Genomic DNA, 1,116,946 nt, shown 5'->3' with positions numbered 1-1,116,946 from the left:
CCCAGCATCCCCCACCCCCGCCTAGAATCCCGTGCTCCAGGAGGGGCCGGCCAGCTCTTGAGTCTCTGAGCCCTGAACAGACCTGGATCTCGTCTGCTAGAAAGTCTTTCTACTAGAAGTTGATGTCACTTCCCCCAAGCGGGGGAAGGGAGAGGAGGGTGTAAGTTCCTTCTGCTGCTCTGGGTGTGGCCCTGGGCCTGGGCCCTCCTGAGTTTCCACCCTCCCTGACCGCCATTCCATCCTCTTCCTGCCCAGCTGCCCTGGGAGGCAGGCCTGCCACTGTCAATGGGTCAGGAAGGGGGTGCTGAGTGGGCTGTGGGGTGCAAAGCACAGCTCTGAACCCCACATCATTCTAGACTTTTCACCACCAGCATCTAGATGCCCAAGAGCTGACCTGATGGACCCAGAGGCCAAGTCCAGGTCCTCACCACTCGGAGAAGCTGCCTGACACCGGAGCGCGTCGTGACCGTCTGTCTGGGCACTGGTCCCCTGGGACTATGCCCACCCAGATTTCTTGTAATTTTTCGTTGTTGATTTAGATGAATCCTCGGCCTACCAAGGACAGGAAGAGAATTCTGGAGGAGACTCCGAGGGTGCACAGGCCGGGGGGTGGAGGGGCTGGAGGGTCAGGCTGCACTTGGGTGGCCCAGTCTGCCCTGAAAGGTCCAGGATACAAGACAGGTGGCCCAGGGCGCCGCGTAGAGAACAGGTAGAGGACATGGTGCCTGGAGGAGGGTATGTTCTAGGAAGGCCTTAGGGTCCTGCTTGGTTATAGTGCCAACTCTGTGACGTTCTGAGAAAAAGCAAAATGATGGAGCCTGTAAAAGGATCAGTGGTTACTAGGGGTTGGGGGGAGGGGGAGGGATGGATAAGTGAATTAATCTATTTACATAACTGTAAGAGACCTTCGGGTGGTGAATTACTCTATGACCCTGTAAATGTGGAAACGTGGCCTAAGCATCTATCTAAACCTGTGGGATGCACCGCACAGTGGGTGTGCCCTGATGCACACTAAGGACTTGGTGTGCACGTGCGCTCTGGCTGTGTCCCTGCCGGGAGCCAGCATGGGGAATCCCGCCCGTGGCAAAGGTCATGAGGAAAGGGGCCTGACATACGCAAAGGTGGGATCAGGCCTCAGGGACTCCCCCCCCAGACTTTCTCAAGCATCTACCCCCAAAACAGAGTCTGCCTGCTTTACTGTGTTATGCTTTCCACTTATTCTTCTAACATTATAGGGGGGCTGTCCCCCACCGCCTTCCTCTAAAAGAAAATTAACTTAGAGCTCCAGTAAGTAGTCTCCTGGACGTAACAAGAGTGTTTCAATCCCAAAACCCCTCTGATGGCTTTCTAGCCTGCCTAACAGATCTATTCGGACTCTTACAGATATGCATGTGATTGTTTAGAGCCTCCCAACCGCCAGAGGCACAGGAGGCTTAAAACATCCCAGGAGTGTAGGGGCTTCCGAAGAATCAGAATCACTAGAATAGAACTGATTAACAGTTTCATTGTTGAGCCAATATGCTGCCAAGTTTTCATACTTTTTATTTGTTGATATAGTTGGTATGTAGAAAAACCAGGTAGTAGCCCTGGTATTAACAACATTAGATCTTTGAGTTAAGTACTTTCTTTGTTATAACCCATTGCACCTTTGTTTTACAGAAATGTAACTTTATTTAGTACTTTGAGGGTAATGCAGATTAAAGAAAAAACACTTCAAGGGAAAATGAGTTTTCTGGTTGATAGACATTTATCTAGGAAAAGAGCCATAAAATATTAACAGGCCTCTTGGCCAGAAGATAATGTAAATCACCTGAGAACTTATGTGTACGGGAAGGTATGCAAAAAAAGCCTGGCCTCAATAAGGGTCAGGACTGTTACCCCTGCATAACTCTGCATATTCCATTATTTCTTTATGTACAACTTGCGGTATATAAGCTGATTTTGAAAATAAAGTTGTGAGTCTTGCACCAATGCTGGGCTCCCCCATGTCATTCTTTTCTTATTCTCCTTCTCAGGCTAAATTCCCATCTGGAGCATAGAGGCTCACCATGTCTACGTATTTGCCTGGGCTTCTAAGGCCAACGTGAGAGGGAGCCCAAGGTCAGTTACCCTCCGGCATTCAAGCAGGTGCCTTTGGCCTATGTAGACGGTGCAAGCCCCTTGTCTCGGGCTTTATTGGCTTTCTGTGTAAACCAAGGAATACAGCCTCTTTTCTCCTCTATTTTTCCCTCTATACTATTCTTTCCTACTCTCTCTATATTTCTAAATAAATAAGTCTCTCCTCACCGATGGTGTCTCCCCTTCGAATTCCCTGGATCCACCGGGGCTGGACCCCGGCATGTCCCCATGGAGGCCAGGCATCCAGTGTATATGTGGATTCCTAACTCACATCCTAGGGGCTTCCCTTGTGGCTCAGCTGGTATAGAATCTGCCTGCAATGTGGGAGACCTGGGTTTGATCCCTGGGTTGGGGAGATCCCCTGGAGAATGGAAAGGCTACCCACTCCAGCATTCTGGCCTGGAGCATTCCATGGACTCTTCAGTCCATGGGGTCGCAAAGAGCCGGACACGACTGGGCAACTTTCACACTCACCTCATACAGTACAAAGAAGGGAAGTCCATGTGCATCGAACATGCAAATGAAAACCAGGAAGCTTAGAGCTGAGTAGAAAGACGCAGCTCAGTGCTGCAGACCCGCGGCTGGGGCGTGTGAAGCGCTTCTCAAACAAGACTTAAAACCTGCAGCTGGTGAGGCTCAAACCTGATGCACCCGCTTCCACTGATGCCAAGATTTCTGTTCAAAAAGGACACCGCAGACGTCACAGGGGCCAGCAGATTGGGGGGAGCCTGCACAGAGTCACAGTGAGTGGTTCCAGAACACGTCACCCTGGTCTGAGTGGCTTCAAACCGCAGCAACTTATTCCCAAGAGAGCAGAGACGGGCACAGATACACAGAGGAGGAGGACACGGGGTGACCGCAGCAGAGACTGGAGGGAGAGGTTTACCAGCCAAGGGCCGCCAGCACCCACTGGAAGCTGGCAGAGGGCAGGAAGGACCCTCCAGGAGCCTCGGAGGGACCAGGCCTGTGAATCTTGATCTCAGACTCCCCGCCCCCAGACGGTGAGACAGTGTGTGTCTATGGTTTTAAACTGCTCGGTTTCTAGTCATTCATGATGGCAGCCAAGGACAGGGACCCGCCCCTCTGCCATCCCTGGTCCTGGCAGAGTGCCGACACCAAGTGGAGCTGGCGGAGCAACACTGCCCGAGCCCCACCATGGGGGCCGCCAGGCGCACCTGCAGCCTCCGGGCCAGGCTCTGCTGCTCCTGAGGCAGGCATGGCTAGCACAGGGGACCTTGGGGCATGCAGGGTGCCCCCTGAAATCACGCTGTGGATATCCACAGGGGTTTCCCTGCCAACAAACCCTGGGAGAGGAGCCTTGCTGGGACAGACGCTGTTGTCGTCTCTCTTAACTTCCAGACTCACAACTGTCCTACCTGTTCCAGGTCCGCGGGGAGCTCGGCCGTCTCTGCAGGTCCAGGGGGGCCGGCTCTGGGGACCACTCCAGGGCCCGGGCTCCTTCACCTGCCACAGCCTGTGGGCCGTTGACATCCGCTCTTCAGGGCCCTGGTGATGGCAGGGGCCTCAGTTGGGATGTCCTCGCTGTCTTCGGGCTGGTTTAGATTTCTCCTCGTAGGTACTGAAGACTCTGCACTTCCGTCCTGATCTAGGGCATGCTGGATACTGAGTTTTGAGGCAGCTAAAAACACAAGAAAAGATTCTAACAGGGGTGATTAAGCAGGTGTCCCCGACCCCGGGGAGAAGAGGGTCCCAAGGAGATTCAGGCAGGGCAGGTTTGCAGAGAATGAAGCAGGGCCGATGGGCCGGGTATGGTCCCAGCTCTGCCCTGACCGAGTGTTCGGGTGCCTTCAACCAGGACACAAGGTCTTTGGGCAGCTCGGGTTCCTGTCGTGAACTGAATCAAAGATTTCTCCAGTTCAGGGCCCGTGGCTCCTGCTGAATCAAGAGCAGGGAAAGCGCAGGCATTGGAAGGCTCCGTGGTGGGCAGGGGAGAGGAGCCAGGGCTGCCTGCATGGAGCTCGGGCTGAGGGAGGAGACACGCCCCCGGCCTGGGACCACGCTCACCAGCTCCATGAATTCAGCGTCTCCTGTGAAGACAGGCAGCGGATGTGCGGTTAGCTGGGGGCAGGAGGTTCTACCCTAGGCCCCAGGGCTCCTGCAGCACCGGCGGGCCCTGCGTCCCTCCCCGGCCCAGGGACCCTGTCAAGGACTCTGAGGACTGAGCCTGGCATGCCTCCCCACAGCTGTCTGGCCCCGCTATTTCTAGAACCTTCCAAGAGGCCTGGGCTCCACTACTGGGTCCCTGCAGTGTGTGCGTCCCCTCAGAGCCTACCCTGCACACGGCCTGGCCCCAAGGTTGGCCTGGGCCTCCGACACCCACTGCCTCAGGGGCCTGTCCTCCATCTTGGAGCCCTGGCCTAGCTGCTGACAGCTCTGTGCCAGGTTCCCTGGAGGGGCTCATTCAGGGTGCAAGGACCCGCCCCCAGCTCGTGGAGACCAGGTGGCCCTGACGATGGGCCTGGTCCTTGGAACTCAGCCTCCCCCACCTGCTCTCTCGCCCCTGCCAAAGGTCAGGCATGGGTGCTCTTATACCGTTAGGGAGTCCAGAAATACAGGCTCGTCACGACTAAGACAACGGCCAAGCTTCCAAGCAGAGAGTACCGGTGTCTCCTCCCTGAAGGGGAAAGACAGAAGACCCCCATGAGGTCAGCAGCCACAGGATAATATAGAAAGAGACTCAGCAATTCCACCCCCACCGTGCAACCAAAGGAAGAGAGGCAGGCCACAGAGAGACTCCTGCAGTGCGCTGCAGCCTTCTGACCCACCCGGGACACGGGAGCGCCTGAAGGGCTTATTGAAAGAACAGCCCTGGATGGAGGACCCTGCATCTATTTTAAATGTCGCTGGAGCAGCGGCCGCATGACAAAGGTCAGTTTTCATTCCAATCCCAAAGAAACGCAATGCCAGAGAAGGCTCAGACTACCACACATATGCACTCTTCTCACACTCTAGCAAAGAAATGCTCAACATTCTCCAAGCCAGGCTTCAGCAGTACATGAACCGTGAACTCCAGATGTTCAAGCTGGATTTAGACAAGGCAGAGGAGCCAGAGATCAAATTGCCAACATCCGATGGATCATGGAAAAAGCAAGAGAGTTCCAGAAAAACATCTCCTTCTGCTTTATTGACTATGCCAAAGCCTTTGACTGTGTGGATCACAATAAACTGTAGAATTCTGAAAGAGATGGGAATACCAGACCACCTGACCTGCCTCTTGAGAAATGTGTATGCAGGTCAAGAAGCAACAGTTAGAACTGGACATGGAACAACAGATTGGTTCCAAATTGGGAAACCAGGCTGTATGTTGTCACCCTGCTTATTTAACTTATATGCCATGTACATCATGAGAAATGCCAGACTGGAGGAAGCACAAGCTGGAATCAAGATTGCCGGGAGAAATATCAATAACCTCAGATATGCAGATGACACCACCCTTGTGGCAGAAAGTGAAGAGGAGCTAAAGAGCCTCTTGATGAAAGTGAAAGAGGAGAGTGAAAAACTTGGCTTTTCAGATACAGAAAACTAAGATCATGGCATCTGGTCCCATCACTTCAGGGCAAATAGATGGGGAAACAGTGGAAACAGTGAGAGACTATTTTCTTGGGCTCCAAAATCACTGCAGATGGTGACTGCAGCCATGAAATTAAAAGATGCTTGCTCCTTGGAAGAAAAGTTATGACCAACCTAGACAGCATATTAAAAAACAGCAACATTACTTTGCCAACAAAGATCCGTCTAGTCAAAGCTATGGTTTTTCCAGTTGTCATGTATGGATGTGAGAGTTGGACTATAAAGAAAGCTCAGCACTGAAGAATTAATGCTTTTGAACTGTGGTATTGGAGAAGACTCTTGAGAGTCCCTTGGACTACAAGGAGATCCAACCAGTCCATCCTAAAGAAAATCAGTCCTAAATATTCACTGGAAGGACTGATGCTGAAGCTGAAACTCCAATACTTTGGCCACCTGATGTGAATAACTGACTCATTAGAAAACACCCTGATGCTGGGAAAGATTGAAGGCGAGAGCAGAAGGGGATGACAGAGGATGAGATGATTGGATGGCATCACCGACTCAATGGACAGGAGTTTGAGTAAACTCTGGGAGTTGGTGATGGACAGGGAGGCCTGACGTGCTGCAGTCCATGGGTTGCAGAGTCAGACACGACTGAGTGACTGAAATGAACTGACTGATTCTGAATGTAACAGTGCAAACAGATGAATGGCTAATAAAATCGGTACATTTATATTACTCATGTACATCCATATTATTACCTGAATCTCACAGAGCCTCAAAAACAACTGAAGCCCCAACCAGGTGACAGTAAGGGTGGAGCTTGAAAATGCTGTGCTGCAGCCAGGATTCCGGAGACGAAAGTAATTCACGTGTAATACACGTGCATTTGTAGCAGATGCCTGGAAGAAGCTGGTCTGGAGATGGAAGGCAGGTCTTGGCCAGGGCTGAGGGGTGGAGGGAGTCCTTGGGGGCCTTGTGGATGCCAGGTCAGGACGGAGGCGGCACTGTGTGCCACTAAGTTGTTTACTTAAAAGTGGTCAATTTCACATTATGTGAATTCCATCTCTTTAAAAAAAGATACAGGGTTTAAAAAGAAAAGAAAAAGGATGACTCTTACCTGGGGCTGGCAGACGGCACACCGTGTCCACGGTAGAGTTGCAGCTTTGGAAGACTACGTGCCCTGCGGGACACCTGGGTGGAGAGAGACGCCCGCCAGGTTCCTCCCTCCTGCCTCGTCTACGCAGCCCACCCCTGGGTCAAGGTTGTCACCAACAGGAGGGAGGCTCTCCCTGCGCCCAGCAGGGCCCTGGCAGGCAGCACCCACACGAGGGGAACTCGGGGGTGGGGGAATGGGAAGGGCAGCGTAGCCTCACCCCAGGGGACCAGCATCACACACGGCACGCCCTCCGTCTCACTGGCAGGAAGGTTTACGGATTTTCCTTTGCTGTGAATATTTGTTACCTTGCTGGTCGGCATGTGGACCGAGCAAAAAGGAATCGGCCCTGCTTTTAACACAGGGTCAGGAACCCAAAGTTCCACCCCAGTGGCTGCAAATTACAGGCTTATCATCCCCCACTGTAGCCGCGTTCATCCCCAGGTGGGTTTGTCAAGATGGAGGATGACTTGTTCACTTGCCCTCCAGCCTCCCTGCTCTGGGCTCTGCGCCAAGTCGTTGTGACTATGGTTTTCTCCAGAGGTCATGTCCTGGGCCCTGCTTGAACCATCGCCCATGTCCCCACCCTATTCTGGGAACAAACTTTATTCTTCAACCCCAAAGACCGGATCACAGAGGGGAAAACGCTGAGGAACCTGCAGGCCAGCTGAATCCCCTCCAGCCTGCCCTTCCCCCTCCTGGTGACTGAGATAGCCCCGCCCACAGCAGGCACAGGAGTCCTGACTCCCGCCTACACCAAAGCACCAGACACTAGGGGTTCCCCAGGAAGCAGGTGCCAGAGCACCCGGAGCAGCGCCCAGGAAGCAGAGGGGGGACGCCCGCAGAACCTGAGGGCGGAGCACGGCCTTCCCCACAGGCAGCCTTCCCGGCTGGCCCGGCATCTTCTCCTCGGCTGTGATGGGAAGGGTGATGCCCTTAGACACACCTGGGGAGCAGAGCAGGGTGGAGGCAGGTGGGAGCAGAACCCAGGAGGGTGGAGGCAGCGTGGTGAGTCTAGCTGGTGACCACGGGCCTCGTGTTCATGGCAGGTTATGACAGAGCGCGGTCGAGAGGGTCTGGAGAAAGTGTGGTGCCAAGAGGCAGGGGGGCCATGAATCAGGGAAAGGCAGGCAGAGAAATCTGCAAAGACAGAAAGAAGCAGAGAAAATAGAGTTTCCACAACAGGCAGTATCCCGGAAGGGAGACTCTCACCACGGGGAGGTGAGCAGAGAGGAGGGAAAACTTGGCCCGAGTGGGCGGGGCTGCAGAGCCGGGGCTGGGCTGTGCACACAGGGCGGGCAGGGCCCCCGAGCAGGGTCACCCACGTGCTACACGGGCTGCAGCTTTCAGAGGATCCCTCATGGGCGTAGAAATAGCCCGATCGGCACTGGCACACTCGGTCATGGGTTGGTGTGCACTCCTCCAACACTTCCTCATCTGCAGGACCGGACAGAGGGCGTTGGTCAGGGGGTTGGGCGCGGGCGGGGAGGGATGGGGTGGGGGTTAGGGTCTGTGGGGGTGTGCCAGGTGGGGGACGGGGTTTTGTCAGGGGATGGGGGCAGAGAGAGGTCTGTGGGGGGAGGTGGGGGCGGGGGGTGGCCCAGGGAACAGGGGGTTCCATCAGGGGTGGTTCATGGGACTCCATGCTGTGCTTTGAAGGGAAACCCCCAGGGAGGCCCCCGGTGAGCTGAGCACTGAACCTGCCAGCCCGGGGTTTCCTTCCCCACATGCACCCACCACCCCAGGCAGAAGCCTAGGACTTGGGTGCTGCTGAGAAGGGTCCCAGACAGATCCAGCCCTCCAGAGCCCTCCACCCAAGGTGGTCCTGACATGCAGGCCCATCTCCAGGGTGAGGCCCATCTCCAGGGTGAGGCGCACCACCAGGGTGAGGCCCATCTCCAGGGTGAGGCCCACCACCGTCCACTCCAGTGGTCCCGGAATACTCATTCCTGCTGCCATGAGCTCCCTTCGGCTCCTGGGACCCTGAGCCCCTCCTCACGCACTAGAGAGGCCCCTGGGAAGGGTCCCTGGCCGAAGCCCTCTGCTATGGCCGATCCCTGTTTAATCTGGCCCACTGGCTTCTCCACACTATCAGGATTGCAGCCCTCTGTGGCAGACGAAAAATCGGGAGAACGCTTTTCCCAGCAGCTTGTTCCCGTGTCAGCCTCACGGGATCCAGGCCAGCAGGCTCACTGAAGTCCTAGCGCAGCCCCGAGCTTGGGGGACTGTCTCAGTTCGGTCACAGAAAGTCCAGCTTCAGCTAAACCCCTGGGAGGCAGTCCCCGGGGCCTGTGGGGACAGAGTTTCCACCTCGTTCTCCAAAGATGAACAAGGGAAAAGTTTCAAGAAACATCGGATCTCAGGAACTTTGTCTCCTGCGTTGGCAGGCAAGTTCCTCACCGCCAGCACCCCCTGGGAAGCCCTGGATCCCAGGAACTGTGAATGTGGACAGAAGGTTAGAGAATTACTCTTCCTTTTTCTGAAGGGAGCGCACCTTCCCTCTCAGGAAACGCCTCCTATGGGATTTGGGAGAAATCGATGAGATCTGCAGCTCCCTTGGGAAGGGTGGAGACACACCTGCCCTCTGCCCCAGCCCTCCCACTTCTGTGCCCATTTGAAACTTTTCATCATGAAAACCTGTTTCTTCCCAGAGAGCTGATTTTGTTTCTTATCACTTTGTGTGTATTTTAAACTTCTCTAATTGAATATTAACCTGAAAACGGGGGGAAAAAAAGATTAAAATTTAGAATTTCAGATCTATGCATAACTATGGTTTTTTCTACATTTTCCCACCCATTTTCACGACACTTTGGAAATAGTGTTTTACATCAATAAAAGTTCCTCCGGCCAAATCCTTCTGGTAGCCACTGAGCGCTGGCTTCTGTGATGCATCGCCCCTCCTCTTTCAGATGCGGGGGAAGAGGTGCCAGCATTTCCCCACATGTTCCTGGGCGAACAGCAGTCGTGGCTGCATGTGTAGGCTCAACTGTAATGACTTCTCTGGCCACATTCCTGGCCTGACTGCAGCTGGGTCAAAGGGCGGCAGACCTCAAGGGCAAGGACACTGAAGGGCAAGGAAGGGGCTGTGGCTGCAGACTCACTCTTGGAGCAGGCAGAGCACTTGAAGCAGGCTTCCATCCCGTTGAGGCAGTTCATAAAGGTCCCGGGCGGACACGGCACACACTGTCCCCAGGAGTGGGACCTCCGGCAGTGCTCACCAATATGCTGGCCTGGGCAGGAAACAGGGGCGGGGTCGGAGCCTGCATCCGGGCTACTCACCCGCCAGCCAGGCCCTGGGACTTGCTGCTCCAAAGAGGACATGGGAAAAAGTAGGTCTTGGCGTTTCTGATGAAAATCATCTCTCAGTTGTATCACACTCTTGGAAAAGATGACACAACGCACCAGGCTGCCTTGCAAGGACCCGAGGGCTGACAGACACCATGGCACACAGGTCGGGCTGACACATGGTTTATTGTGCAGGCTCAGAGCCCAGGTCGACATTGTGCCACCTTGACCTCCGGAGGCTTCAAGGTCAGTGGCATGGGCTGTTGGCATGCTGGTGGGCAGCCATGCCTGGGTGACTGGCTCCCAGGGGAAACCCTGCTCACCTGGTTCAGGTGAGCAAAGTCCATGCAAGGCCACCCAAGGGGTGTGAGCGAAATAAGGCCTGACTGTCTACCGGGGAGAGCATAGCTGGAAGATAGGGCCGCACCCTGGACCCCGCCCCACCCACCTCTACACTGACTTGCCTTCTTTTTCAAAAGCAACCGTAACTGTGAATATAACAGCTTTTCGGGATCCTTTGAATTCTAAACAGTCATGAGGCTTCCGGACCCTCGACGTGCAGCCCCTGCTGGGAGAGAGGGCCAGAAAGAGAACAGTAGCTGGACCCTCACAGGAGGGCTCACTCACCTCTTGCAGAGCACGTGGAGATGAGGAAGACCCCAGTCCAGGATGGGCTGCAGGATGCGCTGGCTATCAGTGCAAAGAGACACACTGCCCCCCATTGCAGGCCTGGTAGGGCCTGGGGACGTGGGCTGGAAGAACCCTGCCGGGACTGGACGGGACCCAGGACTTACCAGCTGGGCAGGCCTTGCAGCAGCGGCCCAGTATTCCCCGGGGCTGCAGGACTGGGGGCCTGGAGGCCCCTGGCCCTGCGTGGAAACCACATTGGTATTGGTGGTTGCCTGCAGGTGTAAGAAAACCACAAGTTTTTACTGGAAGTCCAGGTTTCTCATCTGTGCTGATGTAGTGGGGGGTCTTCTCAGCTACATAATCATAACTCAGTTCATCTTCCAGTCAAGCTGGAACAGGCAGGTGCTATTAAAAGCCCGATTTTATGAGAGGTCAGCAAACTGCCTGAGGCTCCAGCTGGGCCAGGACACCAGGCCAGACTCCCAAGGGAAAGCTGGGGCTCCTCACCACAGATGCCTTTGCTTCCTCCAGAAGCAAAGACAGTCTCCGCGAGCCGCCCCCCTCTCCAATCTGTCTGTTCTCTCTTCCATCCCCCCACCTTTCTCTCTTCTCTGCGACCCCCTGTCGGGCTCTCTTACTGCCAGCCCCACGCCCTCCCCGCACCGCCTGGGGTTTAGGGTGGGAAAGATTCCCCGCTGCGACCTCCTCCAGCTGGGAAACTGACTCAAAACTCACGCTTCACCCGGTTTTCCTCTAGGGTCCCCCTGCCGGTGCCAGCCTCACTGGGGCACGTGCCCCTCCCCTGATCTCGGGGTCCTCCCACCCCGAGCCCCTCAGCCCAGGCCTACCCGGCAGTGCAGTCCCATCTGATTCAGGAGCAGGAGACAGGGCAACACCCCCTGCAGCGCAGCATCCTCGTGCTTCGAGGGACCGTATGCCCTATTTACAAGAGGGGCGTGGGCACTGCCCATGTCAGTTCCGCCTCCCCAGAGTGGCTCCTGACAGCTCCCGAGGCCCGGGCCTCGGCGACCCCGCCCCAGGAGGACAGAGAGGTCGGTACCAAGCTCCTCTTTCCCTCGGTCACCCGCCCGGGTGCCCAGATGCCAGGGGCCAGCGTGCGGAACTCCGCCCATGGCAAAGGTCATGAGGAAAGAGGCTTGGCATATGCAAAGGCGTGATCAAGCCTCAGGAAACCCCCTGTTCCCGAGCACCTGAGTCTGTTTTTTGCTCTCATCTACACCTCTGACTTTACGGGGGGCGCTCCCCCATAACCGTTTCTCTTGGAGAAGGAGTAAACGTGCAGCTCCAAGGCGATAAAAATTCCTGGGTGTGACAGAAGTGTTTCAGTTTACGGACTCCTCTGAAGGTTATCTCAGTTCAGTTCAGTTCAGTCGCTCAGTCGTGTCCGGCTCTTTGCAATCCCATGAATCGCAGCACGCCAGGCCTCCCTTTCCATCACCAGCTCCTGGGGTTCGCTCAGACTCATGTCCATCAAGTCCGTGACGCCATCCAGCCATCTCATCCTCTGCCGTCCCCTTCTCCTCCTACCCCCAATCCCTCCCAGCATCAGAGTCTTTTCCAATGAGTCAACTCTTCCCATGAGGTGGCCAAAGTACTGGAGTTTCAGCTTCAGCATCATTCCTTCCAAAGAAATTCCAGGGTTGATCTCCTTCAGAATGGACTGGTTGGATCTTCTTGCAGTCCAAGGGACTCTCAAGAGTCTTCTCCAACACCACAGTTCAAAAGCATCAATTCTTCGGCGCTCAGCCTTCTTCACAGTCCAACTCTCACATCCATACATGACCACAGGAAAAAACATAGCCTTGACTAGACGGACCTTAGTCAGCAAAGTAATGTCTCTGCTTTTGAATATACTATCTAGGTTGGTCATAACTTTTCTTCCAAGGAGTAAGCGTCTTTTAATTTCATGGCTGCAGTCACCATCTGCAGTGATTTTGGAGCCCCAAAAAATAAAGTCTGACACTGTTTCCACTGTTTCCCCATCTATTTCCCATGAAATGATGGGACCAGATGCCATGATCTTCGTTTTCTGAATGTTGAGCTTCAAGCCAACTTTTTCACTCTCCTCTTTCACTTTCATCAAGAGGCTTTTTAGCTCCTCTTCACTTTCTGCCATAAGGGTGGTGTCATCTGCATATCTGAGGTGATTGATATTTCTCCCTGCAGTCTTGATTCCAGCTTGTACTTCTTCCAGCCCAGCGTTTCTCATGATGTACTCTGCATAGAAGTTAAATAAGCAGAGTGACAATATACAGCCTTGACGTACTCCTTTTCCTATTTGGAACCAGTCTGTTGTTCCATGTCCAGTTCTAACTGTTGCTTCCTGACCTGCATACAGATTTCTCAAGAGGCAGGTTAGGTGGTCTGGTATTCCCATCTCTTTCAGAATTTTCCACAGTTTCTTGTGATCCACACAGTCAAAGGCTTTGGCATAGTCAATAAAGCAGAAATAGATGTTTTTCTGGAACTCTCTTGCTTTTTCCATGATCCAGCAGATGTTACCTAGCCCACCTGTATAGGTTCGTCTGGCCACATGTGATTGTTTACAGCCTCCCAATCTGAGAGGCATGGAGATGTTTTAGACTTACCAAAGGCAAATTCTCTTGGGGAGTTGGGAATTATTAGTATGGTGGGTTGGTTGGGGATTGTATTGGTGAAGGGTTTTTTCATTTGTTGTGTCAATAATTGCTGCTAATTCCCTCCCCTGGGTGGGACAAGGATGTCTCAGGTCAAACCTTTCTGCTGACAGACTAGCTTGTGTGACAGGATCATCCATACTCCTGCCACTACTCACGTGATTGTTTACTACCTCTCAACCATAAGCAGCACAGAGAGTTTTGGAGTATTTTGAGAGTCTTAATTAGCACAGGGCTTTTCTCATTGTTGAGTCAATGATTGCTGCCAGGCCTCCATATCCTTAGGCACCTGGGAATATATTAATCAATGTATTTGGAATATAGAAAAGGAAATATAGTAGTTTTTAAGGTTAGCAATACTAGACTTTTTGAGTCAATGAATTTTCTCTTTTGTAATAGATCACTGTACTTTGTTATAAATCACTGTGTCCTTGCTATGTAAAAAGGTAACTTTATCACTATCTTAAGACTAAATAGATCTTAAGGGGAACATTGGTGAAAGGATTTTCATTTGTTGGGCTGATGTTTCCTGCTAAATCTCCATGTTCCCTGCCCTTATAATGAATATAACTAGCATATAGGAGAAATAAGTATTAACCTTTAAGCATATAGGAGAAATAAGTATTAACCTTTGAGACTAATCATGTTAACCTTGGGTTAAATAAATTCCTTTCTTGATTGTAACTCACTACACCCTCATCCTATAGGAATGTAACTTTATTTGGAGGGTGGTGCCTGGTTTAAGAAAAAACACCCTTGGAAGAAATAAGTTGTTTGGTTATCAGAAAGAAAGGATCATAAAATGTTAGCAGGTCTCATGGCCAGAAGATGATGTAAAATCCCTAAGACATTTTTATGTGAAGCACCTAATTTTGATAAAGGTCAGCACTGCTGACCCCTGCATGACTCTGTATTCATCCCTATATGTAACAAAAGGTACATAAGCAAACCCCAAAATAAAGAAATCTGATCAGTTTCCAGAAAGACTGATTCCCTCATGTCGATCTTTTCTGCTCCCCGTTTTTCTGGCTGAATTCCCATCTGAAGCATGGGTGCCCTCCAAGTCTACTCATTTGCCCCGGTTTTCAAGCCCACGCAAGAAGGAGCCCAAGGAGGGGCACCTTCTGATATTCAAGTGGCACCGGTGGCCCAACGTAGATGGTGCAAATTCCTTGTTTTGGAATTTTATTGGTATCCCACCTAAACCAAGTTATTCAGCCCCTTTTTCTCTCCTACCAGTTTCTAGCTGAATTCCCATCTGGAGCATGGGTACCCACCAAGCCTGTTAATTTTGCCTGGGCTTCTAAGATCAGACGGGGTGGGGGGGGACGGCCTCAGTGCCTCCTCTCCTTTGGGAGAACGGGAAGATGCCTGCGGCTTACGTAGGTGGTGATTGGTATTCCATGTGAACCAAGTTATTCAGCCTCTTTTTCTCTGCTAATCTTCTAATCCCTCTCTATCTGTAATTAAATAAGTTACTTCCAAGGATGCCAACGCCATCCCCACCTTCGAATTCCCTAGATCCACCGGGGCTGGACCCTGGCAAGTGGCGCCTGAAACAGGCTATTTGAAGGTAAGTTCTTCAGAGCAAAAGCTTCCCCCCAGAGCACTCTCTGTTGTTCACCCCAGAGTGATTCAGTCACTCCCCCGGAGTAATTTCGGTTATTCCCCCAGTGTTTTTGGGACGGATAGGACCCCACTTAGGGTGCTGCAGACCCCCCTGTAGGATAGATAGGGCGAGTACAAGTGGGAAGTGTTGAAGAGTTTAAGAGAAGTTGAAAGAAACCTGCTTTCTTAGGGGTGAAAAGAAAACCCCCCTTGGCTAAGGTAAAACCTTTGTTAAGGCAGACTTTTCTATAGATCTTAATTTTCTGACATAGGTAACAGTGAATCAAAAGAAAGACAGCTTTTTATAGGTGTAATCTTGCAGTTACTAACTAAACGGGGAATTAAAATTAAGAAATCCAACATACATTCATTTTTTTCGTTTGTACAAGAACAGTGTCCTTGGTTTCCGGAAGAAGGCACTGTCAACTTAGATACTTGGGAGAGAGTAGGGAAACAATTAAAAACTCACCATGCTGAACATGGCTCAGAAAAGGTGCCTACTGACGCTTTTTCCTTATGGAATATAATTAGGGATGCTCTAGACCCTGCCCCTGAATCTGAAAAAGTACATCTTAAAGAGGAAAGTGAAGAGAAAAAGGTATCTATCAAGGAGGAGGGTGAGGAAAAGGAGGCTATACCTAGCTATCAGCAGTTGAACAAAATGCTAGCTGCAATGACTGCTCAGGAAAAGGCAAAAGACAGGAGAAAAAAGATCAGCTTTCAGATGAGGAAGATTTTAAAGAAAAGGCAACTCAATACCATTCTAATGAGGATACTGTTATGCCCAGAGTCGGAGTCCCCAAAATTAAGAGAATAAGACGTCCACAGCAATGCAAAAGCATGAAGGGGTTTTATTTCTAGCTCGAGCTAAGGCTCCCGCCACATCCAACGCAGTGGAGTCGAGCAAGAGCCCCGAGCCCAGATTTACAGCAGTATTTATAGGCTTAGAACAAAGACAGAGAGTTGGCAAGGGTTGATTGGCTGCAGGGGTTTCCTGGTATTTACTAATTGGCTATTGGCTGCAGGGGGATGTCATTTACGTCCTGATAAACTCAAACCAGGTGACGGGGACTATGCTGATTAGACAAGCCATGGAATCCTCGGGGATGACCTCACTGGGCAATGACTCGGCTTTTCCCGTGAGTCCTCCCTTAGTCCCTGAGGCCTATCATGGCATTTGTTAGGTCCCAATAGATACGCCTTTATTAAACAAAGATGCTCCAAGGAGTTAAGGGAAACATCCCCTATCAGAACAACCGCTCCTAGATATTCGAGAGAAACTTCCACAATTAGGCCTTCTGCTCTCAGGAGCTCAAGAGAAATGTCTCCTATCAGGCCATACGCCCCTAGGAGCTTAAGGGAGACATCTCCAGTTAATACATCCGTAAGATCTAAACAAAGATAGTTAAAAGATCTTCGGAATATGAAGATAAAGATATGGCATATTCTGGCCCTCTTCTGCCCCGCCCCCTATAGGGGCGAAGGGCCCCCACTGGAAGTTCCCACGAGAAGGGTCCTTTCTAACCCCAACGATGACTTTGATCCCCACCTGGAAGCTTGCTTTCCTGTAATATTTGATAGCAGGCAAGGGGAAAGGGCTGGAGCCCATTCAGATGAAAATGATTTAAGAATTAAAACATGCTTGTGCTTCGTATGGGCCTACAGCCCCATACTCTTTACAATTATTAGAAATTGTGGCAGCCAGATGGTTGACACCCTATGATTGGAAGGCAGTTGCTAAAGCTTGCTTATCCGGAGGGCAATTCATGCTTTGGAAAACTGAATGAGGACCTAGCCCCAAAACAGGCTGATAGCAACCTAATACATGGTCCAAAATATATTGTAAAAAATATGTTGATAGGGGATAATGAATATGCCTTACTTTCAAAACAAATGAAACTAGTAAAATGACCCTGCAACAAGTAGCCGCCTGAGCTACTTTGGCTAAGGAAATGAATCACCCTCCTCCTCTTGCCTGAAGGAAATGAATCAACCTCCTCCTCCTTCGCTAATATCAAACAAAAATCTGAAGAGCCTTATGAGGATTTTCTCTCACGGCTGCAGAGGTGGTGAACAGAGCAATTTCTAATTCCGAGGCGGCTAATATAGTGACAAAACAGCTGGCATTTGAAAATGCTAACTCTACCTGCCAGGCTACTTTACATCCCATAAAGAAAACTGGAACTCTAAAAGATTCTATCAGGCAATGTGCAGGCGTAGGACCCACACTGATGCATGCTGTTGCCATAACTGCAGCTATGAAAGGAAATTCTTAGCGGGCAGTACATTCCTTCTTTACAGATAAAAAATAACCCAGTGCAGGGCAACCCCAGTAGCCAAGGCAGAAATATCTTCCCTAAAACTTGTTTTTCCTGTGGCCAAGAGGGACATATTTCCCGTGCCTGCCCTCTAAGAACAGCTCTTCTCCACCTAATTTTGCCCTCCAAGTCTACTTATTTGCCCCGGTTTTCAAGCTCACGCGAGAAGGAGCCCAAGGAGGGGCACCTTCCGATATTCAAGTGGCACCGGTGGCCCAACGTAGATGGTGCAAATTCCTTGTTTTGGAATTTTATTGGTATCCCACGTAAACCAAGTTATTCAGCCCCTTTTTCTCTGCTAATCTTCTAATCCCTCTCTATCTGTAATTAAATAAGTTATTTCCAAGTATACCGACGCCGTCCCCACCTTCGAATTCCCTGGATCCACCGGGGCTGGACCCCGGCACCCAGGCCTTGAGGCGTCGCCCTGGCCGTCCCTGCGGCGGGGCCACGGGCTGGGCTTCGGGTCTCCGAGCCGGCCCTTCCCCGGCCGCCAGGTTTAGGTGTCTCTTCCGAGGGGGCGGGGCAGGGAGGGAGTCTGCACTGCCCCTCGCAGGTCCCCAAAAGCAGTCCCTCCCTGGCGAGCGTGCCGCCGCCAGCCTGGCTTCCTGCCCTCCCGCGGGCTCCCGCACCCTCCCCCCGGATGCTCTGGGGGCCACCTGGGCTCAAGTAGCAGCCGCGAGCTGTGCCAGCTGGACCATAAAGAAAGCTGAGCCCTGAAGAATTGATACTTTCCGTTGTGGTATTGGAGAGCTTTTGAGAGTCCGTTGGACAGCCGAGATCCAACCAATCAAAACTAAAGGAAATCAGTCCCGAATATTCACTAGAAGGACTGATGCAGAAGCTGAAACTCCAATACTTTGGCCACCTGATACGAAGAGCTGACTCATTGGAAAAGACCCTGATGCTGGGAAAGATTGAAGGCAGGAGGAGATGGGAACGGCAGAGGATGAGATGGTTGGATGGCATCAGCGACTCAACGGACATGAGTTTGAGGAAACTCCAGGAGTTGCTGATGGACAGGGAGGCCTGGCGTGCTGCATTCCATGGGTGCCGGGAGCCAGTGTGAGGAATCCCGCCTGTGACAAGGTCATGAGGAAGGAAGCTGACATACGCAAGGCGTGCTCAGACTTCAGGGGCCCCTCTGAAAATTCCTAAGCATGTACCGCAACAAAAATCTGCCGGTTTTTGTGCTCTGCTTTTCTACTCTTCTGACATTTTCTGGAAAAAGTCAATTCAGGGCTTTAGTCTTCTGCATTTGAAAGAGTGTTTCAATCCAAATACCCCTCTGATGGCTTTCTAGTCTGCCTGCAGCACTCGTACAGCTGCGCTGTGTGATTGTTTGAGGCCTCCTGACCGCAGGAGGCACAGGAAGCTTAAAACATCCTAGGAATGTAGGGGCTTCCGAGGAGGCAAAATCTTTAGAATAGGACTGATTAAAGGTTTCATTTGTTGAGTCAATGCTTGCTGCCAAATTTTCATATCCTTTATTTGTAGATATAGTTGGTATATAGAAAAACAAGTGGTAGACCTGGTATTAGCAACATTAGATCTTTGAGTTAAGTACCTTCTTTGTTATAACCCACTGTGCCTTTGTTCTATAGAGATGTAACTTTAATGCTTTAAGGAGATGCAGATTAAAGAAAAACACTTCAGGGGAAACAAAATTAACATTCATTAAGGAAGAGAGCCAAAAAGTGTTAACAAGCCTCTTGGCCAGAAGATAATGTAAATCACCTGAGACCTCTTGTATACCAAATGATGTATAGAAAGAGCCTGAGCTGCGAACGCTACATAATCTTGTGTTACCCATTGATCTCCGTGTTTTATCAAAAGTATAAAAGGCCTTCTGAACAATAAAGGATGGGGCCAGCTTCTCGGACCAGTTTCTGGGACTAGTCTCTCGGCCTGGTTTCTTGGGACTCTGGCTCCCCCCGTGTCTCTCTCTCTCTCTTCTCTCCCTTTCCCTCTCTCTGCTCTTTACTTTAATTTCAGGCTGAATCTCCACCTGGGGCGCGGAGGCTCTCCAGGTCTACTTACTTGCCCTGGCTGTTAAGACCCGCGCGAAAGGGAGCTTAAGGCGAGGCACCCTTAGATATTCAAGCGGGCGCCGGTGGCCCAACGTAGATGGTGCAAATTCCTTGTCTGGAATTTTATTGGCCTTCTGCGTAAACCAAGCTATTCATCCCTCTTTCTCCACTTAATCTTCTTACTACACTATGGTTTCTTAATCTAATCTTATATTAATAAATAAACAAGTCTTTCCACGCCAACGCCGTCCACCCTTCGAATTCCCTGGATCCACCGGGGCTGGACCCTGGCAAGTGGTGCCCGGAACAGGCTATTCGAAGGTAGGTTCCTCGGAGCAAAAGCTCCCCCCGGAGCACTCTCTGTTGCTCCCCCCAGAGTGACTTAATCACTCCCCCTGGAGTACTTTCGGTTACTCCCCCAGTGTTGAGTGTTCGGGACGGCTAGGACCCCACTCAGGGTGCCGCGGACCCCCCTGTAGGATAGACAGGGTGAGGAGGAGTGGGAAGTGTTCAAGGGTTTAAGAGAAACCTGGTGCTCTAGAGGTTGAAAAGAAATCTGCTATCCTAGGGTTAAAAACAAACCCCCCCTTGGCTAAGGTAAAACCTTTTTGTCAAGGCAGACTTTTCTGTAACTCTTAATTTTCTGACACGGGTAACAATGACTCAAAACAATGACACCTCTTTATACAAGTAATTTTGTAACTGTTAAACAAAAAAGACAAATTAAAGATTAAAAGGCTAGTGTTATGAGAGCAATGTCCTTGGTTTCCAGAAAAGGCATTTAGATACTTGGGTGAAGCTAGGAAAACAGCTAAAAACTTATTATACTTTGCATGGGCCTGTAAATGCTTTTGCTCTGTAAAATATGATTACAAATGTTCTGGACCCCCGTCATGAGGCTGTTAGATAGCCTATGGGAGAGGCTATAGCGGTGAATGGTAGTGGGTCTCCACCTTCTACGCAGATCATATTTTCCGCCATTGGCAAACAAAAGGAGACAGACTGTACTCTTCCTCCCGAGGAAGGAGGGTGCTTACAGGACGCAGCGGCCGAGCGCCCTGGAGAGCCCCCTCCCCCTCTACACAAACCAAACCTTTAAAAAAGGTATCTTATTTAAGGCGACCACTGCAACCTCTGCTTGCGCCTCCCCAGGGCTTAAGAACTCCCCACTTTATATCCAAAGCCTCCCAAAACATTGCTTAAGTTTGAAAAGGATAGTGAAAATATTTTTGAGCAAAAGAGCTTTTAAAACAGAGCTTGCTCCTTGCATAAAATCCCCTCAGGAGGGGCCTCACCCAAGAAGAAAAAAAAGAAAAAGGAAGAAAAACAGAAAAAAGAAAGAAAGATATTCATAATAAAAAGGACTTTACAAATGCAAAATGTTTCTCTTGAGGCCAAATAGAACATTTTTTGCCAAAATGTCCTGCTAAACGGAGACAACAACCTGTACCAAACAACCTGTACCAAACAACCCCAGGTAGCTCAGGCCTAGACCTCAGTTCCACCATCTCAATAATATTAACCCCTGATGTGCCAGTTGCTCAGATTCCAATGGGAGTGGCTAGACCCCTGCCTGAGGACATGGTAAGACTTGTGCTGGGGCATAGCTTGCTTTCTTTTCAAGGAATTTCGGTAGTGTCTTGTGTAGTAAATTCTGATTATACTGGAAAAATTGAAGTTTTGATATCGCCACCTGCTAAAACTGTGCAATTAAAATAAAAAAATAGCACAGCTTTTGCTTTTACTTTATTACTAGACAGAAAAACCAGACAAAAAAAGCCCCAGAGGATCTAGATCTAGCCTTTTGGGTGCAGAATATTGCAGCTTCTAGGCCTTCAAAAGATTTTTTAATTCAAGGATATAAAATGTCATGGCTGTTAGACAATAGACAAAACGTTTCTTGCATTGCTGGAAACGACTGGCCCAGCTCCTGGCCCACACATACTACTAAAAATAACTTGGTGGGGATAGGAAGAGCCCCCACAGTAGCCAAAAGTGCAAAAATTTTAGATTGGCAATTTGAGGATACCTGTGGAACTTTCCAACCTTATGTAGTCCCTTCGCTCCCCCTTACTCTGTGGGGGAGGGACGTGCTATCTCAAATGGGAGTGTTACTTTTTAGCCCTGATGATAAAGTGACCTCTCAGATGCTGCAGATGGGCTATGATCCATCAAAAGGATTGGGTAAACAACAGACAGGAATAATTGAGCCAATTTGCCCAACTCCTCGACAGCTACGTGCTGGATTGGGGCATCCAAATTTATAATAGAGGCCATTGTTTCTGCTGCCGACCCCATTACATGGATACCTCAAGATCCGGTGTGGGTGGAACAATGGCCTCTGCCTAAGGAAAAATTACTGACATATTAATTAAAAAGATTAATTCAAGTATACTGATTTATTAAATTGTTTAGTAAAGAGCCATCAAAAATTGTAATTCCATATAACAGAACAACTTGATGCTTTTCAAATGTTTGATGATGATTGGCAGATTGCTATAGGAAATTATTGTGATCAGATCTTGCATCATTTACCCTCACATGCTTTAATTCAAAAATTAAAAAAGGAGAATTTTAGTTTTTCCTCCATCAGATTTTACAACATGTTCTCTTTGTAATAAGTTGAATGCTGATTCGTTTGGAACTATAAGATGTAAAACCGTTGATAAAGTGAAAAGATCTCCTCCAGATAACAAAAAGATCCCGACCCAAAATTAACTGCCGGTCGAGGAAGTGTTTAAATTTTTTCCACAGGGCGCAGATTCGTCAATTTGGATCCCGGACAGACTGATTCGCCAAAAAAAAAAAAAGGGAATTTCTCTGCCACCAGCGCCTCAGGAAACAGCCTCGCACCAAAAGCTGCGGTCGGGGTCAGCCTGATTGACGGAACCCAGTGGACCGCACTTGCAGCCCTGTAACAGCGCCAGCGTCAGAGAGAGGCAGGAGAGGCAAGATAAACATCAAGATCCCGGCGGGACTGACAGCTGCTGCAACGCAAACTCCAACCAGAAAATGACTCTATTTACTCTATTTTGGCTTGTCTATCCTCTCCTTATGTTCTTCTTTTCACCAATGATTCCAGAAAACTTAGCGTACCTAATGTAGCGACTTGTGAACCATGGATGTTTTCATCTTGTTTAACTCCTCAAAATAATGTCTGCTCTTTCGTGGTTTTAAAGATGGCCTGTAACTGTAACAACTTATTGATATGATAATTATGTTCTTGCTGTGTTACAACAACTGTATGGCAGCGATCATTGACTCAACAAGTGTAAATGCCCAATATGTTAAAAAAAATCAAGTTTTAGGTGTTTTGGAACAACTCAGATATTAGTTTAGACTTAGGGAAACTTCATAATCAGATTCAGACCTTGGAACACTCCCGATTAGATTTTACCACTGCAGGAGAAGCCAATGACTTTTCCCACACTTTCTCTAACTTCATTCTGGAAAGACTGTTCTGTCTACTGTTTATAACCTTGCTCCTCATAATCATTCTTCCCTGTATTGTCTAGATTCTTCGGCAGAGCATTCGGAATCTCGAGACCGAACTGCACCTGATTTTTAAAATAAATAATTAATTAAAATTAAAAAGGGTGAGATGCCGGGAGCCAGTGTGAGGAATTCTGCCCATGACAAGGTCATGAGGAAGGAAGCTGACATACGCAAGGCATGCTCAGACTTCAGGGACCCCTCTGGAAATTCCTAAGCATGTACCGCAACAAAAATCTGCCGGTTTTTGTGCTCTGCTTTTCTACTCTTCTGACATTTTCTGGAAAAAGTCAATTCAGGGCTTTAGTCTTCTGCATTTGAAAGAGTGTTTCAATCCAAATACCCCTCTGATGGTTTTCTAGCCTGCCTGCAGCACTCGTACAGCTGCGCTGTGTGATTGTTTGAGGCCTCCTGACCGCAGGAGGCACAGGAAGCTTAAAACATCCTAGGAATGTAGGGGCTTCCGAGGAGGCAAAATCTTTAGAATAGGACTGATTAAAGGTTTCATTTGTTGAGTCAATGCTTGCTGCCAAATTTTCATATCCTTTATTTGTAGATATAGTTGGTATATAGAAAAACAAGTGGTAGACCTGGTATTAGCAACATTAGATCTTTGAGTTAAGTACCTTCTTTGTTATAACCCACTGCACCTTTGTTCTATAGAGATGTAACTTTAATGCTTTAAGGAGATGCAGATTAAAGAAAAACACTTCAGGGGAAACAAAATTAACATTCATTAAGGAAGAGAGCCAAAAAGTGTTAACAAGCCTCTTGGCCAGAAGATAATGTAAATCACCTGAGACCTTTTGTATACCAAATGATGTATAGAAAGAGTCTGAGCTGCGAACGCTGCATAATTCTGTGTTACCCGTTGATCTCCATGTTTTATCAAAAGTATAAAAGGCCTTCTGAACAATAAAGGATGGGACCAGCTTCTCGGACCAGTTTCTGGGACTAGTCTCTCGGCCTGGTTTCTTGGGACTCTGGCTCCCCCCGTGTCTCTCTCTCTCTCTTCTTCTCTCCCTTTCCCTCTCTCTGCTCTTTACTTTAATTTCAGGCTGAATCTCCACCTGGGGCGCGGAGGCTCTCCAGGTCTACTTACCTGCCCTGGCTGTTAAGACCCGCGCGAAAGGGAGCTTAAGGCGAGGCACCCTTAGATATTCAAGCGGGTGCTGGTGGCCCAACGTAGATGGTGCAAATTCCTTGTCTGGAATTTTATTGGCCTTCTGCGTAAACCAAGCTATTCAGCCCTCTTCCTCCACTTAATCTTCTTACTACACTATAGTTTCTTAATCTAATCTTATATTAATAAATAAACAAGTCTTTCCACGCCAACGCCGTCCACCCTTCGAATTCCCTGGATCCACCGGGGCTGGACCCCGGCACACGGGGTGGCAAAGAGTCAGACACAACTGAGCGACTGAACTGAATTGAGCAGCCGCAAGACGTGAGTCTGTCTCCACTCCCTGCTCAACCGGCGGCATCCCCTTGCAGCCTGTGGGAGCCACATGAGTCGGGGAGGGGTGAGATGGATGGGGTGGGGGGTGTTTCAAGGGGAGGAGACCATTCCTTCCTGAGGAGAGCAGGATACAAGCCAGGCACATCAACAGGGGGCGTCAGGCCCCTTCACTCCTGCACCTCCTCCAGAGCCCCGCGCCCAACCCCTGCCTAGAATCCTGGGCTCCAGGAGGGGCCGGCCAGCTCTTGAGTCTCTGAGCCCTGAACAGACCCAGATCCCATCTGCTAGAAAGTCTTTCTACTAGAAGTCGCTGTCACTTCCCCCAAGCGGTGACAAGGTGAGGGGACAGGCACAGTGTAAATTCCTCCTGCTGCTCTGGGGAAGCTAGAGGGCAGGGTGTGGCCCTGGGCCCCGGCCCTCCTGAGTTTCCACCCTCCCTGACCGCCATTCCATCCACTTCCTGGCCAGCTGCCCTGGGAGGCAGGCCAGCCATTGTCGATGGGCCAGGAAGGGGGTGCTGAGTGGGGTCGGGGGTGCAAAGCACAGCTCTGATCCCAACATCATTCTAGATTTTTCACCACCAGCATCCAGATGCCCAAGAGCTGACCTGATGACCCAGAGGCCAAGGCCAGGTCCTCACCACTTAGAGGAGCTGCCTGACACCAGAGCGCATCATAACCATCTGTCTGGGCACAGGCCACCTGGTCCCCTGGGACTATGCCCACCCAGCTTTCTTGTCATTTTTCATTGTTGATTTAGACGAGTTCTTGGCCTACCAAGGACAGGAAGAGAATTCTGGAGGAGACTCCGAGGCGGCAGGGGGCAGGGGGTGGAGGGGCTGGTGGGTCAGGCTGCACTTGGGTGGCCCAGTCTGCCCTGAAAGGTCCAGGGTGCAAGACAGGTGGCCCAGGGCGTCGGGTTGAGTAGCCTGCCTCAGTGGCAAGGTGCAGACCACTTCAACCTGGAGAGCACCCCCCTCCTCCCTGCAGGGAGTGGAGCCATGTAGGGATCAGTGCCAGGGGGAACACTGCTCTCAGAGGGAGTACTGGGAGTCCCGAGTGCCTGGTGCAGGCGGGAGGGTGGGGACGGTGGGGACGGTGGGGAGGGCTGGGACGGCAGGGCACACCTGCCCCTTCCTTGGCCCCAGCCCACGTCCATCTTGTCCCGTGGCCTCTCCCTCTCTTTTATCCTTCATGTCCATCAGGGCCAGGCCGTGGTCTCGTACTGTGGGGTGTGGTCTGCAGTCAGCTACCCGCTTCCGCCCCTTCAGGGGTATCCTGGGCTGTCCCAGTAAAGGCCAGCCCAGTCCCCTGGACCTGGTGGCCAGGAGTACTGGGAACGGTGGCCACAGTGGAACTGAGGGGCTGCCTGGGGGCAGCTGGAGAGGTGGGAGTGGGTTGTGATTGTGGGGAAAGGACCAGGCCAAATGCCCCCTGGAGTGCCCTGTGGGCAGCACCCCCGTGTCCTGAGCCAGCTCATCGGCTGCTGGATGGGTCCCAGGCCTCCTGCACTGGTTCCTCAGAGGTGGGGAGGGGGCGGCGGACTGTGTCTCTCTGCTTCCTGCAAAGTGCACGCCCCTCCACGCCAGACCTCCTCCCTCCATCCTGAGGTCTCACCCCTTCCCTGGGCCCCTCCAGCCCCAGACAGCTTCTGCTGGCATCGAATCTCTCCCCTGAGACACCCCAACCCTACTGGTTTCCAGAATTTCCCCAAGAAGGCAGCATACAACATGTGCGTCTGTTTATTTCACGAGTGGAGACGTGTCCCCAAATTGGAGGAGGAGCAAGACATAGATACAAAACTGGTCAGCTCAGATGGCACCATCACAGCTTAATTTACGGCCCCGTCTGTGTCTGCATGTGCAGAGCTTCACACACACACACACACACACACACACACACACACACACACAGCATTTGACACAGGAACAGAGGCCAGTTTACAGATGCTGTTCACAGCCTGCCTAAAATATTGCAATTGCGTTTATTAAAAATGTGTGGGAAGGGAAGACCGTGCATGTCTGTCTGAATAAAGTGTCCCCCCTCGGTCCCAGGCACGCCACGCTCAGCTGTGCCCGCCCCAGCTTGGCATGTCCTGGCTGAGGGAGATGGACCAGGCCTGTGAAGTGTATGAACTGGGCCCCACCATGCAGACGGCACAGCGGGCAGAAGGAAGCCCCATCACAGCCCAGCCGGCGCTTGAAGCCCACCTGCAGCCCGACCAGGACAGCGTGGGCGGGGGCTCGGGAAGGGATGCTCTGTGCGCTGGGCGCCCAAGAGGACCTGGGGTACCGGCTTGCTCCTCAGAGCCTCCTACTCACCCCTGCTGAGGGGCAACACCTGGAGCCCAGCGGGCCCTCCTGCCCCTCCACCATCAGCCCCCTGAGGCTGCCTGGGGAGGGGGTGATGAGGCAAGGCTGCTAGAGAGCGTGGCCCAGGGTGAAAGTGGCATTTGGCTTCAGCATTAAGGCCAGCACGGGGTGGAGGGCCCTGTGGGAAAGGCCAGCGCCTTGCCACGGGTATCATGCGCAGCAACCACCCCCCCCCAGGTCCCTCCTGCTGTCCTGCGGTCGTGGGTCCCTCAGTCCACGTGGGCCATGCTCACGGAGTCTCTGCCTCCATAGGGATGGCTTAAAGTGCTAGGTGCCTGGGAGGGAGGCTTGGCTTCCCCTCCCCCTGGTCCTGCAGACGATGCCCACGCCATCCCCACGGGGCTCTTATTTGAGGATGTAGTTAATGAGCAGCTGACACGCCAGGAACACGCAGAGCAGGAACCAAGAACGAGGGCTGTGCAGGGGGCCCGGGGCCGGGGCCTGCCTGGCGCGGGCCGTGGAGCTCAGCATGGCCGAGAGGTGCCTGGAACGAGAGGGAGCGGCAGTTCAGCCTTGGCCAGCCAAGCAGCAAGGTGAGGAGTCTGGCCCTCGGGTGAAAACGAGGCCAGGGGCTCGCGTAGGGGAGGGCCCCAGGGCACAGTGGCTGCCTGGGGCTCCCTGGGCACACCCTTCAGGGAGAGGGGTCAGGGCTAGTGGAGCTGGGGCTCTCACATCCCCCCTCCCACCTCCACTGCCATGGGCTGAACGGCGTCTGCAAGTCCTGTGTTGGAGTCCTGACCCCCAGCAGCCAGAACACAACTGTTTGGAGATGTGACCTTTACAGGGGTAAATAAAGAAATGGGGTCACTAGGCTGGGCCCTCATCCCACAGGACTGGGGGTCCCTGTAAGAAGAGGTCAGGACACAGACACACACAGAGGGACAACCCTGTGAGGACGCAGGGAGGAGATGGCTGTCGTCTGCACGCCTAGAAGAGCAGCCTCGGGAGGACCAGCCCTGCTCTGATCTGGGATTTCCAGCCTCAAGGCCCAGGAGGGGCAAATGCCTGTAGCTGAAGCTGCCAGTCTGGGGCTTGGCTGGCAGCCCAGGAAAGCTGCAGCTCTGTCCTGGCCTCTTGACATCACTGTGTCTGGACCAAAAGGCTGAAGCTATTGGCTGTGTTTCCACCTCCTTCCTCGCAGCAAAGCAGCAAATCTCCTTCTCTGGTGCCCTAACCCCCTTCCTGGTTCCCACGGCCTCTGGGCTGGGCTCCTTCGTCTCGGTCTCTCACCTCAACTGTCCCTCCTCCTGGCAGTGGCCATCCTGTGGTGCCCGCCACTCGGGACTGACCTCTGCATTCCCCATTTCCAGCTCCGCCCTGCCCAAACGCATCCTCCTCCCGGAAGCCCTCCCTGATCATGGAAACTGTGCCCCTCCCCTACTCTTACAAGGTGTCGGTCTCCGTTTCCCTTGGCCCTGCACAGCATCATCATGGAGCTGGTACCAAAGGGTGAGAAACACCTCTGGGCCCCCTTGGGTGAGTCGCAGGGGAAGTAGGGCTGGCCTCGTTACAGACATGAGATTCTAGGCTCCCAAGAGCAGCTCAGGTGTTCATAGCTGCCAAGGGCTTTCGGGGCGCCAGGCTCAGAGCCTCACCCTCTGCTCCATCTTCCTCCCGCCCCAGGGGCACTGCTGTCAACCCCAGTTCACAGATGGGGAGACTGAGGCCCAGAGAGACCAAGGTTTTGCAGCTCAGAGACTTGCCGTCTTGACTGGAGCCTGGCTGGGGTGGGGGTGGGGGGGTCCGAAACCGAACGTGTTCCTAGGCCCCCTGACATGACTTGGCCCGCTATTTCTGAGGTCCTACTGGTTTTGGGGCTCGGGGGGCCACTGCCGCTGGTACCTTCTTCCAGCTTCCATCTAGCTCCGCCCCTCGGGGTTCTGGCCGTCCTGCACTGTGACCCCGCGCCCCCAGCTGGTCCTCCGAGGGCAGCCCACCTGTGCAGCTCCTGCTGGGCCTCCCGGATGGACAGGATCGCTTCGTGCAGCACCTGCAGCCGCCGCGCCTCCTTCCCACACCGAGGGCACGGGCTCTCGCAGTCTACAGGCGTCAGGAAGGAGCGGGGAGAGGTGAGGATGAGCGGGTGGGGGCCTGAGGTTACAGCCCGCCTCCCTGCAGCCACTGGCACAAGAGGGAGGTGGTGCCCACCCCGGAGGAAACTCCCAGGATCAGCCAGCCTCTGATAAGCCCAGGGGGTCAAACGGGGAGACAGGCACTCCCTGAAGACAGGGGACCAGGAAGCGGGAGCCCACCCGGAGAGTCACAGGCCACACAGGCAAGCCCCGCCCCTCGCTGGGCGCCCCGCCCCTCGCTGGGCGCCCCGCCCCTCGCTGGGCGCCCCGCCCCTCGCTGGGCGCCCCGCCCCTCGCTGGGCGCCCCGCCCCTCGCTGGGCGCCCCGCCCCTCGCTGGGCGCCCCGCCCCTCGCTGGGCGCCCCGCCCCTCGCTGGGCGCCCCGCCCCTCGCTGGGCGCCCCGCCCCTCGCTGGGCGCCCCGCCCCTCGCTGGGCGCCCCGCCCCTCGCTGGGCGCCCCGCCCCTCGCTGGGCGCCCCGCCCCTCGCTGGGCGCCCCGCCCCAAGAGCAGACTCAGAGCCCGGCCCCCTCGCCCGTCCCCACCGGCTGCACCCGTCCAGAGGGTCGGCCCACAGGTCTCACCTGGAACAAAGTCTCCATCCTCCTCCTCCTCCTCGTCAGAGAGCTCGGGGCAGGACTCGGGCGTGGAGCCGCTGCTCTCCGTGACCTGGCTGTGGCCGGAGGGCTGGTCGCTGGGCTTGCGGAGCCGCGGGCTGGGGGCGGACCCCTGGGGGGAGACGGAGCGGCTGAGCGGCAGCCCACCCACACCTACCGCACCCATGGGGCCACCTGTGCCGCAGAAGGCGGCCGGCAGCGGCGGAGGCTGCTGGCTCTGGGCGGGTGGCAGGCCTGGCCCTGACCTGACTGCAGTGCCCACCACCCCCCTCCGACCCCCCATACAGAGGGAGACGACGGGGGCCGGGCCATAGGACTCCGGAGCCGGCAGGGCTGACCCTCCCAGCGCGCGCTGACGGCCGGGGCTTCCCCAGCGTGGACGCAGGGACCCCCGGGCTGGCCAGCCTCAGAGAAGCCTCCCGAGAACAGGGGTGGCCGCGTGACCGGAGGCCTGTCCCTGCGAGGGCCTGGGGGTGACCGACACCCTGCACGGAGGCCCTCGGCCCGGATGAGTGTGGTCAGAGCCGGGGCAGGGGGGTTTCCCACACAGGCAGGTTTTGGTGTGTGGTGGGGCCCGTTTTGACCAGAGAGGCTGAGGAGAGAGAGGAGGGTGAAGAGGCCTGCCGGGGACACTCGTGCGGGAGAGACAGGGCTATCCGGTCCCGGCTGAGGGGCTGCGGCACGTGGGGGAAGGGGCTGGGATACACACGACTTGGGAGGTATCTCGGCCCCCGTTTGCTGGGGAAATTGGGGCCACAGGGCAAGATGGGGGAGTCCACGCCTCCCTGCCCAGGGGGGAGTGCCCCCCAGTTGTATGCACAGTGGGCACCCAGCGGGCACTGATCCACACGTGGGGCCACTCTGGGCTCCCCCTGAAGTGGCACCTCTGCCAGAGTGCTCCTCCCTTGTGCTCCCCAGGGCCTCCCGCTGTCCTCCCTACCCCACCCCCACCCCCTGCCTCTCCCACCCTCCTCACCCACCCACAGAGGCCCAGGAGTCTGTGCAAATGCCACCTCCTCCTCCTCCTACTACTTGGGCAAGCCCCTGGGCTGCCCTGAGGCTCAGTGTTTTCATCTGTACAATGGGATACCGCCCTGCCAACACCACGGAGAGCAGTTCTGGGGAGCGACGGGGCAGGGCCAGTGCACCCCAGCACAGTGCCCTGAACATCGGGGTGTCCCAGGAACTGCGTGTCCTGCAAGGGGGGGGGGGATCTTGGCCCCTTGCTGGATGGGGAAAGGTGGGACAGGGACCCAGGGGAACACCAGGGCAGACCCTGCTGGGATGTGTGTGGGTCAGAGTGATGGGGACCCAGGAGAGGAGGGCCAGGTTAGCTGGGTGTGAGGTGGGGGCGGAGGACCCCAGGCTGGGCCCAGGGCTGGTTCTGACCTGGTGCCTGGGCCCCGGGCTGCCCAGGAAGGCGGTCTCCCGCTGCAGGGTGTGCAGGACCCCATCTTGCTCAAACTGGGCGATGTCCTTCAGGGGGTCCCAGGGGCTGCGGCTGGGGGGAGTCCAGAGAGTGTGGGTTGGCAGGGGCGGTGGCCCACACAGCGAGGGGCCCCCTCCCGGCCCAGGCCTCAGCCTCTCATCAGGGCTGAAGCCCCCAGGGGAGTGACCACAGCCTGCCCCCAAGAGCAGCCCTCATGTGGCCCTCCCTCCCCATCACTCAGGGCCAGGACAGTGGGGGTCTGCGGGCAGCCTGCCCCCACTCACTTCTCGTATCGGTAGCGCCACTCCTGGGTGGCAGGGTCCAGGTGGAAGAGCTGGGGCGTCCAGGGCACCAGGTTCTGCTGGCGCTCCCGGGCCCGCTGCCGCTGCGCCTCCTCTAGGGAAAACTTCTCCTGCGTGGCTTTGTGCTGGTCACCCTCGCTGATGGCCCTGGTGACGTGCTGCCAGAGCCTGCGAGTGGAGCACCTGCTGAGCCAAGGGGACCTGGGCAGCCTTGACCCTTCACACTAGAGGGGAGGCTCAGAGCAACCTCCATTTGATTGCCTCCAGCAACAGGGAGCTCACTACCTATCAGGGTGCCCATCTCTCCTGGGCACTGTTTACCATGAGATGGTTCTTTCCTATGCTGCGTGCACACTTGGCACCACAGGGCCCTCCCTACAGAGCTCGCTCTTCCCCCAGGCCTCCCTTTCTCTCCCTCCAGCTTCCCACAGCCGGACGTGTCCTCTGCCACCAGGGATCCCCTCGGGTCTGTCCTCGTGCCAGGGACATCCAGGGAACATGCATCCAGGGATCGCAGCTGGGCATCCTGGCCGCTCCAGCTGGGGTCAAGGGTCCTGCAGCGCCCAGGCCTCACCTCTCCGACTCCAGCTCCGTCTGCTCCTCCAGCAGCACCGTGTACCGCTTCAGCCGCTGCCTGCGCACCTCCTCGCTGGGGTTCCAGAAGAGCTCAGGGCCTCCTCTGCCCTCCTCCTTGATGAACACTTCCCTGTCCTGCCCCAGATGGCCGGGTGGGTCAGAGGTGCCGGCCGTGGCCTCTGGAGCCCGGGCCCGCCCTCCCGCCCACGCCTGCCCAGAGGCGGGCCTTACCCAGTGTCCCGTGAGCCGCGCCAGGACCTCCTCGCCCGACGTGATCTTCCCCGAGATCTGGTTGAGGCTCGTGCTGCCCCCGAAGAAGGGCTGTGGGGACATGCCCGAGACGGACGCGGGTGAGGGCGCTGAGCTGGGGAGGAGGAGGGGCCCCTTCCTCGTGGGGGTGCGAGCTCCCAGCCCTGGTGCACAGCAGGGGCGGCCACACTCGCCCACGGCCCAGCCAGAGCTCCAGGGTGCAGGGTCCCTGCCAGGCCTTGGTGCCCCGTGGTGGGGACGGGCCTCGGCCTCGCCTGTCTCTGCTGTGTGGTCTGCGGGCAGCCCCTTCCCCTCTCTGCGCTCCTCACAGGCTCCGGCTGTGCTACAGGACGGCCAGGAGCTGCTCATCCGTGTGCCCCTGCTCAGGAAACCATCCCTGGGCACAGAGAGGGTGGTGGGGGACCCCCCAAGGCCTCGCCTCTCCCCTGCCCGAGCCCCATGCCCCCAGGCCCTGGGGTGGCTGAGCTGCCTGTGCTACCTGGAGCTTGAACTCCAGCTCAGCCTGCAAGCTGTTCTTCTCACACTCGACGGTCACCCTGCCACCCAGCTCCATGGCCATCGTGCCGTAGAGGATGCCTGCAAGACAGCCGCGGCGGGGGTCAGCGCTGCCCCGTGGCCGGCTGAGCCCCCAGGCCTTGGTGGAGTCCCAGCAGCGCTGAGACAGGGATGAGTGTGTCGGGCCCCGACGGTGAGAAGGGAGCGGGGATGACAGGTGCTCCCGGGGGCCAGCGCTGCCAGGAGGGTGAGAATCGGACCTGGCTCCTCACGGGCCTGCTACCCCGCCAGCGGACGGGCTCTCTGGCCTTTGCTCATGTGAGTTGCCAAGTCTCAGAGACACCCCCACCCTTAACTGGGTCACCGCCTCCAGGAAGCCCCTGTTCCAGGCTCCCAGGAGCTCCGCTGTCCCCTAGGAGACCCTCATCACTGTGGGTCACTTGGCTCCGCAGTTCCTGCCCTGCGTGGGTCTCTTTTAACTTAATACGTCAATGTTTTAATTAGCAAAGGAAAGCACGAGCCTTCTATTTCTGGTCAGATGGAAGGCTTACTCTGAAAGAAAGAAATGAGGGAGGAAGGGGAGAAGAGAAGGCAGGAGGGAAGGATCCCTGTCACCCTAAGACACTTAGAGATGTGGGATAAAATATGTCTTTCGAAACTTCTTAAAAAATACAAACTGAAGTAGCAACATGGCGGGAATCACCCTCAAATCCTCCAGGCACCCCATGGAAAAGCTACACTGAAGGGAGGGCGCCTCCGAGCTGCTTGGGGGCTTCTCCAGGACAGGGCAGCGTGGGGTCAGAGACGCAGGTACAGGGGGCCTGGTCTTCCAAGGTGGGGGTGAGGGCATCAGAGGCCCTAGAACTGTCTACACCCGGCTTTGTAGTTTTGACTTTGGAACCAGGCACCTGTTTTCACTTACAAAATTATTTTCAAGATGAAATAGCAATTCCTAAAAATCCAAAGTGCAATGAAACCAAAGCCCAGGATGAGTGTCCTTGGTGGCATGATCTGAGGGGGAGTATTCAGTGCCATCACAGATCCCAGTGGGACCTACCGAAGACGGGAAGGAGCACAAAAATCACAGCCCATACGGCTTTCATGGGCTTCCCTGGGGGTTCAGATGGTAAAGAATCTTGCCTGCAGTGCAGGAGACCCGGCTTCAGTCCTTGGGTCAGGAAGATCCCCTGGAGAAGGGAATGGCTACCCACTCCAGTATTCTCGCCTGGAGAATCCCATGGATAGAGGAGCCTGGCGGGCTACAGTCCACAGGGTCGCAGTGACTCAGATAAGACTTTCACATCACGCTGTCACCAGCCATCATCCTGCTGGTGGGCGGGGCTGTGTTGTTGTGAGTGCTGTGGGTGGGGTGTGAGTAAGATAGAAAGTGAGGTGTCTGAGGAGGATCCGGCGCCAAAGCTGCGGACGGTTTGCTGAGCCCGTTAGTGTCCCTGCGGACACTAACGCCGGCGTCATGTCCTGGTACCTGCGCCCCCCCAACACATCTCTCTTCGTGAGGAACGTGGCCGACGATACCAGGTCTGAAGACTTACGTCGGGAGTTTGGTCGTTATGGTCCTATAGTTGATGTGCATGTTCCACTTCATTTCTACACTCGCCGTCCAAGAGGATTTGCATATGTTCAATTTGAGGATGTTCGTGATGCTGAAGATGCTTTACATAATTTGGACAGAAAGTGGATTTGTGGACGCCAGATTGAAATACAGTTTGCACAGGGGGATCGAAAGACTCCAAATCAGATGAAAGCCAAGGAAGGGAGGAATGTGTATAGTTCTTCACACTATGATGATTATGACAGATACAGACGTTCTAGAAGCCAAAGTTATGACAGAAGAAGATCAAGAAGTCGGTCCTTCGATTACAACTATAGAAGATCTTATAGTCCTAGAAACAGTAGACGGACTGGAAGACCACGGCGTAGCAGAAGCCATTCCGACAATGATAGATTCAAACACCGAAATCGATCTTTTTCAAGATCTAAATCCAATTCAAGATCAAGGTCCAAGTCCCAGCCCAAGAAAGAAATGAAGGCTAAATCACGTTCTAGGTCTGCATCTCACACCAAAACTAGAGGCACCTCTAAAACAGATTCCAAAACACATTATAAGTGTGGCTCAAGATATGAAAAGGAATCAAGGAAAAAAGAACCACCTAGATCCAAATCTCAGTCAAGATCACAGTCTAGGTCTAGGTCAAAATCTAGGTCAAGGTCTTGGACTAGTCCTAAGTCCAGTGGCCACTGATAGTATAAACCATTATATTTTTAGGCATGTATCATTCATTTACTCATAGTTTGGTTTACTTAAATTATCAGGAATACAATGTTGCAATGATGCTTAAAAAACACTTGTCAGTTTTCCCTGTACCAGGCAATGGTTATAATTAAAATGATATGCTGTTGAGAAGCCACTCTTAAGAGTCCAGTTTGTTTAATGTTATGGGCAGCTACCAATTCGTGGTGTCTCTGTATATTTTTGTAAAGATTCTCATTTTCTATGCTTGAAGTATTGGTGAAAAGATGTTGGTTGACCATAATTTGCAACATTGTCTTATTAAAAATAAACTTTCATATCCATACTTGGTAGAACTGTTAACCTAGAAATGTAGCTTGCTAATAAGATAGAATGATAAAAAAGTAAAGTTGTAGCCACAGTACAACACTGGTTCAGGGTGGACCTGTTTGTCTTGTCAAGATGTCTAGGCCCGTGATGGTAATTTATGGCACAGTGTGGAATAGTTCTTTTGTTAACCCCCACTGTCCTGGAAAATGACAAGTGGGTTAAGTAGCATTTTTCAGGCAGATTGTTTGATTGAAACAAGGAGCCTTCACTTTCCTGGTTTCTATGAAGATTTGGAACCATACAAACGTTGGAAAAACTCACCTTAAAACTTGGGCAGGTTGATGATGGCAGAAATAATTTTAAGGGGAAAAGAATGCTCTTATGTAGTTACTCTCAACTTTAAGGAGCGTTGTTGACCATAATATTGCATAGTTTTCTTACTGCTGTTAAAAGCAAGTAAAGTGTTTCAAAGGAGGTTTTGTTTGTGAGTGTGCATAGTGTAAGAGGACTGAATTTTGATGCGTAAAGCACTTGGTGTGTGCATTTGTATCAAGATGTGCCCATCTCTTTATGAAGGAAGCTTGTTCTTCACACCTCAGTTTATTTAACGTGAGGCAAGTTAAAAAAACAACACTCCCATTCTAAGTGATTCTCTGGTGCCATGAGATTTAAAATAACTTTGAAAAAAATTAATTTCAAGAAAGTCACATCTCTTTGAGTTTTTGATTGATTATCAGTGTAGTACCTGATAAAAATAAGAGAATAATACCCTACTCTATAAAAATTTCTAACATCTCTCTGTGAGATCATGTGGGGGCAATAAAAAGTGACTTGATATGTCCAGTCTCATTTCAGAGTAAAAGCTAGCATCTTTAAAATTTTAGATCGCTTGCTTACAGGCATAAGTACGAAATGCTGTGGGGAAACTATCCCTTTTAGAGGATTACTTTTTTTCAGTTTTGGTTTTAGAGATCTAGGCCTTGCCTGTAAAGAACAAAAGGTGGTTTTTAAATTCTGTTTGTGGAATGTGTTTAAAGGATTGATTCTAGAACCTTTGTATATTTGATAGTATTTCTAACTCATTTCTTTACTGTTTGCAGTTAATGTTCATGTTCTGCTATGCAATCATTTATATGCACGTTTCTTTAATTTTTTTAGATTTTCCTGGATGTATAGTTTAAACAAAAAGTCTATTTAAAACTGTAGCAGTAGTTCGCAGTTCTAGCAAAGAGGAAAGTTGTGGGGTTAAACTTTGTATTTTCTTTCTTATAGAAGCTTCTAAAAAGGTATTTTTATATGTTCTTTTTAACAAATATTGTGTACAACCTTTAAAACATCAATGTTTGGATCAAAACAAGACCCAGCTTATTTTCTGCTTGCTGTAAATTAAGCAAACATGCTATAATAAAAACAAAATGAAGGAAAAAAAAAAGATAGAAAGTGAGCGTGGTGGGCTCATGGAAATGCGCTGTCTCGTATGGGAGGAAGACATTTCACATGTGCTGAACGGGGTGGACAAAAACCCACTGTCTTGAATCTGGATTGGAAACATAAGTGTGAATGCATCTGTTTTAATCTTAAACAAACAAACAATTCTATGTCCCGCTCAGTGGAAAGCCCTAGGGAAACAGAGACCAGACCACTCAGAGGAAGCACACCTGGCCTGCAGACAGTGGTGCCTAAGTCTAAAATACCTCTTCTTACTGGAAAGAACCAGAGACTCCCTGGAGAAATGGCTGATTCACGGGCTAGAGCAGGAGACGCCCGCGTCTCCTGGGATCACGGCAGGAGGAGGCAGGCCGCTCGGGCTGGGTGTACCAAGGTCCCAGGGCCAATCTGAGGGCTCCCGCCGGCCAGCGTGGCACAGGAGCAGCCAGCGTGATTCCAGCTGGAATCCTCTTTATGGTCAGGCATGTTCCGATCCAACCATGTTCCAAGCAACATGACCTGACCCAGGACCACCTTTGGAGGAGTTTAGGGGGAAAACTCACTACTGTTTTGAAAATGCCAGGCTGGATGAGTCATAAGCTGGAGTCAAGATTGCTGGGAGAAACATTGTATCAACAGCCTCAGATATGCAGATGATACCACTCTAACGGCAGAAAGTGAAGAGGACCTAAGAGCCTCTCGATGAGGGTGACGAGGAGCCTGAAAGAAACTCAACACAAAAAACTTAAGATCCCGGCATCTCGTCCCATCGTTTCACGCACGGCAAACAGAAGGGGGAGAAATGGAAGCAGCCACAGGTTTTATTATCTTGGGCTCCAAAATCACTGTGGACAGTGACGGCGGCCAGGAAGTTCAGACACTTGCTCCTTAGAAGGAAAGCTGTGACAACGTGGACAGTGTATTAAGAAGCAGAGACATCACTTTGCTGACAAAGGTCTGTATAGTCTAAGCTATGGTTTTTCCAGCAGTCACGTACAGATGTGAGAGTTGGACCATAAAGAAGGTCGAGTGCTGAAGAATTAATGCTTTCGAATTGTGGTGGTGGTAAAGACTCTTGAGAGTCCCTTGGACTGCAAGGAGATCAAACCAGTCAATCCTAAAGGAAATCAACACTGAATATTCATTGGAAGGACTGATGCTGAAGCGAAGCTCCAATACTTTGGCCACCTGATGCAAAGAGCTGACTCACTGGAGAAGACCCCGATGTTGGGAAAGATAGAAGGCAGGAGGAAAAGGGGACGACAGAGGATGAGATGGTTGGATGGCATCACTGACTCAGTGGTCATGAATCTGAGCAAATTCTGGGAGACCGTGAAGGACAGGGGAGCCTGGGGCACTGCATTCCATGGGGTCCAAAGAGTCAGACACGACTGAGCAACTGAACAACATTTGGAGAAAAAATCTGGCATTTATCCATCATGTGCCGGACCGAGTGGCTGAGCACGTGGTAGTGAGTGGGAGTTTCTCTTTGCAGAAGATTGCCTGCTGGCTGGCTGAAGGAGCAAGGGACCATCACGACATGCGGTGCCGCCCAGGTTAGCGGAAGCAGGCGCTGAGACTCCACATCCCATCCCTGCCGCTACCGTCGCAGAGATGAAGGCAGCTCGACATCGCGAACCTCGTGGCGGGGAGGCGGGAACTGCCTGCTTGATGGAAAATCTGTGCCTGAAAGTGATCAAGCCTCCAAGGATGAGGTCAGCCTCCAGATTATAGAGAATACGTTCAGCTACACCATGGACACAGCCAGTAAATCCAGACCGGAGGAAACCCCACAAGCAAATGATCTTATTCCTTCAAGAAATACATTGTGAGGGAAAAAAAGGGTGCAGGGTCATACGGAGCACCGAGTGTGACCCTCGCCTGGAATCCTCTTCAAACAAATGAACTGCGACGTGTGTGTGTGTGTATCTACACACACCTCGGCTTCCCTGGTGGCTCAGAGCGTAAAGAATCTGCCTCCAGTGCAGGAGACGGGGGTCTGACCCCTGGGTCGGGAAGGTCCCCTGGAGGAGGGGATGGCTGCCCACTCCAGTATTCTTGCCGGGAGCATCCCACGGACAGAGGAGCCTGGCGGGCTGCAGTCCGTGGGGTTGCCAAGAGTCAGATTTGACTGAGCAACTTACACTTTCATGTATATAAACATACATGCATTTATGATAATTAGGGGTCTTTGAACACTGACTGTGGATCTGATGATTTTAAGGAAAGAGTCTTGGTTACTTTTTCTGTGTATGTAATGACAGACTTGTTGTTACGGCTAAGAAGGGGAATCCTTACCTTGTAGTGAGTGAGTCACTACAAGATAAAGCAGAGATGATGTGATCTCTAGAATCTACTTCAAATGAATGCCGTGGGGGGGGGGCACGTGACTGAGAACAAACGAAGCAAGATGCCTACAACACTGTTACGTGGCTGGGAGGGGGGCCCTGTCCTTTCACAAGTATTTGATGTTTTCCATAACAGAAGGTTGATGAAAAAGTCATGTTCTTTTAAATGCACTGATGAACAGATAGGCATGCAAGTAAATAAGAGTAATTCTCTGGGAGAAAAAGATAAGAAGAGGAGGGGAGGAGGGGAGGAGGGGCAGGGGTAAGGGGAGGAGGAGGAGGAAGAGAAGCATCTGTCCTCTGAGCAGCGAGGCCTTTGCTGACCTGACCCTTGGTGTCCTGTGGGGAGCAGGAACAGAGGGGCTGCCCCAGAGTAGCAAGGAAAGTGTGTTCTGAGCCATTTCCATAAAACTGGGGCTCTCACCTCCCTACACCCTCAGCAAAAGGAGAGTAAAGGAAACCGTGGTATTGGGCACGGTTCTCGGGGTTAAAGGGCTTCCCTGGGGCTCAGCTGGGAAAGAATCCGCCTGTAATGCGAGAGCCGGGTTCAGTCCCTGGGTCGGGAAGATCCCCTGGAGGAGGGAAAGGCTGCCCACTGCAGTATTCTGGCCTGGAGCATCCCATGGACAGAGGAGCCTGGCCAGCCACAGTCCATGGGGTTGCCAAGAGTCACATACCACTGAGCAACTAACACTTTCACATACATAAACATACATGTATTTATGACAATTAAGGGACTTTGAATACTGACTGTATGTCTGATGATAGTAAGGAGAGTCTTGTTTATTTTTTCTGTGTATGTGATGACAGTCTCGAGGTTATGGCTGAGAAGGGGAATCTTCGCCTTGTAGTGAGTTGAGTCACTGCTGTGTAATGACACAATATGAAGCACAGATGATGTGACATCCAGACTCTGCTTCAGATGAACGCGGTGGGGGCGTGTGACTGAGAGCAGACGAAGCAGGAGGCCCGGTGTGTCGCGGGTGCTCGGCTGGGAGGGGCCCTGTCCTTTCGCATATGTTTGACGAGAATTCCATGGACTGTATAGCCCACGGGGTCACAAAGAATCGGACAAGACTGAGCACCTTTCGCTTCACTCGGAGTTAAAGATGCCTTCACCTCTCGCATCCCTGGCCTTGGCTTTGTAACGTGAGTTTGCAACTCAAACAGAAACTTCCTGGGCTTCCCCGGTGGTCCAGTGGCTGAGAAGCCACCTGCCAATGCAGGGGACACAGCTTGTATCCCTGGTCCGGGAGGAGCGTCCCTCGTCCGGGAGGAGCGTCCCTGGTCCGGGAGGAGCGTCCCTCGTCCGGGAGGATCGTCCCTGGTCCGGGAGGAGCGTCCCTGGTCCGGGAGGATCGTCCCTGGTCCGGGAGGAGCGTCCCTGGTCCGGGAGGATCGTCCCTGGTCCGGGAAGATCGTCCCTGGTCCGGGAGGATCATCCCTGCTCCAGGAGGATCCCATATGCATTGCAGCATCTAAGCCCAGGCACCACGACTGCCGAGCCTGTGCTCTAGAGCCTGGGAACCACAACTGTTGAGCCCACGTGTCCCAGCTATGAAGCCCGTGCCCTTGAGCCAGCTCTGCAACAAGAAGAGCCGCTTCAGTGAGCAGCCTGCAAACCACAACAAAGAGTAGCCTCTGCTTCCTACAACTAGAGCAAGCCTATGCATCAGTAAGTAAATTTTTTAAGAACAGAGACATTTCCTGTGTCGCTCACAACCTACTGGGCACAACCACCTAGTATAGGGGAAGACCCCCAACAGAATTAGAATCCCAAAGTCTCAATATACACAGTCATCCCCTGAAGGAATGTTTATTCAGCATCTCACTACTGTGGGCAGAGGGGACCCAGCAATAAACTGGCTAGAATAGTGAAATTCCTAGATAGAGAATAGAAAACAATTATGTTTACAATGTTTACAGATCTTTAAGAAGAAATTTTAAACTTGATCAAGGAACAAGATACAAATATAAACCAACAAACAGGTTTGAAATGAAATCAAATGAAATTTTTAGGGGAAAAAACTCTCTAACATCGAAATCAAACTCAGTGGATGAATTAAGTGTAAGGCTAGTGAGAGTCGAAGGTTTAGATCTACAGACGTTATCTAGAACACAAACAGATAAAAGACATGAAATGCAGGGCATAGAAGGTCTGATTGAAGTTCTAGAAGAAAATTGAGAAATCGGAATGAAGCAGTATTAAAAAATAATGGCTTAAAAACTTCCACACTTGATCAAAACCATGAAATCTCTGCCTAAAAAGTTTAACCAAACCAAAACCCTTACAAATAAAAGAAGAAAGCCGACTTCTCTGGTGGTCCAGTGGCTAAGAATCCGCCTGCCCATGCAGCAGAGTTTTGATCCCTGGTCTGGGGAGATCCCACAGACTGAGGGGCAACGAAGCCTGGGCACCACAGCTGCCAAGCCCGAGCTCTGGAGCCGTGAGCCACAACCACTGAAGCCCGAGGGTCCTGGAGCCCGTGCTCCGAGACGAGAGAAGCCCCGGGAGCGAGAAGCCTGCACCCCACAAAGGAGTGTGGGCCCTGCGGGCTTGCTGCAACGAGAGGAAAGCCCTTGCACAGCAACACAGACCCAGCACTGTCAAAAGCAAAAACGAATAAATACATTTAAAAGGAAGAAGGAAACCCAGAGCTGTCAGGCCACAGAAAGGGATGGAGGAAACTTAAATGCGTGCTTAGTCAAAGACACTGATTTGAAAATGCTACATACCCTATGATTCCAGCTCTGTGACCTTCTGAAAAGAACAAACCTATGCAGACAGTGAAAAGACCAGTGGTTTAGGGGAGGGAGGAAGAGGTGAATTCATCTATTCATGTGTAACCATCATAAGAAATCTTTAGGGTGGTGAAACGATCCTGTAATCTTGTAGTGATAGAACACTTATTTGTCCCTGCCCATATAATTACACAGCAAAGTCTGAACCCTAATGTAAACTATGGACTTAATATTCAACAATAGTTTGTCAACACCAGCTAACCAACTGTGTCACTGTAGCACACTAATGAAAGATGTTTACAGTAGGGAATTCCTGTGTGTGTGTGAGTATACTCATCTGTGTGTGTGTATACTCGTGTGTGTGTGTGTGTGTATACTCGTGTGTGTGTGTATAGTCGTGGGTATGTGAGTATACTCCTGTGTGTCTGTAAGAGAGAGTATACTCGTGTGTGTGTGTGTATACTCGTGGGTGTGTGTGTATATGCGTGGGTGAGTATACTCCTATGTGTCTGTGTGTGTAAGAGACTATATTCATGTATGTGAATATACTCGTGTGTGTGTGAGTATACTCGTGTGTGTATGTATGTGTGTATACTCATGGGTGTGAGTATACTCATGTGTGTGTGTGTGTGTGTCTGAGAGAGAGAGTATACTCGTCGTTGTGTAAGTATACTCTGGGTGTGAGTATACTCATGGGTGTGTGTGTGTATACTCGTGTGTGTGTGTGTGTATACTCATGGGTGTGTGAGTATATTCCTGTGTGTCTGTGTGTCTGTGTGAGAGAGCATACTCGTGTGTAAGAGAGTATACTCGTGTGTGTGTGTGTGTGTGTGTATACTTGTGCATGCATGCATGTGTGTTGGGACAGAGGGGGATACGGAGCACTCTGCATTTTCTGTTCAAATTTTTGGAAACCTAAAACTACTGAAAAAAATAGCCAGTAATTAAAAAATAAAAGAAATCCTGTAAGTGAATTGCTTTGCTGTATACCAGAAACAGACACAACATTGAAGGGAAAAAAAGGAAACCTAAACCTTGACCTGCAACAGCGAGCCTGCAGAACACCAGAAACAAGAGAAGATCCTAAGAGCAGCTGCAGAGAAAAGCAGGCCACGTAACAAGCAGGCAGGTGCTGACTGATCCCCAACCACAGTGGAAGCTGGAAGGTGGAGACAAGCTTTCAAAGCAGAGACAGACCATCTGCCCAGAATTTCATACCCCGCTAAACAGTCACGTAAGAGGGAGCGTGAAATAGATCCCTTGGAGCAGACAAGTACCAGGCTGTTCCCCCGAGGGAGCTGGCCTGGACTCTGCTCCCTGGGGTGGGGGCACCACCACCTCTCACCTTTGCAGTGGGCGTAGGGCATGGTGAGGCTGTAATCCTCTGCCCGGTTCAGGAAGGTGAGGGTGGCCTTGCCATCCAGCAGAGCTGACAGTGAGTTCCCTGCAGAGAGACATGGGGTGGTAGGGATAGCGCGTGAAGCCAGATCCTGGGGACCTGGGCCCCCACCCCCACCCCCACCCCAAGTCAGAGGACCTGAGCTCCCTTCCAACAAGTCGGGAGAGCCCCAGGCACTTTGAGCTGTGTGACTGTGGGTGGGTCACTTAACCTCTCTGAGCCTCAGGTTCTGTGAAAGCCCCATCCAAGTTGCACAAGGCATTCATCCTGAGGAGTTACTTCAGCTGCCGTGTGTTAGCGTTTATTTCAGTTACTAAAGCCGGGATTCTTAAGGGGGAGGCTTTGACCCTTTCCAAACCAGGGCCTCTGCTTTGATTTTAAATACTTCCGGAGAGAGGGTCTGGCCCACTTAAGGATACACAGTCAGTGACGGGAGCACAGGGGTTGGAAAGGTGGGCACAGCCTATGCGGTCAGCTGGGTACACCGAGGCACTCCGCCCACCTGTCCCCCAGCGAGAGCCATGACAAGGCCAATCAGATGGAGAAATGCAGAGAAACCCACAGAGCCACGCTCTCGAGGTCTGCTGGACAGAACGTCCTGCGACAGCAAAGCTGCTCTGCCCTGTGCTGTGGGACACGGCGCCACCTGTGGCTACCTGCACTGTGGCCAGAGTGACTGAGGCGCCACCCGGCAAGTTTCATTTCATCTGAATTACTTTAAATAGCCACGTGCGGCCAGCGGTGCTGGATGGCCGGCCAGCCCTGGAGGCACCTTTGCACACGGTCCTTTCTCATTATCCTCCCAGCACCCCTGTGAACCCCACGGGAGGGAGGGATGGGAGGAGACGCCTGGGGGCCTCTGCAGACCCAGGTTCTGAGCACTTTACCCCGTGTGGTCCCTGCTAGGAGAGGTGGGGAGGGACATGAATACGGCCCTCGTGGGAGCTCTTGGTAACCCCTGAATCTGAAGCTCAGTCCTTCCCCCTACCCCGTTTTCCCGAGGTCCCGGGGAGACCCCAGGGAGCCGCTCCCCTCTTACCGTAGAACCGGGACTTGGCGGTGATGCTGCCACTGATGCAGAAGCCGTCCTTCCGGTTGCTGACGTGGAAAGCGGACACGGGTGGGTGGTGGGAGACCTGTGAGCGGGGAGGTGGCTCGTGCGACGGCCCCAGCAGCGGGCAGCCCCGCCCACCCACAACCCTCCCAGCTCAAGCAGCGGGTAGCCCCGCCCACCCACCCGGCAGCCCCGCCCACCCACCCGGCAGCCCCGCCCACCCACCCGGCAGCCCCGCCCACCCCACCCGGCAGCCCCGCCCACCCCATCCCTCACAGCCCCAGCCCCGGGCGTGAGGGCAGTCTCGTCTTGGGACTCAGCCCAGTAGCTGCCTGCCATCCCCGTGTCCAGCCCAGACCTCCCCCCGCCAAGGACACACGGCTGTCACAGCCACGGTGGGGTCTGCAACCCCTGGGAGAATCCCTCTGGCGGTAGTGAGGCCAGAGCTCTTCAGACGGTCCAAGGCTGGGCCGCCCAGAAACAGGCCTGGGCTGAGACACCCCCGACCCGCCGCCAGGGCCCGCCCACCGCAGAGCCCGGAGCCCAGAGCCTGGGGTGACCCTTGCCTGCTCAGCGATGTAGAAGGTGCGGCTGTTGGTCTGGGGGTGGAACCAGCAACAGCGGAAGGTCTCCCCCAGGACGGGGTTGTAGGGCTTCTTGATGCCCTGCAGGCAATGAGCAGGAGGCTGGCGTGAGGCACTGGGGGCGGGGAGGCCGGGGACGCCCGCTGGACTGGGTGAGGGCCGAGGGACAGTGAGGGGGCCGCCCTGCCCACGGCCCGGCAGGCAGAAGGTCTCTACAAGGGGCGCCCGGTTTGCAGCTAGCGGCCGGGAACAGCACCCCACTCCTGCTCCAGGGAGACTATGCTTTGCCCATGATTTCCATTTGGGGGGAGGGGGCGGGGGGAACAGCCTACAAGATGTCATGTCCACATCTCGGCTCTGAGGGGCTCGCAAGACCCTGACCACCACACACTCTCCCTGGACACCCAGGAAGCCAGTGTGCCGCCCACTCAAAGCCCCCAGTGGCTTCTAGTGACCTTTCAAGTGAGAACCCAAGTCCTCCAGCACGTCCTGCCCCCAGCTCTGCTTGGGCCACACTCACGTCCTTTCTGCTCCCCAAACAGTCCAAGTTCATGGGGAAACAACCTCCCTGTCTGGAGAGCCCTCCTCCCAGGTCCCCTGTAGCCCACCTCAGACTCCCCTCTCCCCATCTGATGCCCGTCAATTGCAGCTGGGTGTGTGCACACGGGTCTCACCCCGGAGACCCGGGCTCTGTGACTGTCTGCAGAGCCCCCTGGAGGTGTGCCTGCGCGTCCACAGCTCCACACTCTGCCCATCAGTCCTCTGATCCAGGCTTCCTAGGGCCAGCTCTGAGCCCACTCCGCAGCAGCCACTGTGCTGTCCTGGGTAGGTAACCTGGCACACGGAGCACCCTCCTCTGAGAAGTCCTCCGGAGTGCGCCCTCTATCCCAACGGCCGCTAAGCATGCGCACACCTGGCTTTGCCCAGGGCCTGCCTCAGAATACAGAAAGCCCCCGGAAGAGAGGGGAGACCTGGTCCCATTTGCAAACTGCTGTGTGATTCCGGGCCTTCCCTTCCCCTCTCTGAGCCTCAGTTTCCCCTCCTGCACAGTGGAACTAGAATCCTGGGTCCCATGGGACCCCAAGCCCCTCCCATCACTACAGTCAGAGGAACCCTGCTCTCATCAGAGCCCGGGATTTGGTTCTCAAAAGGGGCTTCATGCCCAAAACCCACGGGTCCCCAGGGTTCCTTGAGGTCCGGGGTCCAAAGTCCTCTTCTTGGCACTGCTGTGTGGCAGCTGTTTCTCTGAGGCGTGGAGGGCCCAGCTCGGACCTTTCAGGGATTGGGACCACCCTGTGGGCCGGGCCCCACCAGCGGGTCCCTGGGTGGAAAGTCCGGGCCTGGCCCCTCATCTCTGAGGACCTGTGGGGACAATCCTGGGGGGTGGAGGATGCCCCTCACCCCCGACTGCAGGCAGGGGCAGGGCTGAGTGGACCTCCCGCTGGCCGCCCCCCATGCCTCCCCAGCAGGTGCTCTCACCTTGGGCTTCTTGTAGAAGCCGGACAGGTACCATCGAAGCACGAGCTTGATGCGGCTGTAGGCGTCCTCCTCCAGCGCAGCCCTGCAACCACGGGTGGGGGGCCTCACTCCAGGCCGGGGACCCGGGCCTCTCTCCCCCCTTTCCCCGTCCCCTCCCTCCTTCCGTTCCAGCCTCCATCCACTTGTTGGAAACCCAGGCCCTTCCCAAGCTTCCCTATCCTGACGCGCCGATGATGGGAAGTGTGTGTGTGTGTGTATGTGTGTGTGTGTGTGTGTTGGGGTGGGGGGGGTGAATCTCCCACCTCTGGGAAATCTGGTCAGGAAATATCTGTGTGTGTGTGTATGTGTGTGTGTGTGTGTGTGTGTGTGTGTGTGTGTGTTGGAGGGGGGGTGAATCTCCCGCCTCAGAAATCTGGTCAGGAAATATCTCTGTGTGTGTGTGTGCGTGTGTGTTGGGGTGGGGGGGGTGACTCTCCCACCTCTGGGAAATCTGGTCAGGAAATATCTGTATGTGTGTGTATATGTGTGTGTGTGTGTGTGTGTTGGAGGGGGCGTGAATCTCCCGCCTCAGAAATCTGGTCAGGAAATATCTCTGTGTGTGTGTGTGTGTGTGTGTGTGTGTGCATGTGTGTTGGGGTGGGGGGGGGTGACTCTCCCACCTCTGGGAAATCTGGTCAGGAAATACCAGGGCAGCTCCACCCCTGGGGCAGCGAGGGCACAGCTGGCTCGAGGCTGGCAAGATGCCGCCTGCAGGAAGCTGCTGGGATGCTCTCCCCTTCACCTAGCTCCCTGCGCGTGGGCTCCTGAGCCTGCAGGCCCCCTTCTACTCTCAGCCTTGTTCAGCCTGAGGGCATAGTGCCAGGGCTCAGGTGCACAGAGGGTGCTGGGCTCCCCTGCGATGGGGGCCCTGACGGACGTGGGGCAGCTCTGCCCTCCCAGCCCAGCAGCCCCTCCCTGCAGTCGGGGCCCTTTGGAGGCAGAGCGTCCAGGGGCTGTCTCCCAGGGCCGCTCTGCCTCCTCGGGGCGTGTGTCGGGCCCTCCCCGCGGCACACCTGGAGAGCAGGTCGGCGTGGCAGTAGTAGTCGGAGAGCTTGTTGAGGAATGAGCGCGGCTCGAGCACGAAGGTGGGCAGCGCCACGCGAGACAGGTCCATGCCCGGCCGCAGCTGCTTCAGCAGGACCCACACCAAGCTCTTATTCTCGTCTGACACCGTCTCCACCTGCGACGCCTCGCCCCGCTGAGGGCAGAGGGGCCGGGTCAGGCTGGAGCCAGGCGGGCGGGGAGCCTCGACGCCCAGGGGAGCTGCAAGGGGCACACTGCCACCTCATCCGGGGTCGCCCCTGGCCCGGCCCCCACTCCCAGCAAGCTTGTCCTGGCCCCACCTGACCCCTACCTATTCCGGCATGTATCCCCCGAGCCCAGAGGGGGACCTGCTGGCCCAGGCCAGCTGCCCTGTGCCTCGGTTCCTGGCCAGCCCAGACGCCCTGGCGCCCTCTGCGCCTCACAGCCTGTGCCCCGCCTGACACCTGGCTTTGCACACTTCCGTGCCACGGCAGCAGGGGGCACGTGCTCACAGACACCTCGTCCCGCCCCCAGCCCGTCTCCACCTGGGGACAGGACAGCGGTGCTTCGGGCCAGCACCCCCTTCAGAAGGCCTTCACTCCCCCAGGACCACATGGGGACCCCCTCTCTTCCCTGAGACGTCTCACCCTCCCCGTAGCTCCAAACGCTTGCGAGGGAGAGACCTAGCCCTGGGGCTGTGGGCTTCATCTGCGCAGGGGGTGGGGGGCATGGTGGACAGGGAAGCTGGGGACCAGGTGGGGGGCTCCGTCTCCCAGAACACGCCCACCACAGGCCCTCAGGTGGGGAGAACGATCTCAGAAAGGGTCTGGGGACAGCTGGCTGGTGGGACGGGTGATCCCAGGCAGGGCTGGGACACTCACACTTGGGAAACTGAAGCCCCTGGGTGATGCCAAGCCCCTCTCCCCTCCCTGTGGACCCCAGGACCTATGGATCCAAGGTCTTGGGCCTGGGGTGTACGTAGCTGGACCTGACCCCCTGGGGTCAGCAGCACGGGGGTGCCCACAGCCTGCCCTGCATCACGATCCGCCCCCGCCTCCTCCTGCCCTCAACCCTTCCCGGCATCAGGGTCTTTTCCAACAAGTGGGCCCTTCGCATCCCTCCCAGGGCTCTCCCTGAGTCCTGCCACTCTGGCCCACCCAGTCCCGGGCCCTCTGGGTGCCGCAGAGCTGGCGAGCGCTCCCTGAGGTGATGGCCAGGCGTTGCCTCCTCGGCTCCAGGGGCGGGGGCTCTGGGGCGGGGCAGCTCTCACCTCCCCCAGCTCCTCGTGGTCCTGCACCACGTAGGTGGTCCCTCTGCGCCCGGGGCCCGCCGGGGCCTCGGACTGGTCGCTCCCGCTCTCAGTCTTCCGGCTGTGGTCGTGGGTCTCGTTATCCGACTCCTCGGCGTTCTCCCTCTCCGACTTGTCCGAGAAAGCGTCGTTCTCCAGGGAGGACCCGTTCAGTCTGGAAGGCGGATGGGGCCCACGGGCGGCTGGTCGTGGTGAGGCCAGGCACGCCCACCAGGGGCGCCCCTCCCTGCCGGGCGCCTCACCCCCATCCCTGTGTTTAAAAGCCTGAGCGATGGGCGTCGGACTATTAGTCCCAGTTCACAGATGAGCACACTGAGGCTCCAGGGTCCACCTGGAGTGGAGGAGGCCTGCCTTTTGGGCCGCGGTGTGGGCAGCCAGACCTCTATGGCGTTTGCTCCCCACCCCCTCCCCATGTACGAGGAGACCCCGCACGCTGCTGCCAGGAGTCCCCAGCAGGCAGGAGACCCAGGCTCCTGGGAGGGGCTGGCCCCTGCCCCCCACGCCCCTGCTCACGGGAACAGGTCCTGGTCGTGGACGGCGCCCGAGGCAGGCAGCCCGCAGAGCGAGGAGGGCGACCCGTCTGGCGAGGACCCGGGCTCCCCGTCGCGGCCCTGCTTGCAGGCGCTGAGTCGCAGGAGACTGGAGCACCGCAGCGCCAGCTCCAGGGCGTCCAGCCAGCAGCGGCCTGCAGGCAAGGGTGGGATGAGCGGCCCCCAGCTCAGGAGGTGCCCAGGGCACCCGGGCGAGCCTCCTGCCCCGCTGCCCACCCCACCCTGCCCTTCCTCAACAAAGCGCCCCCACAAGACCCCCTACTCCTAGCACATGGTTATTCGCCTGTATTACAAAGGACTGAGGCCAGGATGGGTGAGTGACCGCCTCAAGGTCACACACTAAGCAGGACCCCGTGTGCTAGGTCGCTTCAGTCATATCTGACTCTCGGTGACCCCATGGCCTGTAGACCACCTGGATCCTCTGTCCATGGGGTTCTCCAGGCAAGAATACTGGAGGGGGTTGCCATGCCCTTCTCCAGGGGATCTTCCTGACCCAGAGACGCATCTCTGGTGTCTCCTGCACTGGCAGGTGGGTTTTTTACCACTACTGCCACCTGAGACACCCTCTGTACCCAGAGGCCCTGCAAGTTCCCACCTATGGAGTCAGGGCCAGGGCTCGCCCGGATGGAAACTGCCCCCACAGGTCGGGGCAGGGCCCGGCCTCTGCGGCTGCGGGCTTTGGCTGGCCTGGAGTGCAGGGCAGGAGGGTGGGTGGCAGGCTGGGGAGGGGCCTGCTGAACCAAGGTGGAGCAGGCAGCTCCTGGTGTTGGAAGAGCCCTGGGAGATGGGGGGAGGGCCGACCTGAAGGGCAGAGCGGTGGTGGGTGGAGCCAGCTGCCGCCAAACCCAGCCCTTGTCCCCAGCCTCCTGCTGCCTTCCTGGTGGAGGCTGCCAGCAGGTTAGACCTGGGGTTCAAGAACTTTGAATTCACTTCTTTACTTCTCCGAGCCTTTAAAGTATGACTCTCCTGGAGGCAGAAAGTTTCCTTCCCTAACTCTCCTCCTCCAGGAAGCCCACCCTGATACCCCCAGGGCCTGTGGACCGCCCTCCCTGACCACGGCCCCCAACCCCATCAGGGACTCGGCTCACGCCTCAGCCCAGCTGGCCTTGTCTGAAGGGTCTCTGCTTGCCTCCCCCAGCAGATAGCAGGCTCCATGGGAGCCCAGGCCGCCCTGTCCATCCCAGGGCCCAGGAGGGGCGTGGCACCGAGTGGGGGGCTGGGGACAGAGGGTGGCATTCAAGCGACTCCGGAGTGTCGACGCGGCGTCTGGCCGCCAGGGGGCAGCCGGGAGGCCCAGAGTCCCGTGGTCGGGCCAGGCTGCCTTGGGCAGCGCCTCGCCCGCCCCGGACCACTGGAGGGAGCCCTGCGCCGGCTCCCCGGGGCGGCAGGCAGCGGCGTTTACTCAGGGCGGCCGCGAGAGGGCGCCCCAAGCACGCGCGAGTTCAGGAAGGGGCATACCCCGCGCGCAGTTCAGCCAGCCTGTCTCCCCTGGTCTCCCCACATGGTTGGTAAAAGTAGCACCTGGTGATTCAATGGTGCCTGGCACTCAGCCATTGTTATCTGTTAAATAAGGTCATCGGATTCTCATAGCAGCTAAGGGGAGGGTGTTACTGCTCACCCTTTTGCCCATGGGGGAGACTGAGGCTCAGAGAAGGAGCAGGTAATTGGTGGACTTGTCCCCTGACACCAGGCTGCCCCCTTGGATGGCGTCAGGAGGGTCTGAACCGGGGTCCCCTGAACCTGGCCCATCCTTCCACCAAGGGGCGGGGGTGCTTCATGTGGGGTCACCGTGGAGACCGGCAGGGCGGATGGGACTCACCGTCAGACTCGGAGGCGGCCCTGAAGATCAGGTAGCTGCTGGGCAGGGGCTGCGTGATGGAGCCCACGCTCTCGCCTTTGGGGCCCTGGAGAGGCAGAGAGGCGGTGTCGCCTGAGGGATCGTGCAGGGGTCGGGGGAAGCACAGGTCAGGCGGTCACGGGGACCCACGCTCACACATGCACAGATGCTTCTGGGGCCTCAGGACCCCCAGATGGGGTCAGGCCACGTAGACACAGCAGGTAGCAAGAGTGGTGAGTGGACGCTCCCTGACCCCCTTCTCAGCTGGAGGCCCCACCCTCGGTTTTTCTCTCTGAGCCCCCATTTAGGTGGCCAGAATCAGCACATGCAAATCCAGGATGCTCGGTTAAATTTGAATCTCAGAAAAATTACATATACACAGTTTAAATATATCCCATACACTATTTGGGACATACTTATACTAAAAAAAGAGCTGACTCACTGGGAAAGTCCCTGACGCAGGGAAAGATTGGAGGCAAAAGGAGAAGAGGGCGGCAGAAGATGAAATGGTTAGACAGCATCACTGACTCAACGGACGTTGAGTTTGAGTGAACTTGGGGAGATAGTGAAGGACACGGGAGCCTGGTGGGCTGCAGTCAATGGGGTTGCAAAGTCGGACACGACTTAGCAACTGAACAACAACATACTAAAAAACCCCTTTTTGATCTCCCTCTGAAATCCGAATGCACCCAGGCATTCTGGATTTCATCTGGCAACCTGACCCGCTCTGGTCGTGGGCTGGGCCGCCCCCAGGTTCCAAAGGGGGAGGTCTGGGCCTGGAGCAGCCGCCCTCACATGGCCCCGTTCCCCAGCCTCTGGACAGGGCTCGACGTGTGATCTGAACCCATCAGGCCCCCAGGTCCTGAGCACCTCCTGCCCCAACATGTGTTCCACATGGAAGGCCACTGACCACATCAGATCCCCCGGCCACTGAGTGACTCACCCTTGGAACTGTCAGCCCGGTTTTGGACCCCCTGCTCCTGGGGCCCCAGCAGGAGGCTCCTGACTGCCTGGCCATGCTCTCCTCCTGCCCAGCGCACCCCCCCGCCCCCTCCCACCTCGCCCCACGGGGCTCTCTCCTCGCCTGGTCCTCCTGAGCCCCGGGGTTCGCACTGTGGTACCTTCACGGCCCAGACGGACTGGTCCAGCGGGTGGAAGAGCTTGAAGCAGAAGCCGTCCTTCTTGGAGGGTCTCTCGATGAGCTCACAGCAGTGCAGCAGGACCGTGCCCACCCACTGGCCCACCTTGGGCGTCTTGTAAATGAGCAGCACTCCCGGCTTCAGCACGCACCACAGTTTGGTCCAGCTCTTAAGGGTCCCTCGGATCTGGAGGGAAGGGGGCTGCTGTCAATGCTGGCGGGGACCCCGGGGGCATCTGAACTGCTAGGGAAGGGGCTGATGGACGGGGCCCCAGGCTCCAGGCAGGGTTCTCTTTTAGTTTTTAACAGGAGCTCTAAAAGATGGTGAATCCAAAGAAAGATGCTGCAGCCAGATTTACTGAAGTTCATGGAGCTCAAGTTCAAGTTCAACCTCAAGTTCAACGCCGTGCCCCAGTCCTGAGAGGAACTGGCAATAAGCAGTGACTAATTATCAGCCTTGTGATTTTGAAATTTGTGATCATTTCTTTTCTCATTCTAAATTAATATTCACTTTTGCACCTAATTTTTTATCCATAATTTTGTAGAGCAAAAAGAAAAAAGAGCCCACAAAGGCCCAGAGCTCTGCAGACGCCCAGGCTCCCAAGTCTGCTCTCCGCTCTGCCCCTCGCGGGGGGGGACTCCACAGCTTTATCCCCACTCTATGCAGGGGGAAACAGGCTTGGGGCTGAGGGAGTTGCTCGCGGCCTCATGAGGTCTGAACACAGGCCTCTGACCACAGCCCAGGCCTGTCCCCAGAAGCCAGCGCTTCGCCTCCTTCCTGTGTCCCCACAGCAGGGGACTCCACTGGACTCTGGGCCCCCCGCCAGTCAGGGCCCTCCCACCTTAAACAGAAATAGGGTTTCTGTAGACGTGACCGAGTGAAGATGAGGTGCTCCTGGAGCAGGGGCCCTGGTCCAATGACCGTGTCCTTGTAACAGGAGAACAGGACACGGAGACCCAGGAGGAGGCCAGGTGACCGCAGAGGCAGAGGCTGGGGGCAGGCGGCCACAAGTCCGGGGGCGCCCGGGGCCCAGAGGCGGGGAGACGCAGGAAGAGCCCTCCTTCAGAGCCTCGGGAAGGAGCCTGTCCCGCCAGGACCCTGACTTGGGGCTTCCGCCTCTGGACCCAGGGGTCCGTTTTGGTTGCTGTAAGCCACCCGCTTGCGGCCCTTGGTCAGGGAGGCCCCAGGACGTGGCTACAGCCTGCAGCGGCCCCCACGCCCAGCCGTCTCCCGAGGGGCTGGTGACTCTGCGCCGTCCCTGGGGGCGGCCCCCCACTGCAGCCGGGGCGGAGGCGGGGGCCCGCGCACCTTCAGGCTGTCCGCCATGATGACCACGCTGGGATCCGTCAGGGCGCTGAGCAGCTGCCTGGTGGCACGCTTCTTCTCCCGGCGGTAGCTCTCCTTCTGTGCCTGGGCCCGGGGCACCACAGGGGTCAGGGGAGAAGGCCCCGGGCTGGCCCTTCCCCGGGGCTCCCGCCCACGGGCGTTGAGCTGGGGGGCAAGGACGGGTCCCAGGAGAGGACAGGAAGCGGGGGCGTGGGGGGGGCCCGGGGTGCGTCCTGCCCCCCTCCCCTCGGCAGGCTGGAGGTGGGGGCTGGCCGCACTGGCCCAGGCGCCCCTTCATCCAGCAAATGAGGCCCGCGCCCCTCCCCGGGCCCAGGCCCACCTTGAGAGCTTCCTTCTTGCTGACCTTGGCTGTCGGGGACACACACTCCCGGTCGGACCCGTTGCACAGCCTATATTCAGCCTGCAGGAGAGACTCAGGTTGGGGGCGTGCAGTCCAGGAGGGGGACCGCTGGGGGTGCAGGAAGCAGGAGGTGGGAGCCCGCTGCTCCTCCCGCCCCCACCCCCAGCCCGGGGGAGATGGAGGGAACAGGCCAGTGAGGCGAACCTGTGAACAGGAGCTGGGGGGCAGCCACCATGGAGGGTGTTCGAGGTGGCCCCTTCCCCAGGGGCCAACACTGGGCAAATGGCAGTGACCCTCCCCATGGTGCCCAGGAGGCGCCCGTCTCAGCTACCATCGTGCGCCCAGCCTCTGGGCAAGGAGGGCTCGTGTGTGTGCAGGGGGACCCCTGTCTCTGACAGCAGCTGCCAGTCGGGGGGCAACATCCAGGCCCCCTCCAGCCGTCTGAGGGTGCGGGGCGGGGGGAGGGCGGAGCTGCGTCCGCAGCCGCGACAGTGACTGGCCCTCAGTCCTTTTACAGACGGGGAAACTGAGGCCGGAGCTGGGGCATGGGGAGAAAATGTCAGGGCTAAAGGCTGCGGGCCCCTGCCTGCTTCTGTAAGGCCTGAGAGCCCAGGGTGGCTGTTACCGCTTTTTGGGGGCAGCACTTGCAGGATCTTAGTTCCCAACCAGGGATTGAACCCGGGCCACCTGCAGTGAAAGTGTGCAGTCCTAACCACTGGACTACCAGAGACGTCCCGGGCTTCACATTTTTAAGGGATTGGGGGAAAGAAAAAAAAAATCAAGGTGAGATGTGAAAATCACTCAGCCCAGATTTCTGCATCCACCAGGGAGGCTCTCCTGGCGCCGGCCGTGCCCATTCCTTCCGCGCCGTCCGTGGCTGCGTGCGATCCAGGGACCGCGTCAGGCCCCGGGGACAGGGTCCTGTGGCTGCCGAGCCGGAGACGCTCTCTCTCTGCTCCCCTGCAGAGGCGGGCCTGCCCTGCGCTGTCCGCTGGCCTGCATGCCCCCACCCTGAGCCGCCAAGCCAGGGAGCGGGGCCCGGAGGCCGGCCAGCCCTGGCTCTCTCCCCGCGCAAGGTGAGGGGCGTGGACCCCCTGGCTGCCCCATCCTCTGAGGTCGCGGCTGCCCTCGCTCACCTAGTTCTCGCCACCCACCAGGGGGGCGGGCCCAGCCGCGCTGTGTGCTAAGTCGCTTCAGTCGTGTGCAACTCTGCGCGACCCCGTGGCCTGTTACCCGCCAGGCTCCTCTGTCCGTGGGATTCTCCAGGCAGGAATCCTGGAGCAGGCTGCCATGCCCTCCTCCACCCCCATCATCACTGGGCATCTCGGTGCCCACCAAGGCTGCAGAGCCGATGGCGGGACTCTGACCAGAGCTGTCCAGTGTGCCAGCTGTGCCCACAGCACCGCGTGCCGGGCAGGGCCTCTGGTGCGGCATTTAGGACGGAGGGAAGGAGGGGTGAGGAGCCGCGCTGGAGACGGGTGTGCGTGTGAATCACGGCAGCTCTGCCCACACTCCCAGCCATGCCCTGCGGCACAGAGAGGCTCAGAACCCGCCTGCAGTCACATAGGTCTGAAGGGGGCTGGACCCGGGCATCGTCACTCTGCGCGCACTCTCTGAGACCAGTCAGAACATTCGAGAGCCCGGGTAGCCAGGGGCATGGTCAGGGCGCCTGGGGGATGCTGCCCCAGAAGAAAGCTCTGGGCTGAGGCAGGAGTGACGGTGGCAGGCTCTGGGGGCCGGGCTGACGCTCCAGCTCCTGGGATGCTGAGGCTCTCGTGCCCAGAGCCCCGGTTTCCTGAGCACATGCTGTTCCCCCCGCCCAAATGCTCTTCCCTGCTCCTTCCTCAGGCCTCGCTGAGCTGCCTCGCCAGGAGGCAGATGGCCTGGACCACCCTGCTGGCATCAGACCCCAGACACCCCACCCACCCTGGCCGGCCCAGCTTCTCCTGGCGTCCCGGCCGCACGGACGTTTCAGTGACCTGCCAGGCGCTCCCCCGTGGATGGCTTCCGCCCAGCACCCTCGGCGCCAGGCGCTGGGAGCCTGCAGAGCACGTCCGGCGGACGCAGGCATGAACAAGCACGCCCTCCTCTGCCCCTTTCCTGCCGCCCGCTTTCCACCAGATGCGGCTGGAAGGAGCTTGTTTGGGGCGACGGAGGAAGAGAGGGGGACAGCGTGGGGGCCGTGGGGCTGGGAGGAGAGGACGGGGTGGGGTGTCCGTGCCCCACACCCTCTGCTTCTGGGCCCTGCGAGGCCACTGGGCCGGGTCACGGCAGCCCCGGGCTGGGGCAGTGCCCTCCACTCCTCCATCCTAAGGGCCAGGCTGGGCACCCTGCCAGGCCCGCCTGCTGGCTCCTGAGGCCGCAGCAGGTGTAGCCACAACAGGGCAATGACCGGCGCCCTCAGGGGCGAGAGGCTCTGCTCCGAACCATGAACGTGGGGGTCTGACCTCTAAAGGGAGGCCGTGGAAAACTCTAAAACAGTGCTTGAGAGCGACCTGCAGGCCGGGATGAAGCATCTGCGCTCGTGGACCTGACAAGGCTCTAGTGTCCGGATATACGAAGAGCTCTTACTAACTCAACACAGTTGGAGGGACTGATGTTGACGCTGAAACGCCAATCCTCTGGCCACCTAATGTGAAGAACTGCTGCTGCTAAGTCACTTCAGTCGTGTCCGACTCTGTGAGACCCCACAGACGGCAGCCCACCAGGCTCCCCCGTCCCTGGGATTCTCCAGACAAGAACACCGGAGTGGGCTGCCATTTCCTTCTCCGGATGCGAAGACTGACTCACTGGAAAAGACCCTGGTGCTGGGAAAGACTGAAGGTGGGAGAAGGGGACGACAGAGGGTGAGATGGTTGGATGGAATCACTGACTCAGTGGACGTGAGTTTGAGTAAACTCTGGGAGTTGGTGATGGACAGGGCGGCCTGGTGTGCTGCAGTCCACGAGGTCACAAAGAACTGGACATGGCTGAGCGACTGAGCTGAACTGAGTGCGTGTGTGTGCTCAATCGCTCGTGACCCCGTGGACTGTAGCCCGCCAGGCTCTTCTGCCCATGGGATTCTCCAGGCAAGAATCTCGGAGCGGTCGCCATTTCCTCCTCCAGGGGATCTTCCCCACCCAGGGATCGAACCCACGGCTCTGGTGTCTCCTGCACTGGCAGGCAGGTTCTTGACCCCTAGCGCCACCTGGGAAAGACAAGAGCCTAACATAAGACAAGAGCCGGATGCAAAGATGGACGGAGGACTTGGAGAGAAGGTGCTCGGATGGTGGCAGACAGTGAGGAAACACCTGTCCCCCTCGGTCCTCAGCGAGGTGCCCACCCAGCCACGTGAGACGTCGCTTCACACCCACGGGCACGGCCACGGGGATGGCTCCAGAAAGAACCAAAGCCGCCCGCATCGGTGCGAGTGTGAGACGTGGGCGCCCGTCTCCCTGCTGGCGGGATTGTAACGCGAGGCGGCCACTGAGGAAGACCGCTCGGCGCTTTCTCCAAGAGGCCAAATACAGAATCTTCTAGAAAGCCATCTTGCCACAGAACTGCCATCTGGCCATCCCACCCTGAGGTACAAACTCAAAGAAGTGAAAGCAAGGACTCAGACATCTGCACGCGCATGTTCACGGGAGCTCTGCTCCGCGCAGCCGACAAGTGGAGATGGCCCAGGTGTGCCCCGTTGACAAGCGGACAACCAACCACCTGGCTCCATCCAGCCCGTGGACCATGGCTCAGCCCTGACACCCGCCACAGCCTGGACGGGGCTTGCTGGAGCAGCTCGTCACAAAGCCCCGCACATGGCACAGCCCCGCTGACATGCCGTGTCCAGCACAGGCAAATCTGTACACACGGAAAGTGGAGTGGAGGCTGCGGGGGCTGTGGGTGGCGGAGGGGACGTGAGTGACCACTCGTACGGTCACTCTGGGGTGACGGAACCGTTTCTGAGCTCGACAGAGGTGGTGGCTGCACCACAGTGTGGACGTGAGAAATGCCACTGAATTATTCACTCAAAACGGTTGACTTCATGTCATTTGAATTTATATCCTGGAAAACCACATGATATATATTTATTTCTAATTTTTTTTTAAATTATGAAGTATCTAGGGCTTGAGGCTCAGACAGTAAAGAGTCGGCCTGCAATGCAGGAGAGGCAGGTTCGAGCCCTGGGTCGGGAAGATCCCCTGGAGAAGGAAATGGCAACCCACTCCAGTATTCCTGCCTGGTTAATCTCATGGACTGAGGAGCCTGGCGGGCTATGGTCCATGGGGTCGCAAAGAGTCGGACACGACTGAGCGACTAACACTACACAATAAAAGTATGGTAACACATTTACAGGAGACTCGGAAAATACAGAACAAGGTTACATGTGGCTCCACTCTGTGTTACAATTATTTTTCATATGATATGTATGTTATATGTGTGTGTGTGTGTGTGTGTGTGTAGATATGGGCTTCCCAGGTGGCGCAGTGGTAAAGAATCTGCCCGCCAATGCAGGAGACATGGGTCTGATCTCTGAGTTGGAAAGACCGCCACACCCCCCACCTCTGAGGAGGAAATGGCGAGCCCACCCCAGTGTTCCTGCCTGGGGAATCCCATGGACAGGGGAGCCTGGTGGGCTACAGTCCATGGGGGCGCAGAGCTGGACACGACTGAGTAACTGTGCACACACCCACGCACATGTGTATATGCACATGAAGGCCTGCACACTAAACATTTAATAGGCTGTTAAACATTATATATTACATTCAGCTTATAGAGAACATAATACCTAATATTACTATATTAAATACGTGTCCATGTTAAAAATGGACTGAGCGACTGGACAACAACAGATGTTCTGTTTATTATCCTATATCTATTAGAGTTTGTGTCTTTCCCAGAACTGCCCCCTTTATAGCAGCCCCAAGTCTCTCTTAAGGACCTGGGGCGTCCAGAGCTGTTCCTTCCTTCCTCCCATGGCCTCGGACAAGTCCAGACTCACTTGTTTCATCTGGAGCCTATCTTCCTTCTGGAATGTAAGCTCCGGGAGAGGGGGACTTCGTTTCTTTTTTTTGGGGGGGGTGATTTTCTTTCTTTTAAATTTTATTTATTTATTTATTATAATTGGAGGCTAATTACTTCACAATATCGTGGTGGTTTTTGCCATACATTGACATGAATCAGCCACAGGTGTACATGTGTCCCCATCCTAAACCCCCCTCCCACCTCTCTCCCCATCCCATCCCTCAAGGTCATCCCAGTGCACCAGCCCTGAGCGCCCTGTCTCAGGCATCGAACCTGGACTGGTGATCTATTTCACATATGGTAATATACTGGACATGGAACAACAGACTGGTTCCAAATAGGAAAAGGAGTCCGTCAAGGCTGTATATTGTCACCCTGCTCATTTAACTTCTATGCAGAGTACATCATGAGAAACACTGGACTGGAAGAAACACAAGCTGGAATCAAGACTGCCGAGAGAAAAATCAATAACCTCAGATATGCAGATGACACCACCCTTATGGCAGAAAGTGAAGAGGAGCTAAAAAGCCTCTTGATGAAAGTGAAAGACGAGAGCCAAAAAGTTGGCTTAAAGCTCAACATTCAGAAAACGAAGATCATGGCATCTGGTCCCATCACTTCATGGGAAATAGATGGGCAAACAGTGGAAACAGTGTCAGACTTTATTTTTTTGGGCTCCAAAGTCACTGCAGATGGCGACTGCAGCCATGAAATTAAAAGACGCTTGCTCCTTGGAAGAAAAGTTATGACCTACCTAGATAGCATATTCAAAAGCAGACACATTACTTTGCCGACTAAGGTCCGTCTAGCCAAGGCTATGGTGTTTCCTGCGGTCATGTATGGATGTGAGAGATGGACTGTGAAGAAGGCTGAGCGCCGAAGAATTGATGTTTTTGAACTGTGGTGTTGGAGAAGACTCTTGAGAGTCCCCTGGACTACAGGGAGATCCAACCAGTCCATTCTGAAGGAGATCAGCCCTGGGGTTTCTTTGGAAGGAATGATGCTGAAGCTGAAGCTCCAGTACTTTGGCCACCTCATGTGAAGAGTTGACTCATTGGAAAAGACTTTGATGCTGGGAGGGATTGGGGGCAGGAGAAGAAGGGGACGACCGAGGATGGGATGGCTGGATGGCATCACGGACTCGATGGACGTGAGTCTGAGCGAACTCTGGGAGATGGTGATGGACAGGGAGGCCTGGCATGCTGCGATTCATGGGGTCACAAAGAGTCGGACATGACTGAGCGACTGAACTGAACTGAACTGAATATACACCTTTCAATGCTATTCTCTCAAATCATCCCACCCTTGACTTCCCTCAGAGAGTCCAAAAGTCTGTTCTTTACATCTGTGTGTCTTTTGCTGGCTCACATATAGGGTCATCGTTACCATCTTTGTAAATTCCAAATACATGCGTTAATATACTGTATTGGTGTTTTTCTTTCTGACTTCGCTCTGTATAATAGACTCCAGTTTCATCCACCTCCTTAGAACTGATTCAAATGCATTCTTTTTAATAGCTGAGTAATATTCCATTGTGTATATGTACCACGGCTTTCTCATCCATTCGTCTGCCGATGGGCATCTAGGTTGCTTCCACGTGACTTCATTTTATCCATGACTGTGTCCCCCACACCTGCAGGCCTTGCCTGGACAGGATGCCCAGACGTCTTGACTGAGGGAGTGGGATCTGAAAGTTGAGGCGAGTGCTCCAGACAGAGTCTAAAGTGCTTTCACTGGGTCTCGTTGTTTCACCGGGTTGTAGAAGGAGTAAGCATGTTTTCACTGTTTTTATGAAATAAGCCTGCCTCTAAACTAATAACTGTGTCCGTTGACAGATGGTTGGAGAAACAGAACATAGTCCAACCACACAATGGAACATTGCTAAGTCGCTTCAGTCGTGTCCGACTCTGTGCGACCCCACAGACGGCAGCCCACCAGGCTCCCCCGTCCCTGGGATTCTCCAGGCAAGAACACTGGAGTGGGTTGCCATTTCCTTCTCCAATGCGTGAAAGTGAAAGGGAAGTCGCTCAGTCTTGTGCGACTCTTAGCGACCCCATGGACTGCAGCCCACCAGGCTCCTCTGTCCATGGGATTTTCCAGGCAAGAGTACTGGAGTGGAACATTACTCGGCCGTAAAAAGGAAGAGAATTCTGACACAGCTACAAGCTGGACGAGCCTTGAGGACACGATGCTCAGTGAAATAAGCCAGACACAAAGAAGGTAATCACAAATCCGTGGGATTCCACCCACATGAGGTCCCTAAAGTTGTCACATTCACAGTGACAGAGATGGTGGGGGGGGGCGGGGAGCGAGGGCTGGGGGGGCAGGGCCAGGGCGTCCGCTTTCTAAGATGCTAGGGTTCTCAGGAGGGATAGTGGGGACAGTACAGCCCCCTGCGGGTGTGCTTAGGGCCCCTGAGCCGCGCCTGACATGGTTAGGATGGTGCGTTTCGCTACATGTATGTCACTGTAATCAAAACAGGTTTTTAAATTAAACAAATTCCACACGAATGCAGGCATTCCCACTGTGCTCCTAGCAGCTGGCAGCCCTAGAGGCTGAGGTGGGGGACACTGGCTGTGGGGGGGACCCACGAAAGGCCTGGCTTCTTTCTCACTGGAGGTGGACACTGGGGACCCTGAGACCAGCACTAACCCCTTGTCTGACAGAGCAGAGCGTGGGGTCCCAGAGGAGCCAGGCTGTAGTCACTGGGTCCCATGGGTGTCCACAGTGGAGAGAACTGGCCTCTGGGTGCCCCCAGCCCCACAGCCAGAACTGGGGCCTCCAATCCAGGGGCCACGGCTCCCTTGACCTGAGACCCTCTGTGGGGAGGAAGGGCATGTCTCACGCCCCACACCTGTGCCCAGGCCCCCGCACCCTCCCTGGATCGGAGCTTCTGCCTGGAGGGGTACGGCTGGGCCCCACCGAGAGGCACTGGGCTGGGGAACCTGTGGGGTGTGTGCGCGTGTCTGTGTGTATATGTTTATCTGCGTGTAGTGTGTGTTGGTATGTGTGTGTACGCAGGCATCTACGTGCCTGTGTGTGCTTCTGTGTGCATATGTGTGTATATGTTTATCTGTGCATGGGATACGTATCTGTGTGTGTGTATGTGTGTGTGGAGGCATACCTGTGTGTGTATCTGTGTGTGTATGTTTATCTGTGTATAGTATATGTATCTGTATGTGTGTGTATCTGTGAGTATCTGTGTATGTATGTATACCTCTGTGTGTATTTGTGTATGTTTATCTGTGCATGGGATATGTATCTGTACGTATGTGCACCTGTGTGTGTCTGTGTGTGCGTGTGTATCTCTGTGTGCATATGTGTGTATATGTTTGTCTGTGCATGGGATATGTATCTGTACGTATGTGTATCCGTATCTGTGTATGCATGTATATCTGTGTGTGTATTTGTGTGTATATGTTTATCTGTGCGTGGGATATGTATCTGTGTGTGTGCATATCTGTGTGTGGAGGCATATCCGTGTGTGTATCTGTGTGTGTATGTTTATCTGAGTATAGTATATGTATCTGTATGTATGTGTATCTGCATGTATGTATATCTCTCCGTGTATTTGTGTGTATATGTTTATCTGTGCGTGGGATATGTATCTGCATGTATGTGTATCTGTATCTGTGTGTGGAGGCATATCTGTGTGTGTGTTTCTCTGTGTGTGTGTGCACATGTGTGTGCTTTTCCAGATCATGGCATGGCCCTGAGAGGGTGCGGGGGGCGGGCATGGTGCAAGCAAAGCCAGAGGGAGGAAGTGCTGAGCCCTGGGCGGGTTCCTTATGACAGCAGGCCCGGGCCCCCTGGTGCCATGACTGTCTGTCCCCGAGCCCTCTCTGGGCCCCCTCTCCTGTCCTGGGTCACTCCAAGAAGGCAGCTTGGAGAAGGCAGCTCACATGCTGTGACTCCAGCTCCAGGAGCCTCCGTGATTCGGAGCAGAGAGCTGGGGTGGCGGCTGGGCTGGATGCCTGCTGCCCCTGCCTGGGGCACTTCCTGTTGCCCCTGGGCAGGCCCCCTGCCTCAGGCCCCCCCACAGCCGGGCTCTTACCGGTGGCACCTTCGTGGCAGAGCCTGGGGTTGGGGGCCCTTCATCCCGGGTCGGTGACGGGCCGTGGGGCTCCATGTCCTTCCCTGCAAGAGAGCGGCCGGCGTGAGGCCCAGGACAGGGCGGCCCAGCCCACGGTAGGCGAGCCTCGGGCGCCAGCGGCCTGGGTGGGGCAGGAAGCCAGCTGGGAAGGCGGGTGCGGAACCAGAGATCTAATAACCACCAGCCAGCCACACAGGGGGTGTCACTGCAGGGAGGGGGGTCACCAATGGGAGGGGTGTCACCGCTGGGATGGAGGTCACTGCAGGGCGGGGTGTGTATTGCTGGCAGGGGGTGTCACTACTGGGAGGGGAGTGTCACTGCTGGGAGGAAGGGGGGTCACTGCTGGGAGGGGGTGTCACCACTGGGACAGGAGTCACTTCAGGGAGGGGGGGTCACTGCTGGGTGAGAGTCCCTGCCCAGGGTGGCCTGGCCTTCGGGGTTCTGCGAGGCAGGCCCCAGTATGCAGGTCCAGGGCACCCAGACTACAGCTGACCCCCTCCCACAGCCCAGTCCTCCTGCTGGAGCCCCACTGCCCCCAGTGCTGGACTCAGAGAGGGGTGGGTGGACACTGTCTCTGCGCCCCTTCCCAGCAGGTGTCCTCTCTGGGTTGACTAAGCGGTGGGAGAGGGGCCTGAGGTGCCTGGACTCGATCCTGGGGGGAGTGGCTGCCCCACCCGCTGCTCGTTTCTAAAGCCCAGGTTCGCAGGCAGGAAGAAGCGGGTGACGGTCTCAGAGGCCACTCCCGCCTGCTTCCTGCAGCTGGTGGCTGATTACCCGGTCCCTGCGCGGGAGCGGATGTGGCGATGACCAGGGGAGAACCATGCTGACAGGGAGGCGAGGGCAGGGCTCACAGAGGGCGGTGTCTGCAGACCCCCTTCCCCGCAGCCGTGCTCTGCAGAAAAGCCAGCGTGGAGACTGGGGGCGGTGAGGCGTCCTGCAGCCCGGCACGCTGGGGCAGTGAGGTCACCGAGGAGCACGCGCCCCTGCACTCGGCCCTGCGTCCGAGGGCTGGCTGCTGATGGGGGGCCCCCTCTGTGCCCCAGGGGCCCTGCCATCCAGGCGCACTGGATTCAGGAGCTGTCGTGGGGGGCCTGGCCTGGGGCCATTAGGGAGCAGCCTCCCAGAGTGGGTGCTACCACCTGGGCTGGGCGGATGCGGGGGCCCTCGGGAGCCCTGCGGGAGTGGGGAGCGGGCCGCCCCACAGTCAGAGCTCCTCTCTCTGCCTGTCCATGCTCGTCTCCTTGCCCTGTCCACCACACCTGCCACCCAGGCCTGCGCTTCTTCCAGGGGCTGGAGGGGCTGGGGTCCCCTCCTTGGCTCCAAAGCAGGTGATGGGAGCAAGGTGGGCGGGCTGCAGGAAGCCAGGCTGGGCACCAGAGGGGGCCCTTCTCCTACCGCCTCGGGGCCACCAGAAGGACGCGCTGGGCTCTCTGGGGATGGTGGTCACGGATGTGGCAGAGACAGCTCAGCTCAGACTGCCGGGGGCAGGGCGGATGTGGGGCACTGGGGTGGGGGTGGGGGTTAACACCCGGATCTGTGAGAGCGCCGGCAAGCTCAGGTGACCCGTGTGCTGCGTGCCCAGTGCTTTATCTCCAAGCACGACAGCAGCGAGTCTGAACCATCCCCACCCAGGGCCCAGGACTCCGCTGCAGCTAGCGCAGGTCCTAACATTCCCCCACTTTACAGATAAGGAAACCGAGGCCCTGCTGCTGGACCGAGGTCCCCCAGCCTGAGGGCAGGGGCTGTGGTCAGGCTGCCCGGACCACCGCACCACACGGCCTCTGCAGGGACGAGGATCTGCCTCCAGGCCTAGACTGGGGAGCCCCCTGCTCGACCTCCACAGCCAAGTTGGTGAAACCTGGCCCCACAGGTCATGGAGTTCTCCAGCCCTACGAGCCTTCTATTCATTAACCCCACGTGGCAGATGCCCTCCCTCCCTGACCAGGACAGCACAGAGAGGGCAAGGGACATGTCTGAGGTCACACGGTCCGGGAGGACCCCCGGCCCTCCCGCGGCCCCCAGGTGACCGGGTCCCCCCGTGGGCACTGACCTGGACCCACATCGAGCTCATGCTCTCCACCCACGAGCAGGTTCCGGCTGAGCTTCTGCGGGGTGGACGAGGGCGGACACAGTGAGAAGCGTCGTCGCAGAAAGGCCTCCTCCTTCATGGTGTGGGCGCAGGGCGGCTTCTGGAAGGAAGGAGGGGGGCACTGGTCACACCTCAAGCAGAGGCTGGGACAACCTGGGGCCTGGAGGCCACAGGCATCCTCCACCTGCCCAGAAAGGGGACCAGAGACACGCCAGAGTCAGGGGCCCCATCATACAGTCAGGTCCAAAACGGGACATGGAGGGCCCCAGGGGCCTGCGGGGCGGTCACCCAGGAAGGCCGCATGACCGAGTGCAGGCTTTCCAGGGCCCGAGTCGGAAGCCAGGCCCCGACCAGCCAGTTTGGCCATCACAGGTATGGCAGGACCCTCTGCCCTCCACCCAAGGGCTGGCGCTAAAGCGGCCTTGTCGACCCTGGACACGGCAAAGCGGAGGAGACATGGGCCACCCGCCGACCCCTCCCCGGGGATGGAGCTCTGGGTGGGGGTCAACGTTGATGCACACGGGGAGGGCGGAGCGCTGCCTGAGAGGGGGCCGCAGAAGTGAGACCGGTGGCCCAGAACGCCAGGGCCCGCGGGCGAGGGCTGGGTCTGGCTCTGACTCGGGCCTGCCCAGCCCACCTAAGGACACCGAGAGACCACCTCCCGCCTCCCCCTGTTCCAGCTACTTGGTTGGGTTTCCGACACCTGTACCCAAAGCGCCTGGAGAGAAAGCGCAGGTGAGTTTAGGGCGAGGTCGGCCGAGTCACTTCCATACTTCGCAGCACTGCCCTAACCGCCTCCCAGCCCCAGCAGGAGGGCCAGCCCGGGGAAGGCCCTGCGATACCCGCCACGCCCGGGTCCGGCGGCCATGCCCTCCCCCGGGGCCGGAGGCCACCCCTCATCTCGCCCGCGCCCCTCGCAGCCCCACCCTGAGCAGGGCTGGGGCTAGCCGTCCACAGTGGACGTCAGCCCGTTTTACAGAAGAGAAAATCGTGGCCCCCAGAGCCCTGTGGTCTCAGCCGGCCAGGTGCTGGCAGAGCGGGGACTCGGGCCCCGATGCTGCGCTCCGTCTTCTCCCTGAGGACGTGCTGCACAGAGGCTGGCTGACCAACCTTTCCTCCAAGGCTGGGGGTGCCCTGTGCCGCCTCCCCGGGTGGGCGATGGCTTCCTGCCAAGCCCAGGACAAAGGCCCCACTTTCTCCCACGGCCCTGGGCCTTCCTGGGGTGGGAGCAGCAGATAGCAGCCTTTCCTGCTAGGACAGTGGGTGCCTGGGTGGGGCTTCTGGAGGGGCAGGGTGGCCCAGAGCTCCATCCGCAGCCCCAGGACCTTCTCTGTGCTTCCCGCGCAGGGGTCCTGGGGGCCCCCAAGGTGCAGCTGGGCCTAGTGGCCTCCCCTTCCTCACCACTGCGGTGTCACTTGGCCAAGCTGGTTACCTGTGCCATTTTACAGATGGGGAAACTGGTTTCACAGAAGTTGGGTATTTTTTTTTTAAGAATCATCTCAAACATGGCTCCTGAGTTCACATCCCCCACCCTCATCGGTTCACGTAGGTTTCTAGCAAACCCACTGCGGGGGAGGGCGGGGGTGGGCATCTGGGGTCCAGCCCCTGCTGGTCGGAGTCCCGGTGGACACTCACGGCTTGCCCAGGTGCGTCTCAGGCCAGGCAGCCAGCACCTGAGAGGCGGCCCTGCCTTCCCACTCCCGCAGCTGAGCTCTCGCAAGCACTGGGCGGGCAGCCAAGGTGAGTCAGACGCGCTCCTGCCCGGGGGCCCCAGGGTGTACAATGAGGGATGACACTGGTAGGCGCCCTCACCGGGAGCCTCACGTCTCAGGGGCTGAGTCTTGCAAACTTGGGGTGGGCAGAGGGGCTCCTGCCCTCAGCTCCCCAATCTGGCCACGGGCCCTGGCTCCACCGGGGGGGCGGGCACAGAGGCCCCTGGCTGCATGTCTTTCCCCGGCACAGATAACAACCGGGGACCAGTGGCCTCATTGGTCTGGGAGCCCCCCATCTGTGGAGGATGTCCACAGCATCTTCCCTCCCACCTTCCCTCTCTCCCTTACATCCACCCATTATTCTACCCATCCAGCCAGCCACCTTCCCACCTGTCCATCCACTTAACCAACTTCTTAGCCATCCATTTATCCAGTCATCCATCCATCCATCGGTCCATCCAACCATTCATTAATCCATCCATCCATCCACCCATCTACCCATCCATCCATCCACCTATCTATCCATACATCCACCCACCCATCTACCCATCCATCCACCCATCCACCCACCCATCCATCCCTCCACTCTCTCCCCACCACCACCCTCGGTGAATCTCTCTAGACAGTCAGTGAGCAGCCTCATGTCCTTTCTTCCCTTCCTTCCTACTTGCCCAATAATCAAACACATCAGAGGTGACATCTCCGTGGCTGAACTGCTGGCCCAGAGCAGACAGCCCCAGTCCGAGGGCAGTGCCGGGATGCACCTGAGGATACCTGCTCTGTGTCCTGACTCCCCAGACCAGGCACGGGCCCCTGCGGGCCCCCTATGGCCTGCTTGGACGGCGGGGGTGGCTCCTCTCCAGCGGGGCCTCAGGGGCTGCCCAGTGCCCACTCCTGGCTGCCGTTCATGGTCTCCTTTAAGGCCGTGGAGGCCGAGACGCTGCTCTGTTCATTTCAGAGGTACATCCAGGCCCGCTCTCCCCAGGGCTCCTCCCTGCCTTCGGAACACAGTCCAGCTTCTGTCTCCTGGTCCCTGTTTTCCAGACCGTCAGGTCCCCGGCCCGCTCCTCCCACTTCATTCCCTGCCTGGCTCCGTCACCCACTCTGCCCCAGCCACACTGGTCCCATTTATGCTCCTCAAATATGCCCACGCCCGCCGGGGCCTCTGCTCGGACGTGCTCCCCCCCGAATGCCCTCACCCACAACTCTTGTCTGGCTGGGTGGCCGGGTCCTTCTCGAATTCCACCCTTGGATCAAATGTCACTTCCCAGAAGGCTGCCACCCCCCGTCTCACACGACGCCACGTCCCGAGGTGCAGTCCAAGTCGCCGTAGTGTCGCTCCGCATTAGCTCTCCTCCCCAACAGGACACAAGCTCCAGGGAGGGGGCAGCGCTGTCCCTCCTGTCTGCTGTGTCCCCGTAGAGCCAGGCCCAGGGACTGGCAGGGGGCATGAGGGCTCGGGGACCCTGGGACCTGGGGGGAAGGAAGGCAGTCCAGTCGCCCCTGGGCTTAGAGCCTCCTCCTCCTCCTCTGCGGGTCCAGGGAGGGGGGAACCTCAGAGAGGCGGTCAGGGTCGGTCTGGGGCCGATTTCCACGGGAACCCTGGTGAGGTTCCTCCTGCCACGCCTGGTGCAGATGAGGGCCTGCCCTCCAGGCACCGGCAGGAGGCAGGCGGAATCCGGCCACGCCTGGAGGATCTGCAGACCCTCGGAGGCTCTGAGCCAGGAGGACCGCCGGCCTGATGCTGGGCTGACCGAGCCCTGGGCGGCGAGTCCCCTTGTCCCGGGGAAAGCTGAAGGCTTGTAGCACTGGGAGGGGAGACCCCTATGGGAGCCCGTCGGTGAGGATGGAGGGAAGGATGGAGGAAAGGAAGAATGGATGGGTGAGGAAACAGACTTCCCAGCTGGGCCAGCGGCAGTCAGGACCGCACCCGCGGTGGGCGGCCCTCTCCCTCTGTCCTGGCCTGGGCGCCAGCTGCCCAAGCGCTCGGGGCACTCTCTCTGGAGGGCAGACTCTCTCTGGCCCCTCTGTGGGCGCTTGGAGCCTCGATTCCTCCCACCTGGGCTGTCAGAGGCCGCCGTGCGCCTTCCTCTCGTTGGCCTCTGTGGCCTCTGAGGGCTGGGCTGAGCTCCTGTGGTAGTAACAGCCTCCCGTTGCCCCTGGTCACTGGGACGACGCTCGTCTGCCCAGCTGGCCCTCAGTCGACAGCGCCCAAGTCGTTCCCTGGCTGTGGCTTCGGCTGGTGCTTACGATCACGGAGTCCAGGGGTCTGAGTGGACACTGTGGCGCCTGGAGGGATGGCCCCCAGCACAGCCCGTGTGTGGGGCCCTGGTACCCCGGTGAGGAGCCTCGGGCATTCCTTCAAGAGGCGAGCCACGGTCCAGAGACCCCGGGGCCCCCAAGGGGGGCTCACCGTGGAGGCCAGCAGGTGGGGTGGCGGTGGGGAGGGGAGCCCCGTGTGTCTGTGGCCTGGGACGGCCCATCCCTGCCGAGCACAGAGGAGGGGTCTGCAGACCGGGGGCCCCAGGGAAGCCACTGCGCTGCCCCGCTTGGACCCACGGCCTGGGAGGGCGCGAGCTGCAGAGCATAGCACGCAGGTGTGGCGGCGGAGGCGGCGCTGCTGGGGGCCCACCCAGCAGGCAGGAACCCCAGCCCTGGGGTGCAGGTGGGGGCCAGTAGGGGAGCCCGGGAGGGGAGGCAGCCCTGACTCCTGGCTCGGCCCCCCCCCCCGCCCCGCCCCCCCCCGCCCCGCCCCCCCCCCGCCGTGGTCTGTGCAGGCTCCTCAGTTCCGTGTCCCCCCAGGGCCTGAAAGCTCCCCAACATCGGGGACAGCCGGGCCCCATGCGGTGCTGACCCAGAGACGGACTACAGGTCAGGCTCCGAGCTGCCTGGCCCAGCCCCGTGTCTCTGAGCTCCAGCACCGGCTCGGGCACCTAGCAGGTGACAGGCTCTCTGTCTTGAGCCAAGACTGAGCGGCCAACAGCGAGGCCGGGAGAGCAGGCTCAGCGCCCACAGTGCCCCACCTGGGGGCCCACACACTGCCTGCCCCGACCCGCTGGAAGCTGCTTTCTGAGCAGTACTGGGCCTCTAAACGCTGTCCCCTCCCTCCACCCCCTGACGCCCACCTTCCAGCCAGAACAACGCGATCCTTGTGAAGAAAGATCCCTGGGGCGTTAGCGGCTGCACCAGCAGGACGCGCGGCCTGCTTCTCCGGGGCCGGAATCCGCTGGGCCACAGTGGCCTGGGGAGGTGGGAAGGGCTGAGGCTCTGAGAAGGAATCCCACAGAACCCCGGGCTTGCTCCACATCCCATTTGGCGGCACAGAAGTGGTGGGGGGGTATCCCACCTTGCCTGCAATGTCTGCATGGTCTCCGTTAGGTCCCTATTTGTGAAGGGGAGGGTTGCTCTGAATGGAGGTGACAAAGTCTCCTGGAGAGGCTGACAGGCCAACCCAGGGTGCCCGCAGCTGCCTGGTTAGCATTCCCAGCGCTGGCCCAGGGTCACGCCGGCCCAGTTGTGCTGGTGGAAGCAGGGGAGGTGTTCCTGGGCAGTGGAGAGGCGGCTGGGGCCGCTGGGGGCTCTCCATGAATCGGTGGAGGTGGCAGAAGCAGGCACGCACAGCCTGGTCCCCACACCACAACGTGCCCACGCTCACACTGCACCCACTTCTGCTTGAACCGAATGATTATGAAAGGTGAGGGGTGAAATGCCCCCAGTCACAGATGAGCTCGAGGATGAAGGCCGCCTGCTTGGCTCTCTGTCTGCACACCCAATGGAGGGGCAGCAGATCCCAGGGAAGGGTGGCAGTCGTCAGGGAAAGGACGCTGGCCGCCGTGTCCACACCACACATCTGCATTCCAGAAATTTGCTGGGGCCCCAAGGCCGGTGACCATGGGGTCCCTGCCAAGAGAAGCCTCATAAAGGTCCAGAAACACACCCTGCCTACTGTCCCCTGGCTGGTCCCAGCATTTGGGGCTCAAACTGGGCAGCCTGAGCCGCTCCCATGGGAACATGGGGTAGCTCCCCGACACAGCAGACCAGTGTTCAGAACTCTGGACTCGGGGCTCCTGCAGACCCTGTGCTGCGGACAGGCCCTCCGAGGGCCCTGGGCCCTTTCACAAACGCTGTCCCACGCAATGCGATTCTCATGGCACCTGAGGGATGAGGGGAGTGGATCTCATGACCCGATTTTAAACGCACAGAAACCAAGGTCCCAGGAGGGGAAAGTGCCGTGTGAAGTCCAAAGGCTCAGACTGGGCCAAGGTCCCCTCAAGGCGGCACAGCTTCAAGCCCCCTGCCCCCTTGTACCTCAGAGATGGCTGAGGGCAGGGATAGAAACCAGGGGGGCAGGCAGGATCCCGAGGGATGGGGTGCGAGCCCGGCCTCCCCCAGGGAGACGTTTCCCAGACAGGCTGCCTTGGAGCGGCTGAGCCCCGGGGAGAGGGGCCGGAAGTGGCCTGCCCTGCTGAAGGGTCGGCAGGGCCTTGCCTGGGTGTTCCCAGCTGACTCAGCCGGGTCATGTGGCCATGGGCAGGGCCGGGTCCTGGCACCCGCCCACGTGGCCTCCTGACCGACACTGGGCCAACTGGAGCAGCCAGTGCAGCCCACGTGCACGTCCTCTGTGGCAGAGCTGACCCGCCCAGCTCTAGAGAGTGGGGCCCACTGTGGCCTGTTCCGACGTGGACCCCGCTGCAGGTCCGATCCCAGCCCGTCCTGCTGCGACCCTGCCTGCAGGTCCCACTGAGGGCTTGATTTTCAGATGCACACTGCATCCTGGGGCTGGGGCTCTGGGCGGCGTGGAGAGAGCCAAGGGCAGGAGACCGGGTTGAGGTCTGGACCTGCCCACTCTCAGTCCAGCATTGGAAGCAGCAGGTGGATGTGGGCCCCCAAGTGACCTCATGCCTGAGTGTGGCTGGTGACTTGAAATGCTGGACACACCAGGGGGCTGGGAGGCAGGACCCCGATGGAGCTGGGAGGAACCAGAGTGACCTGAATGCCACCACTGCCACGGAACAGGGACGTGAGTCAGACATGCACACGTGGGCCACAGCCGGCACCTCGGCTGGTCTGCACAACGGCCCTGAACATCCAGAGGAGTAATTATGCTCCGGTTTTTTCCCAGAATCAGCCACGGCCACACTGCAGGCAAAAGCACTCTGCACCATGTGCAGGAAAACGGCATTGGGTCTTGACGAACCCCCTTCCCTGCCTCCCACACTCCGTCGGACGTGCAGCCCGGCATGCGGCTGCCCCCTTTCTATTTGAGGCAGCCCCGGAGGGCGGAGACAGAGAAGCGTGATCAGAGGTCTGGGTTAAAAAGCTGAGCTTATGCCAAGAACCAACTATGTACTTCCCTTGTGACTCAGCTGGTAAAGAACCCGCCTGCAACGCGGGAGACCTGGGTTCAGTCCCTGGGTTGGGAAGAGCCTCTGGAGAATGGAAAGGCAACCCACTCCAGTATTCTTGCCTGGAGAATCCCATGGACTGGACTGTATAGTTAGTCCATGGGGTCTCAAAGAGTCGGACACAACTGGGCGACTTTCCCTTTCATCCTGCTGCTGCTGCTGCTGCTGAGTCGCTTCAGTCACGTCCGACTCTGTGCGACCCCACAGACGGCAGCCCACCAGGCTCCCCCGTCCCTGGGATTCTCCAGGCAGGAACATTGGAGTGGGTTGCCATTTCCTTCTCCAATGCATGAAAGTGAAAAGTGAAAGTGAAGTCACTCAGTCGTGTCCGACCCTTAGCTAAGAACCAGCTATGTACAGCACATACTATAACTAATAGAAAACAAACCTATGGTTACCAAAGGGGGAATGGGGAGAGAGAAATGAGAAGTTTGGGATTAACAGATACAAACTACTATATATAAAGCAAATAAACAACAAGGACCTACTGTGTAGCACAGGGATCTATGCCCAGTGTCTCAGAATAACCTATAATGCAAAAGAATCTGTAGAAGAGTATCTGTATAACAATCTTTTTGATGTACCTCTGAAACTAACACAACATTGTAAATCAACTGTATTTCAAGTTTTAAAAAGCTGAAATTAAAAAAAAAAAAAGAAAACACTACAGAAGCCACTTTTTGCCTTTAAGAATGTGAGAGCGCCGAAGAATTGATGCTCTTGAACTGCGGTGTTGGAGAACGCTCTTGAGAGTCCCTTGGACTGCAAAGAGATGAAACCAGTCCATCCTAAAGGAAATCAATTCTGAATATTCATCGGAAGGACTGATGCTGAAGCTGAAGCTGAAGCTCCAATACTTTGGCCACCTGATTTGAAGAACCGACTCATTAGAAAAGACCCTGATGCTGAGAAAGATTGAGGGCAAGAGGAGAAGCGGATGACAGAGGATGAGATGGTGGGATGGCATCACCGATTCAACGGACATGAGTCTGAGCAAATTCCGGGAGATGGTGAAGGGCAAGGAGGCCTGGCTTCCTGCAGTCCATGGGGTCACAGAACAGACACGACTGAGTGACTGAACAATACTGTAGAAGCCACATGTCCAAGGGCACCCACTTAACATACAACCCTATGGCCTCCTCTTTAAAGCCCAACTGGCTTTGGACTCCACAAAACCCCTCCCCGGCCTTGTCCGGGTCGGGGTGAAGCCTCTTTTCCCAGCTGTGCCCCCCGAATCGCTCTTCTTCAGGGAACGAGGCTCCAGATCTGAGGCTGGAGCCCCCTGTCCGCCCTGGATGCAGCTGCTGGCCATGCTCTCAGCGCCTCGAGGCTGAAGGGGAGACAGAGCCTCACTCGGATGACCACCTCCTGGGACCCTGAAGAGCCCTGGTCCCACCCCTGTGCTTACGGGGGCGGCACCGGCGTCCTCTGAGGCCTTCAGGTGGGAGGGCCCCCCATCACTGAGAGCCCCGGGGGACTCACTAAGCAGGAGGGTGCAGTCCATGTCAAGAGCGCTCCTAGCAAGGATGGACGTTGCTCTGGGGACCCAAGCTCTGGAGGGCAATGTCCCTGGGCTTCCTGCTCCCCTGGGATCGGCCGGCACCTGCTTCCTTCAGGACATTCTGTACCGCGTGTGGACCCTGACACCCTCCCGCCCAGCACCGCAGCCCCTCACCGTGGGGTTTCCTGTAGGGCTGGAGCCTAGTCTATCTAGCCCTGGGGTGCAGGGCTCACTGAGGTTTCCAGGAGTCGGGTTTGGGGGGTTTCATCACAACTTGAGTGCAAGAAGGGGATGGACAGGAGGGGGCCTGGCTTCTCTGATGGCGGCGAATCCTTGTGTAAACTGAAAACTCCCTCTTGCCGGACAGTCCTAATCCCCCCACAGTGGCAGCCCCCCAGGGCGCACGCACCCCTGCCTCGCCCCCCGCCCCATACCAGAGGAGCCGGCGGGTGGGCAGCAGGCACCACGCCCCTCCCCCTCCTGTCTGCCTGCCACCCCCTGCAGGGGCTGGAAGGATGCTAGCTCTTGGAAGCAACAAAGACCCGAAGCTCCAGTTTCCTGCCTTCTCTCCACTTTACAGATGCAGTAACTGAGGCCCCAAGGGTGAGCTGGCTCGCCCAGGACCATGCGGCCGGTTGGCGCCAACTCTGACTCCCCAGGTCACCCGGGGCAGGCGTGCTGGGCCCCCCTGGGGTCACCCCATCGTGGTGGAGCTGCCCTGACAGGCAGGAGGGGAACTCTGGAGAATGTTTACGAGGCTGCGGTCTGTACGGCAGGGAAGGCCACTGCCTCCTCGCCCCTCTGCCTGCAAGAGCCCAGGACCCTCTGGGTGAATGGGTCACCCTTCTCGCCTCCGGTCCTGGGCTGGGGTGGCCGCTCCTGCCGCTCCTCCGCAGCCCGATCCGTGAACACCTACTGTGTGCTGTGCGCGGCCCTGGTCCTCCCACAGCCCAGAGGCTGTCTGCACTTCTGCGGGAGCCCGCAGGCTCTTCGTGCATGGCTCCCGGCCCCACCCAGCCTCCGGTTCAAGGGCCTTATTCACTGCTGACCGCCTGGGCAGGAACGGGAGCCCTGCCTTCCAGGCCTGTTTGGGATAAGCGAGGGGGCAGCCCCTGGGAACCCCTCGTCAGGCTGCGGGCCATCCAGTCACAGCTCCACCTGTCCGTCCCCGTGGTTTCTGGGGAAACCTATTCTGTCGGCTGCGTGGAGAAAGAGGCCCCGCCAGCCGGGTGGGACCAGGCCAGCACTGGGCTGAGGGCGCCGCCAGGTCCTGCCGTGGTAGGGATGGTCCAGGAAGGGGACCTGACATCTCAGGGGTGTGGTCCCCATCGCCGCAGGCCCTCTGGTCTCACCTCCAGCCCCTTCGCTCACTGGACCCTCCAACGGACCCCACCGTCTGGCCCCAAGCAAACCCCACTCGAAAGCACCCAGCTTCCTGGGGCCAACATGTCAGTGTGGCATTGGCCTGAGCCACAAGACATGGCGGGGGGCACACCAAGGGCCCCCAGTGAGACCAAAAGGAAAGCGAGGAAGAAATGAAAGCCTACGTCCACGAGCAACGTGTGCGCACACACGCCCACGGCGGCCGGCACGTGGAGGCAGCCCAGACGTCCATCAGCTGACCCATGGCTAGCCCACCTGCGGTCCATGCACACTGTGGAGAGCTCGTGGGCGTGGAAAGGAGTGGAGCCCGAGCTGGGCCACTGAGGAACCGCCTGGAAGGCCCGACGCAGAGCGATGACGGAGGCCATTTCTTAAAAAAAAAACTCAAATTTTCAAGACTTCCATCGATCACAACCACTGGGGCCACTGGCCAATCTCAAGCTCCAGGGCGTGGACCCACAGCCCCCTCACCAGGCCTGTGGTCTGCAGACCCCACTGGCGGCCACCCAGATCAAGTCCCACCACTGTGTCTCGTCCAGTGGAGCCACTGAAAATGTGAGTCACTCAGTCCTGCCCGACTCTTTGCAACCTATGGACTGTAGCCCACCAGGCTCTTCTGTTCATGGGATTCTCCAGGCAAGAATACTGGAGTGTGTAGCCATTTCCTTCTCCAGGGGCTCTTCCCGACGCAGGGATCAAATTTGGGTCTCCTGCATTGCAGGCAGATTCTTTATCATCTGAGCCCCCAGTGAGGTTTGGAGAAAGGCCCTGAGGCCCCTGACAACCCCCACTGGGGCTGAGAAATGCCCCCACTGAACCCAGGGGAGGAGGCAGGGCAGGGCATGTCCTCAGGCTCCGAGCCCTGAATCTGGGTCTGTCCCCGATGCGCTGGCCACACCATGAAATGACAAGTTCCAAGGCACGCAGGTGCCCCGTGAGCAGCACGTGACGGCTGGAGATGAGCGCAAGAGCGAGGGGGATACGGTGACCGCTTGGAGGCCGGCTCTGGGTCAAACATGTCCCTCTGGGTGGGGGTGAGCTTTACGGATACCTGCTTGCTGAGCTGGGTCCAGACAGCCCACTGCCCCTTCGTCTACGCCTGCCTTTCAGGGACACCTCAGGGGCCCCAGCCTGCCAGTCAGTGCTCTCTGGGCGCTCATTCACCCTAAAACGCTGTCCCTTGGTTTCAAGGGGCAGCCCCAACCCAGACCCCACGGGCAGTGCCCTTCCTGGTCTCAGGAGGGGTCAGAGCCCTGGGTTATCTGATGTGTGGGGGGCCCACATGCTGAGGCCACAGGGCCACCCCTCCAGGCTGTCCTTTCCAACAGGGGCAGGAGGCTCGACAATCCCCCTCTCCCAGGCAGTGAAGGTCAGTGGGAGGAGCCAGAGGCCTGGTGGCTCCACCCAGCAGGGCCTGACCAGACCCAGAGGGACCTTCCTCGCTCTGCAGCCTGGGGCCACAGCAGCCAAGGTCCCCTGTCCCCCGCTGACGGTAGAGGTGGCTGGTGCCAGTGGTGGCTTCTGGATCCTGAGGCTTTTAGGGGAAAACTGGCAAGTTTCCTCTAAGAGGGGCTGCATCGGAGTCCTGGGGCAGCTGCAGCAGAGGACCTCACGTGGGCAGCTTAAACACAGAAACGGATTATCTCCCAGGGTCTGAAATCACGATGTGGGCAGGGCTGCGTCCTCGGAGGCTCCTTCCTGCCGCTTCCGGTGTCCGGGGCCCCAGGTGCCCGGGACTTGTGGAAACTTCCCTCCAGCCTCTGCCTCCCCTGTGGGCCTCACACCTCCCTCGCCTTCCCCTTTTCTCCTAAATCACTGGACTCAAGCCTCCACCACATAGTGTGGGATGACCTTGGCCAAGACCCTGCACTGAACTACACCTGTGAATTCCTAATTCCAAGGAAGCTCATGTTCACGGGTTCCGGGTTTAGGACTCAGACCCCCAAAGCAGGGCCACCATCCAACTCACTGCAGGGGTTTCCAGGGGACCCAGCCCAGCAGAGACCCGGGGTGGGGTGAGGGGGACCGCTACCCTCGCCTGGCCTACAGGTGCCCGGGGGGCCCTTGTCCCTCTGCTCGCACCCAGGCAGGCCCTTCCTGCTCGCCCGGGTCAGGCCAGCGCCCACCAGAACCTCCCTGTCCCCCATCACCCTCAGCGTGGCCACCTGTATCCCATCAGCCCTTTGATTAACCTCCTATGGCTCCAGCCCCAGACCCCTCCGGCCCTCCGCCCCGACACGGAGTGCCCCCCCACCTCCCCTTGCAAGGCCCTGGGAGGTGTCAGCTTTCCCAGTGAGCCAGTGGCCCCGGCCCGGGTTCCAGATGTCAGGCAGCCTCACACGTCCCTGCCTCTGGTCTCCTGGATCCTGGGCCGGCGCTGGGTGCCCCCTCCTTCCATTCCCCTCCAGACCTGGCGCTGGTCGCAGCATGCAGCTCGGTGTCACCCCCTTTCACCCCCATCCCCTCATACACACACACCAAAGCTTTCATCAAGCCAGCCCTGCCCACAAGCCCAGCACTGGCTGGGGACCCTGAGGCTGGGAGGGGCCGTGTCCCGGAGCCCGCACATCCCAGGGCCGTGTTCTTGGGGGTCTGATATTCACAGATGAGATACACGGGAAGTATCACACCCTCAAGTTCCCCCCAACCCTGACCCATCAAGAACTGAGGGGCATTTTACAGGTGAGTCGGGCTTCCCTTGTAGCTCAGTCGGTAAAGAATCTGCCTGCAATGCAGGAGACCAAGGTTAGATCCCTGGGTTGGGAAGATCCCCTGGAGAAGGGAATGGCAACCCACTCCAGTATCCTTGCCTGAAAGATCTCATGGACAGAGGAGCCTAGTGGGCTACAGTCCATGGGATTGCAGAGAGTCGGGCACGGCTGAGCAACTAACACTTACTTACAGGTGGGTCAGGCAGGGAGGGGACCCAAGGCTGACCCAGAACCCAGGCTGGGTGGAACCTGGGCCTGTGGGCCTCCTGGGACGAGGGGAAAGTCACAGCGCACAGAGGTGGTTCAGGTGGGCTGAGGGCCGTCCAGGCGTCCCAGCTGGAGCGCAGTGGAGGGCATCACCCACCCCTGCCTGGGCCCCGCCAGCCCAGGAGCCTCGGCCCCAGGCACCCAGAGCACCAGATGGTAGTTCCTAGCTGACGCACATTTCGGGGAGACCCCTGGACGGTCATCTGGAGCTCGCGGAGGGTGGGGGATGAGTGGTGTGCTCTGCGGCAGGGTGGAGAGGGGGTCTCTAAAGACCTGGGGGCCCCTGGGAGGGAGGGGGAAGAATGAATGTGAGACTCCAGCGTGAGAGGGCGCTGGGCTACAGCAACGGGTGCGGCTCTGGACCGGGGGACAGGCGCCTGGCTGGTTCCGCCCACCCGCCTGTTTCAGGCCCTGGGTCACTCGTCTTCCATAGAGCCTCTGAGCCACCAGCGTGTGGCGATGGGAAGCAGGTGGGTCTCCCCTGGGGAAAGGGGTGATCCTGGGACCGCGAGAGGGTGGTGTTGGCCTCCGCAGAGCCTGGCCCAGAGCAGCAGGATTGGGGCGTAGGGCCCACTTACCAAGGGGGCCCGGCGCCTCTACTGCTCACATGACCCTGCAACCCTGCCTGCCCCTCCCTGCCCTGTGCGGGGGTTGGGAGGAGTTGAGACACAGCTCGGCTGAGCTCAGAGAGGTCCCGGTGCTCCGGTGCCCCCTCAAAGCCCAGAGACGAACACGGGTCCTTCTCCTCCAGGGGGCAAAGGCGTGCACAGGGGACCCAGGCTGGGGAGACCAGGGGGTGAGGATAGGACTGGGCCCCAGCTCTGCCTCTGGGGGTCCTGCCCAAGCTTTATTTTCCAGAAGCAAGACCAGGGAGACAGATCCGAGGGCTCAGCCCTCCCCCAGCTCCAGAGCGAGAAGGATGAACCGCAGGTCACAGGGAAGGTGATTTCTGCGCAGACGCCGGGCGCGGGACCAGCTGGACGGCTCACCGGGTCCCCAGGACACCGGGGTGATGTAGTCCTGTGGCTGAGCCCCAAGCCGCCTGCCCTCTGTGTGGCCTCAGGAAGCTCTCTCCAGTGGCAGAAGCCTGTCTGGTCTGGCCAGGCCCTGTCTGGGGATTGGGGATGGACAGGGGTCTGCAGGGGCCCAGGTGACCCTGGCGGAGGCCTGGGGGGAGGGAACACTTGTCTGCAGCCCTTGGGGTTGGATGTCATGTCCCCAGATGGCTGACAGAGCCTCGGACTCTGCTGGTCAACCTGGCTTGACCTTGAGCGTCCAGGCAGGGCCTGGCCCAGGGTGACAGACCGTGGCCTGTGGGTCAGCAGGAATCACCCCTTTGTGCCCCGTGGGTCAGCCCGATGGACACCCTGTGGGCACACAGCCCTGAGATAGACAGACAGAGGGAAGGAGGGCAAGGCAGGGCTCTGAGGGCAGTTGGGAGCGTGAATCAAACTGTCAAGCACATGCATCCCTCGAGCCCACAACATGACTTCCGGAAATTTACTATGGGGCGTGAGATCATATAGCTGATATCTGTGCCAGGAGCCGCACGGGCGGATTCGCTCTGCAGGCCTATTTTCAGGAGTGAAAACACCCATCGGCGGGTAGGAGGCAAGTAAACCAAGGGTGACGCAGCAGGTGCTACACACGGGCATGGGACCACGCCACGGGCACGGAGACCACGCCACAGCCACGGAAAATCACACCACGGACATGGAGACCACACCATGGAGACGGAGACTTCATGGCCACGGAGATCATGCCACAGACACAGAAATCACACCATGGGCACGGAGACCACGCCATGGAGATGGAGACCACGTCGTGGGCACGGGACCATGCCACGGCCACGGAAAATCACACCACAGACACGGAGACCATGCCACAGAGACAGAGACACCATTGCCACGGAGACCACGCCACAGACACGGAAATCACACCACGGGCATGGGAGACTATGCCACGGACACGGGAGACCACACCACGGGCATGGGAGACCATGCCACGGACATGGGAGACCACGCCATGGGCATGGGGACCACTCCACGGGCACAGGACCACGCCACGGCCACGGAGACCACACCGCAGCCACAGCGTGGAGGGGGGGCTGTGACACGGTGACTCCAGGGCAGGGTGACATAAAGTATCGACAGCCCACTTGACCTTGGTCTCGTCCGTGTCTCCATGACAAGCAGCCACCCCATTTACTGCAGAGCACTCCCCCAGCAGAGCTGGTACCTGGCCGAAAATAAATGAGAAGCCAGAGATGCTGGGCCTGGAGCAGGGCTTGGGGGAGACAGTCTTTGCGAGGGCAGGTGACCGAGGGTCCTAGAGGAGTGTGGACTGGCCTGGGGCCCCTCCATCGGGTCCACCCGGACCCCCTCTTCAGCAGCCAACGTCCCCTAAGCTGCCCCAAGGGCACGTCCCCCCACCTCCAGGCTGGAGCGGACCAGGGCCTGTTCTCCAGGTGCCCGCGGCTACGCCAGCCCCACTGAGAGGCCGTCAGCTCCTGGCACCCCCATCTGGAAGCCCAGGACTGCTCCCCCATCCCACCCTCCAAGCGCCTCCCCTCCCCGACATCTCAAACTCTCTGCTGCAGAACCTCCTCCGTTCCTGGGGGCAGGGCGCCCATGTGGGGTCCCTGGCTTGTCCCTGCAGCCCCAGTGCCAGGGGGCGTTCGGTGTGTAGCAGGTTCTACTGATGACGTTCGCTGGGTGGGAGGGGGCATCTAACCCAGAGGGATATGTATACAGCAGGTACCCAGGAACCAGACTCAGCTGACTGAGGCCATGAACCCTTCTCCTCCTTCGGAGCTGCTCCGAGGGGCCAAGAAGAGACTGCAGGGGCGTGGGGGGACACGGGGGACACTGAAGAGGCAGAGGCTGGGGACGCACGGCCCAGAGGCCCGCGCGGGGCTCCAGCGGGTGTGGAGAAAACAGCACTGGAGTCTCTCCTGGGGGTCTCTGGGGAGGGTGGGCTCAACCCCTCCAGGAGCTCCTCGAGGTCACAGGAGTATCTGGGGTGAGACCTTCCAGAACCTTCCCCGCTGCCTTCTGCTCTCCAGGGCCATGTGTGGACGGCCAGGGGACCTTGTCTCAGGACCCTGCCCAGAGAGCCGGACCCCCTACCGCAAACGCGGGCTCTGAGGGCAGCTACAAAGGCCGGCAACGAAAGCAGGAGGCAGCTGGGGCGCCAGGCAGGAGGTGAGGACGAAAGTCTATTTTAAACCCGAGTTCAGGGAGATGAGACGCAGCCACACCCGGGGGCAGCGGTGGGGACCGCGGGGCGTCGCGGGAGCCTCGGTTACACTGACCTCTCCGCTTCGGTATTTCACGTTTTCCACGCTGTCGAGTCAAAAGGGATGGCCTTAAAGCTCGGGGAGAAGTCATAAAAGCCTTGAGGCGAGAGAAGAAATACATGCACGTTTACAGCCCCATCCTCCCCTGCAAGCTCATCCCCAGAGTTTAAAGGCTGAAAACAGGCCAGGTGCTTCTGAGGACACCAAACGGACGACACCGGTGGATCAGAGGCCGCACGCCCCCAAGACAAGGGCGGCAGAGACACAGTGCTGCGGGTTCAGCGTCAGCGGCGACACGGGAGGGAAGAGGAGCGGGGGCGTCGCCTGGGGTCCCCAGTGTCTGGCCCCCGCTGGGCTGCAGCGTCTCGAAAGCGTGGACCTCCAGGGCTGGGCCTCCGCCTGGCCCTCTGCAGAGCAGCCTGGGGCCTCCAGCCCCGCCCCGGGCCTTTGGGAGGCTCCAGCCCGATGACCTGGCTCCCCCAGGGGTCCAAGATGTGCCCCTGACTCATAACGGCTCCCCAAGGTCAACCATACGTCGCCAGATGCCCCGAACTGGGAAGCTGGCAGAGATTGGGAGCCAGGGTCCGGGTGCTGCCCTCAGCTCCCCAAGGTCTGGGCTGGGGGCGGTCACCCCTGGGAGACCACCGGCCAGCGTGTCTACAGCCAGGCAGCCTGGAGAGGGCCATGACATGAGCTGGGGCAGGGGGTGCTGGCCCCCAGCCCCCCGTCACGTCCTCCCCGCCACCGTGATCACCCCCAGAACTCCGCTGGGCTGCCGTGTGGCCGGTTACCAGCTCGGAGCCCTGGCCCCTCAAGTAGAAGCTTCACAGCTGAACAGCATACTTGTGCCTGCTTTTGCTGGGTGCCCACAGCAGCATCTCTCGGGCTCTGGGTTGTACAACTTCTGGGCCTCCTAGGAGGCGGCCCCACCACTGAGACACGAAGCCAGGAGCTGCCTGGAGGTGACGCCGGTGGGTCGGTGGCCCGAGCCCTCAGCCCCTGCGCACACACGCCCCCCACTCCAGGGTGAAGGCCGCCCCCTTACTCCCTTCCTTCCTCTTTGGTCGTCAGAAGACCCCAGCTCTCGATGACGTGGCAACGGGCAGTCACTGCCCTGGCCAGGCACTGGGCAGCTTGGGGCACCACCAGCCTGGACACTGGGCACTGCTGTGGGTGCCCTGAGTGCCAGGGGCTGGCACACGACTGCGCAAGGCCCTTGTCTCCCTTTCCCACCCTGACTGCTCACCACACACACACACACACACACACACACACACACACACACACACACACACAAGCAAATCAGGGACAAAGCAGTTCCCCCAGTGGTGTCACCCAGCCTTGGGGTCCCAGCACCCCAAGTCTGGGCAGAAAGGCCTGCGGGACTAGAGGCGGTGCACTCAGGGCAGCTGCGAGTCACCCTCAGGAACCAGAGTCCCCGGGCTCCAGGGAGGGGCTGGCACTTTCCCCTTCTGAGACGGCTCTTTTGAAAGAGTGTTGTTCGGTTCCCAGGGAAACACGGGTGATGCAAATACAGCTGTTCTCCCCGGGCTCACTCCCCAGGCCTGGGACCCACTGAGAGCCTGGCAGGCCGGGAAGGGAAGAGGGGCCCTCGAGGCCAGACCAAGGTGTGTGGCGGTGGGCACGCCTGGTGTGCCCAGGTCTCAAGCTGAGCAGGACGCAGGACACAGGATGCAGGCAGCGGAGAGCCCAGAGGGGCACACGTCTCGCACGGAGGGGTCAGGTCAGTGGCCAGAGGCCAAGGACCACAGTGTCCCACCTGCAGACACTGGCCAGCAGCCTGTGCCCAGCAAGCATGGGCACCGTGAGAGTTCATGGACACACGCTGGCCCGGGGAAGCCAGACACGCCCCCTCCCTGGTGGGGAGGTGCCCCCAGTGGCCAGGCCCGGCGCTCAGCCGGGCACCTGAGGGGTCTGTGCCTCTCTGGAGGTCCCGGTGATCTCGTCTGTGTAGTAAGGCAGCCCCCTGACCCCACCTCCAGGATGGCTGGGAGGACAGCACAGCCACATCTGGGATGCCACCCCATGTCCCCAGAATGCCAACGCCTTCCCACCCAGCAGTCAGCCCGAGCCCAGCTCCTAACCATTGCTTCTCCAGGAGTCTCCGCAAGCTCCCGGCCCCTGCCCACCGTGGCCACCCTCTCCTGGGTGCGGTGGGCTGGAGGATGACACCCCAGAAAAGATACATGGACATCCCAAACTCACTGGCTGCAGAGGCGACCTCCTTAGGAAACAGGGTTTCTGTAGACATGACCGAGCGAAGATGAGGCAACCCTGGAGCAGGGGCCCTGGTCCAACGGCCGTGTCCTTGTAACAGGAGAACAGGACACGGAGACCCAGGAGGAGGCCAGGTGACCCACAGAGGCAGAGGCTGGGGGGAGGCGGCCACAAGTCCGGGGGCGCCCGGGGCCCCCAGAGGCGGGGAGACGCAGGAAGAGCCCTCCTTCAGAGCCTCGGGAAGGAGCCTATCCCGCCAGGACCCTGACTTGGGGCTTCCGCCTCTGGACCTGGGGGTCTGTTTTGGTTGCTGTAAGCCACCCGCTTGCGGTCCTTGGTCAGGGACACCCCAGGCTCTCACACTAGGAGCTCAAAGCTGGCCTGAATGAAAGGTCAGTGTGGACGCTCCGAGGACGTGCCTGAGACACCCTGTGCCCCCAGGACCCCTGCTGAGACGGCAGGAACAGGACCTCTCCATGCAGCAGAGCACACAGACCTCGGACGGAGCTGACACACGGACCTCGGACGGAGCTGACCCGGGCGCCTCTCCCCTGTCCCCACTTGGGAGAAATCCACACCGGCCCTGCCTTGTCTGTTCCCACGAGAAGCGAGGCTGAAGGCGAGCACACCACTGCGGCCCAAACCGAGCACAGAAAGCCGGTGCTCCCTGGAGAACGGCTGCTGTCGCTGGGGAGGGTTTCCAGGCGACACAGGGATGCTGTGGTGGGGTCACCTCCCAGGCTCCGAGCAGGAGGCTCTCCGTCCCACCCCGCCCACTCCTAGGAAAGAGCCGGTGCTCAGAAGCCCCTGGAATTGGCCGTTGAAGCCCCCTCTGCCTCCGGAGCCAGACCCGAAAGAGCACATCACACTTTCCTACAACGTGGGCAGACGCCGGATGCAGCTGGGTGACGCGGGGAGTGTGAGTCATCACAGGTCTCAGTGGGAAAGTGCCTCTCTCTCCAGTTCACTTTCCAGCCTCCTGACGGTGTCAAGGGAGAGAAGTCTGGGTCTTTACGCAGCTACGTCTCCACGAATCTCTCTAACTTAACAGAAGAAGGGCAGCCTCGGGCGCAAAGCTGCAGCAGACAAAACGGGGCAGCGCGACCTGTGGTACAATTTGGTGTTTCGAGCTCACTGTGTTTTTAGATTACCTGCTTTCATTACAGGTGAGGGTGATTCTCTAATTGCAGCAACAATCTAAGGTTTCTCAGAGATGCACATTTACTTAAGTAAAAATGAATGAGTGGACTTAACCATGTTCTAAAACACAGTGCAAACAGACGGGGAAAAAGTAGAAATGGTAACAGATTCTATTTTCTTGGGCTCCAAAATTACTGCGGATGGTGACTGCAGCCACAAAATTAAAAGATGCTTGCTCACTGAAAGGAAAGCTATGACAAACCTAGACAGAGCATTAAAAATCAAAGACATAATTTTGCCAACAAAGGTCTGTATAGTCAAGGCTATGGTTCTTTCCAGTAGTCACGTGAGAGCTGGACCATAAGAAAGGCTGGACGCCAAAGAATTGATGTTTTCAAATTGTGATGCTGGAGGACTCTCGAGAGTCCCTTGGACAGCAAGGAGAAAAACCAGTCAACCCTAAAGGAAACCAACCCTGAATATTCATTGGAAGGACTGATGCTGAAGCTGAAACTTCAATACTTTGGCCACCTGATACAAAGAGCTGACTCACTGGAAAAGACACTGATGCTGGGAAAGACTGAAGGCAGGAGGAGAGGGGGGCGACAGAGGATGAGATGGGGATGAGATGGCTGGATGGCATCACCGACTCAATGGACATGAGTTTGAACAAGCTCTGGAAGATGGTAAAGGACAGGTAATCCTGGTGTAATGCAGTCCATGGGGTTGCAAAGAGTCAGACACGACTTCGTGACTGAATAACAACAAGGACCTAAGTCTCCAGGAAAAGGGTTAAATTATTTCTCATTTATACCTAAGGCTACAAGGCATTGTGTGTAAAGCATTTTAGAAAGACTCCCCTCGAACGTGGGAAGGCTTTTAGAGGTTTGACAGCAGGGGTGGCTGCTCTGGTGGGGGAAAGGCCCCCACGGCCTGAAGGAGTAGGTCCCTGGAGGGCACAGTTTCCACGGGGTTATTCCTGCCTGGCAGGCCGACTGGGGCCCAAACAGAGGCAGGATGCTCCAGACTGGACTGGGAGGTGATGGACGGCCACGTCGGGCAGAGCAGGCTCGCCAGAGATAAACGGCATGTTCTTCATGCTTTCGAGATTTAAAAATAAACTAGAAAACGACACGGCTTAAAAATAATGAACAGGTGGGAGGACAGTCATTTGCCTGTGTGTCTTCCTCCCAGCGTTTGTTAAACCGCAGGTTAAAAAACAATCTGCAGCGCTGCCGGACGGCAGGGACACGAGCTGGACGGAACACGAGCTGTCGGGGCCGGAGGCGGCCCCACTTGGGAGAAGCCCCTCAAGGACCCACTCGGCGCGGAAGAAGCCTCTTTTCCCGCTGTGCTGGGAGCTCTCGGTAGGAAGCCCGTAAGGCCAGACCTACTAGGTGTGCCTGGGGCCACTCGCTAAAACAGCGTCTGCCACTCCCAGGTAAGGGTCTGCTCCCCTCCTGGGCTCTGGGTGGAGGTCTCCATGGGCCCCCCTTTGCATCCTCCAGCAGCCCATCAGGTCTGGTAACAGGGAGGAGCAGGGGACTCCCAGGGAAGACCCCCACCAGCACGGTAGGGAGCACACGCTCTGCCCTCAGGACTCTGCACTTGGCAGCAGGCACAGAAAGGACTGCGAGCGTCAGGACGAACGGCCTGGTGGCTCAGCATCTGCTTGACCACCCAGCCCGCCGGAAAGGCCACGTTTGGTTCCACGCGGAGGGTGTCTGCTGGACTGGACAGCAGGCAGTGGGGAGGGGAAGCCCAGATGCTGAGGCTGGCGGAGGTGCTGCCTGGCAGGCAGGAGGCCAGGGAGCAGCAGGACCTGGTGGCTGCAGGCGTGCTGACCCCACAGACCCCGCGACTCGCCTCATCGGACTCCCTGACCACAGGTGGGGCTCAGGCGCAGATAAGGGTGTTTGTGTGAGAACCTCATATGATATGGGCTTCTGCCTCCATCCCAAGTCCAGGCACTGGAAATGCTGGCCAAGGGCTCCCGGGCGGATATAAGACCGTCAGGATCCAAGAGAGTGAAGTCTGAAAACATTTCCAGACATTTATGGGTGGAAGAGGCTCTGATTACCGCAAAATCTTACTCCCTACAAACATTGGGCCCCGCAGGAAATAAAAATAGAAACACACCCCCGGAGGGTCATGGTCATGGCTGAACTGTCTCCCCCAAAGCCCTGTGTTGGGGTCCTGACCCCCAGGACCTCAGAATGTGGCTGTATTTGGAGACAGGGTCTTCAAAAAGGTGGTTAAGGTAAAATGAGGTCACTAGGGTGGGGTCCTAATCCCACAGGACGGGGGTCCTTACAGGAAGAGGAGGTCAGGACACAGACACACTCAGAGGGACGACCCTGTGAGGACGTGGGGAGGAGATGGCCGTCTGCACGCCCAGGGGGAGGCCTCAGGAGGACCAGCCCTGCCCACCGCTGGGTCTGGGATTCCAGCCTCCAGGACTGGAGACGATGAGCGTCTGTAGTGTCCGTCACAGCAGCCAGAGCTGACTAATGTGCCCACACGAGCAGGCTTCCCTGAGATGGATGGATCAGCACCCAGCACCCGGGGAGCAGGGGCATCTCCCGGCCACACCGGGGAGTGCAGGAGAGGAAGTTTCTCTCCCAGGGTGGACGCCCAGCACAGGGACCCGATTCCTGCCGGGGACTCTTCCCAGCTGGTGGCCATGGCCCAGGGTGTCCCCCAGCTCCCAGAGGCCTGGGGCACCAGCGTCACCAATGGTCCTCTGCACCCAGGCCCCAGGGGACCAGACGACTGGGCAGCTGCCTTCCACCAGCAATCGCTTCCACGGAACAACCGCATGGAAATGCTGCGGTCTGGGTCTTGGCCGCCATCTGTGTCCCAGGTTTGGCGTGGGGGGTAGGGGATGGTGTGTGTGTGTGTTTCAGCCTGCGCCCCTCCTCGCCCTAACCAGCTCCAGGCAGAACCTGCAGACCCTCAGCCAGACCCCACCCTCCCTGGACCCTTGCAGTCACTGGTTCAGTCTATTTTTTTCAGCTTAACTGAGGTGTGATCAGCAAATAAAACAGCGAGATATTTAAAGATCTGTATGTCATGCTGACCCGATACATGTCTCAGTGAGAGAGAATTCCTCCAGTCTAGTTAATTAGCACATCCGTCGGCTCACGTATTGGTATTTATTTTTTTCTTGGTGAGAACAGTTACGTTCCAGTCTCCCAGTGAATTTCAGTTCTACAACAGTGCTATCAACTACAGTCATCACCTTCCATGTAGTTCTTGCTTTTAATTAACAGAATGCGCTGGTCACCGAGCGACCCCTCGGGGGACCCTGGCCAACATCTGTGTGTGCACTTGGGAGCCAATTGTCAGCCTGTAGCCCACGCAGAGGTGGAAGCAAGACCTCCCTCCAGAGGGATTCAAGGTGACAGGCAGTCCTGGCGGGTCTCCAAGGCCAGGAACGCTGAGGGATGGCCTAGGAAAGTGCATCTTGACCCCAGACAGCTCAGTAAGCTGAGGACCTCACCCCGCCAGGAGACGCATCCCCTGACCACCCACCCAGGCTGGGGGCTGGGTCCCCACGCCCACCCCGTGCTCAGACCTCTGTGACTCTTCAGCGCCACCCGTGGCGGGGTATCCTTCTCCAGGGAAAGGCTGGCTCCCCTCTACGTGTACTGGGGTGTTCCTGGCAGCCACGTGGCCCCATTCAGGCGAGACCTCGCCCCAGGCCGATACCCCAGAGAAGCGCCTGCTTACGTGCCCCAGAAGACCTAACGTAAGACGGGATCAGATGGAACTGACCTAGGGCCTCTCGACAGAAGAGTGGGCCTATGAAAAGTGTTAGTCGCTCAGTCGTGTCCAACGCTTTAAGACCCCATGGACTGTGTAGCCCGCCAGGCTCCTCTGTTCACGGAATTGCCCAGGCAAGAATACTGGAGTGGGTTGCTGTTCCCTTCTCCAGGGGATCCTCCTGACCCGGGGATGGAACCCAGGTCTCCTGCATCGCAGGTGGTTCTTTATGGTCTGAGTCACCAGGGGCCTAAGTGCTCCCTTATTGACGGAAAATAAGGAAAGTGAACGGGGCACGGGCACTCGACCACCACGGCCAAAAGAAGCTGCAAAGGCTGCGTTTTCGGGTTTTTGCAACTTCTCCATGATTCCGGAATTACGGGAAGCAAGAAGGGCGTGAGGGCAGCGTGACTGTCAGGCGACAGCTGTCATGCAGCCAAGGGGCCTGCGCTCGTCTCTGGACTCACCCAAATACGGCAAAGGCGCAGGAGCGTGCGGGGGACGTCAGCTCGGCACCCCCGCGGGGGCACCACGGAGGTGGGGGTCAGTTCCCACGCTGGAACTCTGGGCTCCCGGCCTGAAGCAAGCGGAGCCAGAGGTCTGGACCTCGACGAGGCGGGATCGGGTTTATTTTTCACTTGTCTCTGTGTGTAAACCTTTCCCAGCCATTAATCATTAATCAGAACTGCAATCAAGCATAAGGAACAATCCCTCCTGGCTGGCAGAGCCTCAGCCGATGCGGGCAGGGCGGCTGTGCCATCGGGGGGGCTGGCTCTGTGCTTCAGAGGCATCCTCCTCTCGTCCCCGAGGCCGGCACTGCCATGCCCTTTTCACAGATGGGAAAACTGAGGACTCGACCAGGCCCCCTGGCTAGTGACGTGTCCGAGCTGGGGGGGCTCTCGCCTGGTTCTTGGACCACTGAGCCCACAAAGCAACCACCGCGCAGCTCGGCATCCATGTGGTCGGACGGGAGGCTTCGGAGCCCCCACGGCAAGTCAGGAGCCCCCTCTCCAGGGCGCTGCTCACAGCAGACTCAGGGCATCTGGGTTAATGAGCTCCTGTGACCCGCCTGCCACCGCCTAAAACAAAACACCCAAACCAAACAAACAGGAGCAGCGGCTCACTGACCCGTCAGGAAACCAGTGACAGTTTCCCAGCAAGCGGGTGGAGGCGAGGGCCTGGCCCGGGGTTCTGGCCCGGAGACCAGTCCCAGCCCCAGAGGAGAAGGGACGGTCTGGACAAAGAGGTGGTGTGTCCACAACGGAACGCGGCTCAGCCATGAGAGACGACCAACGCCTGCCGTTTGAGGCGACACGGACGCATCCCAGGGCATTGTGCTCAAATGAGCCAAGTCAGGCGGAGAAGGGTAGATCCTGCAGGGTCCGACTCGTATGTGGAATCTAAGCAACAAACAAAAACCCGGAACAAGTGAACAAGCCAAAAAGACACAGAGAAGGGCAGTGGTTGCGGGGGTGCAGGGGTGTGAAATGGGTAAGGGATCATCGGAGCCGGATGGGGTGGAGAGCACCCTGTGTGAGCACGCCGCGGAGCATACAGAGCTCAAAACACAACACACACACCCTATACACACACGAAACTGACATCCTGTTGTAAACCAGCGTCACCGCTGTTTAAAAAATGTTCACAAAATGTAATATAGCACGTGCTAAGTCGCTTCAGTCGTGTCCGACCCTGTGACTCTGTGGACTGCAGCCCGCTAGGGTCCTCTGTCCATGGGATTCTCCAGGCAAAATCCTGGAGTGGGTTGCCATGCTCTCCTCCAGGGGATCTTCCCGACCCAGGGATCAAACCCACGTCTCATGACTCCTGCACCGGCAGGCGGGTTCTTTACCGTGAGCGCCACCTGGGTGGGAAGCCACCCTTAACAGAGTATATTTCGGGTAAAAGAGAAGCGCAGGTAAGGGGCGAGGTGGACCCATGCAAGGCCCGCAGACAAGGTGGAGGGCCGGGGCTGCGCTGCCCAGACGCTTGGTGTGTTCCCCGCATGCCTGCTGGGTGCTGCCAGGCCAGCGGGAAGGGCGCTCCAGGTAGGCGGTCAGCACCTGCTAAGGCACAGAGGTGCCGATCACATTAGAGTGAGCACCCAGCAACCTGGGAGAGCAAGGCGGGGCTGGGGGTGGGGGCTGCCCCAGGCTGAGAGGGCACTGGCCCAGCGCCAGGTGGCTGGAAGGTGCTCCTGCAGGACAGGCCTCCGCTGCTGCTGGTGGGGGAGATGCCCAGCCCAGGAAGGGTCTGCATGGGAAAGAAAGCGGGACGGCATGGCCAAGGTCCTGGCAGCAGGCCGCGCACTGAAACTCCAGCTCGGCGTGTGCGTGGGGGACACCTTCCCCTCTCCCGGGGGCCTCCAGAGCTCGCTACCGACCAGCAGGGATGACCCACCCTGGCCATTGAAATGGACAAGCAACCGGGCCCCGTTCCTGACTGTCCTCACCCTCCGGGCCACCCAGTGGGGCTGAATTCTGACGTTTCCGGGTCAAGGTGTCGCCTTCTGGCAACCCCAAACTCTCCCAGCCTCTCAGGACCAAGGGCTGGGCCTCTTCCCATCCCCCTCTTTTTAAAAAACTTGATAGTATACTTATCAGAATAAATAGACTGGTTAGACATCTAGGTTAAAATGGTAAAATGATTTTCATAGTTTTTAGGCACGATACACACTGTGGTTTACAATAGCATAAGTACTTGGATTTGGGATTTGGGGAAAGATAACACTCATTCAACCTTTGGGTCCCGCAGGGGACCCATCCCTAGGGCCGGGAGCTGAGTTCCAGAGGCAGCACGAAGACCTCAGAGCAGGGACCCAAGCAGAAGCAGTGTGAGTGGGCTGGAGTGGGTCAGGGCTCTTCAAAGTGGACTGCCAGCTTCGCTCCAGAAGCAGGTGGAGGACGCAGGAGGGGCACCGGGTCCCCCAAAGGGCTCATGTGGGGTGGCCTGTGTGGGCGACTGGCAAAGCCCCCTTCTGTCCTGCCCCAGGACTGCAGGGACTGCGGGCAGCAGCAGGCATCCGCTTCAGTGACACCAAGTCCTGGGTGAACCCGATGGGGTTGGGGAGAGACTTCCAACCCCAAGTCTTGTGGCATTCACACTTTTGAAAATGAGTGAACACTTTCTTCCACATAAAACCTGCTAGAACCTTCAGCTATAAAGCAGTGGGAAGGGCAGGTGCTGGGGAACCGAGCCCTCTAGAGATGGGCCTCCGGACGCCCCCTCTCTCCAAGCTCCTGCCCCAGGACTCCCCGTCTAGTCAGGCAGGAATGTGGGACGCAGGATGGCAAAAATCTGGGGCCTTAAGGGAGACCTACGGATGGGGCTTCCCCGGTGCCTCAGACAGTAGAGAATCTGCTTGCAATCCGGGAGATCTGGGTTTGGTCCCTGGGTGAGGAAGATCCCCCGGAGAAGCAAATGGCCACCCACTCCAGTATTCTTGTCTGGAAAATCCAATGGACAGACAGCCTGGCGGGCTACAGTCCATGGGGGTCAAACACAACTGAGTGACTTTCACAGATGGGGAAACTGAGGCCTGGTGGGGACATGTGGTGATCTCACCATTTTGGGGGCGGTGGTTTCCTTGTCTCTTAAGTGGGAGCTGGATGGACCTTATGAGCCGTAGGCCCTCAAGCCCAGCTTTGCTTGGAGAGGGGAGACAGAGGCCTCAGGTGAGTGTCTGCACTCACTCAGGACATCAGGACAAAGGCTGCTTCTGTGGGTCAGCTTGCACTCGGGAGATGCTAAGAGCTAAAGGCCATCTAGGTGCAGGGGGCTGGGGCTCTCTGTCTGAGGGTGGGGTCCACTCCCCACCTGCACTCACCTTTGGGCTTTACAGTGAAGCCTCAGCTCCCTCTGCCCTCCCCAGACCCCGAGGCCCTGCTGTGTGCCTGCCAGCATCACTAACACGTGGCTGATGCTCACCCACCTCCTGGCTTCTCTTGGGACTGCAGAGGGCCTGGGTTACACACAGGGAAATGGAGCTTTGGAGAGTAAAGAAACTGCTGGTCCCAGGGCCTGGGCTAGGAATCCCCGAGCCTCTTCCTTGGCTCAGCCCCCAAATCCACCATGATGCCTGGCGTCATCTACCCCAGGCCCACCTCCAACCCCAGGCCTGCACCAGGGCCCTGGGGGCCAGCCAGCTCAGCCCAGGCTGGGCAGGCAGACGGGCTAGCGGGGATCCAGACTCCCCTCAGGGACAGGGATATGAAGGAGGGCCTGTCCTGTCCCCTCTGGGTGGCTGAATGCTGACCCAGAGAGGGCCTCGGCCAGGGCACCGAGGATGTGGATGTAGAGGTGTCCCGAGCAGGCAGGGGCCCGTCCGTGGCCACGTCTGGCCGCACTCTCAGAGCCCTGCCCCAGATGCCACACTGGCCCTTAGGTCCCCCCTGGGAGGCAGGTGGGGGTGGGGAAGGGGGACTCCTCCCATTCCCTGTCCTCGGGGTTGGAGTGGCGAGCCCCACAAGCTCAGGGTCCACAGGAGGATGTGCAAGGGCCCCAGACCTCTGGGTGTCCCCCCGAGGGTGAGTGAAGACTCGCTGTGAACCTGCCCTACACCCAGTCCAGCAGCAAAGCCATAAGAACACGTTGAGCAAACGTGTCAATAAATAACAAGGAGGCCTGTCCCTGGGCTCTCTGACCTGGAAGGTTCCGTGCTCAAGTCTGTAGACCTCAGGGGCAGGTCCTTCCCCAGCTCCGCCCCCCACGGTGACCCCTGAGTGGGGTGGGTGAGCGTCACCCTCCCGGACAGGCTAGGCAGGCCTTGTTCTCCCACGCATCCTCCGGCCCCTCCCTCTGGCCTCCTGGGGACGCGGCTCTCCCAGAAAGGGCAGGCCGGAGAGAGCCCCAGGAGCTGCCTCTGCAGCCAGCACAGCCCCAGCGACAGAGCCCCGGAGACCCGGCTCTGCTGTAGGGCTCCCCCACAAGCGGGCACAGATTGCCCCACCGCACCACCCTCCCCACGCCCTGCGCAGGCCTGGCCCTTTAAGCCACCTCCCCTGTGCCGTATTCACCCCAATAGGCGGGCACACCAATACCGCCACCTGAACCCTCCCACAGCGAACGCGCCTTTACTCAAGTGGAAGCTGCTGAAAATGGGCTCCCACTGGCTGTGACCCAGCCAGCAAAGGAAGGGACAAAGTCACTGCCCCTGCCCACTGTCAGTCAAGGACCGAAAGGCTCCCTCCCTCCTGGCTCAGAGGCAGGCCCTTGGCTTGGTTCATCTCCTCTGGGCCATCGCCCCTTCTGCCTTCCTGGGGACTTGCCTACTCCTGGTCCCCATCCCCAATCCCACCCTGGCCTGGACAAAGGAAAGTGACCCCTAGCTGGTCAAAACGGTCAGGCTGGCCAGCGGCCTGTGTGAGGGGGCGCCCCATAACCCCCTTCATGTGCTCGTTAACCTGTAAAGTACTCCTTTACTGGGTTATGAGTGGCACTGCCCAGCTGTGGGGCTTGGACACCCTTGCAGCACCCCCTATTTCAGCCAGGGTCAGAGAGGGCCTGGGCAGCCTTGGCCCCCTTCCATTCACCCAGTAAATATCAGGCATTCCCCCCAGGTCAGCTACTCTGCACACCATACTTCCAATCCAGGAAGGGCAGGACCCCTGGGAAGGGGGCAGGCTGGGTCTGTCCTTCCTAGAGCAGAGGGCACAGGCCGGTCAGGTGTCCCACCTTCAAGTGCTGGTGAGGCCCACAGACCAGGAGGGAAACACAGGATGGGGTGTCCCTGGGCAAAGACGATCCTACAACTTCATTTGAGCACCTACTGTATGCCAGGCCAGGGGTCAGAGCCCCAGGGGATACCAGCACCTACTGTGTGCCAGGCCAGGGGTCAGAGCCCCAGGGGATACCAGCACCTACTGTGTGCCAGGCTAGGGGTCAGAGCCCCAGGGTACATCAAGGCAATGAGTGAAGGATAACCCCAATGCCTACACGTCGCCTGCCGTGGGCCCGCCCTGGCCCAGCTGCTCTCTGTATCCATCCACTCAACTGAACTAGTGCAGGACAGAGGTGGTTTCAGAGACGACGGATCACGGTGCTGAGAAAACGAAGCCTCACACCTTGGAAGGGAGGAGCAGAGGCCAGTCTGGAGAGAGGAGTGGGTGGAGGGTGGGCTTGAGAGGTGAGCAACGTGCTGGCTCTGAGGCTTTTGCCAAGGGCCCTGTGGGTCCCTTGGGGCTGGCCAACCAGGCTCGTGTCCTGCGCCATGGGAACAGCCTCTCACTGGCTTCATGACCCAGATAACCTTGGAAATTCTCTTACAGCCCTGTGCCTTCCCAGGCGGCTCCACGTCTTGGGTGTGCAGCGCTTCTTACCTTGCCGGCCGATTCCCCAGCTACCTCACTGGACAAAGAACTCGAAGCCAGAGTCCTTGTGTCCCAGACCCAAGTCGCGTCTAAGCCCTGGCCTTCGATGGGACGTGACTTCGATCCTGACCACAGAGCGGGTGCCCACTCCCCTCAGTGTAGACACCAGGACAGGCCAACTCTACACCCACAGGCACACAGGAATCCTGGTGTGGGGCAGCTGCAACGCCGAGGACACGTGATCCAAAGTCCAAGTCCTTTGTCCTCAACTACCACCACTGTTCCCTGGACGAGCTCTATCTGCTCACACAGCTCCCCAGCCATTGAAGGTGACGAGCCACCAAGGCCAGCCGCAGACCTGCACAGAGCTCATCCCCCGGGCTTTTCCCTTGACCCGCAGGCTCACGGGGCAAGCCCAGCCCCGACAGCAGCCCTCTGCTCTTCTGACGGCCTCGAGCAGTACGCCTGGCCCTCGGAGGGGCCACTCAACCCCTCTGCACCACTCAACCCTGCCCCCACCCCCTGACGGTGCCCCCCTGGCTCCTCTCCACTCCTGAGAGCAGCCAGGCAGTTCTATCCAACCTGTGGACCACTCCCTTCAAATCCAAAAGATGGGGATCCTTTTGGCACGTGCCGTGCGCCCCTGAACAGCCCCCAGCCCCAAGGTTCAGGCCTCACCTATGTAACTCTTCCTAGCTATGGCCTCACACCTGTCCCTGCAGTGAACGGGAAGCGGGGCAGGCACGCCTCCATCACCTTGGGTGAGCTCTCATCCACCTGTGCGCCACCGCACACGCGCACACTCTGGCTTGACCACAGCATCAGCGGGAAGCGAGAGTCCCCCAGACACAGCTGCTGAGAACACCCAACAATCTTCAAACCACTGGCCTGTCACCCAGGTTTCCTTCCTTCCTCCAAGTGCAGCATGTCAGCTGACTGCCACAGTTCAGGAAGCTTCCAGGAAGACAGATTTCAGGGGAGAAACTGACCCCCGGACCTTCTGAGCCCCGTAATGACCATCCTAGAGGGGAGGGGCTGCGGCCCAGCATTCTGGAAAGAGCCGGGAACAGACCTTTGGAGACTCAGCTGATCCCTTAGCCCAACTCAGGCCAGCCTGACTCCCGGGTCCAGAAACGAGGGCTTCTCTCCAGTGTCCAGGACGCACTGCCCACATGGGTTCACATCGGCATTGCGGCCTCCCCAGGACAGGGCCCAGGATTTCCGGCAGCTGGAGGGCCTCTGCCCGGCCCATCTGCTTTGTCACCGTCTCTAAACACAGCTGCAAGACAGACCAGAGAGATGCACCTCCTGCCTGCCCTCCTGGCAGCTGGGCCCTGCCCCACATGTGTGCAGGCGGACAATGGGACCGCAGGCCTGGAGCCCAAGGGGAGCTGTCCAGACGCCCCCAAACCGCCCACAAGGCCTGGCAAGTTCAAGGAGCGGCACGGCCTCACACAGCCAGGGAAGCGGGTAAAAGCCACCGGCCGACCACTCTGCCTGCCATTGTTGAGGGCAGGGCTCTGCCGTCTGGGACCTGGCCCACACAGGTCCCCACCCTGGCTGTGACCAGACTGCGGCTGGACCCGGCCTAGGGGCGTACCTGGGGCAGGGGGAACCACAGAGGTCAGCCTGTAAAAGGCACCTCGAAGGGGCTCTGGCAGATTATCTCTGGTGCAGAGCGAGTGGCGAGTTGGAAAAACCTCCAAATGGAGAGACAGCGAAAACCCAACCAGCTGCTTGGCCAGGGCCTGGCTCAGCCTACGGTGAGTGGGGACAGAGGAGCCCACTTCCCCATGGCGGGGCCTGTCTACACGCCCCGGGGGCCACTCAGAGCCCCGGTTCCAGGGTCTTCCACAGCAGACTGCCAAGCTGGGCGGGGGTGGGTGGAAGGTTGGTCTGGGCTGTCCCTGGGGGTCCCAGGGGGCAGTGGCTGGCCCCCAGGGCTGCCGGCACCCCGACCCCACATCCCGCCCTCCCCTGATACCCAGGCATCCTCAAGCGCACAGGACCCTCATGCAGACTCATGTCCCAGGAACAATGTTGGGAACAATGTCGGAGGCTCCGAGTCTTCAGGGGCTCAGTGGTCTAGAGAAGGAGGAGGCTGGGGACAGCAAAGGTCCTCCCCGGAGCTCAGGCAGGCTCACTGAGGACACAGACCAAGCCCAGAGCTGGGAGGCCAGACCCCAATCCAGACCCCAGGCAAAGGCAGCACGCCCCCTCCCCGCAGACCCTGCCCCTTCAAGACTCCCTGGGTCTGGACTGAGCGGGGACACAGAAACGGCTCCTCCAGGCAGCCTCTTTCAAGCCCCCCAAACTGAGAGCCCGGTTACCCCGCCGCGCCTCACGTTCAGCACCACCCGCCCCCAAGCCGCCCGCGTCTGCGATCGTCCCCGCACCACCCCCGGCTCCCCAAGACCGGCCACTGTCGGGGGCTGCGGGGCTGCGCCCCCGTCCCCCGGGTCCGCAGACTTGGCAAGGGGCTCCCCCGACTCCGCAGCCCGCCCCCCTCCACCCGGCGGCCGGCTGGACGCTCCCGACCCTCCGGGCCGCAGCCCCTCCGGCGCCCTCCCCGCCCGCTCCCCGGCGCCTCCGCAGCCCTGCCGCCCCCTCCCCGCCCGCGGCGCTCCTACCGTGAGAAGCGGGGCGCGCTGGGCCGGGCCGGGCCGGGCCGGGCGCGCGGGGGCTCAGCTGGCAACGCGGCCCGGCTGCAGGAAATGCCAGAAGACTGATCCAACCGCGGGAGCGGAGGGAGGGAGCGCGGGGCGGAGGAGAGGAGGCAGGGCGGAGGGACGGAGGGCGCGGCGGCCGCAAAACCCGGGCGGGATCGCAGCGCGGAGCCGGCGCGCCTCGGACCCCCGCCCCTGCCGGGCTGCGCCCCTCTCCCCCGGCGCGCTGTGGGGCTCCTTGCCTACGCCAGCCCGCCCCGCGACGGGGGTGCGGACCCTTCCGGAAAAGGGGTGCTGGCGGTGACCGGGGTCAGCCTCCAGGGTGAGGCTGTGGGAGGGCCCGTCCTGGTCACAGATGCTTGCAGACCTCCAGCCCCGCGCCTCCCAGCCAGGGTGTGGGGAGACCCCTCTCTTTCTGAGCCCAAGACTCTTACCGATTCTCCCCCAGGTGGAAGCCACCAGAGCACAAGAGGAACCCCAGAAATCTGAGCCCATTGTCCTTGTCCCCCGTGTGCGGTTAGATGGACCCTGCTTCATACCACGTTTCTAACAGCATCTCTTTCTCAGCGTATATATACATACATATATACATACATTTATTTATTTATTTATTTGGCCAGGAGCCCGCCTTCTTGTGAATTTCCTCCTGTGTCCTTCTCATCCTTTCTGCCCTCAGAGACCGTTTTAGACCCTGAAACCTTCTTGTACACATAAGAGGCTCTAATTCTGCTAAACAACCCCAGGGGGAGCGGAGGAGGTCAGGGGTCTCCTTCAGCCCTTCCCAGGTGGCCCCGGACCTGCTGGGGTCTTCCTCTTACCCTGTCCCACAGGGGCAGACCAGCTGGAGTCGGGCCCACCCACTTCCAGACCTGGCGGACCAGGTAGGGTTTCCAAACTCTCAGTCGCTCCCTTCCAAGGGGCAGGACTGACCCTCGGCTGAGCCCCGGCACTCCGTGTTGCTGGAGCATTTCCTGAGCCTGGTGGTCAGAGGGAAGCAGCGTGACTGCCTGGCGGAGCTGGGGAGCTGCCCAGAGAGGCCCCTTCAGGCCCTTTGAGTTGGAGCAAGCTCGCAGAGGAGCAGCTGCAGGACTTCCTACCAGAGCTCTGCCCCAACCAGCCAGGTGGGTGGCCTCGGACCAAACAGGCTCCCAGCCTCATTATCACGGCCACCCCATCCGGCCAGGGTTGGTTCCCTCAAGGCACCAAAGCACGGTGGGTGAAGGGGTGGGCTGTGCTGCCTCGCAGGCGGGTCTGGCCTCACCCCCAGGACGGGTCCCACCCCACCATCACCTTGCGAGGCCTCTGGATGCAGAGCTGCTCAGACAAGATGCTCAGGGCCATGGTGGGACCCTCCGCCTCGTCAGGGGGTGGGATCTGCTCCGCACACACCGGCCGAGGAGACCAGCCTGGAGGCTCTTCTCAGCTTCTGCCTGGGGCTGGGTGCGGCTGCCGGCAGCCTGGCCAATGGCTGGTTGTCAGGGCAAACCCACTGGGAACGGAGGAAGAAAACAAAGCCGCCGTCCCCTGGGGTGGAGGTCTCAGGGGCCCGAAGTAGGGAGAGTCTCCAGTCACTGTGATGCTGGCCGCTTGAAGCCAGCTCGCGTTTATGAAACGACACCGCTGAGGTCAAAGGGGCACCTGGCCAAGTGTAGGGCAGAGAAGCCGGGGCGGGGGTAGGGGGGTGGAGGCTGGCTGCAGTGGCCGTGGGGCCGCACTGGGGGGCTTCACATCCAGGAGCTGCTGTGCAGCTCTGCGCCTCTGTCTCCTCACCTGTCATGGGGGCCTGGACTCCGTGAGTCCCCAAGGAAGCAACAGGCCCTTCGAGGGAACCCAGATGAAGTAGCTGATGGGTCTCTGAAGAGCAGCCCTGGTTCTGAGTTTAGGACATCTCCCGTGATCTGCCTGGGAGGGGGAAGATCTCTTTAAAGGCCCCTTACAGGTACAGAGAAGGCGATGGCAGCCCACTCCAGTACTCTTGCCTGGAAAATCCCATGGACAGAGGAGCCTGGTGGGCTGCAGTCCATGGGGTCGCTGACGGTCAGACACGACTGAGCAACTTCACTTTCACTTTTCACTTTCATGCATCGGAGAAGGAAATGGCAACCCGCTCCAGTGTTCGTGCCTGGAGAATCCCAGGGACGGGGGAGCCTGGTGGGCTGCCATCTATGGGGTTGCACAGAGTCTGACACGACTGAAGCGACTTAGCAGCAGCAGCAGCAGCAGCAGCAGCAGCAGGTACGGAGGGCTTCACTCTTTCTCAGGTGAATACAGTTTAAAGTTAAGACAGTTTCCATCCAGTCTTCAGCTGGGCGCATTTTGCCTTCCTCCTCGAAGTGACCTCGGGTGGTGTCCGGAGACACCCTTGCTTGTCACAGCTGAGGGTGCTCCTGGACTCCAGTCGGGGGAGGCCGGGGGGCCAGCAAATGCCCATCACACCCAGGAGAGAGATCCACGGTGGGAAGAGTCCAGCCCCAAATGTCAGCCGTGCCGAGGCCGAGACACCCTGCTCTCGAGGGGGTGTGCTTGTCACCCTTGGGGTCGCTCCTTAGTTCTGGGTGGTCCACCCATGGGGGTTGCGGGAGCCCCCACGGGTCTTGCAGGTAGACCCCCACCCTGTCCCCAGTGCCATGCCAAAGGGCTCTAGATGATGACTCCAATCCTCCCCCCAGTTCTAGAAGGCAGGTCCTGACAGGCTCCAGCTTACAGGCGGGGAAACAGAGGCATAGAGCTGTCAAAAGGTCTCCAGGCTCTTGCTCCCCACAGCCTGGTCCAGAGCTGCCCCTGAGCCTCTGAGCTCCGTACTCCCCCCCCCCCCCCCCGAAGGAGACCACAGGCTCAGAGGGAAACCCCTGGGGGCCCCCGCCCCTTCGCTTAATCGGCTGCCTCACCGGGCAGGGTAGAGCAGCCAAGACACTTAGGAACAGGGGTGTCTGACAGGGTGCCTGCCAGGTGGGCTGCGGGGGGAGCTGGTTGGGCTGGCGCCCCGGAAGGGGCCTGAGCCAGGTAGGTGCCGGGTGCTTTCACACCTGCTGAGCGCCAGAGGCAGCAGTGACTGTTTCCCCATTTCTCAGGTAAGGAGAATAAGGCCCAGGTATAAGGAGTGCAGCTGGGTCCCCGCCTCCTCCCTGGGCCCGGGGCACCAGCGGAGTGGCCCAGGGGATGGGCCAGGACAGGCCAACCTGGGCCCGCTCTCTCCTGCTGACCCCAGAGCAGATCCATCCCTCACATGTGGCCTGTGGACTTTGCTGGACACTCAGGGGCAGCTCAGAGCCTCTTTGCTAGGAGACCCTCAGCTCCTGAGCCTCAGTTTCCTCGCTTGTGCAGTGGGGCTGAGGTGACTCCCTCCCGAGGGGTACGTGAGGCCCCAGCGTGGTCTCCACAGCCTAGCAGGCCATCGTAAGAACACCTGCGGCATCGATCGCTGGCTTGCCAGACACCGGGCGCTGTGCCTTCACTTTCTGGGCATGCCAGGTTGCAACCTCTCCTCTGCCTGGAGACAAGGGTTGCCATCCCCACCCTGTCGAGGCTAAGTGACCAGCTCCAGGCCAGGCAGCTGGGGAGTGGCCTGAAAGGGAACGTGTTAGTCGCTCCTGGCCCGCCAGGCTCCCCTGCCCATGGGATTCTCCAGACAAGAATGCTGGGAGTGTGTAGCCGTTCCCTTCTCCAGGGGATCTTCTCAACCCAGGGATCAAACCTGGGCCTCCTGCATTGCAGGCGGAGTCTTTACCAGCTGAGCCACCAGGGAAGCCCCAGGAGCGGCTTAGGCAGGGCTGAACGCCAGGAGGTCTAGCTGGGGTGCGGGAGGCCAGCTGTCCGTGCCCCTCCTTGGGGCTGGGCGTGCCGAGAGGGGTCATCCTCCAGCCCCGTCCCTGCGGCCTCAGCTCCCGCGCATCCCCATGCCTGTCCCTCCTGCTCTGTCCTGGGAGACACTGTCTTCCTGAGAGGGTGTCTTCATGGGCTGAGTCACCGAGCCAGGTGTGGGGGCTGGGAGCGGCTGCTCTCCGCTCTTTCTCAGGGAAACCTGTGAAATTCAGCTGGAGAAGCTCCGCTGGGCATTCTGAGTCATGTAGGCACCGGGCCCGGGCTTCCTGGGCCGGCCTGGCCTGGATGGCTCCCTCTCCGTCTCTCTTTCCCTCTCTGTGCCTCTGTCTCTCTCTCACATACACACACCCGTCCTTCAGGAGGACACATTCAAACCCCAGTACGTGTTCTACCTGGAGGGACAGGAAGGTGTTATTTACCAAGACCCTCAGGGACTCCTCCGGAAGCACTGACGTGGCCTCCAGAGGCTGTGTGTAGGGTGCGCAATGCTGGATGCCGCTGGACACGGCCGTGTGCCCGCGCTCAGGCCTCCCTGTGGTCACAGGGAGGAATTCTGGGCTGGCAGACTCTGCCTCTGGCCCTCCTGTGTTGACGGAGGTGGGCACTGCCGTGAGGCGGGCGGACACACGCCTGGGGAATGCCTGAGGTCCCCGAGCGGGACAGAGTCCACCGCACGTGTGGACAGAGAATGTCACCCGCTGTATCATCAGGAGGCACAGCACTTTGCAGCCACCAGGCCGCTCGCCGCCGCAACTGTCCTGTCACCCCACGGGGACCCAGGATGGAGAAAGCAGGATCCTGGCCCCAGACAGCCGAGGTTTAATCAAAGGAATGGCTCCAGTGAGCCCAGACTCTTGCACCTTCCCGTACACAGAAAACTGCTAAATTCCTTAACTTGAGACGTCTTTTTTTTTTTTTTTTAACAGCAATCTTTTGATGTTCTGATTACTTGGTTTTTGTTACAAAACTCCTATACATCCTGGCTGCTCCCTTAACTCTTCGGAGCAGTTTCTCTGAGCAGTCTGAGAGTTTGGCCCCCAGGCTTAAGTCCTTAGCACGCCTGCGTGTTCCAGTCTCGAATTCTCCTCTCCTTTATCCTATAAGCTTCCCTGGTGGCTCAGACGGTAAAGGATCGGCCTGCAATGTGGGAGAGCCAGGTTCAATCCCTGGGTCTGGAAGATCCCCTGGAGAAGGAAACAGCAACCCACTCCAGTACTCTTGCCTGAAGAATCCCATGAACAGAGGAACCTGGCGGATGACAGGCCACGTGACACGGAGTCAGACATGACTGAGCAGCTAACACCCTGCCTACTTTTGGGCTTCCCTGGTGGCTCAGATGGCAAAGAATCTGCCTGCAATGCAGGAGACCTGGGTTCGATCCCTGGGTCTGGAAACATCCCTTGGAGAAGGAAATGGCTACCTACTCCAGCGTTCTTGCCTAGAGAATCCAAGGACAGAGGAGTCCACGGGGTTGCAGAGAGTCGGACATGACTGAGAGACTAGCACTTTTACCTATAAGGATATAGGCGTTGGATTTAGGGCCTTCCAGGATAATCCAGGATTTCTTAGGGAAGTAACTTAATTACGTCTGTCCAGGCCCCGTGCCAAATGAAACACAGTGCTTGGACCTCCCTGGTGGACCAATGGTTAAGTATCAGCTTGCCAGTACAGGCAACATGAGTTTGATCCCTGCTCCGGAAATGTTCCACGTGCCGCGGGACACCTAAGCCCGTGTGCCCCAGCTACTGAGCCCACACCCTAGAGCCCATGCTCTGCAACAAGAGAGGCCACCACAGCGAGAAGCCTGGGCCCCGTGACTAGAGAGTAGCCCCCCACTCACGGCAACGAGAGACCTCGCGCACAGCAGGGAAGACCCAGCGCAGCCAAAAAATGCTCCTAACAAAACCCCAACTCTCTGCTTTCACATCATGCTTTTTTTTTTCACTCTTCACTAACTCCTTTTCACGCTCCCCCCACCCTCACGTCCTTCCAGCCGCTGACACAGTCCTCTACTTCTGTGTGTCCCGGTCTTGAATTCTCCTCTCCTTTCTCCTGTAAGGATACGGTCATTGGATTTAGGGTCCTCCAGGATAATCCACAGAGAGGGCAATGGCAACCCACTCCAGTACTCTTGCCTGGAAAATCCCACAGATGGAGGAGCCTGGTGGGCTGCAGTCCATGGGGTCGCTAAGAGTCGGATGCGACTGAGCGACTTCACTTTTACTCATTGGAGAAGGCAATGGCAGCCCACTCCAGTGTTCTTGCCTGGAGAATCCCAGGGACGGCGGAGCCTGGTGGGCTGCCGTCTATGGGGTCGCACAGAGTCAGACACGACTGAAGCGCCTTAGCAGCAGCAGCAGCAGCAGCAGGGTAATGCAGGATTTTGTATGAAGCCCTCAATGACATCTGCAAAGGACCTTTGTGCAGGCAAGCTCACAGTCACAGGCACGGGTTTGGACACGAGGCCACACTGAGACCTCTGGCCAGACCCAGCCCCGCAAGTCCGCAGGGCACCCCTCCTGGGCAGGTTTCCGCGTCTTGAAATGAAAGGTCAGCGAGGCTGGCTCCAGGCTCAGCTTCCTGCGGGCGGATCCTGCCGTGGGACTTTTCTTTTGCTTTTGTGGCAGCAAGCAGCAGCCCCAAGCCCTCCTCCAGACATCAGAAGGGAGGACGTGCCACAGTCCTTGCGGTCCTCCCAAAGTCGGGCTGGAGAATGCCAGCTCCTCAGCCCCGGCATGGATTTGGGGGACACATCTTTGGGGAACGTGACTCACCCCTTGAAGCAGGGACCCCGGGCGTCCTGTATCTGCTTTCGCATTGAAGACCTGCATTCTGCTTCACTGAGCCAGGCCCACGTTGGCTGAACTTCTTTCCTGTGGTAAATGCTTTTGTTCTGAGTCTTCATTTGAGGACACAGCCTCAGGGTCCTGAAAGCCATGGACTAGAGCTGATCCGGGCTTTGCCCTTTCTCGTCTCAGCCCCAAGTGAGAGGTCTGTCTTTGTTCTCAGTTACAGAGGATGGGAAGGCAGCAAGGGCTTCCCCCTCACCCCCACTGACACAGAAGCCCTGAGTCCTGGCAGGGAGCTGTCTCTGGGGCTGGTGATCTCCCGCCAGCCTGGAGCGTTCCGACATTCCGAGATGCGGGCTTCTGGCAAGCTCACGCTGGGGCTGAGGGCTGGCATCTCCAGCCCGACTTTGGGAGGACCACAAGGACTGCACACATCCCCCCTTCTGATGTCTGGAAGAGGGCTTGGGGCTGCTCCCTGGTGCCACAGAAGCAAAAGATCTGCCTGCGGGAAGCTGTGCGTGGAGTCAGCCACACTGACCTTCCATTTCAAGACACGGAAACCTGCCCATCAGGGATGCCCTGCAGACTAGCAGGGATGCCCTGCAGACTTGCAGGGCTGGGTCTGGCCAGCGGTCTCAGGCCCTTCTCCCACTCACTGGCCACTGCCAACCAGTCCCTCTCCTATGGGCTGGGTAGGGTCAGCAGGCAGAATTCGGAGAAGCCCAGCAACATTTGTACAGGGGACCGAGGACTGGAGGTGGGAAGGTCATCACCCAGGTCACGTGTGAGTCCGCACCGAAGTGAGCTGGGGCTCCAGGCATTTCTGTCGCCCCTGCAGGAACGCAGGGGCAACGGAAGCGGAGAACGTTCCACTAGATTTGGAGGACCTAGAGCAGCACTTCTCAAAGTGTGAACTTGGTAACCTGTTGGGTCCTGAGACTGTTTTAGGGTCCAAGACATGAAAACTACTTTCCCAAAATACGAGGATGCTAATTTCATTTTTCACTTTATTCTTTCACAACTTAACAGTGGAGCTTTCTGGAGGCTATGTTGAGACTGCAATAGAAGCAACACAGAAGCAGGTGTGAGACTCCAACTGGCTTCTGTTAAGCCAGACGTTAAAAAGACTCTCAAAAAAAAAAGTAAAATAATACTGCTTTTCTCACTCACTATTTATATTTTGGAATAGATAACTGGTTTTCATACATAATGTGTTATTTGTGTTATCAACATAATGGGTTTATCATTTTTCTTTTTAAAGGGATAAGTAAATGAATATTTTTTAAAACTCAGAGTAAATATTGATAGACTAACCTTCAGAAACAAATCACTGTGATCCCCAATAATTTCCTTTTTAATGAAAAGAATCCTGAGACTAAAAGTTTTGAAAACCATTGACGCAGAGGATGACAGAAGCTGGAGTCACGATTCCAGGAAGAGCTGGGGCTTTGGAGTCAGAACAGGGTATGAATCCCGGCTTTGCCACCCTCATTCATTTGTCCACTACCATCGTCATTGGCATCACCATGGGCACCAACGCCAGCATCATCACCCCCATCATCACCACCATCACCACCATCACCACCATCATCACCACCATCACCACCATCACCCCCATCACCCCCATCACCCCCATCATTGCCGTGATTACCATCTACCCTTGGCTGAGCATCTACTATCTGCCAGACACTGTATTAAGTGGTTTATAGTCATCGTCTCCACTTGCCAGAGACCTTTATGAGGCAGGTGTTATTATCCATATTTACAAGTGAGAACATCGATGTTTTTGAAAAATTAAACAAAATCACCTGGCAGAGCGGGCTCTGAACTCCAGTCTGTTTGGCTCCATAGACCCTCTGGGAAGTTGCTCAAGCTTGCTTAGTCCCCATTTGCTAGCTGTTAGTTGGGAATGTTACTAATGATACCATTTGCCGTTGCTGACCACTGGCTACGCCCCGGCACGCCCACATCATCGTCGTCCTGGCTGCCATGCAGGGCCGGCACTGAGGTAGCGTCCATCCTGGCGCAGGCGAGTTTGCAGGTAAAAGCACTGCCCCAGTGCCTGCACAGGGCGGTACCCGGTGAAGGGTCGCCCCCAGCGGCATGGCCTCCCTTCACAGTGTGGGGCCGCGGCTGCCGGACCGGGACTTTGTGCAGGGGGCGGCAGAGATGGGCGCGGCCTCCGCCACCACTCAGCTCTGCCTCTTGGACTCGGGATCCTCCCGGCCCCCCTCTGTTCCTCCTCTCCCTCACTGAATATTGATGGCGCCTCTCTTAAGTGCTATAACAGTATTCCAGGCACAGGGGAGTCAGCTGAGAACAGGAAAGTGAGGCTCCTGCCTGCACGTTGCTCACAATCAAAGGCAGAAAACAAGTGCCCGAAGGCAGCCCCTGCTCTGACCCACGCGGCGAAGGGCAGGTTGAAGGACAGGCGGACTGCGCAAGGGGCTGGGAGGAGCCACAGGATGCCGGCGCTCTCCGGAGGCGGCGGCTAGGGAGAGCTTTCTGAGAATGGGGCTGACCTCTGAGCAGGAACCTGTGTGAAGGGAAGGGGCGAGCCCTGGCACCTCAGGGCTGACCATCTTCCAGGCAGAGGAACAGCAGGTGCCCAGGCACGTGCTAGGTGTGTTCACACGCTGGCAGAGGTCAGCGGAGAAGGGGCGCCAGGGGAGGCAGTGGAGACTGGCGCCCTATCCCCTCACCCCGCGCATGACTTTCCGTGCCGCGTGTGGAGTTTCACGTTCATGGTGATGGAGACCACACTGGGCGGGGCGAGGTGGGGGGAGTTGCTGGTTTCTGAGAAAGGAATGTTATGACCTTGTTAAAAAATATATTTCTCTGGCTCCAGAGGTTCAAGAATGGAGGCAGACTGCGTTTTAGAAAGATTTCATGTGGTCCAGACTTACTTTAGGATAGTAGAGGGGAAGTTAGGAGCAGCGGGCAGATTCAGGTATATTTGGAAAAAAAGAAAAAATGATATCCACCCAAGCCTGTGTCTTAGCCAGCTTGGGCTACGATAGCAAAATATCACACGCGATGTGGCTTCTGAACAAATTCGCTTATCACAGTCTGGAGGTTCGAAGATTGAGATTAGGGTACCAGCGCAATGGGGGTCAAGGGAGAGCTGCCTTCCTGGGGTCCAGACTGCCACCTTCTGTTTGCATCCTCACAAGGCCGAGAGAGAGAGAGAGAGAGAGAGAGAGAGAGAGAGAGAGAGAGAGAGAGACAGAGAGACAGAGAGACAGAGAGACAGAGAGAGAGAGAGAGAGAGAAAGAGAGAGACAGAGAGAGAGAGAGAGGGTGGGGGGAGAGACAGTGAGAGAGACAGTGAGACAGAGAGAGAGAGAGAGAGAGAGAGAGAGGGACAGAGAGAGTAAGAGAGAGAGAGGGACAGAGAGAAAGAGAGAGACAGAGAGAGAGAGAGAGGGTGGGGGGAGAGACAGTGAGAGAGACAGTGAGACAGAGAGAGAGAGAGAGAGAGAGAGAGGGACAGAGAGAGTAAGAGAGAGAGAGGGACAGAGAGAAAGAGAGAGACACAGAGAGAGAGAGACAGAAAGAGAGAGTGAGAGAGAGGGACAGAGAGAGAGAGAAAGAGACACAGAGAGAGACAGACAGAGACAGAGACAGAGACACAGAGACAGAGAGAGAGACAGAGTGAGAGAGTGAGAGAGAGAGATAGAATGAGAGAGAGAGCGAGAGAGAGAGAGAGAGAGAGAGAGAGAGAGAGAGAGCTCTCTGAGGTCTTTTTTATAAAGACACTAATCTCGCTCATACGGGCTCCACCCTCATGACTTAATCACCTCTCCTCCTTCTAAAAGCACCACATGGGGATTAAGGTTTCAACACATGAATTTGGGAGGACATAAACATTCAGATCCCCTGGAGAAGGAAATGGCAGCTCATTCCGATATTCTTGCCTGGAAAATTCCGTGGACAGAGAAGCCCTGCACGCTACAGTCCGTGGGGTCGCAAAGAGCTGGACACAACTGAGCATGCACGCACGCACGCACACACTCAGTTCACAACAGAGGTTTCCAAGCAACGGCAGTTACTCAGCAAGGGCTGGGGTAGGAGTCAGGGTTCTAGCGGACGCTGCCCCCAGGCTAGGTGATGTTGACCTTTTGGTGCTTCAGCCTGTCCCCATCCTTAACACACCTCCCAGCCCTCAAAGGAGTGCTGAGACTCCAGAGAGGTAGCAGGGAAACACATTTTCCTTTTGGAACCACATCAGCTTCTGCGGTGTGGTCAGACAACCTTCATGGCCCTTGGGGTCAGACATGAGCTCTTTGAGGTCAGAGTTGACCTCCTCCCCAGCAGGTCTCCCTTCAGCTCGCTCCAGGTAGATGCTTTGCAGGTGAGTGAAACCACGAACTCTCAAACACACAGATGCAATAATCCTCAACAAACTATTAGGAAATCCAGTCTAGCAATACACAACACTGTCAACGGGGAGTTATCACAGAAATGCAAGGCTGGTTCAACACCAGAAAATCAATCAGTGGAATTCACTGTAGCAACAGGCCAAAGAAGCAAGAGCATACGACCGTCGCAGTGGACGCAGGAAAAGCGACCTTCACGGAGGCAGACTTGACGTTTCCGGCCCAGGTTGGGAACAAAGCAGAGAGGTCCACTCTCTCCAGGCCTATTTAACCGCATACCGGAATCCCAGCCAGGGCAGTAAGATGACCAACACACGGACTGACTTTGAAATTTGAACAACAAGTTTCTACTGTACAGCACAGGGAACTATATTCGATTTTCTATAAAAAACCATAATGGAAAAGAATATATATATATAAATTTAACTGAATCTTGTTATTGTACAGCAGAAATTAACACAACATTGAAGATCAACCCTATTTCAATAACACATTTAAAATAAATACACAAAAGACAAAGGGACAGCCTTTTCCACAAATGGTGCTGGGAAACTGATCTCCACAAGGGAAAGAGTGAAGTTGGACCCTTACCTCACACCATATACAAAATTAATGCAAAATGGGTTAAAGACTTAAGCGTTATAGCTAAAGCTATAAAACTCTTGGAAGAAGGGAGGTGGGAGGGGGGTTCATGATGGGGACACATGCACACCCAGGGCTGATTCATGTCAATGTATGGCAAAAACTGCCACAATATTGTAAAGTAATTAACCTCCAATTAAAATAAATAAATTTTAAAAAACCACTCAACCTAGGAAAATCCCCATTCTTTTGTTTTCATGGGGAAATGAAATGTTTTCCATTATTCATGATACTTAAAAAATACAGATCATCTGCTGTGTAAATGTTTACTTTTCTGAATGTTATCCACGATGTCTTGAAATGATCTGCTCATATCAGATTTTACCCACAAAGTAAGTGCCTGTGAAATAACCTGCAGTTTTTGATGACTATAAAGTTAAAATAATGTTAATGACATACTGAACCTAAAATCAAATAGTGGAATATTAAAATCAACACAAATTAAAGCTTCAGATTTAAAAAAAAGAAAAAAATTCTTGGAAGAAAATGGGAAAAGGTTCACGACTCTGGGCTTGATTTCTTGGATGGGACACCAAAGGCATGGACATGAAAAGAAAAAGCAAAATAGACTAGATTCATCAAAATTAAAGATTTTGTGCACTTAAGGACACTGTCAACAGACTGAAAATGCAACCCAAGGGATGGGAGAAAATATTTGCAAATTGCATCAGAGAAGGAAAGAATCTGTCTACAATACACGGGAGCTGGGTTTGATCCTTGGGTCAGAAAGATCCTCTGGAGATGTAAATGGCAATCCACTCCAGTATTCTTGCAGGGAGAATCCCATGGGCAGAGGAGCCTGGCACGCTGCAGCTCATGGGGTTGCAGATTCGTACACAACTGAGTGACTTTCATTTTCACAAGGAATTAATATCTAGAATAGATTAGAAAGAAAACCTCCTACAATTCAGCCAGAACAACTTGATTAAAAAATAGGCAAGGGTTTAAATAGATATTTATCCAGAGAAGACATGCCAGTGGTGAAAGGCCATAGGAAAGATGCTCCCACCGCTAGTCATTAGGGAAACACGTGTCCGGATCACACAGGACTCCCTGGAACGCGTGGTGCTTGTAACCATCGAGGCCAAACCTTCGCCCACTCAGATGTTCATCTTCCGTTCATGGGCTGTTTGTTCTATACACACTTAGGAGTGAGACCCAACTGCGTCCTCAAGGTGCTCTCAGGCTGGGGGAGGTGGGGAAGAAAAGATGTCCCAACAGCCAACTGTGGTGGCTGATTTTCTGTGTCGTCTTGACTGGGCTGAGGGCTGCTCAGACAGCTGCATGAGTAGGCACATCTCTGTGGTGTAAGACACGATTTCTGGGCGTGTCTGGGAAGTGTTTCTCGAAGACATTAGCATTTTAGGACATTTATTTATTTGGCTGCACACCATCTTCGTTGAGGCACACAGGAGTTTTCATAGAGGCATGCAGGATTTTTAATTGCAGGCACTTGGGATCTAGTTCTCTGACCAGGGATCAAACCCAGGCCCTCCGCACTGGAAATTCAGTCTTAGCCACTGGACCCCTCAGGGAAGTCCAAGAGACCAGCCTTTGATTCTACACTGAGTGAAGACTTGTTGTGTCCTCTCAGACTCCTTGTGACCCCAGGGACTGCAGCACGCCAGGCTTCCCTGTCCTTCACGATCTCCTGGAGTTTGCTCACGCTCATGTCCATTGACTCAGTGATGCCATCCAACCATCCCATCCTCTGTCTCCCCGTCTCCTCCTGCCCTCAATCTTTCCCAGCATTGGGGTCTTGTCCAGTGAGTCAGTTCTTCACATCAGGTGGCCAGAGGACTGGAGCTTCAGCTTCGGCATCAGTCCTTCCAATGAATATTCAGGGTTGGTTTCCTTTAGGATTGCCTGGTTTGATCTCCTTGCAGTCCAAGGGACTCTCAAAGAGTCTTTCTTTCTGGAGCTATTTCTCTGCTCTTCCCCAGTAGCATGGCCCTCACCAATCTGGGGGGCGTCATTCAATCCAAAGTTTGAGGATAGGTGGATCCACTCTCTTCTTGGGCTGGGATGTCATCTTCTGCCCTCGGACACGGGACCCACTGGTTCACTGACCTTCAGACTCAGGCTGAACTGCGTCACTGCAACGGACAGTGGAGAACTTGGCCTCCGTGACTGTGTGAGCCGATTCCTAGTCCGTCTCTTTGTACGTGGATCTACATACATTCCTCTGCTTCCGTTTCTCCAGGGAGCCCACAGCATAGCGAGGGTGCGGGAGAGCCTGCGGGGGAGCCGGCAGGGCCTTCCTGCGGGGCGAGGGGGTTGGCTCCCCGGGAGGTGGTCACCAGAGCCGTGGGCCTCCCTGCACGGATCTCAGGCCTGGGTAGGGCTGGGGGGTCTGGCAGGGTGTTCCTCTGCAAGGTCCTCTGAGGGCACACGGAGGAGACCGGGAGCCGGGCTGGGCTCTGTTCCCGGCCTCACAGCTGAGTCTGAGGACACCCTGTGTGTCTGCCGTGGCCTCCTCTGCTGTCGCCCTGTCCGATCAATCGCATTTAGCTCCAGGGGGTCAGCGGTTCTGTCCTGTCACTGGACAAGGGCTGCTGAACCGGGCAGTGCCGCTCATCTTGGTAGAGGTGGGGTGGGCTATGAAATTCAATTAAAATGCTAACTACCTCTGGCCCCAGAGAGCCTGATGGCACAGCCCGAGGTCCCCAACGAGTTCAGCTCCTGGAGGCCCCAAAGGCAGCGTCCACACCCAGGCTGCCTCTTAGGGTCTCTCTCTCTCCCCCTCTTTCATCCCCATCCCCACAGAGGTGCGGGCCACGGATGCCCCGGGCCGCTGGGCCATCCCTGGATTCCCATTGCTGCCCAGAGCTGATGCGAGGTCGAGTCTATGGGAATGACAAGGCCTGGGGGGCAGGAAGGACCGGCCTCTTACTGAGAGCATCCTGCAGTGAAAGGCAATTTTTGGAGTAGATGATGGATTTACAAAATAATGGGCAGGAACTTCCCTGGCGGGTCAGTGGCTGGGACTCCCTGCCCCCAGTGCAGGGGGTTTGATCCCTGGGTTTGATCCCTGGTCAGGGAACTAGATCCCTCGTGTTGCTACTAAGGCCCAGCACAGCCACACAAATACATAAATATTAAGAAAGTAACAGGCAAACCACACAGAAAATTAGCTCATCTGCTCCATTAGTGGTTGAAAACTGCTGGGCATATTCATCAAAGAGCAGAGACAGGGCTGGGATGGGCCAGGTGGGCAGGTTGGGGGTCCACCCTCTTGTTTTAGCTAAAAGAGCTCCAATTTTAATCACTGTAAGTATTGGAAAGTTTCTGCACCTTGTTAGATGTGATGCTTTATTATGAGCAACTGTGATCAGCGGTGGGGGCACTACTGGGGGTCCTTGCACACCCATCTTGGTAAATATTTGCACATGGGCAGAGGGCTGGTGGGCAGCTGTGTCCATCCACCGGCATGGCTTCCTGGGAAGGGCTGATGCCCACCGGTAACCAGACAGGCTCGCATGCAGGGTTGTAGAGATGCAACCTCAGTTATAAGGATCTGGGGGCCCACCAGCACAGAGCCACCAAATGCAGATTCCAGTGTCCCTGGGGGGAGCCACCGGCTTGTGGAGGGACCAGGATGTCAGCACTTTTGGCTTCCAGGTCATCCTTACGTGTATTCAACCTGAGGTCCAGGGTGCCAGAGGGCAGCTGACCAGAAAGGGAAGGCTCTGGAAGGAGGCGCCCTGCAGAGGGGTGGCTCCGAGAGAGGAAGGGAGCAGGCCTGGTAGGTGGGCAGGACTGTTCAGGAACCAGCAACTTCTAGGAGGAAGCCAAGGGGTGTGAGTGTGGAGCTCCACGCCAGGGCTGGTTTGCGCGTGAGCCAAGCACATCCAGGAAAGAAGAATTAAACAACAGAAGGGCACGTCCCTCAGCCCGGCGTGTGCCTGGCACCCTCCCTCCACAGGGACACACGGCCCCCAGCCTGCACCGAGTCTACTAGGAAAGCCCGCTCCTTCAGCCCCCTTTGGCTCCAGCCTCACCTCCTCCTAGAAGCCCTCCCGGACATCCCCCGGCTCAGCCAACTTCCTCTTAGCCTCCTTGGAGCTGAGCCCATGTGGCTGTGAGCCCCAAGGAGGCAGCTGCCTGTCTGTCTGGGTTTGTCCGTCAGGGTCCAGCAGACTCGGGAAGAGTGGAGGGGACCCCAGTGTCCCTGGGTTTTCACCTTCCTTCTCTGGGTGGGGAGGTTTTGTTCTGTGTGTCCACACCTGCTGTGTAAATATCAATCTGCTCTCTGTGGGTGGGGGGGGGGCGGTGGGCAGAGGGATGACATGGGAGGGGGGACCTCTGCATGCCTGGCTGGGCCGCATGCCCCTGGTGCCTGCCTCCCCGGGGGTCTCCCCTCCTCAGTCCATAGCTCAGCAGCTGGTGGGGTCTTTGGACCTTAAGCAAGGGGGTGCGAGGAGGCGGGCCGTGGCGGGGTGGTGGCCGACGTGGGGATGGACCCAGCTGTTCCTTGTAGCCCCCTGACCCCCACGGCTGTTTCTGCCCCCTCCTCCTTGTCTTCAGCTAGTTCTCCGAGCCAGGTCTCCAGTCTCCTGTGCTCTAGGAGCTCCCACCTCCCTCCATAGAGCCCCTCCTCTAACAGCCTCAGCCATTCTGGAAGCCCGACCCAGACGGGCCCATCCCGACTCCGAAGGTCTCCATCCCACCCCCAGGGATTCCGTTAAGTTGGTGGTGAGGCAAGTCGGGTCCAGGCCTGGGGAGTTTTACAAGCATCCCAAGTGAGGCCACTGCACAGTGGGGTGGAGAACTTCAAGGAAGAATGGGGTCCCTTGGGGCAGTCCCTGAAGAAAAGTTATTACAAGGCTCAAAATAGCCTGGAGTTAAAACTCCCCTCCAGGTCCTCCCCATTATTCTATGCAAAACAAAGAACTCTCTCACCCGAAGGAAAAAAAAAAAGGACATTAAGGTTGATTAGCCCAGCTCCCAGAAGGTCCAGCCTCTGGCCAATCTCTAGTTTGGGAACGCATGTAAGAATTAAAGATTTTTAAATTTAAAAAAAAAAAAAAAGAATTCCTTGTCCCAGCCATTTAAGAGACAACTACCCCAAACAACCTTGGAGAAAAACAGGCCCCCTTCAGACAGTAGCTTTCCATATATATGTTTATATATACTCACTCTGGTTCCAAATAGGAAAAGGAGTACCTCAAGGCTATATATTGTCACCGTGCTTATTTAACTTATATGCAGACTACATTATGAGAAACGCTGGGTTGGAAGAAGCACAAGCTGGAATCAAGATTGCTGGGAGAAATATCAATAACCTCAGATATGCAGATGACACCACCCTGATGGCAGAAAGTGAAGAGGAACTCAAAAGCCTCTTGATGAAAGTGAAAGAGGAGAGTGAAAAAGTTGGCTTAAAGCTCAACATTCAGAAAATGAAGATCATGTCATCTGGTCCCATCACTTCATGGGAAATAGATGGGGAAACAGTGGAAACAGTGTCAGATTTTATTTTTAGGGGTTCCAAAATCACTGCAGATGGTGATTGCAGCCATGAAATTAAAAGATGCTTACTCATTGGAAGAAAAGTTATGACCAACCTAGATAGCATATTCAAAAGCAGAGGCATTACTTTGCCAACAAGGTCCGTCTCGTCAAGGCTATGGTTTTTCCAGTGGTCATGTATGGATGTGAGAGTTGGACTGTGAAGAAAGCTGAGCGCCAAAGAATTGATGCTTTTGAACTGTGGTGTTGGAGAAGACTCTTGAGAGTTCCTTGGACTGCAAGGAGATCCAACCAGTCCATTCCAAAGGAGATCAGCCCTGGGTGTTCTTTGGAGGGAATGATGTTGAAGCTGAAACTCTAGTGCTTTGACCACCTCATGTGAAGAGTTGACTCACTGGAAAAGACTCTGATGCTGGGAGGGATTGGGGGCAGGAGGAGATGGCTGGATGGCATCACTGACTTGATGGGCGTGAGTCTGAGTGAACTCCGGGAGTTGGTGATGGACAGGGAGGCCTGGCGTGCTGCGATTCATGGGGTCGCAAAGCGTCAGACACGACTGAGCGACTGAACTGAACTGAACTGATACTTACTCTTTCCTCCGGTTAGTGCAGCAGCTCACTTATCTGACTGCTGCCCCTTCTCGCCTCGTTAAAGGTGATCTGTTCCTGTAAAGTGCCAGTCTCGTTCTTTTTCTGAACTTCGTCTTTTCTAACTCCCTTACCCTACCATCCCAACTCCCCAGACAGGGCGGGCAGCCCCCCTTCCTCACGTTGGCTCCCTTGCTTAGCCGGGGCCGCAGGTTCTGGGGTGAGAAGGTCTCCCGGACCCCCTGATGAGTCAGGTCTCCAAATGGAAGGAAGAGGTCTATCCTTTCACAGAAGCAGGAAGTCAGCCCAGGGGTGTGTGAGCACATGGCCCCCGCCTCCATCACACTCCCCAGCGCCTGCCTGTCTGTTGGGTAAATAGGTTATTTGGAGCAAGGCACTTGAGTGGTAATGTCCCCACCCCTGGAGGTCCGGGGACTTCGGCTTCAGGCCCGAGCAGGGGAGGAATTCCTGGAGGGGTCAGGGGAGACATCCAGGGCCTGTCGTCCCCGGAATCACGGCCCTGGAACGTCTGGGGCCACGCTGTCCCAGCGCCGCGTGGACAAGGGGCCGGCGCAGGGCCCAGACCTGGTGACGGAGAGGGAGGCCCCTAGGCCTACGGCCAGCCCCGTTCTTTCCGGTGGTCCCCTGGGCTCTTTCGCACACTTTCTGGTTTTTTTCCGGCCAAGGTGGACCTGCAGGGGCCCTCGGTGAGGTCCTTCCTGACCAGCAGGAGGCTGGTCTTCCTGGATCTCTTCGCCCTGCCTCCCCCACCCCAGGTCAGATCTCTGTGCTCCTGGGAGTGAGGTGGCGGCAAGGAGGGGCCCTCCAGCACAGGCCCCGGTGCCGGGCCCTGGGGGAGGGAGAGGGCTTCCCTGGGGGGCCAGGCAGGTCTGTGAGGCCCTGAGGAGACAGAGTGTAGGGAAGGCTGAGGGCAGAGCCAGGGGCCCAGCGCGGCGGCCACGCCAGGTGCCCCTGGTCCTGCGGTGGGGTGGATTGAGGGTAGAGTCTCCTCTTTGTGCAGGACCACCCACTTGGACTTTTACTTCTTTCCAGGCTCTCTTGCAGGGTATACCCCTTACCTAGAAAGCCCCCTGAAATCCAGGATGGGGTTCCCTGCTTAGGCTTCACGGCCTCTGGATATCCGCTGCTCTGAATCCTATTCTGCTGTGAACCGATCCTCACCCTCACCCCACACGCACTCCTAATTTGTACTAGGGTGTGAGGGATTGCTGGTGGCTTATCTGAAGTCTTTCAATAAGAAGTTTTGCATTTTTACTGGGGAACAAAAACTGAATCATTTTGATCCAAAAGGAATGTTTGATCATCTTCTTCTCTCACAAAGAGTAGCTGCTGAGAGCAGGGGTGGGGAAAGGCAGGACTGAGTCACAGAAAGCTCTCTCTGCAGCCAGTCTGGTAGACAATGCAGCGGGTTGTTCAGCCTTTCTGAGCCTCAGCCTCGCCCTTCTGCAGAGGTTTTAATCACAGCTTCTTATCAGGTGCTTCAGGAGGGTAGACAGAGGGAATGCTCCTGTGCCTGGCGTGCAGGAGGGGCTCCATTATTGCTCCGTTAACCCCCTGGTCAGATGTGGGAGAGGTATCCGTGCTGGTCCTCCACTGCAATCCCCATTAACTCGCTCACTCGCCCAGTTGCCCCACGCCCTGTCCACGGGCAGTCACATCGTGGGCGTGGCAGCCTCCACTCCAGCTGGCACCTCTGGGGTCTCAGCTTCCCCCCGCCTGATCTCCCGTCCATCCATCTGTCCACCCTTCCTCGTGCGCGCTGAGTTGCTTCAGTCGTGTCCGACTCTTTGCGACCCCATGGACTGTAGCCCTCCAGGCTCCTCTGTCCTTGGGATCCTCCAGGCAAGAATACTGGAGTGGGCTGCCATGCCCTCCGCCAGGGGATCTTCCTGACCCAGGGACTGAACCCAAGGTTCTTAGGTCTCCTGCACTGGCAGGCAGGCTCTTTACCACTAGAGCCACCTGGGCAGCCCACCTCTCCGTGTGCCCCAAAAATGTGGAGGTGCAGCAAAACCCTTGGCCCAGAGTGACCCCCGCTGGGAGGAAAGGAAGACGCTCTAGGGAGTGATGGGGAAGCCGGAGGACCTCGGGGCTCATCCCGAGGGGCAAGAACAAGCCAGGCTGGTCCTGCCCGGCTCTCCAGGGCCACGGAGGCCTGAGCCTGGACCTCGCCCAGAGTCCTCTCCAAGTGCCCCAGTCTTCTGGTTTTGTAACCACCGGCCTGAAGGCTCCCCGCGGGTGTGCGGGTCCAGGTCTGGCAGAGGGGTGCCCGCTGAAAGGCCAGGCGGCCGCTAGCACCTGCTGGTTCGGCTCAGCTGCAGGACACAGGAGCCTGGGACACTAGCTAGTGTGGAGACCCGGTGGTGTCTCTGCAAACCGGCGACCCCCCAGCAGGACCCCCAGCAAGCCGCGGGGAGCTGGGGGAGGGGCCTGGACCGCATTCTCCGTCCCAGCCCACGGAGGAAACAGCCCCCAGATGCCTCCATCCTGAGCTTCCGGCCCCCAGAGTGAGAGGCTAGAGGTCCATCGCTGAAGTCCCTGTGTGGGGCTTGGCCACCAGCAGCTCCAGGAGACTAATACACATCCACCACGAAGGCGGGATGCGCAAGGGGGCCTCAGGGGGAGAGCTGGTGCCCCCAGCACTGATGCCCGGAGCACAGGGGTGACTTTGCCTTCTGACGGCGTGGACCGTGACTGGCTAAACAGAAGCGGCCATCTTCCATCTTGGAGCAAAGGGGACTGTCGTGGGCCGCCCCCCTCCCGCTACCTCCTCCACGGAGGCCTCCTGGCAGCCTCCTGTGTGGCCCATCTTCCACCCTCCAGCTCCTTGCGGTTTTGCCGGTTTTCCGTCTGGATGGGGAGCCCCTCCGGGCTGGCATGGTGCCCGAGCTCTTCTCCAGGCCTCTGCCCACCGCCTCACAGTGTGGCCGCAAAGGCGGCCAACCCCACGGTCAGTGCAGCACGTGGCGGGGAGCCCCTACGGGGGCCTGGAACACTTGCGGCTTCTGCATCGACGCGCTGGTCCCTGCCTGGTGGGTGTTCCGCTCACCCGCCTGTGCTTGAGGAGGAACAGGGGGCGCCCCACCCTTTGGGTCCTGTGCCCTCAGGCCGAGGCAGGGAACCCTTGCGGGGCAGAGGGGAATGAAGGAGAGTCTCTGCAGAAAGAGGAGGCGGCAGGTCTCGCCAGCCAGGTGGGGTGAGCTGTAATTTAAGGCAGCTGACAGGCCCCATCTGTGCCAGGAGGCTACCCGGCCCGCCTTCTCCTTCACACACCTGGCAAGGACGGCCATGGCTGCAGCAGGCGGCCGGGCGCTGCGCCAGTGACGGGGCGGCTCCCCGGGCCTCGGGCAAGAGGCGCTTCGTCCTGTGGCTGCAGCCTCCGCTGCCCCAGGGCACGGGGGCCGAGGGACCCACAGGGAGTGGCCCGTCTGCTGGCTTTTGTCTGCCGGGGAGGGGTCCCTAGGAGCCCAGCCTGCGCTGCGGGCGGTTGCTGAGCAGGGGCCTGGCTGTTGGTCCGTCCAGCAGGCTGTGTCTTTGACCATGTCATCACCAGGCTGCCCCAGTGGACCTCCGGGAGCCCACGGTGAGCAAAGCAGAGGGTCCCACCGTCCAGGGTGCCCTCCAGGCTGAGAGACAGTAATCACGTGGACGGACAGGCAGCTTGTGGGAGTGCATGCCCACCCGGAGACCCTCACTCCACAGCCCCCGCCCTGTTCACCCCCAGACCTCAGCAACTGCCGCTGTGGTCTTCCTGACCCCCTGACCTCCCCCAGGGCTGTCTGGCCGGCCCCTCATCTGCACAGCCTCATGGTGGGTCTGAGATGGAGTGAGGGGAAAGTGTTGCACGCGCCTCCTGCGGCAGGGGTGATGCCCCCCGTCCTCAGGGCCGGCCCCTCAGGCTCTCTCTCCTGTCAGCCCTGGCTCAGGTTCCTACTCCCCTGAGACGAGCCCTCCCCTCTCGGAAGGGCTGCGTCCCTGGAGCCAGACCCCTGGGGATGACCACAGCTCTGCCACTTACTAGCTGTTTGACCTTGAACATCGCTGAACCTCCAGGGGGGCAGGAATTGCAGGATGGCCCAATGCCCCCTCCCCACGATGTCCTGCCCTTGAGCTTGGATGCCACCTGTGAATGCCAGCGAGATGGTGCCTGTAACGACTTCACTCAACCTGGCAACAGGGGTCTTTGCAGAGGTCACTGAGGCCGCTACTCAGCTGACCTTGGTTCATCAACAAGGAGATGAGCGGAGCGGGTCTGGCTACTGGATCCAGAGGCCAGAGACGGAGGAGGCTGTGACGGGAGGGAGGCTCTCCCCGCAAAGACAGAGGAGGCCACGTGGCAGGGAACACAGTGGCCCCGCTGACAACCAGCGAGGAACCGGGGCCTCAGTCCTACAGCTTCTGGGAATGGAGGTTGGCCAAGGGCCTGGGTGATTGTGGGCGTGAGCTCTCTCCCAGGGGAAACTGAAGGAACTCGCCGGCAGCTGTCCTGATTTCTCTGTGAGGCTCTGAGCAGACACCCCAGCAAAGCCTGGACTGCTGGCCAAGGGAATAATAGCGGTGGGGTGGGGGCTGGGGAGAAGCTCTTGGAGCTGCTAAGTGTGTAGCAATTTGTTACACAGCACTAGCTGACCAATACAGCCTCCCAAGCTTCAGTTTCCCCAGCAACAAGACAGTCCTCACTCAGGACAGTAGTTACTCACAGGCAGGTGTAGGGATAAGACAGCTAGAACAGGAAGCCCCAAGGACGGCCGCGCTCAGCAGGTGGGGGCCAGGGGGCCGTTTCGGTGACCTGCAGTCTGCTCCCGCCACCCTCCCCGCCCGCCGGGCTGCACCCTGGAGCTGGCGCACTTTGCTGCTCTGTTGATGACCTGCTCTGAGTCTGTCTCCTCCAGGCCCATGGTGGGTGGGGGAGGGGTGAGGTTGGGGGTGTCCAGCTCTTTCTATATCTCCTGGACCCCCAGGGAGGTTTCACACAGAACGATGCCTGGAAATGTCTGGTGAGCATATTTGGGCTGGACCGATGAGCTGCTGGTCAGAGAAGGTGTTTGGGTCTCTCTCGGGGGTCTGGGGCGCCCGGTCTGCTAATGCTTGGTCCGAGCCGGGTAAGGACAGGGTGGGTCTCAGATGGCTCTGTTACTGAGGTGCCAAGGGAGCTGCCCTCCTGCTGAGTCAGTCCTCAGAGCACCCCCAGGCCCTAGCGGACGTGGGTTCAGGGAGGCCCGAGGGGCTGGGCGGGGGCCGTGGGTTCCCGGGGTGAACTGGGCTCTGGAGGACGGACAAGGATGTGATAAGGACAAATTGTGGGCCAGCCGAGGACTGCCAGCCAGAGGATGCTGGCTCCTGACTCAGCCAGCCGCCGTGTGACACTTTCTGGCTGGAGATGAAGGCCCAGAGGGCTCCAGGACACACCTGGGTCACCCTGGGCCCCCGGGCACCGAGCGGGCCCCTCTGGCCGGCTGGCTATGGGGCATCCTTGCCCCTGCTCTGGCCTTACCCAGGGGGAGTGTGAGGAGGCGGGGTGATCCTAGGTGGTGCTGCAGGGCGGGAGGGGTGGGAGGGGAGGGAGGCGGTAAGGGTCTGGTCTGGGGGAGGGGCACAGCAAGGCTGCTGAAGTCGAGGGATCTGGTGCACGAGGGCTGTCCAGCCCAGGGACTAGCGTGGGCCTGGGGGCCCTGTGGGGGCTCCCTGAGAAGGACGGCAGAAGCCTAGCCAGGAGGCTTGTTTGGAGCTGCCCAGCCCCCTCAGGGGCCCAAATCCTAGCAGCCATGCTCCGCCCAGCTGCAGTCACCACCGTCTCCTGGCTCCTGCCGCTCCCAGGCGCCCCCTCCCCACCCCATCACCTCAGGTTTCCTTTTAGGAAAAGAGAGTCTTTCATCCAAAGTCACCAGCCAGTGGCTTCAATCAGACCTCTGGAGGGGCGTCTCTTGTGGCCCTGGGGGCCCTCCTCGCAGGGAGAAGCCCAGGGTGTGGGACCCCAGGGGAGCCTGCTCCCCTGCAGCCCTGCCCCGGAGCGGGGTCCAGGGGCTGTGGGCTCAGCGTCTCCCTCCCTGCCTTCCTTGGCTGCAGGAGGAGAGCTTGAGAAGTGAAGTTTGGATGTTCTCTTTGGCCCAATTATTATTCCTCTCTTCACCCACTCTGCCGCCTGGAGGAGTCAGCCTGAGAGTCAGCAGGAGCAGACCTGCAGGGGGGCTGGTCTGCGGCAGGTCTGAGTGCCTCCCCTACTGACCTGGGGTGGGGGGTCCCTGAGGGCTGGGAGGCTCAGACTCGGGGCTGGCTGCTGTATGGCCGGTGGTCCCCACTCACGGGACAGCCTCCCGGGCCCGCTGCCCTCTGTTTAAGGAGCTCGCTGCCCTCCCCCCATCCCTCCCGCCCACGACCCGAGCCATGGAACTTCTCGCTGCCAGAACTGTGGGCACAGCCTCTCAAGAGGTACACTTATCTGAGACTAAAATGGATTTGTTGGCTCTCCAAAGATGAATAGGAAAATGCAACATCAAAATTAATGAACGTTCAGTTGAATTTTTAGTGGCAATAACCAACAACTCACCTATGGCCTGGTGTTACACCATGCCAGCCACCCCACATCTGGGAACTTGTTTCATTCTCACGAAAGTGGTGGCGAGGCGGGCGCGATTATTAACCTCCCAGATGGACAAAGCGAGCAGAGGCAGAAGGCAGGCCCTTGCCCAGGGACACACACCTGGGGCGAAGCAGGGACTTGAACCCAGGCTCTGTGACCATCACCTCTGCCTCCCCGAGTCCTCCACGCTGGCCCTGTCTAGGGCGGCCCTGCATCCAGCCCAGGGGCTCTCCTGGGGTCCTGAGCCGGCTGTTCCTGCCCCGCCGCACCAAGACAGCCTTCCTCACCCAGGGTCTGGACCACAGGCCCTGGGCTGCAGCCTCCTTTAGTTATGTAAACACCGGAGGAGACAATGCCGTGGTGGCCAGCAACACCCCCCCCCCCACCCCCGCCGACCTCGGAGCCCCCTGGGGCGAAGGCGCTGAGCTCCCCAGGTGCCTGGTGCACACACAGGCTGGGGACCCCTCTTCTGCTGCAGGAACCCCATCTGCACCCCAGGTTGCATCCGTGTCCTCCTTCACCACCCTGAGCACCTCTCAGCTTTATACTCCACCCTGCCAGGGTGACGTTAGCTCAGAAATTCACAGATACCCTCCTCTGAAGTCCGGTTTTTAAGAAAGGAACCATGGTGGGCAAAGAAGCCAGAAGTCTGAGGCTCTGACGGGACACAGGGATCTTCAGAAGTGACCCTGCAGGGCTCTCAAGTCCCAAAGCGCCCAGCCTGTCCGGCTGCTCCTCCAGGAGACGCTGGCTGGAGCTGCCCCCAGGGGCGGTGGTGGCGGGTTGGGGGAGGGGCGGGGGGTGGGGAAGGGACGCGGAGGCCCAGGTGTGGGTGCAATGCAGTACTGCCTGGAGTGCCCAGGGACCCACCTGCCTGGCTCAGCTGAGGGGCGTGTCTGGGGACAAGCGGGCAGAGCCAACCCCCACCTGGCTGGTGTGTCAGCCCCTGGCCCGCTCCCACTGGGGACCTGGGGGAAGTCAGCAGAAAACCGGAGGGCTCTGCCACCTGCTGCTCCCCGGCCCGTCCCCAGGTGCCCAGACCTTCCCTTCAGCCCCCAAAGCTCGGCAGGGCCATCTCCCCAGCCCAAGCGGGGGCGCGCTCACTCACCGTGCAGCAGGGCATCCGCGCAGCGGGCTGGCTCCCTCCTCCAGGCTGGTCCCCTGGAGTTTCCACTGAGCTCTGCCGCCCCCTCAGGGAGGAGATGGGGTGGGCAGTGGGGTGGGGTGGTGTGCCTGCCCAGCAGAGGGCTCAGCTGATCCCTCGGACCCTGGCCGCCCCCAGCACAGGCTCTTCTGGGCGGGGACCCTGCAGGTCCGGAGCTGGTGGAGTCTCCAGGGGAGTGTCCAAGCAGTGTCCGGAGGGGCCGTGGACAAGTGAGGCAGGCTGCCCAGTGAGGGCCGGCAGGCACTGCAGGACGGGCGCCCCCTGGGGGTGCGGAGAGGGCCGGTCGTCCCGCATGCGCCTCTCCAGAGCCTGCAGCCGTCCCCTCCAGCCCCCAGCTGCCACTAGCAGGACCAGCTGCAGCAGCCGCCTCCGGCGCCAGGCAGATCTGGGTCCAGCCGTGTGGCTGCGGTCTGAGGAGCAGGCTGGGGTGTTACCTAACACCCCGAGGCAGCCGCACCTCCCCGTTGGCAGGTTTGTTTAGAGATGACAGTGGGAGGCAGACGGGTCATCATGCAACACCAGAAGATGCCCGCCTTGACCTCCTGGGGCTTCTTCCCCCCTGGCAGAAACTGAGGCACAGAGAGGCTGAGCGACAGCCTGGGGTCACACAGCGAGCGTGAGGCACCGCGAATTCAGCCCCAGCTCCCTAGGTTCCAGTGTCACTCTCCGCTGCCCAGAGTAACCAGCTCCCGCCCAGCCCAGCCCTGCTCACCCTGCCTCGCCCACCCTGCCCTGCAGGCCCTGCTTACCCCACCCCCTGCCTGCAGCATCGCAGGAGCAAGTGTGGACCAGCCTGCTTTTGGAAGCTGGGTTGGGAGAGCTGCAGGTTCCCTACACACAGGTGACTCTTCGTGGGGGCCGGGGAGGAGGGCAGTGGGGCGCAGGTGACTCCTGGGGTCTGGGGGGGAGGACAGGTGTCTTCTGAGAGGCCAGGGAGGAGGGCAGTGGGGCGCAGGTGACTCCTGGGGTCTGGGGGGGAGGGCAGTGGGGCGCAGGTGACTCCTGGGGTCTGGAGGGGAGGGCAGTGGACATAGGTGACCCCTGGGGTCTGGGAGGAGGGCAGTGGGACACAGGTGACCCCTGGGGTCTGGGGGGAGGGCAGGTGTCTTCTGAGAGGCCAGGGAGGAGAGCAGTGGGATGCAGGTGACCCCTGGGGTCCTGGGGGGAGAGCAGTGGACATAGGTGACCCCTGGGGTCTGGTGGGGAGGACAGGTGTCTCCTGGGAGGCCGCGGAGGAGGGCAGTGAGACAGACACTGGGATGTGTCAGCAAGGCCATCTTTAGCCCTTGTCTGGCCTCTGCCACCAGGGTGCCAGCCTCTCCTTCACACGCTCAGCTCTGCTGCTGGCCCCGAGTGGCCTACAGCTGCAGGATTCAGGGTGTGAAGGAAGTAGGTTCCGAGGAGTGGCCTGGGCAGCCTGAATGTCCCTCTGACTCTGCCCTACAGGGTCTTGTACACATGACCCTTGGACCCTTTGCCTATCTTGCCACTCCGAAGTGGAGGGAGGCCGCCCTGCAGGTCCATGGCCTCGGCTTTGTCGATACACCCACCACCGGCCAAGCAGGTCCCTTAGCCTCTCTGTGCCTCTGGCTGCAAAGTGGCCTCTCAAGACCCAGGGCAGACTCTGGTGAAGGCCCTCAGCCCCCAGACCTTGGCCTGCACTAGGACCCGCCGCAGAAGCTTCTGTGGTGGGGGTGGGCTGGGAGGCTCCAGGCTGGTCTGCAGGACCCCTGGCACCCCGGGACAGGCGGGTAGCCGGGCCTGCCCAGACCACGACAGTTGGCGGCAGATGCTAGGCAGCGCCGTCCCCACCCCGGAGGGTGGACACCCCACCTGTCCTGCCCATCTTCAGGGGTCACAGTCACCAAGCGGGGCGTGGGACCATCACCAGTGACCACCCCCCTCCCCCCGCCCCAGGGAGGAGGTGCAGTCCAAGCAGGTCTGAGGGCCAGTTTGGCCCCCGGCTCCTGGGTTGGACCAGAGCAGAGCCGCCAAGTCTGGTTAGCAGCCCTGCTGACCGTTGGAATTTTGCAGGTGGCCCAAGGCTTCCCCTGGGATCTAGCGAGAATTTGATTTGTTCTTCAGATGTCGGCCCCTCCCTCTCTTCCTCCCTGCTTCCTCCCCTCCCTCTTTCTCTTCTCTGGCAGCCCCTCCTCCATCTCTGCTATTCACTGTTTAGGAGCAGGCCCGTTCCCAACACAGCCAGCACCAAGTTAGGAACAGAGCTCCTGAGCCCCATGCTCACCTGAGTTTGCAGACAGGTGTGCATACGTGCAGAGAAGGCTGGTGTCAGAGGACAATTTAGAGACTGCTGAGGTCAACTCTGGGGAACCTGGTACCTGTCTGATGAAGAAGGCTGCGTGTGTGCATGAGGCAAGGGAGGGAGCCGAGGGGAACGGAGGTGGGTGTAGGCTCTGTGACCTGAGCTGTGGAGCGTGGAGGAGGTGTGGGGTGGCTCTCTTCCTCCTGCCTTCCTTTGTCTTTGGCAGGGAGTTGGGGATGTCTTGAGGAGGACGATGAGGAGTGATGGTGATGGTGGTGGTGATGGTGATGTTGGTGGTGGTGGTGGTGATGGTGGTGATCATGGTGGTGATGGTGGTGATGGTGGTGGTGGTGATGGTGGTGATGGTGGTGATCATGGTGGTGATGGTGGTGGTGGTGGTGGTGGTGGTGATGGTGGTGATCATGGTGGTGATGGTGGTGGTGGTGGTGGTGGTGATGGTGGTGGTGGTGGTGATCATGGTGGTGATGGTGGTGGTGGTGGTGGTGGTGGTGTTGGTGATGGTGATGATATTTTAAAACAACAGAAAGAATTGCTGTGCAAGGGTCCGGCATGAGGCGGCGCCTCTGGCCCTGGAGGTCTACTGGTTCCCCCACTCCCTCCTAGCCTGGTGTCAGGGGCCATATATAATCCTGAAAACCTGCTCACTCCATTCCATGTTTTCTGGCCAACCCTGGTCCCACCCTGGCCCTGGGAGCCATCTCCACTCTGCTACTTCCCTCTCTAATTAAACAAGTCAATGTATATGTCCCTTCACCCCCAAACTGTGACGTTAATGGTGGAATTTCAGGCCCCATGGAGAACGCGGAGGCAATGGTTTTGAGCCTGGAGTGAACCCCATCCTCCAATTCGATTCCGGAAGGCTGCTCTGGGAGGGGTTGGCCTTCTCCCAGCACACAGGTGCTGAGAGGCCTCCTACTGAGCTGCTAACGAGGAGCAAGCCCCAGGCTGGCCTTGCTCACTGCTCCTCAATGCATGAGGCACAGGGACCTCTCCGTCTGTCTGCTCCCTGCTCCCTGTGTTTCTGGCCAGGCTGGGGAGTCCCCGCTGGAAGCCGCAGAATGTCCTTCATCAGCGTCTCTGCAGCCGCCTCCCCTCCACCTGCAGCCCATCTTTCCAGGCCACTTGGCCGGTGCAGGCCCCCTGCCGCCTGCTTGCTGGAGGGTGGGGAAACGGCCTTTCACCGGCCTGGGCCTACTGGGCTGAGATACCAGCATCCTTATCGCGGCTCCGGAGGCCTGGGCCAGCAGCGCACATGTGCCCGCGCAGCTGTCCGAGGGGCCGAGCTCTGCTGCGGCCCAGTGCGGGGACTGGCAGAGCCCCCACTTTGTCTGGGCCTCCATCTCTCCGCGGCGATGGGAATCTTACCCTTGCAGTGTCCGATACCTCATGTGCTTTTTTGGACATTATACATAAAGGAATGTTCATCCTACTTACAAAGAAACAAGCTCTCTCCTTTTTTTCCCTCATGGCGAGGGGGTCCCTTGGGTCTGTTTTCCCCTACTTTTCATGAAAAAAGGGGGCAAAGAAGACCCACTCACTCTCCGCTTTGATCTAGGAAACGACAGTGGGATGCAGTCCAGTGGTCAGGGCTCAGGTGACAGTGGAGAAGGGGGCCCTCTGGGGGGCAGTGAGGAACCCCCATAGGGAGGCTGCTCCACCCTTCCTTTGTGTGCAGAGGGCAAAGCAAGTGAGGTCTGCCAGCCTCTGACATTCAGGAGAGGCCCGAAATATGAAGTTTGGAGGGAAATTTCCCAGCTGTAAGTGCTGTTATCTGATTAAGATTTAACCACTGTGAACACCCACAAAGGGACCTGACCGCAGGCTCGCAGGCCCCCAGCGGCTGACCTCTGGCCCAGTGTGACCTCCGAGGGCCTGCCCAGGGTGGTTGCTGATGAGCTCTCAGGGAGAGCAGGGTCCCTGATGCCCTTTTGGGATGCCAGGCGGTCTCCAGGCCGTGAAGCACCTTTGTCAGGAGCTCCACACAGAGTGTGGTCTCTTCTCAAGTCCCTGCTTTGACGCCTGGGGGCGATCAAATGCAGACTGATGGGCCCCCGGAAGCTCTGGCTGGCAGATAAGCCAGCAAGTGGGAGGCCAGGGCCCCGCATGAGGGCAGAGAGGGAGGGCAGACAGGCCGAGGGCCTCCCTGGACCGCAGAGCAGTTTTCCCGTAGGTCCAGGAAGCAGGTATTCACTCTGCAAAAGCTTAGCTCCTGCAGGCTGGGAGGGGTCCAGAGCTGCAGGCCCCTCCTCCCTGCTGGGAGGGGCCGTGCCAGCCCTGGGAGGCCCCTTCTCTGGGAGGGGAGTGTGCTCACCTACAGGCGTCCCATGGGAGGAAGAAACACACTTGATAGCTTTGTTTAGTCTATTCTAAGACCTGCTGACTCAGCAGGAGTCACAAGCCCAGGTCCTGCCGCTTTTCATTCTTCTGAAAACAGGAAGTTTTCCAGGCTGAAGAGAAGCGCTTCATATTTGAAAGTAAAAAATGAAGAGAGCTAGAAATGGTACGTGTGTGGATAATCATAAGAGGATATTTTCTTCTTAATTTCTACAAAGCAAGAGTAGTAAAGATATATGTTAGGGTTTATAACATTTGTAGAAATTAAAGGTATAAAAGTAATCCAAAGAGCTGGAGGGGGAAAAAGGGCTTCATCCGTTGGAGGGTCCTTAAGTTGTATGTTGAGTGGTTTACTATTCGCTGTGATAAGTTAAAAGGGCATATTATCATCTCTGGGGAAACTTGCCAGAATATAAAACAAAGAGCTGTAGCTAAAAAGCCAATAGAGAAGATAAAATGGAGCACTAAGGATGATTTGATTAATCTGAAAGAAGGCAAGAAGTGGAGCTCAACAGGACAATGAATGTAAGTGACAAATAGAAAGCAAATACTGAGACGGTAGATTATACTCAGTCGCATCCGTGATTATAGTGCATGTAAGTGGACTAAGTGCTCTGAATAAAAAGCAGAGATTTTCACACTGGATTAAAAAATACTACCCCAAAATGTGCTATTTACAAGAGCCACAGATGCAGAAAGATTGGAAGAAAAGAGTGAAAAAATCTGCCATTCAGACAACAATGACGATCTAGCCAGGGCAGCTAGTGACTTACTTCAGGCAGAGGAGACCTTCAGGTGGGCTCCCAGGTGGCACTAATGGTAAAGAACCCGCCTGCCTGTTTAGGAGACATCAGAGCTGTGGGTTCAGTCCCCGGGTTGGGAAGATTCCCTGGAGGAGGGCAGGGTAACCCACTCTAGTATTCTTGCCTGGAGAATCTTATGGACAGAGGAGCCTGGTGGGCTGCAGTCCACGGGGTTGCATAGGATCAGACACGACTGAAGCTTAGTCTGCACGCATGCTATGTATGGGAAGATGCTTTGCTCAGTCTATGGGTGGTGCTAGTGATACAGAACCCGCCTGCCAATACAGGACACTTAGGAGACACAGGTTCAATCCCTGGGTCAGGAAGATCCCCTGGAGAAGGAAACGGCAACCCACTCCAGTATTCTTGCCTGGAGAATCCATTGGACAAAGGAGCCTGGCTGGCTATGGCTGATAACATTGCGAAGAGTCAGACTCGACAGAAGGGTGTTACTGGAGATAAAGAGGAATATTTCATAATTGTATTAGTAATCTATTGCTTTGTAACAACTCCAAACTTTAGCAGCTTAAAACGGTAAGCTTTCTCTCATCACTCCTGTAAGTCGAGAATCGGGGAGTGACCTATCTAGGACCGTTCTGGCTCAGGGTGTTGTAATGACCAGGCATCTTGGTCATCTGAAGTCCTGACTGGGGTTGGAGGGTCCACCTCCAAGGTGGCTCATTCACATTTATGCTCAATTCAGATGATGGAAGGAAAAAATTCCCTGAAACACAAGACTTTCTAAAACTGATGCAAGGAGAAAAAGAAAATCCGGGTAGCCCTGTATTTGTTAAAGAAACTGAAATTGCATTTTGCACTCCTTCCACGAAAGATGGTTTCTCTGGTGAAACAGTACTGGTCTTACCCAGATTCTTACAGCGTAGAAGGGGATAACCGATACTCCAAGCTGACAAGGGCATTATGAGAAAAAAAGCCAGAGGTGGCATCTCCCACAAATGTAAGCGCAAATGCCCTTACCAAATGTTTAGCGAGGCAGACTCTGCGATAAGTCAAATGGAAAATATATTCTGGCCAAGTGGGGTTTATCTAGGGATGATGAGGTCAGCATTGGAAAATGAATCAGTGAAGTTCTCCAACGTAACAGACTAAAGGAGAAAAGCCTTGTGTGTGTGTGTGTGTGTGTGTGCACTTAGTTGCTCAGTTGTGTCCGACCCTGTGCAAGCCCATGAACGGCAGCCAGCCCGGCTCCTCTGTCTGTGGGATTTTCTAGGCAAGATCACTGGAGCGGGTCGCCATTTCCTCCTCCAGGGGATCTTCCCAACCCAGGGATCGAACCAGCACCTCCTGCGTCTCCTGCGCTGCAGGCAGATTCTTTGCCCACTGGGCCGTCGGGGAAGCCCCAGAGGAGAAAAACCATAAGGTCATCTCAATAAATGAAGAAAGGGGTGCAGTAAAGGTCAATACCCATTCATGATTTTTTTTTAAAAAGCAACTTTTGGAAAATTAGGAATAGATGGAAATTATATCAGTATGACAAAGGGTATATACAAAAAACCTATATTTAACATCATATTTAGTGTGAAATACTGAGCACTTTCCCCATAAGACTGGGAATAAGGCAGGGATGCCATTTTTACCATTTCCATTCAACACTGAAGGGAGGTCTTGGCCAGTGCAATTAAAGAAGAAAAGGAAATAAAAGGAAGAAGTAAAATGATCTCTATTTGCAAATGGCATGATTTTGTACGTAGGACACCCTAAGCAGACTTCAAAAAGACGACTAGAGAGAATTCCCTGGTGGTCCAGAGACTACGATTCCACACTCCCAATGCAGGGCGCCTGGGACTCATTCCTGGTCAGGGAACTAGATCCTGGTCAGGGAGCCCGACCACACAGGCCGCAACTAAGGGTTTAAATGCTGCAATGCAGGATGAAGGTCCTGAGAGCTATAACTAAGAACAGGCACAGCCAAATAAATAAACAAATAAACAAAAATTTAAAAAGACTCAGAACTAATTTAGAAAGTTGGCAGGAGAGTTATTCAATTGTATAAAAGGTCAAGATGAAACAATTGGAAAATGAAATTAAAAGATAATTCTGCATAGCATCAAAGCTTCAAATACCTAGGGATAAATTTCCCAAAATATGAGCAAGATACCTATGCCGAAGGGAGGTGGGATTTAAAACACGGTTTCCTGGTGGCTCAGCAGTAAAGAATTTGCCTGCAGTGCAAGAGACTGCCTTCAGCGCAAGAGATGTGGGTTCAATCCCAGGGTCGGGAGGATCCCCTGGAGAAGGAAACAGCAACTCACTCCAGTATTCTTGCCTAGAGAATCCCCCGGACAGAGGAGCCTGGGGTGGGGGATACAAGCCACAAGGTCACAAAGAGTTGGACACAACTTAGCAACTAAACATGCTTATTAATGGAAAAACTCCATAGTGTTAAGGTGCCAGTTACCCGTGATGTTTTTTTTGGCCGTGGCTTGTGCAGCAGAAGCAAGCCCCCGACCAGGGATGGAAAATTCGACCCTGCAGTGGAAGCACGGAGTCTTAACCACCAGACCACCAGGGAACCCTTCCATGAATTTTTATAGAATAATTGAATAGATTCAATGCCATCCCAGCCACATTTTCAGTAGATCTTTGAAGAAATTGTCAGGTGTCTTCTAAACCATATGGGGAAATGTAAATTTTGAAGAAGAAATATAAAATTGTAGACCACCTGATTTCCTGACTTATTTTTAATGCTGGTACTTAAGACAGTGTGATGCTGGTATAAGGAAAAACAGGCCAACACAGAACAGAGTCCAGAAATAAACCCTCCATGTACAATCAACTGACTTACAGTAGAGACGCCCATGTAATTCATGGGAGAAGGGAAGCCTTGTCAACAAATGTTATTAGAATGGCTGGTTATCCACATGGAAAAAAAAAGAAAAATCAGCTAAAACTTGACCTGTTTCACAGCATCCACACTTGCTCTGAGCAGAACCACAGGAAAGGCTGGCCGGGAAGGAGGGTCACATGGATGCTCTCGCCCCCTGTTCCCGGCGGGCCGCTGTCTTGTGTCTAGGGCACACCCGTCCCCTCCCAGGATCCAGCGCCTTCAGCCTCCCCTGGGGCCCCCTTCTTTCTTTCTCTTCTTCTCGGCTGTGTTTGGAGGCCTCTCAGACTGTCCCCCGTGGATTTTAGCTCCTTCCTGACACAGGCAGTCCCGGGATCAGCGCTGGCACCCCCTCCTCCTGGGAGGCCCCTCTGCTTTATGAGTAGGGGGGCATGCGACCCTCTTCCTTGCATCTGTAACACTAGGGGGGCCAGACGGTGTGCCATCCACACCGGGACACACACGGCTAGAAGGGGGTGGACACGCTGATGGCTGTCAAGGTCAAACTGGGACACACGGGGCCTCTCTAAGCCTCTTCACATGCCATCCTTGGATTTAGCGGACGTGTCCATCGCTTCTCCCCTGCTGGTGTTGCTGGCTGAAAGCGGAGAGTGGGGTGGCGAGCTGGTGATGGGCTGGGGCGGCTCTGAGCACCTGGGTCTCTCGCGTCTCCCATCTCCTGCTCAGGTGTCAGGTCAGTGGTCAGGCCTCGGCTGACCCAGAAGTTCCCAGAACGAGCCTGGGCTGATCCTGCTGAGTGGTGCTCCATTTCAGCCATATCCTTGACTCACTGGATCCCACGTTCGCGCCATCACCTGCTCACCCATCTACCGGTCCTCCCACCCCACGAATGCCTGTCAGGCCGCTCCTCCCAGCCGTCCGGGTCTCAGCCCAGGGAGACGGCCCACACCCAGACCCCCGGGAGCTCGCCTTCTGGTGAGACATGCAGACACCGAGGCTGAAATGAGCACAAGAAGCGCAGCCCGAGGTGGGAGGGAGCCGCTCCTGATGCTCACCGGTGGGCGGGCACCAGGGGAGCTGAGGGCAGGGCGCCCGCTGCCAGGAGCTCCCAGTGTCACAGGACAGAGAGACGCGAGGACAGGCCCCAGGGGCTGGGCGGGGTGCCAGCCGTCAGCGCGGGTTCTGGGCTAAGGTCAGGGCGGGCTGGGGACACGCGGAGCTCTGCCCAGAGACGGAGCTGGAGATGGCAGAGGTGACGCGGCTGACCTTGAAGGTCAGGAAGGTCATGGTCCACCCTCTGCCAGCCTGGCCTCCTGCCTCCTTCCTCGGAGTCCAGGTCGGAGATGCTACTCTGCTTCTGCTTCTGCAGACGAGGCTCCCGCAGTCAGGAGACTTGCCGGAGGTCACCCGGCTGGAGAGACGCCAGAGGGAAGGGAGCCCAGTCCCGGTTTTGCAGGTCGCTCTAGGCGGCCGTCACTTCTCCGGGACTGGGGACACACTGGCTCTATAGGGCCCAGGCTGGCGTCCGTTCGCCCAGCAGCAGGTTCTGGGACAGAGGTTTGGCCCTACCCATCTGTCCAGACTGGGCTGCTCATCACGCACCCCAGACACTGCCAGCTGCCTGGCTGCCCGTCTGGCACGCGGACGGACGGCCCCTCAGGGGGCCCTGCAGCTATTTCCTGGGGCTGGGAGAGGTGGAGGCTGATGCTGGCACACCTCTGAGGCTGTCCCACCCTCATCGCAATTCCAGGGGCTCTAAAAAGGAAGCCACACCCCTCCTTGGGTCCAGCATGAAGTGGTCCCAAGAGTAGGTGGTTCCTCCCCATCTTACACCCAAAGCCAAGGCTGAGGTTGCTGACCCTCCTTCCTCAGCCTGCTAGGCTGCCAGAAGCATCCAGTCCTCAGGGCACTGTCTGCGGAGACCAAGTGGGAGGGCCTGGGGTGGCCACAGTCCTGGCCGGGGAGGGGTCCAGGGAAGTCTTCTTTCCTTTCCTTAGCATTCTCCAAAGTCCCAAGGATGAGCAGCACATACCTTTTCCAGTGAAAAAAGGACAACTTTTTAGAAACAATTCTCTTGGTGCTGTAAGAGGCATTGTTGTAACAGGTTTCACGTAGCAGGTATAGAATGTCTTCATCTTTGGTAAAAATTGAAATTTCTGTGGCCCTCCATCACAAAAATGAACACGGCCAGAGGGTTCTATGCCTCACGTGCCGCGCTCTGAGTCCGAAAGGTTTGGTGACGTAGCTTTTCAGTGTTTTCTGTAGGACTTGAAAGTCTTGACAATGATCATGAAGTATCGTTTTAAAACATCAGAAACACATAACAGGCTCTCTCCTTTGGAAGCTGCAAGGAATGGCGTCAGCTGTCTCCCTCCTCCCTCCCATTCTCTCTTCCGCATCACCATCCGTCCATCCGTCCATCCAGCCATCCACCAGTCCATCCACCATCAGTCTTCCTTCTTCCCTCCCCTTCTTCACCAGGGAAGCCCTGGGGGTGGGGTGCTGGCAGGGGAAGGGGCAAGGTCTGTGGCAGGTGGGCAGGGACGGGAGAGGAGTGATGGGTGAGCAGAGGATTCCCTGAAGGAGGGTAAGCTGAAGATGGGGGTCGGGGGGCAAGGGCACCCTCCAGGCAGCAGGTATCGAGGACCCCCGGGGCTGGGAGGGGCAGGGGAGCGCTGAGGGGGCACCGGGCTCTGCTGTGACCCCGGCTTTGCCCACCCCCTTTGTGAGCACTTGGTGGGGAAGCCACGCCACCTGGTGGCCAGTGGGGAGACTGCAGGGCAGGTCCTCTGGGAGGACAGCCCCTCACCCAGCCAGTGTCCCGGCTCCCATCCGCCCAGCCCCCCATGTAGGCCTTGGGGGGTGCCACACTCTCTTCACTCCTGCCTCAGCTGGTGGCAGGGTGGGAAGGAAGTGGGAGCTGGGGTGCCCGTCCTCGCCCCAGTCCTGGGAGCTCCCCGCCTCCTTGCTATGTCTCTGGCCTGGTCCTTGGGCTGCCCTTGTTCCCTGCAGGCCAGGGGCGGGGCGTCAAGACCACGGCGCTCACCCGGCCCCCAGCCCTTGGGTCCCCAGTGTGAGTGAGCCGGGGAGTGACGTGGAGTCCTGGAGGGTCTGGCAAGGGATGGGGGGTGGGGGGCGGCCAGGGCGGGAGGGAGACCCCGCCGGCCCCCAGCTGGGTGCCCTCCCCCAGGGAGCGCCGGAGGACCGCTCGCAGAGGCTCCCGCCCGCCCGGCTGCCGGCCCACCATGAAGTAGATGAGGGGCCTGGCGCTGCAGTGGATGCAGGCCAGGAGGGCGGCCAGTGGGAAGAAGGCGGACAGCACGAAGCTCGGCAGGTACGGGCGCAGGGTCCAGCAGAGGAGGCAGGGGAGGCCGCACACGAGCAGCAGGAGCCCGGAGCCCAGCACGGCGCCGAAGAAGCGCGGGCGCTGGCGCGGGGAGCAGCACGCCACCCAGACGAGGAGGACCAGGCCGGCCGCGAAGGCCGCGCAGGCCAGGGCCAGCAGCCCGGCGACGCTGGCCACGTGGTAGCGCAGGCAGGCCAGTGGGCGCGTGCTCTCGCGCAGCAGGCCGCAGGCGTCAGCGGTCAGCAGCACGGCCGGCGGGGCCAGGGCCCAGCTGAGGCCGCAGACGACGCCCGACGTGTGTCTGGGTCGGCAGCCCCAGTAGCAGGTGGGGAAGAGGTCGGAGAGGCAGCGCTCGGCGCTGAAGGCCGCCAGCAGCCAGAGGCCCACGGAGAAGGCCACGAAGGTGACCGGGAAGTGGAGGCTGTGCTCGGAGCCCAGGGCCGCCCGCACGGCCGAGAAGGCCAGCTGGCAGCCCAGGAACAGGAAGTCCGCGGCGGCCAGGTGGAGCACATAGACGGCGAAGGGGCCCTTCTTGATGTGGACGCCGAGGTGCCAGAGCACCAGCGCGTTCCCCAGCAGCCCCCCGATGCCCACGGCCAGGGTGAGGTAGAAAACCACGCTGCTGAAGATCCCCCAGATCCCGAACATGCTGGCTGGCTGGCTGGGCAGCCGGTGGGCAGGACCCTGGAGGGAAGCAACAGACGTTGAGTCGTCAGCACGCAGGTGCGCCGGACGGCCCCTTCCAGGCCCAGCCCTGCAGGCCCCACGACCTCTGGGTAAAAGGAGGATTTTGCAAGACACGCCCGATGTGGGGAGACGGGGAGGCTGACCAGGTGGGTGGTCCTGCCCCCGGCTGGATGGTTAGACTAAATGCACAAAGATCGGGTGAGAAGGCCGGGTACCAACGTTGTTGCAGAGGTCAGTCGGCATCGACTGGACAGGACTCGAGGCAAAGGGGGCGCCCGTGTGGACACGGCTCAAGGACTCCATGTGGGGAGAGGCTGGGCTACGCTCCTGCCGGACCCCAGTCCCAGAGGGTCAGCCGGGTGGAGACCAGCAGTAACCATGAGCACGCTCAGTCCTGTGCTGGTCGTGGAGGGTAGGCAGCGGGGGGCGGGGGCGGGAGCTGTACTGTGGGGGCGGTGGGAGGCTGGGAGGATGAGAGAAGGCAGAGGACACCCCCAGCCTCCCTGGCTCTCCGGACCGGGCAGGCGTTCAGCCGGCTCCTCCCGCTGCAGGCGGGTCGGCCGTGTGCAGCTCTGAAGCCTCGCAACCTTGGGGAGGCGGTGATGCCCGGGTCCTCAGGGAAACCTGTGCGAGTGTCTGCTGCCAGCCCCTTAGGGGCAGCGGGAGGGCGCGTCCTGTTCCGGTCCCAGGGGAGAGACTCCGTCCCGGAACAGGGGAGGCAGACCCCAATGGCGGGGTCTCGGAGGTGCCCTTCCCCCTGCCCCCTCCCTGCAGAGTCCACGCCTTTGTTCTCAGCCTCGCAGCGGCTGTCAGCCTAGAGTGAGGGGTCAGGGAGCCAGGCGGGGGGAGACAGACACACACCCAGAGAGTGAGAGAGAGACCAAGAGGGACACAGAGACACCCAGAGACTCGGTGGGGGCGGACAGCCCACCTCCCAACCTCGGGGTCTCCCCAGGTGCCCCCTGGCTGGGCTGCGCCTCTGCCTGGACCAGCCTCACCTCCGCCCACACCCCGTTACCCAGGTCTGCCTCCTTTAGGGCCCTGGAAACTTCTGCAGCCCCCTTGGACCCTCCCAGCCTCCCAGCCCAGGGTCCTCGCCCACCCCTTCTGTGTGGCTGTCCTTGCGCCCAGGAGCGGGGCTTAGCGGGGTGGGTCGGAGTCTCTCGTCTTTACCCCTCACAGGATCTCCCTGAGCGGGGCACGGGCACGCTTGGTGGTGTCAGGGGACCCAGAGAGCCGGGCTGGACTCTGGGGTCGTGGGGTCGTGGACTGTGCTGAGCTGTCTTCGGGGCCTCGGTCTCCCTGAGGGACCCCAGGGGCTGAGCCGGGTGGAGGGTGAGGGCCAGTGCTGGGAGCAGGGCTCTGGCCCCGGCAGGGGGTGAGGAGGAGTGGAGGGGCTACCTGGACAGCTGTCCTGCTGGCTCTCAGAACAGGCACACCTTCCCGGTACATACAAACGAGGGCCCAGGGTCCCGGCTTGTAAATGACGCGCCCGCCATCTGCTTCCCCGTCCTCACCCCAGCTCCCAGGCCCACAGGAGCCCGAAAGTACTCAGGGGAGTCCAGACCCACGCAGTGGGGAGCAGGTGGGCTGGGTGCAGGGGCCCCAAGGCTTCTCACCTGCTGACCGGGGCGCCTCTCAGCTGCTCACCACTGCCTAGGGCTCCTCCCGGGCCCTAAATCCTCCCGTGTCCCCGGGGCCCAACTGGCTGGACCCGGGCTCCTAGCCAGTTTCTTGGCAGTGGGAGGGGCCCTCCCTCCCATCCACAGGATGAGCTCAGACAGCGATGTCCTCGTGTGGGCCAGCCCTGCCCTTCCTCCTCAGCATATGAGGCGTGTGGACAGCGGGGAGTGGCCTCCTGGGGCCCCCCTTCCAGTGGGGGCTGGACCTCACATCTGGGGGGTGCTCCTCAGGCTGAGCCAGCTCCTCTGTCCCCTGATGTGTGGGAGACGGGCAGTGAGGCAGGAGCCTGGCCGTGTGGCCTGGGTGCAAGGACCTAAAACCCCCCCAGGCCTCAGTGTCCCTCTCCATGGCCTGACCATTCCCTGACAGCTCATGCCCGGCCTAGGGCTGGACCCCACTGTGGTGAGGGGGTGGTCTGGGCCTGCAGATATTGGTCCCTTTCTCAAGGACCCGTCCCGACTGTCCACTTGCCAGCCTCACACCCACAGGTCCCAGCTGCTCACTGACCCTTAGGGGTTAAAACACTTGTCCAAGCTTCATGTCCTGAGCTGGTCCTGCCAAAAACTCGCCTTTTCCATGGGCTGCTCTGCGGCCCTGGGGACTCAGAGCGCAAGTCAGAAGTCACGTGTAGAGATGCTGTTTGTCCTAACATTTTTTTTCTTTTTTTTAAAAATAATTTTTAAATGAGGTATAGTTGCTTTACAGTAGCTCAGACAGTAAAAAATCTGCCTGCAGTGCGGGAGACCCAGGTTCAGTCCCTGGATCGGGACGATCCCGTGGAGAAGGAAACGGCTACCCACTCTAGTATTGCTGCCTGGAGAATCCCATGGACAGAGGAGCCTGGCGGGCTACCGTCCACGGGGCGGCAGAATCAAACATGACTGAGTGACTGACGCGTTCTCTTTGTCGCTTTAGAGTGCTGTGTTAGTTTCCGTTGCAAAGCAAGGCGAATCAGCTATGTTTCTATGCGTATCCCCTCTCTTTATTAAAAAAATTGTATTTATTATTTATTTTTGGCTGCTCTGGGTCTTTGCTGCCGCGAGAACGTCCTCCCAGTCTCAGCAAGTGAGGGCTGCGCTGTGGTTGCGGAGCCTCTTCAGCACGAATTTCAGGACTTGAGGCTTCAGGAGCTGAGGCGCGCAGGCTTAGCTGCTCTGGGGCACATGGGATCTTCCCCGAGGGGGATCAAACCCATACCCTCTGCACTGGCAGGCGGATTCTTAGCCCCTGGACCCCCAGGGAAGTCCTGTCCCCTCTTTTTTGTACTTCTTCCCATTCAGGTCGCCGCAGAGCAGTGGGTAGGGCTCTCTGTGCTGGATAACAAGTTCTCGATAGCTACCTGTTTTATGCAGCGTGGGTCCCGGTCTCCCAGTTCATGTCCTGATATTTCCCAGTTCGAGGGTTTGGCTCTGAACTCATTTCGGTAGCAGAGGCGCGGCCTGTGGAGCAAGGGTTCTGGCCTGTGACTCCTGGCAGGGCCCCGGTCCCCAGCCCCCGCGGGAATTGCTGTGTGGCCTCCAGCTGCGGAGACCCAGGAGGCAGGGCCTGGCCCCGCCCCTCCCAGCGCAGCCTCGGGTCTCAGGACGCTCTCCGCTGCCCCTCCCCTTTGCTCAGGTCGCCTTCTCCAGAAAGAAAGCTATCTCGGCCTTGGTACCCGAGGCCTCACCCCAGCCTGCCCCGTCCTCCCGCCCCCCGCCTCTCCTCCGCAGCGCTGGCCCCGTGTCCCACCGCCGCCCCCTTGCTCTCTGCCCGTGGCAGCAAGGGGGGCCTGGTGCACACCAAGCTCTCAGCGCAGCCTCGGAGGCGCGTCTGCTCTCGGTGTTTTGGCCACAACGGCAGCACACACCTGTGCGGGGCGTGTCCTGGGCCGGACGGGGCCCCCGGAGACACGACCTGTAGGTCCCTGGAACCTCACTGGGAAGAAGGGAGGGCTTTGAGATGAGGTCATTCCGGATCACCCAGGTGGACCCTGAAGGCAGTAAGCATCTTTAAGAGACAGGACAGGAAAGACACTTGGAGGAAGGGCCACGTGCCCACGGAGGCAGAGGCTGGAGGGCTGCAGCCACAAGCTCAGGGGCGCCTGGAGCCCCCAGAGGCTGGAAGGGCAGGAAGGCCCTTCAGACTTCAGACTCGCCCTGTGGACAGTGAGAGGAGACGTGTCGTCATAATAAGCTGCCCTGTCTGGGGGCCTTGGCCCCAGCCGCTCCTGCGACGCAGGCCACACGCTGTTTGCTCTCCACGGAGCAGCGTGTTTATGGCACACGTGCCTCTGAGGTGCTGCCGGCTGTGCGTGCAGATGGGGAAACCGAGGCCCGGGTGCTGAGGGCAGCAGGCCTCAGTGGGTGGGTAGGGACTCAAGCCAGCCCGCTCCCCCGCTCTCCCCGAAGCACACAGCAGTTCTCAGAGCTGTGGGCTGTTCCTGGACCCTGGAGGCCAGCGGCTTGTGGCGTCGCCCAAACACCAGTGTGCTTGTTTGGACTTGTGTCTCCTGAGCCGGTTCACAGCTGGTGGCCTGTGTCCAGGCTGTCTGATGCTGGGAAAGACTGAGGGCAGGAGGAGAAAGGGACGACAGATGAGATGCTTTGATGGCATCACCGACTCCACGGACGTGAGTTTGAGCAAACTCCAGGAGACAGTGAAGGACAGGGAAGCCTGGTGTGCTGCCGTTCATGGGGTCTCAAAGAGTCAGAGGTGACTTAGCGATTGAATAGCAACAGCAAGAGGATAGACTGTTATTCACAGTTCTCCAGGGGAGTGCGAGGGCCACCAGGGACCCTCACTTGGGGAAGCATGATCAGGCCAGGCGGCAGAGGGAGGGGACCGTGTGGGCTGGAGGTTTTACTGTGGTTTCTGTGGGAAGGAAGGGGTGAGTCAGGATGAGTGGGCTCAGGATTGGCTGGTTTGAATCACCCCTGGGGGTTCTGGGGCACAGGGTCTGTCCCTGGCTATGTGGACCTGCCCCCTCTGCAGCTGATGATGTGTGGGGGGTGTGAGCTGTGGCTGGTTGGTTTCACTCGCGAAGCTGTGGGCAGCGGTTTGCTGTCTAGGAAGCCGCTCACTGAGCGAGGTGCAGCCTCTATGGGGTCAGGAGGCAGTGTGGGAAACCCAGAGAACAGAAGACGGGGTTGGGGCAGGTGGGAGCTGAGCACTGCGGGATGGAAGGAGCGGGCCCTCTGCCCCTGCACCTGGCTCGTTCTGACCTGGGGTCTTGCGTGCCAACGGGCTCCTTAGTCGCTCAGTCGCGTCCGACTCTTCCCAGCCTCGTGGACTGTAGCCCGCCAGGCTCCTCTGTCCATGGGATTCTCCAGGCAAGGATACTGGAGTGGGTTGCCATGTCCTCCTCCAGGGGATCTTCCCAACCCAGGGATCGAACCCTGGTCTCCTGCATTGCAGGCGGATTCTTTACCTTTAAAGGCCATTTGACCAAGGGGCTCCTAAGGGGCTGCTTAACTCCTGCCCCAGGGAGAGCGGGCAGAGGATTCTGGATTGGGAGCTCTGCCCCCTCCTTGGGAAACCAGACCCCCTTGGCCAGCACTCAGCTCTCTGCCCCTGAAGGGGCGTCCCTTCTGGACGTTCACGTGATGTCACGCATGTTACATGTTCGACCCCGTGACCAACATGGTGCAGACTTGGCATTCGTCGGCTTTTCTTATCTTTAGTGTGACTCCAGTGACGCCAAAAGGGTTTTTAAAGAATTAGGCCTTTTCTCTCAACCCGTTCGCAAAATCACCAAGCCCAGGACCACTCAGCAGAAGCCTTGTCGTCCACAGAGCTAAGAGCGGCGGCTCCAGCGGAACCCCCCACCCCACATCCCAGACAGGGCAGCGGGGGTCGGGGTGGGGTGTTTTTCAGACACCAAAGGGTCCAGGGGTTCTGGAGGAATTGTGCAATTCATAAAAAAAGATAAATCTCGACTGGATTCCGTATTTTAGGTTGAATATTTCTGTTGTTGCTCTCCAACTGCTGAGATAATTAAATAGCTGAGCAGTGAGTGTCGCCCCACACAATGAAAACAAGTGATGACTTGGAACCTTCATGCAGGCTGGGGATGGGCTGAGGGGTTCCAGGGTGCCTCCTTCGGCTCCTGGCTCACAGGCTGCCTCGTGCCCTGAGCAGCCTCCCCGTGGGTCCCTGAGGAGGGGGCAGTGTCCACACCCTTCCCAGGAACGTCTCTCTGCCTGCTCAAGCAGTGATGTACCTGTTCTTGGGAACTCTGTCCTGGCCAGAACAGTTCTGGGGTCCTGGGGGTGGGAGCTCTGTGGTCACCGGCTTTGGCCTTGGGACCCTGGCCTCCTGGGACCTGGGGCTGTCTCCCTCCCAGCCTGGCTCAGGACACGGGCTGGGGTCAGGCTTTTCCTGAGGTCAGAGGGGTGTGGGCAGGGTGGGGCAATGAGATATTAAGGTGTCCTTGCCTGGGGGAGCCTGCAGGTGCCAGGCTCCAGGCTCCAGCAGTCTGGATCCAAAGTCCCGGGGTCCCATGGATCATAAGACAGGGGCTAAGCAGTGAGATCCTGGCAGAGAGACCCCGCCAGCCACCCGGGCCATTGGGCCAGACGTCGGCTGCGTGACCTGCTCCCACACCCACGACCAGGGGCCCAGAGAGAGCCCAGGGAGTGCTGCAGCTCTGGGGCTTCCTTGGGGAAGGGGCCCTGCTTCACGGAGCCCAATGAGAAGGAGTTGAGAACCCCCCAAACCCTGGGGTGCTGGGGGTGGGCCCTCCGGGAGGGAGGGGGATTGTGAAAGCCGCTGAGCGGTGTCTGCCCCAGACATGGCAGGGGTGCTGGGGGTGGGGAGCTGGGGCCTCTTGAGGTCACTTTTGGCTCTGCCTCTCTGGTGGGGGTCCAGCAGCGACTCAGCTCCAGGGCAGTGTCCCATCCAGAAGGTGGGAGGACTTTCCTGCATTATTAAAAGGATCCCCAAGGCAACTTCTCCGGCGGTCTGGTGGTTAGGAATCTGCCCTGCAATGCAGGGACGTGGGTTCTATCCCTGGTCTGGGAGCTAAGACCCCGTGCAACTAGGCCTGCACGCCCCAACCACTGAGCTCACGCACGGCAACTAGAGTCTGTGGGCTGCGACGAAAGATCCCACGTGAAGCGAAGATCGTGGGTGTCGCAGCAGACTCGACGCAGCCAAACACATCAGTGACTCTGCTGGCAGTGGATTTCCTGGGGTGCCACCCGCGGGAGGGGATAGCTGACCAGTTCCTGCTTTTCCCCTGGGTCCTCCCCTGCCTCTGGGGGAGGTTTGTATCTGGAGGCTGAAAGTGGTGCTTGAGGCCACTTCCTCTTCTGAGCCTCGTTTCCCCAAGTGGAGTGACTGCGGTTGACAGTCACGTTCTGGTGGTGGGGCGAGGAGCTCTGCCACCCTGAGGGCCGTGCCATGCTATGCCTGTTGGCCCCGAAAGGTGGGAAAGCCCCAAGCGGGGGCTACACTGTGCTCCTGGAGTGGTGGCCCCAGCCTCGGGGGCTCCTACCTCGCTGGACCCCTGGACCCAAACTGCCTAGGACACTTGGGAGGCTGGGATGAAGGCACCCTGCTGGCCAGGATACGGGCTCTGGAACAGCCCTCGTGGGGTGATGACCAGGGGGAGGACGCCTCTGAGATCAGGACACCACCGTTCTGGGCAAGAGTCTGGACCCTCACCTGGACTAGAGAGGGATAGGTTCAATCATGGTGGAGATCAATGTCCTTCCATCCCTGAGGCTTAGGGGCTCAGGGTCAGAGTTATATTCATGTGTAGAATTCAGAGAAAATGCTCCTTCAGTTCAGTTCAGTTGCTCAGTCATGTCAGACTCTTTGCAACCCTATGGACTGCAGCACACCAGGCCTCCCTGTCCATCACCAACTCCTGGAGCTTGCTCAAACTCATGTCCATTGAGTCGGTGATGCCATTCAACCATCTCATCCTCTGTCATCCCTTTCTCCTCCTGCCTTCAATCTTTCCCAGCATCAGGGTCTTTTTCAATGAGTCAGTTCTTCACATCAGGTGGCCAAAGTATTGGAGTTTCAGCTTCAGCATCAGTCCTTCCAATGAATATTCAGGACTGATTTCCTTTAGGATTGACTGGTTGGATCTCCTTGCAGTCCAAGGGACTCTCAAGAGTCTTCTCCAATGCTGTAGTTCAAAAACATCAATTCTTCAGTGCTCAGCTTTCTTTATGGTTCAACTCTCACATCCATACATGGCTACAGGAAAAACTAAGCTTTGACTAGACAGACCTTTGTTGGCACAGTAATGTCTCTGCTTTTGAATATGCTGTCTAGAATTCAGAGAAAATGCTCCTTAGATACGTTTTTTTAAAAAAATTGTTGAAGTAGAGCTGATTGACAATGTTTGTTAATTTCTGCTGGACAGCAAAGTGATGCTCCCCCACGCCTAAGTGGGGCTTCAATTCCAGGGTCATCGTAGCTTTCACGGGGGACATGCTCTCTGCTGGCTGCAGCTCTGTGGAGGCTGGAGGGAAGCAGGGAAGGTGGGCTTGGGGTGGACTGGGCTGTGTGTCTGCCTGGTGGCTGGCCGTGGTCCCACGCCCTCCCTGGTTCTCCTCACCTGGAACAGAGCCTGCGGGGCGTCCTGCATGTCCTGGGTATGAGAACCACCTGGGCAGTTTCCTCCAAATGCATATTCCTGCCCCCCACCCCAGAGACCCCACCCCCAGTGTCGTCCGGGCTGGAACCCACTTCTCCAGCAGCCACTCTGATGATCCTTGTGGGCAAGGGGAGACGTGATATCTCCGGGCATACGAGACCTGGTCACCAGCAAAGGCCACCACCCTGGGTCTCACTGACCCAGCCTCTGGTCCCGGCACCCTCCCAAGGCGGGCAGCAGCCCCCTCCAGTCAGTGTGTGGTACCTGTGGTCAGGACAACCCTGGGCACCTCCCCTGCCCAGCCCCAGGGCCTCAGCCGTCACTTCCACGAGAAGGGCCCCCTGCGGGAGGTCTCTCTCCTACACCCCAGCTTGACCTTGACCCCCAGCACCTGCGGGGGGACCCTCGTGAGGGGCGTGGGCAGAGGTAGACAGGCCGCAGCTGAGGAGCTGGGGGCGACGTGCTCGCAGTTTCCGGCAGAGAAGAAGGTGCGGAAGGAGACGCGGGGACGCGGGCAGGGCCGGGGGGGACGCCCCCGGGTGGACAGCGCCTTGAGCAGCACCCCCTGCAGGGCTGAGACAGGGTGCTCCTTCAAGCATAGCACAGTGCCGTGCTCCCTGAGGAGCCTGGGAGGTGCTGCCGCGCAGCAGGCACGGCGGCCAGCAGAGGCCTGGGTGAGGCGGCACAGGCAGGTGGTCAGGTGGCTGGGGGGAGAATCACGCCCAGGACACAGCAGAAGGACAGAGGGCGGGAGGTCAGCTGCTCAGGCAGCAAGTTAGGGACCACGGCCAGCGCCTGGCCCCGAGGAGGACGAGACTGGCACAGGCCACGCCCAGAGGCAGGCGCCGGGGCGACCCTGTAGAGGCTGCAGCTGAGCATCGGGGGACTGGTCCAGCCTCTGCGGCCCGTCCGGCCCAGGGTCTGGCTGAGGGACAGACCATGCGGTTGAAAGCACCCCCTCATGGGCTGTTGGGACGCTGTCTGTCCGGGTCTCCTGGCTCCGTCATCAGGCAGGTTCGAGGTCAGGGCGGGAGGGCCCAAGGGCTCAGGAAGCCCCAGCAATGCCTGAGTTTCTGGGGGTTCCAGGCCCCTCTTCCCCACACCTGAGGGGGTGAGAGCCAAGGGCTGGGCGGTGACGGGGAGGAGGGCTGAGACCCCCGCGGAGGGCGAGACCGCTCCCACTTCTGCTTCCTCTGAGCCTGCCGCCCCCTCCAGGGCCCAGGGCAGAGAGGATTCCAGCACGAGGCCCGGTCTCCGGGGCCCCTCCGTGGGGAAGGGCGGCCAGGCCAGGCGGGCACCGGGGCTCCCCGCTTCTTGCGGTGTTTCTGATCCTCAGGACAAGTCCTGTGTGTCGTCAGAGTGAGCGCAGGGGCCCCCGCGTGTCTGGCGAGGGGCGTGGCCTCAGAGGGACAGCGGTGTGAGGCCTGGTGTCGCATTTGTCACCCTCGTAAAGCAGCTCTTCATCCTTGGGGGCCTCTCCACGTCGTCATGACCCCGAGGTCAGGACCTTGGGTCACAGGGTCACGGCAAGGTCATGACCCTGGGAAGCCTCGCCCGGCCCATGCCCCGTCCTCACCTGCCCCTCACCCTCCGCAGCAGTGAGCCCTGAGTCCCTGGGGCAGCTCCTGCGTGCCGGCGGGGACCGTAGCGTTCAGCGTGTCTGCTCACGAGGGGGTCCCAGCTCTGGGAGCCCCACAGATCCAGTGGTCCTGAGCCGCAGCCCTGTGCCTCAGCCCAGTGACCCCGCTGAGCCGCGGCCCCAAGGACCACCCAGCACTGAGGGCGGGGGGCCAGCGGTCACCCCCACGCAGCTGATGCACCTCCATCTTCCGCTGCCTTCCTTCGGGGAGGGGGAGGTCCGCAGAGGACGCGGAGGAGCGCGGACACGCACAGCCCCGACTCCGGAGGGCGCCCCGCAGTCCCGCAGGGCCCGCCTGGGGAGCGGGGCTGCGCGCGGTGGCAGTGGAGAGCCCACACTCCCGGAGCACGGGCTCGGGCCGGGGCGCGCCTCCTCGTGGAGGCCGGCACCCCGCCCCTGCGGTCACCTGGCGGCCGCGCTCTCGCCGGCACCTGGAGCCCGAGGCTCCTCCTGGTGAGGTGGCAGGACTCGGGCTGAGGCTTGCTCCCACCCAGAGACTGGCTGGGCGCCGGGGCTCGGGCTGGGCTCCCCTCCCGTCCTGACGGCAGTGGCTCTCTGGTCTCACGGAGGGCTGGACGCTGTGGGGCGGAGTGGGACGGTGGAGGCTGCCACTCAGGGACCCCCGCACCGGTGCTGGTCTCAGCTGCTCCGCCCGCTTCCGGGATGTCAGGGAAGGCGTGGCCCCCGGAGGGCCCTGAGCTCAGCAGCGCCGGCTGCCCTGCGGGCCTGCTGTCTCCCTCTCTGCCCACATGCCCAGTTCTCCAACCCTCCTGTTTGAAGAGGGTGAAATGACAGCCCCGGGTGGGTGTGGGTGAGCGGGCAGTGGAGTCCAGCCCACTTGCCCCAACCCTGCTTCTCTGGGACAGTGAGTCCTGCCTATGGTCCAAGTTGTATCCTCTGGTCTGGGCGGGTGTCAAAGCCCCAGCTGGAGCCAAAGTCTCTTCACCCTGTCCCTGAGCTCCACGCCCCAGCATGAGGCCCCTGGGAGGCAGGGCTTGGGCGTGCAGGGGGTGTGGATGGGATTCCGGTGTGATGCCGAGTCCTGCGGGGCCCACACACCTGAGCCACAGGGAGTCCACCCCTCTACCCTCCCAGGTTCCCTCCCCGCCTCTGCCCCTGCCAGGAGCAAGGCCATGAAAAGAAGGCAGGTTTCATGGGTTTGGTTGAATGTTTTTGCGGTGTTTGTCCAACCTCTGAGATAATTAAATAGCTGAGGAGTGAGCCTGGTTTCACCCGACGAAAAGAACAATATTTCAAACCTTCCATCCAGAGCTGATGGGGAACTGCGGGCGTCTCCCTTGGCCCCTGGCTGACATGCTTCCTCGCGACCCGAGCAGTCTCCCCTCCGGTCCCCAAGGAGAGGGCAGTGTCTCCACCCTTCCTGGGAACATGTGGCTGCTCAAGCCTGTTCCTGGCCAAAACAGCCCCAGGGATCCTAGGGCCCTGGCGATGGGGGCCCAGATGGGCACTGGCCCTGTGGCCTTCTCGGACCCTGAGCTGTGTCCTCTCCCAGCCTGACTCAGGACCCGGGCTGAGGTCAGGCCGTGTCTGAGGTCAGAAGGGTGCAGGCAGGGCAGGGAGGTGACAAATTAAAGTGTCCTTACCTCTGGGGGAGCCTGGAGGCTTGGCTGCCCGCTCGGTCCAGCGCTCCAGCTGGGAGGATTAGCCCAAGAGTCCTCTGGAATTAAAGGCCAGTGCCAATCTTTCCCCAGGACCCAGCGGTCTGTGCCCTAAGGCAGGGGACAGTGTGGACTCGGCCAGAACGATGGGCCTTGAACTGCACATCAAGGCCTGATGATGAAGGAGAGAGAGACAGACAAACAGAGAGAGGAAGAGAGCTGTGGGCCCAGGCAGGGTGGGGAGAGGAAAGAGCGCCCACCCAGGCCGGAGGCGCATGGGTGCTTGTCATGTCTGGACTGCTGCCAGCCTGACGCTGGGCTGTCCCAAGGGGGCCCGGGCCCTGCAGATGCTTCAGCTCAAAAGGTGACCTGGATTGAGCAGCAGATATGGAGGGGTCAAGGCCGAGGCCATGAGGCTGAGGCTGGAGGGTCCAGGGCTCTACGGCAGGGACCTCTTCTCCATGAACCACCCCAGCCTCAGCCCTGCGTCAGCCCAGCAGCGTGGCACCCACGTGGCCCTGCGTTGTAACTGCAAGTATCTGCTCTGCCCTGCTCCCATCACCACCCCAATTCAGCGTGTGAGCTGCCCAGGTGCAGGGGCTGCACACACGCGCACACACACGTGACCTTGCACATGGAATTCCAGGCTCCTTCAAGCCTGAGCTGCGTGTCAGTCTGCACAAACGCAGGATGAAGTTCTGCCAGGGCGAGGAAATAACCACGGGGGAGCTGTCCGGATGTTTCTCAATCGCTCTTTAACAGTGTCTAGCCAAGAGAAAGGGCCACATATCTGAGATGCTCCTACACCCAGACACTAAGCCGCTGAAGGTGCCCACTGTGACCCACATGCCCCAGCGCACCCGGACTGCCAGCTGCCGCATGATAAATAGACCCTGAAGATGTGCTAATTCAAGTAATGTAAAAATAGTACGTTCGGTCTTCGGCCTTCCATTTCCCGGTTGGAGTTGAAATGAATGATATTGTCCATCTGAAAACCTCCTAGGAAAGTCTGGCATATCTGGGTTGTTAGGTCAAGGGTTTGGGGCAGCCCACTTTCGTGGGATGCATTTTAATTTTGAGGAACTGTGGGTCGGGCCCATCATAAGATTTTTAGGCAATCCGGATATTTTGAACATTGGTGAGAAAAGAGAGGCACATGATAAAAACGTGAAAAAGTGTAGTCTGCAACCCAGCAAGCCAGCGGATCGTGCAAACCTGCCTTGAGGAGGAAGGTAGCTCTTCAGGGTCGAGTTAGGTGTCACCAAAAACTCATGGTGAGATTGAAACAATTCCTCCCCAGTGACGGGCCTGGCTCTTCAAAAATGTCCCTGTTATGAAATAAGAAGAGGATGAGGGTATTACCACAGACAATGATGGACAGCTGTGAAGGGGACATCTTGGGGACAGTCAAGCGGTGTCACATGGATGAGAACAGGGTGTCTGGATCAGAGCTCGGGTGAGATGCTCAGACTTTGGGTGATAGAAGGGCACCCCAGCTCTTAGGAGACATGCGGTGAATTATTTACAAATGTGTGAAGTGTCAGGATGTTTGCAACTCACTCTCAGAGGAGAAACAGAGAGAGAGAGAAAGAGAGAGACACCAAGAGTCAGACAGAGAGGGAGGCTGGAAAGAGAGAGAGAGAAAGAAGGAAAGGGAGAGAAAAAGAGAGAGAGAGCAAAAAGCTGAACCCTAAGTAAAGCTGGAGAAGCATGTACTAGGCATTCTCTTGTACTATTTTAATTTTTCAGTGGGTTTGAAATTTTTCAACATAAATAGTTGAAAATTTTTTTAAATAATTAGTTGGGAGAAAATAAATAAATAATTGAGAGTAAGTTTTTTAAAAAACAAATGGCTGTCCTAATGCCCCTTGATTGAGAGCCACTGATTCGGTCATTGGCCGGCAGTTAAGCCAGGAAAAGTTCATCTGAATTTCACAAGCGTGTTTTGCTCTTCTCAGAAGTAACAGTGGAAGAAACGAGCATTTACAGAGGCCTTCTCCAAAGCTCCTCCATCTTTCTCAGAATCAGGGTTTTCTCCAGTGAGTCGGCTCTTTGCATTAAGTGGCCAAAGTATTGGAGCTTCAGTTTCAGCACCAGTCCTTTCAGTGAATTCTTTTAGGATTGATCGGTTTGCCCTCCTTGCAGTCCAAGAGACTCTCAAGAGTCTTCTCCAGCATCACAATTTGAAAGCAGTGAGCGGAAGTGATAAAATTATGCCTTGCAAAAATCAGATTAGTGTGATCACCTGCCTTCTGTTCCACGTGCTGAAGGCATCTGGTATCAACTTACCAATTATAACAGAGGCTCGACCTGGATAACAAATTCTGATTGGTCACAGTCATACCAGAGTATAAATGCAAGCCTCTTACGGCTGCTGAGAACTTTGGCCAGGTCAGGCTTCCCTAGGTGGTGAGAAGGTTGGTAGTCACACCGGAATCCAAGAAAGAAAGGATGTGTGTGTGTGTATGTTTAATTTTATGGAAGCATAGTTGATTTACAATGTTGTGTTAACTTCTGCCTCCAGCAAAGTGGCTCCGTTATGAATAGATTCTTCATCTTCTTTTCCACTTTGGTTTATCCCAGGATATTGAATGCAGTTCCCTGTGGGCTACAGTAGGACCTTGTTGCTTATCCACCCTACATATAATAGTTTGTGTCTGCTAATCCCAACACCCTAACTCAGCCCTCCCCAACCCCACTTCCCCCTTTGCAACCACGAGTCTGTTCTCTGTGTCTGTGGCCCTGTTTCCGTGTCATGTTTTAGATTCCACACACAAGTGATCTCATACGGCACTTGTTTTCTCTTCCTGACTTACTTTGCTTAGTGTGATCATCCCTAGGGCTATCCATGTTGCTGCCAGTGGCGTTATTTTGTTCTCTTTTCTGGCTGGCTAACAGTCCATTGCATAAATGTATCACGTCTTCTTTATCCACTCGTATATTGATTGATGCTTCGGTTGTTTCCACGTCTCGGTACTGTAAAAAGAGCTGCCATGAACATTGGGGTGCATGTATGTTTTTTTAAATTAATTAATTTTTTTATTGAAGGATAATGGCTTTATAGACTTCTGTTGTTTTCTGTCAAACCTCAACATGAGTCAGCCATAGGTTTACGTATATCCCCTTCCTTTTGAACCTCCCTCCCGTCTCCCTCCCCATCCCACCCCCTAGGTTGATACAGAGCCGCTGTTTGAGTTTCCTGAGCCATACAGCAAATTCCCATTGGCTATCTAGTTTACATATGGTAATGTAAGTTTCCATCTTACTCTCTCCATACATCTCACCCTCTCCTCCCCTCTCCCCTTGTGCATAAGTCTGTTCTCTATGTCTGTTTTTCCACTGTTGCCCTGTAGATAAATTCTTCAGTACCATTTTTCTAGATTCCATATATATGCATTAGAATACAATATTTATCTTTCTCTTTCTGACTTACTTCACTCTGTATAGTAGGTTCTAGGTTCAGCCACCTCATTAGAACTGACTCAGATGTGTTCCTTTCTATGGCTAATATTCCATTGTGTATATGTACCGCAATGTCTTTATCCATCCATCAGTCGATGGACATCTTGCTTCCTTGTTCTAGCTACTGTAAATAGTGCTGCAATGAACAATGGGATACATGTGTCTTTTTCAATTTTGATTTCCTCAGGGTATATGTCTAGGCGTGGGATTTCTGGGTCATATGGTGGTTTTATTTTTAGTTTTCTAAGGAATCTCCATACCATCTTCCATAGTGGCTGCATCAATTTACATTCCCACCAATAGTGTGAGAGCGTTCCCTTTTCTCCACACCCTCTCCAGCATTTTATTGTTTGTAGACTTTTTGATGATGGCCATTCTGACCAGTGTGAGGTATTTCATTGTAGTTTTGATTCGCATTTCTCTAATAATGAGTGATATTGAGCATCTTTTCATGTGTTTGTTAGCCATCTGTGTGTCTTCTTTGGAGGAATGTCTGTTTAGGTCTTTTTCCCACTCTTTGATTGGGTTGTTTGTTTTTCTGGTATTGAGTTGTATGAGCTGCTTGTATATTTTGGAAATTAATCCTTTGTCGGTTGTTTCATTGGCTATTCTTTTCTCGCATTCTGAGGGTTGCCTTTTTACCTTGCTTATAGTTTCCTTTGCTGTGCAAAAGCTTTTAAGTTTAATCAGGTCCCACTTGTTTGCTTTTGTTTTCATTTATGTTACTCTAGGAGGTGAGTCATAGGGGATCTTGCTTTGATTTATATCATCGAGAGTTCCGCCTGTGTTTTCCTCTAAGAGTTTTATAGCTTCTGGTCTTACATTTAGGTCTTTAATTCATTTTTAGTTGATCTTTGTGTATGGTGTTAAGAAGTGTTCTAATTTCTTTCTTTTACATGTAGCTGTCCAGTTTCCCCAGCACCATTTATCAAAGAGGCTGTCTTTGCTCCATTGTATGTTCATGCCTCCTTTGCCAAAAATAAGGCCCCCATAGGTGCTTGGGTTTCTGTCTGGGATTCCTATCTGGGTCCACTGGTCTATATTTCCGTTTTTGTGCCAGTACTATACTGTCTTGATGGTTGTAGTTTTGTAGTATAATCTGAAGTCAGGAAAGTTGATTCCTGCAGCTCCATTCTGCTTTCTCAAGACTGCCTTGGCTATTCAGGGTCTTTTGTGTTTCCATATAAATTGTGATTTTTTTTTTTTTGGTTCTAGTTCTGTGAAAAATGTCATTGGTAATTTGATCGGGATTGCATTGAATCTGTAGATTGCGTTTGGTACTATAGTCATTTTCACAGTATTGATTCTTCCTACCCCACAGCATGGAATATCTCTCCATCTGTTTATGTCATCTTAGATTTCTTTCATTAGTGTCTTATAATTTTCTGTGTACAGTTCTTTTGTCTCCTGAGGTAAGTTTATTCCTAGAGAGTTAATTCTTTTTGTTGCAATGGTGAATGGGATTGATTCCTTAATTTCTCCTTCTGATTTTTCATTGTTTCTATATAGAGATGCAAGTGATTTTTGTATATTGATTTTACATCCTGCAACTTTGCTAAATTCGCTGATTAGCTCTAGTAATTTTCTGATACTATCTTTAGGGTTTTCTATGTACAGTATCGTGTCATCTGCAAACAGTGAAGCTTTACTTCTTCTTTTCTGATCTGGATTCCTTTTATTTCTTTTTCTTTTCTGATCACTGTAGCTAGGACTTCCAGAACCATGTTGAATAACTAGTGAAAGTGGACACCCTTGTCTTTCTCCTGATCTTAGAGGGAATGCTTTCAGTTTTTCACCATTGAGAATGTTTGCCGTAGGCTTTTCATATATGGCCTTTACTATGTTGAGGTAGGTTCCTTCTATGCCAATTTTTTGAAGAGTTTTAATCATAAATGGCTGCTGAATTTTGGCAAAAGCTTTTTATGTATCTATTGAGATTATCATATGGTTTTTATCTTTCAATTTGTTAATATGGTATATCACATTGATTGCGTATATTGAAGAATCCTTGCATTCCTGATATAAACCCAACTTGATCATGGTATATGACCTTTCTGATGCATTGCTGGATTCTGTTTGCTAAAATTTTGTTGAGGATTTTTGCATCTATGTTCATCAGGGATATTAGTCTGTATTTTTCTTTTATTGTGTTGTCTTTGGTTTTGGTATCAGGGTGATGGCAGCCTCATAGAATAAGTTTGGAAGTGTCCCTTCCTCTGCAATTTTTTGAAAGAGTTTTAGAAGGATAGGCATTAGCTCTTCTCTAAATGTTTGATAGAATTCTCCTGTGAAGCCATCTGGTCCTGGGCTTTTATTTTTTGGGAGATTTTTGATCACAGCTTCAACTTCAGTGCTTGTAGCTGGGTTGTTCATAATTTATATTTCTTCCTGGTTCAGTCTTGGAAGTTTGAACTTTTCTAGGAATCTGTCCATTTCTTCCAGGTCATCCATTTTATTGCCACATAGTTGTTCATAACAGTCTCTTAAATTCTCCATATTTCTGCACTGTCTGTTGTAACCTCTCCTTTTTCATTTCTAATTTTGTTGATTTGATTCTTCTCTCTTTTTTTCTTGAGTCTAGCTAAAGGTTTGCCAATTTTGTTTATCTTCTCAAAGAACCAACTTTCAGTTTTATTCATCTGTACTATTGTTTCTTTCATTTCTTTCTGCTCAGATCTTTATGATTTATTTCCTTCTACTAATTTGGGGATTTTTTGTTCTTCTTTTTCCAGCTGTTTTAGGTGTAGAGTTAGGTTGTCTGCTCAGTGTTTTTCTTGTTTCCTGAGGTAGGACTGTATTGCTATAAACTTTCCTCTTAGAGCTGCTTTTGCTGCATCCCAGAGGCTTTGAGTTGTTGTGTTTTCATTGTCATTTGTTTCTAGAAATTTTTTAATTTCCCTTTTGATTTCTTCAATAACCTGTTGGTTATTTAGAAACATGTTGTTTAATCTCCATGTGATTGTGTTTCTTGCAGTTTTTTTCTTGTAATTAATATCTAGTCTCATAGCATTGTGGTCCAAGAAGATGCTTGATATGATTTCAATTTTCATTAAATTTACTGAGGCTTGATTTGTAACCCAAGATGTGGTCTGTCCTGGAGAATGTTCCATGTGCACGTGAGAAGAAGGTGTATTCTTCTGCATCTGGATGGAATGTCCTAAAGATACCAGTGAGATCCATCTCATCTAATGTATCATTTAAGACTTGTGTTTCCTTGTTAATTTTCTGTTTTGATGATCTGTCCATTGGTGTGAGAGGGTGTTAAGGTCTCCTGCTATTATTGTGTTACCAGCAGTTTCTCCTTTCATGTCTGTTAGCGTCTGTCTTATGTATTGAGGTGCTCCTGTGTTGGGTGCATAGATGTTTACAATTGTTATGTCTTCCTCCTGGGTTGATCCCCTGATCATTATGTAGTATCCTTCCTTATCTCTTGTAATATTCTTTATTTTAAGGTCTATATTGTTTGATAGGAGGATTGCTACCCCAGCTTTCTTTTGCTTCTCCTTTGCATGGAATATATTTTTCCATCCTCTCACTTTCAGTCTACATGTGTCTTTAGGTCTGAAGTCGGTTTCTTGTAGACAGCATATGTATGAATCTTGTCTTTCTATCCATTCAGCCAGTCTGTGTCTCTTGGTTGAAGCATTTAATTCATTTACATTTAAAGTAATTATTGATATATATGTCCCTACTGCCATTTTCTTAATTGTTTAGGGTTGATTTTGTAGACCTTTTTTCTTCTCTTGTATTTCTTGGCTATAGAATTCCCTTTAATGTTTGTTGTAAAGCTGGCTTGGTGGTACTGAGTTCTCTTAACTTTCGCTTGTCTGAAAAGCTTTTTATTTCAATTTTGAATGAAATCCTTGCTGGCTACAGTAATCATGGTTGCAGATGTTCCCCTTTCGGTACTTTAAATATATCCTGCCGTTCCCTTCTGACCTGCAGAGTTTCTGCTGGAAGATCAGCCGTTGAGAGTATGGGGTTTCCCTTTATGTCACTTGTTGCTTTTCTCTTGCTGCTTTTAATATTCTTTCCTTGTGTTTAGTCTTTGATAGCTTGATTAGTATGTGTCTTGGCGAGTTTCTCCTTAGGTTTATCCTGTCTGGGACTCTTTGTGCCTCCTGGACTTGATCGACTATTTCCTTTTCCATGTTGGGGAACTTTTCAACTGTAATCTCTTCAAAAATTTTCTCATACCCTTTCTTTTTCTCTTCTCTTTCTGGGACCCCTAAAATTTGAATGTTGGTGCATTTGATATTGTCTCAGAGGTCTCTGAGACTATCCTCAGTTCTTTTCATTCTTTTTCCTTTATTCTGCTCTTCAGAAGTTATTTCTGCCATCTTATCTCTTATCTTCCAGCTCACTGACTCATTCTTCTGCTTCAGATATTCTGCTATTGATTACTTCTAGAGTATTTTTAATTTCAGTAATTGTATTGTTTCTGTATGTTTATTCTTTAATTCTTCTAGATCTTTGTTAATTGATTCCTGCATTTTTCTCCATTTTGTTTTCAAGGTTTTTTTTTTTAATCATCTTTATTATCATTATTCTGAATTCTATTTCAGGGAGCTTGCCTATTTCCTCTTCATTTATTTGGACTTCTGTGTTTCTGGTTTGTTCCCTCATTTGTGTAGTATTTCTCTGCCTTTTCATTATTTTTTTTAACTTATTGTGTCTGAGATCTCCTTGTTCCAGGCTTCAAGGTTGGATTCTTTCCTCCTTTTGGTTTCTGCTCTCCTTAAGTTGGTCCATTGGTTTGTGTAAGCTTTGTATAGAATGAGATTTGTGCTGAGGTTTTTTGTTTTGTCTGTTTGTTTTTCCTCTGATGGACAAAGCTGAGTGAGGTGATAATCCTGTCTGCTGATGATTTGATTTGTATTTTTGTTTTGTTTATTGTTTAGATGAGGTGTCTTGCACAGAGTGCTACTGGTGGTTGGGTGATGGTGGGTCTTGTATTCAAGTGATTTCCTTTGTGTGAGTTCTCTCTATTTGATACTCCCATATAGGGGACTGGAATGCAAAAGTAGGAAGTCAAGAAACACCTGGGGTAACAGGCAAATTTGGCCTTGGAATACGGAATGAAGCAGGGGAAAGGCTAATAGAGTTTTGCCAAGAGAACACACTGGTCATAGCAAACACACTCTTCCAACAACACAAGAAAAGACTCTACACATGGACATCACCAGATGGTCAACACCGAAATCAGATTGATTATATTCTTTGCAGCCAAAGATGGAGAAGCTCTATACAGTCAGCAAAAGCAAGACCAGGAGCTGACTGTGCCTCAGATCATGAACTCCTTATTGCCAAATTCAGACTTAAACTGAAGAAAGTACAGAAAACCACTAGACCATTCAGGTATGACCTAAATCAAATTCCTTATGATTATACAGTAGAAGTGAGAAATAGATTTAAGGGACTAGATCTGATAGATAAAGTGCCTGATGAACTATGGACTGAGGTTCGTGACATTGTACAGGAGACAGCAATCAAGACCATCCCCATGGAAAAGAAATGCAAAAAAGCAAAATGGCTGTCTGAGGAGGCCTTACAAATAGCTGTGAAAAGAAGAGAAGTGAAAAGCAAAGGAGAAAAGGAAAGATATAAGCATCTGAATGCAGAGTTCCAAAGAATAGCAAGAAGAGATAAGAAAGCCTTCTTCAGCGATCAATGCAAAGAAATAGAGGAAAACAACAGAATGGGAAAGACTAGAGATCATAGTACTTTCCTGGTGGCTCAGATGGTAAAGTGTCTGTCTATAATGTGGGAGACCCAGATTCGATCCCTGGTTTGGGAAGATCCCCTGGAGAAGGAAATGGCAATCCACTCCAGGACTATTGCCTGGAAAATCCCATGGACAGAGGAGCCTGGTAGGCTACAGCCCATGGGGTCGCAAAGAGTTGGACACAAGCTGGAATCAAGATTGCCGGGAGAAATATCAATAACCTCAGATATGCAGATGACACCACCCTTATGGCAGAAAGTGAAGAGGAACTAAAGAGCCTCTTGATGAAATTGAAAGAGGAGAGTGAAAATGTTGGCTTAAAGCTCAACATTCAGAAAATGAAGATCATGGCATCTGGTCACATCACTTCATGGGAAATAGATGGGGAAACAGTGGAAACAGTGTCAGACTTCATTTTTTGGGCTCCAAAATCACTGCAGATGGTGACTGCAGCCATGAAATTAAAAGATGCTTACTCCTTGGAAGGAAATTTATGACTAACCTAGATAGCATATTCAAAAGCAGAGACATTACTTTGCCGACTAAGGTCCGTCTAGTCAAGGCTGTGGTTTTTCCAGTGGTCATGTATGGATGTGAGAGTTGGACTGTGAAGAAAGCTGAGCACCGAAGAATTGATGCTTTTGAACTGTGGTGTTGGAGAAGACTCTTGAGAGTCCCTTGGACTGCAAGGAGATCCAACCAGTGCATTCTAAAGGAGATCAGTCCTGTGTGTTCTTTGGAAGGACTAATGCTAAAGCTGAAACTCCAATACTTTGGGCACCTCATGCGAAGAGCTGACTCATTGGAAAAGACTCTGATGCTGGGAGGGATTGGGGGCAGGAGGAGAAGGGGACGACCAAGGATGAGATGGCTGGATGGCATCACTGAATCGATGGATATGAGTTTGGGTGAACTCCGGGAGTTGGTGATGGACAGGGAGGCCTGGCAAGCTGCGATTCATGGGGTCGCAAAGAGTCAGACACGACTGAGCGACTGAACTGAATTGAGGGTTAGTTCTCTGGTAGTCTAGGGTCTTGGAGTCAGTGCTTCCACTTCAAAGGCTCAGAGCTTGATTTCTGGGGTCAGGACGGGAGCTTGGCGGGCACTCTCCCTCAGCTGGAGCCGGTGTCTTCTGGCTGGACAAAGACTTGAAGAGGTCGCTGGGCAGCAGTTGCCAAATGCAGGAGACAGGGTGTGACCTTGGGTCTGTCCAGCGTCAAATTCCATGCTCTCTTCCTTTGTGGGGCTTCCCACGGGGCTCAGCAGGTGACCCTGCCAGAGCAGTGTAGTTGGGGACAGGTGTCTCTTCCAGCTTCCCTTCCCCCAGTTAACTAATTAGAACACCATGCCTTCAACCTGTGGACTCAGGGTGCATGTCTGATTTTGAGTTATAGTTTTGTCTTTATATGTGCCCAGGAGTGGGGTTGCTGGATCATATGACAGCTCTATTTTTACTCTTTTAAGGAATCTCCATGCGGTTTTCCATTGGAGAAGGAAATGGCAACCCACCGCAGTATTCTTGCTTGGGAAATTCCACGGACGGAGGAGCCTAGCAGGTCACAGTCAGTGCGGTCGAGTAGGAGTTGGGGATAAACAATGCAGTTTTCCACAGGAGCGGCACCTATTTTCATTTTCACCAACAGTGTAAGAGGGTTCCCTTTCCTCCACACCCTCTCCAGCATGTGTTATTCATGGACTTTTAAATGACGGTCATTCTCACAGGTGTGAGGTGTTAGAAGGGAGGTGTGTGAGCTGTGCCCTTGCCTCCTTGCTCAAGGATCGATATGATCGTTCTCTGCTGAGTCTCCCAGTTTGGTCCTGCATCACAGTCCTGATCCTCAGAGCCTTCTCCCTGACTGGCATGGGCCAGCTGTGGCTTCTCAGTTCCGTTGCCCATCTGCAGTCACCAGCCCTGACTCACATGTCACAATAAGCATCCCCCCCCCAGGTGTGGGGGACGCAGCATCCTCCAGTCTCTGGATCCTGGGCGGGCTCCGTTTGCTGCCTGGGGAAGCTTGGATGTTAGTTTTGAAACAGCCGTGGAGGAGATTCCTTCCTGCTCGTTCCTGCCTCTCCCACTCATGCGTGACTGTTCTCTCTTCCGCCTGTGACACTGTGTGGATGTCACTGTGCTGCAGGATATAATGTCATGGGAAAGAAATAGGGGGCTCGTGACTTCCCCTTTTTGTGGTCACTCCTTCATGAGACGGAGGATCTGGTTGTGATTAGATCTGACTTACAGCAAAAGAAGATTTTTTTGTTTGAAAATCTGATTCCTCTTCTCCATTTTCTTAGGGGATTAAGGGCTAGAGACAATAGGCAATGGTCATCTTTTTCTCTTTTATATCATCGGGAACTGAGGGCAGTATCTTAATTTGAGTCCACAAAGTGAGGCATGCTCCAGCTGAAGGCATCTGTGGATGCTTCTATGGTTCCGCTTCTTCTTTCTGCATGGAAAAAGCACCTTCTCCATTATTGTGTGAAACTTGCTCAGTCCTGTCTGACTCTTTGCAGCCCCATGGACTATACAGTCCATGAAGTTCTCCAGACCAGAATACTGGAGTGGGTAGCTTTTTCCCTTCTCCAGCCGACCTTCCCACCTCAGGAATCGAACCAGGGTCTCCTGCATTGCAGGCAGATTCTTTACCAGCTGAGCTATCAGGGAAGCCCTGATCGAGACAAAGACCTCATGTGGATGTGTGGTGGTTTTATAACAAGTTGCAAATTTTTTGACACCTCTCCTACTGAGAAGCAGGGTCTATACCTCTTTCCCTTGAATCTAGGTGACTTCGAGCCATGGAGTCCTGCAGAAGTGATGATATTGGACTCCCAAAGCTGGTCATGAAAGGCCAGGTCAAGGCAAAGGCCTGCTTTCTTTGCTGCAACATGTGGCTTAGAGCCATGAGCCCCTGTAAGAAGTCCAGGGACTTTCCTGATGTTCCAGGGGCTAAGACTTCTGGCTCCCGATGCAGAGGGCCTGGGTTTGATCCTTGGCCAGGGAACTAGATCCCACATGTTGCAACTAAGACCTCGTGTGGTCAGATTGATTAATTAAAAGAGAAGTCCAATACCCCTGTGGCCTCTGTGCTACGAGGATGGATGAGTCACGCGGTCAGGCCACTTGGAGAGGCCAGGCACAGGCACAGGTTAACTGTTCCGGCTGAGCCAAGCCTTTCAGAAAGCCCAGTCCAAGCACCAGAATTGAAGTGAAGAGGCTTCCAGAAGATCCCAACCCACCCTGGGGGCCTCCTCACTCGCGTGGCAGCTCAGGCTTCCCCAAGGCATGACGGTTTCAGTGGCAAAGCACCTGTTGTTGTTCAATCGCTAAATCGTCTCCTATTCTCCACGGCCCCAGGGACTGCAGCACGCCAGGCTCCCCTGTCATTCACCATCTCCCTGAGTTTGCTCAAACCCACGTCCATCGAGTCAGTGATGCCATCCAGCCGTCTCATCCTCTGTCAATCCCTTCTCCTCCTGCCCTCAATCTTTCCCAGCATCAGGGGCTTTTCAATGAGTCGACTCTTCACACCAGGCGGCCAAAGTATTACGGCTTCAGCATCAGTCCTTCTGATGAATATTCAGGGTTGATCACCTTCAGGATTGACTGGTTTGATCTCCACACTGTCCAAGGGACTCTCAAGAGTCTTCTCTAGCACTACAGTTCCAAAGCATCAACTCTTCAGGCACTCTGCCATCTTTATAGTCCACCTCTCACATCTGTACATGACTACTGGAAAAAAAAACATAGTTTTGACTATACAGACCTTTGTTGGCAAAGTGATATTTCTGCTTTTTAATAAGCTGTCTAGGTTTGTCATAGCTTTTCTTCCAAGGAGCAAGCGTCTTTAAATTTCATGACTGTAGTCACCATCTGCAATAATTTTGGAGCCCAAGAAAAGAAAATCTATCACTCTTTCCATTTTCCCCTATCTATTTGCCCTAAAGTGATGGGACCGGATGCCATGATCTTAGTTTTGGAATGCTGAGTTTTAAGGCAGGTTTTTCACTTGAGTCTTGGTGAATTATAGAGACAATTTATTCTCTCTGTGTTCTGTTTTCTTTGACAGATTCGTGAGCTTCCATTGTCCCGTGCCATTGCTTTGGGGTGTTTGTTACACAGCATCAGGAAGCTGGAACTGGAGGCTGGGCGTCTCTCCTAGCTGCTGTCCACGGCCCGTCCAGCGGCAGCAGCTGTCCCTGTGGGCAGCGGGAGTTACAGGTGGGGGATATTTGGCCATCAGTGGCAGCGTTACGCTCACTTTCTTCTTCATATCTGACTGCCAGCAGATGGGTTCTTCATCTTAGCCTGCAGATTTAGAATCCGTGGATCCTTCAAGACTTGTACTGAGGCTGTATTAGTAAAACTGTGGCTGCACCCTGAAGAGACAAAAGACCAGAGGGCCAGGGCAGCTGAGAGGCAGAGCCCTCACTGAAGAAATGATACGTCACAGAGGCGGCGTGGACGGCGGGGGCAAAGGCGGCCCACTCAGTGGTGATGCTGGGACTCGTGCGTCTCTGTTTGGAAGAAGCAGCCTTGATCTGTCTCCTGCTCCAGCTGCAAAACTTAAACCTTTTTAGGGAAAAACATACAGGAGGCCATCCTTACCACTTCAGAATAAAGAGGAGAGGTCAACTGGGCAAATCACAAAAAATCGCAGAACACAGGAAACGATAAGTGAAATTCACTCAGTCGTGTCCGACTCTTTGTGACCCCATGGACTATACCGTCCATGGAATTCTCCAGGCCAGAATACCGCAGTGGGTAGCCATTCCCTTCTCCAGGGGGTCTTCCCAACCCGGTGATCAAACCCAGGTCTCCCGCTTTATATCTGGATTCTTTACCAGCTGAGCACCAGGAAAGCCCAGGAAGAAAAAGATTGATAGGTTAAAAAAAAACCCCACACTTGCATTCATAAAAACCACCAATGAACACATGCCGTCAGATGGCAGAGAGGGAGGAGATTTATGACAGAGACAACTAACAGCGGGTGATAAGGAATCCTGCATACCGTTATGGAAAAAGACAATTCAAAGGAAAACAGGCCAAGAAATACCAGGTATTCACAGGAAAGGGAACCAAACAGCTCATCAATACGAAAAGGCGCGGCCTCGCCAGCAGTGTGGCAACTCACAGTCGCGGGGGCACCATTTCACAATTAAATTAGGGGGGAAAAAGCCAACTTCAAGCACAAGTGAAGACACAGGACAATGGGAACTCTACCTGCTGGTGTTTGGAGCAGACGTTCTTTGGAGAGTTTGGGGGTATCTACTACAGCCTTTTTTCTTTTTTTAATATAGGCATGCAGATGATACCACTTTAATGGCAGAAAATGAAGAGGAACTGAAGAGTCTCTTGAGGATAAAAGAGGAGCGTGAAAAGCCAGCTTAGAACTCAGTATTTTAAAAAACCAAGATGTGGCATCCAGCCCCACCACTTCATGGCAAATGGAAGGGGAAAAGGTGGAAGTAGGGATAGATTTTATTTTCCTGGGCTCTAAAACCACTGCAGATGGTGACTGCGGTCATGAAATTAGAAGACGATTGCTCCCTGGAAGAAAAGTTATGACCAACCTGGACAGCGTATTAAAAAGCAGAGGCATTACTTTGCTGACAAAAGTCCATATAGTCAAAGCTATGGTTTTTCCATCTATTTCACTCTCCCAGACTCATCTCTCTTCCTTACAATCACCTCCCAAAGAAACCACTTCCACCCACATTCTTGTTTCTCTATTGACTTTCTGGAGGGACCCAGGTTACACGCCCTCGACTCAAGTGTGGCTTTTCTGGGCCAGGTTGTGGGGACTTGCTCCTGAGGCTGTGTCCAGGAGCTCAGCCAGTCTCTGGTGGCCCTGGAGGATCCTACTTTCCCCTGGACTCAGTGGTGTGGAATTCAGTGTGGAGGACTTAGCTCCGAGGTCCATCCCCAGCTGGAGCTCACACATTCGGTGGCCTCCAGGATGGCCTGGCGGTCCCTTCTAGGAGGAGGGAGAGTCCTTGGGGAGCGTGTGCTTCCCGCTGTGGGCTCCACCACCTGGTCACCCCTGAGGCAGAGGCCGTGACTAATACAAGGAGAAAATCCATCAGCACTTCATGCTGAAATCGTCCGAGTCTCCCCCAAACCCTGGGGTGGACTTTCACTTTGGGAAGTGACCATCTGCTGGACCAGGCAGGTTGGGAAACTTCTGGCTGTAGAGCAATCAGACATTCTTGGTTAAAAAAAAGTAAAGAACCACAAGCACCCTGCTAAGTATGTGGTTGTGCTTCCTGCCACGTTAGGGGAATCCCAGGGGGCTGAGGAATAAAGAGGAAGCATGACACCAGCTTGACAGTGCTGAGGGACTGGCCGGTTCCAGGAATTTGGAGCCTTGGGTTGAAGGATCTACAACGGAAACCGGGGCATCAGATTGAGACACTGACAGCTTCCCACTTGGCGGACGGTTCCGAACGTCAGGGGTGGGAGCGACTGGAGTCTTTAGGTCAACCCTTATGCCTGCAACTCTGGGTCTTCCCACTGATCCCTTGCTTGGAGAACACCTGCCCCCCAATGGAAGACCCGCGTTGGATCTCTCCCAGTTTCCAGCATTTGAGTTTGTAGTTGTGACTGAGCAGGCCATGACATGGGCGCTGGGGAGTCCAGTCCTCACCCTGCAAGGAGGCCAGGATTGCAAGTGCCAACCCTCCCTCTGGAGACCGTTCAATTACACCCTACAGCCCCGCTTCCCGCAGGCACTGCCCAGGCTTTGACCAGGTCAACGATACCCACGTGTTCCCGCATGTTCCCCCGATCTGGTCCACTCTCCACATCTCCCAGACGTCCAACAGTGCTCCTGACCTCTGCTTCTCACCCATGACCCTGAACTTCAGTCTCTTTCCAGACGACCCCTTCACATTCTTACTCTTCTGGAGACCAGGCTGCCTCTGTTCAGCACTGCTTCACGCAGGGTGGCTGTCCTTCCCATCCTGTAACTTCTGAACCGCAGGCTGGAGGAGAGACAAGTCTCACTCTCTTTTCTTACTGCCACTTTATCTCGTTTCCTCACTCTTGTCCCCAGATTCTTAGTTCCCTTGACACAAAGGCCCCTGGCAGCTGCCCTGCCTCATGCGGTCACCTCCCAACCTCCCCCTGTCCCCCGACGAATTAGCACACGGTTCGTGGTCTGTCTGCTTGCATTCACCACTCACACGTCGACGCAACTGTGTGTGTGTGTGTATATCTATATATAGTGTATATATATATATATATAACTGTGTGTGTGTATATATATGTATATATATAGTGTGTGTGTGTATGTAACTGTGTGTGTACTATACATATACTGTGTATGTATATATATATATATACTGTGTGTCTATATGTAACTGAGTGTGTATATATATGTGTGTGTGTAACTGTGTGTGTGTATATGTATATATAAAATGTACTTTGATGTCGTTTTATCCCATATGTACAATTGTGTAACCACCACAACAATGAAGACACATTTTACCACGAGCTTTCGCCTTGACTGAGCTTCCCAGGTGGCGCAGTGGCAAAAATCCATCTGACTGTGCAGGAGATGGAAAAGAACTCGGTTCGATCCCTCCATGCGGAAGGTCCCCTGGAGTAGGCAATGGTGATCCACTCCAGGACTCTTGCCTGGGAAATCCTCTGGACAGAAGAGCCTGGGGGGCCACAGTCCACGGGGTCACAAAGAGCGGGACAGGGCTGAGCACACGCAGGGGCCCCCTTGATAGCTCCTAAAATCAAACTTTTAATCCCTAGAGACCTCAGAATTGCCAGTAAGCTCTGTTCCCCTCCTAAGGCCCTTAGTTGACGCTGTCTGCTTGGCTTCTCGCCCGCGTGCTCTAAGCAGTGTAGTGACTGCAAGTATTTCGAGGGGAGATGAGCTCGTAGCATCAGACTTGCTCCTCCGAGGTGCCCTCCCTCTGGGATCTCTGCCCCACAGATGCCGTCTGCTCTGCCAGCCTGGTTTTTGTCTCGGCAGCCCTAGGGAACTGCAGACATACTTACTTTCCAGTATTTTTACTAAGCAGAAAGTGGGGAAAACCGCTAGGCCATTCAGGTATGACCTAAATCAAATCCCTTATGACTATAGAGTGGAGGTGATGAATAGATTCAAGGGATTAGATCTGATAGAGTTCCTGAGAACTATAGACGGAGGATCATAACGTTCTACAGGAAGCATTGGCTAAAACCATCCCCAAGAAAAAGAAATGTAAGAAGGCAAAGTGGTTGTCTGAGGAAGCTGTACAAAGAGCTGAGAAAAGAAAGAGAAGCAAAAAGCGAGGGAGAAAAGGAGATATATGCCCAACTGAATGCAGAATTCCAGAGAATAGCAAGGAGAGATAAGAAGACCTTCTTAAGGGAACAATGCCAAGAAATAGGGGAAAACAATAGAATGGGAAAGACTAGATATCTCTTCAAGAAAATTGGAGATATAGAGGGAATATTTCATGAAAGGATGGGCGTGATAAAGGTCAGAAAGGGAAAGGATGTAACAGAAGTAGAAGACGTTGAGAAGAAGTAGCAAGAATACACAGAACTATACAAAAAAGTCTTATTGATCCAAATAACCATGATGGTGTGGTCACCCACCTAGAATCAGACATACTGGAGTGTGAAGTCAACTGGACTGTAGGAAGTTTTACCAGGAATAAAGCTAATAAAAGTGATGGAATTCCAGCTGAACTATTTCAAATCTTAAAAGATGATGCTCTTAAAGTGCTGCACTCAATATGGCAGCAAATTTGGAAAACTCAGCAGTGGCCACAGGATTGGAAAAGGTCAGTTTCCTTTTTTTCTTCATATATATATTTTATTGAAGTAGAGTTGACTTATAACATTTCAGGGGCACAGCAAGGTGATTCAGCAGTACATGTGCACATATATTATTTTTGAAATTGTTTTCCATTATAGGTTATTATAAGATGTTGGCTATCAGTTCAGTTCAGTCGCTCAGTCGGGTCCGACTCTTTGCGACCCCATGAATCGCAGCACGCCAGGTCTCCCTGTCCATCACCAACTCCCGGAGCTCACTCAGACTCACGGCCATCGAGTCAGTGATGCCATCCAGCCATCTCATCCTCGGTCGTCCCCTTCTCCCCCTGCCCCCAGTCCCTCCCAGCATCAGGGTCTTCTCCACTGAGCCAGCTCTCCGCATGAGGTGTTGACTATGGTCCCTGTTTTGAGCATTAGACATTTTTTGCTTGTTGTGTATTCTTTTTTAGCTAGAAATCTAGCATTCTATTCATACTAAGTCAAATAGGTGGAATTAAATTATCATAAACTTTTGAGTTAGGCAAAAATTCATGTTTTCTAGACTATGTGTATTATACATATTATTTATGTTGTTGTTCATTTGCTAAGTTGTGTCTGACTATTTGCAACCCCATTAACTGCAAGGCGTCAGGCTTCCCTGTCTTCACCGTCTCCTGGAGCTTGCTCAAACTCAAGTCCATCAAGACAGTGATGCCATCCAACTATCTCATCCTCTGTCGTCCCCTTCCCCTCCTGCCCTCAATATTTCTTGGCATCAGGGTCTTTTCCAATGAGTTGGCTCTTTGCATCAGGTGGCCAAAGTATTGGGGCTTCAGCATCAGTCCTTTCAATGAATAGTCAGTGTTAATTTCCTTTAGGATTTACTGTTTTGATCTCCTTGCAGTTCAAGGGATTCTCAAGAGTCTTACAACACTGCAATTCAAAAGCACTAATTCTTCCACTCTCAGCCTTATTTATGATCTAACTCTCAGATCCGTATGTGACTGTTGGGAGAACCATAGCTTTGACTATACCGATGTTTGTTGGCAAAGTGATGTATCTGCTTTTTAATATGCTGTCTGGGTTTGTCATAGCTTTTCTTCCAAGGAGCAAGCGTCTTTTACTGTCATGACTGTAGCCACTGTCTGCATTGATTTCGGAGCTCAAGAAAACAAAATCTGTCACTGTCCCTGCTCTCACTGTAACTGTTCATACTTCGGGGGCTTCTCTGGGGGCTCGGATGGTAAGAATCTGCCTGCAATGCAGGAGACACGGATTCAGTCCCTGAGTCGGGAAGATCCCCTACAGGAGGAAATGGCAGCCCACTCCAGGCTTCTTGCCTGGAGAATCCCACAGACAGAGAAGCCTGGTGGGTACAGTCCACGGGGTCTCAAAGAGTCAGACACAGCTGAGTGACTGACACTAGGTTTCCACTTTTTCCCATCTATTTGCCATAAAGGGATGGGACCAGATGTCTTGATCTTAGTTTTTTGAATGTTGAGTTTTTAGCCAGCTTTTTCACTCTGGAGACTCTTTCATCCTGCTTCATAGGGTCATGAAAATGACCTGTTTGAAGACACAGAAGTGACCTCAGAGTCCCTCGACAGAGAAATGGATAAAGAACACGTGGCACCTGGACACAGTGAAATAGTGCTCGGCCGCAAAAAGAATGGAGCATCGCTATTCGCAGCAACATGGATGGGCCTAGAGACTGTCACGCTGAGGGGAGCAGGTCAGACAGACAGACAGACACTGCATGACATCACTCACATGTGGAATATAAAGTGTGGCACACACGAGGCTATTTTTGAAACAGAAACAAATCATGGACATAGAGGAGAGACGGTGGGTGCCAAGCAGGAGGAAGGTGGGGGAGGGATGGACTGGGAGTTCGGGTTTAGCAGGTGCAAACTGTTAATATTATGTACAGGATGAATGAGGGGCTTCCCCGGTGGCGCTGGTGGTAAAGAAACCGCCTGCCAATGCAGGAGACTCATGAGACGTGATTTCGATCCCTGGGTCAGAAAGATCCCCTGGAGGAGGGCATGACCACCCGCCCAGGTATCCCATGGACAGAGGAGCCTGGGGGACTATGGGCCGCAGGGTCGCAAAGAGTTGGACTCGACTGAAGTGACTTAGCACGCACAGGTGCATAGGATGAATAAACGAGGTCCTACTGTTTAGCACAGCGAACTGTATTTGATGTCCTGGGATAAGCCATAATAGAAAAGAATATAAAAATTATACATATATGTGTATATAAATAGAACTGAGTCACTTTGCTGTAGAGCAGAAATTAATACAACATTACAAATTAAAAATACTTCAATAAAAACCAAATTATCTGGCTTGATATTTGCAAGCTGGTTAGCAGAGCGTTGAGAAGCAGGACACGAGGAAGGTACCCCTGCCGTTAATGCTGGGGTCTCCACCTTGCGGCAGACCCTAAGGATGGCAAGGGCTCGGGCGCCCTCTGGCGGTGGCGGAAGGCTTTGCGGGCAGATGGTCAGTCCGGAGCAGCCTTGCCTGGGTGGGAGCCGCTGGGTCTTGCTAATCGCAATCCCCTACCTGGATGGCAACACTCTCAACTTTGACCAGAGTCACCTGTTCAGTTCAGTTCAGTTCAGTCGCTCAGTCATGTCCGACTCTTTGCGACCCCATGAATCGCAGCACGCCAGGCCTCCCTGTCCATCATCAACTCCCAGAGTTCACTCAGACTCACGTCCATCGAGTCAGTGATGCCATCCAGCCATCTCATCCTTCTCCTCCTGCCCCCAATCCCTCCCAGCATCAGAGTCCTTTCCAATGAGTCAACTCTTAGCGTGAGGTGGCCAGAGTACTGGAGTTTCAGCTTTAGCATCATTCCTTCCAAAGAAATCCCAGGGTTGATCTCCTTCAGAATGGACTGGCTGGATCTCCTTGCAGTCCAAGGGACTCTCAAGAGTCTTCTCCAACACCACAGTTCAAACGCATCAATTCTTCGGCGCTCAGCCTTCTTCACAGTCCAACTCTCACATCCATACATGACCACAGGAAAACCATACCCTTGACTAGACGGACCTTAGTCGGCAAAGTAATGTCTCTGCTTTTGAATATACTCTCTAGGTTGGTCATAACTTTTCTTCCAAGGAGTAAGCGTCTTTTAATTTCATGGGTGCAGTCACCATCTGCAGTGATTTTGGAGCCCAAAAAATAAAGTCTGACACTATTTCCACTGTTTCCCCATCTATTTCCCATGGAGTGACGGGACCGGATGCCATGATCTTCATTTTCTGAATGTTGAGCTTTAAGCCAACTTTTTCACTCTCCTCTTTCACTTTCATCAAGAGGCTTTTGAGTTCCTCTTCACTTTCTGCTTTAAGGGTGGTATCATCTGCATATCTGAGGTTATTGATATTTCTCCCCGCAATCTTGATTTCAGCTTGTGCTTCCTCCAGCCCAGCATTTCTCATGATGTACTCTGCATAGAAGTTAAATAAGCAGGGTGACAATATACAGCCTTGATGTACTCCTTTTCCTCTTTGGAACCAGTCTGTTGTTCCATGTCCAGTTCTAACTGTTGCTTCCTGACCTGCATACAGATTTCTCAAGAGGCAGGTTAGGTGGTCTGGTATTCCCATCTCTTTCAGAATTTTCCACAGTTTATTGTGATCCACACAGTCAAAGGCTTTGGCATAGTCAAGAAAGCAGAAATAGATGTTTTTCTGGAACTCTCTTGCTTTTTCCATGATCCAGCAGATGTTGGCAATTTGATCTCTGGTTCCTCTGTCTAAAACCAGCTTGAACATCAGGAAGTTCACGGTTCATGTATTGCTGAAGCCTGGCTTGGAGAATTTTGAGCATTACTTTACTAGAGTGTGAGATGAGTGCAATTGTGTGGTAGTTTGAGCATTCTTTGGCATTGCCTTTCTTTGGGATTGGAATGAAAACTGACCTTTTCCAGTCCTGTGGCCACTGCTGAGTTTTCCAAATTTCCTGGCATATTGAGTGCAGCACTTTGACAGCATCATCTTTCAGTATTTGAAATAGCTCAACTGGAATTCCATCAGGTCCACTAGCTTTGTTCGTAGTGATGCTTTCCAAGGCCCACTTGACTTCACATTCCAGGATGTCTGGCTCTAGGTGAGTGATCACACCATCGTGATTATCCGGGTCATGAAAATCCTTTTTGTACAGTTCTTCTGTGTATTCTTGCCATCTCTTCTTAATGTCTTCTGCTTCTGTTAGGTCCATACCATTTCTGTCCTTTATCGAGCCCATCTTTGCATGAAACGTTCCCTTGGTATCCCTAATTTTCTTGAAGAGATCTCTAGTCTTTCCCATTCTGTTCTTTTCCTCTATTTCTTTGCATTGATCGCTGAAGAAGGCTTTCTTATCTCTTCTTGCTATTCTTTGGAACTCTTCATTCAGATGCTTATATCTTACCTTTTCTCCTTTGCTTTTCGCTTCTCTTCTTTTCACAGCTATTTGTAAGGCCTCCCCAGACAGCCGTTTTGCTTTTTTGCATTTCTTTTCCATGGGGATGGTCTTGATCGCTGTCTCTTGTACAATGTCACGAACCTCGTTCCATAGTTCATCAGGCACTCTATCTATCAGATCTAGGCCCTTAAATCTATTTCTCACTTCCACTGTATAATCATAAGGGATTTGATTTAGGTCATACCTGAATGGTCTAGTGGTTTTCCTTACTTTCTTCAATTTAAGTCTGAATTTGATAATAAGGAGTTCACGATCTGAGCCACAGTCAGCTGTTGGGGGTCATCTATTTAGAAAGCCAATCCAGGGAACTGGCTTCAGTCCACAGAGAGTGATGGAAAGATGACATTCAGTTTCTTCTGTGAGGGTCATTCTCTCGTCTTCCTGCTCTCTCTGCCTTCCCAGGTGTTATAGCAGCGGCCACAGAGTTAAACTCCTGCACAGGGTTCAAAACAAATGCAAGCGTGGAGTCCTGCCCCAGGCCACAAGCGCCAGGCCCTACACGAAGCCCACAGAACCAGAGCCCAGAACCAAGGGCACCTCCAAAGCTGACCGGTCCCTTTCTAACCATTGCCAAAAGCCCCCGATCACCACTAAGAAGCCTCCTGACCCCAAATTAGGCAAGAATGCCCACCCCATACTCACCCTATAGCGCCTGAACAAATCACCCAATGCCAGCCTTCCAGCAGGAATTTTCTTTGTCTTGAGGCTGTAAAAACTCGCTGCTACCCCACGAAAGCTGTCGGCTCTCACTGGCCTGTCGGGAGGTCAGTCCGCTGTCCTCGCAGTGCCCGCTTGTCTCTGCTCTTCGTTCCCAATAAACTCACCCTCTTCTGAAATGCCCTGTGTCTGGAAATTCTTTTCCATCCTCAGCGTGGACTGCCCCAACAGGGGCCAGCACTTTCAGCCTATGAGGGGCACAGGCGTCCAGTGCATCAGGAGGGAGACCCTCGCCGAGCACCCACGCTGGCACCTAATCCTGGACTTCCCGCCTTTGGGACCATGAGACGGTCAGTCTCAGCTGTTGAAGCCCCCTTGTCTGTGGGGCTTTGTGAAGCCCCCTTCTCTGTACAGACACATGAGCCACATCAGCCCGGATCAACTTTATCTGTTCCCAGACCAGAATTTCTGCCACTTGCTCGTCAAAAGAAGCATCAACAAGTGTAAATCAAACCCTGCCTCACATTCTAGTGTAACAGAAAGCAGAGTAACAGGAGACGCACCTGTCACACAGAGCGCAGGCGACTTCTTCCGCAGGCGATTCTGCGACCCCAAGCACGTGCAGCTGGTGACTGCTCCGAAGAACACATCTAGCCCTCACGTGGTGTTACTGAGTCCAAGGTCTTACTGCTCTTTGCACGACAGACCAACCAGTCAAGAGATGGACGAGGTGTTGGGGGAAGAGCCACTTTATTGGGAAAGCCGGCAGACCAAGGAGATGGTGGACTACTGTCCCGGAGAACCATCTTGTCTGAGTTTGGATGCTAGTCTCTTAATTTTTTAAAGCTTTTAATTTTATATTGTAATACAGCCTATGGACAATGTTGTGATCATTTCAGGTGGGCAGCAAAGGGACTCGGCCATATATATATATACATACATGTATCCACTCCCCCAAATTCCCCTCCCAGCCAGTCTGCCGCGTAGCATTGAGCAGAGCTCCACGAGCTGTACAGGAGGTCCTTGCTTGTTATCCACTTTAAATATAGTGTATACATGTCCATCCCAAATCCCCTACCTCTTCCCCTCATTCTCCCCACCTGGGAACCATGTTAGTTTTCTTTATAGAAAAAAGAGTGGGGAGGCGAGGAGCTCGCATATTAAAAGCTCACATATTAAAAGGAAGTGCTCAGTCATGTCCAACTCTTTGCAGTCCATGGACTGTAGCCCACCTGGCTCCTCTGCCCTTAGAATTTTCCAGGCAAGAATACTGGAGTGGGTTGCCATGCCCTCCTCCAGGGCATCTTCCGCACCCAGGGATGGAACCCACGTCACCTGCATTACAGGTGGATTCTTTACTGCTCAGCCACCAAAGCCCATGAAAGGCGATGAAAGTGAAAGTGAAGTCGCTCAGTCATGTCCGACTCTCTGCGACCCTGTGGACTGTAGCCCACCAGGCTCCTCCCTGCATGGGATTCTCCGGGCAAGAATACTGGAGTGGGTTGCCATTTCCTTCTCCAGGGGATCTTCCCGACCCAGGGATCAAACCCGGGTCTCCCGCATTGCAGGCAGACGCTTTAACCTCTGCACCTCCAGGGAAGCCCACGAAAGGCAGTAAGTAGTTGCAAAGATTTCCCGACTCCAGCCAGACTCGGAGGGATGGGTTAATTTCTTCTCTCCTGTGGCCACTCACAGGTGGGCCTGGTCAAGGCGTTTCCTGTGAGCTGAATGAAGTTGTTTCAGCTTAATACTCAGTCAGGGGAGGCAGGGTTCCGAAGATGGGCCACTGTGTATACGCGAGGCCATGGGCGCCGTCCCTTTAGTGTTCACTTGTAGCAAAATCAACAGAATGCGTGGGTTAAAGGGAAAGAAAGAGCTCCAGGATGGAGTCAGGCTGGTTCTTCCTGGGTCCCTTGGGGGCGTCCAGCGCCTTCTCCCCGCGTGGTCTCCGTGGGACCCTGCCGCTCTGTGCCAGCGCCGCCCTCCCACCTCCCTCCCGCAGCCCCCCGCTCTTCTGTCCATGGGATTCTCCAGGCAAGAATACTGGAGTGATTTGCCATTACCTTCTCCAGGGGATCTTTCCAACCTAGGGATCGAACCCTACGTTTCCTGAATTGACACATGGGTTTCCTCGCCACTAGGGCCATCTGGGAAGCCTCTAAAGGTTGTTACTATGGGCTGAATTGTGTCCCTGAATTCACAAGTTGCTTCTAACTCCCAGTATCCCGGAATGCGGCTGTATTTGGAGATACTCTCTTTAAAGAGGTGATTGAGGTCAAGTGAGGTCACCAGGGTGGGCTGTAATCCCACAGGACTGGGGTCCTTGTAAGAAGAGGAGGTCAGGACACAGGCATACTCAGAGGGACGACCCTGTGAGGACGCGGGGAGGAGACACCTTCTACACACCCAGGAGGGGTCCTCAGGAGGACCAGCCCTGCCCACACTTGGATCTCAGATTCCAGCCTCCAGGCCTGGAGACAGTGAAAGTCTGATGTCTAAGCCTCCGGGCTGCGGTGTTTGTTACGACTGTCCTGCTGACTGATACAGGTGAGATAAGAACGCGCCGGAACAACAGCGCTACCCGCCTGGGCCTGAGCTGCAGGACATATTTGGGTTAAGATTATTTCGAAACGGAAGCAGGTAGATAGATCTTTTCTCATACCTGGGAGGTCTTTGCTTTGCTCCTGAATCACAGAAGGCTCTGGAACAACACTCTTTCTGTGAACTGACAAATGCCCACCACGTACCTGGGGATTTCCCTGGTCCTGGGGTTTGCAGTCTCGTTTTGGGGCACCACTGGGGTTCAGGAAAACATCAGGGCCTGGCTCCAAGTTGGTCCAGAGTTAGAAACCGCCCCTGCCCCATTTCCAGGATAACAGAATCTCCCCTGGTCAGCCTCTCTCCTTGAGACAGCACAGCCTGACCCCAGGCCCCCGGCCCCCTGGCCCAGGCTGCCGAGTGTCTCGTGTCTGAGGTCAGCGGGGGCCACAGGTCAGAATCAGATCTACTGTGGTCATATGAGGAGGCCTGGGGCCTGGGGACCGCTGGCGCCCATGGCAACACCAGGGTCAGATGTGGCCGCAGCCCCGGGTCAGGGTCACAGCCCCGGGTCAGGGCGTTCCAGCCCGGGACCACGCCATGGACAGGAAACTGGTCAACAGGGCCCTGTGACCACGCCCAGGTCGACAGAATTTTGGTTCCCAGCCAGGAGGCTAGCATTTAATGAGGAGACATTTCTGGGGCAAGGTGGGCCTCCCCTCTGAGTGAGAAGAGACCTGAGGCGGCCTCTAGTCAGGCTCTCCATCACTTGGCTGGCTGAGGCCCAGCTCGAGCCTGGAGACCACCCTGCACCCTGATGACGCGTAACCTGTTTTTTTTTTTTTTTTGGCAAAGCTGCAGGAGGAGACATCTATGCTCAAGAGGGTCCTCAGTGCCTGGTGTGGTCCCTGCACCTGGGCCACGGGCCAGGCCCCCTAAGGACACCTGCCTGACCGACAGAAACAGATACAGCAGAGGAGCGGGATCCTGAGGGTCGGCTCGGATGGAGCGGTCCAGCCTGTACAGCCCATGCCCCGAGCTGGATCCTGAGGGTTGGCTCTGATGCAGCGGTCCAGCCTGTACAGCTCACACCCCGAGGTCACCTTTGCTTTAGGGCTGAAGAGCTTCCTCTGGTTCTAAGATGTGAGTGCTTCCTCACCCCCATTGTCACCCTCCTTGACTTTTTATTTCGGTGAAATTCATATAACACGGAGTGAAGCACCTCGGTGCCATTCAGCACATTCTTGATGGGCACCCCTCCGACCCTGTCCGACTCCAGAGGGTCCTCATCACCCAAAGGATGCTGGCACCACCAGCTCTCACTCCCCAGTCTGCCCTCAGCAACCACCCAGATGCTTTCTGACTCCGCAGACCTGCCTGTTATGAACATTCGATGTGAACGGGATCCTACGATGCGTGGCCCTGTGTGGCTGCCTTCCTCCATGCGGTGCAGTGTTTTCAGTGATCAATCATGTCTTAGCATGTGTGGGCGCCTCAGTCCTTTTTGGGGTGAGCCTCTCAGAGGGCCAGGACGCTGGCTCCTCCTTCCTTCAAATTCATCTAGCTGCCCCACCTCTCACCAGAGTAACTTAGACTGAACAGAGAGAATCTTGGAGAATAAATAAACATCAGTTTAGCAGCTAAGCTGTTAAATCAGAAGGACCAAAGAGGCTGTCCCAGAAGGTCAAAGATCAAACCTTGGTGACAGCCGCTGGAACCCTACTTTTGCACCATGGTGTCCCGAGGTTTTAAATTCCAGGCAAACACAAATCTGCGTTAAGACTGTTGATAATGAAAACAGATAGATAAATCTTTTGTCATACCTGGGAGGTTCTTTTGGACAGAACTGGTGCCCAGGGGCCAGTATCCTGAGAGATCCAAGTTCGCCCAGGAGTCAGGAAGCTCTCTAAGGATTTCTGCCTTGAACGGGGTCCTGAACAGGGTCCTGAACGGGGTCCTGAATGGGGTAATCAAGTGTCTTTTGTCCCTCGGGCATTCCTGTATGAAGGCCACTTGCAAACCAGGGCTCAGGCCTTTATCTGAAATCTCGCATCTCAGCATCTCATGATATCCCCCAGCTTGTCTGACTGTTAATTACTCTGTTCTTAGCGACAGTCTCCCAAGCGAAGAAGATCTCCAAGAAAGTCACAGCCTCTCCTATGTCCATCTCCCAGGCTGATGTCCAGTCCAGCCCAGCTCAGCCCAGTCGGAGAGAGAGGGAACCAGGGCAGCCTGGCATCCAGGAGCTCAAACTAGCCCCTTTCCTTTATCCATGAATGGAGCTGGATTTCGGTGTTTTTTTTTTCAGTAAAATGTGGAATCCTTGAAGAGCTGAGACCCTCACGTCAGATTCACCAAGCCCGTGGTGATCACGTTGCTGTGTTCCGTCGGGCAGACATTCTGAGATCTGGTCAACCCAGCACTCACTGGGGTTGTAGGAGGCAAATCAGACATCTCTCTCTTTTCCATTAATTGCTGTTGATCAAACAATTAATTTCAAGTAAGTCTGTCTAAGTCAACTGAGAGACCAGTTGAGGAATCAAAATAATGGCCATCCAACTTCAAAGGTTGAGGTGATAATACTTCTCAAGTAGAAATTCTTCATCTGTTTTTGAAAAAAAATGGAGAGAAATTATGTGTGTTGTTAAAAAGTCTTGCATGAACAAATTTGTTAAATGAATTCATGATTCCCTAGGGGAAAAAAATAAAACCATGTCTACTAAACCAGCACCTTTATTATTCACTCAATTAAAGGCCTGTAGGCCTGTTGGTGTCTCTGAAGTGCTTAAGCTCGCCTCTCTCCCAGGAGCTGAATTTCCTCCTCCAAACAGCAGGCGGAACCCAAGGGCAAGATTTGTCTGCTGTGGCTCGTGACTTCCTGGATTCTTTATGCTGTCTCATTGATCTATGTATCTGTCCTTCCAGCAAGAAGATGTGGTCTTGACTGTTATAGTTGTGTGGTAGGGTTTATAATTCAGATGGGTGATTTCTCCCACTTTGAGTTTCCTTTTCAAACGTTTTCTAGAAATGCCAATTCTTTTGCCTTTCCATATATATTTTAGAATAACCTTGTCTGTATCTACCAAAAAATCTTCCTGGAATTGTAATAGGAATCACATTAAATCTGTGTATCAATTCGGGGAAACCTGTAGCTCAAGCAGTCAAGAATCTGCCTGCGACGCAGGAGACGCGGGTTGGGAAGATCCTCTGCGGAAGGGAATGGCAACCCACTCCAGTATTCTTGCCTGGAGAATGGTTAATGGACATCTTGAGTGCTGAACACTGTGATTCCTCTTTCAGTATCCTATTTTAGCATCAAAATGCCTGTTCTGACCCAGTAATGTAGTACAAATGTCAGTTTAGCTCATAAAGCTTCTGGAAGGCTAGTCTGCATGTTACTCAGAGGACAGGAATCTGCCCATATAGCCCCACAGCTGCCCAGGGAGGGGAGGGTGGAAGCTTCATTAATGTAGGGATTCCAAAAGGACCCAAGAGAACCTCCTATTGTGAAGGAAATGTTCTGCCTCTTGAATGCATTGGAGGTTGCACGGGCGTCTACATCGGTCAAAAGTGATCCAGGTTTATGCACACATACCTTGGAGACACTGTGGGTTCAGTTCCAAACGACAGCGACAAATGGACTGTCGCGATAAAGTGAGCACACGGATTTCCCGGTTTCCCAGCGTCTGCGTCATGTTCACATCATGCTGTAGTCTGCTCGTTATGTTTCAAAAAGCAACGTACAGGGCTTCCCTAGGAGCTCAGTGGCAGAGACTCCGCCTGACAATGCAGGAGTCAGGGGTTCGGTCCCCAGTCTGGGAAGAGTCCCCATGTCCTGGAGCAGCTAAACCCTTGTGCCTCAGCTACTGAGGCTGTGCTCTAAAGCCCGGAAACTGCAGCTACTGAGCCCACGTGCAACAACTGCTGAAGCCCGCATTCCCTAGAGCCCGTGCTCTGCAGCGAGAGAACTCGCTGCAGTGGGAAGCCCGGCTCGCTGCAACTGGAGAAAAGCCCGCAGCAACGAAGACCCAGCACGGCCAACAGGAAACCAAAAACTACGTTTAAAAAGCAACACACATACCTTAATGTAAAAATATCTCATTGCTAAAGAAATGTTAACCATCATCTGAGCCTTCAGTGGGACATAATCTTTTTGCAATGATAACTTCACAGATCACTGTAGCAAATACACTAGTAACGAAAAGTTTGGAAAATTGTGAGAATCCCCAGCACGTGACACAGAGACACAAAGTGTTGCCAAAACCCTTCAATTTATCCTTTAAAAAATGCAGTATTTGCAAAGTATGATCAAACAAAGGGCAATTAAACGAGGTGTGCCTGTGCTGCGGATGTGGGCATTCTGCTGTGTGGGAATCAAGCCTCAGTCAGCTTGATGATAAAGAGGGAGCTTCAGAAGAGACCTTGCTGCACGATTCCTTTAATTCACTATCACACGTGGACATCGACGCCGATGCCGATGGCAATATGCGGGCACACGTGCCTATTGTAGCACCTTCCTGGTGGCTCAGACAGTAAGCAATCTGCTTGCAAACAAGAGATACAGGTTCGATCCCTGGGTCAGGAAGATCCCTTGGAGAAGGGAATGGCAACCCACTCCAGTATTCTTACCAGCAGAATTCCATGGATAGAGGAGCCTGGCGGGCTACAGTCCATGGGGTCGCAAAGAGTCACATACGAGTGACTAACACACGTACATGTACATATTGTATTGGGTTGGCCAAAAAGTTCATTTGGGTTTTCCATACGGTTGCGCAGAAAAATGAACCCAAATGGACTTTTTGGCCAACCCAATATGTGTTATAATTATGGAGAATTTGGGGGGAAGATAAATAGTAAAATATTTGGAGAAGTGGAGGGGGGCTCTCAAGTGGCATATTTTCCTCCCTGTATTTTCTAAACATGTATCCAGAAGTCCTCTTACGAAAGCAAAACCAAGGAAGAGTAAGGCAGATGGACAACAAAGTAGGAGCTCTATTGTCCGTAAAACAGGTGAAGAATGTGTCACAGCGTGAGGTCCCGATGGCAGCAGCAAGCCCGCGCTGAGCCAGGCCAGCCTCACGCCGGCCCGTGGCAGAGACGGGGAAGGCCACAAGCCTCCGATTTGTGAGTGCCTGCTGACTCCATTCTTCTGGAGGCACGTGGTTCACTGGCGGCCACACAGTGACGGAAGGCCCTCCTCCAACCCGAGAAGAGTGCAAAGCGGGACGAAGCGTCACTCAGTGCCACGTTAGTGGACGCTCTTCCACAGGGGAATAGGAAAAAGAGAAAATCAGGGTTTGCCCCAACATTCCCAAAGAGATTTCTCTTCCAACCAGTTGGTCTGAGTACAAAACCTGGTGTAAAAATGGGCATAGCTTTGCCTCGTCGAATGAGGCAGCGGGAAATGGAGTTTTCCTGCTTCCAAACTCTCGAGCCCACTCATCCAACACTGTGGCTCAGGCTGACCGGGACTGTTATGTCCACAGACTGGGTGAAATATGTCTGAACAATAAATTAGTTAAATGCGATTTTACAAGTTTAAAAGTCGGCTCTATGAAAGCTTCAGAGCTCCTCATTCCAGACCTTTTACAACATGCTTCTAGCTGTTTTTGATGTGGACCGTTTTTGAAGCCTTTGTTGAATTTGCTACAACATCGCTTCTATTTCATACTTTGTTTTCTTGGCTGCAAAGCATGTGGGATCTTAGCTCCCCAACCAGGGACCGAATGAGCAGCCTCTGCATCAGGCAAAGTGTTAACCACCGGGCCTCCGAGGAAGCCCCTGGACTCATTTAAGTTGTTTTTCAGTCTCTAAGTCACGTTCAATTCTTTGCGACCCCGTGGACTGCAGCATGCCAGACCTCCCTGCCCATCACTATCTTCTGGAGTTTGCCCAAGTTCATGTCCATTGAATCAGTGAGGCTATCCAACCGTCTTATCCTCTGCTGCCCTCTTTTCCTTTTGCCTTCAAATCTTTCCCATCATCAGAGTCTTTTCCAGTGAGTCAGACTTATTTATACTCTCCAACAAAGGAAATCAGGAATTTTGCAATGAGATGAAAAAACAAGAAGAACTTCAGCTTCTGGTGAGATGTAAAATATTGCAGCAGGAAAACCTGTAAAAACTGGGAACATTTAGTTTTATTTACAGCGATCACATTTTGGAGGCAACACAGGGGTGTGGAAACCAATACAGCTAGACTAGGTATCAGTAGATTAGAATGATCAGAACATGAGGCTGGTGACCCAGGGGACAAATCCACGTGGCCAGACCAGTGTTTCCTCTCCATGGAGTCAGCATCCTTGTCCTTTTCCCCCGAAGCCAGGACGTCCTTGACCACACCATCCTGATGCTGCCTTCTATCAGGGATCCTCAGAAGACAAGCCGTGTGTGACCCTCATCCTGAAATCACTAAAGCCACCGACTGCTTGCGTTGACTCTTCACCTGCCTGTTTGCCTTTCTCAGAAACAACTCCAAGTCAAGCTCAGCATGGCGGCCCCGGAATGTTTAGGGCCTGTTTCCAAGAACAGTCTTGGGAAAGGCTCTGAGCGACGTGGATTTGTTAGAAGAAGGAGAGTCTAGAGCCTCTTCCTCCTTAGGGCCTCTGTTCCTGGTGAGGATGCAAAGAAGAATCTAAGGTCTTACCCATTGCAAGAAAGTTTATTAATAGTAAGGAAAGAAAGAACAGGTCACAAAGTCAGACATGACTGAGTACGCACAGAGAAAGAGCAAAGAGAAACCTCAGGAGAGAGGTGGGCCGAGCCGAGAGGCAAATGGCCCGGGAGGCCTGGAGTACAGTTTTTAAGGCAGGGTCATTTGCATAATCCAGGGGTGGGGGTCGTTGTTTGGCAGCCTTGATTGACAGCTGCAGGTTGCATAGCAAGATGCTCTACTGTGCATGTCCTCCTCACCGTTCAGCTCATTATAATTAGATGTGTGTATCCGTGGGATGGGCTTCCCGGGTGGTGCTGGTGGTAAAGAATCTGTGTGCCAGTGCAGGAGATGTAAAGGACTTGGGTTCGATCCCTGGGTTGGAAAGACCCCCTGGAGGAGGGCATGGCAACCCACTGCAGTATTCTTATCTGGAGAAGCCCATGGACAGAGGAGCCCAGTGGGCTACAATCTGTGGGGCCGCAAACAGTTGGACACGACTGAACCGAATTAGCACGCACGCACGTTCATGGAATATTTATGAGCAGTTAACGAGTCCAGTGGCCACCAAACATTACTTTAGTGCAGGATAGTGTGAGGCGTGCATCTGTGCTAGATTAGGGAGAGTCCCACCAGTTGGCAGTAGGGGTTTTCCAGCCCCTGAACTATTTTCGGAGGACTGGTGGGCATATTAGGGGCTGCACTGGTGAACTGCTTGATGAGATTAGGCAGCTACTGGATGCTTAGCTGAAGGGGCTTCTTGTGGGGCTTGATGTTGGGAAATGAGAAGAGATCATACTTGTCGCTTATATTCTTTTTCTCTTGATTTCTATCCTGGATATTCTGAATTTCTTATTTCTGTTAGAGAAGAAATGTAATTCTCTCACCAGAATCATGAATTTCACTTCAAGGAGCTGCCCCATCACTCAGGCTTGAAGATTCTTCTTGGCGGGAATGATACTTAACATTTTGTAATAACCTATAAGGGAAAATAATCTGAAAAAAAAATTGATATGTATGTGCATATAACTGAATCACTTTGCCGTATAGCTGAAGCCAAAACAACATTGTAAACAAAACTATACTTCAATAAATAAATAAATAAAATTGTTCCTGGAGACACAAATAGAAGATTGTGCAAAAAGAAATTAAAAAACCCAGGGGGTTGAGTGTAAACTGATTCTCTGTTTCATGCAATGAAGGTATTTGTTTTTTTGAATGTTTATTATTTATTTGGCTGCACTGGCTATTAGTTGAGGCACAAGGATCTTAGATCTTCCTTGCAGCATGCAGACTCTTGGCTGCAGCACGTGGGGTCTAGTTCCTGAGCCGGGGATTGAGCCTGAGCCCCCTGCAGTGGGAGCACGGAGTCTCAGTCACTGGATCACTAGGAAAGTCCTCGCTGGAGGTATCTCTAAAACACTGTCCACAGTGAGACTTCTGAAATATAGATTTAATCTTTATTGGTTTTCGGAGTAAGGGAATGAATCTCCAGAGAGGTATAAACTAATGTCAGTCTCTAATTCAGAGAGACTGACTCAATTACACATGGACATCTTTAGATTCTACATTAACTTACGTGGCCTGCTCCTTTCTTTTCCACTTTCATCTCAAATGCATCCAGTCCTTTGTTCTCTCTGCTGAAAAATAAAGATTATGTAGGTAGTCCTGCTCTCCACCATTATGATTCTAACTCCTGATCCCCATTGTTATACATCCTGGAATAACGTGCAACATGAACGTGCCTTGCAAACTGATAAATTCACGGGCAAAATGTTTCAGGATACTGAAAAGCATGCTATGGGAAAATTGGGAAATATAGAAAAACTGACGCCTTATACTTTGGAGTGTAGGAGAATTCCCAAGGAAAGAGTCCCACTCCAGGGTTTCCAGAGCCCCAGCAGAAGTGAAGGCACAAGACGCTACGGCATGGTGTCCCGGACCACATGTGTACCAGGCGCCTCCATCAACGTGAACGCCAGCCGCTCTTCTCTTCTTCTCTTCCAGGGCCTGCCATGACGGCATCACGAATATCTTCTCAAAAGTGTCGTCTGGTTTCTGAAGGATCGTCAAGTCAACGCATCTCTGATTGGTCAGTAGAGTAATAAGGCTCTCATTTCTAAGAGTTGTTAAACAATTTTTGGTGGTTCCTGCGGACCATTATGCCCTGGAGGAAGGCATGGCAGCCCACTCCAGTGTCTTTGCCTGGAGAATCCCACAGACAGAGGAGCCTGGCGGGCTGCAGTCCATGGGGTTGCAAAGAGTCAGAAGCAACTGAGGCACCTTAGCATGCATGCATGTTCCCAGCAATTTTATTTATAAAACATGAAAATCTGTACAACACAGTCTTTGAAATAGTCATCTGTGTGTGAATGGCTAAACAAGTTATTATGTGCTCATATAATGGAAAACCACTGCTGCTGCTGCTGCTAAGTCACTTCAGTCGTGTCCGACTCTGTGTGACCCCATAGACGGCAGCCCACCAGGCTCCCTGTCCCTAGGATTCTCCAGGCAAGAACACTGAATAGGTTGCCATTTCCTTCTCCAATGCATAAAAGTGAAAAGTGAAAGTGAAGTCACTCAGTTACTAGGCAATAAGAAAGAACAGGCTTGGATATTTGGTTTATGAAGAGTTCTTTAAACAGTAAAAGGAACCTATGGCTATTAACACCTAATCAGATGGGCTAGCAATTAGAGGAAATTGCTTACAAGGGGATAAGTGACAAGTTGGGAGGTTACACATATTCTATGTCTTGGTTTTGAGTGGTGACAAGAATGCATACATTTGTCAACAGCAAAATGATGTCTTCGAAAAGGATGCATTTTGAGGTAGTGAATCATACATCTCTTAATTAAAAAAAAAAATTGGCTGCAATAGGTCATAGTTATGGCACGTGAGATCTTTAGTTGCAGCAAGCAGGATCTAGTTCCCTGAGCAGGAATCTCACCCAGGCCTCCTGCACTCGGAGTCTTAACTGCTGGACCACTAGAGAAGTCCCTCCATCAATTTAAAAAAATAGATTCAAACTTGTAGCCAGCCAGTAAAAGCACATGGCTTGCAAAGAATAAGACCAACAGATGACATCTTGGCGGAAATGATGAAAGTCAGAAATCAGTGGAATGAAATCTATGATATTCTAAAGACGGTAATGCCCATAGAGAATTATGCATCAGTAAGGAAAAAAGAATCATCCAGAAATAAAGGGAAAGGTGCAACCGAAAGGACGCAGAGCTTGGCTGTTGGGATCCTCTGGGAATATGCCCCAGATGTGCCCAGGGAGGAAGGGGGACCACGTACCTGCAGAACCTCTGAGAACTCTGAAGGTCCCCATGTTACTGCGATTCACTTTTCCTTGTGTAGGCACTCAAGCAGTGGTACAGTCATTGCCAGGCACACTCGCTGTGGAGTCGCGGGGTTTTCTTATGGGAACCTGGCCTCCCCTGCAGGTCCCAGGTCTCAGGTCAGAGCACCAGCTCAGGTCTGGAACCTGGAAGAATGGTCATGACTTGTCAAACTGTGTCCTTTACAAGGAGAACAAAGTCTTATGGGACTTGTGTAAATACATGTATTGCCATGAAAAATAAGAATATTTACTGGGGGTTTCTGAATAGTGGAGGGATCAGCAAGGGAGAAAATGATAAATGTTTCAACTTTTGTTTACAAAAGTACACTTTACCAAATCCACAGACAATAACTGCTGGAGAGGGCGTGGAGAGAAGGGGAACCCTCCTATACTGTTGGTGGGATGTAAAGCAGTGTAGTCACTACAGAGAACATTATGGAGGGCCCTTAAAAAACTAAAAATTTAGCTACCTTAAAAAACTAAAAATAGGCATTGCAATCCTACTCCTGGGGACATATCTGGAGAACACATGATCTGAAAGGATACATGCACCCCAATGTTCATTACAGCACTGTTTACAACGGCCAAGACACGGAAGCAGCCTAAATGCCCACTGACAGGTGAATCGACAAAGAAGATGCGCCGCAGGGCTTCCCTGTGGCTCAGCGACAAAGAATCCGCCCGCCGATGCAGGAGACACAGGCTTGATCCCCGGTCCGGAAGATCCCACATGCTGGGAAGCAACTAAGCCCGTGCGCCACAACTCCTGAAGCCCACATGCCCTGCAGCCCGTGGCCCAGAGCGAGAGGCGCCCGCGCACCTGGAGCCCATGGCCCAGAGCAAGAGGTGCCCACGCACCGCACCTAGAGAGGAGACCCCACTCACCGCGCCTAGAGAGGAGACCCCACTCACCACAAAGAGAGAAAAGCCCTCCCGGCAATGAAGACCCAGTATAGCCAAAATAAAGAAATAATTAAAGTGCTATACTCAACATGCCAGCAAATTTGGAAAACTCAGCAGTGGCCACTGCACTGGAAAAGCTCAATTTCCATTCCAATCCCAAAGAAAGGCAATGCCAAAGAATGTTAAAACTACTGCACAATTACACTCATCTCACATGTTAGCAAAGTAATGCTCAAAATTCTCCAAGCCAGGCTTCAACAGTATGCGAACCGAGAACTTCCAGATGTTCAAGCTGGATTTAGAAAAAGCAGAGGAACCAGAGATCAAATTGACAACATCTGCTGGATCATAGAAAAAGCAAGAGAATTCCAGAAAAGCATCTACTTCAGCTTCATTGACTATGCCAAAGCATTTGACTGTGTGGATCACAACAAAATGTGAAAAATTTTTAAAGAGAGGGGAATACCAAACCACTTTACCTGTGTTCTGAGAAATCTGTATTCAGGCCAAGAAGCAACAGTTAGAATCAGACATGAAACAATGGACTGGTTCAAAATTGGGAAAAGAGTATGACATCAAGGCTGTATATTGTCACCCTGCTTATTTAACTTCTATGCAGAGTACATCAGGAAAAATGCTGGACTGAATGAAGCACAAGCTGGAATCAAGATTGCTGGGAGAAATATCAATAACTCAGATATGCAGATGACATCACCCTTATGGCAGAAAGTGAAGAGGAACTAAAGAGCCTCTTGATGAAAGTGAAAGAGGAGAGTGAAAAAGCTGGCTTAAAACTCAACATTCAAAAAACGAAGATCATAGCATCTGGTCCCATCACTTCATGACAAATAGATGGGGAAACAATGAAAACAGTGACAGACTTTATTTTCTTGGGCTCCATAATCACTGCAGATGGTGACTGCAGCCATGAAATTAAAAGATGCTTGCTCCTTGGAAGAAAAGTTATGACAAACCTAGATAGTATATTGAAAAGCAGAGACATTACTTTACCGACAAAGGTCAGACTAGTCAAAGCTATGGTCTTTCCAGTGGTCATGTATGGATGTGCAAGTTGGACTAAAAAGAAAGCTGAGTGCAGAAGAATTGATGCTTTTGAACTGTGGTGTTGGAGAAGACTCTTGAGAGTCCCTTGGACTGCAAGGACATCTAACCAGTCAATCCTAAAGGAAATCAGTACTAAATATTCTCTGGAAGGACTGATGCTGAAGCTGAAGCTCCAATCCTTTGGCCACCTGATGCGAAGAACTGACTCATTTGAAAAGACCCTGATGCTCAGAAAGATTGAGGGCAGGTAGAGAAGGGGACAACAGAGGATGAGATGGTTGGATGGCATCACCGACGTGATGGACATGAGTTTGAGTAAGCTCTGGGAGTTGGCGAGGGTCAGGGAAGCCTGGCATGCTGCAGTCCATAGGGTTGGAAAGAGTTGGACATGACTGAGTAACTGGACTGAACTGAAATTAAAGTTAAAAAGAAGATGTGGTGTATATATACAGTGGAATATTACTCAACCGTTAAGCAGAATGAAATCGTGTCATTTCCAGCAACATGGATGGACATAGAGATTGTCGTACCGAGTGAAGCAAGTCCGATAGAGAAGAAGAAATGTCGTAAGACATTCCTTATATGTGGAATCTAAGAAGTAATACAAATGAACTTACTTAAAAAATAGGAAAGAGACTCACAGACTTAGAGAATGAACTTATGGTTGTAGGGCGAAGGGATAGTTAGGGACTTCGGGAACATTGTGAACACACTGCTATATTTAAAATGGATAACCAGCAAGGACCTGCTGTACAGCACATGGAACTCTGCTCAGTGCTATGTGGCCGCCTGGGCAGGAGGGGAGTTTGGGGGAGAATAGACACATGTATATGTATGGCCGAGTCCCTTGTTGTCCACCTGAAACTATCATAACACTTTTAATCAGCTCTATTCCAATACAAAATAAAACGTTTTTTTCAAATTTAAAAGAAGAAAAAAAGTACACTTTACCAAACTGTTGCAAGTTATAGACAGCTTAAAAGACAGGAGAAGATATATCCTCTAAATCTGGAGGACAAAACATTAAAGACTCAGCGATGCTTTAAACTGGTAAGAACAGATGCTTGATCTTAGCCAAAAGGCCAAGCTTCCCTGGTGGCTCAGATGGTAAAGAATCTGCCTGCAATGCAGCAGATCTGGGTTTGATTCCTAGGTTGGGAAGATCCCTTGGAGAAGGAAATGGCAACCCACTTCCAGTATTCTTGCCTGGAGAACTCCTTGGACAGAAGAGTCTGGTGGGCTACAGTCCATGAGGTAGCAAAGAGTCAGACATGACTCAGCCAATACTACTAACCCTTTAAAAGCAGTCATAAGATTGCAGTCATCACCATCGGTTCAGTTCAGTTCAGTCGCTCAGTCGTGTCCAGCTCTTTGCGACCCCATGAATTGCAGCACGCCAGGCCTCCCTGTTCATTTAGTCCCTAGCAATTAATTTTTGTTTGGCTAGATCTTGGGTGAGCAGCTTTGTGAATCAGTTTTCCATTAGAGTTTTAGAGATTCTTACCCAGTTCCATGTTACGATCCTAAAGTCATCAGAAACCTGCATTCTAGGGTCCTTGTCAGGGTGTTTTCCATGAATCACTTGGAAGAGGAAGCATTTTTTTGTGTAGTTGATGGTAAATATTTTTCAGAGAAGGGGCAAGAGTAAAGCAGACACCAACTTTTGTGATTTCTCAAGTTTGCAAGTAGATAACAAAACCTCAAAGTCAAGTATAAGACTGAGGTCTGATACTGTGTACGCTGCAGTTTCTCCTGAAGAATACATTTTCAGAGCCATCCCATTTCCAGCGAAGATGTTTACAATGTTTTCCTAACACAGGGAATCTTTCTTCTCGGGGCAGATGACATTAAAGGGAAAGAAAATCCTTCATCGTGTTTCACTCAGAGTAAACTAATCACCTAAGAAATGTCCTGGCTTAAACAGAAAGGAAATTAAAACCTTCATTTTGTGTCAGGACATTATTGAGCTCAGGAAAAAAAACCTTACAAACAAATCTGTATAATTTTAGCCAGCTTTCATCTCATAACATAAAATTCCTTTCCCATAAAACTTCTGAAGCTTTCTCTGCTCAATTTAGATTTTTCCTTCTTTTCCCTTTCTTATTCTGGAGTGACCAGTCATTTTATTTTAGGACAAAAATGCTCTCTTTTTTTCCTTAAAACACATACTTATTGCATACTCTTTACATAAAAATAATCTCATTTTATTCTCATATTTTCTATAGAAAGCTGATTCCCTTCCTTTTTGTTGTTCCTAAAATAGTGTTATTTTTGTACCTGGATTATACATTTTAGCTATTAATAAACCTTAGTTTTCAGTGAAAACTAGGAAGCCAGGCAGCTGTCTGTCATGTATTAGCAAATTAATAAATTTGTTTTTCATACTACAATTTTTTCATCTAGCAAAAGACATATTAATAGATACAAATATCTTTTGTCTCTTTGTAATGAAAAGCCAGAAGTAGTCATAAAATGGGATAAAAAATTGACCCATGCTACAACATTATGTTAAGCCAGAGAAACCAGACACATAAGGCCATGTATTGTGTGGTTCCGTGGGTATGAAACGTCTAAGAGGTGAGTGCATAGAAACAGAAAGCAGATGAGTGGTTGCCAGGGACCAGGGGAGGGACCACTGGAACTGACCTTCAACGAAAATAGGGTTTCCTTTTGGGGTGATGGAAATGTTGTGGAATTGGATAGCACAACGGTTGTGCAGAAGAGTTGAAGGTACCAAAATCCTCTGAAGTGTATGATTTAAAATGGCACATTTTTTGTGGTTTTGTGAATGCTATTAAAAAAATCTAAAAACACTCTCAGTTCAGTTCAGTTCAGTCACTCAGTTGGGTCCAACTCTTTGCGACCCCATGAATCGCAGCACGCCAGGCCTCCCTGTCCATCACCATCTCCCGGAGTTCACTCAGACTCACATCCATTGAGTCCATGATGCCATCCAGCCATCTCATCCTCTGTCGCCCCCTTCTCTTCCTGCCCCCAATCCCTCCCAGCATCAGAGTCTTTTCCAATGAGTCAGCTCTTCGCATGAAGTGGCCAAAGCTGGAGTTTCAGCTTCAGCATCAGTCCTTCCAAAGAAACCCCAGGGCTGATCTCCAGAATGGACTGGTTGGATCTCCCTGCAGTCCAAGGGACCCTCAAGAGTCTTCTCCAACACCACAGTTCAAACGCATCAATTCTTCAGCGCTCAGCCTTCTTCACAGTCCAACTCTCACATCCATACATGACCACAGGGAAAACCATAGCCTTGACTAGACGGACCTTAGTCGGCAAAGTAATGTCTCTGCTTTTGAATATGCTATCTAGGTTGGTCATAACTTTTCTTCCAAGGAGTAAGCGTCTTTTAATTTCATGGCTGCAATCAGCATCTGCAGTGATTTTGGAGCCCCAGAAAATAAAGTCTGACACTGTTTCCACTGTTTCCCCATCTATTTCCCATGAAATGATGGGACCAGATGTCATGATCTTCATTTTCTGAATGTTGAGCTTTAAGCCAACTTTTTCACTCTTCTCTTTCAATTTCATCAAGAGGCTTTTGAGTTCCTCTTCACTTTCTGCCATAAGGGTGGTGTCATCTGCATATCTGAGGTTATTGATATTTCTCCCGGCAATCTTGATTCCAGCTTGTGTTTCTTCCAGCCCAGCGTTTCTCATGATGTGCTCTGCATAGAAGGTAAATAAGCAGGGTGACAATATACAGCCTTGACATACTCCTTTTCCTATTTGGAACCAGTCTGTTGTTCCATGTCCAGTTCTAACTGTTGCTTCCTGACCTGCATACAGATTTCTCAAGAGGCAGGTTAGGTGGTCTGGTATTCCCATCTCTCTCAGAATTTTCCACAGTTTATTGTGATCCACACAGTCAAAGGCTTTGGCATAGTCTAGCTTCTATTTAATTTGTCTTACTTTTCATGTATGGATGTAAGAGTTGGGCCATAAAGAAGGTTGAGCATTGAAGAACTGATGCTTTCGAATTGCAGTGCTGGAGAAGACTCTTGAGATTCCCTCAAGGAGATCAAACCAATTAATCCTAAAGGAAATCAACCCTGAATACTCAGTGGAAGGATTATTGATGCTGAAGCTGACACGGTAATACTTTGGCCACCTGATGCAAAGAGCCGACTCATTGGAAAAGTCCTTGATGCTGGAAAAGATTGAGGGCAAAAGGAGAAGGGAGTGGCAGAGGCTGAGGTGGTTGAATAGCCTTGCTGACTCTGTGGACATGAATGTGAGCAAACTCCGGGAGATGGTGAAGGACAGGGAAGACTGGCGGGCTCCAGGCCATGGGGTTGCAAACAGCTGGGCACAACTTAGTGACTGAACAGCAAAGGCAGCTGTGTTTCTACAACGCGAGCTCCTGTGGGCAGGAGAGTTGCTTCTGCTTCTCTGCTCTGGCTGGATCTTGTCCCCGCCGGCTCAGTGGAAGGTGCCTGGGCTGAGCAGAGGCTTCGGGTCCCTCCCTTGAATGAAACGCAGTGTCCCTGCCCTGGTCAGCTGCTACCGCTGAGGGCTGGTGGACCTCACTTTTGAGGATTTTCTCCTCCCGGGACCTTCTCTCCTCCCACTCCATGCTTGTTATAAAGACCTTAACACACCTCCTTTGTGAATGAGTGCGAAATAGACTCAGACCAAATCTCACGACGCAAACATGGATGGAATTACCTAGTTTGATTTATTCGAGATTTTATCAAGGAACCGCTTGTATGACTGCAGAGGCTGAAGCTCCTGAGAGCCGTCTGTGGCCCCATGACTGTGCTCAGCCCAGCTGAGGGTCCCCAGGTAAAGCTGGGAGGACACAGTGTTGAGGGAGACGTGGGGGGTAAAGCTCAGACCCCAGAGTGAAGTGGGGTCTTCACTGACTGCACGCTCCAAAGAGCATTCACTGATCATTACCCTGGGTCTGATGAACATGTGGCCTCTTAGGACACACACACACACACAGAGTATCAGTAACCTGTGAAAACCAGTGTCCCTGAGATAGGGAGCTGCGCCTCGCTGAAACCTTCAGCCTGAGGTCACCCGAGGAACTTACGCACGAGTTTGTCTTCTTCTAAGTTGAGTGTGTTTATTCAGCTTGCTCTTCTGGTTGCCTCACGACCACCCAGCTGCAGGTGGGTCAGCGTGGACCACAGGAAGCCAGGAGGGTGGTTGTCACGTGGACTGCCTGTCCATCCCTGCGAGGCTGGGGCTGGGGTCCCTGAGGTCACCTTTGAGGTGTCTGCAGCTCTCAGCAGGACAGGCATGCGGACCCCACCTCACGGGCTCTCGCAGTTTTATCACAGGGTTTTGTTTTGTTTCCATTTCATGCGTACGGGGAAGAACTCGCAGATTAGATTTCAGGAACTTAGGTTAGGTTAGATTGAGGAATTTAAATGAGATCTGGAGATACTGGCAGGCTTCTGCTTGCTTACACAGTTTATGTGCTGTGGCTCAGCCACTCAGTCGTGTCTGACCCTTTGCGGCCCCAGGACTGCAGCACGCCAGGCCTCCCTGTCCATCACCATCTCCTGGAGTCTGCTCAGACTCATGTCCATCGACTCGGCGATGCCATCCAACCGTCTCCGTGTAGGTGTATAAGAAGTATGCAACACACTGTGTAAGATGTGGCTTTTCAAGGTCAAGCCTGGCCTAAGCGAGGCTTACAGGGGACTCAGGAGAAAATGCAATTTAGTGCTCCGTGAGGGTGTTCTCCAAATTGTGGGGGGTGGTCATGAAATTAGTTAATTGGACCAAGAATAGAATAAAAAAATAATAGAGGGGACTTCCTTGGTGGTCCAGTGGTGAAGACTTCCAATTCCAAAGCAGAGGACATGAGCTGATCCCTGCTCAGGGAGCTAAGATGCCACCTGCTGCAACTAAGATCTGGCACAGCCAGATATTTAATGAATAAACAAATATTTTTAAAAATAGAAAGAAAAACAAATAAAGAGATGTAGATGGACAATAGTTAAAAAAAAAAAAAACTATAATAGTGGCTCCTATAGATTCAAACCCAAACATGAAAGGACTACCTCTCTCTTTCAGGTTATGTGACATCATCTGTGTGTCCCAAGGGTGAAACGTCCTGGGAGAGAGTCTCTTCTTCACTCACTGATGGGTTTGATTTGTACAGTTTTTGGTTTCAGAAATTGGAGCAGGCAAATGGCAACCCACTCCAGTTTTCTTGCCTAGAGAATCCCATAGACAGAGGAGCCTGGGCTGCTGCAGTCCACAGGGTCGCAAAGAGTTGCACACGACTGAGCAGCTATCACAGTTCACTGGTATCAGAAACAGGTGAGCTCTTAAAATGAGCTGATGAATTCACTTCCTTTCGATAGACTCGAGAGCAGCTTATGTGATTAGCGACATTCTAGGTGACAGTTCTTTCTTTTCCCTCCTAGTTTTGTTCCCTACTGTCAGGTTCTAGGCTCTACATCAGTTGGGACATTTGTCATGAGCAATAAAACCAGAGAAAAACCACCAACCAACCAACCAACCAAACACAAATCCTGAGAAAGATGAAGAGTGGTCTAGATTAAGAACTTATTTTGTCTGACAGGGCTACCCTTGTGGCTCGGCTGATAAAGAATCTGCCTGCAATGTGGGAGACCTGGGTTTGACCCCTGGGTTGGAAAGACCCCCTGGAGAAGGAAAAGGCTACCTACTCCAGTATTCTGGCCTGAAGAATTCCATGGACTGTATAGTTCATGAGGTCACAAAGAGTCAGACACAGCTGAGCGGCTTTCACTGTACTTTTCCATGATTTTCCAGATTCCATGTATAAGTGATAGCCTACATTATTTGTCTTTCTCTGTCTGACTTATTGCACTTAGCATAATGCCCTCCAAGTCCAAAACTTGGAGTTTGCAGTAAATTCTCTAACAGTTTTATTGCCATGGGTCCTACCAAGAGCCAAGAGAGAAAGGGAAGAAGAAAGGAAATTGGCAGCCCCAGATCAGGAGACAGACTTTTCTAGGTGCCCTGCATGGTCCCACACCTGCCTCACAGACGACTGTGGACATGCTGGCCTCGGGGAGATGGAGTGGGTTTCCCTCCTCCCCTGTTGTGTTATCTGGAGCCCTTCTTCAGTCGCTTAGCCATATCTGACTCTCTGTGACCCCATGGACTGCAGCACGCCAGGCTTCCCTCTCCTTCACCATCTCCCTGAGTTTGCTTAAATTCCAGTCCATTGAGTTGGTGATGCCATCCAACCATCTCATCCTCTGCCATCCCCTTCTCCTTCTGCCCTCAATCTTTCCCAGCCTCAGAGTCTTTTCCAATGAGTCAGCTCTTCCCATCAGGTGGCCAAAGGATTGGAGCTTCAGCTTCAGCATCAGTCCTTCCAACGAGTATTCGGGGTTGACTTCCTTTAGAACTGACGGGTTTGACTTCCAAGGGGCTGTCCAAGGAGCTCTTCAGGAGTCTTCTCTGGCAACACAGTTCAAAAGAATCGATTCTTCCATACTCAGCCTCCTTCATGGCCCAACTCTCACTTCTGTACATGACTAGTGGAAATGTCAGGCATCTCATCTTCTAAACCCTTGCACAGCAGAATGAAGCATGTGACAGAATGACAGCCCCAGAGCTCTTGCCTTGCTGAGTCAGCAAGGAGCATGGTGGCCCCACATAGAAAGAAGTCAGACTTTGCAATATTGGGAAGGGCGTGGGACTCTGAGCCAGGAAACCTGGCTTCCTGTTGGGGTCGGCCATGTACCCGCTGTGGAACATTTGGAAGATCTTGGAAACCTCCTCCATGATGCACCGGCCATGTGACTCCAGTGGACCCTCTTTGCTGATTTCTATCATTAGAAACCGTAGCTTCTGGGGCTTCCCGGGTTGTCTAGTGGTTAAGACTCTTACTTGCAATGCAAAGGACCTGGTTCGATCCCTCATCAGGGAACTAAGACCAACCCCCCCTCCCCCCCCGCCCAATGCTATGGGGCATCTAAGCCCCTGTGCCACAGCCAGAGACCCTGAATGCTGCAGCTCAGGCCCGGCACAGCCAAATAAAGAAATGAATATTCTAAAAGGAAGTAATAGCTTTCAACTTTATAATCGTGAATCTGAAAACACGTACAAAATATGACTCTGCACACAGTAGGTGCTAAAGAAATGCTCATTTTTATCTGTCTCATTTAACACCTTCAGGAGCGATTTGACATTTTCATTTGTCAATCATTTGACAAGATTATGACATTTTCAGTTCATGATCAACTTGATGGTGTTGCAAATTCCAGCAAGGACAGAGAAGCTAGGCAGATGGATCTAAAAGTGAAAAGAAATGTGGGCAGGAAATAAAATTAGTGTCGGTTTAGAAAACTTAAACTTGATATTACACATTATCAGAAATGTACGTCATCAGCAGGAAATGTGAGAGAGAAATGTCAAGTTGAACCTGTAGAATCAGATAAAAATTTGAGACGATAGCAAGAGGTACCTAGTAAGAATCAAGTATAGTTTCGAATTCACAATCCTGAGTTTCTACAGAATATACTTTTTCAGTCAAAATAATTTATATGTGTGTCCCAACTGCTGTTTGTCAAACTAAAGAAAGGACTGAAGCGATGAAACTTTTTTGGTCTGAGATAGCATAAAAGTGAATTACACTTGTATACTTATATCCCCTGTGTAAATTACTATATTAAAGTCTTTAAAGGCTTTTTATCTCTGGGGGGAAAAAAGAAATGCTCATTTTACTGGGCCCCAGTGCTCATATCAGAAAGTCTGACTTATAGTCAAAGCTATGGCTTTCCCAGTAGGCATGGACGGATGGGAGAGTTGGACCATAAAGAAGGCTGAGTGCTGAAAAATTGATGCCTTCAAGCTGTGGTACTGGAGGACACTCTTGAGAGTCCCTTGGACTGCAAGGAGATCAAACCAGTCAGTCCTAAAGGAAATCAACCCTGAATATTCATTGGAAAGGCTGATGCTGAAGCTGAAGCTCCAATCCTTTGGCCACCTGATGCGAAGAGCTGACTCACTGGAAAAGCCCCTGATGCTGGGAAAGATTGAAGGCAGGAGGAGAAGGGGACGACAGAGGATGAGACAGTTGGCTGGCATCACTGACTTGATGGGCATGAGTTTGAGCAAGCTCTGGGGGATCGTGGAGGACAGAGGACCCTGGTGTGCTGCAGTCTATGAGGTCACAAAGAGTCAGACATGACTTAGCAACTGGACAACAGCAACCAGTCTATCTGAACGGTGGAATATTATTCAGGCATGAAAAGGGAGGGAGTTCAGACTCCTGCTGCAACGTGGATGAATCAGAAACATTATGCTCAGTGAAACAGGCCAAAGACCACAGATTATCTGCTTCTGTTTATGTGAAGTGTGCGGAGCAGGCAAGCAACAGACAAGAAACAGACTGCGGTTGTCAGCGGGGATGGTGGAGACTGACTGCTCATGCATGTGGGGCTTTTTCAGGGGCTACTGAAAATGTTCTGGAATTAGGTACTGGCGGCGCGTGCACAATCCTGTGACTAGAGTAAAAACCATTGATGTGTATACTTGAAATGAGAGGAAAGTATTAAATGTGAATTATATCTCAGCAGAGTAAAATAAATTCCAGAGTCTTCCTGGAACACACAAGACCCTCTTTCCAAGCTGGTGTAGCCTCGTTTTGCCCTTGTTTGCTGCTGTCTGGACTCTGGCCTCCTGTCTCGCTTTCTCTGGCTTCTGACCTCTTCCGGTGTTGCCCTTGAGCCAAAGCCCTCGCCCCACCTCTTCCTGCCCTTTCACATGCTGTCTCCTGTGGACCCTGCGGAGATCAGCTTAGAAATCACCGCCCCTAAGAGTCATCGCTCTGTCTCCACCCCAGATTGTGTTGGCGCGTGCATGTTGTAGCTTCCTGAGTACAGACATGCTCGACTGCGTGCCAGCTCACCCTTCAGTCCCCTGGGAGAAGCAAGCCCTTTGGAGGCAGGAGCTGTGTCTAATGCTTCGGCCATAGTCTCTTCAAGGCGCACCACGCCGCACCAGGTACCCACTAAAGGCAGGCTCTTGGTCTTCTCTTCCAAACACACCGGATAGTTACTTTTCATGAAGGTGAGAACAATCAAGCTCAAGGAAATGAGCAAGTGGAAGTGAAAGTTGCTCAGGCGTGTCTGCCTCTTTGTGACCCCATGGACTGTATAGTCCATGGAATTCTCCAGGCCAGAATGCTGGAGAGGGTAGCCTTTTCCTTCTTCGAGGGGCCTTCCCAATTCAGGGATCAAACCCAGGTCTCCCACATTGCAGGGAGATTCTTTATCTGCTGAGCCACAAGGGAAGCCCAAGAATACTGGAGCGGGGAGCCTATTCCTTCTCCAGCGGATCATCTTGACTCAGGAATTAACTGGGGTCTCCTGCATTGTAGGCAGATCCCTTACCCGTGAGCTATCAGGGAAGCCGAAGGAAATGAGAAGAATGTTTACATCTCGGAACATATGGGAGCCATCCTGGAAGTGAGGAACCGTCTGACCATGAAGACCAGCTTTGCCCTTGTGGCTAGGTCTGGTCCTCAGTGGGGCTCTTGCCGCCCCAGCTCAGCACGTCACCCCTCCCAGTGCTGCCCAGCAAAGCTGGCTGAGCCAGAGTCACAAACCTGCAGGCAATGGTGGTCCCCCAGCCCACCTGTTCTTTTCCAGCAGTCTGGTAGCTGGAGACTTTGGGAAATTCAACAGCTTAACAGAATACATCAATTGTACAGCAACCTGCAGCTGATGGACAGCTTGTCGGTAACAGTTAACCCGGCAGGTCTGTCTGTCCTGTGGGAGCCGGGAGGAAGCACGTGGGGGGCTGCATGGCTGTAAAACATCGCCTATCGGTGGCCTCAGATAGTAACAAGGTAGAGGCTGGACCACAGGAAGCCACTGGTGCCCAGAGGGTTTTGACCGACAGAGGTGGCAATTTCATGTCATATAATCTGGTCGCCAGCACTGGGCACCTGGAGGCCTCAGGAGTGATGAAGAGGCCATTGTCCCCACAACAGACCCCAGCAGAGGCAGCCTGGGTTTCCCTGTTACTGTCCTCACCCACGTCAGGGGCAGGGGGACCTCTAAGACATTCAACACGGAGAAAGGGGAGGCTTGTGCTTCTCACAGCTCAGCACATGCCTGAGGCCAGAGCAACCCCATGGGGAGGCGGGAGCCATGGGAAGGGGCTGCATGCTCTGGGCAGGAGAGCAGTGAAGCCCTCGCCCTGAATGTCCGGAGCCACTTGGAGAGTGTCCCAGACAAGGAAGAAAGCGGTGGGCCCGACTTGCCTTCCAGAGGGCTGGTTATTCTGTTCGAGGCGGACCTCCGGTTCTGGGGTAGGGGTGCTAGACTGAGAGTGAGCAGACATCCGGGGTGTGGTCCATGTCAGAGACGATGCACGTGGTTGTAGGCCCAGAGCTGTAGGGAAAAGCTGAGGGCCAGGAGAACACGGATGCTCCGACGACTTGTGAGGCTGTGGTCAGTGGGGTCTCCAGAATGCTCTTATATTCTCTGGAATGTCGTCCCTCATCGGTTGCTCCTCTGTCTCATATTTTACTCTTTACATTTTCACATTCAGGAAAGACTGAAGCACAAGCAAGCACGTGGAAGAGGTGAACAGAGAAACAAGCAAATAGGTGTGTGAGGGGGTGGCGCTGTGTGGACTTCAGTGCGTCCCACTCTGAGCGGCTGTTGAGAAAAGGGTGTTGAGAGTCAGGAACGGCTCGAGGACCTTTGCCCAGAGCAGCAGCCAGGCAGCAGTTCCTGATTTGACTTCTAAGCGGCAGTAGACCAGGGGGCTTCCCTAGTGGCTCAGGCGGTAAAGACTCTGCCTGCAGTGCAGGTGGCCTGCATTAGCTCCTGGGTCGGGAAGATCCCCTGGAGAGGGGCATGGCAACACACTCCAGTACTCTTGCTTGGAGAATCCCATGGACAGAGGAGCCTGGCAGGCCACAGTCCCTGGAGTCGCAGAGTCAGACACGAGTGAGTGACACACACACACGCACAAAGGGCCTAGGAGTGTCTTCATTTTTCAGATGAGGACAGAGTCAGAGGCGCTAGCGGCCTGACCAAGGTGTAAGTTGGCGGGGCCTAGAGGCTGATTAGGGAGAATGGCAGGGCCGTGAGCTGGCAGGTGCACAGCAGCGTTATCAGGGTGCGCTCTGCCAGGTTTGCACGGGGTGGGAGGGGGACCTTCCAGAAGCCGCAGTGCAGGGGTGCCACCTGGAACAGGGGGGCTGCTGGGGTAGACGGGAGCTGCAGAGGGCTTGCGGGTCTCGGCGACAACGCTCAGCAGCGCGGCGGGAGCCTGTGTCGGACAGTGCCCAGCGGGACTGTGGCTTGAGGTCTCTCCTGGCCGGATGTTTGTCTTATCTGCGGCTCACAGATGATAGTTGCAGTTTTGGATAAACAGGCAGGTCCTGACTGACTTAAACTCTGCTTATTTGGGCTCTAAGTGAAGTAAGTCAGAAAGAGAAAGACAAACATCACAGGACATCACTTCATGTGAAATCTAAAGTATAACACGAGCGAACCCACCTATTAAAGAGAAGCAGAATCACGGGCGCAGAGAGCAGCCTGCAGGTTGACAAGGGGGAGGGGCTGGGGGAGGGGCGGTGTGGGAGGCTGGGGTTGGCAGAGGTTGCTTCTGTATACATAATGGATCGCCAACAAGGTCCGACTGTGTGGTACAAGGAGCTATATTCAATATCCTGTGGGAATCAAAATGGAAAAGAATAGTTGAAAGGAATGTGCACGTATGTATAACAATCACTTTGCTGTGTAGCAGTCGTTAACACAACACTGTAAATCAATCATACTTCAACTGAAAAAAAGCAATTGAATGTGTAAAAATTGAGTTTGGCCTTGGTGGGCTTGGAGCTAACAGGTTCTGGCCTGCAGTATGCTGAGGGCATCTCTGACTCTCTTAGGAAACACCAACTTCTTCCAGCTGGTAGAGGGGAGGCCTGTGTGCTCAGCAGCCTGTGGCGTCATCTCTCCCTGCCCGGCTGGGCATGACGTTCTTTCGGTTCTGACAGGTGTGTGTCCCCCATCCACACAGTTGGGATTCCAGATTCCAGGGAGGAAATGGGGCTGGGACTTACATGCAGGGAAGATATGGCTGGGAGCAACCCTCTCAAGACCTGGCCTTAAGCAGCCTTTCTTCAGGCTCAAGTGGTATCTCCATGGTTGCCCGACAACACTTTAGGGGATGGTTCTGAGAACGCTGGGAATGGGTCTTAGAGGTGTGTCCCAGCTTCTGCTCTTTCAGTGGTCCCATCCGTGGAAGAGTCTGTCCCAAACGTTCTTGGTGGTGAGCTTGAGGTACCACAGTAAGTCAACATCAAACATCCTTCCCACCTCCATCATGCAGCAACATGCCCTGGAAATGCTAGGATTTAGAGCCCTTGGACCACTTCTCATGTTCTTTATCATACAGTGCAGCTTGATTTTTATTTTTATAAAAATGGCAACTAGGATATTGGTCTTTTCAAGGGTCGTGCACGTGGGTGCCTTCTAGAACAGTCCACTTGGGCACAGAGGTGAATCTGTCCCTGGAGGGGACACGTGTGAACCAAGACGGGTGGTGGAGAAGAAATGGGATTGCTCTTTAGGAGACCACGTCCTCACCTTTCCTCCAAGTGTGGGAACCCTCTCACTCGGCCCTGGCCTCGCCGTCTTCTCTGGACCCTCGGGTGAGATGGCAGGAAGGCTGTGCCAGGGTGAGAAGTGGGGAAGAGACTGTCACACGATTAGCCTTACGGTCGATCTCTGTCCTTCACATCTCAAAGCCTATGTCTTTGTTTTCAGGCTCGCCATCCATCTTCCTCATTGTAGGATGGTGAGAATCCTGCCATTGGACCACCAATGCCATCTTTGTCATTGTAGGTCTTCAGTTATATTTGATTTCTTCCTTGGTTTTTTCCTTAGCCCTTCCTCGACAGTTTCTCCATGGCCTTGCACGATTCCACCATTTTCAACCATCTAAAACTTTTAAACCTTTGTGTGTGTAAATGCCTCAAATTCTTCACAGTATCTGGTAGGGGATATTAATATTTAGCCATTATACAATTATTGTATACATTTTAAACCAGTATATTGTGTTTACAGTAAATGATGTGTTTCAGTTTTTATGTCATATAATTTAGTTTGTTAAAGATAAGAAAAAACTATTGCTCAAAAATGTGTACTGTTACAGCGCTGAGGTTCTCAGGATCAATAGTTAAGAGCTAGTGGCATTTATCTTGGGCTTCCCGGTGGCTCAGATGGTAAAGAATCTGCCTGCAATGCCCGAGACCTGGGTTTGACCCCTAGACTGGGGAGATTCCTTGGAGAAGGGAATAGCTACCCACTCCAGCATTCTTGCCTGGAGAATTCCATGGACAGAAGAGCCTGGTGGGCTACAGTCCATGGGGTCGCAGAGTGGGACGCGACTGGGTGACTGACGCTCACGTTTTTGCATTTACCTTCACATGCTTCTAAAATCACTGCACTTTCGTGGTCTGCAGGAATCACATGAAAACACACTCTGAATTTTGGAAGGAACATGTCACTGAAGCCACAAAGGATGGTTAGCAAGACCTCTAGCTGTAGATTCAGACCACCTTGGGGAGACCCTGACTCTATTCTTGCTTGGTTGAGAGGCCACTAATCACCCCCGGGCTGTTTCAGCATCCCTAAGACGAGGATGAGAGCTCCTTGGAGTTCACTGAACTTCTTGGTTATATAAGTGTTCTTAATAGACTTTAGTCTTCAGCCATCATTTCTTTTTTCTCTTCTCTCTCCCTCCTCTCCTGGGCTCCCATTATGCATATTTCGGTACTTCATCATGTCCCACATTTTCCTGAGACTTTTCATTTTTTGCTCATTCTTTCCCCTCATTTATCTTTGATTTATATAATTGCTATCGATCTATGTTAAAGTTTGCTAAATCCTTCTGACAGTTCAAATCTCCTGTTGAGGATTTGTAGTGAATCTTTCAGCTCTATTTTAAACTCCAGGATTTCTATTTGTTCTTTTAAAAAATCATTTCTATCTCTCTCTTTTAAAAAAATTAATTGAAGTATAGTTGATTTACAGTGTTGTGTTAATTTCCGCTATACAGCAAAATCTGTTACACACACACACACACACACGTATGTTTTTTACATTCTTTTGCATCGTGGTTTATCCCAGGATATTGATTATAGCTCCCTATGCTACTCAGCAGGACCTTTTTTTATCCATTTATACATAATCGTTTCATTTCCATCTCTGTACTGATTTCCCCCCTTGATGAGACACTGCCATCACACAGCTCTCTCCTGCCTAGGCACTGTTTCGATCAGCTCTTTCGGTGTATTTACAGTAGTTGCTTTCAAGTCTTCTCCTGCTGAATGCAACATCTGGTCAGTCTGATGGGCTCTGTTCTCGACTTTCCTCTTACTCCAGCGTATGAGTCGTATTTTCACATTTCTTCTGCGTGTCTTGTAATTTTGGTTGAAAACTGAACATTTTAGATCACATTGCAGAAACGTGAATACTGTTTCCCATCTTATGTAGCTGTGAGAATCTGCTTACTTTGCCTAGAGTTTCCTTATTTCTTGCAAATGGTGATGGTATCCCTGTTCCCACCCTGCTAACCATGCCACTGACTTCCACGACTTCCTCAGCCTGTAGAGTTGGTGCTGCTGAATGCCAGCTGGAGGAAAGTCAGTAAAAGACTTCCGGTGCCCCCTACTTTCTAAGGGCTTCCCAGTGGCTCTGGGGATAAAGAATCTGCCCTCAGCGCAGGAGACTGGGGTTCGATCCCTGGGTTGGGAAAGTCCCCTGGATGAGGGCATGGCAACCCACTCCAGAATTCTTGCCTGGAGAACTCCATGGACAGAGGAGCCTGGTGAGCTACAGTCCACGGGGTCACAAAGAGTCAGACATGACTGAGCGACGTACACTTTCACACTTCCACCAACTTTCTAATGATACAGTAAACTTGTTAGCTAAAAGCAGTGACATGAAAACCGAGTTAATATACTCTCTTCACATATAGTTCTTAATTGATAGAGAGTCCTGAACTTCTAGAATTCATCTGGTAGCAACAGCAACTAATTGTTGGAGAACTTTTATATGAATGCTTGGCAACAAATAAAAGTGCTGAAGTGTTCAAACGACTAATTTTTTTGTTTGCTTGTTTCATGGTTTCTTCTGGAACAACTTTGTTGAGATTTTCACTGATGGATGTAAAACCAATGATGGATAAAACAGCTTGTGCCTTAGCTCAGATCAAAGAAGTGTGATAGTGCTACTGTATCGTATTCTTTACCATCATCACAGCCTCACAGCAATTTTCCAAAAAGCCACCTTCACCCAGAAATCTCCTTTACTCTTGATGAAGCAGTAAAAACTTTTAATTTTGTGAAATATATGCCTTGAGTACATGACTTTTTAATATTTTATGTGACTAAACAGGGAAATATAAATAATCTAAATATATAATATAATATATAATAAACTTGCATATTATATACATCTACAGATGGTCAACACCGAAATCAGATTGATTATATTCTTTGCAGACAAAGATGGAGAAGCTCTATACAGTCAACAAAAACAAGACCGGGAGCTGATTGTGGCTCAGATCATGAACACCTTATTGCCAAATTCAGACTTAAATTGAAGAAAGTAGGGAAAACCGCTAGACCATTTAGGTATGACCTAAATCAAATCCCTTACGATTATACAGTGGAAGTGAGAAATAGATTTAAGGGCCTAGATCTGATAGATAGAGTGCCTGATGAACTATGGAATGAAGTTCGTGACATTGTACAGGAGACAGGGATCAAGACCATCCCCATGGAAAAGAAATGCAAAAAAGCAAAATGGATGTCTGGGGAGGCCTTACAAATAGCTGTGAAAAGAAAAGAGGCAAAAAGCAAAGGAGAAAAAGAAAGATATAAGCATCTGAATGCAGAGTTCCAAAGAATAGCAAGAAGAGATAAGAAAGCCTTCTTCAGCGATCAATGCAAAGAAATAGAGGAAAACAACAGAATGGGAAAGACTAGCGATCTCTTCAAGAAAATTAGAGATACCAAGGGAACATTTCATGCAAAGATGGGCTCGATAAAGGACAGAAATGGTATGGACCTAACAGAAGCAGAAGATATTAAGAAGAGGTGGCAAGAATACACGGAAGAACTGTACAAAAAAGATATTCATGACTTGGATAATCACGATGGTATGATCACTCATCTAGAGCCAGACATCCTGGAATGTGAAGTCCAGTGGGCCTTAGAAAGCATCACTACGAACAAAGCTAGTGGAGGTGATGGAATTCCAGTTGAGCTATTTCAAATCCTGAGAGATGATGCTGTCAAAGTGCTGCACTCAATATGCCAGCAAATTGGGAAAACTCAGCAGTGGCCACAGGACTGGAAAAGGTCAGTTTTCATTCCAATCCCAAAGAAAGGCAACGCGAAAGAATGCTCAAACTACTACACAATTGCACTCATCTCACGTGCTAGTAAAGTAATGCTCCAAATTCTCCAAGCCAGGCTTCAGCAATATGTGAACCGTGAACTCCCTGATGTTCAAACTGGTTTTAGAAAAGGCAGAGGAACCAGAGATCAAATTGCCAACATCTGCTGGATCATGGAAAAAGAAAGAGAGTTCCAGAAAAACATCTATTTCTGCTTTATTGACTATGCCAAAGCCTTTGACTGTGTGGATCACAATAAACTGTGGAAAATTCTGAAAGAGATGGGAATACCAGACCACCTAACCTGCCTCTTGAGAAATCTGTATGCAGGTCAGGAAGCAACAGTTAGAACTGGACATGGAGCAACAGACTGGTTCCAAATAGGAAAAGGAGTACATCAAGGCTGTATATTGTCACCCTGCTTATTTAACTTATATGCAGAGTACATCATGAGAAATGCTGGACTGGAAGAAACACAAGCTGGAATCAAGATTACCAGGAGAAATATCAATAACCTCAGATATGTGGATGACACCACCTTTATGGTAGAAAATGAAGAGGAACTAAAAAGCCTCTTGATGAAAGTAAAAGAGGAGAGTGAAAAAGTTGGCTTAAATCTCAACATTCAGAAAACAAAGATCATGGCATTTGGTCACATCACTTCATGGGAAATAGATGGGGAAACAGTGGAAACAGTGGCTGACTTTATATTTTGGGCCTCCAAAATCACTGCAGATGGTGACTGCAGCCTTGAGATTAAAAGATGCTTGCTCCTTGGAAGAAAAGTTATGACCAACCTAGATAGCATATTGAAAAGCAGAGACATTACTTTGCCGACTGAACTGAACTGAACTGAAAACTTGCATATTATATAATTAATATTACATATTTAATAAATAGAATATATTATAAATATCTGTCACTTTGGCTTTGCATCAAAGTACAATAACTTTTTCAGGCTATATAGCATTGCAATTACTTGAGCTGGGATCTTAACTAGCTTCTTTCTTCTCTTGATTACCATTTTTATTTGAAAGCATGATTGATTGACCAACAATGCACATCAGTTCAGTTCAGTTCAGTTGCTCAGTCGTGTCCAACTCTTTGCGACCCCATGAATCACAGCACGTCAGGCCTCCCTGTCCAACACCAACTCCCGGAGTTCACTCAGATTCATGGCCATCGAGTCGGTGATGCCATCCAGCCATCTCATCCTCTGTCGTCCCCTTCTCCTCCTGCCCCTAATCTTTCCCAGCATCAGGGTCTCTTCAAATGAGTCAGCTCTCTGCATCAGGTGGCCAAAGTATTGGAGTTTCAGCTTCAGTATCGGTCCTTCCAGTGAACATCTAGGACTGATCTCCTTTAGGATGGACTGGCTGGATCTCCTTGCAGTCCAAGGGACTCTCAAGAGCCTTCTCCAACACCACAGTTCAAATGCATCAATTCTTTAGTGCTCAGCTTTCTTCACAGTCCAACTCTCACATCCATACATGACCACAGGAAAAACCATAGCCTTGACTAGATGGACCTTAGTCGGCAAAGTAATGTCTCTGCTTTTGAATATGCTATCTAGGTTGGTCATAACTTTCCTTCCAAGGAGTAAGCGTCTTTTCATTTCATGGCTGCAGTCACCATTTGTAGTGATTTTGGAACCCCCAAAATAAAGTCAGCCACTGTTTCCACTGTTTCCCCATCTATTTCCCATGAAGTGATCGGACTGGAAGCCATGATCTTAGTTTTCTGAATGTTGAGTTTTAAGCCAACTTTTTCACTCTTCTCTTTCACTTTCATCAAGAGGCTCTTTAGTTCCTCTTCACTTTATCCCATAAGGGTGGTGTCATCTGCATATATGAGGTCATTGATATTTCTCCCAGCAGTCTTGATTCTAGCTTGTGCTTCATCCAGCCCAGTGTTTCTCATGATGTACTCTGCACAGAAGTTAAATAAGCAGGGTGACAATATACAGCCTTGACATACTCCTTTTCCTATTTGGAACCAGATTGTTATTCCATGTCCAGTTCTAAGTGTTGCTTCCTGACCTGCATACAAATTTCTCAGGAGGCTGGTCAAGTGGTCTGGTATGCCCATCTCTTTCAGAATTTTCCGCAGTTTATTGTGATCCAGACACTCAAATGCTTTGGCATAGCCAATAAAGCAGAAATAGATGTTTTTCTGGAACTCTCTTGCTTTTTCGAGAGTGGATATTGTCAATTTGATCTCTGGTTCCTCTGCCTTTTCTAAAACCAGCTTGAACATATGGAAGTTCACAGTTCATGTATTGCTAAAGCCTGGTTTGGAGAATCTTAGGCATCACTTTACTAGCATGTGAGATGAGTGCAATTGTTGCAGTAGTTTGAGCATTCTTTGGCATTGCCTTTCTTTGGGATTGGAATGAAAACTGACCTTTTGGAGTCCCGTGGCCAATGCTGAGTTTTCCAAATTTGCTGGCATATTGAGTGCAACACTTTCACAGCATCATCTTTCAGTATTTGAAATAGCTCAACTAGAATATAACTGTGCATATAAATTTTCTCAAAATGAACAAAGTGAGCTAGTCTTTTCAACAAAAATAACTGGAGGTTTTTATTGCCACTGATACCATTTGGATTTTCAAGAAAAAAGTTAGAATCCTGAAAAAAAAACATGTTATCTGTTACATTGAGTATAATGGCTTCCCAATGATTAGCGGTTTCTGATGAGATTCACGGTGATGTTAACAACCTGATAGATGGGTATGTTGTTGTTTGGTCACCAAGTCTTGTGCCACTCTTTGTGATCTCATGAACTGTAACCCTCCAAGTTCCTGGGTCCATAGGATTCTCCAGGCAAGAGTACTGGAGTGGGTTGCCATTTCCTTCTCCAGGGGATCTTCCCGACCCAGGGATCAAACCCGTGTGTCTTGCACTGGCAGGTGGATTCTTCCCCACTGAGCCACAAGGGAAGCCCCATGAGAGACCAACAGATGGACAGATAGCAGTCAGAGTGTCGAATGAAGCATGTCAGTGTCTGAAAAACCTGCATAATTCCGTGAACCAGTGTTTTCCAGGTGACTTACAAATGATCCTATGAAAATAACATATGGTAAAAGACCTAACCAAGTGCAACTTAGATAGATGATTTTAACAGAACAGAGTATGAAAGTTTATTGATATGATTTCAGATTCCACATAACAACTACCCTTGAAGAAACTTCCACTTGTTGAGTTTTGGCGTAACTCCAGGGAAGCATGGGCTTTCTTACTGGCTCAGTGGTAAAGAACCTGCCTGCGATGCAGGAGACTCAGGAGATCCAGGTTCAATCCTCGGGTCAGGAAGATCCCCTGGAGGAGGCATGGCAACCCACTCCAGTATTCTTGCCAGGAGAATCCCATGGGCAGAGGAGCCTGGCGGGCTACGGTCCCCAGGGTCGTGAAGGGTCAGACGTGTCTGAAGTGCCTGAGCATCCATGCACGTGTCAGATTTCACAGAACGGTCCTGGAAAGACCGTCCGACTCCTCTTCCCTTTTCCTTCCACATATCTGCGTGAGGTCAGGTTTCCTTCATATACTTCGACCAAAGTAACATTTTACAACAGATCAAATGCAGAAACGGATACTCCAACTGTCTTCCCAGGAGCCAGACTGAAAAGATGTGTGTAACACGTAAAACAACGCCACTCTTCTCACTGAGATTCTTTATTTTAAAAAAACCTGTATTTACTTTTCATTAAACATAGACCAGGTGGCTTAGACAGTAAAGAATCGGCCTGTAATGCAGGAAGCCCAGGTTGAATCCCTGAGTCGGGAAGTTACCATGGTAACATGACATGGGCTTATTATTTTAAAATGACTTTATACAGTTTAATTTTTTAGCTTTAACATGGTACATATCAATAGGTATAAATGACATACACCAAAGCTCGTTGGGGTCTCAAGATCAAAATACGTGTGAAGCACCTCTGAGGAGTTCCCAGAGATGTGGGAAGGGAGGGACGTGGGTGCCCTTTTCATTTACTGCACCAGCTGTGGGAGAGGCTTGAGCTGGCTGGCACAAAGATGCCAAGCCTCGGGCATGCACCTCTCTTTTGGGCAGACACGATCAGTGTCCTCTCCTATTACCAGCAGGACACTTTCCTTCCCTTCTTGTTCTTGTCGAGTGTGTCTAACTGTCAATTCTGGGAGGCACAATCTTGGAAAGACCACACCAGGTCCTCATCACTGGAAAAGCATCTCTTGCAATCGAAAGTAAAACGAAACATCGTGGGGAAAAATCCTCCTGGGGCGAATGTGGAAGGTGTTTTCCAGGCACTAAGTCGTGTCGGACTCCTCGCGAGCAGTGGACTGCAGCACACCAGGCTCCTCTGTTCTCCACTGTCTCCCAGAGTTTGCTCAGATTCATGGCTACCGAGTTGGTGATGCTTTCTAACCATCTTCTGCCACTCCCTTCTCCTTCTGTCTTCAATCTTTCCCATCATCAGGGTCTTTCCTGATACTTTGGAAGGTGTGCAAACCATTTCTGATTCTGCTCATCCCTGGGAAGCTTCGGAGCCTGGGCTGGACCATGGTGATTCCACGCCAGAGGGCATGACTTGAGACTTTGATCATTTATTTCTCATCTTCCCATGGGGCTTGGCCAGAGCTAGCCTCTCTCCAACCTCATCCTCCTGCTGTCTCTCCCCACGGGCAGGAGGTCATCCTGTCCACAATTAGACATGATTTCTGTAAAGAACGTGGCTCACATCTTCAGATGGAATAGATTCAGCTGTTCCCACCCAACCCCATGGTGCCCCCTGGAAGTGCTGATCTAGAAGCAAGGGTGCTCGGTGTCCAGGACATCTGTGTGGTTGTGGGGATATGAGAGGCTGAGACTTGGAAAGAGATGAAAGGACAGAGCACCTGGGAGGGTCAGGATGTGAGTTGAGGAGGAAGATCCCACGCAGTGTGGCCCCGGAGGGACATTCTCCCAGGCACGACTCTCACATAAGAAGCCACCAAAGTACAGCGGGTAGGTCAAAGTCTCAAACATCACCGAGATGATGGACGCCAAGAGTCAGGCTTGTTCCAGTGCACTGCAAACGTGCAGCAAAGGTGGTTCAGAGAAAAAGTCACTGGAGAGAGCGATTCTGAGAATATCAAGGCAGAAGTCAAATGTGAGGATGAGGCAACAGGGGAGGAAACGTGATCGTGAGATATGCTCCTGAGATGATGCTTGGACTCTGATTGGCCAGTGACCCCACACAGGAAAAAACAAGCAGCCTTGAGCCAACTTGATAACACTCAGAGCCCCACTCTCCTAAGAAGCTCCTGAGGGTGGCTCAGTGGTCCAGGGAGAGAGTGGACTTCTCCAAGATCAGACTTCTTGAGAAGGCCCTTCCTGCTCTCACCGACAGGATCCTGGGCTGACCCAGCGCCCAAGGTAAGAGCGAGTTCTCCACCTCCTCCTCTGCTATGCTCTTCTGGGTGGTAAGCTTGTGTCTGCTTTGGAGCCCAGAGCATCTGTGGCTTCTCAGGTTCCCCTTGCCTACCACTTCCCTGTGTCTTCCCTGACCTGCCATTGCTTTGTCGTTCATCCCACCTCTTCTCCCTGCCCCCCAGGCTTCTGCCTGATGCTTTGATGGGGAATGCTGATGTCTCAGTGGGGACCAGACCACTGATGACTAGGTCCTGCCCTTCAGGACGTTTCTCCAGTGGGGTTTCCCCATCATCTTAAAAAGATGATGCTGTGAAAGTGCTGCACTCAATATGCCAGCAAATTTGTAATACTCAGCAGTGGCCACGGGACTGCAAAATGTCAGTTTTCATTTCGATCCCAAAGAAAGGCAATGCCAAAGAATGTTCAAACTATCCAGCCAAAACAGCTCAGTTGGGAGAGCATTAGACTGAAGATGTAAAGAAGGCTCAAACTACCGCACAATCGCACTCGTCTCACACTCTAGTCAAATGATGCCTGAGATTCTCCAAGCCAGGCTTCAGCAATACACGAACCGTGAACTTCCAGATGTTCAAGCTGGTTTTAGAAAAGGCAGAGGAGCCAGAGATCAAATTGACAACATCCACTCTTGAAAAAGCAAGAGAGTTCCAGAAAAACATCTATTTCTGCTTTCTTGACTATGCCAAAGCCTTTGACTGTGGATCACAATAAACTGTGGAAAATTCTGAAAGAGATGGGAATACCAGACCACCCGACCTGCCTCCTGAGAAATCTGTATGCAGGTCAGGAAGCAACAGTTAGAACTGGACATGGAAAAACAGACTGGTTCCGAATTGAGAAAGGAGTACGTCAGGCTGTATATTGTCACCCTGCTTATTTAACTTCTATGCAGAGTGCATCATGAGAAACGCTGGACTGGAAGAAGCACAAGCTGGAATTAAGATTGCCAGGAGAAATATCAATAACCTCAGATATGCAGATGACACCACCCTTATGGCAGAAAGTGAAGAGGCACTAAAAAATAAAAAGCCTCTTGATGAAAGTGAAAGAGGAGAGTGAAAAAGTTGGCTTAAAGCTCAACATTCAGAAAACGAAGATCATGGCATCCGGTCCCATCACTTCATGGGAAATAGATGGGGAAACAGTGAAAACAGAGGCTGACTTTATTTTGGGGCTCCAAAATCACTGCAAATGGTGACTGCAGCCATAAAATGAAAAGACGTTTACTCCTTGGAAGGAAAGTTATGACCAACCTAGATAGCATATTCAAAAGCAGACAAAGATCCGTGTAGTCAAGGCTATGGTTTTTCCAGTGGTCATGTATGGATGTGAGAGTTGGACTATAAAGAAAGCTGAGCACCGAAGAACTGATGCTTTTGAACTGTGGTGTTGGAGAAGACTCTTGAGAGTCCCTTAGACTGCAAGGAGATCCAACCAGTCCATCCTAAAGGAAATCAGTCCTGGGTGTTCATTGGAAGGACCGATGTTGAAACTGAAACTCCAATACTTTGGCCACTTGATGCGAAGAGCTAACTCATTTGAAAAGACCCTGATGCTGGGAAAGATTAGGGGCAGGAGGAGAAGGGGACGACAGAGGATGAGATGGTTGACTGCCATCACCGTCTCAATGGACATGAGTTTGGGTGAACTCCGGGAGTTGGTGATGGACAGGGAGGCCGGGTGTGCTGCAGTCCATGGGGTCGCAAAGCGTCAGACACGACTGAGCCACTGAACTGAACGTATGCCATTTTTACATCAGGACTACATAGCACACAGAGACAAGTGCCTTAAACCACAGAAGTCTGAAATGGGACAGCTATCGAAGCCAGCAGTCACAGGGCTCCTGAAAGAGGCAGTCTGGGGCCAAAGACGAGCCTGCCACAGCAAAGGTGGCCTCGTCCTGACCAGCCTTCAACCATCGAAGCCACTGCCCAGCCCAGGGGGGCAGGTTCCTTCCAAAATCAGGGCCCGGGAGATTTTGGTGAGCAAAGCAGGAGTTGTTCTTGATGACACTGATCTCCTAGTGATCAGTCCTTGGTGTCTTAGAATATTGTTACTAGCGCATTACGGATCTACAGTCTAACACCATCTAAAATACGGAAAACCCTGCCAGCTACTGATGTATTTCACTAGCTCAAACTTCCAGGACCCGCTGCTGTGCGGCCGGCCCCCGTCTGCTTCTGAGCCCGGCTCTGAGCTGCTCAGCCCTCACTCCCTCCTGTGTCTTCCTCCGCACTGTCCCCCAGCCCTGCCCCTTTCCACCCTAAGGCGTCCTCCTCTTCAGCAGCTTCAGCTCCCACTTACGATGTTTGTTAAATCCACAACTCCAGACCACAGCTCCCTTCCAAAATCTTGGCTATCTGGATGTCTTTATGTGGGTGTTCCACAAACAATCCTAAATCAACATAAGTAAAAATGAATTATCTTCTAATTATCTTCTAACTAGCTTACTGACTTCCTTCTTCAAAGTCTGCTTTAAAACTTTAAAAAATTTTTTAAATTTAAGTATCATTGATTTACAATGTTGTGTTAATTTCTGATGTACAGCAAAACGACTTGGCTATATGTATGTATATATACTCTTTCTCAGTTTCTTTTCCATTACAGGTTATTACAAGATATTGAATACAGTTGCCCGTGCTACACGGTAGGTCCTTGTTGTTTATCTATTTTATATCCAGCAGCTTGCATCTACTATGTATAGTACAGCTTTTGAGTACATCATACAAGTGTTAATCGCTCAGTTGTGTCCGACTCTTTGCGACCCCACAGACTGTAGCCCGCCAGGCTCCTCCGTCCATGGGATTTTCCAGGCAAGAATACTGGAGTGGGTTGCCATTTCCTTCTCCAGGGGATCTTTCCAACCCAGAGACTGAACCCGGGTCTCCTGCCTTGAGGGCAGACTTTACTGTCTGAGCCACCGGGGAAGCAAATGCCCTAGTTAATTAGTGGGAGGGGTAGGAACCCAACCCAAACCCTCTGATCCCAAAGTCCCCCTGGCGCCCTCCAGTGAGTCCACGTTTCAGATCTAGCGGACGGGGTCCTGCGTGGTGATGCAATTTGCAGCAATAAGAACATGATTGAAGAGCGCACACTTGGGGGACAGTGTTAAACACGGCGTTATTCGTCGGCAACTGGATGAGCAAGTCTAGGGCTGAAGAGAGATGGAGGCTGACGATGTGTGTTTGGGAACTGAGTGACGAACAAGAGACCTTGTGAGCGTGAGCGGATGAGATCAGATTCAAGGGCGTGGTTTAAAGAAAACAGGACAGAATGCTGGGGAACACGACCTGGAAAATATCAGCATCTCGGGGAGGAGAGAATAAGAGGAGCTGAGTTAGGCCGAGTACAAAATAAGGAGAAGATGGAAATAAAGGAGGGGAAAGGCAAGAGGCATGTAACCTGAAGGGCAGAGAGGGCCTCTCGGAACCTGAGCCCGACCACGCAATGGGAGACCTCACGCAGGAGGTTCCTGACAGCTGCCACAGTGGATAACAGCAGACTTATGACCTTACAGCTACGGAGGCCCAGGATCCAAAATACAGGTTTCACTGGGCTAACATCAAGGTGTGAACAGGGCTGCCTCCCTTCCAGAGGCTCCGGGGGAGAAGCCGTTCCCCCATCTCTTTCCGTCTTCTGGAGGCGCCTGCGTCCTTGACTGGGGCCCTTTCCCTGCTCTTCCAAGTCAGCCACCACATCACCCCCACTTCTGTTTCCCACGTCACAGCTCCTTCCGTGACTCTCCTACCCTGCCTCCTTCTTATAAGGACCCTTGTGGTTACCTGAAGCGCCCACCCGGACGACTCAGGGTAATCTGCCTATTTCACAGTCAGCGGGTTGGCAGCCTTAATTCCATGTGTAACTTTTATCTCCTCTCTCCAAATCTCAGTCGTCATGGGCCCTGGGGATTAGGACACCTCTGGGTGGCTGACCCTCTTCTCTGAGTCATGAGAATCAGGATGGTATTGAAACAGCTGGAGTTGACAAGATCCCCTAGGGACTCAGGCACAGGTCTCCCTGAAGACCTCAGTGCATCTGAGCTGCTACTGAACAGAGCAGACTTGGCACCTGGACCCAAGTAAGGAGGTAGACCAGATGCCTCCACCCACCTTTACATCATCCGTCATTCTCCTCCCGTACCCCGAACTGCTCTTCATGGACTAATTCTACGAAGAGGTCTACCCTTGGAGTAGACATGCTCCCTCAAGCCCCTGGCTCTTCCTCAAGTGGTTTCTTTGCATTGGGTATCATCTTTCTTGGTTCTTCCTCAAGTGGTTTCTTTGCATTGGGTATTATCTTTCTAGGTAACGTCTACCATGTCTTCAAGGGTCAACTCCCCCCTGAGTACTAGAGCTCCTGTAGTACTGCTCCAGGACAGTCACACTGCCCTGTAAATGGCTGATTCCTTGGCTTTCTTGGGGTCAGAGACCAGATCCCCTCAACTCCCCCACACTGCTTTCTGCTCAGAGCCCACGCTGCAGGGGACACCCAGCAGATCAGCTTGTTGAGTGCAGAGATGAATGCGTGACTGCACTGATGCCCAAGAGGCCCTGCTCATGCGGACAAAGCTGAGCTCCCCTCTCATCCTCTAGAGAGAGCTAAGGGCCACAGGCTGGACCTGCACTCAACGCATTTGTGTCCAGGCTTGGGAGGGGGCAAAGAGGAGACGGGGAGAGAAAAAGAGACAAGTGAGGGAAGGTGGGAGGCACGGAGGGAAGGAGTAGGGGGAGAGGAAAGAGGAGACAGGGAGGGGGGAGGAGTGAGAGCCCCTTTCACTTGCCTGAGGGTCCATACCTCAATCTCTGACTCCCCAGGAGTGCCAGGAGTCACAGGACGGGGGGACCCAACAGTCCTGCCACGCCCGGATCGTCTCACCATGGACAATTACTGCGAGACTCATCATTCCAGCCCTGACGCTGCAGAGCCGGCTGAAGGGTCACACGATGTTGAGCACGTGGCCCTCCGGTCCCTCGCCGTGGTTGTGGCCCTTTGCGGACTGGTGGGAAATGGAATCGTGATCAGGTTTGTCTGTCTGTCTCACAAGAAGACCTCCTTCCTCATCTACAGCCTCAATCTGGCGATCGCGGACTTCATGAACCTCGGCTTCCAGATCCTGTTCTCTGTCCGCCAAATCCTGAAGCCGTTCCTCCACCGTTGCTTTGGTCTTCACGCCCTCTTCACGGTCCTGAGGTGGTTCTTCTACCTCACTGGTCTGGGCATCATGACTGCCATCAGCTTCCAGCGCTGTCTGTCCGCCCTCTTCCCCATCTGGTATCGGTGTCATTGCCCCAAGCACCTGTCGGCCGTGGTGAGTGCGCTCCTTTGGATTCTGACCTTTCTGTTAAATATGCTGAGAGGTTATGCCTGCGGCCAGCTATTCACCAGGGAGGAAAAGTTTTGTGACAAATTTAAGACTGCCACCGCCGTGTTGGTCTTCCTCCAGTTCTCCATCCTGGGCATATCCAGTCTGCTGTTGCTCCAGCGAGTCCAGGCCAGCTCCCAGAAGCATCAGCCCAGAAAGTTCCACCTGGTCCTCCTGCTCTCGTTCCTGGGCTTCCTCCTCGGCCTGCCCCTCAGCATCATCCGGTTCTGCACAACCGAGAAAATTCACGTCTTCAATGACATCTGTGTTCTCTTGTCCTGCATCAACAGCACGGCCAACCCTGCCATTTATGTCTTCACTGGGAGCCTTCAGAGGGAGCAGTCAACGGAGACCCTCAAGGTGGTCCTTCAGAGAGCCCTGGGTGAGGAGACGGAGGATGCTCAGGACCAGAAAGTGACTCCAACTGGCAAGACGGAGAGCGTGGGCCTCTGAATGGATGCGGGGGGAGCAGGTTCCCAGGGGATCAGTGTCCCTACAGTCTCGTGGCGGTACCCATGCCTCACTACCAGCAGGAGAGAGATCCCCAAGTCAGCATCCCCAAAGAGCTCCCTTACCAGCCTCCTTTCTGTGTAAAAACCGAGAACAAACCCCCAGAAGTAGGTGTGTGTGTGTGTGTGTGTGTGTGTGTGTGTGAGTGTGAAACCAAATGCACATGTCTGAGCCTTTTGGTTGTGTTCATTCGCTCAGTCGTGTGCAACTCTTTGCAACCCCCTGGACTGTAGCCCACCAGGCTCCTCTGTGCATGGGATTTTCCAGGCAAGAATACTGGAGTGGGTTGCCATTCCTTTCTCCAGGGGATCTTCCTGACCCACGGATCGAACTCAGGTCTCTTGTGTCTCCTGCACTGGCAGATGGATTCTTTACCACTGAGCCGCTGGGGAATCCCATCGAGCCTTTCAAAACCTGTCAAATTATCCTTCAGAAAGTTTATGAAGTCACGCTGGCCAACCTCAGAAGGTCGACTTTGGCATCGGACTTGCTGTGAAAGTTCTGCTTGTTTCCAGGTTGGGATGCAGAATCCCTCTTGGGCAAAGCCTGGGCGTGGGAGATAATGTGGCTTTGTCCTCTGCCCATTTTCCAGGCATGTTCTGGGGTCTGAATGCAGTGCTTTTGTTTTTTTCTTCCTTGACTTTAAGTGGATCTGCTTTCTGGAAGGTGTGTTCTCTCTCAAAGTCCTCTCCTTCTGTCCTTAGAATGCCAGCAAAATAAAGCTTTGTGACCAGTGCTTTCTGGGGGGACAGCGTTCAGTTGGTGCCTGTTTGGTTCCGTCAGTAACTCATGCTACAGTGACACTCGGCTGTCCACGTGGTCCCCAGACTGCTTTGGTCATTTGAGGGAAGTGCTTCAGCCCAAGCTTATAGGACCACCTTAGGCTGAGAAGAAGGTGCTGATGGGTCTCACTTTTCGGGATCAACCCTGGAGACTCTGAGCTAGCTCTGGGTTTGACGTGAGGCTTGAGAGGAGATGGGGCTTTGGGCTTGTCTGTGGGGCTCAGAAAAAAGAGCCTTGTGTGACAGACTGGTGCTGCAGACAGGAGCCCATCGCTTCTCACTAGCCAGGCTCTGGCAGCTCTTATAACTGAGGGACACTGCCCTAGAGCTGGGGGGACACTTCCTATAACTGGGGGACATTGCCTTATAACTGGGGAACACTGCCCTAGAGCTGGGGGGACACTTCCTACAATTGGGGGACATTACCTTATAATTGGGGACACTGCCCTAGAGCTGGGGAACACTTCCTATAACTGGGGGACATTACCTTAGAATTGGGGACACTGCCCTAGAGCTGGGAAACACTGTCTATAACTGGGGGACATCGCCTTATAACTGGGGAACACTGCCCTAGGCCTGGGGGACCCTACCTTATAAATGGGGGACACACTCTATACACTGATGACCAGTGGACCAGTGGCCAGCGTCCTGGGGCCTTTGCAAGCGGCCCCTGCAGGACAAGGTACAGGACACCGCCCCTGACCACTGCCCCAGGGCTGACCGCCCTCCACCTCCCTGCCCCGGGGCAGAGGCCCCCACCCTGCTCCCAGCACACACGGAGGAGCCGTGGCCTCAAGGGGGCGTGCAGGGCTGCGGGTGGGAGACAGGAGGCTTCTTCTCCCTGGGGGCGTGCAGGGGCCAGGGCGGCAGACAGGAGGACTCTTCTCCCCGGGGAGTCAGCAAGGGGCCTGTCCTCCCAGGAACAGCAGGGGGTGCTGACACCTGCACTGGGGGGCCTGCCCATCACCCCAGGTGACAGCCATCCCAGAAGCTGACAGCCTGGTGTGAGCCGTCGCCCCTCCACCACTGAACCCCGTGGTCATGTTATCTTGAGTTTATCCGTATCTCCACCAGTGAAGGGCCTAGGCTGGGATGAGACCCAGGTGGTCAGGGAGGACTGCCCGCGTCGGACCCGCCCATTGCTGGCTGGCCATGCCCCCCAAACCATCCTTGAATTAGGAAAACACTCATCAGCATAACTGGGCCACATCACCTACCTTTGACCAGTTTTGCTCTCTTTCTAGAGTCTGCTGAAGGCAAAGGACTGCGTTCTCCTTTTATGAATAAACTATTGCCGTGTTTCAGGAAAAACACCTTCACAGAGTCTTAGTACACGTGCACTGCTCTAACGTGCATCAGACTTGGCGACCCGTGAACAAAACTGCACGGTTCAGAGCTCTGGAGGCTGGGAGTCAAGACCAGGTCCAGCAGGGTGTGGGGAAGGCCCTCCTCTGGGTCGGTCTGGTGACTTCTCACTGGAGCCGGGGGCTCTCTGGGGCCTCTATAAGGACCCCGGTCTCCTTCATGGGGCTCCACACACAGGCCCTCATCACCTCCCAGAGGCCTCTCCCCCAACATCATCACATGCAGGGACAGGGTTTCCACAGGTGAGCTTTCGGGGGTGTGAACATCCAGCCTGTAGCCCTGGGATTTGGCTCAACAAGGCCAAGACTCTCCTAGAACAGGGGCTGGAGACGGTGGGCAGGACATGGCTTCTCATGGCTGCATAATATGCTGTCTTTGTGTCGGGTGACTTCACATCCCAAACTTGTGGCCCTTGGTGGGGTGTGAGAGGAGTGGTCACTCTACCCCTGCGCCTGCAGGAGGGGCTCTGGATCCTGGGGTGGGAGACACGCAGATGGAGGCGGCCTTCGGGGAAAGAGGACAGGGTGCCCCGTCTCCTCCCCTCAGCCCACACCTGCGGTGGAGACTTCTTAGCATGCCCCGGGTGTTGCCGCCACCGTGGGGAGGTGAAGAAAGGCCTGTGCACCTGCTGTGCGGCCCAGGGTCTGCAGGCGCATCAGCGGGAAATGTGGACGTAAGTCCAGGGAGCCATCGTCCAGAGCCGGGGCCCAGGCCAGGGCCTGAGGGTTCCTGTTCGGAGAACTCACCATCTACTTTTCCTAATTCTGTAACACCTCCTGGTCTTCTTTGCAGGACCTTGGGGTGGCAGCTAAATAGTTCAGAAATGGGCATATGACCCAATTGAGCTCATCCGGGGCTTCTACTGAAGAAACCCTTGACGTGCTTGCTAATCTCCTGCTGGACTTGAACTTGGGAGTCTGTACAACCAGAGTCACAGTGTCGTGATGCAGAGAATGGAGGAAGCCCACGTTGAGAGAGAAGGTCGGGGGAGGAGAGAAACAAGTTTTGATGATGTGGCACAAACCCCGGGGCCAGCCAGACCTGAAGCTGTCACTCCCTCTGGACTCAGCATGTCAACCAAGACATTTCTTTCTTTGTTTGCCAGGTTCTTTTCTTGGGTAGGCCTTTTGGTAACTCACATGTAGAAGCTTCATGTTGATGCAGTTTGCAAATATTCCTGGGGATTCTCAGGAAGTCCTGGGGTTCCAGCAGAACAGGGGCTGAGCTGTATTGCTCACACCCAAGCTGGACCTTCCACAAGGCCAGCAACCAGAACCCAGCTCTCTGATCCCACCTACACCAGCCTCACCCCAGGACGGTGAGACCGAGATGGACAGAGGAGGCTGGCAAGGACAGTGGACAGCAGCCTCCCCAGAGGTCTCTCCCTAGGGCAGCACATGGCGGGGTCAGGGACGACGACCGCACAGCCTGGCCCCGGGTGCACGGGAGGCCTTCCCTGGTGGCGCAGGACAGGCTACAGGAGGACCTACATCCCTGCAGGTCGAGGTCTTCAGAATGAGTCTCAAAACCAGGACTCGTGGTAAAGAACCCCTGCCAGTGAAGGAGACGTAAAGAAGCAGGGTCGGGAAGATCTCCGGCGGGAGGGCATGGCAACCCGCTCCAGCATTCTTGCCTGGAGAATCCCCAAGGACAGAGGCGCCTGGCGGGCTACAGTTCATAGCGTCGCAAAGAGTCAGACACGAGCAACTGAGCATGCACGCAGGAAACAGAACTGAGGGAAATGGGCTGGTTTACAGTGAGAAGAACCCTGAGCAAGATAAAAGAAGGGGAAAGGGCTGCTTTGCAAAACCACAAAGACTGCAAGGGGGGGTGACCGGTGGGGACAGTCACTCTAGAACCACCCTCCACGCCCAGCGCCTCCTCCATCCCCAGCGCCTCCTCCATCCCCGCCTGGAAAATTCTCCTGCAGCTCAGGTGAGACTCAGCGGCCCACACAAGGGCCAGAGGGGCTGGGGCGGTGCTGGCTTCAAGAGGGTTTAAAACCACATCCTCTATGGGGTGCAAAGGGAACCCTCCTCCACTGTTGGTGGGAATGGAAATTGGTACAGCCACTCTGGAGGACAGTATGGAGGTTCCTTAAAATTAAAAAAAAGAAAAAAAACCTACCTAAAAATAGAGCTGCCATCTGACCCAGCAATCCTACTCATGGGTTGTTGTTCGGTCACTAAGTGGTGTCCAGCGCTTTGCAATCCCATGAACTGTAGCACGCCAGGCTTCCCTGTCCTTCATATCGCCCAGAGTTTCCTCAAACTCATGTCCATTGAGTCAGTGACGCCATCCAACCATCTCACCCTCTGCTGCCTCCTTATCTGGAGGAAACTCTAACCCAAAAAGACACGTGTACCCCAGTGTTCTCTGCAGCACTACTCACAACAGCCAGGACGCGGGAGCGACCTAGATGCCCACCGACAGATGAGTGGATAAAGAAGACGTGGTGCACACACACAGCAGGACACTACTCAGCCACAGAAAAGAACGAAAGGACGCCACGCGCGGCAGCTGGATGGACCTAGAGATCGTCACACCGAGTGAAGTCAGACAGAGAAAGACGAACACCATACGACACCACTTATACGCGGAATCTAAACGACACAAAGGAGCCTCTCTGCGAAAACAGGAACAGACACAGAGAACAGACTTGCGGGAGCCAGCGGGGTGCAGCCCGGGGGAGGTTGCAGTGGGAGGGTGGGGTCGGCAGGCGTAGACTTTCACGTGTGTTCTCAGGACGGATGAACAACAAGGCCCTACGGCACAGCACCGAGAACTGCATTTGATATCCTACGATCTCCTCTAAATAGAAAATAATATTTTTAAAAAGATGAAAGTATGCATATATATATATATAAAACGGAATCACTTAGCTGTCCAGCAGTAATGAATGCAACGCTGTAAATGGACAAGATGTATTTCAATTAAAACTTCAAGCAAAATCGCATCCCCTTTCTTTCAGCCTTTTTAAAAATGGAACTAGACTGTACGGCTCCCTCTCCTTGAAATACGTCAGACAGGGCTCCACTCCCGCTCTTGGTTGCTGGCAGGTGGGGAGCCCTCCGCACAGGGCCCAGCCTCAGTCCATGCCGTCTAGCTCCTGCTGCTGTGTCCCCTCCAGCTGGAGGACCTGGAAGAGGAGACGCAGTGTCACCATGAGAGCCCAAGAGCCACGCTGTTGAAACGCACCGATCTACCCCAAAAAGCGTCACACTCACAGGACTGAAAAAGCAGGTCTGCAGACTGCATCTGCAGGGGAAGGAGACCTGGGAGGATCCCGAGCCAGGAGGGACGGGTGCTGGCCGGGGGTGGGGGTGGGGACAGGGGTTACTGCGGGGCTAGAAGGTCACAGCAAGCCCATCTTCCCCGAGCCGTGTCTGCCTGCACGTGCGGATCTTCCAGCTGTGGTCTCTGAAGCCCACGCCTGAGTGCACCTTGGCCGGAGCCAAGCCCCGCCCCTCACTAGTTCTTCGTTGGGGGGGGGGGGGCGCCCATGGCACTGTGGGGTGCTCAGCAGCATCTCCGGACTCTGCTGGATGTGGGGTGCAGACCTCACCCCAGGAGGGATGACCGTCTCTGGACATGGCCTGGCGCCCCTGGAGGAGGGTCGCGGCCACGCACGGTTGGTTGGCTCCCATCTCAGTTTGCACATCACCTCCTCATGGATGCTCCCTTCTGCCCCACCCTGCGGTCCTCCAGCTCAACGCAGCTCTTATTGTAAGAGGAAAGAACCTTTGGGATTTATTACAATTTATCACTAAAGCAGGGGTCCCCAACCCCCGGGCCATAGACAGGCACCAGTCCATGGCCTGTTGGGAACCAGGCTGCACAGCAGGAGCTGAGTGGTGGGTGGGTGAGCGAGCGAAGCTTCGTCTGCCTCCCATCACTCACATTACTGCCTGAACCATCTCCCACGCCCCTCACCCCTGGGAAAACTGTCTTTCGTGAAACTGGTCCCTGGTGCTGAAAAGGCTGGGGACCACTGCCCTAAAGAGATGTTGCCTATTATACGTAAAGGTCATCTCTGGGAACCCTGTCTCCCAGGTAAGGAGCGCCAAGCTGAAATACCTTTGTTTAATTCACAGGAAACACAGACCTACCTGTGAGTGACTGCAAGGGAGGAGGAATGAGCCCGTCCCCCCACAAGCCAACAGGACCCAGCAAGTGTTTGACTTTGCTCCCCGACTCTTAGTATAAAAGGAGCCTGGATTCTAACTCAGGCTATTCCTTGTTTCAGCAACTCCTCTCTCGATTCACTGTCAGGCATCATGCAGGACGAGCATGGACTTGGCCACATTATCACCATTTACCACTTTCACGGACCCTGTGTTCACTCACCGGCCGTCTTTCTCCTCCCATCACCTTCACTGGGGAGGGGCTGCCTCGCACTTGCCTCCATCACAGAAAAGGCAAGGACCTAGACTTGCCTATTAAACGGATTTTGTGTCTCCTTCCTTCAATCTACTATTAATCAGTAAGGAAAAACAGACGGTTCAGACAATGCGAAGCCAGTTGGACGCCCCAGTAATCTAGAAATCACAGTGGTTGGTCACACACGGACTGTGTGATGGAGCCGCTAAGTTTAGCATTCTCAGTACAACCCCAAAACAGCACATGCCAAGCTCTGATGGACCTGAAACATCCTGGACACTTGGCAGAAAGCAGGACAATAAAAAAAATGCCACCATGTACATTAGCCATGTACAGGGAAGCCTGGTGTGCTGCAGTCCTCGGGGTCACGAAGAGTCGGACACGACTGAGTGACTGAACATTAAAAAGCTTTTCAGTCCTCCGTGGAGATGAGCAGGTGGAGGAAACGAGCTCCCTCGACAGGTGTCTAAGACAGAGAGACCACTTCCCCCAGTTCACCTGGTTTTCGATGCAGCGGAACTGCCAGGGCCAGCGGGTGTCGTACAGAAACGGCCGCAGGTCGAACCTGTTGTCGTCTGGGCTGTAGCTCTCGGCGTGGTACGCGGGGGTCAGTGTGGTCATCTTGTGTCTGTTCATGGCATACTTGGAGAAAAACCGCTTCACTTTGTCAGCCACCTGGGAGGCAAGGGGCACACAGGGCCTGGTGTTAGCAAAGCCAGGAAGCCCCCACACTGGCGTTCTCAGCAGCGTCGCGCAGGCCAGTTAACAGCCTCCCCCCAGCACATGCAGAGCGCTGCCTCTGGACTTCCTCAAAGGCAGGAGTGGACCGATGCTGCTGCCTGGGCTAAAGCAGCGAACTGGAGCTGTAAGGATGGGGGTTCCTGACTCCAGCATCCGGGAAACTGCATCAGGAGACCTGGGCAGGGTCCCAGGAAGATGCATTCCTATTTCGTGAAGCTTCCAGGTGGTTCTGCAGGGACCGCCCTGTCTATGGGCTTCAGCCCTAATGAGCCCGACAACTAGGGGAAAAGAAGCCATATTGTGACCTTGGAGTTCACCCTCTGCACCCCAAAGAGGGGAGGAGCTTGCGTGTTGTGATGGGGTCCAGCCCCACTCAGATAAGCTCAGCCAGGGCCGGGGGAGGGCTAAGAATGGGGCCTTGGTTCCTTACGGAATGCTCTCCCCCTAAAGTCATATGGTGGTCACCTGCTTCGGAGCCAAACCCACCCACAAGGTGACCTTGCCCACCGGCTCCCCGCAGACGCTGGGTGCACCTCGCCCGCCGGCTCCCCGCGGACGCCGGGCTCCTTGCCTGCTGGCTCCCCGCGGACGCCGGGTGCACCTTGCCTGCCAGTTCCCCATGGATGCCGGCCTCCTCACCCACTGGCTCCCCGCGGACGCCGGGTGCACCTCGCCCGCTGGCTCCCCGCGGACGCCGGGCTCCTTGCCTGCTGGCTCCCCGCGGACGCCAGGTGCACCTTGCCTGCCAGTTCCCCATGGATGCCGGCCTCCTCACCCACTGGCTCCCTGCGGACGCCGGGCTCCTCACCCGCCGGCTCCCCGCGGACGCTGGGTACACCTTGCCCGCCGGCTCCCCACGGACGCCGGGCTCCTTGCCTGCTGGCTCCCCGCGGACGCCGGGTGCACCTCGCCTGCCGGCTCCCCGCGGACGCCGGGCTCCTTGCCTGCTGGCTCCCCGCGGACGCCGGGCTCCTTGCCTGCTGGCTCCCCGCGGACGCCAGGTGCACCTCACCCACTGGCTCCCCGCGGACGCCGGGCGCCTCACCTGTCGGGGCGAGCAGGTGTCCTTCCACATGTCGAGGAGTTTGCAGAACATGCTGTAGGGGCCCGTCTTGGCGATCTTCCGGAGCCTCCCATAGACGGACAGCTCCGTGTACGTCATCCCCATGTCTTCCTGGGACGAAAGAGATATGCCTCACAAGTGACAGCAGGTCAGCGCTGGGGGGACAGCCTGAAACCTCTGCTGGAGATGGACCCAAGCACCCCACCCCCACCTCCTCCCGGCTCCACCCTCGAGAGACCCGAATCGAACATCAGAGGTCAGCAACGGACGACACGAAGCCCCGGACTCCCAGCCGGGGCCCCAGGGACGAAGCACGGTTGCTCGGGAGCCCCAGAGTGGGGAGGTGGCAGAGGAAGCACGGTGACAAAGCCATCAGGGTTACCTCGTCGGTCTGGGACACCCGTCCGTGGGCCAAGGGCTCCAGCTCAGCTGTGGCTGGTGCTGCCAGGATGCTGCGGTCAGGACACACAGAGATCGGTCACAACAGCAAACAGGGTGTTAGCGCGACAGACACCACGCAAGTGTGGAGACAGGGCACGTGCCGACTTCCCAGCCTCTTGAGGGGCAGAGGGCTGCAGCGGCCACCAGATCTGGCCACAGCCAGGGTGGCAGCGATGGGAAGGAAGCAGGTACCTGGTCTCGGGGCCCGAGTGCCCTTGGAGGCCGGACAGCTTCCATCAGGCGATGGGTGCTACGGAAGGTGGCTGAGGGGGGGCAGAGTGGCCGGGGCTGTGCTGAGAAGATGCGTACCCGGCGGCCCAGGGGCACAGCCGTGGCCTCGGGGGTGCACACGCACCTCTGCAGGGCGGGAAGCTGGAAGCGCTCCACACAGAGCTGGACAAAGGCTCTCAGGTCCGTCTTGCTGATCCCGCCGATGGGGTTGATGTCGGCGCTGGAGCAGTCGTACTTGGTCAGGTAGCCGAGGAGGCTGCAGCCGGAGAAAGGACAGGCGGTTTCGAGGCAGGAGACCTGGGAGCTGCAGACCCTGAGAACCCGGGGGCCTGGCCATCTGGCCCCTGGGAGCCGGGACACGCTTTCTTCCGGGGCCCTGGAGCCAGCACTCGGCAGACTCAAGGGTCTCGGAGAAGTCTGATGTGCTGGGGCAGACTGGGGAAGGGGCAGGTGCTGCGGATGGCCGAGGAGGGGTATCTAGCAAGCCAGAGGGGATACAGTTTGGGGGATGAGTCCCAAGGCAGTGCTCAAGTGGGGCTCCTTCAACCAACTCCAAGGTGGGTGTAAGGTTACTCCCTGTCCTGTTGAACAGATGGCTGATGGTACATATAGGGTCCGGTCTACGGGCAAGGGTCAGGATTTCCAGGCCAGAAGAGATGGCCATTTTCATCTGACCTCTGTGCCTCTTCCACCCCTCAGCTGCTCCCAAAGGTGCATCCAGAGCAGACGCAGAGGGAGCGGGGCACAGACCCTCAGGAGTGGCCTGGTGGAGCGGGGTCTCCTCCAGGCTGGGGCCACACACACCTCTCGTCCACGTTGGCGGACCCGAGCACGAGAAGCCCGCCGGGGGCGCCGCGAGACCAGAGGCTCAGCTGAGCGAAGAGGTAGGCGACAACCATCCTGACCCGCGCCTGGCCCGCAGGAGGGCGCGTCACCGTGCCGGCCGGGGCTGGGGGCGCGCGCCAACACCGCCTCCCCGCACCTCGGAGGGCAGGACCGCTTAAGCGATGCGGCCAGAGAGTCCCGGAGCCCCTGGGCCCTCCCCCGAGGGGCTCCTGCTCTCAGCAGGGAGGGACCAGGGCCTGAGATGAGAGCTGGGCAGCGGGGAGACTGAGCTGCAAGGCCAGTGGGAGAGACCTCGGCCACTCCGGCCAGTCCCTGCACCCCCGGGGAAGGCCACCAGCAACCCCAGGAAGGAGACGGAGACAGGGTAGACCCCAGCAGACGCAGCCCACGCCCCCTCTCCTTGCATGGACCACCCAGGGTCCAGCTCCCCGGTAGCCGATCCCCGAAGACGCAGAAGACACACACACTTGGACACACTCATACCTCATGCTCACAGACTCTCACGCTGATGCACACTCACACACACAGTCACGTGCTTGCATCCCCACACACTCACGCACACTCTCAGATGCCCCGCCCCCTCGCTCTTGCACACGTATTCTTGTGCACACACCTGTGCACACTCTCACCCTCGTACCCCTCCCCCGCACCTCTCACGCACACGCATGCAGAGCCCCATCCTCGTCCACGCGGCTGCACGCCCTGCGTCTCTAAGAGGCAGGCTGCTTGTGGACCCCCGCGCCGGCCGCCCCTGGGTTCCCTGCGGCCCCTGCGTGCGGGCGAGGTGCGGGACGCACCTGGACGTTCTGCAGAGCCAGGTTCTCCCGGTCGCTCCCTCCGTGAACCGCAAACCGAGGGCTCGCGCCCGTCACCAGGCTGAAGAGGCCCACGAGGGCCTTGACCACCGGGTCGATGTGGAGGCCGATGTGGTGGCTGGAAGGAGAACGGGCGGGCGTGCAGAGAGTGAAGCACACACATGGGGCACGGAGCTCGCCGTATTCGAGGGCCCCGTCCAGCGGCACTGAGGACATTCACGACGCGCCGCCACCACCTCCAGCTCCAGAGCCTTCCATCAGCCCAGGAGGAGACCTGTGCCCACGAGGGTCCCTCCCCAACCCCCTGCTCTTCCAGCCCCTGGCGACACGGACACCCTTTGTGTGTGTGTGCGTGTGCACGCGCGCTCCTTCGTGTCTGACTCTTTGCGACCCCAAGGACCGTAGCCTGGCCAGGCTCCTCTGTCCACGGAATTTTCCAGGAAAAAATACTGGAGTGGGTTGCCGTTTCCTTCTCCAGGGGATCTTCCCAACCCAGGGATCGAACCTGCATCCCTTCTGTCTCCCGCACTGGCAGGCGGGTTCGTCACCAGTGAGCCAGCAGGGAAGCCCTGAGATTGGCCTGTTCTGGACATTTCGAGGAAATGGGATCACACAGTATCTGTCCCTTCGTGTCTGGCTTCTTTCACTGAACCTAAAGCTTCCGGGTTCACACAGGCAGTAGTCTGTGTCAGCGCTTCCTCCCTTCTTAAGGCTGAGAAGCACCCCTGTGCGCGAACAGACCACATCGTGTTTCTCTGCTCAGCTGCTGATGACGTGTGAGCTGTGACTATGCTGTGTGGACACGAATCTGTGAATACTTGCTCATTTCTTTGCTTTCAATCCCTTTGGGCATCTAGGAGCAGGATTGCGGGGTGGGGGCAGCTTTTAGCGGAGCTCTGCTTACAGAATGGGCAGCTCCTTATTTTTTCTTTGGAGGCAGAACAGATGAAACGTTCTGAACGGAACCAAGTCTCCCTGAACAGAAAGACGCCACTCCTACCCTCCCACTGTGCCTGCGTCTGGTACTGTGGCCCCTGAGGGAGGCAGAGGAGGGTGGGTGGCCGCACCCCCGGAGCAGTGAGGGGCTCCGTGCTCCCACCCAGAGTGCATCAGCCCACTCCTGGGAAGGACTCAGGGGAAGGGGCGATCTCAGGCACGGAGAAGACCTGCAGTAAAGCTGACGGGAAACCACACCATCAGCAGTTGAGTAGAGAAGCACCTCGCCTCTGGGGTGCTCTGCTGCTGCTGCTGCTAAGTCGCTTCAGTCGTGTCCGACTCTGTGCGACCCCAGAGACGGCAGCCCACCAGGCTCTACCATCCCTGGGATTCTCCAGACAAGAATGCAGGAGTGGGTTGCCATTTCTTTCTCCGATGCATGAAAGTGAAAAGTCAAAGTGAAGTCGCTCAGTCGTGTCTGAGCGACCCCGTGGACTGCAGCCCACCAGACTCCTCCGTCCATGGGATTTTCCAGGCAAGAGTACTGGAGTGCTCAGTGACCCACAAATGGGGTCTCGGGGGGAGCTTTCTGCAGTCCCCGCCAGCTGGCCGGGCCCGACTCCAGGGACCAGCTACCTTCCGATCTGCTGGGCCAGCTCTCGGGCCCTGTCGCAGGTCTCCTGGGAGGAGTTCTCGCTGGCCATGTAGCAGGTGGTCAGGACGCGGCCACAGAGCTCCCGGGGGTCCTGAGGGGTGTAGCTGGGCTGGTTCACAATGGTTCGGACGTCAGCCAGCACCTCCAGATCTGAAACCCGTGGGACAGAGGGCACGGATGTGTGTCAGGAGCCTGCACCACCCGGTCCCTCTCTACCGCCCGGTCCCTCTCTACCGCCCGGTCCCTCTCTACCGCCCGGTCCCTCTCTACCACCCGGCAGTCTTGCCGGATGGCACCACAGTGCCTATGTCTCAGCTGCGGATGCTTCGGGAATGGCCGACATCACCCCTCACGGCGGCAGGGTGTGAACCTGGGCTGGCCTGACCCCAAGGTCCTGTTCTTTCATCCCGGTCAGGCTGCCAACACCCAGCAGCAGCAGGTACCCTGTGGGCTTGCCGGACCCGGCCTCGAGGCCCCAAGGCCCTGGAAGGGACTTCAGTGGCCTTGCTGTGCCCGGACCCTGGGACTTGGGGTGATGCTGGAACGTCTGAGCATGCCCCCACCACACTGCTGGGTTAGCTGGGTTTGCCCCTCTGCTCCACCCTCAGGCTGAGCCCCCCCGGGACCTGCTTGGGCCCCAGTTGTCACCTACTTCCACGCTTCACAGCCTCGCAGACCTGGAGACACATGGAGTAGGCCAGGCAGGCAGTGGCCGCGCTGTCCACCCCGCCGCTCAGGGGAAGGAAGAAGCCCGCCTGCAACAGGCCAACCGGACGGCAGCGTGAGCGGAGCCTCGCGCATAGCAGCGAGCCCAGCTCCCCCAGCAAAAACAAGCGCCCACACGGCGCCCTCCCCCGGGGGAGGAGAAGGGAGCCCTGCACATTCCACAGGGGGAAGGGAGCGCCACCGCGGAGGGCCCAAGGCTGTGTCTCCGCCGGGAGTTACAGACGTGCGCAGTCACACCACTAGGCAGGAAGTCTTGTAGCTCGGGGTCATCAGACAGGACCCCAAAGACGGAGCCAAACCTCAGCGCAACCTCGGCCAGGGTAGCCGAGGCTCCTGACCGAGGCAGAGTCAGGACGTGTTTGCATTAAGAAACACCCGTCAGGGCTTCCCGGGGGATCCAGTAGTTAAGAATCTGTCACGCAATGCAAGGGACCCTGGTTCGATCCCTGGTCTGGGCGGATTCCACCTGCCGCAGAGCAACTAAACCCGTGTGCCGCAACTACTGAGCTCACACTCGAAAGCCCAGGAGCCACAATGACTGCAGCCTGCGTGCCTCGAGCCCCGGCTCCATGTCAAGAGAAGCCGCCGCAGTGAGAAGCGCATGCACGCAACTGGAGAGTCGCCCCCACTCATGGCAGCTAAAGAGAGCCTGTGCGCAGCAACAAAGGCCCACCACAGTCAGAAAGCAAATTAAATAAATAAATCTTCAAAAAAAAAAAAAAGTCACCAGCACGCCACAGAGTCAAACACAAACCCAGTGCAGGATTAAAGGGGGCTGGCCAGATCCCCCCGACGTCTTACCTGTCGGCTGCGTCTTAAGAAGTCCCAGAGCCAGCACGCGGGTCCCAGGCTGGGGAACGGTGGGAAGCATGAGGTTGGCAAGCCGCTGCCCTGGTTCGCAGCTCACCTGGGGGCAGGTGCCCAGGTGGACACAGGGCTGGTGAGTGGCGCCAGCACGCTGTCCCTGGCTGCTTTCAGCCTTTCGAGGGGATGAGTGCTTCTGAAGCCTCAGAGCAGCCCCCGGAGGTAGGTGCTCTCATTGGTCCCGTGGGGGAAATGGAGACACAGAAAAGCAGGCACGCTGTCTCCATGCCCGAGGGCCCAGGGCAAGGTGGGCAGGGCTGGGCGTGGGGCCCGCGGTCTAGTTACAGCGTCGACTGCAGGCCCTGGAGGCCAGGGCGCAAGGCCCCCAAGCGGCCACTTGGCAGTACAGCAGGGGATGGAGGGAGTGTCCTGGGAAGGACAGCGTGTCGGTTGGTCAGTCGTGTCCGACTCTTTGCAACCCCGTGGACTGTAGCCCGCCAGGTCCCTCTGTCCATGAGACTGTCCAGGCAAGAAGGAGTGGGTTGCCATGCCCTTCTCCAGGGGATCTTCCCAACCCAGGGAGCAGACCCCAGTCTCCCACATTGCAGATGGATTCTTTACCATCTGAGCCCCCAGACTCTCCTCTACCCCTCTCCCCTGCACACCAACAGCCCCACCTGATCTCCTCGGCAGGACTGTGGTATTTCCACTCGATGGGCTCAGACACGGGCTCCAGCAGGTCCTCGTGGCAGGAGAGGGCGAAATCCACCTTCACGCGGGGGTAGGGGCTCACCCTGCTGGCCTGGGAAGGGTACTCCCTGAGGGCCTGAACCCATACAGGTCCCCAGGATGACTGTAGGGGTATGCTACACAGCTCAGAATCCCGGTGGGGACTCTTCACAACCACCAGGGTGGCCAGGACACGGATGGATGTAGCAAACGCGGGTGGGATGTGGGGAACTGGAGCCCTTGCGCAGCGCTGGGGGGACGCGAGACGGAGCAGTGACTGAGGACGGTCGGCAGGACCTCCCACAGTTAAACAGAGAATCACCACAGGACCCCACAGGCCAGTCCCAGGTAGATAACGGAAGACCCGCAAACACGCCCTCACAGACGCCTGGCACATGCCCACAGCAGCACTGTTCCTCATGGCCAGAGCAGAAACAGCCCAAATGTCCTCCGACAGGTGAATGGACACACAGCGTGTGGGCTACCCGGGCAGCCATACAGAGGATGGAGAACTAACACACGCCTCAGCACGGATGAGCCACAAAACACTATCCTCAGGGAAAGGAGGCAGTTGCAAAAGGCCACATATTATGATTCCACTTATATGAGACGTCCAGAATTGGCAAATCCATAGTCAACGCAGACCGGGGTGGCCAGGGGCCCTGGGGGAGGTGAACGGGGAGTGACAACTCGTGGGTCCAGGTTTCTTTCAGGAAATAAGAACATTCTGACCCTGATGGTGGTGATGCTGCTCAACTCCACAACTATACTAAAGACCAAAGCATCTTGCGCTGAGGTCAGTGAATTATAGGGTATGGGAATGACATTTCAATGAAGCTATTGTTAAAAAAAATGTCTCCGTCTTTGATGAGCACCCTATGGGTGTGTTTATAATCGCTTACCGCCAGGTTTCGAGATGAAATCTCTGCCCTGTAGCTTCTGATGTCTTCCAAATCCAACGTGGCAGTGAGGACTTCCTAGAGAAGGGAGTTTCCAATAAAAATCATGATTTCCTATTTTTTTTCCCCCTCACGTATCTGTTTTCATAAGTATGCCACATTATACACAATGAGTCCCACCTTCTAAGGCAGGGACTAGGGGCCTGGGGAGAGGGGAGCACCAATGGTGGCGCCCACCCAAAGCCCTTCTCTCTTGTCATTGCCACCAGAACTTCTACTGAATTGACACGCCTTCTGATAAAACACAATAAATGTCTGCTGGGGGCTTTTGAGAAAGTTTCTTAAAAAGACACAGGGTGAGTAAGGGCCCTCTTTCTGCCTTTGAATGTGGTTGCATGAAAATGGGATGGCTGGAGCTGCTGCAGCCATCCTGTGACCATGAGGCGACTGACAATGACGCCTACACAGAAGAAGGCCCAGCTGGAGAGACAGAGGGATGGAGCCAGAGCCCCGGCAATCACCACACAAAGGTTCCCGCCCAGATGTGCTGCGTGTATTCTAGGACATGACGCCTCATTGCCTTTGCGTCCAGGTGAGATGGAGGCTCTGCCACGCGCAACCAATAGCAGAAAACAGAAAAGTTTTAACTCAGAGATAGTACTCCTTTCTTTATGAAAAAAGTCCTAACCAGATCATACTAGGATATCGTCCCACACGTGCAGGCGCAGGACAGCAGGAACTACTTCTGAGGGGGACGCAGGGCGGCCGGGCCCCTGCTCCTGCTGCTGGCCGTGGGCAGCTGTCTATGCCAACACCGAGCCTAACGCAAGATAGAAACGTCTGTGGAGAGACAGAGAACAGGGAATTCCCACGTCCGCTGGTTCTTCTGTCGTTTCCCGAGTGCTGCTCCTGACGAAGCCACAGAAACTGGGAAGGCCCCAGAGGAGTGAGTCCTTCCTGAGAGGAAGGCCCCAGCCCACTTTTCCTGGAACTAGGTTAGCTTCACACAAAGGCGGGGTCGAGGCCATGAGAAGCACATGCCCTCGAGAAGCTCCACAGACCAAAGAGGTGGCAGAACTGAAGGGCACTGCCCCCACCCCAAGGCAGTGATGCCACCTCCACCAGGAACAGTCAGAGAACTCTGGCTCAAGGGCCCCCCGGGGGTTGTGGGGCAACGGTTCCCAGGTCATAGTGTGGCAAACAGTCGCCCGGGTGCTTGCTGAAATGGGGGCTCCCGGGGGGCCTGGAAGCTGCAGCCACCTGCACACCTGCTCATCAGGTACAGGTGGTCCCCGAAACTCACTGCCAGTCAGTCCCGCCACAAGGCACCTGCGGCCCGGACGTCTGGCTGAGAGTCCTGGCCAAGCGTGCCTGCACCGAGGCGTGTCCGGAGCAGACGAGCACTGGCCGTCTGCATGGACTTCATCTTCTCCTCCAGAAGCCTTCCGTCTTAATCAAGGTTACCGCCGAACAGCAGGAGGCCTCTGGGGACCCCGCCACCTGGAAGGCAACGTCTGGGGACCATGCTCATTCCCACTGGGAAGGCAGGATCAAGGTCCCCATGGTCTGGGGACCATTTGCAGGGAGGTGGCTTCTTCCAGCTGCTAGGGCCAGACTGCCAACCCCTGGGCTTCGCTCTGAGCAAGAAATACCATGAATTCGTTCCAAGGCTCCTTTCCTCAGTCCATTCTCAAACCGAAGTTTGATTTCATAACCACCTCCTTGCCGACAACCCCAGTCAGACCACACGAGTACGTGAAACAACAGGTGAAGAAACAGACATTGCATCAGAGGGCTCTGGAGAAATCCTTATTCAGAGACTCCCGCTTGTCTTGCTCTGGCAGAGAAAGCCCCAGAAACCTTTTCTTCTCCTGCTACTACCTGCTTCTGTGAACAAGCATTTCCAACAGTTGTTTCCAAAAAACCCGAAAAGACAAGATGAGAGATGCCGTGTGAAGGCGGTACTGGCCGCCTGAGCGCAGTCAAGGCGACTCTTTCTGGCAGAACCGGAAGTTACTTTGTGCCCCGTTTGCAGGTTTGAAATTGATTCCCATTTGGGGGCAATAACAGTCATTTTCTTTCTTGGACGCTTAAAAAACTCTCGAGAGCCACACAATTCTCTGTTGTTGTTCAGTCGCTAAGTTGTGTCCGACTCTTTGCGGCCCCATGGACTGCAGCACGCCAGGCTTCCATGTCCTTCACCATCTCCCGGAATTTGCTCAAACTCAGGTCCATTGTGTCGGTGATGCTATCTAGCCACATCATCTTCTGTCATCCCCTTCTCCTCCTGCCCTCAATCTTTCCCAGCATCAGGGTCTTTTCCAATGAGTTGGCTCTTCACATCATGTGGCCAAAATAGCTTCAGCTTCAGCTTTAGTCTTTCCAATGAATACTCAGGGTTGATTTCCTTTAGGATTGACTGGTTTAATCTCCTTGCTGTCCAAGGGACTCTCAAAAATCTTCTCCAGTGCCACAATTTGAAAGCATCAATTCTGTGGCACTTAGCCTTCCTTATGGTCCAGCTCTCACTATGACCTATCTGTCTTGAGTGGCCCTGCACGGCATGGTTCATAGCTTCATTGAGTTATGGAAGCCCCTCCACCATGACAAGGCTGTGATCCATGAAGGGGACACAGTTCTTTACAAGGAGCTTTTCATCTTGTCTTATTCTGTGAAGGAAACTAACATCCAATCACATGGGAAGGGTCTACACCCATGTTAATATGTGTCTTTAGAAGCAGACGGCTGTGGTTTTCATATTTGTGGCCCCACTGAAGTCATGATCCCATGGGGGGACGTGTCCCCCATCCCCCGAGCTGGTCATCAGTTCAGTGAGACCAGAGGAGCCCCCGGAATGGGGCCTCCCCACCAAGAAGGGCGGGGTAGGTCTCCAGCCCTGCTTCCGGAACCGGGGTGGTAGGGGGAGGCAGGGCCCACAGGCAGCATGTGTTGCCTTGTTGCTGCAGCTCAGTCGCTCAGGCGTGTCTGACTCTGTGACCCCGTGGACTGTAGCACACCAGGCCTTCCTGTCCTTCACCATCTCCCACAGCTCGCTCAGACTCATGTTCATTGCGTCGGTGATGCCATCCAACCATCTTGTCCCCTGTCATCCCCTTCTCTACCTGCCTTCAATCCTTCCCAGCATCAGGGTCTTTAGTCGGCTCTTCACATCAGGTGGCCAAAGGATTGGAGCTTCAGCTTCAGTATCAGTCCTTTCAGTGAATATTCAGGACTGATTTCCTTTAGGATTGACTGGTTGGATCTCCTTGCAGTCCAAGGGACTTTCAAGAATCTTCTCCAACACTCAGCTAGAAAGCATCAATTCTTCGGCGCTCAGCTTTCTTTATACTCCAACTCTCACATTCACACTTGACCACTGGAAAAACCACAGCTTTGACTAGATGGACCTTTGCTGGCAAAGTGCTGCTTTTTAATATGCTGTCTAGGTTGGTCACAGCTTTTCTTCCAAGGAGCAAGCATCTTTTAATTTCATGGCTGCAGTCACCATCTGCAGTGCTTTTGAAGCCCCCAAAAACAAATTCTCTCACTGTTTCCATTTTTCCCCCTTCTACTTGTCATGAAGTGATGGGACTGGATGCCATGATCTTCATTTTCTGAATGTTGAGCTTTAAGCCAACTTTTTCACCCTCCTCTTTCACTTTCAAGAGGCTCTTTAGTTCCTCTTTACTTTCTGCCATAAGGGTGGTGTCATCTGCATATCTGAGGTTATTGATATTTCTCCCGGCAATCTTGATTCTAGCTTGTGTTGCCTTGACCTCTGGGGAAAACCCTCTGAGGGCCCACCTGCAAGGCTCTTCCCTGCTCTGCTCCTCCCAAATGACCCCCTTATCTCTGGACCCCGTGCGGTGTCTACTTATTCCTGGGACCGGCTCCAGCTCCCCGCCAGCCGTGGGATTCTTCCCACAGCCCATCCCATCCTCCCTGGAGCCAGGGGCCACCCACGCTTTGGTCACTACTAAGTCCCCTCTCCCACAGCTCTGGGCCTCTCCTTCAGCTCCCCTGCAGCCTCACGGGGACCTCCAGGGCATACAGGGCTTACAGCCCGCCGTGAACCCATCCCTTTGCTGTGTGGGGGTGTCCCCATAACCTCAGGGTAGGAAACCCTCACCCCACCAAGGAGGTGAAGAGGAAGCAATCAAAACCCACAGGATCCCTCCCAGGGCGGGCACATCAGGTCCCGGGTTACGGGGAGAGCAGAGAACACAGCCTCTGAATGAAAGGCCCTCCCGCCATTGCTCAGGCCAGCTCATACCACATCATCCAGAGAGAACTGGGACCCCTGGGCAAAGATGCTGCCATTCATGGCTATGAGAGCACAGCCGTCGTAGTACAGCCGGTCCCCATCACAGCCCTTCTGATTGGCCAGCAAGTAGATCCCGCCGTTCTGGAAAACACAGGGGACAGCAGTGGTCAGCTCTGATCCCCGACCTACCTTCACCCTCTGCCGGCCCAAACGTGAAGCTTCAGGCCTCCAACTGAACAGCCCTGCAACTCTGCTGTACTAAAATCAGTGCCGCAACTCCAGCCAATAAAACACACACCTCCAGGGAAGTCCCCGCAGCTATGACGCCCTCGGCCTCGCAAGGCACCAGGCGTCACACAGAGCGTCTACTCTCACCCTCAACAACCCTCCGAGACAGGCGCTGCCACCTCCCCCAGAAGGGAGGAGAGATGGAACTTTGGAGAAGACAACTCACTGGATTACGAAGCCGAGATTCTGCCCCCGGAAAGAGCAGACACAGCCCCTGGGGCCACGCTGTCCGCAAGAGCGGCAGACTCGTGGGCATTCCCCGTGCCCGGCTGTGGTGCCAATGGGGTCCTGATTCCCGGTCACTTGTCCCGAGACCACTATGATGGTTGAGAGCCCCAGAGCTGCACGGCTGGGGTGTGAGGCCAGGGGCCACTTGACAGTCACATGCTGGGTGCCCTGCTCCAGAGAGCGGAGGTGGCAACAGCACCCGCCTCATAGGGTGCTTCCCACCATTAAATGAGGTCATGGACGTGGGGCCCGGGAGAGGGAGCCACAGGGCCTGGTCAGCCACAGCCGGACCCAGGAGTGCCGAGCAGCCTCGCGCTCAGGCCTCGCCCTGCGCTGGGCGCCGGGGTCCCACCTGCGTGAGACAGACACACGCCAGTGTCCCCGCCGCCGCCCACCTTGCTGGTCGCCATAGTCACCAGGTCCACCCGGGCGTGGGCTTTGCGCAGCACGTGGTGGCTGCCCGAGGCATTGGTGAAGATCTCCACGCCGTCCAGGCCCATGTCCACGTGCGGGCTGCGGGTGGAGGGGTCGGAGAGAAGAGACTCGTGTCCCAGCCCGCCCACCCAGCCCCGCAGCTCCTGGGGTGTCTTCCCTGCCCCGGGCTGAGATGCCAGGGGGCCAAGAGAAGAGACTCATGTCCCCAGCCTGCCCACCAAGCCCCGCAGCTCCTGGGGTGTCTTCCCTGCCCCAGGCTGAGACGCCAAGATGGCTGCAAACCCCCAGCCCCCTAGGCCCTGCAAGGATGGGGGTCAGGGGGCAGGGCTGACCTGTGGGGCGTCCAGAGCTCCTCACAGACCTCACTCCCGATGCAGGTGTCCCGCGTGGAGAGGACAGCGTCCCCAAAGGGCACAGTTTCCTGGGGGCGGGGACCAGAGCTCGTGAGGGCCCCTGGCCATCCCGTCTGGGCCACGTGCTGAGCCGGGACTCCAGAGGCCACAGGCAGGACTCGCAGGAAGGCGCCATTTTGTTTCAAGCCCTAACGAACACCGCCCCGCAGCCCCGCCACCCGCGCCGGGACCATTCCCAGCCCAGGGCCAGCGGGCGTCCCCCCTGCGGACCAAAGAGCCCTGGCCACACCCTTCACCAGCCGAGAGCCCAGCTCTGAGCTGCCATGACCTTGACTGTGGCCGTAACCGACTGTGACTCGGCTCATGAAGCTTCTGGGGCCCAGAGGGCCGCCAGCATCTGCCGCGTCGGTTTCCGGATGCTCTTCCGACATCGTCTGTGCTCTGGGGGTCCCGCGCCCACGCAAGGAACGACCCAACTCAGCCCGACAAAGCTCCCCGCAGCCGACAGGTCGCCCAGCTCCCGCGCGGCAGGCCTGGGGCAGGACTCAGGCTCCTGTTTCTCCAAGAGCCTCATTCATGGCCCCTCGAGGGGGCAGCTCCATCCCCACACGCCCGGGAGAGCGGCCTCCGGAGAACCAGTCCCGCCCACACCAGGGTCTGGGATTCCAGCCTCCGGGCCTGGAGAGGATGAACCTCTGCTGTCTGAGTCCCTAGGCTGCGGAATTGGTTATGGAAGCCTGAACAAGTCAATACACCTGGCAACCGGAATGGAAACTCAGGTAGGAGCCAGAGATATCAGGGGCCCCTCGAAACCTTCCCTGTGAGCCCCTGGCTCCCAACCCCCCACTGGAAGTAGATAGCACGGGGTTCCAGCAGGTTCCAGGATGAAGGGGATGGACAAGGACCCCCTGGATAAGGCTGCAAGGTCAAAGTTCTTCACACCTGGACAGCCAGGTACCAAAGACAAGACAAGACAGATTTCTGATGCTGAGTTTTCACAGAATAAACAGGCAGCCAAGTAAAGTCTTCCATGAGGTTTACAACCAGAAATCCCCCACACTCGGCTTCTTGGGCAGCCCCAAGGCCAGAGCCCCAGCCCAGCAGGGAACAGCTGGCCAGGGAGATGCAGGAAGCCCCTCCCAAGCTCCACTGAGCCCACCCCGCGGTGTGAGCCGGAGGAGAGCAGGGGACATCACGCAGGGGCAAGGAGGCGCCCACCCCCCACGCTCCTGGGACCCTCCCCACTTGTGACAGAAATCTCCCCCCATCTGCGTTTTCCTTACATGGGCCAGAGTGATGCCGTGACTCTGTCCCCAAGGGTCCTGCCCCCATGACCCACTCCAGAGGGACAGTCTGACAGACAACGAGTTTTCTTCCCCAAGACTCACCTGCTTCGTCAGGTCCTGTAACATCCGGGGGAGAAAATACTCCTCTGTTTGCCTGGAAAGGAAACCACCAGAGACCTGAGTAGGACCATCTCAGGGAAAATGCAGGATGGCATCCAGAGGCAGAGTAAAGCTCAGACTGAGAGTGCGGAGCCCATGAGCTGGCAAAGGAACTGTCAAGTTTTGACACACGCTGCTGCGACCAATTTAAGGGGAAAAGGGAAGAGCAAGGCGACTGCATGAGGCTTCCGGGACACGGAACACCCAGGCACCTGGGGGCTCCCTCTCTGGCCCTGCTTGCCCCACGCTTTCATTACGCCCTCTGAGAGGCACGTCAAGGGAACTGTCCGAGAAGGAGACACGTTTCCCCACAGAGAAATGCGGCTGGAATTTCTGATCAAAATTCTTCAACCAGAAAGATCACGCTGCATGAAGCCAGCACACAGAGACAAACCTGTATCATCACTGAGACAATCGATCACATTCCAAATCGTGTACGACGGACACAGAGTCCAGCACACAGCTTCTGTACAAACCATCCCAGAAAGTGAAAGTGTCAGTCACTCCTGTCCGACTCTTTGCCCCTCCACGGACAGTAGCCCACCAGGCTCCTGCGTCCATGGAATTCTCCAGGCATGAATACTGGAGTGGGTAGCCATTCCCTTCTCCAGGGGATCTTCCCAACCCAGGGATCAAACCCGGGTCTCCTGCATTGGCAGGCAGATTCTTTACCGTCTGAGCCCACAGGGAAGCCCGAGCCACCCCCCAGGTCTACCCTAACAGGCAGAATTCAAATACTAGATGGTTTCCAAATCTGACCTCAAGTGGGCTGTTACCAGATGTACCACGAAGACACTGAATTAACTAGATTTCTTTCGCTTTCCCGGAATTCATAAGAACCTCCTGGGAGATTTCAGTGACTTTTATTTCAGTAAATTTTTTGATAAAGATTTTTTTTTTAATGTGGACCATTTTTAAAGTCTTTACTGAATTTGTAACAACATGGCTTCTGTTTTATGGTTTGGTTTTTCAGCCCTGAGGTATGTGGGATCTTAGGTGGCCAACTAAGGATCGAACCCCTGTCCCCTGCACTGGAAGATGAAGTCTTAACCACTGGGCCACCAGGGACAACCCTTAACTAAGATTTAAAAGCAGAAACATTGCAGCGATGATGCCGTCTCGCCCTGACTAATGAAGGGAGCAGACACTCAGACGCCGTCTGACCCCCGAGCTGCCTTGGCATCCCACAATGAGCACTCAACTCAGTTCACCATGGGTAGGTGATGTTGCTGTATCACAATCCCTTTTCAAGGGTCAGCCGCCCAAAGTTTCTCCCTTCTTCCTCACCTCCCCCCTCAATTCACACATGAGAAGAATGTATACGGGGCCTCCCTGGTGCCTCAGTGATAAAGAATCTGTCTGCCAGTGCAGGAGACACGGGTTTGATCCCTGATCCGGGAAGATCACACGTGCCGCGGAGCAGCTAAGCCCGCGCTCCACAACCACTTAGCCTGTGCCCTGGAGCCATGTGCTGCAACTACTGAGCCCCGTGTGCCCCAGAACCCGCGCTCTGCTGCAGGAGAAGCCAGCAGAGTGAGAAGCCCCCCCGCCCCGGTATCACAACTAGACAGCAGCCCCGGCTCGCCACAAACAGAGAAGAGACCACACAGCAACAAAGACCCAAGAATAAACACACCCCATTTTTGAAACAGAATGGATCTAGACGTATACCTGAACCATTTTGCTGCTCAGAAGAAATTAACACAACGTTGGAAATCAACTACATGTCAATAAAATGTTTAAAAATCACGTTAAAGATTCCACTGGCAAAGCGGCAACAGTGAAAAAAAAACCAGCGATAACTGTAAGAAGAACACAGGGCAGGCAAACAGGGACGATCCTGTCCCAGGGGACGCTTGGCAACGTCTGCGGACGTTGTAGACTGACACAGGGATGCAGACGTATCCGCCAGCGGAGGCCAGGGATGCTACTGCAGGCCTTCCACGCACAGGCGGCCCCCACGAGCTGGCCCCAAGGCAACAGGGCTGGAGTAGAGAAGCCCTGATCTGTAGGGTCACGTGTAGAAAGACAGATGATGGGTGGTTGATGACTGAGCGTTTTATGTGGTGTCTGATAAACTAGCTACAAGTTAATCAGCAGCATCAGGCAGCCGTCACTAAATGACAGGTCCCATGTGGGGCAGGGACACTGGCCCGAATCTCTGTCTATCTCCCCCACGAATCCTAGGAGCGGCCGCCATCCGGGCTCCTGGACCACGGCGAGGGCAGTGACTCACCGGCTCCTGGACCACGGCGTGAACCAGCGCAGCTCACGGTAGTTGCCCTCATTCGCCAAGGCCATCTTGGGTCTGATGAGCAGGATCTTCCTACAGACAGGGGAACAAGGCCGCTCCTGAGGTGAACACGCCCCACGTGACACGGAGCAGCCACCAGCCCGTCCACCCTGACCGTCGATGGGGACAGAGCAGCTAAGACCCGGAGGGTGGGCACTGGCCAGCAACTGATGCCGAGGGTCTGCGAGGGGACATTATTACAAGGCTGCCCTCCCAGGACTGACCTCCTGGCCACAGAGCTGTGTGTCCCCAAACTCCACCCATTGTTCCTGATGTGTGAAGGCGTCAGTGGTGACAGAGCCCGGGAGACGCAGGGCCGCCTGGGGCATCTGCCTGCCAGGTACCCCACCCCATGAAGGCAGTTCCAGAAGAAGCCACGGTCCCCAGGGACCAAGCTCCGAGCCTGGGGGAAAAGGGGGTCGTGCTGCCCCCGGCGGTCACCCACCTGTTGAGGAATATCACCCTGCAGTTATAGCGGACGTTTCGGTGCATCACGGGCCTGCAGAGAGAGGGCACGCGCGTCTACAAAGAGCAGGGCCCCACGTCGGCTTTTAACGTGAAGTTTCTCCGGGTCCTCTATGAGAGTCAGAAGGCTCCTCTGTGGCTTCTCAAATGAAAGTGAACAACAAACCCAAGTGTTTCCGCCACGGCACAGACTCTAAATGGGAGAGTCTTCTAAATCCAGTGCAAAGTCCCTCCCACTCAGGGCTTGTCCTCTCCTTCCAGAAGGTTCTCAGACCATTGAGTGGCCACCTCCCTCCTTCTGCTCGCATCCCTGAGGCCATGTCACCTGTCCACCCCCTGCTGGCCTCAGGGACTTGCCCCTGCACGTCCCCAATTTTCCTCCACGGCATCTCTCCTGACTGAGCCCCCCCACCAAGAAGGCAGGGGGACCGGCCTGGGGGGCCAGGGCAGGGGCAGGGGAGGGAGAGAGCTGGACAGATCTGCTCGCCTCTCTGCTGGACCCCTCAGGACAAACACCCTCCTGGATCACCTGGAACCTTCCTACTCTGCAGTGGAGGGGCCAGTGCTCCAGAGGCCAGGGCACTCTGCTGGCCTCCAGCTGGGGCAGCGCTGGGCGGGGATGGCAGAGCCCAGCTCAGGGCGAGAGTGCAGGAGCTCAGGGCGGAAGGCATCAGGCAACCGGGGAGGAGGGCCTTAAGGATTGATCATGAAATAAAAAATAATAAGGCCCAGGCCCAGGGACAAGAGTAAAGATGGTGGGGGTGCAAGAGGAGATGCAGCATCCGTAAGCAGTGGGACTGTCAAGGCGGGTGGCCGGCCGGGTTCCAATCCCGCTTCGCACTGGCTGAGCCGAGTGGCCCCGGTTCCTCCTCTCGGAGCATTTTAAGGGGCAGGATGCAGGCGGGCTGCCGAGGCCGGGGCTTGGCACACGGAAGCCGCCAGCCAGCACTCCCACCGTTACGGTTTCCACTCCTCCCAGGCGAAACCAAAACCTCACTGCGTTCACATTCATACAAACACGTGTTCAGGGCAGGAGGTGAACATCTTTTAAACGAAAAAGAAACCCTCGGTGAATATCTGACTTCCAGCGGGAGTAAGCCTCTCAGACAAAAACAAACAAAAAGCATGACAAGAAAGATTTAAAGCTCAAAACGTAAAATTAAATAGCAAACAACAGACAAGGAAATGTATTTTTATCCTATATGGGGACAGCTCGATATCTTTCATATATAAAGAACTCTTAATAAATCAGACACAAACACTTCAACTGCTGGCAAAAGAACAAGCAAGAGTGTGTCACAGATGCTGAAAAACAAATAGAAAAGTTCGATTTCATAAATCATGACAACAAAGAAATATGGTAGCTTTTTAAAGAAAAGTTATTTCTGACTCTAAGATTTTCTCTATTTTGTTTTTTGAAGTTTTGTTTATTGTGAGCTGGCCCTCTGTGAGCAGTGCTAAGGGTAACACGCCTCTAGCCACAGAAAGCTGGGAGGAGACTCAGTGTCCATCTCTCTTGAATAAGACAGTTCTAGACGGTGAGTATCAGGGACGTCATGGTATAACCGTTGTTTTGCTCAGTGGCACTTACAGATCCAGGTAAATGCTGGATTTCAAAACAAAAATTTCTTTTAAAACATGTTTCCTCATTAAGTGGCACCAGGTCTTAGTGGCGGCACTTGGGGCCTTTGGTCTTCATTGTAGAGCACGGGACCTTTCTTCAGCGGCGTGAGTCACTTCAGTCGTGTCTGACTCTGCAACCCCATGGACTGCAGCCCGCCAGGCTTCTCTGTCCATGAAATTCTCCAGGCAGGAATACTGGAGTGGGCTGTCTTGCGAATTCTTAGTTTCAGTATGGGGGACCTAGTTCCCTCACCAGGAAGGAAACCTGGCCCCCTCCACCGTCTGTATTGGGAGTGCGGAGTCTTAGCCACTGGACCACTAGGAAAATCCCAGAAAAACATTTTAAAATACGATTGTTAATATTTTAAGGGCAAAAAAGTAGAAAAATTAAAGTCAGATTACAAAGTCAAGGCCAGAAGAGGAGACCAGGCGAAGAGAACAAACAAAGGACAAGAAGGAAAGAGGCCACGGCGACCAGAACGCTCAGTAAAGGCGGGAATCCGCCCAAGCGGTGGGCTGAGGGAGGACCCCCACTGATGCCCCCATCCTGATTCCCGGGGCCCGAGCATGCCACCTCACGTGGCAAAAGGGACCCTGCTGACGCCATTAAGCTCCAGATCCTGAGACCAGAGATTACCCCAGACTCCCCCGGGCCCTCAGGGGAACCACAGGGGCCCTTATACGAGGGAGAAGGGCGCTCGGAGGACTTGTGGCAACAGGGGCAGGGGCTGCGGTGATGTGACCTCTGGCTGCGAGGATGGAGGGGGCGGCCGCGAGCTGAGGACTGCGGGCGAGCCTGGACGCTGGGCTCCTCCAAGAGCCTCCAGAGGCAACCAGCCCCACTGACCCAGTTAGACTCGCGACCTCCAGAACCACAAGACAGCAAAGTCGTGCGGTTCTGTGTTTTGCGTGTGTGGTGAGCTGTCACCACAGCACAACAGGAAACAAACATGGCCCACCTATCAAGAATTATAACAAATGTGAACACACGGGGCTAAAAGGCCCTCTATTCACTGCTTAAGAGAGAGCCTGCTACACAGATGTCACAGCAGGTTGAAGTGTAGAATACAGGCAAGGCTGAGGAAAAAGAAAGCAAACTCGGCTACATTCACACCACGTAACACAGAACAGAGACGCAAACAGAAGCAACAAAGCCCGCCAGTGGGCTTGGTTACACAACGTTGGTCACAGACACACTCTAGAATAGAATAATCCTAGGCCAGAGGCCAGCCCACGTGACCTGCACTTGGGGAATCCACACCACAGGGACCTACAGGGAGACCTCATTTTATTGCCGTTTGCTTCATTGTGCTTCGCAGATATTGAATTTTTTACAAATTGAAGGTCTGTGGCAACCCTGCGTTGAGCAGGTCTATTGGTGCCATTTTCCCAACAGCTGTTGCTCACTTCCAGTCTCTCGGTCACATTTTGATAATTCTCATGATATTTCAAACCCTCCATCGGCAAAAAGATGATAGCTCGTTGGAGGCTGAGAGGATAGGATTTTTTAGCAATAAAGTTTTTTTTAAAGTAAGCATGTATGTATATTTTTAGATAGAACGGTAAAATGTAAACGTAACTTTTATATGTACTGGAAACCTCCTCCCTCAAATTGGTGTGACTTGCTTTATTTCTATATCTGGCTTTACTGCAGTGGTGCGGAACAGAGCGTGCAAGGTCTCCGAGGACTGCCTGTAGGCCTTGGGCCTACATACGGAATCGGAACCAGCACCATATGGACCGCCACCGTATATGCCTACCCCTACAAGCCTACACTCATGCATCGACACCCTCTGGAGCCAGATGGCCTGTGTGTCCATCTGGAATGACACGCGCGCATGCGGGCTCAGTCAGTCGCTCAGCCGTGTCCAACTCTGTGCGACCCCGTGGACAGTAGCTCACAGGCTCCTCTGTCCATGCGGGTTTTCCAGGCAAGAACACTGGAATGGGTTGCCGTGCCCTCCTCCAGGGGATCTTCCTGACCCAGGGGTCGAACCCATGTCTCTTCTTTCCCATGAGCGCCACCTGGGAAGCCCAGAGTGATAGGGAACCATCCCCAAACTTACTACTAAGTAAGGAAAATGCTATACACGAGGCTGGGGGACCCTGAGCTCCGACTCGTGCAAAGCAAGTCCTACGTGCAAAGTAACATAAAAAATCCCCCCAAAGCTGCCTCCACCCGGGGAGTTAGTGGTCTGCAGGGCCAGGCAGGGAGCAGATGCCACATCCCCGAAGTAGGGACGGCTTCAGACACAGCAGGCCCCGGAACAGGCCCTTCTCCCACGCCCACACCGCACTTACATCCCCACGTCGCAGATGATATCCTGAGTGACTGGAGACTCCAAAAGGGCTGCCAGGACCTGGAGCGAATGCAGGAGGGTGTCCGACTCATAATAATGATCCCAACAGCCGTAGCCACTGCAGAGGGAGGGCGAGAACAATTAGCGCTCGGGACACAGCAGGTGGGCGTGGGGTAGGGATGGGGCAGGGGCCTGGGGCCAGGCCAGGGTGACCGCGCACCCATATCTTTACAAAGCCTCCCAGGAGTGTCTATTGTGCAACCAGAGTTAAGACTCACCGCTACAAAAAAGAAGAAAAGAGATGCATTGTGTTGGAAATTAATGGACTGGGCCCCGTCTGTCTCTCCTAGTTCTCAGTTACTATGAGAAATTCTCTGTCATGTCAAAAACTGCCTGCCCTTGGATTCTTTTTAACCTTCAACGTGGCCCAAATTACACTACAAGAAAAGGATGCAAAAGAGACAAAGCTGGACCCAGAGAAGAACATTCTTCAGGCAAAGGGGCCGTGAACAACCACTCAAGGGCCACTTACGCAGCCACGTGACTTCCTTGCGGTTTACTTGAGCTTACAGCAGGCTGAATGGTGTCCCCGAAAGAGACATGTCTATGTCTTAACCTCCAGAACTCGGGGCGCACATGTGCACGCTCAGTCGTGTCAAACTCTTTGCAGCCCCATAGACTGTCTCCCACCAGGCTCCTCTATCCATGGGATTCTCCAGGCAAGAATACTGGAACAGGTTGCAATTTCCTCCTCCAGGTGACCTTCCCGATCCAGGCACTGAACTTGCGCCTCCTGCACTGACAGGCAGATTCTTTACCACTGAGCCACCTGGGACGCCCTTAGAACCTGTGGATGTGACCTCATCTGGAAAAAGTGTCTTTAGAGATGTGAGTAAGTGAAAGATCTGGAGACGAGATGATCCTGGCCTATCCGGGTGGGCCCTAAATCCAGCGAGAAGCGTCCTTACATGAAGGAAAGCAGCGGAGAAGAGGGAGGGGCTGCGGCTGGAGGGGCGCAGTCATGAGACGAGGAGCGGAGAGTCAGGAGTTGGAAGAGGCGGCAAGGACCCTCCCCTGGAGCCTCGGAGGAGGCAGGACCCTACCCACACCTTGATTTTGGACTTCAGGCCTCCTGAACTGTGAGAGAATGAATTTCTGCTGTTTTAAACCATCCAGTTTGTGAACCCGTAGTATAACAGCCCCTGAAAAAAACTAATACGATGCTCAGTGAGGTCCCAACATGGGCAGACTGGGTTGAGAGTAATTTTTCAGTGCAGGGGTCCCAGTAATGATGTGTAGAGTATTTGTTAACTACTTTTTTTTATAAAAAATATTTATCTATTTATATATTTGACTGTGCAGGGTCTTAGTTGCGGCAGGTGCAATCTTTTGCTGCACCTTGCAGGCTCTAGAGCAAGTGGGCTCAGTAGCTGTGGCATAGGCTTAGTTGCCCTGAGGTATGTGGGATCTTAGTTCCCCAACCAAGGATCGAACCCACAGCCCCTGCCTTGAAGGGCAGATTCTTAACCACTGGACCACCAGGGAAGTCCCTGTAAACTACTATTAAATCTTCAAAAAGTCCTTTGCACTCACTACATAGCAGAAGTGATGTTAAAATGCCAAGCAAACTTTGTTGACAGGAACACTAACCTCCAAACTGGCCTTTGCCATTCTTAATGCCTGGAGGAGCATTCCTCTGGGCCTCTGGTTCTGATGAGGAGGAGAGCCTGGTTCTTAGATGAAAATGAAGTCAAGGAGATGCCCTGTGTGGGATCCAGACCTGGGATATCCTTTCCTCTCCAAGGATAAACTCCTGCTCAGAGGTTGTCACTCCCTCAGCTCCTAGGCCACGGGTGAGACTAAACACCAACGCAAGGCCAGAAATCCAGCCAGCTTTTGACATCGGCCCTGGACTGGGAAAAGTCAGCCTCTCTACGAGCTCCTGTGTTACTCAACGTAGGGATCCAGGATCACCCAGGCCGGCTGGCCTGCTCTTGCTGAAGGGCATCAAGCAGGCCCACTCACGGGGCTTCTGCTCCTAGCTGGGCCTGCGTGTCCAGCTCTCAGTTCCAGCCTCTCCTTCCTTGCCCTTTCAGCTGCAGGGAGCTGATGCAGAGGCCTCCACCTGCCCACCCTAGGGTGTCTGTGTGCTCTGCTCTCACCAGATTTCCAGTTCTGGTCCAAGCCTGTATCTTGCTCCTCTGTGTTTGGCAATTTCAATACCTACATGCACAGAGACAGAGAGAAAGAGAGGCAATTTCAGCACCTACAACTGGTCCAAGGGAGGCAGATTCAATCTTCTGCTGCTGCTGGTGTCATAAAAAGCCAAAGGGCATCTCCCAGCCCCTGCTGACACCCGCAGGAAATGAGACAGAGGCGGGGCCTGCAGGGCTGACCCTTAGCACCAAGGAGGGCAGGGGTGGGGCTGCGGGAGCCACACACTGGTAGCTCATTAACAATCAGACAGAGAGGACTCTGTGCAGGGAGAAGGCAGGACCTGAAGGCGCTGGTGACAGGTACCATCTGCCTCTGGGTTTGAGCAGCAGCTTCCAGATGCAGTCTGGGGAGGAGAGGCCAGCTGAGTGGACACACAATTCTGGCCACCCGAGATGACCTCTCATCAACTAGATTTGCTCTGAGCTCTGACGAGGTGAGAGCAGGTTGACAATGAAAAAATAAAAGGAAGAAGGTCTGAGGCACACGGCTGATATAAGACACCCTCACCTGAATCACCCTGTTTTTACTGTGGTTGGTGGCCCTGCTGCAGGAAGCACCTGAGGATGGCCAGCCTGCAGACCGTCCAGGGCAGCCCCACTGCAGGTGTAGAGGTCAACAGTGCAAACATCCACTCTCAAAGGTGAGCTGGTGCAGGTGAAAACTGTTCACGGACCCCGTCACACACACACAACGACCACACCTGGTCTCTAAGCTGGTGGCCTCACCCCTGTTCCACTTCCCTCTCTGGACCGGGTTCAGCTCTATAAATGCCACACGGGACCCCAAAGAAACCTGAGGACCAGCTCACCAGCCTGCTCATCTCCACCTCCAGGACCAGACTTCTCTTACCATGTGTACATACCACATGCCCCAGGCACTGTAACCCACCCCCATGCCCGACCTCACTCAGGATCCCTATATCCATGGCCGTGAGTTTCTCCAGAGCAAGGCTGCGTATGCATCACAGCAAATCTGGGCGACCAGAGCTGACCTTCGCCTGTCCACCCGACGCCCACCCTAGACTCACTTTTTAAAATCCTCTGCAAATTGCCCTCAAAGTCCAGGGCCCACTGGTTGAGCGCACAGGTGGCTACAGTCACCTTCCGCCCCATCCTGGCTGCAGACGCCTGGGCAAAAAAGCCGGCAGGTTAGTGGGGCTTTGTGTCCTAGGGAGAGAGGCGGCCGCGGCTCGGGTCCTTCCGGGTTGTCCCGCTGCGTCAGTCCAGGGACAGGACCGCAAAGCTGCAGCGTCTCGCCCCGCCCCCTGACCGCCCCGCCCCGTCCTGACTCGCCCCGCCCCGCTGGCGAAGCGAGGCGGGTACAGGACCTCCGAGCGGGCGACACCAGGCCCCGCCCCGCCCGCCCGCCCGCGGAGCTCCTCGCCGCGCCTGCGCGCGGGGAGGCCCGCCGAGCGGCCTGGGGCCCGAGAGGATCCACCAGCGGTACCTTTGCTGGCGCCGCCCCCCGACCCAGACCCAGGCAGGTGGGACCGTCTCCGAGTTCTGGAACGCAGGTGGAGGGGCCGGCCGGCCCGCGTGCCCCCATCCATTTAATTCCACACCTCCCCGCAAACTGCGTCTTAAGCGGCCTGTACGAGTCCCCAGCCCCACATCACGTGACGTTCCGTTCGTTATTGCTGCACTTCGGCACTGCACCGTATTTATCGGTTCATCACCGACTGGGCATTTAAGTAAGCAGCCCCGTGCCAGCGCACGCGCGCTTGAACATACAAGCACTGCTGCTTCCGTTCCCACGTTCATCTCCTTGCAGGGCACCTGTAGTTTCTTTGTATCTATGGGTGCCAGTTTCCCCTGGGGCTGCAGCAACCTGCGTCTCCGCAGACGCCTGACCTGGGTTATGCATATATGCGACTTTACTAAATGTTGCCCAATTTCCTCTCTGTGGCGTTTGAACGTGTTCACTACCAGTAGCTTTTCAGGTTTTGTTTTAACATTTCACCCTTTAGTCCCCTTAGGGTGGGAATTCATTCCCCACCCCCCGTATGAATAAGCAGCTGGCTGGCCATCTTTGATAGAAGAGGCACCCTTTTCTCCCGGTTTGCAATGCTGCCTCTCCTATACATACACATGTTTACATTTGAAACAAACTTGTTTCCTATTTATAAAGTAAAACTTGTTCATGATAGACAATTTGGAAATTTCAGAAAAGAACGAAATGTTTACATGTTCGTTCACTTCTAACTTTGACCCTTTGGGGGATAGTTTTCTTTGCCGGAAGCACCTCAATCCTTTTCAGTTAACTCAAATCTCTCCTGCCAACCATGGCTGCAGATGGTGACTGCAGCCATGAAATTAAAAGACACTTGCTCCTTGGAAGAAAAGCTATGACCAACCTAGACAGCATATTAAAAAGCAGAGACATTGCTTTGCCAGGAAAGTTCCATCTAGTCAAAGCTATGTTTTTTCGAGTAGTCATGTGTATATGTGAGGGTTGGAGTATAAAGAAAACTGAGGGCCGAAGAACTGATGCTTTTGAACTGTGGTGCTGGAGAAGACTCTTGAGAGTCCCTTGGACTGCAGGGAGATCCAACCAATCAATCCTAAAGGAAATCAGTCCTGAATATTCATTGGAAGGACTGATGCTGAAATTGAAACTCCAATACTTTGGCCACCTGATGTGAAGAACTGACTCATTAGAAAAGACCCTGATGCTGGGAAAGATTGAGGGCAGGTAGAGAAGGGGACGACAGAGGATGAGATGGTTGGATGGCATCACCATGTTCAATGGACATGAGTTTGAGCAAGCTCTGAGAGCTGGTGATGGACAGGGAAGCCTGACATGCTACAGTCCACGGGGTCACAAGGAGTCAGACATGACTGAGCGACTGAACTGAACCATGGCAGATGCTAGGCCTTAGCCAGGAGTGGAGCAGATCCTACAATGTCTGGTTGGAGTGGAAACTAAGCACATTCTCTCATAACGATGTGAGCGTGTTATTTGACAAAGAGAGTCGGTTTGGAGGGATTCCTACTGGCCAATTATGGGACAATTTGTATATGCAAAGATAATGACTTTTTTTAAAAAAGGTAAATGACAGTTCCTCAACGAGCAAAAAGTTTATTAGCCCATACTGAGAAAGAATTAAATAAGAAAGGGAAATTCTTTACAGAAAAAATGCCAACTAATCAATTCTGAAAGGATGATGAAGTTAGATCACCCTTTTGCATCAACAAGTTTGATTCGGGCAAGAGTCATCATTAAATGCTAGGTAATTGGACCGAAGGTTATTTGGGAGCAGTGTATTTACACAGTCTCAAAGTATCACTCCACAGCTTACTCATTAATCATGAAAGGAAAGTGGAGACTTTTGGCAGAAACCACGCGAGCCACAGGATCAAACTCACCATCGACAGAGGGACAAAGTCACATCAACATCATGTCGCCCCCTGCTATGATGTATGACATCTACGTAGTATATTATCCTTCCGCACAAGGCATCACGTAAATGCAAGCACAGGGACTTCCCTGGTGGTCCAGTGGTTCAGACCCTGCAGGGAGCACAGGTTCCATTCCTAGTTGGGGAGCTAAGATCCCACATGCTACTCAATGTGGCTGGGAAAAAAAAAAAAACAAGGACAGGGAAAACAGCCAAACCAAATCGAAAGACTTGCTGTGAAGAAAAGCCAGCCTTGACTCTTCAAAATGGTCAAAGGCCAAGAAGATACAATAAAACAAAACAGAAAGCAGTGCTGGGGCAGAGGTCTAGATTAAGGGAGGCTGAGGAACCAAGAAAACTAAATGCATAGAGTGGTTCCCCAATTGGATCCTGGATTTTTTAATGAGCTATAAAGGATATATGGGCTTCCCTGATAGCTAAGTTGGTGAAGAATCCACCTGCAATGCAGGAGACCCCAGTTTGTTCCCTGGGTCAGGAAGATTCACTGGAGAAGGGATAGGCTACCCACTCCAGTATTCTTCAGCTTCCCTTGTGGCTCAGCTGGTAAAGAATCTGCCTGCAATGTGGGAGACCTGGCTTCCATCTCTGGGTGGGGAAGATCTCCTGGAGAAGGGAAAAGCTACCCACTCCAGTATTCTGGCCTAAGGAATTCCATGCACTGTACAGTTCATGGGGTTGCAAAGAGTTGGACACGACTGAGTCACTTTCACTTTTTCATAAAGGATATGATTGGGACAGTTGGAGAAAACTGAATATGAGTAATATATCAGACAATAGCATTGAATGAGTGTGAAATTTCCAGAGTCTGGCCACTTTATTTTGAGAGTGTAAGAGAATGTCCTTGTTATTAGGAGATGGATACTGAAATATTCAGGAAGGAGGTGTCACCTATAGCTAATTAGTGTTTCAGGAAAAATACACACAGCTACAGGAAGGCAGAGAGGAATTAAATGTGGCAAGCTGTTGACAGCTGCTGAATCTAGGTATGTGGGTGTTCACTTTACTATTTATTCAACTGGTTTGCGTGTTTGACATCTTCAAAATAAAAAACTGCAGAGGGAACAAACGTTTCCATGAGGTGCACGGGAACGCCCGTGCAGAGCCCTCCGGCAGAAAGGCTGATGCCAGATGTTGCAAGTGGAGCCGCCCCTCACCACCAGACACTGCCTGGGCTCCACACCCAGGTCAAGGTCATGCCCTTGCAAAAGTAGCCTGTGTACCATGATTGAGGGAGGCAGGGGTATATGAGAGAGGGTTGGCTGTTCCTGCTGTTAACAGAAATAATAAACCAATCTATAATAGGAATAGAAGAGTTTTATTTGAGCCAAACTGAGGATTATAGCCTAGGAAACTCTGATTCGAGAAGCAATTAAAACTGCCAAGTGGGGGATGCTTAAGAAGGCAAAACCCCACCAAATGATGAAAGCTGTTTGTCAAGAATTGTAATCGCAGTTGGCAAGAGGTAAGTATGCCTGGAGTTCAAAATGGTTGCCTAATGACAAGAGGAGACCTTGAGTCTTTGAAGGTTGCTACTGGCGGCCAGCAGATTGCTGTTCTGAGACTGGCCGGTGGTCCTTGAGGGTGATAAAGTTCAGAAAACTCAAATTCTCAGTGACGCAGGAACATGCATGAAACCCTGTCCACAGTGGTCATCAAGATCCATCTCAAATGCCTGAACCATAGGTCCCCCGTTTCGATTTTTTTTAAACGGCCTTCTTTGTTTTGAATGGTTAAAGCAGAGGTAGAAAGCCTGGTTTAATAGGCCACAGAAGGGTTGTTTTGGTGAGCCTGCAGTTCGCCGCCCGCCCCCATCCCCCATTCAAATTCTCCCTCTGGCCAACTCTGCTACTTCCTGTCCTCGCGGCACTGCACAGCTGATAGGTACCCTGAACGCCATCTCTGGCCGCCTTCCAGGCGAGCCCTCACCCTTGACGGCCTTCCAGCCGAGAGCTCTCCCTGATACCCCGAATAAAACTGCAGCCTGTGCGGTCCTGCTTCTGCCTCCTCCACGCCGGTTTTCACCATATTCCTCACTGACGGTTTGGGTACCGATCCCGCTTCCCCGGCACCGCCACGCGCACGTGCACCCCAAGGACAGCGATCTTGTCTGTTTCGTGGGTTGATGTGGACCCGGCAGTCTGTACACGGTTGGCTCAGTGTGCGCTGAGCGCCTTTGAAGCCCCATCGGCAGAAGAGGAAGCAGGCTGGGGAGCTCAGCGGCCGGTCCACCACCGCGGCTGGGGCCGCGCCCCCCAGCCTGGGCCGCGCTCCCGGGGCCCCTGGGTGCGCTCCCGGGGCCCCTGGGTCCGCCCCCGCCGGCTGGCGGCGCGCTGGGCAGGTCCTCCGCTGTCAGTCTCGCGCCCCGCGGCTGCCGAGTGGAGCGCGCGGTGGCCCGGAGTCAGCCCACGGGGTGGGGCGAGGCGCCGCGGCCAATCGCCGGGCCCGAGGGGCGCCAGGTCGCACGGGGCCCGTCTGCGATTGGCCGCCTGTCGCTACACCTCATCGCGGGGACGGGGCGGCGATCGGTCAGACCGCGCGGGTCAGAGCTGGCGCGGAGCCGGGTGCGCAGGTGAGCAGGCCCGCCGCGCTGGTGTGGGCTGCGCGCAGGTGGGTGCGCGCAGGGGGCAGCTGGACAGATCCGGGCGCGCGCGCAGGCCGGGGGTGGGCTGGGCGTGGAGGGCGGCGGGTGCTCCGCGTAGGAGCAGACGCCTGGGCAGGGGGCGCGTGCGTGCGGGCGAGCAAAGTGTGGAGGTCTGGGGGCCCGGGTTGGCCACCCGAAGACTGCTGGGTGGATGCTGGGTGGACTGCTTTGGGGATGCTGGTCCCCTGGCGGTGGTCGGGAGCTCCCTGAGCGAACCGAGACGGGGCGGAGCCAGGTGAGTGCCTTTTGGGCCGGGGGTGGGGGGGGGGCCGCTTCCTTCCTCAGGTGCCCCGCACGAGTGGATGCAGTTTTCTGCTGAGGAAACATGGGGCATCTGTCTGCTCACTGAGAAGTGGGAGCCCGGAGCAGCGGACTCTGAATTGCTTCTAGGAATAGACTAATTGCAGGGGGGCTGAGGGTAGGGGTGGGCCCCGGCCGGCAGTGCAGGAAGTTACTCACAAAAGACCAGTGGCCCCCGCCTCCTCTTCCAGCGCTCCCCACTAACTTAACTGATGGCGTAGCAGTGCCTCTTTCTTGGACATTTTATGATTTTATGGAAAAGAAGGGTAGGAGTTGCCCTAGGGAGGTTTCAGACAAGAGAAAGGAGGGAGGAAAACTGCAAATGAGGAGATCGAGTTTATCCAAAGTGGGGTTTCCTGAATGTCCAGCGCTATGCTGGGTGCTCTGACCTAAATTCTCAAAACACTGTGTTCTAGACATCGCCCCATCTTACAGATGAGAAGACTGAGGCTCCCCAGAGGTGCAGTGACATGTGGAGAGTCGTGTACTTAGCGACATAGCCAGGGTTCAAACCCAGAGATACTGGCAACAGACTGGTTTGGAGAGAGGAGTCCTCAGGGCAATGCCTGCATTTACTGGGGGGGAAGGGGGTGGGTGGGCAGGTGAACAATCCCAGCTACCTTGAAGGCCCCCAGGAAGACCGGCAGGAACAGGCCTGAGGGGGTGGAGTTACCCCACCTGCAGGACACTCTCCACAACCAGGCGAAAACCCAGAAACAAACATGCAGTTACTTCTTACAATAATCCTCATAAAAATCCTTCTGTATACTTACTGCTTAAAAAAAAAAGGTACGGATTAATGTAGCAGATTAAGAAAGTAGATTAAGACTAAGATTAGAAAAAGCCAAGAAGTGAAGTTGCAAAAGAATCTGGAGGTAAACTAATCTGGGGGGAAAAGAGGAGGGAGGGTGGGTGCGTATCTAGTGACAGGTAGCTGGGTGACAGTCTGGAGAATAAGCAGCCAAGTTCAGGGACTCCTGGGGCTGGACTGAGGGGATTTGCACTTTTAAGAAATAATTTTCTTTCTTTCTTTCTGGCTCTGCTGGGTCTTTGCGGCTTTGAGGGCTCTCTCTGGTGGCCGCGAGCGGGGGCTGCCCTCTAGTTGCAGTGTGCAGTCTACTCCTTGCGGCAGCTTCTCGTGTTGTAGAGCACGGGCTCGAGGGTGCTTGGGCTCAGCAGATGCGCACCATCAACATCCTGACACAGGCTTAGTTGCTCCGAGGCATGCGGGATCGTCCTGGATCAGGGACTGAACCCGCGTCTCCCGCCATGGCTGGCAGACTTTGTGTTTTCACCACTGAGCCACCAGGGAAGCCCCGGACTAGGCTGTTCGACTTCTAAACGTGCTTGTGTTATAGGGAGCATGTGTGTTGCCAACTTTTGAAAAACAGAAACCCTTGTGTCTGCAGTCAAAGCTGCAGTTTACCCTTTAGAATTAGAGAGTTAGAATTAGGACTTGGTGTTTCTGGAATTTCCTTCCAGGGCTCTTGCCTATTTCTGGAGGCCCCAGAAGGGCCCCAGGCGTGAGTTGCTCTGCCCCAACCAGGACCTCAACCCTCTCCACGGCAGCCGGGCCAGAGCTCTCCAGGGCCAAGCTCTGGGAAGGGCCAAGAGCCATCTCTGCATTTGGCAACGGAGGCTCGTGCAGGTGAGAAGATGACCACTCCACCCAAAGTGGGTGGGAGGACGTAAAAAAGCTGCAGATAAACTCAAGTATCACTGCGCACATCACCACCCCCTGCCTTGAGGACTAATGACCTCCCTGCCCCTGGAGAGAGCCACAGATGTTCTCAGAACTGTGGATTGAAGGACTCCCAAGAGCTATTTCAACAGCTCTTTTTATTGTTGTTACATTATTTTATAATACAAGTACATGTCTGCTAGAAAAATTAGGAAAAGGGGCTGGGGGAACCCAAGTGGAAGGCCCACACTGTTGAGGATTTGGTGTATGGCTTAAAAAAAAAAAAATTTTAATTTTCCTGCACCAGGTGTTAGTTGCGGCAGGTAGGATCTAGTTCCCTGACCGGGGGTTGGACCTGGGCCCCCTGCTTTGGGAGTACAGAGTCTTAGCCACTGGATCAGAGTGACTTTTTGAATAGCTTTTTAGTGATAAACTGTCTTACAGCTTGCCCTTGTGCTGGTACATACCAGGGAACCTTCTTCCATGTTAACCTCATTCTTTGTAATAGCTGCTGGGTATTCCACTGTACCAGGGCGTCATTGTTTTTCTCGTCTCCTATTAATAGTCATGTTATCAGCTCCAATGTGTTGCAAGTGCTCCAGAATGGAAGTGCTTGCATCTGCCTTTTCACACAGCCATCTGTTTATGTCCCAGGATAAATTCCGACAGGTAGCAACTGAGCCAACCCGGAGGTCTACCCGGCCTCTGGAACTGTCCTCCAGTTGAAGAGCAGCTGCCAGCCCTCACTGGGCCTGAATTCTGTCATTCCTTTAAGTGCGAGTTAGGGCATGTCTGTCCTTTTATGTGTCTCCTACTCTTTAGACGCATTTCTAAACCAGAACCTCTGCTGTTCCAATAATGCTCCAGCTGCTTCTCTGCGTATGTTAGGATAGTGCCTAGCCCAGCACTCACAGAGATTGACTGTTATCATCACTGCTCGGAATGTTTTATTATTATTATTTTTGTTTGGGCTGTGCTGGGTCTTCGTTCTCGACTTGTGGCAAGCGGGGGTGCGCTTTGCTGTGGTGCGTAAGCGTCTCGTGTCGGGGGCTCCTCATTGCGGAGCGTGGCTTCAGCAGCGGTGGTGCAGGGCCTGTGTTCCTCTGTGGCATGTGGGACCAGGAAGCAAACCGGTGTCCCCTGCGTTGCGAGGCTGACTCTTAGCCCCTGGACCTCCAGGGAAGCCCACTACTCTGAATTGTACTCCTCAGCCTCCCAAGTGTGCTACAGGAGGTGGCGTGCCCACAGACCCAGCTCCGTCCCTGTGGCTCTGTGCCGGCTACGTTCTCCACTTTCCTTGCCTCAGCTTCCCCATCTGTAAAACTGGGCCCGACGACGGCAGTCTCCAGAGTGGGCTGGGAATTCTGTGGTTCGCAGGTGCTGGCAGCTTGGTAGCTGCTCTGTGGCCCTGTGACTGCCTGTGTCACCCAGGGGCGGCCCCGACAGTATCTCGTGCTGCCCTGATACCTTGCTGCTCCCCCATCAAGAATCAGAGCCTGCTTCCCGTCCCCTGGAAAGGTCGTGGACTTCTGACCCAGTGTAGCCAACAGAACGCTCTGGGAGTGATGTCACATGCCTTCCCAGGAAGAAGAGGCAGCTTGGGCACCTCCTCCCTCCACCCTGAGGCCTCCATGCTGGGAGGAAACCCAGGCTCACCCACACCATCACATCCCAGGCTGGAGCTAACCTAGCCAGCCTCCCCAAGTCCCCAACCCACAGGAACACTGAAAGAGGGCAAAGGATGGTTTGGTTTGGTTTGGACTGCACTGCTCGTGGGATCTTAGTCCCCTAATCAGGGACTGAACCCAAGCCCTCAGCAGTGAAAGTGCAGAGTCCTAACCACCGGACGGCCAGGGAATTCCCAAAAGACTATTGTTTTCAGCCTCTGCACTGAGAAAAGATGAGTTGCGTGGAAGGCAGCAGGATGCTTCAGTGTTGGGCATTGCAGGGGCATCCGCCTTAGACCTCTGCCAGGCTGAGCTTCACCCTGACACCCTGCATGAGCCCACCTTCCTGAGGCCTGGGTGGTGCTGATGGCGGTCTTGGCAGTGGCTGCCTCTCTGGGAAGAACTCCAGGGGCTTGGGAGGGGCTCTGAGCACCTGGCCCCGGGACTTCGTTTACCCCACAGGGTGGGTTACTTTGTAGATGAGGAAACTGAGGCTAGTGAGCAGAAGGAGCAGCTCACGGTCACCCACTTTGGGTTCCAAGTGGTGATGTGTTGGCAGCAGACCTGATCCTGCAGGGTGCTCGCAGCCTTGCCAGTGGCATCCGGGCCTCCTGGGCATCACCGTGCCATCCCATCTCTGCCGTGCTTCTGCACCTCTGATGCTTCTCCAAACACCAAATCCTCAAGATGCCAAAAGGGCTGCCAGAGGACTTAAGTCATCTGTTGCACGGGTCCTGGGCTGTTGATGGTGGTGTTCTCAGCTAGGAACGCTGAAGGCACGCACCTGGCCTGCTTAACTGTGAGAAGCCCCATAGACCCTGCTCCCACGGGGACCACGAAGTGGCCAGACCGGCCCCTGTGGTTCTTATGATTGCAGGACACCGTCAGCAAAAGCCCTTACGGAAGGTTGAGGAACAAGGTTTATTACTCACAGGTCCTGTGGGTACTTGCCTGCCTGCATCCATTCAGCCACACTGTGTGGGTGGAAAGAGGATGCGTGTGGGCCTGGAGCCCTGCCTTTACCAGGGCATGAGAGTGAAGTGTCTAGAGTTTCATGGGCTCACTCTTTTAAAAAATATTTGTCTATTTTTAAACGGAAGATAAGAGCTTTACAGTAGTGTTGATTTCTGCCACTCATCAATATGAATCAGCCATAGGCATGCGTATGTCTGCCACCTCCCACCTCCATGAACCTATTTGCAGGGCAGCAGGGACCATAAAGAAGGCTGAGCACCAAAGAATTGATGCTTTTGAACTGTGATGCTGGAGAAGACTCTTGAGAGTCCCTTGGACTCCAAGGAGATCAAATCACTCAATGCTAAAGGAAATCAACCCTGAATATTCATTGGAAGGACTGACACTGAAGTTGAAGCTCTAGTACTTTGGCTCCCCAATGCCAAGAGCCGACTCATTGGAAAAGACCCTGATGCTGGGAAGGATTGAGGGCGAAAGGAAAGAGGGTGACAGAAGATGAGATGATTGGATGGCATCATTGATTCGATGGACATGAGTTTGAATAAACTCTGGGAGATGGTGAAGGACAGGGAAGCCCGGTGGGCAGCAGTCCATGGGGTCGCCTGTGGAACTCAAAGAGCGGCCCAGGGAGCTGACCAGGGTGCCGAAAAGCCCCATGCACTTCCTTGGCTCCTCCCTGGGTGTGTATGGGGGCTTTGAAGCCCCAAGACACTCGGGAAGGTCACTGGGTCCAGTAAGTCTGCAGAGAACCAGGCTCCAAGCCCAGATCACTGTCTGTGATGCCCTGTATTCACGGCACTCGCTGGTTCTGGGAATGCCTAGGGAGAAGATGCATGCTTCGGGGCAGGGGTGGGTGTGGGGGTGGAGCGGGCAGGGTGGGACTTGATCCAGGTCATGTGCACTGCCCAGTATGAGTCTGCAAAGAAGCCAGCTTGGGCTGTTCAACAGTCCACCATGTTAAGGCTCGTCTCTGGGGCAACTCCTCCAGGAAGCACTCCTCGTCCAGCTCTACCTGTTGTTTATAAGTGCTTCCTCTTTGGCAGACATCTCGTGCCAGGCAGATAAGCTACGAGATAAGATTACCTTATCGTGGAGATCCCCACGCAAGGGCCCTCTTGCACTTTCAAACCCTGGGCACTGAGCCGCACCTTTCGCTTGGTTACCAGGTGGGACTTGAGAAAATTATCATTTTTGGTCCTTATCTCCCTGAGTCTTTTCATCACTTTGTGTGCCCTGCAGGGCTCTGTTCAGCGGGTTGAAAAGGATCTCGCAGGCCTGTGGAGCATAGGAGTCTAGAGAGTTGAAAGGGAGCAGTTCAAGAAGGAAAACCTGCATTCTGCAGTCGAGCCGCTTGCAAAGAGGTTGGAGGTAAGCACCTCTCAGAGCTGCTGCTTGCTTTCAAACGCAGCTGGTCCGTCAGCGCTCACTGTCCACTGCTGCCTGATTCTTAGGAAAAAAAGTTAAGTTACTTCCTGGACACCACCCTCTCCCCTGTTTTCAGCTATCTACTGCTAAGGGTGTCCCTTCCACATTTATTAAAAATTCAGTGCTTATGACAGAGAGGTGCACGAATGGTTCAGTGGTAGAATTCTCACCTGCCGAGTGGGAGGGACACGTGCATCTCCCGGCCCACGCAGCCACAGCGTTCCCTTCTGGGGCTTCCCTGGTGGTTCAGGCGGTAAAGAATCCATTTACTGGGCAGGAGACACAGGAGACCCGGGTTTGACCCCTGGGTCAGGTTGATCCCTTGGCGAAGGGAATGGCTGTCCACTCCGGTATTCTTGCCTGGGAAATCCCATGGACAGAGGAGCCTGGCAGGCTACGGTCCATGGGGTGGCAGAAAGTCAGACATGGCTGAGCAGCTCACACACGCTGACAGAGAGGTGGATGAAGGCCATTATAAGCACAAAATAATTATGTGAGCTTGTTTTAATCCTTAGAAAATATGCTTTTGTGTCCAACGTTAGCTCTTGGCCTGTACTTTTCTGGCCCTTTTGCAGTTTTCCAGCATGTTAGATCAGAGCAACTGCCACGTGCCAGGCTCAGTAGTCTGTGTTTTGGGCTGAAAGATGAGTGGCTCTTTGTCCATAAAGAACTCTTTCGTCTGCTGAGTACATCATGAATGCTCCATAAACTAACCTGTGAGAATAAAGTGATGTCCTGCAGCTTTCATCATTGAGAAATTTTAAGTGAATGTACAGTTGTATTAAAGTGATTCATCTTCACATTTAAAATAAAACCAGCATTAAAAGACTTATATATAAAAAATAAACAGTTCCCCACGCCATCTTAGAGCCCCGCTTCCCAGAAGCAAGTACTTTTTCATTCTCTAAGCTACTTTTGTGTTGTTTTTTACCTGCTTATTTCTAAATGATTTCCTTTTAACACCCTCAACTTTACATTTTTTTTTTTTTCCTGTCTGGCAAAATTATTATTTACTGTTAAGCCACGTAATGTACTGTAATTATGGTTTGGTGTTTTTCCCCTTATATGGCTTTTTATTTATTTATTTATTTGGAATGAATGGTTGCTTCCCTTTTTCCACATGCTAAGGTTTCCATGTACCTGTCACTAACTGTTTTTCCTGCATGTTGTAACAGAGCCATCATAGTCATCAGTAATTTTTGTATACTCTGCAACACAACAAAATGTGTTGTTCTCATTCCCGGCTCCCCCGCCCCTGGCCCAGAGCCATTCATCTTGTGCCACAGTGGGCTGGTTACTGTCTGGTTCACTGCCCAGCTGTTATCTTGGGATCTCCTCTTCTGCTTTCACTGGCCTTTTCTTTAGCAGCTTACGTTTCCCTCAGGATTTTTAAAGTTTTCCATCTTGTCTCCTAGAACCAGCTTGCTACTAGCATGATTCTTAATCCTGGATTTTTTTCGGAAAGCATCGAAGATCATCTTTTTTTTTTTTTTCATGCCTGATATTCTGAAACGTCTCCATTGTGAATTCATTCTGAAAGTGGGGGTGTCCCTGGTTCCCTCATATTACGACCACAGGTTGGCTTGTCTCTTGGTACAAGATGAACGGCTATGGGTGGGATGGAGAAATGGAACTGATAAACTGTGCTGGAATATGTAGAGAAGTTATTAATGTGTATGACAGCTCATTAGAGCATTCAGAAAAAAAAAATAGTGCTAGATGCATAGAAGTCGTAGTGAATGGAAAAAGTGAGGCAACCATTAACTCCAGGAAAAATAGAAAGTCGTACCGAGGAGGGAGCATTTTCTGAAACCCAAATAAGGAGACCTGTAAAGTGTGTTCTAAGCAGAGAAGTAGCAGGTATCATGAATAAGATAAATCACGTTCATGGAGGGATAGAGACCTCTGTGTGCCTGCAGCAGAGGGTGTGATGGGAGTGTGCCGGGGAGGTGGGGGCAGGAGCATGCGGTGGGGGGTTTCTGAGCCACAGGTGTTTGGGTTTCTGTAACAAGAAGGATGTTCTGCTGTTGTTGGAAAGTGAACTGAGATGAGAGCAGAAGTAGGGCCTGGCGGGAGGCTATTGCAGGCTCCGGGAGTGGGAGTCCCTGCCTGGAATCGCCCATCCAGGACGAGGTGGAGAGTCAGAGAATGAAGGAGTCCAGCCCCGTGGGGGCCTGTGAATGATGGCAGGGAGTTGCAGCGTCTGTTTCTCAGGGGATGATCTCAGCGTGGTGTCTCCTTCCCTCAGGGCCCAATGGCTGCCAAGTCCCAGCCCAGCGCCCCTAAAACCAAGAGTGCCAACGGCCTCACCAACGGCAAGGCTGCAGCCCAAGGGCAGTGGGGCCGAGCCTGGTAAGCATCTCATCCGTCTTTCCAGCTGGAGAGTAAAGTGGGCTCTCGGCGAGAGGTTGCCAGCCTTTGGGATTTCAGGAACCTGTTTAAACGATTCTTTTTTATCAGTAGGACTGTTTTTGGTAGCAGTCTGCCAACTTAGGAAGTTAGGAACCCAGAGAAGAATCTACCATGAAAGCTGATGTCAGGGGCAGTGGGCGGCCTGGTTTTGCCCTCAGTGTGTAAGACACGGGGTCATGGATCTCAGGCCACAGAGTGATGGGGACTTGGTGAGGTCCCAGATGGCCCAGAACAGGAAGCCTCTGGACCCGTGGGGTGCGGAAGGCCTTCTGTGCTGTGTCCTGGGCCCTGGCCTTTCTGGGGTATCCAAGGGCTCGTCGGCCTTCAGACTGCTCAAAGCGGATCATGCGAGTGGGGTGCCTTGCCTAGGCAGTGGGGGCTTTGGCCCTGCGAGCCGACAGCCTTCTCTTGGGAGGCGCGGGCTGGTGGGCCCGTGGGGCTCGGCGTCCCGCGTGTGAGGTCGGGGGCCGGGCCGCACCGCCCGTGACCGGCTGCCGTCCGTCGGCCCCGCAGGGAGGTGGACTGGTTCTCCCTGGCAAGCGTCGTCTTCCTGCTGCTGTTTGCGCCCTTCATCGTGTATTACTTCGTCATGGCCTGCGACCAGTACAGCTGCTCCCTGACGGCGCCCGTGGTGGACCTCGCCACCGGCCGGGCTCGGCTCGCCGACATCTGGGCCAAGACGCCGCCCGTGACCACAAAGGCGGCCCAGATCTACGCAGCGTGGGTCACGCTCCAGGTGAGCCCTCCCGGCCCCTGCAGCAGAGGCTCCCCTCCTCAGGGTGGGCCCGGCCCCTGGTCGGGGATGGTGTCTGGCTCACACGGACATCCTTATTCGTGGGACCCAGCCTGGCCTCACCTGCTGCCTGATGGACTTAGCTTTGTCTTCAGGTCCAAGGCCACCTGGTGGCATCTCGGTGTCCGGCTCGCCTTCCATTGAGCCTCCGTGCTGAGCAGGGAGCAACGCTCCCTGGGAGGGCGTGAGGGCGTGGCTCCCTCCCAGGAAGCCCTGTGCCTGATGGGAAGCGTGTCCTAGGGTTGCCCAGCTCCTAAGAGCTACTCTAGGTCTTGGCAAAGCCAAGGCCATGTCCCCAGAGATGGTCACACAGGCCTGGCCAGTGGAGGTGGGTGGGGTGGGCCTTGGCTCTGCTGTGACCTCACTAGCTTCCCAACCAGAATGAGTTCATCAGAAGGCTGTCTGCACCATGAACTCGGTGAACAGATAGTATTTAATATCTGAACAGACAGTGTTTAATATCTGAATATTAATAATAATGTTATCATTATCCTGGGAAATGGTGCAGGGAGATGGCCCCTGCCCCCGACCCCTACCCGCCAGGGTTTCCTGTCCTGGACGAAGGCTCTAACCTCTGCTAGCTGTTTCTCCCCATGATCCCAGCTTTTGGGCTTCAGCTTCCCTCTCATTTCAGGCCTCTTGGTCCTTTTGAGTAAAAGGTGATTTGGAGCTGTGAGAGTCACAGTAGCCTAAAGGCAGAAACAGCCCATGGGTGCATCGGCAGACGTGGACACACGCGTAGTGTGATCCAGCCACACAGGGCTCTGTTGTTCTCGTGGAAAGGAGTGAGGGTCTGACATAGGCTGCAACCCGGGGGCCTTGAGAACCTGATGTTCAGTGAGAGAGGTTGGCTACAAAGGGGCGTGTCCTGTCTGTCTGTATGCAAAGTCCAGGACAGGCAGGTCTGCAGAGATAGAAAGTCCATTGCTGGTTGTCAGAGGCTGGCGGGGAGGGGCTGCTGGGAGGGCCTGCTGGGGGGGTGTGGGGCTCCTTTTCAGGGTGATAAGAATGTTCTGGAATTAGCCACTGGGGATGGTGGCACAAGCTTGGGAATACGCTGAACACTCAGTGAATACTTTTCAAGGGCGAACTGTATGGAATGTAAGCTAGTGGGCTCTCCCAAAGGGAGTGGCTGAGTCCTGTGGGGAGACGGCGTGGGTGTTCTGAGTGATGGTGACGAGTGTCCTGTTCAAGGCTCCCCTCAAAGCCCGCAGTCAGCCTGCGGTCAGTGTTCCCGGAGCCGTAAGCTCTTCTGGAAGAAGTAACCAGCCACGATCGTGGTTTCTCCCGTTCGTGCGGTGCCTGCCCATTCATCGTCTCAAGTGACAAAGCACGGCCGTGTCGAGGCACAGCCAGGCCCCGCGGCCCGCGGGGAAACCGGCTGGAACATCTCTGCGTTTCAGGTGCTCCTGTACATGCTGCTTCCTGACTTCTGCCACAAGTTTCTGCCGGGCTACGTGGGGGGTGTTCAGGAGGGCGCCGTGACTCCCGCAGGTAACCTGGGGTCCGCCCCCGCTCGCCCACATGCCGCCTTTCCCTGCCTGTTCCTCCTACAGGGCCTGACCTCCCCCCACCCCACCAACACTCACACTCACACAGCTTCCAGGGACGGCCGCCAAAAGTGAGGTCAGAAATCACATTCCCAATCTGGGAATGAAATAGCACCCCCCCTCTGCTGGTTGTGTGGTTGGGCTTACAGAGCCTCTCCCCAGCGGGGACACTTGGAGTCCCCCAGGGGCATCGCGGGGGCCCAAGCTTTGACTCACAGGGCCTTAGGGCCGCCTGGTCCATTCATTCCCTGCAGTCACTGAGACCCCAGCCCAACCCACAGAGAGCTCTTGGCTACCCTCCCCCGACCCCCAGCCCCACCAGGTGCCATAGGGGACCCTCGTCCCTTCTGTGGCTCCAGCTTCCAGCAAACTGCAGGCTGGTGACTCAGCCTCGGGCCGGTTATAGATGTCCTGCGCCCGCTCTCCCCCTCTTAGGGATTCAGCCAGCGTGAGCGGTTAGTCCTCAGCTCACAGTGTGAGGTGTCCTGCTGGCGTGTTGACCCCGAGGGCCTGAGTGGCAGGAGCCGCTGACTGGCTCTGAGGGCTGGGGGCTGGGGACCCCAGAAGGGAGCCAGGGGCAGTCATAGTGGGCAAACGGCCCCGCTCTCACGTCTTCCCTTTGCAGGAGCTGTCAACAAGTACGAGATCAATGGCCTGCAGGCGTGGCTCCTCACGCACCTCCTGTGGTTTGCCAACGCCCACCTCTTCTCCTGGTTCTCCCCCACCATCATCTTCGACAACTGGATCCCACTGCTCTGGTGTGCCAACATCCTGGGCTACACCGTTTCCACCTTTGCCATGGTCAAGGGCTACCTCTTCCCCACCGACGCCCGGGAATGGTACGTCCTCAGCGGCCGCCTGAGCCCTAGGTGGCGGGTCAGCGCCTTTTTCTAGTACGTCGGGCTAGGATGTTGCAAAGGTCTGAGGACTGAGCGTCCTTGAGGAGGAGCTCAAGGGACCATGGTGGACTCTGAGGAGCATCCGTATTGAATGGGTAGCTTTTCCTACTTGGGGAGGATGCAGTTGAAGGTGGCCAAGTCTATCTTCAGTGGCTGAGTTATCTCCAGCAGGGCCATAGGGAAGAAGGAGGGCGGGAGGGGCAACTCCTTCTTGCAGGCAGGGGCAGCCCGTTCCCTCTTTCTGTGAGACGTCAGTGCAGCCTGAAGCAGTCTTAGTAAGAAGTCTTGTTATCTCGGTGGCTTTAATGCAATAGCTTCCCAGGGAGAGCCCTACTGATCAGTGTCCATTCTCATGGAGTGTTGAGGGAGATAGTTAGCAACCCTCCAACTACCCATCTCTTCATACATCCATATATCCAATTCTTTATCCATTCATCTGCCACCCATCCATCCATTTATCCATCCGTCCATCCAGCACATCCACTCATTCACCCATCCATCCACCCATCCGCCCCTCCATTCATCCCATCTACCCATCCACCCACCCATCCATCTACCCATCCAGCGCATCCATCCATTCATCCACGCATCCAGCCACCGTCCATCTACCCATCTATCCCACATCCCCCGTCCCTCCCTCCCCGTCTCCCTGTATCCATCCGTTCACCCATGTCCCCAGCCAGCCAGCCATCCATCCACCCATCCATGGTCTATCCATGCATCTACTTACCCTCCCATTGCTCCCTCCCCGCCTCCTTCCGTGGACACATTCATCGAGAGATGTTTGTCAGGCCCCTCCTGTGGACAGGTGTAGGCAGTGGGGCTTTAGGTGTGAGCAAGATGCTGGTTCTGACTGCATTTTAGTTTTGGTTCCAGATGAAAGCAAAGTGTGCTTGCTGTAACTGTTAGCCCTAGGCTCTTAGGGAGCGTGTTTGGAGTATGGCACTTTGAGCTTGCGTGATGATCGAATAACGAGGCTGGTCTTCTGTGCCTCATGGAAATCATTTTCTCTGCTTTATAATCACACCCCCTGTTGTAGACTTTGTATATTTTGCTTCTTTCTATTTATCCTAGTTGAGGGAAATGGACATGAAAGTGTGTTTCCCTAGCCAACACAGAAATCCCTGTGTATGGGCAGCAGGTGGTAGCGCGAGTCCCCAGCTGGGTTATCCTGGCTGATTCTGTCACGCCTATGGTCAGGTGATGGGGGCAACAAAACAGTTAAAATGTGCCCAGCAAGCCATGGGTGTGGGCCCTGGAGCCGGGCACCTGGCTCTGAGGCTGGCGCTGTTATCGTTTATAACATTACTTGCCCACGGAGGCCTGAATGCTCTATGAGTCCTTGAGAAGAAAATCTCTGTCCAGTCGAGCCAGTTAGGCAGCTTGCCTCCAGGGAAGCTGGAGGTGGGAGGAGGATCCTGGGCACCTGCCCAGGTGGAGTCTCCCCACCTTCATTAGGACAGAGCGACCATCTCAGCTCAAGGCCGGGGCTGAATGCCGAGTGACGTATCACGGCTATCCGGGAGGGGCTGGAGGCGCATGCGGTCTCTGCGTGCTGGGCCCTTGCAGCTCGCGGCAGGCCTCCCCCGGGTCTTCTCTTTTGGGCCTGCAGTACCCAGGCCGGGCTGGGCACCTGTGTCCGTGCCAGCCAAGGAGGCTGCTTGTGAGAGGCACTCGCTGACAGCATGCATCTGTCGTTTGTGTCTTCAAGCAAATTCACAGGCAATTTCTTTTACAACTACATGATGGGCGTTGAGTTTAACCCCCGAATTGGGAAGTGGTTTGACTTCAAGCTCTTCTTCAATGGACGCCCCGGGATCGTCGCCTGGACCCTCATCAACCTGTCCTTTGCAGCCAAGCAGCAGGAGCTCTACGGCCACGTGACCAACTCCATGGTCCTGGTCAACGTCCTGCAGGTAGCCTGTCTGGGGCCTGGGTTGGGGGTTGTGAGCTCTGACACCGACTGGGTGCTGGGGAAACCCGAAAGCCAGATTGATTTCAAAAGACAGTAAGAAATATTAGTCGCTGAATCATGTCTGACTCTTTGAGACCCCGTGGACTGTATAGCCCCCCAGGGTCCTCTGTCCATGGACTTCTCCAGGCAAGAATACCAGAGTGGGTAGCCATGTCCTCCTCCAGAGGCTCTTCCCAACCCAGGGATTGAATGAACCCTGGTCTTCTGCACTGCAGGCAGCTTCTTTACCGTCTGAGCCCCCAGGGAAGCCTCTTGAAAGACTGTAGAAGGGGGTCGGCACCCTTCACACGTGTCTGGGAGGCTGGCTGCAGAGTGGGAGGCGGGGGAGTCGTGTCCTCACCTGTCGGGCACTTCACTGGCCCTGGGGACTCGTGTGACCCATGGCGAACTCCAGTTTGCCACTCAGGCGTGTCAGTGGTCCTGGCAACACAGCTCTGATGGCTGTGGAAGGCCCTGTCCCAATCCCCCACTCCCAGAGCCATCTCTCTGCTCCCAGCTCCATGGCCTTGGGCATCGGCGTCCAGGACGTTGCTGGGTGCCCCTCATCTGGGCCACATGTCATCTCAGACTGCCGACAGGGACTCCCTCCCCCACTTATCCCCGATGGCCCAGGCCCGGCAGGAAGTGCAGCAGCTGCCCCACGGGGCCTGTCACCAGGGGAGCTCAGGGACACCCAGGGACCCCGTCCCGTCCTGGAGTGTGGTTCCCCTGTCCGCGCCTGTGGTCAGTATACGGCCGTTCCTGTGCTGCAGGCCATCTACGTGCTGGACTTCTTCTGGAACGAAACCTGGTACCTGAAAACCATTGACATCTGCCACGACCACTTCGGGTGGTACCTGGGCTGGGGGGACTGCGTCTGGCTGCCATACCTGTACACGCTGCAGGTGAGGAGTGGGCCAGGGAGCCCCTGTGATGTTTGCCCCCCCCACCCCCCAGCAGGACCTTCAGTGGCCAGGTCCCCAGGCATGCCCAGTGCTGCCCTCAGAGCAGACAAGCTGGCACGTGCCAAGCCTTGTCCTTGCCCAAGTGTCTAGATTTTTTAGGTGGGGGTGGGCACCAGAACCTGGAGAAAGGAGGCTGGTAAGAGAAGGCTTAGTGTATGAGTCAGCACAGATTGCTGTAAAAAGTATCTCAGACCGGGCAACTTGAACAGCAGGATTCACTGTCTTCAGGAACAGGATTCACTGGGATTCCTGGAGGGTGGACTCGCAGGCCCAGGTGTGCGCGGGGCTGGTCCTCCTGAGGCCTCTCTCCTGGGCGTGCAGACGGCCGTCTCCTCCCCGTGTCCTCACAGGGTCGTCCCTGTGTGTGTCTGTGTCCTGACCTCCCCTTCTTATAAGGACCACAGTCCTGTGGGTCTAGGGCCCACCCTCGTGACCTCATTTTACCGTAATCACCTCTTCAAAGGCCCGTCTCTAAATACAGCCACCTGCTGAGGTCCTGGGCTCAGCACTGCCACATATGAATGTGGGGGACACAGCTCAGCCCCTAAGACTCAGAGAAGAGGATGATTCAGAGTAGACTGTGGGTCTAAAGAAAGATCAGGGTGGGTGTAAGATCAGGGTGGAAGAAGGTGGCTATTGATATTCATATTTATTCAGATCTTAACGCTGGAAGGATAAGAGGCCTGCTCTCATCATTTTTTCCATCAAAGGCTCTGAATGTTCACACACATGAGTGGAGGACGTGCTGGGGGGCCCTGCCCTCTCGGAGCTCGTGGCTGGGCAGGGAAAGGTCCTGACGCAGGCATCCCAGGGTGGGGAGGGGGTGCTTGACAGGAAGCGGGGTGCTGACAGCTGAGAGAGGGCCAAGGATGCGCCTGCAGCCTGGGCGTGGGGATCAGCCAGAGCGTCTTGGGGCAGCCACAGCCAGACCAAGAGCAGAATGAGAGAGTCTGGGGGTAAGAACCCTGCCAGACTAGAGGCTGCGCTCTGAAGAGTCCAGTGCCAGGCGGGAGGCCTGGAAGAGGGGAGTGTTCCAGGGGAGAGGAGGGTGGAGGCCGGCCAGGACCACAGGCTCCAGGAGAGGTTCCCTCGCATGCATCCCAAGAGTTGAGTGTAGAAACCTGCCTGGGGAGCCGGAGGGACCTGGCTTTGCACCTCTGTTGGGCCACCAGCCAGGGGATGGGGCCTTGAGTCTCTGGAAAATCAGGGCAGACTCACCTTGTTTAGGGCTAGGCTGGTGATTCGAGCTGGGCTGGGCAGCTCTGCCCCAGTGCCCGCCGTGTCCTCTGTGCCACAGGAGCCACCTTGGGGAGGAGGGTGGGTGGTTCTGAGGCTGTTGCGTGCCTGCTAAGTCACTTCAGTTATGTCTCTTTGTGACCCCATAGACTGTAGTCCACCAGGCTCCTCTGTCCTAGGGATTCTCCAGGCAAGAACTCCCGACCCAGGGACTGAACGTGGGTCGCTTTCATTGCAGGCAGATGCTTTACCGTCTGAGCCATAATCGGAAGTCCCATTATTCTGTGTATTTCACATTCATACTGTATGTGATGTGTGTGTGTAGATAGAGAGGCAGACAACTAGCTACGCGTGCGCACGCTAAGTCGCTTCAGTTGTGTCCGACTCTTTGCGACCCCATGGACTACCCTGCCAGCCTCTGTCTGTGGGATTCTCCAGGCAAGAACACTGGAATGGGTTGCCAAGCCCTCCTCCAGGGGATCTTCCCGACCCAGGGGTGGAACGTGCGTCATTTGCACATTTACTTGTTTGATCCCCTCCGAGGCGGGTGCTTCTGTTCACAGGAAAGGAAACCCAGGCAGGGCCGGGTGGGCAGCTGGTCAGGGGCACAGCTGGGGTGTGAAGCCGGGCTGTGCTCCTGGGCCTGTGGTCCACCCGCCGCCCGGACAAGGCCGCCCCTGACCTCTCGCCTCGCCCCGCAGGGCCTGTACCTGGTGTACCACCCCGTGCAGCTGCCCACCTCTTACGCGCTGGGCGTCCTGCTGCTGGGCCTGCTCGGCTACTACATCTTCCGGGTGACCAACCACCAGAAGGACCTCTTCCGCCGCACGGACGGGCGCTGCCTGATCTGGGGCAGGAAGCCCAAGGCCATTGAGTGCTCCTACACGTCGGCCGACGGGCAGAAACACCACAGCAAGCTGCTGGTCTCGGGCTTCTGGGGTGTGGCCCGTCACTTCAACTACACGGGCGACCTTATGGGCAGCCTGGCGTACTGCCTGGCCTGCGGCGGCGGCCACCTCCTGCCCTATTTCTACATTATCTTCATGGCCATCCTGCTGACCCACCGCTGCCTGCGGGACGAGCACCGCTGTGCCAACAAGTACGGCCGCGACTGGGAGCGCTACACGGCTGCCGTGCCCTACCGCCTGCTCCCTGGCATCTTCTAGAGGGGGCCTGTGCCAGGAGGCGCCCCCGCGGGGCGGTGAAGAGTGCGGGTCCCAGCCCCGCCCTCTAGGAGCCTCTGCTCACCTGTTGAATGGAGCTCTTGCCCCGAGCACAATCCCCAGGGCTCACACCAGCTGCCTTCTCACCAGCAGAAACCACCAACTTCTGTGTGCAGGTTCCCAGGGCAAGAGGATGACCTGGTCTGCCCGCGGATGACTCATCTCTCTGCGGCCAGACAGTGGGTGTCTGACATCACATGGGGCATCCTCCAGCCCCCCGGCCAGCCCTGCCCTCAGCTCTTGCTAAACACAGTAGCAGTGGGGCCCGCCAGCTCCGTGGGTTGTTGCTGCACCGCCTTCAACTCCAGGTGCTGCACCGCCTTCAACTCCAGGTGCTGCCTACGTCGCCTGCTTGGCGGTGGTGAGCTGTGTCCTTCATATTTTCTCCTTTGCACCCGCGCTGTGTTAACACCTTTTTCTGTAGAGGGCGCTGAGGGACGCTGCACACCGAAGGGCCAGCTTCTGGTTCTGGTTCTTTAGAGACTCTGCTCAGATGACCCAGAGACCTTGGCCACCATCAAGGGGGTCTCCTAGGAGACCTGAACCCCAGCCTCGGGAGGGGACCCCTTTTTTACCATGGCCGGCTCCTCAACCCACAGGGATTCTTGACTTTTAGATGTTACTGGCCTGATAGAGTTAATAATCCTTTATTCAGGTGTACTTGGGAGATATCGTGAGTTCAGTTCCTGACCACCCCGGTAGAGCAAACACAGTAAGTCCCTGCCATACGAACAAGCTCTCCTCTGAGAAAGCGTTTGCAAAGTCCAATTTGTTCGTTAAGTCCAACAGAGTTAGTGTAGGTACCCAGTGGCACAATTGGCTGTTTAGTACTGTTCGATTATAGTTTTATAGTACTTTTCCTACAGATAAAACATTTTTAATCTCACAGGACATAACTTGAAAAGTAGAGTGGTGCAGTACCATACAGGGGCTGGCATCGAATGAACAGGCAAGAACACTTACTGGCTGGAGGAGAGGGAGGAGGTGGGCGATGGCGGAGCTGAATGATGCCAGCGGCAGCAGGTGGAGGGCCAGCTGCAGAGCCACGCCTTATGCTGCCAGAGCACTCGTTTGCATCTTTGAAAGTCCGCAACTTAAAGGTTCCTATGCAGAGGACTTCCTGTGTCACAGTAAAGCAAGTCACGTGAGTTTTTTGGCTTTGCGGTGCATATAAAATTCATGTTTACACGACTCTGTACTCTTTTAAGCATGAAATAGCATTGTCCTAAAGGACAGTGTATGTACCTTGATTAAAAAAATGCTTTATTGCTGAAAAACGCCGAAATGATAACCATAGTCTTATCAAAGGTCACTGACCACAGATCGCTGTTAACAAATGTGAGCAAAGTTTTGAAGTACGGCCTTTTGCCAAAATGTGGCAGAGGCACAGAGTGAGCAGAAGCTATTGGGGGAATGTCCCCAGGAGGGTTGCTGGACGCAGGGTTGCCAGCCATCTTCGATTTCTATAAAAGCGCCACATCTGCAAAGCACGATAAAGGAGAAGTACCCATTTTAAACCTCGCCTGTTCAGACTTCCGTGTGGTTTGTCTCCCACTGGTACCTGGCCGTAGACAAGGGCTCAGGTTTTGGTGTGGAGAAGGGATGCTCAGGGAACATTGGATCAGATGCTGGGGTCTGCCTCATAGCTGTGGGTACCTATCGTGGGATTCATGGGGAGGGACCCCCACTTCCGCCACCGTCGGCCTTCTGCTGGGGCTGCTCTTGTGCGGGGTGTGAAAATCCATTTTGTTTGCCAAAAGGAGAAACTCCATTTGGACCGCCTGCCCCCAGCAAGAGAATGGAGAAACCAGAAAGGCGGTGCTAGGCTTGCTTCACGCCTGGAGGAACCGAGGACCGGGCTGAGCTGGGAGCCCCACGTTCTGAGCAGGGAGGGCAGGTGCAGGACAACGTGTCCCCTGCTCAAGTTAGAATCGGTTAAGCAAAGCCAGGCAGACTCTGGAATAGCCAGGATCAGAGCTTATTTCCCACCTGGCCTGACTTCACTGTGGTTCAGTTGCTAACTTGTGTCTGACTCTGACCCCATGGACTGCAGCATGCCAGGCTTCCTTGTCCTTCACTATGTCCTGGAGTTTGCTCAAACTCATGTCCGTTGACTCAGTAGTGCCACCCAACCATCTCATCCTCTGCTGTGCGCCTTTCCTGCTCAGTCTTTTTCGGCATCAGGGCCTTTTCCAGTGAGTTGGCTCTTCACATCTGGTGGCTGAAGGATTGCAGCTTCAGCTTCAGCATCAGTCCTTCCAATGAATATTTAGGGCTGATTTCTTTTAGAATTGACTGGTTTGATCTCTTTGCTGTCCAAGGGACTCTCAAGAGTCTTCTCCAACACCGCAGTTCAAAAGCATCAATTCATCAGTGCCCAGCCGTCATTATGTGAGCTGTCCAACTCCCACATCCGTACACGACTACTGGAAAAACCATAGCTTTGACTATACGGACCTTTTTTGCCAAAGTGGCATCTCTGCTTTTTAATCACTGTCTAGGTTATGGCCGCCCACTCCAGTGTTCTTGCCTGGAGAATCCCAGGCACGGCGGAGCCTGGTGGGCTGCTGTCTATGGGGCCCACAGAGTCGGACACGACTGAAGGGACTTAGCAGCAGCAGCAGGTTGGTCAACGTCATGCCTTCTGCCGCCATCTGCAGTGATTTTGGAGCCCAAGAAAATGAAATCTGCCACTGTTTCTATTGCTTCCCCATCTATTTGCCCTGAAGTGATGGGAGCGGATGCCACGATCTTGGTTTTTTTGAGTGTTGACTTTTAAGCCAGCTTTTCCACTCTCCTCTTCCACCCTCATCAAGAGGCTGGGCCAACTCAGAGCCATGGTTTTCCTGTGCTGCTGCTGCACCCCTGCCCACTGGCGCTCAAGGGTCAAAGGGGGTCCTGGGCATCTCACCAGCCACACGAGGCACTCGAGGACCAGCAGAGCACTGGGCCCCTGCTGGGATGGCCCTGAGTACAGTGGACCCCGCCGTTTCCTCCCAGACCTCGGGCGAAGTCACTTTAAGGAGGCTGGAGGGTGGTGTCTGTGAGCCAGATCCTGTCTTCCCCGTTCAACAACTGTGGGAACGCCAGCAGGCGACCTCCCTCTGTGTGTCCTTGTGTGAAGAATGAGGGTGATGATTCTTTCGCCTTGTGTGAGAAGCCTTCTGAGATGGATTTCCCAGGAGAGCTCTAGGTTCAAGCCTGAGATCGGCCTGTGTGTCACTTGGCCAAGTCTTGTCTGTCTGTGTCGGCATCTTAGAGCTGGGCTGCAGTTTGATCTATTTTGTCCAGCACGCTAAGCCAACACAGTAAAGCCGGGCACCTTGTGCAACAGGGCAGGTCTGTCTGCCTTTGCTCACGTCTTCTGCATATGGATGAAACCCAGCAGCCCTCTGTGGCAAGGAACGAGGAGCCTGGAATGCCACCCCTGTGCGTGGTGAGGCTGGTGTGGGCAATGGGGGAAAGGGTGGTTCCCACACCAGAGACACGCCGCCCACGGCGATGGGCTCGGTTTCACTACTGTTTCTGAGAAGAGTTACTCCAGGAAGGTATTCCTCTAGGTCTTGGAACTCCCTTGTCTGGATGTGGGTGTTGTTGCCCGGCCAAGCAGTGGAACAGCCAGCTTCTCTGGGTGAGAGGCTGAGCTGAATAGAATCTACAAAATCAAGACATAAGTTCACACCACATGCTTCTTTTCTAGAAGGAGCAGGCCGTTCTCACCCCATGGGGGTGAGACCGCAGTGACTGGGGGGCCAGGAGGGGATGACATTCGTTTCCAGACATTCAGTGCCCTGGATTGGCTCGTCACCAGTGATCCATGGGCAGACCTGGCCATGCCACCCAGCTCCTTGTCCCAGAATACCAGCAGCAGTTGGAGGTTTGTACAGGACCAGGATGATCACCTGGACAAACAGGGAGGCTCAAGAAATCTCTCTGTAACCTCATCTGTCATTAGTGCGAAGTCACTTCAGTCGTGTCTGACCCCGTGGACCAGCCCACCAGGCTCCTCTGCCCATGGAGTTCTTCAGGTAAGAATACTAGAGTGGGCTGCCATGCCATTCTCCAGGGCATCTTCCCAACTCAGGGACTGACCCAGGTCTCTTGCACTGCAGGTAGATTCTTTACCATCTGAGCCACCGGGGAAGCCCACTGACATGGTAAATTACCGACTTACCTTGCTTACGTCTCCCTCACTGGAATACAAGCCCAGCGAGGGTAAATTTCTGATTATTTTGTGCCCTGATGTATCCCTAGCCTCAGAACACCATCTGCCACAAGTCAGAAGCTGACTCTTACAGCTCCTACTGTGCTCCAGCCACCGTCATAAAAACCTTACACACACATTGTGACCCTCACAATAACCCTGCTGCTAAATACTATTGTCATTCCCATTTTACAGTTAGTGAAACTGAGGCACAGATGGTCAGTGAGACCTGCCCAGGTTGCAGGCTGATGCCTGGCAGAGCTGGGGCTCAAATACCATCTGGCGTCAGAGTCTGTGCCCTCTACCACCTCCCTCTGGAGCTTTCTCTCCTCTTGCTCCAGGTGTTAAATAACTAGACAGGCTGTGTCATGAAGCAGGGAAGGTCCAGAGGCAAAGCTTTCCACCAGCACTTTGCAGACTATGACTTGCAAACCACTCTTGGGTCATAAAATCATCACTAGGAAGAGGCAAGGTTATGTATTATCCATAGCTGTGTTGTAAGCGACTCCTACACAGAATGGCTTAAACCAGCAGTAGACATCATCTCACCCAGTTTCTGAGGTTCATGAGTTCAGAAGGAGCTTAGCCGGGTCGTTCTGGTCCAAGGTTTCTCACAGGGTTGCAGGCAAAGTGTTGGCCAGGACTACATCACCTGAAAGCTCGACTGGGGCTGGAGGACTTGCTTGCAAGGTGGCTCCAAGTGTGTTTGGCAATTGGTGCTGGCTTCGGGCCTCCCTGGTAGCTCAGCTGGTGAAGAATCTGCCCACAGTGCAGGAGACCCCAGTTCGATCCCTGGGTTGGGAAGATCACCTGGAGAAGGGTGTGGCAACCCACTCAAGTCTTCTTGCCTGGAGAATCCCCATGGACAGAGGAGCCTGGCGGGCTACAGTTCATGGGGTCGCAGAGGGTCGGGCACGACCGAGTGACTAAGTACATGTTCGTGTTGGCTGGGGGCCTCAGCTTGTCACCATGTTCAAGGGTCCTCCCAACATAGCGACCCCCATAGTGGGCGATCCCCTTCCCGCAACAGCCTTTCCACCAACCTCAGAAGTCCTGCACCCCCACCTCTGTGATATTCCACTGGTGACACAAGGCAGTGCCTTTCAGTGTGGGAGGGGGCTACACAGGTGTTGCCAGCAGCCGGAGGTGCCATCTTGGAGGCAGGCTGCCACAGGCTACTTGACAGTGAAGTGAACTTGCAGAGGTCCCTGGAGGTCGCTGATGCTGGCAGGTCTGATGGTGGCAGGGTTCCAGTGAGAGGTGAGAGCATGTCACCCTCCACCAACTGCACCTCCCACTGGGGTCCAGCGCTCCCTGTGGCCTGTAGCTGCTGCCCGGCTCTGCCTTCTGGCCTGGCACCTGGATGGTTCTCAACACCTGGCACTTAGCAAACAGCACCTGAGCAACCAAGGGACGTGTATCAGAGAACTCGGTCAGGTGACGAGACATCTGATGATCAAGGGGGAAAGGAGGGGCTTTTCAATAAAAATTGTTTCTTTAAATTTATTTGTTTGCTTTGGATTGTGCCGGGTCTTCCTTGTTGCACGAGGGCTTTCTCTAAGTGCAGTGAGCGGGAGGCTCCTCTCTGTTGTGGTGGGTGGGCTTCTCATGGCAGCGGCTCTCTTGTTGCCAAGCATGGGCTCTAGGCCACGTGGGCTTCAGTAAGTTTCAGCACGCAGGCTCAGTCGCTGTGGCTCCCAGGCTCTAGAGTGTGGTCTCAGTAATTGCGGTTTCATAGGCTTAGCTGCTCCATGGTGTGTGGGATCTTTCTGGACCAGGGGTCGAACCCATGTCCTCTGCACTGGCAGGCAGATTCCTCTCCACTGAGCCACCAGTGAAGTTCCTAAAAGTTGTCTTAATTAAAAAATAATAAATGCAAACTTGGGTCAGATGAAGACCCAAATGGAGGAAAACAAATCTTGACTCCAGCTCACATCATAGTGTCAGGGGACTGTGTAATTTCCCTGGTTCTGTCTTGCCACAGCAAAAATGTGAAGCAGCGGACTAGTGTTACAGCTCAGTTTAAGCATTAGACCAGTGTTAGGACGTCCCTTGTAGCTCAGTCGGTAAAGAATCTGCCTGCAGTGCAGAAGACCCAGGTTCGATCCCTGAGTTGGGAAGATCCCCTGGAGAAGTAAATGGCAACCCGCTCCAGTATCTTTGCCTGGAAACTCTCATGGACAGAGGAGCCTGGTGGGCTGCAGTCCATGGGGTTGCAAAGGGTTGGGCACGACTGAGCGACTAACACTCGGTGGCCACTTAGTTTTATTTGGCAAGCAGAGGACTATATACCCTTGAGGTGTGAGCGTGGGCCAGCCCTAAAGATGAGAAGAGAAGGGGGAGGCTCAATTTTGGCTCCTCTTTTTATATGTTTTTTCTCCTCCCTCCGAGCCTGCCCTATGCAAATTGGGCTAGCCAAGAAAGGGGCGTGAATGATATTTTCCGTGCTCAGGCGTAGTTTTATATATCCTTGTTGAACTGGACAGAGACAAAACAGGTTAGACAGTTGATAATACATGGAACAATCATAAGCAGCATCAATATGGTGTAACAGGGATTAGTAGGGGCATTAGCCAACTCCAAATTCCCCCTCGCAGGGAGAAGGATCCCCCAAAAGAGATTGTAATCACTCCCAAGAACTCTCCAGCTTGTTCTTTGAGATCCTATAGGATCTGAATGGTTTTTTGAGGATTGTGAGACTTTCTTTAACTTGGCTGGAGGTATTTATCTAGAAGCAACACATCTCATTCAAGATGGCTCAAGTCCTTCTTGTTCAGGGATCAGGAGATCTATCTCCTGTCTATTTTGGAGTACAACCTCTGCCAAGGTGTGCTGGCTCTTTAGAGCTGTCCTGAGAAATCTTATTTCCAGAAACTTGATTTTGGGGGTGTTTGTGAATGACACCCGATTGTAGTCCTGAATAGGTGTCTGAGATCTCCCAGGGGCTCACGGGTATATTGATTTGGGGGTGTTCATTAGAATGGCACTCATCTGTAGTTCTGAATAGGTATCTGAGCTCTCCCAGGGCTCACAGGTGTATTGATTTTGGGGTGTTCATTAGAATGGCACTCATCTGTAGTCCTGAATAGGTGTCTGAGATCTCCCAGGGGCTCACAGGTATATTGATTTGGGGGTGTCCATTAGAATGGCACTCATCTGTAGTCCTGAATAGGTGTCTGAGATCCCCCAGGGGCTCACGGGTGTACTGAGTGTCCTCTTCTGTCTTCTTCCACGGCTTGACTCGTGAGTAGTGAATCCAGGTGTCGTGTCCTGGTACCTTGACTGCTGTGGGGGTAGAAAGTATTACAGGGTAGGGGCCCTTCCATGTGGGCTGGAGGTGAGCCTTTGGGGACCCATCTTTCCAGACTGTAATTAGGACTTGAGTCCCTGGAGCATATCGTGGTGACTCCTTAGAATCTTTTGGGTTCTGGTTTATACCCACAAGCGTATATCCTATTGGAGTTGCCCAGTGGCCATGCTCTAAGACTGGAGGGTCTGAGCCTCTGGATCCAGGAAGACGTCACTGACATAGACAAAAGGTCTCCCATAGAGCATCTCATAAGGACGAAGACCAACCTGTTCCTTAGGGGCAATGCGGGTGCGGAGGAGAGCCATTGGTAAAGCCTCCTTCCATCCCAGGGAGGTCTCCTGGGTTATCTTTTTTATCACTGATTTTAAGAATTGGTTGGCTCTTTCTACTTTTCCTGAAGACTGAGGCCTCCAGGCTCAATGGAGATAATAAGTAATGCCCAATGCTTTAGAGACCCCTTGGGTGACCTTGGAAGTAAATGATGTCCCATTGTCACTTTGTAATGACCTGGGCAGACCGAATCTTGGAATGATTTCATGGAGCAGTTTTTTTTTTACCATCTCTTCAGCCTTTTCAGTCCGGGTGGGAAAGCCTTCAGCCCATCCTGTGAATGTGTCTATCATGACCAGCAGGTATTTATACCCTTGAGAAACTGGCATCTGGGTGAAGTCCATCAGCCCGTCCTCTCCTGGATAGGTCCCAAGTCGTTGGATGGGCTGGGCCAGCTGGGGCCTTCGAGCTCCTTGGGGGTTATTTAATTGGCAAGTGGGACAAGAGGAGACCACCCGTCTTATAGTTGTTTGGAAGCCTGTTCCTCTGAAAGACCTTTTTAGTAATCTTTGGAGGGTCTTCTCCCCTAAATGAGTTGGTGGCATGTAAGGAGTTGACCAACTTCCATTGGAGGTTCCCAGGCAGAAAAAGGAGTCCTTCCTTTTGGAACCAAAGCCCTCACTCTTAGCTTTAAGAGTCGCACCTTCAGTGTATGAAGGAGTTTCTGGCAAATTAGTCTGTGGACCTAAGGTGGTCACCCCTGTTGGGTCATGGTTCTGTGATGCTGCTCTCCTAGCTGCCTGATCAGCTGCTTGGTTCCCTCGTGCTGCTTCCGTGCTCCCTTTTCAGTGTCCTTTACAGTGGGAGACTGAAACCTCAGGGGGCAGGTGGACTGCCTCCAAGAGCCTAAGGATTTGATCACCATCCTTGACTGGGGACCCTCGGGTGGTCAAGTGGCCCCTTTCTTGCCAAATAGCAGCCTGTGCGTGTAGCACCAGAAAGACATACTTGGAGTCAGTGTAAATGGCTACTCTTGTTCAACTTTTCCCAGCTCTAAGGTTCGAGTCAGGGCTCTGAGCTCAGCCAATTGGGATGAAGTACCTGGTGTCAAAGGTTTAGCCTCTGGTCTCAAAATTGGAGACTACTGCATATCTGGCTGTTCTTTTTCCATCCAAGGCAAAGCTGCTTCCATCAGTGTACCAGATTTCCTCATGAATGGTCAGGGGATCTTCTGACAATCCCTCTCGGGGTTTTGTCCAGTGTCCCAAGGTTTCTAGGCAAGAGTGAAAGGGGAGAGAGCCCTCGGGGGTAGGCAGGAGGGTGACTGGGTTAAGAACCTCACAAGGGGATATAGTCAGGATTTTCCATCAGCACTACTTGATATCCGAGGATCCTGTGATCAGACATCCATCAGTGGTCTCTCCATTCAGGAGTTGTTTCACTTCGTGGCTGATAAAAATACTTTGCCCCCAAAGAGAGTTTTAAAGCATCTTCTGTCAGGACTGCGGTAGCTGCAAGATTTCGAAGGCAGGGAGGCCAGCCTTGGGCAGTTGGATCGAGCCTCTTGGATAAGTAAGCTGCAGGCTGGGGCTCAGATCCCAACCTTTGAGCTAACACTCGCAAGGCTATTCCTTCCTTTTTGTGGACATAAAGTTGGATTTTTTTGAGGGGGGAGGGTCTGGCAACCTCAAGGCAAGTGCTTGAGTTAAGGCTTGTTTCAGTGGAGGCTCTGCCTTCTTTTGAGGAGTTCTCCACATCAATGGAGTTGAATCATCCCATCCCTTCAAACTTTCCTTAAAAGGAAAGGGCCTTTTAAGAAAGCCCTTTAAAAGGGCTGGGCAATTAGCCCATAGCTGGGTATCCAGATTCTACAATTCCCAGCTAGCCCCAGGAAAGCTTACAGTTGTTTTTGAATCATGGGGGAGGGTAATTGGAGGACTTCTTGTGCTCAATCAGAGGACAGCCTCCTGGACCCATGAGTAATCTGAACTCCCAGGGAAGTGACTTTGTCTCGACCATCTCTGCTAAAAAGTTTAGAACCTGAATTGCATGTTGTTAGTCATTTTTTTCACTGGGAGAGTAGATTAGTAGGTCACCTACATATTGTAATGTTTTCCCATTAGGTCCCAGATCTAGGAGATGCTGGCTAATAGCATGCCCAAACAGTGGGGCTCTCTCTGAACCCCTGAGCTAATACTGTCCAAGTCATCTGCTGGCATTTTTCTCCTGGAGGCTCCCACTCAAAGGCAAAAATATACTGGGATTCTCTAGCCAGTGGTATGCAAAACGATGCATCTTGGAGACCCGGGACTGTAAACCACTCGGCACTGGGAGGGATTTCTCCCAAGATTACATAGGGATTGGGTACTGCGGGATGGAGGGGGACTACAGCTGCACTTATGATCCGGAGATCTTAAAACACTCACCAGGTCCTGTCCTTTTTCTTTACAGGGAGGATCAGGGTGTTACACAGCAAATTTGTGAGGACCAATAGCCCATAGGCAAGGAATTTATTTATTAGAGGCTGTAGTCCTTCCAAGGAGCAGTGGCTGCATAGGCGCAGGAGGGCCTAAAGAAGCTATCCCACGTTGAAGGTCAGGAAGGGCAGCGGTGAGAAGATACCCTTTGTCCAAGGTAAGGAGCAGCGGCTGCACTTTACTGGAGCAGCCGTGAAGAGATACCCCATGCCCAAGGTAAGAGAAACCCAAGTAAGATGGTAGGTGTTGCAAGAGGGCATCAGAGGGCAGACACACTGAAACCACACTCACAGAAAACTAGTCAATCTAATCACACCAGGACCACAGCCTTGTCTAACTCAATGAAACCAAGCCATGCCCGCGGGGCAGCCCAAGACGGGCGGGTCATGGTGGAGAGGTCTGACAGAATGTGGCCCACTGGAGAAGGGATTGGCAAACCACTTCAGTATTCTTGCCTTGAGAACCCCATGAACAGTATGAAAAGGCAAAATGATAAGATACTGAAAGACAAACTCCCCAGGTCAGTAGGTGCCCAATATGCTACTAGAGATCAGTAGAGAAGTAACTCCAGAAAGAATGAAGGGATGGAGCTAAAGCAAAAACAATACCCAGCTGTGGATGCGACTGGTGATAGAAGCAAGGTCCGATGCTGTCTGTGGTGTTGGAGAAGACTCTCGAGAGTCCCTTGGACTGCAAGGAGATCCAGCCAGTCCATTCTGAAGGAGATCAGCCCTGGGATTTCTTTGGAAGGAATGATGCTGAAGCTGAAACTCCAGTGCTTTGGCCACCTCATGAGAGAAGTTGTCTCATTGGGAAAGACTCTGATGCTGGGAATGATTGGGGGCAGGAGGAGAAGGGGACAGCCCAGGATGAGATGGCTGGATGGTATCACCGACGCGATGGGCATGAGTCTGAGTGACCTCCGGGAGTTGGTGATGGACAGGGAGGCCTGGCGTGCCGCGATTCATGGGGTCGCAAAGAGTCGGACACGACTGAGCGACTGAGCTGAGCTGAAGTCCTTCCTGAGCTTCTCTTCTGAGGGGATATTGTTTCTGGTTTTGGAAATCGAGTGGGATCTCGGAGGACAGTGATGGCCGGTTCAGCCAGGTGGGCTCGCCCAGGAGCCCCCTGGTCCCACAGCTGGGGGTTAATTTTGTCCTCCCATACGTTTTGGTCCCTCCCTATTGGAGAGGGTGCAGTGGGTTCCTCAGTAGTAACCAGGAGCTGTAGGGCTGAGAGAGTCATTTCCTAGGCAGGCTGATAAGAAGTCTAGGGATCCCCAAGGAGAGAGGGGTCTGGAATTCTCAAGGAGGAAGAAAGAACAAACTCTATTTCCCTCTACATTCCTTAGGATTATATGACAGTAATGTGTCCTGCTTGAGGACACTCTCTAGATTAAACCTTCTGGCGGAACCTGTTATCTTAAAATGTAAATTATGGGAGTAGGTCTGGTGAGGTCTTTACAAGGATTATATAACAATAATGTATCCTGCCTGAGCAGTTTCTGGATTAAATCTTCTGGCTAATCTGTTATCTTAAAATCTAAATTATGGGTGTAGGTTTGGTGAGGTCTTTACAACCTCCAGACATTCTTTTGATTCATTGGAGAGTATATAACTCCACTGCTTACACTAGCAAGGGGGTACTCTTTCTGCCCCCTCTGATGCCTATATGAGAAGCTTTCTCTATCTCCTTTATGCTTTAATAAAATTTTATTACACAAAAGCTCTGAGTGATCAAATCTCGTCTCTGGCCCCAGATTGAATTCTTCTCCTCCGGGGGCCAAGAAGCCCAACATCTTTTCGTGGTTCAGCAACATTTCAGGGCTCTAGGGGCTGAAAAGCTTCCCATCACAAGGATAGTCCCCAGTTTAGTGAGTATATCTCTCCCCAATAAGGGAGTAGGACACTCAGGGACCACCAGTTTCCAAATATGGGAAATATTTGTCCATCCCAGCAACAAAGAAGTTCTCAGGTGAATTTTTTTGTAATTGTTTTTCCTGTCGCACCCAAAACGGTACAGGTTTGGGAAGAGAAGGCTCTGGAGTAGGAGGTCAGAATAGAGTAAGTAACCCCTGTGTCAACCAAGAAATTCGCAGACCTACCTGCCACATCCAGTTGAACGCTTGTCTCCAGCCCCATGATGGTTATCTGTGACAGGCAGGCTGGTTGGAGTGGGCAGCTTCAGTCCTGTTGAACCATCGTGAGGGAAGGCTTGGAGATTGATCTTGAGGCTCTTGGGTCCTGAGGCAGAGTGCCGCCCAATGTCCCAACTGATGGCATTTGTAGCAAGCCATTTTAGGAGACTTGTCACGGTTTGGACACTCTTTGGCCCAATATCCCACCTGTCTACAGTTTAGGCATTTGCCTCGTGCCTTGTCCTTTAAGGACTCGGAGTTTGCCATAGGCTTCCCTGGAGGGCAGCCAGCATCTGGGAATGCCTGGTCTCTTTCCTTCTCTTCCCTTTCTGGGCCTTGGCCTCCCTCTCCTGTTCTCTGTAATAAAAGGTACTGGTGGCTGTCTGGACCGTCTCATCTAAAGAGGCAGCAGGGCCCTGCTGCTGTAGCTCTTGTAGCTTTATCCTGATGTCTAATGCACATTAGGACAGGACTTTGTCCTTTAAAATCACCTGTCCCTCATAAAAGTCCAAGTCCAAATTGGTAAACTTTTGGAGGGCCTCTTTTAGACTTTCCAGATAGGCAATGGCTTCTCAGTGGACTCCTGAGTTATTGCTGAGACTGGGCACAGTCCCAAAACTAATAGACTTCCTGCTACTTCCATGGGTGGACTTCCTTAGGGGTGAATCTTTCTGAAGCTTATCCTACCCGGTACTGTTGCAACCTGAGGGCCAGGTGTTCCCAGGTCAGGGTGCAGATCCCCAGGCAGGTTGAGGCATGATAACCTCCTGGAGATCGAATCCCCAGGCTGATCGAGGCATGTTGGCCTCCTGAGAATTGGGTCCCTGGGCAGGTCAAGGCAGGGCGACCACCTGGGACCCCAGGCTGGCGGATCCCCAAGTAGGCTGAGGCATGACAACCTCTTGGAGACTGGATACCTAGGCAGGTCGAGGTGGGTTGACCTCCTGGGACGCCCAGGCTGGAGCTGGGCATCCCCAAGGTCTCCAGTGTGACTAGTGCTGGGTAGGATGAGGGGGTGTAATCTTAACTCATTGCTGATTTGTCCACTGTGGATGGGAATAGATACCATGATTTAAAGCGATCCAAGTCTGTGCCCTGAAACTGGGAACCTGGCGAAACAAGGCTTATCCTCTTATTGCTCCGATGGAATGTAAGTCACTGATTTCTTCCCCTAGTCCTTCATAAGAGCGGTTTAGGGTGTTTTCAATGGTAAAGCTTTCATTGTCATAGACCCACTTTAGGTAATAACAGAAGAAATGACAAAGGAATGGGTTATCTGGTCCTGTGAGGGACACTCAGTTCAGTTCAGTTGCTCAGTCATGTCCAATTCTTTGCAACCCCATGGGTTGCAGCATGCCAGGCTTCCCTGTCCATCGCGAGCTCCTGGAGTTTACTCAAGCTCATGTCCATTGAGTCGGTGATGCCATCCAACCATCTCATCCTCTGTCATCCCCTTCTCCTCCCTGCCTTCAATCTTTCCTGGAATCAGGGTCTTTTCAAATGAGTCAATTCTTCACAGCAGGTGGCCAAAGTATTGGAGTTTCAGCTTCTGCATCAGTCCTTCCAATGAATATTCAGGACTGATTACCTTTAGGATTGACGGGTTGGATCTCCTTGCAGTCCAAGGGACTCTCAAGAGTCTTCTCCAACACCACAGTTCAAAAGCATCAATTCTTCCACACTCAGCTTTCTTTATAGTTGAACTCTCACATCCATACTGGAAAAACCATTTAGAGTATTTTACTAATACTGGGTGGAGTGATGTTGCCCACAAGGGAGCAGGGTCCCGGTTGTAGGAGTTAGGAAGTAGCTTGAGAACAAAAGGATAAGAGGCAACAGACCAGTTACTCCATAAAAGTGGAATGGGGATTTGATCCAGGGGTGTGTTTGTAGCTTTAGGAGGAAGGTGGTAAGGGTTTGGACCCAAATGGCCTGCAGGCCTAACTCCCAGTGGCAAACATTGTCCCTGGAAGTCCAGTTGCCCTTGAAGGGACGCCGCCAACAAATGGACTTCTAGCAGGCATCCTGTGCCTGTCACCCACCCTAGCGTGTCTACTGAGAGTTGCTATTGTTGCACATGTTGGAAACACGGAAGATGAAGGCCTGAATATCTAGAGGGAGTGGATTTCCCTCCCAAGGCCCAGCTATTTTCTGGTTATCCCTCCAGAAGATGGTAAAGGCAACATTGTGGGCCCAGATGGGGCTCAGGAAAAGAGCATGAAACAGGAGCAAAGAGGGCGGGGCACAACTTTTGAAAGAATGACGTGGCCCAAGGGGAGAATATAAACCAATTAAAATCAGATGGATCCAAGAGGGATGACAAGTAAAATTCAACTAAGCCTGGATCCTCAGTCTGCAAGCTAAATGACACACCCAGAGGTGCCATGAAAGTTCCAAGGCACCATCAAGAGACCAAGGAGTGGGTGGTTCCCCAATTATCGTAATGATCCTCCAACTCGTTGGCATAGGAAATCACCCCACCCATGAAAAGCTAACCACACCACGTTTCATGGCCACTGCGTTCGCCCTCTGCTGTGGCCCACACCCTGTGGGATGTGCTGTTCTCTGAATCTGAACACATCTACCTCTGACCTATCACTGTGTCTCTCACTGAATTGTTTTGCAATGAGACACCAAGAACCTGAGCTTCATTAGGTCCTGAAACCATGCACTGTGGGTTTTGGCCGAGTGACTAAGCATAGCACAGAGTCCCTGCCACATGGGTTTGGTCCCAATCTTAGGTAAACAGTTTCCCACACAACTTTCAGAAATGCGAAGATGCCCGACACCTGCCCAATACTTTGTAAGCAGTGGCATAGATGGAGAGAGGAGTTGAAGGACAGAAGGAAAAAGTGGTGGAAGAACGTGCCAAGGAAGCCCCTTCATAACCCGCTGGAAACCTGCTAACACCTGACCTGTGCTCACAGTTTTCATTGGCCTGATCCTTGGCACAAAGAAGATTAAGGACAGAAGAACCCCAGCTGCTTGGGCAACAGCAACTAGGGCACGGCCGATAGTGGAGCCTTCAGGTCACACTGGGGAGGGGCCCCTGCCAGTCACTTAATTGTACCCACTGCCACTTGCCCGTTCACAGGAGGTTCAAGGAAGCAGTAAATGAGAGCGTGTAAAGGAATTAAGGTTTTGTTAGCCTTATGTCCTTCCAGCCATAGGAGTGAGGGCCTCCTACCTTAACTGGAGGTCTTCTGGAATCTGAGATGGAGCTGCGTGAGCTTTCTACCGAGTTTGTTTTTGCTGTCCCGGTTTCCAGCACACTGGGCTTCTTGTCGCTTCCACTGTGCTGGGCTTTCTTTGCGTTCAGATTCCACCGTGTAAGCTTTCACTGAGTCGGGCTTCTGCTGTGCTTGGCCTCTGCCTCACGGGGGCTGAGCCGAGGTTGTTTCAGCCAGGCTAAATCCGAATCACGGCACCAGAGATGGCGAGGGAGTGTGTGATTTCCTCTGTTCTGTCTCACCACGGCAAAAATTTGAAGCAGCGGACCAGGGTTACAGCTCGGTTACAGCTCAGTTTTATTTGGCAAGCAAAGGAAAATACATCCTTGAAGTGTGAGGGTAGGCCGGCCCAAAAGACGCAAAGGGAAGAGGGAGGCTCAGTTTTGGCTCCTTTTTCTGTATGTTTTTTCTCCTCCCCACTGAGCCTACCCTATGCAAATTGGGCTAGCCAAGAAGCGGGTGTGTTTGTTTCACCTGGAATTCTCACTCCGGTCCATGGATTTTCTTTTGTTCCGTTTTCAAGGGCTTTTCCCTTTCTTTGTCTTTTAGCCACCACCATCTGGGACTCCTTTTTCCTATCCTAACAACCTGCTGCTGCTGCTGCTAAGTCGCTTCAGTCGTGTCCGACTCTGTGCGACCCCATAGACGGCAGCCCACCAGGCTCCTCCGTCCCTGGGACTGATTGTCCAGGCAAGAACACTGGAGTGGGTTGCCATTTCCTTCTCCTAACTACCTAACAATATACAAAAAATTGAGATGTAAAAAGTAAATCAATAAAATCTTCTTTAAAAATAAAAGAGGTGGGGGGACATCCCTGGTGGTCAATGGCTAAAATTTCGTGTTCCCAATGCAAGGGGCCTGGGTTCAAACTCTGGTCAGGGAACTAGATCCTACATGCTGCAAGTAAAAAATGTCCCGTGTACTGCAACTAAGATTCGGGGCAGTCAAATGAATACATATTCTTTTAAAAATAAATTTAAAAATGAAAGAGAATCGTCTTGGTTCGGCAAAGATTTCTTTACAAAGGACAGTGAAGCACTACCCACAAAAAAGAAAAGACTGTATTTCAACAAAATTAAACTAAATGTTCCCATTTCATCAAAAGGGAACATTCAGAGAGTGAAAGGGTAATTCACAAGGAGGGAGAGGTGTCTGCAGTGATGCTCCCTCCACTGGAGGACTCATGGACAGAATGTGGTTAGACGGCATCACCGACTCAACGGTCATGAATGTGAACAAACTCCAGGAGGTAGTGGAGGACAGAGAAACCCAGCACACTGCAGTCCATGGGGTCGCAAAGAGGGAGACATGACTTAGCGCACTGAACAGCTACCACAACAAGCCACTAAGATAGTGACTGGCAAGCTGATTTTTGTCAAGGAGGAAGAGACTTGAGAAAAGGACCAATAACCATATGAGAATGTGCTCAGCATCCTTACTGTCAGGAAGGTGCAGGTGAAACCATGACCCCGGGTAGGGGGAGCGAAGATGAAATGGCCCAGAAGCCTACCTGTTCAACCTCAGGCAGTCTGCCCCAGATGGCGGTGCAGACTGGGATGGCCCCTTCAGGGAGGAGTCTGGCAGCATCTCAAAGCCCAACACCTGTGTCCACTCAGAGTAACTCCCCTCACCAGGTTGGCCTCCAGGGACCAAGCGTCTGTGCTCACAGCAGTGTTCACAGTGGCACTGCTCATAAACAGGAAGAAGCCTGAAAGCCTGTGGACAGCAGAGTGAGTGACCCAGGTAACCCCCTCCCCCAGGCTACAGTGCACGGGAGACTCATGTGCATGGTGTGGAGCGAAGGAAGTCCGACCCAGGGGGAAACACTTCCAGCAATTCCAAGGTCAGGCCGGCCGCGACATTGCACCAGGAGACAGAGGGTGGTTACCTCCAAGGCTGGCAGGGTTGTGGCCAAAGTGGAGGGTACAGGGTAGCCCTTCTGGGGACTAAAAACACCTGAGTCTCCATCCGGTTACACAGGGACAGTGAACATCAAGGTCATCCCGGTGTGCCCGTAAACACATGCGCTCCGTTACCTGGACAGCATGTCTTTCCGCAAAGAAGAAAGGAGTCAGGCAGCTCCTCTGCATGGACACACAGAGGAAGGGCTGGTGCAGAGTCCCTGAGTGTGGAGAGCTAGGCTGTCCAGCGGTCTCCGGGAGGAAAGCGCCAGGCGGGCAGGGGGCAGCTGTGCTGCAGATTTTGGCAGAGACACTCTGAGTGCAGAGGGACAGACACCCTGAGCAGGCGGACAAGAGGGAGCCACAGAGCCCCTGCGCTGAATGGCGGCCGGCATTCATCACATGCGTGCATTTAGAAGTCCATCCCTTGCAGCCACTCACTCGCCCCTCACCTGACCAGGTGGGTCTGTGCATCCTTCATGAGGTGTTCATGGAGACAGCGTTAGGAGAGGATCATGGACTCAGGAAAGCAGGGCTGTTACGGCTTACCCCATGGGGCCCGCGGGTTTGCACCCCACATGCCAGAGGCTGTGCCGTGATCCTCTGAGCAGACTGGTTCCAGGGGTCTCGTCACCCCTTGCCTGTGGGACCCCACCCTCTGGGATGGGAGGTCTGGAGCTGCCCCGCTCTCTGCCTCACCAGATACACACCCTTTCAGTCAAGGTGCTGGGATGGCCTGCCTCAGAGGGGACCCCACTGCTTCAGCCCCTGCCTCATCCGGCCAGGACACCTGCCTCTGCCAGCCCGTTGCCTTCCTGCCCAAGGCTGAAGGCAGCTCTGCCTAATAGTCAACTCTCCTCCAGTGCCCGGAGCTCACATCCCAGGGGCAGGCCTCGGGGGTCTGGCAGGGGCCTGCGTCTCCATTCTTCTGCAGCAGGGCCAATTCCTGGAGGGCTCCACATGCCAGAACAACCACAAGAGTGGATACAGGAAAAGCAGAAAGGAGGTCGTAAACACTGGACGGCAAGCCGGGAGCTGGCAGGCTGGAGCTGACGTCAGGGCAGGACCCTGAGGTCACAGCTGTGTCATAGCACAGGGTGATTGTTCTGCATCATGGTGGCCCCAGGCCACCAAGACAAGGCCACCCCACGGCCAGCATCCTTGGTGAAGCAGGCAGAGAGGTTTGTAGTCTCCTTGAGAGGCTTGTGTGTTTGCAAACGTCATGTTTACTAAGTTTCAGTTAACCAGATAGCTCAGTTTTACGGAAGGCCTTTTCAGTGGACGGGGCAGGGAGGTCGTTAGTGGGCTGCACTGTCTGTGACAGTCATTCGGCTCTTTGTTTCGGTACCTCTGGTTTGGCCTAGATGCTTTCACTGTTTAATTAGAGGACTTTGAAATCTTTTTTCTAACAGAAGGAGAAATGTTGCTGAACGAGACTGATGGTTCAGCACTGAATAAACAAGAACCCCTCCCCTGAGAGCCAGGCCTGCACGGGCCACGTGTCTTCCCTGGGAACTTGGAGGTAAGAGGGGGCTGGTCGCTTTCCAAGAAGCAAGATGTGCTTGGGAATTTCAAATTTCTTGCTGACTAAGGTGTGTATAGTTAAGGCTATGATCTTTCCAGTAATCATGTACTGATGTGAGAGCTGGACCATAATGAAGGAAAAACACTGAAGAAATGATGCTTTCAAACTGTGGTGTTGGAGAAGACTCATAAGAGTCCCTTGGACTGCAAGGAGATCAAACCAATCAATCCTAAGGGAAATCAGTCCTGAATATTCATTGGAAGGACAGATGCTGTAGCTGAACCTCTAATACTTTGGCCACCTGATGCCAAGAGTTGACTCAGTGGAAAAGACCCTGACGCTGGAAAAAAGACTGAGGGCAGGAGGAGAAGGGGGCAGCAGAGGATGAGATGGTTTGATGGACATGAACTTAGTTATGCAAACTCTGGGAGATGATGAGGGGCCAAGAGGCCTGGCATGCGCAGTCCATGGGGTCACAAAGAGTTGGACAAGACTTAGCAACTGAACAAAAGCAACAACAAAAATGAATGGTTTCATGTTTTCTCTTTTCCAAAAAATTAGAAATTTTGTTTTTGGCTATACTAGGGCTTTGCTGTGGCGGGTGGGCTCTTCACTGCCGTGGCTTCTCTTGCTGTGGAGCATGTTCACGGGCAGGTGGGCACAGTGGTCGTGGCGTGAGCCTTAGTTGCCCCATGGCCTGTGGCATCTTCCCAGACGTGGGATCAAGCCCATGTCTCCTGCACTGGTAGGCAGGTTCTTAACCAATAGTCCACCAGGGAATTCCTCATCAAGGTTTCTCTTGATGCTTCTTTTAATTTTCTTCCTTCAGATGTGTATATAAAAGATTTCTAAGTAGGGATTTAACCAAATTATGTCTGAAACGGTCTGGAATTCAATTCTCAAAGTCTCAGGAATTCCCCAGTTTTTGTGAGTCTGGGCACTTGAGCAGACTCCCAGGCCCCGGAGTCAGGGGTTCCTGGCAGAGCGCAGAGCAAAGCAGCCTGGGTTTCTTTCCTTGCGTCCAAACAGGCAGGGCAGCCAGGGCAGGTGGTCATGTGAGAGCCCGGCCGCTCCAGCAAACCGCCCAGTGCATCCAGACAGCAGCTCACCCCGCAGGCAGGCCCAGCTCTGGGTGCCCGGAGCCGAGATCCTACCTGGCATGGCAGCTGCCCCTCAGGTGGGCACCTTGCGAATGGCACAGACAGCCGCACCGTCTGTCTCCCCTGCAGCTGGCTCACACGGCACCATGAACGTGCCCCTCATCTGCGACTACGGCTCGGGCTTCAGCAAGGTGGGCTTCGCGGGGACAGAGGCACCCCTGGCCGTGTTCCCAACCACCCTTGGGAAACTCCGCCACGAGGTGAGTGCCAGGCGTCCTCCCTGCGGGCCGCAGCCCACCACCGCCCCCCACCCCCAGCTAAGATTCACAGGGCCTTGAGCCTTGTCTTAAGACAGCCCACCAAGAGGACCTGGCTTGAGAACGCTACACGTTGCTTGCTTTTGCTTTGTGTTGCTTTGCTCGAGCTGCTGGGACAAAGGCCCACAGCCGGGGCAGCTTAAACAGTAGACAATTACTCTCTCCAGGCCTGGAGGCTGGAATCCCGGACCCAGCTGTGGGCGGGGCTGGTCCTCCTGAGGCCTCTCTCCTGGGCGTTCAGACGGCCGTCTCCGCCCTGTGTCCTCACAGGGTTGTCCCTCTGTGTGTGTCTGTGGCCTGACATCCTCTTCTCATAAGGACCCCAGTCCTGTGGGTCTAGGGCCCCACCCTCGTGACCTCATTTAACTGTAATCACCTCTTTAAGGGCCCGGCTCCCAATACAGCCACACTCTGAGGTCAGGGCTTCAACACAGGGTTTGCTGGGAGTACACGCAGTTCAACTGATAACATGCTTTAAGCAGTAATGAAGGGTGTGCTTTCTTGGGGGAGGGAAAGGAAGCACCAGCCTTGCCCCGTCTGAGCCCCTTCTCTCTGAGGCCATCCCCTCCCTCCTCCTGTGTCTCCTGGTTGCCCCTCCAGCCGCATACCCTGGAGCCAGGTGGGCCCATCCTGTGCGTCCAAGAAGCAGAGCGAGGAAGGGCGGGGGGCGGGAAGAGGCAGAGCCGCCTGAGTCAGAGGCAGGGGAGCCTGTCGGGTGTGTGGGTTTCCTTGGAGCCTGAGCCACCCGACCTCCCGGAAGAGCCACCCAAGCTGCTCTTGTCTAGCCTTTGTTGCTGGTGGTGGCGGCTGACTTCCAGTCCCAGAGGCTCCGGAGTCCAGGGCGGCGTGAACGCTGGAGGTAAGGTAAGGCTGCAAGTCCCGCTTAATCCACTTAGCACAGCTTAGCTGGGTGAGAGAGGGGTCCTGACACCCCTCTAGGCCGCCCTCCCAACGCGCAGCTGCAAGCCGAGCTCTGGCCACTGTGACAGCCGCCGGTCAAGGCCAGGAAGGAGCAGACAGTCCGTCGGCCCCTGCCCTCCTTCCCCTGCTTCCCCAGAAGCAGCGGCTTGGCCCGGGGCCTCCCCGGGCTCCTGCCTCCCAGAGGTTCGGGGCCTTTGAACCCCCTCTGCTCTCCACTCTCTCTTGGAGACTGAACTGTCTCTGAATAATTCCCCACCAGCCTTGAGAGGATGGAAATGCATTCACCTCGCCCCTCGCCCAAGCTGCTTTGTAGGGGTTTATCTACTGGATAGTTGGGAGGGGGGATAGGAGTTAGCTGGGGGTGTGTGGATGAGGGAGGCTTATACTTCATCTGTTGTAACTGCTGCTGGGTTAGTGCCCTGGGGCGGCCGTGACCAAGGGCTGCTGTCTTGGTGCCGAAACAGTGCAACTACGGACCCTCCTGGTTCTGGAGCCCAAGGCCCAGAATCAAGGTGTTGTCGACGGAAGCAAAGAGACAAACCGGCACAGCCTGAAAGCTGAGAATTCTGCTTTGTTCGGTGGACTTGCTGTGGGACTTAGGTCCAGTAGACATGCTCTCGGGTCGCTCTGAGGGTCTGCTCTGAAGGGTAAGGGAGGAACCAGGGGGCATAGGGGGTTTTGTGATGAAAACCAGGTACTCGGTACATCACAAGATTGCTCTTAGTTAAGGAAAAGCACATATCTCAAGTCAATAAATTTAACGGTCCTCTCTATACGGGAAGAGGCAAGAATCTGGGCTCATTGGAATCATTCCTTTGATGTGCATTTCGACTGTCTGGCTCAGCTGGTGAAGAACCCCCCTGCCAATTCAGAGATGCAGGTTTGATTCCTGGGTCGGGAGGATCCCCTGGAGAAGGAATAGGCTACCCACTCCAGTATTCTTGGACTTCCCTGGTGGCTCAGACAGTAAAGAATCCACCAGCAATGCAGGAGACCTGGGTTCAATCCCTGGGTTGTGGAAGATCCCCTGGAGGAAGAAATGGCAACCCACTCCAGTATGCTTGCCTGGAAAATCCCCATGGACAGAGGAGCCTGGTGGGCTACAGTCCATGGGGTGGCAAAGAGTTGGACACGACTGAGCGACTAGCACTTCCAGCTGTCTGGGGCCAGCATCTGCTTTTCTCCATCCCAAGTCTCCTGGGGGTGCACAGTCGGGGTGGCTGCAGTCGCTGGGGGCTTGTTGGCTGCGACACCCCCTGTTTACTTATGCAGCAGGTCACAGCACGTCTCAGGGCTACACTCTCCAGGGTCTGGGGGAGGGTCCTCCTGGCGTCTGCCCGCTTCCGGTGGCATTCGCGGGCGTGAGGCTGGATCTCTGCGGCCTCTGCCTCCATCATCCTGTGGCTTCTCTCTCCTCCTTCCCCTTCTCCACTCACTCTCCCCTCCCTTCTCTCTCATAAAGACACTAGCCACTGGGTCTCAGTTCAGTCGCTCAGTCGTGTCCGACTCTTTGCAACCCCATGAATTGCAGCATGCCAGGCCTCCCTGTCCCTCACCAACTCCCGGAGTTCACTCAGACTCACGTCCATCAAGTCAGTGATGCCATCCAGCCATCTCATCCTCTGTCGTCCCCTTCTCCTCCTGCCCTGCATCCCTCCCAGCATCAGAGTCTTTTCCAGTGAGTCAACTCTTTGCATGAGGTGGCCAAAGTACTGGAGTTTCAGCTTTAGCATCATTCCTTCCAAAGAACACCCAGGGCTGATCTCCTTCAGAATGGGCTGGTTGGATCTCCCTGCAGTCCAAGGGACTCTCAAGAGTCTTCTCCAACACCACAGTTCAAACACATCAATTCTTCGGCGCTCAGCCTTCTTCACAGTCCACCTCTCACATCCATACATGACCACAGGAAAAACCATAGCCTTGACTAGATGGATCTTAGTCGGTAAAGTAATGTCTCTGCTTTTCAATATGCTATCTAGGTGGTCATAACTTTTCTTCCAAGGAGTAAGCGTCTTTTAATTTCATGGCTGCAATCACCATCTGCAGTGATTTTGGAGCCCCCCAAAATAAAGTCTGACACTATTTCTACTGTTTCCCCATCTATTTCCCATGAAGTGATGGGACCAGATGCCATGATCTTCATTTTCTGAATGTTGAGCTTTAAGCCAACTTTTTCACTCTCCTCTTTCACTTTGATCAAGAGGCTTTTTAGTTCCTCTTCACTTTCTGCCATAAGGGTGGTGTCATCTGCATATCTGAGGTTATTGATATTTCTCCCGCCAATCTTGATTCCAGCTTGTGTTTCTTCCAGCACAGCGTTTCTCATGATGTACTCTGCATATAAGTTAAATAAGCAGGGTGACAATATACAGCCTTGATGTACTCCTTTTCCTATTTGGAACCAGTCTGTTCCATGTCCAGTTCTAACTGTGGCTTCCTGACCTGCATACAGATTTCTCAAGAGGCAGGTCAGGTGGTCTGGTATTCCCATCTCTCTCAGAATTTTCCACAGTTTATTGTGACCCACAAAGTCAAAGGCCTTGGCATAGTCAAGAAAGCAGAAATAGATGTTTTTCTGGAACTCTCTTGCTTTTTCCATGATCCACGGATGTTGGCAATTTGATCTCTGGTTCCTCTGCCTTTTCTAAAACCAGCTTGAACATCAGGAAGTTCACGGTTCACGTATTGCTGAAGCCTGACTTGGAGAATTTTGAGCATTACTTTACTAGAGTGTGAGATGAGTGCAATTGTGTGGTAGTTTGAGCATTCTTTGGCATTGCCTTTCTTTGGGATTGGAATGAAAACTGACCTTTTCCAGTCCTGTGGCCACTGCTGAGTTTTCCAAATTTGCTGGCATATTGAGTGCAGCACTTTGACAGCATCATCTTTCAGGATTTGAAATAGCTCAACTGGAATTCCATCACCTCCACTAGCTTTGTTCGTAGTGATGCTTTCTAAGGCCCACTGGACTTCACATTCCAGGATGTCTGGCTCTAGATGAGTGATCACACCATCGTGATTATCTGGGTCATGAAAATCTATTTTGTATAGTTCTTCTGTGTATTCTTGCCACCTCTTAATATCTTCTGCTTCTGTTAGGTCCATACCATTTCTGTCCTTTATTGAGCCCATCTTTGCATGAAATGTTCCCTTGGTATCTCTAATTTTCTTGAAGAGATCTCTAGTCTTTCCCATTCTGTTCTTTTCCTCTATTTATTTGCATTGATCACTGAAGAAGGCTTTCTTATCTCTTCTTGCTATTCTTTGGAACACTGCATTCAGATGCTTATATCTTTCCTTTGCTTTTCGCCTCTCTTCTTTTCACAGCTATTTGTAAGGCCTCCCCAGACATCCATTTTGCTTTTTTGCATTTCTTTTCCATGGGGATGGTCTTGATCCTTGTCTCCTGTACAATGTCACGAACCTCGTTCCATAGTTCATCAGGCACTCTATCTATCAGATCTAGTCCCTTAAATCTATTTCTCACTTCCACTGTATAATCATAAGGGATTTGATTCAGGTCATACCTGAATGGTCTGGCAGTTTTCCCTACTTTCTTCAATTTAAGTCTGAATTTGGTAATAAGGAGTTCATGATCTGAGCCAGAGTCAGCTCCTGGTCTTGTTTTTGTTGACGTATAGAGCTTCTCCATCTTTGTCTGCAAAGAATATAATCAATCTGATTTTGGTGTTGACTATCTGGTGAAGTCCATGTGTAGAGTCTTCTCTTGTGTTGTTGGAAGAGGGTGTTTGCTACGACCAGTGCATTTTCTTGGCAAAACTCTATTAGTCTTTGCCCTGCTTCATTCCACATTCCAAGGCCAAATTTGCCTGTTACTCCAGGTGTTTCTTGACTTCCTACTTTTGCATTTCAGTCCCCCATAATGAAAAGGACATCTTTTTTGGGTGTTAGTTCTAAAATGTCTTGTAGGTCTTCATAGAACCGTTCAACTTCAGCTTCTTCAGTGTTACTGGTTGGGGCATAGACTTGGATTACCATGATATTGAATGGTTTGCCTTGGAAACGAACAGAGATCATTCCGTCGTTTTTGAGATTGCATCCAAGTACTGCATTTCGGACTCTTTTGTTGACCATGATGGCTGCTCCATTTCTTCTGAGGGATTCCTGCCCGCAGTAGTAGATATAATGGTCATCTGAGTTATATTCACCCACTCCAGTCCATTTTAGTTCGCTGATTCCTAGAATGTCGATGTTCACTCTTGCCATCTCCTGTTTGATCACTTCCAATTTGCCTTGATTCATGGACCTGACATTCCAGGTTCCTATGCAATATTGCTCTTTACAGCATCGGATCTTGCTTCTATCACCAGTCACATCCAAAGCTGGGTATTGTTTTTGCTTTGGCTCCATCCCTTCATTCTTTCTGGAGTTATTTCTCTACTGATCTCCAGTAGCATATTGGGCACCTACTGACCTGGGGAGTTCCTCTTTCGGTATCCTATCATTTTGCCTTTTCATACTGCTCATGGGGTTCTCAAGGCAAGAATACTGAAGTGGTTTGCCATTCCCTTCTCCAGTGGACCACATTCTGGGTCTGAGGCCTGCCCTAAATCCAGCCGCATTCCAGATCCCTAAATGAGTCACATCGGCAAAGAACCTGTTTCCAAGCAAGGTCACACTCACGTGGGTTCTGGGGGCTACACGTGGACCTATCCCAGGAACCGCCATTCAAACCTCTGCTCTGCTCTGTGATGCTGGCGCTGGGGCTCCTCTACCAACTGGCCTCCGAGACGTTCTGCAAATAGCAGGCACCAAAGCCACTCAGAAGGCGGCAGGAGGGGGCGGGCTTCCTGTTCCCCACACTATTCAGCCCCACTACCCCCTACCAGCAGGCAGTCTTCATCCTCCCCTCCATCTGTGGATTGCCCTGCCGCCCCAAGAGAGCCCCTCCCGGCCCTGAGGGGCCTCCTCTGAGCCTTCGTTCTGCAAACCCACTGCCTGGTTCTTCCCACAGTCGCGGGGCCTCCAGGGGGTCCTACTCTCTGTCCTTTTTGCGTTTCAAACTCCCAGCACGGTGTAACCGCCTCCCTGTATTCAGTCCCTCTGTGTGAAACCCTTGGTGTGACGTCTCTTGCCCCAGCAGGTTTGAGCGTTTGTCCTGCAAGGTCAGTCTTAACATTGAACCTAAAGCAGCGGGAAAGGGGTTCAAGAGGGAGGGGTTATATGTGTAACTAACGCTGATTCATGTCGATGCACGGCAAAAAATCACAATATTGTAATTATCCTCTAACTAAAAGAAAGAAAGAAATAGCCTAAATCCTAAAAAAAAAAAAAAGAAAAATTAACGTCGGCTCACAGAACAACATGCTACAGTCCCAGGGAGGGCGTAAAACCTGTTCATCCTACAAAGAGGTTCAGTGAGAAACACAGTGTAGGTTACATACCTGGGGAAGCACAAGATTACTGCAAAAAAGTTCAAATTCCTCACCAAAATGGCACCACGTGACCAAGACGGATGATCAGGCAGCGAACCCTCTATTGGAACCGCGGCCTACTGGGTTCTCAGTCTTCGTGTTCTGTCCGGCATCTCGGTGCCACCTGTCCGGGCTTCAGGCGAGTCCCTGGTGAAGCTTCTGCCTCCAAGAGGAGTTGGCACACGGCAGGATGCTCCACGTGGGCTCATTTCCATCCGTGCCAACCACGCCACAGTCCCTCCTGGGCCCTTCTGTGCGGCAACAGGAGGGCAGGAGACCCCTCGTGGGGGACCTCTGCCCATGGAGGGGCGGGACAGGCTCTGCCCAGAGTCACTCAACCGCTGTAACCAAAGCAGTCGTCAGACCCGAGCCCTGTCCACGCTGAACCAGGATGAGGCTGCCTCTTCCTCATTCCCGCAGGCACCCCTGGTCCCTCTCCTTTCTCACGAAGGATGGGCTGAGCTGAAATCTGCCCCTTGTATCAACGGATACTTTCAGTTTATAAAATGTGTTCCCAGCCACAGACTTACTAGACTTCATCCCTGGCAACACTGTGGCCAGATGCAGGGCCAGCCGGCCATTGTCACACCGGCCAGACAAAGAAGCGGAGCTCAGAGAGGGTGGACTCCATGCATGAGACGCACGGCCTCTTCTGCCTAAAATACTAATTCCTGAGATGGGAGAGCTCTGTGCGGAGGAGCTGTGGTGCTCCCTGAGGGGGCCTCCTATCTCCGAAATCCACTGCAGCAGGGCAGCCTGGCACTGCCAGGCCATTGGGTCCCCAGCATCACTGCCACATGCACCATCGCAGCTTGGCACCATGCGGCATGGCCCCCGCGCACCAGCACACCACCACAGCCCGCTGCCTCCGCACCAGTGCCAGCCTGCCCCGGGACACCAGGGCCGTGCTGCCCGCAGATGCCCTGTAGCCAACAACGGAGCGCAGCGGGACACCCAGGCAGACCCGCTGCTGGGAGACACGGATGGATGAATGCCCCTGATGAATGACTTTGGCTCAAGGACTCCTCCAGGCCGCCCATCCACCCCACCGTCCTGCACCTGGCCTCAGAATCGGACACCAGCCTGGTGTCTCTCCTCCTCGTCTGGTGTGTTCCCGAATAAAATCCTTGTACTGTTCATCTCCTCTTGGTGTCTCATTCTTGGTGGACTCAGATTAACATACAGCTGACTCTCAGATCGTTTCCAAATGATGGAACACATGGTTTAATCTGCATTAAAGTAGATTTGTCTCCCCCCAAATAACGAATTATACTAAATTGGAGACTCTGCCTGCTTACTTTCCAAAGCAGTGTGTCCGCCCCCACCCCCACTTCCAGAGCTCCTTCCTTCCCACCCCTCTCTTTGTGGCCTTAGTCTCCTCACCTGCAAAGCAGGCAAGCGCCTGTCCCAGCAGGGGTTCTGGGTGCACCCTCTGCAAGCAGATCATCTGCTGAAACCCCTTAGCAGCATTCTGACACAGTGTGGGGGTCTGAGGAGGCCACCAGCAGCAGCGCTGTGACCCAGAGTGGTCCCCGGCATTACACTGGGGCTCCCTGCCGTCCGCTAGGCACCCACAGACCAAAGTCGAGGGAGATGCTGCTGAGGGCAGACGTGGCCTGGCCTGTGTGTTTCAGAAGCTGTTGGTGGGAATGGAAGAGGAAGACTGGTTCATTGGAAACGAGGTTCCGAAAAACCGAGGGAAACTCAACCTCTTATACCCCATCTCTCGAGCTGCCATCACCAACTGGGACGACATGGAGAAGGTAGGCTGCAGCCTCTGTTGGGTGGGATGCGCTAAAGGGCCCCCACCAATGCCTGGGCTGGTCTGCTGCCCCGCACCTCAGAAGGGATGTACGGACGACATCCAGGGCTCTCCCGGCGTCTCCTGGCTCTGGGTCCCCGGGGATGCCACACCACAGTATTCACCATACAGGCTTTAGAACCACAGACCTGGACCCGAGTCCCGCCTCCATCACGCATGACCTGTGTCATTACGGACCCACAGTTTGGCTCTCTGGTCCTCAGTTTCCTAATCTGTAAGAAAGGGGTCTAACTTTTCCTACCATGTAATGCTGTTGTGAGAATTAAAGGAGACAATGGATTTTAAAAATTCTGAAACACGCCCCACACCTATTAAGATGGCTATTATCTTAAAAGCAAATAAACACCTCACCCCGCACCCTCCACCAAATGACAAATGTTGGTGAGAACGAGGAGTCAGAAATTGGAATTCTCAAACACTCTTGGTGGGAATGTAAAACAGTGCAGTCACTACAGAGAACAATATGGTGGTTCCTCCAAGAGTCATGCTGGAATCACCGCGAAAGTGAACGTGCTAGCCACCCAGTCATGTCCGACTCTGAGACCCTGTGGGCTGTAGCCCTCCAGGCTCCTCTGTCCATGGAATTCTCCAGGCAAGAATACTGGAGTGGGTTTCCATTCCCTTCTCCAGGAAATCTTCCTGACCCAAGCATCGAACCCAGGGTATCCTGTAGATCAATCAACCTCCAGAAGATTTTTGCTGTCTGAGCCACCAGGGAGGCAATCCCCCTTCAGCGTGAATCCCCAAAGACTTGGAAGCAAGGCCAGGAAGAGATATTTGTACACGTGTGTTCATGGCAGTAAGATTCGCAACAGCTAAAAGGGAGACATGACCCAAGTGTCCTTCAGTGAACGGCTGGACGCACAGTGTGGCCCTTCCATACAGTGGACTGTTATCCGGTCTTTAAAAGGAAAGAAATCCTGACGCAGCTAGAATGGGGGTGAACCTTGAGGACAAGATGCTCAGGGAAATAGGGCAGTCACAGAAGGGCAATAATGTATGACGCCACTTCCTCGAGGACGGAGGGTCATCAAGTTCATGGAGACAGAGATTGGAGGCTGGGGACCAGGGGCTGGGGGAGGGCATGGAGAATTAGCGTTTCCTGGGGACAGAGTGTCCGTTCGGGGAGATAGAAAGTTCTGGAGATGGATGGAGGTGACGGTTTTACAGCAGTGTTCATGAACTTAATGACCCTGGACTGTGTGGTTGGAAAAAGGTTACAATGGCAAAGTTTGTGTTCTGTGTATTTTTGTTATTGCTGTTCAGTTGCTCCATCGTGTCTGACTCTTTGTGACCCCATGGATTGCAGCACACCAGGCCTCCCTGTCCCTCACTATCTCCCAGAGATTGCCCAAGTTCATGCCCGTTGAGTTGGTGATGCCATCCAACCATGCCCTATGCAGCAGCTTGAACCACTCTCTCAGTAACTGAGGGCTCCATACGTAGTCGAACAGGTCCACGTTGCCTTGGACGATGTGTTAAGTATCAAAGGCTTAAGGTCATCCCGACACGGAGTGGCTGGAAACAGGGATGGTCACTGGTTACCTCCCACACTTTCCGTGGGCCAGGGACTTGGGGGCAGCTTAGCTGGGTGGTTCTGGCTCGATTCTTACGGGGTTGCAGGCAGGTGTTGGCTGGGGCTGTGGCATCCGAAGGCTCAACTAGGGCCGGAGGACCCATTTCTGAGACGTTGCTCTGCAGGGCCAGCAAGGGGGCCTCTCTCGACGTGGCCTCTCTGCGGGGCCTCCCTACAGTCCTCGAGGCCCGCGGCTGGCCTCCTCCGGGTGGGCGATGGGAGGGGCCGGGGTGGGAGCCGCGGGGCGCTGACGGCCACACCCCCTCTCTTGTCAGATCTGGCATCACTCTTTCTACCAGGTGCTCCACGTGGCCCCAGAGCAGCACCCTCTGCTGATGGCAGAGCCGCCCTTGAACTCCACGTCCAGTAAAGAGAGACTGTCACAGGTGAGGGGCCAGGAGCTGAGCTCGGGGCTCAGGGAGCAGGCTGGGGGAGGGCGGCAGGGACCCCCCCCCGCCCCCCCCCGCCCCCCCCCCGGCGAGACCTGACCCTTTCGATAGCAGCAGCAAGCGCGGCAGCTTCCACCAGAGGGCTCAGCACACCGTCGAGCACAGGTAAGTCATTGAAGCCGAACGGGTTCATCGGGACCTGCAGCCGCTCTCTGTGCAGGGCGCTCATGTGCCCCTTTGGGCAGGCAGGGAAACTGGGGCTTCCAGGAGCCGAGGAAGTCATTGGCTGAGGTCACACAGTGAGTGGCCTGTGGACACATCCAGACCCCCGGGGCCTGTGTTTGCAGTGTATTCTCAGCATTGATGCCTAGTGTGTCCAGCCTGCGGGTCTAAGCCTGACTTAAAAGCTCCAGGACCTCCTCCGTCTCTAGGCCTCACCCCCTGGCTTGTCCCCCAACCCCAAGGAGTGGGTGATGTGTGCTGGTTGGATTGCCTCAGCTTGAACTGGGTTGAACTGGGTGACGGAGCCCATCAAGACTGGTGGGGAGAGGGGAGTGTGCGCCCAGTGCAGATGGCAGAGCCCTCCTCAGGGCTGGGGTCCAGAGGGGGCAGGGGCCGCAGCGGCTGCCTAATGAGGACATCGGCGAGCTAATTAAGCAAGCAGCCAGGTTCTGCCACCTGGCTCGGACTCCCTGGATCCAGCGGCACTTCCTGCGGTGAGCAGTGACCCAGCAGGCATGCCCAGCGGTCCGAGGCACCATCTGCCCAGGGAGGAGGCTCCCTCCACGGCCCAGAAACAGAGGAGCGTCCATCGCAGCACAGATGTGAGCTCCGCCTCATTTAACACAGGGCTTGGGGGCGCCCACAGTCCTCCCCTGCACGCGGGCGGCGGGCCATGCCAGGCGGCACGTGGACCCGGCATAAGCCTCAGTCGTGCCATGGCAGACAGCAGCCTCGAGAATGCCCAGTGCCCGAAGGGGCCCTTGTGAGCCGGAGAGAAGAAAGAGACAGAAGCATCCCTCCCCCGAGGGGACGCGCTGCTCCAGACAGTCTTGTTCGCGGCTCCCCAGGGAAGCAGAACCGGGAAGATACACATGCGGTGGAGGAAACACGCAGAGTCAAGGGATTTAGACCTGTCCCTCCTAAAGGAAACCAACCCTGAATGTCCACTGGAAGGACCGATGCGGAAGCTGAAGCTCCAGTCCTTGGCCACCTGATGCCAAGAGCCAACTCACTGGAAAAGACCCTGATGCTGGGAAAGATTGAGGGCAGAAGGAGACGGGGACGACAGAGGATGAGATGGTTGGATGGCATCACTGACTCGATGGACAAGAGTTTGACCAAACTCTGGGAGATGGTGATGGACAGGGAAGCCTGCTGTGCTGCAGTCCATGGGGTCGCAAAGAGTTGAACATGACTGAGCGACTCAACGACAACAAGGAGAAATACATATTATTGTAAGGAGTCAACGAGGATTGTGGGAGCCGGCAAGTCCCAGCATCTGCAGCCAGCAGGATGGACCCCAGGACAGTCAGTGGTCTAAATTCCAGTCCAAACCCACAAAAAAAGTGATGTCCCAGGATTTCCTGAGGGCTCAGTGGTAAAAATCTGCCTGCCAACGCGGGAGACACGGGTTCGATCCCTGATCTGGGAAGATTCCGCATGCCTCAGGCAACGAAGCCCGTGTGCTACAACTCCTGAGCCTGCGCCCCAGAGCCCGGGAGTCGCACTTACTGAGCCTGCAAACCCTAGAGCCGGGGCTCCACAACAGTAGAAGCCACAGGGCCAGAAGCTTGTGCTGGCTGCAGCTAGAAAAAGCCCGGGAAGCAACGAAGACCCAGCACAGCCAGAAATCAATAAAATAGTAGTAAGGACTATATTTTTAAAAAAAGACCGGATGTCCCAGCTCAAAGGCAGTCAGGCAGGAGGACTTCCCTCTCCTTCAGGGAAGTTCAGGCCTTTTGTTCTGTCAGCCCTTCAGCTGATTAGATGAGACCCACCTTCCCTGGCGGCTCAGGCGGTAAAGAATCTGACTGCAATGAAGGAGACCTGGGTTGGATCCCTGGGTGGGGAAGATCCCCTGGAGAAGGGAATGACTACGCACTCCAGTATTCTGGCCTGGAGAACCCCACGGGCCGAGGAGCCTAGCGGGCCACAGTCCATGGGGTCGCAAAGAGTCCAGCAGAACTGAGTGACTCACGCTTTCACTTTCACACCACTCACTGTGGGAAAAGCAATCTGCTTTGCTCAGTCTATGGGTGGCGCTAGTGGTAAAGAACCCGCCTGCCGGTGCAGGAGTCTTAAGAGACACAGGTTCAACCCCTGGGCCGGGAAGATCCCCTGAAGGAAATGGCAACCCACTCCAGTATTCTTGCTTGGAGAATCTCATGGATGGAAGAGTCTGGCGGGCCGGCCACAGTCCATGCGGCTGCAAGAGTCGGCCATGACTGAGTGACTGAGCACAGCCCTTAAGTGCCAGTCTCATCCAGAAACACCCTCAGACACACCCAGACCCATGTTTGACCCAATGTCTGGCCCCCCTGTGGCCCAGGCAAGTTGACCAGCCTCGTACTAACTGCAGTGCCAGCCATGAGGCCTGGCTCGGGCGCTTCCCCACCACCCCCAGGCCCGCTCCCTGCCTTTCTGCCACAACTGTCTCTGAATTCACTCCCTAATTGTATCAGGATCCCAGGAGGAAACCAAAGGATGCCCACATGGGGTAGCGTTGGTAAGAGTTTATTGAAGAGCCGACAGGCACGGGGAGCCCAGGTCTCAGAACGGGCACAGGAGAGGCTCAGGGCTCCGGGCTGGTAACGAGCCGACACACCCCCAGGGCTGAGTGGGCAGCCGGAGCGGGGGGGCAGCAGCGGCCAGAGGGGCCAGGAGGGAGGGAGTGGGGCCCAGTGCCTTCTCCCGCCTCCCTCGTCTCTCCTTCAGGACGCCCACGGGCAGATCCCAGTGGGTCACCCAGGGCAGGGGAACCTGTGAGCACAGCCCAGGATGGAGCAGTGCTGGAGGGCGGGGGCTTCTGCAGACAAACCAGAGGCAGCCGGCCGGGGCGGCTGCGCTGAGGCCCCGGAACGCCACCTCCCTGCGGACAGGGGACTTCTCCACATCTGCGGCTCTGCGCCGAGCTCCCCGTCCTGCCCCGGCCTTCCAGCGGGGCTGGACTGCGGGGCTGGTTCTCCCCGAGAATGAACGTGTATCTGAAGAGGATTTCTGGGGACCAGGTCCCAGGAGAGAAACCAGTGTGGGGTCAGCCCAGCACACAGGGAAGGGCGCGGGCTGGCATTGAGACCCTCAAGTGCTGGCCTCGTGACCTCGGGTGGGTGACTGGTCCTCTCGGGTGTCCTGGTGCTCCCCTCAGAGGATGATAACAGTATCACCCGGGGGCGCTATGGAAATGAGATGAGTTAACGCTGTAAAGCGCTTGTCCCAATGCTTAACACCATCAAGCACTCACTAAACGCTGGTTCTCATCCCTAGGCCTCTGTTGTCTCATCTCTGAAGTGGGAGCTTGACCTCAGGTTCCCTGAAGACCCTTCTAAGCTCTTGCCAGGCCAGGGGGAGTGGAGCTGCTTTTTTCTTTGTGTTTTTAAGGGGAAGGGTCTCTAGCTGAATCGTGAAAGCTGCCCTCCCACCTCCACTAGGATCCAAATTCCAGGGTCCAGTCGGGGGGGAACCCAAGAATGGCACAGACGTACAGGCTGACCTTTGTGCGGATGGACTTGTGTTCTCACCTCTCGGGGTAAATCGTCAAGGCCCAGACCCTGCTCTGTAATAACCCCCTTAGAGGGTAGCATGCTTTGTGAGTAATACACTCCAGTGGGGTGTGTTCCATGTAGAAGGCTGTTTAAAAAGGCTGTCTTGACCTGGCTTGGGGTCTTGGCTAGAGGCTGGTTAATTTCCCTCTTGGGCAGCGGATTAAGCCCACACCCCAACACCCCTGTTTGTGGTCCTGTCACACACCCCGGGCACTATACATCTGCCCTAATTGCTTCAGAGCTGGGCACTAGACCGCTAGGGTCTGCGTCTATGCACAGGAGCCCATGACCTTAGCCAAATGAGCCGACCCAAAGGATCCCTTGAAACCGGGCAGACCACCCCGCGGGCACCAGTGCTCTGGACCCAACAGCGCCCGCTCACCCTATGCCTGGGTGCACCCCCGTCCCACCCCCGTGGCGCAGCCGGCAGTTTTCCCTGGTTTGGGGCTGCATGTGACCAAGTCTGCCTGCTACCTACCCAAGTGACACCGCGCTGAGTCCCGCCACCGGAAGAGCCTATACAATTTCCCCGCTGGTCCAGAGGTTAAGAATCCTCTTGCCAACGCACCACAGGTTCAGTGGGGACACAGCTTCGATCCCCTGTCCAGGAATATTCCTCATGCTGTAGGGCAACTAAGCCCATTCACCACAACTACCGAGCCCACGCGCCCAGAGCCCGGGCTCTGCAACAGGAGGAGCCGCCGCCGTGAAACCGGAGAGGAGCCCCTACACCCAGACCAAAGCCAGCGTGCAGCAAACCAGCCCAGCCAAAAAAAAAAAAAAAAACCGCCGAAAGTGGCTGCGTCTGGAGTGCAGGGGCAGGAACAGGCTTAGGAAGGACTTAGGGAACTTTAAAAACAAGGAAAAAAGAACCCGTAGTCCTGTGGACCCCAGTGTCCCCATCTTGCAGGAGAATCGTTCACTCACCCCACCAAGGCCCCAGAGGTGGTGCCCCGCGTGCCCCGCAGCCCGTGCTCACATCCCACTGCTGCCACCTGCTGCCTCCTGTTCTTGCCCACTGGGCGCTCATGTGGATGGGGTAGGGGGGGCTCCTACATCACACCCATTAGGGGCTGCCACCGTGGGCCATAAACACGAGGCTGTGCCTCCCTGTGCGCTCCTTCCCCCTGCACATAGCACCCGGGAAAGATTTCTTGACCAAAAGCCATGTCTGGACTAAGTGCCTGGCCTGTAGGTGACACACAATGGCCGTTACCTTTCATTGCTCCATCGTGATGAAACAAGCGACTTGTCCCAAGTCCAAGTGTCGGAATTTTGATGACGTCTGGAGACGGGAGGCCCTGGGACCTGGCCTTTGCTGTGGTGCTTGCGCTGGGACACACCTCTCCTCCAGCAAAGAAATGGTCAGTCAGTTCAGTTCAGTTCAGTCGCTCCGTCGTGTCCGACTCTTTGCAACCCCATGAGTCCCAGCACGCCAGACCTCCCTGTCCATCATCATCTCCCAGAGTTCACTCAGACTCACGTTCATCGAGTCCGTGATGCCATCCAGCCATCTCATCCTCTGTCGTCCCCTTCTCCTCCTGCTCCCAATCCCTCCCAGCATCAGAGTCTTTTCCAGTGAGTCAACTCTTCCCGTGAGATGGCCAAAGTACTGGAGTTGCAGCTTTCCAAAGAAATCCCAGGGCTGATCTCCTTCAGCATGGACTGGTTGGCTCTCCTTGCAGTCCAAAGGACTGTCAAGAGTCTTCTCCAACACTACAGTTCAAAAGCATCAGTTCTTTAGTGCTCAGCCTTCTTCACAGTCCAACTCTCACATCCATACAAGACCACAGGAAAAACCATAGCCCTGACTAGACGGACCTTAGTCGGCAAAGTAATGTCTCTGCTTTTCAATATGCTGTCTAGGTTGGTCATAACTTTTCTTCCAAGGAGTAAGCATCTTTTAATTTCATGGCTGCAATCACCATCTGCAGTGATTTTGGAGCCCAACAAAATAGTCTGACACTGTTTCTACTGTTTGCCCATCTATTTCCCATGAAGTGATGGGACCAGATGCCATGATCTTCATTTTATGAATTGTTGAGCTTTAAGCCAACTTTTTCACTCTCCTCTTTCACTTTCATCAAGAGGCTTTTTAGCTTCTCTTCACTTTCTCCCATAAGGGTGGTGTCATCTGCATATCTGAGGTTATTGATATTTCTCCCGCCAATCTTAATTCCAGCTTGTGTTTCTTCCAGTCCAGCATTTCTCATGATGTAGTCTGCATAGAAGTTAAATAACCCGAGTGACAATATACAGCCTTGATGTACTCCTTTTCCTATTTGGAACCAGTCTGTTGTTCCATGTCTGGTTCTAACTGTTGCGTCCTGACCTGCATACAGGTTTCTCAGGAGGCAGGTTAGGTGGTCTGGTATTCCCATCTCTCTCAGAATTTTCCACAGTTTATTGTGATCCACACAGTCAAAGGCTTTGGCATAGTCAATAAAGCAGAAATAGATGTTTTTCTGGAACTCTCTTGCTTTTTCGATGATCCAGCAGATGTTGGCAATTTGATCTCTGGTTCCTCTGCCTTTTCTAAAACCAGCTTGAACATCAGGAGGTTCACGGTTCACGTATTGCTGAAGCCTGGCTTGGAGAATTTTGAGCATTACTTTACTAGCACGTGAGATGAGTGCAATTGTGTGGTAGTTTGAGCATTCTTTGGCATTGCCTTTCTTTGAGATTGGAATGAAAACTGACCTTTTCGAGTCCTGTGGCCACTGCTGAGTTTTCCAAATTTGCTGGCATATTGAGTGCAGCACTTTGACAGCATCATCTTTCAGGATTTGAAATAGCTCCACTGGAATTCCATCAGGTCCACTAGCTTTGTTCGTAGTGATGCTTTCTAAGGCCCACTTGACTTCACATTCCAAGATGTCTGGCTCTAGATTAGTGATCACATCATCATGACTATCTGGGTCGTGAAGATCTTTTCTGTACAGTTCTTCCATGTATTCTCTTCTTAATATCTCCTGCTTCTGTTAGGTCCAGACCATTTCTGTCCTTTATCGAGCCCATCTTTGCATGAAATGTTCCCTTGGTATCTCTAATTTTCTTGAAGAGATCGCTAGTCTTTCCCATTCTGTTGTTTTCCTCTATTTATTTGCATTGATCACTGAAGAAGGCTTTCTTATCTCTTCTTGCTATTCTTTGGAACTCTGCATTCAGATGCTTATATCTTTCCTTTTCTCCTTTGCTTTTCGCCTCTCTTCTTTTCACAGCTATTTGTAAGGCCTCCCCAGACATCCATTTTGCTTTTTTGCATTTCTTTTCCATGGGGATGGTCTTGATCCCTGTCTCCTGTACAATGTCACGAACCTCATTCCATAGTTCATCAGGCACTCTATCTATCAGATCTAGGCCTTTCAATCTATTTCTCACTTCCACTGTATAATCATATGGGATTTGATTTAGGTCATACCTGAATGGTCTGGCATTTCTTCAATTTAAGTCTGAATTTGGTAATAAGGAGTTCATGATCTGAGCCAGAGTCAGCTCCCGGTCTTGTTTTTGTTGACTGTATAGAGCTTCTCCATCTTTGGCTGCAAAGAATATAATCGATCTGATTTCAGTGTTGACTATCTGGTGATGTCCATGTGTAGAGTCTTCTCTTGTGTTGTTGGAAGAAGGTGTTTGCTACGACCAGTGCATTTTCTTGGCAAAACTCTATTAGTCTTTGCCCTGCTTCATTCCACATTCCAAGGCCAAATTTGCCTGTTACTCCAGGTGTTTCTTGACTTCCTACTTTTGCATTCCAGTCCCCTATAATGAAAAGGACATCTTTTTTGAGTGTTAGTTCTAAGAGGTCTTGTAGGTCTTCATAAAACCGTTCAACTTCAGCTTCTTCAGCATTACTGGCTGGGGCATAGACTTGGATTACCGTGATATTGAATGGTTTGCCTTGGAGACGAACAGAGATCATTCCGTCGTTTTTGAGGTTGCATCCAAGTCCTGCATCCAACACCGAAAATAACTGCGCCCATGTGCACTGGGGACAAATTCCAGAGCGAAAGATACAAAGAGACCAAAAAACTCAACTGCCACTTCTGAAGAGCTGGCAGCAAAAAAAAGAAAAAAGGAAAACTGACAGAAAGTGGGTAGTGCTGGCAGAAGCGGGGCCGTGCGTGTGCCCCCTGCTCTCAGCACCACAAAGGGGTGTGCAAGCCACCTACACCACTCCTCTGCTCACCCCTGGACACACCCCGAGCCTCCCCCACGTCGGGAAGCAGCTCATCCCCACTCAGGGGCGGCCAAGCACCTATTACTTGTTCTTGCCACACACACCCTTCTGCAACAGGGGCCCCGATCAAGCCTTGCCTGAATGTCTTGTCTGGCCTCTGGTCGATTTCTATTGATTGGGGAAGGCCAAGAACCCTGGTCCGTATGGGTCCGCCCACCCTTGGAGAGAGGAAAGAAGGGTGTCCTCAGTGGAGGGACCAGCAATGGCTTCTCAGAGGCTTTGGGAATCTGCGTTTTCCCCACCGTGAGGAAATGGTGGCTTACAAGACGGCGTGATGCCCTCTAGTAGGTCCCGAGACTGCGCAGAAGGTGCTCACCCGTTCAGTACCTGGGAAGGGTGCGGGCCCATTCTGCAGACGGGGAGACACGGTGTCACAGAGGTCGTCAGGGTAGGGCTGGGATGGAGAGGAGCATTCCTGACCCTGCTGTCTGGATCCCTCTGGGGGAGTCATGTGCTCATGGAATTTAGGCAAACTGCCTCCTGACTGCTTCCACGCCTCTCGCACGCAGATCCTGTTCGAGACCTTCAGCGTGCCTGCCTTATATTTAGCCAACCAAGGAGTCCTTTCTCTCTATGCTTCTGGCCACACCGCTGGTGAGTGGCCCTGAAGAAGCCCGCCCCTAGGAGCCCACGCCCACACCCAGCCCATCCCTCTGGCTGTCCACTCCCTTGCTGCCAAATAAGAAAAAAAGGAAAAATGCATAAAAGCCACCTACGAGCCCTTTTCAACCCTCCTGGTTGAACTTCCCCCTGACCTCCCGCACTGACTCACTTTTTTCCTGAGCATCTCTATTGAGGTGCATGTGCTGAACGGCAGTGCGTACAGCTGGATACACCTTGAGGCGTGGATACATCCTGAACCCACCCACACAATCAAGAGGATGAACTTGTCCATCACCTGCAAGCACTCCCCGCCCCACCCCACACGCTGCCTCCTCCGGGCGTCTGTCCCCACACATGGGTCTGCCTCTTCCAGAGTGGGTACCCTTTCCTGTACAGCTTTTTACACTCAACATGATTATCTGGAGAATCACTCGTGTTGTTGTTTGTATCAACAGCTCATCCCTTGCTACTGCCGAGTAATGCTCCTTTGGATGGGTGCCCATACTTCACCCATTCACCCGGGAATGGACATTTGGGGTGTTTCCAGTTGGGGAGTTTTATCAATAAAGTTTCTGTGGACATTTGTGTACAGGTGTCCATCTGTGCACATTTGCACGGACACTTGTTTTCATTTCATTTGGGCAAATACCCAGAAGGGAGGTGACTGTGTTATATGGTAGGTGGATGTTTAACTTTTTAAAAACTTGGCCAAACTAGTTGCAGAGTGGTGTTGCATGGGCTGTTTTGTGTGGTCCCACACAGCTGTTGTGAGGGGCCCGGTTCCCCCAAGGCCCTTGATGGGGTCAGTCTTTCATTTCTGCTTTTGAACAGGTGTGTAGCAGTGTCTCATTGTGGTTTCAATCGGCATTTCCCTGAAGACCAATCAGACTGAGCATTTTTCATGTGTTTATTTACCATCCGCAGATCTGCTTCAGTCTGTTCAAATGTTTTGCCCAGTTTTTTATTGAGTTGTTTATCTCGAAGCTTTATGAATTCTTTTTGTATTCTGGGGACAAGTCTTTTATCAGACAGAAGTTTTGCAACTATTTCTTCCCAGTTTATGACTTGACTTTTCACCCTCTTCAATGTGTATTTTGAAGAGCAGAAGCTTTTAACTTCAAGGAAGATCAATTTATCAATTTAGTTTCTGTGGATCTTATTTTCAGTGTCATATCTAAGAAATACATGCTGAGCTCAAAAAGTTTTCGGCTGTTTTCTTCTAGAGATTGTCATTTAGTTTTCCATTTAGATCCATTTCGACTAAATTTTTGTATATGGTATGAAGTATGAGTGAGGTTTTGTGTGTGTGTGGAGGTCTCATGTTCCCCACAGTATTTGTGTAAAGACCAGGCTTTCTTCATTGAATTGTCTTTGCCCATTTTTTGAAAACCAGTTGTCTGTGTCGGGGGCTCTTCTTCTCTGTTCTCTGTCCTGCTCCCTCAGTCTGTGTGTGCTAAGTCGCTTCAGGCGTGTCTGACTGTCTGTGACCCCGTGGACTGTAGCCCGCCAGGCTCCTCTGTCCACTGGGTTTCCCAGGCGAGAATCCTGGAGCGGGTTGCCATTCCTCCTCCAGATCAGTTTGTGTAGCTGTAGGATGATACTACTTTGTCTTGATTACTGTAGCTTTGAGAGGGTGAGTCACTCAGTCGTGTCTGACTCTTTATGACCCCATGCACTGCAGCCTACCAGGCTCCTCTGTCCATGGAATTCTTCAGGCAAGAATACTGGAGTGGCTTGCCTTTTCCTGGCTTAAGAAGTCTTAAAATAAGAATATGCTGGTGCCATGCCCTTGCTGTTGTTCAGTTGCTAAGTCATGTCCTACTCTTTGTGACCCCATGAACTGCAGTGCGCCAGGGTTCCCTGTCCTTCACTATCTCCCAGAGCTTGCTCAAACTCATGTCCATTGAGTTGGTGATGCCATCCAACCATCTCATCCTCTGTCATCCCCTTCTCTTTTCTTCTCACTCTTTTGCAGCATCAGAGTCTTTTCCAGTGAGTTGGCTCTTATGATCTGGCCAAAGTATTGGAGCTTCAGCTTCAGCATCAGTCCTTCCAGTGAATATTCAGGACTTGTTTCCTTTAGGACTGACTGGTTTGATCTCCCTGCAGCCCAAGAGACTGCCAAGGGTCTTCTCCAACACCACAATTCAAAAGCATCAATTCTTCGGTGCTCAGCCTTCTTTATGGTCCAGCTCCCACATCCATACATGACTACTGGAAAAACCATAGCTTTGACTATACAGACCTTTGCCAGCAAAGTAATGTTTCTGCTTTTCAATATGCTAAGTCTGTCATAGTTTTTCTTTCAAAGAGCAAGCGTCTTTTAATTTCATGGCTGCAGTCACCATCTACAATGATTTTGGAGCCCAAGAAAATTAAATCTGTCACTGTTTCCACTTTTTCCCCATCTGTTTGCCATGAAGTGATAGAATCAGATGCCACAATCGTTGTTTTCTGAATGTTAGTTTTAAGCCAGTTTTTTTCCTCTTTGACCCTCATGAAGAGGCTTCTTAATTCTACTTTGCTTTCTGCCTTTAGAGTGGTATCATCTGCATATCTGAGGCTGTTGATAACTCTCCCAGCAATCTTGATTCCAGCGTGTGATTCATCTGGAATTCACTGGGCGTTTCACACGATGTACTCTGCAATAAGTTAATTAAGCGGGGTGACAATATACAGCCTTGAACATGGTCCACTGCAGAAGAGAATGGCAAACCACGTCAGTAGTCTTGCCTTAAGAACCCATGAACAGTATGAAAAGGCTAATACCTGAATGTCTGATTTAATTAGAAAACCTGCAGGCTTCCTCTCCAATGCATTTAGCCGCTGGTCTGACCCAGATTGGCACCATCCCAGCACATTTTCCTGCAGGGAAAGCAAGTGTTCTCCTCAGATCCCTTGTTTTCCCATCCGGTTATTGCTCCTCTGCCATGTCTTCAGGCAGACCTGACAACTGATAAGCAATGCCCTGTACCTGACATTATGATGCCAGTGTGTTTTCTTGCCGAGGAATGACAATTGAATCCGGAGAAGGAATGACGTACTTTGTGCCCATCGTTGACGGCTGCCCTTTGCACCAGTCAACCCTTCACATGGACATTGCCGGCCAAGACCTAACCTTGTACTTCCTACATCTGCTGTCAGAAAGCGGGCACTCATTTGTGAGCACAGGTAGGACGTTGCTCTTCTCAGCCAGGTAAACCAGTCTTGGGGCTGTAACGGCCTCCTTAGCGTCCTCCACCTACAGCTCTCAATTTGTAAAGCAAAGGCTACCTTATCTTCCTTCTAGTTCTAAAAAGCAATGCTATCTATGTTAGGGACCTTTAGTGCATTGATGATGGCAACAAGGATGATGGTGAAGATGAGGGTATGATGGTGATGAAGGTGGTGATGCGGGTGTAATGGTGCTGATGGTGCTGATGGTGGTGAGGGGATGCTGACGCTGATGCTGATGAGCTAAGCTTTACAGAGTACTTACCTGTGACAGGCACCAGGCTAAGGAGACAGTCCACACACATCCTCTCATTGCTTTAGGCTTCGAGACCCTGAGTAGAAACAATTACCTCCACTGCAAGAGGAATAGGTTTAGGAAAGTTAGATGACTTCAACTTCCCATGACTAGTAGGTATAACTGCTGGGAAGGGAACTAAGGACTGCAGACAAGGAGGTGCCTGTGCACTCTTCACCCTCTTCCTGGACTAAGTCCCAGCCTGTGGACCCTACCTGACCCCCATTCCCAACAAGCCTCTAACCCACCTTGCGGTTTCGGGTCTTCTCAGGCGAGGGGTCTGTATCCAAACTGTGCAAAGTACAAACCCAGAGGAATAGCGGCAATTAGCATCAATTAGAGGAAAGCAAGGGACAGTGGTGAGGATCGGCTGGGACAGACTCAGACGTGTTACATCACATATGCATTATTTCATCTCATCCTTACAGCAATGCTGTGCAGGAGGATCAGTCCCACTCTTGAAGACAAGGAGGGGGAAGGCTACGAGGATAATGAGCCTGAAAGTGAAGTGAAAGTTGCTTAGTTTTGTCCAACTCTTTGCGACCTCATGGACTATGCAGCCCATGGAATTCTGGCTACGAATACTGGAGTGGGTAGCCTTTCCGTTCTCCAGGGGATCTTCCAAACCCAGTGATTGAACCCAGGTCTCCCAGATTGCAGGTGGATTATTTACTAGCTGAGCTACAAGGGAAGCCCAAGAATATTGGAGTGGGTAATCTATCCCTTCTACAGAGGATCTTCCCAATCCAGGAATCAAACTAGGGTCTCCTGCATTTCAGGCAGATTCTCTACCAACTGAGCTATCAGGGAAGCTTGGCACTTGGTAAATGGCAGAGGTGGAAGAGGTAATTTGAACCTATACTTGTCTCACCAAAGCCCAAACCAGGCAAAGAAGGGGAAACTATAAGGTGTTACCCAGGAGGCAAGGAAAGAGAAGGGTGTGACCAACAGCATCAGTTGTTGGAGGGAAAGAAGTCAAGAAAAAGTCAGCTTTCAACGTTCACCTCTCCCCCTTCTGCCATTACCAAGTGACAGATTCGTCATCTCGGTTTAGGTGAAGTGACAGGCAGAGGTCAGATGTCCATGGGCTGAAGGACCAGTGGGATTTCCAGGTGAGCAGATAGAGGGAGAGCCCTCTGACCCACTCTCAAAAGTGATGAGGGATGAAAAATAGAAGTCTAACACCACCAGATGCAGCTGAGTCTGAAACCTGTTGTCAGCAGTCCAGAAGGTGGGATGTTTCTGGAATAAGGGGCTTCCATTGCCTTGGGCAGTTCTCCAGAGGAGGGGGCAGTTGTGAACTGTTCGGAGGCAATATTTGTAGCAGGTAGGGATGCGAGCACCATCACCTCCTAGATTAATAGATAATAAAATTGAACTTGATTATCCACCCCCCAAAGCACACAGCATATAAAATGAAGACGCTTCTCAAACATTTGCATTTTAGCTCGGAACATCCCTAGTCCACCCTTCTCGAGCACAGAGCTGGACCCAACACATGTCACAGGTCAGCAGGCACGAGAGAGCTGTTGTTTAGTCACTAAGTTGTGTCCAGTTCTTTGAGACCGCATGCACTGTAGCCCCCAAGGCTCCTCTGTCCATGGGATTTCCCAGGCAAGAATACTGGAGTGGGTGGCCGGTCCCCTCTCCGAAGAATCTTCCCAACCTAGGGATAGAACCCAAGTCTCCTGCATTGCAGGAAAAATCTTTACACTGAGCTATGTGAAGTCCGGTTCTGGAATATGAGATGAAAATAGAAATTGCCGCTGCATGGTTCTGTTGCAGGAAAAGGGACCCCTTCCAGGGCCCGAAAATGGGCTCTTGTCTAACACTCGGAAATGAATTGTCCGGAGACACATCTGCTGACAAAGCAAGAGATTTTATTGGGAAAGGGCTCCCGGGTGGAGAGTAGTAGGTAAGGGAACCAGAACAGCTCTGTCACATGGCCTGCAATTTTATGGTGATGGGATTAGTTTCCGGGTTGTCCTTAGCCAATCATTCTGACTCAGAGTCCTTCCTGGTGGTGCATGCCTTGTTCAGCCAAGATGGATGCCAGAGAGCAGGATTCTGGGAGGTGGTCGGACAGGTGGTGTCTCCTTTTGACCTTTCCCGAGCTCTTCTGGTTGGTGGAGGTTATTAGTTCCCTGTTCCTCACCAGGACCTCCTGTCGTAAAACAGCTCACGCAAATGGCCCTCCTGTCGTAAAACAGCTCATGCAAATGGTTACTGTGGTGCCTGGCCAGGGTGGACATTTTCAATCAGTGTACTTCCCCCAACAGTTCTGTCTGGTCCCCACACCTGCAAGGAGCTGAAGCTTTAGAAGGAGGCTCCTGGAGAAACAAATCCTTTCGTGAACTCAACTCACAGCCAGACCCTTTTCGTTTCTTCCACAGCTGATCGGGAGTGTGCGCGGGACCTGAAAGAGAAAAACTGTTTTGTGGCTTTGGACTTTGAAAAAGAGAAGGCAGAAGCCAACTTTCCCTCCTACCTACAAAAGTGTCAGCTTCCTGATGGCCAGGAGATAGACCTTGGGAGGGAGAGGTTTTTCTGCCCCGAAGCGCTTTTCCAGCCAAACCTCATAGGTGAGTCCGTGGAGGGGGACAGACAGATGAGCACATCGCAAGGCAGAAGATGGGTTGCCAGGAGGGCATTCTATTTTGAGTAGCAAATAATAGCAAGCTGACACCTCATTTCAAAAGGTCCCCTGATGTCAACCGTCACTTGTTAAGCACCAAAACACAGTTTACTGCTATTTAAGAAAGTCTCCAGGACTTCCTCGGTGACTCAGCAGGTAAAGAATCCACCTGCCAATACAGGAGATGGGGGTTCGATCCCTCAGTCGGGATGATCCCCTGGAGAAGGAAACGGCAACCCACTCCAGTACTCTTGCCTGGGAAATCCCATGAACAGGGGAGCCTGGTGGGCTACAGTCCATGGGGGTCACGAAAGAGCTGGACATGACTCAGTGACTAACAACAATTAACAACAGCATACCCGTCGGAAAGGAAACCCAACATAGAGGAGATGTGTGTGTGCGAACAGCAGATACACTGTGCTGAACAGCAGAGACCATTTGTACGTGGGCTGTGGCCTTTCCGCCTTCCCCAGAGCTCACATTATTTCATCTTACAGATGAAGAACCCCACTAGAAAGTGTTAGCTCATTCATCAGATGTGATGAGATGCTGCCCTGGACAGCAAGCCTTTTTCACTATGAATTATTTATACTCTACCTACTTACAAGATACTGCGGAATATAGGTATTGAGACAAAGCAAAGAAGCAAAACCCATGGAATTTGAAGGAAACTTTAAAAATCTGGCTGATCTAGAGATTTTGAATGAAGGTTGAGCTGACAAAGCTCTCTGGCAGACATGGGAGAACAGGGAAAAAAAGCGATGAGTTATAAAATTCCCTTTGATTGGGCAAATAAAGTCTGCAAAGTAGTCAAGGAAAGCCAGCTCTTGCCTGAAATCAAAACTTAAAGCTAATTGGTTGCATTAATAAGGGACAAAGGGGACAGAAGTAAACTTCTGCAGAATTAGTACCTAGCAAGGACCCAGCGTTTTCATCTAGTACAGGTGAGCCGGGTTCTGTGTTCTCTGACAGGCTGTGTAGGGGGTAAAGGTTTAAAACACGGCACATGCCTCCAGATATTAAGGGGAAGTGAAGAAGCTGTTGGATGAAGTTTCACCCGCAGAATCAAAGTTCTCTTCCGGGTCTAGGTAGACTGCAGCTTCGTGGGCACAACTGTGACTTTGACGGTAGCTGCTGGTGAACATGTCTACACGGCTCCTGTGAATTCGACTTTTCGGTCCTTATCCCAGCGTCACACGCCGGTACCATCACAGCTGGGGCCACAGTGATAGGCACCAGCCATCCCTCCCAGCACCTCACACTCTCAGACAGACAGGACCACAGCGCACACATCCTTAGGTCTATGCTCGTTGCATCTGAGGCCATACAGGCGAGGGATGAGTCCGGAGAGGAAGGACCAGGATAATTTTCCAAGGCCCCTGAGCAAAGACCCTGCGGCTACAGAAGTCCTTTCATAAGGCAACTGATGCCAACACATTAAAAACGAATAACTCACAGACAAAGAGAACAAACACATGGACACCAGGGGGGTGGGACGAATTGGGAGACTGGGATCGACATTTCTGCACTATTGACACTGTGTATGAAACAGACAACTAACGGGAGCCTGCGTACAGCTCAGAGAACTCAGTGCTCAGTGACCTAAACGGAAAGGAAATCCAACAAAGAGGAGATGAGCGTGTGCGAATAGCGGATTCACTTTGGTGAACAGCAGAGACGGACAAACAACATCGTAAAGAAACCATACCCGATAAAAATTAATCTAAAGAATTTTAATTAAAAATTAATAACTGTCTGTGACATTTTGATGCAAGGTCACCTGGATGAGCGAGGAGAATTAACATGTATTTCTTCAGTCATGAGTAGTGGACCCCACAACTGCACTGGGCAGGTCGCGTTCTTTGCTGTGTTGAACCCGTAAGGGCCTTGCAGTCAGCAGTGCTGTTTGTCCACTGCACTCGAACTGCCTGAAACGCGGGGCCCTGCCTCCCTAGTCCCTGCCGGGGAAGGGAGGAGCTCAGGAGCTGCTAGGCCTCTGGTCCCCTAAGTTTCTTCCTTGTTCCGTCCATCCTGACAGAGAGGAACAACCTGGGCATCCACATAAAGGCATTCGAATGCATCAGCTCCTGCAACCCCGCCCTCTGGAAGATCCTTTTTGGCCACATCATCCTGTCGGGAGGTACGGGCACCTGTTCTGGCTTGAGGTCCCGGCTGCAGAAAGAAGCATCCGCCCTGGTCTCCCCGAAGATTAATGTGAAGGTAGGGCCCCTCCACCCACCCTCTGGGGCTCAGCGATTTATTCCACAGGTGTTCCTGGAATGTCTCTGAGGTGCCAGGCGCTTGCAGAAGCCTCAGTTAACAGAAAACGACAAAACTCTGGGAGCTTACATTCTAGTGTGTGTTGGGGGCGGTGATAAGGAGTAAGCAATATAGTTCATATGTATGGAGGTAATATGCTGGGAAGGGCTATTAGCCTCGGGGTGGGGAGACAGTAAGGAAGGAGAAGGGGAGAGCGGTCAGGACAGGGGCATTCCTGGAAAGGCAGTGCTGAGTGAATACTTGAAGGAGAGGGGAGCAGGTGGATATGTGGGGAAGAGCATCCAGGCTCAGGGAACAGCCCCCACAGCGGCCCAGAGGCTGGTTTCTTAAGGAAACGCTGAGAAAGGCTGGCTGGGCTGAGAGAGGGAGCGGGGTAAATGGGGTCAGAGAAGCCATGTGAGATTTTACCGTGAAGGAGACTGGAAACCAGCAGGAGGTTTGGGCAGAGCAGTGACATCAGGCCAGGCTCAGGAGGAAGAGTCAGGCTGCTGGGGAGTGGACTGTGTGGATGCAGCTTGGAGGTGATGCTGGGGTCCAGGTGAGGGATGCTCCACACGGCTCAGGGCCGGCAGCACGGAGGGTGTGGGGAGGTGGCCAAATTTTGAGCTCACACTCAAAGCAAAGGCAATAAGATTTTCGGGGAGATGTGAAGCAGTGGTGAGATAGAGGAACCCTGGGCGGGTCCTGAAGTTCTAGCCTGAACAACTGGGGAGACAGAGACGCTGTGGCAGAGATGGTCGAGGTCACCAGAGGGGTAGTCAGGGGAAGTCTGAAGTGGTGTTTTGGACTCATCCACTTGGGGATGTCTCCCCTCTGTTGGGGAGCAGAATTCAGGAGGGCTAGAGCTCAGAGGTGGGAAGAGGCTGGGCTCCACCACCACACTGGAGACTTCATCAGAGGCAGGATGCCTAGAGACCAGGGGCAGGGGTGCAGGCGGGGTACTGGGCCGAGCTCCACACGCAGCCCCCTTGGTCCATCGGGAGAGGCTGGAGGAACAGGGGTGCCCCCAGGAACCGGAGCTCCAGAGCGCAGGCAGGAAAGGAGGAGAGTGGGCAGCCCTACGGTAGCAGAAAGCTGGACTAGAAATCCTGCAACATTGGCAGGTGGGGCAAGGCTCACGACCAGCCCCTGGGGGCCTGGGATTCAGCATCTTCTGTCCGGGGAGACAGACCACCTGGAGGGCCTGTAAAACCGATGTCTGGAGGGGACTTGGACTTTTGCTGCAAAGAAGCACAGAAAAGCCGGGCGACACCTGGGACGCAAGATCAGTTTTGTGGGGGTGGTGGCGGTGATTTTAAGACGGGAGAGCTACCTGCCTGTATGACCTCTGCCGGGGACTATCTGTGGGGAGAGGAAGCTGACGGCGCAGAGAGACGTTGACACAAAGGCTCCCCCCGCTTCTCCCACCTCCACCCCCACTTCCTGGGTCCACGTCTGCAAAAGGCAGGCCAGCTTCCATGCACCTCAGGCTTTAGGAAGGCAGGGACCCTCCCCTGCCTGACCCTCCACCCCTGCCAGGGGGCTTCCTGCCATGCTCTCACCACCATGTAAATTTTACTCGATTACTTTCAAATTCACAGCCTTTATTTTTTAAGAGTAGTCTTAGGTTTACAGAAAAATGGCGAGAAAGCGAATTCCCACATATTCCTCCCTGTGTACCCAGTCGCCCCGTGAACCCATCCGTTGCTCTCTTCTGGTGCGTTGGTTACAACTGGTGAACCAATTGTTGTCAACTGAAGTCTGTAGTTGACGTCATGCTTCACCCCTGGTGTTGTGCGTCTGCTGGGCTCTGAGGAATGTAGAAAGCCGTGCACCCGCAGACGCCCTGTCCTGTAGAGGAAGTGATTCCATATTCTCGGTGGCAGTCACATGATAGTTCATGTTATAACGCCCTGGGAGCTGCCCACTGCTCCCTACTGCCCCTGGCCCCGAGCAACGACAACAGATGATTTTAATGTCTGCATAGATTTGCCTTTTCCAGAATGCCATGTAGCTGGAATCAAGTCTTGTGGCTGGAATCACAGAGCATGTAGCCTTTTCACGTGGGCTTCTTCTTTTTTTTTTTTTTTTTACGTGGGCTTCTTTTTGACTCCATTTTCAAACCGTTTCTTTCTTTTTCCCCCCCTGTTTATAAAAGTAGTTCTAGAAGCAATGTTTATGCACTGGGTTTTTTCTGCTTCTGTTAGGTCCATACCACTTCTGTCCTTTATTGTACCCATCTTCACATGAAATGTTCCCTTGGGGGTAACAGGCAGGAAGGCCAGGGGTCTCCAAACGGAGGAAATAGGCTACAAGTGTCAGACATTTTTTAATCTCTCTCTTAAGCAGCAGGAGGAAACAGACCAGTTTACATTCCCCCCCCTCCTTGTCTCTGCAAATTTAAAAGGAGGTTTCTCTTAAAATTCTGTGTTGCCAGAAAGACACCTGGCTCCATCTGAACTTAACTTTTCTCAAACCTAGAGCTAACCAATGCATTTTTCTTATGGAGATGTTTGTCTTAAGCTATGTTAATGGACTATGTATTTACCCCAGACTCACCTAAAGGCTCAGAACTGACTTCACAAACCAGTATGTTATGCTCACACACTGTTCTCCTAATCTGTGTTAATGAAACTATGTATTTGTATGGAAATCTGCCTTTCTCCAAGATTCATGTCAATCATGTTATGGCCCAGGATGACTCATCTGGTGCCAAGGTTCTCTCAAAATGCATCTTGTGGGTGAGGGGCCTGGTGCCATTCTCTGTTTTGAGACATTTCCTTTCTTTAATTAGCAGACTGCTAGTAACATATTCAAAAGCAGAGACATTACGTTGCCAACAAACGTCTGTCTAGTCAAGGCTATGGTTTTTCCAGTAGTCATGTATGGATGTGAGAGTTGGACTGTGAAGAAAGCTGAGCACTGAAGAATTGATGCTTTTGAACTGTGGTGTTGGAGAAGACTCTTGAGAGTCCCTTGGACTGCAAGGAGATCCAACCAGTCCATCCTAAAGGAGATCAGTCCTGGGTGTTCTTTGGAATGATGCTAAAGCTGAAACTCCAGTACTTTGGCCACCTCATGTGAGAAGTTGACTCATTGGAAAAGACTCTGATGCTGGGAGGGATTGGGGGCAGGAGGAGAAGGGGACGACCGAGGATGAGATGGCTGGATGGCATCACTGACTCAATGGACATGAGTTTGAGTGAACTCCGGGAGTTGGTGATGGACAGGGAGGCCTGGCAGGTGTGCTGCAATTCATGGGGTCGCAAAGAGTCGGACATGACTGAGTGACTGAACTCAACTGAACTGAGTAGCTATGTAACATCCAGCTAAAGACTAGCAGGGAGTATTCTTTCTGCCGCCTCCTGATGCCTATGTCAGAAGCTTTCTCTATCTCTTTTATACTTTAATAAAACTTTATTGCACAAAAGCGCTGAGCGATCAAGCCTCAGAATTATTCTCCTCCGGAGGCCAAGAATCCCAGCGTCTTTTGTGGTTCAGCAACAACCTTTCAGTATCTCTAATTTTCTTGAAGAGATCTCTAGTCTTTCCCATTCTATTGTTTCCCTCTATTTCTTTGCATTGATCATTGAGGAAGGCTTTCTGATCTCTCCTTGCTTTTCTTTGGAACTCTGCATTCAAATGGGTATATCTTTCCTTTTCTCCTTTGCCTTTAGCTTCTCTTCTTTTCTCAGCTATATGTAAGGCCTCTTCAGACAACCATTTTGCCTTTTTGCATTTCTTTTTCTTGGAGATGGTCTTGATCACTGCCCCCTGTACAATGTCACGAACCTCCATCCACAGTTCTTAAAGAGATGGGAATACCAGACCACCTGACCTGCCTCTGGAGAAATATGTATGCAGATCAAGAAGCAACAGTTAGAACTGGGCATGAAACAATGGACTGCTTCAAAATCAGGAAAGGACCACATCAAGGCTGTATCTTATCATCCATATTTAACTTATATGCAGAGTACATCATGTGAAATGCCAGGCTAGATGAAGCTTAAGCTGGAATCAAGATTGCCAGGAGAAATATCAATAATATCAGATACACAGATGATACCACCCTTATGGAAGAAGGTGAAGAACTAAAGAGCCTCTTGATGAAAGTAAAAGAGGAGAGTGAAAAATTTGGCTTAAAGCTCAACATTCAGAAAACGAAGATCATGGCATCTGGTCCCATCACTTCATGGGAAATAGATGGGAAAACAATGGAAACAGTGTCAGACTTTATTTTCTTGGGCTCCAAAATTACTGTAGATGGTGACTGCAGCCACTAAATTAAAAGACGCTTGCTCCTTGGAAGAAAAGCTATGACCAACCTAGACAGCATATTAGAAGCAGAGACATCTCTTTGCCCACAAAGATTTGTCTAGTCAAAGCTATGGTTTTTCCAGGAGTCATGTATGGATATGAGAGTTAGACTATAAAGAAAGCTGAGTGCCAAAGAATTGATCCTTTTGAACTGTGGTGTTGGGGAAGACTCTTGAGAGTCCCTTGGATTGCCAGGATATCAAACCAGTTCATCCTAAAGGAAATCAGTACTGAATATTCATCGGAAGGACTGATGCTGAAGCTGAAACTCCAATATTTTGGCCACCTGATGCAAAGAAATGACTCATTTGAGAAGACCCTGATTCTAGGAAAGATTGAAGGTGGGAGGAGAAGGGGACGATGACAAAGGATGAGATGGCTGGATGACATCACTGATTCAATGGACATAAGTTTGGGTAGGCTATGGGAGTTTGTGAAGGACATGGAAGCCTGGAGTGCTGCAGTCCATGGGGTCACAGAGTTGGACAGGACTGAGTGACTGAACTGAACTGATACACTGGGTTTGGAATTTCAGTCCCAGTTTGTGCCATGAAGAAGCATCTTCCTGTCTCTCCCTCTAATTGTAAGGAACTAGCTCAGCATGAGCCCAGGCTGGGTGGCTGGGAGTTGGAGGGATGGGGCCTCCCACATGTTCTTGGTTAAATAAGGGCTTTCTTCACCCCTCAGAGACTGAAGACTGAGGCTTGTCCCCCACCAGTGCTCCTTGCTCTGGGTGGTCTCTATGCCTCCCCCTCCAGAGCTACTGGGGCAATAGGGAAGACTCAGGAATTTCATGGAAGAATAAATGTATCAGGTATTATATAATCAATACAGGCCTCCCTTCCAAAGTCAGCAGCCCTCTTGTATATACATTATATATAAAACTCCATTCAGTTCAATTGCTCAGTCATGTCTGACTCTTTGCAACCCCATGAATCACAGCACGCCAGGCCTCCCTGTCCACAAGCAACTCCTGGAGGTGACCCAGACTCGTGTGCATCGAGTGAGTGGTGCCATCCTGCCATCTCATCCTCTGTCGTCCCCTTCTCCTCCTGCCCCTAATCCCTCCCAGAATCAGGGTCTTTTCCAATGAGTCAACTCTTCGCATGAGGTGGCCAAAGTATTGGAGTTTCAGCCTCAGCATCAGTCCTTCCAGTGAACACCCAGGACTGGTCTCCTTTACGATGAACTACATTATTAGTATACAAATCCATGTAACACTGGAAAATTAATCCCTTCCCTTCCTTCCTAAGACTGCAACCCTCATCATAAAATAGGATCCACCAGGGCACACATTTGTATTAGAGAATGGTGCCCCCGCCTTTGTGCCTCCTAAGGCTGCCGTCTTCTTTATACAGATTCATATGATGCTACATAAATATAGGTAATGTTGGAAAATTGTTACTGACCTGCCTCCTCACCTCCCAAGGCTGCAGCCTCCTTCCACCATCTCACATGAGATGAGATATTTACATAATTATTAGAAAGCTCTTATCCTTCACGGCTTCTCACTCTGAAGTCCTCCACTCTCCTCAGGAATACATTTCCACTGCTCCTCCTCTTGACCCTCCGAGTTCTTACCTGTAAAAACCTTGCATTAAACCAGGAAGTGAAAGTGTTAGTAACTCAGTCATGTCCAACTGTTTGCTACCCCATGGACTGTAGTCTGCCAGGCTCCTCTGTCCATGGGATTCTCCAAGCAAGAATATTAGAGTGGGTTTCCTTTCCTTCCTTGGAGAATGGGATCTCCCCGACCCAAGGATCAAACCCCAGTCTCCTTCATTGCAGGCAGAGTCTTTACCATCTGAGCCCCTAGGGAAAACCCTAAACCAGAAAGGAAGGCAAGCTTAGCCAGAATGAAAAACAAATGGAAGCATGTTACAGTCTCTCTGTGTTTCTTGACCACCATTGCAAAGAGCACCCTTCACACTGTCTTGCATTGGCTTTGCCTGCCAGCCTGTGGCTGGACTGAGGTTTGAACCAAACTCTCCCATCCCCGCTTCTTCTGATCCCTCAAGTTACCCCCACCCCCCCGCAACCCGAAAACTTCTCCATATGAAGCTTGAAGGCATCACCCATTTTCTGTAACTTTATTAAAACTTAGCTCTGTCTCTGCCCAAGTTCTCTCCCATCTAGACATCCCTGGAAGAGAAGAGGATGTGGGTTCACCTTTAGTCATCCCCAGAGCTCATTATATTCCCCCCTAAAGAACAGAAGGATGCTCTCCCTAAAACAGACTCATCTCCCTTCAGAGAACAGCTGGTCTCCATGGGGCCAACGTTTAAAATAATAGCTTCTCCTGACAACCTAAATCTTGCTATAATAATGTTCTTGTGCCATGATTTCCTCTTATTTCTGTAGGAGAATTTTTCCCCCTTAGAATCCATTTCTAGATGGGTATTTCCTGACCCAGAAATATATGCACTGTTAAGGCTTTTGGAACCTACGGCCAAGGTGCCCCTGAGGATAGCCAGCCTCTCGTCCTGTCAATGGTGGGGAGACTATCTCACCGACGCTGTTCCCTCAGCGTCAGTTCAGTTCAGTCGCCCAGTTGTGTCTGACTCTTTGTGACCTCATGGACTGCAGCACGCCAGGCCTCCCTGTCCATCACCAACTCCCGGAGTCCACCCAAACTCATGTTCATCAGGTCGGCGATGCCATCCAGCCATCTCATCCTCTGTCGTCCCCTTCTCCTCCTGCCCTCAATCTTTCCCAGCGTCAGGGTCTTTTCCAATGAGTCAGCTCTTCGCATCAGGGGGCCAAAGTATTGGAGTTTCAGCCCCAACATCAGTCCTTCCAACGGGGCTCATCATTTTTAAAACTCTTTCCCAAGTGGGTAGATGAAAAATAACTGTTTTAATTTTGTTTCTTTAATGGCTAATGAAGGTGAGTCTTTGGCAGGTTTCCTAGTTGCCTGTAGCTTTTCTCTTTTTCTTCATTTAAATTGAAGGGCAGTTGTTGCGTCCGTTTCTGCTATGCACCAAAGTGATAGAGTGACACATGCATTCATCTTTTGACCTTCTGCCCCGTTACGGCCCATCTCAGGGTACTGCACATAGCTCCCGGTGCCGCATTCCTTCTTGCTCATCTCCTTTTATGTCTTTGTAGTCACTTATTCCGACCTTCTGGCCACTTTCTTCTGCTGGGGGCTTTGCTCTCTTCTGAATGAACAGACCTCATGTTGTGTACACCTTTGCCTGGTTTTCTTTGTTTGTTTAGACAGGACATAGATGGGGTCTGTGGCTCATCCAGGCTGGCAGCTTATTGATGGAAAAAAAGCCAGCACACAGGGTCCCAGGCTCCTGTGACCAGCTCTTTTCTCTGCCTGATGCCTGACCCTGAATATGCTCTCCCACGCCCTTTGTGACCCTTTTCCTTATTCCCCACCCCTAAAATTTTAGCAGTTTTTCTTGTCTTAACTAATAGTAGCAGATGGTTTCCAAGCCAAGCATGGTTCTACGGCAATGGAGTCAGCAAGCTTCCCCATGACTTAATCTGACAACTCATCTTCCCTCGTTCCCGCTTCCAGTTGGACCGCGGGTGTTTGAAATCCTCCTTCTAAATCCCTTAGCCCTGCAGTTGTGTGTTCGCCTCGCAGTTTAGGAGAATGAACATGTTGTACTATGACGTGTCTGAGAGCCTTAAGGAGAGTCAGTGAACCTGTGAGGAAGACACCATCTGACCTTGAGCAAGTGACCTGTCCTTCAGAGCCTCAGTGATGCCACCTGGCAAGTGGGTGTGGAGATGTTTACCTGCTCAACCCAAGGGTGACCTGACTTGGCTAAGAAACACCGCTATCTGCCGCATGCCTGGCTAACGTCAGTCTAAAAGTAAGAACAGAGCAGAAACCAGAGAAAGTCTTGGTGTGATGCCTCAGGCGGTAGACGAGATCTTCTCCACGTGGTCTGATTACTTGGATTTCTTTTTGTTTTTTGCTTAGCTGTGTTTTTTTCTACAAAATAATGTTTGCCTTTTGCGTAGTCTTAATATACGTATCAAGTGTGTCGGGCGTTTTTAGAGTGAATCCAACAGTCAGCTGTGAGTCCTTTGTGTTCTTATCCCTTTTATCCTATCATTTTAAGCTACAAGCAGTGGGATGAAGGCCACGAAGCGTCTTTCAAGGTTGGAATGGACAGTCCTTGCTGGGGGGGGATGACTGCCTGTGAAGTTCGCTCAGGGACTGGCGTTTTGATCCCCAGTTTGCTAGTTTTTTGATCCAGCTTTCTCTCCCGTCTCCCCTCTGACCCTCCCTCCCGCCTCCCCCTCCTCCCTTCCCTCCTCCACTCCCCCCTCTGCCTCCTCCCCGCCCGTGCAGGTGTCCACCTGTCCGTATTCTCTGTATGGTGCCTGGGTAGGTGGCTCCATCCTGTGCTCACTCTCCACCTTCAAGGACATGTGGGTCACCAGAGAAGAATACAGGGAGATGGGCTTCTCCATCGTTGGGAGGAGGACCCTCTGATTCGTGGCTGTCTGGACCACATCACCTGTCTCACCAGCTCCAGGCTAAACCTCAGCTTGACTGAACTGATCAGAGCTCATAACAAACTCAAATCTGGGCATGGCCCTTCCTCCCCCAGACTTCGATTAAAAGGGTCAATAAAGAACAGACAGCCTCTCTGAGCAAGGCTTGCAGCATTTTGGGAAATGCTTACAGGGCTCTCTCTGCATCAGGGCAGAGTCATGAGCAGGGATCTCTGGCAACTGAGTATCAGTCAGCGTGGCTAAGCTGTGCTGCAGAAACAAACATTCCCCAAGACTCAGTGCCGCAGAACAAAGGTCTGTTTCTCACCTGTGTTGCACATCCACTGAAGGTCCCAGGGACTCTCTCCTGCTTCACGCTCACCCCCGAATCAGGCTGACAGAGCTGACACCATCTGGAACATTGTCTCGTCCTGTGGGTGCACAATATGTGTGCCCTGGAGGAGCTTTCACTGGCAGCAAAGGTGCATGCTGCACATCTATCCACAATTAATGGTTCAGAGCAAGTCACGTGGCCCCGAACCACCGTGGGGGCTGGGAAGGGCCGCCCTGACACGAACTTGACCTCCAACATGGCAGGAACAACACGGATGCTCTGGCTCCTGAAAGCACAGCTAAGTTCATGAAAGCATATCCTTCACGTATGTATTCCTCATTTATACCACATAAATACCAGCAAAATTGTTGTGTATGTCTCTGAATTAATACTTAAAATGGCATACATCCTTTACCAACACTACAGTTTCAAGTAAGGATTTGATCATTGTAAAACATTAGTTTTAAAACTGCATAATATGAACGTGGTTAAAAATCACATGTATTCATATGTGGTAATTGCTCTGTCATGTCCAGCTCTTTGCGACCCCGTGGGCTGTAACCCACCAGGCTCCTCTGTCCATGGGATTCTCCAGGCAAGACCCCTGGGGCGGGTTGCCAGGTCTTCCTACAGGAGGGATGAGACCTGCCTCCCTTATGTCTCCTGTGTCGGCAGGCACGTTCTTTACCACTAGTGCCCCCTGGAAAGCCAAAAACCATACACCTGTCATTCACGTTTGCTGACCCATCTGTACGGCAGCGCCAGTCTTTGTTCTGTGTCTTGTCTTATGCTCTGGAGTGTGGGGTTTTTATTCCTTCAAAACTGTGTACGTAGCATGTATACAGTAAATCTAAATATCTGTATTTTAAAAAAGAACACGCGAAAGCGGGTGGTCATTGCTGAAGAGAGATTTTACAGACTTTGCTTTCCAAGAAATAAGTCTGTGAGACTGGCTTATTCGAGCCGATTTCATGGTGCAGGAGCCAACGTTGAGAAAGAGGTTCACAAACTTGAGCAAGGTCATTTGGCAGGGATGGGTTTAAATCGGTAAAGAACCCCAAGCAGGGGCACCGGAGATCAGGGGGAACTGAGGGAAGAAAGTCAGCACGAGCGTCCGGAAGCGGTTCCCACCCAGAGGCCCAAGCCCCCCTGCATCCGTTGGCAGCCCCTTCGCCTCCTCGTCTCCTCCAGCCCCTGGCACCTCCCACCTGCTCTCTGTCCCTGTGGAAGCGCCCTTACTCATTCCATAGAAACGGAGCTGCGCAACACTTGGCCTTTTCTACGTGGCTTCTTTCACGTGCTGTGTTTTCAAGGTGCGTCCGTGTTGCAGCTGGTGTCGGTACACTCCTGCCTTTTCGTTGCTGAATGACACCCCGTTGTACGGCTGGACCGCATTTTGCTTTTCCTTACCCTTTGACTCTCACCACTTCCGTGTAGACACATAAGTGCTACCCCGTCCTCCCTCCCTCCTGCCTAGGCTGGAGCTGACCTTGGGACCCCTGGGTTGATGGAGGCTGCGTCCTGGAATCCCTGCTCAGAGAAGAGGCACTGAGACTCTTAGATGATCAATAAGCAGACTCATCTTGTGTTGGGTTCAGCTGCCAAGACCAAGGGTTATCTGTTGAAGCAGCTGGTGTTTCCCTAAACGATATGTATGTGGAGGACACAAGCAGGGGAAGAGGTTTCATCCTTTGGTGCCTGAAGCCAGCCAGCCCTGTTTTTCAGTTAATGACATAATAAATCACACACCCCTTTTTGTTATAATGAAGTCTCAACTGAATCTTTCTTCATCCCTTGGGAGCCAAAATAAGAGTGCATGACGCAATCTACAATAACCAATTAGGAAATAAAATTGAGAAAGGACAACAAATGCTGTCAAGTACCTAGAGAAGAAAAGTAAACTAACCAGAAAGGTACAAGACTTATTGTAAGCTTCTATTGACTTACTAAAGAGGTCATGTATGGATGTGAGAGTTGGACTGTGAAGAAGGCTGAGCACTGAAGAATTGATGCTTTTGAAGTGTGGTGTTGGAGAAGACTCTTGAGAGTCCCTTGGACTACAAGGAGATCCAACCAGTCCATTCTGAAGGAGATCAACCCTGGGATTTCTTTGGAAGGAGTGATGCTAAAGCTGAAACTCCAATACTTTGGCCACCTCATGTGAAGAGTTGACTCATTGGAAAAGACTCTGATGCTGGGAGGGACTGGGGGCAGGAGGAGAAGGAGACGACAGAGGATGAGATGGCTGGATGGCATCACTGACTCGATGGACGTGAGTCTGAGTGAACTCCGGGAGATGGTGATGGACAGGGAGGCCTGGCGTGGTGCGATTCATGGCATTGCAAAGAGTCAGACACGACTGAGCGACTGAACTGAACTGAACAGAACTGAAAGAGGACACCAATACAGGGAGGAAATAACACGCTCGAGGGTAAGAAACAATATATAAGATGTCAGTTCTCCCCAGTTCACCCAGAGATCCAGTGCGACCCTAGTCAAATCCCAGTGAGATTTGAGTGGAATTTGACAAGATGGTCCAAGGGTCATTCAGAAGAGAAAATACCAAAAATACCAAGGACCGCCCCAACAGGCTCCCGCTTGTGGTGTCCAGGGCCGCCCCCTTCACATCAGCCAGCAGCACACCCAGGCCATGGCTCAGCCGCACCTGAGTCGCGTTGCTCCTCAGAGAGCCACTGCCCAGCGCCCTGTGATGTGGTCCTGGCTGGTCAAGGTCCCCAGGACACAGAGCACAGCATGTCGGGACAGGACTGATACATTCATGGTGCAGCCCTCTTTCTCCCTCTGGGTCTTCCTTTGGGGGTGGTTTGGATGAAGCTGACACCTACCCTCTCCTGCAAGTATGGGCATATGACCAGAGCCTGGCTGACCAGTCCCAGTGGAATGTCACCCAGGCCGGGTCAGTGAGACTCAATTCCAGGACATTAGCTGTTGGACAGCAGCTCCCATTGTGAGGGAACTACCCTCTTAGATAGAAGTCTAGAGCTGCTGACTGCAAGCTGCCATGATGGAGTGCCTGCATGAGAACCACGCCATTGCAGAAGATCCTGGCGTGGGGAGAGGAGAAGGAAAGGGCAGACGAGGAAGAGAGACAGAGAGAGAAACAGAAAGAGAGAAAGAGATTCTGACGCCTCACAGCATGGCTTGAACCAACCAAGCCTGAAATCCATCACAGAGCCATTGTTTGGGAAGCCAGTATATCTTAATTTTATTTAATCTGGTCTGTAGTTGACAGAAGAGGTCTGGGAACCAACCTCAGGTGTTGTGGATAAATATATAAAAATAAAATCCTTTTCCTTGTCAGTGTATTTGGGACGGAATTTTGCGCTGGGATTTAGACTTGGATAATCTTTTCCAAGGAGAAGAAGGTGATGACAGAGGATGAGATGGTTGGACATCACCAACCATCACCAACTCAATGGACCTGAGTCTGAGCAAGCTCCGGGAGACGGTGAAGGACAGGGGAGCCTAGTGTGCTGCAGTCCATGGGGTCACAGAGTCAGACGTGACTGAGCGACTGAACAGCGATCTTTCCAAATACCTGGCTTCAGAACATACTTCCTCCTGGGGGTATGTTATCTACTCACTCTCTCATCTTCTTATTCACCCCAAAGCCCCTTTCTATCAGGAGTGGGGTAGGCAGGGTTGAAGTCAGGAGGTCCCCTAAAGTCTCTGTTCTTCCATCTGAGAAAGGAGGTGTCACACAGCTAGCAGGTTTGGTGAGGTTTTATTTTCCTGAGGAAAGGGCCTCAGTGCCTGCTGGTAGGGCTCTCAAGTCTTGACATCATCATCCCTGGGGCTGTGAGCCCAGGCGGACTCTCCAGCGATGTCAGCCTGCAGCAGAAGGCCTCCAGCAGCTCTCTCTCCAGTCTCCATGCCTCAGCCACCAGAACAAGCACAGGCTGCGGATATGGGAGCATCCTCACCTCCCTAGTCTTTCCTCCCTCTGATCTCATCATCATACAGCCAGTGATTATAGCAGGTGTCAGGCTGAATGCTCGGGATAGAGAAAAGCATTGACCGTGCTCTCCAAACTCCCCAAATACCCAAGAGAGGCTTCCAGTGCAGGTGAGGGGGGGGGGGCGGTGATGCTGGTAGCATGCTTAGAGAGAAGATTCCCATCTTGTGTTCCACAGGACAGAAGCAAAACCCACCCTGCCATTGCGAACGGAGGGTGTGTCTAACTGGAGAGGTGGAAAGTCCACTCAGGGAGAGTGAGCCAAGGGGAACTTCACACACAGAAATCGGCTTGTCTGGGGAGTGTAGTTACCAGCATTCAGCAAGTGATTTACATTAACTACTCGAGAGTGAGTTTCTCCTATTAAATACACAACAATTAGTGATCCTAATGGTCCATTACAACTTAATTGGATGCTGAAAATGGCTTTGTTAAAAGCCAATGGAGAGATTGGGGTGAATAACTGTAAACTCAGCCCCCAGACGACTCTCCTGCCCCTGGAGAGTTTGATCCCTGGCTTTGGCAGGATGCCCAATCCGAGCCCAGGGTGTCGCGTGCCCTGGGCAGCTCTTTGGAGCTCAGATTAGGGGGCTGTTTATGCTCCAGTCTGGACAACAGCAGCGAGGGAAGGCAGTTCAGCTGGGGCTGTCCCATCACTCCCAGGGCTTCCTGACTTGCGGTCATTTCAAGCGAGCCCCTCCCAGCTCACTCAGCATGATACTGCCACCCTGGGAGCCGTCCCTGGGCCAGCCCAGCCTTTATCTGTGCACTTCGTGCTGGATGCCCAGGAGTGAAGAGTCCAGGCTAGAGGTCACCCAAGGGTACTACTTCTTGTTCTTTATTTTCATCCAGCTGACCAGCCAGTCAGCTCTTCACGCATCCATCCCCTTCATCCATCGCTCCCTCCTGCCCCTCCTCCATCTGTCCACCCATCCACTCCTCCAACCATCCATGCACCCATGTACCCATCCGCTCATCCTCCCTCACTTGTTTGTTAAATACTGAGGTCACACCTCACAAGTGTACAAGTCTGCAGTGAAACACTTGGATTTGAAGTCTGGTTCCAATAGGCTGTGTGACCTTATGCAAGCCACCTAACTCCATAGCACAGTTTCTTCCGCTATGAAGTGGAGAAGACAATAGACCTGCAGTGGATACAAAGAACTGACCCGTATAAGCGGTTTAGAAAGCTGCCATCTGGGTAAAAAGTGCTCAGTAAATTTTTTGAGCACTTGTTTTATTGTTTTCTTTTTTCAGCCTTTTTTTTTTTAAAGTGAAATTCACACAAAAAAAGTATACAATTCAGTAACATTTGGTACATTCAAAATGTACAATTACCACCCCTATTTAGTTCCAAAACATTTCCATCACCCCAAAAGAAAATCCTGGGCTCACTGAACAGGTGCTCCTCACTTCTTTCTCCCCCAGGTAATCACCAATCCGTGTTCTGTCTGTATTTACGCACCTATTATGGATATTTCACACAAATGGAAACGTAAACTATGTAGTCTTTTATGAATGAATTCTTTCATTGAGCACGATATTTTAAGGTTTGCTTATGATACCTGGTTTACAGGAACTCTTGGTGAATATTTAATAATAACGACAATAAAACAAGTGGTCAACGTGAGGACTTGCTTATGAGACGGCATTTATTAATAGTTTGTTATATTTTATTGCCAAAGAACATTCTATGTATGAATAAAACACATTTTTTGAGGAATTACTTGGCAGTCCTGTGGTTAAGACTTTGCCCCTCAATGCAGGGGGCATGGGTTTGATCCCTAGTCAGAGAGCTAAGATTCCCAAGATCCCACATGCCTCACGTTGACCACTTGTTTTATTATCGTTATTATTAAATATTCACCAAGAGTTACTGTAAACCAGATTTAAAGAGAGGTTTTAAAGAGAAGTCCAGAAAAAGTTCTGGAGTTCAAAGGTTTCACAGAGCTGGTAGCATGCTAAGGAATTATATAATACTCAAGTTTGCTCAGACTTTGGAAGATAAGGAGCTTGACTTGGGAATGTAATTAAATGCTTCCAGACAAACCTTTTTGCTGCTTTGAAATGAAGACAATACTGTGATCTTATTCTTATGTTTTATTTCTGTTCAAGTCATTGTTAAAACTTGGTGCTTTTTTAATGCAAATTATGACGCTGCATTAAACTAACACCTTCTCGATGAGAAGACTGGTTGAACGTACTGGTATTCTTAATTACCAGCATTTTATGAGCAAAGCACCTCGCTGTTTCTGTATCTCCATAAAGAGACAGACCCAGATAATCTTCCAGACGCCTTCTAACTCTGGACAAAGTCAGGGCGCATGTTAGATTTTCCAGCACCAAAGCTCACTGATTCATAGAGGATGTTGAAATCTGCAACTAGGTGTCCCTTGAGAAAAAGCCAGGATGTCAGGGGGAAATGGATCATTTAAAACTAAAAGCTAAGCTGTGGAGTAGTTGAACCCACGTGGCAAGTATCAAGTCTGCTGTCTGCACCTCCCACCAGGTGGACCGACTGCCAGACTCAACAGTTGGGGAATGGGAACAGGACGGGGAGTGGAGAGCTGGTCTACCTGGAGCAGGCTGCAGGCTCAGGGTGCAGTGCGTCATCACCGTCAGCGTGACTGGCAACTGCAGGCTCATAGTGCCGTTTTGGCTCACCCTACGTGGGATAGAAGCCTGAACTTTAAAGGAAAAGTCTACACAATGCAAAGCAGACACCGCTGGCTTCTCCCTTCACACAACTCCCTCCCTTCTGAAGGAGAATGGCATGATGGGGAAAGAGGAACTCCGCAGTCATGGCTGAGCTGTGACCTGTGACCTCAGGCAGGTCACATGATCAATCTGAACTTCCCTTGACCCAGCATCACCCTTTCTGATCATCTGCTCGGTCTCTATTTCTGTCCTTATCTCTGTGTCTACCTCCCCTCTTACAGTGGGGAAGGGAATGGCAGACCACTCCAGTGCTTTTGCCTCGAGAACGCTATGAACAGTAAGCTATGACCAACCTAGACAGCATATTAGAAACCAGAGACATCACTTTTCCAACAAAGGCCTGTCTAGTCAAACCTATGGTTTTCCCAGTAGTCATGTATGGATGTGAGAGTTGGACCATAAAGAAGGCTGAGCGCCAAGGAATTGATGCTTTCAAACTGTGGGGCTGGAGAAGACTCTTGAGAGACTCTTGGATAGCAAGGAGATCCAACCAGGCAATTCTAAAGGAAATCAACTCTGAATGTTCATTGGAAGGACTGTTGCTGAAACCAAACCTTCAATAAACTGGCCCCCTGATATGAAGAGCTGACTCATTGGAAAAGATCCTGATGCTAAGAAAGATTGAGGGCAGGAGGAAAAGGGGGTGACAGAGGGTGAGATGGTTGGATGGCATCACCGACTCAATGGACAAGAGTTTAAGCAAGCTCTGGGAGACGGTGAAGGACAGGGAAGCCCGGTGTGCTGCAGTCCATGGGGTCACAAAGAGTCGGACACAACTGAGCGATGGAACAACAACCTCATCTCTGTCTCCATGAGCAGAGCTGTTACAAGAATGAGTAAGAAATGGCATGTGCAAATGGTGAAGCTGTCTGTAAGCATATGTCACTGGCATAAACCAGGGGTTCTCAAGCTGAAAGTGCATCACAATCCCCTGGAGATCTTTCTGGTGACGGCCGTTCTGGCAGGTGTGATTTGCATTTCTCCGATGCAAACTTCTCTGGTGTTGAGCAACTTTTCAAGTACCTATTGGCCATCAGTACGTCTTCTTTGGGAAAAAGCCTACTCAGGGCTTCTGCCTATGTTTTAATCGACTTTTTAAAATATTGAGTTCTATGAGCTGTGTGTATATGTTGAATATTAACTCCTTATCTGTCATATCATTTGCAGACATTGTCTCCCATTCCATAGGCTGTCTTTTCATTTATTGAAGGGCTTCTTTGCTGTGCAAAAGCTTTTAACTTTACTTGGGTCCCATTTGTGTTATTTTTGCTTTTATTTCTTTTGCCTTAGGATATGGGACCAAAAAGATATTGTCACATTTTATGTCAGAGGCTGTCCTACCTATGTTCTCTAGGAGTTTTGTGGTTTGGGGTCTTATGTGTGCATGCACGCTAAGCTGCTTCAGGCGTCTCCAACTCTTTGTGACCCCATGGACTGTAGCCCGCCAGGCTCCTCTGTCCATGGGATTTTCCAGGCAAGAACACTGGGCGAGGTTGCCATTTCCTTCTCCAGGGGGTCTTCCAGGACCAGGGATGGAACTTGCATCTCTTACCCCTCCTGCATTGGCAGGTGGGTTCTTTACCACTAGCACCACTTGGCAAGCCCTTCAGGTCTTCACTAGGCCTTTAATTCACTTTGAGTTTAGTTTTGAATATCAAAAAGGCCAAAAATAACAAATGTTGGAGTGATGTGGAAATAGGGGAACGCTGTACACGGCTGGTAGGAATGTAAATTGGTGCAGCCACTGTGGGAAATAGTATGAAGATTCTTCAAAAAACGAAAAACAGAACTGCCATATGATCTAGCAATTCCACTCCCGCGTATTTACCTGAAGAAAACGAAAACACCGATTTGAAAAGATACATGACACTCAGTGTTCATAGCAGAATTATTTACAATAGCCAATACATGGAAGCAACCGAAGTGTCTGTCAACCAAAGAATGGATAAACATGTGGTGTGTGTGTGTATATATATATATAAAATGGAATGCTGCTGCTGCTGCTGCTGCTGCTGCTGAGTCGCTTCAGTCGTGTCCGACTCTGTGCGACCCCATAGACGGCAGCCCACCAGGCTCCCCCATCCCTGGGATTCTCCAGGCAAGAACACTGGAGTGGGTTGCCATTTCCCTCTCCAATGCATGAAAGTGAAAAGTGAAAGTGAAGTCGCTCAGTCATGTCTGACTCTTCGCGACCCCATGGACTGCAGCCCACCAGGCTCCTCCGTCCATGGGATTTTCCAGGCAAGAGTACTGGAGTGGGTTGCCATTCCCTTGTCCAGAACGTGCTTCTGAATAACCAACAAATCACAGAAGAAATCAAAAAAGAAATAAAAATGTGCATAGCAATGAATGAAAATGAAAACACAACAACCCAAAACCTATGGGACTCAGTAAAAGCAGTGCTAAGGGGAAGGTTCATAGCAATACAAGCTTACCTCAAGAAACAAGAAAAAAGTCAAATAAATAACCTAACTCTACACCTAAAAGCAACTAGAAAAGGAAGAAATGAAGAACCCCAGCGTTAGTAGAAGGAAAGAAATCATAAAAATTAGGGAAGAAATAAATGCAAAAGAAAAGAGAGGATAGCAAAAATCAACAAATTTAAAAGCTGGTTCTTTGAGAAGATAAATGAAATAGACAAATTATTAGCCAGATTCATCAAGAAACAAAGGGAGAAAAATCAAATCAACAAAATTAGAAATGAAAATGCAGAGACCACAGCAGACAATACAGAAATACAAAGGATCATAAGAGACTACTATCAGCAACTATACGCCAATAAAATGGACAACGTGGAAGAAATGGACAGATTCTTAGAGAAAACCTTGTATCTGCCCTCATTGACACTTTATACCGCCTTCTTTAGGAAGGTTGTGAGAAGGGTGGACGTCCAGGAGGGGGCACTCTACGGAAAGATGCATAAACTCATTTCTCCAAAAACAAATACAAAATGATAACCCTGACTCTGTTCTCTTTAAGGCACGGACAAGTTCAGAAATCCAGACCCAATGATCATAGCCTCACTGTATGGCCTGCTTTGCCCTAAGGAAAGATTTCGCTCTGATGCTGAACTCGTAAGAACTATTAGAACTGTAAGAACTATTGGAACTGTTGCACCTTAAAGTTACAGACCTGGGGTTTGCCTCCTACCGTAAATGGATGGGGAGCTGATATTGTCTGGGAAATAGAGAGAGAGAGATGCAGAGTGCAGAGGAAGGTCTTGAAGACCACCCTCCATCTTAACCTTCCCTAGCATCTTCCTCAGAGAAGGCAATGGCACCCCATTCCAGTACTCTTGCCTGGAAAATCCCATGGACGGAGGAGCCTGGTAGGCTGTAGTCCATGGGGTCGCGAAGAGTCAGACGTGACTGAGCGACTTGACTTTCAGATTTCACTTTCATGCATTGGAGAAGGAAATGGCAACCCACTCCAGTGTTCTTGCCTGGAGAATCCCAGGGATGGGGGAGCCTGGTGGGCTGCCGTCTATGGGGTCGCACAGAGTTGGACACGACTGAAGCGACTTAGCAGCAGCAGCAGCAGCATCTTCCTGTTGCATTTCCCACACTCCCTTGCAGTGAGTGGTCCAGCTGTGATGTGGGCAAGACCCATGGTTACATTTCCATCCAACTGAAAGTGCATGTAAGGCAAAGCTCTACCACCACCGCTGGGTGTTCTTGCAGGCGAGCACAGATGTGTGGCTTACCTATTGGCAGCTTCCCAACCCAGGTGGTTTCTGGAAGTTTTCTGATGGCAACAGTGGTGGCCTGACTCTAAAGCTCTAAAGCAGCAGCTTCCCAGCCAAGCAGGTGGCTTCCAGTGAGCAAGGAGCCCCTTGGTTGGCCCGGTTATATTTTCAGTCATTGCTGAGGCCACAGCTCTGAGTCTGTCTCCTCAGCACCTCCTATGACCCCTGCTGCTGCTGCTAAGTCGCCTCAGGCATGTCTGACTCTGTGTGACCCCGTAGACGGCAGCCCACCAGGCTCCACAGTCCCTGGGATTCTCCAGGCAAAAGCACTGGAGTGGGTTGCCATTGCCTTCTCCACCTATGACCCCAGCGCCCTGTTAATACCCCATGACGATCTCCTTTCGACTAAAATCAGCTGGAGGGGATCCCGTTCCCCGCAAGAGCCCCAGTACACACAACACGGGAGTCTGCTTTCTGGGGAGACGGTCCGTTGTTTCCCTCAGCTTCTCAGTGTGGCTATGGCCCAAGGGAGGCTGGGAACATTCCCCGCTGGCGGTCCGCAGGACGTGCCCCCGGGTCACAGCAGGTGTCCCAGAACATTGGTGGGGAGTCAAATCACCGTGAACTTGGCATCTAAAGGACTGCTCTGAAAAGAGCTACTAATTTGCATGCTGCCCATCTGGAGCTTCAGACCCTGTGTCTAATTAATACATTGCTCACCTGCAGCCATTTTCACTTTCAATTCCATTCAACAAATTCAATGGCTTGTTTAATACACACTCACGGAGTAAGACATAAGAGACACGGGTTTGATTCCTGGGTTGGGAAAATCCCCTGGAGGAGGGCAGGGCGACCTGCCCCAGTATTCTTGCCTGGAAAATCCCATGGACAGAGGAGCCTGTTGGGCTACCGTCCATGGGGTCGCATAAGAGTTGGACAGGACTGCATGCCTGACCATGCATGGGTAAGATGCATTTCCCCGGATCCTTTGCTTGGAGCTGGGCAAATGGATTGCTGTTGTTTAGTTGCTAAGTTGTGCTCTTCGTGAGCCCATGGACTGCAGCACACCACGCTTCCCTGTCCTTCACTATCTCTTGGAGTTTGCTCAGATTCATGGGGATTACGTCGGTGATGCCATCCGACCGTCTCATCCTCTGTCATCCCCTTCTCCTCCTGCCCTCAGTCTTTCCCAGTATCAGGGTCTTTTCTAACGAGTCAGTTCTTCACCTCAAGTGGCTAAAGTATTTGAGCTTCAGCCCTTCCAACGAATATTGAGGGTTGATTTCCTTTAGGATCGACTGATTTGATTTCGCTGCAGGCCAAGGAACTCTCAAGAGTCTTCTCCAGCATCGCAGTTCGAAAGCGTTGATTCTTCGGATGCACTTGCCATAATTCCAGGGGGACCTCCACCTCCGTATAAGGAGGAGAAGCCCCAGAAAGCGAACCCTTGCCTTAGGGTCACAACGAACGCACCCTGGCGAGAGAGCACCGAGGACGAGGCAACAGACACCCCACGCCTCGTGAGCGCCTGCTGGGGCGGATGGCAGACCCTCCCCCTCCCACTGGGGGAGGAGTCTGTGTATATATCCTTAATACAGGCTGGTCATGTGACTAGCGTGGGCCAATGAGCGGCGAGCAACCGCAAACTGGACGCAGGCAGGAGCTTGAGAAGCACAGGTGCGTCAGGCTTGCCCACAGAAACGCTGCAGCCGTCACTTGGGAACTGCTGGACGCACCCGGGACGATGGGAGATGCAAGGCCTAGGGACCCCCTAACTCCAGCTGACCGCCAGCCAGTCAGCTGCCGACTGTCAGCTACAGACGTGAGCCACCTGACCGCCTGCTGGCCACAGACAGTGAGGAGTCCAGAGAGTCCAGCCCAAGTGCCCAAGTCATCGGCGCACTTGTGCGTGTGTGCTAAGTCGTTTCAGTTGTGTCCAGTTCTTTGCGACCTCAGGGACCGTAGCCCACCAGGCTCCTCTGTCCATGGACTTTCTACTTGGCAAGAATACTGCAGCGGGTTGCCATGCCCTTGTCCAGGGGATCTTCCCAACCCAGGGATTGAACCTGGGTCTCCCACATTGCAGGCAGATTCATCACCGTCTGAGTCACCAGAGAAGCCCAGAATCTGAGTATTTTTCCAAAGACAGGGGCCACTCAGGAACATTTTCCCTTGAGGAGGGGCTGATTAGAACCAGGGCTCAGCCAGCTCCCTGAGAGACAGATTCATAAATGAAGCTGATTTCAAGTGAATTCACTGCAGGCCACCAGCTCATTGTCCTCCCTGGCACCTCCCACCACTTCCTACAAGATGGAAACCCCGCCCTCCCCGCATGAAGCAGGGTAGGGGGACTATGTGTGGGAAGGAGGGACTCACAATTCCAGATTCCACCTTCTCCCTGGGGGACCAAGACCAGGACGAAAACCAGCTCTCCAGGTGAGAAGGCCGGCCACGCAGAGTCGCTGTGCAGGGCACCGTGCCTGTGCTGGGGACCGAACCATGTCTCCTACCATCTCCCCCTCCCGCCCCCCACACAGCCCCCCAGTCTCCTGGCCTGTGCATCAGCTCGGGGTGCTGACTCGCGCCTGGCTGGCTCACTGTCCATCTCTGGCTGAGTTTCTGCACAGCTCAGCGAGGTGCAGCAGCACCAGCAGGACCCTTGGGCTTGTGGAAATGCAGATTCCCGGCCGTCCCAGTCCAGACTTGGGATTCCTGGGCAGCGGCCAGGCCAGGAGTTAGCAGCACCCGGGTCTCTGCCCAAGTCAGGGCCAGGCCGGGCTTCCCAGGTTGGCAGAACCCGCCTGCCAACGCAGGAGACTTAAGAGATGCGGGTTCAATCCCTGGGTTGGGAAGATCCCTTGGAGAAAGAAATGGTAACCCACTCCACTGTTCTTGCCTGGAGAATCCTATGGACAGAGGAGCCTGGCGTGCTACAGAGATTGGGGTCATACAGGGTTAGATATGACCGAAGTGACTTAGCAGGCACACAGGGCCTGGGACGCCATTCAGGGCAGTCCCTGAGGTTCAGAACTGACCAGCAGGTGTCGCCCTGATACCAGGCTGCAGGCTGAGCTGTCCAGCAGCTCTCAGCCAAGCTGCTGAAGATCCGTGGGCAACCACCTTCGACCAAGCCCTGACCAGGAGCAGGAGGGCGCGTGTGAGTGCTGTGTCCGTGTGTCTGTGCCTTCAGCAAGTGAAGTTGCTCAGTCCTGCCCAACTCTTTGTGATCCCGTGGACTGTAGCCTACCAGGCTCCTCTGTCCATGGGATTTTCCAGGCAAGAGTACTGGAGTGGTTTGCTGTGTCCTTCTCCAGGAGATCTTCACAACCCAGGGATCAAACCCAGGTCTCCCGCATTGCTGGCAGCTGCTTTACCGTCTGAGCCACCAGGGACGAGGAGGGGTGAACGCCACAAGTTTGTCCCTGACAAACGTCTCGAATCAGACCCGGGAGTGGGAGGTGGGGCACAGCTCTCTGGCCTCGCCCACCCCGGTGAGTGCCGGTCACCCTGGGGAGGCCTCGTGGGGACCCGCTTTTCCCGGGGGGCCGTGGCTGCCCCATCACAGCGAGGGTGCGGCCTGGCTGAGGAGGGCGCGGGGAGCCTGCAGCCTCGGTGAACGCCAGTCCCAGTCACCCTGGTGGGGCGGGGGCGCCTTTCATTTGGTAAACTCTCCGAGTGCCCATCAGGCAGCAGGCACGGGCTCATTCAGAGCTGGAAGACGCTATCGCCCCTGAGCTGGGGCCCCGAGGGGCATGAGGGAACCAGGAGTGAAGCCACGCGGAGCCCCCTCCTGCCTCTGAGGCCTGGGTCCCTCCCGACACTGCCTGGCGTGGACACAGTGCCCCTCCCCAGTCGCCGGTCCTCCCCGCCAAGGTCGGGGCCCTGGGGCCATTCCTGAGCAGGCTTCGTCTCCCGCTAGGGCCCCCATCCGTTACAGAGAGCGAGCCTGGCCAGGCTTCCCTTTCAGAACCACTTTCCCGGCAGGAGGATGGAGAGGGGGCAGGGCCAAGGCGGGGGGCGGGGTGGGGGGAGTCAGCGTCCAGAGGTCAAGGCCGGGTGGGCCGGCGGGGGTGCCTGTCCTGGCTGGTGGAGCTGGCGAGCATCAGGAGACCACAGGAAGCTCATCAAGCTCATGGACCGGCGCTGCTCCTGGAACCTTCCCTGAAACCTGGAGAGGGGATTGCTTGTTTCACTCAACAAGCTTGACCTGGGTCATTCTCTGGCAGGAAATTCCGAGGACAGCGACCCTCAACCCTCAGGAGGGAGGGTGACCCCCTACTGCCCCATCAAGGCGGTGCCTGACCCCGCCCCAACACTGCCCCAGGGAACCTGTCCTGGCCTCTGGTGGCTAGTTGATGAGGGTGGTGGGCAGGAGCCACGAGGAGGGCACGTCCCTGCCAGGAAGGCAACCGGGGAACCATTTGAGGCAAGGCCTGGACCACACCAGTGCCTGCGCTACCCACCAGGGGTCTTGGCCTCCTTAATCAGTAGAAATTGACTAGAGGCCTCACAGGAAACTCAGGCCAGGCTTTATTGGGGCCCCTGTTGCAGCAGGGGGTGCGAGAACAGAAACAGGTTCCCTTGCTCCCTCCCGGAAGGGGATGAGCTGCTTCCTGACGCAGGGTAAGGGTAGGGGCATGTCGGGGAGCTGGCCACAGCGTGGCTTGGGTGGTCTGCCACCCTTTTGTGGTGCTGACTGCGAGAGCTTGCGCGGCGCCCTGCTCTCGCTCCCAGCTCTTCAAAAGTGGCAGTTGGGCTTTGGGTCTCTTTGTGTCTTGTTGTCCAGAGTTTGCCCCAGTTGCACATAACTGGGCTTCCCTGGTGGCTCAGATGGTAAAGAATCCACCTGCCAATGCAGGAGACGCGAGTTTGATCCCTGGGTTGAGAAGATCCCCTGGAGAAGGGAAGGACAACCCACTCCAGCATTCTTGCCTGGGAAAGCCCATGGACAGAGGAGCCTGGCGGGCTACAGTCCATGGGGTCACAAAGAGTCGGACACGACTGAGCGACTGAACAAGCAAATGAGGGAAGCACAGGCACGGAGTTATTTTTAATCCCTTATAGTTTCTCTGGGGGCTTCCCTGGGGCTCAGACAGTAAAGAAACCGCCTGCAATGCGGGAGACCTGGGTTCTATCTCTGGGTTGGGAAGATGCTCTGCAGGAGGGTATGGCAACCCTCTCCAGTATTCTTGCCTGGAGAATCCCCATGGACAGAGGAGCCAGCGGGCTATGGTCCACAGGGTCACAGCACAGAGTTTCTTTGTACTGTGTTGCTCAAGGAGACGTTTGTCCAGGCACAAGCCCTGCAGCGACGGGTCCCCGGTCCCAGCCTGCTCACCCGGAGTGCAGATCCTGCCCGTCAACTGTGTTGAGCGTCAGGTGCGGTCCACATAGAACTGGAGGCTGAGAGGAGGAGAGAAGTCCTAGCGTCACAGGCGGGGAAGCAGGGCAGTGCAGCCAGCCGTCCTGCGTTTGACCTGTGGCTTCACACACCGGCAGCCGGGTGCCTGGCATCCCAGCCCCTCTGGGGCTCAGCTCCTGTCTGCAGGTTGGGGACAACGTTAGGCCCCGGGAGACTCACAGTCCAGCCCGTGAGATGCCTGGTAGGGCGCCCCCACCAAGGGCTCCGCGGCTCCCGGAATAGGAAGGCTGAGCCAGCAGAATCTCCAGGAACGAAAGAGGAAGCAGAGGCCCAGGAGAGGCGGGCAGGCAGCCGGTCGGGTGGACGGAGAGAGATGGCGGCTCAGAGGCCGCGCTCGGCCCCGCTGCTGGGCGGCACAGCAGGGCTCGGACTGAGCTGCTGGACTCGCAGCCTCACTGGTGACCCGGGAACTGCAGGAAGGCACTGCAGAGCTGTTGGGAATGGGAGTCACGTACGGAACGTGCGCCTGGCCCAGCAGTGATGCTGGGTCCCCAACATCACTCAGGCACTAAGGATGTGGACACAGACGCCCCAGCCCCTTCTCACAGCCCAGCGGCCACAGGCAGCTCAGAGCCAGACGGTGCTGGGTGCTTCTGAGCAGCCACCCCAGGTCAGGGGCCCACGGGGCTCCAAGAGCTGGGCGGGCATCCAGCTGCTCCGCTGACTGGGGAACAGGCTCACCTCCACCTGAGAGAGCTCCAGAACTTTCCAGCTGGCTTGACGGCTTCCATGGGCCCTCTGAGGGGACCTGCGGGCCGTGGACTGAGCTTCGTCCTAAAGGACCAGTGTTCCGTTACCGGAAGGGGCACGCACACCCACCCCTGCAGTCTCCTCCCGCTATACAGGCTACAGACAAAGCCCCCTGAGGCGGTGTGCAGGCCCACAGCCCTTGACTGAGCACCTGGGCCTCTCGAGCAGGGCCCCGCATGCCCCAATCAGCCTAGGGAGCACCTTCGTGCCTGTTGGCTCAGGTGGTGATGCGGGGACAGGTGTTGGGGGTGAACAAGTGTAGAAATCACGGCAGACGGGTGGTTCCTGCAAGCTCACCCAGCTGGTCTGTGTGCGAGGAGAGCCTATGAGGAGCAGGGGAGCCTGAGGCCGCCCTTGAATCGGGTTTCCACCTCTCCGCGCTCCAGGTTCAGCTTGGATTCCCCTAAAGGAGCCCTGCACACAACACACAGCTGAGTTCTGAGCTCACAACACCTGCGAAACAGCATCCCGGGGTTCACCTCGCCTTCATGCAAGCCGGCGTCCTCCAGGAGTCCCCAGGTCAGCACGGGGCTCTCTGCCCCTGCACAAGCAGCCTCGCTTTCTGCTCTGTGACCCTTTTCCCCAAACCAACATAGAGATGCCTCTGATGGAGGGCTAGATTGGGAGAATTGGTGGATTAGCTAGCTGGCTAGCTTGAGAGAGAGACAGATTGGATGGATGGAGGACTGGGTGGATGGATGGGTGGGTGGGTGGGTGGGTGGGAGGATGGATGGATGGATGGATGGATGGATGCATAGGTGGGTGGGTGGGTGGGTGGTTGGGTGGGTGAATGGATGGGTGGATGGATTGATGGATGGGTGGACGGATTGATGGATGGATGGATGGATGGATGGATGGATGGGTGGATGGATGGGTGGATGGATGGGTGGATAGGTGGCTGGGTGGATGGATGGATAATGGATGGCTGGATAGATGGGTGGGTGGATGGGTGGATGGATGGATGGATGGATGGATGGATGGGTGGATGGATGGGTGGATGGATGGGTGGATAGGTGGCTGGGTGGATGGATGGATAATGGATCGCTGGATAGATGGGTGGGTGGATGGGTGGATTAGGTAGAAACTTAAATAGGGAAATATTGATAGATTATGGATTGGAAGGCAGGCAAGCAGATAGATTGACAGATGGGCAGGCAGGCCTGCGGGCATGCGTCATGAAGATCACCCAGCCCCCTCAGTGCGGGCTGCCCCTCCCACCCCGGCCCCAGGGCCCCTCCTCCTGCCTTTTCTGCAGACTCAGGATGTTATTGTCGCCCTTCCCCTGGTGTGAGGCTTCTCTGTATGCATGTGATGATGAGGCCCACGGTGGAAACTAATACTGGGCAATTATACTCACTAATGGAGACAGCAGTGGCACCCCACTCCAGTACTCTTGCCTGGAAAATCCCATAGACGGAGGAGCCTGGTGGGCTGCAGTCCATGGGGTCGCATAGAGTTGGACACGACTGAAGTGACTTAGGAGCAGCAGCAGCAGACTCACTAATGACGCCCTTTATCAAGCCCAGACTGAGAGCTCACAATAACAGAGCTGAGCAGGAAGCCTCTGCAGCTGCAGCCTGACCCAGAGTCCATGCTGACCAAGGCCAGGGATGGGCACCCCGCTCCGGGCTCCCCGAGTCCCCGGGCCCTGGCTCTACTGCTGGCCGGCTGTGTGACTCGGGGCCAGCGGATTAGCCTCTCTGAACCTTAGTCCTCCCGGCACCTGCTGTGCTTCCGCAGTGCGCTGTGAGGAACCAAAGGAACCAGATACTCTGCAAACGGCGCTGCTGCTGTTGCTAAGTCGCTTCAGTCGTGTCCGACTTTGTTAACCCATGGGCTGTGGGCCTCCAGGCTCCTCTGTCCATGGGATTCTCCAGGCAAGAACACTGGAGTGGGTTGCCATGCCCTCCTCCAGGGGATCTTCCCCACCCAGAGATCCAACCCGGGTCTCCTGCACTGGCAGGCAAGTTCTTCACCACTGGTGCAATTCAGCATATTAAGGGATACTGGTTATTACTGCTCTGCTGCGGGCTTCAGTGATGTCCCAGGACCAGTTGTAAGAACAGTGAGAACAATAAGTTCTGATGCTGGTGGTGACAGTGACGGCATGTCAACAACCCCGTTATGTCCCGATCACCGACTGAGCTACATCACTGGGGGGGAGGTGCTCTGCCAAGTGCTTCTTGTGCGTGACTTCAGGTTATCCCCTGGGGAGGGAGCGACGTTGCCCCGTCATTGGGATGGGAAAAGCAGATCTCCAGGAGGTGAGTATGTAGATGATTGTGGATCTCCAGACCCTGGCTCCAGAGGGCACAGGCCCTGGACAGTGTGCGGACAGTCTGGCTCTCCTGAGTTGGTCCCTCATTCGGATCCTTAGAACAGTGGGTTCTAGAAGAGACTCCCATGAGTCTTCCCATCCCAAGCCTTAGGATCTGCCTCTGAGAGGAGGGCAGAAAGGACTGGCCCAGTTGGGTCTGGAGTCTCCCCCGAGTCTCCCCCAGAAGGTGGACCCCACTCAGGCCACCCATCACAGCCCTGGGAGACTCCTAGCCTCGCAGGTCCATCCTGACGGCGCTTCCTCCGTTTCAAGGTGGAGGAGGGTGCAATGCTGAGTGAGGTCACTGTGATTAATTGGTGAGCCCGGCTCGTCCTAGAACCGAAGAGGAAACAGGTCACTCTCAGAGGACCCAGGTGAAAGTGTGCACACATCACCTCTGAGTCTGCACATGTCCCCAGCCAAGGGGAGAAACTTCTGGAAGGAGTCGAGAAGCAGGTGGCTTTGAGGGAAAGTTGACCTAAAAGCACAGGGGGTGAGCAGGTGGCCTTACAAGTGGCGCCAGCATCAGAATATTCTCTCCAGCTTACTCTGTCCACAGGCGTCCCCACCTTGAGTGAGACTTGTCGTCGCTGTTCCATTGTGTCCGACTCTTTGTGATCCCGTAAACAGAGCAGGACCAGGCGCCTCTGTCCATGGGATTCTCCAGGCAAGAATACTGGAGTGAGTTGCCATACCCTCCTCCAGAGGATCTTTCCAACCCAGGGATCAAACCCACCTTTCTTACATCCCCTGCGTTGGCAGGCACGTTACTTACTGATAGCACCACAATGCCTTAGTCTGAACATGGTTATAGACCCAAATACACAGAGAGATTCACGCATATGTAGATTCAGAAGAAGTTTGAAATAAAAGCTTGCATGGACCCTTCAGCCGTTGCCAAGGTGACATGGAGGCGTAGAGAGAGCTTTGGGTTTGTTCTTGAAAAGAGATGTAATCCCAACTAAACCAAACCAAAGTGGAAAAAAAAGAGATTATGTTTTGTCTTGCATAAGTGAAAGGTCCAGGCATCAGTTTGGGGTATTAGTTAAGTTCAGGCAGATTTGTTGTGTAACAAACTCAACAACCACCATTGTGTTATTGCTCATGAGGCTGTACATCCACTGGACAGTGAGCCCTTAGCTGAGGTCATTAGACTGGGGACTGGTGGTCCAGAATGTCCTAAGTCATGTGGAGGCCAGGCGGCTCTGGAGATCAGTTGGAGCTGAAGGCCAGCAAGATGATGGGGGTGGCTGGGCCATGGGTCCCTCGCTGCCCCGCAGGCTATCCCAAGAGCAGGTCCACCTGCTCGTATCCACACACAGACTCGCATCCAGCCTGTATGAAGAACTCCTGTGTGCATGCTACACACGAGTCTACATACAGCCACCTTCCCGGTCTCTGCTTGGGTCACATTTTCCACTGTTGCGTTGACCCAGGCAGGCCATGTGGCCCACCCAGCCCAAGTTCAAGTGGGTGGACAAAGGGACTTGACTTATTGGGAGGACTCTAAGGTCACCGAGGTGGGAAAGATGTGTGGCCATGTTTGCAATCTACCAACGGAGCTTCCGGTTAGGCTGGATCCAGGAACTCAAGCAGCATCTCTGCTTCTTGTCAGACCCTCTCTCGGGCTGGCTCTCCCAGTGGCTTGGCAAGCTGGCCACCAAGAGCAGCCCTGGACTCTGCCTTCCCAGCTCAGGTCCATGAGGATGAGAGACTCTCACAAGGTTCCAGGTCCTGGACTTGCCTGACCCTGGCTCTGAGTCATGCGCCTGTCTCCGGGCAGACTCTGTGTTAGAGGAATGTGATGCTCTGATGGCCTCTTTAGGGACCAGAAGGGAAGTGACATCTGCTCAAGCCCGTGGACAGAGGAGGAGGGCAGAGCTTTCTTTCCTGACCAAGAAAACCAGGGGCCAGCACTGGAAGCCTGGGGATGCTCAGTGGGCAGCTGAAACTAACATCCGGGCAGTGTTGGACGGCCAGGGAAGTGTCTGTTCGTGTATTTTGCCCACTTTTATTCAGGTTGTTTGTCTTTCTACTGAGTTCTCTTGGGGCTTCCCAGGTGGTGCTGGTGGCAAAGAACCCACCTGCCAATGAGAAGGAAGTAAGAGACACACGTTCAGTCCCTGGGTCGGGAAGATCCCCTGGGGGAGGTCATGGCAGCCCGCTCCAGTATTTTTATCTGGAGAACCCCATGGACAGAGGAGCCTGGCAGACTACAGTCCATGAGGTCACCAAGAGTCAGATACAACGGAAGTGACTTAGCACGCACACAGGAGTTCTTTATATAGGCTGGACAGGAGTCTATGGTGATATATGTATTTTGTGAATATTTTTGGACGTTTGTGGGCACTCCCTCCATTTTCTTTTTTTAAGGTGTGGTTTTAGTTTTTATTTTTAAGTGACTTTATTTATTTGCTTATTTATTTTTGTCCTTTGATCGCCCTGGGCCTCCACGGCTCTGAGGGCTCTTCTCTAGCTGCAGTGAGAGGCCTTCTCTCTGGCTGTGGTGGGCGGGCTTCCCATCGCGGTGGCGTCTCTTGCCGCAGAGCTCGGGCTCTAGGGCCCAGGCTCAGTAGTTGCGGCACACGGGCTTAGCTACTCCACAGCATGTGGGATCTCCCTGGACCAGGGATCAAACCCGTGTCTCCTGCACTGGCGGGTGGATTCCGGGAAGACCAACTTTTGTGTATAATGTGCAGTAAATGATGAGTTTCATTTCTTCCCAATAGATCTCCAGTTATCCTGGGACATCCAGGAGACCTTCTGTGGCCACAGTGGGATTAAATTAGAACTTAACAACTGGGAGAAGAGTAGAAAAACCTAAGTGTTTGAAAGTTAAGCAACTCATTTCCAAATAACCCATGGATCAAAGGAGAAATGATAAGGGAAATTAGAGAAGGAAAGAGGAGGCCCTGATCACCAGGACAAAGCTGGGACTCAGCACCTCCCGTCCCCATCCCTCCGTCCACACAAACTCTCCCGCAGTCTCCTTGACAAAGAGGTGAGTGACGCGCCTTCCAGAAAACACAGCAGGCCTCTGAGAAGCAGTGCTGCAATGCAGCGGCTGGTATTTGAGAGAAGCATCTGGAGGTGAACTTCATTTTCTCGTAAGCCTTCTGATTTTTAAAATTCTAATCATGCAGCCACTCATCCACTCAACAAATAGATGTTGAGAACCTTTCTCGGGCACCAAGAAATCACAGCCATCACGTCCTTGTTCACAGGGAGCTTCCGAGTGAGGGACGCAGACAGAAATAAACCAGCAGGTGAATAAAGAGCTGACTCACCAGGAAAGACCCTGATGCTGGAAAAGATGGAAGGCCAGCAGAGAAGGGGGCAGCAGACAATGAGGTGGTTAGATAGTATCACCGACTCAATGGATGCGAATTCGAGCAAACTGCCGGAGACAGTGAAGGACAGGGAAGACTGGCGTGCTGCAGCCCATGGGGTCTCACGGAGCCGGACGCGACTTCGTGACTAAAGAGCAGCAACAGATAAAATGACCGCGAGTGAGCTGCCTTCTACTAAGGAAGCTCGGGCCTCCTTGCCAGGGAGCAAGGGAAGACAGGGCCGGCCAATTGCCCTTGACTTTAGACTGAGCCCGTGAAAGTACCGGTTCCTCTCTCTACCTGATGCTCCAGAGGACTTTCTGTCTCTCCACAGATACCAGGAACACAGACACCAGGGGTTTCTCTCCGGCCTGTAGCGGGGGGACCACTCTCTCCCTCCTAACCCAGGGGCTGCTTCAGGGCTCCCATGGGGCCTCCCATCCATCTATTTCTGCCTTAGATAATAAACCTGTTGCCCAGGGCCTGGCTCCGGGGAGATACTCAGTCACTGGTGAATGTCATCGAAACCACTCCCCAGCCTCAGGTCTGGGTCACCGAGGAACAGAGTGGGAGACCAGGAAGAGCAGCCCGCTGCAGGGGCCAGTGGCCGGGGCGTGGACTGGGCGTGCCTGAGCTAGAGCAAACCTTGTCCTTAATGCCTTCAGCCTCCAGCGAAGCTGAGGCCTGCAGGACTGGGCTTCCCAGGTGGTGCTAGTGGTAAAGAACCCGCCTGCCAATGCAGGAGACGTAAGAGACGACGGTTCCATCACTGGGTCAGGAAGAGCCTCTGGAGGAGGGCATGGCAACCCACTCCAGTATCCTTGCCTGGAGAACCCCATGGACAGAGGAGCCTGGAGGGCTACAGTCCACGGGGTCTCAAAGAGTTGGACAGGACTGGAGGGAATTTAGAGGGTATTTGATCTGAGCTCTCAGCCAAAATTTTGGAGGCCTTTATCATGCTCCCAAGTGGCCATCCAAGCACCCCTCGATCACCTCTGCCGTGGACCACTCTCTGACCCCCAGGTCAGCCACACCACCCTGGGAGAGGTGACGGGGAGCCCAAAGCTAGGGAAACAAAGCATTCCAGGTTGGGTAGATGCTTCATTAGACAGTCAACAGTAGAGAAAGTACTTTATAGTTCTCTGAGCATGCCTATAACTTTATCAGATAATTCTACATTTTCTGTGTCACTCAATGGATGACTCAAAAAAGCCAACCCATGTCTTTCTCCTAGGGTCCTGGGATGAACCTCTGCCTCAAGCCTGGTCCTGAGGGTCTGGTGAATTCGGGAGGTGTCCCGGGCTCCTTGCATGGACTTGAACAAAGGCTTGAGTTGGAAGTCGAGGCAGGAACCCCTTCAAACCCAAGGGCCCAGGTGGACGATCTGGGCCAGCAAGTAGGCTCGTGCACCACCTATTTTGAGAAATGGGGCATCAAAAATAGAAAGGCCTTAATTCCACAGCCTGAGAGTCTCGTCTAGCGAGCTGGTAATAAGCGAAGACAATAAGTCCCAATCCGGTGGCACTTGCACAATGGAGTCTTTTTCTCAAGTACCTTGGAATCCTTGAGAAAAAAAAAATTGGCTAAATTGTCTTTAAAGACAGGACGAAAGTTGTCAGCAATTTGGGGGCAGAATAACCTGGCAAAAGCATGAAGGATGGCCCCGTTCACCCTTCTGCGGTGAGGCCGCCGTGCGTCCGTCCCAGGGAGCCTCATGCCCTGCTTTGATGTGGCAGCTGCGAAAACGCGGCAGGAAGTTGTTCGGGGGAAATTCTGGTGGAAACAACTGAGGCCAGACGTTTCTACTAGTACTTGGCCAATACTGGCCCAAACCCAGCCGAGCATCTCTTTACAGATACGTGACAAATATTAAAGAAGGAGGAGGAGGAGGAGGGGAAGGACAGGAAGAAAGATCCTACAAGCTCTAGAATTCAGGGAGTTTGAGTGATTGTTTTTTCTCATCTCAGACAATTCCTGGGAGACTTAGTTTTGGCTGAGCTGAAATGTACACAGAGTTAATACTGAATGAAAGATGTTTGCCAAGATCTATGAGAAAAAGAAATCATCCTTTATCCTTTTTTCCTGATTTCTGAGAGCACCATCCGGGTGGAGATCGGTTCTGGAGACCCCTCGCCATGACACGCAGAAGACGCCAATCAGAGTTTGTGAAATATTTATCGAATAGGGGCTTTGGGCAAAGCGTGATGGAGGCTCCCTGGGTTGCCGGCAGCTCACATTCCAGGGGAAGGAAAGACCGTGGCAGGTACAGCGAGCCATGTGCCGTGGTGGGAAGAGAGGGAGGTAGCAGCTTGAAAGAAAGCCAGGCGTGAAGGGGAAGAGGAGCAGAGGCTGCCCTCAGCAGAGAGGGGCCTGGGGGTTTCGCTGGCGGGGACGGGGTGGAGGGGCCGTCAGGTGGGGGCACACCGAGGGAGGAGAAGCGATAGAAGGCAAGCTGGGCAGTGGTCACAGGACGCATGCCATTCCCTGGAGTAACTCAAAGAGATGCTCGCTCGTGCCAAAGCCGAGTCTGGCCTACGGATTAAAACATGTTGCAAAAGGAAAGAACACGGCCGGGAACACGGCAGCACATGTCTTCACCAAATCTGCAGGGCGTGGGTGCAGTGAGACTCTGAAAGCACTGCCTGCAGTCCCTGCAGACAGAACGAGGACCCCTCTCCCCACCAGGCCCCCATCCCTGCCCGTCCACAGTCCGAGATCTCAGGCCTCAAGAGCAAAGATCCAGAGTAAATCAAATGGCTGGAGGGATCCCAGAAGAAAGGGTGTAGGAAAATGGAACTAAGGGCAACCTGATGGGCTTGGCGCCAGGGGAAAATTGCATGCAGAGGCTGCTGGAGTGTGGGGAGACTTAGCCACCAGGAGATATGATTAAAAAAAAACAACCCATGCAACTTACGGATAAAAAAGGCAAGTATTAACTCCAGGAAAAACAAAAAGTTACATAAGAAAAAAGAAAAATCATTTACACTTGACTCAAAAACAAATGACAATTACCCAGTTGTAATAATGAAAATGCACAATAGTGATTGGTCCAAAATTTGGGCCGCAACCACATTGAGGGACTGGGAGAGGAAGTGATAACTTAAAGAGAGGTAAGCATTCTGTAAAATTGCCTAAAGCTGTTGAATCTAGAGACTGTGATGAAAGCAATGTATTTCTTGAAGAGTATAGATGGTGTGAGTATGCAGTACTTAGAGACTTAACTAAGAGTTGAAAGCCAACGCTTTTGAGAAGTTGGGATGGGGGTGGGGACAGTTGTTTATAAGCCCTTTAGCGACGTTTGACTTGCTGTGTGTGTGCTAAGTTGCTCCAGGTGTGTCTGACTTTGTGACACTGTGGACCGTAGCCTGCTAAGCTCTGCAGTCCGTGGCATGCTCCAGGCACGAATACTGGAGTGGGTTGCCTTGCCCTCCTCCAGGGATATTTGACATATGTGCCCTCTTAAATGTACATCTGCATACGCACACACTCTCTCGCACACACATAGATGCATGTCCTACTTACAGAAATATAAAAGGAGGGATGAAAAAGAACCAGCCCCTGCCTTCTAGGAGGGGATGTGATGAAGGGTAATAGAGTACGACAAGGAGCTTAGAAGCTGGCAAGGGCATCTCTGGAAGAGCCCAGATCTTCTCATCTAAAGTGGATCATGACATTTTAAATCCTCATTTTTGCCTTTAAATTTTCCAAAACCATGAAGGAAACCTTGCTGCCCTCGGGGGCAGGTGCCCCTGAGACCCAGCAGTCACTGGAGATCTGAGCTCAAGGTTTTGTCCAAATGTTGCCTTCTTAGCTGAGAAGCCAGGGTCCAGCCCCTTTGACCTCTGCTCGCATCTCATGCCTGCTGCCAGGGGCTGGTGGGCACTATCATAGCAGGCGAGGGGATGCATTTGATCATCTTCCTGAGAGCCGGCAGGCTCACCTGGACAGCATCACAGTCTCCCTGTTCACGGGAGGGGAGACCGCGGATGTCCGGCGTTGGGGCAAGCACTGCTGGGACTCACCGTGGCAGGGGCTGGGGACTCCGAACCCCAGGAGGATTTGGGGCCAGACAAGGACCCGTGACCCCTGTCCTGGCTCAAACACAGGTAATGACATGGAATCCCCACTGAAGACATTTACAGGGAACACAGCCCTTGGCCAAGACTTCCCTGGTGCCTCAGACGCTAGAGAATCTGCCTGCCAATACAGGAGACTCGGCTCTGATCCCTGGGTCAGGAGAATCCCCTGGAGAAGGAAATGGCAACCACTCCAGTATTCCTGCCTGGAGAATCCCAGGGACAGAGGAGCCTGACGGGCCATAGTCCGTGGGGCGGCAGGGAGTTGGACACGGCTGAGGACCGACAGTGTCACTTTCACTAGCCCTTGGCCCCGCTGCTCATCCTTCAGTACCATTATTTCCCACCTGCCGCCCGCTTCACTTTTCCGGAAAGTCTAACCCTGTTCCCAGTTCAAAGGCAGCACCACTGACTCACAGCTCTCCTGGGAGGTAGTGATGGGACCAGAGCTGGCGTTTTGCAGCCACTCAGACACGAGCGATTCCATACTCAGGATCTTAGCAAACCCCCGGATGCCCCAGTCTCCTCCGTGAAGTGAGAAGAGAAACCAGCTCCCGAGGTTTGGGCTGTGACTCTGCAAAGCAGGAGCTCGGAGATCACAGGCCTCCAGAGAAGCCCCTACCGGAGGCCCAGCCGGCCATGCCTTCCCCGGTGGCCGGCTGCCTTTCTACTCTCTCTTCTTCACAGTTTCTCTTGCCCTCTTTTTTTTTCTCTCTCTCTCTAAGACAAACCTCGATGTGATAGCGAGTTCTCAGAGGCAAATGCACAGACAAAAATCACACGTTTCCAAACACCACGTTTCACCTGGGGGGACGCACGACCATATTTTCTAACGCATTTCTCTCTCGGCAGAAGGTGGTAGCGCAAGGACGCTGCAGCTAAAACAGCAGAGACTCTGGGCCCCAAGAAGGCAGGGCGCGCCTCCTGCCGAGCCTCTTAATAGCTGTGAGCCCTGGGGTGTTCACAGCCACAGTGACTCAACAGGTGGAGGGAGGGGCGGGCAGGGGAGGAGGGGACAGAGCAGGATGGGGACCCGGAGCTGGGGGGTGGCAGCAGGGCGATGGGCGAGGTGGCACCCTGGTCTGGAGCCTGCAGGGCAGGGGCACACTTTTGGACACGCCCCGGTCCGGAGGGGCTCTGTTATCTGCATCCTCTGGGAGGGTGCTCACACTGGGGGCTCCGCTATCTGCATCCTCTGGGAGGGTGCTCACACTGGGGGGCTCCACTATCTGCATCCTCTGGGAGGGTGCTCACACTGGGGGGTTCATGCTATCTGCATCCTCTGGGAGGGTGCTCACACTGGGGCGTTCATGCTATCTGCAGCCTCCGGGAGGGTGCTCACACTGGGGGGCTCCTCTATCTGCAGCCTCTGGGAGGGTGCGCACACTGGGAGGCTCCGCTATCTGCAGCCTCTGGAGCTAGTTCCCCTCTGCCCTTGGGGCTTTTGCTTTGGCGCTGGTCTCTTTCTCCTGGGACAGGTGGTCTGTGGCTGCTTGGATCTGTTTTCGCAAGGAAGCAGCAAGTCCCCAGGGATGGTGGTGATAAGGAGCATCCCCAGAAGAGCTGTTTCTTCCAGCCCTTCTCTGCTCCAGGTCAGAGGAGTCTGTGATCACCTCTCTAGAGGGGTCTAGTCTCGCTGGCTCCTCTGTCCCACCTCCCACCGTCTCCTGAATGCCCCCCGCCCCCACTGCAGCTGCCCTTCTCGTCAATGGACCAAAACCACCCTTGTCACTCCACCAGCCTCTGCATCTGGGCAAATCCAGGATCCAACTCTCTACTCGCCTTCCCTCCAGCACTTGACGTGCAGATCATTCCTTCTGGAAACACTTAGCTCTTGCGTCTTCTAAGGCGCCATGGTCTCCTGCATCAGGAAAAATAGGTAAAGACTTTAAATGGGCAAAAAACAACCACCAAAACTCCCTACCAATTTCCCGAGTGTCCTGCCTACTGCACCTGTTTGGTTTTTTTTTTTTCCTCTTTTTGTCCTCGAGCTCTTTTACAAGTTGCAAAAAACTATCGTGGAAAACAGAATGATGAAAATGATTCGCAGGCATGGAAATGCAAATTAGCTGCCACTGCTGGAATGAAATTGGTTTTCGCCCTGTAGACAGAACTGCCAGGAATATATCTAAGTTTGTCTGTGGAATCCTTACGTCCTCTATAATGCTCTTTAAATTCTCCTGGTGGTAACATCTGACTGATGTCTTTGTTAATTAGCAAGTCAGAGAAAACCTTGGGGGTTCATTTTATACCCATATGAGCGTCCTGATTCTGTGCTTTGTTTATTCTCTGCTCCTGCCTTCCTGGCTATTCCTTCTCCTTGTTTGGGGACCCCTCCTCTTCTTCCCAGCTTTACCTGTGGCCACTGACTTAGCATCCACAGATGTTAGAGGCCCTCAGGTTTCACCCCCAGGCCCGCTCTCTCCCATGGGCCCCAGTCTATCAAATAGCGTCCCCCACGCGGCCATCTGGCCACCTAACAGGCTCCATCAAATTGGCCACCAGCACCTCTTCCTAGTCTCTGACGTCTGCCACCCCCGGCCCCCCCTACCCTCTGGCTCTCAGCCAGAGGGGGCTCTGTGGCTCCACCCACCTCCCCAGCCTCCCCGCCTCAGTCTCCCCATTACTCACTGCTCTTCACACCTCCGGCCTTAAAGAAACTGTTCCTCTGGACATGTCCTTCCCTGCGTTATCTGCCCAGTGAATTTCTCACTTTCTTCAGATGTCAGCTCAAACGTCACCTATTCCCAGACTTTTCTTCACCTTCCTCTGAAAACAGCATCACCTACCACCTACCAGCCCTTTCCCCAATTAACCTTTCTTCAGGGCATTTGGCGAATCTCACGTAATTTGACATCCTAATGTGCCTTTTCTTGCCATCTTGTCCAGTAGAATATCAATACTTTTGTCTGTTTTGCTCATCGCAGCAGACCCAGAATCTAGAGACATACTTGGTACATAATAGCTTCTCAATAAAGTTATTGGGTGATTGATAATTTTCCCTGCAAGGCAGCTCCCTTACGGCTGGGTATGCACATAATAGGCCTAGACGGGGACTTAGAAGATGAAATAAACACTGTAAGCGAAGGGAGACGCTTAAGCCAAGTCACACAGGCACGCGAAGCCTGCCCCTGGCCTCCCGTGTACCGGTCTGTCTGCATATATCCCGTTTCAGTTCAATTCAACACGTCTTTCGAGGCTCTCCCAGGTGCCAGGCACTGCTCTGGAGCTGAGATCTAGAGATGAGTAAGTGAAGTCTCTCAGTCGTGTCTGACTCTTTGCGACCTCATGGACTGTAGCCTAACAGGCTTCTCCGTCCATGGGGTTTTCCAGGCAAGAATAACTGGAGTGGGTTGCCATTTGCTTCTCCAAGAGATGAGTAAACCCTAATCCCAACCCTTGAGCAACAGCGCACTGAGAGGCCAGCGTGTGCAGGCAGCTGATAGCCAAGGAGCCGTTGCTCTTATGGGGCACCAGGCCAAGAAGTGTGGAGGTGCAGGGCCCACTCACCCTGCGGAGGTCAGGACAGGCTTCCCAGGGACAAGCAACTGGAGTTTTGAAAGATGGACAAGTCTGAGAGTGGAAGGACAAAGTATCTGTAAGAAACTGTCTAAAATACTAAGTCCTCTTATGGGACTATTGATATGTATTGAGAAGAATGATATCAGTCAGGGTAACCGAGGTTATGCTGAAGTAACAAACACCCGCTAAGTCCCAGGGGTTTACACAGCGCCAGACGGTTTCTTTGCCCAGGCAGCATGTCGATCATGCGTCAGCAGGGGTCAGGAACAATGAGCAGAGAGATCGTTTGTTGCAGCGACTCGGGGCCCTGGGCTCAGGAAGCAGCTGTGTTCTCAAGCCCCGCCAGCTGCCGTGCAGATGGAAAGAGCCCTGGAGAGCCTCAGGCCTGCGCCGCAAATGCTTGACCTACTTCTATGCGCAGTTCATTGGCCGGGCTTGCTCCATGCCTCCCAGTCCCCACCGAGAAGACAGGACCGCAGCCCTGCAAGCCGAGGGGAGAGGACCCGCACGTGAGTGTGCACAGGCAGACTCTGGGGGCACCCGGGACCCATTCTTAGTCTCCTCTTTACAGCAGAAGCCCAGTGGGGTGGGGTGGCCTCCAGCCCAGCTTAAAGGCTGTTTCCCAGCTTCCATCCCTCCAGCCACAGCCGCATGAACGAGATGTGATGTTCTGGGGGAGCTTCTGGGAAAGGGGCTACAAGGGGTGGACTCAGCTGGTCTCTTCTCCTCTCCTCCCGCCTGGGCCACATGAAGGGGACAGTTAGCCTAAAAACGCATGACCACCACCATGAGGACAAGCTCTGCACACAAGATCTGAGCGGCTCGCCAGAAAGCATCCTGAGCTAGAGACCACCCCTGGACGGTCTGCCTGGCACTTCTCGGGACATGGGGAGAATAGATCCTTTCCTCATTAAGCCCGGGCTTATAAACTGGATCTCTGATCCAGCACCCAGAGATTCTGACTCACAGCTCTGGGGTTGGTCCAGGAGCCTTTTTCCCTAATAAGCTCCCGAGTGAGTGATGAGAGTGTGGTACTGCTGACAGGGGACCACACTTTGAGATGCAAACTAATGGATGGGGAGGAGCAGAGGACGAGCCTGAGGCAGAAGAGGGAAGCTCAACCCAGTCCTGGAAAAATCGAGTAATTCCTGGTTATAAAGCAATTAACCCACGAGCCCTCCCAGGTGGGGACCGAGTCTTGCTCATCACCACGCTCAATCGCCGTATCAGCCTTTTCTTCCTCAACCCCCTCCCATGCCCGTGACCGTGCTAACCCACCTAATGTGTGTCCGATGAGCAGAATGACACTGTTCCCTCTGCAGTCCATTTTTTAAAGCTTTTTTGTTTGTTTTTGGCCACACCACATGGCCTATGGGACCTTAGTTCCCGTTAGTTCTCACTTCTCAGGGACTGACCCCAGGTCCTTGGCAGCGGGAGAGCGTGGAACCCTAATCACTGGACCCCAGGGGGCTCCCCTCTATGGTCCTGATTTGAATCCCACCTTGGCCCGGCACTGAGTCCCGTGCCCGGAGGTGGGGCCTGCATTCGGCCTTGGAGCAAGCACCCAGGTGACGCCCATATGGCTGGTCCGCAGACCACGCCTGCAGTAGCGGGGGCCAGGGAGTCCCCTCCCCACCGGTCAGTATACAGACTGGGGCTGAGCCAGCATGTGCCTGTCCAGGGCTGGCAGGGGGGGAGCATGGCAGCCCCTCCGTGTGCCCCCCAGACCAAGGCGCGCTGTCTGGGAAGCCCCCAGTAGCCTCGGCTCCCTCTCCCCCCCCCGCTGCGGCCAACAGCATCTGCGTGCTCACGGCAGTTCCTGAAGTTCATGTCTCAAAGCCAACCACCCAGGGCCTCCTCATTCCTTCTTTAAGCCCCAGCCCTGCCCCCCGCCCCGGTGCCCTTCGTGGGTCCTGAATTAGGAGGCTGCAGAGGAGGGAGCCTTCCAGCTATGTGGCGATGTCTGCCAGAATCGCTCGTATGAACTGGACTTTTCAGCCCCAGCTCTCGGGATGGGAAACAGCACAGACAGGGGGCAGATGTCTGGACCCCAGGAGAGTGAAGACACGGGTGGGGCGGGAGGCCGGAATGGGGCGCAAGGTGGGACCCGTGGGCACCCCTCTGTGGCAGCCGTGTGGCCCTGGGTCTGCCTCTCAGGGCCACTCCGCACACAGCCCTACTGCATCTCATCGCTTCCCTCACGCATGGCCTGGAATTCCTCATCCGACGATCGGCTGCACCCCGTGGTCGCCCCGTCCCCTCCCCACTGCCGGGGCTGCCCCAGCCCCCAGCACAGGAGTCTCGGCACGTGCTAGGGCTCAAGAAATGTTTCTTGAGTAGACTGATGAAAGAACAGCAGGACTGAGGCCTGAACGGACCCGCCCGGCCGGGTTCACGTTGGGAACTCGTTTGGCAGCTTTAAAATCGACGGCAGTGAGGACTTTTGGGGGCCTGACCATCTGCGTGTTTTGTGACTTATTCTCAGAACCAGCATCACAGAGGCCCGTGAGCGATCACAGTAAATTAACCTCAATCTCGCCCCGGGACAACCCCGGAGTGCTCACTTCGGGCACTCCTTTCAAGACCGCTGTGTCCGCTTTGCAGGAACAACGAAGCGCAGGAGATGTTTCCCCAGAGATGCTGACCAGCCTCCTGAAATGCGGTCCCCGAGGCCCACAGTCACAGTTAGGAATCCTGGTTGAGCCACCGGCTCTGCGGCCTACAGACAGAGCCCACAGGCAGGGGGCGCCTCTGACCCAGGCACCTGCAGCTTTGTTCTCCACGTGGCTGGAGGTCACCACGTGGCCTCCATCAGGTTCCACCCTCCACGTGCCACTTTGGGAGGGAGAGTCTTTTCCAGGCAGCCCAGTCCAGGACACAGTCTCCCTCCCTGGGTGATGCAGTAAGGCCTCACGTGAAGCGTCCCTGTCTGTCTGGGGGAAGCAGACTAGGAGACTGCAGGGAGATCAAACCAGTCCATCCTAAAGGGAATCAGTCTTGAATATTCCTTGGAAGGACTGATGCTGACTGAAGCTGAAGCCCCAGTACTTTGGCCGCCTGATGTGAAGAGTCGATTCATTGGAAAAGACCCTGATGCTGGGAAAGATGGAGGGCAGGAGGAGAAGGGGGCGGCAGAGGATGAGATGGTTGGATGGTATCACTGATTCAGTGGACAGGAGTTTGATCAAACTTGGGTAGATAGTGGAGGACAGGGAAGCCTGGTGTGCTGTAGTTTGTGGGGTCATAGAGTCAGACCGGACTTAGCAGCTGAACAGCAACAAAAGGGAAAAATGGATATAACAAACCCATGCAGGACAGAAATGGATTAGCAAAATGAGGCACAGCACACCACGCTGATAGGACGAAGGGAATGCGCTGCTCCAAAGGTGAGCAGACAGAGCTTCGGAACCGGCCAGGCGAGGGGACTGCGGTCAAGACCCTGAGGGCCGGATGTCCCAGCCAGGACGCCTGCAGACCGGCCCAGACCGGAATAGTCACGCCTGGCTGGCCAAGTAATTCAGAGCCGGCACATCTGGTTGGCTGGGAAGTTTAGGACAGTTCCATCTGATTGGCCACGTGATTCTGAGCAGATGCAACTGATTGGCTAAGTAGTTCATAGGCAGAACATATGATTGGCTGGATCAGAACACCTTCCCATGCCCAGAGCCCAGGAAGCCTGGTAAAGCCAAGGTCTGGTGCTTTGAGCTTCCTTTAAGTGTTCTCAGAGGGACAGTAGTCTTGAATCAAGATCTTATTTCCCTGTCCAGGGATTGAACCTAGCCTCCAGTCCACGAGGGGCTAGAGGCTGTAAGCAAAGTTCCCTGAGTCTTACTCCTTCTGAAACCAAGAATGTTTCAAGGAGGCAAAAAACTGTAAAACAGATACAAAGTTTATCATTAGAGATGAAGTACAGTATACGGGAGGACACACAGAGAAACAGTTTTACTTATTTATGTCAGAGGCACAGCAGAGATACAGACCAAAAGAGGAGCGCAGGCGTCCTGAGTAAGGAGCACAGTCAAGAGGTGATTTACATCACCTTTTATAGGACAGTCCTTCTGGGTCTTTCCCTACGTGTGGCCAATTAACTTTTTCTTTCTCCACCTGAATGGTCTTAGACCCTCCCCAAGATGCATGCACAGCTTTTTTCTAAGACGGATCCCTCCACAGAGGCCTATGGGTGCATGTCCACACTTATTATGGGCTGGGGCCCTCTCCCTTTTCGACCCCCAAGAAGCCTTCCTGCACATGTGCAGGCAGGGAAGTCGTCCTTGACCCCCGGAGTGCGTGGTTCATCTCTGTACTCTAGCAGAGCTCAGCTTTTGCTGTCCTTGGAGTGTCCTCGGTGGGGCCTGTCCTCCCCACCAAGACCCAGGAGGGCAGGAGAGGAGAAAATCCACGCCAACAAGTACCTTCCCCGCTCGGCTGGTGCGCTGTGGGCTGGGAGCTGACCTGAACCTGGGCAGCCAGCGTCCGAAGCCCTGTCCTCTCCATTCCACCTGGTGCCTCTCTGCAAAGCTGGCTGTGGGGAGGGCACGCAACCCACAGGTTGTCTCTCTCTGTATCTGCCCCCAGGCCACACAGCCAGAGCTCAGCTGCCCGTGGGACGAACAAACCAGCCACCACATCGCAGATCTCAGACGGTGGTGCTGTCCCGGTTTCCCAGCCCTCCTGCCTGTGTTCATCATCCTAGCAAACTGCACCGACACCACAGCAGCCACAGGTCCTGGTTAGCCGACACCATCCCTGCTTTATGGGTTTCACTGATGGGCTCAGCTGGTAAAGAATCTGCCTGCAATGCAGGAGACCCCGGTTTGATTCCTGGGTCGGGCAGATCCCCCGGAGAAGGGATAGGCTACCCACTCCAGTATTCTTCGGCTTTCCTTGTGGCTCAGCTGGTAAAGAATCTGCCCGCATTGCGGGAGACTTGGGTTCAATCCCTGGGTTGGGGAGATCCCTAGGAGAAGGGAAAGGCTGCCCGATCCAGCATTCTGGCCTGGAGAATTCCATGGACGGAGAGTCCATAGGGTCGCAAAGAGTTGGACACGACTGAGCGGCTTTCACTTTCACTTTCCCTGCTTCGTACCTGCTGCCCATGTGATTACTGGTAACACCCCCGCCCCCCTGCCCAACAAAACCACCCAGTGAGGATGACAGAGGGTCCCCCCTAGATGGGGAGGCTCCTCCGAGGAGCACCGGGAAGGCCGTCCCCAGTGGTGTGACTCGCCGTGTGTGCCTGGTGTGCACGCTGCTCGGGGTTATTTTTGCCATTTGTATATCCAGTATTTCCTTGTTATTTCTCCCAGAAACATCAACTGAGATGAAGGAGAAAGACGTCCGGCCTCTGGCTCATGTCTTCTCGGCGGCAAGCTTGTAACCTGGGGTTTCCCCGCGGGGCTCTGCGTACAGCGACGCTGATTGGAAGCGTCCTCTGGTTGCCCATGGTGAGGCAGAGCAGGTCTGGGGACTCCAAGTTCTGGGTTCTGTTTAGGGTCTGGAACAGGGAGGTTTTGCAGTGTCTGCTCATAAAGTCAGTAGACTGTCTCCTCCCAGGGTCTGTGCTCAGCAGATGACCCACCCCCCAGCTCACCATGCTGGCTCTCAGAGGGCAGCTGGAATCCCAGACACACCCCTCACCCTACCCAACCCGGCCCTCCTTCCCACCCTGGCCAGCAGCCCCTGCTCAGCCTGAGCTCTGCGACAGGCACGTGGGACAGCCAGCTGACCAGGGTGGACCTCTCAGAGAAGCCAGAGGGACTGAGGACGGACCCTGCAGCGGCACAGAGAAGCCGGCACCAGCCTAGAGTGATCCTGCGCCCACCCCACTGTGGAGGCCAGGTCCTCACCTCTCTGTGCATGGTCGATTGCAAGCTCTGGGCCGCTAATCACAACAGGTTCAGTTCAGTTCAGATCAGTTCAGTTCAGTTGCTCAGTCGTGTGACTCTGCGACCCATGGACTGCAGCATGAGCCACCCCCAACCTGGGCTGCGTTAACAGGAGCATTATGTTCACAGCAAGGGAGGTGAAGTGCAACTGGGCTGCAGGCTTATAGTCCCAGACTCTGTGGAGTACAGCACTCACCTCCCAGCACCAAACTCTGGATGGGAGGCGGCATGTTAGTAATAGACCCAGGAATAAGGACAGACCAAACATTTTCTGATTTTGATCTTAAATAGGGCCATTACCCTGAAATTTATTTAATTCTAATGCAATGTTTTACTTCTTTCTGTAGTTGCTAAATTGAGATTTCCCCCCTACCTAAAAGTTTGATAACTTAGACATTACAAGCATAATTCTGCAAATAATGTCATTAAATATCTCTCTTTATTATAATATTATCTTCAGTGGCTTTTCTTCTTCTTTCAACTAGGATTTTTAATTTTTCAACTACAAATGTATTGTTTTTCATTGAAAATAACAGCTGCTCTTCATGGAAACAAGTATATGTTTACCGCTAACCCCGTTTACTGATTTCTTTTCTCAAGCGTGGCTATCATATTCTGCAAGTGCTTTTCATTATCCCTCAAGACGGCCTCGTGGTTTTATTTTTCAAGCTGTTAATATGTGGAGTTGTATTGATACGTGTTAATCATCTCTCAAATTCTTGGATTAACCCTACTTGGTTATGTTGAATTAATTCTTTAAAAAGAAACAGAATAGATCCAGGAAAATTGGCGAACCAGAAGGGTCGCTTCAGGGGAGCATGAAGCTGTGCAGTACCGGAAGTGGTGCCCAGTCACCGAAGATGGGGGGGTCCTGTCCTGCACACCCCAGAGGGCTGAGCTACTGGTTGGATGTTTGTTTCTTTGTAGCAACAATTTCCTCAGGCAGAGCTCTTCCTGGGTGCGTGCCTCCAGGGGGACCGCTGTGCACGCGTTATGTTTTGAAGGCTGGCAACCTCCTGCGCTGTGGGTCCTGTCCTTCCCTGGAGCGCAGTCTCCGACATTGGTCCGTCCACCTTGTGCAGCCGGCAGCCGTTGTGGGGCCCTGCTCCGGCCTTGTCCGTGCTTGGAAGCAGCAGCGCCTCTCCGCGTGGAGCAGCTCCAGCGCTGAAGTAGCCGGCCACCCACTGAGCAGCCCCTGGGTCTGTGCCACTCGCCCTCCACGCGTCCGCAGTTACGGTCCCCGGGGTGGCCAAGCAGATGTCCTGCTTCAGGAGCGTCCAGCAGGGCCACAGAGGGAGGGGGCTGGGGAAGGGAGAGCTCCCAGCTGGGGGGCACTCAGCTGCCGGGGTGCTGGGGGCTGAGTGTGGCCTTGGGCCTGCAGGCAGCTTCTCAGAGTCACTTTCATGTGGGGACCCTCTGAGACGCTTCCAGAGAATGCAAAGAGCTCCCAACCCCCAGGCAGGAGGTTGGTGGCACTGACCCTCCCTGAGACCTGCCCACACATCATTCCTCTGGGACAGTGAAGGTGAGGTGGAGGGGGTGCTGGCTAATGGGCCCAGCACAGAGACCAGCGGCCAGCAGGGCCAACGGCGGGTGGGGGGGGGCCTGGAGCCCGGGGAGCAGGCTGGCCAGCAGGAGATAGTTAGCGTCTGGGTCCTGCTCAGTGTGCTTGGCACAGCCAGGGCTGGCAGTGCCCGTCCTCCTCTCTCAGACCAGCTCAGTGGAGACAGCTGGCATGCTCCTGGAGTCCACTCTGAGCTCTTAGCACCAGCCTGGGGCTAAGGGCGTCCTGCTGGGGTGCTTTTAGCCCTGGGAGCCAATGGCTGTGTCGGAGATGAGGATGGAAGCAGAGGAGAAACTTGTTCGGGGACAACTCGAAAGGTCCAAACCCCAGGCTCCTTGATCCCTACTGTCAAAAAATAGTCACAACCTAAAAGCTGAGAGTTATGTATTCTTTGGCAGAAATTTTTAGGACTTAAGCCCGGGAGGCAGCATCTCAAGTGACCCTGAGAGAACTCTCCAAGGAGATGATGAGGGAGGAGCCAGGTTATTTAGAAGTTTTGCTGCAAAGGGCAGGTAGTTTGAACATCAAGAGATTATTGCTAATTACAGGAAACCAGGGGCTTCCCTGATAGCTCAGTTGGTAAAGAATCCACCTGCAATGCAGGAGACCCCAGTTTGATTCCTGGGTCAGGAAGATCTGCTGGAGAAGGGATAGGCTACCCACTCCAGTATTCTTCACCTTCCCTTGTGGCTTAGCTGGTAAAGAATCTGCCTGCAATGCAGGAGACCTGAGTTCAATCCCTGGGTTGGGAAGATCTCTTGGAGAAGGGAAAGGCTATCCACTCCAGTATTCTGGCCTGGAGAATTCCATGGACTATATAGTCCACAGGGTCGCAAAGAGTCAGACACGACTGAGCGACTTTCACTTTCACAGGAGACCAGGCATCCCAAGTTAAGGAACTGAATGGTTTTCTATGCATGTGAGGGCTTCCCAGGTGGCGCTCTTGGTAAAGAACCCAACTGCCAATGTAGGAAACATGACAGACATGGGTACAATCCCTGGGTCGGGAGGATCTCCTGGAGGAGGGCATGGCAACCCGCTCCAGTATTCTTGCCTCAAGAATCCCCAGGGACAGAGGAGCCTGGTGGGCCACAGTCCGTAGGGTCGCACAGAGTCAGACACGACTGAAGCAACTTAGCACGCACGTACGCTATGTACAGGAAGACGCAAGTGTCTGGGTTCACTGACATCGTGCCCTTCAAATGCATCTCAGCTATCTGGGGCCAGTATCGTGCGTCTTGCACACGCCTCGGTGCTCACCGTAGGGAGTGGCTGCAACTTGATGGCTAAATGCCCTGGAAGGCTGGAATCGATGGTGACTCTGACATCCTTATGTACTGATATGGCAGGAAGTGTTCCGTTTCTCACACCCGCCCTCCGTCCAGCACTACGCTGACCTAGTCCTCACGGCCAGCCGGCCAGCTCAGCTCAAATTTACTGAACACTCGCTGTGTGTGGCCTCTGGTCCTGGTGCCTGAAGGACCATCTCCTCTCTTTCTCCCGGTAGCCCCTGTACAGAAGTTCCTGACCCCACTCATTGCAGGGAGGGAACTGAGGTTTGGAAAATTTGTAACTTTCAGGATGGGGAAGGTGGAGCCCAGGTCTGACTGAGGATCCTGGCTCCCTGTCACCCAGCACTCAGTTGATCCCAGATCTGAGAGCAGTCCCGATGTAAGGAAAGGCCGGCCATTTGCAGCGCAAACAGCCAGAGTGAGCGGAGACGCACTGGCCTTTCCTGGGCCCGGCGGTGCCCAGCTCACCAGGTGGGGTTGGCCTGGTGTGTTGGCCCACAGCCATTCCAGCTGCCTTCTCAGGAGCCAGCCTGTACTGCAGGAGCTGGGAAACTGCAAACTACATTCCCTAGGCTCTTCTCCCTTGTGAGGCAGGAGGCAGATGGGCTCCAGTCTGAGCAGCTTGAGTTTTCCCCTGCGGACAGATGCTCCAAAAGAGCAGGAGTGAAGAGAGAAGACCTGAGCCTGCCCAGATAAGAGACAAAAGACCACATATTCCTCATTCTTTAGGTCCAGGAGACCTTCCGAATACCTGTGCAGAAAGGCTCCTTGAAGGTCTAAAAGGGAGTGATGCTGACTACCCATAGGCCTCTTCACTAGAGTCCACCTAGGCTAAGAGCTACATGCATGCACACAGAGAAGGACCCTGAGATGAACCAGATACAGAGCAGAGCCAGGCAAAGCAGATGACTGGGCGAGGAGACCCGGAAGAAACACCCCAAATAAGTGATCCAAACCACCTCGAGGCGTCACTCTGCCACTGAGACCGCCACTGTGCCTGTCCACACATACTCTTTTCTTCCTAGTAAAGACTTTACTGGGCTTCCCTGGTGGTTCAGACGGTAAAGCATTCCCCTGCAATGAGGGAGACCTGGGTTTGATCCTTGGGTTGGGAAGATCCCCTGGAGAAGGAAATGACTACCCACTCCAGTACTCTTGCCTGAAGAATCCCATGGACAGAGGAGCCTGGTGGGCTACAGTCTACGGGGTTGCAAAGACTCAGTCACAACTGAGCAGCTGAGCACAAAGACTTTACTTGTTTTACTGCTTTTCGCCTCTTTGTAGAAATTCATTTTCTGCAAAGGTGATGGGCCAGGGCCTCTTCGCTGACCACTGTCCCTGGGGGTCTATAGGCCAGGATTTAGCACTCTCACTGTCCTGGCCTGACTTCATTCTCTGGCTGGGAAAACAAAACCCTGCTCCACGCTGCTGCGGGTTGAGGCCACCCGAGATCACAAGCAGCTGGGGTTCTGAACGAAAATTTTGTTGAGTGCAAATTCGCTGTCTCCAGTTATAGCCGTGTATGAGCCATGAACGGCCTGTGTTCCTGCTCATGGACGCGGTGCGGAGCTGTAGGTGCTCTGGCCTGGCCGCTGGCTTCATGGCTGTTGAGGGGTGGCTGTGCAGGTGGCAGCAGCCGACCCCCACATCCCAGCCCCAGGGGAACATTCTAGAAATCAGCAGTTCCAATGGCAGCATCCTGATTGGGCTCTTCCGGACAGGCTCGCCTGGAGGCCCAGCCCGGGACTGTGACTCCAGCCAGACCAGGATCTTTTGTCTTAAGACCTAAATCGAGAGTGGTATTTGTTTCCTGCAGCTGAAACTTAACTGATGACTCTGGGAATTTTTCTAGCAACCTAAGACACAGAGAAGAAGCAAAGGTTGAAACTGTGTCCTTTTTTGAAAAAATACTGTATTTATTTATTTGGCTGCCCCAGATCTTAGTTGCAGCATGAATGATCTTTTAGCTGCAGCTTGCGAACTCTTAGCTGCTACATGTGGGATCTAGTTCCCTGACCAGGGATCAAACCCGGGCCCCCACCCCCACCCCCATGCATGGAGAGCTGGGCATCTTAGCCACTGGACCATCAAGGACGTCCTGAAAGTATGACCGGTTTTTAGATTAGGGTCCCCAGGCAAAAGAGGCTAATCAACCCGGAATCCCTCATGGTGCTAAGACTACTCAGGGCTCTTAAATCCAGGCCAGGAGGGGTGCATGCAGACTAGACTAAAAGGAAGATCTGCTGTCAGTGTTTGGACCCCTGCCTGACTTGGATCCCAAGCTATTTCTTCCCAGAGGAGCTTCGCTGGCTGCCCTGAGTCTAGTCGGCAGTGCGATCCCGTTGTCGAGCTCCCGGGTAGTGGGATTCATGTCACTTGCAAGAAACAATACAAATGTGGCGGGACAAAAAGCGTTTGTTTGGGGTTGATTATGCAGCTTACGATCCGTTACAATAGACGCGTATAATATGCAAATGTACGCACACGCTCCGAATGTGAGGCCGCCTAATCCGTACCTCACCCTTTGAAATCTCTTTGGCACAATGCAGTGCCGGCATTGGGGTCTGTTTGGACATCAAATTGAGCTCAAATAAGGAGATCAGAGAAAAGGGAACTGCCGGCCTGTCTTTTTCCATCTCATTTCACGGTAATTTCGTGGACCCATCTTCAGGATCAAGGCAGGATGCTCTTAATGCCTTTAATGCAGGCTAAGAGCCTAGAAAAGCACTAGGTGGTCCCATTTGCTGCTGCAGCCACAGCCATGGCAGAAATGACCAGTGACCAGGGTCCCATCAGGCCTGACCCCTGCTCAGAGCCCTGCAGGGCAAGAAGCTCATGGAGAAGGGAGCCCTCTTCTCCCCTCAGCTTCAGCGGGCATCCAGGGTGGGGGGCGAGCAGCAGGATAGGGGATGCCTGGTATCATGGCTGGATGGGGAGGCCCAGGATCAGGACTGAATCGGGTGTTGCCCAGTCCTCCAGCGTGCGGGCTAGAAAGAGACAGCTTTCCCTGCCCCCGTCCCCAGGGCCCCTGGTGCCGCCTAAGTCAGTGGGGGAGGGAACTGGGATCTGCCCCCCTCACCCGCCTGTGGTCCTGCCTCCCACTGCCTGGCATCCGGGACAGTCCTGGGGCCTCACCCACCACCCCTTGCACAAGAGCACTTCCCGGGGGGGCCCAAGACAGGGTGGGTGGGAGAGCCAGCTGGTCCTTCTACAGGTGGGGAACCAAGTCAGAGCTGAATGGCAGGCAGGCCTGAAGCATGTCCCTGACTCTGGGTCCACCGGCCACAGCCCCTGTTTGCTCCTTCCCAGAGTTTCTACCCCTCCCCAACCCCCGCCAATCCCCCTCCCCCCACCGAAGCTCCACCTTTCCCATCCACCTTTCCTGGCTGGTCCTGGCACACTTGCTATTTTCCGCCAACTTCTGTGCCCACTCCCCACCACTGACTGAAAAAAAGAGCACAGCCTAAACATGGAGAGTGATGTTCTATTCGCTGGACGGATCTGAGGACTTAAGCCCCAGACATAGCATCTCAAATAATTCTGAGGGGCTCCTCTGATGAGTTGTGGGGGAAACCAGGATATACAGGGCTTTTTGCAACAAAAGATGGCTGTTAGTGAGAGTTGGACCGTAAAGAAGGCTGAGCACCGAAGAACCGATGCTTTTGAACTATGATGCTAGAGAGTTCCTTGGACTGCAAGGAGATGAAACCAGTCCATCCTAAAGGAAATCAACCATGAATATTCATCGGAAGGACTGATGCCGAAGCTGAAGCTCCAATACTTTGGCCACCTAATGCAAAGAGCTGACTCATAGGAAAAGACCCTGATGCTGGGCAAGATTGAAGGCAGGAGGAGAAAGGGATGACAGAGGATGAGATGGTTGGATGGCATCACCAACTCAGTGGACATGAAGTTGAGCACACTTCAGCAGATGGTGAAGGACAGGGAAGCCTGGTCTGCTGCAGTCCATGAGGTTGCAAAGAGTGGAACACGACTTAGCAACTGAACAACAGACACCTCAAGTTAAGGAATTTAGTGCCTTTCTCTGAATGGGAAGATGCACGAGTCTGGGCTCGCTGAAATGATTCCTCTGATATGCAGTTTATCTATCTGGGGCCAGTTTCCTGTGCTTTCTCATCCTGAGTTCCCTTAGGGCTCACCTTCCAGCCAGGTGGGTGATGGCTTGATGGCTTCCACACGCTTTATTTACTGACATAGCAGCAACATTTTTCATTCACACCACCCTAACCTGGGAATCCCCTCCTAGCCTCAGAGCCCGGGGCTCCCCTTCGAGTCCCAACTCTGAGCGTCTTCAAACCTCTGTTTCCTCATCTTGAGCACCAAGAGATCAATCCTACACCCAAGAGATGATACGAAAGGGGAAACTGGAGGAGCTTTACAAAGGGCGTGAAGATTCAGTTCTGCAGGAAGAATGAATGAGTCCTAGAGAGCGCCTGTCCAGCACGGGGCCTGTCGACACCAGAGCTGCATCATGTGCTTCCAGAGGGCTCGGTCCCTGGGTCGGGAAGGTCCCCTGGAGAAGGGAATGGCTGTCCACTCCAGTTTTCTTGCCTGCAGAATCCCATCGACAGAAGAGCCTGGCGAGCTTACAGTCCATGGGATCGCAGGGTCAGACATGACTGAGTGACTAACTCACACACACACACACACACACACACACACACACACACACAAAGTTGCTCAGAGGGTAGATATCATGTTAAGGGTCCTTTTTACAAAGCGACAACTCAGAGCAGAGGAAGCTTCAGAGGTGATGGATGAGTCCATCGCGTAGATTGTGGCGATGGTTTCCCAGGTGTGTATCTTAAAGCTCATCAAGTTGTATCAATTATGTACAGCTCTTTGTATTTCAAAAATACTTACTTTTCTTAAACATTTTTTCAAAGAGATGTTGCTAGAGGAACCCCGCAGCTCCCGCCTGGCACACGGCAGGAGCTCGTGAAATGCTGGGAACAGCTTGTCTCTTCAGATGTTGTGGTTCACACCACTTCGTTGTTGCTTAGGAGCTAAGCTGTGCTTGACTTTGACCCTGTGGACTGTAGCTCACTGGGCTCCTCTGTCCATGGGACTCTCCAGGCAAGAATACTGGAGTGGGCTGCCATTTCCTCCTCCAGGACTCTTCCTGACCCAGGGATCAAACCTACATGTCTTGTGTCTCCTGAATTGACAAGTGGATCCTTGATCACTGAGCCACCTGAGACGGATAGGTTAAATTACCTAATAAACAGGCATTAATAAATTGTCAAAAAGTGATAACCATAGAAAAGAACAGGGCTGTGGATGGAATGCATGCCCCCAAATCAAATATTAAAGCATTATGCCCCGGTGTGATGGTGTTAGGAGAGGGAGCCCTTGGGCGGAGATGAGATGAGGTCTTGAGGGTGGGGTCCCTGTGATGGAATTAGTGCCCCATGAGAGATGGTTGGATGGCATCACCGACTTGATGGACATGAGTTTGAGCAAGCTCCGGCAGTTGGTGATGGCCAGGGAGGCCTGGCGTGCTGCAGTCCACGGGGTCACAAAGAGTCGGACACGACTGAGCGACTGACCTGAACTGCACTGAGTCACATCAGAGTTTGTCTCCCCGTGTGTTCTCTGCCCCGGGAGGACACAATGAGAAGAAGAGCTCCCAGACAAACCCTACCACGCTGGCACCCTGACCTCGGACTTGCAGCCTCTGTTGTTTATAAGCCACCCTGTCTGGCATTCTCTCACAGCAGCCTGAGCTGATCAAATGAAGAGCAGAATGGGGAGGTCCTGGGGTGCACGCCTTGCTGGAGGCGGCATGTTTAAGTGGGGGATCATAGTGGGGGCAGCTCATGGAGAAGTTGTTGCGTAAGCCCAGGCTGTGAGGCTGCATGCGAAGAGCATGCTAAGCAGAAGGAACAGCCCCTGGGAAGACTCCTAGGCAAACACGTGAATGTGAAATTCGGAAAAGGGCTGGAGGCAGGGCCTGATTGAGCTGGGGGAGGGAAGGAGATGAGATGAGGGAGGGAAGGAGATGAGATGAGGGGGGACATCTTGGGGTGGGTGGGGGCTCTGCCGGTCCCCTCAGACTCAAGGGGTCTCTATAAGCACGCTGACTTTTACTCAGAGAGAAGTGGGGAGCCCTGCAGGGTTTTGAGCAGAGTCCCGTGATGTGACATTTATCTTAAAGGGTTACATGCAGGGCCACAAAGATACAGGAGCTGAGGCAGCAAAGCTGGCAGGCAGACTGCTGCAGTGGTCCAGGCCAGACAGAAAGGCAGCTCAGCCCTGCAGGGCCGTGGTTGGGGGGCTGAGGTGTGTCCAGCTGGGGATTTATCTTGAAGACAGAATTTACAACTCGTGGACAGATCTGATGTGGGGCGTGAGAGGATGAGAGAGGCTGAGCCTGACAGTTAGGAGGTGTCTGTGCCCGGGATGGAGCAGGCTTGAGGAGACGGTCGGGAGCTGGGCCAGGTCCCTCTGAGCGGCCGGCGCTGGTGGACACCCCCAGGAGACGGGCAGGTGGGTCTTTACAAGAAGACCAGCCGGGCAGAGACACAGAGACACAGGGAGAACCCTGGGCGAGGGCAGGGGCTGGGGGGAGGCGGGGGAATGAATGCAGCCTCACAGGAGGGATGTCCAGGGTGGTCGGCAACACCGGAATGAGGAGGGCGGCCTCGACTGGAGTCTCCCTCGAGCCTCTAGGGACCAGCCCTGCTACTCCTTGACTTCCAGGAGTGACTGTGAGGCAGGATGTTTCTGCTGTTGTTAAGCGCCTGGTTGGCGACGGGGTCCTGTTAACAGGTGCAGTGTTCCAGCGGGACAGCCCGCCCTCCGGGGCCCCCGCCCCGGAACCCTCCCCGCTCCCGACGCCTGCCCTTCCCACCCTTCCTTCACGCCCAGAAAAACTGGCAGCCCCGCCCCTTACTGCCCGGCCTCACTGTTTGTCCAGCCCCGCAGAGCACTCAAAGCCCGGCTTGACCTGCTCAGGCGGGAGGTGAGGCACCGGACTCTCCTGGACCCCAGGGTGGAGCGCGGAGCGGCAGGCAGTCCCCGGCCCCGGGCTGCGAACCCGCCGCCCGCCCGGCGCTCCTTTCCCGCTGGCGGTCTGGTCGGCACACCCACGCCTGCCTGTTTGCGCTTGGCCTCTGCAGATCTCTCCTCACGGGGTCATCCGGGCCGTGAGCCGGACCCAGGCCCAGCTGCGAGGTCCTTCCTCGCAGGCGTCTCCGACCCCGCCCCCCCACCTCCCGCCTCCCTCCTGCAGTCTTCGGGGCGGTGGGCCGGCCCGGGGAAGCTCCCTCTCTCCACCTGCAGCCCTGGGCGTGGCCCTGCAAGTCCAGCATCTCCGGCGGGCTCACTACTGGACGGGGAAGAGCTGCTCGAGTCCCCCCGTCCCGAGCCTCTCACTGACTCTCCACCGTGTTCTCAGCTTCGGCTCGCCCAGTACCTGCGTCCTCGTCGGGGGCCTGGTCTCACGTGGTGTTCCCATGGACCCTTTTTGTGGATGCCTAAGGCAGAGTCAGGGCTTCCCTGGCGGCTCAGATGGTAAAGCATCCGCCCGCAGTGCGGGAGACCCAGGTTCCATTCCTGGGTTGGGAAGATCCCCTGGAGGAGGGCATGGCAACCCACTCTAGTGTTCTGGCCTGGAGAATTCCTGGCGGGCTACCGCCCATGGGGTTGCAAAGAGTCAGACATGACTGAGTGACGAAGCAGAAGTGCTTACACAAGGCAGACTCAGAACGAGGAGGGTGGTGACCGTGTCCCCGTGCGCCACATGCTGTTAGCCGCGGAAGGAGGGAAGATGCTGGCCGCCCAGAGAGGAGCAGGTGTCCACACACACTACTGTGCGATGTGTGTGCTGCCTGGCAGGCTGCTGGCTTTGTGTTTCATGTCTGTCTGCCCTCCCCTCCGCCCAGGGCAGCACAGACCCCTTTGCACCCCCAAGCTCAGGGCAGGAATCAGAAACTGTGGGGTGTCCACAAGGAGACGTTTCTAGATAATGAGGTCAGGCCAGGTGCCCCCTGCGGGGATGGGGGAAGGGCAGTCTCCCATGGGGGTCTCCCCAGTGCTCTCCCCTGAGCCCCTGAAGGCCTGCTTCTGGAAGCTGCAGCCCCAGGCCACCATGTGCCCCGGGAGATGGTGACGGGGAGACGAGGGGAAGGAGGGGTCTCAGCCCGGCAGGGCTTGCTTGCCGAACACCTGGAGGCCAGGCAGGTTGGGGTTGATTTAAAGGAAGTGAAGACACGTGATCTCATGCTTCTAGGCTAAGACCCGGATCTGCGGTAAAGAGATAGAGACCCAGGTCAAAACAAAGGGGTGTGTGTTTGCTCCTTGATACACCTGGACAGTGTCTGGTGGAAGCTGACCCAACCACGGAAGTCAGAAGTCCTTGAAAACACCCAACAGGAGAATTGAAATCCATGGTCCATTCTTGGACCCCTGGCCGCGGGCCCTCTCTTGGGTGGTTCTGCTGTCGGGAGGCACTGAGCTGGGGACCCAGGACCTGGCATGGGGGCCTCTGTGTGGGACCCACACGTAGGGGGCTGGGGCCGAGGGCTGGGAGCAGAGGCAGAACCCGAAGCCGCCCCACTGGTCAACCCTGCCGGCTGGGGAGCGCCCAGCGATCTCAGCAGAGCAGCTGATTACACCCGGCAGAAGCACACGGTCTCGATCGATAGCCCCGGAGCCTAATTCGACAGCCGTCAACCGCGTCAGACGCATCCAGGCTCTGTGGCCTGGCTCCCATGACAACCGGATAGAAGCTGGGTCACCGCAAGGTCAGTGTGCTGCTTCCAGCCCTGTCACCAGGGTGAGTGGGCACGTGAGACTTGTGATTCCTTCCAGGCTGTTTGTAACTGGCCCCCCAGTCAGTCTGTAGATGCCTTCCACGTGGCCAAAGGCTCACTAGAAACTGTTGACACAAAGGGGCAAAAGATGGCCTGGTCACCCCCTGGTGATCGCACTGGACCAGAGGGAGAGTCGCCAGGCGCTGTGCAGCCGACCCTCAGCTGACAAGTCCTGGTCTTCGGGTGGCCTGCGTCGGGGCTGCTGATGACACGCACACAGTGCACAGCCTGGCTCTAGAGACTTCAGTATCCAGGAGACAGTGGATCCGCTGTGGAGATGGGGAAACTCAGGCAGAGGGGTGAGTGGCTTTCCCCGGATCAGCTGGAGGGTGGACGGTTCTCACTGCAAACCCTTTTCTCCCCATGTCACCCTGCACTTTGACCTAGGCCTGGACAAGACCCCTGTCTGCCCCCAGCCAGGCTCCACCCACCAGCTGCCTGTAATCGGTGCACAAGAGCCTCCGGGCACACACTGCTTGTTCCGTGATTTTGCTATTGTTGTTTTTTTTTGTTGCTGTGTGGAGGCTTCTCCCTAATTGTGGTGATGGGCTTGGTTGCCCTGCACCATGTGGGATCTTAGTTCCCCAATCGGAGATGGAACCCGGGTCCCCTGCATTGGAAGTCAGAATCTTAACCCCAGACCACTGGGGAAGTCCCACTTGTCATGTATTATGGGTGGGATATTTGTGTCCCCAAATTCATATGGTGATGCCCTAACTCCTGAGTGGCTATTTGGAGTTGGGGAAGTAATCAGATTAAGTGAGGTTGTAAGGGTGGGGCCCTGACTCGATGGGTAAGCGTCTTTATCCCGCATTCTCTGGCTCGCTGTCTTTCTCTCTCTCTCTCTCTCTGCTGGTGCATGCTCAGAGGAAAGGCCATGTGAGGCCACCGTGAGAAGGCAGCGGTCTACAAGCTGGGAAGACAACTCCCGTCAGACACGAAATCAGCTGACACTTGATTACTGAGTTCCAGCCTCAGGATTGAAAGCAGTAAAGGTCTGTTGCTTAAGCCCGCAAGTCTGTGATACTTTGTTACAGCAGCTGAGCTAAGACGTGAGGCTTTGGATAAGATCTCATTTAAGCCACCTTATAAGCAAAGGGTCACTGAGGCTGAGAGGGTAGGGGACCCCCTGCATGTGGGGGGCTTTGGTGCTTTCTAAGAAGGCAGGTGCAGGCACAATGGACCCCAGCTCCCCACACCCTGGATTCTGTTACTGTTCCCCAGCATGACTATTCACAACACAGAGGCTCAGGCGTCCTGGGGGTTTAGCAGCTTCTCCTCATGTGTCTTGCCTTGTGATCATTTCCCACAGAAGAAGAGAGCGCAGGCCTGGGGAACGCAGCAGTGAACAAAAGCACACACCCCCCCTGCCCTTGTGGAGCTCAGAGCTCCAGTGCAGAGAGGGGCTCAGAGACATCGGTCATGTGCGTCAAGGATTAAAGCCCTGCTGGCTTGTACTGAGCACTCAGGCTTATAATTAACACTATTATCATTAGCATTTATTGCATCCTTCTTAACATATGTTGAGGTGCATTTTTGGAATATTAATGCTTACTGAACATTTATGCTCCTAGAAGCAGGCTTTGAGAATTTAGTCGAGAGACTTTTTCTTTCTGCAGTGCCCGTTCCAGGGCTGGGTAAGCAGCTGCAGGCGTGCTGTGATTTCAGAGCATTGGAGACCTGGTGGTTTCCTCCCTTGCTGGCCAGAGCTGTGATAAACGGTGAGGCGGGGGAAGGCAATGGCTCCGATGGACCCCAGGCTCCCTCCTAGCCCAGAGATGGACGAAGCTGTATCCCCTCCCTCGCTCACAGGTGAGGATGCAGGATTCTGGGCTCTCAGCTCACCACTCCCTGTGAAACTGGAGGAAGTTACTTGAATTTTGCTCATGCTTCAGTTTTGATGAAAGAGGACTTTTGTGTGCTGACTCTGATTCCCTTGGAATTTGTTGGGGACAGAAGGAGGGATGTCAAACACTCTCCTCAAAGTAGAAGGGGCAGGAGTTTTTTTATTTGTTTGTTTTCAGGTTTACCAGATGGCAAAATCAATCCTGTCAGTCCTGTGTTGGGTCAGGATCCTGGCTGGGCTTCCTAGAATGTAGGAAGAAGGTCTCAGGCTGGTGTGGGCTGGCAAAGAAGGAGCAGAGCTGTAGCATCAGCCAGTGAAGTGAAAAGCCATTCAGTTGTGTCCAACTCTTTGTGGCCTCATGGATATACAGTCCATGGGATCTTCCAGGCCAGAATGCTGGAGTGGGTTGTTGTTCCCTTCTCTGCCAAGAAGGAAGCAAAAAACACAGCCTGAATAGACGGAGCCACCATCAGAGCAAGACTCAGATATGACACAGATGCTAGAATTTTCTGACAGGGGAGTTAAAACAATTGTGATTAATACGTGAAGCCTCTGATGGAAAAAGTAGATGGTACACGGGTAATGTCAGCAGAAAACAGGTGGATCATGTCAGCAGAGAGCTGGAAACTCTAAGAACCAATCAAAAGGAAACGCTGGAAACAAAACCCATGGCAACAAAAATGAAGAATGTCTCCAACGGGCTCATCACGAGCTGTAAGGCATCAGAGGAAAGAATCTGAACTTGGAGAAAGAGCAAGAGAACCTTACGAAATGAAACTCAAAGGGAAAAAAGAAATTTGAAGAAACAGGGTATGTAAGCGTACGTGCGTGCGTGCTCAGCTGTGGCTGACTCTGTGCGGCCCCATGGACTGTGGCCCACCAGGCTTCTCCATCCATGGGATTTTCCAGGCAAGAACGCTGGCGTGGGCTTCCATTCCCTTCCCCAGGGCATCTTTCCAACCCAGGGACTGAGCATGCGTCTCTTACGTCTCCTGCACTGACAGGCAGCTTCTTTATCGCTCTTGCCACCTGGGAAGCCCACGTGATCCAGCAAGGATGCTCTTGGGTGTTTCTCCAACTTAGTCAGAAACTTCCGTGCACACAAAAATCTGCATTTGAAAGTTTACAACTCTACTCGTTATCACCCCAAATTGGAAGAAGCCAAGGTATTCTTAATAGAGGAATGGATAAATGAACTGTCAGACGTGAGTGCAGAAGATACTGTGTGGCAATAAAAGGGAATGAGCTACAGAGCCCCAGAAAGACACAGAGGGGTCTTACATGCATATTGCTGAGTGCAGGGCAGATCTAGAAAGATGGAAAAAATGCTCTTCTGTGTAACAAAAGGAAGTACCAACAGAGCAGAAATTCAGCCCATAGCCTGGGAGGATGTATTTGCAAGCCATGTAGCTGAGAGGAAGTTAATACCCCTAATGTATAAGGAATTCCTACAACTAAATAGCAAAAAACAAATAAGCCAATTCAATAAGGAAGTCGTGGTGCGTACACACAATAGAACGCTACTCAGCTTTTTCATAAAAGAGCGCATTTGAGTCAGTGCTGCCGAGATGGATGAACCTGCAGCCTGTTATGCAGAGCGAAGTGAGTCAGAAGCAGAAACACCAATACAGTGTCTCAATGCGCATAAATGGAATTTAGAAAGACAGTAAGAACAACCCTGTACACAAGACAGCAAAAGAGACACAAATGTCAAGGAGAGACTGTTGGACTCTGTGGGAGAAGGCGCGGGTGGGACAGTTTAAGAGAGCGGCATTGGAACGTGCACATTACCGTATGTCAAATAGATGACCTGCAAGTTCCATGCACGCAGCAGGGCGTGCACAGCTGGTCTCTGGAGCAATCCAGAGGGGTGGGGTGGGGAGGAAGGTGGGAGGGGGGTTCAGGATGAGGGGACACCTGCACACCCGTGGCTGATTCATGTCAATGGATGGCAAAACCCACCATGATGTTGTAAAGCATTAGCCTCCAATTAAATAAATAAAAAACAATAAACCAGTTCAAAACTTACATAGTTAGACAGTTCTCCAAAGAAGATGTACAAATGGCCAACATACATGTGAAAAGACACTCAACTTCACTAATTATCAGGGAAATGGAAACCAAAACTACAGTGGCACACTGCCTCTAAGATAGCTATCAGCAAAAGAAGGGTGAGTGTTGGTGAAGGCGTGGAGACACTGCAGCCTTCTGCACTGTTGGTGGGACTGTGAAACGGTGCAATGGCTGCGGAGAACATTATGGAGCTTCCACAGAATTCTCTAAAAACAAGACTGCCCCGAATGACCCAGCAATCTCACTTCTGGAAATCCACCCAGCAGTGTTAAACTCAGGATCCTGGGGGGATCTTTGTCCATCCACGTTTACTGCAGCACTGTTCACAGAGGCCAAAATGAACGAGCTAAGTGTCATCCACTGATGGAAGGAGAAAGAAATGCAGTCTATACGTGCAGCAGAATGTTGCTCAGCCACGAGAGCGAAGGAGATCCTGCCGTGGACGACAGCGCAGGTGGGGCTTGAGAACATCGCTAAGTGAAGTAAGCTGGCTTTAGACGAACAACACCCCAATTATTCTACTCCCATGAGTTCTCTAAAATAATCAAACTCAGTGATAGAGGGCAAATCTGTGTCACTGGGGTGGAAGCGAGGGGCAAACGCGGACATGTCCAAGAGGCGTAAAGTTTCAGTTAAACAAGATAAGTCCTGGGCGTCTGCTGTGCAACGCTGTCAAGGATGCTATATCCTATATGTGAAACCCTGTTAGTGGGTAGACCTCTGGCCATTTGTTCTAGAGATACTTTTTTAAAGGAACAAAATGTCCATCATACATCAATGTGGTGGGTTTTTTAGAAAGGAATCCTTAAATTCCCTACAATGTTTGCTCCTTTCTTGACCCAGCTACAGAGGGCCTGAATGGCAATGCAGGTCCACAGCTTCGGGGGTGGGCAGTTGTTCAAGGCCAGTGGCATCCGGATGGCGGGGTCAGAGGGCGTCTGCCTATCCGGGGTGCTGTTGGGTGGAGGCCAGTTCCCAGGGAAACTCTGGTGATTCACACTGAGGAGTGTGGCTCCAGGCCAGCCGTCCACATTGCGGAAGCATCTCCGAGGGCACGTTTAGGAGGGCTCGCAGGCAGCCTGGGGACAAGAAGGAGCCTCCAGACCCCTCGGGGGGTGTGTCTCAGCTTTCTCCCTATTCCCTTTCACATCCCACATGTAGAAAGGGACATCGGGGAGTGAGAGGGCCTGGTGTCCAGAAGCCGGGGCCCCGCCTGAGGACCACGAGCCCAGGGAGATGTGTCCTCGCGAGCAGCTCCTGGGTGCCTGGCGCTGGGCTGGGTGCAGGCTGCAGGGAAGATGGTACACTTCACAAAATAAAACCCAAATCTGGAATGCCCCTTGTTGAGCACCTGTTTTCTTCCTGACTGTCCCTTTTTTCCCTTCTGCTGCCCAGCTCGGCTTGCAGAGTCTCATTTTCACAACCAGGGATTGAACCAAGGCCACGGCAGGAAGGGCACTGACTCCCAGCCACTGGCCAGCCAGGGAGCTCCCTCAGGGGGTCTTTACACACAGAGCCTGGCTCTGTCAAAATGGCGTGGAGTGTTTATGTTCCCATAAGGAAAGCCCGAAGCCAGAACCTTCCAGAACAAGCACAGGATCCCATGGCGGGCCAGTGCATGCCCCTCCTCCAGACCCCAGGCTGGGAGGCTGTTTCCATCACGCCTTCTGCAGCCCGGGGCCTGCCACCAGGGGCAATTCTGCCCTCCCAGGAGACAATGGCAGTTATCTAGAGACATCTTTGATTGTCAGCATTGGGAGGTGTCACTCGGGTCTAGTGGGTCAAGGCCAGGGATGCTGCTGAATATCCCAGTGCTCAAGACGGCCTTCACCCCAGAGAATGACCCGGCCCCAGATGCTGGGAGGGCAGAATTTGAGAAACCACTTTGCAGTTTAACCCCCACCTAGCAGCCATCTCCAAAGGCTAGAGGATGAACAGTATTTAAAAAAGGAAAAGTTGGTCAGACTAGACAACAATTCTCCCAACAACATCCAGCCTGGGACTCAGAGCAGCTGTTTCTGGCACTGCTTGAGGGGCCTCTCACTGAATGGGCAGCATGGCCAAGACCAGCTTCTCTGGCCAGAGTGGGTCTGGAGAGTGGAGTCGAGTCCTCCTAGGAGTATCCCTCAGTGAGCTGCTGATTTGGCGAGTTGAATGGTAAACCCCCCCACCAAATACCCATGTCCTTGATGCTTTCAAGTTATGGTGCTGGAAAAGACTCTTGAGAGTTCCTTGGACAGCAAGAAGATCAAAGCAGTCCATCCTAAAGGAAATCAACCCTGAACGTTCATTGGAAGGACGGATGCTGAAGCTGAAACTCCAATACTTTGGCCACCTGATGCAAAGAGCTGATTCATTGAAAAAGACCCTGATGCTGGGAAAGACTGAAGGCTGGAGGAGAAGGGGCCGACAGAGGATGAGATGGTTAGATGGCATTACTGGCTCAGTGGACATGAGTTTGAGCAAAGTCCAGGAGATGGTGAAGGAGCAGGGGAGCCTGGCGTGCTGCAGTCCATGGGATTGCACAGAATCGGGCACAGCTTAGGACTGAACAACAACAACAACTCACCCTGGAGCCTGCCAGTGTGACCTTGTATGGGGAAAGGGTCTTTGCAGATGTGATGAAGTTAAAGGTCTTGTGATGTGATCACTCTGCATCACTCGTGTGTGTGTGTGTGTGTGTGTGTGTGTGTGTGTGTGTGTGCGCGCGCGCACGCTCAGGCACTCTGTCCAGCTCTTCTGCAACCCCGTGGACTATAGAATGCCAGGTTCCTCTTCCACGGGCTTTCCCAGGCAAGAATACTGGAGTGAGTTGCCGTTTCCTTTTCCCGACCCAGGGATCTAACCTGCCTCTTTGGCATCTCTCGCACCGGCAGGCAGATTCTTTACCACTGCACCACCTGCTGCTGCTGCTGCTGCTAAGTTGCTTCAGTCGTGTCCGACTCTGTGCGACCCCATAGACGGCAGCCCACCAGGCTCCCCTGTCCCTGGGATTCTCAAGGCAAGAACACTGGAGTGGGTTGCCATTTTCTTCTCCAATGCATGAGAGTGAAAAGTGAAAGTGAAGTCGCTCAGTCGTGTCCGACTCTTAGCGACCCCATGGACTGCAGCCCACCAGGCTCCTCCATCCATGGGATTTTCCAGGCAAGAGCACTGGAGTGGGGTGCCATTGCCTTCTCCACTGCACCACCTGAGTGGGCCCTAAAAGCAATGACTGGCATCCTCACAAGAGGCAGGGGAGAAGACACAGGCCCACAGGGAGGGGAGGAGGCCGTGTGAAGACAGAGAAAGAGGCTGGCGGGATGCGGCCATAAGCCCGGGATAGCTGCAGCCCCCAGAGGCTGGAAGATGCGGGAATGACCCTCCCGTGGAGTCTCCAAAGGCACCACGGCCCCAGGATTCCCTGACCCCAGACGTCTGCTCTCTAAAACTGAGGCAGGATGAATTTGTGATGGTTTAAGCCCCCAGCGTGTGGGAAGTTGTTATGACAGCCTCAGAACACTTGTAAGACAGTCTTTGCCTTTTGGTTTCAAGTGCTTCAGCGAAACTGCCCGAGGATAAACACCCGTGAGCGTTCCCGTCTAGGATCTCAGGTCCCGGACCAGCAGGGGTCCTCAAGCACCGTTCAAAGCCAGCCGCCACCGGAATGAACAGACTGTCGCAGAATGAAAAAGACTGTGTGTGAAGTGCCTTCTCTGCTCTGCTGAGTCAGGTCGGCGATGATCTGACGGAGACATACCCAACACTCTGCGTGCACAGTTGTCGCCAGCCTCGCACGTAGCGGCTTTTCACAGAGCCCAGCAGCTTTGTGTTGTCAGGCAGGGCGGGAACGCAGCATCTCCACCCCATGGATGGGAAATTGACACCTGGGGACCAAGAAGCGGGAGAATCAGCTCAAAGCGATTCGAAGCCAGTGGCTCAGGCGGCTGGAAGCCGAGAGCCAGCTGAGCGCTGGAGGGCAGTCGCTGCGTCGTCTCCACGTCTTCTTCCCTGTGTGTCCCCCGGCTCCACTCTGCGCCTCTTCTCAGCATGATCCTGCGGCTGGGACGGCCCTCCCAGGGCACGTGATGGCACCCTGGCATGCGTTCTTGGATCCAGGACTCGGGGCCGGCACATCTTAGAAGGGCTCCGCCTTGGTCATTGCTGACTTGGAATTCTCAAGAATTTATCTCTGAATGTGTGTTTGGCAACTGAAGTCCAATGACAGAGGGGAGCACACGTGTGACAAAGGAGAGGTGGGCGACATGCCTGCCCACCGTTCCGTGTCGTCTCCTCTTACACAGCATCTGTGACGGCCCAGGAGAGCAGGATTCTGGTGGACCCGGAGTGAGGCACAGGTGACGAGCAAGACTCAGTGAGAGGGAAATGTAATTGTGTTACAGCTGGAGACCTGTAAGTGCAGCCGAAGAATTGATGCTTTCCAGCTGTGGTGCTGGAGAAGACTCTTGAGAGTCCCTTGAACAGCAAGGAGATCCAGCTAGTCCATCCTAAAGGAAATCAATGCTGCACATTCATTGGAAGGACTGATGCTAAAGCTGAAGCTCCGATACTCTGGCCACCGGATGCAAAAAGCCGACTCATTGGAAAAGACCCCGATGCTGGGAAAGATTGAAGGCAGGAGGAGAAGGGGACGACAGAGGATGAGATGGTCGGGTGGCATCACCAGCTCAGTGGACCTGAATTTGAGCAAGCTCCAGGAGACAGTGGAGGACAGAGGAGCCTGGCGAGCTGCAGTCCATGGCGTTTCAGAGTCGGACACGACTTAGTGATTGGACAACAACAACAACGCTTTCCTAAAACCTTTGGGATGCTTGGAAAGGCTACTACAACTTTAATGAGTTATACATCCACTTGTGTGTTTAATCTCCATCTCCCCAGAGACTCTGAGTTGACGGGGGCAGAGGCACACTCCTCTGGATCACCGCTGAGTCCACAGAGTGAAGAATGGTGCCCTGTGACCAGGAAGCAGTCCATTCTGGAACATGACGAGCATGGCGAGATTAAGACACTCAGTAAAGGTCACACCAAGGGCTCCACCCAGGCCTCCTGCCCAGCAGTCCAGCGTGTTTTCTCTCTGACCACCCTCCCCTCTTTGGCCTAAGATCAGGAATGACTTTTAGGACTTTTAGGACTCCCTGGCACCAAGCATCCACGTGGCCTGACGCTGTGGACTCACCCTAATGGACTAGCCCCCCAGAGCAGGACCTGAATGGATGGCTTTCCATAACCCAGCTTCTATCTTCTTGGTGATCCCACCAGTCAGCCTATTCTTATTCCAGATAAGCATGTCAGGCCTCCATCCTGGGGGCATCAGGGTATCTCACTTGGTCGGGGGCAGGGAGCGTATTCACAAAGGCTGGATCTCAACGCCCCGGTGGGTGTTTGAGGGTCTCCTGAAATTGACTTTGTAGCAGAAAGTCGTCTGAAACTGCTGTGGACTCACAGGCCGACACAGGGTGCAAGCACGGAGTAATCAGCCCTCCAATAATGCTCGTTTAGAAATTAGTCCATAATGATCAGAAATTGCTCATTTGCTGGCTAACGGGCCAGCGTCAAGGGGGAAGAGTGCTGATGTCAGCAAACTGCTTATTACGCAGAGTGAACGGCGAGGGTCTGAGGACCCCTGGTTCCCCGCCAAGACTGGCATCTGCAGGCTTCCACTCCTCTGCCCCCGCTGCCCTGCTCTGTTCCCAGCATCCTCCAGTCACCCTGAGGGCCCTTCCATGAGCAGCTGTTGCAGGCTGGAGTGGGCAGGGGAGTGCCCTTCCTCCGCTACCTCCGCGTGCGGGCAGCCCGGGAGTTCCTGCTGGGTTACGTAACCCTGACCTGGGAGAGGGAGGGCCGGGCCTGATCCTACCGCTCAGCGCCTGGCCCCAAGCCTGCAGGAGTCCCCAGGGCTGCTGCAAGCTCCAGGGGGAAAGACAGCTCTGGCTATCTTGCCCTCAGTGCAGGTAACTGAGAGCTTGGTTTGGTTAAAGAAAAACCTAACTATGAATGGAACTCTCAGGTATGTATGTTTAAACCTCAAGGAATACGAGGTCTCAGTGAAGATTCCAGAGGTGTTGCGGGCACATGTGTGGGTTTGGGGGCAGAGAGAGTGGGGTTTGAACTGAGGACTGGTGCTCCCCAGCTCCACCCATCCTGCAGATGGGAAGACTGAGGCTCAGGGGCCAGCTCACAGGACAGCATTGCACTGACATGTGGGATCTCCACTTCCTAGAGGCTGTTTCCAGGGTGCCCTCTGCAATCTCGAAAGGCCACAGCTGACCCACCTCACCTCCTCCCAAAAAGCCAGAAGGAAAGGCTGACGGCTCAAAATATGCCTGTGAATCCTTCAATGTCCCGCCGTCAAGACTTGGGAGCGAATTTCATGCCCTGAATAACAGTTGTCTGAGCAACTCGCATCTAATGAGCAGAATGTAGCAGATGAGAGGCTGCGTGACTTCTGGGGCCAGAGGCTAGGTCCTGAGAGGCAGTCCAGCTTCTGCCGGCTCTCATCCCCACTTGGGACCCAGCTGCCAGGCTGAGGAAGCCCGGACTCCATGGAGAAGACAGGTTGGCATCACACACCAACCACATGAGCAAGGACGCCTCCGAGAAAAGCCACGGCAGCCACCGGCTGGCTGCAGCACACGAAGGACCCCCAGGGAGCCCGGTCACCCCTGCTGATGCTCAGAAGAGAGAAGTAAATCACGCTGTGGTTTCCAGACTCTACTTTCTGGGGTGGCTTCTTGCTCAGTAACAGATTCCTAGAACAAGGTTCTGACGAGGGGTTCAAGACCCTGCAGTCCGTGGGGGAGGGGCAGACACACAAGAGGGGTGCCATTCAACGGCTCCCTCTTACGCCAAGACCCTGGGCACTGAATCGGCCATCTAAAGGCCCTGTTGGCTTCATGCTCACACCATTCCATATTTTCATACGTGCTGTGTCAACCTCTGACCTTCAAAGTTTTGTTGAAAAGGATGCCACATTTTAAATATGCATTTACCACCCAACCCACAGGTGGAGAGCAGCGGCTCCCGTGAGCTTGGCAGACTTCCGTTCTCCCCTGGGTGGGTCCGGACCGCTCGCCAAGCTCGCTCCATCACTTTCCTTCTCAAGGGGCCTGAGACCTGTGTGTTTCCAGGATAGCTCTTCCGCCCGCCACTCCCACGCCCTATCCCCAGCTGGCATCCCTTTCATTTCCTTGCAGTTTCCTGATCCCTCCTTTTACCTCCGTGGAGCGAAGACATTCTGGATGGGTCTCAGCACTGATGTCCTGCATCTGAGGCTGTGGGGGCCTCCATTCTGGGGTCCACGCTGGTAGGAGAACCATCCTGTTTTCTCCACTGTCCCCTAAGTGACTGGTTTGGTAGACTCTGAAGCCACAGCCCCTCCGTCCACTGGGTTTGCTGGAGAATCCTCTGTCTAGGAGGCCGGGACGACTGGCCCTACTTAGAGGAACAGAGTCTCTCATCCCGGGTTGGGGCTGTGGGGTCCCGGGCCCTCCCCTCTGGGGCTGGGTCCGTCTTAGCTCTCCTGACTGGCCCAAGCGGGCCCCCAGCAAGGAGGACTGCCCTGGACATACCCGTGAGGGGCGAGTGTTTCCTGGGAACGCAGCCCCCCCCCCTACAGCCCTGAGGCCCCCACACAGCCCTGGCGCTGCCCGCAGGCCCCCAGGATGGCCCCTCCTGGTGCCATTTCACCTCATCTCTGTGTCTAGTTTAACGAATCAGTACAAACCGAGCAGCTCAGAAACACCAGGAATCGGTTCTCTCCCAGCTGTGAGCAGAAGTCCGGAACCGCTGGGAGCTGGCCGGGCTCCCGGAGGTCTTGCACCTGTCCCTGCCTTGTCCAGCTTCCGGGGCTGGCCGGCGACCCTAGGCATTCCTGGGCATGCAGACCCACGGCTCCCGTCTCTGCCGCCATCCCCACCTTGGCTCCCTCTGTATCTCCGCGTCATCCCCAGTTCCCATGAGGACACCCATCATTGGATCTGGGCACCCCCCCTCCCAATCCAGGACCATCTCATCTTGAGATCCTGAGCTTTATTACATCTGCAAAGATTCCATTTTCAAATGAGGTCACACTGGCCCGTACCAAGGGTGAGGACTTGGGAGGGGGTGACATTTGACCTCCTGCAGCACGCTTCGGGCCTCCACGTTTTCCCTCCTACCTTCTCTTCTTTTCTTGATCTTTTTTTAAAATTGAAGTAGCGTTGACTCACAATGCTGTGTTAGCAAAACCATTTAATTATGTGCACGTGTGTATTCTTTTTCAGACTCTTCTCCATCATAAGCTACCACAAGATACTGGCTATAGTTCCGTGTGCTGTGCAGCAGGTCCTTGCTGTTTATTTTGTATCCAGTTCCATTCTGCTTTTTAGAAAGGTATTGGCTGATTTACTCATTATTTTTGGGTGCGTCAGATCTCAGCTGCGGCACACAGGATCTCCGTGGCTGCGCGTGGCCTTCTCCCTGGTTGCGGTGTGTGGGCCCAGCAGTTGTGTTGACAGTTGCCCCTCATTATGTGGGATCTTAATTCCCCAACCAGGGATCAAACCCAAGTTCCCTGCATTGGAAGGCGGGTTCTTAATCCCTGGACCACCAGGGAAGCCCCCCGCCCCCCATTTCTGCTTTTTGACAGAGAACTTACAAGCCAGTTCATACTAGGGCATGAATTCTTGATCACTGCTCAACAAAAGCAGTGTGACTGTTCTGACTGCCTTATCAGTGACAGTAGTCCAATAGAAAAGCATGCCTTAGTCTTCCATATGCTGGCTTCAGGCACACAGACCTTGTCCTGCTTGATTCCAACGGGACGGCCCTCTCAGGGTGCAGACACAGCGCTGGTTCTCTGAATGCTCACGACCGGCCTTCTGGGAACAGCACACCTGGGCACGGCTGCATTCACAGGGGCCCATTGCCTTGCGTTTACTCAACATCTGGCTGCGTCAAGCTCTGGACAGGATTCTGGGGTTCCGAAGAGACCAAAGATGCAACATTTCTGGTTTTAAAGGTGGAGGAAGGGCCCATTAGCCAAGAAATGGGGCCGGCTGCCTCTAGGAGCTGGAAGAGATGAGGAAATAGATTTTCCCCTGGCGTCCCCAGAAGGAACACAGCCCTGCTGCTCGGAGCCCAGTGAGACCCTCGCCAGACTTCCGAGTTCCAGAACTGCAGGACATAAATCCGTGCAGCTTGAAGCCACCTGACTCTGTGGCCATGTGTTCCAGCGGCCGTAGGGAACCAGGAGCAACCAGGGCTGGGTTTGAGAAATACCTGGTGTCGCCCAGAGGGGTGGTGTGACCTCCTCCCAGGACGCAGTGATGGGCGGGCTGGGGCAGTTCCTCGTTTGGGGGAGAGAATGAGAAAATCTTTATGTGCATGAAGGATATCAGTTGCGTGAAGCTCTGTGAGCAGAAACACAGTTTGTTTTTTCTTTCGGTAGGGATGTTACGGGTGTGTGTAGAGTCTAAAGAGACGCAGGGGAGGACCGAGCCGGTTATAACCAGAGGGCTCCCAGCGCTTTGAGAATCCAGGCCTGGGGCTCCGCCAACCACGCCATCACTCCCGGGAGCCTGTGCCCCTGGGGGTGCCCGAGGGAGGCTGCAGGACTGCAGGTGCTTCCTGCCTCTGGGTGCATCTCCCAGCAACACTTTTGCCCTCTGTCTACGGCAGGTCCTTCCCATGACACAGCTGGTGCAGTCTGCTGACTTCCGGGCTTTGGTAGACCCAGTGACGCTGTGCTCCTCTCTGTGACACCCACTGGGTCGGCCAGTGTTTCCTCCTCGGAGGCCAGAGTCTGAGCTTCTGGGGCAGCGGTTCCCCGTTTCTGCCTTCCCCTGTTGGAGCAGCCTCAGAGTCCTCACGGGGCCCCCATCAACCGGATCTAAAGAACCTGACCCCCAGGCAGCATCCCGCCACCTACCTCTTGAGCAAGTTCTGCTAAAGCGACTGCTAGGTTTCTATCTCCTGACTGGACCTCTGCTCTTGTTGAGTCGCTAAGTCGTGTCTGACTCTGCGACCCCATGGACTGCAGCACGCCAGTATTCCCCGTCTTCCACTATCTCCCGGAGTTTAATCCGGCTCATGTCCGTTGATCGGTGACGCCATCCAACCACCTCATCCTCTGCCACCCTCTTCTCCTTTTGCTTTCATTCTTTCCCTGCATCATGGCCTTTTCCAAAGAGCAGACTTCTCATCAGGTGGCCGAAGGATTGCAGCTTCAGCTTCAGCGTCAGCGTCAGTCCTTGCAGTGAGTACACAGGGTTGGACCCCTCACAGCGCGCCATGTGTCGCAACAGTCACAAGTGCATGTTTAGGGAGAGCTACGGAGGAAGTGACTTATCCTGTCGGGCTCCCTGGAGGAGGGGGTTTCAGGATCCATGGGGAGAGGAGAGCTCTTTGAGGTGGGTGCTCTTTGGGGTGGGCCTTTTATCTTGGCATCTCTGGGCATCTAACACACAGCCTCCAGACCAGTGCTGCACTCCTCTGTCGAGGTCACCCTGGAAACTTCCCAGGTGCCACCATCAGCGGTCACTGACAGAGGTGGGCTGAGGTCATCACCTTGGCAAATGGAGACATTCTGAAAGGCTGAGAGCACAGACCTAACATATCTTTAGAAATGTTCTTCATGGTCCTTAAGAAAAAGCAGTTTCTGGGAAAACCGCTGGTGCAGATAAATTCCACACCGTTGCTCACACCTCCTGCCTGCACTGAATTTGCACTGTGGGCGCCTCTGTCCTTCATTTTCCTGCAGGGAGCTGTGCCTGCCCCTCTCCCCACCCCAGGGCCATCAGGACGGCCCGGCCCCCTCCCTCCCCCCAGGGTGAGCAGATGTCTGCAGTCTCGGGGGTTTCGCTGATATCGTTTGCAGAGCCGGGGCCACTAACGTGGCTGACCAGAAAGAGCTTGAGATGGTGCTGTCCTGTCCTTCTCTGGCCCCGAGAAACTTGAGCTTATGCAATGTGTTCTTTTTCGGTGGAAAAAAGAAAAGTCTTCATTGATCACTGTCTGGGTGGCAGCACAGGCAGAAACGTGAAATACAACATTTTTCACATTCTTGTCTGCGCCGTGTGGACACTTCACCCTCTCTGTTTTCTGGTTTCCCAGCTGTGATGGACAGCTCAGACCTCATATTCCTTGGCCTGCCCTCCAGAAATGGTTTTGGGTTTGTCCCATCCTGGCTGGCTCATCTGGAGGGGCCCCGTGCACCCACACTTCACCTGGACATTTTCTGTGTGGGGGTGCTGCAGCTGCTGTGACAAACGACCACAAAGTGAGAGGCGTGAAACGACAGGACTGGAATCCCTCATGGCCTGGAGGCCAGAAGCATGATGTCAAAGTGTGGACAGGGCTGCCTCCTTCCGGGGGCCCTGAGGGGTCCCTTCCAGGCCCCCCCAGATCCTGGTGAGGGCCAGCGTTCCTCGGCTTGTGGCCGCCTCCCTCCCGTCTCTGCCTGTCCTCACATCACCTTCTCCTCTCTCCTCTCTAAGGACACTGGCCATTGATTGAGAGTCCACCCTAGTCCAGGTGGGTGCGTGTCGCTATACGTCTGTCCAAAACCACGGAATGTGCAACACCGGATGGGCCCTGGGGAGAACTGGGGGCTTTGGTGGTGACACCATGTCACTGTAGGTCCAGCCACTGTTGCCGTTCTTCAATCGCTAAGTCATGCCCGACGCTTTGTGACCCGTGAACTGTAGCCTGCCAGGCCCTCTGTCCTCTATTATCTCCCGGAGTTTGTTCAGATTCATATCCACTGAGTCTGTGATGCTAACCATCTTATCCTCTCCCACCTCTTTCTTCTTTTGGTTTTCAATCTTCCCCAGCATCAGGGTCTTTTCCAATGAGTCAGCTCTTCACATCAGGTGGCCAAAGGATAGCTTCAGCATCAGTCCTTCCAATGAAGATTCAGGGTTGATTTCCTTTAGGAATGATGGGTTGATCTCCTTGCTGTCCCAGGGACTCTCGAAAGTCTTCTCTGGCACCATTCTCCAGCGCTCTGTGCCTCCTGGATGGGGTTGTTGATAGTGGGGGGCTCTGTGTGGTTTTTACGGGGACAGAGGGTATACGGGATAGGAAAACTCTGTGCTTTCTGCTCATTTTTGCTGTGAACCTAAAATGAAATAGGGAAAGAGGATGACTTGCAGATAAAGATTTTTAAAAACTGAGTGCATGGCCCAATCTGAATTTCAGATAAGGAACAAATGGCTGGTTTAGTGTAGGTACCTGCCGCATCTGGGACACATAGTCTACCTGCTGGCAAGCTTACTCTGGAGAGGGTAGGAGAGGCTGCCGACTCGGAGGAGGGGCACCATCTCCTGGTGGACCGTGGGCTTCCCGTCTCCAGGGTCGCCACCCACCTCACTGTCTGCTTCTCCCAGACGGAGGTTATAGGTTTCCGTGCTGACGGGACGAGGTCACAGCCCTGGACCTGACCTTAACACAGTGTCGGAGGTCTGCGGAGTCCACGGAGGTGGGGAGATCTGCGGAATCCCGCTCCAGCGACCTCAGTGGATGTGGACGGCGTGCCCCAGCCTGGCGTAGGCGTCACCCGCTCAGCTGGAGGGGGCAGCCCTGGGACAGGTTTCCAGAAGCAGCTGCCCCGAATTTCCGCCTTTCATCATCCATTCCAGCACCGCTGAAGTCTTGGGGGATTCCTCTCCAGGCACTGGGCGCTCGTTTTGGCTTTCATCGCCGTGTCGACAATTTATTTACTTATCTATTTTTATTTTATATTGGACTATAGCTGATTAACAATGCTGTGTTAGTTTCAGATGGATAGCAGAAGGATTCATTTATACATATCCATATAGCTATTCTTTTTCAAATTATTTTTGCAGCTAGGTTATTGCAGAGTATTGAGCAGAGTTCCCTGTGCTATACATTTTGGTTATCTATTTTATTATATATATATATATATTTAAAACATTTTGATGGTTAATTTCAATATTGTGTTTGTTTCAGGTGTACAGTGAAGTGATCCAATTATATAGTGAAAGTTGCTCAGTCGTGTCTGACTCTTTGTGACCTCATGGACTATACTGCCAGGAGCCAGCGTGAGGAACTCCGCCCATGGCAAAGGTCATGAGGAAGGAGGCTTCGGCATATGCAAAGGTGGGATTGAGCCTCAAGAAACCCCCTGTTCCCGAGCATCTACCCCCAAAACCAGACAGTGCCTACTTTACTGTTTTATGCTCTCACCTATACCTTTGGCTTTACGGGGGGGCTGACCCCCAGCCACCTCTCTCGGAGAAGGAGTTAACTTACAGCTCCAAGTTAATAAAAATTCCTGGGCGTGACAAGAGTGTTTCAACTTGCAAACTCCTCTGAAGTTTCTCTAGCCTACCTGAGCAGGTCTGTCTGGCCACATGTGATTGTTTACAGCCTCCCAACCGTGAGAGGCATGAGATGCTTTAAAACTTTCTAAATACAGACTCTTTTGAGAAGTTAGAAAATTATCAGTACAGTATAGTGGGTTGATTAGAAATTATACTGGTGAAGGGCTTTTCATTTGTTGAGCCAATATTTGCTGCTAAATCTCCATATTCCCTGCCCTTATAATGAATATAACTAGCATATAGGAAAAATAAGTATTAACCTTTAAGATTAATCATGTTAAACCTTAGGCTTAATAAATTCCTTTCTTATTGTAACCCATTACACCCTCACCCTATAGGAATGCAACTTTATTTGGAGGGTGGCGCCTGGTTTAAGAAAAAATCACCCCTGGAAAAAATAAGTTTTCCGGTTGACTGACCGTTATCAGAAAGGGCCATAAAATGTCAGCAGGCGTTATGGCCAGAAGATGATATAAAACCCCTAAAACCTTTGTATAATTTTATACAAAGCACCTGATTTTGACAAGGGTCAGGTCTGCTGACCCCGCGTGACTCTGTATTCACCCCTATGTATAACAAAAAGTACATAAGCAAACCTGAAAATAAAGAAAACAGATCAGTTTCTGGAAAGACTGATTCCCCCGTGTCGTTTCTTTCTTGTTCTCCGTTTTTCTGGCTGAATTCCCATCTGGAGCATGGGTACTCACCAAGCCTGCTAATTTTGCCTGGGCTTCTAAGATCGGACCGGGGAGGCCTCAGTGTCTCCTCTCCTTCAGGAGAACGGAAAGATGCCTGTGGCCTACGTAGGTGGTGCAAGCTTCTTATCTCGAAGCTTTATTGGTATCCCACGTAAACCAAGTTATTCAGCCTCTGTTTCTACACTAATTTTCCTACTACACTATTCCTTTCTAATCTCTCTTTATACTTCTAATTAAATAGCTTTTTCCTAGGACGCCGATTCCATCTCCCCTTCGAATTACCCTGGATCCACCGGGGCTGGACCCTGGCACTATACAGTCCATGGAATTCTCCAGGCCAGAATACTAGAGTGGGTTGCCTTTCGCTTCTCAGGGAATCTTCCCAAGCCAGGGATCGAACCCAGGTCTCCTGCATTGCAGGTGGATTCTTTACTAGCTGAGCTGTCAGGGGAGCCCTGTCTATCTATTTATCTATCTATATCAGATTAAATTCCACTATAGATTATTACAAGACACTGAATATAATTCCATGTGCTCTACAGTAAATCCTTGTTGCCTATCTATTTTACGTATAGTGGTTTGTATCTGTTAATTCCCTACTCCTAATTTGCCTCCCCCCTTCCTCTCCATCAGGTAAATTCATTTTCTATGTCTGTGAATCTGTTTTGCATAGGGATTCATTTGTATTATTTTTTACTTTTTTATTTTTCAGGGAAGGTTTTTTCATAGCTGTGTGTACATATCAATCCCTAACTCCTAATCTATCCTGCTTCACCCCTTCCTCTCCACTGATAACTGTAAGTTTGTTCTCTAAATCTTTGAGTCTGTTTCTGCTTTGTAAATAAATTCAGTTATATCATCCTTTTTAGATTCTACGAATCAGGGATCATATGATATTTGTCCTTCTGTGTCTGACTTGAATTTCGCTTACTATGATCACCTCCAGGTCCATCCAGGTTGGTGCAAATGGCATTATTTCCTTCTTTATAACTGTGACAACAATTTAAACTGGACGTTTTTTTGAATCTCACTTTCTGGTTGCTTTCAGACCCAGCCTTTAAAAATCCTGCACGAATCCCCCAGTGTTGAGAGCTGGGCTTTGAGGACCAGATGTGCCTGGCTGCCGTGATGGTGGCTGGCCAGCCTACCGAGTGACTGCCCCGTCTTGCTTGTCAATAGCTCAAGGAGCGGCTGGACTGACCACCAAGTGAGTTTAATGAGCCTGGCCAAGCTCAGGCCTGCGGCTCTGCCTCTGCATCATCCCGAGGGCCGCCCAGCCTGGGCCCCTTCCTCTTCTGCATCCCAGAGGCCATGGGCCAAGTTCGCACACTTGCCGCTGCAACCGCACAGAGCATCTGGGAAGCAGCTGTTGGGCTGGACCTGACCTCCCGCTGCATGTGGAACACGGCTCCCATCACAAGTCCGCTTTCAGTAACAAGTGACCGGAGTTCCTGCCGTTTCAGTGACAGAAGGCATGAAGGCTGCTTTAAGGCTGATGTCTATGGGAGAACGGTTCACCGAAGGGAAGGTGGCATGATACATGTACCAGGGACGAGATGGTCAAACTTATCTGTGCTCAGAGAATGTGGATGTGGACTGGGAATGCCCTCTACGACCCAGAAGATCTGTAAGGGTTAGAGGGGGGCCAATGCCCAGCGCTGGGAAGGTGGTGGGGAGGCAGAACCCTCCAGAGTGCCCACCGTGGGGGCAGACCCGGAGCACATTGGTTTGGAAAGGACACACAGGACCCTCTGGGTCTGCGGCCCAGCAGTCAGGCTGGAGGAGGCACACGCGAGAGAAACTCTCCCTGCAGCTTCCCCAGCAGGGCTCACACCAGGGACCCGCGCAGCCCCGCCTGTGGAAGGGAGGCCATGGGCCAGCCTGGCATCGCTCTCAGTGCTGGGTCAGAACATCGTGATGTGAAAGATGGACATGGGACCTCGCTCCACGGCACAGGTGTGCCCACAGCAGCATGGAGATAGCTCATAACAGCAGTACGTGCCCCTCACACCTGTTAGGACAGCCACCGTCAGAAGGACATGGAATGACAGGTGTCGGCCAGCGTGTGGAGAAATCAGAAACTTGTGCACTGTCGGTGGGGATGGAAATTGGTCAAGGCTTCCCTGGTGGATCACATGGTAAATAGTCCACCTGCCAATACAGGAGGCCAGGGTTCGACCCCTGATTTGGGAGAATTCCCTGGAGAAGGAAATGGCAACCCACTCCAGTGTTCTTGCCTAGAGAATCCCATGGACAGAGGAGCTGGCAGGCTACAGTCCACGGGGCCACAAAGAGTCGGACCAAACTGAGGGACTGGCACTTTCAGTTTCACAGCCGCTGCGGAGAAGAGTATGGTAGTTTTTCCAAAAATTAAAAATGGAGCGACCGTAGGATCCAGCCATTCCACCTGCGGGCAGGGCCCAGAGAGGACCCCACAGCCTTGCTTGGCCTGAGAAAGCCTCCAGGTGACAAGGCTGCCCCTGGGCTACTGTGTGCTGCTGGCGAGGGGAGGGCTGGGGCCTGGGGAAGGGCTGACTTGTAGAACTGACTGATTGCCCACCACAGGCAGCTTCGGGACCACGGTGTCTCCCCAGAGAAACAGGACCAACAGCGTGGCTATATGCACACACGAAGGTATGAATTATGAGAAACTGGCCCCCATGACTGTGGCTGCTGAGAAGGGCAGACCCCAGAGAACCAAGGGTGCAATTTCCAGTCTGAGTCCAAGTTCAAAGGCAGGAGAAGACCAATGTCCCAGCTCCGAGACAGTCAGGAAGAGAGAGTGCGCGCTCCCTTCCTCAGCCTTGCGTTCAAATCAGCGCCTCCCTCAACTGATTGGACCTGGCCCACCCACTTCAGGGCGGATGATGCGCCGGCCTCAGTCTGCTGATCCAGATGCCAGTCTCGTCCAGAAAAACTCTCCCAGACAGACACTCATGTCTGACCCAATATTCGGGGCCTCCCATGGCCCAACCGAGTGGACACATAAACTCGACCCTCACACGTACGGGACCACAGTGCTGGGAAGAAGAGTGTCCAGCTGACTCCTGAGCCGGCGCCAAGCCACCCAGGCACACGGCAGCCGGGCCCCATCCCTGTGCCCTCCGGCCCGGCTCCTGCTTCCCTCTGGGTTTCCCAGGCTCCGTGCATTCCTGAACAGACCTCTTGGTCCAGTGGGGTCTTTCTCAGGGAGCCCGTCCGGCATCTCCGAACAATCCTGCCCTGTTTTATTGTTTGCAGTAAACAAGCTGGATTATGAAGAACAACGTCCTTCTTCCTGATTCTTGCCCCACACAACCCACCCAACCAGCCGGGCCTGTTCCTCACGACACTGGCCCTGGGAAGCTGGCCTCCGCCTCCCCGCAGGGCTGACAGGCCTGCAGCTGCCCTCCTTCTGCGGGGCTTTTGAGGTCATGAGATTCCTTAAGGAAGCTAGTTTCGGGGGGAGGGTAAATAAGGAGTTTAAGAGCAACAGATTCATACTACTGTATATAAAATAGACAAATATTAGTAACAAGGACCTTCTGTAAAACAGAAGGAACTTAATAATTTGTAATAACCTATAATGGAAAAGAATCTGACAAAGAATATATGTATGTATATGTAATATATATGCTGTGTATATATGGGCTGCCCTAGAGGCTCATTTGGCAAAGAATCTGCCTGCAATGCAGGAGACCTAGGTTCGGTCCCTGGGTTGGGAAGATCCCTTGGAGAAGAGAAGAGCAATCCACTCCAGTATTCTTGCCTGGAGAGTCCCATGGACAGAGGAGCCTGGTGGGCTACAGTCCATGGGGTTGCAAAGAGTCGGACACGCCTGCGTGACTAACATTTTTATTTTTCACGCGCGTGTGTGTGTAACTGGATCATTCTGCTGCACAAACTGGAACTAACACAACACTCCAAAGCAACCGTACTTTGCTAAAAGAAAGGGAGAGCGAGGGAAAGAGAGAGAGAAGCAGAAAGAAAGAAGGCCACTTTCGTTCCACCGTCCCTGAGCAGGTGTATTCAGCACTCAGCAGTGGGACATCTCTGAGCCAGACAATAAAACCCAGTAGTTTTACTCCCTCAGTCTAACGGGGGAGAGACCTCTGCCGGAGAAGGTGGAGGAATGGGGGGTGTGTGGTCCCCAGGGATGTCCCCCAGTCTTGGAACATCGAGGCAGGCTGCCCAGAGAGACCCCTGTTCCAAAAGAGTCCTGAGGACCTCATGGGGTTGGAATTGCCTGGGGTCAGTGGGAAGGGCATTTTCAGCAGAGGCAACACCGTCGGTAAAGACGGGATCGCCCAGGGTGTGCGTGGTTCTCCTGGAGTGCAGCGGGCAAGGCTGGAGGGCCGTGAGCCTCAGGGGGGCCCACAGCTGGTGCCAGGCCACTGCCTGCCTCTGTCCCGGGGGGCCCAGGGTCCATCCTGGAGACAGTGGAGGTCTCATGGCAGGTCCGGGGTGTGGTCAGAGGCGTGGGCTTCTCTCTTGACTCTGAAGGACCAGAAGTGGCCTCCTTGTTCCCAAAGGACCACAGGTCTGGGTGGGGGGGAAATCCTGGAATTCCCTGGGGTCCACTGCCGCCCTGGCTGCCTTCTTGAAGATGCTCTCGGTTGCTGCTGCACCTTGTAGGGAAAGCTGACCTCGGGAGGTGAGCAGCAGGTGCCTGGGGTCCAGAGGACACAGCTCTTGGCACCCTCTGGGACAGAAGGGGGCCTGAAGGTGCCACGGATTGTCCCAGCGGGGAGACTGGCCCTACCCCCACCCAGCACTGGATTCTGAAAGGCCCCAGGACGACATGGGGACAAAGGTGTGGTGTTTGGCTGCACCGCAGCCTCCTCCCATCTCCCCACCGAACAAAGAGCTGATTGAACGCTGGCTTCCTGCTTCCTAAGCCCTCTCCTATTTATCTTCCTCAAGGTGCAATTGAATCGGGGAAAGGGAGGGCACAGCGGGAGTAAAGCTGTGATTACTGGGTCTAAACTACAGTAATGTGCCTGGTGAGTAATCCTGAACGGGTCCCACCAGGCACAGAGCCCAGACTCTGGGGCAGCCCTCGAGAGGGGAACTCTGATCAGACCTTCAAGCTGCTTCAATTTTCTTGAGTGTTTTTGTGGCTGAAGCCCAGTGAACGATCATCTTTGCCAATGCGTAAATTAATCTATCTATCTCTACCTTAAATCATATCAGAGTCATTATTTCTTGTTGGGAGTCAGACTGAAAGTCAGGCCTCAAGGTCATCTCAAGGTCCTTGCTACGCACAGATGAAGGGACGGCCAGTCTGTGTCCGGGGCTTCTCCTCCACCCCCATGGGCCTGAGACCATCACCTAAAGAGTCCTAGGTCATTTTTACTGGGTCTGCTCGTTTCTGGGGACTGGAGTCCAGTGAAAGTGTCTTTTCCATGGATGGCTTATCGAGTTCTTCCCCTGGTGGCAGAAGTCAGCTCCCTGCGCCTAAGATGTGGAGCCGTTCAGTCTCAGCACCTTATTTCCTGCTAAACAAAGTTGGGAGGTAAAGCTCATCATCCCTCAGATTTTCAGAGCAGAGACAGGCACAGAGAGGAGAAGTCAAATGCCTAACGTCACACAGCCAGCCGGTGGCTGGATTGGGCTCTCATTACTTTCCAACCTTACTGATGAAGACCGTGTACCATAAACTGCCCCAGCTTAATGTTGTACAACTTGTTGGGTTTTGACAAATCTGCATACCAAGGTTTTCGCCTCAGCACAACTGGCATTTGGGACCGGACAATTCGTTATCGTAGGGGGAGGAGAGTCTGTCCTACACGTTACAGGATGTTCAGCAGTGTCCCTGGAGGCCTCTGTCTGGGAGACACCTGTCCCCAGGTGTGATGACAGAACCGTTTCCAGACAGTGGCACACAAGGGGCCGCAGCATCCCCACGTGAGGACCACGAGTGTGCTGTGCACACCTGTGAAACCAGCTCTGAATCCACAACTGTGCCCCCGGCCAGCACCCCCTAAAGTCCCATCCCCGCCTTCTGGTCCCCTCTTCCCAGGTAGCCGCCACCCAGGCAACTGCCTGTCACCTGCTGCTATAGATTTTTCTAGTATTTTCTAGACTTCTGTATAAATGGAATCAGACAGGATGGATTTTTTTCTTTTGATTCTGAGCTTCATTATTTTCAAACTGCCTATAGCTCACCCCTCTGCATTCCTGAGCTGTCTCCGAGGTGAGGAGATACCATGCTTGGCTTACCCGTTCACCTGTTGGTGGATGTCTGGGTAGCTTCCAGCTTCTGGCTTTTACAAATTGAGCCGTGGTGAAGGTTTATGCACACGTCTTTGTGTAGACACGTGCCTTTGTTTCTCCTGAGAAAGTGCGTTGGGTAGAGTGGCTGAGTCATATGGAGTGGGTATGTTTATTCTCTTTTTTAAAATGCTGTTTCATTATGGGTTTTTTTTTGGGGGGGGGGGGTTGCTGCGTCGGGCCTAACCTTTAGTGGTGGCATGTGGGACTTAGTTCCCTGACCAGGGTTTGAACCTGGGAAGCCTGCGTGGGAACGTGGAGTCTTAGCCGCTGGATCACCAGGGCAGTCCTCAGAAGGGTGTGTTTAAAGTTTCAAGAAGCTGCCACCCTGTTTCCAAGGCGGCCACAGCTCTGACTCCAAGCTCCTCACCTTCCGTCGCTTTGCTCCTCACTCATGAGTCTCCAGGAGAAGGCAGACCTGTGGGTGGGATTCCTGGGGACCTGGAGACCCTCGGGGAACCATGGATCATCTAGAAAGATGCCAAGAAGAGGAGACCGAAAAGCCTGGTGAAAAGCACCACAGACACCCTCCACTGGATGGGCCGGTGCACAGCCCAGCCAGGACCCGCCCCGAGCTGGACCCCGCGCCTGACTCCACAGGTCTTACCCTCTACATCCTCGATGGTGGAATTGCCTTCCGGAGAGCCTGGGGCTTCCCCCGACACCAAGACAGGTCACGTTCCTTGGATGAATCAGCCAGTTTCAATGACTTGAAACTCTTTTCAAATTGGGAAATATGCTCCACTTAAAACACACACTCCTGTCACCATGGGAACCTACTTCTCGCTTGTCAGTTTCACATGACCATTTCACATATTGATCGTGTCTGATTCTATTTGACTTTTCCCCTTTGGTTGCTTGCTCAAGCAACATATTTGGATGAAGACATAATAAACTTCCAGAGAACCTAATATGTCAAGTTACTTTTCTTTCCATTCACACGGCATCGTCTCTTAACTGCAAATTCCACTAAATGGAAAATTTTTTAAGCTACAAGCTAAGCCTGGAAATGCTGGAGAACTGACCAGTCCTTATGAAATTTTTTCCTTTCTTTAAAATCCTTTACAAATGATTTCAAAATGGATCTAATGACACAATAGATAATCCTGCATTCTTGCATTAAATGAGATTTATTTTTTCAAAGATAAATATAAACCTTTCAGCTCGGTAAACAAGTAAGAGTACAAAGAATTTTCTTATTTCCAGAAATGTGAGGATTAATATTTGATCCTTAATTTTAATGAGAAACAGATTAGTTCTGTGTAGGACGTTAAGAATTAGTCCTGGGTATAATATTATTTTAAACCATAAGTTCTTTCACTCAGAGATTCTGGTGAAACTTTAGCTTTTCAGCTAGATGGTGAATCAGAGTCATTTGAAAATATGGCTACTATGGAAAGTGTCTAGAATGACACCAAGAAATTATGATCTCTGATAAGTGAGACTGGGGGTCAGACTAGGAGAAAAACTGATTTTTAAAATTGTATATGCCTTTCTTAATGCTTGGAATTTTTTTTTACCATCTGTACAATAGATTTATAATTTAAAAAGAATGCAGAACATGATTTTTGAGACATCGCCTGTAATTTCCAATATTAAGAGGCAAATATTGTTCATCTTTTAGCATTTATTTTCGCAGGTGACTTTTTATGCACTTAAGGACGTATATATGCATGTGAAGTTATGAAAAAACATAACACATCAAACACCATGTTTCAAGCTATAGCAGATGGAAGATGTCTTTCTGTATTAGCAAATCCATCTTGTTTAACGCTAATCTGGACGGTCAGTCTGTGATCCAGACCACGGCTCGAGATTGTCTCACATTCTAAGTGAATCAGTCAGCTTTTCGCCACAGTGACAAGCAACTCTGAACGCTCCGTGGCTGCCTGCCCCAAAGTGTGTGTTTCTTATTCACTGGAGCGTGGGGGGTGGCCTCCTGGGCTCTGCTGGGCTGGGTCCAGGCTGTGGGTCGGATGAGGCTCAGTTTAGCTCCCCTCATTCTGGCACGGAGGCTGCGGGAGCAGCATGTGAGGGGTCTGTTCTCCTGGTGGACATCAGGAAGGTGGCGGGCCAGTGGGCACCCAGGCTGCACTTCCGCTGTCAGCCCAAGATGACGGGCCCCATCACCCACTGCACAAAGCAGGAGAAATCAAGAGGGTGGGGAGGGGTGCTCCACCTAGAGAGGAAGGGCAGGGTGGGAGTAGCTGATCACGGAACAAACAACATGGAAAGAAGGAAAAGGAAGCTGGGGTTCTACTGGGGTATTTTGCTGTTGGCAAACCAGTTCTTTAAATCTTGTTCCATATTGGTTTTGGGGCTTGAAAGGTGAGCATGTTACTGAGTAGAATATAATTTGTGCTAATAACAATACCATCATGGATAGCTAAGAATAACTCACCTTTCGAGCACTTATTATGAGCATTTTACTAGAATTATTCCAATTTTCATCCAACCAGATAAAATACTCATCATTATTATTCCCATTTGAAAGATAAGGCTTAGAAGATTAATTTAGTTGTCCAAAGTCACGTGACTGGTAGGTGACGAATGCAGCTCTGTTTGGCTCCAAGACAAGCTCTTTGACGCTATAAATTCTGAGGCCACTGTTTCAGAAGCGTGTGCATGCCTGTGAGTTTAATATTCTCTTTCTTACTGATATAGGAGGGGAGTATATTGCCTGCTCCCAGGGAGAGGAAATGACTCCCATCAGAAAAATCCGTTGAGTGCTGGATGCCATGAATGAAGCCTCTGTCCCTAAGGAGGTTGCTCCTGCATTTCTGTGTGAGACATGGCCTCACCGTAAGCACCACTGAGGCTGATCTATGCTGTTTCTTGCTCTCCTCCCTTTCCTGAACACATCCCAGAGGACACGACATTTCCTAGCCCCCTTCAGGTGGGACACGGCCGTGTGACCAACGTTCCTTAGTCAACAAGGAACAAGCATCAGCAGGTGCAGAGGTGGCTGAATGCTGGGGGGGGGGGGGGCTCTCTCCCTTTGCAGTGACAACTTAGAGGCACGTGAAGGACAGCTTTTCTGGAAAGCCACCCAGACCCACAGTGGCGATGGAGAAGCCCACGGTGATTGTGTGAAACCAGCTGGGGTTGCGGGACGCCTTTTATCACAGCATAACTCAGCCTGCGCCGGCTGATGTAAGCTCCTCCTGGCTGCCTCCAGCACCACACTTCTCTCCTCTTTTGAAGGCTTGATCTCCGACCAGGTCATTTAAAAGAAATATTTCTTCATTTACTATGTCAATTAAAAAAATACAAGCCTACCCTGCCATCTTCTTTCTCTCTGATCTAAACCCAGCTCCCTGCTGGCAGGCCTGTATCTGCCTGCGCTGGCGCAGGATGGAGTCCCCATGGTAGGGAGCTCAGTGGGGGCCTCCCTCAGCACTGCCATCGCTGGACGGGGCGGGCAGCTGTCCCTGAAGCCCGTCCAGCCCCACAGGCGGGCCTCTTTGTGCAGCTAACAGGCCTCGGGCTCCCATTTCTAGTCACATCTTAGAACTGGGATTACGATGCCCCCAGCTTTCAGGGGCCACTGGACTGTCTGTCAAGCCTCAGCATCCCAATGAGCCCCCAGTTTTCCTCATGCAATGACCATCAGCGCTTCTGCACAACGTGCTGGGCAGGCTGTTTCACAGTCGTTTCAATAGTTATTAATCCCATGACCCAGGGAGACGTGTTAAAAATAAAGCAACTAAGAGCTGAAATTAAATCTTTGGAAGCAAGTCAGGGTTCCAGGTGGGACAGTATTTCAGCCCCATGTTGTGGCCAGTGGGTAGAACACAGCCTCTCCTTTGCCTTCGCACGACAGGACCCACCTCCCACCGGAGGTGGCATCCGCCCTCCATCATCCCCTAGGGTTCGGCCTGGGGAATCTTAAGCCAGACAAAAGCCAGCTCCATCTTGCTGTTTTAATTTTTTCCAACTGTGCCTTCCACTTAATTTTCTATTTTTTCACAACACACGTGGCAACCAAAACCTGTCACCTTGCAAGCGCTCATTATGGAATCAAAAATAAAACCGAATAAAAGAATTCAGGTATGGAGCCTGTATTCAGTGGTTGTGAAAGGCATCAATGACAAATTGCACAATTAAATAAAACCAAGTGAAAGAATTCAGGTATGGAATCTATATTCAGTGGTTGTGAAAAGCATCAATGGCAAATTCCACGTTTGCCTTTGCGTCTTTTGTCTGTCTTCACATAGGTTCAAAGCTCCTCTTTCTTTCGCATCTCTTATGGCGGCAAAGTACAGTCCTCTCTTGGCCTGTGATGCTCTTAATGTCAGCTCTGCAGCTGTCACGCTAAAAGGCACTCAGGGAACCCGTGGGAAGGAATCATTAAGTGGAAGACACTGGTTATAATTCTCTGTAATGTGCCTTCCGTAATCAAGTTATTACTGGACCAATTAACCTTAATGCCAGGGCCTATTGTGTGAAAAGACTCGTGAAGGGAGCGCGTTAATCATTCGTAATGAAGCAGGCTTGGGAGGATCTCTGGGTGGTCCAAGGGTCGAGCTGAAACCCCTATCTGTTCTTGGAGGGTACTGCCCTCGGAGGGCTAGGAAGTTCATCTGTGTTCCTTGCTCATTCCTCCAGTCGATGCGGGGAGCCCCCTACAGAATCCAAACTGGGCCCATTTCACTTCTACCAGACCCCTTGCAACAGTCAAGGGGGCTCCCCCAGAGGCAGTCCAATGCGTTCCTGCAGGGAGACTGACCAGGCTCCAGAGGGATGTGCCCTGGTGGACCTCACACCTCCAGGAGGCACCAGGCAGACTGTCTTTAGTCCAGCGAATGGCGACATGAACACTTTCCACCAGGGCGGGCACAGCCATGCACTGTCTTTCAGACAGAATCCAGGTTGAAACGGGCCTGCGTGAGGCAGGCGGCCAGCTACACTCGCTGCACACAAGAAGGGAGCACCCGGCATGATTGTCCAGCAGCCGTCGAGAAAGACCACGGCTCCCAGAACGTGAGGCCGTGGCTTCCTGGGGCTGGGAGAACAGAGGGAGCTGCAGTCAACATCCTGAGATAAACTGTAAAGGAAAAGAATATGAAAAGGAGCCCATGTGTGTATAACTGAATCACTCAGCTGTAAGCAGAAATTACACCATTGTCAATCAACTATCGCTTTGTTCAGCCACTGGGTGGGCAGACCCAGTTCTGCTTGGCAGAGACCTTGGCAAGAAGTGTAAGGGGAGATTTTACTACCGTTAAAAAAAGTCATTTACTTAAAACATTTTTTTCTTTTAGTTTTTGGAATTGAAAAAAATTTCACTGAAATATAGTTGACTGCTAAAGCTGAAGCTCCAATCCTTTGGCCACCTGATGCTAAGAGCTGACTCACTGGCAAAGACCCTGATGCTGGGAAAGACTGGGGGCTGGAGGAGGAGGGGTGACAGAGGATGAGATGGTTGGATGGCATCACTGACTCAATGGGCATGAGTTTGAGCAAACTCTGGGAGATAGTGAAGGACAGAGAAGCCTGGCGTGCTGCAGTCCATGGGGTCGAAAAGAGTCGGACACGACTGAGTGGCTGTATTGCTATACAATACGATCTTGCTGTTTACCCACCCTATATAAGGTAGTTTTCTGCATCTGCTAACCTCAACCTCCCACTCCTTCCCTTAATTTTAATTGAAATGTAATTTAGGCGTCCATTCATTTTACTGTTGTTAGCAAACCAAATCTGTGTTCTCAGAATTTTGAAACATGCTTCCTAATCAGTCCTCAACGGTCCTGTATGTTCCATCCCAGATTCTTGAGTTTGAAAGTGGACCCTGAAGGCAATGTCACAGGGACTCTTCACCCGATGTTAAGGAAAGTTCTTTGTGTTGAACCCAAATTACAAGAGTGAGACAAGGCCTAATTCTGTTTCCACCAGCCATCTCATCAGTGACTCGGTGGCGGCCCTAGAGCTTCCTTCCACTTCTAGATCTAATATCTTTAATTCTCTTCAATGGTCTTCATAACGACACCAGCTAGCATTGAAAGAGCTCTGTCTTTGTGGCAGGCTCTGTCTTAGCCACCTCCTGTGCACAATTTCATTTGCCCTCGTAAAATAACACACACTAACACCTACCGTAGTTGACACAAGGGCTGGGGGGCTCAGCAGGCATAAGCGAGCCCTCACCCCAGCCGACCCGCCCACCAGGCGCCTCCTCTCTGAAAGGTGGCTTCTGCTCGCCGTCCCCGAGACTCCTGAAATGTATGCTTCCACTGACCCTTCTTGTCAAATATGTAACAACCACACAATTTCACGCTGTTGATGGGGTGTGGATGGGGTGGCTTGAGGCCCCCAAAGGTGCAGGTCACAATTAGCACCAGCTGCTACTGTCCACAATGCAAATCAGAGAAGTTCTGGAATCAAGGAAGTTTGTGTAGCCCACCTTCCTCCCCACCCCAGCTTCTCCTCCCCAACCCTGCTGCCTCCACGCCCCCCTCCCTGGCTCCTATTTCTCCCCTTCCTTCCCCTTCCGTGACTCCTCCTCTCAAACTCAGGCCTCCCCCATGCTCAGAGGTGCGCCTGGACCACAGAGTTGGGGGATATATTTATATATAACTATATGTTATAAATATTATAATTTATAATATTTATATAATTTATATTAATATAGATTTATCATTTACATAGAAAAATTATAATTTATAATAGTATAATTATAATATTATAATTTATATATATTTATATGTAATACATGAGACGGTGAGACAGTTTCCACCTGAGAGGTACTTTGTGTCTTTCTTGCCTGCCTTGACAAAAATTTGCTGTTCTATTACTCTATCATTTTAATTGTTGTTGAGTTGCTAAGTCATGTCCGACTCTTTGCGACCCCATGGACCGCAGCACGCCACTGTCTTTCATTATCTCCCCGAGTTTGCTCAAACTCATGTCCATTGAGTCAGTGATGCTATCTAACCATCTCACCCTCTGTCGCCCCCTTCTCCTCCTGCCTTCAATCTCTCCCAGCATCAGGGTCTTTGCCAATGAGTCAGCTCTTTGCAACAGGTGGCCAAAGTTTTGGAGCTATAGCTTTAGCATCAGTTCTTCCAATACATATTCAAGGTTGATTTCCTTTAGGATTGACTGGTTTGATTATTTTAATAATTAACAATAATAACAGCAATGCATCAATGCATAAAACAGTGTAAAACAACATAACAAAGACAAGAATGCAGCGATAATGATAGTACGTGATACTAACGCAAATGAAAGTTTGACTCTGTGGCACCCTGTTCTCAGCCCTGTACAGCTCCGCCTTTCCACCTCCCTGGGGAGCATCGGGTCAGCGCTGGAGCAGCGCAGTGGGGTAAGGGCATGTATCTCCTTTCAGGCTCCCTCCAGCCTCCAAGCTTCCGCCGTTTCTCCATTCCCACCTTGAAGGTCAGATTTTGGAAACTGAAAGTGTTGGTCACTGTCGTGTCCAGCTCTTTGCGATCCTGTGGACCGTAGCCCGCCAGGTTCCTCTGTCCATGGGATTCTCCAGGCGAGAATACTAGAGTGGGTTGTCATTCCCTTCGCCAGGGGATCTTCCCGACGCAGGGGTCAAACCTGGGTTTCCTGCATTGCAGGCAGGTTCTTTCCTGTCTGAGCCATTATAACCCATGTTTTTGGAGGACTTTGACAATCTAAGAAATGAGGTCTCAGAGCCCACCACGGAGCAGTGTTCCCCAGAGGAGAGGCTCCCCTGGAAGGTGTGAGATGATTCTTGGGGTGCCCAGACTCCCTGGTTGCCCCTGACACCCAGTCACAAGCAAGGCAGTGGCCCAGGCTTGTCTGGCACAGTGGGTTGCTGCGGTGGGGGCCTGCCCTGAGCGGGGGGTGGTGTGGTTTCCAGTCCCCTGGGCAGCAGACCAGCAGGAGGAACTCAGACCCCTCAGCTGGGACCCTGGGGCTCCCCTGACTCCAGCCTGTGAGCCCCGGACATGGGCCCCAGTCGGAGGCCCCCACACCCAGCCCCTCCCAAGCAGGTAAGATGGGGGTCGAGTAGCTGGCATCTTGTTTTCCTAAAGCTCTGCAGATCCTACGCACGCCATCCTGTGTGCACGCCGCAGTCCAGAGACAGAAAGTCCAATCACGCTAATAAAATGGTTCCATATCCTGCTTCCCTTGTCCTAAGGGTGGACCCTGGGAGGAATTAGAACATCCCGACCCTCCAGTCCAGGCTGTCAGCGGAGACGGCATCCATCTCTCGCGCCGAAAGTCAAATAATTCACCGCTGACATTTTCTTTTGACTTTTACGTTACCTCTTCCCTCTAGAATTAATTTCTTTGACTCTGACCCGGGAAGGGCGGAGGGAGAAGGCTTTGTTACAAGCGGGAAATCTACCAAGTGACTCCGGTTACTGCCCAGGCAGTGGTAGCAGGCCAGAGTCTTTGCTGAAGCCATCACTCACTTATCTGAAATGAAAATGTTTTACTCTTTTAAATACTATTGCCTTCAGAGTACTGGATGCCTGGAAGTGATCTATCAGCTCTGCACGCTTGTGAAACTTCAGCTGTCATGGGATTTGCTTTCCGGACACCAGAACCCCAACGGGGCAGTCATTAGGAACACTTTCAGGATGGAGTGTTTCGGGACTCCCACCCGCCTGGAGTCCCTGACCCAAGGTGGCCTGTCCTCTTTGTCGGGGCATGTCCCCCCTCCGTGATGGATCGGGATTCGGACATGTTCATGCTGAAATGGGTGTAGGGGAGCCCTGTCACCTACAGCACCTCAAACACTGGTCCCTCGTAACAGCTCCGTCACGGTTCTTACATTAAATGACTTCAGAGACCGGGTGGTAGGAGAGGTCACCCAGAGGTCGTGGGCTAGTCCCAGGCAGTTGGCTGTCCCTTACCCATCCCGTGTCCCTGAATGTGTCCTCTGCCCACCTGGGCCTGCAGTGGGAGCCACATTCAAGGGCGCGGCCTTGAGAGATGAGAGTGGTGTTGAGACCACTGGCCAGTGCACGTGACTGAGCCCTGAGCTCCATACAAACCTCAGGATTCGGCAGGTGGTCATGAAGACACACGGGTTTCGCGTACACATCTGTATGTAAGTTTCCTGCTGATGCCGCCTGCCTGTCCAGAGCGGCTGCCTCTTCCTTTTGTCTCTCCTGGCCCTCCGTGTAGGGGGCCAGAGTGTGAACCAAACCCTAGCCACAAACTCCAAGCCCCCCTCCCCGAAACCATGAAGGGTGCCCTGGGGACAGGAAACGCCATGCACCCCCAGGATTTCTAGTCCAGGGAGGGACCTAGCGTCTGTTTGCCATCAAGGTTCTCTGAAGGGAAAGGCCTGAGAGCCAGGCTCTGGAGGAGATGGGGACAGAGGCTTAGGTCTCTGAGAACCTCACGAGGCGCTGAGAGCTGACCCAGGAGGTCTGGGAGCCTACTGGAGTTACAGCAGGGGAGCAATCCCATCAACCCTCGGGAGGTGGGGAGGTGCAGGGCTGGAGGAGGCTCAGAGACAGCAGCAGTGATGGAGGGCAGGCTTCGGGCACCTGCTGAGCTGGGGGGCACACTGCATGCAGGGCAGGTGAAGGAGAATGTGAGGGACTTGGAGATGTGAGGGGCTGGGGTGGGGGACCAGGGCTCCCCAGGGCCTCCAGGTCTGCTGCCTGGAGCGCTAAGCCTGCTACCAACATCCATACAGTAACATTTTCCATTTCTGTTGGGTAAATTCGTGCTGTTCAATCACTAAGTTGTGTCAGACACTTGCGACCCCATGGACTGCAGCACACCAGGCTTCCCTGTCCTTCACTGTCTCCCAGGGTTTGCTCAAATTCGTATCCACTGAGTCGGTGATGCCATCCAACCTGTCATCCTCTTCTCTTCCTGCCTTCAATCTTTCCCAGCGTCAGGGTCTTTTCAAATGAGTCAGTTCTTCTCAATCAGGTGGCCTGGGTATTGGAGCTTCAGCTTCAGCATCAGTCCTTCCAATGAATATTCAGGACTGATTTCCTTTAGGAGTGACTGGTTTGAGCTCCTTGCTGTCCAGGGGACTCTTAAGACTTCTCCAGCACCACAGTTCGAAAGCATCAGTTCTTTGGCGTTCAGCCTTCTTTATGGTCCAACTCTCACATCCATTCATGACCACTGGGAAAACCACAGCTTCGACTATATGGACCTGGATCGAATGTATTAAGTATACGTTTAATTTCAGGAGGAGTTGCCCAACTATTGTCCAAAACGCTTGTCTGCTTTTACGTAGCCATCAGCGAAGTGTGAAAGTTCCAGCCATTCCGTGTCTTCAGCACTATTTTCTTTTTATTCACTGTAACAGGTGTGTAGTTTAAATCTGTCTTTCTGTAATGATTAATGAGATTGAGCATTGTTCCATGGGCTCACTTGCCCTCTGAATATCCTATTTGGTGAACACGTTGTCTTCATCTTTTGCCCATGTTTTCCTTAGGCAGCCTGTTTGATTATTTCTGAGATTTTCAAGCTCTTGTTTCAAGTATTCCGGATCCAAATCCTTGGCACCTCTGTGACTTCCAGGACTTTTCTCCCAGTCTATGTCTTGCTTTTCATTCTCTTTATAGCATGTTTTTTTCAAAGAGCAAAATTTAAACCTTTGATGAAGTCCAGCGTATCCCTTTTCTTTTCTTTTATGGAGCATGCTATTGTTGCTGTAAGTAAAAACCCTTTGCCTAATTCAAGACAGAAGAGACTTTCTCCTAGCTTTTCCTCTAAAAGTTGTTTAGTTTTATCTTGTATATTGAACTCTGTTCAATTTTGAGGTCATTTTTATAAGGTGTGAGGTTCACTTTCCCCCCTAGATGGATGTTCAATTATTTCAGCACTATTTGTTGAAAAGACCTGTCCTTTTCTGTCATTTATCCATTTTTCAATGAGTGTTTTTAAAGATTTCAATTCCTTTCTAAACAGACATTTAGTCTGTAAAGAATCTGCGTTTATAGTCTGTAGACAGGATGGGAAACGTGGCCGTGTATGTTTGTGCTTGTGTTCGACTCTTTGCGACCCCTGGACGGCAGCCCACCAGGCTCCTCTGTCCATGGAATTCTCCAGGCAAGAACACTGGAGTGGGTTGCCATTTCCTTTTCCAGAGGATCTTCCCGACCTGGGGACTGAATCCGGGCCTCTTGTACCTCCTGCAATGGCAGGCGGGTTCCTTACCACTGATGCCCCCGGGAAGCCAGGAGACAAGGCTAAGTCCACCCAGTTAGTAACTGTGGAGTTTGGTCTGGTTTAACAGTCCCTGTTCTTAACCACAACCCTGTACCTGCCCTTTATATATTCTAGTTTTTTTTTCCATTCTCTTCGGACAATTTTTCGTTTTCCACCCTCTGAGTCTCACAAAATTCTCATTATATTTGTCTTGGTACTATTTTTCCCTTTAGTTCTGTTGATTCCAAGAATGTCATTGGTTTCTATTTCCAACTGCTTATTGTTCATAAACAGAAAAGTTACACGTTACCTATCATCCCCTTACTAACCTCTTTCATGAGCCTTCAGGTTATTTCCTTAGATTTTTCATCTAGAAAATCATAGCACCTCCCCAGAGGGTAAGTTTCCCTCCCTTTTCAAATAGGTATATTTGTTATTTCATTCCCTTATCCCATTGCATTGGCTAGCACTCCTAGAGAAATACTAAGTGCTGGTCATGTTAGCAAGCTTGCATATCTAATTCCTGAATCAAATGAAAGTGATTCAGTGTTTAACACTGAACGTCACCCTGGCTTTAGCTGGATATTCAAAACAGGACAATATCAAAGCAGTCTCAAACAATTCATTTTTGTTTAGTAAGAAGTTTTGTTTGATCAGACGTATCTCCTAATTGGTTTCCTTAGAGTGAAACCTTCCAGCCATATGGGGATAAACCTCACTTGGCTATACCGTGTTGTTTCTTCAGAACCCTGCTGTATTCCACCTGTAGATAATTTAAAAGGTTTTGCATGAGTTGCGGGCTTGCAGAGCAAACCCCAAGAACCTCTGAGCTGGTTACAGGGGGACCTTCTGACAGGCTTCATTTCCCAGTAACAGCCTCCGGCAGCTCCTGCTATCGTGCGTGGGGCGGGTTCCCTCCCTCCTTCAAGGGACCTTCCCCGGCCTCAGGTCACGCTGCCTCCAGGCTGATCTCAACTGTCCCTTTGGGCTTCATCTTCAGGGACACAGGATCACAGACAGCGTTCGCTCTATCTGGGGTTTCCTCAGAAAGCTTTGTCTGGGAGGACTCAGATGAGAGATGCTGTATTTGACAGTAGGCACCTGGAGTCAGTAGTGAGGGGATCAAGACAGGGAGACACAGAAGAAACCCCCAGATAAAGGGGTTTTGTTGAGGTCTCTGCCATAAGCATGGGAGGCCCCAACAGCACCTCTTAGAGGCCTCAGCGTCCCCCGCAGGACTGGTCACTCTCCAGGGAAGGCAGAGACTCTCCACCTCCAACCTCCCAGGATGCTTCGGGGAAGGCTGAGCACTGCCCCCTCCACCCCGGGGGCTGTAACTCCTGCAAGCTTCAGGCTGCACCGGGCCCGCTGGAGGCCCTGCAAATGTGCTACAGCGGAAAGCAGGAAGACGCGGGCCTGGAGGAAAGCCTTCATCCCCTTGCCCGTGGCTCCCCCATCCTCCAGTCCAGCAGGAGAAGCTTCTGACCAGCCTCTCTCACCACAGATTCCAAGAGGAGCCAACTCCCCCTGGGTGCCTGCCACGTGAGCAGCCCCGACTCTCTGTTCAGACATCAGTCCCAGGAGGCTTTTCAAAACAAGTCCATGGAAAATAACTTCGTGGAAAATTAAAGGAGAGTAATGAAACTCCTAGTTGAGATACAGAGGGTTGCATAGGAGTCATGTTGGCGGGGAGTTAAGGGATGTGCAAGATCTGAGTATATTCTCATAGCATCAGGTTGTGGGACCCGGCTAGAAACTGTCACGAAATTACAAAGAAATGGACGAGTGGTCCAATATTTGATGTGGGGGGAACATGAGGGAAGTAGAGCTCTTGTTATTGTGGAAAATACAGGGGAAAAATTTGCAGAAGTGTGGGAGTCTGGCAAGGATGGGGGAATGGGGAAGACTTGCTGGCTGGAGCATCTGCCTTTACCCGGCTCTGACTTCGTCTTCTCCGGTAAGTCCCATAACTTCTTGCCCCCTAGTTTAAGCTGGAGGGCTCAGCTAGTTCCTTCTCACCTGGGCAGCCTGAGACCTCTTCTCTGAAGAAGGATGCTGGCCTGCAACATCCCAAAGCCAGGAACTTCTCCAAGCGAGGGACAGACCAGGCCTGCCGCTGAATGCAATGAGCATCTGGGTTAATCAAAGCCACAAAATATTTATAATGTTTTTCCCCGGACAGAGGAACTGGGTGATTTCGCATCTCTTCACGGTACGATGCCCCAGTTCCTAGTTCTCTGTAAAGCAGTTACTCTTTCTGGGAAATCCTGGCCTGCCTCGTGCTCAGGGGTACAACACAGAAATACATCGACTGATAGCCAGATGCTTCATGTTTTACAGGGAAAAAAGAAATGCTCAGAGGTGGAAAAGGTCACATCTTCCATCGCACATCATCAGACTTGTTGGGGGTGGGGGTGGGGTCCAGGAAAAGGCAGCTTCCAGAAACTAAAACAGGCAGTCCTGACAGCAAGAAGAAAAAGAACAACTTCTCTTTTCCTACCCTGAGATGGAGCTAAGGCGCTCTGAGACGTGACCACCCTGGATCCACCAGGAAGAAGACCGCTTCCATCCGGGATGTCTGGGGGGCAAACTACTGGCAGGCCCTGGCTCTCCAGGGCTGAGGGCGCCCCTACGTGTTCTTGGGGTACTGAGGAGTGAGGAAAGCACCACTGCATGGGTTTTGGACTCCCAGTCTTCTCACAAGAGAAGCTTGGAAGGACATTGTCTCATCCGTGCAGGGCTGAACTGGATACTGAAATGGACTCAGAGAAACTGGGACGAAAGCAGGGTACTGTCCTTAAAATGCCAAAAGATGCGGCTCGCACAGAGCCCTGTTGTCAAGCAACGAACAGATCAGAGGGACTGGAGGGGGATGGCTGACAGGTGTCCAGTGGGGTGGACAGGCTGGTGGAGGCCTGGGCCCCCAGGGAAGTGTTTCTTAAACACAGACGGGTTCTGGCATTGGCCCCCTTTGTGATAACAGCCACTTCTTCCGCCGTCTGCAGGGTGGTTCTGGAAATCCGGGCAGGAATTTGATTGGGGGGAGTGATATGGTAGGGACTTGGGTTATAGTTGTAGGGCAAAAATGCCATTTAAAAATTTAGTTTATGTTGAGGGGTTTCCCAGGTGGTGCTAGTGGTAAAGAACTCGCCCACCAGTGCAGGAGACTTAAGAGACACAGGTTTGATCCCTAGGTCTGGAAGATCCCTTTGAGTAGGAAATGGCAACCCACTCTAGTATTTTGCCTGGGAAATCCCATTGGCAGAGGAGCTTGGCGGGCTACAGTCCATGGGGCCTGCGGAGAGTCAGACACCACCGAGCACCTGAGCACGCACATGGCTGATTAAGTTGTGTTCGTTTCAGGTGTGCGTGAAAGCGATACAGTTCTACACACACACGGATCTAGACTTTTTCAGATTCTTTCTCCATATAGTTATTACAGAATACTTAGAGTTCCCTGTGCTGCACAGTAGGTCCTTGTTGGTTATTTTAAATACAGTAGTGGCAAACACCAGTAACATGTTTTATTTGGGATGGGGGGGGCGATGGGTGGAAGAAAGCCCTCTCCCCACCCCCTCACTCCCTGTAAGCCACTTCCCAGAAGACCCACCACCTAGGAACCCAGAGAACAGGAGAAGGTTCTGCCGACCAACCGCCCCCCACCCCACAACAATCCCCTGCTTCCAGGCAGAAGACACTCCTCTGGCAGGATCCTGCCAGGCCTTCATTCTTCCCGTTTGAAGGATCATTATTATTGGATTGATTGCCTCCTTTATTCATTCAGCAAATATTTTATTAGATCTCATGCTTAAGTGAGCAGAGGAGAGAAAGGAGTTTGCATCCGGCAGCTGCCCTAAAGGACTTCCAGTATTTTGCCGCCATGTGTCCTGAACTATCAGGCCCTAAACACAACTTTTTTAAACAATCTAAGTGCTTTTAAAGACTTCTTTGAAATGTGGGACAATTATGCAAGCAGGGAAAAAAAAAGATATCTAGAGCAAATATTTAACTTTGCCTTTGGTATGTTGAAGTCACTGGCCCATGCAGATCTCTCAGGCATGTCCTATAAAATTGACTTAAAAAAAAATATATATATATATATACATGCACACGTATATATTCTTCGCGGGGAGACGTGGACTGCGGCTTTGTACAGGGGAAGGCTTGCTGAACGTCACAGCCCGGCCGCTGGTGTTTGCCAACCACTCACCCCCCCTCCCCCGAAACGTGCACACTTTGGCTGGCGGAAGTGCTTTCGCTTGGCAGAATACTGGCAATCTCAGGACTCAGAAGCCTCCCTAGCGTTCTCAGAGACAGGTGGGGTGACCAGTGGATTATCAGGGTCTTGAGAAAAGTTTTGAGCCGGTGGCTCCGACCCCCAGGTTGGGAGGAGTAAAGCCACCTTCCCAGCTCGGAGCCGGGGGCTGCGGGGCAGGGGCTTAGGACATCCGCCTTGGGGTTTTGGCAAACCTAGCGCTGCCGGGGTCCTGGATAATAACAGGATTCCCCGGAGGGTGCCCGCTGTGAGCCGCGGGCTTTAATTCCCCCACCCGGGATGGCTGGGAGGGCCGCCGGCCGAGACGCGGGTCGGCCCGCCGGGCGCGGAGGCGCCCATCCAGGCGGCCGGCGGCGCGCTGCCCAGGCACAAACTTTGCCTCTGCCCCGCAAACCCTCCGAGGTGCGAGCGGCTCTGCATTTCCGAGCCCTGTAAACAGAAAACGCTCCTGGGCCGGAGCCGGCCGCACAGAAGGAACCGGGCTTTACAGAATCCAGGGACGTTCAGGTCCGCTGGGTTTCACCGGTCGGGGGGGCGGCGAGCCACGCAGCCCGGGGCGGGGCGGGGCGGCGGGCGGAGGCGGCCCCGGGCGCCCGCCGGCCCCCGGTTGCTACAACAGACCCCGCACGCCGCGGCCGAGTCGCCACCGCGGGCTGCAGCTGGACAGGGCCAGGTGGGGAGGGGGCGACCGGCCTCCGCGGGGGCGAGGAGGCCCCGGCGAGGGGCGCACGCGAGTCCCGGGCCGCGCGCGTCCTTTGGCGCCAAGAGGACCCCTCCCCCACCCTCGCTGGCCCCGACCGCTGGCGGCCGGCCGGGGGAAGGGCTGCCCCGCCGCCCCCGCCCGGAGCCCCCGGCCCGGCTGCCGCGCGGGGCGGGGCCGCGGCGTCCCCCTCGCCCCCCACCCGGACACCTGAGCGGCGGCGGCCGCGGCTCCCGCGCTCCGGCCAGCCGGGGCTCGGCGTAGCTCCGGAGCCCGCGGCCGAGCCCGGAGAGCGCAGACGCCCGCCCTTCCCTGGGGGCTCCGACCCGCCCGGACTCCCGGAGCCGCGCCCCGAGCCAGGTGAGGCGGAGGCGGCGGGGGTGGGGTGGGGGCGTCGCGGGGCGCTGCGGCTGCGGGGTGGAGGTGGCACCGTGTGTGGCCGGGAAGGCCAGTGGCTGGTCCCTTGGAAGCCCGGCCGTGCGGATCAGCTGCCCTGTGGGTGCTTCTGGCTTCCAGGAGCACCAACCGCTGGGTAAGCGCGCTCCTGGACTCGCAGAGGCTGAGGGTGGGGGGTTGGGAAAGGGTCCTTCGAGTCCTGGTGGGACTCACTTCTCTGTAGAGACATCCCCACCCAGCCGCCCCCACAGTTTCGTTCGGGACTAGGGGTCGATTTAAACTGCTTTGGAAGCGGCGTGGGGCAGAGCGCAGGAGCACCCTCTTCGTCCCCCGCGGCCCTGAATCCCCTTCACCTCTAGCGCCTCCCCTTGGGACACCGCAGATGGACCTACCTCCACCTCTTGCCCGGGGTCTCCTTGCCCTAGGTCGCCGCCCACTGGCGCGGGTACCTGGGCCCGCATGCCCAGCAGTGGAACTGGCACGGGGCCGCCAGAGGGCGCGCGGGGGGCGGGGACCCGTGCCGCGGTCGCAAGGTCCCCGGAGACCCTGCGTCGGCTACCCCGGCCCCGCACCGGCTCCCAGAGCCCCCATCCAGGTGCGCGCGGCTGGAGCAGCGGGCTCGGCGGGGCCGGGGCCGGCGCACCTGGCGCAGGCCCGGGAGTCGTGGATGGACCCCTGGGTCCCTGGGGTTGAGCAGAGCCCCCGCCAGATGCCCGGCCTCTGCCCGCCGCGCGCCCCAGCCGGGTTGGGGGGCCCGACTGAGGCAGGTGAGTGGCCCCCCTTGCTCCGCCGCCGCCGCCCGTGAATTATGCAGGAGACTGGCACCGGCGCGCTCGAGTTGCTCAAGTTTCCCTGGCAACTTTCGCCCGGGCATCCCTCCCGGGCTGCTGGGCAGCTCCGCCCGCGCAGCGCCGTGGCCCTGGCGCCTCCGCAAGGTGTCCGGGGCGCGGGGGGCGCCTGGAGGCTGCGACCGCGCACTCGCCGCCTGAGCTGGGGCCGCTGGATTGTGCGAGCAGGTATGATCCCGGTGGAGGGCCGCGCCGCCTCTGATCGGAGGGTGGGGGGCCGAGGTGGACTTGGCCCCCCGTGTTGGGAAGGTGCCGGGGACGGGGTGGACCTCGCCGCCGGAATTCGGAGGGTGCTGGACCGCGGCGCGCCTCCTCCCGCGCGTAGGTGCCCCCACACGGCACGGGATGGGAGGGTGGGCGCGTTGGCGAGGTCAGTGTTTCCGTGGGGCTGGGGGTGTCCGAAGGGGGCGAGGCCGCTGCTGGTGACAATGGGCTTTCCAGGCGGAGCTTTTAAGGCGACCCTGGGCGGCTGGATCTGAGAAGTCGCTTGGGCCGCCAGATGGGAGCTCAGCCCGGGGTATCTGGGGGCCCCGGTGGGCGGCAGCTATGGGCACGGTCCCAGGAGTCCTCAGACGTCTTCCGAAAATAAAGCGGTTCCCGTGTGGAAGTTCGAGATAGTAAATTGGATAGTTTCATGACCTCTTTTTGTTTGAAACTCAAGTTCCAACGTTAATGAGGTCAACCCGCTAATTAAATTAAGCTCCAAGAAGCAGGTAATTTGGGAAGTCGTCCGCGGAGGGATGGCCGTTCGGTCTCTGCCTGGGACTTGCCCACCCCAGCCTGTGGGTGCTGGGTCCGGCCTCCATGCCAGTGTCGTGCTGGGCGCGGTCAGGAGCCCTCGGTGACCACCTGTTCCACGCCTGGGGGCTTCGGGATGTCCTGAAGAGCCCCCGGAGGTGGCTGCTTTTGGAGACCCGAGTTTTCAAACTACTTGTGCGAGATAACAAGGGTGCTATTTGATAAGAAGGTTAAACGTCTGTGTGCCTGGAACTTTGTACAAATGGGGAAGGTCAACGTGGCTGTTCAGTCTCTGGTGTGTGTGTGTGTGTGTGTGTGCGAGTGTGTGTCTGTGTGTGTCCATGTGTGTCTGTGTGCGTGTGCGTGTCTGTGTGTGTGCGTGTCTGTGTGTGTCTGTGTCTGTGTGTGTGCGTGTGTGTGTGCGTGTGTGTCTGTGTGTGCGTGTGTGTCTGTGTGTGTGTGCGTGTCTGTGTGTGTCTGTGTGGGTGCGTGTGTCTCTGTGTGTGCGTGTGTGTCTGTGTGTGTGCGTGTGTGTCTGTGTGTGTGTGCGTGTCTGTGTGCATGTCTCTGTGTGTGTCTGTGTGTCTGTGTCTGTGTGTCTGTGTGTGTGCGTGTGTGTCTGTGTGTGTCTGTGTGCATGTGCATGTCTGTGTGTGTGCGCGCGTGTCTGTGTGTGTGCGTGTGTGTGTGTCTGTGTGTCTGTATGTGTGTGTGTGTGTGTGTGTCGCTTAGTCATGTCTGACTCTTTGCGACCCCATGGCTATAGCCCTCTCCTGGGGATTCATGTCCCATTGAGTCGGTGATGATATCTAACCATCTCATCCTCTGCCGCTGCCTTGCCCTAAGGGGGATTTATAAGTGGTAGGGTGGACCTTTGCCCAGGAAGTCACAGTATCCTTAAGGAGGCCAGAGGACCTGTCTTAATAAGAATTAGGCCGCTTTGCAAGTGGCGGATGTAAAACTCCTGGGGCGCAGGCTTCTCCTGGAAGCCGGTTCCATTATTGTGCTGGGGAATTTCTGCTTTTCCAAGAAGAAAGAATTGAGTGGAAAGCTGGTGCTTCTTTGGGCTCCTTTGGAAGAGGCTGTAATTTTTCTGGAATCAAAAGGAGTCCTTGAGGAATAAAGTGATTTTGCCTATAAAGGTGCTTCCCTGTGGGCACTGTTGACAGCACTTGGCTGTTCCGAACGAATTCGATCCCTTTGGGGGGTGGGGGAGGGGAGGGAGTCTTTCTGCCTCCTGGCTCCCAACACAATTGCTTTAGAAAGCCCTATTCATGTGCAGGTGTGTTTCCCAGGGGTTTTCCCTCTTTAGTTTTTCCGAAGTGCTTGGGGCTGAGGGCACAGCCCCCTTGCTGGCATCTAGGGGTCACCTCGGGCAGGCGGTTTGATCCAGGCCTCTGGGGGACCCCTATGTAGGAGAAGCCCTGGGTCAGGTGTGAGGCATGCCACCAGGAAGAGGAGGAAGGCGTTCCAAGGTGGCGCTGCCTTTTGTATTTCATCAGTCATGGGGAAAAGGAGGGAAGAAAAAGCTTGAAATAAGAAAAAGGTGCGGGGAGTGAACCAGTGTGCAGGAAAACAGTAGTCACACTGATTTTTATAGAAAAATAATTCTTTATCTTACGTCCTCTATTTCCAAATGGTGGAGTCCTGGTGTCTTTGTCACCTCGGGTGAGTGCAGGAGGCTTTCCCAGAGTGGGGCTCAGTTTGGGAGGTGCTGAGGGGATTGTGGGGCGCCTTCACTGTGGATCTCAGCCCCTGGTTGCTGAACTCAGCTCCCCAGGTTTACAGCTTCTGCCTAGTAAATCCAAGGCCCAGCTTGGCGACAGGCTTTCAGACCTGGAGTCGGTAGTTGCTCCTGGAGTCAGGGGTGGGGGAGTGTGTGGCTGGAAAAGCCTGGAGAACAGGGTACAAGCACAGCCTCCCTGCGCCTCACACTGTCCCAAGCCCCAGGGAGGGGACTTTTAGGATCTTCCAAGTCACCCCCGGGGCCAGTTTATTGAATCCTCTGCTTTGCGGGAAGGACTAGATTGAGGAGGAAATCACCCCAAACAAAGGCCCGATCGTTTTTGTCTTGGAAGCCCCCTCGCTCTCACCTGGGACTGACTGGGTGAAGGGCTCAGAGCCAGGCCAGGGAACCCTTGTGACCTGGCCTTGACCTGCCCACCCGAATAAGGGACTGGGCATTCATTCAGAGGTGATCTAGGTTACACTGGATTTTCTCTGTGTCTTGCAAACATAAGCCCATCAAATAGTCATCTAGGTGCCCAGAGCTGGGCGCAGGGGGCCGCCCCGGTGGTCCCAGGATGGAGGGGAGATGTGAGGCGTCAGACGGTGCTGGTGGCACAGGAGCTGTGAAGCAGGTGGCCGTCGGGTGCTGTAGGCACAGAGAGCGTCCCCAGCCCAGTCTGGGAAACGAAGAAACCTAAGAACACCTGGCTGAGGCCTGGGGTGTCAGATCATGGCTGTGATGCCCTGGGAGCTATCAGGAATGTTCTGGTTCTTGCCCTGGCCACTGTTAAGTTTCTCCCCTTCTGCCCAGCATGGCGCTGTACCTGCAGATGACCTCATCCAAGTTTCCTGAAACTCCAGGAAGAGCAGGACTTCCCGGTGGTCCAGTAGATAAGGCTCTGCCCTGCATTGAAGGGGGTGCGGGGTCAGTCCTTGGTCGGGGAGCTAAGATCTCGCATGCCTCAGGGCCAAAAATCCGAAACATAAAACAGAAACAATGCTATTGTTCAGTCGCTGAGTCGTGTCCCACCCCGTGGACCGAAGCATGCCAGGCTTCCCTGTCCTGCGCTGTCTCCCAGAGTCTGCCCAAACTCATGTCCTTCGAGATGGCCATCCAACCATCTCATCCTCTGTCGCCCCCTTCTCCTCCTGCCCTCAATCTTGCCCAGCCTCAGGGTCTTTTCCAATGAGCTGGCTCTTCCCATCAGGTGGCCTAAGTATTAGAACTCCAGCTTTAGCATTGTAACCAATTCAATAAAGTTTTAAAAAAATGGTCCACATAAAAAAAAAAACAAAAAAACCAAAACGCCCTCTATAAAGAGATTGGTGCAATTGGTTATTCCCATTTTACAGATCAGGAGCCTGAAGCCCAGAGGAGTGAAGCCACTTGCCCCAGACCACACAGCAAGGGAATATGGGAGCTGGGGTTGCACCAGGCAGCCTGGAAGAGCCCAGCCCTGAGTCCCCACACCGCACACATCACCCAGCAGGAAAACTCCTCCTGTTATAAGTTTATTTCTCTTGTCACCATGGTGTGAGAAAAACTATAGCCAGCAAGTGAAAACCAGAGTTTCTGATCACACTTCCTGATGTGATAGACCTTTTCTTTTTTTCTTTAAAGGCAGATGCAAGAAATGCTTTGAAGGGGCTCAAAATGTTACTGTCACTGGCTCCCGTGGTCATCCTGAAGTGGGTCTCTGGGCGTTGAGGGTGTATTCAGCACAGGCCTGGCCCCCACTGAAGGGGAGGTCTTGGTGGAAGGCAAGGGGAGCCTGTGTCCCCACCGGGCAGACCTGAGCCGGCCCGGGACTCAGGGCCTGTGCGCTGGGTCAGAGCTGTCGGATGTGGCCCGGGATGGGCCAGCTGAGGCTCCCGTCACCTCCTGGGGGGTAGTGGCAGAAGCCAGTGCCGGGAGGGGCGGGACAGGGCTTGACAACAGTCCTGGGGAGGTTTCCAGAGTGCTTTCTTTGATCCGGGGCTGAATGGAGCCACAGGCTCCAGAGGTCAAAGCTGCCGAGTGCCTCCGTCCCTTCCTTCCTCTCCTCCCACCTCTCTCCCTGCCCCTTCCTACCATCCATCCTTCCTCCCCCCAACTTTCTTTCCTTTTTTCTTGTCTTTTGTCTTAGGCATATAGTCATCTTTATTGTGATTCATGAGTCCGTTAGAAGCCGACACACACAGATCCCTTCATTAAGCCATCGAGATTGTCAAGGGCTTCTGCTTTGCACTCATTGAGAATCCACGCTTTCCTTGAGAATGGGGCGGGGCTGGGGGAAAGGCCAACATCCGAGTGTCCCTGTGACGCGTCCCTGCCCCGTCGGGGGCATGAAAGGGTCTCAGGGCCTCCCAGGTCGCCGCGTTACGATGTCGTCACACACCTGCCCACACTCAGGTGTCTTCTGGAATTCCTCACCAGCGGGCACCTGGAGATAGAACATTCTGTTTCTCTGCTGGCTCTTGCTGGGCAAGTCCAGGGTTATTTGTTGTACCCAAACTTAACGCCGTTGAATTGTCCAGACTTAGCTTCCAGAAAGAATGTGTTACTCACTTTTGCCAACTCTCCCTGCCAAATAAAGGGTCCCAGAGCATTAAGTGTTTTTTGTTTTTGAAGAATTTTTGATGTGGACCATTTTGAAGTCTTTATTGAATGTGATGCTCTCTTTTATGTGTGTTGGTGTTTTGGCCAAGAGGCATGTGGGATCTTAGCTTCCCAACCAGAAATCTAACTCGCACCCACCGTACTGGAAGGCGAAGTCTTAGCCCCTGGACCACCAGGGAAGTGCCCCCACTGCATTTTCAAGTCAGCTTCTAAAGTTGTGCTTCGTAGGTTTGAATATCTGCCAGGGGTCTGGAGCTTGGCCTGGGGAGTGAACACTGACATTTGGAAAGGGACTGTTCCTAACGGTAACCGTATCCGACTTCCCTGGTGGCTCAGGCGGTTAGGCGTCTGTCTACAGTGCGGGAGACCTGGGTTCGATCCCTGGGTCGGGAAGATCCCCTGGAGAAGGAAATGGCAATCCACTCCAGTGCTACTGCCTGGGAAATCCCATGGACAGAGGACTTCACTCTCACTGCAGCCTAAAGTGTGACTTGATAACCACCTTGTCTTGACAGGTAACTGAGGGCCTATAGGGGATGTTCTTTGCTCCTCTTCTTTCCTGGCTTTATACCCCCTGCTTCCCTGAGGCGTTTTACCCTGATGTCATTGACTTTTATCTTTGTTGTTCATTCGCTAACTTGTGTCCAACTCTCTGCAACCCCATGGACTGCAGCACGCCAGGCTTCCCTGTCCTTCACTGTTCCCCAGAGTTTGCTCATATTCATGTCCATTGAGTAAAGGATGCTATCTGACTATCTCATCCTATGCAACTCTCTTCTCCTTTTGCCTTCAATCTTTCCCAGCATCAGGATCTTTTCCAGTGAGTCGGCTCTTTGCATGAGGTGGCCAAAGTATTGGAGCTTCAGCTTCAGCATCCATCCTTCCAATGAATAGTCAAGGTTGACTTCCTTTAGGACTGACTGGTTTGATCTCCCGTTGTCCAAGGGACTCCCAAGTGTCCTCTCTAGCTTATGGGTCTTTATGCTTATCGGTCTCTTATTAACTGATGAAGCATAGTTTTCTGCAAGGAAAATATCCATACATTGACTTTAAAATTCTCCTGTGACCTCAAGCTGCTAAGTATTAAAAAAAAAAAAATCCTCTTTGGATTGAGAAAGCCCCGCGATCAAGCAGTGTAAGTACATTACAGATTTTTAGAAATGGAAAATATTCCTGGAAATGCCTCTTAGCTATCAGGAGGTGGGTGTTTCAGGTGTTTGAATTAAAGCCTTTGTTTTGGGGTTCGGGAGTCTTCTCCCTGCAAGATTCAGAGAGGGCTGGAAGGCTTGTGGAAGATAAAAGATGGGAGGGGCTGCTGGGGAAATGGGGGTGTCCAGGCCCTTCTGTGACAGAGTGATTTCAGGGAAGACTGATTCTCTTTAGACTGGGCCCCTTGAAAAGTGTTCCACTTTGGAGCCCCCGCGGTGGGGGAGAGGAGAGTGGGTAAGATTCAGCCCAGCCCTCCCAGTTCTGGCAGGTGGTTCGCCGCTGTGGACAGGGTGTCTTGCCCCAAACTGTGCTCACTCAGGGCTCCTCCCAGGGCTGCGCAGGAGAGAGAGGCAAGGCCTGTTGTGCTGGCCAGGTGGGGAGCGGCTCCCCCCGGGACCCTTCCTGGGGCTCTCAGGGGCCTGTGGCATGGCTTGGGCCTGGTGAAGGGCAGGACCGAGCCGTGGGACCGTGGCTCTTCAGACTGGGTCCCAGGAGGGGCCCAGGAAGAGGGTCACACCTGCTGGGGCCTGGCTTAGAGGAGGGAAATGAGCCCTGGAATCTTCCTGGAAATTCTGGGCCCCCTGCCCCGCGGAGGAGGCAGGCTGGGTGAGTGGTGGAAGGGTGCTTCTGCCCGCTTGACTGCGCCCCTCAAAGCCCAGGGCACAGCGGCTCATTTCTCAGGATTTTCTTGATCCCCGCCCCCATCACCCTGGACGGGGGTCTGGCAAGCTGTCGTGTTGGCCTGTGCTGCGTGGGGGACCCGTCACCAGGCAGGCAGGCCGCCAGGAAAGGACCAGCTCTTGCTTCTCTGTTGCCCAGGGTTGGGAGGGCACCGGTTCAGAGTAGCCCCTGTCACATGGCTGGATGGCATCAGTGGGTCCAGACTTCCCTCCCACGGGGGTGTCCAGCTCCCAGGCAGGCCTCTGGCCCGCTCTTTCTTGGCCTCACCCTGAGGGTTCAGACCCGGGGACAGTCTGGCCACTCCCTGCCACCCGCCTCCAAGATGCTGGGTCATGGCAGGTGGCACGTGGGTTTACACCCACCTGGACGACCGCTGGGGTGTTCACAAAGCTGGCGCCCGGGGAAGGGGGTGGGGCAAACCTTCAGCTGTGGTTAAATGGTTTTGTGTCCAGGTGAAGCTGGGGTGGAATTCCTGAAGACGGCTGTGGTGAGCCTGGCGTGTGTGGTTAATGATTCTCCACACACGGGGTGGTAATTGGCACGCCCTGGGTTTGCAAGGGTGTCAAGGCTTCTTGGCTTTCCTGCAGGAAAATGGTCCAAAACTGCGTGGGGGGCCGCCTGGTGTGGGTGTGTCCTGATTCTTCGGGGTCCTTCTGGGTGTGTCCCAGGCCGGTGAGTGATGGCAGGGGTGTCTGGATTCTGCTGTCTCTCCATCAGCCTGTTTCTGATGAGGGTCTTTGGGCTGAGGGGGCAGACACCCACTCAGATCAGGGTCGGGGGTGTATCGGGGGTCCAGGCTGTTGCTGTCACTGCAGGGCCAGACGGGCTCCCAGAGTGGTCTTTCCCTCTGTCTCTCTTTCTCGGTGGCCCATCTTGATGACTTTACGTCGTGAAAATCAGGGATATATAGGTACCTGTGGCTGATTCACGTTGAGGTTTGACAGAAAACAGCAAAATTCTGCAAAGCAACTATCCTTCAATAAAAGCATAAATTGAAAAAAATCAGGGTGACAGCGAGCATGTGGACCCGCAGGGCTCTGCGCGTGGACGCTCCCTGTCCATGATGCGGTCCCGGGAGTGGGCACTTGTTTTCTTGCGCCCACTCTCTGGGGGAGTAAACCGAGGCCGAGGGAGCCAGCCTGGCTGCCGTCCACCCCACGGTGCAGAATTAGGGACCCTCCCTTCCCTCGACTCTACACATGGGCATCACCAGATGGTCAGTACTGGAATCAGATTGATAGTATTCTTTGTAGCCGAAGATGGAGAAGCTCTATACGGTCAGCAAAAACAAGGCCTGGAGCTGTCTGTGGCTCAGATCATCAGCTCTTTATTGCAAAGTTCAGGCTCCAGTTGAAAAAAGTGAAGAAAACCACTAGGCCATTCAGCTGTGATCTAAATCAAATTCCTTATGATTATACAGTGCAGGTGACGGATAGATTCAAGGGACTAGATCTGGTAGACAGAGTGCCTGAAGAACTGTGGATAGAGGTTTGTAACACTGTACAGGACGTGATGACCAAAACCATCCCCAAGAAAAGGAAATGCAAGAAGGTAAAGTGGTTGTCTGAGGAGGTCTTCAAATAGCTAAGAAAAGAAGAGCAGTGAAAACGCAAAGGAGAAAGGGAAAGGTATGCCCAAGTGAATGGAGAGTTCCAGAGAATAGCAAGGAGAGAGAAGAAAGCCTTCTCAAGTGACCAGTGCAAAGAAATAGAGGAAAGCAATAGAATGGGGGAAGACTAGAGATTTCTTTAAGGAAACTGGAGACACCAAGGGAACATTTCATGCAAAGATGGGCACAATAAAGGACAGAAATGGTATGGACCTAACAGAAGCAGAAGATATTAAGAAGAGGTGGCAAGAATACACGGAAGAGCTATACAAAAAAGCTCTTAATGACCCAGATAACCATAACGGTGTGGTCAATCACCTAGAGCAAGACATCCTGGAGTGTGAAGTCATGTGGGCCTTAGGAAGCATCACTACGAACAAGAAGCTAGTGGAGGTGATAGAATTCCAGCTGAGCTATTTCAAACCTTAGAAAATGATGCTGTGAAAGTGCTGCACTCATTATACCAGCGAATTTGGAAAACTCAGCAGTGGCCGCAGGACTGGAAAAGGTCAGTTTTCTTTCCAGTCCCAAAGAAAGGCAATGCCCAAGAATGTTCAAAGTACCACACAATTGTGCTCATTTCACACGCTAGCAAAGTGATGCTCAAAATCTTACAATCGAGGCTTCAACAGCATGTGAACTGAGAACTTCCAGATGTATAAGCTGGATTTAGCAAAGACAGAGGCATCAGAGATCAAATTGCCAACATATGCTAAATCATAGAAAAAGCAAGGGAATTAAAAAAGAAATCTACTTCTGCTTCATTGACTATGTTAAAGCCTTTGACTGTGGATCACAACAAACTGTGAAATATTCTTAATGAGATGAGAATATCAGACCACTTTACCTGCTTCCTGAGAAATCTGTAGGCAGGACAAGAAGCAACAATTAAAACTGGACATGGAACAACTGACTGGTTTCAAATTGGGAAAGGAGTACGTCAGGCTATAAATTGTCATCCTACTTATTTAACTTATATGCAGAGTACATCATGCAGAAGGCTGGGATGGATGTATCACAAGCTGGAATCAGATTGCCAGGAGAAATATCAGTAACCTCAAATATGCAGATGATACCACTTTAATGGCAGAAAATGACGAGGAACTAAAGAGCCTCTTGATGAAGGCGAAAGGAGAGTAAAAAAGCTGGTTTAAAACTCAGCATTCAAAAAACTGTGATCATGGCATCTAGTCCCATCACTTCATGGCAAGCAGATGGGGGAAATTGCTGGAAAATGATGGAAACTGTCAGATTTCATTTTTCTTGGGCTCCAAAATCGACGTGGACAATGATTGCAACTATGAAATTAAAAGATGCTTTGCTCCTTGGAAGAAAAGCTGTGACAAACCTAGACAGTGTATTAAAAAGCAGAGACATCATTTCCTGACAAAGGTCTGTGTAGTCAATGCTCCGGTTCTTCCAGTAGTCAGGTATGGATGTGAGAGTTGGACCATAAAGAAGGCTGAGCACTGAAAAATCGATGCTTTAGAACTGTGGTGCTGTAGAAGACTCTTGAGAGTCCCTTGGACTGCAAGGAGATCAAACCAGTCAATCTTAAAGGAAATCAGGCCTGAATATTCATTGGAAGGGCTGATGCTGAAGCTGAAGTTGCAGTCCTTTGGCCACCTGGTGTGAAGAGCTTACTCTTTGGAAAAGACGCTGATGCTGGGAGAGATTGAGGGCAAGAGGAGAAGGGGTTCCAGGGGATGAAATGGCTGGAGGGCTTCACTGACTCAGTGGACATGACTTTGAGCAAGCTCTGGGAGATAATGAAGGACAGAGAAGCCTGGCGTGCTGCAGTCCATGGGGTCACAAAGAGTTGGACACGACTAAGCGGCTAAACGACAACAGCCCTTCCCACCCCTGTCGTCTTGGGGAGGGTCAACAGCCCTTCCCACCCCCGTCGTCTTGGGGACGATGCCCGAGCTTCCCTTTTGCTCCTTGCGGGATGAATGCAGCTGGGTAGCCCAGGGCTTCTCAAGCTTCTGGTCTGAGGATGCTACTCCCCTCTTTGAAGAGTTTTAGGGACCCCTGAGAGCTTTTTGTTTATGTGCGTTATATCTATGGATATGTGTCCTGTTAGAAAGGCTTCCCAGGTGGTGCTCGTGGTAAGGAACCTGCCTGCCAGGGCAGGAGACGTAAGAGATGCAGGTTCATTCCCCGGGTTGGGAAGATCTCCTGGAGGAGGGCATGTCAACCCAGTCCACTATTCTTGCCTGGAGAGTCCCATGGACAGAGGAGCCTGGCGGACTACAGTCGATAGAGTCGCAAAGAGTTGGACATGACTAAAGCGACACACACATACTGTTAGAAATTTAAAAGATAATTTAAAAACATTTAACAGTGCATTTAAAAATGACAGTATATATGTTAATGTAATTAATATATGTTGATGTAATTAATGTCTTTTTATGAAAACCAAAACCAAAACCAAACAACAGCTATTTTCCCAAACAAGGTAAGACAGTGAAAAGTGTGGCATTGGTCCAGAAGGTCATCAGGTAGTCCCCACCCCGTGGGATGGGCCTGCTGGTGATGGGATGTGGGCTCAGCCACGCCACAGCTGGTTCGATCCATCGCTGGGGTTGTGTCTGACTCTTTTTCGACCCAGTGAATAGCCTCATGCCAGACTCCTCTGTCCATGGGATTCTCCAGGCAAGAATACTGCAGTGGGTTGCCATTTCCTCCTCCCAGGGATCTTCCCGACCCAGGGATCGAACCCACGTCTCCTGAGGCTCTTTACCTCTGAGCCGCTGGGAAAGCTAGACCATGTGGCGGGAGCAATTGGGAGCCAGGCAGTTCTTTAGGCAAGAAGACTGCGTCTTGGTCTCGGAGGGGGACCCAGTGAAGAGGGACGGGTGGGCAGAGGCGGCTGGGGGCTGGGACAGCCCCCGGGAGGGAGGCAGACTTCACCTGGGAGGAGAGGCCTTCCCACACTTCTTCCTTTCCAGCCTGGGTGCTTCTGTTTCACTGTCTTGCCCAGGCGCCCTGGCTGGAACCCTCAGCTCACCGTTGAATGGAGGTGGTGAGAAGGCGTGCCGGGTCTGGCTCCTGATCTTGGGGAAGCCTCCAGCCGTTCACCATCACTTGTGATGGCGGTGGTGGGCGCCGTGCGGATGCCCTCTGTCAGGCTAAGGGGTTCTCTTTTCTTTGCTGAGCGTTTACGTCATGAAGTGGGGCTATGTTGTATCTCTTGGGAGAATCAGCTGCATTTTGTCCTTTATTCTATTAACATGGTGTCTTACATTAATTGATTTTTCGATGTTAAACCAATGTTGCATTCTTGGGATAAATCTCACTTAGTCATGGTTTACAATCCTTTTTATAAGCTGCCGGATTCAGTTTTCTAGAATTTTGCTGAGCTTTTTTGTGTGTATGTGCATAAGAGCTATGGGTCTGTAGTTGTCTTGGGATGGTGTCACAGTAATATCGGCCTCATAAAATTATTGGGGTGTATTCTCTTCTATTTTTTGGAAGAATTTGCCATGAGTTGATATTAATTCTTTTTTAAAAATTGAAGTGTAGTTGGTTTCCGATGTCATAAATTTAATTTCTTCTGTACCGCAAAGTGATTTAGTTATACATATATAAAATCCTTTTTTGGTTTGTTTTTAAGAAAAATAAATATATATAGTTTTGTGTAGACGTATCATGCTCAGTTGTGTCCCTTTGTGACCCCATGGACTGTAGCCCGACGGGCTTCTCTGTCCTTGGGATTTCCCAGGCAAGAGTACTGGGACAGGTTGCCATTTCCTCCTCCAGGGGATCTTCCCGACCCAGGGATCAAACGCGGCTGTCTTGGGTCTCCTGCCTTGGGTGGTGGATTCTTCACCGCTGAGCCACCTGGGAGGACCTTGTTTTTATCCATTCTGCATATAATAGTCTGCGTCTGCTAACCCAAGCTCCGAGTTCCCTTCCTCTACACCCCCCTGGCCACCACAGCTCTGTTGTTTGTGTCTGTGAGTCTGATTTTGTTTCATTTGTGCCGTATTTGCCATTCCACATGTAAGTGATACCATGGTGCTTGTCTTTCTCTGACTTCACTTGGTGTGATAGCCTCCAGGCCCATCCACGTTGCTGCACATGGCCTTATCTCATTCCTTCGAACAGCTGAGCAACATTCTATTGTATATAGGCACCACATTTTCCATCTATTCCTCTGTCGATGGACATTTAGGTTGCATCCATGTCTTGGCTGTTAAGAATAGTGCTGCTGTGAGAGGAGGACCTGTGTGTTTTTGAGAAATTAATTCTTTAAGTGTTTGGTAGAATTCACCAGTGAGGCTGCCCGGGCCGGAGCTTCTCTCTGTGTGAAGTTTTGAATTGGTTAACTGGCTCCCTACCTGGTCTGCATGTGCCCAGGTCCTCTGGAGTCTCGGTGGTCGGTTAGCATTTCACTGAAATCTGTCCGATTCGTCTCAGCATCTAATTCATTGTCCCTCCGTCATTCATGGCATTCCCTGTCTTCCTCTGTGTTCCCGCGAGGCTGGTAAAAGTGCCCCCCCTTCGTTTCTGAGTTTGGTGATTTGAGCGTTTCCCCCTCCTGACCATTCTAAATGAACAGTTTGTCAGCTTTATTGACTTTTTCAAAGAACCAGCTTTGGTCTCATCTTTCACTCTGTTTTTCTACGTTCGTTTTCATTCGTTTCCACCCTCACGTTTATGATCGCCTCCTTTCTGCTCGCTCAGTGTTAGTTGTAGCCGGAAGAGACAGACGATGAGAAGAGGGTTGGCACAGAGGCACCTCCGTGGCCCAGGGGAAGGAGAACCCAGTGAGGGGGTTGGGGTGGAGGGTGGGTAGGGTGAGCCTCCCCGAGAAGCCGCACTAGAGTCTTTCTTGAAGGCAGGGAGGGGAAGCTGTAAGTGAGAAGTAATGAATTGGATGGAAATTGATGTGGAAAGCACTTTTTTGCACTTAACATTTTTAAGTTGTGCTAAGATGTACGTAACATACAATTTACCATCTTAACTACGTTAAGACGCTCACTCACCATCTCCTCCCCCAGCCCCTGGACCCCGCCATCCTGTGGTGCCAGAGAAGACTCTCGAGAGTCCCTTGGACTGCAAGGAGATCAAACCAGTCCATCCTAAAGGAAATCAGTCCTGAAAAGTCATTGGAAGGACTGATGCTGAAGCTGAAACTCCAATACTCTGGCCACCTGATGCGAAGAGCCAACTCATTGGAAAAGACCCTGATGTTGGGGAAGATTGAAGGCAGGAGGAGAAGGGGGCGACAGAGGGTGAGATGGGTGGATGATATCACTGACTCAATGGACATGAGTTTGAGAAGCTCCGGGAGATGGTGAAGGATGAGGAAACCTGGTGTGCTGCAGTCCATGGGGTCACAAAGAGTCAGACATGACTGAGCGAGTGAACTGACTCACTGACTGAGCCACGTTAGGCCCACAACTCAGCGGCATTAACAGCACTCACACTGTCGTACGAGCATCACACCATCCACCTCCAGAGCCTTCCATCGTCCCAGACTGACGCTTTGTCCCCACAAACAGGCACTGCCCGTCTCCTCCCCGAGCCCCTGGCCCCCGCCGTCCTGCTCTCGGTCTCTGTGGCTGTGACGACTGTAGACCTCATGTAAGCGAAAACACACATCACCTCTCCTTCTGTGTCTGGCTTATTTCACTGGGCATAGTGTCCTCCAGGTTCATTCACGCTGTGGCTTGCGTCTGAATTCCTTCCTTTTTAAGGCTCAGTAATCCCTGGTGGCTCAGTGGTGAAGAATCCACTTGTCAAGGAGACTCGGGTGTGATCCTTGGGTGGGAAGATCCCCGGGAGAAGGGAATAGCCACCCACTCCGGTATTCGTGCCTGGGAAATCCCACGGACAGAAGAGCTACAGTCCCTGGGGTTGCAAAAGAGTCGGACGGGACTGAGCGACTGAACAGCCACCACCTTCCGTTGTGTGGATGGACCACACTTTGTGTATCTGTTCATCCGTCCGTGGACACTCGGTTGCGTCTACCTTTTGGCTGTTGTGAGTGATGCTGCCGGGAATGTGGGTATTCAAGCCCCTCCTTTCAGAAGGCACGTTTTAAAGCGGTGAGCAGCCCAAGGCCCGTCTGGTCTCAGGATGGCAAAGCTGAGGCTCTCTCACCACTCTCCTTAGCCAGATTACTTTCCTACAGGGAGAGGCCCATCTTTCCTCCCGAGTGTGTCCGCAAGGCAGGGGTGACCTCATACGCTGGAGAAATTCCACGTCTAGTGTTCCCACCCCCGGGGAGGAAAGGTGCTTCAGCCTGGGAATCTGGGTCTCCCTTCTGTGGGTTCATCCGGGACTAGGACAGGACCGAGGAGGGCACCGGGCCAGAGAGTGGCCACCTGCATGACATTGCTCATTCACTTCACTGGTCAGTTGCCAAGTCGTGTCCAACTCTCTGTGACCCCATGGACTGCAGCACGCCAGGCTTCCCTGTCCCTTCATCTACCAGAGTTTGCTCAAACCCGTGTCCATTGAGTCAGTGATGCCATCCAACCATTTCATCCTCTGTCTCCCCCTTCTCCTGCCCTCAGTCTTTGCCAGCATCAGGGTCTTTTCCAGTGAGTTGGCTCTTCTCATCAGGTGGCCAAAGGATTGGAGCTTCAGCTTCAGCATCAGTCCTTCCAGTGCATATTTGGGGTTGACTTCCTTTAGGATTGACTGGTTGTATCTCCTTGCAGTCCAAGGGACTCTCAAGAGTCTTCTCCAGCACCACAATTCGAAAGCATCCATTCCTCAGCGCTCAGCCTTCTTGATGGTCCAGCTCTCACATCCATACATGACTCCTGGGAAAACCGTGACTTTGACCAGACGGATTCATTCACTGACTGCCTTCTGATGTCCCAGGATTTCTGTTCCGGGTCACTCCGAGCCCATTGCCATGAGACATCCTCCCCTGCTCTCTTCTGATCATTTCCGTGTTTTGCTGCGCACTTGCGTATTATTTCTTCCATCAGGACTTAGCGCTTGTGTCTGGTACCTGTGTGGGTCCAGTTTGTCCGTTTCAGCGCAGGAGGACCCGCCCCCTTTCCTGCTGGCTCTGCCCCTCCCGCTTTGTCGTGGTTCCAGCTCAGCTCCCGGAGTCGTTTGGGGATTGCTTTTCTATCGATCTGGCTCCGAGTCCACCACGTGTGTTTACAGTCCTCCTGAGGGAAGCTTTGATGCTTGCTGATACGATCTCCTTTAGACCGCACCCAGCCATGTTGCACATCATTCCCTTTTGTGGTTGAGAAAAGGAGTCCGTTCAGAGGGATGGGTCAGCTCAGGGCTCCCCATCAGCGAGGATCAAGCTTAGACAGGCCGGACCCCCGGGCTCAGCCAGTCCAAGGCGAAGCTGGAGCGCCGAGCCAGTGTCTTACCTTGTGCGTACAGGACCGTTGCCTCCTGGGCGAGATACCCAGGTCGGCGCCGATCAGCTCTGTTCGTTCAGTGTGCTGGTGCCAGCCCCACGGAGCTGTTGAGCCCTTGAAACGTGGCTAGTGCCTCAAGTTGAAATGTCAGTCTTTTACATGTCTTGGATTCCAGAAAATATGTTATACATATTCGTTTCAACTGGTTTTCTTTTCTCTGTTTGCAACATGGCTATTCGGAAATTGAAAATTACCTTTGCGGCTTTAATTCTGTAGCTGTCCGCATGGATTTGTAGCAGCCCTCACTGCGGGCTGGGATTGGCTTCCTTATTCCTTCGCTCCCTGCCTCCCCCACCCCCGAGTCCCTTCTGCTTCCACCTGGCATCCCGCCGTGTTGTTCTCAGATGGAGCCCCCTTTCTGCAGAGGTGATTCCTGGGTTTAGCAGTCGGACTTCATTGGAGGAACAGAGAGAGAGGTGAGAACTTCTCTTTTGTCAGCTTTCTACTCCTGGGTGGGCTCAGTCCCACCTCTCAGAGAAACTGAGGGTGGAGGGGACCCCAGAATTAACCAGGGTGGATCAGGGTTCCGGAATGCTTGTGCTTGGGGCCCAGGTCCAGCCTTTGGGAGAACACTGGGCCTCAGAAAGGAGACGGGACCTAGCCAGGTCCCAGTAGGTTTTCTGCGGGACCCCTGACCCCCAGGGCTGAGCAGCTTCCCCTAAACCCTGAGGCCCATGTGGGTTAGTGTAGACGCTCCTCCCAGACCAGGCCCCCAAATCCCGAAACACCTGGATTCTTACCGGAAGTGCCTGGGAATAGTAGTGTTGTTATCTACCATTCTTTGCTGCCCCTGGACAGAACAGGATTCTTATTATGTAACGTTTGTTGCAGCCCCTGGACACACGGACAAGTTTCTGGCCTCCCCCGGCCTGTCCACACGGCGCTCCGGCCGCCAGGCTGTGCAGGCACCTGAAACGCCTGGCAGGTTCCCCAGCGAACCGTGCCCCGTGCTTGGCTGTGGGGTCAGTGACCTGCAGGAAGCAGGGGTGCTTTGGGGCTTTCCCAGAAGACAGGAACTTGCTCCAGGGTAACGGACCACTCAGCCAGCTCCACCATGCTCCACGTCTTGAGGCAAAAATGATTTCTTTACCGGGCTTACTTAATTACATTGTAATAAACAATGCCATCACATAAAATAGAATAAGATAAAATAATAAAAAAGTTATGTATATCTTTGTGGGTAGCTTGATTATTATTATTTGCATTTTATTGCCAGCTTTTATCAGAATACGTGTCGTTGCCTACCTGTGCCAGGCACTTCCATGCCTTTGATCTCGTGGTGTCTTCACAATCCACCCTGGGTGTGGAGGAAGTATTTTTACACCCATTTTAGAGAAGGGGAAACTGAGGCCCGGAGAGGCGTGGTGACTGGAGTTGAGCCCGCAGGTGCCTTTGTGCTTTGCCCAGGCCAGCCTCGGAGCTGGAGGGATGTGAGCATTTTGTCCTGCTTCTCTCCCCCGGTGTCTGTCCATCCTGATGTCTCTGCTGACCACTTACTGTGAGATCTGCCCAGGGCCTCTGTTTGGATAGCCCCGTCCCCCGACCTCTGGGAGGAGGGACGAGGATGAAGGCAGGTTCAGCTTCTCAAACATCCTTCCAACTCCAGCAGGCCCAGAGCCTGGCCGGTGCCTGTGTCCTGGCAGGAATGAGTGTGTGTAGTGATCTAGAGCATCCTCTCCAAGGCTGTGGTCAGGGGTGTCCAGTACCCATGTGGGGAGTATCGCGGCCCAGGATGGAGCAGGGCTCCTGTGGTTTCACATCTCTGCTCTTGCTCCTGAGTCTTTGCAGCTTTGGGGAGTGTTTGACCAGCCCCCGTGCATGCTCTGCTGTCCTCCAAACAGGTGATGCCTGTTGTCTGACACTTGACTGCTGTGTGACCTTGGGCCAGCCCTCTGACCTCTCTGGGCCTCAGTTTCCTCTTCCTGAAAATGGGGTAATGACATATCTCTGGTGACGTTGACCATTAAATGAAATCCTCTACATAAAGTTGAGACTGTTGTTACTGACCAGGGTTCTTGGCCTCCTTAATCAATAGAAGTTGATCAGAGGCCAGGCAGGGTCTTTACTGGGGCCCCTGCTGCAGCCAGGGGGAGCAAGAACAACCAGCAGGTTCCCTTGCTTCTTCGCCAGGGGGGAAGGAGCTAGTTCCTTACATGAGGCGAGGGTAGGGTGTGTCCGGGGTCAGACGGGTGACTTAGGTGGTCTGCCTGCCCGTTAGTAGTGTCAAGTGCCCAGTACCCGGCTTTTGCTCCCTGCTCTTCAGAAGTGGCAGTTGGGTTTTTTGGTCTCTTTGTATCATCGAGAAAGTAAGAGAGTTCCAGAAAAACATCTATTTCTGCTTTATTGACTATGCCAAAGCCTTTGACTGTGTGGATCACAATAAACTGTGGAAAATTCTGCAAGAGATGGGAATACCAGACCACCTGACCTGCCTCTTGAGAAATCTGTATACAGGTCAGGAGGCAACAGTTAGAACTGGACGTGGAACAACAGACTGGTTCCAAATAGGAAAAGGAGTACGTCAAGGCTATATTTTGTCACCCTGCTTATTTAACTTGTATGCAGAGTACATCATGAGAAACGCTGGACTGGAAGAAACGCAAGCTGGAATCAAGATTGCCGGGAGAAATATCAATAACCTCAGATATGCAGATGACACCACCCTTATGGCAGAAGGTGAAGAGGAACTAAAAAGCCTCTTGATGAAAGTGAAAGTGGAGAGTGAAAAAGTTGGCTTAAAGCTCAACAATTCAGAAAACGAAGATCATGGCATCTGGTCCCATCATTTCATGGGAAATAGATGGGAAAACAGTGGAAACAGTGTCAGACTTTATTTTTGGGGGCTCCAAAATCACTGCAGATGGTGACTGCAGCCATGAAATTAAAAGACGCTTACTCCTTGGAAGAAAAGTTATGATCAACCTAGATAGTATATTCAAAAGCAGAGACATTACTTTGCCGACTAGGGTCCATCTAGTCAAGGCTATGGTTTTTCCTGTGGTCATGTATGGATGTGAGAGTTGGACTGTGAAGAAAGCTGAGCACTAAAGAATTGATGCATTTGAACTGTGGTGTTGGAGAAGGCTCTTGAGAGTCCCTTGGACTGCAAGGAGATCCAACCAGTCCATTCTGAAGGAGATCAGCCCTGGGATTTCTTTGGAAGGAATGATGCTAAAGCTGAAGCTCCAGTCCTTTGGCCACCTCATGTGAGAAGTTGACTCATTGGAAAAGACTCTGATGCTGGGAGGGATTGGGGGCAGGAGGAGAAGGGGACGACCGAGGATGAGATAGCTGGATGGCATCACTGACTTGATGGACGTGGGTGTAAGTGAACTCCGGGAGATGGTGATGGACAGGGAGGCCTGGCGTGCTGCGGTACATGGGGTCGCAAAGAGTCAGACACGACTGAGAGACTGAACTGAACTGTATCTTTTGTGCAGGATTTGCCCCAACTGCCCATGCAGTGTTATTTTTAGTTCCTGATGGTTTCTTGCTGGAGCAGAGGCACGTCCAGGTGTGGGCACCATGGCAAAGGGCCCCAGGTGCCAGCCCGTCTCACCGAGATCTGCCTGCGTGTGCCGTGAGCTGCTCACGTCACTGTCGTTGGCAACACCTGTCTGTGCTCGAGCTGTTCCGATTGGACCCAGGCCACGTGCGGGTTGAGTCGGTGAACTCCCTTCCCCTCTCCTGCTGGCATCTCCCATGCAGGCCGCGTTGTGAATTCCTGCCCTGTCTGGTCTCTGCAGAGCCTCTGGTCTGAGCTGTGAGTGCACTGGATTTATGGGGGGCTCTGGGTGACAGTGTGGAGGCAGGGACCCAGGAACCTTTCTGGGTACCAGTTGCCCCTGCAGGGGTCCTCGAAAGCCTTGGGGATCCACCCGAGCTCCTCTGCTCCCTGGTGCATTGGGGAGGTCCCCTGGGATGACACTCGCAACCCCCAGGATCTCCAGGGAGAGGTGGGGACTGTTCCAAGTGGGTCTTTTGGGCCGCGCTTTTGTTCATTTGAAACTTTATCCTGCCTTTGTTTATTGAAGAGGGAGGGGAGGGCCTGGAAGGTGGGGGTGGAATATATATTAAATTGGTGATCCGGTTAGGAGCCGTTTCTGGAAAGCCTGAACTGTGACAGGGTAGGTAGGGCCTTTGGTGTTGGACAAGCCACAGTTCCGTTCTGCTTTGTGGCCGCTGCCTGCTCCTCCACCTGTGGAGCTGGTCACACCGACCTAATCAGTAACAATTAGGTGGCGGTCTGTCAGCTACCAGCCCGCATAGCAAAAGCCTGCAGAGCTTAGAGTAAGATGACACTGCTCGTTTCAGGGCCAGAGAGTAGACATTTTTTGCTTTATACTGTAAAGTCTCCCTGCAAAGCAACAGCAGTCACAGGCATTTTGTGAATGGTCATGGCTCTGCCCCAATAAAACTTTATTTAGAGAAACAAGCCACGGGCCGCATTTGGCCCACGGGCAGCAATTTGCCAGCCCCTGGGTTATTTATCTCACCATCTGAGCAGGAGAAGGATGGGTGCTTCTTGTGGTCACTGAGTGCAGCTGTGGTCAGCTGGTGCGCAGGCCTCCCTCACGTCTCTAGGGCGGGCTAGTTGTAGGCTGGGGGTGGGTGGTAACGGCATCATCCGGCTCTCACTGCCCTCCTCTGGCGGGCCAGCCTGGCCTGGCCACTGGGAGGTCTCAGAGTCCCTGAGAACAGCAAGAGGGAGCAAGTGCCCATGCGTCCCTTTGCTCTGGCCCGTTTGGCTGAAGCGAGTGTGACTGGTCAAGTCCAGGCTCACTGGGAGGCCCTGGGTGGGTTTGGCGCAGCCCCGTCTGCATCTAGTCCCCCCGCTGCTGGTCGCCATCGCGCTCACGAGCGGAGGGCTCAGCTGGGGTTTCACGCTTTCGGGGGTCACGGGCTCTGTGGCTCGGCTGGTGGGCGTGATTAATACTCTACCTTCGTCCCTGAGTGATCTTACTCGGTAGCTGTTACGAAGCTCGTTTCCACCTGCGCTTTTGCCCTCTCTGTCATAGAGCCAGAGCTGGAGCAGAGTTAAGAGCGTTCTGTGAAGGTCAGGGACCCGCAGGCTCTTCTTTTGTGAAGAGCGATTTTCCAGAGGGAGCGGAGGGGCTGCGGCAGAAAGGCAGGAGTGCGAGCTCTGGACCTGACAGGGCTGCTCAGCAGCTCTGGGAGCCCGGCCTCAGTTTTCTCATAGGGAGAGTGGGTAGACCAGATGCAGTCACCTTCTTGCCTCCCCAGACTTTTAAGCCGTGGCACGGACAGTACGGTGGCGAGGCGGTGTCCGCACTCTGGCACTCCTGGAGGGTCGCGGGAAGGTCAGCCTCAGAAAGGTGCTGTGACAGAAGCTGATGAGAGATGCTTTTCCCGCTTTCCTCCTCATCCCTGGGAATGCTGGCATTTTGCCTTGTTTTCAGGTTTTCTCTCCTCCCTTTCTCCATGAAGTGGGCTCTGAATCCTTGTGCGCTTTTGTGAATGAGGTTCTTTTTTATTATTGAGGTGAGATACACATGAAACCAACCATTTAAAAGCGCACAGTTCAGTGGCGTTTAGCACAGGAGGTCCTAATCGTGTCGCCCACCAACAGGCCCGTCCTTGCAGCCCCCAGCAGCCGCCCGGCTGCCTTTGCGGACTGACCTGCTCTGGACGTTGCACGCAAGCGGCTGGCACGACGGCAGGGCGTTTGTGCCTGGCTTCTCTCAGTGGTTAGAACGTTTCCAGCGTTCGTCCACCTTGTGGCCACGTCAGGGCGTCGTCCCTCTTAACGGCTGCACTCTCTTCCCTTGTGTGGGTGGAGAACCTCATTCACGTTTCCTCTGTTCCTCTGTCTCGGCTTCCCTGCTGGCTCAGCGGTAAAGAGTCTGCCTGCCAGTGCAGGAGAGCAAGAGACGTGGGTTCGATCCCTGGGTCAGGAAGATCCCCTGGAGTAGGAAACGGCAACCCACTCCAGTGTTCTTGCCTGGAGAATCCCATGGACAGACGAGCCTGGCGGGCGACAGTCCATGGGGTCGCAGAGTCTGACACGACCGAGCGCCACCACCCGCCGCCGGCTTCTGTTGGTGGGTCGCGGGTTGCTTCCGCTTTTTGACTGTTATGCGTGATGCTGCTAGGAGCATTCATTCCCACTCAGTTCAGTTCAGTTCAGTCGCTCAGTCATGTCCGACTCTTTGCGACCCCATGAACTGCAGCACACCAGGCCTCCCTGTCCATCACCAACTCCCGGAGTTCACTCAAACCCATGTCCATCAAGTCGGTGATGCCATCCAACCGTCTCATCCTCTATCGTCCCCTTCTCCTCCTGCACGCAATCTTCCCCAGCATCAGAATCTTTTCAAATGAGTCAGCTCTTCGCATCAGGTGGCCAAAGTATTGGAGTTTCAGCTTCAGCATCAGTCCTTCCAATGAACACCCAGGACTGATCTAGGATGGACTGGTTGGATCTCTTTGCAGTCCAAGGGACTCTTAAGAGTTTTCTCCAGCACCACAGTTCAAAAGCATCAATTCTTCTGTGCTCAGCTTTCTTTATAGTCCAGCTCTCACATCCATCCATCCAGGTGTCTTTTTCAATTTTAGTTTCATCAGAGTATATGCCTAGAAGTGGTTGCTGGGTTCATTCCTGTACTAGCTGGTTCATCCTGCACTAGCTGGTTCATCCTGTACTAGCTGGTTCATCCTGTACTAGTTGGTTCATCCTGTAATAGCTGGTTCATTCCTATTCTAGTTGGTTCATCCTACACTAGTTGGTTCATCCTGTACTAGTTGGTTCATCCTGTACTAGCTGGGTTCATTCCTGTACTGGTTTATTCCTGTACTAGCTGGTTCATCCTGTACTAGCTGGTTCATCCTGTACTAGCTGGTTCATCCTGTAATAGCTGGTTCATTCCTATTCTAGTTGGTTCATCCTGCACTAGTTGGTTCATCCTGTACTAGTTGGTTCATCCTGTACTAGTTGGTTCATTCTGTACTAGCTGGGTTCATTCCTGTACTGGTTTATTCCTGTTCTAGTTGGTTCATCCTGTTCTAGTTGGTTCATCCTATACTAGTTGGTTCATCCTGTACTAGCTGGTTCATCCTGTACTAGCTGGTTCATTCCTCTACTGGTTTATTCCCGTACTAGTTGGTTCATGCTGTTCTAGTTGGTTCATCCTGCACTAGTTGGTTCATCCTGCACTAGTTGGTTCATCCTGTACTAGCTGGGTTCACTCCTGTACTGGTTTATTCCTGTTCTAGTTGGTTCATCCTGTACTGGTTGGTTCATCCTGTACTAGCTGGGTTCACTCCTGTACTGGTTTATTCCTGTACTAGTTGGTTCATTCCTGTACTAGCTGGTTCATCCTGTACTAGCTGGTTCATCCTGTAATAGCTGGTTCATTCCTATTCTAGTTGGTTCATCCTGCACTAGTTGGTTCATCCTGTACTAGTTGGTTCATCCTGTACTAGTTGGTTCATTCTGTACTAGCTGGGTTCATTCCTGTACTGGTTTATTCCTGTTCTAGTTGGTTCATCCTGTTCTAGTTGGTTCATCCTATACTAGTTGGTTCATCCTGTACTAGCTGGTTCATTCCTCTACTGGTTTATTCCTGTTCTAGTTGGTTCATCCTGTTCTAGTTGGTTCATCCTGTACTAGCTGGTTCATTCCTCTACTGGTTTATTCCTGTTCTAGTTGGTTCATCCTGTTCTAGTTGGTTCATCCTGTTCTAGTTGGTTCATTCTGTACTAGCTGGGTTCATTCCTGTACTGGTTTATTCCTGTACCAGCTGGTTCATTCCTGTACTAGTTGGTTTATCCTGCACTCGTTGGTTCATCCTGTGCTAGCTGGGTTCATCCCTGTACTGGTTGTGTTTTTTGTAAATATTTATTTATTTATTTTTTTGGCTGATGATTGGTCTGCAGTATCGGCTTGATTTCTGTCTTACATCGACATGAAGGGACGTAGGTTTACATTTGTGCCCTCCCTCTGGACCCGCCTCCCGCCTCCCGCCTGCTCCCGCCGCTCTGGTTGTCCCCAAGCCCCAGGGCAGCTCCCTGAGTCCTGCAGCGAGTTCCCGTTGGCTGTCCGTTGGCGGGTGCTGGCGCGTGCATCCGCGCCACGCCCTCCACTCATCCCGCCGTCTCCCTCTTCTCCCCACCCTGCCCACAGGTTTGTCCTCTTATGTCCGCACCTCCACTGCGGCTCTGTGCACAGATTCGTCAGTGCCATCCTTCTGGAGCCCCTGTGGATGTGTGAATAAGCGATATTTGTTTTCCTCTTTCTGACTTTACTCTGTAACAGGCTCTGGGTTCATGCGCGTCATTAGAGCTGACTCAAGCGCGTTCCTTTCTATGGCTGAGTAGTATTCCGCTGTATGCATGCACCACAGCTTCTTATCCATTCATTTTCCCTTAGGATGGGCTGGTTGGATCGCCTTGCTGTCCAAGGGATTCTCAAGAGTCTTCTCCAACACCACAGTTCAAAGGCATCAACTCTTTGGCGCTCAGCTTTCTTCATGGTCCAGCTCTCACATCCATCCATCCATGTGTCTTTTCCAGTTTTGGGTTCTTCAGAGTGTATGCCTAGAGTGGTATTGCTGGGTCCATTCCTGTACTTTAGTTTTTGATGAAACAGCTTCTTTCCACCTTTGGCAGAACCAGGTTCTGCCCTCTCGAAAGGACCTACAGTTATGGGGCCATTCCCGCTGCCTTTCTGGGTCAGAGAGAGGTGGTGACGTGTCCTCTGATGGGGGCCCTCGGGGGAAGCCTGCTGTGCCTGCTCTGTTAATCCCCAGGGCTAGGGTGACCCTCATGCGTTCCCATCTCACAGAATTAGCTGGAACATGGTCAGGGGTGGCTGCGGAGTAGAGCTGCAGGCCAGGCAGCTGGATTCCAGGAACTCTGCTCATGTGGAGGGGCTCCCCAGGGACGGGGTGGCCGGGTCTGTCCGAGGCACAGGCTGGTGCCTCCTGACTCCCAGCTCAGGACACCAGGCCGCTCTGTGCCCAGGGTGAGTCCTCAGGGTTACAGAGCTGTTTCAGGACGCTTTGTAATTATGATTTCCATCTCCCCAGGAATGATGAGCACTTCTAAAAATAGCTACAGAATGCTGAAGGCTAACCTTTTAAAACAGTTCAATAATTTAGTTATTCTCCAGCGAGGATAGGGAGGATCACTGTAAAGTGGGTGCTTTTAAAATTTCCTAGAACCCAGTCGCTGCTCGCTTTTTTCCCCCAACAATTTGAGATGTAGTTTGGGTACCATGCAGTCCACACGAAGGGTAGGATGCGCTGCATTTTTAGCAGATTCCTGGGCTGCTCAGCCATTACCACAGGTAATTCTGGGACATTTTTAAAACAAACCCTGTACCTGTTAACAGTCTGCCCCCGACTCCCATCCCCACCTTCCCGACCCCTGGCAGCCTCCCGTCTGCTTTCTGTCTCCCTGCGTGTGCCTCCTCCCAGCATTTCATGTAAATGGAACCGGTGACTGGCTTCCTTCACTTAGCATCATGTTTTCAGGGTTCATCCAGGTGTGTGGTGTGTCAGAGCATCGGGACTGGACGCGGCTCCGTTGTGTGGCTGGATCACACTTTATTTATGAACTCGTGGGTTGCTGGACATACAGATTACTTCCACTTTTTGGCTGTGAGGAAGAGAGCTGCTACGAAGATTAGGGGTCAGGTTTTGTGGTGGTCATATGTTCCTTTTTTTAAGCTTAAATTTTTAAAAAAATTCATTTTGGTTGCACTGGGTCTTCATTGCTGCGAGGGCGTTTCTCTGGTTGCGGCGAGCAGGGCCTCTCTTGGCCGCTGTGCTCCGGCTTCTCGCTGCGGTGGGTCATCTTGCTGCAGAGCATGGGTTCCGTAGCACGTGGGCTTATTCGTTGCTCGGGGGCATGTGGAATCTTCCCAGACCAGGGATCCAACCCATGTGCCTGTATTGGCAGGTGGATCCTTACCCACTGGACCACCAGGAAAGTCCTGGACCTAATGGTCTTATCAAGGTTAGGTATCTGCCTTGAAATAGAATCATGTATCTTCGGTCACATGGCAGCTCTGTGTAACTTCATTTGTTTTATTTTTCACAATGTACTTTATAAAATAAAAAGAACCTCTTTATTTTAGCAATAATTGGAGTCGAAAGGAAGAGTACAGAGCCGTCCTCTGTACCCGCTACCCTGTCTGCCCTGCACGTCGTATCCTGCAGAACCAAGTGACGACGTTTAGTAGGACGCTGACAATGTCACGGTCAAGGTACAAGCGTCTCCATCAGCACCAGCGTCTCTCACAGACTCCCTCCTGCCTCACCTGCTTTTCAGCCCGTGGCAACCGCTAATCTGTCTTCCATCTCTATAATTTTATTCCAGTAATTATACAGAAATGGAACTATCCAGTCAGTCAGCTCTCTGGAGGTGGCTTCTCTGTCATCTGAACTCTGTAGAGGGGCTTCCCTGGGGGTCCCCTGGAGTAGGGGGTGGCTGCACTCCAGTATTCCTGCCTGGAGAACCCCATGGACAGAGGAGCCAGGCAGGCTAGCGTCCATGCGGTCACAAAGAGCTGGACACGACTGAGCGACTGACACTTTGACTTCCGCTTTTCAAGCATTAACGTTGTGGGTTTTGTGTGAACGTTGGTCTTCATTTCTCTGGGATAAATGCCCACGCATGCCGTCTCTGGGTTGCATAGTAGCTGCGTGTTTAGATTTTTAAGAAAGCACTGCACTTTCCTGCACTGCCGTTTCATTTTATATTTCCAGCGTGACAGCTTGTCCGGCTTCTCCCCAGCGTCGGGTGTTACTGTGTCTTACATTGGCCGGGCTGGTGTAGGGACGTCTCACTGAGGTCTTTGTCTTGTTTTAGTGGCTGGTAATGTTTGAACATCTTCTCGTGTGCCCCTTTGCCATCTGGCTGTCCTCCTTTGTAAAATGTCTCTGCATGTCTTTTCTCCCTGTCTTACCTGGATGGTCTGCCTTTTTTTTTTTTTTATCCTGTTAAGTTTCGAGAGCTCTTTATACTCTGGACACTAGTCCTCTGTTGAATGTGCGCTTTGCAGGCATTTTCTCCCCGTCTGTGATTTGTATTTGTATCCTCTTTTTCACAGAACGAAAGGTTTTGAGTTTTTTGAGGTCTGATTTATCAGTTTTTCTCTGTGTGGCTCATGCTTTTGACATCCTTTTAGCATTCCTAACCCTAGAGCCTAAAGATTTTCTCCTACGAGAGTTTTCTTCCCCCAAAGTTTTGTAGTTTTGCATTTTACATCTAAGTCTATGATTCACTCTTTTAAGAAATTTTTTAAATTTTATTCAAAAAAAATTTTAATTTATTGTTTACTTATTTTTTATTTTTTATACCATACAGCACGTGAGATCTTATTCCCCAACCTGGGACTGAACTGTTGCCCCCCGCATTGGGAGCTTGGAGTCTTAACCACTGCACCACCAGGGAAGTCCCGCATGAGCTGAGTTGATTTTTTTTTAATTGAAGTGTTGTTGATTAACGACGTTGTGTTAGTTTCAGGCGTCCAGCACGGTGACTCACAGTCCAGCACAGCTATGCATTATTGCTGTTTAGACGCTAAGTCGTGTCCAACTCTTTTGCGACCCCATGGACTGAAGCTTGCCAGGCTTCTCTGTCCATTAGATTTCCCAGGCAAGAGTCCTGGAATGTGTTGCCCTTTCCTTCTCCAGGGGATCTTCCTGACCCAGGGATCGAACCTGTGTCTCCTGCATTGGCAGGCAGATTCTTTACCACTGAGCCGCTAGGGAAGCCCTCAGTTATACATAGATGGATGAGATGGATATACATCTATTCTTGTTCAAGTTCCTTTCCACTGTGCGTTATTAAAAATGTTGAATACATTTTTCTGTGCTATACAGTATGCTTTTGTTGTTCGTCTATTTTGCTATGTAATAGTGTTACCTGTCTCCCCTGGAGAAGGAAGTGGCACCCCACTCCAGTATTCTTGCCTGGAGAATCCCAGGGACAGAGGAGCCTGGCGGGCTGCAGTCCATGGGGCGGCAAGAGTTGGACACGATTCGGCGACTAATCCAGTGTGCCCGTCAACCCTAAACTCCTGATTTCTCCTCTCCGCCACCCCTCCCCGCTCTGGTAACCGCAGTTTCTTTTCTGTCTGTGGGTCTGCTTCTGTTTTGTGGATGAGTCCTTTGCGCTGTTCCTCTAGATCCCACGCGGCAGTGCCATCCCATGATGCTTGTCTTTCTGTGCCTGCCCTGTCTCACTCAGTGTGACCGCCCCTCGGTGCATCCGTGCTGCTACAGATGGCATTATCTCACTCTCTTTTATGGCTGAGTAATGTTCCTCTGCGTATATGACCACATCTTCTTTATCCATGCCTCGGTCGATGGGCATTTAGGTTGCTGCCACGTCTTGCCTATTGTGAATAGCGCGTCTGTGAACTTGGGTGGAGGTGCATGTATCTTTCTGAGTAAGTTTCGTCTGTGTATACGGCCAGGAGTGGGATTGCTGGGTCATCCCACTCGGATGGGAGTGGGATATAAGTAAGGCTCGGGTTGGTGGGGGTGATTTAGTTGCTCAGTCGTGTCTGACTCTTGTGACCCCATGGACTGTAGCCCGTCAGGCTCCTCTGTCCATGGGCTTCTCCAGGCAAGAATACAGGCGTGGGTTGCCATTCCCTTCTCCAGGGGAGCTTCCTGACCCAGGGATCGAACCTTGGTCTGCTGCACTGCAGGCGGATTCTTTACTGTCTGATGGCTTCCCTGGTGGCTCAGCTGGTAAAGAACCTGCCTGCAATGCGGGACACCTGGGTTCAATCCATGGGCTGGGAAGATCCCCTGGAGAAGGGAATGACTACCCACTCCAGTATTCTGGCCTAGAGAATTCCAGTCCATGGGGTCACAAAGAGTCGACACGAGTGAGCGACTTGCGTTACTGTCTGAGCCACTGGGGCCGCCTCAGCCCTTAGATGTCCTTGTATTGTTCACTGATTTCTGTAGACTTCAGCATGCAAGTTCTGTTACCTTCACACCTAAGTATTTTTTTGAGAAATTATGAGTGGTATTGGATTATACATTTGGCTGTCCACGTGTTCATTGCTCGTATAGGGGGATACAGTTGACTTTTATATGTTGATGCTGTATTTTGTGACCTGTTCAACTCATTTATTATTTGTAGGAAGTGTTGTCTTGGAGCGGAGAGGGCAATGGCAACCCACTCCAGTACCCTTGCCTGGGAAATCCCGTGGACGGAGGAGCCTGGTGGGCTGCAGTCCCTGGGGTCATTAGGGGTTGGACAAGACTGAGCGACTTCACTTTCACTTTTCACTTTCATGCATTAGAGAAGGAGATGGCAACCCACTCCAGTGTTCTTGCCTAGAGAATCCCAGGGACGGGGGAGCCTGGTGGGCTGCCGTCTGTGGGGTCGCACAGAGTCAGACACGGCTGAAGCGACTTAGCAGCAGCAGCAGCAGCAGCAGCAGTTGTCTTGGAGATTCCTTGGAATTTTCTACAGTCTTGTCATCTGCAAATGGGGGCAGTTTTATTTCTATCTTCCTGATCAGGAGGCTTCTCTGGTGGCTCAGACAATAAAGCATCGCAAGAGACCCAAGTTCGATTCCTGGGTCGAGAAAATCCTCTGGAGTAGGAAACGGGCAACCCACTCCAGTATTCTTGCCGGGAGAATCCCATGGACAGAAGAACCTGGCGGGCTACAGTCCACAGTGTTGCAAAGAGCTGGGCACGACTGAGTGGTGAACACTGTCCCTTTCCTGATCTGTGTGCTTCATATCTTCTTCTCTTGCCTCTTCCATTACCTGGAGCGTCTGCTGCTATGTTGGGTGAAAACGATTGGAGCAGACATCCTTGTTCCTGGTCACAGAAGGAAAGCGTTTGTCTTTCTCTGTTTGGAATAAAGTCAGTTGATTACATGAAGTTTTGCAGATGCTCTTGATCAGGTTGAAGAATTTCCCTTCTTCCTTTTTTGAGGGGGGAGGATTTGTCACAGATGTTGAATTTTGTCAAATGCTTTTTTCTGTATTGACTGCTTTGACTGTATGGTTTTCCTTCTTTAACCTATTGGTATAGAGGATCACATAAATTAATTTAAAAAAAAAATGTTGAACCGGCCTAGCATTCCAGAAATAAACCTTGCTTGTCTTGATCTATAATTCTTCTCTTATACAGTAATTGCTTAACTCTTATTTGTTAATATTTTGTTAAAGATTTTTTTCCATCTGTATTTGAGGGATATCGGCCTGTGATTTTCTCTTTGTATAGTTTTAGTATCAGTATGACGCTGCTAAGTCGCTTCAGTCGTGTCCGACTCTGTGCGACCCCATAGACGGCAGCCCATCAGGCATCTCCGTCCCTGGGATTCTCCAGGCAAGAACACTGGAGTGGGTTGCCATTTCCTTCTCCATTGCATGAAAGTGAAAAGTGAAAGTGAAGTCGCTCAGTCGTGTCCGACTCTTACACTATACAATATCTTCCAGAAAACAGAATCCAGTCGATTTTATGGAACCAATATGATACTGATACTGATTCATATTGGACTGGACTCTGTTTTCTGGAAGATATTGTATAGTGTACACTTAGCTATTCAGTTGTGTCTGACTCTTTGCAGCCCCAGGGACTGCAGCCCGCCAGGCTCTTCTGTCCACTGAGTTTTCCAGCAATAATACTGGAATGGGTTGCCATTTCCTACTCCAGCTATTGTATAGAATTGATACTAATTCTCTGAACATTTCATGGAATTCTCTGGTGAAACTATCTGGGTGTGGAGATTTCCTCTTTCTTGCAAAAACGTGCGTTTTATAATGAGGAACTCAATCTTCTTAATAGCTGTAGGGCTTCTCAGATTACCTGTTTCATACAGAATGAGATGTAACTGTTTGCATTTCTTGAGGAATCGGTTTCTTTCACTTATATTGTCTAATTTAAGTGTGTGGAGCTGTTGATTCTCTCCGTGCCTGCAGGGCCTATAATAATATCCTCTGTTACATTCCTGGAATTGGTAATTTGAGCCTTTTCTGTCTGTTTTGGTTAGTTTTGTCAATTTTATTGACTTTTACAAACAGCCAGCTCATTATTTCATTGATTTTTCTCTTTTTTTTTTTTTTTTGGTTTTGTTTTTATTTATCATCACTCTTTTGATTATTTCCTTCCTTCCTTCAAACCTTTGCTTTGGATTTATTTTCCTCACCTTTTACTAGCTTCCTGAGATGGGAACTTAGACTTTGATTTTCAATTATTCTTCCCAACCCCCGTGTTTTCTTTTTAAAAGATTTTACTGGAGCATTGTTGATATTTAGTCGCTCAGTCATGTCTGACTCTTAGTGACCCCGTGGACTGTAGCCCTCCAGCCTCCTCTGTCCATGGGATTCTCCAGGCAAGAATACTGGAGTGGGTTGCCATGCCCTCCTCTAGGGGAGCTTCCCGACTCCAGGATCAAACCTCTGTCTCCTGCACCGGCAGGCAGATTCTCTGCCACTGAGTCGGCAGGGAAGCCCTTCTGTTGGAGGACAGTTGGTTTCAAACGTCGTGTTAGCTTCTGTTGGAGAGCAGTACGACTTTCTGACGGTGTGAAAGTGACGTACTCGGTAGAGACTCTACTTTGAATCTTGAATTTTGATCTTTCTGGGCCTGTGACATGTGGAACCATCCTCTGTCGTGGGCGGGAGCGGAGAGCCTCGGCTCTGGGCAGCCACGTGGTCGCGGGAGTGAGCGGCCAACACACAACCACTCTGCACCTGGACGACCATTCTGGTTTTCACTTCCAGGACAGTTTTCAGTAAATGTAGTGAGATAGTCAGCAAGTCATAAAGTAGGCTTTGTGTTAGACCATTTGGTCCAACCACAGGCTAGTGAACGTGTTCTGAGTGTGTCGAAAGGAGGTGAGACTGCGCTGTGATGTCCAGTTGGGTGTATTACGTGCATTTTCGAGTTACGATATTTTCTACTTGTGATGGGTTTACCCAGATGTCACCCCATCATGTGTCGAGGAAGATCTGTATTTCCTTGTTGCAATTTTCTGTTCTTTTTTTCAGCGAGGTTTTCTGTTTTACGTGTTTCCAGGGGTGTTTTAACATGTGGAGGCATTTTTGTTTTTGCCGCTTCAGACTCAATTTCAGCGCTAACATCTCTGTCCCCTGAGTGTTGCCAGCCACTGGTTGTCTCTCAACCATCTGAGATCTTCCTGGTTTGGGGGATGATGAATGATTTTCAGTGGAAATGTGCGCAGTTGTGTGTTCTGTCGTGCGCCGTGGGTCTCACTGAGCCTGCTGGTTTAGCCTGTTTGTTCAGACATCACAGGGAAGGCGTGCGGCCTCATTACTGCCTGCAGACGTCCAAGGTCCTCGGTTGTCCCCCGCTGACACCCCAGTGGGGAGGCCCCTTGTTGTTGCTGGTGGGGGAGGGGACCTGCTCCCACGTGGCCTCCTCGGATACGAGGGGGGTGTGGCCTCATGTGCTGCCGATGGGGAGGGTCCTCTTCTGACCTCGTCCACTGAGATGAGGGGTTGGGGGTGCTGTGTGCGTGCAGAAATCTAGGCTCCATGTGGTGTCTGCGTTGATACGGTGGAACTGGAGGAGGATGCTGCCTGCTCGGTGGGGAAGAAAGTTCCAGCTCCACGGCTTGGTCTATCTGCCCCCTCCCTCCCCGTGGAGCTTTGAGTGCCTATGACGGCTCCCCCCTTACCCTCTGCTCCTGGGACTCAGGGTGGGGGCCGCAATTAATCTGTGACATCTGGGTGGAGTAGCAGAGTGATTGTCTGCACGATTTTTTCCTGTTTTGCTACCATTTTCCTGGTTTTTTTCTGGAGAGAGTGGTCGTTCTTTGCAGCTTTTTTTTCCCCGCTTCTACTGATGTTTCAGCTGAAGCTCCAGTCATTTAGCCACCTGATGTGAAGAGCTGACTCTCTGGAAAAGGCCCTGATGCTGGGAAAGACTGAGGGTAGGAGGAGAGGGGGGCAATAGAGGATGAGATGGTTGGATGGCATCACTGACTCAATAGACATGAGTTTGAGCATGCTCCAGGAGGTAGTGGAGGACAGGGGAGCCTGGCGTGCTGCAGTCCATGGGGTCGCAAAGAGTCGGACACAACTGAACGACTGAAGGACAGCAGCTGGTGTTTCTGGCTCTCTGGCTTCTTAGGTCCCAATCTGGAATATTAGGCAAAAACCCAGCTCAGAGAACTGACCGCTGTGCCGGTCCCTGGGCCCCTGCCTTCTCTCCACCCCTCTGCGTCTTCGGTTTGTTTCTTGTTTTCGCTGCACGTCTTGGGAGGAGTGTGGGAAAGTGCGTCTGTGCCCTCTTTCAGGAAGCAGAGACGCAGCTGCTGGTTTCCAGCTCGCAGGCATCCGAGCGCTTGTAGCTCTGACCTTTGCCTGCTCGTGGAGCCTCGATCTGGCGCTTGTAGTTCTGACCCCTGCTTCCTCGTGGAGCCTCGGTCTGACCGCGCCCTGGTTGTCTCTCGCAGCTCTGGACATGTCTCCTGTCTCCTTGCCCTGACCCTTTGGAGTACAGTTGGTTCTGGTTCCGAGAAGCCTTCCTGCGGGGCCCAGTCTGCCAGCGCCTCTGGTGAGTTAGAACATCTTCAGTGCCGTGGTGTGGACCGCCTCCCCACTTTGGCACCCTGGCCAGAGGACGGCGGTTCCTCGTGGCCAGGGCCCCAGTGCCTGTGTCAGAGTTGGTGGGGGGTTGTCCTGGGTGCTGGAAGAACATGCCTGCCGTTGCTGCCCAGTTAGCGTGACCCTGGGGGGACTCACTGGGACTGCGGCTGAGACCCCAGTCTGGCTCTTCGTCTCTGCTCAGAGATGTCCTAGCTGGGAGGGTAGATGGTGGAGGAGGAATGACAGGCGCCCTGCCGCCACTGTTTCCTGGACCAGGAGATGTCTGCTTCTGTCCAGCGTGGGGACCACAGAGGGAAGCCCACAGCCTGAGGTCCGGCAGAGCTGAGACATGCTCTGAGCTTGCAGTCTGACACCTGCTGCTGATTGCATGCTGACCATCTCCCGTGGGCTCCTCTGGTGCCGTTTATCTGTAATATGTGCTTAGAATCGGCGTTTTCAGAGTGTGGCCTCGATGCTGGGCTTCACCACGGCTGACCTCGTGAGGCAGGGGCACTGGCCGCCATCCTCGGGTAAGGGGCTGGGCCCCCAGCGGTGAGACCTGCTGCTCCCCGCCGGGCTGGTCCCGAGAGGCTCCGCCTGGCCCTGGCTCTGCACACCCTGAGCTCTCTCTGGTGTCACACCCGGCTGCCCAGCCTGGGGACCAGAAAGGCAGGTCTGTGAGGTCCGCTCCCGCTCGGACATATTTTTCAGACTTTTGAAAAAGTGTATCGCCTATCCAAGGAGACGTTTTAGACCCTTGTTCCAAATTGTCCACCCCAACGAGATTTTAATACATGGACGTGCTGTGTATCTGTTTATGTTATGCTTGTATATCGCTGCTTTCTGCTTAAGAACACAGACCCGTTGCACCGTCCCAGATCCCGATGAGAAGGAGAAGAACGTCCTAGACTTGCAAGCACCCCAGGCAGGAGCGGAATGTCAGGACCACTGCCCCACCCTTGGTCACCTTGGGCTTGTGGGGGTTGGGTGCTGTGGGGGTGGGTGCTGCTACCCCTGGCTTCCCAGGCCTCCAGTCCTGCCTGAGACGCAGTTCAGCCCCTCTCGCTGTCCTTGTCCAAGCCTCCCCGAGAGGCCATGGTCCCCCGTGTGCCCCGAGTTGCTTCTCTGGCCCCTGCTCCCGCCCTCCCCCAGGTGCATGTGAGCGCTGTCCTGGCAGGCGGGCAGTGATGGGGGTCATAGAGGCCCAGCCCCGCTCTTCTGGCCGAGGGGGCAGAGCCTGCAGTCCCCTCGTCCTCTGTCTGTCCAAGAAGCTGGATGCAGTTCCCTCGTGGGGAAGCCCCCGGGGCCGATTCCCCACGGCTGCTCCCTCGCGTGGCTCCATGGAGAGCTGACGGGTGGGTGCGCACCGTGGGCGACTCGAGCAGAGGCTGTGGCCACACTTTCTTCTAGCGGCAGAGCAGGCTCGAAGGAGGAGTGCAGGTTGGCGGGAAGGTCCTTGTCCCCACCCTTGGGCTCCGGACCTGGGCCTTGCTTACCTTCATTATGACGGCAGCCGGGGGCAGGGCACCGAGCCCCCCGGCACCATGTTTCTGCTTTTGTGGGGGGCCGTCTGCCCCAGGCCAGGTGGGGGGCTTGTTGGCTCACGACCAGGTCGAACCTCCCTGGGCCTGGGTTTGTACCAAGGCCCGCTCACCTCCTCCTGCCTCCTTTCTGAGAAAAGGCCCCTTGACCTCTCGACCCATGTTTGCCTGTCCCGCCCCGGGGTCGGGAACCCTGCGTCAGGGCTGGGCCTCCAGCCGCTTCTTCGGGAACTCCTCTCCGCGGGCCCCAAATGCTGGGGGCCCGTGGTCTCAGAATCCATCTCTGTGGCCGTGGTCACTGATGTGCTGGGGAAGAGAAGGGGAACGGCTGGACCGGGCGGCCCTTTAGGCCGGGAGTGGACGCGCTGTCAGCTTGCTCTGCCGGCCAGGGTGCCTTTCGCCCACAGTGTTGGTCATCTCCAGGCCAGAGGGCCTTGGTGGGCCGGGTGTTCACGGAGAGATGAGTCTCAGGGGAGCCTCCCAAGGCCTCTCAGCTGGAGAAAGATGGTGGTCCTGTGCTGTGGATGGAGGGGGGTTAGTTTCCGCCTCTCGGGCATCAGTCTTTGTGAGCTCAGGAAGTGCTGCGTCCTGAGTGGGTGGGGGGAACGGAGGCAGAATTCTCCATCAGGCATGGATTTTTCTGTGCACTTCATCTCCTTCTCAGCTGTTTTTCCTGCATCCTCAGGTGTTCTGAGAAGGGACCCTGCCCTTCAGCGACCTCCGGATGTCCTAGAGGCCGCCGTTCATCGTGGATGCCCCTGCGTGGGCGCCCCACGGCCCCCGTCCTGGCCACCACGTCCCCTTGCAGTGGAGATGGTCATCACGTAGCAGAGCGGTGTGGATTCTGGGTTTCAGGCCTTTGGAAGCGATCCATGGAAAAACATGGAAAATGACCCTCGGGTGGTGATTTAGGGAGCAGCCAGGATGTTACGTACCGGGCGGCAGAGGGTTTCGCTTTAGGGTAATGGAATTAATGCACAGGTAATTAACGTGACGCCATCCGACCATCTCATCCTCTGCTGTGTGTCCCCTTCTGTACCTGCCCTCAGTCTCTCCCAGCATCAGGGTCTTTTCGAGTCAGTGAATTCTCACCCGTGAGTCACGGTGCTAGCCTGAACGAATTCAGAGATTGCATTTTCATGAAGCTGTTGCTCAGTCGCTAACTTGTGTCTGACTGTTTGTGACCCCACGGACACCAGGCTTCTCTGTCCTTCACCATGAACCCTAAGGGTCCTGGGATGTACAGGTTACCCAGGATTATCTCATTGGACCTGTAATGCCATCACAAGAGGCCTTACAACAGGCAGGTCTGAGCAGAGGAGACCCGTAAAGGCAGGGGCTGGGGGACGCAGCTGTGAGCTGGGACACCTGGAGCCCCTGGAGGCCGAAAGAGACAGGAAGGCCCCTCCCCGAGAGCCCTCGGAGGGAGCCAGCTCTGCGACGCCTGGATTTCCGTCCCGTGAACCTGATTACAGACTTTCAGCCTCCAGGATTGGGAGAGGATATGTTTGTGTCGCTCTGAGCAGCCCCGCCTGGGGCCCTTTGTCACAGCAGACCCTGGACGGTCATACACCGCGTGAATCCTGATTTCACTGCGGTCGGGGGACAGGGTCACATTTCAGTGAAGAGGAAGGGAAGTGGGGCCTCGTGTGTGGCTGGGGCTCAGGATTTGAACAGGCTTACCTTGATGGCTAGCTGGTCACCACGGGAAGACGTGATGCCCTTTCCCCAGGTCGCCGTGGCCCAGCTGAGATCTTAGGGAGTGGGCTTGGCACTGGCGTGGGCAGCACTTCCAGCACCCTGTCACTGTCTGCAGGACGCAGCCCCAGGCAAACCGCTGGGAGAGGCGTTCGGTTCAGTTGAGTTGAGTTCAGTTCCTCTGTCGTCCCCTTTTTCCATCTTCAGTCTTTCCCAGAGCCAGGGTCTTTTCCAGTGAGTCGGCTCTTCGCATCAGGTGGCGAAAGTATTGGAGTTTCAGCTTCAGCATCAGTCCTTCCAGTGAATATTCAGGACTACTTTCCTTTAAGAAGGCCCTGAGCACCCCCGCTCTCGGCCAGACTGAGCCGGAGGTCCACACGCTGAGCGCACACTGCTGAGCCTCGCAGAAATGCCCCGAGTGTTTCACACATTCAGAGTGTCCCCCACGAACATCCGCTTTCAGAGCTTCCACCCGCTTCCGAGGCCTGGAGGTCCAGTGGGCACCCCAAGCCCTGCCCACACGCCTCCTGCCTTTGGTCTTTCTGGGCGGGTACATTCTGCTCCGGCCACCCCAGGACCTTCACATCTTACCAGGACAGAGGGAGCAAGGAGGCCTGAGGGGTCAGGGAGCCTGCCAGGCCATGCCCACCCCTCATGGCGGCACGTGGCTCCACACTGTCCGTGGGCGTGTTTCCCGTGCCCAGTGGCTCCACCCCAGATGCGTGGTTCTCACGTTTGCTCTCTGCGCCTCCCCTCCTGGTTCCCGACCCCTTGACTGTCCGGAGACCCCACCTCCCAGGAGGGTTCCCCGTCTGCACCCTTGCACGCTCTCTGAGACCGCGGCCCCCAGCCCCCAGGGGCTGCACAGGACACAGCTGCACCCTCGGGCGTCCCGGGGCCAGTGTGGGGGAGAGCCCAGCGCGCTTGGGTTTCCTTCTGCTCCTCTGCCCCCCGCCTCCTCCAACCACGATAGACCTGGTCGCCCACTGAGAAGGTGGGGAGGGAAACATCCCTCCGAGTCGGGAGGGGGACCCGCAGAGCTGATGCCTGAATGACCTCGGGCTTCGCAGAGCCCCGGGGTTGGAGTGTGATGCTGAGAAGGCTGCAGGGGTCCAGGTGGACCGGAGTCTCCGTGGGAGCTGCTGGTCTCCTCTGAGGACTGAGATGGAGGCCATGAGGTCCCGCGAAAGCGGTGCTGGCCGTTGTGCTTGTCATGTAGATCCTCCCAGACCGCTCAGTCAAGGGCCGCCTCGTCATCTCGGCAGGTGGAGCCCTTCCCCCCGGCCGCGTGTGTGTGCCGGCCGCGTCTACCACAGCTCCTGCACACAGCACCTGGGCCAGCTCACCAATGCTCCCTGCAGGGGTGAGGACGATTGAGGATGAGGAAGAACTGGGTTTGTTGACCCAAATGGGTCATCTCAGTCCTAGGGAAAGGGCTGTGTTATTTTGCTTTTGACTTGGAACCTGAGCCAAGGAATGAGAACTCTTGGACGTCTTGTTGAAATCACAGGTTCTAAGGCCTCATCCGGTTCAATAGGAATCTGCCTTGTTAGTTTACTAACCAAGTGATTCTGCTGCAGGCCCCACTGAGAACTCTGCTTTAATGTTGGGTTGTGCTGTGCTTAGTTGCTCCATTGTGTCTGACTCTTCGGGACTCCATGGACTGTTAACATTGGGTTAAAGACCATTACAACTCTGCCAAAACCATCAGGCTATGACCAGCTCCTGGGATGAATAGCGTGGCTTTGCAGTCACATATGTGTTTTATCTCTGAGCCTCCTGGGAGCCAGGGGGAAAAGGGAAAGCTGGGCTAGCCGAGCGCTTTTCTCTAGTATGAGTTCACCTGGAGAACAGGTTTTCTTAATTAGTGCTCTGGTCTAGGAGGAATGTTCCCAAGTGGTGTCTTCAGTTGGCGTTTGACCAGAAACGCCCCAATAGTTGTCATATACTGTTTGACCTCAGTGAAAGCTGAGGACATAACAAAACCTTTTCTTAATTATTATTTTGGCTGTGATGGGGCTTCATTGCAGTGTGTGGCCTTGCAGCATGCAGGAAGCTTAGTTCCCTGACCAGGGATCAAACCCATGTCCCCTGCATTGCACGGCACATTCTCAATCGCTGCACCATCAGAGAAATCCCATAACAAAAACCTTTTTGAGATGGACACTATGCTGAGAGGTTCAAGTGTATTACAGTCTCGTATTTTGAGGTGATTCAGGCGTAGAATTCATGGAAACATGGGCAGTGCTAGCTTTGCCCAAGGACAAGGCTTTTCGCAAAAGAGAGTCAAAGAAAAGAGATAAAAGAGAGTTGAATGGTTCTATAGCATGTGATTCCATTTTATATGAAATGCCCCCCAAAAGGCAAATTTCTAGAGATAGAAAGTCCTGAGTGGTTGCCAGGCGTGGTGGGGCTGGGGGTTTGGGAGGTGATGGCTGAGAATTATAGTGTTCTTGAGACTGTGTAACTGTTTTGATATGGACAGAGGTGATGGTCTACTCAACTCCATGATCTCAGGAGACCTGCTGAATTGTACCTTCCTGAGAAAACTATATGCATGTCAACAAGCACCAAAATCGGACATGGAATAGTGGACTGGTTCCAAACTGGGAAAGGAGAATGTCAAGGCTGCATATCGTCACCCTGCTTATTTAACTTCTATGCAGAGTACATCATGAGAAGTGCCAGGCTGGATGAAGCACAAGCTGGGATCAAGATTGCTGGGAAAAATATCAATAACCTCGGACATGAAGATGACCCCACCCTTATGGCAGAAAGTGACAAAGAACTAAAGAGCCTCTTGATGAAGGTGAAAGAGGAGAGTGAAAAAGCTGTTTTAAAAGTCAACATTCAAGAAATGAAGGTCATGGCATCTGGTCCCATCACTTCATGGCAAATAGATGGGGAAACAATGGAAACAGTGAGAGACTTTATTTTCTTGGGCTCCCAAATCACTGCAGATGGTGACTGCAGCCATGAAATTAAAAGACACTTGCTCCTTGGAAGAAAAGCTATGACAAACCTAGACAGCCTATTACTTTGCGGACAGAGGTCTGTCCAGTCAAAGCTGTGGTTTTTTCCAGTAGTCACGTGTGGGTGTGAGAGTTGGACCGTGAAGAAGGCTGAGTGCTGAAGAATTGATGCTTTTGAACTGTGGTGCTGGAGAAGGCTCTTGAGAGTCCTTTGGACTGCAAGGAGATCCAGCCAGTCCATCCTAAAGGAAATCAGTCCTGAATGTTCATTAGAGGCACTGATGCTGATGCTGAAGCTCCAGTACTTTGGCCACCTGATGTGAAGAGCTGACTCATTGGAAAAGACCCTGATGCTGGGAAAGATTGAAGGCGGGAGGAGAAGGGGACGACAGAGGATGAGATAGCTGGATGGCATTGCTGATTCAATGGACATGAGTTTGAACAAACTCAGGGAGACAGTGAAGAACAGGGAGGCCTGGCATGCTGCAGTCCATGGTGTCGTAAAGAGTCGGACACGACTGAGCAACTGAACAGCCAGTGAGTTGTGTGGCCTGTGGGTTAGATCTTCCCCAAGAGTTTCCAAAAAGAACTGGTGACATGTGCGAGTGTCACGCCGAGTCCAGGACTGTGGGCCGGAGAGCTGGACTGTGGGCCGGAGAGCTGGAAAGAGGCGCTTTGTCCCGACGGAGCCCCGCTCAGCTTCCTTGGGGCAGGGAGGCCTCCGCGGCTGCAGTCTCCTGGGAGGCCTCTAAACCCTGGCCCCCGAGCAGCGGGCCAGCCCTCAGGTCAGCGGGGCTCCCGCCCTGGCCCCAGGTTGTGTGTCCTGTGTCTGAGGATCCCAGGCACTGATTGCACGTTCTCACGCCTTGCTGTCTCTGTTCCCTGAGGTAGTTTTACCTCCAGGCCCGAGGCTGCTGAGCGAGATCTTTGGCGCTCGGCTTGCCTGCATCGAGGTGTTGGAGGGTGTTTTCTCTGAGCGGAGCAGGCTGTGTGTCCTGGGTTCTCCCAGCAGAAGCTGGGTCTCTCCCGTCCTCTGAGCCTGTGCCAAGCAAGTGGAAGTAACCCTATGGAATGAGTTAGTATCTGGTCTCAGGGTGGGGCTGGATTTACTGAGGTTCATAGAGACAGCTTCCTGGTAAGCAAGAGGTTAGTGAGTATAAGTAAAGTGATACTCACGTGACTGTAAGTGCATATGTGTCTCACTCCAGTACTCTTGCCTGGAAAATCCCATGGACAGAGGACCCTGGTGAGCCACAGTCCATGGGGTCGCAGAAGAGTCAGATATGACTTAGCAGCTGAACAACAGAGCACCAATAACAATCTGTTTCAGAAGAAAAAAGTCATGTTGCCAAGTCAGGAATTTTCTAGGTTTGGTGACTCTGGGGTTTAACCACAGATTCACAAGGAGATGGTTTTTGTGAAACAGCTCCAAGGAGCTGTGTTGGGGGAATCCGATTGAGAGCCTGGTGTCTGGAGCTCCCTGCTGTTCTACAGAGCCGGGATGCACCCAGCAGAGGGTCTCACACAAGCCCTAGCTGGGTGGGGGCTGATGCCAGCCTGTGGTCCAGTTCTCCTGGAAGGGTCAGCTGCCGTGTGACTCCTTGACTTCACCTTTCCGTGGAAGGAACAAGGGAGAAGTCAGAGAGAATGTAGCTCACCAGAACAAACACATCAACCTTCTGCCGAAAGAGGTTTTTCCTATCTCGGACGGTTGGAAATAAAACTCAAGGTGTTTGCATGGATGCAAATTGTCCCCTTTTCTTTCTTTTTTGTTTTTTACTGTTGACATTTTTATTCTATTACAGATTGTTGCCTGTTTGCCTAGGTAGCAAGCCAGCCGGTCTCTGTAATTTTGCTGTGGTCCCGTAGCCATGGATGGAAAAATAGGGCAATTTACCTGTCTGTCAGAAACACAGCCGGGGATGGAAGGAAGGGCTGCTGTTCCACGTTCTCTAAATATTTACGCTCCTATTCCTCTTTTGTATTTATTCCTTCCACCCGAATGGCAGGTACACAGGCGCCTTCCAGCGCTCATTCTCCCTGGATGTTTTTAGAGAGAGCGGTTCCACCAATCAGAGCTGTTTCATAGTCACGAAATGGATTCAAAGTAATATTTAATCCAGCGACTAGGACGTTGGAATGTAGTTCAGGCCCATTGGGTATTTTTTTTTGCACATCCTTTTATTTTTTTGGAATGTAATTGGTTTACAGTGTTGTACAGTGGAGTGAATCAGCCATGTGTGTGTATGGATCCCTTCCTTCTTTGGCCTCCCTCCCACCCCTCCTTCTCGCCCATCTAGGTCACCACAGGGCACCGGACTGAGCTCCGTGTTCTTTACTACACGGCAGCTTCCCGCTAGCTGTCTGTTTTACGCCTGGTAGAGGAGAAGGCAGTGGCACCCCACTCCAGCACTCTTGCCTGGAAAAATCCCATGGACGGAGGAGCCTGGTAGGCTGTAGTCCATGGGGTTGCGAAGAGTCGGACACGACTGAGTGACTTCACTTTCACTTTTCACTTTCATGCATTGGAGAAGGAAATGGCAACCCACTCCAGTGTTCTTGCCTGGAGAATCCCAGGGACAGGGGAGCCTGGTGGGCTGCCGTCTGTGGGGTCGTGCAGAGTCAGACACGACTGAAGCGACTTAGCAGCAGCAGCGCATATATGTCAGCCCTAATCTCCCACCTCATCCCACATCCCGTGCTGAGCCCACAAGTTCATTCTCTACGTCTGTGTCTCTATTCCTGCCCTGGAACTAGGTTCATCTGCACGATTTTTCTGGATTCCACGAACATGCGTTAATGTATGACATTTGTTTTTCTCTTTCTGACTAATTTCACTCCGTATGATAGAGTCTAGGTCTATCCATGTCTCTACAAATGACCCAAATTTCATTCCTTTTTTAGCGCCGAGTAATACTCCACTGTATATATGTACCACACCTTTATCCACCCATCTGCTGATGGACGTCTAGGTCATTTCCACGTCTTGGCTATTGTGAAGAGGGCTGCTGTGAACACAGGCGTGCATGTATCTTTTTGAATGAAAGTTTTCTCCGGATATACGCCCAGGAGTGAGGTTGCTGGATCATAACGTCATTTCTGTTTCTAGAGGAAGCTCAGTTGCTGGGTCATGCGGCCACTTTGGGTTTTGAGGACTCTCTGCACTGTTCTCCGTGCTGGCTGCCTCTCTTTGCATCCTCACCAGCAGTGGAGAGGGCGCCCTTTCCGAGGAGGTGTGGTCTCTGTGGTGTCTGTATCCTGCACCCCTTGCCCAGGACGGGCTCTGTAGCTCCGTGGCAGTGTCCAGGGAGCGAACTAGTTCGTGTGATGGGAAGCACGCCCCTGGGCTTGCTTCTGTGTCTCTGATCAGGCCGCGGCTGAGGGGTCCAGGTGAAGCCTGGGTGGGGCTTGCCCTAAAATGCCGCGGTGGCTGGCGGGGGACAGACGCCCCGTGTGTGTCTGTGATGCACATGTGTGTCTGGAGTCGCGGGCAGCACCGTGTCCTCATCTTCACGTGGGGAGCCCGTCACCTGAGAACTTGTCCATGGGAACCGGGTCCCTGCCCGCACAGGCTCACCTTACCTGGGAGTTGGCAGTTGTTCTGGGCAGTGCAGACGGGAAGCGAGTCGGATCCCGTTACCTGCCTTGGGGGTGGGGGGAGGCGTTGTTCCTGCGGCCGCCTCGAGCCAGGAAACGTGCCCGCAAGCCGGGGCGCTTGCCCTGGTCCTCCGGTTACTCTGGGAGCAGGCTTCTCCAGATTTCCTCTCTGTGGTGTTTGATTCTTTCTTTAGATTTACCTGTTTTGCTTTTATGCAGGTGACCTACCTGCTGGTACAGGTATCAGGTTCCCCGCCTCATCCATGCAGCCCTGCTCCTGAGAGCTATAGTCACTTACAGAACCGGCTGTTCAGGGGCCCTCAGACCACCCTCAAGTTCAGTGATTCTCCAGAAGGACTCGCAGGACTCAGCCAAGCCGATGTAGTCACACTTCGTTACAGAGAGATGGCACAGGTGAAATCAGCTGATGTAAAGGCTCGTGGGCCAGGGTCCAGGGGGACCAGGCGCCAGCTCCCAGCTATCCTGTCCCAGAGGACTCTTGCAAACGACACTTGATTCTTCCAGAAGCCCTGTGCGACAGCACACATGAGCTGCTGCCAATCAGCATTCCTCCCCGGGGAGCATTAGGGAGTCCTGGGGTTTTCCTGGGGGTCGGTCACAGAGGCATGGTGGACCACCTGCAGGCTGAGCTTAGTCTCCAGCCCCTCCATCAAGCCCGGGGCCCTCCCCATAAACCATGTCGTTCGTATAAATGACCTGTGTGGCTCATGGCCTCATATAAACGCAGTCACTCTTCTCAGGAGGACATTTCAAGGGCTCAGAGGTGCCCTCCCAGGAGTCCCGTCAAGGGTCTGGACGATCGTGACCAGCTGTGTTCACCCGTCACCGCACAGCAGTATTTCGGAGAGTGGACTCTGGGTCCAGCATCACATCTTGGTTCTGCCATCTCTTGGCTCTCTGGTTTAGGTACTTGTCCTCTCTCTTTATGCCTCTGTCTCCTGATTGGTAAGATGGGGGCGATATTGGATAAGCAGAGGGTTAAAGACTGAATGGCCACTGATGAAAGAGAGTGGCTGTTGCAACTGGGGAAAATGTGATTGCCCACGGAGGAGGGCAGGCTGCAGGTCCTCAAGGAGTTAGGCAGACCCAGCGGTTCCACTCGCGGGCACATACCCAAGAGGCGGGAACACAGGGTCAGACGTGTCTGCCCAGGAGACATGGACACGTGTGACTCTTCACAGAAACACTGATGGCCACCCACAGACGAATGGATAAACACACGTGGTCCATCTGTACAAGGGAATATCATTCATCCACGGAAAGGCGTGAAGCCCTGACGCTCGCTGCACCACGGATGGACCTCAGGAACGTTACACCGAGAGAGAGAAGCCAGACGCGAGAGGCCTCACCTGTGTGACTGCAGTTACGTGAAGTGCCCTGAATGAGACAGTGCGGTTCCCGGTGGGGAGGGGCAGGGTTGACCGGGGTGGGATTTGGAGGAGGAAGGAATGGGGAGTGAATGTGATGGGCTTGGGGGTCTCCATTTGGCTGATAGAAATGGCTTGGAATTAGACACTGGTGATGCTCATACGAAACACCGGAAAACCACTGAGCTGTCCTCTTTAAATGGTGAATTTTATTTCCGTATAAAAATTGCTAAAACGAACCCCAGATGCCACCACACACCTAGGAGAATGGCCCAACCTGGAGTGATAGTGTCAGATACAGGGAGGGCGTGGGGCAGCAGGAACTCACTGCTGCGGCTGCCGCAGAAGACAATTCAGCGGCTTCTTACAGAACCAAACACAGCCTTAGCGTGTGTCCAGCGATCACGCTCCTGAGCACTAACCCAGAGGTGAGAACTCAGTCCACACGAAAACCTGAACACAGGTTTCATTTATAATTGCCAGGAATTGGAAGCCCTGAGGTGCCCTTCAGATGAAATATTATCCAGCAGTAGGAAGAAATGAACTCTCGCACACGGGAAGACATGGAGGAACCTTAAATGCTACGCGGTGTGAAAGAAGCCAGTCTGGAAAGGCTACCCAGTATGTGTGTGTGCATGTGCGTGTGCGTGTGCGTGTGCGTGTGCGTGTGTGTGTGTGTGTGTGTGTGTGTGTGCTCAGTCTTGTCTGGATCTGTGGCCCCATGGACTGCAGCCTGCTAGGCTTCTGCGGGTTGCCGTTTCCTCCTCCAGGGGATCTTTCCAACCCAGAGATCAAACCTGAGCCTTGCGTCTCCTGCGTGGGCCGGCTGATTCTTTACCACTGTGCCGCCAGGGAAGCCCGCAGTATACAGCTCCGACTATAAAATTCTGGAAAAAGCAAGACTGTGGAGACAGTGAAAGCATCATTGGCTGCCAGGGGTGGGAGTGTGGTGTGGAGAGGGGTGAGTAGAGAGAGCATGGAGGGCTTTTCAGGGCAGGAAATCCTCTCCGTGATGCTGCAGTGGTGGATACATTAAACATCTGTCCGAACTCACGGAAGATGCAAGACCAAGAGTGAGCCCTGGTTTAAACCGTGGACTCTGGGTGATGACGACGTGCCTCTCTGGGTTCATCAGTAACCAGTGGGCCGCTCTGGTGGGGACGTCGACGGTGGGGGATCTGTACCTCGGGGTGGGGGAGGCACACGGGAAGTCTCCATCCCTTCTTCTCAAGTTTGTTGTGAACCTGAAACTGCTAAAAAACAAAAAAAAGGGACGAATGAGAAAATAAAAGTGCATGCCTTGAGGAAGAATAATCTGTTTTGCAGTGAGATGCCGTTCTCTCTGTGGGGAGGGGGAGAGGCCTCCCCACTGCCACCCCCAGACTTTTGCTGTTTCCTTGCATCTTTGGTGCCTGCAACACCGTTCCCATTAACACGGTTACGGGGAGCCCTCGCCCGAGGTCTGCTTATCCTGGACGGGGTCGCCAGCTGTCTCTTCCAGCCGCAGGGCGTTGGAGTTCCGCCCGGCAAGGCGTGACATCCTGGCTGCGTCGCCGGGAGCCGACCCGCTTTGGAGGCATCCTTGGAGGGCTGGCATTGGGGACCCTCGCTGGCAGCCACGCTGTGCCCCCTTCCCCCTGAGGCTGCGCTGCCTGCAGGCTGTTGCCCAGAGACCATGCAGAGGAGCTGGGTCACCTGTTGCTGCCTGGGGCCCCCTCCTTCCATGGAGCACCTCTTAACAGGGCAGGACCGCCAGGGGGAAAGGATGGCGTGAACTGCCATCCCCGTGGCTGGGAGTGTCCACAGGCCGGCTGCTGCCTGTCCTGCTCCAGTCTGTTCAGTCCAGGCACCAGGCTTCCACCCGCAGATGCGGGCTGCTTTGACTCAGGGACAGTAATTTGTTGCCAAGGCTCTTGTATCCGGATAAGAGCTCGTTTTCATCAACTATTTCCATTTATTTGAGTCTGACTTCCAGGCTGGCCTTTGTGCTTTAGCCAGAAACAGAACTTGAAATTTATAAAGCGACTCTGCAGGGATCGCCTGATGAAGAACTCAGATGATTGTCTGAACTCAGGAAAACAAGAACTACAGCTTCGTGTGACAGGTGATGGGCGGAATATTCAGAGAGGTCGAGGGGCTTTCTCAAAGTCACACAGCACGTGGCAGTACCAAGGCTGGTTCCCGATCTTGACGCACAGGGAGCGTGGTCCCCACGTCGGCTGCGGTGGGGTGGGCAGGTGCCCGAGGCAGAACAGTGGGGTGGAGTTCGGGGAAGTGGTCCGTAATCGCCAGTGCTGGTGTGATGGCCCGGCCGGATGAGCCTGCTCCGGGGCCTGTGGGTGTGGAACCCAGGCCGCAGCTGCGCGCCCCAGGGCTGCCTTTCCCCAAGCGGAATTTCACACTTCACCCGGCACTTTATGGCAAAAGTGTCGTCACCTCAGGCGGTGCACCCTGAGGGGCCAGGGTGCTGGCTCCAGGCAGCTGAGGGTCATATCAAAGGAGCGATTTCAGTGAGCCCAGACTCTTGCATCTTCCGGTGCAGGGAAATCTGCTAAATTGATTAACTTGAGCTGATCGTCTTATGTTCCAACTGCTTGATTTTGTTGCCACAACCCCTGTGTAACCTGGCTCTCTGTTAGCTTTTCAGAGTAGTCCCTCAGTGATCTAAGAGGCTGTTTTTCTGGACTTAAGTCCTCAGAAAGTCCACCAAATAAATTATAATTTTCAACTTTGAGGTTGTGCATTTTCAGGGGACAGCTGGCTTTCCTTGTTGGCAAGCAGTCTGCCCCTAAAAATTTCCTACTTTTTCCCCAGCAAAGGTTTCCCATGAAGCGAAGAGAACCTTCAGTTATTTGTGATTTTAGAATCAATATTGAGTTTATTCAATGTACATTCCCTAAGACTTAGCTTTCCTAAAGCTTGTGAATTTGATTTATGGCTCTTCTCTATGAATCGAGGTGATTTTACAATCCCTTAAGAAGAATGAGACTTTGGTACTTCCCCGTGGTCCATTGTTAAGATTCGCCTTCAGTGCAGAGGGCGCAGCTTCGATCCCTGGTTGGGAGCTCAGATTTCATGTGCTGTGGGGTGCAGCCAAAAAATTAAAAAAATGGGCCTTTGATAACAGTGGGATCTCACTTACAAACTCAAATGCCCATGAATTTTAACAAAAATTCTGTTTCAGGGATGAAAATCATTCTTTTATTACTTTGATTAGTAAAGTGTAACCTAATTATACTGAAAATTGGGAAACTCACATTCTCTGAAACATTCTAGACATTTTTTAACTTTCTTTTAAATTATACTTTGGGTGCAAAGTCTTATGACTACACTTGCCATTCCGTTGCCAGTTTTGACTGGGATGACGAGTGTAAACAGGTCCAGGGTATAAAAGTGAAACCTTATTTCACTTTAAGATGATTTAAGATGTTATCAAAATACCCAGACGGATTTAAAATGTTAAGAAAAACCCAAAAAAACCTTTTGGCCAACCCAGCGTGATACTGGTTATGTGCTTTTGGTATCTTTTTACTTGTCCTTTTTACTCCTTTTGGCTCTCTTAAGCCTCTGATTCGGAGAAGGCGATGGCAACCCACTCCGGTACTCTTGCCTGGAAACTCCCATGGATGGAGGAGCCTGGTGGGCTGCAGTCCATGGGGTTGCTAGGAGTCAGGCACGACTGAGCGACTTCACTTTCACTTTTCACTTTCATGCATTGGAGAAGGAGATGGCAACCCGCTCCAGTGTCCTTGCCTGGAGAATCCCAGGGACAGGGGAGCCTGGCTGGCTGGCGTCTCTGGGGTCGCACAGAGTCGGACACGACTGAGGTGACTTAGCAGCAAGCCTCTGATTGCTTCCAACCTGGCTCTGAAGACACCTGATGGCCGTTTCTTCGGGTCCTTTGCACCTGCGTGTAACTTACAGCTTTGCCGGGCCTGGGTTCCGCACTCTTCTGTGTCTCTCTGGCCAGGCCTCTCCTTGATATCAGCCCCCTCCCACCCTCATCTGCCCTTTGGGTCCAGCAGTTAGGTTGTGTTTACTGGCTTGATTCTGGTTTTCCTTTTTGAATAAAATTTGAAGTTAAAAAAGAGGTTATTCAAAGACGACCAGGGAGTGAGCAGCTTTGGGGCCTGAGATCCTGACAGCAAAGGTGGTTTGTGGGTAGCTGAAGGTGGAGGGTGGGGGCTGCAGGGTCCCCGAGTGAACTCCCAGCCCTGACTGCCCAGCGCCGGGCTGGAGTCAGGGCCCACGCCAACTCCCTCGGTGCCTGCTTCTTAGGGCGCTTGATGCCCAGGCACCTGCAGACAGGCCTCAGATGCAGCCTCGGGGGCCACTTGGGGAAGCTTTGCCTGTGAACTGTCTGGACACCCACCCTGCCCATTCCCCCCACCCTGAGTTGCTGGAGATCTGTTTCGTGTTATAAGGCTTTGGAGTTCTCTCTCTGCGGTGACATCCCTGCAACACAGAAATGGTGGTGCCGTTTGACCTGGCCTCTCCAGGGACACTGCTGTCATAGCCTGGGCTATGTCACCCAGATCCACACATTACACATTAGTGTCCTAACCCCCGTGTCCAGAAAGTGTTTAGTTGCCAACTCATGTCCGACTCTATTTGACCCACGGACTGTAGCCCGCCAGGCTCCTCTGTCCATGGGATTCTCCAGGCAAGAATACTGGAGTGGGTTGCCTTTCTCTTCTCCACGGGATCTTCCTGACCCAGGGATCGAACCCAGGTCTCCCTGTTTGTAGAGGGATTCTTTCCATCTGAGCCACCAGGGAAGCAACCCCCTCTCCAAATCCAGAATGTGATTGTATTTGGAGCTGGGCTGTCAAGAGGCGATTCAGGTAAACCAGGATCACTCAGGTGGGCCCTCATCCAGCGTGACTCTTGTCCTCATAATCAGGGGAGTTTGGAGACGGACGTGCCCACAGGGACAAGCCAGGTGAGCGTGAAGACGGCCGTCCACAGGTGGAGGGGAGGGACCTCGGCTCCTTCCCTGGCAGGTCCCGCATGGAACCTGACGCAGCGGTCTTGGACGTGCAGCCCCGAAGCCAAGAGGCAGGAGATGTCCGATGTCACCCCATCTGCGGTCCTTTGTCTCAGCAGCCCCAGCAAACTCCTGCAGGTGCCAAGGGGTCAGGAAAGGGACGGGGACCTCCAGGCAGAGAGCTCACTGCACAGAACATCCAGGGGGATGCTGGCGCCCAGCTGGACCGGGACTCTGGTCCTGATGGCCAGGTGGTGCCCTTTGACCTGAGCCGGTATTCCCCGGCTCAGTTCTCCCATGTGATGGCGATCCTGGTCCTTCTGCGGTGTGGGGTCAGGAGGAGTCTTGCTTCAGGTCTGACTCTGGGGGATGGACTCTCTCTGTGGACAGTAGGTAAATTCAGGGAATGGGCATCTCTTTCTGGAAAAAAACAACAACGACAACAACAACAACAAAAAACAGTCCTTGGACTTGGGATTGCTGCAGGGCTGTGTGAAGCAGCGTTGGGATCTGTGCGCTGGAACGCCAGGGGGAATCTGCTCCCCTCCCGTGAGAGTCACCGTCATGTCTGATCCCAGCGGCTTGCGCGACTTGGACGTTAAGTGTGTCTGGCTTTGGTACAGCCTCTGCTCTGGTGTTATCTCTCAGCATCACCTAATGAGGCCGCCTTGAGAGGGATTTTATTTCTCTTTTCCTAATACTTTCCAAACAACCAGGCTCCGTCCTCTAGGCTTTTTAAGGCAGTAAGGAAGAGTGAGGGCTTCCCAGGTGGCACTAGCGTTAAAGAACTTGCCTGCCAGTGCAGGAGATGTAAAGAGACGGGGGTTCGATCCTTGGGTCGGAAAGATGCCTCTCAGGAGGAAGTGGAAACCCGCTCCAGTATTCTTGCAGGAGAATCCTGTGGACAGAGGAGCCTGGCGGGCTGCAGTCGATGGGGTCACCAAGAGTCAGACACGACTGAAGTGACTTAGCACGCGTGCAAAGAAGAGTGAACTACATGGCTTTTGTTTGAAGTGGGTGTTTGCCTTTGGCGGAGCCTCTTCCCCCACTGGAGGTGTAATATTTTGGAGGAGGTGCTCTGCTGTTTCCTCGGGCGCCCTGCACACGACTTAATTAGGCAGGCTTGATTGCCTTCTCTGGGTCTCGCTTTTTCTGTCACCTTTATGAGCCGATAGCCTCCTGATGGCTCGATAAAAACTCCAAGAAAAAGAAAGCCTTAATGAGTATAGATTTCCTTGCAATTTGCATTTGTAAGTGAACATTCTTGGTAATGACTGAAGGCGGAAAGTGTAAAAGTGGATTGATTAAGTAATTTTCCTGATCAGGGCGAGGCTCTTCCATTTAAGCTGGTGCAGCCAGTCCCATTAACCCTTGCCTTGAGTTTCCCTTTATTTATGACATCTTTGTGAAGGTTCGGGTTCCAGGGGGCAGCTTGGGAGGTCACAGCATTGTTTTGTTCCATTCAGGGGCACTGGGTTCCAGCCAGTGACTGGAGTGAGAGTTCCTGTAGGTGGTTCTCGGTACTTTTGCCTTAAGCATCTTTGCTCTACTTTCTTCTTACAAGTGATGGGCCGTAGGGCAACTGTGCTGTAAAAGATAAAAGAGAGACGTTAAAAAGGACATAATGAAACAGGAGAAATGAATAATAAAAAAAGGCTTTATTGTGACATACAAGACATTGGAAGAAGGGCTGACTCACTGGAAAAGGCCCTGATGCTGGGAAGGACTGAGGGCAGGAGGAAAAGGGGACGCCAGACAACGAGATGCGTGGATGGCATCACCGACTCGATGGACATGAGTCTGAGCAAACTCCAGGAGATAGTGGAGGACAGGGAGGCCTGGCGTGCTGCAGTCCGTGGGGTCGCAAAGAGTTGGATAGGACTGAGCGACTGAACGGCAACAAGGTGTGTGTAGGTTCATGGCAGCGCTGCACGAGTGATGTTATCATATGGGTTGTACCTGAACTCTTGTCTTCCAGGCCATTGTCTCTACAGTTTTTTTGCTTGCCGATTTGTCTCCTCATTTGGCATCGCACTGTTCCTTTTCTCTAAACGTCTTCCTTTGTTAGGAGAGGTGCATGTCACTAGGCTGTGTCTAACTCTGTGACCCCATGGGGCCTCTGAAGAGATGGTCCAGGTGATGTGAGGTCACATGGGTGGTCATATATAATAGGACTGGTGTCCTTACAAGAAGAGGAGGTCAGGATACAGACACACACAGAGGGACGACCCTGTGAGGGGAGGAGACAGCCATCTGCACGCCCAGGAGAGAGGCCCCAGGACAACCAGCCCCGCCCACACCTGGGTCTGGGATTTCAGCCTCCAGGACCAGGAGGAAATGGTCCGGTATTTGAGCCGCCCAGGCTGTGGGCTTTGTTACAGCCGGAGCGGTCTCACACGAAAATGGAGCCGACTGGGAAGATATACACAGCTTCACTTCACCTGCAATTAAATCGCAATTACTCAGTGAGTACTAGCAGTGCTGAGCACGTTTGCATACATTTTTAAAAAAATTCTTGCCTTCTCCAGTACCATCGGGTCTGGCCCCCCACCTTACAGTTGAAGATGGTATGGCAGGTTCTCTCCGGCCACCTGGCCGAGGCTGGGGAGGTCAGCTCTGTCCAGCTTGAAGGCCGGAGCTGTCTCCCTGTCCCTGGGCATCTCCTGTCCCGTGTTCTGACAAGTACTACAGGCATGTCTGGCTGCCTGGACATCCACGGTCGGGGAGGGGCGATGCCTTGAGGGGCTGTCTCAGCCCCGCCGCCAGGGAGGGTGGTGGCCACACTTGCTCTAGAACCGTCGACCACCCGCGGGTTCCACTGTCTCAGCGGCGGACGGCGGCCACGCATCATGCATGCATCATCCGTTCCCTGGAGAGGTGGCTCAGACCTCCCTTGTCCCCGCTGACATCCTGGCCCCTGGGGCTCCCTCACTGAGTCCTGACCCCCACCCCCAGGGCCTGGTTGTTGATTAAAGGCGGGGGGCACACAGCCTTCCGGAGTGTGACCGCGGGCGCCTGCCTGTGGTGTTGACGAGGCTTTTCTCTAATGTGCGGAAGGGGCCATCGGCTGGCTGGGACCAGAGCGTGGACCGGAGAAACAGCAGCGGTGGGTGGTGCTGACTCAGCTTTGCTGGCCTCATCCCTTCGCCGCGTGCGCCTGTGGGCCCCACCCGGACCACATCTGCTGTCCCGGGGCTTATGGCCGACCCCTTGCAGCATCTTGGCAGACGAGGTCTGTGCTGGGCGGGGACAGAGAGCTGCCCTGCTGGACAGGCCTGGCCCTTCCCTGCCCTGCTCCAGGCTCTGCTTCCCGCTTTCTTGTCTGTATGACCAGGCAGCCAGCCCCTCCCCCGGGCTCTGGGCGTTGAAGTCTGTTCAGTGGAGGAACCCCAGGCCTTATCCTGCTTCGTGTGTCTCCCCAGAGAAGCAGAGGCCCAGCAGTCAAGGATTCGGAAGGGAGATCTGGGTCAGTGTCCGCGCCTCAGTTGTGCAGCGCTGGACACATACCTCGCCCTCCCTGGCGCCAGAGGGCTCAGGTGTTAAGACGGGTGCTACCACGTCTGTGTGCGCTGTCACTTCCATGCACACTCACAGCCCACCCATGATGCCAGGCACTGGGTGAACACTGCTGAATGGGGGGTGAGATTCGTCAGTGGCAGTGGGGGGTGGACGGTGCCTGGGAAGCCCTAGGAACCATTGGGGCATCTGGCAGGAGACGGAACGCAAAGGTCAGGAGGAGGCTCGGGAGCAGGAGCCAGAACGAGGTGGTGGGGAGGGCGGATGGCTGACGGCTGCCTCTGCCACCCAGCCCGAGCGTCTTGTGCTCAGGACTGGAGACCTCGTCCACCTCTGCTTGTCCATGGTGACTGGCCCTGGTCTTAGCAGGCATGCCCCATGGTTGGCAGCTTCCGAGGGCTCAGTGCCCCATGGTTGGCAGCTTCCGGGGGCTCAGCCTTCATCCAGGTGGGAGCCGTGTTCCGAGGACCCCCGCCTGCCTTGACCCACCACTTGATGGAGTAAGGTGGTGACCCCCCTCCTGCTAGAGAAAAGCTCAGGGTCCCCAGGAGACCGGATGGACCCGAGCTCTGTCTGGTGACATCTATCCACAGTCTCGAGAGTGGGCAAGGCTCTGATGGGGGTACAGACGACACCCTGGGCACCAGCACTGTGCCTCCCGGCCCCGAGCCCGGCCCCTCCAGACTCCTGAGCGCCGTGCTCTCCGCGGCTCTACCTGGTTGCCAAGGCAGTTCATGCGGCCACGGTGATCTCTCTCTGTCGGTTATTCACGTGCCTGTACCTTCTCGTGCATCAGCAGTAACAAGTGTGTTTTCCTGTTGCCTTGCAAAGACGCCTCCCTCCCTGGAGGACCCATGTGGGCCCTGGTTGGAAACCCTCAGCCTGCAGGGGTCGGGGCGGGGACATGTCTCGGGGGAGTGGGTGGAGAGCCGTGGGGGCTTTTCTGGGCCTTCATGATGGTTCAGGACGGGGAGGGAGTCTGGGGGCCCGGCATGGGGAGGGGTGCTCTGCTCCTGTTCTGAAGATGCTTTGATGCAGCTCCTACCCCGCTGCTGATGGTCCCTGCGGCAGCTTATGGAGGTGACGTGATGTCTGTCGAAGCCTTGGCGTGTTCTCTGAACACACATGAGTTAAAGGCCGTGCCCAGCACTGCTCAGCAGTTAGCAGACTTGACCCTCCTCCCTTGGAGCAAATTCCAGTCTAGCCAAGAAGTAGACCTAGAATGTTCTCAGGTCATCCACCGCTGCTGGAGAAACAACCCTGAAACTTCGGAACTTAAACAGCAGCCTTTTTTCTTGCTCGTGACTCTCTGGGCTGGGCTTTTGGACACGGATGAGCTGGTGGTACTCTCGCCCCCTCCAGAATGTGGTCCCTGTGTCGCGCGTGGCTCTCCGGGGCTCGGGTCGGTGGACTTCTCACGTGGGAGCTGGCTTCCCGGAGGTGGGTTGTTCCAACCAGTAAAGACAGGAGCCACAGCTCTCAAGCTCTCTGCCGAGGAGCAGGGTGAGGTCATTAGGCTGGGCCCGGGCCCCAGGGCCTGGTGTCCTTCTGAAGGACATCTGGGCCCAGACGCCGGGGGGCTGTGAGGCGGCGGGAGGATGAGCCCCGCACCCCGTTATGTGCACTTCTGCTCCGGAGCTTGCTTTAGTCTGGCTGTGCAGCGCTTGCACTGCTCTCGGTTGTGTTGTTAGCTGTTAGCCCTTCTCTCTCGTTTTCCACCTCTTTGCCTTTTTGTTCTCCCTCCTGGAGATTCCCTCAGTTTTATCCCCGTGGTCTTCTGTGATCCTACTTTAAGAAATTTTTTTTAATTATTTGTTTTTAATTGAAGGATAATCGCTGTACAATATTGTGTTGGTTTCTGCCACACGTTATGAATCAGCCATAGGCTTACACATGTCCCCTCCCTGTTGAGCCTCCCTTCCACCCCCACCCCATCCCTGCCCTCTAGGTTGTCACAGAGCCCCGATGTGAGCTCCCTGAGTCATACAGCAAATTCCCACTGGCTGTTTGTTTTGCATATGGTGATGTGTCTGCTTCCAGGCTGTTCTCTCCGTCCGTCCCACCCTCTCCTTCCCCCGCCTCCCCGTGTCCACAGTCTTTTCTCTCTGCCTGTGTCTCTGCTGCTGCCCTGCAGATAGGGTCATCAGGACCACCTTAGTAGTGAAGTGGCTCGGTCGTGTCTGACTCTTTGCAACCCTGTGGACTGTAGCCCACCAGGCTCCTGCATCCGTGGGATTCTCCAGGCAAGAATACTGGCTTGGGTTGCCATTGCCTTTTCCAGGGGATCTTCCCGACCCAGGGATTGAACCCAGTACCATCTTAATAGAGTCCATATATATGCATAATATATGATATTATTTTTCTCTTTCTGACTTCTTTCACTCTGTAGAGTAGACTCTAGGTTCATGCACCTTGTTAGCACTGACTCAAATGCATCCCTTTCTATGGCTGAGAAATGCCCGTTGCGTGTCTGTGCCACGGCTGCTGTGCCCATTCACCTGTCGATGGACGTCTGTGCTGCCCTCCGTGTCCTGGCCACCTGTAGCAGGTGCTGCAATGAGCACTGGGATACGTGTGTCTCTGTCAGTTATGTTGTTCTCAGAGTGTATGCCCAGTAGTGGGATTGTTGGGTCATGTGGTCCTTTATTCCTAGTTTTTTAAGGGATCTCCACATTTTCTCCCATAGTGGCTGTATCAGTTTACATTCTCACCAGCGGTGCAAGAGGGTTCCCTTTTCTCTACACCCTCTCCGGCATTTATTGTTTGTAGATTTTTTGAAGATGGCCATTCTGATGAAGGGTGTGAAGTGATATCTCAATGTAGTTTTGATTTTCATTTCTCTAGTAATGAGTGATGTTGAGAATCTTTTCCTGTGTTTATTAGCCATCTGTATGTCTTCTTTGGAGGCATGTCTGTTTAGGTATTCTTCCCACTCTTTGATTGGGTTGTTCGTTTTTCTGATATTGAGCTGCTTATATATTTTGGAGATTAATCCTTTGCCAGTTGTTTCATTTGTTATTAATTTCTCCCATTCCGAGGGTTGTCCTTTCACCTTATTTAGTTTCCTTTGCTGTGCAAAAGTTTTTCAGTGTGATTAGATACCGTTTGTTTATTTTTGCTTTTATTGCCATTATTCTAGGAGGTGGGTCATAGGCAATCTTTCTGGTACTTATGTCAGAGGGTGTTTTGCCTATGTTTTCCTCTAAGAGTTTTATAGTTTCTGGTCTTACATTTAGGTCTTTAATCCATTTGAGTTTATCTTCGTGTATAGTATTAAGAAGTGTTCTAATTTCATCCTTTTACATGTAACTGTGCAGTTTTCCCAGCACCACTTATTGGACAGACCATCTTTTCTCCACTGTATATTCTTGCCTCCTTTGTCAAAGATAACGCGCCCGTAGATGTGTGGGTTTATCTCTGGGCTTTCTGTCTTGTTCCGTTGGTCTCTATTTCTGGTTTTGTGGTGGTGCCACACTTTATTGAGGACTGTAGCTTTGTAGTATTGTCTGAAGTTGGGGAGGTTGATTCTTGCAGCGCTGTTCTTCTTTCTCAAGATTGCTTTGGCTATTCAGGGTCTTTTGTCTTTCCACATGAATTGTGAAATCTTTTGTTCTACTTCTGTGAAAAACGCCATTGGTAATTTGATAGGGACTGCGTTGAATCTGTAGATTGCATTTGGCAGTATAGTCATTTTCACAGTATTGATTCTTCCAACCCAGGAGCTGAGTTCACGAGCTGCAACAAGAGAGGCCTTTGCAACGGGAAGCCCATGCATTGCAACTAGAGAGTAGACCCGACTTGCCGCGACTAGAAAAAGCCCACGCACAGCAGTGAAGACCCAGTGCACCCAAAAATAAATTTAAAAAAATACAGGTGCCCAGGCTCACCCCCTCATGAGCCTGGGGTGGGACCAGGCATTGATTTTTCTTTTTCAAGCTCTCAGGTGGTCTGAGTGTGTAGTCATGGAATACCCCTCCATCTGTTTATGTCATCTTTGATTTCAGCATTTTGTATAGTTGCTCTTTTGTCTCCTTAGGTGCGTTTATTCCCTTTTATTCTTTCTGTTGCTGTGAAAACAGAGTTTGTTTACAGAGATTGAGTCCTTAATTTCTCTTTCTGATTTTTCATTGTTAGTGTATAGGATGCAAGTGATTTCTGTGTATTGATTTTATATCCTGAGACTTTATTAAATTCACTGATTAGTTCTAGTAATTTTCTGAGAGCATCTTTAGGGTTTTCTGTGTATAGTATCATGTCATCTGCAAACAGTGAGAGTTTTACTTCTTTTCCGATCTGGATTTTAAAATTTCTTTTTCTTCTCTGATTGCCACGGCTAGAACTTCCAAACTATGTTGAATAATAGTGGCAAGAGTGGGCACCTTGTCTTGTTCCTGATCTTAGAGGAAGCGCTTTCAGTTTTTCACTGTTAGAATAATGTTTGCTGTGGGTTTCCCCATGGACTATACAGTCCACAGGATTCTCCAGGCCAGAATGCTGGAGTGGGTAGCCGTTTCCTTTTCAGGGGATCTTCCCAACCCAGGGATTGAACCCAGGTGTCCCACATTGCAGGCGAATTCTTTACCAGCTGAGCCACCAGGGAAGCCCAAGAATACTGAGGTGGGTAGCCTGTCCCTTCTCCAGGGGATCTTCCCAACCCAGGAACTGAACCAGGGTTGCAGGTGGATTCTTTACCAGCTGAGCTACCAGGGAGGCCACCTTATTGTATATGGCTTTAGTATGTTGGGGTAGGTTTCTTCTCTGCCCATTTTTGGAAGAGTTTTTTTTTTTTCATAAATGGGTATTGAATTTTGTTGAAAACTTTTTCTGCATTTGTTGAGATTATCATATGGTTTTCTATCTTTCAGTTTGTTAGCATGGTGTATGACATTGATTGATTTGTGTATATTGAAGAATTCTTGTATCCCTGGTATCAACAGGAATATAAGAATATTAGAACAGCTATACAAGAATTCTTGTATCAACCTGATGATGGTGTATAAGCTTTCCAGTGTGTTGTTGGCTTCTGTTTGGTAGGATTATGTGGAGGATATTCACATCCACAGTCACCAGTGCTGCTGGCCTATCATTTCTTTGTGATTCCTTTATATCAGGGTGATGGTGGCCTTGTAGAATGAGTTTGAAAGTGTTCCTTCCTCTGCAGGTTTTGGGAAGGGTTTCAGAAGCATAGGCATCCACACTTCTCTAAACATTTGATAAAATTTGCCTGTAAAGCCATCTGGCCCTAGGCTTTTGTTTTGTGGGAGATTTTTGATCACAGTTTCAATTGCAGGGCTTGCATGTGGCTTGTTCATAATTTCTACTGGGTTCCGTCTTGGAAGGCTGAACTCTAAGGATCTGTCCATTTCTTCCAGGTTATCCATTTTACCGGCACTAGGTTGCTTGTGGTAGAGTCTCTTATGAACCTTTGTGTTTCTGCACTGTCTGTTGTATCCTCTCCTATTTCATTTCTAATTTTGTTGATTTGATTCTTCTTTTTTTCTTGATAAATCTGACTAATAGTTTGTCAGTTTTGTTTATCTTCTCAAAGAACCAGCTTTTAGTTTTATTCAGTTCAGTTCAGTCGCTCAGTCGTGTCCGACTCTTTGTGACCCCATGAATCTCAGCACGCCAGGCCTCCCTGTTCATCACCATCTCCCGGAGTTCATTCAGACTCACGTTCATCGAGTCAGTGATGCCATCCAGCCATCTCATCCTTGGTCGTCCCCTTCTCCTCCTGCCCCCAATCCTTCCCAGCATCAGAGTCTTTTCCAATGAGTCAACTCTTTGCATGAGGTGGCCAAAGTACTGGAGCTTCAGCTTTAGCATCAGGCCTTCCAAAGAAATCCCAAGACTGATCTCCTTTAGAATGGACTGGTTGGAGCTCCTTGCAGTCCAAGGGACTCTCAAGAGTCTTCTCCAACACCACAGTTCAAAAGCATCAATTCTTTGGCGCTCAGCTTTCTTCACAGTCCAACTCTCACATCCATACATGACCACAGGAAAAACCATAGCCTTGACTAGACGGACCTTAGTCGGCAAAGTAATGCTTTATTAGTTTTATCAGTCTTTACCATAGTTTCCTTCATTTCCTCATCTTTATGATTTCTTGCCTTCTACTAACTTTGGGGTTTTTTTGCTCTTCTTTTTCCAGTTGTTTTAGGTATAAAGTTGGGACGTCTGTTAGTTATTTTCCTTGTTTCTTGAGGTAGGATTGTATGGCTATAAACTTCCCTATTAGAACTGCTTTTGCTGCAGCCCATAGGTTTTGAGTGATTGTGTTTTCATTGTCATTTGTTTCTAGGAATTGTTTTATTTCCCTCTTTATTTCTTCAGTAACCTGTTGGTTATTTAGAACTGTATTATTTAATCTTCATATGTTTGTGTTTTTTACAGCTTTTTTTTTCCCCCTGTAATTGTTATCTAGTCTTAGAGAGTTGTAGTCAAAAAGGATGCTTGATACAATTTCAATTGTCTTAAATTTACTGAGGCTTGATTTGTGACTCAAGATGTGGTCTGTCCTGGAGAATGTTCCCTGTGCACTTGAGAAGAAAGTGTGTTTTTCTGTATTTGGTTGGAGCGTCCTGAAGATATCAGTTAGGTCTGTCTGGTCTAGTGTGTCAGTTAAGGTTTGTGTTTCCCTATTTTCTGTTTTGGTTATCTGTCTGTTGGTGTACATGGAGTGTTAGAGTCCTGGGTTACTACTGTGTTACTATCAGTTCCCCTTTATGCCTGTTAGCGTATGCTTAATGTATTGGAGTGCTCCTGTGTTGGGTGCACAATTGTCTTCTTGGACTGATCCCTTGTTCATTATGTAGTGTCCTTCCCTATCTCTTGTAATATTCTTATTTTGTGGTCCGTTTTGTCTGTTGTGAGAACTGCTCCTCTGGCTTTCTTTCCATTTCCATTTGTAGGAAATACCTTTTTTCATCCTCTCCCTTTCAGTCTGTATGTGTCTCTAGGTCCGAAGCGGGTTCTCTTGTAGACAGCGTATGTACGGATCTTGTTTTTGTATCTATTCAGCCAGTCTGTGTCTTTTGGTTAGAGCATTTAATTCATTTACATTTAAAGTAATTATTGATATATTGTGCTTGCTTCGGCATACTAAAATTGGAATGATACAGAGAAGATTAGCATGGCCCCTGCACAAGGATGATACGCAAATTCGTGAAGCATTCCATATTTTTCTGGAGAAGGAAATGGCAACCCACTCCAGTATTCTTGCCTGGAGAATCCCATGGATGGAGGAGCCTGGCGGGCTACAGTCCACAGGGTCGCAAAGAGTTGAACAGGACTGAGCGACTTCACTTTCTTTCTTTTCTTTCTATTGATATGTATTTTCCTATTGGCATTTTCTTAATTGTTTTGGGTTTGCTTTTGTAAGTCTTTTCCTTCTCTTGTGTTTAAGATTTGTTGTAAAGCTGGTTTGGCAGTGCTAAATACTCTGTTAGTATTTGCTTGTCTGTAAAGCTTTCGATTTCTCCATCAGTTTTGAATGAGATCCTTGCCAGGTAGCATAATCTTGGTTGTAGATTTTTCCTTTTCAGTACTTTAAATATATCCTGCTGTTCCTTCTGGCCTGCAGAGTTTCTGCTGAAAGATCAGCGGTTAATTCTGTGGGGTTTTCCTTGTATGTGAATTGTTTGTTTTCCCTTGCTGCTTTTAATATTCTTTATTTGTGTTCAATCTGTGTTAATTTGATTTGTATGTATATCGGTGTGTTTCTCTTTGGGTTTATCATTTCCTTTACCATGCTAGGGAAGTTTTTGACTATAATCTCTTCAATAATTTTCTCAGACCCTTTCTTTTTGTCTTATTCTCAGTTCAGTTCAGTTGCTCAGTTGTGTCCGACTCTTTGTGACCCCATGAATCGCAGCACGCCAGGCCTCCCTGTTCATCACCATCTCCCGGAGTTCACTCAGATTCACGTCCATCGAGTCAGTGATGCCATCCAGCCTTCTCATCCTCTGTCGTCCCCTTCTCCTCCTGCCCCTGATCCCTCCCAGCCTCAGAGTCTTTTCCAGTGAGTCAGCTCTTCACATGAGCTGGCCAAAGTACTGGAGTTTCAGCTTCAGCATCATTCCTTCCAAAGAAATCCCAGGGCTGATCTCCTTCAGAATGGACTGGTTGGATCTCCTTGCAGTCCAAGGGACTCTCAAGAGTCTTCTCCAACACCACAGTTCAAAAGCATCAATTCTTCGGTGCTCAGCCTTCTTCACAGTCCAACTCTCACATCCGTACATGACCACAGGAAAAAGCATAGCCTTGACTAGACGGACCTTAGTAGGCAACGTCTCTGCTTTTGAATATGTCTTATTCTGGGACCCCTATAATTCAAATGTGGGTGCATTTAATATTGTCGCAGAGGTCACTAAGACTATCCTCAGCTCTTTTCATTCTTTTTCCTTTATTCTGCTCTTCAGCAGTTATTTCCACCATTCTGTCTTCGAGCTTACTTATCCGTTCTTCTGATTCAGTTATCCTGCTGATGGTTCCTTCCAGGGTGTTTTTAGTTTCGGTAATTGTGTTGTTCATCCCTGCTTATTCTCTATTTCTTTTAGCTCCTTGTGAAACGTCTTCATCGATTCTTTCATCGCGTCCGGTCTGTTTTCGAGGCTTCGGGTCGTCTGTGCTGTCGTCACTCTGAACTCTCTCTCAGGTAGTTTGCGCATTTCCTCTCTGTTTAGCTGGTCCTGTGAGTTTTCACCTTGTTCCTCCATTTGTGCGGTATCTGTGTCTTTCATTTCTTTCTTACTGTTTCGGGCCTCCTTTTGCTCGTTTTCAGTGTTGTCTTCCGTTTTCCTTTGGGCTTCTTCCCTCGGTGGGTGTGGTCAGTCCAGTGGTTTGTGTAGCCTTCGTTCTGGGGGGGACGTGTGCCTGCGTTCTGGTGGGAGGAGGTGCGCTTTTCTTTCTGATGGGCGGGGCTGTGTGCGGCGGCATCTTTGGGGGTGTGTGTGGGAATCCTGTCTTCTGATGACTGAGTTTGTGTTCCTGTCTTGCTTGTTGTTTGAATGATATGTCTTTGCTGGGTGCTGCCGGCAGTTGCTTGATGCCTAGTCTTGAATACAGGTGGAGGCCTTCACGAGAGTGCTCCCTGGGGTCAGGAGTTCTCTGACAGTCTAGGGTCCTGGGCTCAGTGCTCCCACTCCCAAGGCTCAGGCCTGATAACCCGGCTGGTGAACAAAGGTTCCACAAGCCTTTTGTTATGGTGATAAAGGGGATTAAAACCAACACACAGAAACAGGCAGTGAAACAAAACAAGAAACAAACAAGGTGCCCCGACAAATGGTGAATGCAAAATCAGACATCATAACAAAACCAAAGGAACACACCACACCCACACACGCGCGTGCACACACGCATGCACGCACACACATGCACACACACACGCACACACACCCACACGCTTGCACACACACCCACACACATGCACACATACACCCACACACATGCACACATACACGCGCACATACACACACACATACGCACACGCACGCACACGCACATGCACACACACACCCACACGCGCGCACACACACACACGCATGCACACGCACACACGCACGCACGCATGCACGGGAAACCGAAGGAGTCCAAAGAAAAGAAGGTGCAAGAGAGTGACCTGGTGAGGAAAGGAAACCAAAAATGATATGGATCGATTAAAAACAAAACTAAAACACAAACCAGAAAATAAGGCCGCAGAAGAGTGCCAACTGCGGAATAAAGCAGAGAAAGCAAACTAGCAAACACGGCGAGATGAAGAAGAGGAAGAAGAGGAAAAAAAATAGAAAAGCCAAGTTAAATAGAAGTGTATAAAAGATCTATATATATTAAAGAATAACTACAGCAGCAAAAGTACGATAAGAGAAAGAACAAAAAAACCAAAAAATATTGAGGAAAAACCCCACAGAACTGCAAAGAGCAATGCAGAGGCACTCAGCCGCCCAGAGCTCTGGCTCTGCTGTCTTTCTCCAGCCTCCGGCAGCCTTCAGAGGGCCTTCCGGACTGGTCCTTCTCTGTCGCTTGGTGCAGCAGGCATTCCAGGGCCCCCAGCTGGGGTCCTTCTCTGTTACTCAGCGTATCAGGCACTCAAATGGCCATCCTCTCTGGGCCTTTCTCTGTTCTCAGCTGCCGATGCCAGGGGATTCCAGGGGAGAGAAAGGCTGCAGTGATGGCCTCACTGACTCAGCATTATCGCCTGGCCTCCACGGCCGCTGGCCTTTTGCCCACCGTGATCTCCCTCGTGTCTCCCCAGGCCATCTCCCTGCAGTCAGGAGCCGGCAGCTCCCAGCCACCGTGTGCTCCAGGGGACCTGCGTCCCTGTCCAGGGTACGTAGGGCTGCGGCAAGGATTGTCCATGTGGTTCTCACTCCATTCAGACAATCACAGATCAGCTGTGGCGCTCTCCAGCAGCCTCAGATGCTTGCCCTGTGTCCCAAACAGTTGCCCCGTTGTGGGGCTCTGACCCCTGCTTCAGTTTCCCCACGCCGTGGGTACAGGTCCCATCCTGCTCACTCTCGTCTTTTCTCCTTCCCTTCCTTTCGTGAGGATCTGTATATCCCTTGCTGGTGGTCAGGGACTCCTGCCTGCTCTCAGACCTCCCGCATCTGAGGACGTGACCCTGATGCACCCGTGGGGAGAGGTGTGCCCCACGTCCATCCGCTTCTCTGCCTCCTTGCCTTCTCTTGTGATCTTACTTTTAATTTGCTCGGAGTCGGTCCGTCTTTGGCTGTTTGTTTAAGGTGGGTTATTGGCAATGTGATGGGAAGGGTGGTAGATGGTGGGCCATCCCACGTGGAGGGTCAGGAGGGGAGGGGCCATGTCACTGGGGAATTCCGACATCTGGAAATGAACCTCTTCTCTTGGGTTCCTTAGGTTCCTCAGACACAGCTCGAGTTCAGGGTCCCAGTGAGGGGAAGGGGCCGTGTGGGGGCAGCAGTCCTGCTGGTGCGCCCCTGTTCCCTGCGTGGTCCCATCCCTGCACGTTCTGGGTCTTCCTCCAGAATGTCCACTTTCTTTCCTGCGATGGGGATAGGGACAGTCAGCTAGCTGCCCGGGGGGAGGACTGGACCCGGGGGTCTGGCTGCTACCGGACAGCCTTTGCACTGGTCTTCCTGCCTTCGGCCCACGAGAAGCCCTTGGGTCACTTCCGAGCCCTTCTGGAATTCCGTGCTGCAAACTGGCACCGGTCCACCCCTGGTGCCAGCCATGCTCGCCAGCCTTCGGTCAGCAAGCAGCGTCTCCTTTGCTGTTCTCGCCGCTCCTTTTCCGTCTGTCTCTGTGTTCCTGTGTGTGAAAAACAAAATCACTTTCGTTTTTTCGTGGGGTTTCAAGGGCAAGCAGGGCTGTGGCCAGTCTGCCCTGTAAGAGTGGAGGTTTGCTCTGTGATGAGGAGGAACTGGGCGGCCAGGACAGGGCTGTGACGAGGGCTCCTCTGGAAGGAAGGAGGGGCTGTGTGATGATCCATCCTCACCGCCCCCCCGACCCAGGATTTCTCTTTTTTAAAATTTTCTCCTTTTTAAGTTGAGGAATTTTCTGCATGGACCATGATGCTGTCTGCAAATAAAGAGAGTTTTATTTCTTCCCTTCACATCAGGATGTGTTTTATTCATTTTTCTTCTTACTGAGCAGAAGCTGTGAAGTTGGACTTCTCTATCTTGTCCCTGATCTTTGGAGGACTTTTTCCAGTCTTTCACTGTGAAGTGTGGTGTTTGCTGTGGGCTTTGCTGAAATGCCTTTTGTCAGTTTCTTTCTGGCCCTAGTTTGCTGAGAGTTCTTGTCATGAGTCGATGTTGGGTTTTGTCGAATGCTTTTTCAGCAGCTGTTGAATTGATCTTATGGGTTTTATTTTTAGTTTGTTAATATGGTGAACTTCATTGATTGGGTTTTCAGTGCTAAATCAACCCTGCATTCCTGAAATAAATCACCCTTGGTTATGAAGTATTATATATTTGATCTCCCACAGTTTTGCTTATAATTTTTGCATCTGCGTTTGTGCAGGACATCAATCTGCTTTCTGTTTCGTATCAGGGTAGTAATATTGACCTCACAGAATAATTTGGGAAGCATTCTTCTTGTCAGTTTCCTGGGGAAAACATGTAACCTCTCTCGTTTTCTTTTGATTGACATTAAACCGGTATGTTTTCTCCTAGCTTCTTTCCCTCTGTTTCTGTCTTGATTTTTAAGGTGCATTGATTATCAACAGCTTAGAGTTGGATCATATTTAATGTGAAAATGGTAATAGTTTGATTTAAATCTGTCGTCTTGCTATTTGTGTTCTTCTTGTCCCATCTGTTTTTTATTCTCCTCTTTCTGCCTCCGTTTAGATTAGTAGAATTTTATGATTCTATGTTATTTCCTTTGTCGATGTGCTAGCTATAACTCTTTGCTTTACACCTTTACCTCCTTACAGTCCCTTCAGTGACACCGCGCCCGCTCGTGTACAGTGTGAGCGCCTCACGATGAGCTGCTGCCTTTCCCCCTTTTCAACTCTTGAGCTTGTGTTGTCATATATTTTTTCCTACATGTTTAAAAACTCCTAAATGTGTATGTTTATAAATAAATACATACTTGTAAATACGTATGTTTCAGTTCAGTTCAGTCGCTCAGTCGTGTCCGACTCTTTTCGACCCTATGAACCGCAGCACGCCAGGCCTCCCTGTCTATCACCAACTCCCAGAGTTCACTCAGACTCAGGGCCATCGAGTCGGTGATGCCATCCAGCCATCTCATCCTCTGTCGTCCGCTTTTCCTGCTGCCCCCAATCCCTCCCAGCATCAGGGTCTTTTCCAATGAGTCAACTCTTCGCATGAGGTGGCCAAAGTACTGGAGCTTCAGCTTCAGCATCATTCCTTCCAAAGAAATCCCAGGGCTGATCTCCTTTAGGATGGACTGGTTGGCTCTCCTTGCAGTCCAAGGGACTCTCAAGGGTCTTCTCCAACGCCACAGTTCAAAAGCATCAATTTAAAGAGATTTAAATAAGAGAAACTCGCGTATCTACCCATGTGATTGCCATTTCCTATTGTCTCCATTCTTTTGTATAATTTCATTTTTTTTAAATCTGGTATCATTTCTTTCTGCCTGAAATTTCTCCTTTAACGTCTTTTGCAAGGAAGACTTGAGTTCTTTCAGATTTTATATATGTCTGAAGACTCTTCATTTTCGAAAGCTGTTTTCCCTGGTTAAGTGATTCTCGTTTGAGTTTTTGGGAAAATGCTCTGAAAGCGTCGCTCCATTTTCCACTCACTTGCATTGTTTCCAACCAGGAATCTGCTGTCAACCTTAAGTTTGTTTTCTGAATGTAATATATGTTTTTTTTTTCCCTCTGTTTTTATGATTTTTCTCATTATCTTTGGTTTTGATTTGTTATGATGTGCCTTGGCATAGTCTTCCTTATGGTTCTTAAGCTTGGGTTTCATTGAGCTTCTTGGGTCTGTGGGTTTATAGTTTTCATCAAATGAATATTATTTTTGGCCAAAATTTCAAATAATTTCTTGTACTCTTTGTCATCAGGAACTCCTAGTTCCATATGTATTAGGCCGATGGAAGTTTTATAGCTTTCTGATAATCTGTTCTCTTCTAATAATTTGTTATTTTCTTCCTGTTGCTTTTCCACAATATCTTCGATTTCATCATCTTTTTATCTGTTGTCCATTTTGCTGTGAATCTTTTATCTGGTGTATTTTTCATTTCAGATATTGTCATTTTCATCTTTGAACACTTGATTTAGTTTTTAACCTTTCATGTCTCTGCTTGCCTTTTTGAACATGAAGAAATCAGTTAATATAATTTTTAATGCTTTGTCTGCTAATTATAACATCTGATTCAGTCCTGTTTAGTTTTGATTGGTTGGTTGTATTCCTCATTATGGTTCGTACTTTCCTGTTCCTTTGCATACCTGATCATTTTTCATTGTTTCATTAATATAGTGATATTTTTATTGCTCAGGTTTGTAAACTGTGGATTTTTCTTGTTGAGTCTATATTTTTGAATTTGTGTCAATATTGTTGAACTTTGTTCTGTTGAGTTCTTTGTTAACATTCAGTTAAATTGTTTAAAGACAGTTTGATCCTTTCAGGTCTTGCTTCCTGTATTTGCTCTTTGGGCGATAGCAGCATTCAGCCTGGGCCTGGGTATTTCCCACTGCTGAGGTCAGCCCTCTGTGTGTTCTGTGTCCTGTAAGTCATGAGGTTTTCCAGTTTGTCCAGTGGGAGCAGGCAGTGTTCCTGGACCTGTGTGATTCATGCACGTTGGGAGCTGTAGTTCCCCTGGTAGGTTGGCTGCCTCGAATGGGCTGGTCTCATCCTTCAGAATGCTCCAAGGACCCACTGCAGGTCTCTAGTGGCCTCTGTGTTCCAGGCTGTCCTCTCCTGGTCTCCGTCCTCCCGGGGCGGTTGTCACCTTGGCCCCCTGAGTTCTCAGCCTGTTGCCTCCGCTCAGGGAACTCGCCCGGCATCACTTGGCCCCTTCTGGGACCATCGCCCAGACACTGTGAGAGCAGGAAGTGGAGAGCAGCCCCAGGACTCACCTGGTCTATCTCCTGGCTCTCTCGTGTCATGGTCCCGCGTGTTTGAAAACCATTTATCGTATATTTTGAGCACATTTCGGTGGTTTCAGGCAGGAGGCTAAACCCAGCACCTGTTGCTCTATCTGCCTGGAAGTGGAGGTCTCTCTCTCTCTATTTTGCCTCTTCTGCCCCTGTGTTGTGTTCTCGCCTCCACCTCCCTCCATCTGGCCTGGATTCTGTTTCTCCCCACTTGCTTGCCTTCCCCCTAGCTCTGTCTCATTCCCTCTCACTGCTCCAGCATCTGCGTGACCACCATTGGCAGCCTGGGCTTCCTGGTCACCCCACCTCTGAGGCTCAAGGGTGAGAGGTTTTACATTTTCTGGATAGAACTGTCTTGCCCCAGCTGTGTTGATTGCAGGTCCCCCTACAGTCCTGGGGAGAAGGAAATGGCAACCCACTCCAGCACTCTTGCCTGGAGAATTCCGTGGACGGAGGAGCCTGGTGGGCTGCTGTCCATGGGGTCGCACAGAGTCAGACACGACTGAAGTGACTTAGCATGCATGCATGCATTGGAGAAGGAAATGGCAACCCACTCCAGTATTCTTGCCTGGAGAATCCCAGGGACAGAGGAGCCTGGTGGGCTGCCGTCTATGGGGTCGCACAGAGTTAGACATGACTGAAGCGACTTAGCAACAGCAGCAACAGCAGCTATAGTCCCGGACCCCATGACTCTTTATTTATTATTCTTCAAACTTGTCCTCAGTTGGACTAGTTGCTAAAGAAGCAGTAATACAAATAGCAGGTTCCATCCTGGCTGTTCTGATGGTGACAAAAAATAAAAACGACATAGGTTTACAGAAACCAAGGTGTTAATTTCAGCCAGGGAAGCATGTGCTGTGTGTGTGTGTGTTTTGCAGCTTGAGAAAGGGCCGTCAGGGAAGGTGCTTCTGAGTGACTGGGAGTGGGAGCAGGGAAGGGTGCATTCCAGGCGGAGGGAACAGCAGGTGTAAAGGTGGATGCGCTCAGTGCATCCTTGCCCAGGGGCTCCAGCGTTGAGACCCAGTCTGTGCAGCTCCCCAAAGCCTGTTTCCCTTCTGCTTGTTTCCCGTCTTTGTCACTTTGTTAGCCAGTGGCTTCCAAGGGCCTTTTGGTTTTTGGCTGCAAGGCACGCGGAACTTCTTTGACCAGGGGTTGAACCCATGTCCCATGTATTAGAAGCACAGAGTCTTAACCACTGGATCGCCAGGGAAGTCCAAGAGGCTTTATATGAATGCCAGTGTGATTACCTCTTGCTGTGATTGTTTTCTTATTCTGAAGAGGTTACAGGGTGTGCGAGTTTGGGTGTGCAGTTTGCCCAGAGAGGAATCAGCTGAGAAGAGCTTTGAATGGTGTTGCTCCCGGAGTGTAAATCGCTGCGTATCAGTTTTCTGTGGCTGTTGGAGTAAATGCCTGTGAGGGGGTGGCTTAAAGCAACAAAAATGTATTCTCTTGACGATTCTGAAGGTCACAGTCCAAAATCAAGGGCTCATCAACCCGCGTTCCAGGGGAGGATCCTTCCTCACCTCTTGAAGCTCCTGGTGGTGGCTGGTAACCTTGACTTGACCTTGACCTGTGGACACATCCCTCCAACCTCTGTCTCCATTGTCCCCTGGCCGTCTTCCTGCTTCTCCTGCCTGCGGTCTGCATCTTCCCATGGCTTTCTTATAGGGACACCAGTAATGGATTTCAGACCCACTCTCTTCCCAGGGGCTTCCCTAGTGGCTCAGACGGTAAAGAATCTGCTTGCAAGGCAGGAGACATGGGTTCGCTCCCTGGGTAAGGAAGATCCCTTGGAGAAGGAAATGGCTATACCCACTCTGGTATTCTTGCCTGGAGAATCCCATGGACAGAGGAGCCTGGAGGCTCCAGTCTATGGGGTTGCAAAGACTCGGACGTGACTGAGCAGCTGGCACAGACACTTTCACTTTCCTCTTGGCTTGGGGGTGTGAAGTAGCCTTTCTCGGGGGTGTTGGCCTGGCTGGTCAGCGGAGAGGATTCCTCAGTAGTCCCTCTTTGTGCGGCAGCCGAGAGGTCCCGGGGAATGACCCACTCCCGAGCGTCAGGAAGTGGTACAAACGCAGAAACCAGCACAGCAGTCAGCCTGCTCGGCGGCATTTGGGACATCCATCTTCACGCTGCTCAGAAAGCTCAGGTCACAGCAGGCCTGCCCGCCTGTGGTCCCAGCTAGAAGGAGAACCAGATCTCGAGTTCTGGAATTGATTTCTTCCCTCTGCCACTCTTTTTTTGAAAAACTGTGTCCTCCATGAGTGTTGAGAATGATTTTGCTTTTATTGTTAGTGCCGTTGACAGAAGTCCAAATGCTTAAAGATTAATGAAGTAGATTTATAAAACACTGTCGGGCAAGTCACCCTCACTCTTCCCATGTGGGAGTGACTGTGTGACGTTGGGTGGGGGGCCGCACGCTCACTTCTCAGCCCAGGAGGCTGTGGGACTGGGAAGCGCAGCCCTGACAAGTGTCTTTGGAGAGTCCTGAATCCGTGTGTGCGGGCATTTTCCTTCATGTTCTCCCTCTGCGCCGGCTCTGGGAGGCCTGTGGAGGGGCCACTGTGCCCGATGCCCGCCTCTTCCTGCCTGCCGCGCGGGGTCAGACCCTGACCTGCAGAGCTGCGCGTTGCCCTAGTGTGAACTGGGCAGTGTTCTGGAAGGCAGCCTGGCTTCATCCCTCATGGGGGAGCCCACGGAGAAACGCACATGTGCGGATAACACAGATCGTCCGCTTGTAAGAACCCTTTCCGAGGAAGCTATTCGAAATATGGGAGAAGATGCTTAAAAGGCGGTTTCTTTTTCTTAATATGTGTATTTTATTGAAGCATAGTTGACTTACAGCGTTTCAGGTGTGCAGCAAGGTGATTCAGTAACGCGTACGCACATACATTATTTTTCCGATTGTTATCCGTGATCGGTTATTACAAGCTACTGGCCACAGTTCCCTATGCTCTACAGTAAGCCTTTGTTGCTTGTTGCATACCTATCTGCTTAAAATCAGAAGTCTAGCGTTCTATTCATACTAAGTCAAACAAGTGAAATCAAAATGTCATAAGGTTTTTAATTAGGCGAAAATTCATAAGTTTTCTAAAACATATATATTATGCCTGCTATAATATGTATATATAGTATGAATGTATATGTTAATATAGCATGTATGTGTGCTTACTATAATATATATACACACAGAAGCTTTTCTACTACACTTGATAAGGCTTGAGAAAGAAATGAAAAAAAAAAGAGATGGAGAAGTGGGAAAACGTAAACTCAATGAAATGAGCCCTGAATATGAAGTAGAAAAAGTGAGACAAACTAGATAAAAGTAAAGGTCATCATATAGTCCAGTCGGTTTTAAACACAGCTGCTCATTAGAAACATATCCGGAGCTTTGGGGGAAAACGCAATACCTGGCATTTGTATTTTTCAAGAAGTTCCAGGATAATTCTGGTCTGCATCTGGCTTTTTTTTTTTTTTGCATCTGGCTTTTTAAAAGGCGGTTTCTTTTAAACGAAGTCCCAGGAGAAGCCGTGCTCATGGCCCCCGTCTGTGCTCTTGGTGTCAGAGCCTCTCCTGGGCATCCTCCCGTCCTCGGTGCGAGGTCAGGCAGGGGGATGGCGGCTGCCAAGGTGCTTGGTGAGCTCCCTTTGCTCCGGGGGCTGGTGAGCGCTGGGCTGGAAGTCCTGCAAGCCCTTGGCCCCCTCTGCTGACTCAGTCACCGCGTCCCAGCAGGCGTCAAGCAGGTGACGCTTGTGTCCTGTTGGAGCCTCGAGCACCCGTGGGGGTTCTCTCCACACGCCCGCCCCTGCAGCCCTGAAACAGGCCTCCCAGCCTAGAGCTCCAACATGGGCCTGGGGGGTGCAGGAGCTCGGGAGCAGAGGTGGGCCTTCCCAGATGGTGTGAATGTTTGTGTTCATCAGTTGAAGCCCCCACCCTCAGTGTGCCCATGTTTGGAGATGGGGCCTCCCTGGATGTCATTAAGGTTAAATGAGGTCACGAGGGTGGAGCCCTGATCCTATAGGATTAGTGTCCTCCCTTGGGTTGGGAAGATTCCCCTGGAGAAGGAAATGGCAACCCACTCCAGTATTCTTGCCTGGAGAATCCCATGGACGGAGGATCCTGGCGGGCTACAGTCCATGGGGTCGCAAGAGTTGGACACGACTTAGCAACTAAGCCAGCACCACCAAGAAGAGATCCAGAGCACTCCCTCTCTGTGTGCGAGGACGCGGGAGGAGACACTGTCTGCGGCCAAGAGGAGGGTCCTCACCAGGGAGTGAGCTCACCAGCGCTGAACCCTGGGCTATGGCTGGGCACCTGTTTTCCTGCAGCCTGTGACTTTATGCACAGGGCTAGTCCGAACTCCCGGAAGAAACAACTGCTCCCCTCTCATTCCTGGGGGTCTCTGAGCTTTTACACCTCGACTCTGCTGAGAGCTCAGTGTGAGAAGTGGCCCGCACGCCACCTCCCAGCAGGCCTGTCTTATTATTCAGGGGCTGGAGCAGGACTCCAGATGGAGTTCGATAGGCCTTGTCCTTCCTGTTTAAAAATCATAAATCAAGCTGGCAAGCTGTTAGATAAAATATGTTTTCTCCTTCTGCTTTTTACACATTAACCTTCATAGTGACATAAATTTAAAAGTGTCGACCTTTACCCTTTTATATGACTGATAGCTGGCAATATACTGATGTGACTGGACTTAATTATTATTTGTACACTTGGGTACTATGTTGATGCCCAATGATATTCAGATAAGTTATAAACATCATTTGTTAATTACTATATATTCCATAAAATAGATTTGTCTTCCCTTCTGTTTAGCAAAATCACTATGCACGTTGTTACAATCCAGGTTTTTTTACATAATTTATGTTCCACTGAGAGTGATCATCTGAATAATTAAGAACTGAATATGTTCACAGTGTACAGAACCTGGATGGGTTTTCATTAAAAATGTAAATTAACATAAATTTTAGCATTGAGCTCTTTTTTTTCAAAGGGTTGCAGACACAAGAGCTCCTAAAATTTCTAATCACCCACTCAGAGGCAAAATACATATTAAAATTAATGACCATGGTAATTTCAAATCACAGTACTTTAACCGGACGCATTTAAATTCAGATTTCTGAAACGTTAATGTCTTCGAATCCTTTTATGATCCTAAAATGAGTCTCAGCTCTGCCACTCAGATGTCGTGTGTTTTAGTTGTGAGATCTAGTTCCCTGCGTGCTTGTGCGAGCTCAGTTGTGTCTGACTCTTTGTGACCCCTGGACTGTAGCCGCCCAGGCTCCTCTGACCATGGGATTTCCCAGGCAAGAATACTGGAGTGGGTTGCCATTCCCTTCTCCAGGGGAATCCTCCTCACCCAGGGATCTCGTGTCTCCTGTACTGGCAGGCGGATTGACCGGGCTGCCCCCTGGGAAGCCTACGTCAATGTCTAGACTTATGTAGACACACGTCTCGGATGCACAGGGATTCTTTAATATCGTCAGCTGTTCCTCGGAGGCCCCCTGCCCTGTTGTGGCTGTCTCGTCCCTGTAGGGCGGGGATGGGAAAGGAAGTCAGGAGTCACGCCCAGCAGCACTGTGGGTGCTAAGCACTTCCCCTGCTCATATTGTCTGCAAGCTCAGATGTCCTGTCTGTCAGTCTGTCCATCTGTGCGGCACTGGAGGGTGTGGAAGAGCCGTCCTCCCGTGGAGGTCAGCAGAGGACAAAGGGAAAGTGGTTTCCCGCCAGGGGTCACTGAGATGCTCCATGACCTGGCCTGGGTCCTGAGAACTGAGAGGGTGGGTTGTTGGGTCAGCCAGAGGACAGTGTTGCAGGGGGTTGCTCATGACGAAGGGTCTCTGCTCCTGGGAAAAAGCTGGATGACATCCTAAGACATGCATTAGATTCTCCACCCTGGTCGGGCATGTGTACCTCCTGGGTGCACCTGAGGGTGCGTGATTCCAGCATCCCAGGACAGCCTCCTGTTCCCACATCTCAGTGAGGCTGGGAAACCCCAGGACGGGCTGAGTGTAGAGGTTCCAAGGAGGAGCTCTGTTGGCTGGCTGATCTCTCTGTGGGGTTCCACTAGGCTATGCTGAGGTGAGTTGCACCCAACTTCTGGGCTTGGTGTTTGGACCTCATTCTCCTGGCTGTAGGGGACATGGAAGGCCCTTGGGCTGTTGGACAGACGTGTCCACTTAGGGGGGCATCCCCAGAGAGTGTGCAGGACCAGCTCACACTGGGAGGGCGGCTTGGTGGCTTTAAACCCCTGGAGGGAAAGGTGTTTCTTTAAGATCCTTTCCTGGGAAAACAGAAGAAGAAAATGGAAACCATGGTTGCAAGTTCCCTCAGCCTGGGATGATAGGAATTAAACAAGACCCATCCTCAGCGTAAACACTGTCATTACAGGGGATCGCAGGACCGGGCTAGCCGCAGCCCCACCCAGGGTTCAGCCATGGCCGTCCCCCAGCAAGTGACCACAAAGCTTCCCGCAGGCAGGGACTTGGCGCCTGGACAGAGTACCTCCCCCCACCCCAGGCAGCGCCGGATGCCTGGTGCAGAAAGCTGTTGGGAGCCCCCACGCTGGATCTGAAAAACTGAACGCCTTTCTGTAACAGACTCAGCTGGGTTTTGAGATCTCAGGGACACGTCGTCCTCCCGGGATGTCTCACCTCCACAGCCTTGTCTGATGTGCCTGGTTCCCAGACTCACTGCCTTGACTGGTGCTGGTCACCCGTAGTTTGGCTTCCCCGGCTCAGACGGTAAAGAATCTGCCTGCAAAGCAGGAGACACAAGAGGCTCAAGTTCAGCCTCTGGGTCAGGGAGATCCCCTGGAGGAGGAAACGGCAGCCCACTCCAGTTTTCTTGGCTGGAGAATCCCGTGGACAGAGAAGCCTGTCGGGCTACAGTCCATGGGGTCGCACAGTGTCAGACATGATTGACTGAACTAACCCACAACCCATAGATTAGGAGGGGCCTCTGTTAGCCCTTCAAAAGCCAGAGCTTGCAGCGGAGCTGGGGCTGCCTTCCGCCAGCCTTCCGTCAGCCTTCCGCCAGCCTTCCGTCCAGGGTCTCTGCTGTGGTTTGTCCAGACCGAGTGGACAGCTGGGAGGTGGGCCAGGCTGGAGGCAGACTGTTCGAGTCTGTTTCATGCCAACACCGTCAGCCAAGCCAGACGCGGTTCACATACAAAGCGAAGGCTGGTTAATAGTGAAAGGGCACACACCGTGAACTGGATTCTAAGAGCTCGTGGGCCCATGGGGGTGCTTTGTCTGGGTGGGTGTCGCCTCCCAGGGGAGCCCCAGGGTGCGGCTGCACTTCCACGGGGTTCTAGCAGGGGGAAGCAAGGCAGGAGGTGCCCTGGCCGGGACCCCAGGCCCCTCACCCCCACTCACAGCCAGGTAGCCAGGGGGATCCACACCAGACACAGGAGCCTAGGGGCTGCAGGGCACCCAGTGTCTGGAGACCACCTGCTGTGCAGGCTGCAGAGGCGTGTTTGGATGTTGCCTTTTCTGTCTGATCCTGAATACTCTTCAGAACTGGAGGAACTAGATGGGACTAGAGACCTTTGTCCTGACTTTCAGACCTTGGCCCAAGAGAAACTGCCCAGGAGGCTGGCCTGAGGCAGAAATGGCCCAGGAGTCAGAGAGGACCTTGCTTATCTGAGCAGGACCAGGGAGGATCCCTCTGTGCTTTCAGCCCCAGGTCCTCTCAACCTAGGGTGCTTCGAAAAAGAGAATGTCACCCCGGAATATTATACATCTTTTAATATATACGGGTGAAAATTTTATGTTTTTGTCAGTAATATTTTCATAATATATTTGTTTATACTGGGCTTCCCCGACGTCTCACTGGTAAAGAAACTGCCTGGCAGTGCAGGAGACCCAGGTTCGACCCCTGAGTCAGGAAGATCCCCTGGAGAAGGAAATTGCAACCCACTCCAGCATTCTTGCCTGGAGAGTTTCAGGGACAGAGGAGCCTGGTAAGCTACAGTCCATGGGGTTGCAAAAGAGTCGGATACACGACTTAGCAATGAAAAAAATGATACTATTTGAATGGTGGTGGTGGTGGTTTATTTGCTAAGACATGTTCGACTTTTGTGACCCCATGGACTGTAGCCCACCAGGCTCCTCTGTCCCTGGAATTCTCCAGGCAAGAATACTGGAGTGGGTTGCTATTTCCTTCTCCACAGTGTTTGAATGTCTGTTAATATTTAATAATATGCATAAATAGCTTATGTAATGTATTTTATATAAACACGTTAGTATGTTTTACATAGTACATTTTAATAATATATGTTATGTGTATGTAGAATTCTGCCTTCTGTCCTTTGTCTTCCCTGATTAATAGGAGGGTGCTTGGTTCCCCAGGAAGGAGGTGATAAGACCATCACAGGCAGCTGTCATAGTCCTTAATTTTTTTTAAGTTTTTATTTTTAATTAGAAACATTATAAACATGAAAGTGTAGAAAAACACAGTAACAATTCGATTGTGGTTGTTGAGTCATTAAGTCCTGTCTGACTCTTAGGGAACCAGGCTCCTCTGTCCTCCGCAGTCCCTCGGAATTTCCTCCGATCCACGCCCTTTGAGTTGGTAATGCCATCTAACCATCTTATCCTCGGCTGCCCTCTTCTCCTTTTGCCTTCAGTCTTTCCCAGAATCAAGTCCTTTCTAATGAGTCGGCTCTGCATCAGGTGGCCAAAGTATTAGCGCCTCAGCTTCAGCGTCAGTCCTTCCAGTGAATATTCAGGGTTAATTTCCTTTAGGATTGACTGGATTGATCTCCTGACTGTCCAAGGGACTCTCAAGAGTCTTCTCCAACAGCACAATTCGAAAGCATCAATTCTTCAGAGCTCAGTTTTCTTTATGGTCCACCTTTCCCATCTGTTGATGACTACCGGGGAAATCGTAACTTTGTGTTGGCAAAGTGATGTCTCTGCTTTTTAATATGCTGTGTAGGTTTTTGGTCAGCTGAGTCTTGGCCCCCAAAGGTACCAGGCTGTAATCTCTGGACCCCACGAATGGGACCTTATAGTAAATCCCCTGCGTACCAATGAGTTTCTGTTCTGAGAGCATGTTTGTACGTCCAGTTTTCTTGTCCCAGCAGTTAGCCTGGATACCCAACTAAAACAATCGGTATATAGTCCTGTACTGTAATAGGTTTATAATACTCTTCACACAGATAATACATTAAAAAAATAAGGAAAATATTTTAAATCTTAACAGTACAGTACCTTGAAAAGTACAGCGGTAGAGTTCAACAGCTGGCACACACGGGCTGGCGTCGGGTGAGCAGGAAAGAAGAGTTACTGACTCAAGGAGGGAGAGGAGGTGGGAGATGGCAGAGCTGAAGGTTGGTCCGAACAGGAGACGGAGGGCGAGCTGCACTTTGATCACACCTGATGGACCGCACACCGCATCTTTGGATGTTTGCGCCCTGAAGGTCTGAATGGAGGGGACTTATTATTTTATGGCAGAGGGGGCTTTGTGGGTGTGATGAAGTTCAGGATCTTGGGGTGGGGAGGATGTTTTGGACGATGTGGGGTGGCGCTGACTGTAATCTCAGGGGTCCTCACTGGAGGAAGGCAGAGGGGGCTTGGCAGGTACAGGAGGGAGAAGGCAAAGTTACAGCAATGCAGAGGCTGTGTGTGGAGTAGGGGGCGCTCCAGAATCTGAGAAAGAGGAGACAGATTCTTCCCTGAACCTCTAGGACGAACCAGCGCTGACCACACCTTGGCATTAGCCCTCTGTGGCTCTCCTGGGACTTCTGCCTCTAGAACTGGGAGAGAATGCCTTTCTGTTGTTTTATCCCAATAGTCTGTGCTCCTTTGTTACAGCAGCACCAAAACCGCGTCTGTCGAGCATCCCAGATTCGAGTAAGAGATCTTGTGTTTTTCCTTCTAGACGTTTGTAGTCTTGCCTTTTCATGCTTCAGGCTTGAGCGTGTGTGGCGTTGGCGCGTGTGTGGGGAGGGGGGCTCCGTTTCTTACACTTTGCGTGTGAACAGCCCACGATGTCAGCATCGTGCATTTATCGGTTCTTTTCCTCCCAACCCTTGGACACACGTTGCATTCCCATGTTTGCGAGGCCTGTCCCGAGTTCTCTGCTCTTCCCATTGATCTGCGTCTGTCTCTGTAGCAAAGTTATCCTGATCTCGTATTGTAACGGTTCAGGAAGATTTGGCATCTCTTTGTTTCCAAAGTTAGTCCTGGTTTGTTTTTTTTTTTAAATTATTTTTTGACTGTGCTGCAAAGCATGTGGGATCTTTGTTCCCTGATGGGGACTGAACCTGCGCCCTCTGCATTGAAAAGGTGGACTCTTAACCACTGGAACACCAGGCAAGTCCCTGTCCTGGTGATTTTTGGTTCTTTCTCCTTTTCTGCAAACTTTACGACCAGAATAAGTTCTGTGAACAGTCCTGCCAGGGTTTCTGTTGGAAGTTGCCTCAAATCTGTGTTTTGTGGAGAACTACTATCTCTAAGATATTAAAGCCTAGCTTCCATGATTATGGTGGCTCTCTCTATTCATCTGGCCTTCCTATGAAGCCCGGTGTCTTTCTTTCTTATTTTGTTGTTTTGAATAATGTCCTATTAATTTTCTCCATAAAGGTCTAGTGTTGGTTGCTTTAGGTACTTTTTCTTATATGTCTTTGGCTATTGTTGGGACTCTGATAGAATTTTTAATGTCTTTAAATTATTTGTTGCAAATGTAGCAACTTATTTAACTTTGTGTATTCATTAATTTCTTATCTAGCACTTGCTTAGCATTTTCGCCAGTTTAAATAATTCATTTCCAAGTGCTCGTGGCTTTTCCATGCAGAGAAGCCGAGTATCTGAAAAACAGTTCTCCCCCCCCCCCCACCCTTTTAACCCTGAAACAGCGTATCCACGGGTCTCTTGGCTTGTGTGTTGGTTATACTGATGGCTGCTGCAGGGCTGGGGCAGACTCACCGTTCCAGTCAAGGAAATGCTCCTTCACTTTGATCTGGATGTCTGGGGCCTGACTGAGGGCTTCCCTCTCCTAGTCCCCTGACATCCGCCCTGTGGCTGTCAGGGTCCAGGCCTCTGGTCCCCCAGGACAGAAGGGCTATCGAACAACAGCTTGGGTTTGCGAGGCGCTGGGCGGGGCCGCCTCCCAGCAGAGGGGGTCGTGACCTGTTAGTCCTCCTGTCATGATGCCCCTTCTCTTCAGGGTGGATTGATTCTTGCTTCTGCAGAAGTGTTAGATGAGTGAGTCATGTGTTTTGTGATGAGGTTAGGGGCGGGGGGCACACTGCTTGGTCAGAATCTCTTCATTTATGCTGGAAGAAAACCAAAATGTGGGCCTATGATTAAAAAAAACAGGCCTTCTGTACACTGGAAAAGACCCTGATGCTGGAAAAGATCGAAGGCAAAAGGAGAAGCGGACAGAGGGTGAGACGGTTGGATGGCATCACGGAGTCAATGGACACGCGTTCGAGCTAACGCTGGGAGACGGTGGAGGACAGAGGAGCCTGGTGCGCTGCAGTCTGTGGGGTCGCAGAGTCGGACACGACTAACAACATTTACAGCAGAAACTCAGATGGGAGCCCCCTGCAGCCCAGACTGGAAGCCCAGCTGGCCCTCTCCAGGAGGCGGGGAGCCGGAAGCCGTGGGGACCCCGCTCCTGTAGTCCAAGGAGCACAGGCTCCTGAGGGAATTCTGCCTCGTGGAAGGGAAGTGGGTCCATCGTGTGAACTTTCCAAATCCCAGCCTTCCTGTTAACCCACCCGGAATGCCTCTTGATACCTCGCACGCCAGTAACCACACAGAACACGCCAGTAACCACACAGAACATGCCAGGAAGGCGCGTGATCCTCCTCCTTACGGTCAGTGATCCTCAACGGAGACATTTTAATTCAGCATCTGGCTCGTCAGCAGCTCTTTTTCGGATTTGGGGAGATCGATTTTGGCCCAAGGATATTGCGTAGCAGTAATACCCCTGGAGCCCTTATCCTCTGGGCAGAGGAGTGTTTCCAGTTCCCTGCCATACAGGTCTTTACCCAGTAAGCATCTGGGGCTGCTGTGCTCGGCAGGGAGCTGGGCTCTGCGGGTTGTGCCCTGGAGGCGTGTGATGCACCTGCTGCGGGAGGTGACATTTGTCCTCTCCAGGAACAGGTGATTCAGGGGTTAAGTGGTTTTGGGAAAATATTGCATCAGCCACTCTGAGAGACGACCCAGAAAGCAGTGCAGTAAATTCTGCAGGAAAGTGAATGGGCTTCCTGGTGGCCCAGACAGTAAAGAATCTGTCTGCAGTGCAGGAGACCTGGGTTTGATCCCTGGGTCTGGAAGGTCCCCTGGAGAAGGGAATGGCTAGCCACTCCAGTATTCTCGCGTGGAGGAGCCTGGCAGGCTACAGTCCATGGGGCCTCAAAGAGTCGGGCACGACAGAGCAGTCAGTACTTTGGCCCTCACAGTGATTGGTGCATGTTTGTTTAATCTAGCTACGTTTCCCAAACCCCTTCGGCCAGGGATGGACTGGGGTGTCTATGATGGCGTGGTTTTCGGAACACTAGCTGAGAATCATCAGAGGTTAACGGGGAGGTGTGGGCAGCGATGCCTCCCAGGAGAGAGGGAAGGGGAGTGAGTGTGTTCTGGTGAGCCAGGCGCGACGGAAGGACTTGGGGAGCTAGGCAGAGAGACTCAGGGCAGACGAGGATGCTAGCAGTTCACGGACGAGAGAGGAGAGCTATCCTGCTTGGAGCTCATCTGCAGAGGCAGGAAGGGACAGACATGGAGTTTATTCTAGACGGTGGTTTCAGAAGAAAGCCTGTCTCCATGGCGATTCTCCTCAGAAATGTGGTTCGGGCGTCTAGCTAAGAACGTCCGGAGGGCCTCACCCTGTACTCGTTCCCTGTGGTTGCCGAGGCAAAGGCCCAGAGCCTGGGGGCTGAGACAGCAGATGCTCCCTGTCTCCAGCCTGGAGGCTGGATTCCCAGACCCGGGTGTGGGCGGGGCTGGTCCTCCTGAGGCCTCCCTCCTGGGCGTGTGGCGGCCGAGTCCTCACAGGGTCGTCCCTCTGTGTGTGTGTGTGTGTGTGTGTGTGTCTCTGTGTGTGTGCGCGTGTGTGTGTCTGTGTCTCTGTGTGTGTGTCTGTGTGTCTCTGTGTGTGTGTGTGTCTGTGTGTGTGTGTCTCTGTGTGTGTGTGTCTCTGTGTGTGTGTCTCTGTGTGTGTGTCTCTGTGTGTGTGTGTGTCTGTGTCTCTGTGTGTGTCTCTGTGTGTGTCTCTGTGTGTGTGTGTGTCTCTGTGTGTGTGTCTCTGTGTGTCCCCTGACTTCCTTGTCTGATAAGGACGCCAGTCACATTGGACTCTTCATTGTTGTTGTTGAGTCACTGAGTCGTGTCTGACTCTCTGTGACCCCTGGACTGCAGCACACCAGGCTTCCCTGTCCTCCACTGTCTCCCGGAGTTTGCTCAAGTTCATGTCCGTTGAGTCGATGATGCCATCTGACCATCGCATCCTCTGCCGCCCCCTTCTCCTTTTGCCTTCCATCTTTCCCAGCGGGAGGGAATGGCAAACCCCTGCAGTGTTCTTGCCGTGAGAACCCCCGAGAACAGCGCAAAGAGGCGCGTCAGGCAGGGCCCACCCTAGTGACCTCATTTCACCATGCTCACCTCCTGAAAGTCCCCAACTCCAAACACAGCTGCCTTCGAGGGTGCTGGGGGTCAGGACCCCAACGTGTGAAGCTGGTGGTGGGAGGACGGGCTGATGCCGCGCTGCTGGCTGGGGTCTGCAGTCACACCTCCCCCGGCCTGCGGTGTGGTGGAGGACGCTGCCCCCACAGGTGGGGTGGCTGCCGCGTGGTGCCAGCTGGGCTGCAGTGCGGTCCCTCTGCTAGGAGCAGTTGAGGGAGCGACTTCCAGCAGGGGTCCTCGGAAGAGGTGGCGTGTGACCTGAATCCTGGTGTCTCCCCATCCTCGGGGGTGTGGTCTGATTCCTAGACCATGCTTCCTAGATTCCGACACAGTTACTGGGGGGCTGGTGCGGCAGAAGCTTCTAGGGCAGCCCCCACCCCCCAGTGCTGAGTGCCTCCCCATCCCTCCTCAGCGCAAGGGAAAGCGAGTGTGTGTGTGTGTGTGTGTGTGTGTGTGTGTGTCCTCAGTCATGTCCGACTCTGTGCGACCCCATGGACTGTAGCCCGCTGGGCTCCTCTGCCCGTGAGATTTCCCAGGCAAGAACACTGGAGTAGGCTGCCATTTCCTTCCCCAGGGGCATCTTCCCGACACAGGGACTGAACTTGCCTCTCCTGTGTCTCCTGCATTGGCAGGTGCCCTCTTTACCACTGAGCAACCTGGGCAGCCCAAAGGGAAAAGCACCGCAGATTTAAATGAGCAGCGAGACCCAGGCGTGCTTTTCTCTCACCTTCCCAGGCGCCTTCGACCTCCGTCTGGCCCACTGCTGCCCAAACCCCCCTGCCCTGCACCCCCACTCACTGTCAGCCTGTGTTAACTCACCCTCATCTGTTACTGACTTTCCAAGGGTGTGGCAGAACCTGGGCCCCTCCCGAATCTAGTTCTGACCTCCCGGTTCTGGTGGAGGCTGTTGCCAGTTCTTGACCATGATCTTGACCTGAGTTCTCATGTCTGCACAAAACCCCAGAGCAGCCCCTGGGTGAGCAGGGTCCCACTGCTTTGAGGACCAGCCAGTTTAGTATATTTGGATGTATAGAGTAAATGAATAGTCATAAAACCTTGCTTCCAGTATGTTAAATATATCAGGGGTCTGTTTGAGACTCCACTTGAATAAAAACATTTTTTTTTTTTTTTGCCAAAAAACCCCACATTTGTGTGTGTTTGTGTGTGTGTGTGTATCTGTTAACTGTGGCCCACCAGGCTCTTCTGTCCATGGGGTTCTCCAGGCAAGATTACTGGAGTGGGTAGCCATTCCCTTCTCCAGGGGATCTTCCTAAGCCAGGGATCGAACCTGGGTTTTCTGCATATCAGGCAGATTCTTTACCATCTGAGTCAGCAGGGAAGCCCCATATATGTACACACACATGTGAAATAAACCAGAGCTGATGGAACCTCTGCCTTTTTATAGGTTACCCTCACATATGTGATTCTTGCAGCTTTGACCTTGGTAAAGTTATTTTGTTTTTACTATGTGTCTTCTGTCTCAGGTCAGCTTTCATATTTTCTCTATGTCTGAGGAGGGAACCAGGAGGAAACCTTAGCTGCCTGTTCCTCACAGGTGTTAGGAGACTCAGGAGACAGTTTGAGATTTTATGTTTTCTTGGAACAATTGTGTGCTTTCTTGGAACATTTCGGCAGCAAAATGTGGAGTTTTTGTTAAAATTGCTTTTCCCACTGTTACTTTCTTTTGTGCTTATTAACAGGCGCCCAGCAGGGCCAGTGAAGCAAACACCTTCTGAGAAATGTTGAACTTTATCGACTTGTGTTTGTATAGCTTGGTATTTTCCCCGAGAGGTTAGTTACACTAGAAATGTCTGCCCACGGGTGGTGAGTAACCTTCCCTTCCGGGTCCTGCCACTGACTTTTCCTGGGGAGGCGGTTTCCAGACTGAGTTTTTGTCCTTAGTTTCCTATCGCGGAGCGTTCTCCACCCTGCCCCCCCTCCCACCCCCCCACAGGTTGGAGAAACCCTTCCATGCATCATGGCATTGCTCCAGGAGAGGCAGGACACCCACTTCTGTGTGAATTTCAGATTGTCAGTGTTGAGTACGCTGATGGCTTAGCACGTAAAGAATTCGCCTGCAGTGCATCAGACAGAGGAGACGTAGGTTCTATCCTGGGTCAGGAAGATCCCCCGGAGAAGGAAATGGCAACCCACTCCAGTGTACTTGGCTGAAACTCCCATGGACGGAGGAGCCTGGCGGGCTACAGTCCAGTGGTTTACAAAGAGTCGGACACGACTGAGCGCCTTGCACCCCATGTCCTGCCCAGTATTTAGGAAGTACTTAGGATAAAACGTATCCGTTGTTTATCCAAAATGCGAGAGTCCCTGGGTGCCCTCGGTGGCACCCGTGGCCCCAGCGCAGTTAATAATTAAGTGTTTCCCCAGGTGTTTGCTTTTCCCGTGGATCAGCTGATCGAGTTACGCAAGCTCCTTTTTAAGGTCAGGACCAGCCTGCTGGGGCTTTTGGCCTGAGCTCCCAGGACGTCCTGGGAGGGAGTGGGCGCGGGTCTGCCATTTCCCCTCAGACCCTTCCCGCGGGTTTCGGTGGCAGACACGTCCATGTGTGACCGTCACCCCTAAGCTGATGTGGCAGCAACGGTGGCTCCTTGTGGCCAGGTGAGGACTGCGGGTGGCGGGGGTCTGGGGGACACAGGGCACCTTCCCCTCGGTTGTCAGTTCTGTGTGACACAGACATCCTTAAACCACCCTACCCCCACCTTTGGTTTTCTGGAAGGAAGACCCTGGGGTCAGGTACACTTTACTGTTCAGACTGCGTGTCCACAACGGGTCACCGGCCTGGGGGCCGTGGCTGCAGAGTCACCTGGAGGCTGTGGCCAGCGTTTGCACGTTCCCAGTGTCTGCCTGTCATCTGACCTGTCTCAGAACCACCTCTGGACCTGGACCTGCGGGCTGTTCCCACACCCCGTGTGACAGCAGCTGTTGGTTAGTGTCTGGCTCTTTGTGACCCCCATGGACTGCAGCCCGCCAGGCTCCTCTGTCCGTGGAATTCTCCAGGCAAGGACACTGAGATGGGTTGCCATTTCCTTCCGCCAGAGTTTGCTCAGATTGGTATCCGTTGAGTCAGTGATGCTGTCTGACCATCTCATCATCTACCGCCCCTTCTCCTTTTGCGTCAGTCTCTCCCGGCATCAGAGTCTTGGGGCATCTAAAGATCACGCCCATCAGGGGGACTTCCCTGGTGGTCCAGGGGCTAATGTGATGCGCTCCCCATACAGATGGACCAAGGTTCCATCCTGGGTCAGAGAACTAGATCTCAAATGCTGCAACTAGGACCCGGTGCTGGCAGGTAAATATACAAAAATTAAGACAAGGTCGATATTGGGGCCTCACCTAGACCAACTGAATCAGACCTCCTGGCACCACTGTTTTTTAGAACAAGATCCCAGGTAGCTTCCTTGTGCAGCTGGGATGAAGAGACACTGCTCGAGAGGGTTGTGGTTCAGTCGACAGGTCGTGTCCGACTCTTCATGTCCCCATGGACTGCAGCACACCAGGCTTCCCTGTCCCTCACCATCTCTTGGAGTTGGCCAGGTTCCTGTCCATTGAATCAGTGATGCCGTCCAACCATCTCATCCTCTGCCGCCCGCTTCTGCTTCTGCCCTCAGTCTTTCCCAGCATCAGGGTGTTTTCCAGTGAGTCGGGTGGCCAAAGGATTGGAGCTTCAGCATCAGTCCTTCCAGTGAATATTCAGGATTGATTTCCTTTAGGATTGACCGGTTTGATCTCCTTGCTGTCCAAGGGACTCTCAAGAGTCTTTTCTAGCACCACAGTTCGAAAGCATCACTTCTTGGGCGCTCAGCCTTCTTTATGGTCCGACTCTCTAACCCACGGCAGTGAAAGTGCAGAGTGCTAACCACCAGACCACCAGGGAGTTGGCCTGTTCTAGAGGATATTAAAACCTGGAAACCTTGTTGGAAATGATTTTTTATATATATATATATATATGCAACTATATAATGCTACTGTCCTGGTGGCTCAGACGGTAAAGAATCTGCCTCCAACACAGGAGACCCAGGTTCGATCCTTGGGTTGGGAAGATCCCTGGAGAAGAAAATGGCAAGCCACTCCAGTATTCTTGCCTGGGAAATCCCATGGACAGAGGAGCCTGGTGGGCTACAGTCCATGGGGGTCAAAAAGATTCAGACACAGCTGAGCAATTAAAACAACACACACAATGATGTAATACATAATTTATATTTATATTATGTTATAATATGATAATTGTGTGTATATAATATCACAATATATTATAATTTCATGCAACTATTTCCATATTACAATTATAATTGTAACTGTGTTCTATATTATATAGTATATATGTGGCATATAATTATGCCAGGCACTAATCTTTTTCCCGTATAAATGGTGAATGGGCAAAGGCAGGAATGAACGTGTTGGTGGAAGTCACAGCCAGGCTGGCTGGGACCTTCCTAAGGTAGGACCTGGGGTGGCCAGACCCTGTCCTTGGCCTCAGACACCCCCCCCACCCCCCGCAGTCTGTGCTCTTGTACGGTTGGAAAAATATCTAGCTCAAATGACAGAGGTGTTTGTCAGTGAATTCAGGAGTCCCCCGGTGCTCTGAAGTTTTAGTGGAGGATGGGATGTACTTTGGAAAGTTTAGATGCTAAAGCATCCGCCTCCAATGCAGGAAGACCCGGGTTTGACCCTGGGTCAGAAAGATCCTCTGGAGAAGGGAATGGCAACCCACTCCAGTGTTCTTGCCTGGAGAATCCACGGACAGAGGAGCCTGTGGGCTACAGTCCGTGGAGTCACGAAGAGTCGGACATGACTGAGCAACTATTTTCACTTGGTAATTTTACTTTAAGAAAGGAAACCCTTCCTGGGTGATATGGGTAATGTGTTGTCTGAGATGTTTGACCAGAGACCCCTCATGGGAGGTGTGAAGGCAGAAGAATGGGGAGGAGGCCGGGTGGGGGGGTTGGGCAGATCGTTTCGCAGCTGCTCAGACTTGAGGCCCGCGGGCCAGGAAGAGAGCTCACAGGAGGTCTGACCGTGCGGAGTCGCTTGGTTCTGGGAGGACCTGGGGAGGAGGGCAGGCTGGCCAGGGAGTGGCTGCAGCTTGCTCCAGGCCCGGGTGCTGCATGGCTGACCTCAACCAGGCCAGATTTTCCTGGTGGTCAGGATGAGCCAGATATCGGGGTTTTGGTGTGAAGCCTCTGGGTAAGGACTCATTCAGCCCCTCTGCAGGTTGGACATAGCAGCGTTTTTGGACCCCATGTCCGAGGACAGCCCAGGTGCTCTTGGCGGTAGGGGAGCCCCCGACCACGACCCCCGACCCCAGTCATGGTCTTGTCTTTCCCTGGGGGTGTGTGTGTGGGGTGCATTTTCTGGGGTGGTGTCTGCACTTTGCTGGGTTCTGTGTGTCTAATCAGTGGCTGGGAATGTCCTGGGACCTGGTGGCCCAGCAGAGAAGCACTTCCATAGGTGTCCGCTGACCTTAAGTGAACTCTGGAGGTAAATGGTGGGCGTCAGCCTTCTCAGACTGGCCCTTGGCAGTGGCTGAGCTGTGTCCTGCCTGGGACTTTCCTGAGGCTTGTCAGCCCAAAATGAATGGCTTCTGGGGGCCACGCACCCCAGCCCATGGGGCAGTCGGCCAGGTGACCATCTTCCTCCCCTCCCTCCCTCTGGCTTTTCTCCCCTCTCCTCTACTGTGAAATATTCCAGCACAAAGAGACACACAGACAGTAGCATCGCAAGCATCTGTGTCCCACGTCTGGCTTTCTCTCTTCACCTGGAATGTTTCGAGGAGACCGAGGTTACAAGTGATGTCACAGGTCCTGTGACCCGCTTTCTGCCCCCCCGCCCCCCACTTGGGCGTTCCTGGGTGCCTCTGCCCCGTTACTCACGTCGTGCACGCTTCAGGCTCGACGGGCCTGCGTCTTCCCGGCCTTTGTGAACAAGGACGCTGTGTCTGAATGGCCCTTTCTCAGGGCTCTGTTCGGGGCCCCGCGTGGGTCGTTGGGGTCCACGCTGCCCCCAGCTGTGCTGTCCGTGGGAAGAAGAGGCCACACCTTGGTCAGGCAGACCCTGGATGACTAGGGTGGCGTGTGAGGGGATAGCCAGGACACCCTGTTTTGCAGGGAACAGCCTGGGACATCTTTCTTGTTCACGTGAACTTGACCTTTGATTTCCTTTTACAGAGTTCACACAGAAGTGCAATTGCTGGTTTGGCATGCAGCCCCCAGCCCAGGACCCCTGGTCATCTCAGGTTTTAGCCTGACCTTTCTGACCGCTGCCCACTGACTGGGGGGTGTCTCGTGGGCAGCCTGCCCCCCAGTTCTGTCCTGCTAACGCCTGTGGAACGAGGTGGCAGTTGGCCCCCTCACCTGGGTCCTTGCCGGGGGGGCTTTTATTGCACTTGATGGTGAGGAAGCTGCCCTCCCAGCCTCTGTGGGCTCTTGGAGACCCCCGGCCCTCCCCCATCAGCCTGCCCCCATCAGCCTTTGGGGTCCGCTGTGCTCCTGGGCCTGGAGATCATCTCATTTCTGAGCCTGGCCCTGCGTGCTGGGTCTATTTTTACACAGTACCTATCATTGCCGTGTTTGAAGCAGAGGGGGGTTATTATAGCAGGAGCTTGGTACCTTCTGACCCGAAGCCCGCATCTCTCTGCCTGCTGCTCTTCCTCCAAGAAAAACAAAGCGAGCTGTTCCTCTTACTCCCGAACGTGTCAGACCGCCCCACTGCCCCTTTGGTCCGTCCCTGTAAGCTGTGGCCGTGGCCGCAGTGAGTTCAAGCTCCTGTTAAGTGCGGGCTTTCCAAGCACCGGGGCAGGGCTCTTGGGGCCCCCACAGGTCCTGCCTGGCTCGGGCCCCGGGAGGGGGTGGGGGTGTGTGGGTGTGTGTGTGTGTTACCCACGCAGGCCGCCCAGCCTGCGATCTCTCCCCTGGACACCGGCTGCCACCACACCCCCGGCGTCCTCCTCGAGCCTCCTCTCATGCCTGTCTCCCTCCTCCCCCACTCTGTGCAGACACGTGCAGCCATGCCACGCAGCCCCACGTCCAGCGAGGACGAGATGGCCCAGAGCTGCTCAGACTCCACGGAGGAGTCGGAGTCGGACAGTTCCAAGGGGGAGACCATCTACGACACCATCCGGGCCACGGCCCAGAAGCCGGGTGGCGCCAGGGCGGAGGAGGGCCAGGCCCACACGCTGGTGCTGCGCATCGTCATCGAGGACCTGCAGCAGACGGTGAGCCCGCCCGCCCGCCGCCCGCCTTCCGGCCCTTAGCAGGCGCGACCTGGGCTCCAGGGGCCTCTGCTCGCTGCTCCTGCCCCTCCCCACTAGTGCCCCGCCCACCCCCTCCTGCTGGGCCCTCCTCCCCCTCCCTCCTCCCCCTCCCTCCTCCCCCTCCCTCCTCCCCCTCCCTCCTCCCCCTCCCTCCTCCCCCTCCCTCCTCCCTGCTATGTGCAGGGATGAAAGCCAAGCCTGTGAGCACAGAGACCAGCCTTGTAGAGGCAGCGAGCACAGTGGGTGCCCGCCCTGGGTGGGCCCTGCTGCCTCCCCTGGCACTGGCGCTCCCGCTTCCTGGGGTCTGCAGCTCTGCCCAGCGTGCCCTTCCCTGCCCTGCCTGCCAGCAGCCCCTGAGTCGTCCCTTGAGCCCCATGCTGCCGTATGCACACGAGGGAGACGTTCCCGCTATGGTGAATTTGCACGAGGTCCCAGTGGCCGCCGGGTGCAGGAGAGCGGTCTCCCTGGCCGTGGTGCTGTTCCGGGGGCCTTGGAGAACGCAGGAGGGGCTCCCTCTGGGGCGGACAGGACGCATGCTGAAGCTGGGTGGGTGGAGCCTGGCGGGGGCGGGGGGCTGCACCAGGCATGGTGGGGGGAACCCCTTGGGCTGGGCAGGGCTGAACCTGAGCCCCCTGCAGAGTCACGTCCAGGCTCTGGCTAACGGATGTGACGTCCGGGCCCGCGGGGGTGCTGGAACGGTTCGGTGACCCCAGGAGGGGCTCTCTGGAGGCTGGCAGGCGGCACACAGACCCACAGTCAGGCCAAGTGGGTGCCTCCCAGTGGGGCTTCTTGTCTCTTGGGATCAGCTGACCGGGGTCTCAGCCCGTGCTGGGTGGGCTTTCCTCTGGGGCATCTCCTTTCTCGTCATCTCTGCTCCTTAGGTCTCCGTGGGGCCCAAGAGGACCCCTCATGTTAGAGTTTAGAGAGGAGGTGGGAGAGGCGGGGCTGGGGCGGGTGTAGACTGGGCTGGGGTGGGTGTAGACGGCCTCTGGGAGGCTCCAGCCTGTGAGCTTGAAGGCCCTGCTGGGAAGGGGCCTGGCTGGGGTCAGAGGGACTGGGGAGGCCCGCGGCGCCACCTCCTGGCCGAAGGGTGCCCGTGTGGCTCTTGGGCTCCCACCCAAGGCCAGTCTCCTGCACCTCAGGTCTCCGGGAAACCCCGCTCCTGGGGAGGGGCACTACCTGGGCCGAGAGTGCTGTGCCCTGGGGTCATCTCAGGGTGAGCTCTCATGACCCCACTTTCCAGGGAGAGAACCAACCTGGCAGAAGGGCAGGCCCAGTGTTCATTCTTCCTTCCGTGTCATCTGACATCTCTTATGAAAGTTACGTGATTATTATAAAAGCTTCAGGTCATATGCATTGGAGAAGGCAATGGCAACCCACTCCAGTGTTCTTGCCTGGAGAATCCCAGGGACGGCGGAGCCTGGTGGGCTGCCGTCTATGGGGTCCCACAGAGTCGGACCCGACCGAAGCGACTTAGCAGCAGCAGCAGCAGCAGCAGCAGGTCATATGGAAAAGCACAGACGCCAGCTCCAGGAGTGGTTGTCACTGACGTTTCATGAACATTTCAGACGCGTCTCTCCAAAGGGTTGCAGGTAATGGGTGGCCTGGGTAAGCACAGACTCAAAGTACATATGCTGTTGATAAATCAGCCTCGTTAAGGTGACTTAATTTGAAAGTAAAGGGAGAAAAAGTCAATGAAGAAAAAGCTGAACTTTATTATTATTATTTTTTTGCCACAAGAGAGACTGTTTCCAAATGAATCTATCAAGTTAAAAGCAATGATTACAAAACACTGGGAGGCTGATCTCTTTATTGGTTTTCAGTTTTGATTACAGTTTTTTCCCTCCTGGTGGTTTTTTTTTTTTTTGGCTATAAGGAACTTAGTGTTCTCTCCCTGTACATTGGGGGTGGATTAAACTAATTGCTGTAATAAGCAGCCCTCCAAGCCTCAGGCATCCTGACATATAGATGTGGTATTTTTCAGTCCCCTGGGGATTGGCAGGGATGAGGAGGGGGTGGTTTGCATCCACGCAGCCATTCAGGGACTCAGGCTCCCTGGACTCTGGAGTCCTTCTTGGGCCTCTCAGAGGGAGGGAAAGAGGAAACTCCTGGACCACATCTCTCCTCCCACCTTCCCTTGTGTCCTCTGGAGGCTGCTCCTGACTGCACACACCTGACCCATGCTCTTGACCCATGCACTTGACCTGCAGCTGACCACATGCTTACGCACCTGACCCATGCATTTGACCCACGTACCTGGCCGCAGAGGAGGCTGCGGAACGTAGCTGAGCTCTGAGACTGGGAAGGAAGAGGTCAGTGTGTGGAGAACAAGCAGCTGTTTTGCACGTGCACACACACACACACTCACACACACACGTGTACACGTGAGGCCTCTCCTCCCCACCCACCGATTCTTGCCGGTGTGGAGCGCTCTGCCCGGGGTCGCCGCCCACCCCGCGTGACGCCTGCCTGCCTTCAGGCCCTGGGCTCTCAGTCCCTCTCCATGGTCAGGGCTCGTTGCCGGTGCACAGAGGCTTTCTCTTGCCACTGCTCTGCTTTCCGTCCCACCTCTTACGTGGTTGGAGCTGACCATCCAGGATTTTCTCAGGAGGAGGTCTTGGGGGCAGTGCCTCCCCTGTGACCGGTCTGCTGGTCTCACTGCTGGTGGTCGTGATGCTCTTTGAAGTCCATCGCCCGCAGGGGATGCAGTGGGTGAGGGTCCCGAGTGCCTCTGGCTGCATCCTCATCCGTGGAGCAGTGCACAGCCTCGTTGCCTGTGCGTTTTTGTGTCAAGAGTACTACTTAATTCACGCAGTTGACTCAGGATTAGCGCCAGGCTCAGGCCAGCAGCCTCTGACTCACACCTGGAGGGGCTCACCTGACTCATGATTTCTCCCTGAGGCTCATCACTGCCTTCCTGTCCATGGACACCAGACCCCGCTTCAGCTCTGTGCCTGGGGGCCATTTTAAACCTCAGGACCACCAACAAAAAGCACCAAAGTGCAAAACAGGGCCCTGAATAGACCCGGGTAAACACTTGTTTATAAGATCACAGCGGACCCAGAAGGGAGCTAGCTGGGTCTCTGCTCAGACCCGGCTGGGGACCGGTGTGGCTGCTGTGTGTGCGAGTGGTCACAGCGGTGCTGCTCGTACTGATCTGGGGTTACCAGGAAATTTTAGCAAGTAGCCAAATCCCCAAATACATAATCCGCAAAGAGTAAGAAGTGTGTATGTGAACATGTCAGCTTGTATGCGGTTTTCCTGTGGAAGCTTTGAGCTGTAGTCCCTGCCCCACGTCGCCCCAGACCTACAGGGATGTTGTTTGATATTCTGCTTGCCCTGAGCTTGTGCTAGACGTATCTTGTCCAGGACTTGATTTTTTTTTTTCTTTACTGGATTGACTTCAGTTACTAACCCAGGTGGCTCAGATGGTAAAGCATCTGTCTGCATTGCGGAGACCTGGGTTGGATCCCTGGGTGGGGAAGGTCCTTTGGAGGAGGGCATGGCAACCCACTCCAGTATTCTCGCCTGGAGAATTCCACGGACAGAGGAGCCTGGCGGGCTGCCGTCCCTGGGGTCACAAAGAGTTGGACACGACTGAGTTGACTAAGCACCAGGAAGTGTTTGGTGCTGGCCATTCTCTTTCCTGAAGGAGTCTGTTTCCCACATGTTTTCTTTTTCCCCTTTCCCTCTCTGGGAGCTCCTCTCTGTTTCAATGACACAGTTTCCCCTTTTTATTGAAATACAGTTGATTTACAATGTTGTGTTAATTTCAGGTGTATAGCAAAGTGATTCAGTTATACACATACGTGTATCAATATGTATAAACATCTATTCTCTTTCAGATTCTTTGCCCTTAAAGGTTATTACAAAATTGAGCATAGCTCCCTGTTCTGTGCCGGAGGTCCTTGTTGGTTATTTTATATGTGTGTATATGTTAGTCCCAAACTCTTAATTTATCCCTCTCCCATCTTTCCCCTTGGTAACCGTGAGTTTATTTTCTATGAGTTTATTTCTGTTTTGTGTCTTTTTTTAGATGCTACATGTTATCGTATGGTGTTCGTCTGACTTACTTAGGATGGTCATCTCTAGGTCTATCCATGTTGCTGCAGCTGGCCTTATTTCATCCTTTTTATGGCTGAGTAATATTCCATTGTGTGTGCCACGTCTTCTTTATGCATGTATCTGTCGATGGGCATTTAGGTCGTGTCCAGGTCCTGGCTGTTGTAAACGGTGCTGCCGTGCGCACTGAGATGCGTGTATCGTTTTGAATTATGACTTTCTCCAGATGCATGCCCAGGAGTGGGGTTGCTGGGTCACAGGGTTGTTCTGTGTTCAGTGTTTTCAGGCACCTCCATACTGTTCTCCATCGTGGGAACACGGGCGCTTGTAGCATCGGCGTTTCGTCCCCTGCCCTGTCATCTTTTCTCTCGTCGCTCTGATCGCCCTTCATTTCCCCTGTTTGTCCTTTCTGTACAGCATTTTCTGGCGCACCCGTCTGACTTCTGGTTGATCACGGCCGCGTGGCTTTGCCTGTTCGTTTTTGTAGCCCTGTGCTTGCTCTTTTTGGAAATTATTCTTCCGAGTTGTTGTTTGCAGAGTAGATTTCACGGCTGATTATGTTTTCCCTGGCACAAAGTACTGAGCTCTCTCCTCCACTCGGGTTGGCCCTTTTAGACACAGGCCCAGGGGGCAGGGAGTGTTGAGTCTTTTTAGAAGGTCCAGGCTCTCTTCTCTGAGGTTTCCTGGTGCAGGGAGCTGCCCCCTTCTTGTGGAGGGACACCCCCGATACTCCCACTCAGAAGCCCTGCCACGAGGGGTCTCTGCGGGGTAGTCAGCCTTTGCGCCCCAACCCTGGCTCAGTCAGAGGAAGGAAGAGAGAAGGACCTTGAGTTCACATCTGTCAAGATTTGAGTATAGTAGTGCGTAATGTCTGGATACTTCTGGCAATCCAGTGGCTAAAAATCTACACTTCCAATGCAGGGGGCGAGGATTTGATCCCCGATCAGGGAACTAAGATCCCACATGCCACAGGACGTGGCCAAAAAAAAAAAAAAACACCTCACAAAATAGCTGGATTTTTGTCCCTGATAGGGAACATCGGGGGATTCTCCCCTCAGAGGGTTCGGTTTCCCTGGAGCATCCAAGGGGGATGTTTCTGGCTGTAGGTCATGCCTGTTTTCAACTTTGGATGCTTTCATTGTTTGGGGTCACTGGGTCAGACCGACTTCACCCCTTCTCGGCCCCTGGGTGCAGCCCTGCTCATCCCTGCAGGGCGCTGGAGTAGGGACCTGGTGACCCCAACCCCCCGGCGTGGATGGATCCTCACGCTGCAGGCTTAACCCTCTGAGCCCCTAGATCCTGTTACTGTCTATCGACGCTGGAGGATTCAGAGACAGGGGAAGCACTTCCCTCAGATTTCAGACTCCAGACCCGAGACTGAACGGGAAGGCCACGGGCGGGGTGAGGACGGAGCCACTAGGTCACGTGCCCCTTCTCTGCCATTTCCCCAAGGTGGGCTGTCCGCGTTCCTGGGGCTGGTACTCAAGGTCTGCAAACCTGGGGTCCCTTGGCAGGTGTGCAGTGAGCCAAGTGGGCTGGGCTTGTCTGTGTCCTCCATGGCTTTCCTTGGTCAAAGCCCATCCGTCAGCACCATCACCCCAGGGAGGCCCTTCTCCTTGCAGTGGGGAGGACCGTCTGCTAGCCTGGCTGCTGAGAGGTTCTGCGGGCAGCCAGGTGCGCGTGGAGGATGTCAGGCCGGGCTGTCCCAGGCCTGGTGATGGGGCCAGGAGGTGTTCTGTCCTCAGGCCATGGGCTTTGGGGACCCATAGGCGGCTTCCTAGGTGGTGCTAGTGGTAAGGCATCTGCCTGCCAATATGGGGGACACAGGAGACTCAGGTTCGATCCCTGGGTCGGGAAGATCCCCTGGAGGAGGGAATGGCAGCCCACTCCAGTGTTCTTGCCTGGAGAATCCCATGGACAGAGGAGCCTGGTGGGCTAGAGTCCATATGGACAGAGGAGCCTGGCGGGCTTCAGTCCATGGGCTCACGAAGAGTCAGACTCGACTGAGCGACTGAACTGCCAGACCATCGGGAGTTACTGGTGGAGACACAGCTGCTCTGCAAAAGGAAGAGTCTTCCCCAAAGGAAGATCCTTTCAGGGTCTGGACTCCATTCCCAGGGGCATAACAGTTTCCAGAAACTTCTGAAGACCACCTCTCTTCTCTTTGCTTTGTCCTGAGACAGACAAAGGCCCTGGAGCCTGAGACTAGAAATCCCAAGGGTGTGAGCACTGGGGACAGAGCGGCCTTTGTTCCCTTGAGAAGGCCCTTGCCTTGGTGAGCCCTGGAATCCTGCCCGGAGGGCTCTCGACGCTGCCGAGCAGGTTCCTCAGCCCAGCACCCGCCCGCAGCTTCTCAGGAGCTCACGTGGTGGTGCCGCTTCTGCACTAGGTGGGGTCCCTCCCCAGGTGGGGTCTGGACCTACTTCTTGGCCCGAGTGACCCCTCTTTCTGCATCTCAGTGGGACTGGAGTGTTGAGCTTAGGGTGGAGAGTGCTGGTCATCCAGGAATACCCCCTCAGGTCGCTGCACGCTCTGGTGATCAGAATCCCGGGTGTGGGGGGTGCTCAGACCACGCAGGGTGCCATCGAGTGGGCTCCCGGGCGTGGCAGGCGGGCATTCCTGCTGTGTGCTGGAGCATCCCAAATGGACAGGGAGCTCACTGTGGGGTTGAGGGTTGGCATGTGTCCATTAATCTGGCCTTTTAAGCAGGAGGCATGTGCCAACATCAATAGAAACTGTAGCTCTTGTGTTCTGTTTGGGGCACAGAAAACAGACGTGGGGCCAGCGCTGGCACTGGGGCCCTCACAGTCCTGTCCAGCCTCCCTGAATGTCACGTCACATGGACGGCGCAGAACGCAGAGGGGACAGGGATGCGCTCTCTGGGTTCCCCTGGGTGTATGTGGCTTCAGCCCCCTCGCCCACCTCCACCCAAGAGTTGGCACCAAGTAGCTGCAGGGAGCTGCCAGCCCTCGTGTCGGTCCCCACAACCCGCCTGGGCAAGTTAACAGGGGTCCCTGGGCCTGGTCTGCCTGGCAGAGGCTTTGGGAAAAGGCCTTTGTGTTTTAATCAGTGCTTCCGTCTGTTAGATAGCTGCAGCTTCACGTTTATGTAATTTGGAAAACGTGTCTCAGGGGCTCTCCTCACCCCTAGGCCACAATTCATCTCCTTTCGCCCGTTTGTCTCATACTCAAATTTCTCCCCAAGAGCAGTATCCCATAGCATCCCGCATCCCCGCAGCATCCCGCATCCCCGCCCACCTGCCTCGACCACCCAGCCACACACATCAGCTGACAGCCGCACTTCTGGATCCATCACTTGCCTCCAGTCAGGGCATCAAATGGGCTCAATCCAAGGACCTCAGCCCTCCTGCTCATCACTGAGGCTCCAAACAGAACGCCAAGCCTGAAGAGGCTTCTCCTCCTCCTCCGTGGGGTCTTTAATCCCTCCTTTATCCTGTTGCTGCAGACAACCGTCACGTTTGCTTTTCACATCTGAGGCTTCCTGTGTTGTTTAGTAAGGGGAGGACTTTATCCTGTCCTGGCAGTTTTGAGTCCATCTCCTCCTGCGGTAGATGAGAATCCAGCCCCTATGGCTGGCCTCTGGCACTACAAAGACCAGGAGGTGGGCATGCATCATGACAGAAGGTTCTGGAAGGGCCTGTGCAGGAGTGGCTGGTTGCTTTGAGATGCTCCATCAGAGCGCATGACCAGGCAGGTGTCCCATTCATCACTCTGGGCTCCCCGGGTGTTGGAGTCTCCTTCCAGACTTGGTTCCTCTCCCAGATGTGGCCTCGGTTCCCTAGGATGTGTTTTTCCCAGTGTGGGATGAGGTGGGTTGGATGGACCTTCTGCTGTATTCTCTGGACTTCCAGGCACTGGGTCAGCGGAGAGCGGGAGGCTCGGGCCAAGGGACTGGTTGGCCGAGCCTGGCCACTGCAGCCCAGCCCCTCAGGGCTCCCTGCTGCCCGGGCTTGTCTTGTTCAGACAGGATTCCTTCTCAGGGGAATCTCATCTCTCACGACAGCTGGGCTCGGCGAGGCTCTCCCCGGCCCCCCCGCCACCCCACAGGAGGCCCTGTTACCACCCACGTCTGTCCAGCACCCTCTGCCCATGGTCATGTCTCCGGCTGGACCTCCCGTCCGGGGCACAGACTTCATTTCTCCCTTGACACGTTCTCAGTCGGAAGCTCAGAGGCCCCTCGACTCAGATGGTCCAGACCAGATGCCGCCACGCTGTCCCCTTCCGTCTGACCCTCCAAACCTGGCCCGCAGGGTCCCTCTCTCCCCAAGTGGTTACCATGGAAAGACCCAAGCTTATGGAGGTGTCATCACAGGCCACGAAGTTCATCCCTTGAAGGGCGCCATCCAGCCGTTTTCAGTGCGTCTGCTGAGCTGTGCACCCACCATCCGGGTCCGGACTCTGCCCGTCCCCTGCGGTGTTTCTCTGCCGCTCGTCCTCAGTCCCCCTTCCATGCCTGACTATTGCTGGCCATGTTCTGTCTCCACACACTGAGTCCCCTCTTCTGGACGATCCACGTGAGCACGTCACGTGGTGTGTGGGCTTTCACGTCTGGCTGTTCTCACCCAGCAGCGTGGCCGTGAGGCTCACCCACATGGTAGCGTCTGTCTGTGTCTTCTTTCTTTTTATCACCAAGTTGTAACTCACCGATCATGTGGCTCGTTCCATCCCCCTGGTGATGGTCGGTTGGGTGGCTCCCATTTTGGGCTGTGAACCTTCTCTGATTCTTGGTCTGAGCCAGAACCCAGGAGTTCTCCAGGGCCTGCCATCGCCCCTCCGCCAGTGCACTGCCAGGCCCTGCGCTTGACCTGCTGAATCCTTTTCAACCCGCATCACCGTCTCCTCACCGCAGCCCCGTCTCCCCCATCTTCCCTCTGGGGGGCTGCAGACACCTCTTTCCTCAGAAGCGTTCTGCACCTGCCGAAAGTGATTTTTTAAATGTGAACCCAGTTGCCACTTTGTCGTAGAATCCCCCTCCCTCTGCGAGGCTTTCTGTTTTTAGGGTCAGATCAGGCGTACATGGCGCCCCGTCCCCTGCAGATCCTCCAGGCCCACGTTTAGGACATCACGAGTTCATCTCAGCCCTCGCCTGCACTGCACGAGGGGTGACATCTGAGTTGAGCCCCAGGTGATGAGACATTAGCTTGTAAAGCTCTTTGGCTAGAAGCTTCTGGGCAGAGGGTTGCAGCAGTGGCATGCCTGAGGCGGGAATGAACGGGCTTGGTGTGTCAGAGCAGCGGAGAAGGCCAAGGCTGCCAGCTGGGCAGGTGCTCGGGGCTGAGGTGGGGTGGGGGGTGTGATTCCCCCTGAAGAACAGTGAAGGCTTTGGGAAGGTTTGGTGCAGAGCGTGTGACCTCTCCTCTCAGCTTCTCTCAGGGGAGGACGGAAGGAAGCAGAGGCAGGTAGGGGGGGTCCCTGCAAGAATCTGGGACCAGGGGCAGCAGGAGAAGGTGGAGATGGGGGGCAGGTTCCTGATGACAGAGTCGGGGTCATCACAGCAGATGTGACTCTTCAGGAGCGTGTGCTCGGCCAGGAGAGAAAGGGTCCTTGAGGGTGACTGGCGGCAACGTGGTTTTAAATGTACTGCCTGCATCTTTGCACCTTCTTGGGAAAGGAACAAAAACAGACTCCTTTTCTTTTAAAAATAGAGATGTCATTCACATACCGTGCATGGACCATAACGTTTTCCCATTTAAAAGTGTACAATTCAGTGAATTTTAGTTAATTTAGAGGTGAGGGTACCCACCACCACAGTCAATCTTATTTTTATCACCCCAAAAAGAAACCCCATACACATTGGCAGGGATTCCCCACCCCCTCCCCCAGGGGTCCCCCTCCCCTCCCCCAAGGATACCCCTCCTCCCCCAGGGATCCCCCCTCCTCCCCCAGGGATCCCCCGTCCCCTCCCTCAGGGATCCCCCGTCCCCTCCCCCAGGGGTCCCCCTCCCCTCCCCCAAGGGTACCCCTCCTCCCCCAGGGATCCCCCCTCCTCCCCCAGGGATCCCCCGTCCCCTCCCTCAGGGGTCTCCCGCCCCTCCCCCAGGGATCCCTGCCCTCTACCCCAGGGGTCCCCGCCTCCTCCCCCAGGGATCCCCACCCCCTCCCCTAGGGGTCCCCCACCCCCTACCCCAGGGGTCCCCATCCCCTACCCCAGGGTCCCCCGCCTCCTCCCCCAGGGGTCCCCCGTCCCCTCCCCCAGAGGTCCCCCGCCTCCTCCCCCAGGGATCCCCCGCCCCCTCCCCCAGGGATCCCCGCCCCCTCCCCCAGGGTCCCCTGCCCCCTCCCTCAGGGGTCCCCCGCCCCCTACCCCAGGGGTCCCCACCCCCTACCCCAGAGGTCCCCCGACCCCTCCCCCAGGGATCCCCCGACCCCTCCCCCAGGGGTCCCCCGACCCCTCCCCCAGGGGTCCCCCGACCCCTCCCCCAGGGGTCCCCCGCCCCTCCCCCAGTCCCTGGCAACCACTGGTCCGCCTTCTGTCTCAATGGATTTGCCTGTCCTGGAGGTTCTGTGTCGGTGGCATCAGGCGACGTGTGGCCTGGGAGGGAGGCTTCTATTTATTCACTCCTGCTGTCCGCCTCTCCTGTTGGAGAGAAGCCCCTCCCCACAAGTCTTCCCCCCAGGACAGCGCTTATCCCGCAGACGCCTTAAACGTCTCCGTTCGCTGGCCTCACGGGTCGCCCACAGCCCGGGCCACACAGAGATAGAAACACTCTTGTCTCCGAAAGTGCTCTCGTCTGTCACGCTGCCATCTTATTTTCAGGTTTTCCTTAACTACCTGCGTGTTTGCTGACCACAAGGAAATCCGTTTGGGATTTTAGACTTAATTAGAAAGTTAGTTGTGTGTGACCCTGACCTGAGTACATGTTCTGTCCTCAAAGAGGACTTGATGGGCAGAAGGAGACAACAGCGGTCACGTCCTTCATTTGAGAATGGTGTTTCCAGCTGTGGAGCGTGGTCCAAGGCCGACTCCCGTCCAGCCAGGGAAGCCCTCAAGAGACTGAGGAACGCCTCAGGTTCCAGATGGTTGTGTCTTTTTTCAGTTTAGAGAAAACTGAAAATGTAGGAAAAGACAAAGAATAATACCATCTGTACCAGTTTTTATTATTTATTATGCAGGATTGATAGTGGTTAACATTTTGTCATTTTTTAGTTATAGGGTTAGAATGTTTCAGATAAAGCCAGTGTCTCTCTCACCCTCCTTGCCATTCTGCTCGGGGACAAATATTGTGACGAACCCCACTTGTCCCTTGTTTTTCTGTGTGTCAGTGGTCACTATATGGTATTGTGTTGTTGAGTAAAAAAAAGAAATTATAGATAACCTGGTATCATGCTGGGCATGTCATTTGTAATTTGTTTTCCACTAGATGTTATGTTTTAAGGTTTGTCTTTTTTGTTATTATCCATCCATTTATTCATCCATCCATGCATCTATCCATCTCTCCATATACTCATCCATCTATCCATCCATCTCTCCATTTGTCCATCCATCCATCCATTCATCTGTCCACCCATCCGTCTCTCCATCCAGTTGTCCGTCCATCTGTCCATCCATCCTCCCATCTGTCCGTCCATCCATCCATCCATCTGTCCATCCATCCACCCATCCATCTCTCCATCCAGTTGTCCATCCATTCATCCATCTATCCCTCCACCGGCTGAGCCAGTCAGCCAGCGATCCATCCGTCTGTCCATCCGTCTGTCCATTTTTTCTCTTTGCCCTGCAGAAATATGTGGTTTGGATGTTTATCTCTGCTCTGAGCCACACTGTTTCGTCCTTTGTAGTGTGCGTTTGGGTCACTTGGCGGGGACAGAAGCATGGAATCTGGTTTTCTTTGTGGTTTTGTTAATTGCTTGGGAAGGCCAAGGAGAGACCCCTCCCCCTGGTCCCTGACTCCCCCCTGCCTCTAGTTTCTCTGTGACGTGGTGATAATCAGCCTCACTGTCCGTAAGTGCAGTGGTTTACACTTCACGGTTTTAATCAGGAGATTGAGATGTCATCGGTTGTTTAAACCAAAGGGGAAGGTTCAGGGGATCTCTGGTGAAAGCCTGTGAGAAAGTTGGGCTGTGACCGAGCTGGTTGTCATTCACGTCCCAGGGCAGCTCGCTAAAGGCCAGGAGGACCTTTATTTTCATACGTATCATTAAAAAAATTAAACGCCTGTTTAGCCAGCCCCAGCTTTGTCTGTTGTAAGCATTCTGCACTGCCTCTTCCTGTTAGGTGTGAGGCTGATGCTTGTCTATGAGCGCGATTGGTCCAGCTCTCGGGAGCTCTGCAGCCTGGATGGCAGACGTCTGGCTTGGTGTGCTCATCCTCTTAAGGTGTGTTAATATCCACTTAAATCCCTTCGAGAAAATAATGCCTGGCTCTGGAATTATTGCACGTCCTGTCAGAAGCTTCATAAATCCCACATCATGGTGGGAATACTGTGGTTCAGAGGCCACCCTGGGGAAGAGCAGAGTTCTCCTCCCCCGTGTCGTGTCCCGGACTGATGAGAATGGTCCAGAACGGGCAGAAAGAGGGCGCGAAGCATCAGTATTTAATTTTCTGTGTCAAAGCCGAGGTGGAGGCCCTCAGAGATATCTGTGGTTGGAGTTCTGTGGCGCCCAGTTCTGATGCTCCGCTCACACCCTCCCTTCTAGGTGGACGGACCGGAGCTCTCACTCCACTTGGTGGGCGCAGCGTCTGGCTCTGGGTGCTGGGCCACACCTCCCCCGTCTCCCTCTCTCCCCTGGAATCCACTTCACGGCCCCTTGGGTGAACCCTCCCAATTCGCAGCTCCATCCTGTGCTGTGGAGCCAAGTTGAAATGCCTCAGCCCTCAGGTCCATGCATTCCAGCCCCGCCTCTGGCAGTTGTGTGATGCTGGGGGCGGACCTGAGGGTCCAGGGTGTTCCCTTCTGGGCTTGGGGCTGCTGATACCTCCGCCAGGAGAACACGGGGAGAAGATGATGGATTTGACGCAGTTTCTTCGCGGGCACGTGGTGAGCACTTTGTGTCTGCGGTCAGCACGGCTTAATCCTCCTTCTGCTCTTACCGCTTCTAGGAGGACCTCTTAGCCATCGTCAGGTCCTCCACTTTGCTCTGGGCTTGCCGGAAATCATGGGGACCAACAAGGAAAATGAACTCCCCTCCAGGGAGGGCGGGAATCTCTGGCAGAGCCCAAGCCAGTGCCTCTCGGGTGCCAGGACCTTGATGGTGCAGAGGACCGCTAGCTAGCCCCTCAAAGGTCACCAGGTCTGCCCACCACCTCATCACAGCGTCAGGGGCTGCTCTCAAACCCTTATTCTTTGAAAAATGTTACTCTGATTGCAAAAACCCTAACCCATGGCCTTTCTTGATGTTTAAACATTCAGAAGCACCCCAGTGTGGCTCCTGGCCGTCCCCTTCCTCAGACCAGGCTGTCCTTCTCGGTCAAGGTCACCCGTGGTTTTCCCCCTTCTGTATACATCCCTTCGTGTGTGGCCTGTGACAGCATTTGGCTGTTCTCCACCACGAGTCCAGCCTGATGGATCTTTGTCCACAGCAGAAAGCATCATTTCACTTGGGCAATTGCATTTGGAAACTGTCCCAGTCACGGTTTGAGGGGACAGAGGTTTGCAAGTGGCAGGTGAGCAGCTCTTAGAGGCCAGACATCCCTCGATGCACCTTTAAATGACTCCTGGCAGGTTCTGTTTATTGACAGTCTTTGAAATGCATCATGAAAGCATTGAGGATGACACGAAGCGTGCTTCTTTTGCAATGAAAGACGTGCTCAGAAGCAGGGATTTCTTTCAGAATATCCTGCTTTCTTGCTGAAAGCACTGGGCTCTGTGTTTCCAGCTCCGTATCCGGAATGGGGTGATGCGGGGGCCCCCCGCAGCACGATGACCCCCGAAGGCTTTGTCAGGTCCCCGCCTCCTCCTGGCTTTTTCCTGGAGAAAGTCAAGAATGAGCTGAATTTAAGTCTCACTTGAGGACTATGAGTGTGCCGAGGAGGTGGTCTGAAGAGATATGTAACTCAGCCTGCGTTGCTGATGGTTCTTCCCTTGGCCCGCAGACAGCTCACTCTAAGCATGCAGTGCGATATTTACCGTTCTTTCAAGCTTTGTGTGTTTCAAGCTTCTTACTCCTATGACATCTTAGAAAACAACTGTTGCCGTCATTTCCGCTTCTCAGGGCCCAGGACAGGTTTGGAGAGCAGTTTACTCTGTTATGTAGAATTCTCTTGCCATGATTTTTCTTTTTCTTTTCAGTTTTGTCTGAGGACTTGATATTGATTTCTAAAAGAATTTTAAACTTTTATTGGCGTGTAGTTGCTTTACAATGTTGTGTTAGTTTCTGCTGTATGGCAGAGTGGATCGACTATATTAAGCATATTTATATTATATATCTCTCTCTCCTTTTCGGATCTCCTTCCCGTTTCTGTCATCACAGAGCACTGAGCAGAGCTTCCTGGGCCGTACAGTGGGTTCTCATTACTTACCTGTTTTAGGCACCGTTGTGAATCGTATGTACGTGTCGGTCCCAATCTCCCGATTCCTTCCATCCCCTTCCCCCGCCTCGGTGTCCGTACTTTTGTTCTCTACGTCTGTGTCTGCATGTCTGCTTTGCGAATAAGATCATCTATGCCGTTTTTCCATGGGCTTCCCTGGTGGCTCAGTGGCGGAGAATCCGCCTGCCAGTGCAGGAGATGCCGGTTTGATCCCTGGGCTGGGAAAATTCCCTGGAGAAGGAAATGGCGACCCACACCAGTATTCTCACCTGGAGAATCCCATGGACAGAGGAGCCTGGCGGGCTACAGTCCATAGCGTCTCAAAAGGGTCAGACATGACTTGGTGACTGAACAACAACATACCGTTTTTCTAGATTCCGCATCTATGCGTTAACATGCAGTCTTCATTGTCACCACCATCACCACCATCAGCAGCAGCATTACACCACCGCCATCACCACCAATACCGTCATGATCATCACCCCCTGCTAGACAGACTCGGAGCTCCTTAAGGAGCAGGAACCCTCATCTTCTGGGGGAGGGACACAGTTTAGCCCATAACAGCACATACTATCTACGTTCTGTATGATCCTTACAACAGACCTCCGAGTTATATAGTTGGGATGGTTTTCATCACAGAATCAGGGCAACTGCTGAGCGGGTGAGTTTGCCCAGGATCATGAGGTTAGCGTGTGCAGCTGGGTTGTAAACCCAAGCCCTTCTGACCTCCGAGCTCCTGTTCCTTCTAGCGGTTTCTCAGTGGGGCCCTCCTGGCATTTTTGGAGCAGGACATCCTTTCGTTGTGCAGGGCCAGCCCACACAGTGCATAGAGGTAGCCTCTCCAGCTCTGCCCACTGAGTGGCAGTGGGCACCAGTAATCTCTGGGACCACCTACAAATGCCACACAGATCCCCCTGGGGCCTGACTCCCAGCCTGTGCTCCGCTCAGCACCCACCTGCTGGCAGGTTCCTTTCTGCCGGCCACAGTGGGGGACCCTCAGGCCCTCTGGATGCTGTTGTCTAAGGGAGCTGGAGTTGTCCGTGCAGTTGGAACCAGAGGCCAGCGAGGATTCTCCAAGCAGGAATAGCGAGGGGATGTGCAGCCTCACTTGGTCACAGCTAGGAGAGCTCAGACGCTCCTCTTCCTCAGCCTGAGGTGGCAGGGGGTGGCTGGCAGTTCCCGAAGTGAGCAACCGGGCCCCCGCCCGCCTTGCGACCCTGAGAGGAACTCTGAGCCTTACTCTCCAGCGTTTGCCGTTGGAAAGGGACAGATGGCACGCTCACGCCCGCGGGGTCAGTTTTCCTGGCTGTGGGACTCTGGGCTGCCTGCTCCACCAACCTGATTGTTGAGAAGCAGGATCCTCTTACCCTCCCGGGAGGCGCGGCCCAGGCGGATGGTCAGGGAGAGAGAAGGGCCTTGGGGCCTCCTCAGGCGTGCGGGCGCCCCTGCGGAGACCTGGTTCCAGGCTCTCGTGCTCAACCTGTCCGAATGCTTTTACAGCGTCTAAGCAAAGTTTTGAGCCCCTGCTGATGGCGGTGCAGTAGAACACAGCTTTAATTCAGTGAAAACTAGAAGTTGCAGTCAGAAGTGGCTTCGGCCTAGCGCTCGTTTTCCTGGCTCGTGGGCGGGTCTCACAGACGGGACCTGGGAGTTGGGACCAAGTCACGTGTTCAGGTTCCTGGCGGCGCTGTTCTCTTCTTGAGAAGTGTTCATGCTTGGTCTGCGGGAACCGTCTGTGCTATTTAACCTTTTCAAAAATTAACTTTCATGGCACCAGATACGATTTCTAAGTCGAACCATTTTTCACAATCGCCTTCCTTTATGGTTTGGGAGGGGTGCTCGCGGTGTTTTTTACAGCCCTGGCATTCAGAGTCAGGTGGGTGGGGCCGGTGCCCTGGGCTTGCCCATCAGTGAGGTGAGGAAAGGAGGCCCCCGCCTGTCCGTGAGGTGTCCGTGAGAGCCGTCGGTGTAGAAAGGCAGCCGCGCTGTGGTTCACTCGAGCCGTGGTCCTCAGTGTTTCCTGGGCCGGCCGCGGTAACGTCACCTTGAAACTTGTGAGAAATGCAGCTTTGTGGTTGGACCCAGACCCGCTGCATCGGACTCTCTTCCGGGAGGGGGCAGGGTCATCTGTGTGTGTTTTACCAAGCAGGCAAGTTTGAGAAGCTCTGTACAGGTGGGAGAGCTGCCCAAGGCAGTCTGTGATGGTAAGCGATGACCATAAATACAGTGGGTCCCGGAGATTGGAGCCAACAGTGAGAGCCGGGGCTCCGGCATCAGTGATCCCATCCGAGCTTTTCCCCTTTTATATTTGCCAAGGAGACCAGAAGGTCCTGGTTTTCACCGTAAAGCCAGAGAGTCCAGAGCTCAGAGGAGGCCTCGGGTGGAATGGAGGCCCCTTGGGCATCTCCGGCCACCTGCCCCGGGGGGCTTCCTGCTAACCAGGGGTCTTGTCCTCCCCTGCAGAAGTGCATTCGATTCAACCCGGATGCCACAGTGTGGGTTGCAAAGCAGCGGATTCTGTGCTCGCTGAACCAGAGCCTGAAGGACGTCCTGAACTACGGGCTGTTCCAGCCGGCCAGCAACGGGCGCGACGGCAAGTTCCTGGACGAGGAGCGGCTGCTGCGCGAGTACCCGCAGCCCATGGGCAAGGGCATCCCGTCCCTGGAGGTACTGCTTACTTGTCCACAGCTGGCGCAATGGGGAGCAGGGCGGGGCGGGGGGACGCCCTCCCAGACTCCGGGTTTAACTCCTATGCGGAAATCACTCTTAAATCAATAGTTTGTATTCGTGAGCTCGCAGGTGATTCTGTCCTGGTCTGCGGACCAGGTGGCGCCCTTGGTAAAGAACCCGCTTGCCAATGCAGGAGACGTAAGAGATGCTGGTTCGATCCCTGGGTGGGGAAGATCCCCTGGACGAGGGCATGGCAACCCACTCCAGTATTCTTGCCTGGAGAATCCCACGGACAGAGAAGCCTGGCGGGCTACAGTCCATACGGTTGCAAAGAGTCGGACACGATTGAAGCGACTTGGCAGGCACACGTGCAGTGCATAGCCATTTGTTTTCTCACTGTGGATCGGACGAACCTGTTGGAGGGACGTCCTGCTGCAGGGATGTCTTGCTGTGAATGAACCCTGGATCTGACTCAAGCTCATGTCCCCGGGACCTTTGAGTCTGGGGGTGCAGAGTGGGGTTTGCCTCTGCTCCCCTGAGTCTCTCCCTGGCACAGTGTGGCCAGTGGCCATCCAGCTGTTGTCAGAAGCATGAGTCTCGGGAATGACCAGTGGGCTGTTTGAGCCACTGTGGCCAGTCAGGTGCTCCTGGGTGGGTGGGCTGCCTCATGATGTTCGGTGGGTATCTGCTGGCAGCCTCACATCCACAGAAGACGTGGCCTCAGACTGTGCCCCTGGGGAGCCCAGGTTTACATACGGAATTCCCGCATTGTGTATTTTTAAAAATTATTTAATTTGAAACATTTTTAAAAATTATTTAATTAAAATTTTTTTTGAATTACGAAAGTATGGTAACACATTTACAGGAGACTTGGAAAGTACAGAACAAAGTTACATACAATTCCACAATGTATTACAATTACTTTTTAAGTAGATAAATGAAGATTTTTTAGTTGGAGTTTTAGTATCAAGCTCTCAAAAATTAACCGAATGAATAGACAGAAAAGTAGGAGGATGCGGTAAACTCGAAAAGCACCACGACCAACTCAGCATAATTAAGATTTGTCCAGTTTTTGCACGCCAGCGGGATACAGATGCTATTCGAGTTTTTTTTAATTGAGTTTTATTGAAGTATTGTTGATTTACGGTGCTGTGTTATCTCAAGTGTACAGCAGAGCAAATCGGTTATCCATTTACATATGCCCACTCTTACAGTCTTTTCCCATAGAGCCCGTTGCAGAGCACCGAGTAGCTTTGCCCCCACTGCGCAGGAGGTCCCTGCCAGGCACCTGCTCTCTGTATAGAGGTGTGTACATGTCAGTCTCCAGTGGACCCCTCTCCCCACGCGACGAAGTAACACAGAGACGCAAGTGGGAGGAAGCGTGGATGTTTCTACAGGTGCCCCACACGTCACCTCATTATCAAGTGATGGTGTTTGTTTCAGCCTGGTCGACCGTGAGAGCCTGGGAGTGGCATTGTGGGTGGCACCTGGGCCACCATAGGGGGTTACTCTGCAGTCAGAAATGCCGTGGGCCGAGGCTGCGCCCCACCTGCACGTTCCCAGGCCTGACAGGGACTTCAAAGCTGAGGTTCTCCGATCCCCAGTGTGCCCTGGGCCAGGGAGGAGGTTTCCCGCGGAGGAAAAGCTCACATGCCTCTCAGGAGTCACGTGGGCCCCTGTCCCGGCCTCGGTTTGCTCATCTGTGAAGTGGGACTCCATTGACCAACTCCTTGTTGGGGGCCTGCCTGCTCAGTCCCAGCCCTTTCTCGACACAGGACAGTCACGGTTCTGCTCTGATGGAGCTCACACTCTGTGGGAGGGGACAGGCCAGGAACAGCAAACACACAGCTCCTTTAGGGGCTGACAATCCATAAAGACAGTAAGACAGGTGGGAACAGGAAGTCCAGAGCCTGCTCTTGATCAGAAAGCATCTTGGAGAAGGCTGGCCCATCCCACCCCCCGCCCCGCCCCTGAACAAGAGGAGGCCCGGGAGAGCCTGGTGGAACCGGGCAGGGCTGTGTCCTGGCTTTCAGAACAGCTGGCACAGTGTCCTTCTAACATCCCGCCCAGGGACCATGGGAGCTGGGGCTGTGACCTCAGACAGGCTGGGTCCCGTCCTGGCCGCCGAGGGACCCTCTCTGAGCCGCAGGTTCCCAGCTGTGAAGGCAGGGGAGCGTTCGTGCCGTTTTCTCTGCGGCCGTGAGGCTCGAGTGGGCCATTCCACAGGGCAGTGCTCTGAGCACACGGTGACGGGCGAGCCCGCGCGGCGGTGCTGCAGCTGCCCCTGCCGTCGCTCCCGCTGCCGTGCAAGCATCACACACGTGCCTTCACTCATCTCCTTGGACCACCGTCCTGCCGGGCGATCCGCTGTGCGGGGCTGAGCCGGGCCTGGCGGCGGACACGCCAGGGGCAGCATGGATCTGAGCCTTGGATCATTGCAGTAAGGCACGGTTGGCTACCTATGACACGTGGAGAGAAGGCGAGAAAAGGACGTGTGTTTCTGAGCCTGGGTCCCTCTGTAGCCACACGTTGCAAACGATTATGACTCTGGAAACGGACATTCTCCTGTCAGTGCTCACGCTCCTGCCGAGAGGTGTTATCCACCCGAGCGTGTTTTTTTAAAAACTGGAAGAAGCACCCACTGACTTGAAGTCCTAGAGATCCATCAAGTTAGCAAACTGTTACACTCTCTCTCGTCACTCCCAGGGTCTTCCCAGGTGGTCCAGTGGTAAAGAATCTGCTTCCCAATGCAGGAGACATGAGTTCAATCCCTGGGTCGGGAAGATTGTCTGGAGGAGGAAATGGCCACCCACTCCAGTATTCTTCCCAGGGAAAATCCCATGGACAGAGGATCTTGGCGGGCTACAGTCCATGGGGTCGCAAAGAGTCAGACACGGCTCAGTGACTGAGCAGAGGCTCTCGCGTGCAGCCGTGTCCCCAGGGCCATGGATGAAGGTGGGTGGAAGAGACAGGCCATCTCATCTTGGATGAGGATAAGCAATAGGGAGGTTTCACTGCCATCCCCAGAGCATGGTGTCCCAGTTGACTCTAGAACCAGAGGGGCAGAATTCTAAAATAGCCTGTGTCTCCTCCCGCGAGGTCAGCTCAAGAGGATGGACACTGTTCTCCACAGCACACTGATCCAGGAGCCGGGTGCTGCCTGCGTTTCACAGGATTTTCCAATTGCTCTGGTTTATTTTGGCACTTAAAAAAAGAACAGGGTTCGGTCTGTGGCACCGAGGAATGCGGTTTCTTATGGGATTGCTCTTCTGTTTGGAGTTCGGGGGGAGGTCATCAGGGGTCGCTCTGGAAACGTGAATGGAATCAGACCTTCAGAGTTAGCTCACACCCCACTCTGAGCCTTCGTGGCATGTCCGTGGTTATTTAAGCTCCTCCGAGTGAGGGGGGGAAATCAAAGAAAGTGGGGGCGGTAAGGGTAAGAACGCGTTTGCCCAGCGCTGGTTCCGGGCCAGGAAGCTCATGTTCCTTCCCCGGGCGCCCTGGGAGCTTTGTATGTGACCCCCGTGTGACTGACAAGGAAGCAGAGGCTCGGATGAGGAAGGTGCTCAGCCCCGTGACTCAGCGGCTAGTGCAACGGGGCAGGACCGTGTGGCCCAGGCCTCCCATCCTCTGCCCGCCTTCTGTCTGTAGGAAAACTTTACCCAAAGAGTAAGTTTAATCAGAGAAGTGAGAACATGCAGAGACAAAGGGGAACACTCAAAGCAGACCAGATGATAAAGGTTAGTCTCTAAGTGAAGCCAGGGACTTTTAGTTCTTCCTCAAGGACCATAGCGGAGAGGGCAATGGCACCCCCCTCCAGTACTCTTGCCTGGAAAATCCCATGGGTGGAGGAGCCTGGTGGGCTGCAGTCCATGGAGTCGCTAAGAGTTGGACACGACTGAGCAACTTCACTTTCACTTTTCACTTTCATGCATTGGAGAAGGAAATGGCAACCCATTCCGGTGTTCTTACCTGGAGAATCCTAGGGACAGGGGAGCCTTGTGGGCTGCCGTTTATGGGGTCGCAAAGAGTCGGACACGACTGAAGCGACTCAGCAGCAGCAGCAGCAGCAGCAAGGACCACAGATATCATTCTGAGCCATGTCCCGGGAGCTGTCTTTTAGGGACGGAAACCCCTACCAGGTGGAAGAAGCTAACTACACGACGACCAGACTGTAGTTGTGACATGCATCCTTGCACGTGTGCGTGCTAAGACTTCAGTCGTGTCTGACTCTTCGTGACCCTCGTCTATAGCCCGCCAGGCTCCTCTGTCCGTGGAATTCTCCAGGCAAGAGTACTGGAGTGGGTTGCCACGCCCTCCTTCCTGACCCAGGGATCGAACCCACGTCTCTTAGATCACCTGCACTGGCAGGTGGGTTCTGGGTCGCTAGCACTGCCTGGGAAGCCCAGCCGTGACATAAGCTGCCACAGTTCCAGGAACTGGCCTCAAAGAAATGGGAACAAACCTACCTTGGAACTAAAGACTAGCTGTACCTAAAACAACCAACATGATGCTGGTCAGACCACCAATGACCAATTTCAAGATGCCTGTCAGAGCTGACTGTGCCTGCAGCCCCCTCCCTCCATTGGTGAAAGCTCTTGCCCACCGACTGTTGGGGAGGGGAGTCCACCTTTGAAGAGGCACCTGGCCCCCACCCCCGGTTGCCAGCATCCAAAATCAGACAAACTCCCCTTTCCACCAACCTGGCCTCTTGATTGCCTTTGAATGGCGAGCAGCTGGACCCCACTTTTGGTTACCCTGGGACAGTGGTGGGGCTGGAATTGGAGCCGTGTTTCGACCTAGGAACCTAGTGATGCCCAAGCTGCCAGCATCTTCCCAAACCCACCCTAGGGCGGCCGGGGCACCTGGGAGGAGGTGGGCATCAGGTGGGGTTGCTGGGGATTCAGCAGTGGCGTGCAGCCCCACTGTGCCCTCCTGGGCACACCGTTGCACCTGCCCAGGGTGTGCCCCCTGTTCCCGTCTCCTGCAGGTTAGTGGAGGCACTGACATGTGAGGGAGCGAGGCTGAGCTCAGAGGTCCCAGGCGGAGGCTGCAGGCAGGCGGCTTCACCAGGCTGGGGCTTCTGTTGCTGTTCAGGCGCTCAGTCGTGTCCAACTGTCTGTGACCCCATGGACTGCAGCATGCCAGGCTTCCCTGTCCTTCATCTCCCAGAGCTTGCTCAAACTCATGTCTGTTGAGTTGGTGATGCCTTCCAACCATCTTATCCTCAGCTGCCCCCTTCTTCTACCCACAATCTTTCCCAGCATCGGGATCTTTCCCAGTGAGCTGTCTCTTCCCATTAGGTGGCCAAAGGGTTGGAGCTTCAGCCTCAGTCCTTCCAGTGAATATGCAGGGTTGATCTCCTTTAGGATGGACTGGTTGGATCTCCTTGCTGTCCAAGGGACTCGCAAGAGTCTTCTCCAGTGCCATAGTTTGAAGGCATCAATTCTTCGGCCTTCTAATGTGTGTTTAATAAAGGTGGCCGATGCTGGGGGCCTGGCCGATGTGAGAAGTAGGTCCCGGTTTGGTGCCTCACCGGCAGCAGGGAGACTGGCTCGCTGGCAGAGGAGGCAGAGGCGAGCAGGGAACCCCAGGCTCCCGGGCGCTCGTCCCTCTGGTGGCCCGTGTTTCTCTTAGTGGCCTCCCAGCAGCGTCTCTGCAGAAGGTACTCGTGCGCCGTTGCAGTCTCTGCGCTTCAAATACAAACGGTTTATTTAACGCCGCAGGGTTTGCTCGGGAGCCCCTGCCGTGGGTGAGATAGCCACGGAAGAGGCCGGCTTTTGCTCTCTGTGGCCAGCCGTGTGAGACACTTACCTGGTTTTCTTTTCTTTCTCCCCCCTTGCTTCTTTGTCCGTGTCAGTTTCGCTACAAGAAGCGGGTGTATAGGCAGACCAACCTGGATGAGAAACAGCTGGCCAAGCTGCACACGAAGGTAAGCGAGGAGTGTTCGTGTCGGCTCGAGCTATTGTTCCTGCGGCCTCGTCTTCAGAGATGCGGGCGGTTCTTGGACAGTGGTTCTTCTTCCCTGCAGATGTTGGGGCTGAAGAGGCCCCTGCAGCCTCCAGAGTGCGGTTAAACAGCGCCGACGTCTCCTCCCCTGTGAGGCAGGCTCAGTAGATACCTGTGCAAAAGGGAACTAATGTCACTGAGAAAGAGGAGCCTGGGACCCTGCTTTCTGCTCACTGCCCCCCGGTGTTTCTGGAAGGAGGGGTGGCCGTTCCCTCTGAGCTGTTGCTGCCCAGACAGGGGACAGCGCTGCAGTAGGTATCTGCTGCTGCCGCCCTTGTAATTAAAGTGCTGTTTACATAAGCTGCTCGGAGGCCAGACCTGCTGCTGCGAGGGCGGCAGGGGAGAAGGAGAGGGTTAGCAAAGATCCGTGGGCTGCTTTGCAGACACGGCCGCGCCCTGCCAGGGATGCTGTGCATGTCCAGGGTGCGCTGGAGCTGGAGCATGTGGCGGGCACCTCGCCCAGCACAGAGGACGCAGTGTGATGCTCAGGGGTGCCCTCCCCCGCCCAGAGCATCTCCTGCGGCGCTCAGGGAAGGCCAGCGTCCGGTCGCTGCCTGACGGCTTCCCCGAGCCGGCCCTGACCTGCCCAGGTGAGCTCACCCAGAGCCACAAGCACACAGGGGGCCTCCCCGCCCTACGGGGTCCCCCTTGTTTGTGTTTTGTCCCCGATTTGTATCAGGAAGGTCGTGAGGATTTTCATCATGTTCAGTGGGTTGTCGCCCGCCTATTGCGCTATTTTTGTGCTCAAGTTGTCCAGACGTGGCTGGTGGCCCTTCCGCCTGGCTCTCCACCCCCTTGGCACGTCCCCACAGTGCTTTCAGCGCTGGCGGTTTTCAGGCACAGGACGGTCAGGCTTCTCTTGGATTTTCTCTGCCCAGCCCTGGGATCCACCCGCACAGGGGTGTTTAGACTCCAAGGGTGGGCATTTTTGATTTTTTAATTGTCCTCCAGTGTATAGATGAAAGTGATGAAAATGTGTTTGTGCCTTTAAAATAATGTCGATTAGTAAATAGCAGTGAAGGTGTTCAGTGTAACCAAGTGTGCCCTCTGCCTTTGGATATTTGTTAGTTTTTATCCCCACATTGTACAGAAAGCGTCCAGGTGGAGATCTAGCCTGTGTCCCTGAGCTGAAGGGTCCAGGGCCTTCGGGGTGTTTGGGGAGGAAGGGTGTGGAGTGGAGGTGGAGGGCTGGCCAGTGAGAGCCTCAGGTTCATCCGATAGAGCTATCTCGGATTCCGTGATTACGATCAAACAGCCGGGCTGTCTGCCTGACAGACGGACGATCGTCATTTCCCTGCAGGTGTGGCTGGGCGGCCCCGTCAGGGCTGAGCCCCCAGTCGTTCTGATCTCTTGAGGAGTGACTGTCTCCTTCACCTTGACTTGCTTGGATTAAGCTGAGTGAGCTGTGCCCTTTTGCTCCCCACTGAGCCTGCCGCTTTAGAGATTAAGAAGCACAAATACCAATCCCTGGGCCTAGCTCACCAGGAATGAAGTTGGAAGACCTGGGGTGCGCCCTGGAAAGTGTTGTTTTCAAAGTGGTCCAGGATGCTCAGCCTTCTGAAAGTGAAGAAACGTCCTGTGACGTTAGGCAAGGACAGAAATTGGTGGTGGTGGTGGGGTTTCTAGAACATTCATCCAGGGTGGGCTGATGGCATTTTCTATGTCCTGGGCTCTGAGCTTGGCCCTGGGGTTCCAGCCACAGAATGACGCTACCCGGTGAGCCTGGGGTCTGCAGTGGGGCCCCATCGAGGGGTGGCTCTCCTCCCTGTAGAGGAGGCCAGCGTGTGCCCCATAAGGAGCCTTCCCATGGTCTGTAAAGACGTTTCTCCATAAAACCATTTTTACTTTTCTCTCCAGAACAATTTGAAAAAATGCATGGATCACATCCAGCATCGGTCAGTGGAGAAGATCGTCAAGATGTTGGACCGAGGCCTGGATCCGAATTTCCACGACCTGGAGACTGGAGGTAGGGCTGGTTGGAGAGACTTGGGGAAAGCCCCCTGAAGCGTGGGCTCAGAGAGAAGAGGCGATGCTGTGGTTCAGACTCCACAGGCAGCATCAGCCTGCACTGGGTCTTAAACACGTGTTCTCCCCACTCCGAGGGCCTGTGTTGTACCCGGAGTTGCCAGCAGGTGGCCAGCACCTGGCAGGTGGAAGGGGCTCGGTGCGGACCTGAGTTGAGTGAGTGAATGAGTGGGTAACACAGAGTTGCTGTCTCCTGCCCTGGAAGACAGGCGTGCACTCACAGGTGTCTTGCTCCCCCCGCTGGAAACCAAGCCTCTGTGTGCGGGGCCTCGGATCACGTGTGGGATAGACCCGTGCAGGCCGCCATCCTCTGCCCTGCTGACCTTGGGGCTGGACGAGCCTTTCTATTTCTTGCCAGTTCCAAATGGACACTTCTATTTAATCTTCTCTTTTCTCTTTGGTTTCTGGTTTTATGGCTAAGCAGTTGACAGAAAACCTTGCATTATTTTCAGTGTGCGGTATAAGGATTTGGTTTGTGGATACACTGGGGAGTGATCACTGCAACACATCGAGTTAATATCCAGCCCCACCCACAGTTCCACTTTTTTTTTTCTTATGATGAGAACTTTTAGGAGCTACTCTCTCCTTGTTCTTCAGTCACTAAGTCCAGGTCCTTTGCGACCTCATGGACTGTAGCCCTCCAGGCTCCTCTGTCCATGGAATTCTCCAGGCAAGATACTGAGTGGGTTGCCATTTCCTTCTCCAGGGGATCTTCCCAACCCAGGGATCGAGCCTGCTTCTGCTTCATCGGCAGGCAGATTCTTTACCACTGAGCCACCAGGGGAAGCCGATCTGCTTTCTTAGCCCCTTTTAAATATACAGAGTATTTTTTTTTTTCTGAGCTGTACAATGCCATGTGGCACGTGGGATCTTAGTCCCCAGCCAGGGGTGCAGTCTGTGTCCTCTGCATGGGGAATGCGGGTCCTGACCCCTGGACTCTCAGGGGCCTCCTGACAATGCAGCATGGTTGACCATAGTCCCCAGGCTGCCCACGGCGTCCATGGCACACACTTATCTTGCAGCTGGCGGTCTGGACCCTTGCTGCCCTCTTCCTGTTCTGCCCACCCCCGCCTCCTGCCCGGGGCAGCCCCCAGTCTGCCTCGTGTCTCTGAGTTCTGTTGTTTTAGGCTCCACGTGTCAGTGAGATTGTTCAGTGTTTGTCTCTCTCCGTCTGACTTCTTTCACCGTAGCGTCACACCCTCACGGTCCATCTGCAGCCTTGCAAACAGTGGGATTTCCTTCTTTGTTCATGGCTGAATAATATTCCATCAGGGGCCGGGCAGCTCTTCATGTCGTGGGCCGTCCTGTGCATTGTGGGGTGCTTCTGGCCTCCTTGGCTTTCACCCACGGATGCCAGGAACGCCCCCACCAGCTGTGGCCACCAAGGATGTCTCCAGACGTTATGCAGTGTCCCCTGGGGGGAGGCAGCACCGCCCCAGGGAGAGCCCTGTGCCCACGGGACACGTGACCTCAACCAGCGGAAGTGAGGCTGTTGTGAGAGCCGAGAGCAGCTCAGGTGAGGGTCTCCATGGCAACTGAGGGCTTCCCCCCTTCCCCCCCGGCAGGTGGGCGATGCTGAGCAGAGAGCGTTCGTCTTGGACTCAATGAGCAGGGCCTCCCTCCCCTCTCCTCCTGGGATGGGGCAGCCCGCCCACCCCACGTCAACGTCACATACACATGTGGCCCTCAGAGTTCCTGAACCTATAGCAGTTGTGTTTGTCCGCTGAGGAAGGGAGCTTTCTCATCACTGTGGGGGCTCCTCTGACCCCTGATGCTGGGCAGGACCCACCCCTGTGCTCCTCCGGCTGTGGCGCTCCCCGTCCATGCACAGGTGGCCGTGCTGTGACCACTGTTAACTCCTGTCCCCTAAATTTAGCTGCGCAGTGTGGGTGCAGGGCTGCTGGCCTCTCAGTGACGCACCTTTAGTGCCTGAGATGCCAGGGGACAGATGCCAGGGTACTTGGAGGGGTCAGGAGATCGCAGGCCCAGCCGGGGGTGAGTGCAGAGGCCTGGATGAAGGTGAGCAGGTTACCAGCCCAGCAGACGTGGTGAGACGGGGAACCCGGGGGTCTGTGTGCTGGGGCAGGGGGCAACATGAACAAGCCAGGCTCCCGGCTGTCCTGATGGGTGATGTGGGCACGAGGCTGAGGGGAGGTCCTATGGGTGGGGACCCCAGGAGGAGGAAGCTGTGCCACGCCTGCAGGGAGCTGACCTTCCCAGGGCAGGGCTGGTGAGGTGAGGCCCCAGGGCTAGGGAGAAGGGCGTGTCCCAGGCGGCAGGTGGGGGAGTGGCCTCTGTGAAGAGTCTAGACGGGGAGCCGGGGGAGGCAGAGCTGGGCATTCCATCCGCAGGGGCAGCAGGGGTGGGCACCAGGGGTTCTGACTCCCTGGGTCTGAGCACCAGGCTGGAGTTGGGGGGCAAGCAGTAAGCACATGCTGCTTCTGGCCCCGTGGTTAGCGGGCTGCTCCTCTGAGCCTGGCCATCTAGGCTGGCGCCCAGCTCGTGGCGGCATGCGGGGGTTCAGTCCATCACGGTGATGTGGTTCCCGGCACTGAGCCTTGGATCACAGATGGTCCGTGGGTTCTTGAGCGTGAACCTGAGCCTACAGGGACAGTCACAGACCTGAGCCAGGCCTGGGGTCTGTGGTCCCTGACTTGGCTTCTCTCCTTGGGTGGCCTTGGCCCCTCTTGACCTGGCTGCACTCGTGTCTGTTTCCTGATGCTTCTCTGGGCCGAGCACCACCCCTCCCACTGGTTCCTTCCCACCGTGAACCAAGCCCGCTAGCGTCTCAGGATTCCAGGAGTTTGAAGTGACTGTTATTCCAGAGCTGACCATAACGGAACTTCTAACACGTCAGCGTAGACCCCAGATTGCTTCCAAACCGGGGTCGGGGGGCATGCTCTTGGCCTCCCGCTGGAGTTTAAAATGCTGCCCTTGGATTTCTCTGGTGGTCCGGCAGTTAAGAAGCTGCCTGCTGATGCAGGGGACATAGGTTCAATCCCTGGTCTGGGAAGACCCCACGTGCTGCGGGGCCACATGCCCGTGGGCCACGGCTTCTGAAGCCTTTGTGCCCTAGAGCCTGTGCTCTGTGAAGAGAGAGGCCACGGCATTGAGAAGCCCACACTCGAGAGCTGGAGAAAGCCCATGCCCGGCAACGGAGGCCCAGCCAGAAATAAATACAGGTTAAAAAAAGCAACCAAACCAAAAAAAAAAAACACAAAACATTTCGTCCTTGTGATGATGGATGGGGCCATCAAGAGAGCAGATGGATTGGAGCCTCGGGGACCCAGGACGGAGGAAGACACAGGAGGATACTCCCTACTCTCCCCCGAAATTGGAAAAGGCTCGATCCGCCAGCAGCAGCCCACGGAGAAGCTGGCACTGGGTCAAATAAATGCTGGGGTTTCCTGAACCAGACCCGTAGTGACGGCCTCTGGACTCACTGAGCCGGAAGAGCCAACTCTGAGAAACCCGTTTTCCCCTCAAATCCATGTAAACTAGCTCCTGACACAGCACAGACTTTAGAGCAGGGGCTCCAGCAAAGGCTGAGACTCTCCCGCCTGCAGGTGGGGGAGCAGGGGCAGGACCCCACCTCCTGGGCAGGCAGTTCTGTTTCGGGACATTCCCGGGTCTCACCCAATAATTAACAGTAATCAGAGGATTTGGGGTGGGTGGTTTCTGGGAGGAGTCTGCATAGATAAATTATAAATTTTTATTTATTTTCACTTTCAACATTTAAAGCAGAATTACTGAACAGCTCTCACGTGGAGGCTGCCAAATGGTGCCTTCCTACATCAGTTTCCCTTCTCGCAGCTACTAGTCTCTGTACAGCAGAGCTTCCCCTTCCCCCTGAAAGTGAGGGTGTCAGTTGCTCAGTCGTGTCCCACTCTCTGCGGCCCCCGTGGACCGTAGCCCGCCAGGCTCCTCTGTCCATGGGATTCTCCAGGCAAGAACACTGGAGTGGGTTGCCATTCCCTTCTCCAAGACATCTTCTCAACCCAGGGATCGAACCCGGGTCTCCTACATTGCAGGCAGATTCTTTACTGTGTGAGCCACCTTAGACTTTATATTTTAGAGTAGTTTTAGGTTTACAGAATACTGAATGTAAGGAACAGGGGTTCTGTTTAACTACCCACCTCCCAGGCTCCTGCACGGCTAGCGCCTGACATCAGCGTGGCCACTGATGAGCCAGCGGTGATGCACTAATGTTAACTCAAATCCACCTTTACATCAGGGTTCCCTCGCTATTGTACATTCCGTAGGCAAGCGTGTAAGGACGCGTATTCACCACCAAGCAGAGCTCAGCTTTACTGCCCGAAAAATCCTCTGTGCTCTGCCTGTTCATCCCTCCCTCCCACTAACCCCTGGCAACCGCTGTTCTTCTTACTGAATCCATAGTTCAGCTTTTCCCAGAATGTCGTGTAGTTGGAATCACTGCGTGGCCTTTTCAGACTGGCTTGTTTCACTCAGTCATAGGCATTTACATTTCATCCGCGTCTTTTCGTGGTTTGATAGCTCATTTTTTTATTATAGTCGATTTACAATGTTGTGCCAAACTCTGCTCTCCAGCGAAGTGACTCAGTTTTGCACATAGAGACATTTCTTTTTTTATATTCTTTTCCATGATGGCTTATCCCAAGATGTGGAACACAGCGGCAGCTCCCCGTGCTGTGCACCGAGACCTTGCTCTCCCGTCCTGTCTGTGACGGTCTGCCTTTGCCGGTCCCACGCGCCCAGCCCTTCCCTCCCAGCCCTTCCCTCCCTGTTCGTGCCTGTTTCATTCCAAAGAACGTTCCACTGGCTGGTTCACCACAGCTTTTATCCATCCACCTACGGAAGAGCACCTTGGTGGCCTCCAGGTGTTAGTGATGAAATTTGCTATGAACATCCGTGCAGGCTTCCGTGTGGACAAGTCTGACAGTGATCAAACACGGTGGGGTTTTGGTGTTTGTTTTTTTTTTTAAGTCAGTGTTCTTAGGGCCATTTTTTTTAAAATTGCTTATTTATTTAATTTCGGCTGTGCTGGGTCTTTGCGGCTGCACCTGGACTTTCCCCAGTTGCCGTGAGCGGGGGCTGCTCCCCTGTTGGGGTGTGTGGACTTCTCATTGCAGTGGCTTCTCTCGTTGTGGAGGACGAGCTCTAGAGCGTGGGCTTTAGGTAGAGTCTCTGAGCTCCCGGAGCGAATCATCTACTGTAGCCCCGGGGAGGCAGGGCTGCACCCTGCCCCGCTCCTGTGCTTTATTCCAGATGCTGCGCGGTCGTCCTCCGCAGCGCTGATGATCCCAGGGTGAGCCTGTGTCCTGGCGGCTCCTAGCTGAGATCTACAGCTTCCGCCAAGAGGCGGAGCCCGACTGAGGACCAGACTGCACTCCCAGAGCAGAGAGCTGGAAGTGGCTTCCTTCCCAAGCACAGGAAGCGCAGTGAGGCTCGCAACACGCGTGCTACCTCCCTGCACGTGGGCTGCGTGTCCTGGGGGCGCCCCCGGGCTGGGCGTGGGGGCCCGCGCAGGGCAAAACGGCGCTTCTGGACTAAGGGACACACCACAGATAATTAAATCCTGGAGGAGCAGCCTGTCAATTAAAACAAAGCAGCTCGGGTTATTCTGACCGTCTGGTCCCCATTTGGATGGAAATTTGATTAGGTAACAGTGAGAGTAGCCGAAAGAAGCAGACTCATCCAGTGGGACCTTGGCTCATCTCCTGCTTAGGTGGGAACCTCTGGGACGAGAAGGATGGTGTTTCGAGCCCTGAAAAGAAAGTGAAACTAACAACTGGAGCAAAACTTAGGGCTTCTATTTTGTGCTGTCTTCCCAAACTTGAAAGTTAGCCCAGGCACAGCGAAGACAGGGCCATAGTAAAGCTAGAAACATCTCTCAGCCCTGGGAGAATCTTGATGAGAAGTAGAAATTGAATATACATTGATTGGGCTGGTTTTGCAGAGCCCCCGCGGTGAGTCCCGGCCTCATTTCTGAGCTTCAGTGATGACATTAGCTTCCAGGCGGTGGTAGCTCATCATCTGGGCCAAGATGTGCCCGGCGCTGCCACGCACCCCTGCCCAGCTCCCGCACGGCCCAATTAGAAGGTGCCTCAGGCAGTGGGTCCTGATTAAACGATGGTGGCCCTTCAGCCTGTATGCTGCCGTCTCTTCCTCGCCCCTGAATGAGTCCAGTGGAATTCCCCAGCAGTGGTCCTGGGACCTCGTAAACACCAGTCTGCAGAGGGTCCGAGATGCAGCAAGTACCGGGGCCGGTGGAGGCCGCTTGAGGGCCACCGAGCCGTGACCTCGACGGCATCTGGGTGCGTGTGGCTTGCCAGGTGTGGTTTCTGGTTCAGAGAGACCTGCGTTCAAGTGAGAGCTGCAACGGCACCTGCGATCCTTGCCGACTTTTTCTTGTTTGTAACCTGCCGTGTTTCAGAAAGGACTGTAGGTGGTCTGGAGACCCGTACGTTGCTCGTCTTTCCTTGGTAGTTACTGAATGTCCTCCTTCCGTTTCCGGATCCCTCATGACAGCCTTTCCTCCTGTCTCTGTAGGCCCCGTTGCTTATGACGCTTTGCAGGGCTTTCCTTGTTTTCGATGACCTTTGAGAGCCGGTCAGGTGTTTTGTGCATGTCCCTCTGTGGAGGTTTGTCTGACGTTTGGGTCACGATTAGACGGGGGCGTGAAGGTTTGGGAGGAAGGTCGCAGAGGCGGACCACATCTCATCGCATTGTGTCAAGGGCACACTCGTCACTGGGATGTGGCCCTTGCTTTGGCTGGGTGTGGAGTTCTTCAGCAGATGAAATTTGTCTCCTCTCTCCCATTCATTTATTTTTACCAGTGTGGACGCAAGGATATTTAATTTATAATTTGAGTTATAATACAGTACCACTTGGGCTTCCCTGGTGGTGCATTTGCTAAAGAACCCGCCTGCCAGTGCGGGAGACATAGAGGTGTGGGTCCGATCCCCGGGTTGGGAAGGGCCCCTGGAGGAGGGCATGGCAACTTACTCCAGTGTTCCTGCCTGGACAACCCTGTGGAATGAGGAGCCTGGCAGTCCATGGGGTTGCAAAGAGTCAGACACGACGGAAGCAGCTTAGCACACACGCACGCACGATGCTACTTTATGTATTTTGTTGTTCAGATGCCTCTAGCCTTGACCGCTGGGGGCTCCTGCATTTGGCTCCTGTGTCCGCGTGGATTCTCCTCCTCCTCCTCCTCCCTCCTGCCCTGCCCCCCTCCTCTTCCTCCTCCTTCCTCGTCTTCTCCTCACACCACTTTCTTGCTCCTGGGCCCCAGAAGGTGCTCCAGGCTCATCCTGTGTGTTTCCTGCTCTAGCCGTGCAATCTGCTGCGCTGTTAGCAGTCCTGGGAGGGTGGTCTTAGAGACCAAGATCTGGGCGCTGCGTGTGCTCGTCGCCTCTGGGGAGTCGTTGCTTGTGCGCTTTCTCAGAGGAGGGGGCAAACAGGAACATGTGTGTGCACTTGTTCGTGAGTAGATACAGGGCGGTTTCCATGTGTACCCCTCTGAATCTAGAGCAGACCAACCCTGAATTCATACAGACGTCCCCAGTCCTCATCGGTCACCGTAAGGATCGTTCCAGTCCCCACCCCTTTTCTGTAACAGCCCATGCAGGTGGTGAGAACCCTGGCTCTGTTCTCAGCCATCTCTGTGTTAAACTGCTCTTTCCCAGAGCAGAGATATGGTGGCTCCAGGTTGTTGACCAGCTCCCCACACTGGAAGACAGCTTCACCCGCCGGAGAACCGTACTTGTGTGATGCTGTTTTTGCCTTTGCTCACTCCCACAGTCACCCAAGGTCAGCAGTTGACTCCCGCTCCTCCAGTGATGTGGTTTTTTACGTTTTTAATACAATTCGACTCTTTTGTCACAGTCTGTGTTCCATCCTGGGATCCCACATCTCCTAAATGAACTTTTAAGCTTTATTTGAAAAATTTGCATACCTTGAGCATCCCTCTTTGTAGAGTTTATGGTTTTGACAGATGTTTGATTCTCGTATTCACCATTACAGAATCATACAGAATGGTTTTGCAACTTAAAAAAAAAAAAATCCCCTGCGCTTTTTGCCTATTCAGTCCTGCCTCTGTTTAGAACCCCTGGCAACATGGCAACCCCTGGCAACTATGAGGATTGGTTTAGTATCCTCATAGTTTTGAGTTTTCCAGAATGTTAATTGGAATCATGCAACACGTAGCTTTTCCAGACTGGCTCCTTTTGCTTAGCAATACGCATATAAGATTGAGCTGTATCTTTTCAGGACTTGATACACTTTTCTTTTTAGTCACTAAATAGTAATTCGCTGTACAGATTTTCTAGTTTTGTTTACCCTGTCCACTTCCCAAAGGGCATTTTGGTGGCCTCCAGTGTTTGGCGGTTAGCAGGAGTCCAGAGCAGAGGGTCTCAGACTCAGCTGCAGGCTAAAAGGCACTTGGGGAGGTTGTACCACCCTAATTCTTGGGTCATGCACCACAGTGGTTACATTAGTGTCTGAGGTGGGAACCCATGATGTCACTGTGTAGCTGTGTCTGGGAAGCCGTGTCCTCCAGCAGAGCGTGCCCTTGGCCTGCCAGGGTCACTCCTGGAGCTGCGGTTTCTCAGCCCTTCAGTCCCATCGCGCCATTTCTGGGAGCGGAGCCAGTACCCTTTGCATTAACGAGCCTTCTGAGTGGCGTGCGTGCCCTCCAAAGTCTGAGAACCGTTGCTCTTGGGGATGAGCAGGGGCTGCCTCAATCCCACGTTTCCTCTCGCTGGTCCTGGGGAGTTTTGAGGAGTCGCTGAGGTCCCTGGATTCATCACGGAAATGTGGACATGTCCCCCTGTGATGTTGTGACTTTGGGGGCCATGTCAGAGTTTTGCTGATGTGGAGGAGAGATACGGACAGAAGGGTAAGGCCAGGAGTGTTGCCCCCAACTCTCTGCTTTTTTGATTGTATGAGTTTCTCAGGTCTCCCCTTCCAAGGAGACACCTGCATTGTGGGGACTTCTAGAACAGTCTAGGCTACTTCTCCCCGGGTTTGGCAGCCACAGTCTCAGATGGGAAGGTGTCCTGGGCCATTGTCTGCCGTTCTGCATTTGGGTGGCAAAATTTCAGCGTGTCTTAGAAGGGATGTGTTGTGATTTAGAGATGCGAGTTTTAACCAAATGCATTGTTTTAGGAAAGTGAGGTTGTATGAATGTGACTGAAGGCAGAAACCCCGAGTCCCCTGGAATACTGTCCCTCTTGGGAGTGTTCTGGGGACTCAATTTCCAGGTTAAACTGGTGCCGTGATTCTTACCTGTCCTGTCACTGCCCACTCAGGTGAAGCCTGTTCAAAGCCATGACTTCCTGTGGCCCGTCGCGCGGGCAGAGCTTTGCAAAACAGACGGGGAACCCACGGCCTGTAGGCGTCAAGGTTTCTGTCAAAGTCATAGCCGAGCCCAGGCTGGAACTCAGTGGTTCCACCCTAAGGTCAGGCTTTGCTGGCCTGTGTTGAACTGCACGAGGCAAACGGGCCATGGAATGAGGTGGGTGTGATCTCTCAATTAGGAGCCACTCAGTAATGGGTTTTAATCCAGTGATGGGTTAATTATTTACAGAGGTAGCTTGAGTGCATGGTTTATATTCCCTCAGTCTACCTGGCGACCAAATACTAGTCCCCTGTTGTTCTGTTCGGCTCATTCTTAGCTGTGCACGTGTGTGGCATCTCTGTCTGAGTACCGTCGGCCGGCACTTTGCCTTACCCGTCCCTCCGTCCCACCCTCAGGTGTACCCACCTACCCGTCCACCCACCTCCCTGCCTGTCTGTGTAGCCGTCTGTCCTCTGGGAGTTCGAGAAGACACGCCTGGTTCTCCCCGCTGGGGCAGCTGCTGTCCCCACACAGGGCGGATCACTTGCTAGGTCTGGGAATGTTCGTTTCACTTGGTCTGTGTCCTGGGACATCATGACTGTCTCTCGCTGAGAAAGGAAAGAAAGTCTCGTGGGCTTTGTGCCTGTCCAGGGGGTGGGGGGATGTGGGAATAAGCATTGGCTTCATGGTTCATTTTAGAAATTACTTTTATGGTTATATAATAATAAAGGCATTGCATAGGTTTTAAAAAATACTGAAAAAAAACCAGTGTTGTTCAGTTGCTCAGTCGTGTCCAACTCTTTGCCAGGCTTCCCTGTCCTTCACCATCTCCCAGAGTTTGCTCAAAGTCATGTCTATTGAGTCGGTGATGCCGTCCAACCGTTTCATCCTCTGTTGCCCCCTTCTCCTCCTGCCTTCAATCTTTCCCAGCATCAGGGTCTTTTCCAATGAGCTGGCTCTTCCCATCAGGTGGCCAAAGTACTGGAGTTTCAGCTTCAGCATCAGTCCCTTCAATGAATATTCAGGGTTGATTTCCTTTAGGGTTGACTGGTTTAATCTCCTTGCAGTCCAAGGGACTTGCAAGAGTCTTCTCCAACACCACAGTTTGAAAGTATCAGTTCTTTGGTGCTCAGCCTTCATTACGGTCCAACTCTCACATCCATACCTGACTACTGGAAAAACCATAGCTTTGACTAGATGGACCTTTGTTGGCAAAGTAATGTCTCTGCTTTTAATATGCTGTCTGTGTTTGTCAAACAATAATAAAGAAAATAAAATGCTTTCTAGCCAAATCCCCTGGAGAAATTCTGACTGTGTGCCAAGCACTGCCCTAGCATCAGCTGTAGCATCTGATCCTCCCAGAGCCCCACGAGGTGCTGGTCCTACTGTGATTCCCATCGTATTGGTGTAGGAGGGCTGCCCAGGTGGCTCACTGGTAAAGAATCTGCCTGCCAACCAGGAGATGCAGGTTCGATCCCTGGGTTAGGAAGATGCCCTGGAGGAGGAAATGGCAACCCATTCCAGTATTCTGGCCTGGGAAATCCTATTGGCAGAGGACCCTGGCGGGCTACAGCCCTTGGGATGGCCAAGAGTCAGACATGACTTGGTGACTAAACAGCAGTAACATAGGTGTGGAAACTGAGGCCTGGAAGATTTGGGACACGTGCTGGAGGCTGCCCAGGCTTTTGGGGAGCAGAGCTGGGCGACGCTGCCCCTGTGGGAGGTTCTCACCAGGCTCCCATCCTTCTGAGGTCCTAGCTGTGCCCCCTGAACCGGGGCTGGCGCACACTCCCAGCTGCGGGGGTTGGCAGCTGTCCCGCGCCTGCACAGCATCCTGCAGCCTGCCTTCCACCCGCCCGGCCTCACCCTACCTCCAGATGGACCGGAAGCCCTGTAGTTGGTGTCCTCCTCCTGGGCTTGTAGGCACCTCCTGTGCTCACGGCCGAGAATCTGCCTTTCAGAGCGCGTCCCAGTCATTCCTGGAGCCAGAATCCCATCAGGCAGTTTGTAGGTTCAGAGGGGATGCTGTCTTCAAAGTCACCTTCAAAGATGAGAGAGACTGGTCCCCTGTGAGGTTATATTCATGGAGGTTCTGGTGCATTTTTTAAAACTTAGAAAATTTCAAAACGCCAAAGCAGAAATATTTTCAAAGAACTAGGGTGCCAGTTGATTGCCGTTCCCAAGCGTGCTGGAGGCGGGATCACGATACGCGGTTATAGACAGTGTAGTCCAGTAAGGGCTGCACGAGTGAGCTGGTGACGAGACCCTACTTGCTGCTCCCGTCTGCCCACATGGGGTCTCACTGGACGCCCCCTTCCAGAATGGGAGTCTAAGCTGGGGGCTCTCCTGACCTCGCCAGGGTGGGTCCTGGCTGGGCCTGAGCGTGCCGAGTCTGCGGTGTCAGTCGGCGAGGGCCTCTGAAATTCTTAGGACATGATGTGTTACTCATTGTCCCTGAATGGTGTCCAAGGGCTGAGGTTCTGTCTCGTGCAGGAGGCACGCAGCCCCCGACAGGGTGTCTGCTCCCCTCCACCTGCCTGCGCGCCCAGTGCTGGCCCCACAGAGGGCTCTGTAATTAGGGATGTCACCATTTGCCAGCACCTCCCTCTTAGTGTTCTCCGTGTAAAGTGGCATTGAGGTTGTCAGCTGTGAAAACAGTGCTGTAGAAACAAAAGCTTTCTCCTTTGGACCGCCTGGCTTTGGCGTCGGCCAAGTGCAGACCGTCAATGAGAAAGGAAAGCCCGAGTCGTTCCGAAGGTTGGCCTTGCCCTGGGCTCTGTCAGCACAGATGCGCGCTCACACACGAGGAGCTGCTGTAAGAGGCTTGACTTTGGAGGGTGGCTGCCGGCGACTCCTGACAACCCCATCCTTACGCCCTTCCCTGGTCACCTACAACCCCCTGCGGCGTCCTTTCTCTGCCGGGCGTGGCTGGGGTGAGGCAGCGAGGGCCTGGCCCTCCCTCTCCCATTTAGGGTGGCCGGGGGTCTCTCTCTGAGTCTCTTTCTCTCTGCCCGTCGACCCTGTATCCACACCGCTGCCCAGGATCCCAGCCGGTCTGCATTCCCAACACCCTCTCCAAGTCCTGACTTTCTTGCCTTACTGATTTTTTTGTGTAGGGAATGTCCCCACTGTCACCACGGTCCTTTAGTTGTCCCAGAAAGCTCCTTCATTTAAATATCTCTGCTTGAGAGGGTGCCTCTGGTACATTTACAGCAAGGATATGTCTGTGGCATTTGTGAGCGTCATACCATTTCCCTCGGAAGACAACACATAAGTTGTGTGTTCACACACTCTGGGGTGTGGCTGCCTGCTGCAGACAAGTTACAAGGAGGAGGTTAAACCCATGGGTCTCACCACGAAAAATCAAGGCACAGAGGGATTCCAGCAGTGCATTTTAAAAGCCCCCCAAACTATTGATCTATCCCTCACCCCATGTGTGGATAGATCCATGTCAGAATTACAAATAGAAGGGAGCTGTCAATCTGAATTTGTGATGAAGGTGCCTTTTCTCAGGGTACCGGGTGCCGTGACAGTGACAGGTGGTCCGAAGGGAATTCTGCCCCCTGGGTGATAACCCACTTCTCTTGCTCTGCAAACTTGCTTGAGGCTAGAGCGACTCATTATTAACTATCAGTGTTTCAGGGGAACCTGCATGTTGTCGTATTACTCCTTGCCCTTTACTGTAAGTTAAGAGCCTCTCAAATTAGCCACATCAGTCATGCAGTCTGTTCAACAGGGGTGATGGCGGGAACTCGAGGGACGCTGAGCAGAGCCATCTGATGACAAAGACTCGTCCTCGGCCACAGCCCCCTGCAGACTGGTCCACCTGCCCAGTGTGGGGCCCCTTCCTGACCTTGTCCCCACGCAGGCGGACTTCAGCCTCCTGTCCCCGGGCTTTTGTAGATTGGTCCTTGTTTGTGTTGGTCCCCTCCCATCATGATGACGGTCGGGGTCTCTGTGCTGGCTCAGTGGAGACCCCTGGGGGGCATGAGCCTGTGTCTTAACCCACGTTTGTTTCCCTTCAGCTCAACCCCTGGCGTCTCCCAAGGTGCCTGTAGATGTCGTGAAACTGCCATGAGGAAGGCGGGCGTCTGCCTTTCCAGTCTTTTAATTTTGTTTTTATTTATTTATGTTTTACTTTTGGGCTGCACCCTGCCTCATGTGGGATCTTAGTTCCCCAACCAATGATTGAGCCCGCGACCCCAGCAGTGGAAGCGTGGAGTCTTAACCACTGGACCCCCAGGGAAGTCCCTTCCTTTGCATCTTTACCTGCAGCCCTGCCTGACCTGTGGTTCCTCCTGTAGGGAGGCATCGGCTGGGGCTGTGGGATTCTCTGTGCCGAGTGCAGAGGCTGCTTCTTGGACTCAGGGCCCACGAAGCGATGACGTTGAATGTTGCCTCTGCTCCCGTTTTGGTTTGCACGTGACTGTGAGAGTCACCGCCATCGTCTCTAGGGTTGCCAGAGCCAGGCTGGGGCTGCGTAGACGCCTGGGGTCGGCAGGTGGGTGGGGGCAGTGTTACTCTGGGGCGTCCGTTTGTCAAGCTGTCTGGGATGTTTGAACTCGGCCGTGGGGATGAGCTGACTTGGCTGGTTCTAGCGCATGTGTGTTTGGGCCCCTAGAGACTCCCCTGACCTTGGCCGCTCAGCTGGACGACCCCGCGGAGATGATCAAGGCCCTCCGGAACGGCGGGGCCCACCTAGACTTCCGCGCCAAGGATGGGATGACAGCTCTGCACAAAGCCGCCCGCACCAGGAACCTGCTGGCCCTGAAGGTAGCACGGGGCCCACCCCACACGGGGACGCCCCCTCGCCCGGCCCCCTGCGTCTGCCTCTTCCTGCCCCTCAACAGCCACCCCAGGGTGACCCCAAAGTCGTGTTCCCACTGGAGCTTGGAAGAGCAAGCTGATCACAAACGTGATCTTTCCCTTCTGTTTCAGCCGAAGGGCTTGTATTTTCAGCTCAAACCCGCCTCCCTCCATAGACACTGGGAGCCGATGCTGGGGGGCAGGGGGTGGGCCTGAGCCCCATCACTTCCCACGCTGTTATTCAGGCACTCTCTACCAGCCCAGGCTCTGTGCCATGCCGTGGAGTGCAGGACAGCGGGGCTCAGGCCCCCGGCCCTTTTTCTTTGTCAGGGCGAGGAGGAGAGGGGACCCACTGCTGGGGGCGGAGGACCCACAGATGATGCTCTTCTATAAAGCAGATTTCTTAACTTCATAGCGGCTGCCCTTGTTCAGCTGGCTTCCTTGGAAATCAAGTGTTTATGACAACTCTGGCTCATTTCGCCCCCTGCAGGACGCGCACAGAGATGGTTTACACTGTACCTTTATTCAAGGGTAGAGCTCTTCCCTGCAAATGACATCTCCCCCCTTACTCTCCACTGGTCCACAGGGGTCAGCCGGGCAGCAGGTAGTGCCCGAGGGTCACCTGTGCAGGATGCCTCCATCCCCCGGGTGTGTAAGCGTGTGTGTGTGCCTGGCACCAGGTGCTATTTCAGTTCCAGGAGGCCAGGAAAAGTACAGGAACCCGGGGCTAATGGTCACCTTGACCTGGGAGTGGGGAGCATGACCCTCCTCTTCCTTCTTGATTGAGTCACTCCTGCAGAAGGGGCCATGAGACCAGTGACCTCACGTTTGGTGATTTTTTTTTTTTTCCAGACCCTCTTGGAGCTTGGCGCATCCCCGGATTACAAGGACAGCTACGGCCTGACCCCACTGTATCATACGGCGGTGGTCGGGGGCGACCCCTGCTGCTGTGAGCTGCTGCTCCACGAGCACGCGGCCGTGAGCTGCAAAGACGAGAATGGCTGGCACGAAATCCACCAGGTGCGCGGGGCTGCCCTCACCTGCCAGCCAGTGGGCGGGGCTGGGGTGCTGGACGAGCGTCCCTCCATAGGAGCCGTGGGTGCTCCGGGTGTCCCCCAGCCCGGGCTCCCTATAGAGCCTGGGACCAGGGGCTTTCTGAGCGCGGGTGACCCGGCGAAGGGCCCGATGTCCTTGCACGAGGCACACGTTTCCGAGATCCCCCTGCAGTAGTGGGGCTGGGGGAGTGTTGGCTGTGGTCGTGGCAGAAACAGAACCCACCTCGTGGCTCCGATGAAGCGTCTTTAGTGGACAGAGGGCACAGAGAGGAGACTGTTCGCCCGCAGGGGAGGGCACCGAGAGCTGGGCAGAGTCGCGGAGGATGCGCAGAAGAGGTACCTGCCCCTCCGTCCTCCCACCCTCCCATTGGCTGAGTCCCTCCAAAGCCAGCCAATCAGAGAGCCAGGTGGCGCAGGGCTGGAAGTGAGGGCCTCCTTGCGGATGGAGGGGTTTGGGAGAGAGGAGCAGGGATAGCCAGCCAGGAGGTCAAGGAAGAGGCTGTGATGTTCTCACGCTCGGCCTGTACATTGCACTGACTTTGACTGCTTCTCGGGCTACCTGTCTTTCCCTTCAACACCCTCGCCTTACACACCTGCCCATCTCAGCAGGGTGATGCACACACCCACTGCGGGCGGAGGGGTGCGGAGGTGCAGAGGTGGGCCCGCCCCAGCCTGGCGCGCCTTTCATTCAGTTCTGGCGCGTCCGCTCAGTCTGGAGGAGCACCCGATTCCCTCCTGTGGTGTGAGCCAGGGGTGGCGGGCCTCTGCGACCCTGCTCACCAAGCCTCTGTTTGCTCATCTGTGAAGTGGGCTCAGCAGGGCCTCCCACACCTTCAGGCAGTAGAAAGCATGGAACGCGGGCAAGACCCAGTGTTTTCCAGAAAGGTCCTGCCTTCCTTCTTTGCCCTCTTGGCCGAAGCAGTTGCTTCTGCCGGGAATGTCACGACCTGGGCCCTCCAGCTCCCCCAGCAAGGGTGCGAACAATCCCGAAACTCACGTTGCTGTGTTTGCAGAGTTCGTAGGAGCCGAGGGCCACGATTGTCTGCAGTGACACTGGGCTGTGGATGGCATTTTTCTGGGCGGGGGCAGGAGGGGGGCTGAGCTGCTCAGGGGACATGAGGGACGCAGGTGGGGGGACCCAGCATGGACCTCGCCAGTGACCGACTCTGGGTCTCCAGGGCTTCACCGTGGAAGGTTCCAGAAGGAGTCACCCCTCCCCTGGCAGTGTTGTCACTGGGCACCTGCCCTTCGGGCTGGAGGCTATAGAGCTGGCACTAGAGCTCCCAGTGGGCGCAGCAGGCCTCGGCAGGTGGGGCGGGCTGCCCTCAGGCACCCCTGTGCTGGAGGCTGCCCGGGCCTGGAGGAGGGGCAGTGAGGATGTGGGCCTCCTGGGCCTGGAGGAGGGGAAGTGAGGATGTGGGCCTCCCGCCGGGGGAGGCCCGGGGTCACATCCCCCAGGAGGTGGGAACGGATGGCAGGGAGGGAGGGAAGCCCACGTCCGAGATCCCCCCTCAGCAGACACCGCCTCCTGAGCTGTTGTCTCTTTGGGGTTTGGATTCGTCCTGTGAAAACACCGCGTTCTCAGGGGAGCCGTGGGGCCTGTCATGTGGCGTGCTCGCCCCTGGAGGAGGCACGTGTGTCTCTTGGCGGCTGGAGGGTCAATTATGGGCGGGGAGAGGGGCCTGGGAGGCTGGGGCGGGGGCAATGGGCGGAGCTGAGGGGCGAGCGGACCCTCCGCTCGCCTTGCCTGGGGGCCTTGCCGATTGCAGGACGTCTGGCCCCCTAGGAGAGGAGTGTGCTCTGGGGGTCTGCCTCCTTTAACTCAGTGAAGCAGACAGATGCCGGAGTCCCCAACGCGCCCGGGACCTAGACCCTGACTGTCACGGAATTGGAGTTTTCCGTAACCACTCCCGGGCCATGGCATTCGGGTGCCAGGCAGCCACTGTGAGCCCCTGAGCCCAGGGCCCTGGCTCTGCAGCCACACTGCAGACTGCCCCCCCCGACCCTGGCATAGGTGTCACCTCCTGTGTCATGCCTGCCAGGCCTGCTCAGTGTCCTGGACACTGAGCCCAGAGGTGAATAGTAACACCCCATCCTGTGGGTCTCAGATCCATGTGACGGGGCCTGGGAGACAGATGATGGATGTGAGCAAAGATCACAGACCCACACATGCTCACTCGCACACACACGCCTGCCCGGCCGTGCTTCACATCTCCCTGGGAGGGTTCCAGCCGTGACCAGGCAGGGGCAGGCCAGCGGTCCCCCAGGCGTGGGTGGCGCTCAGTCTGTCTGCTCATCTCGGCTTGTAGCTGCCTTTGGCCCTCAGCTTCGTGTGTGCGTGCACGCTCAGTCATGCCCGACTCTTCGTGACCCCCGTGGACTGTAGCTCGCCAGGTTCCTCTGTCCGTCTCATTTCCCAGGCAGGAACACTGGAAGGGGTTGCCATGTCCTTCTCTAGGGGATCTTCCTGACCCAGGGCTTGAACCTGTGTCTCCTGCACCTTCTGCGTTGGCAGGTGGATTCTTTACCGCTGCCCCACTGGGGAAGCCCCATCAGCTTCCTGCTGACCATTAAAAGTCCAAGCCTGTCATCATCACACATGCACTTTGCTGAGGATGTGAAAGGGGACAGTTTCAGGCTCTGCCAGCAGCTCCCAAGGGGGTCCCAGCCCTGTTGGCAGGGCAGCACTGGGGGCCATTCCACCCCCGGGTGACCTGCGAGGAAGGAGGAGGTGCAGGGCATTGTCACCGAGGACAGAGCGCCCTGTCTTCCTCGTGACCCTCAGGGCCTCTGAACAGCCGCTGGCCCAGGGCACTGGGCTGAGCTGTGAGTCCAAGGAGACAGGGTCAAGCGGGGTGCCCCCCAGGCCTGGCGCCCCCAGGCCCATCTCCCGGCCCGGCCCCCTGGTCCATCCAAAGGAACTGGGCAAGGTCAGCCCCATGCGTGATGCTCCTTTCAGTGACACCTCCGAGAGCAGTGCACCCATCACAGAGAGGAGCCTCCGCGGAACAGGTTTCTTTTGTCGCCTGGGCTGCCCCAGGGTGTGACAGGGGCCAAATGCACGTACGACCTGGGAACCAGACCGTCCTACCGGAAAACACCTGCGTGCTTTTTCTTCCAGGATTCTCACCCTTTACACATCATTATGTCTGTCGTTATGCAGAGAACTCCCAGAATGTGCATTCAGAATATAACGTCCTTAAGTGTGGAGTTAGCGAGGGACGCAGGGGGAGCGCGTTCGCCCCGAGCGGTCACGACACTGGGGCAGAGTCTGTGTCCCCGGGGTGGCAGGGCTGGTGCCCTGGGGGGTGCGACAGACCTCAGGCCTTCCCGGGCACAGATGGAGTTTTATCCACGTGTTTTGGAAGACTCCCCAGGGACCCTCTATGTCCATGTGCTGGGCATCTGCTCCTCAAGCTGCGTTTCCCCCCTGCTCCCCTTAAAGTAACTTTCTCCTGTTCAGGTCTGGTGAGGCCAGCCCATCGGGACATGGCTGCCCGTGAAAGATGGTTGTCACTCACAGACTTTAGAGAAGGGACACAGCCTGCCAGGCACCACCATGCAGGGAGGGCAGGGGGGCCTGTGGACAGAGGCTTTACTGTGGTTTTCAAGGGAAGGAACGGGTGAGGCCGGACGAGCAGGCTGAGGGACCCCAGCGGCCCTGGGGGGCAGGGGCTGCCCCGGCTGTCTGGGACCCTCCCTGGGTGGTTAGGGCAGGGTGAGGGGCCCCGAGCATGAGAGCCCCATGGAGGAGGGCCGGTGAGGACTCTGCATGGTGGCTGTGTATTTGTGCTCCTGGCTGCATCCTTGTCCATTTCTAGGAATCAGCTCTCCCTGGCAGGGCAGCCCCTCCAGTGCCCGCAAGACTCCCGATGCCAGAGCATCAGACACCCAGAACCGCAGAGGGCACTGAGCTCGGATCCGGCCCCAGGCTGGCTCTGCCTCCCGCCTCCCTCTCCCTTCCCTTCCCGCCTCATCCCTGGCTGGGGCGGCCTCACCCTGAGCCCAATGCCTTATTCAGATGCAGGGGACGGTCGGGGCAAGCTCGCTTGTCTCCTGGGAGGGCTGCCCCCGCTGGAGGGAGGGTGACCGTGTATGCTGGGGGCGTGGGGGTTCACTTCTGTGGTGTTGCCTCCCACACTTGTGGCCCCTGAGACCCCCTGCGTGGATTCCCCGCATCTGGCACCAGAGGCCACCCAGCCTCGGGGGTTTGCAGCCCTGCCCCCAGCAGTGCGTTTGGAAGGCGGAGGCATTAACCGGGCTGGCACATCCTGCTCCCGCGTCGTCCGTCAGGGCCCCTACACCGTCCTCCGGCGGCGGCTTGCTTTTCCACGCGAGTCCTGCTGAAGCACCTGCTTCATTGGAGCTGCTGGCCTTCCGCGGAACCGTGACCTTCAGCAGGGGTCGCGCAGGGGGCTTGAGCAAGGAACTCATCGCAGTGCAGCCCTCCCTCCCCGATTATCATCCTCGCTCAGGGAGGGCCTCGTTCACCCAGCAAACGCTGTCCTCCCCATCTATTCACACCCGTCCCGCAATGCTGGCAGACACCTGCTGGGCTCCGAGTTAGCCGGGCCCAGGGAGGGTGGGTGACCTGCCCGAGGTTCCCAGCGCGCCCCGCACCGGAAGCCTGGTGCTGTGTCCGGCCTCCAGGGCTCCCGGACGAAGCCACCCCTCCAGCCACAGTGCTCTGGTGGCCGAAGGAAGTCGAGGGCAGGCGGGTTTGCATCGCCCAGATTCTTGGAGAAGCACAGCGGGGTTCTGGGGTCTGCGTCAGCCCCCTCTGTGTGGCACCTGACAGCTCCTTTCCGCCTGCTCCCAGGTATTACCGGCGGCTCGGTTGCCTGTGCGTGATGGGAGGCTGACGTTTACCTGCAAAGTGAGGCCTTCAGATCCAGCCCCCAGGCCTCACGACTGGGAACACACGCCCCCTGCAGGCTGACTTTGGAAGAGCACACGTTTTTGACATGTCTGCAAACCTTCTTTAAACTTGGGTTCACGTTAATTTTTTTCATTACTGAAGAAGTACCTGCTCAACATAAAATTCTTTGAAAATATGAAGAATCATAAAGAAGTAAAAAACACCCCAATACATCCCACGGCCTAGGCAATTGGTGGGTCGGATTAGGGGGCTTCAGTGCAGTTTAGTTGCTCAGTTGTGTCCGACTCTTTGCAACTGTATGGACAGTAGCCCACCAGGCTCCTCTGTCCATGCAATTCTCCAGGCAAGAATACTGGAGTGGGTGGCCATTCCCTCTCAAAAGGATCTTCCCGACCCAGGGATCAAACCTGGGTCTCCTGCATTGCAGGTGGATTCCTTAGCATCTGAGCCACCAGGGAAGCCCAAAGTTCAGTGCAGTTTTAGTTGCTAACTATTAGTACTTTCACGTCCACCCGTGCAGCGCCAGCCATCTTGCTGTGACCTGAGTGATGGGGGTTGGCTATCTCAGGACTCGAGAATGTGTTACTGGTGCAGCTGAGGGCCCAGTGAGAGGACAGCTGCTTGGTGAAGGAGTCTCGTCTTAACACACACCTTCACGAGCAGCTGTGTCCACAAGACTGGCCCACGTGGGGCATCTCACTCTCTTCCTCCTTCCCTGATTCTGTCTGATTCTATTTGGGAGATGTGAGATTTCTTCCTTGAGCTGTCAGTACAGTTTATTCTGGGCTGGGATTGCAGATCCCCCTCAGCATGGCCTGGGCCACCTGAGCAAGTGGTTTAGCCTCTCTGAACTTCTTTGCTAAATCTCTAAAGTTGGCTCAGTAACAATTCATAGAGCTCTTGAGACCGTAAAATGACACACTTCCCATAGTGCCTGGGATCTAGTAAGTGCTTAATAAGTCCTGGCCACGCCCCCATGACCATCACTACCTGGCCACGCCCCCTACATCACATCATTATCACCTGGCCACGCCCCATCACCATCATCTGGCCACACCCTACATCATCACCATCATTATCACCTGGCCACGCCCCCACTATCCCCATCATCATCTGACCACGCCCCCAAACATCCTCACCGTGTCCTCCGGCCCTGCCTGGTTTTGTCTGTAGGGAGTGATACTGGACAGAGAGCACCTCGCCCGTTTGCTCACAGGCCTTCACACAGATCTCATTTGATTTGCGGCAACAATTTCCTTAAGGATGTTTACCTCTCGGTCTTAATTTGTTATTGGTTGCTGTTTATTATTTATCATTTTCAAATGAGAAGCTCTCGCCTTAAGGAAGTTACAGGTTTGGGCCACTGCTCCGTCCTGTCCCTCTTCTTCACTGGGCTAACACCTGCTCACCCTCAGACCTGGGCTCCAAGTCCTCAGTGCTTCCCCTGACCCCACAGTCATGGGACAGGCCCCCTGGACGTTCCCTGATGGCGCTCACAGCAGGGTGTGGTTCTGGGTCTGTGTGGGTGTTGCACGCTGACTGTTCCGCTGTCATACCTCCAGCCTGTCTTATAAAGCACATGCTGTAGGAGAAATGCCCAAGTGTGGTGTGGACTTGGATTGCTTGTGGCACAGAACCAAGCAGAAGCGTTTGCGATGCGATCAACTCCGCGTTGCTCTAGTTGCACCGCACAGCCCCAGGGGGCGCTGTTCCACTTGCTGTAGATTTAGGCTTCTGGCTGTATCACAGCAGGTGTCCAGCAGGTGGCAGTGCCGTGCCTGGAGGAAGGAGCAGTCTTTTTTTTCCTCATTCACACGTATCATGGGTTTGGCTAGTGATGCGGGGAGGGGGGCGCTCAGCATAGGTGAGGGAATCCCAGATCCCAGATTCTGTGTGGAGTCTCCTCCAAATGCACCTGCCCCGGAGATTTGCAGGAAGTGGTTTTGGGGTGGAGCCCTAGACACATGCATTTTCCAAAAAGCGTCTCAGAAGAAAATGGTTAAGCTCCACGCATGCAGGGGGTGCTGTTTTACATTCTCCTTACTTTCTGACCTCTGTCAATCCTTTAAATCTGTCTCCCAAGGGCCAGAAAGTACAACACCCTTTTCAAATAAAGGACAAAGGGTTAGCACGACTTATCTTGGGGGAGGACACATTTTTAATAAGCTTTGAGGTCTTTTTGTCAAACAAGTACTAATTGCTCTTTTTTAAAAATTGAGTGAATATTTTAATTTCAAACTTAAAGAGGGTTTGCAGAAGCAAATACAGAGAATTCTATGTGCTTAGAGACCACATTTGAGTTTTTCCCATTGTCCCAGTAATGACCAATATAGTAAAAGGATGTGGGGCTTCCCAGATGGTGCTCGTGGTAAAGAGCAGGCTTGCCGAAGCAGGAGATGTCAGAGATACAGGTTGATCCCTGGGTTGGGAAGATCCCCTGGAGGAGGGCATGGCAACCCACTCCAGTATTCTTGCCTGGAGAATCCCATGGACAGAGGAGCCTGGAGGGCTACAGTCCACAGGGTCATGAAGAGTCAGACACGACAGAAGTGACTTGGCACGCACGGTGAAAAGGTCCCGTCTGGGACCCCGCAGGCACCCTTCTACCTGGCAGAGTTCATCCATCTTCTCTTGGTTCTCTCAGGGGCCTCTTCCGAAGGTTACAGGGTGGTCGTGTGGAGCCTGCTGCCTGGTGTGGACTTGCTCTGTGTTTCCTGGTGGTGAGATGAGGGGCATTTTGCAGGAATATCATGGAGGGGACGTGTGTTTCTGGCGGTCCAGTCAGGGGGCAGTGGTGACCATTTGCCGTCACTGGTGATGTCCACTCTGACCCCCAGTTCACCTGGAACCTGCCAGATTCTGCACTGCCGGTTCCTCTTCCCTTTATAGTCGGAGCATCTGAGAAAGCCCGTTTCCCCATCTCCCTCTCACCTGCTGGTTTTTAGCATGCGCGGTATTTCTTGCCTGAATTAAGTAATTAACTGCTAAACGGAGATTTTCCTACTCCCATCCTTACTTCTCACACTAATTAGTTGGCTTTCTGTTATCAGAAGGAGCTTTCTCTTCCTGTTTATTTATTCACACATTTATAGTAATGTGGTTTCGTGGATTCCTGTTTTTTTCAAGAGGTCTGTTAATGTCCCACTTTGGGTCCAGGGAGCCCCTTCAGGATGGCCCGTGTGTCCTGTGGACACATCGTCATCCTTTTTCCTTCTGACTCAGCACGGTGTTCCAAGCTCATCTTGTTTTTTTGTGCCTCAGCCCCCATCGAATCAGCCATCTCTGTCAGGAGTCCCGATTCTTTTGAGTCCAGAGTGGTATTTAGAACCCAAGGTCTGGGTATTAAGTGTGCTCACTGCTCCCGGCCTGTTACTGACTCCAGGCCCTCTCAGAGGGGCTTGCTGTTTAGTCTCCCAGTCATGTCTGACTCTTTGCAACCCCATGGACTGTAGCCCACCAGGCTCCTCTGTCCATGGGATTTCTCAGACAAGAACACTGGAGTGGGTTGTCATTTCCTTCTCCAGAGGATCTTCCCAAGCTGGGGACTGAACCTGCATCTCCTACGTTGGCAGGCGGATTCTTTACAGCTGAGCCACCAGGAAAGCTCCTGCTCTTCTGTTCCACCTCTAAGTGGTGGGTGCCCAAGGCTCTGCCCCTGTTGTCTCCCCTGTAAATGCTCTTCCTAAGCGACTGTATTCAGACCTGTGGGTTTAAATATCGTCTCTTAGACTGAATCAGCGAAACCACCATCATTCAGCCATTTTTGCCTAAAAGTGACAATTTGATGTGATTGCAGTCCACATCTGCCAACAGATTCCATAACTTGACTCAACTCTGACTCTCCTTGAAACTCCAAACTGGCACACGTGAGTACCCAGGTGGCACCGCCACAGAGGAGCCTCATGAACATGGGGTGGCCTGCCCGCTTCTGCAGGTCTCCAGCTCTCGTTTTCCCCGGGTAGGTTACCGCACCCTCGTCCAGTCCTTTGCCGAAGCCAGAACCCCAGGTGCGTGTGTGCAACCAGAGTCGGGCGTGTGTCCACTCACATCCAGGCGCGCCTACACAGTTCCTGTCTTGCTTTTCTGCTGAAACCGAGAGCTCATTCTGAAGCGCCTCCTTTTCCGGCCCCGTGCCGCGGAGTTTCCACTCGTTCCGCCTGCGCTGCGTCCCCGACCCCCTTCTCAGACACTGGGAAACCTGCTCCTGTTGGTTTACTCACCTCTTCCTCGCCCCCGCCCGCACTGACTGCAGCCGGTCCGCTCACCGCTCTGGCCACCGCCTCGCCCAGAGTCCCTCCTCCCTTTCCCGCGCGCCAGGCCGCTTCTTCAGCAAACCTGGCTTCTGTCGCGTGACAGTTCAGTTCAGTTCAGTCGCTCAGTCGTGTCCGACTCTTTGCGACCCCATGAAGCGCAGCACGCCAGGCTGCCCTGTCCATCACCAACTCCCAGAGTTGACCCAAACTCATGTCCATTGAGTCGGTGATGCCATCCAACCATCTCATCCTCTGTCGTCCCCTTCTCCTCCTGCCCTCAGTCTTTCCCAGCATCAGGGTCTTTTCAAATGAGTCAGCTCTTTGCATCAGGTGGCCACAGTCACGTAACAGCCAGTGGTTTAAGAGAAGAGATGAGCAAATATGATCCTTTAGGAAAGCGATTATGGGAGTTTGTTGTTGTTCCAGCGTGTGTCTGAATTTTCTGGTTTTGCTTGTTCTCAGACACTGGGCTCTGAGAAAGACAGGGGTGGGAAGGAAGCCCTTAGAGTCAGCGGCGCTGTTTTATCTCTTCGCGTTGATCGTGTTGTGACCCTTGGTGAGGAGAGCGAGACACGATCCCATGATGTCACATAAAACCTCACCATTTCAGGTTAACCTCGGGAAGGGGGAGGATGGGTGTGGAGTGATTGTTAAATGTTTTTTTTACAGCAATGCAGCTCTCTTCACTTCTGACTATAGGGTAGTTAAGCCAAACCCAGTCTTGCTTCCTGGAAGGCCTTTGGAGAGAGTGGTTTGGCGAGGGCTCCTTCAATTTGAAGATCAAAAATCTCAAACTGATATAAGGGGAAAATTAAAATTATACCTAAGCTTACATCCGGAAGAGCCCAGGCAGAGTTTTCACTGAGAGGGATTCACAGGACATTACCTTGGCAATGTCTGTGTGTGTCTGTGTGTGTGTGGGTGTGTGTGTGCCTTTCTGTGTCTCTCTGTGCCTGTCTGTCTCTGTGTATGTGTGTGTCTCTGTGTCTGTGTGTCTCTGTGTGTGTCTGTATCTGTGTGTCTGTGTCTGTGGTCTCTCTATGACTGTGTGTCTGTCTCTATTATGTGTGTCTCTTTGTGTATGTGTTTGTGTGTCTGTATGTGTGTCTGTGTGTGTCTCTGTGTATGTGTCTGTGTGTGTCTGTGTCTGTGTGTGTGTCTGTGTGTGTCTCTATGTGTGTGTATCTCTGTGTGTGTGTGTCTGTGGTCTCTTTGTGACTGTGTGTGTCTGTCTCTATTGTGTGTGTGTGTGTCTCTGTGTCTGTGTGTGTCTGTGTGTGTGTGTGTCTCTGTGTGTCTATGTGTCTCTGTGTATGTGTCTGTGTGTGTGTGTGTGTGTCTGCGGTCTCTCTGTGACTGCGTGTGTCTGTCTCTATTGTGTGTGTGTGTCTCGGTGTGTGTGTATGTCTGTGTGTCTGTCTCTATTGTGTCTGTGTGTCTCTGTGTGTGTCTGTGTGTCTCTGTGTCTGTGTGTGTCTCTCTCTCTGTGTCTCTCTCTGTGTCTGTGTGTCTGTCTCTATTGTGTCTGTGTGTGTCTGTGTCTCTCTGTGTCTATGTGTGTCTGTGTCTGTGTGTCTGTGTGTCTCTCTCTGTGTGTCTCTCTCTGTGTGTGTGTCTGTCTCTATTGTGTGTGTCTCTGTGTGTATGTGTGTGTCTGTGTCTGTGTGTGTTTGTGTGTTTCTCTGTGACTGTGTCTCTGTGTGTCTCTGTATGTGTGTCTGTGTCTCTCTGTGACTGTGTGTGTCTGTCTCTATTATGTGTGTGTGTGTGTGTCTGTGTGTCTCTCTGTGTCTGTGTGTGTCTCTCTCTGTGTGTCTCTCTCTGTGTCTCTCTGTGTGTGTCTGTGTGTGTCTCTGTGTGTGTCTCTCTGTGTGTGTGTGTGTCTGTCTCTATTATGTGTGTGTGTGTCTGTGTGTCTCTCTGTGTCTGTGTGTGTCTCTCTCTGTGTGTCTCTGTGTGTGTGTGTCTGTGTCTGTGTGTGTCTCTCTCTGTGTCTGTCTCTATTTTGTGTGTGTGTGTGTGTGTGTGTCTGTGTGTGTCTGTGTATGTCTTGTTTTCTCTCTCCTGCCTTCAGCTCCCACTTCTCCCTTCCTCTGCGTTGGTGGCCCCGGCAGCTCTGAGCTTCCGTGGCTTTTCTCACCGACCCTCCTGGAGGAAAGCGAGAACTTCATTTTCTCCTCCGTTCTGACAAATGTTTCAGCCTCCATCTCCACGGCTCCCAAGAGTCACTTGGGCATCCCCAGCCCACGCCCATGGCCAGAAGCTCGAAAGTTCTGGGTGTGCTGTAGGCGTGGGGAGGGGTGGGCCCCCAGGCCTCTGGGAGCGGGGTCGGGGCCCCAGAGGAAGAGGCAGGCGCTGTTGCCACGAAAAGGGAAGGTGGGGCAGGCAGGTAGAAGCAACCTTATCTCTGGTGATGGTCTGCTCTATAAACAGCGGCACCAGGGTTGAACGTGGGTGTTTCTCGGTTTTTTTTTTTTTTTGAAGCTCATCCGATTACTAACCCCCTATCCTCCCGTCCTCTCTCCTCTGTTAATTGGTGGGGTGTGGCGCTCTTCTCTTGCACAGCACAGAGGTGGAGGTTCCGCTCAGTCTGTCTCAGTTATCAGAAAGGCAGGGCTAATGAGCTGAGCGCCAGCCCAACCCTGACCCCCCGTGGCTGCCCTTCCCGGCCGAGCTAGCTGTCTGCTCTGTGTCCGGCGCTCCCCGCCCTCCGTGTGTGCAGTCCTGGGTCAGGACCCCGTTCCCTGGCCTCTTGTATCTCCCTGTCTGCATTGTCGCCCCAACACAGGGACAGAGGGTCTCACCACCTTGGTGCTGTGCACTGCTGGGTGTGCAGACGGTGCTGGTGGATGGGGTGGGGTTAGTTGGATAGAACCTGCTGCCCAGGGTCAGGAGACCCCCCCCTCAGCCTCTGGACCCCCCTGGAGCTGAACACCCCCACCCCTACGCAGTCTCAATGCCAGGTCTCCCCGCTTGCTGTGGGGGGTGGGGGGCTGGCCGACCCTGAGCAGCACTGGGGGTCTTTTCAGACCCCGTATTCATGTGACTCATGAGAGCCCCTTGAAGAGCGGGGTTTCTGTTGGCACATGAAGACATAGGCTCAGGGTGAAAGTTCTGGAAAACCAAGCCAGATCTGGTTGACCCCAGAACCCTGTTGGCTCATAGATCCCACGTCGGCCCTAGAAGGGCTCAGCAAAGGGTAAATCACGCCGTGGGGCCACCTCCCCTGCTGCTTGCACCCCTTCAGGGTGGGTTCATGCTAAAGTCTCAGTGGGGCTGCCTCTGCCCAGAGGACAGGTCAGGTGGGCGGGGTCTCTCCCCAGGATGCAGCAGGTCCTCGCACACCCACAGATGTCCTCATGCGTCGTCCTGGGGTCTGGGGGGCTTGGATTAGCAAGGCCAGGCATGGAGCATCCTGATCCGCGTTTCCTGGGGCCGGTCGCTGAGTTCAGGGGGCAGAGACATGCCATGGTGTCTTTGGGGTTCCCCTCCTGCGGGTCCAAATGAAAGGAATGGGTGGGCCCCACACAGCCCCACCCCTCTGTTGAACAGCTGAGCATCGTCCTGTGTCCCGTCACGAGCCCCTCTCCTGCTCCCCACCCTGGGGTCTGTCCTGGGGGGCCCAGTCCAGATGCAGAAGTGGGCTGTGATCTGTGCCAGCTGCACCATCAGTTCTGGGGGAGCCAGGTGTGTCCCGGGCGGTTCCACTCACGGTGTGGGCTCTCATTTCAGGCCTGCAGGTACGGCCACGTGCAGCATCTGGAGCACCTGCTCTTCTACGGGGCCGACATGGGGGCCCAGAACGCCTCAGGGAACACCGCCCTGCACATCTGCGCCCTCTACAACCAGGTTAGTGAGCCGGGCACACACCCCACACCCTCGGTAACTGTACACCCCAGAGCCAGGGCTGTGCTGAGCGCTTTGCAGGTGGGTGTCCAGTTCCAGGTGCTGTAATGAAGCCCCACAGACGGGGCGGCTTAAACAGCAGACATTTATCTCTCACAGTCCTGGCTGCACGTCCCAGACCAAGGGGCCGCCTGCTTGGCTCCAGAGGAAGGCTGTCTTCCTGGTTTGGGTTTGCCTGGCCCCTTTTGGCTGTGTCCTCCCATGTGCAGAGACAGAAACAGCCCTTGGCTGTCTCTTCTGCAAGGATGCTAATCCTATCAGATCAGGGCCCCACCCTCACAACCTCATTTAAACTAATCACCTCGTAAAGACCCATCTCCAGACACAGTCACACTGGGGGTTAGGGCTTCAGGGTAGGAATCTGGGGAGACACAGACACTCAGTGCTTAGCTGGGAGAGCTCCTCACCAGCTTCCTTGAGGATGGTTATCCCTATCATACGAGCTTTCCAGGTGGTGCTCGTGGTAAAGAACGTGCCTGCCGACTGCAGGAGACATAAGAGAATTAGGTTCCATCCCTGGGTCAGGAAGCTCCCCTCAGAAGGGAATGGCAGCCGCTGCAGGATTCTCGCCTCGAGAATCCCATGGACAGAGGAGCCTGGGGGGCTATAGTCCACAGTGTCACAAAGAGCTGGACCCGACTGGAGAGACTTAGCACGCAGGACACACATCCCTGTCCAGAAGGAGAGCCTGAGTCACAGGAAGTGAGAGGAGGGTCCTGGGCACAGCTGGAGCAGTCAGAGCTGGGCGCAGATGCCGCCTCCCATGGCAGAGTCTGCAGGCACCCTGTCACACGTGCCCCAGAGTGGGTCTCCCCTGGGGCCCGGAGGGGGGCAGCTTGGAGCCATGAAATGGGGATTGGGAGCCGCTGACAAAGCCCCCAAGATGATTATGGCACCTCGCTGAACGCCAGTGGGACCGCCGTGTAACAACAGCAAGCCTTTCCATCGCGTGTGCACATGTCCCCAGTGGGCTTTTTCTGTTTAGTTCCTTCTTGCATGCTAAGTCTCTTCAGTCGTGTCCAACTCTCTTGTGACCCCATGGACTAGAGCCTGCCAGGCTCCTCTGTCCACGAGATTTTCCAGGCAAGAATACTGAAGTGGGTTGCCATGCCCTCCTCCAAGAGATCTTTCCTACTCAGGGATGGAACCCACATCTCTTATGTCTCCTGCACGGCAGGCGGGTTCTTTACCACGAGCGCCAACTGGGAAACCTAATTCCTTCTTCACTGTGGTTAAATAAGTAAAACAGAGCAAATGTTCGACCGTCTTAACTATGCAGTTAAGGGGCGCATCTCAGTAGCCTTAGATGTGTTCACATGGTACGAGTGTCACCTGCCTCTGTCTCCAGAACTTTCCTTCTCCCCAAACTGATACTCTGTCTCCATCAACCCGCTCCCCATCCCCTCCCCCAGCCGCACCATCTGCTTCCTGTCTCTGTGAGCTTGACAGCTCCAGGGGCGTCCTACGAGGGGAATCGCGTGGAATCTCTCCTTTTGTCTCTCTTGCTTCACTCAGTGTAATGTCCTCAGGTTCATCCAGGTTGTGGCTGCGTCACAATTTTCTTCCTTTTTAAGGCTGAGTAATGTTCCCTCGTCATAGCTTTCAAGAGCTATGATAAACCTAGACACCATATTAAAAAGCAGAGACATCACTTTGCAGGCAAAGGTCCCTCTGGTCAAAGCTGTGGTTTTTCCAGTGGTCATGTATGGATATGAGAGTTGGACTACAAAGAAGGCTGAGCGCTGAAGAATTGATGCTTTTGAATTGTGATGCCAAAGAAGACTCTTGAGAGTCCCTTGAACTTCGAGGAGATCAATCAATTCTAAAGGAAATCAACCCTGAAAATTCACTAGAAGGACTGATGCTGAGGCTGAAGCTCCAATACTTTGGCCACCTGATGGGAAGAGCTGACTCATTGGAAAAGACGCTGATGCTGGGAAAGATCGAAGGAAGAAGGAGAAGGGGACGACAGAGGATGAGATGGTTGGATGGCATCACAGACTCAACGGACATGAGGTTGGGTAGACTCTGGGAGTTGGTGATGGACAGGGAGGCCTGGCGTGCTGCAGCCCATGGGGTCACAAAGAGTTGGACACGACTGAGCGGCTGAACAACAGCAGCAGTTTTCCCTTGTGAAGATGGACCACGTTTATCCTTTCATCCGTCAGGGGACACAGGCTGCTTCCGTCTCTCACCTGTTGTGAACGGTGATCCTGTGAACACAGGAGTGCAGATCTCTCTTCAGGACCCCGCTCACCTCTTCTCGGCTCCATGAGTAGAGCCTTCATGTGAGCAAGTTTATATAAAGGCCTTGCTCTCCCGTGTGAGAAGGACTGAAAACTTGGGCGAGCGGGGCGCGAGCATGCTCAGAAAGCAGCAGGGATGGGATGCGACCCTTGCCCTCCAGGCAAGGCTCCTCAGTGATGGGAGCTGCTTTGCCCTGGAAAACTCCTATGCATTCTTCAAGACCCAGTTGAGATACCCGCCCTCAGTCAAGCCTTTCCTTGATGAGCCCCTGGTAGAGTGAGTTGTGCTTTTCACGCCACAGCCCTTTGCAGTACAGCCCAGGGGAACTGCCCAGGGCCAGGTCGTTATTAGGCCTTACCTGTCGTCCCTGCCGGCCTCCACTTGCCCCTTGGGCCCACCTTCTCAGGGACACAAACCGCCATCTCTCAGGGTGTCCCCTGCTCCTGGCACAGGAGAGCAGTTCGGCCAGATGGGGCTGGGGAAGCATTTCAGTCTGACTTCAAGGGATTTCCTGAAAGCTGCTGGCCAGCTCCTTAATGAAAGCATATTGATGGGATTTGCACACAGCTGGGGCCCTAGGTGTTCCAAGGCACATGGATGCTGGAACGGATTTATGAGTGCGGGGATATCTTGCTCGGCTGGGCTAGAAAAACACACGTCAGGAGGCTTGGCTTCGGCTGGTAAAACATCTGTGCCAACATGTGCCGCTTAATTATTGCTGTAGACGGGGAAAGCACTCCTTAATTTTCCCTGGTAGATTTTAAGCTTATTTTATCACAGGGAAAAAAAAAACCCTAAACAGAAAACCATGTTTTTTGTCTCTTGAAATAATGGAGGGCAAGATGATCTTTGAAAGTAACCTTTTTTATTAGAATGTTGGGAATCTGTATTCTGAGTGACCTCTGGACCTGTCCCCACCCTCGGCCGATGGCTTTGGGATGACCCAGAGCCGCCCAGGGCTCGTAGAAGGACCCTGCCTCTCTTGCCTTGGGTTAGAGAGGCCAGCAGCCTTTTTCTGTAAAGAGTCACTGAGTGACTATTCCGGCTTTTCAGACCACATGGACTTCTTCACAGCTACTCCACTCTGCCTCTGCCGTGTGAACTTAGCCACAGATGATATGCAGATTAATGTGTGGCTGTGTGCCAATAAAACTTTATTTATAAACCAGGCAGTGGGCCAGTTTAGCCTGTGGGCCCCAGTTTGCCAGGCCCAGGCGCAGAAGGCTGCATCTGGTCTCTCACCAGACGTAAGTTAAGGACAGACTCCCTGCTCCCAGCCGAGTGCCTTCCTCCTAGCGTTCTGGGGAGCCTGGCTAGGGCGTGAGAGCTGTCCCCTGTCCAGGGTCCTGGGACCGTCACGGCCCACCTGCTGCTGTCCAGCCCTATCCATCTGACCCTCTGCAGCAGCATGGGTAGAAATGCCTTTGGGGCCCCTCTTGTTTTGGACACCCAGCCTTGCATTCTGTCCCAAAGGCCGTCATGGAGGGTCACAGACTCGCTTGGTGGCCCATGGGTTCTGGACAGGATGTCCAGTTGGGAGTCGGCGAGTGTTCTGTGATCCAGCCTCCCGAATCCCTCGTGTCCCTCCCTGGGATGCTAGTGTGACCTTTTAATCTTTTCCCTCAGCTTGTCCCACCCCTTCCCAACGCGTGAGAAAGGCCGGTGCAGATGGAATCTCAGTGAAATTCAGAGACGCACAGCTCCGTGTACACTAGCCTCCTTCTGATGAGCCGTCCTCGGGGGGATGGAGGGGTGGGCGGAGGGATCGAGGGCCCCCCAGCCTCTGTCAGGCACACCTGGCAATTGTGTTGACACCTAACCCGAGGCCCTGCCCTCCCCACGTCCCCAGAGTGCTGGCCTCGTCGCTGAGTCCACTTCCTCTCCTGCACACATGCGGCGTGTGAGGCCGGGCTCAGGGCCGACGAGAGAAACTCCTTCAAGCAGAAGGAGGTGTTGTATAGGGCTCTCTGGAGAGTGCTGCTGAGAAACAGACTCTCCCGGGGTGGGGACCTGGTGCCTTTGGGTCAGGACAGGAGCCAGGGAAGGGGATTAAGAAGCCGCCTCAAGATAGAGCCGCAATGCAGGGAGACGTGGCAGTCTGGGTTCCAGAAAATCCCTCCTCTGTGATGTGGAGATAATTATACCTAACTGGCAGGGCTGCTAAGAGGCTTAAAATAGAAAACAAACATATGGTGTGCCTGGCGTGCGGTCGATTTTCAGTAAAAGTGACTATGGTGGTGGTGATGGTGGTGATGGATGGTGATGCTACCCAAAGCTGTGGTTTTCCCAGTAGTCACGTACGGGTGTGAGTGTTGGACCATAAACAAGACCGAGCGTTAAAGAATTGATGCCTTTGAGTTGTGATGCTGCCGAGGACTCTTGAGAGCCCCTTGAACAACAAGGAGATCAAACCAGTCCATCTTAAAGGAAATCAGCCCTGAATATTCATTGGAAGGACTGATGCTGAAGCTGAAGCTCCAATGCTTTGGGCACTGGATGCAAAGAACCGACTTGTTGGGGAAGACCTGATGCTGGGAAAGATTGAAGGCAAGAGTTAGAAGAGGGGCGACGAGGATGAGGTGGTTGGATGGCATCACCAGCGCAACGGGCATGAGTTTGAACAAACCCCCGGGGATGGTGAAGGGCAGGGAAGCCTGGTGTGCTGTAGTCCATGGGGTCGCAGGGAGCCGGACACAGCTGAGCGACTGAACGGCAGCAAATGGTGGTGCTGATGGTGACTATGGCGATGGTGGTGACGGCGATTAGGGTGGTGATGGTGATGCCACGTGTACTGCTGTTAATTTGACTTAACAAACTTCTCATTAAATGTGAAAGCATCAGCTTTATGGATTGATTGTGTGTTTTATCAGTTTTAGGCAGACCGCGTCCGTACGCTTCCAGTAAAACACACTATGATCAGAATATCCTGTCTTCTTCTTTTATGAAGTCAGCTAATTAGGGCTTTGATTGTAAGCAGCAAACTGCATCTCATCTTCCGGCTCCTCGGTCTGTTGGCTGGCCTTCCAGGAGCCCCGGCGGGGGCGGGGAGGCCGGGAGACAGCCTGGTGTTTGTGTTTGTACCCTGGATAATGAAGGGAGGGAGGGAGTTTGAAATATCAAAGTTACTAAGCCAGGCACATTTGTCTGGAAGGTTAAAAATTAAATAGACCCTGCCTCTCGGGAGCCGGCCTCCTGAGACAGGGTGGTCCCTGTGCCCTTCCACACCGCACACCGTGGTTGTCAGCATCGTAGCCAGTGGCAGTCTCTGCAGGGACCCTCATAGGGGTGATCGTCCCCTGGGCATTGAGGGTGTGCAGAAAGGTGTCCCCTAGTCATTCCCCTTAGATTCCGCCAACGAGCCTTTGGAGGCTGCTGTTGGTTGTCATTCCCTTGAACAGGCCAGGAGTCGCAGGCTTAGTCCAAGTGGCTCAGCTGTGAACGCCAAAGCCGGGCTCAAAACCCAGCCTGTATCTCTCCTCCCCCAGGCCTTGGCGACGGGTCCCTGTAACCCCTTGATTGGAGGTAGGAAGATGCTCCACTGGGCACAAGTCAGGTGAAGCCATGTGTCAGGGCGTGTGTGTGGTTGGTCCTTGGGGCACTGCCCTTGAGAGCGGCTCGGTCTTTGGAGCCAGGTTCCAGCCTCGCTCTGGTGGCAGCAGCGTCCCAGCTCTGCACTTCACCCCTTTATTGAGCGCATGCATCCGGGCTCTTCCTAGATTTATGTCTCATGGGACAGGCTCGTTTCAAGGGATCATTCAGACTGGAAACGAATCCCTGACTCCTGATTTGGAGTGCTGAGTAGTTCGTGTCTGTGACATTTAAGTGACTGTAGTCACTTCTCCAGAAGTCATCCCTGGATAATAATTGGATATTTTTCCTGATGCTTTGGCCCTCAAAACACTCAGGGTGCGTCTGTGTCTGCACTTGATGGGCTCCTTTAAAATGATGAAGACACACCTCAGTGTGTCCTATGAGATCCCCTCGCAAGGGGGCCCTCAGGGCAGCCAGCAGCCACGCACGGGCACCACGAGGCTCCCACTAGCAACTTCACTGGGGCAGGACTTCTCCTTTTGCTCGCTTCCTGAAGCTGCAGGTTTTCATTCAAGCCTTCCTGGCCTCCACTGCCTTATCTGTGAAATGGGCCTCCTACTACCTCTAGCAAGGATGTGCTGAGGGCGGAATCAAGGAATGGAGAGGTGTGTCTTCTGAACTGTAGAGCAGCCGTGTGTGCACACACATACCTGTGCTCACGTGTGCAGACGTGTGCACACAGACACATACGCCTGTCTGTACACACACAGTGTCGTCGTTATAAAGTCGCATGAACCGCGTGCCCTGCGGTTTTGAAATCTCTCCCCCTTCCAAGTCTGGCAGCTATTAGAATGACAGGGTGTGTGCCTCGGGCTTGGTTAATATTGACTCAGAGCTGTCCCTCTGTGGGTGAGCGGAGGAGTGTTCTGAGATCCTGGCTGGCTTCCTCCTGGGAGGGTGTGACTGGCAGTGCCTGGCAAGGGTTAGTCTTGGCTTCCTAGGAGATACACCTCCCTGATGGGAGTTTTCAGTGGAAGTCCTTGCGCAGCGGTGGGGACCGGTTGCATGGAATTGCCGGGCCAGACTCTTGCCCTGGGTTCTGATGGGCCCCAGTGGCTCCGGACATCTGGGACGGTCACCTGGCGGGTCCTCCCCGGCTGCCTTGGAGCCGGGCCAGGGCACACTTAGGCCAGTGCAGACTCAGTTCAGAATGAGCCCCCAGGCAGCTTTCAGGGCCCCGAGCTCCAGAAGCGTTGCCCGGGCTGGCTGCCCCCGGAGCCTGTTCTCTCTCACCTGCTCCCCCACACCCTGGATGGTAACCTGCCGAAATCCGGCTCATCCATAGGCCCCGTGTCCCCTCAGGGCCAGGGCTTTCTCAGATACCCTTTCCTCTTTTCTCTCTCTGCAGAACACTGCCCACTGAGGCAAGATAACACTGTTGTTTTAAGTAGCTAACACTTTGGGTCATCAGGACCAGCTTCAGGCCAGGGTATGTGACCTTGGGCCAGGATCCAGGGCTCATCTCCCCTGGAAGTAATGCCCGGGGCTCTTCTTTTACAGCCTGCAACTGTACCCCAAGTGTGAAAGGTGTGTTTGCCAAGCACAGGTCCATCTTTTAAACTTTTCTTTTAAGTGTTTTAGTTACTCAGAGCACTGCCTGGACGCAGACTCATGGAAAAGGTGCAGACAGTGCAGGCCGAGACGGGGTTTCCCTGTAGTTTCCACCTGTCAACGTGGTGCGGGCCTGCCCACCGTCTGAACCAAGGGCATCACACGCTCATGCCTGTTTCAACAGTGGGCTCCTGCCCGTGTGTCCTTCCGCCCTCTTTTGTTCTCCTAACCTCGTCTGTGCATGTCCTTCTTGCCACCGTGGAGCCTGCCCTCCCTCCCAAGGGCCCCATGTCTCTCTGCCTGCCCTGGACCCACCTGAAGTGGTCCTCAGGCCCTCTCTCCAGCCACAGCAGTCCCCGACGGCAGCCTCCCTCCAGGCCCTCAGTGTGCACCCCGAGTCTGCAGTGACCCTCACGGCCACTCAGGTGTGCCGCTGAGGCCTGGGACCCCGGCCGCCCAGCAGCAGTCTTTCCTGTAGAACTCGGAGCCGTCCTGCCTGCGGCCAGCGGGTTTGTGAGCAGACCCCGCCCTGTCCCGTGTGTCTGCCAGAGTGCAGCTCAGAGAACAAGGGTCCCGCTGCCTCAGCTCCTGTTTGCTCCGTGCACGGATGTCCCCCATTCGTATCATCGTCCTGCGAGGGAGGCCCCGGGGCCTCACCCGGGTCTCGGGGGTCAGGGCGGCCCCACCGTGCTCCGGGCTGGGCCTGGCGGGCACAGAGCCAGCTTGCTGCCGGCGTTCTCTGTCTGCGTCCCTCCTTGTCTCTCCCCTGGTGTCCATGTCTCCTGGTCTTTCTGACCCCGTGTCTCTCTCTGTCTCTCCTGGGTCTCTGTCTCTCTGTCTCTCTGTCTCTCGTGGTCTCTGACTGTCTCTGTGTCTCTCGATCTCTGACTCTGACTCTCTGTTTCTTACTTTTCTATGGATAATATTTAACACCTTTATGGAGATTTATCTCACACACCATACAGTTTGCCTATCTGAAATACACAATTCAGTGCTTTTCAATCTGCTTGCACATTGCCTAACCACCCCACAGTTACTATTAGAACGTTTTCATCGCCCCAAACCACTCCCCACCTGCAGCGCCCGCCCCGGGCAGTGCCCGCCCCTCCTGTCTCCGGATCTCCAGCCTCGCCTCGAGGCTGCTGTTCGCCCAGGTCCCCCTCCTGCGCCGTGTGTCCTGGTCTCGGCCCTTGTCCATCCCAGGGCACCGGGTCCCCCGGGGCTGGAGTGGGGCTGCTGGCCCGGCCCCGTAAACAGGTCCCTGGGTGGAAAGCCCTGGTGGTTGCCTCATGGCTTCTTCACTCAGCAGTTACTTACCAAGCGTCCAGCCTGGGGGGCCATGCCTGTTGCCTCTGCTCTGGACTCTGTAGATGGCGGTGGACCAGGGCAATGGGCCTGGGGCAGGGGCTTGCCGTGGGGGACAGTGCAGCCCCCTGCGTGAGGCGCCAGCGCCTGTGGGCACTTGAACATCTGAATACTCATCCCCAAATGTCACCTGCTCATTCGTAACAGCCCAGCTGCGTCCGGTAGGCAGAGGACTCGAATCATCACTGCTTTTGCATCCGTCTGCTTCCGCCTGTCTCTCTTTCATTTCATTTGGCGCTCCGTGCGGCTCACAGGATCTCAGTTCCCCGACCAGGGATTGAACCTGGACCGCTGCAGACAACGCTCGGAGTTCTCACCACTAGGCGACCCGGGAGCTCGATTCACGTGCCTTTTCCTCTGTGGGTATTTGTCCCCACCTCCCCATCAGGACTTCCGAGAGGGTGAGCCTCTCCAGGTGAACAGTAGAGACTCACTAAATGGACAGGACCAGATCCCTTTTCACTGTACAGATAACACGAGAAAAGAACATTGGCTGCTTCGACGGTAGAAAGTGTGAGTGCAGAAAATAGCAACACAAGGCTCCTTCTGTTTGCTCCCCCACCCTTTTTCCTTCCTGAGAAAGTAATTCCTGTCAACGGGTAACTTCTTTTCAGAATTATTCATTGCTTTCTAAAATATAGACTTTAAAATGGAAGTGAAACGAAGCTATATTGTTGCTCTGAGACTCATGTTTTCTAGTTAGGCAGTTTGGATTTTCTTCTAGTCAGTGTATTATTGGCGTATGTTGTTTTTTTTGTTTGTTTTGTTTTTGCTATCACTGCCTTGGTAAAGAATGTTCTGTGGAGAATATTATGGAGGTTCCTTAAAAAACTAAAAATAGAGATACCAGATGATCTAGCAATGCCACTCCTGGGCATATATCTGGACAAAATGCTAGTTGAAAAAGAGCCCTGCACCCCAGTGTTCATAGCAGCACTCTTTACAATAGCCAGGAGATGGAAGCCACCTAAAGGCCCATCAGCAGAGGAGTGGATGAAGTCGTGGTACATCTATACCATGGGACATTACTCAGCCATAAAAATAGTGAAGTAATGCCATCTGCCGCAACATGGGAGCACCTGGAGATTGTCACACCAAGTGAGCCAGATAAAGATACGTGTCACTTTTATATGGAACCTGAAACCAACTTATTTACAAAACAGACCCATAGACATAGAAAAACACATGGTTTCCAAAGGGGAAAGTGGGAGAGGGATCAATCAGGAATTTAGGATTAACAGATACAGGTCTTACTAAACATAAAACAGAGAAGCAACAAGGACCTACTGTGTGGCTCAGAGAAGTATATCGAGATCCTGTAACGACCTCTGATGGAAAACTATCTGAAACAGACTGTGCATCTGTGTGTATAACTGAATCACTTTGCTGTGCACCAGCAACGTCGCAGGTCAACTGTACTTCAATAGAAAGCTGTTTTGAAAACAAAGGGTATTCCAGAATCATTCCCACTTTTCCTTATTTTAGAGTACTTTTGCCATCTCCACATTTTCTCTTCTTTCTTTTTGGAGTTTACTTGTGGTCTTTCAATTAGTACATATTTTCTATGCACGTGCAAAGCTCTCTGTAAAGGTGCTCAGTTGCTCAGTCATGTCTGACTCTTTGCCATCCAGTGAACTGTTGCCCTCCAGCCTCCTCTGTCTGTGGGATTTTCCAGGCAAGAATACCAGAGTGGGTTGCCATTTCCTTCCACATGCATCAGTTCAGTTCAGTTCAGTCGCTCAGTCGTGTCCTACTCTGCAATCCCATGGACTACAGAATGCCAGGCTTCCCTGTCCATCACCAGCTCCCAAAGCTTGCTCAAACTTATGTCCATTGAGTCGGTTGATGCCATCCAACCATCTCATTCTCTGTCATCCCCTTCTCCTCCTGCCTTCAATCCTTCCCACCATCAGGGTCTTTTTCAATGAGTCAGTTCTTTGCATCAGGTAGGTGGCCAAAGTATTGGAGTTTCAGCTCCAGCATCAGTGAATATTCAGTGTTGATTTCCTTTAGGATGGACTGGTTGGATCTCCTTGCAGTCCAAGGGACTCTCAAGAGTGTTCTCCAACACCACAGTTCAAAAGCATGAATTCTTCCGCACTCAGCTTTCTCCATGGGTAGATACAGTCTTAAAAAGAATCACTGGCCGTGGGGTGTGTGTATGTGAAATTTTTGCAGATTCTGCTGAGTCGCCGTCCCAAGTCTTTGCGGGAGTGAAAGTTCAGCTGGCAGCGTCCGGGCATCTGCCCTCCTCCTGGTCGCTCCAGTGAGCAGAAACACCCTCCTGTTGACTTCGTGTCTCCACGTCTCTGAACTCCTGCAAGCTCAGCCTGTGAACAAGCTCCTTTGGAAGATGTATGTGCCGTGATTTGCAAACAGATCTCTTCTTCCCTCTGCAGGACAGCTGTGCTCGTGTGCTTCTGTTTCGAGGTGGAGATAAGGAACTGAAGAATTACAACAGCCAGACCCCGTTCCAGGTAACAGGCTCCTCCAGCCCCCGAGACGCCCCCGGGCCGCGCGCCCGGCCCTGGTGTCGGGGGCGGGGTCTGTGTTTGGAGCGCGACCCTATTTCAGATCGCCTGTCCACACCAGCTTCCTTCTGATTAGAACAAACAGCTAAGGCCACGCCTTAGCCATGCCTCCAGGGGGTGATTCACGAAGGCAGTCTGGGAAAAGCAGAAAGACGGGGACATTGTCTTTGCGGTGGCGGGCAGTGCTGGCTTCGCTGCCCGCCGTGTGAACGGGGACAGTCTCCTGGGGGCGGGGGGTGGCTTGCCATCCGTCTGGTGCCCCCACTTGGCCTGCTGTCCTGGGTGGAGGGTCAACGACCCAGCGCGGAGCGGCCACGGGGTTACGAAGCGGAGCAAGGAGGTGGGGTCCTGCTTTTTAAACTGTGGCAAAATGTGTATTACACAGAGGGTACCATCGCAGCCGAGCAGCTCAGTGGCCGTGGGCACCTGGCATGGTGGTGGCGTCCCCTCTGTGTGGTTTCTCATCAGCCCAAGGGAAACTCTGGGCCCGGAAGAGTCGCTCCCTGCTCCTCCCTCCCGCGGCCCCTGGGCAGCCGCTCACTTCCCTCTGTCCCAAGGATGAGCTGCCTCTGGACGTTGCAGGAGCAGAGGGGCTGGTGCCATACGTGGTCTTTGTGCTGAGCTGCTTTCGCTCAGCACAGCCTTTTCACGGTCCATCTGTGTGGTCGGGTGTATCGCGACTTCATCCCTTTTTGTGGCTGAGTAATACCCCGTTTTATAAACGTGGGGCTCATCGAATTTTGATGCAGCTGACCAGATGGTTTAGGATGAAAGAACTTTTTTTTTTTTTTTTTGGCTAAACGCCCAAAGTTACAGAAATGCTTTTTCGGTCCTAAACACAGTCAGCTCGCTCGCTCTCCTCAAACTGAACATTGAGGTGACTGTGATTCTTTTTATCTGGAAAGAATTTTTACACCTTCCTGAGCAGAGAGAGATCTCACGTTTAGACCTGGCTTCCATGGGTGACTTGGCTCATCCTCTCCTTGTCAGCGTCAGCGCTCAGTCGTGTCCGACTCTTTGCGAATCCGTGGACTGCAGCCCACCAGGCTCCTCTGTCCATGGGATTTTCCAGAAAAGAGTACTGGAGTGGGTTACCATTTCCTCCTCCAAGGGGTCTTTCCAGCCCAGGGATCGAACCCGCATCGCGGGTGTCTCCTGAATTGCAGGCCGATTTTTCACCCGCTGAGCCATCAGGGGTTCCTCCGCTCAGATATGAGTAGTATAGATGGGTTTGATATCTTTTAAAAAATTGCTGTATTTTTGGCTGTGCTGTGCTCCACTGCTGTGTGTTTTTGTTTGCGTCTAGTGGCGGCCACTCGGTAGTTGTGCTGTGCGGCTCCTCATTGCAGTGGCCTCTCTCGTTGCTGAGCGCGGGCTGTGGGCGCGTGGGCTTCAGTCGTCACAGCACGCAGGCTCTCGAGCACAGGCCCAGTAGTCGTTGCTCCGGACTTCGTTGCTCCAAAGGCGTGTGGGATCATCATGGCTCAGGGGTCAGACCCGTGTCTCCCCCATTGGCAGGCAGATTCTTTACCACTGAGCCACTGGGAAAGTGCTTGATGGCTTGAAAATGAGTCAGCTCAATCCCCAAACGAAGCTGGGTGTTTAACAGTCATCGTTAATAAGTTTGCTCAGCTCATGAGCAGCGGCAGGCTTGGGTTTTACTCTGCACCTGTGGCTTAAAGGTGTTTAATGTGAGATGGGTCACGGAGGTGAGTGCCTGGTGGGCTATTGGGTCTACAAAGACTGTGCTTTCTTCCCCAAAGCACGTCCTCTTCGCAGTGGTGATAGTGAGGGAGTGTGGGCTCTTGCCACTTCGTGGTGGGACTCATCCATGCGTCGGTGGTCTCAGTTTAAATATCTTGTTGCTATTAAGTGATGCATTTCCATGGCCCCTTTTTTGAAGTCAAATAGTACTTAAATTGCTTAGAAAACAGCAGCTAATGCCCTTGGCTGGGAAAGGTTGAAGGCAAAAGGAGAAGAGGGCAGCAGAGGATGAGACAGTTGGATGGCATCACCGACTCAATGGACATGTATGAGCTTGGGCAAACTCTGGGAGTTGGTGAGGGACAGGGAGGCCTGGCGTGCTGCAGTCCACGGGGTCACAAAGAGCGGGACATGACCGAGCAACTAAAGAACAATAGCAGTGCCCTTTGATGTGGGTTGGCACATGGACGGTACCACAGAGCCATTGCTACCCTTCTGGGCAGAGGTTTGTAACTGCCACCTGACTCCCCAGGGGAGTGAGTTGTGCGTGGCACCCGGGACAGAAGGTCACTGTTGGCAAACCGCTCCCCCGCCGTGAGTCCCCTCTCCTGTCCTGTCTCCCCAGGCAGCGACCACCTGGGGGGATGCCCCCTTCTTCCAGGAGTCCTGGCAGGAACCCTTCTGCGCCACCGCCCCTGCCCCCCACCCCGCAGCAGATCCACCCCAGCTCACGCCCGAGGCCATCTGTCTCGATTTTGCTAACAATAATCAATCAAGAGCCCCAAATGGTTCAGGAAGACAATTACGCCTGAATAACAGGGCCTTGTGCCCTGTAGACATTGTTTGGTGTTGGGGCAGAATCAAAGCCTTGGATGCGCTCGGCACACCCAGTACGGAGCTGGCCTCCAAGCCTCGTGTGTCCCCACCTCCTGGTGTTTTCATGGTGCAGAGAGACTTACTTCAGTCTCTGGAGGCTTGCCTGTAAAACGCCCCCAGCATTCACGTTGCATTCCTGATCCTTCCCCTCCCGGTGATGAAAAATGAACCCCTCACTGTTGATTTCGGGGGGAATGTTAGCTTGCCTCATCATTTAACAGGGCTCAAGTGTGTCCACCTGGGAAGCCTTGATGGTATTCAGCTGCTCTTGTGAGCAGGGGCCTTTCTAACAAACCGTGGGATATTTGACAGACTTCATCTGGCCAAACTTTGCTTGATGATTAATCCAAAGGCTGGAGCAACAGCAGCAGGACATGCAAGTCCTCAGACTCCCCTCGTAGTACCCCGAATCCAAAGCCTGGGGGCAGGGCTCTGGGTCCTGAGTCCTCTAGAGACCTCAGCATCTGCTCAGGTTTGAGAATCGCGAGAGACAGAGGTGACGTTTTGAAGGAAGAGCAGGAAGAGCAGCAGGAGCGTCCACATTGCTGGGGTGTTTCTTAAAGGGCAGTGGTCATGATTGTGATGGTGCTGATCGTCTGAGCCACCCTGGGCCGCCTTGACAAAGTGCATGGACTGGGGGCTTAAACAGCAGACATCACTCCTCACAGCCTGGAGACGAGAAGTCCGAGGTCACGGCGCTGGCAGATGCAGTTTCTGGGAGGGCTCTCTTCCTGGCTTACAGACAGGTACCTGGTCACTGCTGTTTCTTCAGCGTCCTGTGAAGACAGAGATAGAGAAGGAGAAGCTTCTGGTGTTTCTTCCTCTTCTTGTAGGAACAGCAATCTTATCTGGTTAGCTTCCCACCCTTATGACCTCATCTAGCCTTACTCACCTCCCTGGAGGCCCTGTGTACAATGTCATCACAGTGGGAGATGCAGCTCAGTCGTAACGTTAATGATGGTGGTGATGGTGATAGTTTTGGTGATGATGCTGGTGGTGATGCTGGTGGTGATGCTGGTGGTGATGCTGGTGATGATGCTGGTGGTGATGCTGGTGATGATGCTGGTGGTGATGCTGGTGATGATGCTGGTGGTGATGCTGGTGATGATGCTGGTGGTGATGCTGGTGGTTGTTATGCCTGCAGTCCAAGTCCCCACAGCTGAGAAAACAAGACATCCACGGCAATGCAAACGCAGAACGGGACTTTATTGCCAGCTTGAGCCAGGGCCCAAGTCACGTCCAGCGCAGTGGAGTGGAGCAAGGGCCCCGAGCCCTGAATTACAGCAGTGTTTATAGGGTTAAGACAAAGACAGGGAGTTGGCAGGGGCAGATTGGTTGCAAGGGTTCCTTAGCATCTACTAATTGGCTAGATTTTCGCGCGTGCGGGCTTTCTCAGGGGGTTTTCATCCTCGTCCTGATAAGCCTGAACCAGGCTACAGGGAGTACACTGATTGGTCGAGTCCTGGCGCCGGCAGAGGATGATCTCAGCTCCTCCTTGGCAATAACTCAGCCCCTCTGTGAAGGAGACTTAGGCCTACCTTGGCCCCCTGAAGCCTGTCATGGCGTCTGTTTGGTCCTAACAGTGGTGATGGTGGTGATGATGCTGGTGGTGATGGTGGTGATGCTGGTGGTGATGCTGGTGATGCTGGTGATGATGGTGGTGATGCTGGTGGTGATGATGCTGGTGATGATGCTGGTGGTGATGGTGATGATGCTGGTGATGATGGTGGTGATGATGCTGGTGGTTATGGTTGTGATGGTGGTGGTGATGGTGGTGATAGTGGTGGTGATGGTGGTGATGCTGGTGATGATGGTGGTGATGATGCTGGTGGTTATGGTTGTGATGCTGGTGGTGATGGTGGTGATGCTGGTGGTGATGCTGGTGATGATGCTGGTGATGATGCTGGTGGTGATCCTGGTGGTGATGGTGATGCTGGTGATGATGGTGGTGATGCTGGTGGTGATGCTGGTGGTGATGGTGGTGATGATGCTGGTGCTGGTGGTGATGCTGGTGATGATGGTGGTGATGATGCTGGTGCTGGTGGTGATGGTGGTGATGCTGGTGGTGATGCTGGTGATGATGCTGGTGATGATGCTGGTGATGATGGTGGTGATGATGCTGGTGCTGGTGGTGATGGTGGTGATGATGGTGGTGATGATGCTGGTGATGCTGGTGGTGATGCTGGTGATGCTGGTGGTGATGCTGGTGGTGATGCTGGTGATGATGCTGGTGATGATGCTGGTGATGATGCTGGTGATGATGCTGGTGGTGCTGGTGATGCTGGTGGTGATGGTGATGATGATGCTGGTGGTGCTGGTGGTGATCATCCTGGTGGTGATGGTGGTGATGGTGACGATGGTGGTGATGGTGGTCTAGCATGTTGATGATCATAGTGATGATGACTCTTCCCAGTTGCACAGAATCTCAAAGCTCACAAATGCTCTTCTGTACATTTTCATTTAATCTTTGACAACCCAACAAGGTGGGATTTTTATGCCCAGTTTATGGGAGACATGGAGTTGGGGATGGACGCCTAGGCTTCCTGAATCAGTCAGTGGCCTCCAGGCCATTGAGTGCCATCCCGGGCTCTGGTCTGGGGAGAAGGCAGGCCTGTCCTCTGGCCCGTGAGTGCTCTTCCATCCTGGCATGGAGCGAACAGCAACAGGGAATCCTTTGCTTTCTGGATCACTCAGTCCAAGGAAGCAAGCATGTCCTGGTTCCGAAGCTAAAGGGAAATGGGATGGAAAGAATTCTAAGGAGGGAGAAGGTCTAAGTGAGGAGAGCGTGCAGCCAGTGGGGCAGTGGGGAGAGGAACGGCCGTGGTGTCCGCTGGGTTAGACTCCCGTGCTGTGAGGTTGCTGTAGGTTCAGATCGGCACTCGGTTGCCTCGGTTGAGGAGGTGAAGCCTCTGTGATGTGGGTGGGCCTCTCCCATCAGCTGGAGGCCTTGGGAGTAAAAGCTGAAAGGAATTCTGCGCCAGACTGTAACAGAGACCCCGCCGGGGTCCCAACACTGGTCCACCCCAGATCTCACGCTCGCCAGGCCTCACCATCTCGGGAGCCAGTTCCTTAAAATAAATCAGTGTGTGTATGTGTGTGCACGTCCTGTATGTCTTTCCCTGGAGAGCCCTGGCTGGTGCCCAGGAGGATGGACTTGAACCCTTCCTGCCTGCTGGCGGCTCCATCCCGCAGGGGCTCCGTGGTTCTGGAGGGCAGGCCTCCAGCCCCTGTGTGTTTCAAAAAGCAGCTTCCCCCACCCACCCACGTGTCACCTATGTGTTGGTCCCAGGCTGCCCTCTGCAGCTACTCTCAGATATCAAGAAGCAGAGAGAGAGGAGAAAACAGGAGGAGAGGCAAGGCAGTGAGAGTCATTTCGGACATCTGACGTCCTGCTGTCCTCCAGGGAGGGACCTGTGAGAGTATCAGAGGCAGGAGTTGGGGTGGGGGATACAGAAGGCCCTGCTGGGGTCTTTTCGGTGAAAGTCGTGGACAGGGAGCAGAGCTCTTGGCCCTGCCTGACGCTCAGCCTTTTACACACATCACTCGTGACACAGGTCTCCATTGTCTCCTCCGGATGGAGAGGTGGGTGGATGCTGGGGTCCACAGCTCAAAGGGGATGGTGAGGGTTGCTCACGGCCTTGGCCCCTGAGTCCTTCCTCCACCGTCATTGGGATATGATGGGACGAGAAAGGCCGGCGCCAGGAAGGCGGGAGTTCTCGTCCTCGAATCTCAGGCGGTAAATCACCGAGCCGAGCCCGGAGCTGGCAGGCGGCCGTAAAGTCCGTCTCCTCGAGCCCTTCCTTCTGTGACGTGCTCTCTGATGCCCAGGACGTGGCCGTGGTGCTGCGGGTTCTCGGGGGACACGTGGTTCATGGGAGTGACCTTGGGTCCCCCTCAAAGTGTCAGATCCTGGCTGTTGTCCTTCAGACCTACGAGCATCTCCTGCAGCTCCGGCTTGGCCTGCTCATCCCGGGACACAGCCAGAGACGACGGACATTCTCCCAGGTCACGTTCGATGTCGGGCAGGGCGGTGACCTCTTGCGAGTGACCGAGTCTCCTGTCCTTCTCCGTGAGCTCGGAGCCACTGGGTTGGGGGGTGGCCCAGCAACAAAGGCAGCCTGACATTCAAGGGGTGGCATCTGGGTTCCAGGTGCTGTATTTTTTCTGGGAAGTTGATGAAATCCACTCAGCAGGCACTTGGGTGCCGTTCCGTCCGGGTGCCTGTTCGGACTTCTTTCCTTGTTAGTGACTCAACAGTAGGACTGTTCGGCGGTGTGGAGTCTTGTAGCAGTCCACACGGACTCTAGCGCAAGGTCAAGGCGGTGTTCTCTCTCACAACCTTGCATTTCCCTGGTGCAGGTCGTGGGCAGGGTCCCAGCCCCTCCCCTGCGGGACTGCTTTCTGCACCACAGATGGAATGAGGTGACATGGGGGAAGTGCAGAGTTAACGTAAAACTACATCAAAGGCACAGGGACACGCAGACACACGCGGACGTGCACACGTGCGCACACCAACACATAGACACACTCCTGCACACACGTGGACACACATGGGCACACAGAGACACACATCAGCACACAGACACACACCTGGGCACACACGGACATGCACACACAGATACGGACACACTGCACACACATGCACGCAGACACGTGTGCACACGCATGGACACACACGGGCACACACATGGACATGGACACATAGATATAGACACACACTGCACACTGAGACACACATAAACACATAGACACACATGTGCACACACAGAAACACGTGCACACACACAGACACACACGTGCACACAGACATGCATACACACACACACCACATAGACACACACGTGCACACACAGAGGCCCTCTGGAGGAGCTTATCTAGTTGAGGGTTCAAAGTCCATGTCTATGCCGGTAAATTCAACCCCGATGGAGTCCGTACAGCCTCATCCCCCCCCGGGCTTACTGTGGCTCCTTCCTTCATCTTTGGAGGTGGTCACAGGTCCTCTTCCTCCCCGTCCCCAGCTTGGAAGGACCACCACCCACATGACCCCCGCCCACCACCCAGGATGGACCCAAAGAGCGATCCCAGCTTGACCTTCAGCTCACCGGGACCCGTGCACCTGAGCCTCGGGGATGCCCTGAGTCTGGTGGGCAGAGGGCCAGGGGAGAGACAGGGAGCGTGGTGAGAGTGGAGGGACCAGCTCCATGTGGGCACGGCCGCCCCCAGGTGAGGGGGGCACCTTATGGCAGGTGACAAGATGGGAAAGCACGGCCCAGTGGGGGGCCCGAAGACCCTGGTGTGAGGGAACCACACGTCAGACCCGAGCCGAGATGCGGCCGCCGGGGGGCGGGCCCTGCTCTCCTGGGGATGGGGCAGGAGCCAGGGCCCAGGGCGTGGGGTGACCGTGATGGTTCTGGGCACGGGGTGCCCCCGAGGGAGGTTCGTGGAGGTTGCTACAGGGGCCCCACCCCGCAGGGCAGGGGTCCTGTGCTGGGCTAAATAAAGGGCCCCAGGAGAGGTGGGTCCTGACCTCTGGAACCTGTGGCAGTGACCTCGTACAGCAGGGACCTTACCAAGCGGCTAAGGATCTCGAGGTGGTGGTTAGTCTGGGTTATCTGGGAGGGCTCAGCATCATCGCTAGGGTCCTTCTACGGGGGTGAGCACTGGGGAAGGGGCCCTGTGAAGACGAGGAAGAGACGGGAATGCAGCCACGAGCCCAGAGCCCCTGCAGCCCCCAGAAGCCGGAAGAGGCAGGGAGGACCCTCGCCCGGAGCCTGCGGAGGGAGCCAGCCCTGCCCACAGCCCGGGTCGGGCCCCACGAGCCTGACTTTGGGCTGTGGCTTCCAGAACGCGGTGCGGCTCTGCTGCTCGGAGCCTGCGGTGTGTGGTCCTCCACTCCAGCCACTGTGGGGGGCTGCCACGAGAGCCCGGGGGTGGCGGGCCAGCGGCCAGCTCACTGGTTCCCACTGCCCACGCCCTGAACCGCTCAGCCCGGCACCCTGCCGCCCAGCCCTGAGCCAAGCTCCCGCCTCAGTTCCCATGGTTTCCCCTCTGCCCTCTGTGAAGACTGTCACCAGCTCGGGTGCATCTCTGCTCTTTGCCACCAAGAGAGCCGCCGGGGACGCCAAGGTGTGGGAGCTGGACCCCACAGCCACGTGACCACAGCCTTTGTGCTGCCCAGGGTGTGTCAGTCTGCGGGGCCGCTGGGACAGGTCCCACAGACGGGGCGGCTCAGACAGCAGGCGTTTGTTTCTCGCTGGGCCGGAGGTGGGGTAGGCCAAGGTCAAGGTGCCGGCCCTCTGGTTCCTGGTGAGGGCCCCTCTTCCGGGCTTGCAGACGGCCACCTTCTCAGCCTCTCCACTTTGAAGCCCCCTCCACCTGCTCTCTGTGAGAAGCAGCGTTTAAACTCTCGCAGGATGAGTGATGAAATGCCAGGTTTCATCTGAGCCCTTTCCACGAGTGACATCAGAAAACTGCGTTTTTCGTTCTGACCGGCTTCTCTCCATTGGCTGTGTGTCTCTGGGTCTTTAGAAGCAGCTCCGTGGGGCGGGAACCGGCATCATGGGTGTCCGCCTCACGGCTGGTGATCTGCTGACCTTGCACAGGGCTGGGTACCCTGCTCTTGGTGGAGTAAGCCACAGTCTGCAATCCGGGGGGTGGATCTCAACCCAGAGACTTAGACTGTGGCCTGCCCGTAGTTTTGGATCTTTATCTAAATTTTCTGTTTTGTTTTGGCCAGGTCACGGGGCACGTGGGGTCTTAGTTCCCCGTCCAAGGATTAGACCCATGCCTCCCACATCAAAAGTGCAGACTGCCCACCCAGAGTTTTTAAAAACTAGATTCTTTGCCAATGTTTAAATACCCTGCAATTTTGTATAAAATTCCAATTTCCAGCTACTCTTGAATAATTGGGAAAAGTGGGCACACCAGGCAGTCACCGTGTGTGTTGGCGTTTGGCTGGCATGGGGAGCTCTGCCTCTTTGGGAAGCTCTGCAGTTGCTCCCTGGGCCCAGTCCCCGCTGCTCCTGACTGCCCGCCCCTGCCCGCCTCTTCTGCTTCATGGCCTGGCTGATCCCTCTGAGCACTTACCTGGATCCCTGCTTAGGGCATGCGGTCAGGGAAGCCACTCATTTTTAAGTCGTTTCTTTTAAAAGTTCTTCTTATTTGGGATTCAGACTCTGAGTTCCCATAGAAACAGGGAAGAGGAAGTCGTGTCTCTGGATCAGGGCGCAGAAACCCGGGAGACCCAAGTTTGGGGCTGATGGACCATGTTTATCTGTGATGGAGAAGGATCAGGTTTCAAGTTCATTATTCCAGACAGCACACGCTGAGTTCCCAGGAAGAGCCACGCTCTCGTCTAGATGCCCGGAGACACATCAGTGAACACGGACGCCCCTGCACTCATGGAGTGTGCGTTCCTCAGACTAGTGATTAACAGTTAAACAGATATATGCATACTGCGTCAGGGTTGCTAAACCACTTGAAGAGAGAGGAGGCAGGGTGAGTGAGTGGGTAGAGAGAGGGGGTGGAGCTGCAGGAGCCAGTGTCTTTAGTGACAGGAGCCTTGCAGGACCTCTGACGTTTGAGCGGAGGCCAGGATCGAAGGAGAGAGGAGGCAGTGGGCCATGCAGACGCCTGCAGGCGAGCATGGGCGAGAACGGGCACACCCAAAGGCCCTGGCGTCGGCGCAGGCCTGGCCAGCGTGAGGAGCAGAGAGGATCAGCCAGCTGGGGCGGTGGGTGAGTGGAGACCAGGGAGGGCCCCCACGACTGGGCGAGGACTCTGGGTTTTACTCTGAGCGAGACGTGCAGGTCCCACAGGACGGAAGGAAACAAACGGACGTCAGCCCGTCCCGTCCCACTGCCTGTCGTGATCCCAGTGGCTCAGCTGGTAAAGAATCTGCCTGCAATGCAGGAGGCCCAGGTTCGATCCCTGGGTCAGGGAGATCCCCTCTGGAGGAGGAAGTGGCAACCCGCTCCAGTATTCTTGCCTGGAGAATCCCAGGGACAGAGGAGCCTGGCAGACTATTGTCCGTGGGATAGCAAAGAGTTGGGAGCAGCCAAGCAACTGACATCGTGATCCGTATGAAAAGCAGGGCTGGCGTTTGCCCCTTACATGCATGAGTAAGGGCTGCCCTGTGAACTGATCCAGCTTGGGGTCAGGATAGGGAGATTCTCCTAATTAACTGATTGATTTGCAACAGGGAAGGAGGGGTGATGAAGTGGAGCCCAAGGCTGGGAAGGAGCTGGCTTGAGGTCAGTCATCAAACCTGGGGACTGAGGACACCAGGGAGCCCCAGGTGGATGCCTGGTCCAGGTAGGGGAGGTCGAGTCATCGGAGCTTTTCCCCGGAACCCTTGCACCGCAGCTGAGGCTGTGAACCCAGATTCCACAAGTTTAAAGTTATGGAGCAGGCTGTCTCTCTAAACAGAGCACTGTGCAGCCGGCCTTGAGACCCCCGACCCAGGCACATGGGCAGGGCCGGTCTGGGCCGGGGGCTCGGTTTGCAGATGCTGCTCTTCACGAGCTGAGAAAAGTACCCTCAGTCACCAGGGATCATGTGAAGGTCAGGATGCATGTGGACGCCTGACCCTATTATGTAAAAACGAAGGAGAGGCAGTCACCGGTCCTCAGCTCCAGGAAGGGGAGAGAAAAGAGGTGAAGAGCGTTGGGGAAGCCGCCCTGCCTGCCACCAGTGGGCAGAGCTGGGAGCTAGCCAGACCTCAAGTCAGCACCCTGGAGACCCCGAGTGTTGGAGATGCAGGTGAGACTGGAAATGGTGTTTCGGTTGAACCTGCTAGGCCTGGAGGCCCAGGCTCGTGGGGCCCTTGCTCACCTGGTGTGTGCTAAGTTGCTTCAGTCGTGTCTGACTCTGTGTGACCGTAGGGACTGTACCCCACCAGGCTCCTCTGTCTGTGAATTTCTCCAGGCAAGAATACTGCAGTGGGTTGCCATGCCCTCCTCTGGGGGATCTTCCCAACCCACGGATCAAACCCACGTCTCCTACATCCACCTACACTGGCAGGTGGCTTCTTTACTGCTCGCGCCACCAGGGAAGCACGTTGCTCACTGATGTCACAGCTCCCAGCTCACTCCCTCTGCCCCAGACACCCAGCCTCCTGCTGCTCCCCAGGCAGCCAGACACACGCTTGCCCCGGGGCCTTTGCACTTGCTGTCACCTCTGAATAGAACCCCTCCCCCAAGCACCCTGTGTTTCATCCCCCCATGAGGGCCCCCCTGGGGCATGTCCTCCCACCATAGGACCAACTCACCACATCCAGAGTTTCCATCCTGTGTGCAGACGCTTCAAACTGAAAATGGGAACAGACAGCTGAGCATCACCAGTCATTCAGGGAAAACCGCCATCGGGAAAGGCAGACACCAAACAGGCACAAATAAAGACGCTTGATAGAAAGTGAGGAATTTAGAGAACAGGCAGGGACTTCAGAACATACCGTCCATATCCACAGGGTGATAGGAGAGGCGGGAGCATCGTGAAGTGGGGGTTCAGGGGGCCCATGAAGAGTCAAGGTGGCAGGAAGGCCGTGAGCCCAGAGTCGCTGAGGAGGTGGACAGAAGGTTGGGGTGTCAGGGAATCGAGCAGTCGTGAGCAGGTTTACCACCTGAGTAATGGAATCTCTGAGAGAGCAGAAGTCAGCAAAGACATCGTTCAAGACAACGCTGCCAAACAGGAGGAAACGAGATCCCCACTGGAAAGGGCCTGCGTTTACATGTCAAATGCGAGCTGTTGTCAACAGCAAGGACAGGGCTCATGAGAACTCAGAACTTCAGGAAGAAAAATAAAACTATGGTTCCTAAGTTTCAAGAAGGAAAAAAGCAATTTCTGTATAGAGGTCTGGGGGTCAGGCATTTCCACGACGTCCTGAAAACTCACAGACCGTGAATGTCATTCTCCAGGGCACATGTCGCCTGGGAATGAAGGCGGCAGAGAGATGGCTGAAGTGTTTGCGCCCGGAGAGGAGGCTGTTGCCAGAACCTGGTGACCCATCGACTATAGGTCAATAGAAAAGCAGATTTTTAAATGTCGCTGTTACTCACTCGAGGGAGAGAGACCTATAGTTGGCTGGCATCCCAAATGTGGGGAAGATAGACTTAGCCATCCTAATGTAAACACAGCATGATGATTAGGCAAAGCTGGGACCCAGCTGTGTTGGGTTGTGTGACGGAGGAGCTGAGCCCTCGGCTTTCCTGGCAGGACATCGATAACTAATATTTAAATGGAAAGAAATCATGGCAGAGCACCAGGAGTGTGCTGGTTAGAAGCAGGGGGTCCAGGGGTTAAGACTCCAAATGTCCACTGCAGGGGGCACAGGTTCGATCCATATTTGAGGAACTAAGATCCCACATGCCATGAGGCACTGCCAAAAAAAAAGAAAACTAGGAGGCAGAGGAGTGAGAACGCAAGCAGATGTGGGTGTGGAGGGGGCATGGGTGTGCAGGTGGTGGGTGCGGCTGGCGCACAGGTGGTGGGCGCAGCTGGAGCGCAGGTGGTGGAGCGCAGGTGGTGGAGCGCAGGTGGTGGGGCGTGGATGGAGCGCAGGTGGTGGACGCCGCTGGAGCGCAGGCGGTGGGGCGCGGATGGAGCGCAGGCGGTGGGCACGGCTGGAGCGCAGGCGGTGGGGGTGTGAACAGCCATGCAGAAGGGTCTGACTTTTCAGACCTCCCATCCAGCTGTGTGGCATTGATAAAAGCAAAACATTGATTTCATTTTTAAAAGACAGTCTTTCCCCCTCCCCCTTCCCCCTTCCCATGAGCTCCTCTCTACCCAGTGAACTCCTGTTCACCCTTCAGAACTAGAGCTCTTCATCTGCAAGCCGTCTCCCTGCAGCCTTGGGCAGCCCCCCCCAGGCGTGTTTTCCTTTCGGTTCCGGTGTTACTTGATACACACCTGTCACATACTGTATCAGCGTGGACGGTTTTGGCATCAGACCCCCAGCTACACTGTAAAGCCCGTCTCTTCAATCTTTCAAGTCCGAATGCCCAGCACCACACCAGGAACAACCTAACTGGAGATGAAATGAGCTGTGATTCGTCTTTGCTGTTGTTATTCAATGGCCAAGTAGTACCAGACTCTTTGTGACCCCATGGACTGTAGCGTGCCAGGCTTCTCTGTCCTCACTGTCTCCTGGAGTTGGCCCAAGTTCATGTCCTTGCATCCGTGATGTCATCCAACCCTCTCACCCTCTGTCACCCTCTTCTGCTGCCTTCAATCTTCCCCAGCATCAGAGTCTTTTCTAGTGAGTCAGCTGTTTGCATCAGGTGGCCGAAGTATTGGAGCTTCAGCATCAGTCCTTCCAATGAATATTCAGGGTTGATTTCCTTTAAGATAACTGGTTCAATCTCCTTGCTGTCCAAGGGACTTTCGAGAGTCTTCTCCAGTACCATAATTCAAAAGCATCAGTTCTTTAGCACTCAGCCTTCTTTTTGGTCCAGCTCTCACATTTGAACGTGACTACTGGAAAGAAAATAGCCCTGACTATGTCGACCTTTGTTGGCAAAGTGATGTCTTTGCTTTCTGACACGCTATCCAGGTTTGTCATAGCTTTCCTGCCAAGAAGCAATTGTCTGCTAATGTCATGGTGCAGTCACCGTCCGCAGTGATTTTAGAGCCAAGAAGAGGACATCTGTCCCTGCTTTCACCTTTTCCCCTTCTGTTAGCCATGAAGCGATGGGACCAGATGCCATGATCTTGCTTTTTTTAATATTTAATTTTAAGCCGCCTTTTTCACTCCCCTTCACCCTTATCAGGAAGCTCCTGTGGTGTAATCCCTGTAATTCCTCACACTGGCCACTAAGTGGCAGTGTTGTCTTGGGACAGCTCGGTCCAGGAGCGCGGGTTGGGGAGCCAGGGTGCTCATGTTTATTGTTTCCGTCCTAGAGAAATATCTGTCCTGAAAGTCAGTCCTCGGATCGTTCATCAGTTCGAAGTAGGAACGACCCCGTATCAGTCAGTTCAGCTGCCGTAACAGAGGATCACAGACGGGGCGGCTTAAAGAACCGCATTTGCCTCTGTTGGCTGCACGTCCCCCGCCCCCGGGCGCCTGCTGAGGGCGCTCTTCCCGGCGTTCCGATGGCCGCCTTCTCGCCCTGTCCCGCAGAGGGCGCTCGGGTCCCCTCTTACAGGGGCACTGACCCCATGGGCCCCTCCAGCCCGCGTTCCCTCCCAAAGCCCCACCCCCAAACACTCCCCGCTGCGGCTTAGAGCCTCCGCTCGGGGATTTGCGTGGGGAGGTCACAGTCCTTAAACCCAAACAGCAAGATGGGGAGATGTTTCGGGCCAAGGCTGTATGAAGGCGTTTTCCCGGTTTGCTGCTGTACTTCCGCCACCTGTAGCCTCCCAGTGTTTGAACAGCACCCTGCTGACTCTCTGCAGACATAATTCTGGGAGCAGATGTGTACACACGTGTGTGTCAGGCTAGAAGACTACGCAGTCCGTGGGGAAGCGCCGGCAGCTTTCTAGAGAGGCGGGGGGGGGGGGGATGGAGAGGCTGGTGTTTACCGAGCGTCCACTGTGGGCCACGCGGGAGCTTTTAGTTGGGGAGTGTCGTCCTCGGATACCCTGAGGGTTTAAATACCGTGAACTCCTTTTACAGATCGGCTAGTAAAGGCAGGAGTGACATTTGGGGCTCTCAGTCTCCCCATTTACATCGCACTTCTAATCACCGCATCTGTCTACTGGGATTCAAGCTGATGTTCAGTTCAGTTCAGTTGCTCAGTCGTGTCCAACTCTTCGCGACCCCATGGACTGCAGCACGCCAGGCCTCCCTGTCCATCACCAACTCCCGGAGTCTACCCAAACTCATGTCCATTGAGTCGGTGATGCCATCCAACCATCTCATCCTCTGTCGTCCCCTTCTCCTCCCACCTTCAATCTTTCCCAACATCAGGGTCTTTTCAAACAAGTCAGCTCTTCAAATCAGGTGGCCAAAGTATTGGAGTTTCAGCTTCAGCATCAGTCCTTCCAATGAATATTCAGGACTGATCTCCTTTAGGATGGATTGGTTTGATCTCCTTGCTGTCCAAGGGACTCTCAAGAGTCTTCTCCAGCACCATAGTTCAAAAGCCGATGACCCCCTGATGACTCCCTGTTAACCTTGGTTTCGGATTTCCCAGTGGTTAAGGCTCTGCACTTCCTCTGCAGGGGGCGTGGGTTCGATCCCTGGTGGGGGAGCTAAGATCCTGCATGCCATCATGGCACAGACAAGTAAATAAACAAATAAAAATCTGAAAAAACAAACAAAAACAAGAACGATGGGAATTCCATGTCAGTCCAGTGGTTAGGGTTCTGTGCGTCCACTTCCAGAGACCCAGATTCAACCCAGTGTTCGGGAACTAAGATCTTACAAGCTGAACAGCACAGTCAATAAATAAATAATTTAGAAAAATCTTGGCCTCCCCCCAGAATGAATGCAGCCTCACCCTGACTGTTGTTCCCAGGGGTGTACTTGCAGGCGGGCTCATGAGCGAGGGGCCCTGGGACCCCCACTTACGCTTGTTCTGCTAAGTCGGTGTTTCTCCCCTTTCTTTCCTGCTCGCCGCTCGCCGCTCCCCCTCCCCATGACGTGTCTACACCGCAGATGTTCTGTGAATCTTCTCAGGTGCTGTCCCTATGGCTGCACTTTATGCATGAAAAGAGGAAGATATCTTTGCACCCCTAAGAACCAGTCTTCACCTCCTCTGAGAATGGCTTAGGGCATCTGAGCTTTCCGTTTGGGGGAGAAAGTTAGTGTTTGTACACAGTCGAGTCGCTTCTTTTGGGGCTCGTCAGAGAGGAAGGAAGACAGCAGGAGCGGGGCAGAGACAGGGGAGCTCCTGGGCTTGCCACCCGCTGGGCGATTAGGAACAGCACTGAGGCCAGAACTTTGGAATCAAGGTGTTAGCACAGCCACACTCCCCAGAGCTCCAGGGGAGGGCCCTTCCTGCCTCTTCCAACTCCCGAGGTCTCCAGGTGTTCCCAGGCTTGTGGCCACATCCGTCTGGCCTCTACCTTCTCCTCGTCTGTACTCAAATCCCCCTCTGCCTCTGTCTTAGAAGGACACCTGCGATGACCTCAAGGGCCCATTCGGACCATCCTGTGCCGGCATCTCAGCGTCCTCAACTCTGTCACACCCGCAGACACCCATTTTGCCGTGTGAGGTCACACAGGTTCCAGGAATTCTGATCTGGTGTCTGAGGCGGGGTGGAGGGGGGGGCGTTATTCTGTCCGCACGAGAGGGACAGAGTACCAAGCAGAGTAGAGAGTTTCTGGGTGGATGAGGGCAGAGGGACCCCAGCTTAGAAGTGTCTTCCTGGATCTGGAGTGGGTGGGAACAGAGACACGAGTGGTTCTGTAGGTCCGGGTGGAGCAAGGAGGCCAGAGTGACTGACACCCAGAGGCCTTGAGGCGTGGATGGAGCCCCAGGTATTGAGGAGGCCCCGAAGGTGAGCAGGCAGAGCAGCGGCCCGTGTGGCATTTCCGTGGAAGCCTGCAGCCAGGGATGGGAAGCACCAAGGAGCTGCCTGGGGCCTTGGCCGTGTTTAGGACACAGAAAACCACCCCGGGACCCGCAGAGTGCCTGCCGCCCCGGAGACCCCTGCTGACCCCGCCCTCCTTCTGTCCAGGCTCTTGGACCCGCAGCCCTGGGCCTGAGTGTGACTCCCGGATTCCACCAGCCTCCCCTCCAGCCCACCCCAGCCTCTGCCCTGCTTGTACCTCCTGCTCCCTCCACCCTGCCCCCTCCCCGCCCCTTGCTGGCCTCTCCAGAGGCTCATGGACCAGGTCCTTCACCTCCCCTTTCCTACCTGGTGACCCTGACCTCTGGGACTTTGAAGCTGCTGTCCCCACTTCCTGGAGCTCCTCTCCGTCCCCCACTGTCTGCCCTCCTGGCTCATGTGCCCATGTTTCCCTCTTCCCTGAAGTGGCGTGCGGTGCCCCCGGGGTCCTCCTCACCTGCATCGTCACTGCCTCCAGGGTCTCCGTCTGCCTCCCCCATGGGCAGAAACTCGTCTCGTCCCCTTGGGTCCTCGGCTGACCCTCTCCGGCTGGCCAGCAAGTGTCTGTTGGTTGGTTGAGTGTCAGTGAACCCAGATGACTTACCTGAGCTTTTACAGGTGCTCCAGTGGCCTCTGCCCTTTAAGCTGTGTGATACGCTGACCACCCCCCCGCCCCGGCCCCCGCCAACAGAGTGGACGCGAGTGTCCGTTTTGAGGGACCTGCCCTTCCTCATGGGGGAGGGAGCCCTGTGTTCCCATAGGATCCCAGAGCGTTAGCTCGATCGATGACATTCACGAGGGCGGCCTGCCTTCCGTGTTCCTGGTTTAGTTGCTCAGTAATGTCCGACTCTTTACGAGCCCCTGGACTGGAGCCCACCTGGCTCCTTTGTCCATGGGCTTCTCCAGGCCAGAATGCTGGAGTGGGTAGCCGCTCCCTTCTCCAGGTAATATTCTCAGCACAGGGCCCGAACCCGGGTCTCCGCATTGTAGGCGGATCCTTTATTGTGTGAGTGCCCCCCCCTGCTCGGTGTCACCCAGCCTGGCCGTCCATTCCAGGCACGGAGGTCACAGACGTGCCTGGGACTCTCAGCCCCTGTGATGCTGGCCCTGTTCTCATTCTTCCCCCCACCCCCCTCACGCACACACAGCTGTTGCCTCGCCCAGTCCGCAGACAATTGGCTGACTCGGGCCCAGCTGGATTTTGTCCCCTAGGAAACTGGGATGAGGGGGGCGAAGGCAGGGTCCTAAAAACCCCCTGGCAACCCTGACCCTCAGGGAGCAGCGGGAGGGGGCAGTGGGACACCCCGAGCGGAGGACGGCAGCCCAGAGATGGTGTGGGTCAGGAGTAAGACAGACACACACACCCACACGAGCGTGTGCACATACTCCCGCACGCACACGCAGGTGAAGAGGCCAGGCCTCCTGCCCCAGGTTTTCCTGGGATTCCCCCGAAAGCTCCCTCTCTGGCTGAGCCCAGCTGTGCGCTTATGTTCGTTAAGGGCAGGCAGCTCCGGGGTGAACGGGGCCGTGCCTGTGGACCCAGAGTTCCTCCTCCGAGTCCCGTGTCTGCTCCCCGTGCCCGCCTGCCTCTCGACTCACATGTCTTTCCCACAGCCGTCCAGCAAGCCGTGCCCAGGGCCAGGCTGGGAGGGTGCTCGGTGGGCGTGCAGTTGCCTGGGATGAGAGGTAAAAGCCAAGTGCACAGAGGAGGAAACAGACGAGGCTGAAGGTCGACCCCTGTCACCCCCAAAGGCGGCCCCAAGCCCGTGTGGCCACAGGAAGCTCTTCTCCAGGGGGCGTCTGGCTCCTCCAGAGGCTCAGAGTCAGGGAGACACCCAGGGGCTGATGATGACCGGCCGCCTGCGTCCCTCCGGGGCTTCTCTGCTGAGGGTCTCTTTCAGGCCCGGGGGCACCACACTGGATCCTCGGCACAGCCAAGTGACAGGCCTCGGAGGAGCTCTCTGCGTTTGCTCTGGGGTTTTGGGCCCTTGGCCATGTGGCGTCAGGACTTTTGTGAGATATCTGGGCGCTCCATCACCGACTCTCCTCGAGGGATGCTTTTTTCCACCCCCTTTCGGTTTTGAAAGCATCTGGGCATCTGGTGTTTGTTGATTTTAACGTTCCTTCCAGACATAAGCAATATTGATCCTATTGCTTTATTAAAAGCCCGGAGTCCCTTTGCATAGCGTCTTAGCTCGTCCAGGGCCGGCACGTCGTGTGCCAATGCCAGGCGGAGAGGTGGGGTTTAGGCCGGACAGAAGTGCCCGTCTGATGCTGCAGATGCCAGCAGTTTAGAAGCTGCAGCTTGCAGCAGCGTTTCAGGAAAAGTCACGCCGATCAAGAAATCCCGGGGGAAGAAAGGGATGTTAAAGAGAGAGTTCCTACACGGATGGAGGTTTCTCCCAAGAAATGCGGTGTGGACTACCTCATGTCAGAGACCGAAAGTGGGCATCAGTGTAATTTATTTGCCGTTTGGGTTATTCAGGGATTTTCACTTGCTCTTCATCTCTGGACCCTCTTATTTAGGGAGGGCTGTCGGGGGTGGGGGTGAGCAGCTGGGCTCAGGGAGGTGGAGGCGGACAAGACACAGGCCCCCCAAGGCTCCCCCGGCCAGCACCAGCGCCCCCGCGGTGGAGAACGGTTGTGGTCGTGCCGTCTGGGTACTGACATCATCATCAGAAACTGAAAGTATTGCCCTTCAAAACAGACAAACAGCCAAGCCAGACAGAGGCGGGGCTCTCTCCTTTTGCCTATTGCTTTAAAGGTATTTTTAAAATCTCAGGTTGGTTTTCACACTAGGATTCTTCCCCTGACGGTTTTTAACGTTTTGGGAGTCAGCTCTAGAGAGCTGGCATTTACGGAAGGATGTTTATTTGAAAGAGAGGAAACTCAGCCAGCTGTGACACTGATAAAGCCAAATTGATCTCGATTCCCGTGAGACTTCAGCCTGGGGACCCAGGAGTGAGTCCCAAGATGAGGTTTTGCCCAGTGTCACTGGGATGGGGGGCCCTATTGCACGTCAGCCCCCAGCTGTCTGTGGTGGAGACCTCCAAACCTGTGTTTTATCAGGGATGGTTCACAATAGAAGGGCCAGACTAAAATGCCTGTTAGCATCGCAAATAAGAAACTCGGTATAAAGGCTCATTCTGCTTTTCAGAACTTGCAGTTTTAAAGGTGTCTTGGAATTTGGGGGAAAATGCAAATGCCCAAGTATTAAAAAAAGAAAAATGTTGGAGAAGAATACAATCTCACATACATATAGGTTTTATCAGCAAATGGCTTATTTCATAAGCGTATGGTATTAGTTTTGTTATATTGATAAATGATATCTATTAAAAATGGCATTCTCAGCAACACATGTCACCGTGCATCCGAGCTCACTTGCTTCAGTCGTGTCCAGCCCTTTGTGACCCCATGGACTGTAGCCCACCAGGCTGCTCTGTCCATGGGATTTCCCAGCAAGAATACTGGAGTGGGCTGTCATGCCCCCCTCCAGGGGATCTTCCCGACCCAAGGATCAAACCTGCATCTCTTGTGTCTCCTGACATTGTCAGGTGCTGCCTGGGAAGCCCATGTTCCCCCACAAATAAAGTTAAATTAAAAAATGACATAAAATAAGCTTTAGAAACAAGGATATCTTATACAGCAAAGGAAATATAGCCAATGTTTTATGATAATTATAAATGAAATACAACCTTTTAAAATTGTGAATCACTGTGTGTAGCATATCTTAAACTTTTGTAATATTGTACATCAACTATACTTCAATAAAAACAAATTCATTTTAAAAGGGAAAATAAATAAAAGTATCATCAAGCTGCCTTCTGGCGGCTGGTTTTCTCGTCTTAGAAAGTCGCCTTCTGGGGCAGATTCTGTGCTTTATTCTTCTCTTAATTAAAGCCAAGGACTCGGCTCAGGGCCCAGGACAGAGTAGGGGTTCTTGGTGGCTGAACCAATGAATAAGAAATAAGTTAGCACCCCGGGTTTGGAGATAAGCTCAGGCCCAAAGTGGAATTAGTTGTTGCTTTAGATTTTAGGGTGTTGGGAAGATAGGCACGACCCAGAGTGACCTGCTAAGATGGATTCTGATTAGCTCAGCAGTGTCTTTGAGCCCATAGGCCTGGCTGGGATTCTTACTGTTGCCCCCAGCTAGCCGTGTCATCAGGGCTAGTTCCTAGTGTGGGACTCCATTTCTCTACGTGTGAAATAGGCCTAGTAAACACTGGGGTAAGTGGAATAGGGCAGCTGACACGGGTCCACACTCCATCTTCATCACCTGGTCCCTGCCAGGTGCAGGCAGCTCAAGACAGGAAGGGTCTAGAAGGCAAGCCGAGTTGTCAGTGTGACTGGCCTTTGGTGAGTCGGAGCAGCTCGTCTCCTTGGTAACGTGCTGGGTCTCCTCCACGCTAAGGGGCCCCTTCTCCCATTAAGTCAGCGCCACTGGTGCTTTTCGATTTAGCCTCTATCCTGTCGTTGAGCACGTAAAATGATGAGCATCGTGCGGTCGGAGGGGCCTTGTCTTTGAGGAAACGCAGTCGTCACGGTGGCCGTAGACCTGCTGGGGGCGGGGATGTTTGCGAGTCACTCGGTCTGGGGTCTCAGCAGGCTTCCCTGGGGAGGAGCACATTGTCCAGCATCTGAAGCCTGAGTCGAAGCTCAGAAGCCAGAAGGCCGACGGGGGCTGTGTGTTTGGAGGTCCCTGTCACAAAGATGCCGGCTGTGCGGGGCAGGGTGGAGGGGGGTCGGGTGAGCGGGGAAGGGGCGCTGGCCCGATGCGGGGTGTGTCCCCTGCAGTACTGCATGCTGTGGGCGGGCGGGTTCAGGATTTGCAGTAGGGAGTGAACGCCTGGTTTTCATGTGTTGCATTTTTGTTGTTGTTTTGTTACGCCTGCTTTTTGAAAATTATGATAAAACGCATCCAGTGTTGCTAGATCGCCCTGCTTTTCAAGGGAATTTAGAAATTCAGATTCTTTTCAGTTGTGGTAAAATATACATAATGCAGAAATTACTACCTTCACCGTCTCCGAGCACGCAGTTCAGAGGTGTTTGGCACACGTGCGCTGCTGGGCAGCCGCCCCCATCACCCAGCTCTCTGCCTCTTCATCTTTAGAAGCAGACTCTGTCCCCGTGACGCAGTCACTCCCCAGCCCCAGGCACCCACCTTCCCCCATCTCTCTCTATGAATTTAATGCCCCCGGGGACCTCACATGAGTGGAATCCTACAGGATCTGTCCTTTTGTATCTTATTTAACTTGGCATCATGTCCCCATGGTTCATCCACGTCATGCTGTGTGCCAGAAAGTCCTTCCTTTGAAAGGCTGAGCTCTGGATTTTGGGCCCCACAATCATTGTCAATGGTGATGGGAGCCATGAAATTAGAAGACGCTTGCTCCTTGGAAGAAAAGCTATGACCAACCTAGGCAGCATATTAAAAAGTGGACACGTTACTTTGCCAACAAAGGTCCGTCTAGTCAAAGCTATGGCTTTTCCAATAGTCATGTATGAATGTGAGAGTTGGATTATAAAGAAAGCTGAGCACCGAAGAATTGATGCTTTTAAACTGTGGTGCTGGAGAAGACTCTTGAGTGTCCCTTGGACTGCACGGAGGTCAAACCAATCAATCCCAAATGAAATCAACCCTGAATATTCATTGGAAGGACTGTTGCTGAAGCTGAAGCTCCACTGCTTTGGCCACCTGATACAAAGAGCCGACTCATTGGAAAAGACCCCGATGCTGGGAAAGATTGAAGGCAGGAGGAGAAGGGGACGACAGAGAACGAGATGGTTGGATGGCATCACGACTCAATGGACATGAGTTTGAGAAAATCCAGGAGATGGTGAAGGACAGGGAAGCCTGGCGTGCTGCAGTCCGTGGGGTCGCAGAGGCGACGTGGCTGACCAGCAGCAGCGGTGACCCGTGTACAGATGGACCTCATTTCATTTCTCTACTGTCCGTCGTGGACACATGGCTTGCTCCTACCCCTTGGCCACCAAGAGTAAAGCTGCTATGAACACAGGTGTGCAAGTGTTCTTGACGTCCCTGCTTTCGCTTCTCTGGGGTAAATATCCAGAAGTGGGGTTGCGGGGTCACGAGGTGATCATCTGAGACCCCTCTGTACTGTTTTCCGCAGCCGCCGCTCTGTTTTGTATCCCCACCGACGACCGACGAGGCACAAGGGTCCTTTCTCCACATCCCTGCCGACGCTTGTGGTTTTCTGTCTCGTTTCTGTATCAGCCACCCTGACGGGGGTGAGGTGGTGTGCAGTGTGGTCTCAGTGATTCTGTGTCTGTGTCAGCTGCCAGGACAGTGTCATAAGGAGGCAAGAGCCACAGTAGGGTGCTGGTTAGGAGACGCCCACCCTGGGTGGTGGACCCCAGGGGGAGTCTTTGAGGGCCTGGTTACCTTTGTACTAACAGAAGACCCCACACCTGTGAGCAGAGGCCTGCTCACACCCTGGGGCTTGGTGGCCCAGCAGCCCAGCTGGGAGGAGTGGAAGATGGAGCTGACTTCCTGGAAACTGGCAGGAAGTTGGTGACACGGGTGAGCCCTGCTCTCTAGCCGGCTGCTCTGCACCCGGGACCCCCTGGCTGGTACAGCAGAGGCGTGAGACCCATCAGAGCCTCATTGTTTCTGCTGCTATTTGGGTTTGCCATCCCTTCTTCATCCTGCTCTTGGGTGGCTAAGGTGATACCCCGCTTTGTGTAGGAGTTCCGGGGTTCAAGTTAAAAACTGGTGCACCTGGAAACTAATGTTTCCCATAGTTTCTGTCAGAGACAATGATTTTGTTTCCTGAAACGAGCTTTGCTTCTGTGGCTGAAGTCAGTCTCCAAAGCAGAGCCAACACTTCTGTCTAGAACCAGATGTCTCCAAAATGTTCTCTTTTCTTCCAAGAACATCACGATTTCAGCTGGAGAAAGCCATTTCCAATGGTAACTACAGTGTCAGAGAGAGTATGGGAATTCTAAGAAGTTTCGAGGGGCCTTATGAAAGCAGGTAATAAAGATCGCATATAGAGACTCTTCCAGAGTTTTCTAGAATAATAATATTTGTTATGGTAATTCTGAATCACCGGGGTTTCTGCTGGCTTGAAAATGGATGATGTTTTTCATTCTCTTTTGAAACTGTTAGGAGGATGATTTTCACTTTGGAAAAATAATCGGTGTAGTTGAGAGCGTGTATCTGTGCAAAGAGGCCTGCCCACCAGACAGGCAGCAGCTTCAGCCTGCCAGGGACTCGGGAGGTGGTTCGACGTTAGCGCCAGCTCCCAGGCCAGCAATAACCTTTTTAAAGATTCATTTGTTCATTTATTTAACTGAATTGTGTCTTAGTTGTGGCATGCCAGATCTGTTTTTCAGTTTGCAGCACATGAGGTCTTGAGTTGCGGCTTGCTAACGCTTAGCTGGGGCATGTGGGATCTAGTTCCCCGACCAGGCATCGAACCCGGGCCCCCTGCGTTGGGAGCGCAGTCTCAGCCACTGGACCACCAGGGAGGTCCCAGCAGTGACCTTTAACTTAGCAGCTTCTCAGGATACTTTCTCTTCTAACTTTGAAGGGGGTCGGTGAGGTCTTAAAGATGACCCAGAAAACACTGACCCCTGGTAAAAGGCACCTTGAAGTCAGAGCAGCATCCTGACTTCACCTGCCCTTGTCTCCACTGCTGAGGCCGAGTCAGCAGGTTCGTTGAGATGCCGTTCACGTGCTGTACAAGTCACCTGTTAGCTGTGTATAGTTCAGCAGTTTTCAGAATGTTCCCAGAGGCCTGCAGCCCTCATTGTGGGCGATAGAGCACGTTCCGCACGTGAGAAGGGAGCTCTTCTGGAGGTCACGTACAGACTGTTCTGCAGTCTGCGTCCGTCTTCTTCATGGGGCAGCATGCTCTCAGGGTTCATCTGTGCGGTAGTCTGTATCAGGGCTTCAGTCCTTCCCACAGGAACGGTATTTCATTGTGTTGAGGACCATAGTTTGTGTATCCACTCACCAGCTGATGGCTTCTGTGCTTTCTTGCTGTTACAAAATACTTTCAGTTTGGCCGGATCAGCCTCCATGGACAATGACCTCTTCCCAGACTTGCCAGTTACTTGGGAATGGTTAAGCCTCTGTATCCAGTATAGCCAAATGGGGTGATGGAAAGAGCCAGAATAAAATAAAAGCAATGAGCAGAATAATCCTGACTAGCACACTTGTTACTTGCATCAGTCAGCTTAGACTAGATTGTGTGCAGTAACAAACATCCCCACATTTTCACTGGCTTCCAGCCGTCGGGGGACGATGCTTAAAGGCTTCACCCCAGTTTAGCCTTGTCCCAGGATCCAGACTGAAGGAGATGTGGTCATTCTCTGGGCAGAGGGATGGAGCACAGAAGGCATCAGAAGGGCCTGGAAGGACATGCCCCCATTCCTGCTCGTCACCTGCAGTGTGCACAGATGTCCAAGCTTCCTCCAGGCAGAAGTGGAACGACTAGAATCCAGAGAACTCTACCCCAGGCACTGGGCCAGCTGCAACCACATCTGGCCCACTGCCTTCTCTTTGCCAGTAAAGTTTTATTGACAGCGGTGCCCATTTGTGTACATGTGAGCCCTGGCTGCTCTTGCCACATGGCAGCCGAGTGGAGCAGTCACGACGGAGGTCCTCTGGGCTGCAGAGCTGGAGACACCCCCTGCTGCGCTCACCAACCCGGTCGGCACGGCGCCCCGTCATCACAGTGCCCCGTCAGCACAGCGCCCCGTCGGCCCTGGGGCAGGGGCAGCGGCAGCTCACACTTCTGTAGCCAGCCTGGCTGCTTTGTGCTTGTGTTGTTTAGTCACTGAGTTGCGTCTGCCTCTTTGTGACCCCGTGGACTGTAGCCCGCCAGCCTCCTCTCTCCATGGGATCCTCCAGGCAAGAGTACTGGAGTGGGTTGCCATTTCCTTCTCCAGGGGATCTTCCCAACCCAGGGATTGAACCCGGGTCTCCCGCATTGTAGACAGATGCTTTACCGTCTGAGCCACCAGGGAAGTTACCTGTAGCTGGAGGACGGGGACCACAAATCAAAGGTACAGGTGCCTCTGGAGGCTGGAAAAGCAAGGAAACTGATTCTCCCCTGGAGCTTTCGCCCGGAATCAGCCCTGATGATGCCTTGATTCTAAGACTTCTGAGCTTCAGAACTGGAAGCTCAGAGGTGTTGCTTTGAGACACTGCATCTGTGGGCCTTTGTCTCAGCTGCCACAGGAAGCTTTGGGACGTCAAGTGGCCCCATCGAGGGCAGAGCCGTGTTCACACCCAGGTGTCCTGCCGGCTCCAGGCCACCCCTCAGATTTCTCTGTAGAAAGTTACTTCCTCATTATGATCCAAGCTAATGAACGGTGGCTGTGTGTAAAGTCACACTGGAGAAGATTAAAGACACGATGAGCCCTTGGACACAGGGCTCCTCCCGTGGATGCCATTTCTTTTAAAAATAAGTTTTAGCTCCTTTTACAAAAGTGCTTACTTTTACGTATGTATTTGGCTGCTCCAGGTCTTGGTTGCAGCCTGTGGGATCTTCAGTTGCAGCATGTGGGATCTAGCTCCCCAAACAGGGATTGAACCTGGGGCCCCTGCTTTAGGAGCCTGGAGTCTTAGCCTCTGGACCCCCAGGGAAGTCCTGATGCCATTTCTTTTTGCACCGGAAGCTCCCCAACCTTCTCCTTCTACTTCACGTCAGTGAGCTTCCCCAGGGCTGTGTTCCCTCAGAGTCCCCATTAGAATCCTTAGAATCGGTCTGCTCGCCCTCCGCCAGCCCCACCCACTCAGGAGGTACTGGGAGTCACTTTGGGGTCACCTTGCACCCTCTATCCTGTGTGGGGTGTTCTAACTCCCATCTCTGGCACAGGCTGGGTATGGGGGTGATGAGGGACCCACTGCCCGTTCAGGTTCAGGGTCACAGGCAGAATCCCCCCTGCCGGCCTGGGAAGCTTTGGTGACGCGCCTATGAAGTTCCCTTTCCCTGCTCCCGATTCTGCCCTGTGGGTGACTTTGGAGGAAGCTGGTTCTTGCCCCAGGAAAGGGCACCACGGGGGGTGCCCCCACCCTGTCTCAGCTCCTCCCAGGGATTGGCTTTGAAACAAACCACCTTCACCTCTGCTGTGTGATTTCTCTCCATCTCGAGGCTCTGAGGTCCCATCCCATGTTCCAGATCAAAGCAGGTGGAGATCCCTGCAGCATCGCTCCCCAGGAGGGCCCTTTCTGAAGGTGAGGTTGCCATGACAACCACGTGGCTTCCCATCTCGCGAGCACACCTTGGGCCTGCCCCAGCACGAGCCCTTCATCTGTGGCTGGTCCCCCCGGGAGCTGGTTCTTCGCTGAATTAGATGTCCTGGCTCTTTGGCCAGCTGTCTCTGGCCTCAGTTATTCTCCCTGCAGATAGACAAACCTTTTCTTCTAGACGTATTGGAGGCACACGCATTGGAGAGGACAATGCCAGGCTTCTCAGGGTCTCTCCTAAGTGACTAAGGAATTGTGGAATCTGAGCCGTCTCCAGAGATGGGGACGGCATTGGCAGGAACATCCTCATTCACCTGAGTCTCAGGACTTGTGATTCGTGGTGTGTAGATGTCTTGAGCACCGCCTGGACCTCCCTGGGCCTTAGGAGCTTTTCTCCCTCACTTGAACCCCTGCAGAGATGGGGCGCTGATGTCTTCCCCAGGGGCCTGCTGCCACGCTCTCTTCCCCGCAGGGACTTGCACTCTGCCTCCCCCATTTCCCCCATCACTCCCACCTTGGCCCAGACTCGTCAGTCCCACGGGACAAGCCCCCCCACCTCACACCAGGCAGCGCCATGACCCAGAACACACAGGGAGAGGGAAGGCGTAGCAGGAATATTTAATTGTGAAATCTTCTCTTGAGATAGAGTTCAGAATCCTCATTAATATTTAACCGGGATTCAGAGTCAGTGTTCAGGGATTCTTACTCACTTTAACACCACGGGAAGTTTTCGTGTTTATAAAAGAGATACACAGAATCTTTTGCCTCCCTGTGTTTCTTCTGAGTCTGTTTCTCCTTGTGAGCCCTTATTTTTTTAAAACAAAGAAAGCTAACACATTGAGATGCCTTAACAAACATATGGCAACCCACTCCAGTACTCTTGCCTGGAAAATCCCATGGACGGAGGAGCCCGGCGGGCTGCAGTCCATGGGGTCGCTAAGAGTCGGACGTGACTGAGCGACTTCACTTTCACTTTTCGATTTCACGCATTGGAGAAGGAAATGGCAGCCCACTCCAGTGTTCTTGCCTGGAGAATCCCAGGGGCGGGGGAGCCTGGTGGGCTGCCATCTGTGGGGTCGCACAGAGTCAGACACGACTGAAGCGACTTAGCAGTAGCAGCAGCAACAAACATATCATGTGTACTTACCTGGGGCTCTCCTTCCCAACCACACGATGGAGCAGAGGGTTCCCGTCATGGGTTTTTACGTCTCCGTGTTGTAAACGGGTGGGGAGGAACCAACCAGGAGACAGAGCAGAGACCAGTGGTTGATGAGAAATAAGACTGAGATGCCTCCTTTCATCAGGACGGGCCAGACCAGGGGATCTTGCCGACCTCTGTGCCACCTGTCTTGTTATGCATCGATTCTGTATTTGCAAATTCGCCTGCTTGCTAAACTTTGCGTTTCACCCCCACATAAAAACTTGCAGCGCTTTTCTCATTTCTGTGCTTTTTGTTGGTGATGTGAAGTGAAAGTCGCTCAGTTGTGTCTGACTCTTTGCGACCCCATGGGCTATACAGTCCATGGAATTCTCTAGGTCAGAACGCTGGAGTGGGTAGCCTATCCCTTCTCCAGCGGATCTTCCTGGCCTAGGAATTGAAGGCCGGGGTCTCCTGCATTGCAGGCGGATTCTTTACCAGCTGAGCCACCAGGGAAGCCCTTTGTTGGTGGTGGTGCTATGTAAGATCGCCCCAGCTGTAGTGCTGAAGAGCTGTCTGGTGTCCGAAGTGCATGAAGCCGGCCTTGTGCCTTATGGAGAAAATATCAACATGTGCGTTAGACAAGCTTCATCCAGGCATGAGCTGATGCTACTAGCTGTGAGTTCAGTGTTAATGAATCAACAGTGTGTGTTAAATATGGAGTCTTTTAACAGAAACACACATAAAGCCAGGCTATGTCATTATCAGTTGATGAAAATGTGACCGTGAGCCTGCAGGAACCCAGCCTTTATTACCTTTGTGAGGAGCCCTGATTCAAGGGTATCTAAATTTGTGTTCACAGTGACTTCATGGGACATAGCTACCGTGAGTGTGTGACAAGGGGCCGTGTGTGCCCACAGTCTGGTGAGAATCTGGGTCTGGCCCGCGTGGCTGGACAAGCAGGGAAGCCCAGCTCCCCCAGGTTCTCGGTGACGTCATACCTGGTCTGCTCACCTGTTGGGAATCCAGCCTCTCTTCCCACCAGCTTTGATCCGCAGGGCATATGGTGTTGCTTTTATTTTTCAACCCTAACACAGGCACAAGGGCAGCAAGGGCCTGCCTCAGATGTTTGCTCTACCAGGTCTGGCTTTCACACAGGGGTGTGTCAAGATTCCTGCTCCGTGTTGACTGTAGGTGCAGCGACTGGGCACAGATACAGCACGAGATGAAAGGACACATTCCGTGGACAGGCTCTCTCCCCGTTAAGCGGCCGGGAGAGTTCTGCGGTGACCGGCACCTCACGTGCAAGTATTAAGAGGATGTTCTTTGCATCGGTGGGCGGCCTTCAATGACATGCATGCTTCTTAGATCAGACTCAGCACAGCAGGATCCCCTAGAAATGTTTATTCCAGAACGTCCCCGATGAAATGGGGTCTCTGTTTAACCATTGCTTTCTTGAACCTACAGAGACAGCTTGAGGATGTTGATTCACACAGGTATAGTGGCCCCACCGTGAAGCCCCACACGCCTTCCCTCTGGTCTGTGGACCATCATCTCGTAGCTGGCTTTGCTGGCTTCCTTACCCACTGGTGGAGGGAAGCCTAGGAGAACAGCCTGGAGTGGGCAAGGGTGTAAAATTCCAGTTGCCAAGATTCTGCCCTCCTCGGGGGCTGAATGGCGGTGGGTGGGAGGGTTCGGTTGACCTTGTAGGACTGGGAGTGGGCAATGGCTAGAGATGGACAACTCTATAGAGAACACCATGTCCCCAGAGTGTGGAGTTTGGGGGTGGACAGAAGCCAACCCTAGAGTTGCTTGGGAGAAGTGCCATTTTTCCAAGAAGACTGCAGCCTGCCTGTGTGCATGGGGTGGGGAGTGCCCAAGGAAGGAGAGAAAGAACGTGAAAGAGAGGCTGACGCGATGTTCTCAGGCCGGAATCTCGAGGTGGTCTTGGAGAATCATGAGCCGTCTATGGTGACATCTGCTTGGATGAAACTTTCTGGCGTGACTGCCCACAGAAGCAGATGATGGATGGAAAATGCTTCAGCCAAGAACCTGAGCCCCTCAGCCAGGTCCTTTTCCCAGAGGGGAAGTGGGAGGGACCCTGACCCTTGCACATCTGAAAACCAGTGTTTTGCAGCAGCACGCGAGAGCTGGTGGGTAGTCAGCCAGCTTCACGCCTCCTGCCCCAACCGGGCGCAGGCAGGGCTTCCTGCACCCGGCACTGGGTGGTGATGGACGAGTCTGGCTTCTCAAGGCTGGATGTCAAAGGGTGGAAGAGAGGGGCTGCTGACTGAGCTTGTTGGAGTTCACATAAAAAGGATGCCGGTGCTCAGGAGTGCGAGTGAAAGCTGAGGGTCCAGGCAGGCAGCAGTGCAGGGATCACGTTCCCAGCCAAACACACACCCCACCCTCATCTCTCATCAGCCCCTCTCACCACACAGTGCAGACTTTTTTCTCCCCCCTTGAATGGTTCTTACCACCCATTTGGCACCCACTGACTCTTTGGTATGGCGATTCCCCACCGAGCTGTGCCTGTTTTGGGGTTTGGGTTTAAGCCTCTTTGTTAGGTTTATAATCATGTAATGAGTATTGTGCCTCCTGCCAATCAAAGGTTATAGGATTTTTCAAGTTACTATTTTCCTTTGGCTTTCCTTGTCTTTTTCTTTAAGCTCAGAAAATTATGCTATGTTTTGTTTGCTTTATTTTTTTAAATGTTTTTAAATTTTAAAAAAATTGAGGAGAGCCGCTCCGTGTGGCATGTGGGATCTTAGTTCCCCAGACTCAGGATGGAACCTGTGCCCCTGCATTGGAGGTGTGGCGTCTTAACCAGTGGACCACCTGAGAAGTCCCTTCAAAGTGTTTTTTTTAATTGTGTTTATTTTTTATGTCACCGAGTCAGCTTTCTCCTTGTTGTCTCTCAGCCCTGGGGACACATTTGGAAGTTTTCCACCCATGCCTTTGAGGGCGGTTTACCCCTTGCTCATTTATTTCCCATTTGTTCCTTTTTCATTCTTCCCTGAGGCTCAGGGTTTCTTGGGGCAGCATTTTCCTTTTGCTAAAAGGAGTCCCTTTTTTACTTCATGCTATTTCATTGATTTTTATTTCAGTCCCTATTTTATTTCAAGCAGAGAGATAGACTCTCTGCTCTGAGTTTTCTGAACACAGTTTGAGTCTGCCTCCTTCCTAGAGGAAATCTTTGTTAGGTGTGGGTTCCACCCTGGCCGTTGTTTTCCGTAAGTGCTAATTTTGAGAAGAATTCGGCCAGTGTCATCGTAGGTAATGGTCATTTGCTATGGCTACTTTAGAAACTTTCTCATTGTCCCTGGTTCTGAGCACTTGTGGATGTAGTTTTTCCTGTGTTTATTTTGGTTGAGATTCATACAGCGCCTTGAGTCTTTGGGTTTGCGTGTTCCGTCAGTTCAGGCTTCATGATAAGTGACACTTTGCCCCTTTTCTCTCCTCTCCCCTCGGTGTCTGATCACGCAAGTGTCGGAGCTTTCCACGAGTTACAGACCTCCTTCTCGAGTATTCCATTCTTTCTCATCTCTGTGCTGTTGTTTGTGCATTTTCTTTTGACCTGTATTCCAATCGCTTTCTCCATCTTCTGTGTGTGATCTGATTCTAAGTCCGCCTTGCAGGTTCTTAATTAGAGATACTGCATTTTCAGGTCTGGAGTTCACAGTTGACTTTTTTTTGGGTGCATTTCAATTATCTGGCAAAATTCTCCCATCTTTTCAGCTATTTTTTTTTCTATTTTTTCCTTTTTTTCCTGGAAGATATTAATTGTTTCAAGGGGTCGCACAGAGTCAACACGACTGAAGCGACTTAGCAACAGCAGCAGCTAATGCCTGGGCCTGTTTCCATTGACTGTTTTTTCCCTTTGTTCTCCAGCGTTGGTCCTGTCTCTGGGAATGACTGGTGCTTGTGTATAGAGCATAGTTCTTGCATATATTCACAGAGCTGTAGGGACTGCAGGGGACATGTTTCCTTGCAGAGAGGATTATCCTCTTTTGTGCAGGGTGGGTGCTCTGCGGGCTTCTCACCTTCATCTGTCTGGAGACTGGTCTGAGTCGAGGCTGGGTTCCAGTTCTCCAAGCACTCGTCCTCCTCGGACACCCCTTTTCCTCTGAAGGTGCCCTCGGCTGAGCCCTAAGATGGCCCAGCCGAGAGCCTGGGTGCCTCCGTGTCACGGTCCTGGCGAGTCGTGCCCTCCAGTTCTCACTCATAGGTTGTTAGCTCTCTGTGCCCCTCAGGCTCAGAGTTTGCTAAACATCTTGAAAAGACGGCAGTTGACCGTCTCTCTCAGTTCCCCACCCCTCCCTTCCCAGCCAGACTTTGGCGCTTCGGGTCTGCGGTTTTGCCAGTCGGGCAGCCTTCCTCGATGGCTGAAGCCTTGGCTGGTTTCTCCGCACCCGGCAGGGCCTGCCCCTCGCAGAGCCCTGCACCCCGGCCTCTCGCTTCTGCAGCTCCCGGGTGCTTCCCAGGGACGTCCGTCGTGTCGCGTTTGTTGCTCCTCTTCTGTTCTTGGCAGGATCGTGCGTCTGATGCTAGTGACTTCACCATAACCTGTCTGTGCTCAGTGGAGGCTTATTCAGGTTATTTTCTGAGTCCTTTTGACCTGACCTCATAGTTCTTGATGGCGTCCTTGTTTTCTGGTGTGACCAGATGTTTCATGCTCCTCTAGTAAATTTCTTGTCTCAGACCTGACATCAGCCATTTTTCTGGGATGCCTCATTCCTTTTATGGCACATGGGTGTTAGGAGCCACGTTCTAAGTGCCAGGAGGGGGTTTTTAAATTTTAATATTAGAATTTTTTTGATGTGGACCATTTTTAAAGTCTTTACTGAATTTGTTAAAACATTGCTTCTTTTTATGTTTCGCTTGTTTTGGCGGCGAGGTGTGTGGGATCTTAACTCCACAACCAGGGACTGAACCCAGACCCCCTTCACTGGAAGGCAGATTCTTAACCACTGGACCACCAAGGAAGTCCCGGGGTGGGGGCTTATTTTAAAGATTGTGAGTATTACTATATTGTAGTATTGTAGTATTATTATCATGGGCTTATTATAAAGGTCATGTATTTAAAGATACATCACAGTCTTCCTACTGTTACTGATCCTAATACAAGACAAGTTTATACTTAACCTCCTTGAACCTCCATCTGTGTCTCCTTAAGCCACACCAAAAACTGCAAGTTTTATCAATCACATCACTCTTATCCTGGTTTCTTCCACCAGGTACACAGAATTCTCCTGGTCATTATGCCAACGCTTCCACCAACGATATCATGCTCATGTGGTTTAAGATTTTTATTTGCAGTCTGGTTTTTTTTATCAGAGTAGCTCTCATTGGGGATGTGCAGTAATGTTACCGTGTTTAATCTCTATTTGCGAATGCTTTGCATATAGGTTCCTTTGTTTTTATTCTTTAACAATTGTTTTCTAAAGTTTTAATTTTTTAATAACTATATACAATTTTCATATCAAATCTATAAAACAAGGTCAGTGCAAAGAAATTCATCCTTTCTCCCTCCCTTTCTATTCTACTCTTTTTCTTCCCCTTAGGTAATAATTTTTGAAAACTCATCCTCCATTGTCTACAGCGAGTGATTTTTAAACTGATAATTATTAAGTGCCCGCCATTTATGGAGCACGTGTATGTTAGATGGCGCAGCCAATAGTCTGCAAACACTCTTGCATTTTAATTGAGAAGATACCTGTGAGGTAGGCTCTGATACGCCTGCTGTTTACAGATGAGGAGATCGAGGCTCAGAGAGGTTAACTGACCTAGGCCAAGTCCCGCAGCACACCAACTGCACCTTGGAACTAGAAGCAGGGCCTTCCCCGTACGTGGCCGCGGAGCCGAGTTTCCATAGCTTCGGAAACTGTCAGTTACCAAGCTGTAGCTGGTTGCTCGTGATGAGTGTTTTAAAATCCCCACATGGTCTTTGGCACTTTCCCCCAATTGCTCTTCCGCTTCCGAGCCTCCCAGGCTGTACCTGGCGTGGATGATGAGCTAGGAGTGGTTGGCGGCCTGCTGGTTCTAGGACACAGCTGTGTCAGTGAACCTGGCACCGCCGGCTCCTCCCCATGGAGAGAGGAAAGCTGTGACGATTTATCAAGAGCCGTCTGACTTGTGTCCTCAGAGCTGGTGCAGGAGCCCCGTCAGGCGTGCCCCGCCACCTTCCCGCCTGATGCTTCTCCCCCACCAGCAGTGTGGCTGGAGACAGATTCCTCCTGGCAGCTTGGCTCTCGTTGGTGGAAGTGGGTGGGCGCCTGTGTTCCAGCACCTGCTTTTCTTTCCTGGCTCTCACAGCGAAGCAATTTGAAGTGTGGGCTGGCCTGACAGCTTCCAGGGCTCACCAGGTGCGACCTTTGCAGCGGGCGGGACTGCTGAGCTGTCTGAGGCCCGCGCGGGACCAGCTCCCTCCGCCTGCCTTGCCCGCTCACTTTCCCCTGTCACCCTGCTTTCTGCTTCCACAAAAACAAAGTAGAGCAGACATTGAAACATGTATAATATCATATAAGAAACGAATCGCCAGACTAGGTTCGATGCAGGATACAGGATGCTCGGGGCTGGTGCACTGGGATGACCCAGAGGGATGGTACGGGGAGGGAGGTGGGAGAGGCGTTCAGGATGGGGAACACGTGTACACCCGTGGCGGATTCATGTTGATGTATGGCAAAACCAATACAATATTGTAAAGTAATTAGCCTCCAATTAAAATAAATAAATTTAAATTAAAAAAAATAAATACTAAAAAAAAAAAAGAAGTAAAGCAGCCCAACGTGATGGCCGGGTGTCCTGAGCCCTCCACCTCCACAGGCATGCACAGATACCTACACACACTCACAAATACACACATACACATGTATACCCCCTCACGCACACACAGCCCCTGCACACATACACACACATATAGATGCTCACATGTGCATAAGCAACTGAAAGGCACTCAGTTGTGTCCGACTCTTTGCAACCCCATGGACTATACAATCCATGGAATTCTCCAGGCCAGAATACTGGAGTGGGTAGCCGTTCCCTTCTCCAGGGGATCTTCCCAACCCAGGTATGGAAACCAGGTCTCATTGTAGGCAGATTCTTTACCAGCTGAGCCACCAGGGAAACCCAGGAATACTGGAGTGGGTAGCCTATCCCTTTTCCAGCGGCTCTTCCCCACACAGGAATTGAACCAGGGTCTCCTACATTGCAGGTGGATTCTTTACCAGCTGAGCTAACAGGGAAGCCCACACATAAACATATACACATGTACCCATATACACCATGCACATGCTGCACACACGCATCCCACACTGCACACCCAAATACACAAACACACCCAAATACACATACACAGATGTATACACACACCACACACATATATACATGCATACATTTACATGCATATGCACATAGACCCACACACACACACACACACACACGTACACAGACACCACACACACCACACACACATATATACACGCATACATTTACATGCATATGCACACAGACACCACACACACACACACACACACACCCCTTGCCCCAGACCTCAGGAACCATGGGGGCTTAGAAGCGAAGCCCCATTGTTGAGGCAGACTCTTGGCCCCCTGGCGCCACCGGTGGGCCCCCGTTTCTCCCTGGACCCGTCTGGTCCCAGCTCACCTCTCCCCAGGCTGCCGTCCCAGACGGGCACGTGTGCAGGCGGAGAGGCGGGGCAGACGCTTCCTCAGTCCTCCGCGTGGACTGCAGGGAGATGCTGAGTGGTGTGCAGGCTGCAGAGGGTGGGGAGACCCTTGCCGTGTGAATGACATACGTGGATAATTATATCCTGGTCCTCCTGCCAGTGACTCAGGCCCCATTAGAATTCTGGAAACCACTTCTGCAGCTTGCTGTGCGGGGCGAGGGACGGGGCGGCGGGGTGCGTGTGTGCGGCCAACGCAGGATTGAGCGTCTCTGGTCTCTGCCAGCCCTGCGTTCAGAAGCCCCAAGGATGTATGTGCCTCCGTCCAGTCTGACCACGTGACAGGTCAGCAGAGGAGACGTGGGTGGGCGCTTCTATTCCGACTCCCACCCTGGCCCTTCTCGGTTGCTCTCACATCCTCCAACCTTTCCCAGAACAGCGCCTGTGAGGATGACACCCAGCAGGAAAGGTCCCAGGGGACCAGAGCATGTCAGCCCCTGTCTGCCCTCTGCCCGGGGAGCGGTGGGCGGTGGAGGAGATTTGTCCTGTAGGGTTCACAGGAACGCTCCCTGCTCACCTTACAATGCCTTCGGGCAGACCGCGGATGGGGTGACATCTCCTTTAGTTCTTCCTTTTCTGCAGAAAGTATTTCTGCACCACACAGACCTCCCTGGACGTATCACTTCCGGAGAAGAAGGGCCGTGGTGCCTGGCAGAGGGCGTGCAGGGAGGCCCAGTGGACAGGTGCGTGACACAGGTGTCTGTGGTCCAGGTGTGTGTTCTGAAATAAAAGGGTACAAGAAAGAGGTTGGAGTTTATTTTTTAGAAAGTCGTGATTTGCTCCAGGGTGATTAGTCAAGTAGTCCACAAGGCTTTGCAGCATGACCTTGAGTTTACAGCTTCCCTTTCACCCCAAGCTGGGCTCCTTCCTTATGGACCCCCTTCACTCCGGCAGGCGGGCAGGCAGGGTGGCAGCCCCATGTGGGGGAAGCCTCCATGGGTCTCCCTCCTTCCCAGCCTCCCGAGGCCCCGCGCGGGTGCTCTCAGGATCTGAGGACGGCTCACAGAGATGGGCTCAGTACCCCGGACCCTCTGTTCCATCCCGCCGGGTGCAGTGCCCCCCGTGGACCCGGGCCTCCCCATAGGTGGGCTGCAGCTCTGCTGAGCAAATGCCTCAGAGCTATTCTCGGATCATTGTCTCATTATCTGTCCACAGACGGCACCATGAATCATAACCAAAGAATTAAAATGTGCGGCACCGTCGTTGCTAAGGGATTTTATTTCTGCAGGGGGAGGGGGTACAGTCTGCTAACACGTGCGGGCAGATACGGGAACAGCAGCTGTGTGCACCTGAGATGAGAGTCCCAGGGGCAGCAGAAGTGTCTCCAAGGACCGAGGTCTACGTTTAAAAGAAGGCATTCGGATTTTGATGCGTAGTACCCGGACCAAGGATGGTCTTGTAATTCAAGAAGCAGTACCTGGACGCTACCCAGAGGTAACGGTGAGCTTGAGCCGATGGTGTGGAGAAGCCAGCTGACCCTGCAGCGTGTCACAGAGACGAAGGAGACAGAAGCCAGTGCTCAGATCGCAGCAGATAAAGGCTCTTTCACGAGTGGGCGGCGCTCTGATCTCACGGCTTCCCGAATGCTTTGCTGTTCAGTTGCTCAGTCGTGTCCAACTCTTTGCGACCCCCAGGACTGTAGCCGCCAGGCTCCTCTGTCCGTGGCATTCTCCAGGCGAGAATAGTGGAGTGGGTTGCCATTTCCTTCTCCAGGGCATCTTCCCGACCTGGGGGTCGATTCTATGTCTCCCAGGTCTCCTGCATTGCAGGAGGATCCTTGGTCGCTGAGCTACCAGGGAAGCCCTGTCTGAATGCTTACAGTGACCAAGTTTTCTTCCCTTTCATAGACTTGTCCTTTTACATTTGCTTGCAGGCCAGTTATTTGGAGGGGCCATTTGATGCCAGCTCAGAGTTTTCGGTCTCACTCTGGGTTTTCTTGGGCCTCAAATGGGCAGCTGGGGAGATTTTCCTCCAGCCCTGCCCTGGGGAGCTGCCAACTCCCCTGGTAGCCGGTGGGCTCTGCCCAAAAGAGAGACCCAGAAAGTCAGGGAGAACTACTGTTGATGCTGAGCATGACTTTGTTCAGGTGGCCCTATGTGAGCCAAGCTGCTGAGGCCGACAGGTGCCTGAGCATCTCCAGGTCCCCAAATGGTCTCGGAGGTCATGCGGGAAGGCGAGCGGGGCTTCCGACATTAACCCTTCACGGCCAGGCCTCCCTCTGTCGGCGGCACGTGTGTGTGTGTGTGTGTGTGTGTGTGTGTGTGTGTGTGTGTGTGTGTTAGCTGCTCAGTCGTGTTCGACTCTTTGCAACCCCGTGCACTGCGGCTCGCCAGGCTCCTCTGTCCATGGGATTCCCCAGGCAAGAATACTGGAGGGGGTTGCCAGTTCCTTCTCCAGGGTAGCTGCACCCATGTAAATATGCTAAATCACATAATTGAAAAGCAATTAATTGAAAAGCAATAAACTCTTTGCTTTAGAAGTGTGGTGCTGGAGAAGACTCTTGAGAGTCCCTTGGACAGCAAGGAGATCAAACCTGTCAATCAATCCTAAAGGAAATCAACCCTAAATACTCAGTGGAAGGACTGATGCTGAAGCTGAAGCTCCAATCCTTTGGCCACCTGATGCGAAGAGCCGACTCATTGGAAAAGACCCTGATGCTGGGAAAGATTGAAGGCAGGAGGAGAAGGGGACGACAGAGGATGAGATGGTTGGATGGCATCACCAACTCAGTGGACATGAATCTGAGCAAACTCCAGGAGATGGTGAAGGACAGGGAAGCCTGGCGTGCTGCAGTCCACGGGGTCGTGAAGAGTCAAACATGACTGAGTGACTGGACAACAGCAACAAAACCCTCACGTGGCCACTCTAGCATCATCTGACGTCATCATCAGGATGCCTCTGGCTTCCTGATGTCAGCTGCTTTCCCTAAAGAAGCACAGTGAGCATCACCTGAACACTTATCAGCGGTCCCCAGGCTTTCTGGCACCAGGGGCCAGTTGCGTGGAAGACAGTTTCTCCCCAGACCGGAGGGGCATGGGGGTGGTTTGGGGTGATGCCAGCACATCACATTCATCGCACACTTTGTTCCTGTTGTGGTTATATCAGCTCCACCTCACATCATCAGGCATCTGATCCCGGAAGGTGGGGACCTGTGACTTAAATGCTGGTGCAGTTAAACCAAGCGGTGTGTTGAGAGGGGAAAGGGCTGCTCTGACTGGGCCAGCCAGAAGGCACGGCAGGGCCCCGAGTGTGTCCAGTTCTTTCTTCCCAGCAGAAGACGCTTAGGGGTTATAGTTCAGTGTGAGTTCTGGGGCAAGTCTTAAAATGCGCCAACATCCAAACACAGAATCGTCTCTTTTAGACCCCAGACCCCAGTGTGGGAACATCTGAGTCCTTAGCTTCTCTGTTTGGTGGTTTGAAACAAGGCTTCTTTAGGAAAACCGCCCCTTTCATCTTTGCCATCTTTCCCCTTTTCCTCCCTTCTGGCTGCGTCCTCTGGGTTTTCCTTCCTTCCAGACTTTACCTGCTGTTTACAAAGAACCGAAGCCACCACCCCCAGATTTTTCCTAATGCGGTCAACGTCTCATGTTTCATTGCTGTCTTGTTTTATTCCTAAAGGTATTTAAATGCAATTTTCTGTCATTTAATCGTGTTGGATTTAATTCACATCCATCCCATGCATTTAGCAGGTAGAATCCTCTGGGTATTCAGTGTATCCTCCCCTGAGTGGTCCACGTTTTAATAATAGGAGCTGTCATGTAGGGCGCGTGTAAGAAAAGCAGGAAGAAAGCGCCCTTTATGTAATGTTTGTTCTGAGGCAGTGGGCTTCATTGCCAGTTGATGGCTTTCTTGTCTAAAGGACGTGACCTAGGCTGAAGGTATCTGTAAACACGCTGGGAGGAGCTGGAGGGAGGGGAAGAGAAGATGTGAAGGTTTTGCTTCCTTTTTCATTTCCCCGCTGGAGAGGTGGGGCAGGCCCATGGTCTGAGCCTGGAACTTGCCTTTGAAGATGTGTGATGAGACCACAGCCGCTGGGGAGCTGAAGACACGGGGCTGGTTCCACCGAAGACCTTCAGGCTTCGACGGGAGCACTTCAGTTCAGAGTTCAGAGCCTTTCCCCCGTGTGACCCGTGGCAGCAGTTTCAGTGAACATGTTTCTTGGGCTGTTTCTTGTAGAAGGTGAGCCAGTGAAATTTCTCCTGAAGACCAAAGCAGCTCACTTCTTTACAGCCTTCTGTTACCACAGAAGCATGATTTTTAGCTTTTATAATTTAATTTGTTAAACTTTCTTCACATCCCTGAATAAAATGAAACACGCTGTGTGTGTATACGAGGTCAACTCCGAAGTCTGATCGCCACCTTCATAAGCTGATCCTGCTACTGCTGTCCTCTCTCTTGCTACTGGAGTTGGGGGTAAGAAGTGATGTTTCTGCGGAAATAGCCGTGGCTTTTCTTTTTTTCCCACACCCCCTGGCCCCGTGGAAGCTGCACGGACAGTTTTATTAGCAGCGGCTTAAGTGAGGTTGAGTTTTTCTGTTCTTGGTCTGAGTCTTGGAATCATCATCTTTGCCGACTTCTGGGGAAATGGGAAGTTCTTTTTATTTCTCTTGAAGTATAGTTGATTTACAGTGTCACGCCAGTCTCTGCTGTGGAGTACAGTTAGACACGACATTGCTTCGTATGTGTATTTTCTTTCCCGTTATGGCTCATCACAGGATGTTTGCCGTGGCCTCCCATGCTGTGCGGTAGGACCTTGGCGTTTGTCCGTCCTACATAGAGGGGTTTGCGTCTGCTGACCCCACCCTAGGCGTCCCTCCTCCACCCCCTCCCCCTTGGCAACCACGCTCCATTTCATACATACGCTCTTTTGCGCCGTATTTACTGCCCAGCCATAAACAAGAACGAACCAATGCCATCTTCAGCAGAGGGATGCACCTAGAGAGTATCTTACTCAGTTCAGTTCACTTCAGTCGCTCAGTCGTGTCCAGCTCTTTGCGACCCCATGAACTGCAGCACGCCAGGGCTCCCTGTCGACCACCAGCTCCCGGAGTCCACCCAAACCCATGTCCATCGAGTCTGTGATGCCATCCAACCATCTCATCCTCTGTCGTCCCCTTCTCCTCCTGTCCTCAATCTTTCCCAGCATCAGGGTCTTTTCAAATGAGTCAGCTGTCCGTATCAGGTGGCCAAAGTATTGGAATTTCAGCTTCAGCATCAGTCCTTCCAATGAACACCCAGGACTGATCTCTTTTAGGATGGACTGGTTGGATCTCCTTGCAGTCCGAGGGACTCTCAAGAGTCTTCTCCAGCACCACAATTCAAAAGCATCAATTCTTTGGCACTCAGCTTTCTTCACAGTCCAACTCTCACATCCATACATGACCACTGGAAAAACCATAGCCTTGACTAGACAGACCTTTGTTGGCAAAGTAATGTCTCTGCTTTTGAATATGCTGTCTAGGTTGGTTGTAACTTTTCTTCCAAGGAGTAAGTGTCTTTTAATTTCATGGCTGCAGTCACCATCTGCAGTGACTTTGGAGCCCAAAAAAATAAAGTCTGACACTGTTTCCACTGTTTCCCCATCTATTTCCCATGAAGTGATGGGACCGGATGTCATGATCTTCGTTTTCTGAATGTTGAACTTTAAGCCAACTTTTTCACTCTCCTCTTTCACTTTCATCAAGAGGCTCTTTAGTTCCTCTTCGCTTTCTGCCATAAGGGTGGTGTCATCTGCATATCTGAGATGATTGATATTTCTCCTGGCAATCTTGATTCCAGCTTGTGCTTCCTCCAGCCCAGCATTTCTCATGATGTACTCTGCATATAAGTTAAATAAGCAGGGTGACAATATACAGCCTTGACGTACTCCTTTTCCTATTTGGAACCAGTCTGTTGTTCCATGTCCAGTTCTAACTGTTGCTTCCTGACCTGCATACAGGTTTCTCAAGAGGCAGGTCAAGTGTTGGTGGAAACGTGGGGTAAGCAGAGCTCTCGTATGATGCTGATAAGGGCACAGAATGGCACCCTGACTTTGGAAGGAAGGCAGTTTCTTGTGAAGCCAGAGCTGTACCGCCCCCGTCCCCAGCCATCACCCTCCTCGAGAGGTTGTGAACCAAGAGAACCAAAGCTGTGGTACCCAGCGGGTTGAGCGATGCTCGTGTGCGGTATGCTAAGCACAGAACAGGAAGTGCAGAGCGCACAGTAGGTGGCGCGTGCATTCACGTGTGTGGCATCCGTCACACACGTGAGCGATGTGTGGTCACCTGTTTTCCCGGTTGGTGAGGGAGAGGGAGGAATTGACCGGAAAGGGGTGAAGGAAATGCTCCATTTCTTTCTGAACCTAATTTTTATTTTATGTTGGGATCTAGCCGACTTACAGTGCTGTGTTAGTTTTGGGTGCACAGCAAGGTGACTCATGTACAAGTGCTTCCGCCCATTCTTTTCCAGATCCCTCTCCTGCAGGCTGTCACAGAGCGTTGAGCTGAGTTCCCTGTGCTGTCCAGTGGATCCTTATTGTTTTTCTGTCTCACACACAGTCGTGTGTGTGTTAATCCCAGACTCCTAATTTATCCCTCCCCCCTTTTCCTCTTCTGTAGCCATAGTTTGTTCTCTTTGTCTGTGAATCTGTTTTCTGTTTTATTAATAAGTTCATTTGTATCATTTTTTAGATTGTGTGTATAAGCAATACCATATGATACTTGTTTTTCTCTGACTTACCTCACTTAATGTGCTAATCTCCAGGTCCATCTAGAATGGTTTATTCCTTGACGGGAGTGGTGATTGTGTGTGTGTGTTTCTGTGTGTGTGTGCGTGTGTGTGTGTGTGCGCGTGTGTATGTGTGTGCGTGCATGCTCAATAACTCAGTTACGTGCGACTCTTTGTGACCCCATGGACTGTAGCCCGCTGGGCTTCTCTGTCCATGGGATTTCCCAGGCAAGAGTACTGGAGTGGGTTGTCGTTTCCTCTTCCAGGGGATCTTCCCAACCCGAGACTGAACCCATATCTGGTGTCTCCTGCACTGGCAGGCGGATTCTTTACCACTAGCGCCACCTGAGAACCCCCATGCATTCGTCAAATTGTATACATACCTTCTGAGCATTTTGCTATATGCATGCCGACCTAAATGAAAACAATTTGAAAATTGTGGGGAAAGAGGCCCTTGGAGAACTCTGGGTATGGAGTGGTCACAAGAGGATGATCTGAAATGGACGCCGGTTTTCTGATCGTGACCGTGCGTGTAGGAGGAGGTCCTTTGTCTGTGAAGGTGCTGGGATCGTTTGGAAGGAGAAGCGTCACAGTGAGTTAGCCAGAAAAACATGTGTGCACACACTTGCGGGTACACTCGCCACACCAAGCAACACGGGAACTATCGTGTAACCTAGCTGTGCTACACGGCGTACAGATTCTCTTTGCTGGATTCCTTCAGCTTCTTAGATGTGTTTGAGAATTTTCTTACGGTAATTCTGGGCGTGGGGGAGACAATGGCCCTGTGTAAATGTAAAAGGACGCAGTTTCTGCCCCTGCATTTCATCCCTGGCAGTCTCCTGCAGCCCCGCCATCTGCCTCCTAAGCATAAGCCACGTGGAGGGGATTCTCCAGCCGTGTGTGCCGCTGACACACCCAATCCAGGCATTTGCTGGGGGAGCGGACGTGTCCGGGTGGAAGGTAGAGACTATCGCTGTGTGTGCTGATTAAGCAAGGCCTTACGGGCTGAGCTGTGTCCCCTTCCCCAGATACCCGTGTGGGCGTCCTAACCCCCAGGGACCTCAGAATGTGGCTGTATTAGGAGCTGGGTCATTAAAGGGGTGATTCAGGTAAAATGAGGTCGCTAGTGTGGTCACTAATCTTATGAGTGTTTGCGGTGTTAAGCTGCTTCAGTTCTGTCCGACTCTTTACAACCCCATGGATGATATAGCCCGCCAGGCTCCTCTGTCCATGGGATTTTCCAGGCAAGAATACCAGAGTGGGTTGCCATTTTCTCCTCCTAGGGGTCTTCTAGACCCAGGGATTCAACCCATGTCTGTTACATCTCCTGCACTGGCAGGTGGCTTCTTTACCACTAGCGCAACCTGGGACTCCTATGAGACTTGTGTCCTTATAAGAGGAGGTCAGGACTCAGACACACCTAGAGGGACCCTGTGAGGACACGGGCAGGAGATGGCGGTCTACACACCCAGGAGGGAGGCTTCTGACCCACCTGGGTCTGGGGTTCCAGCCTCCAGGCCTGGAGACATGAACACCTGTTGCTCTCGCTGCCCCGTCTGTGGGGCTTCACTCTGATGGCCGAGCTGATTCACTCACTGGTGTCTGGTGGCCTCAACTGTTGATCGTTTCTTTGGTTGCCGATCTGTGGGAAATGGTGCTGGATTTCTGCTTCTGAATCAAATCTCATTATTCATCTCTCCTGGACCTCTTTTCAAGTGAGAGGGTATTTCAAGTGAGTTGGCTAAGCCCTGGTGCAGGAGAATTTTCTGAGATGAAAGCCATTCGAGGCTGTGTACGGGCCACTGGGCTACACTCCCAAGTCTTTGGGGTCAGATGATGAGGTCCATCTTCATGACAGGTACATGTCTGACTTCCTGGAGCTCTTAGAATCTGTCCCTTCAGCTGGGAAATAGAAGACACAGCAGCCCTCCTTCCCAGATATGAAGATTAAATAAGATCCTGCCTTCAGATGCTCAGGCGAGTGTGTGTGTTGAATCAACGTGAGCCGATTTCATTGCTGTTATATTAGCTTGGTCACTGTGGACATCTTTATTACAGCGTGGTAGAGGCCAGTCTCGGAACATCTGTAACCCCCCAGATCTCAGATTCCCACCAGACAGTGGTGTCATTCATTCGGCCCCATGAGTCAGGGACCGAGGGCCCAAATAGGAAAACACACACACCCAGTGAGTTCATATCTTTCCTTCCTGCTGGTCCCAATGGGAGCCGCTCTCTTGCAGGTTTTTTTGTTTTTTCTTCTTTCAAACATTGAAGAACTGTTTGCTTTTTATCGAGATTCCTGGGAGCAGACGGCGCCCTCCACAGCCACTGCTGCTTCAGAGAAGGAATTTGCATTATGTTGGCAGATCCGTCTGGGACGATGCACTGGGTCCCTAGGAAGGAATTTGTGTGCATGGTAGACTTTGACACCCCTCTTCAGATGCCTTTCAAGTCTCGTTTTCCCTGGACGAGCATGAATATTTTATACAGCTGAAGACTGGATAATCCTGTATCGAGGGTCTCTTCTGCATCAGAGGAGTTGGGGTCGCAGTCGTAGTCCCTCCCCAGATGGAGCCTGGCAAGTTTCTCCCTACTTCAGCGTTGCCACAGCTGGCAGCTGAGAAGCTAAAATCAAGGTAGACCAGTTGGATCATTGTCCCACCTCCCCTGTTGACTGTTAAGCTATAGACTTCTGAATGTTGAAGATGGGTTTTTCCCCATAAATGTGAATTCTCAGCACCAACCTTGGGGCTCAGCAGCTCCCTTGTGAGGGGGGCCGTTCTGCTGCTGGTCCTCAGCCTCCCTGGGTGATAACTCACAGATGCCAGGGCCCTGGTTCCAAACAGCTTTAACCTGCCAGCTCGGTGTGCAGCACCTAGGAGTGTAGCCTCTGGAGCCCTGAAGCAGATCCTGAATGGCTATGTGGCCTTGGGGACTTCCACCTGGTCTCCAGTGCAAAAGGACAAGCCAGACCACCCCGTGGGGCCGGGGAAGGTACCCATGCTGTGGTCACTGGGCAGAAGTTGTCGTGGTTCAGTCACTAAATCCTGTCTGACTCTTTGTGACCACATGGATTGCTGCACACTGGGCTCCACTGTCCTCTGCTATCTTCTGGACTTTGCTCAAACTCATGTCTGTTGAGTCGGTGACGCCATCAAACCATCTCATCCTCTGTTGCCCCGTTTTCTCCTGCCTTCAGTCTTTCCCAGCATCAGGGTGTTTTCCAATGAGCTGGCTCTTTGCATCAGGTGGCCAAAGTATTGGAGCTTCAGTTTCAACATCAGTCCTTCCAGTGAATATTCAGGGTTGATTTCCTTTAGGATTGACAGGTTTGATCTCCTTAATGTTCAAGGGACTCTCAAGATGACAGTGCAAAGTGGAATTTTAGGAGATTGTGGAACACACCTACAGCGCCGTGCAGCCCCACCCACAGAGAGGAGGAGTGTATTTCCCCTCACGCCTAGACTCTGGTTTTATGCTTTGACCAGTAGAACAGTCTGGAAGCCATGCTGCAGACTGACGTTCCAGAGCCTGCCCTCTGGAGGCTTCACGGCTTTAGCTTTTGCCCACACAGAACACTGTCCTGAGGCCCCCGTGGAAGGGAGCTGGTCGGCTCTACTGAGGCTGGGTGGGCTGGTGGAAGCAAACACGTGAGCTGAGGTCGAGGCCAAGGCACATGGTGAGGCCATCACACCTGCCGGCCCACCTGGACCCCCACTTAAGGCACAGAAGCCCACATTGGAGGTTCTTGGAGCCCTGCACCGCTTTGCTTCCCCGAGGCTTCTTAGCCAGGGAGATCCTTCATTGACGCGATGGCAGGTTGAATTCCCTTTTATTCCTAGTCTGTTAAGTTTTTTTCATTAATTAAGTTTCATCAAATGCTTTTCGATAAATTGATAACCGTTGCTGCAGCCGTCAAGGTGATCCTGTAGAAGCACTTCCTTGATGATCCATTGGCTAAGATTCCGTGCTCCCAGCACAGGGGGCCTGGGTTCAGTCCCGGGTCAGGGGACTAGATCCTGCAGGCTGCAACCAAGATCCAGCGCAACTGGATTAATTAATTTATTAATTGAATAAATAATTTAAAAACGGAAATAAATGCTTTTTCCAAAGGTGACCCTGTAGATGTCCCCCTTTTCTTTTAATGCGGTGGATTCCCGGGATGGTGCCTTTATTCCCGTAAGAAGCCTGCACAGCGGTGAGGGCCTCTTCTTTGGACAGATCCCTGCATTGATTTATGGGCTTCCCCAGTAGCTCAGTGGGCAAAGAATCCACCTGCAATGCAGGAGACCCCAGTTTAATTCGTGTCGGGAAGATCCGCTGGAGAAGGGATAAACTACCCACTCCAGTATTCTTGGGCTTCCCTGGTGGCTCAGCTGGTAAAGAGCCCACCTGCAGTGCAGAGACCTGGGTTCAGTCCCTGAGCTGGGAAGGTGTCCTGGAGAAGGGAAAAGCTACCCACTCCAGTATCCTGGCCTGGAGAATTCCATGGACTGTATAGTCCATGGGGTCGCAAAGAGTCGGACACGACTGAGCGACTTTCATTCATTCAGTGCGTTGATTTGCTGCTGTTTGGTCAGGATGCCAACCTCTGCGGGGAGAGGACCCCCACCCCTGTGGAGCCCTGGGACTGGGGTCGTGTTGGCCTCGTCCCTGGGGTTGGAGAGTTCTCCCTGTTCATTCCCTGGAGGGATTTGGGTGAGATGGGTGTCAGTTCCTGCTTATGTGTTTGGGAGACTTCATCTGAGAAGCCCCCCAAGGCCTGGGTTTCCTTTGTGGAATGTCAGGCTCTGTTGTACACCGTTTATCGGTATAAACGATTTTAATCCTCCAGGCGCCACAGAAGGGCTAGGCTTTTGATGATCCCCAGTTACAGAGGAGGTGGTGTGCCTTGTCCAAGGTCTCCATTCTGGAGGGGTCCACCACGGGGAGGCTGTGGTCATGACTACGGTACCACGCTGCCCACGTGAAGGCTGACCCCTGCCCAGGGCACACCCTTCATTCCTGGGCTAGCAGACGAGGAGGCTGTTTCATCCCCAGCCTCGGGGGTCCAGCAAAGGCGAGGCCTCGCCTGGGCAGGTCTCCCAGGAGTACTTGGGGTCCCCCTTTAGCCTGGAGAGGCTGTTGGGTCACCAGCATGGTGCTGCCCGTGTGGCAGCCTTGGCAGGGCCCCGGCTGCTTCCTCTGGCTTGGGGCCCAGCCCGAAGCCCCTGGAGACAGACCTCCTGGTGGTACTGATGCTGCTCGCCTCCACTGCCCAACAGGCACTCCCTCTAGGCAGCCCATCAAGGCTAGTGTAGGGTCCCTGAGCCCCTGGGTAACACATCAGTTTGCAAAGACTCCTGGACCCCTGGGATTTGCCGAGGCCTAGGGGCTGTGGTCTGGAATCTGCACAATTGCCCACTGCCTGTCAGGCTCTGGGCTTCAGCCTAGAGATGATGGACACCCCCTTGGAGTTGGTCCGGTGGAGTTTGTGACCTCTGACCCCCTAAGCCTGGGACCCACGTCCATCCCCACATGCTTGCAGGATGCTCAGAATTCCGACACCTTCCCAGGCTCCTGGGTCTCTGGGTGTCGGCCACCTCCTGATTTGCCATAGGAGTCTGGAGCAGGGGACGTGGTCATCTGGAAGGAAGACCAAAGAAGGGGGCAGCCCGAGACCGCAGTCTCCGTCGCTGTCGCACAGGGCTGCTTTCCAGTTTTGGCAGGGACGTGCCATGCTCTCAGAGAGCCTATGAATAGCTCTCTGTGTCAGGAGGCACGTTTGGTTTTGGCGAGAGGAGGAGGCTTCATTCAGGGTGGGGGTGTGGGTTTCCTCCACATCCTGGCTGCAGAGCCCAGGAGATGATGGTTTCGCCAGTGATGAGAACAAAAGCAGCTTCTCTTTCAGCCAGGTTCCAACTGCAGTGGGGTTACAGCAGCACACCACTCAGAGTACACACGTCTCACACACACACACACGCACACACACAGGTTTGTTATGGGACCAAGGAGGCCAAAATCTGAGGTTGTAGTGAACTGAAGGTCCAGCATTGCCAATGGTGTAAGTGCCAATCCAAAAGCCAGCAGGCTCAGAACCCAAGAAAAGCTGATGTTGCTCTGAGACTGAAGGCTGGAAAAGACAGATGTCCCAACTCACAGGTGGGCAGCAGTCTCCTCTTACTTGACTTTTCTGTTCTAGGCATGTCATCAGCTGATTAGATGAGGCCCACCCACACTGGGAGGGCAATCTGCTTTACTCAGTCTACTGATTCAGGTGCTAATCTCATCCAGAAACGCCCAGGGTGACTTTTGGCCAAATGTCTAGGCCGTCTGTGGCCCAGTCAAGTTGACATGAAGAATTAACCATTATTGCTGCTTTCAGATCCCCTGGGTACAAATCCCCAGAAGCAGAGCCGCTAGATCCTGTCTCTGTAGGAATTTTTTTGAGGAAATTCAACACTGTTTTCCACAGCAGCTGTACCATTTTACATCCCCACCCTCAATACACAAACCTTCCAATTTCTCCACATCCTTGCCAACACTTGTGATTTTCTGTCTCTTGATAGTAGCCATCCTGATGGGTGGGAGGGAGTTTTACCTTTGAGAGTTTGGCTGGAAGACAAGGAATGATGCTTTTTCTTTTTTTTTAAACTGCGCTGTGCAGCTTGCGGGATCCTAGTTTCCTGACCAGGGATTGAACCCAGGCCTTTGCAAGGAAAGCGTGGAGTCCTACCCACTAGACCACCAGGCAATTCCAACAAGGAATGACTCTGACCAGTTGTCCCCTAAATGACATTGGGTTACATGTCATGGGTCACCCTGTAGACCCTTCCTTTTAGGTTCATGTCATAAATGGTAACAGACCAGGTCACTGGCTTCTCAGGGCCTCTGTGGACCTCCTGCTTAGGTTCCTATCCTCTGTCCCTGTTGTGTTTCTTTCTTTCTTTCCTTTTTTTTTTTTTTTTTTTTGATGTGGACCATTTTTCAAGTCTTTATTAAATTTGTTACAATTTTGTTTCCGTTTTACATTTTGAATTTTTTTGGCCGAGAGGCATGTGGGATCTTAGCTGCCCAACCAGGGGTCAAACCCACATCCCCTACATTAGAAGGTGAAGTCTTAACCACTGGGCCAGCAGGGAAGTCCCCCTGCTCTGTTTCAAGGATCCACCATCTGAGGCCTGCATCCCAGATGGATGGTCACCCTCAGGAGGCTGGTGAAGTTCCGTTCACCAGGTGCTTCTAAACCTGCTTCTGTGTCTGCAGAACCTGTGTGTGTGTGTGTGTGAGAGAGAGAGAGAGAGAGAGAGAGAGTTGCTCAGTCGTGTCCAACTCTTTGTGACCCCATGGACTGTAGCCCACCAGACTCCTCTGTCCATGGGATTCTCCAGGCAAGAATACTGGAGTGGGTTGCCATTCCCTTCTCCAGGGGATCTTCCTGAGCCAGGGGTCGAACTCTGGTCTCCCACATTTCAGGCAGATTCTTTACCATCTGAGCCCCCAGGGAGGCCTCACAGGGCCTGTCGCTGAAATGGCCTTTGCTGTCCACCCCTCGGACCCCCGCCTGGTGCAGACAGGGGCTGCTGTGGCTCCCCTGACGTTAGCAGACCAGGGAGGAGGCTGAATTTGTCTCCAGGCCGTTCCAGTCAGTGGCATCCTTGCAGGACACCAAGCGTTAGGTGATGGCCAAGAGTTGAAGTCAGTGTCACTTCCAAAGACAGAGGTCTGGGCTCTGGCACTGCAGCCCCCCGGCCCCCGCAGGGAGCCGTGTAAAGCAGGTTTCTCCAGGGACGCAGAGCTAGCAGGATGGAGACATGTATGTTTAAGAAATTTCTTGCAGGAATTTGGCTCCCAAGACTGTGGGGGCTGGCAAGTCTGCAGTCGGAAGAGCAGGCTGGGAACTCAGGCAGGAGCTGGTGGTGCAGCCTCGAGGTGGAATTTCTCCTCCAGCAAATCTCAGCTTTTGCTCTGAAGGCCTCCAAAGGATCAGGGAAGGCCCACCCACATTATGGCTGCCAGTAGACTGCCGGTTGACGTGTGTGTCTGCAGGCTGGTATCTGAACACCTCGCTCATTTGAGAGTGGAGATGGCTGCCCCCCTGGGCCCAGGGCACCCCACTGGGGTGCGGAGAGCCCTGCCCACGTGAGCTCTGTATCAGGTCTCCCCGGGGGCCCCAGGGCCACCCCCAGGGCCTTTGTCTTTGCCTGCCTGGCTGCCTCAGTGCATCACAGACCACGTGGCTTCTTCGCTTTAGTCACTGTGTCTATATGGCTTGAGCTGGACCCTTGCCTGTAGGTGCTGGTTTATGCTGTGCATAGGTGGAGTTTTTTCTGCTTCACTGAAACTCAGTGAAGAGCTGTGAGTCCTTTTTGAGATTCCCTGTTCCTCTAGCTATGGGGACCAATCAGAGGAATGGATGGCCGCCCCCCACCTCCAGGGAGCATGTTGGGACCGGTCAGGACTGGTGGGAATGCAACTCCCCGTCTGGGGGGTTTCCAGGCTCAGTCCCTTGACCTGCCCCCTCCGTGGCCTCTTGGGCAGAGGACTGTCTCAGGTAGATTCTCGTGGAATGATGGCCTCGTGGTGGAAGAGTGGCCAGGGCCCCAGAGAAGGGGGCCAAGCGGGAGAAGGTGCCTCTGGTCAGGCTGCTGGGTGTGGTGGCTGCTGTTTGAGTAGCTCCGACTGGTCCACACCGTGCCTGGCACACCATACAGGCCTTGAGGGCCCAGGCTGCCTGGAATCAGACAAACACTGCCTGCTCGCACTTTGCTGTGGTGTCTAAACAATCTCAGAAAAAGAGGTCAGGTTCTGTGTGGCTCCTGGGGCGGGGGCTGGGGGAATGGGTGAAGATGGTCCAGATTTGGACTTCCAGTTACCAGGCAAACTAGCCCAGAGGATGTTGCGTTCAGCCACGCGGTTCACTTGAAAGTTGGTAAGAGTAGATCCTTCAAGTTCTCATCACAAGGGGAAAAACGTTTGTTCTTTTTTTTTTTTTAAAGAAAATCTTCAGGATAAATTGTTCGCCTTTGAAGGAAGATCACTTACTTGGCTGCGCTGGGTCTGAGCTGTAGCACGCGGGTTCTTTGATCTTCCTTGTGACACGCAGGGCCCTTTCTAGTTGCAGCACGTGGGATCTAGTTCCCCGAACAGGGATCGAACCCCATCCCCCTGCGCAGGAAGCGCAGAGCCTCAGCCACTGGGCCCCCAGGGAGGTCGTAGGGAAGAAGCTGCGTGTGTAGCCGTATGAGGTGATGGACGTTAACTAGACTCACTGTGGTCATCGTTTCACAAATATCCAAGTCAAGTCATCAGGCCGCACACCTTCAGCTTAGTGCTGTGTGTTGACGGTATCTCAGGAAACCCGGAAGGGGGGAGTATCCCTTACTTTTTCAAAAGAGGCTCTGATTGGACTTTCGCTCTTTGGCCGTCAGGATGTGCCGCGTGTCCTCTAACGCGATTTCCTCTCCTGGCAGGTGGCGATCATCGCCGGCAACTTCGAGCTGGCCGAGTACATCAAGAACCACAAGGAGACCGACGTTGGTGAGTAGGCTGGCTGGCTGCCAGTGGACCGCGCGGGGGCTTGGTCACCTCGCCGGGTTGGTTCGGAGTCTGCTTTTACGCAAACTTAACGAGAACAGAGTCCGAGCATCTCCTCCACCTCTGTCGCTGCGTCTTCTTGACACGTGGCGGGGTCGGGGCACGGAACCCCTTAGATGTCAGGCAAGGGCGCCGGTGATGGCTGCAGGGCCTTGCCGTCCAACCAGAGAACCAGATCACCTTGTGACCGATTGAGAGGGGTTTGCGGGGGGATTCTGTAACATACGCAATTCCATTTAAAGTCGGAGATGGCGATGAAACGAGGCAGGAAGAGCCAGGGGCGTCCCCCTCCCCCTCCCACTTCTGCGTCCCTGGCTCTGTCTGCTGATGACCGCTCCCCTTTGCAGTACCCCTCGTGCCAACCAGGAGGACTGTCCCTGCGGCTCCTCCTCTGTCCCGTCGCCCTGCCGGCGGCTGGGCGCAGTCTTGCATCTTGGAAGAGCCCTCTGGCCTGTTCCCTCCGGCCCCGGGCTTACACCGGACGTGCAGCGGGGAGCAGGCCCACTGGACCAGCAGCGGTGAGATTTCAGATGGCGCCATCCCATCCAGGGGTGGGCAGTGAGACTCCAGGGCGCCTGGAGAAGTCGCTGGGTGGCCTCTGTGTCTTGTTGCATGGATCGCTACCCCCATATTGGGCGCTGGGGGCGCGAGCGATCCCGCGCGCCTGGCTGGCTGGTCTTTCCCGTGTCGAGTGTCTGGCGGGCGCCCAGCTGCCTCGAGAATCACGCAAGGATGACGAGCCGGATGCCTCATCCGGTCCCCTGTGCCGAGCATCGGGGCCTCCTGCGCCCGATGTTGATGCGGGTCTTCCCGCGAGCCGGGGCTGGACCTCCTAATTGCTCTGTGATCCGGGCCTCCTGCAGGGCCGCGTCAGCGTCTCCCTAAGCACATTATGCAGATGGATGAGTTCATGTCTGCAAAGCACTCTAGAGGATGAACTGAGCCCTCCCAGCTCTTCTCCTCCCACCACCCCCTGACACGAGACAGCGGTACAGAAATACTGGTTGCCGTGAAGGGAATTGGAACTCTTGTCGAGCGGGGCAGACCACCAGGAGGAGGTGTGCAGGCCCCGCCCAGGACCCCAGGGTGGTTAGTGGTCCCAGGGATCTAGGACCTCTGAGTTCCTGCAATGGTGGCAAACTTGGGGCTACCGTCCTGATCTCCCCTGAGCCAGGGAGGCATGAAGGGGCTTCTGCTGGCTATCGGGAGGGAGACAGCAGAAACTAGAGACTCTGCCTGCTGACCCCCAGCCTGGCCATACAGATTCACTCCCCTCCTCGCCCCAGGCACGAACTCAGCAAGTGCCTATTTTAAAACCCAGATCGAGGAGGTTTCTGGCTTGTCTCTCCCATTCCTTATCTGGGATGTAAACGCCTCTCTACAAATATATTTTCTTAGTATAAGAAGAATATCTGTTTGTTGGGTGAACATACCTTAACTACCGTTCACCCCCTCCAGTCAATGATTTCTATAAACTGTGAGGGCTTGCCCTGTCAAGAGATGGGATGGTCACCGCAGGCGCGTCAGACGTCCATGGCTCGGCTGCGGGGAGCGAGGTTAGAGGCCTTCCTGCTGCACCTGTGTAGACACCCGGGGCTCAGGGAGAATGTGGGGTGGCGTTTACCATCAGCCCATTCTCTCTGTTACCTGCGCCCGGGCCTTTCCCCGGTGTGACCTAAAGGGAAATGTTAGTACAGGAAACCTGTGCTCCAGCGCTGGGTCCTTTCAGCATCTCCAAGGAGTGGGGGTGCGCGGAAAAAGACTCCTTCTTTCCTCTGAGTCGTCTGACTCAGCGTCTCTGACTGGGAACCAGCAAACTGTGCCATGTAAGTGGGTTCTGTCGAAGGCCTTGCAGAGAGGCTGCAGGTGCTTCACGGGTGCAGACGTCACTCGGGGCGTTCGTTCTCGGCCTCGTGGTAAATCCATCCTGAGATCTCAATTCAGCATCCCGTGAACTGAACCTCTAGCTTTGCACTTGTTATTTGCTCTGTGCCCCGCGGCCACCCCAGCTTTCCATCTGCCCTTGTTACCGGTGGGGCCGGATACTGGGTGCGTGGCGGGGAGGGTCTGGCCCTGTCCTGTGCCCCGAGTGGGTCTCGTTAAGTCCTCTGTGGGGGTCTGCAGCCCCTGCCTCTGGGTGGATGGATAACCCCAGGCAGACATCCGACCCTTGCCGAGCCTGCGTGCCCAGCATCTCCAGGGCCGTGTCACTGTCTCTGTGTGACCGAGGGCGGATTTGATGTAGGACACATGGTATTTGGGTCGGGATTGCCCAGAAGCAGACCTTGGGGCAAGGATGTGAGGGGTGGTTTGCCATGGAGGGGGTGCCAGACAGCAGCAGCGGGACACAGAGTCAGTCCGGGCAGACAGGAGGCAACCCGGGGCCTTAGTGAGCAGGTGCTGCAGCCGGGTATTGTTGGGACCCCGGGGCGTCCGTCGTCTTGTCTCACCCTAGGGTGAGGCGACCTCAGTGTTTACCCACCGCCTCAAGTTCCTGTTGGTTCAGGCTTCCTCTGTGCAGGGAGGACCCTCCTCTGGGTGGTGCCGTGCCTGTGGGGTCCCGCTGAGAGCCAGGGGGCGTGGGCAGGGTCCCGGGGCATCTCCCAGGCTGGACTCCCCCAGAACCACGTCCCAGAGTGATGGGCCGAGCCAGGCTTTGAAACCAGGCCCATCTGACTCTGGGGGGCTCTGGGCTCTTCACCACCAGGCTCCCCATCTCCCTGTGCACCCAGAAAAACGGGACCACACTCGAGAGCTTCAGGCAGCAGTGCAGGCTGGGCCGGGGAGCTCGGGTCTTCACACAGGCTGCTGTTGGCACCAGGGCTGGACGAGTGGGTGGAGGGAAGGAGAGGGGGGGAAGAGGGTTCCTGGGTCCAGACCGCTGATAGCAGGATGGCCCTGCAGGAAGCTCTCTGCTCTCCTGGTCCCGGTTCAGGGCTCTGTGCTCACTAGAGCTGAGTATCTGCCCGCTGAACTCTGCTCCCCAGACGGGCTGAGAGGGCAGGGGTGGGCGGAGGAGGAGGACGCTTGGGAGACGGCTTGAGGCTGGGCCTGGGGGCTGCAGAGGGGTCGTCAGAAGCAGTAGGATTAGGACTGGGGCACAGACACCGCAGGGGCTTCCAGGTGGCTCAGCAGTAAGGACCACCCCCTGCCAACGCAGGAGACTCGGGTTCAACCCCTGGGTCGAGATCCCTTGGAGAAGGACCTGGCAACCCACACCAGTATTCTTGCCTAGGAAATTCCATGGACAGAGGAGCCTGGTGGGCTACAGTTCATGAGGTCACAAAAGAGCTGGACACAACTGAGTGTCTAAGTGTGCACACACACACAGGATCCAGGGCTGCCATCAGCCCACGGAGGTCACTCACGGTGCTGACTGTCCCTCTGGACTGCTCCCTGCCTGACACAGGATCCAGGGCTGCCATCAGCCCACGGAGGTCACTCACGGTGCTGACTGTCCCTCTGGACTGCTCCCTGCCTGACACAGGATCCAGGGCTGCCATCAGCCCACGGAGGTCACTCACGGTGCTGACTGTCCCTCTGGACTGCTCCCTGCCTGACACAGGATCCAGGGCTGCCATCAGCCCACGGAGGTCACTCACGGTGCTGACTCAGTTGTTGTTCAGTCGGTCAGTCGTGCCCGACTCTTTGCGACCCCATGGACTGTAGCCTGCCAGGCTCCTCTGTCCTTGGGACTTCCCAGGCAAGAATGTTAATGTGGCTTGCCATTTCCTCCTCGCGGGGATCTTCCCGATCCAGCCATGGAACCTGTGTGTCCTGCAAGCCTCCTGCATTGCAGGCCAGCTCTTCAGCACTGAGCCGCCGGGGAAGCCTGGTCCACAGTGGGGCCTTGGTACATGTCAGCTGAGTGCGCGACCCTCCCTCTGCCAGTGTGCCCACTCCACCTTCAGCCCCGCTGTCTCTTCTCAGTGTAAAATCGTGGCCTCGCAGCACCTGGAGTTGCAATCAAAGAGTCGAGCCCCGTCGGTACATCCGTGCTGGGTTGGGTGTGTTTGCCGGAGCGTAATGCCCTGATCTCCCCAAGCGTGGTCTGAGTAGGGAACACGGGGCAAGTGGGTCGTGTGGGGAGTGGGGGCAGTGTTTCAGCCCACAGCAGGTCACTCTGGGGCCGTGTGAGATTGGGGGTCTCCGGTGGGTCATGTGTGAAGGTCTGTGGCTACGTGGCTTTCCCATTCCAGTTTCTGTGAGGGTCTTATCTCCGGGACCCCACCTCCTCTGTGACCTGTGGGGGTGCTGTCTGTCTATCTCAGTTGGGGTGACCTTTTTTCTGCCCCAGACTCTTGGGTGGTGGGCGTCTGGTATGATTGCAGGGGGAGCTCAGGGACCATTTGCCACAGCCTTGGAAATCATGGTAGGGGTGCTGGGGAGGGGTGGGCAGGGGCCTCCTTTCTACTTTAGGATCCTCAGCAAATGTTGACTTCTGAGCTACACCATAGTGGAGAAGGCGTACAGGAGAGCGGGGTCTCAGGTCCTGCATCTGAGGCTTTGGGCTCTTTACTCTGCCAAGACGAGCCCATGGTGCTTGCTGCCGGGGTTGTCAGACATTTAGTGGGGCTCAGTGGGGGCTGGGGCAGTGTTTTGGGGGACCCAGCTCCACCTGTCAGGATCCTGAACTCAGAAGAGATGATGGTAAGACTCAGCATTGCCTCCATGGTGTTGGGTTGCATTTTTGAAGATAAAGCATGGTGGAAGGATCCCTGGATTCCAAGCTGGGCATGAGGTTGATTTTGACTCTTCAGAATGAGTCCATTACAATGTTGCTGACTTTCTGCTTATAGCCCAGTGAGATGCCTTCCTGAAAAAGTCCCTTGAACAGCTCAAGTATTCTCCCCACCTCAAGCCACGGAGCCTCTGTTTTCTAGACACGAAAGTGCCCCGCTGAGAAATCAGGGTCCTTCAGCGGCTCTGACGTGGCCCTGAGGGGGGGGATACTAAACCTGTCTGGTTACAGTGAGCTGATGAATGGGCCTCCGAGGTCTGCGGGATCCGGAAGTGGATCGGGCTCGCCGAGTGGATGCCACGCTATCCCTTTAAAAGCGAGAGTGCATCTTGTCGTGAAGCGCTCTGTTCACAACCCGGCCCGCGTGCAGGTTGCTGCCCACCGGTGCAGTGCTTCCGTTTTTTTCTTTCTTTCTTTTTTTTTTTTCTTAAAAAAAACAACTCCCTCCCTCTTTTAAAAAATTAATTGTGACCTCCATTGGGTGGTTTTATTTGCCCACTCGGAGAAAGTGATGGTTTAAACGCGACCGTGAATACCAAAGTTAATCCTGCCTGTTGTGATCCACAGCTGAGCTGCGGCTGAGCCCATGAGCCCAGCAGGTCTTAAAAGCTTTTGCCATCGGGCGTTTGCGATGGCTTCTGTAGGATGGAGGTCCCCGAAAGCAAGGCTGTCGGGGAGCTGGGGAGCTCGAGTCCGAAATAGTCATGCAAAGATTAAGCGTGTTGCAAGCTGATAAGCTTTGGACTGAGATAACCTATTTTTTTTTTTTCGCCACCTTTGTTATTTTTGTTTTTGCCTGGCTCTATGGGGACATGCACTGTCAGATGGATTAAATGACATGGGTTGTTCTTCTTCAGCGGAACAAGGTTTGTCTTCCTATATCTTGTCCTTCCGCAGCTATGGGGGAGAGAAGTGAGAGGTTCTGGGTTTTTTTTTTTTTTAAATGAAGCCCATTGAGCTGGTGTGTGAGTTTGGGTGTCTGATGAGCCGCCCGAGGATCGCTTGGATACTGTTGCTAGGTTTCGAGACCGAGTGTCTGTGTAATTACGCTTTAGATATGTATAGATGATGAAGAGAGGGTGGTGTTTTCAAACAGATTTGTTAATGTATTATTTTGGGTGTGTGTGTGTCTGTGTGTTTATGTATGAGAATGTAAAATCTATGCTGATACGGAGCCATGATGCTTTGAAGGAAAAAAAAAAAAAAAACCTGTTTGGTAGCTGTCACCTGCTGTGAAATAAAATAGATCCGATTTGAAAGAAGTAGTCAGGTTTCCAGGCATTCGGACTGTAAAATGTGCCACTTACCATGAGACGCAGACAATGGTGTTAAGTAAACACAGCATCCTTTGTTTGCACGGAGAGCCAGCAGGTCCTGGGAAAACCCAGCATTCTAACCTGCTTCATCTCATCAGATCGGCTCGTTTGGGGTCAGCGCTGCCGTGTGCCCCCCTCCTGAGAGTGAGGAGCGAGGCTTCCCCGGGCTGGTCTGTCCCCCTGGACGGTGCAGCCATCACAGCTGCAGCCCACATTCCCAGAGAATATTTTCAGAGCACGTTGCTGAGGGGAGGAGGTGTGATGGAGCCCCAGCAGACGCGGCCGCTGAGCGGATGTGAGCAGCCCGCCGTCAGCCGTCACGGCTCATGCTGCTAAGCGTGGCCTCCCTCCCGGGGCCGGGGGAGCTGTGGCGCGCGTGCTGGCCGCCCGCGCTGGCTCCCTGTCCGCCCGCGGGCGCGTGGCTCCCTGCGTGCCGAGTCCTGTCCGCCGCCGGGGTCTCCGCGGTCCTCCTCCGCCGGGCTGCGGTCATGCGCCCGCGGCTGCGGCTCCCCTCCCCCACTCTTGCCATCAGCTGTGTGAGTTTATCCCCCAGTCCTGGGAGGTAGCTGCTGCCCGCTAGTGACCCTGCGCACCGGTCGCTCCTGTGTTCCGTCGGGAATGGGGTTTTCACGGGTGGCCGACGGCCGGTGAGCGTCTGCTCAGGATGCACGGTGGCCTCGGTCTGTCCCAGACGCTGTGATCACTGGCCTTCTGGGGACGCTTGTCTCAGTCTCGAGAGGGTGCAGCCGCGGCCATATGGTCTTGACCTCCTGTGCCTAGTGTGCGTATAAATGTCACACACTGCTGGTGTCCTGCCCCGAGGCTCCCCTGGGCCTCCCAAGGCACCTGTTCCCATGCACACGGCCTGGCAACGCTTCTGAGGGCAGGCCCAGCTTGGGGACGTGTCCCCCAGGGCGGTGTCCCCCGTGCAGGGGACAAGAGCGGCCGCTGGAGCGCCTATCCCACCAGAGGTGCCTGGAGGAGCCGCCCAGTGACCCGCATGCATCTACTGCTTCTTGCCATCTGCGTTGAACAGGTCCCCAAACCTGAGTGTTTCCGGGCTCTCTGCTTCCCAGTTCCAAGCCACGTGGGCCCCTGGGGAAGACCTCTCCCCTGCTCTGTCCCATGAGGAAAAATGGCAGTCCCCCAGTCCCCCCGTCTTCCACAGCCTCAACCACAGTCTCTGCGAGACTGCATTCAAGGTGAGCCCAGCCCTGAGCCCTGGCTCCCAAGGCCCCCGAGGCCCCGGCACCTTTGACAGCCTTCATGGTGCAGCCCCACCTTCACAGTCCTCCAGTGAGATTCACAGATAACCTAACACGCGCGGAATTTTTTAAGATCAGCACAGCATTCTGACTGTCCAGGAACGAGAAGCGGAGCGGGACGAGCAGGCAGTGACTTGCGTATCTCTGAGAGCTTCCCACGCGGGAGGGCCCAGTGTGGGCGCGGGGGCCGGCCCCCTCCGAGCGCACTCGCCCTCAAATCCCAGAGCCCCCCACCCCACCCTGGGCAGCTGGGACACCCCCAGGGTGGGCCCTGCCAGCCCCTGCGGTTTCCTGGCACCATGAGCTCCGCTTAGCAAAGTTCTGAACCAAATGCCACATAGGCTGTTTCATACACGGCGTTTGCGTTTTGGGAAAAATTCAGCAGGTACCTGTGTGGAAGGATCTATATCTGTGAGTTGGTGTGGGGGGTATGGTTTATGCTCCGTGTCTACACGAATGTCTGGTGATCATTCATAATTCATCCAGCTGTCCCATGACAGCTGGACATTTAAGGAGTCTGGCCCTTGACCACTCCCTGTGACAAGTAAACCCCCCACCTCCCAACTAAGGACATAGCCCCCAAGGCCCCCTGCAGGGGTGGACGCCAGCCCATGTGGGAACCACAGCTGCGGTGTTCAGGGGGTGGTCCTGGCACAGGTCGGGGGCAGCGCCTGACCGCAGGCCGCCTTGCCCCTGCCTTCTCGCTGCTGGGCTGCTCTCCACCCCAAGTGCCTGTGAGCACCCCTCCGCCCCCCAGGTCTGGTCCTCCACCCCGCAGCCCCTCCACACACCTGGGATGGCTGTTCTCCAGCCAGGGGATCTCTAACCCGAGGGCCTGCCTCTGACCCCGTGACCTGGGGTCCCCATCCAGGGCCCTCTGCCCGTCACGGGGATGCCGGGATGCAGGGAGTGGACAGCACAGATGCCATTCCCGAGGGCGAGGTGCGTGACGGCTGGACGGATGGTGGCGAGTCCGTGCTCGCCCGCCTCCTGCCGCCTGGGACCCTTCGCCATTTTCCGATCTGCCCTGGGGCCCAGCCCAGCCCCGCCAGGCCCATCCTCTCCTCCTTCCGCAGCTCTGCCCTGGATGCGGGTCCCAGAGAGGAGGAAGCGTGCCTGGGGCCCAGGCTGAGTCTCTTACCTGCTTCCTGCTGCCCCGCCGCTCCCTGCCCGCTCCCTGCCCGCTCCCTGCCTGCTCCCTGCCCGCTCCCTGCCACCGGTCCTCTGGGCTTTTCTCCCCGCACATCATTCTTCTCCCGCTGTGACTGCCCTCCAGGTAGACGCCCTGGCCCAGGCTCCAGACAGGGTCAGGGCCAGAACTATGTGTCCCAGCTGGAGGACCGGACTTTTGGTGGCCAGTTCCCTTAAAGATGGGGAACGTCTGGGCCTGTGGGAGGGAGTAGGGAGGGGCTGGGGTCGGCATCCAGGGGGCCGTGGGGTCGTAATGGGCTGTAAAGTCGGGACGGCTCCCTGGAGGAGGCGGCCGCAGGCTGTCTGGATCTGAACGGCAGAAGCCGTGCCGTTTCACTGCCCTTTCGTGCCTGGACCACACTCTGTGCTTTTGGGCGATCCCTGCCAGGGAGGTGGTGCTGTCCCCATTTTACAGGTGAGGAGAGTGAGGCCTCAGGCACAGACGCGAGTTCCATGTCCGGGTTGCGGGGAGCTGGGGTTTGGACTGGGCCATTCCTTACCCACCACGGCGCTGCCCTCCAGCCTTTGTGCGTCTCTCTCCTCGCCCCTTCAGTTCCTGGACCCTGCCCCCGCTCCTGCATTGCTGTGCCCCTGCAGTCCTGCCTCCTGTGGGGTTGGCAGGCGGCTCCCCAAAGCCGGGCGCAGAGGCGCTCTTCCCTGAGGACAAGCTGCCCCTTCCGGGGGCCCCCGAGGGCACCCTCACCCTCGGCCCCTGGCCCGTGCTCTTGGTTGACTTTACCGGCACGTCTGGGTTCTGCGGGCCAGGCCCACGCTCCTCGGCATACCACAGCCCAGTTGCCCTGGCCCCTGTTGTCGTGTCTCCTGATGACACCAGGTCGTCAGGTCCCATCCCAGAGCCTGCTGGTGGCCATGGAACCTTCCAAGGAGAGCAGCCTCCCATCCCTGGCCACTTCCGGCCTGGTGTCTTTATCTGAGCCATTTTATGCAGGAAAACCAGTTTCCCGGCTGCTCCAAGATGCACTGAATGAGTGGCCTTAGCCTGGGCTCACCAGCTTCCCACCTCCCCATCCCTGGGGCTCCCCGCCTCTTCCTAGGGAAGCAGCCGCTTCTCCTCCTCTCCCCCCCCCACCTCCTCCAGGCCGGCTGACCTGTCCCCCAACCCTGATCTCAGGGTGTCCCTCTGGGGCTGGTTTCCAGACCCCCCCCCCATTAGCCCTGATGAGTTAGGTGCATCTGTGTCATGGACAAAGGGACCAGTACATCGGAAGGAGACCAGGTTCTGGGAGTCCCTGCCCACCCTCGATCTCCATGTCCGGAGAGAAAGTCTGGCAGGGCCTCCTGGGAGGAGGAGAGGCCAGGCTCCTAGGGGAGGCGCCCCCATCTTAAGATTTGTGCACTCCCTGCCCCGTCTTCGTGATGAGAGCTTGGAAGGTCAAGGTGTTTGGGGAAGTAATTGTCCCCTGAGGGGTGACAGTTGGTGACCCCAGGGAAGCCCGAACTTCCATATGAAGGAGCCTGTGTAAACGCCTCCGGAATGCAGGCCGGCCGGGGAGGTCGTGGGCCCAGCCTGAGTGGGGGAACAGGAAGCCCCCTTCCCCATAGGAAGCAGTGGGACCCCACCAGGTGGCCCCACCTTCTGGGGATGAGAACCTGCAATTCCAGGGAATAGGGCGCTCAGGAGGCTGCTCAGTCCACGGCCCTGGGCACTGAGTCATTTCACCCCACTCGGGGCCCCCCCGTGGGGTGGACGGACCAGCCAGATCAGGGCTCTCGTGCTGCCCTGGCCCCACACCCCCAGGCCTCCCTAAGAAGACCCGTCCTCCTCCCGGTGAAATTCCTCCGTGCCCCCCGTACGTAGGCCTGCCCTTCCAGGCCCTTCCACGCACATCAGACAGCGGCTGCCCGTCCACTCGCCACCCTCTGTCCAAGCCGCGAGCTTTCCAGCAGCACCCAGCCGCCTCCACGGGTCACCTCCGCCTTCCCTGGGGGTCTCCCAGCAGGTGCCCCCCACCTTCTCCTTCAGCGTTCAGTAAGTGTTAGTCGCTCAGTCGTGTCCACTCTTTGCCACCCCATGGACTGTAGCTGCCCATGGAATTCTCCAGACAAGAATACTGGAGTGGGTTGCCATGCCCTCCTCCAGGGCATCTTCCCGACCCAGGGATCGAACCTGGGTCTCTTGCGTTGCAAGTGGATTCTTAAATGTCTCCAGCTACCTCGGAAGCCCATTCAGAGTAGAAGCTTGTTTCCCAGAAGTCGGGGTGCACGGACCCCTGGCTTGGATGGGGAGTCCCTGCCCACAGCTCCTGGGACCTCACTTGTCCCTGCAGAGCTGCCGGGCACATAGTTGCTGACTGGCAACAGAGCAGGTGGCGAGCACGCAGGCGCGCAGTGGGCGGCAGCTTCCCAGACATCTGGCGAACCTCAAGCCCTGGAACCTCCCTCTGCCACCATGGCGAGAGTGCGGGGTCCCACTGGGGCTCCGCTCCACCCTGACCTCTCACACATTCTTTCATCACGGGGTCCCTGACTCACCAAGCCTGGGAGGGACGACAGGACCCCAGACAAGGCCCGAGTCGGGCCAGTGTCCTGATGCCCGCAGAGGGGGTCCCCACCCCCGGGTCCTGCTTTTAAGGACCCATCCATTCTCAGCGAGCCTGGCAAAGCCCCATGTGGCCTTTAGGGAAATACGCGCAGCCTGGAATTTTTGGACTTCGTTGCTTAGAACCACCTGGAGCATGTCCATCTCAACTATGTCAGGAAATAGGCGCGGGAAGTTTCTTTGTCGTGAAGGTGTGAAGGCGGCTGTGTAGGGGGACCAGAAAAAAGCATTAGGCCAAGTGCCAGAAGGACGTGGGTTCTATCTGGACTCGTCCCCGAGATCCTGGGGGAGCCCCGAGCGTTTCTTCCATCTCAGCAGCCTCTGCAGACGTGAGCGCCATCTCCTCTCTGCACCATGGCTGTGCCCGGGACTCATGACTAGGCCTGGATTCAAATAGATAGAACCAAGCGTCTTTTCTTGAAGTTCCTTGGGGCTTTGCAAGCATTTGAGCCTCATACGCAGGCGGAGGGTTTGGAAGACTATGTGGGGTGGAATTCAGCTGAATGCAGAGAAGGTTTCTATTCTGGGTTTAATGAGCCTGAGTGGAAAAGTGCTAAGGTGGTTTTTGAGAAGGAAGAAGCCATCCATGTGGGCACAGAAGACGTGTCAATTTTAGCCAAGCTAGAAGGGACACGTTGAGGAGCTGAGGGAGCAGCAGGTGGGCAAAAATGAGGCCGAAGAAGAGAAAAGTCATCCCGTCTTGGCTTGTGGGTGATGAGTGTCAGGCCCTTAGTCATCCAGGTCCAGACACAAAACAGACTCCAATTTCCACTCATCTCCGGGGCCATCAGGCTGCGCTGACCAAGGAGGCCACCCAGGTGGGGGTGTTTCCAGGAAAAGGACCATAAGTAGCCCCAGAAAGCGTCTTCTAGGGATGCCCACAGGGGGCTGGAAAGGGAAGGCAGGACAGATTCTGTGGCCTGGGGAGCAGCGGGGGCAGGATGTGGCTGGACCCGGGCTGGGGGCAGGACCAGCCCTTGTCTTAAACTGTGGCACCTTCACTCATCGCTGGCCAGCAGCCAGCCGTAGGTTCTGTGGCCATCCTGCAGCCAGCGGGGTCGGGGAAGGGTGCTACGCCAGAGAAAGGCCGCTGACACGCGCTGCTGGGCACAGTGGGTGGTTCCTGGAGAAATCCGGTCCAGATCGCTCCATCGCTTGTCAGCCGGGGTGAGGTCAGGGTCCAGCCCAGGTCTCCCCCCTCTACCCCTTGTCCATCATGGGCCCAGCTTTCTTGTAGATTTTTCCACCAAGTGGAAGACAAATTCGACATGAATGTGCCTCAGAAGGGGAAGAAAGTGCTCAGAACACTGTGCTTTGCTCGTTTCATTGCAAATTTAGGTGACTTAGTGGTAAAGAATCCACCTGCCGTTGCAGGAAATGCAAGAGACTGGGGTTCAATCCCTGAGTTGGGAAGATCCCCTGGAGGAGGAAATGGCATGGAGAACCCCATGAATCCCTGATCCACATGTTTCTCCCACCAGAGGAGCCTGGTGGGCTGCAGTCCATGGGGTCACAAAGAGTTGGACACGACCTAGAGACTCAGCACGCACGCATGTTACAACTCTATTAAGATCCTTTTCAGTGCCCAGAACAGATGATAAAATAGCGATGAGGAAGGGTTATGACAGAATTGTGTGGCCAAGGGCTTGGGGTGGGGGTGGGGAGCAGGTGATAGTCTTCACTCATTTCCTGTGGAGCCGTGCTGGGATTCCAATTGTTGGCATCTGTGCCCCTCTGCCAGGTGGACAGATCCTAGACAGCACCAAAGCCGGTGTGAAGGACTGTTGAGTCCTTCTGGAACTCTCCAACTCCTGGGGGTAAGGGTCTTTGTCAGTGTTCGGATGGAACAGGCTGAGCGGTGGTCAGAGCTTTGGGGTGGCCAGGCCCGTGGCCCCGAGAGGGGAAGTCTTGCCTCTAAACACTTGCTCAGCTGAGCTGCTTCGGTAGAATTGCACCACCGTCGCTCAGAGCTGGGGATGCCTGTGGTTGGCAGCAAGGTCACGAGTGTCTTTTGCCTGCAGGGCCTGGGACAGCGTGGGTTCCCGATAAACGTCGGGGGAGATGTTTAGACGTCGATTTTCTTCATTCCACCACAAGCAGGCCTTGTGCTGAAGCCCCGCCTCCCAACTCCCCTCCCCAGACCCTGCCATCCTTCCAGTCACACGTGTTTCTGTCATGGACCATCCGGTGCCGGGGAGGACAGTTTGTCCATCTGGCTGGTCACAGGTTTCGGATGCTGGGAACAGACCCAATTTCGTCCTCTTGACGTCACCCGTTAGTGTCCTGATCCTGTGAGGCGTTCGTGGACAAGAGCAAAGTTTTCTGTGAACTGGCAAAAAGTTGGGGAGAACGGTGCGCGCGAGGGGTGATGGTGGCTCCGTGGGCACTGCCCTCCGTCGGGGTCCTGGCAGTGACGCTGAAGAAGGGCCAGCTCCCGGGTGGTCCCGCTCAGCGTCTCTCGTGAATTAGCCTTGGATGTCTGCAGCATCTCCCACCTGCCCCGAGCCATTGGCTGAAGGGTCAGGGATCCTGCCCACTTCCGGCCTGAAATCTGCCGTTTCCGTTTTCTTACTTCGCTCACTCCGTGTCTGGTGCAGCTGCGTCCGTTTGTCTCGTGAGCACAGACCACTCCTGAGGGGCTTTGTGAGTGTCGGCCGCTGGAAGACTTCCCCCTTCCGGCTGCTCAGGGGTCTCTCTGCAGAGCGTTGACACTGCTGGAGCCAATCCCATCAGATGCCTGTGAAGGTAGAGCTCGCGGCTCAGCGTCTCAGAATAGCCCCTGAGCTCTGGGATGCTATGGTCGTCATGGCAACGGCTCTTTGTTTGGGGAACCAGGCGCTATTAGCCTGTGAATAGCATGGTTCCAAACTGCAGGTTTTGCTTTCCTTGGGGGCCGAGGTACCAGACGGACTTGAGGGACCGTCTGCCGCCTCCCCTTTCTGGCGGTGTCCGTGAGTGTCTTCAGTCTTTCTGATGTTTGGGGCTGAGTGGAGGATGGTGAGTGCGGTGAGTGACCGTGCAGAGGGGATGAACAGCAGAGGTGTGCTCGGCCTGCCCCAAGGAGACGGGTTCTTTGGGGTATCATGGGTTCCCTTCCTGAGCCAAGAGATTCCCACACTTTGCCGGCTCGAGTGTGGCCCCAGATTTCAACACCAGGCAGAGGAGCCCACGCATGACACTTAAGACAGTGATGGAATGAAAATGGCTACAATTCAGTTTGAATTGGCCCTGCAAGGAGTGAGGAGGAATCAGGTGGTGTCTGGGGCTTGGAGGACATGCCAGAGGGTTGGTCTGCACGTGGCCCAGGGACTGGTCACCCTTCCCCATGGCCCCTGTGCACCAAGACTGCGGTGCGTGCAGGGCATCTGTGTAGCCCTCGGCGTTCCTGCTGGGCCCTTCCTGGAGAGTGCTTGTCCTCCCACCCCGAGCCCTCAGCTCGCTGCCTCTCCCACTCGTGTTTCCTCTTCACTCATGTGGTTTCCTTCCCTTTCTGCTGTTAATGCTCCTCCGCAAGCTTCAGGGTGGGAGCAGGGACCTCTAGGGTAGGGTGTCTCTGCTCCCACACCCCGCTCTCCATTCCACAGCCCGAGCTCCCTGCTGGCCCGCGGCACGGCTGTCAGAAGACGCAGGATCCACACCCTTCATCCGAAAAAGGATCTCAGAAGTGAGAGCTTTGTTCCTGCCTCATCGGCAGTCAAACTTGACCTGAACTGATTTGAGGCTATTTATAGCCTTTATTTACCCTACTTAGGGTGACGATCCATCCATCCACCCCCTGCAGGAGCCCGCCTGTGACTGATGATGGGACTCGGCCCAGGCCCACCAGGGGTGCCGCGTAACAGACAGCATATGGGCCACGTCATCATGACAAAGCCAGCAACTGGAAAATACCCACACACGCCCACCCCGCGCTCCTCAGCCACGGCACCCTGAATCTGTATTTGCTGAATGAACAAGTGTTCTTGGGTCTACCTTTTAAGGGTTTCAATGGATCCTTTCAAGATGGTGTTGCCTCCGAGGATGGGGTCGTCTTTGCTTTAAATATTAAAAGAAGTCTTACATGGAAATCGCAGAGGCCTTCAGACTCTCTCTCCGTCAAGGTCGGACAAGGACCTTGCCTCTCTCCCTGCATACCCTCAGCCCCTCCTGCCCCACGTGTCTACAGTTTCCCGTTAAACCCCAAAGGGGCCCCAGGGGGCTGGGTGTGGCCCCCTCTGCTGGGTTTAGGTTTCCTCTCTTCCCACTGGAGACACTGTCATTTTTATTGCTTCAGGCGTCTGTTTCCTCTTTTTCGCCTGGCTGGTTTGGCAGATGGGTTAGAGGATCATCAGGGTCTGGGGTCCTCGTGGCCTTCGTATGAGCAGCTTGGCCCATGGAGGCTGCATCCTCGGTCTGCCCCCGGTCCCTCCCTAGTGCCCCGACCCTCTGTGCCTGGGGCTGCAGAGCTGTCCCCTGACCCCTGTGGGACCCACCCACCAGGTAGCCGGGCCCCTCGACCCCAGGCTGCCATCTGTAAGGGGCTGAACTGTGTTTCATGTTAAGGTCCTGACGCCCCGTGCCTCAGAAAGTGGCCTTCTTTGAAAATCGGGTGTTTACAGAGGTGATTAACTTAGCCTGTTAAGGTGGGCCCCAGCCCCGGAGGACCGATGTCCATATCACTGTGGAGACAGGCTTGCACACAGGCAGAGCAGCCTGTGAAGACGGAGGCCGAGGTTGAGGTGATGCCTCTATTGGGTTGTCCAAAATATTCATTCCAGTTTTTCCATTGGAAGGGGTCAAAAACCCAAACGAACTTTTTGGCCAATTCAGTAGGTGCCAAAGATCCCCAAAGGTGACCCGGAAGTCTCCAGCAACAGCAGGGAAGAGATTTCCTGCCCCCACCCCCACAGCCCCCGAGGGAACCCCCCGCTAACACTTCGGACTTCCCGCTTCCAGGACTGAGACGATGTGTGTGTGAGTTGCTTAGTCGTGTCCAGCTCTTTGCGACCCCATGGACTGTGACCCGCCAGGCTCCTCTGCCCATGGGATTCTCCAGGCAAGAACACTGGGCGGGACGGGCGGGGCGGGCGATTGGCCTCTGGCTTCTCCAGGGCATCTTCCCCACCCACGGATGGAACTCGCAGGTGGATTCTCTACCACCTGAGCCACCAGGGAAGCCCGCTGGGACGATACGCCTGTTGCTTAAGTCCCAGTCTGTGTGGCTTTGTCCCCGCAGCCCGAGAAAACAGACGCACCGTCTCCCCGGCCAGCAGCCCCTCCTCCTCGTGTTGCCGTCTCAGTTAGGGCACCGGGAGCAGGCACCGTGCCCGCCCCAGATTCGTCCTCACGGCTCATCCAGTCCACTGGGCTCCTGTCCACCTTCCCTCTAAATATCTCCCGAATCTGCCCCCTCGCCTCCCGTTGCTTTGGGCCTGTTTTTCTGTCACCGGGACCCTGGCAGCGGCTACTGGTGGCCTCGGCTCTGCTTCCATCCCCCTTTGCTGCCGAGCCCTGCAGGCTGAACACACTTCCAGCACTCAGATCCTGCGGTTCCGCTTGACCTAAAATCCCCTCCGTGGTGCCCCGGGCATCCTCTTCCTGTTAGGACACCAATCACAGTGTCATACCGCATCTCAACTAATTAGAGCAGCCAAGACCCAGTTTCCAGATAAGGTCCCGTTGCAGGTTCTGGGGGGACACAAATTTGGGGAGGGGGACAACAATGTCAGACCCAGGACTCAGCATGCATCACGTGTGGGGGTTTCCTGGAGGAAGGGGCCCAGGGACGTTCAGCAGAGGAGTGGGATACAAACCTCTGGAGGTAACAGGCGACCCCCCTGCAGCAGCGGCGGAGCTCCGAGGGGAGCTCCCATCACTTGGCAGCCCGATGCCCTGCTCACCTCACGTCCAAGACAACGACTTGGGCATCCAGCAGTCACTGAGCCCTGAATTCAGGGCGGGCGGCACACCCGACACCCTCAGGAGCTCTGTGCCCTGGAGCCTGGCTGGGAGCGGATGCCGTGGGCATCCAGGTGGGAGAGGCAGCTGGGTCCACAGGTCTACAGGGAGCTTGCTTGGCCCCTCACAGAGTGAGCCTGGTCTAGAAGCTTCACTCCCACCCCCTAGGTGAGACATGGGAAGTTGTGGGTCCCGACAGGTCTCGTTACCGCAGGGTGGCACATTCCCTCCGTCTGTGCCTGGGGGCGTGGTCCCCGCCCTTCCTGTGAGTCCAGGGCTGGCCCAGACCCTGGGTTTCTGTGGTGTACCGATCAGCTCCAGAGGCCACCCTACAGCTCAGACAACGGGATTTATCCCTCCCGGTCCTGGAGGCTGGAATCTGGCATCCAGGCGGGGCCGGTCCCTCCTGAGGCCTCGCTCTGGGGCATGTGGACAGCTGTCTCCTCCCCATGTCCTCCAGGGTCGTCCCTCTGAGTGTGTCTGTGTTCTGACCTCTTTCTATAAGGACCCCAGTCCTGTGGGGTTCACGCCCACCAGTATGACCTCATAATTTACCCTAACCACCCCATTAAGGGTGTGACACCTCCAAGTAGTCACAGTTGTAGGTATCAGGTATAGAGCTTAAACAGATGAATTTCAGGGGGTTCAGCCAGTAACACACGGTGCCCACCTGGACACGGCCTCTGCCTCTGGGAGCCCCAACCCCCGGTCCCAGGACACTGGCACTTTGGGTGGGAATCAGGCGGCTGAGTAGAAGAGACCTGCTAAGGATGAGAAGGAGGCCCCCCATGTCCAGGACTGTCTGCCTCGCCCATGGCCTGCAGTGATGCCCCAGGCCCGGAACAGGCAGTTCCCAAGAGGTGGTCCTCCTCCTGGATGAGGAGGGTGGGTGCTCCCCGCAACCAGGCGTGGACACAGCGCAGCTGGACTCTCGAGCTATCAGCACGGACTCTGGAGCCCATCTTGTCCGTCTGCATCTCAACTCTGCCCCCTGGGGGCTGTGTGACTTTGGACAAGTTATTCTGCCGGCGCCACGGTTGTCTCCTCTGTGTCTTGGGGATAAACAGCTACCAGCCCCCTTGGGTGGTTCGAGTTGTCAGAGCCCTGCCTGGCTTGCAGCGGTGGTGTTGGAGGAGCTCATCATCGAAGTATAAGCCCCACTTCACAGATCGAGAGACTGGGTCCTGAGAGTTGACACGGCCTGGCTTGACTCCCCCTGGAGGGTGTCGGGGGAGCCCAGGCTTGCCTGAGAGCAGGTCGCACAGCTGCGGGATCGGGGCCCGTGTCAGTGAGTCACCCTGACCCTGGGCAGGCGAGCACCCATCTCTCCTCCAGGCTCTTGGCCACGCAGTTGACAGTAAGGAGGAGCGGTCTTCCTGTCACGCGGCCTGTGTGTGTTCTCATCATGCCATCCAATGTCTGCGGGCTGCTGAATCCGCATAATTAGCATGGGAAGGTGGAGGTCCAGCTGGCAGTCCCACCCAAGTGCTCGCCCAGAGTTGACATGGATAGAGCCAAGTGGTGACAGACACGCCGTCGATGTGGCATCCAGGTGGGGGGGAGGTGGGAAGGAGGGCGAGCCATCGCTGGCCCACGGAAATCCACCAGCCGCATCCCTGCATGTCCACCAGAACGTGGTGGCGTTCGGTGGCCGTTGGCAAGAATGGGCGGTTAGGAGCCTCGTGCCCACCTGGTGCTTCCCTGGCCAGAACTGCCCACGCTGCTGGGAGTGACCCGGGGTCTTCGTGCTGCACGGTCTCCTTTCTGCAGAAGCTCGGGTGTCGGTGGTGACCAGGCAGACCCAGGAAAACCCGCACCCAGAGGGACCCGCAGTGGGCTGGTTGGGTGGTTGGCTCCCGCCTCCTTTCATGAACTGCTAAGACGTTCTTGCTCAGCTCCTGGTGATGCCTTTTTGGCTGCTCTCGGTCTTCGTGGCCGCGCGTGGATTTTCTCCAGCTGCAGCGAGCAGGGCTTTTCTTGCTGCAGAGCAGAGGCTCCGGGGTGCTTGGGCTTCAGTACTTGTGATGCAGCAGCTTAGTTGCCCCAAGGCATGTGGAGTCTTCCTGGACCAGGGATCGAACCCCGAGTCCCCTGCATTGACAGGCAGATTCTTAACCCCAGGACCACCAGGGAAGTAAGACTTTTGCTTTCATCGTCCCTCCTTGGAGGTCGCTGCCCTCGAATCCTCAAACCAGCCGAGGTCGGCAGCAAACCGTGATTGTCACTTCCTGAAAATCCAGCGCGGGGTAACACTTGGAACTCTTCGTAGCCAAATGTCAGCCCTGGGTGTTCCCGGGTCTTATCTGCCCGCTGGTTTGCGTTTCCATCGCGTTGGCCCCGGAATGCTAATCACCCGCTTCTCACAGAGGTGGGTCTAGGCTCCTCTCTCTGTCCCTTCTCCCGTGTCTCAGGTCTTCCTAAACCATCTCCCCACTCTGGTGCCAGAGGGAAGCACAGCACCGTGGCCCCGAGTTCTCGCCTGCTCCTGCTTCCCCGTTGGCAGGGAGCGCACAGCCTGGCTATGCCGTCTGCGGTTGGTGCCCGTGTTTGGCCGAGAGGCTGTAGACCCGGGCGGCTCCCTTGTGTCTTGTGCCTCGGAGTCCGCTCCAGGACACGGGCCGCGCGGGGACTTCACACAAGGCAGGGACCGCATCGCCCGTGGGGACCCCTCCCACGGTAACTGCTGGGCAAGGGGCAGAGAGATGCCAGAGCGGCTGCTGGGGGAGCCACTCGAGGGCTGGGACCCCCAAGGAGAGGCCCCCTGACCGATGCCCCCAGGAGTTTTATCTGGTGATTAAAGTTTCAGGGCGAGAACCTTGGGCATCATCTTTGTGGACCCAGAGGGTCCTTGGGGCCAGGCAGCCCCGGCCCAGGTCCCTTCTGCCCCCAGGCCCCGTCATCTGACTCGGGAGCTGCCCTGCGCTATGCGATGGAGGCTGCCTGCCCACCCTGCGGTTCTCCTCCAGGTTAGATCACTCGTTTGTTCTTGCTTTTTCGTGATCTGATTCTCAGGACGGGGCCACGGCTGGCTTGCTCCCTGCCCTGACCCTCTGGCATAAGTCGGTCCTCAGCTGGGTTCTCCATGATGAACGGAAGCACGCTGCCGCTTGCAGGCCCTTTCGGCCTGGGGTCTGCGCCCTCTGGCTTGTCACGGGTCATGGCCCCTGCAGCGATGCCTGCGGGGTGCTGGGTTTGCTCCCGGCTAGAAATTCAAAGACAGAGACTCCTGGTTCTGAGCAAGGGAGAGTTAACTGTTGTCAAAGAGGCCAGTTCAGGGCAATTACTCCCAGGAGTGGGATTTTAACACCAATTCTAAAACCTATTTTCCACCAAATAAGACTTCTGATGAGCATTTTGATGGAATCATACATTCTAAGGTGCGTTCAGGTGCGGGTTGGGCTGGGAATTTTTTCACAGTCAGAGGGCCCAATTATTCTGCCTCATTTCAGAGCCCGTTTTGATGCTGTTGATGTAGGAAAACATATAAATTTCTATCTTGATATACTTTTGAGGCGTCGGAGCCTTCCCAGACCTTGTTTTGTGGTATTTTTAAAGCATTAGTCCTCACGACCCATTTTAAAAGGATGTTTGGAGGAGTAAAACCGTTAGTAGATTTGGGACCTATTTACTTCCAGGTGGAAACAGAGGCTCCGTAGCAGGGCTTGCTGTGATACACGGCGCTCCAAGGGCAGGCTTGAAACTCACGGGGGAGAGGCAGGACGTACTCCCCGGGGTCCGACCGAGATGCCTGGCGGGGTTGCCACCTCAGACTTGCAGGGCGTGGGGACTCCGCACATCGGCCCCTCCCCTGAGCATGTGGAGCCCAGAGGGCCCGCGCTGTCCTCGGGGAGGCCCGCAGGGTGAGCAGCGCCGGCTGTGTCATCTCCTGGGTCCTGGGGCAGAGGCTTGTCTGAGCTGCGCTCGGCCTCCCCGAGAAGTGAGCTGTCTGAACGCAGGGAATGGTTCGCGTGCCCGTCTTCTCACTGGCTTTCACCTCCCCTCACTAGATAATACCCGCCTTGACGGATGTATCATCCATGACTGCATCCTGAGTGCTTGACACAGTGCCTGGCGCACAGTAGGGGCTCATTCAGTATTTGCTGGTTGAGTGAAGGATGGGTGGGTGGGCGGGTAATTAGATGGACAGATGTGTAGCTGGATGGGTGGATGAGTGGGTACGTGGATGGGAAGGTGGATGAGAACATGGATGGAGGGAAGAAGAAAGGAAAGAGATACTGTTGATGGTTTAACCTGGTATAACTGGGCTAGAACACAGCTTCTGCCCAAAGTTCCGATAGGGGTGGAGTGAAATACAAAAGGATTTAGCAACTAAAGAACCTGGCCAAGCACCCCACACTCCCACACACAGTAGGCGCTGCTTCATCGTCACAGAGGAGAATTAGCAGCCACAATCTTGTCTCAACGTCAACACCTTTCTAAAACTAGAAATACATGATTTCATGTCCCTCTCTACTTTAGCTTGACTCCACGTAAGGGGTGGTGATTATTCATCGTATGCTTTTGTCCATCCACCTGCCCACTCTCCTGTCTCTCTCCATCCGCTCACCCATCCACCCTCCTAACCACCCATCCATCTCTTCATCTGCTGACACAGAGCAGTCGGTACTAAGTTCTGTTGACTGTGCTACGCTGAGGGCAAGCACAGCTGGAAGTCACAGACAGAGAAGACTGCCCCCTGTTCAAACAGAATCCTCACGGAGGGCTTTACGGAGGGCGCCGTGTAGGCTGGATGCGGTTTGGAGGGAGGAGTCAGCCGTGCAGAGACACACGGTCCCACATTGCTGAAAACAGCTTTTGCCAGCACCGTGGTGGGAAAGAGCTGACTTGGGCTGGCCTGAGCACCTCGGGGAGCCAGGCGTGTGTGTTTGAGTGGGGCAGGGGTCCACAGTCCTAGGGGAGAGGTGGGACACTGGAGCTGGGTCCTCAGGGCCTCCTGGTCCAAAATCAGTGGTCTGGGTTTCATTCTAAACCTGACTAGAAACCTTGGAGGGGTTTTGGTGAAGGAGTCACCCCGATTTGTATTTTCACAAAGAGCCCATGGGCTGCTCTGTGGACATTCGGCCTTTGGGGAGGCGAGGGAAGCAGGGTCCGTGTCCGGAGGCTGCTGCGTCCCAGGAGATGGAGCAGGTTGGGAGTCTGCCTGGCCGCCTAGGGTGGGGTGCGCAGGGTGACACCTGGGCGGATGGCAGAGGCTGGAGGAAGCAACGGGCTTGGCAGTTTGCAGAGGCACGTGTGTCGTTCCAGACCCAAGTCCCCGCTGCCTCTGCCCACCCGACGTGGCACGCTAAGGATTAGATGAAGAGGCAGCCCGACCCCACAGCACTGTGCAAATTCCGTGTCCCAGGCTGCCGATTCTTTTTCCTGTGAATGTGGCACTGAATTCTGATGGCTGCATTTGAAACGCGTCCCGAGCAGGGGACAGGGAGTAGATGCTCCGGGTGTCTTCTGAGCAGTACCGGCACCTGCTCTCGCGCGCTCTCTCTCTCTGTCTCTCGACAGGCCGGGTACAAGCCACACCCTAATTTTAGCTCCCGGCACAGTTGGGCTGGGATGAAAGCTGAGAAGCACAGGTCACGGGTGTGCTCTGATTTGAATAATTCCCCCTCCCCCCGGCGTCTTGCCACCCGCCCTGACAGTCCACACTTTCTAGATGCGGAGACGGGGCCGGCGGGGCTGCAGACATCCCCTGACCAGCCACGGTCTGGTCTGGGGACCCCTGCAATCACTGGCCATGGTCACGCAGCACCAGCCTGTGGACATGCCCCCCCCAGTGCCACCTCTGTCCAACCTTCAGGTGAACTCACAGAGCTCGGAGCCCGCCGTGAATGGGGTTCCGGTGTCTCTCCAGGGAAGCACGTCACTGTGGCTCACCTCTGCCACGTGTGGAGGCCGCCATGCCTCACGACTCCTCCTGGGAGTCCCGACACCCCGGGCTCAGGTCTCCCCGTGGTGCTCCATGCCACCCTGGGCAGCACGCACTGGGCCCCGGCATGGATGGCAGTGCTGGGGGCCTTGGGCGGGGGGCGTGCAGGACCCCTGATCACCCGCCAGTGAAGGTGCTGGGTGGCCAGAGGCCCCCGGGGAGACCGAGGACAACAGGCAAAGTAGCGCTAGAGGTTCCGGGCACAGAGAGACAGACGCGGCTGTGTCTGAACCCCAGCTCTGCCGGCGGCTTACTGCGTGGATTTTCTAAGCTTCTGGTAACAGTGATTCGAGAAAGCAGGAATCAGGTGCCTCGTTGTAGGGCCGAAGGCACGCTTGCCAACAGCGGGGACGGGGGAAGCCGGTCAGGCGGAGGGCAGTGTTCCTCTGCACACACAGCTGTTCTGGGTTTGTTTTTCCGTCTTTTGAGAGAGACGTGGAAGTAGAGAGTCTTTCCCTCTCTTCCTGATGCTGCAAGTTGCGGAGGCCTAGTGAGGACCCAGCGAGCTCACCCCTTTCGGGGGTGATCACCGGTGCCCGGCTCCGGCTGGTGGGTGCCGTGCAGGAGCGTGGCGGGATGCCACCATGTCCTCTAGTTGTACGGGTGTGTTCAGAAGCACAGGCTTTGTGCATGGAACGTCTCAATTTGTATGTATTAGTGACTTACTAGAATGAATCTGTTGGATTTGGCCTTGGATCTCCTATCCGCAGCCCCTGTTAAAGGTGTAGCATAGAGCCTGACATAAATAATACTGTAATTTTTAAAGCACTCACCCTCCCACCCGCTCATCCATTCATCCACCTGCCCACCCGTCCCTCCATTTATCCATGCATCTGTTTACCCGCCCATGAACTCATTCACTCTTCCAAGCATCCATTCAGCCCACACACCCATATACCATTCATCCATCCATCCATCCACCCATCCCCCACCCCCCACCCACCCCCCCCCACCCACTCATCTATCCCTCTGTGTTCACCCGTCCATCTGCCTATCCATCCTCATCCGTCCCTCATCCGTCCATCCATCCACCCATTCATCCACCCACCCATTCATTCATCTGTCCGTCCACCTACTCATCTGTCCTCCTGCTCTCCTTCCTCCTTTTCCCATCATCGGCTCATCCATCCATCTCCCCTTCCTTTCTTCTTCCCCTCCCTCATGCTTCCCTGTTTTCCTCTCATCCATCCACCCATCCATCCATTCATCCCACACCCACTCTGAGCTTGTGGCTGCATCTGCCAGGCCCTCTGCTCAAGGTTGAGGCCGCGCCCTGTATGCAGAAGGTAGCTCTCCTGCCTTCAAGGGTGGCCAGTTTATCTTCACCCACTGTCTGCTGTGAGCTTGGGGGCCAAGAATTGAACCCAGGAGTTCCTGCACTCCTATTTTCCCACCACTGTTCATGCCCAAAGAGCCTCCTCACAAGCCCTGGGCCCTGGACCAGCGGGAGGCTGGGCTGGGCAGAGCCCAGCATGTTCTCTGCACGTGGCTCCACCCTTGCTTTCCCAGCCAAGCTTTGACCTGGTCCACAAACATGATTCCCAAGATCTCTGCCCATCAGTCTGTGTGACACGTGTGTGGCCCTGCTCAGACCCTTTGGGGGGCAGAAAGAGAAGCCAGCAGGAGAAGGGCACTGGGTCCCACTGGGCTGCGTGTTCTGAGGGTCGTCCAAGGGCCAGCCACAGTGTCCACTGCCAGGTCCTGTCCTGGTGGTCATAGGGGGCGAGGGTCAGGGCCCGCTGAGCTTCTGTATGTAGAGGAGGGCAGTGGGGACCCAGGCGGTGGGGACTTCTGCTTCAGGAGGTGCCGAGTACCTGGGACCCCCCTGTGGGATGGTGCGGTACAGGGGTTGGGATTCACACGTCCCCCCAGGTTCCCATGAGGGTCAGTATGTGCATAAATGCTAGAAATGTGCCTGACCCACTGCAGGGCTCAGCATCTGTTACTGTCCCCTCAGTGTTCTGGGGTGTCCCCAGCTGCAGGGCGGGGCTCACTCATACAGGGGGGTGATGCTGGGCGACGCTGTCCCCTCGTCCAGAGACCCATGGAGGATAGATAGCACTGTGAGTGAATGGGGGGAGGAGCAACAGGCAGGTGGGTGGGTGGGGCCAGGCAGCAGGAGGCCTGGGTGATTTTTGAAGCAGTGCCCTGGTTGGAGCTGCGTTTGAGGGACTCTGGGCTCAGTTGGACCTGAAAGGAACATGGCCTGACTGAAGGGCCACCATCCACAGGCTGTTGGGATCGTTGTGAGGATGGGACCTGAGCCGGGACTGTGGAGGGCAGAGAGGTCCTGCCGTCATCCATGACTGGGGGGGGTCCGAGCCATCGGGTTTCCAAACTCCTGACCCCGGAGCTTTCAGTGGCCAGGCTGACTTCTCAGCCAAGAAGAAGCCGCCAGTCTCCTGGGCTCAGAGCTTTCCTCTGCCTCTTTCGTCACGAGACCAGGGTGGATGGGGGAGGAGGCGGGAGCAGGGCGGGCGTTTTTAATTATCGCTCGTAATGAAGTCGGTGGCAAGCAGGTGAGCCCGCGATGCGCACAGCCAGGGCCAGACGGCTGTCGTTTCCCCGAGACGGGCCACCGGAAGCATGCGGTGTTCTGGGACGGCGGGTCCAGGCCCCAGACTGCCGCGCTGCTTGGATGGTAATTAGGACCTCCAGCGCACGGTTTCCAGCGATGGGTCTCAGATGTGCTTCCGACCTCCTGTGGAAGTGTGACTGAGTGTGGCCTGTGCCCCGCCGCCCTGCAGAGGGTCCACGGGTGCAGCAGGTGACCCGAGTCCCGTCCCCTCTCTGGGTGGGTTGGCCAGGGGTGGGGCTTGGCTGCCGTGGTGCCCGCTCCCAGCTGGGCACGGAGACGGCTCCTGGAGCTGGACTGACCCGGGGTTGCTGCCAGGGGGCTTTGCCTTGCCACCCACACTTCCTGCATCTCCCTAGAGAAGGGCCCTTCCTAGCTCTGCCCTGAACGGGGGACGAAGGTTCACCCTTGGGGTTGGAGCCGCCTCTGCCCTGGGGGCTCATTTGGGTAGTGGTGGCAGCCACGCTCTAAGGCGCCACGCTCATCAGCTGGTCACCTTCTGGGTGGACTCACCAGGATTTATGCCAGCATTCCTGCGGGGGTGGGAGGGGGTGACTTTCCTTCAAGTGATGGTTAACAAAGGGCCTTGGGGACTTGAAACAATTTGGCTCTTGATCAAAATTGTATGTGTTTATTTAGAGAATTCATATTTGATCTTCACAAAAGTTACACAAAGATGGATTCATTGGAAATCGCCGAAATCCCCACTCCTCTGAGACAATCATTGTCAGTACTGAGATGTCTCATCCCTGGGAGGCCTCACAGGGTCGAATCATGTGTGTGTGTCCAGTCGTGTCTGACTGTTTGCGACCCCATGGATTGTAGTCAGGCAGGCTCCTCTGTTCATGGGATTTCCCAGCCAAGAATACTGGAGTGGGCTGCCGCTTTCTCCTCCAGCAGATCTTCCCGACCCAGGGTCCAACCTGCCTCTCCTGCGTTGGCAGGAGGATCCTTCCTACTGTGCGACCTGAGAAGCAGGTTGAATAGTGTCCCCCCACCCAAAAGAAAAATTTATGTCCACCCAGAACCTCCGAATGTAACCTTATTTGGAAATAAGGTCTTTGCAGATTTAATTAGTTCAGTTAAAATTAGGTTGCACTGAATTAAGATGTGCATGAAATCCATTGCCTGGCATCTTCATAAGAGGAAAGAGAGGGGGACTTCCCTGCTGGTCCAGTGGCTAAGACTCGACACTCTCAATGCAGAGGGGCCTGGGTTTGACCCCTGGTCAGGGAACTGGATCTCACATTGCTGCAGCAAAGACCTGGTGCAGCCAAATAAATGAATAAATGTTTCTTTAAAGAGACAGGGAAAAGAGAGGGGGCTTCAGGCTCAGAGACCTACAGGTATGCACACAGAGAAGACGGGGCAGAGGCTGGAGGGACGCGGCCACAAGCCAAGGGACTCTGGAGCCCCCAGAAGCTGGAAGAGGCAGGAGGGCTCCTCCCCTGCACTCCCCCGCAGGGAGCAGGCCCTGCTGACACCTTCATTTCAGACATCCGGCCTCCAGAGCCCGAGAGAGTGCATCGCCGCTCTTCCGCCCAGCTCTCGACAGGTTGCCACGGCAGCCCCAGCACCTTGATTCAGAGACCACTCCCAGATGCCAGTGTCACCTCCTGCCTTGACTGGGAGTTGACGAGAACGCCCAGACTTCGTCCCACGCGAGGCCAGCTCCAAGTTCACACGGGCTGTTTGTGGGGCACACCTGCCTGTGTTGTGTGGGCCAAGGGGGAGCCGCGTGGGACCCCGCCGGCCGCAGAGAAGGTGGGAGAGATGCCCCAGGTGCGCCCCAGGCCCGGCTTTGGTTCCCATTCGTCCTCTTTGGCGGGGAACGTTCCGTGGGGTGCTGGATGGTTCTGGAGCTCCCAAAGCTCCGAGCAGCAGGGCTGTGGGAGGCACTGGGACCCCTGGTCCAGCCCCACCAACCTGGGGTTCTGGAGTCCAGTCCCTGAAACAGTCTGGCTCCATCATCCCCTGTCGGACCTACCAAGGTTCCATCCGTCGACACAAATCCAGCCCCAGGCATCCGAGGTTGCCCCTCCTCGCAACCGCCCTCATCGCTGGGCCAGGGGCCATCAGTGGACAAGGACATGGAGACTGGCCAACTCTTGGCCTCTCCAAGGTGACCGCCTCGCTGGACCCCACGCTGGGTTCTTCCTGTCAACACACGTGTGCCAGCTGCAGGTCTCAGGGCAAACACCACCCACCCCCCCCACCAGAGCCCTGGGCTTCACAGATCGCAGCCTGCCCCACTGCTGCCAAGAGGGGGCACCTTCAGTCCCCTCTGCCCACCACTGTCCTCCCACCCACACCCTGCATCACACAGAGCCACTCCCTTAGCAGTCACTGTCCCAGGTCCCCGGGAAAGTGAAAAGTGAAAGTATTAGTCGCTCAGTCGTGTCCGACTCTGTGACCCCTTGGACTGTATCCTGCCAGGCTCCTCTGTCCATGGGATTCTCCAGGCAAGAATGCTGGAGTGGGTTGCCATTCCCTTCTCCAGGGGATCTTGCCCACCCAGAGACTGAACCAAGGTGTCCTGCATTGCAGGCAGATTCTTTACCATCTGAGCCCCCAGGGAATCCCTAAAGTACCCTCTAAACCAGCAGTCCCCAACCTTTTTGGCCCCAGGGGCCAGTTTCACGGAAGACAGTGTTTCCATGGACCAGGGTGAGGGGGATGGTTTCGGGCTGATTCTCACAAAGGAGCGCACACCCTGGGTCCCTGGAATCCGTAGTTCACAGTCGGGGTCACACTCCTATGAGAATCCAGTGCCACTGCTGACCTGCAAGGAGGCGGTGCTCAGGCAGTAACGCGAGTGATGGGGAGTGGGTGTGAACACAGAGGAAGCTAGCCCCCCGCTCACCTCCTGCTGTGCAGCCTGCTCCCTCACAGGCTGTGGACCTGCCCTGGGGGGTTGGGGACCCCTGTTCTAAATCCTCTGTGAGCAGCAGTGTGCTGTGTCTGGGTGAGAGCACTTGTCTCCCCTGCAGACTCCCCAGGACTCCCTCACGGTCAGCAGACACTGCAGATTCCACTTCTCTGTATGCAGAGTGGCCTGTAGGGTCTTGCTTTTGAAAGAAACTGTGTTTTATCACTTTCAAGAGTGTGTAGGAACTGGCACAGAATGCCTGGTAGACCTCCCTAGGTCAGTGGTTTGTATTAATTGATCCCATTGTGTTTTAATTATCTGTTTAGGAGCCTGTCTTTTCCACCAGACTCTGAGGACCATGGGGGACCTGAGGGGAGCACCCACTGGGTGCTTGCAACCACTGAGGGGAGCACCCACTGGGGGGAGCTGAGCCTCACCCTTGGGTCCAGCTGGCCCCAAAGCACCTAATGACTCTACCCTTCCTCTCTTGGGTATTAGAAAATCAGTGTTGGCAGCCTCTAATAGTTGTGATGAGATCTGGCTATGAGTAACCCATAAGTTCCAAAAGTTTCAAAAGTTTGTGTCTTTCCAGCAAAAGTTCAGCTGTGTATTCCAGCCATGGGGCAGTGTTCCACGGTGTGTGAGGCCCAGTTCCTTCTATCTTATTGCCCTGTTACATGTGGACTTCATTCCCGATTTCCCTCATAGTCCAAAGTGGCTGCTTCAATGCCACCCATCACACCATCATTCTAATCAGCCAGAAAGAAAAGGGAGTAGGTGACAGGCGTGTCCTTACCATGTAATGATACTTCTCCGAAATGGAAACATTGCTTTTATTTGCATCTCAGTGGCTAGCACCTTGCCATACAGCTCCTAGAAGGGAAATACCATCTTTCTGGGAGACCAGGTGACTAAGGGCCAGGTTCTGTTACAGACGAAGAGAGAAGGACAGAAACGGGAGGGACGGGCTGGAGCCTGAGGCACACCAGCCCTTCATTCTGCCTTTATTGAGGAGATCTTTTCTGGAGGAAGGTCTGTCCCTTCCCAGTGAGGTTTCGTGGTTTGGATCTGAGGCTTGGAGAGGGGGGACTTGGTAGGATGGAGAGTTTGGAGACCTGGGCGTGATCAGCAGGAGTTCTGTGCAGAGACTAACAGTAGGAGCAGCCAGGACACGTTTTCAGCAGCTCTGGGCACTGGCTGGGTGCGTGGGAGGGAGCCCTGTACACCAGCCTGCCGCCGGCAAACGCGGGCTTCTCATTCAGGGAAAATTCAGTGAGAACCTCTCCTCCTCTACGGTCCTCATGGTTGTGAGGCTGGCCAGTGCCGGGTGGGGCTCGGAGCAGACGTTTCCAGGGTCCAATCCCAGATGGAGCTGGGTGGCCTTGGGCATGTTGCTTGACCTCTCTGAGCGACTCTGGCCATCTGAGTATCGACCTCCTAACCCTGGTGTGAAGGTTCAAGGGGATCAGGGAGGAAATTCTGACACCTGCTGCAGCAAGAACCTACAGGACACGCTGAGGGAAGCAAGCCAGTCACCGAGGGACAAGCCCTGCTCGAGTCCACCCGTAAGAGGACCTGCAGCCATCAGCTCAGAGAGACAGAGAGCAGATGGCGAGGCCCCGACCTCGGGGGGATCTGTGTGGTTAGTGCTGAAAGGGGACTGAGGGTCAGTCTGGGGAGACGCCCTCCAGATGAATGACTGCACAGCAGCATGGCTGTAATTAATGCCACCAAGCTGTACACTTAGAAATTGTAAAAATAGTAATAACTTTTTGGACATGTATACAGCTTTCGGGATCTCAGTTCCCCAAACAGGTGTTGAACCTGGGCCCCAGCAACAAAAGTCCGGAATTCTAACCACTAGTCCACCACAGGACTCCCAGAAATGGTGCATTTTATGTTGTGTACATTTGACCACTATTAAAAACAACTGCTTTAAAGGAAGATAAAGTAGAGAAGCCCTGGTAAAGAATCTGCCTGCAATGGCAGGAGATGCGGCGTCAACCCCGGGTCAGGATGATCCCCGAGAGGAGGAAATGGCAACCCACTCCGGTATTCTTGCCTGGAGAAGCCCATGGACGGAGGACCTGGCGGGCTGTGGTCCAGAGGGTCTCAGCCGACACAGCTGGGCGTCTGAGCCACGCACAGGCAGTGGAGCGTGTAGCCCATCGTCGTCCGGAAGCCTGGATAAACGGCAGCTGTCAGTGGCTTTGACGGCATGCTCCTGTTTGCGTGTTTTCTGCTTTGGTGTCCTTCTGGCCGCATAAATGCCACGAGAAGAACGTTCAAAGGGAGGAAAGAGCCAGGAATAGCTGACGTGGGCGTCCGCACGTTTCCTCCTCACTCGAGTGCTTCAGTTTCCCATTTGATGGAGGAGCAAACCGAGGCCGGGAGGTTGGTGCGCTCCAGTGGAGGCAGGCCCCCCACCGACCCTGCCCCTCATTTCTTGGCAGTCCTGCAGTGACCACCAGCCGCCGTCCTCACCGAGGCCATCTGTCCCCTCAGTGGGCGTGCCGGGCTGCTCATTGTCCCAAGGGCTCAGCTCAGGCTGTTTGCACCACCAGTCATGATTCGGGGCCCCAGCCATCCATGCTCCCAGGGCAAGCACCCCTGAGCGGGGGCCCCGGGTGAGCAGGCCCACCTGTCTGTGTGGCACCAGTCCCCAGAATCAAGTACCAGTTTGATTTCCTGGGGGTCTCCGATGGCTGCCGGCAGCCGGCTCATCCCACAGGGCAGGGCAGAGCTCTGATTCTGAAGTGAGATGCTCGCACCCCGGGGGGAGCCTGGGAGGGCCCGTGTCTGGGGGGCCCCCAGCCTGTGCCCTTGGTCACACGGGCAGAGTTCTGGCTTCTAAGGAGCTCCTGCCGGCTCTGCAACACACAGGTCCGCAGCCAAAGCCCGCTGGAAACACTGCCCACTTTGTCCTCTTCCTGGACCCTCAGGATGTGTTCAGAACATCAGAGGCCCAGATGGAGCCTGCGGTAGAGAAATGCCCAGCTTTGTCTGACGTGGTACTTCCCAAACCTGGACTGCAGAACCTGTTTTCACCATCTGCCTCCAGGGCCCTCAGGGTCCCATGGAACTCACTTTGGGAAACCCATGCTGAGTCAACACCAGAGTCACCGTGTGACTGCTGGGCCTGGGGGGCTGCCCAGAGGTGGGCTGGGGGTACCCCCTTCCCTCTCCAGGGGTGCTCAGAGAGTGGGCAGCTGTCACTCAAAGCCCCGAGTCCCCAAATTCCCAGCAGCTCACAGCAGATCATTTCACCCGTACTGTAAGACACATTTCGATAAAATAGTCACTCGTCACGGCATTTGAAATGAGATTTTCTGTAGAAATCCAGGGTGCCGGCTTCTTTTTTAGGAAGTCGTAATAATACTGCCGTAGCTAAGAGACTCGGAAAGCGCTGTCCTGGGAGAGGCCTCCTTCTGCTCCGTGGGCTGGAGAGTGAAGCGCCTTGGACCTCACGCTCTTTTCAGCAGCTGAGGATGCACGTGGCGCCGCCCCCAGCCTGGCCCGCCCGCCTCCCGGAGCCCCAGGGACGCGCAGCCCACCCTGGCCGGTCCCCTCCGGCCCAGCACCCCACCCCGGGGCCCCCTGGGCACGTCTCCAGGTCTTGTCCTCAGCTTTGGTCCACACCTTCCCAGGTGACCTGCTTGGAGGCCAGACTATGAAGGCTCGGGGGGTTAAGGGGTGGTGGTTCCCCCCAGGCAGAGCCTGTTCAGTTCATTTATGTGAAGACCCCAGGGCTTATTCAGATGGCATAGACACAGCATCTGTGACCCAGGGCCCTGAATTAATGGGGGACTGGCACGGGGACCCGGCGCTTGGCAGATGGAGACCAGGTGCCACGTAGGGGGGCTGCCAGGGCAGAGACGAGCCCCCGCAGGGTGTGGGAGCCGGGCCCCTGTCCAGAGGAATTTCAGGTGGCTGTGTGGCGCCCCTGTTGGGTGGGGTGGGGCAGTCCCACCCCGATGGGTGACCTGGAAGCCAGGCATGCCCCCTCCCCACATAGTTAATGCCAGCAGCAGGCTCTGGGGTGCCCGCGTGCCCCCTGGCCTTGTGTTCTTGCTTAATAGCACAGAGACAAGGGCCTGAGAGACAAGGCTGCGTGGCAGGACCCCCTCATCAGAGTGGTGCTGGGCGAGGCAGGATGCCCCGCCCCAGCTGCCGAAGGAGCCCTGCACCCCTGGACAGCTCAGCTGAGGCCCAAAGCAGAGGCCGGTGCCTCGGTCTCCTCGAGGCCATCGCAGGACCCTGCAGGGGGTGATGGGGTACCCCTCCTGCACCAGCCTGCACCCCTCCCCTATGAAACCACGACCTCAGCCAAATGCTCCGGGGCCCCGACAGTCCAGCCGAGGTAGCGCCCCTAATCAGAGCAGAAGAGGAGGCCTGGCCCCCTGGCTCGGAGCTGTTCAGCAAACTGGGATAATTTCCCAAATCCCATCCTGCAACCTGGGCACACGTGTCCTCCTTGCAGGGACTCACCAAAGGCTCCAGGCTTGGATCATCCCCTTTGGTGCCCACCGCACCTGCTAGGGTGGGTCCTCCAGGCACCGGAGCGCTAGCTGGTTTAAGAGAGGGCAGACTCTGGGCCCCTCCTCTGCATCCCAGCTGTGTGACCTTGGGTGGGTTGCTGACCCTCTCTGAGCGGGAGTCACCTTCCTGGCATCATGGGGCCATATTGCCCTTTGTTGCGCTGGTGCTGAGATGAGGCACACACAGTGCCAAAGCCAGGCTTTAGCAGAGCATCGGCGTCAGCCGGCGTCAGCATCACCGTTGTTACTATGACTAATTCACAGAAGCGCAGCCTGAGGCCCTGAGGGCTCAGTTGTCGCCCCAGGAGGCCCACGGAAGGGAGGGTGCTGTCCTTTTTTGCCCAGATAGACGGGTCTCTCCCTTCCTCTCTCTCTCTCTGACTTTGTACGTGGCTGCTGTCCCCTGAAGGCCCATGTCCCAAACCCTCCCATCCCCCTCCCTGCCTCTCCACTTTGCAAAAGACATGAAACTCAATGTTGGGGGGCCCCTGGCTGCTGCCCTGGGCCGCCTTTGTCCTGGGGGTGACGGGGACCATCAGTCCTTTGCTGCCCCACTGTGAGCTGCTTGCAGTCTGATGGCAGGAAGCTCGGGGTCAAGCGCTGGCGAGGTCAACACAGCACCACCTCGCACAGCGTCTGATGTCAGCCTCGCTGCTGGCAAACTGGAAATGCACACCGTCTTTTCGTCTTTTGGTCTAGCCCCTTATTTTCCATTTCTCAATGGGATGTGTGGGAAACGTGCATTCATTCACTCAGGGCCACCTCTTTGATTCTTTTTTAAATATTTATTTGCTTGGCTGCGCTAGGTCTAAGTTACGGCGTCTGGGATCAAGTTGTGACATGTGGGCTCAGAGACTATGGGGCAAAGGCTTAGTTACCCTGTAGCTTGTGGGATCTCGGTTCCCCGATCAGGGGTCCTGCCCTTGTCCCCTGCATTAGCAAGCGGATTCTCAGCCACCAGAGCGTCAAGGACATCCACATCTGATTCTTAATCTCACTGGGCATCTCTCTCTCCTCTATCGCTCGAGTCCTGTCTTCCTATGGGATCTCAGTTTTATAGTGTTGCCCCGAATCCTGCCTCAGATGCCTGGGGACGGTCTGTGTGGATGACTCGGGGGCGTGATGACCCGCCTCTCCTGTCTACCTGTGCCCTTGGTTCCACAGCAGCCTCCTGCCCCTTCCAGTTCCAAGGTCAGAGTCGTCAGCTCAGCCTGTGCTGACTCTGCAGAAGGTCATGAAGCCAAACAGGAAAAGCTTCGTGAACTTACCTGGCAACCTGGATGGTCTGGTGTTATCGCAGCCCACTTCTCAGCTGGAAGGAGAAGCCTCTGGTTGTGATGATGAGCCCCGCCACGTAGAATCACGTCCCCTCCAAAAACCCACACCAAGTGTGAGCGCTTTTATTAGCTCACTGGTATTCTCGTGTTTCTTAATTTACTATTGTCGGATTGAGATACATTTTCTTTATTTCTCTCTCCAGAAATGAATTTTTTTTTTCTTCTAAGAGAAAATTCGTTTCCAATGGCCCAGTTGTATCACTAATGTAACTCTTTGGGGAAAGTGGTTTAGCAAAAGTGTATCCATAACTGTAGAAGCCCTCAGATCTTCCACCTGGCAATTCCGCTCCTAGGAATAGAATCGCAAGTTGTTCTCGGCAGTGTTGTTTATACAAGTGAAAAGCCAAAAGCCACCTCAGCCTGACGCTAAGGAGTTTGTCACGTAAAATCAGGGTATGTGGACTCGCCAGCTAGTCTGTGACACACCACGGCATGGCTGGGAACGCGGGGGCTGTAGGTAGTTGCTTTGAAGGGCAGAATGCAGGACCAAGCTCACCTCCCCAGCTCTTCTGCTAGGAGTGGACAAGTCTATGCCGCAGTGGAAACACGTGCAGCGTCTTAAACGACAGTCTTGAAGATGTAGCTGCAGTGGGCTCGACTTGGAGTTTAGGGAACAAAGTTGTCATCCCCCTAAGATGGAAAGATGCGTGAATTTGAGGCAGAAACAGAGCTGTCCGGTGGTGACTCTGAACAGCTGGTGTTTGGTACACGGGAGCAGTTGCTGACCCCATTAGGAAAATGGGGCGTTTGCTGGGTTCTCTTAAAGCTGAGTATTAATGAACTGAACTGAGGCCGTGGAGGACGTATAGCCAGGATGACGATGCTGGAGGTTCTGTCCATCCAGAGATGTGGAGGGAGGCCAGCAGGGCTGGGTGTGTATGGACCCTGAGCAGCTCGGCTTCCTCCCCAGCAGAGACTGGGGGGGTCACCAGGGGGTGCAGAGGCTTTGTGGCCCCTCCCAAGGAAGGCTGAGGGTCTCTGGGGAAGGATTCCTGAGGCCCAGCCTCCCATCCCAGGGGGCAGGATAAGGGTGGCATAACCACTCACCACGGAGTCGGAATCTAGAGGTGAAAGCTTGAAGCCCAGCAGCATGGGGAGTGTCCCCTAGTTCCCGGCCAGGCCAGCTGGACGGCACTCGGGGGGCGTGGTTTGGACAGGCCTTGCCATCTCGTGGGCCTCTGCAGCGAAGCTTCCTTCAGCTTCCAGGCAGGGCTTGGCTTCCTCTCTGAGCACGACGTGAGCCGCTGGCTCCCGGGAAGAGCTGCGTTCAGTGAGAGAGACGTGCTGCACTCTGCTCGGCAAGGAGGCCTGCCGAGGCACCCACGGCGGCCACGGGACCTCAGCAGGCAGGCTGCAGACCCTTCCCCTCCTCCCACTTCTTCCAGAGGAAGGGGCCTCTGAGAGGGCCTGTGTGCAAAGGGCATCACCAGAGCCCCGCTCACAGGCTCCGAGAGATGGCTCGGCCTGTCCATGGTTGCAGAGCCAAACCTCGGCACAGGTGAAACGGGACTTGGCGGATGGCAGGCCCCTTCCAGGAACTGCTGTGGCCTTGGGCCTTCACGGCTCCCAGCTTGACCACCTCGGGATGGCCCATGGTGTCTCTTAGAGGCTTGGGAGCCGACCCAGGCTGCTCCCCTGAAATCCTGCTACTCAGCCCTGAGAACCCTCTGCACCTCTCTGACAAGGACGCTCCACAGGGCCCTCGGATTTGCTGGCCAGGACTTTCAGGGGACATTCTACTATATCCGCTTGTAGATGTACGGGGAAACTGAGGCCCAGCAGAGGCAGGACCCACAGCCAAGCAGAGGTGGGGTCAGGATACACAGATGACTCAGCCGGCTTCCTCCTTCGTCACCCGCCTCCCAGATGAGCCCCCACCCTCCCCCCATAGGGCCCCACCCAGCTCTCATCCATGCGGTGGTCAGGGCGCCGCCACCTGGCCTTGGCCCGGGCTCTTCTCTGGCTGTGGCGAGTGGGGGCCGCTCTCTAGCTGTGGGGCGGAGGTGTCTCTCGTGCTGGAGCACGGGCTCTGGCTCTCTAGGCCTGCAGTCGTTGCAGCTCGTGGGCTCAGTAGTCGGGGTGCACGGGCTTAGTCGCTCTGCCGCCCTGGGGATCTTTCCAGACCAGGGATCGAGCCTGTGTCTCCTGCGTTGGCAAGCGGATTCTTTACCACCGTGCCGCCGGGGAAGCCCACCGTCCGGCTCTGACGTTGGGATAGAGGTAGAAGTGAGGTCAGTGCTGCCCCGGAGTGACGGGCAAGGGGTTGGATGGATTCTGGCACTTCCTGAGCCTCGGTCTTCACGTCTGTAAAGTGTGAAAGGACCCGCCTCACTGGGCTGCAGAGAGGACAGGGCGGGCAGCAGGTCCAGGCCTGGGCTGCACCGTGTGGGCGTTCAGAGTGGGGCTCACGGTGATGACACAGGGGTGGTGTTAAAGAGCCGACCTCTGCTTTGACCCTCAGAGCCCTCACCCCACTCCTCCCGGGCTGCTCACAGGAGACAGCTGCCGTGCCCGTCTCGTCACCTTACTTTCTGAGGCCGCTGCCCGCTGACCAGCTCGCCAGTCTCCTCTCCCCTCCTGCTGCCTCTGGACGTGGAGGTCAGGGACTCACTGCTACACTCTGTGTGTGCCTGCAGGTGTGTGGTTGGGGGACCCTCGTGAAAGAGGGGGTCCCCTGACAAAAAGTGAGTTCCTCTGGGGTGAAGATTCAGCAGTTGAAGGTCACGATCAGGGCTGCATGAGGAGCTGGAAAGAGAAGAGAGAGTCCTCAGATCTGCACGTAAATCCCCCTAAATCCTTAACTGACTTCTAAACTGTTTGTCCAAAATGAGAGTCCAGGGATCCCAGTGGAACACAGTAGCTTAAAACTCAAAGAGGCAATGAGAGACAACAGGAAGCTGAGCTCTGTCTTATTAAGGGAGTTTGGCAAACACTTGAGAATTTCTGCCAGAACCCCAGAAGGGCCCCGGAAGTCAGGACCTCCCGCAAGGACCAAGCCTCCAGAGATTCCATCTACAAAAGCATAAGAGCCATGCCTTCACAGAACAGCGTGTCCTGATCATTTCACTCCCTGCTAGAGAAACTCCACACTCTTCAGAGGAAGATAACAGAACCCGTAGTCTCTACAACATATCAAACACAATGGCTGATGCAGATTCAGAAACAACTAGGCAAGCAAAGAAGCAGGAAAGCAAGACGTGTAACTAAAGGAAACCGCAATTAACAGACGACCCAGATATGTGTTGACAGACAGGGGCCTGAAATATTAATGACCGGAACCTGTACTTTTAAGCTCCCGTTCTGTGCCAGGTCTTAGGTCCTGTGTAAAGCCTCTGCCCTGCCCCGTGCCTTCCTGCAGGTTCCAGCTGTGGGGAGGAAGTGTTCGTGGTGGGAAGAGTCCTAGAAACAGGTGTTTCATAGTGAAGCAAGTGCAGCGCAGGCCGCAGCGATGAAGTCCAGGGGGTGAGGGAGGAAAGTGCCCTTTTGTTTGTTCATTTACTGAATGCGGGGGTGAAGCTCAAGTGTCTTGTGAGAGGCTGAGCTGTGTTCTGGTGACGCTGTAGTGAATCAGACAGACCCAGGGGACCTCCTTTGTGGTCCAGTGGTTGAGCGTCCAGCTTCCAAGCCAGGCTACCTGGTTTGATCCCTGATCCCACGTGCCACGAGGCACCTAAGCTCACACATATGCCGCAACTAGAGGAACTGTGCGTGCCAGGCTAAGACCCAGTGCCGCCAGAAATTAAACGGTAAAAGAAAGAATTTTTTAAAAAAAAGACAGACTCAGTCCCTGTGGATAAAATACACCAGTATAAACAAACTCACAACTGGTGTGATTTCAGATTTTGATAAATGCAGTGGAGGAGTAGTGACAAGGGGCTAAGAGAGAGAATAAGAGGGCTGTCTTTCTAGAAAGGACAGTCAAGAAACACTTCTGTGATGAGGCGGCCTGGAGAGTGATGCTGAAGAGCTGCAGCTGGAAGAACCAGGGCAGGAGGGGCGGGTAAAGGAGTCCAGGTAGAGGCCACAGCAGAGGTGATGCCCAGAGCTGTGTACGGAGCACCAACAGGGCTGAGAGCACCCAGCCCTGTGTGGGGGTGGCGTAGAGGTGATGGCGTGGAGACCCCCGGGGGCCTGCAGGGCAGAGGGACATGGTCGGCCACATGTGGTGTCTTTGAAGGTCAGGTGGCTCTCACAAACCACCGCAGACGATGCCTCAAACAATGTCCATTTGTCCCTCACAGAAGTCCTGGAGGCTGGATGTCCAAGATCAAGGCCAGTTCGGTTCCTGGCGAGGGGCCTCTTCCTGGCTGCTCGCTGTGTCCTCACCTGGGCCGAGAGAGAGCTGTCTCCCACGCCTCTGGTTATAAGGGCACTGATACTATCACCGTGTGGTTTAGTCGGTACAGAATCCACCTGCAACGAGGAGCCACGGGTTCTACCCCTGGCTTGGGAAGATTCCCTGGATAAGGAAGTGGCAACCCACTCCAGTATTCTTGCCTGGAGAAGTCCCTGGGCAAAGGAACCCAGAGAGCTGCAGTCCACGTGTTGCAAAGAGTCGGACACGACTGAGCGGCTAACACCCAGCATCACCTCCCAAAGGCCCCACCTCCCAGAGCCGTCACCCTGGGGAACGGGCTTCAGCATGTAAATTCAGGGAATGCAACATTCCGCCTCTAGCCCATAGTCGCCCTGGTTACCCCCCAGCCAGCTCCAGGGCTGCCTTTCAACAAATCCCTCTATGTGTGGTTAGCTCTCCAGTGTGTCCGGAGATGTGGGCGCCCCATGGCCTCGGAGGTTCTCTGTGGTCCCAGCACCTCCAGTCTGGTCCTGACTGTCCAGGTGCCCAGAAGACTTCTGGAAGAAGTCTGTGCCTGGCCTTGGAGACTTCAGATGGTTCTGCTGAGCAGTGGGCTGGGCACTGCTGACTTGTCTCAGCGCCCTGAGCCCAGGTCCCCCTTTGGGGAGTCCAGGCGTCCTCACCACTGGGCTCTCAGAGGGACCACCCAGGGTCGCCCTGGCATTCTGTATGAAGCCGCTTGCTCTGCCTGCTGCCCCACACGGCCGGGTAAGAGTGTTGGCCCAGTGCACAGTAGCTCTCCAGGACTTGAAGCTACACGGAGGGAGGAGACGGGGGCCAGAGTTTGGAGTCTGGAGTCCTTCCGGAATGCACCTGGGGGACCCTCATCCTCCCTGTGGCCAGCCCCAGCTCAGCCCTCCAAAGCTCCTCTGCCTGTGCCCGCTCTGACCTGGTCTTGGCACTAGAGCCCTATTTCAGGGCTGGTGTGGAGCCCCTGCCGGAGTCTCCGAGCTCTGCCACCATCAGCCCTGAGCCTGGCAGCCCTGGAGGGAGACCCCCACCCTAGGGTGAGACCCCCCCACACCCTGGGGGGGCAGTTCTGCAGCCCCCTCATCAGTGCCCCTGCCTCCCACCCAGGGGCCTCGACGGGGCCTCCAGGCGCAGCGCCTCCCTCCCTGTGCGGTCCCAGCTGCTGGAACGTCCCACCTCTCGCAGACACCTCCATGCTGGCTCAGAGATAACCCCCGCACTACTGCCGAGACGCCTTTTTATATCTCCTGTTATTTATAAACGTATGATTCATTGAACAATGATTGTGAGATGGAGAAATGTTGCCTACTAATATTTAAATCACAGTTATCTAAAGCGACGCGGGAAGGAAGCGAGGTCTGCTATTTTGGCTCAGGTGGGGAGTGGGCAGGAAGAATCCAGGTCTGGCCCCACAGACTCCCCCCAGGACCCGCTGCCTCTCTGCTCCCCCGAGCCGAGCAAGGAGCTTGCACACGTCGGCGGTCTCCTGCCCGGCAGTTGGTTGTCATTTCTGTTAGGCAAGGCGGAGGGTGGGGCTGGTGGGCCACTGAGACCCTCTGGGGTTTCTTCTCCTCCTTTCAGTTCCCCATGGGCCTCCTGTCTGACAAGAGGCTACAGCCGCCTCCGCAAGTTTGCGTTGAGGCAGAAATAGACTCAGGGCCTCTCCTGCTTGCCCAGCCCATCTCCACCCGAGCGGGCTCTCCCTTCTGCAGCCCGCTACCAGGAAGAGGAGGTGGGCCCTGAGTGAGTCCCCAGGCCACCCAGAAAGAGAAGGGGAACGGCGCCATCTCAGGGACTGCGGGACCCTTGGCGACATTCACACCCCAGCCCCACTGGCTCGTCCGCCAGGGTCTCGTTGAAAACATCGCTCTGGCTGTGGGTGCGGGGAGGGGTGGTTCTGAAGGACTTCTGGGGCTCCCAGGGGACCGGCGCACCGGGGCTGGGAGCTTCGCGGCGGAGCCGGTACTGCCCCGAGCTGGGTCTATGCCCTCCGGCCCGGCCCGTGCGCCCCCTGGGTCAGAGCCCCGGCCGTGGTCACCTGGAGCCCTGGAAGCCCTCCAAGCCCCAGGATGACCCCAGCTGCCCACACCCCCAGGCGGGCAGGACACGGCAGGGACACTGAGGACCCAGGCCTGCCCGATGCCCAGCGCGCCTGCCCGTCGGGTGAGGCGGGCCTCCTGCAGTGCCCAGCTGGGCCTCCTCGTGGCAGGCAGGACCAGGGCAGACGTGGGGGTGGGTGGAGGCTGGACGGGGCACAGCAGGGGAGGAGACCACAGCCCGGGAGACCACCTGGGCGGCCTGGGAAAGGGCCTGGGAACAGTCCAAACAAGGTGGGAGATCCTCACTCATGTCCAGAGCTGTGGGAGCACCACTCCCCCCTCATTTGCAGAGTGATGGGGAGCTGGACGCTGGACCTGCTTGATGTGCCATGGAACTGAGAACACCCCCAGGGAGGACTGCTGGCCTGGCGACCCTGGGCAGCTGGGGGTGGGCGGGTCTCTCCAGGGACTGGATCCTTCAGGGAGACTTCCTGGAGGAGGCGGCACCCAAAGAGACTGTGCAAATGCATTCTAAGGGACCTGGGAGGGCTTATCACAGACACGGAGCTGGGGTGGGGGCCAGGGAGACTGACTCGATGTTCACTCACAGAATTTTTTTTTTTAATTAAAAGTGTTTATTTAGCCATTGTTGGCAGCCTTCAAACCCAGGCACTTACAGACGTTACTATTACTGATTTGCTCCTCGCCTCCTATGTGGCAGCAGCAGGCACATCCCCATCAATGGAAGAGGAAACAGGCAGACACGTGGTGCCTCTCCCGTGGTCACAGAGCTGGGAGGTGCAGGCGCTGGGACTCAACCCCAGAAGGCTGACCTGCTCCGTGCTCCAGATACAGCTCATGTGATCCCACAGCGGACACTGGGGATGCGCTGGGCTGTTCCCACCTTGCAGGTGGGGGATCCGCGAGCTGGGGTGTCTGGCCAGCCCAGGGCCGCCGAGCAGTAAGACACAGAGCCAGCCCCTGAGTCGGATGCTGGCCATGGCCCCGTGTCCAGCGCTCGCCTGCTGGCCGGCACAGGGAAGGAGGTGGGCTGACCGTCCCCATGGAGCAGCCCTGCAGACTCTCACCAGGCGTGTTTATAACACCTGGCGCGTCTTCCCTGCCAGGACTTCATAGCGTCTTGAAATGTTCTGATGTGCGAAGAGCCTTTTTTATATGAGAAATGAAATTATTTTCAGCCTGTTGTCAGGCAGTTGTCAAAAGACGTGGCAAATGAAGGGCTCAGACAGTGAGGGCTTGGGAGGCGGGTCTGAGTAAGGGGGGGCAGTGGGTGGGGTGCAGAGGCCGAAACCGTGCAGGGCCTTGGGGGAGTGGGAGCGGACACAGGCGCTCACGCAGAGCTTCTGTTGGTTTATTACCTCCTGCCAAGGGCTTGGCACCGGACTTGGGCTGGCTGGGGCCGAGCTGATGACCCAACGGGTCAGGACAGGTGGCTGACAGTTTGGGGTTCGTTCTGGGGTCCTTCCTGGAAGCTGTCTGATTTGGGGAGGCTCCATCTAATCCTTCCTCCTGCTTTTTGTCCTTCAAACAGCCCCCCAACTCAAAAGATGCTCAGTCATCCTTTGGGGTGGGTGGGCGGGTGAGCAACTGGACAGAGTCACCCCATGCCATCCCCGACCCCACCCACTGCCACTGGCCACCCGCCTCACCCCAGCCCAGCTCAGAGCCAGAATCTTTGCTCTCCCTTCTCCCCCTCATTTGGAATGAAGTCCAGTTGAAACCTAACCTCAGCAGTGTGGCCAGCACAGCCTCTAGTGGTCACTGTGGTTGCTCCACAAAGGACCTGGCAACAGAACAAAAGGTTCAGGAGCTGATGGGAAGGAAGCTCAGCCATCTGTGTGCGTCTGAGCTCTGACACCCCCAACCTACTTTACTTCTTGGGATGAAGTCTGTGCTCTGAAAGCCTTGGCCTTCCCTTCCAATCAGTGTATGGCGGGTGTGGAAATGGTGTTGGTGCAATGGGGAAGGAGACTGGTGTGTGTGGGCGCAGAGCCAGTACATGGGTAGTGAGCTCCCCGTTGCTGGAAGTATTCAAGGAGAGCATGCCTGCCAGTGGGGAAGAGCGTTACATGGACAAGGTGGGTTGAGTCAGGAGTAGACCGCCTCCCTCCCGGCAGGATTTCTGGTCCGGGGCCGGGCACACAGTAGGTTTGCACATGAACCTAAGCTCTTGCTGCTAATCTCAGTGAATCGTTTGCTCGGATTCCTGAAAGTGGTGATTGGGAAGGCTGTCTGCTTATTAGAGGAATGGGAATGGGAATCTTCGGGCTGAGGAGTGCTTCCCGGGGCCCCTCGCATCCTGTTATGTCCAAAGGCTGCTCTTACGCACCCACCCTGCCCCTCGCGCAGCCTGGGAGGGAGCTGGCATCTCCGTCTCGCTCACTGCCTTGTCCCCCGGGCCTGCACAGCCCGGGTGCACGCACACCCTGGGACATGGAACCTGGACGCGGGGCGATCGGGAGCCAGGGGCCCCCTCTGCCCCCAGCCTGCCGGCCTCTTCCCTGGTCTGGGATTTGCCTCAGACTCATCTCAGCTCTCGGGTGGGTAGCCGGGGCCCTGTTGTTTCCAGGGGGCTCCTGCTGCTTAGTCACTCAGTCGTGTCCGACTCTTTGAGACCCTCCTCTGTCCACGGGGTTCTCCAGGCGAGGATACTGGAGTGGGTAGCCATGCCCTCCTCCAGGGCGTCTTTCTGACCCAGGGATTGGACCCGTGGCTCCTGCTTAGCAGGTAGATTCTGTGCCAGTAAGCCACCAGGGAAGCCAGGATTTGTCTCAGAACGGCCCGCCCTTGGGCCAGGAGCCGGGGGCCTGTCATTTCCAGACTCTGCTCCTACTACGGGCAAAGGCACCAGGAGGAACCGTCCCTCTGAACGCAGGGCTGGGGAGGCGGGCCTGGAGTGTCCCCACCTGGGCCACGGGTGGATGCTCTTTGGGCGCCTCTGGCTTTGCTCCCAGCTCGGGGGTGAGGGGTCCTCCTCCCTCGGAAGAGACGCGGGATGTTCGTGGGGGCACCGGAGAAGCCACCTCCTCCCCACCCGTTCCTCCCCAGGTCCACACAGGGAGCTGGCAATGGGGGGCACTTCCGGCCTTGGGCTCGGCCACTGCCCGCCAGCTGTGGACCACACGTGCTCCCTGTGGACAGCAGAGGCCAAGAGTGTCGCGGGCACTTGGCGCGGGAGGAGGCCCGCGCTCTGGGGTGGCATCGGCTTGAGCCTCGCAGTGCCTCCCTCCCACTCCCCGGAGGGTTTCCTGGGGCCCGTGTGGCAGGGGCCCTGCCTCTGGGGGGGATCTCCCGCAGGTCACTGTCACCAGGGTATCCTGTCGCAGCCGGGGCAGCCAGCCAGCACACCCTCGATAAACTGGACACGCCCACCTTGAAGATCCCTGACGGTTCCTTCACCGGGGGGGGGGGGGGGGGGCAGTGGCAGGCTCCCCAAGAAGGGGCAGTTGTACCCTTGTTGGTTTCTGCATCTGAGAGAGATGCTTCTGGAAGCTTTGCAGCCTGGCACCCACGTCCAAAGACAGCCTGCCCCTGCCGTCACCTGCTCTGTCCCCCAGGGATGTGAGTGGCGCGGGGCAGGTCGTCAGGTCTTCGTGGGTGAAACGCACCAGTGGCTGAGTGTCTGCTAGGGCGAGTCTTAGGCGTGGCCTGGGCTCCGGTGTGGCAGGCGAGGGTCACCCGGGGCAGAGTTTGAAGGCAGCGCTAAGCCCTGCAATGGGGCATCGTGGGAGTGAAACGACGCTCAAGCGCTCAGCTGGTAACAGGCACCTGGTCCACGCTCTCGCCACCGTGGACAGACGTCCGGCCAGCCCTGGGCGTCCCATGGAGAGAGGCTCCCAGAGCTTCTGCCGCTGCCGGTTTTGTTGACACAAAGAAAGCCGACCATATGGAATTCAACTTACAGGCTCCCGGTGCTTTGCCTCGTCTCATCCCATCTTCCTCTCTCTCTCTCTCTCTCTCTCTTTTTTTTTTTTTTCCCTTCAAATTTCAGAAGCAGCTCTCTTAGCAACCGAAAAATCGCACACTTAATTACAGCCCCAGCAGCACAGGCATCAGAGCCTGCTCCCTGGGATGCTCCGTTAAGCTTTCGGAAAGACCTTTCTCCTTGTGTAGAAATAACCCCGTGCCCCCTGCTGTGGGGCTCCCTGCCACGGCCCCTCCCTCTGTGTTTGCTGCTCAGGCAGAACTTTTTCCCTGCCACCTCTCTGTGTGTCTCCCGGACTCCTGTAAGAAACGTGCAGCCTGGCTCGGAACGGGCTTTTTATCAGCTGCCTGGAATTAGGACGAGCTTTGGCTGGGCTGCAGTTTTAATTGTTTCATCTCTTTTGTTTCCAAAAAAAAAAAAAATTAGGAAGGGGGATGGAAATCCTGTTTTCTCCAGGGTCATTACCTCCATGGGGGGGAGCCAGAGAAGTAATGGGTCCTTGTGTCTGATTCTTGCCAACGGAAATCTGGGTCACGTTCAGAGATTCCAGAAGCCTGGCACTGGCTGCCCAGTTAACGCGGGTCTGGCTCGTGGCTTATCTGGAACCGGGACGTTTTATCTCCAGGACCGACACCCCCACGTCTGCTGGCGGACAAGCGGCGGCGGTGGAGAGTGAGGAAAAACTTGGCTTTTTCTTTTGAATGAAAATCAGCAAAGCACAGGTGCTGTGCTCTGTCGCCCCGGGCGGGTCTGAGCCCTTGGATGGTCGGGGCTCGGGGCTCACCGATGCCTCCCGCCTGCGAGCCTCCTCCCCGATGCACTGATCACGAAAGCAGGGGAGCGCGACTCCCATGACGGGCGCGGGGAGCGGCAGTGGGCTCTGAGAGCAGCCTCAGTCTACGCACGCTTGGTTCCCAGCTGACAGACAGAGTATGGGGTGGGCTCCGTCACCAGTGCGCTGGGTCTGGCCTGCCCAGCTATGCTCGGAGGCAGGCAGTGGCCAGACGCCCGCCGCCGCTCCCCGGGTCCAAACTGCTCCGGCGCCCAGGGGCCGGGCGGCCCTTCCCTTCCTCCCAGTCGAGAAGGTTATATAATGAGCGGACCGCTGCCAAAGTCGGAGGGAAAATGAAGTCTTTGTTAAATGCCTTCACCAAGAAGGAAGGTAAGCGGAGAGCCAGCCGTAGGGCGCGGAGTGCATGGGAACAAGCAGCTTCTGGCCCGGGCGGCGGGGGGGTGGGGGGAAGCCGGGGACTCCCGGTCCTCCTAAAATTGCCCTTCATTCATTCCTGCCGTGTTAAGGGAGTAATTACTTCTGGTGGGTGATCGGGCTTTGTTGTAGTTGGTCTGGACTGTTAACCCACTTGGAGGTGTCGGCTTCATTTTTTTTTCCCCCCACGTGTCCAGCCCCTTGCAGAAATGTAGCTCGTGCATTGTTGGTGCATCCAGAGCCTAACTGTTAAGGAACTAAGTCCTGTGGAAAATAGGAAGTTTGGCTCTAACCTGCCCGCTGCCTGGAGGCTGCCAAGCACTCAGGCAGGAGCAAGGAGCCCCGGGACTCCACTGGCGGCCCTGGGCAGGTGGGGCGCTTTCAGAACCGCCGCTTGGAGTCCCTTGGCCGCCCCGGGTTGCGGCTTCGGGGAGCGGGTGGGAAATGCACGGTGGCAGACTTTGAAAGTGCGTCTGCTTTTCTGCATGCTTTGTGCAATTTGTATTGTGGGAAAGAAACGTATAAATACATGCATGGAAGGCTAAGCTAAGAAAATATCCACCCACTTAGAGTTTGCAGATTGCCTGGAAAAAGGAAACAGTTGGGTGGAATATTAATCATTCTCAGACAGGAAAAGAGGTATTTCTAACCCTTTGCACATTAAAAAATAAAATAAAACAGCAGCATTTCCACGGCGGGTTCCGGTTAGTTGGTTAAGACAGGGAGCTCTCATTTTATGAAACCGGGAGGTTTATGAAGATGTGAGGTTAGAGGAATTAAGGAGATACTTCCCAGCCCAAGCCAAAAAATAAACATGGAAGAATTTCCAATTACACCACACAGGAGATGAACTTAATGTGAATCTTGGTAATTCAGTGAGAGAACGTTCATTAGAATGTTCACTGAAACATCACCTATGAGAGTCCAGCTGAGTAGTTCACTGGCTCCTTGGAGCAGAAGGTATTTGCAGAAGTCCCAGCTCTTTCATCCCTTAATCTTCCGAGGGCAGCCGCCACCCCCCCCCCCCCAACCTCCCTCCGCTGTGAATTGCTGCCACTGTCTGAAAGACCTCTTCCGCCTGGTTCTCAGGCGCGTACAGAAAAGACAGCCTTTGTCTGAGCACATTTGCTTACACGATGCGCCCAGATTCACCTTCTGGGACTTTGATCTTGGTAACATGTGCTCAGCAAGGGGGTTTCATCTGGGGGCATGGTGTTCTGCTCACGCTGTTCCCTTCACCCCTAGACTGTTCTTCCCCTTCTGAGTCTGTCTTAGCTATTGGCAGGGCTCCCCCCAGATTCCATCACTTTCCATCAAGGGCGTTTGTAGCCGCTTATAACCATCAGGAAAATAGAATTGACTCTAAGGTCAGGGAAGCTGGGAGCCTCAGCGTGAATTCACATCACAGAATGCAAGTGTTTCCTGGTCTGGAGGAGTCCCCTCCGAGCTGGGGTGACCCCTCCCCTCCATCCGCGCAGGCTCTGGCTTGTCCTCGGGTGGGTGCAGGAAGGATGAGGCAGAAAGTCGAGGGGGCTCTGTTGCGAGCATCTGCTCGAGAGGCTGGCTTCCTCTCGGTGCTGTGGTCCTGCAGCTGACGATCTCAGCAGGAAGAGCATCTCTCTCTGAGATCCTGGATCCGCCGTGCTGGTGAGGTCTCCTGTCCCCCGCCCTTCTGCTGGGCGGGGCTCAGGTCACCCTCAGTCCTTCCAGACGCCTTCCGGCTGCCGTCTGATGCTAACAGTGGCAGTGATATGGGGGTAGTTTCCCCGGTGACCGGCAAAGACGAACTCGGGACTTTGCCCCAAAATAGACTTTCCCCCAAAAAAGGACTGATTCCCCAGGGGCTGAGCCCTGGACAGGGCAGCCTCTCGGGCCCCAGAGGTGGGGGTCCACGGAGCACGCCTTCCCTGCTCCTTGTCTCCCTCCCGGCCGGGCTGGTGCTGAAGAGCTGCTTTGCTTTGAAGAATTTGGAGTAGATGCGAGTGATGGTGCTCCTTGCCCTGACAGACGGGCTCAGAGGGAGCAGGTTGGCATCACTGCTGGAGAGAGCGTGACCTCCCCCGTGGGCCACTTCCAAGTTCTCACAACCATACCAGCCAAGGTGTGAATTCTGAGCGTGCGTCCTCGGGAAGCCTCGTGCCGTTTCCCTGCGGCTTTCCCAGGCTGGCTGTGTGTGTCTGCTTTCCTAGGATGGTCCTGCCTCCCAGGGAAGCAGCGAAGGGTGTACTGGGTCGCAGCTGTCTCGGTGGAGCTCTCCCAGCACCACCTCTGTCCCCATTAAGCCCAGCCCTCCAGCAGGGGGTTGCCCAGGTTCTGGGTGGGGTGCAGCTGTCCTTGGTTTCCATGACGAACTTCACCACCTCTGACCTCAGGCAGCCGGAGCGGTGGACCGTGCGGGACTCGGTACTGAACTCGCCTTTCTCCCCTGAGACGCTGGTCTTCCCGTGTCCCAGTCAGCCCTCCAGGAGGGCGCGTGTCTTCCTGCCACTCTGCAGTCCAGTTTGTGGAGGGCCAGCTCGAGGAGGCTCGTGTTCTTGGCTGCCTGTCATGGCTTCCGTGCTGCTTCCCGGCAGCCCGGAGGCTTGCATGTCTTTAGATGCCTGTTCTTGCAGAGGATGAGCTTCCCTGGTGGCTCAGCGGGCAAAGAATCCGCCTGCAGTGTAGGAGATGGAGGAGACATGGGTTCCATTCCTGGGTCAGGAAGATCCCCTGGAGGAGGGCACGGCAACCCACTCCAGTATTCTTGCCTGGAAAGTCCCAAGGACAGAGGAGCCTGGCGGGCTACAGTCCATTGGGTCTCAGAGAGTCAGACATGCCTGAGAGACTGAGCATGCACACACTTGGAAAGGACACTCTGTTTCTGGCTCCAGCCCTCGGAGAAACGCGGGGTGCCGACCACGTGGGTTCCAGCCCTCGCGGTACCCGAGGACTGTGTCCTCGTTCTGAGCCCCTGGCTGGGCTGATGTCCCAGAGCCAGGGGCTTGCCTCCAGTCTAGAGCTTCATGAGGAGCGTGCTGAGGTGGGTCCACCGCCTCCTGTTCGATGCTTTGCTGCCGGTCCCAGTTTGGTGGGTGGAGAAAGGAGCACACTGGGGTTCAGGCAGACGGCTTCCCACCAGTAGAGCCAGGGAGCCACGTGCATTTGCCCTGCCTGCTATAACTGCCCCACAGACGGGGCGGCTCAAACATTCACTGTCCCCAGTCCTGGAGGCTGGAATCCCAGACCCACGTGTGGGCGGGGCTGGTCCTCCTGAGGCCCCCTCCTGGGCGTGCAGACACCCCAGGAGGGTGTCCTCACAGGGTCGTCCCTCTGTGTGTCCATGTCCTGACCTCCTCTTCTTACAAGGACCCCAGTCCTGTGGGATTAGGGACCCCCAGTTGACCCCATTTTACCTCTTAAAAGACCCGATCTCCAAAGACAGCCACATTCTGAGGTGCTTGGGGTCAGGCCTCCAACATAGGATCTGAGGGGACACAATCCAACCCCCAGTGCGGGTTACGGTGAGGAGGAGGAACTCCACGGCTGCCTCTGTGTCCGCCGTCCTTGCTGTGAGCCGGGGCAGCCAGTCGTCCACCATCTCTGGGCCGCTGGAGGTGTGGGCACATGTGGATGGAAGTGGGACCCGAGCCCCTTCCATCTCAAGCGTTGGCTTGAGCCTCTGTGCAAGGGGGACGCTCCCCGCCTCCACCCGTGTCTGCTTCTGTGTCAGGGCGAACTCTGCACACGTGGGGGCCCTCGGGGGCTCAGCACAGAGCTCGCAGCATCCATGTCCTGGGCAGCTGTGGGGAGGGGGGAGAGGCAGGCACCCCTCCTGGATGACGGTGCCACACACACTCACCCGCGTCTCCCGCTCTCTCTGACCCAGTGCCCTTCCGAGAGGCCCCGGCGTACTCCAACCGCAGGAGGCGGCCCCCCAGCACGCTGGCCGCCCCGCGGCTCCTGCTGCGCTCCAACAGCGACAACAACCTCAACGCCGGCGCACCTGACTGGGCTGTCTGCGCGGCCACCTCCCACCTCAGCCTCTCGCCCCAGTTGTTGCAGCAGACGCCCAGCAAGGCCGATGGGGCCGCCAAGACCCTCGGGAGCTACACCCCCGGGCCCCGCAGCCGGTCGCCCTCGCTCAACAGGCTGGGCGGAGCTGGCGAGGACGCCAAGAGGCCCCAGCAGCCCTGGCACGTCGGGTAAGGAGCGACCTGGGCTGGGGGAGGGGGGGTGCGGGAGGGGTGGGAGTCCAGGGTGACCAGGGAGGGGGCACCTCTGTGCACGGGGCCCTGGATTCTGGGCCTCAGGGCGCCACCAGAGGTTGAGCAGGACCCCTGCTTGGATCCAACCCGGACGATAAGAACACTTGGAAGCCAGAGCCAGCGACTGCACCGGGCAGGGTGGGCGCCCCACTGGGCTCGTGGGGCGGGTGCCTGGGGCAGGGTGGGCACCCCACTGGGCTCATGGGGCGGGTGCCTGGGGCTGTTTCCTTTCCTGTGCATCGGCTTCAGGGTCTTAAAAGAGAAGTCTGGTCAGAGAAAGAGCTAAGGGCGCCGGGCCGCTCGGCTGAGAGCTCCTCCAGAGGCCATGTGGGGGGTTTTGTTTGAAGTCGAGTGGATTTACAGCGCTGTGTGAGTTTCTGCCGTACCACAGAGTAACTCGGTTATATACATCCTTTCTGTGTGTTCTTTTCCACTGACGTTCATCCCGAGATTGGGTGTAGGTCCCTGCACTACGCTGCAGGGCCTCGTTGTATCCGTTCTGTACCAACAGTCTGCTCTGCGAGCCCCAGGTTCCCCTCCACCACCCCCCGCCCCCCGCCCCTGGCAACCACAAGTCTGTGTGTCTGAGTCTGTTTCTGAGTCACAGGTAGGCTCACTGGTGCCGTATTTTAGAGGCCACATGTCAGTGATGTCTTACGACTGTGGTCTCGTCGGACTGACTCCGCTCACTGTGATCGTCTTTAGGCCCATCTGTGTTGCTGCAGTGCAGAATCCACCTGCCATGCAGGAGACCTGGGTTCGATTCCTGGGTCGGGAAGATCCCCTGGAGAAGGGAAAGGCTACCCACTCCAGTATTCTGGCCGGGAGAGTTCCATGGACTATACGCGTGCCAAGAGTCGGACACAACTGAGCAACTTAAAAAAAACAACTGTTGCTGCAGATGGCGTTATTTCGTTCTTTCTTATGACCGAGCAGTGTGTCGATGTATGTGTGTACCGCATCCTCTTTGTCTGTCCCTTTGTCGCTGGACACTTGGGTTTCTCCACGGACCAGGCTTCATGGTGCGTGGTCCTGAGCCTGAGAGAGCGCTCGCATTCGTGGCCACGAGGAGCCCTGGCGGAGCTGAGGGTGTGACAAGCCCCGGCCGGGGCAGTGACAGCCCTGCCTGCTGCCGTTCTGTCTGCCCACAAGGCAGGGGTAGGGACGGGGGGTGCGTCTCAGCAGACTCTGAAGCAGCCGGGGCTGGCAACCCCATTCTTGTCCCCTTTCTAGATGGGGAGATAAGGCCAGCAAAGGCCAGCCGCAGCATGAACCCCTAGTCATCTCTCTGGGGCTCTGGACTCTCCCTGCTCCGTCTCCCGCGCCAGCAGGAGGCTGCAGTCCCACCCAGAGCTCCAGCTCCCAGGCACACCCGCACCCTCCTCGCATGGCCTCCGGCGTTTGTCTGTCCAGGCTGAGACTTCCTGGAGGTGGACTCCTGAACGGGGCCTCAGTGCTAGTCGGAGCGAGCAAGCAGCGCTGTCTCTGACCTGTCACCCCTCCACCTGCAGTCTTGCGTGGACCCACATGCTGCTCCACGCGCCTTGGCTCACCCCATCATCCTCCATGGAAGGCCCTGCATCCCCATTTCCCAGATTAGAGCACTGAGGCCAGGTCCTGGAGCCAGCACGGGTCGTGGGAGTTTGTCCTTGAGCTCTGCCCTCACCCTCGGTGATCCCAGGAGAGCTGGCGCTGTATGTTTGGCCTGGCTCGGCGTGTCTGCTGAGGGGCGAGTGCCCTCTTTGGTCCAGCCGTCTGCCCGGTGACCCGGTTCCCCATCCTGCTGCACACCGTTGAGTTGGGCTTGCCTAGCCTGGAGAAGAAAATGGCAACCCACTCCAGAGTTCTTGCCTGGAGAATCCCAGGGACGGGGGAGCCTGACGGGCTGCTGTCTATGGGGTCTCACAGAGTTGGACACGACTGAAGTAACTTAGTAGCAGCAGCCTGCCTGCGGTGCCCCTAGCCAGCCGGGGTCCTTCCTGATGCCACACCCCCAGCTCCGATCAGGGATGTTGGGGAGGGGGACCAGGAGTCTGGATGGAGGGGTCAGTGTCCCAGGGTGTCCTGGGGGAAGGCCAATTGCTGTGACCAGGAGCAGCAGGCCAGCTGTCCAGGCTGTGGCTGTGCGGGTGCGGGGAGAGCCTGCCCGTGGAGACCCAGTTTCCTGGCCCCTCGGCGGGGTCACAGCCTGCCTCCTCGGTGCCAGCGCCCCCCAGGCACACCTTGGCGCTGGGGCCCATGCGCACCTCCCCCTGCAGTCTCATTCTCAGACCCGGGAGCCCTCCTGGCTCTGGTCTAGATTCTTGCACCGAGTCACCCCAGGGAGAAGCGCCAGGTGCCGGGAGCCGCCTAAAGCTGAATTAAAGGGTTCCCCAGAGGCCTCAAATTCTACTTCACACAGTTAGCTGGAATTATGGCTGTGATTTTAAAGAGAGTGGGTCCCCTTCCTCCAGGATGAAATCTAATAAGCTCTTGAAGGCAGGGTGGCCGAGGACTTGCAAAAGCTGCAGAGAAAATACAGCCGTGGAGAGAGGCCAGCATCGCGTGCTGCAGCTCCCGTCCGGTTGTCCCTGGCGTCCCTGTGCGGGGTGTGCGTGCGTGTCTGTGCATTTGCGCCCGTGTGGTCAGCGTGTGTGCGCTGGTGTGTCTGTGTGTCTGTGCCACTGTGTGTGTGTGTTTGGGTGCCTGCATTTTTGTGTTTGTATCTAGACGCACGTGTGTGTGTGTGTGTGCGTTTTCCCGTCCTTTCTATGTCCGAGTATGTGCGTGTGTGTGTGTGAGGTGTGCGTCTCTGGGTGAGCCTTGTGCATGCCTGTGTGTGTTGGGTGTGATGGTGCACATGTTTGCATGGACTTGTGTGTCTGTGTGTGCGTTTGTGTCTGGGTGTGCATGCGTGTCTGTGTGTGTGTGCATGTGTGACGGTCACAGCCCCAGCCTGTCCTGAGTGCCCCTTCGGGGCTTTCTGAGCACGTGCCCTGGACTCCTCCTGGCCCCTTACTTACACCTGGTGCCTCGTCTTTGGCGACTGTGAAATGAGGACCATAACACAGCGGCTCCCTGGCTGCTCCCAAGACCGAACACGTGACTGCACGGTGGTCCTCGTGTGTAACAAGCCCGCAGTCCACAGTGGCCTGGAGCTGCAGCTCAGCTCTGTGTCCTCCTGGTTCATGCCACCCTGGCTGTGGTTGCCCCAGGAGAGAGAGGCTGCCGGGATGCGGGGCTCTCAGCACTGATGCCGCTGGCTACTCATCCCTGTTGGGGGGCTGTGGTCCTGGCCCAGCCGGCCCCACCCTCCCCGCCGATTCCCGTCCTTCCCTCCCCAGCCGTCAGGGCCTGCCTGGCCCCTGTCCATCTGCTCAGGACCATTCACTCACCCATGACAGCCGCTGCGTCCTGACAGGAGCCCACGGGGGGCCTGCCCCCAAGACCCCCGCACCCCGTGCTGGTGGGAGCTTGCCAGGAGCCCTGGCTCCTGGGGCTGCCAGGATGATGGTGGCATTTGAGCTGCGTGCAAGCTGTCTGCTTCCACACCCATGCTCAGATGTGAAAGTGGCCACACACGCCGCCCCAGTGATGGAAGGCCTGTGCGCAGGCACCACAGCGCAGCCCTGGGGGCTCGAGGGGGTGGCGGCTCAGAGCCCAGCGCTTTCCCAGAACAGACGGGGCCTCTGGAGGGAGAACTCGGCTCCCAGCCTCGGGGTGGCCGGCAGCCCCAGAGTGCTTTCTGGCTCTCGAAGACCCTGGAGGTGGACTGGGGGCACTCTCCGGTCATGGCGAGGAGAGCCCCGGGCCCACACAGACCCCTCTGTCCCAAGGTCCTGCCTCAGTGGGTGGCCACCAAACTGCTGGTCGTGTCCAGCTCTGACTCCCTCCTGCTGTGTGACTTTAGGCTAGTTGCTTGTCCGTTCAGTGCCTCTGTCTTCTTGTATGGCCAGAGGGTCTAATGGGTTTGTGACGAGGGTGAAGCTGAGTGTAGCAGCTGCCGCGTGCTAGGATGTGGCTCTCACTAAGTTATCCAGGAGTGCTGGCTACTTAGTGTCATCGTCACCAAGGACATCTTGAAAGACCCTCAGCCGCTGCGGGGCGGGCACAGGAAGGTCGTCCTGGTGATGGCTGTGGTTTGGGCTAAGAGGAAGCAGAGAGCAGCAGGTCCGTCGAGTCCTAGTGTCCCGAGCACCTGGGGGGTCCCCTCTGGCCGCCTCCCACCATGCCCTCTCCTTGCTCTCTCGCTGCCCACGAGAAGGCTGGCCACTCAGCGCCCCTGCAGGTGCAGTCTGTTGGGCCTCTACATCTCTGTTGGGCCCCTGTTGGTGCCCACTTGAGGCCCTGGAAGCCTCAGCCAGGCGTGTGACGGGGACCTCTGTGTGGCCAGAACCAGCTTCGGGCCCAACCTCAGGTGTAGACGGCCTCCCCCACCATCTCCTCACCCATCCCTGGGCCCCTGTGGCTCTGACTGAGCCTCCCGGGCTGGGTCGGCCTCCTCCGGGAGCCACCCTTGAGAGCCGGCGGACCCTAGTGCCAAGCAGGAAAGGGAGGAGCTGTCCAGAGCGGAGGGGAGCCCGTGTACCCGCCACCCTGGCCGGCGTCCTGCCTCACCTGGAGGTTCTGCGCGCACCTGCCGAGGCGCCCTCTAGCGGTGCTCACTGGCATGGCCGGTCCAGGTCCCCGAGAACCAGCCTGAGAAGGGGCTTTGCCGGGTGGCTCCATCATCGCCCACCCCCTGAGTGTGGAGAGGAGTAGGACCCCTCCCGGCTGCCCTGTTCTCTGAGCAGCTCTTGATGCATTTTTGCAAAGCCCGGGCCCTGGTCCTGAGGGCCACCCTGGCCTCACCGGCCCCGGGGAGTGTGCGGGCCGCTCTCCCGTCAAAGGAGCCGTTCCCGGGTGGGTTTGGCTCAGCAGAGAGGAAGCCCGCTGCATGCAGGCGGGGAGGCTCACTGGCCGGGTCTCCCGCCCACGGGGAGACAGCGGCCCCCGCCGGCCGCACAGGTGGGCAGAGCTTGGCAAGGCTCCTGCCGCCAGACAGACCCCGGCAGGGGCTTGGCCAAGTCCGCCTCGCACCTTGCTCTCGTTTCCTTCCCCGAATCAGGCTGTGCGGGCCGAGCTGGGGTTCCCCGAGGTTTTGGGGTAGCAGGACCCTGCCCCGAACACCCCTTCCAGGGGCTGTTCCCCCGCTGGGCAGGTTGAGGGGTGAAGGCGCCCTGGGGTCCCTCTGGATTGCATCTCTGTTCACTTGCAGGCACCCTTGCCCCCTTCCTGGGGACACGGGCACCGGAGGGCGGAGCTGTGCACCTCCAGGGCGCGGGGCCCTGGCTCCTCCGTGAGAGCCACGGGGTGCTCCCTCCCTCGGCCACATAGACCCAGAAAGAGGGTGAGGGTGAGCCGGGCTGTCCCTTGCCCCCTCGCTGTGCCACCTGACCCAGGCTGCTAGGGGCATGTCACCCACACATCAGAAGCGGAGGGTCCACGAGGCGCTGGCCCCCTGGCACGGAAGCGGGACCAGGGGAAGGGTCGCCCGGGGGAGCGGGTGCCTCCCGCCTGCTGGGGAGTCAGGTACGGGTGCCACGCAGGCTGCCCTTACCTATCACTCTGCTCCCCCGCACGGCTGACACTCAGGGGTTGCTCTCACCTGGGGCATGAACGCACAGGAAGGCTGGCCTCGGGTGCAGCGGTGGATGCCCCAGAGACAAGTCAGCCCCAGAGCTGTCGTCAAAGACGGGGAGCCCCTAACAGAGTCCCTGGGAGTCAGAGCTCGTGCAGGTCACCCCTCCTGGGGTGAGGGGGGCTGCCCCCTAGGCTGGAGAAAGGGGCAAGCCAGGCGTCAGGGAGAGGCAGGGTGTCCCGGGTGGCCAGAGCAGACCAGGGGAAGCTTTCAGGGAAGAGGTGCCTTCCAGGCTGCCCCCATCCCACGGGGATTCTGTGCCTGCCCCCCATCCCACGGGGATTCTGTGCCTGCCCCCTGCTTCCTGGGGCTGGGGTGGCCTTGGAGGTGTAAGCAGGCAGGCCCCCAGTGCTGGTGGCCGGGGGGCCCCTGGGGTGTTGGGCAGTGTCCCCCGCTTCTCTGGAGTCCGTGAAAGCCCCCGATGTGCACCCGTGCCCCAGATTGCGGTGCCCCGGCCAGCAGGATGGGGCATCCAGTCGTTGTCCATCCCCACTGCACTCCTCAGGACCACGTGGGGCTCAGGACCACGTGGGGAGGCTGTGGAGCATGGGATACGGGCCCCAGTGCCACCCCCAGAAGCCCAGGAGGGGCCACGGTGCCTGGGGCCACATGCGGGCTGAGGGCTCCGGTGCTTCTTCCCGGCCTGAAGGTGGAGAGGGAGACGATGCTGATGGTACAAGGGGCGGTGTGAGGTCTGAGCTTTTACGCTTCAGACACACTGTCAGCAGGGCCAGGGCCTTGTGTTGGAAGCCACTCTCTGCCAGAGCCTCCTGCAGGCACCCTCTTGTCCACCCATCTGGTGTGAGCCTGGAACCTGGGAGACACCCTGATTTCTAGTTCATCCCAGAGCAGAGCAGGGAGCCTGCAGGCAGCCCTGGGCTGTGGTCAGCGAGCCAGGATATGAGGTCAGGTCCGTATCTCTGTGCCTCAGGCATTATTTATGGAGCCTCTGTTTTTTCACCTGTGAAATGGGGCTTCGCAAGGCTCAGAGTAACCTGGCATGGGAAGATGCTTCAGCATCTGTGTGGGACCACACATCACTGCTGGTACCTAGAACCATGGACGCACGCTGATCTTCAAGGACCAGTTTCTTCCTGTTCTTAAGCAAAGGTTTCCCGGGCTTGAACCAATGCTGCCAGGCTAGAGCTGTCTTTGCTTTGACTTCTCTGCCCAGTGACACACACTCTGGAGCCGGCTGAAACCAGCTGGCTGACACTCGCATCTTGTCACCCACTTCTTAGCTGAAGCAGAGTGGTAATGGCGCGAGTGTTCACATGCGTGAAGCTGTGCAGAGCGGCTCCTGCTGACCCACTCTCGGGTCTCACCAGATCATCCTGTCTTATCAGATGGGGAAACTGAGACTTCCGGAGGTTAACTAACTTGTTCAGAATCTGATAGTGAGGGATCAGCTGGGCCTTTGGCAGGGTTCTTTAGAAATTTGGAAGGAAGAGTGGATAGGTGGTGTAAGAAGGATGGAGGATGCTAGGTGAGTGGATGGATGGATGGGTGGACGCATGGTTGGTGGATGGGTGGATAGGTGAGTGGATGGATGATGAGATGGATAGCTGGACGGATGTGTGGAGAGATGAGTGGATGGATAGGTGCCTGGATGATTGGATGCCTGCTGGATAGTTGGGCGCATGATGGATGGGGTGGGGGGATGGATGGATGGGTGAGTTGATGGATGATGGATGGATGGGTGGATGGACGGTCAGATGCAAAGGAGATAACTGCTATGGAAGCTGCAGTGACAGAGAGGGTGGGGGCTGGGGAGGCGGGCTCCATCTGTGTTCCGTCACGGACGGATCCTCCCCAGAGCCCCATGCAGCAGACCCCGCTCGGCCATCGCTCAGCGCCCGGGGCAGCTGCATCAGGGGAGATCCGTGCACTACTTTTGGAGGCTGGGCGAGGAGGGCCTCTGAGCCTGGGGTGGGGTGTCCTCCAAGAACCCCTACCCTCTGCTGACCCCAAGCGTCTTCCAAACCCCTTGGATCTAGGTGGAGCAGCTCCAGGAGGCACTTCCTGAGGAATTGAGTCCCATTGGTTCCCAGGACTTGGTTACCATCCTCCCTGCTGGGAGCTGGAGAGGAGAGCCTGGTGATGCTTAGCCCCTCATAGTGAGGGTGCTGTCTCCCACCTCCGGTCCCAGCCCTGAGTCAGGCTGAGTTGAGGCAGGTTAATGGATGGATCCACATCCCAGTGGGCAGGCAGGTGGGCCGTCCTCTCCAGAGGTCTGGCTTTTCCCAGGTTCTTTCCCACCGCAGGCAGGGGGCATAGCTTGTCCTTCCTCCCAGTGAGTCAGCCATCCTGCCAGCTATCACCTCTGGACCAGAGCTGGTCACACAACCTGGCCCTTGCGGGCATCACTGCTCTGGGCTCCAGGGTGTTTGGGGTCAGTGATGTCCGTGAGGAGGGAGCCTCTGACCCTCCAGGTGGATCTTCGCATCTGTGTGTCGACCTGTTCCTGGTGGAGGGGGAGGAAGTGAGGGGGTGCAGGGCAGCCGCCTGGCGCTTCCTGGTGCGAAGCTCACGGGCATCTCTTTCCAGGATGCTGTGACCTCTGTCTGTGGCTTCAGCTTGGTCAGAGAAACCTAGAGTGGGGGGCAGGCAGCGGCGGGGGCACCCCTGAGGACAGAGGGCATGCGGACACGGGGCTGCAGCTTGTCACCACTCTGTCCTGAGCCCAGGTGAGCCCAGGAAAGCTCACGTGCCTGCCCTCTGCTCCCGTGTTCTGGGGAGAGCTCTGGGCTTTGGGGTCAGGCTGGCAGAGCTGGCGGTCAGTCCTCCTCCCCTGATGAGCATAGATTATGGTGTCGAGCGAGCACGTCACGTGTGTAGACACGGGCTCCTCCCGTGCCTAGCTCTCACAGTCATGACCTTGAGTGAAAACCCAAGAAGCGCAATGAAATACGGCACTGTCACGCTTCCATGAATTCTTGCAAGTGAAAAGCAACCTATGTTATTTATCAGTAATGCCGATGTGGGTAAAGCAAAGCCCGAAAGGAATCGGGGGTTCACATTAAGTCCCCAAAGTGAGTGGTCACGTCGTATTCTAGAAGCTTCCCTGCAAGCCTGTTTCACACTTGCAGAAAGCTCAAGGTTCCGTCTGGGGCCTCCCAGGCTACGGTGTGTGTCATCTGAACAAAGGAGTGCGGTTGGGGACCCCACCCATCATGGTGATGAATTTCTGACATGGGTTGGCCCCTCCCGAGACTCAGATGTGGCTCCCCGATGTGGGACTCTGCCCTCAGGGTTATTAACCCTCCCCGTCGCAGGCGGGGTGCCCTCTTGGGAGACACCAGCCAGACGTGCACGCTTTTCCAGGAAGCTTTGTAGCATCCTCTGTAAATCCCTGCCCAGATTCACCCACATGCATGTGGCTCTTCTAAAGACCGCCCTCCCCCCGGAGGAGAGCTCAGTGTGACTCCTCAAGGTCAGCCCTGATGAGCACGCGCTCTCCTCCCCTCCCGGGAGTCAGCCCTGGTCACCCACCTCAAAGTCGGGGATGTCGCTACGGAAACCACTTTGCACTTTTCTCTGGGAGCTTGTGCTTCTCCCTCGCTCACTGTCTCTCTGTCTCTCCCTCCGTTCCACCACTGGGCCCAGTTAAGTTAGGCATCCACTCTCAGCGTCCGGCCTGGAAGTTACTCTGGAAACACACACTCTTTGTGAAATACTCACATGAAACAGGAACGCATTCAAGTCCCCCTTGTGAAATGTCCCCAGGGCAGCCGGGCTGGGCCGCCTGCCCCGCGACGGTGGAACCTTGTGCCAGCGGGTTCTGGGTGATGCCTCCCCCGGCGTGGCTGGCACCTACTGTGAGATGGGTCAGACAGCAGACACCCAAGGCCTGCCGCAGTTGCCGCTCCACTGGAGTCTCTGTACTGAAAAATGCATGTAAAATTTACCACTGGAAGCATTTTCAGGTGTGCAGTTCAGCGGCGTTAAGTACATCCACGTTGTCGTGCACCCGTCCTCTGCGAAACCCCGTCCCCATGGAAGGCTCACTTCCCAGCCCCTCCCCGGCCCCATCCTGTTTCTGGATCTGACCGCACGGGGTGCCTGTCGTGGTGGAATCAGGCGTTACCTGTCCTCCTGTGACTGGCTGCCTTTGAGCAGCGGAATGTCCTCAGGCTCCATTCATGTTGACGCCTGTGGCAGAATCTCCCTTTTTTAAGTCTGAACAATATTCCACCGTATGGATGGACCACATTTTGGGCATCGGTTCATCCATCAGTGGACACTGGGTCATCTTCTGAGAATCATGCTGCTGTGCATGTGGGTGTGCAGATATCTGCCTGCGACCCTGCTTCGCTCCTTGGGTGCCTTCCCGGAGGTGGGATTGCTGGAACTACCTGCGTCTTTTAACCACAAATGCGTCTTCACGGCTCCAGCCCCATCTAGAACCCGGAGCTCTGCTGTGACTGCTCGGGGCTGGACGCTTGTCCTGGACGGACAGGCCACGGGTCTGCAGCACCCCTGCTGCGTCTCAGGCTGTGACCCCCCCCTCTCTCTCTCTGTCCCCCCTTCCCTGCCGCAGCCCCGCTTTCCCGCCAGGAGCCAACAAGGACGCGCTGTCCGCCTTTGAGTACCCGGGGCCCAGACGGAAGCTGTACAGCGCGGTGCCTGGGAGGCTCTTCGTCGTCGTCAAGCCATACCAACCCCAGGTCGATGGCGAGATCCCCCTGCACCGTGGCGACAGGGTCAAAGGTCAGTGTCCACTGTGCTTCAGGTGTGGGATCAGGCCGGGGTGCCTTGGCCTCAGCTGACCTCCAGGGCACGGCTTCCGTGGGGGGCCCTGTGAAGACACAGGGTCCTGGGAGGGTGGAACGGGGATTCGAGTGGTCCTTACAGTGTGACCTCGGCGACCTGATGTCCACCAGGAGGGTCAGCTCGTGCCCATCCGGCATGGGAGTCCACTGCAGAGATGGCAGGGGAGGGGCAGGCGAGGCATCGATGGGCAGCTCCTTTCCACTCCCAGGGCTTCAGGAGTGGGTGGTGTGGAGATCGGGCCGAGCGCAGAATGGGTTCAGACACGTCTTGGGGCTCTGGGAGGGGCGTCAGGAGACTGGTTCAGCCTGGGGGCCTGCGGCATTCCACCGGGTGAGACGGAAGGATGCCCAAAGCAGAATCCTGGGAAATGGAGGTGAAAAGCCTCATGTGTGCCAAGTTAGACTCTGTTCCCAGGGTCCTGGGGAGCCGGCGATGGCTTTCCAGGGAGAGGAGGTGTGTGACGCCCTTAGGGAGATGGGTGTAGTACAGGCGCGTGCGGGAGGCTGGCAGTGGCGGTAGTGGAGCTCTGCTCTCCTGGAGGCCACAGGACTGGGGGTGGGGATGCAGGTGCGGGCCACGTGAGGGTGGCTGAGCTTACCGCGGGAGCAGGAAAGGGCGCGCCCCAGCCTACCCGGCTGCTGGAGGACAGGCTTCCAGAAGGCGCGTGGCAGGCAGCAGAGTGTGCTCCTTGCGGGCCCCGTCGGTCAAGCTCAACCCATCTGGCCTTGACCAGGCGGTGACCTGCTTTCTCCTCCACCCGGTGCAGTAATCTGGCCAGCATCACCTGGAGGACAGCTGGAGCCCCGTTCTCCCCCTCAGCTCCTTCTGCTGGTCCAGATGCATGCAAACTTGACCATCTGGTGGCGTCAGCCAGTCCCAGGGGCTCTGTTCATTTCATTCCCATCATTTTTTTTTAACCTCAGGTCATTTCTGTTGGTCTGTTTTCAAGTTCACTTGCTCTTTGCCTCGAAACGTCCTCTTCTCTGTTAAGTCCATCTGGTGAATTTTTCAATTTCAGAAATAACATGTTTAAACTCTAGGGTTTCCATGTGTATTTTTTTTAATATAGTTTCTGTCTATCTGCTAAGCCTTCCTGTTGCTCTGTTGAGATTTTCACTCCTTTGGAAGCACGTGGTGGTTAACCCACCCAGCGTGGGTGGGTGTCATCGTCCCTCTGAAATCGCCATCTGTCGTCTCTCCATGAGGGTCAGGTCAGGCTCACCGGCTTTTCTCTTCTCCGGGCCACAGGCCCCAGCCTCTAGGGCCTTTGTGTCTGGTAATCTTCTGTTGCGTTCTGGGCATCAGGGTGTTAAGTTGTGGCGATGGTGGCTTCAGTTCCTTCTCCTTCTTTCGTTTTGGAGGGTTGCCTGGGTGACAGCTCAGGTCCCCAACTTGAGCTGAGCTGCTCTGCATCTGCTCAGAGATGTGGGGGTGCTGAGCTTGCCAGGCCCTCTCTGGCTCTTTCCCTTGTGGGGACACCTCCGCTCGTTTCCAGCTGGCCGTTTTCCTGGCTTCCTCGTTCTGGCTCAGCAGCCGACTCAGAACGCGGGTTTCTCCTCACGTGCCCCCCAACAGCCCTGCCCTGGGGACCACCCTGAGTCCCCACAGACGTGCAGAAGGGGCTCCTTTGTCTAGCTCCCCTCCCCTTTCTCCTCAGCGAGCATGCTTCCCAACCAGGCCCACCTACTTCTATCCACGTTCGGTGGCAAAGAACCCGCCTGCCAGTGCAGGAGACGTAAGACACAGGGTTCGATCCCTGGGTCAGGAAGACCCCCTGGAGGAGGAAATGGCAGCCCACTCCAGCATTCTTGCCTGGAGAACCCCTGCACAGAGGAGCCTGGTAGCCTACAGTCCACGGGGTTGCAAAGAGCCATACACAGCTGAGCACACACGCACGCACACACACACACACAGGGTTTATGGCTGCCTCCGAGGGTGGGGTCCAGGGGGCCCTTTGAGCGTTGGAAGCCCCTGATTGTCTCTACATAGTTTAACACAATATTTTTGCTAACTTTTAAAGTATACGCATTTAAATTACACGACCTGCAGTGTGAAATTTTAATACCAGAGCCCATTGTGGGGAAGACTTTTTTTCCCCCTGCATGTGGACTACTTTTCAGTTGACCCCGCGACAGCTCCCCGTCTGGCCAGCTCACCACCCGCCCACAGGGCACAGCCTTTGCTGACTAGTTGACTGGCACCCAAGGAGGTGTGTGCCTGCGGCTTCCTGCCGAGTGCAGACGGAAGGCGGCTAAAAAGCCCTTGCTGAGCACGTGGCCATCCCTGGACAAGAGCCTCCTGACGCGGCGGTGTTAGTTCAGAAAGCTGTTACTGCCCGAGGAGGCGGGGGGTGGGGTGGGCAGCTTCTCTCTCACTGCCCCCAACTTGCAGGCTGAGGGAGGGGCGGGTGTGGAAAGTGCCCGGGAACTCCCTTCCCAGCAGAGCTGGCTGGCCACGGGTCGCCGGGAGCTGGAGACGCCCAGGTCCCGCAGGCCCTCCTGCAGCTCTCACGGGGGGTCCACCTGCTGTGGCCGTGACACCCCCCCCCCCCCGCCCTCCTCCCAGGCGGAAGGCAGGCAGCGATCCCTGGCCAGGAGAGCCACCCCCAGGGGCAGCCACTGTTCCGAGGAAGCTGGGAAGGTCAGGCTGCCCAGGCTCACTGCGCTGAGCAGCTGTTGCCTGCTGCCCCTTGGGCGGCGGCGATGCTAAAAATAACCGCATCTCTTCCTGGAGGGGTGACCCCTGAATCTGCAGTCAGCTGCCCAGGGGGCGGGGGTCTGGTGGCTCGTGTGAAGGTGAAGCGGGGCCGAATGGTCTGCTCTATCTGTGTGCACCGCCTCAGCCGGGGCCCCCAGATACGGAGCACTGGGTCTCCTGGCCCCGCCCTGCTCTGAAGCCAGCTAGCCCGCAGCCCTGGGCTTTTACCCCCCATGGGTCCATCCGTCCCCCTCGCTGTCCCCTCAGGCCCGGGGGGGCGACCTGCAGCAAGCTGGCCTGGGAAGGGCCTGGAGAGCCCTCCAAGTGGCCCAGGGGTCACTCACTTCGTGTCTGGGGGCTGCGTGTCCTTGGCCCCGTGTCGGAGGTGATAACAGAAGAATACAGGTGGAGACTCGTCGGTGCCTGCTGTTCGTCAGGCTCACCGCTGGTACAGCTCACATTCTCCGTGCAAACCTCCTAGCAGCTGCCGGCCGCAGGCGTCGGGTCCCACCGTGTGAGCAGCACAGGCCGCTCTAACGACAGTCCCCAGACCGGGCCGACTAAGCCTCGGGATTCACTGTCTCTGGTTCCGGGGTCCAGGTGGCAGGTGGGTGGGCCCTGGAGTCCTGCTGACCACCTGCAGCTTTCATGTTACTCACACCTTCTGCTCAGCCCTACGAGGCGGGTCTTAGTGCTCCCAGTGGACACTGAGCTCATACCCCTGGGAAAGTGCACCCCAGCATCTCTGAGCTGGGGGGCGCCTGGGCACAGGGCACTGTCCTGCTCCTCCTGGTGATGATGGCCGGAAGTTCTGGTGCTGTAGATGCCCATGCCTATCCAGGAGTGGGTGCAGAATGCGGGCGGGCCTGGGGCTCGGCTTTCTCAACCCAGAGGCCAGCCCCTCCCCTCAGTCGGGTCCTTCCCTGGTGACCAGGCAGGGTGGGCTGGGGTGGGGGTGGGGGCCTGTTAACTTTGCCAGCCTAATCCAGCATAGGTGGTTATTATTGCTTTTCTCTTTACGAGGGAGGCTGCGTGTCTTTGAGGGACAAGGCTGGGCCTGGGGGCAGCTTTGGGGGCGGAGGCTTCCCTGGCACCTTCTCCAGCCAGTTCGTTTAGGCCTCTGGGAGCTGGCCAGCCTGTAAAGGACAGTGAAGACTGTCGCTTCCCAGGTGTGACATGTTGACTTTTCAGTAACTTAGAACAAGAATTCACACGTGAGCCCAACCCAGCTCCCTCTTCGCTATACCAGGGGCACGTGGCCTGGAGAGCCATTAAGCCCCGCCCCAGGATGTGGGTGGACAGACTGCCCAGAGTGCAGGCCCACGGTGAGGCCGGATGAGCCAGCAGGCCTGGCTGCTGGACTCACTGAGGGACAGAAGTGAGTCCCTCCCTTAACACACAGCCTGGTCCAGACGGGACCCCGCACACATCCCCTCCCTCCCTCCTGCCCCAGGAAAGAGGACCCCCAGCTACCATTGCTGACCCAGAGACCCAGGACCAACCTGGGCCCTTTCTCCCTCCCTCGCCCACAGACTGTGGCTCCTCTGTCCCCCAAGGTCACTGGGAAGGGTCCCCGAGTGGACCGCGTCCTCCCACCCGTCTCCCGGCTCTCGAGTCAGCTGTCCATGGCTGGTCATTCTCTCTTGTACTAACAGTCACACCCAGAAGCGTGTTCTCTGTACGGATTCTACATGGGTCTGGGTGTGTGGTCCCTGGAGGGGGCCGGAGGCAGGCAGAGCCAGTGATGGCCGGAGGTCCCTGCTGTGAGGTTAGCATGTCCTTTCACACCTGGGGCCGCTCTGAGCTGTGGAGCGTTTTCCTACTCTGACAAGTGGGAAAAAGAGAGGCAGGCATTCCAGGAGCTGCTGGGTGTCTCCCTGGACTCCCCCCACCCCCAGACCATAGAAACGACAGCACAGGGGCCTGCTCACAGCTGCCAAGAAGGAGGGCGGGCAGGCACTGGCCAGACAGCGCACTGGCCCCTGTCCCCCCTCCCCGGCCATCCAGGACCGTGCTCTGAGATGACCCTCTCACGTCCAAGCTGGGCCCCCGTGGTGTACATCAGCCGGGCTGCACGGAGCGTGAGACCAGCACCAATTTTTGGAGAAAGTGGTCCGAGGGATTACCATCATCCTGGTCCGGCGGAGGGCTTGTCGTCTCATTTGTTCAGGCCATTTATTTGAATTATCAGGCAAGGACTTTTAAGACCGATATTCTCTGTGCTGTTGACCTTCAAAACTCATGGGTCTAGGCATCCTTTATCTGGTCTCAGAGATTAAGATGAGGTCTGTGGTCATGGTCCCTCCTCCACAGCCTTGGGGCCTGGGGCTCCCTGGTAATTTACAGAAGCTTCAGACTTGCAGAGATTATACTGACCTGAGGCACAGCCATGCTCTGAGGGAGCCGGGCATTGCTGGGGGGCGGGAAGAGCCCCCAGCCCAGCATCCCAGGCCTAGGAGACAAAGACCCTCCCCACCCTCCCCACCGAGCTCTTATCCCTGATAGCCCAAGCATTTGTCCAGGCAGTGCCTGGGCCCTCTTGTCTTTGGATTTGCATTGCTCACCTATGCTCAGCATTGGTCAAGTTTAAAAACAAATATGCTTCATCCTCGTCTGAGGCCCTTGCCGCACTCAGCGCTGAGCCCAGGGAGGGGAGCCCAGCGCGCTCAGCCCTGCAGGCAGAGCAGCTGTGTCTGTCCCGCTGCCCTTCTCCTTTCTTACAGTGGCTCCCTGCTGCTTGTCAGTCAGTCAGTCCAGTTGCTCAGTCGTGTCCAACTCTTTGCGACCCCATGGGCTGCGGCACGCCAGGCCTCCCTGTCCATCACCAACTCCCGGAGCTTGCTCAAACTCATGTCCGTTGAGTCGGTGATGCCATCCAACCAACTCATCCTCTGTCATCCCCTTCTCCTCCTGCCTTCAATCTTTCCCAGCATCAGGGTCTTTTCCAGTGAATCGGCTCTTGACATCAGGTAATCAAAGTGCTGGAGCTTCAGCGGCAGCATCAGTCCTTCCGTTGGATATTCAGGCCGTGTATATTGCCCCCTGCTGCCTGTAGCACCAACATAATCTGTAGGTTCTTCATTAACAAACCAGCTGAAGGCCCGGGCCACCCGTGTGGGGCATCGGCCAGCCCGCTTCAAGTCCAGGTGGTGTCTTGTAGCTGCCAGGCAGGCTGCTTCTCCATCTCCTGCTGTGAATTCTGTTTCATCAAACTAACTTAGGACATCCTGTGAGCCTGGACTCTTGTTCCCCCGCCCCCAGCTCGGGACCTCATGGTTCCTTCTCTTCATCGGGGTGGCCTGTCCCCCGACTCTGACACTTGAAATAACTGATGATGAGGACTTGGAGGCCCCCAACCTTCCATCTCAACTGGGACCCAAGGGACAGGACACAGGGGCCACAGGCCTTGTGCTGCAAGATACGAGGACGCCGGGATGCCCATGCGTGCATCCTCGCACCCAGGCCTAGCAGGCAGAGGGGCTCAGAGGCTCCGCACTGCCCCTTCTGAGGGACGCTTTGCCAGGCCCCTGGTCCCCCGCTGGAAGGGGGCGTGGTCAGCCGCCAAATAGAGCAGAGCCGCCCGCCCTTCACGGCCTCATCCCCCAAGCCCCGCCCACTAACCCCGCCCCTTTCCGTGTGCAGTTCTGAGCATCGGCGAAGGTGGCTTCTGGGAAGGCAGCGCCCGTGGCCACATCGGATGGTTCCCCGCAGAGTGTGTGGAGGAGGTCCACGGCAAGCCCCGGGACAGCCAGGCAGGTAAGCGGACCCCGCCCTCGTGGTCCACCCCTCCCGGGCCTGGGGTCGGCGTGGTGGCGATGTCCAGTGCGCGGCAGGTACTCTCAGGAGGACATCTCTGATCCTCTGAGCGGTGGACGCCATCCCACCGGCTTTTGTTCGAACCAGGAACCGGTGCGGCGGGGAGGAGCAGCCGGAAGCTTGTAGTTAAAATGCCGCTCAGTGCACTTGCCAGGAAACTTGGACCATGCGTTCGAGCCATTGGAAAAAGGCTTCGGGGGGTTGATTGAATGCTTGAAACTATTCTATCGATCTCTCACGCCAACTTTCATAACAGGCAGCTTTGCATTTCCCACCGGCTTCTGCCAGGCCCTCCCTGAGGACTTGAGGTTTGATGTCTCAATGAAAAGTGCTAGAAGGAGGTTGGTGCTCACCGAAGCAAGTCATTCCAGCCCCTCCCCAAACTCCCAGGTACAGCTCTGACACCTGCCCTGAATGTGGTTGCCAAAAGAATGAGTGGATTAAAATGTTAAGAGGACTCCACTTACGTAAAAGAGTGCTGAGAAAGGATGGATGCGCTGGAGCCACGCAGAGCAGCGGTTTCTTGTAAGAGCCTGGTCAACACGCGCCCTGCCCACTTCTGGTAGAATCCCAGTCTTGGGACGCACGTGGCAGGAGTAGCCACGCTTGCTTTGCAGCCAGGAGCTTTGCTGCATCTGTGGCAGTCTGGTGGCCCTGACGCATTTGAGGTTCCCAGTCCAGCTCTAGCTGGGCCAGCCTGACCGGGAAATTAGCTGTCCTGAACAGGCAAGCACGGAAAAACGGGATGTGTCTTCGGTCTGCGGAAATGGAGGGCGCCCAGCTGGTTCCCTTTCTGAGAATGGGATTCTGTGAGCGTGTCAGTCTGTGCCAAGCTTCCCACAGTCCTGCTTAGGTTAAACCCAGATGGGGATGGTCACCTTTGCTGTCTCGTAAGGTTGTCGAGTCAAGAGCTGTCACTCACTCGACCCTGAAAGGGAAGACTGGTTATGCTAGGCCAGGTGGACTGGTGGTCAGCAGGCAGATGGGAGCATGTTTTCATGGGTTTGGCGATGATATTCTGAGCTCCTGGTACAGGCTGGACTTCCTGACCCTTCCAGTGCCCAGCACCTGCTGGCCCACACCTGTGCTCTCCTGTGAGCAGCTGCCCAGCCTCTCTGGTCTGGGAAGGGCAAGGCTGCAGCCTGTGAGCTTGACCTGCCTTTCCAGGTTGCTGGACACCTCACCCCTCCCCTCCTGACCGGGAGGAAATCCAGCCCTCCCTCTCTCCCCCAGTTAACAGCTTCAGCACCACTGCTTTTCTGCTCCCACGCTTCCACCGGAAGACTCAGGCATGTGGGTGCCTGGTATTGCTGGCAATTTCACACCTGGACGGAAGAGCCCAGAGAGACCACGTGTGAGGGTCATTTGGGCCTTCCTGCTCCCTGCGTCCTCCAGAAAATACCAGCTTCCTGGAGGGAGGGAGGGTTGTTGTTCAGTTGCCCAGTCATCTCCAGCTGTTTGTGACCCCATGGACAGCGGCAGGCCAGGCTCCCCTTCCTTCACTCTCTCCTGGACATTGCTCAAATTTATGTTCATAGAGTCAATGATGCCATCCAACCATCTCATCCGCTGTTGCCCCCTTCTCCTCCTGCCCTCAGTCTTTCCCAGCATCAAGGTTTTTTCCAGTGAGTCAGCTCTTTGCATCAGGTGGCCAAAGTCCTGGAGCTCCAGCTTCAGCATCAGTCCTTCCAATCCATGCTGTATGTGGATAACCATAATAGTGTGTGATCCACACTATGGTTAAGGATCTTAGGAGCTGGACAGTTTTTCCACGAACGTGGTGGCTTCAAACACATGTGTGATAGCCTGCGGTTCGGGAGGTCAGGAGTGCGGTGGAGGGGAGGGTGGTGTCATGATGGTGTCAGCTGGGCTGTGTTGCTTTGTGGGACCTCTAGGGGACGGTCCATTTTCTTGCCTTTTCCAGGTTCTGGAGGCCACTGCATCCCTTGACCGGTGGTCTCTTCTCCGTCCTCAAACCCCCCAGTTGTGGGCCAGGCCTCAGGCTGTTCGTCTCTGGCCCTCGCTTTGCCTCCTTTTCTCCACTTTACAGAACTCAGAGGAGCCTGGTGGGCGGCCGCCCACGGGGTTGCAGAGTCAGACGTGACTGAGCGACTGTCACTTTTCACTTCAGTTCGGGTGGGGAGACCAGAGTGGCTCCTGTTGGGTTCTCTTTGCCTTAGGCTTTCTGAGACTGCGACTTAGCACCATCTTTTATAAAGGTGATGGCTTCCATGCAGTAAAAATGGCCACGTAGTAGCAGAGTTCAGTGCGTTTGGACAAATGTGTACACCTGTGTCTCCAACTGCAATCAAGAAAACATGTCCATCGTCCCAGAATGGTCTCTCTGGCTGCTTTCCCGTCACCTACCTGCCAACCAGAGGCCACCCTGGTTCTGATTCTTTCGCCAAAACCAAACTTGGGTCCACTCACCCAACTTGCAGCACAGCCAACCTACTGACACCGGGCTGTGGTGAGGGAAAATGCAGCGTTTATTGCAAGGCGTCACAAAGCAGGGAGAATGGGCAGCTCAAGTTCAAAAGCCCCACTTTCGAGGGAGAGGGGCGTGGGGGCGTGGCCAGCCCGTGTGCAGCTCTCTGATTGGTTGGCGGTGAGGCAATAGCCTGATGTTTCTGGAATCTCAACCATCAACTTAGGGCTTCGTGCACTCCAGGGTCTGTGTGCTTGTAGGCAGCATGCAGTTAACTTCTTCCGCCTGGTGGGGGTTTTAGCATCTGCAAAACAGCTCAAGAGTGTGGCTCAGAATATCGTCTATAGCCCTTGAGGAGGGACTGAAGGTCCTTGACTTTGTTTTACGGCAAAACTATTATTATTCTGTCTGGCTTGACTGTTTCCCTTTGGTTTTGTATTTATCTGATTAAATTTGCGCTTCGGAACTTGGGGAAGGCCTGGAAAGCTAAAGCTTTTCTACAAACAAGAGGCAAGGTACATGGGGGTGGGGGTCTGTCTCCAGGAAGTCCCCACAGGGTTCTCAGTTTTAGCTTGCCACCAGAGATCAGGGTAGCCTGCGGTTGCTTCAGAGCTGGAACTCACAGCACGCACTCCTGAGCCCGGCGTGTTCCACGCTGCTGGATGCCATTGCAGGGGTGTAAGTCAGGGCTCTGTAAATGGTCTTGTCTGTGAGTGTTGTATTGTATATTCATGCCCCAGGATGTTTCTGCGTGCTCCAGGTAATGGACTTTTGGTTAGATGTCTTTTCCTTTCTCTTGGGGAAGCACCTAGGGCCACAGATAGGAGTGTGTTTAATGTTATAAGAGACTGCCAAACAGTTGTCCAAACTACTGTGCCAGCTAGTACTCCAGCCAGCTGTGTGGGAGCGTTCCAGTGGCTCCACTTCTCAGCAACATTTGGCAATATCAGTCTAATTTCAGCCATTCAGATGGGTGTGGAGAATCTCTTACTGTAGGTATAAGTTGCATTATTCTGATGACTAATGTGATTAAACACCACACAGGTCCATAGAGTCAAACCTATGATTTTTCCAATAGTTATGTATGGATGTGAGAGTTGGACCATAAAGAAGGCTGAACAACAAAAAATTGATGCTTTCAAATTGTGGTGTTGGAGAACACTCTTGAGCATCCCTTGGACTGCCAGGAAATCAAACCAGTCAATCCTGAAGGAAATTAGCCCTAAATATCCACTGGAAGGACTGATGCTGAAGCTCCAATACTTTGGTCATCTGTTGAAAAGAGCCAACTTGTTGGAAAAGGCCCTGATGCTGGGAAAGATTGAAGGCAAAAGGAGAAGGGGGTGGCAGAGGATGAGATGGTTAGATAGCATCACCGAATCAGTGGACATGAATTTGAGCAAACTCTTGGGGATAGTAGAGGACAGAAGAGGCTGCAGGAATGGTGTGCTGCAGTCCATGGGGTCACAGAGTCGGACACGACTTAGTAACTGAGCAACAAGTGCTTACTTACCTTACTTATAGCTTCTCTTGCAAAGTATCGGTTCAAGCGTTCTGTCCATTTTTCACTGGGCTCTATCTTGCCATCACCAGCTTAGAGGAGTCCTCTACAGATTCCGGGATCAGTCCTCGATCAGGTGTCTGTTGCAAAGACTTTTCCCCGTCTGTGATAGCGTTTTTATTTTCCGTGTCTGTTAACAAGTGGAAAGTTCTTTAAAATTTTAAATGAAGTCCAATTTCTCCATTCTTTTTTTTTTTTCACAATTAGCACTTTTTATAGCGCCTGTTTTTTAATGTTGAAAATTATGTTGAGTATACATAGAATCCAGAAGACGGGAGAAGATATTTTTTAAATGTTTCCATGCACCAAGCTGCTTCTGCACAGAGTTGGCTGGCTTGAGCCCTGAGAAGCTTTCTCTTTGGTGTAGGACCACTTTTATATTGGTCTTTGCTGGTGGTTCACTGGTAAAGAACCAGCCTGCCAATGCAGGAGATGCGGGTTGGGAAGATCCCCTGGAGGAGGAAATAGCAAACTGCTCCAGTATTCTTGCGTGGGAAATCCCATGGACAGAGGAGCCTGGTGGGCTACAGTCCACGGGGTCACAAAGAGTCAGATATGACTGAGTGATTAAACAACACTTTTGTATATTGTAAAGCGAACATGTTGCTACAAATCTCACCCACATGCACTAAACAACAGGCAAATGTTTCGGGGAAGGAACGGCGCGATGGAGAACCCTACTTAAGGTACTTTTTGCCTGTGAGCAGGACCAACTGATTTCTCGTCGCCTAATGACAAAGACCAGCAGCCAAGGGTAGCCAAAGGCAGACTGAAACGGTGGCCTTGGGTCGTTGGGTGGTTTGTTGATATTTAATATAAGCTCCACTCAGTTCCATGAAGAGTTTGGTGGTTTATTTCTCTCACAAGTGACGCACTTGCTCATCTTGACCTTGCTTCTGACGTCTTAAGACCGTGTGTGTTTCCAGCAGACTTTTCTCCGTGGCATCCTGTCTGGGCGGGGGCTGACCCTTTCAGACTTGTAACGCTTTGTGCTCCGGTATAGCCCTGCAATTGGGCAGCCCCCCAGGGGGTGCCCAGCACAGGATCCCGACTAATCCCCATGCGCGTCCACCTGGAGTGATGGGGACTCGGGGGAAGCCCTGGCTCCTTCTCAGTCCCCCTGGCTCCCGGCTGGCTCCTCCCTCAGGGGAGCACGGCTCTGCATGGGTTTCTTCACCTGGGAAGGACATGAAGGCTCCAGGTGATGCATGTGCAGCATCGGAGGGGGAGCAGGGTTGTAGGAGGTCTTGTTTCGATGCGGGAGAGATGGAGGTGTGTCCCGATTTATACAGACACACCTGTTTGCGTGCATCAGCCCAGAGAGTTGACAACAAGGTGCTTGGGTAGTGATGTAACTGTGCAGTGTGTGTGTGGAGGACGGCGCTTTGGAGGACATGGACAGTTAATTAGGTACATGCCCGACCCCCACACCCATCACACATTTATTCTACAGAGTCAGTGCCCCAGTAGCCGTGATGGCGTGCCAGCCCCTTCGATGCTCTGAGGGCACGTGGTACTCTGGACGGCGGGGGTGGATCCGTATCGTGATGGCTCCCCCCACCTCCCCCCAGCCCCTGTGGGTCTCGGTCTAACTGCCCCTCCCCCCTGCATTCCAGAGGTGGCCGAGGTGACTGCAGGAGGACTGGCCGGCTCTGGGGTCCGTGAGGCGCCCCCCCTCCACCAGAGCTGGAAAAAGCCGGCAGGAAAGAATCGATTCTGTGTTGTTAGCCTTGGCATTGACGGGCTGCTCTTCACCCCAGCTCTGTTTCTACTTGGCACTTACCCTGGTCTCATGGCCCTGCCCCACTGCTGCGGACGCCTCAGAGTCCCCTCACCCTTAGGGAGTCGCTCGGGCCGTGGTGCAGACCCGTGCCCTGGGTTCTTTTCCAGGGCGGCAAGAGGCCCAGCCCACTGGGGGCTCCTCTGCTGACAGCAAGACCCCTGCTCTTTGACCCCCCACCCGGAAGCTGGACGATCCCTGAGGCAGACGGGGTGTTTGAGCGTTTGTTTCCTTGCTCCCAGTAAACGGAAGTCCAGGCAATCTCTGGTTTCAGCTGCTGTGACCTGGTGGAAATAATGCCAAGGCCACGGCTGGTCACTGTCAGCACAGTTGGCCCGTGTGCCCCAGACCCACAAGATCCTACCTGCAGAAGGCGTGAGATGGAGCCCCTGGAGCCCTCAAACCCCTGGGGCTGCTCTGGACCCCCAGTGCCCTCCAGAGACCTCCCTGTTCCCCACCATAGGCCCCAGGCCTGCCCTGGGCTCACCCCAAACTTTCAGTTGCCGTCTTCAAGCCTCCTCAGGTTTGAGGGTGGGATGGTGAGCAGATGTGGGGCCTAGCACCCCAGGCCCAGGTCCCCCCCCGGAGTCTGTCTTGGCACAGAAGCCCCCTCGTGCAGCAGCATGCCCTGAGGTCCTCCCTGCCACCCCATCAGGCCCACAGCCTGGGGCCACCCTGGATCTGGGCTGAGCCAGTCGAATGCGATCTGGGCTGACCTGGGCGGAAACCTCCTGCGTGCTGGCGGTTTTCTTCTCCAGGCAGCTCACCTCTCAGCCTGGTCCTCGTCGCCCTGGGTTCCGTCCTCCTCGGTCCTCGTCCAGCAGAGAGGTTTTGACAGGAGATGGAGTCTCCCTACCTCCTCGGCAAACATCCCAGGCCTGGCCCTGGTTAGGTTGACTTGGGTCATCCGTAGTCCCCCACCCCGGAATCAGTCACTGAGGCTGGGGTGGGTGAGTGTGATTGCGTGCCAGGCCTGGGCAGGGCTGAGGGAAGGGGGGTGTGCCCAGGCCAGTTGTGTGCTCCACCAGCCAAGGGGCTCCACGTGCTCAGCCGCAGCCACCCCTTCAGCTGAGAGGCCAGAGCCTCTGGGCTCTCTGACCAGGAGAGGAGGCCATGCCATGACCAACTTCCCCCGGGAGACGAGGCGGGAGCGGCTCTGGGTGCGTTCTGGGTGCGGCCACGGGGGCAGGGCCCAGCGCAGTCCCGCTTAAACAGACGCCCCATTAGTCACGGAGCGTGCGAACCGTCTGCAACATGCCACGGTGGGCACAGTCGGCTCCAAAATAGAATGTTTTTGTTATCTTTAGAACATTTAAAAATATAGGCAAATGACTCTATTAGCACAACTGTAATCCAAAATATTAATAAGCGACGAGAGAGCCGGCTTCCAGTTACTAGCTGTTCCCTAACGGAGAATAAACCAAACATGGGGACTCATTGTCCTGGCTGCTAATGATTGTGTTTTTGTTAAACAACCGTGGCAGAAGCACACAGCCTCCCCCACCCCCCACCACCCTCTTTCTTTTACGCCATTTTATTAAAATATACTTGGAGCCTCGCCGCCTGGGTGTGTGTGCGTTGACTCCAGGCAGCTGCTCTGTGTTTTAAATACCGGTTTCCACGCTCGGGCTCGCCCCCAAAATAGAGCTCTGCCAGGTCTGCCTGCTTCTATCGGGAGGATTCAGTCCTCCGTGTCAGCCTGGGACCCAAGCCCTCTCCCTTCCCCGCAGTGGTGGTGGCCGGCCCTTGGTTACCGTGGCAACCTGCTGACGCGGGTACCAGCCCTGCCCTCCTCCACGGCCCCTCCTGGCCCCACAGGACGTGGTGTCTCCAGCTCTGTCCACAGTCCCCTCGGCCTCCTTGCACAGTGGTGGTCCCTACAGGCCAGGCTTCTGGGGTTGGGGGGGCAGGGAGCGGGGTGGGCGACAACTCTTGCTTCCACCCTGGGCCTCCTGTGTGGATGGCAGCGGGCAGAGAAGGGCTGCTGTGACAAGATGCCACAGACCAAGGGGGCTTAAACAGCAGCTGTTTATCTTCCTGAGTTCTGGAGGCGGGACTCCGAGGGCCAGGTGCGGGCAGGGTGGGTTCCTCCTGAGGCTCTTCTCCTCAGCAAGCCGGTGGCCGTCTTCTCCCCATGTCCTCACGTGGCCTTCATACCGGCACATCCCTGGTGTCGCCCCTCTTCTCACAAGCACACCGATTCTGTTGGGTGAGGGTCCACCGTTATGACCTCATTTAACTCTGATTATCTCCTTAAAGACCCTGTTTCCAAATGCAGTCCTATTGAGGATTAGGGCTTCGACCTGTGAGGCTGGGGACACTGTTCAGTCTGTGATGATGGTGAAGACTGGTATTCACGAGCTGTGCTCTGCTCTGCATGGGACTCTCTACAGACACCTTCCTGCTCCCCTTCTTGCTGTACAAACCCGTCCCTGTGGGGCCGTTCCGTTATCTGAGTTTCAAGGACAGCAGCTGTGCCGTCTTGTCTCAAGACTGTTACCTGCTCAGGATGCAAGCTGACCCACCAGCATTTGGAAATCTCTCAGGGCCAGGCCCAGGGCCATCCTCTGCTCTGGGGCAGATATAATCTGTGTACCTGGTGCCAGCCAAGGGGATGGAAGGAGTGGGCCTGTGAGTTAGTTTGTAAATATGATTTGTAAGGTGAGTTGACCGAGGTGTATTACCCTTCCACGAGGGCAGAGAACCAGGAGGATACAAGTAGTTCATAGTGGCATTCCCCATACAGGACGTGAGGTCTGAAATGGACCAAGTGCTGAGAAAGTACTTTTGGGATGGGTGAGTAGATGAGGGAGGGGCAGTAAATGGACAGATGGGTGAGAGTTTGAGTGGATGGATGGACGGGTGAATGGACATGTGGGTGAAGGTTTGGGTGGTCGGGTGGATGGGTAAATGGCTGGCTGGCTGGCTGGATGGGTGGGTAGGTGGATGGATGGGTGGATTGATAGATGAACAGATGGATGGGTGGATGTGTGGAGAGGTTGGATGAATGGGTGAATGAACACGTGGGTGAAGGTTTGGGTGGATGGGTGAATGGATGGATGGGTAGGTTGGTGGGTGGATGTGTGGATGGATGGATACATGGGTAGGTGGATGGATGGGTGGGTGAGTCGATGTGTGGAGAGATTAGATGGTTGGATTGATGGGTGGGTGGATGGACACGTGGGTAAAGGTTAGGGTGGATGGGTGAATGGAGGGATGGATGGGTGGGTGGGTGGATGGGTGGATGAATGAATGGACTGATGGATGAACAGATGGATGGGTGGATGTGTGGAGAGATTGGATGGATGGATGAGTGGATGGACACGTGGGTAAAGGCGTGGGTGGATGGGTGAATGGAGGGATGGATGGGTGGGTGGGTGGATGTGTGGATGGATGGATACATGGGTAGGTGGATGGATGGGTGGATGGATGGATGGATGAGTGGATGTGTGGAGAGATTGGATGGTTGGATTGGTGGGTGGGTGGGTGGATGTGTGGATGGATGGAGAGATGGATGGATGGGTGGATGTGTGGATGGATTGATGGATGGATGGGAGGATGGTAGACGTTGCATGAGGATGGTATTGACCCATTCTCCCTCTCATACACAGCTCATCTCAGTTCCAGTGATGGAGCTTCTCTCACTTTAAACCTCTCCCTCTCTACTGGATGAGATCTCTTTAAAACCATTGAGTTTGTGGACCACAGGGAAGGTGGTGGGCTACTCTGAGACCTAAGGAAGTACCAGCATTCCAGGCAACAGTGTCTTTGAGTCTGGCTCCTGGAGATTGCTCAGGGAGTGGTCCCTTCAAATGACCCAAAGTCAGTGATCTCTGTCTCTGCCTGCCCTGCCTCACCCGAAATATAGGGAGCTGGACCTCCCTCCCCCTGCAGAGCTGGCAGAATGGCACTGGGGCTTGGGCACCCTGTTTAGGTAACTGGCTGTCCCATCCTCATCATCCATGAGTGATGGGCTCTTAAGTGCCCCAGAAGATGGTGTTGTCATGCCCGGCAGGAGGCGGGATGCTCCCAGGATATGCAGGCAGCCCTGAGCCACTGTCTGTCATTCTAGAGAGGACAGACCTGCAGTCTCTCCCTCCTAGGCTGGGAGCTCCCCTCTAGCTGGGGCACAGACAGGAGCCAAGGGCCACCCCGCCGAGTGAGCCGTGGCTCATTTTGGAGAACGAAAGCCATCAGATGGTGCTCTGTTATTGAGTTAGGATGTTGTTTTTGGCTCTGCTGAAATAGACGATAGGAAACAGATCCGGGGATAATGAATAAACATTGGCTTATGGGGGCTGCATGCTGGGAAAGATGAAATCTCACATTGGCAGATTACATGGAAGACATGCATATGTAAGGAGACACGGAAGGGCCAGCTCCTGCTCCTGCAAATCGTGGCACGAAGGAAAGCATCTGGGAGGACGCTCTGTGTGTCCCCTGTGCCTAGCGAGGCGGGGTCTGGGGGCGTGGGGGAGCCAGGAGGAGGAGGAGCCCGGGGTCCCGGGGGACCTGGCCCCGGGCAGCCAAGGAGACAGGGCGGGAAGTGGCTGCTTGGGAATCACTCACAGACATAAACCGACAGTCACCCTCATTGTCAGCAAACGCAGCTTCCAGAAGCTTCCACGTGGTTCATCAAGGAACTTCTCTGACGGGTCCAGTGGTTAAGACCCATGCTTTTACTGCAGTGGACGCGGATTCGGTCCCTGGTCAGGAAAGTAGGATCCCACATGGCATATGGTACAGCAGAAAAAAAAAAATGTGGTTAATCAAACCAGGTTATAAGATTAGTGCTGGACGGCCAACTCTTTCCTGTCTCGGCTTACTTCCCTCTACGAGCTAGAGGACTTCAGACGTGGCACCTTGCTTTCTGTCTCCTTAAATTGCGATGAACTTCTCAAACCGTAAGATTTACCCTTTTCAAGCATAGAATTCAGTGGGCTTAGTCTATTCACAAGATGTGCAGACATCACCACTAATTCCAGAACGTTTCATCATCGCAAAAAGAAACTCATTCCATTAATAAGCATTCCCATCCCCCACTTCCCTCGGCCCCCAGGGACCATTCATTTAGTCTCTGTCTCCATGGATTTGTCCATCCTGGACATTTCCTACAAGTGAAAGACGCCTGTATGTGGTTCTTGGTGGCCGGCTTGCTTTCGCATAATGTTATCAGGGCTCATCGTATTGCAGCCTGTGTCTCAATTTCATTTCTTGTTCGGGTTGAGTAATACTCCCTTGTGAATATAGACATCGTTTTGTTGATCCATCCATCAGTTGGTGGACATTTGGGTTTCTGTTTCTTGGCTTTAGCAAGTGCTGCGGTTCATGAGGTCTAGAAGAGTCTTACACGACTAAGCGACTGAACTGAACTGAGCTGAGCTGCTATGAATGGGCTTCCCAGGTGGTTCATTGGTAAAGAACTTGCCTGCCAATGCAGGAGACGTGTAAGAGATGCTGGTTTGATCCCTGGGCCAGGAACATCCCCTGGAGGAGGGCACAGCATCCCACTCCAGTGTTCTTGCCTGGAGAATCCCATGGACAGAGGAGCCTGGCAGGCTGCAGTCCATGAGGTCGCAGAGTCGGACATGGCTGAAGCGACTTAGCACGCACGCACTGCTAGGAATGTTCGTGCACGGGTTTTTGTTTGAATACTTGTTTTCAGTTCTTTGGGGCACACTTAGGAGTGGGGTTGCTAGGTCACGTGGTAGCTCTGTTTCACCTTTTGAGGAATTGCCTAGTCCGTCCTCCATTTTCCGTTCCCTCAAGTGGGATATGAGAGTTCTGATTTCTCCACGTCCTTGCCAACACCTATTTTCCGTTGTTTTTTTTTTTTTTTCATGATCTCCATCCTAGTGAGTGTGAGGTGGTATCTCACTGTGGTTTCCACTTGCATTTCCCTGGTGACCAGAGATGCTGAGCATCTTTTCTCGTCTTTTTTCGTGCTTACTGACCATTTGCGTATAATCATTGGAGGGGTGTTTGCTGTTGAAATTAACATGTTAATCATCCTCGCCGTCTTTCCTGATAGCTCGGTTGGTAAAGAATCCATCTGCAATTCAGGAGACCCCGGTTTGATCCCTGCACTAGGAAGATCCCCCTGGAGAAGGGAACGGCTAGCCACTCCAGTATTCTGGCCTGGAGAATTCCATGGACGGGGTCGCAAAGAGTCGGACACGACTGAGCGACTTTCACGTCACTTCACTTCCTCCACATCATGTTTGCGCCGGCAGTGAATTTTGGAAACACAGAAAGGTATAAAAAAGAAAATAAAATGCACTCATAATCCTACCCCCATGTTGATAATCACCAGTCAGTCCTTCTTTGAGTATAAAGCCTAGTACACAAAATTGAATGCATCCTTTAAACTTCTGGATCTTACCTTTGCTCTTTCCCAAGTGGCAAAGGACGTGGTGTCATGGACTGAAAGTATTCTTCAGAAGCACTGTTTCCAGAGGCTCTGGCGCTGTCCTGGAGGAACCGCTGGCACACAGGTTGCATCACTGATGTCACCGATGTGACATTGACGTGACACTGGGCACCCAGCTGCCCTCTTTGCCATTGCAGGGAGCACTTCAGTGAGCAGCCTCTCAAGTTAGAGCTTCCGTGTGCAGTCTGCTTGAGTCGGCCCGCCCAGGCACTCCCCACAGCGGCAAGGCCACCTCCTTTCCGTCTTCAGCCCTAGAACGGCGCTGACGTCTGGGACAGACTTCTGGCTGCCTCCCATCTGTCTCCTCCGGGGAGTCCCCGAGTTTCCTCCCTGGGTGCAGCTCTGAGCGGCTCCCTAGAGACAGGAGCTGCCCACAGCCCTCAGGGCAGGGGGCTTGGGGACCCTGCCTCTCCGCAGACCAGCAGGGGGTGTCTTCATGGGCAGGCCACGCCCACCAGTGCCCGGGCAGCGTGCTTCTCTTACGCCCTCAAGTCACCGTCCTGGAATTCTCAGTTATTTTTGCACCACCCCTATTTCCATTCTGTACTGGGTCCTGAAACGTTCAGAGCGGCTCTGCTGACCTGGAGGTGCCAGGTTATGCTTGAGGACACGTGTCCCGTGCTCATAGTCAGAGGTCTTCACCCTCCAGAGCATTGCCAGCTTTAAACAAACACACTCTGTTTTGAAAACTCACAGGGTTTCCTAATTCCTGATGGCACAGGCCGGGTGGCTTGGGAGTATTTCCTGTAGCTCAGCTGAAGCTTCAGTTTGGGATTTGGCATTATCTATGCAACTGCCAAAGCATGAGGATGGGGCTCTAACCTCTGGTGGTGGCCAAGCTGACCACACTGGACCAGGCTCGCCACCTGCCAGGATGGGCGCGGGCTGGTGTCCTCTCCCGCCCAGGCGGCCGAAGCCCGCGGTGCCTCCGCCCCAGCTCCAGTGTGCCCCTGCGGCGGGAGCCCCTGCCTCAAGGTTGTTTCGATTAGAGATTCATGCTGTGCAGTCACTGCCGAACGTAGCCGGATCCCCCAGGAGCGTGGTCCAAGACAGCGCAACTGTTAACCGCGGCGAACGCACCCCAGCAGCCGCTGCTTGTTTAGCCAGGATGCAAATGTGCCCTTCGCCCGAATCTGGAAGTTTCTCCGTGTGCTCTCCCTAGGTGCACGGAGGGGGCTCCCCTGGGCTTCTCCATGGGCCCCCGTTCCCCAGGCGGGTGCCCCGGGAGCCAGATGCATCTTCAGCACGGCCAGCGGGGAGCGTGACCCAGAGCATCCGAAACGCCACGTCTCTGGCGCCCACCCCCATCCCTCCCTGCCTACCTTTCAGGACCGGCGGAGGGTCCCCGAGCCTGTCAGCTCCCAGGGCACTGTGTGGGGAGAAGGACTGAGCTCAGAGCAGGGAGGAGATGGGGAGTGGGGTGTGGTGGGTGGGGGTCGGTGGCTTACATGTGGTTACAGCCCCTCAAAGCGCCGGTTCTCTTTCCCAGTCTCTTCCTCGGGATGCAAGGGGCTGGCAGCCCACCTGAGGGGCTATTTTACAGAGAAGGACTCTGGCGGTTAAGTCACCTCTCTGGCGGTCACGCTGGGACCCGGGCTCTCTGGCCTTCTCATGCATGGTGACATCGGTCCACATGGGTCTCTCAGGGCCAGTGGGGGTGGGGGGAGTTGTCAGATCATTTAGCCGGACTGCTCCCCTCGACAGTGCCTGACCATGACCTTTTCAGGCTCCGAAAGCTCCCTCCCGAGCAGGTCAGCAGACAAGTAAGGGGAGCGAGGCTGTAGCCGTGTTAGCCGTTACTCCCCCAGCCTGATTCGTCTTCCGAGGTTGCGTTATTGGAGGCGGGATTGGGCTGCCGGTTCCATTTCCGGAAAGGACTCCCATGGAAAGGGCAGGAGAGACGGCCAGGCTCCAACCCTACACACTGGGTACCGGGCTAGAACTCTCTCACCCCGTAGACCAGAGCTTCATCTGACCCAGTCTCCCCCGGCCTGCTGTCCAGCGGAGATGGGGGCCCAGGCCACGCGACCCCGCTGCTGTGACTTTGGCCCCCAGAGGTCACACCATCACCACAGTGCTTTCCACGGCCCCCGCTGGGGTGGGAGCTGGGGGCAGCCTCGTGTCTCCAGCCTCCTGGGTCTACAGGAACCCGTGGGTGTTGGAGCCTCTCCACGGGCACAGATCAGAGCCTTGGGGGTGGGGGGATCACGGACCTTCACTGAGGGCCAGATGAGGGCTGCCGGCACACGTGCCCATGCACACGTCTGCACTTGCACACCTGAGCAGTGCAGCGGACACGAGCACGTGTGCCTGCGTGTGTCTGCACACACGCAGTTCTGTGGGCTCTTCCGGAGACTCGAGGAGCCTCCCCCTTGCCTGGGCCCTGACTGCACCGTCTGCCCCTTGAACACCTGCCCAGGTAGCCGCGTAGCTCCCGCGTGGCTTCGGGGCCGGGCTGTCCTTGAGCCCGGGCCCGGGGACGGAACCCTAGCGACAATCTGACCTAGTTCCTATTCCTGAAGCGCCCGGCTCCACTCGTGGACGCTCCTAGAAGGAGTCTTACTGCCAGGGTGACCGTATCATTTATCATCCAAATGGGGACACTTCTGGGAGCAAAGCAGGGAAGCTGGCACCGCTCGCCAGCTGCCGGGTGCCCAGGGCCGCCCTACTTACGGCAGGAGCAGAGGCGTGGCTGGTCCGGGTGGGAGGAAGCTGGCGCCAGAGCCGCTGGGCTGCTCGCACACCCGCTCTCACATTCTTTCACTCGCTCACTCGTGTACCCGCACACTGGCCGACACCTGGGGTCCCATGGAGGAGAGCCCGCCCCTGAATCCCAGGAGGGGAAGGAGAGACGTTCATCAGGGTGAACAAACCCCACGGGGAGCCCCAGAGGCCAACAGCGTGACACCCAGCACTGCAGGCGCTCAGCATGGTGCCCCCCACTCTGACACTGGCGACTCGCCTGCCGACGCTGGTGGGGACTTGGCACTGATGGGACAGGTCCGGGCTCTGGGGCATCGCTCGGGGGGGTGGGCCCAGGTGTGTACCTCTGGATTTGTGTCCGATGACCCTTTGTGCCTGAGGGTGACACTGATGACCTGCCTACCCTCAGGGTCTATCTGGAGGGGCACCCCACAGGGGCACAGTGGCTTGGGTGTCCGTGTCTCTGCACTGGGGACCCTGGCTCAGCCCAGGGACCTGGGGATGCCACCTGCCTTCTCTCTCTGCTCAGTCCCTTTGTCTGCAGACAGTCCTGTGTCCGACCCACCCTGGGCCTGCAGAGAACTTAGATGACGCCCGTAAAGGTACCCGGCATCTGCTCGTGGCTCAGGGGCCCTGGTCCACCGTTGCCCCACAGTCAGGGTCCAAGCCCCGAGTGGCCTCCCAGGTCCGGGGTGACCCGCTGTGCAGCGTGGCCAGGCCTCGTACCGTGCACGCCAGGGCGGGCCAGCCAGAAACTGGCTGGGGCCCTGAGGCCAGGTTTGCACCTTAGGCGGGAAGGACCCTGGAGCTTCCTGCCCGAGATGCACGCAGCCAGCCTGGGGCCTGTTTCCGGCCTCTGCTCCTCTGTGTGCCCTTCCTCCGGGCAGTCTCCATGTCTCCATCAATGCTGGCCCAGGGGCCGCCGCCCCTGGAAGCTCTCCAGCCTCGCCCCGTTGTGGCAACAAGCGCAGTGCGTTTGGCAGTCTGCCCTTTGTGGTCCGTGAGCGCTGTGTGCAAGGCCAGGCACAGGTTCGGTGAATCCAGGGTGGGGAGTCAGAGAGGGCCAGGGGATGGAGGGAAGGCCCCCCAGGGGAGCACACGCCGCCTCTGCAGCGCCCCCTCCCCATCCCAGAATGCCGCCCCACCCACCTCGCCCCCTTCTTTTGCTTACTGACCCATCGGGAATGCAGTGTGGTGCCCGCTGGCTCTGCAGGGGCTGGGGGCCTCTCTCCTGCAGAGAGCGGCCGGTCCACTGGAACAGGGCCTGCTCTGAGCCCCCAGGGTGCTCTCCCTTGTGCTCATACCCTGCCCCGCCCCCCGTGTGCCGTGCCAGCTCCAGGGCCCTTCTGCCCAGCTCACTCCTTCCCAGCCTCTGATCTTAGCACAGACTCTGCATCAAGGGCCCACCTGCTCTGCTCTTTGCAGGGTGAAACTCCTTGGCTTGTTGGGGTCTGTCTCCTCATCCTCTGCCCCCCAAGTGACAGCAGGAACCTCGCCGCTTTGTCCCCAATCCTGGGTCTCGTCCAGATCCCGCACTGGGTCACCATCAGCTCCATGAATGGACGCACCAGCAGGCATGACCCTGCCCTTGGGGACAGGCGGGCAGGGAGCTCACCTTACGCAACGAGGCCTGGGATGTGGGACTCTCTCCACTTGAGAAGGGAGGAAAGAGGCTCTAGAAGCTCTGCAGTGTTTGGAGGGACCCCCAGCTAGCAACTGGCCACCCCTGGGTCTGAACAGGCCTGGGCGTTGTGTCTGCCATCCCCAGCGCCCCCTCCCCCACGCTGCCTCTCAACCCAGGGGGCTGAGCATCCATCAGGAGAGACCCAGATGACCTGAGGCAGTGACCCGAGGAGTGGGTGCTCAGAGGCCCAGGCAGAATGTTCTGGAATCTTTTTTTTTTAAAGATGTGTTTAAATTGAAGTGGAATTCACACAATGTAAAATGAACCAATTTAAACTGAACAGTTCAGTGGCGTTTAAAATACCCACCTACTTGTGCAGCCGTCACCACCGTCTAATTTTAGAACATTTTTGGGACTTCCCTGGCCGTTCAGTGGTTAAGACTCCATGCTTCCGCTGCAGAGGGCGTGGGTTCGGTCCCTGGTTGTCAGGGAACTGAGGTCCCGCATGCCGTATACCACAGGCCAAAAATAATGTTATCATTTTAGAACATTTTCATCACCTGCTAATCTACTTTCTGTCTCTGTAGATTTCTCTTTTCTGTACGTTTCACGGAAAAGGGGCCACATGACGTGCGGGCCTTCGAGTCTGACCTCTGTCGCTTAGCACGATGTCCCGAAGGTTCATCCGTGTTGTAGATCGTGGCATCATTCCTTTTTAGGACGGAGTAATTTAATAGCCCACCGTATGTGCGTGCGCACTTTGTCTATCCATGCATTCACCCATCAGTGGGCGCTTGGCTTGTCTCCACTCCTTCAGCTAGCGTGAATGCGCCTGAGTGTCTGGTTGGGTCCTGTTTTCAGTTCTTTGGGGTCAAGCCTAGGAGAGGAATCGCTGGGTCATACGATCACTCTTAGGAGCAGTGGCTCAGATGATAAAGAATCTGCCTGCAATACAGGAGACCCGGGTTCTATCTCTGGGTCTGAAAGATCCCGGGAAGATCCAGGAAGGTCTCCTGGAGAAGGAAATGGCAGCCTGCTCCAGTGTTCTTGCCTGAAGAGTCTCACAGACCGAGGAGCCTGGTGGGCCTCAGTCCGAGGGGCTGCAAAAGAGTCAGATACAACTGAGCGACTGACACTCACGATCACTCTGTGTTTCATTTTTTGAGGACCTGCCAGGCTTCTCCACGCTCTGAAATCTTGACCCTGCAGAGAAAGATCAGATGGCGGGTGCTTCTCAGAGCGGGAGCAGGGGCATGGGGTGGGTGGCTGTGGGGATGCTCCCCCTACCCCAGCCCAGCCTGGCACCAGCACGTGGGGCACGAAGCCCAGCCCCCGGGTGGACATCTGTGGTGGCGCTTCCCCGAGTCCGTGTCCCCGTCCCCCGACTGCTCACCACTCCCCAGGGCAGGGACCCTGCCTGCTGCCTCCTAGTGACCCAGGTGGGTGCCCAGGAGGCACTCCACACCGCCCGCCATGTTGGAGCTGGCCGAACGGACAGCCATCGGAAAGAGTTTGTTATTTGCTAGCGAGTGTTAACCAGCCTGAAGCAGATTTAGAATTCAGTGTGGTTAAAAATCATCAGTCTTATGCCGTTTAAAAATTGCTTGTCATTTTGTATGCCAAGAACTCTTCTAGCAGCCTACTTTTCCAAAATGATCGCTGATTGGAACAAAAACATTGCCACTAAAATTAGAGTGACAAAATGGAGTTGTTATGAAACAAAAAGGAAATCGGCAGGTACACTTTAACAAGTGAGGAGCACCCCCCACACACACCTGTGGGAGCACCACGGGCTTCGCTGCCCCATATGCTCCCAGGAGCCTTCATTTCCACGTGCGGGCGCTAAGGTTTGACTAAACCCTTGACGAGAACCCATCCGGGAGAGGGTGGTTGCTTAGGAGTGGAAACTTTTCGTGAGTTAAACCAGGGCCTGGAGATGAGTAAGGGAGGCCTGGCTGGAGAACTCTAATAGGATGCATTTCAAATTAGCATCAAAATCCAGACACTCGTATCGTGAAAGAAGAGACCCTCCTCCCCACTACTGTCTCCGTCCGCCTCCACCGGAGCATCACCACGTGCTGCCCCGTGTGACAGGGAGACACACAAGGACCACGGCTGCAGTGAGGCGGAGGTTTGTCTCTCTGTCGTGTTAGAGGAGAGAGAGGAAGGTGGCCCAGGGCTGGGGTAGGGGCTCCAGCCCATCACAGGGCACGTCACGTCACAGCTGGACAGCCTCGTCCTCCATCTCTGCCACTCCAGGCTTAACAGGGATCTAGGCTTTTCCTTTTTTGCTGCTCCATCATCCTTAACAGAGCTTCCCTGGTGGTTCAGACAATGAAGAATCTGCCTGCAATGCAGGAGACCCAGGTTCTATCCCTGAGTTGAGAAGATTCCTCTGGCGAAGGGAATGGCTACCCACTTTCAGTATTCTTGCCTGGAGAATTATATGGACAAAGATCGTGGGACTGAGAGCCCCAGTCCATGGAATCACAAAGAGTCAGACACGACTGAGCAACTAATACATCCTTCACAGGCTGCCTCCTGGTTCAAAGCAGCTGCTTGGATTCCATCCATTGCATCCACATCCCAACAGAGGAAAGGAGAAGAAACAAACCATGGTCCCTCATTTTATGTAAAGTGTCCACTACTCTCCCAACTATCTGCCACAGCGTAAGCTCAAGGACGTTTGAGAGCTGTAGCCCTTATTCCAGACAACCTGAGGGAAAAGTGGAGAGCAGATGTTGGGGGAGACAGCTGGCCCCTTTGCCATAGTGCGTCCTAAGATACAGCCTTCTTGCATAGTGCACACCGCATCTGGACAACTCCACCCCCACCACCACCCCCCACGGCCACTTCCCTCTCAGCCAGAGCAGCTCAGGATGCAAGGCATAAGATATCGTTTAGGTAAAGGTTTGGGATTCTGTAAGTAAGAAAAATGATTTTATTTCACACACAGGGAAGCGGAAGCTTGTAGCGTGGAAGGGGCCTGCCCAAGGTGTTAGCGCCTTTATTCTAGCCACCCTGGGGGCCCTGGCTCAGATTTCAAAGTCCCATCAGATTTCTCACCTTCTGAGATCCCGGACCTCATACCAGGTCAGAACCTGTGTCCCAAAGCAAGGAATATTACCCCTTGTATCTGTCAAGCCTCTCGGTTACAAATGATAGAAATCAAGCTCAACCTGGCTGGGGTCCAAAAAGGAACAGAATAACTTGAAAGGTCAGGAATAAGGGCTTCAGGCATGGCTGGATCCGGGTGCTTAGAGAGCCTCAGGCAGCTTGCTTTGCACCTCTTTTCTCTGGTGTCCTCTGTATGAATTCTGTTCTTCGGCAGCCTCTCCCCATACCTTGTGGAAGTGGCCACCAGCAGCACCAGGTTGAGGTTCCACTACTTTAGCAGCCATTGAAGGAGGAGAGTGCCTCTTTCCCAGTCATTATAAGAGAAAGCTCAGGATTGAGTCTCGATGAGCTGATTTACGTCATGTGACCAAGGGGGTAGCGTGGACCCACTGAGCAGTCCAGATCCTGTGCCCATCCTCAGGGGGAACTGGGCATGGCGCACACACTAGGCTTGGGCTAAGTGTCAGAAAAAGGGGCCCTGGTGGGCTGAGCACGTCCTTCCCTTCCACCCCACCTCCTACGCCCTGTGAGTCCTGCCCTGACTCTTCTCCCCTCAGTAAAATCAGAGCCGTCCTAGGCTCCTGCCCTCGGGGCCTGGCTCACAGGCTTGCCTTCTTACTTGTAAAGCTTTTCCTCCCAGTGCCTGAGAATCTAGTAGGATAAGGATTGTGGTACCCTCTCTGGACCCTCAGTGCCTGCCCAGCCCAGCGCTTGGTGTGGAATAGGTGCCAGTCAATGTATGGTGGCCAGCCGGTGGAAGGAAGAAAGGACAGGCAGGTGGGTGGAAGGACGGGTGGGCAGAGTGACGCGTGGATAGGTGGGGGGGAGGATGAAAGGATGGGTGGGGGTGGATAATGGATGGTGGTGGATGGATGGATGGATGGATAGTTTGGTGAGTGGTGGATGGATGGATGAAGGATAGTGGATGGATGGATGATGGATAGTGGATGGGTGGATGATGGATAGTGGATGGGTGGTGATGGATAATGGATGGTGATGGATGGATGGATGGATGGGTGGATTTGTGGGTGATCTAATACCCAGCAGGGAGAAGGAAGAATTTACTGGTGGATCACACAGGCCTGATTAACTCCATGCAATTTGATGCAGTGATGTCATTTCACACCAGCATTTAACTTTCAGACATTCAGTACTTTTAAAAAGCGTTTCAATAGCGTGACTGGAGCGTGTTTGCGCGGCTCCCTCGTACTGACTCGGGTTCCCCGTCTTGCCCAGCCCTCTCCCGTCGCCAGGGATGCGTCCGCGTGGCCGGCAGGGGGCGCTCTCACGCCAGGCGTGTCCTGCTGTCCCCGACTCCCCGTGCCATCCGCGCGGCCGTCCTGGCGGAGCTCGCTGACTCAGAGCGTACGCTGTCCTCCCGCGTGACCGACCTCGGGGCCCAGCGCGGGAGCAGAGGGCGGGGCGGGCGCCCTTGCACTGACCGCGGGGAGCCTGGCTCACCGGGGGCTCGAGGACGCCTCCTGCGCCTCCCGGACCCGGCGGGCGGCGTGCGGCGGCCTCAGCCCCGTCCTTCACGACCCCCGGGCTCCGTGCAGCCGCTGCCCCTCCGTCCTTCGGCGCCTCGTAGACAGAGTAGCCCTGTGGCTCGGCCTTGCGCTGAGCGGGACTGAGGCAATCCCGTGGTCGTAAAGCCTCTGCACGCAGTGGACACGCAGTGAAGTGTCCCTGAGGGTTTAGCCTCGGTTGCAGCTGTAACTTAAACCTGGCATCCCTCATCACTGGTCTCTATGCACGGAGTGGAGGCTCAGAGAGGTGAAGTGATTTCCCTCCTGTCACACAGCCATCCCCTGGCAAAGGCAGAGCTTGGCTCCAGGGCACCCAGGGAGTTCCCTCTTCCCCATGCGAGGGGAAGTCGGGGTTCAGGGAGGTTTTTTTCTGCCAGCTTCCTTTGAGCTGGTACGTGATGGCCCCAGGGCCTCCTGCCCAGCCCAGGCAGGGTGTCCCGTGACCTGGGGCTCTCGGCCGAGCGGGGCCTCACGGTGGTGCCGGCTGGGAGTTTCGTGGCCTGACTGTGGGCCTTGACTTCAGAAAGATGCTTCCCTCATCCTGCTCCTCCTGAGCCCCTCGAACCCGGCCACCACCGGTCAGCTGTCCCTTCCTCCTTTGGGAAAGTGAGGGCACGTGCCAGGTGGCCGCTGCAGACGGCCTGTGACCGTGCGGTGCTCACGTCTCACCTCCCCAGGTGAGTGTCACTGACCAGGCCTTGGGTGCACCCGCCTCTAGGGCAGATGGAGCCCCTGGCTGTCCAGGAGGGCACAGGCCATGGGGAAGTCCCAGCTGCGAGGTCGTACCCTCCGCTGCCCAGGCGCCCGTGTACCTCCCTGGTGGGCTGCCCACCTCGTATCCTGGACTGTGGCGGGCACCTGGGGCCGGAAGGTGCTGTGCTCACACCCCCAGAGCCTGCTCAGAGCCGTGCGCCCTGGGACTCAGAGCACGGCTGCCTGACACACAGAGGCAGGGACGCCTGCATCCAACTGACTTCTAATTTCAACACCCGGCCCCCCGGGGACCCCGAGAGCAGTGATGCTCAGAGACCTGCCGCCTCTGCTCCTGCACCTGGAGGACCGCGATGGACACGGGCCTGCTCGTCCCTCCGCTTCAGAATAAGCCTGTTGAGGCCACGTCTGGGAAACGGCAGCACTTGGATGACGAACGTGATGGCCTGGGCTTCGCTTTGGTGGAGTGTTGCTCTCTTCTGTCAGCTTCCAGATGAAAGATTCACCAGGCGGTGTGGGCAGGTGGAGAAGGCAGCATGCAGGCCGGGGGCTCCCGGGCACTGATGGGCGGCCTGGGCTGCGGCCAGCGGCTCTCCGGCTGTGCTCCCTGACGGGCCACCCCTGCAGCCCTGTCACCGGGAGCTTGTCAGAAGGGCGGACACGGGACTTCCCCGTGGCTGAGCCTCCGAGCTCCCGACGCACAGGTTGGATCCCTGATCGGGGACCGAGACCCCACAGGCTGCAACCAGGGGCCCACGTGCGGCAGCTAAGACCCAGTACGTGCGTGGGTGTTCAGTGCCTTCAGTTGTGTCCGACTCTGCGTGGCCCCAGCGTAGCCATGCAGACTAGTACATGGACTGTGGCCCGCCAGGCTCCTCTGTCCGTGGGCTTCTCCAGGCAAGAACACTGGAGTGGGTAGCCATTCCCCCCTCCAGTGGATCTTCCCAACCCAGGGTCCAAACCCGCATCTCTGGCGTCTCCTGCATAGACAGGCAGGTTCTTACCAGTAGTGCCACCTGGGAAGGCCAGGGCCTGGTGCAGGCAACCTTTAGTACAAAGAAAAAGAAAGAGAGAAAGAAATGCAGGTGCTTGGGTTCTGCTCCAGAATTGGGAATTCAGGGCTCCGAGTGTTCCTCGAGTCAGGTCCTGGCTTAACCAAGTCAAGGGCCATCGAGGAAGGTTCTGCTACTCAGTGTGGTCCACAGACCACAGCATGGGCATGGCCGCCTGACAGGAATGCTCACCCCTCCCGAGCCTCCCCTCACCCAGCCCCACCCCATCCAGATGAAATGTGCCCCCTGAATGCCTCACACCCCATATGACTGCCTTGAGGAAAGGGGGGTGAGAAGTCACGGTTCTGAGAGATTCTCAGCCTCTATCTCTGAACCAGCTTTTGGGAGAACCAAGCCACTTCCATAGGATCACACAGGCTGACCCCACTAAGTCGTCTGGGGACAGAGAGTTGCCCCCAAGGTGGCCAGGTTACAACTTCATCTTGAGGGGGGTCTGGTTATCCAAAACCCAGATAATCAAAAGCCGTTTCATTACTTGGAAATAAGTACCAGTTTCCAAGCAAGGGAAAGTGTTAGTCGCTCAGTTGTGTTTGGCTCTGCGACCCCATGAACATGACAGGCTCCCCTGTCCATGGGATTCTCCAGGCACAGATACTGGAGTGGGCTGCCATTGCCTTCTCCAGGGGATCTTCCCCACTCGGGGACAGAAGCATAATGCAGAAGCTGCTCTAGTGTAACCCCACCTCCAGCATCCTCCCAACCACCCCCTCCGGAGCCTCTGTGTTGGAGGAACCCCGTGACCCAGTGACCTCACCTCCACTCTTTGCCGTTTCTCTGGACCTTTTAGGAAGTGGTTCCTGTTCTGGGTTCCCTGTCTCAGCCACTAGATGGCAGCGGTGGGGCGCAGAAGCCACAGAGAGGGGCGAGTGGGTCCCTGATCCAAGGGGAGCTCTGGGAGACCGTCCTCCAGGGAATCCAGCAGCCCTCCACCGAGATTTCTGGGGGAGCACATGTTCAAGGTTACTGTTCGGAGCAGCCAATGGAGTCAGAGGCCTGCAGGCACTCTGTGGGCTCTGCAGGGCCGGGCTGGGGACACACCAGGAGGCTGGCTGGAGGATGGACTGTCCTGGCCCAGGACGGGGCACTGGGGATTGGGGGAAGGGGGTCAGAGCTAGCCCTTCTGCGCACACTCACCTCCAGGAAGCCCTGAGGAGGCTGACATCCTGTGAGAAGGCTGCACGTGGATTTTCTGTTTGTTCCAGACCCTCCATGAGCTCGGGAAGCAGGCACAGAAACGCTCACACCATACAGAGCGCTAGTGGCAGGGGGCTTTCATCTCAGACAGGCAGCGTGGGTGAGGCTGTGGAGTCCAAAGCCTGGCCCTGCCTCACCCCTGACGGTCCCCACGTGGGCCAGCTGGGCGGCGCTTATGCTTCTCAATTTCCAGGTGTGTAAAAGAGGGCGGAGGGGGCTTCCCAAGTGCCACTAAAATGGGAAAGAACCTGCCTGCCAATGCAGGAGACGTGAGAGACGAAGGTTCGATCCCTAGGTTGGGAAGATCCCCTGGAGGAGGAAATGGCAACCCTCTCCAGCTTTCTTGCCTGGAGATTCCCGTGGGCAGAGGAGCCTGGCGGGCTACAGTCCATGGGCTCACAATGAGTTGGACATGACTGATGTGACTTAGCACACAGCTCGCAAAAGAGGGGGAGTGATAGACCTTACCCTGTTCCACTGGTGGGATCAACCAATCTTAAAAACATAGAGCAGGAGCTCCCCTGGCAGTCCAGGGGCTAAGACTCTGCACTTCCGACACTGGGGGCCAGGGTTGATCCCTGGTCGGGGAACTAGACCCCACAGGCCGCAACTAAGACCCGGGGCAGCGAAAATAAATAGATAAATTTTTAAAATGTAAAGCTGTGAGCACAGCAGCTGGCCCAGTATAGGCAGGTGCTGTTATGCGTGATACTATTAAGGACAGGGAAGCCTGGTGTGCTGCAGTCCATGGGGTCGCAGAGTCAGACACCACTGAGAGACTGAACAGAAACAACATTGAGTGTGATTAATTCACCAGCCACCGTTATTATTTACTGTCTTATGTGGAGAATGGGTTTTACTCTAGGCTGAAATAATTACAAACGGGGTTTTCACATCCGGGGGACTATGCAGGACATTTCCAAGCGCTTCAGGCATATTGCTTTTCTTATCCCTGTCACCATGATCGAATAGCAATAGTTGTTGCTGTGATTATTACTGCTGTTAGCTGCTCCTTTGGGGAGACCCAGCACCCCCTGTAATCGATGTCTCTCCTGTCCGGGACCGTCATTTTTGTTTTTTGTTTTTTCGGTTTGGCTGTGCTGGGTCCTAGTTGTGGCATTTGCTATCTTTGTTGCAGCATCTGGGGTCCAGTTCCCTGGCCAGGGGTCAAACCCAGGCCCCCTGCATTTGAGAGTGTGGCATCTTAGCCACTGGGCCACTAGTGAAATGCCCAGGGCCATGTTAGATCCAGCCATGTTAAGTAGGCTTTGCCAGCCCCTCAATTCAGCTAGCGTTTCCTGGGGAACTGCTGTCTCTAAAATGGTTTTTCTCATCTGCGTCTTTCCGCTCCTGCCAGCAAGCCATCTCCGATAACCCTCACTGATATGCGCTGTTCAAGTTACATGGAGGCCTTGGGGAGGTGGAAAGCCCCTGTGTCCCTCACATCCTGCCTCAGCCTTTCCCAAGCTTCTTGAGGCCAAAATAGGGCGTCAGGGACCTGGGTCCCAGGCCTGGCACACGCCCCTCTCTTAGGGAGACAGCAAAATCTGGCAAACACTCATTCTGCATCCGTCTGACAGGGTGTGTTTCCCAGTTTGGATGGTCGTTTGTACCGATTGATTTTTCAAATATTGAACCAGCCTTGCATTCCTGCAGTGACATTCACTTGGTCATAAGGCGTTCGTCTTTTCATGCGTTGCTGGGTTTGAGTTCCTAGTATTTTGTTGAGGGCATCGTGAGGCATCCTGGCCTGGTTTTCTGATGTTGCCTTTGTCTGGGTTGGGTTTCAGTCTAATGCTGTCTTCATAGATTAAGTTGTGATGTGTTCCCTCCAATTCTCTTTTCTGGGAAAGATTATGTAGAATTGATGTTTTGGTTTTTCTTTTTTCTTGAAATGATTTGTAAAATTCAGTGAAATCATTTGAGTATAAAGACAGCTTTTTTACAAATTTTTTAAAATCACTAATTCAATGCCTTTAATAGATTAAGGCATTTTAGGTTATCTATTGCTTCTTGGATCACTCTGGGTAGTTTGTGACTTTCAAAGAATTAGTCCATTTTAAATTGTCAAATTTATCTGAGTTGTTCATAGAGTCCCTCGTTATCTTCTTAATGTCTCTTCTGTAGTGATAGCACCACTTTCATGACTGATATTGGTAATCTGTGTCTTCTTTTTTTCTTTGCCAATTTTGCTAAAATTTAATCAGTTTTATTGATCTCTTCAAAGAACTAGTTCACAGTTTCATTGATTTTCCTCTTTCCTTTTTCGAGTTCACCGATTTCTTGCTTTTATTATTTTCTTCCTCCTGTATGCTTTGAATTTATTTTGCTCTTTTTCTGGTTTTATGACTCAGAACATGTGTTCTCGGTGAATATTCTGTACGCGTTGAAAAGAATGTGCATTCTGTGGAGTGTTCTATAAATGTCAATCGGATCCTATTGATGTTATTTTTCAGAAATGTTTGTGCCTCCGTTGACTTGCTCTGTGCTAGTTCTGTTGAGTGCTAAGAGAGGAATGTTGACATTTTCCAATATAATTAAGTCCTTGTCCACTTTTTCCTTCCAGTTCTGTCAGACTTTGTTTCGCGTGTCGTAGAGTTCTGGTGTTAGGCACATATTTATTCAAGACTTACATCCTCTTGCTGGATTGATCTTTTTATTATTATTTAATGCTTCTGTTCCTCCCCAGTAATTAGTACTTGCAGGATATATCTTTTCCATCCTTTCACTTCAAACCTACCTATGTTATCACAGAAAAAGCTGATTTCCTTGTAAGCTGCAGATCACTGGGCAGTTCATTAAAATTCCATTCTAACAATTCTTATCTGATGTGCTGAGACTAAATTTTACCTAATTATTAATGTGTTTGTATCTACCATTTTAGTTCTTGTTTCCTCTGAATTTTGTTCTTTTTTTTTCTTTCCTTTTTTTTAAAAAAAAATCTGGATAGTTTACTTTTCTGTTTTAATTTACTTACTGAAGCTTTTCCTTGTATATCTTTGTGTGTCCGTTTTAATTTACTTACTGAAGTTTTTCTCGTATATCTTTGTGTGTGTGTGTGTGAGATTGCTCTGGTTACTTACCTTTCTGCAGTTTTCTGAAAGTTAATGTTTTACTACAAGAACAACGTGAAACCTGACCACCACGTTGTTCCTTCCGTTTTCCTCCTTTCATGTTATATTTTCCACGTGTATTAAATCTGGATGCATTGAAAACCCTGTCATATGACCTAGTAATTTTTACTTTCAGCCCTCATAGATACCGTAAAGACTCTCAGAAGCGAAGAACTCGCTGTTCAGTCATTAAGTCGTGTCCAGCTCTCTGTGGCCTCACGGACTGCAGCGTGCCGGCCTCTTCTGTCCTTCACTGTCATCTGGACTTTGCTCAGATTCATGTCCATCGAGTTGGGGATGCTGTCTTCACCGTCAGAAGTGAAGAATACCCTCTTACCTCGATATTTACCAATTTGGTCACACGTCCTCTATTCCTGATTTTCAGTCTCTCCCTTGTATCGTTTCCATTCCATTGGGAGCATCTCCTCTAGCATTCCTATTAGGGTTGGCTTGCTGGCAACGAGTTCTCTTGGTTTTTCTTCATCTGAGAATGTCTTGATTTTGCCTTTATTCCTGAGGGATATTTGCTGGATATAGAGTTTGGGGTTAACGCCACTTTAAAAACACTGTTCCACTTCCTTTTGACCCCCATGGTTTCCGATGAGAAATCTGCAGTCTTTCAACTGACGGTTCATCCGCATGAGATGAGTCATATTCCCTGGTCACATTCCCCGGTTTGCAGCATGTTTTCCTGTTTCTTTGCCTTCAGTAAGCTGAGTGTATGTCTGGGTATGGATTTATTGAGTTAATCCAGTTGGGCTACACTGAGCTTCTTGAATTTGTGTTTATGTGATCCTCTCTGTCAGGCTGGATATTTTTTTATTGATCTATCTTCAAATTCAAGTTCACTGATTCTTTCCTCAATCTTCTGATTTTGAACCTATCCGGTAACTATTTCTGTTGTTTCCCTTGAGAGTTGGCATATTTCTAGTTCTTTGTATGCCAGCTGAGTCCAGTTTGTATCATGGAAATTTTGAATATTTTGTTATAATACTCAGGGTCTTGTGTAAATCCTCTGTGAAAGGTTGATGTACCCGATTTCTTGACTGGGGTCAGAGCCCAAGTTCCAGCCACTTTTTCACGGGTGTGATTCCAACGTCAGTTTTGTTTTCAGAGTGTCGCTGTTCAGATATGCGTCATATACACACCAAAAGGGACCAGTCTTGGAGATGGGTGACGGATCACCTCCGAGGCCCGTTCTCAAGATCCTTCACATGCCGGTTAAGGTCCAATCCACACGTCCTCAACCTGAAGCGAGCCCAGAAGTTCGTATACCACTTTCCAGAATCACGCTTCTGCTCCCTCCTCACCACAGTCTCCCTGACACTTTCCAATGCTCTGGGCAGCCTTGTTGGGTCCTCCAGACAAAAAGCTTGAGACCTTAATTCGCCTGCCTTGCCATGAACTTACTGCAGATCTGTCTTCATCTGGGGCCACGTGGCAGGAGGACAGAGAGATGATGGAGGCGGGGGAGACTCATCCCACGTTTCTGGAACCACAGCTCCTATGATGAGAGAAGGTCCACCCGCCCAGTGTCCACTGCCACTGTGCCACCGCAGGATTCCCTGGGGCCATCAGTGGGAGAGAATGCAGTAAAAATAAAAAAGGTGGTACACACACACCCTGAGCCCCAGGATTCCTTTGCTCTACTCCTTGTGTCCAAAGATGGAGTCTCACCTCGAAGCTCTTTTCATCTGCACTTGGTGTGCAGGCCTGACCTTCGGGTGACCTTGGGGTCCAGCCAGCTTATACCTGATGAAAAATAAGTGGAAATTCACAGCCTGTTTTATTGGTGCTTTGAAATCTGGCCTCCTTCCCCAGTCTGCCTGCTGCTATTTTTAGTCCACAGATAATTACCCCAGCATCTGTCTAGGTTTATAGCCGCATTCACTGGGGGAGATGCAGGGGAACATGTGCTCACTCCGTCTTTCCAGGAACTAGAACCCCCGGCTGAACTTGCACCTGTGTATGCAGTCACATCGTCTGCAGACGACAACAGTTTCACTTCTTCTTTTCCAATTTGTATTTCTTTTTCTTCTCGGATTGCCGTGGCTAGGACTTCCAAAACCATGTTAAATAATAGTGGCAAGAGTGGACATTCTTGTCTTGTTCCTGGTGTTAGAGGGAGTACTTTTGGTTTTTCACCGTTGAGAATGGTGTTTGCTGTAGGCTTGTCGTTTGTGGCCTTTATTATATTGAGATAGGTTCCCTCTATGCCCACTTTTTGGAGAGTTTTTATCGTATGAACTTACATTGTACATTTATTTCTTTCACCAGCTTTAGGAAGTTTATGTCCATTATTTCTTTTTCATTTTCTATTGAGGTGTAGTTAACATATATTGTTGTTGTTTAGCTGCTAAGTTGTGTCTGACTCTCTGCAGCCCCATGAACTGCAGCCCACCGGGCTTCCCTGTCCTTCGCTATCTCCCAGAGTTTGCTCAGACTGATGTCCATTGAGCCAGTGATGCTATTCAACCATCTCATCCTCCGTTCCTTAGGTGGTTCCCTAGTGGCTCAGTGGTAAAGCGTCCCCATGCAGTGCAGGAGATGCAGGTTTGATCCCTGGATTGGAAAGATCCCCCGGACAAGGAAATGGCAATCTACTCCAGTATTTTTGCCTGGGAAGTCCCATGGACAGAGGCGCCTGGTGGACACGACTTAGTGGCTAAACAACAACAGTAATTGACATATAAGGTTATGTTGGTTTCAGGTATACAACGATTCAGTATTTATGTATGCTGCAGAGTGATCGCCACAGTAAGTCTAAAGTTATTACAACATAGGGCACCAGACATAGGGACAAAATCTGTTTTCTTTTGGTGAGAATATTATTTATTGAAGTGTTTATTTATTTGCCTGGTTCTCTTATTATGTGTCTTTTTATGTTGTCTTTTGAAACCCTGATTCTCTCTTCACATTTTTCAACCTTTTTCCTCTCTTCTTCATATCAGACAAGTTCTACTGACTTATCTTCAGCTTCACTCACTCTTTATCATCTCTGTTCTACTGTCTAAGCTCTCCATTGAATTTTTTCCAGATATTGTATTTCTAAGTTTTTAAGTTTCCATTTCGTTCTTTTTACTGAAAATACCAACTTCCTCTCCCTTGCCTCGGGGAGATAGTTATAACAATAACGTTGAAGTTATTGTCCACCAATTCCAGCATCTGCATCATCTCGAGATTGGTATCTATTGGTTGTCTTTTTCTCTTGAGTGTGGGTCCTATTTTTCTGGAGATTATTTTTTGCTCGACATTGTATGAGGTTGTGTAGACTCTGGGCTTTGTTATATTCCCCTGAAGAATCTTTATACTTCAGTTGACAGTTACTCAAGCCACTTAAGCTGCATCTCCTCATCAGTGGGTCAAGTCTTAGTTCCGTGATTTAATCTTTTGCTGAACTTATCTGAGTCTGACACGCACCCTTGTGATTCAAGGGCAGGCTGAATCTTCTGCAGACACACCCAGGATTAGGGATGCCTTTCCTCTGGCTTTCTTCCCTCCTGGAGTCTCTCCTTTCTCTCTCCAGCACCAGTTATACCTGCCTGAACTTTCCCCCCAATTCCTCCAGCCAGGAAGCTGGGCGGCTTTCTATCAGCCTTTTACCTGCCTGTGCCTCCCAGCTGTGATTGCAGCAAGTAGTAACTTGCCCCTATCCCAATCTGTTGTTTTTTTCTCTACAGAATCCCTGGGTCATTGCTGTAGGGTTGGCAAGGGGGCGGGGTGGGGGGGGGGGCGCTGGTATTTTTATTGCCCAGAGTCATGATTGTGACCAGTGGGAGGGTCGTTCTATAGCCGTTTCACACCACCAAGCTGAGAGCAGAGGTCTCCTGTGCTGGGGTTTTATCTGGAACTTTACCAGGAGCCTTTTTCCAGCTCAGTGCTGACAGCAGCAGGGCTGGTGGGACGGGAGTCACCTGCTTATTCTGCATTTGTGGCTTTCACATTCGTGGTGACTCTATATATAGGTATAAGCATTTCATATTGAAATGCAGAGAGTTTCGCTGTGAACTACTTCCTTGTTCTAGGTCGCCTGTGTATTACAGTCAGAAGGTGCTGTACTGGGATAAGCGATTCAGAAAAGGTGCGCTGTCTGTGAATTTCACGTCCGGAGGGTACGAGGGGTAGCACGTTTCTAAAGGTGGTCTGTAAGGTCTGAGAAGGTTAGGGACTGACGGATCCAATGCTGTGCAGCAGCCCCCTAAGGACTAACCCCCTCTGATTCTGGGCTCTCTCTTCCTGCCCCCAGACCAACATTCCCTATGGGCAGCACTAGAGATCCGCACAGCATCCACCCATTGCTATGGGGAGCAGAGAGGGAACAGCCAGCTTTTCTGGTGAATGAATGCTTGCTGTTGAGTTATTCACCCTTGTCGAAAGGACCCTGTGCTCCAGGGAATCCATCCATGGGGCACTTGCTTCACCAGTAATTTGAGGAGCTACAGTGCCTCATGCCAGCTTCCTAGGTGATGCTAATGGTAAAGAACCTGCCTGTCAATGCAGGAGACATAAGAGACGCAGGTTCAATCCCTGGGTCGGGAAGATCCCCTGGAGGAGGGCATGGCAACCCACTCCAGTATTCTTGCCTGGGAAGTCCCATGGGCAGAGGAGGCTGGCAGGCTCAGGTCCATGGGGTCACAAAGAGTCGGACACGACTAAAGTGACTTAGCAGCAGTAGCAGCAGCAGCAGTGCCTCGTGGGGACTTAATCTTGGTGAAGCCACCCCTGTGGGCTGTACGTTGCAGCTCTGTGCATGGCTGTGTCTGCTGTGGGTGTCCTGGGAGTAGCTTGGTAAGGAGAAGAGCCTCCCGGGTCGTGTGGGGCCATGGGTGGCATGCCTGCCAGGTGCCAAAGCCTAGGATGCTTCCATCTGCCGAGATCTGTGTCACCTCGGCCAAGTCAGTGAAGCTCTTTGGCTCTGGTGACTGTTGAATGGATCGGTGGCCAAGGTGGTCTTCAAGCTACTTTCATCTGTCTGGACCTACACACTTTTTCTGTCTCCGTCCCTTCCTTCTTCCTAACATCTGTGATACTTTCTGTGCCAGGCATGGTTCTGGGCTACAGAGAACCAGGTCTGCACATCTGTGGGTGATGAGGGTGGGGGTTTCTGAATGGGAGTCAGCTGCACGTGCCCTTGCGTGTGCTCCGACCGTCCCTGTTGGGATGGCCAGGCATGGACAGAGGGAGGGGTCTGGGCAGTCCAAGAGCGGGGCAGGGGACACCCTTCCAGAAGGAGAAAACCCCGAGCTGAACAGTGCCTGGGTACGAGGCATGGCCCCAGCGTTGTGCCCAGCTGCTGCTGGGGCCTGGCTGTTCCTTTCCTGTTGCCCTCAGAGAAGCCCGGAGGCAGCACAGACCCCAGGGCGGCTGTAGCACACGTCTGTCGGGCACATCCTGGGCAGGCATGCCAGCTGCTCTCCTGAGACTCTGCAGAGCCCTCAGCCCCGCACGCGGGCATGACACACCCATTTCACAGGCTGAGCGTTGTACGAATCATCAGCTGTCCAAGTGGTCCCTTCGGACGAGGGTCAGATCACACGCAGCGCAGACCAGGGGACCCGGAGGATGGCCAGCTGCCTGGAGAGCCAGGTCCCGTTTCAGCGGACAGAGCAGTCCTTTCCCTGCGGGGCTTCCCTCCCGCCATCCCAGGCAGCCAGAGAGAGGAGTGGTAGGCACCAGGGTTCTCTGTCACAGCCCAGCAGGCCCTCTGCAGAGCTGGGGCTCGGCCCGCAGACCCCCAGCCAGGGTTCTGGGAGCTGAGTGCCCCGGCAACGTTCAGAGGCCGGCACCAGAAGTGGGGCTCTTTGGGGGGCTGCCCTGGACCCCCCGTCAATGCCGAGCAGCAGGGGCGACAGTTCACTGGTGTCTGTGTGTGCATATGGCTGCACCGTGCTCGTGAGTGTACGTGGGTGTGCTGAATGCAGATGAGCATGTAGGTGTGTGGGTGTGTGTGTGCTTGAGTGCACACACGTGTGGCTGGGTCTGTCCCCGCTCCCGGCGCTGCACCCCCCGGCTTATCTCACACCCCTCGGAGGGCATCCCATCAGCCCCTGGACGCCTTGTCTGTGATTCTGCCCTGTGACCCTACCCTGGTCTAGGCTCGGGGTGGGTGTCTTCTCTCCTCCTGTGACTTCTGTCGAAGCCCCCTTCAGGTCCCTGGCTGGCAGAGTGGGCATGTGGACCCCCAGTCTGGTCAGCAGGAAGGCAGGACAGAGCAGCACACACGTGTTCTGCTTTTCAAAGACGTGTCTTTGTGAATGTGCCCGCAGCTCTCACACTTAAGAGCTTTTGTAAACACTGCCAGATTGCAGCTAGGAGAGAGGCAGGCAGTGACATCTTGCTCGAAAGCTAAGTTGTGGCAAATGGAGACGTGAGGCTGCCTTTCGAACCAAAATTGCATTCCGTCTTCAGAAGTGCGGGTGCTGGAACCGCCCCCCCCCAAGGTTGCTGGTGAGAGAGGCCCGCCCAGGCCACATGGGGGAGGGAAGGAACCAGGTGGCTCACGGAGTATAGGGAAAGGCGGCGGGCCTCCTGACCCACCCCCGGCCCCCAGCCCATCACAGAGGGAGCCTCTCTCCCTGAGAGGCTGGAAGGGGGTGCGTCCAATGGATATTTCAGGAAGATATCTCTGCAGGTGGGGTTGAGCAGGGCCTGTGGGCCTTGGGGTGCCACAGAGAGTCTGGGGGCATTGCTCAAGTCCTGTTGCAAAGCAGAGAAGGAGATTTGGTGGAGAAAGACATTTTAGAGTGGGAATCCACAGGGTTTGGGGGCAGGAGGCCCCTGGGAGAGCTGGCTTAGTGTCCCCCGGGAGGAGGGAGACGGTGGAAGAGTGAGCCCTCCCCCCACCAGGGCTCCCTGCCTCTCCTGCAGCCGCTGCCCGAGGGGCGTCCCCTGGCGCTTTGCTTGTCCCAGACAGTCAGCATTGACGAATCAAGTGCCTTGTTTGTACGAGTAACAAAGTGCCAAAGGCCGCTGTAACAGTTCGCCAAAGACCAGGGCTTCCACAGCAGGCTCTCACTGTCTGAAGGCTGGGAAGTCCAAGGTCGAGGCGCCAGCCATTGGTTTTGGCAAGAGCCCTCTCGCTGCTCTGCAGACGGCTGCTCTCGTGGCATCCTCACGTGGAGGAGAGGAAGCTTGCTCGTGCCTCTTAGAAGGACACTAATCCCTCCATTGGAGAAGGAAATGGCGACCCACTCCAGTATCCTTGCCTGGAAAATCACATGGACGGCGGACCTGGCGAGCAGTACCCCATGGGGTCGCAAAGAGTCGGACACGACTGAGCGACTGACACGCAGTCCCTTCACAGGGGTGCTGCCTTCCTGGCCTCATCGCTTCCAGAGGCTCTGCCTCCGAATCCCACTGCTTGGGAGGGTGGGGTTTCAGCATATGAACTGGGGGGCCCGTCCACCTCCACTCTGCAGTCCCGTCTCACGAAGCCTGTTTCCCTGGCCTTGTGCTGTTAGTGGCTGCTGGGAGAGCTCCCTGCCCCCACAATCCCACCCCAGCCCTTCATACCTGCGTTCTGGGGTGCCCCCCCTCCCACAGCTGCACTTGGCTTCTGGGCCTTTCCTTCCTTTTCTCTCCCGGGTCCGTATCCCTTTCGGATCTGATCAGCTCTCCAGCCACAAGTGCCCCTCCAGGTAAGACATGTCTGAAGTTCCTGGAGGATCCCAGGTGCCAGGAGTCCAGGCTAAGACCTGACCAGGCTTGCAGAGTGCAGGCAAGTCATTCAAGGCACGAATTTCCCACCTTCAGCCCGTGGCAAGAGTTCCTTTCGTTTCTCTTATCAGTCCTGCTCACACCTGTGCAGGCAGGCTTCAGAATGCACAGCTGTCCCCGAGTCCCCCACCCTCGATGCAGAGCGCGGCCCAGAGCCAAGCGCCCTCCCCTCCCCTCCTTATCTCTGCCAGCCAGCGGGGTGGCCGCAGCCTCTCTGCCGAAACAGATTAGGGCTCACATTGCTTCTCCTCCTGGGCCTGCCTGTCATCTGGGAGTTCTTCGCGTGGGGTGACGAAACCTACTGATGGGCTGTGGTTTCTGAAGCTGGGCTCCCAGGCCCACTTCCTACTTGGTCTGGGGTGGTTTCTAGTAAGAGGAAGGGAATCTGCCCAGAACGGGGCCCGACCTGGGCACGGAAGCAATGTTCCTCCCACAGGAAAAGCTCCCCGAGCTTTGCACAGCGGCTTGAGGGGCTGGGGGGGGAACCTCTTGTCCTTCTCCATTCAGCCCAGCAGGTTCCTGGACAGCCGTGACTGCCCAGACAGGGTGACAGCCAGCCTGGGTTCTGAAGGGTGAATAGGAGTTGGCCAGGAAGAGCGGTTCTCCGTGTTGCAGGGAAAACTGCAAGCCGTCTGCGTCCCTGGCCCCCGAGGCCCCCAAGGCTGCATGGCCTGGAGACACAGCAGTGGTCTCCAGCACCTGAAGGCTGGCCGGTTGAAGGGGCAGCAGGTAACAGTGGATCATGCAAGAAGGGCCCTATTATCCTGTGCTGTGCGGGAAACAGAGGCTGAGCGATCCAGCCCCCCGGCGGGGCCAGCACGGAAGCCAGGGAGGGGATCTGGGGCTCTGGACACTGAGTCTGTCCTCGAAACTGTCCTGAGTCCTTTGCCACGAGGACCGCTTCCCAGGGGGCCCGCAGAGGGCGCAGGAGGAACCCTGGGAGCAGCATCCAGCAAGCATCCCAGGCCTTGGTCGCCCTTTGCCCATTCTCCCGGGGAAATGAGGAAGGACTTTGATGGCCGCTTAGCTAACGGGAGCAGCGTGCCCGGCACATACTGGGTGTCCTGTTAGTTCCCTTCTTTCTCGAGGGAGTGAGCATCAGCTGCTTAAGTTAGGATGAGGAGTGGGATGCAGCCGGGAGGGGGGCCCGCCACGGGGGTGGGGAGGGCCCAGAGACCCCTACCAGCTGAGAGCGATGAGTAGGCACCCCATCTCTGAAAGGAGCTGGATTTCGAGGTGGGGGAGAGATGTTCCTGGTGGCCCAGGGGTTCTGACTCTGCACTTCCAATGCAGGGGCGGGGGAGTGACTTCGATCCCCGGTCGGGGCACTAAGATCCCCACATGCCACAGAGTCAAAAGATAAATAAATTTTTTCCCAAAAGGTTGCTTAGAAAATAATAGGAGAAAGTACCTGGTGGGTGCTTAGCAAACAGTAGGTGAAGGTATAGGAGAGATAGGTGGAAGGAGAGATGGATGGGTGGGTGGGATGTTGGGATGATGGACGGGTCAGCAACACCTCTAGGAAGCCGAGTGGGTCCAATGGCGGGAGAATATGCCTGGTGGGTCCACAGTGAACAACAGGTGGACGTATGAGATTGTGAATGGGTGGTTGGAAAGAATGGGTGACTGGTTGGCTAGAAGAATAGATGGCGGATGGGTGGATGAATGGACAGGACGGGTAGATAGGTGACTGGATGAACAGATAAAGGACTTCTTAGTGGTTCAGTGGTAAAAGATTCCCCTGGGTGAATGGATTCAATTCAGGAGACATGGGTTCAGTCCCTTGATCGGGAAGATGCCCCGGAGAAGTGAATGACAACCCACTCCCAGTATCCTCGCCTGGGAAATCCCGTGGACAGAGGAGCCTGGCGGGCTGCAGTCCATGGGGTTGCAAAGAGTCAGATAAACCTCCTCCACTCCCCTTTACTGCCCATCAGAACTGCCTTCAGCTGTGACTTGTCTCCCTGGCCGCTGCGAGAGTGCCACCTGCCCTGGGGCTGTGGGTCAGCGAGGAGCTTTCCCTCAATGGGGCCCCCCCCCCAAGCATCTGCCTGATGGAGGCAGACTGGCTCTGGATGCCTGGCGCACCCCGGGGGACCAGCCCTCTCCACCTGCTGCCGCCAGGGTGTTCCAGCTGACGTCTCCTCCAGCAGCTCTGCTGTAGGCGGGCCACAGCTCCCAATTAAACTGTTGAAGTGACAAAGGACCCCGGGTGATCATGTGATTAAAAATAACCGGGGCGGCTGAGGCTGCTGCCCAAGAGCCTACCAGCGCGGGCAGGGGGTGAGGGGGAGGAGAAGGAGGGCTTCAATCCCAGCCCTCTGACGCCATCGCCCCAGGGGAGGGTGCTTCTGTCCCTCCCTGTTTGCAGCCGCAGGATGTGTGAGACCCAGAAACGACCGGGTTTAACCACTGACGGAGGGTGTTCTGGGGCACTGGGTGCGGGGAGGGTGGTCCCAGCGTGGAGGACTCCCAGGCCACAGCGACACAGAGCAGCGATCAGGATAGATAAACCCACGTTCACTGAGCACCTCCTGTGTTCCAAACCTGGGGTGGGGCCCTTTCTTAGGGGCTATCTTAAAACTTCAGTGCTGCTGCTGCTGCTGCTAAGTTGCTCCAGATGTTAAAATTTTCATTCATAGGAATGTGAGGCCCACAGGGCCATTCATCCAGCAGGTGTTCACTGAGCATCTAGGTGCCAGGTGCTATGCAAGCTGCTGGGGACCGTTGTTGCTCAGTTGCTAAGTCGTGTCCGACTCTTCACGACCCCACGGGCTGCCAGTCTCCCGGCCCTTCACCATCTCCCGGAGCTTTGCTCAAACTCACGTCTACTGAGCTGGTGGCGCCATCCAGCCGTCTCATCCTCTGTTGTTCCCTCTTCCTCCTGCCTTCAGTCTTTCTCAGCATCAGGATCTTTTCTGGTGAGTAGGCTCTTGGCGTCAGGTGGTGAAAGTATTGGAGCTTCAGCTTTAGCATCAGTCCTTTCAATGAATATTCAGGACTGATTTCCTTTAGGATTGACTGGTTTGATCTCCTTGCAGTCCAAGGGACTCTTGAGAGTCTTCCCTAATAACCTAGTTCAAAAGCATCAGTTCTTCAGCGCTCAGCCTTCTTTATGGCCCAGCTCTACATGACTACTAGAAAAACCATAGCTTTGACTATCCAGACCTTTGTTGGCAGTGATGTCTCTGCTTTTTGGTATGCTGTCTGGGTTTGTCATAGCTTTCCTTCTAAGGAGAAAGAGTCTTTTCATTTCATGGCTGCAGTCACTGTCCGCAGTGACTTTGGAGCCCGAGAAAACAGTCTGTCCATTTTTTCCCCTTTTACTTGTGATGAAGTGATGGGACCAGATGCCATGATCTTAGTTGGTGATCAGTCAGTGAGAAAATGGAAAAACTCCGCCCTCAGGAAGCCCCTCGTCTGGCTGGCCCTATGGTTGATCATCCAGGGTCTCCATCCAGCAAACAAGGCCAGACTGGGGTCCTGTGCCCCGCCCATGGTTTGTTTCAGGCTCATTACCTGAAATACAGCACATCCCCTGGATAAGAGGGGCTCTGTTGTGACTGAGCCGGCTGCTTGGTTAGGAAGTCGGGGGATCTGTCCTTTCTGTGTCCTTAACCAACTATGAACAGACACCAGGAACCAAATTGGCTTCAGGTCACAGAATAAAAGTGGAAAGGGGCCTCGTCTGGTCCAGCCTGACCCCGCCTGTGGCTGCACACGCTCTGGCCCCCCCTGAGGTCAGCCAGTTCCTCAATTCAGCATTGAGCACACGTGTCTCCTGCTGGTTTCTACATGTTGGGCATAACCTCTCTTCCAAGGTCATGAGCAAAGCACCATTTTCACAGAACAGACCACCGAGTTCATCTTTTAATTATGCTTTATTGAGGTGTTTTTCTTTCTCTAAAAATAGTACATTCCTCATAGAAAATCTAGAAAATATAAAAAAGAAAATTAAAATCACCTATTACCCCACCATTAAGAGACACACATTGTTAACATTTCAGCATGTTTTCCCCCACTTTTTATTTCCCAACCAAAACATCCCTGGTTCCTTCCAGAGCTCCTCATCCAAAAGGGTTGAAAAAGTGAAAATAAAAGTTGCTCAGTCGTGTTCGACTCTTTGTGAACCCATGGACTATACAGTCCATAGAGTTCTCCAGGCCAGAATACTGGAGTGGGCAGCCTTTCCCTCCTCCAGGGGATCTTCCCAACCCAGGGATCGAACCCAAGTCTCCCACATTGCAGGCAGATTCTTCACCAGCTGAGCCTCCAGGGAAGCCCTCTAAAAGCGTTTCCAGACTTTTAATCATGATGGCGAAAAGCCCAGCGCCTCTTGCACCCATTCGGTTGGCCCTTCATCACGTGTGGAGGCCGCTCAAAGTGAATATGACGTTCCATATCGGGGCTGAGTTACAGGGTGTTGTTTTTTTTTTTTTTTTCATCAGCAAACACTAAGAGAACTGTAAGATATTTGGGAATTCCCTGGCAGTCCAGTGGTTGGGATTCGGCATTGTCTCTGCCAGGGGCCTGGGGTTTCATCTCTGGTCGGGAACTAAGGTGCTGTAGCCATGCTGTGCAGTTTTCAAAAGTTACGATTTCGTGTGTGTGTCCATCATGAAAGGATCCCCACACTCGGTCAGTTAGCACACCCTTCACCTCACTTATCTCCTCTGTGTCTCTTTTTTGGATGAGAACATCTGAGTTTATTCTCTTAGCAAATTTCAGTTTTGCAGCAGTGTGATCAGCTGTAGTCACCATGCTGTACATTAGATCCTCAGACCTGGTCCATCTCCTTACTGAAAACTGGTACCCCTGACTGCATGTCCTGTCTCCCCAGCCTAGTCCCTGGCAACCGCCATTCTCCTCTCTGTTTCTATGAGGGTTTTTTTTTTGGTTTTTTTTTTTGTTGTTGTTGTTTTTAGATTCCACATGTAAATGAGATCTTGTGGTATTTGTCTTTCTTTGACTTATCTCACTCAGCAGAATGTCCTCCAGGTTCATCCGTGCTGTCGCAGCGGCAGGATTTCCTGCTTTGTGGCTGATTAATACCCTACCATGCGTGCACACCGCTTCTTTGTTCATCCATCCATCCATGGGCATTTCGGTTGTTTCCATACCTTGGCTATTGTGAAAATTCACTGATGAACTTGGGAGTGCAGTTCTCTCTTGGAGATAGTGATTTCATTTATTTTGGGTGTTTTTCCCAGTGGTCATATGGATGTGAGAGTTGGACTGTGAAGAAGGCTGAGCGCTGAAGAATTAATGCTTTTGAACTGTGGTGTTGGAGAAGACTCTTGAGAGTCCCTTGGACTGCAAGGAGATCCAACTGGTCCATTCTAAGGGAGATCAGCCCTGGGTGTTCTTTGGAAGGAATGATGCTAACGCTGAAACTCCAGTACTTTGGCCACCTCGTGCGAAGAGCTGACTCATTGGAAAAGACTCTGATGCTGGGAGGGATTGGGGGCAGGAGGAGAAGGGGACGACAGAGGATGAGATGGCTGGATGGCATCACCAACTCAATGGACATGAGTTTGAGTGAACTCCGGGAGTTGGTGATGGACAGGGAGGCCTGGCGTGCTGCGATTCATGGAATCGCAAAGAGTCGGACACAACTGAGTGACTGAACTGAACCGAACCCAGCAGTGGGATTGCTGGGTGATAACAGTAGTTCTCATTTTAATTTTGGGGGGAATCTCCATACTGTTTTCCATCGTGGCTACACCGGTTTGCATTCCCACTGACAGTACACAGAGTTGAAAAGGAACTTTTCTTGGTCACTGGGAAAATCAGGGTGTTGAACTTGAAAGACCAGGGACTTTGTGATGCCACAGACCTGGGTCTCCACCCTGGTTCCCTTGATGTGTGATCCCTGGGCTCCAGGTTCAACCATCTGTAAAATGGGGGTAATCATGCTTCTTTGCAAGAATGTCGGGAGGCAAACAGGATTGTATGCAGAGTGCTTGCTGCCTGGTGTGTGCAAATCAACGATTATAATAGTAGCTAAAAAGTAAAAGTAAATCAGTGGGCTTCGAGGCCCAGGGCGGCCTTACTAGGACAGCTGGGTGGAGGGGGCGAGCGGGGCTCTGCCCCAGTCCCCTCAGCCTGCTGGTGCGGAATCTCACTGTTGATGTTCAGTCGCTCACTTGTGTCCGACTCTTTGCAAACCCATGGACTGCAGCACACCAGGCTTCCCTGTCCTCCGCCATCTCCCGGAGTTTGCCCAAATTCATATCCATCGAGTAAGTGATGCCATCCAACCGTCTCATCTTCTGCCACCCTTTCCCCCTTCCCCTTCAAGAGACAGGGCAGCTTAAGCAGCGTGCGTTCATCTTCTCCCAGTCCTGGGGGCCAGAAGCCTGAGATCAGAGTGTGGGCAGCTGTGGTCCCTGCGGAGGCCTCTCTGCCTAGCTTGTGACGCCGCCTCCCCGACATGTCCTCACGTGGGCATCCTTTTGTACCTATGCACCCCTGAACACTCTCTGTGTGTCCAGAATTCCTCTCCCTGTTACCCCAGTCCTGCTGGGTTAGACCCCTCCGTATGACCATGTTTAACCTCTGTCACCTCTTTGAAGGCCCCATCTCCCAACCCAGTCACATTCTGGGATGCTGAGAGCTTGGCATATGCATTCTGTGCTCACATGCACGCATGCTGAGTCGCTCAGTCCGACTCTGTGTGAGCCCGTGGGCTGTAGCCCACCAGGCTCCTCTGTCCATAGGGATTCTCCAGGCAAGAATACTGGAGTGCGTTATCATGCCCTCCTCCTGGGGATCTTCCCAACCCAAGGGTCAAACCCACGTCTTCTGTGTCTCCTGCATTGCAGGCCAATTCTTCACCTGCTGAGCCATCAGAGAAGCCTCATGCATCATGGGTTGGTGGGCAGAGGGGAACACAATTCAGCCCAGAGCAGCCTCTTTGGGATCTATGTGGCACTGATTGATGTCACCCTAAAAGGCTTAGTATCTGGAGCAGAACAGAACACACAGCCCCTCCAGTAGGCACAGACAGGTGAGGAGGGGGCCTGGATACAGAGGCTGGTCTGGATACAGAGGCCGGTGCATGTTCTACCCTGATGCCCGCAGAAGCAGGGTCTCCCCGGGGGTGAGCGGGCAAGGAGAGGAGGGCCTGGTTGCAGGTGGGCTCCTGCCTTCCTCTGGGAAGAGGAGAGAGGATGGAGGGAGACCGGCCTGGTGTAGGCCTGGGGGTGTGTGCACCTTGAGTGCACGTGCCCTAATGCCGCGGGTCCCCAGTGGGCATGGCCCCACTGGCTGCACCACGTCACCGGGTAACAAGCCCAGTAGGTACATCCTGCCACTCGGTGTCCACACCGAGATGCCAGAAGAGGCAGCGTCTTGGCTGGAGAAACTCAGTAGCCTTGCTCGTCGGCACTGCGAGGGCCGTTGGAACCCCGTTTGGCCCGTTCTTGGGATAAAAGCCCTTCAGTCGGGCCCCAGACCCTTTCCCTGCCTCGGACCTGCTCTGTGCCCCCGGGTCCTGATTCCCATTTGGGGTGGGGGCGGGGCCTCTGGGGGCCGATGGGCAGTGCGTGGACTCCGGAGCCTCCCAGAGTCTGTGCCGTCCTGAGCGTCGCTGGGCAGAGCGTAACGGTGACTTTACTGACGCTGCTGTACTTGCCACTTCCGCTGAAGAGCAGCGTGTTTTCCGGCAGGTTGAGCCTCCTGCTCATCCTCCGCCCTCCCTGCTTCCCGTCTGTGTGGTCAGGACGGCGGGCTGATGAACAGCACCCTGCGGAAAGACGGAAGCGAGCACCCCATGGCCGACCTTCACCGCCTCTTGATGGGCTGAACTAGGAGGGTGGGTGAGTTTGGGGCCTCCACTGAGCAGAACGGGTATGCACACCAGGTGTGCAGACCACAGGGCCGTCGCCGCGCAGGGGACAGGCTGCCTCTCTCGTGTCCTAGGCCGCAGCGAGTTCCTCCCGCGAGGCTCTGGCGGTGGCCTGTGACCAGGCCGTGAGAGCAGGGGCTGCTGTGAAGGTGACCAGGCCACGTGTATAAGTTGGAGCCTGGCATCTCTGCCAAGCCCCACCTGCCCCCCCTCCCCCGCAGATCTGCTTGTTCTCCGGCTGAAGGGTCTGATCTGCCAGGCCTCCGCACTCGTGAGGCTCGTGTCCTTTCTGTGAAGCCCCTTCCTGTCTGGTTGTGCTGCCCCTGGGGCGGCTGTGGCGTCGAGACCTCCAGGACGGCCTTCGGACGCACTGTGTGTGAACCGCTCTATCCCTGGGTGCAGACACCCGCCTGGGCCCCCAAGGCTCCCGTGGCCGTGGCCTGGTGTGGCTCCCACATTCCGGGTGCTCCAGGCCACTGTGCTTCAGGCACCATGCCTACATTTCTCTCCCGGCAGACCCAGGCAGGAAACACTTCCAGAAGGCTCCCTTCATGGGCTGTCAGCCTCCACGGCTCAGGTCAGAGTCACCTCCACCTCCAGCCCAGGTGAGAGTTTGCCATGGGCACCGGGAATCAGGGCACAGGGGACCCCATCCAGCCCCAGCACCTCCCTGCTGGGATTGAGTTATGGCATCCGCTTCTCTGGACTAAATTCCTTTATTATTCCAACGGAGCTTTAATGAGTTTGGGAAACTCATCTGTCACGCGCCCTTAAGACTGCAAGGCTTCATTTTGCATGAAGGCATGGCTCTTCGCCATGGGCAGGAGGAATGAGACCCCAAGAGCCGTCCCAGACACCAGCTTCCTGCTCAGATGCAGCCTCTTCTCCAGACCGGGGACCTGAGTTCTGCTTGGCTGCAGGCAGTCCCGCCTCCTCCACTGGCCCTTAGATGTAGAAGGGAGCCAGGCCACAGCTCCGAGGGTCAGCCCAGGGGAGGATTCTGGAGAAGCTACAGCTCACTTCTCGCTTGGCGTTGTGTGTGGCCTTGGTCAGCACCCCTGCTCCCAGCCCTCGGGTCCTGTCGTGTTGGTTGGGGCCGTGCCACCCTCCTAGGACTCAGTAACCAGCAGGTGATCGGGTCCTGGTATCACACGGGCCTCACACCTGGCGCTGGAAGTCAGGAGACCTGAGCCCTTGTCCTGCAGAGGAGACCCAGGCCCTCCGCTCCCTGGGTCCCTTCCTGTTCAGATGTAGCCTGTCCTCCAGACCTGGGCATCCTTGTCTTTGTCCTGCCCACTCTCCATGGAGCCTTCTTAACAGATGTATCTTTTGTCCTTTCGTTTTCGTGCCAACTTTTGTTACTGATGGGGGAGCATGTGATAGGCCTTCTTGCCATCTGTGTGCAGGAAACTGGCCCTGTGGAGCCCTGCCTCTAGAATCATCCATCCTCTGAACACTGGAGCTGAATGAGTGTGTGGGTGGATGGCGGCCGTGCCTTCCTGGCCCCAGTGGGGGCCCGCTGCCACTCTGGCCAGTTAGCACCAAAAGCATTTACAGACATCTCCTTGGAATTGGGACATGCCCTGTATTGGGTGCCCAACCTCCTCCCTATCCAGACCAGCTGAAAGAGCATCTTTATCAGAGAGAAGAGGACTTGGGAGGGTTGGTGACCACCTCAGGGAGGACCCCAGAAAGGACAGGTACCCACCTTCAAAATGCTTGCCAAGGGTCCTCCCCATGCCAAGGGTCCCTGGAGCCTCCTCTGATCCACAGGTGCCAGGAGCTGTGCTATCGGAGGCACCCCCCCGGCACTCTGCTCTGCTCCACCCATCCCCCCCTCCAAGGCCCCGCCCTGTGCTCCGGAGCTGTGATCTGGGAGAAAAGCGTCCGTTACAAGTTTGCTCTGTCCCCACAACGTCAGGGAAAGGGAGGGTTTTTAAAAAGTTTTTATTTGTTTTATTTTCGGCTGTGCTGGGTCTTCGTTGCTGCGTGGGCTTTCTCTGGTCGCGGCGAGCAGGGAGTACTGTTGGTTGCAGTCCGCAGGCTTCTCACTGCAGTGTCTTCTCTCGCTGCTGAGCGTGGACTCTGGAGCATCGGCTCCGTAGCTGTGGCTGTCAAGCTTAGTTGCTCCACAGCGTGTGGAGTCCTCCTGGACCGGGGATCAAACCTGTCTCCCCTGCGTTGGTGGGCGGATTCTCAACCACTGGAGCAGGAGAGGAATCCTGAGGAGGAGATTGATAAGCCGCTATTTCAGAGACCCTGGTCCTTCCAGGTCACTTTCTGGGGAGCCCTTAGGCTCAGCTGCCCTCAGACACACTGTCGTCATCATGGGGACATCGGCGTTGAGAGTCCGTGGCATTCACAGGTCATCACAGGTCACTGCCTGGCCTGAGACCGACTGTCTGCTCATCTTCACCACCAGCCCTCGTGAGGCCGCACAAGCCGGTCTTCCCATCTGAGAACTGGGGGCACAGTCAGACCTTTCCCACAGGGCGGCTGCGAGGCCCAGGTGGGCGTCCAGTGGAGCTTGCAGTGCAGACCCCAGTGGGCGCTGCAGGGGGGCAGAGCTGGCGCGTTTCTGGCTGGGGCAGGTTCGGTCTGAGCAGCTGAGTGTCACCATGTGCTCGTGTGGCAGAGAGAGAAAGCCCGAGCTCTAGTCTCCCTCCTCCTCTTGCAAGGGCACTAACGCCATCCTGGGGGCCCCATCCTCATGACCTCATCTAACCCTAATCCAAATACCATCGCATTGGGGTGTATTTAGTATAGGAATTATGGGGACAGCAACATCCAGTCCACAGATCACTACAAGGTTTCGGGTGGGGCAGGCGTGTGTCAAGGACGAGCAGGAAAAGCTCAGTGAGGCTGTGGACCCGGGAAGACAGTGCATGTCCCCAAAGATGCAGCCTTGTTGTTTCAGAAGCAAAAGCAGAGCAGCAGGAAGAGCCCCATGGGGGCACAAGAGGGGAGGGGAGGGCCGGAGCTAGGCGTCCAGCTGAGTGGCCACATCTGTAGCTGGAGTTGGTGAGATTTGAGCGAGGGCAGGGTGGCATAAAGCAGCCGTCCAGGCCGCCCCTCTGAGGCTCACCCTGGGACCCCCAGACTGGCAGCTGCTCCTGGGGCCCTCTGCCTGGATGGGCACCAGAACCCGCTCCCACCCCTGGAGCTCTGTGCACAAGGTCCCACGTGTAGCCCAGTGCCAAGCAACTCACTTCAGGTCCTCTTCTTCCTGGGGGCATGCCCTTGGCACCAGAACCCCTGGGGGTCTCAGTCTGGAGAATGGGCTCAATGGTGGGCATGCCCAGCAAGTCCTGCCTGTCAAGTGCCTTGACTGTGCCCGGTACCCACAAGCCCACTGCATCAGTGTCCTGGGGTGGCCGTGACAGATGACCACATGCCGGGCAGAGAAATCAATTCTTCCACAGTCTGGAGGCTGGAAGTCTGAGATCAAGGGGTCGCAGGGCCGCACTGCCTCCCAGGCTCCGAGGGAGGGCCCTTGCTGCCCCTCCCAGCTCCTGGGAGCCCAGGTGATCTGGGCTGTGCCCGCATCCCTGCAGCCTCTGCCTCCATCTCCACACAGCCTCCGCCTCTTTGTCTGCTTCCTCTTCTGTCCCTTTACAAGGACACTTGTCATCAGATTTAGGGCCCACCGGCTCACCCAGGATGAGCCCAGCTCAGGACCCGTGACTTATCACAGCCGCAGGCTTCTTTTCCAGAAATGGTCACGCTGACCAGCAGTACCTTCCACCTTTCTGGAGAAGCTCTCAGCGACCATTTACAGGTAGAGACATGAGCTTTCAAATCTGCCTGCGGTCACCAGATGAGCACCCACCTATCCTGGCCAGGGGCCTCTGCCAGTCCTCTGCCTCCAGGGTCAGCTGCGTCCTCACCCAAGAGCCTCAGACGTGGACCAGCATGGGTCCATCTTGGCTGGGCCTCCGGGGGCCTCTGATGAGGATGTACTGTTTAATGAAGATCGCCCTGTGGTGGCTGTGGAGGAAGGTGAATGGCCTGGATCAGGAGAACACTGATGCAGTGGGCTTGTGGGTACCGGGCACAGTCAAGGCACTTGACAGGCAGGACTTGCTGGGCATGCCCACCATTGAGCCCATTCTCCAGACTGAGACCCCCAGGGGTTCTGGTGCCAAGGGCATGCCCCCAGGAAGAAGAGGACCTGAAGTGAGTTGCTTGGCACTGGGCTACACGTGGGACCTTGTGCACAGAGCTCCAGGGGTGGGAGCGGGTTCTGGTGCCCATTCAGGCAAGCGGCAGAGCAGCCTGAGGTCATGTCGTAAGGAGTATGTTTCCAGGACGAGGGAGGCGACAGGATTGCACACACCCATCACTTCCTCCGCACACTCTCTAGTCATGCTGGGCAGGGGCTGGCTCAGGGACCCCAGGACCCCCTGGGGTGGTAGGTTCCCTCTCAGCGCAGAGCCCCTCAGAGCAAGGGCCCATAAAGCTGCAGCCATAGCCACCTCCGCCTCCCCGCGCTGACCCCATGATGGATCCCTCCCGTTGGCCGCTCCAGCCCAGGCTCGGTACAGGCCTCTCGCTGAGCACAGATGCTCTGCGGCCGCTGAGCCCTGCATCCACCCCATCTCCAGGGCAACGCAGATTTCCCCCGTGTGCTGCTTAAAATACTCTGCCGTTCCCAGCCACACGGCGCGTGCTGTTCTCAGCCGGGCCGCCTCCCCTAGGGCCCTGCTCTCCCAAGCGGCCACTGGGCAGGCCCCGGGACCCGCAAGCCCTCCTCTCCCCTGTGTCGCTGCATCCTCAGCCCCCGGGGTACAGGCCACTGTCCCACGTCCTCTCCTGATGGGAGGGTTGATGCTGCTCCTCCCTGCCACACTGAGGAACACCTGTTGTGTCCACATCCCCCTGGGCCCTGGCCCTCTGGACTCTCAGCAGGAACACAGCTGAAGGACTCCGTGTCCTTGTGACCCCAGGGCGCTGCTCCAGGTCGGCGGAGCCCGACTGTATCTCACCAACCTAACCATGGACGTGGCTGTGTTCAGCCGGGAGACTCAGGCTGTCCCATCACTCATCATGATTTGGGCTTCTAGATAAACGCTTTTTAAGTGTGACCTTCACACACATTCCTTTAACATCTCTCAGATTTTAATTATTCTGGTCCTTCTGGTTCTGCTCAGAAGCATCAGGCCAAGACATTCCCACTTAAAGCAGCTCCAACACCTTTGTTCCCAGCCCGAGCTCCGTCCAGGGGCTCCCAGCCCGAGCTCCGTCCCGGGGCACCGAGCCCGAGCTCCCTCCAGGGGCTCCCAGCCCCTAGCTCCCTCCAGGGGCACCCGGCCCTGACTCCGTCCAGGCTGCCCTGCTGGGGCCAGCCCCATGCCTCTGCCCGGCTGCACCCCGCCTCGCCCCACCTCCCTGGCTAATGGCCATCTCCCAGTGCTGGCGGTTTTCCCCTCTCTCCTCCCCTCTGCACCTTCTGCCTCCTGCTGTGAGCACGTCCATGGCCAGGCCCAGCCCTGCTCTGCGTTCCTGTTCCTTTAGCCTGGCACATGCCAGGCCCAGAAAGGCACCAGGGTACCAAGTGTCAGAGAGTCACCTCCCCACGTCTCAGAGCCTGGGTTTGTCCTCCGTCATCCCTTGAGCCCTGCCCTGAGCCCCGCTCTGCACCCACCCCTCAGCCCTACCCAACTGCCAGGACCCCCCCAACTCCAGGGGCCCCACCTACCTCTGATCTGCCTGTCCAAGCTCATCTCCATCCCCTGGGCCAGGGCTCCCTGAAATCTGCCTTGAAGGGCCAGAGAGCAAACGTCTGTCTCTGCAGGCTGGGGTTCTCTGGGGCAACTACCCCCTCGCATTACAGCACAAAAGCAGCCACACACATGGTACATGGCTAGTGGGGGGTCACTGTCCCAGCAGAACATCACGGACAAAGCAGGTGGCCTCACCTGCAGACCCCAGGGTGGCCAGGAGTTCAGGTCAGGTTCCAGTCCCGGCCCTGCTTCCGGTAGTTGCATAGCTTCCGGAAAGAGACAGATCCTCTCAAAGTCTCAGTGTGCCTGTCGAAAATGAAGATGGTCGTTATACCACCATGCAGGGCCGGAGCAAGCCCAGACAAGGCGATCCAGGGCAGGCGTTCATTGCTGAGAAGGATTGTTACAATCAGTGCCAGCCCCTCGACTCCTGGCCTCGTGAAGATGTGCCCCACCTTGCCTACCTCTGTGTCTCTGCTCATGCCGTTCCTCCTGCCTGAGATGCCCATCCCTCACTTGTCTGTCTGCCAAACTCCTGCTCATCCTGCAAGAGCCAGCTGGGCGAGTCCGCACTCTCCGTTGCCCTGTAGAGCACGACCCGTCTCCCTGCCGCAGCCCACCCGACTCTGTTGCGATAATCTGTCCCGTGTCTGTCTCCCCCACCCTCCCCCAGCCTGTGCCGCGTCTCGGCTTAGTCATCTCTCCATCCCCAGCATCTGACACGCAGAGAGGCTCAGACTCATTCATTCAGCAAAGATGCATTCCTGCAGGCTGTGTGTGCCAGACACAAGCTTCCGGCAGCAGGCGGGGAGTGGCCAACTGCTGTCGGGGGGCGGGGGCAGTGCTGGGGAGCGGAGAGGCAGGCTGTGTGCAGCAAGGCCACCGATGGCCTCATGGAGGTGGGGTTTCCAGCCTGGAGGAGATGAGGGGTGAGCTGTGCAGAGGCAGGGTAAGGGTGTTCCAGGCAGGAGCGGCAGGTGCAAAGGGCCTGGGGCAGGAACGGGCTTGTGTCTCAGGACCAGCAAGGAGAGGGGCGTGACTGCAGCACGGTGGGAGGGGCATTCCACTGAGAGGCGGGCTCAGGAAGCCTGTGGACTGTGGTGAGGACCGTGGGGTGGGTTCTGACGCACAGGGCCATTCACGGGTTTGAGCAGGAAATGCTGTGTTGGTGGAAAGTAAAGGCTGCATTACTCAGGAGGCCAACAACCTGGGGAGCAGGTGGGCTTAGCAGAACGCTGACTCCGCACTGCCAACTGGGGCCAGAGCTTTCAAAGGGAGAGTTTCAGGGGTGCACAGGCAGACGGGCGAGGCTACGTGTAGAAAGAGCAGTCGGCCCCGACAGTCACCGTGAACTTGTCATGAGTGGTCTGACCAGTGTCGTTGACTGTTTTAGGTACAGTTAGTCTTTAGTTCCGGGACTGGTTTGTTCCCATTTCCTGGAGGCCTGTTCTCAGAACCGTGGCCAGTTTTTTCACGGCTACAGTCTGATCATCACGTAGGTAACTTCTTCCACCTGCTGGGGGTTTCAGTATCTACAAGATGGCTCGGAATATTACCTGTAGCCCTTGAGAAGAAACTCAAAGTCCTTAACTTTAATGGCTAAACTGCTCTTGTGTTGTCCTGTTTGTTTGACCACTTGCCCTTTGCTTCTGTATTTTCCCACTTCTCTGGCAACATTTATTCTTTGGCTGAAGTTTCTTACAGACAAGAGGCAGGTGGAGGATGTGGGGTCGGGTGGGGTACCACGGTGGGAAGGTCCCTGTGGCGGGAAGGTCCTTCTCGATTTCCAGACTGCAAGCAGCATTGACGGCGAGTGCCAGGAGTGAGCGAGCTAGGGTGAAGTCCCCGCTTGCCCTTTTCAGGCCCCTCCCCTCTGCACGGGGTGGGCACCATCCCAGATGAGGAAAGCAGGGCGTGGTGAGGCTGACCCGCTCGCCCGAAGCCTCAGAGCCATCCATGGCAGAGTAGGACCGGAACTGAGGCCCAGGGCAGAGGCACCCACGTCATCGACTCCTTTAAAAAAGAAATTATTTATTTGGCTGTACTGGCTCAGACAGTAGAGCGTCTGCCTACAATGCAGGAGACCCGGGTTTGATCCCCGGGTTGGGAAGATCTCCTGGAGAAGGAAATGGCAACCCACTCCAGTATTCTCGCCTGGAAAATCCCATGGACAGAGGAGCCTCTCAGGCTGCAATCCGTGGGGTCACAAAGAGTCGGACACGACTGAGCAACTCCACTTCACTTCTCTGTGTCTTAGTGGAAGCATGTGGGATCTAGTTGCCCGACCAGGGATTGGACCCAGGCCCCCTGCTTTGGGAGCTTGGAATCTTAACCACCTGACCCCCGGGAAAGTCTCTCTGTTACTTTTCTGTAACAATTATTGAGATGTCCTTCAAATACCGTAATAACCGCGCTTTGAAGGCATGCAGGCCAAGTCACTTCAGTAATGTCTGACTCTTTGCAATCCCGTGGATGGTAGCCTGCCAGGTTCCTCTGTCCCCGGGGATCTCCAGGTAAAAAAACTGGAGCAGGCTGCCATTTCCTCCTCCAGGACATCTTCCCGACCCAGGGCTCAAACCGGCGTCTCCTGTCTCCTGCGTCGGCCAGCGAGTTCCTTACCACTGGCTCCCATCTTTGAAAGTGCACAATTCATAGTAGTCGGTGCTTTTACAAGGTTGTACCACCATCACGCTGTCCAGTTCCAGAGCATTCTCATCAGCCCAGAAGAGAACCTAGACCCTAGCAGTCTCTCCATCGCCCTCACCTCCAGCCCCTGGCAATACCAGCTGGCTTCCTGCCTCTGGGTTTACCTGCTCTGCACCTGTCATGCCAACACAGCCGTGCATCTGGAGGGCACTGCCTCCCTCAGCGAGCATCGTGTTCCATCAGAGAGTGTGCACGGGGTGGCGTGTCAGTGTAATTGGAAGGGTTTTGTTCAGTTGCTGAGTCGTGTCCGACTCTTTGCGACCCCATGGACTGCAGCACGCCAGGCTTCCCTGTCCATCACCAACTCCTGGAGTTTACCCAAACTCATGTCCATCATGTCAGTGATGCCATCCAACCATCTCATCCTCTGTCATCCCCTTCTCCTCCTGCCTTCAATCTTTCCCAGCATCAGGGTCTTTTCCAGTCAGTCAGTTCTTCACATCAAGTGGCCAAAACATTGGAGTTTCAGTATCAGTCCTTCCAGTGAATATTCAGGACTGATTTCCTTTAGGATGAACTGGTTGGATCTCCTTGCAGTCCCAGGAGCTCTCTAGAGTCTTCTCTTGGAACTTGTTTTTGCTTAACAAGGGCCACAGAGCAGCTGCATTACCCAAATGCTCATTTGCTCCAGTCTTATGTGTTTGCAGACAGCTGTGTCGATCGGGTAGAAATTGATTTTCTCAGCCCATCAAGCTAACAAGCCGAGCCCGGTTCTGCCCGGGCAACCTGGAGTCCTGGTTTTCATGCTGGGTTCTTTGGAGCCCTGGGCATTGACTCTACTTTTGCTGACAACTTGTCCGAGTCTGTGTGGTGAACAGGCCAGGGGTAGGCTGCCAGTTTCTCTTGAGTTAATTGGCAGTCGGGAGGGGCCGCCTTCTACCAGATGAATTCTGTGTGATTGCTTCAGCAACGTCGTGCCTCGGACCGGCACTGGCTGAGGATGGATCGGTCCCCTTCTCGCTCATCCCAGGGGAAGGCTGTGTGATGCTCTGAGCATCCCGCCAAGTCCCATCTGCGTTTGTGGAGGCGTGTGGCTCTCCAGTGTCCTCAGCAAGCAGATGGAGTGGCCTGGGCACTGGCTGGGTACCGAGCCGAGAGCATCATTCCCCGTGCTGGTTACCAGGCGCTGCCCTCTCTCCTCCCAGCTCTGTCTCTATGGCAATAGTAAACAGCGAGCTGGAGGGAGATGTGGGCTCCGCCCGCACCTGCCCGTTCTTGCCCTGATGTGGGGTGCCCGTGTCATCCTCTCATCTTTTTATTTAACGCATTCGTGGCACAGAACAGGAAACACAGCGAGAGCCTTCGTCAAGCCCTGAAATAAATAACTCTTGAAAAATGTCAGCCAACAAAATGGTCAGAAAACCTCTCTGCCTGCTTCCCCACAAGAAGAGCATCACCCCGTGGCTTTGTAGGTTTCCTTTCGTTCACACCACTGTTCACGCACAGAAGTGGAAACCAGCCCACGGCCTGCAGGGGATGGTGTGGTGGAAAAGACGCCTGTTTTTGCCGGGCTTCCAGCTGAATGAATGTCTGTGAGCCCGGCTGGGCTTCTTAGGACCTCAGGAGGTCGCATATGGGGAGTCGTAACTCAGAGTGGTCCTGAGTGTTGCCCTGGGTTTTCTCATCTTATTGTACCTGTCCTATGTGAGATGCAGAGCTGGGATAGTGGCATGCATTTTACAAGCGAGGAAACAGCTTAGCAAGGGGAGTACTCTTTTGCCCAAGGATGTAAATTATGAAGCAGCTCTGATTCTGCCTACAGAGCCAGCATCTAACACCTTCTCCATGACTCCAGCTCCCAGGGTGTGCGCTGCTCTGCCTCGGTGCCTCCTCCATCATAAAACACATAGCCCGCCACCTTAGCAACCAGAAAGCATTGGAAACTCCCCAGAAGTCAGTGAAGACTCAGCATCCCCACAGCAGGCCCCGCAGGTGGCTCTGCCATTCTCTGGAAAAAGACAGAGAATGTGGCAGTGTGTACATGAAGCATAGCCAACCGCCCACCCTGCGTTTTCCAGGCCCGTCCTTCTTTATTTATTTATTTATTTTTGTCCACGCCGTGCAGTTTGTGGAATCTTAGTTCCCTGACCAGGAATTGAACCCAGGCCTTCGTTGGTGAGAGTGCAGAGTCCTAACCACTGCACCACCGGGAAACTTCCCAGACTGTCCTTCTAATGCTAATGCTTCTCCCCTTGGTCGCCTCGCACTTTAAAAATCTGCGGTGTGCTTAAAACGGCTCCCTGAAAGAGGCGTGACTTGTCATCCCCAGTGAGGTGGTGCAACCACCTCCAGGTGATGGAGTGAAACATCAGGTAACTAATGTAGCAGTCAGCAGCTGCTGCATAAGAAGCTGCCCCAGACTTAGTGGCTGGAAACAGTAAGCACGTATCTCCTAACTCCGTGAGTCAGCAAGTTGTTCTGGGCTCTGCTGAGAGCCTCGGCTGTTGTCACTAGGTGCGTCTCGTGTCTGTAGTGGCAGCTGGCAAACAGCAGGCAAGCTGGCAGGCATACTGGGGCACTAGTCTCGTGGTCTGGTGGTCCAGCCCAAGCTTCTCGGCCTGGCCGCTGGGCAGCATTTGGGACAGGCAGAAAAGGCACAGCCTCTGGAAGTCTGGACTCAGAACTGGTACAGCATCACCAACACTGTGTTCTGTTGATCAAGGTCATGGGGCCAGCCGGGATTCATGGTCTGGGAAAATAAACCTCGACTCTCGTGGCAGGAGTTCAAAGTCACATTGCAAATGGGCGTGGATACAGGGCGGGAATAAGTGCAGCTATTTTTGTGAGCAGTCCACCACAGCCGCCCGCCACCTGCCTTCCAGGGTGGTCTTCATCTCTTCTTCCCTGAAAACCTCCCATGAGCCTCACAGACAGAGACACTCGCTCCTGCCTGGTGGTTCCCGTTGGCTTTGTTCACACTGCTGTTCGATCTCTGATCCCAGGAGAGTCTGATTTTACCTGCCTACCTAGCCAGATGGCAGCTGCTTCATGGCCCAGACCCTGCGTCTCCAACCCCTGCCTAGCCACACGGGGCTCCACGAAGCTCTGGCAGGTAGATGTGGTTGACCACAGGGATCTGGGCCTCCGGTCTGATAGCTGGACCTCTGCTCTCCCAGCCTCTGCGACAGCCAAGAGCCCTCACCCCCAGCTTCCACACTTGCCCCAGGAAGCCCAGGTCCCCTCAGATGTCAGTGAGAGCTAAGTGGGCTTCCGCCTCCACTTGCTCTGTGCGTTAGAAGCTAGGATTTCACCGATCACAGCAGTCTTGGAAGGAGATTTGAAAGTCCCCTATGAACTTGAAAGAAGTACAGCTCCAAGGAGCTCAGGCGAGCCTGGGGAAAAACACATGCAGCTGGGACCAGCATGTCTGAGTTGGGTCTCAGCCCTGCAACTGCCAGGCACCTTCACACCCACTCATATGGGTGTGCGGCCCTTGGAGGTGGCCACATCGACTGTCAGGTGGGACTAGTTGTACGAATGAGCCTGCCTTGGGTGAAACTGAGCATGGATGCCTCAGCTCAGGAAAGCCCTGCATCTTCCCTACATCCCTACTCTTCCTGTGTGTCTTTTCATTCACTTCAGTCGTCTGCAAAGGATGATGGGAGAATCCGTGGAGATGGGGAATTCAGTACAGAGGGTGCCTGCCATGTGCCAGCAGGAAGTGGACCTCAGTAATGGACTGCACTCCCTGTTATTGGTACTGAGACGTGTAAGCGGATCCTGACACGTCTCACCCTCGTGAGACAGTGGCCTGCTTCGGGGTGAGGTGGTGTGAGCGTGTCCACAAGTCTGAGTGATTCAGCGTGAAATGAGCCTTTTCAGGCATCAGACCCTCACTCTGACCCCCAGTAGCTCGAAGCTCTAGCCAGCTGGTGGCAGCGGAGATGATGCGTCTGGTGAAGGCCTTGGAGGGATGTCATTCCAGGCCACTGCTCGCTGGCAAGCTCTCCGCTCTCTCTCGTTTCCCCTGATATCCGACGAAACTCCTCCTGCAAACTCCGCTTTTAATAGTCCCCAAATGTTGCAATATGATTCACGTTAAATATGGCACAGAACCAGCTGCAGATAAGTTAAATGTTGCTGGTTTGGGGTGTTAGTGGCATTTATGAATTTTGTAGGAAAACATTTACTCACTGAAATTCCACAGTTTAAAAAAAAAAAAAAACCACTCCCCTTAGTACATGCTACAACACTCATTTTTGCCTGCGTTATTGAGGCTAATGACAGTCTTCAAATGAGATTCAGGATTTTTCTCCCCCAAAGAATCTCACTTTAAAGCACCATCTTCCAAAATCATAATATTTTCTTTTACTTTCTTACCTGTGAAAGCTCACGACACACGGTGAAACCGATCAATCACCAGACCAGCTTTTCTCAGTAACCAACCCCAGCATGTTCCTCCCCCCTTGCTTAAATAAAACCTTCAGTCTCCTGAACCTTCCCTGAATTTCAGAAAGTCTGGCCCAAGGGTTAACGATCAGAGGAGAGAGACCACGCAGAGACAAAGAACAGCAGTCCAGCGGGAGAGCTCGTAACAATTTAAAAGCTCGATCAGCCAAATAGCAGAGCTGCAGGACCTATGGTTCCTCCCCTAGGGACCTGGAAACCAACGTCTGATGCACATTCCTCAGCTGTTTCTGCAGAAACCAGACTCCCACCAGATGGAAACTGCTACCCACCAGCATGTAGACCCCAGACCAGTTGGAACCAGAAGGTTGGCGACTAAGATTCCTGAATCTCTGCCGTTACCTCACCATCAACCATCAGCCAGTCAGAAAATTGAATATGAGCTGACTGTGCACCCGGACTCCTCTCCCTCACCTTGTCTTTGAAACTATTCCCCCAGTGCTAGCAGGGGGTTCAGGTCCTTTGAGCCTGAGCTGCCCGTTCTCCTTGCTGGGCGCCTGCAATAAACGCTGCCCTTTCCTTCACCACAACTTGCTGTCAGGAGATCGGCTTTATTTTGCGTAGTCGAGCAGATTCGAGTTCGGTTCAGTGATAACAGCTGGCACTCAGCAGGCGTTGGTTTTCTTGCCTTCAGACGGAATCTTGTCTTGAGTCTGGTTTTAATGATCATGGAGACTTTTTGTTTCTGTCTCCTAATTCATCCCCTCTGAACTGCTCCCCCGTGGGGGTACGTGGACACAAACGTACAAGCCACCCACTCCCAACTGGTGCTGCTGGCCACCTGATCGGCTCCTTAGACCTTGAGAGATCGCCGTTCCCAAATACCGAGCATGTGGGTTCTCAGAACCCAGAATTAGCCTGGCCTCTGGCTCCTCTGCTGGGCTTCACTTAGCTGGGTGGCCAGGCCGTATCCTCATCCAGAAACTAGCCTGCGGAGGGGTTTCCAGCCATCTCGGGTTGTCAGCAGAACTGAGTCTCCTGGGTTTGTAAGGCTGAATGCCTCCATTTCTTGCTGGCTGGAGGCTCCAAGCCCCTCTCTACAGGCAGAGGCCACCCCCGGCTCCTCCCAGGTGGCATTCCCCAAGACGGTCACCCGCTCCATCCCACGGGCAAGAGAGAGGCCCCAGCGAGAAAAGTGCAGCAGTCTCCTCGCTGACAGGCGTGTGCTCAGATGCAGCCTGCTCCCTTTGCCATGTTCTGCTGGTCAGAGGCACGTCGCAGGTCCCACACTCACAGGGTGAGAATCTCACTGGGATGTGGGATCCTCAGGGCTGCTTAATGGCCTACCTACCACAGAGATGGTCAGCGTATTTGTCAACCCCCAACTGGGTCTGATGGTACTTGGTAGAGCATCCTGTCACGAGACAGAAAGTAGGGACCCAACAGAAGAGTGTGAGCCAGGGCTCTCCCACATCAGTGTCTGTGTGGGCGGGGGGTGCTGTTTCTCTACCTGGTGCCCCTCGGGAAGCTTTGGTTATTCCAAACCTGTGCGTTGGAGGCCCTGAGTGTTCCAGAGCCCATTGTACCCTGCTGCCCCTTTTCCTGTCATTGGTCCTGCTTTTGAGCTGAGAGAGTCTTTGAAAAGCTCTCCAGGTAAAAGCTCCATGAGCCTTTGAGGTACGGCAGGGTGGGAGGTAAGGTTCTGACTCCTATTTCTAGCTCGGTTCCTCTCAGTTCTTTAGGAGATCATCTCTCGCTGCAGGTCTGAGAGTCCCCAGCTCTGAGAAGCACGATGCACCCATTTTTAAAAGCAATTATGTGCGAGGATCCCTTTCTCTTTCAATGAAATTCTTACATTAAAAACCCATAATACACCTCATTCCAAAAAATTTAACATCACACCCTTTATCAGCCAATGCCCGGTTAGGAGCAAACACACCCCTCGGCAGGTGCTTCAGACATAGAGGGTGGAATACAGGAAATTTTCTTAAAAGGTGTTTATTTTGACGTGGACAGTTTTTTAAGTCTTCATTGAGTTTGCTACAATATTGCTTCTGTTTTATGTTTCGGTTTATTGGCCACGAGACCAGAGATGGAAGCCACAGCCCCCTGCACTTGAAGGCAGAGTCTCAGCCGCTGGCCCAGCAGGGAAGTCCCTGGAATGCAGGAGATTGATTTCAAAAGTATTGCTGGAGAATCCAGTGTGTTTCTGTGACAAGACTGTAGGAAGGGCAAGAGGAAAAGAAGGGGGTAGGTGATGCCACCCAGAGACAGGTCACCCCTGCCCCTGAGTTAGGGCAGCAGAAAGACCCAAGAGGCGTTCCTCGGGGTGTGTGGGACCCGCCCACCAGGGTCGTGCAAAGCAGTGGTGCCTCCCTGCCACCCTGCGCAGGGGTCTCCTCTCCAAAACCTGGCTGCTGCCCCGGCCAAGGCGTCTGGGAAACGCAGTGCCCACAGTCACTCCCCATCAGGGTGCAGAGGGTGGGAGGTGGGCCGGGCACCAAGGGGGGCATACGTCACCCCTGGGGTGGCGGGGAGTGTGAAACAGGCCGTGACAGTGCAGGGTTATTTCAGAGTGTGCACGCTCGGGGGCTGCCTGACCGGAAGACAGTAGGTAGACGGATGCTCCCGCTCAGAAAAGTGCCATCATCACCCCAGGTGTCGCCTGAAATGCTCACACCCCCGGAGGGTCCTTGCCACCAGGGGTGTGGTGTGGGGGCTCAGATAAGCATCATCCAAAAGCTGCAGATGAACAAAGGATATTCTTCTCTTGATGCTGAAGGCACTGGCGTTTCCGGAGAGTTCTTTGTGTTTCTCTGTGTCCCGTCTGACAAGAGTGTAGGATCTGAGCTCGGAGGGTTATGAGGTCTTCCATCCACCTGGGGGCTGCTGAGGACTGACCACATCCAGTCCTGCCAGCACCTGCTCATGGTACCTTCCAGCACTGAGACCACGGCCCTCCAGAACCCTGGACACAGGGCTGCCCGCCATGAGAGCGCTGCCAGGGGCCCGCAGCTTACAGAGTGGTGCCTGGGGCCTGATTCCGCCTGCAGCTGCTTTCAGAAAAAATCAGCACTTCCCTGGAAGTTAGGATCTGCTCATTGTTGAGATTCTGTCGACCTCAGACCCCACCACTCCCTGCTGTCTGACACCTGCTCCTTGATGCAAGGCCTGCCTGGAGGCGTTTGGATCTGTGGCTCCTGCTTATGACTTTGGTTTGTGTATTAAGCCCAAGGGACAGCATCTAACTTGTTGAGAACCGAGCCCGTACCACATGCCAGGGACGAAGTGTCAGAGACGGGGAATGCTGTGAGTGCCTGTGAGCAGCTCACACTCCAGGAAAACCCCACACACCCTGACATGCACAACTGTTGGCTGTAACACCCGTGAATGGGACTTGAGAGGGAGGCTGGGCCCCCCGGGAATGAACATGGAACCTGCCTGGGAGACGGGGTCTGCACACGACGAGAAGAGGCATCTCGATGTCCTGGGCAGTAACTGGAGCCAGGGAGATGCCAGGGAGGGTCCAGGGAGGCATTGACCTCAGTCCTGCCTGGAAGAGGGGCTGCGACGTCCCAGGAGCATGCGCTGAGCTCCTCTGGGTTCTGGAAAGGAGCTTTGCGTTTTAGATCTCCTTGGCAGGTAGATGAATTCCAGATCCCCCGCCTGTGCCCTGTCCCCCGCACAGTGTGTGTGTGCGTGCGTGAGTGTGAATGTGTGTGTGTGCACACGCACGCACCTGAGCCTCAAGAACGCACAACTGTCAGTCCTGCTGGGTTCTAAGTCATCAGAGGCAGGTGTTCGGCTGAGAGCTGGGAACGCGTCTCAGTGTCGTCTCCCGCCCAGAAAGCTCGGTGGGTGTGATGGATGCAGGTCTGCCACCCTCTTCATGGTGCAGTGAGTGAGCGCCTGGTGTTGCAGGCCCACCCCCCGGGCCCCTCTCCATCCCCTGAGTCAGCACCTTGTCCGTCCCCACCTCCCCAATGCAGGAACATGCTTCTCTCATCTGCTGGGGCCACACTGACTGGGGCTGACGTTTACTCCTCACGGTGCTGGAGGGTCAAGGCGCCAGGTGAGCCCCTGGAGAGGGCTCTCTTCCTGGTTTGTAGGCGGCTGCCTTCTCCTGGGCCCTCGCAGGCTGGAGGGACCCAGCTCTGGTCTCTGGCCTCTCCTTGAAAGTTAAAGTCACTCAGTCGTGTCCATCTCTGCGACCCCATGGACTATACAGTCCATGGGATTCTCCAGGCCAGAATATTGGACTGGGTAGCCGTTCCCTTCTCCAGGAGATCTTCCTGACCCAGGGATCGAACCCAGGTCTCCCACATTGCAGATGGATCCTTTACCAGCTGAGCCACCAGGGAAGCCTCTGCCTCTCCTTATACGGATGCTAGTCTCCTGGGGGCGGGTCTCCACCCTCGTGACCTCCCTCTGACCCTCATCACCTCCACAGGCCACTCGCAGGAGGGGCTTAGGGCCGCAACGTATGAGTTTGAGGGGAGGAGGACATAGTCCAGTTAGTAACGCGGCGCAGAGAGCCTCAGGAACATCCCTAAAGTCCCGGAGCCCCTGGGCATCAGGGGCTTGTGACCTCACCCGCTTGTGACCACATAGGGTGGAGAAAATCCCCTGTCATCTCTCAGGTCCTGGGCAGACGAACCACGTCTGTGCGTGTGTGTGCGACGCACGGACCACTTCCACCTCTGTGATGGGCCGGCTGGACAGGTGATGGCCCAGCGCAACGCGTCACAGTTTCTGCCGAGTGTTCGTGTGTGCGGTGGGCACATGGGGCGTCTGTGGGCCGCAGGCCTAGGGATGCAGGGGCATCCGAATCGGACCCACCTCTGCCGCCGGGAGCCAGCCCCCAAGCCGACTCGTGATTTTCAGGTAGCCCTTCGTGAGAACGTGTTCTTGTGTGCCCGTTTTTCCTGAAGCTGAATCTCAGAGAGGATGAGAAATTTGCAGAAGGTCGCAGATGAGACAGGGCCAGCCCTGCACTCAGGGCCTGATTTGCCCGCCGAATCGGTCAGTGACCTGGCAGGAGTTGCAGCTGCAAGCAGCTCGCCCCCCGAGAGGGACGGGGCGCCTCCAAGGACACGAGGCTTTGAGCCACCTAGGGGAGGGGACACAGAGCTGAAGGGCATGTGAGCGGCGTGGAGCACGGAGAAGGGGCTGGGCTGCGGAGGGAAACCCGCGCTGTTTTTACCCTCCAGTCTCCACTGCTGCCTCCCACAGGGTCTCCCCCAGGGAGTGGCGGCCGCGGCCCCTGGGCCTCCAGCGTGTCAGGCACGGGCTGTTTCTGTGACCCCCTGCTTTGCCTAGAGACCAGTCGGAATGCCAGTGGAGGGACAGGGCCCTGGAGAAGCAGGAATCCACTTAGGTCTGGGCCCCAGGGGCCAGGATTGGGAACCAGCACCTCCTCCAGGACACCCAGCTGGGGATGTCCCTAGCTGGGGTGAGGGAGGAAGCCCCCCTTGGTCTTCATCCCCAACGGTCAGCTGAGAGCCCTGTGTCCCTGGGGGTGTGTGGCAGGAGGTAGGGATGCCCGGCAGGGTCGAGAGGCTCCAGGCTCCCCTTTAGCTGGCTGGGTGCCTTAGGCCACTCAACTTCTCTGGGCCAGTGTCCTCATCTCTGAGTCTTCATGGGGCATCTGCTCCAACACTGCTGGGTGGACAGGACTCTGAAGGCGAGTTACACCTCGAACTAGGTGGCATCCAGCCTCAGGTCTACAGGGAGCAGAGGGTTTGTGCTCTTCATGTTGGCTCTGAAACAAAATCATTCACAACCCTAACATCCCATTTTAATGATTTATGTATTAATTGTTAAATTAAGTAATAAGTAACTGGTTTAATTCATTGATAATTAGCTTTAGATAATTTATTATCATCACCCCATCTGACAAATAAGAGGCTGGCCCCGGGCCATGCAGCTGGAGGGTGTGGGACCTGGCTCCTGCTTGCCCGGTGGCCACGTGGCCTGCCTCTCAGAATCCAAAGGACGTTGACTGAGAGTCACCAGTCCTTCAGACCCATGGGAATCCTGCAGCTCAGAGGTGAGGGGTCCTGTCCAGGACCACACCATGAACTCGTGGCAGCTGTTTAAGGGAAGAAGTTGATGACACAGGACAAAAAGGATCTAGAGCCTGGCCTCTACCCCACTGAGCCTTCCCAAGCAAGAGCCATGAGGTGAGAGGGCATCACTAGGAAGGAGGCAGGCTCAGCTGCCTGCCCGACAGCAAGCCCTGCCTGCAGCCTGCTCCCCACCAGCCTTCATGCTGAGTGTGCAGAGTATGTGCATGTCCCCCCAATCCCTCCAAACACCTGAAGACCCCTTCCCCTCCTCCAGGGATGCAGGGACCAATGGAAGGCCCAAGGGATGCCTTCAGCCAAGACCCACTTCACTGAGGTCCTGTCCCTTTCTTTGACCTTGGCTCCGCTGGGTGGCGTGGTCAGAATGGACTTCTCCACCCGGCCATCCACCCCACAGCACACAGGGCTCAGAAACCGCTGGAACCAAGAAAACCCTGTGTGACAAAATGAGAAAGCCATTCCTCAGGACAAGGACGACAGCAGGCTCTAAGTGTTACCTCGGCCCCGTGCTAATCGTGGGGTTGAATCATTTTCCTCTCCCCGCTAATGGCATGCGTAATTGCACTGGTTTTCCAGGCGTCCTTCACCCGTACTTATTTAGACTAGTGACTGATGCGTTGCCATGGAAACCAGCACTAGGGGAAAAAAAAAACCATCCCCGGTACAGTGGGAAGTGAAAGGATGCGGGCTCCAATCTGGAGCTTACAACTTGTGTCAAAGAACCGAATTTTCCGCCGATCCCGACGTGCAGTCTCCCAAAGTCAAATCTGAAAACCTCCCTGCGGATTAAACACTTGGAGCCATCTTTCTTCTTCCTCTGTCTTTCCCCCTTTTGTTCCGCAATTCTGACCGCGGAGGGCTGCAACTTTTTTCCTCTTGGATTAACAGACAATAGTAGATGAGGCGGGCCTTGTGCATGCGGGCTCCGCACGGACCCGGACCAGCAGTGGGGCCAGCCTGAGTGAGATGGTCACGCCCAGGTTAGAGACGATGGCTGAGAGCTCCCGGTTCAAGAAGAAAGTTCATTTCGGAGGTACGGTGTGGCCGCGCGCGAGTCTTTGTTCCCGACCCGTCAGGGTGGCGCTGGGCGAGTCGGGGTGGCTGGCTATGGAGGCGATGGCTCTGTGCTGGGTGTGTTTGAGAAGTAGTGTATTTCTGGTGGTGGTGTTTCTCCAGGGAAGGCTATCGTTTCCCTAACGGCCTTCTAGTGCTCCCAAGACAGAAGAGAAAAATCAAGGTAGCCGTCAAGTCACCCCGGCAGACTTGAGCATCTCGGGTACTGTTAGTGTCCCAGGGGCCTGATTCTCCAAAGTCCTTTCAAGCTGCCATGGGGGCGGGGGGCTGGGGAAGGTGCAGGGAGTTAAGACCCACTGGAGCATCTATTCCTGTGAGCGCTGCTGTTAAGTTCCAAGGGCGGACGACTGCATTGTGAATCGCCGTAACTTAAAGGCAGAGACGTGTCCAGGGTTCCTGTGTGCTCCCCCTGCCAAGCTGCATGACATGTCTCCCCAAAGTGGACAGAGGACAGTGTGCCTCCCGATCCATCCAGCTTGCCCTTCTGCAAAGAAAGCATGGCTGGTGTGCTTTTTAGTTCTGTGTGTGTGTATGTGTGTGTGTGTTTTAAATCGAGTGAACTGGGTGCTTCTCCGGTATGGGAGCCTCTGAGACAAGAAAACACCATCTGTATTTTCAGCCTGCATCGCCTTCTTCAACTTCTACAGTAGGTTGTAGGTTGTTGCCAACTGCACCCTCTCGCTCCCAGAAGCGGAGGACCGGGGATGCAGCTAGCTTGCTAGGGCTCCGGCTGGGGAGCTCGGGGATCCTTGAAGGACCGCCCCGCCCCCCGCCGCCTCCCTGGGGGCCCCTTGAGGTTGTACAAGGAGACACTGAGCCATGAATGGCTGAGGCTCTGGCAACGCCCGCCCCCCCGCCAAGTCTCACCTGCTGGTCCTCACCCCCTGCCAGCCTCAGTGTCTGTCACAGACCTGTAGCATCTTTGGGGGACAGGTTGGTGGGTTTCAGGGATTGCGCGCCCAAGAGGCTGGTGCCATTTGTAAGGTCACCGTCGGGGTGGGTCCTTTGTGCGATCTGTTAGTGCCACCTAACCCTGGATCCTCCTAAGCCTCCCAGACTCCCTGGTCCTTGCCGGGGTGAATCCGGTTACTCCCTTGGTCCTGAACGGTGCTGCGTCCAAGCTGTGCCTACGTCGAGGCCGAGCCGGGACAGCTCAGCGGCCTGCCCACACGATCAGGGCGGTTTCCTGGAGCTCAACAGGTCCCATTTTTCTCCGTGTCCTATTTCCTAAGCCTCAGCTGCCAGGGCCCCTAAAAAAGATTTTAAGGAACTAAAAAGAGTCCTTCCACCCCCAGTCGGTTCCTGGGTTTAAATCCAGCTCTGCTCCTCACACCTTGTGTGTCCTTGGGCCTCTCACGCCACCTTTCCGGGCCCCTCCGGGGTTGAGGGGAAGGGGGCCGAGAACCCTGCCTCGAGGGAGGGGCGTCATCAGGATGGGGAGGGGGGGCTCCCCTGCACCTCGGTTCTGTGCCAGGCTCTGCGATTGGCAGGCAAAGGCTGCAGTCAAGTGGGACCCAGGAGGAGGTGTTCCCTGGGGAGGGAGGGGTCTTGATGGTAGAGGCTGCAGACGGGGCGGGGGGCACAGAGGGGGTCGGTCCAGGCATCCTGGTGGGACGGAGGGAGGAGGGCTGCTGCCCCCCAGGGCCTGGCTGCTGGCTTCGGTGCCAGGAGGCTCCCAGGTCCTGGCGTGTTTTCAAGCAGCCTGCCCCTCCGCACGGTCACGGCAGCCCCGGGCTGCTGGGCCAGGGCGGCTTGGTCTCCGCCAGCCCCCCGAGTGCTCCCCGTGATGGAGAGAGATGAGGACAGCCTCCTTGGCATGGACGCTCCCGCCAAGCGTAGCAACAACATGCAATCAGGCTCCGAGCCCTCCATTCACTGTAATTTCCCCTTAAACTGCCTGGCTGGCTCCATGGATCGGTATAAATGCTTCCACTGAGCCGCCTGGGCTGATTAAAAAAATAAAAGCAACCTTCTAATTACTGTAGAGTAGAGAGCAACTCACTGACAGCCAGCAGCTTTATTCACTTGTCCAGACAATTTGGGAAGGTGGAGACGGGGAGATGTGGCCAGGAACCCGGCTCACTCGGCCTCCCCCGAGTGGGGCCCCAGCCTTCCTTGGCCCAAGGGCGACAAGATGGGGAGAGAGGCGGCTAAAGCAGAGCCTCCGACCTCCGGTCACAGCACCGGGTGCCTGGGTGGGAGGCCTCCGCTCAGGTGTCCCCGTGCCCTGCCCTTGAATGGGGCAGGTCCCACGCATCCTCAGATGGGGCTCCTGAATCTGAAAGCCCGGAGTCTGGGTTTCCTGCATTCCCTGGTGATTTCAAAGCGCAGCATCGTAAAGCATCTCCCGCAGGGAATGACTCATCGGAAAGGCTTGTCCTGTACAAACGTGATGAAGGGGACTCAAGTGTGAGCCGTGCCCTTGAGCCAGGCTAGGGTCCCAGCTCTGCCACCCGCAGGCTGAGCGCCTTGAAAACGGTCCAGTCGTGTCTGGCATTCTGGCCGAGCCTCGTGGAGCTGCGGGCAGCGACGGCAGAGGCATGCAGAGAGCAGCCTAACAGCCCGTCTGGCTGCCCCTTGAGAGCTGTGCAACTTGAGATTGTCGCCTAACCTCTCTGTGCTTCGATTTTTCTGCCCCCGGAACAACAGCATCTGGCTCATGCTGCAGTGGTTGATTAAACCAGAGAAGACGTGTCCCTCGGAACCGCTACCCTAATGCACAGGGCTTTCCTTGTCCCACCCAACAGGAAGGCGGGGCCAGACCCGGCTTCTTCCACCTGCTCTCCTGACACTCCCTCCCGGAAGCGGCGGTGCGGCTGGACTGCCACCGTGCAGACGGGAAAGGGAGTGTGCCCTGGGGGGACCTGGTTTGGGGAAAGGAAGCCCCTCCCAGCAGACGCCGGCTCCTGCCTCATTGGCCGAGACCCGGTCACACGGCCTCCCCTGGGAGGAGCCTGGGAACGACTGTTGTTGCCACTGCAGTCCTTTGGAGGGAAACGAAGAGAGCCGGTGGGGAGGAAGGCCATCTCAGCACGGGCAGAGCATGCCAGGCAGGGCAGGGCGGTGGATGAGACGACCAGCCTTTCCCTGCGATTCCCCTCGATGGGCAGGGGAAGGCTGCAGTCATGTGGGACCCAAGAGGACGTGCTCCCGGGGAGGGAGGGGTCCTGATGTTGGAGGGACCAGTGATGTGTGGAGGCTGCTGACTGGGGGAGCACAGAGGGGGTCGACCCGCCTCACGGTTGCTAACGGGGATTTGAGGTGGGAATGCCAGCTGCCGCTCAGCCTCGCCTACACGGTCACAGAGCGGGCACCACGGCTGAGGGTGCGGTGGCTGGAGCACCGCAGCAGAGAGCTCACGCGTTTTGCACTTTGTGCGCGGCCCCGGGGGTCACCTGTGATGGTGATGGTGGGTGACGGATGTCCGCACAGATCAGGAACGTGACGGTGGCAGTGGCGCCCCTGGGAACCTCGCCGGTACCCTGTCCTCGAGCGCTGCTCTGGAAGTCCGGCCTCCTTGCCGCTTTAAAGTCCTCCTGCCCGTACACCGAGCATCCTGGCTGAGCCACAGCCACAGCCCCCACCTGCCCTTGGCTCCCCGATGCGTGGGCTCATCTCTCCCGAGGTGGAGCAGGTGAATCTGGTGCTGGCGGGCCTCGGCGGGTGGGCCCCCCGAGCCCAGCTACCGCCAAGTTCCGTGAGGGCTTCACAGCTGCGCCTGGTGTGGGGCAGGAAGACCGCTTCCTGAAGTCACAGCCGCATGAGCAGCCCCACCTTCCCTCAGCCCAGCGGCTGCCGCCCACCCTGCAGGGGTTTCTCTCGTCACCGTCAGCAGCGGGCCGGGATGACCAAGGAGAAACGCGGGCCTGCTGTGTCCGGTCCTCTGCAGCACTCTCTGTTCGTCCTGGAGCTCGAGACCAGCACCGTCCTTTCCTTTGGGTTTTGACGTCTGGAGGTCCGACTCTCACGTGGTGCCAGCATGTTTTGGGGACCCTACGGGACTGGTGATGGCTGGCACTCCCCATGCCCCCCTGCCCACGCCCGCTCAAAAGTGAATTCATGGCAAGTTTCTGAACACTTCCGACGGCCCTTGCCACTCGGTGCTTACCCAGCTGGATGAGCCCAGAGCCGGTCTTCCCAGGGCTGGAAGGGAGAGCGGAGCTGATGACACGCGGCACACATGTGCACTCTGCGGTGCTGCAGGGAGCTGGGAGTCAAGAGAACCAGTGACTCCAGTGTGTGTCGGTGCCAGAGCCCACTGTGGAGGCCGCCTGGACCACCGAAACCAAGGCACTTCAGGGGTAGAGCCCCTGACCCCAGCGAAAGTAGGGCCGCAGGCCTCGGGGGGAAAGGTTACTGTTTGTCCAGAGGCTGGTTCTGTTCACCGAAGGGACCTCGGGCACAGGTCAAACCACTTATCTCCCTTTACATATTAAAAGCAGAGACATCACTTTGCCAACATAGCTCCATATGATCAAAGCTATGGTTTTTCCGGTAGTCATGTACAGATGTGAGTTGAACCATAAAGAAGGCTGGGCGCCAAAGCACTGATGCTTTGAAACTGTGGGGAAGACTCTTGAGAGTCCCTTGGACGGCAAGGAGATCAAACCAGCCCATCCTAAAGGAAATCAGTTCTGAATATTCATTGGGAGGACTGATGCTGAAGCTCCAATACTTTGGCCACCTGATGCGAAGAACTGACCCATTGGAAAAGACCCTGATGCTGGGAAAGATTGAAGGCAGGAGGAGAAGAGGGCGACAGAGGATGAGATGGTTGGAGGGCATCACTGACTCAGTGGACATGAGTTTGAGCAAGCTCTGGGAGATGGGGATGGACAGGAAGGCCTGGCGTGCTGCAGTCCATGGGGTCACAAAGACTCAGGCACAACATGGCAGCTGAGCAACAGCAGCAACACAGAGGAGAGGCTGAGGGTCAGAGGAGCTGGTGCCCACCTGGGTCTCACTGTGGTTCTGCAGAATCAGACTCTGACCTGAGCTCTGTCTTGTGCCTGCAAACAGAGAAGGGCGCTTGCCAGAGCAGCGCTGTCCTTTCTCCTAGGGAGTTTTTGACCTGAGAGCGGGACTCTGAGTTCCTTAGCTGAGGGCTTTAAACAGTGTTCTGAGCAAGTTTGGCCCCACTGTGCTGTCCTGCAGGGACGGTCTCTCCATAGTCATGGAGGGCAGAGGATGGCCAGAGGTGTCTGTGTCCTGATCCCCGGAACAGGTGACTGTGTCCGGATACGTGGCCAAGGGCAAGGAAGGTCACACATGGAAGGAAGGTTGCTAGTCGACTGACTTTAAGATGAGGGGAGATGATCCTGAGTCCCAGGGGTCCTTAAATTGTAAGAGAGAGAGAGACACAGACTTCAGAATCAGAGTGATGGGGATTAGAGGATTTGACCCACAGTGCCGGCTTGGGAGCTGGAGGAAGGGGTCACAACCAAGGAATGGGGAAGCCTCTAGAAGCCAGAAAAGGCAAAAGGACAGGCTCATCCCAGGAGCCTCCCACAGGCAGGAGCCCCGCCCACACCTTGATCTTAGCTCCTGAGACCCCCAGTGGATCCTGACCAACAGAATCGTAAGGTCATAGACTTCTCTTCTGGGCCAGTAAGCTTGGGGTCATTCGTTACGGCAGCCACAGGGAGCTAATCTGCTCTCCATGGTGGGGACGTGGGATGAAGTCCAGCTATCTTTGAGGAGCAGGGTCCCTATTTTCCCTCCCCTGCTTCAGGAGGCCCATATCAAGCTCCCAGAAGGTGCTGGGTCCGTGGTCTGCCGCTGATGAAGTGACTGAGTGAGTGAGCCAAGCTGTCGTGGTGTGAACGTGAGAAGCGGCTTCGGGTCACAGTCACGCCCCTCAGCCAGTGGTCCTCGGAGGTGAGGCTTTGACCTCTGCGCCCAGCGGTGGGGTGGGCACCTGTCAGCCCAGCGCGGGGACCGTGGTGGTGGAGCTGGGCGCCGAGCTCCCTGGCCCCCTGCCACCGCCCCCCACTCTGTGCGGGCTCACCAGCCCTTCACACTGGTTGCCCCCTTTTGTGAGTCCTGGAGTTTGGCCCCAGTGGGAAGTGATGGTGAACTCGAGACCCCAGCCCGCCCTTCCACGCCTGCCTCCAGCTGGGCACCGGTGCCCACTGAGGCTTCTTCCCACCCTCCTGTCTCTGGTCCTCCACTGTGTGGAGCCCATGGGCATCGTCGGTTTTAAAACAGAGGAGTTATTTCTGTCTCCATCCCTATTGGTAATTTCTTTCCTCCTTGTGGTTCGGAGCCTGGCCTTGGCTCACCGGCTCGGGTGTAGCCTGTACGGTGTCTGATTTAAAACATACCGGAGATGGCAGGAGCCTCGTGGGAGGCAGGTGTGTGGATGCTGGGGGCCCCGCGGCCTGACTCCAGGCAGGAAGCACCACCTCATGGGCTGGCTGGGGGCCGCTTGGTAAGGGTGTAGGGCCCCCACGTGCCGGCGTCCCCTCGGTCCTTTTTGCCTCTTTGGGGTGAGGGGCTGACAGTAACAGCCAAAAAGACGTGGAGTCCAGGGGAGGGTCTAGAACAGAGGGAGGCAGAGGGGAGGCGTGGAGGCCCTCAAGGACCACTTCCTCTTCTCGCTCTGTCTCTGAAGCTGTCTCTGTGTGCCTCTGTCTGTCCCTGTGTGTGTCTCTCTGTCTGTAGGTGTCTCTCCATCTTTGTCTTGATCACTCACCATCTCTGTCTCTCTGTGCATCTCTCTCTTCCCCTCTGTCTCTATCTCTGTGTCATTGTGTATCGCGATCTGTCTCTGTGGATGTCTGTCTGCCTCTCTGTCGCTGCCTGTGTCTGACTCCCCTTTTGCTGGGCTTGAGGCTCAGCTCCAGGGGTCACACCCGGACAGGACTCTTGAAGGCAGCGGAGGCCCCCGTCTCTGAGTTTCTGTCCTGCACAGTGAGTGAGCTCTGCCAGTTGTCAGCTCACAGGCCTGCGGGGCAGCCGTGCAGGTGGGCACGCCTGGGTTCTGTGCTCCCCTCCCTTGGACTCCGTGCTGCTGTCTCAGGCACCTGGGCTCAGAGTGTCTCTGGGCTGGGCCACAGCTGGAGGCCCTGGGGAGCACACTGGGGGCGGGGTGGGGGTGGGCATGAACTGGGCAGCCTGACCTGGAGACGTCACGTCGTCTTTGCGCTCAGTCTGCAGTCCGTGGCCAGCCTCGACTCTCTCACGGAGCGGGAAGGCGTCTGGACCTCCCCATCCCCAGTGGCCTCCCTCTGGTTGTGTTGGCCCAGGGACGCCTGCCTGGGGCCAGGTTGGAGTCCTCCCTGAGGTCGTGCTGCCCTCGGGGGTGTTAGGAACCCCATACGTTATCACAGTCAACACAGAGCGCAGGAGCTGGAGGCAGGTGTCCACGGCTGCCCCAGCCAGCTGCACCAACGTGGTGGACCCGCCGCCCATCCGGACCCCTGGGTGAAATCCGGAGACGCTGCTTCGATCCACCTGGGTGACAAGAGTTTCTGTCCAGGACAGGGGAGCTGGAAGACAGGGAGGACTCTTATGGTTCAAGAGACATAAGACCCGTGTGAGCCAAGTCGAAGGAGGAAAGCTTCCCCCCACCACCCCATAGGGACGCAGCAGCCTGTCCTGGACCCCGAGGCAGGACGTGTGGCCCAGCGGGTCCCAGAAGCAGGTCTGGAAGCAGGACGTGGGGTCTTTTGGGAGCCAAGCCAGCTCGGCCGTCTCTCTAGGCCTACACACGTCACCACTACCCTGAGCCTCTTGCCTCAACGTCCGTTCTTTTGTGCCCCCAACGAGGTGAGCCCAGTCACAGCCTCGGTGCCCGAGCAGAGGCGTCCTCTGTTTACATGGGGGACAGAGACTGGTCGCTCCTACTCCAGACTTCCTGGAGGGGCTCTGGTGAGCCTGGCTGGCAGTTCCGGTCAGGGCGTGAGGTTCTGAGTACAGACATGGTTGGGGTCTTCCTCTGTCCCAGGGGCAGAAGGATCCTTTTCAAGACGGCTTCCTAGAGAACAGCAAGCCCATCGGGAAGGGACTTGGACCCTCCCCACAAGGCCGTAAGGTCCATTCTGCTGCTGCTGGTCCTGTTTTACAGATGAGAAAACTGAGGCTTGGAGAGGCTCTTTCCTGCCCAGGGCCGTGCCGCTCACTAGGACTAAAGCTCACCTTGCCTTGTCTAGAGGCAGGCTTCCCTCCCTGCCTCTCCTGTCCACTGCAACTCACGAGCGAGGGAGCTGCCCCACGTGGGAGCCAGGTGGGGGTTGGGGCCTTGTGCTCAGCGCTGCTCTGGTGTTCTCACCCTCTCCCCACGGCCATCTCTTGCCCCTACAGCCCACCTCCTCCCCACGCCATGCTTTGAGTCCTTTTAGAGTCTTAATCAGTTTCTTTGAGAAGATTCCCCTTCTTGTTTCCTCTGCTAGGAACTCAGTGCTGCTCGGTGACACTCAAGGCCCAGCGGCCACGAGACCTTCCCCAGCCCCCTCGCCGAGCTGGGAGGGATCCTCTCCCAGCAGCTCTACGGGAAGGGCTATTTCAGATGCTGACTATCTGGATCTCGTCCTGCAATCTGTCACTCCCTTTCACGAGTCGCAAGAGGTATAGGGAATGGAATTTCTAGGGTTTTTTTTTTTTTTTTCCCTCTCACTGTAGATTTTTCTAGGCCATATTCCGAGACAAGCTTTTAGGGCACACCAGCTTAATCATTTTGTAGCCCTCTTCCAGGCAAGGGGGTTCCGTCTCCCGTCACATGGGTGGTGGAGGGGGATGGGTCACCCTGAGAAGGCAGAGCGGCGGTGGGGCCTTTTCATCCGAATATCTGGCTGGATAGTGGAGAAAATGAGAGTCCGGGGCCGCAGGGAGAGGTCGCAGGGCGTCGCCCCCGAGGTCAAGGCCAGGACTCCAGTTTCTCGGTTGGCAGGGGGGGCCGCTTCCACTCGTTAGCGTCGGAATTAAACTCAGTCTTCTGTGCAGTGTCCTCAGCTTGTTCCAGTTTCACACCCAGGGAGGTGGCCGTGCCAACGCTGGAAAAGAACAAAGGGGCCCAGAAACGTGGACTTTTCCCCTTGGCTTGGTTACTCCATAGCTGTTGAGCACCTACTGTGTGCCAGGCTGTGTAGTAGGGGCTGGGGACCCAGCAGTGCAGTGAGCTTCGAGCTGGGGCAGAAAGTCCCAGAGAGACTCTTGCAAGTGCAAAGGCCCCGGGGTGCCAGTGAGTGCGTCAGGTTCAAGGAAGAAAAGAGTTAGTTGCTCAGTCGTGGCCAACTCTTTGAAACCCCTATGGGCTGTAGCGCACCAGGCTCCTCTGTCCATGGGATTCTTCGGGCAAGAATTCTGGAGTGGGTAGCTATTCACTTCTTTAGGGGATCTTCCCCACCCAGGGATCGAAGCCCAGGTTTCCTGAATTGCAGGCAGATTCTTTCCCATCTGAGCCACCAGGGAAGGACAAGAGGAGGCTGGTAGAGCAGGAGTGGAGTGATCCAGAAGGGAAGAGTGGGCAGAGAGGAGGGTTCAGAGGCAGGCAGGGCCTCATCGTGACAGACCTGTGTCCTCAGGGGCCCGAGGAGACAGAGGCAGCTCTGATTTATTTGGGAAACCGTCGGAAAATGGTTGAGCAGAAAAGTGGCGTCACCTGATACGTTTTTCTGAAGCTCATTCTGTATCGAGGTTCAGAAGACGATGGCCATTCAGACTAGAGTGGCAGTGACTGCCGGCCTCCAAGCTGAGCGGGACCAGACGTTTCCGTGGGAAGCGCTGAGCCTGAAACCGGCCCAGGAGGGGGGCCTGGTTGTGAACCACTCACTTCGAGAAGCTTCTGTGTTGTTTAGAAAACATGAGTCACTTAGTTGGTTAGTTTTTCAGCCTCCCTCTCTGATGCTCACAGAGGCCTGTGATGCCTGCCAAGCTCTCTCCGTGTCCAACGGAGTGTGTTCCTATCGCCTCTTGGGTGGTTTTCCACTTTCTTCTAGAAAGAATGGGCATCCTCCATTCTTTGGCCAAACGCAGCCTCGGCCTTGATTTTTGTCTGGTTGGTTGCCAGAGAGCCAGTTCTGCCAGGCTTGGGCAAAGCATGGAGTGTACTGCCTTGCGTGACAGAGAGGACCACGCATCATCTGTGTCAGTCAGCTTATCCGGGGAAAGCTGCGGTGACAAACGTGCCTCTGATCTCAGTGGCCTGAGACCACGAAGGGTTCTTTCCTGCTCACACCACCTGTTTGTCATGCTACCCCAGGGGGCACACACGGGGACCCAGATTCTTACAACAGCCATCATCTCAGACGTTTTGGTTGCCATGCCCACGGGCAAAGAAACAGTAGGGAGGTGAAGGGCGATGAGGGTGGGGGGAATCTCAGGAAGTGAGATGAGTTAGTTTTGGGAAAACTCATTTGGACAAAACAAGTTTTGATGATCCATCCAAGCCCATACCCAGAGGGAATAAAGCCAGAAATCCTGAGTGAGTAGCCTTCATGACCACCAGAAGTGAAAACCCAGGGATTCTCAGCGACAGGCCCGTGTGTCCCTCTGTCCCCGGGCCTAGCTCTCGGCCCCACCTCCCGTTGTGTGCAGACTGCATGGACAGGCTGGTTCTCCCCCTGACGTGCTGTGACGCCCACAGGCTGCCCACAGCCCGCGTCCTCCCACCTCATGGCCAAGATCGCCTTCCTCAGCATCCAGACCTCAGAACGTCTCAGAAAAAGGCCATTGCCCCTCTGTGGGTCATGGATGGGTTGCTGGTGAAGATGCCTCCTCCCAGGGACCCAAGCAGATGCTGACCTACGAGGCTGTGACTTGCAGTGGCTTGGGTGACCTCAGGAAGCTCACTCAACCTCTCTGAGCCTCACCTACCTTACTTGTCAACCAGGAGCAGTACCAGTATTGAGCTCATGCAAATAAAGCACGTAGAAGACGTGTGGATGTTTGGAAACACAGTAGCTGTTGGCAGCTGTCAGCCAGACTCCAGAGGCACAGCGCTGGGGGTCTGTGCTCACAGGATGTCTGACCTTGGGCCTCCTTGAGGAGCAGAGGAGGACCCTAACCCTGCATGCACAGGAGGAACCAGTTAATAGAGTGCTTCCCATTTGCCAAGCACTGTTGCAGCATTTTCCATGTATTAATTCATCTTCCTCAACCATTTCCCTGTGAGTAGGAACTGTTATTATCCCCGCTTTACAAATGAAGAGCCTGGCGACCTGCGGCCAGTCAACAGCAGCGCTAGGCTCTGAATTCAGGCCAGTGTAGCCCCAGAGCCCGCATCCCTCATCATGGCTCCCTGCTGCTTCTGCAACATAGAGGCAAGAAATCCACTGAGCCCCGGCTGCTGCAGGAAGACCAGATAAGGTGAAAGAGTTCATTTACTGAAAAAAAAAAAAGAAAAGCTGGTTTAGCAGCCCCGCAGTGATGATAGTAATGATGGGAATGATGTGAACAGCGGTGTCGGTAGGGATGTGGTGACTGACGGTGGTGATGAGGACGAGGCTGTGATGAGGATGACGGTCAGTAATGGTGAGGATGGTGGTGACGATGGTCATGACGATGGTAAAGATGATGTGATGAACCTATGGTGATGGGGGGTGACGATGGGATGAAGGTGTGTGATGGTGATGATGGTGGTGGTGGCGATGCTGCTGCTGCTATGATGAGGCTGACGGGGGTGGCGCTGGTGACGGTAATGGTGGTGATGGTGATGGACCCCTCTGCTGTCCCTCAGGGCCATATCTCAGAGCGGAAGTCTCACTGTGTCCAGAATCCAGAGGGCAGGGATTGTCCGTGCAGTGGGAGTTTTTCACAAAGCAGTCAGAGATGATATGATCCCCAAAGCTCCCCTTTCTCTTATAAAACTATTGTGGGAGCGGAAGGGAACCCATTATTTTTAAGGCCAGATTAAGAACTTGGTAAATCTCATGTTAGTCTACATCTGTCTCTCTTTTGTCTAAAATTTTCTTGGTTCACAAAATCCCAAACTCTGGGAAACCCTGGCTAGCAGACCTAGAAACGGTCTCTTTCTGGAACATTTGTTTCCTCTGGTAAACACGTGGCCATGTACACACACACACACACACACACACACACGTTGACTACACACTCTGCTCCTGCGACCTGGAACCTCTGACCCCAGCCAGCGGCCGGCACCAGCCAGCTCTTAGAGCCCAGCAATTCCCTAGACAACCAGCACAGAGCCTGCACGTGGGGCTTAAGCAACAGGAAAGAAGCAATTGTAATAATAGTTAACAGCCCATCCCCACAGTCAGTCAGTGGTTTCCTGAGCTGCTTTGGGTTCCAATCGCACTGTCCTTCAGGGCCTGGGGAGTGTGTTGCCCACTCGGATGGCACAGGGATGGCCTGGCCAGACGCTCCGCCCGCCCCACATGCTCCCTGCTCCGCTACACAGCTATCTGACTCCTGGGGCCCTCAGCCCAGCCAGCATCTCCACCCCCAAGACCCTGAGCCCCAGAGAGCAGAGGCCCCACCCTCTCTGAGTCCTCCTAATCCCCGCACGTGGGGCACCAGGCCTGGCCTCCAGGTGGACCTGATGAATAGTAACTGGATGTGAGCACGTGTGTGGTGCGGGATGCCAGGGAGGAGGGCACGTGCAGCCTGGCTGCCAAGCACAGCAGACATGCGTGCAGCCTGGCTGGACCAGTGCCCCCGGGTCCCTCCGACTGCGTGCAGTGTGTTCCTATTTGCTGATTTACAGTGGACTGTTGGGATGAGGTCTGCCAGCTTCGACATCACATGTCTGCCAGGAGTGAGACACCAGAGGTGATACAGAGGGAAGAACTAAGGCCAGATCCCTGCCTTTAAGCACCAAGAGGGCACTCAGCCCTCACCAGGGACCCGTTGGTGTGGTCTGCTGGTTCTCAGCCTGGCCCTGGAGCCCGTCTTCTGGCCGAGGACCCATCCCAGCCCTGCTGTTTGGCAGGCGTCTGCCTTGGCCTCGGCAATCCTCAGCAGACCCATCTATAAAATGGGTCCAGCAGTCTTACCTCCCTCACCAGGCTTCTGTGACCAACAAGTGGGAGCCTGGATGGGCATAAATCGTGACCCAGGGGAGGGACTCAGTACATGTTAGTGAGGACAGAGATGTTACAGACCCAGGTTCTTGGACTCTTTAATCAACAGAAATGGATAAAGAGGCCAGATGAGGATCAGGCCAGGCGTTACTAGGCCTCACGCTGCCCCATGAGGGACAGAGAACAGGCAACTCGCTCCTTTGCCGTGCTCCAGGGAAGCGAGCTGGTTCCTTAAATGGGGTGAGGGGAGGGGCGGGGCGGTGGGTTGGACCAAAGGAGTGACTGAGGTGGTCTGCCCACCCCCTCGGCGGTGCCGTGTGCAGAGATCTCGCGCGGCACCTGCTTTGGTCCTTGTTCCTCGGAAGGGGCCGCTGGGCGTTTTGATCTCTGTGTGTCTTGAACAGAATCTGCCCCAACTGCACGGGCACGTGCTTGTCTCCAGTTCCTTTGAGTTTCTCTGTATCTGTCACTGGAGGGAATGTTTGTCCGGGTGCAAACACTGCAGCGCGGGGTCCCACATCCCAGCCTGTCCCAAAGACAGTGCTGACAAAGCAAAGACAGACGCCAAGCAGAGGCGAGTGGCTCTCTCCACGGCGAGGACACGCGGGGATAGGAAGGGTGGCATGAGATGGACCGAAAGTAGGGGAGCCACCCTTGGCTGGACTTGGCGGGACCTGCAGAGTGGCACACGTACGCCCTCCCCAGGGGTCATGACGGGCAGGTGAGTGGGTACAGGAGCAGCGCTTGGATCAGGGCCTGGGACCCAGCCAGTGCTCAGCGTCAGGGACCACGATGGGGATGCGGCTGTTACCGAGATTCAGGGAATTTTAACTTTCGTATCATCGCAGCCTCAGGTGGAGTGATGGGAGAGGCTGGGGGAGCCGAGTCCCAGAGAACCTTTAAGGCAGTGGTAGCTGCTGTGACACGCAGGTCCCTGGAGTGTAGCACAAGGCAGGACAAGTGTGCTACCCACTTTAACAGCTAACGCACAGCGACCCAGGCATTGCTAGGAATCCTTGAGGATCCCATCATCCTCTTGGGCCTGGGAGTCCTAGCTTTGAGGTGGGAGAAGCAGCAAGAGAGGGTATGGAGAGCTCCCTGGCCTGCATAGAAGCCAAGCTTGGAAGGGACACACACACACACCCCTCTCCCTTCCCCTCCTGCAGTGGTGTGTGCTCAAGTTCCATTGGTGAGAGCTGGTCATGTGGCCATGCCTGGCTGCAGGGGGGTGCTGGGAAATGTAGTCCTAAGCTGGCCACCTGGTCCTCTCCCCACCCCACCCCCAAAGGCAACACCACACTTTATATTAATAGAAGGGGGTGTGTATTTTTGCTGCATCAGCTGCCTCTGAGCCTGAAAGGAGTCAACTGTTATCAGGCATACCCTACTCAACGCCCTTGTGGTTGTTCACATTTCCACTGAAAATGTGCTTTTGGGTTTGGATAAAATTACATTTTCTTTGAAACGTGGAGTCGGGGAGACGGACAACAGAGTTACAAGGGTTTACGTGAGATTTGAGCTATCCTCCTGAAGCCAACCACGAAATTTCTCTGTATTTTTCCCAGGGTTTGGGAGAGAGGGTATGCAGGAGGTTTGGGGGGGAAATACCTGAACAGTAAGCCAGAAGCAGCCATATTTTTTGCCTTTGTGCTGTTGTGGGCTTTTCCCCCACAGCTCTGAGCTATCAATTAAGTCTAACTACACCATTCATATAATTTCCCGTGAAATTTACCTCGAAATCTGCTGAGTTAGAGAAGTAAGGAGAGGACTTAATTAGGAACTTAATCATCTTTGTTTGGTTTTTGTTTGTTTTAGGAGAAAGTCATGATAATCGGGGGGTTCCCAGGTGGCACAGTGGTAAAGAATCCACCTGCCAATGCAGGAGACGCAAGAGACCCAAGTTCGATCCCTGGGTTGGGAAGATCCCCTGGAGAAGGAAATGGCAACCCACTCCAGTATTCTTGCCTGGGAGATCCCATGCACAGAGGGGCCTGGGGGGTGCTACAGTCCGTGGGGACTCAAAGAGTTGGACACAACTGAGTGACTGAACACATAAGCAATAATAAGCAAAATAGTAATAAACATTCTTTTTTCCCCAAAGCAGTCATCCACAGGTTCTCACCTTTGCTGGCGGCTGGGCAGCATCACTTCAGAATACCGTTCTAGCAGGTTCCATGTGCCGAGTGGGCCACCACTGTTCCCGCTGGGACCTGCACGGCCCTGTCTTCTTTGCAGAGCTCATCTTCTACCACCTGAGGACCCTGGAACTTAGCCTCCACTGGGGACCGGAGCTCGGGACTCTCCAGCAGTCATCCTTGGCGTTCATCTGCATCCCCCACAGTTTGCAAAGTTTGGCCACAGAGCAGGGCCTCATCTCTCTCCCAGATCTTTCCCCAGGAGAAGCGGGTCCCACACTTCCGAGGTCAGACAAAGGCGGGGGCCCGGCCAGCCTCTCATGGTCTCAGCGTTTGGGGACCATGACTTTCTAAGTGATGTCTCTCTTCCCTCTCTGCAGAAACTCGTGCAGACCGCAGCAAGAAACTCTTCAGGCACTACACAGTCGGCTCCTACGACAGCTTCGATGCCTCCAGGTAAGACGTGGTTCCTCCTGCCAGGCCCCCTCCGCTCAAAGATGCTCATAGGTGTCAGGAAGGCGCTGGACCATCCTGCATGGAGCACTCAGGTCCTTGGCTCATTTCCTTCTGTGTGTCCCCTGTCACCCCGCCCCCCCCACCCCTGTGGACATGGGCTGGAATGTTGGAGACCACCATCTTCCAGAGGACCCGCTCGAGAAGTGGTCTCCGGGCCACCTGCGGCTCGCAGTCGGGCTGGAGCCCACGGGTGGGGGCTCAGGGGAGAGGAGGAGGAGAGCCTGGCCTTGTTTGAGGGGAAAGAGGGACAAGTGGGCAAGATGACGTTACTGGGGCGCAGGAGCCTGGAGATGGCCCCACGTGGCAGCGTCTTCCTGGGGGACATGAGGGTGCCTCCAACTCCCACCTCATTTGCATCTTCCCTGCTCCTCCGGCCACTGAGCTGAAGATTTGGTCAGAGGAGGGCTCATCCTGGTGACCTGAAACCTGGCAGGCCTTGCAGGAGGGGCGGGTTTGCTTTCTGGATCCTTCAGAAGTGGCTCATTTGGTTCCTGCAGAGAGCATTGTGGCACGGGACGGGGGTTCAGATTTTCCAGCAGAAACACACTCATGTAACGCAGGGAGCCCTTCGTCGGGTCCCGGGCACCTCTGCCTTTTAGCTTTGGGGGCTGTGGAGGCGGCCGGGGTTCTGCTGGGCGAGGGGGAGTGCCGTTTTGGGCCACGACTCCAAGAAGAGCTGGGAGCGAGCAGCACTTGCGGCCTGTGTTCCCGCCGCGGCGTCAGTTTCTCTGGCTCTGACTGTCCCCAGGCGCGAAGTTTCTCTGTCCCGTCATCCAGACTAAGGGTTCTTACTGGACGAGGCGGGGGCGGGGGGCTCAGTGAGGACCAGCCTGGGAAGCAGAGGAGGCAGGGCACACGCTCGAGCTCCGCCTCGCCAGACGGCCAACCGGCCCCCGTCTGGAGTTCCCTGCCCTCCTCACCTCCCGAGAAGTTCCGGGCTGTGGAAGGATCTGGACCCCTGCCCTTGGTTCTCCCCGGACTCTCTCGGTGGGATCTTAATGCTCGTCTGCCTTCTGAGGGGTGGAACCTGGTTTCATGTGTTTGTTTTTACTGAGTTAAAATTGCCGTAACCTCAAGTGACCATAAAGCGCCCAGTTCAGCAGCATTTAGTGTTGTGCAGCCATCGCCTTTATTGGGCTCCCCTGGGGGCTCAGCGGTAAAGAACCTGCCTGCCGGTGCAGGAGACACAGGTCCAGTCCCTCGTCCGGGAAGATCCCCTGGTCAAGGACGTGGCACCCCACTCCAGTACTGTTGCCTGGGAAATCCCATGGACAGAGGGGCCTGGTGGTGCTACAGTCCGTGGAGTCACGGAGTTGGCTACGACTTAGCAGCTAAACAACAACATCACCTTTATCTGGTTCCAAAGCATTTCTGTTGCCCCGAAAAGAAGCCCCCTAACCCATGAAGCAGTCTCCATGCTTCCCTGCCCCATGCCCCTGCAGCCACCAATCCGCTTTCTGTCGCTGAGGATTTGCCTGCTCTGGACATCTCCCAGAAATGGAATCCTACGGTGTGTAGCCTTCTGCGAGCGGCTTCTTGACTTAGTAGAATATTTTCAAGGTTTGTCCATGCTTTAGCATGTGTTAACACTTCATCCCTTTTTTTCCTCTAATTTTTTATTGAGGTGAAATACAAGTGGGCTTCCCTGAGAGCTCAGTTGGCAGAAAATCTGCCTGCAATGCAGGAGACTCTGGTTCGATTCCTGGGTCAGAAAGATCCGCTGGAGAAGGCATAGGCTACCCACTGCAGAATTCTTGGGCTTCCCTGGTGGCTCAGCTGGTAAAGAATCCTCCTGCAATGCAGGAGACCTGGGTTCAATCCCCGAGTTGGGAGGATCCCCTGAAGAAAGGAAAGGCTACCCATTCTCCAGTATTCTAGCCTGGAGAATTTCATGGACTGTACAGTGCATGGGGTTGCAAGGAGTCAGACACAACTGAGCGACACTCGCTTTCAGTGCAAGATGCAAGTAACGAAATTTTCCACCATGACCATGTGTAAGTGTGTAGGTCAGTGGCACATTGCTGTTGTTCAGGCGCTCAGTCGTGTCTGACTCTTTGCAGCCCCCTGAACTGCAGTTGTTTTCAATCGCTCAGTCGTGTCCGACTCTTTGCGACCCAGTGGACTGCAGCACGCCAGGCCTCCCTGTTCTCGCTGTCTCCCGAGCTTGCTCAGACTCATGTCCTTTGAGTCAGTGACCCCATCATAACCATGTCTGAGCGCACAGCTCAGTGGCGTCAGGTACGTTCACGTTGGTCTCTGGCGGTTACCGCCATCCATTGCCAGAAAATTGTCATCTTTCCAACCTGACCCTCTGTCCCCATTAAACCTTCACTCCCCACCCCCTCCCCCAGCTCATGGCCCCCACCGGCCTGCTTTCTGTCTCTAGGAATCTGCTCTAGGGGCCTCCTCCTAAGTGGAATCACACGCTATTTGTCGTTGTATGTCTCGCTGCTTTCACCGAGCATAACGTCCTCAAGATCTGTCTGTGTCGTACCAGGTGTCAGAATAGCCTTCCTTTTTGAGGCTGAATAATATCCCGTCGTGGGGAGGGACCACGTTTTGTGTGTCCATTCATCCGGGGATGGGCGCTTGAGCTGCCTCTACCTTCCGGCTGTTGTAAATAGGCTGCTGTGGACACTTGTGTACAAGTGTTTCTGTGAACACCTGTTTCCAGGTCTTTTGTGTGTATACCTAGGCGGGGAGCTGCTGGGTTTAGTGTTTCCCTGCCCCAGCCTCCCTTCTCTCATAAACAAGATGTGCTGGAACAGAAATGTGATTCCAAGCAGAGTAGCCAGTCCCCTCTTTCAGAGGGCTTTCGGGCTCTTCAGACCTTGCTGAGACTGCCCACCGCCTGACCCTAAAAGCCCAGGCTGTGGGCTTGGCCGCCAGCACAGTCCAGAAAGGGTGCTCAGAGAAGCGATGGTTTCCAGGGAGTCAGGCCTGCCCCTGGCTTCTGCTGCTGAGTCTCTATCTGGGTCAGACGAGTTGTTTGTGCCTCAGCAGGAGGCCCCCCGTCAAAGTGGACCCTGGGCTCATGGTCATAGTCAGCACGCTGTCACACTTGGCTTCCATTCTAGCAGGGAGGGGCGCCTGAGGCTCCAAAAAAACTCTGGGAGCTGTTGCCATGGTGACTTGGAGGGCTGTCCAGGCTGGGAGTGGGGCTTTGAGGGAAGGGGCCTTCTGAGAGCTGGGAGGGCTGGGTGTGGCTCACCCACAGGCTGTGGCCTTGGCAGAGCCGTGTCCCCACGAGATCCGTCACCAGCAGAGAGTAGCCAGCAGGCCACCCTCGGCGTGTGTGTGTGTGTGTGAAGGCGGGTGGGTACGCACACTCAGCGCTCGAGACGGGCTGGGCTGCTTCCCCGCAGAGGCACCGTGGAAGGGCCTGACCTGATTGAGCTGGGAGGAGAGAAGACCCTGGGGCTGGGCGGTCTGGGCCACGTGTTCTGTGACTGAGAACAGGTCCAGAGAGCAGCAGGGATGTCTGCTGTAGCTCGGCCAGCAGAGGACGTGTGGAGCCCTCCTGGCTACTGAGCGACAGCACAGAGCCTCCCCCCATCTAGGGAGGAAGTCACGCAGGGTGGGCATCATCTTGGTGGAATGTCACAGAAGTCTGGACCAGATGACCTCCGAGATGGGGGCCACGTCAGCATCCCCGTTTTGTCCGCAGATGAAGGCTTGGGTTCTCCCTGTGTGCTAAGTACCTGTTGTGGGCCAGTACCCGAGATCATAGAGGGGGAGGACTGTGGGCCACACCTGGGTCACATGGTAGCTGCTGAGCAGATGGCAGAAGCTCTGGCCTTGACCGCACTTTGGAAGCCAGCCCTCCTTTCCCACAAGGAGTCACACAGGCCCCACGTGGGCCCCACGTGACGTGGTGTTGCCACGAAAGAAATCAGAATGACGACCGTTCTGTTTGTTAACTTCCTGCCTCATGCCAGCCACCTTGCATGGATCACAGCACCACTGACCAGTGACCCTGAGCCACCTGGAACACTGGTGTCATCGTCCACTTGGCAGGAGGACCCTGGAGAGGAGATGGCGGGGGTAGGGGGCAAGTTAGGGACTTGGCGCTCAGCCACGTGAGTGTCTGAGCATCAGAGTGCACAGCCCATGCCTTCTGCACCCCTCTCCCGGGGTGAAGCTGTTACTGCCCCGGGCTGGCCCAGGGAGCAGCCTGGGATTGAGGAAGATGGGTGAGGGTGAGAGGCCAGATTTTCTGTCAGGACAGAAGCACCGCCCCATGGAGGGTGTTGGGAGGTGGGAGCAGTGACGTTGCCTTGTTTACCACAGCACCTGTGAGCTTTTCCATAAAGGGCGCAGGGGCCCACCTGTGGGATCCTGCCGCGGCCCCCAGCTGACCTTATCCAGACTGTGAGTTTGGCAGAGGCATTGGAGGGCGGGCAGTGAGGCAGCCTGGGGCCCCTGGGTGCCATCGTCTCCCAGGCCTGGCAGGGGCAGCTCCAGAGTGGATGTTGAAGTGAGAGGCTGACCTCTGGTCCTCTGGGTGAGCGGCAAAGAGCGTCCAGGGGGCTTGCATGCTGTAGTGTGGCCTCACACCAGCTGGGCACTTGGTTAGCCCACTTCCAGATGCATGATAGACGCAGAGGTCTGGGGGCCGCTGCAGCCTCCAGGCCTATCACCCATGGTAGCCTGGACTGGTGGCTCGGGGCTCAGGCCTCCCCTTGTCAGAGGCAGATGTGGTCAAAGGAAATGCCACAGGAAGCAAGACTCAGTGGAGACAGTTTCTGAATCAGTCAGGAGGTTTCTCCCCTTCCCACCCCCTCTCACATCAGAAACTTGACTCGGAGACTCAGAGCTGAGGGCGCAAGGGCGCGGACACACCCAGTCATGGTAGAGCGTGTCTGGTTGCTTGAGCTGATTCCCGCCTCAGATTCCCTGCCATCTACCCACCCTGCACGTGATAGAAGGATCTAGAAACGTGGACACATGTCCAGGTCAGAAGGCAGAGGGCGTGGGGCTGTTTCTACAACAGAACCTTAAGGTAGTTCAATGTCATATTTTAAAACACTTCTCAACTGAGGAAATAGCGTCTCAAGTTCTCAGTGTCTTAAATTGGATCCCCAGCCTCATTAGGGTGGGGCATCCAGGGGAGGTCTATCTGGGACAGGCAGGGGGGACCCCAGCATCTCACCCCAGGACGATTAGACTCCATCTGTCCATCCATCTATCTGCCTGCCAGGTACGCATCTGTCCAACTACCTGTCCACTCAGCCAGACAGCCAGCTAGCTGTCTTCCCAGTCATCTACCCACCCGTCCATCCAACCACCCAACCATCCAACCACCCACCCACCCAACCATCCAACCACCCTCCCAACCATCCATCCACCCACCATCCATCCACCCACCCACCCACCCGTCCATCCACCCACCCACCCAACCATCCAACCACCCACCCACCCACCCATCCATCCACCCACCCAACCATCCAACCACCCACCATCCATCCACCCACCCACCCGTCCATCCACCCACCCACCCGTCCATCCAACCACCCACCTGTCCATCCAACCACCCACCCACCCAACCATCCAACAACCCACCCACCCACCCATCCATCCACCCATCCACCCAACCACCCACCCGTCCATTCAACCACCCACCCACCATCCATCCACCCACCCACCATCCATCCACCCACCCACCATCCATCCACCCACCCACCCGTCCATCCACCCACCCACCCATCCATCCACCCACCCACCCATCCATCCAACCACCCACCCGTCCATCCATTTGCCCATTCATCCCCCCATCCATTCATCCCCTCCATCCCTTTGTCCATCTATCAGCCAGCACTCATCAAAACCTAACTATTCAGGATGTTAAAGATATGGGAGTAAACAGGACAAGCTCAGTCTCTGACCTCATGTAGCTTAAAGTCTAATTAGTGAAGAAAACAACAAGCTGAACAAATAAATAAACCAAAAAACCACCCCTCTTTGTGGTTATGCTATGAAGTGGGTCAGTGGTACCATCAGGCAGCCCCTTGGGCAGGCTGCAGAAGGCTCACTCTGGCTAGGGAGCCAGCGAAGGGCTCTCAGAGGAAGTGACTTTTTTAGCTGTTATGTCACGTCTGACGATATGCGACCCCGTGCACGGTAGCCCGCCAGGCTCCTCTGTCCATGGGATGCTGCAGGCGGGAACACTGGAGTGGGTTGCCATTTCCTCCTCCAGGGGATCTTCCCAACCCAGAGATAAACCTGCGGCTCCTGCACTGGCAGGCGGGCTCTTGACCACAGAGGCAACGTGGGGGAGCCCACTGAGGCGGGATCAGCAAATGCTGCAACACGGATGAGAAGCGCCTGACGGCGGCAGGGAGCCCGGAGAGCAGGAAGGACAAGGTCAGGGCAGACCTGGGGCTTCATGGAAGGCGTGTGTGTTTCTCACACTTGGAGAAGGGGAGACTGGGGGGCTCCAAGCCCAAGAGGGACATGGTCTGGTCCACGTGGCCACAGGAAAGCAGCGGATGAATGGACGAGTTTTGAGACCTTCACCGCCATCCTGGTGTGGTTTGGCAATGGTGGGTTGGGCTGGGGAGGAGGTGGGAGTGGAAGGGTGGATGGAGGCAAGGGACGGGGTGATGCCGGAGTGGCCGGGCCACGCCGAGGCCTGGAGGCGGGGGTGACGGACACCAGGGTGGGGGCCCTCCCCTCTCCCTTGGGCTTTACAGGGAGGGGCCCCCGGAGGTAAGGGGGTCAGACCCAGTCCTTCCAGCAGCTCTGCTGCACGGGCAGCTTCTCACATGCTCGGAAGGATCGTGCTCACAAACGAGGGTCTCCGAAGGTGCTCGATTTCATCATTCATCCCCCTTAGTGAGGCCAGTTTGCACTTAGAGATTGAATTAGCAGGGTGGCCAATCTCGTCTGTTCACCAGATGAACATCACCGTCCGCAGCTACTTATTTTCTTGGCTTTCAGACATCATAGTCCAATTTTTATCTTTTGAAAATGGTAATTGGAAATAGATACACACGTTAAAAAATTCAGCATGCCCACAAGTGCTACCGAATGTAGAGCGCGCCTGCCTCTCATCCTCACCGCGCAGCTGGTTCTCTCCCTGGGGAGCGCTTCCGTTCCTGGTTTCCTGAGGCTCTTTCCAGGGATGGTCTCAGCACGTGCATCCTGTGTGCGTGCTCAGGTGCTCCAGTCGTGTCTGGCTCTTTGAGACCCCTGACCGACTGGCTCCTCTGTCCATGGGACTCTCCAGGCAAGAACACTGAAGTGGATTGCCATTTCCTCCTCCAGGGGATCCTCCCGACCCAGGGATCGAACTTGTGTCTCCTGCACCTCGTGCGTTGGCAGGCAGATTCTTTACCACTTGAGCCGCCTGGGAAGCCCCAGGTGGTGCATATTGTCTGAAGCCTTTTAAAGCCCTTGAAAATAGAGCATCCTGAGTTTTCGATCTGACTTTCCAACCAAGTCCCTGTGTGACCTTGGGCAACTCGCTGTCCAGCTCGGTGCCTCGGTCCCTGACCCGCCCCCCAACCTGGCTCCCAGAGTGCAGATCATGCTCCTGACTCTTGCCGTATCCCCAGCGGTGTTCATGTCAGGATGAATGAGATATGTGTTTGGTGCTTGCAGCTCCTTCGAAGCATGTGCTATATAAATCCAGAGGGATGCTGGATGTGGACGCGTGTGTGGGTAGCTGGCTTTCCTTTGAAACCCTAGCTCTGTGTTCTGGAAGACTGCCTCAGCGTGTAGGTAGTAAGAACTGAATGGCAAGGCGTTGATTTTCCCCCATTCTTCCTGCACCATCATTTTATATTTCTCCATTTTTTATTATTCCTTAGACTCAAGAAGGGGGGATCCATCTCTGAGGATGTGCGCTAGCTAGATCCATAAGGAAAAGCACTCTTGTTCTCCTCCTTCGTAATTGATGACTGGACCCAGGAGTTGGGCATGGAGCTTTGGGGCAGCTCCTTTGGGAGACAGAAAGAGGTGGTTTTACTTTTTAGTTGATGCGTGTCTGTATTTTTAATTTTTGAATTTGTACACGTCTGTATTTTTGTGCACACGCGTGAAAGCTCGGTCCTGTCAGACCCTTTGCGACCCCGCGGAATGTAGCCCACCAGGCTCCTCTGTCCATGGGATTTCCCAGACAAGAATATAGTCTGTGGAGTTCTCCAGGCCAGAATACTGGAGTGGGCAGCCTTTCCCTCCTCCAGGGGATCTTCCCAACCCAGGGATCGAACCCAGGTCTCCTGCATTGCAGGCGGATTCCTTACCAGCTGAGCCACAGGGGAAGTCCTGTTGTGATTCCACACAAGCACTCTTCTCTGCAGCCTGGCCCCTCCTTTCTTTTTCCCCTCTCTCCTCCTCACCCAATTCATCACAAGGGACTGAGCAGCCTACCCTCCACCCCACCCCCACCACTGCAAGTCGGCCCCCAGCACCTGTCCACCCTCTGACCCTCCACTGTCTGACAGCACAGGAGACCCACTCCTTACTCTCTCTCAGGCTAAGATTTTCCCTCCCTTCACAGATTTTGCTTCAAGTGCTACAGACATATAACAAAATAAGTCACCAATTTAAGTGAATCACAAGGCAGGGCTGGAAAAGGAGGAAAGTGTTGTCTTTCCACCTCTCCCAGCCTCATCCACACAGCCCCACATGGCAGAGTCAGACAGTCAGTTCACTCCCTCAGTCGTGTCCGACTTTGTGACCCCATGGACCACAGCATTCCAGGCTTTCCTGTCCATCACCAACTCCGGGAGCTTACTCAAACTCATGTCTGTCGATTTGGTGATGCGATCCAGCCATCTCATCCTCTGCCGTCCCCTTTTCCTCCTGCCTTCAGGCTTGCCCAGCATCAGGGTCTTTTCCAATCAGTCAGCTCTTGACATCAGGTGGCCAAAGTATTGGAGTTTCAGCTTCAGCATCAGTTGTTCCAATGAATACTCAGGACTGATTTCCTTTAGGATTGATTGGTTGGATCTCCTTGCAGTCCAAGGGTCTCTCAAGAGTCTTCTCCAACACCGTAGTTCAAAAATCAATTCTTTACTGCTCAGCTTTCTTTATGGGCCAACTCTCACATCCATACATGACTACTGGAAAACCCATAGCTTTGACTAGATGGACCTTTGTTGGCAAATTCATGTCTCTGCTTTTTAATATGCTGTCTAGGTTGGTCATAGCCTTTGTTTCAAGGAGCAAGTGTCTTTTAATTTCATGGCTGCAGTCACCATCTGCAGTGATTTTGCAGCCCAAAAAAGTAAAGTCAGCCACTGTTTCCACTGTTTACCCATCTATTTGCCATGAAGTGATGGGACTGGATGCCATGATCTTAGTTTTTTGAATGTTGAGCTTTAAGCCAGCTTTTTCACTCTTCTCTTTCACTTTCATCAAGAAGCTCTTTAGTTCCCCTTTGCTTTCTGCCATAAGGGTGGTGTAATCTGCATATCTGAGGTTATTGATATTTCTCCCACCAATCTTGATTCCAGCTTGTGTTTCTTCCAGTCCAGCGTTTCTCATGATGTACTCTGCATAGAAGTTAAATAAGCAGGGTGACAATATACAGCCTAGACGTACTCCGTTCCCTGTTTGGAACCAGTCTGTTGCTCCATGTCTGGTTCTAACTCTTGCTTCTTGACCAGCAGACAGATTTCTCAGGAGGTAGGTCAGGTGGTCTGGTATTCCCATCTCTTGAAGAATTTTCCAGTTTGTTGTGATCCACACAGTCAAAGACTTTGGCGTAGTCAATAAAGTAGTAGATGTTTTTCTGGAACTCTCTTGGTTTTTCCATGATCCAACAAATGTTGGCAATTTGATCTCTGGTTCCTCTGCCTTTTCTAAATCCAGCTTGAACATTTGGAAGTTCTTGGTTCACATACTATTGAAGCCTAGCTTGGAGAATTTTGAGCATTACTTTGCTACCGTGTGAGATGAATGCAATTGTGCAGTAGTTTGAACATTCTTTGGCATTGTCTTTCTTTGGGATTGGAATGAAAACTGACCTTTTCCAGTCCTGTGGCCACTGCTGAGTTTTCCAAATTTGCTGGCATATTGAGTGCAGCACTTTCACAGCATCATCTTTTAGGATTTGAAATAGCTCAACTGGAATTCTGTTATCTCTACTAGCTTTGTTCATGGTGATGCTTTCTAAGGCCCATTTGACTTCTCATTCCAGAATGTCTTTCTCTAGGTGAGTGATCACACCGTAGTGATTATCTGGGTCATGAAGATCTTTTTTGTATAGTTCTGTGTATTCTTGCCACCTTTTGTTAATATCTTCTGCTTCTGTTAGGTCCATACCATTCCTGTCCTTTATCGAGCCCATCTTTGCATGAAATGTTCCCTTGGTATCTCTAATTTTCTTGAAGAGATCTCTAGTCTTTCCCATCCTATTGTTTTTCTCTATTTCTTTGCATTGATCACTGAGGAAGGCTTTCTTATGTCTCCTTGCTATTCTTTCGAACGCTGCATCCAGAAGGGTGTATCTTTCCTTTTCTCCTTTGCCTTTCACTTCTCTTCCTTCCTCAGCTATTTGTAAGGCCTCCTCAGACAGCCGCTTTGCCTTTTTGCATTTCTTTTTCTTGGGGATGGTCTTGATCCCTGCCTCCTGTACAATGTCACAAACCTCTGTCCATAATCCTTCAGGCACCCTGTCTATCAGATCCAATCCCTTGAATCTATTTGTCCCTCCCACTGCAGAGTAGTAAAGGATTTGATTTAGGTCATACCTGAATGGGCTGGTGATTTCCCTACTTTTTCAGTTTAGGTCTGAATCTTGGCAGAGAGCCCACTTCCACTGTGTTCACTTCATTCTCCTGATGGTCACCTCTCTCACTCCCCAGTTACCTGCTATGTCTTAATTGTAGTGTGTGTGTTCCATCCCTCACTCAGTTATGTCCAACTCTTTGTGACCCCATGGACTGTAGCCCGCCAGGCTCCTCTGTCCATGGGGATTCTCCAGGTAACAATACTGGAGTCGGTTGTCATTTCCTGCTCCAGGGGATCTTCCCGACCCAAGGATTGAACCCGTGTCTCTTACGTCTCCTGCATTAGCTGGTGGGTTCTTTAACACTAGCGCCACCTGGCCCGTCCATGTCTCCACTGAACAATGTAAAGCGGCATTGCCTCTTTCCTATAAAAGGCGAGGCTTTCGTCTATCTACGCCTCTTCTCCCCAGTTTCGAACACTCACTGCTGATCTGCTGATTACCTTTAAATACTGCTCTCAAACTCCTCTCTTGCTAAATGAACTTTAGACAGGACCACTTGACCCCTCTGTTAGATTCAGGTCCATATTGAAGTGTTCCACGTCCTGTCTCTTAGTTGGATTCGGAAGTTAGAAGCCAGGACTTCCCTCGTGGTCCAGTGGCTAAGACTCTGCGCTCCCAGTGCGGGAGCCCAGGTTTGATCCCAGGTCAGGGAATTAGATCCCGCCTGTTTCAGGGAATTAGATCCCACCTGTTTCAGGGAATTAGATCCCACCTGTTTCAGGGAATTAGATCCCACCTGTTTCGACTGAGTTTTCATTCCACAACTAAAGATCCTGCATGCTCCTGTTTGTTCAGTCCCTCACGTCGTGTGCGATTCTTTGTGACCCCATGGACTGCAGCACACCAGGCTTCCCTGTCCTTCACCATCTCCCGGAGCTCACTCAAACTCATGTCCGTTTAGTCGGTGATGCCATCCAACCATCTCATCCTCTGTCGTCCCCTTCTCCTCCTGCCTTCAGTCTTTCCCAGCATCAGGGTCTTTTCCAGTGAGTTGGCTCTTCCCATCAGATGGTCAAAGGATTAGAGCCTCAGCTTCAGCATCAGTCCTTCCAGTGAATATTCAGGACTGATTTCCTTTAGGATGGACTGGTTGGATCTCCTTGGTGTCCAAGGGACTCTGAAGAGTCTTCTCCAGCACCACAGTTCAAAAGCAGTGAAGACCTGTTGCAGCCAAATAAATATATAAATAAAAAAAAGAAAGTTAAAAACCAGCAGAAAACATTAGATTATTATGGTAACATAAACATTTACATGAGCACAGGGATGGGGCTCGGACTCCAGTTCCACTTTGTAGTCGCGTGAGAAGGGTCTTTCTAGCTTCACAGGCGAGTGGATGCTTTTCCTTCCCGTCCATCAGTTTGTTGAAGATCATGACACAGCTTAGCTTAGGATTAGGGTCGTGATGTTCGTGTTTTCTTTCTTCTTTCCTCGTGGAAGAGTCGTCTTCTTCAGTGTGCCATCAAATACCCTTGTGTCCTGCTGGGTCCCTGACACTCTCGTCGGAGCCCTCTGGCTCTTGGTCCTGATAGGGGATTCCCAGTGTACAGTTACTGCTCTGAGAGTCCCCTCCGTGAGCTGCTGGATAAAAGAGCTGTCCCTTGTTCTGCTGAGACACAGATTCAAGTAACAACCTCAAAAAAGGTACCTGGAGTATACACTCTCGTAACGGAAAAGCCTCTGATTTTTACACGTGCTCAGTGTTGAGGAATTCCAGATTCAAGACGGTCATCCTGAAATACACGCACACTGCCTGCTTTTCCTCCCCCTTTTCTGTTCAATGACAGGCTACCGTGCCGACTCTTCGCTTCTTCCCTGGAACTTCATAGGAATGTCACCGTATCTATTTTCCCTGGATGCTCTGAAATGCCCTGGTGATGGATCTGGCTGTCTTTTTTTTTTTTTAATTGAGTATAGTTGCCTTATAATGTGACATTAGTTTCTGCTGTACAATGAAATGAATCAGCTGTGCATGTGTGTGTGTGTGTGTGTGTGTGTGTGTGTGTGTGTAAGAGTGTGTGTGCAGGTTCAGGCACTCAGTCATGTCCGACTCTGCACGGACTGTAGCCCACCAGGCTCCTCTGTCCATGAGATTTTCCGGCGCAAATGCTGGAGTGGGTTGCCGTTTCCTCCTCCAGGGGGTCTTCCTGACCCAGGGATGGGACCCTCGTCTCCTGCACTGCAGGTGGGTTCTTTACCACGTGTGTTAATATACAATATTTGTTTTTCTCTTTCTGGCTTATTTCACTCTGTGTGACAGACTTTAGGTCCGTCCGCGTCTCTGCCAATGACCTTTATCCATTCAGTTCACCTCCTGGAGGCTCCTTCAGACTGAAGCAGCTTCAGATTTAAGAATATCCTTGTATTTTCCTCATGAAAACCCCCCTTACTTCTCTGTCTCCATCCTTCTGGATTCCCGGCTGGACCATTTGAGTTTCGTTCCCCTGGTCCCTTCTTCTTTCTCACGTTTTCTGACTCTGCCTTTTCTCTCTGTATTCTGAGGACTTCCCTCAACTTCCCACCTGTCCCTGTAAGTTACCGTTTTGTCCATTGCGTAGTGGTGTTCCAGGAACTTCTCCTTTCAGTGATGGGATAAGCTTCCCAGGCTTGAAAGAAGTGGTTTGGGGGTCTCTCTGGGGACAAACTGGAGAGCCGTGCGTGGGCACGTCTTCCGTTCTCAAGGCAGAGGCCACATCCACTGCGTGTTTGTTCCTTCGGATCAGACACGGAAAAGAGAGGAGCCAGAGGCCTGCTCCTTGCCCCACTCCTGCCGAGACCGTGAGAGCAGACAAGACTCTGGTACTTGTGCGTGTGTGCAGGGTAAGAAATAGGATCCAAATTGGAGGCTGAGGGGCCCCGGGTGTGTTTTTGTTCTGGAGTAAGCATGCGTGGTGGAGCCAGTGACCAGGGACTGATGAGAGCAGGTCCTGGGAATGCTGGATCCATGCTGGGTGGTAGAAAAGGAGGGCGCCCTCTGGTCAGGGAGGGGTGCTCGGTGCAAAGGGCTAAACCCTTGGGCCCGCTCCCAGCCTCACCTCAGCAGCCCTGTGACCCAGACAGGAACATCACTCTGCTCCACCTGGTGTCCAAAGCCAGTAGTTCAAGCGCAGAGCCTTGAGAGTGGGACTGAGTGGACAGTGGCGCAGGCAGCATGGGCCTGGCTCTTGGTACGTGTCCCGGGTGCCTGCTGGGTCCCAGCCCCTCGGGACGGCTAGGGGTCACTGGCTTGGTGGGCCAAGTGGCCTCAAAGCACTGGACTCAGGGCTTGGGGTCTTCCTGGTATCCCCAAACCAAGCTGAAGTGAGGTTGCTCTAGCTGGGGAAATGCCCAGACCCTCTACAAGGACAGGCCTGGGGACCCAGCTCGGAGCCTGCAGTGGGGTGGGGAGCTCTCAGCCCACCAGGCTGGGGGAGGGGCACTTGAGCAAAACTGCTGAGCCTGGCCAGCGGGGACCCCAGGACCACCTGTTCCAGGTGCAGAGAAGCAGGGCTCTCAGAGGCCCAGGGCTCTCTCATCAGCCTTTGCAGAAAGGTCCTGGAACCTTTGTTCTGGACCTGGGGGCCTCTTCCTGGGGGCCGGGAGGCACGTCCCTCCCCACAAGGGAGGCGCCTGGCTCCTCGCTCCCTGAGGCCACATTTAGAACATGCCCAGGTGGCCAGTGGGTGTGTGGGCCGGGGGAGTGCAGGCGGATGGGGGGACGGCGGAGAGACAGCTGCGGAGGAGCTGGGGAGGATGGGGTTCCGGCCGCACCCCCCAGGCGGGGCCGCACCTGCCTGTCCTCCACGGGAGAGGAGCAGGTGCCGGCCAGCGCATCGCACGAAGCCCCCAGCCCCCACACCGCCCAGCCGGTTCGCACCAGTCCTCCCTGGTCACGGGCGTCCGCAGTCACTGCCGCCAGACGGCTCTGCCTCTGTCCCCGCACCGTCTGGCCTCTCCCTGCCCCGGCCCTGCCTCAGCCTGCTTTGCAGCTTGTGCCAAAGTCCATAGCGTGAATATTCCCTGCCAGGCCGATGGCAGGCTGCCAGTGTGAGGCCCCTGAAGGCAGAGCCGGCCCTGCGAACTGGTGGGAGCCCCTGCCCCCACCCCCAGCCAACGTCCTCATCCTCCAACCTCCGCGGCCCTGGCCCAGGATCTGAGACACAGCCAGCCCTCAAATATGTCATCAGGCGCACTAGCCTGAAGTCCTGGAGGCAGCTTCAAGCCCAGGCCTGCTGGCTCAGATGCCAGCATCCCAGTCCCAGCTCTGACACTGGCTGCCTGCCTGGGCCTTAGCTTCCCCACCTGTAAAACGGCCGCATCATCCCCGAGGTGTCTCCTGGTTACAGACTTCCATACGTCCTGCCTGAAACTGCCATCACCACCAGCCCGTGGGCACCTGTGAGTGACCCTCCTAGAAACTGCAGGCCCCGAGGTGTGGGCACAGGCAGTCAGGGGGCACCAGGCCACGGAGAAGATGAGGAGGCCGGTTCCCCGAGTGTCCCCAAGGCTGCGCTGGCACCCAGTGGGCCCCCTCTGGAGATGCCCATGCTGAGTCCCCACCTCTGGCCAGTGCCTGGCGCTTCGAGTCTTCCTCCCAGAAGCAGGGAGGAGCCAGAGGAGAGGCAGCCAGACCCCCGTCACCTGAGCCACAGGCTGGAGGCTTCCCTGCCTCTGCCCCATCCATCCTGCATCTGCCGTATCTCTGTTCTCCAGGACAGGACCGGGCCTGACTCAGGCCTGTCACCTCTTCCCTGGCAGCTGGTACAGAGCCTGGCAACTGCTCGGTCCTCAGAGAATGGGAGCAGGGTAGGGGTGAAGAGGGTACAGGGGATGCCAGGACGGGAAGTGGCTGATGGATGAGGGATGACTAGGTGGGTGGATGGGTGGATAGGTGATGGGTGGGTGGATGGATGGATGACGGATGGATGACGGGTGGACAGATGATTGATGGCGGATAAGTGAGTGGGTGGGTGGATGAGTGAATGAGAAGATGGATGAATAGATGAGTGGATGGGTCAATGGATGGAGGATGGATCGGTGGGTGGAGGGATGGTTGGTTGGATATAGATGGATGGTTGGTTCAGTGGATGGTTGGTTGGATGGGTGGATAGAGGGGTGGTTGTTTGAGTGGATGGTTGGTTGGATGGTTAGATGGATGGATAGATGGTTGGTTGAGTGGATGGTTGGTTGGTTGGTTGGATGGATGGATGGAGGAGGTGGATGGATGGAAATGGATGGATGGGTGGATAAGTAGATGGATAAATTGGTGGGAGAGTCGGTGGATGGTTGGTTGGATGGAGGAAATGGATGGATGGTTGCCTGAGTGAGTGGATTTGGTGGGTGAGTAAATGGAAGGAAGGCAGGCAAGCCAGGGCTCTGGCCTCCTCATGTGGAGCACAGACTTTTTTGAAGCAGAGTTGGCCATGTAGCAGACTGCAGCCACTGGCCTCTCCCTGGCAGCCAGTCAGCCTCAAGTCCTGCCGGGCACCCCTCCCCTATCACTGCAGACTGGGCGCCCCCTTCACCTGGGCTGGGCTTCCGCCCTCTGTATCATTTCCTGCTACCGCGAGCTCTGTCCCCTCACAGTCCACCCACTCGGGCGGTATTTCAGAAATGTGAGTTTCCCGCATGCTTGCAACCTGCACTGGACACGGTGCCTTGGGCAGTTTTGTGGGTCGTGTAGGTGCCTCGCCTCCCCCCAGGCCCCCTGCCCCGCCGTGGACCCCCGTGCCTTTGCCCTCGATGGTCTGCTTCCCAGTGCTCACGCACCCTGGATATCTGGGGACCCCTCCCCGACCTCCGTCAGGTTTGCTGTGTGCAGAGCGCTGGCCCCGTGAGCTGGCTTCCGGTCCTCGCACAGAAGCGGAAGCCGAGGCGTGGTCATTCAGAGCAGCCCCAGCCCCCGTTGCCCAGCCTCTTCTCGGCACCTTCTCCCAGCCCCTCGGGGAGAAGGCTGGCCGACCCTGTCCCGCTCTCTGCGCGGAGGGGCCCCATTGCGGAGCGGCGGGCGCCCAGCCTTGGCCCTGCGGGGCTCACGGCACTTCCCGCGGCTGGGCCTCCTCCCCGTCACGACGGCCTGGGCCCTCTGTAGAGCTATCTTTTTCTACACGTATCTCCGCTTTTTTTGGATTTCCTTCCCATTTAGGTCGCCAAAGAGCCCTGAGGGGAGTTCCCTGAGGTGTGCAGTAGGTTCTCATTCGCTGTCTGTTTTGTGCACAGTATCGGTCCTGTATGTCCGTGAGTCCCAGGGGCCCAGCTCATCCCAGCCCCCTTTCCGCCCAGTGTCCATGTTTGGGCTCTCTGTCTGCGTCTCTGTTTCTGCTTTGTCGATAGGTTCATCCGTACCATTTTTCTAGATGCCGCATATATGTGTTAATGGTTTTCTCTTTCTTCTTCACTCTGTATGAGGCTCTAGGTCCGTCCATGTTGCTGCACGTGGCCCTACTGCCTTCTTTTCGTGAGGGAGTGATGCTCCGTTGGATATATGTACCTCGTCCTTTTTATCCATCCCTCCGTAGCTCCCGTCTTGCGCCCAGTTCTGATACATTGCATTCTGCAGGGTCTCTTTCTTCCTTTGTGTCTTCAGGAAGCATTGCTGAGGGGCGTGCCCACCTCACAGGCAAGGTTTCCTCTAGGGGTGATGAATATTCTGGAACTAGACAGAGCTGGTGGTTGCATAGCACGGTGACTGCTCTAACTGCCACTGAAGTGGTGGCTTCGCAACGGCTAATTCCCCATTTTATATACTGCACCTTGGTGGTTTTGAACAGAAGATAATCCTGCTTTTTCTACAGACGAGTTTAGTCCGAATGACAGGCAAGCAGGACTGGCTCCAGGCAGGAAAGCAAAGGCAAGAGGCGAGGGCCACGTCCAGGGGCACAGGGTAAGGAAAGGGGCCCAGGCTCCTGTCTTGACCCCCCGGACACTGGCCCGTAGGAAGGCGTGGCCTGGAAGCCCTGCAGCCTCCACCCCCGAAGGTGCGTTTCATGCTCAGCAGCTCCAGGGTGACTGAACACGCTCCGGTGGCTGCCAGCTGGCAAACAGGGCTTTGCTGATTCCAGCCCAACTGTGTGAATCAAGGTCAAAGTGGAGGCTGGCGTGGTGGCCTGAAGCCGGGCCTGGCAGATGGCGCCGTCATGCCCCTGCTCCCTGGCCTGGAGTCGGCCCTGTGGAGCCCAGGCTGTCTGTGGACGTGCAAGGGCTGGAGGCTGAGTGGGGGTGGGTGGGGGAGGGAGCCCCACGGACAGTTGGAGCTTCCGAAGCTGTGTTCCGGCTGGCAGCCGGGAGGGTCTTCAGTCCTGTTCCTGGGGTGCGGCCTCTTCTGATCACCAATCTCCTTCTTTGCCAAGCCTCTCCGGCTCTTGGATGGGCAGGCGGGGGTCCCCAGCAGCATGATGTAGGGGTGTGACTAGGGCTGGGGCCAGGGGCCCGAGGTGGGTGCCGCGGAGGTCGGGGTTCTCGGCTCCATCTTTCTGTGTCACGTCGTCTCCACAGGCCGTGCAGAGACGTTTTACCTCTTCCCGGACCTCCTCCCGTCCTGGCGCTCAGCTTCCCTGACCTCCTCCCGTCCTGGCGCTCAGCTTCCCTGACCTCCTCCCGTCCTGGTGCTTAGAGCATCTTTTTCCTAATGGGGACACTGAGGCAGAGAGGCCTGTAACCCATCAGACATGCCCTGGCCGTCACCCCTCCCCTGGAAGGACAGCAGGGGCACCCCATGCGTCCTGCCAGGCGAGGCATGAGGTGGGGGCGGGCACCTGTGACCTGCCCCAGCGTTCTTTCCATGGCCTCACTTCCCTGACGAGGGAGAGCGTGAGCGAACATGTGAGGCTGTCTTAGGAAGCCAGGGAGCGGGTCTCTGAGCGTGCGTATGTCAGGCGCTGGGAAGCACTTCCCGCATCTCAGGACAGTGAGTGGATAAGGCGATGGGTCCACGAAGACCTTGGGGAGGGGGGCGTGGGTACTGAGAAGGGGGAGCACAGATGGGGACCCAGCACTTCGTCAGTCTCTTGTTATGTATTCACAGAGAAAGCCTGTGTCATACGCGTAGGGATTGTATTTGATGTAAGCGGCATGTGTGGTCAGCTGAATAACGGCCCCCAAAGTCGTCTGTGTCAAGTCCGCAGCACCTGTGAATATCACCTTATGCAGCAAAACACAGGGGTCTTTGCAGGTGTGGTGAAGGATGCTGAGATGCGGACATTTTCCGGGATTACCGTGGTGGGGGGTGTGGGTGGCGTGCTAAACGGCGTGACAGGTGTCCTTGTAAGAGGGAGGCAGGGGAGTTGTGAATACAGACGGGGAGGAAGAGGCCGAGAGACATTAGAGAGAGGCTGGAAGGACGAGCTCAGAAGCCCAGGGTCGCCTGGAGACCCCAGGAGCTGAAAGATGAAAGAGGCAGGGAGGACCCTCCTCTGGGGTCCCTGGTGGGAGCGGTCCCAACTAATGCCTTAATTTTGGCCCGGTGACGACTGGCAATGAACTTCTGCTCCAGAAGATTGAGACATTTAGCTTCCGCTGCTTGAAGCCACCCAGAATGCGGTCATTGGTCCCAACAGCCCCAGGACACTCTCACCGGACCAGCGGGAGGTGACAGGTTCTGCAGAAGCAACGGAAAGTGGGTGCTGGCCAGTGAGGATAGGGCTGGGCCTGCATCTACAGAAGCTGGGGGTGGATCAAACCGGGGGGAGGCGGGGAGCAGCAGCAGACAGGCCCCTGGGCCGGGTGCGAGGCTGGAGCCACCCCCGGGCACAGCCTCTCCTCCAAGCCCCCTCTGAGCCCCCTCTGCTGTTTCTCCTCAGACCTGTCACCCTTGGCACCTGGGTTTCCTTCCCTGTGGGATGACCCCTGACCTCCAGGCATATGGACTCCACCTGCCCTCTTGTACCGTCTAGGGCATGGGCCCCAGGGTACCTGGCGGCCTCCTCCCAGCAGGCAGCTGTCCCTCCTAGTCTGGGGCACACAGCAGGGTCATGATCCTGCACCCACCCCGTTGTGCCTGGAGGCCGCCCTTCTCTCTGGTCGGCCCCTGAAACCGCGTGCCGGCTCACCTGCCCTCCCGTCCACTCCTCCCCCGGAGGCTTGGGTCCGCCTGTTGCCAATCGCAACAGGCCAGCACCGTGGGGGTCCCTGTTTCTCTCCCAGGGAACAGCAGCTGCCCGCTCCTGGAGGAAGCCCCCCCCCGACCCCGCCCAAGATGAGGTCCCCACAGGGTTCAACGTCCACACGTCCACATCCTGCTCCCATAAAGCAAGGACGGTGAGCCATCGGGTCCTCCAGTGGTCAGCACAGAACCTGCGTGTTCAGGACAGCCAGGCGCAGCGGGGTGGGGGGGTGGGCTTCTGCCACTGGAACCATGAGCTCTGACTGACAGACCAAGAGGGGCATGTGGGCGCTTCCTGTCCTCACCCTGGGTCACTGTGGTGGCGCCCTGGGCTCAGACCACTTCTTAAACCAAAAGGGCTGCGCAGGTGGGAAACAGCACAACCTGGGCAGACTTCAGACCTCCCAGCTCCCCCGCGTGGATGGGGTGTGTCCCCCGCCCCAGGGAGGCGGTGGGAACTCCTGGATCCTGTTCCCCGACGTGGCCGGGGCGTGCTGATTCCCAGCCTTCTCTCAGCCTTCAGGGAGGCGGTTCCCAGGGGGCCCGGCTCCGTCTTTATCTAATTAGTTCCTGTGCTGGGAATCTGATGGACTCTCTAGCCTTGCGAGATGAGGTGCCCGCCGGGCCCGGCTGAAATTTGTCGCGTTGACTTAGAGCTGGGTCTTACAGAGAATTTTCCTCCTAATTCTCCTCTGGGAACCTGAGAACACAGATACACCTCCCCGTGCCAGCCACTCACGGGTCCTCTCCGGGGCGACCCCACCCCAAGGAGCAGGGGCCCCCGAGCCGCCCAGGTCACCGCCCGGCTCTCTTCCCGGCCGGGGCAGGTGACGGCCGAGCCAGCGGCAAATGGCACAGTCGCCGTTTCAGCGGGTAATTGCATGTGGTCTGATTACTGGCCTGGCTTTGTTCCTCCGACCCCGGGAGAGCGCGGCTTACAAGGAACAAATGCTTGAATACTTCCGCCGCGGTACCGTCTGCCTGCTCCCCAGTGCCCGTGCCAACCTGCTCCTCCCCCTCCCCAGCAGCTCCCCAGAAAGGGCCTGGGACGCGATGAGTCAGCCCCAGATCTGCGGCAGGCTTCGGTGGAAACACGCCGGCCTGCATGGCGAGCAGGGCCTGTCTCGCTGTCTCTCCGTGGGAGGAGAGGGGCAGCTTGGATGGTGTGGTGGTCCGAGTCCTGGCCCCCAGTGACACCCGTGTCTTGATCTCTGAGCATGACTATGGAGGACTGAGGTTGCACGTGAGACCTTGTTAGATGTGGAAGTTAAAGTGGTAGTTGCTGAGTTGCATCCGACTGTTTGCAACCCTAGGGACTGTAGTCCACCAGACTCCTCTGTCCATGGGATTCTTCCGGCAGGAATACGGCAGTGGGTTGCCATTCCCTTCTCCAGGGGATCTTCCCAACCCAGGGATCGAACCTGGGTCTCCTCCATTGTAGGTGGGTTCTTTACCGTCTGAGCCACCAGGGAAGCTGCTAGGTATCAGCTGACCTTGAGACTGGAGCATGCCTTGAGCATCTGGGTGGGCCTGGTGTTGATCGCAGGGTCCGTGTTAGGGAGGAGGGATGATCGGAAGGAGGGGGTGGGGGGAGATAACGATCAAAGAGCGGAGGATGGAGCGATGGAGGAAGGGGCCAGGAGCCCAGGGGTCCAGGCGGCCGCCAGAAACAGGCGAGAGGCAGATTCTCCCCCGGGTCCTCCTGGAGGAGGCAGCCCTCAGACACCCTGACCTTAGCCCAGTGAGGCCTGTGACCTCCAGCAGTGTGATAGAATAACCCTGCATTGGAGATGCTGCCCAGTTTGTGTTCAGTTTTTCCAGAAGCATCAGAAACTAATACAAGCGTTTCGAGCCTTCAGAGTGCCGAGACTGAGAGCAGTGAGAATGAGCCCTCTGATCCCCATTCACCGTGAGACTGGCAGGGAGAGCCCATTCTACAGGTGGGGAGACTGAGGCTGCAGGAGTTCCAGCCACTCTCCCCAGGCCAGGAAGGGGTTCTCGATCCCGGCTCCTCTCCCAGACTCTGCCCACGGCACCCCGCTCACTGGCCTCCCTGGGACCGCCCAGTCATCCCAGAGGCTAACAGTCCAGGAGATGAGGTCTGGGCTCGTGTGACTGCCGGGAAAACCCACAGGGGTGCCCCGGCTCTGAGGCTGTGCCGGGGGCCGCCGAGGAGGTGTTGGATGCCGCAGAGCCCACTGCATCTGGGAAGAGGTGCTGGCCAGGGGCCTGGGGCACGGGGTCAGGGCTGGGCCACTGAGGCTGGACTCACACGGAGGCCGCCTGTGATGGGGGCAGCACCCAGCTTGCTCCTCACGGGACATCTCAGTGCTGCCCCTCGAGGGAGCCGGCCACACCCGAGCAGGGTGCCGGCCGTCCCAGGAGCCTGGGGAGACCGGGGGGGCCCCGAGGGACCCATGGAGGCCCCCGCACCCGCACAGAGGTCGGTGCAGATGGAGTGAGGAGCGCGCAGCCCCCGTCCCGAGACTCCCTGAGTGAGTGTCCTGGGCCGTGCTGCGGGTGACCGCACCCTGGCTGACTTGGACCGGCACTCGTTTGCCCGATCCCGGCGGCCTGAGATCAGCGTGTGGTCAGGGCTCACTGGCCCCCGAGCTCTGCAGAGGGCCTTTCCTGCCTCCTGCAGCCTCTGGGGTCCCTGCGTGTCCCTGAGTTTGTGCCTGCATCCCTCTAGCCTCTGCCTCCTGTTCCCGCCTCTGTCTCCCCCTCCTATTTTTTGGCCACACCACATGGCAAGGGGGATCTTAGTTCTCCTGTCAGGGATCAGACCCGCTCCCCCTACCTGGGAAAAGTGGGGCCCCAACCACTAGACCACCAGGGAGGCCCCTCTGTCTCCCTTCTTGTAAGGACTCCTTTCGTGGATTCAGGGCCTCCCCCCAGATTCAGAGTGACCTCTCCTCAGTCCCCTCTCTACTTCTGCAAAGACCCCGTTTCCAAGTAGGGCACATTCCGAGTTTGGGGAGGGTATAAATTTGGGGGGGGATGCTGGATCAGTGGTAAAGAATCCACTTGCCAGTGCAGGAGACCTGGGTTCAATCCCTGGGTGGGGAAGATCCCCTGGAGTAGGGAATGGCTACCCACTCCAGTATTCTGGCCTGGAGAATTCCATGGACAGAGGAGCCTTGGCAGGCTGCAGTCCATGGGGTCGCAAAGGGTGGGACATGACTGAGCGACTTTCACCATCCAGTCTCTGTGCCCTGTGGCGTGTCTTTCCTCGGGCATGTGTGTGCCCCAGGCGAGTGTCTAGAACTGGGACCCGCTGACCCCCACCCTCCCCACTTCCAGCCCCTTGTGCTAAAGCGAGTTGCCATTCCCACGGGGCTCTGGGTGGGGCCTGTCCACCCCCCAGAGATGAAGCTCACACCCTGGGTGGGGCCTGGGGGTTTGGAAGGGGGTCACCATGCGTGTTGGTGGATGGACAGCCAGAGGCCATAGGGCGCTGGGCGGGTGGTGGGCAGTGGGCTAGGAAAGGCCTGGGCTCCGGGGGCATCTGTGAGGTCACACATAGATGCCACCTGCTCGTGCCCTGTGTGTGGAGACCCCCCGCCAGGTTGTCGGAGAGCAGGGCCAGCAGGAAGGAAAACACCCCAGTCTCCCCCAGTGGTGGGGCAGTGGGGGGCTCCAGGGCTGTGCGGGCGGTCCTCAGTGCCGTGGAGTGACAGGAGCAGGCTGGGGGCATGGGGCAGGTGGCCGGAAGGGGCTGGGGGGTGGGGGCTTTCCAGGGAGGAGACATTAAAGCTGGACCTGCAGGGGGCCTGCGGGCCCCTCGCGGCTCCCTCACTGCTCCTGGCCTGAGGCTCTGGTCCCTCAGCAGCCCCGTGCGATGGTCCTGGGGAGACAGGATGTGGACCCCAGCCCCTGAGTTCTGCAGGCCCTGGGGGAGCAGCCCCGCAGGTCCCAAAGAGGGTGCCGAGGGCAGGGAGCAGCTCTGGTCTCCATCCGCCGGCCGAGGGGGCTCTGCAGCCCAGACCCTCCACTCGATGCCTAGCCCAACCCCCACAGAGGCTGTGTGACCTTGAGCTAGTCACTGCACCTCTCTGAGCCACACCATCTTCACTGGAAAAGTTGGGGGGTTGGATCCCGTGCCTCGCTCCTCTCCTGTGAGAGAGAGGATGAGTGTAGGGGCTTCGGCAGACCCAGCGGGTAGCGAACAAGGCTGTGGCCGCCATGAATGTACCGTGTGTCATCTGATAAACCCTGTGGTCACCTGTGGTTGGACCGTCTCCCTGTTCTCAGTAACGTGGGAGGAGGGAGCCTGGTCTTCATAAGTACCCTGGGCTGTGCGTGCTCAGTTACTGTCTCAGTTGTGTCCGACGCTTTGCGGCGCCATTGACTGTAGCCCGCCAGGCGCCTCTGTCCAGCGGGTTTCCCAGGCAAGAATGCCGGAGTGGGTTGCCAGTTCCTATTCTAGGGGATCTTCCCAACCCAGGGATCCAACCCACGTTGGCAGGTGGATTCTTTACCACTGTGCCACCTGGGAAGCCCCTCATAAGTATATTTCAGCGGAAATCTGTCTCGATAAACTCAGACAGCCTAGGATCCCCTGATGGATGCGTGTGAGTGATCTGGGGGAGGAGAAGGGAGAGTCAGTGGAGAAGGCACCAGGGTGGCCATCTTTCAGAAGACAAGCAGGAAGGGAGGAAGGAAGGAAAACAAATAAGACGCCGCCTGGCCTGGCAGACAGGCGCGCTGGAACCCAGCAGGTAGCAGTCAGAAAAATGTCTGTTTGGGGCAAACTAGAAACAAGCAAATCATCATTAGACCTCGAGGAGGAGAGATGAGCTGCCCCTGCACAAGGGAACAGCAAGACGGATGGGCCGGCACATGGCCAACATGTGGCGGGACTCGGCTTTAATAAAGAATAATGAGGAAAATAAGGGGGAATTAGGAGATCTTAGAGACAGGAACGGGGAAGGGAAGGCACCAGCTGGGGCTGGAGCCCTGGGAGGTTGAAACCATCTACAGCCTGGTGACCTGGAGGCCCAGCCAGCTCTCCGTCCGCATCCCATGGGGGGTGGGGTGGGAGGTCCCGCCCAGCTGGGGACAGTACCTCCGTCGTGAGACAGCGTCTTCCGTAGGGAGACGTGCGCAGATGGCAGGTGCTTGGGAAGGGGTGTGGACAGCAGCTCGGCTCACGGGGGACCAGCCAGGGCATTTCCCCTACGGGAGCCGTGCCAGGGGGTGTCTCTCCAGCTCAGAAGGAGCCTGACTTCTGGAGCTTCGTCCATGTCAACTCTGAAGGTGTCAGAGGGCACCTGGGGTTTGATTTGATTAAGTGCGAGATCTTCCACTGATGTGGGTGGCTGTCATGTGGGGAGTGCCAGCACCAAGAGTCCTGGGGATGCTTGGAGGAGAGAGAAGGTAGAGAGTCACCTGCTGATTTCAGAAAAAGAAGCGGCGCTAGGCCAGCTGGACCGCAGAGACTTTTCATGGGCGTCAGGCATCACTTTTCGAGATGGAAACCCCACGTGTTGCTGAGCTCAGTGGTGGAGGCGGGGCTGTGTCAGAGAACGCAGAGTCCCGGCCCCACCGATGACTCTTGCCAGGTCCAGACCTCGGCCCTCAGCTTCCCCTTCTGTAAGGCAAAGGATCCAGCCCACACCATCACCAAGTGCCTGTGGGGGTCTGCTGTTGTTAGTCGTGTCCGACTCTCTGCAGCCCCATGGACTGCAGCACACCAGGCTTCTCTGTCCTTCACTATCTCCTGGAGTTTGCTCAGACCCATGTCCATTGAGTTGCTGATGCCGTCCAACCATCTCATCTTCTGTTGCCCTCTTCTCCTGCCTGCAGTCTTTCCCAGCATCACGGTCTTTTCCAGTGAGTCAGCTCTTCACTTCGGGTGGCCAAAGTATTGGAACTTTAGCTTCAGCATCAGTTCTTCCTATGAGTATTCAGAGCTGATTTCCTTTAGGATTGACTGGTTTGATCTCTTTGCTGTCCAAGGGACACTCAAGAGTCTTTTTCAGCACCAGAGTTCCAAAGCATCAGTTCTTCGGTGCTCAGCTTTCTTTGTGGTCCAACTCTCTCTTCCGTTAAGTGTAAATTCCATCATTCTTTGCTTCGGTTCACATTTTGGACGTCCCCCAGCTCTGCCATTTCTTTTGTCCTTACCATATAATGCCCTTGTCGTTGCCACTGTGCTTCTCAAAACACATTTCTTTCTTTGGCTGCACCGGATCTTAGCTGTGGCCTGCAAACTGTTAGCGGCAGCTGTGCAATCTAGTTCCCTGACCAGGGATCAAACCCAGGCCCTCCGGGACCTGGAGTGGGGATTCCTGGCCAGTAGACCAGCAGGAAATCCCTGCTGGTGTACTTTGGATCAGCCAACATGTTTAGGGAGTCAGTGTTGTAATTACTGGGAAATTAGAGTTGACTAAGACCAAGAAAATCACTTTTATTTTGCTCTCCACTTGTGAACTGAGTCCGCCTGAGACACAGACTGTCATCAGACCTTCCTTGGGGATTGAAGGTTGGGCAGGACTTGAGGTCTGTGTCACCAGGGCTCCTGAGTTCTCATGGCCAACCAGCAGTGTGCAGAGGAGTGGGGCCCAGACTCTTTCTCAGCCCAGAACAGAAGTTGAAGGCTACTGGATTTATCAGGAGGTCTTGGCATCCTGGTATCTACATGGTCCATATCCTCTAACCTAATCCACCTCCCTCCCTTCCTCTCCGACCTCTGAAAGCGTGAAAGCATTAGTTTGCTCAGTCATGTCCGATTCTTTGTGACCCCACGGACTGTACCCTGTAGCCTGCCAGGCTCCTCAGTCCATGGAATTCTCCAGGCAAGAACATTGGAATGGATAGCCGTTCCCTTCTCCAGGGGATCTTCCCAACCCAGGGATCAAACCTGAGTCTCCTGCATTACAGGCAGATTCTTTACCATCTGAGCCACTAGGAAAGCCCCTCTCCAGCTTCGAGATGTCTATTAAGAAGCTTTGGGCTGCAAATAATAAAAAGCCCACTAATGCTGGCTGAGACCACCCGATGAGTCTGGAGGAAGGCGTGGCTGGGGTTTGTCCCAAGGGGCAGTGGCGTCTCTGCAGGCCTCCTGGCCTTTCCCTCAGGGCTGTAGGTAGTTCCCACAGCTCCACATGTCATGTCCTCAGAGCTTCTCATGCAGTAACATAGGGAAGGGACTCCCCTGATGACCCAGTGGTTAAGCCTCCACGCTTCCCCTGGACGGGGCACGGGTTCCAACCCTACTTGGGAAACTAAGATCCCACCTGCCATAGGGCATGGCCGAATAAATAAATAAAAATAAAAATGGATGCAAAAAATCCATCATGAACAGAAAATCCAAATAAAAAAAAAAGAGACTATATAGAAAGAAAGCGTCAGGAAGCATTCTTCTGACTGCTCTTCGCGCACAAGTGAAATATTCTCTGCAGGGCCCCAGGAGACTCCCCCTCAGGGCTTATTGGCCAAAACTGTGTCCGCTGACCATCCATAATTGCAGTGGAAGCTGGGAAAGCAAGGATCTCACTTTTCCCACCTGAAGAGTAGAGAGCAGGCTGGGGGAAGGAGCTGGGTATGTGAGGGACAAGGCTGAGTGCCCTGCCTCTAAGCAACAAGGATGCTGTAGAAGTGATGGCTGTCGGAGCGGGTTTTGAAGGGTGAATAGGAGTCTGGCATGTAGTGACAGCAAGCCTATAGCGTGTGTTCTGGGCAGAAGCAAAAGAATCAGCCCAAGAACAGCACACTTGTCAACCGGGAAGACCTCATTTGGCTGATGGCCTGTTCGTAGCAATGGGGAATTGTAAGGCACGGCACCTTCGTAATTAAAGGCTGTTTCAACATTGAGCCTTCACCACACAGGTGTTCCTGCGCCATTTTTCACGTGTCGTGGCTCCCTTTGCTTTTGGCTGTGCTCACACCACCGTGTTCTTCCTTGCTTGTGTTCACCAAAGTGTGTGGACACCATTTCCGGCTCTCGCCCTTTTGGTGTAAAGCAGGATGTGCCAGCAGAATCTTCCCAGGGCACCCCTGGGGACTGTCTGGTCAGCTCAGGAATTGACAGGAAGTCTCCAGAACGTGCTGCTAGAGCCAGCCCTCCTCCACCCCCCGGGGCCTTCCCCTCCTGGCCAGCGAGCCCCGCCCCGAGCTGTTTGGTGTCCAGCCATCCTAGGACACAGTGCCGGCCCCGGACTGCCCAGCTTTGCCTCCAGCTGTGTGCTCTCATGCAGATCACTCAACCTCTCTGTGCCTCGCTCGCCACATCCAGAGAGCGGGAGCAAGCACGGCACCTGCTTCCGGGGGTCGGCATGAGGGCTCAGGACATTCAGCACAGGAAGCACTGGCATCCAGAAGTGCTTGAAGACGGCGTGGTGATGACAACACCTGCAGCCTTTGTTGAAAGCAGTGGAAGTGTTACCGGCTCAGTCGAGTTTGATTCTTTGCGACCCCGTGGACCGTAGCCCGCCAGGCTCCTCTGTCCATGGGATTCCGCAGCAAGAATACTGGAGCAGGACGCCATGCCCTCCTTCAGGGGATCTTCCCGACCCAGGGGTCGAATCGAGGTCTCCTGTTTTGCAGGCGGATTCCCTACCATCTGAGCCACCTTACTTATCCATTATTACTAATTAAGCCAGAATTCAGGCCTCCTCCCACTTTGACCCAACAAAGCACAAAAGCCTAGACGCAGTAAGGGGGCGGAGGGTGTCTCTTTGTGTTTCAGAAAGGTTTCTCTGTATGATCCTTCTGAAACTTTCTAGGGCATCTCACAGATGACCCCATTTCTAAAGAGATTTTTTTCTTTTCCATTTTAGAAGAAAAGCTCAGATGTTGTATCAAACCAGGCACCTGTGTGCGGTCATATAAGTGTTGCTTGTGTAGGAAAATTAAGACTTTTCTTAGCTTTTATTATGTGTATATGCACGTGGGTTATCTTGAGATAGTCACAGACGTGTATTATTTGTGTCAATTTGAATGTCTGTAGGACATTTAGAACAGGTCTTTATAACCAACAGCCCACGGACCCAATTGGGCCCACCAATTCTGATGGGAAGCTGTTTTTGTAAATAAAGTTTCATTGGGACATAGCCCCGCCCAGTCACTTACATAGCATCATGGCTGCCTTTCAGCCACAGCGAGCAGAATGAGTAGCTGCAAAGAGGAACCACATAGCCCAGAAAACCTGAACTGTCTACTCTCTGGCCCTTCACAGAAAAAGTCTGGCAACCTCTGATCTAGACATTTGCTGAGCTCCTTTCAAAGGGGCTCCATCCACCTGAAAATGTGCTTCCTTCCCCTTTTGAGAGACTTTTAGAAAAAAAACTTCCCCTTCAGTGATCTCATCTCAGCTCAGCACTTGGAACAAAAATAAAGAGTTCCTGTGGCGGGAGGTGGGTGGTCTGGGGTGGACAGGAGCGCTGGCCAGACCCTCCCCTCCAGCCAGGCCTGACCTCAGAGGCCAGTGCCCTCCTGGTTGGGTGGGTGAGCCTGACGCAGGGAGCTGTGAGCTCAGGGTGAATCCCCCAGCCCCTCGCCCCGCCGGGGTTCCACCTCCTCTCCAAAGCCGGGGTCACCAAGTGACACCCACGCTCAATCTGATTTGGTGGCTTTGTCACTGTGGACAGCGCCCACCTCCCACAGAGGGACTCGGGGGCTGGCCTTGCCAACCAGGCTCAGCGTCTGTCCCTCGGCCCACTCAGCGTGCTCTTTGGGGGCAAGCTCGAGGCCGACAGATGGGCGCCTGGCCTGTCACTGGGACCACCAGAGGAAGAGGAGTCGCGGCGGCCCCTTTCTGCACTCCCAGAGAAATGCCAGCGCTCGAGCTGTTCCCCTGGTTTCCTCATGCCTTTGGTTTTTGCTTTTTTTTTTTTGAAGAACATTCAGTTCAGGGTCAAAGGCCAAGGTTGACGGGTTGGCCAGCTCTGCAGCCCTGAGCAAACCTTTCCCCCACCAGTTCATGGACTCGAGGAATGATCCCACTTGCCTGGAGCGTGCTGAGGGTCTCAGGGAGCAGCAGCCTGGGGGAGCGGCTTAAACAGGGCCGGGGTGCCACGCTCTCCCTGCAGATGGCTGAATGGGGGCTAGCCGCCTCTTCCTGATTTGCCTGGGAGCAGCCTGGTCTTAAAACAGAGAGACCCCATGTCTGAGGAAACCCCTCAGTCCCCAGGTAGCCCAGGACATGGGTCACCTCGTTGGCATCACAGGCTGGACGCAAGAGTCCCGGGCTGGGTTTCATTCACTGCGTCAGTGAGCATCGTTTACGTGGCTGCTGGCATGGTCTAATCTTCCCTTTGGCAGATGGGAAAACCCAAGCCCAGAGTGGGTGAGCATCCTGTCCAAGACCCTATTACCAGCCTTTGCCGTAGCCAGGACTAGAAAGTGGGCTAGAAAATGAGGCGGGAGGACCAGGCTCCAGCCTGAGGGCACTCACTCACTCCTGGGAGAGTAGATCCCAGTGAGGCTGGAGCAGGGATAATGAGGAGGAGCCCCGGGGTTCAGATCACGAAGGGTCTTAGACACGGTGGGAAACGGGTTTTTTTTTACCCAATTCTCATGGGAAGCTGTGGGAGTATTTTAAGGGAGGAAGCTATGACCTGATTTAAAGTTTTTATAATAAAGAATGCATTCAGAGGAGACTTGACGGCAAGCTTCTGTGGTCCTCGGGTGAAAGATGCTGGGGCCTCGGGATTTGGGGAGGTCAGGACAGGTGTGTGAATGCCGACAGTGTCCGTGTCCTTGCTGATGGCATTTGCTGATGGATTGGGAGGGAACAGGGGCTTCAGGAAGACTCCTCAGGTCAGGGTTGGCAGCTGGGTATGCTGCCTCCCACCTGCACGGGCACCCAGGCCTTTTTCCTCTGGTCCTGGCTCCCGGAGCATCTTTTCCCTGGGTTCTGGAGTGCCCATCCTGCAGGGCTGAGCTCCCCTCTCTTCTGGTGACACACCCTCAGCCATTGCTCGTGGGACAGCACGCAGCATCTACACAGGCAGAGCCCTGGGGGCCCCCGCCACTCCGAGAGCACAGGGAGGTGCCTGGGCGTCCCTCCCGGGGGCCCCCTTCCTCCTGGACTCCTGACTCGCTGGTGTGTCCTGCTCTGAGTAAAGCCCCGTGGCGGCTGTGCAGGCTCACTTCGCTTTGTGGCCCCTTGCTTTATCGTGTGTTTGACAGCTTGAAGGTTTGTGGTCACTCTGTGTCCAGCGAGTCTGTTTGGTGCCATTTTTCCAACAGCAAGCATTCGCTCACTTCTTGTCTCCACGGTGGGTCTTCCCAGGTGGTGCTGGTGGTAAAGAACCTGCCTGCCGATGCGGGAGATGCAGGAGACACGGGTTCAATTCCTGGGTCAGGAAGCTCCCCTAGAAAAGGAGGTGGCATCCCACTCCAGTGTTTTTGCCTGGAAAATCCCATGGACAGAGGAGCCCGGAGTGGACTGTGGTCCATGGGTTCGCAAAGAGTTGAACACAACTGAGCAACGGACACTTCTGTCTTTCTGTCTGTCTCCGTGTCACCGTTCAGTGATTCTTCAACATCTGAAACTTTTTCGTGGTGATTAGTTGCTGCAGTGGCTTCAGGGATCTCCATTACTGTAACCTTTTCATGGTGATCACAGTTGCTGCAGTGGTCCGGCTTCAGGGATCCCTGTTACTGTAACTTTTTCGTGGTGATCACAGTTGCTGCAGTGGCCCGGCTTCGGGGATCTCCGTTACTGTAACTTTTTCGTGGTGATCATAGTTGCTGCAGTGACCCGGCTTCAGGGATCTTCATGTCACTGTTGCAGAAAGACTGCAACTCTCCTGGCTCAGATGATGGTCAGTGTGCTTTAGCGACAAAGTCGTTTGTATTCCTTACTTATTTGTTTGGCTGTGCCGGGTCTTCGCGGCTGCGGGGCTTTGAGCTGCTCTCTAGGTGCGGTGCGCTGGCTTCCCTCCTTGTGGCGGCTTCTCCTAGTGGGGAGCACAGGCTCTGGAGCTTTGGAGCTTCAGCAGTTGCAACTCCTGGGCTCTAGAGCGCAGGCTCAGTAGCTGTGACGCACGGGCTTACTTGCTCCGCAGCAGGTGGGATCTTCCCGGGCCAGGGAGAGAGAACCCCTGTCTCCTGCAGGGGTATTCTCAACCACTGAGCCACCAGGGAGGTCCTAAAGCATTTTAAATTAAGGTCTGTGCATTGTTTTTTAGGCATAATGCTTTCACACACTTCATGGATTGCAGTGTCGTCTAACCATCACTTTGAGAGGCACCGGGAAACCAAGCGCTAGTGTGCCTCCATTTCCACATTCACTTTATTTCCGCGGTCTGGAATGGAGCCCCCAGTACCTCTGAGATCTGCTGGTACCTTTATAAGGAAGGAAGCCTGGGGGCACTCTGCTGACATCACCGGCAGATTCTCCTACCTGCTGATGTCGCTGGCAGATTCTTTTATGCAGGGAGTGGGTAAAAATATTTCAGTTTACAGTGAACGTTTTCAGAGTGAACGCCTCAGGTAGCTTCTCACCAGCTGATCAAGTCTGCCGCCCTCTCTTGAATGTCACACTCTGCGCTGTGTGCTTTTTATGATTATTATTATAGTTGATTTAGAGTGCTGTGTTAGCTTCAGATGTATAGCAAGGTGAATTCGTGAAATACATACAGACACACACACACACTTTTCCAGACTCTTTTGCTTTACAGATTATTACAAGATATCAGATACACTTCCTGCGCTATACAGTAGGTCTTCCTTGCCTGTTTTATATATACTGGTGTGTATCTGTTAATCCCAAACTCCTAGCTTCTTTTTGTATTTACCTCATTTCTTACCCCTCTGTGATGTTTCAAGGCTGCAGTTGACATCCAAGGTTACAGAGCTGGTTTGGTGAAGTCAGAACCCCCTCCCCAGGCCTTTCAGTTTCCTGTGCAGCTGTTTTCCCGTTTCGATCGCATTTCTATCCCTCTCCTGGGAGCGGTGATCACCTCCCGTCGTTTCCGCCGTCCCTGTCTCCTCCACCAGCCACTTGGCAGGTAACATAGCCGAGTTGTGCTTGGGAGATGCTTTGTGGTGATTTATCACAAAATAACGAGACAATTTAATTTGAATCAAGTTCTTTGCACATTATTGTTTCTATTAGGAAAAACTTGTCGCTGTTTATCATGTTAGCGATGAGCAGGGTGATGCCGCGATCTTCTCAGGCAGGGATGGTTCTGATTCAGTGTTCTGAATCACCTGTCTGAGAAACGGCTCCCGTAAGAGCGCATCTCTGCAGATCGGGGCTGTGAGTTCCACGGGGACGGCCCGTCATCCACACCCGTGAGGCTGAGATGATGCCACTCTGTGGACAGGGCTCCCAAGAGCCGGAAGCCATGTCACTGCAAGTGAACTGGCCACCTTCGTCGTCACAGAGGAGCCGTGCACCCAGGTGGCCTGGGCTTCCTTCCTGTCCCTTGGGAATTAGGGCCTCTTCCTGCTCACATGAGTCAGGGAGGCGGGGGCACCAAGCGCCCTCCAGCTGGGATGCAGGAAGCAGGATTCAGGGAGAGTGGCGTGTATGGCCGCAAGCTGAGAGGTGCCCCTTTGGAGGTGAGTGACAGGTGACTGAGGGACCCTTCCCACCCACGCATGGCCCACTCACCCTTCCCAAGGACTAGGACGTGGCCCTGCCTGCCCATGGAGCTGTCCCTCTGGGTCACCCCACCTCCAGGGAGCCAGGCCGCTCGCCCACGCCTGGCGTCTCCGCCCAGCTGGGCCACCTGTTGAGGTCCCAGGCATCCCCCTCAGAAGAGCTGACAGGCAGTTTAGCCTCATCTTCCCTGATTGGCAGAGCCCAGAAATTTCTAGGACAGCCACTGCCATTCAGTCCCCAGAGGCCTCTCTTTCTAACAGTGTCCCAGTTCCCAGCTCCATCAGGCTCTGTCACCGGAATGCATTTCCACGGGGAATGATGTAGACAGAGCTTCTCTTGGACTCGGCTTCCCTGCCGTGGAGGGGAGCCCGCCCCCCGACAGCTGCTCCAGGAAGGAGCTTTCGGAGATGATACACATTCCATCACTCTCCCAGGCTCTTCCCAGGCATGGCTGCCCCCACAGCCTCCGCCACTTCCAAAAGACCACCCCACCCACCCGCTGGGGCCCTGCACCCTGCATTCCACTGCCCCAGCCAAGATCCAGTCAGCTGTGTTCATCACACTCACAGCCCACCTTCAGCGTACCTTCTTAGCACACGCACACGAATGCTGAAGTGATCTTGGCAGTTCTGCCTTTGGACCCATCTTCCTGTGAGTCAGTCATTGCAGGAAGACCCCCCCAGTGGCTTCTGGGGTTTCGTCGCCTTGAGCCACCTCTCCGAGAAGTCTCTCCCGGTGAGAAAATCCGTCTCGCAGGTTGTTTTCACTTGCAAGGATGTGTGACGGATACGAAACTTAGCGCGTAATGAAGTTGACCTCATGTTCGATTTCAGAGACACTTCATTAAACACAGACTCATTTCCTTGTTGTTTGCTGTTTGGATTTGGGGGTAAGTGGGTTTTCCTTTCCAGCTTGCCGACATGTTTGTGGGGTCCTCAGAGCTTGGAGGCTGCTGGGGACTGGGCTGTAGGGCCCAGTGGCCGAAACCACCCTTCTGCCTGCAAAGCTGAAGGGGGTCAGCGCTTCTCACTGAGGCCCCCGCATCCAGGGCATGTGCCTGTCCAGTGTCTTCGTCGGCCACAGGGCTCGGGCCATCTCCACACCCTGTAGCTTCTCCTGCTGGTGCCTGGGGAGAGCTGTGACGCCAACTACAGCGGACCTTTGTGTGACGCGCTGAGCAGGGAGCATGGCTGTTGGACACGTTTAAGCCGAGCTTGCGTCATCCCAGCGGGATTCTAGGCCTGGCTGGGAAAAGGCTAGCTTGGAAGTAGTGGATCAGCTGCTTGCTATCATTTTGGCCCTAGGTCATACGGGGGGGGGGGGGAAGCAGGCGCTTTTCTGGTTCTCCCTGAAGCTGAATTGCAGCCTCAGGCCACCCCTGGACTCTGTCCAACCCTCAGCCATGGCCCGGTGTGATCGGCCCCTTCTGCCTCGCAGGTGGGCCTCAGGACCTTTGTCCCCAAGGTTCTCTCTCTGTCTGGAATGTGCTCCTCTTTCTCTGTCTCCTTCCAGCCTCCAGCGCACTCACTCCGATTCACGTGTTGGTCTTCCTCCTACAGGAAGTCCTCCTGCCCTGTTCGGGTTCACACAGCACCGTATCCTGCACATTTGTGTCATAGTCAGACTCATATGTGACTTCCCACTTTCTCCGTGTGTGAGTTTCCTGATGCTGCTGTAAAATGACCACAGATTGAGCAGCTCCAAACAGCAGAAAGGTAGTCTCTCCCAGTTCTGGGGCGGGAAGTCCAAGATCAAGGTGTCAGGCTCCGGGGAGGCCCTGTCCTCCTCTCTTCCAGCTTCTGGTGTTTGCCAGCAGTCTTGGTGCTTCTTGGCTTGTGGCTGCGTCCTGCCCACCTCTGCCTGTCTTCACACAGCCTTTTCTCCCCTGAGCCTATCTCCCATCTCTCTCTTTTCTCTTCTAAGGAACAGTCATTGGATTTAGGGCCCTCACTAAATGATCTCATCTTGACATCCTTAACTTATTACATCTGTAAAGACCTCATTCCCAAATGAAGTCACATTCACAGATGAGGGAGCTGGACTTCAACTTGATTTGGGGGTCTATCATTCAACCAGCCCTACCCTTCCTTGACATGTCTACAAAGGTTAGACTAGGTCTGGCTTGTTCCCTCCAAAAAAATGCCAAATAACCAGTCTGTTGGCTGACGCTTAGTAGGTATTCAGTAAGGAATGAAGGTGTCAGTCACTCAATCGTGTCTGACTCTCTGTGAAATTCTCCAGGCAAGAATATTAGAGTGGGTTGCGATTCCCTTCTCCAGGGGATCTTCTTGACCCAGGGATCGAACCTGGGTCTCCTGTGTTGCAGGTAGATTCTTTACCATCTGAACCACCATAAAAATGACTGCATGGATTAATGAATTAACATGGTATCTTACCCTTGGCCACAGTTGTTTCTGAACTTTAATTCAAGACCAAAACCTAATCCCAGTAGAGCAGGGAAGAAACGGAGCTGTTTGATTTGTCCAGGTGAGGCCATCTGATCTATCCCAGCCGTCCTTGTGTTCAAAATTCAAATGCCCACACGAGCCCTCCCACGTGGGGCAGGGCAGACAGAGCCACCCCAGGGCCCACCTGCTCACACATCTCGGCCGCCGGGGCCTGGCTTCCTGTGGCTTCAGGTTTACACCTCCTCCAGGACCAGACACCACTGCCAAGGGAGCTTGCTCAGTGACTGACAAATCCTAAATGCCAGCTGTCATCGCTGGCATCTCCACCATCTGGACCCCAGCGAAGCGCAGCCTTCCCTTCGTGGGGCCACAGTTAAGGCCACTTGAGGCCCGGCCACCTGCAGTCTTGCAAGGCAGATGCCAGGGGAGTCTTCAGGCCTGCTGGTGGGGTGGGGACCCTGAGGCCCTCTGTGTGGCCGACCGTACTCCCGCCTCACTCCAGGTGTGTTCAGCACTCTCTCCTGCCACGTGCAGGACTGTCGGGGGTGGAAACATGGAAAGCTGGCACAGCCGCTACCATGTGGCTCCCAGATTACAGCACAGGGTCGTGTCTCCCGGAGCTGTGGTCCTATGAGGCTGCCTCCTGCCTCCACGGCAGCCCAGCCCCCAGGGCAGACATGCGCCTAAGGACACTGCGCACATTCTGTGCGTCTACAGCCTCTACTCCATCTTTGCATGGACTTGAAAAAGGTGCCTGCCCCTTCTCAAGGCCCTTTACTTTCAGCTGAGAGCCGAAATCACCACCATAAAGACGGTTCTATGACGGCCGTGATCGGATGGTAGCCTCTGTGCTTGTTCTGTGCACAACCTGCACAGCTGTGCTTGGCGGGGCTGAATGCCCACCGCCTTTGCCTTCCACGGCTCCCACTGTCAGGAAGCTTCCAAAGGAGGGTCCGTTTGGGGTACGTTAAAGTGCTCTCCTGCCCTGTTCAGGAAACACGTTTGAAGAGAGCACAGCTGGAGTACAGATTTTCTTCATCACACAGAATCTCACCAAGAGTAGGTGTTGTGCCCTGTAGGGAGATTCAGAGAGAATGGGCATGATGTTTGCCCCTGAGGAGCCCACAGGTGAGAAGGACCCCACCAGAGGCTTGGGTGAGGCTGGAGGGGACCCCCTTGTACAGACTGTGCAGGGGCCCCTTGTTAGGAGGATTTGGAAGGAAAGAGACTCTCATTTGGGGAAGGCTCCTTCTTGAGGCCTGGGGTGTGGGATTTCCCAGTTGGAGCCCGTGCCCAGGGATTGTACTGTTCAGACAAAATCGGAATGCGCACTTGTTTCAAGGGAATGACTCTTGTGTTGGAGTTTCTATTGCTTTTCACGGATTGCTACCGAGATTGCGGGTTTCCATCAGCCTGAGCCTGCCTTTCTACTTCCTAGGCCTAGCTAGCTGCATACAGTAGGCACTCCACAATGCTGAACTGCCCTGCCCTCTGTGGATAATGGGGACTGACCCAGAGACCTCTTCACTCGAAACCCTGTGGTCTCCCTTCAGCCCCTGACGCGGCCACCCCTGTTCTCCACGCTGTGTTCCTTGCCCATTTTGCTCCATTCCACGTGGCGCCATGCTGGATAACCCCCAGGACGCAGTCACGGTCTCCTGGGGAGAGCCGCACGTGGCAATGCTGATGAGAGCGCTTTCTCCCTGTTGCAGGGGGCACTGCCCTCACCTGCTCCGCGGAGTCCCTGCAAGGAGGGTATGAGTGCTCCCACTCTGCAGATGGGAAAAGTGAGGTCTGATAAGCTAAGCTGGCAAGTGCCTGGGTCAGGATTCAAACCCAGGTCTGTCTGTGAATGAAATTGAGATGGGTCGTGATGGGCAGGGAGCCAGGGGCTGTTCAGTTCCTGAACTAATGCAGGAAAGAAAAGTTGGGACTGTCCCTCATATCGGAGACGAAGGAGTCTGGCGTTTCCTCAGCGAGCAGGATGACAGCGGGGCAGCCTACCTGGGCTCAGGTGGGGTCTTTGCTAACCCCTCCTGAAGTCCACAAGGCATGCCTTGCTATTATTCCCACTTTGCCAAGCGGGACCCTGAGGTTCCAAAGGTCGGAGTGCCCCTGGGGTCAGAGCAGAGCCAGGATCCGAGCTGGGCCCTGTGTAACACCACCCACCACGCCCGACGCCCCTGCCCTGTGCGGCCAGTGGGGAGGGTGCCAGCCGCATCCAGACAGCCACACTGTCCCCAACAAGCTCCCCCAGCATGGGGGACAGCTAAAAGGCTGTCGGGGGGTGCTGTCTGTGCGGTGGGCAGAGGAGCTGGCCCACGGTAGGGCCTCATGATGGAAAGCGGAACAGGTTTGCCTTGGAGCCAGGCAGAGACGGGTGTCGGGGGCCACATGGGTCCCCAGGGAACCGCAGGGCTCCGGCCCCTCAGAGTGGCATCGTCGTGGCAGGGTTTCGAAGAGCTCCTGCAGGGGGACGAGCAGGGGCAGAAGGCAAGGCTGCAGCTGCCTGGGGAAGCGGCCCGAGTGGGTGGTGGGCTAGCACCTGAGGAGCCCTCCAGCCTGAGGCGTTCGCGGGTGGGCGGGAGACAGTTGCGTCTGTGTTCTGGTTGAGGAAGGCACAGGATGGAAAGTGGAGAGGCTAGTGGGGGGGTCCGCTCCTTCGAGCACCGGGTGCCCAGCTCTGCCCCACCCCCTCCTGCGGATCCCAGGTGCTGGCTCCCCGCCAAGTGGATGGCGGTTAACCCAATCGCTCCCTGGGGCTCTCGGTCCCACCGCAGGCTGTGGGCATCCTCCAGTCTGACCTCACAGGAGTCCCGGGAGGCCTGCGGCTCGTTCTCAGCATGCTGTGATGTAAGGGGGCCTGAGGCTCAGAGAGCCAGGTCTCCGGCTAAGGCCAGGCCAGCACGTGACCTGCCCACAGGCTCCCAGGCCTGGACTCCTGGCCATGTTCAGCCCTCGTCTGGTGAGCCGCGGGGGCTGAGCTGCCAGACCTAGGGCTCCTGTACCAACCCGCCAGGCTGAGCCCCAGGGCGGGAGGCAGAGCCAGTGCCCAGGGACTCAGCCCCTCCTCCCAAGTTCCTAGACCACCCTGGACGGCGGCCATCCGGGATGGTGCAGTCTGCCGCTCTGGCCCTTTCCTGGAGGATAGGGTCACACCCGTGAGTTCCTTTGTGCGGCCTCCGATGTGTGGGCTGCGGGCTCAGGAGTGGGGCAGGACACCTGTGTGTCCTCGGGCCGCAGGCCCCCACCTCTAGGGAGCTCCCAGGCTCCTCCATCCCTGCAAGGCAATGTTCTCTGTTACTGCCCAGCGCTGGGTCCCAGCAGCCCTGTCCTTCCTCCTGACTGCCCACCCGGGCTGCTCCCGCAAAGCTGAGGCCGAGGCCTTCCTGCAGGTGGCAGACCCAGCGCTGGGCAGAGCTGACCTTCAGTCCCCGGGACCTGGAGCCCCGTCCAAGCGATCCCAGTCGGCATCCTGGGCCTCTCCCTCGCGGCCGGGGCCCTTCCCCCTCACCCTGCCCTCCCACCAGCCAGCCCCTAAGGACCCTGGAGAAAACCTCCTCTCTGCCCCACCCCCACCCCAGCGTCCCTCCCCCTCCCCCTCCCCCCTGACTTACTTCCGGGGCAGCGGGGACTCCTGGAGGGAGGCAGCCCCGGAAGGTGGGGGGGGGGTCCGCGGGGTTCCCCTGTTCCCGGTGATGGGTGCTGCGGGGCGGCAATCAACTGGCGACGCGCCCGTCCTGTGGATGGTGGGAGGCTTTGGCGACCAAAGCAAAGTTGGAGCTTTTCGGGTTTCTTTCCTTTAAGAAAAGAGCTGTGCCAACCGGCGGCTGGTGTGGCTGCAGCGGGAGCCCGCAGCCCCTTCCTCCCCACCGCCCCCCGCCCCAAGGAGCCCGGGCTGGAGTGACCTGCCCCCTTCCGCTGGAAGCCCCCCCTCCCGCCCGCCGGCCGCCCCCTCCGCGGGCCTGCGGTTCCTCTGCGCGGCCGGCGTGACGCCGCCGAGCCGCCAGCAGCCTTGTGGGCTCCGCGCAAGAGCGAGCGGGGCCCAGCGCGCCCCCGGACCGGAGGGAGGGGTCGCCGCGCCTCCCGGGGCGGCCGCGGCTGCGAGGGATCGCAGAGAATCGGCGGCTTCTGTACAAACAAACAAAAAAAGCCCTTCGGGAAGAAAAGGAAAAGGAAAACCGCTGCCTCATGTCTCCGCCGGCCGAGGGCCCCGCGCCGGCCAGGGCGCCGCGTGCGGCCGGGCCCCGCGCGCGCCGCGCCCCCCGCGCCCGCGGGCCGCTCGCCGTGCCGGGGCGCCCGGGGCCCGCCCGCGCCGCCGCCGCCGCCGTGCATGACTCCTGCCTCCCGCTCGCGCCCGCTCCGCCCGGCCCCCCGCTCCGAGCCCGCCCCTCCCGTTAGCCTGCCCCCAGCTGCCTCCGCTCCTCCTGCGCCGGCTCGCAGTCTCCACGCTGCCTGCCTGGGTCGGGCGAGCTGGGGTGATTAATTGGCTACGATGATGAACGTCCCCGGCGGAGCCTCGGCCGCGGTGATGTTGACGGGCTACAATAATGGGCGCTGTCCCCGGAACTCTCTCTACAGCGACTGCGTTATCGAGGAGAAGACCGTCGTCCTGCAGAAGAAAGACAATGAGGGCTTCGGATTCGTGCTCCGAGGGGCGAAAGGTAAGAGCCGGCGGCTCCCTGCCTGGGTGCCTTCACATGTGTGTGTGTGTCTGTGTGTGTACACGCCTGTATGAAAAACGTTCCCCAGCTCAGAAAGAAGCCCTTTTCCTGGGGGTACTCGGTTGCTAGACAACCATGTTCTTCCACATCCTGCCTTTTTAAACACCGGAGCTTCCTTTAGGAATATTTCCAATTTTCTGTACACAGTATTGCTCCGAACAAGCTCCTTCTCCTCCCTCTCTTTCCTCTTTCTCTCTCCCTCCCCCCACTTTTTTTTTCTTTAATTCATGGGTTTCGTCTATTTTGTGGCTTGGTTCAGTCTGGTTGTGACTGGCTTCAGAGCTCCTGGTCTCAGTCGCCCAGAATTACCCAGTCCCGAGTTCCCTTCGGGGATTTCCAAAGTGCCCCGTTCTGGGAGTGGGCTTCAGCCCCTGAGTGCGGCAGGCGGCTGGGTGCCCGCCTCTAAGGTGACTTTGCAAAGGGAATGTGGCAAGATGGTCCCCTCCGCCGTGGCCCAGCCAGCAGCACACGCGTCACGTGGCCCACAGTGGGGGGCTCCGGGAACCTGGTCCGCGGCAGTGCGGCCCCCCGCAGCCCTGAACTCTGGAGGCCCTCCCCTGCCAAAATGAAACAAAATGGCATCGCCTCCCTGTGAGAGGAGACATCTGTGCCCCGCGTGTGTGGGGAAACCATGTACAAGTTTGATCTCGGAGCCTCGGGGCTGCGGTGGGGGGGGGGGGGTCCCGCACTGTGCTGCGGGGAGGAGGCCTCCTGCCCTGGAGCCAGCCCCAGCTGCTCCAGGCTCTGGCTGCCCAGGCAGCGGCCCGTCCACGGGGAGGGGGAGATCCTCTGCCCCGGTGTGTCCATGGCTGTGTGGAGTCTCCCCTCCCCCGGCCGAGGCCAGCTTCCTCCCCCTGCCCCCCAGCCCCTCGGGACCACCCAGGAGCGTCCACCTCTTGCCCCAGAGTTTGGCTCTGAGGCTCTGGGCCCCCTGCCCCGGAAGCCAATGCTGGCTCTGCTGAGCAGCGGGGACCCAGCCCTCCCGTGGACACTGGCTGCAGAGTGGCCACAGGGAGCCGGGCTTCCGGCAGAGAGGGCTCACGAGCAGATTCCAAATCTGCAGCCACCCACTGGGTCAGCGTTCTGTCCCGTCCACGCTCCAAGTTGAATTCCCTTGGTTGCGAGTCTACGTGGATGTAAATTTGGCAAGCGGTTCAGTGTGGTGTTTCTGTAGCTCCATGTGGTTATGGGGGAACTTTTCCATTTTTAGAACTGAAAATGTTTAGTCACTGATGCTTTTAAAGAAAATGACAGGCGTGTACATATAGACCTGGACCGGGGAGCACGGCATCCCATGTGTCTTCAGCGCAGAGGCCGAGAGGCACCAGGAAGCAATCGGGTCCATTGCTTGAGTTGGTGTCGGCCCATGACCATGAGTGTCAGCCCCTTCCCAGGGCAGAGCTGGCCTGGGCCACACGCTTCCCACGGAGACACGGGGCCGGCTTCCGCCCAGGGTCCCGTGGGAGGCCTGGGCTACCAACCTGCAAACATCTCCCAGCCTTGTAACGAGGTACACCTTGTCTTCCCAGCGGATACGCCCATCGAAGAATTCACACCCACGCCGGCGTTCCCGGCCCTGCAGTACCTGGAGTCTGTGGATGAAGGCGGGGTGGCATGGCAAGCCGGACTGAGGACCGGGGACTTCTTGATTGAGGTAGGGACACTGGTGTTCGTCTCCTTCGGCCTGGGGAGAGCGCCGGCTCTCTTGGGGTTGGGTCTGTGGTCTTGATGGTGTGGCCAGTGGTCCAGGCCGGGGGCACGTGTGGAGGCTGCCTTGGATGGGGGCTCCCTCGGCTGTTCCCACCTACGGTGGATGCCATTTCCTGCGGACAGCATGTTGGGATTGTCTTTGAGGACTTGGTTTTATCTCTTTGGAGGCTGGCAGTGTCTGCAGCTTGGCTGTTGATCTTGAAGTAGAAGGTAGAAGTAAGAGGAAGCTGGTTGCCCTGATGTCAGGGACCTGTGCCGATCTGTGGGTAGCTTAGCTGAGACTGTATGAACAGACCCAAGAGAAGCCACGGCCCACACTTGTGCCCCCAGGGCAGGTGGAAAGCATGGTGCCGTGGGTCTCGCTCCCATGAGGTCTGTAATGTTGGTGGTTGAGAGTCTTGATTTTCAAGTTGAAGTAACTGGCCTGTCAGATGGGTGATGGTCTTCAAGGACCGAGGAGCCTGGGCAAGTCGGGTGGCTGGAGCTCATTGTGCCAAAAGGAAGCTTGTAAATTTAGATGCTGTGAAAACCAGCTTTTGCTAATAGGTGAATGGAGGGAGCACTCTCTTCATTTAAAAACTCCCACTAGACGTGAGTTCCCAGCTGCTTCAAGTCTTACCTGGAGTTGCCATGTTGGTGTGCACGAGGTGCCAACCTCCTGGCACCCCTGAGCTCCCTGCCTTTTGCGGGTTTAGGTGTTACTTTCAAAGGAACGTGTTACTCTTTGGAAATATCAATAATAGAAGAATACGTTGTGCCTTGAAAATGTTCTAAGATGCTTGGTAAGTTTAGATGGCCCCCACTGGGAGTCCACGTTTCTGGGAAGAGCATTCCTCGGGGCTCACCCTCAGCCCTGTCTCGTCTGCTCTGGAAAGGCACCGCAGGCGGGAAGACTGGGTGTGCGGTCTCAGTGTGGCGCTCAGGGCCTCCGCTGTGGGGCTGGCCAGACACCTGTTCATTCTGGAAAGGAGGAGATCCAGGCCATGGCGAGACAGCCGCTGGAAGCCATTCGCCTCTGATATGCCTCAGCTTCCAAGAGTGCTTTCTGAGCTGCAATTCCGTTCATGATCTCCTGGGTGCTTCTAAGGAGGATGTTTCTAAGGATGGAAATCCAGAAGGAAAGATGCTGTTAGAAGAGAGACCCAGGTAAAATGGAGAAGGTGCTTTACCTTCTTCTAGGCATCATGTGTTGGTGTCCCTTTATGTGCTGGGGGAAAAAAAAAAAGTGTATTTAAGTGATTACTGACCAATCAGAGCCTGGCTCAGATGAAGACTTGTGCTTCTTCAGGTTCTTATTTCTTTGAGGCTGTGAAATGCATATCCAGCATGGTGGAGACTGGAGCCCGCGGTGATTTCACGGGTTAACTCGATTTGTAACCTCATGAAAATGCAGAGAGACGGGGCTGAATCATCTCCTGTAGGGTGCAGTTGTGATGTAAGTTCCTCTCCTGTGTGTGTGTGTCTGTGTGTGTCTGTGTGTGTGTGTGTGTCTGAGAGAGGCAGAGAATCCAGTAGGGTGGCAAAGCTGTTGCTGGTTCTTGGTTTTAAATTATAAATGAGGGCTGCAGATGCAGGAGCATTCCTGGTAGTGAGGCTCGTCGGATTGTTTCCTTGATAAACTAGTCAGTAAAGAAGCGTGGGGCAGCTGTGGAGCGTGCGTGGGGCAGCTGTGGAGCGTGCGCCGGGCCCACCCCTCTCCCAGGCAGCAGAGCTACGTTGGGTTGGCAGACGGGTCCGCAGCGCTCGCCTGGGCCGGGGAAGAAGGCAGGCCGCCCGGGTCGGCTGGAGGGCTCCGTAGAAATCAGGAGCATGAAGAATTTGTGCCCTTCTGTTTTCAAAGCATCTCCTCTGACATTGCTTTTAACCTCTGATATGCAAACATGTTTGCCATTTTGGAACAGCTTTCATATTCTGGGTGACCTCTGAATTCCAGGATTCCAGGCATGGCTGGCCCAGAGCTGCCTTAAGGTTCTGTTGGTCTTCTTATGACCTGAAGGAGGAATGGGCCCCAGACAGCCCCAGGCCATAGCAGGCTGCGCCCCAGGGGTGCTCCTCTAAAGAGGGCACGGGGCAGGGGCAGCCGGGGGGCAGCGCTGGGAACTGGCTCCTCCTGTTTCATGCCAAGGTTTCATTCATGGGGGCTCACAGATTCTCCTTCAGGTGCTTGGGTTTGAAAGACCGAGGCTCTCCATTGAGTTGGTTTCCTAGCTGCCCGATCGCACCCCTGGAATAGTAAAATCACATATAGCCCCAGAGGTGCATGTTTTTTCCAACAGAAAATTTTTCTGTGATTTTCAGTGAAAAGCCTCAGCCTTGGAAAGATTGTTTTAGACAGACTCACATGCCTTGATGGATCTTTGGCTTGAATGGAAGCCATGCTGGAAGCTGGAGTTTCTAGACTCTTGGTCAAGTGCAGGTTCCTGGCTTCAGGTTGCAAGTGTGGGCGAAGTGGCCACATCCGTCCACATCCCTTCCTCCCACGCACAAGCTTTCCTTTCTCTCTGCTGTTGGAAAGGAGCGCAAAGCCTGTCCGATATTTATTTTCTCTATGAAGACCCATGCAGCAGTTTGAACCTTGGGACCAAGGGGCAGCTTCTGAAGTGAATGCTCCCACTCTAAAGTCTTCAGCGTCTCCCGAGTGTCATTTTCCCCTCTTGGACTTTGTCAGGATGCTCACACACAGGGCATTGACCCCTGTCAAGAAAGGTTTCCTTCATGCATGTGTTTCTGGGGTGCCCACTCTCTAAATTTTCTCTCCCTGCCCTGACTTTTGGGAAGAAGGAGCCTGTCTTTAGCTATTGGTGCTGTTTCTTTGATGACCACGCCCGTCCCCTCCCGCCGACAAGCCAAACTCTGAGTGGAGCTCCGTGGAAAAAGGCTGTCTTCCAGCTGGGGATGGGTCTTAGTGTGAGCAGTGTGGAAAGCTCCCTCAGGCTGGAGGGCAGGGAGTGGGTGCTCCGTGCATGGGGACGTTCAAACAGGTGGCTCCGCAGACCATGTGTGTTTACCATTTTCAGATCAGTTTGATGGGCCAGAGCCCCCTGGATGGCCGGTGACACTGAAGCTTCCCCAGAGAGCCCTTAGGGGTGGCGGGAGTGGGCAGAGTGGGAGCCGACTGTCCCTCTGGGAACTGGGGGAGGCGATGCTCGGCGGGGTGGGCGGGGGCAGTGACAGCTCAGAGAGGGAGGCAGGTGGCGGAGTCAGGGCATGGTTCCTTGCTCGCAGGCCCAGTGTGAGGTTGGGCCACCATCCGGCCAGGAATGATTCAGGCCCACGTCTCTTTTGGTTAAAACAGGAAACCCAATTAAATACCGGGGAAGCTTGCCGGAGAGTTGAAGTTGAAGAGTCCAGAGGCAGAGTCCGCCTCAAGCGCAGTGTGTTGAACATAGTCCGTCTGCTGTTTCTTTGAGATTATCTGGGTGAAGGCTCCTCAAGCCCACAAGGTGGGGCAGGAGGAGCCGCTTGTGAGGAGTTATCAGGAGGACGTAGATGTCACGGGTGACAGTTTCGCGTGGAGTAATTCAAGAGACCGGAGATGGGGATGTCATTTGGATTCCTGCAGGGACTCAACAAACTGGAGCAACCCCCAGCCTCGCCCAGTGAAGCTTAGCTGGGCACCAGGGTCACCTGCAGACCTCCCAGAGATCCTGAAACCTGGGCTCAACACATACCTACACGGTCAGAATCACGGGGCAGGAGCATCGGTGTTTTTAGGGTGCTTCAGTGATGATGCCAGGGGTTCCAGTGGGCAGGCAAGATGAAGACCATCTAGCCTCATTGCGGTGGCTATTTGAACCTTTTAATTTAGCATTCTAACAAAAAATTGGAAGCAGGCACTGTGCTTATCTCGTTGTCTCAAGACCAGGACTGGCTTTCCTCCACAGACCTCCCCATTTGGAAGCCTAAGCTTTGTTTCCTGCTTTACTTTAGTGTAAACTAAAATATCTTATATCTCAAAACTCGCTCATGATACAGCTAAACAGTAAACATCGAAAGAGTAAGCAGTGTTACAGCAAATACAACAACAGGCTCATATCCTTATTTATAATCACGGGTATATCTGCCAGGCATTTCCCTGCGCGTCCAGCCTTCATAGTAATCCCGCAAAATAACATCCGTGTCATCTCCATATTACAGATGAGACTGGGGCTCAGGGAGGTTCAGTCACTTGCCCAGGGTCACACGGCAGGTGAACTGGAATTCCAACCCAGGCTGTGTGAGTCAAGAACACGACTGTCCAGAGATGCTGGGAGGCGCTTTGATGCACTGGACGTGCCCATAGGCATGGAGTAAGAACAGGTACAAACAGTGAGATGCCAGTGTTACTTTCAAATTAGCAAACGCTATTTTTTTTATTATTACTATACCCATCGCTGGTGACGGCACTTCTAGGTTGCTACACGAAAGAATAAATTGCCATAAACTTTTTAGAAATCGATGTGACCGTGTGTAATAATAAGGCTGAACCAGGAATTTTACATCTAGGAACCCATCCTAAGGGAATGATCTTAAAAGAGAAAACCAGGGTGAGATCACAGTGCCTCAAAGAGAAAGGGGTGGCAGTCACGGGGAATGGTTAAGGGGGTACCGTGCGTCTGTTGTGGGTGTAAAAGAAAGCATCAAAACTTGCGCTTGCAAGAAGTTCTTCCTACCAACAGGAAACAGTTGTCTTACATTAGGTGAAGAGGGAAGAATTGAAGTTATCTGCATGGCATCATCTGAATTGTACCACCTCGCCCCAAAATAACCATAGAAAAAAGTAAGGAAAGAAAATGTTAACCTGTAGGTGACGGGATCGTGTGTGGCTATTTTCTGTTTGGCAGACTTCTCTCTGTTTCTCAGATTTTCTAGAATGACAATAATTGATTGTTGACAGGGATTCATTTCATAAACAGCGAATTGTTCCTTAGAAGAAGCTGTCTCACAGAGATGAGCGCTGTCTCAGCCTCCCTGCCCCAGGAGGGACTGTCTGCTTTCAGGGGTGCACTTTTCCTGGGCATTAGTTGTTTTCCTGGGGCTACCCCTCCCCATCTCACGCAGCACTGGAGACTCCCATGGTTTTTGTGATTGTTGTCTTCGTCCTGAAGTGGCCAATCTTGGTTTTGTGTTCATTTCCCTAAATAGGTTTTCCCTTGCAATTAAAGCAGGCAGCAATATCCTTCATCCTTGAAAAGTGATGCTTGAGTTTTCTAATTACTTTTCCTGGTATTAAATACTTGTACTAAAGATGGCCTGGAACTGCATTATAGTCTCAGTTTGCGTTGAAGTGAGGACGCTGAGGGAGGCCCTGGTGTTTTCCTTAGGGGCCGTTTGAGTACCTTATGAAATGTTTGTTAGACTGCTGCTTGAGAACCCCGACTTGGAGAATGTCATGCAGACCCTAGAGCCTGTTTGTCCAAATCGTTACTTTCAGCCCAGCTGGAGGTGTAAACAATTGTTACAACCTGGTGATAATCAGTCAGTCTCCTCAGCTTGAAAATTAAGTATTACAGGGAGGAGAGTAAATAAAGTCCAGGTGATTCCTGATGGGTGGTTCTGCCCGGCCGCAGTCGGCTCGCATTCCCTGGGTCTCGGCATCCCTGTCAGCAAAATGGGTGGTTGTGTGAGCTCGGTCACTGGAAGCCAACTCCAGTCATCCCTGGGTGTGTCTGCAGGGAGCGGGGGGTGTTGATTCCAGCAAAATCTCTGTGCCATGGCAGTCCTCTGTATCTGAGGGTTCTGTATCCACGGTGTGGAACCTGCAGGCATGGAGGGCCGACTGTGTATTCGTTGAAAAGAGTACACGTGGACTCACACAGTTCAAACACACGGTGCTCGGGGGTCCACTGTATGTGCCACCTGAGTTCTAAACAGGCGGGCAGCTGTTAGCTCGTCTTGTTGGCTGGGAGATCGTGAAAGGCCAGCAGCGCTGGGCATAGTATCCTGTCAGTATTGGTTGCTGATCTTCTTCTTGCCTTTCATCATCATTAATGATGCCTGACTCAGGAGATGAAGCCAGTGACAATGGGCTGAACCAGTAATAATGTCATACACAGAAAACCAACGCGGCTGCCGGCGGGGGGGCGGGGAGCGGGATGAAGTGGGGGTTTGGGGTTAGCAGACACAAGCTGCTATATATAGGGTGGGCAGATAGCAAGGTGCTCCTGTACATCGGGGCTTCCCAAGTGGTGCCGGTGGCAGAAACCCGCCTGCCAGTGCAGGAGACGTGAGAGACGAGGGCTCGATCCCTGGGTCGGAAAGACCCCCTGGAGGAAGGCATGGCAACCCACTCCAGTCTCCTTGCCTGGAGAATCCTATGGACAGAGGATCCTGGTGGGCTACAGTCCATGGGGTCGCAAAGAGAGACGACTGAAGTGACTTAGCACAGCACTGTATAGTTAGGGAACTATATTCATATGCTGTGATAAGCCATCATGGAAAGTATATATACATATGTAAATATGTATAACTGAACTGGGCTTCCCTGGTGGCTCGTGGGAAATGAACCCACCTGCCAATGCAGGAGACTCTGGTTCAATCCCTGGGTCAGGAAGATCCCCCGGAGAAGAAAACGGCAACCCACTCCAGTATTCTTGCCTGGACAGGGAGCATGGTGGCTACAGTTCATGGGGTCACAGAAGAGTTGGGCACGGCTTAGCGACTAAACACCACCACTGAAATGACTGGACCACTTTGCTGCGCAGCAGGAATTAACACAACATTGTAAATCAACTGTACTTCCGTAAAAAATAATGCTGTGATGATGACAGGTGGTTGTTACCGCTGTCCTTCTGAGCGTGTAGCCCTTACAGAGCACACCCACCATGGGCCAAGCACATACAGTTGGGCACTTCCGGCCAAGAGTGCACTGGCTGTAGCTTCCTGGTGCCTCCCGTGGAAGGGATGCCAGCTAATGCAGGCACCTGCCCCGCCCCACCCCAAGCCCCAAACATCCTTGGCAGGCATACCTTCAGATTTGGCTTGAATTTCTGCTCCCTGGGCACTCACTGCCTTGCTCAATCCTGTTTTGGCACAAGCGTGCCTTTTAGGTAATCTTGGAATTTCTGCTCCTGATTCCCATTTTACCCTCTGGTGACAAATCCCAGGGCTGAGGCCAGAGCCCTTTGTGATTTCCCCAGTGCCAACATCCTTGTCAGCCATGCCACGTGGCTCACATTTCTCTACCCTGCCTTCCAGGATATCGTGAGAGGCTCCGTCACATGTCCTGCTGGTGGCCTGTGTGGCCAGGCCAGGAACTCTGCTACTCCCCTACCCCGCAAGATTCTCAATATCTTATTTAAGTCATTTAAAATGGGTATTTAATTCAGTAAGTTGAAGAGCAAATCCTAGCTGATGTTAGCAGGAATCTAGGGCTACTGGTGAATTCTCAACCTTGAATCACATCAGTACTTTAATGGTCAAATTGTGTCCATTTCATGTTAAAGACAAGCAGGGCCCCATGGTTGTCCTGGGTCCCTCAGAACACGGAGTGTTTCTGTTCTGAAGCCCTGCAGCTTCTTGCTGTGCTAGTTTTGGAAGGGCCCTGGGACCCCTGGCTAGCTTCCCACTCCAGCTCCCCAGCACCTCGGCTGCCAGCTCCTGAGCCACTGCAGGCGAGGAGGCAGTGGCCATCTTGATCTGCCTCTCCATCCTTTTGCCTGGCCTTTGCTGAGGTCTGAGCCTCCAGCCATCTTCTCGGTGATGGTTGAGAGACATCCCTTTAGTAGCAAATTAAAGTGAGCACAGAGGAGTTCAGCTGATTCTGTTGTTTGCCTTCAGAAGATACCAGTGCCCAGGCCAAACTGCTGTCATCCCAGTCCTTGCCCTCCAAGGCTCCTACCACTGGGATCTTTGCTGTCTAAGGCCATAGCACTGGGGTCTTTGCTCTCAGAAGTTTTAAAGAGGCCACTGCTCTAAGGGAAGTGCCCGGGAGCCTGGACCCCTTCCTGCACATAGACACAAGCCCCTCCTGTACCTAGAAAATAGTTCACTTTGTCCTCCATATTGGCTGAGAACAGGTGGTCCAGGCTGAAGAGCAGCCCAGAATCCTGCTGAGAAGGTGGATGCCGGCGGTTTAGCTATTGCAGATCTGAAGTCTTGGCTCGTTCATTTCGGGGTTCTAATTTGAAGCATCAGTGATTTCAATTTCAGGCTAAAAAAAGATTCAGAATCACTTCAGGGGACCACGGCTGCTGTGCTCCAGGCTCCGTGGGACTGGCAGATGGCAGTGCACTGGGTTGGATAGAGACAGAAAGGCGCCACGGTCAAGGGCACAGGCTGTGGGTCTGTGGATCTGGGTTTGAATCGAGGCTCTGTGTGAACTTGGGCACATCCCTTCATCTCTTGGCCTCAGTTTCATAAAAACGTGTGTGAAGCATGCAGCTTCTGGCAGAGTGAGCTCTCAACAACTGGTGGCAGTTGTACAAATCATTTTTGCAACTTCATTCATTCATTTCTGCAGCACACAATGGATGCCCATCGGGTGCTGGGCTGGCATGTGCTGTCGGGAGAAAAGACATGAATCGGACACGGTTCCTCGAGAAACTCAGTCTGGAAGGAGGGCAAGAGGAGGATATGGTGAAGGCCCTGATTTATATCGGGAAGAGGTCTTCATGGAAGAAGTGGTGGTGGCTCAACACTTGGGTGAATAAATGGAGTTCCTAAGGGCAGAACAGAAGAGGGAGGGGGCTCCAGGGAAATGTCGGGAGGTCAGAGATATTCAGGGCGGATGTGAGGAGTGATTAGAGGTGACTGGGGCTCTCTTGTCCAGAGAAGGTCTGCAGTGTCAGTTTGAGCAGGTGTGACTGTACGGCTGGTCAGTGGAAGAGAGCAACAGAAGGAACAGTGGCGTGGCCAGGCCTGTCCAGGGTGCTGGAGCTCGCAGGACTTGGACCTGTCCAGGGTGCTGAAATCTATCCAGGGGGAGGGGTGGGTGGGTGGATCTCTCCAGGGTGCTGAACCAGAGAACTGAGAGGATGGAGCCTCCCGTTAGGAGCCTGGTGAAAGGGCTCAGCACTTGCCCTCCCTCATTCTCTTCTCCTCTCGCCTCTGTGTCCTGTGTCCTCGGCCTTCCTGGACACAGCAGCTTATGATTCAGTTACTGTGCTTGTCTGCTGGGTGGAGACGTCGCTTCTGTGAGGAGGGGTGAAGGGATCAATGTGATTAAGCATCTGTGCTGTTCTGTGCTCAAAGCCAGCCTTCCCTTTACCACTGCCAGCTTGTCAGGGAGGCCTTCCAGGCTCCCTCCGGTTGCCCCCGACTCTGAAGCTTACTCTGTCTGCTTCCTTCACTGTCAGAATCTTCTCATGTGTTGGGTGGTTGACTGCTGTCAGTCTTCCTCCTAAGAATACCTGCTCACTCTGGGCTGGGCAGTCTGCTGACCTGGTCTCTACTGTGTGCCTAGTGCCTGGCATAGTATCTGATGTATAAGAGAGACCCCAAACCACATGCTCAGCGATGGACACTCCGGGGAAGTGGGTGTTTTATGCCCATTTTGCAGATAATGAAACAGAGATTAGGTAGCCTGCCAGAGCCCCCCAGGGAGATTCTGAATCTCAGATGACTCCAGGCTTGGGTCTGGATGATGTTCTGGGTCACTGAAATGTAGTCTTATAATGATCTTTCTCAACCCATGAAGGAGGCAGTACACCCATCCCCAGTGTAGACAGGGGTGAGGTTTGGAGAAAGCATAGTGAGCTGAGATCGCCACATCTGAAGCTTCTGGTTCAGGCTTCTCTGATGGGCCTCTTGATTTGCCTGCAAGGAGCCCTCCTGGGTCTTTTCCACCTGCCCTCCCTCCCTCCCTTCCTCCCACTCACCCACCTCCCAGTGAGCTCTGCAGGCTCTCGTTAGCGTTGATTTGTCTCATTCTGCAGTGCCCTTTTGTGGGGAGTCTCATGATACAAGTGGTTAGGTTGGCAAATGAACTGAAGGAAGGCCTGTGCTAAATACCTTGTAGGGTCTTTTAGTTGACGGAGTTTGTCAGTCTTGGGAATGAGAGGGTGTGTGTGCCAACAGTAGGTAGAACTGAAATGGGAAGGGGCGGGGAAGGGGATGTAGGAGGCCACAGTTACTGTCTGATGCTGCAAAATCCTGAGAATGGTCTCCTTGCTTTAGTGGCATGAGACCAACCCCCCGCCGGCCAGTTTTCCCCTTCGGTCTTTCCCGGGAACTTCCGTTTCATACAGCGAAGTTTCCAGTGTGCATCGTCTGTGCCCAGCCCTCTGTGGGCAGGGCTGGGGGTCTTGGAAATGAAAGGAGGCCATCTCTGCCTCGAGGGGCAAAGTGTGTGGGGGGCAGGGAGCGGGCAGAGAGGCCTGTAAACCTGGCTAGGGTGTAGAGGAAGGAATGGATTATTCGGATGAGTGGGGAAAGTGGCGGATCAGCCTTGATCCTGGCCCTCTCTGCCTGGTCTTCCAGATGTGTGGCATACCCCCTGCCACCCGCAGCACCAGCTTGCGCCCCTGCCTCTTTCTCTCACCACCACTCCGCACTCTCTCTCTGGACGTCTCCCCTCTTCCACCTCCTCCTCCTCCACCAGGGTAACTCCAGTGCACCTTCAGCTCTCTGCCCAGTGGCCCCTCCTCAGGGAAGCCTCCCCAACATTTCCAGGGCATCCACTCTGCCTGGCTGGTCATCGACCCTGCCTGGCCTGAAAGCTCCATGAGATAAACGACCATCATGGACTGGATAAATGCTTGGAGGCAGGAATGTGCGAGAAATATCAGCAGGCCCAGGAAGGATGAGAAAGATGAATCCTGAAGAGCAGGGAAGGCCTTGAAGGCCAAGCTGAGTAGTGAGACTTCACTCTGTCCTGGAAGCAAGTTACCTCAGGCCTTTTAACAGGGACAGCCGCGGCCTGTGAGTCCCTGGACTGGGGCCTTGTGAAGAAAGGAGGTGAAGGCAGAGAGACCAGACTGGGGTCTGCTGCCCTTGAGAAACAGATTAGAGCAGGGATTAAAAGCACAATTCCAAGAGTCAGCCCACCTGGGTCCAAATCCAGCTCCTCTGTGTGTGTGCTGTGTGGCCTTGGGTACATCACACAATCCCACTGTGCTTCAGTGTCCTCATCTCCAAAAAAGACTCCCAGTCTGCACAGGAGGAATCATTGCTAATATTTTTGCTGTTGTTGTTAGCCTGAGGGAGCGTTACAGAGCTTTCTTGGCCAGGCCAGGCACCCCGCCCCTCCCCCTAGGCAGGGTCTCACTGCCTGGGGACCTCTCCACCATGGGACTCACCATGGTGAGGTCAGATGTGAGCTCCGGGACCCCCAGTGCCCAGCACGGGTCCTGGAGAGCTGAAGCTGGGGCTGGGAGAAAGAGGGCAGGAGGGCAATGCTCCGCCCTCGAGCTGGCCAGAAACCGCCGCCTGTCCTGGTCACTCCCAGCTGCAGGCTGCTGAGAGCCAGGCGGGTGCGTGGTGGCGTGGTTCCTGGTACAGCAACCCAAGTTTCTAGATTTCTCCCCAACAAGAACACTGAACTGGACACCCTCCCCGGCCCATTCCTGTGTCAGTTGCCATTGCTGAGCGCTGAGTTCTGTTGTGTACCGACCTGTTTAGGCCTCATCAGAAACTTGAGAGATGGGTTCTCACATTGTCCCCATTTCTCAAAGCAGGAAACTGAGGCCCAGAAAAGTCACCAAGCAGGCTCGGAGTCCCAGAGCTGCTACAAGGTGAGGGGGCCCCCGTGCCACGCCGTGTCACGGTCCTGCCTCTCAGATGCTCCTGCTGTCTGTCCCCCAGGGAGAGTCAGGCGATTCTGCCCAGAGAAACGGTTACTGCAACAAGGTTTATCTTCTCAGATTTTTATTTCTTCATATGTATCTGTTAGAGATACATTTTGTTACGTGTGTGCCGCATGTCCCTTTTCCTTGTGTATATCATTTTTTATTGTGGCGAAATACACACATCACTTTGCCGACAAAGGTCCCTGTAATCAAAGCTATGGTTTTTCCAGTAGTCGTGTGTGGATGTGAGCGCTGGACCATAAAGAAGGCTGAGTGCTGAAGAATTGATGCTTTCGAATTGTGGCTGGAGAAGATTCTTGAGAGTCCTTTGGACAGCAAGATCGAAGCAGTCAATCCTAAAGGAAATCAGTCCTGAATATTCACTGGAAGAACTGACTCTGAAGCTGAAGAGTCAGCTTTAGCCACCTGATTCAAAGAGCTGACTTATTGGAAAAGACCCTGATGCTGGGAAAGATTGAGGGCAAGAGGAGTGGGCGGCAGGGGATGAGACAGTTGGATGGCGTCACCAACTCGATGGACAAGAGTTTGAGCAATCTCTAGGAGGTGGCGAAAGACAGGAAAGCCTGGCATGCTGCAGTTCATGGGGTTGCAAAGAGGAGGACACAACTTAGCAACTGAACAACAATAATTTTAGACATACAATCCAGGGGCATTTTGGTACATTCACTGTACTGTGCAGCCCTAGCCTCTGTCTAGTTTCAGACCCGTTGTGTCACCCCAAAAAGACAACCACGTACTTCCTTAGCACGTACTCTCCCTTCCCCCACTCCCCTCAGCCTCAGGCTACTGCTCCCGTGCCTTCTGTCTCTATGGATTAGCCTCTTCTGGACTTCTCGTGTATGCGGAATCCTACGGCCCAAGGCCTTTTCACATAGCTTAGTGTTTCTAAGGTTGCAGCCTGTCTTTTCCTTCCATGGCCAAATAATATCCCAATGATGGATGAACCACGCTTTGTTGATCCATTCATCGGCTGATGGATATTTGGGTTGTTTTCACCTTTGGACTACTTGTGAATAACACTGCTGTGAACGAAAGTGTACAGGTATTTGTCTGAGTCCCTATTTTCAGATTTTCAGTGTATGAATCTGAGAGTGGGCTTGCTGGGTCAGAGAGTTACTGTTTATCTGAACTGCTGACCGAACCTTGGGTTGAATCAGTAGGTATTCAGTGAGCACTTAGTAAATGACCATCTTGATGCTGGGCCTGGAGGAAGAAACCAGGAGCAGAAGGAGGAGAGAGAGCCCCGGGCCACGGAGACAGAGCTCAAACCCACTGGCAGCGTCACTGCTGGAGAGCTTGTGTGTCCTCAGTCACTCAGCCCTGTCCAACTCTTTGCAACCTCATAGACTGTAGCAGCCCACCAGGCTCCTCTGTCCATGGAACTTTCCAGGCAAGAATACTAGAGAGGGTTGCCGTTTCCTTCTCCGGGGAACCTTCCCGACCCAGGGACCGAGCCTCCTGCATCAGCAGGTGGTTCTTTACCTCTTGAGACAACTGAGAAGCCCATTTTGGAGCCAGTGCACTGAGCACAGCCCCCTGTAGGACCAGGGGCGTTCAGCTCCTAAAGATGTGAGCTAAGAGCTATAACCAACCTGAATTTCTGGAAAGTGAGCTTGCACTTAGGTTGCACGTGCTGACCGCAAGTAACACGAGCAACAGCGACGGCAGTGACGGCGGGGAAGGCTCGAGTTTCCCGAGTGCTTCCCGCGCACAACAGGCTTGGTTTTGAGCATTTCGCACGCATGAACCACCCTGAGCGCTCAGTTGAGTTTGGATATTCCGATCAGCAGGTTTTTCTGCACAGAGAGGCTGGGGCACAGAGGGAGACTCACTTGCCCACAGACACACAGTGGGTGAGTGGCAGGGCTGGGCTGCTTCTGAGCCCACACTCTGAACACCTCCACCACACAGCCTGGAATAAGGAATGGAGTAAAGGGGCTCACCAGCGAGGAACCGTGGTGGGCTGGAGGGTCGAGGAAAGCTTCCTGGGGTGGGAAAGAGCAACAGAACCTACTTCCCAGGAGGGCGTGCAGCCACACAGAGCGTCTTGGCCAGCATTCCAAATGCGCGGAGCCATGGGCCGGGACCTTGAGAGGTGGGGACTTGGGGGCTGGTGGGATGAGGACCTCTCCCAGGGCTGACGGTGCACCCAGGCTGGTCGTGCCTCACAGGGCTGCACCTGCCCCGGGCGGGTCTCTGTAAAGGAGGCATGTAAGGCTGTCGCCGCTGGATTTATAGAGGCTGAGACTGGAGCTGGTAAAAGTAAGAAGGACTGGGGGCCAGAGGGACCAGGTGACGGCCGGCCCGGGTGGCGAGGAGGATGATGCGGACGGAATGTGAGGGTCGAAGACACCGGATTCTGGGTGGCTGACCGTCTTGGGGGTCATGGGTGGGCCACCTACCAAGAGGACCAGAGGTGGGAGAAATGGGCAAGCCTAGGAAAGGGACACCTTGGATGGTCGAGGCATGGGTCACGTGTCTGAGGCAGGCAGTGGGGACAGTGGTGACAAGACCAGGGAGGGCCAGCGCAGCTTTGAGTGATGGACATTCACCCAAACACGGGGTTCCTGGCCGGTTGGTCAGCATATGTGTCTGCTGCTGCTGCTGCTGCTGGTCAGCTGTATGCAGAGGGTTCATTTCACCCTCCTCCCAGCTCCAGGAGGTCAGTTCTCTTGCTGGTCCCATTTTGTAGATGAGGACGTCAAGGCTCAAAAGGACCACGTGATATGCCCAGACTCACAGCTCTCACGGTGGGTCTAGGCTTGAACTCAGAACTTGGGGTCAAGGGCTGCAGTGCCCCTTGTCACATTTCCAGGTGGATCCTACTGCCCAGCCTGGAGGCCCAGCTGGAGGTGATGAAATAGTTCAGATCTTGAGGGGAGGCACCAGCTAAGCAGATTGAGTCCGTGGAAGGCAAAGGTCATCACTGATTAGAAGATCCTGGGGGGCTTCCTGGAGGAAGTGAGGGGAACTAACTTTAGGCATTAAAGGAAGTTGGTTAAGGATGGAAGCAAAGCAAAATGCTGCATGTCCTCCATCCTCTCCAACTGTATTATTCCAGAACTTTCCCTACAACTGACAGAGCTCAATCCAAACTGGTTCAGCATGCAAGGGGAACTTACTGGTTTGAGTAACTGAAAATCCCAAAGAAGTTGGGCTTCAGGCCCAGCTGGACCTAGGTGCTCAGTGAGGTCCCCAGGATCTCACTCCCTTGCTCAGTCTTCCTCCTGGGGAAGGCTTCATTCTCAGATGGGTTCTCTCCACCAGAGTAGTAGGCTTAGTCTCCAGCAGCTGGAGGTTCTCATCCTGTCCACTGAAGAACCCCAGCAGAAAGAGCATCTCATTGGCCTGCCTTAGGCCACATGTCCATCCCTGAGCCAAGGATTGGCTAAGCTGATGGAAAATGCTGCTTGCCCAGGTTGGATCACATGCCCTCCCCAGACGCCTTGGGCGAGGTCAGCCTCCTTGGCCACAAGAGGCAGGCATGGCAGGGCAGGCTCCCAAAGGAAGGTGGAGTTTCGAGTGTGGGAAGGAAGAAGATGAATCACTGGGTAGGCAGATTCAGCAGAATTTGAAAATCATTTTAGGTGTGGATCAGACCACGTGAGATCAAGCGTCTCTGGGTTACATATCTACAAGCTTATTTCGAGCAGTCATTATGTAGGGCCAAGCCTAGTTGCTGAAGCTTCAGTACTCTGGCCGCCTGATACAAAGAGTGGACTCATTGGAAAAGACCTCGATGGTGGGAAAGACTGAGGGCAAGAGGAGAAGGGAAGACAGAAGGTGAGATGGTTAGATTGCATCACTGACTCAATGGACATGAATCTGAGCAAACTCCAGGAGATAGTGGAGGACAGAGAAGCCTGGCTTGCTGCGGTCCACGGGGTCATAAAGAGTTAGACAGGCAGCTTCGCAACTGAACGACAGCAACAAGCCTGGAGGCTGGAGAAAACAGAGATGAGTCGGGCCTGGTCTTTCTTCCCAAAGAGCCTGGAGTTAGACTCTCCCCAAGCCTCGTGCCCGAGCAGAGGGTGTCCATCACAGACTGTGTTTCCTCCGCCAGTATCTGCAGGGGCGGGGGAGGGAAGAAGTGAAAACACTATCAGGAGGAATCAGGGAAGGATAGACCTCCTGCTGTACCAGGCAGAGATGAGAGGGCAGCCCTTGGGGACAGTGCGTATTGGGAGAGAGAAGCTGGGCCACACTCGCCATTCACTGTGACGGTGGGGGTTGAGCACGTGTGCTTGGCAGGTGGCAAATGCAATTAGTGAGTGTTCCGGTCAGCTTGCGTGCGTGGTGGCTTCAGTCATGTCGACTCTGCGACGCGATGGGCTGTAGCCCGCCAGGCTCCTCTGTCCCTGGAATTCTCCAGGCAGGAGTATTGGAGCAGGTTGCCATGCCCTCCTCCAGAGGGTCTTCCCCACGTCTCCTGTGGCTTCTGCTCTGCAGGTGGATTCTTTACTACTGAGCCACCACAGAAGCCTTTCGGTCAGCTTGGCTGTTGTGAAAATTACAATCAACAGGGTAGCTTACACAATTGACACCTGTGTTTTGTGTTTCTCATTTATTTCTGGAGGTTGGGGAGGCCAAGATCAAGGTGTCAGCCAAGGGGACTTCCTGGGGGTCCAGTGGTTAAGACTCCATGCTCCCGATATGTGTGTTGGGCAGTGGGGGGGGGGGGGGCGGGGTGGAGGGGAGGGGGGAGGCCCCGAGGCCCCATCCCTGGTCCCATCCCTGGTCGGGGAACTAAGATCCTACATGCTGAGCTGCACGGCCAACAACAGCAAAAAGGTGCCGGCCGTTTTCGCTCCTGGTAAGGCCTCTCTTTCTGGCACCTGGATGGCTGCCTCCTTCCTTTGCCCTCACACGTTGGAGAAGGAAAGAGATCTCCTCTCTAGCACCTCCTCTTTGAAAGTGAAAATGTTAGTCCGTCGTGTCCGACTCTTTGTGAGTGCGTGGACTGTAGCCCACCAGGCTCCCCTGTCCATGGGCTTCTCCAGGCAAGAATACTGGGGTGGGTTGCCATGCCCTCCTCCAGGGGATCTTTCAGACCCAGGGATCGAACCCAGGTCTCCCACACTGCAGGTGGACTCTTCACTATCTTGAGCCACCAGGGAAGCCTGGTGAGAACTAATCCTGTTATGGGGGCCCCCACCCTCATCTCACCCGAGTCACCTCCTAGATGCCCTACCTCCAGATACCATCATGGCCAAGTTAGGGCTTCCACTAAGGATGTTGGGATAACACACACTCCGTCATGAGTGTGTACCTGGGGAATGAGCCCCTGGGACCTTTGAGCTGCCACACAGGGCGAGGCCCCGTCTGATGGACAGTCTGTCGAGCCCGAGACTCAATCAGTTACGCTGATGGCCTCGTTCGGAGAGGGGCAGCCTCCAGGGAGACCAGAAACACAACCGTCGCGGCCACTGGCCTCCAGCCCACGAGTTGCCGGGGTTCACGTGGGGCTGGACGCTCTACCCTTTGCTGAGCACTTGCTCTGACTTGTGCGAGCAGGGTGACAGAGATGCCCTTTGCACCGCAGGCTCTGGGGGCTTGGTCAGCGTGACGACCTTGAAAGGGAGGGGCAGGGTGGGACTCGAACCCATGGCCAGCTCCTACATGCTGTCTGGCCTTCTCCTGAGGATGTGACCCTGAGCGCTGGCGGGAGCCGGGTCGCCTGGCGCAAGGCCCCAGCCTCTCAGGTGCAGGCCACCTCTTCCTGGCGGGCCCAGAGAGGGGGCGTGTCGGTCACTGAGCGCAAGGTGACTCAGCCCCCCGGGGGCTGGGGGTGGACACAGGCATCATGACCTTGTTGTTGGGCAGCAGCCCAGCCCTGCAGTGCCGAGTGGGCTGGCGGCAATTGGTTCCCATTCTCGTGTCTGGCCCGGCCTGGTCTGTTCCAGGAAGAAATTTTGTTTGTTGTCAGTTAATTTTCCAGGAGTCTTTTTTAATGAGCCTTCTGGATGGAATGGCCCGATTTGGTTTGATTTGGCTTTTCTGTTTTTTGAGAACAGGCTGTGCACCCAGCAGTACCCCTGGCCGGCCCTGTTCCAACGTGGAGGGCCCCCGTCCCTCTCTCACCAAGACTTTCCGATGAACCTCTTGCTTGTCCATCGCCTCTGCTCGGCTGGGGTCACCTTCAATGGCCAGTGACCTCCTTCTTCAGTTGTTTATTGAGATACAGGTGCAGGTCTTGGCACAAGGCATGGGCTGTTATCTGGGAGATAAAGGCCTGATGGAAGAAATTAATTGAATGATCACAGCAAAGCAGGGCTCGGCGACCAGGAGGCCCGGCCAGCAGGTCTGGGCACGCATTCTGATGCCGTGATCTCTCTGGCTTCGCTCAGATTAAGCCTGTCTCTGGAAAGATCCCCTGGAGAAGGGAACGGCAACCCACTCCAGTATTCTTGCCTGGAGAATCCCCATGGACAGAGGAGCCTGGGGGGGCTACAGTCCATGGGGTTGCAAAGAGTCAGACACGACTGAGTGACTAACAGTTTCGCTTCACTAACAGTTTCACTCGTGTGTGGAAGGTGTGCCTTCAAAGATCCCCCTCCTCTTTACTTCCAGCAGGAGGGAGCAGGCGCTGACCTGCACGGGGGCTGCAGGCTCTGCCCTGGGACACAGGCCCTCCTTTGTTCATGCCATTCTTCCCCGCCCCCACCCTGAGGTGTCCAGGCTAGGAGGCTTCCAGAAGCGGGCGGGGACCAAGAATTGCAAAGTTGGGGTAAAAGAAAAGGAAGGCTGTGTGATCCCATTACTAGCGGGTCCCTAGAGCGGTCCAACCTGTAGAGGAAGTGGCGGGCGGGGAGCGGGGGGTGGGGGTACAGAGCCTGTTTGGGACCTGATGCTCTGGAGATGGACCCGCGTGATGGCTGCACAGCCATGCCAATGCCACCGAACTCTGCACTTAGAAGCAGTTAAGATGGTGAAGTCTGTGTTCTGTGTACTTTACAATTATTTTTTTTAATTGTTTATTCTTCTGAAAAAAGGAAAGCAGTATTGTGACTTTTAAAAAATACTCTTTGAACAATAAGTCTTGACTGTTTAGGCCACAGGTGTACCATAGCTGTTCCTTTTGCTCTGAACCAGATCACCGATGCCGCCCCACCCGCTGCGAGTGGTCCGGGGTCACACGGGGCATGGAAGGTGCTCTGTGCCAGAGCCTGTCCCCCCGGGGCACCTGCCTCTCAAGTGAACAAGCACGTCCCCTCCCTGCAGCTTCTCTGAAATGGTGGAAAGATGGGGAAGCCTGCAGATCCTGGGGGGCCCCTCCCTCTCCCCAGACCCCATCTCGGAGGCCCCCAGAGGCCTCCCAGCTTGCAGCACTCCTCTCTTCCCCCACCCCCAGTCCTTTGATCAGCTTCCTGTGTATTCAGGGCACTCAGCAGTACAGGGCATAGTTTGCACGCATATTTAATTGTAGGTCAGTCTCAAACCGTCAATCCTAAAGGAAATCAACCCTGAATATTCACTGGAAGGACTGATGCTGAAGCTGCAATACTTTAGCCACCTGATGCGAAGAGCCGACTCATTGAAATGGACCCTGATGCTGGGAGAGATTGAGGGCAGGAGGAGAAGGGGACAGCAGAGGATGAGATGGCTGGATAGCATCACTGACTCGATGGACATAAATTTACGTGAACTCTGGGTGATAGTGGAGGACAGGGAGCCTGGCGTGCTGCGCTCCATGTGGTCGCAAAGAGTCGGACATGACTTAGCGACTGAAAACAAAGGCAGTCTTCCTGATCCCCCGTGGGACCCTAAACTCTAAGAGGACAAAGCCTTTGTCTTTCTTACTCACCTGGCAGGTAGGAGGTGCTCAATAAATCCTCGTCAGATGCAAGAGAACCGTGCAGAAGTCCAAAAGAGAAAGGGCAGCACAGTGCGTCCCCTACGTACATACGGCCCTTCAGGCTGTGAACTTGCAAAGGCGGGAGCGTCCCTCCGCCTCCGGTCGCTGACGGTCCTTCGGCTCTGCCATCTCCCACCTCCTCTCCCTCCCGCAGTCAGTAGGTCTTGCCTCTTCGCTCGATGCCAGCCCCTGTGTGCCAGCTGTTGTACCGCTGTGCTCCGCGAGGTGCTCTACTGTAAGACTGAAAACGTTTTGTTATGTTTGTTTGTATCATTTGTATAAAAAGCATTAAGAACCTGCTGCTGCGTCGCTTCAGTCGTGTCCGACTCTGTGCGACCCCAGAGACAGCAGCCCACCAGGCTCCCCCGTCCCTGGGATTCTCCAGGCAAGAGCACTGGAGTGGGCTGCCATTGCCTTCTCCGATTAAGAACCTACAGTACACTTCTAGACAGCCGATTATTTTAGTTGGGTGCCTAGGCTGGATTGGACTTAAGAACAAATTGGACTTACAAATGCACTCTCGAAACAGGACGTGTTCATACGTTGGGAACTTACTGTCCATACATGCAGGCACAGGGCATCCCCCAAAACCTGCGTGAAAGACACAGGTTTTTAGGACCATCACTGTGGTGTGGAAATGTTCGTGCTTTCTTTAAAGTATGCCAAAATATGCTATTTATTCCCCACGCTCTGAATTTTCCTCGGAAACATCAACGTGTTTAAAAAGTTCCGTGATTCTAGAAATTGCTTGCTAAAATTGTGGGAAGGTGGGTTAGGAAGGACTAGGAGGAAAGAGCTATAAAGGGACATGAGGAATCTGTTGGTAGTATTGGGTATCTCTGTTATTTTGACGTGTGGCCTCATCAGATATACCACAATTTTTTTTTTTTAATCCATTCACCCGTTAGTGGATCTTCCCTGGTGTCTCAGACGGTAAAGCGTCTGCCTACAATGCTGGAGACCTGGGTTCGATACCTGGGATAGGAAGATCCCCTGGAGAAGGAAATGACAAACCGTTCCAGAACGCTTGCCTGGAAAACCCCATGGACAGAAGAGTTGGTGGGCTACAGTCCATGAGTTTGCAAAGAGTCAGACACGACTGAGCGACTCCACTTCACTTTCCGTTAGTGGATGTTGGGGTCGTTTCCAGGTTTTGGCTGTTATAGACAAAGCTACTGTGAAGATTTGTGTGTAAATTAAAAAAAAAAAAAACAAAAAGTTCCATAATAGCCAGGTTACCCGGGAGGAAGGGACAGACGGGTCTGGGGCTGAGTCAGAGAGGCAGCCCTTGGGGAGAGTAAGTTTCTCTAAAACTCTGATTTGTGGCCTAAAACTGAACGGTCCAGCCGGATTCCGGCTGCAAAGACCGAGGGTTGCTGCTGCGTCTCTCTGGTCTCTTGAAGGCCCTGGAATCCTGAGCCGCCTTCGGGGGTGCGACTCCTCTGCTGGCTGGATACCCCCACGAGATAGCTGCAGGCTCGGGTCACCTGCTGTTTCCCAGAAGGTGGGGGGTGTGGGCAGCGGCGGCAGGCCTCCGCACCTGGCTGGTGGGTGCCCGGGGGACGCTCCTCGGCTTCCCGAGAGGTGCGGTCAGGAGGCCTCGGCTGTGGCCCACAGGGATCAGCGGAACTTGACCCCGTTCACAAAAGCGGTTCCCCGGGGATGTCCCAGGGGGCCGCTGCTCGCTCGGGGTTGGTGCTAAGTGCTGCCTTTGTCGTATGCCGTCTGCACTGGGTCATTTCCCCCCAGCGCTGCCATTAGGGATTTAAGTTTGACTCAAGCAGGAAACCACGGTTTTAAGGCCCGTGGCGTATTCAGCCGCAGACATGTACCTGGAAGGCAGCCTGAGTGCCCAGCGCTCGGCAGGATGGTTTGTGATCGGGGATCAGGGCCCGACGCAGGAAGTGTGGAGATGGCTCCTTCTGGTTTCTTTTTAGAGACCCTGATGGCAAAGCCTTTGAATCTGCTCACAGCAAAATACGCACGAAATAGCCTCCCAGAGAGACACTGGGGGCACACAGCAACCCCGATCTCTGCCCTCTGACCTTCCCCACCCTGACGTCCTGTCCCATCGGATCCTCTCCCCCAGCCTGAGAACTCCTGAGAACGAGTGTGACCTTGGTCACCAGAACAGCCAGCCCCGATGACGGTCCCAGTGCTGGACCCTTCCCTGGGGGGCTGCCTTTACCGGACTCCACCCACAGCTGGAGTCATACCAGGCCTGTAACAAACAGTCCCCAGGATGAATAAGGCTGGTTTTGGGCGGAGCTGTGCTGGGTCTTCATTGCTTCAAGTGGGCTTTCTCTAGCTGCAGCGAGTGGGGGCTACTCTTACTGCAGAGCACAGACCCTAGGCCCTCAGGCTCAGTAGTTGCAGCTCACAGGCTAGAGTGCAGCCCAGTGCTTGGGTTCTGGTGCCCGGGCTCAGTTAGGCATGTGGAATCTTCCTGGACCGAGGATCAAACTCATGTCCCTTGAATTGGGAGGAGGATTCCTGTCCACTGCGCCAACAAGGAAGTCCACGGCTGTGATTTGAACGACGGAGGTTTATTTCTTGTTCCTTTCAAGTCCCTAAAGGATGCTTCCAAAGGGCAGCCAGCCCTCATCCACGCTGTGGTCAGAGACCCAGGGTCTCCCCTTCTCCTGGCTCTTCCATTCCCGACACAGGGTCGCCCTGGTCTCCAGGCTCCGCTGTGTCTAGCTGGCCAGTTACTTCCACCCGCGCACTTTTAGCTGGAGTCAGAGTCCTGAGGGTGAGGGAGCCCTCATCTCACTGGGCAGTTGGGAGAGCGAAGGGTCAGTCTCTGCTGTTGGCTGAGGAGTGACTTCTCCTAGAGCCTATGAACAGATTTGAGCACTTTTCAAAGAAATATATCATGGAAAAACTTACCATTAAAAAAAATATCTGTACAGTATCTATTGTTACTTTTTGCAAGGGAATGGCCAGTATGTGGTTTTAGCTGGAATTTTAGAAGTGAAGCAAGGAGGCTCTTCCAAACCCTCTCAGTCCCATCCCAGGTGGTCACTGTGATGGTGCTGGTCACTCACGCTATCGGATTAGCATCCCCATCCCTACTTTACAGGCCTCCCTGGTGGTTCAGCAGTGAAAAATCCCCCTGCCAGTGCAGGAGATGCAGGAGACATGGGTTCGATCCCTGGGTCAGGAAGATCCCTGGAGGAGGAAATGGCAGCCCACTGCGTTCCTGCCTGGAGAATCCCAGGAGCCTGGTGGGCTACGGTCCATGGGGTCCCAAAGAGTCAGACACGATGGAGCAACCAAATAAGGGCAACAATCCCATTTCACAGATGAAGATGATGAGATTTCAGGGGCCAAGTGGCTCACACAGGGTTCAGAGCCCAGACTCAAGAGCATTCTGCGGAAGGAAGACAGGGAGGCAACCCCCTGCATGGCAGGGGACCATCTCCTTCCTGACCTCCAGCCAGAGAGGCAGCTCTGTGTGAGCAGGTGGGCAAGTCAGGCATCCTTGGGCCACAGTCCTCACGGGGTAGAGGGGCAAGGAGCTCTCTGGGATCTCCTTTATAAGGGCACAAATCCCATTTATTAGGGCCCCACCCTCGTGACCTAATCATCTCCCCAAGGTCCCTCCTGTACCCACTATCACCCTGGGGAGTTAGGATTTCAACATAGGACTGTGTCGGGGCAGGGGCACAGACATTCAGTCTGTAGCTGCTGAGCACTGAGATTTGTCTGGGAAATCTCTCCACCGCTTTTGTTGGCGATTGTTCACATTTTCTGTTCTTATTACACAAGAAACTCAGCCGATGGAAAAAGGAAACAAAAATGGGCTCCCGTGGCCACCTCTGATTCAAGGGAAGATCTCCCCAAGTGGTGGTCCCTGTCTCCTGAGCCGCCTGGACTCTGCTTCAGTGGAAGGGGAAGGCGGACAGGCTGACTCACCTTAGACCCCAGCTGCAGGAATGGTCACTGGGGAGACCCGGGCCAGTCCTCAGCTGCAGCCTCAGTGTCCCCGTCAGTACGTGAGGCCAGACAGGCACATGGTGTGGGGTCAGTGACTGCAGGCCCGGCCGGTCACCCCAGACCCCGTCCTCAGTCACTGGGGCCGTTCCTATCCCAGCCTTGGCTTTGGGAAGCTCCCTTCCTGGCAGTGGGCTCTTCATGCCAGCAACCGGTGATCTCTCTGCCAGCCCACTCTCCCTGGACCCTGGAACACAGACACTCCCACTCAGAGCCGCACAGTGATGATCAGTGTATTTACCAAATTATGGGATCAGCTTCTTTGCAGGAGAAAATTAGCCGCAATTGCCGTGTGTGTCCCAGCTCACCATGGGCTGCCGCTGGCCCCAGGGCACCTTCCAGGTTCCTCTGCTGGGTGCGTAAGCCCTTACCTGCAAGGGGACCCACCCCTGGAGGGGCTCTCAGGTGGGCTCCACAGGCCTGGATCCAAAGTAAAGGGTCTTGTGGCTTGCGGGCCACACGGGAGACCGCCAGCCACAGACCACACGTGCTGGCTCTCTGGGGGCGGGCCCAGGTGCCTGGGTCCCAGCGTGGCTGCTCCTTGGCATTTCCCTGGGCTGCTGGGGGTGCAGGGCTGCTGAGTCTAGGGTTACAGTGCTGCTGGGGTTCTGGGGATGCAGGGGGCTGGGATCTGGGGTGCAGGGGCCAGGATCTGGGGTGCAGGGGCCAGGATCTGGGGTGCAGGGGCTGGGATTTAGGGTGCAGGGGCCAGGATCTGGGGTGTAGGGGCCAGGATCTGGGGTGCAATGGGCTGGGATCTGGGGTGCAGGGGCCAGGATCTGGGGTGCAGGGGCCAGGATCTGGGGTGCAGGGGCTGGGATTTAGGGTGCAGGGGCCAGGATCTGGGGTGCAGTGGGCCAGGCACACTCAGTGCTCCGCCTTTCTCTGCCTGGCCCCCCAGCCCCAGCAGCATCCCGAGAGCATAGCCCCACCTCCCCGTCTGTGAAGAACACACCGGGCCCGCTTCCCACAGGCACTGGGTCTGGTCAACCTAACTGCACCGTCCTGCATCTGAAAGGGCTGGATTCCGGCTCCCTGGTTCAAGTGCAGAGCGTCCATGTGGGAACCTGTACTGAGAGTCAGTTCTTGCCCAATGCAGGGCTGGGATGGTCCCAGATTATTCAGTGTGTTAGTTGCTCAGTTGTGTCCGACTCTCTGCAACCCCATGGGCTGTAGCCCGCCAGGCTCCTCGGGCCATGGGATTTCCCAGGCAAGAACGCTGGAGTGGGTAGCCATTTCCTTCTCCAGAGCATCCTCCTCAACCAGGGATCGAACCTGGGTCTCCTGCACTGCAGACAGATTCTTTACCGTCTGAGCCACCAGGGAAACCCGGGTTTGATCCCTGGATTGGGAAGATCCCCTGGAGAAGGAAATGGCCACCCACCACAGTATTCTTGCCTGGAGAATCCCATGGACAGAGGGGCCTGGCTGCAGTCCACAGAGGCCCATAGTGTCGGACACGACTGAGCTACTCACACACACACACCTGGACCCCTGGCCTTCCAGAAACCATAGCCCGAACCTGATGCCTCCATCCACTCCCTGTTTCTTTTTTTTGCAGTTCATTCACTTAATGATTTTTTAAATTGTGGTGAAATGCGCATGGCAAAGTGTACCACCCTCTCTGTCTCTCAGTGTGCAGGTCAGCGGCCTTCGGTCCATTCGTGATGTGCAGCCGTGCCCTCCCTCCAGCTCCAGAACTCTCCATCTTGCAAAACAGGGAAGCTCCGTCCCCATGAAACACTCATCCCGCCTCCCTCTCCTCCCACCCCCGCCCCCCAGCCTTGGCAACCACCATCATACTTCCCGTCTCTAGGAATCAGACTCCCCCAGGGACCTCCTGGAAGCGGGATCCTGCAGGATCTATCCTTTCCCGGCTGGCTTCTCTCACCGAGCAGCGTGTCCTCAGGGCTCATCCACGTGGTACCCAGTGCCAGGATTGCTTCACCTTCTCAGGCTGGAGAGTGTTCCCGTCGCGGGGATGGACCACACCCTGTTTATCCATTCCGCCACCTGTGGACACTTGGGTGTTCCCACCTTTAGACTGTTGTGGACCATGCTGCTCTGAACATAGGCGTGTGAACATCTGTCTGAGTCTCTGCTTCCAGTTTTGGGGGGTGCATGCCCAGAGGTGAGGCCGCTGCATCGGGTGGTGACACTGTGTTTAGTTTTTTGAGGGACCACCGAGTCCTTGCCCGCAGCAGCCGCGCCATCTTACTTCCCCACCGGCAGCGCGCTGGGCTCTGATCTGCAGCTCCTGTTATTCCGGCTTTGCTTCTTCGTAGCCATCCTTGGGGGCGTGAGGTCTTATCTCACTACCGTTTTGGTTTGCATAGTGACTAGTGATGTCAGGGGTCTTTTCGTGTGCTTATTATTGGACCTTTGTGTGAATCCTCTCTGGAGAAACATCCATTCAGGTCCTTCGCCTGCCTTTTAAATTGAATTATGTTTTGGTTGAGGCTGAGTTGTGGGAGTTCTTTGTATATTCTAGATATTGATCTCTTATCAGATGGACCATTTTCAGGCATTTTCTCGTTCACTGGTTGCCTTTCCGCTCTGTTGATTGTGCTCTTTGATGTACAGTTTTTTTTTGTTTGTTTGATTTTTTTAATGTAGTCCAGTCTATTGTTTGTTTTGCCGCCTGTACTTTGCTGTTATAGCCAAGAAATTGTTACCCCCCCAATCCATCCCTTTCTTTTCTCTTCTCGGTTTTCTGGGCAAGTCCCAGGCATCGCATCACTTCCCCTGTAACACTTTAGACCGAGTTTCTCCCAAGCACAGCCTCCTTCTCATGAGGCCCAACCCCAGCGTCCCACCTGAGCGTTCGGCACGGCCCCCACAGCCTCATCGGAAACCCACCCACTGTCACCTTTCTCCCCAGTCGAATCGGAAATGTCCCATCCCAGCAGTGACGTGGCTCAGCGTCTCAGCCATTTTTCCTCCTTCGGCCATTGCTGTGTTAGGGGGCTGGGCCAGTTGCCGCACACCTGGACCTGCCTCTCTGCCTCCCGAGCCGCCCCTGACCTGCTCTTCCGTGCCCCCTGCCTCTTACAGGTGGACGTGAGCACCACCTGTGCACAGGACGTGAGCCTGTGCACGGGCCCAGCAGCCCACTGGGGGCACCGCACGGTCCGTGCGCATCCCATCCAGAGACACACAGATCTGGATCCCCCATCCTGAGTGGCAGAAGCTGGGGTCAGGCGGTGGCGGCTGCCGCCCCCTTTGAGGAGCCCCCCACCTGATAACTTCCCTCCGAGACCGGCCATCCCTGCCCACGTGGCTGAGCAGCATCCTTTCCGGCCAGGTCTGCGTCCTCACCCACTTGCCTTCCAAATCACCACCTTATTTCAAAACATTTTAAAGATAAAGATCAATAATAATTTTTTTTTCTGAAAAATAAGGCTCGCTGTACATTTATCCTTTTTTGGTTTCTGTGGCATGATCACCCTAGTTACTGTCTTTGTCGAGTGCCCACCATGTGTTGGACCAATACCAGTTGGAAGACGGGTGTCTCCAGGCCAGGTTCAGATATAAGTGGGGGTGGGGGCGGTATTTGTTGTAAAAGAATACTCTATAAAATAATCAAAGCCTAGACTGTTATCAGTTAAAGACAGGAGCCACTAGGTGAACCAAGAACGTGGGTCTGACTCAAAGGTGCTTTGCCACAGCCAACCTGGGACGGAACCACACGGAGGGCCATTCGGATGTCAGGACAGAGCCAGGAGGAGTGCACGGCGTGGGTGGCCGCAGTGAGGGCTGGCTGGGTTCACTCCTGTCGGCGTGAAGAACCGACCTCCCCAGAATAGTTTGTGCTGTGATGTAACCTCGCTCGGGAGAATGGACATTTCCATGGTGCTTTCTTTGGTTTGTTTACATTTTAATTTTTATTTTGTTCTGGAGTGTGTTGGGTGAACAGTGCTGTTGGTTCCAGGTGGACAGCAAGGTGATTCGCATATACGTGTATGTATATCCAATCCTTTTCAGATTCTTCTCCTATATAGTTTATTATAGAGTAGCGAGTAGGGTTCCTGTGCTAGACAGGAGGTCCTTTTGATCATCTATTTCGTATGTATTGTGTTGACCATCTATTTTATATAACAGATAGACATATATGTACAGTGTGTCTCTGTTAATCCCAAACTCCTAATTTAGCCTTCCCCCACGCCTTTCCCCTGTGGTTACCCTAAGTTTGTTTTTGAAGTCTGTGAGCCTATCTTTCTTTTGTAAATGAAAACCACTTGAGCCTCTAAAACTCATAATTTTTTTTTTTTTTAACTAAGGGGAAATCTAATTAGTCAACTTCCCCACGTGATGCTGAGTAATGTAATAGAGATAATTACCTCTGGAAGCAGCCTTCCTCTTCGGAGACTTGTGTTTTCCACAATGGGTGCAGACGGGCGGTCAGAATGAGCTGGAGGGTGATCTAATTACCCGGCAGATTTCGGCTGGGTCTCGGGAGGCCTGGTGGTGAGAAGGGCGCCTGAGAGAGGCTGATTAGATCAGGGGCCGGCTCCGTCCTGCTCAGGATGTGCGTATTGACAGCCCCACTTGCCCATCCAGGAAGTGCCCCCGCAGGCCCGGCCTGTGTCCCCACTGCTGGGGGCCCCGCACGGCCCTCTCCCCACACCCTTCCAACCGCCCACCTTGCTCGGAGCTCGGCGGTGTGCCTGGCTCCCCGGGCCCAGGAGGTCAGTGTCCCCCCAGCGACTTCACTGTGCTGATGAGGAGCCCAGGCCTCAGTGGCCGTCTCCGCGATGGGGACGCTGCTGCTGAGTAAAGGGGGCAGGACCGCGGTTTTGTTTGCAGAGGGTGGGGAGGGGTGTGTGCCTGCCTGCGTGCAGGGGGCATTCTGACGACAAGGCCTCCTCTTGGGTGGCACCTGGGTATGTCACTTGGGCAGAGCCTAAGGGCCCAGGGAAGCCCTTGATGTCCTTCCCTCCTTGTAAGGCTGGGCTGCCTTGATTCTGAAAAAAAAAAAAACTCAGCTCCTCTCTCTGTCAGGGACCTGTCAGGAGGGACCTGCCTGCTGCTCCTGGGGGTTGGTTGGCAGGTCTACAGTGCTCTTCCTCATAGCTAATCCGAAACGCTATTCTTGCTAGTGACTTGCTAAGACCGAGGCGCCTTAGCAGCAGCGGCAGCAGCAGCGTTCTGTCCTGGGCTGACTGGTCCTCTGGGGCTGACCCGCGGGCACCCGTGTGGTCAGAGCCAGCCCGCTGGGGCGGCTTCTCTCGCTCCAAGCACAGGCCCCCGCCCCGCCCCTCGAACCTCGGGCTGACTGCCCAGCGTGATAGGGGAGCAGGACGTGAACCAGCGCCCTCTGTGGTCACATCTCAGGCTCAGGCTTGCCCAGTGTGGCCCCCGTCGTTTTAGCCTGCGTTGCCTTTGGTCCAGTCGTGGACCGGGGACGGGGCCCTGTGGGGTCTGGTCCCCCAGCAGGAAGGATGCGGGATGCTCAGGTCTCGGCCGGTCAGCCACCTGCATTGTCCCTGCCCCAGGGCCTCCCTCTGAGGCCTCAGAGCCAGTCTTCCCTGACACACTCCCGATCACCCCTTTGCTGGTGACGCTGCCACGGTCCCCTGCTATCCTCAGGGCGCACCAGGCTAGGGCTGGTCCCTCGTTGCTCCCTGTGGGCGGCGGGGATGACAGAGCCGGGGGGCAAGGGAGGCCAGGAGGCCCTGTTCTTAAGGCATCTTACGGTGTGTGCAGGCATCACCACTGCCTAGCTCCAGAACATTCCCATCCAATAAAGACACCTCGTGCCTGTTAACAGTCACACCCCCCAGCCCCTGGCAGCCACCAATCTGTTCTCTGTCTCGATAGATTTGCCTGGATGGGCATTTCCTGTAAGTGGAGTCACACAACCTGTGACTTTTTCTGTCCAGCTGCTTTCTCTCAGAGCTGTTGCCGTTTGCCCTTGAAATGAAGCCCCTTCCCCAAATTGGGGTGACTGACACCCCATCTCTCAGTCTCATCTGTGAAACGGATGTGGGAGCAAGACTGGCCTCACGTTACTATTGTGGGATGAGATCCTGAGAGCTGAAGGCTCAGAGCCGTTGCTGCCTTAGTCGCAATAACACAGTTGTTTTATTACCGTCTCTGTGCAGAGCTTGCTTCGCTTAGGAATTGCATGCAGTGGCCAGGAACACACCTCAGGGTCTCAATCCACGGAGGGAACGCGTGGTTCTCATGAAACCAGAAACCCGGGGACAACACCGAGGCTCCCTGCTGCCACCGGGAGCCAGGCTTCTCCCGGCTGCTGGCACGTAGCTGTTGTTCAGTCGCTAAGTTGTGGCCGACTCTTTGCGACCCTGTGGACTGCAGCACACCAGGCTCCCCTGTCCCTCACCATCTCCCGGAATTTGCTCAAACTCATGTCCATTGAGTCGGTGACGCCATCGAGCTGTCTCATCCTCTGTCACCCTTTTTCCCTCGTACCTTCAATCTTTCCCAGCATCAGGGTTTTTTCCAATGAGTCGACTCTTCACATCAGAGGGCCAAAGTGTTGGAGCTTCAGCTTCTGCATCAGTCTTTCCAATGAGTATTCAGTGTTGATCTCCTTTAGACTGGTTGGATCTCCTTGCAGCCCAAGGGACTCTCGGGAGTTTTCTCCAGCACCTGACGGCTCTTGGCCTGGCCATCCTTGTCATGGGGCCGCCATGAGTCCCATGATGCCCATTCCACCCCTGCATGTCGTGGGTGTCCAGGCAGCAGAAAGGGAAGGGCCGCGGCGAAGAGTGAAGGCTGGGTCCAGCCCAGTGGAGAGCCAGAGGGAGCCCCTCTTCTCTTGGGCCACTTCTGGCAGTGCAGCTAAGCTTAGGAGAGACCTTGAGGGTCTGTCTACTGCCCCTACCCCCAAGATGAAGTTGGGGGTCCCTGAGGTGAAGAAGAGAGGACTGGACTGGGTGTCATTGGAGTGGTCTGCCATGGAGCTGGGGAAACTGAGGCCCAGAGATAGGGTGGGCTCCCCGGTTGGGGGTCAGCGGGGAGGCCTGTGGGTCTCCAGGCTCAGGGTGGAGTGGCAGAGAATCCAGGCCAGGTGCAAGAGGCGGTTCTGTTTGCCCCACTGCCCTGCCCCTGCTGCTCTGCATCTGGTGGGTGGGTGCCACCAGATTCCCGGCAAGGTGGTGGGGGTGGGGGACATTTTAGTAGGAGGACGGAGGGGCCTGGGGAGAGGGACCAGCTCAGTGGAAAGCACGTCCAAGACCTTCTGGGCAGGACGAGGGGGCCAGGGCCTCTTCCTGTGCCGGGCTGTGGGGGTGGGCTTGGGGTGCTAATGGGGGAGGGTAGTGCTGCCTCAGGCCCCCACTGGGGTGCACGTCCCCCCAGATTCAGGCTGCGGTGGCCACGTGAGCAGCGGCACGCGCCTGCCACCCGCCCTCTCCGAGCGTTGGCACTTCCCTCCCAAGCTGGAATTGACTCCAAGATTAAAATTAATTTCTCTTCCGCTTCACAACAACAATTGCTCGGCCTCTCCCTAGTACATCCTGTCTTTGATTGCACAGAACACGCTCTGCCTTGTTGCGCTGGGGCCCGGAGCCCCAGAACCGGGATTGTGTGCCCAGCCGGAGCCTCGGGCTGGCCGCTCGCGCTGCCACCCGTTCACCCTGCCCGTCCAGCGCTTCTCCCAGGACTCTCCACCCCGCCGAGACCCCGCCCACGGCTGGAGGGAAGGCAGCGCTCAGGCACCCGCAGCTCAGGAGGTCAGAGATGCCGCGAGCGAGCTCTGCCTGCAGTGGGCTTGGTGACCCCAGGCTGGCCACCAGGTCTCCATTACTTCTGCAAAAGCAGCCAGATACTCACCTCTCGGGGCCTTCCCAGGGGGCGCTAATGATAAGAACCTGCCTTCCAATACAGGGGACACAGAGACAAGGGTTCGATCCCTGGGTTGGGAAGATCCCCTGGAGGAGGGCGTGGCAACCCGCTCCAGTGTTCTTGCCTGGAGAATCCCATGAACAGAGGAGCCTGGTGGGCTACAGTCCATAGGGTCGCACAGAATCAGACACGAGTGAAGTGACTTAGCACGCACGCACGCACTCACCTCTCGAAGCTCCTACAAGACTGAACGAGATCCCTGTGAAGCGTGTATATTGTATATTGAGGCACTACCCTGGTGCTGTGCGTCAGGTCCTCGGTGTGCAGAGTCCTCCCACTGGTCTTCACCAGCCCATGTGCAGGGCAAGGGTGACCCTGCCCATTTTGCAGGTAGAGAAACTGAGGCCCAGAGGAGCATGGCAGGGAGCAGCCTGGGTAGGAAAGAGAAGGAGGGGGCATGTGCGTTTGCTGCCCACCTGCCTTCCTGCTTCCCTTCCACCACGTAACAAGCATCCCTGCTGCGTTTGCCCCTGGTGTCCACCTCCTGGCTCTGTGACCTCCTGCTCTGGAACAGCCCCACTGGCCCCCGTCAGGACTCAGCTCCTCTCCGAGTCCCCTTTCTCCAGCTTATCCTGTGGCCTTCCCCACACACACATGGCTACCTGAGAAGATCTTCAGCTTTAAGAAGTCTCTCCTTTGCCAGGGATGTTGGCATTTTAAAGGGTGCCCTTGAGGTATGATCCCCACCTAACTTGTAGCAGTCAGCACAGCCAGGTCAGGCTGCAGTAACAAACAGCCCCAAGATCACAGTGGTTTATTTCCTGCTCGCCCTCGTGTGATGGCCCTGCTCTGTCCCACAGCATCCCCGCCTAGGAGCCCAGGGGGATGGAATCAGCTGCTGGTGGCCGAGGCGACTGGAGGGGGAGCCTGGAGAATTGGGTGGTGATCCCCTAGGTGGATACCTTGTCATGTCAGCTCCCCTCTCGTTGGCCACACCTAGCCTCAGGAGGGTGGAGAGATGCCGCCTTGCTTGTGCCCAGGCAGAGGCAAATGAGGAGCCCCAAAGCAAGAACCTTTTGTGCTAGAACTCCTGGCCAGATGGAGGGCTGGGGATTGGAGGTGCTTCCAGGCAAAGCTCCTCACCATGGCTGTGCCACCATCCTAACTTGCGGGCATCTGTCTGACTTGCTGTCTGTGCCAGCTCTCCGGGGTCCCCTGGGTTAGGGGTCCCCAAAAATGAAATATGTGCAATCAGAGGAGCTGGTGACCAGCATCTCCCCCTTGCTGGCGGGCTCAGACCTCATCCCTTGCCTGCTTGGGGCCTTGAGGTGTCAGGACGGGGCTCGGGGAGGGATGTTTCTCCACACAGCAGTGGAGACACGCGCCGCCTTGCTCCAGGGTGGGAGCCACCAGCCTCTCTTGCTTTCCCATGAATCTGCTGAGTGTTGAACTCGGTGGCGTGAAGCTTTCTGCTTGGGATTTGATCAGATGAGACAAGGTCCTAAATCAGCCGGGAGTCCCAGCCCGCCTGTGATGAGAAGTGGATTCTCCCCGAGACGTCTCCCTGCGTCTCAGTCGCAGCTTTCGTGCCATATTCAACGCAGACAAGTGACTGCTATGTTTGTTTCACAACTACCCCCTAAGGACGGAGTGCCTGCTACGTGACACCATGGGAGAGAAGACCCTTCAAATGTCTGCACAAAGGCCGAGGCATGGAGTGGACCAGAAAGCATGACTAAATGGGCCCAGCAAACTGTGTTGCTGGGGGTGTTCTCCATCGCCAGCTAAGTTGTGACTCTCGGCAACGGTCTCCTAGCAACCAACCACGGGTGCGGGGTACCACGCTCAGCCGGGATGGGGGACTGGGACCGAGGCTGCCAGGCAGGAAATGCTGGCAGAGTTGTAGGGAGGAGGGGGCGGCCCTGGAGGCCTGGACTCTGCACGTGAGCAGGGGTCCACTAAGACTCCAGACCCCCAGGCACCGCTGGTCTCCATGGGGGTGAACGGATGAGGACCACTCCCCTCTGTTACGCATCCTTCTCCGTGCGCATTTCATTCACAAGCATGTCCTACTTTTCCATTTTTACACAAAGGTCTTTTATTCCATTTCCTGGTTTTTTTGGCAAGCAGCAGGGCTGGGTTGCACCAGCACGGGTGTGATGACCTCTGGATGGAGTGAGGTGTGGAGCTTTGAGGGTCCTGTTGAAAGGGCATCGGGGCTGAGCCGTCAGAGCTCACTTCCCCTTCAGCTAGGACCCTGGGCAGGTTCCCTGTTGTCTGGGCCTCAGTTTTCTGACCCACAGAGAGGTCCGATCCTTGCCTCCCGCTCCTGGAAGGGCATCTCTGGGGCCCAGGAGCGTCCTGTCCTGCCTGATACACGTCTTTGTCAGCTGGGGCTTCAGATACACGATCTGGCAGTGTGGTCTGTGATGGGAGCTTGGGGCCACCCCGTTACCAGTTTTGACCTCTGGGAGAGACTGGAGAGTAAGCGTGTTAGCCTGAACCTCAGGAGACGCGGGTTCGATCCCTGGGTGGGAAGATCCCCTGGAGAAGGGCCTGGACGCCCACCCCAGTATTCTTGCCTAGAGAGTCCCATGGGCAGGGGAGCCTGGTGGGCTACAGTCCAGGGGGTCACAGAGAGTCGGACACGACTGAGTGAGTGAGCACGCCGAGGTCACCGAGGAGCAGTGTGTGATGGAGCCCAGGAAGGACTCCGACGTGCTGGCGGGGAGTGTGTCTGGGTTGGCAGTCCGGCTGGACGTGTCTTCCAGGCAGTATGCAGGCAGAGATGGCTCTCGGCTGGTGGTGCTTGCTGGAACTGACCCTCACGTGGGTGCTTAAGGATCAGGGCAGGAGGGGGTTTGTCCGGAAAGGCATCACTGGAGCCTGAGCTGGGGCAGCCCTTCCAGACCCGGGAGAGAGATTGCCGGCGGAGGGCAATGGAGGCAGGCAGGGGGTCCCAGGGCGTGTTCTGGGGGCCAAGCCCTGCGGGAAGCCGGCATGTCTTGGCAGGGGCAGCGGGGCACATCAGCAGGAGCAGGGTGGCCCGGACCTCATCTAAGCTGGGGGAGGCCCGCTGGCCGTGGGTGGGGGGCAGACTACGGGAGAGCCCGCCGAGTCAAGTGCAGGCGTGTGGTGGGCGGGGAGGACGGGTCAGAAGGATGGTCTGGAGGGAGAGTGGACGGGGCTTGCGGACGGTCTGAATCTGGGGGCGGGTGACGAAAAGGGGAATCAGGGTGACTCCTGGGTCAGCCCTGAGCGGCCGGGCAGATGCTGGGGCTTGCGTGCTGTGAAGGTGAGGCCAGGACAGGTGTGCGGGGAGTGTAGGGTGGAGAACCAGGGCCCCGCTCTCCAGCTGTGTGGTTGGAGGTGCTTCCTGGGCCTCCAGGTGAGGGGCGGGTGTGAGGCCCGTGGGTGACCCAAGACATCATTGTCTGGGCAAGAGGATGGTGGCCGGAACCGGAGGGGTTTGTGGGAGAAACAGAGGTGGCATCCATGGGGCCCCTGGGGCAGGAGGACGGGGAGCAAGGGGGTGCTGCTCATGGGGATTCTCTTTGCAGAAGAGACCAGAGCAACGCGGCCTGGGGGCTGGGAGGGCAGGGGCGTCGGGCAGCCTCTCTCCACCGAGACTCTCAGCGTGTGGGACTAGTCCCACGTCGTGCGGTGTCGGGCCCCTCCCGATCGTGAGAACAAGGTCTCCAGGCAGTGCGCGATGACCCCTGGGGACAGGCGTGGGGGTCCCCTGGGCTGAAGACCCTGCATCACGCAGCGGGGGGGGTCCGTGTCCGCTTTTGTTCTTCATCAGGTTGTGGGCCGCAGGGCGTCTACTTGAAGGCAGGACTGGGTGCTGGAGGGAGAAGCCGACGTGGGTCCTGCGAAGGTGGGGGCGGGGGGTCAGGGGGACCATTTCTGCCCTCTGGGAGCGGGCAGCGTCCACCAGGCCCCCGGGGGGACCTCTCCCGGGAAGGGGGACCCAGTGCCGCCCTGCTTGGGGCCCATCTGTCCCCCCACCAACACCCCCACACTCAGCCCCTCTGAAGCCTGGGAGCCTCTGGGGAGGGGGCCTGCCCGACCAGGGATAGGATGGGCCCAGGAGGATCTGGGCAGGCTGAGGCCGGCCTCCCCTGTCCCCCACCCCTCCCGTGGCCGAGGCGACCACACTCCTCCTGTTTCCGTGCGGCAGCAGAGACCCCGGTGGTCCCCATTCCCGGGACGTCTTCCCCTTTCTTGGTGACAGGCCTCAGTGTCCACCCCCTTAGGACTGAGGCTGGACACTGTCCCCTCAGCCTCAACACCCCGCACAGCCCAGCAGTGTCTCCTCCACGTCTGGCCTGGCTCCCACCTGCCTGGGAGGGAAGGGAAGGTTGGAAGACAGGCCCAGGGCCCCTCGAAACACTGACAGCCTCTGACCCTCTCTGGCTCATGGGTCTGGAGCAAGGTGGTCCAGCAGGACTTTCCAGAAATACCCATCTGCCTGATGTGGCGTCACTGGCGTCACACATAGCTATTGACCTCTTAAAACATGGGCATGTGAGGAACTGAATTTTTATTTTTGTTTCATCTTAAGTAATTTAATCTGAACTATGGGGAGAGGAAGGGGGAGGGAGGGAGGTCCAAGAGGCAGGGGATGTGTGTGCATACAGCTGACCCGCCTCGTCGTACAGCAGAAACCAGTACAACATCGTGAAGCAATTCTACTCCAGTTAAAAACTTAATAATTTCTGAAAAGCGGGAAAAAATAGAGTATCCACAAGTAGCTGAGTTACTTTATTCGACTGCCATTCAGTGAGGCCTTGCTGTTGTTCAGCGAATGAGTCATGTCTGACTCTTTGCGACCCCATGGACTGCAGCACGCCAGGCCTCCCTGTCCTTCACCATCTCCCGGAGCTTGCTCAAACTCATGTCCATGGAGTCAGTGATGCCATCCAACCACCTCATCCTCTGTCGCCCCCTTCTCCTCCTGCCTTCCATCTTTCCCAGCATCAGGGTCTTGACCAATGAGTCGCTTTTAAGGTTATGGTTCACTTAGAAGAATCCCCAGCTGCTGAGCTGAGGCTGGCGACTCCCCATCCCCCAGGGAATGGCCACAGGGAGGCCCAGAGGTGGAAGCTGGCGAGAGCCTTGGTGGCAGGAGGCCCAAGTGTGGGGACAGAGGTGCGGAGGGTGGGAGAAGCGGGCACAGACCCCTAAGGGCAAGGTGAGGAATTCAGGTTTCATTTCCAGGGCGGCAGGGTTTGGGATAGGCAGTCACAAAAGGGTGTGTGTGTGTACATCTCAGCCTGGCTGGCTCCCATGAGAAGAACAGTTTGGAGGGTGCAGTGGGTTCCAGAGTGTCCCCCCAAACCTCACTCTGCCGGCAGCCTCATATGGAACTGGAGTCTTTGCAGGTGTGATTATAAAGGTCTTGAAACAAAATTGTCCTGCATCTGTGGGCCCTGAATCCACGGCTAGCGTCCTTCTGGGAGGAGAGACCATCTGATGCGAAGAGCTGACTCACTGGAAAAGACCCTGATGCTGGGGAAGACTGAAGGCGGGAGGAGAAGGGGACGACAGAGGATGAGATGGGTGAATGCATCACTGACTCAATGAACTTGAGTAAACTCTGGGAGTTGGTGACGGACAGGGAGGCCTGGCGTGCTGCAGTCCATGGGGTCGCAAAGAGTTGGACACGACTGAGCGACTGAACTGAACTGGGAGGAGAGGAGACACAGGAAGCGGGGAGAAGCCGCCGCATAACTGGGAGGGGCTGCGACCAGGGCGCCTCCAGAAGCTTCGGATTCAGGCCTCTGGCCTCCTACTGTGCCCTGTGGGGGAGAGATGCCCGCTAGACGGCCCGCTGGGTCCCAGAAGTGCCAGGGAGCCATCAGCAGTTGCTCTTGTCAGCGGGCCCCCTGCCAGGCGGCAGTATGCTTTACCCTGACTCGCCTCGGGGCACCGGCAGAGCGGGCCAGGGCCCCTCCTGGGGGAAGTGGGCTCAGCTCTGGGAGCTCCCAGCGCGGGGCTGACAGATCCAGGAAGTTTGTTTTAGCTCCAAGAAGCCAGAGGTCAGACACTGATCTTCGCCCAGGTTGAGGGAGGGGCCGCAGATGACCTTGGGCATGGGGACCCCCACCGCTCAAATCCCTTCCCTCTCCCCAGCAGGGACCCGCGGGCTCCCGAGGCCTGGGTACAGGCGTGCCTTCCGCTGGCAGTACTTGTCAGGCCCAGCTTATCAGCCTCTGCCATGAAGTCGCGTGCCACGTGTGTCCTGGGTTGTTCACGGGCGTTGCCGGGAAAGTCACGGCGGCGGTGGTCCTCACCCACCTCCAGACTCTGCCTCTAAATCCTCCTCTCCCACGTGGTCTGGCAAACCTTCCTCCGTCCACGTCGGTCACCAGCCTGTGTGGCCTGCTTGTGTTGCAGTCCAGACCGGCCCTGGACTGGAGCCGGGTCTCTGGATTCAGTAGGCCTGAGTTTGAGCCCCACTTCTCCAGGTATTCCCGCTGTGACCTTGGGCAAACTCTTTTTCCGCTCCTGCTTGTTTGCTCGGTTGTAAGTTGGGGATCGGATGGATGGGCATGGTGAGAACAGAAGTGGGTGAACAGAACAGAGGGTGACCTCGGGCCTCCTGGGAGGTCACAGGCACACTCCCTCTGCGCCCCAGTGTTGGATGGGAGCCCGCTGTGGGTCTTCCTGCCCTGCCGCGTGCACACTCAGAGGGGCAATCAGAACGTTTAATTTCCCTGCAGCCTGTAGAGCAGGTGCCGTTCCCACAGCCCCTTGCAGGTGGGGAAACTGAGGCCCCGCGGGTCTCACACCTGCCCCGGAGAGTGTCTTCATCAGCCCAGGCTGCCGTGGGCCGGCAGCTCAAACAACAGACGTTTCTTTCTCCCAGTCCTAGGGGCTGGAAGTCCAAGATCTGGGCGCAGGTAGGTTCGTTTCCTGGTGAGGGGCCTCGTCCTGGTTTGCGGACGGCCAGCCTCTCACCGTGTCCTCAAGTGGCGGGGAGATGCAGGGAGGACGCTGCACTGACGTCTCTTCTTACTGGCCGCTGACCCTATCAGATCAGGGCCCCACCTCGTGACCTCGCTGAACCTTAATTACCTCCTCGAGGAGTCCGTCTCCAAACGCAGTCACACTGGGGGTTGGGACCACAACAAATGAAGCTGGGGGGACACACACATTCGGACCATAACAACACCCTTGGCACTTGGCCTGAGGGCACGCTGAGCTCGGATGAAACAGCCCAGCTCCTGATTTCAGAGCCAGGGGAAAGGACCCCACGATGGAGTCTCTCGGGGGCGGGACAGGTGCCCACAAGTGGTGGCAGCACCACCCAAAAGAGGCAGGTCTCTGAGTTCCTGGGGACCCTGATGGGGTTACCTGTTCTGCTTAATTCAGTCTTTCATTGACAGCCCCTGAAATCTGCTCTTCTCCCAGCCCAGCAGAGGCTTCTTAAAGGCAGAACAGTGTGGTGGTGTTGTTACAAGAAAAAAAAGAGGCTATAGCAGCGAAATGATGCTTCTGCCATGGGAAAGAGGGCTTCCCAAGTGGCTCAGCTGTAGAGAATCCGCCTGCAGTTCAGGAGACGCAGGACATGTGGGTTCGATCCCTGAGTCAGGAAGATGCCCTGGAGGAGGAAATGGCAACCCACTCCAGTATTCCTGCCTGGATGGTCCCATGGACAGGGGAGCCTGGCGGGCTGCAGTCTTTACAGGGTCCCAAAGAGTCGGACACAACTCAGCATGCACGCATGCACACAGCCATGGGAAAGACTGAACCGTGTCTCAATTCAGCTGGCTAATGTTATTAGGGAGGCTGTGATTTATTAGAGAGGTTAACAGTTTAGGCTCCCAGAGTGCCAGGCATTGTGAAAAGATCTTAACTTGCCTTCTTCCCTGGAAACCCCATGCCGACCCCATGTCACCTCTGGGGAATCGAAGGTGAGGTGGGCGTGGAGCGGATGTACTTGTGACCCCCGGGGGTGGGCACCTTTTCTACCCAAGCATGGACACCAGGGAAGAATGAAGTGAAGGCAGGTGTGTTCTGGACCAGGCAGATCCTCACACTAGGGAGTGTTGGAGCCCAGGGACTGAGGCCACACCGAGCCCAGCCCAAGGGTCAGCCCCAGCAAATATTACCAGCCCTAGGACCCTAGGGGGTCCCCCAAATAGAACAGCTGTGTCTCCCTGCGGGCAGCTGAATCACGGTCCCCAGATCGTCCACGCCTTCATCCTCCTGACCTATGAGCGTGTTGCCATCCGCAGCAGCAGGGACCACAGATGTGATGGCGTCCGGGACCCAGAGACGGGAAGATGATCTGGGATTATCCATCGCGGGCCCGGTGTCATCACAAGCATCCTTCTAGAGGGACGTGGGAGGGGATCTGAACACAGACGGGGAGCCGGCAGAGGTGGGGTGTTGTGGTCACAGCCAAGGGACGGCTGGAGCCCCCAGAAGCTGCAAGAGGCAGGAAGCCTCCCCCCCCCCCCCGCCCTGGAGGAGCCTCCAGAGGGAGCCAGGCCCTCCCACACTTTGATGTCACCGACAGTCGGAGCGACAAAGCTCTTAAGATGAGTTTGTGTTAAGCCACTGAATTTGTGATCATCTGTTGGAGCCACAATGAGGAGTCTAATGCCCTCGCATCTGGGCTGAGAGGCCTAAGTGATTAACATTCTGCAAGAGCTTGGAGCAGCGCCTGGGGTGGAGCGGGGTGGGCGGGGGCTGCTCTCTCTGAGGCCTGGTTGCTTGGGGAACGGGGAGGATGCTTGATGGAAACACAGAAGAGGCAGGATGGGGGCAGCTGGGCAGCTGGGCGGGGCCCCTGCCTGTCCATCTACTGGCTGCTGCTGGGCTGTCCCTGGTCCCCGCGGAGCTCTCCACTCTTTGATGTTTGCAGCCAGCGTCCACGCTTCCAGGCCTTTCTCCCCAGTTTCCCAGGTCCCGGTTTGTTTTCACCGCGTTCTGCGTGGTGTTGGCTTTGAGATATGGGCTAACGTAACCCGGAAGTTCGGTCCAGCTCTCTGACTCGGGGTTAATTATGCTGGAGTACGGTGTTAAACGGCATGCCTCACAGTTCTCGGAGCAGCCCGGCTTGTGCTCTGGGACTTCACTACAGTCCCCGGCCCAGGCCTGGGCTTGGGTCAGGGGCCCTGCCGCTTCGGGGGGTTCTAGCGGGAGGATCAGCCAGGCTTGTGCTCTGGGACTTCATTACACTCCCAGCCCCAGGCCCAGGCCTGGGCTTGGGTCAGGGGCCCTGCCGCTTCGGGGGGTTCTGGCGGGAGGATTGCTTAGGAATCATGCGGCTCTGGCCGTGGAGAGCAAGGTGGGATGTGAGTGCCTGTTAACCTGGGGACCTGGGGCCTGAGGCCCAGGAATTTCCTCCTGTGGGTTATTTTCACTCTCTCAGCACCGAGTAGAATCACCCCCGCCATGCAGCACCTCAGCCTCACACGTGCCTGACCCAGTCGACCTCACTCTGCATTCCTGTTTTCTGGCTTGGGTCGTGTTTGCGGGCAGTGACCCCCACCCCGGTACTGAACATCTGGTCTCGGTCCTGCCGCCCTCTCAGGTTCCAAATTCACTCTGAACTTGAACTTGCTGCGGGGGCTTCTGTGTTGCCTCTGGCTTTAGATGCTTCCTCTCCCCTTTGGGGGTGGGGGAGCCTCCCTGGTGGTTCAGATGGTGAAGAATAATCCAGCTGCAGCGCAGGAGACTCAGCTTCCATCCCTGGGGTCGGGAAGATCCCCCGGAGAAGGAAATGGCAACGCACTCCAGTATTCTTGCCTGGAGAATCCCATGGACAGGGGAGCCCAGTGGGCTACAGTCTGTGGGGTCACAAAGCGCTGGAGACGCCTTGGTGACAGACTTTCACTTTCTTTTTCCCCAGCCCCCCAGGAACGCCGAACTAAAGTGGCATCCAGAGCACACATGTGTCCTATCCCAACCACTCTGGGTTTTGACGACCCGCTCAGGGCCTTCTTGCGCCTTCCTCTTAAACGACTTTCTTGCATTGTGTGTCTGGCAAACTGCAGCGCTTCCCAGGTGGTGCTAATGGTAAAGAACCCACCTGCCAACGCGGGAGATGCTAGAGATGCCAGTTTGATTCCTGGGTCGGGAAGATCCCCTGGAGAAGAGAGTGTCCACTCACTCCAGTATTCTTGCCTGGAGAGTCCGATGGGCAGAGGAGCCTGGCGGGCTACAGTCTGTGGGGTCACAAAGAGTCAGACACGACTGAGGGACTCTGCCTGTACATACTGGCAAACTGTGGCCAGCTTTGATCCACCAAGCGTCTTGGTGCACCCTGTAAGCAGGCAGGGTCTTACATTCTTAAAAGAGTTGTAAACACACACACACAGGGATATGCAACCTTGACCCTAAAATACCTAAACTGTGGCCTTTGCGGGTGACACCTGCATCCCTCTTGCATGACAGCAGCTATGTGAGTTTCCCTGCAGGAGAGGAGGGCTGCTCGCCTGGGGGCCATTCGGGTGGTGGTCTTGGCGGAAGACCTGCCTGGGAAGCAGCCAGGCTCTGGGCCCCATGGGCCTGGAAACACAGCCCAGCCCCAGCCCGGCAGCCTCGGCCTCCCTCCTCCCAGCCCACGCCCCCATCTCAGGTGCAATATCTTTACCTGGAAGGACTCGCCTGGGACCTAGAGCTGGGCGCTGAGCATCCAATCCTGGGCCTGCAGGAAGCGACACGCGCCTTCCCACCCGTGGGGCCTGGTCCTGCCTCCTGCCTGTCCCTTCTCCCCCAGCGTCTGCCTCCGAGTCACGGCCCAGCCTCTCACACGGATTCTCGGATCTCATTCCTCTGCTGAACTTACCCTCCAGGCCTGGGGATGACCTCCTCTTGGGGTCCCCCGGGCCTGTCCCCAGGTCTCTGCCAGAGCTTGGCCCTACGTGGGGGTCACCGAGGGTCCGTCTGCCACGGTGGGCAGGGCGTGGCCTCGTGCTCTCTAGGGCCTCCGTGTCGATTTATTGGGGCAGGCTTGCTGGGTAAGGCGTCTGTTAGGCTGACCCTTATCTGACTGCCCCCATTTAACCAGCTGAGCTATGACAGCGGCGCTTCCCTGGGGTCCCACCCAGGGAGAAACCTGTGGCCTTCCCGGCGCAGGCTTGGGTCCCCACACCATCCTTCATCCTGAGATGCGCCTTGGCCTCTAACAGGCACCAAGAAACGCATCACCCTAGCGTAACCCTCTCACCCTCGCGTCACCACTGACCCCTGAGGGGAGCCCGCCCCCCCATATCCAGCCCCTGGGTCCCTGGTCAGGCGGGGACAGAGCCCTCCCTGAGCGCCCACAAAGCTGGCACCGTGGGTCTGTGAAGCTAAGCTCAGTGGGCAGGCGGCAGCTGGTGCTGCTGCAAAGCCCAGAGCTGGACGGACCAGCCCAATGACCGCCACCCAGCCAGCCAGTCCTCACCGTTGGGGGGCAGGCAGGGACATTCCAGCCCCCCTTCCCCTCTGAACCCACCCCGTGGCGAGCTATTCCTCCCCTGCCTCCCAGGCTCCAGGCTCAGAGACAGGCCAAGGGCGTCCAGCCCTCCAAAGGCCTTGTCTGAGAAGGGCCGCAGGCGGCACGTGGGTGACGGCCGGTGCGCAGTAGGGATCAAAGCAGGCTGTCTTTCTTTCCTCCCTTCTGCCTCACCAAACCTCTGGGACCACAGTCCCCCAGCCAGGAGCAGAATAGTTGCCCCTGTCTCCTGTCCCCTCTCGGGAGCCTCTGATGCAGGGATGGGAAACACAGGCTTTCCTGCTGCTAAGATAAAGCGGTGGAGTCCGGCGGCTGCGGAGCAAGGATTCCGATGCTCACTCCCTGCTCGAGGGACACGCCGATCCATCTGGGTCCGTGGAGGCTCCTGCCATCCTTGATCTCACTGCACTGGACGTGTCTGGTCGCGAAACAGCGGCTGGACAGCAGGGCGGGCCGGGAGAGGACTGGAATGCTGCCTGTGTTAGTGTGTCTGGCTGTAACAAAGGACCGCAAGCTGGGGGCTTGGAACTACGGAAATAGGTGGTCTCGTGGCTCTGGCTACTAGATTTCCCAGATCGAGGGGCCAGCAGGCCCGCACGCCCGCTGAGGCTCAGGTGAAGATGCGGGCTCGGCTCTCCCGGCTTCGGGGGGCGGCTGGCCATCCTCGGCTTGCGGCTGCTTCCCTCGCATCGCCGCCTCTGCCATGGCGTGGCGCGCCCCTCTGTCTGTGTCGGCGTCCACATTTCCTTCTTGCTAGAAGAACAGTGACTGTTGCTGGCTGTGCCATGCGGCGTCCAGAATCTTAGCTCCCCAGCCAAGGGTCATACCCACGTCCCCTGCGGTGGAAGCACAGAGTCTTAACCACTGGACCGCCAGGGACATCCCCAAGAAGAGTCATTTTGGACTCAGGGCCTGCCCTAACCCAGTACAACCTCATCTTAACAGTTACATCTGTTAAGACCCTATCTCTAAGGAAGGCTACATTGACAGGTGCTGGGAGCTAGGACTTCAGAATATCTTTCTGGGGGAGACACACCTCCACCCACACCTTCCCTGGTGGCTCAGCAGTAAAGAATCTGCCTGCCGATGCAGGAGACATGGGTTCAATCCCTGGGTCAGGAAGATCCCCTGGAGAAAGAAATGACAACCCACTCTAGTGTTCTTGCCTGGGAAATCCTATGGACAGAGGAACCTGGTGGGCTGCAGTCCACACGATTGCAGAGTCAGGCACGACTTAGTGACCGAACTACACCAACAATTACCTCCATCCTCAGCGCTGTCGCACAGAGCCAGGCCTTTCAGAGCCTTTTCTGGTTTCAACACTTTGTTTTGGGGGAAAAAAAAACCAAAACAAAACATGAAAAAGATCCCAAATTGCAAACTCCTTGGAAAATAATTGTCATTATCCATGAAAATTGATGATGTAACAACTCTAAGAGCCAGCGGTTCACTCTGGGGTACACATACCACCACCCTGTCCTATGCTCACACACGAGCTCCAGGGCACACACATGAGAAGGTTCTGAGCCGCTCTGCTCACACACATGAGAAGGTTCTGAGCCCCTCTGCTCACACTGGCAAGAAATTGGGAATGACACGTGAACGCATTAACAACAGAAATGATCAAGAAACTGATCTGGTCGTATGGGGGTACCATCCGCAGTGAGGACTGCGTGAATGCCGGCCTTGCGCGTCTTGCAGGTAAATCGCAGAAGCAGTGTGGAGGGAAGACTGAGCTGTCGAGGAAGGCGTGAAATGTGATCCTAATTTATGTAAGGTTCCCTGCAGAGGAGGCAGGATGAATCGATGAATCAGGGGTATGAACATGTGATAACACACGAAAAACGCAAATGCAGAATCCCAGCTACCGTGAGGTTGGCTGGGGAGGCACCTGGTGGCCTCAGGGTTGTCAGAGTGCTCTGATATGGAGTGATGCTTCGTCAAAGTGTGTGTGTGTGAAGTCGCTTCAGATATGTCCATTCTGCGACCCCACGGACCGTGGCCTGCCAGGCTCCTCTGTCCGTGGGATTCTTAAAGCAAGAGTACTGGAGTGAGTAGCCGTGCCCTCCTCCAGTGAGTCTTTCCACCCCAGGGGCTGAGCCTGTGCTTCTTACGTCTTCTGCACTGGCAGGCGGGTTCTTTATCACTAGTGCTCCCTGGGAAGTCCTCACAGAAGTATGCATTTATCTAAATACAATCATGGAAAGGAGGAGAAAAGTCTTTGAGAGTACCTACGCGTGTGTGTATGTGTGTGTGTAAGTAAAGACATCTGAGCAGCCACAGATAGACCTGAAGGCATCAGAACACAGACCCTGCTGGCGTCTTCCTGGACACCGGGGAACGGATGGCCCTGGCTCTGGCCTTGGCAGCGGGGAGGCAAGCAGGGTCCCAGAAGGCTGGGTTCTGTGCTCACTGGGGCTTTGCGTCTGCACCCGTTTCATTGCACTTTCCACGGGCATGTGCCCGAGCAGCGACTGCTTCCTGGAAGTTCCCAAGCTCCAGCTGCACTGCTTGGTCCTTTCTCAACTTGCCTCAGCACCCACTCGGGGCCTCATCCTCAAGGAGACACCCTACCCAAGCCAGGCCTGCTGTCTGGGCTCCTTGCAGTGAGGGGCTTGGGAACCTGCAGAGCCCGCCCGGGAAGCACGCCTGGGAGCACCCGAGCAGGGCCTGAGTCAGAACGCCACGTGTGCAAGAGGTGGGCGTCCAGGGCTCTCTTTTGGGGGTGGCCCTCTGGCTTCAGGCCTGGGTCTGTTCTTGGTGAGAAGGTGCGTCTTCCAGACCCTCCCTGCTGTGGCCTGCAGCCCCACCTGGAGACCCAGGCCTGGTCGGCCAGATTCCAGGTGCTCACCAAGAATTGTACCACCAAGGTCAGAGGCAGGGGCGTCGTGAGTGGGCTTCTGCAGCTCTCTGGGTCATCCTTGCTGGCCCACCTCTCTCACACTCAGAGCCTGTGTGCAGGCGGGAGGGGGCACCTTCATGGCCCTTATTAGGATATGTACCCGACAGGTGACACACGAAGCTCCCCTCAAACCAACACGGAACCTGGGGTCCCCAGGCAGGAGTCGCAGATGGCCTTCCCGTCCCCCACCCGCCCCTCCCTGCATCCACGTCACACCCAGCTACCTCCTCCTTGTATGTTGAGCAAGACATTCTCCCCCAACAACGATCTCGGTGCTCATGTCTCCTGGGTGTGTGTGTGGTGGGGCTTAGCAGCATGCAGGCGAATTAGGGGTGAGGCTTTTGGTTCCCTTTCAACAGCAGCCTAGTTTCATGATACTTAGGAGTCTGGGAAAAGAACAGAAAACTGCCTTTTCATCATTTTCAGTAGAAATGAAGACAATTTTCTAAACTCCTTCCTTCATCCTGAAAGGCCCATCCTGGGTGCCCAGATACCTAGAAGTTCTCCCTGAAGTGTTAAAGGAGTAAAAGAACCTCAGATGACACCTCCCCCAGAATGCCCTCCTGGGTTGCCCCTGGCCAACATGTCCCCTCCCTCTGTGGGTTTTTAGCTTTTCCAAAACCACACTTTGATGTGGAACCGAAATAAAGCACAGGAGGATAAACAAATGCAGAAATGCCCTCAGACCTGAAGTCCTCTGTCCCTGTCCCACGTCACTCTGCTCTGTGATACTCTCCAGCAGTGGGGGGGATCCATGAGGCACGAGATACAGTTGGTGATCAAGTGCCCGGGGCAGCTGAGGGACCAACGCAGGGCAGACCGGGCAGGCCAGGTAGGGAGCAGCCGGGGGTTCCAGTTGGACCTGTGGATTCAGGGGTGATGATGCTGTCTGGATCTGCCCTGGCCTGTCTCACCGTGCCCTCTGAGAGCAGTACCCTGACCAACACCTGTGAACTTGCCCTTGGCAACGTTAGTGAACTTTCCATCAGGGGCGTCTGTGAAAAAGCCCTTTCCTGCACCGTTTTATTTTTTAATATGTATCTTTTTGTCTGGGCTGGGTCTTCATTGCAGCTCGTGGGATCTAGTTCCCTGACCAGGGATCGAACCTGGGCCCCTGCATTGGGAGCACAGAGTCTTAGCTTCTGGGCCTCCAGGCCAGTCCTCCCTGTAGTGCTTCAGCACCAACCTTGGGAAGTGGCGTCTTTGATTTGAGAACCTCAGGTCAGTTCAGTCGCTCAGTCGTGTCCGACTCTGTGCGACCCCATGGACTGTAGCACGCCAGGCTTCCCTGTCCATCACCAACTTCCAGAGCTTACTCAAACTCATGCCCATTGAGTTGGTGATGCCATCCAACCATCTCATCCTCTGTCATCCTCTTCTCCTGCCACCTTCAATCTTTCCCAACTTCAGGGTCTTTTCCAGTGAGTAAATTCTTCCCATCAGGTAGCCAAAGTATTGGAGTTTCAGCTTCAGCATCAGTCCTCCAGTGAATAGTCAGAACTGATTTCCTTTAGGATTGATTGGATGGATCTCCTTGCTGTCCAAGAGACTCTCAAGAGTGTCCTCCAACACCACAGTTCAAAAGCATCAATCCTTCGCCTCTCAGCTTTCTTCATAGTCCAACTCTCACATCCATACATGACCACTGAGAGAACCATAGCTTTGACTAGATGGATCTTTGTTGGCAAAGTCACGTCTCTGTTTTTTAATATGCTGTCTAGGTGGGTCATAGCTTTTCTTTCAAGGAGCAAGCGTCTTTTAATTTCATGGCTGCAGTCACCATCTGCAGTGATTTTGCAGCCCAAAAAAATTAAGTCTCTCACTGTTTCCTCTGTTTCCCATCTATTTGCCATGAAGTGATGGGACCAGATGCCATGATCTTCATTTTCTGAATGTTGAGCTTTAAGCCAACTTTTTCACTGTCCTCTTTCACTTTCATCAAGAGGCTCTTTAGTTCTTCTTCACTTTCTGCCATAAGGGTGGTGTCATCTGCATATCTGAGGTTACTAATATTTCTCTCTGCAATCTTGATTCCAGCTTGTGCTTCATCCAGCCCAGCGTTTCTCATGATGTACTCTGCATAGAAGTTAAATAAGCAGGGTGACAATGTACATCTGTGACGTACTCCTTTCCCGATTTGAAAACAGTCTGTTGTTCCATGTCTGGTTCTAACTGTTGCTTCTTGATCTGCATACGGATTTCTCAGGAGGCAGGTCAGGTGGTCTGGTATTCCCATCTCTTGAAGAATGTTCCACAGTTTGTTGTGATCCACACAGTCAAAGGCTTTGGCATAGTCAATAAAGCAGAAGTAGATGTTTTTCTGGAACTCTCTTGCTTTTTCGATGATCCAGAGGATGTTGGCAATTTGAACTCTGGTTCCTCTGCCTTTTCTAAATCCAGCTTGAACATCTGGAAGTTCACAGTTCACATACTGTTGAAGCCTGGCTTGGAGAATTTTGAGCATTACTTTGCTAGCATGTGAGATGAGTGCGGTACAATTGTGCGGTAGTTTGAACATTCTTTGGCATTGTCTTTCTTTGGGATTGAAATGAAAACTGACCTTTTCCAGTCCTGTGGCCACTGCTGAGTTTTCCAAATTTGCTGGTATATTGAGTGCAGCACTTTCACAGCATCGTCTTCCAGGATTTGAAAGAGCTCCACTGGAATTCCATCACCTCCACTAGGTTTGTTCGTAGTGATGCTTCCTAAGGCCCACTTGACTTCACATTCCAGGATGTCTGGCTCTAGGTGAGTGATCACACCATCGTGGTTATCTGGGTCATGAAGATCTTTTTTGTACAGTTCTTCTGTGTATTCTTGCCACCTCTTCTTAACATCTTCTGCTTCTTCCATACCTTCCATACCTTCTTAGGTCCCTACCATTTCTGTCCTTTATTGTAACCATCTTTGCATGAAGTGTTCCCTTGGTGCCTCTAATTTTCTTGAGGAGGTTTCTAGTGTTTCTCATTCTATTGCTTTCCTCTGTTTCTTTGCACTGATCGCTGAGGACGGCTTTTTCTTATCTCTCCTTGCTATTCTTTGAAACTCTGCATTCAAATGGGTATATCTTTCCTTTTCTCCTTTGCCTTTAGCTTCTCTTCTTTTCTCAGCTATTTGTAAGGCCTCTTCAGACAACCATTTTGCATTTTTGCATTTCTTTTTCTTAGGGATGGTCTTGATCACTGCCTCGTGTACAATGTCACGAACTTCCATCCATAGTTCTATAGGCACCCTGTCTATCAGATCTAATCCCTTGAATCTATTTGTCACTTCCACTGTAAGGGATTTTATTTAAGTCATACCTGAATGGTCTAGTGGTTTTCCCTACTTTCTTCAATTTAAGTCTGAATTTGGCAATAAGGAGTTCATGATCTGAGCCTCAGTCAGCTCCCGGTCTTGCTTTTGCTGAGTGTATGACTGTTTTGCTGAGCTTCTCCGTCTTTGGCTGCAAAGAATATAATCAGTCTGATTTCAGTATTGACCATCTGGTGATGTCCATGTGTAGAGTCTTCTCTTGTGTTGTTAAAAGAGGGTGTTCCCTTCCCTTTGGGCTTCCCTTGTGGCTCAGCTGGTAAAGAATCCACGAGCAATGCAGGAGACCTGGGTTTGATCCCTGGGTTGGGAAGATCCCCTCGAGAAAGGAAAGGCTACCCACTCCAGTATCTTGGCCTGGAGAATTCCTCCATGGGGTCGCAAAGAGCTGGACACGACTGAGTGAGAACTTCAGAGCTCTTCTGAAAAGGATGCTGCTGCGTATGCATTGCGCAGCCTCGGCATTTGTGGGTAAGCTGGTCTTGGATTAGAGAAATCTGGAAACTCTAAGTTGCCTGTTAGTCACCATGGCGACAGGTTCAGCATCCTTCTCAGGGTGCCCAGAGGTTCTACTTGGAAGGAGCATTCATCTTTAAAGGACCATTTGTTTTTCAAAATCAAGGAGTTTTAAGATGAGAGAGATTTCAGTGGTTCTTGGCTAGCGTCATGTGGATCCCCACGGGGCTCCTCGCATAGCCCTGGGATTTACAAGCTGCTTTGAATATTCAGAAAGCCTAAAGGAGCTAGAAAGGCTGCCTGGGCACTCCAGGATGCCAGCTCTGTGTCACATTCACGTCTGGGCAAAAACCACATTTACTAACTGGAGAGTCTCTGGACCTGTTCTGTCCACTGGCGCTAATCAGCAGCTCTGGCTGGCAGTTGTCTTTAATGAATATCAACTGGAAAATTAATTATTACTTCGCAAATGCAGCCTGCTTGAAAAGCCATCGTCCTCGAAATTGGGGCACAAAGGAACTCCTTGGAGCCCGGTTCACGCTTCTGAGTTCACCTTTGAGAAGCCTGAGGCTCCGAGCGCAGTGGGGACTGGCCTGAGGTCACCAGGTGTGACTTCTGCCACCCCGCAGCCCCTCTGGCAGGGCGGCATCAAACCAGACTCGGGCATAGAGTAATTCTTTACCAGTCAGGTTGCAGGAGGGGCCTGGGAGCTGGGTGCAAGGCCCTGTATGTTGGAGGCAAACATGTCCACTTTCCAAATCTTAGAATGAGCCAAGCTGATGGAACTTCGGGGACCGTGAAGCACCCTTCTAAGACCCCGTGGGTCCTGTAACTCATTGGTTTCTTTTTTTAATTGTGGTAAAATACATATAAAATTTCCACCTTAGCATTTTAAAATGAACAGTTGCAAATGGTATTAATTATTAACTGCATTCTTTTTTGCCTTTTCATAGTGCAAAAAAGAATTTTTGCAAAAGGGAAAGATTGAAGGCAAGAGGAGAAGGGGGCGGCAGAGGATGAGATTGTTAGATAGCATCACCGATTCAATGGACATGAATCTGAGCAAACTCCGGGAGATCAGATAATGAAGGACAGGGGAGCCTGGCCTGCTGCAGTCCATCGGGTCGCAAGGAGTCGGACACAACTAAGCGGCTGAACAACAGCGACGTAAAATGCATTCACAGTCTGGCACCACCATCACCACCACTCAGCTCCAGAACCTTCTCATCACCCCAGAAGAAAACCCCATTCCCATCAAGCAGCCCTTACTTGCCCCTCCCCCAGCCCCTGACAGCCACGTCTCCCGTCTCTGTCTCTCTGGAGTTGCCTCTTCTGGACATTTTGTGTAAAGGGAACTCCGCCACGTGACTTTCTGCGTCTGCCTTCTGTCGCGGAGCAGGAGGTTTTCAGGTTCATCCACATGGCAGCCTGTGTCCGTGCTTTGTTCCTTTTTTTTTCTTCCACTGAAGTAAAGGTGATTCACAGCGTCGCGTTCATCTCTGCTCTGCACCACGGTGGCTCAGTCATGCACGTGTGTGCGTTCTTCTCTGTGTTCGTCTCCACTGTGACTTATCCAGGCTGTTGGGTGTAGCGCTCTGGGCTGCGCACAGTAGGACCTGGTGCTTTGTCATTGTTCAGTTGCAAAGTTGACTCATTTTCGACCCCATGGGCTGTAACCCACCACATTCCCACGGAAAGCCCATGGGATTTTCCAGGCAAGAATGCTGGAGTGGGTTGCCGTTTCCTTCTCCAGGGGATCTTCCCGACCCCGGGATCAAGCACACGTCTCCCGCATCGCAGCGGATTCTTTACCGCGGAGCCCCCTGAGAAGCCCGTACCTTGTTGCTTGTCCTTGCTAAAGGTGAGAGTCTGCGTCTGCCAACCCAGACTCCCGGTCCATCCTCCCCCGAGCCCCGCCTTGGCAGCCACACATCTGTTCTCGAGGTCGGGGGTCTGCTTCTGTCTTGCAGATAAGTTCGTTCCTGTCTCATTCCTTTTCACGGCCAAATACTGTTCCACGGTGTGGACGGGCCCCTCTGGCTTCCGCTGGTCTGGTGATGGACATGTGGGTTGTTTCCGCCTTCTGGCCATCGCAGATTGCGTGGTTCTGAACACACAGGCACAGGCACACACCTGTTTGTACACCCGCTTTTGGATCTTTGGGGGCGCATCTCCCAGGAGTGGGGCTCTGGGTCCTGAGGCGACTCTGCAGTTATCTTACTGAAGACCCGCCAGACTGTCTCCGTACCTGGCGGGCTCCACGCCCTCCGTTGCATCTCTCTGGGGGCCCGACTTGCACAGACAGAGCAGCCTGCTGCGAACTCTCCACCACCACCTCTGCAGCCCGGCTCCAGGTTTCTCTTCTCTTCTTTCACTCAGAGGATCGTGTACTCAGTCATGTCCAATTCTTTCTGACCCCGTGGACTGTAGCCCACCAGGTTCCTCCGTCCATGGAATTCTCCAGGGAAGAATACTGGAGTGGGTTGCCATTTCCTTCTCCAGGGGGTCTTCCCGACCCAGGGATCGAACCTGCATCTCCTGCTTTGGCAGGCAGGTTCTTTACCTCGGAAAATATCTGCCTTCACAGGCAGTCCAGATGCCTTCATTTCTGTGTGTGTGTGTGTGTGTGTCTGTGTGTGTGTTTAAACGCCCTCTGAGCCTCTCCCCCTCCCGGGCCTGAGGGATGAGGGATGAGCAGGCTCCTGGCCCCTCTCAGTCTGGTCCGTAAACAGCCCTAGGCTGCTCAGTGCACTGGGTTTGCCTGATTGAGCCCCACTGACCACAGCCGCCCTAGGGCAGCATCCTCTCCACGCAGTGAAATTCATTAGCATCAATTTGAGTTTCCATTACCTCGTATTCAAAACCAGCAGCTTCCTTCCGGAGGAGTCCTGGGGTCTGTGTGGTGAGGGTTATTTATAGCCATCCAAGTGAGGTTGTGCGTAATAAACCGCACTGAGCTGAGTGGCCTATAATTTGAGATCAAGTTCTATCGTCTGCTGTAAACAGACGAGACTAAACAGAACAGACTTTTCATGCTGAATGGGCCTCTGTGCGTGGTGGGGGCCCGCACCCAGGTGGCCATGTGGGGAGCTGAGTCCTCAGAGAGAGGCCAGGGTGGATCAGAGCCCGTAGCTGACCGATGGGGGTCGTGGCCAGCGGGAGGAGACGCAGCAGCCCTCACTGGCTCCCTCCATCAAGCATGGGCTGGGTCCTGGCCCTCTCTCGACCCATTTTCCTGATGTAGAAACTGAGGCTCAGGGAAAGGATGGGTGACATCAACTGAAATGGAAAACGCACAGCGTGAGTGCTGTGTACTTCAGTTTCATCCAGGGACTTACTCAGGACCGTAGCCCAGAAACAGCAGCTGAGAATGCCCTGAGGAACTGCTCCGAAGAGTTGGGGGAACGGCCGGCGTAGACTCGACTTTAGCGAAGGGAGCTCGTGCGGTTAAGCTCGGATCTCCTTAGAAGGTTGAGACTAGCCATGAGGAGCAGACATGTCAGTTCATGATTTTAGTGCTTTTCCACGTTTGCAAGGGTGTAAGGATTCAGGTTTGTAAATTTTTTTCTGAAATACAACTATGTGAGGGCCGGTTTTGCCTTTTTTCCCAAAGCACAAAGTCCCTTCCCCTGCCCTTGATGCTGACCTCCTTTCAGGGTGTGCGGTAGGTCAGCGCCCACAGCGCTTCGCAGCTTGATTGTCATAGACCCAGATGCTGAGACTCGTTCCTGGCTTTGCAGTGACCTGCCCACAGCCCCTGGGTGTCAAATCTACAGAGCTGTGCTTGAACCCAGCCCTCCTCTCAGATCCGTTGGCCCCCTCACCATCCCCTGGTGGCCCCCTACCTGGCCAGCTAAATAAATCCTCACGCAGCCCAACCAGTGGCTGAAAAACTAGCCCTTCTTCCAAAGAGAGGCAAGAAAAAACCCTTTGCACATCAGAGGACGATTTCTAGCCAAAGCCTCAGGGGAAGTTCACCTTCAGCTCTTCTTTGTAAAATGTGGTGGGAGGTGGTCAAGATACCTGGTGCTGCCTTTGCTGTGTGACCCTGGAAGAGTCGCTCAGCCTCTCTGTTCGGAGTCAAGTGGACAGTAGGCAGCTGCTCACCCTGCTCCACAAGGACCAGAAATAGATTCTTCTTTCTAGGAGAGGGAGGGGAAGAAGGGGTTAGACCCTGTCCAACAAGAACACTGGGTGACCTCCTACTGACCCGGGCCTCTTTTCCATGTCCTCTGAACCACACACTGGCCCGGCTGAGGGCACTCAGCACAGCTGCTTCCGAATGAAGCGTGTGGCTTCGGGGGCGTGGACCCAGGAACCACCTGAGGGCCGCCATCCTCTCCTCCAGGCCTGTCTGCCCAGCCCCCTGGTGGCTGCAGGCTTTCTCTGAGAAGCCTCTGGCCCAGTGGCCCAGCAAGGGCGTGTGTTCATCTGGGGGAGGTGGCACCAAACGAGAGCAGCAGGAGGGATTGATGGTGACCAGGTCCCCAGGGCCTTGGCATCTGCTAGTCTACCACCTCTGACCTTCCAGGGAGGCCTGGCCCAGCGTCTAGTCCAGAAGCCACTTCACTCAGTAAAACGTCCCCAGGCCCGTGCTGTGGGGCCTGGGCAAGTTGCCAATACCCTGAGCCTGGACCACTTCTTTTCCGGCTTGAGGTGGGCGCGTTGCCCTGTGGTCTTGGGATGCGGCTGGATGCCTCCTGGCGAGTTGTCTCCCTCTGAGGGGCATCTCACGTCCTGGTGTGGATATGAGACCCATCTGACCCCAGCTCTGCAGAGAGGCTGGTGTGCGAGCTGGTACCCTTGCTGGCCACAACCCCACCCGGCTGCCTCATCTCCGAGCTGAAACTCGGGCATCGCGGCAGGGACCCAGAGGGTCACTAACCAGAGGCTGAGCCTCGCCATCTCCAGGGCCAAGTCCAGGAGTGAGGATGTGAGAAGAACGCTGCTCCTGCTTGCCGCCTGGCCCTCCTCCCTGCCAGTGTCTTCCTGCTGCTGCCTGACGAGTGATGGGGTCGGGGCTGGGGGAACGCCTGAGGACTGGGGACACGTGAGGTCTCTGCCACCTCACCACACCTGGCTTGGGTCTGGGGGGATCAGAGAGGCAGCCAGGACTTGGCCTGGCCCTCAAGGACAGGAGAAGGGGGCCACGTGTTGTGGGCAATGGTGGTACCACCTGGTCTGTGATGTTTGCAGGCATGTCCGTGGAGGAACGGAGCACCCACGGCTCTAGAACCTCGGACTCCAGACACAGCTCTGGGGAAGCAGCCTCAGCATCACCCTGGAGCCTGATTGAAACATAAGACTCGGCTCCACCCCACACCTGCTGAATCCCACCCTGAGTTCCGACGAGATCTCAGACAGTTTGCTTGAACATTAAGGTGGTAAATGCAAGCTAGGATCTCAAGAGAGTGGGTAGGAGTCCCTTAGATGGAAAAGGTGGGCAGAAGATATTCAAAGGAGTCAGAAGAGCAAGTGCAAAGGCCTGGGGCAGGAGGTAGTCAGACTTGTGAAGGCTATTTCTGAGACCCTCGGTCCTGGTGGAGAGCAAGGAGATGCTTTACAAATAATGGATGAGCTGGTTTTCAGATGAGTCTTGACAGTCATCGGGTAGCTCAGGTCATTCTTTGGGTGCCTCTGGCCAGGAATACTCCTTGACAGTGGGGCTCTAAGAAGCAGTCCCGACTTATTGTGGCCCAACTGGGGGCCCCAAGCTCTCTGGTGTTTTTCCCCCAGAGTCTCTGCATGATGTTATTTCACAGTATCTTTTTATCTCAGGGAGGGCGGGAACAATAAATGATTTCTGAGGGATCCTTTCAATTCTCTGTGTCCTCCTGGGGGCTCTGTGTTTCCTGCAGAGGACGTGGGGAGAGGTGAAGTCGCCAAAGCAGCGGTTACACTTCCCTTCAGTCCTGTTCCAAAGAGGAATGTGGCTTCGGTGCCAGGCTTGCAGCTCGGCTACGGTGGTGACCGTGGACCAGAGCCAGCCTGCCTGCCGTCTTGGGGCTGGTTGCCATCAAATTTCCCAGCTCCCCTTTGCTCTGGGTCCAGGCGGAGAAACAGTGAGAAGTGAGCTGGAAACTTATGCCTGTAACTCGGGCTGTGTGCTCCGGGGCCAGGAAACTGTGGGGTCCAGATTAGTAGCCCCTCGCCTCTACCTGCCTCTTTGGAAGAAAGTGCGGGATGGATAAGTCCTCGATACATCTGCGCTGTCACTGAGCAGTAATTGGAGTGAAAATTGCTAAAAATAAGGTGACTGGAGGCCGCGAGCCATTAAGAACCTGGCAGGAGCTCTCGCCGCCGATGTGCTAATCGCTGGAAGGGGAGAGACCAGCTGCATTAGGAAAACTCTAGGGTCGAAGAGAGTGTGACCCAAAAATGAGTGGAAATGGGGCCATCCTGAGGAGGGCCCGTGCCAGGCACGCATGAGCCGGGGGCGGGCACTCAGCTCATCCTTGGGGTGTGCCAAGCTTGGTTGCCCCCAGGACCACCCTTCTCACTGAGGGTGTGCACAGCCCCAAGGCACAGGACCACGTGCCGTGTGACCGGGCCGCCCAGCACAAAAGCATCCTTCTGAGGAATCACGCTCAGCTAAGATTGGGAGTGGCCGGGGCGGGGGTGCATTTTTATGGACAGAGAAATGGGGCTTGATGGAAAGAGGCCGTCTAGGGAGCAAATGCTGTTCTCCATTACGTGGACTGTCCACTGTCCCCTCCTTGAAGCCTCCAGCCAGGTCCTGCCCAAGACCAACGACTCCTTGCCCGCGGCTGCCCTGCCCCGCCCCGCCCCGCCCCGCCGGAGGCTCTCTAGACTCCAGCTGCACAGAGAGCCTCCTGCTGCCAGGGCGATGCCTACACACTGGCTGCCAAGCTGCCGAGCCCGCCCTGTGGCCCCCCGGCCTCCCACACACGTGTGCATGTGGGCGCGTGTGTGCAGTCCCGCGGGCGCCAGGCCCGGGGCCGCTCTGTTCGTGTGTGGCTGTGTCAGGCCGTGTGTCTGTCCGTGCACACCTATGACAGGGCACGTGGCACCCACTCGGCAGGGGAAGATCTCCTTCCTTCCAGCAGCCGCATCATCGTCCTTACGCGGTGACCACAGCCCTTCCCCGGGCCGAGGGTCCGTGTCCACAGAGTAATGGTAGCTGACTGGCTACAGGGTGATCTGTCCAAGATCTCAATACTGACACAGGACGCAGGCACCGGCAGCCAGTACCCGGAGGCCGCAGGTGTGCGGACTCTTAGCCGTAGGTAGTATACTTAGACGGTAAATGTCTAACTTTAATATTTGACGTCAGAAGAGAAAAAAAAGTGAGACCCTCCTGGCTTAAAAAACTATCGGTTCCCAGCTCCCCGTGCTGCAGACTGCAGCAAACACAGCAGACCGGTATTCCCTAGATCAATAACACATCCCCGAGACTCAGGGAGCACAGCGCTCTAAACCTTCTCTTACGTGTGCACCAAATGCCCAGTGGCACCATCAAGTTAATTTTTATAGGCAAGATCTTTGCACAAAAGGAAATCTAAATTCAGTTGGTTTTCATTTACAGCGTAGAATAGGCACCTCCCCCGCCCACCCCACTAGAGAAAATTATGAAAGAAGTACTAGAAAATGTAAAAGACCAGTGAATGTCAAGTGCCTGGTGAGACATGTGAAGGATGTGAGATTGAGAAGCATACACTCATCCAGGAAGTGACAGGCAGAGGAGCTTGGCAGTGGCCCCGGGGCTCTCTTAAGGACAGAAGCTGAAGGTCAGCCCAGACTAAGTTCGCACAGATCTTGGCTGAAGTCACGAAAAGCAGACTGGATACCAGGACAGCCTGCACACCCTGCCTCTTACTCCCCTGCAGCGTGTCCCAGACCACCGGGTCAGCCTTCCGTCTGGCCACCGGTGCCCAAGCCCCAGCAGAGCCAGTGGCAGGGGACGCACTGCCTGTCTCCTTCCCCGAGGAGAGTGACTTCCCGATGTGCCCTCAGGAATGAGCAAATAAAACTCGTCAGACGTTCCCCTGGTGAACTAAGAGCTAATAAGTGTTACTGAAGGATCCTGACTGGACCTTCCTCCACAGCCAGCCAGCAGGCCCTGGCCATGAGCTCCCTGCAGGCTTTCGTTCTCCAGAGCCAGCGTGGGGCGGGTGGGCACTGAGCTGCCCCTGACCAGCCTCGTACCTGCCACAGGCAGCTGCCCGTGCTGTGACTTTTTTCCAAACTCCACTGCAGACCAGCAATGAGCCAAGTACTGTAAAGACCTTGAGGATAGATTGTTAGCTACATTATGATTCTTTTCTTCTGAAAATCTTCCAGGAAGTAAATTTTGAAAGGGCATCTTTAAATTGCTGACCAGAGGATCACCAGGTTCCCCCTCAGTCAGTCTCTCCCATCAGGAAGCTTCCATAAGCCTCTCATCCTTCTCCATCAGAGAGCAGACAGACTGAAAACCACAATCACAGAAAACTAGCCAATCTGATCACATGGACCACAGCCTTGTCTAACTCAATGAAGACTATGAGCCATGCTGTGTACGGCCACCCAAGACAGATGGGTCATGGTGGAGAGTTCTGACAAAACATGGTCCACTGGAGAAGGGAAGGGCAAACCACTTGACTACTCTTCCCTTGAGAACCCCATGAACAGTATGAAAAGGCAAAAAGATAGGACACTGAAAGATTAACTCCCCAGGTCGGTAGGTGCCCAGTATGCTACTAGAGATCAGTGGAGAAATAACCCCAGAAAGAATGAAGAGACGGAGCCAAAGCAAAATCAACACCCAGTTGTGGATGTGACTGTTGATAGAAGCAAGGTCCGATGCTGTAAAAGGGAAGACATTACTTTGCCAACAAAGGTCCATTTAGTCAAGGCTATGGTTTTTCCAGTAGTCATGTATGGATGTGAGAGTTGGACCATAAAGAAAGCTGAGCACTAAAGAATTGATGCTTTTGAACTGTGGTGTTGGAGAAGACTCTTGAGAGTCTTGGACTGCAAGAAGATCAAACCAGTCAATCCTAAAGGAAATATCAGTCCTGAATATTCATTGGAAGGACTGAAGCTGAAGCTGAAGCTCCAATACTTTGGCCACCTGATGCAAAGAACTGACTCATTGGAAAAGACCCTGATGCCGGGCAAGATTGAAGGCAGGAAGAGAAGGGGACGACAGAGGATGAGATGGCTGGATGGCATCATTGACTCAATGGACATGAGTTTGAGTGAACTCCGGGAGTTGGTGATGGACAGGGAGGCCTGGCGTGCTGGAGTCCATGGGGTCGCAAAGAGTCAGACCCAACTGAGTGACTAAACTGAACTGAACTGAACTGGTGCCCACTACAGCCCAGAGTGCTGGTAAGCCCTCTCCCAGGCCGCCACTGGACTCACCATGCAGACCATTCCGGAGGCCCTGAGGGCCCCAGGTAGCTGTGTGCCCATCGGGGTCCCCGGTCCAGATGACGGCGGTGCAGGAGGGCCTGGGTGGGGGCTCAGGGGCTGGCGCCAGCCAGTAGGTGGTCTTCATGAGGTTCCCTCTCCCTGGAGAGTGGCCCTTCAGCGAGCCTCCTGAGGCCCTGGGCATCCTTCCAGCCCCACTGCACCCTCCTCTGGAGATGACTGCTGCCCTTGGGCCAGGCCAGGCCACCCCTCAGGAATACTCAGAGTACCACACCCGCCTCCCCAAGGTCATAGTTATGTGCTCGCTCAGCTCACTTTCCTCTGGTTGCTCTGAAGTCCCCCTCCCGTGGATGGGAGGAAGCTGTTGGGGGTGTTTATTGAAGGAGGCGATGGGGATGGGGAGAGGGATGAGGAGCACTGGGAGCTCCCGCCCGGGGGCTAAGTGTTCACATAAGTGGTGGTCCTGGGCTCTTCTGCTTCCCTGACCCTCTGCTGGCCGCTGACCTCCATCTGCTCACATCACTGCGGCCCCCAGCGTCCGGGTCGGTCACTGCATGTGCCCTGGGTTGGGGGAAGGCTCCATGGACATCGCCTCACCTGCCAGTTGGGCTATAAAGGGAGGACAATTGCGGAGGCAGTCCAGGAGCCAACCCCTAGCTCTCCTGTCTCCTTCCAGGGTCTTTCTAGTTTTCATGAAAGCATCACACTTAGGAGATTGGACGAAGGGGTTAGAGGAGGCCTAGCCCGAGAAAAAGCTGCACAGCATAGAGGAGGCCTCTTCCACAGACCCCAGTTCTAGGCCACGTCAGCTGTGTGACCTTAAGTAAGTTACTCAATGTCTCTGTTCCCTGGTGTCATTATCATTACTCTCAGTGGTTCATCTGCTCAAGAGTATTTGTGTTCCTCCTGAGGAAAGGCTCTGTTGGACCCCGGCTTCACAGCAGAGACAAATGCGGGTATTTCCATACTTGTTGTTCAGTCGCTCATTCGTGTCCGACTCCTTGTGACCCCATGGACTGCAGCACGCCAGGCTTCCCTGTCCTTCACTGTCTCCCGAAGTTTGCTCAAACTCACATCCATTGAGTCAGTGATGCCATCCAACCATCTCGTCCTCTTGATTTCCATACTTAGCACGTCGTTTAAGGAGACGAAAGATTGAAGTATAGTTGATTTAGAATATTGTGTTAGTTTCAGGATGGCTACCTGGGTTTATATCACTCAACAGAGCTCACTTTTGCCGGCTTCCCAAGTTTATGTAAGTGGAATTTGGGCATCTAGCTTCTTGGATGACCTGTACCTTTGACCAGGGTGATGCATTTGAGGTTTATCCTCAGAGACGTCTGTGGCTTGTCTGTTTGTTTTCCCAGGAAATGTAAAGGATTCCACTTAGTAGACAGGTTTTTAGTCTCTCATCCACAGTCCTTGGGGCCAGGTTTGTTTCAGAGCAAAGGTGATAAAATAAGTATGCATTGCGTGCTCCGCGCTAAGTTGCTATAGTCTCGTCCGACTCTTTATGACCCCAGAGACCGTAGCCCTCCAGGCTCCTCTGTGCATGAGAGTCTCCAGGCAAGAAAACTGGAGTGAGTAACCATGCCTGTCTCCAGGGGATCTTTCAGATCCAGAGATCGAACCTGCCTCTCCTAAGTGTCCTGCATTGGCAGGTGGGATCTTTACCACTGTTGCCACCCGGGACGCCCAAGAATGCTTCCCAGTGTATTTATTTTACACTCTAAGCTAAATTTTACAAAATATAAGGTTCTCTGTATTTTGTATAATCCCAGGGATTAGCACCATGTAATCAGCACACTGACTTTTTGGCCTCGGAACATCTGGATGTTCACACCCAGAAGGGTAATTGCAGCTAATAAATGCGTCTCTTTCTCTTGGGACCAGGTTTTCCCGCCAATTAAACTACACGAAAGAAGGAAGAAGGAGAAATTCTGTTTGCTTCCAGGGCCGTTCTGACAAGGAGTTTGGGAGGTAGTGTGGACCTCTTTCATCGTGTAGATGTCCACTCTCCTGTTGGAGTGGACGTTGGGTGGCCTCCCGGCTTTTGCGGCTGTAACCAGAGCAGCTTTCCCAGGAGGTGGCACAGAACTTTTCTGTAGTGGCCATTCCAGTCAAATCCTCCCCCCACTTGTCACACTGGGTGGCAGGCCTTTAAGTGCCACAGCTGTCCCCAGACCTCGTTGTTATTGTTCAGTTGCCAAGTCGTGTCCGACTCTGCAGTCTCATGGACTGTAGAACGCCAGGCTCCTCTGTCCTCCACTGCCTCCTGGAGTTTGCTCAAATTCATGTCCGTGGAGTCGGTGCAACTATCTAACCAGCTCATCTTCTGCTACCCTCTTCTCCTTTTGCCTTCAATCTTTTCCAGCATCAGGGTCTTTTCCAGTGAGTCGGTTCTTCCCATCAGGTAGCCAAAGTAGTGGAGCTTCGGCTTCAACATCAGTCCTTCTAAAGACTATTCAGGATTGATTTCCTTTAGGATTAGCTGGCTTGATCTCCTCGAAGTCCAAGGGACTCTCAAGGGTCTCCTCCAATACCACAATTTGAAAGCATCGATTCTTCGGTGCTCAGCCGACTTTATGGTCTAACCCTCATGATTCTTCGGTGCTCAGCCGACTTTATGGTCTAACCCTCACATCCGTACATGACTAGAAAAACCATAGCATGTCTTGACTTTTTAATATGCTGTCTAGGCTTGTCCAGGAGGTAGTGGGGGACAGAGGAGCCTAGCCTGCCGCAGTCCGTGGGGTTGCAGAGTCGGATGTGACTTAGTGACTGAACAGCAACAAAAGGTTTGTCATAGCCTTCCTTCTGAGGAGCAAGTGCTCCTTGCCCAGACTTGTCGGTTTTGCCAACCTAGGAGCGTTCAGTGTCTTTCCACTGGCATTTCAGTTCACGTTGCCTGATTGGCAGTGAACTCTTGGGAGCATCTTTCATATCTTTTGAACCGTGTGGGACTCCCCTTCTAGGAAATGCTTGTTTTCCTCTCTCGCCTAGTTTTCCCTGTGGTTGTTTGTCCTTTTCTTCCTGACTTGTGTTCTTTGTATATTCTGTTTGCTGTTGTTTAGCGTGCCTCTTTCATCTTTTTGATGATGAGCTCTTCTTAATGTAACATAGATGAATTTATCCAACTTTTCCTTGCAAGCGTATGTTTTGTTGTGACTTAATTAAGAAATGATTTTCCACCAAGAGGTCATCAAAATATTTTTACCAGTCTTGCTTTCTAGGAATTTTATAAGTTTGCCTTTCACATCTAAGTCTTTAACCCAGGAATTTGTTTGTATGTGTGTGTGTGTGGTGTGAGGTAGGGATCCAATTTCACCTTTTCCCCCGGATGGAAAACCTATTCTTACAGCATCATCTGTGCAGTAAGAACCTCTTCTCCAGGTAGTACAGTGTTGAGTCAGCCATAAACCAAGTGTGCGCACGGATGCAGATCTGTTTCTGGGCTGGGAACTGACGCCTTTGTCATGGTGACATCTAAACACACCTTCCTTCCCCCACCCAACCCACCTTGTTCCTCTTTAGCTTTTTTTTTTTAAGATTTTTTTTTTTTTGACATGGACCATCTTTAAAGTCTCTATTGAACCTATTAGAATATTGCTTTTATGTTTTGGTTTCTTGGCAGTGAGATATGTGGGATTCTAGCTCCCCAACCAATGATCAAACCCTCACCTGCTGCATTAGAAGGCAAAGTCTTAACCCCTGGAACACCAGGGACGCCCCTAGAATTATTTTAGCTATTCTTGGATCTTGACTCTTCGACATACTTTTTTTTTTTCAATTGGCAAATCAAGTTACACCAGATAACAAACAAAAACACCCTGTTGGGATTCGTATTAGAATTGTATTGACTCAAAGTAGACCGATTTGAGGAGAATCCACACCTTCCTCTTCCCCTCCAGGAGTGTCTCTATTTCTCCATCTGTTAAGGCCGCCTTGCGTGTCATTCAAACAGATTCAACAACTGTCTCCATAAAGCGCAACAGCAGCAGTTTTAAACTTATTCCTAAGTCGTTTTTTTCTCTCTCTCTCTCTCCCTTCTTTTTTGGTAGTTCGTGGTATATTTTTTAAAATTACATTTGCTGATTACGGCTGGAGTGTAGAAATGCAGCTGACTCTGGTATATTGATTTTTTTTCCATTCTGCTACCTTGCTAAATTCTCTTATTAATTCTCATTTTTTTGTCCGTTGGTTGTGTCTTTTATTCTTTTTCTCTCTCTGCTGACTAGGGCCCACCTGCCATAAAACGTTAAAGTGGGGATACAGGACCTAATTGTCTTGATCCTGATCTGAAAAGAAACACTTTCAAAATTTCTGTTGACTCTAGGTGTTTTTGGACATGGAGTTTTATCAGGTTCAAGTATTGATATTTCAGTCTCTTCCCAGTGTGCCGAGGGGATTCAGTTTAATTGCAAATGGATATTGGATTTTATCAAGGGCGTCTGTGCATCACTTGATACAGTCGTGTGGCTTTTCTCCGTTGCTGCTTCATTACATAAATTGATCTTCTAGGAGGCTCATCTTAGGTTCCTCGGATAAACCCGCTCTCCATGATGAAGTGATCTTTTTGAATCGTTGCTAAATTCCATTCACTAATGTTTCGTTTAGGATTTTTGCATCTAAGTTCATGAACGAGGCTTCCTGTAATTTTTCTTTCTGAGTCTTTTTCTTTTCTGATCTGAGAATCAAGTCAATCTCAAGAGAACAAGCTGGGAAGTGGCTTTCTCTCTTTTTACCTCTGGAAGACGTTCTTTGGGTTAGAATTGTTTGTTCCTTCCGTGAAGGGTCGACCCTGCTCCGACGGCCAACAGAGCCTCATGTTTTCCTGGTGAAAAGAGGTGTAATTGCGGGTGTGATGTCTTTTGTGGTTACTGGACCGTTCTGGTTTTGATTCCTTCTTGAGTCATTTGTGCTAACTAGGAATCCATTCTGAACTCCTTCCCCAGATATTTAAGGCCCCCAAGCAGACATTTCCGGCCTCTTGCCCTGCCTTCTCCACCTTCAAACACCCTATACTCCAGCCCAGCTTCATTCAGCCGACAAACACAAATCGAATACCGCCACAGCCTTCCTGCCTCTTCCCCCACAGAGGCCCCTGACCCCACAGGCGGGTGGAGAGGGCCTCATCCACTGCTAGGCCCCTAGCCAGGGGAGGGAAGGAGCAGCACCCAGCCCGGGGGGCTGCTCCTCGGCAGCATGCCCGGAAGGCACCCTGCGGGAGGTCATCTCAGGTGGGACCTGCAGGCGGAGGGTGATGGTGCCCGGGTGAGGGAGCTCTATAGTCCCAACCGTGGCTGGCAGCAAGGTCACCTTTCACCTGGCTTTCCCAGCAGACCCCAGACCACCCACAGTGAGGTCCCGAGAAAACCGCCCCTGGGCTCCTCTGGCCTCCTGTGTCTCCCGGAGCCACGGTTCTCCGTGTCCCAGTCTGAGTCCTCGGGGTCATGGAGGCTCTGAAAAGGACAAGCCCCAAGAAGGCAGAGAGGAAGTGAAGCCAGGGTAGGACCCGGGAGCCGGCAGCCTCGTGCCCCTTGCCCCCAACGGCCCCCAGCCCCCACTGCCGCTGCCCCCCTGGCTGGAGGGGACGGCCACACCTGGCAGCAAGTGCGCTTTGTACTCAGTATTCTTCAGAGGGCCGAGGGGTCGGCGTGGGGGCCTGCTGCGGGCTCTCGAGATGGATATAAATACAGCTACAGACAGACATCACTCACTGTGGGCGGTGGGGGGGGGGGCGGGGGTGGCGTCGGGGGAGCTCGAGTCTGTGCACAGTCATTGGAAGACTGAAATGAAATAAACTAAAATATTCACAGAGTGCAGGAGGGGCTGGACGGTGGCCCCTAAGATTCATGTGAATGTGACCTTGTTTGGGAAAAAACTCTCTGCAGGTGTAATCAAAATTAGCATGTCCAGACCAGGTCGTCCTGGCTCAGCTGGGTGGGCCCCAAAGCCAGTGGTGGTGTCCTCATAGGAGATGGAAGAGGACGCGTGAAGACGGGCAGAGGCCGCGGTGAGCAAGGACTTGACCCCAGATCGTGGAGGCCCCTGGGACAGCCAGGTGGCAGACCTGAGGGTCCCCACCAGCTCGGAGACCCCTCACCCCGGTCGGTCTTCTTGTCTCCCCGCCCCAGCAGGACCTCAGAGAAAGGGCCAGGCCCTTCCCTGGGCACGCCCTCCTCGGTTGTGGGTGGGCACGGGGGCACCAGTGCCAGCTGCCCAGCCTGTCCACCCTGGGCAGACGACACTCCTGTCTGCTGCCCCTGGGCCTGGGGGCTGCGGCTCCATCTTCCTGCCCTGCCCCCACCGCCCTCCACCTCTAGGCCTGTGTGAAGGCTGTGCCCCAGGCCTCCCAGGTCCCATCCCAGCCTTCAGTCTGCGGCGCAGACCCCACTTCCTCCTCGAGGAGCCTCCTGTGACCCCCCAGGTCGGAGTGAGGGCCCTGCTCCGCAGCCCCAGTGCTCTGCGTGCGTGCCACATCACTCAGTTGTGTCCGACCCTGCAACCCTATGACCACAGCCCTCCAGGCTCCTCTGTCCATGGGATTCTCCAGGCAAGAATCCTGGAGTGGGTTGCCGTGCCCTCCTCCAGGGGATCTTCCCCACCCAGCGATCGAACCCGCCTCTCTTACGTCTCCTGTACTGGCAGGCAGGTTAAAGCCACTAGTGCCACCTGGGAAGCTCCCAGGCACACCCATCAAAGGGCCCATGACCCTGGGCTAGGCCAGCTGTCTGTGGGGCCTGGGTGAGCGGGAGCCTCCTGTTTACTGCCGTACCGCAGCGGAAGCTGCCTAATAACCGCTCGCCGAGGGAATGGAGGGGGCAGGATGGAGAAGCAGCAGCCCCACTGCCCGAGCAGCCCCTGCCCGCTGGACCCCCTGCTCCCTACTTGGATCCTGCTCTTGGCATCTTTCATTTCCATCAAGTCCTATGGTCCTTTGGGCACAGCGAGGCCTGGGGGTCCCACGTCAGGACCTCCCCAGGGCACGTCTGAGTCACGGTGCTTCTCCCGCCTCAGAAGCTGGAACCCCCGTGAGCAAAGCTTCCAAAGCCCCTGCTCCTCGCGCCTTCTCAACCCTGGCCTATCTCTCAGAAGCCCCCTCCCCACTCCCCACAGCTTCTGGTTTCTTCTGAACTGCCTGCCGAACCTGCCCATCCCCGTGGTCCCCAGGTACCAGGTCAGCCAGAAGGAAATCCAAGTGGGCGCCCTGTGAGCAGCAAGGCGTCCGGCTCGGCCATGTGCTCTCAGGCCTTCCGTAGGTTTGTGGCAGAACCAGCCGTGTGCCAGAGGCCGGGGGCCTGTCAGCGCTCGGGGGCAGGGAGCTCCCCAGAGTGGGAGGTCCTGGGGCAGCCAGGACTAATGACCACACACTGGGCTTAAACACCAAATCCATCCTCTCACAGTCTGAAGGCCAAAACGCCAAAATTAAGGTGTCAGGAGGCTGAGCTTCTCCGGAGGCCCCTGGGAAGGGTCCTTCCAGCCTCTGCCAGCTCCCAGAAGTTTCGGCTGTTCCCGAGTGGAGTGAGTGGTGTCCACAAGCAATGGGCGACTTGAGGGGAACGAGCCCATCGGGTTTGAAGCCCTTCTCAGCCATCCTGGGTTCAAGTTCACTTTTTCAGCCTTTTGTTGAGGTGAAGATTAACCATTTTAAAGCATCCGGTTCAGTGGTGTTAGCATCCAGCGTCATGCCAGCACTCCCTCTAGCTGATTCTAGAACATTCTTGTATCCTCCTCCCGAGGAAACCCTGTCCGTCAGCTGTCTCTCCCCTCCCCCTGCCCCAGCCTGGATTTGCCTTTTCTGGGTGTTGCATGCACGTGGCCTCGCCCGGGATGTGGCCTTCGGAGCCTGGCTACTGAGCACAGAGCGTCGTGGAGGGGCATTCGTGTGCTGGAGTGCTTCGTGCTTCATCCCTTCTTGTGGCTGGAAAACGTCCCCTGCGTGGGTGGGCACGTGCGTTTTGTTATCCACTCATCCATCGGTGATACTGGTATTTGATGGGTGTCCAGGTCCTTTTTTAAAGGGACCTGTTCTCTGTTGATACAAAGCACTCGGGCCCCTGAGGAGCGTCCTTCCTGTCTTGATGGGCAGGGAGGCAGGGCCAGGCCTCTGAGGACGAGGGGGTTCAGGTAGGGCAGTGTCACGGGGCCCTTCTGGTCATGATCCGCTGACCACGAGATGTCAAGGGTGGCCGCGTGCATCAGGCCTGTGGACTTGGCCAGGACGGCCCGGGAAGGTCTGCTGTAGGCCAGCCTCGCTGCCCCTGGGTGGGTCCAGGCCACGGCCGACACCACAGGCCCCCACGGACGTCCTCATCAGTATCAGAGGGGCCAGAGCCCCGTCTGCCGTGTGCCTGCTGAATGAATGAGTGAGCAGACTAGTAAAGGAACAGAAACAGCTGCACGACCCCCCACCCAGCCTCCATCTGCCCGCCTCCCTTCTTGCTTCAGCAGCCGCTTGAGCTGTGTGGCTCGGGGGCTGGCCCACCCTAGGAGGTGGAGCAGTATGTGAGGACCCCACTCACAGGGTGCGAGGGTGGGCATTTCCTCTAGGCTTTTCTGGTTCCTTCCTTCACAGGCAGGATCCCGGAGAACACTTGACTCTGTTCTTAGGCTCTAGGGCACTTTGGAGGGAAGCTTATGTTGGAACGACTTTCTGTCCATGGAGGTTGGAGAGGGGACCCTAGTGGTCCCTGCCATCTCCACCTTCCTCTCCTGGGCACCTCCCAACAGCCTGGGGAAGGCAGCCCCCAGCCAGCAGGCTCGGGAGCTGTTAAAAGAACAAGGTCGCCCCTTTGTCCCTCCAGAAGGTGGACGTTGCGCTTGCCCACAGAATAACCCCCTCCCAAGATTCCTGACTCTTAGCATCCATCTGCTCACTCACTCACTCATTCAGTCGACAGGCGGGTCATGAACACCCGCTGTCTGGTGGCCTCTGAGCGCTTTGGAAGCCCCGTGGGGCAGGCGGATAGATGGGGTCATCCGGCCCAGTGATGAAGCAGAGGCTGGGGGCAGGGGGTCAGTGGTCCCCACCACAGTCCTCCAGGATGCCTCTGCCAGGAGCTGAGCACTGGAGAGCTTTGCTAAAGCAAAGAGATCTAGAAAAGATCTCTCTTTGAGGCCCAGGATTTAAACGATAATAAAACCACTGAAATGAGTAAATATTTAATTACCGTAACCAAACTTCACTTTTAAACTAATTCGTAAGTGAGATTTCGCACTGGGCCAGAAGTCTCAGGGCAGCTGATGACGACTGAGAGAGAATGGTCCATCCTAAGGCGGGGGTCCACCCAGCCAGACAGCCGTCTTCCGATGGTTCACAGTCCATAAGTTATATTTGCTGGGCTGTGTGTGTGCTGACATTTGAAACAGTGTTGGTGGGGGGACTTCAAAAAGGCAACAGAAGTGGCCTGGGGCCTCCCCTGGACTGTGGGCATCACACGTGATCCTGGGCCTGCGATTTGGGGTGACAGCCCCAGCCCCAACTCACGGCCAGTGCCCCAGAAAACCTCTGGCTTCCTGAGTGAGTCTGACTTCCTCTCACCCACGTTTCGCTGAGCACCTGTTACGCGGCAGGCTGGGGAGGGGACGCGTCTGGACCTGGGTTGTTACCGCAGTGAGACAGACAAGCCTGGTCTCCCTGGTGGGAAGTGGGGGCCGGAAGGTGCTCATCTCAGGTGGGCGTGGCTGCAGGACGTAGTGGTCAAGGCTGCAGGCACACAGTTGTCGACACATCGGCCCACAGTCCAGAAACGTGGGAAGCGGGGAGGAGGAAGCTGTGGGCCCCAAGAAACAGGGCACGGAGCTCGCCCAGTGGGCTTGGTTCGGCCGGGGTGCAGATCACTTCCGTTCAAGAGGGTGGGTCACAGGCCTATTCACCCCTCAGTGGAGGGTTCGGGCTGTGTCCACCCTGTGGTGAGCTGGACCCTTCTGCCTCGTTATCCGGCCCAGGCCTGGTCCCTGCTTGAGGCAGCCAGAGACCAGGGCCCCGAAGGCCCGGCTTCTCCCACGGCCTGCACACAGCGGTGGTCTGCACACGATGAGGAAGGCAGGAGGTCACCCTCCCAGCTCAGAGGGTGTTTCCTGGTGTCGCTGTGACCTGGCTTGGGCCTACTCCCAGTGGGTGACAGGGACAAGCCAGTGAGCACGGGACAGTGTCTTTGGAAGAGAGAGGGTGACGTGTCAGAGGAGGGTGAGCTCCGAGGTCTGCAGGGCCCACGACTGGTTCCCCCTAAATTCACGTGTGGGAGCCCTAAGCACACGTGTGGCCATTAACCCGACACGTCTCGAAAGCCAGTACTCAAGAGACGAGCGTTGGTAGCAAAGAAAGGTTGCCTTATTCAGGAGGCCAGCACCTGGGGAGAAGGCAGGCCTTCCTCCTGCCAACCAGGGGGGTGAGAGCTTCTAAAGGGGAGTTTCAGGGATGCACAAGCAGAGGGAGGGGGCCACCGGCAGCCCCAACAGTCGTCTTGAAGTTGTCGAGGGTGGTCTGGCCAGCATCATCCTAATTGCTTTAAGTACAGTTAATCGTCAGTTCCAGGGCTGGCTTGTTCCGGTCTCCTTGAAGCCGTTTCTTGGAATTGTGGCAGCTTACGTCACGGCTGCAGTGTGGCCGTCCTGTGGTTAACTTCTTCCACCTGGTGGGAGTTTCAGTACCTGTAAGATAGCTCAAGGGATATGGCCCGGAATACTGTTTGTAGCCCTTGAGGCGGAGCTGAAGGTCCTCCCCTTTGTTTAAGGGCTAGGCGATGATTTTGTCCTGTCTGACTGCTTTTCTTTGCTTCTGCGTGTTCCTGCTGTTCGGATTAAGCTTATTCTTTGGCCAAAGGTTTTCTACAGTCAAGAGGCAGAGGGAGACACGGGGGGTTGTGGTGGGGGGTGGGGGGCGGTGCACCTCTCCTGGGAAGGCCCATGGAGTTCTGCCCAGTTACAAGAGTATCTGGAGGCGGGGCCTTGGAGAGAGAATTCAGGTTGGATGAAGGTGGAGCCCCCTTGCCCCACGATGGGGTCAGCGTCCTTCCGGGAAGCAGAGGATGTACCAGAGCTCTTCCTGCCACGTGAGAGCATGGAGAGGGCCCTTAGCAGAGCCCAGCTGTGCTGACACCCTGGCCTCGGACCTGCAGCCTCCAGACCATGAGACCATCAAGCCCTGTTGTTTAAGCCCCAGTCTGAAGTATTTTGGGGCTTCCCAGGTGGCACTAATGGTAACTAACCTGCCAGTACAGAAGATATAAGAGTGTGGGTTCCATCCCTGAGTCAGGAAGATGCCCTGGAGGAGAGGGCAGTATTCTTGCCTGGAGAATGGACTGAGGAGCCTGGTGGGCCACAGTCCATGGGGTCACAAAGAGTCGGACACGACTGAAGCGGCTCAGCACACATGCTCACTGCGGTGTTTTGTTACACAGCTGAGTCACCTGAGCTGACTCATACAAGGTCTGACAGAGTCGCGTTTCAATCCCAGCTCTGATGGGTCCGAGCTGAAGGGCTGGGACTGCTCCCAGCAGCACTCAGGCAGAGGAGGTGGAGGGTGTCGTAGTGGCCAAGGCGCTAAGTAGTGTCCAGAGCCTCTCCAAACGGCCCGCGTGCGCCCCGAGGCTGGCGGCACAGAGCCGAGTACATCTTTGCCTGTCAGCGCCTCCAGGGCGCCAGTGCCTCCTGACTGCAGATCTCCGTGTGGAACCCCAGGCTGGCAGAAATCCTGCCTCTCACTCTGTGTGGGAGCCGGTGACGGCATCCCTGCCCCAGTTGGCTCAGACTGGGTTCCGTCGGCCCCCCTGGCCCCCTGTGGCCGCCTGCGCCCGCTGCTCCGGGGCCGGGCCCCTTCTCCTGTCCGTGCCTCTTCCTTCTCTGCCTTCTTTCTCTCATCACATGCTGGTTCTGGGCCTTCTTCACTCCGGTCTTTGTCTTTCCCTTTTCTTAAATTTTCTTGGTCACACAACACAGCACTTTGGATCCTATTTGCACGATCTGGGCTGGACCTGTGCCCCCTGCATTGGAAGCTGAGAGTCTTAACCACTGGACCACCGGGGCAGTTCCTATCTTTTGCTTTTTAAGACTTAACAGATGTCAGGGGCAGGGACACTAGTCACTAGAGTGACTTTTCGAAGGGCAACAGTCTTGCCCTGAAGAGGGCCCTCCTCAGCCCCAGAGCCCCCTTGTTTTCTGCAGGGCTTCTCCACAAATGCCTCTTCCCTCTGGATCATGGGCTCGTCACGTTCTCCATCATAACCTACCCTTGTTCAGTCAACATGGGGAGACCATTTTTCCGCATCAGTGGGTGCTGTGACCTGCGGTCTCGGTGGCTGCACAGAGTCCTGCACACCTGTCCCGTCCCCCTGGCTCTCACTGCTGGGGTGTTCCTGCGGGAACCGTGCCATTGACGTGCATCTCCCCGGGGTCTCCTCGCCTCCCCTCCCACCACCTAGTCTCGGGCCCGGCAGGATCCACCTAATGGGGGTCTCAATGGCCGGTCTGCCTTTAGAGGGACGGGGAGCTGTACTGCTTTGATCTCTGGGTGATTTGCGTGGCATAGCATTCTCGGATGTGTGAGGAAGCCGCTTCCACGAACCCTATCATGACTGTCCGGGGAACCCAGCCCGGCCTTGAGAAGTGATGCTGGAAATCCAGTATCCCCGCCAAGACAGCTGAGCTGTGAGAGCAAGTGGCACTCCCAGACTTGAGAGTGACCCTGTCTTATTGAAAAGGACACCTCGTGTTTGCGTAATTGTGTAAATGCCCAAAGATGCATGTTTGCAGTGCTCCAGGGAAGGGGGTGGGGGGGGGAGGGGAGAGGGAGGCTTGTGCTCCCCTGGGTTATTCAGCAGCAAAGCATTCTGGGGTGATGCTTTGGAAGCCCTGCCCACTCTGGCCGGTGAGGCTCTCGGCCTTCCCGGGTAGCAGCCTGCAGGGCCCACGCCCACCGTCAGCACCGGCTGTGAGCTCTGCTTCCTGTGCGATTCTGGGAGAAGGGGTCCGGAAGAACAGACAAGAGGAAGGAATCTCCCTGTTCAAATCGACTGGCCTCATGATCAGTGTTGCCAGTTGGCCTACAAGAAGACGGTGGTCAAGGTCAGTGATGGATGCTGAGGTCCACACCTGTCCTTTCCACGTGCACTTGGCTGGCCACCCAGGGGCCACCACCAAGATCCCGGAGAGATACGCTGCCAGGCTCTGAGTGACCACCTGTGCGTTGGTTCCGGCTCTTCCTCTAGAGAAGCAAAACCAACAGGCAAGCACAGTGACCTTCCAACAGCATCCCTGACCCGGGTGCCTCCCTCCTGAGCTCCTGCCTCCCTATGCCTGCAGGCATCTCTCTAACACCAGGCAGGTCTGATGGTCATGTGCTCAGAAAAGCCTTTTCTGACCTTGATTAGAATAGCTCCCACCGTGTTACTCACCTCCAGGGCAGGCACCTGTGCCGCCCTCCAAGAACCTTCACACTCTGGTTAGTTGTTCAGTCAATGTGCCCACAGGCTGGGAGTTCCATGCTGCTGCTGCTGCTGCTAAGTTGCTTCAGTCATGTCTGACTCTCTGCAACCCCATAGATGGCAGCCCACCAGACTTCCCCGTCCATGGGATTTTCCAGGCAAGAGTATTGGAGTGGGGTGCCATTGCCTTCTCCGGGAGCTCCATGGGCCAGGGTCAAATCTGTCCTCTTCCTCATTGTCTCCCTGGGTGTAGGTGGTCATTCAAGAGTTCAAATTGCTTTTGAATGGATGGATAGAAGGATAGATGGATCAGTGGATGAATAGAGGGAGGGAAGGAGGGAGACAGGGATGGATTGGTAGATGGATGGATCCTTTGATGAAGAGAAGGAGGGATGGATCGGTGGATGGATGGATCTATGGGTGGAGGGAGGGAGGGATAAGTAAAAAGATGGATGGATGGATGGAGGGGTGGATGTAAGGATGAAAACACACCTGTACTTATCAACAAAGAACAGGGACACATTCAGCCAATTTTCGCTAGTGATACTTAGGGTTGGGGAGTGCTATAAGGCCCTGTGGCCTGGGAGTCGAGGCTTCGGGACCGTGGGCAGCTTTCCTGACTGGCCACCACCCCGCCCTCTGTTGTGCTGTCCAGCGCCTCTCTGCTGGTCTATTCTGCTGTCACTGGCCTTGAACTCTCTGATTCTGAAAGTAGCCAGTCCGTCGAGTTCCACCAGTCATCCCTGACCCACTGGGCAATGCCTTTTGCATCAGACCTTGGCGGTGGCCCCTGGCCAGTCAGTGGATGAGGCACCCCTGGGTCAGGTGCTTCTCTTGGGTCATGGGGCTGCCGGGGCACAGAGTACGCTGCCCAAGGTGGAGAGGGTGGCCTGGGCAGTTCCAGTGAGAAGGAGCTGTGAGATGGCACTCACCAGGCCTCCATCCAAAATCCAGGATGACCTCTACAATGCTTAAATCAAGCCCCAGGCCCCATTGCTGCCCCCAGGGGTTGTGGCAGTGAAGCTCAGGGGCTTGTTCTCAACCCTCCGATCTCCACATCTCTGCTGACAGGCGCCAGGTCAAGCTGCAAACAGTGGGCAGAGCCAGGAAGTCTGGGTGGGGAGCACGCAATGGGTAAGGATGGCCTGGAGGGGGTGGTCGCCGCATTCAGGACAGTGGTCAGGGCAGCCCACCTCCAAGGCCAGAGAGAGAGCCTTGTGGATGTCTGGAGAGCGAGGCCAGACCCCACAAGCCATGCCCAGAGGCTGGAGGAGGGGAGGGAGGTCTTGGGCTGGACTGAGTGAGCGGGGAGAGTGGCCACTGGTGGACAGAAGGGGTGTATCCGGGCCAGGTCAGGGGGCCCTCACAGGTCACTGTCCAGGGTTGGCTGGCTGTAATGCCCTGTGTTTTCTGCCCTGGGCAGTGAGCTCTTTGGCTTCCTGGCTGAGAATAGACTGCAGAGGAACAAAGGCAGCTTGGGGAACCAGTTCCAAGGTCCCTGCGCACATCCACGTGCCAGCATCCTGACAGTGGGCATGTGAACTCGAGGTCAACTTTGGAGCGGGTGGGACCTGGTTTGCTGATGGTGGGGGTAGGGGTGAGGAGGGCCCCCCAGGAGGGCTCCAGGGTTTTATCCTGAGTGACTCAGCACAGAGGGGGCCGGCCCTGGGGACCTGGGTGTGTGGTTAGCCAGATCGTCTGTCCGCTGCAATGTCTGCCCGTGTTTTGGCTGAAAGAAGAGGCGGGGCTGGGGCAGACGTTCCAGCCTCATCTGCCTCAGCCTAAGAGATGGGCATCAGGACCTTCTCTATTCAAGAGATTAAGTGAAAGTACTGAGAAGTCAAGTGGCTTCCCAGGGTCACACAGCATGCAGATGGCAGAACAAGGATGGAGGCAGGTTCCTCCATGAAGATGCTGGTGTCTGTGTACTCCACATGCCTTCCCAGATACCAGCCTTCCCCCAGATTTGTGGGTTTTTTTTTTTTGCCTCAATTAGCTTAAAACACCCAGTGAAGTTATGCTGTCAGTCAGAGGTAAAAATAAAGAAAGCCCATGCAGCCTTCATGCAACTCACGTGTGTTCTTTAGATGGAGGACCTCTTTGCAACAACAGCAGGCCTTTCCCCAGTTCAGTTCAATCACTCTGTTGTGTCCAACTCTATGTGACCCCATGGACTGCAGCACGCCAAGCTTCCCTGTCCTTCACCATCTCTCAGAGCTTGCTCAGATTCATGTCCATTGAGTTGGTGATGCCATCGAACCATCTCATCCTCTGTCATCCCCTTCTCCTCCTGCCTTCAATCTTTCCCAGCACCAGCATCTTTTGCAGTGAGTTAGCTTGTCACATCATGTGGCCAAAGGATGGGAGCTTCATCTTCAGCCTCAGTCCTTCCAGTGAATATTCAGGGTTGATTTCCTTTAGGATTGACTGGTTTGATCGCCTTGCTATCCAGAGGACTCTCAGAAGTCTTTTCCAGCACCACAGTTTGAAAGCATCAATTCTTTGGCACTCAGCCTTCTTTATGGTCCTTTCCTAGTTTAATGGAATAACAGATCTGTTTGCAGCTTTATTTCAGTGACCACAAAAGTTTTTCCTCTTCTGCCCCTCTCCCAAAAAAAGAATCGATTTCCCAGCCATGTCCCTCCCTCTAGGCCCTCACGGACAACTTTCTGGGAGGCCCGTGAGCCTGTGTTTATTGTTCACTCACACTCCTCTTGTCCACAGTCTGGCATCTTCCTCCCTGGGTCATGTCTCTGGGGTGATGTAACCGAGGATGGACACTTGCCAATGATGGCAGAAAAGCCTGGAGCTTTGAAAGTGCCCTGGATGTGGTAGGCTCCGAGACAAGGCAGGGCAGTGGAGGGGGTGCTCCAGGTGTGCACAGAGGGGACACGAAATCCAGCAAACCAGGCCCCGGGTCTGCCTTCACCTGCCCAGCCTGTCCTGGCCGCTGCGGGCAGGCCGGGCCCTGAGGCCTCCCCCTGGTACAGAGACTTGGTGCTGCAGCCGGGTCCACTGGCCTTGCTCTGCCCTTCCCAGCCCCAGCCCTGGCGGGTTTGGAAGTTCTCTCTGGCTGTCCCGGGAAGCCAGGCCAGGCGGCCAGTGGCGCCAAGGATGGAGGCGGACGGGGGGTGCCTGGAGAGGGAGGAACTAGCTCACATGCAGGGTCTCCTTGAGCCGCAGCCAAGGAGCTGTCCTTGGTCCTGGCCAGTGACCCACTCCCTCCTGTTCATCTTGAGTTCCTGTGCAGGGTCTCCAGGAGCTGCGGTCAAGGAGCTCTCCTTGGTCCTGGCCGGTAACCTGCTCCCTCCTGTTCATCTTGAACTCACGTGCAGGGTCTCCATGAGCTGCAGCCAAGGAGCTGTCCTTGGTCCTGGCCGGTGACCTGCTCGCCCCTCTTCATCTTGAGCCCCACTCGGTCCTGCTGGCCACAGTGAGCGAACCCCCAGGGACCCCGAGGGAGGTCGTGTCACCAGCAGCCAGCCTGCTGACTTGTGCTGCCCATTAGCAGTGTCTAGACCTCCTCTTGCTGGTGGAGCATGGACGTGGTTGACTGTTCTGGAGACAGATGGGATCTTTGACTCGGAGACAGCCCACTGGTGCCGCGTGGACACCAGGGCATTTCAGGGAGCAGAGCTGAGCGCTGCCTCCTGTCCGTTGAGGGGGATTCGAGCACAGCTGGGTCCCCCATCAGGCCCACCACCCCACGGCCGACGGGGAGGAGCTGGTCTGGGAAGGCCCCCCGTCCGTCCATCAGCCCTCAGCCACATCCTCCCCAGCTCGCTCTGCTCCGGCCTCTGCGGGAGCCAGCTGTGCTCCTGACTTCCCTGCAGCTTCTGTAACACGTGACCCCGGTTGTAGAGGCTTAAAGTAGCACACTTTATTACCTTGGCGCTCTGGAGGTGATAAGTCCAAAATGGTCTCACAGGGCTGAAACCAAGGTACTGGCTCCACGGGAGAATCCACTCCTGGCATGTTCTTGCTGGGTCTTCTAGGAGGCAATGTGTGGAGGGGCCATCAGGGTAGACAGTGCACGGTAGGTTTCAGCTGATGATTGCTCCCCCGTTCCCCGAGTTCTGCCCACTCTCCAGAGTCTCAGGTGCCCCCCCCATCCTTATGGCTCTGACTCCCACCCACTTCCTGCCTGGTGGACTCTCTCCTCCTTCCCAGTGCCGCTGCCCTGCCCCCCACCAGGACCCACTTCCCTGCTCTATGCCCCTCCCCCCACACCCATCCCTTATCACGTGGCTGTCCCCCTACTGTGGTGTGGCCATGTCTGTCTCCTTCCCCATCAAGCCCCAGCCCGGGCACAAAGTTGGCACAGAGGTCCCAAGGAGTGTGGGAAGAAGGTTGCTATGGGAGTCCTGCACCATGGGCCAGGCTGGGAGACTGGCTGCCACGTTGTAACTCAAAGCCCTCTGCATCTTTTCAGGTGACACTGAGGGGGTCTCCTCTCTCTGACACAGTCAGGGGCTGATTGTAAGGTTTGGCCCAGAGAGCCCGCCAATGCCCAGGTGCAAGCCTTTGCCTGCAGGATGGATGCGAGGGAACCCCAGGCTCTGCCTTTGACACAGGACCCTCAGTGGCTGGTTCTGGCCACAGCCACATGGCCCCATTGAAGGGTCAGCCCAGGCTGCCCCACGTTCAGCTGCCACATGGCAGGGGTGGAGCTGTGCCAACATGGGTCAGTCACCAGGCAGAGAGCAGGGCTGACTGAGTCTGAGGCTCTGGCCCCCGGGCCTGGCACCAAGCCTGCACACCCTGGGTGCCCCATATAGACTTGCTCCTTCCCTCCAGCCTCTGGTCAGTGGGTACCCCCAGGTTCCCTGTCGTAAACACAGGCTTGGGTCTCGTGGGGCCTCCTTGAACTGAGACGCATTTAAACCCAGCCCTGCCTTGGATGCTCCCAGGCAACAGCTCCCACCCTTCTGCCCTCTCCCAGCCACGTGGCGACCAGACCTTGGTGGGGCCACGTCCCGCCGCCTGCCATCACGGGGGCCACGCCAGGGTCTCCCTCTGCTTCATCGAGAAGTCCCACCAATCTAAATGTTGTTCATTTAGATGCTCAGTCGTGCCTCGTGGGTTCACTGGCTGCAAATGAGGGTCTTGAACAGCAGGAAGACTGCACTACAGCCGTGCAGAGCAGGGCTGGGCCAGGGCAACGTCCACACCCTTGGGGTCTTCACACAGCAGTGGTGGGGTGGGTGCAGAAGTTTGAAAAGGACCTACATTTTTTTTCTTTTCCATCATGGTTTATTGCAGGATATTGAACATAGTTCCCTGTGCTATACAGTAGGCCGTTATTGTTTGTCTGTTATATAATATTAATCAGGTGACACCAGTGATCACCCGCCTGCCAGTGCAGGAGACATAAGAACGGCAGGTTCGATCCCTGAGTCAGAAAGATGCCCTGGAGAGGGAAATGACTGCCCACTCCAGTATTCTTCCTTGAGAATCCTATGAACATAGGAACAGCGGGCTGTGGGCCATAGTCTTGCGAGGAGTCGGACACGACTGAAGCGACTTAGCACACACAGCACGTTAACGGGTTTGTATCCGTTAACCCCGAAGTCCTAATTTGTTCCTTCCTTGCCTCTTTCCCCTTTGGTAGTTGTTCGTTTGTCTTCTATGTCTATGAGTATGTTTCTGTTTTGTAAATAAGTTCTTTTGCTTAAAAAAAATGGTTTTTTAGATTTCAAGAAGAAGTGGTGTCATATGGTATTTGCCTTTTCTGTCTGACTTATTTCATGTAGTGTAGTAATCTCCAGGTCCATCCACGTCGATGCAGATGGCCTCGTTTCGGTCTTTGTTGTGGCTGAGCAGTATTCCACTGTGTATGTACCACACCATCTTATCCGTTCATCTGTCGACGGACACCTAGGTGGTCTCCATGTCTGGGCAAGTGTGAAGAGTGCGGCGATGAATCTGGGGTCCCACGTATCTTTTTGGAGGAGAGCTTCTGCTGGTCATCTTCCCAGGAGTGGGATTGCTGGACCATACAGTTCTGTTGTTAGTTTTTGAGAGAGCTCCATCCTGTTCTCCATAGTGGCTGCACCAATTTACATCCCCATCAATGGTGTAGGAGGATTCCCTTTTCTCCACACTCTCTCCAGCATTTATTATTTATCCTGACTGGTCTGAGGTGGTACCTCTTGGTACCTTTGATTTGCATTTCTCTAATAATTAGCAATGTTGAGCATCTTTTCATGTGCCTGTTGGCCATCTGTATGTCTTCTTTGGAGAAATGTCTGTTTAGGTCTTCCGCCCATTTTTTGACTGGGTTGTTTTTTTGTCTGTGTGTGTGTTACTGAGTTATATGAGTTGTTTGTATATTTTGGAGATTAAGCCCTTGTTCATCACATCATTTGCAAATATTCTCTGCCTTTTGCTTATGGTTTCCTTTGCTGTGCAAAAGCTGATAAATTTGATCAGGTCCCGTTTGTTTATTTTTGCTTGTATTTCTGTTCCCTTAGGAGACTGACCTAAGAAACATTGCTAGGTTTATGTCGGAGAATGTATTGCGTGTGTTGACTTCTAGGAATTTTCTCATGTCATATCTTAGATTTAAGGAGAAGGACCTACTTTTAATAAATCAGAGTAAGAAGAATATTTAACCTAGTGTTTACACTCACCTAGTGTTAACACTTGTATTCAGCAAAGGCCTCACACTTCACCTGTATTCCGACGCACCCATATTCAGCACAGACTGAAGGGAAATGGCAGGTGTGAGAGCCCCTTCTGACACTGCTGTGGGCCCGGGGTCAAGGCAAGAAATGGGCTGGCAGTCACCACAGTAATGACCTCTGAGCACGTGGCATCCTGAGGGTCTACACCATCACAAACGAGCAACGTTTTCTTAGAAGGAACAGTCACTTTCATTTGAGAACAAAATCCATCCCTCAGTTATCTCTGAGCTGGGCTAAGAGCCTTCAGCTGGCTGTTCCGATTGCTCCAGTGCTGGAAAGATCAGCAGGTGGGGCGCGTGGCAGGTCACTTGGCTTGGCTGGCAGGCACTGGTGTGTGGCATGAAGACTCGGCCTGTGGCCCTCGGTGGCCCTCAGGCCATGGCCACCACTCCTCCCGCCTCTCCAGAGGACACGCCGTTGTCGCCCCTGTGGATGGACCACGGTCCTGCCCTCCTGTGGCCTCCGCGTCTCCCCACTGTGAGCACGTGGGGGTCTGGGGACACAGTCAGGGCGGGAAGTCTGCGTCTTCTCTGCGTGTCTCCCTGCTCGCTGTAGGAGAGGGCGGTGTGTCCCGCCTGAGACCGCGCGTTCTGCCAGTGACGTCACCATCCCCAGGTGAGCAGGCTGTGCAACAGCCCGTGTGGCTGGAATACAAATTCAGAAGAAAGGTCCACCCCTCCTTCCTTCGGGGCCAGGGCCCCCTTTCCTGGTGGTCTGTTTTCCTTCTGAGAATCACAGACACATTCTGCAGGCAGAGGAAGGTGAGACCTCGTGGGGCAAGCGAGGCTTTGGGCGTCAGCCTGCCAGGGTCCAAGTGCCCCTGGCCAGGGGCCGTACACCCCCATGCCTCCCTTGGCTGGCCTGTGAAACGGGGGCAGAGTGTGTAAGCCTGGGCAGGACACTGTGCTTACTACGTATATAGGTTTGTTCCGGCTGCTGACACAGAGACCCACAGCCCAGGCACCTTAAGCAGCGGGAATTGCTGTCTCCAGGCCTGCAGGCTGGACTCCCAGACCCAGCTGTGGGCGGGGCTGGTCCTCCTGAGGCCCCCCTCCTGGGCGTGCCGACGGCCGTCTCCTCCCCGTGTCCTCACAGGGCTGTCCCTCTGAGTGTGTCTGTGTCCTGAGCTCCTCTTCTTGCAAGGACCCCAGTCCTGTGGGTCTAGGGCTCCACCCTCCTGACTTCATTTTACTTAATCACCTTTTAAAGGCCCAGCTCTAGATACAACCACATTCTGAGGTGCTGGGGTCAGCACGTGGGTATTTCAGGGGACACTGTCCAGCCCATGCGGGTGTTTCTGTGCACCGTTCAAGTGCCCATACCCCATCCTTGAATCCCCCGAAGCCCTTGGAGGGTGAACTGTGAGGAATCAGGAGGCCTGGGCAGCTGACCTCTGACCTCCAGCCCCCCATCCTTTGTACTCTCTGGCCCCCTGCCAGGCCCTCCCCAGACCGGACATCATGCCCAGAGGGGCCGCCCCGAGCACACCCAGCCCTTCCCGAGGCATCCTGAGTGCATCACAGTCCTACAGCCCCCTCACCCCCGACCACCACCCTGCCGGCTCCGTGCTGGACGCCAAGGTATCTGCTGCCGCTCGGGTGTCGAGATCAAAGTCCAGGGCCCCCTCCGACCTCAGCTCATCACTGGAGCCAAATTTCTCTCCCTCTTGGTTCAGGATCTTTGTCAGGCTCAGGGGAAGGACCCCAGTGGCACGGGCCATGTGGGGACTCAGCTTGTCTCTGGGGCGTCCACTAAAGCAGCAGGTCCCAGGGAGCTTCAGCGCGTGGGAGCAGAGAGAGCATTCTGGGAGATGGAAGGTTCCAGAGCAGAGCTCCTACTGCGGACAGGGACACGAGGGTCGCTGTCCTCGCCGACCACGTGCCCTGCGATGGTTGGTCAGGCTTCCAGAAGCTGCATGGCTGACCACGGCCGGACGGGGAGCCCAGGGTTCTGGCCTGCATGCCCTGTACTGGGAGCAGCTGCGGTCAGTCAGCGTCTGCGCTGCCCACCCCTGCCCAGCCCCCGCACGCCCATCACCCAGCTTCGTTCTGGAAATCAGCCTCTGTGCCGTGAGTCCCTGTGTATGAACACGAGGCTCTGGGAGGCCGTGTGACTCCTGCCCCCTGAGCCCAAGCAGTGCTGGCCCCAGAGTCTGAGCCTGGCCTGTCCCCTGTGGCCACCCCACAGGGAGCCGGGCAGCCGCAGCTGGGGCCTCCTCACCCCCAGACTGTCCAGATTACCCCCAGTCCACAGCCCCGGTCTAGGACCTAACGACCCCTCACCGTGTTGCAGAAGGTCAGTGGGCACCCGAGGAGTGGTTCTGAGTCACTCCTCTTCCCTCTGGCGGGTGGGAACTACCTCCGCCCTGGGGGCTTCTGGGCTCCGCGCTGTGTCCGTTGGAGAGAGCCTGGCATTGCGGGGTCAGTCCCGGGAGGGTTTGGAGAGCAGGGCTCTGCCTGGCCATGGCTGATTCTGGCCCAAGCCCTGCCGCAGGGGGAGGGGCAGCCCTCACTGTCACGGGGGGAGGGGTGCCCCCAAATCCTCAGCGTGAGACGCACTCTGCAGGAGCTACGACAGAAGGTGGGAATGGTCTTCCCTGAATTCGCGGGGTTTGGGACAGGAGTGTGAGTTAGGACCCACTTCCTGTCCTCACCCCAGGAGCCGCGGGGCTGGCAGGGGCGCAGCTTCAGACACCAGCTCCCAGGACTTTGAAACTCGCTCTGGCTGACGTCGGAGGCGCCGACGCGAGGTCGCGCTCCTGTCTTGGTGGCACTCGGGGGTATTTCCTTCCTGCTGCGCACCATGTCCCCCGGGTGGGGCCGCCTCCCTCGTGATCTTCTGCAGTAGGATGCGACGGCTTCTGTTTCCAGAGAGCTTCATTGAGCTCTAATGGCCGTCACTGAACTTCCCACGCTGCGCGTTTTGACATGTGTGTGCGCAGCCGAAAGCATCGCCAAGGTCAGGATGATCAACACATCCACCACTCCAGAAGTTTCCCGTGGCCCTGCGCGACCCCACCTCCTGCTGGCCGCCATCGCTCAGCTGGCTGCTACGGCAGAGTAGTTTGCTTTTTCTGGAATTGTACATAAATGGAATCACACTGTCTGCGCTCTTTTTTTTTTTTTTTTTGGTTCCTTTCGCTCAGCATAATTATTTCAAGATTTGCATGTGACAGCCGTCCCTTTCCCCGTGTTTCTGACTGAGAGTCCATTCCTCCCTGCCGGGTTTCTGAGTGAGGGTCCCCTCTAGTATGAACTGCTTATACGGCTGTCCGCTCACCTGCTGATGGGCATTTGACTCTTAACGGTGCTATGAATATTCATATTCAAGTCTTTGTGCAGGCATGTATTGTTGTGTCTCTCTGAATAATATTTTTGTGTCTCTTCTCAGAGAGGGAAGGGCCAGGTCATGTGCTATTAATAGATAAATGTTCAAAGAAATTGCCGCCCTGTCTTCCAATGCCCCTGCCGAGTTTTGCGTTCCTGCCTGCCTGTATGAGGGTTCCCGCTCCTCCACGCCCTCGCCGCTGCCTGTTGAGGTTGATCTTGTTCATTCGAAACCTTCTGGTAGATGTACAGAGGTGTCTCGTGGTTTTAACTTGCATTTCTCTTACGATCCATGGTGCTGTGCTTGTTAGCCACCTGTGTGTCTTCTCCGTGAGCAGAACTAGAAAGCGGTGGGGTGTACACCAGATTGAGGGGTCTCCTTGTCTTATTCTCCCTCACTCTCTCCCCCCAACCCCATCACTTGGTACCTATATCTTCGGTTGTGTGACAAGCAGGCTCTGTGTCCCTGGAACCACACTGATAACTCCACAGTTGAGTTCAGTTCAGTCGCTCAGTCGTGTCCGACTCTTTGCGACCCCATGAATCGCAGCACACCAGGCCTCCCTGTCCATCACCATCTCCCAGAGTTCACTCAGACTCACGTCCATCGAGTCAGTGATGCCATCCAGCCATCTCATCCTGGGTCGTCCCCTTCTCCTCCTGCCCTCAATCCCTCCCAGCATCAGAGTCTTTTCCAATGAGTCAACTCTTCACATGAGGTGGCCAAAGTACTGGAGTTTCAGCTTTAGCATCATTCCCTCCAAAGAAATCCCAGGGCTGATCTCCTTCAGAATGGACTGGTTGGATCTCCTTGCAGTCCAAGGGACTCTCAAGAGTCTTCTCCAACACCACAGTTCAAAAGCATCAATTCTTCAGTGCTCAGCCTTCTTCACAGTCCAACTCTCACATCCATACATGACCACAGGAAAAACCATAGCCTTGACTAGTTGGACCTTAGTCGGCAAAGTAATGTCTCTGCTTTTGAATATGCTACTTAGGTTGGTCATAACTTTTCTTCCAAGGAGTAAGCGCCTTTTAATTTCATGGCTGCAGTCACCATCTGCAGTGATTTAACCCCAAAATAAAGTATGACACTGTTTCCACTGTTTCTCCATCTATTTCCCATGAAGTGATGGGACCGGATGCCATGATCTTCGTTTTCTGAATGTTGAGCTTTAAGCCAACTCTTTCGCTCTTCTCTTTCACTTTCATCAAGAGGCTTTTTAGCTCCTCTTCACTTTCTGCCATAAGGGTGGTGTCATCTGCATATCTGAGGTTATTGATATTTCTCCCGGCAATCTTGATTCCAGCTTGTGTTTCTTCCAGCCCAGCATTTCTCATAATGTACTCTGCATAGAAGTTAAATAAGCAGGGTGACAATATACAGCCTTGACGTACTCCTTTTCCTATTTGGAACCAGTCTGTTGTTCCATGTCCAGTTCTAACTGTTGCTTCCTGACCTGCATACAGATTTCTCAAGATGCAGGTCAGGTGGTCTGGTATTCCCATCTCCTGCAGAATTTTCCACAGTTTATTTTGATCTACACAGTCAAAGGCTTTGGCATAGTCAATAAAGCAGAAATATATATTTTTCTGGAATTCTCTTGCTTTTTCCATGATCCAGTGGATGTTGGCAATTTGATCTCTGGTTCCTCTGCCTTTTCTAAAACCACCTTGTACATCAGGGAGTTCACGGTTCACGTATTGCTGAAGCTGGGCTTGGAGAATTTTGAGCATTACTTTACTAGCATGTGAGATGAGTGCAATTGTGCGGTAGTTTGAGCATTCTTTGGCATTGCCTTTCTTTGGGATTGAAATGAAAACTGACCTTTTCCAGTCCTGTGGCCACTGCTGAGTTTTCCCAATTTGCTGGCATATTGGGTGCAGCACTTTCACAGCATCATCTTTCAGGATTTGAAACAGCTCAACTGGAATTCCATCACGTCCACTAGGTTTGTTCGTAGTGATGCTTTCTAAGGCCCACTTGACTTCACTTTCCAAGATGTCTGGCTCTAGATTAATGATCATATCATCATGATTATCTGGGTCATGAAGATCTTTTTTGTACAGTTCTTCCGTGTATTCTTGCCACCTCTTCTTAATATCTTCTGCTTCTATTAGGTCCATACCATTTCTGTCCTTTATTGAGCCCATCTTTGCATGAAATGTTCCCTTGGTATCGCTAATTTTCTTGAAGAGATCTCCAGTCTTTCCCATTCTGTTGTTTTCCTCTATTTCTTTGCATTGATCGCTGAAGAAGGCTTTCTTATCTCTTCTTGCTATTCTTTGGAACTCTGCATTCAGATGCTTATATCTTTCCTTTTCTCCTTTGCTTTTCGCCTCTCTTCTTTTCACAGCTATTTGTAAGGCCTCCCCAGACAGCCATTTTGCTTTTTTCCGTGGGGATGGTCTTGACCCCTGTCTCTTGTACAATGTCACAAACCTCATTCCATAGTTCATAAGGCACTCTATCTATCAGATCTAGGCCCTTAAATCTATTTCTCACTTACACTGTATAATCATAAGGGATTTGATTTAGGTCATACCTGAATGGTCTAGCGGTTTTCCCTACTTTCTTCAATTTGAGTCTGAAGTTGTAAATAAGGAGTTCATGATCTGAGCCACAGTCAGCTCCTGGTCTTGTTTTTGTTGACTGTATAGAGCTTCTCCATCTTTGCATAACTCCACAAAGGAAGTGCATTTGAGGTCCCAGTGGATGGGGGCCCTGGGGGTAAGTGGGCACGAGTTTCTGGGTGCCTTGATCGCTGGACCCTGGGGGTAAGTGGGCACAAGTTTCTAGGTGCCTTGATCACCCTGCTCCCCACTCCAGGCCTCCCCACATTCTGCAGCCCCTTGGTTGAGACGGCCTCTGACAGCGTTCCCTCTTAAGAAGCCAGCCCAGCTGAAGTGACCTCAGGAGGGGTTGGCACTGTCTGATTCTGGGCCCAAGCTTTCTGTGGAACAGACCTGCCAGCCCTGCCCACAGAGAGGCAGGCTGCTCCCAGGTAAGGCCTCCACGGGCAGCTGGCGATGAGACCCCGGGCCACGGACCCCCAGAAGCGCACTTGGGGGCACCCTTGACCTCAGCTTCTAAGGAGAACTAGGCGGCCCCCCTCTGGGTCAGGGCTGCCTGGAGAACAGGCCCCAGGGAGGCACTGGGGCCTGAAGTTCTGCCACCAGGAATTTGAAATAAAGTTGTTTCAACTCCTGACCAAGGACAGGAGTGTGCTGTGCCCCTCACGAGGCCCGTAAGATCTAAAGGGAGGAAGGGCTTCAAAGGGCCGGGCGATGCAGCTCAGCAGAGCAACCAGCTGAATCCATTTTTATTCTGGGTCCTTTCAACTTCCAGTGACACAGGCCCCTTCTCCCCGTCAAAGCTGCCATTTTTTAGGTCAAAAAACAAAAAGCAGCCGTTTGTATGGTCCAGCTGAATAGCTGAGGCTTAACCAGCAGCTAACACACAAGTGACTGAACAATCAGGGGTGGGTCCTCAGCTGTGCGGCTGGGCGCAGAGTGGCGCCGCGCCCTGTCTCGTCTGCTCCCTCTCTCGGGCTCTGCCTCTCCGCCGTGGTCTGTCTCTGCCTCTGTGTGTCTCTCTGCCTCTGTCTCTCCGTCTCTGTCTCCCTCTCTTGGTCTCGCCTCTGCTGCTCTGCTGCCCTCCCAGGTGCAGGTCTGTCTCTCCCACTGCTGAGACCCCCTTCCTGTTCAGAGCACCCTTCCCAGGAGACCTGGCAGAACCCAGGCAGGGTTCTGATGGGTCTGACTTGGGTCACACGGCCATCCCGGAACCAACCATGGTGGCCTGGGAGATGGGAAGCTCTGATTGGCCAGGACTGGGTCATGTGGGTGTTCCCACTGCCAGAGACGGCTGTCCCCCCCCCCACTGACCATGGCCAGGACCTTGTGGGGAGGCCGGGGAAGTAAAGCTGCAGGAAGGAAGCTGGGGAGCCCCTGGTGAACAGAGCTCGGGCCCCCATCTCCACCACCTGCAGCCTCTTCCTCCTCCTGGGGCCTCATCCCTTTGTCAGCCCACCTTCCACCCCGGCCCGAGGCAGGGACCCGGGAGTTCCCTCCAGCCCCTTCTCAGAGACCCAGATCCTGCCTCTCCACACTGGGGCCAGGCAGACCGACTCCCCAGGCACAGCTCCCGAGTCCCACCATTCAGGACCCCCACAGCTGTGGCTCCCCAGCCCCACTGAAGCCAAAAACGCATCAGCGCCGAATCAGATCTCGGAGACAGACTTTTGGATGAAGTAGAAAAGAATAGGTTTGTTGCGTTGCCAGGCGAAGGGGACAGAGTGGGCTTGTGCCTCAGAGCTGTGTCTTCATCCTGGGGGATTCGGTGAGTTTTATAGCGGTGGCTCGGGGGTGCGGTTGCTGGGAAGGATCAGCGTGTGTTCAGGGCTTGCACTCGGTTACTCTCGCCTCAGGCGGTCTCTTGATAAACAGGTTTTTAAACTGCGACCTTCTCTGAAATGATAGCTCAGCTGGTAAAGACTCCGCCTGCAATGCGGGAGGAGACCCTGGTTCAATTCCTGCGTCTCTGCTGGAGAACGGATAGGCTACCCACTCCAGTATTCTTGGGCTTCCCTGGTGGCTGAGCTGGTAAAGACTCCACCTGCAACGCGGGAGACCTGGGTTCTATCCCCTGGAGAAGGGAAAGGATACCCACCCCAGTATTCCGGCCTGGAGGCAGTCCATGGGGTCGCAGGGAGTCGGACATGACTGAGCGACCTTCACTTGGACTTGCGCCTCTCCGGAATGAAGAATGCTGACATCTTCCATTTGTAGGTGGTTTTAGTTCGGTTAACGTTAGTCGCTCAGTCGTGTCCGACTCTTTGCGACCCTATGGACTGTAGCCCACCAGGCTCCTCTGTCCGTGGGATTCTCCAGGCAAGAATACTGGAGTGGGTTGCCATCCTCCTGCAGGGGATCTTCGTGACCCAGGTCTCCTCCATGGCGGGCAGACTCCTTACCATCTGAGAGCTCGCCTTATAGTTTTGTGTGTTTCTTGAGGAAGAACCAAGGCCACACTGTCACTTATTGGCTGTTCCTCCTCCGTCTCTGCGTCCCCGTCCCTTCTCTGATTAGCAGCTATTTGAGCTTACCCATTGGAACTCTGGGAAGGTCACGAAGGTGAATGAAGCCTGTTTCCTACAAACAGGAATCGGGGACCATGGAAAGGAGCCCGAGTCCGGCTCGGTGTCACCACCACCTTGGACCCCGTGGTCACAGCTCCCCAGCCCCACTGCCTAGGACCCCCCACAGCCGTCCACCATGGAGGCTCAGCCTCTTAGCCCTGCACACCCTCGCTCAGCACCGAGGTCTGCTCGGAGGGCAGGGACCCCAGAGCTGGACTCTCTTTCCCCTGGTGCCTTTGCCCTAGGGTGAGAGGAGGCAGTGGAGGCCCAGCCTGGCATGCCCAAAGCTGGAGAAGGGGCAGACGGGGGGCGTAGAGCTTCCTCGGGGGCTGGGAGCTGTGGCTCGGCAGCGGCTTTGTTGCTCACCGCCCAGCTGCACTCTGAACCCGCAGCCGGGCTTCCCAGGCATCTGGTGACTAGCGGGAGTGGGGGTGCCAGGGCCTGAGGCCCCAGGAAAGAGGGAAGGAAGGAAGGGTGCTCTGCAGCAAGGCTGGTGCCAAAAATGAAAGCCTCAGAGGCCACACCCTACAAACAAACCGTGGTTGCCCTGCTTAACTGCCTCCCGAACCACACCCAGACCGCTCCATTCTGCCGTTTATTCATTGCTTTCCCGAAAAGAACAAACCCCTCTCCTCCCGGAAGAAGTGGGCAGCCTGGCAGCACTGTGCTGCCCACACAGGGGAGGAGGTGCTGGGAGGATCCATTCTCCAGCAGGAACGGGGGGGCTGGCTTCCCCTGCAGGCTGGCTTTGGGGAAATTCAAGCCCTTTCCCTCCAGCCAGAGGTTCTACCCAGAATAAGGTGTTCCCCAGCTCCACGGAGCCCTGAGAATTTCAGCCGTCTCCAAGAGACCATCGGATGTGCTCTCTGGGATCACTTTTATTGCTTTGTCTAGGTTGTAAAGCTGAGGGGCTCCCGCAAGGACTTTTCACAGGTCTGAGATGGGGAAGGGAGCTTAGCTGTCAGTGTTTCTTTCACGGAGCTGCCTTTTCCTGCTGTTCTTAAGCTCATGGCCAGGATGCGTCTTTGTTGTTTCATTTTGTTTTCTGTTTGGCCATGCCAGGTCTCAGCTGTGGCACACAGGATCCTCGGTCTTCCTGGCGACCAGGCGGATCTTTAGTTGCAGCATGTGAAGCGTAGTTCCCTGACCAGGGGTCGAACCTGGGCCCCTAGCATTGGGAGCACAAAGTCTTAGCTGCTGGACCACCAGGGGAGTCCCTGTGTGGAATGTTTTCAAAGAGAAAGTCAGGATCCATCCCGGGGCTGGAGACAGCTCCTCCCCTCGCGGGGTCCCCACCTCCAGCCTGATGACTGTCTCGGGGTGAGAGGTGGCAGCTGCAGTTGCCCGTTGTTATTCAGTCGCTCAGTCGTGTCCAGCTGTTTGTGACCCCACGGACTGCAGCGCGCCAGGCTTCCCTGTCCTTCACCGGCTCTCAGAGTTTGTTCAAACTCATGTCCATCGCATCAGTGATGCCATCCAACCATCTCATCCTCTCTCGTCCTCTTCTCCTCCTGCCTTCAATCTTTTTCAGCATCAGGCTCTTTTCCAATGAGTCAGTTCTTCGCATCAGGTGGTCAAAGTATTGGAGCTTCAGCTTCAGCATTAGTCCTTCCAGTGAATATTCAGGGTTGATTTCCTTTGGGATGGACTGGTTGGATCTCCTTGTGGTCCAAGGGACTCTCAAGAGTCTTCTCCAACACCACGGTTCAAAAGCATCAATTCTTCGGCACGCAGGCTTCTTTATGGTGCAGCTCTCACATCCGTACATGACTGCTGGAAGCTGATTTCCAGATGCTCCTGTTGGGAGCTCTCCTCGGACCCCTTAGGAGAAACCATCCCGCCAGGATGGAGGTCGCACTCTGACCCCCTCCCCTGGCCTCCTGGCCCTCTGTGAGTGCACCCCCAGCCTGCAGCTGCCTGTGAACTGACTGCCTGAACATCTCCCTTCAAGGGCATCGCTCTTCTGTGGTCTGTCTCCTCGGTGTGCTTTGGTCTGGACTAGGCCCGTCCGCTTTAAGCTGCTCGAGTGAGAAGGTACACACCCAGCAAGCGTGGCCTCCTGACCAGCCCTTCGGCCAGCACCGGGCTTCGCACCTGCCTTAGCTCGAAGTGCTGTGCTCAGACACGACAGCCGAGGGGCTTAAACCACAGAAATCCACGTTCTCACGGTTTGCAGGCCGTAAGGGGCTCTCTCCTGGACTTGCAGACAGTTGCCCTCTTCACCCGGCCGTCTCTCTGTGTGCATTCTGGGCTCTCCTAGAGTGTCCCACTTCCCCCGTCTTGTAAGGACACCAGTCAGGTGGGATTGGGGCCCACCCAACCAGCTTCACTGTTACCTCCTTAAAGGCTCAATTTCCAAATACAGTCACATTCTGAAGTACTGGATGAGGGGGGGATGCGGTCAACACTTTAACATATGAATTTGGGGGGCACATAATTCAGCCCATTGCAGCACCCCAACAAAAGATGCTCTGCAGACCACCTTTTCATCGGTCATAGCTGAGTGTGCCTGGAGTAAGTTGGAAGGGCAGCCCCCTTCCAGGGACCGGGGGAGGGGTGCAGGGGGCTCTCTGGGACTCAGCAGCCTGTGCCTCAGTGAAGGGGACTCTGCATCCTGCGAACAGAGGAACCAATCAAGCCAGGCAGGCTGCTTTGATCGTGGTGGGCAGGTGTGTGGCCGAGCAGAGTCTTCCTTCTGTCCAGGTAATTAATGAGCCACTTCAAAAGCTTGAGGCTTTCCTGCTCAAATCAATTATTCAGACTGATGCGTCCAGAGGGCCCCAAACAGGAAACAGGGGGGAAGGAGACTGCTAAGTGGTTGTGATGGAGACTTAGTGACTGGCTTGTTAGCAGCCAGCGTCACACCGCACAGCATCTGGGAGACACTATCGCGGCTAGGTGCCCGCTCTCTTCCCACTGGTGGGGGAGGGGGCTGAGGAGGGCAAGCTGGGGAAGGCTCAGGTTCTCAGGAAGACCAGTGAAAGTGTTGGTCACTCAGTCATGTCCCACTCCTTACGACCCCATGGACTGCAGCCCACCAGGCTCCTCTGCCCATGGGATTCTCCAGGCAAGAGTACTAGAGTGGATAGCCATTCTCTTCTCTAGGGGCTTCCCGGCCCAGGGATCGAACCTGGGTGCCCTGCACTGCAGACAGATTCTTTACTGTCTGAGCCACCAGGGAGGCCTAGTGAGACCAGTAACTTCTTCCGTTTTCAAGATCAGTTGTCAACCTGTATCTTCGTCACCAGTGACGAAGTTGTCCACTGTCTCAGTGTTCATTCTGGCATTCGAATTGCGAGCACCACCTTACCCTGCAGTGAGCCTGGGGCAGGGGGCTGGTGAGGGTCTTCTCAGCCCGGGGCTGGGGTCAGGAGGTGAACAGTCACCTTCGGGGACGGATAGCAGCGTCACCTGTCCACTCCCCTTGGGGGTTAGCTACTCCCCGCACAGTGAGAAGCGAGGTCTTGTGGATTCAAGGCAGGGAAGTGTGGTTTTGCTGTGTACGAAAAACGCCATGAAACAGATGATTGTGAAAGTTTCGGGAAAGATTACAGGATTTCCCATGGTACTCTGCTTTTGCTTATGTTTGCAGTTTTCAAAAAAAGAAACTTCGAAATTTTAAAAAGATAGTAGTAATGCCTACTGCTACGGCTATTTCTCTTGTGGCTGTGATGGGAAAACAGACGCTGGATGTACCCTTCCACAGGCAGTAACCAAAGCTCAGACAATACAGGAAACAACAGATTTTAAGATTCAGCATCGGACAACAAATGACTGATCCCTGAAAGATGGGAAACAAAAGAGATTGTAAACTCAGGTTTGGCTGCTCGTGGCTCAATATTCCGATACTGAGAAGCAAGTGGTGAGTCGAAGGAAAGACAGCTTTTTTGAGGAAGTGGGCAATCCTGGGGAGGAGGTGGACTCACATCCCAAAGACCAGCTTCCCCCTGCTAATCAGGGCTCTAAAGGGGAGTTGCTGGGGCACAGATGGGAGGAGGGGGCTGTGTGCAGCATGTGTGGTCTGATCAGCATCATCTTGGCTGTTTTACGCACCGTTCGTCCTCAGTTCTAGGGTCGACTTGCTCCCCTTTCCTTGACGCTGTTCTCAGAATTCTGGCAGCTTATGTTGTGACTACAATCTGGTTGCCATGTAGTTAACTTCTTCCACCTGCTGGGGGGGTTTCAGTGTCTGCAAAACAGCTCCAGGGACGTGGCTCAGAATATCGTCTGTAGCCCTTGGGGAAGCGCTGAAGTTCCTTGACTTTGTTTAATGGCCAAACTATTGCTGTGCTGGCTTCCTTTCGTTTATCTGTATTTTGGCTGCCCTGGGTCTGTGTTGCCGCGTGCAGGATGTGTCTAGTCACAGCGCACAGGCTTCTGTTCTGAGGCCCTAGGGCTTCTTGTTTCAGAGCACGGGCTCAAGAGTGTGTGGGCTCCATTACGGCCTGCAGGCTTCTCTAGTCCTGGTGCGTGGGCTTAGCTGCCCAGAAGCATGTGGGACCTTGGACCGGGGATCAAGCCTGTGTCTCCTGCTGGTGTTGGAGGGTCTCCTACGGAGGTGTGGGTCAGCAGTGGCTGACCACAGGCCCGGGGGCACTGGCAGAAGCACTTCTGAGGGATGCCCCATGGCGCGAGCCCTCCTGGAGGGCAGTTCTGGGAGACGCCCCTTGGCTTGAGCCCTCCCGGAGGCTGCCTGTTATTTTGTCTTGTTTGACGGCTTTCCTTTGTCTCTGCATTTTTTTTTTCATCTCTCGGATTAGATTCGCCCTATTTGTGAGCTTTTCTCTCTTTTTCATCGTCTCTCCCCCTCTGATCCTCCAGCTCCACCTGTCCTTGTGTTTCTTTCTTTTTTTCTTAATATATATTTTTATTTATTTATCTGGCTGTGCTAGGCCTTAGGCATACAGGATCTTTAGTTGCAGCAGGTGAAATCTTTAGTTCCAGCGTATGGGACCTAGTTGCCTGACCAGGGATGGAAGGCCGGCCCCCTGTATTATGAGGGTGGAGTCTTAGCCACCAGGCCACCAGGGAAGCCTCAGCTCTGGTTAGGTTTCCTGCAGGTGGAGGACGTGGAGGCAGGGCCAGTCTGTCCTGGGAAGGCCCCACAGGGCCCTGTTCTGTTCTGAGATGAGCGCTCCGACTGCCTGGCTCCCTCGGGGAGGGAGAGCCCCAGCAGAGGCTGGAGGGGTGCTCAGGTGGAAGAAGCGGAGCTGAGAGCCTGGGGACCGTGGCAGGTAGTGTTGGCAGGCTAGAATTCCAGAAGGGCCACTGTGCAGAGTGCAGCAGAGCTTTGATCCGCACATGTGTGGGAGGAAACGACGAGAAGCTGGAGAGAGTATCGCCCGGAGGGTTAGAGAACTAGAATCTGGAGCTCGCTCAGGATGGGGGAAGGTGGAAAGTGCCTCTTCCTGCCCAGCAGGCTGAATTCACGGAGCATCGTGGGGAATCCTCAGAAGGGTCTCGCTTCCGTACTGGAGAAGAATTAGCCTTGAATTAACCATAGCTCAGATCTCCCCCAGTCAGTTAGCTAGTTCAGCAGCTCCATCCTGTCCGGCTCTTTGCGACCCCATGGACTGCAGCACAATAGCTTCCCTGTCTGTCACCAACTCCCAGAGTTTATTCAAACTCATGTCCGTCGAGTTGGTGATGCCATCCAACCATCTCATCCTCTGTCGGCCCTTTCTCCTCCTGCCTTCAATCTTTCCCAGCATCAGGATCTTTTCCAATGAGTCAGTTCTTCGCATCAGGTGGCCAGAGTATTGAAGTTTCAGCATCAGTCCTTCCAATGAATATTCAGGACTGATTTCCTTGAGGTTGGACTGGTTTGATCTCCTTGCAGTCCAAGGGACTCTCAAGAGTCTTCTCCAACACCACAGTTCAAAAGCATCAGTTCTTCAGCGCTCAGCTTTCTTTATAGTCCAACTCTCACATCCATACATGACTACTGGAAAAACCATAGCTTTGACTAGATGGACCTTTGTTAGCAAAGTAATGTCTCTGCTTTTTAATATGCTGTCTAGGTTGGTCATAGCTTTTCTTCCCCCATCTCCCCCACCAGATCTTAAAACCAAAACCTGAAAGAATCAAACTCTTTCCGGGTTATTTAGCCACACCCAGAACAAAGCTCAGGAATGTCTATAAGACTACAAAAATATCCAGCGCCCATGAAGTGGAATTTGCAGTGTCTGGCATCCTTCTGGAAATTCCCAGACCTGCAAAGGGCAGGAAGACACCACCAGTGCTGAGGGAGAAGTTCGGTCAGTCACAACTGACCAGGGCTGGATACAGGTGTTAGAATCCACAGGCAGAGGTAGGAGAGAATCATCATAACTCTGTTCCACATGCTTAAAACATTAACAAAAATGTGGACTCTTTTTTTAAGTCATTGAACCGTACACTTAAAAATGTGTAAAATGACAGATTTTATGTTATGTGCATTTTACCACAAGTAAAAATTTTAAATTTAAAACTCAAGGGCTTCCCTGGTGGCTCAGCTGGTAAAGAATCTGCCTGCAAGGCGGGAAATCTGGGTTCAGTCCCGAGGTTGGGAAGATCCCCTGGAGAAGGGAAAGGCTACCCACTCCAGTGTTCTGGCCTGGAGAGTCCAGTGTTCCATGGACTGTATAGTCCATGGGGTCTCAAAGAGAGTTCTTTTTTTTAAGTCACTGAACCGTACACTTAAAAACGTGGAAGATGACAGATTTTATGTTATGTGCATTTTACAAGTAAAATTGTTTTAAATTTAAAACTCAAACTTTTAGAGGCAAACAGCAGTCAGTATCTGAGATGAAAAATACACAAGATGGGATTCGGGGCAGATTGGAGGCTGCAGAAGAAAAGAAGAGTGAGCTTGCAGAAGTAGGATTAGAAAGGATTCAAAGGAAACAAAACGAGAAAAAGAAGTGTCATTAAAAAACAAAAAAGACAGTTTCAGCAGCTGCAGACAGCCTGACGCGTACTAAAGGGGATTGAGGTGAGGAGAGAAAGAAGAACAAAGAGAGTGTTTGAAGACGTAATTGATAGAAATTTGTCGTTCCCAAATTTGAAGTGGTCTGTGAACTCCCAGAACCAAGAAGCTCTATGACTCCCAAGCTCAAGACGCATTGGGAAGAAAACATAAACCAAAGCGTGTGGTGTTCAAATTGCTCAAAACCAGGGATAAAGATAACAATCTTAAAATCCACCAGAAAGGGGGAAAAGCTGCCTTACATGAGGGAATAAAGAGGTACATGACAGCAGATACATCTTCAGGAACAGATCAAGTAAGAAGACAGTGGAGAGATGTCTTTGAAGCGTGGAAAGGGAAGAAAAAATAGCTATTTCAAAAACAAGACTTCTTCAAAATAGAAAAGCTGTGATCAGCAGACCACTCTATAAGAAATGTTAAAGGACATTTTTCAGGTAGAAGGAGAATGAGGGCTGATGGAAATGCTCAGAGGTCCGAGAGGCGCCAGAAATGGTACCTGCAGGAATATGCGGAGAGATGGTCTTATTATTCAGGGCTTCCCTGGGGGCCCAGACGGGAAAGAACCTGCCTGCAATGCAGGAGACCTGGGGTCCATCCCTGGGTCCAGATGATCCCCTAGAGAAGTGAGTGGCTACCCACTCCAGTATAGTTGCCTGGAGAATTCCATGGACAGAGGCGTCTGGCAGGCTACAGGCCATGCGGTTGCAAAGAGTCAGGCACGACTGAGTGACCCCTTATTACGTCAGTCCCTTTAAAAGTCTTGGGTGTTAAGCAGAAGTGAGTAACAGTGTACTTTCGAGTTATGACATGGAAAGGTTATACGTATGCTGCCAGTGGCAAAGAGGCTGGGAGGAGAGGAGCAAAGAGATTCTTATCCTGTTTGTGAAGTCAGGAAACATCACTTGATTGTATGTGAAGGATACACACCAGAAGCCCTAAGGCAACCACTAAAATAGCCAAATCATAGCTCATGAGCTGACAGAAGATATAAAATGGAATCATAAAAAAATTCTCAAGAGAAGGCAGAGAAAGAGGGAAGGGGTACACACCAGACAAATAAAAATAAATGGAAATAAGACAGAGCTCAGCCTAGTCGTATCAACAATCCCATTAAATATAAATGGTATAAATGCCTCCCCCCCGCCCAGTTAAAAGGTAGAATTATCCAGTTGGATGAAACAGCAAGATGCTTGCCTCCAAGGCACATGCTCAAATTATGAAGACGCAAATATGTTAAAAGTAAGAGGATGGAAAGAATATACCATGTTAACACCAATCAAAAGAAAAACAGGGTGGCTAGATTAGTACCAAAGCAGATTTCAGAACAAAGAATGCCAAGAGAGTTATAGAAGGTTATCTCATAATGACAAAAAGATCAGTTCTGGGGAAGGATATAAGAACCCTAAGTACCTAATAAAGAGCTTCAAAATACAGACAACAAAAAAACACAAGGAGAAATAGAAAAAACCCACGATTATAATCAGATTATTTCTGTCCCCCTCTTTCAGTAACTGGTGGAGCAAATAGAGAGAAAATCAGTGGATAGAAAATTTGAACGGCGCCAATTAACTAATTTACCTGACATGCATAGACCTCTGGATGCTTTCTCTGCAAATGCACTTGTAACGGTTATCAGATAAACCATATTCTGGTTCATAAACCAAGTGTCAATAAATGCAGAATTATGCAAGCCTTACAAATGTGCTCCCTAACCACAAGGGAATCACCTTAAGAATCAAGTAAGAGAGAGATGTCTATAAAGTCCCTGAATATTTGGAAACCGAACTGTATTGTTCTAAATAATGCCTGGGTCAAAGTAGAAATCCAGTGGGAAATTAGAAAGTGTTCGAGCTGATTGAAAATGAAAACACAGCGCATCAGCCCTTGTAGGGTGCCACCAAGGCAGTTCTTCATGAGACATTTAGAGCAGAAAATGCCTCTATCAGAAAAGGAGAAAGCCCTCAAATCAGTGACCTCAGCTTCTACTCTCAGAAGCTAAAAGAAAAAGCGAATTAAACCCAAGTAAGCAGAAGAAAGGAAATAATGAAAATTACAGCAATCAATGAAATAGAAAATAGAAAGATGATAAGGAAAAAAAATGATGCAAAAGCCGGTTCTTTGAGGACATCAATAAAATTGACAAACCTCTAGCCAGACTAACCCAGAAAGGAAAGAAAGGAAAAAGGTACAGTCTACCAGCAGCAGAAATGAAAGCTGGGACACGACTTCAAGCCTTTGTCAAAGACCAGATGCCCCATGTACGTGTGCGTCCAGTTCCAAGCGCTCTGCTGTTCCATTTTCCAAATATCTGTCTTAGACCACTGTCTCGATTACTGCCTCTCCATAATAAGTCTCCAAGTCAGGTTTCGTTAGTTCCCCAGCTCTTGTTTCTCACAAGTCCCTTGGCTGTCCTCGATAGTTTGCATTTCTGTGTGAATTTAGCCATCAGATCTTCGTTTCCTCTAAAAAGCCTGCTGGGATTTCGACAGATCAAGCTGGGGAGCACGGACATCTGAAGACAGTCTTGGCGACGCGGCCGTGGGGAATCACTCCTTGTGGTCAAGTCTGCTGCTTGTCTCTGCAGTGTGTCCTGGCTTTCGGTGTGCAGGGGTGCGCACCTTTGGCCAGATTTATCCTGAACCGTTTCATCATTTTTGAAGATATTGTAAAGGTAATTGTAAGTTTCTGTCTTGATGGTTTGTTGCAGCTGAGGTCGGAAATCCCAGAATTTCTCGAAAGGGTGCCATAGGTTCTTCCCATGAGGTGTTCAGCCCTGGGGGCTGCAGCGGTGAGGCCTGAGGGAAGAAGAGAGAGGACCCTTCTGGGTAATGACTTTTTTTTTATATTAGTGCATCCAGTTGTCTACCGTTTCTCCAGTTGCCTACTCTTTGTCCTGTTGTTTACTGTTTGGGCAAGCGTGGGGGTTGGCAGAGGTGCTTTCCCACTTTATGGGGAGGGATCACCTGGACCCAGTGTCTGCTGGCGGACGGCCAGGCCCAGTGATACGAGTGCCAGAGACAGTGGACCCAGGGCCCTTCCGTGGGGTCACCTCGTGGCCTAGCTCCACGTGGCATTTCTGTGCTTGAAAGACGAAGGATACTCGAGTTCACGGTGGCATTTCGTCTCGATTGGTATTTAATGTGTTTGCCAAGTCTGTCCGTTTGAAGGGAAGGATGTTCAAACAGTGGCCGTGACTCAGGCCCCAGCCCTGCACCCGAGTCTGTGGGCCTCTGTGTCTCCACTGGGGGCAGGGGGCATGTGCTGAGCATCCCCCCCTCCATCCTGGGAGCACAATCAGCCTTACACCAGCCTCCGTGCGGTCCAGCGTGGCGCTCCGCCCCTTGGAGTCGCTGGGCAGCTGTGCGGCCAAAGGAAGCCACGGGCCCACCTGGGAACTTCTTGGCATTCACTCGGAACTTAACGTAGGGCAGGGGGTGTGCTCACTCTGACCAGGGACAGACCGAGTGGGGCCTCTTGCTTGCCTGGGGGGCAGTGGTGTGCGGGGGGCCGTGGTTTGCAGGATGAGGGCTCCTTTTCCAACCTGCCTGCAGCACCGCCAGCCCCCCACCCCTGCCCCCACCTGCGTGCCCCCCACCTGGCCTGTCCTCAGAGCTTGTCCATACCCGGTGCCCCGGGGCCACATCAGGCCTTGGAACCAGGACTGCTGACCGGATGCATCCAGGGCTCCCTCACCCACTGCACCTCAAGAACAGGCTTCCAGAAGCTTCTGCGTGGAAGCCCTGACTTGTCAGTACTGCCCCCCCCGGGTGACCTGTGGAGATGTGAGGTGGGCAGGCCTGGGCATTCACCGTATGATAGTAGCTTTGGCCGCTTTTCATCTGTAGCGCCTGAGCCTGGCACCCGTTGGCTGCTCTGTCCCCGGCTCTCGGACACTCCTGCCTGCAGGAGGCATGTGGTAAGTGAGGGGTGGAGGAGGAAAGCTACCTGCCTGCTATGTAGTGAGCAGTTGAAATGCGGGTGCTGTTAGGACCATGTGAGTCACAGCCGTGATGCCAGGATGTTTATAGCTGTGGCTTTGTGAAAGCATGATGAGGGGCCAGATGAGAATTTACAGCAACTTTATCCACGGTCATCAGAACCCAGAAGTGAGCAGAACATCCTTCAGTAAAACTGTGGTACACCCATTCAGTAGACCGTCATTTGGTGATAAAAAGAAATGAGCTGTCAAGCCACAAAAAGACATGGAGGAACCTTAAAATCATCTGACTGAGGGAAAGATGCCAATTTGCAAAGGCTCCACGGTATGTAATTCCAGCTATATGACATTCTGGAAAAGGCAAAACTCTGGAGACAGTCAGAGGATCAGGAGTCGGGGGAGAGGGGAGTGACTGCGCAGACCGCAGAGAATCCCTGGGGTGCTGCCGCTGTCCTGTAGGATGCTGGTACAGTGGAAACACGATAGTGAGCATTTGTCAAAACCCGCAGAATGCACAAGGGCTTCCCAAGTGGCACGAGCAGTAGAGAACCCGCCTGCCAGTGCAGGAGGTGCAGGAGACCAGAGTTCCATCCCTGGGTCGGGAAGATCCCCTGGAGGAGGAGTGCACTGCAGTACTCTTGCCTGGGAAATCCCATGCTCAGAGGAGCCTGGTGGGCTGCAGTCCACAGGGCCACAGAGACAGATAGACAGAATGTACAACAGCAAGTGGGAGCCTCCGGGTAAACTGGGCTTCCAGTTAGTGATAACGTGTCGCGGTTGGCTCACCCATCGCAGCAGCGCAGCACATCGGCACCTGATGGTAATGATGGGGGCCTGGGTTGCGGGAACGTGGGAGGGGCCGTGGGATCGCTCCCTCATATCTGCTCAATGTTCCACAATATAAACTCTTAATTGAGAGGAAACGCGATCACGCACAGCCTCCCAAGCTCTCACTTGCAGCAGAGTGGGATTCTTAGGGAGCCTGTCATCCGAACAGAACAGAGGAGAGAAGCTGCTCTGGAACCGTCAGCAGCGTCCCAGGGGGCCGAGGACCAGACCGTGTCGCTGGCCTTCCCGTCCATCAGGGGGACGGCCCCCCTCGATCCCATCAGAGCTGAGGCCCCGGAAGGAAAGGGGGGCGTCCGGAAGTGGCTGGTGGGGCGAGGAGGTGCGTGTGGTCGCTGGTCCGGGACTTCAGGCAGGTGCAGACCTGGCGTTTTCTCCTCCCCGTGCGCTGCTCTGGGGAGGCACCCAGGAACCCAGGAGTCCCAGGCACACGAGGACAGGCGGCTTGCCTCCCAGACCGAGGTCGTGGGGCTTCATCACCCACGTGAAGGACTTCCTGCCCGCAGCGGTCCCCATTCCCCCAGGTTGTTGCAGGTTCTCCACACTTTTTTTTTTTTTTTCAAAGTAACCTCCCTACCACACAGCAGCTTGCTGCCCTCTAGGCCTGCAGCCTCTTCCTCTGGGGCACGCAGCTGACACCACTGCCCAGGGACCCGTGTTCTGACGTCGGGCTTGCCAATGTGCCCGAGCTCTCGTTCTGTGGCCGGAGCTCCGGGTACGACTTGCAGGTCCTCCATCCATTCGCCATGTGGATGCAGACGGACCCCAAGCCCAGAAGCCCCCTGTGGAGAGCAGCAGCGCCTGGGCCCTGCGTCTCTCCTTGGAGACCAGCTGCCACCTTGAGACGAGAAATGACTTCCCACGGGACTGAGCTCCTACTCGTCCGAGAGTGCGGGTGTGAGCCAGTGCAGGGACAGCACACAGGTCCCCCAGGTGACCGCTTGACACCCAAGTGCAGTAGAGCCAGAAGGGACCCTCATGCCGTCCGGCTCATCCCACGCGCCCCCAGCGAGGGCACGTGTCTGGCCAAGGGTCGCAAGTGTGCGTGCTAGTCACTCAGTCGTGTTCAACTCTTTGCGACCCCGAGGACTGAAGCCCGCAAGGCTCCATATGCATGGTTAAGAGGGCGGGGTGCGGGGGTCCTGACCCTGATTCACTGCGGCCATGACCTCCAGCACCCCGGGGTCTGGAGAGGAGGTCGGGTGGGTGAGCAAGATGGAGAAAAAGAGCAGCTCTCCTTCTCCCCTGGCAGAAGTTCTCTCTCCCGGTGCAGGGGACATGGGTTCAGGCCCTGGTCGGGGGCCTAAATCCCGCACAATGCTCACGGCACGGCCACAGAAGAACAGAGGCTTGTTGGGATTGTCATGGGCTGAACTGTCCCTGAATTCCCATACTGAAGCCCCGAGCCCTAGCACCTCGGATGTGACCGTCTTTAGAGATGGGCCTTTAAAGAGGTGATTAAGGTAAAGTGAGGTCCCTCGGGTGGGTCCTAATCCCACAGGACCGGGGCCCTGATAAGAAGAGGAGGTCAGGACACAGACACACACAGGGACGACCCTGTGAGGACGCAGGGAGGAGACGGCCGTCAGCTCACCGAGAACAGGAAAGAAATTCCCCTGCCAACACCATGATCTCCGATTCTGTCCTCCAGGGCTGGGAGAAATTACATTCCTGTCGTGTGAGCCGCCCGGACTGTGGGGCTATGCTCCGGCAGCTGGAGGCGACTCACACAGAGATGGCTGGAACGGGGTCCAGGCAGAGGTCAGCTGGACCCCAGAGCATCCTGTCTTAACCCCAGGGGTGATGGAGACGCACCCCAGTCCACGGGGACCTGGCCGGCCCCTTGCTCATCTTGCATTATGAGGGTGTCTGCTCTCAGGCCACTCACCCAGCAGGACCCTTTGGGCCACAGGTTTAATTAACGCCCAGCGACGGGCCCCGGGGCTGCCCGAGGTGACCTGGTGTTTGTCCGGAGGCAGCTGCCACCCTCCTGGGCCCAGGCAGGAAGTGATGAATTGTCTTCCAGGAAGAGCACCCGGAGACCGGGGCCTCGGAAGTGAGGCGTCCTGTCTTCTCTGCGAATTCATCGTTTGCTTCAGGGATTAGTGTCTCAGTTGCTGCCTTTGAGTTGAAGCGCTCGATAATGGTCATGACGTGGGACACGCAGGAGCTAGCTGAGCTGGAAGTCTCCCTGGCTGGGTGCTGGCGCCCAGCCTCCATCCACGTTCCATCCAGGAGGCGGCACTAGCGCTCAGCTGGGAGACCCCCCGCTGGGTGGCGCCTGCGTGGGCCCTGCAGCCTGAGGCGGCCTCTTGCCCGAGGCCCAAGCTGGGTGGTCCTGGAAGGTTTTCCTAAATCCCCTTCCTTCTGGGAAAAGCCAGCTGAGGGGGCCGATGGGGGTGGGCACTGGTGGTGGGTGGGGCTGTGATGAAGCTCACAGCTTCCAGACAGGAAGAGCTCCTGCAGCCTTAGGGCCCATGGGCTGGCCACCCCCAGGCAGGTGAGCAGAGAATGGTCTGCGTCCTCGGGCAAATGCTGCGTTTTCCATCACTGACTCCCTTCTCCATCCTTACCGCTGTCCTTCCGCCTCAGACAGAGGATATTTTCCACCACTGTAGCTGCGAGTCTGTGTCAGTTGGTGGGCGAAGGCAATGGCACCCCACTCCAGTACGCTTGCCTGGAAAATCCCATGGATGGAGGAGCCTGGTAGGCTGCCGTCCATGGGGTTGCAAAGAGTCGGACACGACTGAGCAACTTCACTTTCATTTTTCACTTTCATGCATTAGAGAAGGAAATGGCAACCCACTCCAGTGTTCTTGCCTGGAGAATCCCAGGGACGGGGGAGCCTGGTGGGTTGCCGCCTATGGGGTCCCACAGAGTTGGACCCGACTGAAGCGACTTAGCAGCAGCAGCAGCTGCGAGTCTGTGTCAGTTGGTGGGCGAAGGCTTCTCTTAGGAAGGAAAATGCAGGTCCTGGGTTTGGGCTCACTCTTGGTCCTCCCCGGACCCCCATGAGCCAGTGGGGCAGGAACTGGGCCGTGTCATTGGCGTGCATGGGTGCGTGCTCAGTTGCTTGTCCAACTCTTTTGCAGCCCTATGGACTGTAGCCCGCCAGGCTCCTCTGTCCACGGGATTCTCCAAGCAAGAAAACTGGCCTGGGTTGCCATGCCCTCCTCCACAGGATCTTCCCAACCCGGGGATTGAACCCAGGTCTCCCACATAAAGAATCCGCAGGAGGATTCTTTACCACTGAGCCACAGGGAAGCCCAGTGTTGTTGGCACCAGTCCCGAAGCAGGGACACATTTGGGGAGGGGCTCAGCAGGGGCCGGGGAGTCCACGCCCTGCGTCCTACGAATGTCTCCATCGAGGCGGGGAGTCCTGATCACTAGTGACGACAGTCCGTCCACTGTCGCCCAGCTGAGACTGCGCAGTTCCCTGAGCCTGTGTCTGGGGTCCCAGTGATGTTGTTCAGTCGCTCAGTTGTGTCTGACCCTCTGTGACCCCATGGACTGCAGCACACCAGGCTTCCCTGTCCTTTACCATCTCCCGGAGCTTGCTCAAACACGTCCATCAAGTGGGTGGTGCCATCCAACCATCTCATCCTCTGTCATCCCCTTCTCCTCCTGCCCTCAATCTTTCCCAGCATCAGGGTCTTCTCCAGTGAGTCGGCTCTTCACGTCAAGTGGCCAAAGTATTGGAACTTCAGTTTTAGCGTCAGTCCTTCCAGTAAATATTCAGGGTTGATTTGGGTTGATTACCTTTAGGATTGACGGGTTTGATCTTCTTGCTATCCAGGGGACTCGCAAGAGTCTTCTCCAGTACCATAGTTCAAAAGCATCAATTCTTCAGCGCTCAGCCTTCTTTATAATCCAATTCTCACAACCATACATGACTACTTGAGAAACCATAGCTTTAACTAGACAGACCTTTGTCAGCAAAGTAATCTCTCTGCTTTTTAATGTGCTGTCCAGGGGTCCCGGTGGGCAAATCCTAAGAACGTGATGTGCAGGCACCATCAGGAGGGGCAGGCTTTGCTGTCCTGCCAGATTTGGCCAAGAGGTGGCCTGGGACTTCTGGGTATTTGCAAGCCTGTACCTGCCAGGGAGCCTGGATTTCAAAATGTCCTGAGAATAATGCAGAAAATGCAGCTCTGTGTCCTGACCCGTTCGTGTTGCTGTTAATGATGCATGGAAATGGGCTGCCTTCCAAAGGCGCGATTTTCTAGGGAATTCCTGGAAAGTCAGCCGTACGAGACTCCCCTCTGTTCCTCTTCGCTGAAGAGCCCTGTGCAGGGGTTCTGCAGTCCAGGGGTCCCATGTGGGCTGCCCCACTCCCCAAACAGTGACCTTGGGCAGAGTGCATCCCAGCGAGGTGCCAGCTGCCCTCCTCCCAGGGGACAGCAGCCGTGGACTTGATTTGCGACGTCAGCAAGGGTCATCCTTGTGGCCTGGTGTCCAACAGCTCAATGGGGCGGGAGGCCTCCAGGTCCTGAGTAAATGGGGCATCTTTCTGGGCCATCAAGTCCTCATTTTCAGGAGCACACATGAAGGGGGGCTCCCGGTGTGAGGGAACCCCCTGAACAAAGTAGAAACAGCAAGTGCGGGCTCACTTCCCTGGGGTCATCAGGGAGGGAGAATTTTCCTTCACCTTCTAGGGGCCCCGGCTGCTCTACACATTAAATTGACAATGATTAAGAGGAGAAAAGCCTACAAATCTTAAGGAATCCTTACAAGGACGTGGGAGTCTTCCCGAGAGAATGAAGACCCGGAAAAGTGACCAGGGCAGGAAGCTTTTATTCCTTTTAGACAAGAAACGATGACTGTGGGAAGAACAGACAAGACGGGGACTTACTGGCCATCCTGTGGCTAAGACTCCGTGCTTCCAACACAGCGGGTGTGGATTGGATCTGTGGTTGGGGAACTCAGATCCCACATGCCAGTCGTAGCGAAAAAAAAAAGGAATTGACAAGACCCAGGGTTTGGGGTAGGCCATGGTGAGGGAGTGCCTGGGAGAGCAGACTTTAACAAGGTTTGTGCAGATTTCTCGACCAGAGGCTCTGGGGGGGCGTCCTTCCTGCCTCTTCCGGTTTCTGGGTTTCCGGTGTCCTGGGGCTGCGGCCGGATCACACCAGGCTCCGCCTCTGGTCACACAACCTCCTTCCCTGTGTGAGTGTCCAGGGTCCCCTCTTATAAGGACACCAGTCATTGGATTTGGGCCCACCCCAGTGGCCTCATCCTAACCTGACTGCATCTGCCAAGACCCCATTTCCAGGTAAGCGCCTGTTCACAGGGTTAGCATGGGACACACCTCTTTAGAGGACACGCGTTTCACCCACAAGGACCCCTGACTCCAGAACCCAAGGCATGGCATCACAGGCCTTTCCTGAAGGCCACACCCGGCGCGCTGCAGGGATGCAGCCCACCTGGATTCCGTGGAGCGCCCGCCTGCCTGCTGCCCACGGGAGGAGAAAGCATAAGAAGACGGGGCTCCCGGAGCGTCTGCCCAGGGCTGTCCCTGCTGGTCAGAGGGGCTGACTCCCAGGGCCGAGCCTGAGTGGGCCGCAGCCCCGCTGCGTCCTGGGAGGCTGGCAGGCATGTCCAGTTCCAGGAGTGCCTCCTGGCCTGAGTCCATAACAAGCTTGTCTTCCCTCTCCCGCCATGGAGCCCCTGTGGGCTCCCAGGGGCCAGATGAAAGCTTTTAATTCTCCGTTTTCATTTTGATTGTTCGTCTAAACCGTTAGGAGAGGACTTCCCTCCTGGTCCAGTGGCTAAGACTCTGTTCCCAATGCAGGGGGCCGGAGTTCAATTTCTGATCAGGGAAGTGGATCCCATATGCTGTAACTAAGAGGTCACATCCACAACTGAAGGTCTCACGTGCAGAAGCAGAGATTGAAGCTCCCACCTGCCACAGCTCAGACCGGATGCAACCAAATAAATAAATACTAAAAAAAAAAAAAAAAGCATTCAGAGGACAAAGCACCCCTCTAGCAGATCATTTGCACCAGGAAGACCTCGAATAAGTGCTCTCTTTCAGGTCGGTTATTATGCCAGCTGGGGTTTCCAGGACATTTCTCTTTTCTAGGTGGATCTGCTCTATCCTCAAGGCTGAGGAGAGGCGGGAAAACTCAGGCGTACCCCTCGGCCCAGCCCCCAGTGGGATGGGGCAGGTGCAGAACCAGCTGAGGCATGATTTGCCCAGAAGGTTCCACAGCTGGAGGGACCTCGGGCTGGCAGGAGAGGTGCCTGCTCTGCACTCCTCTGGGCAGCCCACCAGCTGCAGAGGAGGACAGACCCTGGGCACAAACCCCTTGGTCCAGCAAGGGGTCCACACAGCCCCGCCCTGGGGAGGGCTCGGACAGGGTCTTGAGAACCTCAAACGTGGAGTGATGGCATGCCCAGAGGGGCCCGTTCGGAAGGAGAGACTGCAGAAGCAGGCAGAGTATCTGGGCAGGTGGCAGCTGTACAGAATGAAAAATAAATGCAGCGCGTGGCCTCAGTTCTGGGTGAAGCGCTCTGAAAATCCTCGGGATTTATTGTGTTTCGTGTGCTAAGGAGATGCCTCTGGGGGGCAGAGTGGGGGAGGCCACCCCAGCAGGCTTCAAGATGGGGGCTGGTCACCAGCTAGACCCTCCTCTGGGTAGGGGGAAGCTGGAGATTGGGATCAGTCCCCATCAGCCAGTGATTCAGTGTCACCCCGACATAATGAGACTTCAGAGAGCAGGGCTGGGGCGGGGGGCCCGGGAGGGCGTGGAAGCTCGCCCCCGGCCGTGCTTTGGCTGATGCATTTCTTCCATCTGGCTGTTCCTGAGTCGTGTCCTTTATAACAAACAGGTAGTTTATTATAGTAAGTAAAGCCCTTTGATGAGTTCTGTGAACCATTCTGGGCTTCCCTGGTGGCTCAGCAGTAAAGAATCCGCCCGCAATGCAGGAAACTCAAGAGACACAGGTTTGATCCCTGGGTCAGGAAGATCCCCTGGAGGAGGGCATGGCAACCCATTCCAGTTTTCCTGCCCGGACAGTCTCGTGGAAAGAGGAGCCTGGCGGGCTACAACCCACAGAGTCGCAAAGAGTCGGACGTGAGTGAAGCGGCTTAGCACGCACGCACGCACGCACGCCCGCCCATGAACCATTCTAGCGAATTACTGAACCGAACAAGGGAATCGCGTGAACCCCCAGCTCCTATCCAACCAGTCCGAGGTGGCCTGGATGGGCAATATCAGAGTGGAGAGGGTCTGTGGGGCCCTGTGGGGTCTGCAGGGACTCAGGATTGAGTTCGAGTAGAGGCTGGTGTGCCAAAGTCGGAGACCTGTTGCTGGACTGTGTTCGGTGTTCTGAAGAAGCACCCAGGAATGACAGTAGCTGTTTCTTGAGCACCCACTGAGCGCAGGCGTCATGCATGATCCCCTCCTGTCTCACAAGCAGGCTTGCGAGGTGGACGCAGACACCCGGCCACGCTCTAGTCGGGGTGGGGGTCCTGAGACTGGGAGGCTGGGACTCAGCTCTGCCACGGGCTGGGGCAGAGGCGGCCCAGGAGGGCGGTGTGGGGCCCCGTGGTGGCTGAGGCCCCGGGCCAGCACAGGCTGCCAGTGAGCGGAGGAGTGAGGGGAGGCAGGGGGCAGCCCTGAGCCTGGGAACGGGAGCTCAGTAAGGTGACCCATGGGGGAGACACCGGCCAGCCTTGCTGGGCTGCTCTAGATGAGCCGGGTTTGTGGTCCTGGGCGGCCCCTCCATCTGTGGAGGCACGGCCACACCCCCTGACAGGCAGCAGAGCAGGTAGGCCAGGCCTGCGACGCTGACCGCCTCTGCCCAGCGGGCTGCTCACCCCAGACCACCTTTCCTCTGCATTGGAGAAGCGTCTCCAGCCCTTGCACCTCCTTCCTCCTGGACCCACCCCCATCCCAGAAAAAGCCCGTGGTATCTCTGGACCTCGGGCCGGACAGTCAGTCCCAAGGCCTGTGGACCGCCCTTGAGCGCTCCCCTTGGCCTCCGATGGCTCAGGAGGACATGGCCCCAGCAAGGCTGTGCCAGGGGCGAGACAGCAGAGGGACAGCCTGGCCCAGGGCTCCCCCGACCCACGCCTCCAAGGCCCCCTTCTGGGCTCAGAGCCGGACAATCTCAGGGCAGGCTGAGGTCTTGAAGGGAGAATAAAGAATAAACACTTGGTTCCTGTCCTGAGTTACTGGCTCAGGGCTCCTAAAACTCCTGAAATTGAGGTCACTAGGGCAGGTGGTGCCCCAGTCATCCGGGGGAGGGGGGTGGCCCCACCTCATCCTGAGCCCGTGGCCGCTGGGCCCTCACTGTGTGCTCACATGGAGCTCTCTCCTAAGGGCGCTAATCCACCAGATCAGGGCTCCATCCACGTGACCTCCCGTAACCTCAATCACCTCCCAAAGGCCTTGCCTCCAAACACCATTCCCCTGGGGACGAGGGCTTCAACACGTAAACGCAGGGGACAGACACACTCAGTCTGTAACAAGGGGAAGCCACTTGCGGCTGGTGCCAGCAGGTCCCATATTAGGGCTGCACCTCTGGGGCCTCATTTGGCTCCCACAGCCACTCTGAGATGGGCACTGGGGTGGCCCCATTTTACAGATGAGGAAACTGAGGCACAGAACTATACCGTGGTCCCAGGCCTCTTAGCCAGACATGGAGAGTGTGCCCATGACCCAGCCTGTCGCTGTCCACCCAAGGGCCCCCAGTGCCCCCCACCCCCGTGACCATGACCTGGCCCGTCACCCTCAACCCCAGGCCCCCACTGCCCCCCACCCAGACGTAGAGAGTATGGCCATGACCCAGCCCGTCACCCTCGATGCCCGGCTGAGAGGGGGCAGCCAGGCTGCATTTCCCACCCGGCCTGTTTCTGGCTTCTTCCAGGGAGGGGTGCTTGTCTGCTCAGCGCCTCCCATCGACTATAAATCGGGCCCCTCGTTCCTCCGCGCCTCCCTCTGAGCCGAGTCGAGAACTGCAGATCCTCGTCTGCCTGCCCTGGGGGAGCTTGGCCGGTGTCCCCGCCAGGCTGCTCGAGGGCTCCGGATAGGGTCCCCCAGCCACCCAGCGCCAGCTGCCTGCCCACCCGCTCACCTGGTTCCAGTTATTACAAACACGATTGGTCAGTCGTCCTTGCGAAGACCCCTTCCAGCAGATCCTGCAGCGACACAAGGCCCTGAGAAGCCCCCTAGGGACCCCCCACTCCCCCTGCTCCTGGGCTCAGGGGTGGGGGTTCGCTGGCAGGCTCACCGGACATGCCCACGGGTTCAGGTGTCTGCTCTGAGCTCATCATACAGGACAGCTGGCTTAGGAAACGGTCTCCTGGGGGCGACTCCAAGGCGTTTGCCCGTCTTTCTGGGCCATTGTTGGCGGGGGCAGGGGGCAGCTGCTCAGGGAACTGCTGGCTGCGCTGGAGGAGCGGGGAGGGTCGGGCGCCCCGGCCTGGGCCCCCGGCCGTAACGCTGAGTGCAGCCCGCCTGAGCTTCCTGGGGCAGACGTAACAAAGGGACACCGACTGGGTGGCTTCAGACAGAAATGTTGGCTTTTCCCAGGTGGTCCCGTGGCTGAGACTCGCCCCTCCCAATGCGGGAGCCCCGGTTCCATCCCTGGTCAGGGAACCAGATCCCACATGCTGCAAGTAAGACCCGGTGCAGAAAATACTAATATTAACAAATTAATTAACTTACAAAAAAGTTTTGTTCTGCCCCTGCTGACCCGGCAGTCTCTCCAGCTCAGTCCACAGCCACCCTGTGGGGCTGCTCCTCGGCTGACCCCACACTTGCCCGCTCAACCCTGCCGGCCCACCCCCTCGGTGCAGAGGTGACCAGGTCAGAGGGCGTGCCGGGGAGCCACCGGGCTGAGAACAGCCCCCGCCAGTTCTCTTGATGAAGCCGAGGACGGCTGGTCAGGGGCAAGTGCTGTTGGTTCCTGCCCTTTGCCTTCAGCCGATGGAGACTTTTTTTTTTTTTTCATTATTGGCCACACGCCGTGGCATGTGGGACTTCAGTTCCCTGAACAGGGATCCAGCCTGGGCCCCTGCTTTGGAAGGTGGAGTCTTAACCACGGGACCACAGGGAGGTCCCTGATGGAGGTGTGGAGGCTTCAGTCAGGCTGGGTGGGACGGACAGATGTTCTCAAAGAGCCGGCCCTGGGGGCCTCCCTGGTGGTCTACTGGTTAAGACCTCATGCTCTCAATTCAGGGGCCTGGGTTCAACCCCTGTTCAGGGAACTAGATCCCAAATGTCACAGCTAAGACCCAGCACAGCCAAATAAATAAAAACTTGAAGAAAAGAGCCAGCCCTGGCCTGAGAGTGCATCCACAGGTGAACGGATAAATGAGACGTGGTCTGTCCATCAGTGGACTGGGATTCAGCCTTAGATGGAAGGGGTTCTGGCACAGGTTGCAACAGAGATGAACCCTGAGAATACTGCTGAGTGAAAAAAAGCCAGGCCTGAAAGGATAAATCCTGTTGTTTAGTCACTAAATCATGTCCGACTCTTTACGACCACATTGACTGCAGCACACCAGGCTTCCCTGCCCATCACCAACTCCTGGAGCTTGCTCAAAGTCACGTCCATTGAGTCGGTGATGCCATCCAACCATCTCATTCTCCGTCGTCCCCTTCTCCTGCCTTCAATCTTTCCCAGCATCAGTCTTTTCTGATGAGTCGGCTCTTCGTATCAGGTAGCCAAAGTATTGGAGCTTCAGCATCAGTCCTTCCAATGAATATTCAGGGTTGATTTCCATGAAACTCTTAGAGACAGAAAGCAGGAGGGAGGGGGCTGGGGGCTGAGGGGGTGCGGTGTTGTTTAATGGGCAGAGTCTCCATTATGCTGGATGAAAGTTTGGGAGTTCTGTTTCACATGAATGTGAATATACTTATCACAATAGAACTAAATATTTAAAAACTGCTCAAGTGGTCAATTTTAAGTTGTATGTATTTCACCACAATGGGAAATTAAGACATGAAAGCGTGAGCTCTGGGATGTTTCTCGAGGGGTGGATGGAACCGTTTCACGGTCTCCACGGCACTGGCTTCTCTTCCTGTTTCTAATCGCAGAGCGGTGGGTCCCCTCTGAGCCATGTGTCACGCTCTCCATGGAGCACCTCTCACACGTGATGGTGCGTGTGGGCGCCCTGCGGCCCTGTAGAGGGTATTGGAGTCGGTGTCCACCTCCCCACCCCAGCTGCACAGAGAGAGGAGCCCGTGATCCTCGAGCAGCAGGGCTGGGAGCTGGCCGGTTTCCCCTGGGCCCCAGGGGGCTGTCGGGTCTCCTCACGGCCCATCCCCAGGACAGAAGTGGCCTGGCTTCCTGCTCTCACATCTGCCTCTTGCTTTTGAAATGCCACCCTGGGTCCCTCTTTCTGTCCCAGCTCAACACTGGCCAGGGCCAGGACCCTGGTCATCTTATGGGACAGGGTGGTGTGGTTCCCCCAAAGCCCTGTCTAGCTGCCACTGTCCTCAGCCCCTCCTGAGCCAGCCCAGAGGCCCCACTAGTTGTCCACGAGAAGCCTGGGCAGGCAGCTCTTATCTGCTGGGTGTCCTGGGCCCAGTCCCTTGGGGCAGACTGTGGCCACGGACGGATCCCTTGACAACTCTGGCTGCAGCTGAGCCTCCCGGGAGAGACTGGGAAAGGCGGTCTGAGCCTGGTGGCTGTGTTCACAGGCAGGGCCACTGGACCCCAAGGGACAGGGGTGTCGCTGGACCCCAGCCCAGCACAGGCCTCAGCCCAGCAGAGATCAGGGGACTCATTGATCCCCCCTCCCCCACCTCTGTGCTGTCCCTGTCCTGCCCGTGGGTGGCTGGCCCCAGGACCAGATGGCTGAGCGAGCGTTGCGCTGTAGTGCCAATCTGAAGTGAGTCAGCCGCTTGGCGATCAGTCTTCCAGGAGTCACTGAGTCCTTCACCTGCCCTCTGAGTTTGAAATCCCCCAAGCAGGTAACTCACCTGAGAGTCACACGAGGACTCCCGGACCCGGGGCTGGGAGCCAGTGCACCAGAACGGCCCCTCCCCGGCCCCTGCCGCCTGGTCCCTGCTCCCAGGGAGCCCCCAGCCCCAAGCTGGCAGGGTCTCCGCGGGACCGAGGCGGCCCAGACACGCGCCTGTCTCTCCGCTTCATTCGGCATTAGTGTGTGTGAGCACCGTGGGGTTGCCTCCGCAGACAACCACAGCCGGGCCCTGCAAGCCACAGGCGTCTGTGCTTCACAGTCCTGGAGCCCGGAGTTCTAAATCAGGTTCCCTGGGCTGAAATCCAGGTGTGGGCAGGGCTGCGCCTTCCTGAGCTTGGGGAGGGGGTGGGGTGTCCTTCCCGCCTCTCCCAGCTTCTGGAGCTCCTGGTGTCCCTGGGCTCGGCGGCCACGTCCCTCCAGCCTCTGCCTCATCTTCCCATGGTCCCTCCCCCGCATCGTCCCCTCTTCTGAGTCCATCCGTGATCAGACGTAGGGTCCACCCTAGTCAGTCAGTCAGTTCAGCAGCTCTGTCATGTCCAACTCTTTGTGACCCCATGGACTGCAGCACACCAGGCTTTCCTGTCCTTCACCATCTCCTGGAGCTTGCTCAAACTCATGTCCATCGAGTCGGTGATGCCATTCAGCCATCTCATCCTCTGTCCTCCCCTTCTCCTTCTGCCCTCAGTCTTTCCCAGCATCCGAGTCTTTTCCAGTGAGTCAGTTCTTCGTATCAGGTGGCCAAAGTATTGGAGCTTCAGTTTCAGCATCAGTCCTTCCAATGAATATGCAGGACTGATTTCCTTTAGGGTTGACTGGTTGGATCTGCTTGCAGTCCAAGGGACTCTCAAGAGTCTTCTCCAGCACCACAGTTCAAAAGCATCAATTCTTTGGCAATTAGCTTTCTTTATGGTCCGACTTTCACATCCATACATGGCTTCTGGAAAAACTATAACTTTGACTAGACGGACCTTTGTCAGCAAAGTAATGTCTTGCTTTTTAATATGCTGTCTAGGTTGGTCATAGATTTTCTTCCAAGGAGAAAGCGTCTTCTTAATTTCATGGCTGCAGTCACCACCTGCAGTGATTCTGGAGCCCAAGAAAATAAAGTCTGTCTCTTTTTCCATCATTTCCCCACCTATTTGCCATGAAGTGATGGGACCGGATGCCATGATCTTAGTTTTCTGAACAAGATTTAGGGTCCACACTAGAGCCAGGGTCATCCCATCTTAAGACTCTTCTTACAAATAAGGTCACATTCATAGGTTCCCCAGTTAGGGCACAGACCTGTCTTTAGGAGGACACCCGTCATCCTATGAGGTCTAAATTCTGGATGGTGTTGGGGAGACCCCTGCAAAGGGCTTCCAAGGAGGGATGCTCAGGGGACACGGGGGCAGGGTGTGCTGGCTGCTGAGGCTGGAGGGTTCATATTAGAAAGCAGTTCGGGAAACCTGTTGCTCTCCTTCCCAGCCCACTCCCTACTGCCTTGGTCTTAGATTCATTCATCTTCCTTGGGCCCCCTCCTCATGCACTCCGCCACTGCCCCGTCTGCCCTGGAGACCCTCCCCTTTTGCCTGCCACACACAGGACGAGGTCCCAGGCTCCTCATCCCCAGCCTCTGCAGGGCCTGGCTGCCCCAGCCCTACTCTTTCTGGCCTTGCTCGAGCTTTGCCTTCACTCTGGAGGCTGCCCCAGTCTCCCCAGCAGGGCTCCATCTGCAGTGCCCACTATTCCCTGCAAGGCTGCCCCTCTGACCTTCCGTGTCTTCATCGCCTTCCCCTGGCACTGGGTCACCTGGGCACACATCCCATCTACACGCTTCCTGGACCAGGTTGCAAACAGGTCCCTCCCAGACACTCACTCAGCAAATGTGTCCACTATGGCATGCCTCACCCAGCCAAGCCAGCTGCATCCAAGGGGCAGCAGGGATGGGAATGAGTCTACGTGGGGCCATCATCACTTGGGTTTCCTGTTGGGAGAAGTGGGAAGGAGATGCAGAAGATTGGCCCCAGCTTACACGTCATGTCCCCACCTGTCCTGGAGGACTGGGTGTCCTCTCCTGGCTGAGGAGGCAAGAGAGTCCAGCCTTCCTAAAGAGCTGGTTTATGTAGGGATTCATCCTTCTGGTCCCTTATCAGGGCTGCAGGCATAACGTCACGGAGACCAGGACCCAAGGATGGGGAACCTCTGAGTTGGACAACAGCTTAACAGGTTTCTCAGTGAGGGACTGGCTTCCACTTTAAAGATAACCACATTAAACAGCAGTTTTAAAACAAATAGAAAGTTCCTTGATCTCTTAATCTGTAGTTCACTGTTAGTCACTCAGTTGTGTCTGACTCTTTTCGACCCCATGGACTGTAACCCGCCAGGCTCCTCTGTCTATGGGATTCTCCGGGCAAGAATACTGGAGTAGGAGCCATTTTCTTCTCCAAGGGATCTTCCTGTCCCAGGCATCAAACCCAGGCCTCCTGCATGGCAGGCGGATTCTTTACCATCTGAGCCACCAGGGAAGCCCAGAAAGTATGCGGAAAGTGTTAGTCACTCAGTCATGTCCAATTCTATGGGACCCCATTGAATGTGTAGCCCCTCTGTCCATGCAGTTCTCCAGGAAGAAACACTGGGATAGGGAGAAGGGAGTTCTTCCTGACCCAGGGGTTGAACTCAAGTCTCTTGCATTGCAGGCAAATTCTTCACCACCTGAGCTTACAAGCAGTAGTTCAACAGGTCAAGTGTCCAGTAGCTTGAATTAGCATGACCATCACCTCGCTGTCACAGAATGGCTGCTGAAGGTCCAGCCTTAGCATCCATATTCCAATCAAGAAGGCCAAAGGAAGTGTCTGATTAGCACCTATATTAGAGAAGCCAAACTTTCCTAGAACTGCCAGCAGATTTGCCCCTGCATCTCCTCGGCTGGAACTCTGCTGCCCGTCCCCCAACAGTTTCACGGGAGACTGGGAAATTATTCACTTTAGAATCTGGGGACATTGCTGCCCCAAACCACATCAGGATTACAGAGAGATGGAAGAACCTAGTCGTCGGCTGGGTGCTGGGCAGACCCAGAGCCAGACGTTTCCAAACCCTGTCCCCTAGAACCCAGTGCTTGGGAGCCCCTGAGGGAGGGACAAGATGAGCAGAGCATGCCCCAGCCCCTTCCCCAGCTTCATCTCGGGGGGCTCCTCCTTTATCTGGGGCACAGCCTGAAGCCCTGCCCTTGAAGGGGCTCAGGAAAGGCCATGTTTGTCTCCTTGTGGGAGAAGCAGCATCTCTTTGTTCTGCTCCCTCCCCCCCCCCACCCGTGGCTCCCTGGCCCAAGAAGTCAGAGGCAAATCCGGGGAGCCTGGCCCCCGATCCACGGGAAAGGCTCCAGCTCCAAGCGCTCAGCGGGGAGCTGAGTGCGGGAGCAGGCCCTGGGCTGTGCGGCCTTGTGTCGGCCAGGCTCCCAGCTCCAGGCTGCGGGCCAGCTGCTCTGCCCTTGCACTCTCGGGAGGTGCCAGCTGGCCTCTCCTGGGGGCGGGGAGCGGGGAAGCGCTCAGCTGGCCCGGGTGGTGGCCCCCTGGGGACCGCACAGCAGCACGCCGCCCGCAGCCCCCAGCCTCCGAGGAGCGGCCTCCAGCCTGCAGAACCAACCCACACGCTGACGCAGCTCCGGTTTTATTTTAGGCCCAGCCTCATGCTCAGCACAGTCCAACAGACCTGAACTTTAACAAAAAAAGAAGCATGACGGGCCCAGCCTCGCCCTGCATTTACAGCTGGCCCAGCCCCCCGGCTTCCGGCCACGTGGGGTCGGCTCAGCCTGAAGCCCGGCAGAGGTGGGGTGTGTGGGGTTCTCCTGGGCTGATGTCCTCCGGCAGCCGTGGGTGGCCTTCAGCCCTGGTGACCAGACCCATAGGTTTGATGGTCTGATGCTGAGGTCTGATGGTCTAGACCCGCGGGTGCTGGGCATGTCCTCAGGGCCCCGGAGGGGAGCATGAGTGTCTGTGGAGTCAGGCCCAGCGCCCCGCTCGCTCACACAGCCTCACCCTGGTCCGCGCTCCATTCCTTGGGTCCCTGGCCAGTATCCATGTCTTCCCCTGGCTCTCCAGGGCCCAAGGTCCCTGCCTGTTCTTCTCAGGCTTTCGAGCCCCCTGAGTGTTGGGCCGGGCTGCCCGCCCGGCTCTTGGTACAGGATTCGGAGACCTCTCGCATGCGTGCTGCGCAGTGGTCCAGGCTCCCGCCAGTCGACCGTCCTCCTAAGTTGTCCGTTCACGGTGTGAAACCTAGTGCTCAACCTCACAGACATCAGCTGGTCCAGTGGATGGAGGGATGGGTGGATGGACAGACAGACAGATAGGTCGATGGGAATTAGGGTGGGTGGATACGTGGGAAGATAGAACAGGAGGACAGGCTGGGTGGATAATGCATAGGTGGACAGACAGATGGATGGAAGGACTGATGGACGGGTAACAGGAGGGAGGGAGCGTATTTGTAGGAACTGTATCGGACTGTGGGCTTCCCTGGCGGCTCAGCTGGTAAAGAATCCGCCTGCGATGCGGGACACCTGGGTTCAATCCCTGGGTTGGGAAGATCCCCTGGAGAAGGGAATGGCTACCCACTCCAGTATTCTGGCCTGGAGAATCCCATGGACTGCATTATATATTTATAGTCCATGGGGCTGCACAGAGTCGGGCACGACTGAGCGACTTTCACTTTCTTGGGGCTGTAGCATCACTTTCTCAGTTTTTGTCTGGTGGCCCTGGTCTTCCCTCCAGCGTCCGCTCTGCCGCATTCAGTGCCGGGGAGGGGTGGGGGTTGGGGGTGGGAGGGTGTGGGTTCCGCCAGCCCCGCTGCTCAGGGCCCTGGAGTCGCCCACCTGCAAGGCACCCACCCAGCTCCCTGACCCGTGCACAGGGACCCAGCACCCCTCCCTGTAGGTGTGAAACCTGGTGGTCTCGGCCCCGTGGGCTCCCGTACATGAACAGAGACAGTGACGGGACCTGCCTTCCGGGTGCAGCAAGGATTCCGGGGCTCCTGCCCCCCCACCCCTAGGGGCAGCGCCCGGCAAATGCTGGCCCTTCTTCCTTCTCAAAGAGGCAAAGCACGAGTCCAGGCGGGGGGCCCAGCCACCCGGGGCTCCCGTGAGAGCCCGCGGGGGTCCCTGCGGCGGAGCAGCCCTCACGCGGAACGAGCGCTGAAGCAGTGACGCGCGGAGGAGCGCAGATGAACCGTGAGTGACGCTGCCGAGAGAGGGCGCTCAGACCACCTCCTGTATGATTTCACGGGTGTGAGATGTTTCAGGATGAGCAAATCACGGAGACGGGAAGCATATTAATTAGTGATCGCCAGGGCTTCCCTCGTCGCTCAGTCAGTAAAGAATCCTCCTGCAGCGCGGGAAACCCAGGTTCCATCCCTGAGTCGGGAAGATCCCCTGGAGAAGGAAATGGCAACCCAGTCTAGTATTCTTGCCCGGAGAATCCCATGGACAGAGGAGCCTGGCGGGCTACAGTCCACAGGGTCACGAAGAGTCAGGCACGACTGAGCGATTAAACCAACCCCCCAGAGGCTGGGGGAGGGGACGTGGGTCTGACAGCTCGTGGCTGGGGCTTTGCTCTGGGGGCAGTGAGAACGTTCTGGAAGCAGCCGGAGCGGTGGGAGCACGGCACTGTGGGTGAACTAAATGCCACTAATTACGAAGGGGGACTTTTACTTTACGTGAATTTCGCCTTTCTTTTAAATTTTATTTACTTACTTTTGGCTGCGCTGGGGCTCCGTTGCGCTGCGGGCTCTTCTCCAGTTGCTGTCCTTGGTTGCCATGCACGAGCTTCTCTTGCGGCGGCGTCCCTTACTGTGGAGCGCCGGCTCTAGGGCGCTGGGGCTCAGTAGCTGTGGGCACGGGCTGAGTGCTCCGAGGCACGTGGGATCTTCCGGGATCAGGGATTGAACCCGTGTCCCCTGCACTGGCAGGCAGATCTTAACCTCTGGACCACCAGGGAAGCCCCTCAATTTTCCCTGAGGTCTGCATGCTCAAAAAACTCAAGGGAACACGGAGGGGCCGGGTGGCTGTTGCAGAGAATCCCAGGGGTGGGCAGGGGCAGGGGGCTGGACCCCGAGGGTCCCAGGCCTCACGTGAAGCCGGCAGGAGGCTTGAGCAGCCCCACGCGTCTGTTTCTTTGGCTCCCTCAGCTTCGGGGGAGACGTGAGCTATGGGAGACCAGGGTTCTTCCCTCAAGGTCTCCGCCAGGCAGCTCACCTGTGAAGTCTGGTCTCCCGGCCACACTGAGCCACCAGCAGCCACCACCCCTCCCCCGAGAGGCATTTGGTGGCTCAGCCCTGGCTTTGGTGGCAAGAGAGACAAGCAGGTGGTAGGGGCTGTGATACAGGCCAGACACCACGCGATCTGGGGGCCAGGGACGCCCCCTCGTACCCCTGACGGAACCACCAGATCCGGGGGTGTTGAAAGCTCACTTTTTTTTTTTTTTAAGCTCAAGTGGCATGTGCCGATTGCTCATGTCAAGTGCAGTTTCTTTCTTTTTGTTCATCATCTCTTTCTCTGGCGAAAGGGCTTTGGCACAGAGTGTGTGCCCAGCACTGGGGTCCTCAGAGGGCTGGCCCTTTAATGAGGGGCCAGCCGGGGCAGACGATCCGGCCTGTGCTCACAGGGGCCTGGCGTCCGTTCTGCTCTGTGCTGTGCTTCTCGGGGAAGCACTTGGCCAAACGCTGTGTCATTCTACAGGGGGCCGTGGTGGCTCCAAGCACAGGTCGGCACGCAAAGCTGTGCCCGAGCCAGAGAATTCCCAGAGACCTTGTGAGGACGTGACTGAGCCAAGATCCTGGGGGCTGACCTGTGTCCTCCAGAAGGATGTGCAGTCCTGACCCCCCAGCCCCTCAGACATGACTGTATTTGGAAAGAGGGTCTCTAAAGAAGTGATTATGCTGAAGTTAAAGCTCCAATCCTTTGGCCACCTGACGCAAAGAGCTGACTCATTGGAAAAGACCCTGATGCTGGGAGAGATTGGAGGTGGGAGGAGAAGGGGACGACAGAGGATGAGATGGTTGGATGGCATCATTGACTCAATGGACATGAGTTTGAGCAAACATCGGAGATGGTGATGGACAGGGAGGCCTGGCGTGCTGCAGTCCATGGGGTCGCAAAGAGTCAGACATGCCTTAGTTACTGAACAACAAGGGTGTTTCCACCACTTGGCTGTTGTGAAAACGCTGCTGTGGACGTGGGTGTGCAGACGCCTGTCGCAGCCGCTCTTTCCCGTCTTCGGGGGACAGACCCAGGGTGGTAATCGCTGGGGCATATGGTCGCTCTGTGTTTCACGCTGTGTTTACTTGGCCACGCTGGGCCTTAACTGTGGCGTGCAGACTCTTAGTTACAGCATGTGGGCCCTCGTTCCCTGACCAGGATCCAACCTGGGCCCCCTTCACGGAGAGCAGAGTCCTAGTCACTGCACTGCCCGGGGAGTCCCACGCGTTTCACTTCTGAAGGCACCTTCCAAGAGCCTTCCACGGCAGCTGCCCATTATCCATGCCCATCAAGCGCTCACTGTTTAGCGTGGGAGGTGGACTGCACGGGCTGAGGGATTGTTAGGCCGGGCCTGCTTCCGTCGTAGGGGGACTCTTCCCCTCTTCGTGGGTGGGATCCTGCTTTAGAATCTGACTAGGACGGGGGTCCCTCGCCCTTGGAAAATGCACACAGGCCCCCATTGTTGTCCACGGCCTCAAAACAGGTTGGAAAAGGCACCCTTTGGGAGAGGGGGTCCCAGCAGGATGAGAGAGTGCAGGCTGGGCCAGGGCCCCACCCAGGGGGGACCCTGGTGCAGTGCACAATCTGCGCGGTCATCCAGGGGGGCCATGCCTGCCGACGCCCAGAGGCGTGTTCCTGAGAGCAGCCCCCAGGTGGAAACGCATATTCAGCCAACACCAACACAGCCTCTCACCGCCAGGCAAGGCCTCCTCCTGCCCAAGTGCTGTGAGCTGTAGGGAGGAGGCCCAGGAGGGAAAGTGCTTGGAGCTCCGTGCCAGACTCTGCCCTGGGCGTGCAAGCTCAGGACCCGAAGCAGGGCAGCCCGGCTTCCAGGGCTGCAAGACGGGGATGAGACACCTGGGTGGATAGCAGGGCCGAGGAGCCTCTCGAGTCAGCTTGGCACCAGCCAGCCAGTGAGCAAGAGTGGACGAGTTGCTTTCAGCCCTGTGTGACATGTGACAGGCAGGTGGGGCTCCCCGGGGCCTCGCCTCTGCCAAGCTCTCACCCGGTCACACCACCCAAGTGTCCTGGCCCCGGCAGGGGGGACCAGCGTGAAGCACAGTGTCCACCACCCGTCCGGTGGGACCTCAGCCTCACGCTCATGCCCGCAGCTCTGCTCCATCCCGCGGGACCCTGGCCTGCCCGGGTCCCCACCCTCCCACTGAGTTAGGGGAAGGGTGTCCACTCATGGGAAATCAGCCATGGGTCACCCCATTGCCCGCCCTGGCCCAGGCTCAGGAGGCACTTGTATGCATTTCCTTGGTGCTCTGGGACCCTGTGAAGTCACCCACTGTCCGCCCGTTTTAGAGATGACACCATGCCCCAGGGCAGCTCCCAGGGACCAGTGGAGGGGCACAGAGCCGGGACCTGGTTCCAGGACCTCAGATCATGCCTTTCCCTTTAAAAATAAATACATATATAGATAGATAGATAATTTTTTTTAACTGTGGCAAATGCACGTACCATGAAACTTAACGTCTTCACCACTTTTAAGTGCCCGGTTGAGTGGCGTTAGGTGCAGTCATTCGCACCCATCACCGGGTCCATCCCCGGAACGCTCCGTCTCTGGGGACGGAAGCCCCGCCCCCACCAGACACTCACCTTCCCTCCCTCCTCAGCCCCGCCCCTGCCGCTCCATCTCCGCGGACGGAAGCCCCGCCCCCACTAGCGGCTTGCCTCCTCGCCCCTCCTCAGCCCCGCCCCTGCCCCCCGACCCCTGAATGTCGATCCTTCTGTGAGCAGGTCGCCCAGTGATGGTCTTCTGGCACCTGGCTTCTTTACCCGAGCATAATACCCTCGAGGTTCGTCCACGTTGCAGCAAGTGTCAGAATTTCCTTCCTTTTTAAGGCTGAGGGACCACCCTTTCTGCCTTCATCCATCCATGGACACTTGGGCATTTTACGTGATTTAGCCGTTGGGAGTCATGATGCCACGAACGTTGGCACACGGGCGTCTGTTCAAGTCCCTGCATGTGCCCAGAAGAGGGGTTCCTGGGCTGTACGGCTATTCTGTGCGTTTTTGAGCAGCCTCCACCCTGCTCTCCACTACCCGACCCTGAGTCCCCACCAAGCTCTTTCCTTTCGGCATGCAGTCCGGCGGTGTTCCATGGATGCTTACCGGAGGCCAGGCGATGGACAAGACAGTGGCGGAACGGCAGGTGTGCTGGGTCCCCAGCGTGTCTCTCCAGCCCCGAACCTGACGTGTGCATGAACTTAAGCCGCTCTGGTTACGCTGGGAGGTTACAGTGACAGAGACTGGGGCTCCAGCGTGTCCCTGCGGTTCCATCCGGGAGTCCGGTGCCCTTGGACGCTTGGCCTGGCCCTGGGGACAGCGCAGTGCAGCCACCACCCCGTGAGCCGGCAGAGGAATGACCGCTGGCCCAGGAGCCGGCTCGGCAGGACAGGTGGGCCGGCCCAGCCCACGGGCTTGCCAGGTGTCTCCAGACTCCCTCTTCAGGGACCTCTTGCCTGAGTCACGGGCGGCGGGGACGCAGGAGGCCGTGAGGCTGGCACAGAGGCCCCTGCTACGATCAGCACCCCCGTGGGGGCTCCACCAGCAGCGCCCCTTCTTTCAAGCCCAAGTCAACCGTAATTACACGTGTCAGTCCTGTGGGCAACGCGCCTGAAGGGCCTTTTGTAGCAACTGCCCTTCTGCGTTAAGGGCAAATTGATTCTTTTAAACATACCACTTAGGTCAGCCACGTTAGGATTTCCCAACTTGAGTCAGGCCCACCTGAGTCCACACCCTCCCCGGGGCCCTCAGAGTCTGTGCCAGGCCAGGGGGGTCTCCCCCAGAGGAGCGGGCCTGGGTCACCAGAGTCTCAATTAGGCACCCTCTTTGGGAGGCTTAAGGTGGGGGAGCCCAGACGTAGGAGGGGCCAGAGCAGCGTCCCCACCCTGGGGCAGCTGAGGCCCTGGGGTGTCTGGCCTGCAGCCGAGGAGGCCAGGCTGTTGGCACATCGCGGGGGTGGGGGGGCGAGCAGAGCTGCAGGGAGGGGCACACGGGGAAGGTGCCCCTGGACAGACAGAAGGGGGCAGGGGCAAGGAGGTGGGACACTCGGGGTGAGATGGCTCAGGCCCCCACTGAGGTTGTTCTGGAAGTGGGGGTTCCCCTCCTGCTTTATAGGAGGGGAGGGACCCAGCCCCGCCCTCTCCCCACCCCCACCCTGTGAGAGGAGGTCCTCAAATTCAGGAGCCCAGGTGGCTCCTCGCCCCTGGGGTATCATCCTGTCTGTGTCCCATGAAGAAAGAGAGATTCCTCCTCCTCGTGCCCCAGGCCAGCACACACCACCCCCTGCCGAGGGCGCAGATGCCCATTCCCTAACCCCCTGGAGTCATACAGGGACAGGGACCCTTCAGCCCAAGAGCCGGAGTTCGGGGGTCAAGGGGAGATGCCCTTCAGCCAGCTGCCCCCAAGCTGCGGAGATGGGCAGGGGCTCGGGCTCCATCCGAGGGGACGAAAGCAGAGCCTTCTATCCCTCCCAGGGGGCCCTGTGTGCCTTCACCATCACCCCCAACCGCTTCGTTTCTCCCAAGGCCATTTTCTCTCGCTGTTGTCGTGGTGTGACCGATGCTTTGGACAGGAAGTGGGGAAACAGGGAGAAACGGCCTCCTCCCAGCCCGCCCCCGAGCTGCCGACCTGGGGGTCACGGAGTGGGAGGGCCGTGCTGGGTGCTGCCTTTGCCGTTAGTCCATCTGCTGTGCTGGCTCAGAACGAACCAAGGAGTCCGATGGAAGTGGTCCCTTCCCCCGACCACGTGAGTCTCGGCAAGCAGCGGCACCACTGGGGCCTCAGGCCCTTGAGGCCCACGAGCCAACAGGTGTTTCTCAAAAGAAGTCACATGCAGGGTGGGGCATCAGGCAGCTCCAGGGTCCCCAAGCTCTGTGACCGCCGGACACTCCTAAGAGCATCCTCTTTGCTTGGATGCTCAGTGTCACTGGGCCCTGAATGGTGGCCGAGTGGCCTTCCCTGCAGCCTGGGACCTGCTGCGGACCATCCACGCTCTCACCCTGGGCCCCACTCGGCCCCAGCCTCACAGAGGGCTTGGCGGGTGGGGAACACATGCTCCAGTGTGGCGCATGCTGCCTCCAGACTCCAAAAGGGCTGCCAGGCCTCCTGTATGTGCCTGTACTTTCACCTCGGCCCTTGCAGTGGAGCCCTGCCGCCTACCCGACCACCGAGCTTCCAGGGCCTCTCGGAGCGCTTTTGTGGGGTTCATCTCCCCACTTGTATTGGCGGATAAGGCATTGAAGTGCCTGCTGCTTCCGGCTTATGAGACACACTCCCCATGATGTCATCTGCACAGGACCAGCGAGGTGCTGCCTGGAGAGCTGGGCTGGTCGGCTCTCTGCAGCCATGGTGGGCAGACTCAGACCCGGCATGGCCCTGAGGCCAGGCCGTGCAGGGGGCGAGGCTGGGGGGCTGCTGGCCTACTGCCCACGGGGTTCAGTGGTGTAACCGCGCAGGTCCTCAGCACAGGGACACCCCGCTGGTGCCCACTCAGCGTGCTCTCACATGAGGACCTGGAGTCGTCCTTCACCTGCTGGTGTGCAGGCCCCGCCCCCTGCTGCACAGGGAGCCGTGAGGCCCAGCGGGGGACACGCCCTCCACAGGTGCACACAGGTGCACACAGCCGCATGCCAGCACGAGCGGACACGGACACGTGTCCGCGACCCCACCATGCACCTCGATGCTCAGCCAGGGCGGGGAGGAAGCCGCCGGCTCTAAGCCGGTGCTGGATGCTGGGCCCGCGGGCTCGCCGGGACAAGGAAGCCACCTGCTCCCAGCCCGGGGGTCTCGCCTGCAGCATCTTTACAGGGCTACAGGGCTGGAGCGGGCCCCCAGCAGAAGCCACTGGAGCATGGCAGCCCGGGCTGCTGAGAGGGCGCTGGGGGGCCGGGGCACCCTCTCGTCTCCCAGAGTGGTCCCAGGAGGGAGTCCCAGGACGGGTAACGCAGAGTCACCCTGGGCGAGGGACGGTGCCTCTCTCCCTCCTGTCTCCTGGTCTGATTGCGGTACACCTGAGGGAATAGACGTGCTCCCAAGGGCCAAGGGGAGCTCAGGGCATCCTTGAAGTACCACAGTGGGAGTCTGGCCGGCCTGTGTCTGAGCCCAAGCGGGGCCCTGCCTGGAGCTGGGGGAGGGGCCCGGGTCTAGAGGGATCACCTTCTAATCAGGAGGAGACAAGACTGGGGTTTGAATAAACTGTGGTTGGAGACAAGTGAGGACGTGATCACGCCCCCAACTCCTGTATGGGCTCACATCCCCCACCAAGACCTGCAGGATGTGGCCTGCGGCGTCTCCTGAGGGGCGGGCAACAGCCCCACTCAGTCGGGGGTCTGCCCACTGGCGCCTTTGGAGTCATGTCCCACGTGCGTCTTCGCCACGGCAGGGTTTTCAGGGACCTGACTGGTGAGGCCCAGCAGAGAGCCACATCTGCACTGCCTTCTCCCGGGGCAGGGGGCCAGCAGGCGGCATAAACGCTGAAGGTGCGGGGGCAAAAAGCCTGCAGCAGCACAGTTTGGGAGCCTGGGGGCACGGGGACTCAGAGCCCCAGAGAGCAGGATCCTGGGCCGTGGCTGGAGAGCACGCTGAGGCAGGCATGCCCCTCGGGGCCCTGCAGGCCGAGGCCCAGCAGCGCCCGGGTCCCCTGGAGAAATGGGGGGGACCCAGGGTCCAGCCAGATGGAGGAAACGGCGAGGACTGCTGGGGCCATCGGGGAGCCGAGAATCTCTGCACACGGCCCGGCACCCCTGGTCCTTGCCAGTTCCTGCATCTGGCTGGACCCTGGGTGCCCCCCGCCCCGTCTCCAGGGGACCCGGGCACTGCACACGGCCCAGCACTGCCTCTGGGGGGTGCCTGGTCACGTGGAAGAGAGAGCGTGCAAGAGACGGGTGACCAGAAGGTGGGAGTGGACACACAGGTGTACACGCACACTTACATACGTGTGCACACATGCTCTCGTACACACACGTGTGGGGACGCACGTAGATGGGCTCACACAGGTATGTGCTTGTTCTTTTTAACAGAAGGACAGTCCTCACACAGAAGTGTTGTGGGTTTTTTGGGTGTGTGTGTGTGCTGGCTAAAAAAGAACCACGTTTATTTTACAAGGTAGTATTCTCTTAAAGTATTATACAGGAACGTTTTTAATTTAGTGTTTTCCTCAGGGTAGAGCACAGGAAGAGAAAGAAAAGACTTTTCTGAGGACGAATTGCTGTAGATTAGGTGATGAAATTGAGTGAATACTGCGCAATTAAGTCGGCATTTTGAAAACCAAAGTAATAAAAATGAACAGGACCACAAATGAAACGAACGGCATTACCGGGGAAATTATTTCAAGTATCAGTCTGTATACCACTGCAAAATGGAAAGAAATCTTACTCTTTTCAGTAATTTTATTGTTAGTAACGATACTGATGATGTTCCCCTGAAACTGTCTAATGATAGAGATGATAGGTGATAGAGAAATGCCAGGCGATAGATAAATGTCCAGATGGATGGACAGATGGATGGATGGATAGACAGACAGGGGGATGGATGGACAGGCAGGCAGACAGATACATAGAAAAGAGGGCAAGAAAATAAGTCATTACCTTGTTGTTGTTCAGTCGCTAAGTTGTGTCCGACTCTTTGAGACCTCATGGACTGCAGCACGCCAGGCTTCCCTGCCCTTCACTATCTCCCGGAGCTTGCTCAAACTCATGTCTTCGAGTTGTGATGCCATCCAACCATCTCATCCTCTGTCGCCCCCTTCTCCTCCCTCCTTCAGTCTCTCCCACCATCAGGGTCTTTTCCAATGAGTCAGTTCTTCGGATCCGGTGGCCAAAGTATTGGAGCTTCAGTCATTAGGAACCCAGATTTTTTAGCAAAGATAAAGAGATGCATATATAAAATCAAAGAAGGAAAACCCCGCTACTCTAAAGCTCAGCTGAAATGATCTATGAACTCACAAAGAGCCTTGAACGCGTGTCTCATCAGCAAGCAGGGGTGGTGCTGAAGATGCTTAGAGTCACATGGATCGGGCGCAGGGGTGACCTAGATGCTCCTCCTGAGCTCAGGCGGGACAGAGGCGCCTGAGAGGGAGAGAAGCCCAGAGCTTCCTGCGGGGGGCCAGAAAGGTGGGACGTGGGGAAACCAGAGGCCTCGGGGATACACAGCTCCCGATGGCCCGAGCTGGGGCGATCTGAGCCATCACACAGAGCACTGCCGGGCCTTGATGACAGAAATAAACACCTGAGGACTACATAAACGGAAGCGACAAGTTCCCGGCAGAAGAATCCCTAAAGTGTATGTGGATGGTCTGCCCCTCAATGAGCCACCCTTTGGGGATGGCTGTGCCCAGCGACCTCCTTCCAAAGAGGACAGTGTGGGCTGAAGAGAGAGGACAGCCTGGCGAGCTCCCCTCCTCCAGGTGTGCAGGGCAGCGGTGCCCGCAGCGGCCAGGCGCCCTGGGGGGTGGAGGAGGGGCGCTTCCTCCCCCGCCCCGCTGCCCTCCTCGCTGGGGAGAAACCCCGTAAACTCCTGGCGGCTACTCAAAACCGACCAGCTCAGCAAAAGCAAGGCAGGTCTGAGCTGTCACAGCCCGGAGGAGCCTAAACGCCACGTGTTGCCCTGGGTGGGACCCTGGGGCAGGAAAGGGACCCTGGGTAACAGTTAAGGAAACCTGAATTAAGTGTGGGCTTTAATTAGCAACAGTGTATTTGTGACAAAGGTACCATCTTTATGTGACATGTTTGTAACAGGGGAGATGGGGTCAGGGGCGAGGGATTCCCTGCTCTATCATCACAATTTTTCTCTAAATCTAAAACCATTCTAAAATCAAAAGTGTGTTCAAACACAAAACATAGTAAGTGCAATGGGTTCAGATGTATTAAATACGGTTTTTTTTTTTAAACTTCCCTGAATTCGTAATGATACTTTTAAAGAAGGGGTCGCTTTCTCTTTAAATTTTGACTGGAGTATAGTTGACCTACAGCGCTGTGTTAGTTTCTGGGGTACCGTGGAGTGGCTCAGATATGCGAACACAGGCATCCATTCTTCTTTAGTTTCGTTTCCCATGTTGGTTATCACCGAATATTGAGTAGAGTTCTCAGTGCTAGACAGTAGGTCCTTGGAGAGAGAGAGAGAGAGAGAGAGAGTGTGTGTGCATGTGTGTGTGTGTGTGTAGCGCAAGCTTCTGATCTACCCCCGCCCCAACCCCATGTTTCCCTCTTGGTAACCGTGAGTTAGCTTTCGATATCCGTATGTCTGTTTCTGTTGACGATAACTGCGTTTGTTTCATCTTTCTAATTAGATTGCACGTATGAGTACTGTCCTTTGGTGTTGGTCTTTCTCTGTCTGACCCACATAGTTCACTGAGGATGACAGCCTCTCGGTCCGTCCGTGTTGCTGCAGGTGGCACTGCTTTGCTCTTTCTCGGCTGAGTGGTGTTCCGTTGTGTTCACGCACCACATCTTCTCCACCCACCCCCCTGCCAGTGGACACGCAGGCTGCCTCCACGTCCTGCTGCAGTGAGCTCCGGGTGAATATGTCTCTTTGGAGTATGGTTTTCTCCAGGTATCTCCCCTGGAGTGGGACTGCGGGACCAGGTGATCATTTTTAGTGTTTTAAGGACTCTTCATCATGTTCTGCACAGAGGTTGTGCCAGTTTACATTCGAGAATGGGTCACTTGGAGGAACAAGTTCATTACTCTGGAAACTGGCAAACAGAAAGGGAGAGTGAAGCGTGCATCTTGCCCTTCTTAAAGAAACTGTCCCTCAGGGCAGTCAAACAGTTGAGAAGGGGAAGTTTCTCTTTACAGATTATTCCACATGATCAATGGAGAAGGAGCACGCTAAGTAGAATATCACCATTTTACAGCCCCCCGGGCAGTAACTGATCCAGGCAGTGACCGTCGGCGGCTGCTAGAAATGTTACTGACCAACTAACGGGCCGTGGATCAGGCTGACCGTGCTCAAACCCATCCATCAGTCTTAACATCCCAGAAAGCCTTGAGCCGACACTCGGGGGCTCCGATGGGGGCACACGGCCCCACCTGTGGCATCCGCCTGGCACAATGCAGGCCTGAAGTGGGTCCCAGCCTCCAGCCCACAAAGGATGGGCAAACAGAAGGCAGAGGCAGGCGGTCAGCAAAACCAAGAGGGCGTGACGGCTTCCCTGCTTCAGCACGTGGAGCGGGAGGGGATAAAGGAGGAACCGGGGAAGGCTGCGGAGTGAAAAAGACTTCGGAGTCACGCCAGTCGACGCAGCGGGTGTTCTGCTCCTGGTCCAGTGAAGCGGCTGTCGTTGTGGGGACACTTGCGAGATGGCTGGGAGGACCTCCAGCCGTGATGGGGTCCTTCCTGGCCCCAGGGATGAGGGCTGCCTTGTAGCTGTGATAGTGGTATTGTGGCTGTGCTTTTAGCGCGGGACTTTGTCTTTTCACACAGAGCTGCCCGGACTGCTTTCCAGCAGGGTGAGAGGAGGCTGGGGCTTGCGCCAGGAGGGCCCGTGAGGGGGAGGGGGCGGCTTGGAGGCACTGGAACCGCCCGCCTCATTACGCTGCCTCTGGCGGGTGAGGCCTTGGTGATTCCGAAGAACAGTCTCTCTGCTCTTGGTTACTCGTAGGACAACATTCCGTAATAGAAAATGTAGAAATGAGCTTCCTTTTTAATTAATAGGCTATTTCTCTGAGCAGTTTTTTTTTAATTATTATAGTTGATTTACCGGAGAAGGCAATGGCACCCCACTCCAGTACTCTTGCCTGGAAAATCCTAAGGACAGGGGAGCCTGGTGGGCTGCAGTCCATGGGGTCGCGAAGAGTTGGACACGACTGAGTGACTTCCCTTTCACTTTTCACTTTCCTGCATTGGAGAAGGAAATGGCAACCCACTCCAGTGTTCTTGCCTGGAGAATCCCAGGGACGGGGGAGCCTGGTGGGCTGCCGACTATGGGGTCACACTGAGTCGGACACAACTGAAACGCCTTAGCAGCAGCAGCAGCATAGCTGATTTATAATGTTGTATTAGTTCCAGGTGTTCAGCAGAATGAGTCAGCTATACATGTATCCACGCTTTTTAAGATTCTTTTCCCACATCGGCTATTACGGATGTTGAGTCGAGTTCCCTGTGCTGTACAGCAGGTCCTCACTAGTGGTCTGTCTAACGCGTGGGCTTCCCTGCAGGCTCAGACAGTAAAGAATCCTCCTGCAGTGCGGGAGATCCCCTGGAGGAGGGCATGGCGACCCCTCCAGTATAGTAGTGGGTATCTGTCAATCACCATCTCCCAATGTGTCCCCCCCCTTCACCCCTGGCAGGTGTGTCCCTCCCCCCTTCACCCCTGGAAAGCATGTTCGTTTTCTACATCTGTGACTCTACTTTTATTTTAAGTAGGTTTTGAATTTTTAGGGAGAAATAGAGCAAAAGGTGCAGAGTTCCCTCATCCCGTCGCTCCTCCTTACCTACCCGTTTCTGTATTTTTACCATCTTGCTCCGATATGGTACAGTTCGTTACAGTTGATGAACCAACACTGATACAATATTGATATGTGATTATTAACTAAAGCTCACATTAGGGCTCCCTCTTCCCCCCGTACTGTCTCTGGATTTGGACAGATGTCACCGTTGCAGTCCTGTGCAGAGTAACTGTGTCACGGCTCTAAAAACCCCCGTGCTCTGCCTGTTTGTCCCTCCCTGCTCCCAAGCGCTGGCAGCCCCTGATCTTGGTCTTCTTCATTTTGCCATCTCCAGCATGTGATGCCGTTGGCATCATACAGCATGTAGCCTTTACAGACCGGCTTCCTTCCCTCAGCGGGTGCACTGAAGGCTCCTCCGGGTCTCTCAGGGCTTGAGAGCCCGTTTCTTTTTATTGCTGGGTAACTGTCCATTGTCAGGAGGTGCCAGTTTATTTATCCACTCACCTACTGGAAGACTTCTTGGTGGTGTGTAAGTTTTGGCGTCTGTGAATAAAGCTGCTGTAAATGCCCACGTCCAGGGTCTTGTGTGGGCAGGAACTTCAGCTTATTTGGGTGACTGGTCACCAAGGAGCCTGACTGCTGGGTCATACGGTAATGATATGTTTGATTTTCTAAATCACTGCCGAACTGTCTACCGAATGGCTGTACCTTTCAGCACTTAGACCAGCAATGAGAGTTCCTGTTCCTTCACATCCTTGCCAGTATTTGGTGGTGTCAGTGTCCTGGACTTTGGCCATTCAAGCAGGTGTATACTGGTATCTCATGGTTGTTTCAATGTGCATTTCCCTAATGACATATGATTGGAGAAGGAAATGGCAGCCCACTCCAGTGTTCTTGCCTGGAGAATCCCATGGACTGAGGAGCCTGGCAGGCTGCAGTCCGTGGGGTCACAAGGAGTCGGACACGACTGAGTGACAGGCGGTGACATGATATTGACCATCTGTGTATCTTCTGTGGAGAGGTGTCCGGATATTTTGCCTGGTTTTTATTTGGGTTCTCTAAGAGTTCCCTGTGTATTTGGATGCTGGTCCTTTATCTGACGTGTGTTTTGCAAAAATTCCCTCCCCGTTGGTGGTTTGCCTTCCTCTCTTCCCAGTGTGTTTTGCAGTTTTTCATTTTAATGAGATCTTGTTTATCAATTCTTCCTTTCACGGATAGCGCTTTCAGTGTCTTATCTAAGAAGTCGTTGCTAAGTTCAAGGTCACCTAGATTTTCTTTTACATTATTTTCCAGAAGTTTTATGATTTTTGTGTTTTACGTTTAGGTCTGTGACACTTTTGAGGTTAATTTTTGTGGAAGGTGTAAGGTAAGGTCTGTGTCTAGATTTTTTTTTTTCTTTTTTTGCATGTGGGTGTCCCATTGTTCCAGCACCATTGTTGAAAAGACGATCTTTTGTCCACTGAATTGCCTTTGCGCCTTTGTCAAAGATCAGTTACTGTATTTGTGTGGGTCTATTTCTGGGCTCTCTATTCTATTCCACGGATCTATTTGTCTGTTCTTTGACCAGTACTTGATTGGTGAAGTTTTATAGTGAAACTTGAAGTCAAGCAATGTCAGGCACCTGACTTTGTGCTTCTTCAGTACTGCATTAGCTATTTTGGGTCTTTTGCCTTTTCATGTAAAGTTTAGGATCAGTTTGTCAGGATTCACAAAGTAACTGGCTAGGATAGAAGTCAGGTCTTTGGCCGGGGGGTGGGGGTACCCTTAAATATGAGTTTCCTGTCAAGGAGCACCAGACGTTGGTGAAATGTGAAAGACAAAGCCCAAAAGAAATATATTGTGAAGCGAAGAGAAAGAGGAAACAGATTCTGCAAGGAGAATAAGATCATGAAAAGACATTCTTAATATGATCAGTGGGATGAAAGATATTGCATCTTTTAAGAACAAAATGCTCTTTTATAAAGTAACAGAGAACAAAAGAGCTCTTGAAATTAAAAAATATTATAGCAGATATGAACATTTTGATAGATTGAAAAATAAACTGAAAAAGAACCTTCCAGAAAGAGAAAGACGTGGAAAGCTGGAAAGATAATTTAGAAGGTCCAGTGTGTGCTAAATAAAGGTACCTCAAAGAGAAAATGAAAGACATGTTCGGGAAATAATTGAGGGAAACGTTCTAGAATGGAGGGGTGCGAGTTCCTGATGGAAAGGGATTTGTGAGTACCCAGTATGAGGGATGAAAACAGACTCCCACCAAGGCACATCAGTAAAGTCCAGAAAGCCTGGACCAAGAAAATATCTCCCAGGGTTCTCTATCTGGGTGTGGGGGACAGTCTTTTTAAACGTTTTTGTCTGTTTCATCAGTTTGAGGAAAGGGTATTAAAGTTTCCCACTATGTTTGAAGAGCTGCCTGTTTCTTTAATTCTGTCAAATTGGGCTTCGTTATGCTGAGCAGAGAGGGCAATGGCACCCCACTCCAGTACTCTTGCCTGGGAAATCCCATGGACAGAGGAGCCTGGTAGGCTGCGGTCCATGGGGTCGCTAGGAGTCGGACATGACTGAGCAACTTCACTTTCACTTTTCACTTTCATGCATTGGAGAAGGCAATGGCAGCCCGCTCCAGTGTTCTTGCCTGGAGAATCCCAGGGACGGGGGAGCCTGGTGGGCTGCCGTCTATGGGGTCGCACAGAGTCGGACATGACTGACGTGACTTAGCAGCAGCAGCAGCAGCAGCATACTGAGGCTCTGTTACTAGGTGCGTAAACGTTTATGCCTGTCATGTCCTCCTTGTGAATGACCCCTTGTATCATTAGGAACTGTCCGTCTTTATTTCTGGAAATGCTTTTTTCTTTAAGTGTTTTTTTTTTTTTTCCCAGCTTTGTTGATATATAAATTACATACCATAAAATTTCGACCTCTTGAATTACACAGTCCAGTGGATTTTAGCATATTCAGAGTTGTGCAGCCATCATCGCCAGCCTAATTTGGGAACGCTGTGTCACTCCAAAGAGGACTCTCTTGCCCACCGAGGGGCGCATTCCTCCAGCCCATCTGGCTGCTGTGAAAAGTGCGGTTATGAACTTCCGTGTACAGGTACTTGTGATTGTGTTTTCAGCTCTCTTGGGCATATACAAGGCCTGGAGTTTCTGGATCGTATCATAAGCTCTATGTTTAACTTTTTGAGGAGTTGCCAAAACACTGTTCAAAGTGGATGAAGTCTACTTTGTGAGATAGTAACATAGCCACTCCATCTATGGGAATTTTTTTCCATTTATTTCCCTTCAATCTGTGTTGAGTGTGCCGACAGCATATCTGGGCCCTTCTTTTTCATGGTGTGTGTGTGTGTTTTTTTTTTAAACAATGTCTGCTTTTTACCTGGAGTCTCATCACGTTAGTTTCTGACGCTGTTCTGCATAGGCATCCCGGCTTGCCTTCTGCTTCCCTTCAGCTCTCCTCTCTTCTCCCTTTCCCGCTTTATTTTGGATTATTTGACTACTTTTAAAGCTCCGTTTTATCTGCTTTTAGCTCTCTCTTTCCACTGTCTTAAGTGGTGGCTCCAGGATGGCAGTGTGCATCCTTAACTGTTTCCATCCGCTCAGAGTTCATGGTGCACACTTCACATAAAGCATAAAAACTTGACAACCTTCTAGATGTATCTGCCTCGGGCCCGCTGCAGCTGTCCCACGTACATTTACCCACATTAGAAACCCCACAGGACAGTTATCATTTCTGCCTCAAACAGTCGTATCTGTTTAATCAGGGTAGAATCATCTTTCCTGTTTTGCCCGGCATTTATCATTTCTGGCATCTTCATGCCTTCTGAAGACTCATCGTCCTTTTCCTCCAGCTTAGAGAACTTCCCCTACCTTGTTTGCAGTGCAAGCCTGCTGGCAACAACTTCTCTGGCAATAACTTACCATTTATTTACAACGGTCTTTATTTTGGCCCCGTTCTTTGTATTTTCAAGTGGTTACAGAATTCTAGGTTGACAGTTCTTTTTTTACAGGTTTAAAATGTTGTTCCAGGCTCTTCTTGTCTCTATAGTTTCCGATGTGAGTTCCACACAGTTCCTGTGTAAGCAATGTGCCCTCCTCTGCCTGCTTTAATAAGATTTCGTGTTATCTTTAGCTTTCAGCGGATTGACTGTAATGTGCCTAGGCCTGACTTTTCTTTATATTTATCCTTTTGGGGAATCACTGGGCTTCTTGAATCTGTATTAATGTCCTTCACCCAGTTGGGGAACTTTTAAGCCATCGTTTTTTCCCTTTCTCCCTCTCCTAGGACTTGTGACTTCTCCCCTTCTGGGCCTCTGATTCTCATCATCTTAGGCTTGCTGACGTTGTCCCACAAGTCCTTAACACTGTGTTCACTTTTGAAAATCTCCTCTCTCTTCATATGGGATAAGTTCTATTTCTGTCTTGAAGTTCACTCTTTTCTCTGTCATATCCATCCTGCTATTCAGCCCATCCAGTGTGTTTCTGCAGATTCCGTGGTGGCTCAGACGGTAAAGACACCTAGGGTGCCTGTTGCATCTGCAGAGACGCACCGCGCTGGTGAACCTGTGGCTCCGCTGCACTGACCGCGTTTAAGGAATCCACAGCAGGCCGAGAAGTGGAGCAGAACGGGGTCAGGCAGTCGCAGGGGGTGCGGGGTATTGGGTGCTTCTTATTCCTCGATCACCTGGGCAGTGCTCAGAGTGGTCACAGGCTTCACCCTCCATGCCCAGTGCTCACACCAGGAGCTGTGGAGGAGGGGGTGTCAGGGGACAGAGCCCACCTGGGTGGCGTGTCGGTGCTGGGGGTGTGAGGGAGGGGGCCGGGCTGGAGCCATGGAGCCCTGGCAATCAGGGGAGGTAGCTCAGGGGCAGCTCAGCCCCCCGCTGAGGCGGGCCAGCCTTCCTCTCGGTGGTGGGCTCGGGAGAGGTGGAGGGCGGGGGGCTCGGGAGAAGTGGAAGGCGGTGGGCTTGGGAGAGGTGGAGGGCGGGGGGCTCAGGCCTTACCGGCCCACCGGACGTTGCTGGGGTCCTGTGTGCCTTCGTGCCACGAACGCTATCCCAGTAGGGACAGATGGGGGTCAGAGGGCACGAACAGGCTGTGACGGCACCAGGAGCTCCCGGCTGAGGGGGCTCTGATGGACCGTGCGTCGGCCGAGGTGGTCCTGGTGACCCTCGGGTCAGGGTCCCAGGAGCGGCTGTCCCTCCGAGTAACAGGGTGAGCCATCAGCCTTAGTGCCTCCCCAGCCAAGCTTCCTGTCTTTTCTGGCCTCTGGACCAGAGAGGAGGAAGGAGGGAATGGGAGTGTCCGGGCGAGGGACGAGGCAGCCAAGTGTCGCGTTCCCTTCTAACCATGCAGTTGGAAGGCCTGCCACGCAGGGAGCCTGTGCTGGCCTTCAGCGCAAAGCGGGCCGCCCAGCAGCTGCTCCTGGGGCTGCCCGGGTGGACGCCTGCAAGGCTCAGGCCACCCAGGAGGTAGTCCTGTCCCCCAGCAGCTGCGGGGACATTCACTCCCGGGAAGCAGCCCTGGCCGGCGCCCGGCTGGAGGCCCGGCCTCGGCCTCCTGGTTTCTCCAAGGACCTCCCTTGCTCCCACGGGGCCCACCCGCGTGCGGCCCCTCCACCGGGTGCCGTGCCCCCCTGCGCTCACCGCCCGCCTCCTCCCCCCGCAGGTGAACAACGAGAACGTCGTCAAGGTCGGCCACCGGCAGGTCGTGACCATGATCCGCCAGGGAGGGAACCACCTGGTCCTCAAGGTGGTCACGGTGACCAGGAGTCTGGACCCAGATGACACTGCCCGGAAGAAAGGTGCCCGCCCCCGCTCCTGCCCCCAGCCTGCCCAAGGGACACGGGGAGTGGGGCGGGGGGCCGTCTCCCTGCCTCCTGCCTCATGGGCCCCATTGCTCGCCCTCCGCGGGGCTCCCAGTCCCCCACTGAGAGCAGGAAACCAGTAGGAAAGGCACTTAGGAGGTCAGGGCCGCCCCGGCCTCAGGCCTGGCTGTGCTCAGCAGACAGACGGGGGCCTGGGGCTCCTGCTCCAGACACTTGCATCGGCCACTGCAGCAGCTCACAGCCTGGGCCCGGGGAAGGCAGAGGTCCGAGGGCCCACCCCGCCTCCCCAAGAGCAGTCACAGCTGGGGGACATCGGGCCTGAGTGAGACCTACAGAGGGCGGCCAGGAGCAGGCCAGACGCACCCCCTTAGGAGGCTGGAGGTGCGTGTGAGAACTTCCAGCACTTTCTGTGACTACCGCTGGCTCCTCGCCCCGAGGCGAGGCCCGTCTGAGCTGTCCCAGCAGGTCAGGGCCCTCCTGACCCTTCAGGAAGGGCGAGCGAGGGCAGCATCCCGGGGCCAGGCTCTCACCTCCATCTCTCCCGCCCGCCCCCACCCCCAGCTCCTCCGCCTCCAAAGCGAGCTCCGACCACGGCCCTCACCCTGCGCTCCAAGTCCATGACCTCGGAGCTGGAGGAGCTTGGTAAGTGCCGGCTCCCACCTACCCTGGCCCAGCGCCCAGCGTGCCCACGGGCTGGCCTCGCAGAGCCCCAGCCTGTGCATGGTCCCCCCGCTTGCCCGCTTGCCCCTCTCCCGGCCCCAGCGCCCGGGAGGATGTCAGGAAGCCTCCCTGAGTGCGGTCTCCCGCGCTGGCCCCCTTCGTCCTTCCTGGGCTCGGGGGAGCTTCGCCCTTGGGCCTCCTCTCTCTTGGTTCGTCTAACATTGTTTTGTTTTGAATTTTTGGGCCTCTCACTAGTGGATAAAGGTAAGCAGACCTCTGCGGTCTAGGGTGCCCGCGAGATCTTTCCTCTCACGAGTGGCTCGATCCAGAAGGCCGTGGCCCCAGGGGCGGGTGCAGACAGCAGTGGGCTGGCGAGCTGCAGGCCAGGGGACAGGGCTTGCTGGGGCCTTCTCAAGAGGACCAGAAGGGACAGAGGGCTGTGTCTGCTGGGCCCCAGGGCATGGCCTGGGAACAGCACACAGAGCCACATGGGCCCTGGGCCTAGTGGCTGCGTGGCTCATGACGAGGGTGGCACCCGGTGCTGGCGAGCTGCCGTCCTGGAGGGTCAGGTATCCCCCCAGGTCAGGGACCATGGCTCATGGACACATCCCCGAGGAGGCTGCTCTAACCACACAGGAGCAGCCAGGGGCTGAAGGCTCACTTGGCTGAGAGGGCTTGGCAGGCAGGGAAGAAGGGTAGCATCTGTGACTTGGCACAGGGCAGGTTCCAGGAGCACTAAACCAGCCCTGAGCCCGGGAGCCCGCCCCTGCAGGCCCAACCCGTCCATGGGGCAAGGTCTGAGCACCCTCGCTGGTCTGGGAGTCTCTGGGGGCTCCGACCGGACCCCAGCCTTAAGGGGGAGACCCTTGGGCCCTTTCATCCAGAAGAAGGACACAGCGGCCTCTCCCTCTTTTCGGCTCCTCTGTCAGGGCCTCCGGAGGCCCAGGCCGGCCCCCATGAGCACCCCTTGCCCATCGCCGCATCCTGGGGCTAGACCTGCAGCTGGGTTGAAGGCCTAGGTGTTCTACAAACCAGCAGCCCTGCTGTGGGGCCTCCCAGCCCCGCCAGAGCCCCCTTCCTCCAGCCCCTTCTGGACCACACTTTGTCTGTCCAAACAAGACTCCCCAGAAACTACCCCCTGCACCCCAGGCCTGGCCCACCCCCGCTAGAGGGACAGCAGTGTCACTGTCCACGTGAGCTTCCCTAAAGCCGGGTGGCGTTCGCCACGAGGGCTCCCCCAGGAGGACCCACAGGCAGGTCACCTCTCGGGGGGCTCCAGCTGCGTCAGCCCAGGGCTGAGGGTCCTTCCTGAGAGCTGTCAGCATCTGACACCCCCTGCGGCAGGGTGGGCAGGAGCTGTGAGAGGAGACCCCCTTGACCTCTGCAGACAGGGCAGGCCCCCAGGTCCCAGGAGAGTCGACCACGCCCCCTCACCCGCCTGCATCTGCCTCGGACCACAGGCCCCCGTGGTGGGGTGGGCGGTCGTCAGGCCCTCAGCGAGGGAGCCCGACCTGGGCCCCGGGAATCGCTGCCCCCACCCCCGTCACCCTGGGACTCACACTCCCCTTTCTGTTTGCAAGCCTCCGTCCGGAAGAAGAAGGGTAAGGGGCGAGCCCCACCACCACCCCGTGGCCCTCACTCGATGTCCAGAGTGTGTCGAGACCTGTACTGCCTGTACTGTCTTCTCCCTGCTCGGGGTCCTCCGGGGGAGGCCCAGTCCGGGACGCGTCCCATCTCAGTGTGACGTCTGCCCCGCCTCTCCCCGTCTGTGGTCGCCCAGCGTGTCTGCGTCTCCCCGAGTCATGTCCATGTCATCAACGTGTCCCCCGTCGTCCAGCGGGGCCTGCCTGGGTCGGGACTGGGAGGCCTTCCTGCGGGCTGGTGGTCCAGGTGCGGGCTAGCAGGGTCCCTGGCAAGTGGACCGCTGACTGCCCTTTGCCGTGCGCAGGGACCGCTGCCCCTTAACGCCCAGAAAACGCCTGCTTTCCAGGGAGCTCACTCTCCACGGGCAGGAAGGCTACCCTGGAACTGGAGGGGAGGGGCACTGCCAGGCCACACCGATCCCTGCCCCCGGCTGGCAGTGATGCAAAAGACCCAGCCTCTGCTCTGTGAGCAGCCCCTCCTGCCCTCAGCAGCCAGGCCCCCGTGGACGTGCCCCTCGCCATCAGTCCCCATGGGCGGGGTGTTTCTCACCTGGTCGCTGGAGACTTGCCAGTGCAAAGGAAGGAAGGGACCCTCTCGCAGGCCCGGACACGGCCACCAAGACACGACACCAAGACGGTGGGGGTGGGGGGTGGTCCTTGGAGTCCGGAGGGACCGCATCTGGGGTCTCGGGTCCAGGAGCACCAGGATGCACCTCTCTCACCCACAGTCTCCCAAGGCAGGCAGACCCCAACAGCCTCTCTCTGCAGCAGTCCTGGGCCTCCACCCACCCCCCACCCCCTGCTCGGAGACTCCCAGTGGGCTTTCCAGGCTCGATCACCCTCTTGACAGTGGGGCAGATGCTCAGGGCACAGGAAGTTCCCTGGGCTCACCTTACCCTCTGAACCCGCTTTGGTCCAAGGCCAAGGCCAGCTAGCATGAACCGCTGTTTCTGCCCACTGCGCCTTCCAGAAGAGGCCCTGCACATGGGCTGTGGGAGCCCCGTGGCCATCATCGGGCTGGCAGGGAAGGCTGCTGCCAGGAGGAGCAGCTCAGACTCGGGCTGGCCCAGACTGGGGGGCTCGTGAGGCCTGGCCCCACCCACCCCAGGGCCTCCAGTGGCCAAACACCCTGGACTGCAACAAGAGGACAAGTATAGACACGTGGCCGGAGTGGCCCGCCTGGGCCGGGGCAGAGTCACACAGAGGCAGGCAGGACTCCTGGAGAGGGGCCCACCTTCCTTTGCACAGTGGAGAAAGTTGAAAGTGAATTTGAATTTGATCTTGATGCCCCACTTAGTCACCGAGGAAATCTCCTGAGGACCTGCTCCGTCCCCAGAGGTTGTCTGCGTGGCCGCTGGGGGGGAGCCAGGACCACCGGGAGGACCACACTGGGCCGGGGCAGCTCCAAGCAGAATCCGGGCCAGAGGGGAGGGACCAGCTTCACTGCTGCCTCTGGGCCTGCGGGGGCCAGGGTGCCCCGCCCCACCCCCAGCACTCCCGCACGGCCTCCCATGGGAAGATTAAAGAGATGGGCGGCTGGCCGGCAGCTGCCGCTTCCCCAGGAGCGGCTGGTCTGTGCCATCTGGCGCTGTCAGCGCTTAGCTTCCTCGGGAACCGTGTTGTGGAGGAGACCCTGTGGGTGCCCTCTCACCCGAGACATAGAGAGGCTGGCAGCCCCCAGAGGGCCAGCAGGAGCCCCTGTTCAAGGTCACAAGGAGGGACAGGCTTCCGGGACGTCCCCAAGAGTAGGATGCATTTCGTGAAGCGACCGCCCGGATCGCCGTAGGACCTGAGAGTCTGAATCTCAGCCATGCCAGGCGTTTCCGGAGCAGTGGGGGTCGCTCTCCCGATGGTTCTGAGGAGTGGGGGTGCTGGATCCAGCCCGGAACGTGGCCCTGGACAGATGGGGGTCCAAGGATGGGGGTGGTCTGCGGAGGGTGGGCACCGCGTTTCCCCCGGGGGAGACTCGGCCTCCAGTGCATGGTGTCAGCCTGGCCTCGGCATCCCCTCCTTGCCCCAACTTGGCGGAGGGGGGTCATTCCATTCCTCGATTCGACGCCTCCCTCCTGCAGACCACACCAGTGACGTCTGCTGAATGACCTGGGGCTTCCCCAGCAGGAGAGCTCGGGCACATGGGCGACTCGGCCTGCGCAAGGGGCAGTGCTCGTGCCTGGGGGAGGAGTACCCCACTCATGCTCTGGTCCCCAAGAGAGACGGGGCTGCCTGCGGCCTGTCCCCCCATGCTTGACATCCAGCCCCCACCCAGGAAGTGTGCAGCCTGTGGACGGTGGGCACCACGCCATATGTTTGCTTAGAAAATTAAAATACAGGGTCACTTCCGGGCTGTTTCCATCAGCTCATTCCTAGGTTGTTTCTGAAGACTTGACATTTTTCCAGCCTTGTCGTCAGGGTGGCCTTCAGCCTCGGAGTGCTTCACTGTAAGGCCTCAGGGCTGGACTCACTAATCTCAGCACCGACAGAGACCCAATCCCAGGCTTGTGCAAACAAAGCAGGATAATCCTCGTGAGCCTAGAAGCAGGAACAAAAACCCGGTCTCGCAGCGTTCCTGAAAAGCCTCCGTGTGCCAGTGAAGAAGCCCTGCGCCGCGGGGGCCGCGCCGGCTTGAGGCGAGGCCTGCCCTCTGCATCTGAACTGAAGAAACCGCACTAACCCACCCCCACTGAGGAACAATGACAGCCCCCAACACAACCCCCGCAGAACAAGATGCTCTCGTGTGTCCCGGCTCCAAAGAATGCGTAGGGCACATGGAGGCCAGAGGGCGAAGGTTTACACAAAGGCCGGGACTGTCCACTTCAGGGATACACCTCCAAACACACCCCCAAACCACCCATCCGGAGGTGGTGTGGTGAGCACGACTCTGGCTTCTCAGTCAGTCTGATCAGGCAGGCAGTTCCGATGGCAAGCCCGGATTTCCTCTCTCGGCCAGGGCTTGGCGAGCTCCCCCCACCCCCCCCCCCGCCCCGGTCCTGGAGTTCCAGCAGCACGAAAGGCATCCGCTCCTCAGCCATTCAGTCTGCAGGATCGGGACGGTCCGGGCCTTGTTAAGATGAGAAGCGGCATGAAGGCGCCCCGAAGTCCCACCAGGGTCGCCTTTGCCTCCCCCGCTCACACCCACCGTTGAGGGCTTTTGGGAGTGCCTGCCACACGCCTGGGACCCCAAGACCACAGCGTCCTCCAGCTTGGTCCAGGCCTGTGAGGATCCTGGCTCGTGTGCCAGCCTGCTCAGTGGGTTGGACCGGCCCTGTGAGCTGGGCAAACCTCAGACATGGATTTGCGGGGTCCCGCTAGGGACAGGAGGTCTCAAAGACCCAGCTGTGTAACTCTGACTATGTCAGGAGCTCCATCCTGCTCTGGAGCCCCTATGGAAGGCCCTGCAGGCTGCAGCCACTCAGCCTTGCCCTAATGGGGGCATCCCCTCCCCTGGGGGAAGGGCAGCGTGCCTGAGCTGCATGGGCTGACGCTGAGGCGGGGCCCAAGGAGATGGCCAAACCCGTGGACAGATGTGCCCGCGCGGGAGCCAGCCCTGACCCCCGCCATCCCGGAGAAAGAGCTGCACCCCAGCAGAAACAAGGCCGGCAGCTAGTGTGAGGGACCTGGATTCTGGGGATGGGCCGGGGGGACCTGCGGTCATCACAGGCCTGCCAAGGGGGTCCCCCGAGGACCCCACGTCCCACAGCCAGAGGGGCAGGTGGTGGGGGAGTGCAGCGCAGCAACAGTGGGAGCCCCACCCGGAGAGAACCCTGGCCCAGGCCCGAGGGCGCCGGCTTCGCGGAGGAGGTGCACTGCTGGGACAGGGGTGGGCGCAGGGCCTCACGAGGCAAGAGGGTCCCCGGCCCCAGGAACGCGGGCGGGCAAGAGTGCGGTGACTGCGGCTGGGGGTTCCCCACCGGACACGGGTGCTTCCGACCGATTCCCAAAGGACGGCGGACACTTACTGTGTCCCACACAGCCATGGGGGAAAGGCTGGGAGAGCTGCGGGTCCCAGGGCAAGCAGGATCGGTGGGGCCCCCATGCTGCCGCCGCCTGAACCCCTCTGCCTTTGTGGGCCAGGTGCACTGGCACCTTGGGGCCCTGGCCCTGGTCCAGGACGCGGCCCTGAGAAGCCAGCATCCTGCCTGTTGGCGGAGGCCTGGCCCCCGCGGGCCCCTCTTATTGGGGTCTGGGGCAACTCTTCCAGGGGCCGAGCTCCTCCTGGACGGCCTCTGCTAAAGGCAGGTGCAGCAGCAGCTTAGACCGGGCACCAGGGTGCCAGTCCTGTGACTCTCAATGCTGCCCTCGCAGCTTGGAGTCTGCCAAGACCCCAGAAGCCTGGGCCTTTCTGATGGCACGAGCTTCGTGGGGCATCACAGGACCCCAGAAGGGGCTGGGGTTCAGCTCAGAGAAGACCTCAGGCCATAGACAGAACGCTCTGGGGCTGCGAGGAGAGTGCGGTGCCTCACAGGGTCCCACCAGGCCCTCCTCACACTGGCTTCCCACTCCCCAGGGGCGCCTCCAGTCTCAGCAAACCAGGGTCCCCTTCCAGACGCTGGTGCCTGAGTGCAGTTGCCAGGTCTCCCCCCCCCAAAAAAAGTTAAAATTTACATTTTCAAATAATTTCTTAAGCTGTAAGCATCACTAATAACTGATCTTCAACTTGCTTATTCACAAGCCACTGAGAAGGTCCACCTTCTGGGGGGAGGGGGACCCCACACACACTCAACAAAGCTCAGACTTCCACTGGCTCCTGAGTTGGGGAGCTATCTTCGCTCCCCAGCCCCACCCCTGCCTACACCCACACTGCCCAGTTGCCTCCATCCTTGGGTGCTGGGTCCTGAGACCCTAGCAACTGCATTTAGAGAGTAGCCGCACCTCTGAGCTCTTAGAAATTCACAACGTTGACCTAGCTCCCACCTCCCGAATGAACAGCGCGAGTGTGAACAAAGCAATATTTTCAAGTCCCAGGGCCTTGAGGGCTGCGTTGCTGTTGGGAGGGGCTCCTCTCCCTCCTGTCCACATGCGGGGCGGGGTGCCGGGTTCTGTCGGTGTCCATGCTTGTGGCTGAGGCATGCGTGCTCCATACCACTTGCACGAGAAAAGCTTTCTTCAAATGCAAAAGGCACGTGGGCACTTTGCTAACAGCCCCCTGCCCCATTGTGTTTTGGGGCCTCAGTCACTGATGCCCATCCTGACGGTCCCGTCCCTGTTGCAGATAAACCCGAGGAGATCGTCCCAGCCTCCAAGCCATCCCGGGCGGCCGAGAGCGTGGCGCTGGAGTCCAGGGTAGCCACCATCAAGCAGCGGCCGACCAGTCGGTGCTTCCCCTCCGTCTCGGACATGAACGTGAGTGGCCGGGCCGGGGAGGGGCCGCAGCTGGGTGCGGGCAGACCGCGCGGTGCCGGGTCACCTGCCCCGGCCTCCACACCCGGAGCCCTGATCTGAGCGCACCAGGCGGGCACCCCAGTCCAGGGCAGACCGGCCGCAGAGGACTGCACTCTCCATGGACCTGCTCCCTTGGCACTGAGGGTCCTCCCACGGGACACCTGGAGCAAAGCAAGCCTCCAGGTGGAAGAAGCCCAACCGCACCCTCGTGGCAAGCTGAGTCCTAGCACACATGGGGGACCCTGCCTCTCCGAGGTCTCAGGCCCCCACGGGTCCCAGGGCCCGAGTCCTGCCTGGGCTGCGGCAGAGACCACAGGCCACCAGCTGAGCCCAGCAGGCTGCTCCTCTCAGGCCCCAGACACCACCCTCTGCACCCCTAGCTTCGAGCCTGTGGCCAGAGCTGGGCACTGTCCGTGACACGTCAGTGTTTTCTCTGACTCCGCTTCAGACTGACTCACTCTGTTCAACCTTGCCTTTTCTTAATAATGCCGAACCGGCACACCTCAGATGGCAGAGAGTCTGCCTGTGATGCTGGAGACCTGGGTTCGATCCCTGGGTTGGGAAAATTCCCTGGAGGAGGGCATGGCAACCCACTCCAGTATTCTTGCCTGGAGAATCCCATGGACAGCGGAGCCTGGCGGGCTACAGTCCACGGGGTCGCAGACAGTCGGACACGACTGAGCGACTAACACTTGCGCTTTCTGTCACCTTTCTTAATAACACCCACGAGCGTTGTTAATTTGGCGTGCTGGTTTTCTGTGATACACGTTACCGGTGACAGGGTGCTCACGCTGCCCCCCGTCTCAGGCACTCCGGGGGCAACTACCCTTCACGGTAGCCCCACACCCGCCCTGTCCCAGAGACTCCAAGCCCGGCACCCAGCAACAGAGAAGGGCTGGCAGGGCGGAGGCCCAGAGCCCGGTGAGGCAGGGTCTCAGAGGAGCAGACCCCTTAAAGCTCGCGCCCAGGTGTGCTTTGGGCTCTAATCCATCTGTGCCCTGAGTCGCCCTCCAATGCCTCCAGGTGGGGGCTGGCCAGCAACCTCGGCTTTGCAGTCCAGAAGTGGCAGGCGGGGTGGGGGCTGGCCAGGGGATCTGCTCCCAGCACAAAGGAAGGGCATGCCGGGCTCCTCCCGGGCCGGGGGAGAAGGCCTCCATGGGTCCCACACGCTCGCTGGCTCTGCACTGCGCTCAGCAGGCCCTCCACTGCGGCTGCTGCCGTCTGCTGCCCTCGGAGGCGGACGTGGCCGGGGTCCGATGCCCACCGCTCAGCACTGGATGCTCTTTCCTGCAGGACACGCGTCTTGGCCCTGCTCTTGCTCAGTCGACGTCAGGCAGACCTTGGCTCCACCGGGCAGGGCCCACCAGGGTTCTGAGGGCAAGGGGGGCCCCCTTCTGGGTCCTGGATGCGTGGGTGCTCCCAGGACAGCTGGGGGAGGCCAGGTGGCAGGGCCCCAAGGCCAGCGCTCCGTGTCTGCCAGCCACGGACTGGGCTGGTCAGCCACGCCTCACTCGGCTTTCTGGTTTGCAGTCCGTGTACGAACGCCAGGGCATCGCCGTGATGACGCCCACCGTCCCCGGGAGCCCGAAGGGCCCGTTCCTGGGCCTCCCTCGAGGTACGATGCGGAGGCAGAAGTCAATAGGTAAGCAGCAAGGCCACGCCCACAGAGGTGGCCCTGGGCCCTCAGCGGGGCACTCGGCGACCCCACGCCTGCCCACTGGAGGGCAGGCCCCGAGTCTCACCCCGGAAGCCCCTGACCCTCTGAAACTTCCCTACCCTCTGGAGTCCAAATCCAAGATGACTTGCGACCTCACAAGCCAAGTGTCCATGATGATAGCAGCAGGGGAGGGTCCACAGTCCAGACGGGGCATGGCGGTAGGCAGGCGAGGTTCCGGGATCCCCTCACCCCTATCCCACGTGGTGAGTGACCAGCAGGGTGGACCCACACCCCCGCGAACGGCCACGGCCGCGTTCTGGGGTTCACTCAATGGACACACTGCTTGGGGTGGCCGGGCCGGTTTCTCGCTCCCTGGGGGAGAGTACTGCGGGGGGAGGGGACTGATGCCATCTCGTTGACATCACATGCTTCCTACCGACTCAGTTCCGAGGGAGGTCAACTCAACCCCCTAAACCCAGCCCCTGTGTGTGACAGTCCAGCTGTGCCTCTGCCGTGTGAATTCCCAGAGGCCCTCCAGCCACCTGCGGACATGGGGCGTGTCCAGCACTGGGGGCTGCAGCCAGCGGCGCCATGGCTAGTTTGAGGGGGGCCGCAGCAGGCAGGACCTGAGTGATGAGGGACGGCGGAGGTGGCGTCTGCGGGTCCTCAGAGCGCCCCCGCCCTGAGGAGCTTGGGGCCCCGCAGGGCGGCGCGCACGCCACCTCCTGCCCTGGCTCTCTAACTGGTCAATAACAATCGATTTCCTCCTGTCAGACAGCAGAATCTTTCTATCAGGTGAGTGAGCCTTACAGTTTGGAGTCTGTAGCGTGAATGTAACGGTTCCCTCCATAAGGCGTATTCGTAAATCACTCCTTGGGAGGCAGACGGGGCGACGGGCCGCGTCCCTGCCTGCCAGGATGCCCTCCCAAGAGCCGTGTGAGATTTGGAATGCCCTTATTGAGCAGAAGTTTCCTTTGGGATGAGCTGCCCGAGTCTGTCCTGGGGGCTTCTTGAAGTTCTCCATCCCATTACCGCTTTGAAAATCCTGCATGGCCCCCCATCAGGACCCGCGCACCCGTCTCTCCATGTCTGTGTTCCGCTTCCCGAGTCCAGAGTGCATCCTGGTGATGCTTTTTATATACTGAACTGTCAGAAAGAACGTGAGATCCCGCCTAAAGGGCGCACTGGAGCTCTGGGCCCCAACATGTCTGTCCCCCCCATGGGTCCCCAGGACCCTCTCACCCAGCCGCACAGGCTTCATTCAGCCCAGTCGTGAGTGGGGACCTCATGACGGACCCCGAGTCATGCAGTCGGACCGTGATGAGTGGGGACCATGGTGAACCGCCAGGCCCATCAGCCCAGCCCAGAGGGTCTCAGGACCCAGAGGGGCTGCGTTCGCTCGGGATGCTACTCCTGGGTCCTGGTTACAGGCTCATGGCTGACCAGCCATCCTCCTCGGGGCCCAGGAGCTCCAGGACCCTTGGGGGTGCTCAGATAAGTCAGGCAACAAAACGGGCCCCTGTCGAGCGGACGAAGCCACCCCAGGGACCACGGCCCCTTCCGCCTCCCTCAGCCAGTGAAGCAGCTGGTGTGCCCTTTGCTCTCGCTTCCAATGGGCAGCTTCACAGCCTTGGTCCCAGACCCCAGAGCACCTCCCCGGGCACCCTGGCCAGGTCTGAGGAATAGAAGCCCCCTGATCCCAGCTGCCCCGTCCCACCGCCCCCCACCATACACACACACACACACACATACCTGCAGTCCCAAGGAGTGGGACACCCTCACCGCCCCGGATCACACCGCTGCCCTGCAGCCCCCATGCCCACATCCTCGTCCCCCAGGTCCGTGGACAGGAGGGCTGAGGCATTCCTCCTGGCCTCCAGCCGCTACTCCCAAGTTGCGGACGGCCCCGGGGAGGCAGACAGAACACCCCGCAGACAGGAGTCAACAGCACGCACTCTGGGCCTCCCGGTGCCTGTCCTGTGTCTGGCTCGGAATGGGCCACGTGACCTCTCGACATTGTGGCTTGTGTGCTGTGTCCCATGAACAAGTGTACATCGTGATTCCTTGTGAGTTTGGAGGAGACTTAGCGTGTCACACCGCCCTCCGAGCACCGCGGGGCGGGCTGTCCTCGCCGTGATGTAAATCTAAGCCTGTCTTCTGCTTGTAGGGATAACGGAGGAGGAGCGGCAGTTTCTGGCCCCGCCGATGCTCAAGTTCACCAGAAGCCTGTCCATGCCGGACACCTCCGAGGACATCCCGCCCCCGCCACAGTCGGTGCCCCCGTCTCCACCACCCCCCTCCCCCACCGCCTACAACTGCCCCAAGTCCCCGACTCCGCGAGTCTACGGGACGATCAAGCCCGCGTTCAGCCAGAACCCCGCCGCCAAGGTGTCCCCGGCTGCCCGCTCCGACACGGTGGCCACCATGGTGCGGGAGAAGGGGCTGTACCACAGGCGGGAGGTCGACCGCTACTCCCTGGACTCCGAGGACCTCTACAGTCGCGGCGCCGGCCCCCAGGCCAACTTCCGCGGCAAGAGGGGCCAGATGCCCGAAAACCCCTACTCCGAGGTGGGGAAGATCGCCAGCAAGGCCGTGTACGTGCCAGCCAAGCCCGCCCGGCGGAAGGGCATGCTGGTGAAGCAGTCCAACGTGGAGGACAGCCCCGAGAAGACGTGCTCCATCCCCATCCCCACCATCATCGTCAAGGAGCCCTCCACCAGCAGCAGCGGCAAGAGCAGCCAGGGCAGCAGCGTGGAGGCCGACCCGCAGGCCTCGGAGCAGCCCGGCCAGCTGCGGCCGGACGACAGCCTGGCCGCCAGCAGCCCCTTCGCCGCCGCCATCGCCGGGGCCGTCCGTGACCGTGAGAAGCGGCTGGAGGCCCGGAGGAACTCCCCGGCCTTCCTGTCCACGGACCTGGGGGACGAGGACGTGGGCCTCGGGCCGCCCGCCCCCCGGGCGCGCACCTCCAAGTTCCCCGAGGAGGGCGGCTTCGGCGAGGAGGACGGCACGGAGCCGCTGTCGTCACCGGCACCCCGGGAGCCTGAGAACCACTTTGTGGGTGTGGGCGAGGCCGGAGCTCAGGGTGAGGCTGGCAGGCTGCCGAACGCTCCGGGCCAAGCCAAGGCGCCAGAGGGCAGCCCCGCGGCGCCCCCCCGGAGCGGCAACGTCACCGGCCCCGAGAACTACGTGCATCCACTCACCGGGCGGCTGCTGGACCCCAGCTCGCCGCTGGCCCTGGCGCTGTCGGCGAGGGACCGGGCCCTGAAGGAGTCCCAGCAGGGCCCCAAAGGGGAGGCCCCCAAGGCCGACCTCAACAAGCCTCTCTACATCGACACCAAAATGCGGCCCAGTGGGGAAGCGGGCTTCCCTCCGGTTGGCAGGCAGAGCGGGCGGGGGCCCCTGCGGCGGCAGGAGACGGAGAACAAGTACGAGGCCGACCCAGGCAAGGAGCGCAGGGACGACAAGAAGGGCGTGCTCGTCAGCATCGTGGACGCGTCCCAGCAGAAGTCAGCCGGGCTGCTGATGGTCCACACGGTGGACGCGGCCAGGCCGGAGGACTTCTTGCAGGAAGAGGACGAGAAAGCCGACCTGGAAACGCAGCCCGACCATCCGCCATCCGAGGCGCCCGAAGGCGCCCCCGAAACTGAAGGTGCTTTCCCGACCCCCGCAGGCCCCGAGCCCGCGGCCGCCCCCGCCATCGCGCCCGGCAGGACCATCGTGGCGGCGGGCTCCATGGAGGAGGCGGTGATCCTGCCGTTTCGCATCCCTCCCCCGCCTCTGGCGTCCGTGGACCTGGACGAGGATTTTATTTTCACAGAGCCATTGCCTCCTCCCCTGGAATTTGCCAATAGTTTTGATATCCCCGATGACCGGGTTGCTTCTGTCCCCGCTCTCTCAGACCTGGTCAAGCAGAAAAAAAATGACACTTCCCAGTCCCCTTCCTTGAACTCCAGCCAGCCAACCAATTCCGCAGACAGTAAGAAGCCGGCTGGTCTCTCAAACTGTCTGCCCGCCTCATTCCTGCCGCCCCCCGAAAGCTTTGACGCCGTCACGGACTCTGGGATCGAGGAGGTGGACAGCCGAAGCAGCAGCGACCACCACCTCGAGACGACCAGCACCATCTCCACGGTGTCCAGCATCTCCACCCTGTCCTCCGAGGGCGGGGAGAATGCAGACACCTGCACAGTCTATGCAGACGGGCAAGCCTTTATGGTTGACAAACCCCCAGTACCTCCCAAGCCAAAAATGAAACCCATAGTCCACAAAGGCAACGCCCTCTACCACGACGCGCTGCTGGAAGAGGACGTGGACAGCTTCGTGATCCCCCCACCCGCACCCCCGCCGCCACCTGGCGGGGCCCAGCCCGGCCCTACGAAGGTCATCCAGCCAAGGACCTCCAGGCTGTGGGGGGACGTCTCGGAGGTCAAAAGCCCGATTCTCTCAGGCCCAAAGGCGAACGTGATTAGTGAGTTAAACTCAATCCTGCAGCAAATGAACCGAGAGAAATCCGCAAAGCCAGGGGAAGGACTGGAACCGACGCCGGGAACCAAGCCCGCCGGCCTCGCCCCCAGGTAAGTGCCCGCGACGGGCGTTCCTCATCCAGCGCTGACCAGGAAGCGCCCCCGGGAGCAGCGGCACTCCCGAAGCAGACGCGTCGGCCTTTCTCCCAGCCTGGACTCAGTGCCGTGGCCCCCACACGCAGAGACGGGCCATGAGACCCGGCCCCGCGAGCCGTCCCCGCCGTGGCTTCCAGGGAGGAGCCTTGCTCTCTCCTCCCACATCCTCCAGATCCGCCAGAACCCGAAGGGCCATCCTGGAACCCCCCCAGGAGGTTTCAGGGGAGGGGGCGCGCCATCCAGGGGGCACGTGGGCGGCCAGTGGGCAGCGTGCGATCGAGGGTGTGTCGGGGGCTCTGCTCCCCGCCCCCCTGGTCTGAGGCTGGGGAGGAGCCGGTTCTGGACCCGCTGCCCTGAGTGAAGACCCCAGAGTCCACCCTGAGCAGAGCACGTGTCATGGCAGAGCGTGCAGTCGTGCCCACGTGGGTGCCCACAGTGTCGGGCAGAGCGTGAGGTCTTGCCTCCTTGGAACGGGGCACGCACACGGGGAGCTGGTCCCAGACCCAAGCCTCGGGGCTCTGCCAGGCCCCAACTCGAGCCCGCGCTGCCCGCCCTCATTCTCTGTGCTCTATTTCCCTCGCCTAAAACACACCACTTCCCGGGTCCCCCAGGCGGCGTTCTTTCCTCCTGCTGGCCTTTATTCCAGGGTTTCACTGTTGCAACTAACAAGGTCGCTCTTTGCATGCTTGCTGGGCAAGGCGTTTGACTCCAACACCCAAGTCCATCCATCAGCAATCCCACAGGAGAGTGGGGTCCCCAGAGCTGTGACTTCCCAGCTCTCTTTCGATGTGGGTCAAACAGGTCACGGGGCTGGTTCACGGTCCTCGGAGTGCTGACAAGCTGGCATCCACAGAGAGAAGCATGCCGACAAGCACCGTTTTCAAGGGGGCCCTCGTTAAACTATGGCATTCAGAGTCCTCACAGGGTCCCCACTTCTGGGAGACGCGTGGACACACACACGTCTTGAGAGGCACACACTCGAGTCTTACACACTTGAGAGGCACCAGGAAATGTCGTGGAACAGCACCGCCTTTAGTTGCTAGGTTATGTGAAAATACAACAATCAAGATGCTTTAGCTCTCACATTTGATAAAACCCTTGGATGTGGTGAATAATGTTTCTAACAGCTGCTGGGGAGCAGGTGGTAGTGATGCTTATTTCTCGGAAGGGACGATGGAGACTCCGAGAGGCGGGCAGCCTGTCCACGGGCACAGGCAGTGGTGGGCAGAGCTGGGCTTCTGACCGGTGCTTCCGTCGCAGTGACATCTGCGGTACGGAAGATGTAGAAGGCATCTTCTCTAGGCAGCGTGGGGAGGCAGCGTGCTCTGCAGGGCACTGCCCCCGGAGGCCAGGGCCTCTCTCAGCGGCGTCCAGACTGCTGGCCTCCCCCGCCCCTCCTGGCTGGGTGAGCTGCTCGGGGCTCATGGCAGAGGGGTCTCAGCGGCAGGCATCCCTGGGTGGGAGGGGCCTCAAAGCAGAGGTCAGCTAGTAGAGTCCTGATGGACGTGAAGGGTTCAGGCCCTGCCTGTGATCAACCCCACAGTCTTTTCTACTATTTATAACCCAGTGCCCACATGGCATGAGTAGTCACTGACATCTACGCACTCCCAGATGCAGGACAGAGGCGGGGCCCGAACACCTTCCCGGGGTGCAGACAGGAGAACCGGGGTCAGAGAGCGGAGCGCTTGGCCATGAGCCCTCAGCTGGAAGGCACAGGAGCAGACCTTCAGCCCGGGGAGCTGCCTCAGGGTTCCACTTCTCTGTTCTCCTGGAGCTGTGGATGAGCCTGGAAGGAGGGTCACCCAGCTTAACGCCCGCAGGGCCAAGCTCACCAGAGCAGGGCTCTCCTGAGGCCTCTGGAGCCCCTTGAGTCCAGCTGATGCCTGGAGGTCTTCTGTGCATATCTGATGACTGAGAACCTGCAGGGCAGTCCCCAGGTGTCTCCGCACACTGCCCCCCTCTCCCGGGGCAGTAGCCCCTTCCTCCCTGCTCACTGCCAAGGGCGCACTGAGTGGGACCAAGAAACTGAGAGGCCTGGGCTTCAGCCAGCCAGGCACCAAAGCCCAGGACCTTCCCAGCCAGGGTGCATCTGCCTGGACGTCTCATCCCTACTTTTAAGTGCATATAAAAATTAAGAGCTGTGCACGACCGTGGCCAAAATGAGGCACCAAATTAGATGAAGGGAATTCCTAGTGAGGGAAAAGAAATGAGTTTTGCTAGGGAAAACTGAAAACCCGCCACACTCTTTGAAACAAACGATGGATGAGCAGAGGTGCACACGCGTTTCCATAGAAACGGTCTGACCGCCCCAGAGCGTCTGTCCGCTGCGAGGGTGGAGACCAGGGGCGGACTTGCCCTACTTTGGCCCGTGGTTCCTCCTTCGCTCCGCAGTCCAGGCCCAGGTCGGGAAGAAGACTCTGAGCACCCAGGCCCTCGCTCACTGGGGTCCAAGACAAACCTGAGCCCTGAGTGAGTCTCTGCGGCTCCCCAGAAATCAGGGACGACGTGGGTTCTGCCACCATCTGGATTGCAGACACGCTGGCAGGATGATGACCAGGAGGACCGCCCCGCTGCCCTTGTACTCCCGTGCGGCTGCTGCTTCTCCCCAGGCCTCGTCTGGAAGCACCCCCTCGCCCTGGGGGGAGGCAGACAGGGCTCCCCTGGCCACCAGGCTGAGTTCCCCAGGAAGGATCTCGTCTCTGGACCAAGCATCCACCAAGATCGAAGCAGAGCTCTGCTCAGGCCAGTGCCGCCTCTGGGGGAGTCAGCCGCCCTCCGGCTCAGTGCCGGCCCACACCCCCTTCTGAGCAGCGCCAAGCTCAGGGCGGCCGGAGAGGCGCCGACATCCTGAGGACGACCTCCCAGCCTGGGCGGCCTGTTCTCGGAGCCCTTTGGTACTCCAGACACATAGGCACATGCCCCTCACTTCAGAGCGCAGGATGAGCTCCTCCAAGTCACAGAGCTGAGAAGCCAGAGGGACACTCACCTTTGGCCTCAGAGCCACAGCCCAGCCCCGTGACCTCCCGAGGGGCTCTCTGCAGGTCCACAGTCAAGGCGGCCTGGGTCCTCAGGAGCTGATCACCCTGTGTGTGCCAAGCACCGTGCTAGGCCTCAGGACTCCTCGCTGAACAAGGAAACAGCCAAAGTCTCTGCCCCTTTGAAGAGCTACATTCTCAAGGGGGAGCAGACATGAAATGATAAGACAAACCCAAAGCGCACGGCACTAACCACAAAGGGACGAAGATGTCCTGACGGGTCACGACCACAGGCAGGGTAGAGGTGACTATCCTCAAGGAAGTGGCATCTGAACCACCTAAGATACAGCTGGGCAAAAAACCCGGGAGCAGAGCCTCCAGGCGCTGGGGCCAGGATGCCGGAAGGCATCCTCCACCTGGGTGCAAGGGAGGGGCTGCGTGGAGGGTCTCGGAGCATCTTGCGTGCCGAGGGGAAGGGCTGTGTCTGAGTGGTGGCAGCCCTCGAGGACTTAAGCAAAGGCTTGGCACGACCTGGCTTTGTTTCGTGAAGCTGACCCAGCAGCTGTTTGGTCAGTGGGTCATGATGATGCAGGTAAACCCAGGAGCAGACCATGGGCAGATGGGAGTTTGACACACGCACTTTGACCTAAAACACAGGGGCTTGAGCCAGGAGACCATCATGTTTTTAAAGCAAGACAGCTCTGCTTGGTCCGCACTCCCGTGGGAGCAGAAGGTCAACAGGGGTTTGGGTTTCGTTCTCTGGCCGTTGGGAGGAGGATCAGAGCCGTGAGTGGATGCTTGCAGGGGGCCCCACTGGCTTCCATCCGGGGGTGTGGCATTGGTCCACCCTCCAGGAGCCCCTCTGGATCCCCTCACTCTTCTGGGTCCTCTGGAGGAACCTGGGACGGGCCTTCACCTCCTGGAGGCGCCGATGGAGCTCCAAGTCCCCCAGGGGAGGTGGGGTTCAGGCTGCCTGTTGGGGCAGCACTGCCCAGTTCCCAGGGGGTGCCCACCCTGAGCACCCACACCCACTGCCTGGCCCGGCTGGCCTCTCCAGCTCCTCACTGGGCTCTCAGCAGTATCATCCTGAGAGCCTCTTGGTTTCAAAATATATCAATTTGAGTTGTTAAAAAATTATCTCCACCCAGCTGGTCCCAGAGCACAGACTTCGGAACTGACTCGATAATGGAAGCCGCTTAGTGGCACTTTCATCACCTCGGCGCCGTCACGGAGGTTTTATCATTTCACGGCAGCAATTGAAATGTTAAGGGCGCGTCAGTGACTGAAGTTGTGGGTAATTAGGTGAACGCGCGCTGCCGCATTTCCTCGCACACGGTACACAGAGGCTGTTCTGGTCCGGCTGCAGCATCTTATCCTTCAAGTGCCATCCACAATCCAGCCTGAATGCCAGGACCCCTCAGACAACGTGTGTCAGGGGGTGGCCGCTGCCCCCCGCAGACTGGCCGCCTTCTCGACCTGCTCAGGTGTGTCGGAGGGGCTGCTAAACCCGAGGCAGCCTCGTGGCCCCCACGTCCGGCTCCGCCTGCTGGCCTGGCCAAGTCGCGTGACTTCCTGACCTGCACCGCCAGCTGCCCACATCCATGCACCGCTCAAGTTCACAGTTTTCAGGTGGACCCCCATGCGGGCCAGGCCCAGGACGCAGACCCGCTGGGGCCCTCGTGGCCACCTTCCCAGTCTTTTTAGCACCCAACCTTTAGAAATGTTAATAAAGACAGAACTTAGACCAGTTTGGAAATAAGCGCCGTTTTACACGCACGAGACAGGGATTCATCCCACAAACTCGAGAGTAACCACACAGGACGCAGGGGGCCGGCGGGGCATGCTCGGGGGAGGCTGTGTGGAGAGGGCTTAGAACTCCGAGACCGCCTCGCTGGGCAGCCTCCGGCCCGCAGCCAGCCACTGTCCAGGGGCCGAACCACATCTGTAAACACGATGAAAAGGCCCCTGAGCACTGGCTTCCCCTTCCCCAGACAATTTGTGCTGACTGATAAAATAACAGCGCATCTCTGAGTGTGTCATTAACTCCTGATTTCTGTTTTAATTCTCATGTTTCCATATGGATTGGATTGAAGAGGCAGGATAGAGAGTAATAATCCAAGAGAGGGCGTGTGTGCGCGAGCGTGTGTGTCTCTGTTTCTAAATCGGGGCAACAGATTCTTGTGTGTTCCACCCGGGAAGCCAGTGGTTGCTTAGCAACGAAACAGTCTCCGCAACCAGGAGATCCAGTGAATAATACCCGTCTGATTAACTGAGAGTAAATCAAGCCACTGAGGAGGAGGGCAGGATGGACCAGCCCCAGGCAACCTGCACGCAGTGCCTCAAACGCTCTGGTTCCTCTTTTCCGTAGCGACATCCCACGGGGCTGTGGGCAGGCCGCAAGCACAGAGCCAGGTCTGACGCCCCCTTTATTAGCTGCTAGCCTCTCAACCCTCAGTGGGACTTGACGCAAAGCACGGCCTCCCTGAGCAGGCGTGCGGATCACTGCCTCCTAGGCTGAGGAAGACAGAGGGCAGCCGGGAACCCAGGTCTGGGCACCAGCAGGGAGCCAGCTCCCCGGCCAGCATGGGGAGGCCGATGTCCCCTTCTCAGCACCCTCCTGGTCTCACTCTGTGCTCACACCCCCGGCCACACAGGGCAGACGTGTGAGCTTCCCCGCTGAACACGCAGAGTCAGGCCGTTCTGAGGTTCTCCTCCGGGCAGCTGTGTGCATTGCCCACCCCACTCTGCAGCTAGAGGGCCTAGCGTCCAGGCCTCCGCTTTCATCTCATCCATCGAGAGAAGCTGCTTTTTTTTTTTTTAATTGTCATTAATTTTGCAGTGTTGTCTCAACCCATTCCCTCTTGTTGTTTCCGTCTGCTCCCGTGATGGGTGGTAACAGAAGAGGGTCGTGCTGAACAGACGTAAGTGCCGCGTGCAGAGCCCCCTTCTCTCTGGTCTGCTGTCCTGTCCCCCAGCCTCACTACCCACTTGTGGGTCTGCTTCTGACGACGCACACGGCTGCCTGCAGAGCCCTCTTTCTAAAGAGCATCCCAGCTACCTGGGAATAGCTGGGCTGTTCCCAAGGGAGGGTGGTGCTCACGCCCACCCTCTGGCTCAGAGAGACCCAGGGGTAAGTGCGGCCTGGGCCTAAAGAGCTGCTCTCACTGGGGGATCAATGTGCCTCCTGGAGAAGGCAATGGCAGCCCACTCCAGTGTTCTTGCCTGGAGAATCCCAGGGTCGGGGGAGCCCGGTGGGCTGCCGTCTATGGGGTCGCACAGATTTAGACATGAATGAAGCGACTTAGCAGCAGCAGCAGCGCTTCACAAAGCAGCGAGCAAGGCCGCCTCCCGACAGGACGGCCCTGGCAGGTGGGCCCAGGCAGGGCCGCAGGCGCAGGAGGCGGCGTGCTCCTGTGAGATGCTCACCCACTGCACAGAAGGCCCTCTGTCCCTGGAAGGTCCCTCTGGGGGAGGCTGCTCCACCTCCGCTCGGACGCCCCTCCAGTGTCAGGGTAGTTCCAGTGAGCCTTCCCCCGGCAGAGGGGAGACAGGCCCCCTCAGTGGGGACTGCAGTGCATCTTCCGGTCCGACCCAGGCCCCAGAATCTGCAGGTTTCTTAAGTCCTTGCCGTGTGCACGGCACACCTCTCTCCCCATGACTGGGGTCTGGGGGTGGGGGGTGAGGGGGACTCGAGCTCCCTGCCTGTGATGCCCTGGACCAGCAGGGCTCCCATCTTTTCGTTCTGAGTCGGGGGTGGGGGGAGCCTGGAGCTGCTCTGCCCTGCCAGCACCCATTATACCGGTGCAGCCGGTAGCCAAGGCCCCTGGAGGTTCTCGACAGGGTCTCCTCTGTGCAGCATCCAGCCCCGGAGCCCCTGGCCCACCAGGAAACCACACGTGACGCCCGGGGGGCGGATGGGGCCCGGGCCACGGAAATGCTTCTCCCCAGGACAGGATCAAAGCCCAAGTCCGGCACAGGCCCCTCCTTCAGACCACGCGCAGGTTCCACACTTGACGCAGCACCCAGTGGGGAAGGGCCAGGAGGCTGAGAGACACCCTGTAACCCACTGGCCGTCTCACTCACACACACACACACCCCCACACGCAGGGCAGAGAGGACAGCCAGCCACACAGCGACAGAACAGGGCGCAGCCAGACTGGGCCCCGGCCCTTGTGTCGGACAGGGCAGCGCTCACGACCGCCCCCAGGAGCCGTGGCAGGTCCCACTGTGAAGCAGCCGGCCTGCTAGGCGCCCTTCCCTGCCCTTGTCCTGTGAAGCCAGAAAACCTCAGGGCTGACAGGCGATGAGGAAGGGTCTCCTAACGGGTGCCGCACCTCCCTGCTGAAATGGAGGCAAAAGACACCGCTCCTCAGGTGGCGCAGTGGCATAGTGGGACTGGGTTCTGGCCGCCCCCGCCCTGGCAGGGCGTCTGCTCTCTGCCAGCATGCTGGCCCTCAGACGCCCTGCTGTGGTTTGGGTGTCTCCGTCTCCATCCCCAGAGACCATGTCCTCATCTGCTTTGTGGTCGGACTTGTAACGGTTTTCTCTGTTGCTGCCGTTTCAGAGGCCCCGAGGTCATGAGCACCGTCTCAGGTACGCGGAGCACAACGGTCACCTTCACCGTTCGCCCTGGGACCTCCCAGCCCATCACCCTGCAGAGCCGGCCCCCGGACTATGAGAGCAGGAACTCAGGACCCAGACGCGCCCCCAGCCCCGTGGTCTCGCCAACAGAGCTGAGCAAAGAGGTCCTGCCCGCCCCCCTGCCCGCCGCCACTGCGGCCCCCTCGCCCACCCTCTCGGATGTCTTCAGCCTTCCGAGCCAGCCCCCACCCGGGGACCTGTTTGGCTTGAACCCAGTGGGACGCAGCAGGTCGCCGTCCCCCTCCATCCTGCAACAGCCAATCTCCAATAAGCCTTTTACAACTAAGCCTGTCCACCTGTGGACTAAACCCGACGTGGCGGACTGGCTGGAAAGTCTGAACCTGGGTGAGCATAAAGAGGCCTTCATGGACAATGAGATCGACGGCAGCCACCTCCCAAACCTCCAGAAAGAAGACCTCATAGATCTGGGCGTGACTCGAGTCGGGCACAGAATGAACATAGAAAGGGCTCTCAAACAGCTGCTGGACAGATAAGGGTGGCTGCTCCTTACCGTCACAGACTTCTTGTTATAAATAGAGATGGGCTTGCACTGAGATGTTTGGATGGTGAGCACCAACCCCGTTCCGTGGGCTGGTCTCCTGGGGACCCAGAGAAGCATGTGTGTCCGCGACGTGGCTGAGCCGAAGGCCCCGGCTCTCTGTGTGGGCTCCTTTGGGCTGTTTCTGTCAAAGAGGGGACCGGGGAGGGGTCCTTCCAAGGTGGAAAGGGATGCGTGCGCAGCCTGCCTCCTGCGTGCCGGCAACCTCGCCTCGCCCGGCCCGCGCGGGTGCCATGCTCCAGCAGGCGGGCGCCCCTGCACTCTAGACACATACCTCCTGCGGCCTCCCTGCACGCCCGGCGGCCCCCGGCTTGGTGCCAGGGCCCTCCTCCATCTGCGGCCTCTTGAGGGCACGCGGTGCTCACGCGCTCCTTCTCTTTTCCGGATGTGGCTTGCAGCGAGACGCCCACAGATGTGCATCCCCGGTGCCCTTTCTGGAAGGTGGAGAAGCGTCTCCCCTTTTTCGTGGATCCTTTCCCACCCCTCCGACGTGCACCCGTGCTTCTCTGGCCCGTTGAGGCTCTTGGCAGTGATGGGTGGTTCTGAATGGGATCGTGCCCAGCTTTGCTTAGCTTTCCTTCTTTCTGCAAGTCTATTAGCATAATTCCAAAGTGGCCAAACAGATGTCACGTGGAGTTAGTCGAAGCACAAAGTCACGATTCCAGGGCGGAGGGAGGCCTGGCTGCCCGTGCGCGGCTCCAGGTCCAGCGTGTCCCCGGGTGGAAGCAGCTGTCAGCCGGGAGTGGCTGTCCAGGAGCGTGGGAAGGGGCTTCTCTGCCTTCCAGCATTCTTTAAATTGAAAGGTGCGTTGAATTCTGCAGACCTCGGAGCAGGTGAGCATCCGCTCTGACACGCAGGATGACACAAGGTCCGTGGTGGGCATGGCTGCTGCTGGATGCTGGCGGGGGGGCGGGGGGGGGGAGGCCTGGCCCCTCCCAGCTGAGCCCCACCAAGGGCAAGCATCACTGCTGAGACAGCCCTTTCATCCTCTGAGGCCAGGGAAGACGGTACTGAGGGGCCTTCCCCCTTTTCCTCTGAGTGTCCAGGAATCCCACCAGCTTGTCTTAATAGTACAACAGGTTTTCAGAAAACCCAGTGGGCGTGGCACACAGACAGGACCCGGGGTGAGGATGCAAAGCAGAGAGATGAAGGAAGGACAGAGCAGGGAGGGCTCGTGGGCGGCAGTCTGGCCTCAGGCAAGGCTTTCCTGGGCCTTGCACCCTTCATTCCCCCGAGCCCCCTTCCTTGTGACAATACCTCTGATTTCCACGGGAGGTCGCCACCGGCACCCAAGTCACAGAACACCCAGTGAGGAGTCAGCACGTCCTCCCACATATGGAAGAATGTCAAGTTTTTGGCTTCTATTATGATTTCAGAACTAGCCTAGCCCATCTCTAATTATAAAAACATGATTTTTTTTTCTTTTTTTTCTTTACGCTCACAATCAAGTGTCTGATTAGGTCTGGAACAGCTCTAGAATGAACACGTAAAATTTAGCAACTTAAAATCTTTCTTTACTGCAAGTTCAAATAGTTGTACAGATAGTTTATAAGCACAATATTTTAAGGAAAAAAAAAAGTGGCTGGTCTACTAGGCAGCCTTTGTGCCACTTCAGTGCTAGAAAGTTAAAGAAAAACAAACTTTTGTGATTTAATACTACTATTTCTGTGGAATAATTATAAAAGTATGACCTTTTTAAATCAACCTTATTGGATGCATCTGAACCAGCAGAGCTGTGTTATATTTTCTATCTTTGCTAGAACTTCGACATCGAAGGACAGTTATTTCTTCAAAAGTGGTTGTAACTCACAATGCAGCAGTTTTCTGCAAAAACACACACACTCACCACACACACAGTTTTTCCAGCCACATGTCCCTGAATTGGAAATTGAGTTTTGGACCTTGTGTTCCAAAACCTATTGCAGGTCAATCTTGGTATTTGAATGAAGTCAATTTAATATTCAGGTGTTTTACTTCCATGTACTTTCGATTTTTCCATCATGAGATGAATATGACCCCAGAGAAGTCTCAAGCCAAGATACTACGGGTGGCCTGCTAAGGCTGCCGACGGTTCGGAAAGTGTAAGATGGTGATTTGGCCCTTATCTGTCTTCCATCTGGTGATGTTGCGAAACCCAGTAAGCACAGCACCCCACCATGGCTCGTTTCTCCTTTGCCTACTGCCGGTCTCACCTCTCTGCTCAGTGCCAGGCAACATGTTAGACAGGATGAGAGTGAAAGAAGCCTCAGGCAGACGGTGCCCAACGGCAGCATGGGGCGTTGGGGCCACTTGACTTGGGCAGCCAGGAGGTGAGGCTCGGCTGCTACTCCCTTTCTTAAAGAGACTTCCAAGTCACATGCAACTGACCAGAAGCAAGCAAACTAACCACGTTGGTGGTTCACACTCTCTTACTATAGAGAAGTAACAGGACCCATCAGAGCCTGCACTGACCAACAAAATAAACACGTTGCCAAGATGAATCGGTCTCTAGTTCTCTTCACTGGTTTTGCTACAGAAAGCAATAGTTCCTCATTTGACCCACCACCCAGCTCTCCCCCTTGAAACACGTCAGGACCAGGCCCTACCCCACGCCCCTCTCCAACGGTGAAACAGATGTTAAACTGCTCATATAAAGATTATGTTAATACTTATTCCAGGTTTTAAAACAATCCACTTTTGTTATATACTGTAATTTAAATAAATTGCATTTACATGCCTAGTTTCTGTAATATTGTGTATACAAAACCAAAATTGCTCAAGATGTAAATTCTGTATACCTGCCAAGACACCTTCTCCAGGGTGTCTGCACATTTTAAGTTAATCCATAATATAACAATGACTCAATGTGACTGTTGATTTGCTGAACTTTACATATCACAAAGTGAATCATTTGTGATACTTTAGTTAATAAAATGGTGATTTTTTTTTTTTCTGAGTTATTTAACAAGCAAGCATTACCCAGGGTGATCGGGCAATGACTTTGTGTGTGGACCACAAATATCGGTTTTTCCCATTAACAAAATTTTTTGTTTTTTAGAAACTGTTCACACTATAGTTTGTGTAACGTGTTCGCATTATCTATGTTTCTGTTACTTTTGTGCTTTTATTCTTTTCAGACCTTATTAAAAACATAAAGAGAAAAACAAGCTCCTGTAATCTGCACTTTCTCCCAATTCTTAACATCTCTTGTATGGCAACCAAAATTACTGTAAAAAGAAAAAATAAATATACTATTGCACTAAGGTTGTGGTTCTGATTGCAAAGTGAGAACTTTCTGAATTAGAAAGTTGCCAAGCTTACAATCCAGCCACTTGACCTCTATGAAACTGACCAGATAATATCTGCCCAAAGAGAGAAAATTCTTTCGGGGAGCTACTCTGCCTTGCTACTCCGGCAAGCTTTCTCACTGCACAGGTGGGAACGAGCGTTCTTTTAGAACCGTGAGAACAGCACCATGGACGTCTGTGAGCACTGCCGGAGGGAGCCGAGGCCCGGCTCTCCTTTGTCTGAGATGGAAGCAGAAGGGCGTGGCGGGCGAGCCTGGTGCAGACCTTTCTCCTCAGAGCAGAGGACCCCGCACACCCACAGCTGGCTGTCTCCTTGCTGCCGGGCATGCAGACTGGGCAGCCTCTCTGGCTGACGCAGAGCCAACCACGTTTTTGTGAACAAGTGTGCACTAAGGCATGGGGCAAGAGAATGTGTCTTCTGGCAAAGAACTGAGCCAAGAAGACATGGGCGATTCCTTCCACTGTAGGGAAGCATATTTTAAACTTAAATATTGAACCTCTTCTTGGGTCTCATCAGTGAAAACTCACGGTCTTTAGTTCCAGAGCAGTTTCTTCTACTTTGGCACATTCTCCCCTTGAACAGCAGCCACTGTTTCTATGTTCATGACAAATTCTCAGCCTCACATCTTCTGTAGTTTACGCTCCCCGAGGTCCACCTACTACCCCATCCAATGGTTCCTCCCAGATCTTCACCACCCCCCAGCCCCACTGTCCGATGGCTTCTTCCAGATAAATGTATCTGTGTGTCTTGTTAAGGGGAAAATAGATACTGGAAGACTTTTTCCGTTTATTTGTACTTTACCCGAGGCATTTTAATAACCAGTAAACTGGGACGTCTTGTGTATTTGTAGTGATCCGTGTACACACGCAACAAGGTGTCAGTTCCACAGCAGCCAGGTGTCCAGGCAGCCGCGTGCAGATGGGCCTGCCCCTGCTTTGTAGGCAGATGGGCGATTCCAGACCGGTTTCTCAGACTTCAGCAGATTTGCTCATTTCCGTTTTTAATCCACGCTGTACCAGTGCTTTTGTTTCTTTACTGTTCCTGTAACATGTTTCTGCAGCTCAGTCTTTACCGCGTTATGTTTAAAGTTACAACAATCATTGTCCATTGCTTCTCTGGAACTCTTTGTTTATAGCAATTTTGAAATTTTACTATGAGCCTTCAAATAAATACAGAAACAAAAAAGCGGAAAAAAAGTAAAGTGTGTGCCTTGGGTGTTTTGAACCTGATCTGCATAAAACCATATTGTATTCAAATGCTGTATATTTAATGAGAGGGTAAATACACCTTCAATGTATTAATGTAGCTGATAAAATAGTCTTAGTGCCTTGGTTTCTGAACTGGGAAGCCCCTATCAATGCACAACGAACAGTGAAAAAACGACTCAAGAAATGAAATGTTGAGAAGACCTGGACATGGTTCTGGAGCCTTTCTCACCATAAGACTGTGGAATATACACAGTCATTTAAGTTAAAAATAAACAGAAAATTGAAATAAGACTGTGTTATCAATTAATTTTCCATTAAGAGTGCTCTCTGCTATACTACTTTCAGTATTTTCATTTAGTTAAAAATACAAAAACGTGGTTGAGAATTTGCAAGGAAAAGAAAACGACATCTTTGAGACCTGTTTCCCCGTGTTGGGTTGCCCCCCAGTGGTCCTTGTTGGTAATGCTTATCCAGTCAGCAGCACCTCCAGCATCTCCACATCTTGTTAAAAATAAAAATGCTTGTTTTTAATGATTGAAGCCACTCATCACAGAACTTCCATTTTTTTGTACGCTACAGGCATGGCAACCAACACACAGTCTGTTTTTTAAAAAGTGTGAAGTCATCAGACCATTCTCAAGGCCTTGGTCTCCACTTCCTCAGTTAAAATGTTAAGCTCCCCTGCACAGCCTCAGTCATCTTGGAAGATGAGTCTGAGGTGTAGAAAGCATGTTAGGAACCGCCGCCCTGCCTGGGACTAGATTAATCCCAACAAGAGTGGAAGTCCGCGGGGCGCTTCCACCAGGTCAGAGCAGCAGCAGCCCCATCTTCAGGGACCTCGGCAAGCGGGCCGGACCCTCCAGAGGCAAGGCAGATGCCGCGCCGCGTCCACAGCATGCTTCTGGGTTCTTCTGCCACGTGTCTGGGCTTTTTCACCTGACAAGAGCATCGGCGGTGCTCTTACCAGGCCAAGGCCCACCAGATACACAGATTTTTCCTTTCAACCCACAGATGCAGCCCACATCTGAGAATGTGCAGGGGGTGGTCAGGGATGACGGCCAGGTTTCTTAGGTGGCGATACTGCACACACCCCTGTGGCCTCTGCTGAAGGTGTGTAGGAGTCCGAGAACCAAGGGGGCGAGTCAGTGGCCACGGCCGCTGGGCGGGCGGGCAGGCAGGCAGGCAGGCAGGCCCTAGTAGGCCCTACGTGAGACGGACCCCTGGAAACGGCCAGGTCAGCAAGCAGAGCGGGGACATCTGACCACTCGCCTGCACCTGGCAGTCTGCAACCTGACCCAACGCCCCGACACCTCAAGTCCTCCTGCCACCGCCCACCCAGAGAGTCTTCCGTGCCAAGGGGCTTAAAGAGAATTCAATGTGTTCTTCAAACCCCACAACTCAAGACAGCAGGAGGGGAACACAGACCTGGAAGCTCCGGCAAAGAGACCGCAGCACAAGGCAGAAATCAGTGATTTCCAGGCACGGTCCTGAGAGGGAGTGTAGCACAGCCGCCTGGAAACAATAGTCAACCTCTCTGTGCCAGGCACCACTCAGAGCACTGCACACACCGAGTGCCTCACAGCGCTGAGACAGGGACGAACAGCCCCATTCCACAGATGAGGAGACTCAGTCTCACCACGGTCCACAGTGCGCACAGGAGGTGCGCTAGAGCTTCCTCAGCCAAGGCCAGTTGTAGGAAAGAACCCAAGCAGCACTGCTGGTGCCAGGAGCCACCCCTGACGACAAGGACATGCCACTCTGCTCCTCTCCCAGCGCCTCTGTGAAGGGCCAGTGGCTCATGAGGCTGGGCAAAGTGGGGGCTCCTCCCAGCTGAATCGCTTGGGGTCGTGAAAAAGGGACATTTAACTCAAAGGGAATCTGGCTCCCTCATTCCCTCAGCTAGAATCAGGGAAGCCTGGACCGCAGGATCCCAGGTTTTCACAAAGACATGATATTCGGAAAATGACCCCTGGCTTATGATGGGTAACACCTGGTTTAACTCCCACCAGAATCGCACAAGGTATAGCAAAGCTGGTTATCTTTACCCAGCAGGAAATGGAAGCTTAGAGAAAGCAGAGGCCATGTCCCATGGAATCCAGCAGCTGGAGACTGAGTCCTACCCAGGAAGCGGCCCGGCCATCCTCCCATGAAACTCTCGCCCCTGGCCTGAGCTCCCACAGCTCTTCCCAGTGCGCTCTCCTGCGGCCCGAGTAAGTCCACGCCACCTCCTGCAGCTTGCAACCGCAGGTTCCTGGCTGACAGGCATCTGACCCCCACACCAGAATGTCTTCTCCCACCCTCTGCAGCCTCCTTCTGCAGTGAGAACTGGGGCAGCCCCTTCCTCCCCCTTCACAGCCTCCTCAGTGGCAGAGAAGAAAGCCAGCTGAAGGAAAGATGAGATAAGGAGTCAAGAAGCCACAGAATGAGTTTGAAAAGGAGTCCAACAGGCCCCACCACTTTGAAGCTTCACAAGAAACCAAAGGCAGGGAGCAGCAGCTGCCTCCCCGTGGCCTTGGCGCCTACCATCTGGGCAAGCTAAAAATAAAGGCTCCATTTTCCAACAAGAGTTTATAAATGTGACTACAAAGGCCCTGATAAAGACATCAAGGCCTTGGGGAAACCACAGGGCCTGAAACCTTTAGCACCCCACCAGCGCACCAGGAAAGCCCAGCTCTCCCTCTCCCACCAGGCGCCGGTGACCGGCTTTTTCTGGCAGCAACCAGGAGAATGGAGCGCAGAGAGCATGGCTCTTCGTGGTGGGAGAGGAGGCCGTAAGAGGAGACAGGCTCTAGCAGAGAGCGCGGGCCACGGTGCACTCACGCAGGCCACACCGAAACGGCCACACCCATCCCAGCTCTGCCCACAGCGGCCGAGTGACCGCATCCTGCCCATCTCTCCCAGCAGTCCCTTCCTGCTCACCTTGCTCCCCGCCACATTCCCACCTTCGGGCCTCCTCCGTACCTGCTGAACCTGGAAGGTGTTCTTCCTCCATCTTTGCATGGCCTGGACCACCTGGTTGAGAGGAGAAGCACCCTGATCACATGGTCACCCCTCCCCATTTTCTTTGGTAACACTTCAGACAGCCTCAGGTGGACTTAAGGGATTTGTTGACGATCTGCAGCCCCTCCCACGAGGAGGACAGGTGCTTCGCCTATCTCAAGCTGTTGCCCAGGGAAAAGCAGTGTCTACACAGGCAGCCCCTCCTTCTTGAGCCTCAGGGCCCACCGCAGAGGCAGCCAGCCACCCTGCACCCCAGAGAAGCTGCTGTCTGGTCCTCAGTTCAGTTCACTTGCTCAGTTGTGTGGAACTCTGCAACCCCTCAGGTGCCTAGGAAAGACCGAGACTTCCCCTAGAGCCTCTAGGGACTCCTCCTGAGCCCCGCCTCCGCAACCCACGCCCCCCTTCTGGTCCCCTGGTCTGGAAAATACCTTGGAAGCTTCTCGGTCCATCCACCTATCTGTGACTCTTGGCATAACCGCCTGCGGCCCTGCCACCTCCAGGAAACCAGGCACCTCCTCCGTCCAGAGCTTCGCACCTGTCAGGTCCTGCCCTGGGGCGGAAATGAGAGCCAGCTCCAGCTGCAGGCGGCGGGTGGCACCACTGAGGAGAGACACTTGCCGAATCCCCCGGCCAAGCGGGCCGCCCTGGGCACACACCTGGGCTCTGTCGCCTCCTGGCCTCGCCCTCCCCAGCCTCGGGCCTGCCACCACAGGCAGCTGGAAAGCGCCAGCACCACGGGCGCGCTCCGGATGACTGCAGGCGCGGCGAATCTCCTGCTAGGAGGACTTCTCTCAGTCCCCAGCTTCCGGAAGAAGGCGCCCGACCTGTTTGCAGAGAGGCGGACCACAGAGGCGGCGGCGGGTGGCGATGCCTGCGCCCTCGCTGGGCGCCCCCAGGCAGCCCGGGGAGCTGCTGCCCGCCTCTGTGTGGGAAAGGGAGGGAAAACGCGGCGCAGAAGGCCCACGGGGGCCAAGCCGGGCGTCGAGAGACCTCGCACGCCATCTTGGCAGCAGGCCGCACCCCTGCTGCCTGAGGCTTGACCGGCTTCGAAGCGGCCTCCAGCTGGGGACGCCTACGCCCACGGCCCTGGGCCTCAGCGGAGCCAGCTGACCTGCAGCCCGGACCCACAGCACCTCCTCGCGGTCCGGCTCTCCCGCCGCCAGCTGAAGCCTGGGCAACGCGCAGAGAACCCTGGGCCCTCGGGCCACGTGCCCCACGTGGACCAATCACGACAGGCAACGGGACTGCGGGGCACGTGGCCCACTTGGCCCAATCAAGATGGTTTTAAAAAGAAGACCGTGGGGACACGTGCCCTACTTGGGCCAATCAACATTGGCAAAGCAACTGCTGGTCACATGCCCATAGGGACCAATCATGACTGGCAAAGAAGCACGGCTTCATGGATAGCCCAACCGAAGCAGGCTGGGCAACTTCTGACCAATCCAGAGGCAAGGAGGTGGGCTGTGGGCGAGGCGGCCCCACCCACGAGGACCCTGACTCCGGAAGTTGTAGACATCACGTCTGCTGCGGGGTCTAGTAGCCAGCCCTGGAGGAAGCAAGGAGAGCGGCTGCAGAAACTCAGAGCTCAACCCTTCTGCCTTTTCTCGGAGAGGCCCATGTCCGCCTTGATATGTCCCCACACCTAGTCTGAGCTGCTGGGCCGGGGAGGCAGCTTTGTCCTGAAGCCCAGGCACCCGTGGGACCCCGCTGCTTTTCCAACGGGAGCCCACAGCTGAGGGTCATTGTCTTAATAGGCTTGCTGTTTGGAGTTTCAGGACTTCACCACCACAGTGCGTGCATGCGGAAAAAGAATTACCACAGTCATGCCACCGGACCTTCCGCATCTAGGCGCTATCGCCCTCTCTTTTTATTGCCACGCTGCAAAGCCTGTGGGATGATAGCTCCCTGACCAGGGATGGAACCTGGGCCACGGCAGCAAAAGCCTTCAGAATCCTAACCACTAGGGCACCAGGGAACTCCCTAGCCTTCCTCTCATAACACTCACTCCCTTACCTTCTTTCTGATTAGGAGGAGATGCGCTCGCCCTGTGCCGCTTCCCTTTACCGCAAGCCTCTGTCACAGGGCTGCACTGTCACGGCTCTTGGTCATGATGGTGGTGCAGTATCCTTCCTGAAGAATGAACTTACCCCAACCCTCCAGCTGTGCAGTGGGGTACCGTGTGGCTGCATGGCCCTGCGTGCGTGCCCCACTCTCCCAGGGGGCGCTGCGATGCCTCTGAGGACAGCCCATCTGGCCATGCCTAATGCCCATAAGGAGGGGCACCCCCATCCTCATGAATCGAGGGACTGGTGGTTTTGTCCTGGGCGCCCCCGACCCCAACCATGTTCACTGTCCAGGCTGGGGCCTCCTCATCTGAGAACCAGCTGCCCCATTCCCACCTGCACCAATCACCAGTCACTGAACAAAGCAACCTCTGGGCTTCTCAGTGTTTCCATCTGAAATATGAGCTGACAATCCCTGCAGCCCAAGGAACTCTGTGGAGGCAGATGAGGTCCTGCATTGCAACCCCATGGACTGCCTACCAGGCTTCTCCGTCCATGGGATTTTCCAGGCAAGAGTACCAGAGTGAGTTATTTCCTTCTCCAGGGGATCTTCCCAACCCAGGGATTGAACCCAGGTCTCCCGCATTACAGGCAGACACTTTACCTCTGAGCCACCAACACAAAGAATGTATTTAAACAAACACAAGCTGAATTATCTTTTTAATCAGGAAGTTAAAATACATGTGGTACAAAACCCAAAAGGGTAGGGGAAGGAGAGAGAAGAAAGAATTGAGAAACAGCATTGACATATATACTGTCACGTGTAAAATACGATAGCTGGGCAAAGCTGCTATATAACACACGGAGTGCAGGCTGGCACTCTGTGATGACCTAGAGGGATGGGATGGGAGTGGGGAGAGAGGCTTAAGAGGGAGCAGGTACCTATACATGTATGACTGATTCATATTGTTGTGCAGCAGAAACCAAAGCAACATCATAAAGCAATTATCCTCTAATTTAAAAAAAATAATAATAATAATCAGGAAAAAGCATGTCTCCCTGCTCCCCTGGAGTCCCCAGACCCTGGCCTCCACCCTGAAGCCCATTAAGGATTCCTTGGGGTTCATTCCTGGCTTGGTGCATACATCCGCAAGCATATGCATATGAATCATTTTAAAAACACGAATATAGCTCACACTACACACTGCTGGATAACAGTCTTGCTCTTTTAAAAATTATTATGAAATACATCAGGCACAGCAAAAGGATGGGGGAAAAAGAGCACCAAGGTTGCCACCCAAATAAAGACACCAAACACTACAGGTAACTCCAAGCCCTTGGACCCCCTCCTCCTCAGGCCACTTTCCTCCCACCCAGAGGTAACCACTACCCTTGAACTTGGTCTTTATCATTGCTATGCATGTTTTTATGTCGATTGCTTGTGTATGTGTCCATAAACAACATGTACTGTCACTGCACATGTTAAAGCCTGTGTAAGTGGTCCCTAATTCATGATAAACCTGCCATCTTATACAGAGAATGGTGCCCAGCACTCGCTCACCACCCATTTAGGTGTCCATTACCACTGTCAGCCATAGTATGCTGATTCTTGGGGTTTGTGAGCTCTGCAGCTGGCTTATTTTTTTCACTATGACTCTTGAGATTCATCAAAGACAACAGATGTATCGCTAAATCATTCATGTTCAGAGTTGAATATTATTTCATCATATGAATCTATAAAAAATGTATCCATTCATTTGTTGATCCATCTTTAGAGTATTTCCCTTTTATTTTTTGGCTATAAAAACAGTGCTTTCAACATTATGCTCAATGAGAGAAGCCAGTTATAAACCACCACATGTTTTATGGTTCCATTTACATAAAATGTCCAGAATAGGCAGATCCATGGAGACTGAAAGCAGATTAAGGGCTGCCCAGGAGTCAGGGGGAGGAATGGGACATGACTGATAATGGTATGGGGTTTCTTTGGGGGGTGATGAAAATGTTTTAGAATTACACAGTGGTGATATTCCCATAACCCTGTAAATACACTAAGACCTATAGAATTGTATACTTTTAAGTAGGTGAATTATATAGTAGGCAAATTATAGCTCAATAAATCAGTTTTTTAAGGAAAAATGATTCTCTAAATGTAACCTGGGAATCCCAGAGTTGACCTAGGAACAGAAAAAGGATGTTTATGGAGAATTTATGAAATCCAAATAAATCTGTCATTTAGGTAATAGCATGGCAGGAATGCAAATTTCCCAGCTTTAATAAATGGACCATAGCTAAGTAAGAGGTTCATTTTAGGAGAACTTGGTAGACAGTACACAGGAATTCTCCATTTGTATTTACAACATTTCTGCAAGTCTAAAATGATTTGAAAATTTTTAATTTATTTTAAAAATGTAAAAGGCAGTGCTGCTGGAAACAGCCACGTGCATCTATGCGTGAGTGTCCCAGGGAGTGCTCCCCAAGGGCGTGGTTCCCCCGCCCCAGCCTCCACAGAACCACGCTGCCCTGCGGCTGCTGTCAGCTCCCCTAAACGATGTTCCACACCATGTCTGGCAGCCACTGTGCAGGGAAGGTCGACTCCTTAACGCGCATGTGTAAGCACACCCACATTAAATCCACAGAAAGAGAACTGTGGAGCTCACAAGCATCCTATACCTTCTGATTAATAGTTGAATGGCCCAAACACCGGGCCCTCCTAGATGGCGTCAGGGCACACCCGTCAGCCCAGCAGCAGTCTCCATAAGGGAGGCCGGGCCCCCTCTTTGGTGGATTCAAAAGAGAAATTCAAACATAAGTAACATACATGCCTTGTAAGTTAATGCCAAAATTTAAAGAAAGGTGCAGTAAACACTAATTATCTTGGAGGAGGATGCATTAGAAGTTTGGGATTAGCATATACACAATGCTGCTGCTGCTGCTACTAAATCGCTTCAGTTGTGTCCGACTCTGTGCGACCCCAGAGACGGCAGCCCACCAGGCTCCCCATCCCTGGGATTCTCCAGGCAAGAACACTGGAGTGGGTTGCCATTTCCTTCTCCAATGCATGAAAGTGAAAAGTGAAAAGTGAAAAGTGAAAGGGAAGTTGCTCAGTCATGTCTGACTCTTTGCGACCCCATCGACTGCAGCCTACCAGGCTCCTCCGTCCATGGGATTTTCCAGGCAAGAGTACTGGAGTGGGGTGCCACTGCCTTCTCCTATATATAAAATAGCCAGCCAACAAGGACCTACTATATGGAAACTGTATTCAGTATCTTGTAATAACTTACAATAGAAAAGAATCTAAGAAAGAATACATATATATGTATATATTTAATATATATGTATATATAGCTATATTTATGTATATATTTAATATGTATATAAGTATATGTGTACATATTATACCTGTGTATATACAGCATATATGTACATTACATATATGTATATGCATGTCATACATGCATATATAACATATATATATATCGTATGTGTACATATAACATATGTGTATATAATATAGGGGCTTCCCAGGTGATGCTAGTGGTAAAGAATCTGCCTGCCAGTGCAGGAGATAGAAGTGGGTTCGATCCCTGGGTCAGGAAGATCCCCTGGAGGAGGGCATGGCAACCCACTCCAGTATCCTTGCCTGGAGAATCCATGGACAGAGGAGCCTGGCGGGCTACAGTCCTAGGGGTTGCAGAGTCAGACACGGCTGAAGTGGCTCAGCACTCGTATATAGTGTATGTACGTATTATACATCTATATGCATGTATCTGTATAACTAATTAACTTTGCTGTATACCTGAAACTAACATGACATTGTGAACCAACCGTGGCTCAATACAAGTTTTAAACTTTCTCAAACGGCTTCCCAGGGGCGGGAGTGGAGGCAGATCAGCCGCATGGCTCTGGCTCAGGCTCTCAGCCCAGGCACTGGCCAGGACTGCCTGTGGACGGAGAATCCGTTTCCAAGGTGACACACTCGCACAATGGAGGCCTCGGTTCCTTGCCCCCTGGACCCTCCAAAGCGCTCTTTGAACTTCCTTATGAGTAGGGGCTGGCTTCTCTCAGAGCAAACGATCTAGGGCAGCAAGGCAGAAACTGCAGCATCTCTCAGGTTCTCTTGTGGAAGCGACACTCGGCCATTTTCACAGCGCCCTACTGTTAACGCAGGTCAGCCCGATTCTGCGTGGGAGGGGGCTGCACAAGGGTGTGGTACTAGGAGGCAAGGACCACTGGAAGCCATCTCAGAGGCTGCCTCTAAAACCATCATTGCACAGTTCATGGATGAAGGTAGGACTAGAGAAAATATTTCTGTCAATAATATTATAAAGGAGCAGGGTAAAGGGATGCCTCTTACATCGAAGAGGCAACAGGAGGGATTAACATCCTCAATTTAAAAAAAGCATGTACAGGGTGAATACAGATGATGTGGTTCACGTACACAATGGAATACTACTCAGCTGCAAAAAATGAAATAATGCCATTTGCAGCAACATGGATGAAAGTAGATTATCATACAAAGTGAAATAAGTTAAAAAGAGAAAACAGAATACCATAGGATATTACATATATGTAGACTCTAAACTATGACACAGTGAGCCTCCCCATGAAGCAGAAATAGAACCATGGATATGGGGACAGGCTGGTGGTCGCCACGGGGCGGGGAGCGGGGAAGGATGGAGAGGGAGCTGGGGCTAACAGATGGAAGCCACTATACAGAGCATGAATAAACAATGAGCCTCTACTGTACAGTACAGGGAACTATTTTCAATATCCTGTGACAAGCCAAACGGAAAAGAATACGTATGGACGTATAACTGAATCACTTTGCTGTGGAGCAGAAATTAATACAACACTGCAAACCAACTATAACTCAACATATATAAATAAATAAACAGCACCTACAAGCACCACACTTACTGGAGAAAAACGGAATGATTACCTCCTAAGACCAGGAAGAACATCCATTCTCAACACAGTGTCAGAAATCCTAGCCAGCACAATAAGGCAAGAAAAGAAAACAGGAGGCATACAGACTGGAAAGGAGAAACAAAACTGTCCCACTTCTCAGATGATATAATTATCCATGTAGAAGACCCCAGGGAATCTACCAAAAAATATTTCTAGAATGTATACAGGAACTCAGCAAGGTTGTAGGATACAAAATAAGCCTACATAAATCAACTGTACTTCTATAGACTAGCAGTGAATATACACAAGGAAATTAAAAATATAATGCTATTTACAGTTGTTAAACACCTTAATGAAACACATACAAGAATTGTACGTGGAAAACAAAATGCTGATGAAATAAGTAAAAGAATATCTAACTAAATGGAAAGAAATACTGTTTCTTCTAATAGAAGGCTCTTTAGAGTGAAGACGTCAACTCTCCTTCAATTGATAGATAAATTTAACACATTTCCAATCAAAAGTCCCAGCAAGATTTTTTGTAGATACAAACAAGATTATTCTAAAATATATATGGGAAACAAAGGAATTATAACAGCTAAAACAATTTTGATTAAAAAAGAAGAAGGAAAAAGTGAGAGAAATCAGTCTACCCTATTTCAAGACTTACTACATGGCCCCGGTAAGACAGACTGTGGGGCACTGGTGAGAAGACAGGGAAACAGACGACGGGAACAGAGTGGAGAAGCCAGTGTCGACTCAAACCCCACATTCTCACCAAAGGGAAGAAAATTTTCTAGAAATACAAATAATACTGTATTTTGTTTTCAGTAATTTAAATATGAGGGCATCTTCTTTCTTGAGCATACACATGGAAAAAGGTAACCGCAAAATAACAAAGGGCTAAATTCCAAAAACTGAGTTTCATTTAAGATTTATCTGTAAGGACTTTGGTGCTGAGAGGTTAAGTATCATGTGATGTCCAGTGTCTGGAGGCTCCTTCCAGAAAACACGAAGCCCGTTTTGATCTGGCCCTGCCTGTCTCCACCCTCACCGTCCACAATGCTCCACAAAACACCTGAGGCTTCAGCAGTACTGATGCCCTGCTCACACCGTCTCTGCCTTGCTGGTCCTTCTGCTCAGAACACCTTGCGTCTCTTAAGATGCTGCCCAAGCCCAACCTCATCCCAGAATCCTTCCCTGACCCCATCACTCACTGTCCTCTGGATGCCCAGGGTTCCTGTGCCTTTCACATGGTATCACAATTCCCTACATCCATCTGCAAGCTTCAGGACTGAGACATACTCTCTGTCCTTTAAAAAAAAACTATTCACCACTTTAGCATACAATTCAACCAGCACCTCCATCCACTGTCAACATCTTCATCACCCCTAAAGGAACCCGGTGCCCATGAGCAGTCACTCCCTGCTCCCCCTAGTCCTCCAGCCTCTGGCAACCACTAGTCTTTCTATGTGCAGATTTACCGAGGCTGTTTCTTTTATCTCTACATTACCAATTCTTATGGAAAAGGAAAGAATATACAGTCAGCCCTCTGTATTACTGGGTTCTGAATCCTCAGATTCAACCAACCACTGATTGAAAATATTTGTGGGGGAAAAAGTCTAGAAAGTTCCAAAAAGCAAAGCTCAAGTTTCCCATGCACCTAGCAATGATCTACATCACATTAGGTAGCATATGTAATGTAGACAGGATTTAAAGTATACGGGAGAATGTGCATCGGGTATATGAAATACAACACTCAGCATAAGCCACTGGAACATCCGCAGATTCTGGTGTCTGCAGAGGTCCTGGAATCAACCCACTGGAAAACCACGGGACCCTGTAGTAGAGAATCAGCACTGCTCAGAGGGAGACCAAGCTGTGCTCCGTCATTGACGCCAGCTAGTGGCCAGTGTTCATTATTGACGCCAGCTAGTGGCCAGTGTTGGGAACAGTCTTGCTTAACCTCCTTCCCTTCTGTATTCTATCCCTGCCCACTAGGATCCTGTCCAAACTTGCCCGTTCCACCTCCTTTCTTCCGTCATTACCCTTCTTTAGGCAAAATCTCCACTGAATATCAAACCACCTCCCCCCTACCCCCCACACAGATCGTTATATCAGAATCTCTCTTGGCCAGTGGGCAGATATTCACACACCCCTACCCTTTCCTTGAGGCAATGTCCACTCAAGGTCCCAAGGCCTTACTCAGGTCCTCTGTTCCGGCTGCACACTTGCTGGAACCAAACCCTTATCCCCTGCTCCACGTGCCTTACAAGCCCCTAGGCTCTGGGTCCAGGTACTGACAAACTGATGACCTCGTGGCCGTCAGGATGTGAGGGCTGCCATGTTCCGTTTCCGCTTCCTCTTGTTTCACTTTCCCAACTCACAGATGTTCCTTCCCTTCTCTCAAGCTTCACGCTCCACTGAAAAGACACTTGTTAAAATTAAACGCTCTTCATGTTTTACGGCATGTTTTCATAATGTCTAGTCCCAAATATTTCCAGAATTAACAGTCCCTGTTTGAATTTTCCCATGAGCTTCTAAAGAATCATGTGTGTGTAATATTAATTTGTTTGGCTGTGCTGGGTCTTAGTTTCGGCCTATGGGATCTAGTTCCCTGACCAGGGATGGAACCTGGACCCCCCTGGACCCCCAAGGAAGCCCCTCACTTGTGTGTTTCTTTAAAAAGGAAGCAAACAAAAACAGCGAGAAGGAAAGAGAGAAGGGGGGCCGGGAAAGTCACTGGAAGGAAAATGAAACATAAGCAACAACCTCATGCGAAGAGTTGACTCATTGGAAAAGACCCTGATGCTGGGAGGGATTGGGGGCAGGACGAAAAGGGGACGACAGAGGATGAGATGGCTGGATGGCATCACCAACTCGATGGACGTGAGTCTGAGTGAACTCCGGGAGGTGGTGATGGACAGGGAGGCCTGGCGTGCTTCGATTCACGGGGTCGCAAAGAGTTGGACACGACTGAGCAACTGAACAACAAAAATGTGTCTTCACTTGTTAGATTGTTAGAGATTTAAAACTTCTACAATATGCACGTTTGACAAAAAGACAAACACCCACTCCTGTGTAAGCTCTGACTGCTGCAACCCCGTGGACTGTAGCCCAGCAAGCACCTCTGTCCATGGGACTTCCCAGGCAAGAATACTGGATCGGGCTGCCATGCCCCTCTCCAGGATCTTCCCCACCCAGGGACAGAATCCACGTCTCCTGCATCGGCAGGTGGATCCTTCGCCAAGGAGCCACCAGGGAAGGCCCCTGTGTAAGCCAGGTCAAACCTATTTGGAGGGAAATTTCATACTTGACTCAGTCAATCAATTGGGAATTGTGTTTGCAGTTACAACAGGTACTGGGGAAAACAAAAAGAAAATGAGCTGTGAGTTGAGTTTGACTCAGGTTCTTACCGAACCACAGTCTGGAGACAACTTCCTAGACAGCTCTGAGGAATTGCTCCAAGGGGCAGGAGAAGGGACCAGTGTGTTTATGGATGACTAGAAAATACGTGCAGCCAAGTTTATAGCTTAATAAAAGCGCACTGCTGGGAATCCCCTAGGGATCCAGAGGTTAGAACCCAATGCTTTCATTGCCAGGGACGCACGTTTGATCCCTGCTCTGGGAACTAAGATCCCTCAAGCCACATGGCAAGGCCAAACATATTTTTTAAATTAAAAAAAGGTCAGTTAGCCACGAGCAACAGGTATCTCAGTTAATAATTTCAGTGTGTTTTTTTTTTTCTACGTATGGGAAGATGTAAGAATCTGAGTTCATTAAAATTTCTCTGAGGCGTCTACCTACCCAAGGGGCCTGTTTTCCTAGAGCACAGAGAACTCTCTTATTCTTTGTCCTCGGTTTCGTCAGGGTGCACTGTCCATCAGCAACTGTGGGGACTCATGATTTGGTCCTTGTAGGACTGGATAGTGGGCAATATTCTTTGCCTTAGTTTATTTCTCTGTCTCATTAGGAAAAAAAAAAAAAAGTACCGAAGCAGGCAAGCCTGGTGTGGGAGCCCCCTTTTCTGCTCTGCCATCTTCTGAAAATACCTTCACAGGGCCTCACAGTTTGGAATGGCTGGCAGAGCTCCTGCCATCACCTCACATTCCTAACTGCAGAGAGGAGAAACAGGGCAATGGGACCTGCCTGCTAATGGGCAGAAGTTCAAGGCTTCACCTCTGAGCATCACTGGCTGAGGGGCCACCTGTGGCCTGAAGCCACTTCTCACATTCACACCACAGCAGCTTGGCTCACTCCCTCAGTCACTGCATCAGCTGCAGACCACGGGGGCCTCATGGGGGAGGGGAGGGAAAATAAGAACCCTGCTCCTCAAAGACAGCTGGACTTCATCCCACGCCCCCACCATGGACAGCAGATCGGCTCCCCGTGGCTGCCGTATGAATGACCCCAAGCTTACTGGCCCGGAACAGGAGTCTGTGACCTTACGATCCTGTAGGTCAGGATCCAGGGGAGGTCTCAGAGGCTAAGATCAACTTGTTGGCGGATCTCCTGCCCGCGGGAGGCTACAGGAGTGAACCTGTCCCTTTCTGCCTTTTCTGGTTTCTAAAGGCTTCCCCATTCCTTGGCTCGTGGCCCCTGCCTCCACCTCCCAAGCCAGCACCAACGGGTCGAGTCCCTTCCCATGTCATCACTCTGATTCTAAAGTCTGTTATCCGTCTCTTCCAATTTAAAGACCCCTGGGATTACCTGAGGCCCACTGGACAACCCCCAACCAAGGCCAGCCCAAGTTAGCGACCTGACTTGCCCTTGGTTGTGTAGGGTGACAATCACAGGCTTCTGGGACTGGCAGATGAACATCTGCGGGAGGTCACTATTCTGCACACCTGAGGGTTATCAGACCTACAGAGATGCTCACACACATCTCACACAGCCCACCCAGGAGGCGTGGTGACTCAGACAGTAAAGAATCTGCCCGCGATGCAAGAGACATGGGTTCGATCCCTGGGTTGGGAAGATCCCCTGGAGGAGGGCCCATGAGACAGTGTTTCTGTTTATAACGGGAAGTTTAATTAAAGAGAAAATACTGACGTAAAATCTTGAGATGGTGCGTGTCAGCTGAAAATCTCTACTGCTCACCAACAGCAACTGAGTTCTTCTGGATGACTGGTATTTTTCTTCAGAAATTTAAAAAACTTATTTGGCTGCGCCAGTTCTCAGCTGTAGCACATGGATCCGTGTTGCCGCACGCAGGATCTCCAGTTGTGGGATCCTCCATCTTTGTTGGTCGAGGGAGGCAGCATTGTTTTTAGTTCCAGCATGGTGGGGGTGGAGGGAGGTCCCAGATTCCTGACCAGGGATTGAACCCGGGCCCCCTAAACTGGGAGCTTGGAGTCTCAGGCACTGGAGCAAGAGAAAGGTCCCCTGAATAGTTTTAAATGTAACTGAATAAGCAATATCACAGCCAGTAGTGGGGAGGAAAACAAGCTTCTTGCCCAGCCCAGCCCCACTGCCTACCTGCCGATCATTTTCCCTTCCACTGTCATTTTCACAGTCATACGTGCAGAGTTTGTCTCCCCGGGGAGAACAGACGGGTCAGAAGAAACATCCAAAGGGGTGATGAAAAAAACAAAAAGGCTTTAAAACACGGGTCTGAGACGGTAAGATCAGGGCATCCTAACGTTTCAGGAGAAACCAGCTCCTAAACTGAGCTGTGTGTCTCACTGCTAAGATGCCCCCGGCTTCCCCGTCAGAGGACCCTTAAGGTGTGTCCCGGCGCAACACTCCAAACCCTAGCCCAGAGAGTGGCCCCCGGGCCCCCGGTCTGGGAGGTGAGAAGACAGCTTTTATTGCTGTTTTCTGTGGAACAGACTGGTCAGCCAGGCAGTACAGGGAATAGAACACGCACGTGGCGTGTCGGGGCCAGCCCAGCAGGATGAGTCGTCCTTCTTGGAGAGCCCCCACCTGCCCGCCGGGCTCCGTGGTCAGCAGGACACACAGACACGGGCAAGATGCATCTGCTCCTGCTGACCCCCACCTTCCTCACAGTCTGCCCACCCCCCATCGTGGGGAAACCTCCCAGGCCCATTTCTCCAGGACCAGCACCCCCTGCAGGCAGCTGTGGGCAGAGCAGCCCAACCTCCAGCACCAGGGCCTCCTGTCCCGACCCCACCCTGGGCAACGGGAGGAGGGCCGGGCTCACTCAGCCGGGGATCCTGTGGCTGAGCCAGCCAAGAGGCAGCACCAGTGTCCAGGGGGCACTGGGGGGCACTGGCATCACCCTCAGGCTTGGAGGGGGTCAACGAGGCGGCTCAGCAGAGCCAGAAGGTTCTATAGGGGGGCTGGCAGGAAGAAAATGGGCCCAGGTGACCCAGGCTTCCAGCCCCACTTCCAGCGCCTGTGAATGCCCAGAGGACCCAGGTCAGCTCCTGCCAGATCCAGGGAGACAGGAACACGATGGCAGGCAGCCAGGGCTGACTCCTCAATTCCTGAATTTTCAGAGAGCACCACCCTAACCATGGACCAACCCTGGCTAACTCAGCAGCTATCTTCCTCCATTTTTAGCTTGCAGACAAAAGGCAGCCCTCCAGGCAAGGGTCCTCAGAAGGGCTGGCTGCTCTGAGACACAGCTCGCCCGGGAGGGCACAGGGGCCCTGGGGGTGGGGGAGCTGACCTTCCATAGGCTTCGAGGTTCTCAGTGGCCACATGAGTTTCCCACAAAGGGAGACCTGCCTCCTGTCTTGGAAACTGGGGGCTGGGTGAGCACAGTGGGTCCCTGCCCCATTGGGGTCTCCAAATCAGAAACCAACAGGACCACAGGCAGATCGGGGCGACAGGGATGTGGCATCGGAACAGGTCCCGCGGCCACACCACACTCTCCCCAAACCCGTCCTCCCATGCCCCACCCCCAGGCCCGGCCACCCTCCTTCCTGAATGGGCCCTACTATGCCCCAGGAAGACGATACCTCTGGCTACCTTGCAACCCCCACTTGACTTACTTTGAGAACCATAATTCAGAAAAGAGTTTTTTAAACACGGCATTTTCTATCTTGCATGGAATCCTTGTGCAAATAATTGACAATTCGAGAGTTAAAACATTTCAACTCCTAAAAAAAAGTACCTTTTAAGAAGTGTGCCTCTTCAAAAGGGAACCTGGTTGGCCAGGAGCTGACAAACATCAGGCTCTATCCTGCTGGGTGCTGACAGCCAGGCCGGGCCCCACCGGAGAATAAAGAGACCACGTGTAGAGTAACTCGGCAGCAAGTGGGTCAAAAAAAGTTTATTTTGAATATTTAATTTAAAAAAACCATACCTATGAGGTGTGCTACAGAAACTTAGATACAAGGATTGCATATAAAACCCAACCTAACTGTGGTAAAGCAAATGCACTTCAGGAAAGAAAAGGTGTCCCTTGCGGTCACTGAGGTCCCAACACCCGAGCAGTTCCTCATGGTCACTCGGGAGGGTGCTGAGCAGGCCTCCCAGCCCCTCCCGGGGGACGGGCTCCCCACAGCAGCCCAGGAGAGCTCACGCTTGCTCGCTTCACATTCTCAGACAAGTCGATCCATTACATTTTGCTGTCTTTTAACACGCTATTTTGGCAGAAAGAGTATAGCTCCCTTGATGGGAAGCGTTTCTGCGGTTCACCGGGGGAAGGGACCTGCCTTCCCGCAGCATACAGGACAAGAGGAGAAAGGCAGGGCTTTGCGAAACCTAGCAACCACTGCAGGATTTCACAGCAAGAGCAGCGCCTCCACGTGACCAGAACGCTTCAGTACTTTCTAGAGCTTTCCCGCAACGCTAACTTCCCATCAGGCCCTTCCCTCTTTCTCCAAACCCCCTGGGACGAGGCCCCCACCACAAGGGGTGGTCCTGCCTCCCAACAGCGGGGCACGGACAACCCACACTCGGGACTGAAGGTCACCAAAGTGGCTCCACGCCGCAGTCGATTTGGCAAAAAAAGAAAATACCTTAAATGCATAAAAACAATCAGCGGGTCCTCCAAGGAACATGATTACAATATATTAGCAAGTTCTGGGGCGTAAACATTTCCAAAAGCATCGGCAGAAGTATTAAACAGAAAAGCAGGAGCACACACACCCCTCCGCACCCTACGAGGCGCCAGGCCCGGCGCGGCCGTGGCGGGGCGAGGCGGGGGGCGAGGCGCCTACTGCCGCAGTTCCACGTAGTTGGCGGGGAAGAGCCCGTACCTGCCCTTGCACAGCCCGCGCCACCAGCCGTCATCAATCATCTCGATGTTGGTGATGATGTCGTCGGGGTCGAAGGAGATCTCATCGTCGCCCGCTGGGGAGGAGGCCAGAGAGCAGTGGTCACCCTCGGTGTCCCCAGGTCAGCCAACCGCCAGGAGGAAGACCTGCCAGCAGCCCCTCGAGCTGGCGGCCTCCCTCGGAGGCTCTGCGGGGGTGCAGGGTGCTGGGGTGGAGGATCCACAGGGATGGAGGGGTCCCGGGTTCCGCTGCTCAGTGAGGGTGGCTCTGCACACACATGGCAGCTACAGAGACTCGACAGAGCCCTTCACACAAAACCCTAAGCTAGGACGTCCCTGGTGGCACAGTGGGCAACAGTCTGTCTGCCAATGCGGGTTGGACACCTTATCTGGAAGATTTCACGCACCACGGAACAAACTAAACGACTAAGCCCCGACTCCTGAAGCCCACAAGCTGCAACTCCTGAGGCCCGAGCGCCCTGGAGCCCACTCTCTGCAACGAGAGGCCACGACAATGAGAAGGCCTCACGCCAGAACGAAAAGTAGCCCCCGCTCCCCGACAATGAGAAGGCCTCATGCCAGGACGAAAAGTAGCCCCCGCTGCCTGCAACCGAAGAAAGCCTGCACAGCCAAAAGACTCAGCACACACACACACACACACAAAACACAACCCCTAACCCAGACCAGATGGAATGGGACTGAGGAAGACACAGAATTCCCTGCCTTGTATCTGCAACCTTTCTATAACCTTGCAATTGCTTAAATATAAATTCTTCTTAAAAACTGTAAATAGCATTCTGAGAGTCCTAACTCTCGAGAGAGGAGTCGCTGGAAGCCCTCAGTCCCGCAACCCCTCCAGCCCTCCTTCTGGCCCGCCAGCGGTTTCTCACCAGCCTGGTAGTCGTAGAGGGCAATGGCAGTGATTCCAAGGTCGTTTTCATATTCATCGTAGGTACCTTCCTCTAAAATAAACCAGGGCGGAGTCTGAGACAGAACCAGAGCTCCATGCCCACTCCTTGCAGACAGCCCTTCCCAAGGTCTGGGAGGAGCAAGTCGGGAGTCTGTGGCCCCAGGGCACCGAGGGCTGCCTGCCCTCCTACTGACAGGAGGAGCCGCCCCAAGGAGCGAACCCACAGAGGGATCATCTCGGTTGAGACTGGGACAGCTGTCAGGGAATAATTTTTTAAATTTCAACTATCCAGCACTATTGTCAGGAAACGTCCGTGCCGTGAACGAATGAACGGCGAGCGGGAGATAGCTGATCCCCTGCCATCGTGCTCGGGGAGGTGAGGGCTCTGCCCTGGGCAGGTTCTCGTGCTGATTCCCACGTCACTTCTCAAGGGGGAACAGGCCCAGACATACAAAAGGGAACCCCACGCTCATCCACCCACTCCACCTTCAGGGTGCCAGGGACCTCCACCTTGTGACCTCCAGACACCGGGGCTTCCCCTCGGGAAGACAACAGCAGGAGCCCCTCCTCCACAACCACCCCCTCAGTGCCCCCCGCACGGGCAGAGGTCTCCCTGGAAGCCCCCAGGGCTGGGCCACAGCAGAGGTGGGGCAGCTCAGCCCGTGGGAAAGGGGAAGTTGGCAGAGGACAAGCAGCAGAGGGGGCGTGGCGCGGGAGGCCCCGCACCTGCTTCATAGTGGCCCGGCGCCTCAGTGCTCTCGTAGACGGCCTCCGAGACGTAGGCCTCTGGGTACCCCGTGGTCTCCACGCTGTAGCCCTGCTCAGGCTCGCTGCTGGGGCTCGGCTCAGCCCGGAACGGAGCCGCGTCCTGGGGAGTCAAGGGCAAGTTCCCGTGGCCCCACTGCCCAGAGCCATGTGGAAACCCAACAGGCCGAGCTGACACGGGACAGACGCGGGGGGAGACGAGTCACCCGCCAACGTCCTACAAGCGCCTGCGTCCTGACGGGGACCCTCCCCAGGATCCCCTCTCCCCCAACCCCGAGTCCCGCCGTCACTGAGGACCTGCCAGGCACGAGAGACGCGCGTTCCTGGGGCAGGTCTGGCCTGCTCCCCTTTGGGCCCAGACCGCCAAGGCACCCCAAACCCCCAGAGCCCCCAGCCCACTGAGGCTCTGATGACAGCTCCAGGGCGGCACCCCAGCCCTCCAGCTGGAGTGGACGAGCCCGCACATGGCGGTGCCATCCCCACCAACACTGCGGAGGCGAGGCATGGGAGCGACCGCCAAGCCACGCACAAGAGCACAGGGCGCTCTGCTGACAGCCCCAAGCCGACCACCAGCCTGGCCAGGGTGCGCCTGGGGCACCCTCACAGGTCAGAGCAGTAGGGTGCCTGCGTGCAACAGCTCCAGGAAGGGCCAGAAGTCGGGGCCCAGTTTCCAGAGGGTGGCAAGGGTGCGGGCAGGCGGGCAGGAGGGCTGCACCTCGGCCAGACACAGGAGCCCCTTGAGAGCTGAACAAAGCGGCAACAGGCTCCTGCTGGCAGTGGCCCCTGGAGGCAGCGGGGACAGACCGGAGGGCAAGGAGCCACTGCGCTGGGGTGTCACCATGAGCAGGTCAGTGAGGTGGGGGAAGCCTCCCCCACCAGCACCCCCCGCCCATCGAGTGGTTCAGGCAGGCTGGCCCGGCTGTGGGGCATGCGGCGGGGCCTACACAGGGCCCCTTTCCATGGGATCAGTTATAAAACCCCACCCGCCAGGCCAGCCCCGCCCACAGCTCTCCCAACCCCCGACCCCTGTTTTCTGAGTCAAGCCAGTGTGTGCGCCTGGGACACAGCAAGTCACCACTGAGAGGTGACGTCTGAGGTGATGATGGAAGACGGGAGAGTGAACAGGACCCTGGGGCAGAGAGAGAACTCGAGCTCGGCGGAGTGGGTGTGGATGGTGGGGGCCCAGCTGCTCTGGGAGAGGGCCCACAGGGGCCTTTGGCGGGGGGGTAGGGAGGTCGCTCAGTGACCAGGGATCAAAGGAGCAGGTCCTAGGGACCGAGGACTCTGGAGAAAGGGAGAGGGGAGCTGAGGGGTGGTGGCAGAGAGAGGGAGGGAAAGGGCAGCAGACTTCTGGCTCCCGGGTGTCAGGAGACGCAGCGGGGCGAGGGGAAGTGAAGGGGGTGCGAATCCCGCGCATGGGGGCTGCCCTCGGTCAGCGCCAAGCGCAGGGAGAGGCCCATCCACAGGGCACTGGGCTGGGAGGGCGTCTCCAGGGAGTCAGAGTCCCTGGCAGACCGAGTGACAGCACCAACCTCGTAGACGGGGCTCGACGGCGGCCTCTCCTGAGCCGGCTGGGGCGCGGGGGACGCGGGCGGCGTGGGCTTCTGGGCCCGGGCCTGCTCCTGAAACGCACAGTCAGCACATCCTCAGGCTGCCGGAAGAAGCAGCAGAGATGGGAGCAGAGAGACTTCAAGGGCATGTCTGCTTCGAAGCCAAGGTCGTCTGCACTAGCAGGACGGTCACAACTCCTCCAGGCTCTGGAAACACGCGCGAGGAACACCCCCCCGCCCCACCCCACAGCGAGTGTCCTTGAAAGGCTGGAGACAGAGATGTTCCTTCCCAGGGGCACGCTCGCTCCCGAGACCCGGGGTCAGGAACCCGTGGCCCCTGCCCAGCAATGCATGCGATCCGCGTCCTGCTCTGGAGCGAAGCTGGGCTGAGGGGGCTCACTCGGGGGAGGCGGCGGGACGGGGCTGGATGCAGCAAGGGGCGACATGGCAGCAGGGACTGCAAGAGACCCTCAAAAGCAAAAAGGGGGGCAACCACCACCAGAAACCTCCTGAGTCTCCCAATCTTCTGCAGCTTTCAGATCAGATCACAGGAGTTACACTCCCGAGTCTTAAGAGGAGGAAGGTGTTGCATAAAAAGGAGACCAAACTACCAGGAAAATTGCCTCGGACTGTGGGCCTACAACCAAGAAAAACTTACAAACGCCCAGCTAAAAACCTGAAGGAAAGAGAGCTTTACGGTTCCTGGCAGTTAAGGGACGATACAAGGTAATTACGAGTTTGCGGTTATCCGACTTCATCACGTGTGACAAAGCGCAGTCAGGGCGTCTGGAATCCCCGCCCAGCACTCCCTGCCACTGCCCAGCACCTGCCTCCGCCCCCACCCTCCCCCGACGGGGTCTTCAGAGCCCCAGCCACCAATGTCTGTGGGTCTAAATAAAGCTTTACGATCTACAAGACACCACAACCATTAGCGCAGATTCTGCCCTTCCACACCCGCGGCCCGGGCAAGAACATGGCTGCGGCTCCCTGAGCTGATCCACCTCCAGCCACCCGGCTTGGGGGGTGACAGACTGGCACAGAGCCATCGGACATCAGTCCACCCAGAAGGGTTTTACGAGAAGGGCCGCCCCGTCCTTCTCACCTCTCATGGCTCCCATCTCTACTTTCCCTCGTGGAAAAAGTCTACGAAGAATCACAAAGCAACCTACAGAGCCAGGCTGCAGAAGCAACAGTGGCAAGAGCCTGCAGACCCACTCCTTCACGGGCACTCCTCCTGTGTCCCCAAGCTTCCACCCAAGGAGGTGGTGGGCTCCCAGGGGCATGCGTGGGGACAGAGCGCCAGGGAGATGTGTGGATGTGAGCTCGGCTGAGGGCGTGCAGGCGGCCCGCCGCACAGGGCAGGACAGGCGGGCAGTCACCCTGGGCTGGATCAGCATGGCTGTCAGGCGGGTCAGCTGTCCCATGTCCGGGGACAAGAGCCTGGGCCATCTGTGCGGCTGAAACCGTCAGTGCGAGAAGGCCCTGTGTCTACACTAACCCCACAGACTGGAGACAGGGGCGAGCCGCGCCCAGGGCCTGCAGGCTCCCGGCCCCCAGCGCCGCCCGCACTCACGTCCAGCTGCCGCCGGGCCGCCTCCTGCTCCTGCCGCTCCTGGGCCATCCTCTGCGCCCGCTCCGCCTCGGCCTTCCGCCGGTCCTCCTGTTCCTTCTCCTTCGCCAGGTTTTCAAAGTTCGCTCTGATGTTACTTGTTTTGCTGTTCACTAGAGGAAGGAGAGACTCACCCAGAGCACCGCCGTCGCCCCCACACCAGGCCGGCCTGAGGGACCTGCCCCGGGACCCAGGCACTGGCTGAGCGGGGACACACCCCCTCGGCTGCCAGCCCAGCCTCCGCCAGGAACGAGCCTTCGCTGCTGTGTCTGCTGCACGTGCAGCGGGAAGGTGGGCACAGAGCCCTGCGTCTGGAACATTCTCACGCTCCAAACATCACTGTGTCCTTTACCACCAGACACAAGGAAGATACGCCCCTAGGGAGGCGCTCGAGCGGACAGTCAGAAGCACTGACACTGAGCTCCACCCCCATGATGTCTCCTGTGACGAAACGGGACGGCCGAGCACCCCTCGGGGGCCCCGGCGGACGGGCCGCGGGGCCTCTGGGGAAGCACCTGCGCCTGGTGAGATGCAGGCTGACCTGACACTTCCTGGGACGTGGTTCTCCCTGAATTGTGATTACGATGGGTAAGCACCTGCCATCCCCCAAACCCACAGACAACCAGGTTCTCCATTAACGCTTCACCGGCTCCTGTCAACCCTCCTCCCGCCCTCAGCACCGCCCTGCAGCACCACATGGCACGAAATTTCTCCTGGGAAAGCCCTCAGGGCTGCCAGAGGTTTGCCAGGACTCACCTGCTTCAACAGGGACAGTCTTCTGGTAAGACGAGGACACCACGGCAACGTCCTCAAAAGTGGAGGCAGTCTGCCAAGACACGAGTGGGGGTCAGGAGGGCCCAGGTCCCCTCCCCTGCGGCCGGCACAGGGGCTGAACCTGCACAGGTGCTAAGCCAGCCCCAGATCCTCCTGGGGAACCAGCCCGGGCCTGGAGATCTCGTACCCACCAGCCCGCACACTAACAGAGACACAGAAAGTGTGCCAACTCACCCCGGCGGGCGACCCCAGAATCAGTGTCAGAGAAGAGACGCACATGCCGGGGAGTTGGCAGGGCCGAGAGTTTCACAGAGCAGTGAAGACCGCAGGGGTCTAGAGTGGTGAGCCCCAACACCCCCCAGGCAGTGGGCGGCCTGAGACGCAGGTCCAACCCAGGTTCACGGCGAGGGGAGCATACGGGAAATCTCTGCACCTTCCTCTCAAATTCGAGAAAACTGCTCAGAACGGGCAGAAAAACCAACATCCCATCTTCACAACCATAAACCCACCATGTCTTCCTCCTGAGTGCTCACCACCGAGGAGACCCAGTGTTTACACGGGAGCCCAGAGGCCTCTGTTGTGCGGGGAGAGAACACGGCCCCCCCTGCCCCCAGGATGGTCTCGGTGGCGCCCCCCGCCTTGCGAGGCGCCCTCCGGGTCTCCTCTCTCGCCGTCATCCCACAGACACAGCCTCTGCCCGCACACTCTGCAGGCCCCCACTGCACTGGCACTGCCTGCCCCGCCTGGCAGCCCGCCCAGGCTGTCTCACCAGCCCTGCCTGCCCTCCCAGGTCCCCAGCCCCGCAGATGCCCCGACACCCACGTGGGAGGCCCTGCCCGCTCCGTCCCCCTCACCCCTTATACCCAGGGGCATCAGCACCTAACCCCAGCCCCGCTAGCAGCACATGGTCAGATCACCGATGCCACCTCCCTCAGGTTCCCTGAGACCCACTCCCCACCCTGCAGCCAGGGGGTTGCTGGCTCCACACCCCATCCGTGTCCCACACGCTCGCAGTGCCCCGTCTCCAGGCCCTCAGCCCCCCAGCATCAGTGAGCGCCAGCTCTGCTTCCTCAGGTCACCGCCCGCCACCAGAGCCCCGCACCTGGGGCCACACGCCCTCAAGGGACAGGGCCCCAGGGGTCAGCCAAGAGCCTGGGGGAGGGGAACTCGGTGGACACAGGCCCTGTCGTCCAGACTCCCACTGGCAGGGCAGCCACAACCTTCGGCCACTGCACTGACAGGTGCCCAGTGGGGGCCGCCCAGCACGGCTCGCAGGTCTGCCCCTCTGATGCAGCTGGAGTTTAGACTAGACCCCTGACCCTCTGATGTGCTGGGGACTGGCTGACAGAGACCCACAGACGGGTCAGGAGGGCGCCCCTGGGAGAGCCGAGCGCGGAGCCTCGTGGTCACGCTGGCTCTGGGTGGACTGTCACAAGCCCCTGCAGTGACAGAGACGTTCTGGACCCACCTTCCCCAAGACGCAGCCACCACGAGGCGGCCAGAGTGACCAAGGGACTCAGCTCCCAGCGTGGTGCAAGCTCAGTACTTTCAACCCAAACAGCCACCTGGCCGCGGGCCCCAGGCCCCGCTCTACGACAGGGACTGTGACTGCCTCACCGTGCCGCCCCGCAAGTCCAGGAGAGGACCCAGGGACACTGGAAGGGAAGCCCAGCACTTGGGTCAGCTACCCCCACTGCCACGGGGATGACGCACACCAGCCTGGGGAGCTTTTCAAAGATGTGCCAGGCACGCCCCCAGAGCCAAAGACCTCCCACGGAACAGCGGACGGCCCCCAGCCCCCGGCTTGACACCCCGCGCCGGGAGGGGCAGCACTCACCTTATCCATCCGGTCCTTCTGCACCCCGTACTTCCCGCCGAAGCCTTTGGAATAGTCTGCAACGTGATGACACGGCCCTCAGCCCCAGGCTGAGGACCGGCGCCCACCGACAGCAGGGGCATGCAGACGCGGGCACCCCAGAAAGCGCGCCCGGAGCAACGCAAGCAAGGGCCTGGCACCACGAGCCCCTGCCCGAGGGGTGAGTGCGCCTCCACCCGGGGTCCCGGCGGCAAGCAGGGCAGGGCGAGGAAGCGGTGGGCATGCTCCGCGTGCTCCCGGGGCGAGGGGGCGGGCGCGGTGGCAGGCAGGGCTCACCTCCCAGCACAGCCTCCACCCGCCTCGCCCACTGCTGCCACCCTGCCCCACCAGCTTTAAGGAGAGGCTCTGGGGTGCGGATTCGCTTGTTCCTCCGAAAGAGAGGAAACTCCCGTGGAAGTCTATCAGCCCCACTTATGCCACAGCCACTCAGGCCCATGAGACCATCACAGCGGCATGCAGCGTCAGCACCATGCAGCGTCAACGCCACAGGCGCCAAGGCCACGTCCATGTGGGTGCGGGGTCAGCCCCAGGTGATTCTCTGCCTCCCTCCCTGGACACGGGCTGAGGGCCTCTCAGGACACAACACCCGGCCAACCGCGTGTCTGGCCCTGAGAGAACTGTGCTTGCTGATCATAAGCACTCTTCATCTCAACTCCCAGCACCACCCAAAGCCCCTGGGATTCCAGCTTCCTGAACCTGAGCACCACCCGGTCCCTCCTGTGTACCTGAGCACCACCCAGACCCTCCTGCGTACCTGAGCACACACCCAGAACCCCAGTGATTCCAGCTTCCTGGACCTGAGCACCACTCAGACCCTCCTGTGATTCCAGCTTCCTGAACCTGAGCACCACCCAGAACCCCTGTGATTCCAGCTTCCTGAACCTGAGCACCACCCAGAACCCCTGTGATTCCAGCTTCTTAAACCTGAGCACACATCCAGACTCTCCTGTGATTCCAGCTTCCTGAATGTGAGCATATACCCAGAACCCCTGTGATTCCAGCTTCCTGAACCTCAGCACACAACCAGACCCTCCTGTGATTCCAGCTACCTGAATCTGAGCACCACCCAGACCCTCCTGTGTACCTGAGCACACACCCAGAACCCGTGATTCCAGCTTCCTGAACCTGAGTACCACCCAGAACCCCTGTGATTCCAGCTTCTTAAACCTGAGCACACACCCAGACCCTCTGTGATTCCAGCTTCCTGAACCTGAGCACACATCCAGACTCTCCTGTGATTCCAGCTTCCTGAATGTGAGCATATACCCAGACCCTCTGTGATTCCAGCTTCCTGTACCTACTGTCTGCTTTGTTGTGGAGTTACACGCAGACAGGGTCATCAAAAACAAAACCCCAAAGAACACTCCAACAACTGAGACCCAAAAGCCATGTGGACACGCCTGCCCTGTGCCCCTCTGGTCCAAGGCCAGTAATCACACTCAACCGAACACCTTTCTCCCGGCCTCAGAGGCAGGCAGGTGGCTTATTCCAGTCACAGCAGCCATGTCAACAGCGAGAGCTGCCGGGGGAGGCCCAGGGAGGCCAGGCGCCCGCTCCAGAGACCGGTCACCTGCAGTTCACACTCCCTTTTACCAAGCACACACCCCAGAGGATACAGGTGAGAAGAAAGTGAGTGGGGAAGAGAGTGCGCAGGGGGTTCCGCTCCGCAGAGCAGTGGGGGGGAGCCAAGCCCTGCGGTGACGGCGGTGACCAGAGGCCAAGCCTGAGGTCTGTGCTAAGCGGGGGCACAGGAAGGGGAGGGTGGGGCTGGGAAGCAACTGTGCCTTGCTGGGACCCGTGCTTGGCCAGTTTCTCCTTGTAATCAAACCCCACAGCACAGGAGTCCTGCCTCTCGGACTGAACACCAAATCTGCCTCCGAAACCAGTCTTATAATCTGAAAGTCCACAGGTGACCATGGAGAAAACAACCAAGAGAGGAAACAAGTTTGGTTAAAATCGTAGAAGGTTTGCAGGAATCAAACACACTGCTTCGAGAAAACGAGAGCCCTGCTGAGTGAGGGAGCCCCAGAGCCAGCTCCTGGCATCACCGATGGTCACAAGGGGCTCGAGAGGCTGAAGGACAAAGGAAATCTGAACGGGTCAGCCACGGCCCGAAAGCAGGCTAGGACCTGTCTGGGAGCTGGTTGGGAAGAGCCATGCCAGACTCCGAGCTTCATCTCAAGGGTCCTGCCTGCACTGCAGACAGGAGCATGTGTCTCTGCACACGTGAAAGAGACATGTTACACACATGGCCTGTCCCCAGCCCTGTGGCAGCCCCGCTCTGGACCTGCCACCTGGGGAGGGTGCGAGCCAGGCTCTGGCAGCCACTCTCCTGGGGGACACAGCCCGCCTCCTGGCTGGGAGCACAGAGCCACCCCTTCAGCCACCCGTGTGGGCAGAAGCAGCCCCTGGGAAACTGCAGCGGCAGCCGGGGCTCCAGGGCACAGAGGCCTCACCGCAACCCCCCAGGGGATCACCACAGGCGGAGGGGTCTTTTCAAAGCTGAGGGTGGCAGAGGGACCCTCCCCGCCCCCCAGGGAAGACATGACACAGCGCAACCCAAGTACCGCGAGGCCCAGCGCACAGGAGCCTGTGACCAAAGCCGAGCTCCGGAGGCCGCGGGGGAACGCACCTTTCTGGGACTCGTGCAGCTGGGGCTTCTCCTGGTGGTCCCAGCCGAGGGCACACTTGTCCTGTCTGTCCGTCTGCACACCGAACTTCCCCCCGAAGCCTTTCACGTAGTCTACACAACACAAAAGGCCACAATCGAGGATTAACAGGCAGCCTGCCTAACGGGGAGAAAGCACGTTTTTCACAAAGTTAAACACACACAACTTGCTCAACCTGTCCTTGCTCCTGTGTGTGAGCTTGCTGCAGACCTTTGGTGAAACTTCCAGTGAGCTTTGTTAAGAGGACCTCCCCGTACCATGGCCAGAAAGCACCCTCAGCTACAATCTGGGTCTCCTGGATAAACACAGATGGGACCCCACAAAGGAAGACCCAAGGCGTGCACTGGGTCCAACCAGCACTGCGGAGCCCACGGGGTCTCTCCCCCACACAGACGGGCGACTTGAGGGCCGCTACCAGCCACTCTGCTGAAGTGTCAGAGCTACAAGGTGGCCAAGGGCTGGGCCTCTAAGTTAACAGCGCTGGTTTGTACGCGCTGTTTTCAAGTTCCATGTTAACAGCGCATCTGCCCTCAGGCCTCCGGGTCGTGTTCCGGCTCTCCGTGCCTGTTCTGGTTGCCACCCACACACTAACAGCTGCCGGCTGGGGAAGGGGCTAAACTGAGGCCACCTTTCTGGGACTCGTGCTTCTCGGTTTTGCCTTGGTACTCGAAGCCGACAGCGCTCTTGTCCACCTTGTCCTTGTCGATGCCGTACTTGCCACCGAAACCTTTGGAGTAATCTGCAAACAAGAAAAAGCGCTATTCACACACCAGCCGCAGGAACAAGCAAGCATGCTGTGAACCTCAGCAGTCTGGAAGGAAGGACGTCTACCATCCCACTCAAAAAACAAACCAAGGGGGCTTCCCTGGTGGCTCAGTGGTCAAGAATCCGCCTGCCATTGCGGGAGACATGGGTTCGATTCCAGGTCAGGGAAGATTTCACACGTGAAAGCAACTAAGCCTGTGCAGCACAGCTACCGAGGCTACGCTCCAGAGTCCGGAAACCTCCGGCAACTGAGCCCACACGCCCTGGAGCCTGTGCTCTGCGGCAGGAGAGGCCGCTGCACGGAGAGGCCCGCACGATCGCAGCTGGAGCAGCCCCTGCCTGCCGCGGCCAGAGCGAAGTCCTCGCAGCAACAGAGACCCAGTGCAGCCAAAAATGAATAGATCAAATTAGACAGCAAGAACCACCACCACCAGGGGTACCTCCCCGGGGGTCCAGAGGCTTGAGACTCCACGCTCCCACAGCAGGCAGCCCAGATTCAATCCCTGGTCAGAGATCTAGATTCCAAAAGTTGCAATAAAGATCCTAAATACAGCAACTAAGATCCAGAGCAGTCAAATAAGCAAATAATTGAAAAAATAAAAAAGCTTTATGGCTTACCCTAAGACTGCAAATGTGGAAAACACTTAGAAGTATTATTTACATGCACAGAACTGCAAAAAGTAGCACGTATAGCGAATGAGTAACTGCAGCCTCTCTCCTCGAGTCCGAGAGACGGCATGAAGACCAAGCTGACGGAAGCTTCTGAAACCAAGGATGAGAAACAGGAGCGAGCTTTTAGGCCACTCTAGGCAGGGACTTTCTTGGCAGTCCCGGCGAAACCGATGCTGGGGGCACGGGTTCAATCCCTGGTCTGGGAAGACCCCACCCGCTGCAGGGCAGTTAAGCCTGTGCGGCACGACTACCGAGCCTGCACGCTGCTGCGACTAAAGCCTGAGCGCCGAGAGCCCGCGCTCCCCAACAGGAGATGCCACCGCGACGAGAAGCCCGTGAGCCGCAACCAAGAACAGGCCCTGTTCACCGCAACTAGAGAAAGCCTGCACAGAGCAAGAAGGGCGGCCAAAAATAAAACAAACACTAAGTCAGCCTGCTTCCTCAACTACAGCAGAGGCGAGATGGGCCACCTCCAAAGAAACAGCATCAACTCAAGTTCCGCTCAAGGCTAAGTGCCTATAAATACTACATAGCTGTTTTACACACAGCAGGCTCCGCCACAGACCCATGAGCAGGGACTCAACCCCGCCTGAGTAGGCCCAGAGCTGCCAAGGACACCTGCGCTGCTCCAGGCGCTTCGGCCTCTGCTCCCCAGCTTCCTGGAGGCGGAGCTATTCTGCAAGGGCATCTGGGGAGAAAGTCTGGCAGAATGAACAGGGTCCAACAGCAGGTCCTGCTGAGCATGTGCACACAGGGCAAAGGCGGACGGGTGTGTTCCCAACACAGGGAGGGGCGGCCCAGCACAGGCAGGCCCTTGGGCAAATGGGAAGCGACACTCTCAGGTTTAGCAGCCCCTCCCTCGGAGAGACGCCCACTCACGGGTGCTGCCAGTGGTGGTTTTGTGAGCTCTCTGTTTCTACGTTGCCAGTGATTCAAAAACCTGAATGCACAGGCCAGATAAAACACAGCATACAGAAGAACCAGCCAGTCTCCACCTCTGCAGCAGGGGTCGAGACTATGCGTCCAACTCCATACACACGCACCTCAGTGGGCAGAGGGCTGTAACTGACCTCCAAGAGGGGGCACCTCGATGAAGGGAGGCTCAGGCTGGCTACTAAGGACAACCTGGCAGCATCCAGCAAAATGTTAAGTTCAACATCCTTCGACTCAGCAATTCCAATGCTAGAACTTATCTTAAATAATCACTCTTGTACGTAAGACATAAAGACAAGAATATTCACGGTAGGCAATTCTTAACATCCGGAAGTGGAGATACGCTCAACTCCACCTTCCAGAGAGGAACAGTTCAGGGACTACGCCGTCTTCGTACAGCGGAGGACTGTGCGGTCATCGAAACGACGACAAGCCCCCACACCAACCAGGGAAGAGCAGGGCTGTCCAAACACTTCGGGTTAAGAGAGCTGTATAAGCAAAACATAAAGCAGCTGGCACGGGGAGAGGGCGCTCCCTGGCTGGTGTCAGTAAACCCACGAGTGACGAGGGGCCGCGGGCGCCCGACAGTCTGTGGGGTGCGCAGCGGCCGCCCGCCCGCCCACCTCTCTGCGACCCGTGCTTCTCCGTCTCGCCCTGGTAGTCGAAGCCCACGGCACTCTTGTCCACGCGGTCGGACTGCACGCCGTACTTGCCACCGAAACCGCTCGAGTAGTCTGGGGAGACAGGGTGGGCAAGATGCCTCTGGTGAAAAGCGGGAGAGAAGCGCCGGGCAGCAGTGCCCCAGGAGACAAAAGTGCCTGTGAGGCAGCACCAGGAGCCACCCGCCATCAGACGGGACGCGCGTGCCGTCTCGTGTCCCTGCAGCCTGGCCCCTTCCGACAGCTGGAGGGCAGAGGTGAGCCACCGGTGCACTCTGGAAAGTAACCATTCAAACAAAGCTCAGCGTATGAAGAAAGGGACATGGCTATGTGGGTCTTTCTAGAAAAGACCGGAGCCCGCCAACACCCTGGGCTGGGTGGACTCCTAGAGCGCTCCCAGGCCGGCTACTTCCCTGGTCATCGGATGCCCTGCAAGAGGCGTAAGCAAACAAGCTCGTAAAAAACACCTCGAGTGCTTTGAGGAAGTGATGTACTTTCATTTCAAAAAAGGCTCACAAGTGAGCGCGAGCTCATGAAGACCAGCCAGCACCGTGTTCAAGACAGCTCGCACACTGTGCAAACATCAGCAACGAAACGGCTCTGGTCACTATCCTAAGGGGAAAGTCTGCTTTGCCGACCAAGCTTAAGAGCGAACTGTGCCCGAGGCAATGCTGCTCAGAGGAGGGAGGCCATGAGGAGACACAAGACGCCAGGCCAGCGCGCCCCGTGACGGGGCCCCGCCACACCACAGAAGCCTGAGGGGAGGGCAGTGTCCCGCCCCAGGATGAGGCCGAGAGGGACGACGCGCTCCTGCCCTTCAAAAGCGGAGGGCTTTCTGCACCTTCCCCATCTCACCTTTCTGCGAGGCGTGTTTCTCGGTCTTCCCCTGGTACTCGAAGCCCACGGCAGACTGCAGTCACGGAAAAGAGAAGATGGAGATCTCAATGTCTGGATCCACAACACGTGACGTTTTAAAAAAACACGAACCATGTTACTGGTATTTTTTGATTTTTTAATTTACTAAGCTACTAATGCCCAAAGCACCAGTATTTTGAATTTGCACACCCTGAAACACTGAAGGCCAGGGGCCGCCCCAGCCAATGAGCGAGGCAGTTCTCAATGCTACGACATAAAGTGAGGGGCTGCCGGCCCTGAGCCAGGGCCTCAGACCAGAGGAACAGCATCAGATGCTCAGCCCAGCCCTGGAGGTGGGTGTGAGGGGGGCCCTCTGTCACTGTGACACAAGCAGGGACAGGGAGTCCCCACTGTCCCCCGGGACACATCGAAGGCCATCTCAGGGCCACTCGATAAGCAGGCACCAACATGGGGGTTTCTATACCGGGAAAACCCTCTCGCCTCTTAAACAGCCAATCATCTCAGAGCATCTGCGAAGGTGGGGGCGGGAGGGGCCTTAGGAGCCTGTGCTCGGGGCCCCCACCTTGCATCCCCACAGTCCGAGGCACCTCCGCGCCACTCCGAGACGCCCAGAGGACACCTGGAGCGACCTCAATCTACAAGGTGGGGCCGGCTGCCCACGACACCTCACTTACCTGGTCCACTCTGTCCACCTGGACGCCGAACTTGCCTCCAAACCCCCGGACGGAGTCAACCTGCGAGCAGTGCTTGGAGAGCTTCGACTGATACTCATGGCCGACGGCTGACTGGAGCAGGGGCAAAGCGGAGCGTCAGTCGCCCACCAGCACCGCCACCCTGGACCCACCCCCACCCTGAGGCAGCCTGCACTTCGGCTCCACATGGAAGCCGGCCCAGGGGTGGTGACTCCAGGGGCATCGCCAGGCCAGGGCCCCCAGTCAGGTGTTCCTGAACCCGCTCCACACCAGGCTCCCCAGAAGTCGCCCAAACCCCAGCCACAGTGGGCCTCCTGAGGTGCCTGGGCATGAAGAACCAGGAGGCCAGGCCCCAGCCAGCACCAGAGCCAGCAGCCTGCCAACGACTCCTGAGACGGCTTCCAGCAGACTGCCGGGAGTGGTCACCCTCCTCAGGTGCGACACTGTCAAAGCATGTGACCCAGAAATCAGGGCTCAAACCGGAACCCAGAAGACATGCTTCAGGCACACCACACGGTAAGCGTCAACGCCTGCCACGCAACCAGCCCGCCCTCGTGTGCAGCGGGGCCTGCCACCGCCTCCCCACCCCCAGTCAGGGAAGCGGGTCTGGTGACCTCTCAAGGCCACATGCTGACCGAGCAGTCCACCCCGAGCTTTCCGCCGTGCGGTCAGCAAGCCGAGGCCTGCGGCCCACATCCAGCACCGAGGTTCTTTGTAAATAAAGCTTTCTGGAACATACCACATCTGTTCATTTACAGAAAATCTATGCCTAGCTTTGTGTTAAGACAATACAGCTAGTTCAGGAGCCACCCGAGACCCTGTGGCGGCCAAGAAACTAGAATATTTACAGCCTCAAGTCTGAGCAGCCCAGTGCTGCTGCAGTCCCCCAGGCCCAGCCCTCGGAGTACGGCTCCAGGCGCCCTCGGCAGAATGGACAGGGGTCACGGACCTTTGTGGACACCGAGGACACAGGACAGGTGACTGACATGTGACCCAGTGCAGGGCCCAGGTCCTCCCCAGGAGCCACCCCCACCTTGGCGCTCCTACAATCCAGCGAGGGGCCTGCTGGCGCACTGCCAACTCCTCTCCCGCTTGCTCATCTAGAACTCCAGCGGCAGGGTTCAGGGTCCAACCCCCACGGGGTCGCCACCAGCGCTGCAGCTCTGCAGGCAGCTCAGCGGGCGCCTCCACAGTCGGGGAGCAAAGCAGGCTTTACTTTCCAGTCCGGAGCTGCTACTTTCTCTCCCTCCCAGCAGGATCCGATGCCCACAGCTAACAGCTGATCCAGAGCCCCGCAGCCTTGGAAAACCTGCGGCAGAGACCACCCACCTGCAGCTTCGGGGGTCCCACCCAGAAAACATCGACAAGATAACAGGGAGGCAGCACATGCCCAAAGGACCCCCCAGCGCGCCTCTTCATCACTAAGAGATCAGAGAACTGTTCCCAAAACACCGCCAGAGCAAAGGCTTAGCGACTCTCCCACCTTCCTAATCAAAACCGCTCTCTCCCCCAGCTTGGCCTTGGTCTCACTTCTTATCAGAGAGTCAGCACCAGGCAGAGCACTGTGGGAAGCAGGGGTAACACTCTGGTCGTGGCCCCCCTACCCCGCAACCAGGTACTGGCCCACGAGTGCGACCAGCCCTGTCATTCCGGGCTGAGTCCAACCCGGGCACAAGGGACACGGGGTGGAATCACAGAGGAACCCGCCCCCAGCTGGCACAGCACAGCGCAAAGGCAGACACCTCAAGTTGCCCAGCCTGAGAGACGCGCCCACGTCACTGCACGCGCAGCATGCCTGCCCCGGTCTACTGTCCTCTCTGCAGGGTGGACACGGCCCCCAGCTGATCCAGCCCCTCTCCGAGTACCAGCAAAGGATGTGGCTCTGTTACCAGCTTCAGCCCCACCTCCTTAAACCCGCCTGTCCTCAGCCTGGTGGGCCACGGCTTGATGCCGGAGGCCAGGGTCTTCTCTGAAGGACAGCAGTCAGGCGGCTGCCTTTCCAGCCTGGACGTGAAGCCAGGCGCTGCAACTCCGCTCTATGCTGCAGATGGGAACCACTAAGGCTGCAGCCTGAACCACAGGCGACACCCAGGCGGCAGCCCAGCCGACTGCAGGCCTCCATCCCGGTCAGAGCCGGCCTCTGGGAAGACCTCATCGCCTGCTCCAGGCTTCCCAGCACACCACTCCCTCCCCAGCAACTCAGAATCTGCAGAGAGCTTCCAAAAACTGCAGCCCTTCTCAGCTAAAGTCAATTGAAAAAGGGTGACTTCTGGCAAATCTCATCCTCAACAAGTGGACTCCCAACTTTCCAATGGAGGGGGAGGGCTCAGTGACAACCCTGTTGACCCAGGTGAGGTCAAACACGCCAGGACCCTGACACCACGTGGGCCGGCACTCACCTTGTCCATCCTGTCCTGCTCCACGCCAAACTTCCCTCCATAGCCGTGCGAGGCTTTGGGTCCCGTTTCCAGCTCCTTCTCCTTGAGGGTCTGGTGTTCTTGAAACACATTCTCCCGCAGCTTGTGGATGCTTGGAGGGAAGAGATGGAAGACAAATCAGTCAGACAGACTGCCAAGACACGCGTCTGCGCTTTCTGGGAGGACAGACACGGCGTCATCTCTGCATTCTACGAGGTTTCGTTCCCCGGTGGCTCTGCAGCTCGGCCTCCTTTGTGTTCACTTCACTGCACCTCCGGCCGCCCTCAACTCCAGCAGCTCTCGGAGTCAGATGCAGGTTAATAGGGAAAAAAAAGCAAGTCTGAACACACACAGTGAGTCATCGCCAAGTCCCTACAGAAGCTGGGCTATGATGTAGACGGCATTCCACCGAGTGGAAGACAGCTCCTCGGGTTCACCAGACCCCTGACCCGGGACAGCCAGCTCTGTAAACGTCACCAGAGGCAAACAGGAGACAAAGCCCACAGGCGTGCACCCGGAAGACCCTAGGCCAGGAGCCCACAGATATGGAATATTCAGACAGCTTCTCACTACGTGAAGCACCCCGGCTTTCCATTCAAAGGTGAAGTGAGAGGCTTTCAGAACTTAAGATGTAAAAGCCACTTTCACTTTAAGCGCTAGGAGCAGCGGGACAGATCAACAGATGCAGCCAGAACCAGGCAGGCCGGGCAGCTGTCACCCAGGGCTGCCGAGCACCACCTCACACCACAGCCACATCTCCACATCCGGACGGCAACCCCAGACATGCGGCTTAGAACACCAACCAAGCCTGGCCACCTCCCGAGCCCCTGACGTGTGGGGAAGAAGACCAGCCCCCAGGCACCGCTGGAGGGACCTCAGGACACCGACAGCAGTCCTGCCTCGGGTATTCTCTGAATTCTAACCCACCCACAGGCTGCCTGACCAGAGAGAGTTCTTTAACTCTCCAATCTGCCCTCTCCAACGTGTTTTGAAACCACGGGGAATAGCATGGCTAAGAGGCCTGGATGATAAAACCAGGTCAGCAGTCAGCCTGACCCCAGAGCAGGGAACCCGAGGCAGCTCCCAGCACCAGCTCCTCTGACTAGTCCCAGGCCCTTCTCCGAAGAGCTGTGAGGTGGCGGGCTCAGCAAGTCAGGGAGGGAGGAACACTTGTGTCTAAAATGCCCGTAGGGCAGATTTCACCCACTTTTCTGGATGAACGGCTGAATCCTTCTCAGCCAAGAGGAGCTTCATTTCACTGCAGAGATCCTAGAGCCAAGACCAGCGCTCTGTGAACGACCCAAGCAGCCACAACCAGGGCAGGGGAGCACACGTCCGCACTGAGGCCAGCGCAGCCGGAAATAAAAGTCTGAGCGCATTCTCAAAGGCCCTTTTATCTACGCCTCCCAACAAGAAAACAAGCTGCCCCAGAGGTGGCGAGTTAAGACTGGCCAAGTTAGGACAATCCCTGCTTCTTGCAGCTCTCCTATTTCGACCTTCACGAGAACAAGTTCAGGATTCAGCTCAGGGTGTCGAGCTGAAAACAACAGAGTAACACTGCAACAAAATCATACAAATTAAGGAGGGGGTGTTCCTGATCTCGTCTTCAAAGACAACCCATGCTTTAGAAACCTACCAGCTGCAGAGAGAGCAGCTTAGGTAACTATGTTCCTGGACGAAAACCACAAACTTAAAAACCATACTGGAGAATTAAAAGTCAAGGACACCCTGGCAATGAGAACGTTAAACCGCTGAGCACGTGTGTCCAGATGCGCATACACATAGACGTCAGGCCTCATCTCACCTCCTGTGTGAGTTACAAGGGGCCAGACAGCGCAGAGGCCGGGCCCTGGCGCTAACCAGGGGGAGCGGCCCCGCCTCAGCCCTCACGGCCCCGAATGCCTCGGTCACACGAAGATCGAGGGCGTCTCTTACTTGATGTGCTCCTGGTGCCCAGATCCTTGCACGGTTTTGGCCCCCCATCTCTGCTCTTTTTCGCTCACATCATTCTGAAAAGAAGAACGAAGAACAAGTACACCCCCACACCCTGGACTGTAAAACAGCCCCCACCCGCCCACCAGACCAAAAGCCCGGGAGGATCCACTTCAGGAGATGGGAGAGGCGGGCAGACTGGCGGCTCCTACCACGAAATCGGGGTCGGTCTCCCAGTCGTCGGCTCCCCCGTCGTCCGGGGTGATGGACACGGTGTGGCCGGCCGAGGCTTTCCACATCTGGAAGGGCAGCGCCGAGGGTCACAGCCGCCAGCAGAGCCCTGCCCAGGGGCCCACAGACACTCTGCCCAGGACCCCAAAACCCTGGGCAGCACAGGGAGGGCGGGGAGCTACGTGCTCAAGAGGTCCACTTGTGGCACTTCCCTAGGGGTCCAGCAGCTAAGACCCCCCAGCTCCCCATGCCGGGGGCCCAGGTTCAATCCCCTGTCAGGGAACTAAATTCCTGCAGGCCACGACCAAGACCTGGTGCAGCCAAATAGATTTTTTTTCCTTTTTTTTTAAAAAAAGGTCACTCATAATCCCCGTGCCACCGGAAGGATCAAAAGAAACCTAATGTGAGAGCTCTAACACTGCAGTCAAAGGGCAGAAGCACAGAAGAAATATTCCGGGTTCAACTCAAGTGAGAAAATTTTCTGGAAAATAAACAAAGTCGCATGTGCTACTTCACTCAACGGGAACCTCCCCAACTAAGCCTCCTGACAACAGTGTTGTCCGACACGGGAATGCACTGTCGCCAGCTGTAAAGTCCGCTCTATTTTATCACAATTTTCTTTTAAAGCATCCATTTTAACTTAAACATAACTACTGGAAACCTAACAATGATTTTCTTAACTTAGACTCTGACAAGTCACTCAGTCATCCAAGGGCTGCCTTGCCATCTGCTTGGGGAAACGCAGGGCACACAGAATGCCAACTTCTGAGTCGGGCAGCCCCGAGGCAGGCCGCCCTGCCTCCTCAGCAGGCCCTGAAACTCTAACCTATCGGCTTGGAGAACAGTGACACAGCCTCACAGCCGAACCATGCTGCTCTCGCCGTAACTGCAAAGGCAAAATCTAGCCTTTCAGGACTTCAAAAGAAAGCGACGAGAAAAATGGTTTTGTTCTCCCCAGAAATCCCCATAAAACTGCTCACAGGCCAGGAAGTGATTGAGGGCTTGTTTTCACGCAACTAGAAGCCGGCACCCTGGTGTCTGAGCTGAGGACACTGCCCATCGCGCGTGGTGGGGCCACACGCCCTGTGCTCTGTGTGGACCCAGACAGGACGGGAGCCCCTCACAGGCCTGAGACCCGCCAGCTGGGTCCACCTGCACCCCCGGCTCTGCGAGGTCACAAGTCCAAGGTGGTGGCAGGTGGGGATCGAGGGGCACAGCTCTCAGATTCCCAGACTGGAGTCCTGCCAAGTCACCTCGGCAGGGAAGCATGCGCCACCAGGTGGGCAGGACCAACACAGTCCCCTGGACACTGTCCCACCGGGAGCCTTGCTCCCCTCTGACTAGGTGAAGCAAGGCAGGGAGCACCCTGACGCAAACTGCTTTGGACACAATCTTCGAGAGCCAACAGACCAGGCTCAGCCGCGGCGGGCACAACCAGCGTGCCCATTCACAGATGGAGACACAGCTGCCTGAAAGCCAAACGCTCTGCCCGAAGCCTCTGCCTCCCTGAGTCAAGACTGCCCGTGGCACCACACTGGCCTGAGGAGGGCCGCCCACCCACAGGACTCCAGTTGCCTAGTGGTGTCCTCAGCCAGTGAGGGGACGGCCAGTCATGTGGAAGGACGGGGTCTCCAACGAGACTCACTCCCCACCCAAGGCCAAGGTGAAAGCCACATCCTGGCCTGTGGCTTCTCCACGATGGTGGCACAGAAGTCACAGGGCCGGCTCTCCACCCGTCTCTCTGGAAGCCAGCCTCACTCGTGGGCAGGTGAGCACTGGCCAGCTCGCCCCAGCATCGTGGCCACAGGCTCCCCACCCCCAAGGAACAGGAAGAAGGAGCCACGGGGCTGCCAGAGGGTTGGGGGTGCCTGGGGTCCTCCACTCCAGGTCGTGCGGAATCCCCTCCACTTTCTAGCCCACAGGCAACACCAAAATTGACTTCATTTTTCAAATAAGAAAATTTCCTCCCAGAAAATTTTCGTCCCTATCTCTACAAACCCAGGGAGAGAACACCCCTTGCTTTCCTTGTCAAAGGGGTTTCCCTGCCTGCCCAGTGGAGCCCATGAGCATGCTCACGGTGCACAAACCTTTCTTCTCCACGTGCAGACGCGAGACTCTCACAAAACTCTGCTGAAGACACAGTAATCCAACGAGGAGTTCCCAGGCATTGGGGAGAGCTTCTGTCTGTAAAAAGATTAACAGTAAAAAGCTCAGAAGGATATGTGCTGACAGGCACCCTGGGCAAATCTTTGTATGCTGAGATCCTTTCAGAATACCTCTGAAATCCTCCCCAACATAACAAGGTTTTGTAAAGAAATGTGAAAAGAGGGTGGGAAGATTTGCATTTCCCTAACCAAAGAGTTCAACTGACTTTTAGCCACAGTGAGAAACGACAGGAAATAAAAAAGTTCCGAACGATTTACAACTGTGTGAAGTTTCTTCTTAATGCAGACAGAATCATTGCCTCAACTGCTAGCGTACATTTCTGTTTGCTAAAATCCTGAGAGCTTTCCATTTCTGGTTCATCCTAATTCTGCAATAAAATTCTTTCTCTGGGTGGGTGTGTGTGTGTGTGTGTGTGCGTGTAGGGCTTCTCTGTTAGCTCAGACAGTAAAGAAGCCGCCTGCAATGTGGGAGACCCAGGTTCGATCCCTGGATGGGGAAGATTCCCCAGAAAAAGGAATGGCAACCCACTCCAATATTCTTGCAGACCGAATTCCATGGACAGATTAGCCTGGAGGGCTACAGTCCACGGGGTCACAGAGTCGGGCGTGACTGAGTGCCTAGCACTCTCACACTGTCACACGTGTATGTGCACGTGAGAAGCACATGGCCGGGGCAGAACCCAGAGCAGCGACAGCTGTCAGAACGTGAGGAACAACGGAGACTCGGGGAGCAAAGGGAAAGCAAGCTGCGCCTCTAACGAATGGGCAGGGTTCCTTCAGAACACCAAGACTCCAAGTCTGCAACCCACCAGCTCAGCAGCTCTTCCCTGAGACCACAGGGCAGCCCTGACTAGACTTGGCACTGCTAAGGCCACAGGGCAGCCCTGACTAGATTCGGCACTGCAGACATTACAGGTGGCTAGAGTCCCCTTGTTCCCCAGAACAGACCAGTCACAGGCACACACCGCCTGTGCTGGCGTGTGGCCTGGCATGCATTAGCAACCAGACAGAAGATGCTCTGCTGGCCTTCCTCAATGGTGCCTTTAGAAATCCTAAATTGTGTAGGTTGCTTAGTACATTCTGGGTACTGCAGTTATCATCCAACATCTATGAAAATCTTCCCAAGGGTAGCTAGTGATAGGCTGAAATCTAAAATCTATAATAATCTATTCCCTCTCAATATTTTTAATAAAAAAAATCATGAAAACAACTCTTTGAAAAACTAGGCCTTTTTTTTTGATCCAAAGATAATGCCTATGGATCCCTACCTCACACCACACACAATAATTAACTGGAAAAAAAATGGATCAGAAAACCTAAGTGTCTGAACTAAAACTACTGAATTCTTAGAAAAAAACAAGTATAGATTCTCATCACCTTGAACTTGACAACAGACCTTAGATGTGACACCAAAAGCACAAGTGGAAACAGAAAAAAATAAATTGGGACAAAAATTTTAAACTTTTTGCTTCAAAAGGCACCCATCAAAGTGAACACAATTTACAGAATGAGAGACACTGTTTTCAAATCATCTATCCAGAATAGATAAAGAACTCTTATAAGTCAATAATAAACAGGACAATTAACCAGATTTTTATATGGTGAAAGTATCTGAACAGACATTTCTCCAAAGACATACAAATGGCTGATAAGCTTGTGAAAAGACAGTCTCACTAACCATCAAGGGAAAGCATATCAAAGCCGACCTGAGATACCATTCCACACATTCTAAGGGGGCCGCCCTCCAAAAAATAAACAAGTTTGGTGAGGGTGTGCAGAAATCAGAAGGCTCTTATGCTGCTGGTGGAAATGTAAAATGAAAGAATCTGGCAGTTCTTCAAAAGGTTAAACACAGAGGTGCCATATATCCCAGCAACTCCACTCCCAGGTATATAGAAAACTTACTCACACAGCATCACTCCTAACAGCCCAAAGTGGAAATAACCCAGTATCCACGTGATACGCAGCAGGAGGTCTATCCCCTCAACGGAATGTGACTAATATCTGACGGCAAAAGGAGTGAAGTGCTGACAGCCACCGAAACATGAAGGACTCTGAAAATCCTTACACTGAATGAAAGAAGCCGGACGCAGGAGACCGTGTACTACACAGGCCCGTTCCTACAAGCGGCCAGATCTGCTAGGTCTGCAGGGAGAAAGACTAGACGAGCGGCTGCCTAGTGTGGGGGGTGAGGGAGCCTAGTAAGGTTTCTCTGAGGTGATGAAACCACGCTGAGTTAGCCGTCCATTTGCCCACCCTCTCCAGTGCAGCAGAGGAAACAGGTCTCACAAGGCCCACTCTCCACACCACCATTACTCAGAGGACTCCCCTCTCATCTCTGCCTCCTCTGCCTCAGTGAAAGACAAGACCCCTGATGGACAAGGGCCCAGGACGGGGCCCACTGCAACACAGGGCAGACCCCAGGGCTCCCAACTGTCTCTCTCAACTGTGCGCCTACCCAGCCCCTGCTGCACTGTACCGACCAAAGACTTGAATTGCCAGTGACTCCAAGTTAAGTTTTCTACAGATCTGTCTCTCAAAACGCTTCAAATAAAAGGTCCTGGGGACACACTGCCAGTTACTGAGGGGGGTGCGAAGCAAAGCATAAAGGACAACCCCGCACACCCTTCCTCGCTCCTCTCTCGGTCTGGGAATACCTTCCACCCCGAGAGGCGCGGGCCAGCCTCTGGCACCAGCGCGGTGACTCACCCGCCGTCAGGCCCTGCCCAGCGCCGGCCAGCGGGGCGGCGGGGCGAATCACGCGGTCGGCCCCAGCGGGTTAAGCCCCCACGGAGCTCGGGAGCCAGGTCACCGCGGAGCCCAGCGGGGCACTCGCGCGCGACGCCTCGGAGCTCCGTCCAGCGGGAAGTGGGTTCCTCACCCCCGCTCCCCCGGGCCCGACGCTGCCAGATCCCACGGGAAGGAAGCCCTGTCCCCTTCGCCCCAGACCCTCTGCAGGAGCACCAAGCTTGCAAGAGAGTGACTCCCTTCCAGGTGACTTCCAGCTCGCACCCAAAGGAGGGGCTGTTCCCAATCCAGAGCCGCTCAACTCTGCTGCCGCGCCGGTCGCTGCATTTCCACTGACCTGATTGCAACATCTCCCCGTAGGTGTGGGCCTAGGAGCGGGGAGCGAGCGGCCCGCCCTGCCGTTGGGAGACCCCGGCCTTCCCCATCGGCCCTCCGCCGCCTGACCTCCCAAGCCCGGGACCCCCCTTCCGGTAGGGCTCCTCTCTGTCCCTAGACCCTCTCGGCTCTCCTCCCCCTCCCCCTAACCCTCCAGGTCCTGGACCCCCTCCCCGGCTGTCCCCGCTCTTCCCAGGACCCTCTGGACCCTTGTCCCCCTTCCCCTAAACACTCGGGGCCCGGCCTCTCCCCTCCCCGGCCCCCTGCCCCTTCCTCCCGACCCCCAGGTCCTGCACCCCTCCTGTAGGGCCCCTCTCCTATCCTAGACGCCCCCCTCAACCCTCTGGCCCCTTCCTCCCAGGAGGCCAGGCATCCTCCCCAGACCCCGGACCCTCCTCCCAAGCCCCCTCAGGACTGCAGGCCCTGACTCCTTCCCCCTCCCCCAGCCCGCCCCTCTTTCTCCGACCTCATCCCTCTCCCCAGGACTTCCCTCAGGCCCGGCCCCTTCCCCTCAGGCCCGGCCCCTTCCCCTCAGCCCCCGGCCCCTTCCCTCAGCCCCCGGCCCGCCCATCCCCTTCTCTGACCTCGGCCCCCCAGCCCGGGGAAGCCTCGCCCGCGCTCCCCCCGCGCGCGAAACCGCGAGCGGAAATGCGGCGAGACCGCCGCGGCCGCCGCTTCCTTCCCGTTTCGGGACCTGGCTGCGCCCGGGGACCGCAGCTGGGGAACCCGCTCGCTCCCCCGCCCGGCGAAGGCCGAGCTCGCTCACCGCCACCTCGGGTCGGTCCGGTCGGCTCTGCCCAGCCTCCGCCGCGCCTGCAGCTCCCAGGCGCCCCGCTCCACTTCCGGTTCCGAGGACGGGGGCGGGGCCGCATCCGGGTCCCCGAGGCTCCGCCCCCGCCGGCACGCCCCGCCCAGCCCCGCCGGGTCCGCGGATCCTGCGGCCTCCCTTGTCCACGTGGCGCCGGCGGTGCCCACCGCTGGCGCAGGCGCGAGCTCCGCCCGGTGCCCGCCTGCGGAGCGTGCCTAAAAGTGCTGCTGCTGCTAAGTCGCTACAGTCGTGTCCGACTCTGTGCGACCCCAGAGACAGCAGCCCACCAGGCTCCCGCGTTCCTGGGATTCTCCAGGCAAGAATACTGGAGTGGGGTTCCATCGCCTAAAAGTGAGATGGACGCTAAAGGGTAAATTTCGGAGCGCCCACTGTGTGCGCGCCAGACTGCTCACATGCACAGTCCTAGGTGGTCGTACTGGATCCATAGCCAGGAGGTAACTGTGACGGCCAGTCACCTGGGAAGAACAGGTGACTGTTCCTCCGTCCGTGCGTCCGTCCATTACCTATCCGTACATCATCCACCCGTCCATCTTCTTCCATTTTCCGCCAGTCAATCATCCATCCACCCACCCGTCAATCTCTTCCTCCAGAGAAAGCCAGGTATGTGTCACGAGTAGAGGTCAGCAGAATAAACGTGGATTTTGCCCTTGGAGACCTTTCAACCTAGAAGAGGAGTCAGACATTAATCAAATACATATATACTAAGGAAATAAGACAGATGCTCTAGAAACTGTCAAGGTTAGATTGGAGAGAAGGTAGGATCCCAACTCTTTCAGCAGATCAGAGGCTTCCTCCAGCGATTAACATTGGAGCTGATATATGAAAGCCAAATAGAAGTAAACAGGGACAGAAAGGAAGAATTTTCCAGGCAAGAAAAGAGTCTCTGCAAAGGCCCTGAGGCAAGAAAAGAATGGGAATGGGAAAAACTTGAGATCATTAGATATTTTCAGGAGAAGACTTTCTGAACCTAATTTCTTGCATCTCTTCATACCCAGAAAAGCAGTAATTTTATTAACAGGCACATCTGTTCCTTGTGACTAGCAAGTCCTCTGCCAAAGTGTGTATCTGACTTCACATACCCACCCTTTACTTAAAACGGTATATATACTGACTTCCCTCCCCGCTTTGGAGCAGTTCCTCAGAGATACTTAAAAGGCTGTCTCCTGGGCTTTAGTGCTCACTTTGCCCCAAACTCACAACTCTCCCAATTCTTCTCAATCATGATGACCAAGGAGTTAGCTTGATGCCTGACCACACACAGCGTGTACTGTCATAATGTTGGAAGTGAAAACACTTGCGTTTTATCTGTCTGGTCTCGATACTTTGGATGCATACCCCATTCTTTCCTGCTTCTGTGCCTTGCTGGAATCCCTTCCTCTTCCCCAATGGCCCTCTTACCTTTTCATGTCCTTACCTTGCTCACGCCTCAACCTCCAGCTCAAAAGCCAGCTCCCCAGCATCTCTTCTTGGAGCCCACTTTGACATGTCATGGGCATCTCAAAAGAACCAAGTTCACAGCCATATTCTCTCTCTCCCTCTGCAGGCTTGGTGTGTTTTCTCCCCCACCCTCCAACCCTCACCACCATACCTAGCACCCCACCCCTCTAAGGCACCACAGAGCACCAAGCTGAGCTCCATGTGTTATACAGCAGCTGCCCATTAACTCTCTAAAAGAAAAAAAAAAAATCCATACTTTAGAATGGGAAAAAGGGACGATTAGATATTCTTTTAAGAGAACACTGAAGGCTCTGATAATCATGATTCTTTAGGATATGTGCCTTTAAAATAAAAAAAAAATTGCCTAGATTATTCCACTCCTTTATAGAGGCAGAAGTTAACCTGTAGAAAACAGACAGCAATGCAAATAATTCTTGTCCATAGAAAGGCCAATTAGCTGTGTCCAGTAAAATACAACTGACTTTGCCCTATGGATAGACCGTTGCTTTGCAAACTCATTTCAGCACTCCCTTCACTTCTCCTTTGAACAAGCGGTAGCATCTTAGTGCTTCATTTATTATTAAGTGAGATAAAATCTTTGCTAGGCATCCATTTTATGTGTGTAGAAAATCATGATTTTATCTTTCAAAAAATTATCCTTTCACCTCTGACATCACCTTCCCCACCCCATACCCCCTGTCCATCCTCAAACCTGACAGTTTAACTTTATAAATGTATCTTGTGTCTACTCACTACTCTCCATCTTCCTTGCCACCACCAGTTTGCCTGAATTGTCCATCCTAGGCTCCTACCTGGCCCTCTTCCCATTCATTCTCAACTTAGCAGCCCGAGGGATGTCATTACAATACAAACTGTACGATTTCTCCCCCCTGCTTGATCTCCTCCAAGGACTTCCCACTTATTTGATTTTTTTAATATTTACTTATTTGGCTGCTTTGGGTCTTACTTGCTGCATAGAGGATCACTGATGTTCATTGCAGTATGCAGGATCTTTTTTTTTTTTTTTTTAATTTCAGCATGCAGAATCTAGTTCCCCGACCAGGGATCGAGCTCAGGCCCCCTGTATTGGTAGCGCAGAGTCTTAGCCTGTGGACCACCAGGGAAGTCCCCCCATTTCTTTGAGAAAAAAGACCACGGTCCTTGCAGTGCCCTCCCACTTTCTACATGACCTGGCTCCACCTCACCCACTGCCCCGCTGCGTCACCACACTCCTGCTGCGCTGAACCTCCTTCAGTTCCTCCGCAGAGTGAGGAACAAAGTGTCTCTTGTTGTATGAATGAGGTTACTTTGGAAAGCACCTAAGGATGGGGCTGGTTGCCAGGACAACCTTCTATGTGATTAGAGAGCTGGAAATTCAGTCCCAACCTTGAGCCCTGGGGAGGGGAAAAGAGAAGGACTGTGGGTTGAATTCATCACCAATGGCCAATGAGTTGATCAATCATGGGTGTGTGATCAGCCCTCCATAAAGACCCACAAGGATGGGTTCTGAGAACTTCCGGTTTGGTGAACACATGCAGATTTGGGGAGAGTGGTGCTCAGACAGCATGGGAGCTCTGAACGCCTCCTCACACCTTGCCCTGTGCCTCTCTTCCATCTGGCAGATCCTAAGTTTATAACCTTTAAAAATCAACCTGTGATCTAGTAGGCAACATGTTTGCCCGAGTTCTCTGAGCTGTCTGGCAAATTCACCAACCCTAAGGAAGTTATTAGAACCAGACATGGAACAACTGACTGGTTCAAAATTGGGAAACAAGTACAACAAGGCTGTACGTAGTCACCCTGCTTATTTAACTTCTATGCAGAGTACCTCATGCAAAATGCTGGGCTGAATGAATCACAAGCTGGAATCAAGATTGCAGGGAGAAATATCAACAACCTCAGAAATGCAGATAATACCACTCTAATGGCAGAACGCAAAGAGGAACTAAAGAGCCTCTTGATGAGGGTGGATGAGGAGATTGAAAAAGCTGGCTTAAAACTCAAAATTCAAAAGGCTAAGAGCCCATCACTTCATGGCAAATAGAAGAGGAAAAAGTGGAAACACTGGCAGATTTCCACGGACTCCAAAATCACTGCAGACAGTGACTACAGCCATGAAATTAAAAGATACTTGTTCCTTGGAAGGATAGCTGTGACAAACCTAGACAGCACATTAAAAAGCAGAGACATCACTTTGCTAACAAAGGTCCATCTAGTCAAAGCTATAGTTTTTCTAGTAGTTAGGTACAGATCTGAGAGTTAGATCATAAAAATGACTGAGCACTGAAGAACTGATGCTTTTGAACTGTGGTGCTGGAGAAGACTCTTGAGAGTCCTTTGAACTGCAAGGAGATCAAACCAGTCAATGCTAAAGGAAATCAGCCCTGAATATACATTGAAAAGACTGATGCTGGAACTGAAGCTCCAATACTTTGGCCACCTGATGCGAAGACCTGACTCACTGGAAAAAACCCTGATGCTGAGAAAGACTGAAGGCAGGAGGAGAAGGGGATGACAGAGGGCAAGATTGTTGGGTGGCATCATGAACTCAACGGACATGAGTCTGAGCAAGTTCCAGGAGTCAGTGAAGGACACAGAAGCCGGGCGTGCTGCAGTCCATGGAGTCACAAAGAGTCAGATACCACTGAGCAACTAAACAACAGTCAAGTTGAAGATGCAGAGCTCTTCCCCAAACAGGGATCAGATTCCCCAAACAGGGATCAGACTCCCCAAACAGGGATCAGATTCCCCAAACAGGGATCAGATTCATGCCCCCAGCAGTGGAACCATGTAGTCTTAACCACTGGATCGCCAGGGAAGTCCCCTTGTATGGATTCTAAATACAGCATTAAGGATCCAGCCCTCGCAATGCCTTGCTACTTCTGGTCTTGGAACCTTGGAACCCGAGACAACGTTGCTGTGAAGAAGTCCAACATAGCCTTCTGGAGTGAAAGAGCTGCCACAGGATGAGAATCCAGGCCTTCCAGCCAGAAGCCAGCGCCAGCTCTCATCTCAGGTCCTTGACTGAGGCCGTCTTGGACTTTCCAGCCCCAGAAGGGCTGTCAGGTAACTGTCATCACATGAGCGGTTCCAGGGAAGACAGGCAGGAGAACCACCTAGACTGCCAGTCCCCGAATCAAGAGAAACAAGAGATCACCTTTTTTACTGCTGTTTTGGGGTGGATTTTTACAAAGCAACAGATAAGAGAGCAGATGGTGATCTTTTAGGGAATTATGAAATCAATTTTCTGGGGGAGGAAAACAGCATAAAAATGTATATAAGATGGCAGCATAGAAAATATGAGTTCATTTCATCCAAAATAGTTCCAATTATCTATCGCTGTGTAATAAGGCATTCCAAAAGTTCATAGTGGAAAACAACCACCACTTCATGGTTCGGGAATTTGGAAAGGTCAGGGGAGACTTGTGGCTCAGTGGCAAAGAATCTGCCTGCCAGTGCAGGAGATGCAAGACAGGCAGGTTTGATCCCTGGGTCAGGAAGATCTCCTGGAGGAGGTCATGGCATCCCAGTCCAGGACTCTTGCCTGGAGAATCCCATGGACAGAGGAGCCTGGCGGGCTACAGTCCGTGGGGTCGCAAAGAGTCGGACATGACTGAGTAACTGAGGGCACACAGCAGCAACAGGGGATGGCTCTTGACCCACTGAAGCCTCGGCCAGGAAGGTTGGCTCTCGCTGGATGAACTGACTGGGGCCGCGTGTCAGGAGCCTTGGCTCTGACTGCTGGGTGAGCCCCTCATTTCTTCTCTCCGTCATGTCTTCAGGAACAGGAATGTCCAGCGTGGCTTCTTCGCTCCCCACAGGCTGGCAGGAGCGTCCTGGACTCTCACTCTCCACAGTGCTCCATGCGGCCAGCTGGGGCTTCCTTACGTCCCAGCGGTCCTGGGTAAGTTGCACTTCTTACTTGGTGGCTGGTTTCTGCAAGGCTTCTGCTGACCTTGCCCCAGAGGTCCATGAACATCTCACCTGCTACGTTGTTTTGGTCAACCAGGTAAGTCACAGGCCAGCCCAGGCTTAAGGGGTTGGGGGTGGAGGAAGGATTAAGACTCCACCTCTCCGTGAGAGGAGATAGAATCTGCAGCCTAGCTGGCCTTTTGTCATACACTGTGTTTCTTTCCTTTATTTATTTATTTATTTTTTGGCCACGCCTCAAGATGAACCAAAGAATTGTTGCTTTCAAATGGTGGTGCTAGAGAACTCTTGGGAGACCCCTGGACTGCAAGGAGAGCAAACCAGTCGATCCTAAAGGAAATCAATCCTGAATATTCACTAGCATGCTACAGTCCATGGGGTCGCAAAGAGTCGGACACGACCGAGCAACTGAACTGATTCATTGGAAGGACTGATGCTGAAGCTGAAGCTGAAGCTCCAGTCCACTGGCCACCTGATGCAAAGAGCTGACTCACTGGAAAAGATCCTGTTGCTGGGAAAGATTGAAGAACAAAGGAGAAGGGAGTGGCAGAGAATGAGATGGTTGGATAGCATGACTCAGTGGAAATGAATTGGAGCAAACTCCAGGAGATAGTGAAGGACAGAGGAGCCTGGTACACTGCAGTCCATGGGGTCACAAAGAGTCAGACACGACTTAGCAACTGAGCAACAAATAAGACATGTGGGGTCTTAGTTCCCTGACCAAGGATAGAACCTGTGTCCCCTGTGTCAGAAGCAGGGACTCTTAAATACTGGACCACCAGGCAAGTCCCACATACTAAGATGATATCATTGTTTGTAAGACACGACCTGACTTCATGGGTAAAAAATGTGAAATAAACGGTCACAGTAGGATTGATGAAATGTGTGTGTACATGCTGAGCTGTGGTATAAAATGTTTTCCACTGTGGGTTACAGATAAACCTTTAAAACTGGGCTAAATTACACTCTAAAGTGAGGGCCAAAAGCAATTTCCAGACATCTAGTCCACACTGGGACAGTTCATCACCCGGAGAGCGCCCCCAAAATTTAAAATTCTTGCTATTATAAAACATTTCACACAAATGCAAAAATAGAGTAATATAATAAACCCTCATGAATCTACCACCCATCTTTGACAATTATCCACCCACACAGTCAGTTTTGTTTGGTCTGTATCCTGACCTATCCCTGCCTCAAGATTATTGTAAAGCAAACGCCAGGCACTGTATTATTTCATCTGTAAATACCTCAGAATACAGTCTTACCACACGCCTTTGTTTTGTGGTAATCATGGTAATCCACTTGACTTGGCAATAAATAAAATTTACAGCCTTATTCATGGAAACAGTGAACATGGATTTGATCAACAACTTCGATTTAACTGTGTTCGTAGGCTGGGGGCGTGGGCATAGGAGTGCTACAGTTTCCATCTACCATAAAGAGTTGGCAATAGGCAAAGTTTAAACTGGTGTAGGGACTTCGCTAGGGGTCTGGTGGGTAAGTCTCCACGATTCCAATGCCGGAGCCCTGGTTAGGGAACTGGGTCCCACATGCTGCAATTAAGACCTGGCGCCATCAAATAAACAATGAGACAAAACTTTAAAAGTTAATTCTACTTATTTCGGCCACGCTAGGTCTTTGTTGCCGCTCATAGGCTTCCTCTAGTTGCAGTGGTTCCCCTGTTGCGAAGCATAGGCTTCAGGGCTACGGTAGTTGCAGCACGTGGGCTCAGCAGGCGCGGCTGTCAGCATGTGGGATCTCCCTGGGCCAGGGACTGAACCCATGACCCCTGCATTGGCAGGCGGATTCATACCCACTGGACCACCAGGGCAGCCCCAAATATTTTTTGAAAAAAAAAAAGGAAAATTGTGAATTTGAAAATTGTGACTCAAGAGGCCACGTTAAGCACAAATTATTTAGGGGTAAGGAAGCAAGCAGAGGAAACAGTTAACCCAGCTGCACACGGACCAGGGAAGCTGAAGCAAGAGAGTGGGGTCATTGGTGTTTTACTTTAAGTGACATACATGCTATTACTTTGATTAAATAAAACTTTAACAGGCAGATAAGGTGTTGGCGAATTGACCACTAAGATCTCTTAGGCCCTATAGGTTATGTAATACTACAATCCCTCAGTTACATTGTTTTCATTTTAAAATAACATTTTATTTCATTAAAAAAAAATTTCGTCTGTGACACTGGCTCGTGGAAATCCTTTTATTCTATTTTGTATATGATTTGTTTTGTAACATTTTTGGCTGAGCCACACAGGTGGTAGAACTTTAGCTCCAGGACCAGGGGGTTGAACCCCAGCTTCAGAAGTGAAAGCGCAAGAGTCCGAACCCCTGGACCACCAGGGGAGTCCCCAAATCACTCTATCAAAGGGCAGATCAGCCCCGTCTCCCTTCGCAGCTTGTGTTGCTCTGCACACTCAAGTTGAAAGATTAACTCTCCTACCAGTCAAACCTGTCGGCATGCAAAGGGTCAGTTTGTTTATTTAGAGCATTTTCCGCGTTCTTCCTGGCTGGTCTCTGCCACACCCAGCACGTCGTCCTCGTAGTGAGTGTTCTGGAAGCTCCTTCCCCTTGAGTCCCAGCCCCCGGCCCCTGCTCTCACAGCGCCCTTCACGGGATGAGTCCCGGTCCCCACCAGAGGCGGTCCCTGGGAGGGGCCAGTCCTACCCGTCCCAGGATCTCTAGGGCAGGGTCCCCTCCAGAATTTCACATGGTCGTGGCCCCACAAAGACACTTCGAGGTGCAAATCTCTGGAACCTGTGGATGTGCATTAATTTGGAAAAGTGGTCTTTGTAGACGGAATGAAGAGAAGGCTCTGGGATTACCGGGGTGGGCCAATGACGAGCCTTCTTCTAGGAGACAGAAGATAAGACATGCAGGGGATAGGCCACGTGAAGACAGATCAGAGGAGAGGAAACGCTGGAAGAAGAGAGAACAGATTCTCCCCTCGAACCTCCGCCAGGACTGGGCCCTGCTCCCTGCATATCGGGCTGCACACAGCGCTGGCCTGGACCACAGGCCTTGAAAAGGTGCCCCGCTGAGCCCAGGACATGAAACAGCAAAGTCTCCGGCTACTCATTCTCACCAAGGGATGAGGCCAAGGAAGCGTAAGAGACAAAAGGGTCTGAGACATTCAGAAATGTACTGAAGGGCGAGTGAGTGGGTGGCTAGACAGTAGCTGTGGACCCGCACCTGCCTGCCTGCCAAGATTACAGGGAGGGTGGACCCTTCTTGATACCCTGAAACCCATTCCGGGAGAAGTGAGGACTTAGTTAGCAAAAGGCAAAGATCAAAAACCAAAACCACAGTGACCTCAAATATGGGCTTCCCTGGTGGCTCAGCGGTAAAGAATCCGCCTGCCAATGCAGGAGAATCAAGTTCCATCCCTGTGTCGGGAAGGGTCACTGGAGAAGGAAACGGCAACCCACTCCAGTATTCTTGCCTGGAGAAGGACAGGAGGGCCTGGCAGGCTACAGTCCATGGGGTCACAAAGAGTCAGACACAACTTAGCAACTAAAGAAACAACAGACCTCAAAAATGCATGATGTGAAATGTAGAGAAACTTATAGGCAGCACTTAGGAGGAAATAGTAGCCTAACATAGGTGTTAACAGTGAGAAGTTTTTTAACGGGACTGCACCTGGACCGCAGTGTGAGTCCCCTCCCATCTCCATGGTGGGGAAGTCCTGGGCACTGGCCGTGAGTGGAGCAGGCCTAAGATATGTGGCTGACGAGCGTTCTTAGAAAAGCGAATCAACAGTAACATCTCCTTAGTGCTTTGGTTCAGAATTTCTCAACTGACATATTTTTAAGGCATAAGTGGAATCAGTGAATCAAGTTGTAATAAAACACCTGCAGCTCATGAATCATGGATGACTGTTTCCAGAAGCTTTCAGATACTCAAGGCTTTCTTGGCTCTGGTCAGGCAAAAAGGGAAATGTAAGATGAGAAAGACACTCCATGGTTTTAAATTTCACACTTGTTAAACCCTGCGTGAAATTGAAATTCTCTAAATTCTTAAAGAGATGGGAATACCAGACCATCTTACCTGCCTCCTGAGAAACTTCTTGTGTGTGGGTCAAGAAGCAACAGTTAGAACTGGACATGGAAAAACAGACTGGTTCAAATTGGTAAAGGAGTGTGATAGGTTGTATATTGTCACCCTGCTTGTTTAACTAATATGCTGAGTACATCATGAGAAATGCTAGGCTGGATGAAGCTCAAGCTGGAATCAAGATTGCTGGGAGAAATAGCAATAACCTCAGATATGCAGATGACACCACCCTTATGGCAAAAAGTGAAGAGGAAGAGCCTCTTGATGAAGGTGAAAGAGGAGAGTGGAAAAGCTGGCTTTACACTCAACATTCAAAAAACTAAGATCGTGGCATCTGGTCCCATCACTTCATGACAAATAGATGGGGAACCACGCAAACAGTGAGAGACTTTATTCTCCTGGGCTCCAAAATCTCTGCAGATGGTGACTGCAGCCATGAAATTAAAAGATGCTTGCTCCTTGGAAGAAAAATTATGACAATCATAGACAGCATATTAAAAAGCAGAGACATCACTTTGCTGACAAAGGTCCATCTAGTCAAAGCTATGGTTTTTCCAGTAGTCATGTACAGATGTGAGTTGGACCACAACAAAGGCTGAGCGCTGAAGAACTGATGCTTTCAAACTGTGGTGCTGGAGAAGATTCTTGAGAGTCCCTTGAACTGCAAGGAGATCAACTCTGAGTATTCACTGGAAGGACCGATGCTGAAGCTGAAGCTCCAATACTTCCGCCACTTGATAAGATCTGACTCATTGCAAAAGACCCTGATGCTGGGAAAGACTGAGGGCAGGTGGAAATGGGGGCGACAGGATGAGATGGTTGGATGGCATCACTGATTCAATGGACATGAGTCTGAGCAAACTCCAGGAGATAGTGAAGGACAGGGAAGCCTGGAATGCTCCAGTCCATGCAGTGGCAGGGTTGAACACGACTGAGCGACTGAACTGAAACTTGTGTGTGTGCTAACTTGCTTCAGTCATGTCAGACTCTTTGCGACCTGGGGACTGTAGCCCACTAGATCCTCTGTCCATGGGATTCTCCAGGCAAGAACACTGGAGTGCGTTGCCATGCCCTCCTCCAGGACATCTTCTCGACCCAAGGATCGAACCCACGTGTCTCGTTATCTCCTGCTTTGGCAGGCAGGATCTTTACTGCTAGCTCCACCTGGAAAGCACGTGTGAACCCTGAGAACTAGGAAATGCAGAAAATAAGGGCTGCTCCTACGTTAAACTGGAAGATCAGCAAGCACAGCTCATAAAGAGGGAAACACGCGGACGACCAACAGCAGGGCTGACAGAAACAAGCAGGGATGCGTTCATCTGTGCAAAGAAAGCATCTGTGCCATTCAGAAGGGGAGCCTGTCAGCCCTTGGAGGGACAGCTGGAAACAGAATGAAAACCGAGACCATGGTCAGCAGTGCCCACACACATGGCCAAGTGGGGTGGTATCACTCACCGGGCTTCCTGTGTCCTCAGAGCTGCTGGCGGTGACCTCTTCGAGTGCCAGGCTGGGCAACATCCCGGATGAGCCAAGGCATCGCGGCTCTCCTTCCAGTGCTGCTGCGGGTCCCTCGGTGGGCGGCCACCCTCATCCCCTGCCCGTCACCCGCTGAGGCCCGGCTGTCCCCCTGGGATCCTTTCAGCCCTTGAGCCTGGGTGTTCCCAGCCCTCTGCCACGTCGGACTGGGACACGACTCAGGACTTGGCTTGAGATGTCAAGGAGACTGTGAATCTGGAAGCACACAGCCCTGGGCCCCGTGAGTGACCACGTGTGAAGAGCAGGAGAGCAAAGCCCCCACGGGGAGGAAGCAGAGCAGGGGACGCGCCCACAGCCTCCACTGCCTCCTGCACAAGTGCCTCCTCTTTGCCTCTCCTCGGGCCTCAAACAGACCCCAGCTGCGGCTGCTCTGCAGGCGATTCCTCAAAATGCATCTCCTGCAAGAGCTACTGTTCCTGCTGCTCTGGGGCTGCGTGAGTGCGCTCAGGAGCGTCAGACAACTGGAGCTGCCACAGCTCATGCTGGGGCGGGGGGGGGGGGGGGCGCCTGATGCCGGGGAGGGGCTGATGCTGGGGGAGGGCCTGATGCTGGACTAGAGTCTGATGCTGGACTAGGGGCTGATGCCGGGGAGAGCCTGATGCTGGACTAGGGGCTGATGCTGGGGGAGGGGCTGATGCTGGGGGAGGGCCTGATGCTGGACTAGAGTCTGATGCTGGACTAGGGGCTGATGCCGGGGAGAGCCTGATGCTGGACTAGGGGCTGATGCTGGGGGAGGGGCTGATGCTGGGGGAGGGCCTGATGCTGGACTAGGGGCTGATGCTGGACTAGGGGCTGATGCTGGGGGAGGGCCTGATGCTGGACTAGGGGCTGATGCTGCGGGGAGGGCCTGATGCTGGACTAGGGGCTGATGCCGGGGAGAGCCTGATGCTGGACTAGGGGCTGATGCTGGGGGAGGGCCTGATGCTGGGGGAGGGCCTGATGCTGGGGGAGGGCCTGATGCTGGACTAGGGGCTGATGCTGCGGGGAGGGCCTGATGCTGGACTAGGGGCTGATGCTGGGGGAGGGTCTGATGATGGGGGAGGGCCTGATGCTGGGGGGAAGGTCTGATGATGGTGGGAGATTATAAATCTCTATGAGAAATCTTTTTTTCCTACTTTCCTGACCACCTTGCTATGTTCTTTTTAACTGAAGGATAACTGCTTTACAATATTGGTTTGATTTCTGCCATACATCAACATGAATCAGCCACAGGTGTACGTGTCTCCTCTCTCTTGAATCTCCCTCCCACCTCCCCTTGCTACATTCTTGTTTCTATGGATGTATGAATAATAAAACTGTTGACTTAACATAAAAAGCTCCCACACACAAGCGTGCACACGCACACTCCCCAGTGCATCACTCGGGCCACCCCACCCTGGGACCCACAGTGAGGCTTCACGCCTGCACTCTGTCCCCACCCTCGGCCCGCCGCCCGCGCCTCAGCAGCAGAGGGGCCCTGTCCCCGCAGATGCTGAAGTGACGGAGCCTCTTGTCTCTGGAGCCAGGGGCATCCACACCCCATCGGTCGTGCTCTGGGGACACCTATGCTTCCGTCTTCTAGCCTTTCCACTCTCTCCATTGTTTCTCTTAACAGAAGGCCCATGTGGTGACACGGGCTCCCATTACCAGCTCTGGTCTATCCTCAGTGAGAATACAGCTCACCCTCGGCACTCTTGATTGGCAGTGGGAAACTTTGCTTCAGTACTTTATTGAAAGAAAGCAATAAATAATACTGTGATAAAAATAGTTCAAAAGTAGACTGTACATACTTTGTTACATATTCAGGAAGTTCACAAAAGATTAATAGAAAAACAGAACGGTAACAATGAATTATACAAGTAAATTAAAGGCGGGACCCACGTGGGAAGAGAGACGCTGTCTCCGTCCACCGAGATATCAGCTGCATAATAAATAACGCACCATGATCTGAACGCATCTCTTGCTGGCTTTTTTAATGTGCCGCTGAAAAAGTAAAAGTTACATTTGCTACTTATACAATCCAAAATGGCTATGTCATCAAAATCTAAAAATGTACGCCTAGGTCCATTCTTTAAACGGGTTTACAAACAGATGTAAAAAGATGATTCACATAAGAAAAATAAGGCCTTTGTCAGAGCTGCACCACGCTGTCTGTTGGGGGTGTGGCGGCTTCACGTCCAGCGCACCAGCTCTGCAGCAGGTACAGGGCGTCACCATTGGTCCTCAAAGAGTAGGCGCCCTTGACCCTGCCTCCCAGGAGGAGGGCAGGGAGGGCGGGCACAGCGGGCAGTGGGTGCCCAGGCCCCACCCTCCCCACCCCCGCCAAGTCTCTCTTCCCCAGCTCATGGCTTCTGCCAGTCACTGAAGATGAGGGATCCGGGTCCACGGAGACTAGGTTACAGGAGAGATTTTCATAGTTTTCTTCTAGTCATCCTTTCAGCCCAAATTTGATTAGAAGCTCACATTTAACACCCAGTACTTTTAAATCTCTTCACGCTGCAGAGAAAAAGCATTTCTTGCTAGAAAAAGTACAGTTTAGGTCAGTCGTTAAAATACAACAGCAATTGGTTGAAATTAAGTTCGCTCATTTCAGAGTGATTGTTGGAGAGCTCGGTTACATTCTGGAAGGATAATGCACACCGTGTCACGATGATTTTACAATCGCAGCAAAACCCCTTCTCTCATGGTTTATCATTTAAAAATTAAACAAGAATAATTACAATAAATGCATCATTTACAAAAGCCCTATATTTGTTCATAGGATTTATACATACAAGCATTACAGTACATTCATTTGAAAGACTAAAATCAGGTATCAGAACATGAGTTGATCTGAAAGGATATTTATAGCCTGGATATACAAGAAAAAGGAAGCAACTATATAAATGAAGTCATCAGTTTACATAAATATAAGAAACGTTAAATTCTAAAATATTTTCTCTATGGTATTCATGAATTTTTTCACTAATTAAAAACTCTGTAATAAAATATCTTCGGGTCCATATAACAAGTATCAACAGATTAAAGATTCCATCGAGTTCAACACGTAGTCTCTGTCGTGTCCTGGACGCTGTAGGATCATCTGTAGAAGTAGTGCGGGTACACTGGAGACAGACACACGGACGAGTCAGGCCTGGGGCGGCTGGTGCCCGAGCCCCTGCCCCTCCAGAACCCCCCACACCACCCCATTCTGGGATCAGGGGCTTTGAGAATTCAGAGAAATATGGAGGACCAAGCAGATCAAGGAGAGAACTCTGTGGCTGACTTTATTCTGACATATAGCTAAAAGCTGCTGCTAAAAAAAACTAAACCCCAATCCAGCTTTCTAGCTGAGACATGAGCAGGACAAAGCAGACAGCCTCCTGCCCTCAGAGCGGCTCGAGCAGGGCTGGGCCCCCGGGCCGGACCCACCAGAGGACCACCCAGAGCGGCACCTGTAAGGGAGGTGGCCCCTCAGCGGTGGCCGAGCCCCAGACGCTGGCGCCCTTCCGTCCCTGCGGAGGGAGAGGCCCAGGGCAGGGCAGCCTCGCAAACCCTGACGCTCCGGGTTCCCTCCGAGAGCGTGCACGCAGGGCATGGCCAGCAGCACTGCCGCCGCGGGAGGGACACCCTCGCGCACGGGACCGAGGGAGCCTCGGCCGTGCTCTGACCACTGCAGAGGCAGCCGGGCGCCGCGGTCACGCCCTCTGCTGCTGAGCGCTCTCCCGGGCCCAACCTCCGGAGACCCGCTGACCCTTCACTGCCAGGGCGAGGCCTCCGCACCCCGCGGGCCAGGCCGCCCTGTACTCACCCCGAAGCTCAGCAGGAGTAAGTCCTGACTGTGGCGGAATCCAGCCTCTGCGTTCCCGCCACGCTGCCTGGTCCCACGAACACGGGAGGAAGCGTGCAAACACAGCGTGCGGTTAGTCGTGGAACGTCACATGGGGCACGAGGACACACTCACTCACACCTACAGCAGCGCCCACTCCTACGAGGGTCTAGGGAAACTTCTAGAGGGTGGGCGAGCTGGGGAGAGCGAGCCTGGAGCCCCGTGCTCTGCTGTCCTGGGGGCCGGGCTGCTCTTCCCCAGGCGGCCTCAGGGAGGGCGGAGGACGGGGCTGCTCTAAGAAAGCGGAAACTCAGTCTCAGCCGCCCTCGGAAATGGCACCACTGACTCAGGGTCAGCCCCAGCCCCCGCTCCAAGTTGAATAAGAAATCGCCATAACCCCCTAGCAGAAACCCGCTGCTCCCAATTCAACGTTTTCCATCTTCCCCTGGGCCCAGCAGGAGCACATCTGACGAGTCTCGGGCCAGGGCTCCAGAGAGGGCTGAAGACTGGGGGCTGCTGATGGAGCAGCTCGCCGGTCTGAACCCTTCTGAGTCTGAGAGCCCCGAGACCTGCTGCACGACCACCGCAAAAGCCACGGGAACCACCCGGTTACACAGTTTACGCCCTGCCTACCTCACGGAGTGTGTAAAAGGTCATCTCCCGTATATTACATTCCCAACAACTCTTTCTAGAATTGTTTTCAATTTATCTAGACTCTAATGTCAACGTCACCGTGTGCATCTGACAGGGAGGTGTTGGATTTATAATGAGGAGAATGGGAAATAAAAAAGCAAGCACTTAAGACTCTTCAATCGACTGAAAGCTAGGCTACAGTTAAGATTTGTAAAAAGGAGCTGCATGTTCCTTGGAAGAAAAATGCTGTTTAGAAAAGGAGAGAGTCACTGGGTCTCCCCCAGCCCTGGTTAAGCGTATTATTGAATTCTGGCGAAGAGACAACGCAGCTTCCCTGTAAGCCCGCTTACCGAAAGTGTCCAGCTTAGCAAAGGCTTTACCTAAATGTACTTTGCTCTGTGGGAACAAGTGAGAGCAAAGCTTATAGATCTACTCACGGGAAGGGCTACTAACAGGAAAAAACGGCACCACAGAGACCCTCCAGGCCCGCTCCCACGGGGTGAGCGCACACTCCCTCTGGGAACCCGGCCGGGGAGGAAGGAGCCCGAGTCACCCCGTCACGGATAGGACACTGGGGGGCGGGCATGCACAAGGCGCCTCCGGAGCCACAGAGCCTAGAGCCTGAACCCGGCCCAGCCGTCTGGCCATCAAGTGGGAACACAGCAGCCCTGAGCACCCAGCCTGAACTAGCGGCGTTCTCTGGCAGAGAGGCTGTCAGAAGCAAAACCAGAGCTAGGTTTGAAAGCACAACTGCCTGGCCGGTGTATTTACGGCACGGCCAAACTCGGGGGAGGACCTCTGTGGGCCTCACCTTCTTCCTCCGCCCCATCGACTGACAGTGTGCAAGGGACTGACAACGGTGGGGACGGGGAGAGGGCGGGAAGGTGGACGCTGCTGTCACTTAGAGTGGACTCGGCCATCCTCCCAGCGTGGAGAGCTGCTGAGGGATGACTGGTATGGCCTGAGAGCGACCCTACTGTTTTATGGAAGAGCTCTTGAGCGCTGCTGGCCACACACGCATCTCTAAAACCATGGGTGTCAATCTAATGCTCTGAGAATACACACAAGTCTCAGTTTTATTAGTTGGAAGAATACGCTAATATTCAACCAGACAAGAACTTGAGAAAGGAAAAAAAAGCACAACTGTTAAACGTTTCTAAACAGATGTTAGGATTCACTGGCGAACACGGACCCTTGGGCATGCATTGAAGAGCCCGGTAACCTGGGCAGGAGGCCCTTCCAGCTCGTCAGCCCAGGCCGCACCCGCTGCCCCACCAGCCACCTACCATCTGGCTGCACCTTCCTGGGCTGCACCGAGGGCGAGGACAGAGAGGACGGGACCCGGAAGTTCGCCGGCAGTGTCTCCGCGGACCCAGCAGCTAAGCCACGGACATCCTTTGGCCTGAATTTTTTCCTCCAAGAAGGTGCTCTCCTAAAGCTTTTATCATCATCCTGGGAAATTACAGGACAAAAAATATGACAGATTTTAAAACAAAGGAAAAAAAAAAAGCCACCAGCCCTTTAAAATGGCCGAGTTTGCTACTGCACTTTTGTCCATGTGTATTTGACTCATTTGTGATGACCATGTGTGACTGATTTGCCCAAACTGGGAACAGCGGAGCGTGGCACAGGGTGGGGTAACACCACCCTGGAACAGGGTCAGGCCATCCAGTTGCTCCCCAAAACACAACTCACAGACACCATTCCTAAGTGAAAACTAATGTTTTAATATAAAAAATATTTTTGAGGGGGACTAAAACTTACATAGCAAAAAAAAAAAAAACCACCCCGAAACAAAAACTCACCCTGTATCTTACTGAAGACACGAGTTTTCTAATGACTCATTTGTTAATAAATTTTTAAGAGCAAAGCTTACCTCGTAAAGTTAGTTTATCTCCATATTTAGAAGAGACACCATGACTACATGGCTCACACAAGTATAACAAAATAATTTACATGAAGGCAACTTGAAAAGTTATCAAGCTGAACACTTACTTCATCGAACCTTCTGTCGGTTCCCACGACCAAAAGGTTGTTGAACTCTCTTTCCAAGACAGCACGAGCCTGAAATTATGAAGAAACAGCACCCTGAAACTGTCTACAATCTCACTCGAATGTCAGCACATCACCATTGTTTTTTAACCCAAGACTTACAAAAAAAAACTCAACTGTGATATTGTTTGAAGTCGGGGTTTAACGTGGTGTCTCTGGAGGGGGTATTGAGAAGAGGGAGCCGTGGTCTCTTGGAAATTACACACCAAGTGTGCCCTGTGGGCTGGTGCTGGTGGAGAGATCACGGTACTGACACAAGATACACAGCCTTCTGGAGAAGAACAAAAGTCCCCTCATTCTCAAATGCGCCCACGAGTCAAAAAGAACCACACAAGGCAATCACCCCCAGAAGGAAGATTAATAAAACCTTCATCTGGCACACAAAGAGGACATCTCTTTCCACGTAAGAACTGAGTACGTGTCACTCTCACGGCACACTGCCTTGAGTCAGAATTCCCCTTATTTTCTGAAAGACTCTCGTGCTTCCAACAGAGAATGAAAAGTGGACAGGCACGAACACGGAGGCACGAAGCATCTCTGACTGTGGACTATCCCGAGAGGGACTTGGGGAGCAACGAGGGTACCAGCTGTCTGAGGGGTCAGGTTTGGTCTCCGGTCGGGGAGCCAGCTGGCATCTGCATCGGGAGATGGCCTGCTCGCTGGGCCCGAGCCCGGCTGGTCGCACCTGTGTGTTCTGCGTGGGGATCTGTAACAAGAGGGCCAGCGCGTTGAAGTCAAACGTCTCATCCAAGGCCAACAGCGCGCCGTGCACGCCGCTCTCGACGAGGTTGTTCGCGTATTCCTTGAGGCCAATGGAGAGGATCCAGCGGATCACTCGGTCGTTGCTCCAAACCAGCACGTCTGTAGGGAATGACAGTTTGGAAAGGAGCCTCAGAAAGCTGTGTTCCCCTCGTGCAGCTGCAGCGAAGGAGTCCTGCGTGATGCTGACCCTCAGCTCTTGACAAAAGCCAGGACCTCCCAAGGGCCGGGGCACACGGCTCAGCAGGCAGCCGACCTGCTGTGCTCGGACACGATGTCCCGGCCCCTCTCCATCCTGATGGAGACTGTTCTACTAGAACTCATTCTTCAAGTGAGTCCAAGAGAGATGAAGTGATTATGTGCATTTCCAGGGAACAGAGAATGGGGCTCCAGGGATCGGAAAGGACAGGACACACAAGAACGCGTGTGAGCACCGGGCACGAACATGTTTCAGACACAGACTTGAGTGTCTTTTTTTCCTTTATTTTTGAGTGTTTGTTGATGTACTTTTTTCACGTCACAAAAAGGACTCAGTACCATATCTGGACACCTTGCTCAATTCAACATAAACCTCTCATTTAGAATCTTGAAGCTTTTTTTTAAGTCATTTTTGTTGTCTCATTTTAAAAAGAGAGAAACGTAAAGACATTGTCCAGCATATTAGAGGGATTTGTGTGTGTGGGGGAAGATCTTAGTTAAGTCAAGTAATAAGTTACAAAATTTACTCTAATGGCACCCCACTCCAGTACTCTTGCCTGGCAAATCCCACGGACAGAGGAGCCTGGTAGGCTGCAGTCCATGGGGTCCCTAAGAGTCGGACATGACTGAGCAACTTCACTTTCACTTTTCACTTTCATGCATTGGAGAAGGCAATGGCAACCCACTCCAGTGTTCTTGCCTGGAGAACCCCAGGGATGGGAGAGCCTGGTGGGCTGCCATCTATGGGGTCGCACAGAGTCGGACACGACTGAACCGACTTAGCAGCAGCAGCAACGGCAGCAGAGTGCTAAAAATAGCCGAGCTGTACAAATATATCCAGCTGATCACTGATGACTTTCAAAGACAGTGTGTGTCAAGTGTAAAAAGGTTTAAAATGGATTCAGAAAACAAACGAGACAGAGACACAGCTCTCAATTCCAATGCCCTTGTCCGGGTAAAGGGACAGATACTATAAATGTTGGCTTCTGGTTTTCCTGTGATTCAAATGAACTCAGTCACAGCTAGCCGATCCTTCACATGGGCCATCTCTCCAAACATTTTTATCTTTCTCAGTAAAAACTGGAGATGGAAACAGCACTCCCACGCACAGGGCTATAGCGAGGATTAAATGAAGGAGCCTGTGAAGGCGCCTGGACTCGCTCAGTGAGTCTTGTTACTGTTAGTGACCTTCTATCACTGACCTTGTTCTCAGTGATCTATTTCCTGATCATTCTGGGACGTCTCACACTGAGCTTAATGGCTAATATCCCTTTTGAAAATTTATTTTATTTATTTTTGGCTGTGATGGGTCTTTTTGCTGTGTGAAGACTTTCTCCAGTTATCATGGGCGGGCTTTGCACTGGGTGGTTTCTCTTGTTGTGGAGCCCAGCCTCAAGGGCATGAGGGCTTATCCGCCTGTGGCTTATGGGATCCTCCCAGACCAGGGACTGAACTGATGTCCCCTGCATTAGCAGGCAGATGATTCTAACCCACTGGATCACCAGGGAAGTCCTACAGCTAACACCTTATTTAACTCCATTGTACTCAGGCTTAGAGGCACTCCCCCAGGGCAAGCCTTCAAGGACAGCCCTCTGCCCCTCTCCACAGGGTAACTGAAATGCCTCAGCCCCCGTCCCTCCCCAGCTGAGAAGCTCCCACCCAGCTTCAAGGCCACTGCCTCCAGCCTGGGCACAGAACCAGCTGCCTCAAGCCCTTTGACAAGAGGCCAGAGCAGCGTTCTTCACACTTAACTGCGTGCACAGCAGGTCTTGCTCTTCTCGGCTCGTGCAGCAGCATTCGCGAGTAGAACAGGGCACGTGGCCCAGCAACAGGGAAATCTCTAGGGTCGTGGGGAGATGCTCTCACCTCGGGACACACAACCTGCAGACCGATGTGAGCCCAAGGACAGAGCGCAAGTTCTCTGGCCACAGAGGACGATCTCACACACACTCCCTTCCATCCCCCCTCCTCCGTAATGATGCGAGGTGTGTTTCCTCCACGGAAAGCCATTTCCTGAATTTTTCTTTCAAACAAGAAATCACTGAGGCTGCTTATACACTGGGAAGCAAGAAATAGGACTGTACTAGCCTTTCAGTTCATTCTGGCTCTCTTCTCTTTTTCTTTCCAGTTCTTTTCGGTCATAATTCAACCTTCGCAGGCACATAATTCCACACTGGAAACTGTTTCTGTTTCCAAGAGAAAAAGAAAAAATTTAGACCTGGCCACAGGCAAACGTCTCTCCACCAACTAGTGAGCACGATGCAGCGCCCGACCTGTGAAAACTGTCGACCATTTTCAGCTGCCCGCGGAGGTCTTTCTTGGTCAGGTGGTCCAGCATCCGCGCGTCCACAAGGCACTCCATGAAATAGCTGCGGTACTGCGGGAGCCCCAGGCTGGGCAGCCACTCGTTGCCGATCCACTCATGGTTCATGTCCCCGTACGCGAGGGTCTGCTTTCAATAATTAAGGACGGTCAATTCAGGGGGAAAAAAACCCATGGAAGCAGTCACAAGGGCCATTTAAATCATCTTTAAAATGGATTTTTAACCAATTACATATTCTCAAAGGCTAAGCTAAAGACAACATTATTGCTCATAACTTCAAAATAATTTGGTCTTTTATTTGCTACCTTTTAAATTTGCTGGCAAAACTTTATATAAAGAAATTATACCATTAAAAGTCTATGACTCATCTGTATTAATAAATTTAACCTATCTACCAAACCATGATAAAACGGTAACTGACTACACATTAATTTTCTGAAACAGCTTTTACATATGATAATAATATATCAACAAAGAACAGCCACGACTCATGAACAAGTTTGAAGGATCAACCTAACTCTACTCACTAAAAGTTATCTCTGGCTGGCTTTAATTTTATTTTCAACATTGTGTTTTCTAAATTTTTTTAGCAAAACATCTGCTAATTTCAAAGTCAGTTAAGTGAATTAAAAAACAGGTTTAAAAAAAAAAAGAGACAAGGAAAACAATAACTAAATAGACTGAAAGAAGAAATAGACAAACCCACAGTAACAGGCAGGGACCTCAATCTTCCTCTGAATTACTCAATAACTGTTGAACAAGGAAGCCAAAACAGACCGCCAACCAAGGTCAGGAAGGATACAGAAGCCTTTAAACAATTCTCCAGGCAAGAATACTGGAGTGGGTGGCCACATCCTTCTCCAGGGGATCTTCCCGACCCAGGGATCAAACCCTGGTCTCCTGCACTGCCATCTGGGCCACCAGGGAAGCCCTCTTAAACAGCACTGTCAACCACCTTGACCTAACTGACATTTTACAGAACTCTCCCTCCAACAGCAGCACGGTAACACTCTTTTCAAGGGCATATGGAACACTCTTCAAAAGACAGACAAATCTCTGCAGACTTACAGTGACGAAAATCATACAAACCATGTTTTCTGATCTCAACAGAATTAAGTTAGAAACTAGAAAACCCCTGGTATCCAGGAGTCTCCCAAACATCAGGAAATCAGCATATTTCTAAACAATTCATGTGTCAAAGAAGAAATCGCAAGCGAAATGGGAAATATTTTGAAGTGAGTAAAAGTGAATATACAGGATAAATCAGTACCTGGAGGGAACCTGATAACAGTAAATACTTACACAAATGAAGAGAGATTGTAAATCAATAATCTAAGACTCTGTCTTAAACAACTTACAGAAAAACAAATGAAATCCACAGCAAGCAGAAAGAAGAAAATGGAAGAGCAAAAATCGATGAAACAGAAAACAGAGAAATGAAAAAACTAGAATCAGGTTCTTCATAAATATCAATAAAAATGAATAAGCAGAGTGATCAGGAAAAAAAGAGAAGACATAAACTACCAATATCAAGAATGAAAGAAGGGACATCAGTACAGATCCTACGCACTGAAAGCACAGGGCAACAACTTTAGGCAACTTAGATAAAATGCCCTGCTGCTGCTGCTAAGTCACTTCAGTCGTGTCCGACTCTGTGTGACCCCATAGACGGCAGCCCACCAGGCTCCCCCATCCCTGGGATTCTCCAGGCAAGAACACTGGAGTGGGTTGCCATTTCCTTCTCCATAAAATACCCTACTTTCTTGAAAGACACAACCTATGACAGCCACGAACTAAGAAACGGGTAACCTGAATCTATTAAAACTCGAATTTGTAGTTAGAAATCTTATCTATCCACACGTGCAAAATCTCGACCCTAAGTGGCTTTACTAGTGAATCCTAACAAGCGTTTATGAAGAAAATGCTCGTTATACACAAACTATTCCAAAATAGTGAAGGAAAACACACCTAATTCATTCTGAGGCCAGAATTCTCTTGATACCCAAAACCAGACAGTATTACAAGAATACCAATATCCCTCACAGACACAGATGCAAAATTCCTTAATGACACAGCAGGAAATCAGTAATCAATTAAAAGTACAAGGTATCATAGCAAGCAGGGTTTATCCCAAGAACATAAGGTTGGGCCAACCTTTGAAAAAAATCAGTGAAATTCACCAAATCAATAGGCTGAAAATAAAAACCACAGTATCACCTCAAAAGATAGAGAAAAGGCATCTGAGAATACTCATCATTGATATACGGAAATCTTGGCAATCTAGGAACAGACGACAACTGCCTCAACCTCATAAACGCCATCTACAGAAAGGCAGAGCTGACTTCCTATGGTGCTTTCTCCCGAAGACCAGGAGCAAAGCAAGGAGGTCTGCTCTCGTGGCTTCTATTCAGCTCTGTACTGAACTCCTAGCCACTGTGACAAGACAAGAAACAAAGAAATCAAAATCACAAGAACTGAAAAAGCAACACAACTCTGTTTGCTGATGACCTGAGGATTGACATGGAAAATGAATTGACAAAACAGTTCCAAGCAGGAGAGCGAGTTCAGAAAAGTTGCAGGGTTCGAGGTCGACATATAAAAATGCACTGTACTTCTAAATACTACAAATGAACCAGAAATTAAAATTGTGAAGACTACCCTTTACTATAATGTCATCAGAACCTATGAACTGCCCAGGGATAGGTCTAATGGAACACGTGCAAGATCTGCACAGTGAAGATAAACATGTGACACGCATATGCACACGTGCCAAAGAAGGCACGCGATGCTCTTCTGTCCAAGGAGGCTAGGGCGCGTTCCGAGGGATTCTGTACATTACGGGATCCTCGGAAATAATACCTCTCGATACCACCATGTTCTGTCTCAAAAATACGGCCTCTAATCTACTATTTACACCAACGAAGCTAGAAGGAATCACTCAAACTCCAGCAAGAACTCTTGCGTTCTAACAGGAAAAAAGAAAACCTTTCTAACAGAAAATAGATTTCTATAAATAATCATGAGTGGAAATAAAACATGAAACATTTTTAGACATCATCACAGTATCATGTGCTTTCACTCTTTCAATCACAACTCTCATCTCATAAGCCTGACATTCATAGCATGAATATCTGGTATTATTTTCCTACTCGCTGATTATGTATTTTTAAATAGACACAAAATGCAAAGACACTTCTAAGCAGAGAATTCCATGGAAGCAGAAGCCGCCTTATTTTTGCTCACTCATTATGCACTCTATTCACACTTCAGTGGTCGATAATATAAGTTCGGGGAGGGTCAGGCTCAGTCCCAGGGAGGCCCACATCTCCTGGGCTGTCACCCCAGCCTGGGGGAAGAAAGCACATGGCAGGGCTCGCCAATGATCAGAGGACATTTGGGGCAGAAGAGACTCTGCAGGGCCTATTTCTCCACCACTGAAACGGTCACAAACACAAATCGGTTTTCTGAGCTCTGAACAAGGTGAGAGTGATAGTGTCTTGGACCCTGTCCAACCCAGCACCACCTGTGGGGAGCACAGTCCTGGGCAGACACCTGGAGATGCTACTGGCTAGATGAAAGCATTGAAGGCTCTGCCCACACCTTGATGTCTTCTTCCCGAGAGCCCGAGGCCGCCTCCAACCTCCCCTTGGCTCAGGAGCGCGCCCCTGTGCGCCAGCGCGGGGGAGACGCGCGCTGCACCCTCTGCCCCTGATGGCCGCACAGAAAGTGGCCCTTGCTTCCACCGAAGACCAAAACGTCCCAATTCTGGCGTCATTGGCATGGCTCATCCTTGTTTGTATTTCCATTAAAAAGCAAACGCTCAGCTTAATTTATATGTCAGTTTAACTCCCATGATGCAGGCAAAGTTCTGCCTCTTAGTGTAAAATATACTGATATTTAAATAACTGTGAAATGCACTCTTTTAAATTCACTGATGGTCATTACTGACTGGGTTAAATAATTAATGAGGACATTTATCTGGAGCAGTGGCACAGAATACCTAAGCCAAGGGGTGAGGGAGTTCACAGAATCACATTGTATCTACTTTCCTCTTCTGTTAAAAGTGATATAATTGACTTTACTTCAGAAGCCCAAATAGAGGGAAACGGGTGTTTCAACTGTCAACTTGTAGTCAGGAAAACTGATTCAGAATTCCTTTGCTTTTTTGGTTACACAGGTATCTTTTCAGGGTCCATACACAGCATTGCCACTAGGGACCCCCTCAGGGAAACTCCCGCCCATACCTGGTAGACTTTGAATTGTCACGAGTCACAGAGCAAAGTCACTGCTTTTAATCAAACTGTCTCAAAGCAAGGTTGCAAAACAGTTGTGACCGAGTTTTTGTTTTTGAGTTCAACCGGGGACCTAAAAATTCAACATGTGCATTAAGCAGGAGTGGGCTCAGTTTCTGAGAATCCCATCAGCAGGAAGGCTCTGAACACACAGGATTAGGACAGTCCACAGTCAATACCGACAGCGGCAGAGTCTCTGTGGCAACTCTCGTGTTGGAAATTTATTAAAGCACGATTTTCTCATTAACTGATCTCGTAACTAGCCCTACCCGACCGGGGACTGAAACACATCACCCGAGTAGCTGCCGAAGCCGTGGGGCTTTGCAGGAAAGAGCATGTGTCAAACAAAGTGATTTCTGTCCACGAGATTAACCACCAGAAGTGTTCAAAATTGTCCATGAGACGTACTCTTTAATCCTGCGCTTTGCTTTGGCTAATGCTTTCAAACCATTAACAGTATTCTGACTAAATCAAGATGCTGGAAACGTCACGACAAGTAAATTACAAGCTCTCATCCTCCAGCTCTTTTTGTTGCTGTACATATAGTGAAGAATACGTTACAGAAAGTCTCCAACCTGAGCCCAGCTTCCCTCCTCATCCTCCTGATGTTACGTGGTTAGGGATGCAAAAGAACAGAACCATTAGTACCGGTGAGCGGGGACACGAGCACGTTCACACGGGGGGGGGGGGCGGGGGGGGGCAGCCGCACTGGGAGAGACAAGGGTCACAGAGGCAGAGCAGCAGGCAGGAGTCATGCAAAGGCCGCCACCCCACGTCTCGTGCAAAGAGCAGCGCCCCTCCCCGACGCCCCCGCCCGCACCAAGCGCCCCAGCAAGAGAACCCAGCCCCCAGGGCTCAACCTGGCCTCCCGGAAAGAAGGCCGGCAGCCGGCCCGTCCTACAGGGAGCAAGGCTCCCGAGTGAAATGCCCCGGGACACAAACAGCAGAAGACAAACTACGGCTCGTCCATACGTGTAACTGACACCTAGCAGAGATACTTATCCACAGCAACTGAACGTGGAGCGGCATTTCTGCTTCCCACAAAAGGGCCGAGAACGGCGCCACCCTGACGCGGGCCGCGCGGGGAGGGAGACGAGCGCGGGGCCGGGACTGACCGTGTGTGGCGTGGCCGTGAGCGTCTCCATCTCCTCGTGCGTTAGCCAGACATTTCCTGTGGTCTAGGGGGGCCCATGGCCAGCCACATCCAGGCAACGGCAGCAGTGACAGGGAGGAGAGGTGGCAGACCCGTGAGCCGGGGTGGGAGGCGTGGAGCCCGGCCCCACCGCCTGTGGCGGCCCCCAGAGAACACGCCAGGCCTGGCGCCTGGAAGGACCCCCCCAACACTGCATCCCAGCCACACGGAGAGGGGCCCCAGCGCTTCGCCTGCTTGCTCACTGCCTGAGCCAGGCGGGACTGCGAGAGAGCAGAGCACACTGTGCCCGTCTGAGCAGCGAGGGATTCTCAAGGAGCTACTCACAAGACGTGTTTAAAAGGGCCTCACCCAGACAACGCTCAGCAGCCAGCTTTGGGTTCTGGGGGGATGACCCTGAGCAGACGCCTGCCAGGAACTGGATCTCTCTCTGTCAGAAGAAGCTGCGGGGGGCCCAGCAACAGCACCCCATGGCATCACTGGCCGAGACAGCCGAGCTCCCGGGGGGGCTCCTGGGGGGCTGCTATACCCCACCCCATGGGGGGCAGGCTCTTCACAGTGAGGCCATCACCCATTAAACTCAACTCCTGAGAAGTTCCCTTTACTGGGATACTTTATAGAACCTCCGGGGACCCTCAGCGCCTTCGTTTCTAAGAAGCTGCCTCTGGTGAACCCTCTGGGGCACAGAGCGTAGAGCAGATACGCGGAGCACACGTGCATCTGTGCAGGGTGAGCTCATCACCATCACGCTCACACTCAGGAACAAGGAAGACAGACGGACGAGAAAGCCTTCAGGCTTTCCGTGGAAAATGACCGTGAGCCTGAGTCAGGCTCCCCCTGCTCCTCAGGGCAGGTACATCTGGGAGGCTGCGTCTCCTCGCCAGGGCTCCTCTCCAGGGTGGACACACCGAGCGTGGGGACTGAGCTGTGTCCTGAGTCTGCACTCGAGAAACGAGGAGCTGGCCAGCCCTGATCTCCTAGCAACAATCCTTGTTTCCACCAGATTCGTTTTGACTTTTCCAACCAGGAGGGCCCTCTTAAAGGGTTTTCAAGGTCTTCCCACGTGGAGGAAACGTGGATGACCATGATGTGACTTGGTGTGAGCCGGCAGGTCTACGGACTCTCGAAGCCCTGAGAGCCCAGGGCCTGAAGCTCCCGGCAGGCCGGACAAGTCAGATGAGGGGTTAACAAGGCAGCCTGCAGGCTCAGGCTTTTCTCTTTCACTTTCTTGACATTTATATTTACATTTTTAAAAATACATTTTCAAAAACTTCCTTTTTTACAATTTTCACATCTTCAAAAACTCCCCTTTTTATGTTTTCAAAAACTCCCATTTCTCTATTACAAAGCCACTGCAGCCCAGCTGTTACAAAAACAATCCGTCTGAAGTATTCAATAATCCATCTTTTAACACGACTGCTGCAGATGAAAAGCTGTCGTGGTTCTGAATGACAGAACTTTAAGCTGGAACAGTGGACGTCTGTAGAGAGAACCCTGGGAGCGACAGGGGAGGAGCGGGCGTACCGTCCTGGACGTGGGCGGGGCGGAGGGGCTGGTCAGCGACATGATCTCCTGGATGGCCAGCCGCAGCTTCAGCCGGTGCAGCGGGTTGCTGATGCCGATCTCCCGCTGGATCTCCGTGTCCGACAGGGCAGACATGATGGCGCCGCTCTTCACATTGGCTCGGCAAGCAGCCACGTACCAGGCCGGCATCCCGACCCAGAGCTGGGGATGCGGGACACGGGGCGGGAGGTTATGCGCCGCTGCGGAGGGAGGGACGGACACATGCGGCCCAGGAGGGGGGTAGGAGGTTATACGTGGCTGCGGAGGGAGGGACGGACACACGGCCCAGGAGGGAGTCAGGGGTGGGGGCCACGGGGTAGGAGGGGGCGGGGGCCACGGGGCGGGAGGTTATGTGTGGCTACGGAGGGAGGGACGGCCCAGGACGGGGTGCGGGCGGGGGCAGGGGGCGCTCACACACCTCCAGCCAGACCACAACAGTGGGCCCGTCCCACTGTGCAAAAGGCAAGCCTTGTCTCCGCGCTTCCTCGAGCAACTCGTGCCTGCAAGTAATGAGACATTCAAAATTCAAGAATCACCGCTACACACGGATATAAAACAAGTTAGCCTAAGTATTTATTCTCTTTATACACTTTTCAAAAGTGAAATAGTACGTATTTCATCATGTTCCTTTAATCTTCTAAACCATCTAACTAATGGCAGTTTGGACATATTACAAAGAACACCCGAGTCATCAGATACTGAAGGAGTTCCTGCAATTCCCTACAGAATCCCCTCCTTCCAGGATGAAAGAGTTATTGCCAAGGTTAAATAATTCAGGAGTCTGCACAACCAAGGTAGGGTAGTCAAGGAAAAACACATCCACTCTTCCCTCTCTGAACAGTGAGGGCAGATATGCAGAAGAGGCAACCACACTGGGGTCTGAGCAGAGGAGCCTGTTTCTGAGAGAGCTTCAGGGACGCACACACAGCATTTCCAACAGACACACAAAGAGCAACGCAGACTTTCAACACGGGACACTCTAACACAGCAAGCAAGGAAAGGGCTGGATGGGGACTGTTTCTATCCTACACTGCTGTTCAGCTAATTAGCTCTGTGCTAAATTAAGCACTGGTTATTCTTTTTTGGCTATGCGTGGCTTGTGGAACCCTAGTTCTCCAACCAGGGATCAAACCCCAGGCCCCCTGCAGGGGAAGTGCAGAGTCCTAGCTACTGGACTGCTAGGGAATCCCCTAAAGCCACACAGTGGTTTTTCAATCACTCAAATAACATCAGACTTCACTTAAGACTATGAAATTTATGTATGGTTAAAGCTCGAAACGTTTCACATAAAATTTCAAGTAACTGCTCCTTTAAGTCAACTTTAGGTTTCCTAGAAGAGTAAATATTCTATTTTCTAGGAATAATTATACCAGAAAACACAACATGTATCTTAATAACTCAAAAAGTGAAAGTGAAAGTGAATTCACTCAGTCGTGTCCGACTTTTTGGGACGCCATGGGCTGTAGCCTAGCAGGCTCCTCTGTCCATGGAATTTTCCAGGCAAGAGTACTGGAGTGGGGTACCATTTCCTTCTCCATTGACCCAGGGACCAAACCAAGGTTTCCCGCATTGCAGGCAGACGCTTTACCGTCTGAGCTACCAGGAAAGCCCCTTAATAGCTCAAGGAGAGTTTTCAAAAAAGGCAAACTTTTAAATTCCCGTATCCCAGAGGAACGAGGCATGCACCTCGTGCCAGGAGCTCGTGTCCCAACCACAACCACCATCCAGAAGCAAACGAAGACTCGCCTGGCGTCTGCTGGGGTTTGTGTCCTTCCTCCGCTATAAGATATTGCATCACTCTGCTGCCACCGGCTCACTCTCAGCTGAAACCTTGCTTTACAGAGACGGCTTGGGAGACGAGCCTGGGAGGCTGCCTGCTCTGCAGAACGCTGCGACGACCTTGCTCGGGCCGCATGGTGGGGCTACTGAGCTGGGACCTCCTCTGCCCCTTCAAGGATCAAATTTGAGACCCCAAGTGCAATTCATTAAAACATGTTCTCTAGCAGTACACTTTAAGAAAATTAGAGATACCAAGGGAACATTTCATGCAAAGATGGGCTCGATAAAGGACAGAAATGGTATGGACCTAACAGAAGCAGAAGATATTAAGACGAGGTGGCAAGAATACATGGAAGAACTGTACAAAAAAGATCTTCACGACCCAGACAATCATGATGATGTGATCACTAATCTAGAGCCAGACATCTTGGAATGTGAAGTCAAGTGGGCCTTAGAAAGCATCACTACGAACAAAGCTAGTGGAGGTGATGGAATTCCAGTTGAGCTGTTTCAAATCCTGAAAGACGATGCTATGAGAGTGCTGCACTCAATATGCCAGCAAATTGTGGCCACAGGACTGGAAAAGATCAGTTTTCACTCCAATTCCAAAGAAAGGCAACGCCTGAGAATGCTCAAACTACCGCATAATTGCACTCATCTCACATGCTAGTAAAGTAATGCTCAAAATTCTCCAAGCCAGGCTTCAGCAATACGTGAACCGTGAACTCCCTGATGTTCAAGCTGGTTTTAGAAAAGGCAGAGGAACCAGAGATCAAATTGCCAACATCCGCTGGATCATGGAAAAAGCAAGAGAGTTCCAGAAAAACATCTATTTCTGCTTTATTGACTATGCCAAAGCCTTTGACTGTGTGGATCACAATAAACTGTGGAAAATTCTGAAAGAGATGGGAATACCAGACCACCTGACCTGCCTCTTGAGAAATCTGTATGCACAGACTGTTTTCAAATAGGAAAAGGAGTGCATATTGTCACCCTGCTTATTTAACTTATATACAGAGTACATCATGAGAAACGCTGGACTGGAAGAAATACAAGCTGGAATCAAGATTGCCGGGAAAAATATCAATAACCTCAGATATGCAGATGACACCACCCTTATGGCAGAAAGTGAAGAGGAGCTAAAAAGCCTCTTGATGAAAGTGAAAGAGGAGAGTGAAAAAGTTGGCTTAAAGCTCAACATTCAGAAAACTAAGATCATGGCATCCGGTCCTATCACTTTATGGGAAATAGATGGGGCAACAGTGGAAATACTGTCAGACTTTATTTTCTTGGGCTCCAAAATCACATCAGATGGTGACTGCAGCCATGAAATTAAAAGACGCTTACTCCTTGGAAGAAAAGTTATGACCCACCTAGATAGTATATTCAAAAGCAGAGACATCACTTTGCCAACTAAGGTCCATCTAGTCAAGGCTATGGTTTTTCCTGTGGTCATGTATGGATGTGAGGGTTGGACTGTGAAGAAGGCTGAGCACCGAAGAATTGATGCTTTTGAACTGTGGTATTGGAGAAGACTCTTGACAGTCCCTTGGACTGCAAGGAGATCCAATCAGTCCATTCTGAAGATCAACCCTGGGATTTCTTTGGAAGGAATGATGCTAAAGCTGAAGCTCCAGTACTTTGGCCACCTCATGAGAAGAGTTGACTCATTGGAAAAGACTCTGATACTGGGAGGGATTGCGGGCAGGAGGAGAAGGGGACGACAGAGGATGAGATGGTTGGATGGCATCACTGACTTGATGGACGTGAGTCTGAGTGAACTCTGGGAGTTGGTGATGGACAGGGAGGCCTGGCATGCTGCGATTCACGGGGTCGCAAAGAGTCGGACACGACTGAGAGACTGGACTGAGCTGAGCTGAGAGTACACAGCCGTGCCACGCGTCCTTGCCTTAAGGTTAGAGTCATAGGAGAGACATGTGGACATACGGCGAATTCTGTGGGGAACAGACACGCCCGAGAGAAAGCCACGCCATCTGCGGATGACAACGGGCACTTTGAAGCAGGACATGAGCACCACGGTCAACCTGTCTTTCCTAACAAGACGGCCGTCTGAGCTTCTGCTCATCAAACGCTACACATGTGGCACCACCTGGACCACAGGTGTGGCCTTGTTTCCTGAGCCGGACCGTCCGCCCAGCCCAGCGCCTCTTCCGAGGGATCACTGGGCTCCCCTTCGCCAACACCGCTCCAGGCCCCATTCCTGCAGCACTGCGCAGCTCAGAGCCTGGAGCTGGGGCAAGCCCCGTGGAGAGGTTTCGGAACACACACAGCTCACCAAACCTGCTGACTCGGCTTCCCCTGCGAGCTGGCACACGACAGCGTCCACCAGGGGGAAGAGGAAAGACAGCATTCAGAGCAGGAGGTACGTGATGCCTGAGGGGGAGTCCCCGCACGCCCAGGACGCTGTGGTGACCCACAGGGTCGTGCATGGTCCCGGCAGCCGTAGCCTCCACTCCTCGGAGCACGTCCTGCGCCTGCTGCGCCCGCCGTGCTTTCTGGGAGTTTCCATAGAACGTGAAAATGTGAGACGCACCGACCCTCCAAAACCCTCTGAAAGTGGATGCGCTGGCTGCATAAATTCAGCAAGTGAAAGAAAACCTTTGAGACAAACGGGGCTCAACAGAGACAAAGTAGTTTTGAGAAACAAACTGAATCTCACATCTATAATGCTATGAATGTTAAACTATATTCAAATGATGTTTTTTCTGGAAAACTGAAATACTTTTCCCCATTTATAAATAAGGCATTTTCCCTGAAGTCAGTGTTGTCTCTGGTTGACTGATGGAACTGAGATTACTCACTGTGGCCAGAAAAGTCTTTGTACTTCGAACTGTTCTCTATGAAGCCACCAGAACATCCTAGAACATCCATGCCACGCGTGACAACAGAGCAAAGGACAACCCACTTACACACACATGCACACGCACACACACACACACACACAGACACACTCCTACCCCACGCGTAACTGAATCACATGTTGGGGAAAATAACCCAGCAGAGCTCTCTGCTCATAGTGTCGAGGGCTCGAGCATGCCTCCTGAGAACGATAAGCTAAGCGCATGAAACAGTGACACGTTCTGGCCAACTGACACGACTCTGGATCGCGTCTGAAATACAAATGTTGGGGAGCAGCGAGGTGGGAGGACCAGAGGGCCGCAAACTCAGTGTCCCTGTGATAGTTAAATACGAGGATGTGAAAAAAAACATATCAGCAAATTCCAGAGGACAAATTTTTGTCATGTGGTCCCAGGAGACAAAAGGCCTAGTTTGCATATTAAGTTTCAAAAAACCAAGTGGCAATGACCCCAAGTTATTTTAAAACATTTTTATGCAGTTCAGACACAGCAACATTCATGTCAGACTTTGCTGTTAAGTGGCTTCCTCAAATTCCCTCGTACAGAAACCAAAGACTGAGCACCCCTCGTACGGTGTCGTGAGCAACCAGAGAGACGCTACACTCAGAACTGCACCAACGCTACTTCAGGCAAGGACACTGGGGTTTCCGAGAAGAGAGCTAACAGGAGGCACATTTCACAAAAGAAAACTAACAGGCGACCCCAGGGCTAACGGCAAACTGGCCTCCGGTGGAGGGGTCCCGGGGCTCCAGGCTGGCCCGGGCTCCAGGCCGGGGCTGCTTCTCAAGGTGCCCGATGGCAGGCAGACGGCCCTCCCCGCTGTCAGACGACCAGAGCCCACTCAGCATCCCCGTCTCGAGGCCCAGGACTTACCATCACCTCCCGACACACAGGTTCACTCGCACCCGAGGCTACAAGGCGGTCAGGCCTCTCGCTCACCTGTCAGCTCACCGGGACAGGCTCTGTCGCCTCCTGAGCTCTGGTGAGGGAGGTGTCGCCCGACACACAACCTGTGCTGGACCAGAATACGGTCTGCACCCCGAGACTCGAGCTCACGCGACGCCCCTGCCCGATGCGGGGACACCGCCACGCCCGACTCCTCTGCAGGAAGCTCTCCCCCGCTGCCTCCTTCAGAACCATGACAGCTCAGAATCCAAACTCAGTAAGACCCCAAAACAGTCTATTTAGGATAAAGATACAGAACCTAGCAGAGGGGAGAAAAAGGGGCAGTACAGCGACGGCTTCCTGTCGGCCTGCTGGCGTGAGGAGCAGCCCTGGGAGCCAGCGACGAGTCCCCGCCGGGCTGTCCTCGCCCCTAGCCATGGGCACCCTTGAGAGCTGGTGACGAATCCCCTGCCCACAGCCATGGGCACCCCTGAGAGCCGGCGACGAGTCCCCGCCGGGCCGCCCTCGCCCCCAGCCATGGGCACCCCTGAGAGCTGGCGACGAGTCCTCACCAGGCCACCCTCGGCCCCAACCATGGGCACCCTTGAGAGCTGGTGACGAATCCCCTGCCCACAGCCATGGGCACCCCTGAGAGCCAGCGACGAGTCCCCTGCCCACAGCCATGGGCACCCCTGAGAGCCGGCGACGAGTCTCCGCCAGGCAGCCCTCGCCCCCAGCCACGGGCACCCGTGAGAGATGGCGACGAGTCCCCGCCGGGCAGCCCTCGCCCCCACCCACGGGCACCCCTGAGAGCTGGCGACGATCCCCACCGGGCCACCCTTGCCCACAGCCATGGGCACCCCTGGGAGCTGGTGACAAGTCCCTGCTGGGCTGCCCTCACTCCCAGCCACGGGCACCCCACGCGCCAGGGGCCGGCACTGTCTGAGGCGCCTCATCACCTCTACGCAGATGTATCTGCACAGCAGATGCTCGTAAAGGCCCTTGAGGGAGGCACTACGAGGACTCCCATCTCACAGACGGGAACACTGAGGCACAAGGAAGCTGAGCTTCCCCACGGCCCAGAGCTCACTTGTGCGGAGCCAGGATTCAGGCGGGACCCACAACCCGTCCCCATCAGACAACCTCCCGAAGCCCGCGTGCAAGTCCCTCCCGAAGCCCAGATGCTCTAGGTCCTCCAGAAAGTGCAGTTTCAGGAAGGCTTTGGGTTCAGCGTTCAGAAGATAATACACACCCAGAGCAGGATGCCACGTTCACCAGTAAACAGTTCAAAATGAGGAACAACTGGAAACTGCTCAGTGAGGTCGACAAGAAACAAAAAGCTTACTTTTTCTGAAGCTTCCGATTTTTTTCAGCTTGTCCTCCCAATTTGCTGAGTCCCAGGGCATCCTGAGATGAGTTTTCTGTCTCTGAAACACCAGCTACAAAGAAGCAGAATGGTCGAGACATTAGGAGGAAATCAGCATGGCCAAGGCAGGTGTTTCTGTGATCAGCTGGAGGAGAGCGAAGGGCGCTCTGGACTTTCCGACCGGATGACACCACAGGAGAAAGAGCTCCAGGACGGCAGGCTCCGCCGCCGGGAGACCCTGAATGACGGGGGGCGGCCAGACCCACCACGAAGACAGACAACTCCTCCGCTCCTGCTCCCCGGAGGACACCCAGCGTGCGTGACAGAAGCCTCATGGGGACGGGGTCGGGGGCCTCGTGGAAGGGACGCGCTGCAGCCCTCCCCTCTCCGTGGTGAAGCACCCACCGGGCCCCAAAGCCTCCTTGCCGGGGTGTCCGGGCCGGCCCTTCTCCTTCTTGCCGAACAGGCGGCCGATGGACGACTTGATGCCCTTCTTCTTCGGGGCTTTGTGCAGCGAGTCCTGACTGCTGTTGCTGCTGCTGGGGTTGCTCACGGGGCCGTCCTGAGAGCCCGTCGAGCTTCGAGGAGAGAGAAGGCCCATTAACCGGCGCCCTCGTGCACACACACACACCCCTCCACACAAGCTACTGACGGAACCGGCCTCCCAGCCACACCTGCGCCCCAACCTCGCAGCAGACAGTGGAGTCTGCTTCACCAACGACACTCCACACGAGCAACGCAGGCTCCCGGCCACAGACAACTGCCCTGGGAAGCTGAGACTGCCTGACTCGAGCTCTCCCCCGAAGAAGCCTCGACTCGAGACCCGCTGGGGCAGAGGGCGCCCTGACCCTCCCTCAGGGTCACTGCTCGGCGATCCGTAGAGACGGAGGTTTTCTAAAATCACTGAGGCCACTGAGCTCCTCTCCCCCGGCACCTGAAGTTCACTACAAACAGGCGCTGAACCCAGTGGGGTGCCTTTAAAACCAGCCTTCCAGCCCTTTTAGGATGAGCGGCGCGGGGCTCCTGAGCCGCCGACGCACGCGTAGGCCGCTTACTTGCGGGCGTCCCTGATGTCCTCGTGGCTGGCTGCGTGCAGCGCCCCCGGGTGCAGCCGGTCCAGCCGAAGGGACCGCGGCGAGGCAGGGGGCGAGGTTTCACATTTGATGGTGGTCTTGTCATCTCGTACCTCCTCCCGGGAAGCTGGCAGCTGAGGGCATGAGGTAAGTGTAAAACTGGGTAACAATGGACTGTGTCGAAAAAGGCAATCACACAGGCTTTCACATTATAACCAGAAACTCACTTGAAAATCTATTAGATATGCTTTCTGCCAAGTACAAAAAAAAAGCCTTGTTCTAGCTTAATACCATCTTAAAGGACCACGTTGTTCAAGGGAAGTGGGGCCGCGGGGCAGCAGGAGCCCGCAACTGAGAGCAGAGGCCCCGGATGGGAGCCTCCCTGGAATCCAGCGAGCGGGCGGCCCCGCGGGCAGGACAGCAGAGCCACGCGGTGCCATGAGCCCTGCACGGCATGGACTGTCTGCCTGGCGTGACCGCCCTGATGAAGAGGACCGTGCGCATCGCCAGGTGCAGCTCAGAAGGACCACTGGCAAGAGTAAGATGCCTCTCAACAAAGCCATCCCGACCTTTCTGTTTGAAGGAGAAAAGGCAACAGCTTGAACCACCCCCCAAGATCATCTTGAGTGATGCTGCAGGTTACCCACGACAACGAGTGAAACAGAGAAAAGGTGTCTAACCCCTCCAAGCGAACACCATGTGCCGGCTTGTGTTCCTCGGTGACAGACAGCCTGGGGGCTGCCCACTCGAGTGCTCACATGCAGTCCGAGTGTAATTTGCTCACTGGTTTACATAAAGCACCCCTGCTGCTGCTGCTGCTAAGTCCTTTCAGCCGTGTCCGACTCTGTGCGACCCCAGAGATGGCAGCCCACCAGGCTCCCCCGTCCCTGGGATTCTCCAGGCAAGAACACTGGAGTGGGCTACCATTTCTTCCTCCAATGCATGAAAGCGAAAAGTGAACGTGAAGTCGCTCAGTGGTGTCCGACTCTTAGCGACCCCATGGACTGCAGCCCACCAGGCTCCTCCGCCCATGGGATTTTCCAGGCAAGAGCACTGGAGTGGAGTGCCACTGCCTTCTCCGAAAGCACCCCTAGGTCTCACTAAGAGATGATCTTGTATCAACCTAGGGGGTGGGATGGGGAGGGAGATGGGAGGCGGGTTCAGAAGGGCGGGGGTGTACGTGTGCCTTGCGGCTGATTCACGTTGAGGTTTGACAGAAAAGAACAAAATGCTGTGAAACGATTATCCTTCAATTAAAAAATAAACTAAAAAAAAAAAAAAAAAAAAGACACTCTCTCCTGGACTCCCAGCTTCTCCGCTGGTCCCGGGTGTGGGGACAGGAAAGACGGTGGTGGCAACATTGTGGGGGACAGATGGACCCGCAGGCTCCAGACAGGTCTCATCGACGCACCTGGGTGTGTGGCTAAGCCAGGGAAGGTTTTTAGGAGACATGCATGGCAAGCATTAAAGACAACGAGTGCGCTGTTGTAAGCAACTAACCTGTGCCTTTTTAGTGGGGTTCTGTAAAGAATACTGACCCAGTGCAGCCCCACAGGAGCTTGGTGACAACAGAGTGACTTAGTGTGAAATCCTGCTGAACTCGTTTAACAGTAGCTGGATACTCTGGGCACCCTCCTCTGATCTCTAACGACAGCCCTCAGACGACAGAAGGCCACAAAGGCTAGAAATTATCCACGAGGAACTGAACAGGGATCAATCTCAAATTCAAGTTAAAATAAGCATTTATAAAAGCCAGAAAACAACAGAGAACAGAGCAGCGAGGTGACACGCCTGGGCTGACTATGGACTCGCTGCGGACAGACACCCGCCTCAGAGTCGGGCCCACGGCCAGCGCTCCCCCCGGCCTCCTCCTGAGGAAGGCCCCTGGGTCCCAGCCTGGCTGCCCGCCCCCAGGACGGGAGCCGCCCCACTGGTGCCCACGTGGCCTCACCAACAGGAGGGCAAAGCAGGCCACAGAGTGGGCGAGCGGCACACCCAAGTCACCAACCCCAGGGGGACGGCGCTGCTCTGCTGTGCTCAGCAGTAGGGCTCCCAGGCACTGAGCTGCCTGAACTGGAGCACGGCCGCCCGAGTCCTATGGGAAGGCCCAGGAGTGCTCCGTCAGCGGGCTGCGAGCGGGAGAGGGACAAGGAAGGCCAGCCCTTGGGGCACTGGACTCCCAACAACTGGGGCTCATCCAAGCGACCCGAGGGGAGAGGCCCTGAGCTCCCCCGCCATGCTCCCTCCATCAGGGATGCTGTGATGGACATGAGGGCATCACGGAGGAAAGCAGGTGGACAGCACCACGGTTCAGTGTCCAGGCTCTGATCAGACCAGTCCACACTGCACTGCTGGGTGTGCGAGCCTGGGCAGGGTGCCCAGCCTCTCTGCCTCAGTGTCCATGTCTGCGGAATGGGGATAGCAGCAGCCTGGACCTCGCCCGGGCGTCTGCGGGATTAGATGACAGACTCGGAAAGCAATCGACACGGTGCCTGGCGCCGAGTCTCCTGCACACTGCTACCCACCGTGATTAAATTCGCTTCCCTCAAATCTAACATCTACGGCTCTGAGTCAGTCATTTCTTTTAAAAACACTAAGCGGAAATCCCATGGTGGTCCAGAGGTTAAGACTGGGCACCTTCACTGCCAGGACACCAGTCTGATCCCTGTTTGGGGAACTAAGATTTCATAAGCTGTGCGGCATGGCCAAAAACAATAAGTAAATAAAAATTTAAAAATAATAAATAACACTGTGTCTATTATAAACAAGCATGAGATGATCAGAAGGCAAACAGGCGGGAGACAGGCCAACTGCTGCAACTGCCCCAGCGAAGGGCCTATTCCCAACAGAACCACCAGCACAACTGCAGCGGTGGGGGAGGGTGAGTCTCAGCACTCCCATTAAAACGCCAACCATTCACCAGGACATGACCACACAGTGTTCATGCACGTTAAACGATGAGGACTCTAACGCTCCACAGAGGAACGGAGGCCTGCTAAATTACCAAATGGTTTACCTTTCGACGATGCTTCCTTAAATCACTAGGCTGACAGATGCATGCAAAGAAATGAAGAGAAACCAGATTTACTGTGACTTTGAAGCTGAAAATTTAAGAATCAATATAGGCAGATACAGTAAAGCAAAATTGACGGCAAACATGTAAGTAACATTTAGATTTAGAGAGCGTGTGACTGGAAACAGAACATTTTTTTGACACACAGAAGTTAAATAAGCTTTTCAAGGTTTACTAGAGAAATGCTATAAATTATTACTCAGGAAGATACAATTCTATTACAACATCATGATTCATTAAAGCACAGCATTCTGTACCAGAAAGGGCCTTAACAGTGGTCTATGCTCAGCCAAACTTCTCTGTAACTTAGTTTCTCTTAATAAAAAACATGTTATACTTTACAATAGTAATTTAACTGATGAGGAAGTTACCATAATACCTATTTTAACACTGAACAAATCTAACCACCTATTGGACATTAATGTAAAATCCTTACCTAGAATTTGATTTAAAACTTCTCAAAATAAATTTATTAAGGCAGGTACCCTGTGAAAATATGTAAGAATGAAAGCTAGCATAATAGCAGGTGGAGTCTTTACATTTTATGAACCATAGAAGATACTTTTTAAAAGAGTCTAGTAGAGACATTAACCGTGCAAAAGCTGATGAGATTTACAGTCTTATATACAAATACCAACACTGAAAGGACACTGAGCAAAAGTCCATTAATGCTACGCTTAAAGGATCGTGTCTTTATGCGAGCATACTCTCATTTATGAGTCACACAGGTTACGTAGCGTATGATGCATCTACATTATGGTTGTAACTGCACAGTGATACACTGGTTCAAACTTACTGCTACGGGGGAAAAACACTGTTTAGTGGGACATGAAGACAAAGCAGAAACCCCACTAAGGGGACACACGCTGTGAACGAACCACGGCACTGCCGTGACCAGAGCAAGCCGGGGGGACGGGGAGGGAGATGGGCGGGTAACTACAGACTTGGGGGCGAGGAGGGTGGGAGGCTGGGGTCTGGACTGACAATGACTCAGCAGACAACAGGGTGAGACAGGAAATCAAAACCAACGATGAGAGCAGACACACCTCCAGAGAACTCCAACAGCGAGGAAAACACACAGAACTGCTCTTTTACAAACACTTGGAAAGAAACCAAGCATGAGCCACAGCGAAACTGTCAAAGAATTTTAAATATCAACTAATTAGCCAGCGATGCAAGTTGTAACTACAGTGTGTCAAAAGACCACAAAAAGGACTAGTTGCCACTTCACAGGCCGATAAAATGATTCACGGTTACTTTAACTGCACGCTGGCTAACAGTGCAGCTAAAATGAAATGGGTGGTAACAGAAAAGAGTGATAATACAAGTGCAGTTACAAGGCAGAGTGTTATAAACATGATTTCATGGGGTAAACAGCAGTGCACTCGGAAAGCCTAAGCTAAACACACAAGAAAGCCGGAATAGAGACGCACACTCTGCCACCAAAAGCCCTAGGTCATCATCCTGTTTTTAGACTCGGAAAAGTGAGGCAGCCCGACGTCTTCCCTGGGGCTCTGTGGCACCGGGCTTGTAACCTGGTTTCACACGCAGAGCTGGCCTGAGCGCGCGGCCGGGTCCATCAGCAAGCAGACCAGTGCAGATCCTCGGTTTTGTTCCCACCGCATGCCCTGCACCCTGCAGCCAGGCAGCCCCAATGGAAAATGTGCTGCACGGCTTTCCCACGCCATGAGAGCTGCCTATGGTTACTTTCACGAAGCTGCCTGCTCCCTGAGAACAGAAACTTCCCTGCAGCTGCTGTGCCCAGCACAGGCCAGGCCCAACATTACAGAGGCAGGTTCTGGCTGATGACGTGCTAAGCCAGTGGTCCAAATACCAAGATTAATTTGTCGCTGTGCAATTACGGAATGATTAAAGAAAGACTAGCTGGTTTTAAAAATTTTAGACCTCTGAGCGTAGCAAAAATGTACCTGATTTTCTTCAGAGTAAAAAGAGAAAAAGCAAAACAAAAGAAAACCAGGCTGCTGGGGGAGGGACTCGGCAGGGAGGAGGCAGACACGTACCAGCGTCATGATGCCCAGCCGGTCGACTTCCCGCGCTGGGCTGTGCGGCATCCTTCGGGGCGTGGAGCGCCCACTGCTGGGCGGGGAGGAGCCGGCCAGCGAGGAGGCGGGATACGGGGGGATGGAACTCATTGATCTAAAACGACCAAGGTTGTCTAAGCTCCCGCTGCCCACCCTGCTCTCAATCTCCTCTGCCCGCTGCTCCGTGTTCTCCTTCTCCTCTTGGATCAACCTAAAATAGAAGAAAACCCATCACCCGCCTTTGTCAGCAGAGGAACGTGTCTGGACAACAAATCTGGGGCTTGCCTACTGTGTCACGATTAGCAAATCCCAGGAACAGTTGCTCAATTAACATCTCAGCAAAAAGGTTCGACCTTCCCCCTTCTGAATATTCTCAAACTTAGAACAGCTTATCACTGAGCCTTACAAAGGGGCCCCTGATCATTCACGTTTGATTTTCCTTCTTTACACTAACATTCTGACAGGGCCTGGGCGGCAACTCTCTCCCTGTGAGGAGATACCTGAAGTTCACGACCTTTACCTTCCCTGCTCTCAGGGCAGAGATGCATGTCAGCGCCTCAAGTCTTTTCCACTGGGAATCGGGAACTCTGATAATCAAACAGCGATTCACGAACAAGCTGGAGTTCCTAAACACAAGTCTGCAGACCAGATGAAGGGCTGAGTTGATTTTTTTTTAAGTTGTATTTGAACAAATGCACCACTTGATTGAGCTCTCCACCAGCTTCATGTGAGTTTCTGGATTCATGTCAACTGTGCTACTGCTGCTGCTGCTGCTAAGTCGCTTCAGTCGTGTCCGACTCTGTGCGACCCCATAGACGGCAGCCCACCAGGCTCCCCCGTCCCTGGGATTCTCCAGGCAAGAACACTGGAGTGGGTTGCCATTTCCTTCTCCAATGCATGAAAGTGAAAAGTGAAAGTGAAGTCGCTCAGTTGTGTCCAACCCTCAGCAACCCCATGGACTGCAGCCTTCCAGGCTCCTCCGTCCATGGGATTTTCCAGGCAAGAGTACTGGAGTGGGGTGCCACTGCCTTCTCCGCAATTGTGCTACATTAACCTACAATTCATGGTTGCTGTTCCCCTCCCCTAATGTGCAGCAGATGATTTTATACAGCAGTTTAAATACTCAATTATGCAAATAAAATGATTTTCATATTAAAATACAAGGTTCTTACAGGTCTTAACCTCTCCAGCTTTACTTCTACTGATACATCCTGAAAGCTTTTCACTGTTGATAACAAGCTGATGGACAGAATTTACCACTTACATCAAGTCAACTTGTTGCATAAGGGAAAATCACTTTTACCTGACAACATGCTGTAAAAATAAAAATATCAATACATAACCGTTCCATATTTCCCGGGAGACGGGGAAGACACCTCTCTGAGCCCTTCTGTGCTCTAGCACGGCCCACGAGCAGCCCGTCTACGGTGTCAGCCTGCAGGCGACACCGCCTGCACTCGCTGGTTGTACCACTCAGCCCTGCCCTTCCCCTGTGCCCCCTGCACTTGGCCAACAGGAAGAGCACCTCGGCCCGAGCCTACGTGACAAGCACAATCTGAGCAGCAGCTCTGCCAGGTCCTGCGCAGGGTCACTGGCCTGCGGCCGCTCTGAGCATACACTGGGGACAGGGGCACGGCTCTGTGGCACCGGGTAGGCCTCGGGGTCCCCAGCCACCCGGCTGCACCCAGACCCGAGGCCTCCTGCTCACCACGAGGCAGGCCTTTGGATTCTATCCTGTTTTGTAAATTGTTATAACTGCCAAGACGGTGTCTAAAGAAAACATCTTAAATATACTGATGAGATGAGAAAAACTCAAGCACATGTCCGTGGACTACTGTTTAACAACAAGCCAATTTTCACACTGTGTTAACTTAAAAAGGAAAATGTAGATCCTAGTGGGAATTTGCCAGCCCCCAAACCCGAGCTTTTCTGTTCCAGGTGGCTTTTCACCAGAGCCTGGGGGGCTCTGAGGGACACAGGAGGAAGCATGGGCCACAGGGGACACCGTCTCAGCACCTTGTCCACCCTGGGGCTCAGAGCTGGCGAGGGGGACACCCCACAACGCCCCCCCACCCCCCGACAGAGTGCTGACACCACACCATGGACAGAACACCCCGGCTGACCAAGCTCTATAATCAAGGGCAATCTCGGAACCAAAATCTCTTGAAGCAGATCTGAGGTCAGTTTTCTTCCTGTGGAACACTCAGACTTCTCTGAGGACAAGACAGGTCCTCAGAGGAGCTGAGTTTCCAGGGCGCTGGGCTCAGGCGCACCCACCGGATCTCTTTGTTGATGGCGTCCAGCTGCTCCTGAAGCATCATGGCCAGAGTCTGGGCATCGGCCTGCCCGCTGGGCGACAGCAGAGAGGCTGAACTGAAGAGGGCGTCCCTGTCGCCCTCGCCGTCAGACACGTCCACGTCGCTCTCGAACGCCTGGGCCACGTTGGCCAGCACGCTGGCCTGCTGCGCGCGCTCCCAGTCCTGCTCGTTCAGCGTCTGCACCTGGGCATGAGAGGACCACAGCTCGTCAGCGACATTCAAGGCGGCTCATGGAATCAGGAACGGAGCACAAGTTTACATGGAAGCCCTGACTGTGGATAAACGGGCCATGCTTATAAGCCACTGCTATCTCTTAAGCGAGCAGCACTGAAGAAACGGGCAGGAAAATTCAGTTCCTAGACGCCTGGTGACACTCAGGTCTAAGTATGGACGGGAGGCAATCCTATGAGGTTATTCCCAAGGGTGGGCTGACGGAGTCAGACGAAAACCGAAAATTAAATAAATACACCCATGCCACCATCAGCCAGGCTGAAGGAAGAGAAGAAAAAGACATCCTTCAGCTCCACAGTCGTTGGGTCCACCTCGGCGGTCATCGCTGCTACTAGCTCACTGGGGAGTGCTGTCCTCGCGGGTTCCCAGCCCTCCGTTTGCAGGCTGGTCTGAGCACCCACAGACAGGAGCGAGCACGGGCAGCCAGGGGACGGGAGGGCGAGCCCCCCACACTCTCCTCCCGGGGCGCAGGCACTCGGGCTGTCCCCAGCCCCTCGCATCGCAAGGCGGCTCTGTAATCAGGGACGCACAGAGAGTGCCCGCTGGGCCCCATGCCGCCCGCCCCCTTCCACAGCTCACACCCTTCTCTGCCTACAGGTTCACCCCCGTCAGCCCGGGCAGCACGTCCTCTCCCTCTTCCTGCTTAAAATCGCACCACGGGAACCAGCAGATTGCTCCTCCAGGGCTGCCTGCAGCGCCCACCGCGGGTCTCTGAGAGCTCCCCGGGAGCGGCCTCTACTGTCCCTCTCCCTGCCCAGTCTCTGCAAGCAGGCGGGGGGCCCACCCCACAGGGCAGCTCCCGGGGGCTCCAAGGACCCTGTGTTACCAAACCCCCTCCCCACCCGCCCAGCGTGTCTCTCCCTCAGCTCCAGGCCCCGCCCTCCCTGGGGCTCGTCCTCAGTCCCTTGTGCCCTTCTCAACCTCGGAACGTGGGGTGGCCCCCGGCTCTACCCTTGCACCTCATCTCTCTCCACAGGCACCTGCCTGGCGACTTTATCTTGCTCATGCCTTTAAACACCATCTGCATGCCCGCAACCCCAGTCCACCTTGAGCTGAGTTGAGTCCTCTCCCGGATGCAGGCTGGAACACTCAGCTGCTGACCAGACTCGTCCCCTGGACAGGCCTGTCCACCTCCACAGGGCAGAGGCCCGGCTCTGAGCTCCTGCCTGGCAGCCCTCCTCACCGTAGCAAACAGGCTCTGGCCTCGAGCTGCTCAGGCCTGAGCCTGGGTCCTCCCTGATCCAGGCCGCTCTCTCCCTTGTCCCTGCCGGTTGACTCGACCCTTGATCTATCTCCGAGTGGCGGCTTCTCTTCCCGCCTCCAGGTCTCTGGTTCAAGGTCACCCTCCTGGTGTCACCTCGTTGGCCACCCCTGTTCACACACGATCGTCCCCTCCTCCTCGGACAACTCGGGCACTCTGGTCTCCTTTCCCTGCTCATTACTGTCTGACAGGCTGCGCGGGTTTAAAAAGGGGTCCACAAATCCTTCCATCCTCCTCCCTTCAAGAGGCAGAAGGGGCAACTCCTGCTCAGCCCGAGCGAGGCAGGACTTCACAGCTCATGCTCGAAAACAGAAGTGAAGGTGTGCGGCTTCCGAACCAGGGCATGAAATGCCCCGGGCTACACCCTACGCTCTCGCTCTCAGAGGGCGTTCCGAGGAAAGCCAGGCCACGCAGAGGTCTGCACAGCAGGGACCTGGGCCTGTCCCCAGCAGCCAGCTGAGTCTGAAAGCCTGCCATCCAGCCCCGGGGAGCCTTCCCTAATCTGCGCCCTCAGGAGGCCCTGAGTCAGGCCCGCCTGGGAGAGGGACAGGAGCTGTGGGCTGTGGCCTGCTCACTGCGAGGTTACCAAGCTCTGCAGTGGTTCGTTACGCAGCAGTGAATAAAGAACACGCACGGTTTCTAAGTCACTGCTGGAGTCCTCGTTCCAACGACGTCTGGTCTAAACTAGCTTCCCGCTGAACGTGGGCGCTCAAAACACAGAGACATACGAAGAAACGCACGCCATGAATGAGGCGAAAATACGAAGGCGCTTAACCTTCCAACGAGAATCTTCTCACTAAAACATGAGGCACGTGTGGATCCATTCACTCATAGGACGGTTTCAAAACTGTGCTAATTAGTACCGTGCCAGGCCTCACAGGAAGCCACACGTTATCAAAATTGGTTCTTTAAAAAAAACAAAAAAAACATGCCTTGTAAACTCTTAGCCAGAAAAAGGAAAATGGGAAGACGTAAAGCGATCTATCAACACTTGGTTCCAAAACCGTGTCAGGACCACAGTGTCGGGGGCGGGGGCCTCACAAGGTGCCCACCAGGGACAGGCACGGGGTGGCAGGGGTGGGGTGGGGGGTCCTTGCCTTGGACGGCTCGTCGCGCAGCGCTGCCAGCCGGCCTTTCTGGGGGCGCCGCAGCACCGCCGCGCCGCTGAAGGAGTCTGCTGGCCCGTCGGCCACAGGGAACCTGAAGTCCGGGACGCTGCCCAGGTGCGGTCGGCTGGAACACACGGGAAAGAAGGATGCTGTTAGGAGAAAAGAGAGCTCACTCGGTCAGTCAAGCCAGAGCCTGTTGATCTGGAAAATTGGCAATTTCACAGAAAAGGGGCCGTGGGGCGGGCTCTGCCCTCCTGGCTCCAACAGCAGCAGGCCCACCTGCTGCCCTGCGAACACTCAGGTCTCAGCGCCACCAGCTGGGCAGCTCCCGTATGTGGGGAAGGCAGCGCTAAGGCGAGGGTGCGGCTGGCTGCCCGGTGCTCGGGGCTGTGGTCCCCCAGAGCCCACCCTCAGGTCCCGGGGCGGGGCTGCACCTGCTCTGCCAGCTCCTGGGCACCCACACCCCCTCTGGCCGGTGCCTGCTCTGCCCTCCACCTCCCGTGTGACGTCCATGGACCACAAACACCCGTCTCCCTGGAACACTGTCTGTACCGCTCTCAGCACTTCTGACGGCACCTCGACCGCCCACGGCACAAAGCCCTCGGACCCACAGCTCGGACCTGAGCCGCACGGTGTTTCCCAGGAGATGCAAGTCTGGAACCTCCCCGAGCCACACCTGTCTTCCCTCCCATCTCCCCTCCCTCCTAATGGAACCGCTCCTTTCTCTGCTCAACTTCCACCGCAGCACACTTGGGAGTCAGGTGGAAGCTACGACAGAGTCCTGCTTGGGACTGTGGACACTCGCGGGTCCTCTGAAGGCCACAGAGGCCTCTGGGTTGAGACGCCCCCCACCATCACCTCCCAGTCCCCTCCCGGAGTACAGCCTCCATCGCTCTCCCCCTCCTCACCTGAGGCTCTTTCCTCCGGGAGAAGGTCTCAGAGACAAGGTGACCAATTCCACTGGGAGGTCCTGCCAAATACACTGAGCCCACCCTGCCTCTGATCCAAGCTTCAGTCCCCACTCCCCCGGCCTGGGCCAGCCTACCCTGCCCGGAAGCCAGCCCCGAGGCCCCACCTGTGCCGCCGAGTCACTGACCCCTGGAAAGCTGCCTCCTGGAGACACCCCTCCCTTGCCCAGCCGCCGTGGTCCCCGTCTTCAGAGCACAGCGGCCCCTACTACTCCCCGGCTGCCTCCTCTTCTCTCTCACTGACATGCAGGGGACTGGTGACCAGGCTTCTCCCTCTGAACCCCCAACTGCGCCAGGCCTTCGGGTCCCAGCACCAGCACCCTCCTCGTTGCCCAGTCTGCAGAGCAAGAGGCTGTGTCCACCTCCTCTTCCTCCACTGTCCAAACAGCCCTCCTCACACGCATCTCATCCACCCCGGGAGCAGGGGGTCTCCCCCTCTGACAGCACCAGGCCCTCACCCTGGAGGAGCTCTGCGGGCAAGGCTGGCCATGTCCCCCATCCGTCCCACAGGGCACGTGCTCCCCTTGAACTCCACCCGCCATGGTTTCAGACACAGGGCCAGTTTCTGGCTCTGCCTTTGTCTACAATGATATCCCTTTTCTCTAGAAGGCTGGGCAGGGGCCCTGGACCGCAAGGATCCTCTAAGCACAAAAATGCAGAAATATGCATGCAGGCTCCAAACAGACTCCTAAATCAGGATTCAAGCAAGAGTCGATTTCCTACAGGTGAATGAATGTCACCAGTTAAGCACTTTAATAACCTTTGCTAAAGTTTAACTCTCACTTGTGACCACTTTCCACGAAGAAGCCAAAGAAAAATCTAAATAGTTAGTAAGAATTACTGCCCCTATAACAAGGAGTAAGAAAAACTCAGGATGCTCAGTGATCTGCTCGCCTCATTCCCAAGCCAGGTGATTCCTCCCACTGCAGCCAACGGGTCTCAGTCTCCATTCTCGTAAAAATGACTACAGGCCATTAACCTTCTGCGACTCTTCAGAAACATCAGTGCCACAGCCTGTCAGGCCCCTCAAATGAATACACCCAGGATCGACTGGTCGGCGCCCACTTCCAAACCTCCGCCTGTGGTTTTGAGTTTTGTCAGTACTGTGACCACCACTCCATGATACCAAGTTTAACCCTAAGGAACGATGCTTGTCTCTTCCCTGTCGCTGGCCACGGAGCTACAGGCTCCTCGAGGTGCGGCCATGAGCGACACCCAGTCATACTGTCTGCACACCAGACAGGCATTTGTCCCACTCGACCGCGCAGAGGGGAGCTTCCCCGGGGGAGCGGCCTACCCGTGGTGGAGGGGAGCCCCTCGCAGCCTCGTCTGCTCCAGCTCGGCTCTCAGGGTTTCCAGGTTGAGAATCAGCTGGTCCTAGGGAACAGCAAATGACACAGCCTGCACCGCCTGCTTTCCGGATGTAAAATGACTTGCACCAGAATGTGCATGACAGGAGACGTTAGTAGGTATCCACTCCAAACACTTTAACTCTGAGAAAATGTTCTTTAAGAGTCCCATAGCAAATATAAACACTCAGAACAGTATTACCCCTTATAAACCATAATGAAGAGGAAGTTCCATCTCAGGTGTAGGAAAGCTTCTGGAGGGAACATGGCAAGCCATTACCAGCGATGACGTCTGCAGAGAGAAGCTGGACTTGGGGCGGGGTGGGGGTGGGGGGCAGGACTTACTCTGTTGCCCTCACTCCTCTCATTGCTTTAAGCCATCTCCACGGAGCTCACACTCACTCCCGGGCATTCCTCACACTCATTCCTCTGCACCCCACTTCACTTCCTCACAGGGTAAAACAAGTCACACGGGTCAAGTTTCCGAGTCACTCAACTCAACCCGGCAGCTCTGCGCTGTCGGCCAGGGCAGTCACACGCCTCGTGCAGCCACAGAGCACGTGAGACAGGCCGGTGCAAAGCTCGATGTGGAAATCACACAGGAGATTTCAAGACTCACAGTGAAGAACAGAACGTAAAGTGGCCCGTTCGTTTTTAGGAAACTTTAGACTGTGTGCGTGGCTCGTATTATCTGACGGACAGCACTGTCCACGTGGAAGGCTCCTGCTTTGCCTCCGCTTTCCAGTGAACCCAGAAAGGACTACTCAGAATTCTGAACCGCACAGGATGGCCACACACTCTAAATCCACCTATGATGCAAATACAGTCAGTGTTCACAGCCAGAAGCGCCATGCACGACGGAGCAGTGGGCGAGCCGTAAAGAAAACGTGACTCGACCTCCGCTGGGCGTCTGTAGGGATTCAGACGGATTCAATTCGGCTCCTAACAAATTTCTAAACGATGTAGACATGGAAGTACCTTGTCGTTTTGCATTTCTTCTAATTGCTTTTTCGCATTTTCAACTTCCCGTAGAAGAGAATTCTGAAAAAGATACAAAGAGTGCTTTGGTGTCAATTCTTACAGATACTGCGTGGACGGCGGGACAGCTACACTTCCGTCTGAAAGCATAAAGCCCCTCGGGATGAGTGGCGGGCCTCACGCCCAGCATGAAGTGCCGGCACCAGGCCAGATGATAACTCTTAACACTGACTTGTACACAGACAATCTTCTCCTTCCCCGACTGATCTTCCAGATACAAGGAGGCCAGCTCCTTCAGGCAAGTGAAACTGCTTTAAACTTGCTTTCAGCTTTTGTAGTTCAGTGGTCACGCAGGAAATTGGTGCAGGTTTCACATGCAAAATTCAAACCCGAGACAAAACTATCCCCACCTCAGAGCCAGCCCACAGGTCAGGGTGAAAAGAGGGGCCTTCCCTGTGCAGACTCTAGTGAAATGTGTGCATCATCTTGGGTTTTGTGGGGGAGAAATGTGCCGCAGAACTTATAGTGACCACTGGTCTCTCTCAGACAAGCGCTGCCCAAGCGCCGACCTAGGGGAAGGTTCTGCGCCTCGTCTTTAGGGTGCTGGTGCCGCTGGGACAGGTTTTCACCAAACCTGAACCAGAGTGTTGCCCACTGAGCTGCTCTGACAGAGGTTCTCAGACATTTTCCAAAGCAAATGAAAAGAGAGAAGGCTGGAGTTGGATTATGAGAATGCTTGCTTTTAGCTGATTCAATGTTCTCTATCACGTTATATAAAAGCTGCTGAACTAAACTCACTGATCGGCCGCGTCGGGCCTCGGCTGCACACGCAGGGCTCCTCTGTCGTGGTTGCCCCGCGGCACACAGGATCTTAGCTCCCTACCCAGGGATCGAACCTGCGTCCCTGAGCTTGCAAGGCAGACTCCCAACCACCGGACCACTGGGAAAGGCCCAGAAATAAACTTCTAAGAAAGAAATGAAGGGGTGAGGGTGGACCTAGAAGAAAGTCCTAGCACGGCGGCTGTAACCCGGGCCATCGGTGGATCTGGCTCACTGATGCTTTCGTAAGGGTTGCGGGAACACGGCCACGTCTGTTCCTTACACACTGCCTGTGAATGCTGTCACGCTTGCTGAGTAGCGTGACATGCCGCTACCCAATTATTCATGCCAGTAAAGACACCACTGTGGGGCCCTCTACAGGAACAGTTTTCCAACTCCTCTCCTGGAGATTCCCCGCGGCTCCCCCGCAACAAACCAGCCCGGGCCGGGTCAAACACCTCTTGGTAAAGTGGCTGAGGGGCCGGCTCACCTTATCCTCCAGAGCAGCCATTCTCTCCTTCAGATGAAGCTGAAGCCTCTCGTTTGATTCGGACAGAAGCTTATCCACGGTATCTGATAAGCGTTTATTGTGTTCTTCATTCATTTTTTCTCTCTGCCTTGCCTAAAACAGGAAAAACAAAAACTCATTAACTTTGAGAACAAGCACGATCATTATTTTAAAAGCACCGGGGAGCCGTGATGCGAGCGGCCTGCGCCCTGGCTCCCAAGGCGGTCCCTTCCACGGCCACCTCTGGGGGCTCTTGAGCATCACCAGAGCAGACGGGCAGGTGCAGAGGGCAGCAAGGACTTCACTAGTCAAAGGTCACTCCCAACGCTTCTCTTTGGCAGAGCACCTGGGGGACCTTACTGTCACCCGCCATTTACCTGTCGGAGGGGCTCGGGGAGCAAGCAGATTTACACTCAGAAACAAGCAGACTTTAAAGGGCATCGGCTTACACACGTTGGTGGAGGAATTTCCCAATGTATAAACAGAAGCCCGAGTCTGGATTTAGGGGGTGAAATGAATTCAATTTATCAAGCAAAAGGCGAGAAAATTCATTTCGGAAGAAAAGCGAGTGGAGACAGACTTTCACGTCTGCTTCTTTACATCCAACGTCACTTGAATTCTTCGTGACGATTGCTGTTTTTCAGTCACTCAGTCGTGTCTGACTCTCTGTGGCCCCGTGGACTGCAGCACGCCAGGCCTCCCTGCCCTTCACTGCTTCCCAGAGTCTGCTCAAACTCACATCCACTGGGTCGCTGATGCCATCCAACCGACTGTCCTCTGTCATAGCTCCTCCTCCTGCCCTCAATCTTTCCCAGCATCAGGGTCTTTTCCAATGTGTCAGTTCTTCACATCAGGTATTGGAAAAAGTATTGGAGCTTCAGCTTTAGCATCAGTCCTTCCAACGAATATTCAGGACTGATTTCCTTTGGGATAGATTGGTTTGATCTCCATGAAGTCCAGGGGACTCTCAAGGGTCTTCTCCAACACCTCAGTTCAAAAGCATCAATTCTTCGGCACTCAGCCTTCTTTATGGTCCAGCTCTCACATCCATACATGACCACTGGAAAAACCACAGCTTTGACTAGGTAGACCTTTGACGGCCAAGTCACGTCTCTGCTGTTTAATATGCTGTCTAGGCTGGTCACAGCTTTCCTTCCAATGATAATTCATATTCAGTTCAGTTCAGTTGCTCAGTCATGTCTGACTGTGCGACCCCATGGACTGCAGCACGCCAGGCTTCCCTGCCCATCACCAACTCCCAGAACTTGCTCAAACTCATGTCCATCAAGTTGGTGATGCCATCCAACCATCTCATCCTCTGTCATCCACTCTCTTCCTGCCGTCAATCTTTCCCAGCATCAGGGTGACCTCTCAGCATCCTTTCCAATATGATAATTCATATTAAAAAAACTAGAAATAATTACCTCAAGCAATTTTTCAATGAAAAAACAAAGTGGGCAAGTCTGTGTTTTATATAATGAACATCAATTTCATGGTTTAAAAAGCTGTTTTAGGATCTACTGTATATAAAAAAAAAAATGGAGAGAAGACAAAAGAACGATATATTTGAGATTGGCCCTGTGCTGGAAATTGCTGAAGCTAATTGATGGGCCATGGGTATTTATTATACTACTCCTTCCACTTTGCGGCATGTTTCAAGTTCTCCATCATAAACAATTAAAAAACAGATTATTTTCTGTTAAATATTTTCCATTAAAACAGAACCTTCTCTAACAACACAATTCAGAAGCATCAGTTCTTCAGCGTTCGGCCTTCTTTATGGTCCAACTCTCACATCCATATGTGACTACTGGAAAAAAACGATAGCTCTGACTATATGGACCCTTGTCGGCAAAGTGATGTCACTACTTTTTAATATGCTGTCTAGGTTTATCATAGCTTTCCAAGGAGCAAGGATTTTTTAATCTCATGGCTGCAGTCACCATCTGCAGTGATTTTTGAGCCCAAGAAAATAAAACCTGTCACAGATTCCACATTAAGACATCAGTATTCAAATATTTTTAAAGCAAAACAAAAGTCTACTTTGAATTGGCTTTGAATTGCTTTAAACAGCATCCCGATCTCAACAGCCTCTGAGCAGCAGTTCTGAAAGTAAGGAGGTGTACCCCTGATCGGGAGATGTTGAGCTCTCTGCCGAGGCAGGGAGGGCGCCTCACCACGGGTCTCATGATGGGAGTCAGCATCGCTGCCCCCGGGAACCCACGTGTGAGGCTCTGCAGTCCAGGTCCAAGAACACAGGCGTGGGGACAGTACTGACGCCTGAGGCCGGACCTGGGAGGCCCTCTGCTTCCCGGATAGTCCACACTGCCATGTGGCCAACCCCTCCGGGAAACCTCTCTCAGGACTCGGGGATGCGAGCCTCCACCGTCGCCCTTTCCTGACGTGCCTTCTGTCGCAGCGCAGCAGCGGTTCTCCTCCTGTCCAGGAGCAGCCATCCTACACACGTGTCTGGACCAGCAGTCTGGCACGGGGGACTCAGCGCCTCCTCCAAGGCAAGCAGGGCGCACACCTGGGCGCCATGCCTTCAGCTTCGTGGGCCTCAGACTGGCACCTCAGGTTTGTCTGAGGGGCACTCTAAAGGCCACCTGTACCCAGAGCAGCTCCCCCGACTGGCTGCTCAGAGCAATAAGCAGCCTCCTTGGATGTGGGGGTTCCCCTGGCCCCTGCCCACCGCCTATGGGCGACCACCTCTGGCCCTGCTCCTGAGGAGGCGGGTGCCCAGGTCGGCAGATGGGGCCACACACGCACACACTCGACGGCAGAGACGGGAGCAGCGGAAAAAGGTGGTGCCAGCCCAGACGCGGCCTCCCCGTCAGCACACGCACCCGCTGCAGCTCCTGGTTCTTCTCCTCCAGCTGGGCCTCCATCTGCCGCAGCCTCTCCTCGATGTTGCCGTGTCTCTCTTCCGCCTGTCGGCCAAGAACAGGGTCAGTCCTGCTCGCAGCGCCCCGTCCTGATGGCACGCGGGCTGTGACCCCAGGGGCGGCAAGCGGGCCATGCTCTATGCGGACCACGGGCCCCGGGTTTGCGGGGGGCACGCCCGCATGCCTGCTCAAACCGCCTGAGTGGCTTCGCGTGTGACACGTGGGTGACAGAAGGTGCTGGTGACCGGCTCGTGAGAGGAGACGTGCTCCCCACCGCCCTGGGCCCCGCACCCGTGGCCGCTGCGCGCCCTCCCGGGACTGCGTGTGGCGAGCCGGGGCGGGCGGCGGGCAGCAGCAAGCGCGGGACGCGCGAGGCACACGTTCTACCTTCCTAAGCTGGGAGGGAAGTTCGAACTGTTTAGCCTCCTTAGTGGCAGAGCTTCCGGAAGACAAAAGGTCGGACTACAAGGCCGACCAGGGACGGACAGCAGAGATGCCGCGGGAGAGGAGAAACCAAGCCTTGAGAGGAAGATCACAGGCAGAAGGGCGCCGCCTGGCGGCTATTAGTGACCCCGCTCTGGGAGGGTCTGCGAGCACCGGACGGCCCCTCAGCCGCTCAATGAGCTCTGGGCAACGCTCTCAACAGCTGTGCCAGCACAGGCCCACCCGACTGTCTGTGCCCAGCCAGTGCCCACCAGCAGCGTGGGACAACACCTTTCCCGCCAGAAGGACGGGGTGGCTGGCCGGCTAGCAGTGGGGATGATGCCCCCAGCAGCGCCACATCCCCGGGATGCGGCCTCTCACCTGCGGGCTCCCGGGGACAGCGCGCTGGGAGTGGGGCTCGTGCCCCGCTGTAACTTTCAACAAGTGTGTGAATAAAGACTTACTGCAGCTGCTGCTGCTGCTAAGTCGCTTCAGTCGTGTCTGACTCTGTGCGACCCCAGAGACGGCAGCCTACCAGGCTCTGCCATCCCTGGGATTCTCCAGGCAAGAACACTGGAGTGGGTTGCCATTTCCTTCTCCAACGCGTGAAAGTGAAAAGCGAAAGTGAAGCCACTCAGTCGTGTCCGACTCTTAGCGACCCCGTGGACTGCAGCCCACCAGGCTCCTCCATCCACGGGATTTTCCAGGCCAAGAGTATGGAGTGGGTCGCCAGTGACTTCTCCGAATAAAGACTTAAGAGTCTCCTAAACGAGAATGGGATTTTCCTAGGTCTGAGAAGAACTATCCTGCCAAGGCTTTGAGTTGGTGGCTGACTGAACTCTTGAGAAGCAGTGACTCGGAGCTGAAGCGTCCCAGGGACACATGGAACACGCAACACGCAACAGGATGGAGGGAGATTAACGGAGGGACGACACAGAAGTGGGGACACTGCCTGGCACTCCAGGAGCGCCCCCGTCTCAGACGGGCAGCATGACTCCTGAGTCTGCGCGCCTGCCTGGACTGGGCAGCAGGGGCAGGGGCGCGGTGGGACAGCACGGGAACAGGCCCTCCCCGCGGGCCCCCACCCCCCCGGGACCCAGAGCGGCACCTTGGAGAGCACGGCCACCTCTGCACACGCCCGGCCCCCGCGGCCCCAGAGCAGTACCTTGGAGAGCGCAGCCACCCTCTGCGCCAGCTCCGCCTCCACCTCGGGCAGCGTCTCCGCCCTCCGCAGCGTCTGCTGCAGCTTCTGCTCCGCCAGCTCCAGGCGCTCCTGCAACTGCCGGTTTCTATCCTCTGTCTACAAAGGGAGAGCAGAGCGTGAGAGCGGCCGCGTCGCTGAGAGGACCCTGAACGCACGTGTCTGCCGGGTTAGCTCTGTTTCAGCAGCTGCGGCACAGTGAATTTTCTCTCAGTGTTCCTCGGCTTAGTCTCACTGGGCAGAACACCTCCCGCCAGAGTATTTGCTTTTCCTAAACGACCCCAAAGAAGTCTTTAAAAAAAAAAAAAAATTTCTTGTACATTAAAGGTCAGTTTTCTATAGAAGCTTATTCATTCTTGTTGACAAGTTAAGGGAAGAAGGGTTCAGTACTGACCCTTCTTAAAACATCACCAGAATCATCATTTGAAGGGAACCCTACTGACCACAGACGGCCACGGGCATGTGAGCCAAAATACGGCTTCCATCTCCTCTGAAATACAGACACGCTAAGAGTGTGCCTGGTGAAAAGCCAGTCAACGGATGTTTGTAAATGCACGCTTATTCTTTTAAAAGATCTTGTCAGTCTGAAAAACTTTCAATGTAGAAAATTTAGATAGATTCTTTTTTAAAAAAGGAAAAAAAACTTAATTATCGATAGGCTCAGGTTCCTGAGAGGTTAACATTTGTTTCTAAGCAGCTTTCTTATTTTTTCTGTGTGTGTTATTATTCTATGTACATACACAAACAATACGATATGCTTTAAAACCCTCAGAAAACAACAGCATATGGTACAGGGTATTTTCTGATCTGCCTTTTACAGCCATTATTTTGTATATCGTAATGCTCTTAATTAGCATTCCACATCATAAGTTTTAGTGGTTTTCTAGTATTTTATTTTTGTGTTGGGGCCAATGATACCCTTTGCAACACACCAGACCAACTCACTTTGCTTTGAGAAGCCAGATTTGGTTCTCCTGGTTAAGTCCTGATTATCTGAGACCACTGGGGAACAGAAGCGAGTAAGGCTCACCAAACCACAGGAGGTGCAAAGCCTAATCAGACCGGAGCTCGAACCCTGCCTTTTGTCACAGGGACCCCAGTTCCCAGCAGGCAGCCAGCTGCCGTGAAGTTCCTGCCGCCCTTGGCTCTGTCAGTAAAAAGGCTAAAAAGCCAACAGATTTACGTTCAAGTGAAACAAAAGAGTCGTGAGTGGAATTCCACAAAATGGTTAAACCAAATCCCAAATAATTCAAACCTGTAAGTTGCAGTCACCCCCAATTTTTAAAAAATATATTTCATTCCAGTACAGCTGATTTACCAGGATGTACATCCACACTTTTCGACACAGTATTTTAGGGTCATAAGAACTTTACACTGGGGCTTGATTTCCAATGCGGGAGCCACATGAATAGGTCTTTACCTTCCTCGCACTGCTATAAAAGTCAGACACAGTTCAATAAAAGCCATTACCTGTCGATGCATAGAATCCTTATTTGCGATTTCATTTTCAAGTTTATCATTGAGGTCATGCACAGAGGTGGCTTCGCGCTGTGCGGCGAGGTAGCGTTTCTCAAGGGTAGTGATTCTCTCTTCCATGTCCTCCTTCTGGGCCATGGCCTACACAGGGCATTGCAGAGGAGAAAAGGTAACTCATTATCATGGAAGACTCCGATACACTTCAGAGTAAAAAAGCCGGGCTAAATCCTAACCTTCAAATCAAACGTAAAGTAAGCGTCCTCAAGATTAAAGTCCTAGACGTGGCAGTTTTCTCTGACGTGAGCAAAAGCGCGCCTACCTCAGTGTCACGTCTGCCACGACTGGCACCCGTCTGTCTTAATGTTCTGTCTGGGCACTCGGTTTCCCAAGCTTCTTTTCTACATAATAAACCCCCACAGCAAACAGAAAGTATACTAAACCACCCTGTTACTGCAAGAATTCCAGGACAGAAGGTATCCGGCAGGAAGTCAGGACCTCTGTCTGCTACACCATACAGGCAGGCTCGACCCAGAACAGGGAGGGACCTTCAATAGATCCAATGGGGAGCTCTGAGGCTCGTTTCCTCGGGTAGAAGTTGGAAAAATCTCATGCAATTTCCTCAAAATTAAAGTGAGAATATTAACGAGTGGAAAGAGAATTGAAAGTTTAACACAACTGGGCGCAGCCTTCTCAAGCCTAGTTCTTCTAAAGCAGTTACACCACATGTATGAAGTGCTCAAACCAGGGCCAGAACTTGCTGGTGGTGCGACTCCTGTCTGCCGGCTCAAAACCCATTTCAGGTCCCTCCCTGGTCACTAGTAACCAACGTGGGGAAAGTCCTAACATTAAAAGTGAAAGGTCTTAAAACACCTTTTCCAGAATTCTCTACGTATTAAACTCTGACACCTAATCTCCTCCTACTGCTAAAGAGTAGTGTGAACAGGTTGTATAAACGTGTGCAAATATTTCTGCTTTGAGTTCTCACCCAGAATTACTCACACCAAGCTACTAAACAAGTACCCCTGCTGTACCACGTGTTGGAGGGATTCCCTGAGACGGTCTCACGGCGGGTGGGGGGGCAGTGTGGGCGCTGTCTGTCTGCGCACAGAGGAGAGGCGAGGCTCACAGGAGGAGGCCTGAGCCAGCACTCTCCTGCGTTCACAGTGACCGCTAGGGAGCTTGTCACAACTCACGACACCCGCAGACGTGACCGCCAGAATCATCACGATTCCACATGGTCACGCAGCTCGGGCCTGAGGGTCTGAGGGGGAGGAGGGACACATACTCACTACGGATCCACGCGTAAGATCGCCAGTGAGTAACACATACTCACTACGGATCCACGCGTAAGATCGCCAGTGAGTAACACTCACTATGGATCCATGCATAAGATCGCCAGTGAGTGACACAGCTCACTACGGATCCACACGTAAGATCGCCAGTGAGTGACACATCTCACTACGGATCCACGCGTAAGATCGCCAGTGAGTGACACATCTCACTACGGATCCATGCGTAAGATTGCCAGTGAGGGACACATCTCACTACGGATCCACGCGTAACATCGCCCTACTGCACCGCGCAGGGACCGCTGCTCCGTGCTCCGTGGTGAAGTGAATGGGCAGGAAATCCAGGAAAAGAGGGATAGGACTCACCCTGCTGTACAGCAGAAACCGACACAGCAGTGCAAAGCAGCTATACGCCAATAACTGAATGGATGGATGCATGAATTTCTAGAAAGGAACACACTGGGCCGCCCAGAACTTGTAGGAATGCGGAGTCCACACCCAGGGTGCAGCACAGCGCCAGGGCCACCCTCGTGTCGGTCCACTGCCAACGGACCGCCCGGACCCCAGAGCCTGCGACACAGAGGCAGGGAGGCCACCAGCCACGGTCACGCCGGTGCCCTGCTCTTGCTCATGCAGCCATCCCTAGGCTGAGGTCCCCAGGAGAACAAGGGACCCACGGTCCACCGCAGGACAACGGACGCGGCCGCCGTCACTCACTTCGCGGACGTCCCGCTGCAGTTTCGTGTTCACTTCCTCGGACTTGATGAGGTCCTTCCGGGCCGTGTCCAGGTCCTCCTCCAGCTCCGTCACGTGGGCAGAGAGGGCTGCCAGGCGCTCCTTCATCTGGCTCTGCTCCCGCGACTGCTTGTCGATGACTTCCTGGAGCTCCATCACTTTGGCCAGGTCTTCCTCATGGCTCAGAGAGCCGTCGGAGGATCTCTAAGGGGGGAAGGAAGCCTTAGGTGGCCCTGTTTCGGGAGGGAGGGGACACAGCACTCCGGGCAATCGGTGAGGTCCACACTGCGTTCTGCGCTCTGGGAGCTCACAGGACCCTCACAGCCGCTCCAACCTACATGGCGTGTTGGTGAGAGGTTCCCAAAAGCCCCGCACAGACTGGACAGTAAGACGAGAACCAGGCAGAGTGCGAGACGGAGGACTTGCCTTTCCATTGGCGCTCGGCGTGCTTTCCTGCTCGTGATTTACATCAAGCACCCCGTCCGTTAGTACCTTTTTCTGGTTATTCTGCTCTTTAAGAATCATCAGCTGAAACCAAAAAATCGCAGGAGAGTAAAGAAGTAAGTAAACACAGCAACAACTCTAAACTGAACACACAACATAAAAGAAAATGCATGGTGATGCTGTCCACCCCGAATAGAGCCAGGTGATCAGAGTCAGAATCTGTCTTCTCCTGGACAAAGAGGCACTGAAGAGATCCTGTAGCTCTGAGCCACAAGGCTAGTTTACTGGTCATTAAAATACCCCAGGTGGGCAGGTCCTCAACAAGAAAGACAAATAACACCTGATGCCCACCGCTACAGCCTTCATCCTTTTTCATAACGAAGGGATAAAAATGACAAGCCCTAGCCGAATTACATGACGGCGGATCGAGCTTACCTCTTTGTGTGTGGCGCCCAGCTCTTCTTCCAACAAGCTACACCTCTCGAGCGCTACCCGCAACCGCTCTCTCACCTGAGAGGAAAGGGGCTGAGTCACTGTGTGCTGACGTGTGTTTGCACGTTAGTACACTTCTCACTGTACACTCACCCTCATACACGGCTACCGTAACAGAGCACCTTTAATGTCTCTCATTGATCTTAATGTCAAGAAACTCTGCTTGTTAACAGCTTTCAATTCTAAGTTTGAGAGAACAAAATGTTATCCTAAATTAATTTTATTACCCAGTTTTTAACTGCAAATTGATATACAGAATTTAATAAATCTTGAAATATTTATGCCAACTAATACTTTTTAACTGGGGGCTTCCCAGGGGGATCAGTGGTAAAGAATCCGCCTATCAATACAAGAGGGCAGGTTCAATCCCTGGGTCAGGAAGGTCCCCGGAGTAGAAGGTGGGCCCCCACTGCAGTGTTCTTGCCTGGGAAGCCCCATGAAGAGAGGAGCGTGGTGGGCTACAGTCCACAGGGTCGGAAAGACTCAGACATGACAGCATGCACACAGGCAGCGCTTCTTAACTATATTTGAAACTCTGACTTCTTACAGAAAAAACGTATTTACAAGAATACAAGACGCTCAAAAGTCAACTAGTTACACAAACACGTGCGTCATCCACCTAACAAGGCAGCAAGTGTACAAATCCAGGAGGGCCGGGTGGCTGGTACCTTCTCATCCAGGGCCTTGTGGTGCTCGAACAGCGACTTCAGCGCCTTGAGCACCTCCACCTCGCTGGACACGCCGGCTGGGGACTGCGCCTGCCGCTTGACCACCGTCATCCGCAGGGACCGCTCGTGCCGTGAGACCAGGCACTCCAGGTGCTCCAGCAGCAGCTGCAGGGAGAGGCCAGAGCAGCACCGTCAGCCTCAGGCTGGGATTCGGGGCGGTGCCTCCTCTCAGCCTCAGGCTGGGATTCGGGGCGGTGCCTCCTCTCAGCCTCAGGCTGGGATTCGGGGCAGTGGCTCCTCTCAGCCTCACGCTAAGACCAAAACTGTGCTAAGGCACGTCGGAATCCCGCCAGTTCAGTCTAAAGTTAGACTGGACCTCCCTGGTGGCCCAGTAGTTAAGACTCCACACTTCTGCAGGGGTCGTGGGTTTAATCCCCAGTCGGGGAATCAAGATACCACACACAGTGAAGCATGGGCAAGAATGTAAGTTGAGAGAACCCCTCCAATGTACTGAGATTACATTAGCTCATCACAGACTTGAAGGGAGGCATGAGAACCCCAAACCGACCCACCCTGGTCTGCTCAGTGGGAAAATGTGGAAAATGGGTTGAAAACCAGACAGAGTTTAAAGACAGCAGCACGGAGCCCGGCGCTGACCCCCGCGGGGCGAATGTCAGCACGTGAGAATCCCCCTACTGACCCTGGTGTTGTTCCTTTCCGCTTTCAGCTCAGCGATTTCTTCTTCTCTTTCAAGAAGCTGCTCCCTGCACACATTCAGTTCTTTAGTAAGTGCTGCAAACTCCTAGAAAACAGTTAAATGAGTGAGTAACTAAGTGTAAACACAAATTTAGAAAGAGAGTGAGACTCTGAAGACTGACACTGTCAAGCTTCTCCAGGCTCCACACAAAGGATCTCCCTGCCCCTCCAGAGAAGAGGAGGTCCGCTGACCCCAAGACCACACAGACCACCACTACTCAGGCCAGCCTTCAGCCTCCACCTTGACCTGGCAGGCCCGTGCCAGGGGAGAACCCGGAATCCAAGCCCGCCTTCTCCAGACCCAGGGAAGTCTGAGATACTTTCCTAAACATAAATCCTAACAACAAAGTGGATGAAGAGATTCTTAAACGACACACAGACAAGTGACCTAGAAACACCGGGGAGAGTAAAGAAAAAAGGTAAGGTCTACAAGGCCACCAGGCTTTGGCGTGTTCCTCTGGGAAAAAGGCTGAAGGCACCCCAAGGCCATCTCTTAGCCTGACTCCACTGAAGTCACCCAGTCATTCAATAAACTGGTTAAAATGCTAAATTCATGTTACATGTATTTTATCACAACTTATGCACGTGCGCAGGCGCGCACACACGCAGAACTCTTTGGAGACAAGGTGGCTTCTAAGAGCATCGATCAGCTACAGAACAAGAACAGCCCTTCACGTCAGGATTTCAGCACCGACTGGCAAACACAAAGCTCCAGTCCCGCTGGGAAGAAGCAATCCAGCGTGTCCTCACACCGGACAGACTGCCCACAGGGCATGGGCACTGGGCATCATGGCTGGGAAGCGGGCAGGGAGGGGGGCCACAGGGACTAGGTCTCCTCTCCACGGCCCCCCAGGAGCGAGGGAAGGAGGCAGGCGCTGATCTCCAAGGGGGGGATGTCTACAGGAAGAGCAGGCTTTGGAGGGAGCGCTAACTGGTCAGTTTCAGACAAGGTTAATCTGAGACGTACTCGGGCCTTCAAGCGGCCGTGTCCAGTCCAGAGCCTCCCAGTCTGGAGTCCTAGGGGACACAGGCCAAGATGAGACAGAGCAGCAAGGCGCTGAGTGTGGGCGAGAAAAGCCGAGGTTTGAGCCCAGCAAGGAGTCACTGCTGGGTGGCTGGGAAGTGAGAGGCGCCGGCCAGGGAGGCTGGGGAAGGCCAGGAGGGATGGGGACCATCTCGGGCGTCAGGAGCCCTGGGCAGAGCAGCCACAGAGCCAACGGGTGCCGGGAGGAAGAGTCAGCTGACTGGTCAGTAGAGCGTCTGCTGGAGTGGAGGCCAGCGGCGGCCGGGACCACAGCTTGTCAGCAGCCCTGGCAGGGTCGAAAGCCCAGCGGACGGAGGATGGGGGGAGGCTGGGAGCACAGGCTCGCTCTCGTAAGGGGCTCTGCAGTCAAGCGCTGAAGGCAATCGGGCGACAGTCACAGGAGACGCAGGGTCAGGAGAGCCCTCTTAGAGGATACGCTGGGACCCGAAGGCTGATGGCGGGGGTCCGGGGCGGGGTGGGAGCTGAGCGGGCAGAGGGCGCCTTTCCCGGGCGCACAGCTCACCCACGGTCAGCGGACAGGCAGTCAGATCCATGGGCCCAGATCCAGATGAACAGTGAGCTGGTTGGGGGCGCTTTCTGGAAGTCCTCGTTTAATCTCTTCCAAATTCACTGAGAAAACAGATGCCTCTGCGCTGAGCGGAAGGGCAGGTAAGACACACTGGGGAGGGCAGGAAGCAGGGCGGGATGCCTGGACCGTGACCGTGGGCCTTCGAGTAGACTTGAGGCCGCGTGGACGGGGAACTGACGACAGGAGCAAGCTTCCGCCGGGTGAGACAGGCGTGTGTGTGGCAAAGGCTGGAGAGGCTGCAATGCTAGTGGACCGCGGCGTTTCAGCGGGGGAAGACAACAGGGGAGACGGGAAGGGTGAGGGGCCGGGCGTCGTGGGGGGCGCGGCGAGCAGGCCCAGGAGGCATGACGGTGCGGCTGTCTGCCCCGCTTCCAATCGAAGAGACCCTTCTCCACATTCCTGCCCACGCCTTAACCCGTTCACCACCAGACGCAAGCCTGTATCTAACCCGTTCACCACCAGACGCAAGCCTGTATCTTTCAGACACAAAGTTTCCTTAAGTTTCTCCTAATAGCACCAAACTGTCTTCACTCACCTATGAAGAGACTATTTAATTCCCATCATTTTGGCTAAATATAAGTGCTTCTCACAATGAATTCAACAGTTAAGACCATTCTATGAAAGACTGCTTTGAATACAGTAGAAGATAAACGTAAAGAACTCCACAATTATTTTTACTTAAAGAAAAACTCTTCTCTTTGCTCAAAAGAATTCAACTGAAAAAAAGTATCAAAGCAAATTAAACTTAGGAGTTTAGATAAACATTAGACAGGAAATTCCAAAGTTTAAGATTCCAAAAGCATGTTCATATGTACACTGCATTTGTCTTATTTTTGCAAAAAAAAACTAGTAGAGCCTGAATAAATTCCAAATATGTGCAATAAATGATCTGTGCTATTTCCATGATAGGAACCTAACTGTCAGCATCCAAACTTTTCTCTTTAGGAAAAAATGTTTGTTTGAAAAATACTGTAAGCCAATTAAAACTGACGTTCTATTTACTGTAATTAAAATTTGAAGTCCACTCTTTGAAAGTGAACAGATACAACAGGCATTGGAATATTTTCAGTTTAGAATGTTAAGTCTGTACAATACAGATTTTTATTTTTTATTTTTTTTTTTGTACAATACAGATTTGCATTTCCATTTGACATTTTCTAGGACTGAGACCAGGGAAAACAATATCCAACCATTAACATCACTTTTAAAGACCCGATTTCCCACAATGTGTTAAAATGTCAATACTCATCATTTCTGGCTCTGGACAACAGGATCAGGTTACTCGAACCAGACATGCCTGGTCAAAGTCCACGATCAAGCTGATTTTATAGTAAGTCCTACACACGGGATGCGACGTTTGGCTCCGGAAGTGATGACCGTGCTCTCTTCCCAGACACCGAAGGAGGACTCGGGGGTCGGGGGGAGAGCAGCAGGGAATGGTCAAAGCCCACCCTCATGGATGGGGTCCCAAACCCTTCCCTTCTCCAGCCCGCATCCCGTGTGCTTCACCTGACCAGCCCGTGTCACAGTCCTACACCTTCTAATCTCTGTAATCGCCACCAACAGTTCTGTTTTATTTTTTAATGACTCATCGTTTTTGCTAACCTGCTGAGAAAAGAACGAAGCTCCCCTGGAGGCAACAGTGTCTGTCCTCTGAGCGGAGGGACGAGGCTGCAATAAAGGGTGGACATGGGGTCTGATTCTCAGGAAACCAAGACGAACACCTGGAAACTGAGCTGCAGAGCTCACGCAGATAATCCGCCAGCCGCAGCTGTGTGCCGCTGCCAGCGCAAAAGCAGGTTGCTGCTTCTAAGTCGCTTCAGTCGTGTCCGACTCTGTACAACCCCATAGATGGCAGCCCACCAGGCTCCCCCATCCCTGGGATTCTCTAGGAAAGAATACTGGAGTGGGTTGCCATTTCCTTCTCCAACGCTTGAAAGTGAAAAGTCAAAGTGAAGTCACTCAGTCGTGTCCGACTCTTAGCGACCCCATGGACTGCAGCCCACCAGTCTCCTCCATCCGTGGGATCCTCCAGGCAAGAGTACTGGAGTGGGGTGCCATTGCCAAAAGCAGGTTAAATCCCAAATTAAAAGATGATCAGAGGTTTATACATTCAAATGAACCAGCAAATCACATATTTCAAACTCCAATGTATTGATTAAAAGTTGCTTAGAAAGGTTGCGTGTAACTATTTATATTGTGACCTAATGTTGGGAGGACAGAGGGATGCCTAGACAGAAAAAGACCAACTTGATGCCTGCGCAAAATACAAGCCACAAGTTCACGAGACTTATTTACAGTCATCAGTGTGATAGCACTGGATTTCCAATCACTGATTATTTGCAAGCAGAGAAAAATGCATAGGCACTTCAAAGGTCCCAATACATGCGATTTATCTTTTCTTATTTCTAAGAATTGTTGTTCAGTCGCTCAGTCGTGTCGGACTCTTTGCGACCACATGGACTGCAGCAGGCCAGGCTTCCCTGTCCTTCACTATCTCTCAGAGTTTGTTCAAACTCATGTCCATTGAGTCGGTGATGCCATCCAACCATCCTGTCCTCTGCTGCCCTCTTCTCCTCCTGCCATCGAACCTTCCCAGCATCAGGGTCTTTCCCAACGAGTCGGCTCTTCACATCAGGTGGCCAAAGTATTGGAGCTTCAGTTTTGGCATCAGTCCTTTCAATGAATACTCAGGGTTTCTAAGAACAGGGACTGGTAAAATTTATGCTCATACTTAGCGCTTGGCAATTAAGTAACGGAGACTGTATACTCTGTGTACTCCTAAAACAACATGGAGCAGAACAGTATTGCCATGTGACTTCCACTGGGTTAAAAGCAAACACAATCTTTTATGTATATATTCTTATACATATTTACATAAGAATATACATATTTCTTATGTAGATATAAGAACTGAGGGCCTGGGTTTGATTCCTGGCGGGGGAACTAAGATCCCACAAGCTCACGGCACGGCCACAGACAAATAAATAAATAAGTAAAGCAAAAAGAACGAACTTAACAGTCCAACTCACACTCGCACACCAAAGGCCAATCCTCACTTCTTTTTCTCCTTTAAACAACATTAAACCGCAGGGCACAGCGTGGCCGTCACTCGCCCAGACCCTCCTCCCGCCCGTGCCTCAGCCCTGCCGCGCCCCTGCCCTCCCGGGGCCACCGCATGGGGGCCCCAGCCTCGGCCTCACTGGCTGGGCTCCGCGCTCGCCCACCGCCCTCCAGGGAGCAGCTGACCCCGTCTTCCCACTCTCTTCCCTCTTGCCCCGGCCACTTGCTCTCCACTCAGAACTGCTGTGCTCCTGGGGCTCCGTCCAAGGGCCCCTGTTCTCCCTACACACGCGGTGCCCATCTGACCTGTGTCAGGCTTCACCCCCAGGCCGGGCAACCGTCCACTGGTCCCCTGTGCATCTATACGCGGCTGTCTTAAGGGTCTTCCTCATCTCCCTCCTGGCCCCTCGGAGCAACCACATGGCCTCCCCGCCCCATCCCCAAGCGGGCCAGCTGCCAGGACTGCTGACTAGACCTCCACCCGAAGCTCCCAGACCGCGTGCTGCCGCCTCCTCGGCCTGGGCCACCGTGCCCTGCCCCCCAAGAAACCCTGACCCATCAGAAGTCACTGCCCGTCACCCCTTCCCTCTAACCTCTGGCAGCCACCAGGCTGCTTTCTGTCTCCAGGACCCGCCTGTTCTGGGCATCTGACACAGACCAACGCGTGCGTGTGTCCTTCGGGATCTGGCTTCCTCCCCTCAGCGCAACGTTCTCAGGGTTCACGCGCAGCACCGTGTGCGCCGCTGCTTCACTCGCTTTCATGGCTGGATGATGATTCATCACACGGATGTGGCACCCTCTGTTTACCCACTCAACTGCTAGTGGGCATCTGGGTTGCTCATGCTTTCTAACCATGAGGTTGGTACAAAAGCAATTGTGGTTTGGGATCGTGAACGTTAAATCATTACAACTAGGCTCAAACACACCTTTATTAATCAAAATAGCAACCATTACAATCAACATTTTTGCCAACGAGAAATAAGTGTGTTTACTCCTGTAGGGTAAAAATCCATGCCTTGGGATTCAACGAACTCTTGGAAAGCATTTTCTGCCTCCTGCTGGTTGTGGAGGCGTTTTGCCTGCAAAATGTCATTGAAACGCCTGAAGAAGTGGCAGCTGGTTGGCGACAGGCCAGGTGAATATGGCGGATGAAGCAACACTCTGCAGCCCTATCTGCTCCGCTTCTGCAGCGCTGGCTCTGCGGCGTGCAGCCGGGCACTGCGGTGGAGAAGAACCGGGCTCGCTCTGTTGACGAATGCCAGCTGCAGGGGTTGCAGTTTTAGGCACATCCCATTGATTCGCTGAGCACATTGCTCAGAGGTAATGGGTTCACCAGGATTCAGAAAGCTACAGGGGATCAGATGGGCAGCAGACCACCAATCAGTGACCACGATCTTCTTTTGGAACAAGTTTGGCTTTGGGAAGTGCTTTTGAGCTTCTTATCAATCCAACTGCTGAGCTGGTCTTTGCCAGTTGCATAAAATCCACTTTTCATCGTACGTCAAAATCCGATGGAGAGATGGTTGTTGTTGTGAAGGATAAGAGAAGATAACACTTCAAAATCATTATTTTAAAAAAATTTTTGGTCAGCTCATGAAGCACCCACTTATCAAGCCTTTCCACCTTTCCAATTTACTTCAAGTGCCAAGCAACTGTAGAATGGTCAGCATCGACTTCAATAACAACTTCTCATGTAGTTACAACAGGATTAGAGTCGATGATGCTCTCAGCTGGTCGCTGCCAAGCTCTGATGGCCGGCCACTGGGCTCATCTCCAAGGCTCTCGTCTCGTTCACAGACTTCTTGAACAGAAGGGGGCTTAGGATGGAGCACACACACACACACACACAGGCTTGAAGCAGCGATAAAGGCACGCGTGAGAAAAGCCTCCCTTCCAGCGCCCTGTCCGCTCCCACACGACAGGTAACTGAAGCCAGCGTTTCTTGCGGATGTATGCATACATGGACGCCAACGAATGCAGCCATTTCCCTCCCTCTTCTATGGTTACGGACATAACCTAAGGATGCTTCCCATCAGTCCACAGTTCCTTCCCTTTTTCACCGCTGCCATGACTGCATATACCAATGAATTCAAAATCGGTGACTTGTCCTTTGTGCACTGGCTGATGGACATTTATGGTTTTGCCTCTGATCTTCCGCTGTTACAAATAAACATGACAATGAATGGCCTCGCACATATACTATTCTGCATGTGCGCCAAGTTTATCTGCAGGATAATCGGAGAAGTTCTGAGTCAAAGGACATTTAGTACTTTAATGGGCACTGCTAAACGATTCCTCATGGGCCAGCAACGCGTGAAAACACCGGTTGCTTTGACGTCCCGTCATCCTGGGTGTTACTCAACCTTGGCGTCAATGTTTCTTTTTTGGATCCATCCTGCGCCTTTCTCACCCATCACACCCAAGTCCGCAAAACCTTCTTCGGTGTCAGACACTGGCTACGCACCCGCCCCTGGGTGTGAGCGCTCCCGCACTCCCCCGAGCCTCTCCAGGCAGGGGATTGGCTGGCGTGTCTCTTACAAAGAAGGCCCAGCTTGTTTGTGAGGTTATTATACGTCCTCACTTTCTCACTTGACAATGTGTAACATGAGTGCCACTTTACCCTCATTTCAGCTACTGTTATCTTTCTTTGATCAAACACAAGTGAGGTTGGTCTGTTTTTACTTATCCTAATATATCTGGACATCCCTATACTGTCCTACAGAATGGCTTCTGACCATCTTCTCTTAAACTGAAATGCTCACTGGCAGGAGTACACACATCTGACTTATATAGCCCTCCAGTGCAGTCATGCCCAAACACTTAGATAACAAAATATTTTACTGTAAACAAATGCTAACAATTCAGTTTATGTTACAATTAGGGTATGTACTGATTTCTTAAACTCATTGTTTAGGTAGATTCTTAAAACAGATGTAATTTTACGAGAAGACAGATTATAATTTAAATATAATGGGGGTGAGGATGTATGCTTATATGTAGATGAGCCACTTTGCTGTTCAGCAGAAACTAGCAAAGCACTGTAAAGCAATTATGCGCCAGTATAAACATGATGAGTGAAGAAAGCATCATAAAAAGGGGCTGCTGGATTGCCCTCAGGCACACACAGAAGACCTGCTGGCTCAGAGGGTCCCGTCAGTTGACTCACAATGTTTCTGATGCCATAAATTACGCGCACGACATAAATACCAGCTCTGCGCTTTTGCCATCTCTCTTGCCATTCTGTAACTTGCAGGGTTTTGATGTCTTGACGAAGAAAAGTCAAGATCAGAAGCAACTATCATCGCGTCCCCTGAGGAAGGACTGCTCTGCACACGGTCAGCCGGCATGGCCCCTGTACCATCCTGGGCAGGTGAGGACGGCCTCACTGCTTTTTAAATGTGAAACTTCATTTGCAAAAGAAAAAAGGCATTAATTTTGCTCAAATGTCACCACCATTTCTCCATTTAGAATCTTTGCCTTTTCTAATCTCACCACGGCAATAAAGGACAGATTAAAATATTATGCTATTATAAAACAGTAAAAATAACCATAAACCTTTGGTTATTTGGTTGGATATCCAAATTACTTAATTATATATTACATATATAGTATACATGCCCAAATAAACATAAGGCAATTTCAAGTACAAAGCAACTCCCCCAGCTTTCCATTAAGACAACTGCCAACAGGCTGGCCGCTTTAACAAGCACTTTCAGGAAGGCAGATTGAACAGCCAACTCTGACTCAGGCTCGGGTCCACATGTTTATGGAAACAGGTAAAATGACTTATTCTAGTTGCATGCGAAGTTTTTGCGTCTCAGCTCAGTGCAGTCGCTCAGTCGTGTCTGACTCTGCGACCCCATGGACTGCAGCGCGCCAGGCCTCCCTGTCCATCACCAGCTCCCGGAGTCCACCCAAACCCATGTCCATTGAGGCAGTGATGCCATCCAGCCATCTCATCCTCTGTCGTCCCCTTCTCCTCCTGCCCCCAATCCCTCCCAGCATCATGGTCTTTTCCAATGAGTCAGCTCTTCACATCCGGCGGCCAAAATAATGGAGTTTCAGCTTCAGCATCAGTCCTTCCAGTGGACACCCAGGACTGGTCTCCTTTCTGTGTCCAGCTTATATTCTAGCTGCGGTCACATCACAAGGACTGAAAACACCTCTGAGAGATTCCTTTTGTTCTCTACTCTTCGCTGGGACCCCAGCAGCTCTCCTTCTGGGAGCCGTTTGGGAAGCATGTGATACTGACCACCACGCGGGCTCCCCCACGCATCTCACGTTAAGGCCACCACGGGGGGCGCTGCACGGGGCTCCAGCTGCAGGACACTGGGCACTCACTGCTCCCTCACCCCATGGCCACGCTCCAGGGCCACTGGCGGTCCTGCCACAGCCTCCTGGCAATGGCACCACCACGGAACATGGGCAGAGAAACGTGCGGGAGGGCTGGGAAGGACAGTGTCCGAGCACCCTGAACTTGGAGAGGAAGCCGACGCCACCTCGAGGGAAGGACCGGGCTTGGAGGAGCAGCCCCGCCCGGTGGTAAGGCGCCGTCAAGCCGCCCTCCCCGGCACCACTCCCGGACTGCCCAGGAGGTCACAGCTTAGCAAGTCTCCATAAAGCTTTGTGGTGTGCTCCAGGTTTTTCTGATTTAGTCACAATTTTAGAATATTTCAGGCTTGTCATTAGCTGCCATAGAGCCTCAATTTTGCACCTGACCTCGGCAAAAAAAAAAGCCACAATCCTTTTACATGGGTTGAAGCAAGAGAAGGGGGCAACAGATGGGATGGCCTCACCGACTCAATGGACAGGAGTTTCAGCAAACTCCAGCAGACAGGAAGGACAGGGAAGCCCGGCGTGCTGCAGTCCGTGAGGTCGCACAGTCGGACACAACTCAGTGACTGGACAACAACGAAGCTCTCCGGAAAATGACTTTATGACGTTATTAAATGAGAACATCTGAGACAACGTAGGAGCCTTCGGGCCCTGCCTTCCAGGGCCCTCACGGGTATCAGCAAACAACTGCACAGAGAGGCTTATAAGACAGGACCTGCTCTGTTGCCCTGTGAGACTGCAATGTCGGCAGCAAGAGAAATTTCTACCACGTCCCCAGCAGGTGCTACTGGAGAGCAGCTCTCTGACATGCGACAGGGCCGTGAACACCGCACCTGACTATGCTCTAGAGCGGCAACGGGACTCTGGCCAGCACGCGGCAGACACGAAGACCACGACTGACCACTCAAGCCTCAGTGCGCAGGAAATGAGGACGGCTGAACGGGCCACTGCCGGGACACAGCAGACGGAGCGCAGGGATCTCCAGTCCATCAAAGGCCGCGGGATAAAACCATAACCAAAAGGGCTTATCAGGGAGTTCCTCCTGGGGCTCGAGTCCACTCGGCCAGTAAAATACAAGTTTAAGAAGGAACAGCTTCAGAGGATGCATGGCTACTTTCATAGCACTTCCTGAAATTCTGCTGACGAGTCAAAGAAACACAAACGCTCCAGTGTTTAAGGCCACAGAGCCGAGGCTGAAAGTAATAAGGACAACTGAGCTTGAAAGAGGCTTTCGATTCTGTCATGCAGCTTTCTTAACAAGAATGACATTGGCTACTGGAAACCGACGGAGCTGATTGGTGGAAACGATACAGATAAAGGCTTTATTGTCCACGCGGCATCTCGCTGCCCGCGGGGCCGCCTCTCGGCCTGTCGCGACCCTGTCTGCCCATCGGGAGTCTCCCCGAGAGGCTGGCAGACGACCGGCTCTGCCCCGGCCACCCCTTTCCTGGGAGCCACAACCGCCAGGCCTTGGTCAGCGGGTGTCCCCCCACCCCACCCCGTGTCACAGCTGCACACTCTCCTGCAGCCTGAACCGGGGCCTTGGGCCGGGCTGGACCACTCACCTCCTGCTCTAGGCTCTCCCGGGTCGCCTGCAACACTCCTCTGCAGGGACCCTCGCCTACCCTGAGGAAGACGATTCCCCACACTGTTGAAAACAGCCCGGCAAAGAGCTGGGCTCCATGCAGGTGTACAGGCGGCAGCTCTACATGGAGTCAGGAACACAGCACCTCCCACAGCAAGGATTGCTACTCTGTAACCTTCCTCGACTCCTGTGGGTCTGTGTATCCCCTGTCCTGCAAACCTGTCTGACAGGAGTCCCCTGTTACAAGTTTTACCCCTTAATTTAACAAGAGGATAGCTCAGAATGAATCAAAGGCCCAGGGACACAACCCTGACTGCAGGTACAATTATGTAACGACATAACCACAGGTGGGCCGCTTTCTCCCTGGCTCTCGTAGGCCTAGCAGATCGAAACGCAGCCTGAGGAATGAGGCGCCCTGTCCAAATAACTTACCCAACAACAACAGCAGTTTCTGAGGCACTATACTAAGTACACACAAGGTTAAATATTAACGGCAATAACTTTATTTTCAATTAATGCTTTATGGTTTTCCAAGCATTTTCATATATTTTATCACATTTTATTCGCAGCCACCCAGTAAGGCACTCATAGTGACCTCCTTTTAAAGTCAGAACACATAGGCCCAGGCAGGTTAGTGAAGTGCAAAGGTCACTGGGTTAATAAATGGCTTGGAACTGAGAACTGAATACAGACGTTATGTTATCTGCAGGAGAAGATAACCTGCTAAGCACCAGAACCAAGCCCACATGCAGACCGAGATGCCCCCACTTGTGCTGGGGGGCACGGCGGGGGGGGGGGGCACGGTAAAGGGTCTGCAGACAGACGACAAACATGTGGTGAGTGCTGCCAATTCCGTGCAGTTATCACAGTGGATGCTCCATTCGACGTCTCACTAAAGCTGCCTGTAACACTGGGAAACAGAGGATCTCTATTTTATAGGCGACAAAACAGTCTTAGAAGTGAAACACCTTGGCTGAGATCGGTATGTTATTAAGCTGGGGATGTGAAACAGAAGTAGGGGGTGGAAAGAAGGAAAGACTGGGTGGAAAAGAAAAGAATCACTCAACAGCTAGTGAAGAGGAACAGACTGTCACAGCCAGCCAGGAACGTCACCACCATCCCTGCAAGGAAAGCGGAAGGGCAGCCACACATCCCCAGGAGATGAGCTCGTGATTTCTCCTGCTTCCTCATGCATGGCCTTGATATATCCAATCCTACTGCTTCATCTGCTTTTTTCTTAAAGTTGAAGGTGTTTTAAAAACTGGAGAAAAGATAAAAAGAATAAAAAGTAAAGCCAGCCCCAGGCAGCAGACTCCATCGTTTCCTCGAGATGGGGCAGCCCCTGAGGCCCAGCAGAAATCAGAGGTGTGTGGAGACCACCCAGGGCTGGCCTCAGCCGTGAGACAAAGGTGGGGTTTTGTACAAGGGAGCGGGAAAGGCATCCGGGAGAAGGGGCACGTGCAGGCCACGTGTGTGGGCAGGGGAGCAGGCTGAGCAGACTGGCCCGGCCAGGAGGACAGGCGTTTACGCAGGGAAGCACTGAGTGAGCGGAGGGAAGCCGAGACGCGGGCCGGGAGCGCCAACGAGGAGCTGAGCCTTGGCCTCTGCTGCCAGGACGGGGCACTACGTGCACACAGCCGAGGCTCAGGCTCACCCAGGAGCTGGGTGGGTTGGCAAGGAAGGGCAGGAGACGCCCTGTGAGGTTCGGCACCCAGGGCCCATGCCGGGAAGCCAGAAAATGGAAGAAAAGAGCAGCAGTGTTAGCAAAGAGAAACCGAGACTGTGCCGCGCGGTCCTGGAGGGGAGAGAGGGCAGAACGCGGAGGCGGGCAGCGTGGGAGGAGGGCAGCGGGGAGGCGGGCAGCAGGGAGGCGGCCAGCACAGCTCTGCACACAGGCCGCGTCCACAGACTGGCTAAGCCCAGGGCCTCAGCGCGCGAGATGCGTCCAGAACGCAGGGCTGGAGACAGCCGCGGCAGCCCCCTTCGACGGGGCAGAGCTGGACCACCTGCCCCTGACGACAGACAGGGGGCGAGAGGCCAGGATGCGCGTGTGTTCGCCAGACACGAGAGGAACACGTCTGTCCTAATGAAAATAATTATCCCACTGCCTGGGGGCAGCAACGGCTTCCTTTCCCTCAATTCTTTCCACAGAGGCTTTCCTAGCGTGAAGAAAGGGAACCTAACACCTGCCACTGGGCGCGGGAAATACACAAAGATGGGAACACGAGCTCCCTCCAAATCACTGACGATATTTAAAGGGACCATGAATGCGGACTTCCTGTATCAGCATGTCTTAATCACCACACAGCTTCCAGGGAGATAACCTCAAGATGAAGTTAACCGAAGCAACACTGGTAGGGTTTCAAAGCACAGAAGAACACGCATTCCAAGTCGACACCAAGGAATTTCACTTCCTTCTTGAGGGAAATGAAACCGTTTGAGCAGCAAGATGAGGTATCACCAGCCTGAAGTCGCTTACTGAACAGGTACACCAGAAAATGTCTCACTTCCTGGCCGTGCCTGACCCTTTTAATAGTCACTAATAGTGAAAACACCTTGGTGAAACAAATAGGCAAGTACTGGGCATCCAAGGGTTTGTACAAAGCACGCAAACCCTATCAGCAGGAATGCGTTTTCACGCAACCTCTTAATTCACTGTTAAACTTTTTGGGGACCAAGAATTTCTACGGTCTGCACAAGAAAACAACCTTGGAATGTGCATTCTTTCCAACTTAAACCCTTTGTTCTAACCACCCACCACTGTTCCCCCATGGGCCTTTCGACTGCTCAGGTAATCAGCAGGCACCCTGCTACACACACCACAAAGGCAGCAGCTCGAGATTGCGAAACTGTCTCCTGGAAATGGAGCAAAGGCCATCAGAACAGGAAACAGAAACGAGAGGGCGCGATGGAGACAGAAGGGCTGGCAGGAGGAGGAAAATCCCAAGCCCTGACTCCAATCTCTACTCGCTGTACTCGCCTCTCTCTGGCAGGAGGTCAGGGCAGAGAGGAGCTGGACACGGCCACTGTCCCTGAGGCCTCCCGCCAGGAGGAGGCCTTGCCATCTGCCGCCGAAGCGACGGCTCCCTTCCACTGTCAATGCTCGCGGCCAGGTAGCTGCTGCCTGCCGTCTGTTTCGGCCACCCAGCCTCGGCGCCCCCATCCTCCACTGGGAGGTGCTCTGCCCTTGAGGAACGGCATATGACCCACAGGAGGAGCCGGAAGCCTCAGCCACCTGCTGTCCCGGCCTCTCCCGCACCTGGGGTCAGCGCAGAACAGCCTCAGACTCACCCATCACGGGCCTGGAGCCCAGGCTCCAGCCGGGAAGCCGCAAGCAACGTCCGGAGGCGGGCAGCCATCTGCAGCCCTGGGCAGCGATGTGGGCAGTGCGGGTGCGGTCTCCAGATAAGCAGCCTTCCCAGAGCCTTGCAGCAGCATGGGGCCCGCGGCCTCCAGGCCCGGCCCTCCCCACTTCCCCAGGATACTGGGAAGGCTGCAGGGTCCACACAACGACATACTTCCTGGGTGGATCATGCAGGCAGTCTGTCATTGAGCCCCCAGACGGAGCAGGCTCATTTCATTTACCACAGAGTTCACCCACGTTTCTCAGCAAGAAGTGTGAGGGCATGTTAAACACGCCGCTGCCTCCGCGACATCGCCCCTCGAGGACGCACTGGGGCACAGGCAGCTGCTGCACACACCGCACAGCCTTCCCCGGCGCGCCCTCTCTGCTCGCTTCCCTCTCTTCCCTCTCCTCCCTGCCGGTCACAGCTGACCCCCTGCCGTAGCCACACTTTCTGGCACTCCTCTGCAGCAGCCTGCTGGAGGCCAGGCGGCACGGCCCGCCCCGGGGCGCCCAGCTCTGGGGAGGCTCTGCGGAGGCTCAGGGCAGCCGCGCAGTCCGCAGGGAGGGCCCAGCCCTGCCCCAGCTCTGCGTGAGGCACAACCTCCGAGCCACATGGACGCAATAGCGGCTCCTTCCATATAGGCAAAAACAAACACGGTTCAGACAATCCTCACAGGCTCCCTCGCGTCGCTGGATTCCTGGCCCTTCTCACAAAACCTCCATCAACACCCAAAGCAGGAACCACACCCCACGCAAGTGCACCGGGATGCTCCCCATGGGCGGCTGAAGGGCCTGGCCCCAGGAGAGGGACTTCCGTGCCCAGCATCCCGCCTCGCTCCTTCGGCCCGGCCGCGGCCAGCAGTCCACCCTGCCCTCCGCCACAGCAAAGGGTGGTGCAGGAACCAGAGAACACAGACAGTCACGGAGCAAGAGGGGCGCGGAAACTGGCCAGGCCCAGGGCTTTCCCCCGCACCCCCCGCCCCAACCCCCGAGGTCCCCTGAAGACCCTCCAGAGACAGGCTTCTGTCCAGAAAACTTCACGCTTGGGACAAGTTCCCCCTTACCCTACACAGAAGCGCCCAGAGGTTCCAGGAGGTGAGCTGGGGACGGAAGCAGAGCAGAAGGCGTCGGAGGGCTCTGCCACGGCCGCAGTCACGTCACAGGTGAGACGGAGGACGGAGCCGCTCGCCCCGACACGCGCGCCGCTCCAGAGCCACAGCGCCCGCCTCGCTTGCAGCTGCAGCGGCCGGGCTCGCAGGGGAGCGCAGGAACTTCACCAGGTGCCGAGAGCCGGCTGAGCGACACACAAGCTCTGGGGCTGTGGGCACGCGCTGCAGGAAAGCGTGTCCGTGCAAAGTGATGAGGGACAGCGGAGAAACTCTCTAAAGAGAAACAGAAACGTCTAAACCCTAAACGTCTGATTCATCAAAGGAAAGAGCCGCAGGAAAAGTCAGAAAGAATTAGACGAGACATCTAAGAAGAGCTGACCTCAAAGACTCAGGGCAGAGAAACCGACCGCCAGCGTCAGGAAATCGCCACGTCTGTGCCACGGGGCCCTGCCAGGTGCTGTGCTGAGCACCGGGGCACAGCAGCAGGGCGGTGGGCTCCGCGGGGACCACTGGAGGGCCCCGATTCCGGGTGGCGCCCGGCCGCCCACAGGCAGGGTGTGCGTGGAGGGGCTGGGGCTGAGCCCACAGGGACACAGAGACCCTCCACGGAAGAAGCAGCAAACCCTGGCCCTCCCCGGACCAGCCCCGCTGGCCCTGGGGGCCCCCTGCCCACCCCCACCTCCTCCTGTGGGAGGAACCCTGCAGTCAGGATGCCTGGGGGCCAGCACTGACCACCAGCGTGGCCGGCCTGCTCCCAGCACCTCGGTCCCTTCATCTGCAGGGGGGCACGTTATAGCGCCCTGCTCCCTATCAGTGGCACTGTTAGCAGAGCGGTACTGAAATGAACAGTACCAAACGGCACTGTTTGAAGCATACTCTGTAGTATCATTATGAGACTTCGCTGAGATAATTCACATAGAGAGGCTTAGAGGCTGTTGCCTATCACTTATAGGTGGAATTAAGTTTAAAAAAAAAAGACACGGGAATCGCCTGGTGGGCCACTGGGTCAGACTCCACGCTTCCACTGCAGAGGGCACGAGCTCCACCTGTGGTCCAGGAAACTAAGACCCCATGCCCTGCTTAGCACAGCCAAAAACAAAAACAAAAAGATACAAATGAACTTGTATACAAAACAGAAACAGACCCACAGGCAAAGAAAACAGTCTCGTGGATCCCAAGGGGAGGATGGGGCCGGGACAGACGAGGAATCTGCGACCAACACGCACGCACTAGCACGTGCGAAACGGGTAGCGAGCAGGGGCCCCCTGAGCTCAGGGGGCGCAGCCAGCATTCGTTAGTGCCTGATGTGGGGAGAATCTGAAAAAGAATACGGACATATACGTGTGCAGCCCAATCATTCTGCTGTACACCTGAAACTAACAGATTGTAAGTCAACTGATTATACTTCAACTCTTAAAGGGTCAGAGGCAATAAAAGTTGGCTATTTTTACCTAATCTCCCTCAACATGCATCCACACAGCCCTGAGACAACGCCTAACCCACGGCAGACATTCAGCTCAGTTCAGTTCAGTTGCTCAGTCGTGTCCGACTCCAGGCCTCCCTGTCCATCACCATCTCCCAGAGTTCACTCAGACTCACGTCCATCGAGTCGGTGATGCCATCCAACCATCTCATCCTCTGTCGTCCCCTTCTCCTTCTGCCCCCAATCCCTCCCAGCATCAGGGTCTTTTCCAATGAGTCAACTCTTCGCATGAGGTGGCCAAAGCACTGGAGCTTCAGCAGACATTAAGAACAGCTAGAGGAAAAGGAACAGCCACGGCCCCTCACTGATGAGAATGCCGAAGGCCCACCTCCGCGAGGGGACTGACGAAGCTGACCAGGAAAGTCCCAGCGACCCGGCCTGAGCAGGCTGCTTTCCTCGGAAGTGCTCCCGCCCTGACTCTGACCTGGGGTCGGGGGCGGGTGTGCACACGCGCGTCGATCTACCTGAACACAGGCCCAGGCCCGAGTGTGAGAGACCTGGTGCCCCCATCGTCGGCTTGAGGACAGAGGCGTGCTGTTTCTGGGTGAAACGCCTGCAGACTGCGTGGGCAGGGGCAACGGGCCAGCTGGCCGACAGGGGAGGAAAAGGAGCTGAGCCACCAAACAGCAAAATAAAACTCTACACAAACCTTCTTCAACCCTCTGGCCCAACTGATTTCACATGCAGTCATGAATGAAGTCCTATTTTACGTTGTGATGTACATGAAAACAAATACCACATCAGACTACTCAAATGAATACTCAGACTACTGGAAACGCATCCCCAGCCACATGGGTTTCCACTTTAGGGAACAGAGGGCCTGACCTTACCTGGCATTCATGTCTCCCGTGAACCACTTTACAAGTGGGGAGGAGAGCGGGGGGGCCGGCTTCTAACAGCACCTTCCGGTTTTAAGAGAGATTGATGGCTCTGAATATCGATCGGTCTTGAGCAGAACTCAAGCTTCTATAAAGACTGGACAGCTTCAGCAAGCCACTGCCTGAGGTCGATGCTCCTGCCACTGTTGGTAAAGGCTTCAGATTACACAGGCAGGGCGGATAACTGGCCCACGTGCAAAGCAGAAAACCTTGGAAATTCAAGGGAGGCTGCAAGTTCCCAAGTTCATTTTCAAAGCAAAATGAAACCTCCCCACAGAATAAGAATGAGACCCAGCTAGCCAAGAATAAGAACTCCCTGGGTGGACCTTCCTTGCCAAGGAACCATGATCCAACCTGCCAACCTCAGCCAAGAGCTCACTTTCGGCCACAGGGAAAACCTACAAAGTGGAAACATTTTGTCTGCATCTAATTAGCAACAGCAGGCAGCGAACCTTCACTGTCTCCCTTCGAGAGTGAGGGGGGCACCGCTGCTCACTGCTCCACAGACAGGACCCAGGACCGTGTACTCGGCAAGGACGCGGCAAGGACGCCAGCACCTCACCTGCAAAGGGCCGGGTGGGACAGGAGACGCTGGGTGTCTGAGGGTGCCTTTTCCTACAACTCTGAATTTTGAGCCAAGTAAACACTTTATGTATTTGAGAAACATTAACTCCAAAAGAAAAAATGCAAAGCCTAAAATTAAGAATAAACAGAAAAAAATGAACCTAATTGTGTATCAAATTTTATTTGTGTGGTTCATGTTACTTCACATTGCTTTAAAATCTGTTATTCTATCTATACATTCTTCAGATATGTTTATTCTAAGGCCCAAATCAACTGCAAAGAAATTCTAAGGCTTCATACAGTAGGGTCATTATCATAGTATGGTAATAAAATGTTGAAAATATTTCATGTACACCATAGGACAAAGAAAATAATGCTAATATCATTAGACATCAAAACTCGGTGTAAAATAAGAATAAATATAAAATAAAGTGGAAAGGTTCCATTTTAATTTAAGGAAATAACAATGTGAAATCCAGGGTTCTTAGAAAATGAGCATTCTGTCTGGCTCTGTTCCCCAGAAGGACCTGAGAGATGCTCACCCCTGTGACAATGAGCCCACCTGAGCCCCAGGTGCTGATCCCAAATCCCTCCCCACGGAAAGGCACCGGGGCTTCTCAGAGGGATGAGCCTAGACCTGAGGCAGGAAACACACAGTGAGGGCCTGGGACAGGTTTTGTGCCACAAAAGAAGACGTTCAGGGACTAACGGGGCCTTGGCCCAAGGCCGCAGGAGCCAATCCAAGGGGCTCAAGGTGCCCGTCTCTGGAAAGAAGACGACAGCGGATGAACACGCCAGACGAACACCACTGCCAGTGTCCACAGGGGCCGAGAGAGAAGGAACGGCGAGGGGCGCTCCCTAAGAGGCGAACCAGTGGATAAACGGAGGACTGAGCACCGAGGAATCTCCTCTGCAACTTCTAGGGTTAGAAGAGAGGTGGCAGGAACGCCAAGGGGCCCCAGGGCCCTAGGAGGTCCCCGAGGACCAGCAGCAGTGCCGAGTCGAAGAGGGGCCTGAAATCACCGCCGCAGCCCGGTGAGCCCACCTTCCTCCATGAGAGCTGGCCGCCTGAAACCACTCCGCCCCGAAGCAAGGCCAGAAGCGGGAGCAGGGAGGTAGGCTGGGAGGCCGGAAGGAGCCACTGACCCTGCGGAGCTTGAGCTACATGTTGTTTCCGCTTTAAGAACCGTTTCCTTAGCAGAAATAAAACTGCTGTTGGAATATGAGCGTTTTGGAGGAGTTTTAGAGGAGTTTTATACACAGGGTCGAGCTGGTTCTTTGAAAGAGTTAGTTGCCAGGTTTCTTAGCAGGAGCTAAGAGTTAGCAAGCAGGGGACAAGGTCAGAAGAATGGCCTCCTCTGAGAGAACATATTCACAAAGGCAAAAAGTATCACGTGAGGGATGACCTCTAACCCAGCGCGACTGGGGTCAACCTCCTTGGGTCAACCAGATCTCACCAGCGGACCCTGGAGGCGGCTCCAAGAGTCAAGAATCACAGGCCTGCAGCCCACCCACAGGAGGCAGGCGTCTGTGACAGGCCAGGACCTGGGAGAGCGCAAGTCTCCTGGACCCAGACCGTGGGAACACGTGGGGGGGGGGGGGGGAGGGCGGGGCGCAGGCCAGCGTCCAGGGTGCAGACAGCGGAGGGGCCGCCAAAAGGCTGCGGGGGAGTATGGCGGGGCAGGGGAGTGTGAGCTGCAGGGAGTGTGGGGCACGGGGGAGTGTGGGACGTGGGGGAGTGTGGGGAGGGGGGAGTGTGGGCTGCGGGGGAGTGTGGGCTGCGGGGCATGTGGGGCGCAGGGGAGTGTGGGCTGCGGGGAGTGCGGGCTGCGGGGAGTGCGGGCTGCGGGGGAGTGTGGGCTGTGGGAGGAGGAGGGCCGTGCCCACAGCCCAGGGCCACCATCGCACAGAACCCTGCAAGGGTACTGGATCACAGTCAAACCCAACAGTATAAATGGCTTCAGAAACCACCACCACCAGGAATGAGCATATCTTCTAAGTGGGCTTCTGCCCCCTCCACCCCCCAAGCATGCCTCCAGTGAGGCCACTGAAAGGGCACCCCTGAACCTGAGTGCCCAGAACGCACCTGGGCGAGGAGGACTCGCCGCATGAGCTGCCCCTCACTCTGACCCTGAGCTCGGTCCTCCCTGACTGGCTCACTCACTTCACCCACCTCACTCCAGGCACTGAAAATGAACCCACAGTGGGGACAGGGGTTCATTCAACGGGCTGCGACTCACCCTCTTCACTTTGACCCTGGGCTGCCGGACGACTAAGCACAGTGGGGACAGGGGTTCATTCAACGGGCTGCGACTCACCCTCTTCACTTTGACCCTGGGCTGCCGGACGACTATGCACAGTGGGGACAGGGGTTCATTCAACGGGCTGCGACTCACCCTCTTCACTTTGACCCTGGGCTGCCGGACGACTAAGCACAGTGGGGACAGGGGTTCATTCAACGGGCTGCGACTCACCCTCTTCACTTTGACCCTGGGCTGCCGGACGACTATGCACAGTGGGGACAGGGGCTCATTCAACGGGCTGCGACTCACCCTCTTCACTTTGACCCTGGGCTGCCGGACGACTAAGCACAGTGGGGACAGGGGTTCATTCAACGGGCTGCGGCTCACCCTCTTCACTTTGACCCTGGGCTGCCGGACGACTATGCACAGTGGGGACAGGGGCTCATTCAACGGGCTGCGACTCACCCTCTTCACTTTGACCCTGGGCTGCCGGACGACTAAGCACAGTGGGGACAGGGGCTCATTCAACGGGCTGCGACTCACCCTCTTCACTTTGACCCTGGGCTGCCGGACGACTATGCACAGTGGGGGCCGCACGGCGGAGGTTCAGGGGCGGCCCTGCCTCGAGCTGCGCCAGCCAGCGGCCCCCAGACCTCGCCAGGGGCTGCCCCTCTGTGTGCCCCCGAGGCGCCCACCCCCTCTCCGGGCCCCCTCCTACCCTGGCGGCTCTCCACTCAGCGGGCACAGTCTGCCCTGCTCCTGGCCCAGCCCGGCCTCTGCAGTCACTGGAGGACTCGGTCCCCAGGGTGCTGGGGTGCTGGATCCGCCCGTCCCAGCGATCCCAGCCTCTGGGAGAGACAGAGCACAGCCCGGGCTCCCGCCCGCAGTGGGCCCCGAGCACTCTCTCTCCTCCTGGCTTCATCTACTGGGGTTCTCTGAGACGTCTTTTTAAAACCTCAACTGTTGCTCTCAAAAAGACTGTAAAATCACTGCGCTCAACTTTGAGAATACAATCTTCATTTTCAACCTTCAAGTGAAACTGGAGGGGACACTAAAAGCAGTCACTTTTTTCAAAATGAAAAAGAAAACCCGCGTGTGACCACGTCACAGAGTCCCAGAACCCCTCCCTCCTCAGCCTCCTTCTCCACCGCCAGCAGCGTCATCGCAAGGCCGCCTGGGCCGGCAGGGGCGGAGGAAGAGGGGGACTGGACCCTCTGTTCCCAGGCGGCGTGGCCGCGGGCTCCACCTTCTTCCCAAGTTCAAGCAACACTGAAACAGCCCGGGCGAGCTGGGGACTCTGAGTAGAAGCACCACCCTGGATGCCAGGCCAGGACCCCGGCTCTTGTCTTCTCCTGTATCACTGTGACGGCTCCATGCGGCTTCCCCTGGCGGCTCAGATGGGAAAGACTCCCCTGCAATGCAGGATCCCTGGGTCAGGAGGACCCCCTGGAGAAGGAAATGGCAACCCTCTCCAGTGGGTTCTCCAATCTTGCCTGGAGAATTCCGTGAACAGAGGAGCCTGGCAGGCTACAGTCCATGGGGTTGCAAAGTATCAGGCATGACTGAGCAACTATCACTCACACTCCCTCAAATGTGGCTTCAGACGAAAGAAGACACCCAGGGCATCCCCACTTCCAGTCACAGACACAAACAGCTTTAGGTCAGCCTACCAAGAGCTAGAAAAGCTAAATACAGTTTAAAAGAGGTCCTCAGGCAGCCACAACCTAAGATTCCAAACAAGGGAAGCAGCGAGACTGAGAGGGTCGCGCCTTCCCTCAGGGCTCTGAGCACAGCCACTCTGGGGGCAGAGGCCGGGGGCAAGTCCAGCAGAGGGACTGGCTAACACAGCTCTGGGCGGCTCCCCGGGCTGGGAAGACAAAAATTCGAGCGCAGGCCTGACAACTCGGGCTGGACGTTAGAGACCAAGCTCCCCAAGAAAAAGAGAGGCATGGAACACGTGCCCAACACTCTGCCCAAACCGGCTGAGCGCTGAGCATCAGTCACCTCGTGGTGTTCAGGAGGCAGCGGCTTCAGGACCTGGTGAGAAGGGGGGTCCCTGGGAGGCACTCCAGCCTCCAGACAGAGCCGCTGGAGGGTTCCTCCCAGGGGCTTGGGGGGGTGGGAGGAGGTGGGTGAAGGCTGCTGAGACTGAGCTTTCAAGGACCCCCCAGCCTCAAGTCACTCAGGCCCTGAGTGAACAGAGAGCTCTGACCCCCCCTGGAGATCTGTGTCAGAGCAAACTAGAGAATACAGCATCACTCAGAACGTCTAGGGTTCTCCAAACATAATGTCCAACATGCAACCAAAAATCAAAAAAGGGTGTGACAATAAACAGGACCAAGAGAAAAAGAACTGAGTCAGATCCAGGAGTGTCAGAGGTGTGTCGGCATGTCAGAGCTGTGCTGGAGGCGTCAGATGCAAACATCACCTGCTCAAAAACATACCTGACAAAAGGAGACATTTCTGAGAATCAAAACCGACTCTAGGACTTTACAATAACAGGTACTGAATTTAAGAACTCAGTCACCTGCTCAAAAATGTACCTGACCGAAGGAAACATTTCTGAGAATCAAAACGACTCTAGAACTTCACAGTAACAGGTACTGAATTTAAGAACTCAGCCTCTGGGCTTAACAGCAAACTGGACACAGCTGAAGAGAGGGTCAGTGAACTGAAGGATGGATCAGGTAAAAAAAAAGAGGGAAAAAAGTACAGAATGTATCGAAGGAGCCGGTTGTTAAACTATGTTGTTAAAAGCTATAAATGGGGCCCCTCACAGTGGAGAGAAAGGGGAATAAGACAGAAAGGGGAATAAGAAGTGCCTGCAGGGACTGAAACTAAAGAGCCTCTGAATGAAAGTGAAAGAGGAGAGTGAAAAAGCTGGCATAAAACTCAGCATTTCAAAAAATGAAGATGATGGCATCCGCTCCTATCACTTCATGGCAAATAAATGGGAAAACAACGGAACAGTGACAGACTTTATCTTCTTGGGCTCCAAAATCACTGCAGACGGTGAAATCGAAAGATGCTCGCTCCTCGGAAGGAAAGCCGTGACAAACCTAGATGGCACGCGAAACAGCAGAGATGCTGCTTTGCTGACACAGGCCCATTCGGTCAAAGCTACGGGGTTTCCAGTAGCCGTGTGTGGATGTGAGAGTCGGACTATAAAGAAAGCTGAGTACTGAAGAATTGATGCTTCTGAACTGTGGTGTTGGAGAAGACTCTTGAGAGTCCCCTGGACGGCAAGGAGATCCGACTAGTCCATCCTAAAGGAAATCAGTCCTGAATATTCATCGGAAGGACTGATGCTGAAGTTCCAATACTTTGGCCACCTGATGCAAAGAGCTGACTCACTGGAAAAGACCCTGATGCTGGGGAAGATCGAAGGCAGGAGGAGAAGGGAAGGAGGAGAAGATGAGATGCCTGGATGGCATCACCAACTCGATGGACATGAGCTTGAGCAAGCTCCGGGAGATGGTGAAGGACAGGGAAGCCTGGCGTGCTGCAGTCCATGGGGTCGCAACGGGTCAGACACCGAGCGACTGAACTGACTGACAGGGACAGTGGCAAGAATTGGTTCCAGAATCAGACCATTGACTCAAAAATGAAAACCACACATTGGTTTCAGCAGCTCTGCGGGTGCCTAAGGCAAAAAGAAAATGTCAAAGCGCTGAGAGGAAAAAAGGTGTGGCTTTTAATGGCACAACAACACTGAGAGCTGACTTTTCAAGAACAAGGAAGTCAGAAGATAATGGAGTGGCATCTGTAAAATGCTGCGAAACAAACAGCCAGCAACCTGGAGTTCTACACCCAACTAAACCACTCTTCGAAAGTGAAAGCAAAATACAGACTTTTAGGGCAAATGGAAACGAGACAACTCATCGCCCACAGACGTGAACTAAAAAAATATGAAGGCAGTTCTTTGGGAAAGAGAAAAGTAGTCTCTGACGGAAATATAAAAAGCAAGTGAAGACCAACAATGAGGTTAACTGTGAGGGTAAATATTGACTCTACAAAACGACGATAATGTCAAAAACGTCTCTAAAATTTTACAGGATAACAGAGACAAGGAGGAAACAGTCCTGTCAGGGAGGAAGTTAGACTTGAACGTGGAACGCACGCTGTGTGCGCGAATGCACACCCACAAGCTGACAGAGGGGCGCAGCTAGGAGAGCGCTGCACGCTCCTGAAGAAGGCAAGAGGGCAGGGCAGAGAGGAGGCGGGACAGACAGAACTCGGACAAGGCATCTGCAGCCGGAAATATCACAGCTACAAACAGGGCAGCACTCTCACTAAAAGATCAGCAGCGCCAAGCTGATTAAAGGGAAAACCAGACACGATGCACACATTATGCAAAGGCACCCAGGCCGACACGGGCAGAAACCCACGCGGCAGCCTCACTGCCAAACAGCGCCTGACGGAGGAAGCGCTGCTGGCGAGAAAAGGGCGCCTCATGCTGCTTCCAGTCCAGCCTAGAAGAAGACGGGGAGCCTAAATGTGAATCTGCCCAGTAACATGACCTCGCAATGTCAACACACAAGACCGGCTGAAGTAGAAAAGGGGTAGCAGCCAAGCTCATCAGCGCACTGGGAGACGGTAAAGACACATCTAGGAACGAGGCCCCCGGGGTGCAGTCACCTGCAGCCACGAAGCACCTGAAACGCGGCTGGCTCCACAGTGAGATGTGCTGCAAGCCTGAAACACACACTGGATTTTGAAGACTTAGTGTGGAAAAAGAATGCAAAATGTTTCATTAGGTTTTATCATGCTGATTACACACTGGAATGGTAATATTTTGGGTGTGTTAAATAAAATTTATTATAGTTAATTTCACCTATTTCTGCTTGATTCAGCGTGGCTACCAGAATCTGAATTACATGATTAACAAACCTGATTAATTAATACAACATGGGCCACTGCATTCCCACTGATACACGTTATTTTCAAGTGCCCAAGGAACACATAACAAAATGAATATATATTGGGCCATTAGGAAAGCTCGAATTATTTCAAAGGACTGAAATAACACAGGGATTATTACTGGAATAACTCTTATGGATTGCAATGGGCTGACAGTTTATGTACCCTCAAACTTCACCCCGCACGCAGTGATGATACTAGGAGGCAGGGACTCTGGGAGAGCATCAGGGCAGGAGGGAACGGGCTACCGTGCTGAGGACAGGGAGAAGCGGGCAGTCTAGAACCCAGGAAACAGGCTTCAGCAGACGTGGCGCCTGCTGGCACCTTGATCTTGGGACTCCCCCGCCTCCAGGACTACAAGAAGCAACTTTCTGTTGTTCACAAGCTAGTCCACAGTATTTAAGACAGTAGCCCAAAAAGATGATGATGGGGCTCTTCATGGAACTAGGCCAGAAATTAAGAAAGGGTCACTAGAAAAACCTCCCCAACACTGGGAAGTTAAATGACATACTTCTTTAAGAACTTCATGAATAATAATTTTAAAAAACACAATGAAAATTAGAAAATACTTTTACATGAAAGATAATGAAAATTTGGCTTATTCAGATTTGCGGGATGCAGTGAATTGTGTTTAGACAGTAACTTAAAACCTTAAACACAAATACTGGAAAAGAAGGAAGGCTAAAAATCAATTAAGCCTCTATCCCCAAAAACCAGAAAAAAAGGAAAGCAAACGAAGCACAAGGCAGATGAAAGAAAAAGGAGCAGAAAATGCAGAAACAGAAAACACACATGAAGCTTCTAAGAACAGAGCCGAAAGCTGGCTCTTCGAAAGGACTGATAAAACTGATGAAACCAGACAGACTGAGTAAGAAAAAGAGACAACGCACAAATCACCAGCATCAGGGATTTTTAAAAGGGGCGCCAACACATCTTGCAGATAAGAAAGATGTTATGAACCACAGTCCACTTACTAACTGGAGAGTCTGCTCGCCTCAGTAAATTCCCAGCAGGGGCGAAACGCTTTACCTAAACAGACCCAAGAAGACACCCAAAGTCAGAAAATTTTGTTTGCATGAAAAAAGTTAAATCTGAAATTAAAAGCCTCCTGACAATGAAACCAACTGGTTTTCCAACCAATTCTTCCAAAAATCTAGGAAAGAAAACAGCAATCTCACAGGAACTCTGGGGGTAAACAAGGAACACTCTCCACCTTGTTTTATAAGACTAGCATAACCTTGATACTAAAACCAACAAGGAAGAGAAGTACAAGAAAGTAAAATTACAGACTCTGAGTACAGATGAAATAATTATAAATAAAACACTAACAAAAAGTCCAACAACAAGGAGAATACACCAAGATCAGGTTGGGATTGTTTTAGAATCACAAAAATTTTTTAAAGTTAAATCACCACATAAAAGAAAAATCATCTGACTGTTTCAAAATCTGCAGAAAAATAAACTTAAGAAAATGTAATGTAATAATTTTAGTTCATGACTAAAAAAAAAAACTCTTATCAAACCAACAGGAGAATTTACATATTTTGATAAAAATATCTACCAAAAAGCTAATACCATATGTGATGGTGAAATACTGAAAGCTTTTCCTCTGATAATGGGAAAGAGACAAGGATACTTAGCCTACTTCTGCTCACCACTGTACTGGAGATCCTAGTCAGTACAATAAGGCAAGAAAAAGAGAAGGGTTATCACCGTTAGAAAGGGGAAAAACAAAGCACTTATTTGCAGACATAATTGTGTACAGATAAAAAAATACAACAATTATTTGAAATAAATGGATTCAGCAAGTGAATACAGAAAAATCAATTCTATCTCTACATATTAGTCATTTATAATGGCATTGAACATATATCTAATTAAACATGTGCAAGACATACAGCAAACTATAAACTTTTAAGATAAAGATCTAAAAAAATGGAGAGCCATATGTATTGTGTTCATGGATTATAAGAACGACATTAAAAAGATGTCATTTCTCCCCACACTGGTCAACAAATTAAATTCAACCTTAACTAAAATCCCAGCATTTTCTGGGGAAAGACGGCCAAGTAGATTCTAAACTTATCTGAAAATGCAAAGGGTCAAGATTAGCCAAGGTAATACTGATTAAGGACTCAGCTGTAGGATATAAATCACCAGATATGAATACTAAGTCAACAGTAATTTAGGCAGTGTGGCGTTTGTGCAAAAGAGACAACAAGATGAATGAAGCAGAGGGGAGTCCAGAAACAGACCCACACGCTTACAGTCACTTGATTTACAACAGAGATGACACTGGGGAAAGGATAGTTTAAAAAAGAAAATTTACAACTGGACACCCATATCTTAGAAGATCAAAAGAGGAATCAAGGCCCCTATCTCACACCAACAACCAGCCAAACAAAAACCAACTTCGGATGGATTACAGATCCAACCGTAAAAGATAAACAATAGAGCTTTTACAAGGTGGTATCTTCATACAGCTTCATGTTAATATCTTTCAACGGCCACAAGTGCATTAAAGATTACTGAAAAGACTGGTCACCTCGGATACATTAAAGTAAGCCATATTTTTTAAAGGACACCACTAAGAGAGAATAAAGGCAAACACACTCAAGAAAGTAAAAAAAAACAACAAAAAACTGCCATACAAGTACTCAGAGTATATAAAAAGAACTCCTAAATTCAACAAGAAACAAAACAGACAATCCAACTGAAAAATGGGCAAAAGGCAATTATTTCATCAAAAAAGGTATGCACATGGCACCAAACGCCCACAGAGAAGCAGCGGCTCTGCCTGCTTGGGGGCGGGCGGTGCGGGGATGGACAGGGAGTGGCAAGGTCCCACCCCACGGAGCTGCAACTGTTCCAACACCCCCAGACAGCTACAGCCAGAACCAAAGACAGCAAGGGGCAGAGCCACCGGAGGCTCACCCGGGGCGGGGGCGGGGGCACGGGGGGCGGGCGGGACAACCACCTTGGGTAGAACATACTCCATCCCCTGGCAGTGCTACGCCTTTGAACACACCCAACAGAAACGCATTCACATCCACACCAAACAGCAAGGGAGAACACTCAGGGCAGCATCTGTGAAGCCTAGAAACGACTCAGATGCCACGAGCAACAGGAAGAGTACATTACGGTACACTCATGCATGTGCTCAGTCGTGTCCACCTCTCTGCGACCCCGTGGACTATACCGCCCACCAGGCTCCTCTCTCCATGGAATTTTCCAGGCTAGAATACTGGAGCGGGTTGCCATTTCCTACTCCAGGAAATTTTCCCAACCTAGGGGTCAAACCTGCGACTCCTGGATTGGCAGGTGGGTTCTTTACCACCGAGCTGTCTGGGAAGCCCGATGGGACATTCATACACTGGGTTACATAGCAGATGGGAACAGACAAACCTGCACGGACAGAGCTCGCAAAGATGACGCTGAATGAAAGTCAGGAAATAAATGTACACATTACTTTCACATACATAAAGTTAAGAACATCAAATTAATCAATGATGAAAAGACTCCGGTTAGCTCTGGGAGAGATCCTGGGAGCGGGTGGGAGGGGCTCCTGGGAAGCCTGAGAACGTTCTTTTCTCGGTCCAGGCAGTAATTACAAGAGTGTGTTCACTGGGTGAAAAATTCACTGCAATGTACACTTAAGATGTGTGAATTTTTCTGACCTATGTTCTGTTACAGTAAAGTGTTTTTTTTTTTTAAGTACATTGTTACTTCCTACATAATCTGGCAGGAGTTAATTCACACGCCTACCTGGTCACACAATTAGCCACCAAACAGACTACAGATGCCAAGAAAGGGAAGGTTCCAAGTAAGGCTTACTTGTCGGTTCCCATGTTTCTAAAACGTTGGACTCAGGCGCTCAGTAGGTGAGCGGTGACGTCATCGCATTCTTCACTCAACAAGGCATTTCCAGGCTACACAACGGAGCAGCTGAGCAACTGTCCCCCTGCTGGTGTGACAAGCTCCACTGCGAGAGACTGGACTCGACAAAACTCACAGCCCTTCCCTGTTTCATCCCTGTGTTTATCCCTCAAAAAACTAGACGTCCGCGGCTGCACCTCAAATTACAAGACAAATACAATTATGAAAAAACAAAAGAAAAATGCCCAAGTACTGAAAAGATTTACAAACACTACAACGAAAGCCCAGTAAAGCACAACCTGGGCAATCCTTCGAGGCCCGTGGTGGTGGCGGCGGCGGCTGTTCAAGTCTAAGTCGTGTCCAGCTCTTTGTGACCCCGTGGGCTGCAGCACACCAGTCCTTCACGATCTCCTAGAGACAGTGTTACTGGTGATAACACTGGACCCAAACAAACCTGGTAATTTACAAGACTCAAATGGGAAAAACACTTCCATGATTCTCATGTCTGACAGAGAAGGAACGTCATAGCACTGCCATAAAATTCCTGTTGCTAAAGAGGAAGTCCACATGTTTGGCTTATCAATCTTTCAGGAGACTTGACGAAAGCCAAGAAATGCATTAAGGCTAGTAATTATTCATTTACTAATTTACCACCACAGACCCATCACGAGAGAATGCACGCACGCTTATTCAGGTCTATCTGACGGCACCATAAAGGCGCCTATCATGAGTAAGCCAAACGGCGCCTCCGCAGCCATAAACACCCGAGGAAACTTCACGGCTCCCGCTACACTGCGCCACCCACCTCACAGTCTTCAGCTGACACCTCCCTGCACCTATCATCAGATCCTCACTCGGCACCGCAAGAAAAGGCCTGGAGACACGGCTCTAAACGCAATACCCTTAGATGAAAAACCTTGTTGTGACTGTGAACTTTATAATCTTCAGCTGCTAAAGAGAAAGTGCCGAAGGAACCCACCTTCTATCCTCTGAAACAAACTTGACTTACAAAGCACCTGGCTGCTGAGAAAGGCAGACTATAAATATATTCTTCCTGGGAGATCCATTCCATTTGTCCAGGACACTGCATTAGGAAACTGGAAATCCGTGATGCAACCCACAGAGTCACACGATTAGGAGGGGAAAGGCTTACGGCAACAAAGCAGAAGGCAGAGACTCGTTACTTGGTGGCCCTTTTTTCCAAAACTCTGCAGCGCTTCTCCAAATCTAGGCGGCTCCTTCTGCTGACCCCCCAAAGAGATGAACAGGACCGATAAGGTGTCTTCACAGGACTCGACAGTACACGAGTTTGCTCTAGCTAAGACGTTTAATCCCCCAGGAACTCTATCTGTATGTGACTTACAAATAACAGAACCACCGCTAAGCAAGTGATGATGGCAAAATACACATCTAAAATAGCAGCATGCCCCCCCAAAAAAAGCATTTAGACAAAAACCTGCAGGGGAAAGTCATCCATACCTGTGGAAGCGCAGTATTGAGCTGCCTCTGCAAGGAATCTCTTTCGTGACCAACCTCATGCAGTTTCCCCTGGGTTAATGCCAGCGTTTCTTGGGTCTCTCTCAGCGTGTCGAGAAGACGGTCCCTCTCTTCCAGCATGGACACCATCAACTGTTCAAAATGTGAGTCCGCATCCGGCTGCGAAGGGGAGCTGGACCCTTGGCTCCCGCTTCCTCCCGGGGGGCCTTCGGCTTCACTGATGGTCGGCATCACCTCGCACATCATCTTGGAAACAAAAGACCCGGACCACCGTCATGGGGCGCTTCTAAATAAAGGCTTCTACAAAGCTGCAACTTTCTAGCTATCTGGAGCTGATAAATGAAAGGCCTTACTATTTCCAGATCTGACTGTTAGGCTCTGTAGAGAGAAGTACGCTGGGAAAATACACACAGGCCTATCCGAAGTGCAAGGCACACCCAAGATGAAGACATGAATACTGACGATCATCAGTGAAGGGGTGGGTAAAGACCAAAAAGACTACCCCTCACATAAGGGACAACCCTTGTGGCATTTTGTTTGCAAAGCCGTACTTTCTGATTGTTGAGAAACAAGCGTGCTTCTGTAACCCCCCCCTTTTTTTTTTCCTCCTTTCTTATTTCCCGGTTGGGGGGGGGGGTGGGGCGGGGAGCGGCGAGGGAGGTAGAAAGTCAAAACACGTGCCACCCAATCATGTTTCAGGAAAAAGCACAGAAGGAGCATACAGTCAGTAAAACTGACAAGTACAAAACCCATCAGGCATCTTACAGGAATGTGTACAGTCAGCTCCGGGGAAGGACCGACTAGCTCCCCGGATTCTTGGGCTGGATTTGGTGAGCGCTAAACGGGAACTAGGCTCGTTACGGACTGCGAGAGGTGCATTTGCAAAGACTCCGCTGGTTGGTCAGTCAACCTCACTTATGTAAGGTCACAGCCTCTCCCCCCACCACCCTACTCCCTCCCCCCCAAAATATTCCACAATGGAAATATAGCGGGTCGAGATGGATAAATAGGAATGGAGGAAAAGTGAAGGGTGAGACTACCAGAGGCTCCTCTGTCTCAAATGTAATGACGGGGCGAGGGGCGGTGCTCCGGGGTCGGCGGACCTCCGGGACAGAGATGCCCAGCCGCGCACCGCGCACCGGACGAGAACGACGCCTCTACCCGGCTCGCACCCGCGCCCCGGTGCGGCAGCAGCGGGGACCCCAGGGCGCAGGGGACCGGTCTCCACGGAGCCCGGCCTGGCCCCGAGTCCTCGTCCCTGCGCCCAGCGCTGGGTCACCTGGCGCCGGGGTCAGGGAGGTGGGGGGGGGGGGCGGCGCACTGCCCCGCGAGCCCGTCCGCCGGGGGTCCCCCCGGGCCGCGCCCCCCGCTCCCGGGGGCGCTGACACTAAGCAGCCGTGCGCCGCCCGGGGCCCCGCTCCGCACCGACCCTGCCTCGGTGCCCCGCTGCCTTACCTTGCTCGCCGGCGGGAGCGGGCGAGGACGTTCCGCGGGCGGCTGCTCGCTCCAGGCGAGCTCCGGGCCCGACGAAGGCAGCCCGCCGCCCGCCGCCCGCCCCGCGCCCCGCGCCCCGCGCCCCGCGGCCCCGGGCCCGCCGCCCCCAGTCACTGAGGCCGGCCCGCGGCCGGACACTGGCGGAGCGCAGGAGGAGCGGGCCCGGCGGCGCGTCGCCGGCGTCAACGTGCCCGACGTCGGGCGCGTCGGCGCAGCGTCAGCGCCGAGCGCCGCCGGCACGCCCCGCCCCGTCCCCCAGCCCGGGAGAGGCGCGCGGGGGCGGCGGAGTGCGCAAGTGCCACCACCTCCTCAGTGGCGGGGGCTGGCCTCTCGAGCTCAGACTAGCTGGGTCTGACCGGAGCCACGCCCCAAACCCCGCCCCAGACCCCGCCCCAAGCCCCACTCCGAGCCACGCCCCCAACCCCAGGTGGGTGGGCCGATTTCGAGCCCCGCCCCGAGCCCCGCCCAAGTGGGTGCGCTGTTGCCGAGCCGAGGCTCTGGGCTCCCGGGTCCCGGGTCTGTGCCGCGTCCTGGGCAGGATCTTCCGCCTGGGGCTGTCTCCAGATCTCCGCTGACAGCCGCGGGGGTTCACCAACAGTCGTCATCGAGCGTCCACTGGAGTCAGGTTCTGACGGCGAAGGTCACCGCTGCATCCACACCTGATGGTAGAGCGCGCCCCGCTGCAAGTCACCGGCTCGCAGCCTGCGGACAGGCCTCCGGAGCCGCCCAGGAGCCAATCCTTGCACCACTCGGAAGGACGCGGTCTCAACGCAAGGCCCCTTACCGAGCTTCACCTGCAGACCCGGGGAGACAGAGGTGGCAGCGTGATGTGGACGCTCCTGGTCGCTGCGCCGAGAAGGCAGACTTTGGAGCCAGACCCTCCAACTTCAACTTCCAGCAGACGCTTCTCCCCGCAGTGTGGGCCTGAGCAACGGGGAATGGGGGAATGAATGATACAGACCCACCCCAGGGCTGTTCTAAGAAACGGAATTTGTAGGGAGCCACCGAGTCACCTGACTCGGGAAGTACTCAGCGAATGACGGGCATTTTTATCTTTCTCAAACATTGTTATCCTTTTCATATCCATATGTCATCCTTGCTCAAACGTTTAAAAATGCCTTCTATGCACCAAGTCCTGTGCTAGACTTTGCAGATACAGATATTAATTAGTGTACTTTAAATTAAAGCAGGTGCTTGCCGCTCAAGATCTGTCTCCTGGATCACAAGCTGAAGTGTCTGGGCATTGTTGCCAAGCGATGCTGGCCACTGCTTGGCTAAGTCTAAGCCACCAGGGTACCCTGTTGAGAAAAGGCTGCATGGGGCGAGGCGTGGGGGCGCGGAGGGGAGGGGGGAGCGGTGAGCGGAAGTGTGAAGTCTTCCGAGGTGGTTTCCTTGAGTTCCGGTTGTGAGCTTACCAAGAACAGGTGCTAAGAGGTCCATGACCACACCTTTCATTCATGTGTTTGTTCATTCAATAAATATTTGAAAGACTCCATATAAATGTGAATTTGCACCCCCTGATCCTGGGTCTGGAACAGAGGTAAGGATCCAGCTCTCCCCAGGTTACCAGCTGAATTCATATTGCGGCCGTGCTCAGAAGGTACCTGCATCCTAAGAGATCAGCCCAATACTGAAACTGTCCACAGGGTGAAATGTTCACTCACCTCGTGAACGTTTACAGAGCACGCTGAACCAGGCGCGGCCTAGATGTGGGGAACAGGAGACTGCCAAGCTTCACCGTTCGCCCAGCTCCCAGCCTGGAGCGGGGAAGAGAAACCGATTATCACAATGCTGGCCCTCTAGAGTGTGTGACGGAGTGTCCTGGGAACACAGAAGAGGGGGAACCAGCTCTCCGTCTGGCATCGCGAGGGTTTCACAGAGGGAAACATCTGGGCTGGGTCTCAGGATGTGCAGTTTTCCAAGCAGAGAAGGGAGAAGCCCAGACCACTTGGTAGAGCGGCAGGAAAATGAGAATCCCAGATTTCACTCGCTTTCATTCATTCATTCCATTCCTTCAGATTGCCAAATCAGTAAGAGGAAAATTGTAAACAACCTCCAATGACCAGCAAAAAAAAAAAACAAAAAACACTGGTTAAATCATTGCCCTGCAAATGACAGAAAGCTTGATGGTATATTTTAGATGACCACCAAATGACAGGCAAAATTCCTTATCCTGATTGTAATGGTAATTACATGGCTACACGTGCTGATCAACTCTCACACAACTGTACATTTTCTAGATATTTTATTTTTACTTTATTATTTATTTATTTGGCTGCATCTGGTCTTAGTGGTCCACCAGGGAAGTCCCCAGAACTGTACATTCATATGTTATTTATGCCCTTACTTTTTAAATGGGAAAAAGCTTAAAAAAAAAAATAACAAGTTACACACAAGAATATACAGTGCAAGCCCACATTAAAAAAAAAACAAAACTGTTTAGATAAAGTATGTATTATGTAAAATTTGTTATCTTGTCTCTGAAAAATTCTAAATATTATTAATCAAACTGATAAAATTTTAGTAAAATGAGTTTTACATGAGATGAAATATTTTGGAAAACTAAAATTCAATTTTAGTCTGGAGTTTATAAAAGGAACCATGTGTCCATATATGAAAACACCGTTACTGTACCCAGTTCTTTTATGTTTCTCTATATATGCCCGTTACTGTACCCAGTTCTTTTATGTTTCTCTATATATGCCCGTTACTGTATCCAGTTCTTTTATGTTTCTCTATATATGCCCGTTACTGTACCCAGTTCTTTTATGTTTCTCTATATATGCCCGTTACTGTATCCAGTTCTTTTATGTTTCTCTATATATGCCCGTTACTGTACCCAGTTCTTTTATGTTTCTCTATATATGCCCGTTACTGTATCCAGTTCTTTTATGTTTCTCTATATATGCCCGTTACTGTACCCAGTTCTTTTATGTTTCTCTATATATGCCCGTTACTGTATCCAGTTCTTTTATGTTTCTCTATATATGCCCGTTACTGTACCCAGTTCTTTTATGTTTCTCTATATATGCCCGTTACTGTACCCAGTTCTTTTATGTTTCTCTATATATGCCCGTTACTGTACCCAGTTCTTTTATGTTTCTCTATATATGCCCGTTACTGTACCCAGTTCTTTTATGTTTCTCTATATATGCCCGTTACTGTACCCAGTTCTTTTATGTTTCTCTATATATGCCCGTTACTGTACCCAGTTCTTTTATGTTTCTCTATATATGCCCGTTACTGTACCCAGTTCTTTTATGTTTCTCTATATATGCCCGTTACTGTACCCAGTTCTTTTATGTTTCTCTATATATGCCCGTTACTGTACCCAGTTCTTTTATGTTTCTCTATATATGCCCGTTACTGTACCCAGTTCTTTTATGTTTCTCTATATATGCCCGTACATAGATATTCCTGGAAAGAGTTAACGTCAGCCTATTGGCAGTGGTTGTCTTTGAGGGGAACTGTGGGTAGTTTTCATTTTCTTCTTTGTGCTATCCAGATACTTTATCATGACTGTACATCCTTTTTTATCATTAGTGGAAAACCCCCCACCAATGTTACTTTAATAAAATCTAAGCAAGAACAAACCATGGAAAATTGCTTTCAGGAAGCTCAGATGACATTTCAATGTACTAATTTATATCACTCAACTAAACTCTTTCCCAGAAGTATCTACCTGAAAAATATTTCAGCAGCTCAGTCAGGAAAACAAAGAACATGGAAAATGTTTTCTCTCCAATTTTTCTATTAAAAGTCAATAAAATATTGGGGGTACAGGTGTGGAGAATTTTTTTTTTTTTTTTTTTGCTGTGGCCAGAGTTGTGTTTTCACAAATGTGCCTGCCAGCTTGACTCTCCAGATGATGAAGATGTCCGCTTTGAGCGTGGCCTGGGCCACCTCCCCTGTCTAGAAATGTAAGGGGCTCGGGAGGAGGGTTCCTGTGAGATGAGTGTGTGGCCTGGCCTCAGTCACAGAGATCTGAGTGCATCCCAAGTCTATTAGAATGTGCAAAGCAACCTAAGGAACCGTGTGTGTGTGTGTGTGTGCGTGTGTGTGAGTGTGTGTTAGTTGCTCAGTCATGTCTGACTCTTTGCAACCCCATGGACTGTAGCCCACCAGGCTCCTCTCTCCACGGAATTCTGCAGGTAAGAATCTGGAGTGGGTTTGCCGTTTCTTTCTCTAAGGGATATTCCTGACCCAGGGGTTGAAGCTGGGGCTCCTGCATTGCTTTACCATCTGAACTACTAGGGAAGCCCTGCTGAATGGTAGTAGGCAATACTGTTGGAAGGGTAGGGGAGCATAGGTCCAAGCTGAGGGCAGGTGGTGGAGGCTGTGGCTCTCCATTCAAGAGGAAGGAGCTGAAGCTCAGAGATGCAAAAAGCATTTGCCCAGCAGCACCCAGCTAATTTAAGAAGAGCTGGGACTGGAACTTTGAGTGAACTGGGGGCTTAACTGCTGATCTAGCCACTATACTTGAGAGAAGGAATGGTCTCTTGAAGGGACCGCCAAGGACTAAGCATTTTATCAGTGGGTCTCAGTGCTGTCCCAGTGGTCCTGTCCCCTGCAGAGGAGGCAGGGGCCCTGGGCTTCACTAGCTCCCCGGCTTTAACCATTAGAACCAACCCTATTTGGCTTTCCCACGTATCCCTGCCAATGGGGTGGGAATCGGGGGTGGGGGATGGCGGGCAAACAAGGAGAAAGAAAAAGAAAGAAGGCTGTGTTTGTGTATTTAGCTCTGAAGGTCATTTCCCACATGGCTGCTCCTGTAGCCTTCCCACTCCACGCAGGGGGAAACTGAGGTCCCAGTGGCCACCAGGCAGGGAAGATCACGGGCCTGCGTGTTACCGTTTCCACGGCAACTCTGTTTCCCACAGTCAACCAGTTAGCTGCAGTTCTGGTCCACGGCTGAGCCTGTTGGGAGCTTGGTCAGTGCACATTCATCCCCAAGAGCCTGAAGGAGAAAATCCCCTGTACAGAGCATTTACAGGGAACCCCTTACTCATAGAACCTCACTGAATCCTCCCCAATGTACCCTTCCTTTCAAGGAGACGAACGCTGGGATGTGGAGGTACCAGATTACCAGCCCAATGCCCGCAGTTCATGATTCAGTAGAAGGTGGGGCTAACCCCAAACTGACTCTAAAGCCAGTTATTGTGATGTTACATCAGAAAGAGTCCCCAGGCCCCCAAACCTGGGGACAAAATCCCTAGACCAGGGCAGGGCCGCCAAGGCACTAAGTCTGGCACCCATGGAGGGCCTGTGAGCCTCTCCCTGGCATTGCCCCAGCAGTGCCACTCACAGGGAGGCACTAGCTCCTCGAGGATCTCAGGGCTCCCACACAAGCATGAAGACTTCTGTGTCTTACATCTGTGTGATTATATTTTAAAAGCAAGTCATAAACTCCTTGCAACTTGCTTCTCTTGACAACTTCATTATGTGCTTCAGATAGAGCCGATCCAATAAAAACACCCAGCAATTGGAGGAAGAACGGTACAGGCAGGTTGTTCAGACTCTCCGAGGGCTCAGCTGGGACCCCAGCACTGACCTCTACCTTAACCTTGGGTGAGGTCCATACCCATGCTAAGCCTCAGCCTCTTCATCTGCAGACAGGAATAATTACAGTGGGACATTGTGAGACTCGTGGAAGGAGATGAGAGGTGGCTGTCCTGGCGGTCCCACTGGCTCCCTGCCCAGGCCAGTCATCAGGCCGCTCTTTGAAAGGCACTTTTGCACAGTAGTTACAAATGCAGGCTCTGGAGCCCGGTGGACTAGCTCAAGTCTTGGCTCTGCTTTTTTGTGGCATGGCTGTGCATTCTTAGACAAATTGCTTGGGCCTCGATTTCCTCACCCCTAAAGTGAAGATGATAGAACCACCTCATAGGGTGGCTTGGAGGGTTATGCAAGTTGGATAGGGCGATCGCTATTATTCACAGCAAATAGGTGAGGAGAAGATGGAAACAGTGACAGACTGTATTTTCTTGGGCTCCAAAGTCACTGTAGGGGTGACAGCAGCCATGAAATTAGAAGACGCTTGCTTCCTGGAGGAAAAGCCTCAGCGTATTAAAAAGCAGAGGCATCACTTTGCCAACAAAGGTCCATCTAGTCAATGCTATGGTTTTCCAGTAGTCATGTATGGATGTGAGAGCTGGACCATAAAGGAGGCGGAATGCTGAAGAATTGATGCTTTTGAACTGTGGTGTTGGAGAAGACTCTTGAGAGTCCCTGGGACTGCAAGGAGATCCAACCAGTCCATCCTAAAGGAAATCAGTCCCGAATATTCATTGAAGGGACTGATGCTGAAGATGAAGCTCCAATACTTTGGCCACCTGATGCGAAGAACTGACTTACTGAAAAAGACCCTGATGCTGGGAAAGATTGAAGGCGGTAGAGAAGGGGACGACAGAGGGTGAGATGTTTGGATGGCACCAGCAACTTAATGGACATGAGTTTGAACAAACTGAGGGAGATAGTGAAGGACAGGGAAGCCTGGCGTGCTGTAGTCCATGGGGTTGAAGAAAGTCGAAAACAACTGAGAGACTCAACAACAACAACAAATTATCACCCGAGGTGGTCCCTTTCATCCGTGCCATGCCCATCCACCCTGGAGAGAGTCAGGATTCAGCTGAGTCTTCTGACATCTCATTGCCCTTTGCCCCTGAAAGGCTAGGAGAGTGACTGGACCCTTATCTCTTCAACACCACATAAGAGAGAATGCAGGCATTTGTGGGGGTTCCCTCTCTGTCATCAGGCTTCCCGAGTGGTTCAGACGGTAAATAATCTGCCTGCAATGCAGGAGACCTGGGTTCAATCCCTGGGTTGGGACGATCCCCTGGAGAAGGGAATGGCTACACACTTTCAGTATTCTTGCCTGGAGAATCCCATAGACATAGGAGCCTGGCGGGCCACAGTCCATGGGGTCGCAAAGAATCGGACACGACTGAGCAACTTTCACTTCTCTTCTTCTCCCTCTCTGTCAGGAGAACAGTGTGGGGAGAAAGTCTCGTGGCTCTTCTTCCTGTCTGCTCCCTGACCTTCAGAACATATGACCGGAAGCTGCTTCTTGAGGCCACAGGGGGAGACACTGCCCATTGGGTTTCCAGGCAGGAATTCCTTCCCACAATTTCTCAGGAAAGTTACATTTTAGCCAATGCCAAATAGTGTGAAAAACCAGTCAATACATGGAGACAATTTCAGTTCAGTTCAGTTCAGTAGCTCAGTCGTGTCCGACTCTTTGTGACCCCGTGATTCGCAGCACGCCAGGCCTCCCTGTCCATCACCAACTCCTAGAGTTCACTCAGACTCACGTCCATCGAGCCGGTGATGCCATCCAGCCATCTCATCCTCGGACGTCCCCTTCTCCTCCTGCCTCCAATCCCTCCCAGCATCAGAGTCTTTTCCAATGAGTCAACTCTTCGGATGAGGTGGCCAAAGTACTGGAGTTTCAGCTTTAGCATCATTCCTTCCAAAGAAATCCCATGGAGACAAAGGGAAAAGCATTCTCTTTGGAGAATCAAATAGTCGACATGAAGAGGTTACCGGCTGGAAGGAATTCACTGATGAGGTCAAAAGCAAGGGCAGGCAGTTCCAGCAGGGTGCAGAGTTTGGGATGGCGGCAGAGGGGCAACCGTGGTGGGCAGGAGGCAGCCTGCAGGCATGACAGCTACCGCTCATTGCTTGCCTCCTGTTTTCCAGCCCAGAGATGTGCTTCGTGTTTAGTAACAGGTACAAACTTCAGACCTGGCAGCAGCTCTGGTTGTGGCTGGCGGAGGCCGAGCAGACACTGGGTTCACCTAACACAGATGAACAAATCCAGGAGGTGAAATCTAACCTGGACAATCCCAACTTCAAGATGGCAGCTGAGGAGGAGAAGCAGTTACCACGTGCTTTGATGGTCCACGTGCACACGTTTGCCCACTGCTGCCCCAAAGCCGCTGGCATTATCCATCCTGGCTCCACCCCCTGCTATGTGGGAAACAATACAGACCTCATTGTTCTTAGAAATGCATTTGACCTGCTTTTGCCAAAGCTTGCCAGGGTGATCTCTCAGCTTGCCGACTTTGCCAAGGAATGAGCCGAGCTTCCCACCTTAGGTTTCACACATTTCCAGCCTGCTCAGCTGACCACAGTTGGGAAATGTTGCTGTCTCTGGATTCAGGATCTGGGCATGGATCTCCAGAACCTGAAGCGTGTCCGGGATGAGCTGTGCTTCCAAGGCGTGAAGGGCACCACCGGCACCCAGGCCAGCTCCCTGCAGCTCTCCGAGGGAGGTGATCAAAAGGGAGAGCAGCTTGACAAGACGGTGACAGAAAAGGCAGGATTCAAGAGGGTTTTCATCTTCACGGGGGAGACCTATGCACGAAAAGTAGATGTTGAGGTGCTCTTTGTGCTGACTCGCTTGGGGGCATCGGTGCACAGGATTTGTACCGACATACGACTCCTGGCAAACCTCAAGGAGTTGCAGGAATCCTTTGAAAAACAGCAGATTGGCTCAAATGCAACACTTTCAGCAGAACCCTACACGCTCAGAGCAGCGCCGCAGCCTGGCCCGTCTCCTGATGACCCTCGTCGTGGAACCCCTGCAGACAGCGTCTGTGCTGTAGTTTGAACGCACACCTGATGACCGTGCCAACTGACGAATCAGTTTGGCTGAGGCGTTTCTCACTGCAGAAAGTGAAAGTTGCTCAGTCATGTCCGACTCTTTGTGACCCCATGGATTACAGCCCACCAGGCTCCTCTGTCCCTGGGATTCTCCAGGCAAGAGTACTGGAGTGAGTAGCCAGTCTCTTCTCCAGGGGATCTTGCCAACCCAGGGATCGAACCCAGGTCTCCCGCATTGCAGGCAGATTCTTTACCAGCTGAGCTGCAAGAGAAGCCCAAGAATACTGGAGTGGGTTGCCTATCCCTTCTCCAGGGGATCATCCCAACCCAGGAAACGAACCGGGGTTTCTTGCATTGCAGGTGGATTCTTTACCAACTGAGCTATGAGGAAAGCCCTTCTCACTGCAGATACTGTATTAAATATGTTGCAGAACACTTCTGAAGGATTGGTGGGATACCCCAATGTAACCAAGCGGCGCGTTCTGCAGGAGCTGCCTTTCACGGCCACAGAGAACATCATTATGGGCATGGTGAAAGCCTGGGGTAACTGCCAGGCTTGCCAGAAAATCAGAGTGCTCTCACAGCAGGCAGCTGCCGTGGTCAAGCAGGAAGGGGGTGAAAGTCACCTCACTGAGCACACCCAGCCTGATGCCTACTTCAGTCCAGTCCACTCCCACTGGACCGTTTACTGGATCCTTCTTCTTTCACTGGCCATGCATCCTGGCAGGTACAGGGATTCTTGGAAGAGGAGGTGTGTCCCCTGCGAAAACCACAGGAAAGTGTGATGCAGGTGAAGGCAGAATTATGTCTGTAGAGTTGGAAGAGAATTAAACAGAAAGCCATTGTTGGCTCTGTTAACTTTTACTGCACAGTCATAAAAGCTATTACTCTAGTGCCGTATTTTATCTCAAGAATTGCTACCATAAATTAATACAGCAGTGTTTTTCCCATGGTGCTTTCATATTTCTCAGCTTTGCAATGCAGAAATAAATTGCATGGTAGTTGGACTCTGCTTTTCACAGGAAAAAAAAAAAAAAAAAAAAGCAAGGGCAGGAAGCGCTCTCATGTGGAGCTGAAGGATAAGGTTGACTTTCGGGAACCAGGTCAGAAGCACAGGGGCCAGAATCGGCCACCACGGAGCCAGTCTGGCTTATGGCTGCGGCACATTGTAAGCGCCTGCCCAGGGCCCTGTTTCTGCCAGGGTGAGTCATTCTCATGAATAAAGTAAATATGATTGAGTTTATACACACAGGACACTTCACACACATGCTGTGAGTGGTGTTCTAAGGAATGAATGAACAAGTCCTTAAACTGGTAATTTTAGAGTGCGATTCTGTGTGAGGCTGTTAAACTTTCCCAGGGATCTCAGTGTCGTGTGATTTGAGTCCCACCCAATAATACCTTGTGCCACGTCTCACTGTTTGAATATTCACTGTAAGCTATGGTTTTGTGAAGCAGATGCAATTTAGCCACTAAAAAAGTGACCTCATGGAGACGGAAACAGGCATTCCATTGACGATTGAAATTGAAAGAATGCTGGAGTAGCAATACTCATATCAGACAAAATAGGCTTTAACATAAAGGCTGTTACAAAAGACGGAGAAGGACACTGCGTAATAATCAAGGGATCAATCCAAGAAAAAGATAGAATAATTGTAAATATATATATACCCAACACAGGAGCACCTAAGTATATAAGGAGAAATCAACAGTAACACAATAATAGTGGGGTACTTTAACATCCCACTCACATCAGTGAACTGAACATCCACACAGAAAATCAATAAGGCCAGGTGACTTAAATGACGTATTGGGCCAGATGGACTTAAGTGATATCTGTAGTGTTCTATCCCCAAGCAGCACACTGCACATTCTTCTCAAGTGCACATGGGATATTCTCCAGAACAGATCACAATGGAGGCCACGAAGCAAGCCTTGGCAAATTTAAGAAAACTGAAATCATATCAAGCATCTTTTCTGACCACAACACTATGAGATTAGAAAGCAGCTACAAGAGAGGAAAAGCTGGGGAAAGGTGACCTTGTGAACGACCTTTGAGGATACGATGCTAAGTGAAATACGCCTGTACAAAGGGGAAAATTCCACACACAGGAGGTTCCTCAGTCAGTCAGTCAGTTCAGTCACTCAGTCGTGTCTGACTCCTTTCAACCCCATGGACTGCAGCACGCCAGGCCTCCCTGTCCATCACCAGCTCCCGGAGCTTGCTCTAGCTCATGTCCATTGAGTCAGTGATGCCATCCAACCATCTCATCCTCTGTCGTCCCCTTCTCCTCCTGCCTTCAATGTTTCCCAGGATCAGGGGCTTTTCCAAGGAGTCAGTTCTTCACATCAGGTGGCCAAAGTATTGGAGCTTTAGCTTTAGCATCAGTCCTTCCAATGAATATCCAGGGCTGATTTTCTTTAGGATGGACTGGTTTGATCTCCTTGTAGCCCACGGGACTCTCAAGAGTCTTCTCCAACACCACAGTTCAAAAGCATCAATTCTTTAGCATTCAGCCTCCTTTATGGTCCAACTCTCACATCCATACATGACTACTGCGAAAACCATAGCTTTGACTAGACGGACCTTTGCTGGCAAAGTAATGTCTCTGCTTTTTACTATGCTGTCTAGGTTGGTCATAGCTTTTCTTCCAAGGAGCAAGCGTCTTTTAGATGAGTTAAATCCATGAAGACACAAAGTAGAATGGTGGGGACCCAGAACAGGGCTATGGGAATGGGGAGCGAGTGTTTAATGGGGACAGGTTTCCAGTCCAGGAAGACGAAAATGTTCTGAAGATGGGTAGTGGGGGATGGTTGTACAACAATGTGAATATAATTTACGCCACTGAGTTATACACATAGAAAGGGTTAAGCTGGTGACTTTCATGTTCTATGTATCTCATCACAATTAAAAAAGCAACTGGCACTCTCCTCTTGCTCAACCTGAGTAACGCTTTGGACTCCTTACTATCTGACTAACATCAGGTGAAAGAAGTTTTATTACGACTGGAATATTTGTCATGAAGCAAAGGCTCAAGACTGTCAGACGGAGCAATTAATCTTGTAAGTATCATATATTTGTGGAATTATCTTTAAATTTTTTGATAATTTATTTTTCGAATAGAAGAATAGTTGATTTACAAAGTAGTATTAGTTTCTGGTATACAACCAAGTGATACACTTTTCCATTATAGGTTATTATAAAATACCGAGTACAGTTGCCTGTGGTATACGTAGGTCCTTGTTGTTTATCTATTTTACATAGAGTAGTGTGTATATGTTGATCTCAAACTCCTAATTTATCCATCTCATCTTTCCCCTTTGGTAACCATAAATCTATTCTCTTGGTCTGTGAGTCTCTTCCTATTTTGTAAATAAGTTTCTCTGTGTCATGTTATCTTGGATTCCACGTGTAAGTGGTATCATATGGTATCTGTCGTGCCCTGACTTGACTTCACTTAGCATGACAATCTCTAGGTCCATCCACGTTAAAATGATTTTTAATTGGCATTTGTCATTTGCTAATAGCCCCTTCTTTTCATGTTTTCTGTTACCCAGTGTCTACATCAGATAGAGATCCTTTCCACACACTATTAAAATATGCAATATCATCAAAATCTATTAGTTTATGATAATCAAAAGCTACACGTATATGATTTTATTTTTTTACAGAAAACTGTTTAACCTGCTTATTAGGGTCCATCATTATTGAAATCATATAACTACAGTGTTTGGAGAAATACAGGGTAATTAGGGTTTGGGGAATTCTGATACCTCGTTCCCAAGTCTCAAAGATGAGTATCTGTCGGGAATTTGGACTCCATGAGTGCTGACTTAGGAACGAGGATAACGCCGCGAGGCTGTGCCAACCGGCGCCCGCCCCCACGGCCCCAGGAGGCAGACGGAGAAACAGGTGTGTTGTCTGAGCTCTTTCCTTGAATGAGTGAATGATCTCATCACAGTTGGGAAAGCTTTTTCTTTCTCCCTGACACCTCCTTAAAAATCACTCTAACTTTGACGGATGATATGACAACTGTGAGACGTTGCCGTTTTTACCCATTCCATTCATTTATTCAATAGACGTGATCACATTGAGCCACTTTACGCCAGGCACCGGGCCAGGCGCTGGAAATACATCAATAAATCAGGTCGGCAAGCTGAGTGTCCAGGCAGAGAAACAGAGGAGTAAGTGAAAACTGCCTCTGGTTTGAAAATTGCACGTGCTGTGGCCAGGAATGGCTCTTGAGAACAGCTCACATCGGTTGGATTCCCTACACTGAGATGCAGCGTTGAGGTTGCCCTGTGGTCAAGAGCTCCTCTCTGCCCTTCTGCTCCCCCGACCCCTAACATTACATGGGAAGGTCAATAAGCTTCCATGGGGGAGAAGCAAGAAAGAGGTGGACAGACGTGCAATCAGCGTCGACCAACTGATGCATCCATGTGTCAAGCTAAGAGCTCTTGTGTGCATTTTGGATCTTTGCCTTGGAGTGTCTGGTGTCCATCTTCACCAAGTTAATTAGGGACCAAAGGCTTGGCATTTCATGCAAAGAAA

At 54.5% G+C, this 1,116,946-nt stretch overlaps 8 protein-coding genes, 3 long non-coding RNA genes and 3 pseudogenes across 65 annotated transcripts; 9 read left to right on the top strand and 5 right to left on the bottom strand.

Moving 5' to 3' along the window:
* Positions 1–26,009: 26,009 nt before the first annotated feature.
* OSBPL5 (oxysterol binding protein like 5) lies at positions 26,010–97,412 on the bottom strand. Of its 9 annotated transcripts, none has more exons than XM_069566498.1 (22): positions 97,152–97,412; positions 64,755–64,893; positions 62,666–62,748; positions 53,593–53,673; positions 53,235–53,336; positions 51,909–52,112; positions 50,770–50,854; positions 48,913–49,084; positions 48,361–48,553; positions 47,081–47,265; positions 46,029–46,110; positions 44,532–44,630; positions 43,951–44,047; positions 42,858–42,956; positions 32,397–32,494; positions 31,880–31,969; positions 31,647–31,783; positions 31,055–31,240; positions 30,731–30,842; positions 29,309–29,453; positions 28,593–28,695; positions 26,010–27,139 (listed from the first exon to the last, which is right to left on the bottom strand). In XM_069566498.1, the coding sequence occupies exons 2-22, from the start codon at positions 64,870–64,872 to the stop codon at positions 27,001–27,003; spliced, it is 2,610 nt and encodes an 869-aa protein (XP_069422599.1). In that variant the 5' UTR covers positions 64,873–64,893; positions 97,152–97,412; the 3' UTR covers positions 26,010–27,000. The 9 variants fall into 9 exon arrangements, with proteins under 9 accessions (XP_069422599.1, XP_069422598.1, XP_069422601.1 ...); XM_069566497.1 differs by having other exon boundaries at positions 31,055–31,255; positions 97,152–97,265; XM_069566500.1 differs by having other exon boundaries at positions 31,055–31,255; positions 53,617–53,673; positions 97,152–97,265.
* LOC138427168 (serine/arginine-rich splicing factor 10 pseudogene) lies at positions 33,858–34,842 on the top strand (annotated as a pseudogene).
* Positions 85,617–89,868, top strand: LOC138427169 (uncharacterized). Of its 2 annotated transcripts, none has more exons than XR_011251926.1 (3): positions 85,617–85,889; positions 86,064–86,337; positions 87,202–89,868. It is a non-coding gene; the product is annotated as an uncharacterized lncRNA (long non-coding RNA). The 2 variants fall into 2 exon arrangements; XR_011251927.1 differs by having other exon boundaries at positions 85,648–85,889; positions 86,067–86,337; positions 87,202–87,514.
* Positions 97,413–206,620: 109,208 nt separating the features above from the next.
* On the top strand, positions 206,621–214,781 carry LOC138426820 (mas-related G-protein coupled receptor member A6-like). Of its 2 annotated transcripts, none has more exons than XM_069565720.1 (3): positions 206,621–206,807; positions 209,430–209,469; positions 211,637–214,781. In XM_069565720.1, the coding sequence occupies exon 3, from the start codon at positions 211,699–211,701 to the stop codon at positions 212,635–212,637; it is 939 nt and encodes a 312-aa protein (XP_069421821.1). In that variant the 5' UTR covers positions 206,621–206,807; positions 209,430–209,469; positions 211,637–211,698; the 3' UTR covers positions 212,638–214,781. The 2 variants fall into 2 exon arrangements, with proteins under 2 accessions (XP_069421821.1, XP_069421822.1); XM_069565721.1 differs by having other exon boundaries at positions 206,627–206,807; positions 209,413–209,469.
* Positions 214,782–217,751: 2,970 nt separating this feature from the next.
* NADSYN1 (NAD synthetase 1) lies at positions 217,752–245,680 on the bottom strand. Of its 14 annotated transcripts, none has more exons than XR_011251760.1 (22): positions 245,465–245,671; positions 245,046–245,145; positions 243,964–244,024; positions 241,803–241,919; positions 237,859–237,912; positions 237,357–237,446; positions 235,064–235,115; positions 233,655–233,743; positions 233,283–233,400; positions 232,381–232,512; positions 228,111–228,185; positions 227,157–227,281; positions 226,477–226,525; positions 225,602–225,704; positions 224,931–225,099; positions 223,341–223,476; positions 222,502–222,608; positions 221,659–221,953; positions 221,408–221,477; positions 221,008–221,136; positions 219,720–219,896; positions 217,752–217,980 (listed from the first exon to the last, which is right to left on the bottom strand). XR_011251760.1 is itself a non-coding variant. In XM_069565713.1 (22 exons), exons 1-22 carry the CDS (start codon positions 245,561–245,563, stop codon positions 217,930–217,932), a joined length of 2,235 nt encoding a protein of 744 aa, XP_069421814.1. In that variant the 5' UTR covers positions 245,564–245,680; the 3' UTR covers positions 217,752–217,929. The 14 variants fall into 14 exon arrangements, 5 of the variants coding, with proteins under 5 accessions (XP_069421814.1, XP_069421819.1, XP_069421815.1 ...); XR_011251761.1 differs by having other exon boundaries at positions 221,008–221,132; XR_011251764.1 differs by having other exon boundaries at positions 221,776–221,953.
* A 3,621-nt stretch (positions 245,681–249,301) lies between these two features.
* Positions 249,302–268,678, top strand: DHCR7 (7-dehydrocholesterol reductase). 2 transcript variants are annotated; one of them, XM_069566486.1, is made up of 9 exons: positions 249,302–250,005; positions 255,940–256,068; positions 258,374–258,477; positions 259,051–259,273; positions 260,734–260,824; positions 261,506–261,719; positions 263,491–263,695; positions 264,507–264,638; positions 266,636–268,678. In XM_069566486.1, exons 3-9 carry the CDS (start codon positions 258,380–258,382, stop codon positions 267,098–267,100), a joined length of 1,428 nt encoding a protein of 475 aa, XP_069422587.1. In that variant the 5' UTR covers positions 249,302–250,005; positions 255,940–256,068; positions 258,374–258,379; the 3' UTR covers positions 267,101–268,678. The 2 variants fall into 2 exon arrangements, with proteins under 2 accessions (XP_069422587.1, XP_069422588.1); XM_069566487.1 differs by having other exon boundaries at positions 249,302–250,043.
* Positions 268,679–285,563: 16,885 nt separating this feature from the next.
* LOC138427157 (actin, aortic smooth muscle-like) lies at positions 285,564–325,653 on the top strand. 3 transcript variants are annotated; one of them, XM_069566483.1, is made up of 9 exons: positions 285,564–286,208; positions 287,441–287,571; positions 295,619–295,747; positions 297,658–297,768; positions 306,285–306,369; positions 309,388–309,549; positions 312,280–312,468; positions 314,560–314,741; positions 323,413–325,653. In XM_069566483.1, the coding sequence occupies exons 2-9, from the start codon at positions 287,458–287,460 to the stop codon at positions 323,554–323,556; spliced, it is 1,116 nt and encodes a 371-aa protein (XP_069422584.1). In that variant the 5' UTR covers positions 285,564–286,208; positions 287,441–287,457; the 3' UTR covers positions 323,557–325,653. The 3 variants fall into 3 exon arrangements, with proteins under 3 accessions (XP_069422584.1, XP_069422586.1, XP_069422585.1); XM_069566484.1 differs by having other exon boundaries at positions 285,980–286,208; positions 297,682–297,768; XM_069566485.1 differs by lacking the exons at positions 314,560–314,741; positions 323,413–325,653 and adding an exon at positions 313,610–314,265.
* A 73,848-nt stretch (positions 325,654–399,501) lies between these two features.
* On the bottom strand, positions 399,502–412,437 carry LOC138426574 (uncharacterized). Its single transcript, XR_011251702.1, has 2 exons — positions 412,342–412,437; positions 399,502–400,503 (listed from the first exon to the last, which is right to left on the bottom strand). It is a non-coding gene; the product is annotated as an uncharacterized lncRNA (long non-coding RNA).
* SHANK2 (SH3 and multiple ankyrin repeat domains 2) lies at positions 411,496–966,250 on the top strand. 6 transcript variants are annotated; one of them, XM_069565265.1, is made up of 24 exons: positions 411,496–411,913; positions 446,189–446,289; positions 501,212–501,430; positions 518,483–518,686; positions 524,550–524,621; positions 526,556–526,664; positions 540,667–540,818; positions 541,704–541,871; positions 554,771–554,887; positions 566,098–566,175; positions 618,557–618,623; positions 619,028–619,198; positions 668,338–668,653; positions 678,916–679,085; positions 685,488–685,601; positions 763,918–763,993; positions 804,421–804,503; positions 806,093–806,217; positions 940,719–940,854; positions 941,440–941,520; positions 948,391–948,521; positions 950,091–950,202; positions 952,385–954,788; positions 962,373–966,250. In XM_069565265.1, the coding sequence occupies exons 3-24, from the start codon at positions 501,224–501,226 to the stop codon at positions 962,941–962,943; spliced, it is 5,664 nt and encodes a 1,887-aa protein (XP_069421366.1). In that variant the 5' UTR covers positions 411,496–411,913; positions 446,189–446,289; positions 501,212–501,223; the 3' UTR covers positions 962,944–966,250. The 6 variants fall into 6 exon arrangements, with proteins under 6 accessions (XP_069421366.1, XP_069421368.1, XP_069421371.1 ...); XM_069565267.1 differs by lacking the exon at positions 446,189–446,289; XM_069565270.1 differs by lacking the exon at positions 619,028–619,198.
* Positions 473,107–473,204, top strand: LOC138427349 (U6 spliceosomal RNA; annotated as a pseudogene).
* Positions 966,251–984,643: 18,393 nt separating the features above from the next.
* Positions 984,644–1,011,179, bottom strand: CTTN (cortactin). 21 transcript variants are annotated; one of them, XM_069565247.1, is made up of 18 exons: positions 1,010,991–1,011,179; positions 1,007,024–1,007,120; positions 1,004,918–1,005,045; positions 1,004,709–1,004,782; positions 1,002,756–1,002,885; positions 1,000,339–1,000,449; positions 999,644–999,698; positions 998,753–998,863; positions 996,388–996,498; positions 995,723–995,833; positions 994,875–994,985; positions 993,052–993,107; positions 991,197–991,266; positions 990,405–990,553; positions 988,814–988,903; positions 987,243–987,384; positions 986,497–986,568; positions 984,644–985,683 (listed from the first exon to the last, which is right to left on the bottom strand). In XM_069565247.1, exons 3-18 carry the CDS (start codon positions 1,005,002–1,005,004, stop codon positions 985,547–985,549), a joined length of 1,617 nt encoding a protein of 538 aa, XP_069421348.1. In that variant the 5' UTR covers positions 1,005,005–1,005,045; positions 1,007,024–1,007,120; positions 1,010,991–1,011,179; the 3' UTR covers positions 984,644–985,546. The 21 variants fall into 21 exon arrangements, with proteins under 21 accessions (XP_069421348.1, XP_069421345.1, XP_069421349.1 ...); XM_069565244.1 differs by having other exon boundaries at positions 1,004,918–1,005,004; XM_069565248.1 differs by having other exon boundaries at positions 1,010,809–1,011,057.
* LOC138426572 (uncharacterized) lies at positions 1,009,843–1,017,302 on the top strand. Its single transcript, XR_011251699.1, has 4 exons — positions 1,009,843–1,010,095; positions 1,010,210–1,010,319; positions 1,016,273–1,016,394; positions 1,016,663–1,017,302. It is a non-coding gene; the product is annotated as an uncharacterized lncRNA (long non-coding RNA).
* Positions 1,017,303–1,023,697: 6,395 nt separating this feature from the next.
* Positions 1,023,698–1,103,983, bottom strand: PPFIA1 (PTPRF interacting protein alpha 1). 4 transcript variants are annotated; one of them, XM_069566434.1, is made up of 29 exons: positions 1,103,752–1,103,983; positions 1,102,279–1,102,542; positions 1,071,729–1,071,830; positions 1,071,029–1,071,193; positions 1,070,304–1,070,378; positions 1,069,851–1,069,952; positions 1,069,407–1,069,628; positions 1,067,395–1,067,541; positions 1,065,889–1,066,023; positions 1,064,262–1,064,345; positions 1,061,398–1,061,529; positions 1,060,089–1,060,151; positions 1,059,059–1,059,138; positions 1,056,782–1,056,917; positions 1,054,152–1,054,375; positions 1,051,854–1,052,085; positions 1,046,742–1,046,893; positions 1,046,092–1,046,264; positions 1,045,666–1,045,759; positions 1,039,196–1,039,277; positions 1,038,739–1,038,939; positions 1,037,180–1,037,242; positions 1,031,723–1,031,898; positions 1,031,538–1,031,635; positions 1,029,178–1,029,353; positions 1,028,436–1,028,504; positions 1,027,727–1,027,892; positions 1,025,790–1,025,856; positions 1,023,698–1,025,103 (listed from the first exon to the last, which is right to left on the bottom strand). In XM_069566434.1, the coding sequence occupies exons 2-28, from the start codon at positions 1,102,540–1,102,542 to the stop codon at positions 1,025,798–1,025,800; spliced, it is 3,672 nt and encodes a 1,223-aa protein (XP_069422535.1). In that variant the 5' UTR covers positions 1,103,752–1,103,983; the 3' UTR covers positions 1,023,698–1,025,103; positions 1,025,790–1,025,797. The 4 variants fall into 4 exon arrangements, with proteins under 4 accessions (XP_069422535.1, XP_069422536.1, XP_069422537.1 ...); XM_069566435.1 differs by lacking the exon at positions 1,025,790–1,025,856; XM_069566436.1 differs by lacking the exon at positions 1,037,180–1,037,242.
* A 469-nt stretch (positions 1,103,984–1,104,452) lies between these two features.
* Positions 1,104,453–1,113,208, top strand: LOC138426682 (adenylosuccinate lyase-like; annotated as a pseudogene).
* The last annotated feature ends 3,738 nt before the right edge of the window (positions 1,113,209–1,116,946 follow it).

The sequence above is a fragment of the Ovis canadensis genome, chromosome 21 (genome assembly GCF_042477335.2).
Source record: "Ovis canadensis isolate MfBH-ARS-UI-01 breed Bighorn chromosome 21, ARS-UI_OviCan_v2, whole genome shotgun sequence".
NCBI lineage: Eukaryota > Metazoa > Chordata > Mammalia > Artiodactyla > Bovidae > Ovis > Ovis canadensis.
The sequence above is the reverse complement of the archived record's forward strand: the minus strand, read 5'-3'. Positions and strand labels throughout refer to the sequence as shown.

Excerpts from the sequence above, each read along its gene's own strand:
- LOC138427157 (XM_069566483.1), top strand. The coding sequence starts at position 287,458 with ATGAACGTGCCCCTCATCTGCGACTACGGCTCGGGCTTCAGCAAGGTG. Across the intron at positions 306,370-309,387 it reads TGCTTCTGGCCACACCGCTG|GAATGACAATTGAATCCGGA; the intron begins GTGAGTGGCCCT and ends TTTCTTGCCGAG. Across the intron at positions 314,742-323,412 it reads CCCCGAAGATTAATGTGAAG|GTGTCCACCTGTCCGTATTC; the intron begins GTAGGGCCCCTC and ends CCGCCCGTGCAG.
- PPFIA1 (XM_069566434.1), bottom strand. The coding sequence starts at position 1,102,542 with ATGATGTGCGAGGTGATGCCGACCATCAGTGAAGCCGAAGGCCCCCCG. Across the intron at positions 1,059,139-1,060,088 it reads AAGAAATGCAAAACGACAAG|GACCAGCTGATTCTCAACCT; the intron begins GTACTTCCATGT and ends GCTGTTCCCTAG. Across the intron at positions 1,039,278-1,045,665 it reads AATCGGAAGCTTCAGAAAAA|GCACGAGTTGCTCGAGGAAG; the intron begins GTAAGCTTTTTG and ends CATTACTTGCAG.
- DHCR7 (XM_069566486.1), top strand. The coding sequence starts at position 258,380 with ATGGCTGCCAAGTCCCAGCCCAGCGCCCCTAAAACCAAGAGTGCCAAC. Across the intron at positions 260,825-261,505 it reads GGGCGCCGTGACTCCCGCAG|GAGCTGTCAACAAGTACGAG; the intron begins GTAACCTGGGGT and ends TTCCCTTTGCAG. Across the intron at positions 264,639-266,635 it reads CATACCTGTACACGCTGCAG|GGCCTGTACCTGGTGTACCA; the intron begins GTGAGGAGTGGG and ends CTCGCCCCGCAG.
- SHANK2 (XM_069565267.1), top strand. The coding sequence starts at position 501,224 with ATGCCACGCAGCCCCACGTCCAGCGAGGACGAGATGGCCCAGAGCTGC. Across the intron at positions 618,624-619,027 it reads CCACAAGGAGACCGACGTTG|TACCCCTCGTGCCAACCAGG; the intron begins GTGAGTAGGCTG and ends TCCCCTTTGCAG. Across the intron at positions 804,504-806,092 it reads CGTGCTCCGAGGGGCGAAAG|CGGATACGCCCATCGAAGAA; the intron begins GTAAGAGCCGGC and ends TTGTCTTCCCAG.
- CTTN (XM_069565247.1), bottom strand. The coding sequence starts at position 1,005,004 with ATGTGGAAAGCCTCGGCCGGCCACACCGTGTCCATCACCCCGGACGAC. Across the intron at positions 987,385-988,813 it reads CGTCGAGCCCCGTCTACGAG|GACGCGGCTCCGTTCCGGGC; the intron begins GTTGGTGCTGTC and ends TTGACTCCCCAG. Across the intron at positions 985,684-986,496 it reads CCTCTACGACTACCAGGCTG|CGGGCGACGATGAGATCTCC; the intron begins GTGAGAAACCGC and ends CCTCCTCCCCAG.
- NADSYN1 (XM_069565713.1), bottom strand. The coding sequence starts at position 245,563 with ATGGGGGCACGCGGGCCGGCCGGCCCCTCCACCTGCGTTCCAGAACTC. Across the intron at positions 227,282-228,110 it reads TTTCATCTCGAAACCTGGCG|GCCAGCAGGGTGAGCCCCTA; the intron begins GTAAGCGATTAT and ends TACCCTTCCCAG. Across the intron at positions 226,526-227,156 it reads AGTCCTGCCGAGGAGATCAG|CCTGGGACCCGCGTGCTGGC; the intron begins GTGGGGCTGTTG and ends ACCGTTCCCCAG.
- LOC138426820 (XM_069565720.1), top strand. The coding sequence starts at position 211,699 with ATGGACAATTACTGCGAGACTCATCATTCCAGCCCTGACGCTGCAGAG.
- OSBPL5 (XM_069566497.1), bottom strand. The coding sequence starts at position 64,872 with ATGAAGGAGGAGGCCTTTCTGCGACGACGCTTCTCACTGTGTCCGCCC. Across the intron at positions 53,674-62,665 it reads CTGCCACGAAGGTGCCACCG|GCTGAATATAGGCTGTGCAA; the intron begins GTAAGAGCCCGG and ends TCTCTCCTGCAG. Across the intron at positions 31,970-32,396 it reads AGCTGGAGTTCAAGCTCCAG|CCCTTCTTCGGGGGCAGCAC; the intron begins GTAGCACAGGCA and ends ATGTCCCCACAG.